The 1,153,433-nt window shown below is 40.5% G+C and overlaps 9 protein-coding genes across 34 annotated transcripts; 6 read left to right on the top strand and 3 right to left on the bottom strand.

Moving 5' to 3' along the window:
- Positions 1–185,442: 185,442 nt before the first annotated feature.
- On the top strand, positions 185,443–738,777 carry CELF2 (CUGBP Elav-like family member 2). Of its 12 annotated transcripts, XM_071552839.1 has the most exons (16): positions 185,443–185,474; positions 287,139–287,180; positions 287,495–287,530; positions 426,479–426,514; positions 602,698–602,894; positions 634,128–634,210; positions 657,836–657,884; positions 666,083–666,217; positions 676,694–676,773; positions 681,687–681,845; positions 683,835–683,898; positions 693,579–693,713; positions 712,566–712,685; positions 719,361–719,558; positions 723,995–724,138; positions 729,456–738,777. In XM_071552839.1, the coding sequence occupies exons 5-16, from the start codon at positions 602,717–602,719 to the stop codon at positions 729,581–729,583; spliced, it is 1,473 nt and encodes a 490-aa protein (XP_071408940.1). In that variant the 5' UTR covers positions 185,443–185,474; positions 287,139–287,180; positions 287,495–287,530; positions 426,479–426,514; positions 602,698–602,716; the 3' UTR covers positions 729,584–738,777. The 12 variants fall into 12 exon arrangements, with proteins under 12 accessions (XP_071408940.1, XP_071408937.1, XP_071408932.1 ...); XM_071552836.1 differs by lacking the exons at positions 185,443–185,474; positions 287,139–287,180; positions 287,495–287,530 and adding exons at positions 358,664–358,880; positions 403,233–403,303; XM_071552831.1 differs by lacking the exons at positions 185,443–185,474; positions 287,139–287,180; positions 287,495–287,530 and adding an exon at positions 358,664–358,880.
- Positions 738,778–789,973: 51,196 nt separating this feature from the next.
- USP6NL (USP6 N-terminal like) lies at positions 789,974–912,698 on the bottom strand. 4 transcript variants are annotated; one of them, XM_071552825.1, is made up of 15 exons: positions 912,598–912,698; positions 906,258–906,347; positions 856,248–856,321; positions 853,775–853,857; positions 836,235–836,274; positions 831,675–831,755; positions 823,294–823,401; positions 820,145–820,254; positions 816,608–816,656; positions 814,831–814,951; positions 810,146–810,240; positions 807,528–807,593; positions 807,341–807,440; positions 804,709–804,861; positions 789,974–793,549 (listed from the first exon to the last, which is right to left on the bottom strand). In XM_071552825.1, exons 2-15 carry the CDS (start codon positions 906,259–906,261, stop codon positions 792,108–792,110), a joined length of 2,526 nt encoding a protein of 841 aa, XP_071408926.1. In that variant the 5' UTR covers positions 906,262–906,347; positions 912,598–912,698; the 3' UTR covers positions 789,974–792,107. The 4 variants fall into 4 exon arrangements, with proteins under 4 accessions (XP_071408926.1, XP_071408927.1, XP_071408923.1 ...); XM_071552826.1 differs by lacking the exon at positions 912,598–912,698 and adding an exon at positions 910,724–910,794; XM_071552822.1 differs by lacking the exons at positions 906,258–906,347; positions 912,598–912,698 and adding an exon at positions 887,844–888,447.
- Positions 912,699–934,910: 22,212 nt separating this feature from the next.
- ECHDC3 (enoyl-CoA hydratase domain containing 3) lies at positions 934,911–940,400 on the top strand. The gene is made up of 5 exons (XM_071552821.1): positions 934,911–935,108; positions 935,199–935,320; positions 937,328–937,425; positions 938,240–938,440; positions 939,883–940,400. Exons 1-5 carry the CDS (start codon positions 934,969–934,971, stop codon positions 940,210–940,212), a joined length of 891 nt encoding a protein of 296 aa, XP_071408922.1. The 5' UTR covers positions 934,911–934,968; the 3' UTR covers positions 940,213–940,400.
- A 14,051-nt stretch (positions 940,401–954,451) lies between these two features.
- Positions 954,452–984,450, top strand: PROSER2 (proline and serine rich 2). 3 transcript variants are annotated; one of them, XM_071552820.1, is made up of 5 exons: positions 954,452–954,514; positions 960,731–960,866; positions 969,884–970,099; positions 979,601–979,853; positions 980,659–984,450. In XM_071552820.1, exons 3-5 carry the CDS (start codon positions 969,965–969,967, stop codon positions 981,663–981,665), a joined length of 1,395 nt encoding a protein of 464 aa, XP_071408921.1. In that variant the 5' UTR covers positions 954,452–954,514; positions 960,731–960,866; positions 969,884–969,964; the 3' UTR covers positions 981,666–984,450. The 3 variants fall into 3 exon arrangements, with proteins under 3 accessions (XP_071408921.1, XP_071408920.1, XP_071408919.1); XM_071552819.1 differs by lacking the exon at positions 954,452–954,514 and adding an exon at positions 960,340–960,454; XM_071552818.1 differs by lacking the exons at positions 954,452–954,514; positions 960,731–960,866 and adding an exon at positions 960,340–960,454.
- Positions 984,451–994,753: 10,303 nt separating this feature from the next.
- On the bottom strand, positions 994,754–1,054,983 carry UPF2 (UPF2 regulator of nonsense mediated mRNA decay). Of its 5 annotated transcripts, none has more exons than XM_071552812.1 (22): positions 1,054,925–1,054,983; positions 1,048,741–1,049,114; positions 1,046,344–1,047,123; positions 1,041,880–1,042,040; positions 1,035,378–1,035,575; positions 1,034,307–1,034,456; positions 1,032,466–1,032,569; positions 1,032,065–1,032,150; positions 1,025,377–1,025,485; positions 1,024,483–1,024,596; positions 1,023,304–1,023,420; positions 1,018,870–1,019,055; positions 1,018,143–1,018,346; positions 1,017,290–1,017,565; positions 1,015,824–1,016,007; positions 1,013,369–1,013,508; positions 1,012,176–1,012,280; positions 1,011,206–1,011,304; positions 1,010,536–1,010,703; positions 1,005,814–1,005,955; positions 1,002,065–1,002,185; positions 994,754–995,953 (listed from the first exon to the last, which is right to left on the bottom strand). In XM_071552812.1, exons 2-22 carry the CDS (start codon positions 1,049,097–1,049,099, stop codon positions 995,944–995,946), a joined length of 3,813 nt encoding a protein of 1,270 aa, XP_071408913.1. In that variant the 5' UTR covers positions 1,049,100–1,049,114; positions 1,054,925–1,054,983; the 3' UTR covers positions 994,754–995,943. The 5 variants fall into 5 exon arrangements, with proteins under 5 accessions (XP_071408913.1, XP_071408916.1, XP_071408914.1 ...); XM_071552815.1 differs by lacking the exon at positions 1,054,925–1,054,983 and adding an exon at positions 1,054,545–1,054,708; XM_071552813.1 differs by lacking the exon at positions 1,054,925–1,054,983 and adding an exon at positions 1,053,166–1,053,398.
- Positions 1,054,984–1,059,421: 4,438 nt separating this feature from the next.
- DHTKD1 (dehydrogenase E1 and transketolase domain containing 1) lies at positions 1,059,422–1,077,995 on the top strand. The gene is made up of 17 exons (XM_071552811.1): positions 1,059,422–1,059,728; positions 1,061,721–1,061,876; positions 1,062,295–1,062,506; positions 1,064,369–1,064,563; positions 1,064,857–1,065,126; positions 1,067,520–1,067,691; positions 1,069,222–1,069,420; positions 1,070,251–1,070,563; positions 1,071,634–1,071,718; positions 1,072,348–1,072,487; positions 1,072,845–1,072,995; positions 1,073,215–1,073,321; positions 1,074,061–1,074,225; positions 1,074,610–1,074,692; positions 1,076,260–1,076,429; positions 1,076,930–1,077,015; positions 1,077,454–1,077,995. The coding sequence occupies exons 1-17, from the start codon at positions 1,059,569–1,059,571 to the stop codon at positions 1,077,553–1,077,555; spliced, it is 2,766 nt and encodes a 921-aa protein (XP_071408912.1). The 5' UTR covers positions 1,059,422–1,059,568; the 3' UTR covers positions 1,077,556–1,077,995.
- Positions 1,077,996–1,082,099: 4,104 nt separating this feature from the next.
- SEC61A2 (SEC61 translocon subunit alpha 2) lies at positions 1,082,100–1,099,070 on the top strand. The gene is made up of 12 exons (XM_071552801.1): positions 1,082,100–1,082,189; positions 1,083,872–1,083,939; positions 1,087,673–1,087,738; positions 1,089,177–1,089,255; positions 1,092,591–1,092,722; positions 1,092,860–1,092,969; positions 1,093,542–1,093,695; positions 1,095,095–1,095,255; positions 1,096,262–1,096,459; positions 1,096,678–1,096,869; positions 1,097,005–1,097,081; positions 1,097,999–1,099,070. Exons 1-12 carry the CDS (start codon positions 1,082,183–1,082,185, stop codon positions 1,098,183–1,098,185), a joined length of 1,431 nt encoding a protein of 476 aa, XP_071408902.1. The 5' UTR covers positions 1,082,100–1,082,182; the 3' UTR covers positions 1,098,186–1,099,070.
- Positions 1,099,071–1,100,425: 1,355 nt separating this feature from the next.
- NUDT5 (nudix hydrolase 5) lies at positions 1,100,426–1,112,487 on the bottom strand. 6 transcript variants are annotated; one of them, XM_071552810.1, is made up of 10 exons: positions 1,112,427–1,112,486; positions 1,107,867–1,107,956; positions 1,105,818–1,105,885; positions 1,104,636–1,104,688; positions 1,103,842–1,103,949; positions 1,103,269–1,103,364; positions 1,102,203–1,102,304; positions 1,101,818–1,101,826; positions 1,101,053–1,101,106; positions 1,100,426–1,100,769 (listed from the first exon to the last, which is right to left on the bottom strand). In XM_071552810.1, the coding sequence occupies exons 1-10, from the start codon at positions 1,112,460–1,112,462 to the stop codon at positions 1,100,660–1,100,662; spliced, it is 726 nt and encodes a 241-aa protein (XP_071408911.1). In that variant the 5' UTR covers positions 1,112,463–1,112,486; the 3' UTR covers positions 1,100,426–1,100,659. The 6 variants fall into 6 exon arrangements, with proteins under 6 accessions (XP_071408911.1, XP_071408908.1, XP_071408910.1 ...); XM_071552807.1 differs by lacking the exon at positions 1,100,426–1,100,769 and adding an exon at positions 1,108,053–1,110,394 and having other exon boundaries at positions 1,101,071–1,102,304; positions 1,112,427–1,112,487; XM_071552809.1 differs by lacking the exons at positions 1,100,426–1,100,769; positions 1,112,427–1,112,486 and adding exons at positions 1,108,053–1,108,134; positions 1,112,259–1,112,346 and having other exon boundaries at positions 1,101,071–1,102,304.
- Positions 1,112,488–1,112,646: 159 nt separating this feature from the next.
- Positions 1,112,647–1,145,561, top strand: CDC123 (cell division cycle 123). The gene is made up of 13 exons (XM_071552802.1): positions 1,112,647–1,113,072; positions 1,115,222–1,115,293; positions 1,117,280–1,117,334; positions 1,118,116–1,118,148; positions 1,121,318–1,121,413; positions 1,122,120–1,122,226; positions 1,128,852–1,128,900; positions 1,130,469–1,130,544; positions 1,133,506–1,133,628; positions 1,136,881–1,136,909; positions 1,141,520–1,141,648; positions 1,143,429–1,143,566; positions 1,144,361–1,145,561. The coding sequence occupies exons 1-13, from the start codon at positions 1,112,999–1,113,001 to the stop codon at positions 1,144,385–1,144,387; spliced, it is 1,008 nt and encodes a 335-aa protein (XP_071408903.1). The 5' UTR covers positions 1,112,647–1,112,998; the 3' UTR covers positions 1,144,388–1,145,561.
- Positions 1,145,562–1,153,433: the final 7,872 nt, after the last annotated feature.

Here is a 1,153,433-nt window from a genome sequence, read left to right as displayed (position 1 = left end):
TAGGTGCTTTCACTGGAAAATGTTTCCAACCAAATTTTATAGCAGGTTTTTTTTTGTTTAGGTTAGTATAGAATATTTTAGAGATTTTCAGACCTTTTCAACACCACTTCTGACTAAAAAAGTGTATGCATAGGTGGGAGTGGATTAATGGTGCTAAAAACACTTTGTGTAGGATCTTATGCTAATTATCCTTTATACCCTAACCTGTGTCAGTTTTTTAACAATCTAAATTAGCATTTTCTCTTAGGACTAGAGGAATGTGAGAATTGTGAAATTGGCTCAGTAAGCTGAATTAACAGTGCGAAAATTGAGATGTTCTGTCTTTCCATATTAACATCTGCTGCTTGTACTAAATGTGGTGTTCTAATCTCAGTGATGGAGACATAACTCCACCCCTTCAGAGGGGGAAGAAAAAAAAAGACAAAAAGAAAGAGGAAGAGAAGGTGGGGTGGGGAAAGAGAAATGAAAATCCTGCTACACTGTAAAAAAGTGTAATTGGTGACAATTGTTAGCGGCAGTTCCAGGTAATCATGTCTGGAATAATGGATTTTTGACATGCAAGTCCTGAAAATTGGTTGCATTATTGTTGATGCAAATAGTTTAGTTTCTTTCCTAATACTGCTGTAATATAATGGAACACAATCTTGTAGACAGTGGGTGATACAGACAGCACATTGCTCAGATAAAATCCTGATTATAAATGGTTCCATTTGGTTTATTTTATATTCTAATAGGAATACAAGTCTTTCCAGGCTCATTACATTATTAAAATAAAACCCTACATTTCTGAAGAGAATGACGAGTTTTTATTATTGTTTCTTCTTCTAAAATAGTGTGAGGATTTTCAGATTTCAGGTCTTAGTGAGTTGATAAGCAGCAGTAATCAATGGCAGTGAAAAGAAATTTTTGTTTTCAAAGTAAAATGATCTCTACCAGCCTTGTGAACTGCCCATTTTTGCTGATTATTATCATAATCAATACTGCCTGAAAGGTTTCTGGGCTGCCAGGATGGCATCTGTGCAAGAAGCAGCATCCAGACAGCAGCATCTCGCTCCAGATGAGTGCAAGTCAAACTGCAACATCCTACAGGATGTACTTACCACTCCTGGGAGCAAGAGGCTGGAATGAAAAATACCTAAATCCAGTTGATGCTTGAAGTTTCAGCTTTGTTCCCAGAATTCAGGCACTTCAAAATTAAAATTAAATAAATAACTAGATAAGGACAAAGAAATCAACAACTCTACAACTGAAAGACATTGAGGATGTTTAGATGCAGAAAGAGGGGGGTGTAAGCCACACCAGGTGACTGACATCACATTAACTTAGTCTTAAGGGAACCCTGGATGGTCGTGGCTCTCTGGGAGAAGCTGCCTCCAAGAGGCTCCAAAGCCCTGTGTGCTCTGGTTGGGCAGGAGGATATGGGAGCACCAACTGACAGTCCCAGAGTTCCTTCCAGCTCACAGGTATTTTGTAATGCTGATGGCCTGAGCTCTTGGAGCAAATGGAAAGGTTGCACAGAGCTAGTTCAAGGCCTTAATTCTCATCCTTCACTGCTTGGCCAGAAGGAAAGAGAGGAAAGAGTTTTCCACTTCTATCTTCCTATTTGCTTTTGCTCAAACTTGCAAAAAAAAGGTAGAAATAATGAGTTTGGCCACCAGTCAGCACTTCATTAAAATGAAAATCCTTCCTGACAGCCCAAATGTGATCCTTAAAATCTTACTACTTGTCAGAATACACTTTTGTCCTTTTTCAACCAAAAGCATTTTAAAAACTTCCTTTTTATTTTATTTTTTTTTCATCCCTGAAGCATTGCCATATGCAGCCCTTCAGAAACATTGTATCACTTCTCAAGAATTCAATTTAAATTGAATGTCCAGATATTAAATGGACTCCTGGCAAAATGGATTACAAATACAATAGTACAGAGAACAGCAGAGTTACCCCAATTATGTATATTCCTGCTTTAAGAGATCAACAAAGTAGGTTTGAGAGATCTGGCTGAGTCAAAATCTAAATGAGCTGGTATTTGGGGGGTTAAGCATCTACTTCCATTAGACACCTGCTTAAGGGTCTATCTGAAGTAGCACTCCAATATGCAAGAATCACTCCAGCCTGAGTTTTGCTTACTAGAACTGTATTGGGCCTGGCTGAGATGGAGTTCAGATCCCCACAGCAGCCCCCACAAGAGCTGTGCTAAAAGGTATCTAAAAGGCGTTGATAACACAGCAGCATTTTGGAACTGCTGGGCAGTGCTGGTACAGCATCACTTGGCTGGACAAGATCCTGGGAGGGATCACGATTTGCACTGCTGACTCAAACTGACTAAAGGGATCTTCCATACCATATGACAATAAAAACTAAGAAAAGGAGTGGAAAGTCGGGGGACATTTGTTATTTCGAATGCCTGCCTTCCAGAGCAACTGCTCCACATGCTAAAGCCCTGCTTCCCAGGAAGTGGCTCAACATCTCTTCTGATGGGAAGTACAGAATAAAAGTTTTCTTTCCTCTTTACTTTAGTAAACTGCTTTATCTCAACCTAAGAGTTGTCTTCCATCTTCTCTGCCCTGTCCAGCTGAGAAGGCAGAGTGATGGAGCAGTTTGATGCTCACCTGGTGACCAGTCCTTTAAATTTAGATGGACTTCAGTCAGAGCCTAAATTGTGAATCCCACTCTGCACCCTAAAAGATCAGGAAATATGTTCAGAGAAACCTCCACTTTAGTGGGTTTTTTGTTAAGTAGCACAATGACCCAAGCAGGACAGAAGTGCTTCTAATACAGTCGCAGATATTTATGTTCCTACAGTTGAATTGGAGCTCTCTTTTATGATTGGACTCAATGACCTCATAGGTCTTTTCCAAACTAAATGGTCCTACATTCTATGCTTTATTCTGCTGCCCACCTCACGCCAAGCTGTGCCAGCTGAGCGTACAGGCTCATGCACTACAATGTGCTAGTTTCTTGTCTAACTCTATGAGCTGGTTGTTCACTAAACATCCAGTTTACATTTTCTTTTAGCATAGCTTGAACATCTGCATAAGAGTGTTGCTATAACCTGATAATCACATACTGGTAGACAAAAAATCAATTTTTAAGCACGTGTGAATTTTCCCTGATTTCTTCCACTTTATCCTAAAGAACAATAAAAGTGACAAATTGCAGCTTAGTTTCTCAGCAAAAGGGATTTCTTCCCAAACACCTAGAAATGCTCAACAGTATCATGTGCCATTCCTGGTCCACCTAAGACAAACCTTTTCCTGCGCTAACAAGTGAGTCACCCCTTTGAAACCACTTTCGTAATCCTGCATATTGCAATCCATACTGACCAGTCATTGGGCCTGTCAATAAGCTGGGAGCAGATTCATTGTACAGCCTAACATCACTTTTGCTAGTTTCTTCTTACAATTTTCCCATTCTGGGCAATCATTTGCCCCTAAAACCATATGTGAATAAAATTCCTTAGTATTAGGATATTTAATCAATTATGTTCAAGCATGAGACAAGAAGTTGGTTCTGTCATTGTCATATTGTATGTGTTCCAGTGCTGAACCTTTTTGGAAAACTTTATTTTTATTAAATATATCTGCTTTATGTTCTACAGTCTCTTGAGGGTGAAAAGATAAATTAATTTAATGATAGATTGAGTTTCTACTGACATCTGTTTGCAATCTGTTCAGGCTGTTATAAGTATTACTTCCCTTTGTATCAAAATGAAGTCTTACATTACTTACACTGAGTTCTAGAAAGATCCCTTTTCTTGGAAAGTATTTTTATTTTATTTTACATTTTTTGCCTAAAATTTCGTAACATCACTTTTGAACCTGAAAAAGCAGTGATTTAGCATTCCCCATATAGTAACATATGCAATGGTATTATTTTGTTGCAAAAGGCTGAAGAAAATAGGAAAAAAAGATACCAAGCCAAAATTATTCTTTCCCTTCTCCTGGAAACCAATGAAAACCAACTAGTCCCATTAATGCAATTGTTCAGGTGGTGTGTTTTTTTGTTGTTGTTGTTGTCCTTTTGGTTTTTTGCTGGCTTAAAATGTTCCCCTGTACATGAGAAATGACATTACTACTTTCCACTCACAGTTAAACCAGTCTGCACCAGACCTGTGGAGCTGGCCAGGGAATGATAGCTGAGTGCCTGGATCCAAACACCAATTCTGTTTGAAGTCACTAGAAAAAGGGGAACATTCAGTTCTTGTCCCTTGTAAATGGTTTGTCTGTTCTTTATCACACAGCATTTCCAAGAAGAAAAAAGAAGGATTTACTACTAAGGCTCAGTCCACAATTTCCACAAGTAATTTTGACATCAGTGCTGGTGGATTGCTTTGGCTTCCTGGTTTGTTAGATCTTTGGCCTCTCTGCAAATTCCCTGTATTTGATTTCTCTGTCCACTTCATAGATTTTACTCCACCTCTTCTCATCTCCATCCTCTAACATTCCCCTCAATTATTTTTTTCCCCAATATAAATTTCTTGCATCTATCCATTCTTTTACAGGGCCTGGAAGAGTCAGCACCAAAGAAGGTGATGCTTACTATTTTTTCAATATTGTCTTCCAGCCTTGAAACATTTATTTTCCTCTTGAATTATAAATTTCTTATCAACTTTTCTTCTGAAAACTCTCTTCTACTTTCTCTGTGTTAATAAATAAGACAATGTGACAAAGTACTAGAGTAACAATCATAGTAAGAGCCCTTACAGATTTTGGTGAGAGTGAGATAAGTCCTCATTGCTGCATAATTTCTCACCTTTCCTTTTTCTTCCATTACATGTCTTACTTATACATTTTTATCCCCTCTCTGCAAATCAGTACATTTTCCTTAAAAAGTGTCTTTTTCCTGATAACATTTCTGGCATTCTTTTATCTTTTTTCATATCAGTTATTGTTCTCAGAGTTTAGAAGCATCCATCTGCAGAGCTGGTTAGGAATAATGGCCCAAAGTGCCAGAGGCAGAAAGAAAACTGCCAGTTCTCATTGGCATGAAAGATTTGTACCACCCACTTCAATTTCTCATGATGTCCAGTCAAAATCAAGATCTGAACAAGGATCTCAGGCCAAGTTCTGAGTGAAGACAAGCAAAGATAATATGAAGATGATGCACATCAAAGGATGACTTTTTGACATGTCTCTCAGCATCCAAATTATTTGTTTCAGGTCATTATTGTTGTCTACAATTTAAAATCATTTTGCAGTCCTTGCCTTGGCAGTTGCCTTGGCAGCAAAGCATGTTATCCCAACACATAGCTGGCTATTAGACTGCACACATCTTACCAACCTCTGAGAATTTTGAATGTGCCACCAAAAAGAATAAAATCCTGTGTAATGTGGAAACAAAACAGAACTAAAGCTCTCACTACAAGTTACCCAGCCATGGAATCTCAACGTTAACCCAATTCTTTCCTTGTGAATATATCTAGGGTTTGATTGAAATCTGCACAAAATTCTTACTGATGTGAACATTAGAAGAGCTTGTGTCCCTACTGGATCTCATGATCTTAAATTAGTAAAGTCATGCCTTTGTGGGTTGGGATAGGAAATGTTGTCTAAGCCAAGATAATGTCTCTCAGTATTTCCTCAGTGTGCCAGAATCATACGGGATGTCTAAGCAACCACAACCTTAATCTTCATGCTGAAAGAGTATTATTGTAAAGGAACATCCAATAATCATTTCTCTTTAGTTTTCTTATTTTTTGCACATAGAGAGGGAAAGTCTAATTCAGGATGCTCTGGCACAAGGTAAGAGTCCTGCTGCATCCCTCATGGCCATTCATTTCCCAAGGCTCAACTGCACATTTCAAGCATCTTTCACCCAACAGACCGGGGGAAAGTGAGGTCATGAGCATCTCTACTGCAAGATCCCGGCTGGAAGCAATTGCCCAATTGCTGAGAGGTGTATCTCTTGACAAGTGTTATCCTGAGTTTCTTTTGCAAATGATAATGGATAAAAATCTGAAATATAGGGATCTCCACAAACCCACCTACCACTTGCAGCCCATCTGCTTAGCAATGGTGGGCACAGGGAAATAAATATTTAAAATTGCATTTAACATATAGCTGAACAAAAGTAACCTCCCAGTCCTAACATGCTCGTTCCAAAACCTCCACATTATTTTACTGTTGACCTCACAGCCTTGACACTGCGATGTGACACTGATCAGCAGCACATCATCACAACACTTTGCTAAATATAAGAAGTTTAGGTTTTCTTTTCTTTAAGAGATGGATTTTTTCCTGGAACTTTCTTCTCTGTAAGATAATAAGACTACAGTGTACTAATTTTCACTGGACAATGCCATAATTCAGTACTTCTTTGACTTAGTTTTAATTCCATAATATTTTTCCAGCCATTGCAGATCACAATTCCAAAGGGGGCCACCTGACCATTAGAAGCCATTTGGAAGAACATGACATGAGAGTGCAAACATTCTGAAATAGATGGAGATTAATTACAAGGGATTATGAAGAGGTAGATAAGAATCTGATGGAAAGTCAACAGATCTGAGTTTGACCTCTGTTCTGAAAAAAAACCAAAAACCCACCAAAAAAACAACAAAAACCCACCAAACCTATGAAAGAAAACCTCCCAAAAACCTAACCCTGCTGTATGATCTGTGGTACATCTATTTAAGTCTTTGCTCTTTCTTTGTTGGCTATATCTGCTTTGTCCTTTCCAATATAATGCTCTCTGGGAGAAAGGCTGTTTTTCCTTTGTCTGTACAGCGTCTAAAACAAGACACTTCAGCCTTGGTGGAAATCTTCAAGTGGAATTGCAAGGATAGTAATTATGGAGTCTTTGTATCCAGTGTCACAAGCCCTTAATGAGTTAATAGAGAAGTGTCAGTATTAATATTGAAGGAAGGACAACAGATACAGCCAAGAGGGGGGAAAAATCACCTTCAGTGTTTGAAAAATCCATAGTAGAGGAAGTGTTTCTTGTGTAGTCTGTTTTATTTAGACAATAAGACATTTGTTCAAATTACAATAGACATTCAAACACTTCTTATTAGGAACTTTAAAAACCTGAAGGGATCTTTCTTCCCTGTTTTCCACTGAAGTCTACAAGTAAGAGAGAAAGGTGCTTGCTTTCCTGTTGCCCTGAGAGAGACTTTCTACTAGCAAATGAACCATTTGCTAAACATAAGGATTTATTTTTTTCTATCCAAGTTTTTTGACCATATTCATCCTTTATAAACATTTTCCAGCTTCTTCTGAATCCCTTGCTTTTTCTGAAGAGCCTCAGCTACTCAATGTGGAAGGCAACAATGAGTGCAGTGAACCAAAGGCATTGTGCTGAATATCCACATGAATTTGAGAATGACGAAAATGATAGGACCTAAGTTTGCAGTGCTGGAAAGGAAAGCAGACAATTGTGCTATTCTATTGATACAGAAATGTTCTCTTGGTTCACAGGCGAAGCCTGTTGATGGGAAATGAATGTGTTTACATATCTTAATTTCTTTGAGGCAGGATGTTTAGCTTTTTAGCTCCTCACTGTGAAGGAAGAACAGGGCTTACATGGTCACTGAAAGCAACAAAAGATTTCAAGTTTGTAGCAAAATTTTCTTGAGCTTTCAGGATAGTGCAGCAGTAAGAAAATAACACATCCAATAAGCCTCTTTTTGTGAGAAAGCTGGAGTTAGGAAGATGTGGACTAAGAGAAGGATCTTGCAAGTGCTTACACTTCTAAGTAGTTCTTATGCTTCTAGCACATAAGCATGATGTATTTGAAAAGTCCAATTCACTTCAGTTGGACCATTTATGTGTTTAAATTGGACACATGCTTGGTTTTCTGCTGTGCTGACATGCCCAATCTGACACTTGCAGTGGGAATGAGGAATGCATTTGATTAGCACGAAGAGAAGCCATTTCCAGGACAAAGGGATGAGACTGCAGGAAATTCCTATTCTCGTGGGTAAAAACTACATTGAAACATTTGTTTTTAAAAGTTTCAAAAGAAGCAATATTTTCAGCATCAAGTCACGTGAGCATGAGTTTATTATCATTTTAAAATACTGGGAAAGGGTTGGGTAGCACCCTATCCCTGAGTGATCCCACTGACTTTCCTCTGTGTACAAACAGGTACCTTTCTGTTCACCTCAGAGTATCAAGGCAGAGTATTTCTGGGCAGCCACTTCTGAAGTCCCAGCCATGTCATTTACACAGCCTACATTCTAAAACCAAGTGCATACCTGACTCTAATACATCTGCCCTCCTTCTGGTATTGAAACCAAACAACGTCATGTGGTTTATCTGGTTATGTTTGACACATTTCAGAATAAAGGGGGGCAACGTTTACAGCACTGATCTGGAAGAGTGAAATGCTTGGGCAAGATGAGAATGCCTAGATCTCATAGAGATCTCACTGAGATCCAGTGCTGCCTGGCCTACGAGGTTACCTAAATGAAGTGATATCCACATTACAGAATTTCCAGACCTAGAAGACATCAGAAACAAACCAATGGTTCCTTCAAGCTGTGCCACGATTGTGTCATAAAGCATTTCATATTATTCCCTTTCACCAGGATTCCTGGCTCTGACCTTGCCAAACCACAACAACCTTGGCATATCAAGAAGTCTACTCATGGATTTGATCCTTTATTAACTGCACTGCATTCAATACAGAGCCTGAACTGAACAACACACACAAAGCATCCTATCTCCTGAGTGATTTCTTAGCCCCAGGGCCAGGTGGGAGATCCTGCAGGTCATTGGGGAAGCTCCTTGGTTATCCCATGGTTAGCCATCTGATGGGGGGAAAATCTCATTAGGTCAGTGGTAATAGGACAGGGCTAATGTTGCAGAGTCTTCTCCAGCAGTATATGGAAATTGGAAAGTTATTTGCCCTTTCTCACTGCCCCACATCTACATGGTTTTGGCTTCAAAGCATTCCTGTAACATCTGTGCAAGAAGGAAGATTCACTCAGTTCTTAAGATTCATGGTTTCAGGATCTTCTTTTAGTGATATTTTCTAGATAAAAAGAGCATACACGTTTGAAATGTCAATCCTCCTTGACAGAGTCAAGGATTTTATGACAGTGCAACTCGCTATAGCCACTATAATACAACACAATGTTAGACTATACATGCTTGGTCCTATCCCCTTATTCTGCTTCTCAAAATTGGAGTACAAGGTCTGCTGATGGTTTGCTTTAGGTTTTTGAAGGTATTTTAATAATCTGTCTACATCACATTTGAAAAGGCATTTAGCTTTATATATTTGGACTGTTCTGTGCAGACATCAGGTGCTAAGAAACGAGTGCTAAGAAAATTCACAAAAGCTTTTGACTGTCTTGTATAGCAGCTGGCTGAACAAATAGAGGGTTGGGGTTTCTTTTTGAGAGTGGACAGGCCTTTGAAGTAAGTGAAATAACCCTCCTGGTTTAGATTCAATTTTCAGTCAATTGCTGGTCAGATTAGCTGTAGGACTGCAAGTGTCTTACTGGTGATGAGCTAAAGCAATTAGATGCCTGAAGCTTGTCATCTCCTTGTTAACAGGCTCCTGGGTATGCCTGCAGCCCCCTTATTTGCAGAAGACTGTAATTCAAATGACATCTGTGAGTTATTTATAGGAAACCAGTGCTGGAGCTGTAACCCATATAAAATCAGCCACTATTTTAGTTCCCTGAATGAGACACAGTCTCAGAGTCTCCTGTGCATCAGAATGCTCCTGATTTCAAATGTAGGGTCAAGACTAACATGTGGTTTTTGGTTGCTTTTTTTTTTTAATTTGGCTTTTGTCCAGCTGTATTCAGAAATATTTCTATTACTCTGAGTTTAAACTCTGTTGGAGGCTGACTCCTGGGCATTCCGGGTGTAAGAAAGTGAAAAGAATGCAGGAATAAGCAGGGATCAGGGTGCAGTCTCAGAATCCCGTTAGCAGAGAGCTTCTGGCCAGTCTTGCAGGGTCAGTGATTCTCAGAGTATGTTCACACATGGACCTCATAAGGAAAGCACTTGGGCTCCAGGAGGGAAATTCAGGAGCATATCTGCTCAGTCAGCTGCAGAGATGGAAACACTGGGTAACAGCAACATTAACTGGGAGAAAGGAGCTGCATCTGCCCTGTCACTCATAAGCAGACACATTTTCTCTGCTTGTAGAATTCATCCACGGCTGTCATTACTCTGTGGCTCGTGCTGCTCCTTCTATCTCCACAGCAGCATCAAATCAAACTTCCTTCCTTTCCTCCAATAACATACGGGAATAAATCACACCAGTTCAGCTTGTCTAGTCCAGTATGACACCTCCTGGGTTAAGACTGCAAAATAAATATGGCAAATTTGGTTACTTATATTTATCAGGTTCCCTGTTCATAACCTGCCCTTCATCCCCATTTCAACTCCTTTACTCCCTTAAAAATTACCTGGAAAGAATTAATCTTCTAGTCAGAGACAGCTGTTTGAGTTGAACAAATTTAATTAGTGTGTAGAACTAAAAATTAAACTTGTGTCAGCCCCTTGCTCTTAATATGTATTAAAAATGTTATTTAAGATCAGGTGTAATTTACTTTGCAGCATGAAATTGATCTGATCAATGCATATCAAAATGATGCACAAATGTTGAGATTATGGTAATTAATTAATCACTGAAATGTATGTTTAAAGTGACGCTTGAGAGAGAAGAGACAAAAAGTTCAGTATTAATCATTAATTCACACAAAATTGCAATAATTTAACACAATTCCTGCAGATCTTTCATAATTCATTAGAAATTCTAATAAAACAAATAAATTTTGACTCTAAAAAGTAACCTTAAAAGCATATTGGGATCCATTTTTATTGTGGCTCCGTTATCTCTAGGATAAATATGTTTCTGTTATGCACAGGAAGATGCCAGACTGACACATCCATTCACGAGTGCCAAGCCATGTTCACCCTGACTGCTATATTGCTGCCAGTGAGAGGTTCTGTCACTGATCTTAATTAAGCCTACTGTTGATAAAGCTCAAACCAGATTAAACACAACACATTCTTCATTCCTACAGTCATTCCTCAGTGACAGCAGGAATCAGAAGTAGGACCAGTTCCTACTTAGAGGTAGAAACTGCTTGTATTTTGATATTGCAGCAGGTTTGGTCTGTGATCACATCTTAAAACCTAAATTAACCATTGGTATCAATTTATCATTTCACAAACTTGTGCAAGTGAGAATTTATATACTTATTTTATGTGTTCGTATATTGTCTATATATTTCCTAGGAGTCTAAGCTCCTACTCAAGCCAAAACACTGGATGGAGGCTGGAAACCAACTTCAGATTTAGAAACTAATCTCACCCCAAAGTAGACATGTATGGTGATCTGCTGAATGGCTTTCTAGACCTCACTGATATAATGTAATGTAATATTATATATATGATATATTCTGTAATGAGAGCTGAGATGTCTGGTTTATATATAGAAAAGCACATCTCAGCACATCTCTGTGCATGTTCAACATCACAGAATCACAGAAAGGTTTGGGTCGGAAAGGACTTTAAAGATCATCTACTTCAAACCCCTGCCATGGGCAGGGACATCTTCTGCTAGACCAGTGTACTCTAAGCCTCACCCAACACTTCCAGGGATGGGCCATCCACAGCCTCTCTGGGCAGCATGTGCCAGTGTCTCACCACCCTCACAATGTTTTTTTTCTCAACTATGTGATAACATCAGTAATATTTTCTTAAATGTAATAAATCCTTAGTTTCTTGAATCTGAATTTGGCTTATATTCCTATAATTATTTTCTAGACTTGAAGGATGAAAACCATGAACATACAAAACATTCTTTGCTGAGCACGTGACAAGCAAATGAGAATAAGCTAAAAAAATTCATATATGTTCAGGAAAGAAAAAGAAAAGAAACCACAAACAAAACCAAAACCAACAACAAAGGAAACAAAACAAAACAACCAATCAAAACAGCACCACCACCACCCCCAAAAAAAAAAAAAAATTGAAACCCCCACATCCAGCAATTTTTAAACCAAATGATCTAATCAGGGACTTCTTAACATTTAGATTGGTAGACCAGATAATTATTTGAGTTTTTGATAAACCATTTTACTCTGATCTAATCAGGGACTTCTTAACATTTAGATTGGTAGACCAGATAATTATTTGAGTTTTTGATAAACCATTTTACTCTCTTTCCATTTGCACATGTGCTTATGAACGAAAGGAGCCATTAGGGTCAGGCAGATACAGATGTTTAACCTCCAGCCTCAAAATTCCTCTCCATTAATTCCTCTGAAATGTCCCTGTCACCATGTGTGCACTGCAGCCAACAAATGACAGTGGCACATGACTGGTATGGCAGTAGTATGAATATTTATGTTCTGGATGGCAAGACAGTGGTTTGGAAATTTAGGAGCCTTTTTCTTTCCAGCTTTCCTGCCAGACAACTGTGAACACTTCAAAAGTCATTCCATACTCTGAAAGCAACTTCAAGACTTTACCGGGTTTTTTTGTTTGTTTTTTTTCTTTTTCATGCGGAAAGAAGCCTTGTGTGCTTAAGGATTTTGATCTCATAGGATCTCCATGATTTGCAATTATACAAATGACATTAATCTCATATATCTTTGCCCTTTTTAACCAGCCTATGTATATGGGCAAAACATCTCTTTTGGTGAAAGTATTTTGAAAGGTTAGAGTTACCTTCTGAATTGCTTTGACCTGATGATTTCAATCCATTTTAAGGTCACTGATTATGGGTTCACCTAGGTGGGCCTAGATTTGGGCTCTGGAGTTTGGACTAGGCCGAAGCTGTCAGCTGACTTGAGCTGGGCTGAGCTGACAGCTGACCTCTTCTAGCCAGTAATTTTGTATTCCATACCACATTATGACATCATCTCCAGGGAAGGAGGAACCAGTGTGGGAGTGGTTAAGGCAGTCACTTCTCAGCCCTCCTCTTGGGAGGACACATGATGCTGTCCCAGGGGGGATGGAGAGGACCAGGCCCACCACTGGCTCACAGGGTACCTCAGGAAAGTAAAATGTGTTGTTCTGGGTCTCTCCTTTCTGCTTGGGTTTGTCTCCTTGGGGAATAAGCTTCTTCTTAAGTAATGTGTAGTTAAGACAGTAGAATTTGTGTGTTCGTTAAGAAGTTGAGGTGGGGAACTTGTTGTTGCAGACTTGTGTGAGTGTATATTTGTACTCTCTTCTACTTGTCTCTTTCTTTCTGTGAAAAATATATGTAGATTTAGTATAAATGCAGTTTGAAGTGGTTTTTTTCTTTCCCCTCTCTTTTCCTCCCTTTCCCTGGTATTAGGAGGGAGGTTTTTCTCTCTGTGCTTGGGGGGGTTGGCAGTTGCTTATCTCAAACCAAGACAGTCACCTACTAATAAAAAGTGAGCTTCATTTACAGAACAAAACTGGTTTGCCATTGGACTAATGCATCAATGTGTGAACATTAATTTCCAAAATATTTATAATGTGCTTCAGTGGCACAACCTGGCATGGCCAATGCAGTGTGGATCAACATTGTCCATAGGACTGTAAAAACTCAAGACACATAAATAAATTTTTGACATAAAAATACTTACAACATCCAACTGCACCTTTTCAAAAGGCATTTCTAGAGTTTAATGTATACAATCTGCTTAAATTCACAAAAATTTAAATGTTTCATTTTACCATAATGGTTCTTTTTGAGTTATTTGGCTCTGTGCATTAGGACTATCTCATAAATCACTTGGATATAACTTAAAAAGTCCCAAGTAATGACAAGTGGTATATAAAACACTTCAAAGTGTCATGCAAAAACAACTGCAAGCTTTCTGTTGCAACTTCCTTCCCTCATCTGACATTAAACCTTTGTGCTGACACTGAGCACCAGATCACCCAGCAGTTCCTTGCCTCTGTTTTTAACATCAGATATCACTTCTCCAGCCAGCACTGCTCACAGCAGCCCAGACAGAGTCAAAATTTAGGTGTCCAGTTCCAGCTGTAGAATCAAATCCAAGATGGGATGAGCTTGGCACTCATGATGGAGAAAAGCAGTAGTTACTGCACTGAGTGTGAACAGGGGTCTGAAGGTGCATTTGGAGTCCAAAAGTTGGAACCTGTGATCAGAACATGGGATCCAAGAATGGAGATCTCCATAGGAGTGGGAACAAAGTTGGCCAAAGTTGAGAAGAGGAGCTATAAAACCTCACACATATGCTTTTGCATGTGGGTTCATGAGCTTGCCACATGAAGCAGAGTATAATATGTTCTCTGGAGTAATTTTTGTCATTTGGACTGAGTAGTTTAGTAAAACCAAACAGGAAAAAAAAAAACAAAAAAACCAAACATGCAAAACCAAAGAGCTTGAAAGCATTTTTCAGGCACTGCAGGGCCTAGACAGTGTAAAAATTTTTTACTCATTATTTCTGAAAAAAATTGTGGTTGCCCTCTTACCAGCTTATGCTGATTGTCTTTCAGAATGAGAGAGATTCCTGACTCTAGCATAGAAAGGAGAAGACAGCATTAAAGTCTAAGTGATGAAATAACAGACAAAGTAGATGCCAAGGGCAGGCTGGTGTAAGTCTCCCCTATAATTATAAAATTATACAAAAGATAACTTCCTAATTTGGCACTGATTAGTTTTTGACTTCATAGAACTGCAGGGATAATTCATTCATTGCCCTTTTCTGCTCCCTTAATTAGGTATTTTTTAGAAATCCCTTCTTCAGCATCAAAGTTGTCACAAAGTGGGGGTAAGACAAGCTTTTTTCCTCTCATAATTATTTTAGATAATAATGGTAGAATATTGAAAGTATTTCCTCAATGGAAGAAAACTTTCTGTAGCTTCAGAATATCCCAGCCTGTATAAAACTGCTGCATAAAGGCAAAGCAAAGTTGAAGTCCCTACATATTTCACTATATGCAAGAACAAAATGTGCCATAACTCTTCCAGGTTGCCAGTGGTGTCCCACAGGATCTTTGGCACAGGACTACTGGTAGTCCTGAGGGTAATTATTTGCTACATTCCAAATCTAGTCCCAGATCACCTTCTTGTTATAATGGTGCTTTATATGCCAAATTGTGGGAACTAGTGAGGGGGGAGTTGTTGATAATTAACCCAATGAAAGAAATACTTGGTTCAGAGAAATGAGGCAAAAGTATTTGCTATGGGTTGATCAATGTGTTTCTTGATATATTACCTGTCTATTCATTTTAAAATAAGCACACGTTGGATAAATTAAATAAACAGCACCTGAAGCAGAAATGGAGGGATCCTCACTCCAGGATGGTACCCTAAAAAATTCCAGCTTACTCCAGCTTTTTGCTTTTAAAGTCTTGCACATCTTTCTGCATCCTCTGTAAATGTAGGTGTTAACTCCTCTTCATCCTCCTCCTTCTCCTGGCATTTTACAGACAAATGCCTATCATCATCAGCTCTGCTTTGCACTGAAAAAATCAATGTTCTCCTTCTGAGTGTGCTCATCACATTGGGCCCTCAAGGGATGTGTGCTGGAGGAAAGCTTTGCTGATGTGTCCTGGACGGGCCTGGCAGTCAGACATGGAGCCCTGCCAAGGTGGTGGCAGCTTTGGAGGCAGCACAGACACTGCCAGGCATGCTGGGAATTATTTAGTGAAGACATGGGCGACAGCAGATTTTCAAAAATCTAAATATTTATGGAGGTTTACTTGTTCTGTGCAAGTGACCTGAGAACAAAGTGATCCAGCGAATGACAAAACTAATGACCTGGGAGTCACACCTGGGTATTCTGAGCATCCAATTTAGTGCTTAATCACAAGTACTTTCACAGATCAAGTGGGACTTAAGGTTTGCACTTGCATTGCCAAATTGCAAGTCTCCTCCCTTTTAATATGGCACATGTCTAATAAAGAAATGCATATGAGGAATCAAATTGATCCTCATCTTGAGTGTGCACTCTTTCATTGATGTTAATTTTCAGTTTCATTCTAATTTGTTTAATTGTATGTTTGGAATAAAAATGTTTCTGAGGCACTAGTTGTTGTCATCCCTCTACTGTCACACATGGTGTCAGTAGGGATTGCACAGCTGAAAGCAGAGAGGAGCATTTGGGATCCTCAAGTAAAGGGACATCAGTAAAAATTCTAAAAATGGTCAAAGTGACCAAAATATCGAATGAATTAAAAATTATTTAATTAAATTATTTTTTAAAAAAGTTATCTGCTTTCTTTTTAATATACTTTGTGTTTAAAAGAAATATTGTAAATGTTGCTAAATTTGGCACTGAAAGATGAAAGTTGGCACTGAAGATGGCACTGAAAGAAGAAGAGCAATGCTGACATTAGCTTCCTTTTTTTTTTCTTAGTATAATCAAATATTTCAATGAAAAAATGCTTTCTTGAGTGTTCATCACCAGTCCTGTTTGTAATATTAAGACTAGAAGAAATGTCAAAATTCAAAGTGTCCAAAATGTTGGATGGGACTATAGAGAGGAATAATGATCTCCGTTATTTCCATCAGTATGCAATGCTCTATGGTATGCAAGAGCAAGGTGACATCATGATTATTCCTAAGAGCATCACAAGATATTCAAATACAAAAAAGCTCCCTAAAGGCTTGAAACTTTTGAAATTCAAAGTCAGTGAGAGAGCATGCAACAGCATGGCTGAAGGGAACAAGCACTATGAATTTACAGAACATAGTCTGACTTTCTTATTTTTACTTTCAAATTTTGTCTAAACTCAATTATTATGATTTTACTCATTTTCAGCATTTCATCATTAAAAGAATTAGTTCCAAAATGCTTTCAAATTGTTGATGTAGGTTTGGGCTAAACATTAAATTGTACATATGTATGTACAAAGACTTGATGGGGAAAGGGTGATAAAATCCCCGAAGTATCTTTAAATCTCAAAGAAAGGATATACCAATTAAAGCTCTGTTATTTCACGGAGGTTTGTTCTACAGAATAGCATGAACTTCATTACAAAGTAGTCAAGAGCCATAATTAGACTCTACTGAATAAGAAAAATGCAGAAAAAATTACTCTCCTTTTTCTTCAGATCCCAAAGAAGCTCAGAATCAAATATTGGTTATTCTGCTGCAAATTAGAAGCACATTCAGCATATCAGTGGAACTGAAAATAAAATTGGCCAACATGTGTTCGTCCACTGCTAATAATCCCACGCTACAAAGCCCAGGCTCTTTTCCTGGTAACTCTCCTGATGTAAAACCAGCTGCTCTTTGTACAGTGGGACTGAGAACTGATTCCCTACAACGTAAGGTTCTGTCTCTCTTCACTTCATACCAAAATATGGTGTGGACCCATTGCAGTACGACTTCTTTCCTGCAGTACTACAAAGGCTCCATGCATCCCTTCCAAGCAAGGACCACTCATGCTCTGATGGTGCTACTGTCCCATCCCTCAGTACCTCTGCTGGTTGGACACACAATGGGAAGTGCTGAATTTGTGCTTTTGTTAAATATAGGCCTTGTTCTATATCTTGTACTTGGATTTTCATATTTTGAGACCTCACTGACCTGTTAAATTGGCCAAGGGGTTGTGAAGTTATTAGAGGAGTACAGAAAGCAGGGACTTTGTAAAAGCTCTGTATCTTGGCTTAATCAGGCTTTGAGTCCTAGAACTTCATCAGCTTTTAAATAGATTCTGCCCATGGAAGGGGCTTTGGATCGAGATGATCTTTAAGGTCCCTTGCAATCCAAATCATTCTATAATTCTATTATTTCTATGATTTTAAATTTAGAAATCCCTGACCACAACCATAGTTTTAATTTATCTAAGGAATCATCTCTCATTCACTTCTAAGTGTCACTATGGAACTACTGGCTTGGATGACACAGAGGACTGAAATATGGACCTCTGCAGTTTCAATAAAGGGTTCAATAACAGCCATATTTTGTAGATGTGCTTTTTATTTTATTTTTTATTATTTGGTTGATTATGAATCCTAATGCAAACTAATGAGTTTGGATTAATCTAGTAACTGTTATGGGGTTGCATTCATAATTTTATTAATTTTGTGACTTGGCCATATGGAAATAAACCTCAGTTGGAAAGGATCTGTGTTTTACAGTAAGCTCCCACCACAGACCACCTTGTTTGTCGGTGACTCTCCAGCTAATCACAGGGTTAAGTTCACTTTCTAAGGAAATACAACATTTGCTTAGTCAAGTTCAAGGGGTATGACATGAAATATGTTCCATACTGGAGTGGGTTTACAACTGTTACCATAGGGAAAGCAAGTGCTATATTCCCCCAGAAGGCAAGGGGATTGGAACTAGCTGATCTTTAAGCTCCCTTCCAACCCAAATGTTGTAGTTTGGGATTATTATGTAAATTCTCTCCCCTGCCACTTAACTGCCCAGGCCAGCGGTTAACAAAAGAAGCAGTTAACTGTTGATCGCTGGGGTGGGGGCAGGTTTGTCTCTTTTGACTTTTTTTTGGATATTCTCCGCAGTCTTGGCTCGGCGGAACAGGGGAGTGGGGGCTCGAAGGAGGCAGGCTGCCCTGCTGGTTACTGCTGGGGTTTTCCTGACTGTCTTGCCGCTGCCTACTCCGGACTACTTTTCGTGCCGCGCTGCTGCTGCTGCCTGCCTTGGATTTGCTGCTGGTTGCTCGTACCTTTCTGCTTCTTGGACGGGGAACACAGGGGGAAGAGACTGAGTCCATCTGAAAGCCCACTGCTCGTCTGTTTCGCTGGAGAGGGACTGAGACTCACTCTGCAGCCAGCCGGGCTGTGACAAGGACACTTAAGTATAACCTTTTCTCCCGGAGAAAAAACCTGCTGGGTTTTGTTGTTGTTTTGTTTCTTTTGGTTTGTTTTTTTTCCCTCTCTTGTGGTGTTGGGGAAGTGGGTTGTACTAGTCTGTTTACATATATATATATATATATAGCAGTTATCCTTCTTGTATTAAAATTCCTTTTCTTAAATTTGATAAAGAGTGGTGTGATTATTGTGGAGGAGGCCCCTCCCCTGCTTGTGGGTAAAACATTTTGGTTTTTTCCCCTCAAACTGAGACACCAAACCATTCTATGATTCTATAATTTATAGGCCATGAGATAACAGATTTCTGGTGACTTCAACTTTGATTATGAAAATCACACATATATATTAGTTGCAATTAATTAATAATATTTCTCTTGGGAAGAAAATTAAGAATAATTTATTAAATGTTTGTTTATCTGGAATCACAGAAAATGTTTGAAGTTAGAAAAAGTAAGTTTGTAAAAATTCCCTGTACAACTACTAAGAAGTTCCAAGGTTTTTCCCAGAAAAAAAACTGTAACTGTTCAGTGTTAAATTTTATCTCACCAGAAACTACCACAGAAATTATTTATTATTTTTAGTAATTTTTATAAGACCTCCCAAGGTGCTAAAATCTTTCTTCAACAGTGTGTTAACCTAAAATGAGGGATCTCCGAAATAACTCCTTGATTTGGGTAACAACCTTACCTTTACAAATCTACAAGATATAAATTAGCCTTGTTTTTCAAAGCTAGCATAGTAACTCTTCTATAAGGTTTGGTATCCACTATTTAATTCCAGCACATATCCTTTAATTTAGTAATTTCAAGTTATCTACTGGGTGTGTAAGCAAGTGTTTATTGAAAACACATGTTTTTCTATTTTACTTTTTTCTGCTTTTGAGAGTAAAAGTTTTTCAAACATCTCATTGCATTTTTGGTCACTATTTTCTTAAATTTCATTTTATATCTCTAGAATTTCTGCCTTTTAATCTAAATGAATAAGGCACCAAAAAACCTGCAGTCTTTGAGTGAATCTTTTCAGTTATTTTCATTCTGAGAAACCAAGTGCAATTTTCAAATCCATCTTTGTTCCATTTACAGAGATATAAAAACTACACCAAGGAGACATTAGGATTTTGTTTTGTTTTTCTCTTTAATCAAACTTTGGCCTCTAGGGTGCAATTCATTGAACTAAATTTTAGGCACTTAAAAATTATCCATTAACTTCCGAACTACTCAGCATAGGCAGGATGTTCATTCCTAGTCAATTAAAGGAATAGAAGCTTCCAAGGGTGATTCATCTGACTTGACTTACCTGGTTTACCCTGAAATGTCTCTGAGCTGCCTATTTCTCTTCACTGACTGCAAAGAGAACTGCTCATTCTTTTAAAAACTTGATTACTCCTATGTCTCATCACCTAGATTTGTCTTAAAAAATTGCCTACCTGAGACAGCTTCTTCAGCTTTCAGTGTGGGAATTTTGAAAGTTTTGCCTGACTCCAAAACAATGATGGCAAAAAAATCTCCTGCTGATTTCAGCAGAGAAATATCTGGACAAGATCATTTTTGAAACCAAGTAATTTATGCATTCATCTGCACATAACTGGTGTGAGTTTTTCCTTTCTATTTAATTTGGAACAATTTGTGAAAATTAATTGAGTGACTTAAAGCATAGAAACCTTGTGAAATTCACTGTTTGTATTTTGATTCAACTTTTCATTCCCACTCCTACAGATGAGAACATGGCAGATGCTTAGGTCCTACTGGAAACTGAGTGAACACTCACTTGGTTGGATTCTCCATTGCTCAGTGAACTGAAATGCCATTTTTTAAACTGATCCTATATTAAAAATGCTCTCTATACAGAATGATCGCATTAAAATGAAAGAGTGTAGATTTATAATTCTAATATTTAGAATATTAGAAGAAAATACTTCACAATGAGGGCAATGAAACAATGGGACATTTTGCTCAGAGAAGTTGAGGATTACTCCTTATTGGTCAAGGTCAGACGGGACTGGGCTTTGAGCAATTCAATGCAATGAAAGGTCTCCCTGACTATGGCCTGGGCATATTTTTATTGTCTTTTCTGAGTCAAACCATTCTGTGATACTATAATTCCATGAATTCTTTTAACATTTGTCAGAAGGACGTTTCACTTTAAACATTTTGGAAAACCCAGAGTCCCTTAGGACAGTGGCACTGTGCTTACCTCACTTTACCCAACCCTGAAAACACCCCAAGTCAAGGTGCATTTTCAGGTGAAGTCCCACATCACATTTAAACACCATAGAAGTAGTCATGGAGTTATCCTATTGTAAATATGTGGGTATTTTCCTTTTTTAGAAGTTCAATTTAAGAGCCTTCAGAATTAGAAGGGTCATCAAAGAGATGTAAAGAACTGTGGCCATCCAACCCACCAAAACATGTAGGTGACAGCATTAGATTAAATTAAATACACCTTGTTCTAGTCTTTTTCATAAAACTTAAGAGATATTAAGAAAGTTGTGAAACTCGCACTGACCTCAAATAAAATTTCTTAAAATTGGTGCATAAACAGGTGGTCAGCATGGTTAGTGAGTAGAGAAAGAGCACACAGACCTCCATCACTGCTTTTTTCAGGCTCTGCTTACATTCTCTTCACCTCAGCATGGCGAAGCATTTGAGGCATTAAACATGTCTTTACCTCATGTCACCACATTGATCGCTCATTTTTTCTCCAAATATTCACTTGATGCTCCTTCAGTTCATTTCCCCAAACTACATTTGTGTAATGTCTGAGTAATAAAAGTCAGCAGAATGACTAGATGGAATTGCATCCTTTTGCATTATCATTGAAAAAGACATTACTATTCCCTTATCAAAAATATCCATCAGCCTAATTACATCCCTTTTCTTCATAAGGTTTTAAAATAGGATACCTAAGTCTCATAGGCAATGCAGGGTTATTATTTAATGACCATAGGGAAGATACATTTTGATTCATTTTCTTGTGTGTTAAAAATTTATGACAAACATAAAACCCTATTATAGCAGTTGGATCATTTGTAATGGTCATAATTTTATTTAAATCATATATAGATAAAACATTATGTACATTATAAAGCATTATGCCATTTTGAGCCACTTGGGGAGACAGTCTGCTAGGCTGGAAATAAAGCAAGAGGTAAGAATAATCTTAACTGAAAAATATGCAATCTCTGAAACTTGGCACCTAAAACATTACTTTGGAGTTTTTAGCCTTTTTTAATGCAATTTTTCTACCAATTTTAATCATCTCTCTGGTAATATCTACTTTATCCCAATTTAGTTGGAGTTTTAATACTGATTTTACCATTGGGGTTGTAATACAATCTCGCCGAGTCTGATTCTTTCCCCACCAGTTTTTTTGTCACAGTATTTAAGACTGAAGAACAAAACAAAGGCAAGAAGCAATCAAAAAAAAAATAAAAACAACAACAAAAATAAAAACAGAAGCCGGAAAATAATTTTGGAGAGCTTAGATCACTTGGGAGCAACACATGTAATTCACTCCAGACCATGGGAGAGTTTTTACATTAAACTGAAATTGCAACATCCGTATCGACTTTGTGGGCATCCGAACAAATTTTAAACCATATGTAGATGGTTTCTGTTCCACTGGAAGTTATGTGAGTTATGTGTCCTCTGTTGAAAAAGTTGGTCCAGGTTAGTAAAAGCCTGGAAAATGCAGGAAAAATTTTAAAGTGTAAAAGGCTGGAGTTCTCCTATAAATAAGGATGGTGGATCTGTCTGTTCTCCAAAATCCAGTTTAATAGTTCTGCTTGAGTCATTGATACTAATGCTGGCTCTTTTCCTAGGCAATTGTGGTCCCTTTTTTTTTATTTATTTAGTGCTTATTCAAAAGGAAAATACAGCAGAAAACGCAAAGGGATTTACAAATTTTGTTCTCAAAATACTTTAATTTCACCTTTAAAATAACCAGCTGTCATTGTATTTGAAAGGGAAATAAACATATACAAGGAGACTGTCTCATAAGAATGTCTCAGGATTTCCAGGGAAGCTATCTCCCTATAAAAATTGATTCCTCTGTTTTGTCAAATTAGACTTTTTAACAGATCTTTAAACAGATTTTCCTCTCTCGAAATCCTTTTGCAAAAACTAGGGTTTAGTTTCTTGACTGATATAAAGCAATGGTACAAACTGACTTTCTCTGTAGCCATGTACGTCTTCATCAGCTGAGGATGAGGTTCTTATTTTTAATATTTTTAAATATACCTCTGAAATCTTTACAAGTTTCCTGTGAGGAACACCTGCTAGTTAATGGTACAGGAAGCTGGAAGATGCACTTAAAAGTGAAAGAAATAGCTCTTTTATCAAGGACAGGAACCAATGGATCCAAATGAGAAATAGTTTGAAAGGGTCATAAATCGATAATTTCCGTAATGCTCACATGTGTTGGCAAGTAAGAATTTGAAATGTCTAATTCTGGCTGGAAGAAGGCATTGCCTTCCCTTGTAGACTGTGTAGGGCAATTTGGTCATGCCATGGAAACTGGCATGGTGACTCTAATGAAAGAAAATCTCAGCATCTCTAAATCATGGATTTTTTTCTATCATATTTTAAATCAGGCAACTGCAAATTTGCAGCAAATTTGTGACAGAAATGATAAACTTTACAATACACACTAAAAAGTGTGTCTTTTCTTGGTGTGGAGAGGGGGCAGGGTGGGGAGGGAAAGACAAAAGAAGTACAGATGACCTATGATTCTGTGTTAAAAAAGTAAATTATCACTAAAGTCTTCTCCCAGCTTCTCTTATTTTTTAGAGTAATACAAATACTCCACATCCTTGTGCTACATCCTTGTGCTAGATAATATTTTGCAAGTGAAGGATTTTTTTTTCTTTGGGGATTTCTCCAAAATGAATGTTTGGGATATTTTTCCTTCTTTATATTTCTATTATTCTATCCTAAGTTTCCTTAGGGAACCCTGAAACTCTAATAGTTAAGATGTTTTATCTAAGACAGATGACAGGGTTACTTGTCTGTGACTCATGAAGGATTTTTGTGCTATGGCTGAAATTTATTTTGAGGATAATTTTTTTTGTTTTTTATACATTTCAGCATAAATTATATGGAATTACCTGAAATAACTCTGACAAGTATGAGCTTGTATAACTAACAATAACCAAAAAAAATTATCAGGAAGTTCCTTACATTTGCAATACTTTTCTGCAATATATATGAGTCAAGTACCTATATTGCTTGTTTCATTGCCATCAATATTAATTACAGCAATAAAAATGACTCCGTTATTGCTGTCCTGAAAAGATGTTAATGATGTGGTCATCACTGAAATAGCTAAATTGGCTAATTTGATGGCACAATAAATTCAGACTGTATTGGGCTGATTCTCTTTTCTCTGACATCTGTGTAAATTAGGAGCTCCCAAAGCATAAAACTCACGTAAATGAGCAAAGATTCAGATCTTTGTTTTATAGCTGTGGAGACCTGTTTGTAACAGTTAGGTAATTTTAGTTAGTCACTCTGCACTTTTGTGCTGCATTAGCTGGCATTTATATTCCACAGACATAGCCACCTGCATCTCAAGCTCTTCAATACCTAAATTACTAAAGTATTAATATTCTTGCATCAGTTACGTGTTCCAGCAATTCACCAGAAAGTATTTCATGATGAATAAATATAATCATAGGTAAAATACATTTATGTATTGTGTATATGAAAAGTTGTAAGTGCTTTAACTAAACTCATGCTTAAAAAGCCAATTCTTTAAACCTTAGTTAAAAACAACTACTTGCCACTCCTGTCTCTTTTATTTTTAACATGACTTTTTATGCAAGGTCACAGCCTTGTTCAGAGAACAGACTGGACAGTTAGCTACTGATGAAAAACAAGAAAATACTTTGTTGGGGTTTTTTATTTGATTCAATCTTTTCAAGCTTTATTTACTGTACAATATCCAGACTTCACTCCAAAGACAGAATGATTGATTTCTTCCCAGCATTTCCCCACTGCTTCTCTTTCGTAACATCCATGGGTTTCGCAAAGATTATTGAATTTGTGTGCATAGCACTTCTGTTAGACAAAGAGTTTATAACACTTAGGGAAAGAGAAGGGAGGCAATGGTTGACCTGGTTTTACCTCACTTAGTTTAGTTGCATAACTCTGGTACCTAAGTCAACAGCCTAATAATTTAAGTTTTGATCAATTGCCAGTTAAAAGAAATAAGATCTTGGCAGAACAGCGTAGATTTTGCCTGGGTACCTCTCTGTTTCATCTATTAAGGGAGCATAAGGAAACTATGATTCTAATGCAAAGTGCCAAAAATTTACAGGGGAAGATTGACACTCCCATTTACCAGTGAGTTACATAAAGCTTAATTATTTTTCTGGGAATAAAAAAGGCCGCTATAAAATACATCTGTTTCCATCATTTTATTGTTTTCTTGAAGAAATAAGTCTGATAAGCAATTTTGCTTGTGAGCTCTTTGATTTCTTCAAAGCAGACAACCCACAGATCCTGTGCCAAGCATGCACCAAGTGTGAAACACACATTTAATAGCCAACAGAAGGATTTTGGGTTTAAACAACATGCCTAGAAATATAAAGGGTGTCCTACAGAAGTAGCCCTGAGTTTGAGTCCTCCACAGAGACTCCCTCTGTCTGTTGAAATCTCCTCTCTAACATGTTACACATATTCCAGTTTTAGTTTGAAAAAAAATAAAAAAAAACAACAGTTCAACAAACTGAACAAACTTCACTTATCCCTATAGCCTGGCCCATTTCTGGACCCTGGCACATAAGAAATTGAAATGGAGAATTCAGCCACTAACATGAAGTAGCTGAAATACTTTGGCACTTTGCAGTTTTTCACTACTTGACGCCCCTTGTCAAAACATTAAGGGGGATGTAGAGCAGCAGCATGTCATTATGTAACATTTTTACACATCATATTTATAAAGAGTCAAACACATTTTATTCTTGATCTAGAACTCCGCTAATTAGATGCCACTGACAGTTTGACTGCAGACTTTGAGTCTGAGCACTGTCATGCTGTTCCCGGCTGGCATTTATCGTTGGCTGGTCCATAGAAGCTTGGGCCATTCAGCTCAGGTTTGCAAGGCGAGACAGAAGCATTGAAACTTTTCACCACTTGTTCATCATCTCTCACTTGTTAATTAATGTCTGCACAGTGCTTTGAGCATGTGCTGTCAGAATTCCGCCTTTTATTTCCCAGGCAAGAAAACTCGGAAAACACAAACATGGATGATTTATAAACAACTCAGCCACCCTAGATGGGAAAAAGAAAGGCCACAGACAAAATCACCTGAGAATCCAACCTTTTGAAAAGTACATTTATCATAGTATTATCATACCAATACAGATATTGCACTTGTGATTTTAGGTTAAAGAGATTTTTGTTATTTAACTAGTTCAGATCTAACAAAAGTGCTACAATGCAGAGCTCGGCAGCCAGTGTAAAGCCATCCCACAAGCATGCAAAGGTAATGATCAAGTTAGTGAATTTTTCAGCTAAATGTACACAACAACCAGATCTTACTTTCCCTTCTAGAAATTGTAATATTGCCTGGATCACATCCCAGAACACCCTACTGGTAGCCGGAGTCTGTGATACACCTTGCTCAGTCCTGAATTCTCCTGAGCTGTGTACAAGTCACCCCACATTGCAGATATTTTGGGGGTTCACCAGGTCCATTACACCTGTTATTAAAGGTATCCATTGCACTTCCATTCTCCAAGGTCATGAACTTTATAGATCACTAGTTTTATGTACAGAATAAATGGCACATCTACACAAAAGGATCAAGTCCCCTTTAATGATATTAAATAAAAATGTATGTGCCTATAACCCAAATTCATCATATTTCCCTTCTAGAACTGCATGCCTCTAAATTCACTATGCATTTTCTATTGAAATTTTCCTGGATGCAGAAAATCAGGCACAGTAATGTAGGGAAATGGGTGTTTTCCAACTAAAATACCACTGTGATGCAGATTAGGAGGGGCAACCAAATTTGGAGTGATCATAATAATAAAAAGCTCTATGAAAAATGACTTTATTTCCTGCCTTTCCTGTTTATTGTCTACTAGCAATGATAACTGTATCTATTGCACTCCCTAAGTTCTGTGGTCATCTGTAGATGGCAAGAGCTCTTGCAACTGTTTAGTTCACCAGCTATGTAAAACTTCTTGTATCAAGGCTCAGTGAAAACAAAGGCAAAATAATTTATCCATTTCTGCTCACTTCAAACCAATAAGTGGTGTTTCATGCTTCTATCTACAAGCCAGGGTACTCATGCAAATTCTGAGATGGTCTATCATTTACTTAATGCCTAAATACAGACTTATTTGCTAAACTTGGATGCAAACATACAGAAGGATGGTCAGAATTTGTTATTTAGAGAAACTCTTCAAAGGTAGAAGTATATTTACAAGCAAAGACAACTTTTAAAGATAGGGGGGTTTGTTTGTTTTTCAGTATGAATTACGTCATGTCCCTAGACCACAGGATTATGTTGAGAGCACGAGGTTATCTAATATTTATATAGAACTGGATGCTTTTCTAGGAGAGTAAAATCATGGCTTTATATAAAGGCAAACTTTACCTTTATCAGCTCAGCAGTCTTAATCTTGATCTCATTTGAAGAGCTGTGAAAAGAGGTATGTGTGGGGAAAACGTGGGCATAATTAGACAGGGAAAATTAGACTCTCAGTTTTATTCTCCTTAGTCTTTGGAAACAAAAATTACTTTACATTTACACACAATAAAACAAGATCTTTCTCAGCTGTAAAATTCTCCCTATAGAAATCTTACATAGCAGTAGTAAATAATGCAGCACAAGGTAATGACAATGACACATTAGAGCTTCGTTTGATTGCATGCTGTGCTTTGTGCATGATGCAGAATTCAATGGACAGTGATAGGAAGGGGGGAAGAGGCTTGTTTATGTTCAGATTACATAATCCACTCGTCTTTGTTGTTTCCGTTCCAGGCATTTTGTCCAAAAATGTTCTGCTTCTCATAAAGTGCATTCAGCCTTATCTGGAGCTCAGAAGCCTAAGGCTTTGTTACCATAGTTATTTATAACTTAAATGTAAAAAAATAAGAGCTGAACAGGAAAACACTTCTTCAGTCATAAATAAATAGCTCATTTGTACCTAGGGAGGAGAAGAATAGCTTTCAAAGAGCTTTCACTTCAATTGCAGAATCATGACTTCCAGGTAAAAATGATTGGAAGAAGGCTCTCTAAAACTAGATTCGTGCCATTTGTTGTGGAAAGCACATTGCTAAGATTTCCAAAATTACTCTGGGATTTGAATACCTTTGTGGCTATTAGGTGTCCCACTTGGAATGAATCTGAAAGGTGCCCTTATAGCACTAAGCATTTCCAGCAACCCAAAAACCAGATATCCCTGTCAACCATCTAGAAATGGAAGAACACAAAATTCTTGCCTAAGAGAAAATTAGTGGCAGCTGCAGATGGAGAACCAAATTCATGTGGGATAATTTAGTCCTTTGAAATACAGTGGAGGTAAAGAAAACAAATCTTGAAAAGTTTCCTATGAATTATCCATGTAACAATTTCTGACCTATTGTAAATATTGATTTTGTGCTCAGAAGCTGATTTCAGATAAGCACCTAACTACTGAAACGTGGAAATCAGAAACTAGGCCATGTTTGTGATGATGCTGTTATAACTGTAACTAAAACACTGATAAAGCATTTCCCATAAAAAGGAAAAGGTATACTCACATAACTACACAGAATCACAGCATGGTTTGGGTTGGAAGGGACATTAAAGATCATCCTGTCCAACCCGGCTGCCTTGGGCAGGGACACCTTCCACTAGAATAGGCAGCTCAAAACTCCACCAAACCTGGCCTTGAACACTTCCAGGGATGGGGCAGCCGCACATCTCATAAGCATAACAATTTCAATTAAGGTGTTTAACAGCACAGTAACATAATTGAAATGCTGAATTTTTGTGTGTTTACAAGACATTACATATTAGCTCCAGACAGAGAAAAAACCTACTCAAATGAGTTTGACTTTCAAAACCCAGGATAAACACCCTCAATTGTATTCTCCCTGCCATGGGCAGGTTTTGCAAAGATGTTTTTCCATTTCATTTCAGCAGTATTAATTTATGTTGAAGGGGTAAAAAAGGAATCTAAGAATCACAGTTCATACAGTGACATTGAATCTGAAGCACACAGAAGTTTTACTAAATTTTAGCAAAGGCTGGTTTTGTGCTAACTGACCTGCTTTGCTGATCTCTCACATCACCGTCCCTGTTACATTTGAACAATTCCAAACCTCTCAAATAAACAGTAATATTTCCCCCCTCATTTTCTATTATTAAGATGGAAGAATACCTCATCTATTTCCCCAGTATGCAGGCTTTCTAAGCAGAAGCAGAGAAACTGCCTGAACTCTCCAAAGCTCTTGCTGAAATGAAGCATTTCTCTACTCTTGAATTTCTTTCAGTAGGTGTTGAAACCTTTTATAGTAAATTGCATTTTACATGTTAGGAACTTCAAAAGAAGGTGTTAATATAATTGAGACATGATAAGTTTGACAGGTGGTGTCATTATATGAGTTTCACTCAGCAGTCTTCTGAAACAAAAATAATTTTAAAAGTCTGTGTTCCTAAGAAAAGGAAGCTCATGCTTTTAATGATGAAATAACTTCTTAATAACCTGCTCTAATCCACAAAGTCCTTGTCCAGGTCACAATATTCAACGTTTTAAAGGGGATTACATGTAACTATTCTGACTCTCATGTTTCTGATATTATTTTTGCAGTAATATAATTGTATTCTGTGATTATATACTCTCTCTTAGATTTGTATTATATCACAGATAAACATCTCATACCTTGTTATTTGGCACTTTAAATCTCACTGCCCTTCAGTGTGCACCAATAGGCTGAGATCCTGTCCCAGATTACAACTTTTACCATGATTTTTCAAAGATCAAAGCAAATAAGAGAGAAAGGCCTGAGGACAGCCATGAACAGAGCTGTCAGCAATGTTGTTTGGGGCGTCTGGGAACAGGAGGCACTTTGAGGATCAATTAGTTGATTCATTTCGTGGTGAAATTTTGGTCATCAACATGTGATGCAGTTGATCAGTAAATATAAGGATTAAGACTGCTAAAAATGGTAAGAAGATCTTTCTTAGATTTTTCAGGCCTGCCTAGCCCCAGCCTTCACAGAAACCTGTTCTTCACCTAAATTCATCCAGTTCCCCTTAGCTGTTACTCTCACCTTGGGGGTCTGTGCTGGTTTAAAGGCGAACCAGCAGGGGAAATGAACTCACCACGAGAGAGATTATAAGTCAGACCAAAAATTTAATAATAATATTACAATAAATACACTGACACAAAAGGGAAATTGCTTTCAACTCACAAAACCCCAGCAGTATAACCCAGTGTCCTGGGGCACAAACCCAAGGGGGTTTGTTTGCCCTTGTGCTGAGACCCCTGTGGCTCCCCCAAGTCCAGAGCAAAAGGAAATAAAAAACCTGTTGGTGCAGGCGAGGGCTGTGGTCTGGGCGAGAGCAGTGATCTCCTCCTGTCAAGGTCCTGCTGTTCCTCTGGGTCCGACGAGAAGTTCCTGAGGTCTTCTTACCCACCACTTATGTACCCTCAGGGAGCACCCAGTCCCTCCCCCTGGGCAGGGACTCACACAATGGGTGATTAACTCTGGGAGCCAGGGGGTGTTGAGCTGTTGATGGCCCATTAGCAGCTCCGCCCCCCTCAGGCTGGGTGTGAAGGTGATAATGGTTCCCTGGGCAGCTGCTGCTAATGGCCCATTGTCCTTGGGGAATGAATAGAGGGGGTAGAATACACAGCTTTGATCAACCCCACACAGGGTTAGCTGGTGCCTCCTGCTCAACTAGGACAGTCTTATTCTTTGTTGATATGAATTGTGTGTGTGTGGCTCAGCTTCGCGAACGAAGATTTGGGAAGGGCTATCCCCACGTGGGTGTGCCCTTCCAGCCTGTGCAGTGGAATGTTTGTATAAACAGATCTCCAACTGAGTGCTGCAGGTACATTTTAATCTTGCAATGGATGATTTGTGTGCCACAGCCCCCATTGGTACCAAGGATGGTATCTATTTTACAAAGTCCTTCATTCAGCACTCTGAATCATAAAGAAAGGAGGGATATTTTGACAAGTGAAACTGAGTGCTTGTGCTCCTATTGCAGGTCTTTCAAAATACCATGTGGAACAGGGCATCCATGAAATTCTCAAGGTTTTGGTGTAAGTAAGTAAGGCCTTGATCATAGCCAGCATGAAAATACTGGACTCCACACACATTAAGTGTCTCAAGGAGTTCATAGACATCATCCCCAGGTTCTGAGCCTGGTTCCCAAGGTCCATGACATTGGACAGGTTTTGCAGAGAAATTGTGAATGCGCCTTCTCTGGAAATGTTCAAGGCCAGGTTGGATGGGGCTCTGAATAATGTGGTCTATTGGAAGGCAGCCCTGCCAATGGCAGGGGATCCGAAACAAGATGATCTCGAAGGTGCCTTCAAAGCCAAACCATTCTATGATTCTGTGACTTGCTGCAGTTCAGCCTGTGTGCTTATTATTGCATCAGTCCCCTTTCACAGAGCAAACTTTTCAGAAACTGTTCTCATGGCATTTTCATCAACAGCTTTCCTGTGAGAACATTTTGTATTGATTCCCATGAAGCAGTTTCACATAAGGCACCACCAGTGACTCTGTCTTCTTGAAGGAATATTATCTTAATTCTCAAAGCTGCAAGATCTAGTCTGATTGCACAGACTCAAAACTTTTTCTTGTTTACTGGGAATTAAAGGTACGTTTCCCAGACTTCCTACTTTTCATCCAGACCTGAAGAGAAAAGAAAACCAGAACACCACTGGGAGATCTTGCTCTGTCATTGTGAGAATATGACAGATTCTCAAATTACAGTGGGGATAGTTGAAACAAGGTGGGGGGAGGCCCGTGTTACAACACTAGTAAATTAAATGTACTTTTGTAGCTTTTGTGTCTTACACAACCCAGCAGGAGTGACATGAGGAGAGATGACAAGCAAGCACATGCCTCAGCTAAGGAGAGGGGAATGGAGGTGAGGAAGCAGGAGGTGGTGATAGAGCATGAATAGCTTCACAAGGCATCCCCAGATAATCAAGTTGACAGAAGGAGTGGGAGTTTGCAGGCAAACTTTCTGCAGTCTCATTAGCTTGGGAGCAGGATGATGAGTGCTGTAAATAACAGGTGCTTCATTTAACAAGGGAGAGAGAACAAGAAAATGGAATGAAAAGAAATTATTAGGACTAAAGTTTCACCAAGAGTGTTGGAGGCTGAAGCTACAACATGGTAGAGCGGTGCTCTACCTCTTTCTGTTCCTTTGGATGTCTATAGGCTCATAAGCAGGAGGTCTGAATGCCTCCTACGAACACCAACCTCCTCTACCCTGCAGAGTTCTGCTGTAATGTGTCCATCCTTGTAAGGAACTGGAGTTTTCCACACCTTCAGGACCTACAGTATTTCTCCGAGGACAGACAAGTATTCACACAGGGCTTGGGACAAATGGCATTTCATGGAGCTGCTGGACCATGTGTGATGGTCTTGGCTGTTTCCTGGACCACAAACTTCTAAGGTGGCTCAAAGCCTCTGGCACACTGGGTATCCCTGAGGGTCTAAAATACACTTCCACATGTTCAGAAAATCAATGCTTGAGTTGAGTGATACCCTGTAGCATTTTTGTGACTATTCTGAAGCACTCAATATTTCCTCTCCACCTTCCAAAAACATGAACAGAACTCATTCACCAAAATGACTAGTTCCACCACACCCAGGAACAGAACAAGATCTGTGATCAAATTCAATTTCATAAATTGGGGGGTTTTTTGAAAGTAAGACCTGTCTATCAGGATTTTAGCTCCATGTAATTAACCAAGAAAATTTTTATTTAGTTTATAGTGAAATTGTTCTCAGACCCAGCATAGCATCTATATCCAGCAAATACACAAGGTTTCCATCAATCATAAATTTCTTTATTTTTATCATGGCATCATAATAAATGAGAAGTACTCTTGTTTTTTTCTTCTTTAATGTTTCTTTTCATACAATAGTAGCTAAGAAATGTTAATCTTCTCTTGTCTTCACTGGTCAGAATGAGATGGACACATCACCATCTCAAAAGTGCCAATGGCAATTTTATTTTTTAAGCTAATTCTGAATGAAATTGAAACTTTCTCTACTTTTTTAACACTTCATGGTGATTGCTTTGACAAGAAGTGGGAATCTGCTTTTGCAGGAGACATTTTGCTCAGTAAAAGCTGGCAGATTGCAATTAGTTATATCTGGCCATGGTATTTGGTCATAGTACCTTCTTCTCTTGAATTTCTTGAAGGCAAAGGAAAGAAAGTGGAGGCCACTTCCCATCTCAGAGGCAGGGTAAGATTGCAAAGTTGCTAAGCAGTATCTAGTCTTGTCCATATCAGCATTGACCTCCCACATCTACCAGGACTCTGAAGAACCTAAGATTGCTACTTCATTGTGCAGCAAGTTACCACTTTGTGGCTAGACAGATGGATTTTTGTTTAGTTGAGGCATGAAGAAATTAAAGATAACTTTTCACTCAGTGGGTGTTTGATAGACACATATGCTCCCATTGACCCATTTGAAACTTCACAACAGGGAAATACTTTAAAATCCTGAAATTATTTAACACAGTTTTACACACTTGCCTGAGGGTAGCACAAGTTCACTTGCCTTTTGCAGTCTGGTTTTGTCCATGCACCTCAAGGTACACGGGGATGTAGTGATTCATCTCCTCTGACTTTGGGTGCCTATTGCTCAGTTGCTTTGCCTACCTGTGGCTCTCTTCCTAATAACTTCAGAGACTAGAGGGCTTTAAGGTACAATTCATTTGACCTATTTTAGACATTGACTTTAGCATGAAATAAATTGCACTCCAGAAATTCTCATTTCTCTCCAAAGTGAGCCTCAGGTGACCAGCACAACCACAGCTGCCTATGGTGAGGCTGACTACAGCTGTGTTAAATCAGTCCCACCCATGAATCTCACTCAGTGTCTGTATCCACTGAAATCCATGGTGAAATTCCCTTAGGCTTTGGGCACAGTTCTGCCCCATTTCATCTTTGAGAAGTGGATATGCTTGCAGATATTTTAAACACATGGTGGGCTTTTACTTTCCTGAAGATTTAGGACAGCATCTTAAAGACTCATTAAATATCTGTATTGAGTTGCTCCTGTTCACTGACCTATTTGAAATGAAAATTAAGTTTGTGTGATAGGGCTGGAGATGTAACATTCCTCTGCAGGTTTGAAATTGTAAAGGTAATTGTTTTATTAAAATATTTGCTCTTTTGCTCCCTACAAGGTTTTTGATGGCCTGGAAGTCACTGTATAGCATCATGCTAGCTGTTAGTGCTTTGATTTCCACAATGGTTTTCTTTATTTAATAGGCCTGAAATATTGATTAACATTTACAGATTCAATTCCAAGCACTTGCCAGGGGTTACAGAGAGCCAGAGAGAGCTGGTTGTGCCAGTCAAATTCTGAGGTGTAATGAAATCCCCTACTGTGCCTGTCAACTTATCCAGTGTACAGGTCATTTCCCACAAGGTCTGCAGTGTTGAAAGAAGCAGTTTTCACTTGAAACATTTCATAGGCAAAGGGAAAATATGTCTCCAGTATTGTATGCTTTATCCCTTTGTCTAATATTGAATAGCCTCATTGCTTCACACAATTTTTGCCCCCAAAGCTTTCCAAGTCAATAGAAGAAGAATGTTTCAGGTGGGCAAAAGTCAAGACTCTCACTGTAAATGCTTTATTACTGTTGTCAAGGAATTTCACAGTAACTAAGGCTAGAGATAGACAAGCCTCAAAAGGGCTGGAATCTCAATCCATTTTAGTTAAGTACCAAATGATTCTTTTATTCTTCCAAATATTACAAAGCTTCCTTTGAAAGATACTTGCATCTTTCTTCCAATAATGTTCTCTTTCTTAATTTGTTCTAAGACCACAACTTTCCTTCAAACTCAGACTCTCTTACCTATTTCAATCCAAATCCAAATAGAATGTATTCTACTCCATCCACGCCTATATCTGATTTTATTTTTTTTCTTGATCCGTGCACCTTTGTCTTCTTATGTCCTAGAGAGAAAAGAAAGAATATGCAGAGAAATATTTTATGTTTTAAGGTTCCAGTTTTGCTTTTGTTGTTCAATTTCAAATACCAGATTTCAAAATGGTTGTTTCAAAGAAAGGTGTCTTGTTCTTTGAGTGACCAGGAACTAATTTCAGATTGACTATAACAATTGTCTTTATGAAAAAAAAGGTTGCTGACCCTAATCTGTCACGTGAGGCAATATTGCCTCAAGATCAAAATTTCTGAATGAGGAGAATGTTATTTGCCCTTTGTTCTCTAACAAGGGGACACAGGTATCTGAGGCAGCAAATGCTTCCAGTGCCATGTCTTGACCTAAACTCAAAATGATGGTTTTGATTTATAATTTTATAGTAGACTTTGGCTGATTTTTCAGCAGCTTCATTTGTAATGAGGCATTTGAGTCTGATGAATGGCTGGATAGAACCACTGACAGATTCCAAAATATTTTCTTCAATTTTTGCTGAGTATATTGAAAGAAGAGGAAAAACCTCCATCTGAGAATGATGCATTGGATATTTTATATATCACTGGCACTAGTTCAGGAGGGATCAAGTCCACTCATTTAATTGAACATTTCTATCTATCTGCAATGGACATTGGAAAAGACAAAGAGGCTTTCCATCAAAAATGGGTTATGAGCAATTTGACATTCCACAGAAAGTGCACATTGTCTCTCTCAAATGTGTCTTTATTCATTTATATATCATTTAGGAGCTTTGCACTAAGATAAGTGGCTAACAGGTAGTCCCAATAGTTACCACCAGAGACTGGTTTCTCATTACCAGGAATGAGCTTCAGTGAAACTTTGTCTACAAGTTTCCCCTGATTCGCAATATACACCCAGTTCTACTGCTAAGAAATTAATTATGATCTGTATATACCTTTGCTTTAGATATTATATTTCAATTTCTGTATTCTTCACTGAGAACAAGATGTCTCAAACCAGAACTTTGCTGGAAAAGGATTTTTCTTTTTTTACTGGAAGCCAACATGCTCAAGATTAGCATCTATAATACTAACAATCTATGAGTTATTCCTTGGAGGGGGGGATTGCACTTAAGACTGAAAATCAAATATTTAAGTGTCCATATGTGAGCTGAGTATTTAATCTCTTTATAGGTACAGCCAACAAGAATTGTATCCAGACAACTACTTAGCTGGACAGCCATGAAGAGCAGAATTCAACCATGTAAGCTTTCTGACACTTAAGTATCTGGGTCCTTTACAAATGCCTAAGGCATTCCTGCAGGACTGACCAGTATAACACAGGATTTATGGGAGATGACACCATTGTGAAGCAGCAGCTAGAGGCCAAGCAAGATATTTGTCAGAATCTAAAATTAGAGAAGACAACTGGATGCTGTCCTAGATAACTACTTAATGGTGAGCTGATAATCTGAGCAACACAAATATGACTGCTTTCAGTCAGGGAGACATCCTGGAGCATTTTAAACATGTGCATAGCTTGGACAAACATGACACAGTCTTTGTAAGAGACACAAGCCCTGCTGAAAATGCAGATGAGAGCCAAGTGGGATCCACAAAGGAACCTCAAATGGCAATAGGCACATTCATTTAGACAAAGTAACAAAGTTCTAGAACCCATTGAATTTTCACTACATCTCCTTTAACTACCAGGAGCTTAGATGTGTAGACTTCTGCAGGTAAACTGTTCAGGGACCTGTATGTTTAATTATATCAATATATGAATATTCTCGGAGTACCCCATCTAAGGTATCTTAGGATCAGACTGGCAATAAGAAGAGGTTCTATCACACAGAATCACAGAATCAATTGCCTTGGAAAAGACTTCTGAGATCATCGAGTCCATTCTATGGTCCAACACCATCATGCTAACCAGGCCATGGCTCTAAGTGCCACACTCAGTCTTTCCTTAAATACCTCCAGGGACAGTGCTCCACCACCTCCCTGGGCAACCCATTCCAACGTCTAATCACCCTTTATATGAAGAAATTCTACCTGGAAGACTTTCCTGAAAAGTCTGATCAACAGCAAGATGGAAGTCTCTCTGGTTTGGTTTTGTTTTGTTTTTTCCTCTAGTCCATTGAAAATATACATTCATGCAAGTGGAGGAAAACAGCAAGAAAGTGAGAAAAGGTGACTTCATCATGCTTGACTGCATGGATGGACCTCCCCCTAAGTGGATGGACAGGATGATTCAGCTTAGTGAAGGTGAAAAGCAAACAAAAATATCTAATAGCTTGTGCTTGCAAGTGAAAGACAAGTCTCACTACTGTTGCCTTTCTGATTCAGGACTTAATTTTAAAAGGAAAACACTGTGTTTCTACATGAGGTAAACCTTTTGTTTGGCTTTTTACAAGAAAGGAAAAAAAAAATCTCAGGTCACATCAACTCAAACACTGTGTTTTTTCTAAAAAGGGATAAACAAAAAAAAGCAATAACTAGCAGACCCCTAATGAAAAGAAAGTAAACTCAGATGAAATTGAATTTCAACAGAATATCAGTGCTTGATGCCCTCCTCATTTTAACAACCTGGATCACAGCTGTAGTCTCTGGGCATTGCCATGCATTTTCCTCTAGTGGTGCCTTTTCAGTGTGTCTTTGACACCTCTCTCTCACATACTCCATACCCATACTCCATACCCAACTCTATTCCTCATGAGCTTTTTGGCTATGTACCCTTACCTACAGCTACAAACCTTTATTTTTCAAATTATTGTCACAATTTCTGCTTTCTTACATTTTCCTTGATTATGAAAATAAGGTCTCTTGTATCAAATTCAGCTTGACTCGGCTCCAGAGCTTGTAATTTTATTTTGATTTTTATTTTCTTTTAGAAAATACTATGCTTGCTCTCTTCTACCCATTTTATCACTCTACTACCAACATGAATGTAAACTCCTCTAGATAAATCATTGTCTTTTTAGAGTAACTTTGTACTATTAAAGACAAATCTGCAACACTTTCATCATGTTGACATAATAGCAATCCAAGATATCCCTGACTGCCCAAATGCCAGGGGCATGAATTCTAACATTTTGCTGCAGGCTAAACTGTATAAAAGGCTTTAGCAGCTGTGATTGACCCTATCTGGTATAAATCAACTATTATGTGTTTAAATTAGTGGCCTTTAATTAGACATACATGGGACTGGGGACAACACAGAACATGATCAGGAGAAATCTCTGCTGCAACTCAGAAATAAAGTTGTCATTTGCATTTGCTGATCTCTAATTGTGACAACTTTCATGAAGGTCTCCTTTCTCTTTTCCTTATGCTGGTCACACTTTAAGCTCCCTTTGTCTCAGTGCCCCTTTAGCAAAATGATACATTGACTTCTTGCTGAAGACATGAAAACTCTTTTTCTGTTTTAGCCATAATCCTTTTAGCAGCCCTATCATTCTCTGCATTTTCTGGGTCTAATCATTACCTTTTTTTTATTAACTGTAAGTAAAATTTACAGGTGTTTTGGGAGTTTGGTTTGGGAGGATGATTTTTTTTAAGTTTTAATGTAAACTAGCCAGTGATTTAGAAACAGATCCCATCAGCTTCTGTGGTGCTGTTCTGTTCCTACAAATAGTAAAGGTACTTTTGAATATATCCCTCTGGGTGCCTCAAATAGAACTTACACAGTCGAAACTTAAATGGAAACAAAGATGTAAAACAAATGCCGAACACCCACAGGTTCCTTTGGTTTTAGTGCTTATTGCAGGTGCTTTGTCACTTCTAAAATTTGCACATTTCTACTCAATTTGGAAAGGCCAACACATTTGCAAAAGTACAATCTCCACCCTGAAGAGTTTTGTGTCTCAATAAATGTGTTAAGAAGAGAAAAAAGAAGATGACCTCAAGATAGTTGCCTAATTTCAGCCTTTTATTATAGGAGCCCTTCCTCTAACGCTTCATGATAAATTCAGTCAATTATTGACCAATTCCTAAAGCAGAGCAGGGAATCTGCAGGACCAGGCACAGCTTGAGATTGCTTTTGACATGACTTATGGTCACTTTACAGTGTGTGAGTGTGACATGAGCAAAGTGCCTGATAAAACTACGACCCTCTGAGCAGGGTTTAAAAAGCCCTCTTAAGGTTTTTTTCCTTTGACTTCCATCAAATCCCATTAAACAGTGAATCCTGGCAGGGATTTTGACATCCTCTATAAGGTGCTGTGGGTTCGATTTCACAAAAGCATCAAGGCCTCTACATGTTACTTAGAGCTGATTCTTTAGAAACTCATTAGCCATTTAAATGAATTGCCATTTGGGGATCTAGTTTCCCACACAACCAGGAAGCTAACATAATTTTAAAACATTTACATGAGTTATTTTCACAGATCAACTCTCTTTCTATTTTTTTTTCTCTTTTCTCCTTTGTCAGTCCATATCTTAAAGCACATAGAGTTTTGGACATACAAATTTAATCTTTTGAAAGCCAAGAATGAACCTTGAGAACAATTTGCAAGGATAAGATGAAACTAGGAAAATATCCAAAGAGTTCTTTCCTAGTGGTAAATTTGGGTCCATTTTATAATAGAGGGAAGAAAATCTTTCCTTGAAAAGACATATTCTAATTGAATGTGAGCTATGCACATCTTTGGGTTAGCTCTTTATTTTTCACCTCCTTTCTTAACGGAAGATTATACACATTATCAAAATTATATTAAAGGGGTTTCACTGAAATGAATGTTGGACTTCTTGATATTAATAGCCTAACCTCCCTGAGTACCTGTTCACAGCTAAAAGAAGGTCAGAATCTCAGTATCATGCCTAAAGATTGAAAATGTGGCTTAAACATAACTTGCATGGGACATTTTAGTTTGTCTTTTAATGCCAATAACTCATTATTTTCCAAGTTCTCCCTGTATTCCAGGGGGGCAGGAAACTTAGTTCTCTTGAAATGAAAACTGAGAAGCAGAAGCTTATGTAGAAAAAAACCAAAAAACAAAAACCAAACCAGACAAATACCATGGTATGAAGGATAAAATCTGGAGATATGACAAGGTTGTGATCTGTATCTTTGTGATTCCTGCTGCAGTGGAATGGGCTCATCCCCTTTATCTCAGAAGAAGAACTGAAGTTCTCCGAGAGCAGATGGTGTCACAAAAACCCCAAAGAAATCTTAAAGACAATTCTCTCACCTCCATGGAAACTCCTGCACTCCTCGAAAGGGGAGCTTTGTGTTGTTCCTTTAACAAAATGTCTTTAAAAAATGCTGCAGTGAAGAAGATTCTGAAGAAAATGTAGAAATTGAACAAAACCCAAGTGATTTCCTCAAAACTAAATAAAAAGTTGAAAAATCCTCAAGTGACTTCCTCAGTACTAAGCAATACATGAATGTAAATTCAACTTTTTAGATCTTCATATCTCTTACATACTTGTTTTATTCAGATATTCCAGTGAACTGAAGCCCATGAGTGTGAAAGGAAGTTGAAATTTCTTCACTGAGTGATATTTTGTAGTCAAGAATTTACATTTTTTGAGAATAATTTCTTTTTACTTGTTGCTAAGAAATGTTGCTTTTCCTAAGAACATATGAAAAAATATAAAACTTTTGAGAAAAGTGAACTTTTTTTAAATCCAGATTTTTCCTAATTCTAAAGTAGAGAAATGAGGAAACATAAAAGAGAAAGAACAATGGATTAGAAGTGGAGGAGGAATTCAAAAATAGTGCTTAAACTTTCATAATTTCTGTACTGAATCCATTTCATTCTATCTTTGTCCTCCTTTTTTCAGAATTTCTTTTTTTTCTAGTCATAGCTGGTAAGTAGTGTGGCCCAAATTAAAGATCATTTATATTGTATTAATATTCACCACTCCTTATTTTGACAAAACATTGATAAAAGTTGTTTGCTGAAGAAATTCATTAATATTAATAAATGAATAATGAGTGCGCTTAATACTTTCATTATCTGTACATTCATAAGTTTGAAAGATGAATATGATAGTTGAGTAAAAAATATTTCTAATTATGTTCTCAGCTCGAACACCAGAGCAACTTTTTCTAGAGATGCACCAAAAGTAGAAATCAAAATATCAGCCTTAAACACAAGAGCAGAGCAGAAACCCCACCTCAGATTCATTTCTTGGTTCCAGCTTTGCTCTTTATCATGCTGTCACTTTCTAAATATTTGTTGAAAGAGCTCTTGGGAGTTCTTATGTTTGTTACAAAAGACTGGCCATATTTATTCCAGGAGGGGAAAATGTTGCCCTCACTGTAAACAAGAAGCAGCTGGACTGTGCTGATGAGCTCCAGTGAGAGCACAGTTTATGCACGTTTTTTGTAGGTAGGCATTTGTGTATTGTCAGCTTCTCCAGCAGAGTTTTGTTTTATCTTGGAGTTGATACTCCTCACCAAGATACACGTAAATAGACTTCCCATGAGCTCTTGCAAAAAAAGTGATCGCAGCCCTAATCAAAACAGTCACAAACTTACTAAGCTGCCCTAAAATTGGTCTGACAACTATTTGAGGAGCAAAGAACAGCTGGAGTGGGCAAGTGATGGCCACCAAGGGCTGAGAGAATTCCCGTACAGGAGTCTGGGATTGTTTGTTTTCAGGAGACACTGGAGAGCAAAGTCCACCCTAGGAATATTTTCTTATCATCTTGTTCATGCTTTGAAAATTGAATCGCACAATATTTTTTGTGGGAAGAAAGAAGCAAAACCAAAAAAACCCTTCCACTAAAGAGTTTTACTGTACCACTGAGGAGAAAATTAAGAAGACCAACTCAGTCTTCAGTGCCAAGGAGAGTCAGGGTTTTGATAGTGTTTAATAGGTTGTCTTCATTATAAATCTTCCTGTGTTGTTCACTGTGGGAAACATGATTCCAAACTAACTTGTCTGTCAGATTTGTTCTGGTTTAGCAACAAGAACTAATCCTTATATTAATGTTAGAATTAGAAGAGTGGAAATGAAAGATACTTTGCCTATTACAAGTTTATGCCTGTGGAACTTAAAACTTGAATTTTTTTTTCTTTATTTGCACACACCCAACTGCTGGATCAGCTGAAAATTTGAGTTAGTCCTACTCAGGTCTGACTTGCTTAAAATCTCTATCCATCATCTGTAAAAGGAGATTTTTACAATTACTTCTCTATCTTGCATATCTTAGTTAAATGCCAATAGATCTATGGCCATCTAATATTCTAATATTCTGAAATATGAAGATATATTTACGTATTCAAATAAATAATTTTATTTTCCTTGATGTGGCATAGGCGGATTTTTCCCAATGGGCTACATGACTATTCCAGAGGTCAAGTTCAATCATCAAATAGTACATTGACCATGAGGAAGTTTATGGTCTTATTTCCAGGCTAAGGGAAATGTCCTGTTTTAAGCACTGTGTATACCTTCCAATATGATCACTTGTCAGGCAGAACATGCAGACTTAAGGTATTTTGTTTTTAAAAGTATTTTTTACCTTTTCTTTTCTGAGCTGATGATAATGTGAAGGTATCTCAAGATGAAGGCATTTATATTTCAAGGAACAAAACAAAGAGATACTGTAATGGCACATGTGAGCTACAGTTACCCTGAGGCATTTACCATAAAGTTCAGTTTATTTTTTATTGTATCATTCTGACAGCTGTGAATAGGAAAGTGAGCATATTGGTATTGTCACTGGGAACTACCATTTGTGTCTTTTGATACGTGTGGGACAGGGAGTATCAGGAAAGGTACCAACATCTGTGTGCACACAGAGGCACAGCCAGAGAGCTCTCTGGGATCCAGGGCGTTTGGAAGTCAAGGGAGATAAAACAGTTGAAAATACTGCTGGTTTTTGGGGTTTTTTTAATAAGGAAATGAGGGAGGGGGCAAAGTTGGGAAGAAGAAAAATAAGGAGAAAAGCACAGTGAGACAGAGAGAGGGAGGTAAGTTAGGAAGAAAGTAGGTAATCGGGTGGGTGAGTATGCAGGACAGAAAGAAACAGAAAAAAAAACATAAAAAGAAAAATAAAGGAAATGAAAGAGTGAAATAAAAAATTAAGGGAGGAAGGAAGGCAGGAAGAGCAAGCTAAGGAAGCAAAGGCTGACTTCCTTCTACATATTTGTCTGGAGAGGTACACACAGATATGTTTGAATTGCAGACACAATTTGAAATGACCTGCTACAAATGTCCTGGTGCACAAAACAAGAAAAATCCATCACTTCAAATGCCTGGAAAACTTCCTTATGCTTTCTCTAGTCTCTGTGGAGCATCTTTAAGCAAAAACATGGTAAATAATATATCAATTTTCTATCGCCACCTATGAGTGAAAATGTAGAACTGCAAATTATTGTTCTACGTATAACAGAGGAAGGAGATGTGACTGTTGTAGTTCAAATATTTCCAGACATATATGTTTGTATCTGCGGCAAAACCAACTGCAATTTTTTGTTTCTGAAGGAAATAAACCAATTTTCAGCATGTTTAGGGTTTAGTAATTTATTTGGGTTTGCTCACATCATAAATTTTGAGACTTATTTGAGTAGTTTTACCATCCTGTCCTAACTGAAGCTGAAATTTGGATGTCCTATAGTTCAAGATAGAGACAAGCTTCTGATGTGGATGGTGCAAGCCATGAGGTCTGAGATCTAGGAACAGATTTAGTGGCAACTGATGCAAAAGAAGAGGTGAAATGGGAGACAAACATGGGTGAAGATTTTCCAAAACCAACAAAAGGATCAAAGTGGGGTGGACCAGAAGATCTGAGTGAATGTAGAAAAGAATAATATAGAGTGGTTGAACAATATAGAGTGGAGACTGGAGATGGGACAGGATGACAGGATTAGGGAGGAAAAGGGTATGGTTGCTGAGAGTACATAATTCATAAGTTCACAGGGTAGAGAGGATTGAATCCTGTGATGTGGCAGCAGCAGGACTTGAAGATGAGTCAGAAAAAGTGAAGAAAATACAGAATGTGTTGAGACATTACTTGAGGATTCAGGAACTCTGGATATCCTGTTTGGCTTAGCCACAGTCTTCCTGTTTGATTGGAATAAGAAGGAAAAAAGTAAAATAACTGGGCCCAATTCATGGCAAGAGTCCTGGTGGGATTCATTAAGTGAATGAAACTTTGCAGCACAGAGATCTTTGAGCTAGTCTCCCCAAGCTCCTGAATAGTCATTGAGGAAAAGCACACGCAGGCTGTGAATCATCTATGTACATTTGGTTCAATGAATTGCATTTAAAAAGGGCTTATTTTTCTCCTTTGTCTGTGAAGGGAATGAAGGGTGCCCAGCTCATATGGAGGCTCCTAAAGCAGTCATTCAGCTGCCTCATCTTATGAGTGGACAGAAATGGGCATTTCCAATGCGTGATTCATTCCAGCTACCCCAAGCACTTGTCTAAATTGCCCTCTGGAACTGACTTTTATTTCTTTTTTTGAAGAAAAACTGTCTCTATTACTTCTGAGTGACTAACAGACTTTGATATCTTATCTCACACTTCCATGTCTAAAGGTAGGTGAGATGAAGCCCGCTCATTAAACACAAATTCCCAATGGATTCCTTCCTGCAGGACAGTCAGTTGTCAAAGGTCTAGAGATCAGCAAGGCTGAAAATTTACATTAAAATTGTCCTGTTTTTTCTCCCACCTGCTTCATGTACATTGCTAACAAGTTGGTGGTGTGTGTCTTGAACACACGTCTCTCGATGCACCACACAGAGGTCCCTAAATGCTCACCATTTTGGCTTCTAAGGAGACATCACTGTGCCTCCAGCCCACAGTGTCCCTGTGCCCCAGTTCTTGGGCTAGGACTGTCCTAATTTCATAATAAGGATTATCACATTAAGGTTGCTTAAAGGGAGGCAAAAAAGGTATAAAGGTTACAGTAGAAGTCATAAAAAAAAGTCTGGTGTAAAATGTTGAGTAGTTCACTGAAGGACAAAGCAAAGCTGAAGGTAGGCAGGCAGTAGCATTGCAAAATGACTATAATGAAGTACAATATAGGCCTGTGGTGCATTCTGAAACAGTTCTTTCTGTATTTGTGTTGGCTCTACCATGAAATATCTGTGTGATCCTCGGCAGTGCACAGAAAAACTCTTGGGAAAGTCAGTGCTTATACAACATTAGCCATAACAAAGCCTTCCTGTAATGAAGTTTTGATTTGTCTTCTGTATCACTGAGGATACAGAGAAAGCTCTCAAAATGCAAAAAACTTTGGCTTTAAACTGATAGAGACTAGGTTTAGATTGGATATTAGAAAGAAATTCTTCCCTGTCAGCCCGGTGAGGCTCTGGCACAGGTTGCCCAGAGAAGCTGTGGATGGCCCATCCCTGGAGGTGTTCAAGGCCAGGCTGGATGGGGCTTGGAGCAACCTGATCTAATGGAAGGTGTCCCTTCCCAGGGCAGGGGGTTGGAACTGGGTGATGTTTAAGGTCCCTTCCAACTCAAACTCTTCTATGATTCTTCGGTGTTCTGATTCTGTGATTAGATCCAACAGCAATGGACACTTCTGATATTTTTGCTTTGCTTTGCACTACTTGAATGGAGGCATAAAATATGACTGTTATGTTATGGGATACATATTAAAGGACTCACAGAATAGTTCCATTTGGAAGGGACCTTGGAAGTGCAAGTGGTCCAATACCCATGCTCAAGCTCAATCACCTAGAGCCAGTGGCCCTGGACAATGTCCAGACAGCTTTTGAGTATCCCCAAAGTGGGAGATTTTGCAGCTTCTCAAGCAACCTCTGTCAAGTCCTTGGTCACCCCCTCTGTAAAAAGGGATTTCCCTATGTCCAGAGGGAATTCTCTGTGTTTTGGTTTGTATCCGTTTTCTTTGGTCCTGTCACAGGGCACCAAATGACAAATATAGTCTCTGAAACAAATGTGCATCTTGAGAAGGTTGTTTTTTACACAGGAAATATGTCAGTTATCTGAATACTTTTTCTTTCTTACTTTAAGAATTTTATATGACATTAATACTTATCACAAGCCTAATGAATATTCCCAAATTATTAGAGAAAAATGCATTTTTTGAAAGCCTGGGTGCATTTTGTGAAATATTTATAATTTATTGATTTTGGTAGCTTTGCTGGTATATATTTTAATTAAAGAATTTCGCAAAAGGGATGAGATAGACAGTGGGGTATTTCCAACTTTTTTAAATCCCTATTTTGATGATTCCTAATTCTCCAGCAGTGAGATACAGGCATCAGACTATAAGTACTGGAAGATGTGAGGAATAGAAGAAAGCCTGGTGCACTCTCCATTTTTAAAGGCAGTAGCAACTTATTTAGAACTCAATCTAAACAAATTATTTAAACATCAGAGTTTAAGTTTTCGTCATTTGCTGCTTAGTACAGATGTTTATGAATTTGGACTATAAGCTTGAGATTATTTTCAGAGATCCAGGATTCAATTTTATTTTTACTAAGACCAACTATTTTCTTTACTGAAAAAAAAATCTGTTACTTAAACCAATTTTTTTTTCTTTTTTGGCTTCAGATATACTGTTAAAAATGTTCAATTAAAGCTTGTACAAGTCTTGGAGTATCTCTTCTGCACTGAAAATATAATGGAATATATTTTAATTTGAGTGAAAGGATGTTAAGGATATAATAAGAGACTTTGACAGGTTTCCCAGAGAGCAAATGGAATTTAAATATGCAGATCCTACAGGCAAAGAAAAAAAAGTTCTCAGAGATCTGATTAATACACTTCAGTTCAGCAAATATGGCTTTACCACTAATCCAGGTAAAATAAAAGCAATATTTTAGACGATTACTCTGTGGTCTAAGGTGGTTGTCCTGAGATTTTTGAGGATAAAACAGAATATCGAAAACTTCACACAAAACAGGTATAATGTAAAGAAATCCTAAAGAAAAGAACTGAAAATTCACATGACCTTGCAACAAAAGTACAATTATTAATTATTTGAAATCTCATACCACTTCTTGCTTTTAGTCCCTGTACAGAATGTTATAGTAGGTGTGTGCTTTGTGCAGTATTTGATATGAATTGTATTTAAATCTTAATCTCTAGTTTAACAAGCCACAAAAATAAAGGGACTGAGATTTAAGCTGAAAATTCAATCTGAATATTCTACTGTTTGTTTGCTTACCTTAGTACAAAAAAAACATCAAAAGTATAAAGAGGTGAGGAAAACAGGCTTGAACAGTGGGCATAAGGCACTCCAAAAATTATTTTAGCCAATTTGAATTTGGGTACTTAGTGGATACTTACTGGTGGGATATTGACTATCCAGGCTGAGGGCTCACTTGCAGCATTTGGAATTATTTAGAATTAAATATAAAATGATTATCAAGATGGGAATCAATGGTGCCAATGATAAATCAACAAAACTCATATACTTGCATTTTAAAAATGACATGGGGTTTGATTTTCAGAGCTGGTTACATGGCTACAGCAGCATATTGTTGTTGGCTAAAATTTCAAAAGCCCCAGAGCTCATATCTCCTTGGAAAATGCTTTTGTCCCTGATTTTCTCCTGAACACAAATGATATATAAATATCTAATTGTTTGCATTAAGGGAACTTAGCCATTTAAAAAGTTTAGGTTCTTTTGAAATATTACTTCAAACCCTCAGCTGACATGAATTTAATGATATGATGTTACTGATGCTCATGAGACTCACAATTTGCTTTTTTATTCCAACACACCCAACTCCAGGAGTCCTGTTATGCAAGAATCAATTTTTATTTAATAAAAGATTAGTTTCTGCTTCTTTTCATCCAAATAAAACCGTCTGAAAATGTAAAAAAGCACTTAAAGCAAGATGGAAAACAAATAGAATTAGTTCTGTGGTTCTGTTATACTCAGAAACTGATTTTTTTTACACTGGACTTGTCTTTCAAGAAGGGGACAGACTCATCCCTTGAAAAAAGGCTGAAGTCATTGATACTGAGCTCCCCAATGTACAAAGAGAAACCCACAGGTTGTTTTTACACTAACTGCCAAGAAGATCAGCATTATTGTGTCAATAAGGAATAGAGAGTGAATCAAACAGAGTGTCTGCATGCTATAAATACCTTGAAATCAGCAGAAATGTCGTTCCGAAAAAGGGAGACCCAGTTTTGCAGAAGTGAAATAAACAATTTTGCATGAATAGCCTGAAGGGAGAGATGGGTTACAAAACCATCTTTCTCTGCTGCTTTCTCTTGGCTTTTCAGCTGTCTGGTGTTTTCTCTCTCTCCTTTTCTCTCTCAGCCCTGACTCAGTCAGGCAACTCACTTATTAAGTAAACAGCCTTCAGAGCAGCTTGTCTGATGAATACAGTTCCATTAAGTAAAAATATGGAGCAAGAAGCTCTTGAGAAGCAATGATCAGAGATCTAAGAATACAAATGAACAAATGCACTTTCTGATTTAAATATGTTATTGTTATTAGCATCATTATTCATCTTCCAGTAGTTCCACAACAAACATCTCACTGCACTAAACTTTCAGAGGCATAAACATCTATTCTGCCCTAAATAACTTCTAGAATAATTGAATGTTAGTAATATGAAACACTTACCAGGAAACGAGGCTGAATCATGGAGTCAGCTCACTATGTGACAGGTGGGTTCCAACCTACTTGTTAAGCTGAAGAAAATGTTCTTTGTGTTCATATTGGGGTTTCTCGAAGAGTGGTTGTTTTTTACAAGCTGTCCTTCAGTGATGGCTGCCAAAAAGCTTGCAATTCTCCATTCGACATTCAGCTTAATTATCCTTTTTCCTAAAGGGATTCAAAGCCTTTTGCAAGAGGAGGGAAGGTCTATAGGAACCTCTGGCTTGTCCTGCAAAGGCCCATGTTGCTGCCCAACATGTGAGATGGGAGCAGCACAGAGACTGAAATGGCTTTAGAATGGCAGAGGCCAGTGTTTGACTAGATAGCAGGAAGAAACTCTTTACAGTGAGGGCATATTTCCCAGAGCAGCCATCCCTGGGATTCCTGGGATGCCCCATCCCTGGAATTGTTCAAGGCCACGTTGGATAGGGCTTTGAGCAATGTGGTTTAGTGGAAGTTGTTCCTGTCCATGGCAGGGAATTGGAACAAGATGGTCTTTAAGATCCCTTCCAATCCCAATCATTTTTTTATTCTTTGCTTCTGCGACTGTGGTCACCCTGCAGCAGCCAAACAAAGCTCTCGCAGGTCAAACTCAGCCCTTGACTCACATCATCCTTCTTTCTCATAGCCTAGTGCAGGAATCTATTGTCTTTGCCACTCAGAGTTAACACATTTTTTTTTATTGTCCAAGGCCAACAAAGCACTTTGAAAACAGAAAGCATTTCAAAACATGCCTGAAGCATCTTTTTAGAAACAAGCAGACGCACAATATCCCTGTGAGGCAGAACAATGCTATTATACTAATTTCACAGATGGATAAACTTGAACGCAGTAAGGTAAGGCCTAGATCCTGTTTGGTGCTGTGCTTTGATATTTTAGGGGATTAAGCAGCAGAGAGAACCTTTTTTCCCCTAGCAGGAAAGCTGAAAGGCAATCCATACAAGAAAATACAATAGGAGTGCAGCTGCAAATTCATTTACAGACACAACATGCCCAGAGAAGAGTGTGGCTCACCAGATCCTCTTTTCTGCTGAGCTCCACAGGTAATGAAGATGCCAGTGAGCATTTTCCCAACAAGCCACTTATTCTTTTTTTAAACAGCAGTAAAATGAGTCCCATCTGCCTCAAAATCCCTCTTTTTCCATGTTCTCCAAGCTGGCATGACTTCAAAGCAGATGTTGCCTCTGCTCCACTCCTTTCACCCTCACCTCACCAGCAGAGCAAGGTTTGCCCAGAATAACCTTCCTCAAGTGCACAGAGAGCACCCAGATGTCCTCATGGCCATGCTCAGATCTCTGTCCAGACCCTCCCTGAATATCAATGCTGGTCTTTTTGCACGTCCACAGGAAGAGGCTGCACTTTGGCAGAGTGACGGATCTTTTTGCATCTGCTGAGCAAGAGCATTGCTGAGTTTGATTTCACTTTTTCACTTTGCACAACATGAAATTTTTAATTGTCTAGTTGAGAAGGGGTGGCAGCTGACAATTGCTTTGTCCAGACTTTCAGAGAGCTGATAGTGCTCTGTTCATGAAACTGGGTCTGTTAATAATTTGTATGCTGATACTTCCTCACACTTGATTGTGCACAGTAGTCTTCATAATTTGAGCTTGTCATTTTTATTTTTCAGAGGGAAAAAACCTCACAACAAAACCTTTCCTTTTTCATGGTAGACTTCTCCATAAGTGTGTAATTACATTCTGATGTTCCCTGTGATTTGTGCCTTGTTCAGTCTATTGAAAGCCACTTTGAATATACTTTCATAAAGTATTTTCTTTGTTAGGAAAACCCCCACATTTTTTCCATATGGCACACCATGGGGGTATTGTTTTCTTATATATTAATACTTTAGATACATACAAGATTCTTCAAAGAGCATTTACAGCATAGGGAACCTGTGACCATTTCTATCCTGATAATGATGACAAGGGAAAAGGATTTGTCATTTCTGCAAGTAAATGACTATGGAAGCATCTCCATGTCCATCTCAGGTCCTCACCATAGAGATGGTAGAAGTCCCCTAGAAGGATTCTTCCACATCCATCAAACTTTTAGTAATCAGACCTTCAATGTAAATGAAAAAGGGCTGTTTACAATATCATACAGAAATAAACTGTTCCAAATCTTGATCAGCCAACTACTGTGGCTTTGGCTGCATTAATTAAGTGGCTGAAAGATAAACCATTCTGAGCATCTCAGAAGACTTTGAAGATTTATTTTAGCACACATTATAGCTCATAATTTTTTCCTTACTAATTCAGGCCTAAGTGTAGAAAATAGACTGTAGACTTTAGGTCTTCCCATTTTTTAGAATATTGTGAAGTTCTGCTCTCTGAAAAACAGAATACCTTCACGTGTCTTTGTTTTGAGAATCCAAATTAATACTAATGTAAAAAAAAATTTTCTTTCATTATATTATGGACTACTTTAACTAGAATTATCTGAAATATATATTTTCTAAACAATCTATGAGACACTTCCTATTGGAAGAGTATCTGGCCCAAAATGGCCAGAATAATATTTTTGTTCTATGACTACAGAATGGAGACAAGAGAAGGCTCAATCTGTCCTGGGTTTGCAGCTTGTAGTATCAGGGAACCAGACACAAAAGGCAATTTCAGATGCCAAAGTAAAAAATATCAAAAACTATGTGGCAAAAAAAAAAAATCAATCATATATGAATGCTCCATTTTTAGTCTTATTTATGTGTGAATAAAACTGTAGTTTGCACCATCACCCAAGATGTCCTGATACCAGAAATACGGAATATTTGCTGTGCATAAGGAGTCAGCCAAGCCTAGAGACAATGTTGTTTACAATCATTTAATAGCACAGGTACCTGACTTCCCATTCCATTCTGGAATTTAAGCACTTGACACAATAGAAAGGGAGAGATTTTTTCCTAGTGTCCTTAAAAATAAACAGCCCATCTTGTTACCTGCCAAAACTGAGAGTTTCAAGTCTCTTAAACTTAGAAAATCTCCTAGACACATTTTCAATTTCCTAAGGAACTTTTCCATCTACAAGGCTATAAATCTGGGACATGGATGACAGAAGAAACAATAGTCATGAAATCAACATGTGATGAGAAGCCTGATTTTTTAACATGGTTGCTAAGAAATCTCTTCTGAGAGAGAGGGAATTGAATTATAACCCTTGATAATGAAATAATTTCTCTATAATAACCAAGGACTGCCTCATGTGGAAGACATTCATATAAGAATGAGGTTAAAATATTTTTGTACCTACGTGCATGGTTTTGGTCTACTATGTGGACAACAATCACAAAGGATATGTAAATGTAGGTATTTTTCCTCTGTTTTAGGAACAAAACAGGGAATTTCTAAGGTCTCTCTCAAAATTCCTTGCCAGAAGTCATCCAGATCCTGTGAGAACTTGCCTTCAGGCTTACACAATTGTTCATATTCATATATTTTCTGAGCCTCAGTGATATTTCCCAATCTACAAGCCCTGCAAAAGAATCATTGAGAGAAAAACAAAATTAGTATGGTAAGATCATGAACAATCTCTCCATGGGACATAATCTCAAAGTCATGTGACCATCATTATCATTAGCAGACCTGTAGTAAATGCGTAACTGATGCTCCCTTCTCTGCCAATTTTATGCTCTTAGAAATCAGCCATGCAAATACCATTCAGATGATTTGATTTAGCAATCTGATCTGCCCTGTTCTAGAGGTAAGATGAAGAGTGGTTTAAAAATCATAAGGACTGTAATCCCAATTTCTATCTGAGTGCATTTCATTACACAGATGCAGATAAATACTGTTGGCCATTTAATTCTTCCTAAACATGTCTGAGTTATTAAAGGCATTGCAATATTCCAGAGCAATTGTCAAAAGTTTTGCAGCTAAATTACTGTTTGTTCTGACTGTTACACAATAAGGGAACACATAGAAAATTATCTCAATTTAACAAATTCAGATTTATCTTACTTAGCTTTATCCTTTTGGAAGTTGGACATCTACTCTAGTTATCTGGGTACAACAAAGGAGAAAGAGACATCAACAACCTAAGGAGAAAGACACATCTCCTGAGCATGATTCATCCCTCCTATCTCAAATATCTGTCTCCCTCTGGAAGCTGATACAATTTCTCCTAACTGTTAAAATGGATGTCTTATTTCCAATCTGAATCTGTCTAGTTTCAGCTTCCAGCTATTGGATCTTGACATGGTAGATTAGTGAGTTATTTACTGTAAAAATACTTTCTTCCTGTGTATGAAGAGCGCAAATAATCTACTCTTCAAAGAACTAAATAGATGGAGATTCCTAGTTTCCCACTGTATGACATTGTGGTTGCTCTTCAAGTAAGTCTTGAGAGATAATATTTCTGATCACCCAAACTGACATAGCTGGAAAAAAAATAGTTTTCTAGGCACAGAAGCCCTTCTTTAGGTCTCACTGAGTTCAAAGCTTCTCAATGAGAAGCAAATTTATTTTCATTTTTTGAAGAACTATTTAAATTGACAAATTAAAGCTCTGCAATGAAAGAAGCACTTCTTACACATAATTGGTACTTTAAGGTTTTAATTCTACAAAAAGCACCACAATAGTGAGCCAATTTGTCTTCTATTACCAGGAGCCTCTTTCCAGTGTGTACTCAGCAAATTCCATACATAAATGTGATGATTTAAGATCACACTCCTGAAGTTTCACAGGAATCAATGGGATTGTTTCCACTAAGTGACTTTCATTTAGGCCTTTTGGTTCAATTCTCTCTACTCACACAGGATGAAAACTTCTATGGGCACTGAGCAGCAGTCATTAGGAGGCTGTGGTGTGCTTGTAGGACTAAAGTTCACATAGATGGTGAGAGAAAGCACACTGTTAATTTGCATTTTACTTTAAAACTCAAAGTGTATTCTAGAAACCCATGACCCTATTATCAAAGGCTAGAAGAAGATAATGAGATTCTAAATAAGGCTCTGAATAAATGAAGGTTTTCTCTCAATTATGAATGGATACATGCTTACTATTATAGAGGTGTTCTCATGTCACTTTTCTGAGGTCTTTGTCAAAACTTTCACTTTGTCAGATGAAGGTCGAGGAGACATTTTTATTTTCACAATTACAAGCTCACTGTGAAAAAAGGTCCCTAATAAAAAACCCAACCCCTAAGCAAAGAGATTCAGAAACCAGAGGGGACAGCTTTAGAACATTTGACATTTTCAACCTCTTGGAAATGTAAAACCATTACTTCATCCTTACTTTCCCATCAGATCTTAAATATGTGGATGAAGCTAATATAGATATCCCAGGATACAAGGAATTAACAGGCAAAAGAAAAAAAAATAAAGCTGCAACTGTAAAAAACTTTCAACTTTTTTGTATTTAATTGGATACAAAATGAATCTAACTTTCTAAACAAATCTTCTCCCTGATTTTCCTTTTTGCTTTTATTCCCTAGATTTGAAAACTTAATTTTTAAGCAAAAAAAATCTATTTTATTAAACCACACAGGAAGACAACATTTTGGTGGCAACAAACTTTCTAATATGAGATTTAGAAGATATTCCAAAGGTTTTCCCCAACTCTGAGCAATAATGATACACACAAGTAGTGTTACTGTCAATTTAATTACAGTAATTAATACTGTAAGATCCATTACTGACAGAAAAAATGTTACAAGTCATTCAGGCTATCAGTTTAATTATGCTGGACAATACCCAACATCTGATGCTTCACAAAATGTCAATTACTTTACCAATAATACTCCTCTCCAAACACCCACTAAGCAAAAAAATGCATAGTAAGCAGGATTATTATTCTGCCCCTAAAGGTCATAAAACCATAAGAACTCTTTCCTCTTTTGTCATGGCATAAATAATATTATTGGCATTTCTTCATTACAACTTGAGTCTCCATTGGGTTTTCCCCATGGCACGGCAATTGAGACATGCTTGATTCTCTTTACATGGCCTGTAACTTGTCAACAAGCTAATGTGATTAGGACATTTCTCCTTCCTGGTGGTCTCTGTTTGTGCCCTGAGTCACTGGTTTTATTTAAAGATGGACCAGCTTTAACATTCTTCCTGGTGACAAGTTCCACAAACTGCAGGGGCAATTCAAATCACAGCCCAGTCACAATTAGTCTGGCATATTTAGTATGTTTTTGAACCAGCTCTAGAGTGGAATTCTTGTGTTATTTCACAAACAGTTGCAAATGGAGATTGGCTGTTGGATTAAAATAGAAATTCATAAGCTTCTTATGAAGTAGCCCTGCTATGAATAAGGGTTGTGCTGAAAAATCCAACTATTCCTATTATACACAGTAGACATCTTTCCACCTGAATGCTCTTATCATTTTTTGTTCATAAAAGACAAACAAGAAAGATTCTCTGGAGTTAGAAACAAGACTAACACCTTCAAATCCACCAATTTGAAGAGAGAAAGAACAAGTCATTCATTTTCTATCCATTTTTTATTTAAAACTGTAGCATTTATATCTCTGATGAAATATGCAGTTTTTGTTTCATTGGCAGTTACAAAGCCCTTTTGTGCTGTTATCTTATTCTTTATATTCATGTATCTTTCTTTTTGAAAGCTAACAAATGACAGATTTTAAACTGTCTCAAAACCTTTGGAACTCCTACACTTTCAAGAACTTTAGTCACTTAAAGCTGTAAAAATTTGAAACTGTGATAGATATTTTAAGTTCACTTTTGCAGCTTGAATTTCTGATTTTCAACAAAAATCCCACTCTCACATGAAAATGGGTTTGTCTCCATATAGCCTATTGTAGTCAGAAATCCACCTCAGCAGTTTCACAAGGTTTAAGTGAGACTGTTTAAGCATATTTTTAATTCTGAAACAGGAAAACAAACTCAAAAGCAAACCCAGGCTTCAGTTATTCACATTAATTCTTGTAACTCTCAGATTTTTGTATAGTCATTATTAACTATGTGTTTTATTTCTTAGCTCTATAGCTGAAGAACAACAACTTGTGAGCCTTTTTCTGTGATGTTTGAATCCTATCTGCCATACATTCAATAGAAATTTTCCTTTTGACAATATTAAGCTGTAAGGGAAGAAATAACACAGTGTTTTAGTTTGCAACAGTATGTGATCCCCATTACTCACACAAAGAAAACCCCTCAGGTTATGTGATATCCAAGAAAAAAGCCTTTAGAAATCCCCAGAGCATCACATTCTTACAATGGATATTCATGCAATTATTCATGTTCTGTCACATGTGTACTCAATCCCATGGTATTTTTGCCCCTTGTAGTAATTTCTTTCTGCTGTACCTGGTGCTAGGGCAGTTAAATGCCTCCCTGACATCCGATCCTTTCAGATCTCGGAAGCTCAGCAGGGTCAGCCCCGGATTAGTACTTGGATGGGAGACCTCCTGGGAAACGCCGGGTGCTGTAGGTTCTAGTCCTGAGGACTTCACTGTCACTGTCCAAGCTCGCTCAGCCATGGCAGAAGAACCTCAGGACTTAAACGGTGGGGCCAGTTCTGTGCACGCTGAGCCTCACCTAAAATCCACTGCGCAGGCTGGAAGGGCACGCCCACGTGGGGACAGCCCTTCCCAAATCTTCGTTCGCGAAGCCGAGCCACACACACACACCTCGTGCTCCAAACAGTAAGAGGCAGCTGCCAACTCACTGAAATGTGAGAGAGGTGAAATCATGTGCCTGTGGACACAGGGTGTGTGACTTGAATATGTGAGGTGTAGAGTCTGGGAGGGAACGGTTGTTCCTGTTCTGGAGGACGGAGCCAAAGTCTGCTCCGTTCACATCATCTGTGTTGCTCAAAGGGAACATGAGAGAGAAAAAGTACCTGTCAAACGTTGGTTGGGTTTAACTACACAGTTTTGAAGACACCAGTAAATAATGAATAATCCAGATAATAAACACAGATGGAGGGGGAAAAAATACAGAAGATGAAGAGAAGTGTCCAGTGTGAAACACTAACCATATCAGACGCGGCAAGAATCACAGAATCATTAAGGTTTCAAAAGACCTCTCATATCAAGTCCAACCATTAACCCAACACTGTCAGAAGTAAAGTTCAGGCAAAACTGACACAGACATGGTTAACAACCCTCAACAAATCTGATATCCTCAAAACCAATAAAACAGCAAACCAATCTCGTCTCACCATAAGAGAAAAAAAAATCTGCAAAGCAAATTGTCATTATTTTCCACTGGGATGCTGATACAATATTCTACAATATTTATTTCTAACAAATTAGTTTTTTTTAAATCTACATTTTTAAGAAAAACTATTCGTATTTTTCCAAACTGAATTATTTACTGACTGTAAAACTTTTGTTTTTTCATTTTGAAAGTATCTTCTTTAAATATTTAGAAAAAAATCTATAAACAGCATGCAGTTTTAATTACAACTTATACGCTTGCATTTTAATTGCCTTTTAAACTAATTTAGCTTGTTCTTAAAGTTAATTAAACTCATTGGGGGGAAAATGTTCCTTAATTCAGTTGTGAAAATGGAGCAGATGTGGAGATGTATTTGTGATTGTGCCTATCAGTCTGAACTTATAAGAATCCTTTCAATCTCAAACTCTTTAATAGACCTTAAAACGTTTCCCATATAAGCAAGGTGCCCTGTTCATTTCCTGTGTGCTTTAAACACAAAAATTATATGTGCACAGCACATTATTTTTTAATTAGCTTGTCCCTTTCTAAAATTCATTAAAGCTGGTTACAGAGGGGGATGTGCCACTGACTGTATTGTTAGAACTTTGGAGTTTGGGGACCATTCACTGTAGGTTTACAAGCATTTAAGTAATTCAAATTCAAAATCAGGTCTTAATTTGAACAATTCTGACTTTTGCCATGAGTCCAGGAAGTATTTTGGTAGTGAGTAGGGGGATTGAACATTATCAGGAGAGGAAAACATTAAAAATACATATCTGCTGAATTAGAGATCCCTGTGGCATTGCAATTCCATTCTTGACATAACTTTGAAATTGCCAAACTGATATTAGCAGCAGTTCTGCTGTAGGAGAAATCATCATGGTCTGGCTGCAATGCTTACAGAGTCTTGAGCTCTGAGCAGTTAGTCCATGCTCACCTCAATATTAAACTACTTGTTTACAGCTGGTTCAGGCACACCTAGTCCAGGCATAGTTACAGTTGTCCACTGTGAAAATGAAATTGTTTAGAAAGTTATATGGGAAAAATTTAATTCCCAAATATCAATTTCTGAAGGAAAGCCCCTTCCAGCCTAATAGCTCTACCAGGTGACAAGCTTTGGTTCCTACCGTGCATAGTGGTAGCCACCAAAAATAAACTCATAGCATATTTTCCCTAAAGTGACCTGTTCATATTCCTTTCCTGAAAGAATGTATCAGTTAGTCAAACTATACTATATCCTAACTCTTTAGCCTATTGTGAAAATGATCCAGTCAAGATTTTTGGTTCCAGTGGTAGTTTCTGATGCTTATTAAACTACCAGGTTATTGTAGACAATTGATCTTCTGATAGATGCAGAATATTAAAACCATAAAATTAATCCAAGCCTTCAAAAGGGCCATTATAATGATCAGAAGTGACTAGTCCACAATGCTCATTAGTGCAGATCTTGAATAGTGTTTAACCAACATCAGCAAACAAAGAAAGATTTATTGTGAGGGTTGAGGGAGAACAATAGCCAGTGTTTCAGTCCCTTCAGAACAGTGCTAGACACCTAGAAATTGAGAAAGAAAAGAAAAAAAAAAGTAAGAGAAAGAAAACCAACCCTTTCATCCTCACTGTATCCAGCATCCGTGGGTCAGTGCTTCTGAGGTCACTGACATAGTCTTACAAGTTTTATAAAGAAAGCATCACTTAGCCTATGGTTCTGTTATTGCAGCAGAAACAAGCTTGCTGCTGGTTTGTTAACTTGTTTTGATTCTGCTCTACTCTTGTTTCATTGACGTACACAAGGCTGACATCCAGAGACACTCTTCTTGGGCAGTCATGTGTATCAGGCCCGGTACGCTCGCTGTCAGCTTGATAGGACTACTAAATGACTGTGCACTGATCCACGAGCAACTATTCCTCACACTGTGCAACTTGTTGGAGCTTTTATGCATACTATATAGTGTGTGACAGCTACTTTTGTGCATGTGTAGCTGCTCATTATAGACACATTTAAATTCCTCTGCAGTAGAGCCTGCATGTATTTCACTTACAGATAAACTTTGGTTTTTTCTCCTTTTGTCATGAGTCTTTATTTTTCATGCTCTTTGGATTTGAAAGGATTTTTTATAAGCTCTTTCTTTACTGACCATCCCTGTTTGTGAGAACTATTTCATTAACTGGTGCAGCATAAAAACCTCACGGAATTAATCCATTCTTTCACACCCAAAAGCAAATTGAAGTCACCTCAACGCTTCCATAAAAGTCAACTTGTACTTTTTTATATTACTGAGCACAGAGATGTGTGCATACCCTGTTGGGGGAGCTGTACATTTCCACAGGCAACATTCTTTTTTGCCTTGTTGTTGGCTCATTAGACTTTCTTCTCCAGTGCTGCATCTAAAATCCATAGGGGGAACCTCAATGGTACGTAGCTCTCTCTTAGGCAGCTAAACACAAGTGGGAGATTGTATGGGACCCACCAAACCTAAAAGGAAACAGGGACCACATATTCCCTTGCCTGACAAGCTGCCGTCAGGTGTCATGGATCACCTCAGTCACATCATGCACATGAGTAAAGAATCACAATTCCAAAGTCTGACCTGTTGTAAAGTTTTCTCTAGATGTTTAGCTGCATTATGAATATTCCCCACTCTGTTACCTCACTTGGTTTTGTGGTGGTTCCTCGAATGCAAACCAAAGGCTGCATGTAGGGCTGTGAAAGCCCATAGCCTATTGTCAGAACATGAATTTGCATTGTATTGTTTCTTTTTAGCAACTGTGGTCTCCATGAATTACCGATAAAACCTTCTCGTATATCTCCATCAAAACCATGGGTTTTGCACGGTTGTCAGCCATACTAGAGTTTGGCATCACATTTAATTGTCTAGGATAATTCTACAGTCAATAGGCACTTTAAAAAGCTATTAATCTAGTCTACTTTTGGGACTGTCTTGTGCAGGGATAGGATTTGGACTTCGATGATCCTTGTGGGTCCCTTCTAACCCACAATATTCTATGACTCTATTATTCTAATTTAAGCAAATTTTGGAGACAGGAAAATAATTCTTGTACCTCTAGAGGGATTTTCTCAGGTCCACTTAAATTTCATAGGACACTTAACTCAGAATTCTAGTTTAATTACTTCCTATTCATATTTTAATACAGTTTTCAAGCCTTCTCAATACTTTCCAGATTTTTAGCCCACTTAAGATCAGCATAATAAAGTAATTTCTTGAGGTCTCTAAACAGTGTTAAGGGTCTGGAATACATTAGTCCAAGGTGCCTTCGTTTTGCTGTCATTACAGACTTCTTTTGAATCTTCTGAGATTCCATGCTGCTGGCATCCACATTTACCCTTGGAAAAAAAGACTGTCTTAACCTTGCTAATACGCAAGTCCCAGAGCACAAGCTGTCATGACTATGCAAGCAGTGAAATAACCACAAAGTCTCTGTAGAGTTTTAGATTATTCCCTGTTTGCACATAGGTTAACTGTGATATGAAAGAAGAGAAGAAAAAAATTATGCTGTACTGATTCCTAAAAAAGAGCTGGTAAGAGTCAGCACGTAATGTCACTCATTATTAAAAGGCAAGTAATATAATTTCCTTCTGTCATCCTTTAGTGACTTCAGTGACGTTTTCATTTTCCCTTCTTTTCAACTACTGGTCACACAAGTTATGAGCCAAGTCAGCAGTTCATGTAGTGCAATGGTTAGACCATTGCAAAGGCCAGACTTGAAAGGGAAGGTTTAATCTCATGTAACTTCAGACACTTCTGTCTATCTGAGCTATCCATTTATTCTCATTTCTAATAACTGAGGAGAAATAGCTGGGTTTAGGAAGTTTATTTTAATCCTAAAACACATCTTGTAATGAGCCATATAACCATGCTCCAAAAATGTGGATTTGTGTGAAAATATTAAATGAAGTCTGGACATCTAGTTCAGCTGTAGCTATAAGACATGTAAATTAGGGGAGATTAATTCACTTTAAATAACTGAGAAGCAGCACAAATCAAGTCTTGTAAATCATTCAGAGAATAAACACAAGGCTTTGCTACATATCATCTCTGTTTGAATGGAGATAACCTAATGTCATTTCAACAGAAAATACCTGAACTAGCATTTTCAACAAGCTCATGTTGCATAATGTATCTCAAGTCACATAGGAAATGTCAATATGTTTTCTCTCACCATTAACTTTAGAAGGCAATTAGAGGAGTAGTTTACACTAGACAGATCACTTTTTGAAAGCTGGAAGTAAAAGAGATTAATTCTACCCTATATATTTACTCTGTGGATTTATTTTTTTTCCCCAAATCAGGTTTGTGCTGTCATGCAGTGTGTAGTCTGGCCAGATCTATACCACTGACTGACACTTTTAAGAGCATGTGGGCAACACCATGTTCAAAAGGCCCAAGTTCCCCTGCAGATGCAAGTGACTGGATCATTAAAACAGCCCTGATTCTGCACATTGTCTTTGTCCTGACAGCTCAGCACAGAGCTGGGATCAGAGTCACTTCAGTATTGTCTGAGAGAGCAACCTAGAGACCTCAGCACAGGGAATTCTGGTCAGCAATATCATTTTTCATCTCTACCTTTCCTTGCATTGAGCTGTGAATACTACAGTTTCATTTTTGCAATAAAAATTTTTGATTGTTTCCATGATATGATGAAAACTTTTTAATTTTGGAGGGGTTTCAAATCAGCAAAAAGTAAATATCTAAGCATAAAAGACATCTGCCTTTAATCTGTTCTGCATAATCTCCATTGTCACCATCTGATGTCTGATAGCACAGCACCCGGAATAGTGTGTTGCTCCTCTAATCCTGTATTCAGGTTTAGGCCCCTCATGAAAAGAAAGGCATTGAGGTGCTGGAGTGTGACCAAAGAAGGGCAAAGGAGCTGAGGAAGGGTCTGGAACACAAGTCTGATGAGGAGCAGTCGAGGGAGCTGGGAATGTTTAGCCTGGAGAAACGGAGGTTCAGGGGCGACCTTATCACTCTCTACAACTCCACGAAAGGAGTTTGCATCCAGGTGGGGATTGGTCTCTTCTCCCACAGAACAAATGACAGGATGAGTGGAATTGGCCTCAAGATGTGCCAAGAAAGGTTTAGACTGGATATTGGGAAAAATTTCTTCATGGGAGGGGTTGTAATTCATTGAAACAGGGTGCTCAGGGAATCACCATCCCTGGAGGGATTTAAAAGATGTGTAGATGTGGCACCGGGGGACATGGTTTAGTGGTGGGTTTGGCAGTGCTGGGGAAATGAATGGACTCAATAACCTTAGAGGTATTTCCCAACCTTAACGATTCTATGATTCCATGACAGCATCCACAAGAATATATTAATATCTGTATTGGCTTCCTAAGGCACCCCCTAAAACACTAGGAGCATTTTGCAAGTATCCATCAAGATTACAGATCATGGATCACAAGAAAAGTTGTTCTCAATGTTGCACTGGTCTGTCATTAAGCATTCTTGGACATCTTTCATGTATAGTTCCTGAAACTGATATTCATTTTGTCTTTTCTGTATGGATAAGAGGTAATCTTGGCTAGCAACAATCTTCCAGTAGATCAGTAATGCAGAAGTCATATCCCATATTCCAAATCTATTGATTTTTATTAGTTTTAGAAAGGAAAGCCACTCACTTGTGTTTTAGCCACAGAGGATATCAATATTTGTCAGAACATGTTCCATAGAGGATTTCCATATGGAATACTGCTGGGATATTTGTGTTATGCTGGAGATTGGCTGCAGTGTATCAGTTGCAACCCCAAATTAACCCATATAGCAGAGAAAATTATCTTGATCCAGTAGAGGAGATTGTGTAAGAGCAAGAGAATAAAAAGTTTGCTTAATAACAAAGAATTAAATAAACTCACTCCCACCTAACACAAACTTACTTTTGCTTTGGAATAGCCTGTTCATTTGAAGAAGTTGTTTCCAGCATTCCCATGCTGAATAAGATCACTTGTGATTTCCACTGAATGCAGACAAAAGCAATTTTTTACAGTTTATCATCACAATATTGATTCTGTCATATTTTCTATGATAGAAGATTGATGTGGATGTTGGAAACTGCTAAAGGGATTTCAAGATGATGTTATATTCCAGGGAGTGGTTTATAATATATAGTGAAAAATAACATTTTGTAATGTAGTGAATTTAAAAACTTACCTTGTATTATAAACAGGGAAGTGATCCATTTAAATGTGTATTTGGACAGAAACAGCTCCTTTGATTAATTTAAAGAATGATAAATTATATAACATAGCTCAGACAGCCAGGGAAAAATACCAAAAAGATGTTGAATTAAATAAATTTGTAAAGAATTAGCATTAAAATGATAAGAAGATGAAGCTATTATAGCAGTTCAAACACTCTCTCTTACTAAATGCAGATGAATATCATAAATTCTATAGAACCCTTGAATCTGATCAACATGGTTTTCCACTTACATTTGTAAAATTAGTTAAAAGGCTTAAATATTGTTTTCAAACATTATTCATTTCTTTATCTGTGATAATTATACCTATAAATATCGCCACCTTAAAAAATTCTTACAGGTCCTGTTGGACACAAACTTCTAATATTGTCTTTTTAATTATATTGCACAGCCATTGAATAAATACATATATCATTAAGATGCTGCTACTTTAATATTTTTACTGTATTAAGAGTATCCTGTATCATCTTTAGCTTCCTACAATTTATCAGAGCTGTGCCAAAATTTTTCTAAAAAACAACCCTGCAAAGGAAAACAAATAAAAATAACTCAAAGTTAATATTGTAGAGAGTATAGGCAATAAACTCTTCACTAGTTTATATTTTTTGTTAGGTAACAGCTAGTGCACAACTTACATATATGAAAATGTTTCTTTTCATGGAAATACAAGTCAAATAAAACTCTTTATCTGGTGCAACTGGAAATTTTCTAACAAGGTTTAGAAATTTTCTCACTAACTCCACAGCTATGAAGACAGTTGCCATCAGTGAAATTGGCTTCCCAGCCTATGAGTGTTCTCCTTCCCCAAACCCCTTACTTTGCTTTGTGGGTAAGAGTCAAATGTTCTTATAGACATTCTTATCCTGAAAGTGCATATTGCAAATACTTAGTTCCATATTCTGTGTGTTTTTCAGACTTAGCTAAGGCCCAAAGAGTGCAGTTATATTTATGGTTGCTGAAGAAAGGTAACCACTTCAAGAGGGAATGCATGAGCTGCCCAGAAGAACAATTTTAATTGATTACACTCCTAAACTGGGCATTTTGGCCATATTTAAAATCAGATGAGAAAAAGCCAGGCCTTAGTTTGTTAAATACAATAAGGAAGCAATGTTCTCAGGAAGTTAGGGTATGAAGCTCAACATAAGCATCTCCTATTACTAATTCTGCTGGTTAACCTCCTTCTGATTTAGAAAATCATAGAATATACTGAGTTGGAAGGGAATCACACAGATCATCAAAGTCCAACTCCTGCCCCTACATAGGACAAGCCAAGAATCACACCATGTGCCTGAGAGCATTGTCCAAATGCATCTGGAACTTTGTCAGGCTTGGTGCTGTGCACACTTTCCTGAGATGACTCTTCCAGTGCCCAGACACCCTCTGGATGAAGAGTCTTTTCCTAATATCTAACCTGGCTCCCTCCTGACACAGCTTCCTGCCATTACATATTTCCCCCATACCACTAATGCATTCGTGCAAATGAGAATCTCTATCTTATAACTCTTTGAATTTTTTAAATATGTTAAAAAAATAAAGCAGGATTGTTGCCATATATGTTATTTTTAACTTAAAATGTGGTGGAATCCTAAATAGGAATTTCTTGGTTTTAAACAGAAGTGCATGGTACATTAAAGGCATAAAATTTTCTTCCAGCAAGTTTACCAGGATTATGTCAAAGCAATGAATGATGAGCACAAACCATTGTGCAAAAGGTCCCAGTCATCAAATCTCTTTTCCTAGAAACGTAATGAATGAGAACAGTTTCTTGTCCACAAACCCGCTCAGGAGACCGAGTACATGTGGTGCCTTTAAACCATACAATGCTGATGGAATGACAGATCTTGAAAGCCCATCTGCCCCAGTATTTCAGCTCCTGACACATTTGTTTTGTGGGAGTCTATTCATAAATTTTTATTTGCTGACGCTTTTCATCATAAATGTTTAAAAGTAAAAGTGCATAATCATTTTCCCTTAAAAAAAAGCCTGATCGAAATCTAATTGAAGTCAGTGGGAGCTTTTCTTCCTCTGACATCAATAGGCTTTGGATCAGATCCATACAATGCAATTTAGTACAGCAGTTAAACATGTGCTAAAGTTCCATGGACTACAGAGGGGCTTCAGACATAGTTTCAACAAATGCCCTCAATATGAAGCTGTCATGGGAAGAGAGCATTAGTTTGGTGTTTTGGGAAGGGATTATGAAGGCAAGAAGTAGAGGATAATTGAAGTTGATTCAATATCACAAAAATATAAAAACTGAGAGGGTCACAGATGTAAGTGGGCCAGTATGAAAGTTTCTAAATGTTTGCATAAGACCTGTTCCTCTCAAGAAAATGGAGTGTTCTAGAACTGATATTTTATTCCATGCCTATATAACATGCCCGGGGATCTTACAGTGCAGAAGACAAACTTTCAGCCTCAGCAAATTTTTGGAAGTGGATCTGACAGAGGAAGTATGTACTAGAATACTAGGCATTGAGTGCCTTTATGTACAATACAACCTTTCATGTCCAAGCAGACATGCAAGACTGAAAATATATAAAATTCCTGTAAATGTATTAAAAATCATCTCGTTAAATGGTAAAGGTTAACATTTCTTTTGTGGTGATCTGAGCTTTCACATTTTTTTGCAGCCAGCATTTACCTGGCCATGTCAGCGATACTTTAGAGCAAAATTAAGAAATGTGTATGAATAATAACCACACAGTAGGTGTCAGGGCCAAAACTGTAGATAGCCAAGAGTCACAATTGTAACATCAGAGACAGAACTGGGTCCAGGTGTCCCTGGGCAGAGTTGAATATCCATTCGGACTGTCCAACATATGAAAAGTAGGTGCTCAAATGAGCTTCGCAGTAGAAAAGATCAGTGCTAAATTTTGTGTTTCTGTTGCTTCGTTTAACTTCTTCTGAGGAGCCTTTTCAACCTTCTCTGGCACATGTGCATATGTAGGGTCCACCTTCTCATGTCTGTATGATATTCTACTGGTCACTTTGCTTATTCACACCAGGAATTCAAGTTCTTTGGGCTTTGAGCTTTGCCCTTTCACTGCTTGGGTTTACAATGTTGAGGGTATACAAGAGGGTATGTGCAAGGGGAGATTGCTGCTATTAAGGGATGATAGACACAACTGCATAAGATAGACATAAAGAAAGTAAAATGTTGAAATACACTCTAAAGAGTGGGGGTTTTTGAAGTATCTAATAAGCTGATGTTTATGAAAGGTAAAACTCGAGAAATTTAATTGTATTTCTTTCTCTTAGTATTTTAATTAAAGAAATCCCAGTTTGTCCCTGGAAATCCCAAGGAGGAAAAAAAAATCAACCTTTTCTAAAGACAAATTTAAAGTAGACTGGGGAAAAAAGCTTTTGTGAACCCTTAAAAAAGGGAAAGATTAAAAAATGTCTAATCAATAACAAAATGGATCTTCTGTGAGTTTTGCATCTCTTCTGCCTTTAAGACAAAGGCACGTTACCAAGCACACAAGCATAAACAAAAATACTATGGCTATATTTCTCTTCCACTTATGCCAAGGAAAATTAAAGCAAAGAATCTGGCTTCAAGTTAATTCCTCCTGAAAACAGAACTTAAAAAAAATGCTTCTGTCTCCAGTACACTCCCTCCTTTTTATTGATTTTTTTTTGTTTTGTTGGGGGTTTTTTTCCCCCCCCCAAATCATCAGATCTTAAATCCAATGCAGGGAGGCAATCTAGCCACGGTAAGAAAAGACTGCTCCTTGGAAAGATTGAGACACTGGAAATTGGAAACCTAATTCCTACTGAAGGGGAAAAAAAGTCTTTTGACAGCTTATTAATTCCAAGAAAAGGTATCAAGGGTCACCAACTCTTCCTGTTCTGCTAAAATATTTATAACAGATAGTTCTGGAGAGATGTGCTCATATGATAACTTTCTGGGATTATTCCTGAAGGTGCCTGTGGCAAGCGACCTTTTTTGCCCTGTCATGGTTTAACCCCAGCTGACAATTCAGCCTCATTCAAGTTCCCTGCTGGGGAGGTGGGGGAGAAAATTGAAAGGGGAAAAGTGGGAAAACTTGTGGGTTGAGACAAAGACAGCTCATAGTAAAGCAGAAGCCTCGCACAAGCAAAACAAAACAAGGAATTCATTCTCCACTTCCCATGGGCAGGCAGGTGTTCAGCCATCCCCAGGAAAGCAGGGCTCCAGCAAATGTAGCAGTGACATGGGGAGGCAAATGCCAGCATTCCAAGTATCCTCCCTGCCCTTTCCTTCTTCTTTCCCCAGATTTACAGGCAGACCATGATGTCATAGGGTCTGGGATATCCCTTGGGATGGTTGGGGTCAGCTGTCCTTGCTCTGTCCCCTCACAGCTCTTAATGTACCCTCAGCCTCATCACTGGGGGGGTGGGGTGAGGAGCAGAAAAGGCCTTGACTGTGGGTAAGCCCCGCTCAGCTATAACAAAAATACTGCTGTATTATCAACATCATTTCCAGCCAAAACCAGCACAGCCCCTACCTACCCCTAGGTCTAATGAACCACCGAGAATGTCACTTTGCCTTCCAGTGGACTCAGACTCTAATGGTCCAAATACAGTGTGGGATGTTTGGGCTTTTTCACCAGTTTTATCACAGGGTTTGGAAATGCTGTGCTTTCTCTCATACTTTTCCAAACAGAACCTGTATTATCTATGCAGCCTGAAATAAAAAGAGGGCATATTTCTTTCAGACCTTGATGAAGGGAGTTGAGGGGAAGAAAAATGCAAGGATAAACCATTCATACAGAGGGCTATGTGGCATCCTGACAGAGTCTTCTTCAAAAGTAATAAATATTCATTAACCATTAGTGAAATGCCTTCACAATCTAGTGGGCTTTTTTTTTCCTTCTTGCAAAGCTACAGTAAAAAAAGTCAGAATGTAATTCAGCTTATTAATATTCTTTATTTGTATTACAGTAGTAATCAAGGCCCAGTAATCACCCCCACTCTCACTGTGCTCTGACAAATGACCTTTATTTGGTTGCCACTGCAAAATATATCTGTAGCTGAGAGCAGCAGATGACCTAGTACAAGCTTCAGAATAAGTACATGTGGGAGCTGCTGCAAACTCATTTCTTCTGTGGTAGCAGAGCTCAGCACTGATGATGAGAATGGAAGACAACAATTTCAGGTTATAGAAACTATCTTAGGTTCTCTGTCACCTCCTTTTTCCTTTTTTGCCTAATTTTATCCCTAAATACCAGACTGTCTATCCCAAAAGCAGAGAAGGTCAGATTTATGGATATTCACTTTGCCTGAAGAGTTTTACACCTCCAGTTACTGCAAATTATGCCAAGCACTGACTTAAACTCTGTTCCCCGGAGCTTAGATCACTGCCTGAAACTTAGTTATTGTGCTTTTCCTTCCTTCACTTCTGCTCTTTCTTTTCTCATGTCTTCTGTTCCACATCCTACCAAACAACAAAAAATTCTATGGAGATTAATTAAGCCATTTCTATTCTATTTCTAATTGTTGTTATTGCTGAGAAACTGAGCAGAGGTCTGAGGAAGAACATGAGCTGGTGACTGAGGCAGGGGGCCAGGTTTCAAAGGACTCAATTCAGTTTCTGGCTAACCGGAAATCTCCTAAGTGTCACTGCTCATTAATTGTTCTCTGTCCTTTTCCGCTCCCTGTAAAATGAAGACAGAGGGACTTCTTTCTTTACTGATTTATTATGAGATTTGATATCTTTTCAGTTGTGGGCACTTTATTATCTCTCTTGGAATTAGGTAGGCAAGGTAATGTCCCCAGTGAAGGAAACAAAGTAGTTGGGGAAGTTCATCATCTTTATCATGTGTATGTGCTTATTTAATCTGAAGAGTCTTTGGGAATCTACTGTAATAAAATGTGTATTAGATTATCCATTGAGTAATTCTGATCTTGCTGATGTGTAAGGTAAAACTGGATGAAGGCTATCACCAGGTATGTAGAAAAGTTCCATATGAGTGGAACATGGGAAAACTGATTCCAGGAGACAAACACAACAAAATGGTGTGTTCTGTTCCCCTAACAGGAAGGTTTGGTGCCATTTCACATGCCCTGAGGTAATTCAATTTAATCTCCAGCTGCCATCTCCTAAGTACCCTGTGCAGCTCAGCTCTCCTAAAACTAGACACATAAAGGCAGGTCAGCTGAACATTAATTTTCTAGGCTGTCATATTGGCTTGATCTCCCACAAAAATGATGCAAGCAGACACACCTTATCAACGTTTAGAGAGCAGCATGTAGATACTTGCCAGACACTTCTCAGCCTGGACATGAATGTCACCTCAAATGTTTAAATAGCTGTATTTTAAGAATGTAGGGCTTAAAAGTGGTTCCTGTCGAAGAGAGGAGCTGGCCAGCAAGTTTGGTTCTGCTCCAACATGTCCTGTCCCTCGCAGTGACCCAACCAAATTCTGAGTTCATAATGGCATCCGACGCCAGGTGAGTTTCCAATAGCTCTAGGCTTGCAAATGTCATGCTGCTCTGCTAATTGCTTAAGCAGCTGTACTTTTACATCTTCTATCCTTTTTGAAAAGGTAATCTATTTGAGCTTGGATTTTTAAACAGAGAAACTAAGAAAACAATAAACTTCATTTTCAGAGAGAAGTAGACAGGTGCAGCAACAACACACAATGGCAAATACAGAAACAAAACTCCCACCATATTGGAATGATAAAGAGAAACAAAAAGCACTGATCCTGGCAGAGGGAGCAAGGCTTTGATTAATCATTGAATTCTTCACAGTCACTCTTGTTCTCAGAGATTATGTGAAGGTCAAGTAAGAGCAGAAGAAATTAAAAGTAGGACAGAAATATGGAAAATTTGATGGAAGAAAGTGATTAAATGTTGTCTGGTAAGTAGCATTTATTGTTCATGGCATGAGTCCACAAATTCTATTGCATAAGATGGACTTTGAGTACTGAGGCTGTGAAAGTCAGGAGTGTACTCAGAGAGAAGTTTTGACACTCAGGCTCCTGCATCACCTCATAGCTGACATTAAACAGCACATTCAAGATTTGCTGTGAAGTCCATTGCTATGAACACTAACTGAACACAGTTTGCAGCTAAAATAAAAGGTATTTTCAAAATACTTTTATTTCTCCTGCATCCAGAGTCCATTTAACAGAAGAACCCAACAATACTCCTGTCTGATGGAAACAGGGCAATAAACTCAATATACAGTATACTCCTAAAGGAGTCTCCCTGTTTCTGAATCTGTCTTGTTGTCATCTGCTGGGTGTGATGCATTAATGAATTTTTTCAAGTTCTTAAGCTGCATAGCACCACTGATTTCTGTAGTTTTACTGCAGTGTGTTTCCAGCATACAATGGCAAATCAATTTGCCTACAGATGCAAATTCTTCTTTGAATTTTTATTAAATTTCTATCCCATTAAACTGGGCATAGCTTTAATTATTATTGTCTATTCACAGTATTTTAGACAGCCAGTAACAATTCAAATATATTTCTTGCCAAAAATGAAAAAGAAAACTGAAAAATTAAAAATTAAAAAGATAGGTCATGAAAATTCTGCAACTTACCCCTTAGAATTGACCTTTTCCAGTGCTTACCTTTTTTGCAGGTCATCTGTATATCATGCCAGAATCTTAAAGAGACTCTTGTACACCTAATATAATACTTAGCATCTCTTGCTGGCCTTGGAAGTAGGGGTCATTTTTAGGGCAAGGATGTTTTGAGGTGACAGGTTCTTTTGTCTTGACTCATTACAAGTTATAAGAAACAATGAAAGATGCAAGTTCAACAGTCAGAATCTGTACAGATTGCACTTGGACAGTAAAGTACCTGTTTCTGCAAATTGACTAGATTAAGGGCTCAATTTCCATTTTAACCAAGAACATGGACTATTTATTTGTGGAAATACCCTTTGGCTTATCAAAAAGAAGGTTAACAGGTGGCTTGATCTGAGTGTATCTAAAGAGCGGCTAGAAGAGAGCTCTTTAATCAAGTGGCCAGACATGAGCCAAGATCCAACAGCTAGAAATTGAAGATAAAATTAAATAGGAAATAAATGCGACTTTTACTCTGGAGGGTAATTAGCTGTTATTTGCTGATGGTTATTAGATTACAGGAAAAAGAGGTTGATACAGAAACACAAGAGAGTTGAAGGTGGAAAGGGCGTCTAGAGAGCATCTTGTCCAACCCCTCCCCGCTCAAAGAGGAGTCACCTACAGCAGGTTGCTCAGGGCTGTATCCAAATGGGACTTGGAAATCCCCAAGGACAGGAACTTGCAAAATGGGGCAATCTGTTTAGTATTTGACCACTTACAAAATAGAACTGGTTTTCATACATTTAAATGGAATTTTCTGTATTTGAATTTGTGGTCTCTGCCTGTTCTCCTGTCACTGAACACCACTCAGAAAGGTCAAGCTCTGTCTTCTTTACTCCTGCATCAGGTATTTTTATACATTGGTAAGATCCCCCTAAACCTTGTCTTTCCAGGTTGAACAACTGAAGCCCTCTCAGCCTCTCTTCATCTCCATCACTTAAAATTTTCCCAACAAGAATGGAAGCCTTTCCAGTAGTTTTTCCTCAGCATTAGGATGTGTTCTAGTTCAACCACAAAATATCAAGCTTAAATTCATGGTTATAAAGTGATATTTGTCATGTAGGAAGTCAGATGACTAAAATAACACATTTTGCCATTAAAATCTTTAGACTAACACATTTGCCTTTCAAAAAAAAACAACCTTCACTGAAGGTACTGATGAATTTTCTTTATTTCTCAAAGAACTGTGATTTTCAATCATAGGAAAAGAATTATAAAACCTGAATAATTTTGGGAGGAAAAGAAAAAAAAATCCCACAACATTCTTTTGGACCAAATATTTAATGACTTGTTGGTCTGTGCTGTCCTCACAGTGTTGTCCTGGTCTACTGTCACTTGAAAATGTTGTTATAGACACTTGTTTCCCTCCTGGAGACACTGACATTTTGGATTTTGTGGGTCAGCAAAAAGGCAGTGACATGGCAGGAAATCCTAGACAATTATTGCCTTTGCCTGCCATTAACAATGTAGCTGCAGCACAGCTGCACAGCTTGAGATGCTTTACCAAATTATTTTCAAAATGTGGATATTTTTTTGACATGACTTATTTCTTTGCTTGAGCAGGCAATCACCTTAGGATCTATCACTTTCCTTGGCACAGGGTTAATGCTACTACATTTCTGATCTTCCTGGGGAATTTTTGCTTTTTTTAAATTTTTTTTTCTTTTTAAAAACCTTTCATTGGGAATCAAACTCTAGATTTAGTTTATCAGTATGTTTTGCTGAATCTGTTACTCCTCACACATTGTATTCCTCTGAAAATGACCTGGAATTAATACAGAGCTCTTAATCACAAGGCTACTTCAATAAATCTATTTTTTATAGATGAAAATTGGGGAAATCATTGGGAAAAACTCTCAGGATGGTGTTTAATTCCAGCAGAGCTCCAGCTGCTGGAATGTTTCAAACTGGCAGCTCTCTGGAGGTGGGGAATGTGGAGACCATCACAAGGAAGGCTATGCATGGATGAAACGTGCCTCTCCCTCACTCAGTTAATTGACCCATTATGGCTGTCTTGGTTTGAGATAAGCAACTGCCAACCCCCCCAAGCACAGAGAGAAAAGCCTCCCTCCTAACACCAGGGAAAGGGAGGAAAAGAGAGGGGAAAGAAAAAAAACACTTCAAACTGCATTTATACTAAATCTACATATATTTTTCACAGAAAGAAAGAGACAATTAGAAGAGAGTACAAATATTCACTCACACAAGTCTACAACAACAAGTTCCCCACGTCAACTTCTTAACAAACACACAAATTCTACTGTCTTAACTACACATTACTTAAGAAGAAGCTTATTCTCCAGGGAGACAAACCCAAGCAGAAAGGAGAGACCCAGAACAACACATTTTACTTTCCTGAGGTACCCTGTGAGCCAGTGGTGGGCCTGGTCCTCTCCATCCCCCCTGGGACAGCATCGTGCGTCCTCTCCAGAGGAGGGCTGAGAAGCGACTGCCTTAACCACTCCCACACTGGTTCCTGCTTCCCTGGAGATGATGTCATAATGTGGTATGGAATACAAACTTACTGGCTAGAAGAGGTCAGCTGTTAGCTCAGCCCAGCTCAAGTCAGCTGACAGCTCCGGCCTAGTCCACACTTCAGAGCCCAAATCTAGGCCCACCTGGGTGAACCCATAACATTCTCCACCCCTTATTCCATACCATATTATGTCACTCATATCTTAGGTTCTCATGCTTAAACACTCTTTGCTTTTCCAGGGCTGTTTTCCACCCCTCCATAATGTGGCTAAGAGTCCATTAGGATGGGGTAGATATTTCAGATGGGAAAAAAGCAGGCCAACTCAGGTCATCTTATCTGATGGTTCATGTCTTTCAGTAGGGTTACCATCCTCTCTTCAGGAGTCTCTAGTTTCCCACTGGGGTTAAACTAGTGTTCACAGTCAGATCCACCCCTTGGCCTCATCCACCTACAGGTGGCCTGAGGCATCATAGGCCCACTGAGCCAGGAACAACCCTCCCCCAGCCAGTCCAGGGTGTGATGTTCTTCATTGGCTCGGCTCTTGGGCACATCAACACTCACACGATGGGTTTTCAATGATTCAACTCAAACGGCAGTGTCCCACTACACATCAACAGCTTATGCAGGCTTCTCTTCATGTCTTTCTCCTCGGTCACACAGAAGTACTACAGTTCACCATGTGACCCATCCCCCTTAGCAGCAGTCCTAACAGCTTTGGCAGCCTCGGAAGCAGCCCCGACAGCAGCACAAGCAAGCAGCAGAGGCAGGAGCAGCCCCAGCGGCTCGCCAGCCCTGGCTCGCTTGCAGCCCTGGCTTGGCTTGCAGCCTCTCACGGCTCGCGGCCTCTCATGGCTCGCAGCCTCTCAGGGCTCACAGCCTCTCACGGCTCGTGGCCTCTCATGGCTCGTGGCCTCTCACAGCTCACAGCCTCTCACGGCTCGTGGCCTCTCACAGCTCACAGCCTCTCACGGCTCGCAGCCTCCCCCGGCTCGCTCGCAGCCCTGGTGGCAGCCCCGCCAGTGACAGCTCCGGCTCCTGCGGGTCGCTCAGCACTGCGGGCGCTGGTTCTGGGTGCCGCATCTGTAGGGTTCTCTGCAGGGGGTTCCGCAGCACCTCTTTTCCTCGTTCACTGGGGTCTCACAATGGCAAGCACGCTTCACAACTGTGGATAACTTTAAGAATAATGTTCACGGTTAAATCCACCCCTCGACTTTATCCACCTGCAGGTGGCCTAAGGCACGATGGGCCCATCGAGCCAGGAACACCTCCTCCCCATGCCAGTCCAGGTGAGATGCTCCTCATCAGCTCGGCTCCTGGGCACATCAGCATTCACATGATGAGTCCTCAGGGATTCAACTCAAACAGCCATGTCTTGCCACACACGAACAGCTTTCATGGGCCTCTCTTTTCTGCAGTGGCTACAGTCACAGCAGGCACCAGTCGAGCTGTTTGAACTCACAAAGACAGTGAAACAGTGAAAACGAACATTCAACAGCAAGGGAGAGTTGTGTTGTTTACATTTTCTGTTCTGGATGTACTTAAACAAAGCACTTATCAATCTATGTTTCTACAACAATCCTCCCGGGAAGCCTGCTAAGATTCTGGAACACCTGCCAAGGTCCTCCGTCGCTCCCGAGTTTCCCGGCCAACGCACCATTAACTGTCTTGGTTTGAGATAAGCAACTGCCAACCCCCCCAAGCACAGAGAGAAAAGCCTCCCTCCTAACACCAGGGAAAGGGAGGAAAAGAGAGGGGAAAGAAAAAAAACACTTCAAACTGCATTTATACTAAATCTACATATATTTTTCACAGAAAGAAAGAGACAATTAGAAGAGAGTACAAATATTCACTCACACAAGTCTACAACAACAAGTTCCCCACGTCAACTTCTTAACAAACACACAAATTCTACTGTCTTAACTACACATTACTTAAGAAGAAGCTTATTCTCCAGGGAGACAAACCCAAGCAGAAAGGAGAGACCCAGAACAACACATTTTACTTTCCTGAGGTACCCTGTGAGCCAGTGGTGGGCCTGGTCCTCTCCATCCCCCCTGGGACAGCATCGTGCGTCCTCTCCAGAGGAGGGCTGAGAAGCGACTGCCTTAACCACTCCCACACTGGTTCCTGCTTCCCTGGAGATGATGTCATAATGTGGTATGGAATACAAACTTACTGGCTAGAAGAGGTCAGCTGTTAGCTCAGCCCAGCTCAAGTCAGCTGACAGCTCCGGCCTAGTCCACACTTCAGAGCCCAAATCTAGGCCCACCTGGGTGAACCCATAACAATGGCCTTCTCTGCTTTTTTAGAAGGGGCAGCGAAACCAGCTGTGGGGTCTGGGCACTCCAGGACTATCCTAGATAGCAACAAGACACAAGTAGCAGTAGAGATCTGCTTGTTCCAACAGTCTTTATGGACTGAGGGTGGTTCATGCTTGCTGAGTCTCTAGATGTGTTCTGTTCCCTGGCTGCCTCCAGGCTCACACTGGTTTGCACCTGGCATCATTTCTCCCCTTAGCTTCAAGTGGTCTCAGTGTAAAGGGGTCTTGAAGGCTTTTGTCTTTGTGCTGTTAGAAATCAACACACTGGGAAATGAATTACACCTCCCACCAGCTAAATAAAAACACAGACCCATCTAAGAAAGTCATTTATTGATCTTTCTTTTGTTAAAGTAGATTTCAGGATGCAAAATACTAACTCAGCTAAATCAATATCCCTTTCACTACCAAGCTGACTTTAACATTGTGAGGATATTCTGAAGAGTGGAGTTTAATTTCAAGGCATGGGCCTCAGACATTGCCTTATTTATAGCTACTGGACAGGTCCTGGGCAAAACTGGAGAGGGATTCTAACAGTGGTGTGTGGATGTTCCACACCCAGTTCAGTAGGAACTCAATTACACATAAAGGCAGGGCAAGATATATTTGCTGAAAGCTGAAATTGCTTCTAAGTACAAAGTATTTTAAATCCCTTATTGAAAGAGTAAAGTTGCAAATTCTGGTTTAATAATTTTTCCTTATCTGAGACCTCAACTGCTACACATCAGCATAGCTTTATTGACTTTAGTGGTGTCTCATTGGAAATCTGGCCCTCCTTTTGATAATAAGGAAATAGTTCTAAACATGTCTATGTATGTCAATTAGGCATTAATTTATGGAAAGTGTGCATTTAAAATCCTACTTTTAGGAATCTAAAAAAAATCTTTTAAAAATCATTTTAAAAGCATTATTTTATCTACACTAGGGGACTGTTGGGTATCAGCTGTGACTCAGATTTTACAGTGATGAGCAAGACTGCAAAATGTAAAGTAATAATGCAATATGCTGCTGGAAAACAGTCCAACTAGAGAGAGGGGAATCAAGAAGTAAGTTTTGCAGTGTTTTTTCCCCCAGAAAATTATCCTACTATGCCTAGGAGAATTAAGAAGAGCAATCTAATCACCCTTTCTATTTTATTCTTTCCTACTCCATGATTTAAAAATTCTCTGCTTTTTCTGTTGTTTTTTTTCCTCTTCTTCCCTGCAAGGAAAGTTTAATGAGGCATATTTGCTTGTTTCCATGGTATTTCAAAGAAAGATTACTAGCTGAAAGCAAAGAAATATATAGAATAAAGCAGGGAATGAATGTCTTGTCTTTAGCAACGGATATAAACCTTACTTTGAGAATTAATTATATAGAAATATTTTTTCTACACTTGTAATAACTGAAGTCATGTCAGTCATTTTTACTTTGCTGTAAGATCCTATGTTATACAGAAAAAATTATTTGCTAGCCAATATCTCTATTCTTTGGTCAGACAGACATACCCACACACAAATGGCTTTAAAGAGCCATTAAAAACAGCCTTTTCTATTGAAATATTTTATAACTAAGTGATGAACAGTATTCTGTTTGCACTATAGGTACAGCACAGGGCTATATTATGCAGATTTAATTTATTTATTGGTGAAATCCAAATTTAAGTCTGTGAACAACACCTGGCAAAGAAAGACAAGAGCACCCTTGTGCACCTCCCAAGCTGATCCAAGTCCATAACTCCTTGTGCAGCCACTAAATTCCCAGTCTGGTACCACAACATTTGCACAAATGCAGACAGGAAAGTGCAGTTATCTTCAAATCCAATCTTAATAAAATCAGAGACAAAAGTTCCTGGAGCTCAGAGGATCATGATTATTGCTCTCACTCATGGTCAGAAGAAATTATTCTTCGCTATTCTTATGCTGTTAATTATTTGTTTAATTTTTAAAGGGCTCGAAAGTTCAGAGGGTGGACAGAATCTCACCTTGCTACCCTTGAAGTCAGTGCTAAAACCCCTATTAGTTTCAGAGGTCCAAATTCACACATATAAAATACTTAAATTAAATACAGACACCAACAGAACCTGAAACAAGCACTACATTTACTGCAGCACCTAATGAAAAATACAGGCAGGTGATACATGAATAAAACAGAGGTTCATCGAGAACCTCTGACCTGGATAACCACGAGCAAACCACTAAAGATTGGATCTGTCACTTAAAATGACGCTCCTGAGGAAGGAGCTCCAGCTTTTCCTCTGGTCAACAGAAAAAGATCAGCAACTTCAGAGGACAATTTAATGCACCTAAAACATGAACCTGCCTTATGACCAGAAGTTTAATTTAAGTGCCTAAAGCTAGATGGGATGAACCAGGAAGAGCAAATACGCAAAATAAATAGTAGTAGCAGTTGGAACAAAACTGTTGAGGGCTTTGCAAATCCTCTTGAAATCTAATGTGCCTTATTTCTTACCTTCAAATCAAGTTGGAGTTACTGCAACATCTCCAGAGATTTGTTAATACAATGTGCTTTGTTAGCACAAAGTGAAAAAAAGCCATCTATTCAAAGAAAGCGTTTGTGGTTTGTTTTTTTTTTCATTCCAATCCTAATAATATTATTTTCCAAAGCTCTGGTTTTTTGTTTGAGGTTTTGTTAAACCTCTTCAAACTCTCTTTGAGCTGCACAAACTCACCCTTGCTGGTATTTTCTTTGTTTGGGTTTCAGTGGGGGATCTGGCTGTCTTTGTGCAGATTCTGCATCAACCATTAATTATCCAACTACAGAAAAAAAATATTAATTCGACTCAGTCACTGCTGATCAACTTGATCTAATCCATAACAATTTTAACAGAATCATTGGGAATCAGACAAGAACACTTGCCTGCAGCTTCAGTTTAAGGGTATGTTTGTGCTAATAAGAAGCAATAGGTCATCATATTCTCAACCTAAGTATCCGATTTTACAGAGTATTGTTATTTCAATATTAACACATGAAAAAACAAGGGCTATCTGTTCAGCATTTTAATGAAAACAAGCACATATTTCTTCTTGCCTATGTGTAAAAACCAGACACTTTATATGGCATTTACCCATTTCCACAACCTTATAAAAAAAGAATCTGTTTGGTTTTTTTCCCTAGTTCCAATTTTACCTAACAGACAAGCAAGAATTACTATCTTCATTTTATAGGTGGCAGATTATTGCTCAGAGAAATTAAGTTAGAGAGCATTTCAAGTACAGAAAACTGCTTTCTCCTAAATTTCTCTCTACTGCTTCGCAGCTCAGGTTTAAATCAACTTCAATAATTAATATAGAATTTAGAACTTGTACATAAGAAGACATTGTGAAGTAAAAGACAAACAACATAATATGCAGTGCTTCCATTCTCCACATTTTCAGAGTAGCATTTCCTCAATTTTTAAAGAAAAATTCTCAATTCGACTAAAGTGTTAAAATATTATCCTATATATACTTCCAGCAAGCAACTTCTCGGCATGGGTTAGGCTTTACTTGGAAAACTATTGTCATCCAGGAGACAACCTGTAGTTTTAAATGACTAGGCTGTCAGTTCTTTAGCTCTCTGCACTTGCTTTTTCTGCTTTAGTGAATAGTAACAATTACACGACAAACAGCATGTTATTTCCAACTGTGGTTTTTTGACAGAAATCTTTGTGATACAAATATTGCAAACTTCCATTCATTTTCATGATTAAATTTTATGCAGATTTTTAAAGCTTTAAGGAGATTTTAATAAAAGTGTACAGTCTTTGGAATTTGGAAGAAAACAGGGGAATCTTTTCAAAAGTACTTTTGTTAAAATGGAATGCCTTTAAACAGTGCAGATTTGGAAAATTTGTTTTTTACTACTTTTACTAGATTTGTGTTGAGTCTTGCAAACAGTATATTCCATATCCTGGAAAGGGTGTTGTCAGCAATGAGAATCAAATATTTAACAATTCTGCCCTGGAAAACATTTATAAATCACATTTTTTTCTGAATTTACCAATGAACATTTAACATTATATCTAGTACGTAAACATGGAAATATTATAGAGTGAAGCTTGAATGTCATTTATGAAGGTTGCTACAAGTCATAGACCCTACTCTGATTTGGCAGAAAGCACTTTTAAAATTCCCCTTAAGCATTTAATTTTTGAAGGACAAGTAGGGATTTAAATCATTCATCAGTGTCAGATTTGAAAGATGCATACTTGGATTCCTTTCCTTCCCGTTCTGCCTTCTTTCCCAGCTGGAACATGAGATCTACTTCAGGTGTCATTTTGTCCCAGCCCATTGACTGAGCTGCAGCCTCGGTGTGGCTCTGTACGAGCCCCCATCAATGCAGGGTGCCAGGCCCAGAGTGACAATCCCTCCCCAACATTTTGTGACATCCTAATTACTCCATCAAAGTACCATTGGTTTAAATATCCAAAGAACAAGACTTCACTGAGGATTTTGGTGAGGTTGTGTGTTTTGACAAAGGAGAAATTGTGATCTTGGCATGGGATTGTACCCTTAAGCCATAAGGAATTTCAAACCCCACACTAGTTTTGCAACCTTGCTCAATTTTTATTTTATATGCCCAAATTTCTCTCACTCAATGAGAATTCATCCTTTCATATTTTTTTCCTATTAATATACTTCCTCTATTTTCTCAAAGTCATTTTGCACAGTTCGCCTTCACATGCATGACAAAGTCTGCAGCTGTGGTTTTTATGAAGTCTTTTATGGTTTTTTATGGAATACAATTAATGATTGTTACAACAAGCAAAATGAATCTTTCATCAGGGTTAGACATCTTATTAATTTTTATTTTCTTTTATAGTTGCATTTTAACCAATGAAGAGAACTCTTTGTACACGCTAAGGCTGTTTGATTATTTCACTAAATATTTTAAATTAATCCTGCTCTTTTCCACATATACTTTTACATCAATAGACACCTGATATCTTTGTATATTGCCTGTACACTAATTAATGTTGTTATTTGAAATAAAACATTTGCTATCCTGACCATCTTTAGTGATGGTCTCCTAGCAACCAAATCACCTCAAATGCTGACCCTTATAGGATGTCCTTTATCATTCAAGAGGTTAACTTTCTGCACACTTTTTAAAAGAAAATTGAATCCTTTTTATCCATTATACTCAGGTTCTGTAAAATGGTTTTATTAATTTTCCCAGTAATTTGCAACAGTAAAATGATTAATTCAGAAAAGTATCCTAAAATTCAACATAAAAAATAAAAGCATAAATAATTCAACAATTACAGTTAATATTCTCTTTTTTTAAATTCCAGTTTGCATTTAAAAAAAAGAGTTTATGATGGCATCTCAAAATCTGATGGTTTAGTCTAAAAAAACACTTAAAATGAAAATTATTGTTCCCACTACAGAGGTTAGTTTACTTGATTTTTTCTGGGTTGGAACTGAAAAATTTAAACCCCATTACTTTCTTTAAAACCTTTCAGTGCAATCTCAAATTGTGCTTAAAGCTGAAACAACAGTATTTTGGCTACCTGGAATTTTCAGGTTACAGATGCCATTTCCCCCCATTTATTTATGTTCAGTTTCTTTACTGCTGGAAATCCTTGGCAAAAGGTGAAGGACTATAAAGGATATTTTTTTCAATGAGAATTTTATTTTTTTTTTCCACAGAGGAAATAACTGAGAAAAAGAGGGAAAAAGTTAAAGAGAAGGAAAAAAAAAAAAAAAGAAGGAATGGTGAAAATACTAAAGTCCTAAATTTTATTCAGAAATTTGGAATAATTTCTAGAGTTTTTCAATTATAAAGGGGTATGCCAATTCATTTCACATTTTTTCACTGTAATTAAAAATTGACTGCCTTTAAATATTGCCTGCAATACCCAGGCCCTTGGCTGAGACACAGGTGTTCGAGTGATGCCATTCTACCCGTGTGGGGCCAGGAGCATGCACAGACCCAAGTACAACAGGTTTGGAGAGACCCCTGTATTCCTTTAGTTCATTACCACCGTGGGGTTAATTTATCAACACACATTAACAGAGCTGTGAAGCAATCACTGAGTCAGGTCCCCAGTCATGAGTTTTCACTCAAAATTTCATTCAAACTGCAATAGGCCTATAGGGGGAAAGGGTCATTTCACTGGAAACCAGAAAATTTAGCAGTCACTGTCAATGGACAAACGTCACTGAAATCCAGTTTCATTTTTGCAGAATGTCTGCTTCTCAAACATTAAAATTCTTTCTTCTATCCACAATTGCAAATGTTTTCTGTTATTTGTACGCATTCAGATTTTTAATCCATTATTATTCACAATATTTTCATTAAAATTACTACTTGATGGTTAGCCTGCTTACAGTGTCTGGCCTCCTTTTAATAGCATTTACTTTCTACTATTAACGTCTGTGCCCCTACTTAAGTAATGACAGCAACACAGTAAAAATCATCTTCCAAAGAAGTTCCACTTCAGACCACAGAAAAAGCAGTACTTAGCCCTGATTAGATAAAATCTCACTGCTTTCACAGAGTTAAGTGAGCTCCTGCCTAAAGCCTTTCATCGTCTCCACAGAAAGAGCAGGACATGCTGCACATCTCCCACTTGTGAGGCTGAAGTGTAAAACCCCATGGCTTGGTTGTAAAACAGAAAAAAGCACGACCCAAGGAAACTGTGGAGCAGGGCAGGAGGGTTTCCTCCTCAGTCCACACCTCAGAGTGGTCCCGTCCAGGAAATTGCCTCACTGAGAACATGAACCCTGAAATCTGCCTATAGAAACCCCTAAAGGCTCTGACTGCCAAAGGCTGGGGCAGTTACCAGTAACGAGGATCTAGAATGACAGAATTATTTAGGTTGGGAAAGAACTTTAGGTTATCAACTCCAATCATAAATCCAGCACTGCCAAGTCCACTGTTGAACCATGTTCTAAGTGCCACAATTACACATATTATATATATTTCTTTACCTGTCTCCTCTATCTCCCAATTTCACTGTCTGTTAATTCTTCTTCCCTCTTCCATTTGAAAAAACAAACCCCTCTGCTGGGTTTATAATTATCTCATGAGACTGGGTCCAGCCCTGTTCATGAGACCTGCCATCTCAGAGGTAAAGGTTATACCTGGAGAAAACAAGTCAATTGGGAGAATTCAGGGGCTTTACTTCATCTCTGTATTTCTGGGTGATTTTCTACGCCCTTTGGTACTGAGCCAGTCTGAGATTATTTTACATTTTTATCTCTAGTGAAAAGACACAGAAAGCATTAGACATTTCAAATCTTAATTAATGGAAATACACTTTTGGTGTATAATCTGGCTGCTGGGTAAAGTCAAATAAATGGATCCTATTTGGAGACAGAGCAGAGATCAAGAAATGAAGAAACCATATTAAACTAGAAAAACATTCATCAATTATCAGTTGCTAAAATTAACTTTGTCAAATATCAATACGAAGCTTTTTTCCCTTGAGAATCAGAGCTGGTGAGTCAGACTTTTAACATTAATCATCTTTGAACACTTTTTTGTTGGTTTTAGTTGGTAAATTTCCAGGTCATTATTCTATATATTAACGAGAGTTTAATTCCAGCAGATTGTTCAGTAAAACAAGGTGCTGTTTATTACTTTCCCTTCGTTTCCCAAGTTGCTGTTGATGTCACAGTCAATGAGGAATATTAGTTTTAAAAGCTAAAAGCCTTCATCAAATAATTGTGGCTAAGAAGACACCAGGACTTTGCAGGAGTGTATCAAAGTGTATCCATTCATTGGCTCACACTCTTGACTCTTACTGTAGAGATCTATATTTATGCAAGTTCTCTGTTTGCTTACTTAGAAATCTATAAATTATATCCATATCTGTCAGTCTAACAAATGCTTTAGCCAATATACCAAAGGACAATTTGACCAGTAGGAATTTAATGGTGAGTAGGTATTGAAATACACAGCAAGGAATGCATTAACCATTTCTTTTTAATATTGACAATTGTTTGAAGAAACATACAGTGTTAAAACTGAAAGGCAAAGGAAAGAATTGATGTCTTCCTTTATAATCACAGACTATTCACAAAGGAATGTAGAATTAGGAAACAGAAGACACCAGTGGTTATCTCTGCAATTGACTGCATCATTTTGAGATCATCCACATAAACAGTCTCCCAAAATCAAGTACCAGCATGCACACCAAAATGCAGAAAAATCAATATTTTATCTCCTACAATGACTGAAATTGCAAATCTGTTCTTCTGAATACAGAATCGCTGCAGTTGAGTGTTAAGTGCCAAAGATACTGAATTAGTACCCAAAACCGCTCATATTCTTGTGAATTCCACTAGGATAGGTTATTCCAGATGAACCAGGTAAAGAAAATTCCAAATTCTAGTTATTTTCTGAGAGGTGTGAATCAAAATCTTTCCCACTTTTGGACAGATGCCTTATTGGAGTAACGTTAGACAAAAGAGGCACTACTGTGGCTCAGGGAAATACATTGACTAAAATATGCTGAATTTTAAAGAAATCTCAGCGCTGAATTTGAGCAAAATCAGTCATAATGATAAACCCTTAATGGTGGATTGCACCCAGATCAAAAAGTAATAAGCCATGTCTATTCTACACATAGTCAAGTGAAGGAATAACTGTAGTACAAAGAGTCATCTACAGCTAGTTAATTGGATAATTAACCAATTGTTTAATTGTTAGAAAATTGGATAGCAGGAGACAAAATGCAGCTACCTGAGTTTCAGCATGGGCAAGAACCGCATCAGGAGTCTCTAAGCTGTGAGTCCTCTAAGGAAGAGGATGGCATTACCTGTTATATGTTTAACAAGATAAACTGAAGTAAAGCTAGAGCAGATATGCCTCTGTGTGGTACAACCAGACCCTCTGTAGCTGTCTATACTTGCAGTGGAGGTGAGACAGTTAAAACACCAGTACAGGAAAATGAAGGGGATTTTTAAGAGCTGGAAAATAGCAATATATAAAATAGTGTTCAATACCACGGATGTATCTCACTGCTTTCTAAAATGCAGTTCAGTAAAAGACGTCATGTTACACTAAATCTAACTATGGTTATGGATTTGCAAACAATTCCCTCTGACAGCAAACTGGTTCTATCAAAGCCACCCACTCTCTCACCAATAATATTTAGCTACTTTGGTTAGCTGGGCACACTGGAGAGCAAATAAATAATTCTTGGCTGAAAGATCTTGCCAAATAATTTTATGTGTGTTTTAATGAGTGACAGCAAATTGCAGTAGTAAAGAAAGCAAAGGCTGAGCTTGGGCCTTAAAAATGTGTTGTGATTATCTAGTCTGAGCTTAAAAACTGGGTGATATCCAGGATATGTACTCTTTTTGTTTTTTATGAGAGAAGGCAGGATTCTGAGCAGCAGTATTTCTATGCCTTTGCTACTGAGATTTTCATAGCCATCTCATTAAAAATCTGGTAGTTACCATGCACCATATAAAGAAACGCTGTATGGCTGCCAAGTTTTCAAAATACATTCCTAAAAACGACCAGGAAGGAAACCATAGAAACATTTCTGAGTGTATAGCAGTCGAATGAATGCCCATAAATAACTACTGAGAAGGGAAAGAAAAAAAAATCTCAATTTTTTTAGACTTAAAAATTAAGGAGAAATTTTATTTTCCAAAGAACTACCTGTATACTTTACATCACCTTTTAAGCTACTTTTCTTTACATGTAATCTTGTAAATGCAATGGTTTTCTTATTTTCTTTTCAAGATAATAGACAAGAGTATTCAAATAGTTATGACTCATGGAAAGCTCTGAGGGAACCTACATGGAGAAATCAATGTTCACTAAGAAAGGATATGAAGTTATGGCAAAGTACTCTGCACCAATTCTTAGTTCAGACAGTGGCCTTTGCTGCATCTCCCTCTACGTTCCCAAGGGAATCAAATTAGAATCATAGTTGTCTTAATTTCCCCATGTGCCAGATGGGTAGAAAGAGGTATGTCCAGAAGGAGAGACAGATGTTAAATGGACTGTACTGTGCTGTTAAATGGTTTTGTCTCTCTGGTGCTTTTACAGGGAGAAGCTAAACTGAAGTACTTCAAAGAAACATGCTTTCCCTAAAATAGGAATAAATTATTTTTCACCAGGAAGACTCAATTCTGCAAGAGGACAGGATGCATCTCACCTGCTGAGAAGGTGGCTTTGATATAAGCCTTATGGTACCAAGGACAAAAATTTTTCATCATACTTTTTCCAGTTATTTAATTCCAGTGGAAATGGTGCTTGAGAATCACAGTGTATGTTCTCCACACATAATTTCTGAAAAACTTATTTGAATTTTGGTTTTCCTGGTAGCCTCTGCCATGCATAAGCACATATGTTCCTGACATGATGGTTGAACTACATCTGTTTTCTAGTGTTAATTCCCATATTTCCCTTATATTTTTTGAAGGTCCCTCAGTCTTAGAATAGCATGTATCTCACTTAGTCTAATCATCTAAAAGTTAGACATGCACTCAAAGCCAGTCATGAAAGTGTCCTCTGTACTCAATGAGAGAGGCAAGCAGAACAAAGGCTGAAATCAGGCAATGCTTTAGGCAGAGGGAACAGCTGTGGTTCACCCAGTCCAACCCCTATGCACAATGCAGCACTAATTTTAACACAAGATAAGATTGCTTAAAATATTTTCCAGATGAGTTATGAAAATTTCTATGAATGAAGATTCCATAAATCCATCCAACCTGTTCCAGTGCATAGCCTTCTTTCTGCAATTCTTTTTCCCCATATACCCAAAAATGTTACTTTTTTTTTTCCACACCGTGTGCCACTGTCCTTGGAGAGTTCCTTTCATTCCAAGGGACTCTGAAATATCAAAGCATGGAGAGTTGCTTTCATTCCAAGGGACTCTGAAATATCCGCACTCACACCTTGCTTCAGCAGAGTGAAGGTGATTTGCCAGTGAGCTGTGAAGAATTTCTTTTTCTTTCCTTCACTTGGGCTAACATGACTATTGTGGTTTGTCATGAGTGTCTAGATTGTGGTTAGATGTGGAAATACAGTAATAGATGCTTTCACGCAAAGATGGAAGGTTGTGACACCAGTGTCAAACCAACTATTTCAGCATTCCCCAGTGATGCATCAAAATGTCAAAATAGTGACAGAAGTTGAAAGGCATCACTAACAGGGGAGAACCCTGAACACACCTTCCAAAGAAAGAAAAAAGGCAAGGCATTTGCAGTTGTATTCTGAAACAGAGTGTCCTCTTAATGATATGGCACCAGTTCTGGCAATGTCTGGTTTCGAAGGGTAATCAACTGGGCTTGCAGTCATGAGTAAACTGTACATTTCTTTGAGGATGAATTATCAGTGGGCGCAAAATGTCAGAAATTATTGGCAATTATGTAATTTAAGCAAAATAGAAGAGAGTTATGGCAGTGGCAAATATTCTGGCAGAACGGAAAGAAGTTAGGTATCTGGCAGAATGAAGTAAAATTAAGAATAAGAACACTTGCTAAATTTTTAGTCTTCTTCTGGGGATCTAAAGTACCTGTAATTTTGCTCTACTTTGTTTATACTCTGGTAGCACAGTTATGGTGCAATGTGCCAGATGAAAAGCACATAATAATAATTAATCCTTGCACTACAGAATTTGCAATACAATTAGCCATGATGAACAAAGAATTGAAGACTTGCTTTGGGGATATGTAATCTTACTTGGGACTAAAACAAGATTTGCCCCCAGTTACACTTGTAGTCATTAAGACACAAAGAATCAAATAATCTGCTCAAGTTTGCAGAACAACAGATGCAGCAATTCCAGGAACTGATCAAATATTTCTAAGTCCTGTAATATGCTTCAAACTGACTGTCATTTCCTATTTCTTCTTTTAATAACCATGTGAATAGTGAAAGGCAAGAAGCGGGATTTATTTTCTGCTAAACATTTAGATGAAAAAAGGATGCTCAAAGCCCTGAGATGCTTGTTCCCTGAGGAGATGATTCCTACCTGGACTGCTGAGGTACCACTATGCATAGTTGAAGAAACCAGGATGGAAAGAAATTAAATCATTTTTGTAAGTCCTAACCTATGGACAAAGCTGTTTTAAGCATGTTTTGGGAATTTAAATGCCAAGGTCTTTATTTAGTTTAATAGGGGTCTGAATAACACCTCTTAGCTTTACTAGGTTTGCTTTGCGTGGGTCATCCTAAAGACAGTCTGGAAGCCAGAGATTTATTTAACTAGAAAGGAAGTCACTGTTCTTTTTTGCTGGAATCCAAGTAATTTTTTGTCTCTTTAGCTTAACATTTTCTGGTAAAAGCAATAATCTGGGGAAAGCTGCAAAGGTAATAACTCTTTTAATTAAGCTATTTTTAATTTACATTTTTATTTTGAACATGTCATTTTTAAAAGAATTTCTTCATGTTATTTTCCAATGTATTAAGCTGACAGTTATGTTAGTTATAGCTATTTCCATCACTGAGTTATATTTACTGCTGATCAAAATCAGTTCTAGCAAACAGTTAAAACATCCTTTTTCAATGGAATTGTCACATCTTCATTCTCTTCTTTAACTAAGAGAAAAGGATCACCACAGACATTCTGTTAATAGGATGATTTACTAGACCAATTCATCCCTGTAATTCATTTATCCCAAGCAACCTTCTTAGGCCTATAGTTTTTCTGGTGGCCTTTCTGAGAAACTAAAATACCTCAGGAAGGTGAACTGACTGTATCAAAATAGTCTTGTCAAGGGTAATATAAATTCTTATTATGTTCAGTAAAGGAGGGATGTTTAGGCAGGTACCAAGACTAACCTGACACCACACAAATATCATACAGAAACCTGTATGTACCTGTTCCCCACAGTTAGTTTTGCTAAACTTGGAACAGAATTTTCAATGCTAGATCACTTACAATGCAGTCACCTTTATTTTTTGAGATGTGACTTTGCCCAGTTGTCTCTTGAGAGATTTCATATCTACAATGCAAGTGTTTCTGGAAAATGTTATTTCATTAGACACCAGCCACACAGGAGAGGAATCAAACACTTTCTTCCTATTGTAAGAGCAAGGTTCTTTCAGACACATCAGGGGATGATTCACTGTGCAACCATCTTCCATCACAGAAAATATCAAAGGTCTATTTTAAAAAGAGGCCAAAGTGCTTTGTCTATTTCACAGCCAAAAACTACTGTGAGATTAATTTTCTCCTACAAAGGTATAAAGTTCAAGTAGCTAAAATTAGCAATTGTTTCACCTGAGCCTCTTCTCTGTGGTCCTATTCAAAGCAGTATTGTTTAGTGTTTCAGTGCCTGCTGCTTAAAATGTAATGTTCCCCATTTAATGTGTCAAAAAGCTTCAGCTAATTATTCTCATAGCAAGGATAATCATACCAATTACGATTCTTTAAAAAGAATGGTGAAAACAAAGAAGTGGAGATAAGATTTAACAATGACAAGACAAATTGGGGAGGCAGAGATATCTTAAATTTTGAAAACCTACAATGCCTTCTTTTTTTTTTTTTTACAGGAAATCATAAAATTACAGCTTTATTATAGAGACAAGTTACCACAGTGCAATCTGTGGAATGATGGATTGTTATGATAAGGTTCCTGTTGATGTCCTTCCAGCCTCAAAAACTAGAGCTGTATCATATGACATAGAGGAAGATCTAATGTTTGTGCCATTATCTAGCTTGGAAGGACAGGACAGGAGCTGGAATTATAGGTGTTATAATTCATGTAATTCCAGATAGGAGTTGGAATTATAAGTGCACAGTCTTGAAGGTACCAGTCCACCCATTTTAAGACAAGCACCTTATGTCTGAGGTCTAGGGTTGGTAGATGGTGATAGGATTATGTAAAGTCTTCCTTTGTCAAGTATCTATATGCATTGATTCCCTTGGGAATGAAAGTATTGCTAAAGGACAATTCAAACCATCTAGGTTAAATCTGTTTCTCTTTATTAGTGTATTGCATGTATAGGTTTTTGCATCCAGCTGGGACACAAGCAGAACTCTTCTAAGGAAAAGTACTAAAAAGAGAAGATCTGAATCTCAGTGAGGAGGAAAACAGTGGCAACAGTAAGACATGTGTCCCCAGCAAAGGTAAATAACCTAAAATTGAAAGATATGTGTCAGCATAAAGGGTAAAGTACTCTTCTTCACCACATCAAAAAGACTACAATAGGATGTAGGACACTGTCAGGGAGGAGCACTATGTGATCCTATTTAAAGTTACCCTTTATACTGGTAGGAATCAATGAACGAGGAGACAGGGAAGAATTTTGCTCCTTCTTCCTCCCTATCATACCAAACTGAGAATCTACAGCCTTTTCAACTCAGTCAGCAAGCTGTTCCTGCAGCTATTACCTCAGGAGCAGATAGGGAGCCTGGACATAATGGCTTTTATCACTTACTTGTGGGTATTGTTAATCACTTTCAACGTCTTTGCGACACATTTAGATTTCTCTAAACGTAGTGACAACTTTGGACAGAAAAGCACAAAGCCCTTGGTTCTGATCCAGATCACACACACGGTTTGAACATACCTACTGTCACTTAAAATTGAAGAACAGCATCGTGCAATTGTCCTCTTGTGCCTGACAAATTCAAAGCCACGGATTGAATTCAAACAACTGTTGCCCTGTTCAGCAAGCACTGATAATGAAGATGCCATGAAAGTTCTTGGCACAAAGGAAAACAAATCAATATACACATCAGGACACTACAACAGATAAAATTTAGCTCTATTATAACCAGGTATTCAAGCACTATTGAAGAAATATAATCTCTCTGCTCCTATTTCTGCCATACTAAGGAGATGTTTCAACATCAGGCTGAAGTTTGGTCCTCTCTGAAAGGTGTCTCAGTAAGAGGTACTGAGAGATGGGAAAAGTATAAGATCTTTTCAACTCTTCTCCACCACTGTTTCAAAATTCTTTTGTGAAATGTATCATTGGTAGGTACTAGATAGGGTTTATATTAAGAAAAATTTATACCAAGACTGGAGAAAGAAGTGGACAGGATGAAAAGAAAACCTGAATGCATAAAGGTTTAGAAAGACCTGGAGAAGGCTATTTAAAAAATGGATCTTTGCCTAGTAAGATTTAAATAAATCACGGTTATGTGGGGCTACCTCACCTTTACAAAGGCTGTGATTTTCCCATAGCACAGGGGTATGAACACCTACTTAGCAACTGCTCTAGGCTGCCAATTACTGTAGGGATATTCCACTTTCCCACCCTGTTACTGGTATTGTCTTGTTCCCAAAAGTTTGGAAAACTCAGGAGACAGTCAATAGGGCTTGGACTCCTCAGCCAAAAATACAAGTGCCTATTACGTGACTTAGACATGTGGATCTTGGAGCAACAGCAGTGGATGGTTGTTCTCTGTTATGCAGAAAGGTGTGTAACAAGGAGGTGTGATTTATATTCTGAAAATCGATGCTGTAGCAATAAGTTCTGGATATTCCAAGGTACTGAAAACCACCTAAGGTTCAATGACCCTCCCCTGAATTTATTCCATTCTGCTTTGCAGATCTTTGCCCATTTTTTTCCATATGAATTCCATTTGTCTAATGAATATTCTTTCCATTACAAAAATGCATTTTTGTGTTTTGGTCTTATGCCATTAAAACCAGTTAACACTGTCTGTGAAACACCAGTTTGCCTTGAATTTCCTTTGAGATAGCTCTGTAAAGCAGAAGGGACCTCAATGCCACAATGCAAGCTTTAGGAATCTGTGGATGAGTTTCATCTCATCTCATTTCATATAAACTGTGTAAAAGTTTTTTCTTTTGTCTGTGCCAATTGCCTGTACTCTTTTTTTAGGATATGGAAAGGGATAACTGCTTCCAGAGGGCAAATGAACCTGCTCACAGGGAAGGTTTATTTTAGATTAAGGCACATACTCTGGAATACCTCTCTGCCTCTCCATGGATTACAAAAGGAGCTTATACCAAATGTTTCCCTACTGGATAACTAAATTTAAGCTCCTGTTGCAGCTAAATATAACAAGAACACTGTGAGACTAAGCCTAAAAGCCCTTTCTATACTACAACTGGTAAACAGGCCACCTGACAGAGAGGTTACTTGCAGGTTACAGACACTTCCTCTTCATATTTTTTTTAAAGTACTGCTCTGTGTATCCTCTATAAAACAGCTCAAACTATCACAAGCCACTGCACACATGGACAGTCCAGACGGATGGATGGTTTTGAACAGTTCAGTTGCTGTTAGGTTTATACATGAATTTTAAAAGTTTTTTGCAGGATTCAGGATTTATCAGTTCAGCCAACTCTGATGGTAACAAACCTCATGTTCTGCCAGCGACAGGCCTATTTTGACTATGCTAATAGCTTTGCAGAATGACTTTTTAGTCTTGCTTTTTCATACTGTCATTTCATGGCCTGGTCTAACGTCCGAGAGGGAACTGGGAAACTGGTGGGTGAAACATTGAATAATGACACAATCAGGACATGGTTCTACAGGAGAACAGCCCAATTGGCATCATGAGAGCATTCAGAGATTGTCCTCAGGGACTCAAGGGTTTAAACTGCAGTGAAAGCAGGGCTGTTACCTGTAATGCAGCAGAACCATTTGGATGGGTATACTCTTCACTGGGTAAAAAACCCTGGTTGGATGGCCAAGTCCAAGGAGTGATGGTGAATGGAGGTAAATTCAGCTGGTCACCGGTTACAAGCGATGTTCCCCAGGGAACTGGGGACAGTCCTGTTTAACATCATTATCAATGATCTGGACAAGTGCATTGAGTATGTTGCAGGCACCATGTTGGGCAGGAGTGTTGGTCTGCAGAAGGATAGAAAGGTTCTGCAGAGGGATCTGGGCAGGTTGGATCTATGGGCCAAGGCCAAGAGACGTGCAACAAGGTGAAATGCCAGGTCCTGCGCTTGGGTCAGGACAACTCCAAGTAACACTACAGGCTGGGGGAAGAGTAGCTGGAAAGCTGCACAGTGGGAAAAGACCTGGGTTACTGCTCAGAAGAGGCTGGACATGAGCCAGAAGTGTGTCAAGGTGGCCAAGAAGGCCAGTGACATCCTGGCCTGTGTAAGTGTGGCCAGCAGGACAAGGGCAGTGATTGTCCCCCTGAACTCAGCACTGGTGAGGTTGTACTTCGAATCCTTGGTTCAGTTTTGGGTCCCTCATGAAAAGGAGGACATTGGGGTGCTTGAGTGTGACAGAAAAGGATAACAGAGCAGGGAAAGGGTCTGGAACATAATTTCTATGAGAAGAAGCCGAGGGAACTAGAGCTGTTTAACCTGGAGAAAAGGAGGATCGAGGAAAGTCTTCTCACTCTCTACAACTGCCTGGAAGGAAGTGGTAGTCAGGTGGGAGTTGGTTTCTTCTCCCATGTATAAAGGGACAGGAAAAGAGGAAATTATCTCAATTTGCACAAGAGAAGGTCTAGACTGGATATTAGGAATAATTTCTTCACTGAAAGGTTTTTTAAGCACTTGAACAGGGTTCCCAGGGCAGTGGTGGAGTCACCATCCCTGCAGGTGTTTCAAAGACATGTAGATGTGGTGCTTAGGGACATGATTTAGTGGTGGGCTTGACCGTGTGGTTAAGGATTGTACTAAATAATCTTAGAGGTCTGTTACAACCTTAACAATTCTATGATTCTATAACAAGAGGGGAAATAATTTGATTTCCCCTTCTGTTCCCTAAATGAGAAGCAGCAGTCCATTCCCAATACTCCCTTAAAAATGGCAAAGCATGAGGAACTGCTGTGGTGTGAGATGGGAATTTCAGGTCATTACTAATCCGTTGACTTGCAAAGTGCTGAGGTAGAAATTGAAAGCCCTGTTGCACATCCCAGCCCCCTGAGACATTCGGTCTCCTAGGAGTCATTATTTCCTCTGTACAAACTATTGTTTCATAAAGAATATTGTGTTTCAGCAGAAAAGTCAAATGTGTCCTCTCATAACTCCATGTGGCTGTTAGCTTACTGCTGAGTTAATACTTTGCCACATAAATAAAACTGCACAAAAAGGAGAGAGCAGACTTGCAAAGAAACATGGGGGGAAAATATAATTCATTGGTGCTCAGGGCTGAAAAGCTAGTGAGCTTCTTTCCTTTCCTTTTTTCTTCCCTTTACCCTTACAAGTTGATGTGTATCCAAACAGCTTGAAAAGTACTTTGAAATCCAACTTTAGTCAGCTACGATGAAGACATAAGAGGAGCTGATTTTTCCTTTGTAATGCTTTGTTTTCTTCTCTTTTATTCACTGTTCGCTTCAGCAGTGGCTGCAGGAGAGGAGCCAAGTGTTTTTTCTTGGAACCTTATTTTCTTTTTTTGGTGCAGTTAAAGATATATTTCTGGAGTTACATTGAGCCATAGTCACTACCTGTTTCTTTTAAGCCAAGCTCAGCAGAGAGGGTTTGAACCAAAATGCAAGCTTTCTGAAACCAGGGATTCTATAACAGCTCATCTAAGGACTTTTTCCTTTGTTAAAAAAATGCTGCTTTGTGAGGAAAGATGTCAAAGGACTTTTGTTACAGAAAATAATAGCTATTTTAACAGAAAGGCATTGGTAAGTTGGTATGAAATCAGTGGTGGACAACCAGTAAGTGAAGTGGGGAGGGCAGGAACTGGAATAATTGACCTTCAGAAGATGCTGAGCAACTTGGATTTGTTTGGCCTGGAGAAGAGACAACTTCAGGAGGATGTAACAGCATCCTGCCCACACCTAGAATGAGGTCATCAAAAGGACAAAGTCAGGCTCTTGAGAGTGGAGCGTAGTTGGATGACAAGATGTTCTGGATAGCAGACAAAGAGATGTTCAAGAGAAATGAGGACAGCCAGGCCCTGGATCAGCTTGGCCTGGGAGTTTTTCTAGACCTGTCTGGCAAAGTCTTAAGCCACCTGGTCAAATCTCATAGATGGCCCTGATAAGAAGGTGCACTTTTCAAAAAGAGATCTCCAGGCATTCCACCCATTCTATGTTCTAAGATCCTATGAAGTCTCTGCTGTTTTTCTCCTCCTATAACCTTTGTCAACATATTTAAAAATGCCACTCATTAATTTGCTATTCTGCTAGTGATACGGTTGGGTTTCAAACAAGAGAAAACAGAAGAGCATAAAAATGGTCAATGGTTTAAAACTAAAAGAGGATAGATTCAGATTCAACATAAGAAAGAAATATTTTTGTGATCAGAGTGGTGAAACACTGGCACAGGTTTCCCAGAGATAGTGTGGATGTTCCATCCCTGGAAACATTTAAGGTCAGGTTGGATGGGGCTCTGAGCAATCTGATATAGTTGATGATCTCTCAATGCTGGGGCACTGGAATAGGTGAACTTTCAGGGTCACTTCCAACACAGTCATTTTTATGATTTTGTGAATTACTAATGCCTTTTAAGGCTGTTATTAGAATAGACTTCTGCAGAAAACCATGACTTTCCTCAAAATTAGTTATTAAAACCCTAGTTCACCTAAACACTTAAACTCACACTTAAATTTAAGCTTATAGGGTTTTTTTTCCCTATTCATTATAGTTTTTTTTCTAATAAATATAGATATTTATGTCTTTTTTTTATTCTGATCTCTCTAATGCACTCACATCTTTTTTAGATATTATCACTTTATGTTTTATATATTATCTTTTATATGTTGTGAAGACCTACTTAATGCTGGACAAATACCTAACATCATTCTGGTTCTGACATGTTTTGTAATATTAAAAATGTGATTATCATTCCTCCAATTTGTGGATTAGGTGTTATTTCATTTTACTTTTACAGCTATATGCAGTATTACCAGCCATTAGCATCTAAGTACGAAATGATGAAATTTTTATGACTACTGCATAAAATGTAATGGTACCAAAACTATGAGCTATAAGTCTGAACATTTTACAGAAGTAAAAGGATTCAGTGCTGTCATTCCTTTGTCAGGGTGAATGCTGTGACATGGAATACACTGGGTGCTCCGCAGTGCTCATGTGCTGGGTACAACCTGGCCATGGGAGCTCCCTGTTGAGACGAGGACATGCCCCACTGCCATAATTCAGCATTGGGGTTTACAGCTGACTCCCTGTGAGTGTATTCTAGCACATATTGTAGTTTCCATCCTGCCCTTTCAGTCTGGTTGTTGCTGGAGGAAACCCAGATACACATCTGCTTTGGAGGAAACCCCAGCATCAGCCATCAGGAAGGACAAACACAAATGAAAAACCTTTTAAATACCTTCAGTCTGCATTAAAAAAAAGACCTGCCAAAGCACTGGCTAGAGCTGTTGTCTCATTCACAGCTGAGAAGAAACAATTCTCAAGGTCAAGTGGATGCTGAAGTGCTCCTGGCTTCACTATTGAGTCCACCACATAGTGTCAATAACCAGAAGTGACTTGTTCCTTCTTTAATTATTTTGTGGATTGTATTCTTCACGTTCTGACATGACCATGGTAAGTCCTCATTTAGGGGTATCCAAATAACAGCACAGAAAACTACAGCTATGGTTGACAGGGCAGCTGCATAGAAGATCCCTGTGGTCTAGTTCATGATTCTCTTGTCTTAGTAAAATAGCACCATAAGACAAAACAGGCCTTTGGACTTGGACTAGGAAGAAGATTACATCATTTCTTTTGCAAAAATGCCATCTTTACAAATAAAAATATTAAAATTTTGACAAAATAAGAGAAATTCATATGAAATTAATGTCTAGCCAGATTCTCAGTAGTATCAGTTGGTCAATTACAAATAAATTCAGCAATGCACTCTAAATTTACAATACTTGAGAATCTTATGCTATTTCCTTAGAATAATGCAAAGTCGAAAAAAGCCTTAAAATTAAGGAAAACAGAATGATGTACCTTAGCATTGGAAGACTTAAAAAATTATCTCCAGTATTAATACACATGCAGTTGACAAGAGAAAGGTTTTCAGAATATTGTCTAAATGCAACACTGAGTGGGGTCTGCTAATATTAATTACTATTTTCACCATTATTGCTCGATGTTCTAGGAGAAATTAAGAGAAAGACTCGCATGCATTTTTAACTTACATTGATATGCAAATTAATTTTCCATGTAACATCATGCATTTTCATATTTTAATCTTCATCCTTTATGCTTTTTCCATCAAAGAGAAAAACAATACTGTGTGTCTGAGGTATCAAAATTTGTGAACCATTTCAAGCTCTATGAATTGAGCACACACAGTGAAACCATTTACTGCATGTTGTATGAAGGGCAATTCCACTGTGCTTCATGGTGGGATTCAGGTTCTTTTTTATTGCTTTTTAAATTATTTTCCTAATAATTCTTAATTACCTTTGCAATTAACTTTTTGACCATTGCTAACCACTGAGCCAACTCAGTGAACTCATAGAACTACTCACTGCATGTACATCTATTAAAATTTACTTCTATAGAATTTTAGTTCCCAGCTCATTGCCTGCTGATTATCACATGTTGTACATCATATTGCTAAAATAGTACTGAGCTGTAGAGCGTGAGGTCAAGGCAAGGCTTTAGTTTAGTTTTTAGGCTGTTTCTGGGCAGTCAGATCTTAGATATCCCATAGATCTCTGTGTAGCACTTTGCCGTGTGATTTTCCTTCACAGAAACCCCAGTATCAGAACTTCAGTACCTCTGGAACTGAACCTTTAATTCTCCATGCATGAAATCTAATATTATTCTGTGCCAGAGATAACAATTTTCTCCTGAAGAACAGAGGCTGTAAAGAAGAATTCATTCATGCTTTTAGGCACCTCAGGCAGATTTCCACTCACCTAATTTCAGATACCTACAAAGTAATTGTCTATGCCTGAACTAGGTAGAGGATTTTTTGGCTCCTAAAGTCCTGGGAGAGAAACAGGCACTTAACTCTTCCTGAGGTAGACATCCGTAATAAGACACATGAAACATGTAATTTAAGTACCTGTTCTTACCGTCAGAGAAGTTCAGATGCATACTGGACCATACAGTTCAGATGTAGACATAGACACAGCTGGAGAGCTACACATACTGAGATGAGCTTGACATCCTGAGTTTACAGTGAGGTCTGATATTTCAGTTTCTACATAGATACCCATTGGAAAATATATGCCATTTATGTCTTTGGGCTATGATCTAATCAATATTTTAATAACTAAAATTTTTCACAGTTAGGAAAGATATTTCCCAAGGCTATATGAGTATTATTTTCTTTTAAATTAAGATTTGGAGTCTGTTGTGAGATGTAGAAATTCTGAGAGAAAAGTGTCATGACTGCATAGAGCATTAGGACCCCAAGGATCTGTGGTATTTGTTTGCTAAATTCTGAATAAAATGGCACAAGTAGAATGAGATTGTTTTATAATTGCATTTTCACCAAACTATCTGATTACTTCTGAATTCAATATAATTAGTTAAAAGTATCTCAAAGCACCAAAAGGAAAGAGAGTAACACAAAGGGAAGAAGTGATAAAGAGTCTATCAGAATGATAATGCAGTTTAGACCATGAAAACTCCTTGTTTTGTACTCAAGATAAAGGGTAGGGAGACAGTTTTAGATTCTTTGAGTGTTTAAAATTTCAGAAGGGAGCAGGAAATATTTTATGTACACAAAGAAAGGGTGATAGAAGCCTATCTGGCCTTTGCGTTACATGCCAGCATTCATTTGCCATCATTTTTGGTATAGCTAACCTAAACCAGTGAAAACTTCTGCTTTTGCTCCACATACATGTTCAGACATGTTGTAGAACTCAAACTTTTATGGCAAAAGTGTGTAAAAATCTGTTGAGCTCCAAGGTCTACCGGAGTCTTCCAAACAACTGCATCCAGTAGATCCCCCATTGCCTCTTTCCCTATTCCCAGTCATGAACCTTGATAGCTGAATGTAGCAATTTTCTACAGAAAATTTTGATTTAATAACTTGATGAGAAAGTATCCCTCTGCCAATAGAAATTCATGATCTCAAGCTTTCTATCCTGCAGATCTCTAGACCTACAGCTACCCATGAATTGAAGGAGAGACAGAAGATTGAATGTTTCAGAACTCATAGTTGCACTACAAAATTCAAGATCTAGGCTTCCTGCTATGCCTTTCAGGATCTCAGCCTTGGGAGTACTAACCTGTCAGTTTTTCTGACTCCTTGCCACCTTTACTCACTGAGTCTTGAAAAATGATGCAGTTGCTGAATGGAGGAAAGACAAACTGAATAATAGTGGTAATTATGTTGCATCCATTCCCTGACAAAATCATAGAATCTTGATAGAATTGTTTGGGCTGGAAGGGATCTAAAATGTCATCTCGTTCCAATCCTCCTATCATGGGCAGGGATGCCTTTCACAAGACCATGTTGTTCCAAGCCCCATTCAGCCAGGTCTTGGACACTCCCAAGGATGGAGTAGCCACAGCTTCTCTGGGCCACCTGTGACAGGGCCTCACCACCTTAGGAGTAAGGAATTTCCTCTTAACATCTTATCTAAATCTCACCCCTTCTGGTTTAAAACCTTGTCCTATCACCATCTGCCCATGTAAAAAGTGACTGTCCATCTGTTCTATAAGGTCCCTTTAAGTCCAGCAGTTTAGTGAAGCAAGGCTAACATCCTTTGCAACTATTTATACTTAAAATTAATAACTTGTACATAGGTCCAAAACTCTTATTTGGAACATAAGCATTTCTGGAATATTTGAACTTACTACACCTGAGACTGAGGTGCCCTGAGGTCAACTGAAGGACACAGACAGCATAAGTTCTGGCAGTGGCCAAGTCTGCTTGGAGAGACAGCTGAGAGCTTGTGTTCCTGGTGGCCACACAATCATGGACCATCTCTGATGAGCCTTCCTGCTTTTGTTCATTTTGGCTAGTGAAGTGCCCAGGTATGGATGAGCTGATACTCATGTCATGTAAGATATTGAAAAGGCAACAGAGAGGAAGGGCCTGAAGTGACCACCAGTTGCATGTACCAGCTTCTCTCACTCCCTGAGCCCTGTGGCTACTCCAGGGCTGCTGTTAGAAAGATGGGATTTGCAGTGGAAGGAATCAAGTAGGTTACACTATTTTCAGCTAAAAATAATGATCCATTATAGCAGTTAAATGCCTCCCTGACATCCGATCCCATCAGATCTCGGAAGCTAAGCAGGGTCAGCCCCGGATAAGTACTTGGATGGGAGACCTCCTGGGAAATGCCGGGTGCTGTAGGTTCTAGTCCTGAGGACCTCACTGGCACTGTCCAAGCTCGCTTGGCCGTGGCAGATGAATCTCAGGACTTAAACGGTGGGGCCAGTTCTGCACATGCTGAGCCTCACCTAAAATCCACTGCGCAGGCTGGAAGGGCACGCCCACGTGGGGACAGCCCTTCCCAAATCTTCGCTCGCGAAGTTTGGCCATACATACATGCATACATTATGGTAAGACCTTTATCTCTTGGTGCCATGCCTAGGCAACCAGTTGCTTGAGGATTTCAGGGGGGACAAAAGGAAGGAAGTAGATGACAAGGGGTAAGAGGAAGCAGATGTGATCACAGGGCTTGCCTTTATGCTGTATCATCCCTCAGCCTTGTTGGTGTGGCTCATAGGCAAGAGCCTGCATGAAGGTGTGGAAGATAATGTTGTGTCGTCTGTTATACGATTGTCAGTTTCAAGAGGGAAAAAAGTTTCTTTTCTGCCTCCTGTTTGATTCCTTGATGTTGCCTTCAGTGATTCTTTTAAATTCAATGTTACTTCTCTTCAGCTAATGACTTCTAAAAAAATAAATAAAAACTTTTATAACTTTATTTATGATTTTTTAATAGTTGTCTACAAGCTAAGCTTGCAACAAGTTATTTTCAAACTTTTCATTTTGGCCAAATTTTAATTTATACTCACTCCTGAAACAGTGCTTTTGCAATATCTTGATTAAACTCCCTTCAAAGTGTTGGTTTCACAAAGATAAAAGGAAAGACTCCCAGCTTACATAAGCTGTCACATCCTGTGGGCTGATAACATTTTAGACTAGTTGAGTCTCTAATATTAACATTTTCTCTAGACATTCCTAATTTTCCTAGTGAGTTCCACTGTTTTGATTTTTACTTATACAAATAGAGAAGCCCTAAGGGGTCTAGACTGAGATGCCTTAAGCAGTTTCATTTGCCAATGGAAAACAGGCAGCTCTCTGTCTTCTGAAAACTAGACATCTCTAAGATGTTTGTTTATTTGGAGATGCATAAAATCTAAGTATGCAATATTCTATTTTTTAATAAGGTTAAAAAAAAAGTCTCTTCTTCTATATGTACCAGTAAGGATTTGTAAAGGCTTCAATTGTAATATCACTTCTAAAATAAATTTAATTTCACTTTTTTTTTTTCAATGCATCTATGATGAGAGCCTGAGTAACAAATGAGAACTTACCTTTCTGTATTCTTCTTTATTGTTAAAGCACAAGGAAAATAATGAGGGGGAGCAGAAGGCAGAAGGAATATTTGAACAAGTATTCACTTGTTATACATATATACATATATACATACATACATACATATATATATACATAGCAAATGTCTCCTCCAGTCATATTCACACAAGATAATGAGGTGATCCCACTGCCCCTTTCCTTCAAAGCTGAAAGGAGGGTTACATTTTTGCACACTTAAAATAAATGTCTGCTTTCTGTAACATAAAAAAAAAAAATTAAAAAGGTGTTGCTCAAGGGAAGCCATCATCACTTGAGAGAACCTTAATCCCCACCATCTGCTACCACAGAGACAGAGCAACTATTCACAGCTTTTGTAGCAGTCCTCAGGCTGCAATTGTACCACAACTGAGGGTGATCACAGTAGACCTGAGCAATTTTATATCTTTACTGCTTATTCCCCTGCCTGCCTCCACCTCTCTTTCTCCCTGCTCTGCCCATTTTTTTACTGTAATAGGCAAAATCAGGACAGAGAAGGGATTGTATCTTTCTGATCTTTAGGCCACCTGCTGCCACCAACAGAAATATGAAATACTCATTGTATTTTGAGTCTGTAGGCGATGCCCTCTAGGCTGAGATTCATTTCATTTAATTATAGTTATCTAAAAAGTACACAGTCTAAGCCAACTATCGAGGCTCCTCCTATGGATGATAAAAAAAAGGCAGTTCCAAAGGTGATTCATCTTATGCTACAATTGGTATTAATCCAAAAACAAGTACGGTGTAAAATGAATTGTCCTGTCTGCTACAAAAAGAGTTCAGTCTCCAATTTAGAGCAGACACTAAGTATGGGCTTTGCTTGAGGAAATGAGCACAGTTCCAATGCAGGTGTCCTTACCCAAGGTGACTGTGCAGATTTCTTTTATGGCCAATAGAAAGAACAGAATCTTTTGATTCCACTCTTCCCAATGTAGATCATAGAATCAAAGAATAGTTTGGATTGCAAGGGACCTTAAAGCTCATCCAATACCTATCCCTGCCACGGGCAGGGACACCTTTCACTAGACCAGGTTATGCAGAGTCCCATCCAACTTGGCCTTCAACACTTCCAAGGATGAGGAGTCTGCAGTCTCTCTCACATACAGAAAGACTGAAGTATTAGAAGTATTTCTCTCCGCTGGTGACAAGGATTAGCTTGGATCCAGACCTTTTCTTTTTCCTAGATTTATACAGTTAGAAGAGGTGACTTGTGTTGTTAATTTCCAGATGGCTAAAATTAAGTGAGATTTATCTGGTCTTTACCAATTGGCCCATACTACTAGAAATCATCTGTGCTTCAAAAGATTAGACTCCTTTGCCAGACAGCCATTGGCCAACGCTATCGCCTTCAATTTTCTGACTGTGAAGCTTTTCCTGTGCTCTCCAAAATAGCATGCAGAGAGCCAGACTGCTTCCTCTATCACACCAATGTAATAATGTTACAACTCATTTGAGGTTTCTGAGTTATTGCAAGAGAAAAGAGGAGAATTTAAAGTTAGCGTTAAAATGTGTGTATGTTATTTCTGCCTGGAAATGTTCATATGGCACAATGATCAAATGTCCATGGCTCTTAATTTTCTTAGGCTGGTTGGCTTATGGAAAATATATTATATGAGCTACACATTTGCAAGGATGTTTATTTGCCACAGTCTGCATTTAAATAAGTACTAGTTCATTATAACCTTTAAAACACTAACATCTTAACTTCATTGGCATTTAAGTGTTGGATTGAGCTTTATCTCAATGAGGTCATTAAAGAGAGTTGAATGTATGGGAGGATAGTTCTTCAGCCTTATTTCATTGCTAGTTTTATAGCTAATTACTGGGACAAAACACTAAATAAGAAGACAAAGAGTATTACAAGTCACAGTGGAAGGTTCTGTGGCAGATATAGCTTTATAAAAAAGCATAAGTTAAATGCTAAAAACTCATTCATAATAAAAAGCAATTTTCCAAGTATTATGTGCTATCTCCATTATGGTTAAACACCATAAATTAGCAGTGAGCATTCCAATTCCAACATCTTGTGTTCTTCAGTATTCTTAAAAATCAGTGGAATCAGAAGTCCGCTAGCGCTTCAATGGAAGTAATAGAAGACAATTTAATTGACAGAAATGTGTTTGAGATAGTACTTCTTATCTTCAGGCAACACATTTTATTACCTAAAACTTCATTACAGTGCACAAAAAAAGGAGGAAGAGAAACATATGTTTACTTGTAGTGAATCATACATTTAAAATGATAACAGAATTGATTTCTCCCTGCATTTTTTATCTTTACTGTATACAGTATGACCTATATGCTGAAATGTGAAAACCTACAAATTTCTGGTACAGTTCTGTATTTTCCAGGAAAAAAACAATAATCTTCTCAGAAAAATGATATTTTTGCATTGCTATAATGTGCATTGTTTTCCTAAGATCAAATCTAAAAGGCAACCAGTCCCATATCATCCCCAACAGTGCTTCTGTCAGATCTTGTAGTTATATATTCCCAACAAAGAGAGTTTGGTGTTTCAGTGGGAATCCCCAACACAACAGTAAGGAAGGAGCAAGGTTGGTTTTCAAGTGTAAGTACTGTGTGTGAAGTCAGCTTGAAAAGTAACAGGTGACACTACTGATTTTGATCCCGTATTATCAGTAGGGAGCAAAACACGAATTCTGAACCCACTGCCAGTGATTATCTGCAGATTTTCATCATCTGCTTCTGAGGAAACAGAATGATGCCCATTTTCTGGTGTTCCTGGACTGTGAGTTATGGAATAGCCTCTAGCACCTGACATCACTGGAAAGAATTATAGTTTGATAGGGATGCAGGATTAGATGACATGCTATTGATTGGAAATAATAAACAGCTCCACAAACTAACAGTAGCACTTTTCCAAGTATTAATTACAAACTGGTGTGCCATCTGAAAAGGTTGAGTCTAAAATGAATATTCCACTCCTTAAAATGATGAAATAAATAAAGTCTATTTTGGGACTATGAACTGAAGTTTGAATAAACAAGCTGAGATTTCTAATTTATGGGTATACTCAACTGCATTAATCCCATTGGCCACAGAAACACAGAATGGCTCTGTTTGGAAGGGACCTTAAAGATCATTTAGTTCCAACCCACCTGCCATAAATGAGAACACCTTTCACTAGATCAGATTGCTCAGAGCCCCATTCAGTCTGGCCTTGAACATTTCCTGGGATGGAGCAGCCACAGCTTCTTGGGGCAACCTCATCCAGTGCTTCACCATCCTCACAGTAAAGAATTTATTCCTAATATCTAATCTTAATATGCCCTCTTTCAGTTTAAAGCCATTCTCCTGGCCTTATAACTATGTGATCTTGTAAAAAGCACCTTCCAGCCTTCTCATAAGCCCACTTTAGGTACTAGAAGGCAGCTACAAGCAGCAAAAATAGAACAGTATAAACCCATAAAAGGCATGTCCTTCCTACAAGACCCTTTCACGATCTGCACCTTAGCTCTTACAGGACCATTGACAGTCCCAGAGGTGTGAATTGACTTTGACTCAGAATTGTAATTGTATTACAGTTATTAATGCGATATATTACAAGTTTCAATACACAGTAATTGAATTACAAACCATTAAATGGTTGGGCAGGGGTGAGGGGAAGAAATGATCACAGATAATTTTACAGGTACACAGAAGACAAAGTGACCTTGATCGCTAATTGGTCAGTCAGAAGCAAACAGTGCAGACAATAAGACCACAGAAGAATGAGAAAGAATATAAAGATTCTACATAACTATTGAATCTTACACTAGGAAGCTGTGAGCCCAGCAGACTGTCAACTATGTGGAAGCCCTGGTGGTGTTATTGTGGTTAAATATTAGCACAATCCAGGAACTGACAGCAGGAAATACAGAATCTATATAGAGAGGTAACGTTTCTTCTATTAAAGTCCACTAGAATACACTGATCAGTTCTAGAAATCGTACAGGGTAGGGGTGGGGAAAAAGGGAAAACAACAATACAAAACCAAAACCAAGCAGGCAAAAAACCCCAACAAAATAACAGCCTTTAAAAATTGTAGAAGGTTTAAAGAAAAACTAATGGTATAATGAAAAGAATGAAAAAATAATGAGAAATCGAATTCCTATATTGACTCCTGTATGGCTTTTGAGCTGACTGACTCCAGGAGCAGGCTGAAGACTGCTACGCTCCTGAGACACAATTATATGCGTTATTAAACATGTTGGCAGTTTGGGTTGAATTCAGATTGCTTACAAACACTGTCTGTTTCTGTGTGATTGCAGGACGATCCATCTGACTGACATCGACCATGGGACGCTGCCATGGCTGCTCCAACACAGCCTTGTGAGGTGGGACACACTCAAAAATTTCCCTTTCAATTTGTCTACAGATTCAGTTTCTGTGTGGCTCAAATGCACTCTTATTAGTAAACACTAAGAACTATTTATCCTCTGATCTAAAGCTCTGTCTCAAGGACCTCTCAAATCACAGCATGTCTAAAGGAAATGGGCTTAATGGTCCCTCCAAGTGCCTGCTTCCATTGGCATAGACAGCTAATGGAGGTTGGACACTGAACCTGTAGACAGCATAGTTAGGAAAAATAAATGCCACCAACAGTGACTGGTGCAATTTCAATTTCCCTCAGGTCACTACTCTGTTCTTTCCTATAGTTTTAATTTGTGTTATTAACTATTTATTTCTTCAGTTTTTTTCTTTTTTTTTAATTAAGAGGGAAGTAGGTCAAAATTGAAAGATGTCAATATGACTTTTTGGTTAAGATCTGAACTATGTTTCATATTGGGGTATTTTTTCTATTCCCTAACATGTTTATGCAAATGTCCATAAACAGTCTTCCTGCGGTTAATACACATAAGTTGTCTGTTTTTACCCTCAATGTCCTGATTTTATCCTCTTTGAAGAGATGTACTATTTGCAGAGCATTATTACTGGGATGAAAGAGTAACATGGGTTGATAAATAAACAAATAAGCAACAATAAAATGCTAGGCTTGCAAAACACTGTACAAATATCAATTAATTCTATTTGCAGCGCCTTATGCAGCTGTTCAATCCCAATTCTGCAGATAGAAGTGAAAGGGAAAAAGTGGCAAAGAATTTCCACTGTGCTGGGACATTGATTCAGACAGAGTTTTGAGGATTCACTATTTACTTAAGGGTGTTTCCCCAAAAGCACCAGAAGGCTCTGTAAGCCCTGGAACAAGTTTTTATTACAACAGAAACTAGTTGCATGATTTCTTTTGTTTTTCTCCTGTAAAGAAAACTCTCCCTGTGGAAGAGGTTGTAGTTTTCTGGCTCTTCAGCAGCTGAGCTGCAGCAGATACCAGCCTGTCTGTTCTGGGTCCCCAAGAAGTCTTTTCTCCCTTCACTACCAGGTCCTGGAGGGTGTGCACCTTCTGCCTCCCAGTAGGCCATGCTCAAACAGCTTATGTCTGAGTCTTCTCCCTGTCTTTATAAGCCTTTCTGTCAATACCCTCAACGTTTATTTTCCTTGAAGAGCACAACTTTCCCCCGTGAGGCTCCTGTTTGGAGCAGAAACAAACCCAAGAGGCAGTTTTTCGTCTTTCTGTCTTGCCTCAGCCATTTATAAGAGTGTAACATCTGATGCCCAACAGGCTGCAAGAAGTTGTATAACCCAGACACCATCCATCATACTTGGCCACAAAGTGACTCTTTTAAATCTTCTTGTGCAGCCCACCTTGGGAGGCTGAGATAAGGGAGACTGTTCCTCAAAAAGCCTGTAAGCTTTTCTTTGGTGTAAACTGTGAATGTTTTACTATTGCTCAGAAAAGGAGCCTTTCATAGGTTTTTACACTGCATTAGGTTTTTGTGTGCAGCTTTTAACCAATGGAATGGTGACTTTTTAATTTACTGAATTAGAACAAATCAACCCTTTCTTTCTCGACATGGTCTTCCCAAAGCACAGTTGCCTTTTAATTGTGCTAATGTATCTGGTGTTAAAAACTGCCACATGGCTGCTTCCCCTTCTTGCTCTTCAGCTTTTTCCTGCTAGAATATGAACTGGATTTCCTTCTCAGTGGAATTACAGCCTCCTGAGGACAGAGGTAGAGTTCAGGATGTAATAACAGCTGCTCACTGAAGAGACAAGCAAGGCTGGAGCTCACAAAACATGACTGTCAAACTGAGCATCACCCTGGAAACATGCACCTGAGTTGATCTACACATGTTAAACTGGTTTAAAGAAGCCAATGATAATTTTAATTTAGCATACCAGCATATGTAAAAAATTATTTACTTTTACAGAAGAAAGACTTTGAAAGATGTTTTATTTATGTGTAATAATGAACTTTCCTTGCTTGTACCATTTTTGTCACAGCCCTGTCAAAATGAGTCAGTGAAGTACCCAATTTTCTCACAGATCAGTGTTCAATTTCTCTGTGTCAGGCTTGAGTCTGATCCCGTGCCTTTCTGTGCACCAAGGGCTTTGCTACCAGAGAGTTGGAAAACAGCTCTGCCCAGAGCAGGATTCATATCTAGTCTTTCGGAAATAATTTCTTTCCTGTTTTGCACCCAATATTTGACCAACTCAACCTGACATTCAGCTACTAGTAAAGCAAAAAGTGAAGAAACACTTTAGCAAGAAGGCATTTGAAATTGAAGTTGTTACTCTGGGTAGAGAAAAGCTTTGGTCTCTTTATAGTACTTTTACATATATATTCAGATATCTAGTACATGTATACATTCTCAAAACATTTAAGAGGAAACCACTTACACGATGATTATTTTTAAGAGGGTTGAGAGGTTTTCTGTAATTATGCCACGCTCACAGAATCACAGAATTATCTCACACATCTGTTCATTACAGATCTATCAGTTTTTCTATAGCTACTCATTTAGAAGCTCATTACATGAAATATATAAACAAGGCAGTTCCATAACATTGACAGCCAATCAGCAAGGTTGGCAACGCATATTTGATTATTTCCCAAAGTCAATATTTCTGTTAAAAGGCATTTTATTTTATTTTCTGTCTCCATATTTTGATACTAATACTCCCCGTTTATACATGAACAAAGATTTTGAAATAAATCTCTGGAAATGGCCAGTGACACTGCTAAACATTAAAAAAAATGTTATCTTGGAAACTTAAAATTTTTCAAAGAGGCAATTTGGCTGACTGGGATGAAGCACGCAGAATGTTTAGCATTTGGGGACCACCAGGCCTATACTAATCCAGTTAACAGAGAATCTGGGGGATGAACTGAGAGAGGTTTTGTAGGTACCTCTTGTTTATAAAGAAGTCTGGTTTTAGCAACATAACACAGTATGTCATTTCCAGTGGGTGTTCATCTTCTTATGGGAGTAGTCAGCATGGTCTCACCAAGGGGAAAGTTGTGCTTGACCAACTTGATAAACTTCTGCAATGAAATTATTGGTGTTGTAAATCAGGGGAGAGCAGTGGATATTGTCCACCTGGACTTCCAAGACCTTTGACACTGTGTCCCTTAATACCCTCACTGACAACCTATGAGTGCACTTGTCAATGTTAGGTTTGTTGCTGGACTCAATGATCTTAAAGGTCTTTTCCAGCCTAAGCAATTCTATGATTCTAAGCTGTTGCTGTGTGGCTGGATGAGCAGACAGTGAAGTGGGTTGAAAATTGTCTGAATGGCCAGGTCCAGGGAGCAGCATAAACTAAAACACTGGAGTTTCCATCTGAACATTAGAAAACACTATTTCACTGTGAGGGTGTCTGAGCATTGGAACAGATTGCCCAGGGAAGCTGTGGAGTCTCCATCCTCGGAGATATTCAAAAGCTGTCTGGACACAATCTTGGGCGCCTGATTGTAGTTGTCCCTGCTTGAACAGGGGGCTTGAACTAAATGAACTTCAGAGGTCAATGGCTTTCAACCTTAAATATTACATATTTCTTGGATTCTTTAGGTGTTAATCAAAATTCACTGAAGTTCTCACAAAATAACTCTCCTAAACTTAGCAACTGATCTGTGATCCTGAGTTCATCTAATGTTAACTTCAAGTATTACATTTAGATATCCATATGCCAGGAATTTAGTCATTACAAATTCCTCTTGTTTTCAAAGCCAGAAGATGTTCTTCGTTAGGGAATTATTCAGATTTCATAGGGCCCAAAATCACACTTTGGAAGAGCCTTTCTCCACATGAACTTTACAGGAAGCCTAAAACTGCTAAACTTTTAAATTAGATCCCTCAGTTGTAGTCCTTAAATTAAACTAAATAAATCACACAGGATTTTTTTTTCCAGTAGTGTCCTCCAGAATAAATAGTTCAAGTTTCTGGTTTTGTTTGCTTTTCTCACAAAGCCCATACACCATCCCTCATTACAAGCTGGGCTCTGCAACTTTTGCCCAAATGAAAATTATTATTTAAAGTAATATAATATACACAAATTAGGATTGAGCCCTATGTATAAAGGCATATATTTGCAGTTGGATGAATGTATTTGTGCACAGCTTACTCTCCATGTGCTCATTGTATTTGAGATCTCAGGGACAGTACTTAATGTTTTCCTTTCGGATTTGTCATAAATAAATGAACTAGGGAGAAAACAATGAAATGATTTGTGCAATTGCTGAATTACTGCAACACATGAAAAATACGTAGCCATAGAATTCTGACAAATATCACCAGCTCACAGCTAGCAAGGTCACAAAGCCTGAACTTAGCTGCAAAATTATGGGTATTTACCTCTCATTGAGTTAATATGGCTTAAATTCTTGAGGGAAAGCATCACTCCGTTGGAGTCAGAATGTCAAGACAGTTTAGGACAGGAAGGCAAGCTCTTAAAGTTGATCTGATGTGGCTTAAGACAACATTGTCCCTAATAGAAAAATAGCACTCAACAGGTTCACTCAAGTCTGAGTGAAGTGCAGGAATGGACGATGATTCATCAAAGAACCACGCGAACACAGAACAGTTTGGATTGGAAGGGACCTTAAAGATCATCCATGGCAGGGACACCTTCCACTAGACCACCTTTCTCAGAACCTCATCCAACCTATCCTTGAACACTTCTAGGGATGGGGCAGCCACAGCTTCTCTCTGCAACCTCTGTCAGTTCCTCATGTTTGTGACACTGAGCAAGATGTGGATGTGCAAGAGAATGTTCCAGCTGATGGATGGGAACTCAGAGGTGATGACTTCTCAGGCTATTCCTCTTTAAACTGCAAGAGTTTGTCTATGCTTTCATGAATGAGGATGGTAAAAGTTTGGCCATAAGTGCAGGCTGTAGGATGCTGATCTTATAATTGCATTTTCTGTCTTCACATAGCTATGTATTTAAGCAGAAAGAGCACACGAGAGGGTGCCCTATTTAAAACGGAATTATTTAGAAACAAGGCAACACAGCCTGAGTTGTCTGAGTTTCTACTGCATCCAAGTCCCTGGGATCTGAAACAGATCATGTCGTCTGCATCTATTAATTACACTGAAAATTCGCCTGATTGTGCAACTGTCTGAAAGATTCAGTGTCATGGCTCCAAATTCTGTTAGTTACAATTCTGCCAGATGGGTGACAGAAAAGGGAACAAACTCCAAATTTCTGCAAAAAGTTAAAAGAAAGGAAATGTCATCCTGTTTTTCATACAGCAAATCTAGATGCTGGTCTATGTAAACTGACCAGCACTCTTGCTGCTGTTGGAGTAATTCATACCAGCTGAAGATATGACCCAGTGTTAAAAGAACAGATGATTAATGTATTTTTTTATATTAAACATTAATATGATATTCTCTAACATAGTTTAATAGGTACTTATTGAGTGCCAAGTTTCCGTTGCTGCCTTATAAGTAGACTGACTAATAATAATTAACAAATCTACTTGAAAAGCAGTAATTTTCATATATTCACCCTGCAAGATTTTTAACTGTTAATGAAAGTTAGATTAACTATTGCTGTAGATGGATCTACAATTCTCGACTTTTGCCTTTTTTTATCCCCAGCACAGCAAGGAAATGATCATAAGAGATGTGGTTTCCATCACAGGGGTACCAAGGAACCCCCCCAGAATATCCCAGGGCTGACTGCAGCAACTATTTCCTCAGGTAAAGCAGCCCAGGGTTCTTTCTAAACAAGTGAGAAAATGTGCTGACATTTTAGCCCACAGTAATTTTTGCAGGGATTTCTTTTTCCCTGTTTTGTGTTCTGCGATCATGGACACCAAAAATAACACATCGTTGCAGAGCACACAAGGATCTGGAAACACAAAGGGGATTCTTCTTCTTTTTTTTTTTTCAATGTTGAGATCCTTGGGCTGGTACTCATTGAGACCGAGCAGTCTGGTAAAGGAATGCTTTATAAACTTGGGAATGAAAGCTTCAGTCTGCTATTTGCACTGCAATGAACATGAGGATAAAGCCCTCTGAGCCAGCACAGGGGCCTCCTATAAACAGTTTCGGGGGTTGGGCATCCCCCTCACTCATCCTGCAGCATGGAGGGAACCATCCTCCTACCAGGGTTCCTGTTTCTCTCCTGCAGCATGGAGGGCACCATCCTCCTGCCAGGGCTCCTGTTTCTCTCCTGCAGCATCGAGGGCACCATACTCCTGCCAGGGCTCCTGTTTCTCTCCTGCAGCATCGAGGGCACCATCCTCCTGCCAGGGCTCCTGTTTCTCTCCTGCAGCATCGAGGGCACCATCCTCCTGCCAGGGCTCCTGTTTCTCTCCTGCAGCATCGAGGGCACCATCTTCCTGCCAGGGTTCCTGTTTCTCTCCTGCAGCATCGAGGGCACCATCCTCCTGCCAGGGTTCCTGTTTCTCCTCTCGAGTAGTTCCTGGCCAAGTGAACACTGAAGGAAAGTTTGTGTCTTTTATGTGAGTAAAGGCATTAAAAACACAGCCCAAGGTCTGAATAACACTGACTCATATGGAGAGAACCCAGCCACGCTCTGCTGATACTGATGTTTTGCTTTCCCCAAAACGAATGAACTAATTCATTACTTCTGAAGGAAGGAAAAAAAATAATAACAAAAACAAACCACTGCCTGAAACATTGGTGGTTTTTCATTTTTATTCTGTCTTTTATGCCTGCTAGTGGGAACTCCTGACAGGCCAGGCTTTCCCTGAAACAATGCAAATGAATGCCTGAACACCACACAGTTATTGGTGCCTTCATCCTTCGTGGGCTGCAAATGCAGCAGAACTGTGCATATTTAGTGTCTGTGAGGTGCCTTAGATAATGATCTTCCTCTGATGCAGTATTATTGCTGTTTCTGGCAGGCTCTAGAAGAGCAGGCTAATTGCACAGTGTCAGCTGGTAGGTGTGTTATTGGGTAAAACTGTAAGAGGCACATCAGCAGAGCTTTTTACAATATAATAGGCACTGATTAGCCAGCCATGTAATATGGCCAGAAAAGTTTCAGCTCTCACTATTTGCTTTAAGTTCAGGAAGTCCAAATGCAAACTAGGAACAAAATTAAGACTTCTGTTTCTTATTATGGCAGTGAGGGATTAAGAAATTACACTACTTGAATAGTCGGTCTCCCTTCACTTTATTGATTTTACCCACTTTAACACTTATTCTTTGAAAAAATGCAGATTGTCATTTAGCTTTTCCCAGGCTGGTGATATCAAGGAATCTTTCAAATCCCATCAGAATCACCAGCAGTTTGATCCAATATGAGTTGGGTTTGATCCTGCAAGATGAAAAAATTCTCTTGCATAGGACATGGAAGGATGTGACCCCTGGTTTTTAAAAGCTCTATAGCAAAAGAGTGTCAATGCAGATTGCAGTGGCAGCATTAAAATGATAAGAAAAATTCTTATATTCCAATTTACCCACTTGAATTGAATCTAGATATTCCTCTCTCCAGAAATGAAGGAGCTGATACTCCAAAAATCCAAAGAAGGCATTGCACTATTAACGTTGAATACATCAGGGAGGTGCTTAGGTACTAGATGGCAGTATAAAACCTTAATAAAATTCATTTCCATAAAGACAGCTCAAATAATCATGCAGTACATTATCAATATACTTGCTGGGTTATCAGAGAAATTAATTTAATTTCACCAGCATCCTCTCTATTCCAGGTATTGAAGGTTTCTTTTAGAAGAGATACAAACTTTTTTAGATAATTCAGACATCAATGAAAACTTCAGACAGACTCTACTTTCTCCCTAAATTTAGTCATTTCCATCACTGCAATAAAGATAAAGAAAAATAGGATGTTATTTTATATCAATATTCAACAAGTATCTTCATTAAAATCAGAAAAAAATTTGTTACTGGTAAAGCTAAACTTCTTAAACATAATGTCTCTCTGCATTGCTGCAATGAATGAGAGAAGTAGAGAGAAGAAATTGCCCCAGTAAATCTGATGGTGAAATATAGATTGTTGATAATTAGTAATCTTACATGCTGTTTCTCATTTGGGCCAATCCATTTTTATTTCACCAATTTGGGAAATGCATCACAAATCCAAGACTGATTGTAGAAACCTAAAACTGAGAGATATATTGAATTCAATAGATGCTGGTTATGTTAGATAATAGAACAGAGTATCCTGTTAAAGAGATTTATAGTCTGCTTTTTATTGTTCATTCTGGGGGATGTTACTATTCTCCATTTATGTTCATAAGTCTTTTTCATGGCAATATCCATAGTTCATAGACTAATTCTTAAAACATTGTTACATTTATCTAATCCAACCTCCCACATAACACAGGTCAGAACATTTCATTAAGTGTTTCTTGCACCTAGAAACATACTTTTATAGCAACTATCATAGCAATGGTAAACTGCCAACACCTTTCTATCAATTTATGCTCTGTTACAGTGAACTCTCATTGCCCCAGCCCAAAGTGCTACCCACTGCCATTTACTCTCAACAGCTTGTGGTTGCACTTTCACTCTCCCAGTCTGCTGGTTCTGTAGATTTATCAAGTGAAGCCACGCAAAAGGGCAGAAAAAGAACCTTCATGATGTTGAGTTTAGATGAATACAGAGTAAGCAGTAGTAAGACAGGGTATATTAAGTAGGAGGTACAAATCAAGCAAGCAGCAGTTGAAGGGCTCTTGAGCATTTTTCTGAGAAAGGTCCTCTAACCTTTGTGCATGGTGCATTTCAACTGGATGTCAGAGCATCTGGATCCATAGCTCAACAGAACATAAAATAAAGCCCACTTGAAAATTACACAAAAAATAAGTAGTAGAGAGTATTTATATTGTGGGGTGGGGTGTTTTTGTAATTTTTTACTTTTTTTTCCAATAGAACAAAACTTTTCAAGTAATCTATAGTCCACAAGTAACAACTGTTATTGTGAATCTCTAATTTTTTTAAACTTTTTTTAAAACTTTTTTTTCCTGTTTTTTCTTTTTCTTTTTTTTTTCTTTTTCCTTGAGGTTTAGCTTTCTGGCCTAGAATGAGTAAACTCATATCTGCAAGGAAAGTTTGCTGACAAGGTAAGGTAACACATTCTTTTGCCAACACAGCTGCTGTTGCTCCATGGCACGTGGGTAGATGAGAAAGGTTTCACCTAAAAGCTGCTTAGCTTTGTTAGTACACCAGGTCTGTGGCAAATGAGATGCAGCACAAGAAATCTGCACCTTCAAGCAGAGACTTGCAAATATGTGGTCACCCACAGCACGTGTGGAGCAAGCACATGTCTGTCTGCAAACACCTGTACAAACACCTGTACAAACACCTGTACAAACACCTGTACAAACACAGAATGTCATTTAGCACAGCAAACCCGGCCCACACAAACCTCACATGGCCACCATGCTCCTCTTTCGATTTTAGATACTGAACCAAAAGGACCACAGAGGTGTGGTAGGGACTGAGTGTAGCAAGTGTCCCAAATGAGCTTCAAAATAGCTTCTTCAGTTTTGACTGAGATCTCTACTTAACATGCTAGACATGAACATTTTGCTGTTCTTTCATATTTTTCCATGTTTTCCAATTCCACCTCTCTAAATCCAGGAAACAAACCTTGTGCAGGGGTGGACAGTTTTTCCATTGCACTGCCTACAGCTCATCACATAGTGCATCCCTTATCACAGCATCCAGATGTTATTGCCACACAAATAATAAATGACAGAATTTATTTCACTTCCAAAGATTGCTGTGCTGGATGACTCCATTTTGTCTCTGTCTCTCTCTCTCTCTCTGCTGAGATTGGTGGCCACTGTAATATCTCAGCATCTCAAAAGCATCCATCTAGTAGCTGCATGAGGAATTGTTTTTATTTTTCTACAAATCAAAAAGTAGTGAGTGAGTGAATTTCCAGGTTCTTAGATCTCAAAATATAGCCTAAATTAAAAAAAGGCACTTTAATTATTCTTACATTCAGCAGTTCTCAATAACATCATTAGCAGAACTATTGTACTGAAGGAAAGTGCATGATTACAAAATATATTGGGTAGTCCATGAGGAAAATTCACCATTTTATTAGAGATTATTGGTCAGGTGCAAAAGCCCTTGAGACAAATTGAAATAATCAATTTCTGTCAGCAAATTTGTATTCTAACACATTATGAGCTGGATTTTACTTTGAAATGTTTTACAGATCAAACCCAGTGCTGGTATCACCTTATTTGACTTTCCCTCATTGTAAATCCAGAATCACCAACTGATCTGCTCTGGGGAAATTCTCGTATTTTCACCCATGTGCTTATTTCTAGTAAGTTTATTATCTTATTTTATATTCATTGTAAGAGAAATAATTGCATTCACTTTTTTTTAAGTTACATGCCATTAAACTTGCCACGTCAATGCGTTCTCTTTCAGTTTGCTCAGATATAGGCAATTAACAAAAAGGCCAAATGCTAAATGCACAAGCGGGGCATATTTTTAATTGCTTTTAGTCACTTTTAGAAAAAAATAAAGGAACCAGGCATTTTCCCTTTGTTCCTTGTCTGATCAGATTTCAGATTCCAAACATAAATTACAGTCTATTTGCATGCAACTAAAGGGTTTTCTTTCTGAGCCAGCTGGTCCTGACTCTGCCATCCATGTGAGGTTTAGCATAACACCCCTCATACTGTATCTGTTTTTCAGCCTCCAGTGAGGAACAGAAAAGGACCAAACACCTCATTTTTTAAAGGCTTTCTATAAACAGGTAGGATTTAGTTACAATGGCAGAAGTAAATTATGTCCAAGCCTCTAATAAAAGGTTTTGTAATTGCAGAGTAGGCAACAAAAATTGTAATTCAAACATCAGTGCTGTAGTGCAAGCTCTGACTACATGGCTTTCTGTAAATGCAGGTTTAATCTAATACTAAAGGCACAACAAAATTCCAGGTCTAGGGAAGGAAGCAAGGCAAATTCAAATGAGACAAGGTAGGATTTTAACAATAAACCTAATAAACCATCAGAATAGCTTCATATGAAAAGTGCTGACGTTTTCTCCCTTTAAAGGCTCTAAAATGAAACAGCATTATCTTTCTGAAGGAACTCTAACTCAGCCAGAAGTCATTGGTTAAGCTTAACACATGAAGGACTGTGCATCATTTTGCGTTACAGAATCACAGAACAGTTTAGGTTGGAAAAGACCTCTTGGATCATTGAGTACAACTGTTTACCCAGCACTGCCAAACACACCACTAAACCATGTCCCCAAATGCCACAGCTGCACATCTCTTAAATTCCTCCAGGGATGGTGACTCCACCACTGCCCTGGGCAGCCAGTGTCAGGGCTTGACCGCCCTTTCTGTGCAGAAATTTTTTCCAAATATCCAAGTTAAACCTCTTCTGGTTCAATTTTGTCCATTTCCTCTTGCCCTGTCCCTCATTACCTGGGAGAAGAGACCAACCTTCACCTGGCTAAAACCTCCTTTCAAGGAGTTGAAGAGGGCCTCCTTTTCTCCAGGTTGTGCCACCCCCCAACTTCCCCAGCCACGCCCTATAGGACTTTGACCCTTCACAGGACCCTTATGCAGGAGGTCAGAGGAGCCAATGGATTTTTTGAGCCATGAATTCCATCATGGTGGTGCCAAAAGCTTGGTGCAACACATTAAGCTTATATGCTTAGAAGAATGGATATTATATGGGAGTCGGATCTAATTCCAGCAAAAGTTGTTTAACATACCTAAGCCATGGATCTAGTGTTTGGCTCTGCTCCCAGCTACATCTGCCAGTGAAGAAACATTGAGCCTTGAGCCTGACCACTCTCTCACCCACTGCTGACTGGGACAATGCCTCTTCTGTACATTCAGCATGGATTCTGCAGTGTTGTCTGTTAAATTGTGTTTTCCTGTGCAATTGGGTACTATAAAGAGAGCCTCATGCAGCATTCAGCCACAAGCTGCTAATAGCTGCTGCTTCTTCCTTCCACAGAAACATACATTAAAGAGGAGAAGATATTATCAGGCTCGTGCTGAGATTTAGAAGTCCTCTGTGTGGGTGTGAGAAGAGAGAAACTGAAGGCAGAACAAGAGGGGTGATAAAGAACTGACACAATCTCTTCAAAATTAGGGCCATAGAAAAGAAAACATTTTCCCTGTTCAGGCTTGGAAAGGCAAATTCTCCATCTGAACTTTGTCTCCTGTTTTGCAAGTGAAAAAAGTTCTCCTGACGGGAGGTTCCCTACAATATTATTTGTTTGAATCTAGACCTTGTCTTAGCTTACTGGAAATCTATATTTGTTGTAGATTGCCTGCTTTTATGCTTTTTATAAAGCACAGCTTTTTTCAAAAGACTCGGCTCCCCCTGATGTCCATGGGACATTTAGCATTTGACTATAATGCGAGTAAAATTGGACCAATGCTGAGAAGAATCTCTCTCCCATATGCCATAATGAACCCCCCTCGCGTGTTTATGTGCTTTTTAAAGCATGTTAAGTGATTATGATGGGGCAGACACTTTTAATATATAAATCTCTAGAAAATGACAGAACATTTCTGAAGCCTCCTGAGTGGGTAGGAATTCTGAACCAACTGTTATTTCATATTTAATCCTATTCCTTTTCTCCCTAGAACTAGGCAATCCTGATTAGGCTCTACTTTTTAATAAAATAACAAATTCAAATAACAAATGCACATATAGTAGTGTGCTCCATATAAAATTTACATTAGAGCTTTTCTGAGAAAAGCTTTAATGCTGTGTTTGAAGTAATTTTATTTTTACAGTGCTGCTCGTTAAAAGTTGTAAATCCCTTTCTGTGTTGCCGAGGATGTGTCTCGCTCCCAGTTAAATGGAAATGTATAATCCTCCTCACTCATTTGATTTGCTTCAGCTCATGGTGCTCTCCCTGAGCTCAGTCCTGGAAGGTGCTGGGTACTCCCTGGATGCCTGTCAGGAAGACAGAACCACAATCAGACCTTATCTAGGTGGTATTTCACTTTCCCAAATGAAAGCCATCCCTTCTCTGTTCCTGCCCATTTTGTATGTCCTTGATAAAGGGAAGAGAGAAATGGGTCGGACTTGTTTCCTGTCTCCCACCTCCATCCACACACAGAGCAGAGCTGAAGCCATGGGAGAAGCTGTATGTGTTGCACACAGTGCATTTTCTGTGGGTGAGAAGAAGACCGTGAGGCAGACTGAGAGTTGAAGAATCACAGTCTCATTCACAGCTTCTCCTCTCCCAGCCATTGGGCCAGTAGGTGTGCCTAAAATGAGTCTGAAGTCTTGTATTTCAAAGACATTTTAGCAGATATCAGTCGCTGTGGGATTTTGATGCCCAGCTACTTTAAAACCCAAAAGCTATGCCTGAAAATTAGTAGAATGTGGAACTTCCCATTATTTGTCCCTCCAAATTTTACTGCAAAAATAGAGAAATAATTAAACCCGAGTAAAATCACAAGGGGAATATGACTTAAGCTTTATTTGTCAAACCACTGGGGATGCTGAAGGTCTCTTGTTGTTACACAGAGCCTCATAGAGGTTTTCCCTGTCCCAAACATGCCCAGGCTGGTGCTGAGGCTTTGAAAAGGAGAAAACACTATACCATTATCCACAACTGGAGCCATGATCCTTAAAGAAATCTTCTCTGTGTTTCTGAAAGGATCAGCTTCTCTCCCAGTTGTGCATTGTCAGGAATACAGACAGAGCAAGGTAGCTTTTATCCTGTGAATTTTAGGTTAATGTGACAGAAGCCAGAAGTCTGATTAGACTCTTTATGTGAATTCCAGAGAAACAAAACTCCTTTAAAACATGCCATTCTTGCTCAATGGAACCAAGCAACTTTGTTCTTGTCCTCAGGCCTTTATTTAAAGCTAAATTAATTCAAGATTATCACTTCCCTTCAGCATCCCCCACTTCACTGGAATTACTCTTAATTTACTTTAATGAAACATACAATATTAATCTTAATTAGAAGCCTTGGGGACAGGCTTGTGTAGACTCAGGACACAGACACCTTGCAGTTTTGTTGGAGCCTCTCTTCTATGTAACTTGGCATTCGGGAATTTGTCTTTCAACAAATGATAGCCCTGATATTTTTCAGCTTTATTGATCAGTTAAGTATTCAATGACTTCAGAGAATTTTCGTGATAGACTCTGACTTACACTTAACTAGCTCCTTGAATCAGTATTTGTTGTCAGAGGGAGGAAAAGCAGTCGAAGTCAATTGGCTCATATAACCAACCTATTTTACATAGGCATTGCATTTCAACAAGTAAAAATAAACAATTAACTAAAAGTCCAGGAGAGCTGGCCATTGAGTGACATCAAGAATGAAACTCTCCACAGAACTTTATGAGGAAAGGCTGAGAGAATGTAAATTGTTCATCTTGGAGAAGAGAAGGGTCCAGAGATATCTTATAGCTTTTCAGTACCTGAGGCGAGTTTAAAAGAAAGCTGGAGAGGAACAGATTACAAAGGCATGTGGAGATAGGACAAGAGGAAATGGATCTAAAATGAAATAGGATAAGTTTAGATTAGATATTAGGATAACATTCTTCACTGTGAGGGGGATGAAACACTGCAACACTTTGCCCAGAGAAGCTGTGGATGCCCCACCCCTGGAAGTGTTCAAGGCCAGGTTGATTGGGGCTTTAAGCAACCTGGTCTGGTGAAAGGTGTCTCTGCTTATGGCAGTGAAGTTGGAAATAGATGGTCTTTAAAGTCCTTTCCATCCCAAGCCTTTCTATGATTGCAGTCTTCCTTTTCTCCCTCTTTGAGTTTGGTGCATGAAAAGAGGGAGGACGGGTCTGCTTAACTATTCTGCTCAGGCAGGTGACTTCTTCCTTGGCAGCAGCTACAATACTATTTCCTTTCCAGAAACCCAAGCAGAAAGCTGCTTTGCATTCATTGTGATGGAGTGAAACATCACAGTTGCCCATGATATTTGGAGAACACAAAAGCAAATATGAGGGGTTTTTGCTTTACTTTTTATGTATGTATATATATGTATATATACATATTTGTGTATATATATATGTATGCATTTCACATGATGTGGAAAAAGGTAAAGTTTGCATGCAAGTGGCATGCAAATGTTACTTGCATTACTGAATGAGCCTCTATTTTTTTTTTAAATGAAAACCACACACTTGTTAGTCCCACCACTGTTCAAAACCCCCCATCTTCAGCTGGTTAAAAAATACAACAGGCTGCTCTCCCCAGCTCCATTGAATAAAGAATGTTTAAACTCAATACCTCTCCTTCTACAGTGAGTATTCACACAGGCAAGAATATCAAGCTCCAGATGTTTGGGTTCTTGGCAGTCATGCCCTGCTTCTGAACCTTTGCCATCAGCAGTAGCAAATGGCTGTTACTGAGAGCAGTTGTTGACCTAAACATTTTCTGACAGGAGCTTCAACCCATCCCTATGATTGGCATTTCCCAGAAAGCTGATGTGTCTGATGGGCTGTATCAGTTTCAGCATTTTATGTTTCAGATCCAGTAGCTGGTAAAATGAGTTCAGTCCTCACTGTGCATAATTCATACCTGCTGCATCAGCTTTAGAATGCTCTGCATATCATTTATTAGAAGAGATGCGTTTGTATGCACAGATTGATTGTTATTTTATCAGGTGATGTGTTTCAATCAGTAGGTGATATATGTCATTTACTGCATTACACAGTTGCAGATGTTGATGTACGGTTCAAAGGAAGATGTACTTGATTTAACAATATTTTCTAATGGATTTTGTTATGCTTTTCATTCAGTGATATATCCAGCTATTTCTTCTGTTTTGTAGGTTTGTCAAGTGGATTTTTTGTATTGGGTTGTTTGTGGGGTTTTTTCTTAAATCTGTAAGTTATGGATGTTACTCTTCACTTAGACTACGCCTAAACTTTTTATCCCAACTTCGCTCTGGTTTGCTTATTTATATACCAGAAACACTTAAACGTGTAAACTATTAACACATGTAAACATCCACATACAAAGCAAAATTAGTAAATTTGTGGAGATATGGACTAAACTTTAGAACATGCTTATAAAAGTAAGACTCTTGTTACGGCTGAGATCTTAGGACATGCCTCAAGTAAAATTGAATTCATAACCTTCTTCACATGCTCATAACTTTTTCTGTTGTCATTTATGACTTTCTTTACCACTTTTCTTCCTTTGCATATAAGTAAAAAAATTATGCAAGGTTCTTATAATTACATATATTTCTATATAAGCTTGCAAAGCTCTGACAGTCCTGAGATGCACATTTAAGAAATGTCTTGACTTCCGTTTGTGCTGGAGTGAGATTTTCTGAATTCCCAAGCTAACAACAGTTTTACCATTCCCAAACAAGCAGTTGGACTAAAGCATGTTTTTTCTCCCTGTAAAAATGGGACTTGATCCTCCAAATGTGTTGGTAGGCAGTTGGCAGTAGGCAATGGATAAATATTTTCTCTGAAGAAATTCTCATAACACGTTGCTAGAGGTTCAAGTGAGATTCGGGCAGCTTCAGTTCTGTCCTTTGTCACTTTGAAGTGAATGCTCTGAAAAATGAGACATTTGACTTGAATCATGAAGTTTAACATCTTAACTACACTTCAGAATTTTAACTTTACCAAGCACTTCAAAGAAAATATTTAGTCCTTAAAAGAACTTGCATGAAAACTAAGAATGCCAGTATTCCACGCAATCAAAAAAGACTACATGACATTCTCCAGAGAAGCAGAGATTTAGTGCAGAAATAAGAAGAAACTTTTGTCTCACCTTTGTGTACTTCAATTCCACACTCCAAACCTTTAAATAACTGCTGCAATTCGGAACATTCTCTAATGTTTTTTCTGGGAATGATTTTGCTGCGCATTCAGGGCACTTAAACTCTACTTCTCCTCAGAACTGCTCTCTGGAGAAGGCTTTTTCACCCCAGTCAGTATAAAGAGAGCCAAAGTATACAAATCTCCTAACTTAGGTACCTACACTGTAAATACCCTCTGAGGGACTGTTGCTGCAAGATGTAACATTAAGACATGTTCTGATACCTCAAAGAATCACAAAAACGTTGTCACAGGCAGGTAGCTATGTATCATTTTTCTGTCACTGAGAACCTTTACAGCATTGCAAATATTCTAAGTGCTCAAACTACGTACAAAGTAAATCCATTTTAAATGAAGCCATTTAAAGTATAAACAATAAAATGTTTGTCTTGTTTTTGTCTTTTCATATTTTCCCCAATACAGAAAATAAGCATTTGGGAGGCCGTAAAATGTTGGAACAATGTGGGCAATTTTATAAAATGTTCTAACAGTTTGAAAAATGTTCTGCTTGGAGAATGAAGAGCATATATGTGTGTATATATATATATGTGTGTGTGTGTGTGTGTGTGTGTTTGTATATATATATATATATGGGAATGGTGTTTTGGGTTTTTTCACATCACTTTTCTGACTCACAAAATACTCCAGTTCATTGAATTTATTAAGACAAAAATTGTGTGTTCCTGCTTCTGATCCAGTGATTAGTTGAACTTACCTCTTGAGAACTGTGGGAGAGAAGAAATTCTTAGGCCTTGTTTTCGCAATGTCATCTCTGGACGTAGATCCAGAATATTGATACCAAGGGACCCACCTAAAGCTTATTGAAATCAATAGGAAGACTGACTGCAATGATAACGATACGTGTTACCAGCCACAATTTTGAAATTTTTTTTAAGCAACAGCTTTGTACTGCAATGGGATTTGAGTAAATGCTAAACATTTTGCTGCATTGAGATTACATCCTGGAACTGGAGTTTATATACCTGCATTTATCAGGGTTGGTGTGGGTATGTGCTTGCAGGTGTGCCTACATGTGCCCAAATGAGCAATACACATAGAGCTGCTAAGCCTTTATTACCCAGAACAGATCATCGAAATCCATCCATCACATAAAATAATAGAGAACTGTAAAACCTCACTGGTTTCTCCAGCTGCATCCTCCCGTCTTTTTCAAGGAGATGCTTTTGTTGTTGCATTTGCCAAGCTGTCACTGGCTATTTCTCCAGCATGGGAAGATCCTGACACCAGCCATCAATATGTCACTTCTAAGTGATGTTGTGCTCAACACTCACATACAATTTTCAAGCTGTATAGTTCTGTGTTCTGCATAGGAACCTGGCATGGTTTAACCCCAGCCAGCAGCCAAGCCCCTGGCAGCCCCTTGCTCACTCCCCAACCAGTGGGATCAGGGAGAGATCTGGAAAGGTAAAAGCTGGAAAAATCATGGATCGAGATAAAGACAATTTAATGGGAAAATGAAAAGTCATGCACACAAGCAAAATAAAACAAGGCATTAATTCACCCCTTCCCATGGGCAAGCAGGTAGGTGTTCAGCCACCTCCAGGAGAGCAGGGCCCCATCACATGTAATGGTTGCTTGGGAAGACAAATACCATGACTGCAAATGCCTCCTCTTCCTTCTTCTTCCTCCCAGCTTTATATCCTGAGCATGATGCTATATGGTCTGGAATATTCCTTTGGTCAGTTGGTGTCACCTGTCCTGGCTGTGTCGCCTACAACCTCCCATGCACCCCTTGCCCCCTCCCCTGAATGGCAGTAAAAAAGCAGAAAGGGTCTTTGCTCTGTGCAAGCAACTGCTCAGCAATAACAAAAACATCTTCATATTATCAAGCCTGTTCAGCACAAATCCAAAACATAGTCCCATGCCAGCCACTGTGAAGAAAATTAGCTCTACCCCAGCAAAAACCAGCCCAGAATCTTTAAATGAGAACAGGTCTGTAGGAGATTTACAGCATGAGATGAACTGAATTACAAGAATCAAAGTATTTTTGTGTACAGCTTGATAATTTTTAAGCTTGCTTGGTTTTGCTTCAGACCCCTAAATTTCATGAAGAAAATGAACAGTTCTTATGCCTTGTTATCCAAATGGAATATCCAAACATCCCCCCATCCATAAGAATTGATTTGTGCACAAAGGTTTTTGTCCTGCCATAGTAACATCTAAAATCCATAAAAACGGACTTTAAATATAAGAAAGAAATCCTGGCAGTAGGTTTTGGCAATGAAAGAGTTCTCATAAATGTTGGATAACAAAAGCATGCCTGTGCCAATGGGTCCCAGAGGCCAACACATGTCACTCTCAAGGAAAACTGAAACAAAAAGGTTGAGGAACTGGGTCCAAAGATTGCTTTAGGTCTTTTCATGTGAGTTTATGTTGTTTAGGAACCACAAAGCCCTTGACAGTGGTAATAGGGATAAAAATGTTATGTTACTATGGAGAGTGTTTTGAGGTAGCATTACTCCTGAGTTTATTTTGTTCTGCAGTTCTGTGCTGTATTTGTAGTGGAGTGGTTTTTTTGCTGCTGCTCTGTGCTAAATTACTGCTGTATGAAAGTTTCCTATCTCACTTCTCTCCACTTCCTCTACATCTTTCAAAAACTACTACTTCAATAACAAGAAGATGACTTGCTGAAGAAACTTCCTGTGTCTATTTCTATAATTTTGCACTAAAAATATCTGTTTTATGGTTCAAAAAGAGCAAATCCTTACTTTCTGACCTAATTGTTTCCAGTGGCTGTGGCACCACATTAATCCTGAATTTTTTTTTTAAATATTAGCTGTACAAGGAGCTATACTTAAATAAAATAACATTTTCTTGGATATTAAATGAAACTGTAAGAAGATATGAGTTTATTTTGAGACAGATAGGAATGATAGACCGACCCCAATAGTTATCTGCACAAGTCCAGATGGTACCCTTCAGTGATCCAAGCTTAGAGATGTATGAGAGAAACTTGTGCTTTCTTATCTTGGGTCTGACACCACTTCCCTCTGTGGCCTAAGGCAAACCACTTAACTTCTCCACGCCTCAGTTCACCATTTGCCTCTAACTTTGAGACTTTATGAGCAGCTGCTTTCACTTTCTTTGGTAATTAGGCAAGCAATCCCTTGCTTGAGGCCCAGCATTGAAAGCTACCCCCCTGCTTAAAGAATAGTAGAGTCTTTTGACAGCTATCATGCTCATTTTTCCTGGTTTTCAATACTTTTTCAATCTTTCTTTTGACATATCTTGCACACAATAATGCAATGAAGATATTTAGGTTCCTACAGATGTAACACCTGAGCAACGTGGGTTTGCATCTGCCACTTCTCCAGCCCAGAGTTGGTTGAGGAAACACAGGTGAGGATTTCAGGTACAACATCATGACCTTTGTAGGACAACAAGGATATCTATGATGCCAGCAATTGGTCATTGTAGCTATATAACTGAATAAAGCAGCTCTGGGACCATTTTGGTTGCCAAGACCTAGTATATGTCTCACACTCATACCATACATAATTTTCACCCCACCAAACAGAGGGATTATATCCAAACTGCCTATGGGGATTGGTCCTTTCATGTAGTCTCCTTTCTGCTGCTGGGAGAGGGTTCATCAGCAGAGGACAAAAACCACATGAGAGAGAATTCTGTAGGTTACATGAGGACTGAAAGCCAGTTTTAAAGCTGTTTTATTTGCCTGTGTGGATATGGACATGTCCCAGGGAAGTAACTTGACTTCTCAGTACGGAATAAGTTTGAGAAATAAAGCCTTTTAAATGTTACAGTACATTCCCAACAGATAACTGAGATACTTGCAGCTCTGATAAAATTAAAAATACCTGAGAGGCTACTCTTGAGCAGTGAATCTCTAAATATACAGGTAATAAATTATGACCAGCTCTATTTCAGAAATGGGAAACCTCAAGATCTCAACAAATCTCGAGATCTGTTGATGCTCCGTGTTGTGGGAAGCAGAGCTTTCCAAAAACAAACCATGGTTAGATTTTATTTAAACACTTGTAATGTCTCTGCAATATTTTTACAGGATTAGCTCCAATTAAAATAGTTTTAGAATTAAATAGCAAGGCCCAGGCTGATTAGTGACTGGTCAGAGTTACTTAGAAAGCTTGTCCTGGACTTAAGTTTCTCAGATATCCACACTGCTTCTCTAATTGGGAAATATATTTCTTCCTTTTGAGATATAATAGCAGTGCCTCATATCTCAGCAGTGCCCTTTTTCATGGCATTATCCATCTAATAATTGTTTGAGTATTATTTGTTTTCATAACCATATCATCTTCCATTGGTCATTTCCAACTGAAAACAGTATTTATGGCAGAATTTATGTTATTGGTCCCCAGGTGCATGCACTTGTCTTCTGTACTACTGAATTTCATTCCATTTCTCTTACTCCAGATTTTAGTCTCATCCAGTTACCCCTTGCAGATGCTTTGAACCTCTCTGTATCATCATCAAGCTTTATTCATGCCAGGATTGTTAGTGAAAGTATAAATTAGTATTAATATTAAGGCTTTTCTATCAGCTGTCCTTCAGGCTGAAAATTTCCAATCTCAGCAATACTTGTTGATAAATTATCTGTGGGCAACCCCACAGTTCTACTTCCCCTTCACTGTTTAGCACCTTCCAGGTTTATCCATTGGCTGTAACATTTATATGATTTAGCTGAAATTCATGCTACTTTGCTGAGGAAATCAGTGTAGTTTGTATTCTTTTAATAAATGAAAAACACAAAGATTACTCCAGCAAGAACTACCTTTGGCACCACAAATTTCATTTAACTCTATATCTGTTTTTCTGAATATTTTTAGTTTTTATTTTCCTTTGAGATTTGCTTTGAATTTTTATGTTGTTCATGTAGGACTTACAAGTGTGTAGTGAGTTGCATAATTTTTATTTCTACTTTCTGGAAACAATCCTTACACTTCAACTACCTATACCTTAGAGATTTGGTGCTACTGGCTCTGCAACTCCTTTTTCTTCTGTAATTCTGATCCACCAGGTCATTCTGACTTCTTTTAAACCCTCCGAATTTTTGTTTCTTCCTAATTTCCATTTCCATGTCTTGGTATTAGTCATCTCACTTTTGCTACTGTACTCTCATTGCTGTTCTTATCAGCCTTCTCAGTACTAGTAAATAAAGCAAGTCCATGTCACAAGCTCAAGGACTGATGAATAACCATCCCTGCCATTTAACTGGGAGGATACAGTTGACCACTTTTGGCTCATGCAAAGTAGTACTAAGAGAAGATACCTATGCCCAGATTGGGGACAGATCTGAGTAAGAAATCTGGATATAATCACCCTGCTTTGGGGGATGTAGAGAATTTAATCACATAAATGATTAAGGCACTAGAGAACAAGTCAGATGTGAACTGGCTGAGGGAGCTGTGGGGTTGTAACCTGGGGAAGAGGCGTCTCAGATGGGACCTTATTGCCCTGTACAACTACCTGAAAGGAGATGTAGTGAGTTTAAGGTTGGCTTCATCTCCCATGTAATAAGCAACAGCACAAAAGGAAATCCCCTCAAGTTGTTCCAGGGTAGGTTTAGATTGGATAACAGGAAAAACTTCTTCACTCCAAAGATTGTCAAGCCCTGGAACAGGCTGCCTAGGGAGGTGGTGGAGTTACCATTCCTGGATGTATTTAAAAGACGTGTAGATGTGGCACTAGGGCACATGGTTTAGTGGTGGACTTGGCAGTGTTGGATTAATGCTTGGACTCAGTGATCTTAGAGTTCTATTCCAACCTTAATGATTCTATTATTCTATGTGTTCCACCCACATGCAAGGTTTTAGGTCCATTTTATTCATTAGCATATCTGTATTCATTGAAGTCAAGGCACAGTATCACAATATTCATTTAGATGAGTTCATTATCTTTTCTCCCTCCACCACTAATTCTTACTTTGCAGGGGGAAAAAATGAAGACAGAAGTATTCAGTAACTCACTGAATTAGTCACAATGCTCATTACAGGAAGAAATAAAACAGGACTAGAAATGCAGAGTGTGTTTCTATATTCCTTTATAGATTTCTTTGTTTGTGAAGCCTCTGGCTTGTAAGCACCTCCCTGTTTGAGTCTTTTTTTATTCCCTCTATGTTGTGATTTTATCTATTTTCTTTTCTCCTTTGGACGATAGATTGTTTAACTTCTCCCTACCCCTTACCCTCCCCACTCTGTTGTCTGTGCCATCTTTTTATAGCTTTGTTTGGCTGATTTGGGTTTGCATGATTTATCACTCTAATAACCTCTTCCTGCTATGGTGACAGGGAAGGTGCCATGGAGGGTGGAAAACTCCTTCTTCCTTATTGTTGTCTCCTGTGTGATCTGACAGCCTGGGATAGGAACACAAAAGTGGGAGGGATGGAAATGGGAGGCACTGGAGCTGCCAGAATCCCCCTCTTTTAACATTTCTGCCAGGTTTCCTAGGAATGACAGATTCTTCTACCCTTTTGTTTGAGCTTTTCAAGGGGAGGGGGTGGGACTGAGCGGCAGTAACATGAGAGGGTGGCCTGAGAGAGAAAATAGTTATAGGTTTGATGTGACAATTTAGGTCTGCAAAGGCTTCACCCTAAATGAAGATGCAAAGTAGTTGCAGTTTGGTGGTATGTGCCAGGTAATTAGGAATGGCTTCTTTTAGGGGAGTGGAGCTGGAGGAGGTTTTGTCTGGCTGTTCTGGTTTATGGTCTATTTAATCTCTGCAAGGGGGAATAGGCACCAAGGAAGCGCTAAAAGGAATGAAAATAAGACTAATGTTTGGTCTTCTGTGCCTCAGAAGATTCTGAGCCATTACAACATCGAGTAAGCCAAGCCCTGTGACTGTTTTCTCTTTTTATTTTATGCCAAGCTCAGGAGAGCCAGAGACCAATGGTCTGTTCAACTACTTTATAGCAGGTTTGTTTCACTTCACACTTAAAAAGTGACCAGAATACTGATTTTGTGCATTTTAGTGAATATCTTTGCTAATTTATTGTCTCAGAGCTCCTCTCTCTTCGTCCACCTGCTCATATGTCACTTGTTTTATATATTGTAGTTTCTTACCCCATTGTTAAAACATTTTCCACCACCCTCATGGTCTTGCCCTTAAGATGTTTTTGCCATATGTCCTAGTTCAGCAGGAGGGACCAGCTAACCCTGTGTGGGGGTGATCAAAGCTGTGTATTCTACCCCCTCTATTCATTCCCCAAGGTCAATGGGCCATTAGCAGCAGCTGCCCAGGGAGCCATTATCACTTCACACCCAGCCTGAGGGGGGCGGAGCTGCTAATGGGCCATCAACAGCTCAACACCCCCTGGCTCCCAGAGTTAATCACCCATTGTGTGAGTCCCCGCCCAGGGGGAGGGACTGAGTGCTCCCTGAGGGTACATAAGGGGTGGGTAAGAAGACCTCGGGAACCTCTCGTCGGATCCAGAGCAGCAGCAGGACCTTGACAGGAGGAGATCCCCGCTCTCGCCCAGACCACAGCCCTCGCCTGCACCAACAGGTTTTTCTTTTCCTTTTGCTCTGGACTTGGGGGAACCACAGGGGTCTCAGTACAAGGGCAAACAAACCCCCTTGGGTTTGTGCCCCAGGACACTGGGTTATACTGCTGGGGTTTTGTGAGTTGAAAGCAATTTCCTTTGTGTGTCAGTGTTGTTATTGTAATATTATTATTAAATTTTAGGTCTGACTTACAATCTCTCTCATGGTGAGTTCATTTCCCCTGCTGGTTCACCTTTAAACCAGCACACCATAGTTTTTCACCATTTGGTTTTTTTCCCTTGGAAGGTGCCAGAATAAGTTCTGGCTCAGGAGCGCTGCCAACTTGCCAAACTGGCTCCCATGTTCTGTTTTCTAGGGGACTTAGATTATACACTTCTCTCAATTAGGAAGTTTATTTTCAAAAATATATTAAACCCCAGTATTCCTAGCAAGAAGCAACTCATATCACCTTCAGGATAAAAGAAAAAAAAGGTCCATGTGTTGCCAAGATTTCTTAAGATGAAGAGGTTACGATGTATTTCTAACACCGAAAGGTTGGGGTTTGGGTTTTTATTTCCTATGCTACCATCTCACATCTGTTCTCACAGCTCAGTTCTGAGGGACAATGTCTTTTCTTTTGTTTTTCAGAGAGTCATAGAACGGTTTGGATTGGAAGGAACCTTAAAGATCATGTCCTTCCAATTCCCCTGCCATGGGCAGAGACACCTTCCACTAGACCAGGTCACTCAGAGCCCCATCCAACCCGGCCTTGAACACTTCCAGGGGAGGGACATCTGCAGCATCTCTGGACAACATTTTGTTTTATGGCAGGTAATTATTCAGGGTTCCAGTTTATTACAGCACATACCAAGCAGTCATCACTGAGTCTGTCGGGACTGGTTCTGGTTGGGCTTCTGATAATTAGTTCTGCCTCTCTCTCTATCATTTCTCCTCACTGATATTTAGTGGATCCTCAAAATCACATTTTTTCTCTCTGCAGGTTCTTCCTTCATGTCATGGCTCATCTCCTGGCGCTGTCCTTCAGGGCAGAAGAGGGAGTGCTGATGGCTCCAGTAGTTCAGGAGAGTAAGGAGAAATCGCCCTCCCGAAACCTCAGAGTGCTGCTCTGCATGCCAGCTGCCCCCCATAGGCATCAAAGCTGGCAGTAACACGGGTTCAATGTGCCCTTTACCAGAGGTTTTGAATGCATCTAAAAGATCTGCTCTGCCTTCTGCTGCAGGTGGAAAGAAACCAGGAAAAACTATGCCTTTTTCTTTTTATCGGAACAACATTTCACTGCAGATTTTAAAGACTAAGTTTGTGAGAACAAACCATGAATCTCTTTGAGATCTCAAAACTTCAATTGGAAATGCTCTAAATATAACTTTGTTTTTTGCCAGACAATTTAATAAGTATATTTAAGTGGCTCATTCCACTTTTGAATACATAATTCCCCAATGCTTTGAAGCCCTTCCTATAAAGCTGCAGACCATCCTGATTATAGACAGTTCTGTATTATTAGCTTATTAGCTAAATACACCTCTAATTCTGCCGTTGCTTTAATTTCATGTTAGACTTTTCAATAATGCAATCTCATGTTAGTGAGAATAGTAACTCAGTATTTAAGTGTTGTTTTCCATTCTATAAGTCCTGAAGGACCCCAAGGTGTCAATCCCCTGACTCGGATAGTGAGTTCCATGACCCTACTGGTCTGCAAGGTGATCCAGAAGCTACTCTCATTGACTCATGATGGATGTCCTTTCCAGACCATGGGAGTGATGGTGTCTGGAGACAGACCTGGATGGGACCAGAGCAGGAGATCCTTTCTCTGAAAGAAGTACTGGACTTCTTCCACCTGCTCTGTTGCCTCTGAACTTCTTTGTGTTTTTAGGGATGAGTCACCAATCACTAAACCAAGCCATCCATAGCTCAAAATATCAGCTTTTATACTTCTCTGCAATCATGAATCTTGTCAGGTTATCATAATTTGGAGTCTGGGATCCAGTACCTATGAGCACTACATCATCAGCTACAGAAAAATTCTCATTTAAATAAGATGCAGTGGATATATTTTGTAATTCCCAAGCCATCTTACACTGATAGCCTTGAAGGTTTCCTGCAATGCCTCATCCTTCGCTGCAGTCCCTGTAAATTTATTCTGTATTACTTCTAAGACTGGATAATTGTTTCTTATATTTGCATTATTACATTTTCTAGGTTTCTTCAGTCTCTACACTCTCTGAATCAAACCTAGGCTAAACATGTTTTTAAAACAAATATTGTCTTTTTATTCCTGTGACAATAACAGACTTGATCAGTTCCAGTTAAAGATAAACTTCAGATCACGTAGTTCTTACTCAGAATTAGTTTCATGCTGTGCATTCTCAATTATACTTGTCTTTCCTCTATGTATTTACATATCCTATTCATTTTTTTCAAAGTGATCTATGTTTAGTTTATAATTTATAAGCATTTCATTATTTTTTAATGAAAAAATAATTTTTTGCTTCAGCATTTTTCAGCCTCACCCCATGCAGAACTCTTCCATGTCACTGTCTGCTCTGTCCCCTGGAAGAAGGTCTTGGTGTACAAGAGCTTATCTACTTTTCTGACTGTCTGTGTTGTCCTGCTAAAAGGTGCTCCCTGTCCCTGCAAACCTTGTCACTCTCTGAGAAGAGAGTCGTGAGATGTTCTTCCTGTTTCTTCTACTCCAGGCTGAAAACTCTTGCAAAATGGTATTTATTTCTAAATGCTGGCTGTTGCCTGGGTCTGTACATGTTCCCCTTCCTCAAGCACCTGTTTTTCTTTGACATTTTCTCCCTGTTTATTCTACAGCATCCCTTCCAAATCCCTCACTTTGCTGTGACCTCCTGCTTTTCAGCTTCCTCTCCTGCTGGTGAGTCTGTCAAGAGTAGTTGTAACTTGTTTTCCCTTTAACATTTTCGTTCTGCCTTGAATATTTCTGCAGCTTGGCACATCCTGGTAGCATTTCCCCTAAATCTGAAGCTACATCTTCAGCAGCCCTTCCTTGCAGCTCTGGAATTGTGGTGCTGGTCACCATCTGATCTCCTACAGTTACATGTCTGACTCATTAGTTTAGGATAAGTCAATAAAACCTTCAAAACGACCCTTCTATTTTCAGTTGCCAATCTCTTTTCAAAGTTTCCTTTTTTGGAGGAAAGTACTATTCCCTAAAATTATGAAACTTATCCATTTGTTCTGGCTAAATTATGCACTAATAAAGCCAATGCTGGGAGAGAGATGAACTGTAAGCTCTAGGTCAGTGCTCTGGATGTAGTTCAATATCAACTAAATATTTCTGATATCAAAGTCTTAGCAGGTGACACTGTTAAAAAATGACTGTTGTGAGCTCTTTCAAAGCACATTTGAAAGTAATCAAATATTATGACATTTTGGAAAATCAGGGTCCTCTGAATTCCTGAATTTCAAAGCTGGGACAGAGAAAACTGCATTATTTGGCCAGATTTTGACTAGAAGAGCTCTGTTTTTTCAGGGTGACTTCTTTTAAATCAGTACAGCTGGAAAACAAACAAACAAAGAAAAAAACCCCATACAACAAAACCCAGCAAACCCAAAAATAAAATAATGATATTAAGTGAAATTATGACAAATTAGATATAAAATATAGAATATAGTATCAAAATATAAAACTATATAAATATTGAAACTAAAATATATGATATAAAATGTAAGATATAAAATATAAGATAAAATATAAACCAAAAACCATCAAAGCTTCACCTCTTAAATTGTAAGTTAGAAACAAACATTAAAAATTTAAAAAAAAAGAAAAGAAAAGAGAGAGAGAGCAAGAGGAAAAAAGCTCTCCAGAGACTGCAGTTCTCAGACAGTTTCTTTATTCAAACTGTTGTGCCATTAAAAATATGTTGTGTGACTCATGGTAAAACTGTGAGATGTGGTGATACTCGCTTTAAAACCAGAACTGGGACCTGTTCTTTGCTTAAATATGAAGGCAATTAAAAATGAGAAATACTGATTGGTTCAATAACTGTGATAAATCACTTATACAATGGAATATTTATTTAGAGAAAGATTCCCAGTATATAAGGTCTCATTCTTTGAGGGTATTGCTGTGGGAAGTGCTTAAACACAAAGTGCAGAAGCACCTGCTTTAGTCTTGTTGCACATCGACCATGCTCAGCATCAGCTGGGACTCTGAAAAATTGTGAAGGTTCTAAAAAAAGCCACAAGAAGTAGCATTTGATGCTATTTACATGCCTTCATTTTGTAATTCCAAAGAAGATGCTGTTGTGAAATTAAAATACAGTGAAATAGTACAGGTAAGCTATTTCTTGAGGATTTTAGGTTTGTTTAGTAGTTTTCATGCTGTTTCTTTTTACAATGCTAGCCAAGCAGAACAGTAACTCTTTGAAATACAGAGCACCATTTTGATAATATTAAAATGTATAAAAGGTATTTAAAACATAATTTTACATACAGGTATGGTGCTAGAAAAATCAAGCATTTTCTTATTGATTGAAAAATACATTCTTTTGATTAAAGGCAGGTTTATAAAACAATTACACTTTTCTAAAAAAAACAGGATAAATTTTTAATTAACAGTGAGACATCTTTCTGGAAAATAAGAAAACTCAAACCAACCACATTAAAATTAAATTTGTGTGTAATTACTTCAAACAAGTCCTTATTAGTCACTACCTGGGTGATCATGGTCCTTCATGCATTCATGTTTAGTTCCCAGTTATTCACAATTTGTTAATTGGTGTGATATGGCATGAATATTGATGGTGCAGCCTGAAGATGATTTCCATACCAAAGGAACAGGCATATTTACTGTCCATGTATACAGCAAAAAAACAATGTTCCCAGCAGATATGCCCTTGAAATTTGGCTAACACCCTTCTCTCTGTGCTGCCTGTTGGCTCATTACACAGATAGCCTTGCAACAAGTGTGATGGAAAATATTAGGCACTAAAATAAGAATAAATAAACAGAATAAAATAAAGCAACACAAAACCAGAACAAAATAACAAGGCTAAGTTCAGTTGTTTAATTTGTATAAACTTCTTGAGAAGTGTATACCCCAGTAGGATCCAGATAGATGAAATGCTGGTGTGACTTGGTGTCTTTGATAGAAAGGGGCCAGCATGTGGTATTGGCTATCCAGATTTACACGTGGACTGAAACATCAGCATGTTCTGTGAGGCAAAAATGTCTCAGGAATTCAGATATGTGTTAGAGTTTTCCCCAAGTTGAGTGTTTACTCCCAATTTTTATCTACTCTGTGCACCTGTGTTAAATGGGGCTTGGCCATGAGCCAAAGTTATTCAAAGGGAAGGTGAAACATCCTTGAGAACCGGGATGGAAGGGGGGCGGGAGGGGAGACATGACATCCTCTTTCTCTCATTTCAAATCACTTTTGTTTGTTTGTTTGTTTTTCCCATAAGGTAGAGTATACTTGACCAGAAGGATGTGTGAATGACAAAGCAACACAAGCTGGAGAAGCAGAAGGTAGTGAGAATCTAATCTATGAGAATATCATCTCTGAGAAGCTGGGAAAGAATCTCAAACATTTCGAAGGAAACCTGAGAGATTAACTCTGAGCCAACATTTTAATGGGATGGCCCAAACTGACACTTAAAATGGTACTGCAACGGGAAAATATAAAATAAGTAAATGCATATCCAGTCTGTAAAAAAGGATTTTCCCCTAAACAGAGACCAAGTGGTGTTTTCAAAGGAATAAGTACATGCCCTACTATGGAGACTAGGCAGCAAATTACAGGCTCACGGGGATTATGTGGCATCTCTTCTTCACTCTGGCCATAGTGTGCAGTGTGTAAAATAACCAAACTAAACCAGCATGAGAAGTTCTTAATTGATTATGTTTTATTTTGAAATGGCTCAAGTTATCATCAAAATGTAAAGAAATACAGCTGCTCTGTAAATGTTCAGAAAGCCAATGTATGAAAAGATAAAACATTAACATTTAACTTGCACTTGAGACGGTCTTCACCTTTGATCAGTTAGCATAACATGAAAAAAAATTTTATTGAAATAGTGACATTTCCAATTTTCAGGCAATACAATTTTTCACAAGATGGAGAACAGCTTTGGTCCAAATTCTTTGCACTAAAATATTACAGTTTTAGTACAGTTCAAGTGGTTTATAAATTCAGCTCAACTTGTCTGACTTAACTGTAAAAAATTTAAAGACATTACAAAGAATAATAAATTAACTTTCACTTGTTCAAATTTCCATGGTTTTTTTTACAAAATTGTTAATTAAAAACCTCCTTTTTCCTCAATCTGAAAAAGAAACCCCACATCTAGTTTATAGGAAATATTGTGCTCTAAGTGAAGTGGGTTTTTTCACCTTTTAATTTATTCCTTTTTTTTTTTTCATTTTTCCCAGTCAGTGGCAGTGGCTGGTGACCTGGAGGAAAAGATACTTGAATTTTCAGTTCTTCATACTGTTATAAACAATGCAAGACAATAGGGGATAATTTCTAAATGACACAGAAAGAGCAATGCTCTGTATCTATACCAATAAAGTGAAGAGTGCAATGTGCAAGACACAAGCTCCCTCATTTCAAACATCACCCTTCCATTATATTCTCAGCCCAGTCTCTGGCATGATTTTTACATGGCCCAAATTACCTTCTCCCAGACAACAGCCAAGCTTGGTGCAGGGCTTAACTTAGGCAAGAGTATTTTTTAAGAGCCAGCTTGCACATATCAATCCAGTCATGGACAGAAAGAATAAGTTCGGTCAAATGCACCTGAATGGTACATGGACCATTTCATTTCCTATTAAAGCCATAGCCTCCAAGGCTACATTTAAGATTAGCTTTAGTCTCCATTGAGAGGGCAGGCATGCAAGCCTGGCTCCAGGCACAGCTGAAGGCTGCCTTCTACAGCAGACAAGATATTAGCAACTCCAAAGCATTTTAAAAAGCTGAATGTGTTCAAGAAGTTAAGTGGTCAGTGGTGTCAGCACACAGAGCACACACCTGCTCTCAGCAGGCATTAAGTGGAAGATCCCATCTCAGATGAGCTCATTAAGAAGTCTTTGCCAACATTTCCACACTGAAGGTAAACCAAGTAAACCAGTCTCATGATGTTTCCACAGGAGGTAGGTTAGTAATGCTGAGGGGGAAAAATAAGGACACAAAGGAAGCTGCAAGCCTGGAGCAAGAATATGACTTAAAAGCAAGAAACAAATCTACACTGGGCCATAGCAACTATATGTTGTTGACTGAGAGTCTTATTCCACCAGCAAACTTGGGGTTAAATGCTGCACTCACTGTAGTGAGTAGTAAGGTGTCCACTCACTTCAAAAGGGGTCATGTTTCACCCTTGGTCTCCTTTATCTCTCTATCATATTTGCCTTGTTACCTTCACCAACAGGAGAAGAGAGCAGAAAACACTTATTTGTGAAAGACCGAGAGCTTAGTTGCAGAGTCCACAGAGCCTCCTTTATAACAGTGAGTTTCTTTTCAGATTTATGGCAGAGGTGGATATCTTTTCAGTCTTAGATATCTCTGAAAAGACAAGCAGGCTTGCTAAATGTATAGGTGCACACACTTAGGTTTGTACATCTCAAAGCTATCAAATATGACATATTTTATTTCTTCACCTGCTTGTGGACTGTGGACACCTGTGCCTTTTTGGCAGCACACAGTGGTTGTTGTGAGAGAAGTTTCAGATAGCTTAGTAATCCTCTGACTTCATTAAGCTATTTTGGATTCTCTTTTGAATATTTGGCGTCTGTTTGAAGCAATTCTTTATGTTTAAAACAATAATATTTTTAAAAAACCAACAACAAAACCAAACCAAAACCAATGCCTTTGGAATTCTACAAAAGCTTTCATGTAGGAAAGTAAAGAAAATCTAATGAAACCCATACACAGGTAATTATTTTTCTTTTTACACAATAGCTTCACTTATGGCAGGTGGAATCAGCAGTCTGCACACTGAGGAACAGATGCTGTTAGGTAGTAAGAATTACTAAGCAGAAAGAGCTTTAGTAGCAGTTGCTATGTGGTGCAGGAATTGTTTCTGGTAGCAGATGCTACCAGGTAGTCAGGATATTTGTGCTTCTCTGATCATCTGTTGCACAGGCTTCACTCTTTCCACTGACTCAGAGCTGAAGCATTTGGAGTTTAGTGTATTTCTGTCAGATTTACATGAAGCTGATGAGTTTCAGAAGGGCAGCAATCAGGAGAAAAGTCACCTTATCTGAGGACCACGCAGGAATAGAGTTTTCAAGTACATATTTTGAGTTTTTGCAAGTTTTGTCAATAAAACACAGATCACCATTGTGAGGATTGTTTTTTCTATGAACAAATATAAAACTTACTCAGAGGTTTCAATGCTTGCCACTAGAAATACAGATGGAGGTTTTTTAAAGTTAATGAGAACCCAATTTCTTTTGTCAGATTCTTTTCTTTCCAGTAAATTTTATTATCTAATTTGACAAAATGCACTAGATTAGACAGGCAAAACTGCCAACTGCTGTATGATGATTCTGTTATCCAGTCAATGACCAAAGCTGCTATCAGAGGTATCATTGTCAATTCTTCCTATGGGGTTTCACACCCATATTGCCCACAGAGCGTAACCCAGACCTACAATTGTGATGTAACTCTGACATACTGGGCATGTATCTGCTGAAGTTTTTCATTGTATCATAGACTCATAGAATGGTTTGGATTGAAAGGTCCCTTAAAGACCATCTCGTCCCTGGACAGGGACACCTCCAACTACATCAGGTTACTCATAACCCCATCCAGCCTGGCCTTGAACACTTCCAGGGACGGGGCATCCACAGCTTCCCTGGGCAACATGTGCCAGTGCCTCACCACCTTCACAGCAAACAATTTCTTCCTAATCTCTAATTTAAACCTGCTCTCTTTCCATTTACAGCCATTCCCCCTTGTCCTGTCACCACATGCTCTTGTAAAAAGTCTCTCTAACAGCTCTCTTGTAGGCTCCCTTCAACTACTGAAAGGCCTATTGAAATGTTTCATTTCATCTATGAAATTTAAATATATAATGAAATAAAAACTGGACCCTTTGGCCCAACTTCTTGTTCAGGGACCTAATCACCCAGCTGGCATCTTATTTTTCATCATTTAAGAGACCATTTACTGTGTTTCATGCAATACAAAATGGCTCGAACAATGAGAGCTGAGATAGCACCATCAAAACAACACAGCTCTGGTGTTTCAGGCAATATTCTGATTGGCATGAATTGTGTGAAAAAAAAATTAACCTGAATATTGTTTTCCCTCCTCCTAGATACTTATTTGAGCCACAGATAGAACTATGACATAAAAAGAATGACTGCCCCTTTCTAGGACTGATCTGTGAGCCCAGTCCACACTCTGCCATCCCAGCCAAACCCACATGACAAATTCATAATGAATTAGAAAGAAAGATTTGTGATAATCAGCTTCATTTTTCAGCCAGTGGTATTCATTAGCTCCTCTTTCTGTATCACAGTGCAAGGATACTAAATCACAGCATTGTTTTGCAGAAATGGAAGTGAGTGTTTTGAGACATGATTTGATTTTTGGCTCGGATCCATACATTGGTGATCATTAGCAAAAACAGGTTAGAAAGTATGGAATCGTTTAGATAAGTGTCAGAGGGTGAGGAATCTTGGCTTGTAAATGTAATTACAGGGCCTGTCAATAGATATTGATTTCCTTAGACAGATCACTCGGAAGCATTCAGAAAGCTGGGAATGAAGGAATGGAGGAATGCTACAGGAGCTCATGTTTTTCCATCTCTTCCTCCAAGTTATATATTTACACACTGAATCATCTTACAGTTCAGGAGCATCTTTTATATATTTGGAAGAAAATGTTCAGCATTGCTCTTATTATTCTGTACATGCTGATTTTAATGCATTTCACTGAACTTTACAAAGCCTGGCTAAATGCACTAACATGAAATGGTTACTAATCTCCAAAATTTCTGTTTTTACCGTCCATCTTCCCTCTCTTGAGTGACTATTGTTTCATTAATATCTAAGTGTTTCTTCATCCTATCAGGTCCTAAACTATTCTGTTGTGAACCAAACTATCCTATTGTTTACTCTACTCTGGACCTGTTGGAATGAGTCCAGAGGAGGGACATTACAGTGATCAGAGAGCTGAAAAGCTTCTCTGAGGAAAAGCTGAGACAACTGGAGGTTTCAGCCTGTTCCAGGGATACCTTAGAGCAGCATTTTAGTGCTTAAAGGAGGTTTATAAAAAGATTGGGACAAAACTTGTAGGAGAGGGTGTAGTGACATGCCAAGGGGTGAAGGTTTTAAACTAAGAAAGAGTCAGTTCAGACTAGATATGAGGAAGAAAGTTTTTTACTGTGAGGATGGGGAAACACTGACACAGCCTACCCTGAGCTGTGGTGGATGCCCCATCTCTGGAAACATTCAATGTCAGGTTGGGTGGGACTCTGAGCAATCTGATCTAGTTGAAGATCTCCCTGCTCAATGCAGGGGATTTGGACAGGGTGACATTTAAACGTTCTTTCCAACCCAAATCATTCCATGATTCTAAAAATTCACTCATGCAAAATTGCTCTGCCTCCTTGCACCTTTCCCTGAGCCCTAAATCTGACCTTGATGATAGAAGAGAAATATTTAAAGACAGTCCAGAAGCTGGAATTAACAGTAGGATGTATTAAAAGGCACTGAAAATATCAAACAAAGCTGAACTGTAGTTGAGGAGACAAGAGAGAAATGTAAACTCGTGGAAGTCACCTGTCAGGTAATAAAAAAGTGAATATTTGGGACTCCTATTCAAACAGTAGCCTGGAGAAAAATAATTATAATTAGTGCCAGTAGATAACAACCTCTTTTCTGTTCAAGAAGTGATAGATATCCAGCCAAATATTTAATAGCAGGAAACAAAAAATAAGTATCATAGACAATTGCCTCTATGCACATCACATTATTCTTCCATCCTCTTATTTCTGACCATTTTATTAATTTTTTAAACAACTATATATATTTACCCTGTTCTTATTTATAGACAAGAATATAAATTCTATTCCACCTACTTGGTGCTATTGCAACACAACAACACATCTGAATTTCAGGTGGGAAAAACTTAGGGAAAATTCCCTTTCTGTTGAAACTTTTTTTTTCTAGAGGGCATGAGGGATATTTAGATGGTTGTATTAGGTTTGTATGGCAAGGTTTTGGTAGCAGAGTGCTTTCAAGGGTGGCTTTTATGAAAAGCTGCCAGGACCTTTCCCCATGTCTAATAGAACCACTGGCCACTGGCCAAGGCTGAACCCAGTGGTAACACCTCCATGATAACCTGGTTAAGGACAGGGGGTTGGGGGTGGAACTGCTGCATATCAACAGAGGAGTGAGAATATGTGAGAGGAACAGCTCTGCAGATACTTAGGCCAGTGAAGAAGGAGGGGGAGGAGGTGCTCCAAGTGCCAGAGCTGAGATGCCCCTGCAGCCCATGGTGCAGTCCAAGGTGAGGCAGCTGTTCCTCTACAGTCCATGGATGTCCATGGTGGAGCAGAGATTCACCTGCAGCCCCTGAAGGACCCCACACCAAGGCAGGTGGATGCCTGAAGGAGGCTGTGACCCCATGGGAAGCCAGTGGTCCTGGCAAGATGTGTGAATCAGTGGAGAGAGGGACCCACACTGGAGCAGATTGGCTGGCAGGACTTATTACCCCACGGGAGATCCCCACTGGAGCAGCTTGATTTGTTACCCCACGGGAGATCCCCACTGGAGCAGCTTGTTCCTGAAGGTCTACACCGTTTGGAAAGGCTCTCACACTGCAGATGTTTTTGTAGAACCTTTTCCCATGGGGGCAACCCCACGCTGAAGCAGAGGAAAGGTCTGAGGAGTCCTCCCCCTGCAAAGGAAGGAGCCACAGAGACAAAGTGTGATGAACTGACTGCAACCCACATTTGCCATCCCCCCACCTTTCTACCTCCTATACTTGTGCCAGGGCAGAGGAGGAGGTAGAGAAAATGAGGGGTGAAGTTGAAACTGGAGGAAGGAAGGGTGTGAAGGTATTTTAACATTTGGGTTTATTGCTCATTACCCTACTCTGATTTGATTGGTAATAAAATCAATTAATTCACCCAAGCTGAGTTTGTTTTGCACAGTAATTGGTGAGTGATCACTCCCTGCCCTTATCTCAACCCATGAGCCTTTCATTCTTTTATCTCTCCACTACCCAGCTGAGGAGGGGAGTGATAGAGCAGCTTTGGAGGGCAGTTGGTGTCCAGACACAGTCTACTCATGACCTAGGTACAGGAGAGCCCTTCAGTGCTCCAACGCTTCTCTTCCCAGATGAATTGTAGGACTGAAATAATTTCTGCATCTGAAGGTTTAAGAAGAGTAAATAATCCACTTATGTGGCTCAGCCATTGTAGCCTGACCCAGTCCCACTCTTTCCTGACTACTACTGGCCAACCCACTGTGGTGGGCTGACAATCAAGAACTCAAAAGCTGCCTAACCCTGTAAATTAGTGGAATTCCTCTCTCAGATAATTCAGTGATGGGTTCTGAGGTGAGTTGAGAGCCCTCCAATGCTATTGTTTCCTGTGTTTATTATATTCATCATGTTCCCATGATTTGAAGGGATTTCTGCTAGCAACTCTCAGGGTTGAGAAAGAAAAGGAAAGCAAACACTGAAATTTCAGTCTCTGCCGCCAAACAGCATCCAACACTTTCTTACTAACGTGGGGGGAAATGGAGACTGTCACATGTTGGCTGGTGAGCTACAACTTCTTACAACAATCTACAGATCTTGACTGCACAGTGCTGCAGATTTGGATGTAAGCTAAGTAACAATATGTGGTCAAAATGAGGATATGGACACCTTTTCTTTCACTAACATCTGCAAGATAGAGAATTAATTTGAGTTTGTGGCTGGGAAACAACCAAGGAAATATTATAGAATCACAGAATACCTGAGTTGGCAGGGACTCACAAGGATCATTGAGTCCAATTACTGGCCCTGTACAGGAGAAACCCAAGAATCCCACTATGTGCTTGAAAGTGTTGTCCAGACACTTCTTCAGCTCTGTCAGTCTTGGTGCAATGGCCACTGCCCTGGGGAGCCTGTTCCAGTGACCAACCACACAGGGGGGGAAGAACCTTTTCCTAATATCCAACCTAAACCTCCCCTGACACAGCTTCATGCCATTCCCTCAGGTCCCATTGGTTACTTAGATAAGAATGGATACATCCAGGGTGCCAGGTGGCTTGAGAGCCTGGCCCTTTGAGAACAAACTCTTTGGAACAGAAATCTTGTCTTCTTTAAGGTTTATGAAGTCCCTGTATCCTATGTGCTAGAAAACAGGTGTGCAGAGAGCAACGGAAAACAGCAATCTGCTGAATATGCCACCCAGATTTTAGAACAGGACAGACAGCTAGGGAGGGAAAAAAGAAAAAAAAAAAGAAAGAGAGGTAAATAAAAGTAAAGTCACTTTAAAAATCCCTTAAAAACTCTCTAGGGTGTTGCAAATCCCTGTAGGCATGGAGACTGCATGGCTGTGTGTTTTTCTATAGAATTCTGCAGACTTTGCAAACACTTTAGGATGCTGCACGGAGCAGATGTTTTCTAGCTGTCATCACTGGAGTGTCGTTACCCAATTAGAGTTTTGTTTCACAGCACCTTTAATATTTTCCATTCACTTTATAAGTTTCCCTTAACTTTTAATTAGGTAATCATAGGCTTGCAGGTGCCAGCCTGATGGACTTGAAGAAGCAGTTGTTAAGTAAAGAAAGGGTGTCCCTTGAGAGATTCCCTCAGTCATATAACAATTTTAATAATAACAACGATGAGGGGAGGGGAAGAATATAACAATTCAGGCAATAGAATATAGTGTTCATAATGTTAATTTACTCCAAAGTATTTACACAGTGTTACCTGGCACTAAGAAATTAAATTCAGTCAGTCACTTTCATATAAGGAATGCGGTAACATCACGTGAAGTGTTCAGAGTTTCATTTAGGGCAGATGGGGAAACAGAATAATGTTTTAATCCTTTTCACATAAAAAATGCATTCAAAACCTTGCATGCCACAAGTGAAAATATGTGGCCTTTTGTTTCTCCCCTATATAGATGCTGATGTACCATGTAAAGGCTCAACAGTATGAGGGTGTAAGCCATTCCTAGGAATAAAGGAAATCTCCTCAAACCAGAGGGTTTGCACAAGGAGGTTTGTACCAGATGTGTAGGCTGAATATGGGAGTTACACAAGGGTCACCTGGAGTGAGTAAATCTCTCTGAAAGCTGAGCCCACCCAGCCGATTAGTGAGCATAGGTTTGCTACAGGCCTGATATCATTTCCTTCTTCTGATGCTCCCAGTAGTGACACCTTCCAGAATTTCAGGCTTCAAGTGATGTTGTGTTTGTATGAGGAGCCAGAGCACAGTGAATGTGATGAACATGTAAATCTCACTCTGACACAGTGCTGGATGCCAGTTTTTTGGCATCAGACTTTGGCATAAGTGTTACCTTGGAAGAGCATCTGTGACTCATAGCCCTGCCCCATAGTCCTTCAGTTTCTCAAACAGATGTACAATACTGGAGGAGCAAAGGCTAAATATTTCATCCAAATTCCAGGCAGGCTTTTTTTTTCTTTAAATGGCAAAAAATGATGGCTTTTCTCCATCTCTCTGCTCCCCTGTATCTGTTTCCAAGCACAAACTGAGCAGAATCCTAATTCCATTGAAATCAGCAGGAATCAATTGTTCTCCCATTGGCCACACAAGGAATAAAGTCCTTGGTACATAATATATACCTCCTTTTTTATTGTCCTTAGAATTTAGAGATGAGAAATAAAAATATTGAAATGTGGCATAATGGAGGGAAAAAGAAGAATCTGCCCACTTAACCAAATAAAATGAATATTTGACTATCTAAAAAAATGAACTAAAGTGAGACTTTTTAGAACTGCATCTACGCATTCTCTCTCTACTCAGGAGAAGATGGGAGAAGAAGAAATGTATTTGACAGCATGAGGCTGCTGAATTTCTTGGAAGTGAGGCAACAATCTCAGGCCCATAGTAGCCACCAGCCCTTTAAAGAGTTCCCCCACCTCTGTTGAGGAAAGTGGCAATGCAGAAAGGCAAGGCAGAGAAACTACTTATTGTGTGGTTTTCTCTGCCAAAACTTCAAGGAAATCTTCAGAATGCTGAAGGAAATCACATAAGCATGAGCAACTCAACTCCTGTTTTCATTACAATTAGACTATTTTACACATGTACTTGCTAGTGTGACATGTGTGTACACATGTGCCCTTTATATAATTCACATTCACAGATTTAAGTAATGATTCCTTATGTAGTTTCAGTTATATTTCCCATTGAAAGTGTTTCATTTAAAAAAATCTTTCCTAGAATCCAAAGCAGAGAATGTTGGGATATCTCATCTCTTTAATGTCATGTCAATTCTTGAACTTATTATTTTTATGGTAGGCTTTCTGGTGCATTGTTTGTTGGGTTTTTTGGTCGGTTGGTTGTTTTTTTTAGTAGAACATTACTACTGAAGTTATTTTCAGGACATCATATGGATTTTTCATTGAAATATCTGTGTTAACTTTTATCATCCTTGCTCTGCTTTGTAATTTTGGAAACAGATATAAAGAATGAGCAACCCAGAGCACAGTAATATAGTGGGAAGCATCCTTCATAAGTCAATTGAGGAATTTAATAATCTCTTTAGAAATAAGCTCTGCAGCTATGAGAAAAATGTGTGGGTTAAAGGCCTTCCAATTAAGAAAGGTTTCTCTGTGGATTTATAGGCTGGTGGTTAGCTCTTCCTGTTCGTGTTTCCATGGCAACTGTCAGGTAGATTTTCTGCTACTTGCTAGGAAGTTGGAAATGTTGAGTCTGGTTGAGCCTTTCAATTCACTGAAGCTTAAATGAAATTCTTTGCAAGGAACTGGCATTTAGCCTGGGTCATTTATTCATATCTAGAAGAGAAATCAATTATAGTAATCAAATCTGCAGTTTTTTTCTTTTAAATTATTTTGGGTACACAATTTTTTATTATTATTGTGCCACAATCTATTTTTAATGCTAGGCTAGGAAAGGTTTGAAAGGCTGCAGCTGGCCTCTTTGCTGCCGGTGGCTTATGGCTTTAATTACAGTCCAAGACACACACAGGCATGTCCCTCTCTGGTCTGCTTTTACAAGCTATAATCACTCCCACTGATATTCATGATACCAGCTCGAATTCTGTAGACTCATTAGAGTTGAGACACCTGTATGGTGAGAAACAGCTTACCGCCTTTTCTCCTTTCAATTTTCTTGTCTTGTTGATCTGTTTGAATTAGGCTCGAGGAAAGTAAATAATTTGTGTGCTGCTATTCAAACTTTCTGAGTACATTGTGGTTCAATTCCATATCAGAATCCCTGTGTGTTTGCACACTTCTTTGTGCTCCTTCTCTTTTCCATCCTACACTGCCTGCCGCTTGACAGCTCCATGCAGGCTCCATTCTTGTAATTCCCTAACATCAGACACGTGGCTGAGCTTGGTGTGTACCTATAGTTTCAGCCTTTCTGTGGTGCATAATCTGTCCCACCTCACGAGCTGTGTCCTGCAGACTGACTTTATGTGAATAATACCATGCCGACTTCATTGACTTTCCTTGCAAGACTTCAGCCAGCAGGGCTTGGCCCAAAGATCACAGATTATCTAAACAGAGGAAGGATGGTCTTCTGGGCAGAGAGGTAAGTTAAGGGCTTGGGAAACCTGGGGACTTGCTTCCTTTCCTCTTGACTTCCAGGGGAAAAGGAGATTCATTTAGTGGCAGATTCTAAACTCCGCAAAGTCCTCTCACGCTGGAATTAATGGAGCTGTGACAATTTATGCTGGCTAAGAATCTGCTCCATTACCCGGGCCTCACTCCAGCTGTATAAGAGAAATAATAGCAGTGCCCTGTTCAGAGAGGTGTCGTGAGGATAAATAGTTAGATGGGAAAGTGTTATGATACTATGATAATGAAGACCAGAAAAATACCTGCAATAGACAGAAATCAGCATAACTGATCTGACATTTACTTTTATTTTTTCATTCCTTCTGCCACAGAGAGACAGGAATAGCTTGACAAAGAAAAAGTGATGCCTAGCCTCTACTGCTCCTGCTGGTTTCTCTCCTTACTTTACTTTTTGCCTTTCTTCTTTCTTTCTTAGGATATCACCTAACCTTCCTTAAAAGCTTTTAAGAACCAGTTAACAAATATTGCAATTCATTTTTACCCTTTGTCCCAGTGTATTTATTTTTCTTTTTTTTTTGTGCTATTCTGTTTGTCTTCATTTTCACCTATTAAGCCCAAAAGCTGCACACAAAAATAATCCAAACAGACTTAGTAAACTTTAAAGACAACATTAGTTCCTCTGACATTGATAAAGCAGCCAAAACCAAGTTTCAGTGCTGTAAATTTTAGCAGTCACTTCCAGGCCATCTAGGAGAAAAAGAAATTATTTGAGTAAAAGGATCCAGAATATCCTATCCAAGATATTAAAGGTATGCTCAGATTGTAGATTTTGTATGTAAAACTCAACTGGCTTCTAGAAGTTGTTGATGACTCATGAAATTTCCAGTTGTCGTGATGGACCTTTTGTCTCTAGGTAGACATGTCATCCAAGGTGAATCTCACAGGACATATTTTACTATATTTTGTAGTGTAAAGTGCCTTGAAAAATAATTCTCTGTAAGTTTTCAGTGTGGATATTTTCTTTCCCTTTGGGTCTGCAAAGAGCCATCCTGAGCCTTTCTACATATTTTCAGAGAAGGTTCCACTCCTCTGAGCATTGGTGTGAATTTTAGGGTTGGCATCATCACACGCACAACAAGGAGCTGGACAGACTCACAGATGCACAGGTGGGAGGAGATGTCTCTATAACATCCACTGCTCGAGGAAATGACTCCATTGCTGAATGGGTGTCTGGTTCTTATGGCCAGGAGGGTGTTTTGATAATTCACTGTGACCTTCTGCATTTATCAGGGCTGTACACCTCACCAGCATATGGAGCTGAGCCTAATTCATTAATCAGATTTTAAATCATCTCAGTCTTCAAGACATCAAACTTTTTTGCATCACAGGCAAAGAAGAGAAAACCAAGGTACTGCCAGTGCCACCAGCACTGTACTGACAGTTCTTCTCTGAGGTCTGTTTTTGTTTTCTGGTTTATGGCATCATTTAAACTAGAAGAGGGAGAAGAATCTGTGCCTTTCAGAAGACTGCCTCCCTGACTATGCAGCTCTACCAACCTCAGGCCTCCCAAGGCTCACACGCTATTCTTTTTCTCCAGTAAACATACCTGGAACAGGCAGTGTTGGTCTTTCATTGTCACAATAGTAGATGCTGGTGTGAGCATGATTTTGGAAAGATTCAAAAATGTCCTCTTGTGGTCTTAAGGAAGCAGAAGACAGGGGTGCTTTACGAGGGTTGGAAAATTTCAATTCATGGTGGATTATAGTTCCAAGAGGCTTCCAGGTGAGGGGAAGTAGAAAGTGAGGCACTGATCTCTTCTCTGTGGTGACCAGTGACAGGAGCCAGAGGAACAGCACGAAGTTGTGTCAGGCAAGGTTTAGGTTGTGTTTTAGGAAAAGGTTCTTCACCCAGAGGATAATTGGCACTGGTACTCCCAGGGCAATGGCCATGGCACCAGGCCTGACTGGTTTCAAAAAGCATTTGAACAATGCTCTCAGGCACATGGTAAGATTCTTAGGGATGGTCCTGTGCAGGGCCAGGAGCTGGACTTGAAGATGCTTATAGATCTCTTTCAACTCCAGATATTCTATGATTCTACAGTCCTGTGAAGACTTAGGTTATAACTCGTTTTTCCCCTGTAGGTCTCTGTTGTGCCTACTCAAAAAGTGGGTTCAGGCACACACAATAAAAGAAGCCAAGTGTCTACTTAACCTCAGCCTAGCACAGCACAGGGGCAAGAAAAGGCTGTGGAATAACCCTTCTTCACTGCTCACTGCATAGCTCAGCTGACCAGTAGTGACGAGCTGGTGAGCCACGGGTGCCATTGGTGCGCTGGAAACTTCAGTCTATGTTGCTCCAGTGCAACTAAGCAAGGAAAAGGGGAAACTGAGCCTGCAAAGGATAATGAATTTAGAGTTGTTATCTTTACATGCCAGCCTTTGCTGACAGCTGTGCATAAAGTAATTTTTTTTAATAATCTCTATGAATACGTGCTGAATATCTGACTCTAAAGCAGCCCTGTGTGTGAGCTGTGAGTGTCAAAATGGCAAAGGGCTGGAAAGCATCGATGCTTGTTACACAAAACCCGAAGCTGTACATTCCTTCACTGCTGTATATAGCCACAACTGTTTTAAATGTAAAGGCTGCTGTTTCAGGTGACCTTATATACTTTCAAGCATTAGAGTATGTTAGCAAGCGTGTTTTGGAAAGGTTAAAAAAGATGTCATCTCTTTTTTCAGAAGCTATTAGTTGGATACAAGCTGAGTTTTTCAGCCATGTGGTGTTATTGTAGGAAATACGAGGATCACTACAGATTCAGTAATGGCTTGTTCTTCCTGACACTAAAGAATTGTGGCATCTAATTAGTGACTATACTTCTCCATCACAATCCCAATACAGTTTCATACTTCCATTTGTGCTGGCACTCACAGGATTATCTATATACAATTACATAGTGGGCTTTGCTGCAAGGCAAGAAATAGTTTTACCAAGTCACTCTCTTTTCTCCTAAGCAAAACAGCAGAACGAAGAAATGAAAATGAGTTTTTCTTTAGGTGCACTGCCTGGACTACTTAGAGGAATGAAGAGTGCTAACAAAAAACAGGACCTATTTTTCATCTCCCCCTAATGCTGGAGAGGACCTTAACTCATTATGGGAAGAGATGATGATAACAACTTTAATTTGGGCTGATAGTGAGGCAAACCCTGTCAAAAGGGGACAACTTGAGTGCATATACACAAAATAAAGCAAACAATGAACAGGCAGGAGGAATCAGACAGGAGATGTGGATACAGATGCTGCTGGAGTAACTGAGACATGGTAGGACTGGAGTCCTCCCTGGGTCCTTTACACCCAGACTGAATCACAGAATCAGTAAGGTTGGAAATTGTGTGCCCTCATGAGGCTGTGTGCTATGCTGGCAGTGGTTTGTGCCTCCAGTAGGGTCTCCCGTGCCAGGCAGGTCTCAGCTGAAGCGTCAGACAGAGTGTGTTCATGGGCAGGATGGGCTCACTAGCCCCCTGGCAACCATCCTAGGAGAAGGAGAACTTTAACTCCAAACCCTGACAGATGGAGCTCGTTTAGCCCTCTAAGACTATCCATCTAAGAGAAAGATACTCTAACTAAACCTACATCCTGAGGTATTTGCTGTCATCGTCCGAGCTCTCTAGGCCCTGGCAGATGAACCTCAGGAGTAGAGGGTGGGGCCAGTTCCAAGCACGCTGTGCCTCACCTAAAAAATCCATTGCGCAGGCTCGAAGGGTTCACCCACACTGCAAAGCCCTGTAGCGACAGGTGAGGGTCGAAAACGGCAGGTGATAGGAAGCACTGGAAGCCGCAGACCCAACCCTGCATGCAGGCGGTTCAGGACATCGGTCATTCGAGACTGACCCCAGAGATGACAGTCTCGTGAGGCAGCATCCTGAATGACCAAGCAGCCTTTTTCAAAGACAGCACTGCTTGCTCCACATGGAGAGGGGCCTAGAAAAGGTGGCCTAACCAAAGCTCATCTCCCCCTCTCACCCAGTTGGCTAACTATGGCCAACCAGCATCTTCTGATGGGGCCAAATAAAGACACTTCTTCCTTAGAGAACCCACGCAGAATCAATCTCGAGGAGAAAAGACAATGCAGAAAGAACTGTGCCTCACCAATGTTGTCTAAAGAGACTTTCTGCTGTGCTTTTTGCCATCAGACTTGCCTATCCCCCATCAGCCTTTTTAGCCACCAGCATGCTTGCAGCAACATGGGTAGAGCCCTTTCCAAATCTTTATTCGCGAAGCCTAGCCATGAAGAAGGTTGGAAAAGAACTCTAAGATCAGCAAGTCCAACCATTAATCCAGCACTGTCAAGTCCAGCACTAAACCATGACCCTAAGCACCACATCAACACATTTTTTGAACATTTGAGTCCATAATCTGTGACCTGAGTGCAGCTGCTCAGTATCTGTAATCTTGTAGAAGGCATTGATCCATGCCTGCTTCCTTGATTCAGTTCATAGTCTTTCCTTTTTCAATATTCTTTCTTATCAACCTTGTCTCTTTCCAGAGTAGCTTTTACTAGAATTACCTTTCAATTCTTCTCCTACTTGCAGTACCATATATCTGAAATAACCTCATGGATACCAGAGCAGCCATAAAAATTTGCATTTGCTGTAATTGATGTGTGGCTTGAGAGCTTTATGCTGTGAAGACTTCTAAAGATGGTTGTGGGGACGGATGAAGTTTGATGTACACTCCATATTCTCTATATGGATATATTTACCTTTCCAAACCAGAGAACAGTTCTTGAGTTTTTAACCCACATTTAAACTTTGCAGAGTATTGAAACTGAAGGGCTATATTTTTTTCTTATTTCTGGATATGGGATCAGCCTGCTCCCTTTCCAGCTCTTCTACTTTACATCATCAGAAACAAGGCAGTAACATGTCACCCTGGGTCAGTGGGAGAACAAAGTATAGATCATCCAAATCACACAGTTCCTTATATTCCACCCTTTCAAATATCAGCAAACGCACATCACCAAGATCTTTACTTTTAAATCTGAGACACAAATTTATTTGAAAATGTTTCAACCACTACTGATAGTTCTTATTATTAGAAAAAAAAACCCAAACAAACAAACAAAAAAAACCAGGAAAAAGCTAGTCTTAATTGTTGCTATGGTAACTAACACATCTGCCAGGATATGTTGCAGTGGGAAAAGAGTGTGAATTCTGTGAACATTTCCTGTTGTCTTTCCATGGAAAGACTTAGAGCAGGACTCCTTAGTGGCAACTTTACAAACTCGACTAGGAGGCACTGTGAAATTGGAAGGCAAGTAGTGTGAAATGAATGGAAAGCAGCACTCTGGATTAAATAAACACGCAGAAAGAGCAGGATTGGCCAATGGAATTCATTGCCTTGTTTGAAACAAAGAATTTTTTTGCAAAGTTTGAAACACTGTTGAGCACCTTATATAGATGGCAACACACTCACTTAGCAAGAACTCAAATACCTGTATTTTCAACAGAGTCAGCAAAATTACTCTTTAGGGTTCAGATCAACTCATTAATGTGGAAGGAATGAAGGGAGCAAAGGAAGAAGTTCAGGTTTTGTAGAGTCCCCACTAGCTGAATGTGGCCTTACAGAGGGTGGGTGAGAAATGGGTTTTTTTGGATGTTTGCCCACTCCACATTCTACAACATAAAAAAAATAAACAGAATATTTCCCAACTTTTATCTCTCATTGTCAAAAATATGACCTGCACCTTCTTTCTCGCCCTTCCTGCCACTCGTATTTTTGTGTTTCTTTCTGAAAGAATTTGATGCACTGCTCCTCTATTTATAGCTCAAACAATTCAGCTGCAAAGCGGGTGGTTTCATTGAAAGATAAACAAACTTCTAACAAAACCCCACTGATTCATAAATGACCAACTCTGCTGACACTGCAGGCTGCAGGGGACTCAAACTACCCTGGGAAGTTGGCCATTTACTGCACTACAGAGTAAGAGCCCCTGTGGTTTCCTTGGCCAGGAAACAGCTGGTGGGTTTTTTCTTTTTTTTTTTTTTATTTTTCTCCTTTTTTTCCTTAAAAAAAATCGATGTCTATATCGTTTTGTAAAAGGATCAAAATTTAAGATTTTGTTGCTGTTTTAATGTAATACATAAAACACCATGACTTCCATCCCATCCTTTGTCTGACATACTTATTGATTTCGTATTGTTTTGGGGCACATTGTTAGCATCTTTTCTCCTTTTAAAATGTGCTTCTGAATGTAATGGTTTATTCCCTCATGTTCAGGACTTTTGACCTTTGCACTGGGATTTCTTGTCTTGATCTTGTTCCTGTTGATGCCTCTCTGTCCCTGAATTAAAGCAAGTTTGTATTCCATTGGCACTTTTATTCCATACAAAAGGGCTGGTAAGATGATTTTGCATTCCGTCTCCTTTAAAACACAGTGGACTTCTGGGTGACAAATAAAATTTTTGTCTAATATTTCAAAGGTAAAACACACCTTTGTCAAACACCACAGATGCATTTTGTTTGGCTTCTTTTATGGAAATGGCCTAATATTGATGAAATGAAGCACCTCTTAGAGAAACCAAGGAGAAGAGATAACTACACGTGTATTCAGCATTCCTAAGCATCAAGACTACTTTGAAGAGAGATATGTGCACTATCTTGACACTTCCTCACTCCCTGAGTAGTTTCCCTTCCTTTTTTAGACCCACACAAATTAATCACAGTCATTTGAACTGAAGGTACAATTGATTCACCCACCAAAGTCTTTTTTCACCCACTTCCTGCACTTGAGTTTCCTTCATTGTAAGGATGACTCAGGTTGTTGTGTTGTCAAGAGAAAAGTGTCCTTCCTGTATTCTTTGACAGAAGGAAAAGGAAAAATATAGAATGAAAGATTATATGGCAAGTTTGAGAAAGCAAAGATCAGGCCTTTTTAAGGTATAGAATTACACCTGTTAGTGCGTTCAGTTAGACCAGTGACCTGCTATTGCCTATCTCCTCCTCCTCCCAGGCTATATCCACATTGTTAAGTCACCTCATCCTGGAAGCAACTTATGGCCCTCAACCCAGTGTCCCACAGCCACATGGACCACATGCCAACCCTCACCATCTCCACAGCCTTCCTAGTCTAGGTGCCATCTGAGGAAAATATGGCCTATCTGTGGCCTTAAGATTTATTATTCATTTGTCTGTGAGAGGCTCAGAATATCTGGGTTTTTTTCAGCTCTGAAGACCTGAAATAGTGAAACAAACATGTAAGAGTACATCAGAGAGTGTTTCTATAAGATGACCCAAGGAGTACATGTTGCACATCTTGGATATGCAGGACAGCCATGAGGTAAAAGCCTGCTGAAGTAACATTGCAGGACTGTGCAGGGAGAGGACAAAATAAGGTGTGAATTCATCCATATCTCCTACATCTTTGGAAAGACCTATCATCTGATTTATATCCTAGTGTCTTCTGAGAGGGAGGTGGCTGGTTCTCACCAAAGTGGGGACATGAATGAATCTCAACATCAGGAGAAACTTTTAATTCAGAGTGACCAGAGAAGTCATGAAACCTCCATCCCTGGAGTTATTTCAAAGGTATCTGGATGTTGTCCCAGGCAACAGGCTAGGTGACCCTGCTCGAGCAACAGTGGTGGACTAGATGTCTTCCAGAAATCCCTTCCACCCTCAGTCTTATGACTGGATGCAGAATCATTGGAGGTCTAAGACCAGAGAGTGGTGTGGACCTAAAATAACTCTATCAACCCTTGCATATTTTTTGTTTTGTCATCTCTTGTTGAAAAGTTTTTCAGGGGAAAAAAATATTGAAACAACAAAGGTGAGGAAGCAATCTAAACATAGTTATTTTAGTGAATTTTTGATGTGCTACTTGTTAACGAAGGCATATCTCAGACAAAAAGCGTGATTTTTGCACCTTCTTTGACTGTGTGGGAGAACTGCTGAAATCCATCTCTGGACCTACACATACTACAGTTGACTATTTAGCAGAATTCCTCAAAAAAGTAATGGAACTGGTAAAAGTACTCTAATTGAATTTTTTTATTTTCCATTTTTTAAAAATCTCCAAAGTCTACGTGTTTTGTCAAAAATTAGAATTTTTAAAATGAAAATTTGGTATTTAGTTCAAAACAAAATAATTTAACATATTTTCCTTCTCATGAAAATAAAAATCCAGTAACAACAAAAAAATCTCAATTTTAAAAAATCCGTTAAGCTCTCAATTACACTTGCTTAAATTTTTGGTCAAGTTATCATTTCTCCCAGTTCACTTCTTTTCCTGCAGTTGACTTCAAGGTGTGTCAGCTGGTTTGCTTTACATGCCTTTTAAACTATACATTTGTTTTAAAAAGCCAAACTAACAGGACAGACTGAAAGAGGAGAATTGTCTTTAATTTACTAGGTTTCATATTTAACATCCCACTGTGTGTATGACAGAACCAAAGAAACCAGCAATGTCAAAGATATTAGATCATCCAGTCTTTCTTTTTTAAAATGCAGAATTCTATTTGCTTTGATATCAAATCAAAAGGAACCAAAATGGGACTGTATGTAAAAAATTAAGGCAAATGTTCCTGGCCTTAGAATACAAGTTACTTTACTACTTTATATTTCATGTCTCTAAGGGAGGATTTTCTGAAAATACAAATGGGAGTTGGGTGCCTGAGTTGATGAAAATTGGACACCTGACTCCCATTTGTGCCTTTGAAAATCTTCCTTTTATAAATCATTGTGGAATTCCTATACTATGATAGAATGTAGAAAGGGAGAGCAGGCTTAGAAGTGATGCTTGAAGTTCTCCAAGGACTATAAGGATACTCTTTTTACTTTCTTGCCTTTGAAACTGATATTCTTGGTTGTCACCATATTTAAATACAGCTGATCTTTTGCAAAGGATTATGGTTTGCAAATTGTGATAACCAGCTTTCCTGCTGCTGGTCATTGAAAACCTGCTTTATGATCCTTTTTTTTTTTAATGCACTATTGTTTGCATCCCTCCTTTACTAATAATCTGAAGCAACGAATCCCTGAAAAATGCCGGGAGATGAAAGTGTTCTGTAGCTCATTGAGCCACTGATTGCTGTAATTATTACAAGACTTTTCAGTTGGTTTGGTTGCTCTGATTTTTTTTTCTGTTTTTGAGGCTTTGTAACCACCTAGTACACTATCCTAGCAAGACTTTACAGAAAATCAATGACATGAAAAGTTCATTGCACTATAATATGACTTAATTTGGAAATATTGTACAATACAGAATTACTCATGGTCTAATCCTACCTCAGTTTTTTTCTTGTTGTAACAGTCTTCTGAATGCTTTATAGACCTGAGACAGTATAACCCTTCCTTCAAAGTACAATCATTTCTTTAAGGTATACAATAATAACCAGAGATATTCTGATTTCCCATCACTACTATTGTCATTCCACAAAAACCCAAGAGAAATGCCATTCCCTCTCAGTTGTGAGAATGTTTTGAAGGTTTGTTTGTATTCTCCCCCAGGATAAAGTTTTCAAGGTCTTAAAACCAGGCTGGAATTCATTCAGAAGAAGAGACAGTTGTTTAGGGAAATTAAAGATATTATGGTGGAATGGGAAATTCAGTTTGAGGAAGATGAAACATTTTTTAATTCATTAATAACTGAAGAGTACATAAAATCTATACTACATTTTATATCAACAGACAACTCACATATTACAGCTATTCAATGAACTGTTAATTTCACTGAATTTCAGTTAATTACATATTCATAATAGATCCTGGAATATCAGAAAAAAACCATGCAGACTGAAAAACATACTGATGTGATAATATTCAGAAGGGATGCATAGAATCATCTGGTAAGCTTCAGGGTTGTCAGAGTGACATGAAGTTATGGAAACTATGTAAAAAAGAAATAGGAATTAAGTGGATGTAAATTCAAAGAATGAAGTATCAGCCAGCACTAATTAATGCAAAAAAATATCTTTTACAAATCTGAATGTCATCTTTGATAAGATTATGAGTTTGGTAGGGATAATTAAGAGATGAAACACATTACTTTGGGTATGCAAATTAGGTTTTACAATGCCTAAAATGACCTTGCGTGGAGATTTACAACACCTGCCTAATTTAACACTTCAGATGGGCTTATGCAGTGTGCAAATACTTGGTCCAACAGAGTTATGTAAGTGTGTTATCCAAGGCTGCAGGCAGACAGGACCTCTAAGTCAACCTAATAGCTTTCTGTTGCCTATAGAGGCCGTATTGATCCTGCCTCCCCTGTCTTCTGCTACCCTTTCCCCCTTTCTTCAGTTTGAAACCATTCCTTTCTGTCACCTGTGGGGCTTATCTGACCCTTTGGTGAGGTAATTCGGCTCACAAAATCTAACTTGAATTTATTCATCATTTTGCTGGACTCATTTTCTCCTGCTTTAATGGGTGAAATGACTCATCGAGAACTCAAATGTCAGAAGCCTGCATGTGGTTAACAGCTGGAGTATGTGGAAAGAAGCTGGGTAGGGGAGGTGAAAAGATGAGAAAAGTCAGAATTCCATTTTTTTGGGTTTTTTGGCTAGTGAGAGCTGCTGAGTCAGCCCTGTCCATCCATTTGGAGGCCAAAGCTCATTTGATGCCTAAACTGCAGCATCTCCAAAGGAGCATCTTGGCTGAAGTAATTCCATTGAATATCCAGAATGGGATGAGTTCTATGATTTGCAGCACCAAATGAAAGGTCTCCAAACCAGCGATTCCATTTGAACAGATGATGACAGGAAGGAGAGAAGAGGCATCTAAAGTCTACACTGTATTTCAGAAAGGAAAAAAAAATCCCAGAGGAAAAAAGGAAGATGCTGGTTTGTGATGCCACAGTCGTGAATAAGAGTCTGAGTAGCTCTTTTGCACTCAGGTGCCCAAACTCTGGAAAAGTCCACACTGGTTATTCAAATGGACATCCAAGTACTCACAGGCTTATTCTTTTGAAAAGTACCAAGTAACACTGTGATGAAAGAATAACTTCACAGAAAGTCACTTAAATAATGGAGATTAAATAGACATCAGAAAAAGTACTTATTGAAATCATTTCACTCTATGAAAGTACTTCTAGTGGGATTCTGCAGGAATTTATATTAGGGCTGAGAAAATTCAGTGTTTCCATAGTGATGCAGAAGTAAACATGACACAGCTGCAAAAAAAATGGGTAATTATTGACAGAACGATAGATAACAATAGTGACAAGGAAATCCTGCAGAACAATCTGACAAGGAGGGTGCATTCAAAGAAAAACACCTACAGGTATTTGCATCTATATAGCTAGTTGCACAAGTAAAAGTGAGGAACATGGCAAAACTGGGAATTGCATCCTGATAAACACCTAACCCTAAAATTTTATAGTATTGTAGTGCAACAGGAACTCAATATAAAGTCACAGTAAATTATTGGGTCATAAATTTTTGAGGAAAAGAAAAAGATTGATATTAAATGCTTGTGTGGCATTAATTGCCATCAATCTTACTTGGTCTTGTAGATTTTATTATTCATTAAAAATATATAAAAATTGGGCAGGGTAAAGGTGAATCTACACAAATTATTTAAGTGCTAGAAAACAACAACTTTTAGAATCGCAGACTAGAATCGCAGACTATTCTGAGTCGGAAGGGACCCACAAGGATCATCAAGTCCAACTCTTAAGTCAATGGCCCACATAGGGGATTGAACCCATGACCTTGGCATTATTACAACCAAGTTTAACCAACTGAGCTAATCTCAGGGTCTTGTTTCCTTATTTAAAGAGGTTAGAGCATTTCTTTTGTCTAAGTCCACACAGACATGTAAGAGTTTGCTTGACCTGAAGGAAAGGCTGTGAGTGCAGCTCCTCGAACCCCAGGAAATCTGCGCTCACCTATACAATACTACTTTGTTTCCAATTGAAGGTAATTGTTTCTAGAGGTGGGGTAGCTTTTTTTTCCCTAGGACAGCCTCCCAGGTTCATTTGTGCATGGCTGTCCTCTCTCTCCATTAACTCCATGCTCTTCCCTTGGAGCAACTCCACATGCACAGCCACGGCTTGAAGGAAGGTTGAGAGGTGATGTGACAAGTGCATCCAGGGGCAGAAAATCAGAGGATTTAAGTGTCTATTTAATCTAGCAAAGAGAGCTGTAACAGAGCGATGCTGAACCAAGCCAAATCCAACAGGAAAGTAGGTACCTGCTGTAAACAGTGAAAGGGATTAATCACTGGAACAAATTACCAATGGAAATGTTTGTTCCTCTGTCTCCTGGTGTCTTTGTGTCAAGCACAGATGCCTTTGTGGTAGTCAAATGAACTGCAGTTTGGTTCAATTCAGGCAAAATTTAATGGTTTGTCATGTACAGAGGGGCAGAGTGCATGAGTTGAAAGTTTTTTCTGCCTCTTCTGCATTGCTGTCAGCAAAAGAACATCATTAAGGAATATTACACAGGTAATGTTAATATTATTTATTGCATCAATTATTCTGGAGCTGATTAAACACTAATTTAAAATCCAGAGTTTTGTACTTGAAGGTCCACTCAGCAAGGCTTGTTTTCCCCAGTGAACCTAATGAAAATAGGGGAATCTCAGCACTTTACAGGGATAAATTACTTTTTCTGCTCTTTATGATGCATGAGTTGCATAAGTAAATGCCAACTTCAATCGTTTTTCTAATATAAACAAAATATTAACACCTGCTCTCACAAAATCAGTAACAAAACTAATATTTGCATCCTCTGAGATTATAATCCAATTTAAGAAGAGAGAGAATTATTTAAAGAAAATCCAGATGTGTGAATTTCCTAAAATGTTTTTGTAAAAGCGGTGAATAACTGATAAGTAATAAATTAGAGAACAGCAAATATATATCCATTTAAACATTTATGCTCAGTACTTTAAGGATTCAAAAGCATTTTTGCAAAACACGTGGCTTACGGAATACTCAAATAACATGACCCCTCTAGAAGCTGAAAGCTGATTAATTGTGTTTATTGTTTACTTACGAAAATCTCCTTGACTAAGCTGCTTCTTTTTTTTTCCCCTTTTGTTTTTTTAACTCAGGCAGCCCTAATGTAATGTAAAGCAAGATCTTAACTACAACATGATGGCAAGATTAAATAGCTTTAATTAGAAAAGGGAAATATTCCATATATAATGAAAGTGATTTACAGTGTGGTTACTTTTATCTAAATGTCTCTCAACTTGAATTTCACATCTTTTTCATCTAAATATTACACAAACCCTGAAGATTTCTTTTAGGATTTGAAATTCTTGACATTCTCTGAAAAATTTTAGTTTGAATACTTTAAAGTTGCAGTAATGCATGTGACTACATCTGTGTGCTTAACAAAGTTCTTAAACATGATTTTCAGAAGAGATTTCTTTAGGAGTAGTCAATTAAATATCTCCTTTTCAGATATCTACTAAAGCAACAGTTTTTGTGAAAATAAAAAAACCTTTTTTGCTGCTTCAATTAAACTGTAGAGTTGATACTCAAAACCCCAGAGAGTCATTGCCTATACAGACATTTCCAAGGACTCATGGAGAGGTTTTGGTTTGGGTTTTTTGGTACTTGCCTGTGCCATTTTTAAAAGATGAATAATTTGATCCTGAAACATTTTAATTATGATGTCTAATTGAAATACTCACATTTCAATTAAAACAAAGCAGACTAAAACCATAGGGTGTTAGAAGCTTATAAGCAGGGTATAATTTATTGCCATTTTGATGATCTGTAAGGCTTCAACTTAAATCAATTATAAATAACTCAGTTGAAAATGGATACAAGTGAAATTAACTAAATTGACACCAGTTTCTTTTTGTGATCTGAAAATATATGCCTAAATGGCAAGAAAATGTTAATTGACCTTAACCTTTTCTGTGATAAGTCTCTTCAGTAGTGTAGTAATACTTGGCACTCATATAGTATAGTACCTCTTATCTGAAGATCTCAAAAAGCTTTAAAAAAATTAATTCAATCTCACAGCACTTCTTTGACATAGGCATATGAAGTATTAAATAGGTGATTAGACTGAAAACTAAAGGCTAAAACTAACATTTTCAAAACAGGGTGCTTAATGTTAAGAATAAGACCCTAAATCTGCTTACTGTGATACCTTATTTTCAATATAACCACACTTGCCATTGATCCTGGGACTCTAATGACTCATAAGCACTGAGCTTTTGACTCACAAGGTCTTTGATGCAAGGACTTGATTCCTTTGGCCTTTATAACTCCAAACAAACCACAGGTCAGACAGTTCAGGGACTCCTGCTTGGAGGAAGGAGAGACATTCTCTCATCTTTATTTAGCACCTTCTTATTCTGCTCGGAGAACAGAGAGAATTCAACTGAGATCCGTGGCACAGCTTTGAAGCGTATCACCAGCCAAGAAACTGGGATGAACTGTCTCCTGGAGGTGTCTCTCTCCATCAGCAGTTGGGATAACCAAGAAACTAGCTGAGAGTGATGTCTAATTCTGAGACAGCCAATAACACATAAGATGAATTTTACCCTAATTAGAGGGAACTGTACATTTATGGACCTGATGATGACTGCAGTGTGGTAATACCAATATTAAGAAAGTGCAAGGAATAGGTAATACAAACAGATACAATTTCAATAAAGCACTTTGAATCACATATTTCTTTGTCACTTTGAAACTGAAGACATAAAGGCAAAATAAACGTTGTAATTATTGCCCTATATTCTTGTTAACATGTGTTGCAATCTGCATAACCATAAAAAACTTGCTGCCTGAACATAGTTTGCACTCATAAAGCTTGGAAATGTAAGGTATTGTCAGGCAAGGTGTAACTACATATTTGTGAGGATGAATGTGATGGTGTGGGCTTATATTGCAGCTTAATTCCAAGAATTCCTGCCTGAGGAGCAGTTCAGTGTCAATTCTAATAAAGATTTCTGTACAGGATGAGAATTCTCTCTTGTATGTAATTCATCCATGATGGATTTGAGGAAGAAGACTTAATTTCGCCAACAACCAAGTATTCCCACTTGGAATTAATTAGGATTATAAGCAGAAGTGACAATTTATGTTACAATAGAGCTCAGAAGTCCACAAAAAATTTCCTACAGAGACTGGACATTCATTGGTAGTCCCACAACCAAGAGGACACAGATAGTAATTTATTTTCAGCATTTCAGTCCCTATTTGTCAGGTGGCTTCTGATGTGACGTAAGAAAAGTTTCGAAATCTAGGTTCTAAGTGCCCTGTGTTGAGGACCTCCAAAACTGAGAACACAGAATCCTACAGGAGAAAAAAATAAAAGGACAGAAGTTTTTTAAGATCCATGGTTACCTTATTTTCACAGAAGTGACTATCTATACATTTGTGATATTATGGTCCATGGAAGATCTCAAGCTTATATACTTTTGTCTCCTTTATCTCCTCTGCCTGTCTCTCTTGTTGGTTTCACTTGCTTTGTGCCTTCTCTTCTTTAATCTTGAACACAAGCCACCCAGGCTAAAACAAGAGTAGACAATTCATATTTGGAAACCACCAACCAAAAATACAATCAGTTGACATTTAGTCTCATAAGCACTTTGCAGGCCTGGGACACCCTTATATATTTCACTGTGCATCAGCAAGAAATGGCAATTGATAAGAACAAGACCCATCTTCTCTTGCAAGCAATGGAGATAATTGTTGTTTGATGGGGCTCTATAACCACTGTGTGACATTGTTGTATCTAACAAAAAAAATTTAAACTTTTCAATTTTACAAGTTTTCATATGTTTGTAAGAGGATCACTGAAGTGAAAATCTTTTTTGAAAAATCAAGTGTATTTCTAGGTATTTTATTAAAAAACCAGAAGACAAGTTCAGAAAACACTTTTTTGTCCCCGTCACTGTGAAATCTTTGAACTGGAGTATTCATTGCAGAGTAGAATCAGTCGGAGCTATTGAGTGTAATTCTGGTGGTAACTTACACTTCTGCATCTCTAGGGTCCAGTAGTGTACAGGGCATATTTGGGACCACAAAAGTTTTGTCATCAAACTTTATGATTTGTTTGTTTGTTTTTTAAAAGAAACTTCTGTTCATCACATAGGGAGCAGCCGCTTTTTCTAGGTGTCTCCAGGTGTACAAGCATGTAAAATACATTTCACATTATTCAATTACACAGCTGACATATTTTTTAAAATGGTATGTTGATTATTTCATTACAAGTTTGGATCCTGTTCCTGAAATAGCTTAAAAACATACTGAGCCAAATCAGGCATAGTCTTCTTTCCTTAAACTAGTTTGCCTATTCTTGTTCTAGTAGCTATAGAGTCTGGCTGAATCTGCAAATTGTGAAATTTAACCCTTGTATTATTTGTTGATCCTCCTTGAAGGGTGTTTTGAAAGTTACGTGGCTCCTCAAGTGGATTAAAGCAATTTTATACACCACGAAAGAACACCCTAAGTGCACCCAAAAGATCATTCTCAATTGAACTTTGCATTCTCTTAGTAAAAAACATCTTATACAAGGCCATCTGCTCTATGGATGCCAATTAATAATTGGGAAGACAGCTACCAGTTAAGTTATTTATAAAGGTTTATTTACCAGCATGGCCACTGTGAAAGTGAAAACTCTTGGTCTAGTCTATGTTTTCAGATATGTTTTGCATTTTCCATTCCATTCCATTTGATAAATAATCCCTATATCATTATTGCTGCTGAAACAGCATAAGATACATGTCAGAGCATTTAAAATTCAGAAGATGCCATGACTGAATTTGAACTTTGCCCTCCTGTAAATGAATGCTGTGATTCCAGGATGAACCCTCATCCAGCACCTGTTGGCAAACTACACAAAGTCTCCTTGTTCAGCACCTGTTTGCTGCAGCAGCCACCACCTCCACTTGGCAAGGGGCTCTGTTTCGGGTTGGCTCCAAGGACCTGCTCCTCTCATCTGCTGGTCCTACTTGTGTGGGCCTGATTAGCACTACAGACCACATGTGTTACCTAATGATGCTGCCAGCTGACACATTCATATATCTTTCAGGGAACCTTTTGTACCTCTGCTCACAGCTGTTTCCAGTTCCTTTCTGGTCCCATTTGAGTTTTGCATAGCTGTGTGAGTCTTGCTCTGGCTTGGATCATAGTTCTTATTGCAGTGCCTCTCTGCGAGCATTGTACTTGCTGGAGATTTGCTCTGCCTGATCTCTTCTGCCTCTAGATTGTGATGGAAGGTGTTAATTCTGAGGGCTTTTTAGCACAACTCAGATAAGGAACTTTTTTCTTTCTCCTGCCCAGCAAAGCAGTTTGCTGCTCATAGGAGACCAACACTCAGCTGACAAATAACCCCACTGACATCAGCGCAACCTGGCAGACTTATATCAGCTCAGGAAGCAGCTTTCCAGGGAATGCTGAAGGCCTATCTGCTCACACAGGCTTTTGCTTCTCAGATTGTCAGAAAGACACTGGACTTAACCTTCACTTTGATTTGACCTTTAAAGCCTAGTCCCAAGTGCTGCTCCTCCCCATCTGAAAGGCAGAGCCTGGTCAAGCTCCTACAGCCTTAGAAGAGTTGGCAGAACACCTCCCCTGGCGCCTGAGCTCTGGCACACACCCCAGCCCAGGGATAACTGAGGCAGCTGTAAAGCTCACCTGTGTTCAAAGGCATCCAGGGAGGGGGACTTGGCTTGCAAAACAGTTTATAAGGGTGAATGCTTTTTCCTCTCCTTGTCACCATTAATAATTTTTCACACCAGGACTGGATGTGTGTTTTCAGTAGCTGTAATTTGACACAGACAGATAGTGATAGGACAGAGGCCAATGGTTTTAAACTAAAAGAGGGGAAACTTAGATTGGACATGAGGAGAAAATTCTTTAATCAGAAGTTGGTGAGGTACTGGAAGTGTTTACCCACAAAAGCTGTGGATGTCCCATCCCTGGAAGTGTTCAGGGCCAGACTGGATGGGGGTTGGGGCAACCTGGTCCAGTGGAAGGTGTCCCTGCCTCTGGCAGGGTGATTGTAACTAGATAATATTTAGGGTCTCTTCCAGTCAAAGGCATTCTATGATTCTGTGGACACCTGCAGCTCCATGGAAGACTGCAAATATGATCATTCATTTTGGATGGCTCAATCTTAATTGGCCAGCCCTGGGGAGAATACAAATATTTTCACATAGTAAATCAAGTTGGACACACAGAACCAAGACACATCTCAGAGTAGCCAACAACACTAATAATTTTTAAACAGCTTGTCTAGTGCCATGTTTTAAATCTACTTTATATATCATAATTGATGACTTTATATCTTGTAACTTGTTTAATGTGTCCCTTCTGATTGTTCTAGTGCTCAGACATTGAGTGATGCTGGAAGCCAAATGAACAGGAACCTTATTCTGTGCACTGTCCTTGCAGTAATAGAAAGAGAACAGCAAACTACGTCATTGAAAACAGTCCCAAATGGTTTTAGTGACCCTGTCAAATGATCCCATTCATAAATCTATTAAACTCCATTTTCAAACCTATTGTTGTTAAAAACAAGAACCAGCCTACCCTAATAGTTACAGTTTTGTAGCTCTTTCTAGTTTAAGTGTATTTGTTCTTACATAAGACTGTAATGTCCAATATTGCCAAGCAATAATAACAGACATCTTTAGACCTGTATCAGAAAGTTCATAATTAAAGATAAGAGATGCAAATCACATTCTATAGCAAAGTTGCCTTTCTATGTGCCTTTAAGCATGCAAGTAAATATCTAATCTTTTAGTCAGGACAATGGATGAAGAGAGTCAAAATTCAGAACAACCCCAGAAAGAAATTTGCTAAAGTATTTGACACTGAACAAAATTACAGAATGCTCTGAGATTTTGTGTAATTTCTGTTTCTAAACAGTGTGCTCTGACTATCTCCTTTATTTGCCAGCTCAAATATCAGCAAAGTATGAACACATTTCTAAATTCTAGCAAAGACTTGCAACTAAAGCCTCTGTTTGGGCCTTCTGAAGCATGTCTAAAACTATAGTCAGGTAAAATTTCCTACTGATCCATGAAATGCTAAAGTTTAAACAGTACCATTTAGCTGCAACCACCTATTTCAACTAATTCTCTTACAATTTCATGCCTTGAAAACTTTCATCTTTCTTTTTGAGTCACTTTGTCAATGACCACAAATGTTTTATTTTTGCTGAAGCCCTATTATGGTTCCAGTTAAAAAAAATAAAGAGGTAAACTAAATAAATCTACAAAATACAGCATACATGGACAACCATTATCACTTGCAAAATGGCAAGTTGCATGTAGGCATAGTTGTCAAATAAGAGGAACAACACTAAAAGACTTGGTAGGACCGGGGCCAGTCCTGTGCTGTACTTGCTGGATATCACATTCTGTTACATGCTCAGGGAAAGAAATAGTCTCATATGCAGGGAGAACAGAGCTGCTGGTTATAATCCTTGCTCTCCTGCTGGCCTGGCAGGCAGTATTTTACCCTGCACTCCATCTTGTGAATTTATGCTGAGATCTCTCTTTGTTTAATGTGTGGGGCATCACCTTTGGCAAGAGCCTTTCAGTATAATACTGAGATGGACAATAATCTGACACCAGGAAGTCATACACAGTTTTTCACATTCTTGATAAAACTAGAGGCACTTTATTGAGCACTATGTGACTAACAACACACTGCATAAAAACAAGATAATACCTCTGGATGCACTTATTTCCCATCTATGACTGTCATATGATGTGAAGGCATCCTGCTCCCATCACGCAACCACCACCCTCCCTGCACTGTAGGTTCTGCCACACATAACCTGTGATTCTCTAAGGAGACCTGAAGTTCCTTGAATCCTTCTCCCCACAATACAGATCCCTGCATTTCTAAACAAGCAGAGAGAAAGGCAATTTTATAACTTTATAAGTAGAGAATGACAGGATCATTTATCTCGCTTTGCACTGTTTTGCAGGAGGATCACAGTGGTTCACTGAAGACCTGGTTCTGCCTGTTTGCATTATCCACAGGATGCCTTTGGATTATTCTTTGAGTTGTTCTATACCCAAACCTGATATACACCATAGACAACCTACAGGCCATTTATCAAAGAAGGATTTTCCATAGAACATCTTGAATCTCTCTGTAATTAACTTACAAGGCTGCAAAGTGTCATCTCTGCCACTGTGACCTTCTGTCATAACACCTGCAACCATCTGACCTCTCCCAGAATTTCAGCCAGTGTCATTGCACATCCTTTTGCACTAATTTAACTTCAAAATGCCCAACCTTTTGCTTCAACAGGAAAATCTGGAAAGAAGTCCCCTACAACTACTCTTATATAAGCAGCATGAAAGACATCCTAATTCCACCAAAATCACCAAAAATCAATACCTGTGTTTTTAGTATGATCACTATGTATGGGATCTTTGTATGATTTTCCCTGTCTGGGTATAGGTGACCACTAATTAGCTCAATTGGTTAGAGCATGGTGCTCATAATGCCAAGATTGTGGGTTCAATCCCTCTATGGGCCATTCCCATAAGAGTTGGACTCGATGCTCCCTGTGGGTTCCTTCCAATGCTGAATATTCTGTGATTCTGTAACTAGTGCCAGGTTACAGCAGGCAGGTAGAGAGGAGCTCCAGTTCAGGCTGACCACCATGCCCAACATGCTGCAGTGGGGACAGTGAGAAGGATTGAAGTAAGAGGTATAAAGAAAGAATATTCCAGAGCTTGGGGTCAGCCATGAGCCAGTTCATGTGTTCTGAGATGTGCAAGGAGAGTTTGCATCACTGCACCGACACACATGCAGGTGTCATTGTGCATGGCTTTCACCTCCAGCAGTTGACCTTGGCTCCCTCTCTGCTCTTCTGGAGTGCCCTGTCACTTTCTGAACTTTCCACCAGACAATTGGAACAGTGAATTTGATGTATTTTGGTGTCTGGAAAGGAATGTAATAAAAATCACAAAATTGGTTTGCAATTTCAAGTAAAACAATGATTTCTTTAGTGTAATCAAATTCAAAGTACTTCCACTGGTTGTAAAATATTTTATAATAATCCTTTTGTATTGCTGTAGAAAAGAAAAATTTTGCTCTGTGGTATTTTGAGAGAAAAGTGTCTGCAGAACAGTTTTTAAAAATGGTTCCAACTGGAATAGATTTTCCCCATCCACAATGAAAAGACATACAGGGGAGATCTTGGTAAAGACTTAGATGTGTGCGTGTATGATTGTTTGGATTTTCTTTATACTGAGAGCTTTGCTAGACACTTCAAACAAATATTTTGTGATTGAATGTTTTACTTAACTCCAATAATATTATTTTAATATCTTCTTGAGATTAAAAAGAATATAGTTTTGCTCAATTTAGGGAATGAGTATGATAGATATTGCATTTTTTTTTAGTAGCTTCACCTTGAAATTGCCCTTTTTGTTGTGAAAAAAAAAAACAAACAAGGAGCTGGAATTATACTCTATATTCTAGATTTTTAATTTAGCATGTGATTTTTTTCAGAATTCTTGGCCAAACTCAGCTCAAGAACAAATACAAGGGAACTTTGGTGTTGATTTTGCTAGGAAAAGAAAGACCAATGCCTCTTAACATCTTGCTCTAAATGGACCATCACTGGATAAATTGCTGAGTCCAAAAGCCTCCTGGCTTCATCATGTAACTGAACTAAGGAAGAACATTAGATCTCTACATGAGCATTATTAACCTTTCCCTTGCTGCTAAAATCTGAGGGCTTTGGGAGAAGGTTTCAGCCTTGTTTGAGTTTGTAAAGCTCTAGGAAAGTACTTTGCACATGCCAAAACTTACTTTGTTTAAAATATGGTCAGACCTCACTGAAGTAATGGCATTTGCCTAAGAAACATTAATTGTACACCCAAAGATTTAGACCAAGAACTACCTCTGTTTTGAAACAAGACTGAAATGCTGGTTTAATGGCTCCTAATATGACTGAAGAATGTTGCAAGTAAAGATGAAGGAAATAAACTTGTTTTTCCTTTTTTTTTTTCCCCTACTTCATTGCAGGGAAAAAAGGTCCTGCAGCTCAAGAAGGAAATATCACAATTGTACAGGAACCATCATTGATATCACAAGACCATTGGAATCATAGAATCATTTATGTTGGAAAAAAACATTTAAGATCATTAAATCCAACCATTAACCCAGCACTGCTAAGTCCAACACTAAACCATGTAAATCACTGGGAGTTCATACAGTCAATAGAGAGAAACACACTTTGAGGATGTAAGTCATCTGATTTTACACTACTTTCTTTAATCAAATTGTACACAGTTGTGACATTCAGGAATGCTTAGATGTAGATTTCAGTCACTCGCTTTAAGCACCGGTCTTTATTTATTACTTTTACACTTATTTTTCCACATGTTTCTCCCTGGCTTCAGCCAACCATAACAGCAGCTGTCTTTGGAGAAACAGATATATGGAACTTAATATAGGAAGAAACCAACAGGTATCCATGCAAATAATTCTGTCCTTTGATGCACAAATTCCTCTCAAACCTGCAGCCTGGAGATGGGTGGCTATCCTGTGTAGATATATTTAAATTAGCATCACTCCAGCTGTGTCTCCAAGGTAGTGAAGACTTCCTGTGAGGTGTACAATCCTGGAAGACATGGGGTGTGTGCTGCAAGAGCTGTGCCTCCAGAGTTGTACAGCTGTCAGATTAAAGCTCACTTGGAGATGTCCATGTAAAATGCCATCACATAAGAGTTTTTTTGTCGTGGAACATTATTGAAAGACGTGACTTTTAGATGATGGTTCAAATCTTTACAGCTTGGAGAGGGAATAAAATCTGAGGTTCTTCCCTATCTGGGGAAAAAAAAATCAAACCAGGACAGCATTTATCAGTTCTGACTTTCAAACAGGGTCTCAGTGAAGACACAGGTACAATTCTAGCCCTGATGAAGGCATTTAATTTCTAAAGAAATCATTCTATTGTTTAGTATTTTCCTGTAGATCAGTCAGATTGCTACCTGGCATCTAACTCCAAATTCAGGGGTTTGCTTTCCAAACTCATTACAACAAAACAAAGATTCTGCAGCATTTAGAAACACAGGCACTGATATTTTATTCCTTCTACATCTCAGACTCTCAAAGAGGGATCGTTATATTTCATTGTATTCCATGGAATTTCTCAACTCCATTTTGAACTCAGACAGCATTAATTCACATCCTGGCCTCTAATAAGCTGCAACCTGATTAAAAAGAGTGAGATTAGCTCTCAAAAAACTTTCTAGGCTGAGGATAATATAGACATTTCATGTGTCACTTTCTTATCCTTATCACAGACATCTATATAAATTAGTGTCTGGCATTTCCCTACTTATCTGTTACACAGCATTACAGATCTGTAAGATTACACTTTCTATGGGCTCCGAGATTCCCTCTTGAATCCAGATATTCAGCATTGTTTTCACCACACTTGGACTTTGTTCCACTTTTAGTAGCAGCATGAAGTCAGTCACATTTAAATCAGATGAAAACCTGAATTTTTCATATTAATTAAAGTTCAATAGATTCCTTATAAAGAATAGATGAAAGGAGCAGCAGTGACATGGGAGTCATGTAGGCTGGATTTTCTGCAGATTAGCTAAAGCTGGTATGAACTTCCTCCACGGATTTCTTGAATATTTCCTGACTTTTTAAAGAGATTGACAAATAAGGTTTAGCATAATAGCACAGAAGCAATTTCCTCTTCACTTCCACAATATAAAAAAGAGACAGGAATTTAAAAAAAAAAAAAGACCTACACAAAAAAAACACCGGGCTGTCTCTCCAAGGTGTTGTTTCTTGAAAAGCTGTTACATACACAGGAGTCTTATTATTCTCCAGTATAATTCTCCCACTCACACAGCTATGCATTTGGCTTTGGCATGTTTAGGTGTAGATTCCTGTAAAAAAGAACTAGTAGAGTCTCTTAAAACTGTAAATTTTTAGAGACTGATCATAATTGTTATTTGCACAGGAATATTCCCACATTACTTTAAAGCTCCACTTTTGATATAATGGACTGTATTACCATAGAATCATAGAATAGCTGGGGATGAAAGGACCATTAAAGGTCATCTATCCCTTCAATGAGCTAGGACACTAGGTTGCTCCAAGCCCCATCCAACCTCGCCTTGAACATGGTGCATCCATCACCTCTCTGGACAACCTCTGTTAGTGTGTTTACCACCCCCATTGTGAAATATTTCTTCCTTATATCTAGTCTGAATCTACTCTCTTTTAGCCTAAAACTATTATCCCTTGTCCTTTTGTTACAGGCCCTACTAAATGGCTTGTCCCCATTCCTCTGAAGTCCCTTTAAGTACTGACAGTTTCGTGGAACTTTCTCTTCACCAGGCTGAACTACACCAGCTCTCTCAGCTTTTCCTCACAGGAGGTGCTCTAGCCCTCAATAATTGTCATGTCCCTCCTCTGGACCTGCTCCAACAGTTCGATGCCCTTCTTGTACTGAGGACCCCATAGATGGATGCAGCACTGCGGGTGGGGTCTCACCAGGGCAGAGCACAGGGGCAGAATCATCTTCCTTGAGCTACTGGTTGCACTTCTTTTGATGCAGCCAAGGATACAATTGGCTCTCTGGGCTGCAATCACACACTGCTGGGTCATGTCCAGCCTCTCATCCACCAGTAGGCCCAAGTCCTTCTCATCAGGGCTATTCTCAATCTGTTCATCCTCCTGCCTGTTTTGGTACTGGAGATTGCCCCAACCCAGGCACAGCACCTTTCTCTTGACCTTAAACCTCAAAAGGTTCACATGGGTCAACTTCTTGAACTTGCCCAGGTCCCTCTGGATGGTGTCTTTTCCCTCAATAATGCCAACCACACCACTCCACTTGGTGTCCTATGCAGACAAGACATCCTCAGGATGCACTTGAAGCCAGTGTCCATGTCATTGATAAAGACATTAAACAATACAAGTCCCAGTACAGACCCCTGAGGACACCACTTGTCACCAATATTCATTGGGGCATTAAACTATTGAACACTGCACTTTGGATGCAACCATCCAATCAATTCCCTAACCACCAAAAAATCCATCCATCAAATCCATATCTCTCCAATTTAGAGAGAAGGATATTGTGAGAGACCTTGTCAAAGGCCTTACAGAAGTCCAGACAGATCCAAATAGCTTATAGGGGATGGGGCATAGACCTTCAAGAGTGAGGAGAACCCATTGTATTCCAATGTGACCATTAAGTAAAACTTCTACTGCTGTTATACAGGCAACCTGCACTCAAGCTATGAACAGCTACTCTGACTCAGTGTTGATTGTTAATCTTTGGTTTGTATATCAAATTATTGCACCTATCTCAATGTATTACAGCTATGAGTGAACATGTTGATATTAAAGTATCACCAGATCTGTATTTTCATACCAGCCTATCAAAAAGGTGATGTCTTTACCACTCTATATTTATGGCACAGAGGCAGGAGAGGATCAGATCACCACTATGAAGTAAGGTGGGCTGACTGTAGTCATGGAGTGGAGAGTGTGATGGATGCATCCCCCTGTTGGAACTAACTGCTAATTAAAGTTAATCCAATTGTGTGAGGCTGTTAAAGAGACACGGGACCAAACTCCAAAAAAAATAAAATATTTAGACTGGAGAATGGCCTGATAAGAGGCCAAAACTGCAATAACACATCAGAAAATCTGGCTACAAATCAACCACTTTGCACTATAAATATCTGCAGCAATGAGGGTCTGTTGAGCTCTCCCTCCACAGCAGCTCCATGGCATTGATCTCCCTTTGAGCAGGGACACTTCTGAAGGTTACCCTCGAGGATGAGAGTCCCCTTACCTGACACCAGCCATTAATGGGTTGGTAATTGGTATTTTTTGTGTGCATGTGATGCTTAAGTTACATATTAAGTTACGTATTGCTTGAGCAATAACCTCTGTATTCCATACTAACTTTTACTGCAGCAAATAGTAGAGTATTCCCCACCAATCAGTCTGTACTTAGTAAATATTTTACATATTTAAATGTATTATTTAAAACTCAATAAAATAACCATTAGATCAGATTCTTCTCCTGTGACTCCATTTGACCAATATGAATCTCTGGCACTGGAGTGAATAAAGAGGACACAAGCCATTTTTGCCAATTCCATCCAAGCTACTATTAGCTCAAGTGCTGCAAGTTCATTTATTACTTCTTGCTATATGGTGAAGAAATTTTTGCTAAAACTTGTCACATTTGTCCTCAATTTCTCTGAATCTTCAGAAGAGTTACTAAGTCTCCAGAAACAGATCAAACAAAAAATGAGTGTTTACAAGACAGTAGTTTAAAAATTGTAAAATATAAAAGTGTTTTAATTTACTGTAGGAAATAGGTAAATTAATAAGTTGGTTAACAGGGTTATTAATGACAGATTGTCCTTATTTAATAAATTCTGTTTTAAACAAACCACTCATTGTGATTACTTAAGGAAATTTTGCTTTTGGATTTCAATGCCTTCTTTAATTCATATTTGTAAAACTATATGTAATATAGTTATTCTCTATTTTTTCACCGACAGATCAGTCAATGCTATTGCTGATTAGCATTGTGTGGAGAGGGTTTGGTTGGGTTTTGTTGGTTTTCCTTGGTACAAAGTAACTAAGCTATCAGTGTAAGACTTGGTTTGTCTTCATTTTGGATGACAGTCTCAATAAGGGTAAATTATACCCCAGAAGCCTTTGACACAGAATTTACTTGGAGCCACAGTAACAGCAAGAGTGCCTAGCATGAAATTCTTAGCAAGACTAGGGAAATTCCTTCTGACTTGCTCCTGTGAAAGCAGAAAGGTGGGATTTAGGGTGTAAGTTTGTTTTGAGCAGGAGAAAGGCTGTTCTTCATTATGTATCCCATACAGCATTTCTGACAGGAGAAGTTTCTCCTACTGCAACCTCTAGTCAAGTAAAGACTACTCTATTTCTTTAGTCTGTGCAACTACCAGACATACATCCCAACATGACATATTAAAAAGCAATCATGACTATTAGCCAAGCAGTCAGTAATGCAGGGATGTTTCTAAGTGGATTAACTGCTTTCTCCATCTCTGCCAAAGCCACCTAATTCTGATGTTTTACAAGGAGCAAGGCTGGACTGAAGTTGCTGCTACAGAGATTCTTAACTGGTGTTCTTGCAAAAGAGTCCAGGGAGATAACACCCATTAGACAGTGATTTTAGTATTTAACATCCCATTTCCAATAAAACTGCTCTTGAGAGAGTCAGCAGCAAGGTCCAACTGGTGTAGTATTATGGGGAGATGAGGATGAGTTCTCAGCAGGAGAGTCCTGCTATGGTCTATTAACCCTCCCTTGCACCTAACTAGACACCCCTAAACTGTTTTTCAGAACAAAGCTCTGTTTTGAGAAGACAACTTCTTGTTTCACATAGACTTAAACATCTGAAAAAGTTAAGCCAGAGCAGGCTGTGGTAAAGACTGAGGTTGACCTCAGATTTTATCATCTTCATGACAGAAATCTGACCATTCCAGTTCAAGACAATACAGATGGCTTTGTACATTTTCCAAAGTATGTTTTAACATAGGTCAAGAAAACATGAGTTGAAAGGATTCCTAAGCCATTTCACCTTCCTGCAGTATCCTGACAGTGCAATACGAGAGTGTGCTGAGAAGCAAGAGATTTCTGGCAGGCTGGAAGGTAACCTACAGCAGCAGCAGCAAACCTCCAGAACATGCTGGTCTGATCTAGAGCTGTAGGTAAACCACGTTGCCTGGGATTTGTCCCTGGCATAAGAGAAATGTACACCCTTGGTCCCAGTGTGTGAGCATCTACATGCTTCCCAAAATGGAAGAGTTGGACCTTCCACTAATTTGGAGGGATACAGAGATCCACAGAAGCACAGGACCACTGTACAGACTTGTAGGAAATGTTGGGGATTCACTTGGGAATTTCACATTACAGTGCACCATAATTCAGGTGCTTCCTACATGCCTCATTCCTTCTGTCAGGACAATTAAGACATTTCATGTGCAGCCAAAGGGCAATATAACATGGACCACTGGGAATTTCTTACTCTGCTCCCTGGAAGAAGGCCCAGATACTCAAGAAACATTCAGCAACTTCCTTCTATTTTGAGTGCTTTCAAAGAGGGAGGTCCAGGCACTGCCAGAACACATTCTACAACAGAAAAATGCAAATAACCCTTTAACTATTATTATCTACTAAAATCATATTTTAAGATGCTGCAAATACACAGGAGTATAATACACTTCAGAACACTTTGACAAGAATTGTACTGAGTTTGGCTGGAGTAAAGTTGGTTTTCTTCACAGCAGCTGGTATGGGGATTTGATTTGGACTCATGCTGAAAACAGTATTGATAATTCAGGGGTGTTTTCATTATTGCTGGGCAGAACTTACACACAGTTGGGGCCTTTATTGCTTCTCACCCCACTTTACCAGTGAGGAGACTTGGGGTGCACAAGGAGTTGAGAGGGGACACAACTAGGAGAGCTGATCTCAATAGACCCAAGGGATATCACAGACCATATGGTGTCATGGCTGTCATGTCAATCTGGGAGAAGAAGAAAAGGGGGGCCATTTGGAGTGGTGGCATTTGTCTTCCCAAGTCACCATTAGACGTGATGGAGCCCTGCTTTCCTGGGCATGCCTGAACACCTGACTGCCCAGAGGAAGTGCTGAATGAATTCCATGTTTTGGTTTGTTTTATCTCAATCCACGAGTTTGTCCCACCATCCTTTTGGGGGAAATGAATAAGCAGCTGTGCGGAGCTGAGTTGCTTGTTGGAATCAAACCACAAGAAGAACAGATAATGTTCATTTTCCAGCCAGAAAGTGTGTTACCGCTTTGGATTTTTTTTAAGAGACAAAGAGTGAGCCACGCAAAGTCTCCTGACTATTTTATTAGAGTTTGGAAGGTTTTAGTTTTACTTACTACTGTTTTTGATAGATATTCTAAGGTTGAAGAAACATCTTTTTATTGTCACACGCATTGAAATCTGTCTAGAGAATTCTAAATAATGGGTAATGAAAAACAAAGTTGAAAGTTGCTGGGAGGTATCTAGCAGGTTCTGCAGGAGTCAGGTCAGGCCTTAATGTCTTCATTTTGGTCCAGGGGAAAAGAGTAAACAGAATACTAATGAAAGTTGCAGATGGTACTAGAATCAGTAAAGGTTATCAACCCCAGTGAAATAATGCAAGAGGACCTGAATAGGTTAGGAATGTGGGCTTAAAGCAAAATTGTGTTTAGCCTGGAAAATTGCAAGCTAATCCCACTAGAGAAAAAATAATTAATGTTGAGTAGCAAAGGGAGGAAGGTAAAAGAGCCTGAAACGCAGAGTTATTGAAAGAGATCTGAGGTGAAAGAAAACTTTTAAGTTAGAGATAAATTTGCAGTGTGAAGCAGGAAATAAAAATATTGTTGAGTTAAAGACTTAGGCAAAATTCACATGTGTCATAAAACAAGATGAAACGGTGTAGCTTTGTGCATGGCAATATCTGGCAGATCACCTCTAAATGAAAGCATCTTAGCACCCGAGGGCAAAGTACAAGGAGTGAAGACATATTTTTATTCCTTTCAGTGATAATTGTGTTACAAGAACACAATAAAGAAGTTGATGACAAGTCTTGTAGAAAAAGGGATTGAATAAATGATGTGACAGTGGACATGTACCTCCAAAAACAAATATTTTCCTCTTTCCCTAATATTTCACTGTAGTTGGCCAAAGAGAATGAGATGAATTTAAAGAGATCAAAATCAAGACCTAATACTTGGTGTAGCAGCCACATGTAGTGAAGACATAAACTTCAGCACTGCAGGCATTTGAAGGAAGGAGAAGGCAATTTTAGAGCTGTGCAGTAATAAACTTTGGTAAAATTGGAAAGTAAACTAGATAGTACAGCAGATCATCCACACTTGTATGATTTCCTACTGACTTAAGCTCTCCCATCGGATAAAATTTGATTTGTAGGAATGCTTGTTTCAAACTAATCCAGTCTCCTGAAGAAGATCACTTCAGAGTTTTCATTAGGATAGGGATTTTTTTTTTTTGGGTCAGGTCACATTAGTCTAATTAATATGATAGTTAGCTAGATAGGACTTAAGGTCAGCCTTTGTTATTCATGACTTCAACTAAACAGCTTCAGAAATAAAGCAGTAGTATCGTATTCCAAAGGAATGTGCTGTGTTCAGAGCCCCATCCTTTTTCCTGTTGCTGACTTTCTTCATCTCTATAGAAAAGTTATTTATTAGCTTTTTGACTTTTCCTGCATGTTGATAACATCAACATAGTAGTACACATTTTCAAAAACTGCTCTCAATATGTGGAACCTTCTGTATCAGAGAGATATTTTATTTCATGAAATATTATGTGAACACTGATATAGCATTTTAATTTACAATGTTACCTTATTCTGTTAAATTGCTTATATTATTTTCCAAAAACTCTTATTTCTGAATTCATAGATTTTTATATTAAATATTTCACAGTCCAGAAGTCTTCCTTCAGTAAGTACTAATTCTCAGATTGATCAAATTTTAAGCCTAATTTATGTGCGGGGTTTTGGAGTTTTTTCCTCCTCTGAAAAAAACAGTTTGCATCATGTCAGTGAGAGGTTTCTATTTATACAATACTTAAAAGTTATTAATGAATTTCTCTTTTAAGGCCAAATCTTTAATAAAATCTATCCTCATTGCTGTAATAACTAGTAACTAGTTCCACTGAGTTATCTAAAGCCAGTTGAATTGAAACAAATACAGTTAAAAACAAAACCACTTGCTACTTCATTACTTATGCTAAATGCAACATAGAAATTCCTAATCTTACACAGGTAACATCAATTATTTGTTATAGAGCAATAGTGCAATTGCACCTGGAAATGTCTAGGCTGAAGGTCATTGCTCTTTCTGCTTCAAAACAAATGGTTATTTAATGCTGCATAAAAGGAGCAGGGATTTCTGACAATACAGGCATGAGACAAACTGATTGCTGATTCTCACACTCTTCATCAGGAAAATCCCATTCTGTTCCTGCCTCATTAGACAACAAAGAGATCTGGGAAGGGAATTAGACTGAAAACTTGTGTGGTTTAAAAAGACAGGTTGTTCAGACAGGCTGTAGGATTTTGCTCATATTTTGACCCTTCTGTGTCTCTCGAGCTCTGTACAGGAGACCATCACAACTCCATTGGAAGGAAATTCCTCCGCTGAGCCACACGTGTGAGCCCTGGCCCAGGGAATGTGCCTGTGGCTTTCAGCAGGATACAACAGTGAAGCAGAGATCCAGTGCAGCCTATAAAGTGACAGCTAGGGTGCACTGATACACAAGTGCCTGCAACTGCTCTAATTTATTGCAGTAGCTGTTATGGCTCTCTGTGAAGCCTCAAATAATCTATGAGTGTTTCACATTTTAATAGTATTCATGTTGAGGGCCTCTGTGTGACTGCAGCTATACGATAACATATGCCGCAATCGGATCTGCCCTTTGTGTACAAGATGACACAATTTGTGCACAGTTGGCCATGAGGGAGATGGAGATTATCCATTTCCAGTGCAGGCAACGCCGGATCTTCCAGACTCTAATATACACCAAAGAGACAAATATTTTCCTTTTTAAGAACACTTACACCCTCAGAGCTCAACAGATGGGATGTTCTTGCCCTTCAAGGCAAAGCTCTGCTGTCAGAAGAGACACAGAGGACTAAGTAAGTAGCAGGCGCAGAAACTAGTTAAGAGTTTAATGGGATTTGGCTGATTATTATGTTTTCTTTCAATATAATTAACTCATATTTTCAGTAACACCAAGGACCTCAAACAAGAGACACCAGTAGGAATCTGTATAGTTCCTAGCAAAGAAAAATGCTGTCCAAAAATATATTTATAGAAACTGAGCACTTCAAAAAGTTAGGAAAAACTACAGTTAAGATAACTAGTGATATTCATTCCTTCCTCTGAAGCCATGGTGTCCAGTGCCACATAATCATGAGTCCTTCATTACAGTTTCTCTTTACCCATCCAGCCTATTTCTAACACTGCAAATCCAGTCTCCATGTCTGAACAAATCCCTCTGACTGCTCACACTTTACTTCTAGAAAAGTCCTGCATAACCAAGCTCTTCTCTCCAGCAGCATCTCAGTTTTAGTTCTATTTTTCCAAGTATTCCTTGTCTTCTTTCTCTTTCTGTCTACCTGAACACAAGCCCAGAGTTGTTCTCCTAATGTAGTGCCCCTAGTCCATTTTGGCTTCTCTTGTCTTTCATTTCAGAGCTCAGCATGGCCATATCTACAGTGGTGAGTGAAGTGGGTGTCAGTCTAGAGAACAAGTGGCAGTGCACAAATCCATATCAGAGAATCACAAAATGGTTTGGGTTAGAAGGCATATTAAAGATCATCTAGTTCCAATACAGCTGCCATGGGCAGGGACACCTTCCATTTCACTATGTTGCTCAGAGCCCCATCGAACCTGGACTGGAACACTTCCAGGGATGGGGCATCCACAATTTCTTCGGGCCTAAATCTTCTTTCCTTAACTTTGTCCCTCACAATAAGGGTGCATCAGTCATGCTTCACCATACCCTAAGCCATGCAGGATATAGCTTGTCTATCCCATGTTTATTTCTAGCTTCTCCAGAAGTGTTCTCATTTGTATAATTTTCTTTATGGATTTTTTTTTTTTTGCTGTCCCTGACATAAATGTCATCCCAGGATCAAATTTCAAGTTTCTGCTTGAATCCTGTCAGAAACACAATCTTTGCAGACTTCTTGAAAGGAAAAACGGCTGTCATCTCAAGATGCTTCTCTTCTTGCTTGGCTCTCCACAAAGACTGGGCTGATTTCACTGAAGTTTTCCAGAAATCAAAGGCAGATCCATAGCAGAGAAAAATTTAATCCTAAAATATAGTGTAATAAACAGTCAAAAGCAACTGAAAATAGGGTTACATAAAAGGAAATATTCTGAAACTTTGACAAGCACTGTTCCTAGCCCCAGTAATAATACCTTTTTGACTGGTCTGATATTCCTTGATCCTCTTTGTAAAGATTGCAAAAGATAAAGAAGGTTTTACCATCAGGCTCACTAAATACCAAATCATGTCTTTGTCTGTGTATTTGCATATTTCTCACCTCTTAAGTTTTAAGCTCAAAAGGTAAAAAGATGTTCGTTCAGGAGCTGACAGCCTGCACTTTCTGAATTCCAGTTGGATTCCTCCCAGATCTGTGCAATAAGGTGCAAACACAGAAGTCAAATGTCAGGGTCAGCGCTGCACACACAGATGCCTTTTTGTGGAGCAGCTCACAGAGCACACTCCTATGGCACTTGTCAGGATTTACTGAGCACATTTAGGGAAGCTGCCAAAGTGTTTGGAGTGCTTTGGCAGCGGAGGAAACAGCTGGTCCCATCAAAGTGATCACATTCTTGGACATTAATTTAGTGTCTGAGAGGGTGGAGTGATGCTTGCCAGGGAATAAGCTTCATAATCCTAAAGGGATAGTGACTTCAAAATTACAGGCTAGTAAAGGTGTGGTTAAAGCAGTTGCAACTGCTTTGTTAACAAGTTGCTTGAACCTTGGAGAAAAGTTTATTTAGGCAAGAGGCAGTCTCCAAACTGACTAATTCTTTCAATGGAACGAGCTATAGATGGACTGGCATCATAAGGCATCAGGCTGAACACTGGGAGCCATTTTACGGAGTTCCAGTAAATAACAATAAGTCAGTCCTGGTGCAGAAATGAAATATTAATCAGTGTGTATTATGAAAATACACTTGAATGAGTCTGAAATGTTCTCCTCTGGGGTGCACATGCTGGATATATATGGGCTTAGGTATCATAAAAATAAATAAAATATGCATTTGTGATAAGCTTCATTATAATATTTGAGGTCCATTGCTGTCTGTTTTATTGTAGCACTTCCTAAACACAAGGTAAGTACCTCCTGTAAAGTTTTGGTGCTGACCATCTCAGTATGGCCATAGTAGACATCCTTTTTAGCTTTTTACCCAGTTTATAGCAACAAGAAATGGCTAAATAATTCCTGGACCAATTATTAAATCCCTTTTTGCTCATGATGTAGATAAGAAAACATGAGTCATTTATGAACCCCTGAACTTAATGTTGGTAATGAGAGCGTGGTTCCCTCTTCTCCGATTTACATTACTATGGAAAATACCCCTTTTCCCCTTGGAGATAAGTCTATTATCACAACAGTACAAAATTCTTGAGTAATTTTCCTTCTTTGTTTAAATATTTCCAGTTTTAGCATCTGGAATTTCTATTGAATCATCATTTGCCAGCCATTGAATGCAACCAAACATCAAACCAAACCCCAAAACGCATTATGAATAGTGTTGACACCCTTATCTTCCACGTTTCTTCTCCTGTGTAAAGAGCAGGAATTTTTGCACAGCATCTGTCTTTCTTTGTTGTCTTAGGGCTTACTTTCACACCACAAACTACTCTTAAGGCATGAGCATTTGGAAGGCTAATCATAGAATCATAGAATCGATTGGGTTGGAAAAGACCTCCAATATCATCGAGTCCAACCCTTGGTCCAACTCTAGTCCATTTACTAGATCATGGCACTCAGTGCCACGTCCAATCTGTGTTTAAAAACCTCTAGGGATGGTGAATCCACCACCTCTCCGGGCAGCCCATTCCAATGCCTGATTACTCTCTCTGTAAAGAATTTTTTTCTGATATCCAACTTAAATTTCTCCTGGCAGAGCTTAAGCCCATGCCCCCTTGTCCTATTGCTGAGTGCCTGGGAGAAGAGACCAGCCCCCACCTGGCTATAACTTCCCTTCAGGTAGTTATAGACAGTGATGAGGTTTGAACTAATTTATCAAAGCACTAAATTCCATGGAGATACATTTTTTTGTAAGTCAGCTGCCATTGACTGCAAGACAACAGGATGTACCAAGGGGACAGAAAAAAAGCTATGAAAAATGAATTCAACCACAGGCAAGGCAACAGGGAAGGACTAAGATGTGTAACTGTCACTTATTAAATCACAAAAACTACACAATTTTTTCTTTCTCGAGAAGAAATTTTGGAAAGTAAAATCGTGATCTTTTAATGGAAATTGTAGCAAAGTTTGGGTGGGTTTTTTTGGCTGGGGAAAAAAAATAATTGATTGTTATGCACAAGGCCATCAGAAGTTTAAAACCTTAGATTCCACTTTACCTAACCATTTTATGGGCTGGATTTGTCTAGGGGAAAGGATCTTCCCCTCCATTTTTTTTCCCCCAACATCAATAATTAACATATATAGGTCACCACATCAAATGTAGAAATCCTCCAACACCACACTACTTCTGAAATAATGCACTGGATTCAAAGACCCCATAGAGCTGTACACAAAGTGCTCCATTAACAGCAGGTGCTGCACAGAAAAGCTCTCTTTAAAAGGGCTTTTGATTACTGTATATCTTTGTTTAGAAGCCACCTTCAACTACCTATTCCTTGTAAGCTGCAGAGGAAAGCAATTAAATGCACAAGAAAACCACCCTCAATTTAAAGCTGCAGGAGAAAGCAATTAGTGTAACAGAAGACTTAGCTTGCACACAAAGCAATACGGTACAGGAAGTCACCAGGGGCTGGATATTACTTTGACATAATTAATACATGTTGTAAATCTTAAGATGTGCGACTACTCCAAGTTGAAAGTCATAGCTGGCTGTATGGCCCATGTTTATTCCCAAGTCTCCCTCTAACAATGGAGCTGGCTATTTATACAAAATTACACTTATCTCTCTCAGCTGTATAATTCACACCTTCCCTAAATTCCCTTTACACTGGTAAAGGGTTTCAACGGAGCTGTGTGAGCCCCTCTTCTCCTAAGGGGCAGGAGGGTACAGGGGATTATTTATTTGGAGTGAGGCCACTTAGGTGGATCTGGCTACAAAGAAAGATCCCCACAAAGAGATTTTTCCAGTTTCATTTGGTATTTGCCAAATTTACAAGTCTTGATTTTAATGCTGTGAGTAATCTCATACTAAAACCTCTTCTTCAACCCTTTTCCCATCACAGTATAGCAAAGTCTTTTCAGACAGAGTGCAAAAAGGGATTCGAAGGTTTGGTTGTGCTGTTTGGGTTTGGGGCTGTTTTTTAAAATAATTAAAATTTACAAAATGGTTTCGGTGTTTTTGGGGAACTAATGTTTGACGATCAATGACATCAAAACTTGGGGAAAAAAAAACAACCAAACAACAAAAACCCAAAACAGCAAACAAACCCTAAACCAGTCAATAACTCCACTGAAGTTAAAGGCAAAAATGTTCCTGACTAGAAAAAACACCAGAAAATCCTTCATTTGATAGTATTTTGTAGAGGATACAGAGGTTAATTAGATACTTTCAATTGCATTATATAGCAGGAAACCTCTGTTAATTACTGCTTCTTTAACAAAACCAAATCATTAAAAACTGGCTATAGAATGACAAAAAAAAAATCTTTCCCATTTCAACCCAAAATGTTCCATGTTCTATGAATTGTGTCCTCTGGGTGCTTATTTTTTCTCTATAATACCTAACTTACTTCTACAGTCCAAAGTCCATGACCATTAATCAAAATTTGATATTAATAGAGACATTGAATGGTTGATATTAACATAGAGCATCACTAAAAACCTGAAATGAATGAAAATTCCACCAACTTCTTTTAAACGCCTCAATGTTTGTTCTTGTGTCTTCTCATGTCCTACATTACAGGAGAAAATGTTGATTTTAATAGTTCATTTTACCACTATTTTTATTTCAAGTTAGTAGCACAAGTAAGATGTTTATATAAATGTTTCATTTTATGAGCTTTTGTGCATTTTCTCAACCAATTAGTCAAATTGCTTCCTTGAAAGTATCTCCTTGCTAAATTCAGCTTTTTTAGCTTTTGTTATTTAGTGCACTGCAGTATTCTTTTAAAGGCAAAGTTCAATTATTTGTCTGGAAGGTCTGAGTGCCTTGCTTAAAATGCCAAGTGCATTAAAACCAGTCCTCCCTTGACTTTTTGAAGGAGATATAGAAGGATACTAACTTAGTTGGATTTAGTGGAATTTTGAAAGTCATCATCTGTGTGTGTATAAGTATAAGAAGATACCAAAATAAGGATTAAATTCTGTCAAATCATCAAGAACACTTTTTTTTAATCTTTTACCATTTTTATTTCTTAACAAGAAACAAAAAGAAGGAATGTTTTCAGGTTAAAACAGAGGACAGGGAATCAGGATGCACTGAACTTGGATGAAAATTTATACTAAAACATTTTACTAGCATAAAAATGAGGCTTTAAAGCCATACATGTGTAAATGAGATTAAATTCCAGTTGAAAAATGCTGCATTTTTACTGTGACTTCTTGGGGAATCTACTGTTGCACTTCTTCCTAAATATGGTCCCTGTCTTCATGTAATTCCATTTTTATGACAACTACCTATACAGTCTTTCCCTCTATAGTGATACTGAATCCACAAGGGATATCCAAATTTTTTTCTAGACAACATAAGCCCTCTAAGAGATCTTGGAGAACTTTGCAAAGAGGTGGTTCTCATCTATGCCAGTTTAATCCTCATATCCGGAAGAGTGGAGATTTCCACCAGCAGCAGAAATGGCTTCAGGTTGTCACTTCTTAAAAGGGTCTGGAGGCTTTAAAAGAGAGAAAAACAACTTGAAAGTTGACTGTGGTACCAGTTTATCATGGTGTGCTGGTTTAAAGGTGAACCAGCAGGGGAAATGAACTCACCACGAGAGAGATTATAAGTCAGACCTAAAATTTAATAATAATACTACAATAACAACACTGACACACAAGGGAGATTGCTTTCAACTCACAATACCCCAGCAGTATAACCCAGTGTCCTGGGGCACAAACCCAAGGGGGTTTGTTTGCCCTTGTGCTGAGACCCCTGTGGCTCCCCCAAGTCCAGAGCAAAAGGAAAAGAAAAACCTGTTGGTGCAGGCGAGGGCTGTGGTCTGGGCGAGAGCGGTGATCTCCTGCTGTCAAGGTCCTGCTGCTACTCTGGATCCGACAAGAGGTTCCCAAGGTCTTCTTACCCACCACTTATGTACCCTCAAGGAGCACTCAGTCCCTCCCCCTGGGCGGGGACTCACACAATGGGTGATTAACTCTGGGAGCCAGGGGGTGTTGAGCTGTTGATGGCCCATTAGCAGCTCCGCCCCCCTCAGGCTGGGTGTGAAGGTGATAACGGCTCCCTAGGCAGCTGCTGCTAATGGCCCATTGTCCTTGGGGAATGAATAGAGGGGGTAGAATACACAGCTTTGATCACCCCCACACAGGGTTAGCTGATCCCTCCTGCTGAACTAGGACATATGGGTGTGTTCATGAACAGGAGCCTTAGAGAGTGTAGGGCAGATCTTGAGCCCTGTTGTGCAGCTCCTGGTGGTAGAAATCATCTTATCAGGTCTATTTGACAAGTGAAAGCTGCAGAAGGGATGCAAGCACAGCAGCAATTACTTTCTGCAAAGTTTTCAAAAATCTGTTTAGAAGCCAATTGTCTATGGCAGGCATGCTCATCATGCACGTGTCTCTTCCAGTGTAAATGGCAAACTTCGAGTAAAACAAAGATTAATTCAATTAAGTTTAAACATTTCAGCTTTTTATTTTATGGTTACACACATAAGTAGAGCAATAACTGAATACAAATGTTGCATGTTTACTGTGGTATAATCCAGGCAATTACTACTAAAGTATTAAGAAAAACATCATTTCACTCTTTTAATTTTATTTTAGAATTAGGCAGGAACCATATTTTGGTGAATACTTTTATATATAGAAGTTATACATTATGGTGGTTTTGGTTTGGGAGGATTGTTTTAACCCTGTTACTACAAGCCTGTTAGCAACAATTAAAATAGTTATCTATTAAAAAAACAGGCATTTATAACTTTTGTACTTGTTTTCTTGTTAGGTTTCATCAAATACTTCACACTCATATGATGAATGCAGTCTGATAATAGTCACTAGCACAGACTGTCAAAAATGGTTTCAAACATCTGGATAAAAGCAGCTTTTTATGTACTGGGATTATTAGTTCATCCTTTTCACACGACTGTTGTGCCGGTGGCTCATTATGCCTCTGAGTTCTGTTACTTTTTGTTATCAAAAATGATTTGAAAAAGTTTAGAAAGAAAACTTAAAAGCAGAGCAAAAACAATACTGGCCATTTTTTTTTCACTGCCTGAGTTTTAACTGCTTTCCCTTGAAATGTTTTTCTGACTTTCCATTCAAATAAGAATTTTTGTACAAGGTGTTACAGGGAGGGTTGTCTGCGTGCCCGCAAAGTGCAGCACAGTAAAGTCTACGTATATTCTCCATGTACCACACTATTAAAATCAATCTGTGCAGGTTCGTTTCCACCCCGAGGAGAGCTATGAAACACAACCACCAGTTTCTGTCACGTGTAGCGTCGCATCAATTAAAAATAAATTAAATTTCATGCAAAGAGCCTAACTTAAAAATCCCAGCAAACAACAACAGAACCTTTCCACTAATGATTTTCAGTCATCAGAAGTGGAGAGAGACTCAGACAGCAGACAGCATGGTCCCAGCATGCTTTTTGCCTTTTTTTTTGTTTGCACAGTAGCTGTCAGTTGCAGCCCTGCAGGTAGTAGAACCCAGTGGGAAGAGGGGCGGGACAGAGCAATGCTGCCTGAACTGACAGCAAATTTAAATTACTGAGCTTTCTTTTGCTTTTTTTCTTTCTTTGCGTGCCCTTTCTTTTTTTCTTTTTTCCCTTTTTTTTTTTTTTGGTATTTTTCTACTCTGCGACAAACTGAAAAGATTCGAGCACACGCTAATTTAACAACCCTGCTTCGTCGTCTTCTTTTTTTTCCCTCTTCTGCTTCCAGGATAATTAAAAAGAGAAACCTGTAAAGGCAACGTTCCTTTAAGCAAGTTGGTGCTGTAACGTGCTGGTAAGATGAATTTAATTTAATTTTTTTTCCTCTCCTTATCCTTTCTTCTCCTTTTTTGGAGCTGAAAGCTTTTGTATATCTAACGCAGTCATAAGTGTGGTTCCCCTGCTGTGGAGGGTTAGGATGTAATGAAAAGGTGTAACTGCTTGATATGTGACCTTCTCCTATTACTTAAAATGGGTAATAACAGCTTTCGTGTCTGTCCTCATGATGCTTTTCTCTCTGTGAATTGATTATTTGCTCAACAGAAGTGATGCTGTGATTGTCGCACTATGACAATGAGGACTTGATTGTTTTTTGGTTACTGTTCCATGCTCCTATCACAACAGATACTTGAGTTGGGGGGTTTGTGTGTGTGATTTTTTTTTTTCCCTCTGAATGTTGCCTGAAGCACTGATACGACAGGGGGGTGGAGATGGGGGTGGAGGAGATGGTCTTGGGTATCACCGTGCCTGTTCAGTTGTTTATTAGGCAGAGAAGTGGAACACTGAAACTTTTTAAAATAATAAATAAATATTGTTCCACTTCCCTCAAGCAGGGTCAGCGTGTCCAGGATTTATTGTTGTCCAGTGCTGGGTAAAGTTCTTGCTGTCCCTTGCATTGCTCTTCTGGAGAAGGGGGGAAGGGATGTTCCACTTCATACCTTGTCATAGCTTTCTAGTAGCTAATTGCAAGAAGCTGACAAACTTTGAGATGGAATATCAAGAGTTGCTTTTGTAAAGAATGAGTTTGTTGCTGTGGATCATTTCCTATGAATACAAGCCTACCAGATACACTCAGATCTGTATCATACATGTTGCAATTCCTGCCTTGCAAGTCCCCTGATTTCTAAGGTCTCCTTTCTAGTCTTTTTCTGATACTAATATTTTATCATTTTATTTTTTTTTAGCAAATGAGATGTGTTTTGATTTTCCTTTGTGTTTACCCCTATACAACTTACAAGATGACATGCTTTCTTCAGGTTTTCTGAATCTAATTCTGCCAAGTATTAAATGCTACAAACCTACTGAAATCAACAGGAAGGCTGAGCTTGTCCTGTATTTAAGAGGAAACTGCTGAATACTGGCAGGACTGGACCTTATCACTGCTGAACTCGCTCTCTTTTTCTAACTGCAATTAGTTCTTCTTGCAATTAAGACTGGATTATGTAGCTTTTACTGTAGTATACAATCAACACTACTCTTACAATTAGTTGTTCACAGGTTTGTGGTCATGCTGATGAAAACTTTTTGAGCATAGGATGGGAATTTATAGAGAAATTGAATGGAGTTAGACAACCAGTGTGATTCAGTCCTCTCACTCCTTGAGAGCTTTTTGCCTTATTTTATTTTAAAGATGGTGTGAAATTAACAATCTGCAGATTAATACATCAGACTTTCCAGACTCTAGGGTCTGTTTTGCTTCATGCATAGTGTGTTGCATGAGAGAAGTTGTGCAAGGAGAGCAGAGATGACGAGCAGTCGGATTTAACACAGAGTCCGTTTCGTGTACCTTGAGGAAAGGAGAGGATGTGCCAATGCCATATGGAAAATCACATGCTTTCACAACTTTGTGAGGGCAGAGGGTTAAGGGTGCTGCACTTGTAGAAATTCTCCCTATTTAAGCCTCAGTTTCAAGCACTGTGATACTTTTTTGAAGGTTTACTTCACTTGTGCAGAAAATGTTGGTGTCTTGTGAAATGAGGTCATTGCTCCCACATCTTGCTTTTGCCCTGACAACTTGCCTTCCCCCACCCCAACACCAAGGTCTGCAAGGCCCAGAAAATTAGGCTTTGTCTCTTGTAATCCTGAACTCCCATCCATTTATAACCAGAGAAGAAAAGGGTTGAATTCAGGGTTCTTGTTATGGAAATAAGTTTTTATTCACTCAGTATCAACTGACAGTTAGAAGCGTATCTGAGGTAATATGAATAAACTGTAGGCTGTTGTCGGTAAATTATGCTGCTATAGTCTCACATTCTCTTAGAAACAGTGTTTTTACAATGCTCAAGTGCCCTAATAGGGTGAAACAACCACCAATACTCTCATCTGAACTTCCTAATCATCCAAAGTCATGAGAAGTCCACGGTGTTTGGTTCCCACTGACCATGGTGGGTATCTCAGCAATGGGTGAGGCCGCAGAGAGGGAGAGCGTGGATACAGCCAGTGGTCTTTGGTCACAGAGGTGATGTCAGAGTTACTGTTATGAGGCAATAGGGAAAAGGTACAGCCAAGTTTAGATGCTGAGTTTGGTGGCAAGAATTTGTTCCTAAAGTATAAAACAGCCAGTATCTGTACTACCAAAAAAAAAGCCAACAAAAAACCCAAACCAAAACAAAACAAAAACAAAAAAACCCCAGCACCTACACTATTCTACCAGTCCATAACCTCTTTGAAGTTAGTCTTTAAACATATTTATTTTTAATTAATCTGTGCACTTTAAATTGCTGTTGGCTTCTAGCAATACTGTCTTCTATTCAATGCTTGAAAATTTCTAGTTGAATGCAACTGCTTTCATTGTAACACACAAAAAAAAAAACAAGCCAGAAAACTTGCTGTAATTTCCTGTCAGTAACAGAGAAATAAGAAAACACTAGGCTAATAAAAATGATAATCTGAGTTTACAACTGTTAACAAGATTCCTGAATAGAAATGGTGCTATTATGCACAAAGAATTTCTATCATCACTAGAGGAATGTAGTATAAAATTATGAGTTTTATTATTAGGGTCCTGTCAACCAATCAGAAATCAGCCATTATCTTACTTGTTAAATATCCTAAGTTTTGGCATCTTCCCTCCCCTCCTATTAATAAAATATTAAATAAATTTTATGATTAGAAACTTTGACAACAAAACTATGAGATTCCTTTATGTGAAAAAGCTGGCATAATTCTGTATTTCTTCTGCATCTCTAACGTTCCATATGAAGTCACTGCAAGTCTGAGTTGCACACAGCAGGTAAAATTAGGGTAAATCACAGACTTGCCATGGGCAATAATGATGGGATTTCATCAGTTGATTTCTCCTGGGAGAAGCCAAATTCCAAGATTTTTTTCAGGACTCTGAAAGAGTACTAAAGAATATGTCATAGCATCTTTTTCCTGAATGGGATTATTTACTAGAATTACATTTCTGGTCAGGTGAGTTCAAATATCATAGGGTCATGGCAAAATTCTTAGATTTTAACCTCTGAGGATTATTTATTTTCATTCTAGTAATAAAAGGCTCTTAAATTTCTCTTCTAACTGGAAATTATTTATGGCATTATAAGAGACTTGCCATGTTTCCATTTCATTTAACACATTAGCTATGGTCTTCCTTCAGCAGGATCCACTCTTGAAGCTCTGCATCACCAAATGAAGCAAGAACATTGTACATGGGCTCAGAGTGACCCCAAGACTCAGATCCTCCCCCACTATCTGATGGATAACATACTGGGCCAACACTTGCCACAACACACTTCCACAAGCCTGGAAGCCAATCACATGTTCTTCATCACCTTGTCATGTGCATGTGGTCCATTGCAGGCTCCTTGGGGCTTCTAACTCAGTGTAGGGTACAGAAAACTCCAAAAATAATTTAATACTTCCTAATTGCTCTCATCACTCCAAAGGCAGTAGAGTGCAGAGTTTATCAGATCACTAGACATCAATTAAGAACATAAATAAATAATTTATCTATTAATGTAAAGGGTAAAATATTAGCAAGAAGGAAACAAAGTGAAAAGGGAATTAGAGGCCCAGAGTGCTCAGTTCTAGACTATTATCATCACCCAAAATCTTTCTTGTTTGTTTTATGTGTCCCATGGCTTGTGGGTACTTGATAACACCTCCTGCCCTAAGGCTGATGTGCTCTGAGAGTTCTTGGAGCCACATCTTTCTTACTCACACTGTTAAAGATATGTATTGTCACCTTTCTTAGGGGTGGAAACAAAGTGGGAGCAACCCAAAACCTCTGCATATGGATTTTCTTTAATTTGCTTTTTCAACCTGGAACCTTCAACTGCTCCTGTATTATCCATATAGGTGTTCTCTGTTCATGGCATTTGGGCACAAGGGGTAGAATTCATCTTATCCAAATTAAAATACTTATGGTGTAGACACTTACATCTGAGCAAACCACCTCTGGCTGTCATTACAGTCAGAGAAACCAAGCAGGTGCTTTCAGGGTGTGACTTATCTGACCTATTTTAAATATCCATTTTCTTTCAATCCCACTGAAGAAGTCTGCATTCAAAACTCGGATCATTTAATCGCCTCTCCTCCTCAAATTTTCTTAATTGACCATATTGCTGATTTCCTAAATTTAGACATCTCTTGCAACTACATCATGAAGACAGAGGACTTAAAACTCTTGTAAATTACATGCCTTGAAAAAAAGTTATAGTACTATTGACTTACCAAGCCTCATATGCCTGGCAGTGGGCTTAAAACAAGGCTAATCCTAGGAGAGTTAGGACTGCATTCCATAGACACACACATATATCACTGACATAATGTCACTCACATATATCATTAGTCCTCCAGGGCTGCTGGGGGGAAGCTGTCACAAGTGCATTCCAGGCAATGTGTTTAACGTCCAATTAATCTTGTTCCTCACGGTTAATTTTATTAGGCTGAACTGATCTAGTGAAAGGAGGTGCTGTGATTGGTTCATTTGTTCTGCTTAGCAGGCCACTGGCATTTAAAAGTTACACTGCGACACTTTAAAAAATATAAAATTCAGGAAATTCCATGAGTATGAAGTCTACCTAATTTATAATGAATTGATGCTCCTGATGTAAATTCCCTTATCCAGAGAAAGCTATGAGCATTTGAAATCTTTCAGACAGACAATTTGACTTCCTAGTTTTTTACAGCTAAACCTGCATTTATGGTGCTGAAAGTATATGCTGCCGAGAGTTCCCTGTCTCCCAAATGTTACAATATACTTCACTTCTGCATCTCACCTGTCCACTTGTGGAGGAACTAATTGTGTCCTCTCGGCCCTGTACTTGGCCCCAGACTTTTGTTTTCATGCCCAAGTACACAGTATGTGGCGTGTAGGGTTGTAGGTGTTGCTGATGGGCTCACAGCCCACTTGAACTGAGGATTGAAAGCAGCAGAGGGAACCAGACTCAGAGAAGCTTTATACACAAGGTCTAAAGGAAGTGATACCTAAAGATGACCATAACCAGCATCCCAGCCAGGTTTATATCCAAGGAAAATCTGATTAATTTAAAAAGCAAATGTGTCAGTACATAATTAATATTTATATATATATAAATACACAGTATGACTGTTGAACAAATAAGACCACACTAGATAGATAAGACAGTCAGCAATATAGATCAGACAGTCAGCAATATGAACACACTCTACATCAGACAAACATGGTCTCCCTTAGGATTCATTTCTCTCTTCACTTAGGTAACATTCCGCATCCTGAAGATTAAGTGTAGGTTTGGTTTAAGTCAAAGAAATTGGATTTTACCATTCCTTTAAGCATAAAATGTTTTTGATCATCCCCTCAGCTGATGATCCACTTCACAATATGGTTTGGTGGGCACAGTAATATTCAGTCAAAGAAGCTGTGACTTGGTGATCTTGATTTCCAACATGAATGATTCTATGATCATCAGACATTATTGAGGTAGCACTATTCTGAACCTGGGTTCTGCAATGTTTTGCAGAAATATTCTTTATTCAAACAAGGAGAATATCTGGATTTGGCAGCATGCAGACAATGTGTTTCTACACAATAGAACTGCTCACCTAATAAAGGAGCTCTGAACACAGGATTCGGTCTCTCACATATTTGCTGTTTTCAGAGATTAATGTATAAGCACTGTGCAAGCCACTGACACACTGAGCAATCCAAATGGCCCTGTGCCTGCATCTTGGATAACAAGAGACAGAAGTATAGATTAAAAGTGGCTCTTAATCAATCTGATGCAGTCAATGTTTTCCATAGGCACTCCATTAATAAGCAGCTTCCAGCTCTACTAACATCTTTCTTTTTCTGTACCATAAGTCCCATGCAATTATGAAGGACATATGCATACTAAATGAAGCTTTTGTGCTTGAATGAAGAGCAAAGGCTGCCTCCCCAGTGTCACAAAATGAGAGAGACCACATTCACAGGACATTAAAGGCTGGGTACTCTTGCTGAACAGGTTTACACATTTAAGCTGTGATCCTGCCAGGACTTACACACATGCTTAACCTTACACACTGCAAATGAAATCCTGGGCCTCTCAAAATCAATGACAAAAGTCCACTGACTTCAAAGGGCTACTCTCTGAATAGCCTTTTTAGCGTCAGTGCAGCCACACAGCGTGCAGAAGCAGGTGAGCTGATCTCCCCAACCTTGCATGCTTGCGTGAAGTCTTAAGAGATTGAGTGAGCTGCTAAGTGTATCTTTCAAAACACTTCTGTGGCACAACAAACTATAAGCATTCAAAGATGTTTTCCTGTTTGATCTGTGCTCTTCAGGAGTTTTGTCCAAACCCTGTGGTAAAATCTCATTAAGAAATCTGTGAGCAATCCATAATCCAGTCCTCTCCCTGGCTAGTGTCGCATTCTGAGCAGGTTGTTTCCTTTATTTTCCATACAATCCAGTCTCTGGAGTGAGGTGATTATGCTGGAATCACATCTTTCTCTTTTAAAGAAAAAAAATCTATAACTCATATGATTTTATAGGAAATCTGGGAAATATCTGCTGAAATGACTTAGAGGTCAGAAAACACCAAAAAAAATTAAAAAACAACAACAAACTAGTGTATGAATTTGTGCAGGATTTACCTGATGGTTTTCGTTTGAGATCCTCTCTTGCAAAATCTCCTGTTTCAGGAAATGCTGGAGACCAGAAACTCAGTCCTGGCTCTGTCTCAGTGTATAAAACTGTCCTCTGACAGTGGTAACCCTCAGACTTACTGTGGAGTCCTGAGGAGTTTCATAAGGAGTTGGGGAAAGTAAAAAGTGGTATTAGTCCCATTTTTTAGCGTAGATCCCTTACCAAAGCAGATTGAGATCCAATGGTTCTGCACAGAGCCTCTGGCTCTGCAATGTGCTCCCAACCCACAGGGTGCCTGAGATGCTGGAGCTGGGGGTCTGTGGCAGCCCTGAGTAACACCAAGGGGTCTCAGTTCCAGCAGCAAAGCTCATGCTGGTAACTGCAGATCTCATGAGAGAACCAGCCAACGACTGGTGTGGATACACCACTGCAACTCTCACGTGCCAGGGACTAAGAAAGTTTTGGCTACCATCTCCCTAGGCCTGCAAAAACATTTGTGAGGACAATGTGTGAACTGTAACAAAAAGAAAGGGTTTAGAAAAAGACATTTATAAAGTTTCACATCCTATGCATTAGGATAAGCCTCTGTTAGCATTTGTGTAAGACAAATTACTGCTTCTCCCCTAAACTGGTGGCAGTCATTTGAAGTGTAAGCTGGGAGAGCCCAGTGAAGCTTTTTTTTTCTATTTCAGCATTTTCCTCTGACATGTTTCATTGCTCTAGCAGCAGAAAAAAATCCCCAGAATTTACTCTCTTTTTTGGCTTTTACTGTAAAGGTATTTTAATTTTATCTTCATCGTGCTCCTGTACTAATGGGCTTTACATATTTCCAGCAAAGTCCTGTGTGAAATTCTTAACCATAGAGATTACAGAAATTTACTGCTTCACTGGCATGGTCAAGTTGCCACAAAATTGCATTTGTTAGTGTAGCTGTGAAAACACATGGCACCTGCCATCTCTGAGCATAAGGATTTTAAACATGGCTTGGAAGAATTTAAGAATGTCTATAAAATGGGGCTTGGCCATGTCGGTTTAGCTTTAGGAAGGAAACTGTGCTATAAAATCCTCACCCATAATTGGACACAAGTGACAGCTTTACTTAACTAGTGTTCACAAATGAATGAGCAATGAAAATGCTCTGCCTTTCTTACCCCAGAAGAATGACCACGGCAGATGTTAACACCGTTGAGAACAGCTTTATTGTAACTACAGGTGAGACAAATGGGAGATTTATTAGTCTGGGCATTGAGGGAAGGGGAGGCAGAGGAAGAGTCATATTCAGGTCTGTTCCAAAGAAATGCAATGTACATTCCCACATTGCATGGCACACACAGTGCACTATAGCTGAGGCTAGTCTGTGTCTATGAATTCATGAGCATGCCTGCTTTTCTGTTTATTATTTAGGTTCCCAATACCCAGAATCACAAATTGTACATGATTCTGCTGTTTATTTCTTCGTGTCCTATCCTGTACCCGTTTAAGCTGACAGCAAATCTCTAACTTCACTGATAATACGATGTAATCAATGACTCAAAGTCTGGGAACTCAGTGACCTGTGAAAGCGTAAACAAGAGGCAACGTTGTTTCTCTGCTGAAAGTCCTGAGACAAGGCTTGGTCCAGCGTCTGCTGGATCCTTTCTGTTCATTTTAATGAGCTTACAAATGGTCTCTAACATAATGTGCATTCAACAGAAATCAGCATTGCTTTTTCAGGCACTGATCCAGTTATGCCCTTAATTATGTGCTTAAGATTATGGTATGAGAATAGTCCCATGGAAGCCACTGCAACCCAAGAAGTGTTTTAAGCTCAGTGAGTAAGAAAATATTTTGTTGCTGAAGTATCATCATGTTTTTAATGCCTCTGACAAGCCAACTAACAAGTACAGTTTCTGGAAATCCAACACCTTTGATGATATTCAGATTTGTACGAATTTTTTCAGCTGCTTTATACTTCTTTATGGCCAGATATAGAAAAACATTTTACTGCAGTTGTGACATGAATCGGAATACTTGCAGCTTGAAACTCAAAGCTCTCTCCCCTTTTAGATTCAGGGTACACTCACACATGGTGTTGCTGCCTGTTGTCAGTCCCATTTCCAAGTAGAATATTTTTATATTTACAAAAAGCTGTAGTATAAGCAGGAAAATATTCTTCTCTGTATTGAAAGTAAGTTCTGCTGGTTCTCACCAAACTCTTTAACCAGACGCTTTCTTAGAAGAGCTGCTTAAAGGCAGTTTGAGCTTTTGTACCATGTGGAGCACATTGTTTAACTGTTCGCTTCAGCCCATCCCATTTCACTAGAGGGTACTGCATTTCTGTATTCTCTTGCTTTCATGCAACCTGTGACATTCACCAGGATTTTTTCAGGTAATGCTGTTCACAGCAAACACAGCCTATGGTGTTTCCAAAAGTTTCCTGCTGTCAGAAGCATGAGGGCCAAATTGAAAATATTGGTTTGGGAGAATGTAATCTTTTCAGTACAGACTTTGGTCAGCATGGTTGTGTTCAGTGTAAGTGCCCAATAGTAATGATGTCCAGGCATATGGCCAAATGCTAAAACTGCCCCCAGAGTGAATGTACTCACACTCTGTGAGAGAAGCAGTAAAGTATTCCCGTTTTCTGGCCAGCAGCATCTGAAAGCACAGCTCCCCATGAGGATAACTTTTGCCAGGAGTATGAATAAGCTGCACTGAGGCTATGCCTTATGGCAACTGCTTCATGAGGGATGGCTAAGTAACTCATAAATAAGCAGTCTCTGTTGCCCCTCAATTCCTGTATCCAACTTCAGAAGGTACTTATGTAGGTCCAAGTATAAAGGCCTGCACAGTGGCCTCAGTGGACTTTGAGAAGAGCCAAAACAGAGGTGGCTACTTTCCATCTCCTGCTCCTTCGGCTGGCCATAATTTTTCTGGCATGCACAAATATACAGAGCCTAGAAGGATTTGGCTTCTATTCTTCAGCTCATATTCATCATGTGGGTTGCTCCAGTGATGAAGCCAGGAGCTCCTGTTATGGTAGGATAAAGACTGTACCACAGCTGAAATCTTTATTAATAAATGAATTATGAATAAAGGAAAAATAGCCACACTTTAACAAACCCAGAAACTATCTTGTTTTGGGCACACAAGTGTACTTATACCCACATCAGAACTACATTTAAATGTAGGGTTTAGTTACATTTGCACTCATTTCAGTTTTTTTGTATCTTGAGAACAACTTCAGTTCCATTCACATAAGTCTGCCAGACCTTCTGCTGATATAAATCAGAGTGATCCCTTGAAGTCTGTTGAGCATCTGCCCCAGAATGGCAAATAATAGTCTCTAAAGCATGACTAATCTTTAAGGATGACAGAAGTTACTGATCCAACATGTACAATTTTTAGCATCACACTGACAAAATTATTTCAGCCAGGAATTCCTACACTAAGGATAACCATTTTCTGTAAGGCTGTAGTATAGGTCAACTGTATCCTTGCATCAAAACATCCTGTCTTGTTTTAGAGGTTTCAAACTAGCTTATATACATGGGTAGTTCAAAGTTTTATACAGACAGGTAGTAAGAGATATGATAAAGGATGTGAGCATTAGACATCTGAAGGGTTCTATATTGTACCTACCCAGTTCTAGCTGCTAGCATACAATGATCCAGTTGCTGCTTCTTTGTAGTAGAATTGAAAATTCTGATTTCAAATAAGCCAATAAAGTGATTTTCTGGAAGGCAATAATCTGTCCTTGTACTCCTTTTCTTCAGATACATTTTTCTTGCCTTTCAGGACATTTCATAATTTACTGCACAGATAACCACCTTTTGCAAAAAATGGAAATACCACCATCAATGTGTTTATCTAATCAAAAACTGTATATCTTAGAGTAAGGATAATCAACCTCTTCTGTATGTGAGGAAAATCTGAGCACCATAAACCAGAAAAATGTTGTTATAGTTTAATTTTCTTTATGTTTTTCTCTCATCAGTAAAAGAATATGCTTTTGTGATGTAGCTACGTATCTTTGGTTGAATATAAGAGTGAGCCTACAGAAGAAATTCTTTTTTCTGTTATTTCCAATCAACTTCATACCTCAAACTATTAAAAACCCCTGGCAAGTCTTTCTCCTGAAGTGTGATTCACAAATTGTATGAATTAGTCTTCAAAGATTTTATTAAAATAAAAATGGAAATCTATGACCCTTAGTAGTGGTTTATCTTATACAAATGTATTTCCGTGAGTAACTTTCACAAAATACATCAGGATAGAACAAATGTCATTGAAACAGAACAAGAAACACTTCAAAAGGAACTAATTCTAACGTGCTGCAAAACTAGTTTGGGGAACATCTTGACTCAAAAGATGCTCTATGCCTCCAAGTTTCTTTATGCAGCTTCATTCTTTGTCTTAAAATTAATTTTCCAGAGCAAGAAAACTTGTTCTTAGGCAGGTAATGAAATTGATTTTGAAAGTTCTGATGAGAGTGGTTCATGTTATTTCATGGTCAATACTTGTGGACCTCTATGGTTCTGTCAGTACTATGAAGAGAACAGTCAAGGACCACTCTGTAGCCACATGTGCTATTGCTGGGGTGCAAATCATACTCATCTGCACACACTCCCTGCAGACCAGGCAGAACTGTCAGCCTCCAACCTTTCTCTGGCACCTGCTGTCCCTCAACCCAAGCTTGAGTTTTCTGGGGAGTGTTATTTGGCACCACCCAAAGTTCTGGAAAGAACCAGACTATCAACCAAAGCTCTTTGAAGGCTCAGGCAATAGTGCCTAAGCCATATCCCTGGTCTTCTTTTATTAATATAGACATAACTAATAGAAACACAGAACAAAAGGACACTCCTCCCCAGAGTACTCACAGTCTCTGATTTGAACTTCAGCCACATGCAAACCTGAAAAGATGAGGTGGGAATAATTGCTAGCAGGTGTCTGTACACATCATATAGGATGTTTCCAAACAAAAAGGTATATCCCTAACCTGAGCCATAAAAATTTCAAGTGTTGATATATCTACAGAACATCCATGAACCAGGAAGTTTAGGAAGATGAAAAAGCACTCTAAGCTATGTTTACTTTTACAGCCTGTCCTAGGCATCCACTGTGGACCACTGATGGACACAGAACACTGATCTAATGTGGTGCAACTCTGGTGCACCCCTGGTGAAGAATCCTCCTGCTACCTGAAGTGGTATAGGCAGAGGCAGGAATTGTGCCTTCCTTAGAGGAAAGAAAGCTGGCTGTTGCCACTGAGCTGTTGAGAACTGGTGAGGGCTGCTGGAGTGGAGCTGGCTTTCAGACCAAGCACGTCCATCCAAATAAACACACCAGGTACTCATCAATATGCCCTTGTCCAGGAGCAAATTGGACTCTGAACAAGCATCCAAAGATAGAAAAGTGTAAATATACTGATGCAGTCCCTTTGGAAAAGTCAGATGCATATATTTACTAGAGCAAGAGAGGGTGAGGGAGTGAGGGTTGTGTTATTCTACTTACCTAAAATGTTAGTTTTGATAATATTTCTAATTGAGCCTTGATATTTCACTACTTCCTGTATTTTCCAAAATTGTTATTAACAAATAAACAGATCTTTCTTAGTTGTCTCTGAAACAATAATGGCAGAGGTTTTATTGCATATGCAGGAATTCCAAATTAGGTGGAAATTGCTCCTGGCAATCAAGTAGTGGCTTCATGCAGGCACATCTACTAATAATGATACTTCTTTTGGTATGTGTTGTGCAAGCAGCTATGGCAGGAGATATTCCATTCCTGGTTATATTAAATGAACTCTACAGACTACCAGTAAGTGTTATGTCAGTGGAAAATAAAAACAAAATATGCATATAATAGGATGATGTGAAAATGCACATAGAGGGACACACCACTGTGTTTTCCTTGTGCAGAGTTTTGGCAGGCTTCCCAAACTGGCCAGTTTAGAATTAACAGGGTCAAAAGAGAAGTCCCAAAATTTAAAATAAATTGGATTTATCAATACCAGAGTCCTCTGAGGTGAGGTAAGTCCTCTTTTCACAGGATAGATAAGTCTTCTCTGAATATTTCCCCAGACAGATTCTCTTCCGCACATCTCCTTGCCAACTGGAACCTTTTGATCTCAACATCCTCAGTGCCAAATTCTTTAATGGTGTAAATGAGTGAAACTCCACCTAAGGCAGTGGAGCAGATCCTATTTGCACCTGCAGAGAACTTGGCTTTGATTCCGTAGCCAAGGAGAGATTAAAACCATTGGTTCTAGTAGATTTGCTAGCCTGTAAAAGTGCTCCTCATCTCCAGTTGCAGATAGCTCTGTTATCCAGTCCAAATGTGAGAAGGGAAAGCAGCAGAAAATGCTCTTGAGGGGGTGAATCCTGAAGAGGGAGGGCAACACACCAGAGGATTTAACAGGATTTTGTGATCTCTGTCATATGGTTGAAGATACATTATCATCATTTTGATTCTGATCTCTTCACTTGCTCTCTGTGCAGCTTTTTCCCAGATCTTCTAATATGAATCACTTATTCCAGATTGCTCTTTGAAGAAGGCATCCAGTGATACATCAGAGATTAAATGAGTCACTCATGATGAATTGTGCTTCATGGCTTTATATACCACAGAAAATTATGCATTTTACACTACCTTGTAAAATAACCATTTATCTAAGTAAACATATTGACTCCTTTTAGGTTCATATGAAAACTATCCTGGGTTGTGAATCTTAATTTAGCAAGCTCTTGACAGGCAGGAAAAAAGACAGCTAACAATGATGGAGAAGAATCAGTTACTTAAATGTCAATAGAGAGAGGTTAAAAAATGAGCTCCAAGTAACAGATCAATTTGTTCTCTAGTGTCCAGTCAGAGATACAGACTTGGCAACTTCCACTACCTTTTCCTCTCTCCCTTTAGAATATTTGGTAAGTGGTGCAGTTATCCTGATATGGTGTCAATTCCAACATGACAACAGCACATGCTGGAGAAAGAAATTAGGCCAAGTGGTTAGAACAAAGAGAAATGGTTGAGTGACATTTTCCAAAAATTCTACATCTTATCTTTCCACACTTACTGTAGGTACCAAAGCAAGGTATCTCTTCTCCAAGCAGCAAAGTTTGCACATCTGTCATATGGAAATTATACTTCTGATCCAGGTTCTCCATGGGGCAATTCTATGTGGGTCATAGTAACATTTGGACATCTAACATTGGTAAAATTGAATCTACATAAATGTGCCCCAATTCCTCTTCTGAATTGAAAGGCATAAGAATTGTGAAAGAATACAGTTTAAGAATGGATGTATAACAGCCTCATCCCAGGCCCTTTGGAAAGCTCTATATTTGTCTGTCTAGTGGGCAGGAGTACAGGTCAGGACTCATGGAGTCTTGCTCAGTTTTCAACAACAGGTTAAATTTTCTTGTATCTAACCATTTCGACTTATTATCTCAGATTGCATTTAATTGGTGTGCCTGCCTGATTTTTGTACTCTCCACATCCTTTTCCTGCTAAGTATTTACACCCCTCTCACTCACAATAGGGTCTGAGATGCTGAGTGCATCATTGACTTCAACCAGCTTTGGATCAGACCTGTAATCATCACAAGCCTCTGACTAGCTGGCTCTAAGTATTTAGGATGAATCATCTCAGAGACAAAGCAGAATATCAGAACCAAGTATTATCTTATATAGTTTTGCTTCCCCAAAGGTTTAGTCTCAAAAAAAAAAAAAGAAAAAATCCATTGTCCTATATGTAATGTAAAATAATTCACCGTGGAGCAAAACATTGTATCATGATACAGATCTGGGCAGTGATTGAAATAATAACAGACTGTTTAATTGCTAAATTACAGTAGTGATATTATGAAATAACACATTATATCCGCATTTATAATAAATTAATCCATCATGATTAAAGGTCTCTCAATGAATACCAAATGAATTAATACATGATTGGCCTTTATAAGTATAAGCCATTAAAATTATGCAATATTCTGCAAGCAGCTAACAGGCCACAGACTAAAGTGGCAATAAGAAAACATGTCACAGAAAAACTTTTCTACATTTCACACAGATCACCTTTTCTTTCAGAACATTTTTGCGTGGAATTGTTAGCAATTATGACAGATAGCTTTTTAACAGGAGAAAATATGCCCATAATCTCACAATGGTTGGGGAAAAGGGGAAAATTACCACAATATGACTAATTTTATGAAAGACATCTGTCATTTTCTGCTGTTACAATGCAAGCTGTTTAGTAAGTAAATTTAATTAACTAGATTTCTCATTTTAAAAAGGGAAAAAGAAGACTTTTACAGCATGCCAGGAGCATGTCCCTTGAATATAGTTTGTTTAATGCACCCAATTAGACTGAATCATCAAATTTTCTGAACCTTAAATATCTCAAATTATTTTTTTCTACATTACTTTGCTATGTACCATTTTGCAGCCATTTGTACTGCATAGTAGATGTTGCTAATGGTTGACATTCCTGTTTTAGAGTTTCTGCTTAAAGCCAACATGGTTTTGGTGCTTGGTGTGATACAGAAAGAAAGAAATCTGCACCAAAAAGTGTCCTGTTGAAAAAAGAGTGACATACAAAGAGTGGGAAGTGAGAAAGGCAAGGAGAGCAGGTGTATCTGTCCCAGGTTATAAATAATTCAGTGAAACATCTGAGTCTTGGTCTGGTGTCATCTCAAATACTAGACCACACTGTCCTTTTGGCATATAAAAGGATATAAGTCAATGGTAAGCTCCTGCTTAAGAGTGTGAAATTCCCTCTGTTCCTCAAATAATTTCAGGCCAGATAGGTTGGTCTGGTTTTTAAAGAGAATACAGTTAATTTTCATGATTTCACTGATTGTGTCTCCTTCGGACAACTTATAGCTTAAAGAAGAAAGTTCCATAAGGGCTTTTTTTTAATTAACATGTGGAAGGTTATGCTGTAACACTGTTCCCTGCCCCCAAGAGCTGCCAACATTTATTCAGAATTTTTCCAGGGGCCAGAAACCAAGCCAATCAAACAAGCAAAAAATCATTTTATTGATATCAGTTGGAATCTGGGGTAGTTTCAATGACTGTATTTTAAGCTACTCAAGATTGAAACCTGACTAGAAATTTCAATTCAACTTCAGTTAAAACAAATACCTAAATAATACTAAGACTACTGACTGCAACTTAATATAGCATGTTTTCTATTTATGTGAGCTAGTCTTAAGAATACTTAAGCTGGTAGAAGGTACTCACCTCCTAAACAAAACCTCTTGGTGAATTTCTGATGTTAGTTCACTTTGAGAATTCTATTCCTAAATACAGCACCATCCGAAATTTAATATCTGCTGCTTTTGTACACAGGGGAAAACTTCCTCCCTATTCAGAAATAAAAGACAATCACTGCAAAAAATACCCATGCCCACTGTCTAGGAGTGTGCTGCACTGTACAGAATTCCACTGAAGAATAAAGTGCTTTTTTTTACTCTCCTTTTTTTTTCTTTTTTTTTTCTTTTTTCTTTTTTTTAAATTTGATTTTATATAGAAACATTTACATAGGATATGTGTGGAGAGCACAGCATTAATTCTGGCAAGTTTTTCTTACCTTAACAGATTTAAGAAGCCTAATTGTATATAATACGTACCTGGTATTTAGAGAGCATCATTCACTTAATAGCATGAATAGAGTTACTAAATGTGGGGGATAAGTCAGTCCAGCAGACAATAGATTGCTTACTGGGGTGGAATAATTATGAAAAGAAGTGGAAACAGAAAACTAAAGGACTTTGGTTAGTCTCATGTACATGTACACATTGTAAATCTGCAAGAATATCTGGCAGCCTAAACACTGCATCTCATCCTTTAGACCAGGTTTTTCCTCCAACTTGCAAGATGAATTGGTAATTCCAGTAAATGCCCTGTTTCTCCTGCACAGGGCCTTTGGATGAGTTGAGGTAGAGGAGGGTCATAAAGTTGGTAGAAAAGTATCAGGCTGAGGGTTGAAATATGAATGGACACCAACTTTGTTTGTTTGTTTGGCATAGCCTTACTGCACCCTGTTCATCAAGGCTCTACTCAGGCAGCATGAAGTGCCCATGTCTGGCCAGGGGAGAAAGTTGATTTTGATGATGTCCCATGTAGAGGCTGGTTAAAGCAGCCATGAGAAAATATTAGATCCAAAGATCTGTTTACAGTCCAAGTCCTTGAATATAGCTTTTAGATTCTCTTTGCTTTAATTGCCTTTCTAAATGTCTAGGACAGATTAATGCAAATGGAGCTTAGTATTAGAGGACATATGGTTATCTATATTCATATCTGTGCTATACACAGAGAAGAAATATATGGTTCAGCATGAGATACATGCAGACATGAAACAAACCCATCTCTGAGGGGTCAGCAACAGAAAAGGTGTTAGAAGCTCGAGGGAATTTTATCTGAGCACAAGCAACGGGATCAAGCTCTGAGACAGAACAGCTTTTAAGTGAGCACAGACAATCCTGCAATTAATGGAGACATATCTACTCAGTATTACAGTACAGCCGACCTGCATCCTTGGCTTATTAATTTCTCCCACTAGTACAAGTAGGTTGACGTCTTCTAAATTAAAAACAGTTCTGCCTTAGGAAGAATTGCCAAAGAATTTGTACATTAGAAGTCTCAGGAGATGAAACTCTTGCATGCCGCCTTCGCTAGGGAAGAGTACAAGCTTATCCTTCAGGAAGTGTCATCTGCCAGTTATGACAGCTACACATTTGTATTCATTTATGAATTCACCATTTACAACTGTGGCTATTTAACACAACAATTCCCTGGAAAATCTTTGGACTCTCTGTTTGCATAATAAGAAAAACTTTCAAGAACAGCTCATCTCCTTCCACCTTTTCTACCGTTCCTTTTCTGTACCCAACAAATTTTACACAAGAATAATTTAGGATAGTATTTGGCAGGGTTGCTCTGGTCTCTGTGCACGTAGGAGGCTTGTGAATCTCTTGCAATCTTGCTACAGGGGACAACATTTCTAACAGGGTGTATTCAGGAGAGTTGATTTTGTTATTCTGTGGAGTGAAAGTGTAGTCTGTCACCTGGGCAGATATGGCTGCTAACTGGAGCAGAGCTCCAGGTACTGAAGCTCTGTTTCTGATTCAACTAGAGGTGTTCTGAGTGACCCTAAATAAATCACTTAATCTAGCTGGTTCTTTATCTTTGTATAACATCAAAATACAGCTATGATTTCTTCTCCCAGGCACGCTGTGGGAACGCAGGCTGTCCATAATGATGAAGTGCTTAGACGGCTGTGTCTGCTCTCCTGTGTATTTGGGCTTCCTGAAGTTGTGCCAAAGCACATGAGAGTCCACCTAGGCTGTCAGCTCTTCCTCTTCTGGGTGCACTCCCTTTGACAGCTGAGGTGGTGGTGGCCATCTGTGATGTTAACTCAGACTTCTTTAGAGTGAGAGCTGAAGAATGAAAAAACAGGCTAGCTGTCCCAAGACGAAAAGGAGACAACTGTGACAAAGAAGCAAATACCAAAATCTTACTAATTTTTCATTATTCCAGTTGATTTCCACACTGTATTCCAATATCTATGCAGTCAGATCAAGAATTGATCCAAAGAGGATATTTCCATGAGTCTGATTTTTTTTCCTTCTTGGCCTCTCTGTCCATTAGTGGTGGTAAGGCACTGATGGAAGGGAAGACAGTATCAGTTTGGAGGGCAGTAGGGATTATTTGAAATTTGACCTCTGGGAAGCTCAGAGGAGCAAATGAAAGAGAGCTGTTGGTGGACTTGTGTCTCAGAGAAGGTGAAGCAACGTGCTGCTTTAGTGCATATGTAATAATGGGAGATTTATGAGGAGGGGAGCAGGATATAAGAATAGACCACATTAATCTTCTGCTTCAAACTCTTCTCATTAATCTCCCACTAACAAACTGCAATGGTCAAAAAAAGTAGAATATTCCTTTAGGCAGGTTTTGCCATGATTTTCCGAAGTCCTTGAAGAGATTCCCAGCAAAGAGATTATTTGCTTCTGTTTCTCTCAACTTCCCATGCTGTCCTATGGCATACAGAAAATTCATAGCCAAGCTGTAGGCTTGTAAAAATATGCCTCATCACCATGATTCTTTTCACTTCTAGCTGGAAGTCAGCATCCATTCCTCATGGTTCCCATCTTCCTTTCTTCTTTCCCTTCTCAATAGCTAATGAGATATAAAAGTATCTTGTGACTACAATTGACTGATTAGCCTGAACCTGAGCTCTGTAAGTAGATGAATTTGCATTTGTAGCATTAAAATAAAGCCAGATACTTATGCCATGCTTAGTCAGATAAGCATGAACAGCAAAACTAAAAACAAACAAACAAAAATCCCTCACCTTCACAAGGTAAGATTTTCCTTTAACAATATATATAAAAGAAATTTCAGAAAAAAACTGAATTTCATATAAATTCATCCAAAACTCTGTCTGCTGCATGTAAGGGTTGCAGAAGTGCTGCATGCTGCTGAAACCAGCCAGATAACTTGGCATTATCTCAGTGAAATAGATTGGGCTAATCACTAGCCATTGAATTTTTATTGTGCGTCTGAATTTCTTGGCTTTAGTGCACTGCAAATGTTCAGTAAGTCTGTTTTTTTATGATTTTCAGTTATCTTTAAAAATATCTTCCAAAGAATGGAGGCTCTGCCCAGATAGGGATCACAGACTCCATGGAGTCATTTTTCTTCACAGACTTAGTGGAGGTAGCACTGTCACAACAGCAAGATTGTATTCTATCCAGGGAGTAAATATATTGATCGCTTACTTAGCAGAAGTGGCGAACAACACACATTACACCAATTCAGTGCAGCTTGCACTGACTTCCAATTTGCTTTAGGATGTAGGACTTGATGTATAAAGCCATGGGTTTTGTGCCTGTGACTGTTTTATTTCTTCTTCGCTCCTTCCTGTGTCCTACCACTAGAGATCAGTTGGGATCCATCTGCTAACAGTCCCCATTAACTAAGAGGGACTGAAGCTTCTGCCACACAAAGTAATTTTGGCTGCCCCAGTAATTTTAACCCATTTAGTGCCTGGCACTCAGTCTGTTTACTCAGATGATTGCCTAGGGAGTGAGTGTAGGCTTAGTTGACATAATCCATATCATTTCATTATTTGACATTTTTCAATTTGTTTTACACTCATCAGTCTTGTTAGTCCTCTGCCTATGACCACAGGTTAGAAGGGACCCACAAGGATCATCACTTCAATTACTGCACAGGTCAAGCTCAAGAATCACATCATATGCCTGAGAGTGTTGCCCAAATGATTCTTTAACTCTGACAGGCTTGGTGCTGTGACCATTAGGCTTTTGTTTTGTTTCCCCGAATAAAATTAATATGAAAGAGCTTTAGATCTTCACATCAACTTGAACTCAACTTAGCAGTGACCACATCCTGTCTAGACACATGGTTCCTCAGTTGCTGTGGTGTAAAGATTGAAGTTCTCAACCTGAAAGCAGCATCAACACAGACCAAATGCTGTGTGAACTGACCTTCAGCCACAACATTGCTGGAAATTTCTAAACAGTATGAGTTTGCATTGCCAAAGAAATATTTTTTTATTGATTTCAACAGAAATGATAACTGTAAATATCTCATTTGGGTAAAAAGCAGTCATCCCAAAGTAAAAATGTGGCTGATTGGTTTGGTAGTCTACTAGATTGTGGAAAATATGGGAGTTTCAGTTCAGGAAATGAGTTCATGTCTCCTTAGGCAAGAAAAGCTTGGGCTGGTTATGGTTTCATCCCAAGGTCAATTATTTTAATCCCCTACGTTTTCTGAAATGGCCAAGCTGTTTGCTACCCAGCTACTTGACTGATTGCAGAAATTTGTGTCAACTCAAACCTGAAAACTTCACTACTGAGCCAAATCCCTCAAGAAAAAAATCTGTATTTTTGTCTTGCAGACAGAGATAACCTTTATCTTGGTCTTTTTTAGAGTATAAGGCTTATATGATAACTGCTTGTCCTCCAGGCCGCCAGTAATGCCTGAGTCCATGAGAGACCTCAGCCCAGTTTGACAGCCACACTATATTTTGCACCAACAACTGGGTTTGCATGCACAAAAGCCAGGACTAATCACAGTGACTCCTACCTGCCAAGATTCCACAGGGAGGACCAGCCCATACATTAGTTGGAACAGGCCCAGGGCACAACACAGATGCAAATCTGCAGGGAGTTTGGCTTCATAAATTCTGCGGGTCACACAGCAGTTTGTGGGGTGGGAGGGGGATGTGGACAGGCAAGAAGGGATTAAATATTTTGTATTTGGAGAACCCCTTGAAATGGCATTTAAAGCAAATCCTCTGCTCTGCAGAGTTTTCTGGGAAATGACTGTCCCAGCCTTTATCGCGGCTTATCTCTGGCGCAGTGTCCTTTCAGCGCTGCCCAATCAGCCCAGCGAGCTGTGCCTTATCACAGCCCTGAGCCCTCTCCTGCTCACGCTGGAGGAGCAGATAAATGGGAGGCAGGTGTGTTGGATCCAGCATGTTAACTGAGTGAGTGCTCCCCAAATCTGCTGCTTCAGCTCTCCCTTTTATCTTGTCTTTAACGCCGAGCAGCCACCGCTGATAACAAGCAGATTAAAAACACTATCAGATTAACATTTTTATGTAATAAATGGTCAAGAACCTCACATTAAAAGAGTATCTTTCCTGGCATTAAGCATCCTTCACTCACCCAGGAAGCCTTTATCAGCTTGAACCTGCTCTGCTCGTTGCATAATAAATCTCCGATCCCTGATTTCATCGTAAGGAAATTCTTCATGAGGACAGCAGGGAGCTAAATGGATGACTGTGTTTGAAAGGGAAATCAAGCAAAAAGATTAAAGTGCTGGTCTTCTTCAGTTTAAAACTAACTTTTTACTAAATCTTTTAGCTGGGGATTGCCTAGTTTTGATGTTCCATAGAGTGACAGTTTTTTGCTTTCTCCAGGGCAGATCAAATTTCGATCAGATCAGATTTACTCCAGATAGACTAATTTTTAATGAAGAGTTTCTTTATTTTTCTTCAAAAACAAGTCTCTGATCCACTCTCCCTTTCCAAAATGTTAATATTACTACTAGCACTTTTATTGCATATGCTCATGATACACATTTTACCTTTGAGAGTTTCTGGCATCTTTTGCTTCCTAACAAAGTACTTCTCAGGCCAAACACTGGACTTCTAAAAAAGTGGAAAATATGAAAAAAATTCCTACTTTGATAAATATGACTATGGTAAATGTTCCACAGAAAATCCTGTGGAAAAGGAGCAAAGGTCATTCTGAACCCTGTCAAATGGAAACACACTTGCAATTTAGCTTGTGCAGTAGCAGTCTTACCAAAAAAATTCACTAAGGACAAGAATCCAGTTTTTCAGGATAAATCCGGAAAAACAGTCACAGCATTTGCTACTAAATTCCATTATTCGGGTTGTAAGGGAAGTGAGACTGAAGAGGAGAGAATCATAAGAGAAAAGGACTCCTTTTATCTCTATGCACAGCCCCAAATAATGAGGGCAAACAGTGAAGTTCTAGGACTGACATTTGCACCTCAACTGCTGCACCTCTGATAGGCAAATAAAGCTTCTGAAGCTCTGACATCCCTAGATGAGCACTAAAGCCACTCATTTTATATATATAAAAAAATATATTTTTTTAAGTTTTTTCAGATTATGACAGCAAAAATAAATGCAAAATTTTCTTACTCAGAAATACTTGGCCCTTTCTTCCATGATGCATCCATATTAAAATATGAGGACTTAATGAGGTTTTCAACAATAAAGGTCCCAGAAAAAGTTTTGTGTTCATTCAGGGCTCTGTAGCTCTCCAAGATCTTCCTTGAAGATAATCTTCATTCTACTTTAGCCAGGCTCACTGGCAAGTTGCTTTACTAGTGCTGCCTGATAGATTTGATTTTCAATCGTAGGATTATTTTTAAAAAACTTACAGTGCCTGAAGGAATCTGAATTACACTTTCTCTTCACAGAGCTGCAGTACTGTGTATAAAACTGTGTGTAAACTCTAGTACATTGTTATTTAATAAAACCTTTTTTTCAGACTGAGATTTCACAGCCACTTTTGGGAGAAGAATAAATCTTGATCACTGAATTATAGAAGAGTTTGAGGCTGGGTCTAGTGGAATGTGTCCCCACCCATGGCAGGGGGGTTAGAATGAGCTGATCTTTAAGGTCCCTTCTAATTCATTCTATGATTCTATAATACATATACAAATTAGAAAATTGCCCAAATGCATGTCCTTATAAAATGTATAGGGAATAAATTAAAAAGTAGTTTTGGTATTTTTAACAAATTATACACTGCTTTCTGTTATTGGCAAGGAAATCCTGCAGCAATGCACCCAGGGTTGGTTTTGCAGCCCATATTCACACTGGTTAAAACTTGTCAGTGCCATTTCAGCTGAAGTTATTTCAGTGGAATAACATAATTTTGGGGAAGCAAGTAATTATCAGGTAATAATTGATAACACCTGCTGGAAGGTTATGGTTTAGTAAAGGGATGACATCAGACCCACTTGGTGGTATTTTAACCCCTATAACTTCAGAATAAAATGGTAAGGAGCCAGCTTTTGTTTGCAGAGCACCTTTCATCTCACCAGATCCCAAAGTATTGTGCAAATGTAAGAGATTGCACAGACAATGCAGTGATTCACTGCCAACAGCAAAGTTCAGCAACAGCTGAGGCTGAACAAAGAGGCCGCACACAGAAAATCCAAACAAAAGGGCATGAGGCAATAATGATTCTACAGAGGAGGCTCTTTTATTTTTAGTGTGAAAGGATACTGGGAAGGAATAGAAAGGTTAGACATGGAGATTCCAGCAAGTAGGAGCACAAGGGGCTACATGACCAGGCAGAAAGCGGTGATTGGGCAGGAAGACCAAACAATAGAAGTGCTCTCAGCAGCAGTTGCCAATTTCCAATAAATTCAAGCATCACATAGGGTTTTAGCTACATGACTCCTATTGACTTTAATAGGAGTCATGCAGCTAAAAAACCCTCATTGCTTGGAAAGTTGCTTATTAAAAAGTGAATACGAAAAATTAATTTGAGACAGACGGGCTATTCTGAAAGATCTGGCTTGGAAACACTGTGACTTATGCCAGCAGAGAATTTGGCCTGACAGTTGCAGTATTACCCCGGACACCTTTTTCCACTTCATATTGTACATGTGCCCTCTCCAGCATTAGTTACCGGATAAAGAGGAATGTGAGCTCAGTTGACACTTTGGTTGACTGCCAAATAGAACTTAATAGAGTTAATAGACACTAATCCTGATTTAGAATTTTTCAGGGTTTGCTCCATAAATTACTGCAGCCACTGTGTGTTTAAATACTGGGTTTAAAGAGGAAAAGTGTAATACAGACAGCAGAGTGTACTCAGGCTTACAGTGTTCCCTGCAAATAGTATTTCTGAAATCTGTTTAAGGTCTTGTTATGTAAAGAGATGTTCTGTATTTTTTCAGCAGTTGTAACAGCAGCTATTATTGACCAACAAGTTCTGCCCCATTGAAAAGATAATCTGAAAACAAATTTTACAGGGTTTTTTTTAATCTCCACTTGCATTCTCACTTTCCTTACCAAGACAGACAAGAAGAAAATTGAAAAGTTTGAGCAAAAGATCAGTAAAATATTTTCAGCTGGGATGCTCGATGACAAGAAGCATAAACTACAATTAGAGGGACAGCAATTCTTTAAAAATGCAATATAGAATATATAGATTTCCATCAGGCCATCCTCAAAGTGCTTGGTTTGAAAGATCCTCAAGAGGAAATTAAGCTGAGTCTTTGTCATATGTACAGCTATTATTTCCAAAGTTGTTGCTGATAAGCTGAGAAAAGCAAAATATCCAAACTGAGATATTTTTTTGTCTCATGAGCCAGACTCTGGAGGAAGAAAAATTCCCACGTTTACTACATAAGCCTGTTTTGCCAACAAGTACCTCTCCACACATACACCAGTCCAGAGCACCCTCAGCTGTTTGGCATGCAGATCTCTTACCTGAACAGCTGCCTAATAATTAAGTTGAGGAAGGTTTTATACATAGGAATACTGAGTATCCCCATACTTATATGTCCATGTCATGGCAGCCACAACAGTTTTTTTACAGTATGAACCTTCTGCAAAATGCTGCCGTGTATAAACACAAATAACAATGCTGAATTCTGACATCTGTATCTCATCTATGCTTATTGTACTTGCATGCAACCTAAAACACAACAAGTTTCTGTATTTAAACTGAATTTTTTTAAGTTTTATTCTGCTTAAATGTTTTCATCTACTTACTTCCTTGCCAACAACAGGTAATGATCAAGGCAAATTTTGCACCTTAAAAGCTTCAGCTCTTAAATCAGCTTACAGTTAGGAGTGAGAAAAGTGATTCAGAAAGAAGTAGCTTCTACTTTCTCCAGGAGCTTCAGTTTCTTTAATGTTTTAAGGAAGATCTAGGACTATACTGGATAAGAAAAAGGCCTGAGAGTGAAAACACAAGGACAATTCTTATGATACCCTTCCTTGGTCATAACAATTAAGTCAGCTGAATGGCAAAAGAATTAAAGGACATGTGCACACACAACACAGTGTGTACTACAGGCCCATATTTATAGATGAAGCTGGTATTAACAATCTCAGACAGGAACTTTCAGAAGGAAACCATGTGAAGCACACAGAAATGAGCCCTGCTGATATTATCATGTCCAAGAAATGGATGACGCATCCATTTACTGTACTGACATTTCCACCAGCATAAACAGTATAGGATGTAGCAAGGCTGTGAGATAACACTGAATCCTGAAAAAACATCTTCACTCACCCATGGCACCCATCCCTATCTCTGCATTTCCATGTTCTTTTCAGTTAGCACATTGGCTCCTCATAATGAAACCAGCTTCCCTTCTCTCCCCAGGATTTTGGAAGACTAACTTCCCCCCTCTCAGCAGGAGCACTAGCTTCTGAACATGTAAATGCTAAGCATGACAACGGCCTTCTTTCAAATACCGCCACGAGTGTTACCAATATGCAAAAAGAGTTTCTCCTCTGGATTTCTGGCCAGTTTCAGGACAGAAAGAATGACCTGTGTCAGCTCTGTCCAGATATCAGTTTTTCTCACCTCTCATTCTCATAAAGATAAGGGATTGGAGCCCTCTGCAGAATCATAGAATCATAGAATCAATTGGGTTGGAAAAGACCACCGAGTTCATCGAGTCCAACCCTTGGTCCAACCCTAGTTCATTTACTAGATCACGGCACTCAGCGCCACGTCCATTCTGCATTTAAAAATCTCTAGGGATGGTGAATCCACCACCTCTCCAGGCAGCCCATTCCAATGCCTGATTACTCTCTCTGTAAACAATTTTTTTCTGATATCCAACTTAAATTTGCCCTGGCAGAGCTTAAGCCCGTGCCCCCTTGTCCTACTGCTGAGTGCCTGGGAGAAGAGACCTGCCCCCACCTGGCTATAAGATGGTTTTAAGCTGATTTTCTCTGGTTCCCAAGCTTGCAGTCAGGGCAGGAGCACCCTTATATTAGTTCATTCCTTTGTAGTAACACAGCAGAGATGACAGAGAGAGTAAGAGGAGACAACAGCAGGTGAGAGGCAAGAGTGAAAAGGTGCACTCAGAGATTTTGCCACACTGAACCATCTTGTGATGGTTGCAGAAATTTAGTCCCACATAAAGCACCTCATTACTTATTGTATAAATATAAAAACTTTCCACATTTCCTCATTAAATACAGCTCCAGTTAAGTGATTGAACATGGTGTGTGAATGTTTCTTTTTCAATTCACAGTTGTGATGAGAAGCCTGAATTGTTTTGATTCCTTATTTAAGATGGTCTTCCCAAGAGACTTCAAGGTCCTCAGCATAAAGATAACTGTGTGCTTAAAAAAAAAAATAGGGAGTGAAGCAAATATCCTAATATGCCATCCCTTGTCGGTCGAATGCAGCAGAATAGTTTCTGCCCTCAGACATCTTTCTTTGTGTCGATAAAAATGTAATTTTTAAAAAACAAAAATACAAAAGAAGAAAGAAATCAAACTGCACAAAGGAAACGACGATACCCCAGGGACAACAGACAAAATATGTCTGAAGTCCAGAAATATGTTAATTGCAAATCAAAGACGAAAGCACAATGCAGCGAAGCAGTGATCCTCTGCAGGTTTCAGCTGACACCTACAGTTAGCTTCCTTGGATTTTTCCACATTAATGAACATATGGAGGCTGCTCTATAAAGGGAGCAACATGTCATACACCCTGGAAGGAGTTTTGCACAACTACTGAAATGAAACAGAGTAAGTGGTGCTATAAACACCTTTCATTAATCACCCAAATACTGCTATCACACTTAAGTAGCAGTTTGATTATTAAAACCCCACGTTCATGGATCTCATGCTCACGCAAATGTTATCCTATTCCAATAAAACATTAGGAAAACAATGTGTCAAAAGGAAAATAATCAGTCACCAGTGGCTATCTTGTTTTTCCATTTTCCTCTTCCTCTTTTTTTTTTGTTTTGTTGGGTTTTTTGTTGTTTTTCTTTTGCATTATTTTAAGAAGAAATATCTTTAAAAACTAAAGGTAGAATCTGCATATGTTTGCCTAAATCAAATAATGAAAGAGAAATAAGGGTGTCTGGGCCTTCTGTGCACAACAGTATGGAGAATCTAAGGGGTTCTATAAGTCTGAGATGCCCAAGAGCTGTGGACCTTGATGCTCACTTTGGTATTTCCAGGACTCCAGAAAAGCTGGAAGGTACCATGTGTTTTAATACATAAAAGAACAGGGAAAATTCAGAGTTTTCCAGTTCAGGACAAGACAAGTTCATGAATTCTGCCTTGTCCAGGTCATATAAACACTCTGCGCCTCTTCCATTCTTGACTACCTTCCCTCTTCACATGCCCTATCCCATGCTGTTTGGGGAGCAGTTCTAAGTTGTCAGACTTTTGGCATTTCCTGGGAAGAGCAGAACCTTTTAAACCCTTGAGTTACTCCACATCCCCTGTTACTAAAGCAGCCCACACACCTGGACTGTTCTAAAGTGGAAGAAGCCAAAAGCCCAAACACCTTTGCTTTGAAGGCACTTGACTCACCGAGGCTTCTGAGCACCACAGAAAGTCTGAGCTTCTATCAGAGAATCTGGCAGGAGGTCAAGTTAATTTCAGATAGAAACTTGCATAAATATAATTTCAAGGGGGGAAAAGGAGATATTATCTCAGAATGCCACATTGTCATTTTTCCACTGGAGCCTGTTTTCCCAGGAAATTCACAGCTGCAACAAACTACTTGAAAAAGTGGATGAGACCAAAATGTCGGGTCACAATTAGCAGTCTAGCTGTCAAAAGAGAAATCTCCATTTAATGGGAGAGGGAAAAAAACAGATGCAGAAACTCATAGATACTTTGTTTATATTAAATCATTAGCTTAAAAGAAATTTTTATTGAAAATTAAAATAGATCATAGAATAGCCCTAAAAAAAGGTTGTAAAATTTCTTATTACAGTTGTGTCTATTTGTGTGCCTCAGAAAAAGTACAGACTGGATAAGCTCAGAGTTCTTAATGTTAAACCAGTCATCTCTAAATTGTTCTTTGTTTTCTTGCACCTGTGGCTTTTGCTCACTTTTTATGTATTTAAAACAACAAAAACATCAGAGTCTGCAGTTTTATCTAGGCAGCTAAGAGAGGAAATGGCAATAGCTGAAAACTAGATTACTGCCTCTTGAGGTCTCCCTAAAGAAAATGGAGTCTTCAGTGTGGCAATAATAGAAGGGGAAAATATCTGATTCTTGCAAAACTGTGTAGTTTCCAAGGAATTGTACTTTTTCCTTCGGTGCAATTGGCAAAAGGGAAAAAGCTGCTCTAGATTAGCTTGTAGCAGTTTCAATGGACGTGTCACTGTAACAGATTATTGTGTGCAGCAGGATGAGGTTTATCTTAGAAGCCAGAGTGGGTTGTGTCCATGAGCCTGACTGCTGGCAGGTCAGTCTGTACCTGCTGCAGGTAGGCAGCTGGGAATGCTCTAGATAATCTAGATTAGTTGACCATTTTACTACACAACAGAGGATCTGCTTACTTGTGCTTGGACAATGTTTGTGCTTGGAGCAGTTGAGGAAGCTGGGGCTGTTTAGCTTGGAGAAAAAGAGGTTCAGTAAAGGTCTCATCACTCTCTTCACCTACCTGAAAGGAGACTTGTGAGGATGTAGGAGTCAGCCTCTTCTCCCAAGTAACAAGCAATAACACAAAGGGAAACAGCCTCAAGGGGAGATTTACATTAAATATTAAAAAATTTTCTTCACCAAAAAGTTGTAGAGCACTGGAACAGGCTGCCCAGGGAAGTGGTGGAATAATCATCCCTGGAAATGTTCAAAAAACATCTAGATTAGCACTTAAGGACATGGTTAAGGGGACAAGGTGCTACCTGAAGCATTGGATTCAATGATCTGAGAGGTCTTTTCCAATCAAAATTATTCTATGAATCTCTACATTCTCTGCTGTTATTTGCTTATACAAAATGTTAAAACACAAAATCTATGTGCTCTCCTTTGTTTCTAAAGCTCAGATTTTGCAGTTTTTAAAATTCTTTATGCATTTGTTTTCATATCCTAATGAGTCCACTGTTATAGAATGCAGCCTCACAATCCATTCCCTGGATTACTAGACACACTGGGGACTTCCTCACTTACCTACACAGCCCAGGGGTGTATCAGTCCTTCTGGGACAGCCTGGAGATGACATCCTGGAGATGACATTCTGGCAAGCCTCATGAATGACAGTATTGAAGCATAATTGCCTCAATGTATTGAGTCTAATACAAAGATTTTGATAGCAAGAACCAGCAAATATGTGACACTGGTCTTCCTCAGTGTCAATAAAATCCAGAGAAGAAAAAGAGTTTTTCCTTATCCCCAATTTTGCCTTTCAGATCAAGCTATAATTCTATCTCCGTGTTTAAGCAACTTTGGGCAGCAGAGTTAGCACACATGAAGGACTTTTTGCTACTTTTGTTTTGTGAACCCTAGAACTGTCAAACAACTTCAACTTTCAGAAATGTTTTCCACTTTAACTTTAGGTCAATTAATGTGTAGACTGAAGTGCTATGAGACCTATGAGACCTAAGGTGTTATGGTACTGGACCCTGTGGATTTTTTTTGAGGTTGTTCACCTAAATGTAGAGAAGATCAGACCCAGAATCCGATCAGGTACATCACATTGAAAGCTAAGACTGACAGTAGAAGACTATCCTTCCTTTCCTTAGGAACTGAAAGGTGTTTTGGCCTTCATCTGTGCAATTCAGTCTGAAAAGTCAGGCTTCTAAGAGAAGGTGAGTGACTTACTTTCCTATGACTTGTATCAATAGTCCATATTTCCATTAACAAGACCAGAACACATACATTTGAGATAACATACCTCTGAACTCAGTGCTTTAGCCCTCTATCCACCTATATGATTTGCATTTAATCCATAGGGAAAAAATAGTATGAGAAAGTTGCAGATCATTTTAGAAATTCAAAAAGAGCCAGTACTGATTTATGCCACCTAGACTGCTTGCAATAAAATAGGGGGGAAATTTGTATGGCATTTAGCAGATGTTGCTTGAGTATCAATTTTTCCATGTTAATACAAGTAACATGTTAATACAAATAACTGACTTTGGAGATGTGGAGCTTAAGGACATAGTTTAGGGGTGGACTTGGCAATGCTGGGTTAATGGTTGGACTTGATGATCTTAAAGATCTTTTCCAACCTGAATGATTCTATGACTCTATAACTCCCACACAATCCCTGGTAACACTCTCATTAACCCTATCGAAACAAGAAGAATAATATGAGCTTATCCTGCCCATCCTCTGTCTTTAGTAAAACCCTGAGATATACTGGCACCCATTTAAAACCAACCCTAAAGCCATCCATTCCTAATGATTCAAAACTGACAGATTTATTCACATACTTCACCAGATACACTTAGCCCTGGAGGGACTTGGAACATTTTCTTCACAGATCCTCAGGGAATTTATGCAAATGCCAAGTTCTCTACTTAAGAGAGTTTCAGGACTGCAATAACAAGGATTGTATAGCTCAGGAACTGTGATGCAGAGGAAGATTTCATTGCACCTGCCAATATTAAAACTGGATCTTGTCAGTATAATGAGCACCCATTTTTATGGCAGTAAATTTGCATTGGGGAGTTTCTGGGGTTAGGTTATGTCAGTCCTGTTCAGACTCACTTCTGAAGGCAGGAGAGCACGACCTCTTGTTGACACCAGAGCTGGGCACATCATACTCAGAAAAATACTTCATTCATTATAGCATTTTACCCTGATTTTTTTCTAAAAGCCTAAATATTTACCTGATTCAAATTAGAATTTTTTGAAGGATTCAAGGGAACAAAAATGCATCTACTGATGTGGGCAGCAAATTTGTACTCCAGCTTAATACAGAATTCTCTGTTTCTTTTTTTCTTCCTTCTTCGCTTGTGAATTGAATGTTCCTCTAAAAGCAGTGCTTTGAGAAACTTTTCCCAAGAATCTTGGTTGCAAATTGTAACTGAAGGATGTTTATTTCTGTTGCTATAGCTACAGGTTGACAACTAACACAGCTCTTTCCAGGGAAGGATGTGAAAACTTGGCTATAAAGTTGAGGTTACCATGACATCATAAAACTCACTCTTTCTAAATATTCACAAAACCCCCAAATTTTAAAATAAATACTTCTTAGTAGTCTTTGAATCTCTTCTAAGTGAATGACAGACAGAACTCAGTACAAGGTAAATTTCTAAAATACATACAATTTAAAACAAAAAGAAGATATACTGCAAATAAGTAGTTGAAGATTTGAGAAAGGCTGAGAAAAGGATGATCCAGAACATACATTTTCCATGCATTTGTTTTAATAAAATATTCCAGAAATGGCTAAAGTTGGCATCCACTGCTGTCTTAGCAGTAATGTCTTACACTAGAGAGGTTGTAAAAAAGGGACCTGTCAAAACCCTTTTCAATTCATCTGATCCTTGAATAGTTTATCTATTAAAGAGTCTTTGTTCATTCCTAATGTTCTGAATCAAAATTGAAGCAAATTTACCATGTTCGCTCCTTATTAATAAGGGAGAGCAAAGGTAGTGGGGTAAAGTAACTTGTCAAATCCTTCTGCACTGAAGGCTCAATTTATCACTTCTATGACAATCTCATATCGCTGGCAGATGAGGAAATGATAATAAAAAAAATCAGGTCCAACCTACAAAATGAAATCTGGCATGCTTCCTCCTCAGTTTCCATTTCCCTGGAACCAAAAAGATATGAAAAAAATTCAAAGTACACAAAATTATTTATTAAATGCGTATTTTAGGAAAATTTACTTGTTTGATTTTGTTTCCAGACCCCACTAATTGAATAGAAAAGTTTGAAATGAAAAAGAAAAATACAAATTGACAACAGAGACTTGTCCCCAGATACATTTCTGTATGAAAAACATTCCTGCATAAGCCTCATGGATTATTAAATACAAGGTATCTGTGATTTTAAGCTCTAATTCATGTTAGAATTGGAGCTAATGTTTGAGTTCAACAAATTTTTTTGCATGAAAACTGATCACATCCAAAATGGTTTTCTTCGCCATTACTTTGATTCTACAATGATTTATATTTTTGCTTCACCTTAACCATGAGAATTATCCTACTGAATCAAAGAAAATTGGTCTTATATTAAAATAATGTGAATACATGTGAATTTGGCAACTTAAAGAAAAAGAAGAATTATAGTAATATTACCAGGTATTTATTATCATGTCTTTATGACATAAAGTTGAAATGGAGAGGAAATTTTTGTGATTTTTTTTTTGTTTTTAAATAAAGGTATTGTCTTTACCTATAATAGCTCTTTTCCTTAGGAGTTAGCTCAGCTTTTTTTCCTGTTGCACTCACTCAGGGCAGCTATCATATCATAGCCAGGAAAGATAATTGAATGAAGAATTGATTTTTATTGCCTGTAATAAAAAGCAGTTCTTATTACTTTTACAAATTACTCATAATTACAATTGTCTAGAGAATGCCTTATCACCCTGAGTGGAGCTGAAATAAGCTGGATGCACAATAGTACTTCCATGTCTGTGATTTAAAACTTGTGTTCTCATTAATGGCAATGTAAATTAGCACTATGGCAAATTTAGTTCGTATCATTTTACTGGACAGATTCTAATACTGCTGGGGAAGAATCTTAAGCAGACATGCAATTTATTTCTGAGTGGCACCATTCCTGCTGGAACATGCGCACAGAGTCTGAGGTGTTTCTTTAATTAATAAGGAAGTAGAGTTGAGCAAGTTCCACCTCATGGAACATTTTGATTATGTTTTTTAAAGCCCAAGTGCTGGAAACTCTGCAGTGCTATAAGCAGGTATCAGGTTTGTTCCCTGGCAGACATGCAAAGCTAGTTTCAGAGTTAAGATTGTTCTGATTAGGTTCAGCAGATATATATTGAATGGCCTTTACCAAAGTCGTGTCTTTAAATTTCACAGAAAAGCACTAGGAAGTTTGTACCTGGCTCATCTGAATTGGTTTTGTCTTGTTTATCATGCAGTAAGGAGAGTAGAGAATATACCTGACTTTTTTTTTTTTTTGCAAAGTAGAACAGGTAATTCTGGGTCAATTTGATATACTTGATCTTTACAGGACAGAGAAGGAAAAGCTAGAATTAATCAGAACCTCTTTCACCTCACAAAAGAAAAATTAAATGTTAAGAATCCCCTGGACAGTCAGTCCTCATTAAATTCTATAGCAGAGTTTTGTGCCTTGCTTAAATGTGGGTTTCAGGTAAATCAAGGTATTGATCTCACTTGATTATAAAAAAAAAGTGTTTTCCAGAAAGAATGAGAACTAGTTAGGGGATGAGAAGTGGATGCTTTTTCTTATGATCTGCTGCAGGTCTGAGAAATATTTGGCCTTCCCTTGTTGAATAGTGTGATCATAAATGAGGATTAATTTTCCTAGATGTGTGTTAAAATTAAATTAGACCTGCTAGGTTTTTTTTTCATATTATACTTTGTATTTTATGAGTTTTTAACTCACTCATTTAGACCTTACTGCCTTCAGGCAAATATTTAAGTTTGACTACATTGCAAACTTGGACTTACAATTATTTTTTACCAATCAACAAGTTCTATTAATTCCCTAGAATCTGCCAAAGGTTATAATCAACAATTTAAAGGACAGTTCATACATTAAACTTGCATACCAGATATCTAGACATATCCTAATCACACTGTGCAACACAAACATGTATTTATACAAGCACCTGTTGGGCATCTGCCATTATTCAATACTACAATTAAATTATCAAACTCTTTATTAATGTATCTGGCATTTCTAGTGGTCTGTGCCTTGAGCATTCTTATCAATATGAACATTTCCTGTGTTTGTCACTACAAAACCCAGTTTGAAGCATCAAAAATACTAAAAGAAAGAAGACCAACCAAACCAAACATTCCCAAGTCTTTTCTCCGTATGTCCTATTTGAAACCGCAGGAAAGGTATAAAAAACTCTTGACATGTCATCCTACGCTCAGTAAGAGGTGTTTTGACTGTTAACATCAAAGGAAGTAAGTGAACTGTAACCTTGTAGAGAAAGGGTTTTCTAGTCCAGTTAGTCCTGGGAACCTTGGAGGAGAGAAACTCCTCCCTTGCTGTATTCAGCAGAGTGATGTGGACTCTGCAACTTCTTCTAATGTTTTCCTTGGTGGTTTAGGTTTCAGTTTGCACTGTAGTTCAGACTTCCCCTTTTCTTGCTTTCCATCTTGAGCCCGCAGTGTCCCAGACAGGCAAACTGGGAGGAAAAGATCTTTATGATGGGGTCCTTACACTCAGGTTCTGTCTTTACATGCCCTGTAGATGTAACAGCATCATCATAACTTCCCTTGCTCTGTCAGTGCCCCCATCCCAAGACTGTCTATTTTCAGCAGATATCTACAAAATACTTGTAATTGTGAAGAAACTCTCCATTTGCTGTTACAGCTACAGCAGGGAGTGGGGAAAGACTGAGGCTGGCCCTTAGATGGAAACCTGGTGTGGGATTCTTTCTAAGACCAATGGAAAAACTCTCTGGAAAACTGAACATTTCTCTCAGAAGCCAGACTGAGACTTCTATCAACAGAACAGTGCACAAGTCAAAAACAAATGTGAAGAAAGAATTTCCCTTAGAGAAAAGACTGAGCCAATTAGGGCTGGGAGCTGCACTTTTCCTTTTTAAGATGATTTGCACAAGATACTTGAATGGTCTGTCACCAGAGAATGCTTAAGTGTTCACAGACTCTTGTCAGCAGGGCAGAGCTGAGTGTCCAACAGAAGTCCCAGGGCCACCTCATCAAGGGATCCTCAACACATCTCAGGCTCATCCCACTTCTAAACTCAGACCTGGTGACATCATCAAGGACATGATCTTCCCAGGTCTCTCCAGGCACAGCCAGACCTCTTCCACAGCCCAAGAGGTGGCTCTGGTGAATACATTCTGGTTGAAGGGCATGTGTGGGGGCACGTGGATCCTGCCAAGGGTCTAGGAGATGCATGTGGTACTCTGGATATGACAACTGCAACAACAGCGTGTTCCCTTTACTCTTAAAACTTCCTGCTATTGCTTCAGGAGCAAATGCTTTCCTCAACTTGCTCTGGACCTCTAACTACTTAAAAGCAGAAACTTTGTTTAATTAGGCAGCAGAGGCAGATAAATGAAACCAAGTGAAAATTTTCCAAATAAACACTCATACCATGACCAGAAATGTTATTGCCCAGCTTTGTCAGCCCCACATCCTTCAGTGCTTGAATCTGGAAAAAGCCTGGTAATTTCTGACCTGAACAGAAGACCCCAGCCTGCAGTGTCCTGTTGTCTCTCCTTCTCCCAACATCAAATGTATGTCTGAAGTGGGACACCTCCAGAGCTCCTAAAAGGTAGAAACCTGGGTTCTGAAAGACAATAAAGTTAATTAACTGCAGATTAGGACCTTTCCCCAGTGATATGCAGCATTAGAAGCCCTTTCTCAGCCCAGTTTCTTACCCTCTGTCTAAACTCCACTCATGTACCTACCCGAAGGGAAGTTCTGGCCAGGTGGGGGTTGGTCTCTTCTCCCAGGCACTCAGCAATAGGACAAGGGGGCACAGGCTTAAGCTCTGCCAGGAGAAATTTAAGTTGGATATCAGAAAAAAATTCTTTCCAGAGAGAGTAATCAGGCATTGGAATGGCCTGCCCAGAGAGGGGGTGGATTCACCTGGAGATTTTTAAACTGAGATTGGCCGTGGCACTGAGTGCCATGATCTGGTAAAGGGACTGGAGCTGGACCAAGGGTTGGACTTGATGATCTGGGAGGTCTTTTCCAACCCAATTGTTTCTATGATTCAGCACAACAAATTCCATCTTCTGCTGACATTCCAGGTCTGATATAGTGAATGTTAGTAAGAAGGTCATCATTTTTCCTGTTCCTGTACATACCATCTCCATAGCAGGATCCAGATTAGTCCTAGATCTGTAAATACTTCTGCAAAGGCCCCTCTGGACAGTGGTTTTACTAAGCAAATAAACAGTGAGATGGTAACAACACAGCATTGCTGGGTATATGGAGGGCAGGAGCACAGTTTAACCCATGTCACTCGAGGATTTTTCCTGAAATAATAATATTTTCATACCACAAAAACAGATCAGCTCCACCACTGTTTGCTCCAATTCCAATAACATAACCTACAGATTAACAAAATGACAAAGGTTCTAAGCCATTTCTACTACATTTTCAGAAATCTACACTTAGCTTTCTGATATCCTGGTTTTTCTTTGATCTCCAAGGTTTCATAATCATGTTTGGGCCCCAGATGCAAACTTTCAAAATCTGACCTCTGGTCAGATGTCTTGATAGTCCATGTGTGCCTATTGATGTGAGGTACTATCTACTGTCCTTCTGAATTACATGGTTGTTGGTTTTTTTTCTTTTTCTCACATATATGAAAAGGAGAGACATTGATCCAGGAGGCTTTCACCATGCAAGTTCCAAACAAGTTTCACCTGCTCAAGTGGACCAAAAGCAGATGATACAGCAGAGAAACTGCAAGATGGCAAGAGCACTGAAGTGAGAGCCTGCATCCAGAAGGACTATGAGGATCAACCTAATAAAGTCAGGCTGGGTCTATCAGAAGTTCTTGGCTTATGAATGTGTGAGAAAAAAGCCAGAAAAGCAACTGTTAAATGATGGACAGCACAAAAGCTGCTACCAGCATCTGTTGTAGTAGATGACAAAGCCCTATGACCCTGCAGAAATTTTTTTCACTGAAACCTTTTCCAATATTTTGGACTATGTCTTCAACCACTAGAATACGTGGGATGGTTGGTCTCCTCTTCCAGTTACCGTGATCCTTAAGGACTTCATGCGTGTTCTCTGAAACAGGGCACAGGACTGCTGCTATTTTCCTCTCAGTGATGTACTACCTCTGGAAACATAATCATTCCTTGTACTTAATGTTCTCATATTAGACCAATTCACCAACATTTGCTGTTTATGAAAAAATAAATGTGTATCAAATATAGAAGTATCTGTGGTACCTTAACTCTATGGTTTTCCATTCCATTTGGATCACTTTGCTAACTAGAAAATGGATTAGAAGCTGACCTACTTCAGTGGACAAAAGACATTAGAGTTGTTAATCTATTCTAGAAATATACACATATGTCTTTAGTATTTCTATATCCTAAATATTACTTTTAATTTTATATTTTGAGTATAGTACTTAATCACTGCAAAACTTGAGTAATGAAAGTAGAAATAGGTGCCAGACTTTCAGGGCTTTGTCCTCTTTAAGTGGTCCTCAGTCTTCCAGAGGTGAACTTTCATCTTTCTCTTTGCTTCTGCTCCACTCCTTCAGCTTTTTCCCCTAACATGACTAACTAGCCCTACCTCCTATTACTGCCTTCCCAAAGGACTCTTCCCTCCTCCCTGTCAGCTCTAACCATGCTGGTTAATTCATCTGTGTTCTGCATCACTCATAGCTAATCTGGAATATGGCAGGTTTAGCTTTTTGACACCTCAAGTCTACACTTTTTTGGGGTTTATTTAATGTAGAGTAGGTAGAAATACACCACCCAACAGTTTCTCACTTGGATCAGTGATAGCAGAGTCTTGCAAACAATGGAACTCCACAGAATTCAAAAGAATTAGAAACTCCCATCTTTTTTCTGATCTTTTTTTTAATTGATATAATAGAATAGGCTGATACCTTATTGCTTGCTGCTATGAAAATTTAGTCTGGCAAAAGTTGTCATCTGCTTTCCTAACTTAGAAAATTTCCTCTTCTTCCCCTCCATCCCAGCTCTCAAGCTAAGAGCAATACTGTACTTCTTTTAAAATGCAAATTATTTATTCTTGGACAATAGTCATGTAGGATGTTGCAAGTCAATAAAATTTTTTACAATAGGTTTAACCTGCTGACAGTAGAAATCAAAAATCAATCATATAAATTACTCTGTCAAACTATTCATATTGTTTATTCTTCCCTTTGTCCTCACTGAGCCCTTGAAGTAAAAGTTCTTCATGAAAAAGCTTATCTAATACATAATCAATTATTTCTTAACCAATGTTCCAGAATGTATTTCATGATCAGTTGTGGTTAGTCCTTTAATCAAAATTTTGCTGTGTATCTGCATGAAAATATAGCCAGTGAGACAGACATACTTGTTCTATGGGAGCTGATTGACAGGAGGGAGCAGATTGACTTGGCATTTTGATAAGACTCACTAATCTTCTTCAAGTACATACTGGGAAAACACAGAGTTGTCTCCACAAGCTGCTACCAAAACAGAGTTTCTGTTTGAACAGCTGGAAAACTAACAATGTGAGGGGAAGTTGTAAGCAAAGCATGAGATGCTCTTGCATAATGAAGCATTGTAGTTTGGGGGGTTTGTCACTGCGTGTAATGTACTTTAATATTTAGAACAGGGTGGTGCTTGTTAGAAATGAATCCATTATCACTTTTGTTTGGAGTTTTGTGCTCTGAGTGAACTCCAGGAACTTAAACATTGAAATCATGCTGCAACTCAGAACTAGAAATTATTTTGTTAATGTTGTATTGGAAAAAATATGCAGCTTCTTAAAAAGCAAGTATCTATACTGTGCTTTTGTACCTGTCTAATGTGACAAAAGTAGGGCAACACAGATACCTTAGATAAAGTAGACTGAAGGGTTGCTAAAGGTACAGGGACATCTTGTTGATGAGTCAAGTTAGAAATAGAAGAAATTACAATTTCACTTAATGTTTCTAATCAGCTTCTCAGTAGAAAGACTTTTAAGAGCCCTCATATATGGCTTGTATTAGATAAGTTTTCATTTTTCTTATACTGAACATTTAGCAGGAAAGGTTGAATTTATTTTTTTCTAGAATCCTAAATTACTTAATAGCTAATATTTTAACCACAGACTGAATCTGATAGTTGCCTACAATACATTCTCATAATTTTTACTGCATCTAACAATGAATACATGATCTGAAAAAAAAACACCTCTTCTTAAAGCAGAATGAAGAAAATCATTCCAGCTGAGATATATTGAGGTTAGACACATAATGAGGTATTTTGAGGGAGGTACATACACGTGCACAATTATATTTATGACAAGGCCCATAAATCTGTTTCTGATCCAGATACAATCATTGTAAAGAACCTTCTTTTACAAAGGGTTAAGAAAGTCCTTCTTACTCCCACTAAACTCAACAGGATGTTTAATATGTGACAGATTTCCCTCAGCACAGAAAAATGCTCAAAAGCCCCGACAGGAGTGACCATAAGGAGGAAATGAGGCTAAAGTTCTTTCCAGAAGTCTCCTTCCCACATAATAAATTAAATCTATGTACTTCACAAGCTGAAAAGCTAAGATTATTTCAAAAGGTGATTACAAGGAGTCTGTGAACATGATTATTTTCTTAAGGCTTTTTTTCATTACATCTCCCCAAAAATACCAAGGGGACTGAACTTATAGAATTCTTCACTATCTCAAACATATGACTTAGTTCTCTGATACTTTTTCATTTGTAAAAAGGAGAACATTTTTCACTGATGCTGTAAATAGTACAGGCAAATTAGATGCTATCAAAACTCCCATGAAACATTCAAAGAATCATCAGCAGCTGCTTTACATACAATATATTGCAAAGTTTCCTCTGCTTGCTGACAGGAGAGATTTTTACGTACATTCACTGTATTTGCAGAGCTTTCTTTTCCAATGCAGTGTCAATTGAATGGTTATTCACTATAAATCTTAGCAGGCACACAGACACACAGAGAAATAACACAGACTGCAATGCACTTAAGCATGGGGTATGTATATTGGAGCAAAATTGGACATCATTAATAGAGGTTTCCTGGTAACAAAACCACTGTAATATGAATTTTTATTCAAATTTGGTTTAGCAGGCATGCTTGAGGTGTCATGCTCAGTTCTGCAATGTAAAGCTGACAGCAAGATACAATGCACAATAACACTGCACATTTCCTAGAGACAACTCTGCTGTGTCTTCCCTGGTCCTCTTTTTATCATAGTTGCCTGCAGTCCTCTATGTTTTCAAATTTAGGTTCATTGATATACGTCCCTTAAAGAGAAGTATCTTTGGTATAAGTTCTAGAAATTGGGAGAAAAACAATTTCAGTGATGTTCATTAGTGTCTCTTTCTGGGATGTTCTGTTGGTTATTACATCCTGCACTTTCAAAGACCACCAAAGTTCTTCCACCACCTGGAATCAGCAGGCCTATATAGGTACTCATTACTTTTGAAAATTAAGTCCATGGTTTCAGCTTAGCATGCAAACAGCAAAATTCACATACTTACAAAGTGTTCTTCAGACTTTCTTGCCAGTGAATAATGGATGATAACAAAGAAGCTCCCAAGAAAGTTTGGTTAGAACTTTTTTGACAATATTTGGCAAAATGCACAGTCTAATTGATCCTAAATCTTTGCAGAGATGTACCCCTTAAGTTTTCCATAAGGAGTTTTTAGGATGAGAAAAAAAGAAAAAAAAGAAGAAGAACACAACAAAAAAGCACCAAAGATTTTCAGTTTACAGAGAATGGAAGTGCAAAGAACAGTTCCCAACTGCTCTGAAACATCTGTTATGGACAATTTTAGTTTATGGCACTTTAGTAGACAAATAGCAACTGATCCCTGTTTTGCTGTCAATCACATCTTGGACAAAGGGCTGGGAAGATTGTTCAGCCTGGGGAAAAAACCTTTGGAGTGACCTAATTACAACCTTCCAGAACCTGACGAGAGCCTGCAAGAAAGATGGAGAGCATTTACAAGAGCATGGAGTAACAGGACAAGGGAGAATGGATTCAGACTGAAAGAGAGTAGGTTTAGATTGGTTATAAGGAAAAAAATCATTACTGTGGAGGTGGTGAGGCACTAAAACAAGTTGCCCAGGGAAACTGTGGGTGCTCTTTCTCTGGCAGTGCTCAAAGTCAGGCTGAATGGAGCCCTGAGCCACCATGTCTAGCAGAAGGTATCCCTGCCCACAACAGAGGGTTTGGAACTAGACAAGCTTGAAGATTCCCTTTCCACCCAGGCCATTCCATGATTTTAAGGTGAAAAGTCAGGTTTTATTCTCTATTTAGACTAATTTGGAAGGGGTTTTTTCTGCATCTCATACCAATGCCTAATTGCCTATGCCACACTGCATCAAAATCACAGAAGTTGGCTGGGTTCTGTCCTGTCACCTCTCACTTGTTTTTGTGCTGCATGTTGCATCATTCCCTTCCTGCCTTCCCCTTTCACTCTCACGCTCCTTTAAATGAGACTTGTACCTTTGGAAGGTCAATGTTAATGTCTAGATCTCCACCATCAAGAAGGGAGCTTTAATTTCCTTGTTGAACATTATTCCAACATCTCCAGACCATGTACTGTATGGGATAAGGGTCATTTGAAGTACAAGAGTTAGGCATTGATGTATGTCCACAGATCTGAGACTCAGCATCTTGAAAACCTCTTCTGAGGCCCCATCATATGAATCCAAATAATAAAGGACTTTGGTGCTGTTGTGATAAACAGCTTCAGTTAAGTTTGGTGAAGACTTAAATGGACATGGAAAAATATCTGGAAATTGATGTATTCATAATCCAGTGACATTCCAGGAATCAAAAAAAGGGCTATGTTTCTGGAATTTGAAGTTTGATTTGAAAATGAGGGAGAGTTTATCTTGAACTTTGGTTCAGCTTTTGCCAAGTGTTGTTTCTTGAGAAATTTCTGTCCAAGATTTCAGACTAGTATTTTGTCCTTACCTTTCCTTCACCTCCCTGATCTTCAGTACACTCTGGGAAGCATAGATGGGAGCAAATGAAACAAGCCAAATTTCTGTGTCAGCCCCTTCACCCACACTGGCACTGAAGGAAGGTGAATAAAAGAACAAACAATACCTCTAAAGGGGTATCACAATAAAAGTCACATAAACCCAAGGGTGATGGCCATCACAGAAAGAAGCTTTTAAATGGTGTTTCATATTAAGACCATTTCAGAACCTGAGATAAACAGGGGTAAGACAGCAAAAGAAATGCATTATTTAGGCATCACTTCAAGGAAGGCAACAGTGAAGATTTAGGCACAAGTATTATAGTACAAACCCCCCAGGACAGGGTTTGAACTGATACCAATCAGTGAAAGAAGTATTAAAACCAATTAAAAATAATATTCTTATATAGGGCATCTGATGTTGTTAATTGAGCCAAAATAGTTTCAGTAGCACCAAAAACTGCTTGTGCAAAAGCAGTTATCTGAGAAACTACTGCTGAGCTCTTATACCATTTTCACAGACTGGCAGTAGAGACTGTTATGCTAATGCAGAAAGCGCACAGTAATGGTTTAGTTATTACCAAATAATTCCTGTATTGCTAATTACATGGAGCATTTTGAATAAATTATTCATACACAGTTTAACCTTTTTAAAACAAATGTTTTTAATCTGTTTTTATCAGTTGTAGGCAGCCCCTGTTTTGTTCAAGTGCGTGCTCCCAGAGCAAACAGCACTGATGATAGTAACTAACATGGGCTATTTTGGGGGAAAGATGCTTCAAATATCCATTTCTTCCCTATGAGTGGTTGCCTGGCTATGCTAAATTTTACCACAGACCATGCAGTAAGTAGATTCAGCAATAAAACTGCCTGCAAATTAATCAAATGTTGTCTTTGTCACAATGATGGATCATGTATAGTGAAAGATCTGACACTTTACAGGTTAGAAGGGACTATTTCTTCACCTTACTTGCTCCATTTTTCAAAATTCATATGGCAATTCGCATAGAAAATCTCAAAATTGTTGGTTGGTAGACTTGGCAAGTCTGTTTTCACTTGACATCTGAATTGTAGTTGAGGTTTTATGAAAAGCTGCCTGTCTGTGTGCTGAGCACCCTTGCAATGCAGTATAAATTATTTTACAGGATTACCAATGATTTATATGTATTTTTCCTAGTCTTCTGTGTTTTTCTAAGATTACACTTTCAGTTATTATTTATTTCCACATCTCTGCAAATATAAAAAGTGAATTAATCATTTCTGTGCCATAACTTTATATGGTTGGGAGGGATCTCAGAGGCCATCTCATCTATCCCCTGACCTAAGAGACATCAACAGCAGATGTATTAGTTCTGGCAGATGCTTGTTTAAGGTCTTCTCATACATTTCCAGAGATGGAGTCATCACAGTGTCCCACAGTCTGCTCATGCTTCCCTATCCACACCATTCAAAAGAGGGTTTGTTTAGGGTTTTTTTTCCCTACTGTCTTTGCTTTGATTGAAACCCATTATTTTTAATCCTTTCCAGCACTGCCCTGAGAAATAGATTCATCCCCTTCACACTACAGTAGTCATTTCTGTATCTGAAAACTACTACTGTTCCCACAAGAGGTTATTAATTACATATATTTCTCCTAGACCATATTTCCTTATTCTTCAGGAGGTATTGTAGCCTGACCCAAACCTGTGAGCAAAATATGGACATTGGATGGTATTTTAATTCATTCCAGTTTCTATGATGGGCTTGTCTACAGATGAGCAACTCACTGTAGTCACCTTTTATACCCAACAGAGAGCTCATCATCTCCTTAAAATCAGCAGCATTCAGGGCACAAATGGCTTCATTACAAAGTAAATGCTTGCTCTTGGCCACATGAATTGCATCCTAAACTCCAACATTTCTGTTGGCGAAGACTCGTTTATGTACAGTAGGTGTGTAGATACCAGAATAAGGAGATACAAAATCCTGAGCAGAGATTAAGCTCCCATGTAGCCATTCAATGCCCATACAGGTAGTGCAGGCTTAGCCCATCTGGTCCTCATTTTTCCTCTTCAGAAAGGCACGAGTGAGATACATCTCCTCTGTGTCATGTATCAGTCCCATGTATTTCAGGGTGTCTAAAATGACACTACCTGCCTACATTTAGGCCACTGAATTCAGTGTTTTGCAGGTTATGCTCTTCCTTGTATTTGGAGAATTGTAGAATCTTAGAATGGCTTTGTTTGGAAGGGACCTTAAAGACCATCTAGTTCTAACTCCCCTGCCATGAGCAGCAACACTTTCCACTAGACCAGGTGGCTCAGAGCCCATCCAACATGGCCTTGAACACTTCCAGGGATGGGGCAGCCACAACTTTTCTGGGCAACCTGTGCCAGGGCCTCACCACCCAGTATAGCACTGGCCCATTTTGAGATGCTGTAAATCAGTTTCTTTTCCATTGAAAAGTTACACAGTCAGTTTTCTTCATGCTAAAAACACATGTGCAAGATGTTAATTATTCCTGATGTGGTGTACACTGCATATGTCTTACGTCAATGTAAATGGATGTGGGAGTTGAAATAAATGTACTTTCGGGACCTCTGTCTGTGAATGCTTGTACATCTAATTCTATCTTCCCTGACCACCATGGTGGTCCCGTGGTGTAATGGTGAGCACTCCGGACTCTGGATCACAAGGTCGTGAGTTCGAGTCTTAGTGGAGACTGTACCGGGCAGTTCAATGCCTCCCTGCCATCCGATCCCGTCAGATCTCGGATGCTCAGCAGGGTCAGCCCTGGTTAGTACCGGGTGCTGTAGGGGTGATGTTAGACAGTTCTGAGGACTTCACTGTCACTGTCCAAGCTCGCTCAGCCGTGGCAGATGGACCTCAGGACTGAAAGGGTGGGGCCAGTTCTACAAACGCTGTGCCTCACCTAAAAAAAAAATCCACTGCTCAGGCTCGAAGGGCAGATCCCTCACGTGGGGAGAGCCCTTCCCAAATCTTCATTCACGAAGTTTGACCATACATACATCTTCCCTGAACTCTGAGTAAATTTATTCTCCAGAACTCCAGACCTTGCTCCAGTGTCTGTGTCTCACAGTTTCATGGCACAAAACACTTCTACAAAAAAGTAGTGGTTTGCAGAAAATCCATGGGGATCAGGGCACATAGGGTCCCATCCAAGACCTTTCACTGATTTCAATCTTAGACTAGTCTCTTTCTTTGTTTCCCTTTTTATCTCTATCCTTTCAGATCTCTGGGACAAAGAATATCTCTTCCTTTGTGTTTCAGTCTCTGATGGGCATTCTGAGTTCTATTGGAAACCAATTAATAATAATAACATATTACGCTTATAATAAATCTGACATTTACAGGGAGAAAAGATCGTCATTTTTATTTCTGAGCATGTAAGATATAAGGCCAAATATATCCTATACCAAGAACACTGTTTTATCACTGGGAGAATTTCTGACCCATTGAAGAAAAAGTGAGTTTTTCAGCTACAATTTTAACTGCAATCTATTATTAAACCCAAAAAGAGCAAGGTGTGACTGCAGGGTGCAATGTACCAGGTTTTTTATCAGATAACTGTAGAATTAGACACAGAGGGGACTCTTCTTAGGTTTTAGAGGATTTTCTTATGGATTGTTCCTCTGGCTAGTTTGCCAATACAGTATCCATTTCTCATAAGTTTAGAGATCATATTGTGTCATTTCTTGTGTCTACCTGTGCCGGATCTAGCAGCTCAGAAGCGTTTTCTGATATTCAGTTTACAGTTTCCTTTATTCATAGAAATGCCCCTTTAGAGATTCATTTTAAAGGCTTATCTATTTCATAGAAACTAATGCACTTTTCACTTTCTAGTATTTGGTATTAAATGCAGATAGCAATCTTTGAATTTTGTTTTGTGGAAAAGGTTATTATTTTTCTTTTTATCACACGGCTGTCTGTAAGTAACATGTAAAATTATCTCTGCTCTTCTCTTGTAGAATTGCAGACACATACTGCTTGACTGCAAAGCTCTGTAATTTTCATGTTGTTTTTTTTAATACCCTGCATTTAAAGTTTCACATCTGCAGCTCTGAAGAGGAGGATGTAAAATAAAAAGCACACAATGTTCTCAGGAAAACAAAAGAGGAGTGGGTGGCTTTAGATAAAATGATTGCCTTGTACCTCTGACACTGATTATTTTGTTTGGTGGTGCATGAGGCTCTGAAGGAAAGAGTCCATTTGGGAGAGACATCTGCACTCTACATCTGCCCAGTACAATGGGATACAGGTTAGTCTTTGGCTGAAGAATTTGGATATCTTCAGACAGAAATGAAGGTTCACTGTTAAGCAAAGAGTGCTGCATTCCAGAATGGATGTTAAATGATGTGTCAGGCTGCTCTAAAGCAGACCCTTTAAAATGAAAAGATAGCATTGCCTCCATGTCCTACTTGCTTATTTGCACTGAAGCATCAGTGACAAAATATAGATTGTTTCTCTGATTCTACCCAAAGCAAGGCTTTGATTATCCTCAGCTACCAGGCAGAGTAAGCCTCAGGTATTATCAAAAAAACATACTTTCAACTCAAGACAGTTTACATCAAATTCCTGGTCAAAACATTTATAGCTGTCCTGGGCACAGGCAGAATCATAACTAGAATACAAGATATTTTTCAAGTAAGACAATTTTTTTTTTTATTTCTTGTACATTTCAATCCAAACTTTGAAAGGCACCTTTTTCTACATAAATTAGAACAATTTCTTGGGTGGGTATTCGTGTGTAGAAATAAGGAATTATGAGATTTCGCTATAATAAACCCAAAAGGAATGCATTTTTTCTTACAGGTCAGTGAAAACAAGGTTAGTTGAATTTCTTGTTGAATAATCAAAAACCAATATACTATACATCCATGTAAAACTCGTCTGATTCAATATTTGCTTTAATTAGGCTTGCTGCAGCAGCTTGTGATCCCTTTAGAGAACCAGCAATTCAGATTAGGATTCCACTGAAAGACTTACCATCTTGTCAATTTAAAAAAATATCTCCCCATCTTCTTCTCCTTTCATTGTAAAAAAAAAATAAACAGGAAACTTGAAGCATTAAAATCATACTTTCATCATTAAATACTAATGAAAATTATGTCAAAACATGGTATTCCAAACTTTTGCAGAAGGCTAATCTATGGGAAGGAGAGGCTACACAGTTTAACCTGGGTAATGTGACATGTTAAAGTGAGGGTCAGGACTGGAACATAAGAGGTTTGCTTTTTTTTTTTTAATCCCAGGAATATACACAATTATCATCTCATACTTAAGAACAGCAAGAGAACAATCTGCTGCTCCTACTATTTTTTTAATTTGATTCCAAATGGGGGTTGTTAAGGATAATTCGGGCAAAAGTCAGTGCTTCCAAATTGTGGAAAAATCCTTGCTCTTTTGAAAAAGACTGAATTGGTCTGAAAATGTTTTATGCCAGAATTTTCTGCAGAGCAGAAGCTCTCAAGAGACATTGAAATTGGCAGCCTGGCTACATGTATTTCTACAAGGATATCAGATTTACAGGACTGCAGCAGAGATTTCATAAAGTTCCTGGTTTTAGGGCAAATAAGCCAGAAAGACTGGTCCAGGATGAGGACCTCATATCTCCACGATGTCTGGCTGTAAGTGTTATTCTGCCTCACAGCTAAACCAGCACCAGAGGTGTCTCACAGAGGGCTGTGTCTGGACTGACACATCTAATTTCTCTGTGTTAACTTTGTCCAAAAAATTGCTAATCACTACTAGCAGGAAGCATAGTAAAAAACCTCTTCCTCTTCTTGGTTTTAAGAGGACAACAGAATAAGCATTGAAAACATCCATTAAACTGCCTTACAAAGGTTCTTGTTCCCTCAGAGCCTAATAAAATAGCCTTCAGATGTTAGACATTTAAATGAGACAATAAACTTCACCACGTGTGGGGGTTTTCATGCTCTTTTTAGATATTGATATGCTAAGACTTTCAACGTTCATACTTTCAATTCTAGGCAACTATGAGTAAAACCAGTGGCTGTGGGTTTCTAATGTTTCCAAAGCCTTCCCCAGGAATTATATATCCTGCTAGGTAATGTCTCTGCTTCTTTTTGGGTCAAGATTCTGCTTTGGAATTAAAATTCTCACTCCTCTAGATATGCAGATGTTTACAGGTCTGACATTGAAAAGTGTCCTTTGGGTACATTGTTCTTTGCATTCCACTTTCTAAGCCCTCTGTGTCAGAAATACTGAGGGACTAGACTTTCTCCTGGTGGTCTTCAGCAAAGAAAATGCCACAGACATTGTATGCCCATTATTTGCCACTATTAATGCATATCAGAAACCAGGAAAAGTAACAGAGCTAAAAACAAAATGGGAAAGATATGAGCAAGAGAAAGTAAAGAAAGCCTGAATGAAAGCCAAAAGTGTAGAAAATATTTACAATCAAAAAAAAAAAAGAAAAAAGTTACATAAATCAATGGAAACAAACAGAGAGAACAGCTCAAAATGAGAAAAGAAGTAATAATGATGCTTATTTTCCATGTATTAAAGGAATAGTAAACCTAAAGTAGAAAAGTTCAGGAAAGAATAATGAAAGCAGAAAACGACCCCATAAAATGATGAAGAAAAGTAAAACCAAGAAGCGCTGTAAGAATTCCAAGCATCTCACTTACTGAGAAGCTTGTAAATATGCCTTCCATATGCTTATAAATATTAATGTTACATATTAAACATACAATAAAAAGGCAAGCAAAGAAAAGAATCTAGCTTTAATGTGATTGTGATTTTCTAAGCTGTGACACTCTTTAACATTGACATAATACACCAGGAATTTAACTGAGCATGAAACTTAAGCACATGCTGAAATTTAAGCATTTCAAGAATTCCATTCACTGCCACAGTTGATTAAAGCAAGTATGTGCTTAAATGTGTTGCTGGATTAGGGTTTCTGGAGATAGGTTAACTTGCAATGCCTACAAAGGAAGATAATGTTTGAAATAACATCAATTTCTCTCATTCAAAATCTTTTTTGTGACAGCATAGGCTTCTATGCAAATATTTGGAATCTCCTTTCAGTTGAATCCTTTCCAATATTAGCTGATTTTAACTGTAAATGAAAGCCAGTTTTTTCAGGACAGACTACTTTTTAACTGGGACGAATCCCATGATCCTACCACCACTCTGTTTCCAAAATTCTTAATTAAGAATATACATCTACAAGACAAAGCTACTGTAGGAAGGAAACACTTTCAACACTACACACTGAAAATTAATGAGGATGGGAGTTTGAATTGAATGGACGGGGCTTGGAAATTATAGAGCAAAGTTGCACATGCACAGGATTATTACTCCAGTACATCCACTAATTCATCATAAAAAACAAGGTGATAGCAAATACCAGATTTTCTAGTCTGTGTTCCTGTTTTGTAGCAGTTATCTTCTCAAATCCTGCTTATATTATGACTTTTTTGACACAGCACTCAGATAGGGATAGATCAGAGGCATCAGTGCCAAATTACACAATTAATCTAAGGTGACCTGAGTAAATCAGATAAATGAGGCATGATCTGAATATGACAAGGTATAAGGCATGCAGAGGAAAGGAGCAGAGCATGAAAGGAGAGGGTCTCAGCTCAAGGCAAGGCACAAAGATTCTGGTTCACTATTTCCCTGCACTTTTATATTTATTTGCATCTCTGTACAAAGTGGATGTTACATGCTACAAAAGAACAAGTAAATGAAAATGCATCTCAGTGGTGCTGTTCAACAGGAAAGTAGGACAGGGCTGTAATTTAACACATGGGACAAGGCTGTGCTAAAAAGCAGCCAAAAGCCCTGCACTTTAGCAGTATTATCTCTGCTCTTTCAGACCTCTTCACTATAACTTCAAGCCGACTCTCACAATTTGTATAAAGATGACAGTCAATTGAATTTCCCTTTCAACAGCCCTAATAGCTAGTCATCTTTTTTTTTTCCCCTGACTGAGTCATTTGTGTTGTTCCATGGTACATTTTCTCTAGCTGAAAAAACTCCTACCCCATCATGCCCCGGGCACCTCCAGCCCATGTTTCACCAGAATAATTCAGTACCTCAATTCTACCAGTGTTGCTTTTGAAACATATCTCTGACTTCTGAACTCAGCTTGAGCTGAGTTTAAAAAAATAAATAAAAAATAATTACAATTAAATAAATAAATCCCCCACAAAAATTCCACAGCTGTGTGGAGAGAAATGTGAAGCCTGGGAATGAATAGGGAACTGGAAGCATAGAATTCATGGAAACTGGTGAAAAAAAGGTCGTCTTCAAGCTGTTGTGAAACCACAGCCAAGGAGGGTAAAGTACCAGCCAAATGGCAAAAGAGAAAGCAGTGCTGAGTGGCAACTGACTTTACTGGGTTATAGGCAAAGTTTAGTAAGTTGTCTAAAATCTATAAAGAAAGCCATGTAAGAGTCCAAATGCCCTAAAAAATCACAGTGCCCTAATAAAATATCATCATTTATCCTTCTACTGATGCCATGTTCAGAAGAATGAATAATTCCTCAGGTTTTTCTGTAACAGCAGCAGGCACAAGCTACAGCAGTAACATTATCCTTTTGATGATGCTGGGACATCTTTCAGACATTTGTCTCTTTTATATGGTTGCTATTAGGATCACAGTTTAGTTCAGAGCAATTTGAATGTATCCTTATCTCTTTCTTATATCTCTCCAATAAATCTCATCTGCTGGCTTTGTAGAGGAGGGGGTGGTATAGCAGATTGTTGTAAGATGTGTTTGCTTTATGAGCCAAGGTAAAATTTACAAGTCACAGTTCCATCCAGCTACTGGAAACGTGCCTTTTTTCATATGCAATTCAGTAAGTCTTTTTACAATTTTTTTTATTTTATTATTTTATGAGGAGAGCTTGTGCAGTCCATTATGAGCTGCTACCAGAATCAATTAAACATGGCACAGTAAAACTGCAGAACAAAGGACAGAATCTTTTCAGGATATAGTGTGTTCAGTTAATTAGTCCATTACGAATTAGTGGCAATTAAGATTGAAATCTTTTTCATTGATTTGTGCTAGTTTATCTGTGATTGAGCCAGTAGATGAATTGCATAAAGTGACAGAAAGAAGAAGAAGGAGTGAAACAAGATCAGAAATCATACCAGATACTTCTCAAAGCCAAGAATTGAAGCAGAGGTTGGGAATGGCTGGGGCAAAGAACATGACTGGTTCTTAATTACAGAAATTTGGTCTGTAGGACAGGAGTAGGCCTGGTTGAGTACTGTGTGGTTCTGGTGGAACTTTGCCTTGTGTTCTGAAGATCATGAGGATCATAATCATCTCTTCCAAATACTCAGAGGGAACATCTGAAAATTAAAACGCATTTTTCTATGTGGTATTTAAATGCCTTCAAGACAGCTGATATGGAACCAGCTTGTCTGCAATTTCAATCTGGGAATTTTTGCTTTCAAACTGAAAATCAGGTGTCTCATTTACAGAGCTGGAAGGGGGAAGACCCCAAAACCTACCTTAGAAAAAGTTTATTATAGTCCAGAACTACATTTAATACTCTCTAACTTGTTTTCCTACCAGAAATGCAGCATTTCTGAGCATAAATATTGCTGACCAACTCACAGACCTCCCAGTTACCCCGTTCCTGAAGAGAATATTCCCACGATATACTTTCCTTTAGGTGGGCTGCAATTCATTCAACTACCCCAGTCCAGCTTCTGAGCTGGATCCAGAGAGCAAGGTCAGGATGTTGCACTTGACAAAAATAGATATAAAAAGGCAGTTCTCAAGATATTTATTGTACAATGGGGAAAGTACCCATAATAAAATACCATTATGGCTTTTTGTGTACTGTGAAATGCTTTGAATTCAAAGGGAGTTGCTGCATTTCCACACCCTGGGATACCCTGTTTTGCTCTCTCTGAAAAGACGCTAATGACAGTGGAAAAAAAGCCCAAAATTATATTTTAGATACTTTTTAGTCACTTATAAGGTACCATCTTTATGAATGCATGAGGAACCAGGCTACTCAATAAACTGGTACTTGGAACTCAAGAGCAGTGAGTCAGTCAGAAGTTGTTACTGTCCATTGGACATCCAAGAAAGTAAGTTAAATAGTCCACATCCCTGTAGGCAGAACAGCATCCCAGTAACCACGATATGTGCTCTGCTGTTATTCCTGCTACACCACTCTCAACACTCAAAGATGGAGCTGACCTTAATTTTCTCCCATTGAGGCCATGTCTTTATATCAAGGCTGAGCTGCTTTGACATGCCAGTGTGGGTAACTGTGCACTTGCTGGGGTACACGTGGCTTGAAGAGCACACCATGGATAACTCCAAAAGTTAAAGCATGGCTGCTTCTACCATCAACAATGTCAGACACGAATGCACAAGAGAATCCCATTTTTCTGGATGTACAGTGCATTGGTGTACAGCACATTGGTGTACAGCTGTCCATGAAAGAGATTCCACATGAATCATAGAACCACAGCATGGTTTGCTTTGGAAGGAACCTTAAAGCTCACCTGGTTCCAACCCTCCTGCCATGGGCAGGGACACCTCCCACCAGGCCAGGTTGCTCAAAACCCCAGCCAACCTGGTCCTGGACACTTCCAGGGCATCCACAGCTTCTCTGGGCAACCTGTTCCAGGACCTCACCACCCTCACAGTGAAGAATGTCTTCCTTATGTGTAGTCTAAACCTACTATGTTTCAGCTTAAACCCATTCCCCCTTTTTCTATGACTCTGGGCCCTTGCAAAAAGTCTCTCCCCGTCCTTCTTGCACGTGGAAGTAGATTAATTAGTCTCTTCAACAGGTTTTTTTGCAAACTTGATTTTTTTCCTCTTTATTTTCCAAACTTCTCTTAAAGTAAGGAGAGTGGGTATAACACAGGCACAACAATAAGAAAGCACTGATAGTTCTGTTAGAGCCTGAATTCACAGCCCCACCTGGACATGCTGAGTTATGTAACAGCTTCTCCGCACACATGTTTTTGGACCACAGATTAAGTAAAAACATTGTTCCCCCATTAACATTTTAAGCACAGAGACAGGGCTGTGTAGTGGTTTTAGCTAGGCCTCAAATTGTCAGGCTCAGAGAATCTGTGTGGACTGGGAGACAGCTCTCACCTGACTGGGTAACCAAGGAAGTATTTCATACCAGATGATGCAAACTTAAGATATGGGGCAGCAGTGGGAGGTCTTAGCTCAGTTCCACTATGGCTGCACTAAGAGGAGAATGTCTGGCAGCTCCTCTACTATGCTAGGCCCTGCTCCGGCTGCTGCTGCTTGCATTTTGTTTGAGTTCACGGAAGTAGAAAAATTTTGTTGTTATACTTTCTTTTTCTTGCAGGGTGTCTTTTAGAATGCTTATGAATCTAGTGTAATGGACTTTGTATTCATTGGGGAGTGGGAAGTTATTTCTTGTTATATAACTTGTGTAAGTGTGTGTTACATTGTAGTTTCCTCTTAATTTTCTCTTTTCTGTATAAATACATGTAGTTAGTTTCAGCATAAACCTAGTTTGAAGTGGTTTTTCTCCCTCCCTCTTCTTTTTCCCTTGGCTGGTTGGTGGGGAGGAGGAGCCCTTTTCTCTCTGTCTTGGACAGTTGGTGTTTTGCCAGCTCAACCCAAGACAGATAAATGGTGCATTGGCTGGAAATACGAACCCGGGCCTGCCGTGTGGCAGGCGAGAATTCTACCACTGAACCACCAACCTAGTTTAGAGGGGTTTTTTCCCTCTCCCTCTTCTTTTTCCCTTGGCTGACTGGGGGGAGGAGGAACCCTTTCACTCTGTCTATTTATCTGTCTTGTCACCCAGTCAGGTGAGAGCTGTCTCCCAGTCCACACAGATTCTCTGAGCCTGACAATCTGAGGCCTAGCTAAAACCACTACAGGCTGTCTTGCTGAAAAAGCAATGTAAAAGTACAATGAATTGCACTAAGCTGATTTATTAGCACTCCATTATGCTTCTGTAGAGATGCATTTTTTACATTAGTTTTTCATAACTCATAATAATTCTGATGCACAGTTAGGCAAGCTACACGTGAACCTGTCTCTTCTTAAATACATAGTCTCACCTCTGTATATTCATATATAGATCAATGCAGAGATACGTACAAGATATAAGTAGTATGGTACCGTAGATGACAATAAATTTTTGTACATTCAATAAGGAACATTTGGGTTTATATATGTACTTTATATATTTATATATTTCTTAGAACATAAGACCAGTTGTAGAATATCCTTTAGCATTAGTAAAGTGTCATTTCATAGATACCCAATAAAATTCAGTGTAACAGGATTTAGGGCACTTTCAGCAGAGACTTTTTAATTCATGGCGTGTTGCTGCCTCCTCCCACACTTACAATTCCCACCAGGTGAATGCCAGGCTCCTACCAGAGCTGCCACAGCAAAACACACACAACTGAACTCTTCCTCTAAGAAACATTTTCAAAGATTCAGGGAAGCATCTCAGTTCATTTGCAATTCCAGAGCTTCACAACCCTGAGAGGGAAAGCAGGATTCAGCTCAGATCAAGACTGATAAACGTAGAGATCTATAAGTATCTGTAAGCTGGGTTCCTAAACTTTCACTGTAGTCATTGGAGACGTGGGATCCAACTTCACTGCCCACAAATAGACATTGAGTGTTATCTGGGATGGAGTCAAGTACCCAACATGGCCTCCAGAAAGCTCCAGGCATCGTACGTTTTGTGTTACATAGTCCAGTCTCCTGGTGCACATCAGATCTCCAAGGATGTATCACGTGGCACTAGAAGCCTATGTTTAATCACCTTAATCTTTGTCTACTTTCAGGTGAGCTGAATTGCTCCCCCGATTCTTTCAACTCTGTTGACCAAAGGATCAATAAATTGTAACAAAGGTTGTAAAAGAAATTCAGCAACTTAAAATATTATGTGTATGTAGCAATGTATTTTTGTAAGGAGTCCCTGCATGTCAGTGTAAGTTAAATACACTCTCCTTAAACTTACTAACCTGAGCAACTGAAGAGCTGAGATGTTGTCCCATTAGTTTACATGCAACTTAGGCAGCATGTAGCCAATAGCCAACAACTGTGCACAGTATGTCTGGTCTGGTTGAAAAAGGGAATTGCAAGCTATTGAAAAATCGTCTCAACAAAATAACTTTCTGCAAAAAGTGACATCTTTAGAAATACTGTCACTGAACTTCAACATCCCAGAACAGAAATTTTACCCACACCCAATTTAATTTTCTATAGCTTGCTTTGAATGTTGCCCTACTTATAATTCCCATGTTTGGGGTGTTATAACTAAATACCAGATTTGCATCATCTCCACAGATTTTCTATGAGCTGACTGCATAAGTTATATCAAATACACACAGTGTGTGAAAGTATCACTTTGTGTTGTTTTCATGAAAAATAACTAGAAAGTAATTAGTTCCCTAAAGTTTGCTTTTAGAATTTTGTGGCAAAATAGTTCCAGAAAAATAATGTGTCTCTTAAATCTGTGCCAGTACAGTGGCTACAGATCTCTGGCATCTCAATGACAATCCTTTGTCTTCAGTTAATCCTTTGCTTAAACAGGACATACTCGTGTCTTGTTTCATTTCTCTGGGGGGAGCTAATCATTCTGCAGCAGGAAAAACAGCCTACCATTTTTAAGTGTTCTCACTATAAATCTCTGAAATCTTATTCTGAAGCATCTTAGGGTCATTTTAATTGCAGTCACTCATTCCTTGACACAACAGCCCCATAGAGTGTATGTGCTTTATTAGATCATTCCTTCAAACTCTCACTGGAGCTCCCCAAAAGTACTTGCTGTCTGAAAAGTGACAGTAAAATGACATTGTAGGTTCCTATATATCTTCTCCCAATGGATTCCAGATCCAATTTTCTCACTTCATGAGTGAAAAGATGCTTATTTTTTCTTCCCCCAGTTGCAAACACAGCCTGTGATCTGAAAACCAAGCGAGGTTCTTCTTACTTCTTGCCTCATTACTGGTAATAAAGGTTCTGCAAGCAGTTTTACCTTTGTAATGATGAGAATACATTCTAATTTGGTCTTCACTTTTGACTTCATTCCTCTAACCATATCAAGACTTTTTTCCTGTCAACAAGATAAACATAGTAAGGGCCAATATCTGAATAAGAAGAGGTCACTTTTATGAATTCATGTGTCATAGTATAACAGCATTTCACAGAGATTTGTTAATGTGTGAAGAGAAAATTGATATGTGGAAGATATTAAAGTTTTGTTTTGAATTTCTTGGCTTGAACTATCAATTTGAAATAGCATCAGAACTGGACTCAAATGCCAGCAGGGAGTGACACTGTAAGAATATAAGGAAAGAAAAATCTAGAAGAAAAGAATTTTTTTAAGAACATGGAAGAATACAATGCTTGGCTTTAGACCCTTGACAGCACCATTTTTATTGAACCAGTCATAAGTTTCCACCCCTATTTTTCAATGAACCAGTGTGGAGAGCAAATGTTTCCTTCAGGGCAGTGTGGGGTAGTCAACCAGGATCACTCTAATGGGATTGCAAGTGACATTTCACTGGCCCTCATTCCAGGTAGATGTTTCTGCATCAGCAGGTTATTTTCAATCCCTCTCTCATATCTCAGAAAGCCAAGAAGCTGTTTCCAACAATTACCTTGACCATATCTGAGCAGGCCAAACTGTATTCAGTCCATATTACTCTGTCATATTGAAACTAGAGGTGGGAGAAAGATTTGAGAGCAGTAGAGAAGGTAAAAATTAATATATCATATTATTATTAACAATAAAACATCAGCCAAATATAGTAATCATAAAATAGTCACGAGCTAAAATCAAGGAGTGTGAAACAAATCCTCTCATCTTCTTGCTTCACATCACACCATTGTATTTTATGGTAGATTGCGCAAAATGCTCTTTGTGCTCCTGCAGTTGCAGGACTTTTTTATTTTTAATGTGCATATTGCTGTTAACCTCACCATCACTAGAAAATCTCATAGTTCACTGCAAAATGTAGTGTAATGCACTTCACCATTCAGATTAGATATGGGTGATTATAACAATAATCGTGTGCATGTGCTATACATCTGTACAATGAAGCCATTCTTTTTTAAATATTAAATGGCCTCTTGGGGCAAAAAGTAGGTTAATCAAAATAATACTGTCAAGTAGAGAGTACAGACCTTTTTATAAAAGAAAATTAAGTGGAACTGGTAATTATAACTAGTGTACAACCTTTCAATGTAGTCAATAAGAAAGTCAATTTGCTTAAAATAATGAGGTATTCTGGCATGAACAATCTGTTCATACTTTGTTCCCAAGAGCCTCCAGAGGGAATCAGAGCCCTAGCTGACATTTGATACTTTCTGTCAATTTATCAGCTCAGTGTCAGTCTGAGTTTGTAAGATGGTGGTAGGAGGATGCTTGGGGACTGTTACGAAAACAAGGAAAACACAGTTGGTTTGTAGTGCCTGAGCTTATCCTTATTAAAAATAAATAAACCCAACACATTTCCATCCACACTCCCTCCAAAATTGACTTGGGATGTTTAGATATGGTGTTAAACTAACAAGAATAAGTAGGGTTATAATAATAAATGCTAGCAATATTTGGGAGAGGTGAGGAGATCTTAAGATTTGGGCTACAGTAATGGAGATCTGTTTGCAAATTAATGAGTCTGCGAGAAAGCAAATTATATCCCATTTCCCATTTCTCTCTGAAGTTATTCCTGTGCTGCCAGGGGAGCTGTCAAAGACCAGTCTTGGTAGGACAAGATACTAGATGATGTCAATTTGGTGGCCAGTTCAGAAGATCCAGCAAATTATACAGACTTAAGCACAAACCATAAAGGCTTGTGTTCCCTTCGGCTGCCTTGCCTTCAATCACACTTTCCTTCGTAAGCTTTTCTTGGAAAATAGAAACAAGCAGTCAAGTAACTGGTGAAGGCTCAGGGTCACAAAAATATGTGGTTATGACAAGTTATCCTCTTGGTTTTGACACACTGTTCACACCCAATGTGAAGAGATTTGGACACCCCACAAAGGAATGGTGCTCAATCAAAAAGTAATATCAGCAGGTCATGTAGTGATAAGACAAGGGGGAACAGTTTTAAATGAAAAGAGAACTGATTCAGGTTAGATGCTGGGGAAAAGTTCTTTATTCAGAGGGTGATGAGACAGTGGAAAAAGTTGTCCAGAGAATCTGGGGATGTTCCAACCCTGGAGGTGTCCGAGGCTGGGCTGGATTGAATTTTGAGCAGCCTGGTCTAGTGGAAGGTGCCCCTGCCTATGGTGGAGGGATTAGAACCAAATGAATTTTAAGGCCTTCTCCAAGCCAAACCATTCTATGTCTTATGAGTCTGTGATTATTAGGAGATTGGTCTGGAAAAGCGGTATCTTATGTATGCCACATAGAGGTCACAGCTAATTAACAGTTTATTGTTAATGAGAATTCAAGATGATTCATGCTAATACTTACTGGTTGATTAAGATGTGTTGCCTGTTCGACTGGTTTGTTGGGTCACTAATGTCAGACTGGAGATGATCCTCAGATCACCAAAATCAGCCTTTCAGCTGACGAAGGACAGCTCCTGGTTTTACATGGGGTGCTGAAATTGATGTCCAGGATAATTGACATTACTGCTCAGTGAGACATCCAGTCAAAGCAAGGGCAGTGGCTGGTCCCTAACCTCAAATCATGCTCAGTTATGGCCAGCTGGGAGCAGTTAGTTATCCCCTGTGAGAGGACTCATGGTGGAGATGAAACATCATCTCAGAATAATCCCTGAAGATATGCCTGTGAGATCCAGCAAGTAACACCACATTTCTGCAGTAATACTGATGTTACTAGGAAAATAATCAGTGCTCGTGATTCTTTTGACTGTGGCACAACTTAGCAAAAATAAAAACTAGACAGATCTCACTGAGGGCTAAAAGGGGCTGAACTAAGTGAGGAAGAGAAAACCCTGAGAGCTGAGAGGACAGCAAGGTCTTCTACTCACTTCAAAGGCTGTCTGAACCAACTGAGGAATTGAAGCGTCCTTCAAAGGAAAGCTTGTGAACATTTAAAAACAGTTCAGAAGAAAGCTACTGAAAACAGGTACTTCAAGGGGCAAGGTGTGTCGTTTTTGAGCTTCTTGTGCAGCACAACCCAAATATTGACAGCTTGTACAGAGCCCAGTCCAGGATCTGGAATCTGGACAACTAGCAAAATCCTTGCCCTCACAGTGCTCTACCATAACTGTAGCAAAAAGCTGCCCAGCTTCCTTTGACCTCCAATGAGCTCCGTGTAGTAGGTTTTATTTATCCTGGCAGGGAAAGAAGGTAAAACAATAGTTTTTTTCCAGGCCTCCCCCACAGGCAAAAAAGGACATGCCAAGCATTCCTGGGAAAGTGCAGAGCCATGCACTTGATGATTTTGACCTTCTCTGCATGGATGCAGAAATCCTCTATGAGACACCCCATCAGAAGATGTCAGCCTTCCCCAGAGACATTTCTACATGTTTCCTGGTCACAAATGTGGATGCAATGTGTTCATTGAAATGGAAGTGCTCTGCAAGGTCACAGCATCCAGGAAATGTCCCTGAGGGAGTCTTTAAAACACCTGACTCCTAGTACTGTTTAGCCTATTTGGAAGGTAAATGTTTGCTCTTGAGAAGGGTTTTTTTCATGTCTCCCAGGGTAGAGTGTCATCCCTAGCAAGGCCACTAACACTGCCTTTGGTTTGGCTAAAAAAATATATTGCAAGTTCTCTCCAAGAACAATCACCATCACATTTCAGCCAGCCTAGTGAGTGGCAATAGGCAGGACACAAAGCAGCTTGCTTTAAAGGAAGGGGCCAAAAAGTTAAAGAGTTAAAGGATAGAAAGCTTTATTCATCTCTAATGTAAAGCAGAAGAAAGAACTTCCCTACAATGAGGTTTTGCTTAAAAAAACATTTGAGTCCTTTTCTAAATAAAGGAATACTTAGACAGAATGTGTAATTTTCCAATATAGAATAAAAGAAAAAAGTATTCATTTTAAGGCGTTACATTTGATACTGGCAGCATCCCCACAGGTTTTTTTTTTGGAGTGACCAAGCACAGAAGGCATCAATCAGCAACCTCTCACATTTCTGCACACAAGAAGGTCTGGAAGAAAAAAAGAAAATTCAGTCTAATGTTCCTTTTAAATCTTTCCACGTGAAGGAACCAACTAACAATAAAGTTTAAAGTTACAATGGTAAACACAAACTCCTGATGCTTGAAAACAGTGCTCATGGCTTCTACTGCACCCACCTACCTGCCTGTGTCACATTGTCCCATCAGCAATAGACGCCTGAGTATCTCCTCTGAAAACATGCTATCAAGCAAGGGCTAATTATACACACTTCCCTAATTAATTAATTCCAGGGAGAGGTTAAAGTTTGACAGGAATTGAGGTGATACCAGGAAGTATTTCCTACATTCACTACTATGGGGGATTAAGAGAGAGAAGGTTAAACATTCCCACTATACCCACATGTCAAACACAGACCTTGAGTCCTTAAAAATGCATAGCAAGTGATGGAATTATTTTCTGTGAGTGCTCATTCAGTAATTTTTAAGATTAAACCAATCCCTTGCGATGAAAGTTCAAATAGAAAAGAGACCTTATTTTGTTTCCTGAAACTGAAATTATAGGGAAGATTTTCATGTAGTACATACCTACACAAAGCTGGGAGAAGTTTCAAACTCCAGCAACCCATTCAAGGATGTATTTATTCTCCTAGCTGGGTTTATGTGTAAATGTGCAGGCACTTGTAGAATCTGGACTGTCTTCATCTATATGTCTTAAATGAGCTTGGTTTTTGACAGATAATGGGCACTCACTGGTGAATGGGCCCCACTAAAGGTCTCAGGTTAAGTACAGTAAATATTAACAGAAAAGCACAAGCTGCTCCTGAAAATGTTTCCAGGGGGTTATCTATAGGACAAAAGAAATGTAAAACATTGGGCTTTTTCACTATGTGTGTATTGCACAGGGTGGAATTCATCCAGTCATACAGAAGTTTCTGAATGTACACAAATTGATTTCAGCATTTCACCAGGTAACTCCAGACTCCCTTTGTGGAGAGAGACAGTCAATACATCCAAGTGTCTCATCCTATTTTAGACAGCTACATTTCATTAGATAAATCTCACCCCTCATCTCCACTGACTCTCATGGAGGCTCAATTCTCAATGCTCCAAAACATGAGCTCAGACATACACTCCCCTTTGGTCAGGCCAATCCCAGTTTGTGTTTCTATCTCTGCAAATGAATATATTTCTAATTTTTAAAATTAAAATAAAGTATTATTTTTTTCTCTCTTTTAGAAAATAAAATTTATGCTGTTTCCCCAAGGTTAGGCCTTTCCAGTCCTAAGTTCAGCCTGCCCACCTTAGAAGGGAATTCTTTATGCAGCCAAATGTGGTTGGTTAGGGGTACACCAGTCCTTGTGTTTTTTCAAGTCTCATCTATTCAGTGTGCCTGGGTTTCAACCACACAGTAAAATTACCCCTATCCTCCAGTATCACATAGGCTGTTTTCAGCCTTCTTCTCCCCATTTTTCTAGTCCAAATATGTAGATTTCTAAGTAATTTCCTATAACAAATTATGACACTAACTTACAAAATTTCAGTGGCTGTTCATACCGGTTCCTTGTTAATTATAGGTTAAGTGATTTCACGTGTTCATTTAGTGAGTTAGTACCAGAAATCCCACATATCTCCATTTTCCACCCTGTGCTTCTGACAGCCAGTGAACTCTGCCTCTTCATGGCATGATGAACACAGGCAGTGAACACTAAGAATCATTAACTGCATCCACAATCCACTCCACAAATGTCTTTCAGTCTGCTAGATTTCATTGCTCAATTATAACCTAGTCACTTATATTTTACTGCTCATCATCAGAGGCTTCTTATCACATGTGGCATTTCCTCATTAAGACTGAGATGTTATTCCCAGGATTCAGGCAAGGGTTAACATCAGTAGGAGTTGCATTCCCTTTCTGTAAAAATGTTGTTCAGAGGCATGACTAAACTGATCATCTCCTGGTAGAAATTTGCTTCTTGAAGAAATGAAAGGCTTTGTTAAATAAAAATGAAAACTTCCCAAGTTAGCAGTTAAACTGCCACACCAGGCGTGCATTAAATCAATTAGCTGTAAAGCCAATTAAAGCAAACTATCTTAAACTATCTTGCTTTTGTGGAGGTTTTTGTTTTTAAGTAGAGCACATACTCACCTTTGCACTTGCTGTGCTGCCTGAATATTTGGTGTATTCAATATGCTGAAATACCTGGTGATGTATTTCTAAAAATGAACATAGTGTGCAAAAAAAGGAAAAAAATAAAACCAAACCATTTTTTAATATGTCCTCTTGAAATATCTTTTATAGATATTTGTAGTCATCACGGCTTCAAAAACACACTCATATTTACCATATTTCTTGTGGGACTTAACACGGTGCTGTGTGGAGGAACTCTGACTTGTGTTGGACTGCTGTAAAAATCAATATCAAAGTCCTGAATGTACTGCAATAGGGAATGCTTATTAATGTGCAGTTGAGGGGAGCAGTGAAAATGACCCATCTTAATGCTGTTGACAGCACATTTGTCTTGGTGTCTTATTGGTTTTAATTTGTCATCTGATAAATGTCCATTTATGTAATGGAAAGTTAAGTGCTCATTAGTTTACATTTAGCTTTGTGTCTAGAGTCAGGTCAAGCTACTGAAACTGATGTTACATGAAAGCTATTAATAGCCACAAAAGGTTATTTCAATAAAAACAACTGAAAGGAAATATTATATTTGTAAGTGTTCAAATAAAGTCATCATTTGGCTGCTTGATTGACTCTAATGCCAACGCTATAGTTGTTCCCTGGGTTTTTTGGATCATGTGGAATTTCATACCTGTTAATGTCCAAGAAATTCTGTATAAATGTTCACCAAATCAATTTTTAAAATCTATAACCTTTGCTGCTGGTGAGTGAAGCAGGTGTTATAGAACACATGTAAAATCATTAATTCATGTGGTGTCATATGGTTTGTAGTGCAAAACCAACTATGTTTTTCTCTCTCAGTTTTTATTTGTGTTTGCTTAGTGTTACAGTGGAGTTATCGATGCTACTTACAATGAAGATGTTACAATAGAAATCATTACTTCTAAGGCTTTCATCTGAGACTTGCCATAAACCTCAAGGAAGGGCATAAAAACAGCATAATCCAAATTCATTCTATAGAGCTGGGCAGGATTTTCCCTATGAAATGTGTATAACAGTAAATATTATACCACCTTTCCCAAAGTATCTTAATGAAAACCACTCAGCTACTCTGGTCATATTTTGGCGTGGGGTGAGGATGTGCATAAGGTCAAGTTATAGATTTGACTGTCATCTGGACTACAGAGTAGAGACAGTCCAAAACAAGATGCTCTTAAACCAGCCCTGCCAAGTATGTCTGCTCTACACTCACCTATTAAAACCACTGCATCCGGTAAGATCCAGTGAAATCTCCTTCATGGTATCTCTCTGTAAATTTTGGCTTCTTCCAGCTTGCAACAAATTATTACTTTGTTGTACACGTGAACTCTGACTTCTGCAGCTGAAGCTTAGATATGAGTAGTCTCAAATCCCTTTAAACACAGAAAGATAGGAGAGAGCTTAGTGCATGATGCACAACATTGCTGACACTTTAAAACAATACATGGTATGCTTTAAAAGCAATCTTAGGCCAACCTACCCTCTGACTTGGAATCCATTCTGTGGCTGTTGATCATATTGGAAATGCCAGGATGCTTTCCTACAACTTCAAAAGGTAAAAGATAAAGAAAGATGACAACAGACTGCAAGGAGCATTATGTTACACTTTTTTTTTTTTTTAAATCTTAGCGAAGGGTTTCACCCATAGGACCACTTCAGTTAGTACCACACTGCTGAAGTCCTAACCTCAGCTTTTCCATCACCTGAATATGGTTGACCTCCTTCCTAAACTACCTTGGTTTTTGCTGATGAAAACCACAGAATAATATCTGCCCAGTGGTATTTTCTATCCCACCCATCAGCGAGAGCACTTGTGCCTTGTGCCACTAAGCCATGTTTGATGAGTATCTGTATTAGCTTTCAAATCTAGTCCTTAATTTATCTCTTTGGGAGGCTTTTCAGTCCAGTTCCAAGCAAAGGCAATTCTTGCATGCAAATGTGCTGAGATAATCAGAAGTACAGCCACGATGTTTTGGGAAGGTAAGAGTTCATCTGCATGGAAAGAATCCATACAGTGCTATCTGCTTTCAGGCTGTCTTGAGTTGCCAGTAGAGAAGTCATCAGAGAGGCAATAGGGACAAAGGAAAGTATCAGTAATCAATAACCATTCCTAATTTTCCAGAGCTATGCTGGAACTGCTGTGATCTGGATTCCCAAATTAAAATATGGAATTATGTTTTATTTGTCGCAAGGTATTTTTCAGATTTTTCTTTCAGCTCTACATTTCTAAGGATCTCAATGGTCTTACCACATTTCACAAGTTTAATTTTATTTTTTAAAATTGTGCCTATCAGTTTTCAAACACTTCAATACATCTCTAATCACTTCTCCTAAAACTGAAAAGAGTGCAATTGAAAACAGTTTTAAGTTTCATTACAGCTTAAACCATCCATATTTAGCCAGTTCTTCCAGCCTATTCATATCTCTTGATAAAGAGGAATTATTCTTATTTTGCTTTTGAGACAGGAATGGAGAAAATTAAAGTTCAGAACCTTTCAGAAGTCCAAAAAGTTGAGATTTGGAGACAGAACTTCTGCCTGCTTTCTAGAGCAATCCACATCTCACAGACACCCTGAGCTGAATCTCTAAGCACTCCACAAACACTCTGTGCCCCCAGCCCCCACACCTTATCACGTTTCAATCCTTCAATAATGCTCACAATTTCACAGGAAGTCAGGACTTCTTCAGAGAAAGTGGAGGGATCAGGCGAGGTTATTTTGTTTGCTGAAATCAAAATGTGAAGCCAAAGCTTTCCATGAACTAAATCCCTTTCCACTTCTTCCTTTATAGCCAAAGTATTTAGGATCAATTCTTTGTTATAAATTTCCCTCTGATAGGTATATGATATCATAAATTTAGGACACAGGAGATGAGATTTTTATAATTTTAAGCTTGTATGGTTCACAATGCAACACTGATATATTTCTTTCTTGCTGCCCTCAGTCATTTAAGGTATCCTCATCACCTTCAAAGATTTATACATATTCAGTTGGATAATCCTGACATGGCCATAATTATACAGAAAAGTAGTAAGCAAAAAGTAAACTATTATTTGGGAGCATCTTAATTTTTTTTTTAAGTTTTGGAGATGTAGCTTTTAAAAAACATCACCCTTTTCATTAATTATATATTGGGAAAATAAATTTACCTCTGCCACTCGAATTCTTCTGATAAATATCAAAAAGCAACCAAACACTTGTTACCACAACTTGCAGCATCAAATAATGACTCTCTGTAGCAGAGTTTCTGTATTATATAACATATGGGCTGGACAATTAGCTGTAAGTAAGTAGTAATTATCATTTTCTATGAACTTACAAACAGGCTGCTATCTCTTGAAACAAAACATCAAGTATTTTTAAGGAGCAGTTTATAATTTATAAGAAAGGAAATGTCTCTAATAGGGAAAATATTCTTAGAAAATAACTGTTCTCAAGCTAAAAAAATCACTGCATCAGGGCTAACAACAAAATACAGATTATATGTTAATTTCACAGAATTTAAGGTAACCATTCAAATAAAATATTTGAAAGAAAGTGATATTGAGTAGTTATGAAGTAGAAAGTGTTAGTAAACTGTGAGGACTCATTGACTGCTACAACATGGAAAATAATCTTATGTAAAATGGAGAGCTTGGAGCACAAGGCAACATTAGACAAAGAAAGCAATTATGTTCTTATCTACTTACAATTGCAATAGAAGTCAAGTGTAATATCATGTATTAAGAAGCAAAGTACCAGACATGAGGTCACAGCCATAATTTTTATTTCAGATGTGTAATTACATGAAGTTGTTAAGACAACACAGAAAATAAACCCCTTTTTTCCAGCTGTGAGTAGTTCTTGTCAAATCTCTAGCTTTCTTTAGGTTCAATTCAGAATGAAAATAAAATCTACTCAACATCTTCACTACTGAGTTTTGCACTGTAAAGATCTGATGGATAGATTCAGCTTTCCCCTTATCCATTCAACAAGCAAAAGAAATCAGAGACAATTCAAGTATGAAAGATTCAGTCCTTCCAAAAGGGATATAAATTGTTTAGTTTGGAACAAGATTTCTAAGGATTTTTCAGCATTTTGGCTAAACAGTTACATACATGTTATTATGAATTAAGTGAAAGCTTCTTACGGATTTTAATGTTCCTTATTTTGGTAGTGTTCAAGGCCAGTTTGGATGAACAACCTGGTCTAGTGTAAGATTCCCTGTCCCTTGCAGGGAGGGTGGAACTGGATGATCTTCAAGGTCTCTTCTGACGCAAACCATTCTGTGATTTTATAGAGTTTTTACCTTTATTTTAGTAATGGAAGATCAGGGTAAATACTTGAATTAAATCAGCATGGAAGGAACAAGGACACAGTTCCGTAGGGAGCTGGTATAGGGTGGTGGCTGTAAAGACAACATCACCAAGAAATACCAGGACAAATGTACCAGTGCAGAAAAAAAATGGAATTCAGGCTCTGACCTGTGGGTACAAGTAGCACCAGTAATGGTGGTTTCTTAATGGCACAGGACCATATTCTGAGTCACTGCTGAACATGCCCAGAACATATAATGTCACTGCACAAATCAAACCCATAACCAAGGCCTTCAGTTCTATAAAACAGAAAGGATGTTGGTTTTGTTTTACTATGTTACACAAGAGGCCAGCACCAAGGACGGGACCCCACAGTATTGCTCTCAGTACAAACATAGAGCAAAGAGGCTGCCTGGGTCAGGAGTTGACAGGCTAAATATAGCTCTTGTTTTGTGGAGGGCAGGGTAAAAATTGTCTGCTCAGTCTGGCCAGCACCAGTTTAGCATGTGCATCACATTCATTTTTCCATTCTGCTTTCCAAGACCAATCAGGAGGGATCAACTAAGAAGCATAGTTTGGGCAGAATAGACTTACTATTTTCATTTTCTCCTACATAAATAATGCAATGTTATTATGGAAAGGACTAGAAATAGATTATCCTCTTTTTAGTTCCAGTCCCTGGATGAAGGTTGAAAGATATATTATTGTAGTTAGCAATGTTACACTTGCAGAGAGAATTTGAATATCAATAAGCAGAGAGATATTTAAATGGATATTTACATATAATATCGCTGTATGTTTACATTTAATATCATATTGGATTTAATTTTATTATGTTCAAGAAAGCAATTGGGTGAAGAATAAACACTGTGGGATGTTATCTCATTGATATGCAGAATCAATATGATAATCAAGTTGCTGATATAAACTCATAAGAAAAAGCTTCTGACATTTCATCTAGGATCCCTAATTTCATATTTACAGTGTGGTGTGAGACTCTCTACTGAAGTCTTACTGTTTAATTAGGAAGATTACTCTTGTATCCTTTTTTTTTTCCTAGATACTTTTTCTCTCCTTTCAAATGATGAAAGACTAATAATACTGCCTTCTACCAAGAGTCATTAAAACTTTCTTCATTTGGGAGGAAACAAAAAAAATTAATTAACAAATACAAGGTGAATATATAAAACAAGATATCATGCTAAAAATTTTCAGGGGAGTCTACCATCCTAAAGTCATTGTGAGAAGTGTGAGAAGTGTGTTTGCCTTTATGAATTATTAGCATATATTTCCAATATCCCAAACAAGTGTAAGATGTTAAAGTACACTGAACTGGGTATATCTTGTATTTTTAGCAAAAACTTAGGCAGGATGACTATGAGGCATGTGCTTGATGCTGTATTTTAGGGGAGTCGGGTTTTTTGCCTGTTTTGACTACCATTTGAGTCATTTATTTAACAAGTGAAATTATTAATTTCCTTGCATTTGGCCAAACAAGTCTCCACCCCCTTTAATGTGTGGCTTGTTAAATGTTCACTGACTGATTGGCTGCAATACATACCTGCCTGCTCCTCAGAAAAAGAAAGCCATAAACTAATGTACTTTAATGAAGTTCACAGCCAAAAAACAATGCACTTTAATGAAGTTCACAACCAGCACCCAGAGACTGGGCTTACTGCATGACCACTCTAGGAGTGTATCATCCTTGGACATCCAGAGCCAATGGCAGTAGAGCCTTGTGCAGGGAATGTACCAGAGCTGAAGACTTGCTGTGGGTTTGGGGCCAAGTCCTGGCATGCTGCAAGACTGGAGAATAGTCTGCTTAGGCTGAAGATATTTCATATCCTTAAAGTTCTTGGTGCTGGAAGGATATGAACCAAATGTTCTCACATACTTAGACCCACCTTTAAATCTTATTAACAATGTTTTACTCTCCCCTTGGACCATCCCTCAAGGCAAAAGCACACACAGGGCAGATGTGTTACCCCTGACATTGGACTAAACAAAGATGACAGTGACAAACTGTCTTTCACACATGTCTTCAGTGATGTGAGAACACCTCATGAAATATGTTTCTCTGTCTGAATTAAATAAGCTTATCCTTTAGCAAACTGTTCTATGAAAAGTTATGCAAGCCAAATGTCTCTAAAACTGATATATCATCAGAGCTTCTACAACATTCCAGGCATTGCCACTAGTAATTTTGTGAGTTAGGATTGATTGGGTCTCTGTTCAAGAATAAAAAACGAGTGGTGTGCCAAGAATGTTGACAAGGAGCGATATGAATCCAGTCTTATCTCAGTGTTATTGCTCTTGCCAGTCACTATCTTACTATTAAGATAAAGCAAGTTACCCCAGCATGTAAGCTACTGATTGAAGGCTGGATAATGATTTCTGGATTTCTCACTGCTGCTGCAATATGGGAGGGAGTCTGGAAGAAGATGGATAGGCAAATTGCAAATTTATGTTTGAGGATGTGCACATAAAAAAAAAGTTTAATGAATTTATATACCTGCTAATATATGTACTTTTCCTTGTCTTTCATTGGCATAAACAAATAGCATCTACTTTTCATAAATAGCTGTACATAAACATGTCATCTCTGCTTGTTGGAATGGTATTTTAGGTGTACAGAGATATTTAACCATAAAAAGACATTATTCCTATTCTGAATGATCCTGTTAGAGTGATATATATATATCAGTATTCAGGAATCATTGGTGTAGCTTACATATCATATATCTATGAGCACTGTATGCATATATGTGAGATGTATATGTGCACAATACAGCCCTATAAAATGCTTCATACTTTTAAGTGACTTTTGGATCAGTCCCAGTATACATTTCTTGTCTAGCTGCAACAGAATTTAATACTGGGTTGGTTTTTTTCCTTGTTGGCTGTCTGATAAGTTATGACTACAACAAGCAGGAGCAATGCTTGGGGAAAAGAAGTTATGAGATTCCATAAATTTATGTGTTCCAAACAGGAATTAAACTAAAAGTGAAAAGATTTTCAAAGAGATAGAGGCAGACCTCACAGGACAGTAATAGGTCATTCCAGTAGGGTGTTGAAAGTAGATTTTCCCTATACATAATTCAAATCAGGAATCTGAACTTCAATTTTCACAACTCAGATTCCTTCCTTAGCCACCACATTATTAACAGTTATGGAGTGACATTTACTTTTACTTGCTTTGTGAGAGCATATTTCCTATCAAAACTGCTGTGTGTTTCAGGCATTCTATGTTTTTTTGAGAAAACTTATTTTATTGGAAGATTCTCAACCAAGTCTGCAAGACAGCTTTCAGTCTCAAAGCTGGATGTCTCCCAAGTTACTCAGGCTTCATCCTCCAGGCTCTCTGGGGAAGCAAGATGTGCTCAGTGTCCTGTATGTCTTTATAAATCATCTAACACAACAGAGCATGGACTGAGTTAGGTTTTCAGGTGTTAACATAATATTTTAAAACTTACAGAGAGTGTTACTGTTGGCTCCTTTTGCATTCAATGGACACCAACAAGAACCTCAACAAAATAAATCCAAACTCTTATACGGAGCTGGGATTCATCTCCTAGAGATGTCTTTTGAAGTTGTGGGAGCAGTCTTCCCTAACACTATCCTACAACTCTTGCAGAATTTTTAACTCACCATAGATATTTCTCCCTTTTTTCACATTTTCCTAACCATTCATATTTATGGGTATTGTTCAAATGTTACCAACAGTCCAATTGTGATGCATTCACTTGGAGAAAAAGCTACATATAAACATCTTGAATGTTAAGTATATATTGAGTTAAAGAGCCAATTACAAATGTGCACAATTTATATATTAATTAGATATTTGCATCACACCACTCTCTATAACTGACAAAGAAACCCAAACCACAGATCTTTTTCCTCCCACAATACTATTTCAGGTAGAAATTGTTGCTCTTCTTTTATGATAAACAGAAAATTTGCTATGATTTCTTTCTCCACTTTACTATTTTCATGAGTCAAAGCACTGAATTCCATGAAAAATGAGTTTGCTTGGGTTTTTCTAATTTTGAGGGGGTTTTTATGTTATAGCTATGAGATCAACTCTGTTCTACTTCTTAGTCTTGGGTCAGGCAGTGGACTGGATTCTCCTTCAGACTCTGCCCATCCTGCCTGCAACAGGCTTTGATGTCAGTGTCCACTTCTTAAAACAGAAATAAAGAGCAAATACACTGTGTGGTATGAAATCAGACACAGCTAATGGATTGCTGCCAACCTTGATCACAGTGACAGCTTTTGGATTTATTTTATTAATTGATTGCATTAAAGGATTGTCCAATCTCTTTCCCAGTTTCTAATTAGTTTTTAATGGATTTCAGGAAAATAATATTTTAATCTTCACTGGCACCAATTATACAGTTTGTGTGAAATTCAGAAAAGGAAATTAAGGCACTGTCTACCTACTGTGTGTAGGTCTAAGTGTTTCACAAAGTCTTATGCAGGCTCTGTTTACGTCCCATATATCATACTTATATAAGCTGGCATCCTCTACAGACCTCAAAATCCCTTGTAGATTATAAGCAAGAGTATTATCTCCATTTTTTACACTTGGAAATTTAAGCATAGAGGCTAATCTGAAGTTCTGTTTAGCATAAAAGCTTTTCATCCAGGGTTTCATATTAGCTGCTTCTCTCTAGTGTGTTGGTATTTCTAAAGAATAATGCATATATTATACACACAACACTTGCAAAAATGAATTTTTTTCTTTGGTTTGTACACAGGAGCTGAGAAATAAGAAAGAAAAGTGACTTTTCTAAAGCTGGGCAGATGTGTGGCAGAATACACATCCAGCATCTTGTAAGTCTCCTCATCTAGTCTGGAATCCTGGATTTATTCTTACCCTCCTGTTTTAACTGAGAGTTTCCTATTTACTTGCTAAATGCTGGCAGATGTCTTCAGATTTGAAGATCAGTCTTACTGTAAGGAGCTGACCGTCTAAGCAGACTGTGAAATGGAATGCCTAAATCCCCGTTCCACCTAAACTGGAACTAAGGCTTCAAAACCTAAATCCCACTCAGTGATCCTGTCTTCCTTATTTCCAGGGAGTCCACCAGTAAAGATACCTAAATTCATTAGGCATCTCCTTACTCAGTGCCTAACTGTAATTGCACAAATAGGGCCAGAAATGCTTGTGCAGGGTTGGAAGATAACTCTTGCTGTTATCTCTGGTTTCATCAGTCATATATTCTGTGCTGATGTTCCCAGAGAGGCCTCAAGGCTGGAAGTGCTCAGGACTCCAGTGGTGTGTGTGCTGCACAGCTTTGCATAAAGCACTGGAATGAAGCATTCCAGATGAGAATGCCTTCCATTGCTCCATTTACATTAATGTAACAAGGTAACAACAAGATAACTACAACTCTCAAGGCCAGGTGGAAATCCCTTGGCTAACCACTTTCAGCTGGCTTCCCTCATAAACTCTGATTTCTAACCCATGACTTGCACTAATGGGCATAAAGTGCTTCACCTCCAGGATATTCTCATCCAGAATAGGCATCTCCAGACTCTAAACATTTGGCATTTAAAGTTGCACTGGGCTCTACACTTTAAGATCACTCCCCATTAATCATACACATTGGGTACAAACTAAGGTGAACTTGCTTTCTCCTGTTCTCCACTTCCTTTTCTCACCAGGTTTACCTTCTCAAATGTTTGAAAAGACAATGCTAACATCTGACATTGAAATCCTCACAGTAAATACCCATCACAAGTCCCCCAAATCTTATGTTACATCAACTGCTATTTTGGGGGGGGTTCTGCTGACACCTCTTAATTCAATGATTTGGAATAGCTGTTTTTAAAGATGAGCCTTGGGTAGAAATTTCAGAGGTGAAAATGTGGTTAACATCCTCAGCCTGAGGGATTTCAAACCTACACCACAGAACGAGCTAATTATTCACTTTCGGAGTATTCTAAGGAAAGAACTATCAGATTTGGCAGTGGTAAGAAAGCAAGGTCTTTTAGGCAGAGCAAGGAGATGCTAATAGGAAAGGACAGGAGAGACACAAAACATAGCAGAATTTGAAAGGAAAGAGCCCACATTTGAAGCTCAGTGGGACTCTGAAAGGAGGAATCTCACTGGTATCTAATCCAGATCTCTTTGGTGTTCTCTTATTTTTTGCTGCTCAAGTCAGAAGGAACATAATATTTCACAGTGCTGCTAATTTTCTGCTCAAGCTGCAGCCTTCTCCTTACAAATGTGCAATAACTTAACTTGTAAACTACTGATTATGAAACTATGCTAAATAACATGTTAATGCAAAATTTTATCTGTCTGTACTGATTTTTATTAATCTGGCATACGCACATGCCTAAGCCAAATTATAAAATATGTCTCTAGTTTCATTGATTTACAGTATGAATTACAGACTGTCACAACCTAAATTACTTCGCGGTGTGCAACAGTGCTTGGACTCACAGGTTCATCAGTCAGGATTAGTCATTAAGATACTGAGCTAATGCTCGAATTTCAATCCCCCATATGTGGTGAGCTACACCTATAGGGCAATGGGTGGTGTAAATGAGGTAAAACCAGAGCAAAGGCTGTAAATCTTCAGGAATTTAGTATGCAGTTAGCAGCATGTAGATCCATGAATGTGATTAACAGTCTCATGCAAGTAAGGCAGCTCCTCTAGCTGTCAAGATTTTCACAAAACAAAACCCAATTACACATAAACAGATCTTGAATTCTCCCTCTGGGCTTGTGTTTCTCTTAGCTATAGATTTTCATTCTTACCTTTTTTCCCCCCAAATGTAATGTTTAATACATCTTAGGGTTGCCACTTTATTGAGTAATTCAGACAGCATAATCCCCTGGGTGGCTTTGTTTGGTCATATGTGGTACATGTTAAACTGAATCTATTGACACCTTAATATAACATGCTTTGTCTTGTAAATTACTATTGTTAGCTTTTAATCTAGGTCAAATATGGATTGTAATCAAATCTTGTGTTTGTCATTTAATGTCATGACCACTGCTTTCATGAAAGGACAGAAACCTTTTGTAAATGGCTTAGGGCTATTTCCAAAAAAAGTATGTCATTTTATCTCAAGGGCACAAGTGAAGGTCACATGGGACAAAGTTCATGTTCCTTAAATTAGGCATCTAACAATTGATTCTCTAAATCTGAACTATGTATGTTCCCTGCATAGTCTACAGAAAGAAAGGATTGCTTCCTAAGAGTTAATAATTTTCTCCAAAGCAGTCAACTTTTTTGAGTCTAAATGATTATCCTCTGATGGTGCCCATTTCTCTATAGTGACTCCAGAAAGAGCCTACATTGTCTAACTCAGACCTCTACAACTCACTTCTTGGGTGCATAGGGTAGGATTCAGTTGCTTAAAATAGATGCTCAGAGTCATTTGAGATGCTCTTGGCATCCAAGGCATGTACATGGGCTGGCAGAGATGATGCAGAGCCTCTAACAGGCCCAAGATCTTTGAAGACCAGGTGTTCAAGGCCAGGTTGGACAGGACCATGAGCAACCTGGTCTAGTGGGAGGTCTCCCAGCCCATGGCACATGGGCTGAAACAAGATGATTTTAAGGTCCCTTCCAACCCAAACCATTCTATGAATCTATGATTTTATGATTCAAGCTGAGGATCAGACAAAATAATCCATAATACATAATGAGCAGTAAATGTCTGTTTGAAGCAGCTGAATTTTATCCCTGATTTTAGAGGGACATATATTCCACCCTAAGTGACATCAACACATGAGGGTGTCCAACGGATTGCTCTTGCTCCACAGAACACTGGTGTAAAGTTAGAAAATTCACATTCAGTAGATCTGAGGTTAAGATGTGTATCTGTGACCTGGGTAAGCTGAGCTCTTGTTATGGGTTTAGCTAAGTAGGCCTAAATTTACGCTTTAGAGTTCAGAGTCGGCCTGAGACTGTCGGCTGACTTGGGGTGGGCTGGGCTAGCTAAGAGCTGACTTCTTCTAGCCAGTAGTATTCCATACCATATTTCTGACATCATCTCAAGGGGTAAGAGCCAGTGTGGGAGTGGCTTGGTCAGTTCCTTCATAGCTGTTGTCTCAGAAGTACACACCGTGCCATCGCACGAGGGACAGGGAGGCCCAGCCCAGAGCACCGGCTTACCGCCATGTTGTCTTAGGGAAGTAAAATCTTTGTCCTTAGTTTTTCTCTCTGCTTAAGTCTCTCTCTCTGGGGAATTGAATCCTCTAGAGTGACTTGTAGTTAAAACAGTAAGATTTGTGTTTGATGGGGAGTAGGGAGTTATTTCTTGTTATTTCTAACTATTGTATTGTAGTTTCTTTTAATTTTCTCTTATCTGTATAAATATATATTGTTAGTTTAAGTTTAAATGAGTTTGGGTTTTTTTCCCTTCTCCCTTTTCTTGGTCAGAGGGAGGGAGGCTGACTCTGTATTGGGCAGTTGGCATTTTACCAGCTCAACCCAAAACAGCTCTCACAGCCACCCGTTGCTCAGACATATGTACCTTTTGCAGACTATGCTGTGGAGTGTATCTTAGACATTCACACGTCAGTGGCTTTGATACAGCACTTAGGATAGATCCTGGTCCACCCACACTGGCAACTGAGGAGCAGATGAGGCACCAGTGACACACCCAGTAACCTCGATGCCAGTATGTGGACACATGGATGAGGCCTCTGTTTATAAATACAGCCATAGGAGTCTAGGCAATCATAGAGTGACTCCCAAGAAATACTTGCATGTCATCAAGTGAATCACATCTTAGGTAAATGGTTTTGTTAGTTAGATATCCACTAACTATGGTGAAGGATCTGGTAACTAGTGCATATGTAAGTGCCACAGTCTCCAACTAAATAAATCCAGTATAAAAAACTCATTGAACTTTGGTTTCCATGGTATGAACTGCTTGTCATCTAATCCTCTATAGAAAAGGTCCACTTTTTTAAATATATTTTCATGTCATTCACTATCAGTGTTAGAAGGGAGGTAAAACAATCTAAGGATTTCTCTTTTGGTTGTCTGGGACTGCGACACTTCTTTTGAAAGCTATTGGACTAATCTGACTGTCATTTAAAAAAAAAAGATAAATGGGGCAATATCGTGTCCCTTGAAACAATATTTTGTCTGCAAAATGCCTCAGAAAAAAAAAATCACTTATCTCCACAGCACTAAAGAAACCAGTTAAATACTGGCAGCAAAGGAATTCTCTGTTTAGTTTCTCAAATGAACAGATTTACAAGTAACTTAAATCACAGTCTCTATTTGCAGAAGTACTTATGCTGAGTTTGAAGGGGCCTTTAATCTAGCAGACAGAGGCAGTTAAAGGTCTAGTAATTGCATACTGAAATCAAAAAAGTTCAAGCCAGAAATAAAGGGAAACTCATTTATTTTTTAACTGTAAAATGAGCTAACTTACTGGGGCAAATTATCATGTGTCATTGTAGTCCTTAAATCAAGATCAGATATGCTTATAAAACATACATCTTAGTTTAACAACATATAGCTGGGCTTGAGACAGAAATCCCCGGATGAAATATGACCTGAGTTATGCAGGAACTCAGACTAGACAGAAGTCGAACTAGTTAAATATATTGGTCATCTATGGCTTTGACATCCCCAAACCTATTAATTTCAAGCAATAGACAAGATATGTTCATGTAAAACTGAATTTTCTAAGGGTCTTCAACTCCACTTTCTCCTTGTATTATAGTTTCTGCCCCTCTCTGGGACTTGATTCTGCTGCTACTTTGTGAGACACTGTAGTACTTCAACAAAGAAAAAGCAGGGTTTAATATTGGGGTCACCTCTTAGTCCCGAGCAGGGGTGCAGCGTGGATGGCAGTCAGAAGAGCTAAGGCACAGCAGACATCAGAAGGCTTCCAACTTAGGGAGTTTATTCAAGATAGATAACAGTTCTCATAGTAGAAGTAGATAGTTCTTTGAAGTTCCTATTACATCATCTCACATCCTAGTAGATCTCTCTCTCACACAGTAACATCCACACCTTTTATGCTCTCTCACATCTAACAAGCTACCACATAATTGGTTAACCAATTCGCCTTGCATACACCACAGCCTCTCATTGGTCACAAGTCACCCACACCAGGTAGCTCTGTTCTCTTTAAGGTAGAACTCCAAACAGCTTTCCTTAAGGGATGCACTCACTGTCACCCCCCACAGTTTAACTTCTCTCTCACTTAAGTGCTGGGATTTACATTTAGCTGATGTGGTAACCAAGTGAAAGAGCAGATATTTTACCATTTGCTTGCCTTAATATTTCATGGCCCAAATATGGTTTGCCTTATTCAATGAGACATTTCTGTTATTGTCTAGCTGATACCACAGAGCATCAGTAAGGTCCTGCTTCTGAAGGTTTAAGTGACCACATAGTCATAGACTCATAGAATGGTTTGGGTTGGAACGGACCTTAGGGATCCTCAAGTTCCCATACCCCTCCCAGGGACAGGGAACCTTACACTAGACCATGTTGCACAAAGCTTCATGCACCCTATTTGCTCAAACAGACCTGGAGATGTGTAACTCCCCCTCCTTCACCTTACAGACAACTATGACATTTACAGGACAAAAAGAATAGCAAAGACTCAGCTAACCATAGAAGAATTAAATGAGATGTCTAATGCACGTGGCCAGGCATCCTCTTAGCAGTTGCTTTTCTGACCAAGAGATTGAATTAAACTTTCAATGGGAGCGTCCTAGTGCCAGTGTAGTAATGGACATCTGGAAAATCAGATTGAAAAGCACCTGAAAAAATAATCAGATTTGCTAGTCCTTGAGTTCTAGAGAAGTCCATCAGCAGCCACCTTCAACACTGATGGAAGACAGTGGCTTGTGAAATATGTGATGGAGAAAAATCACATGGAAAGAACAGTAAGCCTGGATAGTAATCTATATGTCTATTTTAATGTGACCTCTACCTTGGGAAAGAGAGAATTATGTAGAAAATGTAGAGACACTGCCATTACCAATGTAACAAGCTCTTACCAGTGTATCAGCTGGGATAAGTTGTGCTCAGAAAGACCAAAATCATCAAATGTTGCTGCTATCAGGCACCCTACAGTCTGGTCCATTTCTATATGTGGCGTATTTTCTGTCAGCATCAGCATTTTGGAGTGTGGATGCACAGTAAAATCACTATGCATTATATTCATGGGTTTGGATACAGTACTTTTGAATTTCGTGACTTATGCTGCAGAATACTCAAGAATGACACTTTTCTATAATGGGAATGTGAAAGCAAAAAGAGGTCTTTTTCACTGCCTTTGGTCTTAAAAACATGCATGTGCAGGAGGGGGAGAGTGTATTTGTCACTGTAGCCACACTCATTTTCTGGTGACAACTGGGATTCAAAGACAGTACTTCATTTCCTGTTAATATCAGTGCTTGTTTTAACTATACAAGAACGTGGCACTTTGCTTTTCACTTCCCAGGACTGCACTGGAAAGACAGCAATTATAATAACTTTGGTTTTAATACTTGATTTCTTACAAATCACAAAACCTCCAAAAATGAAACCCTACATCTGTACTTTTTTTTCCTGCAATCTCTGCCAGAAATGTTTGGGTTTTATGCCTCACTGGATTTCTTCCTACTGAGTTCAGGACAATTGGTAGTAAGGTTATACAAGGAGAAATAGGCATCCTATAGGACTTTGGGGGGACAGTAAATGCTCAACTTTTCTTTGCAAGTTTTATTGATTTTGTTCATCATGTCTACATGGAAGTTTTATTGGTTTTGTGCATCATGTCTACATGGAGCGTGTTCATGCAAAGGTGAATTTGTTAGTGGGCAGCAGGTCTAAAACGAGATGAGTCAGATATATCTGCTTCAGAGCCACCTTTGCTGGCTGTCCTTTTCATGTTCTGTTGTTCCCTGCATTTTTTCATGTTATAGGAGCTCATTGTTAATAAACTAAAAACAGATCACAAGTAGCATTTAACATATAGCATTTTCACATTCATTCCTGTGGGGTCGTTGAAACACATATACAAAAATATCTTGTAAAGGTAGACAGGAACATTTAACCATTCCTTCTGCAATTCTGCCCATGCATAACTTAGCACTTTATTGCAAGGGTTTCAGAGAAGAGCTGGTAACTTAATGCTCAATATCCCATGGGGCTCACTGGGATTAGACTCCAAAATCACCTAGGCACAGATGAAAAATTCAGGTTTAGCCAATGCATTTGTATCCTCAGATGAAGCAAAGCGTCCAGCCAGGATCCATACATGTCTTCAGAGGCATAAGTTCCATGGAAGTCAATGGGATCTAGCTGTCTAAATGCCTTATATTTGTGCTGTATGAAAGTAGAGTTTTCAGCTTATTGAGTTCTCATTGACCACGATAGATTTTTTTTTATAGCTGGGCCAATGCTTGCATTCTTTGCCCTAGATAAGTATTTTATCTGTCCATGGCTTTTAATTGCTTTTGAATTTTTTCCTGCCAGTTATCACTATACTTAATTCAAATATGGGTTGAAAAATATTTATAAAGAACCCAATCCATCATTAGAAGGTAGTTTTTACAGGTAAGTCCACATGGCTTGCTATGGTACAGACCTAATAACTGGCTTTTCAACCTACAATAAATATTCTCTCCCTGTCCTCTTCTGATTGCTCCATAATTAACACTAGGGAGACACAGATTTAACTATCTGACAGATATTTATTTAAAATACCTTTTACTGAATATATTAACATTTCTGTATCTACTTTTTTAAAGCAGCTTTGAGTTCTGCACTAAAATCAGATTCAGAGTTTGGTTATGTTAATAGCCTTGCATGGCGACGGTATAGATCAGTTTGGAAAAAGCGATGAATCAGTCATCTGTAATATAATTGCATGTGTTTACACTGCAGAAATGTTTTTAGCATAAAACCACAATAGAAACATATGAGTCACATCAATATCACTTAAGCTGGATAAATTGTGAGAGGAAGTTTGCTGGAAAGGAGAATTTAATGCTCTCCACATACATGTAGTGATGGCATATATTTATGCATTAACTGAGTTTCTCTCCTGAGACTCTGTAGAAAGGAAGAACTGAAAATAACAGCTACCTGTGGAACCCCTAGTTAGTGAATAGAGTTGAGCCATTGAAAAAGAAGGCTCAAGTACCCATGCATAACAGATTTATTGCTAGATCTGGCTATCTGATGCATTTGTCTACTAAAATCCCAGAAACCAGCTGATAGAACAGGATTTCCAGGCAGAAAATTCCTTGCACACATATCAAAGAATCATTGAATGTCCTGAGTCCAAACTCCCCACAAGGATCACATATATGAAGATGCATCTGGAATAGAAGAATCTATTATAGATGTGCTCTAATGTTGTTGTCAATATAGTATTTGGGTTCTTTCATATCAAACTTTAAGGTCCCTAATTAAGATCTGCAATTTACAGTTCAACTACTCCTAGGGAAGAATGGAATGTGACATACAGTGCATTGTTTTGAGAGGGTTTTATTTTGTTTGGGGTTTGTTTTCAATGTATATGCTGGGGCCTGACAAGATGAACACTGTTTTCAAAAATAGACAAGTTGCAGATGGAGAAAATTATTTGTTTATGGTATTTGCTATCAGAGAAGTGTCACAGATAGATGGGTTTTACTCAAATATTGGAGTTTGCAACCAGTTCTCTGATTTAGCTGGGTAATAAGTATATACTCAGACAGCAAGATAGCTTGCTGTTGGCTACATGTGTAATCCTCAAAAGTACAGAGGAATCCCAACAAAGCCACTTGTAATTTGCACTGACTAAATTGGATACAGATCCACCTTTTTTTCCAACAGTAGCCTAGAATAACAAAGGTTTTGGGAAAAATGCCTGGTTTTGGTTGAACGTTTCTTCTTGCTGGCTATCTGCCACCACAAACACAGAGGGGATATAATAACAGTCATTTGGAGTTCTGTAAACCTTGTCATCTGAGGACCTCAGAATGCTTTCCAAGTGTTAATTAAATCCTCACAACATCCATGTAGCCATGCGTAGCAGATTTCAGGTTGTTAGGCTCACTAGCTCTGCTGCTCGGAGGAGCTCCAGACCCTTTCAAAACCAGAGACACCAGTTGCATCTCAGCCTCTGCACTGCCAACCCAAATACCAGCACTGTGGTTTTCACCTAACCCCTTGAAAACAAAATTAAGGGAATTTTTCAGAGAAACTGAACCCCAAGAGTGTAATTGTAGTGGAGTTTTAAAACATGTTAACTTGTTTTTTGAGGATAATGCTTTATTAGCAGCTTCACACACAGCAGCTTGAAAAACCACTGAGGTTAGTAGAGAAAGAAATCATTCCTTAGTACTGAAAAAGCACACAATACCTCCCCATGTTGCTGACTCCAAGCAATAAAAAATCATGAGTTCACTCCAAAAAGTTCTTTTAATAGTCTTTTTGTCTGCAGGCTTTTTGCTCCCTGCCCAGTTCCTGAGATATTAGAGTTTTAAAGTTTCTTGAGATGGGAAAAGATTTTTCCCACAACCATAAAGAAATGAAAACAGATATTCTTTTCAAGTCACAGGAGTCATTAAGTTAGAAGAAAAACATCAAATGTTGCAAGACCTGATATAAAACCATGCAAGTTAGCAGTGTCATTTGTTTGCCTCTTTAACATAGCATTATTTTCTCTTACTAGTCAGTTCTGAAAAGACTCTGAGCCTCAAATTCTGCACAGAAAGAGCTCTTTCTCTCTTACTGCACTCTTAATGGCATCTTGCAATATATCTCTGAATTTACCTGGCATGATGATCTCAAACAAAATTCCATCTGAATGCTGTTTTCATTTTTTTCTGTCCTGGGTATATGTGTTTAATCTATTGAGTGCATGTAAATAAATGCTGTACTCTGCCCTTTACAGAGACAAGAGTGTCCACAGCAGGGAGGTTGGAACTAGATGTCCTCTGAGGTCCTTTCCAACCCAAACCATTCCATGAGTCCATGTCCTAGAGCACACACAGAGCTTTGCTTTGAGGTCTCCTCCAGTGCAGTTTGTGTTCTCACTTCTGATCATCCGATGCTCAAAACCCAGTAAGTCACCTTTGGAGACAAATATCACATGCAGATAACACTAAATATTCTCCAGGCAATCTTCTAGAATTGTTTCTTTACCTTGACATATCAATGTACAATGTTTTATTTCACAAGTAATGCACTCTGGAAGGCCAATAATTCCTATCTACCTTGTGATCACAGAGGAAACTGCACAATGTTCTGCCACTGTAGAGAAGAGATACACAAGAGGTAGCTTTAAAATGGATCATTTGGATCCCATAACAGCCCCACAGCAGTAGCCTGGAGCTCGTTTGCCCTGCCAAGAGACCCCTTTGAGCCATATTGCACATGCAAATTGTAATGATATTTCTGCTGTATTCAGCAGAAGTCTGTACAAACAGAAGAGGGTATGAAATAGTTATCTACTCCACTTCATAACTAAAGGCACACCAAATAACAATCTAGATTTCTAGAAATTGCTTTCTCTGACAGTAATGATGAATAAACTTCAAAAGTGTTGCATACAGAAACTTTCCTGGTTTATAATTAGTCATAAACCACTAAAATATGTATTGTCTAGAAACAAATATTACTTTCTTTGTATTGCCTCTTGGTGATTGGCATAAAAGTTATGAAAGCCTCCCTGGGTAGCAAAATAAAACACCTAAATATCTTGATTTGTTTTCAAGGGCTAATACAATTTTCAATTCATGACATGTATTTTTGACTATAAGGTCTTCCAAGCTGTTTTAGATAAAGTTGTAAAAAATTTGAGCTATGAAATTTTTTTCCAGGGACATTTTCTTTGGAAATGGGATGCAAACAGCACTCCTATTCCAGACATCTAACACAGTATCTGAAAGCCTTCCAAATGCAGTAATATTACTAACTTTTTCTCTGTTTTTTGTGTTCAGCCTTCTCTCAGAATTAAGTGTATATGCAGTATAATCCTTTGCAGCATGCATGTACAGAAAACATGATTTATATGATGCGTTTGTTAGAAGAGGGAAGTTCAAAGAAACATACACTGCACATGGAATGGTTCTTGCTCATGTGGGATTGTGATTCAAATATTAAACAGTAATAGAACTCCATTTAATTGATGCAACCACCAGCTCCAACTTTTCAGATTTACTCCATCCTTGGCAATCACAGTCTTACTTGTAGTACATTCTTAGTTGTCCACTATCTTTCAAATAATCTTCTTCAGGAAAACATAACAGCTCCTGATCTCTCTGTTAAAGCAGCCCAAGATGTGCTTTCCACCATCCTTTTTCCTTACCCACCTTCTGACTGACCAAATGGCAAATCCTGCTTTCCCCTGTCACTCTGCAGTGCTTTAACACCACTGTTCCTATTTGTTTCTCTTTCTGAACAGTCTTAAAAAGCTCCAAGGCCCAGCTGCTGAAGGCAACACCTACAATATCTCCCACATCCTTATTCTCTAGGAACTATTTAATGGAAATACACTCATCTAGGTACTTACAAATGTCAGCATAAATTCACCAAGCAGAAATTTTGTCAAAACAATCTAGATGCCACCCACTAGACTGGGAAGGTTTGGGGACAGAGGGGAAGTAGTTGAAGGCAGATCTTTTGACTTTTTGTACAGTTTATGATATTGCTTTATGTGATGTTCTCACAAGGAAAATTAGGAGAGGGAAGGTGCAAAATTATTTGAGTTATTCATCAGCAGCATACCTTGTTATCAAATCAGAAGAAGATATCACGTAGAGTTTCCAGGGAGTTCAGCTCTGCTGTAGATTATAGAGTCTCCATTAAAATCTCAACAAGGAAGTGAAGCCTGTCCACTAAAACCACAGATAACACAGCTCTTAGAGGAGAGAAACCACTCTGAAGGACAATATAATACCTTTAAAAAATCTCAGTTGTGGTTCTTTGGCCAGTTTCAGTTCTTCTGGAAAGATCCCAAAGAGTATTGATGATAATGAGTTTCTAATAACAAAGACAACAAAGCTCTGGAATAAATTGAGAAGAGGGCAGAGTCCCCATCAGATCAGACAAGTGTCTGCCAGAAATGCTGTAAAGTGAAGATGGCCACAATTCAGAAAAAAAAAATACAGTTCCCACCCACTTTTACAATTCATTGCCTCCAGTGCTGCAGAATTTGAGTGCTTACAAAACCACTACTGAATTGGTCCTCACAGAAAGCCCATTACTAGGGAAATAACTATTTTTTTTAATGAAAATATATGAAAAGTGCCTTTAGTAAAGGTACAAAGATGTTGCTAAGGCCCAGATCCAAAAGATAGTCAGGAATCTCACACCCACAGACATGCCAGCAATGCCCTGCAAGTCTAGGTCAATACCAGGGACTTACTTGAGTCTCTTCTGTTCATTATAGCATCTGAACTGCATCACTGTCCTTTTTTCCATTTTATGTCCCAAGAGAAAAAACAGGCAATTCCTCTTCTGCTAACCTCTCCCATGAGTGTGCAGGCCAGAAACACCATGCATGAAATAATGGATCCAGTAAATACAGACTATAAACCAATATAGAGGTCTCTTGGCAACTTTACAACACTTTTCAACTTTGATCATAATTTAAAAGGTGGCACTTCTGCGTATCATGACTGCTCTCCTTTCAAAGTCTTGTTTCTCATGAAAAGTGGGATAAGGTGTCTTTGAAGCTAACAGCCATCAGGGTATTGCATTAATGCTATATTGACTCAGCCCTTCATCCTTCCAAGGTGTATAAATTGAGTTGCATGCAGGCAGATATATGATGAAACCTTTCAAAGGAGATATCTGTGTGCTCATTATCATCACTATTGCTCCATGTGTCCCAGAAAGGCATCATTGTGGGACATAGTAAAGCACAGAAATGAGGGACTTGGGAGATCAGACTGATGTTGCTGTCATGACCTTGGACATGTAATCTCCCCTTCCTGTGCCTCAGTTTCTGCTTTTATAAATTGAAATAATGATACTTTGCAGACTACATTAATATCTGCAGATGAAAAGCATTGCCTGAGAGACAGCTATTGCTATTATGAGTATTTTATTTGGGCAAAATATTTTCCATCCCTAACTGCCAACAGCTTGCAGCTTCAAAAATGAAACAGAAAGCTTTGTCCTCATTCTAGAGAAGCAGAGACACACAAATCAAGCACAATTCCTTTGGCCACAATGGAAATTTGTAGCTAAATCAAGGATCCAATTTGCAAGTCAGTGTTTTAAGCACAGGCTTTTACAGGTGTTCCCCCTGGACATTAAAGATTTAGTAGGAGTTTTCATGAGAGAGTGGATTTGTGCCAATATCCATGGCTAGAATTTTCCCCTTCCTCTCAAGTTATGCAGAAAACTGTTTGCTGATAGTTTGCTGGCCTGCCTGACACCCCAGAGGTGACCATAGAAGAGTAAAGCTGAAGAGGTTTTAAATTATACAGATCCTTTCACGCTTTGAAACAGCAATCAAAATCTTACACAGCTTTTCCAACCATTTATTTAAATAGAAGGTGCAGCAGAAGGAAACTCAGTACTTGCTGCAAGGTGCCAAGGGTTTGGAAAAGCCCCAGGGACAAAGCATGCCCACTCAGAGAAGGAAGATCAAATTTTGAAACTGGGTCAGTGGACTGGGGTATAAATCATCTGTGTTTCGCACAGCAGCTTCCTTTCATTGTCACTCTCTGCACAGAGACCAGGGAGGAAATCTGGCACAATGTAGTAATTATACATTTAGCTGCTGTTACCGCGTTACATATCGTTCCTCTTGGTTACTCTTTCACCTCACCATCTTTTTCTCCCTACTTTCCTTGTTTCTGATTTTCTTTTCCTCCGCACTTCATTGCCTGGTGCTGCTCTCCCTTTGAAATTCAGTGGATTTCATTGTTACTGCCAAGCCCCGTTTACTGAATGATGAATGTCTAAGTAATATCATTGATACTGAAGTATCACTATAGCTCGTTCACTTCCATGGTTTAAGCTAAGACTGGGATGCTCAGACTTCTGATTCACTGTTTCAGGCTGTTGATGTGTCTGAATTGCAACAGACTGAGTATCATAAGCTTGATTTGCATAAAAGATTATATTATCCTTGAATGCTTAGGTCTTGGAGGCCATATAAACACAGTAGTCAGTGGATCCAGGTCAGGAACTTCAGGTGGGCTCAGACGTGCTCACAAAACATTTTAGGAACATTCTTTCCAGGTGAACTAAATTTTGTGTGGCATTTTGTGTGCACCAAATGCACTTACTTCATCAGAGGTTTGCTGTCCCAGCTCCCATAGAAGTCAAAGTCTAGGTACTCAGTGTAATCTGTATCTGTTATCCAAGAATCAGAGCCAAGAAATTACACCAATGGCTTCCCGGGACACATCAGGCATGGCCCAGCTCAGGGCTCACCAGTACATGACAGAGCTGGACATACTGGAGTGTATCCAACAGTGGACCATGAAGCTGATTAAGGCACTGGAATATTTCTCACATGTGGAGATGTTGAGAGAGCTGGGAATGGTCAAGCTCAAGTAGATCTTATCAGTATCTATAAATATCTTCTAGTAATGAAAAGGAGGCCAGATTCTTCTCAGTGATTCTCAGTGACAGGACAAGTAGCAATTCTGTTTCAATTTAAGAAGAAAAGCTTTTTTTTTACTGTGAGGGGGACTGAGATGAACATGATGGCCAGGAAGGTTTTAGCGTCTCCATCCTTGGAGATATTCAAAACACAACTGTACACGGCTCTCAGCAACCAACCTGCTGAATGTGATGTTGCTTCCAACAGGGAGTTCCCAAGGTCCTTTCCAAATTCAGCCATTCTTTGATCCTGTTTCTGTGAAATGAATGTTGGGGTTTTTTTGAGAGGGGAATCAAATCTAATTTAACCCTCCCCTGGCAATGGCATATTACCATATCACCGAGGATTAGGGAGGAAATAAAGACCTGCAAGTTCTGAAAACCATAGGAAAATAATACCATGGGAACAAGGGTCTGAAGAGCACATCCAGAGCAATTTAATTCAGCCCCCTGCTTTAGCAGGTCATCATAGCATGTAATCCTTTTTCCAACCATTTTTTATATTATTATTATAACTTGCATACAGGTGCACCTGGGAAGACTAGGCATTTTTAAACTGAAAAAGGGAACCCAATGAGAACACTTGCAGAGAGATCAGCCATGCTCCCCACACTCCCAACTGTCCCTGAAGCAGGTTGACCTTCCTTCTGTGGTGTGGCTGGAACACAGTGAAAGGTGAAAGCCATAGCAGAATTTGAGGCTTGGTATTAGCAATACTGTGTAAAATAAACACCTTCCCCTGCACCTGGAGAATAATCCCATGCACCAATACAGACTGGGGTCTGACCTGCTGGGAAGTACCTCTGTGGAGAAGGACTTGGGAGTCCTGGTGGACACAGAGCTGTTCATGAGCCATCCAATATAAATATAAGTGTAGCCCTTTAGATCCAATAAATAAATAAAAAAAAATACAAACCAAAACCCACTTGTTTTTGCACAGTGACAAAAAGAACAGGAAGGAGAAAAGAGTATTTAAGGGCTGTTAATAACACAATGCTGCCATTTAGGCTTCCTTTACAAAATAGTGCCCAGTATCTACTATCTCATGATAAATAGAAGCTGTATCGCATGACACTTGTGAACAATGGGTGGAATGGATATTAGAAAAATCTCATTTATCTTCTGCTTTATTCTGTGATAGAGGTCCTTGTCACCATGGCTATTATGTGACTAGCCCTAGAAAGGCCACCTCATTAGTTTTCTTTATCAAGATAGCAAGGTCTCCTTTAGAGGGACAGCACTTAGATTTTAGGTTCAAATAGAAAATGGAATTCATTGTGTGAATGTTCCTACCTCTGTTTCCAATGCTTAAATATGTAGGTTATTTCCATAGCTGTCAACCAGACGAAATTAACACTCCTGTGATGAGGAAGGTGTTCCTGGAACAAAAGTATAAAAAATGGAATTTTTGAGCAGATTACTTGTAGTTGGCTCATGTATTTCTTTCATGCATGTGGCATTTCTTTAGTTAAAAAAAAGCCACACACACAAAAGGGAAAAGAATAAATGAAAGAGACTTTTCGTATATTCTTTAAATCTATTTTCCCTTTTGTCTTTTTCACTCACAAATACATCTTCCTCTTGTCTGACAACCACTTTGAAAATTTTCTTCTATTGCCACCAATACAACCATGTGAGTGTCAACAAATCAGTAATGATTTAGAATATGTCAGAGGGAATTCATCATTTTTGTCTCTTTTCAAAAATCTTAATGACAGGTAGATAAAGTTGGACAACACCATCTCTATTGGATTTCCCTGATTTTTGATGGGCGTTTTTCATTGAATGAAAGAACTTGCTCCCCTTCTGCAGCTGGCGAGGGAGGGGAAGTGTAGCTGCAAAATATGATAGTACTGCATCATTTTGTTAACCATGTCTAGTTTTCTGCCTAATTAAGAATGTTTTGGACTTAGTGATATAGAAGATCAATGATTATTAAAGCATATTGGGTTTTTTTCCTTTGTTCTGAATGGTGTTATAATAGTAAGTAACTCTCAGAATGCACTGCTCACTTTAAATAGGTGATTAAAAGGACCTTCTCACTTGCTAACTCAGTAGAGAAGATCCCTAGAGGTAAAAGGACACTGAATGTATCTGTCAATGCAATTAGCTTACTGTAAAAATCCCAGTGACTTATTTACCTGCATTTTAAATTAAGATAAAATATTAAATTGCTAAAGGTAATTGCATTAATACAATATTAAGGATAGGAGTTTTAAGGCACAGGATCAGAAAATGAAAAAGCTAAGGCTCCTTCAGTAATAATCTATATCAGGTCTGTGTTTTCAATGAGTAAACTGAGTGATAAATGTTGTATTTGAACACACTGAAAATCTCCTCAAAATAACAGGCCAACTACATTTATTAGGAATAAAATAGGTATGGGGAATTTGAAAATCCTTTTTGTCTTGCATTAACCATTTTGAAAATGAAAGAATTGAAATTACATTGTAGTTTTTCCTTGAAGTTGTTCCATGTGCTACAACAAACCTTCTGGGAGTAATTTATCCATGTGTTGTCATGTCCACTAAAGCAAAGAAGCAGTCACATTCCAGAAGCTCACTATAAAAGTGACATCCAGAAAGTAGAGGAACAGGTTGAACTTCAAATAATTTGCTATTTTAGTATTAAAGAGATGCAGAAGAGCTCAGAAAAAGAAGATAAATAGATGATCATGGTGGATGGATAGTCAGGGATACCACCAGTGCCTCCTTCTTGGAATGAACATCCCTTCGGCAAGGGATCTGAAGACTCATTGATTGAACCACTAGTGCAGAGTTCCTTGTTGAGTTGCTTACGCCTGAAGTGAACTTGTGTTCCTTCAATGCCAATTTTGTTGCTCCCTTACTATCAGTGATTTTCCTTTTGGAATTTCCTTAGTGCTTAGGAAATAAAGAAGTCTGAGAAAATGCAAAATGAAGATTCCATAGCACTTCCTTTCTCAATTTATTCCTACCTTTCTAGAGTCAAGCAGATGTTTTCTCTAGGTGATACTTCTGCTTTAGGGTCCTTAAAAGTCACATTCCTGTTTCTATTGGAGCACAGTTCAGTCTTGAATATGTTTTGTGCCAGAAAAAACTGTCCCATCACTAACATATCACATTAGTTACTACATTGTGTAGGTCAGCATGTCATTAGTAATGATGCATATGAGCTGAGGAAACGAAGGAAGCACCTGAAATTATAATCATTGTTTCTTCCAAGTGGAAATCTTCTGTCAAGGCTCTGGACACTGGTTTTGGCTCAGGCCAAAGCCACAACAGCAGCAAAAGACAAGACCTAGTGCAAGCCTGCAGGAGCTTAGTCTAAATACACAAAGCAAAGGAGGCGGGGGGAAAGCTGAGAAAATGGAATACAGATGCAGAGAGATGAGGGGAATAGCCTAACAAGCAAAGATGATGACCAAACTGTGAATAGAATCAATTCCACAAACTCATAGTTCAGGGCATAGTCTAGCAGGTTGGTGGGTGACCATATTGGGAACCTTTTCAAATTGTTGATCTTTCACAAGCCAGTCAAGAATGGGAAAAAAAATAATAATTTCTGGTCTTAACATTGATTGATCACTTGTTTGAAGTAATAATGTCATTGGATTGGGGGGCAGGATATTTTAAATGTCATTGCTACCCACTGTTGCATATATTGATCATCGCCATGGTCTGGATGACCATCACAGAGAAAGACCAGCCAGTATAAATACCATAGGTACTAGTTATACAACAAATCTTAATCTATTTACCTTTCAGAACATTAGATTAATCTACTCTGAACTTGAGTCTTATAACAACCATAAAAACTATTGTTTCCCATTCATAATAACTGCTGAAGTAACAGAGACACTGCTGATGGAAAGACCCTGACCTTACTTAGTGCATCACCTGTGTACTCTTAAGAACCCTATAACTGGAATGTTACATGTTGACTCACTTTTTTCGTATGATGTATTGTAACTTCTCAAGGTTAGAGTTTTCAATCGTGGATTTTCAGAGTTATATCAGTGAAACAGATTTTAAATCTATTCTGCTCTGAGAGAAGCTGGTTCTCAAGAACCTCTCAATCTTTCCCAGTTATTTTTATTTCTTTAAAATGAAACTTCTAAACAATGCCTCTTTCTCTTATAATCTAGTTTAATTTTTCATAAAATTTTGTTACAAGATTTTCTATTAACCAGGAAGGATTCAATAGTGTAGGTTGACCATCCAGGACACCAACATTGCACACTCTGTTCCCCGCTCCCTCAAAGACCCCTATTACATTCTGACATCACCTATAGATATAAAAATATCATCACACTACTAATGACTTCATCTTGCAAATATTATCCCCTCTGTTCCACTTGTGTCCTGCAAAGCCTCTCATGTAAGTGACACCTTCATCTCCTGCTGTGGGGTGAAATTAATATGGAGAGCAAATATTTTTCCACTTTGACTGACAGGCTTGCCAAACATCTTCCGAGATTTGGCCCGTGTACTGTCAGACACTTGAAGGATGCCAAGGGCCAGAGGATATTTCTCCCAGTGAACTCCATGAATGTTGTACATCTATTGGAGCTTTCTGTAGCCTCATGTACACAGCTGAGAGATGGAGACCAAAGCATGGCTCATCTCTCTATGGTACCTTTTCATTCCCAAGGGCAAAATCAGCTCTCTTTGCTAGCAGGAAGTTCAGTGATTGATGATATTTTACCCCATAGGCCTACAAAACTAGCTGAAAATTTGAAGAGACTTTTAGGGACAACTGTTTTCCTAGCTGTGGAAAATATATTCCCTCTAAACTGAGAGATAATATAATCTAAATGGTAACCAGGCAATGCTTTGGACCTTCTGATCACCCTGGTTTGTTGGGGTTTTTTCCAAATTTCATCACTTTAGGCTGGTTAATTGCTAGTTAAAAACCCTACTGAAAAGCATGTCACATCCTGTAGGAATAACAGGGGATGCTACAAGAAGTTATAGAGGAAGCTGCTCACAGGGAGAAGGTACTCTGGAGTATCTCAAATACTTTGAAATCTACTAAGGTAGATTAAGGTGAGGAATTATTATTGACAACAGTTTTGACTGAAAATATTTAGCCCCCCTAATTCTTTGGGAAAAAATCTCATATTTTCGAGAAGGAGCATTTCATTCCTCACCTAAAGTTCCTGGCATCATTTCCAGCTTTTTTCCTCTTAATAGAAAGAAGTTCCAGAACGCTGCTTCCATATTTTACACATTTAAATAATGAATGTCTTTTGAAAGAATGCATGAAAATTATGTTTGGCTTTGGTTACTAGAGAAGTTAACATAAGCTACTTAGATGACTATTACAAAAATGTTTTTCAAATGTTTTTACTAATGTAAGTCTATATGGAGAGCTTGATCATGAATGGCTTTTGTTCTTCAAGTTCTTCTTGACCTGCATAATCCTTTGGTTTGGATTCTTGAGGGAACATAAAAGTGCATTAAAGAAATTATGCTCTGTATACAAATAATTTTTTATTATTTGCATAAGGGAGCATTCCTTCCTATTATACATTGCTTTCTTCTTCCACTGAAATATTTCTTCACATTCAAAATATATATATTTAGGCTCAAATCACAAAGGTCTGAAATTTGACAATGTGTTATAGTATTTTTACTGCAGTAATTTAAAGCAGGCTGTACCAATTGCTACTTTTTCTGTCAACCAGAAGATTACAAAAGGTTTCCAAAGGGAAAAAAATGCACCCTGTCTCGTACAGTTTTCCAACTGTTTTCTACTTAAAAAAAAATGGAAGGAAGAAAATAAAAACAAAAAACAAGAGACTAAGAATAAGCGAAGTCTAAGAACGTACCAGAGAAACCACATTCTACTGAAAAGACAACTATTTTTTTCAAATTCTGAAGAATATTCTGCTACTAAAGTAGCAAAACTGGACTGAGGAAAGGAAGGAGACATTTAGCATGTTCATAGTGCCATGAAAATGCATCCTGTCACAGCGTGTCTCTTTTCATCTTCTAGAGTTTATCCTCTCTCACACTGTTGGTGACTTGTCTGCTGTTAGTGATGAAGTTAATGATTCTGGTATTATTAGTTAATCAGGAGAGATTCCCATTTTCAGATATCTTAGTATTCATTCTCATAGACAATTATCCTCAGGAGTATTATAATGGTTTGTAGTCATCAGCTGATGGTAATTATGGAAGAAAAATATTTCAGACAAAAGAGAGATGGAGATTGAGTGGATTGAGCAAGGTCACTGAAATGATTTGGGGATTACTTTTCCAGTTCAATTCCCATCTCAACCCCAAAACATATCCATCTGCAGGATGTATTCTTCCCTTGAAGGCAGAAGGTATAAATATTACTGAACAACCTTTCATTTACTCTGGGAGTGTGGTACTGTACTGCACTGCCACCCTCTGCTGGAATATACATGGACCAAGCGATTTCTCCACCTCCCCAAGTCTGTTCAGAAAGAACAGTATGGATTGCATTATATTTTTTAGGAAAAAACTGAAGGATGTGGAAGGGCAATTTTATATTGTGCTTTTAAAAAAAAAAAAAAAGGAAGTTTTAAATCCTTTTGTAATAAACTTTATTACAAGACTATTGTGTACTAAGTATATAAATTTCAGTTCTTACAACTCATCCAGAGGGAGTAATGGCAGTGGAGAATTTTCTTGGAGTTTGGTCAAGAAGCTTTAGTGTTACTGGTTGCAGAGTCCTGGACCTCTGGAATTTCTTGGTGGCTTCAAATTTATGATCATTATGAATAGACTTAAACAAGGTTCCAGTTATGACTTTTTGCACACTTCTATAGCCTTCTAGAGAAACCCAAAAATAAGAAAGAATTGCAAGTTCAGCTACTGCCCTTTCTTTGAACAAACCAAGGTCTATTTGGTACTACTGAGGTTTATAAGCCAGAATTTCCCACTTTGTTACAATGGAATCAGTTTTTTTTGATTTAGAAAGGCAAACAAAGAGTATGATGAGATGGGCAGGGATAAATTATTTAAACAGGATCAAGAAATCAACAACTTTGTTTATATGTTTCCTCTAAAGTGGTACATTGAGGCCCACTGTTTTCAAATACAAGTGATGGAACTGGAAGACTCCACTTCTGTTTGTCTAGTTTGGTGTTTTACACGCAGGGAAATAATGCTCAGTCCTCTCTGAGTACCAGACTTCTCCAAAATATTCAAACTCAATAGGAACAGGTTGAAAACCACTACACCACTCTGCAAGCCTATTTTTCCATGATCACTGATGCACAGGAGGAGTTCAGCTTCTAAAAAAAAAAAATGGAGCTATTAAGATTAAATTCTGACCATATGGGAGTTACAAGAAGGTCTCAGCACAGGAATATTCCATCATGTTAATTGATTACTGCAATATGTTGCACATGAGGAGAAGGAAGGAGAAAGAATGTTATGAAGATGTTCCAGCAGGTCCTGTCTTTGAGTAATGCAGATTACTCAGGATTTATTGCCAAAGAATTTACTGCTTTTATCACATTTGGCTTTGATTTAAGGATCTGATCCAGATTCTTGAAACAAATGGTAGACAAAACCTTCATTGTACTTGAACTAGATTTTTTGCAAAATGAAGTTAACTGTTCAAAACAACACTTGGCTTGTCTAGGACAATCACACCTTTTTGCAACTAGGACTCCACAGCTGTTGGACAACACTGACTTCTATTGCAGTCTGACATGCACTAGGATAGTTCCATGATCATGGTCTGTATATGACCACCTAAGATTTCCTTAACTGTAATATTTGATAATTTGGATTTATACTAGGTAAATAAAAATATTTGGTAGTCACCTACTCATCATGATGTTCACTTTCACTTCTAATTTATTTCTAATCTAATTTATTTCTAATTTCTAATAATAATTCATTATTATTTCTGTTCAAAAATGCCTTCATTCTCTGTGTTTGAACCTCAGGTATATGGAAAAAAAATTAATAATAAAAGAGGGAACTATAGTGTAAACAAGGGGAAAACCATGACAGTTTGGGAGGGAAAGTGTAGCATAAGGGGAAAGCTGGGTTAACATTAAAGCTCAGTATTTCATAGTCTCTGCTAATAATTGGGAATTTAAAATCAATTCAAATTACTAACTGGAGAAAGCTTTCAATAAAATCCCAGTGACTGGACTTATAAGACATCTGTGCCATAAACTGAAGCTTAACTGCATTACTGTGGTCAAAGTGCTGAATTAAAGGGAGTCAGGAGAGGGACAAGGCAGGAGAGACCAGAGGTATAGGTGCTAAAACCTCTATAAATCTCACCTCCCTCCTTCCTACTGACATCATTAGATTCCTACTTTGCCACTGAATAGTCTCACGTAGGGCTTTAGCATTTGACAAATGAAGGCAATTTGTTGATTTTATACTTGTGGATACATTGTAGGACTTACTGTGGGACTTAAAAGCATTTCTCTTGTAAATCAAATATTACCTTGAAAAATAACAATACTGGCAAATGAAACCGGAAAGGTGCCACTCAAGACTACAGTCCTCCTTTAATTATGTTGCTCTTTGAGAATATAAAGCATTGAATCATGCCAGGCTGCCACATTTTGGGTTAAAATGCATGGGCATTTACAGATATTATTTTGACCACAGGGGAGTTCACTTAACTAGTGCAACAGGGAATCTATTGAAGTCATGGAAATTTTTGTATTATTATTTTTCAAATTCACTACAATGACTGCAAGATTCAAGCCTACTTGAGTTCATATGTGACAAAGTTTATGAAAAATAGGATTAATTTGCTATGATTTTGCCTCTTTTGTTCCGTATTTCACCTGTGTGCTGTGCATTAGCAACAAACTCAGCATAAAAACACAATCTTTTGATTGCTTAGTATCTTCACAGCAATACCTTGAGTTAACTTTTCTATTAGTACTCTGATCTTGAATTAATAAATACATACATTGATTCATACATTTACACTGTTTTCAGTATCGAGTCAAGGCCAATGTGGTCTTATCACAGAATACAGACCAACAATTCACTGCTTAGAAATTCATTCAGTAAGGTAATTCTTCATCTTTCAGATGAATTACCCAATAACCATGACATACCAGTCCAAAATATAAACCCAAAACCATTAGAACCTAGTCTTGAGGTTTTTTCCTCTGGGGTTTAAGGATAAAACTAAGAGCTGGCAGCAAATATCAAGGGTAATTTTTGCTTCACTCCCCTCCTCTGCATGTGCAGAGTTACATGGCATTGAGAAGGTTTAGAATGCAGAAGGAGAAAAAAAATATATAGCAGACCATTATAACCAAACAAAATTAGAAAATGTTACCAACCAGTTGCTATTGCAAATAACCACTGGAAAGATGCTCTTTACTTTTATGAGCATGGAAGTCTGATTTTACGGAATACACTGCATGAAAGTCTAAGCCTTTTGAATATTCCTTCAGCAGTAATATTCCTCCTGTTGACAGATCTTTTAAATACCTTAGGCAAGCATTACTTCATGCAAATCAGATTTTCAGAGGTGCCATGTGAGAACACATGCATTAGACCCAAATCCACCAGAATGCCAGGAATAAATGCATGTTGCAGAATCATGGGAAGATCAGAACTGTTTCTAAGAAGCAGTCTTCCTGGAATGTAGATTCATTTCTTCATAACACCATTTTCCAGACAGATCTATTTCTGAGTATCAAGTTTTGAGTTCATCTTAGTTTGTATTTCTGAAGCCACGACTGTCAGCCAGGTATTAAAAAAACTATCTATTTCCCAGGCATTTAAACTAACCTGTTCATGGATATGCATGGCTTGTAAACCTCCTTCCATATACCGATCTTAATGAGATTTTGCTCTTCAGCCTACCAGTTATGGGCAAAACAATCTGGTTTTGTGGCTCTGGTGTGTATGCTTCGAATGTGAAATAGGCTTGTGCGTTCCTGCCTCTCACTTTTGTATCTGGGTGACAATTTACGTCATGCACAGAGAAGCACAGTTTTAAATCAATAATAAAAATACTTTAATCTTACTTTTCTGGATTTCATTTATTTTCAGTTGTGTGTAAGGATAAGAAATGTTCCAGAGGGCCAGTCTAGAAAATGGAGTTCTCAAAAAAAAATCCCTTTGTAACCGTTAACAACAATTGTGTCCAAAAACCCTCCATTTAATATGCACTAGAGGATGTATAGGCCATTCCCAGTTTAAGCACAACGCCAAACAGCACAATAGATCTCTCCAGGTGTTTAAATTGTTAATTAACCAAATTCAATTAGTTAAGTAAAGTATAAAGCACTGTATCATGACAATTTTCAGCATTTAACCTTTAACAGCTACAAATTATTAGCACTATGAAATTGCTTGTGTGTAGCCTGAGAACTCATCGTCAGACTCCCTGGGTGCTGGCTGTGGATGTGCTTACATGACTGTCTGTGCCTGAGCAACTGCATACAGCTGACACAATTCTTGCCAGCTGACCCATGTTGTCTGACCTTCTGCATGCTCCAGTCTTGTAAAGCAAGGCAAATAGTCTTTAAATCAGCACCGGGATACTTCAACACACTTTAATTTGCATTTACAAGAGGTGACAAATGCACTTCAGAGTAAAATTTAGAGTAAAAGTTTACCAAAGAACGTTCATTTACAGTGAACAAAGTGTGAGCAAGCACCGGACTAGATGACTTTCAGAGGTCACTTCCACCCTAAATTTTTCTCTGCAGTTCTATGAATTATGTAATTTAGTGACTAAATTGAATCAAACATGGAAACAGTCAACTCTGATAGCCAAAAGTAACCAGAATACCTCTGCTGGAGTGATCATCACTATGCTGATGTGTCTGGGGTTGAGCTGGCAGAATGCCAACTGCCCAACACAGAAAGAAAGGTTTTCCCCCCCAAGCAAGGCAAAAAGGAGGGAAAAAAAACCCAAAACTTGAAGTAGTAAGCTTCTTATATTATACAAAATAAAAACAATTAAAACCAGAATATGATATAATACGTATATATACAAATGTGAGAAAAAGAAAACCAGACTAACAACAATAACTACTGAGTCACCCAACTAAATAATGCAGATTCTAACTACTCAATTCCCACAAAACTTCTCAAAAACTATTCCAGAGAAACCTCCTAGTAAGAGAGGAGAAAATTAACAGGAAAATGTTCACCTCTCTAGAGAACACAAGTGTGGAGGGCAGCAAGGCCTAATCTCGGCAAGGCAGGGCAGTGCGTCTTTACAGGTCTGAGGCCAAACCCAAAAGAGACAGAAGCTCCTCCTCTCTCTCTCTTTATACCTCTTGAAACTTCTTCATGATGTCAGATGATATGAAATACCTCTTTAGTTGCTTAAGTCAGGTGATGCTTGTCCCTTCTGATCTATGTCACATCCTTTGGGCCTGCTATATTTAGGCCTAACTGAGGCCTAAAACTAAAACTACCACATGATGTTACAATGCATTTTAAAATCATAGTTTCATTCAGGCTGGGAAAGACTTCCAATATTATCAAGTCCAACCTTTAGCCAAACACAACAATGTCTACTAAACCAGGCACTAAGTGCCATGTTCAGTCATTTCTTGAACACTTCTAGGGATGATGACCCCACCACTTTCCTGGGCAGTCCATTCCAATCCCTGACAACCCTTTTAGTGAAGAAATTCTTTCTAATGTCTAGCCTAAACCTCCCTGATGTAGATTGAGGCTGTGTCCACTTGCCCTGTAGCTGGTTATCTGGGAGAAAAAACTGACCCCCACCTGGCTACAACCAGTAAGTTGTAGAGGGAACGGATCCTCCCTGAGCCTCCTTTTCTCAAGGCTAAACACTTCCAGCTCCCTCAGCCACTCCTCACAGGACTTGTGCGCCAGGCTCTTCACAGCTCCATTGCTCTTCTCTAGACATGCTCCAGCAGCTCAATGTCCTTACAGTGAGGGATCTAGAACTGGACACAGATTTTGAGGTGCTGTCTCACCAGTGCCGGGTACAGGGGGACGATCACCTCCCTCGTCCTACTGGCCCCACTATTATTGTCACATGCCAGAATACCATTGACCTTCTTATCCACCTGAACACACTGCTGGCTCATGTTCAGCCACTGTCACCAACACTCCCAGTTCCTTTTCTGCTAAGCAGCTTTCCAGCCACTCTGCCCCCAACCTGTAGTACTTCTTGGGGTTGGTGTGACCCAAGTGTAGAACCCAACACTTCACCTCATTGAATCTCACACAACTGGCCTTGGCCCATCAATCCAACCTGTTCAGATCCCTCTGCAGAGCCTTCCTACCTTCTAGCAGATCAGCACTCTTGCCAAATTTTCATCTGTGATCTTACTGATGCTGCATCAAACCCCATGTCCAGATCATCAATAAAGATGTTAAACAGAACTGGGCCCAATACTGAGCACTGGGGAACCGCACTGGTGACTGACCACCAGTTAGATTTAATTCCATTGACCACCCCTCTCTGGGTCAACTCTTAACCCAGTGAACAGTGTGTCTGTCCAAGCCGTGGGCTGCCAGCTTCTCATATGAAGGAACTCTTATTTGAAAAGAAAGGGATTTCAGGCACCACTGAATAAGGTGCCAACACAAAAATGTTCTATTGGAATACCTGTTGCCCAGACTAGCTAACCAGTTATGTCCCTGAACTGCATGTAGCTTATAGTGCTGCTGAAGAATCTCTTAAAGCTTACCTGGAGCAAGAATAAATTGTTGAGGAAGGAGATGTGGGAATGAGAATATTACAGAACTCACTGGTGGGGTAGAGGCTATAGGGACATAGGTTATAGCCTCAAGCTTTACAGGTTTAAATCTCCTGATTTGTTATTGGACTGTATCCATTTTATAATAACATGATGATTTTTCTTCACAGATTGGTGGCCTCAGACTCTTCTGAGCTAAAGTCTGACTCTATCTGTCTGAACTATGCAGGTTGATTCAAACCCAGGAATTCTCTGATCAGACAGACTGGGAAGCCCAAAACAGACAAACTAGAAGGCAGATGACTCAGAAGGCTTAGTCTTGGACCTGTAACACTCCCTTATCTCATATTCATTGAGAATTACAAGAACATATGCTCTACAAAGTTAAGCCAAATTAAAATGGTTTTATTATTGATTTAAAAAACTCTAAAACCTCAGAATCACATGCAGAATTCTCACAGTGTGTGTCACAAATTGAATTCCTTCTTTTCAAAGAAAAGCCTCCATTCAAGAAAAGGAAATCAATCTTTTGTGAATGTGGTAGATAGACAGGTCAATTTGTAGCAGAGCTGTTGTCCAGTGAATCCTCAGAGCCTCATATTATCCAAGTTTAAAAAATAAATTGATCTAATTTAATTTTTTAAAATATATATATATTATGCTCTCATCTGATTTCTGATGTGAGTGGTCAAAAACCTGGACTGCACCTAAGGAATCCGCACACAGTTGTTTTGTGGGAGTTTTATGTATCCCAGTGTCTTGAGTTGAGCTGGCAAAATGCCAACTGCCCAGTACAGAGTCAGCTCCCCTCCCCTGCTGAGGAAAGGGAGGAAAGGAAAAAACAAACTTCAGACTACGCTTATGCTTAAACTAACTACATATATTTATACCAAAAAGAGAAAATTAAGAGAAACTACAATGTAACACACACTCACACAAGTTAGAAATAACAAGAAATAACTCCCCACTCCCCATCAAAAACAGATTTTATCATTCTAGATCCATAAGCACCCTAAAAGACACCCAGCAAGAAACAGAAATAGTAACAACAAAATGTTTTTACTACCCTCAATTCAAATAAAATGCAAAGTAGCAGCAGCCACAGCAAGGCCCACTTCAGTAGGACAGCTGCACCATGTCCTGCCTCTACTGCAGACATGATGGAACTGAGAGAACACCTCCTACTTCTGTATTCATATCTCCGGTTTGCGTCATCTGGTATGAAATATTCTTTGGTTACTTAAGTCCGGTGATACCTGTCTCTCTTAATCTACGTAGATTCTCTGAGCCTGCTAATTTGAGGCCTAGCTAAAACTACCAAACCCAGTTTAACCTTCATTATGTTGGTTTTGAAGAGCCCATTTGAGAGCCTGGTTCTGTGTGGGCAGGCAATGCAGGAGATGGACCTTACATTAAGTGATAGGACACATCAGACAGGAGGCAAATGGGAAAGATCAGAAATGGATACACATGAAGTGAGCAGCCACTGGGGCAGGAAAAAGGACTTAATTAATAAAGGAGGAAAAAACTCAGAGGCACCACACCAGAAGTAGCTTATCATTTCACTTGTGACTTCCTTATATGGAATGAGTAGGAATTGCCTTCATTCCTAACATATATTTTGCCTAAACAAAATATGATGGGCAGATGGTTGTGCATAAACTTATGACTGGGGCAGCTTGAGAGACTCTATAACAATGTCAAAATTCTTTCTCACGTGATCTGATGCTGGAGAGCAGGTGTAACACTACTTTGGATTTAGATTAACAAAAGGAAATACTCTGCTTTTAATATTTTTTGTTGACTGGACAAAGGGATTTTCTGTGTCGCTCCTATCCAAATGCTACTCATTCCCTAAATGAACAATCCTTCTAAGTAGCCATTGGCTCAGGCTTAATCTAAACTTCTTGAGTGGGATAATGTCCAACCTTGGAAATATCCAAGGCCAGGTTGGATGGGGCTCTGAGCAACCTGATCTAGCTGAAGATGTCCCTGCTCATTCCAGAGGAGTTGGAAAAGAGGAACCCTAATGATCTCTTCCAACCCAAACCAATCTATGCCTCTATGGTTCTATAATACTTTCTGCAATGAAACACCAGCTCGGTCACCATAAGGATAGTAACTCTACCTACCTTTCAGTACATCCACAGTTTTCTTTCCATACAGCTTGGATGGGCCAGGCCTAGAATGGTTATAGCAATCATTCTCCACAGCTCCATACACACCGGTGACCAAAAATTCAGTCTGGTCTTTTTGTGACATCTTTGACTATCATGGTCTTGGTAGCGTGAAAAGCTTTCTAAAGCTTTCTAAATGTAGAGCAGACACCTTTAGTGAGTATTAAGAAAATGCCTAATGTTTTATCTTTCTCAGGTGTAAGTCTGAGCATGTAAATAGACCTTTTTAAATTGGAGAGAATTTAATGTGACACTTTACACATGCTTTAGGAATATGCTTTATGGAACTCCTAATAATTTTTGTCCTGTCCATTTTAATGCCCATTCTAGTATCTGTCATGCATGAAATTCCTCTTTCTGACACACTTATGTGGATAATCTGGCATTTAACTCCTATCTTTACTCAGTCAGGTGCATTTTGCTTTCATCTTTATTCTAAGCCAATACAGTGTTCAGTGCTTACCTTTATCAATCTTCCTGCACTAAGTTTGAGTATCCTCACTGAACAGACTGCACTATAATCAATCTATTTGGTATGTAGATAAGAAGTGGATCCTTTTAATCCCAAATTGTTTTTTACTTCAGGCCCCGAATGTGTAATTTAAGATCAAAGCCTGAGTTGATATCATAAATGCAATTCAACTACAAGGAAAACCTGAATGATTTTCAGATAAATGAGATCAGGCTAAATCAATGTAATCAATGTATAACAATTTCACTCACATAATTTAGCGCATTTAATTTAATTTTGTATTTTTCTTTGTTAGGTCTACAAATAGAAAAATTCAAGGTGTTAATCATCTGAACAGGTAAGTGTCAAGTTTTCCCTAGTACTTCAGAGTTTCATAACAATTACTCTGCCTAGACACAGATGTATGCAACTTTAGTATAGTCTGCATGTGATCATGCAAACTTTATCAACAGAATTTAATCAATAACTGAAATGGAATTGTGGCCTCACAACTGTGGTTAAACTATACTTTGGTTTTGCGAGTTTTTTTCCTATCAGAAATGTTTAATTACCTTTATAAGGGCTGAAAAGCTAGAAGAAAAGTGACAGCTAATATAAATATTTATGTGGCCATCATTTGGTAAATACATAAATCTTTTCCTCTTTCCTTAGATATTCAGCTCTTTTCAACAGAATAACAAGGAGTAGGTGAGTTACAATGATTAATTATTCTTTCCAGTTTCATATTCTATTTATAGCCTTTTCATTCATTAGAGCTTTTAATTTGTCTTGGGTTTGCTAGTTTTCATGCTGCCATGTATTTTTTTAAGAAATAATTTATTGCAATTCATATTTCTTTTCAAAATTATAATCCAATTACTTTCTCAGTAAACAAGAATTCCTCTTTTTATATGAAATAAACTACCAGCCAAAATGTTTCCTGATTAGACAAGCTAATTTTGAAAGGACAGATAGAATCAAGCAATGAACTGCATCAAAATAATAATGGAGCATACCTTGTTAGATAACAAATGGGACAGACTTTGGAGACAATTAATACAGCAGATACTTAATGCTGAGGTATGTTAAACAAGCTTTGTCTTATTTATTTGCTGCTATAAATCATAGGTAAATTCCTTAAATAATGTGCTCTAGCCACCTAGCAGCACATTTCTGTAAACACAGGCTGCTGTACTTGACATGGAAACCCCAACACCCTTTGTAGGAGGGTGTGTGTATATACCTATACCTACACCTATACCTATACCTTATACCTGTGTGTGTACACAGACAGATTAATCAATCAATCAATTGATTGATCCAATAAGTGGTCTAAAAACATTCCGGATTCATTTTGCTGGAAAATGTTTGGTGACTTCATCCAGTGGGTAAAGATGATTTCTTATACTTTGAGTTTCCAAATGACTGAAGTACAGTCTGAGGGGTCATTACTTCCTGGGCTTGGTTCTGTTTCAAGTCTTACACTAAAGTAGCACTTTTTATTGGGCTGTTGGAAAAATGGTATCAGAGTCAAGCGGTCTGAGGGATATTTTTTCCTATATAACCTGTTTGCTGTAAATAGAGAAGTTCTGTTTCTTTTTTAAAAGCACAAACAAGGAAGACTTTTTGGGCTAAAAATCTGGAGTAGTAGACTTCCAAGGAAAAAAATATGCTTATTAGTCTTACCCTTTGACATCCTGGAAATAAGCATGAGTCCATAGTTCTAAAGAAAAAATCGAGTTAATATTAAAAATATCCCTGACCCATATTATGACTTGCCCCCTCCAATGGAAACAATCTTTCAAGGCCAAACTTTGCCAGACTCCAGAGGTCAAGGGTAAGCAATATCAGTTTTAGGACTTTAAAAAGTGTATAATATATAAGCAGAATTAAATTCTGAGTTATTTAGTATGGATATATGAACCTGATTGTGTCTGTTCAGCTTTTTAATCAGCAGTTTAGAAATTGGCCATTTATTTAGGAAAGATGACATGTAGTTGTGTTTTCCTGTTTTGTGTTTCTGATGGATTTCATCTCATCTGAAGGTAGAGAAATTTGACATAACACCTGTTGCCTCACCTTTAGGAACTAGAAATGCATTTTCTTTATCTTTCCTTAGCTATAATACTTCCTGGGCAATTTTCAAGACTGCTGTCAAACAGTAGAAAAACACTATGTGTAACTAGTAAGAAATCAGAGTTTGACAAAATTTTCTAACTGTATAATATAAGATTGCCTTTTGTATCAAACAGTGAAATTTACTGCTGTGAAAGATTCAGTTACAATACTATTTCTTCATCAACTACCTTCAACTAGGAGGTTGCTGAAGCAAGAGTATGATACACAGTAGTTTAAAAAGGAACTGAACAAGATTATAAGGATTTCTGCAGCAAGCTACAGCTATGAAGTCTGTAGGAAATGCTTAATTTTCTCTGGGACCATGAAGACCCAAGTGGTGAACTTTCCCATATTATTCTGGGAACAAATGACACCAAGGGGTCAGTGCAGGACTTAAGAAGCAGACCTAGGCATCATGAAAGGTTGACAATACTGTGGTCCAGAATACCTATGGACCCAAGCAAATGTTTACTGACAAATTGCTCCATGTTGTTTTCTGTGGCTCTATTTCATTAGCAGGACTTGTGCTTCTTCTTCTTCTTTGTCTTATGATCAGTGAATGTTTTGGTGTCATATGCAACAACAACACAATAAAACACTTTCAGCAGTTTCACAGGAGGGTTCAGTCCTCTCAGCACCTGCTTCACCCTCACAGTGAGGGACCTTTGTAGAGTTGTTGTGGACAGTGATGTGTCAGGCATTGTACCTCAATGTCCTCCACTTAAATCAATCCTACCACCTGAGGAGCAGCTCTTTACAGTCCAGTTGGAATAGCATAAGGATGGGATTGTATATAAATATGAGGAAGCATCTTCCCCCACTAGTATAGTATCTAACTGAAATTTAAGACAGAACCATAAAAAAGACTCAATTTTAAATGTGTACTGACTCTCAAAGACATCCCAGCAGTACCATAGTCAACCTCTAGTCTTGAAAGAAGAAAAGGAATAAGGAGATTTGACCTCTTTTTGCAACTCCTGTAGGTACCCATGTGCTGTGACATTATAGAGAATAAATTGTCCTCCTGTGCTCTTATAATGTGTATGACACCAGTCCTTCTACTTCTGTTTGTGCTGCAAACTTCAGTTTTACCTGATGCTTTAATAATAAACACTTCAATTGTTTCTGGAGAAATAAAAACAACCCCTCTAAATGTGTGAATGGCTCTTATAACAAAAAGTATTAACCCATTCTATCTGTTTCCTGCTTTCTGCTTTTATTTTTCCGTGTTAATGGCATGGACTGTAATTTTTCTTGGTGAATGGTAACTTATTTCTAAGCACTACATATAGTACTTGTTTTTTTATGTACTTCCAGACACTTTCCCTTATTCTTTTTCTTTCCAAGATTATGCTACCAAATCCCTCCTTGTGTCTCATGTCTGTATCTGGATATCATCCATAGCTGCCTTCTCTCCCTTAGTCAGACAAATTGCACCTTAAGGCTGATCCAGTAAAATAACTTCATAGTTTCAACATCTTACTTTAATTATGAATCCTTGCCTAATTTTGTGTCATTTCTCATCTCTATTCTCAGGTTCCCAATAAGGACTTTAATTTCCTCTTGAAAGCTCCCACCTTGCAAGAAAGTCCTTTCCAATATCATTACCTTGGAGGCCTTGTGATTTCTCTTACAGTTCCCACTCCTATCCTGTGACTATCTTACTTACTAATGGAGCTTATTTGTATATAGATTAGAGTCCTTCTGCATTTCAGAAGTCCTTAAGACATCAGAGAACCACTCTGCCAGAGAACACACAAATGCAATTACATCTAAGTGACGTGTGTTAGTGAATATGACCATATCTCACCTTGCCTTCCCATTCCGGTTCACTCCCATTGTATATGTATTCAGTAAAAATCAGAAGTTAAAGATTAAACAGTCGTCTAAGTTGGTGGGAAAATAGGTTATGATCAAGATACTCGTTGCATAATTCTGCATGTTTTATTTGTAAGTTGTATTTTCATTTCTCATGGGAGATGTTGCCAGGAAAAACACTTTTGCCTTCTCGTCTGAATCTGACCCTCCAGGCAGCTCATACTTGAGTCAAATGTGTTTAGTAATTGCTGTAATATGGGCTTTTATTTGAATATTGTTTTCTTTTTGGCCTAAGGTTAGGTGTAGGCCAGGGCTTCCTGCAGCTGCAGAGTGAAACATTTAACACAAAGATAGGTTGTTCTTTTAAATTCAGCCATCTTAGGACATGTGAAATGAAGTGTATTGGAAGAGATAGAGACAAGCCTTGGAGCACAGATTGGATCTCTCCCATGGAAGCACAAAGGCTGATGTGTTGCTGTTTTAGGCTGAATGAGTAGGAGAAACAAGGGTGGAAAGATTCCTGAATGCAGGAACCATGGTGATGAGAGAGCAAGAATCACCCTGAGGAGGACAAAAAGTGCTGGGAGCAGGTTGTAACAGCAACCAGCTGTTATTTCAAACACTAATTGAAGCAAGACTTTTCCAGGATAGTCCTGTGATGGAGTTAGGTATCAGGGAGGTTTCTCAGGAATGATGGTCAATGATCTAGCCAGGAGACAATGAAGATTTCAAGGCTTGCCTGTATTTCAATAGAAAGTTGAGTAAAATTAGCTCATTACCTGGGAAAGAGTTCTGTATTGGTGAATCAGTATTTTCTGTAAGAAGACAGATATTCTGTTGACAGTTTTGACCATCCCTATTTTCAGATCTTTGGCTACTTCTCTCCCTCATATCCTCTCTGGTCCTTGAGGCAGGAATTGTGTCATTTTTAGTCATTTTTACACATTGCCTGAAACAGGGGTTGGAGGCCATAGATTACAGCATGAATAGGCATAGAAATCAGGAGATTTAGGATGGGTTTGTTTCCTATCTAATTGATGAACCCCTTAACTATGGCTGCCAGAAATTGATACTGTCACATGACAGATCAGTCATGAACAAATGAACCATATGCAACATTCCAGATGTTTTGATACATTTTTTGGTGCTGCTAGCATAGAAACACACTACAGCAGAGCCTTAAGTTGCGTAATGTGGATAGTTTATTCCCAAGCAAAGTATAATCACAAGTGCTAACACTGCTCTCCTCTTTTTGAGACAAAGCTGATTTAAATTTAAGTTTAGTTTGCTCTTTTTAATTTATTTCTCCTTTTAATTTCCTCTTTTCATATAGGGGAAATTATGATCTTATGAAGCTGACATTAAACGATCAAACAATATTGAACAACCTAATGAAAATCTTAAGCAAAAGTCATTGTGAATTAGGTATTTGCTAAACTGACAACACAAGCCTTTGTAAACCTGATATTGTTCTTATGTAAACTCATGAATGGAGACTTTCTCAAATAAATTACTTAATAACATCAGAGTCATTGGCTGTGTAAATATATCCCAGGGGCGCATACTAAGATTCCTGAATTTAAATGTTCAATAGAACTTCATATTTGTCACCTTTACTAACGAGTTTTTCCTTATGAAATCATTATTAGCATGAAAAAGTTAAATTTTGTATCTAATTTCTTGAATTAATGCTGTTTGAAGACCCTAAGGGTTTGAAAGTTCTTTCACTGGAATTCATCATTTACATAATTTTCATAGCCCCAGCACTTTGCTCTCCACTATGAATGCACATTGTGATTTTTTTATGCATTAAGGCAGCAACTTCTATTTTTCTCTACACAAAACAATTAAGAGAAGAATAACAGGTAATAAACATTTTTAATCTTTAATATTGCATTAACAGTGAAGTGTCATATTTCATGCTTTCACAACTACATTGCATGCTGAATGATGCATTTCTGGTCCCTTGCTATGAAGATATTTGATTAGAAAAGGAAAAACAATTGAGTTATTTGAGATCAGTGGAGCTTTCCATCATTTCCTGCTTGAGATACTTGCAAGTGCACAGCAGCATGGCCAGATTTTTAAGCAGACTAGACCATATTTCCTAAACTCTACATTATCACAGTTCAGCCATGATCTATGAAGGAGATGTTTACTTGATGTATTTGTTTTTGTTGCTAATATAGCTTATTATATAGGAAATTTATTCTCTTTTAAGCTGAAACTTTGGTCATCAGTGCTACACAGCTTCTGTTGAAAATATCCCTTGATACTAACCTCTTCTCTGCTTACTGTTATTAATAATAATTTTTATTACTGAAGGTCTTCGTGCACTCAGGGTCATGGATTCATAGTAGGCATAAGATACATGTGTAGGATGGACCCAAACCTGGAAATCAAATTAGAGGCAAGAATAGATTTAATATCTGTATTCTTTAAGCTTAGCATAATAACTGCAATGGAAAAACAACAGAAAAACTGAATTTAGCTCTGTGTCAAGGCTAAACTTGTTTGACAACAGCCTACAAATAATTTTTACATGGTAGACACATCTCCTGTTACCCAATTTAACAATGCGCATGAGAATTATTATTATTATTATTGTTATCATCATCATCATCATCATCATCATCATCATCATCGTCATCATCATCAGTAATAATAAAAATCATAATGTCTTGTGTACATGGAGACAAGTGATGCAACTGATTTGGGCCAAGTTTTGATGAGGATTCAATGTGAGATGAAGATTCTGCATTTAGGTATATATTTCTCATCCCACTATGGATATCTAAAAAGTATTGCACACACGTAAGATGAGCTGTCTCTACTGACTATTTCTCCCCTGGATGGGAGTGGCACATACCTAATGGAATTACTTCTATATTTTCAACATTTAAAGTCTAAATCTGAAGCCAAATGTGATCTTTTGAGTTTGGTTCATTTGCCCATACATTAACATCTATTTGAGAAGTCTAGTGTTATGTATTCATATAATAAAAGAATTAACTCCATCTTCTTCTTTATACCAGCCCCTGGAATCAGTCTATTCTATTCCAATTCAAATTGAAGAAGCAGCTTCATGAAGTTTGAACTGAACACAATTTATCTTGCATTGCTAAATAAAATGCAATTAGGTGAATACTGACCCTTTTTTTTTAGATAGTCTACTCTGTCTCATACTGTGCCTAATTTCTCCAATCTTTTTGAAAGTTTTTGTAAAAACACACTCTTGTTTTTCTATAAAGGTTAATCACACATCTCTGTGTTTTCTCCAGTTGCAAAGCATCTAGAAAGATGAACAGTCTTGAAAATATTGCTAACGATTAAATGCAGATGTTAAAATTTTTGCTGATCAGTGCTTGATGTAGAAAAACCTAAACTCAAATACTGACACAGAATGAACCCATGAAACCCTGTAAGTGTGTCTTCTGACCACCAGCAACTTCCTTTCAAATCTTGCCCAACATCTTCTCTCTTGACAAATCACTCTGCTTTATGTAGTGGAGGAAGTCCAGTGTGTCTGATCAACTGTGTACAGTTTTAAATTTCCTACAAATCATGTTAGTGGCTTGGGAATATGTGATACTGTAGGAATGAGCCATATTAAAATTATTCATTTTGGACTCAAAATGAACAACCTCAGAACAGCTTGTTGGGAGCCCTGGCATGTAGTTACAGTCGAATTTGATGGTGGTTTGTAATGTGCACGTCAAAACGAGGTCAGCCATGTGAGGCTGCTCACGACCAACCTCCCCTTCCCATGAGCCAAATCACTGCCCAGATGCTCATAGAGGCTCATTACCATAATGCCAACATGTTATCCAGGTTAAAATGTGGGTTTTGCTATTGATCCAGACATACACTAAGCCACTGAAAAACTCTGTCAAGAAGTGCTTTGCTGCTGGTGAATGCCAAAATTCAGCTGGCTCAGAATGTTGAGGGATTTTAAGTGATTTGCTATGTCCTAACTCACTGCATTGTAAATTCTGGTTTGTAAGATATAAGACATTAAATGAATGTAGATGTTTGGGCTTGTTTGGTCATTTCCAATAGCCAAACCCTCAAACCAGCGCTTCACAAAGATTCCCACTAATTTCTGTGGACTCTGGATGCAGCCATTGGAAAATCTGCACTTGACATCCATCATTCTGCTGAGATTCCAGCCTGTGTTCCTACCCTGTGCTGATGTGCTCTCCAGATATAATGGTTTATCTCTGATTTGCAGTATCTCCTAGTAACCCAGGCACTGTCATTCTTGATTCATTCCAACAACAATTGGCATAAATTGAAATAAAAAACCACTTGTGAAACTCAATTTAAAACATGTAATTCAAATATTCATTCCATAGCAAGGTTTAACTGATGATAAATAAAAACTATTTGGACTGATTTTAGGGTTTTTGCTCTGTAAATCAAGGCTATGAAAAACATGACTAATGGTACCAAGACAACAGTAGCTACATATTCCCATCTGTTTATCTGTTCTACCTTGAATAACTCAGGGACATGTTCCATTTCACTAGAGCTGGGACAGTAGTTTTAGGATTGTTGAGCTAAGCTTCATCTATCTATCCGTGAGAAGATCTTCAGGGCATAACAAACTTGGGGTCCATTGAATCATCCCAGTATTTTCATTTTTTTTTTTTCAGTGTGTTTATTAAAGAACAAACTGAAAAAAAATCTCGCTTATTAAAATTTTCCTCAATGTTGTATTTTTCCTTTTTGCCTCCCAGTATCTTGTAATTTTACTTCGAATAAACACACAATTCTAAGGAATTTGCTCATTGATGTAGAATTGTGTCTCAAGTAGGAAGAAAATATTCATGAATAGAAAACAGTATTGTTTTTTCTGGGTTGTCTGCCCGTGGTTTTGACTTGCCTTTTCTTATTTTGTGTGTACTGTAAACTTCCCCATGTCATTTATTGTCACCGTTGTGGTTTCTTTTCTGTGATATACATTTTCTCTTTCATCTCTTCAGACAAGAGAAGATGGACTGTCAGGAAAGATTTCTTTTATTCTTATTCTGCTTTATATTTGCAGAATGCAGGTTCATATTTTTGCAGGGTTTTTCATTGATTTGAATTGCTGTAACAGGTGCTTACTGCAAACTCTGAGCTTGTACAGTAATTAAAGAGAGAGAATCTCAAGCTATTTAACTTAATAAGGGGAAGTTAACTGACTTGATCAGAGTCTAATACTTGCAGAGGGAAGAATTTCTGATATTCATTGACTCTTTAATTTAGCAGAAAAATATATAACAAGATCCAGGCAATGGAAGATGAAGCTTGACAAATTCAGAGGTAGAAATAAGATACTCAGAGTGTAATTAACCGGCACATCTTCCCTACAGATGTGTTAGATTCTTTGCTGCTTGCAGTTCTGAAGCCTTAAAAATACTCTGACAAAATCTCAATATTCAAACAGTATTTACGGCCTGGTTGTGATGATAGGCTGAAATTCCTGATGTATATTGTGTAGAAGAGCAGCAAGCAGCTTTACAACAAACCTCATTGGGTTTCACCTACATTTATAGCAGAATGCTGTCAATTCTCTCCATTGTCTCCATCACATCTACCATACGGCAGGGCTGAGCTATTCTGCTTTGTGTGCAAGGCCTCCATAGAAGCTCCTTTCAGGATAAAAATTACACAGGAACAATACTACTACTAATAATAATAGCTGAGAATGTGCAGGCAACTGTAGTATTGGGAGTACGTAGAGACACAGGTGCCTTCTCCTAGACAGCCTGACTTTGAAAAAGCATGGTCCATAATCCAGGAGATTAAAATAAGACTGAATTTGTAAATGATACCTGGATGGAAAAGCCCTGAAAATAACAGCATCTACTCATGGCAAAACAGGTGGGGTGTTTGCACCACACACTAGGACTGGGATTCATGTCTGCAGATATCTAAGTTTAACCAATTGTCACGTTATGCCAAAATATCCTTCATATAGTCAAAAGACAAGGGCTTGCAGAGAGAGCTCCTGCCTATCCATGACCAAAGTCCTGGGCCAAAATCCCTTTCTGAAACAGCCAGTTTATCTTCTTTATCTGTGTAATGATTCTCAGAGATTAAACCCCTAACTTCAGTAACTTCTTAGAATTTCAGGAAAACACATAAAGTGACCTTCAAAAATTGCAACTTCCCATTGGCATTTTAGTCTCTAAATAACAGTGAGCACTGTCTAGATGCAAGACCTGACAGGTCTTCTCTTTTCCTCTTTGAAACCACACTCCTCTTAGGTAAGATCATTTTTTAAACATTTTTGGAGGGATTTGTCAGACTAATTGTAGACTTCTTGGGACAATTATTCTCAATTCACTTCACATCAAAAAAAAAAAAAGAAAATAAGCAAAAAACCCCCAAACAAACAAACAAATAAATAAATACACACATATAGTTGTTTGCAGGGCATGATTCATATTCTATAATGTACTGCTGCAGATGAACTGCATTGTAATGATGTCTATTTTTCCCTATAACCACAAAGTCAGGCTAAGGAAATCAGCTGACACTGTGGACACCTGAAGTTAGATCATATAACCTTCCGAAGGTCGTCATGCCAAGTTTCTTCATCTGGTCAAGTTAAAAAATGTTGAACAGAACCAGATGTAACTCAACAGTGCTTCAGAAGACATTTCAGTATAACAGTAAATGAGTTTTTTATTGTATTGCATGCATCATTCATTTGCTGTTTTAATACAGGAGAGAAAGCTTGGAAAGGGAAAAAATGGAAAAACAAAATTTGAACACACTGTAGATAACATTTCTCCTGAATAAACCTTTAATATGAGAGTAGCACATCATATGTGAAGTGCCACCAGTAATTCTGGGATTCAGAACCAGAATAGTTGGATTATGCTTTGGAGTGCACACATGACATTTGGGTACTTTTAAGTGATTGAAAGTTAGGAAAGTACATCCCATCCCTCTCTCTGAAAATGTGCTGCAAAAGTTCATATCCTGGCAAAGTCCTGGGTCATAGGTGTAAGAACAAATAGATGAGGAGAAAGGGAAAAGATGTTATCCATAAGGTCATACAGCTTCTTTTCATTTTGAGAGAATAGGTTTCTAAAGTCAGCAAAGGATTTAGAGGAGAATATCAAAACTTTGAAGGCAGAGATTCCTTTTTCAATAGGGATCTGGAGTTGAGGAAAACAGAGGTATTGAAGAGTGTCAGGTTTAGAGGCACAGGCATTGGGACTAGCTTGATACTACCAAGAGGAGGAGAAGGATGCTGGAGGATGAAAAAGAAACATAAGTCCTAACACAAGATTTGTCCTTTATCTTGAAAGAATTTAGAATGAAATTTATGTTGGACCTCAGCAAACTCAGATCTCAGAGGTAAGACAAGGAAGCTGGAGAAAGGAAGACTTCCCATTGCTCATAGAGGTTCAAGTTAGAGATCAGCTAGGACCACCTGACACCCAAAAATCCATGGGCCTTAATGAGATGCACCCATGGGTGCAGAGGGACCTGGCAGATGTTATTGCTATGCCACTCTCCACCATCCCTGAAAAATCATGGAGAACAGAAGAGGTGCCTAGTGACTGGAGGGAAGGCAAACGTTACTCTTATCTTCACGAAGGACAAGAAGGAAGACCTGGAAAACTCTCAGCCAGTCAGTTAGCCTCATCTCCACCCCTGGAAAGATGATGGAGCAGGTCATTCTGAAGATCATCATCAAGCATGCAAAAGGAAAGAATGCCATCAGGAGTAGTCAGCATGGATTCACCAAGGGAAAACCATGCTTGACCAATCTGATATGTTCTGTGATGGCATGGCAGATGGGAAGATGAGGGGAGAGTAGTGGACATTGTCCACCTCGACCTCAGGAAGGCTTTTGACACTGTCTCCCTCAACACCCTCATATGTGAGCTCAGGAAATGTGAGATAGATGAATGAACAGCGACGTGGATCAAGAACTTGCTGAACAGCTCTGAGGGTCGTGATCTGCAGAGTAGAATCCAGCTGGAGGTCCCTAATCAGTGGTGTTCCTCAGGGATAAATACTGGATGAAAGGACAGAATGTACCCTCAGCAAGTTTGCTGATGATGTAGAACTTGAGTAGCTGATACATCTGAAGGTTCTGCTGCCATTCATCATCCAGGACCTTGACAGGCTGGAGAATTGGACATAGAGAAACTTAATGAGGTTCAACGAGGCCAAGTGCGGTGTCCTGCACCTGGGGAGGAATAAAATAGTATAGGTGGAGGGCTGACCTACCTGGGAGCAGTTCTGCAGAGAAGACATGGAAGTCTTGATGGAATGACAAGTTGACTATGAGCCAGTAGTGTGGCTTTGCAGCCAAAAGGGTCAATGGTATCTTGGGATGCATCAGGAGGAGCGTGGCCAGCAGGTCAAGGGAGGTGATCTGTTCCTCTACTCAGCCCTCGTGTGGCCTCCTCTAGTGATCTGTGTTCAGTTTAGGGCTTCTCAATTTAAGAAAGACAAGGAGCTATTGGAGAAAGTTCAGTGGAGGCCACAATGATGATGAGAGGTCTGGAGCATCCCTCTTATGAGGAAAGTCTCAGGATGCTGGGTCTGGTTAGGCTGGAGAAGAGAAGACTGAGAAGGGATCTCATCAATGCACATAAATATCTCCAAGGCAGGTGCCAAGAAGATAGTGCCAGACTGTTCTCAGTGCTGCCTAGTGACAGGATGAGGAGCAGTGGCCGTAAACTAAAGCACAAGAAGTTCCACCTTAACATGAGGAAGAACTGCTTTCCATGGAGGATGGCAGAGCACTGGAACAGCTGCCCACAGAGAGCCTGGAGTCTCCCTCTCTGGAGACATTCCAAACCCACCTGCACACATTCCTGTGTCACCTGCTCCAGGTGACCCTGCCTTGGACTGGTTGATCTCCAGAGATCCCTTCTGTGATTCTGTGATAATCTCAAATGCCTCCAGCTTCTCATTCAGAGAAAAATGGAATTTTATACCCATTCTTTGTCTAAACTATAGTTCTACTCTTTTTCCAGACTGATATCAAATGCATCTCTCTATCTTCTATTTTGTCCCAATCACATTAAAGGGGTACAGGTGAGAGTGGTGTCACATCTATGATGACTATTGGGATCTATATCTCAACAGCAAGTGTAGACAGCTCTTTTCCACTGAGAGTCTATTGAGCAAGTATATATAATTGCATCAAAGTGTGACTGGCTCATCTTAATGCAACTTTAAGGGCTTTCATCCTTCTGCATTGAAAGCAAGTAAATTTAGTTCAACTCTATACTTCTGAATGGTTTATCAGGAGTAAGTGGCTTTGAATTTTACTCTTTATACAGTTTCAGAGGAAAAACTTCCTAAGGGTTGGCTCTATTAAGTAAACACAACATGAAATCCAGCTGTGAGTTTCTTTTTAGGTTTGGCTGTTTGTTGCGAATATCTTTTGAAGTTCTTAGATTCATACCCTATCACACTAAAAAGCAACATCAGGTAGCATCTCCTGGCAATGTTCATGTACTTGCTAATAAGGGATCCAATGTACTTGCTAATAAGGACTCTTGGAAACTCAAAACTTGCTACATGTAATTCTCAAATGTTGGAACTCATAAAGTAACTATTTGCATTTTATTTCCACCAACTTGTAATAAAATTTCACACTGCTCAGATAAGATTGCATTTTAACCAATAAGATTGCATTTTTTCCCAAAACATAAACAGAAAAGTTTATTTCCTATTGTGAATCTTGTCACCACAATTTGCCATTGTCCCATTTCTAGGTTTTATTTTCTTGGAATGCATCAGAGCTACCAGTCTGGGACATATGAAAATGTAATTGAGCTTGAAATGTCATCTTGATAGCAAGTGATACAGTTAATTCTGTTGGTAAATGTTGTGCAGTGCTAATTGCTAATTCTAAATTTAACAATTAGTTTAGAAAATCTGAAGTGCAATTTATAATGGGATATAAGCTGCAGGCTTCAGTTTGTACCAGCTTTTTTATTATTATTACTTATACCAGTTTAAGAGGATGCAACTGAAAAATTTTAACCAAGAATCAAGATGCATGGCTAATTTAACTTCAACCAAATTTACTCAATTTAGTAAATTTGCTATAGCTGTAAGACATCTAACAAATTAAACCTGTGTCAAATCTTCTTCTTCTACAGAATGTAATTATACATTAACTGGTATTGTCATCCTAAACTTCATTAACTTCTTTAAAATTTTCATTGATGTTGTCTATCAGAGAAGTTGTTTTGTACAGGTCTGTGTGTTCTCCATCCATTAAAAAGGAACGTTGCTATATTTCAGCATATGGGGTTTTGAAACTTGGAATGAGTGAGACAGATTTTACTTTGGACATTCTGCAATACAAATGTCTTGCAGATAATAAAGCATTAGCAGGAAGGAAGTAAACCTGATATGATAAAATCAGGTCCTCACACTAAAATGTTTTGTGTTGAAGAATCCTTGGATAATTGAAGTTGGAAGAGATCTTGAGACTATCTAGTTCAACTGAAAGTGTTCAAGGCCAGGCTGGATGAAGGTCTGAGCAACCTGGTCTAGTGGAAGTTGTCCTTGTCCATGGAAGAGGGGTTGGAACAAGATGATCTTCAACATCCTTCAAACCCAAACCGTTCTATGAATCTATTATTCTACGAAATCACCTGCTCAAAGCAGAGTCAATTATTGCAGGTTGCTCAAGATTATGCCCAAAAATGTTTTGACTTTCCCTGGAGACAGAGACTCCACAGTGTTCCTGGGCAACCTGTTTCAGTGTTTGATGAGACTCACGGTAAAAGAGTTTAAATAGAATTTCTTGTATTTCAGTGTGGGCTCATGGCTTCTTGTTCTGTCACCTGAGCCACCTTCTCTTCAGGCTGAACAACCTCACATGCCAGCCTGTCCCCCTTTAAGAGGTGCTCCAATCCCTTAAGCCTCTCAATGGCCCGTTGCTGGACTTGCTCCAGTATGTCAATGTCTGTCTTGTTGTTCTGGGTTCACCTAGGTGGGCCTAAATTTGGGTTCTGAAGTTTGGACTAGGCCGAAGCTGTCAGCTGACTTGAGCTGGGCTGAGCTCAGAGAAAGACAGGATGTGATCTATAAACTTATCAGGTGGGTAAACACCAGGGAGAAAAACTGCTTAAACTAAAGAACAATGTTGGTCCAAGAATAAATAGGTATAAATTGCCCATGAATAAATTTAGGCTGGAAATTAGAGAAAGTTTTCTAATCCTCTGGTGAGTAAGGTTCTGAAACAGTCTTCCAGAAAGAATAATAAAGGAAATGGGGAATCTAGTTGGTTTTAAGAAGAGGCATTTAATAGTTTTTGAAAGGGATTATATGGTGTGGATGCCTGTGATGAGCAGATTGGATTCAGTGGCCCAGTGGACTGTTTCCTATTTTACAAGTAGATATTCTGGTCAGACTGATTCCACTGCATTATATCTACCTCTTTACTCATGGGTGTCCTGATGGAGTGAACAGTGATACAAATGGAGGGGTCCTCCTGACAGCCCTTAACCAGAACTAATAATTTACTTTTCTAGTGTATTTTATATGAACTGGAAGGTAAAAGGCATCAGAAAGTGAAAACAAATAGAGTTTAAAGCAGGCTGCTTGCTGTACAAAGTAAACCACAAGGAGAACAAAAAGGCACTTGATGCCCCCAAGAAAATGTGCAGTTTAAAAATAAAAATAGTCAGCAGTTGAGGAAAAATAATGAGACTGCAGTGGTCATCATGCTGAATAGCTGTGTTAGCATGTGGCAAGCTTTTTGTGATTATGTTAGAGGTGAATTTTGAGGAGGAAAACTGGGGTAATTGTATTTATGTGAATTTGCTTTGAAGCTTGTATGGCAGTGAAAGTGGGAGGGCACAAGAGGGTGTATACATGTGAGCAGTGAAGATGAGGGTGTAATCATTGCTTAACCAGAAACAAGATTCCACCATATGAAAGAGAGAGATGACAAACAGTCAAGGCTGCAGGCGATGTAGAGCCATGAAAGTGAAGGGAATGGTTCCCATGTGATCCGTGGGAATTCAGCAAGCAAGAAAAACAAAGTAGTAACAAACTGACAAATCAGAAAGTGAAGCTTGTGGTGACATTCCAGGTGGACACAAGTAAGCTAAAGTTGCATATTTTAGGAAAAAAAAAAGTGGTATTACAAAAGCAGAGATGCAAATAAGAGATCCAGCTATATTGGTGGGAAATAAACCCTAGATGTTACAAGTGCTGTGCAAAAGCAACCTATAAAACCTAAGTAAAACTTGAGCCTGAAAAAGAGACTCTATTATGAAGATAATGCACACATGGGAAATTCAGTAATTCATATAGTACCCTTAAACTGTATAAAAATTGACATTCCAGATAATTACAGATGCTCGAATACCTTTGACTCACAGTGAGCCACCAGCTCTTCAAGGACTCATATTGGGGTTGTTAAAAATACTCTCCCACAAACCCAGATCTAAAAACTGTCTTTAGCAGAAGATAGGACATTTCATGGGTGTTTAGTTTCCTTCCTGTTGCACTTATGATGGAAACTGTCTCATGTCAGACCTAGCATTTAAGTTTTCATGGTAAGTTTTTATATACAGTTATAACTTCACAGAGCTATTTCCTTTAATAGATATACTCTGTTTCTTGAGTATGGGCTTTATGTACTCAATCTTTCCCTTTTTTATCCCAAGAGCTATTCAGCAATTATTGTTATTTAATTCCTGAATGAAAAATTACAGGGCTCTGCTCTGTAATTAACAATGACCTTTCAGTGTAGAGAAATGCAGCCGATCAGATGCAATGGGACTGCCACAGGCAGGCTGGGTATTAGACAGATATCTTAGCAAGAAGACTGTCCCTCCTCTTAAGTTGCCTTTTGCTGGAGCCCAGTGGAGATGTAGGCTAGAGCTTTGAACAAACTTTTCTGTTTGCTACTTGCCATGAGACACAATCAGGAGGTGACAAGCAGCAAGTCACACCTGTCTGTGAAAAAGCCTAGAAAAGAGCCTAGCAAAGCACAAAGCACTAATGACCCTGATGGAAGTTTCCCTCTCTGCTGTTTCTTAAGGTGACTCTACATGGACTCTGCTGATTTATGTTTAGTGGAATAAGTAGACACATGTATGATACTCTCTGAGTGCTGCTACACAGGAATCACTGTTCTGGGGGCAAGGCTTGCCCTCTGTGCATAGGCTGAGCAGCACAGCACAGCACAGCACAGCAGCACAGCACTCTTCTGAGCTTTGAAATAGGAACAAACTGAGTTGGCCCACGTGCTTTTATGAACATGAGTCCTCAACTTACTAAATCAAATCTCTAAATAGGGCACTTTCTACATATGTCCATTGCTGTTCCTGTATGCCTTTGCTAAGAAGGTCCTAAAACTCCAGATATTCTTTTTTTTTATTATTGCTTCTTTTTCTAATCTGATTGGAACCAAACTTAAAAAATAGTCCACTTGTCAAGTTTCAACAAGGTTTTGCTCAGGCCATGTTTATAGTAACACACATACATCTGGAAAAACCCATCACTGCTGTAGTGAAAGCCATTTCTTTGATGGTGTCAAATTGCCATGTTTTCATTGGTACCTTAGATCTTAACAGTTTTTCTTTCTGAATCATTTCCCTACTAAGTTCTACACTGTCAGAAATACCTGTCACCATCATTAATGGACATTGTGTTGCAGAATCACAGTGCCAAAGCATTTTCTATAATTGTCTGTATGTGTGTTTCTGTGTAGGTAGATCCAGGGACATATGCAGATAAGATTTTCATACCTGTGATAACCAATAGTGCCTTAAAATTAGTTAGGATCAAGAAAGTGTGAGGCATCTTCACAGAAACACGTGTCAGCCAGGGTTATATACTTAAGGAATCTTTTTCATCCACTGACAGAACAAACCATGGGAAGTGAAGGCAACTTCTGTCTCAGTAGTAGGAAACTAATTATCCTTCCGGAAATCAGACAAAATCCTGGATCTAATGCAGATATTGTATTCCATACTAACTGAAGCAAATTTTTAAGAACCACGTGTTGCCACCTTTCCATTCCACTTCCTTATTAAAGATGTTTCAGCAGCTTCTTGTCTTCTGATAACATAGACATTACCTCAGGCTTGATACAGAGAAGCAGACTGCCTGGTGGATTCCTCTATTCTGGTGCTTTGTCTTGCAGGAAGGCTCCATATACCCCCCAAGCCTGCAAGAGCTGAGGAGATAACTCCTGAGGTTGAGTGGCTGTGGGTGGTAGGATGCTGTTGAGTGTAAATGAGGAGAGAAATTTGAGCATGAGAATCTTAACTGCGAATCACCACCACATCCAACCAGCATGATATATTAATTTATAATTAAGTGTTGACTTTTTTCCCTAAGGATATTTTGGCTTCCAGACCAGCACAGTTCATTAGTTAGTCACTGTGTTTGATTCAGTTATTGTCATGCCTTTGATCACTTTTCATCTAACTGAGTATGTCAGAGTGGATCCTAAAAACCTTTGTTCTTCTTCATAATTGCAGGCAGTACACTTACTTCCTAAACAAGAAACAGCATTTTCTCAGCTTTGGTCATTGCTTCTCATGATAATTCACTTATTTCATTGAAATTGATGAAACCTGCTCAAAATCTATGAGTTGTATCATAATGGCTTCTTTTCCTGGTATCATTTTTATCAGTGAGATAGCCAGTCTTATTTTCATCAGACTGTCTAGTGATTCCTAAAATGAGTAATTCTAGATAGAAGAGATGAAAAACAGGGTTTGGGAAAAAAAAATCTAGGTGAGATAACATCTGTGCTATTGGTGCTCTAAGTCTAAAAGTACACCAAATAATTATATTTCTTTGCTTAAATAAAGTGCATAATAAAATTCCTGTTCTGCATCAGCCCTCAAATGATAATTGTGGTTTTGTGTGTCAGAAAAGAAAGATATTGAAAACATGAAGTCTATAAGAAAGCTTGATCAAAACTCATGTATTTTATTTCCAGTATAATTCCCTTTACCTTAGTTAGCAATTGGTTGAACTTTCCTACTCCAAACAGCAGGTGTTTTAATTCTCTACGAGATATTTTCTACTCTTTTATAGTTTTTTTTAAAAATTGTTAAGTGTAAAAAAAAAAAAAGGAAAACAGAGATGAAAACGCCTTTTGGAACATTGTCAGCACTGATGATCTGCAGATGATATCAGCTTGTTAAAATGCACTGTCAAGCTGATAAAACATTTCTTACATTTCTCCCAGCTTTTGCTACGCACAACACCTTAGACTCCCGTAACTGAAGGATTAATGTATTTTTTAAACCTGCCTCTTTAATCTTTCAGTATTTCTCTGAGCGTTTGTCAGAAGTTTGTGCTTACACACCTTCATTAACTCCTCTGTACAGCCGCTCAGTTTGGATTCGTTTACTGTAACTTCAACCATCCACAAGTTACTGTGGGGAGTAAACGAGCAATCTAAGCTTTCTGCAGGGACAGCTGATCTCTTGCTAGGACACATGCCTGATAGAGATGGAATTATTCTCTTCTGAAGTTGTTTATCTCTCTCCACTGACTACAGAGGAAGCCAAGGCAATAACCTCTAAAGAAACACCAAATATTTTAACAGCTAAAATGATGAGACAAATTTCTTTGCCTCCTTTTTTGTTTATGTGGCTGAGCTACAGGAAAGGAAAGGACTGGTGTCAATTTTTAATAGGGTATCATCTTTATGAATCAAACAGCAGAGACAAAATTGAAAACTATTTTGGCTCATATTTTTAAATTAACAGTGATGGAAATTATGTCCCTCCTACATTCATACATATCACTGGAAACTGTGCCTATGTCTGTATTTCTGTGCCTTAGCTACAACTGCTCTGGTACAGAGCTAAGTGGCAATGAAGGTATTTGCCCACCGCCAGCTTTTGGTGTGACTTGATATAATAATCAAGCTGGTCATCAAAAATTATGATTATTCTTTCAACATGCAATCATAGAATCACAGATTCATTATAGTCAGAAAAGATCTCCAAGATCATTGAGTCCAACCTTTGACTCAACACCACAGCACAAAGAGCCACATTGAGTCATTTCTTGAACACTTCCAGAAATGGTGACTCCACCACACCCCTGGGCAACCCTTTCCAATGCTTGACAACCCTTTCAGTGAAAAAAATTTTTCCTGATATCCAGTCTGAATCTTCCCTGGCACTGCTTGAGACCATTTCCTCTTTTCTTGTTGCTAGTAAATCCTCTCTCCCTTCATTAACTGAATCTAATATTGAGAAAGAATTCAATGTAAAACTCGGGTTTGGTCAGTTTTGTTAAAAGTTTACCAACTGACCTTGCTCAGCAGGTCAGGGGTGGGAACACACTGGTTGGATTGGTGATGGGAGGATGACATGGACTGTCCCCACTTGTAGCCATCAGCATTCTGAGATAAATGGCAAATCACACCCTAAACAACATTGCACTCGTGGCAATTCTGGTTTGGAACTCATATGGAAGATATATTGTAGAAATGTAAGCACAAATACAATAGTCAGATACTTGTTCTTTGCCTTACATTTTAAAAGTGATTAAATATCTTGTATTAATTTGTTCTTATCCTAATATATTCAGAAGTTCACACTGATGAGTTTTCACACTTTCGAAAATAAATTCTCTACTCTGGACTGTGACTAGAGATGTTGCAAATAGCATAACGTGCTGCTGTCCCACTGTGGGTGTTATGTCTCCACTAATTTTGAGGGGAGAAAACCCCAATCCTTCTTTGCCCATGCTAGAGGGATAGAAGGAGAGTTGTACATAATCAGATTGCGATCAGGAAATTTATCAAAAAGCACATAACTCTCAAAAATTGTAGCTAAACATACAAAACATTCCCTTTCAAAATATGTTTCTGCAGTGCTTTGAAGTTATCTTTTGCTACTTAGACAGAATTTTATATCATTAATGATCTATCTTGTTCTTACATTACTTTTTATGGCTTCCGTTCATTTCACATGGATTTTTCCCTGACTTATTAAGGTCTCAGTCTCAGACCTTAGGCACTCTGCAGTTGTAAATTGTAGTACAGAAAATAAAAATGCCAAAAACCAGGCTGTGCCTGCCAAGTCATATCTCAGTAATATCTACCATCTATGAAAATAAAATCCATAAATACTTCTTAATATCTACATTAGCTTCATAGAACATAATCTGTAAATGCTGTAACCACTCCCTACTCTGATGCACGAAGTTACTTAATCCAGATGCTGGAAGTATTTCTTTTATGAGCATTAGTATTAAAGTCCTGATCAAAGCAAATCTTCAAAGCTTTCACATGTCTAAGTATTTGCAGAATCCTGGGTGATCTGCATATAGTCTTGCCACCCTCTTTCAGGCTGTTTGCGTGCTAAACTTCACGCTGAATACATAAACAAGACTGGATTGCAGCAAATGTGCTGTGCAAACACTGCAGTGTAGAGTTCTCTCTCCTTGGCTGCATGATACCAGGGAAATGCTGGGAAGCTCTTCATAAAAGGAATTATTAGAGGAAGAATAATAAATTTAGGAAGATGGAAGAGTGTAAGAAGGTATCTGACTAGTTTTAATGAAAGAGTGTCTACAACTTATGAATAAATTGGTCTAGAAAATAATTTTTAAGTCTGTGTCCCTTTTCAGCAAGCCTGTAACGAATTTTCATTATGTTGTACAGCACCCACAGATAGCATTCAGGCCATGTGTCTTTCTATCTTATGGATATGCAGGTAAATGTGTAATTTATACTGTGCTTCATCCTATTCATTTCGAAGATTGTGGAATATTTTGCAGCATATTCCACTGGGATGTGGAGAAAACATTGGTACCCTTGTAGGCAGGAGCCTCACAGTGGTTTGAGAGTTTAGTTTTCACAGCAAATAAAAAGTAGAATGTACATTAATTATAATGCAAAATGACTGTTTAATTCAAGAGACATCCAAGAATTTGGATCACTGTAGATATATACAATATGTATGAGAAATATAAGTCTATCCATATTTTGAGCAGGAGGACCTGACATCTACAGGGATTTCAGTATTACAGGGAGTAATACTAGGTTTCCTTAGCATCTCCTACGAGTATAAATCCATCTTGATGTTCAAGACATCATTTCAATTTTCTCTAAAATTAAGGAATTCAATTCATTTAATAAATGAGAACCTTTATTTGTAGAAAACAAATCCACTGTGTGTTTCAATGGACAGTATACAGGAGAAAAACATGATAAAAAAGTATTGGGTAGCATTTAAGCAAAAGCTAATGGAAGCAGTGCACCAACATGTCCTCATGTCTTTTTCAGCTTTTCCATGTGCATTCAGTCTAGGAGGCAGCTGGGTGAGTCAGGGAAGGCATGTCAAGCTCAGGAGATGGGGAGGTATTGGCTTCAAATGGAAAGAAGGTAGATTTAGAGGAGATACTAGAAATAAATTGTTTCCTGAGAGAATAGTGAGGCCCTGGAACACATTGGCCAGAGAAGCTGTGGCTGCCCCATCCCTGGAAATGTTCAAGGTCAGGCTGGATGGGGCTCTGAGCAACCTGGTCTAGAGAAAGGTGTCCCTGCCCATGGCAGAGGGGTTGAAACAGTATGATCTTTAGGTCCCTTCCAAACCATAGTGTTCTATGATTCTGTGATTCTATGAGATGCTCTCTGCACAACCAGCTCCTCTCCCAGATTTGACAGCAATCTTCATTGGAATTGAAGGCTGTGCAGCATTGCTAACCTTCAGGGGTATGGCTTTACAGCCTTATCGAGGGGAACCCATATGCAGTGGAACCATATGCAACCCTTTTGCAGTTTCCCACCCTTTGCACAGTGCAGGGATGGGGCCCTTCTGATCACTCTCCCCTTAGGAACAATTCAGCTGGAAAAGCAGAAATACCAGGACAATTTCCACTTTAGGTGTGGAAATATGCTGTGGTTTCTGTACACATTGTGCTTCAAGCATCGCGCCTTGCACTGCACGTTACCAAAGTACCTACAGACTGAAAGTGACGTGTGGTGTGTCCAGATGCTAACACAGCCATCTCCCTTTTCGTCTGAGTGACGATTTCTGCAGTTCCTGACACTGTGGTTCATCTCCTGACAAAGTTTCCCTCCCATAGGAAGCAGCAGGTTTCTTCCTTGCTATTTTTTCCCCAGCTGGGAAAACCAAGGTGTTCCTGCTGCTTCCACAAAGCTGGAACTGTAAGAGAACATGGCACCTTAATGCACAAAGCACCAGCTTCGGGGTGGAACAGCTTTTCACAGGTAAATGTGTTATTTCTGTCCTGGCTGTGTGAGGAATTCAGACATTTCCTCTAAAAGGATTGTTTTTCTAGAAACTGAATTTGGGTGCATGTAATGCACAAATTAATGTAAGACAAACAAACGAACTACTGTTATCATGGGAGATGGGATGGTTCATACAATCAGAACACTTTTTATTCAAAGGCACCTCAAAGATCATCTCATTCCAACCATCACTGCCATGGCCAGGAACACCTTCCACTAGACCAGGTTGCTCAAAGCCCCATCCAACCTGGCCTCGAACACTTCCAGAGGAATAGCTGGAATGTTAATCTGTTAAGGACACTGTTGGATACAAATACTAAGTGATTTGTAGTGTTTCAAAGAGCACAAGCAAAAAATCTGATAAAAAATCACTTCATTTGAAAACTGACATATTTCACTTGATATGGATATAAAATAAAACTTTCATTAAGAAGGACTGAGGCAGGCCTAGGCCAGCCTAAAATGTGGACAACTATTAAAATATTAATTATATGCTTAATTGTAGTCACTATAATTTATCTGTGTTAATCGACAACAGAATAACTGGAAAGTTGACAGTATTCTATAACTTAACATGAAATATTCAGTAACTGTTTAGACACTATATATATGTGTGTGTGTGTGTGTACAATTTTATATATATATAAAATTTTATATATATATAAATAAACATATAAATAAATCTTGAAGCTGCTCTTTGCAAGCTTTGACTAATGTTTTCATGCCAAACTTTCAAAATTACACCAGTACCTCACAATTATTTCTTTCTCCTTTTAAGCACATATATTAGATAATTTATTGATGCCATTCAGGGCTTTTTGGTGTCTGAGAAAGGAACTGTCCCATCTTAGGAGGACAAAGATCACACAGAAATAGACTGTACAGGTAAATTAATGGAAGTCTGCTGATACCGTGAATGTCCTCTTTCAGCCAGAGACTTGATAGAGCAGAAGAGAAACTGCAACAAATGACACAAGAGAATGAAGAGGCCAAAGGATTTGCAAGTGAAAAGCATTTTTGTGTCCTTTTTTGGAGCTATACACTGCTGGAAGGCAAGCAGATGCTTTGAATCAAACAATCCTTATGGATTTTTAAATAAAACCTACTTTGTAAGAGGTTGCAACTTAATACAGGCCCCTAATCACAGGCAGCACCAGGCACTGCAACTCATCATGATACTGAAACATCAACTGCGTGTTGAAACTCCATTTGTAGCTTTAAGTAACCTACGGAAAATTTCCACTTGAAAATGGTAGACTCAATTGTGCAACAGAACTCAGACATCCTCCTCTCTTGCTGTACTTCTTCACACCAGTGAGGAGTGGGTAAGGAGTGAAAATAGTAATAGCAAATACTCAAACATCTACACCTTCCTTCAATTACTTCATTTTTCTCAGTAAGCTCTTATCTTCATGTGGTCTGGTGTCAAATGAATTCAGCTGGAAAGTCTTAGTAAATCAAAGTTCAAGCTGATCTGACTGAGGATTTCCAGTTAAAAGCATTCAGATTAGATAACTGGAGCTAACCATTACAGAAGAACTTGGCTAAAAGCTCAAGGAAAAAGTTATATATGTTTAGTAACCTTTTTAATGAAAACATGCTTTATCTGAAATGTTTCATGGATGCTGAGTCTCTCTAAAAAAATCCAAATGATACAAATTTTGCTGACAGTGTAACTTAGATGCAACAAGACCTTTGGATGCAAATTATCTATATAGCTATTAGCCTCTAGTATTTTCATTATACAGCATATGAAAAATTGGCAAAGTTCTTGGAACTGGTGGAATCTTTGAACTAGAATTATAGTTCTATCACAGAAAAATTTTGAACAGCACAAGGTGGTGCAGATTTATGGCAAGTGTCCTGCCAATGTTTATAAAGGTCTTCTACAGGCACGCACAAAGGCATACACAGAATGCCTCATAACTGAGATAGACCTATGATACAAATACAACACTTGTGAAGCAGATGAAATCCATGCACTTCAACTGTGACTGTTTTGCCCATCAATCAAACATGTTGCTTAACTCACTTATGCACTTTGAAACAAGGTAGGAAGCAAAATTCCTCTTTATGGTGTGGTTATTCCAAAGGCAAAACCAATTTGCTCTTCAGAAGTATTTTTCAAAACCCCAAGGATAAGTCTTGTCTGCCAAAGAGCTGTAGACAAAGAGGGGGTGGACTCCATCAGAGACAGAAAAAATCACACCTACTCTTGAGATGGAGGAGGATTTCTTAAGCTGGAGCTCCCAAGAGCCCCCTCTAGCATTCCATCATACAAGCTCTTTGAAGATCTGTGATGAAGATTTGGAGCCATATTCTTCAAAGGATAATGACTAGATATCTTGTTTAGACAACTTAAGCAAAATAAACAGTAAGCCCATCAAATATTTTTCTTATATACCACAAAAGAGGTAAACAAGGGGTTCCACTGACTGATGATGGGGTTTGTGATGTTGAAATCTACCACCTGAAGAAAAGGCAGTGCATTATCTCCTGAAGATAAGAGAATCAGTGGCCATAATATTCTGGAAAAAGTTGAGTGTTCAGTAACATACTTCACCAAAAGAAAACAACAAAAAAAAAAGAACTGTAGGTCAGGAAGCCTTCAGCTGTTTTATTTGAATGTGAACATTTAGTTATATAGCTGCCCTTATGTTTGGAAAAATATAAATCTATGAGAAGATTCAGTATGTTTACAATGGTAAGATTACTCTAGAGAGTTGTCAAAGCCAAAGGTGAGCAGAAATACATCAGCTGACCAAAACAAAGACTGCCTTTCTCCACATACCTTGCTTCATTTATGTCTCCAGATCCTCATGGCTGCAAAAAGTGATTCACAATTCACAAAGTGCTCCCATGCTTTTAGAGCTGGATCCTTCACTGTTGTCCCAGACTGTTTTCTTCAAGCCTGAACTTACAGATCACATCTTTTCATAGAAAACAACTCAGACCCTAGAACCATTTGGATTGGGATATTTTTGAAATGGGGAAAACACCTATTGAGGGCATTCAACTTATTTTACACAGAACTCATTGAGAGGTTTGAGGTGAAAATGTATCCTGTTGATTATCAAACCAAGTTTTTAATCGATTATCTCAGGGTAAAAGGCTTTGCTAGAGCCCATGTTAATCTGCCTCCCATTGCAGTGTTTGGTCTGCTACACAAACCTGGGAATTTCCAAGGGAGTTTTGTGCACCCCAGATGGATTACAGTGCTTGACACAATGCCGTTAAAAATGACAAGTTTTCATGATCTTGAAATGACATGCTTTCACAGTTTTGTTGCTCTTCTAGCTGAAACAAGAAGGACTTTTTGCTTGTCTTAAACACATAAGGTGAGCCAGCCTGTGAGGTTACATGGGAGACTTGCAGAACTCTGGTTAAATAGAGTCCTGCAGAAGAATGCCCACAAATCCCACAGCTTTGTTAAATGGTACCCTATAGAAACCAAACCAAAAAATTAGGGCAATTTGTCCAGTGTAATCCCATCAGGTTGGTTTTCTGCATCACTGTAAGTTGCTGTCCATTAAGTCAATATGAGAAGGATATAAAGGTACTAGAAAGTGTCCAGAGAAGGGCCATGAAGATGGTGAGGGGTCAGAGGGGAAGCCCTAGGAGGAAGAGCTTGGTCTGTTCAGCCTGGAGAAGAGACTGAGCAGACAGCTCATTGGAGTTTCAACTTCCTCATGAGAGGAAGAGGAGAGGCAGGCACTGATCTCTTCTCTGTGGGGACCAGAGGCAGGACCTGAGGGAATAGCCTGAACTTGTGTTAGGGGAGGTTTAGGTTGGACATTAGAAAAAGGCTCTTCACCCAGAGGGTGGTTGGGCACTGAACAGGCTCCCCAGGGCAGTGGACACAGCACCAAGGCTGACAGAGCTCAAGGAGCATTTATGCAACATTTTCAGGCACGTGGTGCGATTCTTAGGGTTGTTCTGTGCAGTGTCGGGAGCTGGACCAATGATCCTTCTGGATGCCTTCCAACTCAGGCTTTCTAGAATTTTATGAAATCAATGTCATCAATTTGTTACATCCATCACTGTCACGTGAAAGGGAGGAGGGAGACAGAAATACAAAGATTTCTAGTCTTAACTGTATTAATTCAAAGTTATTAGCTGTAAGCGCTTCCAGACAATCAGATCCTTATGTACCCCAACACTGTCTGTCTTTTAACTGACAGCACACAGGTTGGAAGGGGTTCTGACCTCTGATATGAAGCCACACTTCAGCCAGGGAGAAATATTAGCAATAAGCACTTCTAGACAATCAGAGCCTTATGTTCCCCAACACTGTCTGTCAAATAACGGACAGCCCACAGATTGGAAGGGTTTCTGACTTCTAATGTGAAGCCACACTTAAGCCAGGAAAGAACTTTTCTCACAACAGCTCCTGAAATAACATTTATTAATACAAATATGTGACAGTTATTTTGGGTTCTGCTTTGCCGGTGATAACGTTCACCTGCAAGATTGTATTTAATTGATAATAAAAGACCCCAAAAGAAACCAGCACAAAACACATTCTACAGAGACAAATACACTAAACTCAAGTTACAATACAGCAATGTATCCCATTTTCACAACAGACAGAAACTAGCAACAAAGAACTACTAACTAAAACCACACCCACCTAAAACATTTATCCAGACACTCTCTCAATAACATAGAACAATAAAATATCTTGCACACCACTCTCTCTGTAACACAAAACAAAAAGCTTTTTATCAACACACATGTTAAAAAAGAAACTGCACATTGAAAGTAAAGCAAGTTACTGTAGTTGCAAAACAAAGCTGGTCTTATAAAGTAAGAATAGCAAAAAGTAATAACCAATATAAAGTAGCAAAGTGTGAAGCAAGTTACTGTTAATAGTATTAAGGTAGCAAAACACATTTAGTAAAGGAAATGCTTATAAAGTAAGAATCAAAGTAGCTGTTAGAAAGGAAGAAAGTAAAGAAAGTAAAGTTAGAAAAACTAGAAAGCACGTAGTCTTTTCACCCCTACATTGTTCCAGGAGGAGGAAGACAGGACAACCTGCAGCAGTTACCCTCACAGAGGCGCTGGCATTTTTCCTTCTCCTACTGGAGTTTAAACTCCACACACTTTTTATATCTTTTTTTTCTTTCATGTGGTTTGTGTGGCTAAAAGTCAATCTATTGGGAGGGTGATGGCGATGCAGATGCCTGAGGGGAGGTGACTCCTAGAGTGGCTATAGAAGATATCACAAAGGGGGGGCGTGTCATTCCTTAAACAACACTCCACCCTATATTAATCTTATCAGTTTGAAAGCCTTTGTCCTCGGCCAGGAGCATCCCTCCAGGGGGCTGAGACATCTCCTTCAACCCATCAGGTCTTATCAGGGCCATCACCTCACACATCATCATATACGATAACAAGTTTTTCTCCTGTTTAACCATTCAGATACATCTCAATAATTAAATCATAAGTTTTTAACCAGGTAGAAAGTTATATTTTGGCACTTTATTAATAAAGACATATTGGTTCTGTGTTAATGGGAGAATATGTAAACTAATAGAAAGAAGCCAATGTGACTTCAATGTCTTGTCCGGTAGGCTCTGAGAAAAGTATCCACAACACTGATAAATAGAAGCAATGCAGCCAAAAAGTTGCAAGCATTTTGGATGTAAACAAGTTGTTAATACATGCCTCAGGGTAAGATTTAACCCTGCTTATTGGGGACAAATATTTAAAACACAGAATGCAGAGGGATAGACAGAGTTTTCTCTTTCAAATAAGTCACTTTATTCTTTCCTGAATTAAGTAAATGGATAGAAAAGTGTTCTGCTCTCAAAGGCCTCACTTTTACTCAGGAAAGAGAGGGATGCTTTACCCAAACCTGCTAACATGTGGCAACTAATTTGAGAGGAATTTATAAAGAGAAAGGCTGATGATATATTTCCATGCAAGGTAGCACCTTGACATGTTCAGTGTGAAAATCTGCCTGCCTTGTCTCCTCTGAGATTTTTGCTTTGCTTTAGCTACCATAAAGTAAAACCATTTTTTCTCCCCTAATACTAAAATAATTTAAGTCACTTCTTTTCATTGTGGAGAAATATTTTATCATCTTCATTCTAGACTGACAAAGCCCTTCTTTTCAGAGGAAGTGTGAAAAGAAATGTGTGATTTATTCTAGAATTGTAGATTTCTCTTCATGGAAACACACTTGAGTTGGCACTCTTTCCTCTAAAGGAAATTTAAAAAAAACTCTTTGGAATTTTTATGTCTATTTAATTAGGAAAAAAAACAAGCAGAAAGACAGAAAAACAGAAAGACAGTTACTGAAAAAGGAGGAAAAAAGAAATTGCAAGATGCAATGATCTCATGTATTTGAAAATTCAGTAGCAAAAATAAAGTTTCAAAAACCATATCTGAGAAATATTCCCCCCTGCATATGTGAAATTAGTCCATTCAAATGTGATGTGAAAAGATTAGAAAATCTTAGAAGATGCTTATGATGTTACTCCAGATGGTGAATGAAGCATAGTCATGCCTGTTTCACTTAATAACAACCCACTTAGAGTGAAAAATATAGTCACAGAGCAAAAGCTTTCATAAATACATAAAGGGATTTTCACCTCCAAAGTATATTCTGAAATTGATCCTTACAAAATCCCTTGAAGAGAATTTGTATATAGAAGATGAACAGAGAAATTTTTTTGTTGTGACTTTTTTTGTACCTGTGACAGAGAGAGTGGGACAGTCAATAGAGGAAAAAGGCTTTTGTCATCCGTCCTTGACACTTGACCTGTGGGTAAAAGTGATCTGCTGAGGTCAAGTGTGTTCCCAACATGTAGATAATATCTCTGTTGATGAGTCTTCTGACTCAGATCCCTTCTCAGACCACTACAGTGCAAGAATTGTTGTCTCTAGCTATTTTTAGTGTGGATTCCCTTTTCAAAATTGAAACAAGATGTAACTTCCTTTGTATTATTATTCCCTTTCTTTGCATTCTTCAGAAGAGATCTGTCTCTTTTTAAAGCTAATTGCATTATAGGCTTCAGTGGGTTTTGCTGTTATTTGTAAGTATTTGTAAAATGTCTTTGCAAAATGTGAGCTGAGATTCCAGTGTGAAGTTCCAGACTAATCCTGAACTCACTAAACTCTGCTTTAACAGATCAAAATGTAGTCATTTTTTAAACACTTTGGGGAAAGACCCTACACCAGTACAGATGGCAAAGCATTCAACTAGCTCAAGAGTCTATAAAAATAATTTCTTTTTATTACTCAGCTGTTTTGCAAGTAATATGAAAATAGGTCTGTTTCTTTATGATTGTATTAAGGATAATTGGGAGAAAGTAATAGGGCATCTTCTCATTATTGTCTATGAATTGATGTTACTCAATTATATCCTTTTTATGTGCATGTCCTGTTTTATATTTTTTTTCCAAGGAAGCAATTTTGCCTTCCAAGTGTCTTTTCCAAAGGAAATGAACACATATCGCACTTTTAGACAAAGTACTGTAGCACAATTAATCTCTGCACTGTCCTTTCCCAGCAACCCAAAGTAGGAAATATATGCAGCCAAAGTGAAAAGCTAAACTGCTAGCAGGTTTCTATATTTACAAGAATCAAAGCAGTTAAATGACTCAGCTGCCTCCTAATGTGGGTTATATTTGAATTTGGGGAGAGTGGGGGAAAGAATGGGACATTATTGCTTTAACAAGGTTTACTGCTAAACTGAACATATGTTGCTCATAATGTCACTTTCTAAATCAATGAAATTATCATTATAGAACATGTCGACAAATTAGACATGTAAAGTGCAAGCTGTATGTGGGAGAGATGTAATTTGGCTCTATAAAAAGAAATTAAACAATAAAATATCAATGACAGATGTAGTTAGCTAAAGGTTTTGAGGTTTAAATACCAATTTGTGAAAAAAAATTATGCAGGCCCAATCAGGGTATGAGATAAAAATACCAGCCTTCATGCAACAAGATGATTAAGTATTTGGACCAGATGTTCGGAGACCTTAGCTCTGCCCTTTATTTAACTGGCAAGCATGCTGGCAAGTCCTTAAATTTGTAAAATCCAAGTAATGAAGGTTAGCTTGGATGGAAGTAATAAAACAATCAAATATCAAGAGTCATTCATGTGCACTATGCATCATGCTACAGTTCTGAACTCCATGTTTTAATATACCAGCACAGGTTTTAAAGGAATAGGCTTTTTCCATTTTTTTTTTAGAAACTTACTGAAGTACTTTTTCCTGTTCCAACTTAGAGTTCTCAAAGCAAATGCAGGAATTGAATGCATTCAATATGTTTTAGATGCTTTCCCCACAGGTTTGCAGATTTTATAACTCAAGTCTCAGCTAAAACTCTGCGTCATAATTCCTGGGTTATAGCTTTGTCTCGCAGCTGCTCTGTGGTTGTGGGCAAGGTGTTTAAGACTAAACAATAAAACATATGTGTGATCAAAGAAGAATGTCTTGGAGGTTAAAAGATTACTTCTGTTTTAGACCCTTCTAACAACTTTGCAGGGTGATCAATCCCTCTGTGCCTGGTCTTCTCCTATTCATGAGCAGCAGGGTGACATAATCCAATCTTTTAGCTCATTTTCTCTCTTGGGGCAGAGTCTCATTCCCAGCCACGTCGGAGCTGCTGTGCACAACTGTGCTGTGGCAGACCAAGGTTGTTATCTGCAATCACGTACCTTGGGGTCCTGCTGGGCCATGCTATCCCCAAACTTTCCTGTCTACAGAAACTAGGGCAGCAATACTGGGGAGGGGTTTTCAGACATATTTGGATCTTGCCAGAGTGTGAAACAGGGACATATCTTCAGCTCAGAAATACTGTCTTTGATGCAGCCACTCTACTTGGACAGTGACTAGCAGAGATGGCCCTGATCTTGTTTAAGCCTTCAAGACATTGCCATAATATAATCAGCAGCAATTCTGAAGGCATAAATAAAAGATAACATTCATGAGGTTTTCAGAGGGATGACACAGTGTGCATGAAACATTTGAATACCACAGACAGAGCAGATGAAAAAGGATTCAGCGGTAAAGAAGAAATCGGTCCTTGATGGGCTGATGTAGTTTGGCAGTAGAAGATGAGTTTCATCTGATCAATGTAGGCATCTACAGTGTATAGAGAGCATGTCAGCTATTCACCCCCACTCTTTGCCACCCTTATAGAATACAAAGAAAAATATGCTCTTGGCACAACTTAACTCTTCTGAAAACAGACCTTTAAAATAGATTTCTTTTTGCTACAGCCTAAAAATACCTGTTCTTTACCATTAAATCTGAAGTCTGTGGTGATAGCTCAGATGTGGATATCTGCTACATAGAGAAAAAGCAAATGAAATGTGTGCCAACCACAGTAACCATCAGTTTGTAGCTTTTCACCCTGTAACCCAACCTTGAGAAACATTACAGCCAGTTAGGAAGTTAAAATAAATGCATGAAAAATACTAACATGAAAGTTTCCCATTTCTTACAAGAAATTTGATTTTATATTCCCCACAACCCAGGAAAACGAATCCAGCCATATGAGTAGGAGAATAAGCTCCTGTGTACTCTGTTGCTCTTGTGTAATGTTCTTTGAAATATGGGTTTCAGCACTTCTGTTACCATGGTGTCACTTGCACAACACTTGTAAAACTGCGACAGGCAGCAGAATTTAATTAATTAATCTCTATGAAACACTTTGAGTTTAATTGGATGAAAGATACAGGGTTAGTTTCTTTGGCCTTCCCTCATGAGGAGCAGTACTTTCTTGTAGCTGCCTTGGATGCAAAACAAATGTGGCCAGCAGTACCAGGGCAGAAATCAGTCCCCTGTCCTCAGCACTGCTGAAGCTGCACCTCAAACCCCATGTTCCCTTTTGGGCCCCTCACTATAAGAAGGACATTGAGATGCTGGAGCTTGTCCAGAGCAGGGTAACAGAGCTGGGGAAGGTTCTGGAGCACAAGTATAATCAGGAGAAGCTGAGAGAGCTGAGGGTGTTCAGCCTGGAGAAAAGGAGGTTCAGTGGGGACCTTCTCATTCTCTACAATTCCCTGATTAAAGCCAGGTGGGAGTTGAGCTCTTCTCCCAAACAGCAAGCAATAGTACAAGAAGAAATGGCCTCAAGCTACACCAGGGGAGGTTTAGATTAGATATTAGGAAAAATTTCTTCACCAGAGGGTTGTCAAGCCTTGGAAGAGGCTGCCCAGGGAAGTGGTGGAGTCATCATCCCTGAAGACCATGTAGGTGTGGCACTTGGAGACATGATTTTGTGGTGGTGAGCTTGGCAGTGCTGTGTCAAGGGTTGGACTCGGTGATCTTTAGAGATCTTTTCTAACCTTAACAATTCAATGATTCCACAATTCCAAAGAAATCCCAACCATGAGCAAAGGTATATGAAAACCTTTTTTTGTTGTTTTTTCTTTTTTTTTTCCTGAAGGCAGATAAACTAGTCCTGCAAAAATGAGGGGGTTTAAAATAATTTTAACCCTTCCTTTTTCCCCATTGTCCTTTAAAGGGCAGATCTCAGTCCTATTCAATTGACAATCCTCTGTGTACTGACTACTCTAAATGTAAACTTTTACCCTGGGCAAGCACAGAAGCAGCTTTGATTACTAAAAGCACATAAATTAAGTTAAATACCTTCTTTTAAGTGATTGTCCGAGGATAGTAGAGAGATGGGACTTGTAGGAAGAAGCAATGTCTTTTCATAAACAAACTAATAGAAGTGAAAAGAAACAGACAACCTTTAAGGGTCTTTTGTTCTGGAAAGATTGGTTTTTACCAACACTATCAGTTATTCTAATAAAAGATATTACCTCTCCCTATAAACCTTGCCTCTCACCTCTGAACATTACTTGCACTGATATTTCTTTTTATTCCTGTTTTCAAAGGTATATGGATTTAGAAAGAGTCTATATCCATCTTCTGCTCTTAAGTGTTTAAAACACTCTGCCTGCAGAATTTATACTGTATATGGAGTGTTCTCAAGGAGCTGCACTTACATAACAGTGTTTGACTGAATGTCTTGTTTTCCACATGCATGTCCAACAGGCTGGAAATCAAGACTGCTGAGAAATACTTTCTGAAAGTCATTGGTATTTCTTCCCCTCCCTAATTAATTTTCTGTACTACTAAAGAGTTGCAGTAGAGGTGCCAAGTTTTCTGAATTTGAATCATGCTCAGATATATCCTGGGCTTGCCTAGGGGTCCTAATATCCCCTGTTCACTTCTAGTGGGGCTATTTGTGAGTTTGACATAACTTTATTCCCAAAATTATGCTGGAGTTACATTTAATTGCTTTCGCTCTTCTCTGGACGTGACTAGAAGGATGTTCACTTTATCTGTAAGATGTCTCAAAAGAGGTAAAGCTTTGGGTATTCATGTTGAACTTTCCAATTGCTCCATTTATCTGCACAAAGTGAAAATTATCTACAGTTCTGGATGAAGGCAAAATTACCTTGTCTGCTGAACTGATCAAAAATAGCATCCCTCCTGTGTTACCTGGCTTAGACTACTTTTTGTACCTGATAATTGGGGTTAGTTCTACCGTGCCCTTTCCCAAACTGTCAGTGCACTGCTTTCACCAAACTGAGACAAAAAAACTTCTGCAAGGGCTGTGACTCCCATTCTGACTGCTTTCTACAGAAAGATTATGCCTAGAAGGGAAATAATACCCTCAAAATTGACAGCCTGATAGTCTTAGTTTAGAGAAAATATAAAGTGACAACACAACAGGAATAAGCAATCCAGAAGGTTCCTGGATTACATGGCCAGTAACTTCCTTCTCCAAGTGATAGAGAAACCATAGAGGAGAGGAGTTCTGCTGAACCCCATTAGCACCAAAAATGTGGGGCTTGGGCATCTGAAGGACAAAGACAGACTTGGCTGGAGTTCAGGGACCTGAGAGCAGGAAGAAGGGTACAATGCAAGCTCACAGTCATGGGCTTAGTGAGAGCAGACTTCAGCATCTTCAAAGATCTGGTCAAATGAGTTGCATGAGATGAGGCCCTGGAGGGATGGGGGGCCAAAGAAATCTGGTTCATATTGAAGGACCACCTCCTTCAAGCTAGAGAGTTCCATTCCATCAAATGCAAAGGCAGGCAAAAACTCCAGGAGGTCTGCACAGGTGAACAAAGAGTTCCTAGCCCAACTTAAATATGAAAAGGAAGCCTATAAAGGGTGGGAGCAACTGTCTCTAGGTGGCCCTTTTTGAGCATGGAGGTAGGACAACATGACCTCCAGAGGTCCCTTCAAATGCCAACCCATTCCATAATCCTGTATCTGTTATCATGCCTTGAAAGCCATCTAATAGAAAACATAGAAACAAAATACAGATTTCTAACTCAATAAAATATCAAAACATCACATCTGGCTCACTGAAACACTAAACATTGGAGTCTGGCTGCTGTTCTGGAATTGTATCTTCCATTTTCATCTCTCGGTACTGGCCACTGGATGCTGGAAACAAATTTTACCTTTGGTTGGAGCCAGGGTTTTACCATCTGGTCAAAGAAGTCCAGCAATTAACACCAATTTCTAAGTGGATTTTCATGGCATTTTTTTCACCATCAGAGAATTAGTTTTGTAGACATACATAGGCCCAAATGACAGAATAAAAACTTCCTCTTATTTCACTGAGGGCATATGAGGGTATTTGAGAAGGGTTACAACATTGAAGTGTTCATTAACGTAATTTTCTGCAGCTATAAGACATTCAGAATAATTCCAGGTGGAGTTTAATTAGAGCAGTTAAATAATTTTTTAACCTCTCTTTTGATGGGAAGTTTTTTTCTGTGAAATGAATGTCCCTATTAGGTAAACTTTGCAGGTTTGATCTGGGAGGAAGCAAACCAGACAACAGATTTTCAGTTTTGCAACCATAACCTGGAAAATATAGAAACCTTTCAAAAATATTTATTAATACTTCATAAATAATAATTGCTTCTCCTTTTTTTTCTCCCTCAAGGCAAAAGAAATTGTTTTCTGAGAAGCTCTCTGTGTACTCTGCATTTTGCATAACAGGTTATATCGGCCCTTTCTCCCATAAGCAATGTAAGCAAATGTAAATTGCTGGCAGGAATCCAGACAGCTGGACTCCGTGGGACATCTTCCTTGGTCATGCCTTTGACTCCAAACACTGCAGACAAAAGGCGGTGGTGAATAAGTCACCCTTTTCACACTGGGCTCCAATTACATCTGTTGCCTTTTGAGGGAGGGTGTTTGAATTCTGCAGACTGTCTTTGGGCAGCTGTTAAGTTTGTAGCCATATCTGAGTCTGAATTCTCATGAATTGGAACGACTTAACCTCCATTATGATTCCCATATCCCACAACAATGGGAACCGTGAGAAAACTTAGAGTGATTGATTAGACTTTGAGTCACCTAACTTCTGTCAGAGATGTGAATCTGGAAAGCCAAAATGAGCTTCCTTCACACAGGGGTTCACTGGAGATTTCTCTGTGGTGTTTAATAATATGACTGTGCCCAAAGAAAACCAAGAAATTGTAACCTTCTTCTCATCTGATATTAATAATATTAATTTGCCTTCAGAGTAGTAATGAAATGTTTCTCAAAGGAACTTATTTTGCATGCATTTTTATTTCTTCATTTGAACAGTGTATCTTCTGCATATTCTGCTGATTATATTTATAAATGCTACACTATTTTGAAATCTGAAATTAAAAGGTTTTCAAGCATAAAATATGAAAAATCTGATAAAAGCTTCTTGGTCCATTTTTCTTTCCTTCAGCCTTAGTCCCATGAAACCAGAATGGTAGGAGTTATTAACTCCCAGTTATTTATTGGTTATCTAAAGACTTCATCCTTCATGTGGTATCTTAATATATTAAGTGTTTTCTATGGAAACAATTAAGGTGTTAGAGGCTGAAGATTGTGATATAGCTTGAGCAGTTCCAAAGCCTGTGATCTCCAAGGAAACAGAGATCCCATTATCAGTCCCATTCCTACAGAAGTTACGAATGACACAAGGTGCTGGGAGTCGTGTTGACTCCTGTAGGACTATTCCTAACATGTGAAGTTCTGTACATGAAATGTGCCTAATTGGGTTAATTTTAAATCAAATTAAAGTGCACACGAATTTACCTCAATGACATAATTCCAAGGCTTTGGATCTTTCCTTGTACTCTTTTGACAGAACTATTTGTATGGGAAAAGTAAAACTTTGCAGCAGAAGTTGAGCTTTTGGTGAAAAAAACCCCTTTGGACTCTGAATGTGATCTGTTCAGGCATTGCAGGGGGCAGCCAGCCTTGGTTACCTCTAATATTTGGGTCCATTTTCATCCAAAGAAATATCAGAGCCTCTCCAGAGGTGTAAGGCAGTAAACATATTTCAGCATACACTTTTATTACAACAAGGAGGAAAACACAAAATAAATTATGAGTTTTACAACTCTCTGTATCACCTCATGACCAGCCTTCCCTGTCAAATATATGAATTGTTTATGTTTTTGCCAGAGTACATGCAAGCCTTGTTGCTGCTGTACCACGGCCCTTCACATCCTCATTGGTGAGGTCTAGGACAGCACAGGGAAGTGCAGGCACATCCCTAAGGGCTAAAGTAGCCTTATAGTTATAGAACAGCCTCATAAATTTGTTGGAAGGAGGAGGGGGGCATGATTTTCCAGTGCTTTGCTGAACTGTATAATCTTGTTTCCAGGTGTTTTTTTCTGTGTTTCTCTCACACACTACTATATATTGGCTTTACAAAATCCCAGTGTATTAGATGTATTGCAAATGATGTCTTAAATATCACTGATGGCTCCCTGAAGTATATTCCCTGTTAAAATGTTCAGTTTGATTTAAATGACCTTAGCTACAGAGCTCCCACCGGCTTGCTGAGGAAGCTCTTGAGACTACAACAAATCTCACCTTCCAGTCAGGAAGACTCTCATTTAATTTTGCTCACCCATTACCTGCAGACACTGCTTGTACCCTAAGTGTGCCATTTGCACTCTCACTCTGGTGTGTTATAGCTTAGGACACAAATGACTTAACTGCCTGTTGGTTATGTCTAGCCTTTTGTTCAGAAAAGGTGTGGATAGAAAAACAAGCAGCAGAGAAACTGTTAGACACATTCTAGCAAAGTCTAAGATTGTTCCCTGGATCTTCAGCCTAAGAGGTTATTCCCTGGATCATTTACCTTACTCTATTTTTACTATTTCCTGTTTTAATTGTCTTAACATGGGTAGCTCAAGAGAAATACTAATCCTGTCAATTGCACACTCTAAATCCCAGTACCTTTGTTCAGGTTGAACTGGAAGTCTTCTTTAGAGGGCACTTTTAAAGACCTTTAAATGAACTGTCAAAGGGTAGAAGCTTTAATTTCTGAAAGTGGAACTGGAAATGGAAAAAAAAAAACATCTAAAAGCTGCTGTTGCTGAGTTTATTTAAACTAATGCATCTGGCAGTGAGATTTTATAGTCAGGCTGGGAGATTTAGCAACCCTATTTTCCATAAATTTATAAAGGTATTTAATGAAGGCAGCTTTACATTAAAACATATCTGTTGGTTCTGGAACAAAAATGTAAGCTATACATCTCTTTTATGATGTATTAAGAGAAACTGGTTTGATACTGTAGATTTTGGATAGACTAGCACTAAAATGTAGGCAAAAGCATATGAAAAATGGGACTGTGGAATTCAAGAAGTATAAACTGCCTTAACAATAGCCAAGGCATTTTCAAGGGCAAATATGCCTACAGTAAGAGTCTAACTGTCAATGCAAGGGCAACACATCTTCCTTCTGTGCAGTTTAGTTATCTAAGATAATGTTCAAGTTTTTCTGAAGCCACTGTAAGATAAGGAACAAAGGATGGCTTTGTTGGATTGAACAAAACAATCTCCATCCAAAAATCTGCTATCAACACAAAACTTACATAGTTTTCTCCTACGTCTGATCTGTCTTACCCACATCAGTTTTAAACTTCAATGAAAGGGCTCTATTTCAGTGTGTGTGCCTGGCATAAGGTATGTCTCATCACAGACAGAACTTTTGGATGTGAACATAATGCAGCAATGACTCACCTCCAAATGCAAAATGTTCTGCTCAAGAAATCACACTTGATTATGACTTGTACTACAGTGATCCAGGATGAGTCTTGCCTCTCACTAAATATGGTTCTTACAAAGATGAAAAATCCCACTGGTAGAGAAGGCAACAATATTTCAGGGAGAACATAAGGCTAAATGGACCTCCTGTACAGTGCCAGCAATGTGATGAAGCTAACAGGATCTTTGCTTTGCTATTATCTCAGCCCTAAGAGCTGATCCTGCAGGAAGGTAATACCTTTTCTAGTGTCATCATCATCACAGAACCATCACAGAACAACTTGGGTTGGAAGGGACATTCATCACCTAATTTCAACTCCCCTGCCGTGGGCAGGGACACCTTCTACTAATCCAGGTTGCTCAGAGCCCCATCCAGCCTGGCCTTGAACACTCCCAGGGATGGGACATCCACCACTTCTCAGAGTAACCTGTTCCAGTGCTTCACCACCCTCATGATGAAGACTTTCTTTCTAATGTCTAATCTAATCCTCTCTTTCAATCTGAATCCATTCCCCCTGTGTCCTGTCACTACATGCTCTTCTAAAAAGTTTCTCTCCCTTTGGTCTTACTAATTTTAATGGTTCTCAGTGCTTTAAAATATGAGGTAAAGTATTTGAATAAAAGATAAACAGGGTAAATAGAGTAATTGAAAATAACAGTCATTTAAATGGAAATTTTTTTTTTCCTGTTCTGTTCAGCTTTCATTCCTTCAGTGGACATTTCCATTTTAAGTCCTTGCACCTTTAACTATTTCAGATGTGAAACAGCTGATGTTTCAGGAACATCCTCTTCAGCAGAACATACAATCAGAGTAACTTTCATCCAGTAAAACCAATTTGACTTGTGTGGAACAGAAATGCAAATAGACAATGGAAATATTAGTCAGAAGGTTTGTCTGTGCATGACAGTTGCTTTGTAGCCTCTGTGAGAGAGTGAAAGATCATGGCATTGTCACCTGTCTGTCTCTTCCTCCATCATTAGTTAGGCTAGGATTGGTGAAGGTGTCGTATGTGCTGCCTGATAGAGCAGGATGCAGCTCAGCCTCAGCTGGTGCGGGTCCCAGAGTCACTAAATCCTTTTTCACTTCCATTTAGACTCAGGGTCTATAAAAGGTGTCATATCCCTTTGTTAAAAACTACAAGCTGGCACTGAAACCTCCAGAAATGACAGCTATCATTTCTCTGAATACCTGTAGGAACCTCAGGCATGTTTTCTGCAGTACCTAAAAAAAAACTCAGGCAAAACTAAATATTTGCCCTTCTTTTTATGGAGCACAGAGGGATTAAGAATGCAGTTGGTCTGTGTAATAAAGCTCACAAGATTTGCCAGTGACTGTGAGCTTCCAGTACTTTTTTCATACCTTCCCACTACCCTATAAAAGCCCTCAAAACTCAAAAGGAATCTAACATTTCTGACTCTGGTTAGCCTGAAAAGAATGGTTCCTATTTAAGTAAGGAAATGTGTAACCAAGATAAACTATTCCAGGAGTGTCTGTTTCCAATACAATAACCTAATATGTGTATGATTAGTGTTTATAGGAAAATCAAGCTGTTGTGTTTTGAGGCAGAGACAACAGTGTTTGTTTGCTCCAGCATGTTTTCTTGTAGCATCTAAATGTGTTCTGTCTTGTTATTTGATGTAAATTTTTGTTTGGAACTTTCTCTGTTTTCTGTGTTTCTGAAATTTGAGGGTGGAATGCAGATGTACATTTTTAGAAAGCAAGGAGAAAGAAGTCATTTATTTAGTTACTATTGGGCCATTTGTATTGTTTCTGTTGCATGCTCTTGATTGAGATCAGAATGTTTAAGTATTATTGAAATCAATATGTACTTATACAAAACTCTGTGTGTGTGTGTATATTAAAAAATCAAAGCAACTATTGTTATGCTACCCATTGTAAAGGCAAAATCTACACGAGGAATAGCCAAGGTTTCTTAGTAAAGAGCTCCATTGTACCATTGTAAGCAATTTATCGCCATATTTTTACACTATAATTTGTCCTGTGCAGTGATAATTTTTTTAATACTCTTCACAGTCACCACACTCAAATTATAAAAGATCATTTGGAGAGTAAGATGGGACCAAAGGGACAAGTATAAAGTTGCAGACACAAGAAACTCTTTAGTATTCTTTCCATCCTGAAAACAGTATTTTCCATATTGTTACTGTCCTTATTGTCATTACTATCTCAATATGTTCTTCAGGGCATTACAACTGAGAATTTCATTGCATGCATAAGACTGGATCTCAAGTATTACAGGTAAGAGCTACACCACCTCAAACAATTCTGAGTTTATTTCTTACAGGCATCATTTTGAATTTATAGTTCCATTACTTCCAACTGGGCTTGCAGATTGAGCACTGGTTTATGAAGTATTAATTCTTGTTTTATTTTTTAAAATACTGCAATCTTAGTTTAAAAAAGAAAAAATCAATATATACAATAGCATTTTCCCACTGGCTTAGAAGCAATTAGAACCCACCACGAGAAAAGGCATTTGTCAATTGCAAACATTGTACTTAAAAACAAATCCTCAGAGCTCTCTGACTAAGCCAATGTTTAAGCAAACAAATATATTCAAATATTCAAAGATATAGTTGATGTAGTAACACTTTTTGCTGAGCTTAATTCAAAAATCATTGCCGTGTAGTAAACAGAACACCCCCTAAAACAGAGATTAAAACAAGCTATGATAGAACTGCATATAAATGACAAAATAACCACAGGTATATGAATACCTATTGCTGAAGGAGACTACATTTCACAGTAAACACAAGAGGTGGAGGTGAGGTGATAGAAAAAGTAACAGTTTAAATTAAAATAATAGGATGTTATCAGTCTGTGGCATGGTCACAGTGCTTGACAGTGCTCAGATCATCCACCAGACCAATAATACCTCATTCTTATGGACCTATATTATATTATAAATATATGCTATATACCAACATAATATTACGCTTTTTGCTGCATCTTATTGATCATAAGACTGAAAGACAAAGTATAAGATTCAGTTTTTCATAGTTTTTTTGAGTCTATAATGCACACTCAAGTCACATTTTCGTGCTTTTCTTCGAGGTGTTATAGACCTCAATATTCACACTTTAATAAAAGATGAGGTTTTTTCTGTTTTCACATGAGTCACATTAAATCACAGGACTTTGCAATATTGCTATAAATTTATAGTCATCCATCACAAAGATTAGAAGGCAGCACTTGCCTTTGAACACATCTTTGACTTTCAAGGTGCCTACTCTTATTTAAGGATCTCTACACTAAGTTTTAACTACTTTTTTTTTCTTTATTATTTTCCCTGTTAACTATAAAGCTCAAGGATCTCGGTCTCTGAACTGGTGCCAGCACCAACGACTGTACTGAATGGTCAGAGACAAACCTGCCTCACATAATTTGTATGCGATGCTGCAGCACCGGCACAGAGAGGTTACAGTGCCCACTGCTTGGTTTAATTGGAGTTAAGTAGATCTATTATGTCGGTGTGGCCCATCCACAAGCTGTTTATTTTGATTAATGCATGCAGCCCTATGAGTGAAACATCTGTGTGAGACAGAAACTTTTAGGAGAAATAAATGAACAGTTACATAGACTAATTTTCCCAAGAGATCTCTGTATTTTAATGCTTTCCCCTGGCTGGGGTAGCCAGCTTGAAACTCTCTGGGAGACTTGCTGCTCAGGATGAGAAGTACTGAACAGTTGCTAGATTTCACAAGTTAGGATCTGAAGAATTGAGACACTCTACATTACCAATCTTTCTTAAATCTAGTTACTGCCAATTTGTGACAAAAAAAAAAAACACTGAGTTAAACTATTAGCGAGGATGTAGAGACTTGGAATGGGCAGTTTGAAATAAGATTTGAAACAAGAGAGGGAAAACAGCAGCTGGGAAGAAACTTCTGACATTTCCTTCAAAATAAAAGAATATACACATTGCAAGGGTGTAGTGACAGTGGAAAGAACACAGGTTAAGACATTACCTAGAGGAAGGAGGAGAAATCCCCTCTTTATAGTATCAGACTAGCAGGAAGTTTCAAGGTTGTCATCTTCCCGGAATGTAACTAAAAAAAAAGAGTGGCTCCACTTAGGTAGGCTCACAGGAGAGGAAATGACTCCTGGTGAACACAAGGGGTGGATGAACCTAACTGAAAAGAACACGTGAGAACCACAAAACCTTTCCAGACAAACTCCATAGAGGTCAGGTAAATTCAAGTCCCTTCCAATATCAGCTGACTCTTCCTGGTTGCTACAAGGGGAACATAAAGGACATGTTTATGCTAAATGCCTGAAACCAAGGCATGAGCCCTGAGCCATCTGTGCATGTCACCAGCCCCATGTGCTGCAGGAAAGGGCTGTGCTGTGGCCTCGGATTGAAGGTTATGTAGAGAAAGTACTTTTGTGATCTCATTTATTGTGCTGAAAAACTCAGGGAAATGCAGTGCCCTCAGGAGACAGAACCTGCTCAGGACCTCGCAGAACCACACCAGCCACATCTGGTGGGAAACAAGGGGGAGGTTTCTTAGGAGGTTAGGACCAAGAGAGACAAGCACATATTAGAAAATAGGAGAAACAACCAAAGTTGGAATAGGCAAAGTTTCTAGATGCTTATCCTAATGAAAATGAACCTCCGAACTTTCTGAGGTTAACTTGTCCCCACTTATAACATCATTAGGAGATAATGTCAATGAAATGGAACACTGTCACAGGACAGCAGTTTCCCACTGCTAAATAAATGCTGAGCCAAAGCCAAGATATTTATTTTCAAAGTGGGAGATATTTACCCTGTAAACATGTTCTGTTACACTGACTTTACGTCTGTTATACCAAACTGCTAATGAGGTAAATGCTGTCTGATGCATGTGGCTAAACTAATAAGAGTTTCTTTGTGTCCTCTTATTGAAAATACATATTTTTATTGGACTAGGAAACAGATTAGCTCAGCATTTCAGCTAATTTTGAAAACAGTTGAATCATTCCAATGCAATTTCTGATATGCACCCTACTTCAGGGGCTCCTCAACATAAACAGCTGGGAAGCCCTGTTGTCATTCAACAGTTGTACAACTGGAAACTAATTGTCTGGCCGGGCTAATGAGCTGACATATATGATGTGGCACTAGCACTGTAAATGTCAACAGGAATCAAAATTAGAGAGTCCTATTAATTTTAACATGAATGATACCAAAGGAATATCAACAGTTTCTGGAGATATGGATAAGAAGAGAGATGTCTGGGCCAAGAAGTTGCTCTTTGCATTGATGCAAGAATTTCCAGGTACAAGCCCAAGCAGATGCAGGAATTTGGACAAAGAGACATCTCCTCAATCATCTATGGGTAGTACAGGTTCCAGAGGAAGGAGATGGATATAGGAGCAGAAAGTGTAGATAATTTCAATCTCCACTTCTATTAAAAGAAATCTCTATCAGAACTATAGACTGGTTTCTCTCCTGTTTCAACAATCACAGTCAGTAAATGTTGACTGCCTAGAGGAAACAGAAAAACTGTTTGCACAAAAGACCTTTATTTTTAATTATTGTTTATATTAAAATAAACCAAAGCTTAAATTTAAAGTTCTAAAATTCAATAAATTTTTCCTTTCTGACTATATATAGTGAGGAAATGCTTAAAAGTATTATTTTGGAAAAAATATTTCTTGAGAGAAAAAAAATATCCCATTAAAGACACTCTCTTTCCCGGGGGCACTTAATTCCTAAGTCACATTGATGCTAGTGGGATATTTTTTATTTCAAGGGTTTAAGGCCCCTTAGTGCTTCAGTGGATCTGGAGCCTCATGCCTTAAATTTATTAAACCACTGTTTCTTCAATAGTAAGAGTTTAATATTACATATTGAGTAGGCCTGAATTGTAAGTTGATACAAGCAGTAAAAATTTAGCACTGACTGTTAAGGAAAACTCATGCATTTCAATAAATGATCTCTCAATATGTACACCTGTTGACCTTATAATTTTTACCATGTGGTCTTTTCTATGACGAGGAATTTGGGTAGAATCACCCAATAAAACCATTCATTCATTGCCTGGCAGTTTGTAGTAAGGTATTCCCAGTGCTTCCTCCAAGCATTTTCTCTGCTCCTCAGTGAGGAGTCTCTTGGTGTCTCAGAAATAAACAAAGTGCTCGCCACAAGGGCACAACTTTATGACTTGCTGTGTTCCATTCTGTTGCTTTTCTTATGAAATATCCCAGTGCTTTATTCTGTTCTGAAAAATGATTATTATAAAAGGAATGTGTTTTCCAGAAGCAATTCCAGAGGCATCATTCACATGGGTTTGAGTTTGTGTTTTGGAAACCTTGCTTTTCAGCTTATATTCCTAAGTCCATGACAATCCTTCCTTGGACCACATATGTCAATGATGATAAGCTCTACAGCTTCCTCCATATTCAAGTTGCTTCAGCATGGGTTTTCTGTAGGCTCATGTCAATTCATTTTAATATAGCTCAGAACAAATGTCATCAGGATCCAATAATCACAGTTTATTGGGTGGACAGAAAGCAGGCAGTGAAGTCTCTATTGGGATTTTCAGCATCAATTTATGAGGTGCATTGCAAAACTAAAATCCATCTGATTTCCATCAGCTTAGCTATAAATGTAGGCATAATGATTCTATCCACTTATTTTCAAATCAATTTAACATAACTATCTCCCAGAATTAGAAGACATGGATCACTGCACAGTTTAGGCACTAATATAGTGGTTTCTACTCACCAATGTCCAATAACACTGATTAGTTTAGTGTCCCACTCCTGTATTCACTCCATGTCATTAGCAACTATTGGAAACTGTAGATTTGTGTTGTTTGGGCTTTCCTACACAATCATGCAATTTAGAGCAGAAAATGCAAAAATGTTTTAATATTAACTTGCAATTCATAAGTGCTTAGGGCACTAGAATGCTAAAAATTATTTGGTCCTTTGGGGATAGAAATGTCAATAACTTAAAATTTGGAAATTTGGACTGACATGTTCATGGAAAACTTGGACTGAATAAAAATGTCCGTTTTATAAGCAAAATGGAATTCTGCTTCATTTATGTTTTCTTCCAGTTTTCAGCTGTCTCATCAGCTTTGCTGGAATACAAGTGGTTTGCATCAGTGTAGTAATGCTGATGGCTGAAATGGGGGCACATCCTGAGTTAGGCAATGTATTAGCAGGATTTGTATGAGTATGTAAATATGCACAGCAACATTCAGCATGCACATTATTACCGAGAAAAATTCAGTTCACAACATGTAAAGAAAGAATTGAGACATTAAGTTGGATGCATTTTATCAGGGAAGTTTAATTTGTATTTTCTATGTTTATTTATAGGGAAAGCTTTATTATGAACAGGATGCTCATCTGATCAAATGCAATGATGCAATTAAATTGCTTCTTGTTGAAACAGGTTTTATGGTGCTTATTAAAAGTAAATCTAAATAAATGTTTGAAGATCTGTGTGATCAGAAATGCTTTTTGATATCAGATGGAAATACATCAGTGCCTCAGATGCCTTAACTCTTTATTTAAATGTGCCAGATGAGTGTTTTTTAACATCTTCGCACCAGATTACTGAGAACACAACTGACATAACTCATTTAGTTTTTTCAAAAGCTTTTGTCAGAGACCTCATGGGGGGCTATTAAAAAAACAACACAAAGTAATCATGGGCTAAATCAGAAATATCCAGGTCAAAGACAGAATCCAGTGTGAGAGTAAACAGTTAGAAAATCAGAGAACTCAAGAGAAGTAAAAATAGACATTTTCTGTTACCAAATGAAGTGGGAAATCTATGGGCAGAAACACACAAACAAGCCACACAGTGCCTACTCTCTCTTTTGCTTCTGCCTTCACTAAAGAGATGGATGTGCTGAATGTCTAAAGCAATTAAGGGCATGAACAAATTAAAACAAACTGAGACTAAGTAAGATAAGTGCTTTTATTAGTTATATATTTTCATGGTCACTGAGCCTCAGGAAATTCACCCCAAGGTGAGCTCTATCACAGCAGAAGTGCTGTCAGGACAATCTCAGAGCTGTCAGTGGTTATCATGGGGACCTTACCAGAGGGGGTGTCCAGAATACCGGAAAAGTGCAATTATTGAGCCTACCTTTTAAAAAAGGGGAGAAAAAGGATGGATTTGTCAGCTTAACTTCAATTCCTAGAAAAATCCTGGAGCAAATAACCAAGCAAATAATTTGTAAGCCCCGGGAAGATAACAAAAAGATGAGTGACAGCCAACATGGATTTGTCAGTGTGGTAGGTTGACATTGGCTGGATGCAGGGGCTAACCAAACTGCCCCACCACTCCCCTCCTCAGCAGGATGCAAGGGGGAAGAGGGGATAAGATGGGAAAAAAACATTGTGGGATGAATTAAAGGCAGTTTAATAAAGCAAAAGCAAAGGTCGTGCATGGAAGCAAAAGAAAACAAAATATTTATTCTCCACTTTCCAACAGCAGGTGATGCCCAGTCACTTTCCAGAAAGCAGGGCTTCAATATGCATAGTGTTTTCTCCCTTCCTTTGTCTTTGCTTTTATTGCTGAGCAGATGTCATATGGAATGTCCTTTTGGGCAGTTTGGGTCAGTGTCCTGGCTGTGTCCCCTCCCATGACCTTGCCCACACCCCATGCTCTGGTAGGGAAGGCATGTTGAAGGCACAGCACTGATGCTGTGGTAGTTGCCCAGCACTGTGTTGGGCATTGATGCCCAGCAGTTCCAGAACACTGGTGTGTTATCAGCACCTTTCTAGATACCAGTGCACAACTCTGTGAGGGCTGTTGTGGGGAAAATTAACTCCATCTCAGCCAGGTCCCTTACAGTCAGAGCCAAATCTTGTCAAAACAACTTCATTTCCTCCTTTGACAGGGTAACAGGTTGGTAGATAGGGCAGAAGCAGGAGATATTGTGTCTTGACCTCATTGAGGTTTCTGACAATATTTCGCCTGACACTTTCATTGTAAGAAAGAAAATATTGGCTGGATTAAGCTACTATAAGATGGGCAGGGAAATGGATGGAAATTTATACTCAAGGCATATGGAAGAAAATAAAGGGTATTTATTAGGACAGAAGATGCCAAGTAACTGAAAAGAGATCCAACCACTTCGGAAGGTGGGAATCCCAAATGAGCTCAACAATTTGTACATAGAGTACAAAATGTCTAAGATGACTTCAGGGAACAACTGGCTAATCAGCAGCTCTGCAGAGAAAGAGCAATGATGGAGAATAAGATACGAGAGGATCTGTGAAATTAATACTATCAGCAAAGTGACACTTTTGCAAAAAAAGCCAAATACTATTACTGGATGTACAAGCAGAAATAATCTCTCCAAGATACATGACATAATCTTTCTGCTCTATTTGGCATGAATGAGGCCATAGCTGAAGCACAGTGTTCCCTCTCCAGTTTGCATTTCAAGAAATATTTGTATCAGGGGAAGGAAGAGCAGAATGATTAGGGGCATAGAAACTTGACCTATTAGAAATCAAAGAGTTGAGATTGCTTCCTCAAGAGAAAAGACCAAGCAAAGACAAGATTGGTAGTCTTCAAATACATAAAAGTTGGCTGAAAAGGGGAAAAGATTGAATTGTTACAGGTACCCATTTTCTATGTGACAAGAAATAATGTGCGCTAAATTGCAGAAAGTGATATTTATGTGAGACACTTGAAGAACTTTTAAATGGTAAGAACGATTAAGCAGAGAAACAGATTGCTGAGAAGATTCTGAATCTCCTCTATGGAAGACCTTAAGAGCAGTTTAGATAAACATATCTTAGGAATAGTTCAGAGATCTAATCCTGCATGGGGTTAAAGAATAATCCCTTGATGTTCCTTCCACACATTTTTTCTTTATTTCTCCAGAATATTAACACAATGGACCTCAACAGTTCACCATTCAGAGTGGTGTACTGAATGCACTTGCTAATGATGTGCACAATGGATAAGCAGGACAACAGTTTTCTCCAGCTAACGTTTATTCAGAGGAATTTCTTACAGTACTGAATGGGGAAAATTATAACAAAGATAGTTTAAAATACTTATTCACAGTTCTGGCTAGGCTGGCTAGTAAACCAGGAGACCTTGACAAATAAGAGATAGAAAATCATCAACCTATAAAGTTCAACAAGGGGAAGTGCCAGATTCTGCACCGGTGACAGGGCAACCCTGGTTGTGTGTATAGACTGGGGAACAAGAGGCTGGAAAGAAGTGCAGTGGAAAGGGATCCTGGTCAATGACAAATTGAATATGAGTCAGCAGTGCCCTGGCAGCCAGGAGGGCCAACCATGTCCTGGGGGGCATCAGGCAAAGCACCATTGGCTGGCCGAGGGAGGGGATTGTCCTGCTCTGCTCTACACTGGGGTGGCCTCACCTTAGATATTGTGGCAGTTTTGGGCATCACAGTATAAGAAAGATATAAAGCTCTTAGAGAGTGTCCAAAGCAGGGCAACAAAGATGCTGAAGGGCCTTGAGGGGAAGCCGCATGAGGAGCAGCTGAGGGCACTTGATCTGTTCAGCCTGGAGAAGAGGAGCCTGAGGGGAGACCTCATGACAGTCTTCAACAGCCTCAGGGAGGGTCAGGTACCAAGCTCTTCACTCTTGTGACCAGTGACAGGGACTCAATAAAAGGGCTTTGAGCTGAATCAGGGGAGGTTTAGGTTGGATATTAGGAAAAAGTTCTTCCCCCAGAGGGTGGCTGGGTACTGGAACAGATTCCCCAGGGAAGTAGTCTCAGTACCAAGCCTGTCTGAGTTCAAGAAGCATTTGGACAATGCTCTCAGGCACATGATGTCATTCTTGGGGCATCCAGTGCAGGGCCAGGAGTTGGACAGATGATCCAACAGGTCCATGTCCTTCTTATGTTGAGGGCCCAAGTACTGGATGCAGTATTCCTTATTAGGGTCCCATTAGAGCAGAGCAGAGGGAAAGAATTTCCTCCCTCAACCTGCTGGTCACGTTTCTTTTGATGCAGCTCAGGATATGAGGCCACATATGAGTCTCTGCAGGATCAGATGTGAGGCTACTGTGCCTTATGAATTAGCCAAGGTGTTGCCTGTTTACCATGAGGACAAGCCAAAAAAAACCTATATGCATCAAGACACAGATGATTCCTCATAACTGATGCTGTCTTCCAAGTCATTCAAGAACAAATTCATTCTCCTAAATTCACAAACTGTAACAAAATACTGCTGGTTTTGCTGAATCTATAAGATGAAGAGACAAGTTCTCCCACCTTCCTGGAGTGCTAAGGAGAAAAACCTCACTGTATTTCCTATCTAAATATAGTTGTCTCATACCTCGGTAAAATGATTGTTGTATTTCCCCCATCTGCAGTCGTCTTCACAAAGTGGATAATTGTGCCTCAGAGTCTCTAAACAGAGTTGATGTTCTTACAGGATACAAACTGCTGCACAGATAACTGAAAAATATGTCTACTTTCAAGGTTTAAGTTTGATCATAAAGGAAAGACAATTGCTTGCACAACTTTTAGAGGAGGAAGAGTTATTAGCAGAGTTTAAAGGTGCTACTTGGAATACAGCAATGCAGACTTGACAATTTGAAATTACTATAAGTGTCACTAAATAAAGTAATGGGGTCAAATCTCATGTGTCTCTAAACTGGTACAGGTCCATAGAGTTTAACAACACCGTGCTAATTACATCAGCAGAGAATTTGCCCTCTAGTTTCAAAAGGCCTGTCACAGACAAAAATGCTTTGCACAGGCATTTATTCTCAATTTGATATCCTTGGATGTGCCAGTTTGTGTTTATATAGTTGCAGAGACTGATGCAGGGATAGATCTGTGCAGTTCTCTGGCTCTGGCATGGCTATCAGCAATCTGTACGTTTTCATTTTGAACTCTGGCACCTTGGAATAAGCTGAAGAACTAATAACTCTGCCTGGCGTCTCCAGGTCTAGAGAGATCTGAAATGCTTTTATTGATAGACAATGAACTCTGTTAGTGACTGAGGAGTGTGGAGAGGGTTGAGGGGGGTTCTGCTGCCGAAAAAAAAAACATAACTATTGAACTACTTTTACTGAGATAGGGAAAAAAGCAAGGAAACAAAACAACCCAGCATACTGTGTATTAGGCTTGAATTCACCTTAGGCCCTTTATCTACTTTTCTCATCCTATTTTCTGTCTGCTTTATTCCCTGTTTGAGCCTACAAGGATTTGACAGCACTGCTGCCCTTTAGCAATTCTTGCTCTGCATGGGAGGGCAGCAAAATATTAGCTAGTTTAATGACACTCTCTGACTCCCTAGAAGAGCAGCATTCATCATCATCACTTAAGAAAACATCTCATCTCAAGCAGACAAGCTCAAGCAGGTTATTGCATCCACATCCATTACAAGGTTGCAACACCTACACTGCGGTTACCGAGAGTCAACATATGTTTTACTACTGCTTCAGAGAAAATTAATGTATTGAACCACAGTGCTGGCTAATTATCCATACCATTGACCCCGACACCTTAATGGGAAGTATTGTTCACCCACTGCACAGCAGCTCCCACAGAATTAGTGTTGGATTGAACATATTATAATTAAGGTCTGAGAGCACATAAATTTTTAGAAAGAAGAAAAGAAGCCACTTTGCATCTACCTTACTCCCTCTCTCCTGTTTCTTTTACCCTGAAGAGGTTTTCAGGTCACACATATGTGTTCCAACCTTGTGTCTGATGGTGATGTCCAAGCCAGTTTTGTCCTGGGATCCTAACACCATTGGTTCATGTGTTAATTCAGGCTAGAGAGGACTTCACCCATCCAAGCTCCTGCTTTCAGCAGCTTCAACAGTCAAGTCTGACCAGTCTCCACAGGGTTTTTACAGCTTTGAGCAGCACAAGCAGAGCAGAGGTATGAGCACAAGGCCCCACTGGATTGTTCCTGCATCACTGAGGCCACTGTCCTGCTCCAAGTGCCACAGCAATCTCCACTTCCCCATGCAGGACTAACTCTGCCATGTAGAGCACCTGAGTACCTGTGTCTACATCCTTTTGACTCTCCTTACTAACACTCCATCACTTTGTCACCACATTCATAACACTGGTGTAGTAATTCCAAAAATGCTGTTCTAAATATTATCTAATTATTTGTGATTTCCTAACCCCTATCTATTTTCTAGTTTCCAGCATTAATTTTCTTTCTGCTGACTACTCAGATGTCATAAATATTATCCTTTTAAGTCTCCATGGTGTCCCAGGAATTAGGCTTCCAAGTGTGTTCTCTGACCAAACTTTGCAATTATATATTCCTATTGTTCATCACTCTGGCCAGGACTTCTCTTTAGGAAGATTATTTGGCCTGAATAAATACCTCCAAGGTCTGAAGACTCAATTTTAATAAAGTTTATGGAGGCTTTCATCTTTATTGGCATTATGAAAGTTTGCAGTGTGATTTTTTTAAACTTAGTGTTGTAGTATCTTCCTTGGACTCATATCAATATTTGTTCCCAGGAGTAAGGAGAACTTTAGTGACTACCTTTTCAGTATTTAGATTCTGCTCTTCCTTACTGGACTCAGAAACTTCATAATAGGATATAAAGATATGGAAAATATTAAGACCAATGCATAGGACTGAAAAGTAGAGATACAAGGTTTATACAGCATGTTCCAGATGGTTATAGACTTCCCACAAAACATTTTTTGCCTGGACCTGAAGTTTTTAGTGTATTAACTGCGGGAGCATCTTGATGTTTATGCAAAGTAACTTCAGGCAACTGTCAAACTTTCAGTAGTGCTGACAATTTTGAAATCCTTAAAAATCAAGTTCCTCTGAAATGAGCAAAACAACATTGTCTCAAGACAAAACTTTCATGAAGCAGATAGAAACATAATAATGACTTCAGAAGTTGAGATCCCTGAGGAAACACACCATCATTTCAAAGCATCAATGCATGGATTTGCTCAGGATGTAGCTGGCTGCTTAGAGCAAGAGCATCTTTCTGGTTTTGAACCTTTATCTAAATATCAGTATGAAGATTTAAGCACCAAAAACAAGACATTGTCCATGGAAAAGTAAACTTGACTTTGATTGAGTAGAAGGTTGAACTATACAACATCCTCTGGTCCCTTTCCAATTGTGATCCTAGAAATCCTAGACAAAAAAATTAGGATAAATTTTTACATATTTAATTGTCAGTCTTATTACTCTCAGCTCAAAACTATGAATTTTCTGAAGAAATTAAAAAAAAAACCCTCAATGACGGCAAAGAAGTTGTAAAATTAAATTAAATATCACTCTTCAAAATCCAGGCCAGAAAATACAAAGTTTGTAAGGTAAATACAGTATATCTATGTACATATTTTAATGGATTAGAAGTATAATACACATGGATGACTGTCCTAGGCTATGTTTTATTTGCTACACTAAATGCATCATACCTTACAAACCACAGAGAATTGTGCTCCTGTATTAATTACATTTTTAAGTGATTTTCTAATCTTTGGACCATTTTAATGTCTGACTGTTGCAGAGGGAGTGTATTAGAATTTCACACAGGGCTGCTATCTGAAAGAATTTAAATAGTAAGCAAAAGCTCTCCTTTTTTGTGTTCTTTCACCCATTTATTTCTATTAGTATCAAAGTGGCTGGTTTACATTATGCAAACATTCATTGCAAAAGCAAGTTGGATAGTAGGTTAACTCTTAGACAAGAAATATATGCTATGATAACATTACCCAGTGTGGATGTGTTGCACTTAAGGCATTAACTTCAGTATCAATCATTCTTTATATGAAATAAAAGTGCTTTATTGCATTACAGCAAGATCCTAAACCTCAGTAGATGTATGTTGTAGGATGTATTCTGGGTGTTGCCAGTCAGTTGCTGTTCTCTTTAAAGGATGAAATTGTAGACAATGATATCCAGAAGAACATAAAAATCTGATGTATACCCACAAAATCAATGACTATTTAGAACGAAGCTTGGAAACTTGGTATAAAACACTATCGTTATCTCATCGAGCTGGGCCTACATCTTGTCCCATTGAGGGGATTTATGGAGGCAGTACTGCAGTATCTTTAAATGAATGAGAATTCCCTTGCTCCTTCAGGTCTAAGACACACAGTGGAACATTATGACCTGTTGAGATTTCTCCAAGCAGCAGCAGAGGTAATAACAGCTTTACTGACAGGGATATGGTAAACCAGCCAGACTTTCCTTTTAAGAATATCTTTGCCTGTGAATAGCATAACTATAGTATAAATGTATGTTTAGCAAAACAAGGAATTAATTTGTTTTCAGAATTTGATGGAAATATTCTATCTATGTTCTTTCAGTGAAAAAAAAAAAGTGACATGAAAATGAAAATTTCTTCTGGAAATGTCATTTTCCTGAGAAAGGCTTTTTTTCTTGCCTTAAAAACACATAGTATACACTTGGACTGAAAAGCATATTTACTGTTCTTTTCTGTCCCCCTGCAAGAATTTCCCCTCTACATTACTGAATAATCCTTAAGTAGCAGTTTTCATCAGTAGCTTTCAAATCAGTACAAAGGAGAAAAATGTCATTGTTCCTCCTGAACCTATGGCACAGCAAGGGGGAGGAAGGAGATGCTAAGTGCCTTGCATCAATCTCCCAGCATGCCAGTGCAGCAAAACTCACCTCCCAAACCCTAGGACTGTTTTCTACTTACTTTTGTGCAACCAGCCAGCACTCCCTGTTTGCCCTCTCTTTTGGCAAGGATCACACTGAAATCCTCAGTCCAAAATACCTCTATGTATGACAGAATAAGGATTTAACTTTTATATTAGAGCAGTTTGTTCTACTGAAGGAGGAACTCAAGTCTCAATTAGAAAAAACTCTTCCCTTCCTTCTCAGTTCATCAGTTTCTGAGTACTGGGAGCCAAACGATGTGAATTGTTGTGCCTTGAATGTTTATTGTTTTACTTTGTAGCTCAGCAAAGAAGAAGAGAGCAGGTGTGGAAGGCAGGGAAGAACAGTGGGACTCCTTCAAGACAGGAAAAAATACTCTCAGGCATGGGGAGAGAAAGAAAAAATAAGCTGCTTTGTGGTACCAATGCCCACAGTGGAGGACATGAACTATATTCCCAACAGCAGTTCTGCCTCTTTCTCCATGCCCCTCATTTTTTGCATAATAAGAGAAAATCATACTTTGTCATGCTGTATTAAAGATAATTATCTCCTGCAGTCCTTGTGGTTTTCTATGGTTCTATAGTTAACCTGGTTACAGTCCTTGATATTTGCACAGCAACTGGGAGTTACTGCCACAGAACAGAAATTCTACACTTGTTCCTGGAGAATCCTTTATCATTCCAGATGCTGATCTTGATTGCTGGTCACTCACTCAGCAACAGAGTAGTCAAATTCAAGGAGAGCTGCAGTTGACCCTCTGATTAGTTTGTGTTCTTGAGAGCCTCTGAAATAGATCGTCGTGGTTGTGACACATCTGGGGCCTGGTAGAGAAAGCAATAGTGATTCATTGAGCCATTGGGGCAAGAGGGAGCAAATATCCATGGAAGTTGTACAATTTCCCTATAGCTGTGAGGGTGTAAAAGAAGTTTAGATTTACTGGGGCTGGAATTACCACTGGTCACTACCCATGTAGCAGAGGGCCCTTTGTAGGAAAAGCAGTCACCAAAGGAGACATCCGGGGGACCTGCTCTGGAGATCCTGTACACCTGCACATTCACAAAGCCTGGGGATCTGCTGATGCCCTTGAGAGTATCATGTGTCATGTTCACTGACACAGCTGAATGAATGGCTGACAGATGTGAGTCACAACTGTGAAAAGAGTCCAAACAGATGAAAACCAGACCAACAAAAGAGATGGCTTGAATGAGAGCAAGATACAGCTCTAAATCTATAATTGAATATAACACTTCTTTCAGTGAATATCCGGAAATTCTACAGGATGCTGCCAGTATTGGAACTAGGAGATCTTTAAAATCCCTTCCCACTCAAATCATTCTATGATTCTATGCAATATAAAAACCTCATGCTCCAATATTTAAGCACACAATGGTTTGGCTTTGCCTGTAAACCAGACCTGGAGTCCTCAGGGCTTTCTTTCTCAGACTCACATGTGAAGGCAAGATGCTTAGGTCCCTAACATGCATTTTTACCTTAACCCCTTACCTAAACACATCGGCTGAAAGAGCTGCATCGTGCACCAGCACCATAAAAAACAGGAGGATTCTCAAGTCATCTATCATTAAAATAGACAAAAGAACAGGAGAATGTAAATATTGTCATTCCTGCTGAGCAAACAGAGAGCTGCTATCACTCAGGGAGGTGAGGAAGAAAACCCAGATCTTGCAACTCCCAGGCCAGCGCCTGAACCACACAACCACAGCTCGGTTCTCAACAGCGCTCCTTGCCCTGAGTTTCGATCACCACATATTGCTTCCAGCAGATACTCTGTCTTATTTCCATATCCCTATTCAGTATTCTATAGATGATGTAAAAGGTCAGGGAGGAAAAAAAAGAACATGCAAAAGTGTTGAGAAAAATGCTACCCCTTTTCAGAAAGCTTATTGTAAAATAAATAAATAAAGTAGTATTAAAGAAGGAAAAATTACCAAGGGAGTCATAAAAAGTTAGCTTTAGGCCAGAGAAATGTTGCTTTTCATTTCTATATAGTACATGAGAATATTTTGTGGACTAACAGTGCATGAATAATGTTTTATTAAAATGTATATCTTTACAGCTTTATTTTATCAGGTCCTTCAAGGTCTGGCATAAAAAAGGTTTAACAAGTTTGACACATGCTGATTTAGCATTTATGACACAAACTGAATCTGCTTTGTGAGGGAAAATAGGCCAGCTTTCAAAATACAAACACTGTGAAGTATTCAAAGTGAAACAAAACAAAAGTGAGAAGGGGGAAGAATGAAAAAAAGAAGAAGAAAAATGCAAACCATAATCATTCCAAACCTGCTGTGCAAAGGTTTTGGACTAACTTAGAAAATATATCACATTAAATGTCATAACACTGATGATCCCAGAATACAAGTTTCCTAATAGAATATGTAAGTCTGGTCTGTAGAATTCAGCTAAAAGTAGTCAGTGAGAGTTTGTTTTCTTTTCTTCTTTCAAATGAGCCCAAGTTCAGGCCCTTCCTGAGTCATCTTAACCGTTTCAGCTGTCAAACGTTAAAGCAAAAAAAAAACATTTCTCAGACTGTAAAAGCATTCTAAAATTTTAAATTAATGTCACATCATCAGTTGCAGAAGGAGGTATCTTTGTTCGGCCTCGGGCTCCAACCCAGAAGTGCTGTAAACCCCAATATTTATGAGATAACGTGCTTTTACTCAGCTAGACTCCCATGGTACTGGATTTAGTCAGCCCTCATCTAAACTCTTAGCTAACCTGTCCTGACTTTTAATCATAATTCTTATTTTTTGCACAAAGCCTGGATAGTTTGGCACATTTTACAACTTTTCATAACCATTATTAAAATTGCCAGATGGAGACCAGTTAAAAATTTTTTTTTATTTCTGTTATTTTGATATTTTTGTACTTCTGCTTTTAAAGTAACCAGATGGGGGTTAACTAAATCCTCTGAGCTACTTGTTTATACAAATAGACTGTAGAGACAAGTATATAAATCTATGTACTAAGCTTGCTGGAATACTACAGCACTACAATAGGCAAAGGATGGATAAGGTATCATTTTGGTAACAGGACATCATCTTCATAGACCTAATCAATAGATTAATTAAGATTTGAGGTTGTACCATTGCCCAACTTTGCAGTGAACCTTTTCTGTTCTATCTACACCTCTTCTACATCTCCTGTATTCCTGTGGCATTAAAGACAACAGAAATGTCTGGACTTTTATTTCTTGGTATATTGAGTGTTAGGGACCCACTCTACATCATATCATAACATGACTGTTAGAAGGAAGGATACTTTGATAAAAAGCCACTAAGGTTTTCTCTGAGAAATACGTTCTTATGACATTCATTTAATGTAAAGATTATTTTTCAGACCTCTGCATTTTTTATATTTTTAAACTCCAAAGATTTCTAGTACATTAAAATCCTTTTAGTACTGATCATTCCAGAGGTAACCATTTTTTTATTATTATTTACATAGCAGTTTTACTACCATTAATTTTTGAACTTCAAGAGAAATCAAATCTACTTGTATGGGTACAAGAGGACACAGTCACTTTCTGCAGCAATTCAGGAGAGGAAAACAGTCATAGTTTCCACATTCCACTGAAATTTCCCAAAATTGTACAGATATATTTTATAAAGCCTGAACATCAAAAGCTAAAATTAACAGACCTGTTCTCATTAAGTACATATCATGATTTTGATGAAAAACAGTCCTTTACTTATATGAATCTACTTGAATTAAACTAATACAGGAATTATATATAAAAAAGTCTATAATTTATTAAGCTGTGTGTAAAGGTCCTTAGTCCTTTTAAGCAGAGTACTTTGTATTTTTGGCCTACAGTTTTTGTCTTAACTATTGTCTAGTGTCACCTAGAACAAATCTTTCCTTAACAGTCTTGATAGGCAATAAATATTGGTGGGGAATATATTTCTTGTGGGAACAGGTGTGGCAACACATTCAGTAACGTTAACAGAAATTTTAAGCCATTTTTTTCCCTTTTTAAGATATGTTTAGTATGTGGCAGGTTCCTACCTTCCTGAATAAATAGAATAACTCTATGCAACAATTTCCAGTTTCCCTCTATTGCATGTTTTACTACTGGGTGATTCAAAACTGAAAAAATGCTGAAATCATCCTGGGGAAAAGGAGGTTAGATTGGGTAATTGGGCTAATGGAAAGTGATAATTGGGGAAGCTATAAAAGCTGGAAATTTTGTAACCTAATAATAAAGGAAGAAATGTTAATTTTGACTGTTTCACAGTAATCTGCACAGGAGATTTGTGTAGCAACAGAGATCTCATCAATGAAGAAATTGTCTGAGGATTTTAATGCAAATTGACAAGCTCTGTCCATCTACATTTTTGGTGACATATTATCCTGCCTGTTCAGTTGCCTCTCCTATGAATTTCCATTTCAAATTTAGCTTCCAAACCCTTTGTGAATATGGTATAGTACCGTGACAACTGAATGCTTACAGTATTAACCAATGCTGTGTGTTCTGTGGCAAAGTTGTCCTGGCTTCAACAGAAGAGACTCTGAAACACTATCACATATTTAATTTAATGTTGTCCTTCTCATATTATCACCTTCTCCTTTGTGTCATTTCCTTCATAATATTTTCTTCTTTAATTTAATCTTCTTTCCCATTTGAATAGTGGAAATAAGGGTTAATCACCATAAATGCTTGTTGATATAAAGTTAGCTGATAGTTGCTGATGAGCATGCTGGAGGAAGGACTGCAGAGTAAGTTGTTTTGCTTTGTTTCCAGCTCAGCATTGCAGGAGGCCCAATCCTCTCTGCAGGCTCTGCTTCCACAGAGCTGTCCAGATGGTCTGGCTCCGACCGTCTTTCCTTTCATGTAAGGTGGGGAGGTGGTGGGGGAAAGTTTGTGTCTGGCTTAAATGACTCATCCCCCACATCCCTGGGCCTCAGCTGCTATACAAAGATCCCAACATGTGCCTTACACCATTGCTTTTCTTTTTTTCTTTTTTTTCCCTTTTTTTTAAATAATCTCATCACCATGTTTTGGTCCTTGAGCCCCGGAAGGATGCAGAGGAGCAGATGTTGTCCCCCTATTATCTCAGTAGCACGGCAAGCTGGAGAGTGACAGGCAGGACATGTCAGGATGGCATTGGCAGGCTACAGTCACGGTACAGCAGATATTTCAGTGCTTGTGACACATTGGGAAAAGGCCTTTTTTATAGGTTTGTGAAAGACATAGCCTGACTGAGATGTATTGGAGATCACACTGCCCCCATTCCCCACTAGACAGCCGGTGGTACCTGCGCTCAGGGCTGGCTGAATGCTCTGCTTAGCACAGCCTGACCCCCAACTGGTGAACCATACAGCACAATACTTATCCTTCAGTCAAATCATCATTGCAACAACCAAGAAAACTTTAAACTACCTTGTTTAGTAGGGTACTGTGAAGGTCCAGGCAGTCCAAACTCAAAATGTGACCTGTTCAGCAAGGAAATATACTTACTTACTGCTTACATGAGTTCATTCCTTTCTGCAACATGAATTAAAATTGAGGGAACTGGGAAATTAGAAAAATCTGATACCATTATCTTGTTGAAAGACTGCTGGTTTGAATAAACAGAGTTGCTATCTCTACCCATAAACAGTTTAAAAATGCTGGAATGGGAAAAAATCAAAGGAGTGGAGAGGATTTTTGATGGGACCTCAGAAATATCTAGTCAAACTTGTTACTCAAAGCTGAGCCTGAAAATATTGTCTACTTAAAGAATAAAGTACAATGGCCATAAAGTACTTGAAATTGAGATCATTTGTATATGTATGCATGGATGGAAGGAAGGAAGGAATACGGCATGCCCAGAGTCTTAAGTGCTGTGGAGGTCTGTGCAGGTTCATAAGGTCATGGATCACAGGATCATAGGAAAGGCAGTGCTCTGCACTAAACACACCCCCTGCATCTGTGCACACATCCAGGAGTGATGTAACATAGTGATGGTTTTGGCCAAAACCTGCACACTGCACTCAATTATTTCAAGCAAGAGACACAAATCAAACCCCAGAATAAGATATGTTATTCCATAAGCATCAAGCAGTAATACATGGAGGAGAATCAAGATTGCCCATCCCTGGAAGTGTTCAGTGTTGGGTTGGATAGGACCCTAAGCAACCTGGCCTGGTGAGAGTTATCCCTGTTCATTGAGGAAGGTGATCCTCAAGGTCCCTCTCAACTCAAATCATTCTAGGATTGATGATTTCAGTTTCTGAGACAAGACTACTGTGTCCATAAACTTGGTAGCAAAAGATCAATGAGGACTTGGGGGTTCCAAATATAAATGATATTGTGCTCAATGTGAACAAAGTCTCTCCTGAACTTCATTATGTCGGATAAAGATAAATTTGTCACTAAACTGAAAGTTAGTGATTGCCTAAGGATGAATGATTGTGACATGATTACATTCAGTACAGCAAACAGTACATCCCTGCTAGTTGTACACATACTGGTGCTTTCAGAGATAATTTTCCAAAGGAGAAAAATTCTGAATGAAACTGATTGGAAAATAGAAGGTCCTTTATTCATGGTTTATTAGATTATCATAATTCCACAGTGAGGAAAGAGGATATCTTCGGCTAAAAGCTTATGCCATCATAGTAGTATGGCCAGCAATTACAGACAGATAGAGATACAGCAAGAGAAAATGAGGGGAGGAAATGGAGAAATAGGGATAAATGAAAATTTATGAAATATGTAAGATTGTAATAGAGAAACCAGAGGCATAGCAGCAGGTGGCTGTCAGGACTAAGACCAAGTGGGAGAAGCTGAGGGTGAGCCAGGACCAAGCAGCAGTGCTCAGGGGACTGGGAACATTTATTGCCACATACTGGTGTCTTTGTTGGTAAGGAGTAACAGTCTTTGGCTCTGGGATAGCCTTCAAAGTGGTTCTTATATCACTCTTTAATTTGGGAATTCCTGCCTTTAGGAACCCTTTTTCTTGTATTATTGAAAATGACATAATTTCTAAAGGTCCAATGTATTTTTCATTCATTAGGTTATTTTCTTGATTATATTTGCTGGAGATAGTTTCAATTGCAGTTTTGTTCACCTTTAATTTATGTTCTTATTTCTAAAGCCTTTGGCAGTCTTTCAAAGAGTGTCCATACACACTGAATTTAGGCTCTCAGCTTTAGGTGATAGCTCTCAATAAATTCACAAGCAGTGCTTGCAGAAGGGAGAGCACCTTCCCTTTTCTCCTCCTCCGAGCAGACCTCCGGAATAAATCATTATCTGAAACACTTAATTGATCTCGGTAAGACTCTTCTTTCTGCCAAATTCGATGGCTGATGAAGTTGCAGCTACTATATCTCCAGTCTTGTGCCAGGTTTTATAGCACTTGGACCAAAAAGTAAAGTATCTGTAGTATATTAACATCTAACTGTTGGTTTTTCATTCCAGGTGTCCAAAAGCTCTCCTGTCAGCCAGGTCAGGATGGCTTTCCATGACAGTTATTTTGCTCAGACAAGAGTTTGGAATATCAGTTCAGGTGGTTTCACTAAAATGGTTTTCACCTCTGGTGGAGTGAGAGAGGGGTCAGATGGGAGCTGGGAAGTAGGAATTTGCTTCAGCAAGAGCTGCAAACTTTCAGCATGTCCAGATGAGGATGGAAAGTGGCACTGCTCCTCTGGGCTGGGCTGAACAATTTTTAAGTTTCTTTTAAAGCAGTTTCATATCACCTTTCATATATGAACTCTTGGTATAGGTCATCACTACCCAGAGAGAAAGTTTTCAATAGCACATCAGGAAAGACAGAAGCAAACTAAGGGTTTTCCAAGACCCTGGGTGACAAATATTTTGGTTCTGTATTTGAAACATAGCAGAATGTTTTATTTGTTCATATCATCTAGGGATAATGAAATTTGTTAAAAATTTGTAGAAATTTCGATAGAAACATTTCTTGGGAATTAATCATCTTGAATGAGTAGATTGGGTTGATCTGCACTGAAAGAGAATTCTTATTTGCCATACTATGGTCACGGTTCAGGTTTTGTGAGTTCAAGAAAAGGCAGTTGGACTGTCCCACACACATGGACTGCTCAATCCATCAATATAAGGGAAAAACAAGAAAAGATACAAAATATTTGGCAAAAAAATTACTAATAAGAATTTACTAATAGAAACCAGGAGATCTTTAAAAATTCCACTCCTCTATGATATTACAATGGAAAAATATTAGTATCCTTTGCATGAACTTTTCATCCTTTGGCAGTCTAGGGAAGATTGTGGCTGTTCATAACCAGCAGAGCACAGTTTACTGGATTGAACACAGGCCAACTAATATCCAAACAGGCCTCAGCTGGTTGATTGTGTTTTGGGAAAAGTGTTAGGCCCAGTTTTCTCATCAATAATGTCAACATGAAGCCTGAATACTGACATGATGAAATGGACATGAATTTCAGATGTAGCATCCATACTTTGAAAAGATGGTTACTTACTTTTTAAGGAGATAGTAACTAAAAGAAAAAGGGAAAAAATAAGCTTGGGGGTATCTAAAATCAGCCTGGTTAGTGAATAGACAACTATTTCTGCAAGAGGAAAAAGCTTTCTCAAACTACCAGGTAGGGAATAATTAGCAGCTGCTGGAACTTTTCATTTGCAGACATGATACAAACTAAAAGAGAGGAATATAAATTATTTGAAGAAACTACTATGAAAAGCAGAACTACCTTCCCCTCCTGGTTTCCTGAGGCAGAGACTGAACTCCTTCCTGGGCTGATGAGCAACAAAGAGAACTTGTAATTCAGTCCTCTAAAGTTCTGCCAGACAGGGAAGCAGTGAAATCTAAGAGAGCAAGCTGAAAGAGGGTAGATTTAAATTGGATATTAGGATGGAATTCTTTACTGTGAGGGTGATGAGGTACTGGGACAGGTTGCCCAGAGAACTTTTGACTGCCCTATCCCTGGAAGTGCTCAAGGCCAGGTTGGATGGGGCTTGGAGAAACCTGGGATAGTGGAAGGTGTCCCTGTCCATGGCAGGGGAGTTGGAACAAGATGCTCTTTAAGGCCTTTTCCAACCCAAGCCATTCTATAATTCTGTGATCCACTCATGTCTTCTTGCCTGACACACCAGCAACCTGTGAAATGAAAGAATTTTCCCAAGGACATTCCATGAATAGCAACCAATCCGATCCAAACTTGGGGAACTCAGCCCTGCAGCTTCCAGAGAAGCTTGGATTTGTTTGGGTAAGAACTGAACACCCAAATGAGAAAAGAAAGGTGTTTTCCTCGGTCCTCTATGGGCCAAACTTTACAATACACAATTTTCAAGACATACAGAGTCTGGAAGGCAGTGCAATGTTCTAGAAAGCTGGTTCTATTAATCTCACTGTTTTTGCAGTCTTTATTGGTTGGATTTTGTCAGATGAAACAATGAATGTTTATGCCCGAGGTTTAGAAAGCAATAAAAATGTTTTATTTTCAACATGAGGACCTGTGCTTGTCTTTATTGGAATCACAGCATAGGCCTTGTCTGGGAGAAAAATCACTAACGTGCTTGGGGTTGTGAGAATGAGGTCAGCAAAGAAGGAAAGTGAGACTTGGAGTATTTTTGAATGGAAAGGAGGTACCTCCTGCAAACAATGTGTGTGACTACCACCTGTTGTATGTAAATAATGCAATCTGGACTACAAGAGCTATTAATGCTTTGAAAGTACAAAACTTCTATGAAAGGATGTAGAAAGTAATGGAATTACCATCATGGGAGTAAATGAATGTTTATGTGATAGTCCTCATAAACAGAAAAAACATGGCACTGCTTTTTCAGAATAAAAGGAATTTCTTTACATAATAAAGGTAAGCAACTGCACTGAATATTTAAGAAAAAAAGTTTTCTCTGATTTTCCCTGAAATAGGACCTTTAAAGTGAACTTTTTTTGTGGACAGGTTGCCCTTTAAAACTGAATTTAATTCCAGGCTTCTATTGATGAAGTAGTACTGTTATGAAACTCTCCCCCCTGTACTGCTTTCAGAGGGATAACATGTTGGGGCTTTTCTCAGGAGAACAACAGCTGATTTCAGTGCGGTCTGTGGTGCTTTGTTTAGTTACACACACACCTGTACTTGGATTTGTAGATGCTTGTGCCTATGCAAGCAGATAAGCACTTCTAAACAAAGGCTCCAGGGGAGTTACATGCCCAGAATCAGGACACTTAATTGGTTTTTATGTCTCTAAAAATCTCCTGCCAGCTGTTACAGCAAAAAGTTGCCTTCCTATTCTGTCAGCTCTCCCAGCCTTTGCAATAAGAAAGGAAAATGAAACAGTGTTATCTCTAGCGAGTACAGCAAATCTCGAATCCTGACCAGCATCAGGCATAAACTCAGCCTGTGCTGGTGCAGTTCACACACAGGCTAAAAGGATGCTCCTCTATGCCTTTACATGAAATATGTATGGGATTGCTCTGGCATCTAAAGCATTTTCTCCTTCCCTACTTGTGTGTCATTGTCTTTAGGTCAGTAGCAAAGCACACTGTCACAAGGGACCTTGTATCTCTCTCTCTGTTTAAAAGATATACAAGCTCAATGCATAAAGTAAGTGTTTGTGGTTGACACCTTCAAAATCATGTGCTTGATTATAGTTTAATAAACAAAAACCTAAGAAATGAAAGATTTATTTCACTATTTTCTTAAATTCATAATTGTTCCCTTTTGCTATATTTTCCATTTTTTCCCTCTAGGACTTACTTTGGAGCTTTAAAACTATTTTCATTTTAAACCATGTATAGGTTACTTTTTGAAAGCTTCAGGGGCTCCTTCCTTTGCTACAACAACTCTTAAATTTTTGAAGTGGTAGATGCCATCTGTCTCAACAGATCATGTTCTTTTACACTGAATGACGAACCAGTATTTCAGTTGATTTAGACTTAAAACCGTCTTGGAAAGGAGGGAATTTCATAAAGCTGCCAATTTTTGTGTCTTCTATTAAATTCCTAGTGTTCTGCTCTGTAGATTGCTAGGGTGGTGTCTGTCCCTCCCAGATGGGAAAGTAGGGCACAGATAAAAAATAGTTTTGTCAATGTCAAAAGGAAAGACATTGAGAGGAATTAGCTGAATATCTCTACCTAGTCCCTTACCAATAATCATCCTATTCCTTGGACTTCTGTGACAGATAGAAAACCAGAGGTAAATATTTGAAGAGTCTATTAAAGACAGATACGGATATGAAGCCACTAATTTTCCTTTGTCTCTTTGGAAATGGTTTCCTAAGCATTTTACAGTATGCATTAAGCATAACTTAATTACTCCTAGATTTATTCTTCATCACTGCATGAGATGGCATTGGAACTGTGGAAATGCAGCTGTGGCCCATGTGAAAACATGGCCTTCACAACAAAGCACTTATTAAGGTCATTACCAACGTTTTTATTTTCCAGACCATGTTACAAAGGCAGGCTGAACAATAACCTTTTCATAAGGCTTCATAAGAACCTCTTGGTGTCCACTGTATGACCTGTCACCAAAAGAATGGAAGTGCAAAGACAGACAGTATTGGCTTTGGCTTCTCAGTCTGCTGTGGCGCCGGAACAGTTAACGGCTGCTATTTTCCTCTCTACCAAATTTGACCCATGACTCTGCCAAATGGAATGAAAGAACCTGATTGGGGTGTGCAAGTAGCTCTCTTTGAACATGTCTGGCAAATACAAGAGGCTTTTCTTCTCTTTCATTCTTTTTTTGGGTTAGGAAGGGCAAGCCCTGCCTCAGATGACAGAAGTGTTCTCGCTCTGAAGAAACCTTCCCATTGGCCAATAAAGAGAAATTTAGCACAGAATGTAAATGTTGGGCTCATACGGTGTTTGAAGTAAACTACAAATACCTTAAAAACAATTAGTCTGACAGGAATTTTGGGATGACTGTCTCTTCAGAGAGGCTGGAAAGCATTTCTCTCATAATGAAGTATGTCGTAATAGTGATTTTCTGCTAGGTGAATAGGCACAAAACACATCTTTGTTCATAAGGCTTTTTATTGCAGCAGTTGTCATGAGCAAAACCTGAAAGTACTTGAAAATCCATTAAAATCACAATCACTATTAAAAAACATGCCATCTCTTGAAAGTTTGTCTCTGCAGACTATAAAAGTGAGAAGTCGATAAGTATGAGACACATTTATGCAATTTAAGATTAATGATTAACTGTTAAAGTGCAGGCTTTGCACAATGAGCAAGGAAACCAAACCCTTCAATCTCGGCAGATGCTGGATGAAGCCAACTTCCAAGTTACTGTGTGTGATAAGATGTGCTGAATCCCAGCCCAGTTGGCCACTGACCTGCCGTGAATCAGTAATTACTGTCTCCGGGGTGTTTTGGTTACAGTTCTCCCTTTCCCAAAGGGTAATTGTCAGTTGGATTTATGCCTGTTTGTGACTTTTTCCTCTGGTTCTGTACAAGCACCAGTGCATGACTTTGGCATTTCTTAGACTTAGGACTTAAAATATCTTGTCTCCCAAATTATGTATTTCACAAAGGGAGAGTGGACTAGGTTTATAGATTCATAATAACACTTGGATTTACTCATACCAGTTCTAAAAGTAAGGCCTTTAATTATTTTTTATTCAGTAGAATTATTGAATTCAGCCAGATTTTTTTCACACATCCAGGCCACGAACAAGTGCTCAAGTTCCCAAGTTAAAACAGCATCTTGCCAACTTTAAAACATTTGGCTGGTCAGCAGGAAAGAAAAAGCTGCTTGTAAAGCACTGGGATGCATTTTCAATTAGTCACTCCATTGCTTAAAAGGCGAGGCATTAGGGACTGGGAGGAGAGGCAGGGGGTGGCAAGGCTGATGGGGAGGGACAGCATGAGGCAGTCTGGAGAAGAGCCTTTATCAGCCCCCAACAGCAGCCCTGAAGTTGGAGGCCACTCTTTAATAGCTGAGCTTTTGTTTAACAGGCTCCCCAGGGAGAGTGAGGTTTTCCTGGTAAAAGACCAAGATTTCTTTCAAATAATTTAATATTGCTTTGTATGAAAGAGCAATGGAAAATATGGGTTGGGAAGATGCTTGAAGCTTATTTAATTCTCTATTATTGCCTGATAACCAAGCTGCTGGGCACCCTGACTTAAAGGTTATGCTTTGGCAGACCTTCTTTGGCTCCTAAAATATTTTGAATGAGATAACACTCTTGAAAGAAGATTAAATAACAGACCCAAACTGCTTACTATACTTAGTTTATTATCCTGCTCAACACTATGAAGTTCTCAGCCCAGTAGGTTTCTGGTCAAGAAACACCTGTGGGAAAAAGAAATCTCATTACATAAAATCATCTTTCTAATGCTCAGTAGCCATTATAGCTTACGCTTTTTTAAATGCTTTGTCCTGTACTTGACCTTCAAATGTTTGTAGCTGGCTGATCTGGAACTTTTTTGACTCCACAGCTGTCTAAACTACAGATGATGACATTGCTTAGTGATCCTTTTGTGTATGTGTGTATACAAGAATAGTGTTTTCGAAAGTATATATTTATATTTACTTTAACATGACTCAAAATCTTGGACAGCATGTACATTTTTATCATATTAACTGAGAACTGATAAGCTCTTCCTAGGGGGAACATGCTATGGCAGGAAAGACAGAAATTATACAATAGGCTGGATTTCAGCAGGTAAAGCAAACTTTTGGGGTTGTTGCCTTCTGGCAAACTGTAATAAAATTTGCTTAAGTAATATTTCACAGATGTGCTGGTGGTTTTTTGTCAAACAAGCTGAAGATCATCACAAATTTCTTTACTTAAAGCATAAAAATAAAAGTTTTGAAGACAGAAGTCCTTGACCCCAACAGAAAAAAACATTTAGCTAAAAGCTGGGCTGGAGTTCACTTTCTGCGCACAAGAGTTAAAATAATTTTACTGTGAGTTTCTGGGTTTTTTCTGTTTTGTTTTCTCCTACTATAGCTACATGCTGTATGAAATACATGAGGCTGTTTTGGAAAATCCATTGCCTGTTGCAAGTTTCTCTGTGCTAAACTTGATCTCCTAGTTTTATTTTTAGAAAGCTTATAGTTTCTTTCTTCAGTGTTGTAAGGAAAAGCTGGCAAAATGCCAGCCAGGTCCAGTGGATCAGAGATGTGGATTTCGTTCCAGACATGAAAAGTTTAAAATGAAAATAACAAAAATAACCATAATAATTGCAAATGTTAAAGGAATAAATATATTTACTCCTACAGTATCATTTTCATGTGGATATATTGGAGAAAATAACAGAGCATTTTCTGTGGGAAGACACTGAAAAACATGTCTATGGAAAGTATAACCTGTAGCTGTTAGAGATAAAATTCTGGAAATAGATATTGTTTGTGGATTTTTTGATGAACAGACACTGAGCAACTTGGTGTGGTGGGCAGGCTTAGCAATGATCTGAAAGGGCTGAGATGTTTCTCTTAGCCTTGGGTTTTTGTGTTTTTCCACTCCATCTCAAGTGCCTCGAGGTCTAGGAATACAGGAACTTCTTACCTTAATATGAAAGTCTCTTCTCCTTATAGCTCTCACCAACTCCTGACTCACATAGAAACGGAGAAGAGTCATGTCCTCAAGTGGCATATAAAGACAAAGCACCTGCCCCTTTCTTGCCTTGACCTGTAACACCAGATGGACAGGATGTGACCAGGACTCAAACTGGGCTTGCCAATAGGATGGGACAGGATAGGACAGGGTATTTGAATTTTCTTCTCTTTGCAGGCTAAGCTAGAAACCTTTCTTAATTTGAGCCAGCTCATCAAAATGAAACATTCTGTGATAAGTTTATATGGGAAAATAAGTGACTATTGCTCTAAAACCAACAAATGTCACAGTAGGGTAGAGCGGAGAGAGAAAAGGCACTGTACTGTAACCCCTGATGTCCTCCCCAGCCTCAAACAAGGGATTAATCTGTGTAACAGAGGTTGACAAACTTTCGGGAGGAAACAAAGACACAGACCAACCTCTTATTATTTGCTTTCTGTGCGAAGAAATGAAGGTTTGCTCAGCTCCAGAAAGAAACAAGTGAATTTAACTTTCCCTTACAAGCATCTAACCTGTCTCGTGCAGGGAAATAAATGTTTCCCAAAGTTTCCAGAGCTGGGTATAACCCTTATGTCTGTGGAAGAGCTCAGAGATATGTGTGTATCGTGTGAGAAACACCCTGTGCCACACCGGTGTTAGGAGGGAGCCCAAACATCTGTAACCCCCAGCTGTCCTCCACCCTCCTCCCCCAGATCTGCACCTGCAATCTCACCGGCAGCTGTCTCTGATGTGTTTATCCTTGTTACACGCCTCGGAGATAAAGCAAAAGTGTTGGAAGCGTTGCCTAGGGGAGGATGTAAAATTCCAAGGTCTGGACTTGAGGCCTGACTTGATAAACTGATCGACTGATAGAGCCCCACACGCTGCGCCAGGAGCTTCAGCTGGACAAGGCGGGGAAGGAGGCAGGAGATGACTCAGTGTTCCTCCTAAATGAGGGGTCAGCGATGCTCTGGCCTTTGAACAAAGAAGGCATTTTGTACCTAAGTAGTTTAAAACTGGTTGTTTCTGTTTGACCACTATCTCCTGGCTGCTGTCTGGCAGGCAAAATGGTCACATTATCTTTTTTGGGCAGTGGGAAGCCTCAGTGTCACCTTCAGGCAAGGGTACTGTGCTGTCTTTGTGCAACCAGCAAGGGGTTGGTTCAGGCTGCCCAAAGCCAGCCTACAGCGTACCAGGGAGCCCCAAAACAGTGGAGATACAACTCGAGTTTTCTCTCACCAAAAGAGGAGGAGGTTCAAAGACTTAAAACAGCCTTAAAACTATATTATGTCTTATAATAGCCTTCATTATTTTTCTATCAGTGTGTCACATGTTGCCAGATCTCCCAAATCTGTGTATGATCACCCTATTCCTGCTTTTTGGTAGCACACAAGGGCTGATCTTTTTTTTTTTTTTTCGACTAGTGGAGAGGGAAACTAGGAGCATATGCCTGTAGTATAAATAGCAAAGTGGAAGTTTCTGCCATTTGGGGTAGTTTGGTTCTGACTGAACACTTCATGAGGTACAGTTTTGCTTTTTTTCCCTCTAAGAACTATAATTTAGGAATTTCCAGAAATCCTAATGAATCGGTTGAGCTCAAGGAGAGGGTACAGTCACCCCCAGGGTAAATAGAAAACATGTAGAGGGGGGGGAAATGCAAAAGAGAAATATTTAAATGGAGGGAAATCAATGTCAAAGTGTTACAGAAACACAAAAGAAGCCAATCATCTAGATTTTCCTAAGTAAACACACACTAACAGCAGTCACACAACTTTTCAGATCACCATAGGTAATCTGGAGGATGTTTTATCTTTTCTTTTTTAAGTAGCAACAAAAAAATGCATTTAATGGAATTTTATAGACACCTTTCCCCCTTTCAAACATCCAAAGGGTTACATTTGGCTTTGCATTATTAGACTTTTTATTATTCTACCATAATTCCAGTCTTTCTTCAAATAATACCATTTTCAGGTACAGCTTCAATGTATAAGTCTATCAACTCTAATAGATTTTAAAAATGAAGAGGGGGGAGAAAGACTATTTTGTACACAAAAGGTTGTGACCTGCTTTTAACGTGTCTATCTCTCTATATGGGGGTGAGGGATAAGGGGAGGAGGGAAGGGTGGGAGAGGAGTTGTACTAGAAACTCCCTCCTTTAAAAGTGTCAAACTCCAGCCTGCACAGAACAGAGAAAGGAAGACCCCCAACAACCTTCAGAAAATAATATAAAAGCAAACCTCAGAGGTAGAAGAAAATACCCAAAAGGAGAAGACTGCAGCTTGCAGTAATCTGTAAATGATTGCTGGCAAAGGCTGGAGGCTTCGAGCTTGAGCTGTGTTTGTTCCAAAAGAAAGCCAAGAAGGACGGTGTTAATAAAGAGAGATTTAACTGAGGGCTGTGCTTGGAATAAAGTGGACTACAAAAAGGTCAAATTTGATCAGTTGGAGCAGATTACAAGGGCTTTAAAAGGTAGTGGTGAAGAAATGAAACTGGGACTGTGAAGCAATATAGCACAAGATTGATTTTGGGGGTGGAGAGAAGCTGGGACAAGTGCTTATCAGCCTGAGAAGGAGGAAGAGCTGTGCTGGGTTTGTTGTCATTCCCACACTGAGTTGAGTACTGGCTGCTTTTGTGGTTAGCCTTCCCTGCCGTGGTTTGTCTTCTTTTTATTCTTTTTTTTTAATATATATTATATTGTTATATTCCTACAATGGTGTCTATAATCTCTGACTTGGATCCTCTGAAAAGCTGGAAAGTTTTAAGGTAGGCCTATGTTTTCTTCTGTTTGGTACAGGCATTTTGGGTTTAGACCTAAATTAACTGGAGCTTGAGTTATAATCGAAATGTGAGCCCTGGGCTTAAGTAAGAAAGGAGTTTCTGGTAATTAGAGCCCTTTTAAGATACAGCAAAACCTTTGAGCAGATGTTTAGAGAGACCCGAGAGAGATTTTTTTAAATATATTTCTCAGTGTTACAGTGCAGTGAGGATTTTTTTTATTTCTTTTTAAGGAAAGATTGTTCCGTAAATTCAAGTTAATAGTAAAGGCTCACACCAGTTGCAACTGCAGCATTAACTCTCCGCTTCCCTCGTAGTGCTCTGCATGAGAACGGGTGGCAAACTGCAGGGGAGCAAATAAAAAAAAAAAAAACAGCATGAAAGTTGATAGAGAAGTGGAAAATAGTCTTGGGGGAAGGAACAGGGACTGAAGTCCTTGTTTCATGTTGTTGTTGAAACTTCCACACTTTGTTGTCTCTCTTAAGGCATCTGGTTGGCACTTAAAAGTTGATAGTTTTTTACCTTTTTTTTTCCTTCAGCACTGCTTTTTTTTTTAATTTGCATAGTGACAAATGGTAACTTGAACTCTAAAATAGATAAGGGGGAAAAAATTCCCGTTAATGCCTGCTGCAGATATTAAAGACACACAGTGCTAAATGTCTGTGTTTAATGCTGCTGTGTCTGGTTTTGCCTTATTGAGAATCAGGGCATATAAAAGTTTGCAGATGGTTTGCAGAAAGTTCACTAAGGCATTGGAAACATCTGGGAGTGTAAATGGCAAAATTATAAAATTACAAAATTACTTAAATGTATAAAGTTTTATAGAATTTCCCTCAGCTTTTATGCAAAGCATGAAGCTGCAGATAATTTTTTAATTGAATAAATTATAGGGATTGGAGGTGTGTGAATTGTGATGTTACTGTGGTATATATGCAATAATAATATTTTAAAATATACTTTATCTTCTTGATACAATGTTTTAGAGGTCATAATGGGTTATGAACTGAAAAACAACCCTTCAAAGTCAAAATATAAACTCTACTTACATGACTAAGGCTTTTTTTTTCCTCATTGAACTTTCTATTTTAGAAGTCAAAAAATCCCTGACCGTTTTCTGAGCCTCTGTGTAGGAATGTGGACTGGGATCCTCTATCCTTGTCTGTGGTATGAGACTTGGCACAGCAGGCTTATTGCAAGTTTATTTTATTTTATTTTTCAAGTCATTTGGGGCTGTCGGCACAGAATGATGAGTTTCTATTTGACTTCCAAAAGTTCCGTGAGGATGTTGGCTCACATGGAGCGTTGTGCAGGATGGTGGAGTGCAGGACTGGCATCCGGGCTGAGTGGTCCCCCTGCATCGGACCAGAGCCGGGGGGACTTCTGTGAGTCACCACCAATCAGTGCCAGTAAAGTGTTTTTGCAGAGCTCCGTATGTGCCGTTTTACAGCGTATGTGCTCCAGAAAAGCTATTCTAGGAATTATTTTAAGTTTATCTAGCTCTACGAGACTATTTCTGATTGCTCTGCTAGGCAGGTCAGGTGATACCAGGTTTGTGCCGACTTGAGGGGTGACAGAGAGGACTTGAAAGTGAAACATATTTAAGGAGGAGACAATGTTGCCCTCTCGAAGAATCCTGTTTACTTACAAAAATTATGTGTTTACATGATTGTAGGAGAAATATCTCCTTGGCACGTTTTTCCTACAGCATGCCTGAAGTTTCCCAACTTTGTGAGTGAGTGTGGAGATTGCAGCTGTAGGGATACAGAGTAGGTCAAAGACGTGATTAAGTCTGGACACCTCTCTGTGTAGTTTCTGTGTATGATTACAACATCAGCTTTGCCCAGATGTGACACTATGCAGCTCAACTGCAGGATGCAGAGGGTTAAGAGGTGGGGAAAGGCAATATGTAATATAAGTGGAATGATCACTGACAGGGAAAAAAAAGCTAAAGTCAACATGCAGCTCATATGGCTTGTGACTTATTAAACTGCAATGCCACTTTTACCTTTTCTTATAAATTTTAGTTCCTCTTCTGCAGGCCAATTTCCAACCTGTTTGATACCTCTGAGGTTCCTCGTTTCACTGTCTCCCCTCTATGAACCAAAGAAGCCTGTAGCTAATATTTATAAGAAATAGAGGAATGTTTCTGTATGTTTCTTTCAGGTGCACTAAACAATTCCTTCAGACTCAAATGAGTTGCTGTAGGAAATGCCACGAACAGCTCGAGAGCAGTGTCCTACAATGGGAAATCCTCAATTTTGTTTTCCTTCTGCACCCCTGTAATTTATTCTGTGACTTGCTCACAGTTTGAGCCCTGCTTAGCTGGGAAAAGACTGAAGGATGCAGATCTTGTGGAGGCAGCAGGTGGAAATACTTACATTGGGATTTAATAATTCCCAGGAGCTCAGAGCAGTTATGGGCTGCCTTGGTGCTGGTTATTTCCACCTCAGCTGAGCTCTGGCTCCCCTAATCCTCTGGAAGCACATCCTCTGTCCTCTGAATAAGGTAATAATGAAGGTTACGATACAACATAACAACAGACAAGGCTGTGTCTGGTGGTGAAGCCTCAAAGGAGGGAGGGTGGTGTTGCAGGATGGTGGGGGGTTTTGCTGGACTTCATCCAGACGAGCTGGGAGGGCTAGCAGAAGTATTAAAATAAATAAATAGCAAAATGATGTGTGTATATATAGTATTACATCAGGCCTTCCTCTTTAGTTGGCTCCATCTGAGGTAGGACAGTGAAAGCTGCTATAATTTCTGGGAAGTTTTAACATCCTCTGGGTTCACATTACAGTAAGAGGGGAAACACAGGGGCCTAAACACACTTTAATGTGCATTTTCTTTCACTGGATTTCTTGGCAGTGACCTGAATATCACAGATACTAGAAAGAGAGCACATGGATTTCTTTTTTTTTTTTCCTCCTGTTGTCTCTTTTGGGGATAAGATCCCAGCATAAAATCCATGCTGTGACATTAACACACAAGTGCCTAATCTCCCTTATAGAGCCTTCTCACTTTTCATAGTGTGACTACAATAAGCATCATGTCATCTTGTACTCCTCAGAGCCAGGAGACATTGGCAAAACTACAGGCCTTTTTAAAATTCTTCAGAGCCGTACAAGCAAAGGGTGTGTGCTCACCCAGCCATCCACAGAGACAGAAATCCCATTTACCCATCTCCCAAATGAGATGAGAGTTGGGATCTAGCCCCCTTAATGCATAAGAGAGATCAAGATCAGCAGCTGTGACTCCAGAGAACTCTCTAATCCCTGTTCAGACCTTTCTCTGTACTTCCAGGGTGTGGTTTTGTTCCTCACATGTGATGGCCAACTGTTTCTGAATCAACCTGTGCTCTGGGCTCCTACAAGAGCAAAAGCAGAGCAGTGGCCTGGTAAGGAGAGACTTGAATAGGGAAAAAAAATATTTTAATCCCTCAAGGCCATGTCTCCCTTTTGGCTTTCCTCCATTAATTTGGATCCAACAATGTTAAATTCAGCATTATAAATCACATGAGTTACCTATACAGGGAAGACCTTGTACCCCTTTGCATTCCTGTCTGAAGAAACATATGACCTTTCTATGGCATATTGCTAGGAAAAAAAAAGTTTGTTTTAACTTTACTTCAAAACCCCAAGGTGCAATCCAAGCACAGAGTAGGAGTTTTCACTCATCTGAGTGGTCAGGTTACAGTCTGGGAAGCAGCAAATCTTGCTGTGCTGCTCTGCGTGCAGATCATCCCAAATCACAAGTCCTATTGAACTGGCCCATCCAACTTGGCTGGTGGAGTTGGGAACATCTTGTTTGCAACACGTCATGTGTCAGGCGGATGTACCAATTCAAATGTTCTCTCCAAAATGTCTTTTTCCACCACACACCCCATCCAAACAGCCTGTTAATAGCTTGGCTTTTCAGGAAAAAAGTGGTTTTTGTGCTTGGCAAGTCAGTCCAGGAGGAGCCGTTTCAGCCTTGTTGGTATTTGTATTATGAGCTATTTGGGGCAAATAGTCCTGCCCCAACATCCGGCTCCTCTTATTGCCTGTGAATTGAGGTGGGTTAAATAGCTTCAAATTGGGGGAGGGGAAAGGAAAGTAGACATAATAGTTCAAATTTAGGTGTAGGCACAGATTAAAAAAAAAATCGAGATGATCATAGTGATGCAAATCTTGTTGCTGTTTTGGCTTTTGCATTTTCATCTTAGCAATGCTTAAGATAAACCATCCAGTATCTGAGAAGCCCAGATAATGCATGAACCCCCAACACAGAACTGCTCAGGAAAAGGAGTAAAAAATAGTATTTCACATGCGGTTTACTCTGAGAACCTGGACAATGTTCTCTCCATCCAGTACTCAAAAAACAAAAGAAAACAAGCCCTGAAAGTTTGGCCCAGGGACATAATTCTGGACTCCATCGCCACCATGAAATACAGATAATGGAATTTCAGAAGTCAGTGGAGAATACAAATTCCCTCATAATTGCGACAATATGCTTGCTTATAAAAAAAAAGTAAAAAGAAAAATAAAAGGAAAAAAGCTTGAAAAGAGGGTGTGTGTATCTTGTAATAACTAAAAACACATTTGAGAAATGGTTTTCCAGTTTACCACTCCACAATACAGATGGTGTCAGAGATGGCATTGAAAGGGATTTTAGTGAAGGTCCTAAGTCATGACACAGATGAGAATCATCATGGGATGGTGGCTGTTGCCAAGCTCTGATAAGATAAATATGAGCAGGAAAACATAGTGTGGATTCCTCTATTTTCAGTTTGAATGTGTAACTCTGCAGTCACTCAAGTGAATAATACTGGGATGAAAAATTATGGCCAGCTATATTGAAGTATGAATTTTTGTTCTTTTCCGCCATGTTTTGTATCTGTGCTTCCTCTGCACTTTGTAGAGGACAATATGGGTAGTTTTTCTTGATTTTTTTCCTTCCCCTTAAAAAGGCAGCATATATGGGATGATTGAAAAAGTAAAGATAACAGAAAATAGCAGATTAAGATGTAACACATTCCTGCATCTATTGTTGATGGTTGAGAAAGTCATCTATTCTTCCTCTAAGCCTGTGCAGATTTATTCTTACATCTTTATTTTCCCCTGATTAAAATTCACTATCACTCATTTCAATAAGAGGTTATTCTCCACCGTTTTGCTAAAAACAATCCACTTTTCATATCAAGCCTGTGTACAAGCTTATTACATCTTGTTCATTTGGACATGAGTTGTTAAATCTTCCAGGTGCTTTATGGGGGATTTAACCATCCAATTCAAATGAATGATTTCTCCCAAAGAGGTTTACTTACTGTTGCTGCTATGTTCCTTTGCCTAATTATTTAAATTGCCCTAACCCCTAAAACATAATATAAAATTACTGCTCTATCAACATAGCTGTCTAGCCAGACTCTATGCCAGTAAGATAGTAGGAGTAGTAACACCAGTGATCTGCAGTTCAGAGACTTCCCATGCCAGCAGCAATGGATTTTCCTGGATGATTCCTTTCTCCATTAATTTATCTGATGGGGTTTTTTGCACTTGAAACTTTGAGTCCAGAACATATTGAGGCAAAGAGATTCTGTGGTTTGCCACACTGATTGCATTTGCTAACAAAGCAATGCCCTGGAAGGGCTCTTTTACATGGAAGTTTGTCTTGCATCCATGTTTTGGGACATGTGGAAGGTGTTTGGAGTGGTTTCCCTGCTCAGGCCTTGAGGCATTGACTTCAGGCTCCTTCTTTTTGAGAGGAGGTGAAGGTTGTGTTATTTCTTCATCTATTATACCACAGAATTTCTCTCCTGACGAGTGATTACTGACATCCAGTTACACAGATGCACATGTTGCAGGGTGCAGGTTAAAAGCAGGATCATCCTTTCCTCCACACATTACTTAATGATGCTGACTTTCATCTACCATTTCATCATCTTCATCTCTTAAATCAATGACAGTCCTAATGTACTCCCGCAGATCTTGGCACCTCTTTCATAAGTAACCCATGGTAAATTCTAAGCTTTGTCTAGCTCTGCACTCAGTGGAACTGAAATTAGGAGGAAGTGCATTTACTCAGGAAAGGTAACCGGACAGTGGCAGCCTTATATTCTGCCTTGAGAGATGAGGTTATAACTTCACGCTTTTCTCAGGTTTTCTGTGTCAGTTTGGATGAGTTACTTAATCTCTGTGTGCCTCAGTTCCCAGTGGTAAAGTGTACCTGTTAATACCTGTCTGATCTGCTTTGGCTAGAAGCTTTTCATGACTGTAGAGATGTATAGATCTGTTCTATAGCACCCACAGCAGTGGGGGTGAACCCTGGGCTGGGCTTTTCACCACCTGCCCTCATAACAATAATTTATTTAACTGAAACTGGAACTTAATTCTTTTGAGGACAAGTAATTCCTTACTCATTTCCTAAAGTCTTTTCTTCATTATTTCTGTCTTTGCAAGATGGCACCAAGGACAAGCCACACAAATTTCTTTCACTTACCAGCTTCTTTTCCCCAAGAAGATCTTAGGCTTTGGGGTTTTTCAGCATTCATTAAAGATCTCTTGCACTCCTCCTAGTCTCAAGATGCTGTGCCAAGGAGGGAGCAAAGCAAGGTGAAACCAGAGAGATTTGCAGTCTTTGTTGCTAAGATTTTACTTTGCTTGACCTGTGCAAGAGATGAATTTCTTATCTCTTAGGAAAATACTGTAACTGTTCCCTATGGGTGTTGTCTGGTGTGTATCACTGTCTCCCAAGGAGTCTGTTCAGACTTCAGGAGCTCTAATACTCCTGAAAAATATTCTGTGAAACTGAAAAAATAACCTTATTGTAACCTAAATGTTACCACCCAGCTCTTTTTTTTTTATGAGCAGCTAAACAAGCTTCTACTGATTATACTCTAATTTTCCTTAATTAAAGAACAAAAAATCAAACCTAATCTCATTACTTTTTTAATATAATTTCTCATTTTTTTTCTTTGTCTTTCCCTGTGTTTCATCAAAAGTGAAATAAATTCCTCCTTTTTGATTTTAATTTTTTAATTTTCTCCTGTGGGTTAGTCCTTGCATTCCTTGCAGAGGAATGTCCTGATGATTCAGTATAGAACAGTTGTTCTCGAGTTGGTCCCCAGCTGGTATGAGTGAACCACTTTGTTCCTGAACACCTGTTGATCTGCAGACACTGGCTTTTTTGTTGCAGTTCATTTGTTTTTTTGCAACTGAGTTTTAAAAGTGAAAATTTTCTAAGGGTAGAAATACTGGGAAGTCCCAGTGATTATCACAATTGTACTGTCTCTCTCTTTTGTGGGATGGATGGATTTCAGATCACTGGAAAAATCTGTCAAGGCTGTTGTGCTAGAATTCTTTTTTTCTTTTTCAGATGTCAAGTTAAATTGATTGTAGCCAGTTATCTTCCAGAAATGCTGTGTATAGGTAATTTTCATCTGTTAAAAAAATAATTCATTACTTCAGGTAATTTTGCAATAGTCTTCAGTAGCAGAACACTGATTCTCAGCTTAATATACCTGAACTGCAGACTACATTTATGTATTAAATTAGTAGATAAATAGAACCATAACTAAGTTGGGGTTGAAAATTTTGATATAACTTTTTAGTGATTTGATTAAGCATATTCCATCCAAGGATTTTGTTTTGGTTTTTTTAAGTGTTAAGACGTTTAATTTTAAATCAGATTCTTGGTTTCCAGGTCTGAAAAAAAACAGTAATGTTATAGGAAGGACTTAAGTGATTCTTTGAAACAGTGGACATTTCAGTTCTGAAAAATATGTGGACTTAATAATCTTCCTCCAAAAATAGGTTATAAATCCACAATTTTAATGGCTGTGTGTCAGTGGAGCACTACTCTTCCTGCTACACTAATCCTGAACTAGGAGACTCTGGCAGATCTCAAGCTGAGACTACTTGCAAAATTAGGTAGTAACTAAAATCACCTTCAAGCATTTGTGGAATGAATTTAATTTTTCAGACTCTTAGCCTGTAATTAATCTTTGTTTTAAGCAAGCAAGAGGTTACTGCATATTAATCAGAGGTGTTTTCTAGTCTCTGTGAGGCTTGCATGGCTTTCCATGCAACTTCCCTCAAGAAGTACTGGGTCTGTGATCCATGTTATGTGTTGGAACTCTTAGTTATGCGCCCTGTCACTTGAGGTGCTTGGAATGTTTGCTAGCTTGGTACTTCAGTTGGACATCTTTCCTTCACTGCTGAGGCTGGTGGGTGTCCCTGTAGCCCTTGGACTTCTCCCTTGTTGGAAAAACTGACCTTGCCAAGAGTTGCAAAATGTTGTTGTCTGGGGTCAGGTTTCGGCTAGAGATGCCAAAATAAAGGATTTATGTTGTCTGGGAAGAATTACAGGCTTGGAAGGGGCACATAGATATTAAAGGTCTCAAATGGGGTGATGGGAAGAAAAGTGTTTAAACACTGATGTAAACTTTCATTGACTCCAAGAGGAATTAATTGGCAGGTACTTTTATGTGACTTTGGGGGTTAGATTTCCAGCTGACTCAAAGTGACAAAACTCCATTGAGCAAGATCTACTGACTTAGAGTAACTGGGAGTTGGAGCCCATCTGTTTTGCAGAAGACTTGACATCTTCCTTTTTATACATAAAGTTTCTGGATCTAATAGAAGAAAAAATGTCTTGGTCAGAGTGCTCACTGTACTAATTTATTCCAGCCTGTTGATGCCCAGTTTTACTCTGTCTAAACTCTGGACTCTGAAAAGCTCTCGGGAATAAAGTTACATTAAGTTTTAATTATCTAGTTATTTTTTCCCATGTTTAGAAGAAACAGATGACCCTGCTCTTTGCTCTTTAGTTATTTAGCATTCAAATAGATTAAAAAATTTACCACAGTCTATTAACAAGCTTAAACCTATGACATCTGACATTGTAGACAAGCTGACTAAACTAACTACATAAGTTGTGTACAAACTTTAAATCATTGGTAAGTGATGATAAGAGAAACCAGATTTGCTGTATTGCAAAGTAACTTTTTTTGCTACCTATTTGAGCTGAAAGTTTCCTTTTTTTTAAGGTCGGTGTGGAGGGGTTTGGGGTTTTGTTTGGTTGTTTATGTGTTGTTGTTTGTTGGGTTTTTTTCCCATTCCTGCAAAATCTCTTTATTTTTAACCCAGAACAATTATATTCCCACATATATCTCTGGGATTGCACTTAACAGAGTTCAGATCTCCCTGCTGTTCACTGAGAGTCAAAGCTACATCTGTGGGCAGTAAGTTGCTGTTTACCATGAGATTCATTAAAATTTGTGGCTAATGAGAACTTACTTCATGCACACAGGTATTACAAGTGCAACTGCAGAGTGCTGGTACATGATGCCTCAAAACTGGCTACATTGCTTTTTTATGTAGACTTTGTTGTCTCTCACATCTTTGCCCTCGTTCTTCTCATAAGACAAATTTAAACGTAGTCTCAGTTCTCCACACCCAAGAGAAAAACCAAGTTACTCTATTACTGAGAGGTGCACTAACTTAAAAGTACCTTCTCTAGCAATGGTTTCTATAGGAAACCACAGTCTGAGTTTTTCTATCTGTATTAGTCTGGGATGCAGTTATTGTACTTCACATCCTTTCTTCTCCATCTTATCCCTAGATACTGTACAACCAGGCACAGCAGAGCGTCCAACAACAAAACCAGGCAAATTATTCTTGCTGGGACAATATAGCACGTGGAAAATTGACCCACAGCAAAGAAAATGTATGCTGTTCACTTTTGTGTGGTTGAGTAAAGGTAACAAGAAGAGTGAGCATGGATGAAGCTGCAGGTCCAATTCTATGAGGCACAAGTCGATCCTATTCACATGCACATGAGAAATTACCTTTGCCAGAATTATTTTTGCCACAGTTATAGATGTTTACTGGGCAGGCATCATAGCAGAAAGGTCCTAGGAGAAGACTTCAGTTGTTTCAGAGTGGGGGGGAAACCCCACAAAAAAACAGCACAAAAAAACAAAACAAAAAAAACCCACAGAAAAACAGGCAAAAAAAATCCCATCATAACCACTCTTCAAGAAAAGTAAAACATGTTCAAATAAAATACCTGTAATGTACAGAAACATAGCTTGAATGTACCATGTCACTTTGTTAATCATACTGCACTAATTGTTGCCTTGTTTTCCCACTAAAGTCTCTGCGAGTTATTGTAAGGTTGATTGTACATCCTGTATTGCCCATTCACATTGGGGATTAAATTTAAGCAGATAGTATGAAAATACAATCTATAACAACAGGGAGAAAACAAGCTCTGTAGATGCAGATGAGCCATGTATACAGTGAGCTTGTGATTTGGACATGAAACAACATTGGGCTCCAGGTTGCAACATCAGAAAATGTGACAATCTGGAGGAAAGAACAAGTTCTGCATTATTTTTTTTCTCCCCCCCCCCGCCCCCCTCCCCCCCATTTGTTCTTATAATACACACCAGCAGTCAGACCACACAGGAAGTTTGCACAAATCTACATGGTGAGAGTGGGATGAGAAAGCAGAACCAGCTCTGCAGCAAAGGATTGGGCATGTTTTATTTCTTCAGCAGCTGGAAACTTAGTGTGGCACTGCAGAGTAAAGTCAGTTTTGCAGGGAGGGAGCTGTGTAATCAGTACGTATGACAGTTCCTTAAGATGTGATGGTCTGGAACAGGGCAGTTACCTATATATGGTATCTTTGTGTAGTCTCTGGAGAAGCAGCCAATTTTGAATTCCTTCAGAAAGATGATAAAAAATGTGCTTGAACAGAGGGGTTCCAGCAATAGTTAGTTAAAAGTTTCAGACCTAGAAAGGCTTCCTTATGAGGAGTGTTTAATTACAGGAGCAAACAGTTGTACAGAATAGCAAGCACTTCTCAGAAACCATGTCTTAGGCTTTTGTTGTTCATTTCATAACACAAAGGAGAGGGAAAAAAAAGAAATCTTGTGAAAGATTTAAAACCAATAACCCATCTGGCAGTTACTTCACAGGATAATGTGCCAGTAGATACTATGGAGGACAAATGCTTAGAATTGAGGAAAAAAAATATTTTTATGGGTGAGGAGAACATCTACAATCAGATGGGATTAAAATGAATGGGGAAGGATATAAGTCCTCACGTTTTGGCCAACTACTGTCTGAGGCCGAGGAGAATCTTTCCTTATTTGGCAACATATCTCTATCCATGAAGGCTTTTTGTACCTCTTAAGGATGGAAGGTCACATAAAACAAACTCCTGTCTGATCTAACAATTGCTGTGTTATACAAGAGCATTAAAATCCCACTCATTGAATTTTCTTTCCTAATACTGCATTCTAACTACATCTACTTTATTAATGCAATAAATGAGAAAAAAGAAGAAATCTTTCCAGGTTTTTTTATTAAAGAATATACTTTTATTTAACTGTGTTGTGTACAGTATCTTAACCACTTTCAGAACCAGTGAGTTCCATGGGGTAATTTTGCATTGCTTTAAAATAATTTTCCATCACCACTTGAACTTTGTGTACTCTCAGATAGGTAAATTGTATACTTCAGCAAGTCAGTATGCATTCTGACATTGTTATGGGGAAGATTTACATGAGGAAAATGTACACTTTGCTCCCTCCCCCTTCCCATGATAAAAATCTCCATACACAATAGCTGTACTGCCACATGTCACAGGGACATTGTGTAAATTACAGAGTTACAAATTTGTCAGCCTAACCAAATGTCTGAAGGAATAATGTCATATTAGTTATATTTCAGCTGTAAGGCTGGCCTGTTTTAACCTTGATTTGTGTGGCAGCAAGCCATACCAACAGCTTGTGCGTGGCTGATTATAAACAACTTTATTTTAATGTAACAAGATTCTCATTTAATTCCTGGGAGCTTGATGCAATGGTGATCCAAGATAAATGCAGATATCTCTCTGAGGTAAAGGATTAGATTGACCATAAAGGGTCCTGAAGATTTCAAGATCATAAAATCTTTTCTAGGTTGTAATTCAAACTTTCTGAAGTTGCATAGTGCATCTGAAAATATATGTGGATGGAGAACTCCATTATGTGCATAGAGAGACTTAGTATAATTTGGGCCAGTTTTGTTTCTCGTTTAATTCCATTTTTGTGTGGAAGGATCTGTATGTTCAACCAAGATTTATTCATTTGGTGTTGCAAGTTATTTCTCCTCTATGTTATCTTTCCACATTAAGAGTGAAAAATTTACTCTGGAAGAGCTGAAATCCTTGAAATCTGTTTTATCTCTTTGGGCAGAGTGTGTGTGTCTCAGTTGGATCATCTTGTGCTGAATCAGATGAAGATTCATGCTTGGGGGTGGGAGGCGGCTCCTGCTCTGGGTTTTTTGCTATTTCTGGTGATCTCAGTTTTAGGGTTCTTTTGTGGCATTTAAAAAAATATTTCTTTTGCTTTGGAGTGGGTTTTATCGGGGGATTTTTTTTATCTGTTTGGTTTGGGTTGCTTTTTGGAGTTTCTTTTTGTTTGGGGTTTTTTGGGGTTTTTTGAGGAATGAAAGATGGGGTGTTGATGTTACACAGGATTAAAAGTGTCCTTGTTCATGCAATGTACTTGAGTTTCTCTGTCTACTTGACTGCCTGTTTTCAGGAGGTTTAAGACAATTTAGTACTTTTGAGATTACCACCTCCTTGCCAAGCACCTCAGAAGCTGAGCAAGAAGTTCAAAAAAGGTGGGAGGGATTAAGCCAACATTCATATGTGACTGTACTTCTTATTCCTAAATAGTCAATAGCAATAGTCAACTTAAATCTGTAAATGTCAAATTTGGGAGGTCAAACCAAAACCTGAGTTGAACCTTTGAGTGGTTCTTAAGCTTGTGGTGAACTGAATCAAATTGCAGGAATGATCCTTAACTCAATGGCCCCTTTAAACTCCTGTGGCTTTGCAGCTTTACCTTCCTTCTTCAGCTGATTTGGAACGTTCCCTCTTTCCTCCCTGTAAGAAAAGTACTGCTTATGGCTTACACAATCATGGCTGTTAAACTGGGGGGGGGGGGGGGGGGGGGGGGGGGGGGAAATAGTATTTACTATTTTTTTCTCCCCCTCAATTTTTCAAATAATTAATATTGTTTTTGGGTTTTTGAGAGACCATCACTATAAATTGTGAACTTTAGTTTTCTATGCAAGGTTGTCAGTGACAGGAGCAGGTGGGAAACAGCAGAAATAGCCTAAGGTCTTACATTATGAGTTTGATATTTGTAGCACAGGGCTATAGGGTGTTGCCCAACATCTTAGTGTTGGGAAATCTTTAGGAGTACACATAAAAAATCCAGTGTTATCAGTTTTCATCGTTACAGGTTTCCTTGGCTCTAAGAAAAATGATTATGTGAATGGGGATTTCTGGTCTGCAAACACACAGGGAAAAGGAATAGATGCTCACGTGTACACAAAGACTTGTAAGGTCAATAACCTTGTCTTCATTCAAAAGGCAAAAGTGCAGAAATGTGTTAATTGTTTTAATATATAGAAAATCATATTGTGAGGTTTTCTTTACATTTATGCCAGGTTTATCGCACAATCTTAGGACTTGCTTTGAGACCTTTGTTTCATTTGTGGTTGTCAGTTCATGAGTTTTTAAACAGGAACCACACAAAGATTTCTGACTTCTCAATGCTACAGAAATTACTCTTCTAAAATCTGCATCTTCTGTCTTCTGACCAAATTTGCACTTCTGCTTCAGCTGTGATGTTTTCCCCTCACTCTGGACTTTGTGTGTTATAAATGTTTCCTGAGTCCAAATGGGAAGCATCAGTCTTGTTTCTGGGCTAAATGTTCATGATCCTTTCAAATGTGTACTATAGAAACAAAGTAAAACTCCTGCCCAACAGCCACAAAAACATCAGCTTGCAAAGGTTTCTGACAGTGTGCTTCAGGGAAAGATTTCAATAATTTAAAATAGTTTAACTCTGGTTCTTTTATATTCTTACGTTCATGGCTTGGTGTTTTAAAGACGTGTTATTTTTAAGACTCCATACCAGTGCTAATCAATCTTAGCTGCACGTCCTCAAATTATGTGTGAAGACATTATATTTATGCTTTTATTTGTCAAAGAAAACTCTATGCCAAACCAAGGGCTTAATAACCAGGGAGTGCTGGGTGGGGATCTTTTGTCGTTTAGCTGTGTTTGTCCTGGAGATTGTTAGGCTGAAGTATTTGTTTAAAAGAAACAAAATGAGAATGAGGGGTCCATAGCCAAGTTTTCAAATGATCCTCTTGCTCACTGGCACTCGCTGAGACAGGAAAAGTGATGATTAGTGCTTCAAAGCTCCTTCGTGCTCTCATTTTTTGGCATTTGAGCTTCTAAGAGAGCCTGGCCATTTTCCGGCTTCCTGAGATTAGCCCAAACACTTCTGGGGTTTGGTTTGGTTTCTGTTGTTTTGTTTTGTTTCTTTCTGAACTGCACAGTCCAAAAATAAGATATTGGCAGAAGTTTTTATACTAGTTCTTGTTAAGGCAGCTGCTTCGAGGTATTGTCCACCTATAACTGTTCTTGACTTCAGAGAGCATTGATGATTGAGTTCCATACTGGCCTATCATACCAGAAACAGCTCTCAGTTTGGGGACATAGGCTTTCATTAGGGTTTGAACCTCTCCTGCCACTTCTTCAGTGTAAATCTCAATTGTTTCTAATACTGTGTTTAACTTTGCTGTGAACTTTGGTTTGGCAGAGTAACACATTTGCTTGTTTGGGGTAGGCTGTGTTTTACTGCTTTGCTTGAACTTTCTGGTGTATTCCAAAATCAGTGTCTTACTCGGGAATCTTTCCAGTGTTTTAGACTCCAAATAGAGATAGCAAGATTTGTGTGCTCATTTGAGGCTTACATAAAGCTAAAGCTAGTATTTGTGGGCATGATTAAATGGGTTTGGTATTTTGGAGGGGAGGGATGTATCCAGCTTATGAGTTATGCTTGCTGCCTTGTGGGGATTGTTATGAAATGTAGCAGCAGCTCAACAGGTTATCTAGCAGAGGGAGAGTTAATGCAAAGTGCTGATACTCGTAAATCAGGAGATTAGTGCTTGCCTTACGCCTCCTAATAAAAACAGCAGAGAACAACAATCTTATCAACATAAATGCAATCTGTAAACAAGTGTTGTAGTCAAATACAAACAGATTTTTATCATTATCCTACTTCAAATCATGTGATTTTGCAGTGAAACATTTGCAGGAGGTGAGTTAATACATATTTGACAACAATTGCAGCCAAAAAAAATAAGCATTAATGTTAACATGAGTAAGATAAATGGGATTTGTGGGGGAGTGAACATCCAGATCTGAACTTTTGAACTGTCACGCATAAAAGCCTGTTGCTTCCTCACAGCAACTGCTACAGGCTGGCTGTAGATTTCTGTGAACATCCAAACTAAAGAAAAAGTGGCATGTCCTAAGTCTTCCAATTAATAGATATGGCACTGATGCATCAATTAGCGGCTAATTACTTCTTGTCCTTCTTCCCATAGACTGTTATCACAGAATGGTTTGGGTTGGAAGGGATCTTAAAATTCATTAAGTTCCAAATCCATCTGCCATGGGCAGGGACAGCTTACACAGGACCAGGTTGCTCAAAGATTCATAAATGAGATGTTTGAGGCCCAGAAAGAAGAGGAGGCTGAAAAGATGTGTTTCTAGAAAGATGTGATGTTGGCGAGGAGAAGGAGGCAGCTTAGAAAGAATAAGAGGAAAGGTCTGGGAAGGGAAATAAGTCCTGGAGTTGAAGACAGGAAGAAATAAATGTTTAGAGAATGCCTGGAGACCCTTGCTGGTGATGCTGAAGGTGACCAACTGCAAGCAGTGACACAACTTAGACCAGCACAACGTCCTACCCAGACTAGGGATGTTGAGACCTTGTGAATGTAGAATGAAGTGGTATGTGAGGTGATCAAGTAAGGTAAAACTGAGTGTCCTTCATCTCTAAATTACTCCTTGCACCTCCATGAATGGTCTGCTGAAACATGAGCAGATATTCAAGCCTACATATATATATATATATAGATATATATGTAAGAGCACCCCTTATGTGCAGGTATGTAGCACTTGTCAAAGCACAAATAAATTGTGGCTCTTAGATTTAAACATGTCACGCATACATCTGCATGCACACAATGTACAGGCTCAAAGATGATGTGAAATTACAGAAGTTCCACCAATGCTATTTATAGTAAGGTGATGTAAGCAGCAATGTAATCAAATGTATTTTCCAGAGGAGATTGTGGCTGTCTTTTCAATGCCAGTCCACTTCTGAAAGGCATAAATAAGCTTGAAACACTTTGAATTAAAGGGTACTCTGTGAAGAGTAGGTAGGATTCATTACACACATTCCTAATTAGGTCTTTGAATATAAATGATTTTATGTGGTATTAAATAACATATTTTGCTTTGAACTCTCAAACCTCACTCTAATCACCTTCTAGCTTTCTTTGCTACTCTTGGGTACAAACTAAGCCACTCTCTTTTTCCTCAAATAATCTATCAAGGGTTGTTAGCTGAGGGAAAAGAGTCCTCAGAAAAGCAAGTAAGCCAGAGACATAATTGGTTTCCTCTCAAAAATGTGTATGAATGAAGGTAGTTGCAACTGTTTGTGAGTAGAGAGATAAACTTTCCATGCTTTGATTACAAGCCTTTTGATACATCTTATTTGTGTATATATTTTGCAGCTAACCCATTTTAAGGAAAAAAAAACACAATAAATAGGATATCTGTACTTCCTAAAGAGTGAGCTCTTATTAAAAGTAAAGGAAATGATAAACTTTTTTAAACAGCTTAACTTTGCACATGAAAGACATGGAAATATAGGTATAAAGCTGTGCTCTGTATCTTGAAGCTGGAATAAAGGATAGCTGGTGTAGTGAGTTTCTACATGATGCTGATAAAGCCTTTTCCACCTGATTTTCTTGGGCATTTGAAACTCCTCTTAATGCAGGTGCCTCTCCTCCCACAGGTCCTCCTTATAGTCTTCATCACTGAGCATTTGGGAAGTTAGCCAGGAAGTCTCTCTTCTGCCTGCCCCCATCTCCTCACCATGCTTAGTCCATCTTCTTCTCCAAACAACAACTGAAATTAATGTTAAACCACAAATCTGAGCAGAATCCACATGACACACCCCTATGTATATAATCCTTTAGGGTTGCTTGGATTTATAGTAGCTGTATTATTGCAAGCAGAGGAAACAGATCAATGTTGTAAAGGCAGCTTAGGCACTGAGCAGAACCATTTGGTCACCAGCTGTACACAGAGAGCTCCCAAGCTGACTTATGCAAGGGACACTCACAAATTGTTTTACCTTCAGACACTTCTATTTGGAGTTGAAAGAGGTCAGATTATCTACTGAAATTTCAGTGGTGACTGAGACACCAAACTTTCAAAGCAAAACTGCCAATAAAAGCAGACCAACATCAGTTCTGAGCCCACTAAACTAGGTTAGACTCTAAAATACATGTCCATCTAACAACAAAAAATTTTAAGTTAGTTCAAGTGAAGCTACTCTGTAACCTCAATCATGGCTCTCAATATTTGTTCGGGGGGTTTTTTTCTGTATGAGAGTATCTGTATTAGAGATTTGTACTCATGTAATTACTGGCCAATTGCCTGACTGCAATTTCTTTCTGTCAAACAAAGACATGAATACAGAAGGGTTTAATTTTCATGGTGCTGTGTGTGTGTGTGTGTGTGTGTGTGTGTGTGTGTGTGTGTGTGTGTGTGTGTGTGTGTGTGTGTGATTTACAGTGAGTTTTAGAGAGGTGCCCGAGCAGGCAGTGGCCCCAGTAAGTTCAGTGTGATTTTTCAAAATCTGCCAGAAACTCTGACGAGTATTTGAGCAGTTTGTCAAGGCTCAATTCTTCACTTTTTAAAAAGAAAAAACAAAACCAAAAAAACCATGCTGTTATCCATTTTCAATTAGGTTGAATACATTAAGATCTAAATGAACTTCATTCAACTCATGAAGGGCTGGCTGTAGCTATTTACCCATAAAAGGAGTTTAACAGGGATGATGATCAGGTAGATGCATCACTAAAATGGGAAGGGGCAGCACTGTTTGCCCCAAGGTGCATCACTCAGAGGGGCACATGTGAGAAACTACAAGCTGCACACATGGATCTTTTCAACCAGTGTATGACACTGGTGCAAGCGTGAAGTGTTAGAATTTTCTTGGATTAATGTGATTGGTGAACCACATCTCCTTTCCACTGATTGCTGGCTTAAAAATATGTTCAATATTTGCTGTCTCAACTGTTGGGTTCAGAAATGCTTCACTCGGTGAGTCACAGAAAATGCATGGCATAGTTAGCATCTGTTGGGGTTAATTGATAGAGAACTCTTCAAAAGCAGAAATACACTCTTAACTCCTGCCTACTGTTTCTTCTTTTTACAGAGATAACACAAAGGGAAGAAAATCGTTATGTAAGATCTCATTGAATTGATGAGGTTATGCAGAACAGTAACAATGTATGGATTAACAGGCCTAAAATGTTTTGTAAAACCCAACAATTTACACTTGCGTATTTAGGATATCCAAGATACATTCCAGAGTATATTTGTAAACAAAACCAAAACAACGTGTTTCTGCTCTACCTAACACCTTCTTTCCCCTGGGTTCCACCCTGCTGTTGAGTTGAATCCTTTTCTCATCACATCTTGATTAACACTAGATGCTAAAAGCAAATCAGTGATAACTGCTGGTCATGACAGCTATTGTGCAGGCTCTTGCCAATGGCAGTGCTAGTTCTTTCCTGTTCTTACCTGCAGCAGCCTTCGTATTTTAATCACGGGCCTCAAGCAGAAATTGTCAATTAGATTGAGCCTTGCGGTTGTCTTTGAATAAATGTTCTTTAGCAGATAGATTTAGTGCCTTGCTACTCTATTCCCCTGGTTTCTATGTGCAATATACCTTCCATATACACTAAAATGAAGTATCTTCCTGGGGAAAAAAAAAATCTATCCAATCACACAGCAGATAAAGTGGCTACTCTGCTGAACTCCAGAAAGAAATGAGAGGACTTGATGAATGCCTTGAGGCCAAAACAATGATTCTCTTGCTGCTTTCTCTTGGAAAAAAAAAATCTAAGATGGAAAATCTGAGTTATTGCAATTTAAACAGTACAGAGAATTGTGGTAAAAGAGACAGTGTCACTTCTTTTATCACATCTACATTTGATCAATGTGTCTTGAGCAGTTTTGTCCCAAGTGGGATAATGGAAAAAGGGATCTTCTGTGTAACTGGCTACAAATTATTGATAAATGGGGTAGGATCTGTGAGGATGCAGGGTGAGTTGTTCCACTGACTCATGAGAGCTGTGGGGGATGCTGGATGCAAATGCAGCTCAGTTTTGCTTCAAAGCATGATGGTATAGTCAGAACTTAAAAATCACAGACACTTTGCACATAATTATATTTGTTGGACTTGAGTGGGCTGTAAAAAGGAAAGCTTACAGAGTCTGGAATCTGTTTATGTCTAAGAAAAGTATAGTCCAAGGCAGGGAGGGACAGCACGTCATCTTGCATCAAACTTACCATTTTGTGAGTTTCTGAATCTTTTTACAAATAAGTTTTACTTATTTTTTATAGTGGAATTGACTATATATGTAAGTTGCTTATCCTCTGGAGCAAGTGAAAGAGGGTGAGCATCCCTCACTTGAAGGAAAGCATTCCACTTGAAAAGAGTGTGATGGGTACCAGCAGGACATTGAGAAAAGTCCAGGATCCCACAGCACTCCGTGGACTGGTGTATGTCCATATCACCTATGGGAGACAGAGGGAGGACAGCCACCATTTAGCTAACAGATGGAGTCCAGAACTGAGACGGGGGACTGGACACTGAGGCTGAATCATAGACTCATTCAGAGTGGAAAAGACCTCAAAGGCCATCCTTTGACTAAATACCACCATGCCCACCAGTCACTTTTTTGAACACTTCCAGGGATGATGAATTCACCACTTCCCTAAGCAGCCTGTTTCAGTGCTTAACCACATTATCAATGAAGAAATTTTTCCTAACGTCCAACCTGAACCTTCCTTGAGTCAGCTTGAAGTCTTTTCTCCATATTGCTGGTTTCCTGGGAGAAGAGCCTGATCCCCAATCTGGCCCAGCTACAATCTCTTTTCAAGTAGAGGTTGATAAGGTCTCCCCTTGAACCTCCTATTATCCAGGCTGAGCTTCCCGAGCTCCCTCAGCTGCTCCTCATCAGATTTGTGCTCCATACCCTTCCCCAGCTCCATTGCCCTTCTCTGAACACACACCAGGCTTTCTCAATGTCTGTCTTGTAGTGAGCAGCCTGATTTTTCATAAGAAATTTTCACAAGACAGGTTTGTCTTTGCAATTTTGTCCTTGTTTGATTGGTTGGGGTTTTTTTAATTGTTCTTCATTCCAACAAACTGTTAAAAAAAATAAAAGGCACCAAAAAACCCTACAAACAAAACCAAACCAAAACCAAACAAAAACCCCCCAAACAAAACACCAAACCAACAAAACAAAATAAAAGACCCAAAAGCCAAACCAAACAAACAAAAACCCCAAACCAACAGAAAAAAGAACAAAACCCAAAAGGATAGGAAGAAATTTCTCTAGCACATATTTCAGCAGTTGTGCTGACTGGCCCTGAGTGCACACACAGGTGAGTTGATGACCAAAAACATGACACTTGGGGTTGGAGGTAGGCAAAGGGATTTGTGGTGCTTGGCAGAGTGTGTGAATGCTCCAACACACTCCTCTGTGTGAGAGGATGGCTGGGGGAGGCAAAAAAGAAAGGGAATAGTTGTTACCGTGTTATGAATGGGTATAATTAGGTACCTTGCCCAAGGTGACATGGAAATCCTCTGTCAAAAATGAAAATGGTAATCCAGGTCTTGTGAAGAAAAGCCTGCTGCAATACACACAAAGTTATCCTTCCTCTCCTAGCTGCTGCTTTCCAGCTAAGCCCTTTCCTCCAGGGCTGTGGGCATTGGTTTTACCTCTAGTAACATAATGATTCAAAAAAAAGGTGCTCTGGCAAAAAGGATTAGTAACTCTAAGCTTCTGACCATGGGCAGTGTGTAGAACAAATGCCTCTTACCGACAGCTATTTCAAAGGTCCACCTTAGGTTGTGAGGGGTTTTTTTCCTTTTTTTGGTGGTTTTACTACTAATTTTTTAATTAATGTTTGAACTTCTTCAGAGTGGAAAAGGCTCCCATGCAATGCAAACTCCAGCAATTTTGTACTGAATAAAATGGAGGCAGCATTTGCCTGTGCTTCCCCTGCAATTACAAAGCGATTCTCGTGTTTTGTTTGAATTTCCTTTGTCGTTATGAAACACAACAGGCTGACGGCTTGATATTAAAAGCAATTGTGTTTCCATTCATGCAGATGCCAGCCTGTTTAGGTGAATTTACTAAGTCCCTAGACGTACATTTTTATATTATTGCTGTCTCTGGGCCGTGCTGAGCATTTCAATTCTCTGAAAATAACCTCTGTTTTCCTTTCATCTCTTCATTAGGTCTTTCATCATGAGGACATGAATTTAAAAATATATATATCTCTTAAAGTTGTATGTAATAAGAATGTTTTTATCATTCCAATTTGTTGAGCTGTGCTTTTAACGTTGCATGGCTCTCACTGCCATAAAATGGCACAATTATTTCTGTGTTGTATTGCTCTGTACCCTGAGGTTCCATTTAAAACAAAGCAGAAAGACATGTTTATAGGCAGTATTGAAAGCAATGTATATGGATCTTGATGTTAGGCATATTTTATTGAAGTAAGATTAGATGACAAGTTCTGCACTACTGAAGTGAAATGAGAATGAGATATTGTGCCAAGCTGCACATTGTTAAATCAAAATTAAAGTAATACCAAGCTGTGTTGTTATCTTTGTGGCTTTCTGGTGGCATCTTTTAAAGATGAACTTTATAGCCAATTACGAGTATTTTAAAGTAAATATTCTGAGATTTTTGGACATATTGTTACATCATAGTACATGCTCATGCTCAGATATCTGAAGACTGAAGTTTCCTGTTATATATTGTGCGTGTATGTTTGGATTAAATCCTTGCAAGTAAAACCAATTTTCTTTCTATGTAAAATCACCCCATTAGGTATATATCAGTTAAAAAAGTGCCTTTTATTTGATCCCTCCATCTATTTTGTTGTTCTGAAAATGAGCCGAGAAGATTTGGTTTTTCTCTCAAGAGGGAGAGGTTTAAATTATATCTCGTTTTACATCAAATGCCTGGGATTGGCTCTAATTAATACCTGCACCACAGGAAAGACAATTGTACCAGAAAATTGGCAAAACTGTGGACTTTCTGTGTACAAGTTTCTATTTTACTGGGAGGGGATCCCATAGGAAACATAGTTTTTCTTTCAAATTTGTGTTTTCGGTTCATAGAAGGGATCATTACTGATTAACATAGGGGACTCCCAAATTACCAGCTTAATTAGGCTATTTGTGCTTCAGGATGTGAAGGAATTACCTCTTAAAGGATGGTCAAATTAAATATCTTGCTTCATTGTTTTATGATCCGCACTGCAGGAACACCATATAGCTTGCAGGGGCACTAAAATTTCTGGTATAGTATTAGTGTCTGGAAAATACAGTTACTTGAGGCATTTGAAGCTCTGAAGTAGTATGGCTCAAACTTCTTAGTGTGCTACTGCAGGAATTTGAGTATGTAAGAGAACACCAGCTTCCTATTTTAAGTGCATGTTCAGCCTGGACTCTGAATGTCAAGCTGGATTTTTTTTTAATAATCACTGGCGTTATTACGTCTCTCACCTCTTTTTCCCGTGAGACAGTAATCTTAGCAATATATGATCTAATAAATATAGATGATTGAAAATCCCAACTGCCTTTATTCCATCTAGTCATGGTTTAGCCTCTGCCTGGTATGTGTCACGTAGTGACTGTCTTCACTTTTTTTTCTTTTGGTGGTTTTTTTTCTTTTCTCTTCCAGATTTTTGCTTCTTTTCCATTAAAATTGCAAAAGATCAAGGTTCTCCTGCAATAATTTTTATGCAGCATTCAAAACAATCAGACCTGGTTCTTACTTTAGGCCTGCATATTTTGACATCTCAAACATATTCCTACTTACTACTAATATTATTTCTTTAACATGTAGAGTTTCAGAGCTCAGTCCCAGACTCCCTTTGCCCATAAGGATGGATAACATGGAGCTACTGTGCAGAATACACTTCTTTGGTCAGGTGGACTTTATAGTCTAAAATTTCTGCTTTAATCATTGAATGATGATTCTAGTTAATAACATATTATATAGAGAGACTCATATATAATAAAATTCTATATAATAATGAGATCCGTGGTGTGGAATTGTGATTTTTGCCTGTGCACTGACAGGCTGTGGCTTTGGGTTTTGTTTTGTTCCTGGGGTTTTTTATAATGTTAGCAAAATTTATCTACAGATAAAACCTTATCTGTAGGACTACTATTAGGTGAAGACTAGCAATGTTTAAGAACCATTTTTATGAAAACGTGTTTATCCAGGGGAAGAAAGGAAGAAAAGTTGCTTTAATTTAGTTTAATGTTTCCAGTCCTTTGGGTGGCACAGTAAGAAGGTCTTCTGCCAGGCTCAGAGGGAGAAGAGAGTAAATGACTTACTGCTGGTTTAAATTTTTGACAGTTATATCTTAAGTATGCTAAGCCCACAGATTTTTAGTTCATTTTTGGGATTTTTTCCTTTTGTTTCAATTTTTTTTATGGAGAAATTTGATATGTGGAGAAATTGAGGAATTTACCACCTAGCGAAAAGCCAAGCTGAATATAATAGTTCACACCAACCCCACAGCTGTCTTGTGCATTTTTAAAAGGCCACACACATCTGGGTCTTGAAGAATGAATCAAAAGGTAAAAACAGTACAATATATTTTGGAGAAAACTTTGAAGAGAGTCACATTTCTGCAAGTTTGCCCAATAGGATATATTTGTGGGTAAACTTTGCAGACAGTCATACTCTGCACGTTTGCCCAAATGGCCAGAACTGGTAAATCCATAGTGATGCCCTTCTCTGTCTACAAGGCACTGCTCTTGTGTTGTTCACTGTTAAAAGAGAACAAGAACCAGGGGAAGGTGCTGTCCTACAAATAATAAATGTTAGTAAATAGTGGGAAAAATACCTGGGACACTCTGAAATTCAATTACCAAGCTGTAGCAGAGTTGTCTGTCACCCACTGCAGGTAACACACAGAGAAGGATGTCTTGAGGGAATGGTTATCCATTTTTGGGCACTTCAGATGGTGGTATGAAAGCAAATAGGCTTCATAAAGTCTAGCTGCTTTTGGCTCCTCATTTCTTTTTTGGTGCCAGATGACCTCTACCCTTGATAGTCAGTGCCAGTCTCAGTCAGGCATGTGAGTGCCATACATGTCAGCAGTTGCACTGCGTATATCTATTTTTTTTATTTATCCTTGGGACATGCACAGCAAAAGACTTCTGGAGCCCCTGCCGTAAGGCAGCCTGTCAAGTTGGCAGCCTCATTTATACAGGCACCCAGCCCCTTCACTTTTCTCACCTGTTCAAATGCTCTGTTTTGGCACGTGTGTCAACCAGTGTGATCAGGTGTAAAGAGGCATGTGGCGCAGAAGTGACGTAGCTGTCACATAGGATGGGCTTCCCACAGTCGAGATGGCCCCTCCTGTGGCACTGCACCAGCTGCCCATGCACGGCCCACCCGCCCTCGTACCCTCGGGAGAGCCCCTTCACCTGCACCAAAACAGCTTTTGTGCCTTTTGGTAAATGTTTGTGTTTTGACCCCGGTGTTGCAGTGCCAGCACTGCAGTGATTCCCTGGCTTTGCCCTCCTCTCCGTGTGACCGCGCGCTGCCGTTCATCCTGCGCAGGATTTTGGAACGCTTTGGGAGCAAGCCAGCCGGAGGTGACCTGATTCCAGTTGTCAGCATCAAAATATGTGGGCAACAAGACGTTGCTGCTTTATTGGTTGGTTGCTGTCAGGAAATCATCCTGGTAGAATGGATCCTGAAAGTAATTCAATGGGACCGCTGCATTTCAGGATGCTTAGAGGCTCCACTCAGGGCAAGTGTTGGATACAGAGAATCTTCATAAAGTGCTGTGCAGATTTAACTGCAACATGTACTGTATGTTGTGCTGACCTTGCCAGCAGGTGAGAAGGCAGTACAGGTGCTGAATTCTGGTACAAGAAATTATCAGAGATGTATGAAAACATGATTTGGTCAATAACAATTAGAAGAAACATTTGGTTTCAAACCACTAGCAGTTCCACAGTAATGTTTTGAAAAATGGTTACAGTTGTATTTTGGCATTTGAGGAGATCGATAGCAGAAGGTATTTTAATTCAACCATCTTTGTATCTAGCACAAGCAAAACCAGCTGGAGAGGTTTAGCCATCCCAGGTTTCACGAGCTGATGGATCTGAGACAATTTCCCAGAGTCTAGATGGAGAGAACGCGGGCTGAATGTAATGGCCTCACAAAAAAACATCATGTCTCACAGTATCATATTTGCTTTGGGTTGGAAGGAACCTTAAAAGTTATCTACTTCCAATCCTCCTGCCATGGAAGGAATGCCACCCACTAGACCAGGTTGCTCAGGGGCCCAGGCAACCTGGCCTTGAACACTTCCAGGGATGGGGCCTGTCTCAGTCCTGTCCTGTAGATTGATAGTCACAAAAATAGTTTCCCTGCCTCAGAAGTGAGACAAAGGATGGGTTACTCCAAAAGTCATAGCTTTTAGCTACACTTCTCTGCTGCCTGCCCATGGCGTGTCAGTGGTGGACTCCGCCAGTAACTTCCAGCTGTCAAGTTGTCAGTGTTCTACTAGTTCAAATTCAACTTTAGAATAAAGCCAGGGCTTCTCCATAGCTATGCAGGTTATTTTTGATGGCTCCAACAATGCCTGAGCAGTAGGCAGGTGTCTGTGCTAGTTTTCAGTGACTGGGACAAAGCTTTGTGAGTGATATTGAAGAAAGAAAAAAAGAGGGGTCACAACTAGGTTGCATTTTTCTAGACTTGTCTGTCTTCTTTCAGAAGTTACCCTTCCACCAAAAATAATTCTTTCTGACTTCCATGAAGCATTAAGTGATTAGGGGTAGGAATCCAGAAATCCCAGGGTGCAAGAGCTCAATGCATTCAGATCAAATGGGGCATGGTGACAAAAATGTAGCAAAATTCCAACTGTAATTGCAGTTCTGCTGTATCAAGCAGTTATTCAGACAATGAACAATTGAAAAGCTATTCACATCACTACACATTTGCTTAGCCTTGTGGCCAACATGTCATTTTGGTTATTGTTAGATGGCAACTAAGAGAAGTGAATAGTCTCTACTACTTGGGAAAGAACTTAAATATCTGAGTAAATCAACAGCTTGGATCACTCTTATTTCCCTAAGTCAGACACAGAAGTGTTAGGTAAACTTGAGCTGTTCTCTGCAAGGACCTTAGTCTGTTCTGTAGCAAATATGAAAAGCCAGAGAAAAATAATTAGAAAGGATGTGCCTAATTTTTGCATGGTGAAAGCTAAGTAAAGCAGATTGAAGCATGGCAAACGGAGGTACAAGGAGACATCCCTTGACAAGAGTCTGTTTCTGCTTGCTTTGGAGATTTCCCCCTCAATACGAGTACAGTTCTTTTATTTCTGACTTTGGATGAAACTGAAAGAAAACTGAAAGAAAGGCTCCTTTTGCAGTACCTAGCTGAAGCCTAAACAAGAACTGAATCAAACTTCTTTAATGCAAAGAAACCATCTGGTTCAAGTGTTGGCTTTGAACTTGTCTGCTGCTTCTTCCTCTGTAGAAACTATTAGCCTTTCTCCAGGTCTGGGGCTTCCAGAGTCTGAGGGGTTTTCTATTTCTTTAGTATGCTGGCAGCAATTGCATTACTGGATCTTAACAGTTATGTTACATTTGATAAATAAATAAACCAAAAAAAAACACTGAAGTCCATGCTATAAAGAGATGATATACCTTTGTGAAGCACTACAGAGGAAACCAACTACACAGGAAAGACCTTCTTTATCCACTGAGACTGCAAGGGTATCCGAAGAAACCAAAAATTAATATTAATCAGTGCCAATACTGTTGTTTGGCTTTAGCATTTCATTTGATGCAGAACAAGGAGAGATAAATAAAAGAAACCTGTTCATGACAAAGAGCTCTTCCCAATGCTCTAGTCAAGAAAACTCAAGCCTATTTGTCCAAATTTGTAATGCAGCATAGTTTAATTGCAATTTTTAATTGATTTTCATGTTTCAGATGAGTGAAAATCTGGCAATACGATACAACTACTTCTTGTATAACTGCCCAGGGGTCCCATATGTCTTACGTGTGGTCTGACATAGTGGTTAAAATAGTAGAGAAGGGATGTCTAAAAACTTCCTTTTACAGTGTCCAGCTTTCATTACTCTCCTGGAAAAAATATCAAAAGCCATAACCAAATCAGTTTGGATGATCTGATTGATTTTAAATTGTCTCCAGTTTCTTTCATTGCAGGGACCAGAGCTTAATTGCTTATCTGACTGATAAAGAGACAAAGCTACATGGTTAATCAATAGATCAAACTAGGTCAAGGCATTGGAATCCATATGAATCAGAGATCCCATTCCAAGCTGGCAATAGGCATCTTGCATGAGATTACCTACTATCTCTGTTCAGTATTAAAAAACCAAGATGGTAGTAATAGAAGTGTTATGAAGATAAAACTCATTAGCACTTGCATGGGGCTTGGGCATTGCGAAGATCAAAGTGCTTTCATGACATCACCTAAACTTCATGAACAGGGTAAAACCCATTTTGTCCTCCAGTAAGTCCAGTTCTCTATGTGCTTTAAGAATAAGAACAGACTAGGTGTGGGGTTTATTATGGTTTTTTCCATTCTGCTGGTTATTCCAGTCCTGAAGACAAGGTAGGAGGAAAAGGCTTTTGGGCACGAGGGACACTGTCCTCGGATTCAATGGAACAGCTACATTACTCTGTGCAAATAACTAACACGATTATGGTTTTATATTAAAAACAGTAATTCATAGTCACAAAAAATCCATTCCCTGAAGACAACTTAATACAAAGAGGCTGATTTGGTGGCTGCGTGTTCTGCCAAACCTTTTTTTTTAAATTAGGTCTTCACTTCGTAATTTTTTTCTTTTTTGCTTAAGGATGATTCAGAAAAATAGTGGAGAGATACATAAATGGGATGTCTCCTTCTATAAATTCTCATGTAAACAGCTGGGCTCAGAAAACCCAGACAAACCTTTCTGCCCCTGTGCTGGGCTCTGTAAAAAAGCACCTAAATTCAGTCTATATTACAAGTTATTTAAAACAAACTGCAATGAGCATAAGGCAATCATTGAAATGCAAAAGGTAAAAGTCTTTGGAGATTAATTATATTTGTCACTTAGAAACACTATCAGCACAAGTAGAGGGTTTCCTGTCTTGAAAAAAAGGATATGTATGGAGGCTATGAAGCTGCTATCATCATCCTATTAAGAAATGATAGGTTCTGTATCAGAAGTGGTGGTTCAGAAGGGATTTCTGTAGCTGGGAGGTGTTTACTAGGAACGTGAGATGGGTATAAGAAAGAGTCCAGTTAACATGCTATGGGTGGAGTTATGTCCCTTCCTGGACAACTAATTTGTGGCACTCAATTTTGAAGAAGCAGGATAGTGCAGCACCTATATGTGAAGCACATGAGTGAGTGATGAACAGCACTTCTGACAGAGTGGAGACTCTATACAATGCTTTAAAATGTAGATTTAGGCTTAAGTCATTCAGCAGCACAGGAGTTTTAATATTAAATAATATTTGCTTTCGTTTCCTGAGATAAAGTGCTCACAGTTCAGTTGTAAAACCCCACTAATTCATAATATTGTGCTGTTTATGTTTTTCAGGACAAGGGTGTTTTTAGTACAAAATCTTGCTTGTGGCAGAGGGAGAGAATTTTAAAAGAAGAGTAGTTTCATGCAGTATTCATTAATAGTGAATCCTTTTCTTACTTTTTACCTACAGCTTGTTTTCTGTTCAGAGAGGCATTCAAAGCTATTTATGTTTAGGAGAGGAAAATTAAATTCCTTATTGAATTGAGATGAGGGGAGTTGTTGTGGGTTTCTGGTGGGTGGGTTTTTTTTAATTTTTAGATCTGCTTTCATCATTGCTGATATATTGGAAAAGCAAAGTCAGAGCTATTTAATTGCTTGCACAGACAGACATCAGCAGGCTTGTAGCCTCTGTTTATCAGGGCTGTCCTCTGTGGCTGCATTTATAGCATCCAGCACCTACAAACAGGCCAAAGGGCAAATAGTTTAAAACGTGTTGCAATTTGAGCAGCTACTTCTGTTTTGTCCTCTCTCTAAAAGGGAGTTGCAGCAGTCTCCCCCAAACAATCTGAAGACAAGTGTTTTTTCATTCTTTTTCTCTAAACTTTTCTGTCTTGGACTGAATGTAAAGGTTCGATTTCAGTTCTGTGATGAGTCTCAGAAACTCAAAGTAGCAAGTCTGTCCTAGAAGAGAACACAATCACAGTTATCTATGCAGAAGAGAAACTGAAGTGGAATCTAAGTCATCCAGGCAATCTCAAGCCCTGAAACCTAATTTTAGTCTTTCAGAGAGTGGAGAGGGATGCACAGATCTACTTACTCCAACATTAGACGAGCCAAAAAAGGCACATGTCATTTGAGACTTGAGCCTGTGGAAACAATTTGGAATGAAAATGTAGGAGGAAACTGCTTGCTTAATCATCATCTTTCCACATCTTCACTAAAGAAGAAAAGTAAAGTCAGATAAATCCAATTTGCATGAGATTTTTCATGCATGCAGCTCCTGCTGTGAAGTGGAAAAATGTTTCCTCTGCATTTGAAGAAGCCATGATAGCCTGCCAATGGTTGGTTTAACACCTGTAAGCCCACCCGGCTCTTAACCAAGTCCTGTGAATCCACGCAGATAAAACAATCTTATTGCAAAGAGAGTAAGGTCAAGTCTCATGGCTACACATAGTCTTTTATCTTCCATGCTCAATTAATTACTGTGTTTTCAGCACTTATTTCCAATATCATACCCAAGTAGTTTAAATTGAGAATTGAGATGTGTCTCACTATAGAGGACTTTGCCTGAGAAGTAGGAATATCTTATTAACTTGAACCTTATTTTTATCAGTGTAGAGGGTTGGTTACATACTTGTGCTTATCACATGCAAGGGAAAAGGAATGATGATACCCACTTTTAATCAGTGATTTCCCATTAGTTGTTGCATGATTTTTCTAGTTTTTCCAAAGTAAACCCTTCAAAGACTTTAGATGCTTTAACTTAACATTGCTATTATTTTGGAAAGGAAAAAGGCAGAAGTGTGTGTTTTACACTGATGCCTTCAACACATCTTTTAGCTTTGTGTTCAAGGTGGGTAGCACATAATATAAAATTTCTTCCATTTTCCTTTTCCAGAACTGCAAAATTAGGATTTATAACTCTCTGGCTTGCTCCGAAAAGAGCAAGGAATATTTAACCAAGGTGTGTTACAACAAACTGAACAGCTGTAGCTGGGCAAACGGGCAATCAACTGGCTATGGTGGGAGCTTTTCCTACTGTTGGGAGAGGAAGGTTTATATAATCTGAAGGGATGGTGCATATTTTCCATGGGAAAGGAAAATGTATACATTTTAAAGACCTTGAAATATATTTCAAATTCTGAAAAAAAAAAAAACCAAAAACTAAAACCAAAACACTTTGGATGTCACCAGTATATCTAGAAAGGCCAAGCACATGAGAATTTAGGTATATAAAGATGTGGTGCAAAAAAAAGGTGATGTTTCTTCTGTGGTCAGAAGGAGCAGAGGATCTATCTCACCCTGGAAACTTCAAAACCTTTTCTCAAGTAGTGAACTATTAGCTTTGAGAGGGAATTTTTTTCCAAGAAAGATACTATGGAAAAGCCCTCCACACAGCTTCATCTAGCAATGAGAAAATGTTATTATCTGGAAGTGAAAAAATTGAACTTTGGGAACTTTGTTTAACAATCATTTCTCTTCCTGATTGAAATAAATGGGCCCAAGGATTTAGCTCCATGTTCACTCTTCAGAGAAAGGGCTTTTACATTGATTTCTTTCAATAAGCATAATTTTTTATTTTGATGTGCAATTAGGGCAAATTCAACTTCTTTTTTTTCCAGCTCTTACTTTCACACAATGCCCCTTAATTAAGTGCACTATACAGAGATGGCAGGTGACTTGATGTGCAGGGTTGGGATTCTGCTGTGATCAGAATTGCAGCCACAGTTCATGCCAGCCAGTGACACTTTTAGGAATATAAAGCTGCAAAACTGATGTTAAGAAAGACAAAGTCCATCCTGTCTCACTGCAGATGAGCTGGTAGAAGCCAAGCAGGGGGAAGTTCTGAGTTTTATGTCTAAACCAGTATGTACAGTGTTGTGGTGTCACATATAGCAAGGGATACATCTAATTAACAGAATCCAAAGCCACGTCCAAAACCCTAATTTGTTTGTAACTTGCTGTTCAACAGCAAAGCAATCCTCAGTAAGTAAAAGGAGCCCTTGCTTGTCAGCCAGAGCTGTGCTGTGTTTAATGTGATTCCATTCCCTGCCCTGAATCCTGGGCTGAAAGCCAAGGGGGACCTTCAGCTCCTCCTGTGGCTTTGGGCATTCGCAGTTTCCATTGCCCTAATATGTTGGTAATTCTTGCATCCTGTACCAGCGTGTTAATTCCCAAAGAACTTTGTAAATCCCTCTGGTCTGTTCCAGCTGGCTGCTATAGAGGCACGTGGATTTGAATGTGGACATGTGGACACTACCTGCCTAAGCAATGCTACAGCACAGCTTTACTTGAAATTTCTCATGCAAACTGTGTCCTAAAGTATCTTCCAATGATAAATATTTATCTAAGGTGAAGCAGGTGTGGTAGAGTGGAAGACAGAAGAAAATAAGTGTGGGTTTTTTCTTACTGTTCTCTAAGGAAGATGGTAACTTTAGAAAGCAAGAACATCCAAAGAAACTTGTCCAGGTGGCTAAATGACCATTCAAAGTGACATTCCTGCCAAATTCTTTCAGGCTCTTAAATTCCTGACTTGGTCAGGATTTCTGTTTCCTTCTACTCATAGACTAATGTTTCTTGTCTCTCAAAACTGAAAACATACTCAAAAGCTTAAAAAGGAGACCGGGGTAGACAAAGGGGAGACAGAGGTAAACTGAGGCCCTGAAAATGGGTTTCAAGAATAAAGTGGGGCAACCTTCAAATTCTGAGATCAGCTGGTATTCCAACAATACCCGTTTTTCAGATGCTACATGTTCTGCTCACTATATAACAAGGATAGCTATGACACAGGGACTCGAGGAGCCTAGAAGGAAAACATAGTTAGAAATACTTCTGGGTTTGCAGGATTTTTTTCCCCTCTGCTTTTTAATATGTCCTGGCTGCCACAGTCCATATTTTCTTTGTTCAAAACCATACAGTAGCTGTCTACAAACTGTTGCAAAGTGCAGTTACCTGTTATTGTCCTGTAAATAATTGAATAACCTCTTCCAGGCAACATGGTCAAGATGCAGATTTAATTTACTTACAGGCCAGTAGTAACGATGGTTGAATCCACTTGGTTCGCTGTGTGTGTCTGGAGGTGTTGTGCACAGGTACATAAATAGTTTACTGAACCTGTCAAATTCTCTGGCAGGAATGAGCATGCCCTCTGGTCTGCTACATGTGTTTATATGAAACACTTCCCTTTCAGTTTCCAAGCAGTAGGGAGTAATATATTTTCTGATATTTTTTTGTGGAGTAGGTAAAAGACATAATGAATCATATAGTAGAAGAAATGGACACAGAGTTTGGCTTTCTGGGGTTATTTGATGTTTTGTTGCTTTGTTTTCTTTTTTTCTCTATTTTTTTCAGAGGGAAGTATGGTATGACATTTTTGTCTCCGTGTTCTTCAGAAATTATATAAACTAATTATTATGGTGATATGTAATTGTCTTTGCCTAAATTTGGAGAGTAGTAAATAATAAGGTTGAAAGGTTCCCTAATGAAGTGTTCAGGTTGTGAAAGGAAGCACAGGAAAGTCAAAACTGAAATTAGACACAGTGATAAACATCCCTGCATTACCAAGTCATGGGTTTGTCCTGTCTCTAATGAGGATGTCACATTTAAACCGTTTTTTGGAGAATTAGAACCATGATCAGGAGTGTGGTTAAAAAAAGATTAACTTATATTTTGTTTAAAGCCAAGTTCCAAAGTCAGTGACATCCCTTGACTAGTTACCTGAGCCTTTCAAAATCTTTCATGTCTGATTTTTGAAGTTTTTATATTGCTTACAGAAAAAAAAATGCTTTTGACTATGATCTGTACCCACTACAAAAAATTTATATAATTTGCACCTCGGGTTAGTGTGTTTTGAATTCTTTGGTTTCTATTATATTAAAAAAAAAGTAAGAAGACACATGGAGAGCAAAATAATTTTGAAGGGTGAGAGATATTAGAGAGAAGAGAGAAACCTTCCATTTATGAAGACAGTCTTAGATGAGGTATTGTCATCTGCAATGTCCCATCATCTAAATTGTTTTTCCAGACTAATTAATAAAACCTGAATGCCACTAGTCCTCTGTTAACAGTACCACTTTGGAAAAATCATGGTGGCAGCATAACATTTCCAATTGTTACCACTAACAAAAGGCTAAGATAATAGGACAAAGAACACTCCATTCAGCTATCACTCTCCAAGATCTGGTCACATGTAATCAGCAGAATTCCTCTTTACTTTGCTGAGATGGTTGGTGTCCAACACACTCTCTCACACACACACATGCTTGCCATGTCCTGGCAATGTTCCAGAATGTATAATGATTTCCCTATCTCAATTCCCTTACAGTTTGGATTAGATATAGTATTTCTGTTGCTGTGGTAAACTTTTATATTGCATGGGCTGTGTGCTGTTAAACAGCTGTTTCTGTCTCCTCCAGAGGCAGATGCATTGAGCTGTGCTGTTTGCAGGAACACTCTAAGCATTTTTTAATGAAAAGTCCAGAGGTAGGGAGCCACGTTCCAAAACGATGACATTTTCTTGGACTTTTCCTCACTTTGAAAGTCAATGAAGATATTCATGGAATGGTTTGGGTTGGTAAGGACCTAAAAGACCATCTTGTTTCAACCCCCTGCCATGGACAGGGATACCTTACACTAGACCAGGTTGCTCAAAGTCCTGTCCAAACTGGTCTTCCACACTTTCAGGTATTGGGCAGCCAAAGCTTCTCTGGGAAAACTGTTCCAGTGCTTCATGAACCTGACAGTACAGACAGATATAAGTGAAGGCATCGTATCTGTATATAATAATGCGCTGCTAATATTTATAGAAGTGCTCTGCAATACTTAGTAGTTTGTCACTTGTGTTGCAAGCTTATATAAAATCTATGGTTGCTGTAGGGCAAAGGTATAAAACTTTCATGAGTAATATAAAATATACAAAATGTTGTCGTTAATATTTAATACAATTTGCAGCAGTCAATGAGCACAATCAATGTTTATTAATTAAGTTGTTCTGTTGCAATAGCAATTTCTTCTTTTTGGTGTATGTGTGTCTTCAGGGGGAATTTAGCAAGCTTTTTTGACCCTTTCAAAAACAAAAAAAATTATGGCATGTTTAACAATAGTGTTGGCAATGTCTTGTATTACTTGTTTGCCTTTTCTTCAGCAAGTAAACACAAGTCTTTTAGAGACATCTTCTATTTAAACACACTACATGATAAGAGCGCTGGGTTTTGGCCAGGGTGTTTAATACAATGTGTCGCAATTTGGGCTGTTTGTAGCAGCTGTACTGACGCACTGCAGATAATCTAAAATTTGAGGGGTGTTTTTTCTTGTTTTAACCCAGTTTCCTACATGTTTATGGCAGTTGCAGACAGCAGAGTATGCAGGGTAGGAGAGGAATTTATTCACCTGATACCCAAAAGATCAGGTCTAGCTGAACCAGTCCAAACAGGCCATGTACTGAATTGCCCCCAAAAGGCCATGCTTTGGCCCTGGACACAGATGTGTTCATGTTGGTGCTGTTCCCCCTGGAGACTACAACACCTTTGAAATCACGGGAAGGAGGGAATTCCCCAGCCCAATATTCTTGCAGGGCTTTAAAATAATTTTTAATTATTTTAAATAATCCCACCACAGCTCAGATCATTCTAGTTTATCAAGGCTGTGTGCAAACCATTACATTTGAGGTCTTTGTAGTACCAAAGGGGCTGGTTGTAATGGAGAACCTGCAAGGGCCAGGGCCTGTTTCAGCAGGAGGTGTAGTATTCAAGTGAATCCAGGAGGTTATTTTTGTCATCTGAACCACGTGGTTAATCTCTCACTGTGGTTTTTACCTGTCTTCTCCATTTTCCCCCATGTTAACTGTCTCTTAAAAAGGTTTTAATATAACTTTTTCATACCATAAAATAACTATATAAATCTTTCAAAAAACTTATTTATGATAGTGTTTAATGACACAATCAAAATTGTATGTTGCCTGTAAAGTCTATCCTTTCATTTCATCTGTGTTCTGCACTGGTTAAGAACTGCCCAAGTACATTTTCTTTCAATTTTTTCCCCTACACAACATTGAACTCTTCAACTGCATTACAACCGGACCACTTCATGGTTTGGGTTTGGTTTGGGGGTTTTGTTTTTTTGGTTTTTTTTTTTTTCTTTTTTTTTTTTTCCTTCTTCAGAAATAAAACCATTTTACAAAACACAGCAGAGCAGATCAAGAAGTGGTTCTGCAGCAGCCACAAAGCGATTAAGTAATTTATTTGTCTAATGCCTAAAATAAACATAAAAGCCATGACACTTTATTGTTTAATTTGTCCTTTGGGCTAAAAATGTCTCAAAGTTACCAGTGATCTTAACTGTAATAAGTTTTATATATATGTATCTCTATATAACTGTGCCACATTATTTTGAACTATACTGCTAGGGGTTTATTGAAATATATCAACCTTATTGCTAATATTTCACAGGCAGTTCTTCATTTCAGCAATATAGAATTCAATTTAGCAGAAATGTGATATTCCTTCTGAAATTTTAAATTCCCAGCAGATGTATAATTCAATTAAGTCCAGAAGATTCAAAAAATTGAAGTCATTCTCTATACATACTCTCTTTCTGCTCAGTTCCAAAATAATGAAAAACTACAGCTGTTCAGTTTTGGTTCATCTATCGCTTTGTACAATTTTTATGGGTTTTATGTGTAATCACATTTGCAGAGAGAATTTTTATACAGCCTGCTCCATTTTGCACAGTTATTATCTTTCCACATTAAAAACAGATTGTAAAAACTGATACACAAGCCCTGGGCCCACTCCTTAAGGCAAGTAAAGCATGGTCATTAATCATGGGGGGTGTAGGGAGAAGGGAGCTTGTAAAACTTAATTGTTCTGTTTCCTTGTGCTACGAGATGGCCTTTGTCTCCTCTTCTTCCTTCCATCAACACACTTCTTTTGTTTTTTCATATTCTAAACTCTTTCCAGCCTCTGTGTGGAACTAAAGAGGTCATTTATTTGTGTGTAACTGACTTCAGCAGAAATTGGACACAGGCATTACCCAAAACCGTAATTCTCCTCCAGAGGTGAAGAGGTCCCTTCGTGTAAGTGTCTGCCTGCTGAGAGCCTTACCAAGTCCTTCTTAAGTTCTTGGCTCGTATTCCTGGGCTAGCACTCGAGGTCAGGTTTCCATGTCAAATGTCACAATGGTGTCTGTGATCTGTGTAGAATAATTTAATTTCCTGTGCCTCAATTTGTCCACTTTTAAAAAGCAGCTGCAACACAGACCTGTTTCAGAGGGTGCTACTTGCACCTAAGAAATAGCTCTGCTTGATAAACTGGGATGCCTACAACCTTTTTACTCTACAGGGTTAAAAGTGAGGTAAATTAATATATTCATATTGCTTATGTCTCGGAGTTTGCCCATCTTTTTTTCTTCTAATCACATCAATCTATTAAAATATTACCACCCTCCAAATTCGTAATCCAGAAGGGAATGAAAATCTGTTTCATCTTGGTATTTCAAACATAAAATATATAAAATATTTATAGTCAAAGTTCCAAGTGCAGGGTGTCAGGAGGGCATTTTATAAACAGTTCACCCTATGATTCCCTCCAACAACAAAGCATTTGCAACATTCCCTGAAGTCACTCAAAGGTAAATAGCTTAAGCATTAGTGATCACCGCTGCATCTAATCAACTAACTGATTGCCTATACAAATCCTACACTGCTCAGTATTGACCTCCACGAAGGAAACATTGATTCACTGACCTGTCACTAGATTGTTTTCTAGAAAGCGTAACAGACTTACCCATGCTTGCTAAAGGTGCTGCTTATCTCTAAGGTGTCTTGCTTTTAGTAGATAACAGCAGGATGTTTTTTCTCTCCTCCTTCCCTGCACAACTAGAATGTACAGCTGTTGAAATGAGAGAAGCAGATGATTTCACTTTGATTTTAACTAAAAAGATCTGGCTTTGGGGTGAACAGTCAGCTGAGGAAAAATAACTGGCAAAAATTTAATGTTGGCAGGAGAGCAGTATTGGATGGAATAGTGAACAATCACACTGGTGAAATATGATGTATGTACTCGCCATAGCATGAGCAATAACACAGCTGTCCTGTCCATGGCTACTACTTCAGCAACCACAGAAAGATTTTCAGGTCACAATCTACATTAAACTGATAGCCAGACCACATTAATAATTGTAGAAGAAGAAAAACTTATTTACTCTTGACCTGTGTTTTTCACGTCTTGTGCATATGGCAACATGTTAAGATCTCTGTCATGATTTGGCTGCTATGCCTTCTTCTTGCTACTCCTCTAAATCTATATTTTGTTCTGTGAAGTTTGTAGAGAGTTTGTTTTGCAGCTTTGTAAAGATTCAGCTCCCATGTACATTAGTTTTCCAATGTAAAAAAATGCCTATGCCCTCATGAACCAAAAGGTGGTATTAGAACCCACTGTAACTTTTCACCTCCTTCTGAGTCATGAAAATCTTTGAACTGTAGTTAGTTACTTCTTCCCTTCCCCTTGCAGTCCATCTGCATCAGAGATGCCTCCCTACATCTGCTAAGCTGCCAAACCTAAACACTATCCTCTTCTGAAGCTGCTATTCCTCTTTTATAATATAGCAACCTTTCCTTGGACTGTAGGATTTGACTTCATGCTTCTACATGTGCAATAGAGCTCAAGGAGATACTTCAAAAGACTATAAGGAAAGTCAGTGTTTACTGTGATCTGGTCTTTATGGTTACCTGGTAATATGCAAGTCAGACATTTGTCATAAAATATGTCTAGTTATGTGAATTCTGCATTCATCTCACTCTGGACATGGCAAACACATTTTTCTCCTCTTTTTTGCAGCAGCCTTTTCTGTATTTAAAAGATAGAGAAGCAGATCTGTAGCTTTTGAAGATGTTGATGCTTCCCTTGCTCATCTATCATCACAGCAACCCCAGTTCTCCCCCTTTTTGCTACTTGTAGGTCATAACATTTGGAACCTGGACCATTCTATGGCTCTCACTATTTGTCTCATAACTTTGTGTTTATTCTTTGCCTGAAATCTCAGCAGTGCTGGGTAGATCTCGTTGAGGAAAAAAAAAGTTATTTTTCTGGAAAAAAAGATCCCATTTCCCACTGGGCAGTGTCAATATGGTGACTGACTTTGTGTTTATGATTCCTGTGATCCAGGTGATCTTCCCACTCTTGCCTTCACACGGGAGTATGTGTCTTTCAAGACAAAACACTGTCTTCCCACCATGTCCACACTGCAACGGTGTATTAGGACTGCCTGCAGAAAGAACCCCAGCCTGGCTACTCTGAGCTGTAATGAAAACAAATTAATATTGTCCAGTTGGCTGAAAATTTATTTCTGGTGTTTTCTCATTGAATTTGCTGTATTGCAAAACTTTGAGTCATGTGCCTGTAGCCTAAGCTTTGGAAGCTGACCCTGTTGATGCAGGAAAGGATCGAGAAAAGCATCCAGAATGGAGTATGTTGAGAGATCCTATCCATCTGGCTGACTGATGAGACAACAATAGGATGGTGGTTGGGTTTTTTGTTGTTACTCAATCTGTGCTCAGACATTATCTGCATATCCAGACACACTGACTTTCTCCCAAGAAATCTCCATGTGAGAATTTTTTCATAGTTCTCTCATTGAACTGAGTATTTATTGTCCAGTCGATGGGTTGGCAGTACTGAGATACTGTATCTATAGACGATAAGGCCCTTGACTGAGTAATTAATGCTTGTCAGTATATCCCTCTTTGTGCAAAATCTGTATTTTTTCATAAATTAGTTTCTTGCTTTTAGACTGTGACATGAAGCAGGAAGTTGAATTCGCCATTTAATTTGCTTGGACTAGAGGATACAGGACTGGAGCCAGGAAGGAAACAGATCTGGGTTTCTTACTTTACCACCCATTCAGTCTTTCTCTTTTTGTTGTTGTGAGTTTCGGTGTCAGCTTATACAGGTTTCATGGCTGACACCCCCCCCAGCAACCTCTGTATAACTCACAATTCTTCAGGGCCCAAATGTAAACTCCTCTGTAAAAACTTGCTAAAAGTTTTGAAAACCCTGTGAACTTGCCTTTTATCAGGTGCAGACAAGGGGCCCAGGTATCCTGCCCTGAGTGGGCAAGAGTCTGGGTTGAGCTTTGAAGTATTTTTTTGCAACCTGCCTGCGGTTAAGCGCGACTGTGGCTCTGAGAATGATGAGCTTCTTCAGAGAGTTTCAAGAACATAATGTCAAATTGGTAACTGAGATCACCCCAATTTGTAAGAATATTTCTCATTTGTTTGAAATGCTAAATCCTTTCTGTGGCAACTGGAGTGAATAATACAGGCCAAGTGTACTGCTACAGACCTACTCCTGCCTTCTTGGTTTTTTTACTACTGGATGCACATCAGACTTTCAATTACTTTCTTGTTTACATCAAGGGAAGAAAACAATGCTGATTGTACCCACAGGTGGTCAGCCTTTAGGTAATCAAAGGAAAGTAATTAATTCCTTCCATGCACAGTAATGCACTTCCTCCTAATGGAAAACAAACACTGTCACTTCCCATAAGGCAGCCCAGCGCTGGGGGAGGGACCCGTGGGAGCAGGACTTTCTCAGCTGCCATTTTCCTTTTGATTCCCCCCCAAGACAGCAAGGAGTTGGAGTGGGGCAGAGAGGAACCATGGAGGGAGGAATGGATGTTTTAACTTCCAGCTGTGGCCTTTTTGTGGGAAACAGATCAAAACATATAAATGCCTGATGTAGAAAACATTGGAGCAATCCATATCCAGTAAACTCTGAGGAATGAGTGTCTGAAGAGACACTCAAGGTTTATTACAATGCCAAACTCTTAAACAAGGAGTACATAGATGCTTGAAGTTGTTGAACTCCTGCAAGCAGCACCCATTCTTCGGTGACCTGGGATCTGCATCCCCTGTGACTCAGACCCAGGGGTGGTGGTTTCAAAGCTGTGGGTGCCCTCTGCAATCCTGTCACACTGAAAAGCAGCTGCTGTCTCTCCTTGAGTGTCCAGCAAAAATACCTCTTTTTTTCCCCCCAAGTTATGGCAAAGCCAAAACTGTGCTGCCCAAAGAAGGCATTATCTGGATGAGGACTGGAATCGAACCATCCCAGCACAGGTAGCCAGGCATTTAGGAGATTCTCATCAAAACATTATGGTATGGGCCCTCAGAAGAAACTAGGAAGGTGGTCTTTCAAATGCTCCAAGGTATACAGAGATGTGAAGTTGCTACTTTGGTTTGTGGTTTTTTTTCTTGTTCCCTAAAGTGAGCCTTATAAACTTATTTTGTAAACCAAACATACAAAATCAAAAAACATCCTGCTAAGTGCTACCATGGGACTTGCAATAAAAGTGAAGGAGCTGATAATCATGTATCCTGTCTTTCCCAAACATACATTTAAAAATTTTATGTCTTTGACCTGGGTAAGCATGAAATCTTACTCAACCTCAGCCTGAAACTCTTGTGGTTTCTGTCTTGCAGTATGACTGAGATGACAGCTCAAATTTAGGTACACTACATGTTTTGTTTTTATCAAGTTAAAATCTCTTGTATTCTAGTATTTGTGAAATATTTCCTTATAAACTAAAAGGGAAAAAACCCCTCTGTAATTCATTCCCATCAGTCTATTTATAAGTGCAAGCAGTCAGAGTGATACTCATAAGAGATTCCAGCCTAAGTGTGTCCTAACCAAAAGCAAATTTGGAGAAAACTCAGCAATGCACGGGGCAGAGTTTTGTTTAATTTGGGTGGATTTTTTCCTGAATATTTTATGCTGAAGGCAGGACCAGTGATAGAAGGAAAACAGTGCAAAGAACATGAATTTATTGCTATCCCCAGTTTAGCAGACGATTACTTAACACATTTTTTCTATTTATTTAGGAATTATTAGTTTTAAAATAAAATATGTTAAGAACAATAAAAAAAAAAAGAAGAAGAAAGTCAGTAAAGACTGTTCTCTCTATTTACCAGACCACCTTTCCTGTGCTGTGCCAAGTTCTGTTCTAAATGGCTTCTTATGCAAATAAATAAAGTTGAGTAACATGAACTTGATAATTCAAAGAACATTAGTGCTAATCTCTTGGAAGCTTGTGTAGCTTTCTGTCACATTTATCTTTTTCAGATATATATCAGAAAGAAGTTTGCCTCTTTTTTTTAATCTCTTAACACTTAATCTGTATTGTAGGACAACTCAAGCTCCACTCCCAATACCCCCAAGATGTTTCACAATAACCAATGTCTTCATTCAACAGCCTGCTCATCCTGTTGCTACTCACAACAATCTCAAGGAAATAAGATTTTTTTTCCCATGCAACTGTTAGAGATGCCTCCAAACATCACCTTTTCTGCCTTTAGTTTTGGATGAAGAGCATAACCATTGATGTTGTTTTTTTCTGTTGAGTGGGAAGACTGCTGTGCTTTGTGCACATCAGCTTGGGCACTGCTATCTAATGTGCAAGTTGTAAATGTGAAGTGTCATGACTTCTTCAAGTGGCTCAAGTGCAGGGAAACTGCCTTGAAAGCTGTCAAACCAGCCAAAGTGTGGCTGCTCAGACATGATCTGTCACTAAAAAATCCTTTCAGTCAGAAGTTGCTTCAAATAGCAAACTCTCTACTGGGGCTATCGGACCAATTTCTATTCATAGAGTGGGAGAAAAGGAATGTACAACACTGGGAAAATTACTTGCTGGTAATTTTTGTTGTTATCCTGTTCTTTTTCCAGACTGCTTTCCTTCTTTCTTGCCTGTCTGGGATGTTGCTTGACAGATGTTTCCTTCTTATCTCGTTCTTTCTTTATTGCTCTGCCAGTAGTATCTGATTGATAGAAAGTGGGCAGGCTGGTACTTACAATACCATCCCTGGCTGATAACTCTTTTGCCACCTTTTTTAAAAGAGGTGAAGTCATTGCTCTGTTTTGACTGAATCCTGCTAACAGCAGGAAAAAGAAAGTAAGAATTGCTCTGCGGTAATTATTATTCTTATTTTGCATAGAATTTTATTAAACCCTGAATAAATTTGAGCAAATACTTGAGTTTTAAGGATTCGAGTGATCCATTTTACTTTAAACATTCAGTTGGGCTTGGACCTGGATTGAGAGCTCAATGATGTAAAAAGATTTAGGGCAAAAATTTTAAGACCTTCCAACATCTCTGTATTAATAAGCCAAACTGACTAAATTGCATGTCACATTGGAATTCTCACCCTTATGCCTAGCCCCTTCATTTTGTTCATGAGAGTGCTTATCCTCGTGCTAAATATCTCTGGGTCCTGGTCTTGGTTTAGTAAAATTTCATGCAAACCAAGAGCATGGTTTGTGTGAAGTGGGACCATCAGCTGGAATGTGGGTAAGACCTGAGCATAGGGGAAACAAGTTTATTGCTTGTATTGCAATTTAGCAGCCAATTTTTGATTTGGTGGCTCTTTAAACTCTTTGGAACCTATAAAACCACTTATGTAAGGAAACTTTGCCGAGTAAGAAATGGAGACCAGTCCAAATTGCTACAGTGCGTAACGCATTAGGAGGAATCTGTGTGAGGATTTTTGTCACTGTATTTCTCTTTTATCACTTTATTTACTATATGTCATTGCCAATACACCCCGTTCATCTGTGATTAATAGGATAATTTCATTCTTGACTTAACTGGGACTCTGCATAGAAAGAAAAATGTGATGGTTGTATTACTTTATGTGATAAGAGTTGTGTCGTGTAAGCAATTGGGGAAACATTCTGCCTGTGCATGTTTATTACAGTGCAGTACTTTGTAAAGTCCATTTGAATTGAACAAGGCTTTTGAACTATTGATTTAGCTGGCACTTGGTGCATTGAGAATAATAAACATTTGTAGTATGTAGGCAGCAGTCTATAAGAGGTAGGAGTCTGTCTGCTGGCATATGTAATGCAATAACCCATGTCAGCTGCACTGATGGGAAGCAGTAATGAATATGGTAAAGCATAAATTAAAAATAAATAAAGAAATAGAGAATTTAACTTCAAATTTTCTAAGCAGGATCATACAGGGAATTTTGTCCTGAGGTTGGCTTTAGATACGCAGGAAATCCCATAATGTGTTTTGCAACAATGTCTACTTCACCAAAATAATTTACACTGTTCAAATAGACTTAGAAATTGATCTACTAGAAGAATAGCATAGGTATTTATATCGGCACAATATATGTTTGTGTGGGCTAGCCATCTCCTTCTGAGAGATTTATCTGGGAATAATGAAGGATAAAATTTGTTGTCTGGTAATTTTCTAGCCAGCTGAAGTGTTTGCAGATTATTTATGAAGTCTATGGCATGATGGTATAGCTGCACATCTTAAATCTTTGCGTTTGCTATTGTACCTGAATGGACTTTTCTCTCAGTGAATGGAGGAGAGGGAGGCTCCCACTGAGATGAAACAACCATAAGAGATGCTAATGCAATACTCGTGTGGGGACAGGTCAAAATTCCTGTAGGGTAACAGAGATCATCTTTTTGTCTCTGGGAATGCTGATGACTGATGAATGCAGATCAAATCCTCAGCACCTAGTTCACTTAGTTGATTTTTTTTTATTATTTTCTTTTTTTTATTTTTTGTTTTAGCCAAAATGCCTATCTGAAATGACATCCATTAGAAGTGTAGGTGCTCGCTTTGTGGAGGACAATGGGTCATATCACGCTGTCACTTTGGAGGCAGAACTCCCACAGACTTCAGCAAGTGCTGCTGGGAACCAGATGGTGTGTCTTGGCCCAGCCAAGGCGTGCGAGGCTGAACCGAGGCACGAACCGCCTGTTCGGCAAAGCCTTTGGAAATTAGGGTAAATTCTTGCAGCTTTCTGTGATCAGGCCTGCATTTCAAATACTGGATTTTTTTTTTCTTTTTCCTTTGTTTTCTTTTATTCTCTAGCATCAGCAAAGCTTTCTCACCATCCTGCTCATCCACTGCGATCAAAAAATGGTGCTTGGATCTTGCTGCTGGTGAGAGATTTCACACAGAACCTGCATGCACAGGATGGATCCTCTGCTTACATCTGCAGCAAGTGGAGGGAATACAGTGGCATGTTCTCCTGGTGTACAATTTTATATCCTTAAATGTAACGTTTTATGACAGAATTCAAAGCGACCAACTTTATATTCATAGAGAAGCTCAGAATTAAAATTGGTGCGTTTTTTCCTTTTATATTTTTTTCTCTTCACAAAGGCCCAGAGGCAGCAGCAAGATTAACACATCATGAGCTCTTAAGTGCACAAGCATTTTTTTATTTTTTTTTCCCCTTCACTTGCAGTTGCCAAGTACCTAAAGTTAACCATGTGCTTAAGAGCTTTGCTGGATCAGAGGTGAAATCCAGCAAGTCTGACTGTCATTTCTAGCACAAGAAAAGAGAAATTAAAGACATCAGTGGGATTTTGGTAGCCACTGTTATTTGGGGTTCAGGTAAAACTGCTGAGCCATATTGGGTGTTCAGAGTTCACAGTTAACATGTAGCAATTGCTCTACATTTTTGTTATTTGATGATATACTCTCTACAGTCTGTCTGAAGTGTTGATCATAGGCTGAGTGGTTGCCAGCTTGATCCAAAGCATGTCAGCTGTCAGTCACAGAAGAGTTTGGGGTTTTCCTGCGGCATTTGAATTCTGCCTTTGGATAATTGTGGCTTTTCTCATACTTGGGTTGGTTTTATTGTGCTTCTTCACTGCCAGATACTCTGCATCCTTTGACCTCTTCATCCTTGCAATGAAGGGTTTGAATGTAAGTGACTGACCACAGGAAAATATGTGTGGTCACTCCCCGCATGTTGTGGGAGCCAGATTTTGTGTTGCTGCTGCTCTTTTCCTTTTCTTTTTTTTCTCCTCCTCCCATTCACTGAAGATACAAGGATTATATAGTTGAATTGTCTGTCAGTCCTTATTTTTCCGTCTCTTGTCTCTGGCTTTTTATACCAGTGAATACAGGTTAACCAAATTTGACAGGCACAGAGGTCTCAGATATATTTCATTTCTGCCACTTTCATGAAAATAGAGGGCATTCCAGAGGAGAAAAAGTAGTCTCTACATGGAAAAGTCAGATCAACCTTTATTAGGTATTCAAAAATTTGCACGGGAGGGCAACTTTGAGACATAAATCACTGGACAACGAGGCCCCCTTGGTTCTGCTGCTTACCAATCCCTTTGTCTTTCTCCCACATTTATGTTTAGCTGGATCCTTAGGGGCACATTTGTGCTGCGTCTGAGCACCCTGTGGGGTGACATCCAAGCACAGGGGGATGATTAGTTTAGTCCTGCTGTCCACACTATGTCTAATACAAGCCAGGATGCTGTTACTGTTCATTATTGATTTTTCAGGTGGGCAGCAATAAAGGTTGAACAAGAAGTCTGAGGGCAGTTGAAAGAGATTTCAGACCGTGGGACAACTTGTTAAGGAATTAGGAGCACAAGTAATGTCCTTCCATATCCTTCCAATTGTAGGGAATGATGAGGGAAGAAACAGGTAGAGCCAGCAGATCGATACCTGGATCTGAGCCTGGTGTCTCTGGCAGAATTTGGAGGTTTTGACTGTGGATCTGTTTACATGACACCAGGCCAGCTGGCAACAGAGGGGTTACACCTGGCTGATAGCCCTGTATGTTAGGGAGGGTTTGATGGTCAGAGCTTGGTGATGACAGAGTTGGGTCTTTATGGGTAGCTATCAGGGGAAAGGCCATCAAGGCAGGTATCCTGGTGGGATTTTGTTATAGACCACCCAAAAGAGAGGCAAAATATTCACTAAGCAGCTGCAGAAAGTCTCACAATCACTAGCCCTTGTTTTCATGGGGGACTGCAACTTACCCAGCTGTACACCAGAAATACAGTAACAGCAGATAGAAAGCAGTCCATGAGGCTCCTGGAATGTGTGGAAGAACTTTCTGACACAGCTGGCGAGGAAATCAGCTAGGGAAAGTAACCACTGGACCTGCTGTTTGTGAACAGAGAAAGACTTGTGAGTGATGTGATGGTTAGAGGCCCTCTTGGGCAGTGATCAAAAAGTGATAGTTTTTGATTTTTTCAAGTAAGGAGAGGGGTCAGCATTGCTGTTTTGGAGGGCAGGATTTGGGCTTTTTAGGAGACTGGTTGAGGTAGTCCCTTGGGAGGCAGTCCTGAAGGGCTAAGTTGACCAGGAAGGTTGGACATTCTTCTAGAAGGAAATCCTAAAGACACAGGAGCAGGCTGTTCCCATCTGTCAAACTACTAGTCAGTGGAGAAGAACAGCCTGACTGAACAGAGATCTTTGGCTGGAACTTGGGGGGGGTGGGGGGGGGGCGATGGGGAAGGGAGAATTTAGGACCTTTGAAAAAAGGGGCAGGCAGTGCAGGAGGACTAAAAGGATATTGTGAGGTTACACAGAGAGAAAATTAGAAGAGCCAAAGCCCGTTGAGAACTTAACTTGGCTACTGCTGTAACAGGCAGTAAAAATGGTTCTACAAATACATCAGCAACTACAAGAGGGCTGAGGATAGTTTCCTCAAGGGGATGCAAGGGGAAACATCATGACAAAGAATGAGGTAAAGACTGAGGTATTTAATGTCTTCTTTGCCTCAGTCTTTAATAGTAAGATTGTCCCCCTGTACTCAGCAGTGATGAGGCCACACCTCAGACCCTGAGGTCAGTTTTGGGCCGCTGACTACAAGACACACACTGAGATGCTGGAGCATGTCCAGAGAAGGACAAAGGAGCTGGAGAAGGGTCTGGAGCACAAGTCTGATGAGGAGAAGCTGAGGGAGCTAGGGTTGTTTAGCCTGGAGAAAAGGAGGCTCAGGGAGGATTTTATAGCACTCTACATGCAGATCCCTGGAAGGAGCGTGTAGCCAGGTGGTGGTTGGTCTCCTCCCAAGTAACAAGTGATAGGACTAGAGGAAATGGCCTCAAGTTGCACCAGAGGCAGTCTAGCTTAGATATTATAAAAAGATTCTTCACTGAAAGTGTTTTCAAACACTGGAACAAGCTGCCCAGGGGCAGTGGCAGAGTCACCATTCCTGGAGGGATTTAAAAGACATGTAGATGTGGCATTTGGGGATGTGGTTTAGTGATGGGCTTGGCAGTGCTGAGTTAACGGTTGGACTTGATATCTTAAATGTCTTTTCCAAGATCAACAATTTTATGACTTAACATGAGTGTGAGCTGTAATAGTGTTACATTAAGCACAGAATGCAGTTGGAAAACTAAATTCAGAGTCACTTATTATTTCTGGATGGACTTTGGAGATGGGGAGGATAAGGAAACAGCCCCACTGAAACAGTCAGTGCACTTGAAGTGGCTGAGCAGAGGAGCAGGTCAGACAGGCTGCTGCTGCCTATATGTGACTGTGTGTGTTTGCACTGTCAATTAATTGCATTTCCTTGTAATGTGGTAGTGATTTCATCCAGGGGAAATGAAAAAATGTGCAGTTAAATAACCCTCTCTGTGTATGTGTAATTTCTGGAGCCTCCTGTGAATGCTAATACTGTTATTCGACAAGTTATTTCTTAGCTCTTGCAACCACACAGCAGAGCACAAGTGAAAGTTTTGTGAAGTTCTCAGTGATTTTCCCAGTAAAAACACAGGACTTTGGTGAAGGCATGATCTGCTTTTGTTTGTCTCTGCAGTTCCTAATCACTGGATAAAACTCTTCATTTATTTTCATGGAAATAATAGGGAAAAGAAAGATCTATCGTTTGTTTAAAAAAAAAAAGTCTAAAGGTATAAATTCTTCAGGTATGTGAACTCAACTCAAAAAACGAATCTAAGCCAAGGAAATATTTCAATCTGAAATCTGTGGCTCTGCTTTTTTTGTTGTTGTTGTTCTCTACTTCTGGCTGCAATTGTGTGAGATGGCGCCTGTTTGGAGGTGTTAATCTATACATAATGAAATTTGAGAGAACACACGTACTATATCTGTAGTGCTCCAACTGTTCTTTGAGATCCCTGTGAATGCATCTCACATAATAACCAAAGAAAACAGCAGAAAGCCTGTGATTAGAAACCTAACAAGTAGAGCTTATTTAGTGATAGCTAAAAAAGCTCCAATTCACATGTGCTGGCTTGCTTTATACAGCTCAACAAGACAGATCTGTGGTTTGTCGGTGAAGAAAACACTTTAAAACAGAGCACAGGAATTTATGATTTCCAGGCTCACTTTGAAAATCTTTTTCCAATGTTCTTTTTCCTTCTGAAAGCTCTTTTTTAAAGGATCAAGACCTGTCACACTAGCCAATTTAATCTTTTTTCTCCACCCTAAGTCAGTGATGTGAGGACCTTTCAGGTAAACAGCACTGGAAGATTAAGACCATTAAACCATTAACAGCCCAGCTACTACCTGTGCTGAGTCCATATTGGAGAGTTTTACATAAAATCACTGACCATTCCTTCAGTACCAACTTCATGCTTGGCCTTATTTTCTGGAACCTTGTGTGTTTGTCACTTGCTGAATAGGAGGAAGGGTGCAGTCTAGGTCAAAACAACTTGTGCTTGAGCAGTCTGTGGCATGTAGACATAAACAGGAGTGTAGTCAGAAGTAATTGATGTGTCAATTTGTTATCCCTGAATATTGCAATATACTGGTAACTTGCATACTAGGTTGTTATGTATATTCCACATTCACTATCTATGTGGTTTGGGGGGAAATTTGGCTTTATGAAACAGTCCTGATGTACTAAAAATTTTTGTGAAATGGATAAAAGACTTATGTTTGAATTTTATTGATTTATAGTAGAGGAGGTGAAATAGAAGATTGTGTTTCTGGAGGCAAGGGTATGGAGACAAATCAGAATTGCCAGAATAAAGCAAGATGGGGAAGGGCAACATGAAGTAAAAGATGAGTGAAAAGCAAGAGGAGGTGAATGTGAACTGAATACTGGGAGTAAACCAGACTAGAAGAGATTTAAAATAGAAGAAATTTAAAAGGAACATTACTGGCAGTGAAACAAGGAAGAGCCACTGAGACTTCTGTCAGGAAAAGATGTGGAAGTACGGAGATAAACCTCAGAAAAGGAAGGGAAAAAGAAAGAACATCAGTTGGCTTGCTGGGTTCTGAGGATTTTTAACAAAAAAAATCTTGTGCATGTTGATAATATCAGCATATGAGGGGAGAACTTCAATAGCTGACAGATGATAATGTAACTGTCACTGTTGTGTGTGTGGGGAAATGTCTCTGGAGTTTATAAAAGTGATTCTAATTTCCAGTCCTCCCTATTTAAAATGCAAAGTTTTTACAAGCCTAATAACCTTAGTGTTGCTGTGGGGAGTGGATTTGGTGTTAACCCAGGGAGTGCTCCTTGTGAGAGTCACCACCAGGAACTTCCTGAAGCATCTGGGGTTTCCTCAGAGGTGTCTCCTGCAGTCCTGGAAAGACCTGGCCCCGTTTCACTTATGAGATCTGACGAGATCATAGCCCGGGGTGGGAATGGCTTCTGTGAAGAGCTCCACAGAATCGGGGAATAGGACAGATTGGGGTCGGGCTGACAAGATTTAAGCTGACACACATTTCGTGAAATGAAAAGGTCATGTTTCAATGAAAAAGAAGTGGGGGTTTTGTTTGTGGGATTTGTCTTCTGGCTTGAATTTCACTGATGGCACTCTGATCCACAAACAAAAGTGAATGAGGCCAACCCTTGAATATCAGGGTTTTATTAAGGATTTCAGGTTATTGCAGCTCATTCATCTCATATGTCCCAATTGCTCAAATATGCACTCCCACACCCTCTATATTTGAGGAGCCTTGCCCATTGTTTCATTAACTAATAAAATGCAAGAAATTTTGCACCTCTCTGTGCCATGGCAGAGCTGCTCTGATTCCTCTCCTTCTAGAGGGTTTGAGCTGGGGGAAAATGTCCCTGTCCTTTTGTCCCTGCTACAAAGTTTTAAACCTAAACAAGAAAGGATTTTAAATGTAGTAAAACTTCAACAAGGAAATACTTTCTTTTACTGAAGCATTCTTTGTTTGGTTTTGTTTTGGCTTGTGGGTTTTTTTTCCTTCTATTGAAACACAGCATCACCTCAAAGCTGTAGCTGTGCTCTGTGCTGCCTGTAAATGTAACAAAAAGAGTTGCTTCTGGCACATAGAGACTATAAGTTATATAAAATATAAAGCAACTAGAGAGAATTCTCACTAATATGAACTCTCCATCTGGAAATAAACGGTTGTAGAGGTATCTGCTGTGGACAAAGGGGTTGGAGGTTTCTGTTCTCTGCATTTGAGACTGCTTTTAAAAGCCTTCTGCTGATTGTTATTTTATTTCTCCTTACTGCTTTTCTCTTTGACATTGATTTGTTTACAGCTCTTTGAGTTGCACCCAATTTCCACCTGCCACAGAGGTGCAATGACTTAAGTTGGATCTCATACAAAGGAGTTCCTAACACCAGGTTCAAGTGCAGTTACCCCCTAAGGTGTGTGTATTAAGACCCTTAACACTTCCAGTCACTGGTCCTACATTTTCCCTTGTGCAGCTGGTCTGGTCACTGGAAGCAGTTGGTACCAGAAAGAGAAATCTTTAATTTTCCTAAACACACGTGCATTTTTATGCTATTTTTGGAACAGATGGAAGCTGCTTTCCCAAATGGTATTACTGACTAACGTGACAATAAATTCTTCCCCATATACTGTGGTGCTCCTTCCTGGAGGGACAAAGAGACACTTCCATTTCTGCCTTCTCTGATCAGAGCAATCAGCATGTCCATAGCATCTAAAGATGAGTATTTCCCTACTCAAGTGAATATCAGGCAGCAAATCTCCACTCCACGGGCAAATCAGATGTGCCAGGCATTTTAATGATGGGGTAGGTTAGCCAGGTTATAATTGTCTTTAATTTGCACTTCCAGAAGCTGTAACATTTACCTGAACATGATTGGCACTGGGAGAAGGGGAAAATTATGTCGCACTTTTGAAAAAAAAATCAAAGAAACAACTTCAGATCTCACATTTGAAACAGAATATCCTGCTGATTGACCATGCACATTGGTAGCAGTAGGATTTTTTTGATCCATAGAGCTGAATGATCCCTGCCAGTAGTGAACACAAAAAATTGGTTCCATGGTGGAAAGCATATTTTTTTCTTTTATTTTATCTTTTACTTTTTCTTTTTCAAGAGCATTTCAGAATGCTCAGCCCTTTTCCCAGCTGAATGGCATGTTGAATTCCTGTTCTTTGCTCTATTGTCCTCAGAGAGCTGGAAAATTTTTTAACTGAGGTTATCTGAGGTTTGTCTGCTTTAGTTATTTTAATAATGAGAAGAAGAGGCTGTCCTTCCCATCCCACCCACTATTGCACCATTTCACAGTAAAGTATAATTTCCTTCATGAGTGAGAGAGGGGTGATGAACATCATAACTGGTGCAGGGCTGTGCACCAGTCCTGGCGCATCTCATGAACTTGCAAACCAAGACTGTGTTTTCTTATGCTGTTGTGTCTTGCAAACTTCCCCTTTCTTTGCAGAAGTTCGTGCAGAAAATACCCATATAAGCTTTCATTTCACCCTTACTGCTGCATTTTTTTTATTTTTCACCTTCTACAGTGAATGGTTTTTGCTGTCAGTGTTTCTGTTCTGTAGGAGGGAGCTGTGGGTGGTTACAGCTGTAACGTGTGCGCCGTAATCTCGAAGCATTTGTTAAAAATTTCCCGTTTGCTCTGTTTCAATTTTTAACCAGTTGAGTGGCTTGTGCCCTGCCCTGGGGTGGCCTTGCAGCTCTGGCATTGCAGGCTCAATTGCATCCCACCACTTGCAAATTGAAGCAGGACCCCACAAGACCCACAGCCTCCAAAGAGAGAATGAGAGATGAAGATTTTATATTAAGCTGAGCAATTGCTGTGGGTGGAGTCGACTGAAGATTTAATTTTGTGTTTGGTTTATTTTTTTTCTCCCTCATATTCTGGCCAGCCAGTCCACAACCTACATTTCTGTTGAAGCTCCTGAGGGCTTATTAGAGGACAGTGGGAGTTGTCTTGTTGATAGCCAACAGCAGAAGGGCCGAAGTATTAACTGGGAAACCTGTGAGAAAAGGATACTGCTTCCTAAGAGGAAACAGAAGGCATGAACAGCAGGCAGTTTGGATGGGAAGAGGGATTCCAGATTAGGGGAGAGAAGGAAAGAGACCACTGCTTGCCTTGGTTTACATCCATCCCAAGTATTTGGAAGCATGTGGATATTACGACCTCATGTTAACATTCTCCACAAATCCTTTTTTTTAACTCGTCTTGTTGTGATGATGTGATATTTGCAACACACGTTTCCTTGATACTGTTGTTATAGAGACATCTCTCCTTGTGCCAACTATTAAGAGTCATCATGTGCAATGGCATTTGAGCTTATTCTTCTCCTGGCATTAGCAGGAAGATTTCTTCTCTTTGTAAATGTTGAAATGTTTTGCAGCTTAGTTATAAATATAGCAAAATCATGTTGCTTTAGTTCCAGCAGCTAGTAGAATCACTTTAAAATATAATTGAGTAAAAATTAGAATTTAAACAGCAATTTTGTCACTATTTTGTTACTTTAAGACCAAAAAATCCAACTTTTTTTAGTCATGATATGGATAAGCAGATCTCTTCTTTCTTTGTAGCTATTTTTAGATTCATGAGTCTCTTTCTCAGAGTCCTTGCAATTTATGTTAGCAGTGACTTCAAGATTGGAAGTGTGGATCTGCCTATTGAACAGTCTGTGCACTAATGGGTATAGGGTCTTGGGCTTTGCCAGGGAGACACACAGACTTGAAACCCTGGCTGCCTCTTGTTTATTGTTATGAATGAAAGCCAGCTGAAATAGGTGAGTCTCACTGCTGTACACTCCCACCCCTCTCTTTCTTTCCTTTTTTTTTTTCCCTCTCTCATTTTCTGGGGAGAGCCTTTGAACCCAAACACCTTTGAAATTCTGTTCCAGGTTTTACCTTTTCAAGTCTGGTCTCATTTTCATGCAGAGGATTTGGTCAGCCCTAATGGTAGGTACTAATGTGTGTTCAGGAGAGGTGGCTGCCTGGAAGAAGTTTGTGAGCCCTTCCATGAACTAATTGTGAGTTAGTATCTCGGTCTAACCTTCTTCAGAGCAGTGACAGGTATCTATTTACCCTTTTGTAAAGTAATTCAAGTGTTCAAATTCCCTGTTTGTTTTGAATCAGTTGAAACTTCTGCAGTTCTCTGCAAGGAAATATTTATTTATGCATATATAGAAAGTCTGAAGAGCAGGGGAAGAGAAATGACTCTCTTTTGGTCTCAGAGCTTCTCATTCAGTAAATTTATCTTTGCAAGGGTGAAATATTTTCATTAGCCCTGGGTTTTAATTTGTGTTTCTGTGTAAAAGTAGTAAGAGTATTGTTTGGGAAAATAACTGAGCCCTGGATAATTTTTTTTTTCATTCGGCTGACTTGAAGACTGAAGACATACATGGAAGATCTCTGACTGTGTCTGGAAATTAATGTCATTAGTCCCTGCTTTCACTGCAACTACTTTGGGGGAGGATCTTGGGGAACAATTTCTGTGCTAGACATTTGTGCTGTAGTTGGAAACCTGTTCCATCTCCTAAACATGTGTAAAAGGTGGACTCTGCCAGAAGAGCTTCATCAAAAGTTAATCAAAGAAGATAACGTAGGCAAAGGACGGATAAGTGACTTCAGGCTTCCCAATTCCCATGATTTGGATTACGCTGTTCTTAATATATATACTGGCCTCACCCTTTGAAAGAGACAGCCAGTAGAATAAGAAAACTGAACACGGCTTGGTGGTTGTAGTTTGCTATCTTTCTCCATCGCAACACTTATTTTGCAGTGTTCAGAAAAGATGTGTTACAGAGAGAGAGAACTTTACATGCCATATCTTCATTTAAAAGCTGTGGCATGCATTAAATTTAATTACTCTCCTTCTATGGCTTAAATTGAGGGCAGCTTCAAAAATGAGGGTGGCTTCTATTAAACTTAATTACTTTTCCCTCCAGTCTGCATGGTTAGTAATCACGGGTAGATTCTAAACAAAGATACAGTAGAGAGATTCTTTTATGAGAATAGGGCTGGAAAGTAGCCTATAAAATAGAGAGAGATGCCAAATACCTTTTATATCCAGCTTTAATTTATTATTGTTATAGTTAGCTAATACAATAACAATAATAATGTTTCAGCGTGATTAAGAAGGTATTTCTGGGGAAGGGGTGTTAGTTGAATTTGGCCTTTCAATGTTTAAGCAATGAATTCTTCAATTTCTTCAAGTTCTTTTGCAGATTTATGGGGTGAAAAAGGTTAATGATAGAATTTTTTTAAAATGTGTTCTATTGACTATAGACAGCAGATCTGACAGTTAAAATGAAAATTGTTCCAGAAAAAACTTGAGTCAAACTAATTATTTGAGATGTTATAGGGATGTATAATTATATTCACCTTTAAAAAAAAAAAAAAAGAGGAGGGGGGAAAAAGTTTTATTACAACTGTGCTTTTTAAAGAACAAGTGGAGAAATAAAAGCAGTAATTGTTCTTAATTATAGCTAACTGTAATTGCACACAACCGCAATATGCAGCACATCAGCAGCAGATTAGGAGATCCTGGCATATGTGTAGTGTACAGAGCAACTTGGAGAAGAGGTGTAGTTTTATGAATAGTTACGTATAATTTACATCTCCTACTTCGGATTCCATCCGTGTTGATTTTATTTTATTTTTATGGCTATTATGGTGAAATAATTGTCAGCTGGAAATTGCTGCTGCAATGATTTATCTGTTACAAACCAGTCAAAAACCCTCAAAAGGAAAACTTGTTTTCTTTTCCACCAGCGATGTGGTGTGACCAGGGGAAGATTTTCTCGAATGCCCTTGTGTAGCTGCTGATGCAGGTGGATGGCTGGCGGGATTTTTTTCTGAAGTATCTCAATATAACCAGCACCGAGCTCCCGAGGATTCTGCAGCATGGTTGAAAATCTTTGTTAGCAATCTACCCACAAATTTTTTGGATTCAAACCCCCTTGAAAATGTAACCAATGAGTCTTTATCCTGTGTGAAAATGCTGCTTCCAGGGATGCAAATGCCTAAAGGTAGACTCTGATTTCTTCTCTTTGCACCTGATTTACAGCCTCGCTTTTTTTCGGCTGTGCACACAGCTCCTGTTTTTGAGTGCACTTCTGCCTGTGAAACATTAAGCTGTCGTTACATGGTGAACTAAAGAGGGAGTGCAGATGCTCAAAGGAGGCTGCTGAGCTTCAAAAGGACTGGTTGTATTTCCTACTCCAAAACAGATCATTGCTGACAGAGCAGTGGTCAGGGTGCACCACGTCATCAATGAGCCTGTGCATGGTCCTGTGATGGTAGTTTCTGCATCCCTTGAGTACATCACATGTATTCAGTCTTTTTCTTGATGTGCCAGGATCCTCTCCCATGTTCCCAACCTGTTTTAAGCTGTTGCTTTTACACGAAAATAAATAAAACCCATCTGTCACTGAATGCCTTCCTTCCAAAACACAGTTTTGCAAAATGTTTCGATCATGGGCCAGCAGAAGAGTTAATTTAGCTTCAAACTTTGTGGACCAGAAAGGATCTTTGAAACTGCTGAGATAGGGTTGGTGTTTTGTTCTGCTTGCTGGTATAAACTACTGTCTCAGATGTAAGAAGCTGTGTTTCTAAGTTTGTTTGGCTCTGTAGTTTGTGAAAAGTGTGGATGCCTACCCCAAAGCAGCAGAGAAGGCTTTCTGAAGGAACCGTATGCCTTTTTAAAAAGGGTTTCACCAAGCTGGACAATGATGCACAAGGAGTGGCAGATATATTCAAGAGTGAAAGGCAGCATTGAGAAACTGGGTGAAATCACAGGAAAAAAAAGGCTAAATGGATGGCTGGGTACACAAGCAAACATGCAGAGATGTAGATATAACAGAAGTTAAACTCATTCTTGCAGGTAGCAATAAGAAATCAAAACTTGTTTTACTGTCTGGAGAATCTTGTGATAATGGGCATGTTCGAAAAAAACCGTTCACTTCAAATGGCAGCACTGTAGCAAAACTGTAACTATTACAGGGCTGCTAATAAGCAAATGTGAGCAGTATTTCTTGACAGCAGGCTGTGGTTGTTTTTTAATAAATCTGTCTTAAATAGAAAAAGAATAAAAGCTGACACCCAAATAGCAATCCACTTTGGCTACGGTTTTCTCACTCTAAGTATAGATGGATGCATTGACCCAGATCAGAAATTCTTGAAGGATAATTCTGGTTAGTAGAAGCCAACATGGAATTAGATGTGTATACATTTGTGTATGCGTTCCCAGAAAAGCTAATGATACAATTGCAAATGCTGAACATGTTCCCCACTCCTCTTTGTTAATACAGTGTTGCTTATGCCCCGCAATAAACTATTATTTCTGTGCTATTTCTGTAATTACATTTAATAATCATCTCTCACAGTCCAATAGTATCAAACGTAGGAGTCTTTTCAACAAACCATGATAAATAGCTCCTTGCAGAACTGTTGTACTTGAGGAAGCTTTATGGCTCTCTTTGTAAGATTTGTCATTTTCTTAATGCAGTTTCAAAAAGCTTCTGAGCTTTGTTATGGACCATCACTGTATTTTTCCCTTCCCCCTCTGCCTTGGAGTGTAGCTGGGTAAATGAAGCTTAATATGCCATTTCCAAGCACTGTGACACTCCTCCAGGGCTGGTTACATTTACCATTCCTAAAGTCTAAATAAGTGAGTTTTAATGAGCAGGAATGGTTGCTAATAGCCGATTCAGGTACTTAGTAGTCCATGTTATTTAACTGTGGTAGAATTACAGAACATAAATGGTCTGATGATTAATAGATGAACCTGCTACATATTGCAGCCTAATAGTTTTTGCCATTAAATGACTATCTTAACATCTTTTGGTTTGGATGTGGTTGGGGAGAAAAGGGCTTGCTTGTAGATTTATATCACTGGTAACTTACACTTTAAAACACTTTATATCATAATTTCACAAAACCATTTATATATTGTTCAGTAACATTTATGAACTTCTTTGAGAACAGTGGTACTTGTGTACTTCAATTTCCTGAGGTGACCAGCTCAGCAGATTTATTCTCTCTGCCTAGAGTTGTCAAAAATAAACTCAACCCATCCTTTTAAGGTCAGAAATAAGACAGTGAGTTAGATCTTAATCTCTTTTCTTCTCCTGTCCCATTAATTTTGGGCAGTGGTAGAGACACCAATAAGAACAAAACTTGACTGTGTTTTTTTAAACATTTCTGATTTGTGGGAGGACAGGTGGCAAGAGAGAAAAAAAATAAAAGAGGCAAGACAATAACAGATGAACAACAAATGAGCAAGAATGAAGAAATAATAGCCTCCAACATCTGTTGCAGTTTGTGCTGAGATACTCCAGAAGATACTGCAGTATTTATGGAAATAGTACAAGGACTGTTTTGAACTGCAGCTAATGGGACACAGGCTGCTGGCTGTGCACTCTGTGCACAGAGTCCTGTCTGCGTTTTTCCTATTCCATCCCACATTTCAACCTGATATCATTGTATTTCAGATTACAAGGAGGAGGTGCCAGGACAGAAAGGAACTAAGAAGTGAATTTATACTTGGCTAACAGCTAAAGGAAGTAACTATTTCAGCAGGTGGATGAAAAGACAATATGGACAGATGCCTGAAAGAAATGTTGGCAACACTGATGTTCCAGGTAGAGACAAGCTGTTTTCAGTAGTTCTTGTATCCATCTGATGAAAGCTCTGCTAAAGAAAAGCAGGCTTTTCCAAAGTCATGGAATTCTTCCCCGGGGACTGGGTTATGGCAGTGGCAGCATTTTTCAGGGCAGCTTTCTGTTTCCATAGCTGGCAGTGTAGGCAAAGAATTTTGCATCTGTCCATGGTACAGTGTGTGGCCATGTCCATTATCCCTCCTACTACTGCGTGGCACTTCAGGAAGAGTTTGTCTTGTGGGATTTCTGTCATTTTCTCCTTCTGAATGGAAAAATACCAGAATGTACACCACTCTCAAAACTGAACATGGGAAGACTCCACCCAAAACCTGGAAATCTGTGGGATTTTCAGGGGTTTTGTTGTTTTTCAGGAGGTTGTTTTGATTTGTTTTGTTGTTTTGTCTTGTTTTGTTTGTGCTTTGTGTAGTTTTGGGTTGGGTTTTTGTGAATTGGGTACACAAGACCATCCCCCTTCCTAACTTATGTTCCTTCCTCTAAGATACCTATACTTCAGTATCTCACTTTGTTCTAGAAGTCCCTCAGCTTCACAAAACTTCAGAGATCCCCAAATGCACATCTCAGCCCAGTTTGTACTGGGTAAGAAATGAGTAACTATTTGAATACATAGCTGAAGTATCCAAGTCGTTCTGCTTCACTGAAGTATTTTGAGATCAGGCCGAGATGCCATTTCCAACCTTGGCATTTCTTGGCAGAGAATCAGGAGTTACTTCTCTGAAATAAGTTTTAATAAAGACTAAATTTTTTGAGTGGCTTGAAGTCTGTGTATATCAGTGAAAACAGCTGACACCAGGGAATACCAAAGGTTTGAATTGTTACCACTGCGGTATTTCTGAGGGGAGATATGGGTGGGAAGAATGAGGTGTGGACATCCAATAGAACACAGTTGTTAGGGTGGCTTTTTCTGTTTGCTATTCATCACTGAAGACTTCAACATTTTACCCAACCAACAGCTGCTACATCATAAAAGACACTTGTGTAAATGGTACATATGATTGTGCCTCTCACCCTACACAAACATGACAAAGCCTTGAATATCAAAAGATATCTACTGTAGTCCTGTGCAACATCCCAGAAACTAAGGAAATAATCTAGGCCATCACCATCTATTGTACTTGAATAATTTTTATGCCTCATTATATATCTTATGCAACCTTCTGATTGTTTGACTTCTTGGGGTTGCTCAGCCTAGAGAAGAGAAGGCTCTGGGCAGGCCTTTAAGAGGCCTTAAGAGCACCTTCTAGTACCAAAGAGGATCTACAGGAAAGAGGTGGAGGGACCCTTTTTTGGGACACGTAATGATATGAGAAGGGGGAATGCTTTAAACTAAAGAAGATGGATTTAAATTAGATATTAGGAAGAAATTCTTCACTGTGAGGTAGTGAGACACTGGAACAGTTTGCCCAGAGAAGCTGTGGATGCCCCATCCCTGCAAGTGTTCAAGGCCAGGTTGGATGGTGTTTGGGGCAACCTGGTTCAATGGAAATGATCTTTAAGGTCCCTTCCAACCAAAACATTTTTATGACTCCATAATTCTGAATTAGCACAAGACCCAGCATTCTCCTTCAGTTCTATGTTTTTACAACTGAGTTTGACCTGAAATTAATGCTGAGACTTTGGGTGTGATTCCCTTCCTTTCCTTTGTACAGTGAGAAGGGATGGTGGTAAAGTACAACACTGCACCAATGGCAGTGGTAGCAGGAGCTACAGGTCAGTCAAATACCAAATGTGTAAGATTTTCTACTCCATGAGGTTACAGTAGATTGAATGAACATATGGGGAGGAATGTCTGCTCTGTTTTAGATGATCTTTCTTCTCATTTTGGAGAGAGACAGAGGGTATTTGCCTCCTACTGAGCTCATACAGCTCCCCGAGACAGTTGCCTGTGCATCACTTCCTTCTCCCCTTTGCTAACAGGGCAAGGGTGTAGGAGTTGGTAGCATGGTGGGTTCTCCCCCATGTTCTTCCTGCTGCTTGCTGTGTCCAAGAGAGCCAAATTTTGTACTCATGGTGCTTTCTTCCTTTTTTACAAGCCATCAGCTTTCAAAATGCAGCACTTCCCTGAGAGAACACATGGCAACAGCAGCTCCTGTGCTGCGAGAGCTGTACCTGCACATCCACGAAGGCAGGGGCTGACCTTGGAGCAAAGCACCAGAGTGGGATCTTTCTTCATTTCCTCTCCATGCCCTGGCATTTCTCCCTGCTGACCCTGGCTGTATTGCATCCCATCCGTGCCCCCATTACCAATCTCTAAAATGGACACTGCTGTGTTTCTTCCACCTATTAATTTTTATCTTGCTCTTTAATACCAGAGTAGAAGATGTATGAGAGAGAAGCTTTCATCTGGTGTCCTTGGTGGGTAGTTAGACAAGAGGTCAAGTTCTTAGTTGGGAGTTGTACTTAAATTGCAAGGAGTGAGGATTTGGTCTGAATTGTGCTTTAAATCATAAGTTGGCATTTATTTAACTTGTAAATTATAGTATTGCTGTCTTCAAAGATGTTGGGGTGAGACAAATCAAAATTAATTTTTTAAAATAAAATATATAAAATAGTCATGATGATGAGGACAGGTTTTATTTGGGATATTATTTGCATACAAGGATGTACACCACACTTGAATGGTTTAGGTGGCAGGTGGTTATCACTGAATGCACGGAGATTTCTTTCACCTAAGAAGGAATAAAAAATTCAGAAGTAGCAAATTTAGAATAGTGAAAAATGAGGCTTTTAAAAATAATCATGGGAGAAAACAACAAGCATGTTTGCTCATGTCCTTTATCTCAGTCAGCTAATCTTGCAGAATGTCAGCTTGCATAGAAATAGATTTTTACATATGAACTTGTTACATCACTTCCTAAAAAAAGGGTATTTAGCTCGTACTTAAATAGCACATTCAGAGAGTGTTTATGTAGTATTTCTGCTGCAAATATGTGATCCTTGTTAGGTAGCTAAGCTCAGTGTGAGGCTTTAAAATGGCATTGTATTTATTTGCTGCTTAATGTGTGAAAGATAAAATACTTGCAGAAGTACCAGTTTGAAATTTTGATAGTTTTTAATAGTTTTAATTTTTTGAAAGATGAAATTGTTTTTACTGTTTTGATCTCCATTCTTCATGGAAAAGAAAGCATACCAAAAAGATATGCTAAAAGCATGTGATACAGAGAAAGCAAAGCCTTCCCTGAAATCCACTAAATTACTCATAGCAAAACTGAATTCAAAATCTAAACCCCGTATTTTATCCAAACGTAGCTTGTTTATGTTCTGCACTCTAACAAAGCTGAGAAACTACCCAATTCAAGACCAGTGAAATATCTCGTGTCTCACAATGGTATTTCAATACACACTATTAATTCTTCCAAGTCAACTCAGACATAGTCCCCATGTGATTTTAGGAAGAGTAGAAAAAACAATGTGTCTTTGAAGGTGCCATTTTTCACCTCAAATGTGAAATCAATGTCCTGACCATTTGTGGTCATTAAAAATCCCACAACACCCTTCTGCATTGACTCTCAAGTCTTGGTGAAACTCCAAGAAAGTAATTATATTCCTCCTGATACAACCTTCCTTTTAAAGCTAATTTAAAGTTCCTCTTCAGCTGTTCTACCTTGCTTTAAGTGGAAAATCCTTCATATCCCTTTGCAACCTTTTCTTTAGTTCTGCTTTATACTGGCAATTAGTGGCCATTTTTGCCACACTGCTGATGCATGTCTGTGCAGGAGCAGCGAGCGTGTCTGCAAGCATGGACCTTACAATTAAAAAAGCTGTTCATTCATGGCCTGGTTAAAAAACATTGAAATTTATGGGATGTCTTCTTTTGAGTTGGTGGTCACAGAAACCATCATTGCTGTAGCTGAGAGGGGTGTTGTTCAATAGTAAGTTTGGGACCTCATTCTACCCTGATTTTCTTATTTAGCTGAGTCAGTGGTGCAGTGTGTCCAGTTAGGCAGAGCCAGGAATAAAGCAGCCAAAAGCATCAGGTGAGTTGTTTGTTGTGGCAAGTCAGGTTTTATAACTTTTCAAGTGATCCTCCCAAATACCTCATTTCTCTTCAACTTGTTTCTGTTTACAAATATATCCCTTCCAGCAAGATTAATGATTGTGTCAGTTGTGAGACTCTGTTTAGTAAAGGGTTGAACGCTTCACCCAAACCAGAAATATCAGCTTAACCTTTGGGGTTTTTTTTGTGCTTCATGGAGATTGAACACAAGTAATAGAACCAACTGCTGCTACACATCTCAGGGAATCAAAGTGATCATATTCACCTGTCTTGGAGAAAAACAGGACCTTCTAACCCTTCTAGTTGAAATGTCAACTGCCGGTTCTGCATTAGACATTTTTCCTCCCTAAACTGAAGACTCCCATACTCTTGGAGTTTTCTGCTTGCATTCATGCTGCATTCTCAATAGCACACCATACAGATCCCTTCTCCAGCCTTGCCCTTATCCTCATGTGCCTTGTGTGCCGTAGGCGGGCTTTATCCTCTCCCCAAAGTGTGAGATGGAAAAAGAAAGAACGGTGACACGATTGCAGGAATGTGTTGCTGCCTTTCTTTTTGCATCTTCCCCAGCACCCCGACAGATTGCTTATCTAGAGTCCATATGCTTTCCTTTTCAGAACAAAAATTGTGCTTGGTGGAGACGTAAACCTTCTAAGTCACTGAGGGTCATGACCCTGCGGAAGAAAAAGTGATTTCTGTGCATGGTCTCGACTTGTATGGTTTGAATGCAGTACTTGCTAAGGTTCCTGGCATACATCTAGCCCAGTATGTATTAGATGATCTCAACAGCACTTTGGAGCTTGCCCTGTCTCCTGTGCCTCACTTTATATCTCTGCAGAAGTACAGCACAGAATCCTAAACCCAGCCAAAGTCATCAAGTGTTTTGGGCTGGAAGGGACCTTAAAGATCATCTAGTTTCAAGCCCCATGCCATGAGCAGAGAAACCTCCCACTAGACCGGGTTAATCCAAGCCCCATCCAACCTGACCTTGAACACTTCCACGGATGGGGCAGCCACAACTTCTCTTGGCAAACTGTGCAAAATATTGCACAGTTAAACCTCAAAGCTGTGTTGTGCCAAATCTTGTATGTAGGTGGGTAACAGCAGCTGCCAGTCAGCCTCTGAGAGCACAGCACCATATGATTTCTCAGTGAGCAAGGCATTTAATACAAACACAACATTTTCCAGGTGTTATGAAGAGTTTTCCTGAGCAATTCTCTTTGGATGGAACTATTAGGCAGTAAAGTCTGTTTGCCGATCTTGATGCAGATCTTCCTACTTACACTTCACTATAAGCTTTTGACTAAAATATTTATACTTTGCTGCTTTGGTACACATCCTACTCCAGTCCTACAAGAAGAATTTCTCAGCCTGTAGAGGATAATGTCAAAATTTGTGTGTGATGATTGGTTCACCCACACTGGCTTTCTGGGCTTTGATAACAGCAACATCGTCCTCTCTTGAGGTGCCGAGTCAGAGCCTCTTTGTTATATCAAAGCACCTCACATGTCTCCTGTGTGATTTATAAACCTGCATTTTGCTTCTTTGGAAGACCTTATGTGAGGGTGTAGCATCTGGGGGGACAGAGCTCCTTCCCAACACCCTCGGGATTCCAACAGCACCTTCATCTTCCATAGGTACAGACCATGCTGCCCCAGATCCATCCTTTGCAGCTGAACACAAAATGCTTGGAAATTGTAAATGACCTTCCTGGAAATGCTGTGACTGCTCTTCTGTAATGTCACCTTCCATGTAACAGCTTTTTCAGGATCTTTAGCCTTGTCCTCTTCTGACCTTAGCCTTGTGCATTAGCCTATCCCATTTGCATTGGCACTGATTTCAGTGGAATTTGGGGCAGCTCTGAAGAAACATTTAAGTTTCTGTCCTAACCCTTTTTCAGGGTCATTTTTTCATATCATAGACAGGATGTGAAAATACATGGTCTTACATTCATTCTCTCTTTGAGTATTATCCTTTTTTTGGTGTTATCCAAGATTTTTGTTCCGCTGTAGATAAAGTAAATTATGAGTTATATTTATTGTGTGTGTCATTGGGGAGTACTAGGGGTCTGAAAATTGGTTGCACAAGTCTAGCTTCAGTTTCTTGAAATACTACAGAATGAGTATCCATTATCTTTAAATAAACTTTAAGGGTTTTCTTGATGAGTAATTTGCTCCAGAAGATTTTCTTTTTTAAACTCCCATGAAATATATTTATAGAGTAGTGTTTCAATTCCTGATATTTATAGGACACTTACAGTGAACATTAACCATCTTCAGCAGTCCGTGTACCATTTATTTCCAGTGACATTGCAGGGGTAATTGTGTTTGTTTTCTAGGAAAATATTATTTTTAGTTTCATACTCTAAAGGAAAGTTTAATTTGTTTTTATGGTATAAGTGTTTATTGAGTGGACAAGAAGCAGTGATATCTTTGGATAGTTGGGAAGTAAGCAGACTTCTCTTTTACATCTGAGTTTGAGTTTTATTTGAGTTGGATCTGTATTTCAAAAATCATTAACTTACATAATTTTGCTTAAAATTGGAATTTGATCTGACCAAATGTGAAACTGACAACACAATTAATTACATTAAAAATGTATATGCTAAAGACCTGCGGTGTCTTTGTGTAACATTCTGTTCACATTCCGATTTTTTTGCCACTACATCAACTATTTGATAACTGTTTTCAGAACTCTAACATCTCTTGTAGAGAGGGTTATTTAACAAAAATGAAAATCTTTAGAAATTTAGATGCACCAATCACTGACTGCTCTGCTCAGAAGCTGGCAGGGTGGTTCCAGTTTAACATCCTCTTTCAAACCTTCCTGATTCTGCTTCTTGATGCTTCCTGCAGCACCCACCTGCAACTTTCCTGGTTATCTCTTTATGCTGGATGAGCAACTGGTATTTTAGAAATTTGCTTCCATACCCTAAAGCAATAAGGTTTGTGCTATTCTGTTATTAGAGCAGTAATAGGTAGCTAAAGGCTATGGAGCCCCCTTAGAAGAACAAAACAAAGAAATGCTAGACCTGACTTTTCAGTTTAGGTTCTTTTCTTCAAAAAAAAAAAAAATAAAAGGCATTTCAATGAAAAGAGGTGATGTCTGGGATTAGTGGTAGAAGGGAAAAATATACTGACTGTTGGAACCATTTAGTGATTCAGTTCTTTGATAAGTTACAAAAAGTATCATATTAATTCTTTGAATTGTGTAAGTCATGAGTAGGGCTTGGAAAATAAGGTGCTGTGATACCAGTGTGCAGGAGTTCAGTGAAAATAAAATATCTAAAATGTACAGCTGTATCAAATACCCCATAGAAAGGTAGTCTGTATTGCTCCAGTCTAATTTCATTTTCTTATCTCCCTACATTCACTTTCTCTTGCTCCTGACTCTCACCTTTGATGTCATTTATATCATGGACTGTGTTCATCACAGACACCTGCTAAATATGTATTCTTCTTCCTAAACTGAGGTGGCAACTGGGTCTTCTGAGAGGGCTAAAATACTTGCTGGTCTGTTGCTGAATGGTGTGTGCAAGAAAAGGGTGTGAGCCATTGTTTTATTTCTTGCTTATTCTTCTCGGCAACTACTGTGCACAGTTCTGATCTGCACCTTTTGAAGCAAAACGCAGAGAGGTTTAAGGCAACCTTCTGTGACTGGCAAACTGCACAGCTTGGAGGGAGAGACTCGGTGGAAAATGCAAAGCCATGAACCTTTAGAGGGCCTGTTTCATTTTCTCTGACACTGCAATGGAGTCTGTAATCACAAATGTAACTATAAGGAAAAAGCCTGGGTGTCACTGTGGGATGCTCAATAACAAAAATAAATATTATAATTTAAAAAATTAGACCCTGATATCTGTTCATGGTTCATATACTTCCAAAAAGTATGAGGGAACTAGAAAGATCTCCTGAAGAGGAGCTCAGAATCACTGTGATATTTAATCAAATAACTGTGTAGTTGCCTCATCAAAAACAGTCACTTCAGAACACAGTGAAATTCTAGAAGAGCCTTCAGAAATATACTTCTTTATTTTTTTTTCCATTTGGATTAATAAATAGATTAAGTTTGGGGGTTCAATCAGTATACATGAGATTAGCTCAGTTGGTTAAACCTCAGTTGTAATAATGCCAAGGTCATGGGTTCAATTCCCTCTGTGGGCCATTGACTTAAGGGTTGGACTCGATGATCCTCGTGGGTCCCTTCCAACTCAGAATAGTCTGTGATTCTGTTATCCACACATGGAGAGGAGTCTTGCAACACAGACTTCAGTTATCAGGTTTATACCCTCTCAACTAAAATTTATGGGTTTCAATCCATACTTAGACACTATCAGAACTATAGTTTGGGAAATTGTTAAGACAAGGAAGATTTTGAGACCTGCCTTAATTGCTACCACTGCCCCTTAAAAATAGAATTCCCTCCCCCCATATGTAAAAGTGGCTGGAGGGATCTTCTGTTTGTCAGCTGTAAAAAAGAAGGGAATATTGTTAACAATTGTGCCATACCACAAATTGCAAGCTACAGATGTGAAATTTTGTAATTTGTATCTCAGCTGAAGCAAACAGGGTATGAACTAACCTGTTACCTTTCATGCAGCAAACTTAAACATAGGGCAGAGATTTCATACCTGGATGAGAAAAGTGTGAAATGAGATGGACCTCTGGTCCAGTATAGGACAACAAATCCCCTTATGTCTCCTTGCTGTTTTTTTAAAAATCTTATTAAAGGGAGAGAAAGGAGAAAAGGAGTTATCCAGCTGTTTTCCTGATGCTTGGATAAGGTCAAAGCAAATGTGCTAGGTTGGGGAACAAGGACATAGAACAGTGTTAGATCTGGGATGCATTTTAAGGACTGTGTACTTAGGTAATAATAGTGCATTTAATTGTGCTTTAATGTGATATACCACTACATCAGCCTGCTTTCACTATCTTGCACTCAGCTTCCCTCAAACAAATTGCAAACCCACAAAAGAGTTTCAGAAAAGTAAACTGGATGAAAAGTCACATATCTGGAAAAAAACTATTGCTTAAACTCACCATAAGAAGATTTAATATCAACGTGTTGGGTTGTTTTGGGGGTTTTTTTGATGTGTAACATAATTGTAGAAATGTCTAATGTCTTGCTTTTGCTGTAGCACTGAAAAATAAGGAAACATTTTCCCACTGGAAAATTGGCCCAGTGCTACATTTTGGCTATGTAAGATCATGCAGTGCTGGCATTTGAAACAGTGATAATTTTATGCCCAAAAAAATGAGTAATTGTACCACAGAGAACTTTCTTCTGATGAAATCCTTAGATCACACTCCGTCATGTGGTTTTTTCACATTCCTTTGTATATGATCATGGGGACTTTGCATCCGCAAGCGATGCATCTGCGTATGAAGCTGTGCATGTGTGTCTGCACTCCTACAAAATACAAGCAGTATAAAGCCTTCTTTAAAATTTATAGCTGGTTAAAGCACAAGATAATCTTTCCTCACTTTGTGTCTTTCAGAGAGACTGCCACAGAGTTATCTGGAACATTACCAAGGTAAGCAAGTTGCTCTAAACTGCATCTGTGTATCAGTGTCTGGAAGGTGCTGAAAGAAGCACGACCTTTTGAGCCAGAACATGATCCTTTTCCTAAGGAAAACTGCTGGGATACTGAGAACTGGGGGTGCAGAGAGGAGAGCACTCACTGCATGCCACAGGCACTGAAATCCCAGCACAGCCAAAGCCACACAGTTAAAAGGACATGTTGAAGTTGCTTTGAGGCTCTGCACAGTTGTGCACCTGATGAGAAGGATCCCAGCTGTGGGTTTCTTCCAGCTGTGCAATTATACCCATTGCAGGTGATTTGATTTTGCTTTACATTCCACCTGAGGGATGAGGGGAGGGAAACTTGGAGGTAGGAGGAAGAAACACTGTGATCTTAAGGCATTTTCATTTGGAAAGCAGCTTAGACCAAATTCTCCTATGCTGAGAAAACTTTTTCATAAAATAATAGAACTAGACAAGACTCCCAGGCTGCAGTAGATGTTTTTGAAGAGAGACCTGCCTACATATTGTCAGAGGATGCAATAAAACGCTGTTATCATGCAGGCAGAGAAAAGGGTGGAGAGAAGGGAAACACAAAAATCTGATATGGTAACTTGTCACCTGCTGAGTTAGAAAAAGGTGCTCTCAGTCCACTTGTACCTTTTTTGACCAGTTTTGCTCTCTGAAGTGCAGGGGTTTTTAGTAGGGTCCTGGTTTTGGGGGGGATTTTGTTATCCTCTGATTAAAAGCAGTGTTGTAGTTCTTACAATATATAACATAAAAAGAATATTTCAACAGAAAAATCAGTTTTCTTTAAGCATGATAATACATGCAAGTCATTTCTGCTTCTAGGGCAGTGAACAAATGTCTCCCTTTCTTTTGGGTGTGTTTGGTGTATATTAGTTGATTTTCACTATATGTGGTATTTTCCCCCCTCTGTTCTGTATCACTTTGTTCTGTTTGTACCCACTTGTGTGATTTATCTAATTTTTTCACTTAATAGATACATATCTTTTTATGGCTTCCTGTCACTTGATATCCACAGATGTGCATGGAAATATGCTGGTGAAATTTTGCCAAGTGTTTGAAGTGCTGACCAGTGATCAGGCCTACCTGACACAAAAGATTTTATTTATCTTCCTTGCAAAATAATTACAATTCTTCATACATTAAAAAAAAAAGTATTCAACAGAGTAGCCACCTCCTTGATTAGGAATGTCAACATCAATGCTTAGCTGTATCTTTGCCTGGTTTTAGTGCTAAAATATTTCCACTTTCACTGCATGCCCCAATTGATTACGTATTATAGGATTAATATACTGGAAACATGAAGTTCTTATATTGCAGAAATGAATTCCACTTCAAATTAAAGTTACAATGAGATACATAAGTGCTTGAATAAACATCTTGTTTCATACCTTGCCATTAATGATTGTCTAAATGTGATTTTTGAATTGTAACCACAAGGCTTTAATTTCAGCTGTAGCAAGATGTCACAAGTAAAAATCAGATTACACCAGCAGTGTGCACGAGGCATTGTAATTGTGTTATAAATATTAAACCAAATGATCTTGTCATGATTTAAAACAAATGTTTCCAGCTGGGCACAGGTTGGCTTGTCCTGCAGCCTCTGGGATTCACCTGTTCCTGCCGCTCTCTAAACATGCAGTTCCTTGGGGGTTTTAATCTTATGTTGTGATGTATTAAACTAATTTTTTTTGTTGTTCTTTCAGACTTCAAAAGAACCATTTTGCTATTATTAATTCATAACAGTGGAATAGTCTGATTTCCTCACCAACCCCCCATCTCTTCCACCTTCACCCTGAAGCTACTTTACAGCATAGCAAAAGTCAGGTGTTGCACCCTGATGAAATGAATAACCACTTTCCCATCATTGCTGTGCTTGTTGTATTTTGTCCGATGGGGCAGAGCGAGACCTCTGTAGCTGTGGAGGTCCAGCTCTCATTTGCACAGACAAATACAATGTCTTCTCTCAGAGCAGTAATGACTTGTGGATATATTTGTGGCCAGGATTGATCAAATCCTTTTCAATCATCTGTAAACCTGGTGAAAGGGGGTTTTCAACTGCAAGTGATGTAAGTGTGAACAGATGTGTCTGTACTTGGAATATTTTGTCTGGCTGTCAGGAAAGTTTAGTCACTGGTGGCACGAATTCTTTTTTCTTTTTGTAGTCATTAGAAAAATAAAAAAAATTCTCAAAAATTCCTTCTGAATTTTTCATGGTTTAATTAAAGAAAAGGATTTAGGGATTTGTTCCTATAAGGCCCTGTAATTAGTCAGAAGTTACAGAAGAGAATATAGTGAGTATTTTCTCATCTTCTATAGTAACCAAGAAAGGTTACATATGTGCATTTTTTAAAAAAGAAAATATAACAAAGTGTCTTGCTAAATGGTGGCTTTTTAATGTAGTCATTTTCCATTAAATACTGCTGATGGTTCTCTACTGATTATATTTAAGAGCAGGAAGAAATTACCCTACTTCTCCACTGAAATGTGTGTATCATTGATAGACAAAAGTAGAAAAATGTGAGTTGGTGGACATAATTTAGAAGGAAAGCTCATAGATTAACTTTGCCTGTAGAAAGATATAAAAATATTCAGCATGATTATATTGTGTCAGTTCTAATTTACCAGTTTTTTCTGATGATTTGGGGAAGTTCAGACTACAGAAAGAATTGAAAATTCAAACTTTAGATGTGATAAAGAAGCATTACAACTTTTATATTAAATGACATTATTATAGCTATGAATGTATATTGTTTTTTCTAAGAAAGGCTTTCGGTGCGCAACAGCACATCAAAGAATAGATCTTCACAAGGAAAACTTTATAATAATATTAAGTTGTTCATTGCATGACCTATTTAGAGTACTCAGATACTTCTTGTTGTAGACTACATAATTAAATTTTAAATGGAACATGATAAAGAAATTATACTGGTGATCTCTGGAGATTTGAATACCCTATTTGGATCTTTACAACAGTGTAGCGAAGGCATACTTTTAAAATTTAATAAAGGTCTGGCCTATTTTTTTTTTCTTTTAGACGTTCTATAGCTACTATGGCAGTTCTATTTCAAACTGTGTTTGCTCTCAGCATCGCATAATGATACCTGCAATAACAGAGCAGACTAAAAGCATTGCAAGAAATACAGTTTAACTTGAGAAATTCACCATTTAAACATGATACAGAACAACTAATGAATGAAGATAAGCTCCTAAGCGGAACATAAGCTTGTAACCGCCCTTTCACAGCCCATCATGTGAGCTCAGCAGTGGAGGGGAACAGTGAATGAGAACACTACAGTGGGAAGCCCTATGGGCATGAGGGAGATGATGTTTGGAGCTTAAAGGAGAAAATACACAGCTTCGATATCAAAGGAATGATTTCAGTCTCTAGCCACTTCTGTTTGTTTCTGTGAAAGTTACTTTATATTTAAAGAAGAACAAATATTTTAAATATAGACTAACCACATGGATTATTTATTTGCTTAATACTAGGTTAGTACTAACAGAAGGAAAATTTGGGCTATTCTTCCACTTTTATGTACTGGCTTGATTTTACATTTTACTCTAGGGGGGAGTAAAGTTTAATTGGTCACTTCCTCCTCTAAGCAGTTGGGAGGAAAAAAGGCAAATAATTTGCATATATACTTTTCATGGGAAAAATTGTAGAAATATCTCTACAGCCTGTTCTTAAATCGTGAGCATAACTCAAGCAAACTCTTATTTTGAGATGAAGGCCATCTTAAAACTGTCTTTTAGAATGATTTTTAGAAGTGCGGGAGGAAATCTGCAAAGGACACACTGATGTGAAAACAAGCATATTCAAAATGAAAATTTAAATCTTTAGCTTGTCCTAGAATTTTAGTAATCCTCAAACTTTATATATTTTAAACCTGTAGGCTGGAGTAGAGTACAAACTTTAGCCCTCTTGAGCTGGGGTTTTATTCTCCATCATTCCATAAATTTCTTTTAATAATGTCTGAGTTCCATTTACTGTAGAGGCTTCTGTTCTTGGGTGTCAACACCATTTTGAAAATAGAATTTAAGTACTGAAGTCACTTCACTACTTTTGAAAAGCGTTAACCTGCAACTTCACTGTTATTGAAATCTAATGCAACTAAGCTTTTATCTAAAGGGAAAAGAAGAATTGACAACCCACCATATGACAAGCAAAATGAAATCTCTTGATCACTAACTGTCAGCAGTCTTTCTAATACCATTGTGTTAGGGAATGATATGTCTTCCAAGAAGCTCAGTACACAAGGTTTTGAATCATTTCTGTCTTGACAGCCTAACACAAGTAACTACTTGTAAGTACTTGGATGAATTATAAAATCTATGTGGCTCTGTAGAGTGAATTAATAAAACATCTATGAGCATTTTAATTACTATAAAGTGAAAAGGATTTTTTCCTGATGGTAATAAGAGCATGGACTAAAGACCGACTTGACATCTCAGTCGCTGCCTTCACTGGCCATTGGGAGCCAGGGTTAGCTGTTGTGTTTGCTCTTTTGATTTCCTCCCAGTTAAGGTCTTCTGGCAAGCAATTTCTCTCCCACTGAGAACACCAGGTCATATCTTTCACCCTTCATGTTTCATATAATGTGAATGTCCTCTCATGCCACCAGTGCTGCTTTACCAGTCATGTCAGGTTTGAACACCCACCCACCTACACCGCATGTGTGTCTCTGCCAAACTATGACAGAATTTTCCATAGCTTCTTATAATATTTACTGAAGTTTTATTCTCTCTTAAATAAAGCAGGGATTTGGCCTGGTCCATTTTTGACCTTCCCTTCTAACCCAGAAGTTTTGTGTTCTACCTTCAAATAAATCCCTTCTCAAAACTCACCCCTGTTTAGAGGCATACAAATAATTGGTCAAACACACATTGCTCATCCTGGGTGGCAGGCAGTGCTAGCTGATAACATTAAAATATCTTGAATGTCAAACTATATGCAGCTATCCAGAGCTAGTCTTTGGAAATGATATCATCTTCTATCTTTTCCTAAGCCACATCATTAAAAAGAAAAGAAAAGGAAAAGATTCCAGCCCTCGATATTTAAATGTTCTCAAGACAACTGTCTTAAAGAGCAGATTTTCCATAATTTGTATGCCTGCTTTTTCAAAGAAAGTCATTGTTTTGAAATGAGACTTGAATTTAACTAATCACTCCCCGAAAATAATAAAAAAAAAAGTTAGAAGAAAATGTGATGTTTGACCTTTTTCTATGCCTCAGATGTTTATTTTCAAATACTATTTTCTTTCATGTAACCTTCGAGCTGCTTTTGTTACTGCAAACAGGACTGCCTATTACCCATTGTATCTGCTGTAGAGGAATGCCCTGATGATGATTGCTCTTTCTGAGGCACTGTAATATAAATTACAGTAAATATTTGGAATGGCAAAAATGTTATTGTAAGTGAATCTAGGGGGTTTTTTTAGGAAATAATACACGGTGTCTCTTTACTATCAGATTTTTTTTCCTAAGTAAAGCTTCAATATCTTTAAAACGTGACATGAAGTTATTCTTTCTAGTAGCTGCCAACATTTCTCTCTCTCTCTCTCTCTTTATTTGTTTGTTTTTGTTTTACAGCCATTTTGAAATATGTTTTTCACAGCTATTGTTAATCTTAAAACACAGTTATGTGCAATCTGATCCCTTTGTAAAGAGATATTTCAAAAATCTTAAGAGGAGCCTGAGAAGCACAGAGGTGATTATCCATATGTGTTTACTGATGACTTGCATTCAAAAATTACTAAGATACCAATGGCAGGATTCACATTGCCTAAATTCAGCCATCACAAAAGTCCTCTGTCAAAACAACTAGAGGAGAAATGAAGAGAAATAGGTGCCTTATCTCAGGGCAAGGTGACTAACCTTGGGAATTGTTTTTTCTTTCTCCATTGCCTGAAAATGGAGCCTGGGGGAATAGCATAGACTAGACGTTTCACCTGATGATAGCTTTAATTTAAGGTGAGCAGCCCGACTTTTATAAGTGTTAAAGGGCCAAGTGACGTAAGTTGATGCCTGCAGGAGTTTTGAGGACATTGGCATGCTTAACCTCAAAAAACTTTCAATATTCAGTACTCAAGTCCTAAATATAGATCCTGGGAAGGAGCGGAGAAAGTCAGGCTGGAATGATTGTTGGACTTGATACAGCTCTGACCCAGAACGCAGCAAGTCTTCTCACAGAGCAGAGGCCTCAGAAACCATGGCTCACAGTTCTGAAATGGTTCCTAATTACACACAGCCTTTGAATCTTAAAATGGGGGTAAGTGATTTTACTCAGAGTCCTGGCTTTGCTACCCACAGCTGGTTTTCCCCATCAGTTGTTAGCAGCTCTCAGAAACACTAATGAATTTGACAGCAGACCTTTATCTTAAAAGTCTGGTAGAGCTTTTGTTTTTATTCCCTATTGTCAAACTCTAAAACTAGAGACATATTCCCTTCCTTTTTTTCCCCCCTGTTATTCACCTTAACCAGACTTCCAAGCATCTTTTAAACTCATTTTACAAAGCATTGCTAAACGTGTCCGATGAGGATAATGTGCAGTAGAAATGAAAGGACTCAGATCTCTTCATTTCCATTCCTGAAGGTGAATTCCAAGATCGTGATTATTTTTATTTATACAGTGCCTAAAGAGTACTAAATACTTTATGGAACAAATAGAAGACCTCTTGTAAAAAGCACGCATTCCTATAATCTAATTTTAGTCTCAAATGAGGCAGGATGAATGCTAAGCAGCAGGGCTTGAAGAAACACGGAAGGTATACAAGGGCTACACTAGTAAGATTGAGCAGCTATTTAGGTTCATTATCTGTTCCACTTAATAGCGCTGCAATATCTTGCTGGTTTAAGTTAAATTTACATGGGGCTGTGGAGAACATTTGACTGACAAGGGAATGGTATTTCTTGGATTTGCTCAGAAAATGAGCCTTTGAAAAGCAGTTTGAGTGAAGATAGAGAAAGGGACAATCACAGGTGGATTCAGAGACCCCGCTCCAACATAAGAAATAGCAGAGGAAACCAACTTAAAAAACTAAGCCTTTTTCCCCTTCCTCATTTAATATCATCAGAATAAATTTATTTAGAAAATCAGTGCAAAAGATGAAACTTGTGGGAATAACTTCTAGTGTAAATATACATTTGAGTGGTGAAAAGAGTATACACATCAGCTTCGGGAGATGCAAACCAGCAACTGAAGTTGAGGGGAGATTTATTAATGTGGCAGAGTTGAGAAACTTTCTCTTAGAACCTTTGCGTGGACAAGGCATAGATATAGGTATATAAAAATATTATTATATAATAGAGAGTATTATTTCATATGTTTTATAACTAGTTAGAAATTAATTACTCACATACAGAATTTTTATGTATCATCCTTACCAGTGGTCCCAGAAAAGCAGTAGTAAGATACATGGATGGAGCAATGTCAGAAAACCCACACAGATTCCTAGGACAGCAGAGACTGGTTGGTTTAGTGCTCCCTTCAACATTCTATGCCTTCTGAGCATTGCTTTTATTTATGAAATCATTGCTATTGTAACATTTACAAAATTGCAACTATTTGAATGTTTCCAAAAGATTTGCTATAAACTGCAAGCAAATCTTAGACAATTCTCAGTAAATTATAGAAAGAGCTTTAAAAAAACCCCTAATGCACTCCCTGGTGTTTAAGGTTAACACTTTATACTTCATCTACATTATATTAAAAACATTTTTACTGGAGTCCATAAATGCTGCACAGTTTTAAAAGGCAATGATCGCAGTGGGACTAGAAACATTACATAAAACCATACACGAGACCTGCAAGCAGTAAGTGGTGCCTTTTTTTAATTTTTTGAGGGTGCTGACTTGAGATTCCTACTATGAGACAATGCCAGTTTTTCTGCCTATGTCTTGCCATTAGAAGCAAGCCCCTAAAGTTTTCTCCTGGTCAGCACAAGACTCTAAGCCCCAGACTCCCCTGTTTGGAGCAGTGTCTCATAGTGGTGCCATAACTCTCTTAGCTAGTGGTGATGTTTTGCCACTTTGGAACCACCAAGGACCTACCCCACTTTCTGTGGATGTTGTCTCAGTATATTTTGCAGGTTGTGCCCGACACAGCACTTCTACAGCAACAAAGTGCCACCACGGCGCTTCTCTTCTTTGGGCTATAATGGAAAGTATTTTTCATCCAAACTCTTGGAATGTTTAGAGCTTTCATATCCTTTTCTGCAGAGATCGTTTAAGGTTCAGCAAAGCCATGGTGCTGTAGAGTGGATGCAAATCATAGCTGCTGTAATCTGGCCTTAATGAATGCCCATGGAGAAAGAAAGAGGAGAAAAAAAGACTAGGCTTCACCTGGGGAGAAAAAACAACAAACAACAACAACAACAACAACAAAAACCAACCCACCAGCCCTTGCTGTATATTTTGCTTCTAAACTTTTAGATGTTAATGTCACAATGGTTCACGTGCTTAATTTTGCAGAACTGTCATGCTGATATCAAAGTGATTGCACAAGTCAGTGCAATTTTAGCATGAGTATTGCTGCTTACTCATTGCTGTGAAATGAATATCCTCTGATTTGATCCCAACTTTGCTGCTAGGACTACAGACAGCTCTACTTGATCCAGAAAATGTTTAAACACATAGCAACTCTTTGCTAGCATCCTCTTGAAGCATGAACTGAGAATCATAAAGTGGAAGCTTAAAATAAGGACTAAATGGCTCCAATTCTATTCAGAGATATGATTTGGGTTGATCAAAAGTGCTGGACATCTGCAGCTGCCACTGACTTTGGTTCAAAGGACAAGTGTGCCTTTTTGAACCAGCCTATTAATTTAAGCTTTTAAAAGGTGGCTGTGACATTTAAAAAAACCTGCTATGCTTGATGCTCAGGAGCCCATCTTTTAGCAAGGTGTTCAAAATTTATTTTCTTTACTAGGGTTTTCTGTTGGGGGTACAGATGCACCTGTAGTGATGTGCTCATCGATGCCAGAAAGACTGTGGCTTGTTGAAGTTGTTGGTATCTTTCATTCCAGGACTGCATGGAGCAGTAAGCAGAAGTTCCTGCAACTATAAAGTTTTATTAAACAAAAATGAAATATTATTATTCATGTCATGAGTAATTGAATCCCCAGATGTTCTCATTCTGTATCAATGGCTGGGGACAATATGACTCTAGATGGGCTGTGACAACATGAATTGGTTTCTTTCTCTTTTTTGTTTGTGTGTGTGGATTTTTTCTTTTTTTATTTTAAACCTGCAAAGTGACTATGGGAGGGGTTTTTTTAGCTGATTGCTTGGATCTGACATTACAGGCTCTGCAGCTGTAAAAAAGACCTTCTCATTTTCATTGAGAATAAATAAAATAAAATATTGCAGAAATAGCATTGCTTCTCCCTGGTCCTGCCCCTGAAGAAATAAACAGAGATAACTGGGATCAAGCAATTGAATTTGGAAAGGAGTCTGCAAGAAGAGGAGGTTGCGGCTATCACTGAATATTCAGAATGTAACAATAAAAGTAATCATGTTACTAAAAACCCACCTGTTACATTTTTTGTTTTTGTTTTTTTTTATTTAAAGCATCGATTTTCCCTTTTTTTTTCTTTCTGAGTTTATAGCAGGTATGGGAAGTCCATATCCTTAAAAACCTTATTCTATTCAAGGTAGTAATTCCTTGTTAAAGTTAAGCAGGAAAAGAAGCCATGCTCACTAACATTTCTAAAGCTGTTAAAGATGAATGTTTCAACAAAGGAACCGAAGTAAAAAAAACTTTAAGTGCTTGTTAAGGCATGCACACACAGTGCATACAAGCAATAAGTCTGTTTTGCTGAACTGTGAAATTGCTCTGAGTAATTTCTCTAATAACAGAACAGATATTGCCCCTGTGACCCCAGCGGCTCTCCAGGCTTGGTGCAGCAGCCGGCCCTGCCATCAGCAGAAACTTCTGCAATCAAAGCACAGGCTGCAAGCTGAGCAGTGGAAAATGAAAGAAACTTGATGTAGAACTTCTAAATGTTCTGGCTCACTTAAAAATTCAGAAAATGATTAATGATGAAGGTACTTTATTTATTGATTTCCCCCCCCATGACCTATTCTTCAGAGGAGCTGCACTATCGTGTCCAGAGCTGTGTTTGACAGCTGCCTCCTACTTCCAAAGACTGTATCCATTCCACTAAGAATTGAATGTAGAGTAGCAGAAAATTTTAATTGGCATTTCTTGTTAGCTTTCTCCTATAGAAATGATGTAGTGCTGATGCTTTGCCTCTGTGTTTTGGAGAATGCCTCTGGAAATAACAATTTGGTAGCTGGAGTAGGAAAAAAACACCCCACAGAATCCCTTGGGATAATGCAGAACATGCAGAAATGGGAAAAGAAATCATATAAGTAAAACATTCAGTTAAAGCAACAACTTACGTCTTCTCTTTCAAAAGTTGCAAGGTGAAAAGAGTGATGTGGTTTAAAGGGGATATTGATTTGGTGGAGCTGTGCGTGAACGGGTGCCACAATCCCAGTACTTCTCTGGTCTCTGAACCTCTTAGAATTAATGCAGAGGTTTTAGATTGATTGCTTGAAGTTTTTCTGCAAAAACAGCGAGTCTGATGAATGGCAAGGACTCATGGAGATTTAAAAAAATAATTAAAAGTTGCTTTAAAGAACTAAGAAAACCTTTGTCAGCTGTACTTTCTTGTATGGCTGTATAGTTAGAGCAAGGCAACCAGAGACTCAGCTTCTTTTCTGCTGCCTTCCATTTTATCTTATGAGTGATTGACTTTCTTCAGCAACTCCATCAGGTAATGTGACATAAATGGGAAATAAATTCCCATTATGAACTTGTCTCACACTGCCAGGAACATAACAGACATTTTTAGTTATGCACCCACTTGGAAAAAAATTCAGATCTCAGGCAGATGTTGAAAATCTGGCGTGCAAGTTCAGTTGCTGTTCTAAAGCGGGTTTTCAAATTTTAGTCTTAGGTAGGTGATATTTTATTAACTTGTGGAACGATGTGGGGCTTAGTAATGGGTGCAGGATAACAGAAAACATGGGGAAGGAGCTGTTTATCTTTGCAGAAGTGTAAGAGTTGTTGAGGAGGAAGTCAGTGATTTGTCTCTTCATCTAGAATTACCTGGCAGCTGCTGTGTAAGACAGGCTTACAATGTAGAGAAAAGCAGATTTTGAAAGAAATATCTGCAAGAAAATCTTCTCAGCCTCTACCCAAACCTGTTTTCACAGGAATAAGTCAATGCTTTCTATCCTTGTTTTCTATGCTTTTATGCCTTTTATAACTCCCAATATTCTACCTCTTCAAGAGATATGAATGTCCAGTTTTCTCCTGACTTTCAGCTGTAATGCTTCCTTTGGATTAACCATGACCAAAAACATCTTTCCTTTAATAAATTTAGCTTGGTATTAACTTCATTCTGTGAGACAAAGCACAGATGTAAAGAATTGTGGCTAGAGTTCACAAAAACAATAAATAAGAAAATAAGGTTTACCAATAAATAAGGAAAGGCCACAAATTACTTCCCTCCCCACAGTCTCCCCCTGCCCTGTATTCTTCATGCATCAAAGCTGGTCTCTTCTAAGGGGTTATAAGATTTATGGCCTCTATAAATCTTATGGTGAAACATCAAGTCTAATAAAAGAAAAATCCTACTAATATAAGAAAAGGACACAAAAATAAAAGCTCAAAACCTCCATCAAGCCCATCTTTGATGTTATTCTGCCTGTGTAAGAGCCTCTCAGAGTAACTAGAGACAGTTGCACATGATTTTCTTCTGTCCAGCACTGCTGTATAGCACTCACCAGTGGGCTACTGCTCTCAGGAATCAGTGCATCAGTCATCATTTCCTTCTCTCACCAGGTTTTTTAGACTTCCTTACATGCAGAAATTCTCAAAATACACTTTCCTAAAAAAGATATGCACCAACCACCCATCTTTTTCACCAGTATTTCCTGATTGGAAAAAAAGGGGGAAAAAAAAAAGGAGGCCTTTTTATCACATATCCCATATGTGCTTTATGGTGCTGAGGCTTGATAACTGAGATATGATTTTATAATGAAAAATTCCCCAGGAAAGCATGCAGATGTACTGTGGAAAGATACTGACACTTTGTGCTTTATTTGTAGGAAAGTTATGAACAGTTTCTCCCCTTCTTTCTAATGGCAAAGAATATTACATTAAAAAATGTAATATCTTGTGTCTCTCGCAAAACTCCTGATATGTCCAAATGGTGGCTGAACCCTGTTGAAATGGTACTCTGCGATGCATTCACCTAAAACTTGGAAAAGATGACTGATCATTGATGATATCACTGTCTTTTTTTTTCCCCCTAGCTAACTCTGCAGCCTTTTGAATTTGCAATGAATGCTGCAGCTCGAGAAATTCAGCAAGATGCTGGTAAAGGGGGCTATTGGTGGTTTGCTCCACACTGGAAAGCTGTCTTGCTATTGAATGCAAATGTGACTTAGATATGTAAATTATATTCAAGATTTAATCAGTAAGCCTTTAATATATCTAGAAACTATCTTAAAGCATTTAAATAAAATGTTAATTGAAAGTATGGAATAGTGTTAGCAAGCTCTTTCAAAGAAAGCTTCAATTCGAGGCACATAACAAGGAAGCAAGTGCTCTGATCTAGTCAAACAGAACCTCCCGTGGTAAAAACCTATAATTGTTTTAAAGTTCTCCAAAAACCTACATCTCTGTTCTCATCTCATCCCACACACTGTGATATTCCTTATGTTCCTCACTCTCATCTCTCAGAGCTGACTTTCTTTGTAGCCTTCTCCCACTCCCAGCGTGCTGCCTTCTCTCACCTCCTACGCCTGGAGCTGCCTCCTGCTGCCCATACAACAAGCACTTGTCTACACATCCCAGCCCTTTTCCTTTCCTTGGGCTTGTCTGCATCTAATTCCCCACAAAGCCATCAGGATGTCTTGCCCTGCATCAAAATTCGGAGGGTGAACTTAGGAAAGCTCAGTAGTAAGTCAAGCAGTGAATTTAGATCTTCTGAGAGTGATCATCAGATGGAGCAAATGACTGAGCTTCATATTTAAAAATAAAACCACACTTCTTTTAAAGACTAAAGACCGAGGGATTGAGTTAGACTGCATCCCTCTGGTGCTGTGGAAATGTTTCCACAAGCAGCCGGACAGTTCTCAGCAGTGCTGGCTTCAGTGCTGGCTAAGCAACTCAGGTCAAATTCATCAACAAAAGCTTTAAATTAGCCCTAAGAACTAGAAGTGGGAACACAGAAGCACGAGCATCTCTTGCTGCAGCTCTGGTTTTGTCACTCCTTACCTCCTCATTAAGCAGAAGCATTTTGGAGGTATTTGCTAAGTTACCTTCCTATCTGCAGATGGTCTGCAACAGTGACAGCAGCTGTTCCAAAAACGAGCATGAAGGGAGGTATTATTGCTTCTTAGCTATGTTTGCAAATTTGTAACAAGACTATTATTTAAAGTATGTTTTTTGTGACTGCACACAATATGTTATCATCTAAATGTTGCTGCATTGATGGAGAGCATCAAAGAGATGCAGCACAGTGAAATTTCTTTGCTTTGGAGTGGATTATTTCTTCCACTGCTTGTGTGAATCTCATTGGTTTGGACAGAGGTTGCACGGATTAATATTATAACCTGTGACTTGTATTCCCATGACCAGGGAGTGGGGAAGAAGGGCAGCCACATGATACTGCTCAGCTGATGAGAGTTTGCTGGGGAAGTGCTTGAGTTCAGGAAACACATAGTTCTCCGTGGAAAGACAAAAAATAAACTGAAATAAAATGTATCTAGTTCTTGCATGTTGAATGTACTTCTAATGGTAGTGGAAAATTGCCAGCTAGGAACTATTTTTATTGTCTTTTTTTCACAAATCCCTACATCCACAGACCAAAGGAGCTGTGCTATGCACCATAGAGGCTGTTGGAGGATGCTGGGATGCTCCTGCACAGCTCCCAGCTTTCCAGGCAGCAGCAACTTGGCTTGAGTCTGCTGCTTTAGCCATGATGTCTCATGGCCATGACCCAAATTCACAACTCATGCAGACAGGGCCCTGTTCTTGAAGGTATCAGGGCTGTATCAACCCAAAATATAGATGAGAAGGGCAAGCTAAGGTCCTATTCTTGCTCTTCTACTAGAAGCTTTTCAGTTTTGGTGTATCCTTTCTGTTGTGCTTTACATAAAATGGTTGCCTTGAAGATGATGTTTTTTTGCTTTGCAGTTCATCTATGAATGGAAGTTTTTGATTGGGTTTTTCTATGTGAAGTATTCACAGAGAAAAATATAAAAAAAGAAAAGGGGAAATGCATGCGATAAAATTTTAAATGTAAATTCTAAACTTTATGGTAGGGAAGTGAAAATCCAAGCAACCTCATTTCCATTGGAAACAAGCTGAGTTTTCCATGTGGTTCCCTACTTGTGTGACTCATACCTGGTTATGCCTACTTGGCTTTGAAACAAGCCAAGCTGGAGCTCTCCACCTTCTCAGGTGAAGGGATCCATCCCACAGTCCTTTAGGGTTCCATATTGGAATGAGATGAATCATTCCTGCCTGTTTTTGCTGCTGACTCGATGGGCACCCACGCATCAGGGTTCCCACGGAAAAGTCCGTCCTGGAGACAAGTGAAGTATAGGGAGAAAAGTTTGACTTGCCATTGTTTCACTGAGACTGGGACCACAATTTTCATTTTCTTCAAATAATGTACAGGGGGAAGGAACTCTAGTGATGTACATGTCCCACTGCATGGTACCATTTGGCAAAGTTCATCATATGAATTGAAGACAGTGGTAAAGGGAGAATATGTTGTGTGGTCTTGAGCATTAGGTGTTAATGAATATGTTTTTGCTAATGAAATATATGTAGTTACCTTTCTGGGAGGAATCATCTGTAATGTCTTGATATTGCTTGTATATTCAGAAGCAGAACTAGAAAAATGTGTTTAAGGGTTGTACCTTGCTGAACTGCTTTAATTAGAGGTCAGTAAAATGCAAATAGGAGAAAAAGAGCTGATGCAGATGCTTTGAATTTGTTTAGATTGCATATGAATACAGAAAGGTCTATAATGTAGGACTGAAGGTTGCACTGGCACTCACTGAAAGGGGAAGGTGAATATACCGTGGCTATTACCTGCTCAGGGAGGTAGAGGAAAAGATCATCATTCTTTTTGAAGCCAAAATGTGAGTATTTGCAAGTTGGTTTGCTCATATAATGTAGCCAACAAGTGCTTTGAGTAACTTTTCCTGTGTTCCAGTCTGCTGTCATTCCCCGAACCCTTGAATATACCTCTGTAAGTGAATCAGAAAGTAAAGGTCTATCATTTACTTCTCTTAATACCCTTGGACAGATTGCTGTCTCATTAGAAAGCCTCGACAAAGTAATTCAAGAACTGTAAGGCGCTAATAAGACGCTGTCTTTAAAAATGGATTGGCTGAGTGGAAATTCTGGCAGGTCCCCAGGATGAATATCTGGCCACAGGCTGGAATTATTTCTCTGCTAATCTCCTTGGTGTGTTCAGAGGATCTATTTGCATCTCGTGGAGCATGAGGTTTGGAGGCTGCTGACCCATGAAGAACTCCCATCTGTGGATCCAGCTTCCTACAGCGATGTCAGGAGGTTGGCTGAGATTTACTGTTTTCTGCAGCTACAGTCCATGGACCAGGGTGGTACCTCCGAACAGAGGCATATTCTGAATATGCCCAGCCTCAAACTGTATTTACTTTTCACTAGGGTGGTGTATATGCCTAATGAAGCTTTGTTTGCTGTGCTGAAGTGAGCTGTCAGAGTTTAGCACTGCAAATTTAGTTTTTAGTTTTCCTCTGTGCAACCTTGGAAGAGGAATCTTTGGATTTTAGAAGAATGGCAAAGAGAGAGCTGAGAAAACTTTAAACCCCTGCACTTCACTGCGAAGTGACTGGGTGCAGCTCTTTAAAAAACAGGGTTTGCAGTTGTACAGAATTGATCTGGAAGAGATGCAAATTCCATATGGACTAAATTCAGATTTAGATTTAAAATGCTACTCACATGGGCACCAGCTAATACACCAGCCAAATTCACTCCATTATTAACTTAAGAGGCTATGAGGTGACCCTCATGAAATGTATTAACATAATGTCAATAATGAGTCTTTTTATAGGAAGGTATTGAGGAAATGTAAGCAGGGTTTGTAACATGGTACCACACTTCCAGCCTCTCTGGATTCTTGTTTCACAAGGCTTTATGTGATGAATCCATCTGTTCCCAGGAGATGGGAGTGTGTTGATGCCATTTTCATGGGAGACTTTGTTTCTAGCTTGAAGCCTTCTGAATTCTCTGGAAGTTGCCTAAGACTTGGTATTTGTTGCCTGAGGCTCACTGTTGCCAAGATACTCAGCATGGAGCAGAAATTGCCTTCACAGGCTGGGTGGGACCTTTCCTTAACTCCATCAAGGCTCATTAAAGCTTCAAATCCCTGAATGCACTTTCAAAATTGAGTGACAGGAACTTCTGGGAAAGTTTTGTTGAAAAGCCTGGCATAACTGAGTAATTATAATATAGCAGTACTTCATATGCAACTTGATTGTCACAGCCTGTGTCAAGAGAACTCATAATTTCTGAAGGATAAGACCATATGTTCCAAAAAGAGCTTTCAGAATGTGGGATACTTGTTTTGCAAGTTATTTTTTTTTCCTGTTCATAAAAAAGCCCCCACTGTTATGAAATGAGATTTAAAAATCCCCCACACTTAATTAAACTGATTCTCCAAGAAGAAGTCCTAAACCTGTTGGACATGCATGTTCTGTGGTGTCTGATTTACTTCTAGGTGTATCTGAAATAAAATGTTGCAAAAATAGTTGAAAGGACATTGTTATCCTAAATATAAGAATGCTTTTCCACTTATTCAGTCTAATGCACTAGTTAAGGACCTCTTCACATACAGTGACAATCACCTTGCTGGGTATAATTGGCCCCTGAATAAAGGTATGGACAGGACAGTCCACCAGCTGTCCAGACAGATTTGTGTGTAGCAACTGGAAATGTTGCCTGCTGTGGTTTACATCAGCACCGAATAGAAATGTAGGTGACTTCATCATCTTCCATTTTAAGCTGTATCCAAATCACCTGTATTGTCCTCAAAACTTCTTGCTTCTTGAATGCAGTGTGGAAAGGGGATTGGGCATCACTGGAGTATAAAAGTTAGAACTGAATTTGAGCTGACATTTCTGAGGACATAAGACTTGCACAGAATTCTGCCCCATCAGGAAGGAATAATATTGACTAAAGAGACCTCAGCCTTCTTTTGGAGGTCCTGAATGTACACTGTGGTTATATTTTTAGAATGTAGATTTTATTTTCATTGGCAATATTCTTATAATGGAGTGGTGAAAACCAACTGGAGTCAGGTTGGTGGGCTGGGGTATTTTTTTCCCAGTAAGGGACAAGCACACAGGTATAATATCCACACTCACAGGCACAACTTTATTGGCTAATTAGGGATATCCATGTGAGATTTCTGAATATGTTTTTTTTTGCATTTCATATTTAAGAAAAGGGTCAAACAGCAATCAAACTTTGCTTGCTTTGCCTGAGAGTTGTTTTACCTATGTTGTTGTTAAAAAATGGGATAAATCAGTATTGCAAATATTTTCTTGTCCTAGCTGTGAGGCAGTCATGTCATCTTAGCTGTGTGTATTTAACCTCTTCATATTACTGTTAGCTTCCTCTAAATTAGGGCAGCATCATGTAAAGCCTACCCATAAATTTACCCACTTGAAATAGAATGGAATTTTCTAAGTGTTTTATGTGTGTTTAATTTTACCTGTTTCCTGAACATTGCATATTTCAAATACCTTTCCATCACTAGGTTTCTAGTGGATACCTTTTAAATACATGACAGATAACTCCACTGGAATGGATCTATGTAGATTTGGTGTTTTGGGGGCCTGAAACATTTGCTGATCAGTGGTTCCCATGGAGTGTTTTGATTGAGACATTAGATGAATCCTAAACATGTTCTAACTGCACGTTGATATCAGCTCTGCAGATTTCCTCATCTGGGCTGGTTTTCAGTGCTTCTTTTACAGTCAGTGGGAAAAAGCAGGCACTTTTCCCAAGGAAGATATTTCAAATAAGTTGTATGGATTTTTTTCTGATTCAGTGGGGGAAAACAGGCTTGCAACACACAGAGTCTGAGTTAATGGTTCAGGTATGGACACATCCTCTGAAGAGGTCTAAAGTGATGTGAAATGGATTGTTGCAACTTGCCCCTTGACTCTTTATGGGGAGGAGAAAAATAAATCTATCCATAAATCCTTTCCATTATGCTGTCTCACAGAATAATGTCTATGGACTGACAGATGCTAAAAAGATCGCCCATTTTCCATGATCTGTCAAGTTAATTAGACAGATTCTGCCTATATTCTTTTCATGTTCCAAATCCCAATGATTTGCTTGGCTGAGTTTTGGCTGCCTAACTTGCAGTGTCTGCAGGAAACCACCTTGTCTGTAAAGGCTTCACTGACTGGGGTTAAGAATAAACTAATTCTGCAAAGGAGAGCCTCCATCAGGCAGCTCTCTGGTAAATGCTAATGGCAAAGTAGCAAGAGGTGTTCCAGAAGTGACGTGATCTGCCTCTGCTTAACAAAATACCCACCTTTTTCCTAGTTTTAGCTTGTCCCAGTCCTCATTTCCTAATCTAGTCAAACCACAAGAGAACTGTTTAGCTAATGAATGATTGAAAAGTATGAACACCAAATTCAATAACTGAAAAAGAAAACAAACATAAAACCCCACAGAGATAACAAAATGTATGCTTAAATGCATCATTCAATTACTCTACTCACTCTTTGCTTCCCATTATGCTCTCCTTTGTCTGTACACAGTCTATCTAAATGGCAATCTCTTTGTGACAAGGAAATTCTCTTCATGCCTTTACCTGTTGGTGCAGAACACTGTTGGTCCTTTGCAAATATCAAACAATAAAAAGAATTGATCGCAAGCAACATCTGACTTGCATGATGGTTAGTGAAGCTTCTCAGAATTTTCCCTAACAAGTACTAAGGTAGCCACTGAAGGCTGCACATTTGGACTGCACTGATCTTTATGAACGAGAAGGGCAGTTTAATACAACTACCATCAGATGATTTTAGTTCCTTAAGTCAAGGGCAACACAAGCCACTGAAGGATTGGGATCAAAACAGCATTATTCATTGTTTTTTCTTAGAAGATAAGTCAGACAGGAATCACACGCCATTATTTGCTCAAAATTGTTTGTCTCTGAGCAGTTATGTTATATCAGGTTTTCTAATCAAGCTTTTCCTTCTTAAATGTTCCTAGAAAGTTGGTTCATCAAACTGGCACAAATGGAGGAAACCCATCTCAGTAGGGAGGTCAGAACTACATGACTTTTAAAGTTCCTTCCAACCCAAGCCATTCTATAATTCTTTTCAGGTCAGAGACCACCTTTTTTGTTGAATACAAAAGTCCCCTTCCCTTGAAGAACGGAGGCAGCTCCTCTGTCTTTCACCATTCTTACCAGGTCTTTTTAACTGCCTGCAATGCAAATAAGTCAAAGGCAGAGGCAATGTTTGTATTATTAGACTGCATGGCATTAATGCTTCTTGGGATCTCAAAATCCTCATTTTCAGTGTACTGGCATCTGAAAATGATTGTATGATTCTCTAGAGACTTTGCTTGGATATTGCAAGCAGATGTTAGAAAAAAAAAGAAAATGGATAGTGGTATTGATGAGTCCCATCATAAAAAGATAAAATAAAAATGTCATTACCTTTGCATTGCTGTGTAGCTTAAGATGATGAACTGCAGCAGTTATTATGGAAGAAATGGTCTTTTTGCATCCTCCAGCTATAGTCTATTGCACAAGATTAACACTGAGAGTCTTTACTAATTAGTTTTTATGGTCAAACAGTTTTCATGAAGTTGGTTTCAAAGAAATCAAAATTAAACTCTTTATAGCTCTGAAAGATAGAATTATGGAATATGAATGCATAGATAATCTTTACAAGCTAGAGGAAAATTATTGTTGAGCAACAAAACCTATAAAAAAGACCCAGCAATATCTCAGGTATTGCAATATAGTCTGTTTGGGTAAGTGATGATGCTAGGATTTTGTAAATGCAGTTAAAGCAGGGTGGGGAATACACAGAGTTATCATTTGTCTGGTGGCATGTCCTGATGAAAAACTTCACTCTTTACTCATCTTTGTAAAATTAAGAACTATAAAACAGGTGCCGAACTGAATTTATCCCATCAGAAGAAATGCCAGAAATCAAAATGTGTAATTTCCCCCTCTACCATTTTGTTCCTTAGTTCCTCTTTGCATTGTTAGTTTGCTCTGCCTTCAAAATCAACCACGGACTGACTTCATTCCAGTGTTGCACTGCACCTTCTATTTGAAAGTGTAATGACAAAACTGAGCTGTGGTGTTTCTTTTCCGAGTCAAGCCGCCTTAATTTACCTGTGTGTTTGTGCAGATAAGCCTTACTAAACTGTGGCCCAGTAAATATGCTCTCTCCAGTGAGCCTGTAGCAATTAGATTTCACAGGCGGAAAGGGAAGCACTGGATTTAGTACAGTTTTCAAAACAACTTGTGTTTATAGCAGAAAAACATTTAAGCATTTAGGGGCTCATATCCCAGTCACTACCAATAAATTTCTGGCTCCCAGAAGATTTAGCAGCCCAAGTGCTTTTGAAAAATCTATCTTTTGTTCACAGGCACTCGTAGCTGAATCACAACCATTTAATTCTTTTATAGAATAAAGAGGAGATGTTAACTTTATTAGGGGGCTACTTTCTGACACCAAGACCTTTTGTAGAGGACAATGGAGACAAAAGCATACAAGTCCAAAAGAACTAGATCTCTTAATTTTTTCATGATTTAGTTTTATCCCATTTCTGCATCACTGATTCTTTTAACAGATGAAAACTTTATGTCCAAGAGACTCTTGAACAAATTATAAACATCAGAGACATACACAAAAGAAATTCTCATAGGTTGGCTTTGTCCAGAGTGGTTTCTTAGGAAGGTGATATTCTTCTACTTGTATTGTGCAGCCCCACAACAGAGACCTTTGCAGTTGTGGTATGAGTCACATCTTTAATATTCCTCATTCGTGCTTTCTTTGATCCCATTGTTAACGTTTGCCTAAATAAACAATGGGGTAAAGTTCAGGATTATTTGCCTTTATCTCCCTTATTCCAGCTCTAAGGACCTGCAAAAATTTAGTGTTCTCCTGAAGTAATAAAGAATGCCCATGGGATTCTTTCAATTTAATTTTGTCCTCTTGTGCCAGGGTTTTGGGGTTTTGTTGCTTAGGGTTGTGTATGTGTTTTGATCTAGTCCTACAAATTCCCAGTGGCACTGTTAAGAAATGGACCCGTACATAACAGTAGACTCTTACCCATTCAGAAACACATCAAACTGAAGGCATTAAAGAGAACTAGGTGCATAAAGGCAATTCATGTGTCCAAAGTGCTTTCAGAAAATGTATGACATTCAGGTGTATGACATGTCTCTCAGGCAATCTTAGCAGCCTGCTGAGAGCTTCACTTCTTTTTTTTTTTAAGATTGGCCAAATAAATGTAAAACTTGTGTTGAAGGCCAGGTTGGACAGGGTTTGGGGCAAGCAGCCTGGTCTGGTAGAAGGTGTCCTTGCCCATGGCATGGGGATTGGAACTAGATGATTTTTAAGGTCCCTTCCAACCTAAACCATTTGGTGATCCTGTGATCCCAAAGATGCTCCAGAGGCTGTAATTTTCTATTCAAGATAGGACTATGCAATAATAAATACATCAACTACTATACCAGATTAAAGATGTGACGCCTTGGAAGGGCAACAAGAGGTTAAATTATGAAGTGGCCCAAATGCACTCCATTAAGAAAAGAAAAAAAATGTATTTCAAGCACTGTGAAGAGTTTGTTTAGTGGTTGTAAAATAGGTTCCATTGCTCAAGATACTCAATAGAAAAAAAGAAGCTGGCCCCATGCTATCATTAAGAGAATCCACTTCTTATTTACAAGTTAGGATTAATTTTTTTCTGAAGCTTAAATGCTATAAACCCCTGTTGTGTGGCAGAGACTGTGACATTCTGTTACAGGTTAATTTCTTTGCTTGCAAATTAGAAAATAGTGTGACTTGCAAAACAGGGGAGAGAAGGGGGAAATATGCCAGCAGCTGTGCTTAGCCTTTTTTGCCTTTTGGCTTCTTCTTTCATTTTCTAGTCTGCTGCACTTCTTCTGTCAGTGCCTTGGATGCTAGATGCCAATTTAAATTTCCAGTGCATTTAGCGTCCTACAACACCAGGGGATGTAAAAGAGAATTAAGAATGTACAAGGCATTTAAAAAAATTTTAAAAAAATTTCTCCACTGTCCTTTTTATCTTTTTACCTCTCTGTGATTGCAGTGATAACAGAACCCAGTAAGCGACCTCCACAAAGAGCCAGTCTGTGCTTCTTTTGCAAAGGTGTGTTTCTAGCGGGAAGCAGCCGGGGCTGGCTCGTCGCTTGCAATCTGTGGAGGGCTCTTTCACAGATCAACAGACTATAAGATTGCTTTCCTGGATATGAGCCAGTGATGGACCCACACAGGCTAGTAAGAGTCATGTAAGAGTCTTTTATCCTGTCTCAGCAGAGACATCTTCCCTGTGGGCTTCACAAGAGAGTGTTTTCCTAGCAGCGGATTTAACGGGGGGGAGAGAAGGGATGGAAAGAAGATTAATGTTTCTGCCAGCTCCCCACAAGTTCACAGAAAATATTGGCTAGAGCAGGAGTGGCCCAACTCTGTCATGCTCCAGCCTTTCCTGGGTACTTAGAGTGGCATGTTTTTAATCAAATGTGAAATATAGCTTTAGCAGGTCGAATGGATTAGCCTTCCTTGTAAGTAACTCAGCAACTTTTTTTTTTTTTGTAATGTTTCACACTTAGGGTTGTCATCTTTAACTTCATCAGTTTAATGGGTCTTTGGAGTTTTGATTGTTAAAGGTGGGAACTATAATGACCACACCAAATTGAGCTTCCCAGTACACACAGGGAAGATGGCAAGGTAAGAAACTTCTCAGCCAGTCTGTCATAAAAGCTTGGAAATGTTTGAGACAAACAGGGGGTGTTCTGTTCCCTTTTTTAATACCATATTGAGACCACAGCACTTCAAAATATATAAGTTTTCCTTGCTTTGGGCTTTCAAATCTGCCTATATTTAGAAAGTTAATATCCTTGTATTCAAAAACTGGGAAATGTGTTCACGACAATGTCCATGACTGATTTCCTTCCTCTGGCTCTGGTTGTTATTTATCAGCATCTCAACAGTCCTCTGTTCTTATAAAATGTTGAAGAACTGGGGGGATTTTCAGCTACCTTATTTCTGGGCCTCCAAATCAGCAGAGCCTCTAATAAAGTTGGGCTGTTCGGATCAAACCATCCCTTATCAGTAATGTGCTTTGAAAGCTGTTCTATCTGGTTAAATCCAAGTGAAATAATAGACCTCGTACCTGTCACATCCTCAGGCTGCTCTAAAGTGCTGTTGCTCCACTAAAATAAATGGTTCAGGTGATATCTGTGTGCTCAGAAATTTAAGTAAATACTTAAAAATTTGATTTTTAGGGTAACTGAAGGGAGTTTCTTATGTATTAATCACTACCATATTTCAGTGTTAGGTATGTTATGAAATTGCTTTCAATTTTTCTTGTGGCCCAGTCTTTGAAAATTGTGAAATTTTTTGGTGTTACTTGTACTTACCTTTTACATTTCTGACCTGTGTTATTCAGATAAGTTTCTAGGGACTTCTTCATATTACTAAGGATGGTTATGAAAAAAATAAATTAAAAAATCCCCCACAAACTATACCAAGCCTCAAATCTTTTAAGACTGTCTTTACAAGCATCCATGGGATTAGAAGGCTAAGAGAGACAGCATAATAAAAATATTCAAAGATTCATAGGCCAAAAAAGACAAGATTCTTGTTCACATAGAAGTAGACAGGAAAATTTAAAGTTCTTTTTAGTAGAAACCAACATTGACTTTTCTGAAGACCCTATCTTAAATGACTACTTGTCATGTTGAAATTTGTCCTTCTATGCTGCAACTCAGCAATGTGATTGGAGACCACAAAAACTCCAGCAGTCCTGACATTCTGCAAAAATTTCAGCAATGAGGACAGGGTAACATGATAGCTTGACCATTTACCATTGGATTAAAAATCTCAAGAAGTAGTTTTTAATTTCCATGAGGATCCTGTTCTAGTCAGTACAATGTGACAAAATTCATTACTTACCATGATAGATTTTTATATTAAAAAAAGGAATTAATGCAGCCTAGTAGTATTGCAAAAGATGTTGAAGATGGTGGAACAACATCCTCTGTTTTGTATTCCCAGCTCCTTGCAAATTGCAGTCACGTATCTTATCTATTCCTCTGCCTGTCTGTCCATTAAGTAGGAATAAAATTCAAAGGGTGCCTGGTGTCTTCTGCACTTTTTTAATTTGACTGTTGGTCCAAGGCCATGGTTCAGCAAAGCACGTCAGCACTTGTTTAAGTCTCACTGCCTTTAGAGATGAGCTCAGTGTTTTGAGAAACTGAGGCCTCTGAAGTTATGAGAATACAGCACATCCTCAGAGTAAATAATATCTCTTGCTTTATCTGATTAGTGATGGGCTATGCTTTCTTTTTTTCCTGCTTTTTAAAGCGACTGCCTTCATTTATCACCATCCAGAGACCTATTTGGGTAGTCAGTGGACAGAAAACAAGGCATGAATCTGTTGGAAAACTAATTTGGCTCGTGTAGACCTTCTAAATATAACTCCCTGATCAAAGCTCAGAGTGTCTTTTGTAAGTCCTATCCGAAACAGATATTAGATGAAGAATATACTGAAGCCTTCAGACTTTTGACGGTGCCTTTTCAAAGGCATGTCATCCTGAACGTACCATCATGTGATGCTGTTTGAACTCAGCAAACATTTTCCCTTCAACTTCTTTCTCTTGCATTATACAGCTTAAAAAAAACCCTCAAACCAAATGAAAAAACATCTTCAATTAAATGCTGGGGATTTTTGAAGGCTGCTGGAGAAGAGCCGTTGCAGTGTTAAGTCTTAGAAGAAATTTTTTTATTTATAGCAACTTCTGGACATAAATAAACATAAACTGTTTCAGGGTTTTGTAGTACGTTCATAAACATGAGAGTCCTTGCAGCTGAAATGGAATCCTTCTGCAATGACAGTTAATAAAAGCTATTTTTGATTTAGCTACTAACCAGTTTGTACTTTAACAATGTCTTTCAGGTGACTCTTACTGTCTTGGTCAGAGATACAGGTGTAGATATAAGAATATGACTAAACCCTGGTGAATCTTTACCAATTAGTAACTGAAGCATTGACATTTCATTGCATTGCTTTTCCAATGCTGTGGTTTCTAAAGCAAAACTCTGGGGGTGCAGTCACAGAAGGATGTGCAGAGACACGAGGCTTTCCTACAAGAGCACCAGGGAGAGAAAGCTGCTGTTCCTGTAAAACTGCCACAAACAGCGCTAATTAATACACTGATTTTACAAGTGATGTAGAGGACTTATATAGACAGAATTAATTATTAAGATCTCTTACTTCAAAACACTGTTTCTAAGGTGTTTTGCATGGTTAGAATATGAACCTGCCCTACAAAGAAGTTGCAGATCTAAGATTGCATTCAGACAACAGTCATGTACTTTATCACCAGTTTGAAGATGAATGTATGCACACATCTGGTAAAATTAGGGAGCCTGGTTCGGAGAGATGCTGTCAGGATCAAAGCCTGGGGAGTGCAAGACAGTCAGTGAAGTCAACACACTTCAGGGGAAAGTAAGACTTTGCTAAGTCAGTGACAGTACCTGGGACTGCTCCCTTGATTTCTAGTTTTTAAAGTTTTTTGATAGTTCTGTGAACTTTAATATGACATTTTCATCAGAATGCAGAGGGGAGTGTAGTAAACAAATGCCACGGTGATTATGCTGGAATTGCACTCTCGTCGTGCTGGATTTACTCCTAAACTACCTGCAATAATCTGCAGTAGCTGTTCCATAGTGAGCTGGGTATTTTGGTTGGTTTGGTTTTTAGTTTTTTGTGGGGTTTTGTTGCTTTGGGTTTTTTTTCCCCAGCTATCTAACTGGGATTCACGCTTCAGGGACCTATTTTTAGAATTATAGCAAAAATCAGTCCTTGCAGCAAAGAAGGGTTTGCAACAGACCAAAGGCCAAATTGTTATTTCTAATGTTGGTTTTATTCTTAGCCCTGCATAGTGATGTTCCTCATGTCTGGAGCACAGATAAAAATGAGATATTGATGACTTTCAGACTCCGAAACCCTTTTGCTTGTCTAGAATGCAAGTATATAAGTGGCAGTAAGCGATGCCTGATTAGATTAATATAGGCTGCTTTGCTCCTCATTGCTACAGGTAGAAATGAGAACATCTAGGGAATGGCTATTGAAAGTATTAAGCAATTAAGGTGGGTAACAAAAAATGGAGACTGACTGGGGTTTTTTTCTGTAACTTCATGAAAATCTGAAGAAATGAGTAGCTGCATTATATAACCCATCAGGTGTGATGATGCGTTACGTGTCTAATTCTTACTTCGGCTAAGAGCAGCTTCAAAAGATCTATTGCTCCATCTCAATCTGATTTTAAGGAAATGGAGAATATTTAATGATTCAGATCTCTTTTTACAGCCTAAATGTTTATATCCCTCTAAATTACCAAACTAAAAACAAAGTTTTTGCAATTTGAAAGCAAGTTAGTCTACCAAATAATAATAATAATGTGCAAGTAGAGGCTCAGCCGCCACTGATAGGGTCATGTCTTTGTTCTGCTTAGGTTTGGGGCAGAATCAGTTCACAGTTTTACACCTCTAAAAATTGACAGTGATTTCATTAGTGCCACTATACTTAATCTGAGTAATTCAAGTAAGAATTGGGACCCTGGAGGTTGAAAAGCACAATGTCAAATTGCAAATAACTGTGAAGCCAATCACTGTATAATTTCCCTTAGGTTTCATGGATAGTGAAGAAGCTGGATACCTGGATAAACTTTGAATAATTAGGGGAATATAAGTTCTGGAGGTTGAGTTGGGGAAATGAGCTTTCAGGGAAGGAATATTTGGGAGGTTTTGTTTTGTTGGCTTTTTTAACACAGAAAGTGAAAGGATTGCATTTAATTACATTGCTTTAATTCATAGAATCACAGAATGATTTGGGTTTAAGGGACCTTATAGGCCATCTAGTTCCCACCCCTTGCCACAGGCAGGGACAGGTCCACCAGACCAGGTTGCTCCAAGTCCCATCTAACTTGGCTTTGAACACTTCCAGGGAAGAGGCATCCAGCTTCTCTGGGCAACCTGTGCCAGTGTCTTAACACACTCACAATAAAGAATTCCTTTCTATTATCTCATCTAAACCTGCACTCTGTCAGTTTGAAGCCATTCCCCCCGTCCTATAACTTCACATGCTTGTACAAAGTCCCTCTCCAGCTCTATTGTAGCCTCCTTAGGCACTGAAATGGTCTCTAACTCTCTCCAGAGCCTTCTCTTCTCCAGACTCAAGAACTCCAATTCTCTGACCCTGTGATCACCTTCATGGCCTTCTCTGGACTTGCTCCAACAGATTTGTGTCCTTCTTGGGAACATGAGACATGTCCTTCTTGCAGGGTCCAGACCCCACAATAGTACAAGGGGAGAATCACCTCCCTCGACCTGCTGGCCATGTTTCTTTCATGCAGCCCAGGACATGATTGGCTTTCTGGGATGTGAGTGCACATTGCTGGCTTATGTTCAGCTTTTCATCAATGCCTCCAAGTCCTTCTCCTCAGGGCTGCTTTCAATCTGTTCTCCACCAAGGCTGTATCTGTGCTTGAGATTGCCCCAACCCAGCTGCAGGATCTTGCACTTGGCCTTAATGAACTTCATGAGATTTACACAGTTCCACCCTCAGGCCTATCGAGGTGCCTCTGGATGGTGTCCCTTCTGTTCAGTGTGTCAGCTCCACCACACAACTTGCTGTTGTGGGCCAACTTGCTGAGGCTGCACTCAATCTGTGTTGCTGACAACGATGTTAAAGTGTGCCCATTGATGTGTGATAGCCCCTTTACTACAAAATAAACCACATCAGATGAAAAAGACTTGTTCCTTTCTTGAAAGTGTAATATTAAAACCTGTTGAACTTAAGTAAATCCTTTGAATTTCATTGTGGAAGAATCACTTGCTTGAAAAGTTACCTAAACTGACACTAACAGTGCACTGGGAAATGAAGCAACAGAACAAAATTCTGATCTTATTTATACTGATATAATTAAGGAAGATTTGGTCTTTAAGGTGATCCTTGTGCATGAGGAGGGCCAATGTAGGCTACAGTAATAAAACTAATATATCCAAGAAGAACACTGACACTGGTGTAAAGCACATTTTTCTTGGCATTTTTTTCACATAATATGCACATGAGTGTGGGAATGAGAAGGGTGATTATCTTTTACATTAAAGGCTTTTTTATGTCTCTCTGGAATATAAAGCAGCTGTAGGAAAGAATTTACACCTATATTTAGTTCCCTGCACAGGATGTCTGGAACATAAAGGGGATATGTGTGTGAGTGGGAACAGTGCCCATGTATAATATATTTCAGTGCTGAAAAGGGGTTTCTGCTTTGCAACGATCATAGGAAAGCTTGAACACAAGACTACCCATGTGACCCCTAAATTGTGCTGGTGCCCTTTCTAGGAGTGGGTTTATTCAAGGCAACATGAAGTAAAATCGAGTCACCTTGTCCCTGCTGCAGAAGGAGGAGGAATGGTGGCCTCCCTTTCTCTGCAAAGAGCAATCTGGGGTGTTGAGCTGCCAGCTGCTCCTGCCGCAGGTACATCTGAGGATGCTGCGGGGGCAGGAGTCACATTGGGGCCAGGCAAAATGTCTGCTCTGAACACATTTGTGGGCTCTGTAGGGCCACTGGTGCCACTTGTCCCTCTTTGCTTTTGGGCCTGTTGGGGCTCCATGGAAAATCCCATCTATTATGTTGCTATAAAGAAAAAAGATCAGTATATGTCTGCAGGTCTTCTATCCAGAGCAGCATTCTGGTAGCCATTCCACCCTTAACTTCTCTACTGTTGGTGAAACTATTGTTTCTCCTTCAAGAAAACACAAAAAATTTACCTTTATTTTAAGTGTGGCAAACGTGCAGCACACAATTCCTGTGAAACTTTTGAAATGCCCAATATTTCAGAAGTATCCACTACTTGGGGCTGCTCATTTTGGCCTCATTTTTCAGATTCTCTGAAGGATTGATGCTTTCGTTGATCTTTAACAGGAGTGGACAGTCAGAGCATCTGAAAATCTCTGAGGCAAGCGGATGAATGTTGATGAACCAGCAGGAGAGTGTGGAAAGACAATGCTTTGTTTGCTATTTCTAATTGTTTTGTTTTGGCAATTAAGTATTTTTTGAAGCAAGTGACTGATTTGGTGAGAGATGAAAAGGGATTAAGTGTGACCTACTGAAACTCATTTCTAGCCCTAGCTGCTTATTATAAAATTAGTTTTTCTTTCAGAGTAAAACACAGGCAGACTTGGTGGTATGGAAACTATCAATTAGCTGAACATACAGAGAAGTCCCTTTCTGTAAGATGTCATCTTATGTGACAGTCTCCTAAATATATTCTTTTGAATGTTTTAATTATTTGATGTTGATTTTAAAGTAATAGTGATAAGGAAAATAAATAGATTGTGATGGAAAACAACTGAAAATACTTGTTTATTCTTTTATTTCCCCAAAATGTATTCAGAACAAATTCTTTTGGCCATTTTAAAATGCTGCTGCTGTTTTGGTCAAGGGGATTATAACCCTCTGTCAAGAACTGTTTGATACCTTTATCATGAAGTATTGATTTTAGTGCCTTTGTGTTAAAATAATAATACCATGTTCTTTGCTTCATTTTTTCTTGCAGCTGAGGAGCAATTACTCTGAAGTTAGGTGGTAAACACACACTCCAGCAGGAAAGTGTTTGTGTTACTGTGATTATCAGATGCACAGACACTTCACAGAATGAATTTAAGACTCTGTTGTATTTTGGGCACCTTCTATCCAGAACTTTTCTATGTCAAATGACTAATTGAAATGCAACTTGATGTACCTCCAAAGATTTGGGACTTAATTTTCCACACAAAACAAAAATCAATGAAAAAATCAGATCTTACAAACTATTTACTTATAAACTATTTAAAGGAATGATGGGGCTTCCCAAATAATTAAATCACTTAATAAAATACACAAGGAGGAAAACAAAGACATTTTTACTTGGCTTTTAGGAACATGGGTGGATTTTATAAAGGGTTCAGCAAGGCTGCTGTAACTCCTTCCACAAGGCTGATCCTTGGCCATCCTGGAGTCCCCAGCTGGTCACTGGCTCCATCTCTGTGGCTTTGTAGATGATCTTGCTTTGCAGCTGCAGCTCTCCATGCAGACAGGAGCAGCAGAAAAGGGCATACAAAAAGAAGGAGAAAAAAAAAAGAGAAAAAAGAGGAAGAGAACAGGGCTCTTAACAGTACTGCTTGATTTGATGTTTTGCCTGAATCTTCACAAGTGTAAATATTTGACTGCAGTTTTGGTGCTTTTTTTATTCCCCTTCAGGTAGAGTATTTGTTTACATAGCATAACATTTCCTCCTTCCTCTCTTCTGTTGTTCCACTTCATGAGTGAAAATCTGCAGCTTTTTTGGCAAGGGTTGAAAGATAACAATAGCAGTGAGTGTGAATACTGCTTTGTCTTGAAATGGTGTAAATCACTCTCCTTAACCAAAGGCTCCCATGGGAAGGGACATTTGAATTTTGGCCCATTTTTTTGCAGCCTTACACCAGCCAGAGTCCAAATGGACATGGAAAGCTTAGTTAACAAAGCCATCAGATTTTTAACATGAACATCCAAGTTTGAAATTCTTTCTCAGGTGAGACCTTCCTTATCAAATGGAAGGCAATTTGGAAAATAATGCTGGAAGTCTTGTTTCACTACCTTCTGCTTCATTAATCTGAATGAAAGCTGAATATATACCAAAAATATTGACTTTTACATGACAAAAATAGCCAGCACAAAGTCCTATTCCCAAGAAAAACCCCCAAAACATGATTATGGCCCTACTTCCAGGCACCACATTCTTTATTTCCTGTTTCATCCAGGCACTGCTGTCTCCAGCACGTGCATGTGGTAGGATTGTTCAGGTTCAGGGGAGTTTACATTCATTTTGAAAGTTCTTTAATAAAATAAGAGAGGGACTCTACCATGGGTTTCTATCTCTGTTGTTTGTTTAGAGAGCAGCAACAAACAGCTAAGCATATGTTCTTTCAGATGTGTAGATGTAGACATTTGGTTATAAAGCTTATCTGGTGCTATATGATGGTTGCTTTTAAATACCATAAAAGCAAAAAAAAATCTAACCTTAACAATCCATAAACAAAAGCATGTGTTGTCATTTGGCAGGTTTATACTCCATTTCTGGGATCTTGCACAACAAAATAGTCACAAAGAAGATTTAACACTGCAGCATCTCTGGCATTAAAAATCTCCCTCTTTCAAGTGACTTTACTGAAGTGAAGTATATAGCTGTAAGATTTAGGAGTAGCTTAATTTAAGAATATTGAAACCTGATGATTGAGTGAAACAGCTTTTCCTAACGAGAACCTTGCTCCCATGGTACAGAAGATGACTTGCAATTTTTTTTCTTAATGAAAACGGAATAGGCAGGAATTAGGTTTCATAGGCCTGTTTCAGAAGTGCTAATGCAAGAAGCAAATCAGTAAGGAAAGTACAGACTTTTTTTCTGTCACGTAAAGGAAAGTTACTGAACCTGTAATGACTGACAAGGGCCGATTTTCACATTACTAACAATTTTCTCTGTGTGCTTTATTATGAAATTATTTGACACTTAAATACCTTAATAAAATTATCAGGTTTAAAAGACCAGCATGGGAGAGTGAGGAAGATGTCATGCTGTCATCTGTGCCATTTCCCATAGGAGGTTCAAACTTACTTATTTTGATTTATGAGTGAGGAAAGAATGGCTTTCCTAGAAAAACATGCAAACACCTGACAATGAGCTGTTCATACTGAGGACATCTCCAGGACAGAAGGTACCAGTTAGGTTAATGATTTTTTCTGTCTTAAATTGGTCATATTCCTTGACTTATGGAACAACAAATGATTCAAGACTGTAATATTCTTTTAAGTCTCACAAGACAGGGAAAACCCACTTATTTGACTGGAAGCAGACAGAATAGTGGAGTAGAGAAATTGAAATAACTGGAAATTACTTGGCGATGGACTTTCTGGCACCTAAAAATATTTCCTTGAGCTTAACTCTAGATGTTCAGAATGCTCTTAGGAACTTTTAATCTATATTTGTTTTTGCAACACTGTTCTCCATCTGTGGAGAAAGGAACCCTTGAAAATGCCTCCTTGGTTTTTCATACTGAACTAATCCTTTGGGAATGTCTCCCTTTAGTTCAGCCATCTCAGTCTTTGAAAATTATTTCATATCATTTGAAGAACTGAATCCACCATGTCTAATACTGACATATTCAACTCTCTGTAATCTTATATAAGTGCTGCCTGTAAAATAGTATGTAGCTAGACTGAAATATGGACAGTGTGGGTTCCCATTAGCTGAAATACCTAAAGAATTTGTTATATTTAGAATTTTGTTCACTTATTTTTAAGAGCTCCACTTTAAGTTAGGGAAAATTGGATTCATGTTCTCTTGCTACCATTAATAGCTATTAGAGTTGAAAATAAGGCTTTAAACATATCATTAAAGTACACTTAAGTAACTTGCAATTGACAATTAACTCAGCATGGTAATACATTACCATAACATTTTCTTTTGATAGGTTTGTCTCTTAAAAGATGCAAGGAAAGACAAAAGATCATTTTGTAAGACTAATGATGAATTTTTTCTATTTTAATAATTTACATTTTGCATATTTTTTCAGTGAATTATGTTCCATCATATATCTTCAAAAAACATTTATTTGGTGTTTCATAGAAAGATAGAATCATAGAATGGTTGGTGTTGGAGGAGACCTTAAAGAAAATCTCGTTCCAATGGTTCTGCCATGGGCAGGGACATCTTCCACTATACCAGGTAGCCCAAAGTCAGTTTGATGGTAGGCAGTTGTGACAGGCTGTGTTGAGGGGGTGTCTGGGTTTTGTTGCTTTGGTTTTGTGGGTAGCGTTCTTGTGGGTTGGATGTAGAAGAAAATTTGCTGCACACTTCATGGATCTTACAATTTTGGAGATTACTTCAGTGACTGAAAGAAGATACAGATAGAATTCAGATCCGCAGGTGTGTTTGGCTCTCAGGTTTTATTAAAATCCTCTTCAGCAGAAGGCATGAGAGATTCTAGGAAAAAAATCTGATTAGAATCACAGAATCGTAGAATCATAGGATCAGTTGGGTTGGAAGAGACCTCCGAGATCATCAAGTCCAACCCTTAATCCAACCTCACTTTGATTACCAGATCATGGCACTCAGTGCCACGTCCAGTCTCACCTTAAAAACCTCCAGGGTTGGAGAATCCACCACATCCCTGGGCAGGCCATTCCAATGCCTGACCACTCTTTCAGCACCCCAGCATAACACATATGTGTGTTTCCTTTCAAGACAGTAGTAACATACAGCACTGCACTTAAACTGAGGGCACTGTTTGTGCTGTCTTTTAAAGCATGGATGATGAGCATGTGAGTGCAGCTCCTTGGCATGGGGTCCAAGGACTGCCACCTCCCAGAGCAGAGCTGGAATGCTGCTGTGACAGTGGCAACATCAGTGATATCCTGTGCTCCTTGCAGAGCCAATGGGCACTGACCTTATCCTGCCAAAGCATGTAAAAGTCAATGTGGGCAACACTGGGTTTGGGAAAACTGGACACATTTATCTAGGACGTTTCACCACATTACCATGGAGTCACTTGTACAAGTGCAGCTAAAATAGCTGCTGTGTGGTAAGTTTTTTGCAGTGGAGCTAGAAATGCAACAAAGGCAGCATTTTCCAAATGCACTAAAAGCAAACCCACCAGTGCCAGGCATGCAAAATTCCATCCGTTCTGTGCCTCAGATCTCCTCTCCTGTTTTCTTGTAAATCCACTCTTAAACATATTGGTTTGAAAACTGCACACCTCAGGGCCCTGTAGCCTGGCAGTCTGAGCTGTTTGTTTTGTTTTGAACACTTTGGCCATGCTTAAGTCTGCAGAACTTAAAGAAATCAAACTGTTTGCATGCATTCTCCCAGAGCTGATAGCAGCACAGCATCCAAGCATAGCATTTCCTAGCTCACTCTCCTCCCTTTTCTCCTCAATCACTTCTTGAAAATTCCTTCATAATAACCTTATCCAAACCATAAATATGAAAGTCAAATAAGCCCAAAGGAGATTTATCATCCTCTGACTCGGCACTCCTTTTATGATTAATAATGACATTGATTCCTTTGGAAATGAAACAAAAATTAATTTAAAGGTTCTGATTGGTTTTAGTATTAGGTAAACTTAACATATCGAATGAGTGTAAAACAATTATCAGTCTTATTAACAAAATTAGCTACAGCAAATTTACCAGAAGGAAACTGTTGCTATTTAGTTCCCTAATTATGTCACTATTCTTTGTGACCAAACGATATAATGAAAATAATTTGATCTACTGGTGCTGCATAGAGAATTTTCCAGAGGCAGCTGAATATCATAATCTGTTTTGAATGTATGTTTTCCTACTCTTCTTCTGTTTCAGAAAGTAGAGGTCAAGGGCTTCAAAGAACTTTGCAGTGAAGCAAAGTTGAGCTGTGCTGGGCAGAATATGGAATAGATTCTTTTACTATTATGAAATGTTAGATAACCCTTTCCTTGAGGCCAGAACCCTTTGACTTCTTGAAGTGATTTATGGTGTATGAATTTCAGACTCTGGAAAAGCATAGGATGTCTTTTATCCTGCCTGGCACCAAGGCCAAGGATTGGATTTTCCATGCCGTGCTGTTGTCTGTCTATTTCCTTGCACCATGCCTCAAATCCAGGCACATAAATTTGGTAAGGTTTTCTTTCCAGCTCTGAGAGCTGATAAAGCAGATAGCAGTTGGATGCCCTCTAGCCACAGGCATTTCAGCCCAGAGGGACAGTCACCTGGCCCAACCTTGAAGGCTATCCAAGCATTGGTGATACATAGAACTGGATTTTTGGGTGCCAGCTTTCATCTATTCTGTGTGAGCATCCTCTGCTTGTGAGCTGGTGGTGCAGTGGGGTAGAAGCAATGAGAGCTGACGAAGCTAATAAGAGAAATCATACATAGTCTTGGAAAACTTCATGCAAAATGTCTCTACTGGCACTACCATATTTCCACCCCAGCGAGCATTTAAATGGTGGGGGTCTCAGTGCATTTCTGTCCTACCAGATCTGTTTTCTCTCTCTGGCTTCATCCTGACTTAGTCAGGATACAACCCCTCACTGAGACCACGTTCTCATTTCTTCCTTCCACTTGCCATCTGCCCTTCCTGGATTGCCATCAGTGGGCAACTTGGGTTCAGGCATATTTCCTAGCACCATATCTATTACAGCTGTCCCTGTCAAATGGTACCATTTGTAAGCAGGATCTTCCCCTCTCTCCCTCCCAGTGTAGCTTTATGAACTGGAAATAAGGAGATGAAGACTCTTTGGTGCAGTAAGAAAACTGCAGAGTGTGAGTTATCTCTGTATTGTAAAACTGCCTTAGATCGCAACAAGGAACTTCAATATGATCAACTCCAATATTAAACTACACAGAAGTGAATGGGAAAGCTCCTGTGGAATAGAAACCCCTCAAGTACATCCCCTGGCTGCTTGCTTAATGCTTATGAAGATGCTCTGAATTGCACAACTTGTTTTCTTGCCTACACTCTGACTTTACATCTTTATAGTTTGTATCCTCTGGGAAACATTTTTATTTTTGTTTCATTATTTAAAGCAAACCTCATATTAATGATGAGGCTGCTGTGCATTAAAGCACTGTGCTACCAATCCACATCAGCACATAACTTTTGGTGAGGTTTCCTGCATAATTTATGTCCAAAGGAGAGTATGCTGACACAAAATCGAGGATTTAACCATGTTTACTGCTGCTTGCGATAATTAGATCATTTCGTACTGGAACTACTAAGCAAGTGTAGCAAGGTGGGCATCTGAGTAATTGTTAAATTTACAGTATTCTCTTGAATGACCTAACAGGAAGAACCTGAAATATGTTTGGTAGCCTGTTCTCTATACAGCATAATCAGAAACCCCAGATGCTTTAAGTAAGATACTTGGGTGCCATCAGATGGACCACTGCAAGAACTGGCAAGCAAAAATCATGTCCAAATCACAGGATACCCATTTCTTGTGTTTATAAAGCTTCCTATGGTATTTCTTGAAAGAGTTGTGTTAGGGCCCAGAAGAAGTACCAAATATCATGATTTTTCAACTGTTTCAACACTTCTAAACATGACTGGAACAGAGAGGGCTTTAAATGAGGACTCAAATACACACATGGGCTTCTATTAACCTCTGGTTTGGCACGTTTTAAATCACTGTACACATTTCTATATGCTTTCTCTTCAGCCCTGCTCTAGCATCTGGTTAAAAGCATGTACCAAGTCATACAGCTCAGCTTCCCTAAGAAATAAATATACAGGGGGTGTGGTGTCAATGTGAGGAAGATCTTGAAGACTGAACAGGCACCCAGTTCAAATGCACTACAGAAAGATGACTTGAGGGGTAAAAAACCCAACAAAACATGTTTCATAAAATCTGCTCTTTTAGGTGGAAACCAGAGACATTTTTTGCTTATTGATGCATTTTGGTAGAATTACAAGAAACAATTTCAGACCCATGCAGTCCTTAAAGAGGTTTTATATCCAGCATCACTAAAAGGTTCACCTTCATGCACAGATAAAGTATAAAAACATTTAGTCCTTTGCTTTGAAAGGCATTTTCCATCAGTCACTTGCTCTTGTGGCTCCTTCTCACTTTTCTATTCTGGCATCTCATGTTTGACATCTCGGCTGAAGGGGACATTCTTGTATCAGAGTGGTCCCATCCATCTTTTGTCAGCACTGAAGGATTTAGGCAGCACAATGTGGTTTTTTGTGTTGTTTTGTTTGTATTTTATTTTCTATCTATTTGACTTCTGTAGCTGAAGGTGTGGAGAGGGACAGTCAAGCCAAGCACATACTTGTCTTCACATATTGGGAAGGGTTGGGCTGTGGCAAACTGCATGTTATCGAGTCAGGCTGTTTTGAGAGGAGAGGTGATTGCTAACCTGTCTTACAGGTGAAACTTTAAATAATTAAGCCTAACAGATCAGAGGTAAAGAGGTTCCCATGCAGTCAAAGCATTGTTTGGCTGCTTCTTGTGACATTACAGAGAATTCTTTTGATTTCCTGAATGTGACTTGTTTCTTTCCTGCATTGCATGATATCTAGTCTTCTTTTTACACCTTTTATCGCAGCTCACCTTGTTTCCCTTTAGATATCCTAAAGTGACTTGTGAAGATGGTGGACTCTTGCGAGGGCTCCCTGTTAGATGGCAATATGTGTTGGGTTGTCCCTGAGATGACAAGAGGTGTAATCTTCCCCTGGACATTTTCCTGCTTAGTTTAGGATGTTTTTTCTGTAAGATGGGTGTTCAGTGACTGGTGCCTACAGCACAGCTCAGGAAAGGCATCCAAAATTAAACAATTTGTAGTATATAATAGTGAACATCCATCTCTCCCTGTCATCTGAGTATGAAGTCAACATCCATCTCTCACTCTCATCAGAGTATGGAGACTGCAAGAGAAGCCATGACTTGGGCTTTGTGAGGGCTCAATCCTTAAATTTCCCCATTTGCATCTTTTGCTAGGAAAACAGAAACAGTTATTCCCCAAATTCAGATTCAGTAAGGCTGCACATTTTTACAGTAGGTCAGAGCCTACCGTGCTTCCATCTTAACACAGAAATTCCTTTTTGCAAATCCAGTTTTCCAGTCCCTGAGGTGAAGTGATTAAGAATAACAGAGTTCCTGCATATGTTACTCCTGCACTTCGTTTCCTCAGTCGTATCTATGAGTGAAATGCATTCAAACGCCAAAAATACGTAGCGTTTCTGAAGCTGATTGTTATTAATATTGTTCTGTTTGGGGTTTTTTAGCTGTAAACCTTTTTGAAGTGCCTAGCAAACAGCGAGTGGAGCAGCTTTGGAGAGGGGAGACAACTTTGAAATCCACGAAGCAGAAGCTTTAATCTCCAGTTGTGACTGACATCAAACAAAAGTGCAAAAACTCCCTTTGTTCTTGAGCACAAAGGGTGTGTTTGTTGTTTGTTCAGGGTAAGTGAAAGGCCCCCATGAAGTCCCACTGAAGATGTTTAATGAATCTGGCAGCCTCCAAGCTGTCTCTTCTACAGAGTAATCCTAACGACAGACCCATCACACATAATTTAACGGAGTGTGACACGACAATCTCTGCTCAGGAGAGACTTCGGAGAGGGAATACTTTTATTACTCAACAGCACAGACCCCTTAGGGTTGGTGCTGTGGAGTAGAGCTCTTGGTGGTGCTGGTCATACTTCTGTCTCTGAATTGAAGAGTTTCACATGCTCAGGTATTGCTTATTAAGTTCCTTTGAACTCATAGTAAAAATCAAGTAAAAATCTAGTGCAGGGGAGCTGGGACTTTGGCAGCCTCAGCTTCTAGTAGAAGTCAAAATCAAGAATATCTAAGAAAGGAGGCTTGCTGCCAAAATCAGGTCAAACAGGGACATGGGTATTAGGGAAGGAAGGGAGCAAGATACCAAAAGTGGAACAATAATGCAAAAGACTATAAAAAAACCAAATGAGTGAACATTCTTAGGCATCAGGTCCATTAAGTCTTACCATATATATGTCATCTTTTATCAGTTTGTCTTACTTGATTACTCTTTAGATGACTAGAATAGGAATAACCATGGTGTGTGTTTTTAACCTTCCTTGTCCTTTCTGTGATCTAATGTTTATAGCCTTGGTATTGTGGAAGTTGATCTGTTTGTTGCCAGATTCTGTTCAGTTGTCAGGTTAAGGACATTCGGTGTGGCTGGGAGCATGTAGAGTAGCTGGAGTGTCCCTTCATGGTCTGGGCTATATTGCCCATGAATTGGACAGAGGGGGCTTAAATCCTCTCTAGACTTAAATGCTTATGTGGGTGCATTCATCTTCTATCAGCAAAGTCTGTTTTCATCTCTGCCTCATCCAGCATGTGCAAATATGGCCAATTCACATTTCTGTGTTGTTATTTTTCTGTAAAATGGGCATAACCATGTTTACTCACCTTGGGATAAACTATGGACTGGAGTGTGACAATCACTGCAACAGAGTTTGTGAAGAAGATTTCTTGGAGAACACCATGTTTGACATTCTTTTTTTTCACTAGTTTCTTTATGATATCAATCAAACTTTATCCCCACGGCTGGATATAAATGCAAAATGCATTTGTACTGTAGATGTCAGCCACTCCAGGGACAGGTGAAGGGCTAAGCACTGCCTGCTGCTGCGTTTGATCCCCATGCCAACTACCAACCAGAGTCCCAGCAAACCATCCTACATCAGGCCTAATGTCTGGGATTCAGACTTAGTGCCAAAACAACCCTGACAAACTGGAGCACAATACACAGCCCCCTTCTAAGAGCTTCTCTGGCCAGTACCACAGTTTGAAATATTCCTTGTTCTCTCTTGAATTGCAAGAATATAGTAGGATCTATCTAAAGAAGCAGTCCCTGTTTCCCTCCCTTCTTCCCCCATCCCTTATCAAATCAGACGTCCAAACTCAAGTGCCTGTGTACTCTGCTGACAAGCACAAGGGGATTAGGGAGTGACGGGTTTAACAAAACTGGCTCAAGGTTTTGTAAAATACATCTTGGAGCTTGAGCTCTGAACGAGCCATAAAATTCCTCCCATGAGGTACAAGTAAGGTTTCTGCAAGACTGGATCAGAACTTAATAATGCTTTTTTTAGGTTATTTTTTTCTTGCTTTCTAAAAGGTGCCACAAAACAATTTGATTTTTTAAGATGCTGTAAGACTAACAATGACTTAATGTAACAATTGTGTAAAAAATAACAAATGTGTTTTACCACCAGCAAAAAGAACTGATTTCTGGGCTGCATGCAAACCATTTGGGGCAATTAGCATGTAATTTAATTTGCATTAATCAGCACGAGGTCAGCAAGAAATTAACTTTGGGTGTAGATTTTACATATAACAGCATATGAGAATAAGGAGGAACTGTTTTTACAGGGTGTTAATTTGCAGTTAAGTGCATTCAGCAAGTTTGGCAGGGCTTGGCCTTGCAGGAGAAAGATGAATGATGTGGATTTGGGAGCATTGAAAGCACAAAATGATGTGGCAATTTACCAAGCATTTAATGTTGCAGTATATAAACACTTAACAGACTTCTTGGCACTAGTAAAGATCCGAGTGCAGGGTTTGCTGAAGGATGGAGCACACTGCTGACTGTGAAGGGCGTGTCTGGCTGGCTGTGGATGGGTCCCACAAGGCTGTGCGTGCTGGCCACGCATTGCGCCAAATGATTCAAGAACACAGCCAGATATCCCAAAAGCACAGGTTTCTCTGTAGCTCTGAAGTGGGAAGAATTTAGGGAAATTACTCAGTTTTTCATGTGCCCCTTTGACCCTCGAACCATTCCCTCCACCACCATTTCATTTCACAAAGTCTCCTGGGGCTCCATGAGCCTTTGATGTGAACAACCTGGTAAGTGTTGTGAGAAATCCACTGCTGACGACACAGAAATTGTTTTTGACAAAAGTATCCGAGCATCTGGTTATGGGAGATGAGATGCTAAGGTGGTGTTTGGCTATGGTAAGGTGGTAGACAAAATGCATATGGCTGTTTTCATGTCTTATTATTTAAATGAAAGCATTTATCAGTTGTGTGCCAGGGAAGGTGTCTGAAAGGGAGTCTCTTTTATTTCCTATTTTTTTCTCGTAGTGTAATCTCAAGGCACTTTGTAGTTGCCACATGGACATCTGTAGTTCACACACATCCTTGTTACATCATGTTTAGAAAGAACCATGGGCAGCACTGCACAGCCCATTTCAAGACAGGATGCCATTGCCAGGTCTGTAGCCATTGCTTTAATATCCTTCTGGAAACAGGATTTGTGGACAAAGTAGGCATGGATGCTCAGTGAGATGCTGAGGTTGACCCTAGTTCACCTCTGCTTTTTGCATTCCTCAGAAGTAGATCCATGGTCAGTTGAACTGAATTGGAAGTCAAAGGAGATTATGTTCTTGGGCTTCTCTGTTAAGTTCCCAAACTTAAATGGCATTAATCAGACCTAAGCATGTCTGAAGGAAGCATCTATACAAAGAGTTTGGGCATGCAAAGTGCAGTCAGAATTAGGACTCAGTTTGTTCAAACACTAGGATCATACCTTTATGAGATAGCTTAGTTTTGCTTGAGCCTTCCTGCCTCTGTGGCTTAGGATACATTTACATCATCCATTAAAACATACAAGCCAGGGGGCACAGCCAACCTGCCATGGCAGAAACCTATTTGGCAGACCTACCTGACTTTTTATGCTGCTTCCATTGTTTCAGTAAGATTTTGGTATCTTGATGCTCCACCTTGTCAAGATGTTCTTAAGCAGTATTTTCCCTAGTTAGCTCCTTATTAAAAAAATATGTGTTTAAGTAGCATGACAGACTAATAAAAACAAATTTGAACTAAGAATCATAGAGTCATAGAATTATACAGGTTTTAAAAGGTCATTGAATCCAACCATTAACTCAGCACTGCCAAGCCCATCACTACCCAAGTGACATCTACATATCCTTTAAACCCCTCAAGGGCTGGTGCCTCCATTGCTTCCCTGGGGAGCCTGTTCAACGCTTGACAGCCCTTTCCATGAAAAAAGTTTTCATAATACCCATGTAAACTTCCCCTGGTGCTACTTGAGGCTGTTCCCTCATGCCTTATTGCTTGTTACTTGGGAGAAGAGACCGACTTCCACCTGGCTACAACGTCCTGTCTGGCAGTTGTAGAGAGTGATAAGGTCACCCCCGAGCCTCTTCTACAGACTAAATGCTGCCAGTTCCCCCAGCTACACCTCATCCTTATGCTCCACACCCTCCCCAAGCTCCACTGCCCTTCTCTGGACATGCTCCAGCAACTCACTGTCTTTCTTGTTGTGAGGTGCCCAAAGCTGAACCCAGTATTTGAGGTGCAGCCTCACCACTGCAAAGTACAGGGGGATGATCACCTTCCTAGTCCTGCTGGCCACACTATTGCTGATACAAGCAAGGACCCTGTTGGCCTCCTTGGCCACCTGGGCACATGCTGGCTCATGTTAAGCTGCTGTCAACCAGCACCCCCATGTCCTTTTTTCGGTTAGCATCTTTCCAGCCACTCTTCCCCAAGGTTGTTGTGCTTCATGAGGTTGTTGTGACTCAAGGGCAGGACCCAGCACTTCACCTTGTTGAACCTCATACAATTGGGCTCAGCCCATCGGTCCAGCCTGTCCAGCTCCACCTACAAACACTTCCTGCCCTCCAACAGATCAACAGTCCCATCCAACTTAGTGTTGTCTGTGAACTTTCCGAGGGTGCACTCAATCCCCTCATGAAGCTCTCAGATAAAGATACATTTTTCTTCAAAAATTTGTGCTGTGGCACTCTCAGGAATTCCTTAGCCTAAAATCTCAGTTTGGGCAGAATTTTCATCAAGGGTTTTGCAAGGCATCCATCTTCTGGGTATTTTCACAGTGTTTGTTTTATTTCTTCCTTCCCGCAAATCAACATCCTAACTCTGAATGAGTGGCCCAACAAAACTCTGTGAATTTGGACACTTAGAATCACCAAAAATCACTAGTCATTTTTAAACATCTTGCACAAAACTGTCAAGTGTTGGATGACATGAGAAAGGTCAAAGAAAAATGTGTTGTAAATCAAACTGAAGATTTATATCCCAGCTGTTTGATTTTAATCAATGCTAATAGATTTTTAAAGACAAAAAAGGAAGAGAGGAAGGAAGAGTATCCTTTGTACAAAAATGTTAGGTAGAAAGTTTAAAGGTATAAAAAAGTGTGGTGATTTCCTTTTCAATCATGCAATAAAACTAATTAGGGAGGATATCAGCTGATGAAACAAGTGTCTGTGCTAATTTACTTATAAAATAATAAAAATTATTTTGTAGTTATTACTTTTATTTTAATAGTAACTCCATAGAAACTAATAAATTTCCTTCTCTTCAGAGCATTTGCAATTGGAAAGTCTGACTATTATCAGATAATGAATCAAGAGTTCTCAACAAGTATTTATAACCAGAGATCACTTCATCTGATTTGAATTATTCAACTTTCAGTTTGTTTCCTTTCCCTATTTGACAATGCCATATTATCTATGTTTTCAGGAAACTTGGTGGATGATGAGTTTTTCCAGTAAAGCTACACTTTGTGTTGAATAGTTTAGGAGTAAGGTCCACTTATCACATCACATTCCTTGCTAAAGGTTCTCTTGGTAGATGTGTCCACTCGTCTAGATGACAGACTCAAGAAATTAAACTCCTTCCTCTTTTTCACTTGCACATGAGTTTCTGTTGAGCATCACTCTCTCTGGTGAGAGCTTGTTTTTAAATATCCATGTTCACCCCTAGTGTTGGATACACTTTATTGATGTGTGAAATGAACCTTCTCTGTAGAGCACCACAGAGTCATTTTAAAATAGATTCAATAGAACTGTGAAATGTGGTTCTATTTCTAATTTTATCTTAAGAGGATGAGTAGCCATTAAATTCTCATCTGTAATTATTAACATTTTTCATGTTGATTTATATGTGTTCATACACACAGCTTATACATTTGTATATATTGAAGTTCGCTTTCTTTAGACTGTGCTCCCAAGAAAGCAAGGTCTTTGATATCCTACACGACACATCTTAAAGCAATGATCTTTGCATTATTATGAGTGTAAAATAAAGATATTCCTGCTTAGACAGAGCAGGTTCTACTTATGCTTTAAATACACTTTAGAGCAGAAAATAAATGGTTCTGTAACCAGATGTGTTTGTTCTCTCTCTTTGCCTTTTCTTCTCTTTCTCTCAGATCTGGAGCTCTGTTGCCTCCTCTGTTACTCTTTCCTCTTTTGATCAGCTTTCTCCTCCTTCCCTTTAGTTGCAGGCCAGATGTTCTTACAACATATAGATCTTTCCAGATAATTTTATGTTCTTTGTAGAGTAGCCATGTCTGCAATCCCAGTCTGGCCACTTGTAAGTTGTTTTGAGTGATGTATTGTCTTTAAGAAACACATGGATGTGCATTTCTGTGCTACAGGTCGTGAGTTGCACAAGCTGTGATTTTTGCCCCCTTCCCTGTCAGAGCTGGGGGAAGTACTGGAACACATTGTTTGGGTAAATAGGATGGGATTGTCCCTTCTAGTGCCTTTCTTCCAGATGCTGACATGCAGAGTAAAAGCTGCTGAGTGCTAGAGGGAGGTAGGGCACACCTTTTCTGTCAGAGAGAAGTAGTGGGTACCAGTCATGTTTTATGCTTTAAATAAAAAACTTTTTATTCCCCTACTGTTCAAGGATCAATCTTCAGCATCTCTGCAACACTTTGTACTTCTGTGTTATCTGTCTGTGCCTTTTAATTTTCGTGATGCTCCTTGGATGCTTCCAAGTGAAAAAGGCCAGAAAAGACCTTTAGCATCATGAAGACCAACAATCTGTAAGGAATTGCCACCCCTATGACTCAGATAGAAAATCTAGGCATATGATCTAAAAGTTCAACCAAAACAGACAAAAGGAGGTGGGTCAAATGTTAGACTGGTTTTGTTGTCTGCTTAAATGGAAAAAAAAGTGTGATTTGTTGCACCTCTACTGCAGGAACTTGAAAATATTTTTCCTTTTCCTGCACACAAAGATACTGTAAGTATGTTTAACACACACAAGGTATACAGAGGTAGCACCTGCCCTGAAGACAGTGTGCTCTGCACTCATGGAACTGGCACAAAAGCTGATTGATAAAATTTTACTATGAAATATTATTAAGATACAGAGGAGGACTGAACTGAGTCTCTGTGTCTTCTGCTTTCATAGCCTGGAGAAGTAAAGAAACTTCTCCAGCTGTATGTATGTGCATGATACATAGCAAATGAAGGACTGGTTAGTATCACAGGGTTTCTGCTCTCCTCATGAAAGTAGTATCATAGATGTCAGATTGCTGGAGTTCAGGACCACACCTCACTTCCCATCTGAACTATCGTAAAGGCTGTATAAATAAAAACAAAAATTAACAGAGGAAGCTCAGATAAAAGTGCAATAATTTGTCCCAGGTAAACAAAAACTTCAATAAGAGCAGAGGAAAAACCTGATGAGTTAGAGCCAACTTTTTGCTATTCACAATCACCAAAGAAATGGTCCAGAGTAATCTGGTTCTAGAAATAATACCTGGTCCTGTGTTCCACTATTTTCAATAACATGAAAGCTTCAGGCAATGAGATACTATTTTTTCTAGATTTTAGGAGGAGATAGCTAAATGAACTGTCTGATTTCTCAAAGCATGCTGGCAAGACTCCACATGCTCTGCTTCTTAAGCTGAGGGCAATTTCCTTTCTACTTCAAACTTTGCATAGCTGTAACATATATGTCATAGAATCCCAGAATAGTTTAGGTTGAAAGGGACCTTAAAGATCATCTTATTCTAGATCAGGATGCTCAGAGCCCCATCCTACCTGGCCTTGAACAATTCCAGGGATGGGGCATCCACAGCTTCTCTGAGCAACCTGTGCCAGTGCCAGTTCCTCACCACCCACCCAATGAAGAATTTCTTTCTAATTTCTAATCTAAACCTCCCTTCTTTCAGTGTAAAGCCATTAATCCTTACCACATAGTGATGTCACATGCCCTTGTGACAAGGCCCTCTCCAGCTCTCCTATAGGCTCCCATCAGGTACTGTAGGGGCGCTAAAGTCTCCCTGAAACCTTCTCATCTCCCAGATGGAACAACTCTGGTTCTCTCAGCCTGTATACATAGGAGAGGTGCTCCAAACCTCTGAGCATCTTCATGCCCCTCCTCTGGATAAGTCTGTTTCAGACCTGACAGTCTTGTCCCAGATCTGTTTCAGATCTGGCAGCCTTGCCCACCCACATCTTGACTGCTGCAGAGGTCCTGCAGGCAGTTTGCAGCTACATGGAAGAGCCAGACAGGCTCGAGGTGTCTGAGCTGCCCTTGCACAGCAGTCCCAGGGTGCCCAGGGTGGTGGCAGTGCTGTGGAGCACAGGGACACACGCTGGTGATGCTGAAACAGAAATGCGGGAATTCTCACCTTTGCTTCAGGCACGTAGGTGAGATTCGTCTTGCCTAATATATGTACCTAAAAGTTAGGGATCTAATCCCTTTGGAGTCAATGGAGAGACATGGTAATGCTTTTTAGTATAACTAATCTCCCCTCAGTGACAACAGAGAAACGATAGATGACTAGCTTAGACTAATTGCTCAGCTTCAAAGGTGGGATTTAGTCACCTAGAACAGTAAAATGCTATCAGATTAAAGTGTAGCTTTTCACACCTACACAAAACAAATTTGATTTGAGCCTAAATAACTGCACAGAACAGCAGATAACTGACTTAGACTGTAAGTGCCTTTTGCAAGAAGACTTATTTTAAATGTTTATGCAACTCACAATAATACACCGGTTTATACCTCTTGTAGCATTCTGTATTATTGTCATACTGCTCTGTAATGTGTTATTATTTACATTTTAAAGACAGAGATGTGAGCAAGAGGTTAATTAGCTTGCATGAGGTCTGACACGGGGACCCCTAATGAAATGGGGAAATGAATCAAGTCTTTCTATTCCTCTCATGATTGTACTCATGATTTTTGGTCCATTGTCCTGGACACTTGTCCACCATTTCTCTGTCATGAAAGGCTGGTACTTTTGGTTTTTTTAGTGTAGCAAAATGTTCTTTGGGCTTCTGAATATTTTAAAAATACTGTAAGCAAATGGAATGTCAATAATTTGAACTAGAAGTGGTGAGCAGAAGGCACATTTTTAATTGGTATAAATTAGTTGTTACTGGTTTGCCTCTGAAGTTTTGATCATTTTGCCTGTGTAAATGATTGGTATTCCTGTGGCCTTTCAAGGATTTGCAGCATCACATAATTAGTTTAGCAAACTCATAGGCCATACATGGAAGGGTTGGGTTTCCATTAAATACAGGCAATGAAACTATTAAATTTTCACTGTATGTAATTTGTGCAGAACACTCTGCAATATATGTGTATCAGTTTTGAATCTACAATCAATTTTCATGTTAAATGTTGAATTTAAACTCCGCAGCTGGACTTTCATCCTGAAAGAAGCCTGATAGCCCTGTGCATCTGGTTTAATCTTCCCTTCAGCCATATTATTTTAAAGGCACTCCTGCTTAGTACATCTTACAATTGAAAAATAATGCTCATATTCCCTCTCATCCTTAGCAGCTGTGGTCCCTCTGCAGATGTTGTGCTGTCAGACGTTTCATTATGTGTGATAGAAAGCGTAGGTTCTTTTTGTCTGACTGTGTTACCACTTTGTGGATTTTCTTTTCTTTGTTTTTTTTTAACTTATTCCTTTGGCTGTAGATGAGTCCTTCCATAATACTTCACTTTATTTCCTGTTGCTGCTGCTTCTCCTTCTTTTTAAGTACAGAAATGATCAAGAACTTGCAACTGCATGGAGCTGCCCAACAGAAGCCCATTGATTCCCCACCAAAGGGCTCTGTGTGAGCCATTCTGCTCCAGCCTGAAAAGAGAGCTTTGTTCCCTCAGCTGGTAGTGTCTTAAGATGCTGATCCTTGCCATATTTTTTGAAAACTGTAGCAGTTTATCAGACTGCTTGACACTTCCCATTCAGCTGTGTATTCTGTGCCATACTCTGGTATTTGTTTCTTCTCATACACCAGTCTCACGAGTGCAAGACTGGTCTGGAGCAGCCCAGGCACCACTGCCAGTTGTGCTGGGCACAAGTCATTTGGAGGGGAATAGTGAAGAGGAGGAATCTAGAGTGCTGGTGGCCATGCCTGAAATGGTAGTAATGGATTTAATATTTGGGGCAGGAGGTATGGGATTTGTCATGTTGGTTGAGTATTTTCCTGGCCACCTTCCATGACTGTTCAGATATTTTTAGCATGAAGGACAAGCTATGTTGTCTCAGTTGACCTTGGAGCATGACATTTTAACATGGAATTGGTTTGAATTGCTAATCATTAAAATGATTTATTATTTTTTATTGCAAGAGCAACTACATTCCAAGTCATGTTTTTTAGACGAAAAGGGAAGCAAATTGAAACCTGTCTTCTCTTGACTTGCAGTTCTTCATGATATCCATGTTTCCTAAACTACCGTCTTTCTCTCTACATCATTAAAAGTAAATTATGCCCAGGACTTTTTTTTTTTTAATTTGTCTTTTGGTCACTTGACAAATACTATATCAGAGTGACTGAAACTAACCCCAAGGTCTCACAGTGCTCAGTGAGAAGTGTAGAACAAGAGGATCATTTCTGTTGCAAACAATTTATGACCTTAATAGAAGTTTACAGCTGCCATCAGAAAGGCAAGATCTTGCTATCAGTGCATTTATACTGGTGATTACTCTCTCCTTTGCTTTCATTCCCAGACTCAAGTTTACCAAAAAGATTAAGCCCCTAAATGCCAGCTTCTGTTAAGGAAAGAGCAGCAGTAGCACTGCGTCAGGATATTGTGGCAATATATTTTAAGGCAATAATATATAACGTAGGAAAAGAGGTTCAGACTAATTAGACATAGCCAGAAGTCTATGGAAGTTGAATTAAAATTTTGAGGTCCAGATCGATTTTTAGCCTGACTGGGCTTTTTTAGTAGTTGTCAATTTTGGACAATTCATGTTTATTGAGTTTTGTATCTTCTTATGTTAACATGACCTGGGAGCAAATTATAATTATTTTAAGATGCATTTTACTGCCACAGCAGTGCAGACAAGCCTTTGACTGAAAAGAGCATGAATGGCCTGTTGACTTTTTCAGTCTACTAAATAAGCACCTACTCAAGTATCTGATGTACATTAAAAAAAAAAAAAGCCAACCATCCTCCTGTCTCAAAAGTAGCACGGTTTAAAGATTTATCCTGCAGAAGTTGAAACCAAGACATGAAAATAACCTCTCTTTGACTACCTTGGCAACAGGGAAGACCACAACCGCTTCTACAAATCACATGGCGGATCTCCCAAATAGGGCCAAAGAGGCTGTTTCCCTGAAATCTGTGTCACACTATAGTTCCTTTCATGCATAGGAAGTGAGTAAATCATTGAATAATGCAACATCCTCTCCCATCTGCGAGAACTCTGCTAAAGCCAACAGTGAAGCGTCTGGGTTGAAGTAAACTCAGTTACTTGGTAACTAAGTTGTTTTTCAGAAAGGTTAAAACTGGAGGGATTTTGAACTTGTGTTTTGGAGGGGTTAAAATTGCCAAGAAAAAATGAAAACTTGAAAAAGATTCCCAGGTGCCTGCATTAATACTCCCCAGTCTCTCTGATGTGAGCTGGCAGGTCCCATAAAGCCACTCAGCCTTGAACAGGGAAGGGAAGGAGGGAGAGAGCAGGGGCTCCAGCTGTGATTCCAGAGCCCCAGAAAGAGCTTCTAACCCAATTCCCTTAAAGTGCACAAGCCTCACAAGCCACAGCATCTCTTTGCCACTGTATTCACTGAGTTTGCAGGGCAAACAAAAGATCCATATCAGACATGCATCCTTCCAGGGCGGGAAAGCCTTCCCTCATTTGCCCATAGATTTTCCTTTCTTTTTTCTTTCAGCTATATATACAGATATATATTTATCTATATATATTTTTTATTGGAGGGGGGGGAATGTTGCTAATTTTTTTTTGGCTGGTAATTAAGAGAGCTAACACCAGCTAGGCTAGAGTGAACGCAAACAAGACCCCTATAGGCAGCACAGTGCATTAATGTAAAATATGCCCAGACAACATAACTTGTCAGAGAGGATTATTTCTGCTTAGTGAATCTGCAGGGGCCCCTTTGCTCCACCACTCAGCGTCTGACTAGAGAGAGAAAGAGAGAAAGAGTAGCCATTAGTGAGTAGCTACTGTGGCATTGATGTTTGAGCGCACTTCTGAACTGGCTTTTGTTGAGAATATCGGTGCAGAAAGCATGCGCTGTCCCAAATCCGCTGTTACTATGAGAAATGAGGAGCTGCTTTTAAGGTATGTTGTCTCCTTTGTTTTAACGCGTGCTTTTGAGTTGCCTGGGCCCGCTGCAACTATAACTGTGCTGGGTATTAAGTAGTTTCCCCTATTTAAAGGCAAAGACAGGCATTGCTGGGTGCAAGGAGCATTTTGCACTAGTTCGAATCGCACATTTCATGTATGACGACAAATGTACGGAGAGGGTAAGGAGGGGAAAAAATAAATATATTTTTCTTTTTTTTCCCCTCCCTAAAAGAAAGCTGGTATTTCTTTTATCACCTCCTTTGCAATATTTCTGCCTGCTTCATTATTATGCACTGGGCATGGAATAAGCATGGAAAAAGCTCAGGGAGACTCCATATTAGAGCTAGTGCCCTAAATACCACTTTAATTTTCACTTAGCCTGTGTAAATAGTTACTAATGCTCTACCTAGTCTTTATCACTTGAAGATATTTTTAAAATATCTCAATACTCTTATATGTGGGATTAAACATCTATTCTCTGATAATGCTCTCAGGTTTAGCGGGGGGCCAGCATCGACTACTCTTTTCAGAGGCACACAACACGCAGCCACACGCACACACGCACATACACACAGAATTATGCTAGAATTGGCACCCCGCTTTGAAAAATGTAGTCTTTTGTTTATTTGCTAGCAGACATCGTAGCATTGAATACATCTTTTGGTCTGACAATGGGACAGCTGAACAATGGTGCTGTCAAACTAGCTTAATGTATGTCTGGCGGTGGGGTGGTTTGGGTTGTTTGGGGGCTTTTTCCCCTTTCCTTTTCTCAGCCCCTTTTTCATTTCCCTCAATCTTTTTCTGTACACGGTAGAATAAGAAGTGCGTTGCCTGTTTTGTGACGGTTGTTTCATTTGATATCAGCTGCTAATAGTGCAGGGGAGGGGGAGGTTTGTATCTTACAATTATGGCTATTGCATTAAGTTGGAGATTTATTACTACCCTCTCCTTTAACTGCAGTGAGAAAACTTATTGATTCTGAAAGCTTACAATACTGCTGTCAATCTGGCAAATACATACTTGCCAAACGTGCCCTTGCCTGATTTTATACCCGATCGTATCAACTTTAACTGCTGTTTTGAAGATACTATTTCTAATTTTGTTTAGGTAATGAAAATGCAATAAAAATGATAAATCAGATCTCAGAGTGGGAGCCCATGCTACTTTCCATTTTTATAATCCAGCTATTAGCATACGTTAGAATTTTAAGGTCAGACAGAATAATCTACCTGAATGATTCCTATCCTCAAATCAAACAAATTATTCATATGACATTTCTTAAATTATCTTTCTGTTTAGAGAACCATAGTTCAGCATTAAAACAGTTAACAATTCTGGGTTTGAATTTGGCAAAATGCTTGTGTACTTTATGCATTGTGAGAAGAAATTGTTACAAAGCTTTTGAAAAATTTTGAGTTACTACTTGGGCAGAAGCTTGTGTGTTAAATAAAATGAATTGTCATCAGTCTGAGGAGTTTCTGAAACTGTTTAAAGTCTTCAAATACTTTACATTTAAGTAAATGTATTGCTTTCAGTAATAAGTTTAATCATTTTGTGAAAGAAAAGATATATTTATCAGTAGTTTCTATTTTTTGCTTCGATCAATTAATAGTAGATGTTCTGTGCTTTTTTTAAAACTGGATTCTAGTGCGTGATTTATATGGGTCGAGGGGTCTCCTGGACCCCTTAATTAAAACAAAAAGACAGAAAGGATTTATTGGTAGCAGTCAGAGCTCTCTGAAGCATGTATTTCAACACAAAAATGTTTTATGGGGAGACTCTCAGTACTTGCTATGCTGTTTTCCATTTTTTTTGTCATTGTATCTTCCCTTGTGTGTTGAGATGGTGTAAATCAATAGCAAATAGTTTATGTGAACAAAAAGGTAATATCACATAAAATACTCAAATGCAGAGATTATGGATTATCAGGTAGTACTTGGAGTGCTGTGTATTGTGCATAAACATGAAGAAAGCAAGGATGGTGTTTAATATAATGGGACCATGCTGTAATTCACTTCCTTGGAAGAACTTCTTTCAAGACAAACATTAACTCATTCACAACTGCTTTGCTCTGCCAGAACCGGAGGCATGGTTTTATAAAGTTATTTCTTTTATCATGTCATGTTCCAGCAACCTGAGCTTTCTAGCAGCCAGTGCCCTTTGTGAGTGGCCATAAAGTGAGTCGCTCACTCTCAGTTACGTGGAAATGTCCCTTTAGTGATTGCCCAGAGCAGGTTGAATGCCACTTCTGTAGCAGCCACCAACAGACACCTGAGCAGCAAAATCAACCACCACTTTTAAGGACTATTCAATACTAAAACTGTTCCCTAAGCACTCTGCTCACAGGTGAGTTCATAACAAACTTACTGCAGTTTTTATATTTTCAGATAAAATATTGCATAAAATTTATTTAGTATGATTCTTTTTTTGTCTTGGATTGCCAGTTACTTTGTTCTTTTCCAAGGGTATTTTCTGACATTGCATTCACATCAAAGACTAATTTTTGAATTTGTGTGAATCCTTCTTGAAAAAAAAAACAATCTATGCATAACTACTGAAATATTGCTTTTTGAGCCATAACAATTATTGACATCAAAGTGGGTGAAGCAAAGCTGTAACACAAGTAATTTCTTAGCATGTTTAATGAAAGTGTTGGCTTTTGAGAGACTGTACAGGTTTAGAGATCTTATGACTGAACATCGGGGGTGTCCTTCGTGTTACCTGTTTTGAATCTCACCCATTCCCAAAACAATGTGGTGTCTTGCAGTTGTCAAACTTGGCAACATCTGTTTCCACAACAGAGCTAAGAGAGGTAATTCCGACTCTACACGAGTTATTTGTTCTTGCAATGACCAGGTGTGATGTCAAAAAGAATATCCTCAGTCCTACTTGTCAGGATAGGTCTTAACCCAGGACCTGGCTTTCTGTGTTTCCACACGAAATGAAAGTGAATTGTATTTATTTATTAGCCTGGAGTCTTTGTGTGTGTGTGTGTGTGTGTGTGTGTGTGTGTGTATGAAATTTTTTTCATATTTATAAAGCACACCCTCTAACATCAACATGTTAATATTTTCTTTGTTTAAGAGCATGATACTGAAGTGTTTCTGTTATCAAATTTAAGTATGAAGGGATTGAGACTGGACCTGCAGGGAAAGGTTTGGGGGTGAAAAGCTGGATGTGAGCTGGCAATGTGCGCTCAAAGCCCAGAAAGCCAATTGTGTTCGGGGCTGCATGAAGGAAAGGGTGGACAGCAGGTCAAGGGAGGGAATTCTCTCCTGCCACAGCCTCATGAGATCCCACCTGGAGCAGTCTTTCCAATTCTAGAGTCCTCCACAAAGGAAAGACATGGAACTATTGGAGCAGATCCAGAGAAGGGCCACAAAAATTGTCAGTCTAGAACACCTCCTCTGTGGAGACAGACTGAGAGAGCTGGGGTTGCTCAGTCTGGAGAAGTAAAGGATCTGGGGAGATAGTGTAGCCTTTCAGTACCTAACTGGGGCCGAGAGGAAAGATTTTTTAACAGGGCCTTTTGCAACAGGACATGGGATCATGGTATTAAACTAAAACAGGGTTGATTCAGACTAGACAAAAGGAAAAAATTTTGTATGATGATAGTGGTGAAACACTGGAACAGGTTGCTCAAAGAGGTGGTGGATGCTCCATCCCTGGAAACATTCACAGTTGAGCTGGACTGGGCTCTGAGCAACCTGATCTGCTTGTAGCTGTCCCTACTCATTGCAGGGGAGTTGGAACTAGATGACCTTTAAAGGTCCCTTTCAACCCAAACCATTCTATGACTATGATTCTATATAAGATTGCAAACTATACCTTTGGGGCTGAAAAACAAAGGCAAGCATTCAATTAATATTCATATCTAGAAGTTTTACTGCAAATGTAGATTGTGCTTGAATACTTAAGAAGTCATTCAGGAGTGAATCAATACTAATTATTGTAATCAGGAGGGTTAATTAGCTGAAGATGCTGCTGATGGAAAGTTCACTGCTTACAGCCCTGAAAACACCTAAGTTGATGAAATCTGAAAGCAAGATGTCTAAGAGGACTTTATATGGAGAGAAATGCTTGGCTTTTCTTTGGTATTTCAAGAGCCAGTTGTTCCAAAGGGGAAACATAGCTTGCAGTTTTTATCTTGCATTATATTCATTCAGAGGGTATTAGAAGATGCAACTGAATCTGTTGTTGATATTTTGTGGTAGTTACTCAATAAATGCAAGTACCATTTTGGATAACCTGTACTGTCTCTGCGGCATTCATTTGTAGATTACCACAAATTAATATGGATAATCTTATGCATTTGTAATCTGGTTCCAGCACTGTTATTTGGGACAGTTATTTTATTTTTTTTCTCCATTTGTGTGCAGGCACAGGGACTTTACATGGTATGCATACATAAATTACACATGCTTTGTATCTGATATACAGATACACATCTGTGTGCACACAAGCACATGTGCACATAAGTTTAAATGTTTTCATTGAGGGTGTGTATTTCTATAATCCCGTGCCCCAAAACTCCCACTTGGTTTTCATCTGCAAAACAGTATTCCACTACATATGATACAGAGAACAGTTAGTGAAGAAGTAGTTCATGACATTTAATTCAGATGATAAGGGATAAAGACTGAAAAGAAGTGATGAAGAAAATCCTTTATTTTTCCTTCAATTAGAGCGGTTGTGTTTCTTAAAGTCAGCATTACTGAATCCAAACAAAATGTTGCTGTACAAGATCTTTCTCACAAGTGAATTGCAAGGAGATTTTATATTTAATGCTGAGTGTTTGGGTTTTGTGGTTTGGTTGGTTGGTTGGGTTTTTTTCCATAGTTATATCTATTAAGGTTATAACCAAGATGAATGTCTGGATGTTTGTTCAAGAAAAAAAAAACAAACTACAGAAAGCCCCCTCTTCAGTCACAAACACACAGCATAACCCCCCTAAGTCAAGTGATGCTTTCAGAAGAGAGAAATTCTATTTGAAAACACATCCTTCTTTCCTTTGTAATGACATTAGAGATTATCACGTGCAGGTGCTATTTATCTTTGCAACTGCTTTCCTATGACTGTTTTACTGCTTCCAACACATTTACTTGTATGTCAGCCATAGAAAAGGTAACTGAAAATGGCAGCTGTTGAGAAAGCATGTCGCCATGCCTGGAATGACATGCATTATCGGGGCAGCAGGAGTTGCTGGCTCTACAGCCCATTTCTACTTGACCTGCGGAATGATTGGCTGCCTGGGATGGTGATGAATCACTGGAGTTTATGAAACAAGACTGCTGGCATCCTCACAGAGGAAATAAAAATGGGATTTTTTTTTCCCCTCTAACATTCTTGCTGTGGCAAAAAGCTTTTTTTTATGTTTTGTTTTGTTTCTGTGTTATTTCACCCTGCAGCAGGAGTAAATGTGTCAATTAAAATTGCTTTAATACTGTTCTTGGCAAGTTAATGATACACAGAATGTTAACTCTCTTTATTGGATGGAAGTGAGCAGGAATTTTCCCAAATTTTGTGTAAATCTTGATCTGGACTTTAAATTTCTCATCTCTCACTCTGGTCTTGAGACTGAGATAGTGTAACTAGTAATCAGCTCAAGTAGGATGTAAAAGGGATTTTAGCTGTTCTCACGCACAACTTTATTTTCTCTGATAGTGTAAGGATCAGTGACCATTCCATGGAGTAATATCAGCCAGATCCATCTTCATCATTTCTAAACTAATGACATTCTAAACTAATGACTAAAATGACATTTCTGGAAAGCATCAACTCCCAGATTTGCACTCACTTTCTAGGTGGTTCATGAAATTATATTATGCATTAAGCCCACATTACTGGATTAGGCCGTTATGAGCTGGTGCTTGTAGGAAAGTACCGTAGGGCTGTAAACCTGCCAGGGCACTGACAGGACTGACACACTGTGGATCACAAGCTCCCCTGTAAAATGCAGCCAAGTAAAAATGATCCTTATATGTCATTTAAAACATGCAAAATTGTGTTTGGGGGTGGGGAATGGAGGGAATTACTTGCTTGTCCTCTCTGTGTAGCATACCCAGTGGCTGATGTGTTAGCTTGTGTCCCTCATTCGGGTAGAATAACCTATATTTAAGTTAACTCTCTCTGATTCAAAGGAATAAGGTTACCAATAAAATTGCTCAGCAAGTTTTAAATATGGCAGTTATATGAAGATAATGCTTTCTGCCATTACATGAGAGAGGGATTTTCTCAATTCTCATGCTTTGCTGCCCAAGCTTTTTCTCTACTAGTTTTGAAAAGCAATTTGCATGCTCACACAGTCTATTAGACTTTTTCACCTTCCTCTGAGTAATTCAGCTGCTTCTGGACGCTGAAGAGGCTGCAACACTCTTGTTATTTAAGGCATAGTCTTCCAATGTCCATGCAAGGCTTGTGAAATACAGAAGGGCAAATTTTAACCTGGGAGAAGAGTGGCACAGGGAACTGTTGCTTGTGCCCTTCGGTGTGCAAGGGGTAAATGCTGACCTCACTCTGGAGTTCCCATGGCAGCAAATCAGCAGGTCATCTTCAAGAGCAGCCTTTGAGGATGCCAGACAACAGTCTGTCACCCAGAGTAGAGTTGGAGGAGGGAAAAAATATTTTAGAAAATCAGACAGAGGACAGGGAAGTTTACAAATAAAGGAATGAAAAGTAAGGACACCCAGACTTAGATCATCTGGAAATTGAACTATGCACATGTAGATACCTGTGGATGACAGGATAGTTGTGCTATAGAGTGAATTTGAGATTCAAATCCTGCACCTGCCCTCCCTGGAAGCTGCACATCAGCTTCTGAAGACTTGAGGACCTCTAGAAAAGGAACAGTAAATTATCAGAAAACTTAAATTTTTATAGACTCTGAATTCAACTGTACAACCTCTTGGTTTCATTTTCCTTCTCCTCTTCCTAAAAAAAAGATCTATCTTCTGCTAAACTGCAAGGAAGGAGCTCACTCTGAAGCTTGAGAATTTGCCTGCATCATTTCAGCCCACATTTAATTTTAATGAGAGAGTTACATAACCCCCTTTAAAAATAACAAAACACTAACAGAACTGCATTGGCAACACCAGGTGCTCTGCAGTGCTGCTCCAATGAATCATATGGAGATTTGTCTGTGCATGGCTGATGAACATACATTTAACTCAGTTAACCCCCACCCCTTAATATAGCAATCCAAAGTGACCAAAATTTTTCCTAAAGAGCCTTTCTCACAAAAGGGTGCCAAACTAGATGCCTACCCTTGGAACCTCATGGTTTTAGCCCTTTTCCCCTCAGAAAGTTGTTGTACTGAGGGATTGGGTTTTTCTTTAGAAGTTGCAGATAAATTATAGTGACCCTTCAAAGTGAAACATTTTATGTTAAACACTAAGCGGGGTTAAATGTTTTGGTTCAGAAAAGAAAATCAATGTTCCTGTTTGTTGTACTGAGCCCCAAATCTCTGAAATTGTTAAGAACAGCAAGCACGTTTAATGGGCAACTCTGGGAGTAACTTCATCAGTAACTTTCAGACAGAGAATTTCTGGGGAAAACTGAATCAGTGATTTAGAGCTTGTAAAACACCTTGTTTCAGATGCCATCCTTGACTTTAGGAAGTCACTCAGCCACTGGTTGCTGGAAGGTGGAAGGATCACAGTACACTTACCATAGGTATGGTCTTTCTCTTTGTATCCATTATCAGAGGCACGGTCATGGACTAAGTAGACCTTTTGCACTGACCTATGTGGTAATTCTTACACTATTCATTTAGGGGGAAAACAACCCAAACTGCCATAACCAGGCATGGTGTAGTTTTCTCCACATCTAAATACCTTACAGTTACTGCAGGAGCCTTTTCTTTATATCCTTCATGTCTGATCTTTAATGGACTGTGCCTGTGGGAAATAATGATGTCAGACAAAGGTAGTTACTCTACATATTTTCAGGTGATTATTATTTTTGAGGATTGACATACATGCTAGGCACTTCATGAACGAATGAAAAAGTAAAGGCCTGTGAAATTTCCTACCTTAAAGATGTTGCAATTTGAATTTAAGGTGAAATCCAATCATTTGCCGTGAAAAACAAAGTGGTAGAAGTGAACGAGAAGGGAGGATGGAGGTTAAGCTCATAAGGATCCTGCTATTTGGAGTTGAGTGCAGTAGGTTAATTCAGATATTGTAATAAATCCCTCAGGTGCCTTTACATTTTCTTTTTAAAAATAAGCATACTTTTGGCTTCTTATCTCTTTTGATGTCCCTTACCCACCTTTCTTTGCTGATGCCACATCAGAACTTCACACTTACCTTTGGCTATGGCTTTTGGAGTTGCAGCTGCCTCCAGCCTCACCTCCTGATCCAGGCTTTCACTGGGTTCAGCCAGTCCTCACCATCCACTTCCCTAATCCTGCGTCTCTCCCAATAAGCAGCCTCTCCAGGTAGGCAAAAATCTTCAGAAAACTCAAATTTTTACAAATACTTAGAGGATTTTTTTGTCTTCTAGTATATCTTCCTGTGGGTTTGGATGACAGGGAGGAAGTTTTTTGTTGCAGTGGGCTTTTAATCCTGCTCTATGTGAAGGCATAAGTGGGGTTTTTGGACATTTTGAGTACTGAGCATGATAGACAAGAGCACCAGATGTGTGATTCCTCCTATCCTAAGTTATAAAAGATTATACCTTTTCTCATGAGGATAAGATAATATAATAGCCAAATCCAAGAATATTAAATTCCCTCTTCCAGGACTTTTTGGAAAGGTGTCTTTTTAAACCATAAATAGCACATCTCCTGTCTAGTAGGAAATCAGATCTGCCCAGTGCTTGCAGCACCCCAGTTACTCTCCTTCTTGGGTAGTGGATATTAATAGAATCAGTCAGCAGGTGAGAAGATAAGGTAGTTCCTAAAAAAACCAAACCAACCAAACAAAAAAACCCAGTCAATGTCTGTTGTCAAAGATTGATTGTCCCAAGTATCCTCGTGCTGCTAACAAAGCAGGGTGTTCCTCCAAATTAAAGGTCTTTCCCAAAGCCTCTCCATCCCATGTAGCGTCTGCCTTGTACCATAAAATGTTGCCTAATAGTTTTAGGAAAGATTTATTCCCCACAAAATGGAACAAAGGCCTTATACCCACAGTGGGATGAAATCACCTCATCAGTGGTATAAAATAGGAAGGGAAAAAAAAAGGAGTGAGTGGGAAGTTTTACTATAGCAACCAAGTTTACATAATATCAATGCGCTTCAAGTGAAAGCTCTAGAAATGCTTAATTTGAGGTAGCTTTTCACAGGGCTAATTTTAAATGACGTTTATTTCTTAAAATTACTGATTAGCTACAGTAGCCTACAGAAGTGGAGGGGGCATCACAAGCAGCTAAGATTTCAGTACTTAAAATTCATTGATCAACTTTAACCAATATTTTAATTTTCTTTTTAAAAGGGTTTCAGATACATACAAGTTATTTATTTCTCAAAATAAGATGAAGGGAAGACTATTGTGCATTTGGTTTTGCAAATAAAAAATCCTAATGAAAGTCTGAGGGATCATAATTCAAAACTTTATTCTAATGTCAGACCTAACTGGCAAAGATGATTTTGTTACAAGTGATCAAAATCTTCACAAACAGTAAAATGGTGCAGAATTCGGTCCATTACTTTTTGCCACTCAAAGAAATGCACTACTTTTTGCTTTGTCAATGACTTTTATACAGTTCTTTAGCTCTGCCCAAAGATTTGTGTAACTTGTACTTCGCTTTTCTTTTTCCTTCATGGCCCCTCTCTCTTCCCTGCCCCTTCTTGCCCCTCTGCTACTAATGGGCTTCCTCCCTTATAGCCAGGTAGGCTCACATGCCACTGCACAAACCAAAAGCTGCATTGTTTTCTCTTGGTCACGCTACTACTTCCAGGCTCATAGTTTTCCTGGAAGGTTATTTCGTTGTGAAAGATAGCAAACACCTCATTTGCATTCACTGACACCAGCCTGACCAGATTCCTTTTCCCCCTCACATTAGTGAAAGATCCTGAGTGATTCCACTGAAGTAATTTGAGCCAGGTCCAAATTTACACTGCCGACACTGAGCTCTGCTTCTGCTGCCTCTGTTAGGAACTTGCTTTGATGCCAGAGATAAGCTGAATCCCGAGCATGTTCATTGGCTTAGGGGGGAATAAAGCAGAGGATTTGAACTCTCTTCATACTGCCTTGCAGGCTTGGGAGAGAGTGAAGTCATTCGGAAACTTTCCCTTGAAGTGCTTCCAACAGTAGCATTTCCTTGGCCCAGAACTGCGGGGCGAGTTGATTAGAAGAATGGCAATTAAGGATAGGGTGAGGAGGGGATCTGGAGAGGGGCTGTGCTGCGAACTCCACACCAAATTTGACTCTGGGATCTGGAAGGGAAGGGGGCGTCTGCTCTCTTTGTCACTTGCTGAATGAAGCACGCCCGTGATGTCAGAGTGAGCTCATACATGCGACAGCAATTCACTGCTCAATCCTGGCCTTCTGCAGCTGAACTTTTTGTGGGGTTTTTAGTTTTCTTTTTGTTTTTTGTTTTCTTTGTGAAGAGGTGTTTGGTTTTCAAAGGTTGAGTTGTTTGGTGAAACTGCATGTAGTTTTGTGTTTGAAAAGCTGCTTGAACGGTGACTAATCTGCAAAGGTGAGGTGGAATTGCTTCATCTGCCCCGCTTAGACGCATGGAGAAACCAAGGCACAAAGAGTAAACAAGGTGGCTGCAGGGACAATCAGGGTGTGAGCCTCAGAAATGAGGGGGAAATGGATGGAAGGCAGCATTTGTAGCTGGTGGAGGATTAAAGTCCGAGAACTGATGATTCCACATTCCAGGTCCTTTCCTCAAAACTGCCATATGCTCCACCAGTTGAAAAAGCTTAATATCAGTGGGCAGCGATAGCACAGCAATAATGCAGCTCCTCTAAGCCAGTGTTTAGAGCCATTGTCTGATTTATGCTGTGAAAATTCATGCAGCTTCACTTACCCCTCTCCATCCTCATTTCCCTCTGTACTGTAGTAATGGACCAAAGCTTTAATTTTTCCTGAATTTTTAATAAAAGTTGCTAATTTGCACACATGTGCTGGTCAAGAATCTGGTGTTAATTTACAAATAACAGAGCTGAGCCTGTACCAGTATGTGAAACATTCAGGGTTTTTTGTTTCTCATCACTTACCCTCTGCATGGAGAGTTAATTCATACATAGCCACTACATAATTTATATTTGAGAACTAAATTACTCGAATGCAGTTTTTCCCTCTAAGCTCTCCTTGAGTTGTATCTCAGTATCTTTAATGGAGAGGGTTTCTTTTTGCATTTGACCCTGTTCCTACTTCTAACTTTTAAATGGCAAAAGCAAATGTGCTTTGAAAAGTGTGTTACACTGTAGTTGTTAAATAAAGCAATAACCTATGCACTTGTAATGCTTTCTCTATGACCTACTTACATACTACTTCACCCTCCTTATAGTATGATTAAAAGCTGCTTTGAATCCACTATTCCCTCAAGGGATTTGAGGCTAGAATTTAACAAACTGCTGAGAAGGCTTAAATCAGTAAGAGGGCTTCCCTACAGCTTCTTCCAGCTAATTCACATGTAATTAAAAGGAAAATAAATATTTCAAAAGAACATACGTTTTAATGAAGCATTTTTAAGCACTTACACCTTGCAAAATGGGGCAAATTTATAAAGATCTCTCTATTCCATATGCAGATTTTAAGCAAAATTATTTGTGATCCTCTCCTCCTCCCTCTCTGCATCCTGTGCGAAACGTCGATTTACTTTTCAGTCAGCAGCAGTGGGACTGTGGTCCTTAACAGCGACAGGCGGGTGAGACTGAACTCCCTTAGATTTAGCATGTACCAAAAAAACTGATGATGAAGGGGTGCAGATCCAGCCGCACAGGGCGAAGTGGGGGTGGAGACTTCTTACTTGAAAGAATATCTTCATCCTCACTGAGCTGTCTGTATTTCTTCTGAGCTAAAACCTGTCCCTTCTGCAGTGGCAAGATTTTGAAATTGAAAGTTAATCCAACTCTGCTCTGGGCCGGATTAACCACCATGGAGGCCTCAGATCAAAACCCAGGTGGCTACATCCAGCTGGAGAAAGTTGTGCTGGTTTCTCCTTTCATTTGGACTTTGCACTTAATTTTTTTATCCGCTTTATAGTCCAACGCTGTGATGGATGGGTGGCGTAAAGGAATCACCATGAATTTAGTAAAGCGGAGCCCTAGCTTTGCTTTGTGCCCTTCTACGTGGATGTTTAGGTGCCATGGTGATGAGGACAGTATGTGAACGTATAGAACAGAGCAGATTAATAACACTATAGATATCTGTTCAGGATTGCAGCTGTCCTACGGGGATTATGCTGAGGGCCAAGTGAACCTTTTCTTTCTTTAGACTTGCAAAGTAGGCAAAAATTTTAGCAGCCTGAGGGGTTTTTCTTCTTTTTAACCATTTAAAATATGGAAAAGTCTCTTAGTGCAATAAACTGGACTCTGAAAATTTGCCTGGTCTGTACTTTTTATCATCAAATCAACATTGGTCAAAATTTAAATAAAAGTTGGCCTGACTGACAGCGTATTTATTTATGGGTCAATTTAATTTTTACATTAGAATACTCTTTGAAAAGTTTAAGCATAGTAGGTTTCAATTTGCATTTGTTACTTTTTGCAAGTGTTGATTATCCAGAACAAATCAAATTATAAAACCTGGAGAGAGATTCAGATGGAGAAGCACACACAATGGAGAGGAACGTTCTGTCTGTCTAGACTGCTCAGATCATCCAGTAATCTTTGTAAATATGTTAATATTCTTTTGCCTGGAGCTGCTTTGTATTGAAGCAAGTAGGTCTTGGGGATGGAAAGGAAAATGTGTACAGATTTTCAGGGGGCGGTGGTGTGGGGGGTGGGGGGCTCCAGATACTTGTATGTGTGGAATTCTGTGTGCATCTTGGTGACACTTCTGTGTGCGGCCAACCAGGAGAGCAGCCGGGTTGGGAGCGGGTTTTGGGGAGGTTACAGCCTTGAGAAAGGGTTTGCTGTCGTTACTTATTTAAATCCCTGTTTTTGATCAGGAAGGACAGAGTTACTACTAGCCACTAAGAGCACTCTGAGCGTTTACAGGCTGCCAAGGTCTGAATGACAGGAGTTTTGAGTGCAGAGAGCCTGCACCCAGAACCTGCTCGAAGCCTTCCCAGTGCTCCCAGTTTCGCTCCGACCGTACTGGGAAAGAACTGTGTCCGTGCGAACCACTCGCGTGTGCTCCCAGCAGTGTCAGCGGGGGGTTCTCCGCCAGTGCGGGGCTTGGCTCCCGCACACGGCGCTGGCAGCGCGGGGCCGGGCAGCACAGCATCGGCGCCGGGCGGGTCTCAGCGCCCCCGGGGCTGGGTCAGGCGGTGCCCCGGAGCCCCGGGCTGGCCGCCCCCGGCCCGGCGGCGGCAATAGGCCTCTCCCGGGGCGGCGGGGGCGCAGGGGTTAACGCGGAGCCGCAGCGGGGAGATGGCTCCGCCTCCCCGCTCAGCACCTGGCGCTCCACCGACAGTTGCCTCAGCAGTCGATTTCGGAGGGGATTGGCGGAAAAAAGCGAGAGGGGGAGAGAAATGTGACAACTGCCGGGACTGGCGGCTGCCGCGGGGAGGCCTCCGCACCTGTGCCTGCCGCTCCGCCGCCCGGCGCAGTTGTGGGATCCGCCGCGCCCCGCCGCATCCTCCCGCCGACCGCCGCGGCGCCCCCGGAGCCCAGCATGACTTCTTCGTTCAAGCTGGATTTCCTTCCGGAGATGATGGTCGACGGCCGCTTGCTGGTCTCTGACAGAATGTAAGTGGCGGCGGGGCTGCCGCCGGTACCCCCCGTGTGCCCGGGTACCGCCCGGCTCCGGGTACCGCCCGGCTCCGAGCCCCCGCCGCGGGGCTCCTGCCGCGTCCCTCCCGCCCCGCCCGCCCTTCCGCGGGCGAGGAAGGGGGGGGTCGTGCCCTCCCCAGCCCCCCCTTCCCAAGTCACTTGGTGGTCTCTCTGTTGTTCCCCCTCCCGGGCTGTGCAGTGTCCCAGCAGGTCAGGTCGGCGCAGACGGGCGCGGGGGTTTATCGGCAGCTGCTGCTGATGCAACGTGGAGAAACGCGCATCGGTCGCGCGTAGCTGAGCGCTCTCCCCTCCGTGCCTAGCGGTTCCCTCCACAGACACCTGTCCCCTGCGTCCAGCCCGGACCCACCCGTGTCTCCTCACCCCTTCCCGGCAGAATAAAAATTCCCCTGCAAAAGCTTCATCAGTTTTCATATTCAAATGAAATTCTAAGCATCCACTGGGACTAAGACCAGGCAGAACGCAAGGATTTGGCTTTTGGGTTTGGTTGGTTGTTTTTTTTTTGGTGTCCCCAACAGCTGCCCTGGTATGGCGAGTGTTAATTAGGGTGAGGATGGTGGTTTTACATGCGGTGATGTGGGGATGAGATGTATCGGAAGGTGCTGAATGCTGGAATTTCAGAAGTATTCCCCTAGCCCGGCTCTGCTCTATTAATCTCGATCTGAAAGTTTCTATTATCATCCTCTCGGGCATTGCCAATTGACAGGTATTCTCAGGTAATTTAAGCCTTAGATAAAAAAAAAGGCTAGAAAGGAGGAAGTAGTCACTTGCTGAAAGATAGAAGGCTGAGGACTGTGCTGCCTTTTTACAGTATCCAAAATATCTTTATTTTGTTGCTTTTTCTTCTTTTATCAGGATGACAAATGTGGTTTGCATTACATTAGAATGTAGCGAGAGGCTTTGGCATTGACTCTGCACTGGAGCTGTTCTGGTTGAGGCAGAGCTTTAGTTACGAGTGTAAACAAACCCGTGTGTGCAGCAGAGAGTGTCACCTGCAATTTGCACAAATCAGTTTGCACACTGTGCCCCCATCTAAGACTATTCACACTTTTATTACCTTTTTTACTGGCAACCAAACTTTCTCCTAAGGTGGAGTGCTTTCCCTTGCCCCAGCAAGGGGATATTCGGTAGTGGCCAGTTGTTCAGGCAGCTGTGTGTGGGAGAGGGGCAAGAGTCAGGGTGGCAAAGCTACTTGGTGTGGGTGACTCGGTCTATTTTTAGTCTTTGAAGGACAGCAAAGGGTGTAAATGATGCCTCTTGTCTTAATTTTGTGGTCTTAAATTCAAGTGTTCAGTGCTGTGTTTTGTTTTTCCAGGGGCAAGGTCACTGTTTTTATTGCCATCAGTTAGTTTTGGTAAAAGTGATGTCAGTTTTTCCCATTTTTCACAAAAAATTGGGTAGGTTTGCTTATTAGGGTACAAAGTAGCAGCTGAACATTTGTATGTCTTGGTTTGCAGCCCTCTGTAGGGACCTGCCACAGTCAAGCTTTCGCTTGTTTTCATAGCCTCAGCTTTGATTACACTTTCTACCTGCTGTCCTTCCAGGCAGTCAGAAAAGATCCTGCTAACAAACATCGCCAAGCTCAAAGGCACTATTAACTGTAGCTGGTGATGCCCTGTTGTCACTTAGGCTTATATAACTTTATCTCCAACCTGCCCCTTGAGGGGGGAGTACCATGTCAAACTCTTGCTTCTGCATTGCTCTCTTCATATTCCTTTTCTCAGGAAAGCATCCCTAATATATTTTAACACAGCTTGAAATACAGTCACTGTTCATTAGATGCAGATCTTAATGTGTGTCCAAAGAAACAAAAATTACTCCAGAGAAATGTCAGCTTCTAAGTGGATCTCGAAATACAGAAGTTTGATAATGGAGTTGTTAAATACACACATCCTTGTAGGATTTGGTGCTGGTTCCCCATGTATTTTGGGGGGCAGGGGGGACTTAGTAATCTCTTGAAGGAAAGAAACTTTACCTCCTGCATCATCAGTGGTCGTGTTGTGATGTGCTTCCTTGTATTAACCAAGCTTTGCTTTGCTGCTGATCTAAGTGATTGTGAAGATGGTATGATTTCAAGGGATCATGTGTCATGCATGCAAATGAATATTGAGGCTAAATTGCCATTAACTCGTGGAGCTTCTATTTCTAACAGAAATAGTCCTGAAACTAAATGCTGTGTGTGTGAGCTTTGCCACACTGCCTTTCTAAAACTCTTGTCATTCACTGTTTAAAACCATCTTTATTTCGTCCTTCCTAGCCAAGTGGCGACATGCATTTATTTGCAAGTCCCCAGCTCTCTGGGCTAATCAGTGCTGACGAGAGTGCAGTTTGATTACGCATAAGGGGTCAGGGACACGATGCACCTTCCCCTTTAGCTGGCCCACCCCGGGCACGCAGGGAGCTGTGGGCAGCGTTCCACTGGGTGGCACAGAGCATCCGAGAGCACGCTCCAAGTTCCGATGCTGCACAAAACTTTTAACCCTACCATCTGCTCTAGCCATTGAGTGTATCTCAGTTCAGTCTGCAGCAGAAAGGAATTGCCTATTTCAGAGTGAGGCAATTAGCAAAATGTATGTATAACACTTCTCTTTCACAGCAAAAACTGGCAAAACTGGATTTATGGGATTTTAGTATGCCGGTGGCATATCAGATGTTTTGGGAGATCGGTACCATACAATATCACTTGCACTTCACGTTCTTTACACATTAAAAGTCCTTATACAGGGAATTATTTTCAGAATCATGCATTCTTTCAACAAGTAACAGAGAAGGGGAATTTTCAAGGAGCAGCTTTCAGTGCATGCCTATTGTGAAAGTTAACTGCCAGCTTGATAATTGCAAAGTTAAAATGCTCTTACCTCTGTGAGAATGTTAATTGCTCTTAAATGTTGCTTCCTTTCAAATTTTGCTGTGTTATTATCCAGCTAAATGGAAGTAAAATAGAACATCAGATACGTTGAGCATGACTGTGTATAATTAAACTGTATGCATTGCATCAGTGTACCTGGTTAGTATCTGGATGGTAATTTACTAGTAAAAGTTAATTAATGACATGGCATTGGAAAATAGATACTCCAGGATATGTAGCATAAAGATGCATGAACTCCTGTTCTTGAGGGCAGATGGCAAGTTGGATGCTCTAACCATAGTAAATGCTTGCAAGGAGACTGCTTGGTTAGCACTCTAGGAAAGACCAGGAATTGTTTGCTGTTATGCATAGCCTGTGTGTGGCCACTGCAGGGAAGAAGCGGTTCTTAAGAAAATAACATAGATGTATGGAGGTGAAATATATAGGTGGAAATGTGCATGTGCATATTTGGACAGGGCAGGAGAGGGTTAATAGCAAGTGAGGTTATAAAATCTGAGTTCAATGTAATTTGCTCAGTAATTTCCCTGGCTTACATGTACATGCCAACTGGATGATTGTAAAGTGGCTGCTTTGAGGATTAAATGCTCATCATTGGAACCCTCCATGTTGATTTCTGCAATACGGCTCAAGATTTTTCCATCCCAGGTTGCACATTCCAGTGCCTGGGATTACCTTTACTGTAAATGAATGACAGTGTTTGTTACTATTGAAACAAACTCAAATTTGACTTTAATTTTTGGTAGCTGGGTGTAATGTCAATAAAAAAATATTATGCTTAAACAGTGTGCGAGCAACTGCATAGGTTGCATGGCAATTATGGGTAAAAGTATTTAGCTTTTGAATTCTTGCCTCTGTTAATCCAAGATGAGTCAAAATCAGATATACATGCAATATGCTGACTAAAAAGCCAGTGAAGGTCAATTTTGGATACTTTTTGTTTGTTTATATTTATTGTTTAGTAAATAAGGAATGTTATCACTCACAGGGCATTCTTGCATTTTAAAATCCAGAACTTCCCTTTCTGCACTAAACCTGCAAACCAGGACTTTTTAAAGCATAAACTGGAGAAAATAAATTCATTTTTAAAACTTCACTGCAGGGAATTTCAGCTTACTGTCAAAAATAATTTTTCATCTATCTGGTCTTTTTTATGTCTGGACTATCAAACCATTATTTGCTAACAGAAAATGGGTATCAGCTATTTTCTAAGTCTCTATTCTCATCCTGGCATTTTATTCTAACTCTGATTCAGTAATAGCTTTAAGTATTATGACTTGTTACTTAAGTTAATTGCATGACAAATTCATTGGGCCACTACTGAGCAAATGCAAAGGAAAAGAAGAAGAAAATTCTTGACTGTCGACAGAGAGCTTCAGAAAAGAAAATAAATCTTTGGATGTCTATTAAGTAATTACAATTTCATGGTGTCCTTCTCCCCATCATCTTTTCTAGAACCTCATTCAGTAGTTAACCTATGATAACTCTCAGCACATCAATATTTAAATATATCTTTCACTTCCTATGATATGATCTCACAAGTTTTTAAGCCTCCCCCACATGTATTCATCATCCAAATTAATCATCAGTTATGATTGCTTTAAAAACTTTGATAACTCTAAATATTTCATTGGCATTTTAGAATGTTTGATATCTTATGAGCATTTGGACTATTCAAATTTCATGATTAATTCATAGATTAATATAAAAATATTTGACCAAACCGCTATAGGGGAAAGGTGTACAAAATATTTTAATTTTTAAAAGCTCCTGGAATGCAAGGAATATACTTTGGCAAGACAACATTCTAGAGAGAAATCATTGTTTTGTAGTTTAAGCACATAAAACCATTTTTCCTTCTGAAATGAAGAGGTTCTGCTTTGGTTTTGTTTCTTTTTTTCTTCATTTCCACATACTGTGTTTCCTATAGTGGGTTATTTCTTGTCTGTTCATGTAGTTGCAAAGTTTATTGCATCTTCTGACGTGGTTTCCTTTGATTAAAACAAACTGGTGGCAGGGCAAGGTTTAACCAGAGGCTGAAGTCACAAAATAGTGAACACACAGAGAGCAAGGCTGAGCTTTCCTTAGCAAAGAAGTGAGAGAATGAGAAAAACCTTCATAGGTACAAGAAAAATGCAAGAACAAGAATGCCTATTTGGAAAATAAAAACTAATTGGAGCAATAAATGTAATGTTCTCAAGTAATTGTGAAATAATTATTCCCCTTTAGAATCATCATACTTTAATTGCTTTCCCCCGTGTTCCTGCGTTCTGTGTGCCTATGGAAAGGGAGAGAAGCGCTTGTGTTCCCTCCAGGATTTCATTTTTCATTTGCAGTAAGCTGCTGGCTCTCTCATAAAGGTTTTCAGAAATATGTTGCCTTAAATGCTGTTGTGTTTTTCCATATGGTGTTAAATGTAAAAGGTGAATGACAGATGCTAAAGGTATAAATTCTCTCCTAACATCCGGATTAAGCACCTTGAGATTTAGTTGTGCAGTTTTTCCATCCTCTGTATCACAGATTTATAATCAATCTCTCATTTTCATTGAAACTGTTACATAAATAGGACACACTTCAGTAGTGTATTCTCTTTGCTCACAGCTTGATCCTTGAAAAATCAGCTGACAATAGTTTAAAATTATAATATTAATAAAGGGGAGATCATCTAGCTTTCAAAATGACATCTGAAAGCAGCTTCTGTTTTGTGTTAAATCTTAATTACTGTATTTAAATGAATGCATAAATGAGCCAATTCACAGAGGAGTTGCCTACTGTACCAATAGTGCCTGTATGGTGATTTTTTTTTCCTTTGGATTTACACAAATATAAAAAAATTAGTTTATATGGAAGAGAACAGCTGCATTCTCATGCCTCTTACAACTCAGCTGAAGAAGACTATCTTGGGTCTGGTGTCTGCCCTGGGACAGCTTCTTCCTTGCCTGTCAAATGGTGGTAAGACTTAAAGCCAAGTTCAAAAGCAATGCTCCAAAAGAAACATGGGTGCAAGAGCTGTGAGAAAGACCCTGCAATAGCCTTCTGAGTGTTACTTTGAGTTTAGCTGTGGCTTACTATCAGAGGCAGCATATTGTCACATTTGAGGGAAGGAGTTAAGGCTTAGTACTGTGGAGGGACTTATACCACATCTGTAAGTGAACCAGCCTCCTGCCTTTGCTTAGGCTGGAAGGGAAATGATCCTGTCCAGTTCTGCCCAGGGTAGTCTGGAAGGAGACAGCCATGCCCAGCTGTGCCCAGGTTAGTCTGGAAGGGGACAGCCTTGCCCAGCTGTGCCCACGTTAGTCTGGAAGGGGACAGCCTTGCCCAGCTGTGCCCAGCTGACCCTGCTCCCCACTGCACCAGGGATTCACTCATCTGCCTAGGAGCAGGCAGGGAATTCATGTCCCTTATTTCCCCATCAGCCTATGCACACTGAGCCACTTCAGGTTTGTCAGGGAAACAACAGCAACCTGAGTATTTTGGTTTGTGTTTTCAACGTCCCTGTTAATTTCTAAAATTGTTCTGTGGATCTCACCCTGGGGTTTTACAGTTTACAATCATGGTTATTCTAGAGGTGCAAATACTATTCTTGCATGAAAATGGTGTTAGTGATCTTCTGATTTTTTTTTAATTATTGTTGTCATTATTATTGTTTCATTTTTCCATGTAGTTTAGGATCACAAAGAAAATGCAGTCCTGATAGAAAAGCCTAACACAATGTCCCAGCAGTCATAGGTAGCAATTCATTGCAACACTAACTTACAACTTTTTTAGTTTCTTTCCACTCAGATGTACCCCCACCTTGGCAGCAGTGGAGATTTTGGATCCATAGGAGAGGAATGTCCAGATACACACACCCTTTAGCTGGTGTGTGTAGTTGAATATCTCCATGATAGGAGGACTGCAACCCTTTCTGTCCCAGATTATACTGTGTTTTTTCTTGTACTCTGTTCCTGCATTCTGTATGCTCTGAAGCAGTCCCAATCTGATTGCAAGTCACAGCTGACAAGAGCTGTCTTTTGTTTTCTAACCCTGAAAATAATGGAGGTCCATCATCCTCTTAATCCAAAGGCATGACACTGCCTTTTTGCTTAAAATATTAGCGCTCTTCCCATTTCTTGCTCCTCAAAGCTTTGCACCACTAAATTGCTCAGAGATGCAAAAAAAGCCCAAACATCCAGAGCTTGCTTGACCCACCACTTGTGTTGTTGACTCCGGGGGCACTTGGTCCATTGATGGTACATGGCCTAGTGTGAGATAAGTGCACTTCATTTGCCTGAAACAGACCCAGGTAGTTGAAAATTATTAGCTTCTGGCAGAGGATAACTGTATTTGAAAATCTACAAAATCAAGTGATCTATTCCCTTCTCTTTAATTCTTTTTTCCTGGCTCATTCAATTGCTTGGCTCTGTCAGCCTTCGCCTGCAATTCATCGCTAGTGAGAGAGACATCTGGTTCTGCCCTTTATCAATAAATGCTTTTATATGTGTTTTTTTATACTTTTACCACAGATGGAATGTAGAACAAGCATTAAGAGTTTGAAATGTTGTCAAATACATTCCATGCCCAGTGGCTATCACTTAAAAAAACCCTGTTCTATACCGGGTTCTCATACAAGATGCTCTAGAAATTGCACGTCAGATGGCTGTGGTTTGTCTTGATTCACTGTGAGTTTTAGTAAACTTGATCTCCTTGTGATGTCTTTCAGGGGCATAAAAATAATCTTGCATTTTATCTGCAGTGTCTCCGTATTAACATATAGAAAAGCTGATCATGTCATTAGTCAGTACATGAACTTTCAGGTTTTTTCTTACTTCACTTTCATTTCTTATTCCAAGATCTTATTGCTTAGAAACCATTTTTCATATTCTAACAGCCCTGTTCAAACTGCATTTAACCCCTGCTGTCCCAAACAAAATAAAAAATAAGAGAGACAAAAAAGATTTAGGAAATCATAATGACTATTACTCTAGGTATGGATTTAGTCTTTAAAATTGATTCCTGAAAATATCCTGACTGGGGGTTGCTTCAGAGATTTGACCACAAAACAAATAATGCTGAATTGAGGGATAAACACAGGTTGTGATGATCTCTCCAGGAAAAAGGTAAATGCAGGAGTCACTCCCCTTGTCCTAAACTGACCCGTGCAATACAACTTCTTCCTCGAAGAACTGAATTTTTAGGATTGCAAGGTGAGCACTGGCTTTCTCCAGCAGGTTCAGTGCTGCCAGCTCCTTCTGGAGATCAGTATTGAGTGGGAGGGGATCAGGGGGAAGAGGAAGAAATAAAATTAGCATTTAATTTTGCAGGATGTGGAAAAATCAATGGCAAGTGAAGCAATTCTTAGAAAAAGAGAACCTCTCTGGACACGTAAAGCACTATTATCTGATGGTTTATTACTAGCTCTAGTCTGCAGTCCGTGTTCAAGCCAAACTTCCGATGGGTTTCCAGGAGCTTGGCTCGAATGAGGAATGCATAATGCTGGGCTTTGCATCCTGTGCCAGGCTGTCCAGCTCTGAACAGTCACATACGTGGTGGGGTTTGCACTCTTTTCCTCATTGCTCACTTCAGAGTGAACCTCACCATGGAAACATGAGGCAACTAACTTTTCAGATACTATTCTACCTTCCTAGCAGAGTTGCTGTCTTGATGATGAGGTGAAAGATAAATCAGTTTTAGATGGGCAGATACTCTTTTGAGGGATGATCACACTTCTCAGTTTGGGACAGAAGGGTTGTTCTGTTCTTGTCAAAGCTTTTCCCCTTTGCCAGAGAGACGGATTTGTCTCAGTGCCTGAGGGCTCTCAGCTTTCATTACTATCTCTATTGTTTGGCTGCAGAAGATAGAGTACAACTTTTCCCTTTAAATTGGCTTGTTGTCTGTGGAGGAAAGAGTAGATGCAGCAGCTTCATAACTGTGCTCAGATATAGCAAAAGAAAGTCCAGCACTATATTACAGATTTTAAAACAATTGGGTTTGCCTGATTTCATTGTTGCCTAAGTGCAGCCAAGTATCTCACTTGCTAGACCAAGTTTATTTATCTTCAAGACAAGGCTGTGTAGAATAGGAAGAATGCAGAGTTTTATTATCTTCTTGTCATGCTCATGTCTGTGCTGTTCCTGGAGTATTTCACTGGAAGGGAATGAAGCTTTGTATGTTTTTGTATGTATTGTAGAACATAATGACTTAGGGTCACATTCTGGGTATTTTTGAGCTTTTTTCTTACTGCAATGACAGTTACAGTGTGGCCACATAGCTGTTGACATAGGGTTCCACTTGTCATTGTAAAGACAGCACTCATACTTTTCCATGTCCTATGCAAACTGTTCTTTTGAAACAAATATTCACAGAGGAATGAGTCCTGTTTTCCAGCCAGAAGTAGTGCTTACAAGGCTTAGTGTGGCCCAAACAGATTTCAGCAGCACTGGCTGATCTCTGTGATTCCAGAGTATTATTCCAGGTTCCTTCAGGTCATTTTTATTTCGCCCTGTATGTACAGTTTATCAGATTTGGGAAAAGGTCCTGTGGCAGCATTGTTGCTGCCTGTGTGTCTGTGTTGATGAACAGCAGTACAATCATAGCAAGAGATACACAGCAGGATTCAGAAAGGAACAATTTTCAGCTTGCTAAGATGCCCATATTTCTACCTGGAAGCTCTAAAGGAACTAGAGACTATTTGGTTGTTTTGGTGCCTCTTTGCCCTCTCTGTCCTCACCTCCACATCAGGGGATACTTAGACTTCTTTACTTTGCTGGCCTTCAGAGGATTTAAAGGCCTGTGAGCACCCCTAGGCTCTCCATTTCTACTCAAGTGGGAAAGGAAGTAAAGAGGACTGCTGCTGATTTCAGCCAGTTGGTTCTCTGATTTTGCTGTTTGGTATGAAGCCACATACATAGAGAGAATTTGGACTTGAGAGATGCCAGGTGTTTGGGTAAGATGAATGTTGTGGAAGGAAGATGTGCAGAGGAAACTGAGGGGAGAGAGGTATGTACTTAGGCAAGACTTTCATAAAATATGCAAATTCAGGATTACTTAGCAGAGAAAATAATCATTTAAAATTAATGTTATGTATAAAAAGTAGAGCATCGTATGTGTTACCAGGAATGAAGATTTTGTTTTTAAACTCAGCAAAGCCTCAAATCCCAGAAAATGCAAAATTGCTGCTGATAATTTCTGGACATGAACCTGGAAGGCTTCATGGAAATTTAGAAAGAAATAAATCAACTTCCCTCTCCTTTCCCAAAACTCTTTGGGCAAAAAAAAAATGGTGTAAATATTTAACAGCAAATAATGACATTGCCAAGAACCAGCAAACAAAGCCTTTTTATTCAATTCTATAATATGCTGTAAATAATGAAAACCCTCATAGATCTAGCTGGATTTTTTTTATCAGTGAAGAAGCTTAGCATGTAGCACTTTTAAAATCCATCAACACAGGTAAGGCACTTTCTCCAGTCTCTTAACACTTCATGCCATATTTTTCTTTGTCCTTGACATATGCAATTTGTCCTGCTTCTATTTGTTTAAAATGCTGGGAATCTTCAGCATGCTCTGTTCCATGTTGCACGCCTGCAAGAAGCCTTTCCTGCCTTTTCCTACCTTTTGGGTTAAGAGCAACACTGCTATGCTTTCCCTTACCACCATCCATTCAATATCCAAAAACACCTCTTTAATTCCTACCCTGCTTCTCAGTGAAAGAAGTTCCTATAAGTATCTGCAAAACATGTGCTTTATTTTCTTCCTTCTTTGATTAGTAAGTGAAACCTATTGAACTTGAAGAAGCACCTAGAATTTAGACCTGAAGTGCTTAATGACTTTATATTCTTGCTATCCAGCTAGGGACTCATGTTTTGAAAGCCCCTGAAAGTATGACCATCCTTTCTGGTCTGTGCTCATTGACCCAGCAAATGTGAATTATCAGCCTTGCCTATGATTTTCTGGGTCTCCTGGGGATCTGTTGTCTAATAAAAATAGAGCTTGAGAAAGTAGAGTAGTTTTTCTTGTATTTTAGTGGCTGTTTTAGATAGGTTCTCTCAGCTTTGTGTTTTAAAGCCTTGTACTACAGCTATGAACCAAATACAATACTATCGTGTTGTTTTCTTTTTTCCACAACCACAAGTTGTCCTACTTACCCAATGCAAATCACTGTGGATCTACGTAATGTGCCTTTCTCAAGGGCATCTGTTAATTCCATGTGACAAGCTGGGAGTTGCAGCCAGGAATATTGAGCATTGAAAGAAGACCTGGTTAAACTCAGTAAGACTTAAATTTAATCAAATTTTAAGCAGTTCTCCTACATTATAACTTTGGCAGTCTTTTGTGTGTGAGGAGTTTCTTCAATGTTGAGGTGTTTAGGTGAAGCTTCTATTATTTAGAGCATTCCCCTTTACAGCGTATGAGTTAGATGATGAAGCAGGAAGACACATGGCAGGCCTCAGCAGATTACCACCTTTTCTCTAAGTGCTTGATTATATACAATGAAAGTAATGGCAAAACTCAATGAACATGAGTGACTTAGAATCAGCTCAGAGATTCAGGTTCCAGAAAGACTGGTTGTTATGAATAAATTAAGGACTGAATCCAAAGCTTGTTGACTCAATGGGCAGACTCGCTTTGATTTCAGAGCACTTTGTATCTGTGATCCAAACGCACCGCGAACAAATAAAGACAAAGAATTTATGTTGATTGGACATATTCAGTGTGACAAGAGCTTAAGTCTGATTCTCCTCTCTGCTTATGAAACACAACTGTGTGCTTCTCCCTGGGGTTGCTGGAAGACAAGTATTTTGGTAGCTGCTAGCTGCATGCTAGGACTCACAATTAGTGCAGGTGCTGGATCCCAGCACCAAGAATCACAGTACTGTATGAAATGGAGAGAAAGTTATGGCTGATAACAATGTATTTTGGGGTTATTCCAATTTGCCTTGAGGGTTTTAAGGTGTTAATTTATCCTCCTTTTTTTTTCTTTTTAAAAAATTAATCTTGATCTGCTAGGACAGTAAGTTTAATGGCATCAAAAGACTTGCAATTAAATTGTGGGCTTTAGTGAGGGAAGGTTCTCTGCTGGCTGAGAGTCCTCTGTTCTCGTCCCTTTGTGCTGGTTGGAATACTCTGTGGCATCACGCTCTGGGTCTGCCAGCCCCTTACACTTGTAGGATTTGGGGATACTGTGCTGGTTCTTTGTTCTAATGTGCAATTGTGCATCCTCTTCTTTCTGTGTGTAGAACCTTCTTTTCTTTAGAAAGCAGGTTTATTTTCTTAGTCAAGGAGATCAATGTGTTCTAAGGGGTGGATAAGTTGAAAGTAGCACCACAGTAGCATGAAGATCACTCCTGTCTCAGACTGATTCTGGTTTGCTACTGAGGTGCACACTGAATGTGGAAGCACAAATCACTTAGGATATGATTGACTCACATGAAACAGAACAACTCTCTGATATCTTTTTTAATATCAGATACATATATTTCATTTTTTTGTGAAACAATTTACTCTACTGGATCTTCTGACCAGTCAAATGCTTGATTTCTCTTCCTGAAACTCATGGTCACTTTAGCTTTGAAACAGACTTCAGTCTCATTTCTAACCTGAACCTGGTTAGTTTGTTTCAAAGTGACTTCCCCTCTTGGAACTTTGATAGCTTTTCAGTGGCTGTCTTTTTGTTTTAATCTTGATTTACTTTTGCAACTTGAAAATGCATGGTCATTTGAACAAGGTGTGCTGAAACACCTCTACATTTTTAACTACTGTATTTTAAAATTTTTATAGACATCAAATTTTCAAAGTAACTCCAATTAATCTTTTTACTCTATGGTACATTTTGGTTTATGTAGGTTCCCCATGCAAAGAGTACAATAACGGGGAAAGTAAAAGCAGAATGTATGTATGGATTAGCATAAACCAGAGTCCTTTTCATACTGAATATTAGCTTGTTGAAAATGCTTCCACTCTTGGCAGAAGACAAGCTTCGTAACCTAAGAGGATGTGATTTGAGTGGAGTTTTCATGCCCCATGTGCTCATTGTGTTCTTGCCACTGATGCAAACATTATCTATAATTACATTTTCAAGAGACTGAAAATTGCAGTCTTTGTGGAACAAAAATGCAGCTGAAGAATGGAATGTATATCCTCTCCACCCTCATTATAAGGCTTATAAAAATCAGACTATAAGGCCCAGTACCATAGCATGCAGATACAGGAAACCAGCACTGTCAGCCAGTGCTAGAGTATTTTTCACTGAAAATTAAGGTCTTTTGATGATCAAGCTAGTGCTGTTACCTCTACTAGTTTGCTGTTGAAACTAGTCAAACTAAAATTTGTAATCCAGATCAGTACAAATAAAGTTTGAGTAATTAGTCTGTTTACTTATTTACAATATTTTCATGGATTTGCAATTTTATTCATGGTTGGCGGCAACATTAAAAGATTAATTAGGCAGGTCCTAACATGGGTATTGAAACTTCCTACCACACCATGCTAAGGAACACCCATATTTTTCAGGATGAAAACAATAGTACTGAAAATGCTGTTTTCATTATGTTCTCCTGGACACCAAGGGGTTTTGGGTGTTGCTGCTCAAACTGCACATCTAAATAAAACACCTCTTTCCTATGACAAAGTGTTATCATCTTCATTCCGGTAGCTACAGAACCAGAAGTAGAAAGAACACATATCCCTGACTTTTTGTGTAAAACAAGCACTGGAAACTTAAAGGAAAGCTTCTAGGTGGAGGCAGCTAATCCTGGTCTTTGGTAGTATGCTTTTTAGGGTAGAAATGAATGGAACCATAGTATATCAGTTACCTGTATTCCTAAAACCCATGCATTCATTTTCCACTTATGAACTTCAGTGTTGAGTGGGGTTTTCCCCCAGTAAGCTGGGCATTTGAATCTTCTCTGAAAGTGGAGTTTGACTTTGATCCCAGGGAGATCAATGCATTTGAATAGAAGGGCACATGCAGTTATTGGTTCTGTGATTTACTGCATTGAAGAGTGTGCGTAGAAGTGTTGAATGATCACGTGAATGCTAATAAATAGATAAATAAGGAATGGTCCTGAATGCCTGTAAATCCATAAGAATTACTAAGTGCATGCCTGTAAGTCAGTGAATTTATTGTTAGAAGCACAAATAGTCTGGACCAAGATTAGTATGTGTCTGCTGCTTTAGTTTAGCTGGTTGGTTTTTCTTATTCTAAAGAAAGCAATAATTTGGATGCTCCCCATAGGTTCACAGTTACTTTTAAAAGCAATTTTAAAAATAATTTGGATGAAATAGTATGTGTGTTACTACATACCTGTTTATGACCATCCAGCTTTACGTGGAAGGAACTCTGGGTACCTTCAGATTGCAGTCAGGTGACAATAAGGGCAATTAGATCCACGTGCTTTATGCAGTTGCAGCCCAAGTTGGTAATTCTGCCTTCAAGTTCTGCTCTCTGATCGCTGCAGGTTATGCACAGGAACACTGTGGTGATTGAGTGCTGGAGTTCCCAGGACAGCATCTATTCTTAGTGGTCCAGCAAAACTTATTAAGAAAAGTAATTAGAACAAAGCTCAAGTACATTAGCCTCTTTAATGCTCCTGAATTCTCAGAGCTATCTTCAACATTGGCAGAGGCTGCATTTCCAGTAGAGGAACTGAAGCAACTTTCTTCGCCGAAGTTAAACCCACTTTGGTCTTAGCATCATGGTGAGAGTTTCTTACGAAAAAGTTCCAAGATCCAGACAGATAAATGGGGGCTTGGTATTCCAATTAATGAAAATAACCCACCTTGCTGTTATTTTTGTGACGTATTTCTGTCAAGATGCAAAATTCTGTGTTTCTGCCTGCTTACTATGTATGGTGTTCTTCTATGCCATGTCATCTTACACCTTTCTTTCAGCTCCTGAGGCTCATGAACTATAACATGTCTGTGTAGCTACCCATTTCCCTTTAAAGAACCTTCCCTTCCTTCCCTTCCTTCCCTTCCTTCCCTTCCTTCCCTTCCTTCCCTTCCTTCCCTTCCTTCCCTTCCTTCCCTTCCTTCCCTTCCTTCCCTTCCTTCCCTTCCTTCCCTTCCTTCCCTTCCTTCCCTTCCTTCCCTTCCTTCCCTTCCTTCCCTTCCTTCCCTTCCTTCCCTTCCTTCCCTTCCTTCCCTTCCTTCCCTTCCTTCCCTTCCTTCCCTTCCTTCCCTTCCTTCCCTTCCTTCCCTTCCTTCCCTTCCTTCCCTTCCTTCCCTTCCTTCCCTTCCTTCCCTTCCTTCCCTTCCTTCCCTTCCCTTTTTTTTTCTTTCTTCTTCATCATGAGTCTGCCATCTTAACTCTGGTGGGCTAGAAATGTATTTTCTTTCTCTGTTTGCAACACCATCCAGCATTTCATTTGCTCAACAAATCATCACCATCCTCCTAAATATTTGTTTCTCCATTGGAATCCAAAAAGGAGTCATAAGCCTACTCAGCCTTGTCTGGTGAATCAAAACTATGTCTCCTTGGGCTTTCAGGAAGTCCTTGGGGAGATATCTTTGGTATTTAAGCTACTCTAGAAGTGTGAGTGGCTGTCTTCCTGGGATGGGAACATTCATTGAAGACTTCCAATACAGAAAGACATGCTCTGTTGAGGGGAGCTACAAGTAGAGGTGCTCTTCATTTTTTCTTATTATATACCTATATTCACTCAGCTTGCGTACTTATCCCCTTCCCCAGGCATCCCCTCTTTGCGGATTCCCATTGAGATGAACAAGAGTTAACAAAATGCCTTTGAGATGTAGGATGTCCAGTTATGCAGGAAAACAGGTTTCTAGGTTTTACAAGTCCAGACTACTTACATTCACTTACTGAACAAGCAGTCTATTTATAAAAGAGAGTACAAGCTATTTTTTCATCCCTTATGCCAATTAGTGACAAGTTTTAAGTCTTCTCTTCTGACACACTCAGTTTTTTTGTCTTTGTTCTTCGGTTGCCTTCAAGAGGTCTTTTGATGCTTTCTGTACTGTTGCTTTGTAGGCCAGACAGTCGTGTCTAGTGTCACTCCTGACAACGTGCAGTATGTCTAGTAAATTTATTAGAATAGCACTCATTTGTTCTTTATCTTAAAAATAAATCCTCATTCAGTGGAAACTGCTGAGTTGCAAGGATTGCACAGCAGCCTGTGCTTCTGGGAACACCTGAAGGACAGTTGAGAAGACTCATCACTGTGGCCACACCAGGACTTTGCTATTTGGTTTTTCTTCTTGGCAAGTTCTAGACCTGTGGGGGGAACAAAGCAGAATTTTCAGTCAATTGGCTTGTAGCTGCGTTAAATCAAGTTTGTCCCATTTCAGGTACTTGTGTCTTAAATTTCCAATGGCACTGAAAGTATGTTTGTTAATTTTAAAAGATTTTCAGGACATTCACAAGGATGGAGAGGATGTGTGTCCCATAACTCCTGAGGCAGGCTGACTTTTGCCTGGCACTGCAGACAGGATTGATGTTATTTTCACAACCAACTTTTTAATAAAATCCATTGTTTGAATATAAATATTACAGTAGTCAGAAAGGATTCTGCTGGTACCTGCCTGAAAGTTGCTGCTTCCCCACGTTGAGGAGTTGAATGCTGATCCTCAGGCTATTTCATTCTGTGATGCTAAGAGTGCTAATACAGTATCATTGTGTTTGAGGCTTCAAAGATACTGTACAAGCATTTTCTTATGATTCCCTGATCTTTGCATTTATACCCAGCTGTTTGTTATTCAGTTCAGCCATCAGCATCTAAGTCTCAATGGACCATGTAATATGCAGCTGTAGCCAGATGTAATGCTTCCTTTTCCTAAATGTTTCTGTTAGAAGCTAAGAGTGGCAGGCTAAAGACGACTGATAACAGCGTTGCTTGCATTAATTTAAACTCCAGAGCTACACTGATTCTGTTTGGCAAATTTATTCCATGGCCAACAAGCAGAGCAATATTTCCAATCTCCATCGTTGCTAGTAGTGTTGACATTAAATACATCGAGTATGTCTGCACTGATACAGAACGTACTTATGGTGCTAATTCAAATAGGAGAAGGATGTCCAATTTGCATAAACAAATATATTTTCAGATACAGTTCTATTTAAGAGCGATAAAGACAGGAAGAAGCTTGTTCTAAACAATGACTCGCAATAATTTAGAGCAGTTCAACAAATCTTCACCCTGTTTAATTTATTGTTCTCTCTGGATAGCTAAGGAACCTTTGCCGTACCTTGTTCAAGCTGCAGGCAGATCTTGCTCTGCTCATCTGTCCTGGAATGGGTGGTGGCACAGAAGGGAATTGCAGCATTTGTTTTCTGCCACAGATCACATTGAAGCATTTGGCAAATCACTTCAGCAGGTCACGAGAGTTGTACATATACTTGGGGAGTCTTGGTCAAGCCCTTCACCAGACGACAGGCTGAGAGAGTTGGGGTTGTTCAGCCTGGAGAACAGAAGCCTTCAGGGAAACCTTCTACCCAAAGGGCTACAGGAGAGCTGGAGAGGAACTTTCAACAGAGCCATGGAGTGACAGGACTACAAGGGGGAATGGCTTTAAAGTGAGTGAGGGCAGGTTGAGATTAGATATTAGACAGAAATTCTCTGCTGTGAGGGTATTAAGACTCTGGCACAGATTGTCCAGAGAAGCTGTGGATGCCCCATCCCTGGAAGTGTTCCAGGCCAGGTTGGATGGGGCTTGGAGCAACCTTGTCTAATGGAAGGTATCCCAGCCCATGGCAGGGGTTTGGAACGATATCATCTTTTATGTCCTTTCCAAACAAAACCATTCTATGATTGATTCTAAGTTCATACCCCCCAGATGGTTTGAGAGTTCTGAGAAACTTTCTTCACAACTGCAAAACACCCTGTTAGCAGGGACTCAATTCAAAATCTTCATAGAAATTAACTTTTCTCAAGGGATCTTCATTCTTCACTGGCACTGCATTTTTATAACACGTGCTTTAGGTTCTGCTTTGTCATTTCTAGCTGTATGATTTAACTCAATGTAAGAATAAAAACAAAATCAGATGTGTAGTGGTTGCTCCTTGTTTCTTCCTTGCTCCTAACTACAGCTTCTGGTTTTTATTTTATTTTATTCTTTTTTTTTTACTTTAATTGCACACTAAGTAATGTTAATCCAGCAAGGCTGTTGAGGTGATGAGCAGTGCTCTCACCTCCTCCCTGTGCTCTGTGCATCCCCAGCGTGGTTGATGCTGCACAGCAGCTGGTGCTGCCCCAGCGTTGGGCACTGTGGGCTTGGGTTTGATTCCAGAGTGAACAGCATTACACAGAGGATTTGATGCGATTGTAATGAATTGCATTGGGGAAGTGCTTGTTTGAAATCAACTCCATTAACTCAGAGCACAAACCATTGCAAAGTCAACAGTTTTTCTGAGTGGCCACCGCCAGCCATCTCTTTTGAAAACACTAATGGGCTGTTTAATTAGGTGATGAAAATTGTTTACAGTTGGTGATCCCAAGTTTTGTCATTTTAATAATGGTTAAATTCAATCTCTTCTTTGATTCTTGGCAACTCTCTCATTATTTCATAACCTGCTTATGTCTAGTTTAATTCATTTGCGTGTATTAAAACCAAACCTCTTGTGCAGAAGTGGTGTTTACTTTACTGCACCGTGTCATTATAGTACATGGGGAACAACCAATATACAGCAGTGGATGTTAAGCAAGTACAACACTGGAAGAGAACATGTACATTTGTGGAAAATGTATTCCTTTGCAGCTGACTGTATAAGAGACTAAAAATAATCCAGCCAGTAACCTGTACATTGCAACTGTTCCTGTGCATCTATTGCTCCTGGGGTGTGGTAGCTTCTCTTCTTTCTCTCCTAACTTCATAATATCTGTCATGTTGCAAATCTATGAAGGGACAACATATAGAATGTGGTTTAACCTGGCAGGCAGCTAAATGCCACCTGGCCACTTGCTCACAGTCTTGTCTCCAGCAGGTGGTGGAGAGAATTGGAGAGGGGAAAAAGTAAAATTTGTAGGTTGAGACAATTGAATAGGGCAGAAAAGGAAGAGATAATAACAACATTCATAATGGAAAATAATTTCAATATGGAAACCAAGTGATTCATTGTGCAATTGCTCACCACCAACTGACCGATACCCACCCAGTTCCCAAGCAGCAGCCCTTGACCAGCTTTCCCTCCAGTTTATGCACTGAGCCCAATGGCATAGACATGGAATATCCCTTAGGCTAGTTGGGGTAGGCTGTCCCTGCAGTGTCCCCTCCCACGTTGCTGTGACTCCTCCAGCCTCGTCACTGGTAGGGAGGTGTAAAAAACTGAAAAGTCTTTGTGAGTTAGTGTAAACCATGCTTAGCAACAACTGGAATATCAGTGTGTTATTCTCATCCTAAATCCAAAACACAGCATCATGCCAGGTAATAGGCAAATTAACTCTATCTGAGCTGAAACAAAGACTTTATGTTCTTGAGTTTTGCTTTCAGGATGGCTTTAGAGCAACCTAGAGCAGAAGCTTTTTTCTCTTAATTTTCTAATACTTACCCTTACTTGGTGAAGATGGACTGGAATACTGAGAAGCACTGAACTATTAAATTTTTTTGCATGTTGATAGCCACATGATGCCTATGGGCTTCTTTTTCTGTTCATCCTATCTAAGCATGCTACAAAGACCCACAAGTCATTGTACTAGCAAGCATACGGTCTAAATAACAGGCAAAAAAATTGTTAGAATATGAAAAATTGTATGGAAGCCCACCCGCATTACAGCAGATTCATCCAGACTCGTTGGATGGCAATGGCAGAGGCCAGGAGATGCTTGGTTCCCAGCCTCTTGATCCTGTGCCATCTCAGTGGACTTGGATTTTGGTTTGATTTTCGACAGCATTAGCTGTGTGCCTCATATTTTGCAGATAGTTTCTGCCAAGGAGCTCAAGCACAGGCAGATAAATAAATGGGCAGATGCTGGAAGAGGGAATATCTTTTGTTTGGTTTGGTTTTTTCCTGTCCATTTCAAAATATATGGGTGTTTGAATTCAGAAGGGGCAGCAACCTTTCAGCTGTGTTTTGGATGCCACCAAGATGGAACACAGTGGGGCTTTTGAGGAGCTGGTGACTGGTCTGTTCAGAAGTCAAGGTGTGGTTATGTTGATGCTGTGATGAAACCCTACAGCATTTCTAAATGTTTCTTTGTGCCTCCTATTTTTGTGTTGCAGATGTAAAGGCATCATTAATATAAGCATGCAACATGCTGTGTGGGTAACTAAAGCATTCTTGCATAATTCTTCCTTGCAAAATGGTACACAAAGTTACAACCATATGTGGCCATAGTTAGAGAAAGGTTGTGCTTCCTGGAGCTCAGAAACTGTAGGAGACCCAAACCCATCTTCAGAAGGCGCTTGTTGGCTTCTCAGTCACAGTTACATACAGCAAGTCCTCAGATATCTGGAAAGACATCAGTAAGATGTTTGCAAAGAAAGTCCTTCTGCAGCTCAGCTGCTCAAGAGTTCTTTACCTCTAAAAGTTCACAGGAAAAGACAAAACCTTGGCTATAACTTTAGAGCAGGTATTATCACAGCAGTTGTATGAGTGACCATCTAAGTGTATGAAAACCAGAGTGTTACAAGGCTGTACACAATGGGGTGGGCATTTTAGAGCATGACAATATTCCCTTCAGGTGTTTTACACTTCCATCAGGTGTACTCAGCTTTCTGAAATCGAGGTAAATGGGCAAGCTGAGAAGTGTTGTATTCCTGTGTCTCTGACATTACTGGACTTCTGGAAACTGTTATGATGCTGTTGTAATATGACAGGTGGTCTATTATATAAATAAAAATTACTAAAGAAGAAATTGTTTATGTTCAGAGTATAGAACTACATGAGTGATTCGAAGAAAATGTGATTTCCCCCATTTTCTGGCTGTCATATTCTTGGAAAGTTCTCTAAATATGCATAGAAAAGGCAAGCAAAATAGTTTAGGGGTTTTTTTTAAATTTCTAATTGTGTGTGTTGTTTTCTCCCTAGGGAGCAAACAGATGAACCAAAATAAATAAGGTTTATTCTACAGCTTTAGCAATAAAGATACTTGACCTGAATAATAGTGGGAAATGAATGCAAATGTTTACAAGAAGCTGTCACATAACTTTATTATGTAATCAATACAAAAGAGTTGGGATTATGTTCACATAGCAATGGCACATCCTTTAAAATATTATAGTTCCCCATAACTGCAATTTTGAGAGAACCAGTCAAACCTCTTACTTATAAGGGATGTTCTTAACTTTTCCTCCTTACCTTTGCATCTTAGCTACACACTCAGGAATGTCTCTCTCTCTTTTGCTTGAAACTGCATAGCAAACTGCACAAGGAAGCAATCTGAGGTTTGTTTGGGGTTTTGGTGTAAAGTTGTATGAGCTTGGCTATTTCCAAAGCTAGAAAGCAAAGGGTTAAAAGGAGTCTTTGAATTTCTCTACTCCCAAAACAACATCTAAATTGAAACAATTTTATGAACATTACATCTGAATGCCATTTCTTTTACAGGATCTCTTACCTCTGGGACACTGGCTTGGATCAGGATTTTTTTTTTCTTGCAACAGCTGTTCAGTGCATGAAATAAGCCAGTGGATGTGGTCCAGTTTATAGTGGGAAAGTGTCCATCTCCAAACCACCATCTAAACTGGCACTGAGTATCATCCTTGTCTCAGCAAAACGGCCAGAAATTGAATGAGCATGAATAATGAACCCTTTGCAATTGTCCAGGTCAGGTTGACAGCAATTTTGCCTCTGTGTATTGATAAACTTGGCAAAGATTCTGTATTTCCAGGCACGCAGAGGCCTTTCTTAATGGTTTATTCTCTAAAATAAAATGTACTAAGTTTGAAGTGGCTGTAGTTCCTACTGATTAATAAGATTATGTAGTTTCCTGAACATTTTAATAGGGAAGAACTACTTCTTACCCTGAACAATTTTCATTTTAAAATCACAATTAGAGGAAGAATAAAAGGTGGCTTCGTGTGCAGTAATCCAGGAGATGAGATTTAAATAGTATAGACTGTCACATGACCTAAATTTTCAAATTTGGATATCTAAAGTTAGACACTGAAAACCAGGCCAATTATTTTAGTCTTCCTACCCTTTTTTGCAAGCACAGAAATACATTGTTAAGTCTCATAGTCATTTTCTATGGAAGTAATGATGGTTTAGTTTTAACTTAGTGCTTTTTCTCTTAGGAGCTCTGAATAGTTTTATGAAGTATGTCAATGCCTCGGTAAAGAAAATTTGATACTGGAGCCCAGAGAAATTGATTCTATGCTCTCATCTTAATATACAGATTTTGTTGTCCTTTCAACCCAGCCTGGGGCCTTTGGAGGTATTTGCAAGAATCATTATCTTTCTTGGCATCCTCCTTAACCACTGGAGAATGAGAGGCTCTCATTCTGAAATGTCTTGTTGGAGTCAAATGATGGTGCTCTGCATTCTGTCTGAGGGGCTTTGTGTCTGGTGTCTGTACAGGGAACCCAAGGCACTGGATTCCTATGCTTAGAAGTAGCTTTGTGAGTACCTTGTTTTGTGGGATTACCGCGATATGCAAGGATAACGATCCTTCCATGGTTGCCACATGAAGGACTTTTGTCCTTTCAGGTCCCACTTTTTCTTATTCTAGGGAAATCAATAGATCAAACTCTATAAAATGCCTGAATGGGGCTGATTAATCTTGGTTTTGTAAAATATTTACTTAGGAGTAAGTCTTCCCCTTTGAAGGGCCTGGTGGGACACCCTTGTGTTGCACAGAAATGAGACCAGATCGTTCCATCAGGTTTGTCTTTATGCAATCCATCATGATTGGAGTCAAGTTAGGTAAAGAATGTCTTGTTAATTGGCTGGTGCCATTTGACCCCGTTGTCCAGGCCAAGCCCTAGAGCCAACTAGAAAGCAGCAGGCTCTGGAAAAGCAAAAGAATCATCCCAGCTGCAGGCTTCTCTCAGGAGCTCTGAATCAAATGCTGAAAGCGAGGATGGAGATTTAATTTGTGTGGTTTGGGAAAATTTCAGTGAAAGGGAAAATTTCAGTGAAAATATTCTTATTGCAAAACATCAAGGCTTTGTTATTGCAGTTAGTTTTGCAGAAGTCTCCCAGCTTTCTGTCAAGGAATAGTTCTTTGCTCAGGGGTGGAAGCAGGTGAACAAGAGATTGATCTAGGTGAGCTAGAAAGCCACTGTCTAGGCTGACCTGATTTGACTTGAACCTCAGTGTCTTCATGTCAGCCAAGTCACCTGTGCCTGACAAGTTGTTTGGTGATTTCCTGTGCAGTGGTGGAAAAAGTAGGGCTTTTCTATCCCTCCTGTTCAAAACCTATCACAGCTCAGGACTCAGAAGGAGTGTGCGAGGCACATCTGCTCTTCAAAATTAAATCTTTCCTGGCCTGTAGAGATCATAAGTTTCATCCCATATCATCACTGTCCCCCCCTTTCCAAGATTGATTTAGAACATCCAATCCATATATATATACCTTTTCTAAACTTAAAGTAAATATTTTTCCTTTAAAGGAAGGCTATACATCCAGTTCTGCACTTCTCTGGTAATTAGTAGCATAATCTTGCTATTTATTAACACGTTATACATCTTAAAGGCTGCTCTACAGTGTAAAAGCCATGGAAGATGGTCTGTAGACTGACCACTTTGAGTCAAGAGCTCAGATCTGTCCTAAACTCCTTTTACTGAGCAGATTTGCTTCTCATTTCAGACTCATTTGAGACCTGACACTGTACAAGATACTTAGAGAAAAGACCACTTCTTTGTACTGTGTTTGTATGAAACCTAATTCTGGGACCCTGATCCATGAAAGGTATGAACAGCTACAGGACAAATAATAATTTGGGAAATATAAGCTTAACCCCTGCAAAACCAAATGTATTTGCTGGTTGTTGTAGGTTGAAAGGAAGTTAAAAAGTGTGCAGAAAGAAAATGGCATCTGGTAGGCTGTGGGAAAATGGAGCAGTCTATTAGGAATTAGTGCTAACAGGCCACTAAGTTTCTTTCCTCAAAATTACTGCAGTCAAAAAAAAAATACCACTTCACATTTGTGCTTAATTTCACCTCTGTTTATTCTCCTCTCCTGTTCCCTGAAGAATGTAGATGAGGTTTAAGTTAGTCTTAATAGTAATAGGTTTGGAATCTAGCACACTTTCACAAAATTAACTTTGCTTCTGTTGATCTGGGAATTAAAATGCTTCATTAATTTAGCAAGTCCTGGTTTGACAGCCAAATAATGCATTTTGTGAGTTGTACTCTTAAGTCTAAAATTCTTATCTGCAGTTCTCCCTGGATGTCTCTGACATTCAGGGCAGCTTGCGGATCTGCATGGCCTGGAAAGGAGGAAAATGTGCCTGAACATACATATGTACAAGTGCTACAATACAGTTTTTATGAATGACTATGCTGTGTCCAAGCATGTCTTTAAGCACCGTGTGAGTAGGTAACTATCAAGAAATCTGTTCCTTCCCTCCTTCACAATATACACTTGTTTTTTCCTTTGCTGGGTTTTTTTTTTCTTCTTTCTTTACCAATGCAACTCAACACAAGCAAGGAGGTTTTTGGTGAAGGGGGGAAAGGCTGGGAGGCACAATGGATTGCTGCACTGTACACTGGGACTGGGGGAAGAGAGCAAAAAAACCCAAATATGTCTGCACTAAAGAAAGAGATTTGTAATCTCTCTTCTTCACTCTAGACACCGTGTGGTATTGACTCCTGGGAAACCCAAGAGATCCCTATATACACTCAACTGCCACCAAATTCTCAACTATACAACTATATATAGTGTTCTCATGTTGCTGGTTCCAGTCATTGTGTAAATGCTCTGGGCTATAGATGTTTTACATGTTATAGATGTTTTAAAACAGGAACCATGCTGTGTTCATATACCAGGCTTTGCAGACTCTGCTGTTGCATAACACATACCTGCAGAGGACTTGTATGGTGACTTCAGGGGTTTCCCTGTCACAGAAAATTAATCTCGTCTTCACAACTGTTGTAAACATATATGATGGTTCCCAATCACTTTTATATAGTTGTGGTTTGTCTCAGGGATCACTCTGGTCTGGGCTGTAAGGCTGTGCATGGACAGAACCCAGGCAAATGGCTACAAAAGACAACTATGAAAAGACTCCAGGATCCTCAAGGCTCCATAAAACTAGTTGTAAAGGACTGAACTATAAAACAAGTTGAAATAGTTTTGCTTTATTGATGTCTAAAAATGCTTGTTCCCCTTTAGTGTCACCTCAGAGTGGTGCAGCCCAGCAGTTCTACAAGGAAATTATATAAAAGCAGGTACAGGTTCCTCAGCATGAGGCATCACTGGAGGTTGTAAAGGTATAGAGGCTTAGCCAGACCACCAACCCTGCTGGATGAATACCCATCATGGGGCTGCACTGTGGTAATTCAGTTTAGTTTGCACATTGTTTCTTTGCAACTCTGTGGTTTATGTTGGATCAGTGCCTACAGAAATGTCATGCAAAGATGATCAACTGTAATTTTCTGTTTGTGTGCCCTTCTGAAAAAGCAACGATTTTACCCACGTGAGAGCAGTGAAGTTTTTTGAGTTTCTTTTCTCTGCTCTAATTATCATAAGTCGAGTCTGTAGATGCTGTACCTGAGGCTAATTGTGTTTTGCTGGGGAAAGTCTGAAAGGCAAGGCATGATTTCATAATGTGACACTCTTTTTTCCCTCCTTGCATTGCTTTATAACCTCACTTCTTTTAGAGGTAGCTCCTCTGTAATGTGGCTCAGATAGCAAAATTCAATATTTCTGTCTCTGTATTGGGAGGGGTGGGGGAAGAGTTAATTTTGCTCTTCTGTTGTCTAGGAAACAGTGGTTGTACTTACTTCCTTTTTGAAAATAGATAGTGAATTCCACATTCAGGGAGCAATGAATAAGATAAAATGCCACAGATTAGAAGCCTGAATTAGACACCATTTGAGAGAGCAAAGATAAGTTCATGTATGATGGAAACTTTTCTGTTGCACTGAAGTGAATAGGGGTGGGGCGAAGATCTGCTTTTAAAGGTGCTCAGGGCTTTTAGGCTCTGGGCTGTTGGCGCTGATTCAGCAAAGCGTTTAACTAAGTGCCTAATTTTAATGATGTAGGGCCCCACTGAGTCCAGGGCTAAGGATGTGGTTCGGTTTGTACATTAAGTACTTTGCCTCCCACCACTGTGAGAATTCAACCCTGTGCACATCGTGCTGAAAATTAAGAGAAAGAGAGACACCAACAATTGCGATCTGGGCTCCTGTGCTGAAAACAAGCTATCCATCCAATTTAGGGCTGTAAATACTAAAACTGGAGATGGAGTTAATGACTCAGAACAACAGAACAGGGAACAGGATTTAGGAAAAAAAAGCCTTGACAGTTGTCACAATGGGCAGTAAATGACAAGTGCATTTCAGTGCAAGTTTAAGACGATTATACTTGGAAGATGGAACTAAAATATAAAGCGAGGGCTGTATGCAGCACTGCACGTTTAACTGGAAATGTAGGTTATGTACTTGGTACTAATTCATGTCCCAGTGAACAGGGAAAAAAATCTCTTTGATTCAGATGGGACTTGAGCTGTAGATTTTTCTGACTAAAAAGCTCTGGATAATTCTTTTCTTATGTATTATTAATAGTTCTATTACATTAAATCTTAGGTGCTCAGAATGATCCTCTGGAGGTGTTTCTCCACAGCCCCCACTCCTCTGTTGTTCCCAGCTGAAGTCTAGGGTGACTGCACTCCTCAGTGGGTGAATCTGGGCTTGGGGAACTGGCACACAGATTCACACAGACACAATTTTCAGGACTAATGTCTTACATGCAGTGGAGCAGATGTGTTTTCAGGAGGGATTTGAATGTAGTCAAGGAGGTGCTGCCCTCCAAAAGAAGCAGTTTGTAAAATTGCAGAGTCCTGGGAAAGAAATACTAAAGCAAATGAGTGGAAAGGGGGAGGGAGTGACAAAAAAGGGAACATGTTGGGAGTGGTGAAGCAGAAAGTTCCTGGCAGGGAGTGAAGAACGGGTGTTCTGGATGTGTTTAAAGGTGCAAAAAAGGGCAGTGTCAGAGACCGTAATGCAGATAGTAAATCTCCTCCCAAGGATTGTGAATATTATGCTGCGATTGAAAAAAACCCAAATCACAAAACATAAAAATACTCAAAACCAATACAGGGGCAAAAAAGTCACGTGGAAAATCCTCCTTTCTCTTTTTTTGTGTTACTGATCACAGGCAGTCTCCTGTGAAAGTGGTCAGCATTGCTTTACAAATATGCACGCTGTGCTTCTGAGTAGCAAATTCCAGACCCTTTGAGGGGAGCTTTGCAAGAGATTTTGGAAATAAATATAAATGCAAAACCTAAAAACCGGGGAGGAATATGAAAAATGGGAAATGCTCAAGAGAGTTTGTGATGGCTTTGCAGACTGGAAGTAGGATGCAAACTCCCAGGTTGGAAGAGGTTTCTGAAATGGCAGTCAATTAAAATTATGTGTGATAGGGGGTTGACAGTTACCGTGTTTTCAAATGATCCAGCTTGAGCTCCAAGTGTGGTGGGTAAGGTGCAGCACTTAGTTGGATGTTCTCCTATGGCAGTCGTTAGTCACCTTTTCCCTTCCCATAGAGAGAGAGCCCTAATGACACTGGATATAACGATGCCTTCAGGGATGCTCAGGGAGTAACACAGCTCCTACAGCAAGGTGTAGCCTGGTTCCATTCATCTCTGCAACACCGGCGTGTGGAGGAGCCAGGACATGCCTCGGAGGGGTTGTCAGTGCCCTCATCACCCCAGAGCTGGTAGACAATTAGTGGCTGCTACCTGCACATGAAGGTTGTAAGTGGAAAGGGAGTTGCAACTCCACCACCCCGCACAGGGCTGGGAGTCATTTGGCCTTTACTGAAAAGAGATGAGAAATGTGAGTTACTGCTCAGCCCGGGCCGTGCATTTCACACTAAAGGGTTACCTGGCAAGTCCTTTGCGAGAGGCATCCATGTCTCCTGACAAAGCTATCCCGGTGCTGCTCTTGCCTCATCTCTCTGACATCAACTTTCCTGGGCTGCTGCAGCCTTATGTAACTGCCCCAGCTATCCCAGCAGCCTTTTCTTTGTGGGGGGAAAAGGTGCTGATTCACCCTGCACGCAGGTGCTGCAGCACAGCTTTGGTTGCAGCTCTCAGGTCGGGCAGCACCACGATCCTCTCCCAAGCAGAGCTGGGGAGAAGTAGAGAGGAAAAAGTTGGAGTTTGAGAAAGGTCACACTGCAGCACATGAGTTTGTTCCTCTCCCCTGGAGATGCCTGCAAGTAAAAGACAAACCTGATGGATGGTTGTATTTGGAAGAGAATGGAATGCAAAGCGGGTGGTATCTGGCACTTAACACATGCAGGTACATCTTCAGCAGCCTTTAGTCCTGCTGCCATGGGTCGTGCTAACAGAAGACATGATGGCAGACACTGTAGGGTGAACTACACGTGCCAGCAGAGCTGTGGCTAATGCTGAATACCAGTATTAGTATCTCTTTGCTATCCTGGCTGATATTTTGGTGATAATTAGGAGAACTCAGTGTACCATCACTGCATCTCACCCAGCTGCAACACCATCTCCCTGCAGTGCTATAGGCATTCACCCCATGTCATGCTTGGTTGTGCTACAGAGCTGGGTTCCTGCCTATGGATCCCTGAATCACAGTGGCCCATGAACTGTAGGTCAAATTTTCTTGAAAAGGGGTCAAAATAGGATTTACTGGCCATGGCTCAAGCAGCCAACTCAGAAATCTGAGGCTGTAATCTTGGGTTCTTCTTTGCCCCTTGATGAAGGAGAAGGGGCACCCCAGGGATGGATGTTCATCTCTTCTGAGCTGCTCATGCACAGCAGAGGGAATAAACAGCCTTGGAGGGCCAGTTTCTGTCCACTGATTAGAGAACGAGCCAACAGTATGACCTGTAGAGCCTTGGACATGAGGACTTGCTGCACCTGAGATGGGGCAAGAGGACTTGTGGACAGATTTAGAGATATGGGTAGAAACCAAAAAAGGGAGTCAGTTTTAAAATGTACAGTTCTAATGAATATTGTCAAAGCAAAACAAAACTGAAGTCCCAGACTAAGGCAATCTACAAAAATGCAAGACTTCAAAAGCCAAAAAAGGAGGAGATACATGGCTTTCAGTGTACAGAATGTGCAATATATAAAAATATATTTTTGAAGACTTTTAAAAATTCAGAAATCAGAGTCAAGAAGAAAAGAAAAGGTGAGCTGAGAAGGAACAAAGATGGGTTTCAGGGTTTTCTTTGTTGTTTCTGTTTTGGGTTTTCTTACTGCTTATTAAAGCCTCCTTCAGGACCTCTTCATCAGTCAGCGCTAAGGAACTGTCCCAAGAAGTGTCTCCTCTTGCAGGGATTAGCTGCTTGTTGTGAATGTGCTAATTTCTGATGATAGTTCTGAGAGTGTATTTTCTTTCCTCGCTGATAGAAACCATATTGGCTAATAAAAATAATTAAATTTATATTCTCTAGTTATAATTGGTGATTATGCCCTCTAGGTGGGAAAAAATGCTTTCAGATGAGCAGAAACCTATTCTCTGTTCAACAATGACTAAACTTCTTTAATTTCCGCAGAAGTGGACTGTGGGGACAGTGGTATCCCCCAAGCCTGCACAGAAAGGGCATTAGCTGCCATTTCCTAAAGTAATTCATAGCATAGTTCACTGTATTATGCCAACTCTAACAAACTCTCTCCTCCTTTACTGCTAGCATAGCTGTAATTCCAGTTACTCTGTTGGGAATTTGGCTCTTGGAAAGCTAAGTGATTTATAAATTTTTAAGTCATGCATACAGCTAATCTAAAGGGAAATGGGCTCTTGCAGCCTCTGCACCTGCTGACTGAGAAGGGTGAGAGTTTCTTGCAGGACACTTCTGCTATAATTGGAAAGCTCTGATAATCTTTTAGGGTAACTTGCTTTAACTTACTGTTGATGAAAGGCCATTGCTTCTGGAACCTAAAAGACCTTGGTTTCCCCAACAGCAGTTAAAGCTGAGATAACTATTTTTGCAGCAGTGCTTAGTCTTGGATCATAAATATGAATTTCCCAACTACTGGCTGCTTTTCTGTCTGCTTGAGGGTGCAGTTTTTTGTGAAACTGTGGTGGCCTTTAGTTAGGTCACACTTCAGAGTCCTTTTTCCTTTGATCCCCCACCCCCACCCCCAGAATGCTTTCAGTGTGGGAAACTCAGTCTTTCTAGGAAATAATTTCCTTCTGGCTGGGACTTGTGAGCACTGGAGAAGAGTGGCACAGTTGGGATATGAGGCAGGGAGCATGGGAAGAAGTCCTCTTTGGTGAATTCATACCACAGTCACTTGATATTTGATTTCTTGATGAGTACAGTTACTTGTGAAATTCTGGAATTGCCTCTGAAGGACTTCATATGTGCATCCCCATGGCAAATGTACACTTCAAAACGTGCCTTCAAAGAGTTTAAAACTAGTTCATTTACCCTTAGTCCTTGACATTGTGCAGGTCAGAAGTTGGGTGGTGTTCCCACTCCCCTGACACAGATGCCACCTGACACAGTAGAGAGATGGAGGAGCAGCTGCTCTCTGCCCTGCTTCAGCTGTTAGTGTGTCATTGTTGCTAGAGAAACACAAAACCTTGGACTGGGATTCTGGCAGAATAAAAGCCTTTCAATTCATATTTGATCACATTTAAAGGAGGGGGCAGGAGGGACCTTGTAAAAACCCTGTTCATCCACTAGAGAGCATATAGGCAGTGCTTCTCCTTGGAGAAAATAGAAATGTCAAGCTCTTATTATGCACAATAATGCAATACTGTTTAAACGTTTACTGCTGTTTTGCCCACTGCGGTTGCATATGGCGAAAAGCGTACGTGAAACCTGGAAGAAGACTTTGCAAATACATCACTTTCATGTTCAGAAGCCTCTTATCTCCTTGTTAGTGTTTAATATCTTCTTGTTCTTAAAGAGTATTCCTATTCTCCTCATGGAAATATTAAATTATTTACCAAGTTCCTGAGAAATCCAGGGATGGACTTGAGAAGGTGCAGAGCTGATTCTCTGCAAGGGCATTTTATGGCTTTTAGAGAATTCCAGGGTTTCATTTCTAGCTGATGTGGTTGGGAATAAGCTTCTGCAAACAAACTGATGTGAGGCTGTTCATTGCACAGATGATCAGTGCAAGAAGCTGGCACTGAGAAGGTGATATATCCTTTGAAGTTCTAATGATATTAATGTTGATTCTTAAATATTTCATAGCTGTTACTCTTTTGTAGTGATTTTAGTGCTTGAGTTAAGGTGCACACTTCTTTTTCCTCATCTAATTTCCATTTCCCCCCCCCTCTAAGCTGCCTCATTCTGTGTGTATGCAATACATGTATGTAATTTGAAATTTAAACCATAGGGATCTGCATGGATAGTGGTACACCATAATTAATTGATTTTTTTCCCCCCATGGGTGTCAAATTTACTTTTTCCAAAGGCTGTTTGTTAACAGTGCATGTTAGAGGCATTTTCTTCCAGTGGAATAAGTCACCGACTTTCTCTGCTGCCCTAGTTAACCTTATTCTCTCCATCTGTAGGTTACAGATCATTCCACTTAACACTTGTAACCTGCTGTGAGAGCTAGGCATGAAAAATAGTATGGAAACCTCAGTTAACTCTTGTAATATGCATCTTTTCCTCTGGGTTTTTTGATGCTTGTCCTATTTTCTGGGAGCTAAAATCCTTCATAGTGAATTGGATACATTCACTAGAGCAACGTGGGTTTGATGCAATAGAGGTGGAGGTTCATTTCGTGGCCTTTCCTGCTATATTTGTCCTTTTTGTGAGCCACAATTCTGACTTGGTTGTTGGGAAAATATTTGTGTAGTATTTGGATACTGGATGAATTTCCACTTAGAATAGTGGACAGTCGGGTCAGAATTTTATTTGCCCTCAGCATCAAGTAAAACTTTCTTTTTGTTGCCTTTTGCAAGTGATCAATGGATGCACTTACATTATAACCTGAAGTTAGGAGCAGAATTATATGTTAATATCTCTCATTGCAATAAAACGACTGTTAAAGTCCATTACTTTTCTGAGGAAAAAATGGGATGTGTTTAATTTTAACTGCCTCAGTAGTGTATTGGTGCATATATAAACCCTGATGAATGAAATCAAGCAATTAGGGTTAGAAATTAATAACACAAGGCATCTAGTCATTTCAGCGAGTTTGCATTTTGATTCTGATTGATTTTTCTAATATTTGCTAAGTGCATATGTATCCACAAAGGCTCTGTATCCATATGCTCTATTTTTAAAATGCCAGCAAGTTGACTTCTGGGATCCAGATCTGTTACTTGACAGCATATTATGATTTAATTTCTGTTATCTGAAAAAATGCACCATTAAATTAGCTGAAGCAGAATTTAGGCACGTCTGCTTATTGTTCTCTTTTTCAAGGTTTTTGGAAATTACACTTGCTGCATAACACTGTAGAGTTGGTTTACATTTCAAGCAGCGTTATTTTTGCTCTTTGAATGACAGTGAGTATTTGTGTGCATGTATGCAAGTGTGACATGAAAATACAGAGATAGCTGCCTTTCAGTTCTGTTTTTGCTTTTTAATTGATATTTGTATGATAGAAAGCAAGCAACTGCCATATGACAATTAAGTGGACCAACTTTCCCAGCTGGATGTCATATTTGACGAAGTGTGTAACCAGAGAAACTGTGAATTATGTAAAGTGCTAAATAGGATTCTGGGTGTAACTTATTACCCTGTGGGCTGGAAGGTACTGCTTGTTATTTACTTGCACTTTCTGAAGCAACATTATTCTGGGTGTTCCTTACAAGTGCTAAACTTCGTTATTGGGAAAAAGATTTTCAAGGAGTGAGTGTCATACTTGTGGTTTCCTGTGGGGAAGGAGTGGGAGGTTTTGGGAGGCTGGAAGTGAGTCTGATTTTGTGAACAGTTGGCTGCCAGGCCTTGCTTGTCTGCTCCGCTGCCTCCAGGTAGGGACCAAGGTGAGCTGGATCATTGCTCCTGATGAGTACAGATGTTGCTGTCTGGGTTCATTGAGATAAGAATTCCTTGGGTCTCTTTGGGGTGGTAGCTTTGGTTTATATTCTGTGTTACCTCACCAAGGAATGTTTTATTTGCTTGTTGATGGTCCCTTTGTGGGTTTCTGCCTGGTTTCTTCACTTAAAATGAATCACTTAGTTTATTTCTACATACAGTTCTTGAAATGCTGGTTTACTAACATCAGGCATTTGCTTTGCTGCATAAGCCTAATGCAGCTCCACTGAAACAGACATTTTAAATTTAAATATAAAACTTGCTACTTTATTTTTTTTGCTTTTCACACAGCACCTGCTGTTCTTGCTCAGGGTCCCTGGATTTGTTGTTGGACCATGTGCAGCACATTCTTTTTCATCAACCCCCATGAGTGTAGTAGGTGGCTTGTGGAGGCAGCCAAATTTTTGCAGTAGCATTGAAGTTGTATCAGGAGGTTGTATTTACATGAGAGTGTATGAGTTTGGTTGTAGGAGGAAATACTCTTCAGAAGGAACAGATTTGGTGAAGAACTTCGCTCTTGTGGTAAGAATTGTGTTCTTCGTGATGTTTTGGACTGGACTTGTGCAAAAACTTGCTGCTCAGATCAGATAACTGGAGTCATAGTAGATGTGAGGTTATTATTTGTGGGAGGTATGCCTGTCAGAAAAACATTCATGTTAGTAAGTTGCTGGGTGTTTTTGTCAAGATGAGGCAATATCAGATGCTGGATCAGGCCCTGAGGACAGGGTTCTCCCTGCCCTGCAGGTAAAGGGACAATCCAGGGAACCTGCCAGGTTTCCATCTTCCAGCAGAAGCAGCTCACCTTGCCTGTCCCTTCATTAACTGGAGTAAACACAAATTGGTGAGTGATGCTTTAAATATTCAAGTTTTGAAATAAATATATCCATCTTGCTTCCTATTTCTTATTTCTGAGCTTTCAGATTAATTTCTTTTTCCTCCATGTTTTCTGAGGGGTTTTTTTGTTATTTGACAGTGTTGTGTAGTGGGAGAGATGGAAGTTCTGTGCTCTTCACACCTTTTCAAAATTCCTTTCTAGGGCATGGTTCCCACACTTATGTGTGGGCCTTATACAGAGTGGAGAAAGTAGAGGGAGAGGCAACCTTGCTCTTGCTGAGTTTATTGAATAACAAACCTTCTCTTTCCTAAAGAGCTGGTCAGAGACTTTCTTGCTCTTGCAGCTAACAAAAAGCACTGTCTTTTTCAAAATCCTGCTGAAGGAATAGGAAAATACCAAGAACTAGAAAACACCTGCTTTCTCCCCTCTTACAAAACCTTCCCAACTTGTTGGCAGATGAAGGGGAGATGTGGTGCACACCTCCAGAAAGATGATTTAGGTTGCAGCTTATGGGTATTTCCTCCATAACACCTTGTTCAGAGTATGTCAGATCAGCTTATGGAGCAGGTCTGTTGTGTACAATACATTGGGAACTGCTTTTTCCCCACAATCCAAATGTTTCAGGGGCACAAAGGAGAGTGCTGTTGTGATGGTGAATCACCAGTCTCGTGCTGCTGCGTGCTGTGACCTTCATGCATGAAGCTGTTCCAGCATGGAGGCAGAAACACAGCACAGGTGTTTGCAACCCTGGGCATGTGCCTTTCCTCTGTATTTATTCTCATTTTGAGCTTTAAGGGCTGCAGAGCTGGATAAAAAGGACAAGAGAAGATCGCTGTATTGGAATGGTGAGAAAGTCTTGCAGAACCTCTGCAAAATGATAAATTTTGCATCAAAACCTGAGCAATACAAAAACATGTGAACAGCTCATCCTTCTCCAACTTTCCAAAAGTATTTTGTTTTTTCATAAATTCTGCTTTTTTTGTCTGAATACAGCCATTTCCAGTTACAATTCTATGATTTTTCACTCCAACATGAACCTGAGTTTACTACAGTAGCTTTGAGGCAATGTAGCAATATGTGAAGTATTTGAAAATTCAGAAATTTAAGAACTGGTGGTTAAACTCAGGTTCATGTTATTATTCAAGCAATGGTGCAGCAGTTGTTGCCTAGTAATTCCTGTTGTACAATGCAGAATTATTAGGCTTAGCAAGACGGTGCTAAAAAGGCAACTAAGCTGAATTTTCAGTTGCTTTCCTGTTTTTAGCATTTAGATTCAAACTGAAGTATGAACGTAAAACTTCCTGTCTAGGTCTCATCAGTTAAAACCTTTCTTTTGGTAAATGTGATAATGTGTTTCCGCTTATTAATTTCATTGTAAGGTCACGGCCTTGAGAAAAAAAAAGTAACAATTGAGACACTGAAAGAAAAAAGTGTGTTTGGTATGGGTCGTGTATTTATTTCAAGTTCTTAAGCACCTTGATGAAGAAAGAAATGTGATATTTCCCCCCTTTTTGTTAGCTGTCAAAAGTCTTGGGCTAAAAACTGGAAAATTTTATAGACTTCAGGGCACTGTGTTCAATTCTGCTTTTAAAAGCTTAACGTAGGAATTTTTTTAAAGTCCACTTACTAGTTTCCAGTAGGTTTCTAATCCCAAATATCCTAGTTTTTTAAAGGGTTCCTTCTATTATAGTTACCATTGTTTCTATATGTAAATTCTTAGTTATGGGGGAAAATTGCCAATAAAATTCCCTACAATCACCACTATTATCTCTGTCCTTCCCAAAATAATGTGGAAAGCTTAAACACATAGCACATCATCTTTAAAAGCTACAAAATTTTTTTCAATTTTCATACAGCAAGTAACCAGCTCTCAGATTCATCTCAGGCCCTTTTTAAATATCTCATTCTTGTACATGGTTTTGCTGCTGACCATGGTTAGATATTCAATAATCTCATTTTTTACTAGAACTTGTGGCTTTGTCTAGAATTCCTCATACAACTCCCTGCTTTCAGTTTGAATTTCAAGTTCAAGTGTTTGGATTTTTTTAACTTCTTTCCAGTGTTTTCTCTGTACCAAAATTCAACCTTTTCAGCTTTTCCAGATTTTTTTTTCCTGACTGTGTTCTACGGTGAGTTCAGTCCTACTTTTCTGTATCAGTTAACCTTTTGCCTCACAAATATTCGTTAATGGAAATTTTTCTCAGTTGGCTCAGGTTGGTGATAGTCAGTGAGCCAAGGCTGATAACAAAACCAAGAAAAGCATTAAATACAGCTGCACTCCTTAGTGCTCCTGTCTGTACCTGCCCCAATCACGTACCATTACACTTGAGTTATCCGGCGTAACATGAGCCTTATACAAAGCCAGGCTTGGTTGTCATAAAACCTTCCGTTTTCATGCCTTTCTTATCTCTTTCTCCGCTGCATTTTCCCCACTTCAACAAATAGCTCTTGATGTAAAACTTTAAGAGTAAAGAGCTGAGACTAAATTTGGGCAACTTGGATTTAGATGGGACTTAGACAGATAAATTTGTTTGGGTTTGTTTTGGTTTTTTAATTATTATTATTTTATTTTATTGCCTTTCAGCCTCTTGCTTTTTGATTTCCTTTATGTGATATTGATCACCTTGCTTATCTCAGTACTGGAGATACCTGGAGCATACACTGTTGTCTCCGTGTTTTCTCGACCACTGTTGTCTCCGTGTTTTCTTGACCTGCATGCAAGTGCCTTGGGAGCCCAACTGCAGCCACCTCAGACTGGCTTCTGGGGGCATGCAGGGGGCAATTTTGCATTTCCATGAGGCTTAAAACTATTCTGGGCAAAATATGCACAATTCTTCCATAATATGCCCCACCAGGAAACCTTCCTCTTCAGATTTTGACATAAAACACCTCTTAGCAGGGATCTTTGTGTTGAATTGAGCTTATAGTATGTTAGTAAACTTTCATTCATGTATCCCTGCAAATGAAAACAGTCAAAGGGCTTAGAGAAACATAAAACAAGTTGCAAAATTGGAAGGTACTGCTAAGTTCATGTCATTAAAAATAATACCATTCCTTTAAAAGTCTTTAAATCTTGATTGAGAAATGCAAGATTTCTGTGAAACAAAAGAACCTAAAAATCTAACCATATATATATATGTGTGTGTATGTGTATATATATCTATCTATATCTATCTATGTGTATATATATATATATATCTTTGTCTTGGGAATCATAAACTTCTAGAAACTTCTTGTTTCATGTTTTAAATGTTTTTCTTTGAAGCCACATGGGCTGAAAACTTATTTTGTCTGTTTTTTTCAAAAGGGAAGCCTAAGGATCCCCTGTACTCTAATTGATTGTGTCCTCTCAGTTTTGATTTTCATTTGTACTGAGGTTTCTTGGATTCAGGACTTGCAATCAGAATATGTGTCCTTGTCAAGACTTCAGTAAGCAGAGGTCAGACCAGAACGTGAGAATATAACTTACATATTCATAATTACATAAATTGTCCCAAAAAAAGGTCTTTTATTATAGGCTGTCCATTTGCATGCTTAGTTAATAGTTTAATGGGCACCATGAAGATGTCAGCTGCCTCTTTACCGATGTATTTTATTTTATTTTGCATAAGCCTACACACTTTTTCAGACAAGAGAATTAGTGTTATCTCTTTCAGCACGATAGGAACATGAGTTCAATGCCTAAAAGTAGGGATGATAGCATTGTATATATGTTAAAAAGGAAGATATTTATGAAATATTCTGTTCACCTATGAAGATAAAGGGACTAGAGATTCAAAAAGTCCTCAAAACATTGATGCAGTGTCACCATATCTGTAAGTCTATGAGCACCAACCTCCAAAATAAACAAAAAAACCCACAGACTGAGAGAAAAGAGAAAGTATTTGAAAGATAAAGCAACTGTAAACAGTTACTGTACTGAAGGGAAGGCAGGTTTTTAACAGTGTGGAGAAAAGAAATGGAGCAGGAAAATCATGTGAAAGCTAACATAAACTTAAATGAAAACTGATGTGATTTCCATTAATAGCTTTTAAGACGTTTAGGGAAAAATCCATTTAATAAAAAAAAAGTAATAAAAACTGGGATCTATGGTAGTGAAGGCCACAGATGTGACTATCTGAAGATGAAGAAAGCCAGGCGTGATCCAACATTCCTTTGATCCAATTTTTGGTGATGCCGTTGTCACCAGTAACTGTGCTACAGGAATGTTTGAGGGTCTCTGGTCTATGCAGCTCCATCCTGCCCTGAGCACAGTGGTAAAAATTCTCTAAAATAGTTAGTCTGACTAGAGCAAACCTAAACCTGCCTTCAGTTTGGGTGGTTGCAATGGTGGTGAATCAGGCCAAGCCCGGAGAATAAGGGGTTCCCTATACATAGAATCATAGAATCGATTGGGTTGGAAAAGACCTCCGAGATCATCAGGTCCAACCCTTGGTCCAACTCCAGTCCATTGACCAGATCATGGCACTCAGTGCCATGTTCAATCCCAGTCTAAAAACCTCCAGGGATGGGGAATCCACCACCTCCCTGTTCAGGCCATTCCAATGCCTGATTACTCTCTCTGGAAAGAATTTTTTTCTGATCTCCAACTTAAATTTGCTCTGGCAGAGCTTGAGCCCGTGCCCCCTTGTCCTATTGCTGAGTGCCTGGGAGAAGAGACCAACCCCCACCTGGCTAGAACTTCCCTTCAGGTAGTTGGAGACAGTGATGAGGTCACCTCTGAGCCTCCTCTTCTCCAGGCTAAACACCCCCAGCTCCCTTAGCCTCTCCCCATAGGACTTGTGCTCCAGTCCCTTCACCAGCCTCATTGCTCTTCTCTGGACCCACTCCAGCCCCTCAGTCTCTTTCCTGAGCTGAGGGGCCCAGAACTGAACACAACACTCAAGGTGTGGCCTCCCCAAGGCAGAGTCCAGGGGAAGGGTCACTGCCCTGGGCCTGCTGGCCGTGCTATTTTTGATTCAGGCCAGGATCCCATTGGCCTTCTTGGCCACCTGGGCACACTGTTGGCTCATGTTCAGCTTCCTGTCAATCAGTCCCCCCAGGTCCCTTTGTGCCTGGCTGCTCTCCAGCCACTCTGTCCCCAGTTGTAGGGAAGACAAAATGTCAGGAATGGAACAAAACCTCCAACTGCTTACTAGTGAAAGCAAAGCCTGTGACCTTGTTTCCCTGTTATCATTAGGATGTGGTTTAGCAAAATTGCCACCATGTGCCTGCAGAGGTGATGAGCTCCAAGCACACTGCAGGGCTTCCCAACAGCCGAGCTGTGCAGAGCCTGGTATTGTCCACACAGATGATGTGCCATAACTCTGGGGGCAAAAAAAATCAATCCAAGAGGCAGCATGTAACCCCTGAGAAGCACAGGGTGTCTGCCAAACCCCTGTGTGGGGCAGAAGCACTTAGAGGAAACAAGAGATGAGTCAAAAGCAGAGCAAGGGGTGTGGCAGAGCCTGCTCAGGTTCCCCTTCGAAAGCTCTGCATTTCGGATCTGCTGCCCTGTGCTTGTGCCTCCACCCCTCCCAAGCTCAGCCCCTTCCACAGGAAACTGTAATTTTTTATGTATGCCTTGAATTTCAGCCAGGGAGTTACCTTCAGGAAATTTTCGGGTTGCTAAATGTTTATCTGTTGAAAGTGAGTGAGGAATACGGGCTGGAGAGGGGAAGCTAAAAATTTAATAGCATAATAAACAACCATCTTGATTTAGTAGCCTTAAGTTTTTCTTTAGTAAGGGAAATTCTAGGTATGATCTTCTGGGAAATACTCCAATCTGTGAAGTGCTAATCTTAGGAGGACACTGTACCCCAACATGATGAATTTTGTTCCTGAGCAACCCAAAATTATCTTTGAGCAGCATCAGCCTGCTCTAACAGGGCTGAGTGTCAGAACTTGGCATGTGACTTCAGTAATCAAAACCCAGCTCTGCTGAAGAGGCTGTTTCCTCAAGCTGACTTTCACATTCATTTTGGTTTTGTTTTTTTTTTTTTGTTTTTTTGTTTCTATTAATTTATTTCCTGCATTCCATTCAAAATGGCATTTACAGGTCAAGGAGCATTAAAATGATTTCATTTGCAAAAAAACCGAAACAAAACCCCAACAATTACAACTGAACAAGAACGACAAGACCCTCTCTGCCTTTGTTGATTGTGCACTTTACCAAAGATTTACATTTTTCACATCTGTTGCCTTCCCATTATTGTTTTCATCTTGCATGTAAAGTTGATACAGCCAGATAAACCATTTCCCAATGGCTGGAGAAGGGGAGCTTAATAATAGCTTTCATTATTTTTTTTAATCCAAAAGAATACTAAAGCAGCCTGTATTTTTTTATGATGTCACAACTAGTGGAGAGTTTGACATTATCACATTAACTGCTAATGTATAAATGCAACACTAATGTACTAGAATTAAAACATTGTATAATAACCTTCCCTTGGTTCAGCCATTAAAAATACATTAATACTCTGTCTTGCAAATTGGGCCTCATGCAATTTGATTCATCAGTAACTGGTTTGTGTGTTTTTTTGTTTGTATAAATATCTGTGTTTATTTTCTGGAAAATCATTATGACTTTTGTCTTTTGCAAAGTGTTATCTTCTCAGGTACCCTTACGTAGCCTTTATTTTATTTTATTAACAAAATAGTAGCCAGAACAAGAAAACTCAGTCTCCCCTTCTTTTACCTTGTACTCAGTCATTGTATTGACCAGCTTTATCCAGTGCTGTGTGGTTCAAAATACCCATTTGTAAAATTAGTACAGTACCCCATCTCGTGTGGAAATTGAGACTTAATTAACAGATGTTTGTAACTGCTCTCACAGCCTCCTAAGAGTTCCACTGCATGAGTGCAAACCAGTTGTTGCTGGAACATGAGAACACTTGGAGCAAAGGCTTTTTTGGAGGTAGGGAGGGGGTTACATGGGGCTTTGGGGTTTTTTTTTGTTTTGTTTTTTTTTAAGATACTTTGGAACCTTTTTAAAAATCCCTGTTTTGGAGCAGATGGGCCACAAGACAGCAAAAGGTGTGTCCCATATAATATGTGCCACTTCTTGCATCCCCCTTCTACAACCTTCATGCATCAAGGTTTTAAAGCTTTTAAAAGCGAGCTCAGAGTTGAACAAAAAGAGTGCTGGAACAGCAGTGGGCATGTCAAAGCACACTTGAAGATAACAGCTGTCAGGACACAGGAGATGAAAATGCAACCAAGAACACAGGCTACAGGGAAACTTTGCCTTGGGCATTTTGCTTTCACTTCAGGAATTTTAACCCTTTGTACTCCAGAGATTATTTTCAAACTTGGGGAGGCACAGAGGAGGAGAAAATCCTTTGTGAGCTGTTTCTGAAAATTGAAAATACACAAGTAACTAGTAAATAGCTGCTAGGTCACCATTATAAAGTACAGGCAGGGCTGCATTTAGACAGCCTGGCTTTTTTCTGATTGTGAGCAGTGTGTTTCCTCACAAGGGAACTACTGCCAACCCCATTTTAATCAGTTGCAATTTTGTTTTTACATCTAAATTAGAACAGCTTGGATTGAACAGGAAGTGAAAAGAAATGTCTGATCAAAGCATTTCTATAAAGCAGTATCTCCCTCTCACTTTGGTTTCATCATGAGTGTCCTGTCTGATATTCTTCATTTTACACAGGTATTACCAGGGCTATAACTCTAGTGTACTTTACATCAGCTTTCTGCTTCCAAAATTAAATAAACAGTTCATGAACCATATTGAGAAGCGTCTCCAAAGTCCTTGCTCTTTAAAACATGTAGGTGCAAGCATGACTCAGATTGGAGATGGAGAATAGTAACTTTCAGTTCTGTTGTTGTCTCAAATCCACCTTGATTTGGGAACAACCAAAAATATTCCTTCCTGATGACCCTTCGGGGGCCTGTGTGAAAAGAGTCTGTGGTATCAGTTACTGCAAGTAAGCAGACAAGTATTTGGCACATGCCCCAGCAGAGACCAGTGTACCTCCCAGCCAAGCTGGGGAGGGATGTTAGCAGGACAGCACTTGATTTGTGGCTAAATTCCCATCTGTGACCCAGCAAAGCATCTCTCCACTGAAGCCTGTTGCTCCTGCACTTTCCACCTGTTTTATATCCAGTTATAACAAAAATGGCTATATACAAGCTTCTGCTAGCATCTGTTCCCATATCTGTTGGCTGAAACAAAGCCTAATTATCACAGCCCCTTCCTTCATATTTTCTTTTGACTCACCAAATTGTCTACAGCCTTGATATCTAGAGCATAAATGCCAAAGCTGAAACATGCATTCAATTAGATGACTCTTGACTGACCTACATAACAGTTCATTCATGAGATAATGTGACCTGGAGTCATGGAGATAGAAGCCAGTTGATTGAGCTGGGTTGGCTGTGTACGCTGCAAACTCTCCAGTGATTGAGGAATCATCTAAAATTAGCCCTACACTGTACGTTGTTGAGAGCCTTTTAGATCCAGCTCTGTTTCAGTAATATTACTTTTATGAGATGGGCGTGTAATTTGTCACATTGTAATTCTTTAATGCTTAACTTTATTAGCACGAAGTACTTGGGTATTAAATAAAACGAGCAATTAAGTGATTTATGCTTAAGATCTGCTGTTGGTTCAGGGCATAGGTAGTCAGCCTCCCATGAAGGGGCGAGAGCGTGCTCGGTATTTACCACTTCCTTCAGAGAGCGACAAAATGGTGCTTTTTGAAGATGAACCTCATTGTGCATGTAAATCCCAACTGCCTATTACTGCGCTGCAAGTTAATATGTATTTTTACATTAAAGGTTATTGTGTGTTTGTACTGAACCACAGGATATTTCCCCTTGGCTTTTGCCTGCTACATTTGTGAACTCGCAGCTTTCGGCTGGGGGAAAAATAAAGAAGTTAAGCAGAGAGCGAATGGTTTCAGCGCAACGACTCGGCAGCAGTTTTTGTATTACTAAGCCACAAAGGAAGCTCCGATAAAGGTTGTAGGTCAGAAAGAACCCTTGAGGAGCATGCTCGTGAAGTGAGGCACTTCAAGAGAGGCTGCAGCTGTCACTTCCACATCTCAGGGGCTGTGAGGTATTTCAACCATTTTCTTACCCTATCTTGTCTAAAACATTCATCAACAGAATAATGTGAAATTATCGGGTGTCCTCTACAGCATAAGTTCCTCAATTTTTATTTTTTCTCTCAGTTAGTGTGGTAGGAGCAGTCTGTGCTCTGTCACATTCAGTTCCTCTCCGATGAAGCCACTTCTGCGCTGGCTGACGAATTTTGTGAGGCGAATGGGGGGACATTTTGTGTAGGGAGGCTTTGTGCTCTTCAAAACTCGTGGGGCACAGCACTATGTATAGTTCTTGAGGCTTTCTCTATTAGTAGGTGCAGCTTGTGTTTTCACGTGTGCGTTTAAAGAGCAGGTTGCTTTGCTGCCTCCTTCTCTGGCTCTTCCGTGTGCTGGTTCAGTGGTTCCCTCTGTGCCAACACAGTTTATGATCCTGTCTAGGCAAGGGTGAAGGTCAGCCAAAAAACCTGGGAACTGACTGTCAGCTGTCCAGCACGAGGGCTCCTGAGAGTCTTTTTATGAGTTTCTTAGGTTTTTTGGAGGTTTTTTACTTTATGTCATGTAAGAAATAATAAGGAAGTGACAACCTGCACAACAGTAAAAAAGCATTTAATTTATTCTTTCACTCTATATGTTTTGCTGTGCTTTCATATGATCCTTTTTTTTTTTTATGCTGCATATGCATTGTTTGGTTTTGAGTGAAGAAAATGTTGGGTGTGCTGGGGACGGGAGCAGGGGAGAAACTTTTCCTATTTTGCAGGATTTTGTTGTTCAGACAGACCACTCAAGCTCCAGGCTGAGGCTGAAATTGCACAGGGCCCAATTAGTGCCTGTTACCTTTGCTGTTTGCTCCTGATCGGTTGCAGAGACAGAGGTTTAATTAAGCAGAAATGGGGATGTGGAGTTTAATGTTCATTATAACTAAAATCGAAACAGCTGTTTACCTTGCTGCAGCCTTGTGTGTTAATGTCCATAAATCTCACCTCGAGGAGAGCTCAGAGGAGCCATCCCCTGTACACGCCTGTACAGATATTGTGTGATATCATTTTACATACTCATTTTCTCAGCATTTCCTAATCATATTAATTAGCACATTAGGGTATAATTCTTATTGTCTACAGAAATTACTTCAATTAAAACTATTAACATATTACCATGATTGTTCTATTACTGCAACTCGCTTTGTTACTACTCAACAACTACTCTAGCAAACCCAAATATTTGAAATCAGCATAAAATTGTCGTAGCTGGGCTTTTCCTCTTAACAGTTGGATCAGGTCTCTGTAACCTTCCTGAATAAACTCTGTTTCTGTGCTGGGGTTTCCTTATTCAAAAAGGATGTGAGAGGCCATGACTGTCCCACAAGATCAGTCTAAAAAGAGTTTGTCTTGATTAGGCTCTGCAGTGTTTAACAGGAATGTGACCACAGGAACCTGCAGAAAGAGTAAATGCTACAGTGCAGCAAAAGACAATAATGGATAGAAACTGGCTATATTTGTGCTAAAAGATTAGTAGAATTTTTGGGGGTTTCTTACATCATTTTTTTTATCAGAGCTGTGAGTTTCTGGCCTTGCTGTCTTGGAGGAGGAATGGAGGCAATAGACTAGCTTTAATATTGAACATGGTTAAATTCAAAATCATCTTACAGCCAAATGAAATGTGCCCCATGCGTAAAAGGCAAAACTTTGTTGTTAGTGTTACTGAAATCTTAATGATCTCATCAAAGATTATTATTATTAGTCCAGATCTACTTCTTAAGAAGGAGTAGTTATGGGGGAGGGAAGGCTCAATAATACTTTTGAAATGGATATATATATTTCTGAGTATCTATCCCTATCCAAGGTGTTTTGCTCAGCCTTACTACATGGGCTTTTATTTCTGGACCTGGAGTGTGGTTATGATAAATAGTCTAATACCAAGGGCTTCACTGGGAGGGGTACCTTGTTGGAGGGAGTTTCTTCTGCCCACTTGCCATGAGGAGCATGATGCTGATGTCAGCAGTTCCTTCATCCTCATTCTGGGTTCTGCTTCTGGCTACTTTTATGTGGTTTTTTTGTGTTATCTTATGTGTTTTTACACCTTACTTTTTCTTCCTTAGATTGCAACACCACATTACCCCTGCATTCAACATGTATGCAATATCTTTCACATATTGGATAGTCTTTCTTGTCCTAAAATCATGTTTGCATTTCTTTAGACAGGTATAGATGAATTTTTGTAGGCCTGAGGTCCTGAGTGTCAGTCTGTGCCCTGTTTGATACCAGCTCATGCCTCCAGTCCTCTGCATTGTATTCTGTTGCCTCTTCCAAGTTCTCTGCTCTGATACCATGCCCGTGTTCTCTGCACATTTTTATTATCTTGTGATCATAAATATTTCATGCTGTGCATAGTAACTACTTGTTACTACTGTCTGTATAAAAATTACATTTAAACCACATCATTATGCGAAGATAAGCAAAAGTAAAATATATTAGGCAATAGCCACCTGGTCATTAAGAAAATTGCTGCTGCAGCTAAAGCAGCTAAAATGAAGCTCCAGGCTGGGCAATACAAGTGTAGGCAAGCCTGACGTGCCCTGAGCATGTGCAGGCTCAGCACAAAGTCTGTGCCCTATTACTGGCACCAGCATCCCCCTGTTTACTGGGCTACAGGACTTGAATGTGATGAACGAGATCATTATTTGAGTTTACCATATTGGCTGGGTGACACAGGGTGTCCTTTCTGATCTTGGGTTTCTAGCAACACCTTAAACTGTAGAAATAGAAAGAGAATACTTTGCCTTTACAGAGCAGATGTATATTGCCATAGCATTAGCAGACAAGTTGAACAGCAAACAAGAAATTTGATCTAACTGAGGTAGATAATTGCTGTCATTATTCTAAGCCATATGTATTCTATTCATCTTCATGATATTGCTGTGAAAAAGCTGTTATCGTCCTTTCCAGATAGATGGTATTTATCTACAGTTGCCCTAGGATGCCTCTATAGTCAATGGGAAGACATTTCCACCTCCATTTTTGTCCACCTGAAGTCTGAATTGCCCTCTGAAATGATTATTTCATGGACTAAACAGGAAATCCCGCACACATAAATTTAATAAATCTGAGCCAAAGAGATTAGAGATTTGTCTGCAGCGGATGAGTTTTAGAGCCTGTGCTTTCACAGCTGTTACTAGTAACTAGCTTAGCTTAAATTTATTTTGTATATGGACTATATAGGGGACTGCCATAGTTTAGATTGTATTGTTGTTATACACCAAATGAGACATGTCCACATGGCTGAGTGTGGAATTCAATTTTCAAATTTCAGATGAGCGGATAATGCCCTGATCAGTTCTCGTCTATCTGATGCAGTCAGTGGCACTACTCAATTTTTTTCAGTTTGGCTACTGCTCCAAACTGTTAAACCATCTGCTGATAGCAGCCAAAAGATGACAATATAATAAATTACTAGAAAAAGTTAAGATGCCTAACATCTGCTCTCCACCAAGCTCGAGCATCTTCCTTGAATTGATGTTCTGTCATGTCTTGACACAGTAAGGGAAGATGCCTGCTCTGAAGCTGTTGCAAATTCAAATCGTTTGCAGCTGGACCTACATTCCAGGCATCCATCCTAGGCCTAAATAAGGAACAACAATGGAGAAAGGAAAAGACAAAAGCAGGAGAACAAATAGTTATCTCAGAGGTCTTTTCCAACCCAATCGATTGTATGATTCTATGATTCTCAAAATACCTTAAGAATTCCCTGGCTCAGGTAAAAGTCCTTATCTACTTATTCTTCATTATGATTAATGAGAAATACCTAATGATGGCAAGTGGAATTTTGCAAGACAGAAATAGAAACTGCTGCCTCTTCAGAGCCACATGACTGTTTGTCCTGAATTACATTCTGCATAATATTTTAATCAAATAACAGTTTGCTTAGTAGTATGGATCATGTTGGTTAGTGCAAACAGAATGCAAACATATTCTAGATAAGATTACGTTGCTCTGAAAGTGCTGGTAAGCAGACACTGTTGAGAAAATATACACATAATATTTACTTAAAACGTTCCTGGATCCTCCTTTGGTGTTATTAGTCTGTCATGAAAATCTGCAAACACACACTTATCAAAAACTCACTGCAAAACATTAAGCAGTTAGTGAAGTTAAATACAGAGGGTGGATGCCGTAGCAGAACACAGATAATGGTTGAGCTCTGACTTAACTTGCACACAAGTGCAAACATAATTAAATTAGAAAAAGTCCTGAACCAAACATAGGAGGTGTAGCCTGCTTGGAATGCAAAGATGAACCTGGATCCCACCCTACTGAAGTAGAACTGTAGGAAACAGAAGTCCAGAGTTGAATCCAAGTTAAAAGGTATAAAAGGAACAAATAGATGCCACAATGTTCTGTTTGTTATTGTGGTACAAACTTACACAGAATTATGTGATCTAAGAGAACAGACTTCTGGAATGCAGGACTCATAGAGGCAGATGTGGCTCTAATTTGGGGGCATTTTCCTTATATTAAGCAGACCGAAGTGGTTTTCTAGTTTCCTTTTTAAGTTTGTTCAAGTCTAAAAATATCCTTTTAAAGACATGGTTTCCCTAAGCATAAGAATTGATTTCTTCTCTGCCCCTAATTTCTCTCACGTACGTGGCCGTAACAACTGCTTATACAGTGAACAGGTGAAGGAGGAGCACTTGAAACAGATCCCTCCAAAGCAGATCTCCTGTGATTTTAAGCCAGCTGAGGGAAATTCTTGTAATCCTTGTAAATAAATATGAAGTAATATAATGCAGTTATAATTAGTGAAAGAATACAAACATAATAATAAGTAGTGTAAATACCTAAATACTCCAGTAGCCTTCACTGTATAGTAAATCAACTGGATTTGATCCTGGTAAGTATATTCCACACTGTATTCCCATGAGTCCTGTTCTCCCACAGATCTATCATCCAGCCATCCATGAAAATCTGTTCCTGCAGGTCTAGATTAGAAAATGCTCCCCCTGTTTCTTCCTTGTAACAGTAGTGTTCATCATTCACTCTGCTGCTTTTCCTTACCTCCTTTTCTTCCCTGATCAGCCTTCAGGGCTGCTGATTTGTGTTCACGGGACCAGCAAGTTTTTCCTGAGCTAGACCCAGCAGAAGCAGTAAGCAAGTTATAGTTTAGCTTATGTGATTTGGCAAGCATGGGCTATGATGTGGCAACAGTGAAATAAGGAGCCAGCAGGTTAGCAGCAGGAGCAGAGACCATCAGATGGTGACAGCTAATCTGAGATTCTTGCCATCAATGCACCTGGATGTCTGTCTAGGAACAGACACTCAAGTTTACGTAATACTGCACCAGCCTGGAGTAGTTTTGAGGGGTTTCCCAGAAGAGCTGGTGGGGTTTGTATGGACCAGTGCTGTTTGGAAGAGGTGGGAGAGTATAAATCTGTGTGCAAGTATGTCCTTGACTGACATATTTAACCTAATGCAAAATTAAACCTGTAGCTGTCACTGTCTTATCCCAGCATGGTGACCAGCTGTGCCCAACCGATACAACAGGCTGTTTTCCCTTTTTAAGGTATTATTTATAGAGTTATCATTTGGAGGAAGGTGTGAGACTGGTGTATTTGGCTGGATAGCAATGCCAGTATGTTCATCTGCTACAGGGTAGAGGTGATGTTTCTAATCAAGCTGGGTGTGAATGGACTTAGCAAGAGGAGTGAGGTGAGATTTCTAAACAACTGAAAGAATTTGGTTCAGAACAGGCATTAATCAGTCATTAAAAAGCAATTGCAAATACCATCATTTTCTGTCCATCTCTAGTGTTTCTCAAGCATGTCCCTGGAAGCTCAACACCATTCTGCAGGTTTAGCAGTAATTTGAATGCAACAAATCGTACCTGCAAAGCACAGATGTTGAAAGCTGAAAAATCTGAAGGTGCCGTATGTTTCCTGTAATTGAAAGCAGGTGCCCTGAAGGAAGCAGAGATTCTGTTTCAGTTTATGAAGTATCTAGTTGGCAGAGCAGGCAAAAAATACCTGCTAAAACTTCATTCACTAGGACTGGATAAAAAAAGATTAAAACTGCTGTTTCATGATAGCTCTCAGGGGCTCAAACAAGGGATCAAGATCCTGTTGTGTTGGGCACCGCAGACAAAAGAAATTAAGTTGCAGAGTTTGATTTAGTGAATAAATGTAAATACATGTATTTAAAGGATGGGATGAGAAGGAAGATGATGATACATAAACCTGTTAGAGCAAGTCCAGAGGAAGGCCTCCAAGATGATCAGAGGGATGGAACACCTTACTCCGATGAGGAAAGGCTTAGAGAGTTGGAGTTGTTTTTTCCTAGAGAAGAGAAGGCTCTGGGGAGACATGATAGCACCTTTCAGTATCTAAAGGGGGAGTGGAAAGAGCTGGAAAAAAACTTTTGACAAGGAGATGCAGTGATAAGACAATGGGATCTGTCTTTAAGCTGAAAGAGAACAGGTTTAGATTAGATATTAGGAAGATATTCTTTCCTGTTAAAATACTAATTCACTGGAACAGTTGCTCAGGGAATTTGTGGCTGCCCAATCCCCAGAAGTGTTCAAGGCCAGGCTGGATGGGACTTGGAGCACCCGGTCCAGTGGAAGGTGTCCCTATGCATGGCAAGGGGGTTGGAGCATGATGATCTTTAAGGTCCCTTTCAAACCAAACCATTCTGTGATTCTTGTATATGATAAACCTGCCTTGTGCAGCTCTGAAAACCTGAGCATCCCCAGCACTTTGGATCTATTCCACTGTGCATTGGGGTGGATGCTGCATCCCAGGTCTGCATCTCCCAGTGGTCCCACTCCTGAATGTGGCATGGTAGGCTGCCAATCTATCTTTTGCCTTGGTTATTGTGTATAAATGATCTAGGCCTAAAAATGAATAACAGCTATGAAAATGTTTGCTTTTGAGGATGGCTTTCTGGGAAACAGCCTGTACAGTGTGGCCTGCAGGATAATGAACAGGAGAGAAGTATTCTACCTGTGGCTCCACCTGCAGACTTCACAAGGATTTAGGGAGGGCTTTTTTATGTCTATACCTCAGTTTTCTTATGGACAGTGATAAAAGCCCCAAGAGTCCTTTGAGAATTACTCAGTCAATGTGTGCATGGTTTTTTTGCCTGATTTGTGGTACTTTAAGACACGTAAGAGCCAAATGTTAATACCCCATGAGATTTAGCAGAATTGTATTCAAGCTGAACATAGCCTGTGGGTGTAGGTAGTATTTGATACTTAAAGACAGAAAAAACAACAACAGAAAAACACCCCAAATCATCAAAATTTACTGATGCTTCCAGCCAGCTTTGTAGTGTTCCAGTTTGAGCAAGCCAGGACTCTATCCCATTCAGTGTTTCAGTGGCTATAGCAAATGTAGAAAGACGAAACAACTTTGATCAAAACATTTTTCAACTCTTTCTCTAATGAAACAGATAGTGCCTGGCACAGTATCCTCTTACTGTTATTTCATCTCCCTCAGAATACTCTCCTTAAGTTCTGAAAGTGCTGAGTGACCTGTGCACACCAGGCTCAAAGCTCTTGCTCCAAGTCTTGGACTGCCATTTAATGACTCTGCTGCACTTTCACTATATTCTTTCTTTTTGTATTGCCCACGGTTTTTTTTTCTACTTCAGTACCAGGCAGACATTTTCTAGGACTTTTTCTTCTTTAGTCTATCAAACCACCTGAAGCAGAGAAAGAATGTCTTTTGTTCACATTGTGACAGAGAACATAGATTTTGCTGAAAAAAATAGTGAATTATGTTTACCACCTTTTTCTGATGGCCAAGGATAGGAAAACTCGTGGGGAAAAAAAGTAGAAGAAAAGACCTGACTTTCAATATATATTTTTCAGTTTTTCTTTCTTTTTGACAATCTTTTTTAACAGACTTAATATTAGTTCTTAATTACAGCCAAAATTTTAGCAACTAGGAATTTAATGACTGTCCCCATCATTTCTCTCTGTATAGCTTTCTATACATGAAAGGTCAATGTCAATCAGACTGTACCATTTGGCATAAAGATGAATATAGAAGCTAAAGAGGATTTAAAAATTACATGATCTGGCATTTGAAACTAAGGTCTGGCAGTTGAGTCCTGCTTTTATTCCTTTATTTGCTGGTGACTTAGCGGTTCATTTCTGATGGGGTGTGTTTACAGATTTAATAGCTTTTTTGTCCTACCATACAGCTGTGGAGAAAGTCCTGCAGAAGCCAAGTCAGATTTTTAGGCAGGTTGAATAAGTGCCTGGCTGATGTTACCACTCTCCCAAGAGACATTTCTGTGCAGCAAGTATGTAAAATGGGGTTAATACTCTCCACACCTCACAGACCCCGAAAGAGAAGTCCATTTACCTAAAAATCTTTGTCAGGGATGTCTGGTTGCCTTGTTTCTTATTATTGACTGTAGAAAGAAGGGAAAGTGTCTGGGTTACTAATGTGGTGTTTACTGAGGCTCCTGCAGCTCAGTGAAATCCATCTGAGCGTAAGTGCCTTAATTTTCCCATCTGTGAAACATAGGTTATGTCTTGCAGTGGAATCATGATCCTCACTGTGTTCAGAATGCCTGGAGAAAGAAGGCAAAGTTAAAAGACAAGGTGGTATTCTGATCAGTGTGGTGTTTGCTCTGAAAACTGCAGTAATACAGCCTGAAAGTATAGCACAGGTATGGACATACACAGAATGAAAAACCGTATTTCTTTCTGTAGTATTGCTTTTAGATGGCATTGTTAGGCATCTCAGGAAAGCACTTCTTTCCAGTCAAGTCTTGGAAATACCCATTTTAATGTACACAGCGAAGGCGGAGGGACCTTTGCTTATTATTTGAATACCTGCAAACAGTCTGCATCTGCTGCCTTGCTATTCTTTGTCTTTAGCTTCTCACTTTTGATAATTTTATTAACCTTTCAATTGAAAAAATACAGATATATGGCTTTATTAGGCATGGTTAAAGTCAGCAGACAGCAGTCAGCCAGCCTGCAGAGGTGAGCATTAGTTGTTCTTACAAACTTTGTAACAAAGACACATTTCTGAACTTCTGAGCTTTTTATGAACTTAAACATGTCTGAATAAGCCACATATTCATGTCATCCCTCTGTCTTTCTCTAGAATCACACAAAACTCCCCTCTGACATGTATGAGCCTTTTTCGCTTTCCAGTGCCACATGGGCTACGTTTTCCTTGGTCTGTCCTGCCAGCTGTGGGACTCCATCAAAAGGGTTGAATTGTGAAAGTATTAACATAGATAAAATAATTGAGGGTAACACAGTGACTGGATTTGGGGAAAATGTCATTGAGGATATAAAAAAGAATATTTCTTTTTTACTCTTTGCCTGATTTAGCTTGAAGTTGATTGAAAAGTATGAGGTACTCATTGATGATCCTTGGACTTTGAAGCACATCAGTATAAAGTAGTCTGGTGGTGTCTGACCATCTTATCTGGATTTTAAGGTGTTTAAAAGGTGAAGTTGAACCTTGGAGTCAAACTGGCCAACATCTGCAAGTTAGAAGCTATTGTCTCAGGCTGTTTACAATTTAGTCTCTGTTTTTCAAGTAATTTGAACAGGAAGTGGTTCCAAAGTACACATTTAGCATTAACGCTCTGGATTTTCCTTTCTCTGTCTGAAGCAACTTCTCCTATGGAAGCAGAACTAAAGTGTCATTGGTGCTCACAGATGCCACACTCAATATGAAATTACTCTAACTGCACTTCCTTAGGGGACTGCTGAAAGTTTTCTGTAACTTCAACCACTGTGATGAGATGTTTGGGGTGACTCCTACTTTTATAACTGCATGTTTAATTGCATAGCTTAGAGAGTGGAAGGTGCTACTGTGGAAGGACTTTTCCCTTCAAACGCTTTAGTGTTCTCATTTATGGTTTTGTCATGCATATATAATATCAGCTCTTCTAGAATAACTTTCCCATATTTAAAGTATGAGCTGAGTTTGCAAATTGTTAAAACCTGCATTGAGCTTTCTCCTCTGTTTTTAGGTCCACAACATCTAATTTCTTAGGATGCCTAAGGTTATCAGGCACTATAAAATATCCATCACTCATTCCTACATCTAGTATGTCACATGCAGAGAGCATAAATCTCAATCCCTAATTCCTGTAAATCACCATTTGTAGAAAAGTAGGACAGGTTTTTTGAATGAAATCTCAGATGATCTGGTGATCTTTAGCCTCAGCAAGAAAGTTCTTTGCTAGTAGGTGGTGTGTAATTTATGAAAACAAAAAAAAAGATACTTTCTATCTTGTAATATAAGGACTGAATTGCTGTTGAGGTGCATGAGATGAAGTTTCTCTCTCCCTGGAAGAAGAATTCACTGGTTTCATATTCCGTGATATTTCAGTTTCATCCCTTCATGATGTGGTGGATTTTTGTTGTCACTTCTCATTTTCATAAGGCATTGCTCCTGCTACTGGTAGTAGTAGTAGGATCATGTGATAGTTGAAGTTTGAAGGTCCCTCAGGAGATCTTTAGTCCAACCTCCTGCTCAGAGCTGGGTCAGCTGTGAAGTCAGACCATGTTTCTAAGGGTTTGATACAGCTGTGACTTGACAGCCTTCCAAGATGGAGACTGCACAGTGTTGGTGGGCAACCTGGTTTACTGTCCTCATGGGGAAAATATTTTTTCCTTCTACCCAGTGAGACACTCTTCTTTTAAACTGTATATGTTGCTTGTTGTCTTCCCCCCGTTGTGCCATGTAAGGGACCTGGTCTTGTTCAGCCTGGAGAGGAGAAGGCTTCAGAGGAACCTTCATGTACTTATGGGAGGATATTGAGAAGAGAGGGATGAGCTCTTAAATTGGTAGATATTCCTGTACCGTTTAATCACTGAAGGTTGGTCTGGAGTTGTTCACATTTCGAGGAGACTTTGGAAGAAGATGCTCTAGAGAGAAATGATCTTATTTCTGGCAATTGGCAATGTATGCAAATTTAAGGTATCTGCCCCCGCTCCTGGTCTTTGACTTAGGGAATCCTTTCTGCATTGCATGACATCCTGTCTGCCTCCTGACTGAAGCTGCCTGTCACTGCCCGAGTCCTTTGGGCATCCACAGTCCATCAGCAGCCTGCTAATAGATGCAGCGAGACTTGTTCTGCTCCAGGTTTTCTAAACAGATAGAACAGGTTTCCCCTCGATTGCTAACACTGTGTACATGAAAATAGGAATGGTTGTCTCTGGTTTTGCATATGTCTGAATTTTCTCTGCAAGAGCTGTCTCATGTTAACTTATTGCCTGAAGTTATACAAATTACTGCTGCAAATGGTTAATACTTATGGAAATGGGGAAATTGCTGTTCAGACGTACCTATCAGTCTGGGTAGCAAGTACACAAAAACTTGTTTCATTGTAAGGCAAAGTAGCACCCAAAGGCAAAGAATTGCATCGGTATTCTTGAGCTATTTAATAACATGGGTTTTGTTTGTTTGGTTTTTTAAATCTGCCAATAAATACACATCTATTTGAGCCATTTTTTTTAAATCATTTGGGACCATGCTGTAATTTCCTTGTTATATATCTCTAGGTTTTTGCATTTTTTTTGTTATCTTAAAAGAGAAATGAAAGCAGATTACTAGTCAGGGCTTACTCTCTTAATTTGTATTTCTAAATCTTACACGACCCTGTTCCCCCAGCATGACAAATTACTTAGGTACCAACTCCAGACCTAAATGAAACAATCTTGTGCTGTATTTTGCTTCTGATCTGAATTAAAACTAGTAGTTTTAATGAAAATAATATCCTTTCCAGTCCTTTCAAAGGACTTTCTATATTTCCCATTTTTAGGTGTTTGTTTCTACAGCTAATGCTACTTGTGCTGCATCCAAAGCACACCTGCAGATTTCAGAAAAACAGCAAAAAGAGTCTTCACCAAAAAAAAGTTTGTCTTCTGAATCTGGAGGTTCATTAAAGTAAGGACTAGGGAATAGAGAAGAAGGAGGATTTGAAGTTTTATGGCAAATTATTTTGCAAGAGACAGAGGACTTCTGTTCCTGGAGCAATGCTTAGTAGCTAGACTGATGCATTTTAACTGAAGATATGACTAAAAAAGAGGATTAAATATTTTTTTTTACAGCTATTTAAATTTCAGCACTGTGTAAAAGCATGTGAACAGCTTTACAGGACCAAACTGAATGCTGACCCAGCCTAGTAGCCTGATTCCACAGAAGCCCATAGAAAATGTGTGTGTGAAAACAAAGAAAATAATGGTGAAAGTGCTCGAGAATTTTACTCTTTTTTCCCATAACTTATCTAGATGTTTTTGAAGTTTTGTCACAGTGACTTTCAAATCTGAAGTTACACCTACATGTTTGTTTTAAATATCTTTTGTTGACTTTCTTTTCTATCAGGGAAGAATTTGGTGGGTCCTTTTAGGTTCTCATACACTGGGCTATTTTGAGAGAGAAGAACTAGATATATTTTCACGATATCACTGTTTGCTGCTTCATTATTATACCCCACTGTACATTAATAGTGCTGAGTTATTCACATCATCCCACACATTCTGTGTTGATGCCACCAGCAGGGTGAATCAGAAGAACATCTGCCTGGGAGGTAGAAATGTGTTTTTATATATGAATAAGTAAACATGAAAACTCTACACCTTCTGATTTGAACTCACACCCAAGAGCACAGGAGAGAGCTGTGAATGTCTGCAATTGGGAACTGGCCCTTGTGTAAATCCTGTGTGAGGAGGTCGGAAGGGATAAGGTGTCTGCCCACATCAGTGTTAATGAAGAAGAAAATTGGCAGAGCAACTTCCTCCAAGAGTAAAGCTCCAGACACTGTGGCACTGGGATACACATGCTGTTATTTCCTTAGCATTCATAAACTACTTTGTCATTTAGATCTGTGTTGCATTGCTTGAACTTAAATTAAGTGCAGGGAATATTTAAGGTGATGTTGAGGTTCCCTCCTTTTTTTTTCCCCCAATGACATTTTTTAAATTTTTTTTTAATATTTTAATGTTGTCCATTCAGGATGAATGGGGTATGTTAAGCAGGGTAACTCTGAGGGCTATGCAGCTCCATGGCATTGATGAGGAGATACAAGTTAGGAAAATGTCTGTTTAAAACAAACGAGAAGCAATTCTTGAATATTTTCACATTCAGAGAAATGCTTCTACTTAAATTTCCCAGAACACACTGAGCTTTTAGTAAATATCTTAACAGGCTCAGGAGTCAGAGTGATCCTCCTGTTGATACTCTGAAGTTTTCTGGCAGCTGACACCATGGACAAGCAGGAATGTCAGCAGGTGAAAGCAGCATTAAGATCTTGACAGATGTGTGTTATAACAGCATTTTTAGACATGCTTGAAAGTAAAACAGAGCTCACATGTTTCTTAAAAGTTATTTTTTGCCACAATTACTTGAGTTAGAAAAGTCTTGAATGGAAAGGTACCCATGGTAAAATCAGGTCTTCCAGAGCTGACTGCACAGCCCTTCAGGAGCAGCCCAGGGCTCTGTCACTCAGTTCTGCCTGAAGGTTGCATTATTAAGAGCAATATGGAAACAGAATTCCCTTTCCTCTTTAATTCTCTCCCACTTTATCTTTTTCTGCATTTAAGAATATTTCATTGTGTACCATGATAGAAATTAATCAGAAACCTGACAGATAAGAAATCCTGCAGCCAGTGAAGATGCTGTACAAACAGCAGAGCTGTAAGTATTTAGTAACATCACAGTAGCCTTGTTCCACATTTGCAATTAATACACGTCTGTGTTTGCATTTGTTATAGGACTCTTGACAGCACCAACATAACAAGAAAAACGAACAACCTGAGTAATAAATCTCTGGAGGCATTCAGCAAGTGCCATAGGGCTCATTAATCTTGATTATTCCCCATAATAGATAACTTCACAAATCATCTATTCTCCCCAATCATGCACATAAGGATAATGTATATGTAATAGCCTCCCATACTGTAAAACCCCAAATAGAATTTCATTTTTTAAATATAAATCTTGACAAATGCAAGGCAAATATTTATAGAAAAAGGATAGGTATGAATAACAATTAACTGGACTGAAACAAGTGGGACAGGGACTGTTGTGAGAGGAAGGTGACATCTTTTTTGGGCGTTGTTAGTTTTGCTTTGTGGGGGGGTTTCCCTTTTTAGTTTATGATGTCGCCATTTGAATCAAGGAATTGAATTATTTATGGCCTGAAGTAGATGGGGTTTTCTTCCTGAGAATTTTGGCCAGGGAGATAGAGCAGTCTGCAGCTGCAGCCTTCATTCATGCTCTTTAAGGAACGTAGACAGGGGAAAATAGGAGCAGCTAAGACATGAATTCCAAAGAATTTGGTATTTATAGTTTATACTACTGATGGCTTCTTTTTCTTGTACTCTTACCAAAGCCTTCCTTTGAAAAGTGCCAGTTACCAAAGAAAACCATAGTTCTGATCTGACATGATGTTCACCTGTTTATCAGCTTTTCTCAACTACAACTTAAGTATGCCAGCATAAGAGATCTGTTAAAAACATGGCATTTAGAGTAAGATTTTATATGATCCTTTCAGCAAGAATAGCAGAGGTGCTCTAATGCCCATATTTACAGGCTGTGCTTCAGCTCAGAAATACCAGTTACATTGATTGTTCAAACAAATGTAGGAAACTTACTAAGTTTTTAAAAATATACAAAATATTCTGTTTCAAATACAATCAGTATTTAAAAGGGATAATCAAGTTGAGTGAGAACAATAAAAGAATTTTTTTCCCACAGAAGTTGACCAGTACCTTTTATATCTTTGTAACTGTAGTGACCTTAACCTAATGCTTAAGTTCTGGTGATTGAAGCCTCAGAAGTGTAAAGCTGTATTCACAGCTGATCTTTCCTCTTACACTGTATAAAGCATGAGATTTGATTGCCCTCATCTCTGCCCACATGCCCATTTTGTCACCTTTCTTCTCCCTCCCTCCGTGTGTCCAAATGCTCTCAAAACCCCAGGATTTTGTTCTGTGACCTGGGGCACCAAAATAGCAGTTTCGTGTGAGTGGAAAGGATTTTACAGAGTAGTAACAGCTTTAGGGCCGGTTTCCTCTTGTTCGCTGTCCCTCCTCCACCCTTTGTGTCAAGTACTCGGGATTCATTTCCTTGAAATTTAATAGAAAAGAGAACATATGCATCAACTTTCAGAGCTGAAAAAAAAGAACAGCTTGAGATTTGGTTCCATTTATTTTTTTCGACATCTGCTGTGCACATTATTTGAGTAGTTCTGGTTTTTTTAATTGTTTTGCATGTGAATACATAATACCTATCTACAAAGTATCACAGTTTTTTAATAGTCTGCACTGCCTGTTATGTCTCTGTTCCTAAATACACATATATTAATAATTTCCACAGGCAAAATACCTTCTGACAAAGAGGTGAAGAATGGGTCTTGCCTCTAAGAAGTTCTAATAAGGAAAGGAAAACATTTAAAATGTTCACAATCATATAAGTTTGATTAAGCGGGAAAAGGATCATGTATATTTGAGTTTTGTGTTTAGATTGTTATTTCTTCAGACTTCTGCGAAGAAGTTTTCTATGACAGTGTCAAACAGCAATGCATTCTGGCTTCAAATTTTTCCTTTATATCAACACAGTCTAGTTGTTTGAAACACAGTTTCAAATCAGGATAAATTGGTTGTATTCTTAACTGTCTGAGAAAAATTCAAATAACTCCCTTATTCTCTCTTGGCCTCAGTTTCTCCCTGTATAAAACCATACTTACAATATAGCTTCATCATCTTTATAAAACATTCCCCCAGTCTTCTGATGAAAGGAATTATTTTAAGTTCAAAGTGTTAGTCTTAATGAAAGACTGAACTTGCTTATTCTTGAAGAAATACTTTATATAAACATCAAAGAACTGTTTGTACCAAGTATTTAATCTGCCATAAGGTGCTCCTGTGTCTCAATTAGCAATATTTTCTCATTTGTTTCTCCATGAAAAGGAATGTCTTTGGTGATCTGGATGCCATGTAATACAATTCCATCCATGTTAATGTGGGCAGTAAACGAAGTGCAGTGTTTGACATTGGCCGTAATGAAATCAGTTCAGCAGTGGATGCAGAGTGATATGGATTCACTTGGAATCATTCTCCTTCCACTGCCCTGCTGGGCTGCGTTCTCCAAACAGCCAGGAGGCAGTGCTGGATAGCAGCTGAAGCTTTGCAGTTCAGGTTGGGATCCAGTGGGTTACTGGCTGATTTTGAAGCTTGGACCTGTTTTCAGATAATGCCACTTGAAATCACCTCCAAGTGTGAACATCCTGGTCTTTTGTTGAGGGAGATTATCAAAATATAGGGATTCTTTCTTTAGAAGTTAATGCAAAAGGCCACTTACTCAGATAAGAATAGACACTAGTTGACCACTAAGAAGAAATAAAGCAAGTTGAAAACATGGTATGTTCTTAAATGGCTTAACAAGCATTTTAGTATTTATCCTGTTTGTTGAACTTTTCTACTTCTGGCCAATCTGAGTTCAACCACATTAACTTGATTGCTTCTGTGACTCTGCATTTGCTAAATTGCAGAGTGAGAACAGTCTGTCTGCTTGCTGTGTGTACCCAGGGCAGCAGCTTACAGGTTAATGCCTCCTCTCAAGGAAGTGCTTTCTTAGGAGGCAGTTGAAAGAAGAGGAGAAAGATGGGTCCTGAACAGCTTCTCTGCATTGGCAAGTTAACGTGATGCTTCTAATGAAAGTATGAAAGAGAACTCGGACATGCAAGAAGGACCAAGCAGTAGAATAGATGGTGGACTTGATGTACCTTGCCCCTTGTCTGGGTTGAGAAGGAATAAACACCAAGGGTGACCAATAATCATGGATAACATAAGTCTTGAAGGACAAAATATTTGTTGATTGAACAGTCCAACTCTGATACTATTGGCTTTTTGCATCTTCAAAAGGCACGAGAAAGACTTACCTTTTTTTGTTTGTTAGTTGGTTGGTTTTTTGTTGTTGTTGTTATACTGATACAGTAGTACAAAAGAGGATAGTGACCCTTCTTGTTTAAATTGGGATTACTGTGTTTAAGCTGGTAAAGAATAGAGTTAAGCAAGGCCAGAATATGAATATCAGTACATTTTTTTAACTCTTTAACTGATGATGGAAAGAGAGAGGTCAGCACTGTATCAAGTATGAAGTAACGGTATCTGGAGTTCAAGTACCCAAAGGGTTACAAGAACAAACTGATCTCCCTTCAGACCTTGCTGAAATGGGACTATAAGTAAGTGCTGAGGTTGATGCTGGAGGGATCATTTCCAACTTCCAAGATAACATCTAGTCTTGTGAGGGGCCAATACTCCCCAACCTTCCAGTGGTATCTCCCTTTACCTGAAAAGTCATTTCCATACGTACTTTGCCAGCATTCCTGTGCTTCCTTCTGTGGGATCAAGTGACCAAAACCCAGTTCCGAACAGTGTAAAGAGAAAAATACATGAGCTGGTTATTTTTAAGTTGTTTGGAAACTTGACAAGGGAAAGAAGCCCTAAATACGTCAAGATTCAAAAAACATTACCTGATTATCTGAAGTTGCAGTTGTGACAGACTCCCAGTGCTCACATCTCCAGAGCTTAAAGAGAAGAAACACATGTTTAAGTTTAAACTCAGGTGCCCAGTTTAGAAATAAATTTATACAGGCTCTGTCTCTAGACTAGGGCCTGGGTTATGGAAAAAAGTTTATGTAATGCTGTTTCCATTACAAATAGACACTAATTTTCTCAAAAAGTCTCTTAATACTGAGCAAACAAGCAAGTTTAGTGCTAAAAACATTCTCAGTGCTTCATTGCATTGGGTTTACAATATCATTTGCACGTCAAATTATATTTCATCTTATGATTTAGTAATGCCAGAAGTATAGATCTAATTCTCTGTCTCGTGATACCCTTAAAGATGGAAGATTGCTTTCCATGGAGTGTAAAACTCAATTTGTAGTCATGTGTATAAAACATGACTTTATGGCAGATTAGCTTGCTGTAGATTTAGTTCTCCCTGACAGTGAACTGAAAAATATTAGCATTTCACTGAACACAATATTAATGGCAAGAAGAGAGTATTATTGTAACATAGAAAGTAGAATGGGATTTTTGAAAGTAGAACCAATAACCAGAAGAAAATGTATTTAGAGATTTTGAAGGAGTTTAGGTAGAGTTCATTTAACTTTCCTCCACTTTTTTCTCTCCCCCTCTCCCCCTCTTTGCGAGTAATTTTGAGAAACAAAAGTATATTTGCAGTTTTGAGACTGACCTTCCAAGGATTTTAAATAAAACAGCGGTTATAGTAATGGAGAATGCCTTTGGATCATATGTTTCAAATGCCTTTAGTAAATTTGAATTTTTAGGTATTTTTAAAGGCTTCCTTTGCCTTGCCTGGCAGTCAGATGTGGTGCTTGCTTTTACTGGTGGAAAGAGAGTGTATAAGCAGAATATTATAGTGATCATTTCTCTGCAGTTCATTATTTGTAGTGCTGTGATGGTGGTGTAACACTGTGATGATGGTGCCAGTTTGTCGAAGCAGGTGAATGTCACCTCCTGGGTGTGACATCCCCTGGGGTGCTGAGTACTTAGAAATGGGGCCAAGTCAAATAATGTGCCACTAAAACCATCATAGTCAGGTGTTGTACTGAGGTTTGTAATAGAAGAGATGGAAGAAGGAAAGGAAAAGAAAACCAAGTAGACACCATAATTAAATGGCTATCAAGAGGAGAATGTTTTAGGGAGAGAGTGCTTCATGCTATTCTGTGTCCTGAACTTGAATTTTTGCAGTCCCGTTTATATGGATCTGCCAGAGTGATCCAAGATATTTATACAGAGTCTGCTTTTATAATGTGACTGATGGTAATGAAATTCTTTATGCCTAACCCAAAGCTAATATATTTAAGATATAAATGATATAGGAAGGCAGAAAAAGCATTGCAACAATTTAGCTGCAGTTGTAGAAAGGTTCCCCATGCTTCTGTTTTAGCTGAATACTTTTTGTTTATTAACTGTGTTCATTTTAATTCTACAGAAAGTCAAATAACGATGTGTGAAAACAGCATAATTAAGCTTTGATAATTCTGCAAAAGCAATAACTGAATTCGATCTGCTTTTAATCTTTCAAGCTATTAATTGTATCTTTCCCTTACTCCTGCAGTTATCTCTTTTCTCGTTCAGTTCTCTTTGATTAACAGGCAGTCGAGGTCTACCTGCTTTCTTGGGTCAGACACAAGCTCTGCTTGCTTTTAAAAGGCCTTTCACTGTGATTACTGGTCCTTTGTTTGTATTGAGGAGAGCATTTCAGATTGCAAATGATGTGCTAAATCGTCCCATTCTTTACAGAATATTTTCCACATATTCCAAGGTTGAAAATCGAGTGCACATGTTCTTAATTATGCACGCTTATATTAATTCATATTTTCACTAATTTTCTTTCGTTTTTAGCTACAGCTTACACATCGTGGGAGTCAGTCCTACAAATATGCGTGTGATTAAATTAATTTTTCTCACCAGAATTCGTTTTGTTGCTATTGCTTTTTGCAATCTCCATAGGACCTGCTTTGCAACCTCCATAGCGCCTGCTTTACAACATGTACTACATACAACAGGGTGCACTTCATACCGGATGAAGCTTGTTGTAGTCAGAGCAGGGTGTTAGGGGTGGAAGAGGAAACTGGCTGCAGACCCTTGATGTTAACTGGTTTGTAACTGGTTTGTAATGGCTGATTCCCCCACAGAAACCAGGCTGCTGTGGTGGGGGGGCCTCAGGTGAGCAAAGTGAGCTGCACTGAGTTGGAGGGGAGGACAACAGGGGCACGCAGAGCCTGTTGCCCCAGCCATCCTGCTGGGTTGATTGTTTTACAAGCTATTTCTAATCTATAGATTGTGTTCTTTGATCTCATGGTGGTCTCCTTGTCTTTGGTGGCAGTGCTGGAGGTTAAGTGGATTAACTCTCAGAGTTCAGGTCAATCTATTCTGAGAATTTGGTCCTAAAATTGTCTTTAAAACGGCTGCTTTTTTGCCAAACAGTATCAGGTTTTGTTGACCATTGCAATAAGGCAGAAGTTGGGACATAGGAACCTGTCTGGTTTGACTTTCTGTCTGTGTATGTCCCCTGTCCCAGGCTGAGGTGGGGAGCACACACTTTCCTCCAGAAAACCCTCAAAAATGAAAGAAACCTGGTATTTGGCTTGTGCAGAGTTGAGCATGTGCCCCACACAACCATCACTCAGGTTTGCAATGCTCATCTGTGCATCATGAACCTGTGTCACTGTCTGGCTTGGTGACCCAAAGGCATCACAGCCTTCAGAAGCCGCCTGCTTGGCTGCATCCGTCCTGGGTGGGATTTGTCATCTCCTTCTTCCTGACTGGTACAGCGTCTCCTTTTGCAGCCACTGCCTGTTGTGGCAATGGTAAAAATGCATTTTGAGAAAAAACAGAGCCAAAAAGATACTTTTGCTATAAAAATACCAAGGATGCCTTAGCCTTGAGGGGACTGTAGTGATGCCAGTTGTTAACCCTCTCAAGAAAAGCATTTACTGAAATGTCAACAGTTATTTTAAGCTGAACAGGCCAGGACAAGCACTGAGGGTTTCCTGTGGTTCATCTGGCTTACTGACATGTGCTCTAAGTGTAACAGCCAAGCCCACCCGAGGGCTGTAAATAGGCAGGTAGCCTTCAAAAATACATCTTACTCCACTGTGAGAGCAATATCTGTATGTCTGGGATTTCAGAAAATCCTCTGTCACTGAATATGCTGCTCCATGTTTCATAGTTTACCCAGAGATACCAGAAAAGTTATCTTCATATTATGAGCTGTCCTCTGTGGTACAGGAAAATATCTATGTCTGCCCCCCAAGAGCAAGGAAACCCCCCTTACTCACACACTCCTATTAATAACAGCTTAGATGTTGTTACTGTGTGGTGCAACTCAGACATTGTCATTGCTTAGCACAACAGAAGTTTTTATTTTGCATGCAAGGATCAAATTTTTCACATGTAAGTATTTGGAGATACATGCATGTGTACAGTTTAAGGGCTCTCAACATGCCTGACATAAACACTTTTTATCCTAACAGCTAATGAAATTTTGGCATTTCTTTAAGGCCCTTGCAGATCCTTGTAGGCTTTGAAGGTTATTTGTAGAAATTTCAAGAGGCATTTCAAATATTTAAAAAAAATAGATACAGGCTTTAAATAGTTAATGAATACACATCATTTACCTAAATAGTGTTTTTATAGATCTTTGCAAATATGACATTAATTAGGGAAAGTAACTAAAGCTGAAGTGCCACAGAATGTTAATCCTCAGCATCGGTAATTAGATGTGGAGGAGAATTTTTAAAAATGTTTCCAGTTTATGTCATTTTGTTTTGGAAGAAACACAAATATGTGGGTTGAATTATTAAGACAACAAATGCACCTGAAATAAAAACCAACAACCCCCCCAACAAACAAAACCCAAACAAACAAACAAAAAACCCCCAAACAACCTCTTCAGGAGTGGGTGGGTGTATCTGTGCTGCTGCAATGAGCCTCTGCAGATCCATGGCTTTACTGGCTTGGGATGGGAGATAAATCTGAGATAAACCTGAGACATTCCATTCTTGCTCACTCCCTCCCGTGCCCATACAGGTGTGTGCGGTGTGTCCTGTGCCCCAGGTGAAGGGGATGTCTGTCAGTCCAGCACTGCATCCTTCCATTCCCAAATGGCCCTGAGACCGGGCAGCGCAGGCAGCTGCAGAGCAATTAATTTGATTGTGGTTTAAACCAACTGGTACAGGCATCTCTTTGACTCTCTCCCTCCTGCATGGCCTGATAATTGTTTTGTTTATCTGCACAATTTGACTCGCCACAGCGGGCAGTATAAGGGCCGTCTGCGTTGTTTGTCTTCTTAAATTGTTAAATGAAATGACTCAGAAGATTCAGGAAATTAATTTTTGTAGTCAAGATAGATGGTGAAAAAAGAAGGCTTTGAAGTGGTGATGTCGGCGTAGCCACTCTGAAATTCATGAATCAGCCATTGCAAGATTTTCAGAGGCTTAAAAACTGAGAATTTTTTAAAATAGTTTGCATCCTTTCTAGTTGCTTATTGATATCTGAACCTTAACAATTCATGTCACTCCAAGCTTTATTCAGCAGCCGTTTTATATGAAAATGAAAGCCAAGATACCCATATCAATAGGACTTCAGGAATCAGAGCTTTTAAAATAAAGCACTGCATTATTATTAGACTCATATTAATATGTGATAATAGCTAGTGTTACCTATTCTTTTCTCTCTTATTTTTTAGGATGATTAATTTAACTGCTACTGTTGAAATAGCCATAAACAATTTAATAAACCTAGTAAAACTTCAGATGCTTCTTTATTATGCATTTAAATAGGATTCTCAGCCTCTTGAGTCCTACTCTACACCCTTGAATGCTGCTAAGCAGTGCCATTAAAACAGCAATACTAGGAGTCCATTCTCATTTATGGTGATTGTAAAATAGGGGCAAGACACTTGTTTGGATTCAGTGTGAGAGAGGTATGTTTCCACAATAAATGCTAAAGAATTAAACAATACTCTCTGTGGATATCAAATGCTTCACTTTGCCCTGTTGACATTTGTTAGTACTGTCTCTGTCTTTCCTGTGGTATGATTGAACATGGGTTAGCAAATGTTGAAAAGGGATCTACCTCCCTAGAAGACAGTCAGAATTGTGGCTGAAGTACAGTTATGTCTTACTGAAATATCAATATTTTCTATAGGTTTATTTCTTTTAAGATTTAGTGTTTCGTTAGTTGAGGATGTCTAAGAGGCAAAAGTTAATATAATATTTTTATTGCCTGCTTATGAAGAAAGGCTTTGAAACTATTTGAAAATAGTCTTTCAAGGTATTTGATAAAATTTATACCTTGTCTAAGCTTTGGAAATTCAGGCCTTAAAGCCATTCCATTAGCTGAAACATGTTATGCAAGTTCTTACATATCTTACCCTCATTTTTGTGGTACATATTTGCAGGTAATAACTCAAGCTGAGTGACAGCCATGTGAAATGTGAAGCTGTGGTTTTCTCCCTAGGTGAAAAAAGGTGAAGCCCTAAGCTTTGGTTTCTGGTTTATTTGAATATACAGATGCATGTGTATCATTCAGAGATATAGTGAGGGTTCATCTCTTGGCTGTAGAAATATGCAGGAATTTGCACACAAAGTGTCTTTTGGGCTTAACTGGTAAGGAGTCTCTTTTGGGGGAGTGTGGGCGGGGATTACTGATGAAGAGCAAATGGGCAATGCAGTTTGCTGCGCTGCCTCCAAGAAGTCAGCTGCAATTGCTTTCTGTCACATGTAGTGTTGCTTTACATTTTTCAGAGGGGTTCTGCTTCAGTGATGCAGCTGGAAAACAGAGTTTGTGATCAGAGAGTGCAACAGAACCACTGACTTTCTGAGTAAGAAAGTCAAGAGTTGCCGAGTTCTTTGTCCAGTTAGTTGAGAAAGTAGATTTTCAGAAATGGCTGCAAAACAGCATTCGTGTCTCTGATAGATCCCTCGTTTTCCTGTGAAATCTGTTGTTCTGCACAGTGACAGCTAATTAAGAGGAAACTTTCCGAGAGGAAATAGAACTACCTGCAGTAGATGGAGAAGAGAAAAATATTAGACTCTTGCGTGAACATCCTTATACCAATGGTTGTGCTCCAGTAATTAAATTCTGACAAACAGATGAACAAACAATCTCCAGGGGTAATGAGGCTCAGTCAATGAACCACAAGTGTTCACAAGTACTAACAATAAGAGAAAATACAATTGAAACCCCTGCATATGTGTTACTCAAAAAGCAGGTTAACAACTAATTAAAGAGATTTCTGTTTTCCTCTCCATGCTGTGCATTTAGAAATAGATTTATAGAGTATATTCTGTACAATTCAGCGTTCCAGGATTCTTAGATATAAGCATGAGAGTAGGTTTTAAACTCATTTATTTTAAAAAGGAAATTTAATAAATTCAGTGCCCCACTTGACCGAAAGTTATCACTAGTATTATGTGCTTCTTTTTAACAAATTTGAAAACCTGTAACCAGAGAAGTGAAATCTTTCAAATTCAATGTGTTCACCCTTTGCTTAGGGCACATGAAATGCCAACTCATGAAAATGTGGTTGTAGAAATTGAATAAGTTCCTTCCAACCTGCTTGGTGATAGCATATTCCACAGGCTGAAATGTAAGTATCTCTTTCTGCTCTTCAGGAAAAATGATAACATATGCCATCACCCTTAACTGTGCAATAAAGTCACTCAAATTGGACACATCTGTAAAAAAGTGCTTTGTGTCATGTGATATAAATATCTACATTTTTTTAATGTCCTTTTTCTTATCACCCGTGACAGAGGCCTGTCTCGCCACTGTCAGAATTGATTTTTTTCTCTTTGAAGTATTGTTTCTTAGTACTTCAAAATATTTTTTCCAGCAAAAAAAGATTGGCAAAACGACCATTTCATGTGACAAGTACAGATGGGGAGTTGACAGTAAATACAATATCAACTTTGCCTTTTGCTGCAGCTGTTGGTCTGGGAGAGTTAATCCCATCAATGACAGTCACATTAGTTTTATTGATATTTTGTAATCTGTCTTTCCTTTCTCTCCTTGGTTCACTGCAATCTGCTCTTGGTTAGTGACCTGCCACATGCTACCCATATCTAATTGCTGCATGTGTTACTTTTTTCATTTAAAATTGTGCTTTTAGGGATCGTGTGAAGCATCTTGAGGAATAGTGTTAACTGGTTTGATGTAGATTATTCTTCCCTCACTCTCTCTCAGTAGATCCCCTATTTAAACCCTGTTCATCGACATGCTGTTTGGCTGCTGTAAATGATGAAAATCACCAGTGGTTGATCCTTTCAACTGTTCCAGAGTAGTGGTTCATTCTGGAGAGATTCAATGATGCATCCATAGACACACAGAAGTCATGGTGGCTTGGAGTGGACCAACTGAGAGTGTGGTATCAGGTCCATCCTAATCCTGTATCATCAGCAAGGAATCTGCTCCCCAGCTGTGGAACTTACAGCTATAATGTGTGGGGGTTTATGTTTTTTTAAGTATTTCTCTTTATGACAGAGTTGACCATAACAAGTACCAAGGCCTTTTGAGCAAAGAGAAAGTCCTAATGACTCAAAACTCAAGAGCTGAACTGAAGCTGATATGCAAAATATTGAGTGTGGCTGTAACACTGTAGTCCGGAAAGATTGGTATCTGGGGTTTGGTTTCATACTCTCTGTAAACAGGAAGAGTCACTTGAAAGCAGGAGGTCTGAGTGAAGGTTAGTCTGTGCACAGTGGCACGTAGGACTTGTGCAGCACAACTAGGTTGTTGGGTGCAAGGCAGGAAAGGTTCTGTCAGTCCTCTTGAAGGTCCAGCCACACTGCACTGAAAAGCACAGGAGCTTTTGTGCACTTCTCTTGTTTGGGCTGGAACCATCTCTGGCAGAGACAACAGGCCGAGGGACAGTAAGACCAAGACATTGATGTTTCCTTTACTGGCATCCAAAGATGGACAACATGATAGAAAAGAGAATGTAAGAGTTTTCTTCCCAAATGAGACATTTTTTCCTATTCTTATTTTCATCTAGAAGGAGAAGTAAAGTGAACAGACTTAATTTTTACCACTACTCCATTTATATTTAATTTTTACTGTTTATTTTATACTTGCTGTTGAGATGGCCTGATAAACTGATGTGGCCACTGATGATGTATTTTATGTCCAGAATACAGTGCTATCCCTGATACTTGGTTTAAAATGCTATGTCTCCACCATGGGACCTGAGTACAGCAAAAGGATAGACTGAATTGGTAAGGCATAGAGAATTGCAGAAAACATTCAAGTATCTAGTGTTCATTTTACCTTGAGGCTTTCTGCAGCATGGAACCTTGACATAAAATGAATTTTTATATATAGCCAGGAACAAAACCCTCAACTCTGGCAAATTTAATTATTGCATTTTAATAAAATCTTATATTTTAAAAGAGTGAACTTGAGTGACTTGTAAACTTGGTAGTTGATATCTTTGTAATAAACTATAGTAAGTATAGTTGCATGAAGGTCAAAATTCAGCCATACATATTCAGTCATATAATTCAGCAGTAGTTGGTCTTTAGCTAGTTTTATTGATATTGGTTGCTGTTGTGGTGGTGTTCAAACAGGAATCTCAAACCCTTCATTAAATGTTAAGTAAGCCTCAAGAATTCCTTGGTGCAGTCCTGTAGTCACTTTCCACATTCTTCTGTTGTGGCACAGAAAAGTGAAGCAATTTTCCTTCCACAAGAGCCAGAAATAGAACCAAAATTTCCCCACCCAGCAAGTTCTTTACAGCCTGTCTTTGTGTTCATTAGTTAAAACAGGATTACTGTCTTTGTATATTTATGTTTATATGTTCTAAGTTTCCACTGAACTGTTTGCAGTCTAGGGATGGATTATATGATCTAGTGCATTGTGTAGTTATGGGTGTGTATTTCATGGTCTGTAGAGTTCTTCTTACCCTTTTATTTATTTATATTTCCTTTTGACTTTACACTTTTCTGTCATTTTGCTCCCAAAAGAAGTTTCTAACTATAAATAAGGCCTGTGAGTTTTGTCCTCTTGACCTATGTACAAAGATGCTGGGCAATTAGTATTTTGACTGTAATAACTGTGAGGTTATTTATGTGCAAACAGGCATCTCCATCCCACCCGTCTGCGCACGCAGGGCCGTGGGCTCACACTGCTGTCCCCTCCCATCCTCCCACCACATTCTTCCCTTGAAAAGCTCTCTACAGCTGAGAAATTAAGCCTCTTTACATAGCCAGCTCCAGTCAATCGCTCTATCATTAAACTCTTGTTGTGGGATCCCTAAATGAACTAACTTGTGTACAGTGTGCTGTTTTCCCTGCGTTTTTTGCTAAAGCAGCCCCCATTTGTGTGGATATTTTGTGCAGTGGAGGCATAGCCAAGACAGAAGAACGTCCCTCCCACAGCACAAGAACAAAGCGTTGTTTCCTCTTTGCCTGAAATTATTTTTTCTTGAGATGGTCCTACAGGGACCAAAGCCATTTTGCCATTACCCCTTAGTGCTACTTTATGTGGGATTTATAATGAAATTGCTTTGACAATTTGGATAATGAAGGAACAACGCAATAATTGATGAAACATTTTGGGGGAGAATGATTTCCTTTAGGAGACATCAACTTTGGCATTAAAACGGAAATCCTAATGTAATACACTGAAACCTTAAATAATAATAATTTGAAAAATTAAAATGAAATAGTCTTTGACTGCATTGCTTAGTTTCTCTCACCAATTTTAGTTTCTGATAGTTCTTAAAGTGAAATTGAAAAGCAGTAAAACGTACATAGCTCCAGGATTCTATCTCTGATAATCGAATAATCAAGGAAATGTATACAAATAAATATATACAAATACTAATCTTGTGTTTGTCTCAGTTCCATGAAGGACCATTTGCTGCAATTTTCACTAAGCTGAGTAAATGAGCTCAGTGAGAAGCATTAACAGAGGAGAGAGTTGTACTGTGTTTTTCAACAATTTCCCTTAAAGTCTTAGTTTAAAACTTATTCCCTAAGACAGTAATACGTTTTACAGTGTCTATATATTTTTATTGTCCATCTAATGCTTTTTTATTTAAAGATCTTGGAGAATTTAACTTCAGTTACTTTATTAATGAGTAATCTTACAGAGCATTTAATGTAGATCAGAGAATTACAGTTGCTACTTCTGGAATATGGTTTCATTGATTTGGAAATCTAAAGGAATTAATGAAAATAGGTTGTACTTCATATCTGCAATTTGCAAACAGGAAAAGTGCTAAATTCAGAGACTACAATCTGATCCATAGACACTGTATACATTAAACCCTCTCTGAGTGCAGGGGATTGTTTAGCAGGTCAGTCTCTTTCAGACATAGGACTATTTGCTTGCATGGATTTTTGTCATGCTAATTTCCAGCACTTAAATGCTTTAAGGTAAAGCAGTCAGATCAATTGCTAAGAAAAACTCTCCTTCTGAGAGAAATTCTCACAGCTGGGCGGTGGATTCCTGGAAAGGCAATCTGAATCCTTGAAAGCACAGCTCCACAGCCACAGAGAACTCCTCCAGAGTGCTGCACTGGGGAGATTTGTTTACTAATCAGAGTAGTTTTGCCATCAATGCTTTAAGAAACCTGAACTCTAGCTGTATCTCTGACAATTGTAAAAGAGATGTTGAGTTAAAACATGTGACATTACAACAAACAGATATGTTAAAAATTGTACGCAAAGGTTAATATAATAAAAGTGTAGTTCATGTGAGAGTGATAGAAATATTGATCATAAAAATAAGTAGTGGCCCAGAAATTCAGCTGAAAAGGAGGGGAAAAACTAGTTGATGTATGAAGAATTTGAGTTGTGACACTAAGATCAATGGCTGTATTTTCACCCAGTGAAGCATGAGAGCTTCAGATAAGGGCAGTTAGTCAGTGAAATACTGACTGACATACCCTTTTACTGTTGGCATTTGGTCTCCAATATTGATCTTGGCTGTCACTGCCAACAAAGTATACTGAGGCTGTATTTATGCTCAGATAATGTTGTGTTCAGGGTTTCAGGAATTCCTTCTGATAGCAAGGTGCATAAGGAGTTAATTCTAGCAGCCACCTTCTTTTATTTGATTTGATTTTTTTACAGTGCTACAAGCCATTATAACCTTTGCCAAACCATCAGAAGACAGATAACATGTAAGAATCCACACGGATTCTTTAAATCCAGAGGTTTCCCATGCCTCTTCTGAGAAACAGTGCACTGTAAACAACAATTATATAGTACAATTGTTCTTTGACTGCCAGTGGTTGGAACACTGTTCCTCATTGTACAGAAGGTAGCAACTAAACTGATTAAAGTATAAATCTCTAAGAGGAAAACCATTATTTCTTGTGTCAGTTTGGTGGAGCTGGAAGTGTTAAACTCAGGGCTTTTGAAAATAATAGTGATATTACAGCAAAACATGTTTAGTGAGAGACATGAATCAAAAGTTTTGACATTTTATTTTCTTTTGCCTTTTTCTGCTGGCTCCAGCTGAAAATCATGTGTGAACAAGATCTTTAGTTCTGCTCTTTTAAAATTAACAGTTTGAGCTTGAGTCAGAAACGCTGAGAGAATTGTTAGCTTGGTTCCAAGTGTGGATTTTAGTTTTGCTTGAGCCACCCAGGCTGGACCAAGAGTCAAGCTCTTCTTCCACTGCAATCAAAAGCTTTTGCATGTTATGAGTTAGCTTCTGGCTGCTTCAGAGAGGATTTATCTAGCAAAGGTAAACACAGCCCAAATCAAACCATTTTTCTCCTTTTCTCAGAGCATCATCCACAGATTTGTGAATTCTGGTTCATTTTTCTTATGTTTGGTCATGCCTATAGGATCACGTATGTATAGCAGATCCAGGATGGTTTTTATTGCAGCCTGGCAAACCCTTGAAATTCAAGAGATGACTCAAGGAAAGAAAGGAGAGCCCAATCAGTGACTGCTGAGAGGGTCTGGTGTTCCTGTTCTAAGCTAGACCAGGGTGAGTGAGGTGGCTCTAGCTATGCTGTGACTGCATGTTTCTGGACAAACAGTTAGATAAAGTTGAGTTATGTCATTTACCCAAGACAGCTTATGTCAGTCTTAGCCTTTGACCTCTTACTCAAGTTCGTTTGCTTTCTTATAGCCAAATAACTCTCCAGGATAATCCTCGTCAGCAGAAGCAACATCACAAGAATGAGTAATAAACTTAGAGGCTTGAGACATGGGAACACTGTCAGGAGCAAACTGGGAAATTGCATCGTTTTAAGAAGAATGAGTGGTTATCACAACAGTAATTTAAGAACATAACAGTTAAGACAGATTATTTGCATGCAAAATTCTGTAGCAGAAGTAACACTGGAAAAAACTTCATCTAACTCTAGAAATGAAGCTGTGGTTAAACCACTGGGAGCTACCAGCCAGCCAGTGTCACTTGTTTATCTGTAGCAAATTAGAAACAACTCATAATTTGAAAGTAGAATTTTAATATTGTTTTTTTCTGTCTTTGCTTCAGATTTTGCTTTCTGTACCCCATTGTGTTCTGAATACCAGATAGGACCATCACAAGTGTTGCATTTTATGTTGAGATTGTCTGTCCACTGCACTGGATGCAAAGACTGTCTGCAGTTTCAGTTATTTAAGGACAGTGAGGGACCACTGATGAGATCCAGATGTGCAATTATTATCCTTCTCAGGCTGGATGTAGTGGTGCTTCCTCTTACCATGGGTTTTCCTGGAGTTTTTGAGGGTACCGTGACCACATTTTAGCTCAAAGATGGTGAATGAATGTCATGAGTGTAATACAGCATTATGTAGAGAAGCAGCATTTCGAGACCTTGGATGGAGCCAGCTGGTGCTATTTTTGTCTTCTTACCTCAGGGAAGAGAATAAGAGGGTTAAAATGGGAAATTACGATGCCTTACTCGTTAAGGCTTTTACAGTTACAAATGAGTATGGGGTTAGAAGAGATGCCTTCTGGACCATCAGAAGCAATTCTTAGTACTTTGAGATTTCACCTTTTTCCTGAAATGGGGAAATCATTTATGCATATTACACTTCCTAGAAGATAAGGTATTTTTCTGCAATGAGATTGAAAAATGAGACTTCTGCAAACTTTTTGTTTCAGTCAGTCAATCAGCTTTGATTTTTAAATCGTGAAATTGCTCAGATGTGGGTGAGCCAAACTGAACACCTGTGAAATACATCTGCTGATGGCAGCCAGCGACACACAGTCAGTGCAGTACCAAGCTAATGCCCCTCTGATGTGAGCCCAAGTCAATCAGGATCTGATGCTTGTGTGTTTAAAGCAGGCATTCCTGAAACTTTGAATTTTATAATAAGAAAACATGTTTTCCATTTCTTACCACAAGTCTTGCAGGCTGAATTTCTTCAGTCAACAACTTCCTGGGTTCCTGGAAAATTCGCAGAATCCCTTTGGTTGCCAGAGTGTCCTTGCTCTTCCCAGTGGTCCTCTGCTGTCCTTCTTGTCCCTTGCTGTGACTATCATGCTCTTGCCACCACATCTAGAAGCATCTTTCCTGAGTGTGCCCTTTTTCACCCAGGGAGCTCTGTCTCTCTATTTGCAGGAGCGCAGGAGCAGCCTGGGAGAACAGATGTAGCCTATTTCAAACATTAAGTGTTCTCATATACTGGAAATTGGCTTCCTTGATTCCCTGAACATATCAGACGCTTCTGCTTCAGCCACAGTGTAAGCCTCAGGTTCTCTGTAGCCAATGATCACCTTGACTTGACTCCTTCTTGGGTGGCATTTGGAGGGTTTGCAGCAGACTGCAAAGCCTATAAATCCTTGGAAACCCATTACCACAGATTAAAAGTTTTTTTTCAGGAAGCATTTTCTATGTTCAGATACAGAAAAGGGGAACAAGGGGTAATTTATGGGGTTTTGCTGTATTTGTTGGTTTTTGCAGTTAAGGGCCCTTTGGAAACATTCTCTTCAACACTCATCAAGGTTCTGATGCAGCCACTGTGTCTTCAGACTTTGTTTCATTCTCCCTCAATCCATCTTTGTCATGATTTACAAATAGAACAAAGGTGGTCAGGGGTGAATGAAACCAGACATTCAAAAAGAAAAAAGGGACAGCACACCTCAGGAGCATTTTATGATGAAGTGATCAGATCAGTTCATACACTCACTACTACTGACCTTAATGTGATGACAATTTAGGAGCTTTAATGATCTGTATCAGCATCTTCATCAGCCTACAGAAAAAAAGCAAAAGCAAATATTAACATAGCTGATTTGTTTTCTGATTTCACTTTATTTTGACATTCTATGTATCCTACCCACTATGACTGTTCACCATAACACCATTGTTGTACCACCTCCACTTAAACTGAATTAAATATTGCAGTAAAAAGAACAGTATTATTTGGGGTTTAGAAAGATTTGAGGGTTGTTTGCATTATCTAAGTTAGCTTGTACTGTAACCAGGTCTAATGACCTTTTATTTAATAATTTAGAACTTGGCTTCTGATGTAAATAATACATATATGCATAGACACACATATGTAATATGTATGTTTATATATATAACACATTTAAACAGAAAAGGACAGAGTACTCCCATGTCTGCCTTTCTAAGTGGGATCTGTGGATATATTGTTGAGTTCATAACCCATCATCTCTATTCTCCCAGGCACTGTAAAATTCATTAAGCTAAGTAAAATGGCAAATTATTTGCTGCTGTTGAAGTATATAGGAGCGTGCTTGTTTGATTTTTGGGCTCTTGTCTCTGTTGCTTACCGAGCAACGTTGCCTCATATTAGAAGGGTCATGATTTCAAAAGACTCTAATAAAGCGAGTCATATTATGTGTGTGCATTAGAGTGTAGCAAAAAGCCTTTGTTCATTCTGACTGCAGTGGAGCTGACTTAATGCCCTGTTCTGCAGCTGTTCCCTAACTACTACTCACTCCAGTAGTTTCTCCTTGCAAAGACCAGTTTTGTCCATCCTATGCATTTGTTCAGGAATGTTTACAGTAACATCATTTGAGGGTTTTCTAGCCTGTGACCTGTCTAATGAAACAACTGGATATTTGTTAGTGTAGACAGCTGAGGCATATTTTCTGCACATAAATTTAAGAGAAGAGCAGCAGTTTTACACAGAGGTTTGATAGGCTGGAATATCTGTACAAATCAGCCCTCAAGGTGGTTAGAGCGCAGAAGCATTCATGAGTTTACTCCTTGCATCTTGAGTTCCCTTGTTGCAACTAAAGATATGTCAAATCATTTCTTTAAGGGTTTAGGGAGTGAGACTCAAAGGGCTCAACTTCAAAAGAGCCTGTCATTTGTTGGTTTGCATTTAGACACCTAAATAAGCAACCTAGTATTGCAGGTCATAAGGCATCCAGGTCTTGTTGGGATTGTTTACAGTGAACACTTCTGATAACCTGACTACATCTTTCAGATGCCTTAATTGGAAGCTGAACACAATGGCTCTAGCTTGGGCTAGGTGTGCTTAACACCACTGAAAACCCATTCCAGGATCTCTTGTTTTCCAAATGCAGCTTGTTGGTATGGATGGCAGTACTCCTGGCAGGCTTCTAGGCTTTGCACATCATCCTATTCACCACCAGTCCACTCAGTGGGTAGTGCATGCTCAGTAGCTGATAGCAGAGGCTGAGGGGGGAAAAGTATGCTTAGACCTTCTCTTCCTCCCTGCCTATACATAAAGTAAGGGTAAGGACAAGCATCTGCCAAGGAATCTGTCATTTGTCCTGGTTTGAAACCTATAAATAGCCAGATCATTAAAAGTGTCACTTACAAAATGCCTTTGTCACTGAAGCTATTTATGGTGTGGACTTTGGCTCTGCACAGTTTTCTAGGACTGCCAGAAGCAATGTATATCTACCTGGGGCAGTGAGGCTGGCAGAGCTGGTAGTGATTACCTCTTCTTTGCATGATGCTCAGTCTAGTCCAATCTTGAAACCTGGGGGTGTTATTATAAATTCATCTTGGTGTAAAGGAGAGCAAAATTTGGCCTCATATATTTATAACCAAATAAAAAACCAACCTATCCAATGACTAGCAAACTTTCCATAAAAATGTTTTAGATAGGGAAGTAAAATTATTCCCATAATCTTTAGTGCTCTTCAAGGGAAAGGAAGGAAATGCACTTCTTACTTTAAAGATATCATTGGGTTGCTGCTTACTGCCTGGGGAACCAAGAATGCCACAGCCCAATGTTGAATGCATGGACTTTAAATGAATTGTAATGAAAAGATGCAGGGACAGGGTGTTTGGTGGTTCCAGGGCTATTCAGAGACTCAGCAGACCCAGATTAATTTCTGTCCTCTGCCCCAGACCTATATTATTGCCCTGGTCAGGTTGCTCAGTCTATTAAGGGAGAATTATGCATGGCTGTCTCTAAGGGTATAATAGGATGATTTGGGTTAAAAGGGACCTTAAAGATCATCTGGCTTCATTCCCCTCAGCCATGGACAGGACCATCTTCCATTGCACCAGGTTGCTCCAAGCCCCATCTAAGCACTTCCAGGGATTGGACATCCACAAGTTCCCTGAGCAACCTGTTCCAGGGCCTCGCTGCCTTAATGGGAAAGAATTTCTTCTAATATCTAATCTAAACCTGTTCTCTTTCAGCTTAAAGGCATTTCCCATTGTGTTATCACTGCATGTCCTTGTCAAAAGTCCCTTTATGGTTTTATTGGGGACCACATTTAAGTACTGGAAGGAGCCCTAAGGTCTGCCCAGAGCCTTCTCTTCTCCATTCTGCAGAATGCAAATTCTCTCAGGCTGTCTCCATAACAGAGGTGCTCCAGCCCTCTGAGCATCTTCATGGCCTCCTCTTGACTTGCTCCAACAGGGCCCTGTCCTTATGGTGCAGCCCACGACACGGTTGGCTTTCTGGGCTGCAGATGCATGTTGCCAGCTAATTTTGAGCTTCTAATCAACCAACACCCCAAAGTCCTTCTCAGGACTGCTCTTGATCCATTTTCTCTCCAGCCTGTTCTTGGGATTGGGATTAACCCTGACTGACGTGCAGGATGTTGCACTTGGCCTCATTGAACTTCATTAGGTTTGCGTGGGCCCACCTGTCCAGGTCCCTCTGAAAAGCATCCCTTCCCTCCAGTGTGTCAGCTGCACCACACACCTTGGTGTTGGCAGACTGGCTGACACTGCACTCAGGCCTACTGTCCGTGTCACCAACAAAGATGTCACACAGGTCTGGTCACAGTACCGAGCCCTGAGAAACTCCACTCATCACTGGTCTCCATTTGGATATTGAGTCATTGACTGCAACTATTTGACTGTGACCATCCAGCCAATTCCTTATCCACCCAGTGGTCCATCCACCAAATCTGGTCTCTCCAATTTAAAGACAAGGATGTTATCCAGGACAGTGTCAAATGTTTTGTAAATGCCCAGGTAGATGACATCAGTTGCTCTTCCCTTTTCCACCAATGTTGTAACCCCTTGCAGGTTTTTTAGGGATGGTGTTTCAATTCATGAAGCCCCTCAGTATGTTGTAAACCTTCATTTTGCTCTAGAATGCTTGTGGATTAGGGGCTGTTATTATTTCCTTAGGTTTTTTTCTGTAGTTCCTGTGTTAACTGTGACATGATTTGATTTCAGATCAGGAAGGGTCTTTTCCCTTAACCCAAGCCGGTTAAATCATGAAGATTTTCTCTCTATTAAAAACACAGAAATGAATGTTACTCAAATCAATTATTACCAAAAAATGCTTTGCTAATTTAGTTAGGGTAGACTCTGCCCATTCCATTGTTTCAGTAATACATTGAATATGACAGGCTGGCTTGACTGAAGGCAGCCAGTGTGTATATATATAAAAATATATGTGTGTGAGTGTGTAGCACAGCTGATGCTCGCTGAAAGCTTTTGTGCAGTGAACCATGACATTAATAGTGAAATCAAGGTTCACTGGCAGACAGACATCAGTTTGCCAGAGGCCATCCCTCTTCTCCACCCTCTCTGGCACATTTGTGCACTCACACACACACACATGGATATATCTTGCCTGCCGATTTCAGGCAAATCCTATGGATACTTGTTCTCAAGAAATTTGCCAGCCAGCCTCTCATAGTGTCTCGTGTGCGTTCCTGCAGGCTGAAAAAAAATAAGTAAGAAGAATTACAGATGATTCAATTAAACTGATATTGTGCACAACAAAACTGAGAGCAAATGCAATTTGGGCCCTGTTCATGTGACTTAATTATCTCTTACCTCCCCACTCCACCCCCTTTTTTAGAATTTAAAAACAATTATGATATAATTGCCAATCTGGAGATCCCTAGATATGCAGTAAATATGCTTTGTCTCACTGAATGCTCTTTTCCTCCATTCAGAAATGGGACCTTATTAAAAATGCACTCATACAAACACCAAAAAAAATCACATAAAGTCATCAAATGACCTTCAGGAAATAAAATTCTGCGATGCTGTATACCCAGGAAAGACATACCCGTGTATTAAGTGAGCGAATCAGCTAAAGTCATTGAAGATAATTAGCTGTGTGCATTTATAAGATGCACACACTTTCAACACTTGAAGCAAATCCCTAGAAGTCAATTGAGACCTTATCTCATAGAAGCATGGAGGTACATTTGAGGACCAAACATGCCTTTTTTTGCCTGAATCAGTAACATGTTTCAAAATTTACTAACAGCTTTTTAATGTATAATCAGCTTGACTTAATTGGGAAGAAAAAAATCATGATCATTAGGAAGCCCATACTGAGTGTATATACTCACACGGTGGGAAAGTGCCTTGCAGTATACAGTAGTTTGGAGTAAGTAGGATCCATTACCCATATCTGATGAAGGGCTGTCAGATATGAAGCAAATTTAGAGACCTACTTGTCCCTTCAGCTATTCATCACTGCTGAGTGGCTCTAGCGGCAGCCGGGGGTATTTTTAGAGAGGAGAATGATACGGAATTTCTCCATGTGCCGAACATTAGCTGATCCCATTACTCAGAACGACTCAGAAAGTCACAGCTGACACTTCAGGTTGGTGGCAAAGAAGAGCAATTGGCTTAGAAGGGAAAGCATAGAGGAGACGCCTGAGGAGGGTACATTCGTGGGGACATTGCCACGTGGGGACTTTCATCAACTGCGGTCCTTGTGTTATTTGGGAGTCAGCAGCAAAATGCAAAGATAATTTTTGAAATATACATTTTCTCAGGATTCTGTGCAATGATGTTCAGGCATGTTGTCACATGATCCTTGTCATAGTTTGAATAGTAAGTGTAATAACTCATTTTTAGCTCCTTAAAGCATCTAGCAGCAGAAAAAAGGTTTGTCCTCAGTATCAGGATGTTTTCAAAACAATGGGGGCAGCTGACTATGTACGAGCTATTTTGCAAACATCTGAAGCCATCCATATTATCATTTATCATTATTTCTTCAACGAAGATCCACTTAGTTTAATGCTTATTTGAATTTCTTTTTTTTTAAGACCTCCAAATCCTAATAATGTGTCGAACACACTCCGCAATGTCAAAATAGGAAATTGTATGTAATTTTCTTTGACAGTAAGTGGATGAGTCCTTGCCAGAATTATTCCTCTTTGCACCCGGTATGAAGTCATTGCTTTTCTCCCATCAAGTGGTATTTGACTTTTTAAAACCCACTAACAGGAGCACTGCTGACCTTCTCCTGACAAATTCAGTCAGCGCTGAGTGGGGCTGGGGGAGCAGGGAGATGTGCTCAGCAGGCTCTGGTCTTCTGCCTGTCCTGCTGCAGCCCCAGCTCCACGCTGTCGAGAGCTGAGGGTGGGCACATGTTCCAAACATTTAAAAACAGGACAATTCTGTAAAGAATGTCCTTTTTTTTTTTTAATAGCTCTAGTAGTCACCCTGAGCACTGCGATACTGAACTTCCCAAGCTTTGGGCTTGCAATGAATAGCATTCATCTTCGCTTCTGGTTCTGATCTTGTAAAAGCTAACTCATGCATGCACAACATGATAGACCATGTTACGCCTCAGAGCCTTTTTCAGAGCTATCATCTAATACATTTTTTATAAGCCAGAGTGCATTCATAGAATTCTGCCTCAAAAGGCATTTGGTTTTAATGGCTGCACTGAAATGTCTAGGCTTGCTACTTCTGCTGTTTGAAACAAAAGGGTAGTGAAAATGTTGAAATTTTTTTATGGTAGCCTTTAAATTTCAGTGCTTTTTTTATTAAAGGTATGTTGTTTAGAAGTATAAGAAAGTCTAGAAAAAAGCTGCTTTCTGCTAGTCCTAAATGAAAACGGTAAGAATTTGGGCAGCCAAGAAGGTCTGTGCTCTTTGTGGAAGTGGTCATTTGAGTATATTTTATACCACATATACCTACATATGTGCATCTGCAGAGAGGCTGATCCTGAAATAAGTTAGATTAGGAAAATATTAGGAGCAGATTTCCAATGTCAGTCCTGAGACTTAGTTCAGGTTAGCCCCTAACAACAGAAGGGAAGACCAAAAATGGTTCATGGACATAATTTTGTAATATGCATCTAAGTATAAAAAAAATCCAACTCCAAAAATTTCAGTTGATTAAGGAGTGTCTGAAAATATATATATTTACCCTTATTGGAATCTTTAGTAGATGAATAGGTTTGTACTCTCACTGAGAAATTAGTTTTCTAAAGAAAATTAGTAATCTGAGGTATACAATAGTGCTCTTGAATTTCTCTAGTGCTGTGCAGGCAGGATTGCATTCTTTTGGCTTGCTTTGTTACATTTTGAAGATTATTTTGCTATATATGAGAAATTTGATTTAGCAACTTGAGTTATTCTTGGGTTTGTCTGTAACTTGAAAGCTTGTTTGTCTTTAAAATGGGGAGGACATTTGTTGTGGTAGAAAAGTTGAGACTTTACCTTTTAATGCTTTCTTGGGTTTCAAAGATAAAAATTCTGTTGAAGTATTTTAGAAAACCCTTTTTTTTTTTTTTAATACTTAAGAAAGGCTCCAAGATAAAAATTCTGCAAACTGTTTGCTGGTTATGAGTGACTTATTTTAAAAGCCAGGTTTGGCTCTGTGTTTGTCCTTTGAAAATCTGCAAAAACAGAGAATTTGTCAGAATTTGGGCCTTTGGTTCCCTTCTGTGTAAGAGATGGAGAGTGTCGTCTTCTTTGTCGTAAGAAAAATAATTTATCCTGACACTGCTATCCTCAAGTGAATTTGAAATAAGAGAGTTTAGGTATTTCTGAGTCAAATTAGAGGATAGGACAAGATAATTGACTTGTGTCTTTTGTGTGTAAGGTATTTGGCAGGAAAAAAAAGTCCAGATTTTATAATATTTCTTTAGTTATCTAGAGCTTGTAAAAGGTGGGACACTTTGCTTTGTCTTGGCATCTTGTTGCCCAAAGAAGTTGATGACCACATATATCTGGAAGTGTTCAAGGCCAGGTTGGATGTTGGGTTATTTCTCCACTTGATACCTGTGCCCAGTTTTGTGCTCCCCAGTACAAGACGTTGGCATACTGGGAGGAGCGTAGTGGAGGGACACCGAGATAACTGGGGATCTGGAATGCATGTAGGAGTTCCTCAGAGAGCTGCTTTATCCTGGAAAAGAAGGGGATGGAAAAGTCCAAAAGCTGTCCTGAACTGCTTACTGACAGGTTACAAAGACAACAGAGCAGGACTCTTTTTTTTCCCCAGAGGTGCCCAGGGTGCACAGGACAGGAGGCAGCAGGCACAAGGTGTTAGCATGGAAAATAAAAAATATTCACCATAGGGGTGGTCAAACACTGTTGCAGGCATCCAGAGGGACTGTCCTTGGAGATACTGAAATACCTGCACAGCCCTCAGCAACCTGATCTAGCTGGCCCTGCTCTGAGGGTGGCTTGACCAGGTGACCTCAAGATGTCCCTTCCAACCAGAATTACCCTGTGAATCTATGCTGACACAGGCTCTCTCTGTTTAACAATATAGTCATGAAATTTTAATGCTGACAAGAGGGAAGAGGTCAGTTCCTCTGCTTTAAGAACCATTTGTGTGAAGTTAAACCAAAAAGAAAAAAACAAAACCCAATCAGAATGCCCTTGGTGTGAGATTTGCACAACTCATGACCCAGAGTGAGCACATTAGAATTTTTATGTCACTTTCTGCAGAAGCAGAAATTGCATGGCTGTGTTTTGCAATGATTGCAGTAGTAATTTATGGTTCTTGCAGGAAATGAGTATTTGTAGCCACCTCCATTGCACTCTGATTTTGGATATGGAAAAGGAACTGCTTGGTTCCTGCAAGGACTGGGATGAGACAGTAGTGAAATATTTCTTAAGAATGAACTAAATGCCCACCTTTCTTCCTGCTTTTCAGACTACCAGGACAGGTAGAAGCACATTTAACATACCTAATAGAATTAACATCAATTTCCATAGGAGTGGTATTCAGAGAGCTTGATCAAGGTCAGCTTTTTGGTGAACAAACATATAAGACACCCATACTTTGCTTCCCCTCTCCAACAAAAACACTTAATTTGAATCTTTAGCTGCCTGTGCAACTCCTGACAAGATGCACCCCAGCTGGATCTTGTATACCATTGTATCTCTCTTCACTGTTTATCCTTTGGGGGTCTCTTACAGCCTAGAAGAAAGGGGTGCTACAGAAGGCTGCTTCAAATGTTTTAGGTGCTACTAGGATAACACATCTGAGATTTATGCCAATGAAAGGGTTTCTCAAAGACCAAATTTTCAGTAGTGTAAAAGGGCCCGGAATAAGACCCAAGTCTTCTGGGTCACAGTCCAGAGCCTGTATTGTTTTTATACTCTTATCAACCATGATCCTGAAGATATTCCTCTACCTGAAACATGATGGACTGTCTCACAGAATTTTGTTTGATCTGTTTTCTGCAGAAAAGTGTGTTTTGAACACCTGTATCAATGCTGAACCAAACAGTCTGTCATTCTAGATGTTTTTAAAAGCAGCCGACAGCAGCCTCGCTCAACATTTCTGCAGTAATGATGACAACCACTGGAATAATATAAACCACTTACTAATCAGTTTGCAAAGGCAGGACATCTGCTTTACACAATACAGAAGCAAATTAAGAAGGCTTTCACAGTAGACTGAAATTGTGTGTTAGACTTTAAAGAGAGAGAGAAAGAAACTAATGGTAAATAAATTGGACCACAGTGCTAGTTTTCATCCAGATGTATGTGGCTCTAAAACAGCTATCTCAGAAAGGTACCTATAATTTATTAATTCAAGATGACTCAAAAAGCAATTCCTACATAAATTTCTTTCCAACAACTTTCTAATCTCAGTAGGTTCTTGGCAGAAGTTGTGCTGGGAGAATATGTCCTCAATCACAGGCTTCACTACTGTAATTCCAGGAGGCTCTTGCCTGTAGACACCTGGCTTTTTAAATGTTTAAAGGGTTTTTCATGCAGGTATATCACGTGTTAGGTGCAGGTGCTGACTTTAAGCTACTCACTCCTACCTTGCATTGCAGAATAAAGAGGAGTCTGGGATTTGGGCATCCCAGATTTAATGGGTTTGATTTCTATGACTTTATCAAGGTTCCATCCTCTTCTTGTAGCAGCTCTGCCAGTTCTATCTGTCTCTGACAAGCTCCACATATCTCCTGAGCTAAAAAGTTTAATATTTTGCATGCATGAAAGACTGTCAGCTTGTGTTTCAAGATGCAGTATTTGTACAAGAAGGAGACTAACTCAGCCAGCTTCAGGGATTAAGTGTCAGAGTGTAAGACAACTGGGCAAAATTCGGATACAGATTTGATTTAGGTTAGGCTTCATCTTGGAAGCAGATCACTCAATTTATGTTCCTTTCATGGATACATATTTCAATAGACAGCTATGTCTAGCAAGGTTTAGAATTAATCTGGACAGAAATCCTTAAACTAATTTTTATCACTGTCTGTTCTGTGGCAAGGATGCAAGTTTAACCTGGTTTTTTATTTGATCTAAAGACCAGTGGGATTGGGATCTGAGGTTTTGTTTCCAGCTGTTAGCCACATCAGTATTGTTTGGTTAGAATTGGGAGACATCTCATTGCATGGAGGAGCCAGTCATGGAGGATGCTCAGTACCAGGCTTTGAATGCTTTTGATGGCACAACAGAAAGCCAAAATCTGATGTCCAGAGAAAATTAGTCCTTTTGGGAAATGCAGATGTTAAAGATCTGAACACATGCAGCCTTTAACTAGGAGAAAAACACACTTTATCAATATTTCCTTTTTTCTTGGAGTGGGGAATGTGCTCATTGGCTGAGTTTCTGTAGGAATTGCTGGCTTTGCTAATGTTAAGAGTAGCATTTCCCCACTTAGAAGGGAAGGACTGCATCAATTTGTGGAATGTATGTATATTATCCCTTTTACTTCTTCCTGGATATGCAGTTTCCACCTTCCTCTCAGAGCTGGCAAGTTTAAGATGTAAAGCAAAACATAATACCATTACAGAGGATGTTTAAAGCCCTTCAGGAATTGTTTTTCATTTAAGTCCAAACTAATGATGTGCAGATTTTCTTCTGTCTATTTTTAAAGGTGATGAAATATTTACTACACTGTGTTACACTTTTTCTACATTAAGTGTTCTGGATGCACATCATCTTAAAACTGAAATGGCACAACAAAGTAATAATGGAGCAAGATTCCACTAGAAGCTTTTTCTAAACAAAAAAAAATGTGTGAAAGTACGAATTTTGGGGAGTTACTCAGTGTTTCTCTCAGCTGATCCTCTGATCAAGGATGACAGCAAAGACTGGTGGTCTTATAAGAAACTGTGGTCTCCTGATGTCTGTGGGTTTCAGCTGTCTGCATTAAGAGATGGGAGCTCTTGGTAGTGCTGCACTGAAGCAAAATGGAGCAGCTCACTGGAGTGCTCTGTTTCACCACTGCCTTGGCACTTGCTGAAGAGTGTGGGTTCATTGACTCTGTCCACACTTCTTACTAATGTGAGATGGTGCTGGTCTGCACAATACTGGCCACAACAGGCTTAGAACCTGCTGCATAATTTAGCCTAATTATTCATTGTATTTCATTTTGTTGCCCTCTCTACCTGGAAACAGAGATGTTGCAACACAGCCAGAGCATCTCTAAGAATCCCCAGTGCTCCAGACACTTAGAGCACCCCTGTTTGGTCGGTCAACTCTTAGGTGCACATTGCAACATCAGTACTTGTTTTTGGACTAGAGGCCCACAGAGAACCCCTGCAATAATATTTCCACAGTAATTCAGGATTGAACTCCCCATGGTTAGGATATATAAAGATATTCCAAGGATGGCAGCAATTTGTGCCTTCTGCACAGTGCTTCTCAAACCTCAAAATGTCTTTCCCTCAGCAATTTAAAGGTTGCTGTTGGCTGTGACTGCAGGGGAAAAGACATTACTGTTTCTGTGAAGAAGTTAGTTGTGAACACTAAAAAGCTTCAGTAATTTCTCTAAGGGGAGGCACTAAATCTCATAAAAATGACTGAACTTATGCATAGCTTTGCTGCATTTTGTTGATATAAATAAAATCAAGGTACATTTCATAATAGAAGACAGGTGACCTGAAAATTCTATAAAGGTGTGAGAGAATTAAGGATGATAATTTTCAGTTACTTTTGAATGATATGGCTCCATTATAAACCATTTAATGCAAGATGCAAATGAGTACATCTGAAAAGGGAACTTCATATTTGTGGGTTAGCTGTAATTGAGCACAGTATGTATTCAAAGGAGTTGCTGAGGAAATGAAAGTTTAGGCTAAATGTGACTATTCTACTGGAAAACCAAAAAATGTTTTAATCAAGTACTGAAAACAGGTCCTTAAACAAATAGGACTTAGAGGAATGCTGGGGTACTCTTTGGAGGCATGTGATGACTACAGGATCTTGAGTAATTAGGGGATTCTAAGGCAAAAAGAAGAGCCCCCCAAATTGTGCTTTTGCTGCTGATATTTGCTGTAGAAAATCCCAGTTCATTCCAGATCTGGCACGCTCAGCACTCTCAAAGCAGCAAATTTGCTTTCTCATCAAGAAGTTTTGATGAGAAGGTGCCTTGAAAGCCATCGGTGCTCATGGAAGTGGGAAAGAGACACCAGCATCTCTCGTGTGGCAACCTAGTGGCCAATGCTGACCCCTCAGGATGGCTTTCTCAAGGGCGGGTATGCCCAATGCTTTGTCTTCTGAGAACAAATTAGTTGTGTTCGAGGGGCAGAAATGGCACTGACTACATGCAGAGCCACTGAGATGGACAAACCCAACCCCGAAACTCCACAACCACTGGAATCAAAGAGGAGCAGCGAGGTCAGGGACCATGGCTGTTAGAAAATTCATTAATTAACATGCCAAGGGGTATTCAAAGGCAGAAGCCATAGTATATCTCCCCCTGGGTGAAGCTGGAAGATAAATATCACCCCGTGATGAGGCAGGGAGGTCGTGTGAAAGCCTCTGCCAGCAGATCTAGCACAGACCTTTGTGGTACCTTTAAGTACTGATGATGTTTTCCTCCTCTCTGGGAAAACCCTGAAAATGGCATTTTCTAGCCCAGAGCCACTGAGCAGAAGCAAGCAGCTGCAATCTGTTGACATTGTATGTTAAAAGCCACAATCTGTATCTGGCAGGCGAGCAGAGATTTTGAAGTTCGAGATCGTTGAAGTAGCTGAGGCAAATAGGCAGGAATGGGTGCTTTGGTCTTTAATTTGTATTCAGTTTTAATATCATTTAATTGATTTTTGAAGTATTTTTGGAGCTTTCAAAGAATTCATAATGGTCTTTCAGAGCTTTAGATACAGCGCATCATATTTCCAGTTAAAGATTCATTATTTAATTAATGCAGCTCAGTCATGCCCTGATAAATACAGGCACCATCAGAGCTATTTTTGTTTCCTGATTCATTTCTCCAACCAGACTGAGGAAACACGGCCTTGAACCGTGTTTCTAATGGTGAACTAATTTCCTGATGAATTAAAACAATGAAGAGAATTATTTGCATGTATTCTGCTAAGGATTCTACCATATAATACAGAGATTAATAATATCATTAAATTCTTCCCTCCTCCAAACACCTAACTAGATTTTACTAAGCCACACACTGCAGTAGAAAGCCAAACACTGAACAGGAATAGTAGCTAATATATAAAAAGAAGATTAAGAAAAGATAAATAACATTTTTAACTCGGTTTTGGCTGTACTGTTTTTATAACCCAAACCCAACCTCTGTTTCTAAACAATTTATATGCTGTTTGGCTATTAGCATTGCTGCCATTTAAAGCCCTCTCCTTTTTCTTCCCTCTCCTCTAGCCCCCAGTATTTCATTTTTATACCTGTCATGAAACGGTTGGGGTCGGAAGTCAGCACAGAGTGCATCATTTGTACATTGTGTCTCTTTTCCTCATGTGCCTCTGCTGCCAGAGAAATTGAACTTTCATCCATTAAAAATCCATTTATTGTGTCTTGACTTCACTGAACTAAGGAACAGGACATTTCATCAAACAGTGCAGTTTAAAATCAAATTAAATTGTACTAGTGCCCAGAAAATGTGACAGGACAAAGACCTCAGTCATTTAAAAAATCTTTTTAAAGACCTCCCTGATTGCACTTACTGGTTCTTTCACATGTCCTTTAAGGTTCAAACTGGTCAGTGATGCAAGGACTTGGCATGGGACACCTGAAAGGACCCCTTTTGTGTTTTTTAACCCCTTCCCTCTTTCCATAAAGCAGGTGGTGAGCACTCCTTCCAAATTCATGCTCCCTCAGGTTTGACACCTGCAAGCTGAGCTGGGTGTAAGTGGTCCCCAGTTATGATGTCCTTCCCTGTCCTTCCAGGCCATCCTTTATGTCAGAATCACTGCCCCAGAGTTCTGGCAGTACAGGACTGCCATCTACAGTGATGACTTGTGTTGAGGTGTGCACCATGTGTTTGAGTCACTCAGCAGCAAACCCGTGAAAATCTGGGGAAGCAATGCTTGTCCAGTAAACTTGCCTGATGGCTTTTTGCCTTGGTTGAACACGTGTCCCCCAAAATTGGGTTTGCATCAGATATTCTTTTGTGAGAACCTGGTCTCTTTGTTGCCATATGTACCCACAACATGGAGGGGAGAGCTTCCCTAAATATGGTTCTTGTCCTACTTACAGTTGATGGGCCACTGGAGTCAGAAAAGCTGAAGGTTCACAGATGGATTACAGAATTAAATTGTACAACTTGCAGGGCTACATATGTACAGGGTTTCTCGGAGTCCGGGAATGAAACTGGGGGCTGAGAAAACACCCATCTTCCAGACCCAATTGCACAGGCAACAGCTGGAATTTGCACGGCTCCTTATTCAATTAATATTCAGAAGTCACTACTGCATTTTCCCAAGAGCAAAGAGACAGTAAAAGCAAGCTGCTATGTCTGACTCCACTGTTTGTCCTCCCCCTTATGCAGTGTTGGGTTGTTTGGTTGGTTGTTGGTAGTGTTTTGTTTCTATTTTAACCTCTCATAAATATGTGTTACATTTGGCAAAGAGGCAACTGGGGACCTAGAAGAGAGCAGCAAAGTGGTGTTCCAGAAGCCAAGAGAGAAGCATGTTTGAAGTGAATTGCAACAGATTTTTGTTCAGATGGGAGATGCTTGATTTCGGTTTTGCTTGACTTGCTTCCATGTGGAGTGAACTGCTGAGATGCTTGTTTATAGTTCAGATCTTTCTAAGGTATGGTTTGGGTTTGCAGTCTAACCAAAAACAAGAGGAAGGTTTACTACAGTGATAAATATTTATTTGGATATCATGCTCACAAGGTTTCTACAATGTAAGCAACAGATTAAATACAAGTAAGTTATCACTGCCTTTCATTTTTGAAAAATGAGGTATATCTTTTCACTTTTGGACTGAACTGTGTATTCTAAGTGGAAGCAGATTACAAAATGGTATTTAGAAAACACGATTTATAGACCGTTCTTTTGTTTATATATACATAAGAGGTGTCTATTCTGTATGTGTGCAGGAAGAATACAGACAGTATGATGGTTTTCCTGGCTCCCAGGCTGCTCAAATAGAAGACCAGGCCAGAATGTATTCCCTTATGGTGCTTTCTGGACTGAAGCATAGTCTGGCCCTTGAATTGCATGTAGTGCACAGGCTCCAGAAGAGTTGATTCTCTGGCAGTGTGCTTTTTTTCCCTGCAAGTCCTGGAGTAACAGAGGTGAGAGTTACTAAATTGCATAGCTCGTTACTTGCTGTCTTCAAGGAACGATTTCATCCTAAAATAATTTATCATTTCTTATGAAGTATTGACAAGTGACCAAAAGCTAAAAGGAGGTTGTTGAAGTCAAGTTTTTAGTTTGCAATCAAAATGAGAGGCTTTGGGGAATCTGGCTTCCTTCTTTTTCTGACCCATAAATATGAGGGCAGTGAAAGTGGGAAGCACTACAGCATTTTTTCATATGCTTGGTCTTGTAATACATCAGCTCAAATCATTCATTGTCAGCTCCTATTCATACCAACATAGGCTGAGAAGATGCAGATCAGTGGTCTTGGCTTCAGTGTTTGGCTTTTTGATTTCAGGATTTCCATGTGCATCAGTTGCATCATTTTAATAGCAAACTGTTTTCTTTTTTCTTTTTTTTTCTTTTTTTTTGTACCTCATCATGGTTTAAATAATTTGTTTTCATTTAATTTGTACCCTTTTTTATTTTGACAAATTACGATTATAGTGTTCAGCTTTATCATTGTCTTATAAATGATATAACAACTGCTTGTGAATGCCCATAAGTTTTTATTGTTGTATGCGAATGTTAATAACAACATTGCAGAATGGCAGAGAAGGTTTAGCCGAATAATATTTGCATTTCCTCTAGTAAAATATGTACCATAGTATAATTCCTGTATAGTAAATCCATAAAATCTCTTATCTATCTGTGCCATGGTAATGGTTCAAGTACAAAGCTTCTAAACAGAAGGTGTATGTTGCATCTGTGATGTGGATAGATAGAAAGAATCATAACCCTTCTAGGTATAAACGGTTATGATTCATCCAATGCCTGAGAAAATTATTGCCATGCCCAGAAATTCCATCTCTTGCTTCCCCATGATTGAATGGATATCATGGCCTTCCTGATCACTGCACAAATTGCAGTATGTGTGTATGGAGCAAGCAGCGGTCACAGAGTTGAAATGCAAAATGTTAGAGAAGTTTGAAGCATTTTGGTGGTTGGAGGGATCAGTCCCTCTATTCCCTTTTCTGGGCTGTAGAGTTAGGTTTTAATTATGCATAATGACATCACTAGGGAATAAATGATATCACAAAGACCAATTTATATCAAGTCCTATTTAAAAAAAAAATCCATTTCCTCTAAGGAAATATTCTTTATTTCCTAAATAATTTCCTCCTTTTCCAGCAAATTTTCTGCATGGTGCTGGTGTCTAGACCATTAGGTAATGTAAATTTGCACCTCTGGGGTCATCTGCCCCAAATCCTAAATCGAAGCGACCGGAATTATCAGGGCCTTGTCATGCAATTGTACACAAAAATTCCAAGAGCAAAACACCAGATTAATTCTTTTAATTCCCTCTTGTTAGTAATATGTTGTTGTCATACTTTGCTTCTTTGTTTTAGTTTGAGAGGATATTAATGTGTGTCTGAATGGGATTAAACATGTATAAACCTTGCAGTGACTGATGATTTAGGAAATCATTGTTTTCTTCAGCTGGAAGGTTTTATTCCTGCAAAATGCTCCTGGTCTTTTTTGAAAGCTTAGTCAAAAGCTTATAGCTAAAATTAGGGAATTAAATATGTTTTACTAAAAATTTATCGCACATTGATTTCAATCACTCTTTTAGAAAAACCTCAATGAGACACCAAACCAGGAATAAAAGAACCACTTAGGCACTGAGTGTGTTTAACTTCCTGATTATTTTGTTGTGGCATGGCAGGAATGTGGGACTGGTGGAAAGCCTTGAGGGGGAACCAAACCTGCCGCAGGAGATGGACGGGATGGCCAGGCAGGAGTAAGATGAGGCTGGTTCATCCAACTCTGCATGGGGAGTCAGGCACAGCTCCTGCCCTTTCCTTCCCCATTCCCTAGAAAGCTGGTGCTGTGACAACACGACCTAAAACAGCAAAGCGAGGGGAGGCTGCACCCTACATCTCCCCCTGTGTCTTCCCTGGCCCAGAGTTCAGTGTCTGTGTGGTTTTCTTCCCCGAGCAAATCTCAGCAGTCAGGGAAACAATCTTAGCACTTTTAACGCTAATGAAAGTTGAAGGCAGTAAACAAAATCATGGAGTAAATCATCCAGTGCTGACATGTCTTTTGGACAGCAAAGAGCATTTCATTTGACGATGTGAAATAACATTTCCGTTGTGGTTTTGCTAGTCTGATAATTAGAAGTGATTTAGGACAGCAGTAAAGGTGCCTCTAATGGGCACCTCATGGGTGTTAATAAAAGGCAGAATACATTAAATGTAGTGATTTGTGATTGGGCTGATGGGGTTAATATTTTCTTAGAATATAGTCAGCCGTTTTTCTTCCAAGTAGCAATGTAATGTAATTATAAGTACCTTAGTAGATGGACTCAATTGCTCCTATCATGAAAATTAATTTCAGGATCATGCTGAGGCTTTCTTTCCTTTCTTCTTTATTTGCTGCACTGTGCAGGGGGTAGCAGACACATACAAATGAAATTATGTTTGAACAGACCTCACGGAGGCCTGGCCAGTTTCTATGAAGACTGAAACTGAAATCTAAGGGAAAGGACAGCATTTCTTTTTACATTCCTTTACATATTTTGCACCTGTAAAACTCCCACATTTCTCAGGTGCTCTTTCAAAGCACTAGACAAAGCTAGACAGGTATCTCCAAATTATAAGAGGGAAAAGTGAGATACGCTGAATTTTCCCCAAATGTTTCTCTTAAGTAATTTAGGAATGATCAGAGCTTTTCCAATAAGTTCTGCCAAGCTTTATAATCAAGCTTCTCTAGCACAGGTAAATGTTCTTGCTGTAGTATTTGTAAACACCCCAATACCTAAATAATATTAAATAATAATTTCAATAATAATCTTTTGTGTTCTCCATTCCTAATGCATGGCAAAATACAAAAAGTGTAACTGGAAGTTATAGTCCCAGGATATATGTTTCTAAATTTTTGTGCTAAGTGCAAGTCTAACATATAGAACAGTTGCAAAAGTTTGCAAAGAATAACATGAACAAAAACCTGACATAAAAAATGTGCACTTAGTTATATTTTGGCTGTTACCAGTAACTTTAGTCTTGAAGAACTTAATGGAATTAAATCAAATAGGACTCTCAGACTTTGCTCTGAAAACATACACAAATTTAGAGAGATATCATCAACATGAAAGTGTTGGATTGCTGCTGTGTGGTTTGAAACCTTAATTACCAACACTCATTAGCAGATATACATCTGACCTATACAGATTTAAAGCAGCTAAAAATAAGCCCTAAACCCATGGAGGAAGAGGAATGTATAACAGAACAAACTAGTGAGTCTTGGTCTGTTTGAAAGCAGTTTGTTGCATACTTTTAAACCCAAGGCAGAGACACCCAGGATTAGGGGTTTGTAAGTGTGAAAGTGGATCCCAATTTGAGCCGATGATGTAAATCTGTATTTGGGCAGAATTTCAATGGAAGGTTAGGTGTCAATTGTATAGACTTGGCACTCTCAGAGAATTTGCTGTCTGTGCTTCCTAAGTATTAATATTTCTTGTTGCTCCTATTGCAGGCATTAAAGTGTTAATGAAAGAAAAAGATAGTCTTTAAATTCCTTTCCAGAGAATCCTTTGCATGGTGAGGGAGAGAGAAACACAAATATACTTGCAAGTTGAGGCAGAACTATGCTGGAGTTCATCACTCCCTTTACTTTGGTTTTCTGGAGAGGTACTTAATGCTGTTTGAACATGACTGTATAGCGCCATTAATGTAAGAATTTTCATTCGCACGGTGCAACACCAGAAAGATAATCTCTGTGTTAAGTACTTTTCCTTTATAATCCCTGGAGAGTCAGAACTCTAAAAGCAAATATTGTATTTACCATAGACTGTAAAAGGGAAGAAATGAGGCTAAAATTCAAAGCAGCAGGGATAAAATAGAGTTCATTTTGGATGTCTGCAGTGGTACTATGAATATATATATACACTCACTGTTATGCTTTTTATATTATCTCTAATTTGAAATAAACAACATGATTACAGATTAGATCAATCATGGCTTCAGTATTTCTGGCCAAAGCAAGAAAAGCCTTGATGTGCCAGCTAACCGCGTAATCGAAGCAGAGATTGTTTCACTGCTGGTGATTTGTTTAAGGATTTTAATTTACAGTAATGAGCATTCTTCTCTGCATTGTAACCTGGCTCCCCATGTCTCCCTTTGGAAAACACTCGCTGCTTGTATATACCAGTGGAATGATGATGTGAGGCATTAAACGACAAAATAAAGCAGTTGAGTGCTGCTGCCTGACATCTCTTCCAGAACTGAACTGAGTGGGTAAATTGATGCCTAGCTGTCCTTGCTTTGATTTGCACAGCAGCTCTGGTGGGAGCTGAGCCACTGGTGGGGACTGGGGGATGTGGAAGTGGCATGTCTTTCAGAATTCATCAAGTGAACAGATAACCAGTGCACTCCAGAGGACAGTTCTGCCTTGACTACTGGAAGGACTGAAGAATCAGATGACTTTTTTCTGCATCTAACTTGTGTGTTTCTTCTTATGAAGTTCAGCAAAGGAGCAACATGCAGTGGCAGCTGGAGAATATCACAGGTGCTTGAAAGCAATTTGACACAAACAGTAAAGAGAAAAAGACATCAAGAGTTTACAGCACGTTTATTGTTGGGCAATAGTTATTCAGACTGGAGGAGAGCTGTTGGGAATCCAGTGTTCCAAAATGATAAAACATGATGCTAGGAGCCTGATGTTCAAGTTCTTTGAAGTTGCCGTCGCTTAATCTGCTTTCGCAATACGGTCCAGAAGTGATGCAGTAATAAGGGCCAGCCGCCATGATTGCCTTTCTTAATGGTGTATTTTTTAGTGGACTTATCAGTTTAGTCATGAACAAATACATTAAATGTAAATAAGAGATGTTTTAAGGACAATTCAAAAGAGAAATTATAGGACAAAACCCTGTGAATACAAAGGGAAGTAGAAGAATAACGGGTAGCATTAAGAGGAAAATGTGGTCAAACTTATAGAAAGTTATTTGAATGTCCAGAAAAACAGGTTTGATTGGTTGCTCCAGATGGACAAATGATGCCTTTTCCTTTGAATTTCCTCCAGGGAATGAAAGCTTTCCATGTTTTCAGTGCTTGTCTAAGGAGCTTGATGGACTTTCTCTTTCAGGTGCCTGGAAGCCTCAGTCATATGGCAGGGTCCTCTTTCTTGTGAGCAGCTCAGTTGGTATTGAGAGTAACAGTCAGTTATTCAGACTATTATTCATGTAATCCAAAATTGGAGATTTTGTTTCTGAATTTAGGGACTCCTGCTAACCACAGGATTTTGTTCTCCTCCTCAGGAGGCTGTTCTTTAGACTGCCACTGCTTGAAACCCATGCTTAGTTTGCTCGTTGATAGTTCAACAGTGATTGTATTCACGGTTCATTTTGCTTGGATGCCGGTGACTTTAATCTTTCCGTAGTGTCAGTGGTGCAGTTCAACTCTGATGTACATGTTCATCGTCCTGCTAAATGGAAAATCCCATTGCAGTAATGATTTCTGTCATCTGTAGGACAGTTAGGAGAAAGCATGTTGTGGATGTACTGTGAAAAAAGAGGAAATGGTAAGAAGTAGAAATACAGGTTGTGACCAAACCCTCAGTCTTGTCCACTGTGTAACTGTAATTTAGATGTAAGTCTATATACATGAAACATTTAGTCATATGGTGTACCTGTAACTGTTAAAGGAATGAGCTATTGGTTACAGAACCACCCAAGTGTTGCACAAGACTACTGGGAGGTGTAATAAATGACACAGGCAGCTGAAACAGTCAGGCAAATCCAAGTAGCTGCAGTGTTACATACTTCTGTTTAATTTTTCAATGAGACACTTGGAATGACATCTTTTCTTTTATAAATGCCAAGGAGAAGGATTTTCATAGAAAGCATTGCAGAACAACACAAGTCTTCGATTTCACAGGACTTTGCAACAAGTAGAAATATTAGTCACCTGCTCAGAGGGGAGTAGGGCAGATGAATTAAATCTTCCTTGCATTTCTATTGAGCTTCAGCAACTGAACTTTAATGCTTTTTAATTGCCTTTCTTACCTGGCTGGTGAGAGGGGCTGTATTAAACCACAAATACCTTAACATCTGGGGCTCATTTGTTGCAAAATGAACACCATCTCCTTTAATTCCCTATTTGTCTCTCTCTCTGCTCTTAAAATATTTGCCTTGTACTGATTCCCCTTGCTAATTGCAATCCATCCAGCGCTGTATGGGAAAAAAACCATTTCAGTTGCATGATTTAATGCTTTTAAGTCATCTTGGCTTTGCTGACTCATTGGTCAACCTTGAAAAATCATAGCAGTGCAAACATCGCAATGCCAGCAGAGGACTAGCAGGTTGCGCAGGGGACTCTGTTACTGATTAGTGTCATTTTTTTCGGAGTTGAAAGAGCTATTGTGTTTAAGGCCATGAGATTTAGAATTAGGAGTAATTAAAAACCAAGGCTGCTGCCTTTATATTTTTTTAAATATGAAGGGCCCCTGGAGTCTCTGTAGTCATTAGAAAATCCTATTCTAGTGCTAAGCCTGTCCTTATAAGCAGTTCTGTTGTTGGCTTTCCTGAATGTAAAGCAGGATCTTGTTGAGAGTGGATGATGGGGTGGGGGAAATATCATAAAGGAAGGGGAGAAGAAAAGTGTGAGTGTGTATTTGGGGGGCAGATATTTAGTGATTGTGTGGCTGCTTTGTAATGTGTCCTTAGCAACTGGCTTTATGCTCTAATGGGAAAAATAGATGGTGGGAAAGCATTCAAGGAAAGTGGGTCACATTTGATCCATGACCTAAAAGGAAAAATGGGGGAAGGGAATAATCAGCTCAGATCATTAATAAGGAGAAAATTTATCCCTATAAAGCTCATTCATCGAACTGTGCAAAAACTGCTATACTGGTGTCTTGATTATGTGATAGAAAATGCAGTTCCCGCTCTCTCAAAATACAACAATTGCTCTACGGCTTTGTATTTAAAAAAAAAAAGGAAAGAAGAAAAAAGTTGTTTGTTTTAAACGCTCTCCAGCAACACAATGATTAGACATGACAGTTTGGCTGTGGGGCCTTCCTTTCAGTTCAGGAAAATATAGAACAGAGCTGAGCTGTCCTTTCCTGGTAAAAATGAGGTCATTTGTAAAGCTTTGTGTACATTTCTGCAGCACTCGTGGAACAGAGCTCACAAAACAGCTCTCCTGAAGCCTCAATCCTACCTCCACCAATACTGCCATTTTTAAGAAATGCAGGCCCATTGACCAGGTAAGATGAGAAATCAGCAGCAGCGATTTAGGCGAAATGACTCCTCAAGGATGTATAGTTTTGATTTAACTGTCAGGGGCTGCAGCCATAAGTGCTCTGCCATTGCTGACTCCGAGCTTCTTACAGCTGCGTGTGGCTGAGGAAAAGCTCCTTGTAAACTGTTCCTTCTCCATGTGAGCTGTGTATGTGTTCTGAAATAAGCAAAACTACCCTGTCAGCCTTGATTATTCTCTCTGTTACGTATACAATGTATTGTATACATTATATTTGCTAATCCCTGTTGTTCATAAAAATGCCCCTGGCAATTAAAATTTATTGAATAATGATTTTTTTATGTAAAAGCTAATACTAATTTTTCATACCCAACTATTTTTCTTCTACTAATCAAATGTTATGTAGCTGCTAATATTTCAAGGCAGTTAATTAATGTCTCAGCCTAATGCAAGTCTGTTGAAGAATGCATCATTGAATTAAATAAGAAAGGATAGCAAGGGATCTACTAGATAAATGCCTGGAAAATATGGAGTAATGTGAGCTGGTGCATCACAGTTGAATTCTCTTCTACCTTGAAACTTCAGGGAATAATTCTGTCCAGAACACCATTGATGTTAACCCCCAGATTCTCTGACCCTTCTCATTAAACAGTAACTGTTTCAGCCAAGTGTATTGACATTCAGTCCAATCACGGAAAGATGGAAGCACAGACAATTAAAGAGGCTTTCAAGATCTTGGGCTCATTAATGAAGATTCTTGATAGAAACCTTTAAATTAAAAATCCCTGACTTTGTAGGCTTAGTGAACTCAGACCTTCCATGTCCCCTTTTCCCCTTTTTTTCCCTGTCTATTAGAATAGTCTGAAAGTTTGTCATGTTACCTGACATATGAAAATAGTAGGAAACCACCTGGGCTTACTAATAAAATTAGGTCTGCTACTTAGAAAGCAGACAGCATTGTTTGGGGCCTCAGAGATGCTCCTGCAATGTAAATAGTAATAAGGGCTTTGAAAAGTACTTTACTTCTGCTGTATTACGTAATTTTCAAACACTGCTTTTAAAAGAAAAACTGAAATTTCATCAAGTTAAAAGAAAAAGTGTATCATGAAAGGGTTGTTTTGGGTTTTTTTCCTTTAATAACATAATGGTTTGACTTTTATATAGTAATTTCTTCTCAGTGTTTTAGAATTCTTCATTTGGATGGGATCATAATTCAAAGGCAGAGAAATAAGCACAGCAAAGGGAAGAGACTTGGGATAGAGTGCGGCTGAGAAACAGCCTTCTCTCTTTCATAGTTCTCTGCTCTCCAGACACTCTCCAGCTTTGTTCTTCTATTAGATTTTGTCTTCTCTGAAGGATGGTTATAGCAAGAAAACTGATTTGCCTTCAAATAATCTGTAAGTAATACCCCTCGCAATGAATTTGAAATGGCAGGAGTGAAGCTCCATGTTGGGTGTTCGGCGCTGGCCTGGGCCCAGCTGGTCACTGTCTATCGTGAGTGACTGTGTGGGCACAGGGTACAAATATCCTTCCCTGATTCAAACCCAAATGAGCACAAATCCCCAGCTCTCCAGTGCTGTCAGAATGAAAATTCAGGCTTCATGGTTTTTTCTCCATATCACTTACTTACAGTGACAAGCCCAGCAGGTTCAGCCTTCAAATCATTAAAATAAGTGTCCATATTATTAAAATATCGTATTTGATGCCTGGATTCCCTTCAGTTTCTTGTATCAAGTGGTTGAGACCTCTGAGCTTCAAGTCTGTGTTCTGCCGTTGGCAGCATCCTGCTCCCTCCACCTGCCCTGGGGCAGTTTCTTCCCCTCTTCCATCTGTTGAGCAAAGGTGCCGATGCCCGTACAGAGAGGGGTTATGTGGAAAAACAGTTGGAATAGGGCTAGAGATCTTAGGGAACCACATGGTGTTACTAATCCTCTAGCTTTCCAAAGACTTGTCATCACAAATAAGAGTTTTTTACTTTCAGGGGGAGGAGGGAAGGAGAAAAAAGAAGGAAAGAAATTAACCCTGTGGTGTGATGACAGAGATTTCTATAAATCACACTGTGCTTCACACTGCTGCTGACAGCCAGCCAAACCTGAGCTGGCCAAGTTTCCACAGGTCAAGAATGTTACAGGGAGCTTAAAAATACATGCACAAGTGTTTAACTACCTTTTCTCTGCACAAAGGTATTGGAGTTAAGAATCTTTGCAAATTATGGGGTGGTCAAAGTGGTGTGAATGGTATTCCTATTTCTTCCTATCTCCTCCTTTTCCATTTCTTTTGTCAAAGTGCCAGCAAGTCCTTAAGACCTGGGTTCATTTTCGTTTGTGAATAAAACATCCAGAGCAAATAATAACCCACTAGGATAAGCTTTTGTCCAAAGGGTACAGTTAAGAAGTTATCCTTTTAAATTTTTCCTGCTGCAAGTGTTTAAGATGACCTTAAAAACATGGGTGTTGGCAACTTTTCAAGCTGTATTTTCCTTTCCTTTTGGCAAAACAGTTCTGAGTGGCAGCCCTCTTCTCTTTTCCCCATGCTTCATTTGCATAGAGAGCTCTGCAAGCTCACAATTAGAAGGTGGAGATCTATCTTTGAAGTCAGAAGTGTCCACATAAATGATTGCAATATGACTTGGGGTGTGTGTGGGTGTGTGGGTGTTAGGGCATGTTTTTGTTGGGATTTTTCGTAGTATGTTTATTGGGAAAATTTGAACCAGTTTTTCTCATTTTGTTTGTTTGAATGATGCCTTTAAAGGCGGAGTTGCTCCTTTCCTAATTATATGTAGTTGTTTATTTTCTTGTGAGCTTCAAAAAAACCAGCACAAGCAGCAGAGCAAAATAACTTCTTTGCAATAAATAATAGAGAAAAAAATCAGAGACTAAATAAAATCCTGTACTATAATGAGAGTTTAAAAACTCACATTTGTTGTTGATGGCTTGTATACTGGTGCTATTAGCCTTCTATATAACAGCTCTCTCGTTGTTTTAACTAAGTATAACTGTTGGCAACCCAAAATACAAAGGAAAAGGAATCCTTTGAAGATGTTAGAACACACAGTGCAATGGAATTTAGAGATTTCAACAAGTGAGAAATTAAGACAGTTTGGCCTGTTTCACGCTGCATACAGGACAATACTTTCCATCCAGCACACATAGTGTATTTTATTAAGAACTGCCGAGTATTCTGCCTTCACATCCAGTTTCTCTTTTTTAATCTGTGTATCTTGGTTCCATGTATTGTTAGTGGTATGTCTGGTGGAACCTGGTTCTGCCACCATTTGACTGAGGTAGGAGCATGTAAGACTTGCCTATCTGAAGCTGAAGAGAGGCCCCAGTTCTACTCATTATTCTGTCTTCCACAAAGCTGGTAGAAGTACTTGTGCTCCTACGTAAATCAACTACCACTAATATTAGGTTTTAGAGGTTTTCCCCCTCCCCCAAGAAGCACTAGAGTGAGTTATAAGTATGTTGAAACTCACTGGGGAAAATCACTTTCTAACTATTGACATTTTAGTAGCAATCTAATGAGGTACTTAGATTTTTCTAGCATGTTGGATTGCAGAGCAGTTAGAAAAGATTCAGAAAAGGGAAGCTTTTGGATTTTTTTGTAAGCTTCCCTGTAATACAACTTGGGAAAAAAACCACTTCTATTGATTTTGTTGTTGTCCAGCAATCTGATCAGAGCTGAGGTTTGCTCTGCAGAAAGACTGGGCATTTTTTCAACTCCCTTGTATGGCCCCAAAAGCCTATGTGGACAAAGATGACTCCTCCCTGAAGAACTGTTTTCCAGTCAACATTCATGTCTTCCTTTACTAAACAAGCTGAATTTAGAAGAGGTAGAGGAACAGAGGTGTTCTGTGGAAAGGAGGGGGAAAAGAACAAAAAGTTCTGCCTTCAAGCCTGCTGCCCTGCTATTTTTTCCATTTAAATGGCAAAGTCAACTTATCTCCTGCCCTATGTGCAGATCTTCAATTGAGCTACAGTTTCATAAGATTATTCATCCCAGTAACATTCAAGAGCTTTCCCACAATTCTCAAAGTTTTGCCTGCCCACATACTTTACCCTTAAGCCTTGGGAAGGATAAAGATGTTCTCTGTTTGCTTGTATGTTTAAGATTTCTTCCTCCTCTGCCACTGAACCAAGCCTGATCCTGATTTTCAGTTTCATTACTTTTATCTGTAGCCGCTCTAACACTCGACTGATACCACAACCCTGTTTTCCAAGGCACTGGACAGGAGGATTGAGTCTACCTGAAAGAACTAAAAGGCAGGCAAGGGACTAAATTTCCCAAGACTGAATAGTGGGGTGAGAAGAGACAGGACCAACCTCTAGCACCTCTTGGTTGTCCGGCCAGAGGCAATATCACCTCATGAATAGGCACTGAATATCTTGGCATGTTTTATCCACCTGTAAAAATTGCCATGTGGTCTTGTGGGGTGAGATTGCCTCGCTCCTCCCTTACTGCTTCTGGCTTCTGGTAGATCACCGAAATGAAACCTCAAGTACAGGAATAGCCAAACTCCTTCCCCTTCCTGTGGCAAGGTGGAAGTCCACCCTGCCCAAGTGAAGGCCTTGATTCATTGAAATCATAGAATCATAGAATCAGCTGGGTTGGAAGAGACCTTTGAGATCATCAAGTCCAACCCTTGGGATGGATGGATGGATGGATAGATAGATAGATAGATAGATAGATAGATAGATAGATAGATAGATAGATAGATAGATAAAGCAGATTAGGCTTTATTTCCCTCTGTGCTGCAGATATCAGCTTTGTCAACTCTTTGACCTTCAGTTCACCAAAACCTTCCCAGCTGTGGTAAGAAAGAAGTCAGCTACAGCCCTTCACAGATGACTGGCAGCTCCTCCAGCTTTTACAGGCTTGGTTAGCTCAGAAGCAGGTCGAGACCACACCATGCTGTCATCTGAAGTGCTCACAGCGGTTGGCCCGACAGTATCACGTTAAACTCATCGTGTATCAAGATGTGATGGAGCAGCCGCCCCGATCGGAGCACGCGCGACACCCGAGAGGTCCCGTGGCCAGGCCGTGTTTGCGTGCAGGCTGTCGGTGTTTCCACTGAGGTCGGCATCTTTGGAGCAGCTCGTGCAGCTGGAGCTGCGCATTGTGGAATCTCACGCCTCGAAGTGCCTGCTGAGGCAGAGCCACACCATGCAAAGTGTGTCTGCGTGTGTCAGCAAAGTGCCTTTTCAGCCTGGGAGCTGAGTGCAAAGATTTTCAAGAGGAATCAGGCAATTAAATTTTGAATCCGCATCTCTGCTGGTTTTGTTAGGAATTCATCCTTTCAAATAGATGCAGTGTTTCGTGGTGTGCCTTGTATCGTCTGTATACACAATTTCATTTTAATTTTTTAATATTGTCTTTCTCTCTTGTTGGGTTTTTTTTTTCTTTTTCTGGACAGGTTATACATATGCTAATAGAAATATGCCTATTATTTGAAGCATAGTTCTGCTTGTCAATGAAGCTTCATTAACACCGTTATCACTGCCTGACATTTATCTTATAATTTTCCAGAGTTGACTGTTACATCTCCATGGAAACCCAAATTGCAATTGAAACAAGTGAGATAATAAAGGCATCCACAGAGGATTGACAGTATGCAAGCCCACAGTGTTTGCAGGCTACATTTGTTTATGGTTCCTTAGATAAATCCCTTGCAGTGGAGATTTTTATTACCTGTCTCCTATCTTTCTATGACTACTGCTTATTGCAAGGTTTAGAGCAATGCTTTTTTATTTTCCTTTTTAATTAGAGCAATAAATTTTATTGGACTCAGCAAGGGAGGCATTGAAGATGTAAATTCCAGAGTGATTTTTCTAGGATGAAATGTGAAGTTTTTTATATATGATTTTGGCACTATATAGACTAAGACATTCCTATGTTGATTTGGATGTTTTTTTGAAGGAGTCAAAACTTAAAATCATGGACTCTTTTGATTTGCTGACTCTTTCAGTATGCAAGAAGGATCTCTTTTTTCTATACCTGAGGACTTGAGCTCTCTTAAGTTCATGACTCTAAATCAATTTAGATGGTGCCTCAAAGCATAGAGTCATGAAACTGGAGTGGGTCCAGAGTGAATTAATCTGAAATTAATTTGATTTTGAAAGCCTCCATCTGGCTGTGTTTGGAAAAGGCATTTAGATAGATATATAAACAAATGATCATCTGTATTCTATATGCCAGATGTGATGTCAAAAAAGTGAAGAAATCGTTTAAAGAAAAAAAGTATCAGCTGAGGGAGATTTTGCTATAATGATGCTCAACTTGTTGAAATCACAATTGCATCACACTTTGGACAAAGATCTTTTCTTACATTCAGCTTTGTAAAAGAAGGGAGCATGGGTGAGCTGGTTGGGATGTTTTGTTTTAAGTAAGAAAATTGAATGTCACAGCTTGCTTTAATGCTCTATTTGAGATCTAACCAAAACCGGCTAAACAAAATTGGCTGTGCCCTTAACACAAGCAGGGCTGTGATCATCCATTCCCCTTTTAAGGAAGCTATTTAGGTAAAGGAGTCATGCCAGGCACGAGCCATTGGCCTCCCTCTCTTTGGACGTGGCTTTTGGGCCCATGAAAATCACTCCCTGAGCTTTGTGGTGCTGAGCTGGGAGCGGGTCTGAGCATGTGTATACACATGTGGGTGCCAGTCCTGAAATAACATCGAACTGTAAATTACTTCTTGCAATAATCGGTTGATTTTAGCACACAGAAATGTCTGTGTTTCAAAACAAATGTTTGGAGAAACTTTGCCGTGTCCACCATCCCTTTAACTCCAGGACACCATTTGACATAAATCAGATAAGCCCTTGCAAGTCACAGAACTTGCAGATAACTGCTAGCCTGGGTATAAAACTTGCTGAAATAGTCACGTCATTAATTATCAAGTAAAAAAAAATTAAATTTGAAGTCTTCATTGCTGCCTTTGAAGGTTTTTTGAGGGCATAGAAGGGAATTGGGTAACAACTTTGTAAATTTGGAGCAGTAAGTGTTTGGAATGGGGAGAGAGAGAGAGACTGAGGTTGTTGACAAGAAAACAGATGGTCCTACATGTCCTGAATTTTAAAAGCCTGGTACTATTCTAATTCAGTTGTTGACATGTCACAAATATATAAGCATTTGGGTGTAATCAAATACTGCTGTGCTTTTTTAAAAAATAATACCGATAAATGTTTCCTGCCACAGAGAAAGAAGAAGTTTGCTTCATTGCAAATGTGTGTAATCAGTAAAGCAAAGCATTAATAATCCACACCATTAATACTGAGCAGTCAGCTACTTCAGGCTCAACTTCATGTGAAAAATTATATAATTCAGTGCTCCAAAACTATAATGTGATTGTTGGAGCACATAAGTGCGCTCTGGTGTTACTGTCCAGCTTACAGCAGTGCAGAAAGAACGAACCCCTTTGCAATTAGAGTCAATTTTCAACACAGCACAGATATTAATGCAAAACTACAGCCTTTGCCCCAAAGAGATTACAAACAAAAACGTTGCTGAGAAGCACAGGCGTGGAACAGCAAGTTGTCGTAGTCACCATAGTAGAAGGTAGTTTAAACACAGGGAAAATTATAAATTAGAAGACTTAATGTAACAACTCAAGGTCAAACCCAGATGTGCAGGTTTCCCATCTAGGAGGTGGTCAACAGAAAATAGCTTAGGTATTTGTCAGGCTTTTCACAAGGGCATGTAGGGATAGGATAAAGGCAAATGGCTTCAAACTGAAAGAGGACAGGCTTAGATTAGATATTAGGAAAAATTCTTTAGTATAAGGGTGCTGAGACATCGAAACAGATTGCCCAGAGAAGCTGTGGATGCCCCACCCCTGGAAGTGTTCAAGGCCAGGTTGGACAGGATTTGGAACAACCTGGTCTAGTGGAAGGTGTCCCTGCCCATGGCAGGGGGATAGGAACTAGATGGTCTTTAAGATCCTTCAAACCCAAATCATTCTGTGATTCTATGTCTTAACTCTCGTGGTATTTTTCATAGAAATGCACCTACTTTTCACCTGATGAAGACCCAATCTTGTTTGAGCATTTAATGTACAGAGCAAGTTCTGCCCAGAAAGCAAAAATTAATTATTGGGTGATTGCCAAAGCAGAGGTTTATGTTGCAGAACGTTATCGCTTGGCAGATCTCATCAAACCTTGAACTACTTAAATCCCAAAGCCTATAGGAACAACAAGGTTTGAGGGCCTCTTAGTTTATATCTTCAAGCACTTATCTTATTCATTCTTATCATGTATCCCTCGAAATTTGTGATCCTCATCCATACTTGAACAAGAGGGGAAACAAATCCCAAACAGTCAGGGATGGGGTGGGTGGCTTTTGTTTCTTCAGGCATTAAACATCAGGTGTCTGTCACTGGCTGCTGAGCTTCTAGTTTCAGTTTAGTAAAATCTATAGGCCACTGTAGGCAAATCCTTAAAGATACTGAAAATAGACTATTTTAAGTTTTATCAGCATAAACAAAAAACTGCCCAGTTCAGATCTGTACAGATGGTGTGTTTGTTTGCTTCCACTATTAGATGAACTAGCAATGATATTTAATTGGTTTCCAAAATAGAAAACCTAAAAAAAACCCAAAAAACAACTCTTCCCCTCCTTATTTGCTGTCTCTTCTGCATTCACTTCTCTTGTTTACATATATTTTAACTTGTATGAGTTGCTCCACTCACAGCACATACACATCATTAAGTACTAAAATAGGTTCATACAGCAGAAGTAAGAGTTGAGGCAGGTCTGAGACACAAAGGACTACTTTGTCTTTTTTTATTTTAAGATGTACTTAAATGTGAAGGGCTTTTGAAGGTGTGATGTAGCAGAGGTACAAAGCTTTTGCAAAGTTACTGTTGCTTGACTCTATAGTTCTAGAAAGCATTACCAACAACAGGACATTAAAATAACATCATTTGGTGAGTTTAAATGTGTATGCAAGGGATATCCAGGCTTTAGGTTGAAATCCCAGCCTTGACTCAAATGGGTTTGTAGTGGAGGTGGTGCAGGAGCACAGAGACTGAGCAGTGGAAGAGCCACCAGCCACTGGAGGTGAATGTTTAGCTTTGATGAGCAGAACACTGAGGGCTAATTTTAGGAAGTCAGGAAGCCTTACAGCACAAAGGAGTGTATGTGTTCAATGTGCACCTCTAGCTGAAAAGGGAATGGCATTTTAAATGTAGGTCTTACTATGATTTCCTTTTGTATCCTTGATGTCTTCCAGTAATAGTAGTGAGGAGTCTGTATGTATACCTCTTAAGAAATAATGTGTTTTGTCTCAGGTGGGCTCAGCTCTCTTCTGATGTTTCTCTAGGATGTATTTTGTTTGGTACTTTCCCAATTCATATTGCCCTTGGTATCATGCTGTCTGACCTATCTGCTTGAAAGGCAACTTCCCTTTGCTGCTCCTTCTCCCAGCCCAAATTTATTCCCCATCAAAACATTTTTAAGGTAGGAATTTTTGGGGTTTTCTCAGTTTTTCAATTTTTTTTTCCTCTGGGACAACTTGCTACCTCCTCACCTTACCTGAAATTTGCATTTGGGGCATTGATCGTATGTATTAAATTTGGAGTTAATCAGAAAACAAGTGTTCCCTATAGTAATAATGGTTTGCCATGGTTTGTATGGTCTAATATATGGAGAGAGTTAACAAAGCTATAAATAATCACTGATTCGCCAGGAAAATTATTGTGAATTTTAAATTATCAGGGCAGTAAAAAGGAACCCATTGTCTTAAGAAAAATTACACTTTTACAGATAATGTCTGCCAACGTTGAGGCAACACAAGAAAAAACATCTTTGCATTTACCATTAAGTGCTTACACAAGCACTTGAGTATTATTAGCTGCTGAGAAGAATAAAATCTGAGCATTGTATGTCAGATATTAAAAGCCATCAAGGTTTTCATGTAGTTAGTGTGTGTGTGAGTGCAAGTGCGGTTGCTCTCTGCTGGGTGGATGAAGAATTGCTCAGCTCTTTGTTAAAGGCTTTATGGGACTATAAGATGGATTGCAAGTCTTACAGCTACTCGGTTGTTAGCCCTGCCAGTGGGTGCAGGGAAGCCTGGAGAAAATTATTTCATAGACATTATTGCCTGCATAGGACTGAACATCCTGCTGTAGGAGCTTTTTTCATTGGGCGTGATGTCAGGGTCATTTAGCAACTGCAGTTCTGGATATGTGTTACTTAATAATAATTATTAGTGTTATTAGAGTGTAATAGTTCTGCCAAAAACTGTACAAGATGCTACAGCAGAAGCAGTTAGTGATTTTTGAAACATCATCTTTCCTTGGAGCTGCTTTTGAGCAAGTATGTTGTGAAAATGCTGATGGGCCAGAAAGCATCTGCAGATGTCTTTTTTTTTTCCCCTGAACACAGAGACCTGGTCATTTACAGCTTAAAAATGTTGCACAGCTTCTTTTTTTGTTTGTCAGAGGTTCTGGCCCTTATTTTGCTGGCCAAAATCCAGTGTAGGTAATTACCTTCTGTGTCTATAAATCGCAGCCCCCTGCAGTTTTCAATTGGGTACGGTATTGTTCTACCCATCCTGGCTGAAATTGTTGTGTGATAATGCTCCATGTCATTAAACAGCTGCCGTCTGTCACCTTACGATGAAGTCATTCCTCTCTAAACAATGAGTTTATAAAGCCCTTTTGGGCTTCTCCAGATAAAACTTGCTCGTAAACCAGCAATTATGATCTTTGGAGTACGGTAATGTGATGCTTCCTTGTCTCTCTTGATAGCAGTCAGGGGTCTTCAAATCTGTGTTGCCCCTTTTTTTCAGCTTGTGTGATATCCTGGCACTGATGCCACAGCTCAGATGTAAATACTTATTATTGTAAAACCTTGGTGCCTACAGATGCCTCAGTGCTGGGGTGGATTTAGTTGTCCTTCCACTTGGAACCTGTTTGTTGTGATGTTCTTGTTCTGTTGGCTCTTAGAGGGAGCTCAGATGTCCTAAACCATAGAACGTGAAAAAGGCAAATCCCCAGCAAAATGGTAAAACCACTAAAATAGGCTGAGGGTTGCAATATGAATTAACCAAAAAAGAACAGTGTGAAGGTTGGGCGTAGGTTTAAAAACAGATTTGAAAAACAGGTCTCATGTAAATCCTGTCCCTGTTAACAGCTGTTTTTTAGCACCTGGTTTGACACCGAGGTCATTAACGGAAATGAACGTGGATTAACGCCAAAGCTCTTAATGGTGATGAATTTAAGAGAGTCCCTTTTGATCAAGGCGTTGTTGCTGAAGGCTCCCTCTCTGTCCTTAGTGCCCTGTTCACTCTTAGCAGTCTTGCAGTAATTACAGATATGAATGGAAGAGACAGAGAAGGCATCTACCAGGTTTTTCCGGTGCTCCTGCTGAAGCAGCAGGGATATTAAAACAACCTCTAGCTCCTCAAGAGTGGTCCTGTCAACTTGCTGAAATGATGGAATGGTAGTTAGGTTATTAGAAGGAAAATTGGCACAAATTGAGAGAGAGGATGCTCTGGCAGCAACCACAAGCAGCCAGCAACTCAGTGGCTTAATCTCTGCCCTCGGGCTGCTCTCTATGATACAGATGACACCTTGTCAGTGAAGATGATGTGCTGGGTCACCCCTGAGTCCAGTGGGCTAAATTGGCCATGGAGGGAAGGATTGCTACAGTGTAGAGCCAGCAAGCCACATAATCTTTTTTTTTCTTTTTTTTTTTAATATATGTCATCGTTTAGATACTGACAGTAATTGTCAAGGGATCCCATTCTCATTAGTGTCCCCTAGACACAGCTATCTCTGTATGCTCCTGCTTTCAATAGTCCTAAACTTTCGCAAGGTCTGCTTTGCTTCTTAAAGTTTTATATGTAGTTTCTCTTTTGCCTTGTTATTTCTTGGGTACAGGAGAAGGGGAAGATGAGGGAAGGAAGAAGCCACTTCCTCTGAGAGCAACTGTGTTGGCAAAGAGAAGTTAGTAAAAAGCCTGCAGCTGTTGGTGACCAAGAGGTCTTGGTGCAGAGCAGTAATGTCCATTGAGTGATGATGAAGGGTGGGAGAGGATAAGGGAATTCATCTTTAGCAGAGAATATTTGCAAGAGATCAAGGATATCTGGCTGGATTTTGTATTGATACAACAGGCTCTGTGGCAGCTGAACTATCAGGCAGGTGTGGTGTATAGTTTTGTTGCACAGTCCCTTCAAGTACACTGCAGGGATCAGATCCATAGATTCCATAAAACTGGGGAGGTTTTCCCACTGTTCTCTCTCTGCTGTTTTATTCACTTGTCTACCTTGGCTCAAATCCTACATCTGCTGCTGAAGCTGGGTGAGGATGCTGCTGAAGTGTTATTGCTGCAACAATGTTCATGAGCTCCTCAAAATCCCAACAGTGAGACCTGGATTTCCCCTCTGAGGTGCTTGAGAGCCTCAGTTTGCACTGAAATCAGAGGAAATGCAATTCAGGAAGGAGCCCAGCTGTGCTTGTAGAAATGAGTGACCTCTCTATGGCCTGAACTTGTCTGTCAAGCCCCCAAATGCTGGCAGCTCAGTCAAGCCCCTACCTTGTGGTAGAAAAGTATTATAAAGAAAAGTCTAAATTAGGCTTGTTTTTTTCCTAAATCTGTAGGAGTTAGTGGATTGACAGAGCTGTCAGTGGATGGTGGAATCTAGTCCAGAGAAGTTTTAATGACTTACCCAAGTTAATGCAGGCAGTGAGTGACAAAACCTGTCCCCTGCAGCTTTGCATCACAGCCTACAGTCACTTACGCCTGGATCAGATTCTTTAACCATCTTTATCCAATAAAGCATTTAAGGAATATGATCAGTGTAACTCAGCTTTGGTTTCAACAGAGTAAAAAAAAGAGCTGATGCATTTTGTGAATTAGAAGAGATCTTGACCTGTGCCTAAATTTTTAGCTCAAAGCAAGAACTTGATTCTAATGGGCTCGTTAACCTGGGGAAACAGATATAAGTGTTTGGTTTTGTGGTTTCCTAAAAACTGGCTGATTAACAGTGGGAATTTGGGGGCTCTTTGTGGTAAAGGTGGTTTTGGTAAAGAAAAAAGGATAGGAATAAACTTGTTACTTTTTATTAAATATAACCTTAGCTGTAATTTTGGGCTGAAGTAGCAATTGTTTGTGGATTTCTTAAAGAAGGGATCCAATAGAGAGAATAGATGAAGGATATAATTTAAAAATTAACCCAATTAATTTTATTAATGTAAACAACACACAGAATAAATGAAGTGAAAAGTGAAACAAATTTCTGAAAAAAAAATTAGTTGACCAAGCTCAGGGCAGAGCTGGGGCTTTGCTAAGCTTCTACCTTTTCTTGTCTTTGCAGGTCCAAACTAATGTGGAAGCATTTCCCCTTGGTATTTTAAGCTATGGGTCAGGGATTTTTCAACTTCCTTACTAGGGAGGTTTTTTTGACAGATTGGGTTTTACGTAAAAGAATAGGAATTGAAAAGAAATAATGGAGTGATTTTCTAGAGGTTTAAGTGTCATGTAGGTGCCTACTGCTCAATGAAAGTCTTGAAAGTTGTTCCCATGGAGTATCACACAAGTGAGTCAGTCAGGGATTTTCTGTTTCTTGGTGATTTTGAGCAGTGTGGTTCTTTGGATGGTTGGTTGGCTTTGGCTTAAGTGCTGTGGATGTAGGGAAAATGCAGCTTCTAAGGCCTAGAGAAATCACAATTTCTCCAGGTGTACTTGTGACCTGTAGAACTGACTCAAAATGAAGAGCATTTGTAAGATGAGAAGGTATTTGTGCATGAAATGTGATATAAAAGTTTGGACCAAATCTCTGAGTCTCTAACGCAGGTAAGACTCCCACTAGAGTAAATAGGATTTTTAGCTATTTATGAGTGTGATAAATGCTGTTGTCTGCTGATCCATGTTGAAAACATTTCACAAGGGATGATCAAACTTCTCGTTGGTTTAAAATGTGTCTTTAATATAACTTTCTCCTTTCTGCCATAAGCAGAGAATGTGCTAAAGTTAATATGGGCATATTAATGTGTGCAGGTGAATTATGCTTTCAAGGGGATGAAACACATGAAACTAAATAATTTGTCTTCACACCGGTTATAGCTGTGAGACTAGGGAATTACACAGAGTTGTTTTCTCCTTGCCATTCTTAGATATTATCTTTTTTTCACATGTTAAATATGATTTTCATCTGGTTGTGCAGATTTTGAGCTCTTCCAAGTCCTCCGGTGGGCATTCACTCCTGAACAATCAAACGGAGAAATTGTAATTAGAGCCAAATTTTTTGAAAGTGGCAGGTGGCTTTGAAATGCCTGAATTCTGCCATGATCAACTTCTGACATTGCTGCACACAGGCCATTTCCCCCCATCTCCCTGGTGGAAAAATGGGGAGGATGCTCAAAACGTCACATCTCATTAGTGTTCTTTCTTGAAACTGAAGCATCCAAAAATTATCAGCACTTACAGAATCTCTAGCCAAGTAATTAGTTGAAGCTACTGTCCTAATTATTGATAGTGAACATGAGTGGGGCTTTTTTTGTATTTTTCTTTTGTTCCATATTTAAAATTTTTTTTCATTTAAGAGTGTGACTCTTCCTAAACCATAATCAATCATTTGTCTCCCAGATCAAATTATTTTTTGTTACTAAGTTCTTTTTCCCTGCAAAAGTGTGTGGTTCTTTTGAGCTTCGATGTCAGATGTACATCTGGAGATCAGATAGGGTAAGAATGTACAGGGGGTGAAAATGTTCAAAAATTTTATCTCCTTTTGCAGGGAGAAAAAGTTTTCGAAGCAGTATTTTAATTTTCACAACAAAGTAGGAAATTTTGCCACTGCCTTCTCTTTTTGAACTGTGCTTTTTTTTCTTTTTATGGCAGCAATAAACAATGTGATGTAAGCTGGAGCTCTCCAGACTGCTTTTCCTTTTTAAAGAGCGTAGGCAACTAATCGGCAGCAACCAGCCACATAGCTGGAGTGTTTTCCATTCTAGGCAATATCATACTAATTTGATGCACGCATGGATGCTTCACACAATCTGCAGATTCATCGCTGGCATCTTGCATTAGTCATCTGACAGATTGCCAAGTGTTTCATATTCCTTTCATGTGACTTTATTACAAAACACACACACACACACGCACTGCCTTGTTTCTGCCAGTAGCCAGTTTAGTGAGAATTCACTGCAGTTCTGTTTACAACAGCCATGGACAGAAATCTGCACTTATTTGCAACTATCCTCTACTTTAAAATGCAAACGTCCCGGGTTGGGTTGTGCCGCTCTCATCTTATATAATGACATTAAGCAGCAGCCTGCAGAGAAAACCAGAACCAATGAAAAATGTAACAGCATTGTTTTTTGTTCGTAATACTTATGCTATTAATTAAATACTGATTTTTTTTCCCCTTTATGCCAGTTGACATCATCTTCTACATCTAGTGCACATGAAAACTGCATAGCCTCCTAACTTTTCAATCTGCTTTTCCACTTTCTAGTAACGGCACAGCTAACAAGATGAATGGAGCTTTGGATCATTCAGACCAACCAGACCCAGATGCCATTAAGATGTTTGTTGGACAGATTCCCCGTTCATGGTCAGAAAAAGAGTTAAAAGAACTTTTTGAGCCTTATGGAGCTGTCTACCAGATTAATGTTCTCCGAGACAGAAGTCAGAACCCTCCCCAAAGTAAAGGTACAGTAGTTGTGCTCTCTTTGCTTTCAGTTTGTTTGTTTTTCTGATGATCTTGCTTGCCTTCAGCATTTCCAGAGAGGTTTGCATTTTGGCTGTCTGTTTTGTAGTATTCTGTGTTGAGCTATGCAGCAGTCCTAAGAGGAGAGATCTCCTGAATCCTATCAGATACTGTCTTCCTCCTTTTCTTAAATTTCACTTTAATTGTCAGTTATCTGGAAGCATGCATTCCAACTGTGCAAAAAGGAACAAAATATTGCTGTTGTTTAAATTATTCTTGCCAAGAAATACGAAAACCTGAACGGTTGCCTGCCAGGATTAGCTCATGAAAAATATAATTTTCTATTTCCTTTTGTTTCCTCTCTTTGCACCCCAGGAGGGAATTATTTTAAGGATACAAAAGGGAGAAATTATAGCAGTGGGCTCTTGCTATGTCATTGCTCCAGAAGCACTAAAAATTATAAACAGTCCTTTTTCCAAAATCTGATTTCTTTTCTGCAGTCATATTAAAGGATTGATTTTTGACACTGATACTGTTCTAAATGAAAGGGTTGGTTTTCCTTCCTGCATTTTTCCTATGCACATGTGAAGTATTTGTCCCTAACTATATTGCTTCCTTTCACTGTGTATTTGTCTATTTAGACAAGGGAGAATTCTGTGTATTATAGCTGTGTAAGTGTAACACATGCTTACCTGTAATTGAAAGTGAATATTTTGTTTCACAGAATGCATTTTTTTCTCACATTTCCACTGATACTCCAGGTTTAGTGCATGAAAGTGTTGCTACAAATAATTAGTGTAGCTAAGAGGTATAACTAGATGTGCATGTGTGTGCCTGGCTGTGAGGTTACTAGACACTTTTTCATTCTTCCTGCACTCCTGCCACTGATTCTGAAAACCTTCAGAGCACACATGCTATGGAGAATATCATAAAATGATTTTGTGGGCTAGCAGCTAACTAACAGTGCAAAACAGCCCTTGCTGGAGATTCCCAGTTTGGTGAGAGGGGGCTGCAGCTGTGGGAGGCACATAGCACAACCTCAGGTGCTCCTGTGCTTTTGGGCAAAGCACTGCCAAGGCTCAGCGTATCTTCCTTGCCCTGGTACAGAGCGGAGGATCCTCTCAATGGCTTCTTCTGTTCAGCCCAGTTTAAGCAGTTTGATGCTTTGAGGGATAGTTCTTCATTTTGGGTTGTTTGTGTCTGTCACTTCTGATTAAAAGACTTGGTCCATCAGTGTCAGGGATGGGGTTCATCTCACCGTACCTTGCTGCTAATCAAGTCTCTGCATTAGATCACTCTTTCCCTTCCCCATCCCTGGAAGTGTTTAAGGCCATGTTGAATGAGCAACCTGGTCTCGAGGAAGGGGTTCCTGCTCATGGCAGGAGGGTTGTAACTAGGTATTCTTTAAGGTCCATTCCAACCCAAACCATTCCATGATTCTATGATTCAGGAGCAGAAGTTGTTTCTGGTTGGAGTGTTTCAGTGTAGTTTTGCTTCCAGCCCCCTCAGTTCTCCAGGACTGATGTATTGTAGCACATGTTCCCCTGCTGTGTTAGCACAGAGCTCTCACCAAATGTCCTTTTCTTGTAATGCTGGATAGGAGACAGAGGTCAGACAACTGGATTTTCTGCAGTCCAGGCTGCTATGGATGAGCAGACTTCTACTTAGTTTAAACCACTAAAATGCTGAACTTTGAGGCTCGTCCATTTGGAAAGAGCTGATTCCTGGGCCACAGAAATGGCTTGCACTAAGCAGTAAATGAAGTGAGAACAATCTTGCGGTAAGACAGAGGAAACCCATTGATTCCCATTTCTATATTGTTTTCCACTATCCTGTACCTGTCCATCAGGCAGCTGGAAGGCATAAGGGTAAAACACAGGTCATGCAAACCATTGTAGACTAATTATCAAGGTTTGTAGTCCTCATACACTGTATTCTTTTTGAAAGGTGGGGTATGGGGATGCTTTTTGCTTGGACTCTCTTCAGCCACACAGAGATGATGCTTGTCACTTCAGGCATTATGTTTTTTAATGAGTAAATTAAATTAATTCTGAAGAAAGAGTAACCTTCAGACTTCCTTTTCCCTGACAACAGCAGCAAGCTCCTCTAGTGGTCAGCTTTGCTCTTGTAAGCTTTGGAGGAGTGTATGACCACACTTGGCTCTATTCTTCACCCTGGCTGAATCTGCCAACAAGGTTGCTGGAAACCTCTGGAGTTTCGCGTGGATATCTCTTGACTAGGAATGGCCTTTATTTTCTTCTTCCAGCCAGACAAAGGATTCTATGTGAGAAATTGTTAAGAATGCTACAAACAAACCAAAAAATTGCCCTGAAAAACATCTTACAGTCTTCTTGTCATCATGATGCATGAGAAATACTTCACTTATACTATTTAATTGGCCTTTATTAATGGAACTGAGTTTTCATTTTTTGTTTAGAGGTTATAGAATCATAGAATATCCTGAGCTGGAAGGGACCCTTAACGTTCATGAAGTCCAAATCCTGGCTTTGTCCAGGACAACACCAAAAATCACGAGTGTCTGAGGTGAATTCTATGCTTCTGTTCAATGTAAATACAAAAAACAACAATTTCTATATAATTTGAGCTGTGCGGATTGGGGTTATGGCAGGTATTTTTCTGCCCCTCTGCGTCACCTCCAGTTTTGTAGAACAGTCCATCAAGGGGACCTCAAGGTTGGGTGACGCAGGAAAAAGTCAATTTTTCGTTTCATTGCATGATCAAGACTCTGTGTCAGGCAGAACATTCACAGCCTGGTGTCACCCAGAAATTTTCTGTGAATATTCTGCAAGCCCTGAATTGCAATGACAGGAATGCAAGTTAGTGTTACTACAGGACACAGTGGGGGTGGCAGTTTGGTTTTGTTCTTTAAAGAAAAACATTTTAATTTTCAAAATACTTCTCTTCCTAGACATAGGTTGTGTATTTCTGTGAGCTTGGCCAAAGGGTCTCCTCCAATTTGGACAGAATTTTTCTCTGATGAACTGTTTATAAAGCTGCAATCTGAGTCTCTCCCAATTCTGTCAAAAATAACCATAGGCTGCTTCTCTCTCTCCTGCTGTTATTCAGACTGTCTTTCATACCCTCCAACGACAGACGGCCTAGTTCATGTCTTTCCTGCTTTTTTGTATCACTTGCCAGCTCTGCAAAGCTGAAGCTGGAGAAAGACAGGTAGAAAGCCAAGTTTTCCTCACTTTGGAAATCTAGAGGAAAGCCATCTGAATTCCACAGTTATATTGATACCAGTGCAAACGTTGAAGCTTGGCTTTGTTAATAAGGAACTCCAGGAATGGCTGCATTTCAAAGGGTGATGGTTGGAATATCCTCTAGGAAACTCCTCAAGCTTTCCAGAGTTTGCAGTTCTCTGCTTCTTTTGGATGTGTGAAAGAGATCAGCAAAGTAATTTGACTTTGTGCTTATCCCCTGTTGTTTTGTAAGGCTTTTTCCTCTTTTCTGCAACAAGAGAAATCCAAGGGATTAGGTAAACTAAATACAAAAAAACCTCAACAACAACAAAAAAAGCAGGAAATCCTGTAACACTGAAATAAATGGCACTTTCAGCTTCTGGGGGCTAAGGGGATTCAAATTCTGGGCAGATGAGCCCTCTCTGTTCCCAATCCAGCTTGCTCCCTTTATATAATTTATTCTGGGTGGATAGATGACTTTTTTTTTGAGTAGTTGTTAAAAAGAGCTTCTCTAATACCTCAAATGCAGTGAGCTCTGTGTGAAGGCAGCACACACTGCCACCGAGATCTTTCTTCCCCACTGTTTTCCTAAGCCGGAAAGATTTCCTTGGCTGCTTCAGTTTCAGAGTCCATGTGCTGAAGCAAGCAGATGGCACAGGGCTACTCCTGCCTTTTGAAATGCAGCAGAAAAGTCTTGGGCCAGATCCACCATGCCCTTTTGGTACCTTGCCACTATTTTGATACCTGATAATTCTTGTAGGGATCAAGATCCCTTAAACCAGCTTTGTGAGCCTGAGTCTGCTTGTGCTGCCATAGGAATCACCCTGCAGAAAGCAGGGGGAGGCACCTCCTGTGTAACAACTAACTCCCTTCCTTGTAGCCTTTTGCAGACCCTTTATCAGATTAGAGGGAGGCTGCTGAGTGAACAAGGATGTGCTGTAGTTAAAGGCCAGTGTTTATTATTATCCTATTTAACATGGTAATTTAGGTCTACCGGGAAGCAAGGAGAGGGATCTGATAATGAGGCATTCATCTGCTGCATACAGGAGAGACTGGATGGGCAAGGAGGCATATGTGCATATAGGAGGCAGAAGTCATCTGGCTTGCTCGGGTACCCATTTCAGCCTCAGTTTAGCCCTAAAATCAGAAAGAGGATGATACAGGCAGGAAAGACAGTTCTCTGCCCCAGCAGGTCCCTCTCAGAGTGCCCCATTCATGGCACAGCAGGAGCAGAAAAGGGAACTCGGGCAGTCCAGCAGTGGAGCAGAGCTGTGGCAATCTGTTTGTCACACAAGCCCATCCTGACTGTCCTAATCAGCAGGAAAGACCAACTGACCCTTGTTCCTTGCCTTGCCTTGTGTCACCACCCAGCCGATTGCAGGCTCCTGCTCCTTCAGGCAATTTCAACACATTGTGTTTGGCAAAACTATTTTAGATGCTCTTTAAAAGCTCCCTTTCAGCCAGTGCTCCAGGAGTCGGGGTTTCTCTACACATTTTGTCGTCTTTTGTGTTTTGAATGCTCTCACAGGTCCACGTGAATATTGTTTAGCTTTTGAGATCAGATGAGTTGCATCAGGAGCAGTGTTGAAACGGCAGGACTTGTGCCCACAGCCATTATGCATGTGTGTGTATCAGACTAAATTTTAGTGATCCTGGCTGACAGATACTTTGTTACAATTGCAAACTTGAGATCTTTCCTGCACTGAATCACAAAGTGCCTTGTATGTTATTTTCTTAGCAGGTGCATTGTGCACTATGCGAAATTTCACACAGGAAAGACTAGCAAAAGCCAGATGTTTCCATTAAATACAAATACAGTGGGGAGGAAGAGTCAGTGATAAAGCTGAGTTTTTAACTTAAAGTTTCTGAGATAAGAATGTTTTTTTAACTGGAAGTTTCTGACTTAAGAATTTTAAAATTTAAACCTTAAGGAACCTCAAATCTATAATTTTAAATGGGTTGCATTATAAAATATATTCTAGATGTGAGTTGAATTTTATAAAAGGTAATTCTTATTCAACAAATCTGATGGAGTTTTTCAAGAGTTTCAGTGCAAGTGGACAGGTGTGAAATTGTGTAGATAATCAAGCTGCATTTCCCAGGGGCATTTCACACGGTGTTACACAGGAGACTAATCCATGCGGTTGCTGGTGAAGCAGAGAAGGGCCCATTTTCAAATGGAGAAAGGAGCTGGTTAGATGATCGAGGGCAGATTAGACTGGGGAAAGGTTATGGGCCAGGGGAAGAGAGGGGATGATGATTGGAGTGCTACAGGGACTGCTATTGGAGATCAATACTTTTTCACTCTCTATGTAAATGGCTTTGACAGAAGGAACCACCAACTTGTTATCCAACTTTTTGGATCATGCAGAAGGGACTGGATGGGGGCAAAGCCACCTGATAACCTGGAGAAAAAATCCAGTACAAAGGGATTCAGCTGGGTAAAATGAACTGTGAGCAAGAAGAGTAAATCTGAGTTTTGAGTGAACACATATGTGGAATGAGTGTGTTTTTCAAATATTTGAGAGCAGGAGAGGATTTGAGGAGTGCACATATCAGAAAGGGACTGGCATGATGTTTTTGTCAAAAAGACACAGAAAATGCGAAGCTGTATAAAAGGAAGCACTGGATAGAGTTTTCAAGGAAATACTGCACCACTTAAAGAAGGATTTTTTTTATCGTGTTTAAACTACAGTTGCCAATATTTAGTACCATTCTATAGAAAAGGGCAGAGGTCCATAGAGGAGCAGCATGATTTTGTATGAAGTCAGGAAGGGTTAAGCCATAGTAAAAGGTCTAAGAAGGGTAACTTGTAAAGGGCTTCAAACACTGACTTACAAGAAACCTAAAAGGGGAAAAGCTAAGGAAGAATACAGGACTGTACCTTGGTGTGGAAAGAAAAAGTTATAAGGGGATACAATTGAAGTTTCTGCAGTATGTTGAAGTGCATACCAAAGGCAGGAATAGATAAGCTCTTTGAATTAATATTAAACCCAAGGACTGCACAGCATAGATTTAAGACTGAGAAACAGCAGGCCAACAGAAAAAAATCGACTTCTTAAGTCAAACTTGCTGAGCAGAGAATGGCTTCCAGAAGAAGCAGCAAGAAAAGTTCCAAAGGAAACTTTCCTTTTGTGTGCTTCCATTTAGTATTTTGAAATAATGCATCTGGAGCATTACGTGACACAACTGCTCCCTGTATCCAAGTACAGTCCATGTCTGTGTGCCATGACCAGGACGAAGTGCCAAGGCTGCCATGGATACATTTGACAGTGGCTTATCTATGTCCAGCATGAAGAGGGTCTGATGCTGATGTCTGCTGACATTTTTGCCTTGCTATGAAGAGGGAGCAGATGAGGATAATGTCCCATTGCGTTCTGGACTGCAAACTTGTTGCCTACATAAATCAGTCTCACTGCATATTCCTTTCAATTTATCATGGCAAGAAAGTCAGCCCCTTTAATGCCAAAAAGTATTGCAGCAAACCCAACCCAGTCAGACACGTCAGAAGTAGTGGAAGGTATTTGTGAAGACACTATAAGAGAAGAGGGGGGTTGTGGTTGCAGAACTGGAAGAGTAGAGGATAGTGGAGGGGGGTTGGGTAGACAATTTTTCAGCTGTATTATATAAATATAGAGATAGCACATAAACCTTTCCTTAGCCTTATTTCTGAAGTTCCTGTATATAGCATGTGAATGGCTGGAGCTGTAGCAGAATTAAGCTGGTTTGCGTTTTTTTTACGGCATCTTTTACTCCATGTTTTTGTGGTATTTATCACAGTGGGAGCTTGGTCCAGAAACAGAGACTCTAGGTATTGCTATAAGAAGTTAATAAAAATAACACATCCCTAGGGAATTAAAGTAGATCGCTTTGGGGCTCATTGGCTGCCCTTTCGTAGCAGCTTAACTGTGATTTACAACTGCATATGAATTTTAAAAATTAAACTAACGCTGTGTAAGTGCATTATTAATTGTATCTATGTTGAAGAAATGCATAAACTTTAGCTACATGAATTGGTTTAGTTAAATTGATAGAAAACCCATGTGCAGACCAGCCATTAGAAGAGCACGACTTCATGTTCCAGTTGTGGTTTTCTCCAGTGTTCATGTCTGATAAACACTTGGGGAAGAGGCAAGTTTGGTAAAGGAATGTTTGAAAAAGGCTGTTTGAGCTTGAATTCAGGCATGAAATAATTGCTTTTCAAGTAGTTTCAACAAGTCCAGGAATAGAGGTGAAAATATGGATTCCATTTTCCTGAGAGTTCAGTAAAAGCAAGAACACAAAAAAACGGAAGGGATGTGTTTGTCTGTGTGGGGTTTGGTTTTTTTTCTAATTATATTTGAAGACATTTTAAGGTTCATGATTTACAATTACAGGGCTTAAATAAAAGTGGGATTTAAGACAATGCTGAAGAGAATATCTGGCACAATAGTTAAAAAAGCCAGGCAATTGCTATGATGTTGGCAACTTCAGCGCACCAGCATTTAACTATAGAGTATTTTTGAACAAATTTACCAAAGAAGTCCCAAATATTCTTAAATGTAAATGGGTGCTCTGTTTTGCATAGTGACATCATTACATTGGAAAAAAGACATAGGCGGGCGGTTAAAACAGCCTGAACTTCCAATAAAATTGAAAAAAAAAACCAGCTAATCAAATTGCATTGTTGAATTTGAATAATAAGCCAAAACTCGGTCTCTCAAATACATAATCTCAAAGGCAAAAACTGTAATGTGTGGAAAAATCTAAGTCAAGTCATGCTTGTGCTTGCACATGGGAATTAATCAATGGGTATAATACTCAGACATAAAACACATGCATGTGTAAGTATTTTCAAGATTGCTGCCTACATTTAAAATATATACATCTAAAATGTTGCAAGATACTGTCACTTTGAGATTTATGGTATGCAGTTTCTTTAGTTGCATGTGAAAGCTCATGAGATTCAAGCTTTTTATGACATTGCCGTGGCACTGAAATACTTTCCTCTTCCAATTTCCTATTAAATGAATAAACATGCAGCATTTATCTGCTTGTCACATAAAACACGATATGAGTTTCTGTTAAAGAGCAATGGCTTCAAAACAAACCACACAACACTTCTCTTATTATGTAGCGTTCCTGATTCTATTCACTTCTGATATCCAAATCATTTGCTCCAAACATATGAGGAGGTTTTGTAAAGGATTTGGGAGCTGGTCTGAAATCTTCATGCACTTTGGCCCGGAGCTCAAAGGAAGAAAATTTTTGACAACTGAGTACTGTCAAAAATGAAGTGTAATTGGGGAGTAGCATTATGAGGATGGATTTCAGTTGTACTGCAGCTTCCAAGTCTCTCATTTCCATTGCAAGAACAGCATTTTATTGTTTTCATCTTCTGTCCCATCAAAATCAGTCACAAGTGGTCGTGCACATACATGCACAAATAACTAAAACCCTAAAATTAAAACTCACAGTGTCAGAAGTTTTCTTCACTGAAAGATAGAGGAAGAGACTCCAAGGCAGTAAGAATTTTGTTTTGTCACTGCTGAGATTATGTGAGAGACATAAATATTACCATGATGGGTCACAATAAAAAACTAAAGACCACATAAAACATTTTAGCATAAATATCATCAATTTTGCTGGTTCTTAACAGGAAATTTAAACCCCAGGAAGACCTTGAAAGGGTGTCTGTTATTCTTTATCACTTTGAAATGCATTACAAATTAGATATGTATAGCAGTGTAAATTAATTACTTCCATCTTCCCTGCACCAGACCTTGTCCCCCTGTATTTTTTGAGGTACCAGGGACAGATTTGGGCATGTTTTGGGCCTGGCAGGACCCACAACCTGCTCAGTGTCAGACTTCAGTGATACAGATGCTACAAAATGATGTACCGTGCCAGTTGTAGTATTACTTTTTTTAGGCATCAGTTCCATGGTGCAGTGTAACTATCAGCACATTTCAAAAGAATAGCAAATAACTCCCCAAGGATAAAGTCTGGTAGTGGCTTCTAAGCCTGGTTTGAGCTTAACTCAAGCCAGTGAGCTGTGGGTGGAAGAGCTGCGTATGCAATATAAATCTCCTGGTCCATCTGTCTTGGGGAAGAATGCATTTTCAGGAATCTGTGTCTTTCTAATTGCTTATAAAAACACTCTGAGACAAGCCAGTGAATAAATTAAATTTGAATATTTCCAGTGGATCTTTTCAGTTTTTCACTGAAGCTAATTACTGTCTAATCTATGCCCATGAGTATGCAGTTTTAAGTGGGACGTTAGACTTTCACTCTGCAGATAAACTCTGTGGTGCATAAATTCATTATTATTTGTGGAGGAGAAAACTTCAGTGTCTACTAGCTTGTGGTTTTAATTTAAAATAACTGCTGCATCCGAGTCATGCATTCTTTTAGAAGAATAAGACGAGCTGTAAGGAGGGGAACGATGTTTTCTAATAAACCCTGTCTGTTATTTGCCTAACTGAATTGGGAAAATATATGTTTCAAACAGTAATTAAACTATCCTCGCTCAAGATGTCATGCCTTCAACTGCAGTTTTAGGGAGCTGTACCACAATAGGGAGTAGGTTAATATAATGTACTGCATGAAACTTTGCTGCAAGGATGAGTGTGGCACCGTAAGGAGCAGCCACTGCTGCTTCAGCTGCAAATCTCCAAGTGTTTTGCAAAGGGAGACAAAATAGCATCACTCCATTTTTACCAGCTGAAAGAACTGAGATACAGAGGCCTGGGAGGACTTTTCCCAAACTTCGTGAGTCACTTTGAGCAGGCAGAGAATAATGTTCTGCCCGTGCTGGTGTTGTATTGCCTAAATGAAATCTGCTCCCTTTGTTTTCAGAGCGTGAATCCCTGAGCTGGTTGACACAAAGATTTTGTTATGTTAACACTGCCCAGGTGAGATCTGCATGAGTTTATTCACATATTGATGGGATCTGATGAGGACTGCAGGTAGAAAACAAGTGTGGAGCATACCCATAGGCAGGCACCAGCTCCCTCCCTCTCTATGCCCCCCCTAATTAATACAATGAGTCTTAAACAACAAACTTCCTTTATTATTTTAAGATCATGGGATATAAAATCATTGTAGATTTAAAAGGACTATATTAACCCAAGTAATTCCGCCAGGGCTTGAGTTTCTATAGTGAAAAGTGTTGTGTTGTCTCTGGCTCAATTAGATTTTTCTCAGTGTCAATTTTAATTCACTTCACCAGAGCATGGGGGAACTCTCAGTGGAAGGGAAAATGTTCCTTCTGAATGAGAGCCTCCTGTAGCCCACATTTTATTTAAGAGTTTTAAAATGCTTTGCAGTCCCACGTTCTCCTTGAACGTCTGCTATTGTGTGCCATAAGAGCTGAACAAAATTACTTGATGCTTCTTAATGTGACAAGCATCTGAGTGTGAGCAGGAGGATGGAAATGGGGAAAGCAAGGTCCTTGGTTTCCTCTTCTTGTTTAATACTAAAAGAAAAAAAATCAAAAAATAAAGTCTTGTTGAGACTTCATGGCCAAACAAACAGCATTATGTCAAATCTTTCCCAGCCTTCCAAACACCTGGCCATGCATACAGAGAAGTGAAAACTAAGCAGCAGGGTTTCCTTTTGCAATGCTGAGCCCAGGGCCAAGGTTCAGTGGCCTGAGAAGCTGGTTTTTCTCCTTTAGATTTGGTATTTCCTACCTCCCATGGTTTGTCAGCACATAGGTGTGGATTGCTTGGTTACACTCTGCTTAGTGTAGAGTACCTCAAAATGACTGTTTCTTACTTATTTTAAAGGGGAAATTTGAGTAGATCTTTGAGTATGCTTCAAAGGGAAGAGAAGAAAAAGATCTTAAGATAGGACTGTAGGGGAAGGCTTACCATAGACAAGGGCCTGAAATGTCCACTGTGTGTAGGTATGGCTTTCCAAAATGCTCCTTTCCATCATATTCAGCAGTTTTCTCTTCCTATCTCTACACCTGTCCTTCCCATATTTCGTTAAACTCTCAAGACTTTAGACTTATGGCTAGTTGCATATACACTGAAGTTTTGCTTTGTGTTTGGGTGGGTTTGGGTTTGTTTGCTGGTCTTTTGTATTTTTTTCACTGACACCTCACAGTTTCCAGTATTGCAAATGACTGAGGCTGCTTTCCAGTATATCACTGGGCTATCTGTAGGGAAACAGCTGGGTCTATAACCAAAACCAGTCAGTTGGGTCAATATATGTGAACCCCTGTTCTGGTTGAAAGAGAAGATGATACCACAGCTGGAGTGCCTCATAGCTATTAATAATGCCAACTTGTGTATGAAAGGTAAATAAATATGGAACTATCTCCATAAATAAACCCTTCATGTTGTATGTAAGAACTGTGCAAAACACTCTGTGAAAATTCTTGTTTCCAAATGTGTCATCTCCAAGCCTTTTAATTTCTGGCAGTGTTGGCTTTCCTTTCCAGTTAGCATGGAATAGTTTTCTGTACTGTGCTGCTTGCCAGTTCTCACTTGGGTGTATATTGAGTTAAAAGGTGCTGTATGAATGTAGGGAATTATTATTACTATTATTATCATCATTATTTAGATGCTGCAGTTTAAGTAGTTCAGAAAAATCTCACAACTAAAGGTCAGCATAGCTTGTAGGTTTACACATGCACAGTACAAGTAACCTTCAGAAGTTTCCTCATGACAAGATAAGTGCAGCAATTATATTTAAATGAGTGCAGGAGAAAATTTCACTGTAAACTACATTAGCTGGAGAGTGTGTCCTGTAAGAGGATTTAATTGAATTAATGTTACTTACTATCAAAAGCTCCATCTAGTGTATTGCCAGGTCTCCTTATTGCTGAGAATAATATTTGGCTTATAAAGACCCCCGTTTAACTAAGCACACAGTCCTGATGACTTCAGCAAGTGATTAAAGTTAAAGCATTTTCGCTGCTTTGCTGAATAGGAGCAGGTTTGAAGCTGGGAACAGGCATTGGAGTCACCAAGCCTTTTAACGAGGCTCTTTATGGAGACTCCTCCCACCAATGGTTTTACAAGTGTCTAATGAAGGTGTGAGTTTGGCATGAGTGTCCTTCCTAGTCTGAGTGTAGCTATGGTGGATAATGGAATGCACCAGTGATGGAGACAAGCAGCAAGTCAGGATGTGTAAGAGGGAGTTGGGGGGATCCACACTGGGGCTTCGGAGCCCTCCACTAATAACTAATAAGGAGTAACTGATGGCAAGGGCAGAGAGATCCATTGAATAATTCTGGTGGTATTTTTAATGCTGTTACTAATGCAGGAGTCTCACTCTCACATTATGCGGAGATGCCACAGTGAGATCCAGAAAGGTATTTTGTGTGACTTCCTACATAAAAGCGGAAATGCAAATAAGCTCCATTTACATATTCTCATGATATAAATGGCAAACTAAGATGCATGGAATCACAGTGGCATAGCCAGAGACATGCTTCAAACCATAAAGATTTGGATAAAGATATGGATAAAGATATCCATAGTTTTCCGACTCTACTCTTATGTTTTAACCATTCAGGAGAAAATGTGATACACTGGATGTTTTTGCAGAATGTTTTTGAATGTCACAAATCCCACTGAAGTCTGTGTCTCCTTTAGGTTTGACATTATTTTATTTTCCTTTCACACACATTCTTTAAAAAGCGAATACATGAAATCTAGCAGAGAAATCTTTTATTCTTCATTCACTCAGCAACAAAAACAACAACATAAAAGGGTTTTGAACCCTTTTATGAAAATGGGGAAACAGTGGACTAGTTTTTTACAGCAACTTTATTGTTGGCTGAATCAAATGGCAAAAGGTTTTTTTCACCTACACATCTTATATTTTAATCAGCCATATGTCACTCCTTAACTTCCCCCACCCATGTTTCTGCATGCGGGTGGCATTTTGGTACAGTCAGTAAGGCACATGCCATTCAAAGGAGTTACAATCTCCTCTTTGTTTTTGTGGTGTCGTTTTTGGGGAGAAAAAGAAAGAGTAATTGCCTGTGTTAACTGATGTTCATTACACGGAATTGTTTAGCTCTCTTAAAAAATCGTTGATCTGCTTTTCCCCCGCGAAAGTATTCAAGGTCTCAGTTCACAAAAGAGAAATCAGCATGTAAAGCAGCAGCCTGGCAATCTGTGCTGCAAGGAGCAGAGTGCCATATTCTATGTAGAAATGTCAGCAGAGTTTGCTGTCTTCAAAAAAAAAAAAAGACAAATATTTAATGAGGATGAGAACCATTATTACTGTTGACTCCATGTGATTTTGGGGAACAGTCTGTTTAAAAGTAGAGATTTTTTTCTCATACATTTCTATGTAGAGCTTATGATAGAACATTCATTAGGTAACATCTGGCACGAGCTGTTCCTCTTTCTCCCTAAGTTTCATGGCTTTGTTTTGTATTTGAGGAGGATATTACAAAAGGTAATTTGATGTCTCGTTCCTTCCCATTGGTATGGTCATGGTTTTAACTTTTGAATTACTCCCTTGAAATAGGAAGAAGGAGGGAAAACACCATTTGGGTATTTTTAATTGGGAATAGACAGTATTTAGATTTCATGGCGAATGCCCATGGTACGTTGTGTGCATGCACCAAGTCAAACAGTACAGCTGTGGACTCTGGTCTGTGTGCCACAGATAACAAAGGGACCCAAAATCTGGGGCTCCAGCCTTGTCCACATGCTCTTATTGTCATTTACTCTTTGTATTGCAAATGCACGTAACAGATTGTACAATATGCTGTACAAACAGATTGGTAAAATGATCTTTGTCCTGAAACACTGACAGCAGAGCTGAATGAGAAGGATTGACAGTGTGCCTGCACTGATTGCTGCACAGCCCAGACGCCACAGTTTTGCACCCATGTCCTCAACAAAAAGGGCTTTGTGCATCTTTAGTGAAGCAAAGGTCTGTTCTTGCTGATCTTACTGTAAAGGGCTGAAATTTTAAATGAGAATTAAAAGAAAATAGCACAAAGATCATTAGCGAGCGAGTAGGAGAAGGGAATGTGCCTACTCCCTTTTTTTTTTCCTTCTTTTTCTCTTCTCATCTAACAGCATTTCTCCTACACTTGCCAAATCGAGCGTGTCAGAGGAGCAGACTTTCAAACTTTGGGTAGTTGCTCCCAGTATTAGAACAAAGCCCTGCAAAAAAAGGCTGGGGCATGCAGGGCTGAGGCTTTGCTGACCCGACTGGGGGAGGCACTGCTCATGGAAACTCTGACACTCTGGAAATGACAGCGAGAGCAAGACTGCACACTTGGCTTGCCTTCACTGGGCTACTCAAACAGGAAAAATCCTAATGCTTCATGTCTTTTTCATCATCCAGGGGATGTAAAGAGATCATCCACTTATGCCCTGTGTGGTTAAGAAAACCAAGAATTGCTCATCTTATTTATTGAAGTAGCTAATGTACATTTCAAAATGCCTCAGTGTTGGCTTGTGGGGGAAGGAGGAGTGAACATTAAGATTAATTTCAGTGAAAATATTTTTGTGGGAATAGTTTGCTCAGTGAATGTAGATCATCTGCAGCTGGTAGATTAATGATATAAGCCTGTTTATATGTTTTTTTTAATCAATAAACTATTTACATGAAAATGGAGGTGTTTGGATTGTGCAAACAGCTCTTTCAGAGAAACTTTGCTTAGGGTTGAAAAATTATTTTGATGTTTAGGAACACTTTTGTTTCTCTTACATGTGAAAGTGCTCTCTCACTAAAATTATTAAAGAAAACATGTTTCAACTCTGAAGTATTGCTGATATTTTGGCAGTGGCTCTGGCCAGCAGTCCAAGTAATGGGAACCATTGAGCACTCGGTGCTTAAACAACTTGTGTTGACTTTGTGGTAAAGGAATTTTATGAGTGGATCAGACATAACAGTTGCCCCATGTGGTTTTCTGGGTTTGAGGTATGATGGTACCCAAACATGCCAGAGTCCAGGGCTCTGTATCCCTGGCTGCTCATAGTTGAGCTGCTCTGGCCTTCAGCAAGAGAGGTGGGTCTCTTCATTGGGCAAGAGATCTTGTGTTCCAGGATGCAAAGGTCTCAGGTTTGGAAATGTTACTTAAATGAAAAAAAGACCTGCTAGTTCATCCAGCTTGCCGTCTGCCAAATCCACGCTTGTTCTGTTTAGTGCATTCCTAAATGTTTTGTCCAATTTTATTTGGAAGTGGACCATGGGGTGCTCTCTCCAACTCTCCCCCTCCTCCTACAAGATTAAATGTTTTATTATTGTACTGTAAACTTACACAATCCTAACATTTTTTTTGGTATTTTCGTCCCTCCTCTTTATTTATTTTCTGTTGTATAATCTCTCTTCTATACTAATATTGATGAATAGTAGGGATGCATTTTCTGTCATTTAAAATAGTACTGGGGATAAACTCTGCCTAGGATTTTGGCTGACCCCTTCATCAGGCTTAGCTCAAAAATTAATTTGTCATTACCTAGGTGCTATGCACTAAGCTTTATTGGCATAGAGGAGCACCACATCCTGTATGTTCTTTGGAAGGAGAAAAAGTGATCATACAATCACTGAGACAGTAAACAGTCATTTCCAATCTAGTGATATTTTATATGAACTGGCACTGTATGTTGTATATCATCCATCTTGCTAATCCTTGTTCCACATTGCCTCCCACTTGAGGCCAAGAACATTACAGCTGTGCCAGAGAGTGGGTGGAAAAATAGCCTTATTATTAACCTAAGTTGAAAACATAATGGCTTTTTGAATGTCTTCATTCACAGATGCAGTCATACTAAAATATTAATACCCTTAAGTATAGAGAAAGAGAACTTTCATTTAAAATCCTTTGTCCATATGTGTTGCAAAAGTGAAAGCCTTAAAAGTGTTGTGAATGCCCTGTAACTTTTATGTTTTATCCTGTAAATGTCAATATTCTGTAAGAAAGGAATCAAAATATTCTTCAGAGGAGGTTTTGAGCAATGTTGCTGCCATTGCTATCATTGCTTTGTGGTAAAGGAAAAGGAGTTTCTCCAATTTTCTCTTTGTCTTAAAAGACTGGTAGTAATTGAATGGATATTGAAACACACATAATGACTTTTTAATACTATGATCAAGCAGGGTTGCATTGCCAGTGTCAGTGTTAGTTTAAATCTCATCCCCAGTGGGACCAAGAATATTCAAGGTGCATGTGTTTTCTGGGAGTAACCATCACAATGAGTAGAGGAAAAAACTGCAAGCCCCACCTGATTAATTTTCATAGCACCCCATCATCCCTGATTTACAAGCAGAAATGAGAGACCTAACAATGAAAACTGAGTAAATCTGCACCACAACACCACTGAAAAGCCACAGAAAAAGGAAATGATGCTGTTCTGTGTGAATCTTCCACAAACATCTTTAGCAGGTGTAACAACTGCTCCTGAACAGTATTCAGAGAAAAAAGAAATAAATCTTGATTGTATTAATTTATGACTAACATGAGTATATGCCCCTCCTTTAAAAAGCAAAATAAAAGGATTCAAACTTCCAGTGTATCAGGCCATGTGTTGTAAATTAGCCTAATTGTTTTAGAATTCAGAAGTATTTCATCATTTTAAATTGGGCTTGTCTGATATTTAGTTCCACATTTTTTATAACTCTGCAGGACTAATATGTAGCCTGTTGTTGCACATGAAAAGCTTTTTTTATCCTAATTTTTAAGACTGATGGAATGAGAGATGGCTGACAAGTAATCGTTTAGTTATCTCTGTGTCGAAGCTTATAATATGCTTTATAGTGAAAATGTGCAATATGCAGTTCCAGAAATAATTTTGCCATACATTATGGTTTATCTTTCTGGCATACAAAATGTAAGAGTGAGTCATGCTGAAGCCTGATAGAGGATTTCAAATTGCTTGGAAATATCCTTAGATTTACCCTAATAAGGCGTAGCGAGAACCAAAATATTGTACAAGATATGGATCCCAGTCTCACCAGGACTTCCCTCCAAGCACATCCTTATTCCCTCATATCCCATCTCATGTGGGAAAAGAAACTTCATATTTTAGGGCATCATATTGCAGTTTCTCTTTTAACCCACTGTACTGTGGATAAACACAAGTCAGCTGTGAGCAGGCTTTTTTTTTCCTGAAACCACCGAGTGATGCTTGTTCCCAGTAAGAACTGATGGCTGCAAGGATCATTTGGCAATCTAACCTGTAACCCAGCATTTCTCAGTTCCCTCCCCCTTCAGGAGAATTTTGCTTTGTTCATAACAGCATGTTGAATAAAATACGAGGGCACGCTATGAAGTTAACTAAAGGACACTGCTACCAAGATATGATTGCTCAGGGGGTTTATTGTGCTGCGGTTTTTTAGCTTTCAGTTAAAACTGGGGACTTTGTTCTTAAGTTCTGTGCTGGTAGCAAAGCTGCACATCCATGATATTTTGTTGGATGTGTTCCTGTGGTGGCCCTGGTGACCTGTGGAGAATGCCATACAGAATCCTGCTTCTCCAAACGTCATTAGATACATTCAGGAGCCTCATGCTATTGATGCCAAGGAAGACTGAATAGTTTCATCTGCTTTGCAGACAAGCTTCAGTGTAAGCCCTCCTGCCACTGCCTGCTCAAGGCCACCTTTGACAGCCGCAGAAGCCAACACATCACTGTTTGGGCACTCGTTTTGTTCCTTTTCTCTATTTTTCCTTCTCCCTCTGATTAAGTTGCCAATCATCCGACTTCTTTCTCTTCTTGTCTTGATAAGTTGCCAATCATGTCATACAGCCTGTACCTCTCTAGCCAACTATTTCTCTTGTCATAACTTGGAAACAGGCTGCTGGAGATTTATTTTAAATCTTGGTCTGATTAAATGCCACATCTTGATCTTTGGAGAGCCATAGGACCTATAGATCATGGTAGTAGTCTTGTTTGGACTTCTCTGAACTGTTACTAATTAAAAGACTTAAGGCGTGTCCTCTGGATCATCCAACACAGTCTCAATATTCCCTTCCCTGAATAGATATTAAATATTGGTGAATAGGTGTTTGTTTTTTTTAAATCAGTTTTCCAGGGCATACATGGTGATAGGTGCAAGAAATAAACCATCAATTGTATGATGATTTCTGGGGAGAATAACATATCTGTTTGTATGGTAGATGGAGTTTTATGCTTTGCTCTGGTTATTGAATCATTTATACAAAGATAAATGGTAGCACTATTTAGGAAAGTATTCAAGACATAAATAGCAATGAGAAATTAAGCAAAACTGAAAGTATTTACTGTGAAAAGTGTATTTAAAATTAATTTTTTTGAGATTGCAAAATAGTTTCCTGGAGAAATTATGGGAAGTCTGATTCTGGGAAATCTACAGATAGGACAAGATAAAACATTGGAAGAATTACATGTAGAAGCCTATACTCTCTGAGAGGGAAGCTTAGTTAATGTTCCTGCCTCTAACAGTTCTATAATTCTATTAAAACTGCTTTCCTAGATATACAAGATAACACTTTCCCCCCACTATTTATACTTTACTAGCTCATTTTCCATTCAGAAGGAAAAGACTGTATGAATCACCTTCGCTTTTCTCTCTCTTTTTGGAAGTACATGTGTTACACGTCCATTTTGTGTCTCCCTTCATTGATTTTATGTTAGTTAATCAACACACAAAAATAAAGAATAATAATTAACTAGGATAACAATCTCTTACCACAAGCATTTTCCTTGCTCTGGTGAGGCTGCCCAGGCAAGGTGAAACATGAGCTGCAATTCTTTATGAGGACACTTTGTGTTTTTACATCGTTACTCTGTGCAAAACAAGATGCTGTGCAAGGGGCAAACATGAGGCAGGTTGGGAGGCAGTTGTGAGATACCTTTCAAATGTCTTTGAGCTTGAGCTTTCTGAGCATGGATCCCACACACAAAGTATGTTCTTCATTCTCGGTGCTTGTGCTCATTAAGTGCTGCCATTTATTTTTGTGTATCTGCACAAATATATGGCTTTATTACTAAAGTGGTTTGTTTATCTTTGCTGCTGCTGCATTTATTTTAGCACTCATCTAAACAATTAATTAGGGAAACACTTGAGTGCCGAATACACTTCTTCAGATACCACTCAGTTAGGGTTTTCTTATTTCCAGGAGCATCAAGTATTTTAAAAAGCCCATCTTTTGCATTTTTTCTAACCATGACTTTTTCCCTCTTGTTTGAAGTTTCCACAGCAGAGTACATTGCTTTGAAAGATCATGGGCCCTGTTGAGAGTTCAAAGCCAAGTAAAGATGATGCTTAAAGTTCAAAGGCTCTGTGGAGTTGCATCTTCATCTGCATAAAATTGTTTCAATGAACTAGAAAGACAGAAAAGTTGCCAGGAATTTCCTGTATTTTTTTATTTTTATTATTATAAAGAAAGCTTAATTGGGGAACAAATGTGTCACTGCTAACAAGTTCAGGGAAAGCGAAGCTCCGTAGATGAAACACTGCTTGAAGGTGTACACAGTGTAGGAAAGATTTGACATGTGCTGTGACCCTGTGAGAGTGAAGCTGTGAATGCCTAGAAATCAATACAAGATGTGTAAAGGTTCACGATGTTGAAGTCAAGAAAGAGTTGAAAGTGTTTGACTGCATCTTGGGCAAAGGGAACAGGGAGTGTGATGGATTCAGACAATGATTTAGACCCAAGTTTTAAAGATAAGGAAAAGTATTTCTAAGGAAAAAAAAAGTCAAATAGTTGAAAATTAACTCCATGAAAATAGTGTGTATGTTGTAGCAAACCATAACTAGGAGTGGAGGCTTTGCCAGTTCTTCTGCTGGTGGATGATGGAGCCCCTGATGAGGTGGCTTGGCCAACAGCAATAAAATACAAGACTGGGGGGTGCTGGGGGAAACAGGGATTTGTTGATTCAAGTTCAGGGCACTTGGAGGTAATATTTAACCTACAATGTCTCCCCATGCTACTTAAGCATCCCTTAAGCAATCTCAAGTGTCTTGTATTGATTTCTTCCATTTCCTATAGGCTAACTTTTGGAGGAAGAGTGCCAGACTGGAGTGAGTTAGGTGCAAGCACACTGGCAGGTGTTGCTCTGCGGTTACTCATGTCACTGCAATTGCAGTATCTTTTTACCTCAATTCTTTTTTTTTTCATGATTTCTTCAGAGTATTCTTTTGAGTTCAGAACATTTTATTCTTTCTCTTTTCCAAGAAAAAGTTAGGGCATGGAGAGATGAAAGGCCAGATTGTTCAAAAGCATTTAGGCATCGAAAGATTCAGATGGGCATAGAATGTTATTTTCAGAAGAACTTCAATGCTCTATTCCTAGAAATGAGTGATCCAAGATCAGGTTTTAGATTCTCTTGCAAAAATGGCATCCAACTCTTCCAAATCCAGTTAAATGTTGAAACCACCCACATCATATTCTTACCAAGTTTCTGAGTAAGGGTTAGGGTTGGAGATTTGTTACTATTTTTTAAATGAGTTAAGTGTCAGCAACAGCAATTTTCCAACTCTGTGCCTTCTTTTATAACTCTTTCTCCCTGAATCTTTTCCTGTTTTTTTCTCTTTGTACTGCTAGTTCTGGCTTTTCCTATGCTGTCCTTAGAAGACACAAGCTCAGAAGTTTAGAGCTGTCAGAGATGTTTAAAGAAAACTTCATGTTAGATACAACAGGACTGGATAAACTGCAACTTAAAAAATGCATCATGTTATCATGAATTCATGAATCTGTTGATACCTTTCTAAACATGAGGAATAACACAAGACACTTTTATTGTCTTGTGTGTCTCTGGTAACATGGGCCATGCTGGGATGTTCCTGGGATCATCACTGGGTCAAAGAATTGTTTGGGTTGGTAGGGACCTTGAAGGTCGTGCCATGGGCAGGGACACTTTCCACTAGACCAGGCTGCTTAAAGCCCCATCAAACTGGCCTTGAGCACTTCCAGGAAAGGGACATCCACAGCTTCTCTGGGCAACCTGCCTCTGTGTCTCACTGCCCTCATGGTAAAAAATTGCTTCCTATTACCTAATGGAAACCTGTCCTCTTTCGGTTTGAAGCCATTCCCCTTGTCCTATCCTACATGCCCTTGTCAAAGTCCCTCTCCACCCATCTCCAGGCACCCTTTAGGTAATATAAGGTGCTACAAGGTCTCTGGTTCTATTTCTTTAAAAAGAAAAAGATATTAATTCCTGTGTTTCTTGCTATGAAAAAACTCCTCTTGGGTGTGAAATTTGCTAGTGAATGAAAGCCAGTTCCCAGCTGATGAGTACAACAATAAAACAGTAATTTAACTGATGTCTGCTAAAGTTAAATAAGATTGCAATTTATTTCTGAGGAAGTTAAACTGTGTTAGCAAGGATGACATGGAGAAGCTACTTAAATTCCTTCATTGCCATTTCACAGAATCACAGGCTGGCTGAGCTTGGAAGGAACCTCTAGAATTCATCTTATCCAACCCCTGTTCAAAGCAGGGTCACCTCCATCAGTTTTCTCAGGGCTGTGTCCAGGCAGGATTTTAATATCTCCAGGGATGGATATTCCATAGACTTGTCTGGGCAAACCATGCCAGCATTTGATCACCCTTACAATGAAAATATTTTCCCTTATTTTTAAATGGAATTTCCTGTGTTTTAATTTGAGGCCATGGCCTCTTCTCCTGTTACTGGGCACCACTGAGAAGGCTCTCTCTTCTGTATTTCCTCCCCATCAGGCATTTATAGACATGGATGAGATCCCTCTGAGTGTTTTCATCTCCACGATGAATAGTCCCAGCTCTCTCAGTCCCTCTTCATATAAGGGGCTGGAGAATCCCCTTCCTCATCTTCGTGGCTGTTCACTGGACTCCTTCCAGTATGTCCACATCCCTCTGCTGGGGAGCCCAGAAAAAGATCCAGCACCCCAGATATGTCTCAGCAGGACTGAGGAGGGGACAAGGATCAACTCCACTGACCTGCTGGCAATGCCCTGCCTAATGCAGCCCAGGATGCCATTGGCATTTAACCAGGGAAAATAATTCCCAATACAGAACAGAGGTTTTTCAGTGACAGTTAAAGTCTCTAAATTACAATTAACCCTCAAAAATTTGAGGATTTCAAGTGGAAAATTTTATGGTGTAGCTTTTCTACTCTGAGTGTTTTTCACTGCAGAGTTGCCTCCTCATTGAACTAGGACTTGAGTGGCTTCTCAGGAATCACAGTGCAATTAGAGGTTTCAGCAGAGCAGTGACCTGGTATCAGGAAAAGCCAGTCTTCAGTGATCTTTCTCAAGCATTCAAGTGAAAGAAAAAATAGAAGGAAATCCAGGACTATAAGATATATGTGCTGGGAAGTTTGATTTGCTACTAGTGAATGCCAGGGTTGGACACTATAGGGCTTTTGAAATGTCATTAGGGAAAAATGTGTCTCTGCCTATGTTAATTTATGTAAACATGATCTTTGCAGAGTCTTTTTGAATTGAAATACAGTGTCACAGCAGTTTTCTGCTCTAGGAATGGATTAATAAGGAAGGACATCTTAATTTTGTATTTCCTTTTTTTTTTTTAGCATCTGTTCTCTGAACCCTCTTTTTCTACTACATTCAAAGATATATTTAGTGGATGGTCAGACTTAGGGGTTGACTTGCACAGAGGACATGTTAATTCACTTTAAAGCCAGTAAACTCGAGTAAGTAATTGTTACCTGGCCAAGGAAAAGGGAAACAATGACCATCTGCTAGGAAGAAGAGAGGAAGAATTTGTATGAGGGAAGAAGAAAGTTAATTAAAGATTAAGGAGAATTAGTGCAAGAATAAGAAGGAAAAGAAGAAAATAAAAGATAAAGGAGAAATGAGTAGAAGGCAGCACAAGAAATTAGTAACTATTTGTATTTTCATTTCTTGTAGTTCTACTTAGATGTCCCCCCAATTTCCAGATTTCCAATTTCCAGTGATAGGCCTTGTTTAAAACTATTTCCAAATTAAAAAAAAAAAAACTTGTATTTTGCTTATTTCCTTTTCTATATTTTACAAGTGGGAAGTGCAGTGACTTCCCGTGGGAGACCCATCATGGGAGAGGCTGGAATGCCATCTCCCCACCCTCTCCCCCTGCTGTCCTACTTACTTGAAAATTTCTTTTCCAAAAGCTCTGACAAGCAGTTTTCATTGTAAGCCGTATGGACTGATGTATAAGATCTCCACTCCTGAGATCTGGAAATGGGAAGGACCAAACTTGGACTCGACAAGAGGCACTGAGCGGCTGCTTTGATTTTCTCGCTCGTGTTGGTTGCCTGACAGCTGTTCATCTCATAGGGCTGGGAAAGCACTGGCTCTCCCTAGGGATTTACACTGGGTGGGTGCTTGGAGGGGCCAGCAAAGGAGGAACATCCTAGGCCAGGCCAGTGGTGCTTCCATCAACCTGCAGATCAGGGTGTTGATGCAGTGCTGATATGCATGTCCAATGCCACTGACTGCTCAGCTCCATCTTCACAGCATTTCCTGAGTTTCTCTTGGAATGTCTCTCATCCACTAGTCAGCCTAGACCAATAAGGCTCAGCTTCCCTCCCATCACACAGTGATGGTTTCTTTAGGGACAGATTAGTTAGTAATGACATAAAATTGCCTTGATGCTATAAACCTGATTTATGTGTATTTATTTACCCTGCCACCATGTATAGAATCTAATTCTGCATCTGCTTTTTTTCCCTGCTTTTATCACTGTAGTGCAAGTATCATATGAGTATTGCCAAGCTGCAGATGTGGAAGTTGGCCCCTTAATTCAGAAGGAAAGCAGAGTACCAGCATTCTGGCCATTAGCTTTCCATTCATTGCACAGTCAGCAGGAGAGTGCAGGAATTTGCAAAAGCTGCCATTGTCCTATATGAAAAAATGTACATTGAAATTCTTCAGATACTTGTACAGCTATTAGCCATTTAAAACTGTTTAATATAAGTGGCTTATTTCAGAGAGCAAGAAAAGTAGATTCTGGCAATTTTGCCCTTGATATCTTTTCTATCTGTGTCGTACTTTAGTCAAAATTTACATAATAATGGGTAGGGAAGTGTTGTGGCACACTAACCAGTGCATATTAGTTCTTAGTTGCTTTCCCAAAAGGCTTGAAAATGCAGCAGATTTAATCTAGGTCAAAAAAAAAAAAAGAAAAAAAGAAAAAAAACACTTCCATTTTGTAGGCAGAGGACATTTATAGAGAGCATTTGTATTCACAAGGGTACAGGAATGACAGAGTGTGACTTCTCCAAAAGAGCTCCCCAGTGCAGCTGAAGGCTGACAGCAAACCAGGACTTGTGGCCAATTAACAGAAAGGCCGTCATAACTTGCAAGGCATGGAGAGAAAAAATTGAGCTCCGTGGGATCATTTTTCACTGGCCATTTACGGGGCTGTTACTGGCCTGGAGCGTTTGTGCTTTAATGCCAGTGGGGCGATGGGGGCACTCTGGGGCTTGGGCACTGGCACCCTGCATGTTACAACCAGGAGGAAAAATAGAGCACAGGGTGGAATTTGGCACGTCCCAGTTGTGAATCCTTCTCACATGTGAGTCCCTGCCTACATTCAGTTAATGCATTAATATTAGAAGTGGCATCGCTATAATATGTGCTGTCATTAGAGTGGCAGTGTGGTTTCCTGGCTGGTGACAGGACTGGTAATATGGTTTCCATCAGGGTGCCAATTATATCAAACTATTAGCAAACCTGAGCTAATTGGGAGGTGGCATCATTAAAGGTTGTTTTCTGCAGTATTCGGCAATTCTCTCAGGCATTGCTCCGGGAGTGAATCGTTGCCATTGTACTCTCCAGTGACACCATACACAATAGGGCACAAGGATGGTGCAGGTAGGAATCAAAGCACACCCTGCCTTAGCCACCCTCTTTTTTTCTGTTGAGCACAATTTAAAAAATAGTTGGGTATTTATTTCTGGATTCCTTTGTCAAGAACGGCTATATTTGCTATTCAGGCAGTTCACATTTTTCTGTTTTTTTATGGAATCAGCCAACCCAAATCTCTAAGACTTAAAACACCTCTCCTGGCATTAGACTCGTGTCTTCAATGCAGGTTTACTAATTGCACTAACTGTAACACAGGAAAAATGCCAGGCAAGACTCCCATTGCACTACACCAAATATAGCAAATGTGAAAAATCTCATTGCCCAACCACATACCTGAACTGCTTGTAGCAATAGGTCTTCTCAGTGGCTTTAGTGGAAAAGAATTTTTAATGTCTTCACTGGCTTTTGGAAAACGGTGTTACTGGTCATGGTGGATTTGGCTGCAAGTTGCACTGTTCAGACAGCTGTTTGTGATTTACAGAGCAGTGCTAATGTTTAAATTTTGGTAGTGGAGGAGCAAATGTGGAAATCAGGAGAGAAACATTTGGAGGGGAAAAAAATAAACAAGAAAAAGAAATCCTCCTTAACTTAAACTAGCTTAAACTGTGCTGGATTGACAAGAAGCTACTGTCCCCATTGAGATTCCAGGCTTGTATGAAGCCAGCACCTGTTCTGCTTGCAAATGCACACACAAAAGTGAGCTTCATTCACAGAAAGAAAGAAACATAGCAGGACTTCACTCATTTAGCCTTCCAGGGCCTTCAGTCCCTTGATCTGTCAGCCCCTTAGAATTCAAACGCAGCCTTTAAAGGAATTTTCAATTCACAACATGATGACTTTGTTGATGTCCTGAATGTGAATGTATTTTGAATTGAATTTGTCTACCAGGATTCCATTACTTGCTAAAAGAATACAGAGTTCAATCATCAGATAATCATTATAGCTGTTTTGAAGTGTTTATTTTATTAGTCTAGAAGGTAAAGCAAATTTCATACTTTTAAGTTGTTGCAGGCTTTGCAGGCGCCCTGATAAGCTCTTGTATTTCTGTACCCCATGGTTAGGGTTCAGATACTGGCAGCAGGTGATAATATGCACAACGCAGAGAGATCCAAACTGACAAATTTTGACAGTTGAAAACTATAGAAACTAATAAGTCAGACCAACAAATATGAGGGTTTTTTTTTTCTCCTGTATCTTTTCTCTTTTAATTCCCAAAAGTTAAATTTTCAGTCCTGACAAACTGCAGAATATTTTTCTTCAAGCTAATCAAAAGCCTCAGAGCATCTTGTAGAACAACGTGTGTTAATTCCTGTCCACATCCAAGGGTTATTTTCTCATATTGAGGCACATGTGTAATTCCTGGTCACTTTAAGATAGGAATTGTATATTCAGTTTAGAGAGCTGTACAAGACTTTTTCACACCCGAAGCAAGATGGAGGTTGCTGTATTCATTCAAGCATGAAATCCTGGCTGAGAGATTAAGCCTCTTACACAGATCCCAATGCTGTTAAATGCCAACGAGGACCATGGAAGCCACATGGCCAAGTGGAGGAAGCTTCTCTTTGTTAGTTGTTCAAAATTAGAAATGTAAACAGCTCTCATGGAGTAATTAGTCTGTGTTTGAATTGGGAGAAAGTGATAAAAATAATGACATGGCCAAGCTCCTACCGATGTCATACAGCTGTATCTTATAGCCTAACAGAGCCATGACTGCTCTACTGGGAGGTAAATGTGGGTCATAGAGCAGAAGTCACACAGGAGAAGTCCCACTGTATGAGGTCACTAACAGGTCTTTAAAAACAATCCTCTTGCTTACAGGAGGAATGGCATTTTTGAAGTTTCATGGTGAAAACTGCGATTTATCATAATTTCACAATGTGCACATGTGTCCTCCAGAAACCTGGGGTCACTGCCAGCAGAAATTCATGACTGCAGTGGTGTGAGAGTCCTCACCACTTCCTCTTCTTTTTCCCATCCCTAACTTCTAAATGACTGCTTTAGTGAACCCGTGGCTTTGTGATCCCCGTGTAATCCGGTGCTGCCATCTATGACAGTGACTCACATAAAGCTGTTTCTAGCCATACACAGGGCGGTTTGCCCCTGTCACTGTCTTGCTAAACAGGTTTCCGTGCAAATTAAATAAATAAAATCTCCACCACTGGTGCTAATTGGTGCCTTTGGCAGGCTGAGCAAGAGCTTGTGAATTGAATGTGTCATGGAGAATTGAATGTGTCAACTTTTTCCCAATGGCTGAGACCTTGAGGTCTTTTTCTGGCACTAAATTTCCTTTGAAAAAAGAAAAAAATAGGGAGAGGTGAGAGAGAGAGAGAGAAAAAACAAGCTGAAATAAGAGATCTTTTCCCTTTTTTTAATGAGGTGGTGTAGTTGAGCATTGTAGTGTCCACACTGCAGTGTTTACTCGTCAGATGCCTTGAGAAGTAGAGCTGTTTTCTGCTGTTGTTTCTCAGGCATCCCATTTGTTGCCATTAGATGCTGAGCAGCAGAGTGGCAGGTTTTATTCAGTCTGTTCAAGCATCTGGCAGGATAGCCGTGAAGTTGTTGCCGATGTCCTTAAGGGACTGTAGGGATCTGCATGATTCATTCAGTACTTTTTTCAAGGTACAAAGAAGAAATGTCTTACGCTGTAGTAAATACTGTTCCAAGTAGAGCACAACCAGCTTAGCAGAGCGCAGGAGATTTGCTGCTTTGGAGGCACTGACTGGCAGCACAGGCTCCTGTGCCTTTGGGCAAGAATGTACTAACCCACGTGGAGTTAAACTGGGCTGTATTTCAGGCTGCTGAGGCTTGGCAGAACCATGTCCACAAACCAATTCACATTCTAAGTTGCCCTGACTAGGAGGGGAGAAGGTTATCACCGCCAGACTTTGAGTTATTTGGATGTCAAAAAAGTCTAGTTGTGGTTCAAGCTGCTGTCAAGTTTGTTGGTGACAAAGCCAAGATTATGTCTGCAGGAGGTTGAAGAGGGCAGGGTTGTATTTTTTTGCTTTTCTTTCAGTAGTAAACGTACTTTTTCTTTTCCAGCTGGGCCATTTGTTTGCCTTTTTGCCAACATTAGGTTTCCTTGGGGAAAATGGAGGAAAGAAGGTCCTTTCCTCTTCGTCTTTCAGCAGGGAACAGCAACCAGTCCTAAAGCACAGATTAGCCTTGTCCTCTTACACAGGTGTCTTCCCTTCCAATATTCCTGCAGAAAAGACTGAATTTGGTACTCTCTCCTATGTACTGAGCCAAAGGCATTTTACTCTGGAGGCATCTTCAATGCAGTTTGTGTAACATGGCAGTGAGCACTTCTGGAGTCTCCATAGGTTGAGAGATGTTTCCTAGAGGACCACATGTTCTACTGCCTTTTCTGTTCCTCTGTGTTCTATAACTCTCTTTTTTGAGTCTAGCCCTGACCTCTGTACCAGATAGCTTCAGATTCAGGTGTCCACAGATGGGTGTCCATGCTCTCCTCAAACCACAGCAAACTGGCTCTTCTTATGCTTTTTTTTTTAAGAAGATACTCACCAAATATGTCCAGAGAAAAAATTTTATCCATGTCTCCATGTCCATTTTCAGACATATCAGTCTGTGAGTTTAGAAATCTTTATTTTTGTCGAGGTCTGATGACCTGCCTGAAACATCTGCACGTTTCCCATTAAGATACTGGTTTCTTCCAGCCCTCATTCCCAGAGACATTTTTCTCCCCTGAGCTATTACTTTTCAAAAATGACCAGTTAAAGGGTATTTCACAGCATATTCATCTTTCAAGTGCAGTTCTTTCAAGTAGTGCCCAGAATGATAAACCAACAGATTTCAAACTTCTCCTAATCAGAATGAACCCACAGACCTGAAATCTAAAATGAAGCTCTTTGTGCCCATGGAAAAGGACATGGCAATTGCAAAGTTGTGATTACAGCTTGATATTTTCCCCTCTGAATTCTCTCTGCTGGTTAAAAAGCTTTATATTAAAAAGCTAATAAACAAAATGAAGAAATAATAGAAGGTAGACTTTGGGGTTGGCTGGCAGGTTAGAAAAATGATGCAATGTTGTCTCAAAGTTGCACTATTAAATGTCACAAACTCGGATCCATTTCCCATTTTCATTCTGGAGAAAAATAATTCAAATTTTCAGAGTTTTCCAGTGAAATGGAGGGTTTACAAACACTCAGAAGATGCACAAACCTTAACAGGCTGTGGCTGTTTGTAACACACATCCCTGCGAACAATGTTGTGCTTACTGAAATAATTAGTAAACTGCCTCTATCATAGAGTGTGAACTTTTAAAGAAGCTGTTGGCAGTATGAAAAATGTTTCCCTCAGCTGTGTTACATCTGTGTTACCTGCCTGCCCATGTGTTGTAGTCCCTGCAAGTGATTTTCTGTTAAACTTGCTGAATTCCAGCTGGGAGTACATGGTCACCTTTGCTTGTTATAGAGGTAATGGTTGTTGCAGGCCCAGCTGCAGAGCTGAAGGGAGCACTCCCAGTGCCATGCATAGCTTGAGCCAAGCAGGAGGAATTGGAGGGGCTGTTCTAGATTCAGCTCTTCCTTCCAAGGACCACCTCCACACGGTCACTTACAGTGTTTGCTGTGTTCTGCTGTGCACGCCTTCTCCTTGTCTCCTTTGCCATTATGGGGATGATTAGTGGTGGAACATGAGTGGGCTGGGATGTTTCACCTTGGCCAGCATTAGGGAGCTGATGCAAACATCATCTTTGCTCACTGCCTAAAGCACAGATTATTTTATCTGTGTCATGCTCCAAGGGAACTCCGAGGCTCGCGAGCTGGGCTATCTTTTATTTACTGATTGGTTTTGACATTTCTCCGGAGTTGTAACAAGTCTCTGACTGTGATTAAGAGAATAGGATTGTTTTCTGATGCACCAGTAAAACCTGCATCATCTTATTTGATGTGAAGTAGGTTTTTACTTCAGGAGCCACTTCTGCCTCCCAGCCAGCATTACCCAGCATGTTTTCCATCTCCCCATAGCAGCTGGGTCACCAAACACCACATCTGCATCCACAAGCTCTGTAGGAGCTTTGAGGTCTCTCCTTAATGTGATGTGGCTCCAGAGCAGGCACTGCCCATGTCCATGGGACAAGGTCTGGATTCAGTCCCACTGTGTTTCCCCTGTGGACAGAGTAGCAACAGATTATTCTTCTCTAAGGGTATTTCTGCATCACTGATTTACTGTGCTGGATGGGAGCTTTTCAGGCAGAAATTCTCAATCTTGTATTATGCACATAAGTGTGCAAGTGGTGCTCTCAAAGTGATTTCCCTCCCACTGGAAGTAAAGTTGAAGTGACAAGATGGGATATTGTGTTGAGCATCCCACCTGCAACATGGATGCAAGGACCTCCCTCAGGAAGTTCTCTGCATGAATGCTGTGCATGCCTAGGAGCAGACTTCATTGCTGTGGGACATTACAGATTGCAGTAATGCAATTTGCAGGCAAATGCTGCTCCTTGTTTTTCCCATGCATGTCACATCATAGCTCTTCCCTTGAGGATCTACCTGTGAGCCCTGACCTCGCCCCAGGGCTGGTGTTGAGCTGTCTGGGTTGTGTGTGCTGCAGCAAAAGCTACTTTACATGATTGCAGTGAACAAAGTGGCAGCAACCCATGTTTAGTCCCACAGTCTACCCAGTTGGACCATGCTGTCAGTTGGAAAACCATAGGATTAAGGCAACTTAAACCACCTTCTTTACTGAAGATGAGGCAGATGCAGGGTGAAGAGAGCCTCCCTTTATGCTGACAACCATCAGCAGCCCCCACTATCCCCCCATGGTGAATTCTCCTATAGCTTATTTTTCATTCTTGCAACTGAGATGAGTGTCCTACCTCCAGTCCTGCCTGGTTTCAAAAAAGGGGTACCAACCTTAGCTCTTTTATGTAAGGCCTATTAAATAAGGTCCTGCTTTAACCTGATTTTCTTCCTGGGATGCAACAATGAATTCCTGCTGCTTGAGCTTGCCATGTTGCTTATATTCAAAGTATAATGTGGAGCTTTCAGAAAACTATAACCTTATTTACACTGCACAAAGCCAATTGGATTTTGGTTAACAATTTCTAAGTGATTACAGGTCACCAACAGTGTAGGTGTGCTATAGATGCAATGCACAGGGGGGGACTTTTTATTTTAACCCATACAAGCATTCCTCTATTCATGTCAGTCAGGCAGCCCCAGGATAATTCACATTTCCAGCTTTCATAATGTGTTGCTCAACCACTGTTTTTTTCTCCCTGCCTATTGTACTCTCACAAATCGTACTTGCTAATTTCTGAAAGCTTTTCATTTCTCTCTATAGGTTGTTGTTTCGTAACATTTTATACAAGAAAAGCTGCTCTTGAGGCACAGAATGCACTGCACAATATTAAAACTTTACCTGGGGTGAGTACATTTACTTTTTGATCCTAATTATTTTATTGCCAGTAAAATAGCCCTTTTGTTCTCTGCTGCTTGGTACTCCAAATGACCTTGATCTCTGCAAGGAAGGTGTCTAACCTGATGGTCTGTCCTGTACCAGTGCCAGCCCTGTAGCAATGGCATCATTTCCAAAGGCAGTTGCTCTTCTGTAGAAAGTCCATTGGCTGGAAATAGTGCTGATACCTGATGACTAGAGGCAGGGACCAAACTGCAATGTAGATCAATTTTATCTTTTTTTATTTAAGGGAGAGGGACGGGGCGGAAGAGTGGGCGGGAAATACACAGAAAAACATTGCACCAAGTTTCAGGAGGGAAAGAAGAGGAAAAGACATAAAAACAGCCAACTTTGTTAAATGCAGCCTTTATCCATGTGGTTTCTAAACAACCTGAATGCAGGGGTGTGGTGGTTGCACATCTCAGAGTGGTGAGAGTGTGGTACCTTGTGCTTGCTGTGTGTTCCCTGCCACCACCTCTCCTCTGCACCTGCTCCCACTGATAACTCACCAGCATTCCAAACAGTTGTGGTTGTGTTGTACAAACTGTAGCTTGCCTTGTCTTATGGTAGTTCAAATTACAGGGCTAGAAAGATGTATATAACTGGTAATTGCATGTCTTAACTGTGAAATCTTCTTATTCCACTCTTTTCATTTTTTCTGCTGAATGAAGCCAAATGTTTTGAGGATGGAAAAGAAAAAAATATGAAGGATGGAGGTATATTCCTTATTGATGTAGAAGTGTTCAGGCATATGTTTGAAGTGCCTGCTTACAGACTTGAAAATAAATAAATACACTATATAAATAAATAGACCGTTGACTGGACTGACAGTTATATGGCCAATATCTCCTGTAGTTCCTATGTGCTGTCTGTGAGTGTTGGACATTATGTGTTTGAAATATTCACATCTCCCCAGCTCACGTCATGCACCTCCAGTAAGGAAAGCCACCTCATCTGTCATGATGCATGTTGGACAGTTACCTGTGAGTACTGCTAATTCACCAAGGCAAAATGGGAGTCCTCTGTCATTTGCAAGTGTAAATGCTGGAAGTGGTGGCAGGAAATCTACAGAGGCAGGGCAGTCACAGGAAAATGGGAAAAATTGCAGCACTTCAAATTCCAATGGTATCTTCCAACTGGCCCTCACAAGGGATGGTGTCAAGACCTTACAAGCCTCCCAGCAGCAGACTCAGCTTTTGAGGGTGTGCAGAGTGGATGTGTCATCCTCAGAGAGAAAGGAAGGCTCTGAGTTACGATTCCCTTTGAACCCCCTTCAGAGTTCAGGTTCAATCTCAGAATCCTCTGGCTCTGCAACCCCAGTTGTTCGATCCCATCCTCACTGCCAGAAAATGCTGAGCCCTTGGCTGAGTGCTCTAGCCCATGTCAGCTGACTGGTTGCACTTCAACCAACTCATTGAGTAATTGCTCTCCAACATGCTCTGAGTCAAATGGCTGTGCAGACTTACTGGGTAGGATGGACACTCCAGTGGAGGTGGTCCCAAGCTCCTGGAGCAGCACCCTTCCCAGACAGCCTCCCTGAAGGTCTGCTACAAGATCTACACTACCCTTAGAAAAAGAGAGGTTCCTTTCAGAATCACAGAATCATTAAGGTTGGAAAAGACCTCCGAGATCATTGAGTCCAATCTTTGACCAAGTACCACCATGTCAACTAGACCAGGGCACTGAGTGCCACATCCAGTCATTTTCTGAACACTTCCAGGGATGATGACTCCACCACTTCCCTGGGCAGCCTGTTCCAATGCTTGACCACCCTTTCAGTGAAGTTCTTTCTAATGTCCAACTTGAACCTCTCCTGGTGGAGTTTGAGGCCCTTTCCTCTTCACCTGTCACTGGTTGCCTGGGAGAAGAGGCCAGCCCCCACCTGGGTACAACCTCCTTTCAGGTAGTTGTAGAGAGCAATAAGGTCTCCCCTGAGCCTCCTTTTCTTCAGGTTGAACAACCCCAGATACCTCAGCCACTTTGCTCCTCTGTTCTTCCCTGAGCCCCTCAAGCTGGTTGCTTTGTTTTGAGAGATCTTAGTTATCCCAGTGAGTGACTGGGAGGGGCAGACTCCTTCTCTGACTTCTCCACATACAGGTGGGAAAGCTGGCTCAGCTCTGTGTTGCATCCCACTTGAGCAGGGCATCACTTTCACCTCCACTTTTCACAGCTAATGAGCAGGCAGCAGTTAAAGACACTACTGTACCTTTTGATTTTTTTAAACTTCAAAAATTAGTCTTTTTTTCTAAAACTCTCTCTAGCTGGTTGTCACTTAAAACTTACCTTTCCGAGCTGGTTTTTTTCCCTGACTGTGAGGTTACAAACTTGTCTTTTAAGGAAATGTGGAAATTGTATCCCTGTGACTCTGGGGCCTGGGCTTTGAAAATATTCTTGATACAGCCAGAGATGTTTAGATTTTACTTTGAGACAAGTTGTTTTACCTACTTTTTAAATGGACAGCTCTCATAAGGAGAAGCAACTTGAATACAGATCTACTACTTGTCTTTCACAATGATTCAGTATAGATTGTATAACAGATTCTATATTTTACACATGCAGTATGCTGACATTCAGCATATATGGGGGTACTGTTATGCTGCATCTGTGTGTGCCCAAAATAACTTCATTTAAGCACGCTTTAAAGTTGTGGCACGTGTGCTGAAAACACTTCACGTTAGCAGGATTCTCCTCTTATGAATTTTAGCAATTTCTGTATTGTTCCTCTTGCCTGCTAAGCAGCTTTTCCCAAACAAGCAGGAATGTAGGTCCATGTGCAAAATAGTCTTTGAGCAAATGGAAGCAATCTTCTGGCAGAGCTACAGCAAGGGATGAATTTGGATCAGATTCATTTGGGCATCAAGTGTCATCTTGCTCCCAGTAAACAAGCTATGGACGGTAGGAGGTTCAGTAATAAGGTATCTCCTGGAAACAAAAGAATCCGTGCCTTCCGCTTTTGCTGTAATACCACAATGCATCACATAAGGCATCCTTAAATAGCCCAGGAAGAAAATCCAAGGCAAAGGCAGGTGATTTATTAGCGTAAGGAAAGAAAAGCTGGCAGAGGCAGGAGCAGGGGGTTGCAGGCGTGCTGTGGCACTTGGAACTGGTCTGTGTTTTACCTGCACTCAGGTGTAACCAGTCTGCTGCAGAGGCATGGAACAGAATACCTCTGTGTTCATTAAATGATAGAGACTAGTTATTTGGGGGGATTAGTCTCTTCATTTCTTAAATGCAGACCTTCTCCATGTGGCTCAGTAAGCAGGTTTTGGATCAGCATCGGTGGAGCCAAAAATGCGGATTTTTTAGTGTGAAATTCATCCCTGTTCCAAGACTGTGTGCTCAGTTTAATTTAGGTATTTGAGCAAAGCCTGCAGTGCTCTCTCTATATCTCTGCTTACCGCCTGGACTTCATCCTTAACAGAGACATGAAAACACGAGCGCTTGATCTGCTCCTTTGAGCTGCACCCTTTTAGTGGACATGGAGAAAATAAGACCAGATATAAATGATTAATGCAGGATCTTGGAAGAAAATATTGCAGGGTGCCTTGCTGTTTGATTACAAGCCTTGGAATTAGTCAACATTTCCATAATTCTAAACCAATATACACCTGTTTTCCCACTGTGATGTGAAGGCACAACTTAATTTAACAGAAACCCCGCTGTGCTAAATCTCTCATTAAATACCAAGCTAGTTCTGTAATTTAAAGTTGCAGCACTACTATTTTAACTGAATTGCCTTTGTATTATAAAATTAATAAGAAGTTAATGATGCACTTTGCTGTATTCTCTCAGATTTTTTTTTCACCAACAACAACAACAAAAGAAGAAAGATAAAGAAGAAAAACATGTCACCAGCTGACATCTCAAGGCTTTCCTGGTTTTAATCATTTTCCTGAGGATAGAAATTCATTTAAAAGATTTTTGAAAAAAATTAAAAAAACTTTATGCACAAGTAGGATCAAACACCATCTTTTTTACTCATGATTAGTGTAATCTCTCTGTTAGTCATAATATTCCTTGTCATATAATGGAGCTTTTATCTTTCCCAAAAAATGTATTTAGATATCACTTGTTATGTAAAATTGCTGCTAGGCAAAGGAGAAGCTATGCAGTATTTGAGAAATATAGGCATATTGTTATATATGAATCAGATCAATGAAATAAGACAGTTCTCTGTACTTGGTGCTGGCATCACAAGTAGTTTTTATGTCTTGTAAATGAACAACATGAATTTTCAGATGTGTCTTTTCAAATATATCATGAAAACATAGAGCTGATATCCTTATAGCTCATAGGGATGGGGTTTATATTATTCAGCTTAGAGCCAAGTTTACTTGGAGTGTTCATTTGGATTTTGTTTTAAAAGGCAGAAGGGAGAAAAGGGAAAACCTCAATTTGAATGTAATAATGATCTTAGAAATGTGCTTCTTTGGGATGAGATGTAGAATTGAGGCCTTAACTAGTCTCATCTTCATTAAGAATCTCCTAGCTTCGTTAGAGGTGTTTAACTTCTATTCCCTAAGCAGAGTAATCCAATAAATTCCACCCATCTAAATTTATTCCGTAACTTCCATTAGATGTAATAATCTTGGTTCCCACATGCTCTAATTTGCTGCTTAGTGAAAATTGGCTTCTGTATAGAGGGCAAACCTTGAAGAGCCGTATGTAGGGACTGCTTTAACTGCCTTTATGACACTGCCATTTTGGTTTTAACATGCTTTATTTTCAAAACAGATGTGCGGTGTTTTCTTAACAAGTGAATCTGATAGGGTTAAATGCAGGTAGGTAACACAAGAGCAGTATATGTTAGTTGGATTCTTGGAGCCAAATAACTGAATAAATAGACCTTTAATCTCATGCAGAGGCTATTTGAAGCCTGGAATCAATGGACATCCATTTGTGAAATCTACACCTAAAACTCTCTGGAGTGTTTGCTCTGTATGTGTAGTTTGATTGGATATGGCAAAAATTGTTTGTTGCCTTTGTGCACATTTTTTAATATATCCTCATATCTAAGTTTATCACAAAAATAGTTAACAAAGCACACTTATTTAGGTTTCTGTACTCCCATGTTTTTAACAGACCCATGGTTGATGTGGTTCTCATTTCAAGTGGGACATGCATAATCCAAGTAGCAATAAACCCATTGTATTGGAGTTCTGGCATGAAATTAGGACATTAGATGTATGAATTGATTTAATTAAGGGTTTAACAATGGAGAAATACAGTTTTGAGAAAGCTTTTAATATTTTAACAGCAAGGTGGAGTTTGTAGAATCTGTTTTGTAAAATATTCATGGCTTCCTTTTTTGCCAGATGTTGTCAAGGGAAGGATTCTTCATTTTTACATTGCGAGAATCATTACTGGTTTTATTAAATGCTGTTTACATGATAGGGAAACAGGAGTGGCTTAGAGGGAATTTTGCTCAAGGGTTGTATACTGGCTATAAGGAAACCTTGGGGTCCATTTAGGAGTATAGAATATGAAGAACTGATTTTTAAAGTGGAACTTGGACCATTCTTCTCTTTTGGTGCCCGTTCACAGTAGGGTTCATTCTGCCCTGCACCAAGCTTACAATCATCAGCACCACTCCAGAGCACTTTGGTGCTTCCCCTCATCCCCGTGGGCCCATTCAGGTTTCACACTGATGTAAAACACACTTGGGTTTGCTCCATGTCACTGTGTGGGTATCACATGTATCAACAAGGAAGTGCCACAGCCCCTCCAGGGACCTGGGGTTTAAGGGCTGGAAACATGGGAGAGAAATCTTGCTGAATTGGCTCAGGAGGTTATTTAACCTTCAGAACAATCTGGTTCACAATGCAGGCACCCATGATGACTTACTATGAAACCTCATTTACTTTCTGATAAAATACCATCTGTCCAACAAGAAGCAAAAACCCCAAATATATTTCTGATTTTCACTTCACATCATAAGCTCCTCTCTAATAACTATTCTGGCACACTCCTTTCTGGAAGAGTGTTTTAATATCCAACATCCCTTCTCTGCCTTATGGTTTGTCAGTATTATATGAACATTATGTAAAAATTACCTGTAATAAAAAGGTAATCATCCAATATGACTTGAATAATAGCCTGAATATGATATATCAGTGACTTTAAAAAATTTTGACAAACAGAAAGGGAATTCAAAGAGCAATTAAGTTAGTTAAGGGATTGCAGTGATTGATTTATGATGACAAATTAAACTAATTCAGTACCCATATAGCATGGCCAAATGCTGTTTAATGAAAGATCTGAAAAGTCTAGAACTGTTTAAATGATAAAAATAACCAGATGGGAAAGCAGAGAATTCCCAGAGAGCATCTTTTCCTAGGAACTGAGCTGTAAGATATTGAGTGATGTTGAGAAAGTGAATCTGGCCCATTCCTTTCCTTAAAATACAATGAGAGTGGACTCACTTTATGATACATTTTGCCCATCTCTGAAGAAAAGTGGGGTTTTATTATGCAAACACACCGCTTCCACCTCTGCCCCTCAAAAAAATGTTGCACTGACTTTGCCACTTCACTGAAAAATCAATATTTGCACTAAATTCAGGTTCCTTAGAAAGGCTGGGTTTGCACCTACAATTGCTGCAAAACAAATAATGGGTCACGAGCCTCGGGTTCATAAAACGGAAAAAAGTGATTTAGGAAGCCAATGAAATCCCTCTAAGTAGCTGAACTTGCAGCTTGATGCCAGAATCATGAGTGTTGTGCAGGTGTAGGGAGAGGGGAATATTGACCAAGTGAAAAGAACGGCTTTAAATTGAGCACAACATTTAATCTGTAGTTACATTGTCTGTTTTTCTCAGTGAAGGATGTGGGAATTTGACAATTCACCTTCCTGTACAACCTGGTCATTAGGATAGCTTTCTGCCATGTAAGGAGGATGCAGTTCATATCCTCTCTGACTTGTTTGTTGAAAGAATTTAACTTGAATTGACCTAACAGAGCCTTCACCACTGGACTTAGCTGAGATTAGAGGTCACTGTTTCTCCCTCTAAGCTGTTCTACTGTGTATGAAAGTATTAAACTCTTGTGGGAGTGAAAGAAAGCAAGTAACAGCACTTGGTTGCCTAGTACTGAGAGAAATGACTCAAGTAATGTGATGTCTGGATATAAGTCTGTGCTCTAGTGAATACTTTATTCTTTGGGAAAGCTTCAAACATTTGGAAGATCCTCTCCAAGAATAGGGAAGTTCAGGAAGATCCACTGACTTGAGGCACTGGGAGAAGATGACTAAACCTTGATCTGCCTTACTCTGGGGGTGATGCCCCAGCCTAAGCCCTGGGTGTGTCAGGGGGGTGAAGACTTTCACAGGGCATGTGCATCAGTGAGTTGGTTTAGATCTTGGACCTTCCTATCAGGCTGTTGCTTTTCCCTGGTGTAGCAGATTTGCTGGGAAGCAAGAGCACCTTAGCCCAGTTGCAAATGCAGTTAGATGCATGTAGCTTTTTTAGAGTGCTCTTTTGGAATAGTTCTGGAATTTTTTTCCACATCTTTGAAGTATGATATTATTGGGATGGAAACTGAGTACTGCATAATACTGGCTTGACCTCAGAAAAATGCACTAATGTGAAGCCCATCCCCAAAAGGCTAAACCATTCTGGCATGTGACACTGAGATTTACCTCCTATTTCCATAACTTCGACCAGTTGAGGTCATCACTTTGCAAAATCCCTCCAGACTCTTTTGTCCAACTTAGAATATCTTATTCAGCAAGGAGGAGGATCAGTTCATAGGATATCACTTTCAAGCTGGTTATCCAAAAATCACTGATTCAGAGAACCTTTTGCTGTGCACTTCAGAACAGAAAACTCTGAAGAAAATCGAGAGGCCATCACTAGAGTACCCCAGGGTATTGCAAAGCTCACCAAGATTTAGGTGGGATGCTTAGCTAAGGATAATAGCCCAGGCACTCTCTTAAACAGCTATTTATCCTCCTGCTGGTGTTAGCTGTTTTCTGTTATCTGGAACAGAAAGTACAGGTGCTTCACTCAGCCTCATTAGCACCACGACACAAGCTATTAAAATTGTCTTCGTAATGAAAAACTAGTTCAGGGAGCCTTCCTAGCTGTCTGACTACTCCTACAATCGTGAAATTAGAAAGGCAAATCATAAACAATGTTGCAGGCATCAGGAAGCAACATCATTAGAGATGCCCTTGGATGCCATTTACCTGCCTCGATAGCAATGTTTGGCATCCATGGATCTGAGTTATGTTATGACTAAAAAGCCTGAGCTTCATGATATGTTTATAACAGAGAGACTGTTTGTTCAGCATCTTTCTGCCACTGTGTCCAACCCTGTGAGCTGTGCTGCCTCCTTCAGACACCTCTGCTGTGTGGTCCACTGCTATTGAAGGCATGCAGTGGTATCTCATTTAGTGTTTGCATTCCCCTGGTGGGAAGGAAGCTGGAGTATTCCCAGCAGCTTTCTCCCATCTCAATCCAGTAATGAACCACACTGTGCAGGTGCACCATGCTGTTGTATGTGAAAACGTGCATGATCAGAGAGAAAACATAAGTTCTGTTTTCTCTGTGGTCATTAGAAACCCCCTAATACTGGAAAACCAGGTGAAACTGGGTGGCTTGATTGAGCTTTCTGCTCTAATAACACACTTTGGGCAATCATATTCTGTCTAATTAAAACCACTTTCTGCAGACCCAGAGAGATAATTGATTTTTTGCTCATTCTCTGTAAGAAATTACTATCTTCATCAGCTTAGTTGGAAGAGCCACTTCTTTGTCTGCTCTGCCCCTGTGGTGTGCAGAGAAATCCTTCCTGCTCTTGCCGGCAGGGTCCCTTGGGTTGCTAGAAACACTCAAGGATTCATTTGGGCACAAGCACCAATCTGGGGTACAGACATGTTCATCTGATTATCATGGTAGACACCCAAAACCTTTAGAGAGCTCACTAAAATGGGCTGTGAATTCCCACCCTGGAAAGTTATGGAAGACATGTAGTTGCAGAGCTTATATTTTAAGCTGCCAGTGTGTGGATCAAGCCATCAGCACCCTCTGAAGCAGAAAGCAAATATCATTAACAATGAGACAAAGGGGAATGGCTTTAAACTGAAAGGATACAGGTTTAGATTAGATGCCAGAAAAAAATTCGTCACTGTAAAGGTTGTGAGGCACTGGAACAGGTTGCCCAGAGAAGCTGTGAATGCCCCATCCCTGGAAGTGTTGAAGACCATGCTGGATGAGGCTTTGAGCAATCTGGGATAGTGGAAGGTGTCCCTGCCAATGCAATGGGGTTGGACCTAGATGGTATTTAAGGTCCCTTCCAACCCAAACCATTCTATGATTCTATGATTAAAGTGTTAAATACCTTTTAACAGGAAAAGCACTACCAGAGAGGGCGAGGCTAATGTCTATCTCACTTTTGGAATGGTCCATATTTTCTGAAGGAAAGGAAAAAAAGGATGGAATGGTCCATCTTTTTGCTGAAACCAGTAATGGCTTTGCACCCAGACTATTAGCCTGAGTAGCCTGAGTATCTCCAGGAGCAGAGAGAAGCAATCACTGAAAAAGATGCCACCATAACTTCATATATTGGCAAAAGCTTATCTCTATTGCCTTGTGCCAGGGAAGTTAAAAAGGCAAAAACAGCAAAAGAAAAAAAACGAACACAGTGAGCTAAACAGTCTTAAGCAGTGGTAAACAAAATGTAGCTTCCTTTGTGGTTGATTTTTATCCAGCTGCAGCCAAATATCAAAGCGATATCAAAGGAAAGCTACCCATTAATTAATTCAGACTGACTTCACAAAGCAAGCTGGAGCTTTTGCTGATATCTGATTCTGACAACTTCCTAATCTTCACAAGTTGTCATTAAGAATGGCATTAAAGCAGTCTGCAGTCAATCCCAGCTCTCGCCCTATTGTGGCTCAGAGATGGGCTATCTGCTGTCGCGGAAGGGGGGATGCACAAGCAGGGGTTACAATAAGCAACTTTGCCTCTTTGCAAATGGAATTTGCAATGTATCAGGGAATCTCATTAATACACTGCCTCTGTCATTCATCCTAGGAACACTCACCCATTCCCACTTGCAACCATTACAAGTTGCAGCAAGCGGAAATTTTCTCTTCTGAAAGATAATCACAGGGAGGAAAAAAAAGGGAGAAAGAAACTGAAAACGAAGCTCATGTCTGAAAGGAATAATTAGAAGTCTGTAACGATCTTAAAGAAAGCATGAATAGATCCTTATCACTGATTTCAAGATAGAGAACATAGGCTTCTGTGTTGAAGAAAGTAAGATTGTGGAAAATAAGACACTAATCAGAGGATAAGATTAGTTTTAAACTAAGAACTTTGAGCAACCTGGTCTTGTGGAAGGTGTCCCTGCCCATGGTAAGGGGGTTGCAACAAGATGAGCCTTTCCAACCCAAACCATTCTATGATTCTGTGAACTGAACATCAGGTACCGTGGTAAGTGGAGCTGCAATTCCACCATGAAAATAAACACAACACTCCAGTATTCCTTAGCACTGCCAGGATCCCTCAGAGGGATTAAAGCCTCATGCAGAGATGCGAGGGATGTGATACCTTTATATTTCTATTCAGCTGTGAATGGCTCAAATGATTGAAGGGAGTTTGTTTTCTAGACCATCACTTGAGCAAGTATCCACCAGACAGCAACTAATATTATTTTGTGGCAAATTTCTGCCAATACCTTAGAGGAAAATGTGCTGTGTTATTATACAGTATGTTCATTTCAGATATTGCAAAGAATACAGAAAGGATAAGTGCTGTTGCGGGAGTACCTTGCCAAGCTTACACAGCAGCATCCATGTAGATGGTGCATTTATTTCCTCCAGGGTCAAGTAGTGCCCAAATGCCAGTGATAAATGGGAATTATTTTTGATTGTACGTAGAACTGAGGATTTACCATCATAAGAGGTGAAATAAACCTTAGATCAAGTATCAGGGAAAAAAATAACCAACAGTATCTGTTCAATTAGAATAATCTTCTAAAGGAAACAAATCCCAATCTTTAGGGGGGATCGATGTAGGAAAGTATTAGAAAATATGGGATAGGCTGTAATCCTGTACTGGCACTAAGTCATTCAACTCGAGATGCTGGATTTTTTCATTTCTCATTTCTCTGATTGCTAAGAAGTGAAAGAAATTGCTATGCTTGTGTAAATATAGAATCCTTCTATTTGTGCAAAAAATATATGATTAACCAAAAAGAAAGATCTTGCCAAGTAAGAGCTACAGTCAGTCTAAGTGCTGTGCTTGGAGGGCTCTGAGGGCTACTCAGGCAGGCATGTCCCTTGCCTCCTGCCACCCTATTCATTTTACAGAGAATGACATGGATTTATCCCAGTTTAGAAGTGGCCTGATAGCTGACAGTCCTCATGTCTGCCACTTGTCTTCCTCCCTGTTGACATGAGAGCCAAAAATAGAGGGTGTGACATGGGGAAAATTTCTTTTCTCTACCCATTCCTCTTTCCCTGTGCTTTCCTTGCCCTTTGCAAGCTTCACTGGCAACAGCCCTCAGGCTGCATTAGCCTCTCTCAAAAAAACAGCATATGCCAAGAAATCAGGAGTTCAAGACTTCCCAGTAGCTCTAAATGCTACCTTTGGAGCAGGTAGGATGAATGATGTAAGAGCTTTTAGTGCAGTTGGTTTTATCAGAGGACTTTCCTGATAGCTCTCCGTGGCCTCCAGCTGTTCCACCTGAAGCCATCTATGCAAAGAGATTTCTTTGACCTTTAGGCAAGTTGTGCAAGAAGATGTTACTCGTGGGGCACAATGCAGAGAAAACTTCTAATTGAGTAGAGCAGAGTGAAAAATAAGTAAGAGAAGACAAATTTTGACATTTATAGTCACTAAATGAAGCATGTTGTTGCTTTTTTCAGGAGAATCAAGGGGCTCTGTCTCTGGACACAGGCATTAAGGTTCATGTTTGGGGTCATATTCTGGTTCAGACATTTGCAGATGGGTGGAGGCAGGTTGATCTTTGACTTACTGTTCCTGATGCCATCCCTTTTACTAATCACAGCTTGATCCAAACACCACAGCCAGCTGGAACTGACTCATTCTTCAAAAATATATGTTTCTGCTAATGTTGTCCATTTATTTTTTGTTTGTTTAACTTCTCAAACACCTATTGACAGAAATATTTAAATACATTAGAATTCCTAAAGATTAGCACTGTAAATATATACCACATGTTTAGTTTGAATACAAACCACTTTCCTTATCCCAAAGAAAGCATTGGCAGAGTACATGAGCTACAGAGATGCTAAAAAATTAAAGAGAATGGGTTCATACAAAGGGTGGTTAAAAATAACATGGTAGCTTAATGTGATTTTTACTGTTTGTAATTGTATGTATACACAATTAGATGCTCATATTTTCCTGTGGACAGTGTGTGTTTGTGTGTGCTTGTGGCTGGAGACTGCAGTATCATTCTGTTTTCATAGACAGATCAAGTGTCGAGGTTTCTTTTTCATTCTCTCTCCACAGCCAGATTATTTCGCCACTGCAGAGTATTGGCATAACACTGAGAGCTTTTATTTGGATGCTGATATTGGATAGTCGTGGAAAATTCCTGTAACTTCAGCTCATGGAGAGCTTAAATAGAATTTATGAGCCATATCCTCATTTGGCGTAAAATATTATGGCTCTGCTGGTTCAATAATAAAACTGTACTACTTATCCCAGCTGATCTCAGTCAGGAGAGTAGAATTTCTGACATCTTCATTCAAAACCTCTTGTCTGCCTGAATGGATTGGCTATTCCCTGCAATGTTTAGAGGCCTGGGTGTTGACAAGTAGTTTGGGGCTCATATCTGCCCTTTGAAGAAATCTAGATTGGTCTGTGTTTGGTAACAGGGAAGAATTTGACTGCCTGTCTGCCTTCTGGAGAGGTGGGAATTGTGAATTGAGACATATATTCTGGACTCAGAACTTTTCCTGCACCTTTGCTAAATGAAAACAGCAGCAGCCCCACATCATCAGTGCCAACTCTTCCTATATATCATACCCTTTGCTCTAATTTAAAAGGTAGAATTTCAATAGAAGTTATAATTTTGATGCTTTGGGGGCTTATTTTAGACTTACCTCAATCACACTTCTTAGCTATAAGATGTTCTTGCTGGTACATTGTAATGCAAATAGGAAAGCTTTCCAACAGAACTTTAAAAGAGCTTTACATTTAAAAAACCCCAACCTCCTATAGCCTAGAATTTGAGTTTTGTACCAAATAATAGACTCTAGTTTCTGTCAGAAGAGGAGCCCAAGTGCATTGTTGGATCAAGGTGACCTTCCATGCTGCAGGAAGAGTCAGGCAGAAGATCTACTTAGTAAATGAACAGAAAAATCTGTGATGTGAAACTGGGGGAGTGGCTGAGGCTGGTTTCTCTGTTATTAAATGAAAGCAAAAAATCGAGACGATAAATGTAGATGAGATAACGCTGTGAAAGAAAGAGACAAGTCCCTGACTATGCTTTCTTGCCTTTCCAAACCATTGCTGTTGCTAGTCACTTCTTTTAAAGGATTCTTTCCTGAACTGCAGCTTGGCAAAGGTAGAGGATATTGATGAGAATAAACACATGGTGTTTTCCCAGAGCATAGTTCACAGAGAGTACATGCAAGCACAGAACAGCATAAATCTGAAAATAAAACTTCTGCAAAACAAGCATTTAATACCCTGGTAGCCTTGGCCTCACTCAGAACTGAGCTTGTGCTTTGCATTACAAAAGCTATTGCATGTTTTTGTAAACCTTTCATTTAAACTAAATTTCTTCATGGTCAGTGGTAGCCTGAAAGCTAATTTATTTTATTTTTTGTTGGGATTGTTGATGCCGTGAGTGACCTCTCCCAAAAACAGGACTCTGAGCAAGTTAGTGTAGGGTAAGATAAAAAGTAAAGGTCCTTTAATATCACAGGCCTACAGCCCACAGGATTACATGATGACATGCATGTACCCCAGTTCTTGTTTTCATGGCTTTTATAACAAGACCTTTCCAATCATTGATTTACACATTTCTCAGTCCAGCCCCAGTTCCGCCTCTGGTCCAACCCCTGGAATTGGGTCTGGGGTCGTCAAGACCCTCTGTCTTCATCAGCTCTTCTTCAGGCACACAAAGGTCTCTTGGAGCTCATCCAGTTCTGGCTTCTGGGTCACTCTGACCTGTGTTTATGTTTCGTTCCGTAGGCCTTTTGATATCCTTCAGCTCTACCTTGGAAAGGAGTCTAAACAAGATTAATTAACTAAAGGAATTTAAGCTCCCTGTTCTGGGACAGGGGTAGTGATAGAAAGGCATTAAACTTAAACTGTTAGAAATATTAACCCTCTAAAAATCTACAACTACTGTGTTCCTAAAATCTACAAAATGTGAAAATCAGAACAAAAATCCCTTTGGCATCATTGTGGTTTTAGGGCACGAGAAGGAGAGGGTAGAGGATTGTTTGTTTTCCTCACAAGTTTCTGAAAATCATCCTAGATGTTGATGTGGAATCAGAGGGATTTATGCGAAAGGGTGGGGTTTCCTGTGGACCAAATTTTAGCATCCTAAAATGGTGACCACAGACTGAGCTACTTGAATATTCCCATTTGGCAGCAGGAGAGGTCTTTTTTTAAACTGAGAAAACTGTCTTGAGCCTTCACAGATTCTGAGAAGGGCAAAATTCCCTGAATATTCCTTCAGGAGTTGGTGCTTCCTAAGCAGGGAGAAGAAATGTGAAATGTGCCTCTGCAAGCCACTCAAGTAAGCACAAACTTCTTTGCTGCCTTTCCCTTTGGGGATGGTTGAGGGACCCTTGTTTAATTCCCATGGGAGGTGGGACTTTTCATAGAAGGTGAGTTAATAGATAGAGTGTTTTGGCTTTGCTATGGCTCTGTTTTCCAAATACTAATATGAAGGAAGGGGATGATGTTAGATTTGAAGGAAAAGTACTCCTCTTTAATTCTTAATCTCCTGTTGACTTCTGGAAACAAACGCCCAGCTAGGGAGATGGAAGAAAGTACAGCTTCAGAACACTTGAGTCATGTCCAGTGGGACATTGACTGGAAGGCTTGTGTCATGCTGGGAATTGAGTCGTGGCATTTTAGGTCATGCTGGGCAATTCCACTCCATGCAGCACAAGGCTGAATTAGTTATTAGCTGAGATCCCAATCCCATAAGAGCTTGGCTGGCATTTGGTTGCTCCAGCAGCCCTGGATCACTGTTTCAGGTTTTTACATTACCTCTTGAGTAAGATGTCTACAGAGTAATATTGTAAAAAACATCTGCTTATGTTGAGTACACACACTAATTAATGTTTTACCTGTATCTCATGATAAAATGACAAGGGTTTTGGCTTGAGAGACTTGGCTGCAGTTGTGGAATAGCTCCAGATGAATCACATATAATCTCTATGCCTTTTTCCCCCATCATCCTCCTTTCTGCCGAAAAGAGATAGTGACGGTAAGTACCTTGCAGTGGTGTTAGGAGAGAAATCAATTAGAGCGTGAGGAGCTCAGGCTCTGCTGTGGTGAGGACAGCTTGGCTCCCTCCCTTCGGATCGTCATTCCGGGCCATGCGGTGCTTCCCTGCGTGGCACTGGGCAAACTGCCGCCTCTCTGCGCTCCGTTTTCCGCTCAGAAACCTGGGCAGGAATTTTTGCTCCTCGCAGTTACCTTGAATGGGTGTTAAAACCCAGGCAATTAATGTCATGAGAGGCTTTTGTTATTGTCCCGCCCCAACCCACTGCACTCAAACTTCAATTGGGAAAATGTCAACAGAAGTTATTGCCGCTGCAGATGAGATGGATAACTCTTGCTGTTAAAATAATATCTCATGTTTTTAGCTCAGATGCCTAATGGGTTTGCTTTTTAAGCATGGATGATATGAAAAATCCCCAAGGCATTATTCCCAACAAGTTATAGAATCCCACTTAATGTCTATTTTTAGGATTGAATAGGTTCTGTAAAGGCTCATTTGTTTGAAGAAAAGATAGTTAATCATTTGCTTTCCATGTGACTTTGAAGAGACAATTTTTGGCCATACCTCCCCTTCCTTATCTCCACTCTATTTGGCTCGCCTGCATCCTGGAGTTGTTGCCATAAGTGTGAGAGGTAACAAATAAAGGCATTAAATAAGTGAAGGAGAACTGCTAACAAGGCAACACTTCTAAGTCATCCAACTTTTTAATTTCTATAGGAGGGAAAACTTTTAAAGGCAACTGAGTGCTGCAGCCTAATTAGTAAATGTACAGGAGGAACAGCAAGATGTGGGGGTGACTGTGGAAGGATCACTAGATAAATTATTATTATTGTTGTTGCTGTTATTATTATTTTTATTTTACATATTATTTTAAACTGCAACATAGTTTTAAGTCTCTCCAACTAATGTTTAATTTAGCTTGAATTCAAACCATGTAGTGTAGTGGATTGCAAATTATTGAGTTGGAAGGCTTCCAAAGTCCATTGAATTTCAGTGGTTTTAGTGTTCTCCAGTAAAAAAACAACTTGTTTTAAGCAAGCTATATGCTTGTTTCTGTGCTCTAAATAGAAAATAATGATGTTATGCATTACTGCATGAACTATATTTGGCATCCACCAGCAATATTCATTTTCTCTTGCTTCTCTCCCTTCCTCTTTTCCTTCCCCACTCTCCCTCTGTCTCTGTCTCCAAAATATGCATATATATGTCTGACAGTAATCTAGGAGGCCAGGTAACAGACCACATTCTTCTACTACTAAAATTGTATGAATACCAAACACAGCTTAAATCGCCTAAATTGGGATTTATGAAAGGATGACAGCAAACAATCTTCTAGCTATGCCATCAGTCAGGCAGTTACAGCAACTGCTTTGCATTTATTTCTGAGAGTCTGTGTGATGAATGCACATTTGTCCTCCTTTTACCCAGGAATAAACTGAAGTAACTTCAACCAACAGTGGGAATCCAAAGCTCTGTCTGTGCTGGTGAAGCAAGCAGGAGCACAGTGCTGCCTAGCACTTTCCTGCCTTGTGTGTGAGCATAGCTGGGGGAATAACATGGGCTAGACACTGTTCCCACTGGGCACTGTGGACAAGGACATCCTGTTTCAAGAGGAAAGAGAAGTATGGCTGTGTAAATGCAAGCTGTGCCATGCCACTTCTTTTAAGAGCCAGGGAGCAGTCCCTTGCCTCTTTTATTCACTAGTATTTATTTGGCCTTAGAGACTGTCCCTGGTTCCCAGAGAAGTTCCCTGAAGCTGTAGCCAGATATTGACTGCGTAATTCAAGTTAGTTTGACCCTAGAGAAGTCATTCTAAACAGTTCTTTTCGATAGGAAAATACACCTCTTTCAGTTCTGGGGAACTTACATTACTTGTGAGTCACAAGGGCTTAAAAAAGCAAAACCAGCTGGCAATGAGGTGATGTGAGAAATTGTTCAAGAGCTTCTCTGAAAGGATCCTACAGAAAAACTGGGGAGCTAAAAGATGAAACGAGGGCCTGGGGGATGTGTGTGTAGAGGTATCTGCACATAATAATCCAGAAAAACAATGATCTCTGAAGACATGAAAAATCATTGAATTCTCCAGTGCTTATGGACCACTTTGTCTTCTTCCCCTGGTCTTTTGGTAGGTTAATATGTTCCCTCCTGAATTCCAGACTCAGTGAAGGTTCTCAGGAACCTGGCAGGTAGAGATTCAGTTTTGCCTTGGACTACTGGTCTAATTAAGCTCTACTAACTAATTGGATAAGGAGCTTGGAGAAAGCTTTGAATTCATTTCCAGACCAGAGTTAGACAAAAAGCATCATCTTTTCCCACTGGTTTTCATGCTCTTTAGCATGAAAAGCACCTCTTTTGGTGTTTTTCTTGTCCTGTGCCCTTAGCCTGTCCCTGCTGCTCCTCAATATTTTCTTCCTCTTTGGTTTTCCTATTGATTCCAAAAAGTCTCTGGATTTATAATCCTTCCCCCAAGAAGAATATTAGAGTTTAATTAAGGTCTGACATCTCTTCTTCTCTCTCCCACATTCTCTCTTGACATTTTACAATTCTGAGATGTAGAAAATATGAAAGAAGTCCCCTTTGGCTTCAACAGTGATTAATGGTAGCAAGGAGAAGTCCCAAAGTGCTAGAAATGACAAGATACATGCAAGGTGCCATCATTTAATCATATTGGTTTTTGTTTGGTTTGGCTATTACCCAAGTAACCCAAGTGCTTCAAATTTACCCTTTGCTTGGGGGAAGGTTTAGCTCCTTTTTGTGATGTATTTCCCTATGGTGTGGTCTGCGAGGGTGACAGAGAAGGGACAAACTGAGCTGAGTCATGGTTAGAAACTTTTACCCCGTGCAGATGACAGGGAAGAGAGGAAGAAGACAGGTCTGAAAAGGGCAAATAGTTCTAAAATCTGCTGATGGCTTTAAAGGGTTTATAGAAAGATGATGAGAGACTAAGTAGTAAGGAGTCATGAATAACATCCTCCCCAAACACTCCCTCAACTCTGGTGGTGTAAAGTCACACTGTTCTTAACTTCAGAGGACTTTGAGGTGGTCTTTGAGTGCCATACTGAGCTGGGTGAAGGTGTGGGAAGGTTTCTGTGCATTCAGGGTCCTTTCTTGATGAGTGGGTTTTTTTCCTCAAGCCATGAGGAATCACAGGAGCAAGGCATATGCATCTGCAGTGGCAGGAATGGAGAATAAAAGCTGCTAATGGTTGTAGTAATCGTGTATGAAGGTGTTTTTGCAACAGACCATAAAATAATTTTTCACAGTCTAATTACATGGGCAGAGTTTCAGAGGTGCTGAGGATACCCAAATTTCAGAGACTCAACACAGCTGCTGCAAATTGAGCCCATCAGCTCCTTCATCTTCACTAAAAGGCAACTTCTGCTTTTAATCACCGAAATCTTCTGTAAGATTAACATATTCACATGTTTAACAAAATACCTCTTATTAAACCAGCCAGTACAGACCATTTAGAGTGCCAACCACCTCCTCCTGCAAACCTTGCCTCACTCACAGAAATTACTGCTCACAGAAGTCTTATAGCGGACCCAGAACATCAGAATGTCCGTTTCTCTTCAGAAAATTGGTGGAAACCAGGTGCCCAAAGCCTTTCCACCAAGTACACTGACAGCTCTGAAATGAGATTTAAGCAGTTGCAGTTGACTCTGTCGAGACTTGGAGCGTGGCAATCCCATGCTTGTCCTTTCCTGGAGACAGTTCTTCGCAGGTTCTTTACCCTTAGCACTTCGAGTTTAAGATTACACCTGATTTGAAGCATCTCCTGACTAAATAAAACAAACCATACGTTGATCGCCTTGTGCAATGTGCAAGCACACAATAGTAATCACAGCTAATGACTCTGCTAAATGCTAGACTGCACACACCTCCTTGCTTGGTGTTTGTTTTGTATACAGAAGGTAACAACGGCTGAATAACGAGGATGCCAAGTTACAGATGGGGTTGTGGAATCGTATTTGACAGCCGATTAGAGTAATCTGACAGAAATGATGACTTAATCACCACGACAGACTCCAAATTCCCAGATAGAATTCCACCCAGGTTAATCTAATTTCCTTGCAATATTTTTGCCAGAAATAGACTCTTAGCCGGCTTGTTTTCTCCCATGCAGATGTCACATGGCTTTGACAAGAATGTAAATAGGTAGCATTGTTGTTGTTGAAAAGATGACTTCGAGGGTCTAACACTGGAGAAGGTGTGTGTCTTGACAAGTTTGGGGTTGCTCTGCTGTGTTTTTTTTTTATTTAATGAAGTTACATACAGTGGGGTGTACTCAGGAAAAAGAAGGGCAGAAAAAAGAAGTAACTATTCAATTGTAATTCTAGGCCATGGCGTGGTCCTGCTGCTGCCCTCACCATTGCCAGCAGCCAAATTCTTATTGGTTTTAGGGGGATTTTCAGGATTGCATGTTTGATAACTGTTTCTTTGCCTTTTTGGTTCCTGTGGACCATCAGCACCTGCTTGGGATGTGCCCAAGGAGAAGTGGTGACGTGCCTGGCCTCGGGCCTCGGTTGGCCTCTGTTACAGCAACGAAGCCCCATTTTGCTGCCAGCACTGCCACAAGGCACCAGCAACCTTGGGCAACAGGCATTTGCCTGCTCTCAGTTGTAAAACAGTGGCATGGTGTGTTTTGAGGCCTATGGATAGAGAGCCCCTGTAGGAAAGGCAGGGTTGTGCTGTACCTGCTGCACAACTGTGTTCAGCTGAGCTCTCTGGAATACTGACAAGGAGAGGTTGTTCCTTGCAGCCCAGACTGCAGGGGTTTGATATCCCTGTGGACAGTGCTGGCCAGGGGAAGCTGCCCACACTCAGAAAGAACTTGGCTGAGAGAGCTGTGTTGCTCTCTTTTACTGTATAGTTTGAGTACAGGGTGATGTTTAAATATATAAATTATTTGCTGCTGTTATTTTTCTTATTCTTGCCTATTTATTAATTGTGACTGTGCATTCATAAATACTGTGTTCTCATAAACAAAGCTTTCTTCAAGCAAAGAGGAAAATGCTTCCTGTTGTTCTGTGTGACAGCATGACATACTGAGAAATCACTTACCTTGAGATCCATAAGTGATGTATAGCTACAATAACAGCTTTCTGATAAGACATGAAATCCTTCATTTCAGTAGATGACATGATTCTAGTGAGTGGCATCTAATTTGAAACAGGTTTATATCATCTATAATCTTTTGGAGGGCCTGGGAAGGTGCAGCTATTTTATTATTTTATAGCCCGCAGTTACACAAGGAAGATATAAAATGCACAGATTGTTTTCTCTTTTGCTCATTGCAGAGTGAAAGGATAGTACCTATTTAGCTTTTGTCTCTGCCCCTTTAATTTTCTTATTCACTGCACACTTCTTTGAGAATCATTCTTTTCTTTTTTACACCTACCTTTAAATATTTTATGGGTAGAGAGCTTATAATATGTATTGTCACGGCAGTTGTCTCTAGAGGTCAGCAATGAGTTTAATAATGAGATGCGAACCAGTGACTCTGTAAAACCCATTTCAGGTTATAAATGGCATGTTTTATTGAATCTAGTGTTAAAGGTTGTTAACGTATCAATTGGTGATGGTCAGGGTTAAACAAGCTTCAACATGAGCCCTCTCATGTTAGGAAACTGTCAGTAAGGTATTTTTTCACCTTCCCCTTCGCTGAAGCCATGTTTGTGTATCACATCCATTTTTCTGGGGGTGTTCTACACTTTAAACTCTCCAGGCCTGAGTTGGATCTTTTATTAGTTTTGCACCAATATAATTTTAGGCACAACTTCATCAGTCCCAAACTCAGCTGGCTGGTGTGTAGAGAATCTGGACCATGAGTTTTTAGCAGGAACCTTTGAAATCAAGTCAAAACCCAGCTGAAACATCCTGTGAAATCTTCCTCTTGCTTCATGAATGTACCAGATTACTGACTTAATGAGCTTGGGGTAATTATGTGTAACAGAAGAGAATGATTTTGGATGCAATAAATGCATTTGTCAGGTAACACTGATTTTTATGTTGTGACCATGGGCTGCAAAAAGAATTTTGTCTGAATTTGGTCTGAAGTTGGCTACTCCAGTTCAGGCAGTTTGGAAAGTGAGAGGTTTTTAACGTTGTTAGAATTGCCTTTGTTCAAAATATCTCCTCTTAGGGGCACATAAATGCAGCTATAAAGAACGATATATTCTGTCACAAAAGGCCTGAATTTGGGTTGGGTTTTCTCTTATAATCTGCATATTTCTGAATTTACAATACTTACCTTTCTTTCCTCTGTTTTCCCACCACTCCATTGCTCCTCAGAGACATCACTAACCTGCAACAGGCCCATGGAGCAAGTTACACCTTTTTTCTTCTTTCCTCTTTGGATTGCTGAGTGGACAAGTTGCATCACATTCCTGTGAATTTTAACTCTCCTGCAGTGCCCAATATATTTTTGATTTCAGGATAAATATTAAGCACTAAAGACAGAGTACAATAGAAATCCCCTTTTTTCTATAAATTTGATCGAATAAGAGTGGTGGCAGACTAGTGCTGGGCTATTAAGGTCAATTTAGGAAATGAATGATTCAAAGAGAACAGAATTGTTAAAATTGAAGCAAATTTATGCATCCTGGTGACTACATCTACCTTGTGGCTTCGCCTTTTCCTTGGGGCACAGTGGGGAGTTTGCAAGCAGCACAGGGAAGGCATTGATTTCCAAGGGCAGGGAGCATTCTGGACTTTGAGTAAATCTCACAGAAACATTCACAGTAATATTTCATATTTTCTAAAGAATCCAGCATCTTTTTCCCTGGAGGCTAAGTGACTCCACCAAAAGCAATACAGATCTGGGTTTCTGTGCTGCTTTGAAAGCACATTTGATATGAGGGCATGGATGTTCTCTCCTGCTCAGCTGTTTTTGTTTCCCAAAGTTTGTCATAACAGTCTTTTATTTAAAAAATGGAGTTTCCCCTGACATTTTTAGGCAATACTCAGCTCTGCTGCACTGAAAAATGACACAAAAGCAGACAGAGCATACACTTTTTTATCTGTTCACGTGAATTGGTAAGGAATTGCTGAGGAGAGAAAAGGCAATGGCTCAGCTGCTGCCGGAAGGTTCGTGCAGTCAAATCCCAGCGACTGCGCAGAGCCCATGAAAGAAAATAAAAGTGGGGTTTTTTGAAAGCTTAAAAATTTCCCACATTGAATCTCAATGTGAGGTCAGTTCTGAAGGCTTTTGAGAAGCTGTAACAAAATTTCCCTGAGTACACCACAGTGGCCACATGGCTGGCTGTAACCAATGTCCTGTAGCAAAGCCACACACTCCAAACAGAGGGAGCTCGACTGTTGTGGTGTTGTTACTCCTGAAAGAACAAAACCACAATTTGCAAAAATTTTGAGTTATCAACAATTCAATGTGAGAGCAACATCTTTTAGTAGAGAGAGCTGAGGACACACCGTTAGGATGCCATGAGATGTTCAGCACAGAACGCGACACACAGGGGTTGGTTTCCTTTGCAGCAAGAGGGACATGAGTGGAGGAAGAGGTTGAAAGGGACAGAAGTTTTTATGGAAGCCAGAATTGTTCCATGTTGTGATGGAAGCTTTGTGAATGAATGTATAATGTACCCTAAAGCAAAAAGATGAGATACTAAACAGTTATAGGAAGCTATTGTAGGAAGGAGGATTCCCTTCCTCTTCAGTCCTGAAAGAATCAGCACGTTTTTTGTATTTACAAGCGAAGTTCATTTGTCAAACTCAGCTCCTCTGAGTACATTTGAAATGCTTATTACTTCTTAAATTACTTGAAAATTCCATTTTGGTCTTGGCAGTGGTTGAGCTCAAGGAAAAAGAAGTTGGTAAAACAGAAACCAAACATGCCATAAACTAATGAGGGCTGTAACTTTAGAGGTCTTCTGAAACTAGATACAGCAAATTAAAGATTTATATGAGTCCTGTGGGCCCAATGATCTATTTTTTTTAATCTTCCTGGTTATAAAATGCTCCTTTACCATTTTTTTTTCTTAAAAGGCTATAACACGGTGTTATTTTGGATTTATATAATTTCAACATATTTAATATTAAATCATGTATGTTTTTAGCCCTTCATTAAAAACAGGATTCTTGATTTTTCATGACTATCCAACCTGCCTTACTCTCTTTCACTTTTGTTTTTAGATGCATCATCCTATTCAGATGAAACCTGCAGATAGTGAAAAGTCAAACGGTACGTGCTTAATTTATTTTTACTTAATTGTGACTCTCTCTAAAGTAAAGCAAGCACAACATTGTGAGAGGTTTTGCTTTACTTCTTGTGTGGTGAACATTATATGAGGTAGTTTCCCTACACCTGACATATTGGGGAAGGTGTTGAAATGCTCTGAACTCCCTTTTATCTTCTCCTTTAAAGAAGGAAGGAAATGTTCTCAGAAAGGGTCTCCTTGTACCTGCTGTATTCACGACCCACCTCACTGCACACACCTCTCCCTTGGGTTCTCCTAACAGCAAGGTGATGTGGGAGCACCTGATATTGATAAGATGAAGTTGTAATGGTGAAAATTAAAAATAAAAGAAACAAAAAAAATTCTTGTGCTAACAAACTATGTAAGCAGATGATCAGCCTTAAACATTTGCCTAAACTACCTTTTTATAGAATGATGCTGTTCTGAATCTGAGCCAAATTTAGGTTTTAATCATATGCTTCATTATGAACTGGGAAACCCACTTTGCAGCTCTCTGTATACTTATTTCTCTCAACGATTGAAAAATGAATGCTATAAAGACAGTAATATCCATTTGGAATAGTAGGGTACTGCCTAAGTGGATGTATATGACATGCAAAATAGACAGCACGTTAAATCTATTTAACATGCCAGGTTTATATATTCAAGGAAATAGGATAATCGAATGGGAACACGACCTGGCTGGGTGTGATTCTTTAAAAATATATACATGTGTATATTTTGCCCCTTGATTTGTTCCTGTAATTTTCTAAAATATATGTTAAAGATATCATCTGCCTTCTTAGATTGCAAGAGCTTCATTTTCCCTCAAGGCCCACATAATCAGAGCCGGTTCCTCCAACAGGCATCGTTGCACCTCATTAATTAGTAATCAGGGCAGAAGCCGTGCACTTAGAGATCTACATACCTGCAAATGTAAATTATGATTGGGCTCTAAATCTCTCCGCAAGGCTTTTTTAAGGCTTCTTTTTTTGCTAATTGTAGTGCATCCCTTTTTCAGGCTTCTCCAAGGATTAGGAAGTTTGGAAGGAAATTAAAACTTCACATTATGCTAGGTTTCCCATTATGACAACTTTCCAAACAAAAGTGGCCATGAGCACAGGAAATATGAGCCGTCCCCCGTTTGTAAGGGAGGAGTGTTCTCTCATAGGTTAGAATCATAGAATCCTTCAATATCCTGGGTTGGAAAGGACTCATGAGGATCATCAAAGTCTGACTCCTGGCCCTGCACAGGACAATCCCAAAAATTACACATCTGCCTGAGAGTGTTGTCAAATGCTCCTTGAGCTCTGACTGGCTACAACGACTTCCCTGGGGAGCCTGATCCAATGCCCAGCCACCCTCTGGGTGAAGAACCTTTTCCTAACGAGTTTCAGCAGTGATTTCTTGTTGTCTTTGAATGCTCACAATAGAGACAAAGGCACCAGCATGGGCAGAAGGACTGAACTCTTCAGGCCCCACAGTGGTCAAGGAGGGCATTGCTGTTGGAATCCAAACTCCACTCTAGAAATGGGCACAGTAATCCCTTAGGAACAGGAACACAGGCCTGAACCCTCTGACCTAAGTATGGCCTCTCTGGATTCTTCTTTCAAAGAGAAATTTCACTTCAATTTCCTTGGTAAACTGGAGAAATAAAAGGCAATGGGCCAAAATTGACTCCCAGTGAGTTACTTGTTCGTTGCCTGAAGTGTTTCTTTCTAAAGGAGATTGAACATATTGGCAAAACACTATGGGGAATTGTGCAAATTCTGTCTGACTCTGCAAGTAGCACCTGCTTGTAAAGCAGGGTACACTGGCTCCTGGCTGCTGCTGTTAGTCCAGGGTTATCTGCATGAAACTCCTGTCTGCACTGTGGGAATACTCTCTTATTTTCTGGCACCTACTTCAAGCATGAAAATCATGGGGGATTGTCTTTTTTTGCTTTTTTTTCCTTGCCTTTTTTGTATTTTGGGGAAAACAAATTGTCAGATCAGAGGTTCCAATTATCGAATTAAACAGCTTTTTAAATTTAGACTCCTGGAGGGTGTAGGAACTTCTGATAGGTATGTTCTAGTGTGGTGAACTGTTTTTTTAATTGACTGGAGAAAGAGAAGGCAAACTAATACTGCAGTGATGGCAATAATGGTACAGCTCCTCAGAAAGACAGGGCGTAGGAGTGAGGTTCATGGAGTAGATGACAGTTTGCGAGCAGCTTGAAGATTCAGAAAGGGAAAGAACAGCAGCATGGGGGATGTGGAGGCTTGTTTGGCATGTGTGTCCCGTGCTTCAGGCTATCCATCTGAGGAGGTATATTGTCCATGCCAATAGCAAATTGTAAACTCTACCTCTTCAACCAGATTGGTAAGTTCAAAGGGGAAAAGAAAGAAGACGTGCCAAGGCATCTTGGGTTTCATGATCTGCGGTGTTTGAGCTTTTGAGGAATATACTTGAAACCCTTTGATTTCCAAGTCATAGGATGATCATAGTACATTTTATAGGTAAACTGGTGTTTCTCAGTTTTTAAAGAGGTTAAAGAACTTCTCTTAGTCAAAATCTCCAGATAGCTTGTGGGCAGATATGTAGGAGCAGTTAAATACTCACTACAATTCTTCTGAGCTTGCACACATTTGTGAAGGATTGATACACCTGTTGAAGTTCCACAGGAAGGAGGCAGAAGTCCTCTCATTCAGCTTACAGAGGTTCTCAAAAAACAGTATTTGCTGTGTGATTTGTCCCCTCCCCATACTGAGTGCCTTGATAAGAAGGTTTGAATGAGCATCCAAGCCAGAGAGAGTACCAGGATGAAAACCTCCTCCTTGTCTATCACTGTTCCTGTCCTTAGTTGTGTGCACCACTGTCCCTTATCACCAAAGACCAAGCTCACCTCATGGAAACTGGGAGATGAGTATGGAAGAGACACCTCCTGTGCACGTGGTACTAACCTAGCCCAGGTTGCTCAGAGCCCCATCCAGCCTGGCCTTGAACACTTCCAGGGATGGGGCAGCCACAGCTTCTCTGGGAAACCTGTTCCAGTAATTCCTTCCTTGCACCCAACACACCTGAGTCATTTCTCTGCTTGTGCAGATGAAGCAAAGCTTCATTTCTTCCACCAAGCTTTTAGCAGCTAGAATTGATGGGGCAAGACTTGCCTCTAGACCTAATTAATTTGTCTACTCATGAGTATTCTGAAAAGCTTCTTTTTCAAACAAAGGGGTTCCTGCACTCTAATGCCAAAAAACACATAAACACCTGCTTGACTCTAAGTTGTCTGTGGCCGCTAACATGCTACAATTCAGTAAATACTTAAATGTGTCTTGGATCTGGATTTGAACACAGTCAATACTCTCAGGCACATATCCCACAGACAGTACACTCCTACATGGATCAAAGCATTGTTGCTTCAGGGAAAATGACAAAATTCTCCATAAAAAAAAAAAAAAAACAAAGGAGGAGGGTAGCTGAGAAATCTTATAATTTATTTTTATTTACTTTATTAGTGAAAAGTCAAAAAAAAAAAATTGAAATTTCTAAGTGGCGTAACTTTGCCAATTTGGAGGGAGTAATTAAATGCCATATGTTAGCACTAACACATAGAAAAGTTGATAATTAATGCAGGCAGCTCCAGATCCAGGTGTGATTTTGACAGATTGTGTGCAAGGGGTTTTCACAGGCTTACGGATAGGCATTAAAAGTCTGGTTTCCCCCCTTCCCTTCTGGATGGAAAAAAACCCGCCAAAACCAAAAAAACATGCATAATTAACTGTTTATTGATTTGCTCCAAAGAGAAGGCAACTTCTGGGAGGGAGGAAGTGCACTCTTTATCTGACTGGGCTCTTCAGAAATGTATAATAAGGGGTTATAATTTTGATTTTTCCGAATTTTGGGGGTTTAGAAAAGAGTAAAGAATGTTTGTGGAATCTTCAGGGAGATTTCCCATGATTATTACAGGCTTTAATTCTTTTCTAGCACTCAGAAAATAATCTCTGTTCTATTCTCCTGGGTTAGCACAAGCGATCTACTACAGCCCGCAAGAAATGCTCATTACCAAAGCAAATTGAGTAAAGCTAAAAAATTAGACCCTTCAGGATGTTATTCTGCACGTTGGATGCAGTGCTATCAGAAGACAGGAAGCTCAGTTTGAAAAAAATCCGCTCCCAGCAGAGAGAGACTTCATCTCAAATAACCTTGGATGGCTAATGTAGTGCTCTGGGTTCAAGCACGATGCCCAGGCACCTGTGCTAGTGATGGCAGAGCAAGTCTTGATGGAGTTCCAAGAGCAACTCATCTCATTTTAAAACAGATGTCTGCACCTCGTCACACAGGGTTGCTGCATTCAGGGAAAACCCAGCGCAAATCCAGCAGGGTTAGCACTGGACGTGTCACTTTAGCTGCCCTAGCAGCACAGCTCGCCTGGGTTTGTAATGTGTTGGGATGGATTGAAGGTGAACCCCATAATGTGTTAATCAGGATGCTCTGCGGTTTCACACCTTTCTTCCTGTAACTACAACTTCAGGTCTTGTTTACTGTGACCTTCTGGCTGCTTCTGCTCTGTCAAGGAGGGCTGCTCAGCCACCTCATCCTACCAGCTGCTTCCAAGTGGTTGCATCTACTCCATTCCCAGAGAGTGGTGCAAAATAGTCAGAAAGTTCAACTAAGCCTATGAGCAAGGGTCAGAAATAATGATGTCAAACACTCACCAAAAAAATTTTTACTTTTATGGATTTTGAATTATTGAAACCTACCCCAGTTGTGGGAGAGACAGTTATCAAGCAGCAGTGAAATGTTTATGAGATACGTGGCCTGTTATCCTTCCCTTCAGCCTTCCTCTTTCCTTGCTCTCATTGCCCAAAGCACTTGCAGCTCCCAAGGTTTGCCCAGGCCCTCGGAGCTCATTTATTCCTCCTATCCCTGCAGCTGGAGCTCAGGACATCTGTGTGTTATCATGATGTCCAAGATTTGGGAGTTGGCTGGAAGGTAATGGCCCTATCTACTGTCAGTAGCAGGGGAGAGGCCATCCCGTATTGCTGGGAGAGCTGAGATCAGCCACCCTTTGGAGGAGTTGATTTCTTGCCTTTGACAGCAGCCTATTGTAGACATTTTAGCTGAGACTTAAACCAGAAACCCAAACTGTTCGTGACTGAAGTTAGGCAAGGTGGGTTTTCCCCACATGTGTTTCATGTTGGGCTCCTCATGTTACAGTCCATGGGAGCAACCCAATATGCACAGAAAAATCCACAGGCTTGGCAGATCCAAAGGGAAGTTTGCTAACTCCCCTTGACTCACACTTTTTGCAACCCATTGTCTATTTGCCTGCCTGTGTGGCAGGTAAGAATTCATTTCAGAAAGAAAGGAGAGAAGTGGCTGACCAAAAATGCAGAAAGAAATCCCTATAGTCAGTCTTATCGAAGTGGAAAAGCATTCCTTTCTCTGGATGAGAATATATCATTAAAAACTCTTTCAGCCTAATAATATCAGATGTTCTATCAGATGGACTGAAAGCATGTCATTTTGATCTTGACAATTGTCACTTTAAATGTTTTTTTATGCTGGGCCCCTAGCCAAAAAAAGAATAGCAATTTTCTTAAGCTTCAAAACTGATCAGCACTGACTAATGGCACTGAATGCAGAGCACGTCATCATATCAATATATTTTCTGTACTCTGAGCATTCTCATGAAATCTGCATTTTTAAGATGTACAGTACACAGGAGCTGGATGTTTAATTTACTATAAAATCACCCTCAAGCTGCAAACCTGCAAATCATGTTAGTTAAATGGCATATTTATAGGTTTACTAGCGAAACCGAAGGAGGCTGGTGGGGAGTTTGTCGCCTGCTACTCTTCGGAAAATTAAAGCCTTCTGTTTGCATCTCATTCCTTTTGAATCTCCATGTGAATCTCTTTGGTTTGAGTCTTTGTCCTAGCACTGAATCAGGACCCAAGGGACCCTCTTTAGGATGCTGTGGTAGGCATTTGTTCAACTTAGCTAGATGGTGGTTTTAGTGGAGGACTGGAACCTGGTCACCCTTAGGGTAGACCTGCACACTATATTTCAAGCCTAAAATCAACCCAAATTTAAAGTGGCTGGTACTAGCTGACACACAGACAGAAATTAAGAGATTTGTAACACAGAGCAGAAGGCATCAAGTCTTCCCCCCAGCTGGCCTCAGTTTATGGTATGGAGAAACCCAGACCTGGCAGCGCAGCTGGGTCTAAAAGCCTTTCCTACATCCTGGCTGTTGTAGAGGGGACAGGCTGGCCAGGGAACTTCCTCAAAAAGATTGCTCAAGGCAGCATAGGAATTGTAAGCAGCCAAGTTACGGCATCCTTTCACCAGCAGAAGTGGCTGCCTAGACTCTTTCTGTAGCTGTGAGCAAGGCAATTCAGTTTTACCACCCTTAAAGTAATTACTAGCAGCACCAAGGTCAGTTATATATCATGAATCAGATGTAAAGTTTCATAATAAGACATAAATATATACGTATAAAAATATCCCAACTTACAGGTCTTATTTGCAATCATGGATAGTCAACTCGTGATCTGTATATAACTGGCTCATCCCATGCATTCATCCTTTTTTAACTCTTTCTCGAGGGTTCACCTGCATGTGGAACCTCAATATAAAGTGTGAATGAAAATGTTCAGTCTTGAGGAATCTCTGCTGAGGAAAATGCCTTCCCCTGGGTGTAAAATTCACGCCAATTTTCTTGCAGGCTTTTAGAGTGAGAAGCTGGGATTGCAGGGGCTGATCTCTGTTTTGGGTTCTGAAAAATGCACAAGTTTGATGCTTGTTTGCATAAAAGCTACAAATACTTTTTAAAGTCAGCAATTTAAGGAGAAAACTACTTCAGACACATCTCATGATCAATAAACATGAATCTCTTCTTGTTATTCTTGAAATTATTAAATGCATTGAAAGCATTGAAGTATAACACAAATAAAATCCTGGAAAAAATGGACTCAATTCCTTCTTCCTCAGCTGCAATTTATTCCATTTGACAAACTTGTACTAATACAGGAGACAGAGTTGGAGAGCAAGGAAAGATTCTTTTTTTTTTGTAAGCCCAGAAATGAAAATACTTCATTACAAAAATAATTTGCACAATAATAGAAATAAGTAAGTGCAGTGCAGACTCTCTGGAGTAAAGCTTTCCTTCTCTCTTTGCTTCCCCACAAATCCTGACAGTCTGCTCATTAACAAGGAATTGGATTTACATGCCATTTCCAGAGAAGAAGAAAGCACTGGTGTATGTACTGTATAAAAAGCACTTCAGATTTTTGGTTTAATATATATAGGTGGGTGCGTTAACTTTTTTAAGTCTTTCCAGAGTGAATTAAGTTTTGATGACCTCTTTCATTTCTGACAAGAGTCCCCAGCTTTAGACCTGCAAATTTGAATTTGATTAACAGGACAGTGTGCATCCTGCTGCAGCAGTCCAGCTTGTGCTGGTTTTGGTGACAGTGCAGGCAGGAAATATTCTACCAATAATTCAGGTAAAGCACCTTTTTCAGGTTTTTTTTGCAAACTCAGCATCATTACAAATGAAAGGTTGCTCAAGTGATGTCCTGGAACATCCTTGTGTCCTCCTGAAGGGGAGAGCGCTGCGGCAGTCTGAAAAAAACCAGCAGAAAAATTGAATGCATTCTTTTTCCAGAGCAGTCATTGCACATCTGCCTTTTCAGTGCCATGCATTAAGTTGGCTGAAATTGAAAGCTGAGATAGGAGCTGTTCTCTCAAAACATTTCTCAGGAATATTTTTCATTAGCTCGTATCATTACGTGCACAATCCCTTCTTCACCCTCACCCCATCATGATTTCTTTCATACCTGAGGGGGGTGAGGGAATTTGTCTGAATTAGAATCTATGCAAAGATATCTTTACAAGTCTCTCTAACAGAGAATGCTTTTCTTTTAGAAGCCATGATGGGGAGGGGTATGCAGAGTGACTAAGACACCCAATTAATATGTTATATAAACAGCAAGCACCACTAGAAAAAGGAGAGAGAAAAAGAAAAACGGGATATTTGGGGTGGGGGAGGAAAGGGGGAAGGGAGGTTGTAAGTATAAAGTGTTTGCCTTAGGACTTGTCTTCAGTTACAGAGCCAGACTCGCATGACTGGAGCTTGGTTTGATGTGGTAATGAAGCATTGATCACAGGAAAAAGATGAAATGGCCTTTGCTCATTCATTATTTTTATCTTCTAGCTGTGGAAGACAGAAAATTGTTCATAGGAATGGTTTCGAAGAAGTGTAATGAGAATGATATCAGGGTGATGTTTTCTCCGTTCGGCCAGATAGAAGAATGTCGGATCCTCCGGGGGCCGGATGGGCTGAGCAGAGGTGAGTGTGCAGCCTGCAAAGGCTCTTTCCTTGAGTGCTAATTAGGAGCTCTATGGCACAGCCAAGGTAGGCAGAGCCGCTGTCTGCAGCAGAGGTTATGCTGTAATACGTCCCACGTGATGAAGTTATCCACATGAACTTTTCACAGTGACTGAAATTATCACCTTTTATTTCCTGTGTCAGAAAGGTCTCGGTGCCAACATACTAACTTGTGTTATCACCCTGTTTGTCAGCTGGAAAGGTTCCTTTGCACCCTGAGGAAACACCCTCAGTTTTCTGCTCTCACAAAATCAAAGTTGCTTCTCTGACCCCATTTCTGCTTTGTAGCACAAGGTCAAAAAAAGAAAAGAAAAAAAAAAAGACAGGACTGTAAATGACCACTTAAAGGCATAAAGGGTCATGGGAACTGGCCCATGTTGTAGCACTATCTCTCTCCTCCATTCCTGTGTTTTCTGTAACTATATGCAAAACATAGGTTTGCTGTAACTGAGAAATAAAGAGGTTACCTTGAACCTGAGAGCTTTGCTTGGACAAAAGTTTGTAAAAAGAGATTTTAAATCTTGTGCCCCTACTACAACTCAAAAACCTGGGGAGAGGTGTTAAGCAGCACCATCAAGAGTGGTCAAGTGACCAACCTGAACTTGGAAATGAAATGCAGCACAGACTTCAATAGCCAGTGATCCCTTTTGAGTGCAAAAGTGCCTTTTGGGGAAAGGCCTTCTGAAAACATTGAGAAGAAAAATGAGCCTATATTGATGATCCAGACTGCATATTAACTCCATGGTATATGGACCTGAATTTATTCTCAGAGTGTGAATCTTTTCAAAATGTCAGGTGTTGCTGAGTAAAGAAGAAAATAGGGATAGTCCCATCTGTCAGTGCAGAAGGATGTTGTGGTACCTGCCACAGCCACTTAACGGCACAGGGAGTAATTGTAAGTGTGGAGCTGTGAGAAACATCACTTCTATAGAAAAAACATAGAAAGCACAGTTTATGCATTTTATTACATTTTCTAAAGGCACAGAAAAAAGTAATAGCACCCATTTTGCAAATAGATATGAGTATAGATTTAGAATTCTTTCTTTACTTTTGGATCTATTTGTTTCCAGTAGGCTATAGGATCCACAATATTTTGTGCAACAGTGTGCATGGAGTTTTTTTGTTTGGTTTGTTTGACCAATTTCTATAAAACATTTATATATTTCAGCAGGGAAGGTGCAGATACTGCTGTATTTCATGGCGCTCTTTGAAAGCACTTACTGTACTGCTTCTCAATAATACGGACTTGACGCAAAGACACTCTGACAATATATAGGGAGCCCCCAAAAATTATGCAATTGCATTTAAGCTTTGCAATCCCCAAAATTTTGGGGCAGGGATGCAGCAATCCCTTCAGGCAAGAAGAGCCTCACAATCCTGACTTTTGCCTTTGGGAAGATTAGGGGAGAGGTGTGAGGTTGGTTCTTGCAGTTTAGCAAGGAATGTTTGCTGATGGAGCCGAGTGTTGCCATTATCTTTCTAAATCCAACATTGTGGCAATATAAGTGTTTCTGATCTTCCCTGATTTCATTGTGTAAGTAGCACAGGGAAGGGCTGATGGAAGATGCAAGTGGGAAAGCAGCTAATTAACTGCTGAAATAACAAGATCTGTGCATCAGATGTTTTGAGCCCCCAAAAAGATTTAATTGACTTGTCAGCATCACCCAACAAAGAAATAGATCTTTCCTGGGATCCATAAAAATCCCACTGCACACTTGCTTTTATTCAACAGACTTTGGGTATAGTAGGAGCACAGAAAAGCTAATTATGAAATCCAACAGAGTAAGCAAGGTTGGTGGGGTAGTTTTGTTCTGCCATGAATAGCAATCTCACAAAAATCAAGAGCTGAGATTCCTAAACTGTGTCACAACCAGGCAGGGCAGTGTCAGCTGCTCACCAGCACAGCTGTAGAGTTAACATGCTATTCTGTCCTGCTGGAGACTGAAGATCTCAGTCCAGGTAGGTCACAGTCCAGGAATCATAGCAGAGCTGTATCCTCTTTGCCTCTTGGGTTCATTTTGGTCACAATCACGACTATCATGCCCTCATGCATCATGCCTTGTTAAACTCAAATTGCTTTCTACACACTCATGTTCACACTTGAAAATGAGTTCTGCTGTGCCAACCAGGTTTTCAGGCAGATTTTTATCAGCTTCACAAACCCACCACTCCATGAATGAAGAAAAAGTGTTGGGAAAATTGTTGGGCATTGCAGTTGAAATGAGAAGTGCTGAGGGAGATCTGCAGTGGAGGAACCTTGGCTGGAAAACCACAAGGTGAAAAACTGCTTCACTAAAGCAAGAGGGAGAATTTATACAGTTAAATCTTTGTAAAGAGTCCCAGTCTTTAATGAGTTTTAATTTGTGTTACCATTTCCAAGATGTTAATTCCCTTTGCCACAAACAGTATTTGTTTTCCCAGCACCCATTTGGGTGTGCTTCCCTCCTAGACAGAGGGGGGTGAATGAAAAATAGTCACTGTCTGAGGAAAACACTGACCCTGCTGTGCCAGAGCCTTCGGGGTCTCAGTTCAGTGCTCACAGCAGTGAGATGGAAATGTGGTCCAGTAAACTTCACTTGGCATCTCTTTTCAATTGCATAACAAGTGCACATCATGGAATCTCGGATGAAAAGAGCTTTAAAAGTATCTTCCTTGGTATTTAAGCCAGCTTTTGAGCTTGTTAAAGGGTTCAGGAAAATAATCTGCATTACCAGGAGATAGTTGCAAGGAATAGCTCCAGGTTACACTGCTCAGTAGAGCAGTTTTGGTGTGGGCTGGGTTGTTTGGGGGTTTTCTCATAGTAAAAACTCTCAAGATGTCAGTCGACTTTTAGACCTTGCCTACACTACAACAGCAACCTCAGTGCTGGTAGGTAACAGTCTGCTCTCAGCTCCAAGGCCACATGCAGGGTTGGAGTTTACCACGTGGCTCCCACAGCAAGGAGGTATCCTGTCCTGTGGCATCAAGAGCAAATGTAACACTTTGTGATGAGTGTGATATAAGTGCTAAGATAAAGGGAGAGAGAGAGGAAGACAGAACTAGTTGTTTCTATTGTAGTTTCTAGCCAAGAGTTGACAGAACTTTAATAAAGTCGCACCCACTGCTGTCACTACCGATAATGGACCATCAACATTCCCACTCCAAATTCCTATTGTCAGCTGTTTGAAACTCAGCTGTAAAATGAGACTAGAGTAATGACACAGAGCTCCAGTAGTGGAGCAGTTAAAGACACAGAGATTTTTTTTCCCTGAGTCGTAGGTCCCCCTTGTTATTCACTCTTGCATCTAAGAAAGAACCATTGTTTATACCTGTAACTTGTTATATTTTGTTCAGCTTCAAGAATAGGCAGCAACCAAAAGGCATTGCTTTGTGAAGGCTTTGGGATAGTCCCTGCGAAATTAGTTGGCTGGCAGAGCGTAATTCCTAGCTGTGAAAGGTATTAAAAAATAAAAATACCCTGTTGGCTATAGAGATAAAGAAAGCCAGCAGCCATGGAGGCTGGCCTTGCTTTAGCAGGGTTCGTGGCACTATCTAAAGAAGCTTGCCACTGCCTGTATGAGATTCATTATTCAAAGAGAAGGATTCAGCCTGCAGGGTTGGTTAATCCAGCACTTTCTCTGAAGAGCTAAGTATGCTTTACAAAAATTCATGATTGTGATATCATGTGCTAAGCTTCATTATCATGAAAAAGCAGAAGTAAACTGCCTCAGATGATTAAGATTTTAAATCACTTATTGTAAAGGGCTTAAGGAAATTTTCAGACCTCCTGACTCCCAGTGCTATGTAATGTCTACATGACCAGAGATGCCAGCACAGACAGCCGTGCAGTGATAGCTGGAATGAGCAAAAATAGCCAGAAATGCCCAAGTTTAGTTTGTAGCTGTGCCACTGATGGGCTTTATTGACAATAGGTGAGTTGGTCTCTCATCATCTCTATTATCCTGTTCCTTAAAATAAGGGTAGCAATGCTTCCCTGCCTTTGTAAAATGCTTTTTTTGGATCAGTGAATCAATATCTCTGTATCACTCTAGGAATTATTACCATCCATAATGATGATAAAAAAAATCCTCTTATCCTTATCACAGGAGCACCACACAGCAAATTATTCTGCTCTATTGCTAAGTGCAGATTTATATACCAGATGCAAAACAGAAGTCAATTGGGTTAATAGCATGCACTGAAAAAACCTGCTAATAACATGTAGAGACAGTTGAATATACCATGAAAATTGTGAAAAAGCACAGAATGCATTTCACTACAACTTCCAAGCTCCTAATTGTATGATTTTTTAACAAAACATCACCAGGCACATGGGACAAGTGAACATTTCTGCAGACATTGATTACAGGATTGTTTTTTTCATTCTTTCTTTGCTCTAAGAGTAGGTTAGAAATGGAATAGAGAGTTACACCATGGTCAGGCAATTTAATTTCATGAAAATTCATTCATAACTTTCAGATTCAAGGGGTTTTGTGATGAATTAGTAAAAGAAAATTAGTATTTGCAAGACAATTAATTGCAGGGAAGGGCAGGTGAGATTTTATGCCTTCTTTTTTTTTCCCTCATGGATATTTACTGCTCCTTTCTCAGCTAAAGAACCATGAAGTGCCAGCTATGGGAGCACTCTGGATTAGGGTCACCTTCTGAATTGTGTGTCAGTAAGTGGTGGGAAATAAGGACAGTGGAAGTGCTGTATTTTTAATAGCTCTTCAGAAGCACCTCTATGCCTTATTTCTTTTGTTTTAATGTGGTAACATTTTCATTTTTCCCAATCATTATGACACATTTAATTTAGTTTTCCCTTGCTGAAACTCTTTTGCAGCTGGGAAGGAAGAAAAACATCCAAGTGACCAACGTCTCTGCTGGCCTTTGGCCAGTAACTACATCTCAGATTTCCATTACTGCAGCTTTGCAGCAATCCCTCCCCAGAGGGAAGTCTGAAATTAAATCATTTACAAGTTTTTATTCCAACAAGAGGGTCATCAAGGCACTGTCAGAGCATGTGGTCTTTGGTACCCGTTTGATTCTGTGTTTGTGTAAATTCCACCTAGTGAAGTCTGTACTCTGCAGGGTGGTCATTGAATGTCCAATTAGAAATGCTTCAAGGGAACCATGAACTTCAGGAAATTCAAAATCTGGGACCTGTCATCTGGTCAGTAGTCAGGTCAGTCGAGCTGAAGAGCCCAGGCATGGTTATAGGATGTGCCTCTTTGTTACCTTTATGTGCCTGATCTGTATAAACTGAAAAGCTTCACTGTCACTTGTTCAAAATTATTTACTTTGGACTGAATTGTTGCACTTGGTCTCAGACCTGTTGTTGTGTGTCTTAAGCAATACCTAATGACCAAATGTCGCTGCAATAAACAATTTGATGTCTTAATTTGTAGATGTAATGTGTTTTAAACACTAAGACAGATTTTTACATGATGTCTCCATTAGATGACTGTTTCCCAGGCTGTTCCTTCCTTCAGACTGGGCTGTATTGGCACAGTGTAGAAAATGGAAAGTCTACTATGCAATATCATCTAGAAATATTTTAACACAACTAGAGCTTATTTTGATCACATTTCAATTTCCACAGCTTTTTATTCTAGCCTTGTCTTTTCTTTAAATAGAGGCTTTCCTCTCAGAGGATCCCAGATACTCTTTGCGGGAATATTTGGCAGCTTTTCACTATTGTTTCTTCACAGAAATTGAAGAAAACCTTTGTTTTTGGTGAACTGGGAAGGTGTGGTGCAAACCATTCCAACACCAGCTGCACGGCCATCATACAGAGCACTGTGATTGCTCAGGTGGTTTTGAAAATCTTTTGAGTCTTTTTCTGTGTCAGAGGGGTCACTGTATATATATGTATATATTCTTTTTTTCTTAATTGTTTACACCTGCCATTCTTTCATCTCCAGAACTTTAAAACCATGCTTTTTAAACTTCCGAACAATGTCTACAGGTTTTCGCATCTCCTTTTAGCTTCACTGAGGGCTTTAAAACCCTCTGCTAGACCACAGTCATTTTATGAATTTCTTGTATAGGTATGAACCTTACCTGAGGCTTCCATACTTAAAAATGTGCTCCTTCACTTGCAGGTTGCAAGTATTGATACTGTGTTAGACTGTGGAAGAACTGCTGACTGAACATTGCACAACAGTCTAGGAAAGCCTGAGATGAGAAGAATCACATGAAGAGGGAGCTGAAATGGGGCAGAGCTGATATTTTTTAAATATTTCAAGTATTCAATCACCCAAGCAGCAAGCCCTAGGTTTGGGATTGCACGAATCAAGGAGGAGGCTTATCAAATTTCACAGCTTTTTCAAAATTCTCTTTCACTTTGTGGTGGGAGGGGGTTAAGGAGCAACCCTGAGAGTTTAGATGTTCTTTCAGCCGAGATGGCAGATGTGATAATGTGCTCCAAAACATCTCCTGTGACAGGGCTGGTGCCTGCCTCCAATTCTGCCTGCAGCAGGAAATTACTTCCAGCAGCCTTTCCCCAGTCAATCATTTCTCTGGTGTATGGGCTGAGAAGGCAGCCTTGGAGAAACAGCTAAAACTCTTAGACCTCCTTTCTCCCTCCCCTTTTGCTTTTGTCACTGATCTCTGACATTTTGAATCCAGAGCTGATAAATAAATGGAAAGTGGCTTGCAGGTTGGCTGTATTTACAAAAGAATCCAGGTTTTGGTGTGGCTAAGTACCTGGTGATACAAAAGGAAGTAATTTCAAGGCCTTAGCTATAGAAATATCCCCCTCTCCACATTATTTCTCCCAGAGAGCTCCATGGCTCCAGTAAGAAGGGAATAATAGAAGTATTGGGACTCAGTGTGGTAGAACAGAAACAGTTTGCTTGTAGCTATTGGTCCGGAAGATCTCAGCTCATGGCATGCCAATCAATGCCATGTTTCATAGGATGAGGTAAGAGGCCACGAAAATCTTTCTTGTTTCCTTGCACCACGAGGCATGAAATCTGATTAGTCTTGTCCTCTTATAATTGTGATTTACGGTCCTAAAGCTGGCAGTGTGTTCCCAAAAGACCACCTGTATCTGTGCGATACAGTGAGTGAGAGGATGCTGGAAAGGGTTTTCCCTGACCTCTGAGAAACATAAACAAATAAAATGCAGTTTCCCTGACCGCCAACTTCTGATTAAATTCTAGGTGTCCAGCAAAGCCATCCTCCTTGCATATGTACCCCAGAGAGGAAAATCAAGGTCCTGCCATTGACCATGGCAGAGACTACAAGGATCTCAGAACAGGTTTTCTGAACACCTAACTTATAAAGGCATGTGAAGTGATTGAGTTAAGTAGACCTATTCCTATAATATAATCTTAGCTCTGCTCTGATGTGGCAATCTGGATATGAAGGAAAGGACTCCATAGTTCACACATAATAAAATACATAGGTTCCCATATTTCATGCATAACAAAATACATACACTCACAAAATAGATACAGAAATTTTGTATGTGAGTGTCCAGGTTTGGTAGCTGAAAAGTAACCCTTGAATGTGAATACATGTTGCAATGTCTGCAAATATGCTTAAATGGATATATATAGCTAGAGTTTGATTGGGGACCTTGATAGTAACCACTGAAGGTCTGGGGTTTCAAATAATTTAGAAATAACTTTGTCTACTGAATTTTTTTTGTGGTTATTGAGGTAGATTGGGTATTTACTGTGCAAATGGCCACTGTCCATCGGTGGGAAATGGCCTGCTGACTGGAGATAACAAGGGGACCTAACCTTGTAGCCTCTGGCTGGCAAACCCTAATTAAAATGCAGCCCCATCCTCTCTATGGAAGGCTGTTTCCAAATGCTCATATTCAGGGTGCATAACCTCATTCATCAGGCATTCCCCTTGCCGGCAGAACAAGTTTCTTTCAAATTGGTACAGAAATCGTCTACGAAGGTCTTTTTACTCCATGACAAAGGCAACAGGACCCATGCAAATGGTTTGGGGCTGAGGAGAGAGGGGGCTTTGCAGTGAAGTTGGACACTGAAAGTCCCCGAAAGCTCAGATCTGTGGTTAAAAAGAGAAAAAGCTTAAGGGAGGGAAGAGAGAGTCTGCTTTATGTTGAGAGGAATGCAGCTTATTTCTCTGCTGATTCGCATTTCTTTTGAGACCTGCTAATTGCAGCGTCTCTCAGTAAGTTACTTACAGCAGAACTGCTGGGGAGAAATTGTGATAAATGCATAAACTGTGTCTTATTGATTTTTGTTGACATTTTACATGCTTCTTATGCATTCAAAACCTCCATTCAGTAATTGTCACTATGGTACACACTCCTGGATAATGAGAGCCAAAGAAGTGAATGAAGCAGTTTCTTGACCATTATCAACAATATTATTCAAGGCTCTGTATGGGGTCCCTTGCATGCCCTCCAGTGTATCTCTATTTATGCTCATCCTCCATTGAATTTGCAAGACAAGAAATGAAAATGCTTGGTGTTATTTCCTCTGTTAATGGTGATAACAGAACTGGTATTAAGAGAGATTACTTTGAGACTTATGGTAAATTTGGGCCTCTTTAATTTTAGTACACAGCAGCAATATGGAATCTAAGCAGAGGTACTGTAGTTTATTTACCTTTCTACTGCACATTTTGTCTAGATTGCTGTACAGAAAGCTGGTTTGTCACATCATATTCTTTGACAGAAATTTGTAGCTGAACAAGAACAGTATAGTAACATGTAGGGTGGCTAAGTGGTAGTAAGACATCATCAGCTGTTTTGTTACTTAAGAAATGCATAGAGTCTCAATGGTGCCATGAAGTTTGGGTAAAAGAATTCTCACTTTTGATTTTATGATGCTCACCTATCAGCCAGAGGTACAAAAGCCCAGCTTAGGTTGTTTTGAATCAAGGGCCTTTACATTAAAGAAGAAAAAAATACCGCATGATGCAAAAATGCATTGACTTTATTTTCATGACTAGATGTAGTGCTTTTGGGTAACGATCAGGCATTGCTTTCTCTTACTGTTGTTTGATTAAAATGTAAATACAGTCTTGACTTGATAATCTTACCAGGTACACACAGAGCTAAAAAGAAAAGGTATTTTATGCCTCAAATTGATTTGCATAAACCAAACAATCTGTTGCTTGTTGGATTGCAAAATGGTTTATTTTGCCCATTGGCCACAGGGGCAACAATTTTGTATTTTTTATGCCAGAATGTAGTTTTCATGCATTAGCTCTAAAATGACAATATGCTTTAGCCTCTCAGTGCTTAGATCTGCTTCATTTGCAAATCTTTTAAGTAGTAATAATAATAATGTTTTGAGGAAATTGAGTGGAACACTAAATTATTCTCTGAAACCTAAGTTCAAACTGTGCAAGGCTAAGGGAGCTGAAAATCAATGCACTTTTAAAGTCATTAGAGATCACAAGTGAAATAAGTCTGTGTTGCTTTAGCTAAGCTTTTAGTGTGCCATGGTATTATTACAAAATCAGCCTGAATCGGCATTAATTTCACAGTCTTTTTCTTTAAGATGCCCAAGGGTGCATGAAGAATAAAATGTAAATCTCAGGAGGCAATGTTTTTATTAGCCAAAAGGGCAGTGAGTCATGCACTAAAAAAGTTGAACTGTACCATGCCCAGTGTAGGTATGGCAGACAGTAGTAAAAGGGTGGAAAAATAGCCTAGGCATTAGCCTACTGGCTTTTCATTATGATTTAAAAGGCTGAGAAGGGAAAAAAAAAGTGATTTTTCCGTTATTCATGCATGTAGCTTCAGAGTTGTTCTAGTTGGTTGTAGGTTTCATGGATCAAAGAGTTATACTTGTACCTAGGACTCAGAGAAACAAAAATCATAAATATTTTTATTTTTAATATGTTATTTTCTTAAATGTTGAGATTCCACCTACATTACTGAATTTCGTCTGAGTCTTTTCACACATAGTCACAGGCTACACAGTGGAGTTTTTCTCATCCTTATTTGTATGATCATTCTTGGTGCATCACAGTAATGTGTGATGTTATGGACCCCTTTATTAAATTCCCAGTTGAGCTGTCAGTGATGCCAGTCATTTATTCACTATCCACAGTTTACCTGCACAAAAGCCAGAGCAAGCAATTGTTAATGCATGGTCTGAATAGACTTAACTATGCAATCCAAAGGCTACATAAAAGCCTTACTTATTTCAAACCCTGTGGCTAAAGAACAAAAACTGAAACAAAACAAAACAGAAAAAAAAAAAGGGAAAAAACAAACAAGTTAAAGAAAAACCCTTCACCTCACCCATTCCCACCTAATTTTTTTTCTTCCATCTATGGTCAGATTAGCAAGTCAGCACTGTCGATAAATAAACTAGAGAAGTTGTTTATTTTTATGTACTACTGAGAACAGTGTCGTCTTGTGGCCGTTCTCGTAGACTGTGTTGGTTTAACAAGCGTCCAACCCTTTTGTCTTGTTGTTTTTTGTCTTTCCTGCTCCCTGTCCCCTTGTTCCCACAGGCTGTGCGTTTGTCACATTTTCTACAAGGGCAATGGCACAGAATGCAATCAAAGCCATGCACCAGTCTCAGACCATGGAGGTACAGTACTGTATCATTTGCCCTTTCTTTGTTTTCTTTGTGCAAATGATTGCGAATGGTAAAGCCATGCTCTCCTGGATCAGACCAGACACATGACAATCACAGATTTAAATTTTTTACCAGCTCACTCTACTTGTCTTTGTGAAGCTTTATTTTTCTTGATCACCTGAAAGCGCACAATAAGGTTGCTGTGTGGTATCCAAACGCAGCTTTCAATCCTGTTTCCAGTGGCATTCAGCAGAAGGTAAAAATGCTGTGAATAACACTCCTCAGTCATACTCAGAGTATATCTGATGAGTAAATTTTAACACACATAGCCCTCAAAGAAAAATCTTAGTTTCTTTTCAGTAGATTTCTAAGTGTTGTGGTTTGTACTGCTCTGAGAAAAAAAACTTGAGAGATTTAACATGGCCACACTGAGTTACTAGTGCATGCTTTTTCCTGCAAATAGAATCTCTTTTTAACTTAATATAATTTCACCTTCTTCATGTAGCCAATAAAAATGCTAATGATGACAGAGCATATTGAAGTGTGGCACTTCCTGCAGAGCACCGTTGTGGCTGGCCCTTCAGAAACAACACTCTTTATTCCCTTCCAAAGTGCCTCTATGGCCTCATATTTTATCACGATGAGCAAATCCAAACTTTAAACTTGTTCACTTAATGTGACTATCACTTCAGGCTAATGATCCAGTCATTGGAGTGGTTATTGAATGCCACGACTTGTCTGGCAATCTCAAAACTTTTTTCAGTCTGTGATTTTTGTCATGGTCTTTCAGAATTTTGCACAAAAAACCGCACAAGTATGAAATCTTTACTTACTCTGGATCTTCTAGCTTATCACTGGAGAGTGCATGTTATACTGTATTATGTATACTGTATCTTCGTGTAGTGATGATTTTTCTCAGAGGTGGCATTGATGTTATGTGCACTTGTTTCTTTTTTTTTTAATTTCTTTTTCCACCAGGACCTTTTTTTTTTCTCTCAGTGATTTTCCTTTGCAATGCTCTAGTCTCCCAAAGCATGCTGGGTGCTAAACAATCATTATTGCGTCATGTCGTTGAGCTGCTTTGTGTAACGAGCCAAGGGGGGAGAACCAGGGGTGGGAGGGTGGACAGAGGAGAAAGAGGAGGAGCAGATAAAATTCCAGCCAGTGCATGAAACTGTCAGTAACTGTTTCCTGTTCAGTACAAGTAATGATATCAGCATTGCAAAGCTACTGTCTTTCCAAACATCACGTTTGAATTTGGTTGAGCTTCTTTTATAATCGATGTGTTTTCTTTTCAGTGCAATGCATTTTTAGACCCTGGGTATACACTTTTAGATGAGAATCTGCCAATGAGATGAGAATAATTGAAATGATCTTTACTAGAAAGCTGCTGTTATACAGTCTATGCAGTCTGATAGTATATTGTGGAAAAACTGCCACTTTGAGACTCAAAATAATACCTGTAGCATTTGTCTGCCATGCACTGCTCTTTTAATTCAGATCTCTATGTTTTGCTGGGTTTGATTCCAAGAAAAAGCAAATGTTTATTGGTAATACTGTGTTTTTCCTATATTTTCCATGTGTTTTAATGTATTTTTCTGTCTAGCAAAATGAATTTTACACAGCTCTGCTTCAGAAGACGGTAAAATTAAAGGCATAACACCTCCCAGGCAAATTCTCCCATTCCTCTGTTGTATGTAGCTCTCCAAGAGAGGCTGCTCTTTGATGGGATAGTCCCAATGACTTTAGTCTGTAGAATGTTGGATCGGTTCTATTGGATCTTGGATCAATTCTATAGACTCTTAGATCAAAATACTTCTCAACACCTTTAGAGATGTTATCAATGAGATCTCCATATTGGCAAGCGATTCCAAATATTTTGCACTTTGAACATCTGGGTCTTTGTGTCAGTTGAGTTTAGGCTGAGAGTACCTTCTTGGAAAGAAGCTGTACACCTTCCCATTCCATCGGGGAGGGACTTACTGCAGTCTGTACCTACCTCCCTGACAACACACAGGAAAATATGAGGGCAGCACCAGCTGGTGGGAAGCAAGTGGCACTAAATGGCATGGAGATGCCATGCCATTGAAAGAAGAAGGGAGATGCACCTTGTGTGTGTGTGTTGGAAACCTCCTCTCAGTATACAAGACAGAAGTGCATAAAACAGAAATCATCCTTTAGGAAAAAAAAAAATTGCTCACACTTTTGCGAATACTCCTTTAGTGAAAAATTCACTTGGGTTGACCAGTGTTAAATGTCAACTCAGCCTGAAACAGTCATCCTTGGACACTTTTGTTTCATGTTTGTTTGCAAACAGAAGTGAGCTAAGGGGACGATATATAGTGCACAATTGCATTTCAACCCCATTATTACAGATTTTTGTTCTGATTTCACTATTTTCCGTTCTTTAACATTCTTCATTGACCAAGATGAATTTTCAAAGTGGGCTAAGAACGAACAATGGGGATGTTAAGTCCAGATGAACACATCTTATAGAATAATGCAGTTTCTTACTGCTCTTTCCACCTGACTTACTGACCCTGTTAAGTCAACTGATTTTAAAATTATAATTGCTGCTCTAGAGTGTTTGCTCTTCTATCTCATTTCCATGAAGTTTTTTTTATTTGTTTAAGGCATTCAAATGTAGCACCAGTAGAAGACACTAATTTGTTATCACGGAGTAAATTTGATACAACAATAACAACCCTTTTCTCATATAGAGCCACTTGCTAAATATAATTTCAGTCTTGAGAATGTTTGCTTTCTTGAAAATGATGAAGTGATGAAATACAGAGCAGACAGTGAAAGAATGAATTATAGATTCATAAATTGCAGAGATATTGTTTTTATACAATTTACTGACATTTAAGCATTCATAAATATGTCAGCTGTAGTGTTGAGTGCTGAGCTGCTGAACTGAAAAGTGAAATAGCCATATAATATTTCTTCTTTTGGTATTCATTTCTGTTTCTTTAGAAATAGACTTGATTCTCCTGTAAGTCTAAGTAGAAGGCAGTAAGTTCCAGTTGTGCCTAGTCCAGTGTTACCAAATCTTGTATTAAATAGAAACAGCTTGCTTTTTTTTCTTAACAAAACCAGAAAAATCTCTCTCACACCCTCCATCCCCTGACTCCTTTTTCTTTCTTCCTTTTTTTTTAAATTATCTTATTTTTAATATTACTGTAAAAGTCACTAGAGAGACATAATTGTGTAACAAGCCACTCCTCCATAATCTTTATTTGATTGCTGGAGTGTTACTGTATCTCCTTTCTTCCTCACTAAAACACTGAAAGGCATTTTTGCAATGAAACACAGAGGAAAGGAATTGAAGGTGGAATAATAAATCACAAGCGATGATTTTCTATGATAATTGTAATGGAACAGTGTTGATGGGAGATCTTCATACAAGAGATATTATTATTGTGGTTTATTTCATCATTTCATCTGATGATTGTGAATATTTTTATCATTTGTCCTGGTATGAAGTTTTTCAGACCAAAGGTACATGGCTGCTTTTTGTAAATAATGGAGGGCAGGATCTTTTCTGAAGATGTTCACAGTGTTGTGAGAGCAGCCACAGGAAGAATTAGGTTAAGTATAATCCTGCTCCGCATCCCACGCTACACACTTTGGCTACAGCACTGCTGTGTTTTTTGGACTTGAGTCACTTATCACTCCTACCATTGTGTTCAGATTGAAGTTAGACAAGAAATTAGTATAACAAAGTGTGGCGGGTGGAGGGAAGTTATTCATTGGATCCTATGAAGTTGAAAAGCAATATGAAATGGATTGACAGTTTCTATGAGTCATAAAATGCTTGAATTAATTTGAAGAACTGAATCATTGCAGTATATGGTTTACTTCCTTGATTTGAAAAAAAATGAAGACTTGAAAGGTTAAAATATGAAACATTTCTTAGAAGAGAAAAGAAATGACAAGAAATCAACAGAGACATTTTTCATAATCACGTCTCATTCTCTCAGTGACTTTGCCCAGGAAGGCATAATTTGAAGTCCAAGGGAAATTCCAGCTTACCTCAAAAGTCTGTCTGGTCTTTGACCTCCTACTTCTTCCCAACAGTCCCTCAGACATGGGAAAGGAGTAGGCTGTGGACGAAATCTCTAGTTCTTTCTTACAGCTTCCCTATTTCCTAAGGTGTCTTACAGCCCTCCCATATCATGTAACAAGAGGCTGATAGAAGCAATAGAAGAGATGGTGGCAAGCAGGAATGGGCTGCTATCACCAGAACTAGTCACTTTTGGTCTGCATCTTGCCCTTTGTTCTCATTTCAAGGGTGCTTGATACAAAGCGTGCCTGGGAGTGGACCACAGGTGGGTGAATTGACTGGGGGTCCTTGGCATGAAAAGGACCAGTGACTCGCTGCTGATGGACACTGAAGTAAATGTGCTGCTCACAGTCCATTTATGTAGGGAACACGAGCCAGTGTAGGGTCCACAGGCCCAGCTGCACTAAACATGACTGCACAGCCAGCCCGTGGTGGCAGGGCGGTGTTGGCTGTGTGGTCCCTGGCAGCAGGGAGGTTGGACACCTCTCCCTTTGGCGATGCCTTGAAAACAGACTGCAGACAAAGCATCATGTCCATCTCATCAGCTGTGAAGCTTAATTAAAGAGGACTGGTACATTTCGCTGTCTCTGGCAGCGATTTTGTTAGCTGGAAGGAAAAGAGCCTGAGGAAAGGTGCTTCATAAAAAGAACTGGGAAATCAATAAATTCTCCATAGCCTCTTTTCCTAAGAACATGAAAATCTTAGTCCTTGTGGTCCTACATATGCCAGTCACAAAGAGAGGGTGAGCGATCTGGTCATGGCCTTTGCATTGGCCCTACGGGACAAGGCTGAACTCAGAGTGTGACGGTGGCCTGGTGTGATTTAACCCTTCTGTCTTTCCCCATCTGTCTGACCACAGGGCTGCTCTTCGCCAATCGTGGTGAAGTTTGCCGATACCCAAAAGGACAAGGAGCAGAGGCGTTTGCAGCAGCAGTTGGCTCAGCAGATGCAACAGCTCAATACTGCCACTTGGGGAAACCTCACAGGTCTTGGAGGACTCACACCACAATATCTAGCTGTAAGTTCATATCAGAGGCAGTGGCTGTATTCTGCTATATTTATTTTAGAACCATGGCAAGCCATACAGTAAACTCCCTGCAATAAATTTTTAGGTCTTCCAGGATATGTAGCACATCTTCTGGGTATGTTTACCACATGGTCTAAAAATAAATAACAAGGAATAGAAACTGAATAAGCATTTGAAGATGTGTCAGTGCTGTCAAAGACAAACATTTAAAGTATCCTCGTGCTGCAAAATAAATCATAGATTCATAGAAAGGTTTGGGTTGGAAAGGACCTTAAAGATCATCTAGTTCCAACCCCTCCACCATAAATAAAATTTGATTTCATTAGTTTTATTGGTTTTTTGAATGTTAGAGTCTGGATTTTATAGCTGGAATAAAATTTAAGTTCTTCCTTAGGGGAGGATAGATCAGCAGCTGAACACTGTAGGGGCCATATCTATATGATACAGCCTCTAAAGTAGAATGTTGTGGATCAATCATCTGATTTTCCTCCACCTCATACAAAAAGTGAAGGTGGCCAGGAAAAGCCTTTATTTCTCATAAATTTAAAATTGTATTTTCCTTGGTCCATTTTTAAGATAATAAAGAGGCATTAGCTGCTGTCCTTGCTGGAAAATCTGAAATTCACAGCCACATGTCTTAGGTCCTGGTTGGCCAAGAGAGACTGCCCTGAGGCACAGCTGAGAGGGAACCTCTGCCTCTTGTGGCTCTGGAGTTGACATGTCTGGTTGAGCAGCTTTTGGATAACTTGGGGATACCTGATGGTTCAGAGTTAAACAAATAGAACCTTAGGAAGTACAAGGCCAAGTGCAAGGTCCTGAACCTGTGTCAGGGCAGTCTCAAGCACATGTACAGGCTGGGCTCAAGCCAATGGATCAAGAGCAATCCTGAGGAAAAGGAGTTGGGGGTGTGGTGGTGGATGAGAAGCTCAACACAACCCATTGATGTGCATCTGCAGCCTAGAAAGTTGATCATGGCCTGGGCTGCATCACAAGAAGCATGACCAGCAGGTCAAGGGAGGTGATCCTGCCCCTCTGCTCGGCTTTCTTGAGACCCCACCTGCAGGGGGCATTTAGTGACAGTGCAAGGGATAATGACTTCAAACTGAGAGAGGGCTGGTTTATATTCGGTACTGGGAAGGGATTGTTTCCTGTGGAGGTAGCGAGGCACTGGCACGGGATATCCAGAAAAGCATGGTGGATGCACCATCTCTGGAAATGTTCAAGGCCAGGCTGGGTGGGGCTTTGAGCAACCTGGTATAGTGGAAGGTGTCTCTGCCAATGGCAGGGGAATTGGAACGGGATGATCTTTAAGGTTCTTTCCAATCCAAATTGTTCTAGAATTCTGTGAAATAGGTATGTCCATATATATATATATATATATACTGCATATGCATAAATATAAAATTTGTGTACATACAATGCTTTGGTATAGTGAGAGAAACAGGAATTTACCCAATAATTAAAAATATATATTAGTACTGAGGTCAGCTAATTAATACTGAGGTAGACCAAATTATTATATACAAAAACCAGTCTAACAAATATCTGTGTGCTTGATTCCTAAAGATAATAAAGAAAAAACTGAATTCACAGGGGTGGGGGAGAATGGACTGTGATTGACAGAGATGAGTTATGGTAACTACTAGACTACAGAGGGTTGTAATTAGTCACACTATGTTGGTTTAAATAGATTTAACACCTGGTTGTTAAAAAGAATAAATTGATTAATTGTTTTAAAGCAGCCATGTTATTGAGTTTCCCTTGTGTCTCTGTGTTTCTTAATAGAGATTAGACATTAATATGGATTTACAGCATTGACTCTAGGGATGTTCATTCCAACAGCAGGCAGAAGCAAGAGGCTACATAAATGTAAAGGAAAGCAGAAATACTCCAAACGTGAAATGATAGCTCATTTTAGTTTTATCTTCATTTGTTTCATTACTGTCAGATAAATTGCTGTGTTGTGTTGTTCATTTGCAGCTCCTGCAGCAAGCAACTTCCTCCAGTAACTTGGGTGCCTTCAGCGGCATTCAGCAAATGGCCGGTGAGTTAAACCCCATTTCATTTTCCTCCAGCTACGTTTTGTACTCTCATGCTGTTGAATTCTGTACCTCTAATAATCACATTGTCAGAGGGCGGGGGGCACATTGTGTACTGAATGTGGCAGATGTATTGGCAGGGGACGGCTCACGGTTCAGTGTCAATAGAAACACTTTCTCCCCTCCTTCAGAACTGAAATTAAACCCGGGGCTCCCAGGTTGTGCAAACAGTTTGTCTTGCATTAGTCACCTGCCATTTGGCCAAAGTAACCAACTGTAAATGGCAGGAGAGCTCTTAGTCCCTGCAGCCGTATCCTGCCCTATGAAAAGTGTCAGGAAAGCAACCACAGGATTACATTCTAATTTCCAGTGAGATTTCTGTGTCCTGAAAAATCAAATTAATGGCAGCCCTCAAACATTTTAATAATAGGTGGTAAGGAAAAATGTTCTGACCTTTTTAATGAAATCCAAGATTACAGGCCTACCTTCAGTGTGAATTTCCAGGCTCCTTTTATAATCACGGAAAATTAACTGGGTGCCTTTTTGACTTTGGAACCCTAGTTGGCAAAATTACACAACAGAGATTTTATGTAGAAGTATAATCTTTAGTCTGGAGGGGAAAAAAAGAAAGAAAGAAAAGGGGAAAAAAGAATCAAAGTGTGAGCGGATTTGAAAGCCAGCTAGTTGGAGGGTTTCTTAGTAATGAGCTGTGTGCCAGTAGTAACTGATGTGTAGTGATTAGCAAAAGGTCACTCCCACTGTGTGACCTACCATGCTGATATCCTGACTTAACATGATGCTGGAGAAGGCAGCATGTGCAGTAAATCAGAGCACAGATGCACATTATGCCTGCCGCGAGGAACTGTTAAAAAGCTTTTTTTTCTTGTTACAGGGGAAAAAAAAATAGAATCACAAAACCCCTAAATTGCTACATTAGTTTATTTTAATCATGAGCCCACTGAATCAATGAAATACAACATTGTGCTTGCTTCATCATCATGAAACAAGGGCTAAAATATTCAGAAGTCTTTATGAACACCATTTTCTCATTTTTTTTGTAATCCTACTCTTTTGCTTTTTCTGATTCTGCTTTGAATGGAGCCTGAAATGCTTTAACAAGTAGAGATATACCACACTGTATAGTAATACCCCTCAGGTATTCTTTGCTCAATCGTTATATTATGCCATTATTGCAGTGACATCAGAGACTAATGTGAACCTGCTGTCTGACAATATAAATTGGCCTACAGATGACAATATCTCTGAATTATTCTCTCTTCCTCAGACCTGCTGGCAGTGCTTGCTGGTTCTATTATGTTATACTTGCAATCTAACATTTTTTTCATCAAAAAATGTATCTTAATATGATAAACAGAACAGAGCGGGTCAGTAACAGTTTTATACTTGGCAGTTTTGGAAGTGGTTTTGAGCTCAGAGATAGTGTTTTAATGTTTTCATATTTGGTTAGGTCTACAAAATGAAAGAATTGAGACACCAAGGAAAAATAATGTGATATCTATGGCATTATGTGCACCTGAGAAGTTTTTGTTGCCTTTTTCTCACTGGTATTGTAGGTTCACCTTTGTTTTCAAGAACTCTGTTGAAACTAAGGATTTTAGTCAAGTAATTTCAGGAGGGGATCTCAATCTGGGATGTGATTTATTCTCTGAAAATCATAGAGTCTTGAGACCAGGAGAAAGTCATCTTAAGAAGTCATAGTGGCTCATCATTGTTACTCAAGGGATATTCCTCCTCGACTAAAAATTAGATTGCTAATGCACTCATCTATGGGGTAATTTAATGACTGACTGACTTGCTTGGGAAAAATGTCTTTTATGTCTTATATTCATGTTATCAAAACAGCTTGAAGTTTACTCCTTTCTTTTCCCAAAACAAGTAACTTAAATGTTTATGTTCAAGGTAAAATTAGTGATACTAAATTGTTCTCCAAGCTGCATCTCTACGTGAAAGTGCCAAAGATTAAGCACTATGTTACTGTTAGATCTGAGAGCTCATGTCTTCTCAGAAATCAGGCAGTACTACATCGTGCATTGCATCTAGTATTAGCAATTTGTATGTTATGTTTTGTGAAAGGAATAGGAAATACTCCTGTGTCTGAAACAAGAGCTTGCATTACCTGCTGAAGTCATCCTTGAATGTTTGTAAAGTCCTGGAGTTTCTCAACTTAAGCTGTATAGGTTCATTTTACAAAAAGTAATCTAACATGTAATTCCATATTGTATATAGTTTGCCTACTAATATAACATTTCAAAGTGAGGAATAAAATCTAGACACAATTGAGAAGGTGCTAAAGAAGATCCATCATTGCCGCTTTCTCATTCTTTGAACTTTGTGTTTGAGGGGTGCAACTTTTATCCTTGAAATCAATAGGTGTGCATTCCGTGGAATTCAGACACTGAAAGTTTGATCAAAAGCCACATGAGCCATTGAAATTCTACTCTCACTTGCATGCCAGGGTTCAAGCATCTCTTTTGTGCTTAAATCTTGATGAAGTCACGGTTTGCTATATTAGGGCTTCGGATAGAGCCACCCCCTTATCCAAAACTAGGGCCCTTTGTATCTGCAACTATTTATTTGTACTGCTAAAGCTCATGTTGTCTTGGTACAAAACAGAGAGGACACAGCACACACCTCACTGCACATGTGAAGAATTATTTACTATGCTCAGTGATACTACTTCGTAAATCAGAGCAACTTTCTTTGCTATCAGAGTGAAGACACTGGTCTTCAGTGTGGAGTTTTAAGTTCCCTTTCCCTAATATCGTGCCTCAATCTGGTTAAAGTAGTTTTTAGGTTGCAAAAGCCATGGTTCTTGGATTTTAGTGAAGGGAGCAGGACTTTTAGGCATTGGTAATTACAGAGTATTGGAGTTTGGTTGGTTGGTTGTTTGGAAGTGAGAATACAGTCCAAATTAAAATGGTTTTTTTCTGAAGAACTGCAAACATTAAACATGCAGCACCAGCTTTAAAGTGTTCTTGCTGTAGCACCCCACTGACCCTCCTATATACTCAGCGTTGTGTGAAGTCCAAGCAAATCATGAAACTGGTTTAACTAAAATTTGAGATACCAAAATTCGAGAGAAAAAAAGATGAAACTGGTTTAAAAATTGAGATACTAAAATTTAAGAGACAAAATGTTGTAGCTTGCCACTTGGCTTTCCAAGCTTTAAGGTTCTGCGCTTAATTCCCCAGATTAGTTTTTCTGATTTCTTTATTAAAAATGTGATTTTAATGAAATCATTTTATTTCACGAGTCAAGCCAAAGAAAACAATGTAACATGTTGAGACTGATAATAAAGTTGGGAGAGTTGGCAATGCTGCCTTTGGTATTAGAGTAATCCCCTGGTCTTGATTGCAGGCACTAACCCTTCCGTGCCAAACTCTGCTTCATTGTCTGTATAAAACATGCAAGCACATGCCATTCTCATGTGTATATTTTACAGTGAACACTTCTCATTTTTCCCCCTTTCCTCTGATATCTGCTAATGCTAATTTAAAGGCAATGTTTCTTCTCACTTGCCTCTGCAGCCTCAGTGTCTAGCCTGCACTTTGTCTTTGGGGAAGGCTAATAATGTAGATGAATTACATTATGGGATTTGATTGCCTTACTTTAAAAGACAATGCAAGCTACATTAAGCAATAGCAACCTCTCAAGCAAACAGAAATTCCTCCTTCAAATACATAAAAATTGCATAGAAAGCTTAGTTCAAAAGAGATTGATGTCGCTTGAATGTTTGCATTGAATTTGGCTGGCGCTGGATCAGGTCCTGAAAGCTTCAGTTATTTAACCAATGAGCCTGTAAAGTACTATATAGACAGTATAAACAGGGAGGTTTGCTATTATTAGGGTGATCGTAAATATATTTCAATGTTTTCGATATTTAAAAAATACATGATCTATGAGGATTTTCTGTTGTGCATTAATGTCAAATGTTTTGGCAGGAATAAGTATTGGATCCTCCAGCAATATTTCAATAGGTGTGACCAATCAGGACATGCAAACATGTGCAGCCTTCATAAAAGACACAAAGGCTTTCTCTTAATTTCATTGAATAGATAGTGTATTTTGCTCTCTGAAGTTATACAAGAGGAAAAACCGTGGGTTTGGCTTTTCTTCTTTGACTTTCAGATCCCTAAACCCTCCACAGTTGGAACACTTTATATTTTTCCAATGTATGGGTTTTTTTCCAGTCCTTTCCAAGTTCTTTCACAGTTTGGTTGTATTTTGGGTTGAACTTCTGGCCCTTTGTGGGCCCAGTTCAATCCTTTCTACCCTTCTTCTGCTACCCAAGCCAGATTTCCTCCTGTTGCAGAGTCTGTAGGAGCAGATGGGTGAGAGAAATTCTGCAAGGTTCTGCTTTCTGAATATTTTCCTCTAATTGTTGGATTGGCTCTGTAGATCTGGAGGGACCAGTTGGAAGCCAGGACCATCTGCACGAAAGCTCTATACTTTTGCACTGGCCCAAGGATCCTTCATATCCTCTGACTCTTGGATGGCTTCATTCCAGCAAAGCTATCCTGAAGGAGGGTTTCTCCTGCTATGACCTCTTTAGGGATATCATATTAAAAGTAAAGGTCAGTGAGAAACTGTTTCCAGCTCAAGGGAGATAGCTGTTTCTTAAAGATAACTACCAGTTTTGAAAATGTTGACCTCAGGGACCAAAACCATTGGGCTTTTGTAACACTAATTCCATTGAAAGTCCTAGTTAATTTAACACATACAATTAGCTGCTTTTTTATGTGTGGGTTTGATTCTTTTTTAATTTTAACTAATAAATTAAACAACTCTGTTTAGCAATTTTGGGAGAGGAATAGTTTGAAACAAGTAAGCCTGTTCTCAGTGCACATGTTGCTCCTTCTCCCAGGAGAAGGAGAGGCACCTTAAGTGGAAAACCAGTGCTGAGCAGTTGATGAGATGTGCTTATTCAGGTGGTAAAAGTACATGATGTGGAATGTTGGCCAAGTCTGGGCACAAGATCTGTAGCTCTGTCTGGACTTTACGTAATCAGTAAAAGGAGGTAAGGGGCTTTTTCTTTCCTTGTCCCCTCTGTGGAAGGAATTCATCCCGCTGAACCTCAGCAGTTTGGAAAGTAGTCCTTCCATCTGCCTGCAGTGTCATTGAAGAGAGAGTCACTACCAGGCAGCGATTCATCCTACACGGCTGAGGCTAATCTGTCTATTTTTTAGGCATTAGGAAGACATTATATATAGATCAGGAAGAAATTCTTCACTGTGAGGGGGTGAGGCACTGGATAGGTTGCCAAGAGAAGCTGTGGCTGCCCCATCCCTGGAAGTGTTCAAGGCCAGGTTGGATCAGGCTTGAAGCGACATGGTCTAGTGGAAGATGTCCCTAGGAAGGTGGGCTTTGGGCTTTGAGCAACCTGGTCTAATGGCAGATGTCTCTGCCCATGGCAGGCAGGTAGAACTATTTGGTCTTTGTGGTCCCTTCAAACCCAAGCCATCCAATGATTCTGTGATACTATTTTAGGATCAGATGATTCATCCACTCCCTCTATCTTCTTTGACTGTAGCAAGAGCCTGAGCGAGTAATTTTTATTTGGATAAAGTGACATCAGATGAATCCTTCCCACTAAGAATGGAGCAGTTTTAATTGACATAAACACACTTCTTGCCAGGATGTGCTTAGAGCATATGTAACCTGAAAGTGGGCTGAAATCCCACATAAGTCAACAAATATCTCTAGGGGGGTTGGAACTAGGCAATCTTTAAAATCCCTTCAAATTCCTGACATTCTACAAGTCTGTGAACTTCCAGGAAGATTTAAGCATGTACTCTTAAAAAACAGCGAAGAATCAAATGGGGACTTCAAAGTTATTGTGAGGGCTTTGCTAAACAAAACTGCAACTGGTCAGGGTGCCTCAAGCACTGTTCAGTTAAGCAGCTTTTCTAAAGTTAGGCAGAGTATATATGGTTTGATGGAGGCACTGCTCAGGTCTTCTGTCTGTTTTAATTCTTAGAATACAGCTGGAATAACATCACACTCTACACCTTTACACCCATTTTTACCATCAGCATCCAAAACGGCTCATGTCAGTGTCAGCAAATTGTGGCTTTTTGGCCTGTAGATGATAAATTTTACCTTAATCCACAATTTTTAAGCTGCAGTCAGGATTTAATTCAGAAGGAATAAATCCTAGTAATTGAGAAGGATAAAAATTCCAAAGCAAAAGAAGTCAAGTCAGTGGGAACTGCTTATAAGCTATCAGATTTGGTTCTGACAATCACCACTGACTTTGAAACTGTCCATGCATATGGTGTCCCTAAATGTAGCCAGTGCCTTCCTTTTTTAGGAATTTGTTCAGCAAGCAAATCTCAGCTATTTCCTAATATGATTTCCTTATAGTTTTGGAAACCCAAGAGCTGATGAGGCCTAAGAAGCCATCAGGAACAGCTCGTGACTCTGTTTCCTCCTCTACAAATACCCAATAATTTCGAATTTACAGTTATCACAGGAGAAAAGCTGCGGTGACTGAAATGAGGCAAATTGCTTCATTGTATGAAAGTTTGTGTCAGAGGCAGCACAAGAAGTTGTAAAATGTAAATCTCGTGCTCTCAAATTTCACCGTGTTTTCACAGAACTGCATCTGTGACTGTGCAGCACTACAAAAATTTCCTGTGAATGTGCTAATAGGCCTTATGAGAATGTTCTATCACCATCCATCTGTCACTTTTTAACAGGCCTGATTGGCAAGCACTTGTAACAACTGACATCTGTTCTCGCTTATTGATATGTAGATTTATGGTAATTGCTGTGAACAATAAGACACAAAATTACCTAAGGTGAACATTAAATTAAATTTTCATGCCCCTATCCTTATAAATAATTTTTTTAAAAAATCTTAAGTTTCAAGCAAGACATACTGTGCATCTGTTTTGTACATAATTTAATTGTTTTTTTAATCTGCCAAATAACAAAATGAAAGTTGAATTTCCTTGCGATCTTGAATATTTGCCAAGCTGATAGTGCATTGGTAAATACATGTTATTAAAAATGGAATCAAACTGTATTGTGATTCTGGTTTTTTAATCATTTCCCTTTAATTCCCAACATTGTCTCCATCATGAAGATCAAGAGTTATTCCTTACCCAGAAGGTTTTTCTTCTCTGCAGGAGGATTTTCATTTTTCTGCCTATGAGGCTGTTCCTCAATGCTAAGCCATTTGCATTTCTTCTGAGAGAGGTGCATTTGCTGAGTGAGCAGCACTTTCAAATAAAACCCATCTCCTCCTCTGCGGTCCAGCCCCTTGCGGGACTTGGGACTGTTGTGAAAAAACTGTAGGATGTGAAATGTGTGCAGAGAGTGTGTGAAAGGAGAGAGAATGTGAAAGCAGATTCATCCCACAGAACTGTACCTTAGCTGAAGTTCAGCTGAATGAAAAATCCCCAGTTGAAAGCAAAATACTTTTAGGGTCTGGGACTTGAATGCGTTTGGTTTCCCTCCTCCAAGTTTGTCCTATCAAGTGGGACGTTGACACTCCTGACAGGTTGATGGGAGAAACCAATAATGAGGGAGCAGAGATGGTAAAATGCCTGGAGAACATGAAACAGTGATGACAGGACTTATTTTTTAGAAGTTTGAGCAGACAGAGGATCTCAAAGAGAATGCATATTAAGTAATAAAACTGTTGTCAAAATCGACTCTAGAGCATTGGTGGGTGACAGTGTGGGCCATGAGCCCCTGCTGACAGCACATTTGGGTGCTCAGTTCTGCAGGGGTCTTTGCTGTCCTTCCCGTACTCAGATGTGACAACAGCCAGCAGTCTTTTCTTCCTGCAGGCACCCAAGCTGACAACCTGTAGCATCTGTAGAGCTGTTTTGTGACCACTGTCTTACAGTGACGTCTACAGTAAAACATTTTGAGTAGGGAGACAACTTCATCACCACGGAGCTCCTGCTCGTTCATCTTCTTTGGGCATTGAACTCATTTGTCGAATCAATGGGTTCCTCCTGTGCTTCCACAGGAAACATCCCACTATATAGATAAAAAAAAAGATTTTGTGGGATGAGGCAATGATGTATTTGTTTTGCACTGACATGGGTGCAACACCTGAATTTGAACTGTGTTTTGCAAAATAGTTTGAGTTGGTAGCGTTTGAGAAAGGATTTATTTTTTAAGATAGTCACTAGCCTTCAAAAGAAACAGGAATGAGCTTTTTTTGGTCAAGTAATTCCTCCAAGTGTATTGTGCAGATACCAGACTAACAAGGGGTGTATCTTGAATCAACTAAAACCTTAAGTCCTACCACTGTCACTGAGTCACATTTTCAAAAACACCATCTGAGCTGACCTTGGGCACTGACTGAGGCACAGACAGAATCTCAGCCAGACAGGTGCTCACCTGAGGCCTGACCTGCCTGTTGGTACGTGCTGTATGCAGGCATTCAAGCCCTTCTTTGAATGTTCCTCAAAACTCATGCAGTCTTCCTAGCTCTGTCACTAGTCTAGAAAAGGTATTGCTCTTCCTACCACCTCACCTTTTTTGTGTGTACTTGTATTATCAGGACTACAAGAACTTCATAAAACTCTTTCAGTCTTTTGGGTTTTTGCATTTTGTCAATTCTGTTGAGGGTTCAAGCAGCACACACAGATCTCCTTCATATATCCCAACTAAAAGGATGATCTCTCACTGCCATCCAAACCATCTCTCACATCCATATGTAAATGCCCAAGTCTGAACATTGCTCCTGTGGACAGTTGGTCATATTCAGAGCATCCTGAGAAGGATCCAGTCTGTTAATGCTAGCACCTGTCTCATATCTGCATTTTAGTCTGTTCCTGAAGTCAGTGCCTAAGTACTTTGTCTAGTTTGAGGTAAAAGGTAGGTAGTTTTGAAGTCCTCTGGAGAGACAGACTCCTGTCCCTCCGATTTAAACAAATGTATGCCATTAGCTATTCCTTAATCACCTTTTTTTCCATTTCATGTAATTTCTCTTTATTGTTTGTCCTTTTTCTCTTGCCATCTAAATTAAAGCCTTTGATATTTAAATGGCTCCATGTTTTTAAGGTGTATCTCCACACATCTCCTCAAATAATGAAGCAACAGATGACTGAGTAATTTCATATTACAGCCTGGAAGTTCCAGCCTCAATGATGGCTCTGTGGTCAGGCTGATACTAATTAGATGTACTTAGTTCATACAAGTTTTTAGAAATGAACCCTCAAAAGGAAATTAAACACAATTTTTTGCTACTGCACAGCATAACCTGAGAAGTTGTATTGAGAGGAGACATGGGAAACAAAATTGTATTCATCCCAATTATATGACCCTGTCCTGAACGTGTTTTAAACGTTAGTTATCTTCTCTACACCCCCTGTTGTGTCAGGAAATAATATTGCTTCTGGGCTTCACACAGAGTTTAAATGACTTTTAATTCTACACTTCCCTTACAGAAGAGGCACAAACCAGGTTTAATTTTCCTAAAGCATAGGCTGGTGCCTTTGGTGCATTCTCTCAGCTCCAAGGTAGAGAGGTGAGAGACGCTATTCAGGAACTGAAGGATGTGGTTCCAGAATATAGATGTCTTGGGAGTGAGAAGAATTGAGTTTCTTAGCGAGCTCCACATCCATTGAAAATAACTCTTTTTTTCATGATGATGATGATGACAATGACATGTTTTAATTAACCCTATTGCTTCTCCACATAGGCATGAACGCTTTACAATTACAGAATTTGGCAACTTTAGCAGCCGCAGCAGCCGCCGCCCAGACCTCAGCTACCACCACCAATGCAAACCCTCTCTCCACAACCACTGGTGCTCTGGGAGCCCTCACAAGTCCCGGTAAGAGCAGAGTTCTTGCTTGCAGAATGCAACATGAGGGTAAATGGGAAGATGAGAGTTAAAATGGTGATTCCGTGTTGTGTTTGGGTTTTGTGCTCATATAAATTCTGAAGACTCTTTTAATTACTGATTAAGTTTTTCTTGCTGTTGTTTTTAAGCAAATAACTACTTTTTCAAGCAGTCCAATGTGGACATGTTCACCTTTCCAAATTCACTAAAGCCTAACAGACCCATCTTACAAAACTCTACGTGAAAATTATAATTGCATGGGAAACTTAAGCTAAAATTAACTTTTCATAAAGCATTCTGAACATGACCAAATCCTTACGGTCCTACAGAAAAATCAGCTGAGGTGGTTCTTTTTAATCCCTGAGAGACTGATCTTTGATTGCCAGCACATGCTGGCAATTGCCTTTACCCATCATGAATTTTTGTGAAGACCTTTTCTCTTTTTTTTCCCTTCTCTTTTTCATGCTAAAGCTCAGTTGAGTTTTCTTTTGGTCCTCGGTATACAGTTACAGAAGTGATACCAGATGAACAAGGAATACACAGACAGATTCTGACTTTATTACAGCAGTTTTTTGGGGGGGAGAAAAGGACAGGATAAGAGATGGGGATGCCTCCATGACCACCGTGTGGACTTTCAGCCATGAATGTCTGATGTCTGCAAAGCCCTAGAGAGAAATCTGGGCAAATTCAGACTTCAGTGACACTTCAGCATCTCCACAATCCACAGAGAGAGATGTTGATTCAGTGTAGTTACTCTGGATTTCCAGTGATGTAGCTGAGTGGAGAATCCGGCCACTTATCGTTACATAAAGGCTGCAGGGTGTAATTATTTGCATCATGAAGTGTGTTTATTGCTGTTCTAAAAAACATTCATATTATTTTAGACACCACTAAAGAACGTTTGTGTTTAATCTTGTTTAAGTGTGTATTTATTCCCCATGAAAATGTAATTCATGGCAGACGGTCTGAGCTCATCAGTAAGGAAAACAGTCTTCACTGCACAATGGAGCTGGGACCGAGTGCGGTGCCGGTTGTTGGCACTGGCCAAGGCTTCCCTTTATATTGCAGTTTTATTGTTTGGTTGGGACAGAGGTTAAATGGAAAGCAACTTGGCTAATACTAAGTTTGTGCAGAATTTTCCTGTTTCTGACAGGAGCTTCATCTCAACCTAAAAATAATATTCATTAGCAACATCATTTGGTGAAAATAATTTTGGCTTGCTGATATATATATTTTTTTCCAAACATGAGCAATCTCTTCCCTCCATCTTGGAGCTGGGACTCAACACTTTGCAAAAGGCTGGTCCCACTGGGTGTTTTCACATTACTCCTGTCTAAACATCACCCATTTACAGAAGCAGAAATGTTGCATTTCCTGCACGCTCTGTGGTATCTCTGCAGTTTAGCTGTTAAGTGTCTGAGCAGCCTGTCCTCCCAAAACACGCTCACCGTATCTTGACCCATACTGACAAGCCTTCTCAGGGCAATTCAGTGTTCTGTGGTGCAGAGGGGCTGGAAATTAACTCTTCTTATCATTGCTGCTCTGTGGCAAAGTGGCACCAGAATGTTCCCATCATGCACTTTGTCTTGCCATGTCAATACAGAGCTTGGATTTGACTCTAAGGTCCACATCTTCCTCTTCCCCTCTCCAACACAGTCTTCTTATCCAGCCTGGCTGACTTGCTGTTCCCTCATTTAATGTCTTCTTGAGGCTCCTTGAGTACCTGAGAGGTGTTTTAATCTGATGTCCAAGTCTGCAGAGGCCCATGGTCAGACAGAGTTAGACAGATACATCTTTGGGGTACCTAGAGCTTCGTATTGCTCAGAGTGATATTGGAGAATGGTTACCAAGTTTTTTCCAAAGAGATTAATAATTTTGACTAACACATTGAACTTCTGTTAATTTCACAAAATTTTGGACATTCAGTCTTTGAAAGTGTGTTTTTGAAAGGCCAGTTTGCTTTTGAAACTCTTACAGATAGTTACCTGTACACAATTGTTTCTAGTATTAGACAGCTTGGTGTGCCGCAGAAAAATCTGTATCTGATAGGTCCATTGACCTGTTTATGCTGCAGAACTAACCTAAAATCAAGCCTTGTTAAAATGTTCTTCAGTTTAACCTTCCTTATCTGGTTCCACATTCCCCGCCCTATTAAATATTTTGTAAACCTGAATAATATCTTCAATGATGCTTCTCTGCTTTATGGAAAATGAATTTAGTTTGATAAAGCTTTTCATAGCAGCTCAAAGTATTTCCATTAAAGCTTGAGATATATTGGTAGAAAACACTTAAATCTGACTTTCAACGTGTGGATATTTGGAGGCCTTGAGGGTATTTTTTTGGTCTAGTTTTCTTTTAATAGAACACTTCAGTTTGTTGTGTTTCATAAGTGTAAATTATTTTGTCTGATTTCAAAGCCTGCACTAAGCCCAGGAAGAAATGTTTATGTCTCTCCAGATAATGCATTAAATTAATATTTCTCAGTTGAGAAAACAGCTCAAATTTAGGGCAGTGCAAAGGTAGATGCTTAAATTTAATCCTTTTTTTGATATTGTTAATGGCAAACTATTGCACAGAACAGAGATGGGCATGTGTGGGTTTCTAGTATACCTTAAACCATGGCAGCCACACAAATCCTGTCTGTGTTTCTACACAGATATAACTGTATCTCTCCTGAAGATCTCTCCTGAATCAATCTTTGACCAAGATCTCATGTTCTGTCCTTCGTAAACATGTGTATTAAGAGCTCCAAAAGGTGGCTATTTCAGTTAAAGTTCATCTTGAAGCTTAATTTGACATAGATAACATTTAGCAGCATTTGGTGCCTCAAACTGGTACAAGGGGATAGCGTGAGGCCAACTTTGATGCCTTGGCAACACAGGAAAACAGGCCAGGAAGTGAGAAACCACCAGGACATCTGATATTTGAGGATTTCCAAACAAATCAAACTCCAACAATCTTTTCTGACTAAATAGTTTTGACCGCAGAAGAGTCTAAGGACACTCGTTCTCCTCCATGTGCCAAATACTGTCTCTTAAGCTTGAAAGAGTATTCATTCAGAAAGAACAGAGACAATGCAATCCCCCAAACTATTAATTTTTTTATAATTGTAAATTTATAATTTCAATTTTGCATACCCATGGAAGTCTCTCCCTACAGCATTGTTAGAAATGATTTTTTAAAAGCCTTTGCTTAAAAAAACATGAAAGATTAAGCTTTCATTTTAGTAAAAATCCCCTCAGGCAATAAATAGGTTCTTTTGTCTCTTGGCCCGGGAAGAAAAAAATTAAAATGGTTTAAATTGCCTATGGTTAAAGTAACTGTTTCTTGCAATTATCAGATGGTAGTGAATAAAAATTAAAATGAAATCATGAAAGACTAAAAACCAGGTAAATGCATAATATGTCTTTCATGCCTTTCTCATGGGTCTTTTGAAGACTCATTTAATCATGTTTCTTGTCTTTTATTTTGATATGATAATTGTTTCCTTTATTTACTTTAATCACCTCTATTTAGTTAATTAATTCTTCATTTTATTTTCATTTCACTTGCTTAGGACACTTTTTCTGTTCTAAATGCAGGTACCAATACTATTTCATACTGTTATAAAGGCAGGTCCCTGTAGTATTTCATAAAACAAAGATCTGGGCTGGGGTAGCTTTTACTGATGCCTGTTTGTCTGATCCAGTTTGTCTTAATGCCCTTTTGGTTGGGCCTTGGGAGTTTGCATTTCTTGTTGACTAAGGAGGGATTTTGGAGGGAATAGCTCATCTGTAGGTACCCACACTGTAAATTTCCCACTTTGGGCTGGATGAATGTCAGTTGAAGGTCAGGAACTTTATCCTCTCCTCCAAAGAGTGTCCTTGACACGTCCTGCAAATGGATCACTGAGCAAAGAGCTCGCAGGTAAGCTGCTATTCCAGGGCCTGCAGAGATTTTGGCTTCACTCAGTGGGTGATGGGAAGGCCTGGAGGAGGATGTGAAGGACAGACATCCAAGCTCAGCATCAGAGTATCTGCCTCTAACATGTCTGACATTTAATTTGCCTCAACTGACCCACTACCCTAATTTCCCAAGGATAATACCATGTATTCTGACTGTCCTGGCTGGTACATGACTAACCCAGCACTGTCAAACATGGACCGGTCAGAGCAGGCTGGTGAAAGCCATGTCCAGTCAAGGTTTGAGTATCCCCAAGGATGAAGATTCCACAGCCCCTGTGAGCTCATTTCAATTTTGTTTCTTAAAATTCATACACAAATGTGTTTTCAGTAGCCAGTAGGGAAGCCCTTCTATGTGCAAATGAAGAGACGAAACATCTAATTATATATCCAAATTTATCTGCATGAACATACACAATGTAATTTCTGAGCTGTGGGGGGATAGAATTGCTAAACCAGAGGCTAATTCAGTTTCAGACTTAGGAGCCTTCATTTTCCATGACATTTTCATGATTATTTTATTCTCTAAACTATTATTTACTCACACAGCTGAATTAGCTATTCATGCTTCTGTAAAAACTCTTTAGGTTTATCTGCTGGGTAAACCTAAGAGGAAATATTTCTGAAAAAAAAACCCAAATCTGATATTGTAGAAAGTAAGACTTTTTCTTTTAATGATCTCTTAAAATCCAGCCCAGCTTTTGTCATAATACATCAGTATTCAGCCATTAACTCTTATGTTGAAAAAAAAGTTATCCCAAGCACAAAAGTCTAAAAATGCTCATTTTCAGACAGATGCTGACATTGAAGAATAACAGCCCCAAAAAACAGAAGACTGTGAAATATAGAATAATCTGGGGGAAAAAAAGAAAAAAAAATACACTGCCTGCCCTGTAAGACTTAATTCATTCTTTCCCTCTGCTCAAAGCAGAGAATTATAACTTCTAGCCATCACCCCTGGCTCATTATTTTCTCTGCCCTCTAATCTGACATAAAGATTGTCTTTGTTAGTTGAAGATGTTCGTGTTGTGAACGCAATTGTTGAAATGTTAGAAATTTTATAGAATATACAAGATGCTTCAGGTGAGAAGCAGTGAGTAATGTTCAAATAATCATTCTTAGAAGATTTGCTTTTTGTTCACTTCAGTACAATACGTTTTTCTCCAATCAGCGGCTCAAGGCTGCCACGGTGACATTTTGTTAGAGGCCAGTGCACCCACTGAGATAGCTGTGATTTGCTTCCAGGGTGATCCAAAAATAACCCTACCAGCAGGTGTGTAGGAAGGTCTGACAGTCTGCTAAAGAATGAATTGAAGTGGATGTTTCGAGTTGGAAAAGATCGGTTTAAAATGAAGAATGGCACTCGTCACACTGTAGTACAATTTGATTATTTTTGTACCATTTCATGTGGAATTGATGAAAATTCCATTATTGTAAAGTCATTTAAAATAAGCTTTATTAGTTTTGCAGAACATAGAAAACTTCCCTAGTATAATTGTTTATTATTTTTAGGATAAATACAAGACATAGCTTAAATAAAGGTTTATAAATACATTATACATAGAGTACACATACTTAAACAACCCAAGTGTATGTTTTTAAATTTTATATTCTAATTATATAATTTGCACCCTTACCTTAGTGCTTGGAGGACAGAGAAGTGCAATGCCTTAATCCTGATCTCAGCACAAATTTTTTTGAAAGTATGTGTTTTCAAGGAAGCTAGGGAAGAAAATCTTGCCTTAGCATGCCCACCTCCTGTTCTTGGACTGCATAGATTTGTGATGACAGAAGTAGTCAGCTGGTCTTACCCACATGGTGTTAAGTTTCTCAGTCTGTGGTTAGGCTTCTAAATAAGTGAATTGATTTTGACTGCTCTTACTGCCCAGAGATTATGCTGCTTCTTGGAGAGATATATTGGTACTAAGCCCATCTGATAATTAGGTCACCCTTAAGCAGGCATGCAAACAGAAGTTGGAGCCAAAAATAGGAAACTGAGCATGTAGTTTTGACCTATATTTGTATTTTTAATAACACTCCAAAATGTCTTAAATGACTAAAGAATAAAGGAGTGGGAATTGTGGCTAAAAATCTCCCAGAGTCCCAGTACAGTAAACAGAGAGGTGAATGGTGATGGATTTCCATGGAGCCTCCCTGAAACAGCCTCTTCCTGGTCTCCTTGGAAGACTGAGTCACTGGGAACCTGAAGGATGCTGATGGCAGCAAACAGACCACCAGTTTGCTGGAATTGCCTGTTTGCATATTTGTCCCTTAAAATGTAACAGGTCTTTGTTCATTCTCCTCTCAGAACAGTTCCTGAGCAGGTGCACCAGTGCAGCCAGAAGGATCTCAAGGAGTTCCAGGTGCTGAATGAGCTTAGGGAGGGTAGAACTGCTCAGTGAGGCTGCCTGACAACTGCAGGAAGAGTTGTTTTGCCAAAGTTCCCTTATCTGTTTTAGAATCAACATTATCAATGTATGTATTTTTGGCACAGAAATCTCTTAGCAGTTTCCTCAGAGTGGCATAAATACCATTGCATGCAGTCAGACATTATGCTAGTTAATTCTTTGGGTTTACTTTTTTGTTTTGTTTTGTTGGGGTTTTTTGGGAAACATCATACAGTACTAAACCATGGATTAGCAGGATCTAATTCAACAGGAAACATGTTTGTTTTTTAAACATTAGTACATTATCTTCCTAAAGTATTAAATCCATTGCCTTAGCACATTTCAGGATTTACTTTGCTTGCAGTATATAAGTAATACTTACAATACATTATATTTTGTAAGTGTCTCTCTACTCCACCTTAATCTCTATTTCAAGCTACAAGAATCCCAGTCTGTAAAAAAAGCTGTTTTTCTTTCTCTTGGAAGCACTGTTTCAAGTTCATTCAGGGGTTGCTTTCTACTAAAGAAATGTGATGGTATCAGCTTGCCTACACAGGTAGATATGTGAGCTTATATCTAATATATCCAAGCCCAGAAAATGCTGCAGTTCGTAATATCCAGGAAATAATGTAAATCTTAGAAAAACTCATGCATTTGAAGGAGCATTCAACTATTTCAAGTTTACTATTGTCAGCACTGTTCCTTCAACCCTACTGGATTGTGCATGTGTCCATGGTCCGTGGATATTCCTGGTCTGTTTCCCTAAGAGGGGATGATTACAAATAACAACAATAATAATAACAATAAAATAACAACAACAACAACAATGATCATAATAAATGTCTTTAACCTAATCGTTTCAGCATTTTCTCAGAAGAACTACTTGTTTGAATGTAGGGCTACTGATTTATTTTATGCACTGGCCAAACAAAAGTATCTCCAACAACTGCATGTGTTTAAAACCGAGTAAAGTAAACCCTCAACTGCCCTTGCTGTGTGCAGGACAAAAATGTGCAATACGGACAAAAAGAAGCAGTGTCCCATTGAGCTACATATGACTTTACAAATGGTCTGCAAAGGACCTGGCTGAGTAATTTTACATTAGCAAGATAATCCTCGAGTTCTGTGGCTTGCAGGGGTGAATGACTGTATCTTGTGGATGTGCTATTACAATGGGGTTGTGCTTGCACACCCCACTAAAAATCCTTTCTTCCATGGAAATTATTATTCATGCACCTGCAGGATTCATAACTCCTTTAACTACAGACTCAGATGTTCAATATCTAGTTTATCTCATCTCTATTCTAAAACATCACAGATAGGACTCCCAAGTGTCCGAAGTAAATAAATCTTTTAGGAGCATCTTATTGCAATGGAGACAAACACCTCCCAAGAATTATTTACCTGATCTTAAGACAGATGTGCGAGAGAGGTGGAAAAGAAGATAAATCAGGCCATCCCCTCCCATGTACTTGAATTTGAATTGCCATATATGTGCGTGGTTAGCACTCATACAACAGAGACATGGCTTACCTTGAACTGTAGCCTTGGACTCTACTGACACTCTTTTTTTTATGAAGAGAGAGATGCTACTGGTTGTTGTTTGTCCTTGCTTGGTGATGGAAGTGTGTCAAAGATGTTGCAGGCACAGGGAGGGCAATGTGGAGGAACCTGCGCTCCAGGCAGGAGATCCTGGCCTCAAGTAGAGTCTTATGATTCTAGATCAGAAATTCTTTGGGAAGTGGTTTAGGAGTGGCTGTATGCTGAAGTGGCTCCACATAAAGGTCATCTCAGCATCAGGGCATGAGTCCCTGAACAATAGCTTGCTCCAAATTGTGTGAGATAGCAGTAATAAACATGAGAGCACAGCACAGTTCCCTGGAGACATGGTTTGGATGTGAACTCAGTGGTGCTTCAATGAACACAGCCACAGCCCTCAGCCCTACTGAGTAAAACACAGTCATAAACGCTCAGTAATTCTTCTTTGTTTTCTTCATAGTGCGGTGATTCAATTTAGTTTGATTGCAGTGAAAGTTACAGTTGGAAATATCTAATGGTCAGCTATGAAGTTTTACTCGAGCCAGTCCACTGTGCCTTATTACTCTCTTCCTGAGCCTCTCTAAAGTACTTCCCACCCAAAACCAAAGGTGATTCATCACTGTGGTCTCCCAGCAAGAATGCACAATGTGTTGCAGGCACAGTGCTGAAGTACAGCTTGTAGTTTACACTGGAGGTGGATGGTCTTCACTGAGCAATGCATTTCAACAAAACAGAAGCCTCAGTGTGGAACTGGCCCAGAATAATAACTGCTTTTTTACTGTCTCTCTCTGTCTTCATAATGTCACAGGAAAATGTACCATGAAACACCAAGATTCACACAACCAGCCTAGATTCACAAAGACATGCCCAATCAATAAACCCTAGTTTGTTCAAATACCTTCTGTTAGGTAGATAGGTTTGGAGGAAACATATGAAACAGAACACTAGAAAACTACAAAAATAACCAGCTGATAGGTTTGTCTGCCATACCTGTAGTACCTCTGTGTGCTCTGTTTTCTTCTTTGCACTGCTGTGAAAGGTCCATGCTGTAGACACTGTAATTTCAAGATAATCATAAATGTCAAGTTAAGTGTTAACATAAATAACATAAATGATTAAAATAAGTGACCCTGATTTTCACTTCTCCCAAGCTCACCAAACTTCTTTAGCTCTCAAAGAACCATGCATTACTGAAGGGTATGCATTGGAGTCTAAGTTAATCTCCAGTTCTTGAAGATGTTGGTTTCTGAATTTTCCAAGGATTTGAATTCATTGGTTCACCTCTTTATGTTTTCTTTTTATAATTATTCTTTTATAAGTCAGTGTATACATAGGACTTTGTAAAATATAAAGCTGCTTTCAGAAAGCCAGAACCAGAAGGATCACCACGGAAAGACTCCTTCCTTTCCTCTCCCTCTCTGTCTTGCATACTCTCCTTTGCACGTGCATGCACGCAGATACACAGAAACCGCCAGATGTTGAGTGGATGGTCCCCTGCCTTCCTCCTTTGCTCACTGCTGCTCCTCTCTCCCTGTTCCTTGAGAAAATATGAACAATCTTTCACAGGAACTGTTCACCTATGAGCAGTGAAGAAGTAGCAGGACACTGACTTATTAGAGAAAGGCTGTGATATTGGTATATGTCTTTCTATATTGTCATTCTTGTTTCCCCTGACTCTTTCTTGCTCTCTTGCTTTTCTGGTGCTCTCTCCCCTAGAGAGCATCTGTCACTTTTATTTTATTCTATCCAAGCATGAGCAGAGCACTTAAACTTACTAGAATCTTCCTTTTTGACATGTCAGACAGCACTTTCAAGGTACCGGAAAATGTGCAAGTGTTTACCTCTTTCTCTACAGCAGTGGCAATGTGTTTGTCAGAGGACCTACTGCAGAATAAACCACTCCAGACCAGGAAAATCCACCTCTCATTTTCCAAAAATTGCCCTGAGAAATAGAACCAGTGCATGCTGGTTCTGTTAGCAATGGAGAGACCACCAGTTTGTGCAAGGGTGAATACTCAGATTGGCTGGAGATCACCGTAAAGGGCAGACAATTTAATGCCAATCACACAAGCTAGTTAGATTAGAATACTGATGAGCCCTAGTGAAAGGCCAACTGCATCTTTTAGCAAAAATATTAAAATGCCCCCGTTTCTCCCACCTCCCCCTCCGGATTCTCCACAAGAATAAATTAAAACATGGAGGTGTGGTTATTATCACAGAATAATTAGACCCCATGGGATTAGAGACACTCAAAGTTTGTTAATGCCCCTGGGTTGTGATTATCTAATAATGATGATGCCTCTGTCATTGCTTAATTATTCTTCCCCTTTAAAATGTTCCTTCTGCAGTCAGAGCCCATAGATATGCTCATTTCAGGCCCCAACACCACTGCAGATTCCTGAGAGCAGAGTCACATGAGCACCATTATTGACTTACCCACTTCTCCCCCACACTCATGCTTATAATCCTCATTTCATAAGCTCCAGCATTACTATATTTGAGTGATTCCCCTTTTCCATAAGACTTTTCATTTGTGTGTTCAGGAGAAAGGTTTGGGGCCTCCATCTGTTCGAAAACATAGTGCTACATAAAGAGAACAAACCTTAATCAATTGACCTTAAATATGTAAGACCAGATCTGGCCAGAACCCCACATAACTCCTGGTCAGTGGTCCAGATTCCCAGCTACATAAGAGCCTCCTCCAGCTCAGTGCCTTTCATCTCTGTTTGAGAGAGCACCACAGCCAAAATAAGAGGTTATAAATCAGGCAAAAGTTTGAAGCTTTGCACGGACTTTGTGCAACACAACTAAACTTTGTCCAATATCTTTATTGTCTCACTCAGGCCAGCAGGTGTTCATGATGTTTAGATACAATTTGCAAGACATAGTCCCAAACATGGTTGGATTTTGCAGCTAAAGATTAGGAAAAAAAAAGCCCAACCAAAAAAACAGAGAACGCAGCCTTAATCTGATTATCCTTAAATCCAGTGTTGTCTCTTAGCTTTATTATCCCTCTTGGACTAAGCAAGGGACAAAGGCATATTACGTTTACCCAAGAGATTTTGTGTAGTAAACAAAGATTTTAAATCCAGCTTGCTAAAATTACAGAATTCTACTTTGAGTTTAATATTTCTTTCTGTTTTGTCCTTATAATTCTGTTATAAAATGCTTATAATTTTTTCTATGTCACTGGCTGGGGAGCTGCTAAAAGTATTAATTTTTTTTTCCTTTTTTAACTACCTTTACTCACATTGGATATTTTCTTTATATCCTATCTTTACCTTCTACTGTGATTTTATTTTCTGTTGCACATTGCTGAATATGAGAGGAATCTAAAATCTGAAAGAATCATCCAAGATCAGAACCTCCTTTTTGTTAGGTGTAGATGAGGCCCTGGAACTCTAACCCATGCAATGTCATTGTGGAAGCCTAAAACTGGAACCCCAGACAAGAGTTAAGTGGCATATTCAGTGTCAACCTCTGTTCCTGTAAACACACCCAAGAACAGAAACCAGATCTCCCGTTCGTTTTCTGCCAATGCATCTTCGTTCTTGAGCCTTCTTCCATTCTGCCTTGGTGTGACCTGACTGTTTCAACTTTTCTGCTACACTGTTCTAATTCCCATGGAATAATTCAGTTTGAAGGTCCCTCAAGAGGTCTGTTTGTCAGACTCCCTGCTCAAAACAGGGTCAAATGGGAGGTGAGATCAGGTTGCTTTATGACTTGATCCAAACAAGTCTTGAAAACCTCCAAAGACACAGATGTGACAATCTGGGTAATTTGTTCCAGTGCTTGACAATCCTTAGAGTACAAATGTTTTCACTTATATCTGGACTGAACTTCACTTTTTTCAATTTACCTCTCATCTTCCCATCACCTTCTACTGCTCTGTGTAGTGGATGACCTCCTTGGGAGCACTGGGAGGCTGCTTTAGGGTTCACCTAAAGCCATGTCTTCTCCAGCCTGAACAAGTCCCACCAGGATGAGTGTTGGAGTCCCTGCCCAATGTGCTGGCCTTGTGCTGAACTCGCTTCACCTGATCAATGTTTTTCTTGCAATGAGGAGCCCTCACCTGGATGTGATCTTTAGATGTGATGTAACAAGCATTGAGTAAAGTGAAAACATCACCTGGATCTCTGGCTCATCTCCTATTTCCAGTCCAGGATGCTGTTTGCTTTCTTTTCTGCCAGTGCCTGCTGCTGGCTCATGGTCACCTCCCACCAAGACCCCCCAAAGTCCTTTTCAGCAAAGCTTCTCTGCAGCCCATCCATCCCCTGCTGTGTTACTGAAAAGGATTATTCCTCCCCAGGTGCAGGAATTTGCATCTGTCCTTGTTAAATTTCATAAGGCTCCTGTTGGCAGATTCTGCCTGTCTGTGTCACTCTGATGGCAGCCATTTAGTCAGCAGCAGTGAGATCCATTTTATCTGGCTCTTGGAGTCAGTGAGCTTGGGAAAGCAGCAGAAACCCAGAAATACACCCAAATTCAGTACAAAAAGAGGGTTCTGGACTCAGACAACCCCCAACACAGATTTGACAGTAGCATCTCCCAAAAGAAAATGCTTTCTCTCCAACATCTCATGCTTGAAGTCATAGAAATGCTGAGCCTAAAATTTGTGGGCAATATTGATCCCTGGTGCACTACTACATCGTCTCCCCTGGAGCACAATAAGTGCTTTGAACACCCAGTTATTTCAACTCTCCATTAAGTAAAACAAGAGCCAAGTAGTGCTTCACAGGTGAGTGGTGACAGGCAGGTGACTGATAGCAGAGTAAACCCTGAGCTTCCTGTTGTGCCATGCATTGAGTAGTGACAGGCAATTGTGGAGTGTCACCAGGAGTTGCCTAAAGGAAAGCTGTCAGCAGGGCTGACACAGTTACCCATGTGGAGCTGTGTGTGGAAAGTCCCAGCATAGTTAAGCCAGGCCTGGAGCTGCCCTGAAGCCCTGCAGCACCAGAAAGCTGGTTCTGCTCCAGAAACATCAGCTGCTCTTCACATGGATGGGGTTGGCAAGGTCTACGTCAACCTTCCATGCAGGTAAAGAGCTGAAGCTACCTTTGCTTTTGCTTGCCTGTTTCCTTCTGCCCTAAACCCCAAATGATGTTTCCAGTAAGAAACTTTACTTTAAATGTTCAAAATGCCTCTTTGATAATCTTATTATCTTAGTCCAATACCTGCAGTTTGTGTATCATTTCCAGACAGCATGCCAGTGTTGGAAGAGGAGAAAGGGCACAGAACAAGGTGAAGTGGAACAGAGACTGCACAGCCCACTGTGTATCATCACCCATAAATAGTGCCAAGTTAGCATGTGCAGTACAGACTTTCCAAGAGATTCTCCTTTTCCTGTGGTATATGACTTTGCTAAGAAATTATTGGAATTCTTTTTTACTTAGACATTTACAAAAAAAAAATAAGGAAACAATGAGGTTGACTACACACTGCAAACCATCTTTCTTCTAAATCATAGCAGCACATGTGTGATTTGAATAGGTCCTTTCCTTCAGAGCAACAGAAGGGTTATCCAGTACTTTGTTTCACCCCCAGTGCTGAGGCAGACGCTGACCTTCAATGTGGGGAAGAGGATTCCTGAAGATAATCAGAGAGATGGAGCACCTCTCCTGTGAGAAAAGGCTGGGAGAGTTGGGGTTGTTCAGCCTGGAGGAGAGAAGGCTCTGGGAGAACCTTGTTGCAGCCTTTGAGTACTTAAAAGGGGCATACAAGCAAGCTCAGGACGAACTTTTTAGCAGGGCCTGTAGAGATAGGACAAGGGATGATGTGTTTAAACTAAAATAACAGGTTTAGACTAGATATAAGGAAGAAATTTTTCACTATGAGCATGGTGAGACACTGGCACAGGTTTCCCAGAGAGGTGGTAGATGCCCCATCCTTGGAAACAGTCAGGGTCAGGTTGAATGGGACCCTGAGCAACCTGATCCTGTTGAAGATCACAAATTACAGGGGGATGGACTAGGCAACCTTTAAGGTCCCTTCCAACCTAAGCCATTCTATGATTCTATGATTCATATTATAAATTGGCTCTGAGACATGTGAGGGGTGGGGATTGCCAAGGCTGTACTACAGAGAAACAAAGGTCTGTGGTTTCAGTATATGGAGAAGCCCTATTGAGGGTACTCCTTTGTCTTAGATGTAGGAAGGAACTAGGAGTGACAAAAATGTGTGTCTGTACCTCCAAGATACAGCTTTCTGAGAGACAAGCCAGCAGCTGGGAAGCAGAAAGTCTTGCAGCAAAAAAACATACAAGTGCTTTATCCAGGGCAGCACAAGAAGCTTGAGGCAGAACTGGGAAAGGCATCAGTAGCATCATAGCTCATCTGTGTGCCCTCTAGGACAATTCAGCCCAACCTGAGATAGAAATCTGCATTAAAGGTCTTTAAATCTCAGAGGCAGTTGAAAAGAATAGTTTTGACTGGACTAGCTTAAACTAACAACGAGACTGCCAGAGGTGGGGGAAATTAATTCCATCCACAGTGTGCACAGCAAAGCCAAAGAAATATTTACATATCATTGCCTTTCCTAGATGCTGTTATCCTGAATCTAGTTTTGCAGCTGAGGTAAATCCAGATGATGTAAATCATCATGACTCTATTGACATAAGCTGGCCAAAAGAATGGCCAAAAGTGTCTATGCTAATACCAGTTGTTTTTCTAGGTTGGCATAGTTTATAGGAATTGTGTTGAAATATTACTTAAATTAAAAGAGAAAGAGCTCATTGCTAGTTTAGATTTCTATTAAAAAAGATCTCTGACCAAAAAGGTGTTATAACCTTTTATAGGCAGAAGTAAATGTTTTGAGGAGAACAGTTGAAAATGCCAGCTCCTTCCAGCCTTAAAAATCTGAGTGCAACATTACTGGTTAACACAAATGTCTCTGTTATGGAGAACAACCACTCCAAACAAAAATGTATCAAGGAGAACTCTGTTAAAGAATGTATTAACCAAAGGCCAAGTCTCTTTATTCATAATGAAACCAATAGCAAAATTCCACCAGTTAGATGGAAGAAGCACATTAAGATCAAATGGCTGGGTTTGGGACTGACTTGTGGAGAGTGTTGGGAAAAGGCTGCAGCCCTGTTCTTCTCCATTTTATAGTTTCTTATAAATGTAATTTCTATTTTTCAAAGTCTTTTAGATGTTTATTAAAATGGAATTGAGTTTGTAATAAGGAGGAGGAAGGATGTGAGACTGACACAGAAATCTGGGAATAGAGGGGTCAGTGAAAAGAAACAGTAAGGTCTCTAACAGTAAAATAAACACTTGCAACCTTCTTGCCTTTCATGGTTGGAGATGCAAAGGGCTCTGTAGGGTCTCTGTATGTGGCTTGAATGGAGAAGGCAAGAGGTGACCCCCATGCAGTGTGCCCATAGGAAAGGGCAGGTTTTTCTACAGGTTACCGGACAACTCTTTACTCTTAGAGGTCTAAACTGACCTCTTTAGCCAATGCTGTGATACTATTTTCACATATTAATAGAGTTTTAAGGTTGGGGGGTGTGATGAACATCTTGTCTGAAATCTGGCAGCAACAGCTGAAAGATTCAACCCCATAACTCCTGCTGATAGTCTCTGATTGTGAATACAGCCTCTCAGAAAGTCAGCAACTTATTGCAGTATCACATACTAGAAAGGAAAACGTTCCTTTGAGTAGACAAAATCTTATCTTTCATGGTCTGGTTTTTATCCAGAAGTTAAGATTGTGAGGGAGTGACTGGTGCAGCTGGTGAAAAGCATCTCAGTTCTTCACCAAGTGTTGTATATTCAGCCAGCATTCAGCAGGCTGGATCTCCAGTCTGCTCAATCTCTCCCCTTAACTTCTATATCACACCACAGGAGGCAAGGATAAAATCCCCAGGATAAAGAGAAAAACAGTACACCAAATGTTGTGGGTACAGGGTGTGCCAGACTAAGTGACACCAAAAGTCAGTGTGGCTTGCAGGGTTTTTTTCCGTGTTAAATTTTCCTTACTCTTGTCCCAAATGTTCATGCACCAGTATCACTGAGGTCAGTTCCTGGTGGCACTCCAGCTCCATCCACCACGTTCCTCGAGGCAGATGCCTACTCTTTATGAAGCAGCACGATGATGTGATTCTATTCAGAGCAGCAATGTTCTGGCATGGAGAATGGAGGGAGTTGTGACATGTTCTTTTCATTTATTTGGTGGCAGGGGAACCTGGTAAAAAACAATTTATAAATTCTGTAGGTATCCAATCTATTTTTGTCATCTGGACAACTCAAAGACATAAATATAGAATACAGTATTCCAACGGCAAATCATTCTTCCTTTGCCATTACTCTGAGCATTTGTGGAGCCCAAGAGTTTTTTTGACACGAGAGAGTTACACAAGTTCCCCAAAAGTACTGCAAGTCATCTGCTATTACCACAAGGCATGTGATTTTTCTTCTCTCCCTTTCGTTCAATATATGTTACAATTTTTTAGTTCAAAGGAACTAGAAAATGGCAAAGGACAGGAAAAGCACAGTCCTTATCTCTGGATGGGTTTCAACATATTCTAGGAGCACATGAAGTAAAGACTTTCAGCTGGTCTAGGCCTTCACACATCTTGTAGGACCTTATAACTTTTGTTTTGTCTCCCTTTAATTTTTGGGAGGATGAGGCATACCATTGCCTCATCTGTTGATTTTATACAGCATATAGATAGTAGAAACCACACAATTTGTTCAGTTTCTATCTCCTCAAAGATGCAATAAGCTGAAGAGGAAAAATCACTGGCCCACTGGAGCTGTGAGGCAGATCACTGCTGAGCAGAAGAAATAGCCACCAAAACAAAATGCTGATTTCTGAGGTGCTTTAGTGCTCTAACTATTTTACAGTGATTATTTGGCAAGTCATGATTTAGGCAAACTAGATAATCTGCATTGTAGCTTCAAATGGGAGAAGTACTGAGGCATCTGCTCTGTGGAGTAGAGAAACCTGATACAAGCAAAAGAAGAAAAGAGACGTTGGCCCCAGATACTGACCATCCCTGGACATGTGTTTGAACAGGCAAACTATGATAAGAGCCACCACAACACACTGTGGGCTGCACAAGAAGGAAGGATTCAAGCAGATTTTTTCTGCCTTCTCCAACAGATGTGTTGACAATCTCTTAGCATATGGTTTTTGTTCACAGGAATTATTTGCCCCCAGCTTTAATGTAATTTACAGGCAGTTTCCGAGCCCCCATTTCTCTCATTTCTTAAGTATATGTGTTTCCTCAAGAGAAAATACTGATAATCCTCTTAAAGAGAAAATACATGGAATTTAGTCTGGTCAAAACCAATCAGAACCTTCATATTTGAGGTTTATGTCCTTCATCTAAATGATTTGCTAATGAACATTAACAGAAACACAGAACAGTGGTCACAGGGAATTCACTTGGGTTGTGTCCTCTCTTGGTGCCCACATCTGACAAAGGTGGGGGTTTTTACTTGGGTTTTGTTACTTTTTTTAATCAAAGACATTATTGGATTGTTATTGCTTTGTGGGAACAGATTGAATAATGAAAGCTGCTTCTGTCTGCACCATACCAAATTATTCAAGCTAAGATTGCAGATGCTGGGAGACAAGGAATGCATAACAGAGTCTGGAAGTCTCTCTTCACTCACACCAAGAATGTTCTTTGTACTTTGAGGCCTCATGACTTGTCTTTGCTTGGTCTTAGTGTTGTGAGGGTGGGTTATTTGTAGGTTAGAGCTTTAAGGTTTCCCCATAGAGTGGAAAAGTTGCCTTCTACTTTCCTTGCTGGATGCTGTCAGCTCTAGAGACTTCACTTTCTTGAGGGTTCACTGAGTAATCTGATGTGTTTGACAGCCCAAAACAGCAACAAGATAAAAGTGATCTTAACCATTTCATAGCTAGGTAATGAATAGGAGCAAAAGGTGCGGCATAGACACGATGTGCCTCTGGTACATCAGCAACAAAACGCTGACTTTAAACGTTCACTTTTGATAAGATAATGCAACTTCATAACTGAAAAGCAAGGAAGTTTATGATTGATGCACTCAAATAGGGCTCAGGAGACAAGCTAAAAACCTAATTGCTTCTGCAGCTTTTATGAGTGTGATTCATCTGGTATAACTTTATTTACCTGTAAAGTTAAGTGTTTAATCTACACTGGTTATTCAAGGCCCTTCTGTGAGAGAGACTGATATTTCTACTTCACCTGACCTGTCCTAAACGATGACTCTTTTTAAGGTGCTTTATACTGTGATGAGACTGTGAGTCTGTTCCTGAACACATAGTTTAGATGGATTCATCTCACCCACCTTCATCATTCCCTTGACACTGCAGCAGCAAGGACACCTCCACCTTTTCCCCTCTGGCAGAGCTTTTGGGGATACACATAGTACACCTGGGGTGCCTGTACATGACCAGCTATGTATAATGGCCAGGCTAAAAGCCTGTTATAGAATGGAAAGTAGGAACATTTTGTATTTGCCTGGTCATTCTGTTTTTAAACTTCAGGTCTTTAAATGATGTTCATACAGTGTCCTAAAGCACAGTGTCTCACTGAGAGTAATTAAACTTAGTCTTAGGACGCTTGGGGCCCAGAGCAGTAAGCTGTTGTGTGAAAAAATTACTTAATTTTTCAAAGATGGATTTTGAAGTGTGGCAAAATCCCAACAGCCTGGTTAGCTCACCAGCCTGGCATGTTAGGTTGATTGACAAACTTTTGAGAAAGTGTTGGGTCTGATACTTACTAACTATATCAGTATTATGTGTGCAAATAATAGCACATTGGCACAATTTGGTGATCTAGTATTGGCAGTTCTAGGCTCACTGAAACTTTTCATGAACAATCATACTATTAATATCTTGAACAACGTTGGTCTACTGATCTCATTTTCTTTTTTTCTTCTCCTTGCAAGTAGCCCTGTTGTTCTCCACAGTATTGTAATCTGTTCCATGATCAAATAAAATAAACAAAATATGGCCTTAATTTTGGTTTGTTTTCCTTTCAGTGGCTGCATCAACTGCTAATTCCACAGCTGGTGCGGCCATGAATTCTTTGACTTCTCTGGGCACTCTCCAAGGACTGGCTGGAGCCACTGTTGGACTGAATAATATTAATGCACTAGCAGGTACCGTAAACAGTGAGTATTTATTGCTGTGGTGGACAGCCTTCCCCAATAATCATGCCACAAAAACTATCAATTGTAAAGTGATAATATGATTTTTAATCTATATACCAAAGAGGGGGGCAAGTGGATCCAGTTCCATTCATGGTATATATGCAGTTCTGGAGTCTTTTAGTCTCACACAGTTTGCTCTGCAAAGTGAAGTTCCTTGGGTCCCTTCACAAAGACTCCCTTTTCTTGCAGTACATATGGAAGGTAAAAGAAATGTCACCAGGGATTTGGGTTATCTAGGTCATAGGAGAGGCTTATTTTCATTGAGGGTTTCTGACAATAGGTGTATCACCCCAATGTGCAAAGCCTCACTCAGAAATATAGTGCCAAGAAAGATGTTTGCCACAGAGGCAGTCCTTTAAAATGTCTGTAGGAATTATCAAATTGACTTGAGAGCAGCATTCTTTAAAAATGAAGGCAAGTTTTGGCTTTTAATTGGCAAGTATAAGAGAATGCTGCAGTCAGTCACCTGTAATGCCAGAGCATGCACATCTATCCTGTGACACCTTAAAAACCCTGGCATCTCCAGTCCAATAGATGCCAGTAGTTGTTACAAACATTCTTCCTTGTTCTTAGTCTTGATCAAGATTTTCCTGAAGAAGAAGGAATTTTTTTTTATTGTTTCTGCTATGATGACTTCACCTTTGCCTGCAGTGGAAGATATTTGTCCAGCTGCATTTTTCCCCTCCCTCTTTTTCCTTTAGCTGCTGTTGCTCCTTGCATTTCCTTTTGCAATGCAAGGAATCTATTTGGTCACTGCCAGTCCGTGACCCGTCACAATGTACCCTCAGGAATGGATGTCCTCCTCAGTATCTCTTGCTTACTCTGATGCTCTGCATGATGTCCTTTCTGTCACTGTTACTTGGCTGCTCACGCAATCTTTTTGTTTTGTGATCTTTGGTTGGCACTGTTGGGAGCTGGGAAGGAAGGGGGCTTATGGATGTCCATGTAGCAATGTTGAGTGGTTGCATGGGGTCTTGTGTAAAACAGGACTTGCTTCTGGCAAGGACATGTATTTCACACAAACAACCTCTTTTAAATACAACTCAAGACCAACTTAAGAAAAGTAAGTATTAAGTCCCAAAATGGCAGATGTTATTTGCCTTTCTTATTATTACATAATTATCAAAGCAAGCCACTGGGAATGGCATGCATGATCAGCTGACTTACCTCCTCTCCTCTCATGAGCCCTTGTAGGAAGAGAGCTACCCTGTTGTAAGAAATCGTTAAATGTCCTTTCCTGAGAAACAGTCATTGTGCTTCACCTGGTTTATAAGAAGTCACAATATCAGGAGCAAAATATGGCATCCCACGCCTTCCCTCTCACAAGTACTAAGAACCCAGGCATGCTGGAACACTCCAACAAGACGTACCCCTTCATCAAGGCCCAGCAAGAGTGAACCACCTGTGAGCTCTTTGTGGGGGAACCCTTCTGCTGCACTCCTCTTAACACTCCTTGCTAGGCTGTAAGCAAAGAGTTTACATTTTCCCAGCAAGTATTTTGAGGTGATGTATGTGCAAATTTATCTGCATGTGTCATTTGAAGTATTAGTGATATACTTGCAAACTAGTATCAAATTTCAGCTTGTTTAAGCCACCATTACTTCCATGACTTGTACCAACAGTGACTTCAGTCCCAAATCTTCTTCGTGGATGTTTTAATGGACGTGTGTATGACATTTGCAAAATATGTGTGGGTATGTCTGTCTATGTATGTACATATATGAGGGAGAGCTAAGGAGGGGAAGCTGCTGTCCCATACCACAACTCAGCATTATGGCACTGTTTCTCTCAACACTGTGACACTGATTATCAGTTTCTGGTGCTTGTGATGCTAATGATAGTGTAGCATTCAAATTCCAACAACCTCCCCTGTCTGTTTAAATGACGATCCAGGACTTTTCCCAGTGACAATGTCTGATCCAGTCATTCCCACTGAAACCTGCCTGGGAATTTGCCTTCAGGAAACTTCATGTTCAATAAGTCTGATGTTTCACACAGACATGGCTTATGCCATGGTCAAAAGCACTCCAGTGAAAACATTCATTGGCCATGGACATTCCTGAAGTAATTGTGCAGAGAAGTTGGAATTAAGTGACATGATTCTAATTGGGGAATTAGAAAATTCAAAGCACAAGTCAAGTGAAGCTTAACCCAAAAGTTAATCAGAGAGTGGCACTGGGCTCAAGCATTGAGGTGTCCTGCTCTGTATGTGAGAATCACAGGAAGAATATCTTCCATGCTGAGCTCACTAGGAGACTCTTACCTGTTTTCTGGATCCTGTCTGGGTCCATGAAAAAGCTGCTGGACTATGGAGACTAATAGTGCTGTCATTGTAGAGAGAAGTGTTGTGGAAAGATGGCTGAAAGTCTTAAAGCTTAAAGAATGTGGAGTATGGTAAGTTTAACTGCCTCCAAGGGTCTGCTAGCAGTGAATCCCTGCAGGTAGGGATTTACCCAGTCTTCCCTTGGTTGTTCTTGAAGCATCTAAAAACTTAAATAGCAAAACATTAGACTGTCTCTTTGGGCATGTAAATTTAAGAATTGTAATTAGCAAAAAGAAGTATGAATAATGAGGAAAAATTAATAAAGAGGGAGGAAATGATTCTTTGCAATTAAGAAAGAAGAACACAGTGTCAGGATACTGAACAGCTACGTCACAATATTTGTGTGTGACCCCAGGGCAGTCACTTAGCCTTTCTGTCCCCATATTTACATCTGTAAAATGGAGATAAAACTATTCCTGACAGATTTGAAGGTGTTTGAAAAACACTTTGAGAGACCTTTAGACTTGCCAAGCATTGTTGCTTCTGTATTATGTAGAGAAACTCAGAAAAGTAGAAGGCCATAGATGAGAGGCTCCAAAAGGTTATTTCACAGCAGGGAGGAAGGGACCAGAGTTCAATGTCAGACTGAGGTGCACTGGTAGAGATAATAAAGAGATGGCAGAGATGTGTAACTGCAGCTGGGCCTTGTAGATTTCATAAAAATGTAAAACGGGAGAACAGAAAAATTGTGGAGAGCTTTCTGCTGCTCTGTTTTGCTCGGGAGGGAGTTGCATGAGACACGTGCATGGTGGTGGCAGTAGCTGTGCCCTTCCCAGCAGCAGTGCCATGGGCTGGGCTGTCTGGCTGCTTCCTAATCTGGAATCACTTGGTGGGAAGGGGCTATTGATTTCTGGGGAGAGAAGGGGGAGAATGCTGCCCACTGCAACACAAGGCATGTTTATCTAATAGGCTGATGACACATGAAAGATAACATGTTATCCTAATGCTACATTATCAAGTTATTTCAACACTCTAATGAAAAGAGAGATACAAGCTGCTTTAATCAGGAGACTCTAAACAGTCCTGTGTGTACACCCAGGCAACCAGCGACACAAACCAATGCACAAAAACATCAGAGCAGGTTAAGGTCAGCCTCAGGATCAAATTAGTATTAGTGTGTAATTTATAATATCTAATAGATTGTATAGTATACATAATTTCTTATAAAAAATATTGTTGTTATTATAATACTTTAAATGCCACTCTGTCACTTCCCCTCCTCAAAGGGCAGGGGAGAGAAAATACAGCAAAAGGCTCAGGGGTAGAGATAAAGGCAGGGAGTCATCACTCTCCAGCCACCACCATATGCAGAACAGATTGGACTTGGGGAAAGTAATTTAATTTATTAGCAATCAAATCAGAGTAGGGTAATGAGAAATGAAACCAAATCTTGAAAACACCTTCTCCCCACCCCTACCTTCCTACCTGGCTGAACTTTATTCCTGAATTCTCTACCTCCTCTGCCCCAGTGGCACAGGAGGATGGGGAATGGGAGCTGCAGTCAGTTCATCACATGTTGTTTCTGCTACTCCTGCCTCCCTCAGGGGTTGGACTCCTCACACTCTTCCTCTGCTCCAGCACTGAGTCCCACACATAGGAGACAGTTCTCCACCAACTCCTCCAGTGTGGGCTGCAGTTCTTCATTAACTCCTCCAGTATGTGTCCCTTCTAGGGGTGTTCCTCCAGGAACAGGCTGCTCCAGTGTGGGTCCCCCATGGGGTCACAAGTCCTGACAGCAAACCTGCTCCAGTGTGGAGCAGGAGCAGTCCTCTCTCCACAGGTCCTTCCAGGAGCATTGGCTTTTCACAGGGTCACAGCCTTCTTCAGGTACCCACCTGCTCTGGTGTGGGGTCCCTTCTCCAGGGACTGCAGGTGGATCTCTGCTCCACCATGGACCCCCATGGGCTGTAGGGGCACAGCTACCTCATCATGGTCTGCACCACAACCTGCAGGGGCATCTTAGTTCTGGTGCTTGCAACACCTCCTGCCCCTCCTTCACTGACTTGGGTGTCTGCATAGCTGTTTTCTCATATATCCTCACTGCTCTCTTCTCTGGCAGCAGTTGCCTTTGCATAGGGTTTTTTTTTCCCCTTTTTAACTTTGTTATCCCAGAGGTGCTCCCACCATCGCTGATGGGCTCTTGGCCAGTGGTGAGTCCATCCTGGAGCCAGCTGGAATTGGCTCTGTGGGAAGTATGGGAGGCTTCCAGCAGCTTCTCAGAGAAACCACCCCTGTAACCCCCACCTCTACCACACAAACCAATATAGTTTTATAACTGGAACCATTATACAAGAAATTCTGATGTCTCTTGAGCTCTGACAGAGATTTTTGTTCAAAGCAGTGGCAGCCAGTACCTCCCATCAGGGTACAGTGGTGCTCTGAAGTGGGGTGGAGGGGAAAGAGAAATCTTCAAAGTGTGAGACATTTTATTAAGGAAAGGCTAAGAATATCACATCAGTGTCAAGTGTTTAGTCACACAAATTATAGTAATATCAAAAGGTATAATTTATGCAGTACAATTCTCTTAATTGGCACAGACTCTGGTGGAGCCAGAAAGGTGCCACTTGAGCAATTGTCCTGATTATTGGAGACTCATAGGAATATGCTTTTCAAATCTACATAAGAGGTGGAAGGATACTGGGGTCAGCATCTTTATCCTCTGTCAATGCAGCATAATTCCCTGCAGTATTCTTCCTGTCTCTAAATTACTCAAGTGATAAGGTTTGTGCCATCTTCCTTGAAGATTTTTTCCCAGTCCAATAGACTTCATTGTTAATTTACTATAAAGTGTCCTCTGCTTAATTTCCCTCCTTTCCCCCAATTTACATACCAACCCTTATTACTGCACTGAAATTAAGCCCTTTCTTTCTCTTCAGTGTTCCTGGCTTTGGGATCTTAATATGGCAGCACCAGTCACCTCTTCACCCATCATTCTGCCAACCAAAACACTACACAGTCAAGATCTACACAATGATCTCCTGTGATTCTGGGTGCCCCATTTTTCTAGTGATTCATCTACTGTTCCTCAAGGGGCCTCATTAAGCCCTTTAAGTTGTTTGTAAGCTGTTCACCTAAAAACTAGGGTGCATGGGATAGCTAGTTGTGCAAGAAACATGGCCTGATTCTTGGTCCTGATGGGCACTTACTGCTTAGGTTGACTCAAGTTGGACCTGTGGAAGATGGGCAGTGCTCTGAACTCTGCCTTGCTTTTGGCTTCCAAAGAGACTGTAGGTCTAACAGAAAATCCACTTTTTCTGGAATTTCTGAAATAATTCTTAACACTTGTAACTGCAGCATAACTCATTTAGGAGCCATGGTGAGAAATAGAAGCAATGGAGAAAGGCTGTAGCCCAGGAGTTTGTCCACCATGGAATCAGAGGAGTACAACTCTTCTGCAGACCACACTGTTTGAAGGGATAAGGGATGCCATTTTCTACACAGCTAGCAATCCCACCTGAAATTTCCTCTTTGACAGCCATCCCAGTTAAATTACTCTGTTATTTACTAGGATGTGGAATCACTTCAAGTAAAAAAAAAGTGAAGTGACTCTGCCTCCTGTGAGAAAAAAGACATTGCTAGAAACAAATGCTTTGTTTCTTCATGAAAGATGCCTGGTCTGGATGAAGCATTTTTAGTTACTCTGGATGTGCTTCTGTTCACCTCTTGTGGAGTGACTGGAGTAACTGGAGGAGAGGGGTGGAAGCAAGCACAGAACATCACAGTCCATCATCCTACCACAAGCCTAAGGGACAAAGCCCATAATTGTACAGAGGGTTATCACAGAATCATTTAGGTTGGAAAAGACCTTTAGGAAGTTGTTTCAAAATGTGGTTAAATCAGGGTTCTCTGCTGCTTCTGTATAAGCAAAACACTTCTGCATATGATACAGTCGTGGCCTGTTGCTGAAGACCCCGGTCAGAGGGAGTGGGTTTCCTCACAGACTGCTTTTCCCAGTGGCCAACTTACAAGGACACAGGTCTGACAGGTCCCACTCTTCCAGCTTCAGACACCCCCAGCAGAAGCATAGGTGTCAAGGAGGGTGAGCAGAGAGGCTCTCAGGATCTCCAAGCCGTAGTACTTGCCAGTAGCAGGCTGCATGCGAGTCCATTTGACTGTGCAACCCTTGTGCTGAAGTGACCCTGACGCCACAGTCGTGTTTCTCTGTTCTCAGTCCCATTTGGTGGAGTGCCGAGCTGCATGCGCCGCTGTCGTTGTCAGTGTCATAATAATACCAACGACTTTCGGAAAGCACTAATGAACAAGTGCAATTTCTTTTCTCTATTGTTGGGTTTTTTGTAAAGTTGCTCAAATGCTCTCAGGTATGGCGGCCCTGAACGGAGGACTCGGCGCGACAGGCTTGACGAACGGCACGGCCGGCACGATGGACGCGCTCACGCAGGCCTACTCAGGAATCCAGCAGTACGCCGCCGCCGCGCTGCCCACCCTCTACAGCCAGAGCTTGTTGCAGCAGCAGAGCGCCGCGGGCAGCCAGAAGGAAGGTAAGTGCCCACACCCCCAAATCACCGAGCCAAAGCGGTATCTTCATCAGAGAGGCTTAATGAAACAACTTGAGTAGTCTCATCTGCGATTTCATTTTTTTTCCCTCTAGTTTTCTCTTGTTTAGTGTTGTTGCCTTCTTTAACCTCTAGTGTATTTGGCTTTTTAACCATCTGTCCTTCAAGTTAAACTTTACCAACCATCCTTTCATGGAATCATAGAATGGATTGGGTTGGAAAAGACCTCCAAGATCATCAATTCCAACCCTTGGTCCAACTCCAGTCCATTTACCAGATCATAGCACTCAGTGCCACGGCCAATCTCAGTTTAAAAGCCTCCAGGGATGGGGAATCCACCACCTCTCTGGGCAGACCATTCCAATGCCTGATTACTCTGTCTGGAAAGACTTTTTTTCTGATCTCCAACTTAAATTTCCCCTGGCAGAGCTTGAGCCCGTGCCCCCTTGTCCTATTGCTGAGTGCCTGAGAGAAGAGACCAACCCCCACCTGGCTAGAACTTCCCTTCAGGTAGTTCTAGACAGTGATGAGGTCACCTCTGAGCCTCTTCTCCAGGCTGAACACCCCCAGCTCCCTCAGCCTCTCCCCATAGGACTTGTGCTCCGGTCCCTTCACCAGCCTTGTTGCTCTTCTCTGGACCCGCTCCAGCCCCTCAGTATCTTTCCTGAACTGAGGGGACCAGAACTGAACACAATACTCAAGGTGTGGCCTCACCAATGCAGAGTACAGGGGAAGGATCACTGCCCTGGCCCTGCCGGCCACGCTATTTTTGATACAGGACAGGATCCCATTGGCCCATTGGTTTAGTGTTGCCTTCTTTAACCTCTAGTGTATTTTGCTTTTTAACCATCTGTCTTTCAAGTTAAACTTTACCAACCATCCTTTCTTATTTCACAGAATATTTCACAGAATATTCTGAGTTGAAAGGGACCCACACCAACTCTTAAGTGAAGTTTGATCCCCTTATATCAGGAGTTCATAGCATTGACGTTTTGGTCTGTGTTTTTGCTCATGCCACCTGTGAAAGATTTATTCTTTCCCTGCCAAGTTCTAAGGAACAAAAGCTGATTCAGTGAAGGCTTCATCCTAGAAGACAGAGTTTGCATAAACTAAAGTTATTTGTGTCTCTCCTATTGCTTGACAGCCTTTGAAGGACAGTTGAAGGAGGGAGCGAGGAGTAAGAAAGAGGGCAGAGCCTGAGACCTCTATCTTGGCGGTGCTGGGCACACCTCCCTAAGGTAGATGTCACCAGCAGGCTCAGTAAGGGTGAGAGGACTCATGCTCTGGGTGTGGGATTTTTTCCCAAAAAAAAAAAGCAGGGACACCTGCTGTGTGCCAACACCTAGAAGATGTAGTCCTTGCCTCTGGGGGAGTGTCCTGAGTTGGTAAGACAACCTATGTGAGTAATCCTTGGGTAAGCGAGGAATATTTACAAGTAGGGCTCCTGTTTTTCCTCTTCTCTCCCTTCTCTTTGGGTTCCTGCTATTTGGCCACCTCTGTTAATAAAGATACTGTGTTTTTCTGAACTCTCAGCCTCAGTTTTGCAGCAACCGTAGAACCCACCCTGCTACACCCCTATGTGGGGGTTTTAACCCACAACCATAGCCTTAGTAGCACTGTGATCTAACCAGCTGAGCTAATCTCAGGCTTAAAATTAGTACAACCTGTAAAGCTTCTGTACATAAGAATAGAAATGTTAAGTTCTGGTCTGGCTGGATTTATGCTGACAGACTCTCCAAGTCCCGCAGGGCTCTGCTGAGATCAGTGACTGACCTGCACAAATCCTGTTGCTGGATATGAGCTTTGACTTGAAATTTCCCATCTCTAAGGCCACCCTCTCATTTCACAGAATATTCTGAGTTGGAAGGGACCCACAAGAATCATCAAGCCCAACTCTTAAAGGCCATGTGGGGATCAAACCCACAACCTTGGTGTTAGTGGCACTGTACTCTGACCAGCATTTACCAACTACCACATTAAAATGCCCTGCTAACAAAAATTATGGATACAATTTCTCTTCTGATTTCCATTTTTCATCACAGTGGAGTTAATCCGATTAAGTTTAAGGTTTTGAGCTAATGACAAGATCCGTTTTCGCTTTGAGTGGTTCTTTGCTTAATTGGGGGTCTTGTGGGGAAGCAACTGAGTGATTGCCCCTCTCCCCATGCCTACAGCAAATAAACCTCAGGAAGTTATGGCTAAGAATAAATTAATACTAATTACGAGGTGTTAAGGAAAATGAAGTTACTCTTTTCCTCTCTTCCCTTCCCCTGCACACTTCCCAGGCATTTTGGGGGTTGTTTCTCTTTCCATTGCTTCCTCTCATCCTAATTTCCAGTTAGTTTTAGAAAGACAGGAAAATCCTGCATGCTTTTAAGGCTGTATCTATGTTGTCACTACTGTTCTTGCCAGGGATAAGCTTTGAGAATAAACCTACTATAATATCCTCAAGATAAATCTTTTTTATCCTCTTTTGAAATAGTATCTTAGACTGCTATGGGATGTGTTTCCTAGGAAAACAAATTTGGCATTCCCCCAGTTAGGGACACTGGACTTAGAATGTGTATTTTCTCTGATGTCTTTACTTCATTTACTGCTAACAGCATGGGTTATTTAAAATGAAAGGACTTTTTTAATCTTTTTCCTTTTTTTGTGTGTTTTCTGCATTTATCTTTCACCCAGGGCACTTATTTGGTGTCATTGCAAGATGCATAGTGGAGGGCAGCTTGATTTCTATTTTAATTGTTTTTCTCTTTAGAAACAATCAAGTCAACTTTTATTAATTAGCAACAAGCCTTTTAAAATACAATATTTTGTGTTGTATCTCTTGTATCTGTTAGTAAGGAGTTGAGTAAATTCCATCACTGAATACTGCCAACAATGTTTTGTCTTATACAATGATTTCTGATGGAATGGTGAAGAGTCTGGAGTGGCTGAGGATAAACAAGTACTGTAGAAAAGTACTATATAAGTGTTAAATGCTGAAGCACATTGAACTGCCTCATACATACACTTTTAAATATTGTTTAATAAGGCTCTTTCTTACTATTTTAAGAAATATTATTTGCTGGAAATTATCATTTACTTGGGGTAAGAAGAAATAAGTTCCAGTGATGAGGTTTTTTCATCTTTTTTTCCACCTCCAAAACCTGTCCTTCTTTTTAATTTTTTCCCCCTAATCCATTTATCCCCTCCTTTTGGGCAAACACTGCAACCTTTTCCTTCAGGCTGAGAGAGAGCAGCCAGCCTGCATGGGAGAGGTGAGGCTTTGGGGCTCAGTTGCAGAAGGAACCCCTAAACACAATGTGCACTTTCCCTCTTCAGAGAACCAGGGATATCACATCTGAGGCACACTTAGGCTCCATTAAGGAAGGGAATACTTAATCAGGTTATTATAGATATGTTTTTCCCAGAAAAGTTTGTTCCCTTTGTGTACCACTCATGCTCCTGGAGCTGCATGGGAAGCCCCGTGTCTGACTCCATCCTGGATCATGTTCTTCCTGCCGTCCATTGCGCCTTTCCAGTATGTTGCTGTAAAGGGGAACTTGAGCGAGGGTTAAAAATCACCTATTAGTGCTAGGATGAATGTTTTAACCTATAACTTCAATATTTTTGCCTGTAAGACAAATATCCAAAGCACTTTTGAGTTTGCACCTTTCTTTGCAAACTGAATGGTTTAAAACCACTTTAATTTTGATCCAACTACTTAATTTTGAATTTCTCTAAAATACTTACTTTACAAAGCTTCTTACAGGAGATAGAGCTTTCTATGAGGAATTTATTTTGTTTTGTTTTTAAAAAAAGAATGAAAAAGAAAGAAAAAAAAAGGAATAAAAGTTATTTTGAAATGAGTCAATAGAAATTTAATTCTTAGTGTCTTTCTGACTTCCAAGTCACAAAGTGTGCTTTGTATTATTACTTTTATTTCCATATCCAGCATTTTCCTGCCCTTTGAGTTTAAATCTGTAGTACTTAAATCTGAGTTCAGCTCATTCCATTTCCATAAGTTCCTGCAACTGGAATTAAAGCAACAAACCCATGCCCAGTCTGAGGCAGCAGAGGACTCCGTGTGCAGTTCTCGGGGTATTTTGAGAGAGCAATATATTTTGTACATATTTTCCTAACCCTAATTATACTGAAAAACATTCATATAAACTGAAGAAACAGGATTAATTTTATTACTTCTGTAGTAGAGTTGTGAAATAAATGCTTTTCAAAGTAAACACTTTTCAAGATGGGATGCTCTAAAGAGCTGTATTTCAGATGTTCTACTTTGGTGATCCCCTTGCTTTTGTTCCTTCAAAAGTGAAATGCTTTCTAACCATCACGTTCAGTAAGTATTATGGAATAACTGATTAAATGTAGCACTTGTAATAACTGTTTTCATATTTCTTTTTTTATTTTATTTTATTTTCCTAAAGGTCCAGAAGGGGCAAACCTCTTTATTTACCACCTCCCCCAGGAGTTTGGAGACCAGGACATTCTGCAGATGTTCATGCCTTTTGGAAATGTTATCTCTGCTAAAGTCTTCATTGACAAACAGACCAATCTGAGCAAGTGCTTTGGTATGTCAAATTTAATAAATCAAATAGTAAAAACCACATGGACTATACTGAAAAGGGGCCAGGAAGGAAAATTAGCAGCAATGTGAGAAATGTCATACTGGAAACTCGTTCCAAAAATAATGGACTGTTAATCCTCAAATGAGCAGGGAGATGCACAGACAAACTCCTTCTAACTAAAAATTGGATATGAAAAAACAATAATAATCTTTCAGTCTGACATCTCGCATGAATGTGTCAAGTACATGAAAGTAATTACACCTTATGTGAGGGAATGTCATTTAGTATACGATTAAACTGCCTTATTATGGATACCTAATTATTCTCTATTGTATAGCTGAGCCACTTAAAGACGTTTATGTTTAACCCATTACTTCTACATTACAGGAATTTCTTTCTTCTGAATTAAGTGCAAGATTTTGCAATTAGTGACTGAATGGTGTGTACATGTAGTTCAGAATGTTTTACAGGCCACTGATGTATAGATATGCAGCTCCAGCTGTTGTGGGTGGGTTTCAGTGTATTATGGAGGGTGGCATCTCCCCTTACCTTGGTGATGAATGGAGCCTCCCAAGGGCAGTGTCAAGTTTTCCAGAGAATAATTTTTGAGAAAATTAGATCACAGCAGAGGAGAAGATGACATGTTGGTATAAAAATAGTTTTAGGGCTGATTAAGAGGGCAGAGATGGTCCAGTTCAGCAGAGTATGTGAGTGGCAATCTGTTAGAGCACTGGTCTAGTAATTGTGGTCTTATGCAAGACACAGGGAGGATATAGGTGGAGGGAAGACTCTCCTAAAAAAAAGTTTTATAAGGTTTGATGCAAAATACTGGAGCTTCCTTAAAAGTGACAATCCTTTCCTGGAGTAAAGGAATGCAACTGTATATATGACAAAAGAGTAAGCAGTTTAGAAAAAAAGCTAGTTTCCAAAATTCCTTTGTATGGCCAGTGTTGCTCTTTGCCCAACACCTTCCCTTACTTCTGAAGTGTCCTCAGGTGAAGTGTCCCCATTAACCATACAATATGTTTCTTAGCTTGTGTAACATTACTATTTTTTTTTAATTCCAAGTTTTGTTAAAATGTGTCTGTTTAAGAATTTGTCTCCTCCAGGGCCATTCAAATGCCCCACAGCTATTGTGCTTCCACCCATTTTGAAAGGGTTTGAACATAGCTAAACATGAAGAGAATTCATCACGTTACTCAAAAATACCTACTGAGTGTTTTTGCACCTGAAGACAGGCTCTTAGTACACTTGAAAAGTTGATTTCATAGCAAGGGTGTGACATTCTTTGTGCAATTTTCCATAGTCTTTCAGTTTGTTTTTGAAGCATTCACCTCTTTAGGCTTTACAAAAAAATTATTCATATCTAGATGAGTATAGTCCAGCTTTTGTCTCTAATGGGTTAAAACAGTCCCTGAGACTGTTGCAAATTTAAAAAGTGGAATTGAAATGGACTCCCTATTGATCTGGAGCCAGTTCTGTTAGTATGTTGGGGTTACAAAATCATTGTTGAGGTCTCCAGGAATCTTGATGAAATGTGAAATCAAGCTACATTAATCGAAATGCAGCAATTGTGGGGACTGCTGGCAGAATGTAAATCAGATTGGGCAGGTGGCTCAATTCATCAGCTCGCTTCCCATATTTGCTTTGTGTAGCTTTCCTTTTATTCTTTGATTACCTGCTTACATATTTGTCTGGATTTATGGGGACACAATTTACCTAACTTAGAGTGATGCACCAAGGTTATCTAAGGGAAAATAGAGATGTCAACACCCAATGGATGTAGCAATCTGACTTTTTGGTTTTAGGCAGCTTTCACTGATATTTCCATTTCTCATTCTCTCTTTGGAGATATTTTGCCACCAGAGAGAGAGTTCTGCTTTAAAAAACAAAAAGTACTGAAGCAGCAGAGGGAGTTGAGGTTTTCTTATTCAGTAGGTGACTCCTTGGTGATGCTGCTAATCAGAGGCAAAGCCAGAATTAATCCTTCTAGTATAACATACTGGCACACTCTGTATGTACCTCCTCAGCTTTACTAGCAAGAATCATGGCTTTGTTGTTTCAGTCCCATAGTTGTGTTTTAAAAGCTTTATTTTTTTTCTCCCAAAAACTAGGACAATAGTGCAGCTGAAAAACCCATTTCTCTCCTTTATCCTTAATGATCATTGCTCTTGGCGCAGTTTGGGTTTGATTGGGTTTTTTGGTTGTGAGAGATTTGTTTTGGTGTTTTGGTTTTTTGTTGTTGATGATGGTGGTGGTTTGGGATTTTTTGCCCTTGTAATAACAATAATAATGGTTTGCACATGCTTAGTGCTTTCTACTCTGGAGTTTCCAATCTCCTGCCCAATGGAGGAGGAAATCAAATTACAGGTTTAACATCCAAAAGGTGTAAATATTGTCAAAGTCTGTCCACTGGCAGAACTAGGAAGGGAAGGTGCATTCTGAGTGAGTTGCAGGGTAGTGACATATAGTGATGAACTTTTATGTAAAACTGCTTCTCAAAATGCAAAATTCCTTTTCTTTGCAGAAAGTGGACTTTGGGATTTTTTTGCTTTCTTGTCCACCTCAAAGCGAACACTCAAAGGATTAAATGGTGATAAGGATGACAGGACAATCTGTTTACATCTGGAAGTGCTCTTCCATCAGTTCTCATGGGCTTTAGTTGGTTCAGCAGACGAAGGGTTTCACTCTTCAAGCTTATCTCTCACCTTTCATAAACCTTAGAATAAGAAAAATGAGATATGTAAAAGTAAGGCAGGGAATGGGAAACCCAGTGACATCAAAGCATAAATGCATTCTGCTTCATAGCAAAATTGCTACTCAAATGATTAAAAATATTTATCCTGATTATAGAGATACCCAAAGAACTAAAGCAAAAATCAGAATTGTCATGAAAGAGTCTTTGAGAATTGATAAGAAACATCATCTCAACATCATTTAAACCTGTGATTTAAAATTCAGACAAATAATGATGAATGGGTGCAATCACCAAAATATAAATAGAGGGGAAATATGCCAGGGGTTCCTCTGTAAGCCTTATAAATTCAGTTGCTTGATAAGGAAGATGAGAGTGTAACAGGCTACTGCAGATACCACATTCTGTGTAAAGAAACAAACTGTGAATCAGAATAAGAGTTGGGTGATACGGGCTCATACCACTGATGCAGCACAAGAGGTTGTGTGTTTGAATTGCTGTCTGAGTCAAGGAAACTGTTAAAGAGACATAGAATGAGGTGACTTGTCTCACCTCCCTAGAAGGTAAGCTTAGCCTGAGTTAATTGTTCTTCTGTTATCAGTGGAAGGGTCTAAATTGGGAACTTGAATGGTGGGTGGAAAAGCCACCTATGGGTGTGCTTCCTTCTCTTCATTCACCATCTAAGTGACTGGTTTAGAGCACTGGCTTAACTTAAAGGTGGATAAAATTAGATAAAAAGAAAATGAACTAAAATGGTGAGAAATTCATGGCAGTAAACTGTTCTGAATGCATTTAGGAAAATAAAGTGAAGTTCAGGAGATCTGTAGAGGGAAATTCTGAATTCTCAAGGTAGGTAAGAGCACCTGCCTGGAAGATGCTACTGCTGCCTTCCAACTCGTGGTAGTTTTCTTTTCTACCCCTGAGGCAATCCTAGAGATCAAGGCTGAGGTCTGTGAGCTGGTGCAAGGAGACACAGGACTGCAGAGCTAAGGCAATCGTTGGAGTGATGTGAACAACAGGATCTCCTAGAAGAACATAAGGGCTTTAAAGGAAGGAAGAAAGAGCATGATGAAGTTCCTGGGGTACGGCAGTAACATTAAGAGGGAATGATCTGGAGGGGAAAACAAGGAAGTGACAAGAGTACAAGGAAGGTACACAGGAACATTATCCCTGAAGGAGGTAACAAATAATCAAGCACAGAACAACATGGACAGAACATATTGGCTTTGGCCAGGAGAAGGTCTGCAGAGATTTAAGTGAGAGCTGGTTTTGATTTGAAGGAACAGAAGTTACACTGAGTTGGCAGAGGCAAGTCTTAAATAGTTTGGTGAAGTTGATTTAAGATGAAGCCATAGGGATGGTCTGTGAAGGAGAACAGCTGGACAAGGACCAGATGACCTGATAAGAGGGTTCTTTCTTTGGAGTGGGCAAAGTGTAACATTCTGACTCTGCAGTTGGAAGAGGGCAGCAGTGCAAGATCAGCAAGAGCCATACAATAATAGGTTAAAGTAATGGTGAAAAGAGGTTATGAATCCAAAAAGTACACAGACACTAAGCACAAAAGAGTGGAGCTGGCTTGTGGAAGAGAGGCGCTGAAAAGCCTGTGTGTTGGGACTGCAAACTGTGTGGCATCCATGCTTTAGGAGAGTGAAGGGACATGTGTTAAGGCAAATTCAAGTGGAAAGGAGAGGGAGCATTTCAAAGCAGATGCACAACAGCAGGCAGAGTACAGCAATAATTAGTCAGAGCTGAGGCAGAGCAGCAGTTAGGAGAGCTTTGCAATTACAAGTGGGAGGCCCAGATACGAAAATGAATTTTGAGCTTCCAGAATCAGGGAGATTTGAGTATATTATGAACAGACCATTTTTTGTCTCCCAGGGAAAAGAAAGCTGAGCCAGGCCAGCCATTCTGAATTACCTGAGCAAGCATTATCCCCCTAGTGAGTGCTCGCAATAGAGAAGCAGAAGATTTGGAGTTCTCATCAAGCCCTGCCATTGTCTTTATGATGCTGCTTAATTTTGATGCTTGCACACCCCTTTGGGGAACCAAGAAGCTGAATTAACTAACATTAATGTAACTTAAGATCTTGAACTGGAAGGAGCTGTAAAAATAAAAAATATGAATATTGCAACTGTCCTAGGCTGAGTCCAAGGAGATGAGTGTTCCATAGCACACATGAACACACATCCAGTTGTGCCAATGGGTATAGGGATTTTGGGATTTGATTTTGTAACCAGGCTTTCTGTTTCAGCTTCCCATCTGCAGGTTGGCCTACATAGTACTTCCTAATAGACTGGGAGGTATGTAGATATTACACTGCAAAGTGTCAGAGTAATAAATATCTTCAGTCTCTAAGGTAGGTAGATAAATAACAGAATGAAAACTGCACTGCACCAGAACTGGCCAACTGAGTCCCAGCTAGTAAAGAAATGTTATGAAGGTGAAGGGGAAGGCAAAGGAAATGAGAGAGGAAATGGGATATGAAATGTGATTCAAGAGCCATTTGAAAGCGAGGTAAATGTGTCAAATGAATAGCAATGATAAAAACCTAATGAAATGCCCCCTCTGACATTTGTTCTAACCTGTAGCTGACTTTCTTTCCCGCCTCTGTTCTGTGTCTTGTAGGTTTTGTTAGCTATGACAATCCAGTCTCTGCACAAGCTGCTATCCAGGCTATGAACGGCTTCCAGATTGGCATGAAACGCTTGAAGGTTCAGCTGAAGCGCTCCAAAAATGACAGCAAACCTTACTGATCTTAACCCCAGATGCTTACTGCTCATATTTTAGCTTTCTTAGGGTAAGTCCCATGAGCAAACCTGTCCTCTGCAGGGGGGTTAAGAAAGAACATAGAGCCAACCTTCACCAAGAGACAGTTATTTTTACAGTTACCACTTCCATTTCCCCACTTGACCTTATTACACTTGGCTCCCATTTCCTTGCCAAGTAATTACTGAGTTGTGTTACTGTATTTTGTTTTGCAGCATAATTTATCTCCTTTTTAAAACAAAAATAAGCGTCTTGAAATTCAAAACAGCACACAGACACACACATACACACAAAAACAAAATGTGCAATTTAACTCTGTGAACCCTGGTGCCATTAGCACACAATAAAAGTTGTTTTCTATGGATGGATCGTCTTTTACCAGGGTGGCACCAGCAGTTTATAGGTTAAACAAAATGGCCTCATGCCAGTTGAAGCACTTACTTTGCAACAAAAATTGAAGCAAGTCTTTCCACTACATCAACTTGTTTTTTGAGAAGATTTGATTTTTTTTTGTTCAAATCAACGTATTGTTATATATTAGTCTGATTTTACACTGGTCGTCTTTATATTTCATTTTTTTTAAGTTCTTGTTTTTTTGGAAAGGATTAATGTAAAAAAGATTTAGAGATCTGTTTCTAAAGCTACAGGGTTTAAAATAAAAAAAAATAAAATAAAATGAGTGACAATACTTGATGTTTCTTGAGAGATAAATTTAATAATAATAAAAAAAGAAAGCCACAGGCCTGTAAATTTTATTTGTAAAAAGCATTTCTATTTTTATACAAAATTTTTACTGCCTCAGAAATAATGGAATTTATTTATTGCCTATTGTTAACTTATTGGATACCTAAAGAGCAGCTCTCTATGCTAGCTAGATCCTTTGAAGTAGTCTCTAGAGTAATTGTGCCAAGAATGGGCGCTTTTTCACTGTTGAACCCTCCACCCTTTACAGTTCATGCTTTTATCCTCTTGTTTGTATTTGTCTGGTTATTTTGTTCGTAGTTTCCATTACCTGGTTTAAAGTTTGGTTGTCTGACCCTTTCCCCTCCCCTCTCCCTGTACCTTTCTGTTACGTTCGTAGAAACTGGTTCTTTCCTCTCTTCTCTCCCCAAAGAGGAATCCATTCTCTCTGACTCCTTTCAGATGGATCCTTTTGGGGTTCCATTGTGCTCTTGTTGACAAGTATTGTAAGTTAATGCAAATTATGTGAACGGCTCATAGGCTCTACTGATAAGAGATTTGCATTAGTTTTCTCCTGCACCCATAAAAGTGATTTTGTTTGTGCTGCATAGATTCTGTGTAACTTTTTCCTCTTCCTTGTTTTTTCCCTAGACATCTCCATGCCCGTTAGCCCATCGTTTGCCTAGCATGTCCCTGTGGCGTCTCAAAAAAAACCAGTTTCATCGTCCCGTCATTGTTTCTGATGTCTTTCTGACCTCACATCATATTTGGTTCTCCTACTGACCTAGTTTGACCTTTGAAATTTGCATGTGACCTCATCTAGCTATGAATTCTGGGAAGTCAATGTGAAAAAACATTGCTGCATTCATGCAAGACTGAAATTTATTATTAGATAAATTAATGATAGGATTTAAAAACAACCTGTGGCAAAATGTTTTTTCTTTTTTTCCTTTTTTTTTCCTTTTGGTTTTTGGTTTTCTTCTTTCCTTGGAGTTTTTTTCGTTTGGGTTTTTTGGTTTTTGTTTTAGTTTTTTGGTTGTTTTTTCCTTTTTTTTTCCCTTTGGTTGTTTTTCGGTTTCGTTTTTTTCATTTCGTAAAAAAAAAAAATAAAAAAAAAACAGACTTGAAAGTATTATACAGGGATTGGCATTCTGCCTGGTCACTGGTGACAATAGCAATATGTGTCCAGAGGCACAGAATGTTGGTTTCTAACAGACTACTTCCAAAACAGTTTGAAAAATAAAACTGTCTGATTTTAAGTCTCTAGAGGTCTGTAATAGTTTTTACATTTTTCAGGCAGTGTAAAGTTTTTTGATAAGGCCATTTTAGGTGGCTCACTTTCTCATTAAAGTATATATATAGAACCACTTTTTGTAGATTAGTATAAGAAAATATTTACCCTGTTTTAGGGCAAATGCTACCTACTTGTGTCACCTTTTGCTGAACTGACTCACAGTTAGACAATCCATGGTTTAATGCACATGAAATTACCTATATTTTATACTGTTTCAATGTACAGAAGAAAGGTTACTGTAAAATGTGTTACGTTGGTGCTTCTGTGAATTAAGTTGTGGTTTCATCATGAGTCTTATGGTCTTAAGTGTTCTATGTTTATAAAAGACGAGTTTAAAATTGGTTTACTTGAACAACAAGAACAAAAACAAGATTCAAAAAAAAAAACACAAAAAAAAGTTGTTTGCTTAAAAGAAAATAATTTCATGTGAAAAATGAAAAAATATTCCAGAATAAGTTTGTGTTGGCTTGTGACGCATTGATGTCATTTTTTTATTGTGAACAATTTAGGTGTGTTTGTGTTCAGCAAAATGTGATCGGTTTTTCTTTTAAAGAAAAAAAAAATCAGTGAAACTATAGTGCCAAATTCCAAAGGTACTTTCTTCCTAGAGCTTCAGTGTGTTTCTTGTGTGAAGTAATTTGATAACATGGGTATTTTATTATGTGTTTTGTATAAATCCCTAATATTTAAAGAAAAAAGAGGTTAAAAAGTTTGTTAACTTGCTATCCTGTGGTCTTGTTGCCTGAAATTGTTATTGTTTGTTATTTCTCTTTGATGTTTTTTGTAAAACATTGTATAAGTGCCCATGTTTCACTTTTTTAACCACTCTGCACACATCAATGCTGTGAAAGCAAACCTCACTATGTATTTTCTTCATATTGTATGGAAACCTCTAAGGTGAGAAAGTTTTGAACTTTTAACCCTTTCCACCCAGAGCTGTCTTGAGTGTTAATACCTTTTATACATTCACCATTTTGCTGTTTATTTTTATATATATATCTATATCTATAAATATATATATACTTAGTTTTTTGTGGTTTATTTAATACATGGTTGAAATCAGAACAATGCACAGGGCAGATCTGAAGGACAAAAATATTTTACTGCTGTCTAAATTTCTTCTGTATCTATAACTAAAATTATTTAAAACCGTAATTAACTTGTGGTTTTCCTTTTTAGATTTCGGGGATTTTGTCTTTTCTTAAAGAGCTTTTAATATGCTGCTGGAATATGCTATTCAGTATTAATAAAATAAAAGAAAAAGAAAACAATTCTTTAATTATCTATTGTGTGAGCCACTCCCAGCCAGGAGCGGTCAATCCACCATTTGAAAACCTTGAGGAATTAAAAAAAAAAAGAAAAATAATATTTTTGTAATTTAAATAAATGAACTTTTGCTTAAATCAGATGCACTAGATCTTCCTGGGTGAAAATTCAATGTGCACTGCAGTTAAACTACTTTTTATGGATAAAGTTTACATACACTGTAATGTTTGGTGTTATCTGCCATTATTTGTCACGGCAATATCTTGGCTTGCTCCCGCAGACACTCGCACAGAGAGGACGGACTTTGCTCGTCCCAGCAGTCCATGGAATACCTGTGTGACTGCTGTGGGTGTTTGCTGGAGGAAGCTCTGTGTAAGGAACCAGAAAAGACATGCTGGTAGCCCTTTTTCACTGCCTTGTAAGTCTGATTAGGTTGCATTTCTACCGCACAAGTAGTGACCAACAGCCAAATTCGGTTCTTTGCCACCGCTCTGAGCAATGCGTTGCCAACCCAATGCGTGTGAGCAGCAGTACCTGCTACTGATCGTAAAGTGCCATGCCTTCTTCCACCTCCTACTTCTACCCAATTACATTTGAAGCCACCTAAAATTTAAAAACTAAGCCCTATATGAGCAACATCAGCTGGTGCACTCTTGTCTCTCATCCCCAACTTAAATGCTTCTTTATGTAGAGCCCTGGGATGGAAAGGACTAGCCTCTAGTGATGCAAAAAAGTTTCCTTCTTATAGCACATGCACTTATAAATAAATGATCTATACTTTTCTCACGTTTTTACTACTGCTGGGGCCTTCCTACACCCTTTGAGGGCTATTTTGTACTACTTGCAGCAATTGTGCGTATTCGAAGTATCATCTCACGTACGTTATATTATATATATGTACATATATATATAATATGAGATCATCATTTGGATTGTTTAGACTGTTTCACTAATATTTCTCATTGTACCCACTGTCTAAATTTCTAAAGCTTTTTTAGATGCCCTGGTGTGTCCTGTGGGTTTACCAGTCCAGTTAAGAGTGGTGATGCTTCTGGTCCTCAGGCAGTGTAACTCAGCACCAGGCTGCCCTGAATTACACTCCATGGGACATTGGCTTAGCAGTGGGAGAGGAGGAATGTTTTTGTACTTCCAGGCAACTGAGATGGTTCATTGCTTCGAAAAGTGTCCATCTTGGGAAAAAAAAAATTCAAAAATGAAATTCAAGTACAAAACTAAAACCCCAAACATACACCTCCTGGGAGACAAATTATGTACCAGTTCTCTTTCAAAATATTGAACGGATAAAGCTGCAAGGGTGCAAGGGCCTAATAAGAGAGGAAGTAAAACAAGGGAAATTGCTTTACAAAATTCTAATCAAAAGACTAGACTAGTTGTTTTTTCAAACAAATTAGCTAATTGCAATGAAATGGCAGTCCTCAAAGGAGTAACAAGTTCATCTTTCTTTCACCATAGGGGTTACAGTTCCTTGGCTTGTGCTACTCTGGAATCATTTTACTGTTTCTGTTTTTATTATCTTAAGTGCTAATTAACAAAAGGAAAAAATATCCTGTAGTTTCATTACCTTTTTGGATAATGTCATACAAAAAGAAAAAAAAAACAAACCTATGTATTTGTGTTCTTTTTGTGCTGTGAGAATTGTTGTTTGTAGATTAATAATAATATCATTTTGTTTAGAATTACAAACTAGTTTTTAAGTATTGTCTGAGAAAAGCCAAAGTTAATGCAATCTAGTGGAAACTGTAAGACCATTTGAGTATTGTTTCTGTTTTATTGATGCATTTGGATTTTGTTGTTTGATGGAATTTGAGCCAAAAAAAAAAGAACAAAAAAATGAAAAAAAAGCAGGCTTTCCTATTTCTACAACTTGATTGTACTTATGCATTTTGTACCAGTGGAACTTTTTATACTGGAGATTAAAAAACAAATGGAAATTTTTGTGGCTTACTCTCGTGGGCCCCCTCGATCATGACTGATTTTCAAGTTTGATTTCTGGACGGTAGAAAGAGAGTTGGTTTTGTTTCGAGAATTCAAAACTTTGGCTTGATTTCTTTTTTTCCCTTTGCTTATATCTAGTGTTTAGAATTTTGTCTTAACAAAAGCGGTAAGTTTCACTTTTTATTCTGTATCGTGCAGTTACACAATAAGGTAATTAGAATTAGGAGTACTCGGTCACTTTGCGTGGATAAATGTATTAGTTAAAGCGTTAGGGGTTTGCTTTTTTGCTGTTTAGATCAGAGTTTTTTCTGATTCTTCTGTCCTCATTGTGAACATAACCGTGTAGTTGAAACAGTCAGACTTATTTTTGTAACGTATGTTATTGTGTGATGCAGTTTTTTGCTTCTGTCTCCAATATTAAACCATTTTCCTAATACTTGTCTCTCTACTTTGTGTGTTGTATTGTTGGTGGTCATTCTGTGTTGGTAATACATCTACACACCTCACTGTTTCACGTGCCTGTTTTTTTTTTCTCTATTTGTTGGTTGTGTACAAAAGATACAGTCGATTCCACCTAAGTGAATAGCTGATTGGGGGGCAAAAGAGGATTTGTGCATTTAGACATGTTCTGGTTTCTTTGATTTGTTTTTTTTTTTCTCTCTTCCTCCCCCTAGTCATGCCTTATCACTTGGATAATCTCTCAGAGCAGGAAGAATTTTAAATGAGCTTCCTGCAAAGTCCTGTAGAAGGTAGCCTTTGTTAGCCTTTGAACTGCAAAACCTTCTGCACACAAACACACAGAAGCCACCTGAAAAGTTTGTTGGGGTTTTTTTTTGCTGTGAGATTTCAGTCAGTCTGGAAAATGAGGATTATGGAGATCAGTTCTTCCTAGTTGTTAAAAAAAAAATAATACTCTGCCACTACTTCACAGAAGCATATGAAACATTGAAGAAAAGGAGGATATAGCCTTGGGATTTCTTCCAAACTGCACAGTAATCTGATGGCATATGGCGTTAGTCAAACTCTCCTTAGAAACTAATCACGTCTTAACTAGGGCTGTGAGAGCCTGCAAAAGCCTACCAGGTGATCCAGCTTGTGATGTGCAGTTACATATGTAATACTTTAAAAAAATACAGTAAAATCCAAGCGAGCACAGGAAGACTTTCTATTAAAGCCAGCAGAAGTTTAAAAATATTAAATAAATAAAAAGAAGGAGAAATAAATGATGGGAAAAAGATCCCCTGTTGTTCCAATGGGTGATATTTTTGCTGTGGGCTTACAAAGCAGATCATTTGCAGCATTGGCTGATAGTATTACACAAATCTCAAAAGGGACTAAAGAAATACCATAGCCCTTTTTTTCTCATTTTTTACAGCTGGCTTTTAGCTTTTTTTATTCTTTCATTTCCTATAATTTTTTTCTACTCACAAGAATCTCTCTGCTCTCCCCCAACCAGTGTCTACCACAATGAAATAAAAGCTGCAAAATTAAAATCTATGTTGTTCTGGTTTACAAAAAGTCTCTTCTCTCCTCTGCTTGATCACAGATACAAAACCTTACAATTTGGAGAGGGGGGGGGGGGGGAAAGCAAAGCAAAACCAAGCAAACCAAACCCAAGGAGGAGAGAGAAGCACTGGCGAGTGCTCTCTGGAATTCAAGCCATACACCCCCATCCCTTTCCTTTGTCCCACTTTCTGTGATGCTCAGGAATCGAAGACCACTTAAAAGTGCTCTTATGAGACCCAAACGACACTTGTCCCTCTTGTCTCCTCTCCCCTGGTCTTTCTGGCACTCTGGCTTTGGCTCACACACACACACAGCCCCCTCAATACCGTCCTACTGGTCCTGGCGCACTGGGTGTATCCGTGTGGTGTCAGCAGCAACGTTGGTTCCTGTGTTTGGAAGACTTTTGAAATTTTCTGGTGGCTCGTGAGTTGGCCTGGTTGTTACTGCTCAATACATTTTTTTTTCATTTTTTTCATTTTTCTGTTTCCATGAGAAGCAAATAGGCTCTGAGTCTGGAACCCCAGACGAGCTCCAACGTCATCTCACAGGGTGTGTTGTCAGAGGTCAGGAGCCCAAGCAACTCTTAGGTTTAATCTAAAACCTCAGGAGCCTGTAGGAGACAGCCCAGGCAGGAAAGCAGAACTCAATGGCCAGAATATATCCTGGGTCTTTGACACCTCTAGAGTTTATGATCCCGATTTGGATAATTTTGACGTCTGTGGATTCAGTTAAGTAAGTCTTGACTTGCATGAATGATGAATCAGAATTGCTCTCTGGGTTTTTTTAGCTTGCTGTGGATGTCTTTTTTTTTTCTTTTCTCTTTTTTTTTCCTCCAAACTTGGTCTTAGGAAAGAAACTAGAGCTTTGTGAAGGGCCTTTTCTTCCAAAAACACAACTGAGAAAAAAATACTGCAGTTGGGTTTCTTTTAAATACTCAGGGCTGAAAGATACAGGGTTTTCTTTCTTTTTTTTTTTTAATATTTTATTTCCACAATGGGGAAAAATGAGTTCCTTAAAGCAATGCAGCTGAACAGTTTGTCCTGCTTAAACGCATGCTTTTAATTTCAATTATGTAAGGCACCTTGCAGTGTTAGCAAAATGTCTCTTTGTTAGCTCTATGTGCATCGCCATGGGAAATTACCAAACTGTCACAAGACTTGCTGATTAAAGAATAGCCTGCCAGAGTGTGTGTGCCTTTGCCCAGTGTGACTCTTAGGTATTAGGCTAAGGAAAACAGTTTAACAAAATGTAGTGTGAATCATTCCTGATAAGTGAATAAAGCATTGTGACCAAGCAATCAGATTATTCACTTATCAGGAATCGACTGTACTGATAGTTTGCCTGATCGTTTTTGTTCCTCATCTCTGTTGTAGTTTCACTACTTTGCTGTGTTCTGTTTTTTTCTCTCATGCTCTTAGCAAAATCACTGGGAATATCCCTTCGTGTGATCATGAAACGTGCTACTGAGTAACAATTAAAAAAAAATTAAATATAAAAATGATATCTTAACAAAATCTATGCACTTGCTATCAGGAACACAATACTGGATGTGTCTTATATATATTGAACTATAATAGTATTCGATTTCTTAAATAAAGCTTAAGAAAGGATTCTGTTGTCTGTAAAATTTTATGAGCATTAAATGGAAAAAAAATGTTTCTAGGGTTGGGCGCTTTTTGTTATCTGAAATCTCACTGGGTGCATGGTCCTTATCCATGCCCAGGCAAATGTTACCTAATTTGCTTGATATTTCGTTAAGAACAGAGACTTTGAAAATTAGGCTTTCTGAAGTCTGTGGGGAGAAAAAGTCTTACCATTCGCTGACTCGCAGCAAGAGATACCAAAATGCGCAAATTTCAAGTCTTTTTCTGTATCTGCAGAAGCAAATGTGCTTGGTTTTGCACTAAAATAAAAAAATAGCTAAAATATATGAATCAGAAAATATTGTGAAACAGCACTATATTCCTTTCACAAATAATGCTATACTTTTTGGTATGTGACTTTTTTTCCTCCTGATTCTAGATAGGTTTAGTTAAAAAAATAAACCCCCATATGCTCAAAATTTCACAGATTCCACACTGGAGGTCAAAGCATCTTTGGGGGGAAGATGTGTGGCTTACTCTACATTTCCTGAATCTGAGCCTTCTCTTAGGAAAACATTTTCACATCAAAACCTGTGAATTAAATGGGAATTGAACAGGTGAAGCTGTTGAATACACTGAAAAAATCATTCCTTCAATGGCTGTACATTTGCCACAAAATTGTAGACTTTAAACAATCAGATTTTTATGGAAATGCCCATAATTCTCGTCCTGATCAAACTTTCAATAATGTCAGCCTTTGGCAGAAAGATCCAGGAGAATGAGGGGAGGGGGAGAGAGGGGATGCTTTCTTCTTTTCTTTTGAACTGCTTTACTGCCTCACTTTTAATATGCCATTATATTATCTGGAAAAAAAAAATTAAATTGTGCAAATCCATCCGCTGCTTGTATCATTCTCCTCTATTCATACATAATTATCAATGTTACTGAGCCCAGCGTCCAGTGGCCAGGTGTGTTAGCCTTGTAAGCCCCAACAGAGAGACCACGGAGAGGTTTGACCATGGCAAGCAGCAGGAAGGTCCTGTCCATCCCACATCTGCACAGAGCTCAGGTGGGGACCCAGCCCTGGTTTTTATGGGCTGCCGATGTAACACAAATATTAAATAATAGCAATTATTAGCTCGTATTTGTATTCCCTCTGATTTTCCTCATTAGCAGACTTTCTTTTTTTCCATTAAAGGGAACTGGAAAGTTGCAGTCATTTTCTGAATCATTTGCCCCTGTTGATAACCTAATTGTTTTACATGAATGCTAATATTTCCCTCTCACACATTTATATCTATCAGCTAAATCAGCAGTAAAGTAAACTCTTCTGGGATACATTCCTATATCAATTAGCAAGGATTTATGCTCCAAAGCACCATTAGCATTAATGGGAGTGTGCTCTTTAGCATAAACAATTGGCAATAGGTCTGGCGGACTTTATTTCATAAACAAAGGAGCATTTGAATCTTAGACAGTTGTTTCCTGCAGACGGTGCTTCAGGGAATGATGTCCCAGCCCCTCCGGCTGCTCCGGGGACTCTCCCTCACAGGACATGCATAAATTCCTGAGCTGCCAGCAAAAGGAGACAGAGGCACTTTGGAAAGTGGGCTGACTTCTGGCACAAAGTTTTGCAAGCGTTTTCCCATCTGAAAACCTGCCTGAGAATATAATTTTCAGCATTAACTCATGTCCCTCCAACCAGTGGTTTGCAAAATTTCCCTCTTGGCATCGTGCAGCGCCACAGGACGGAGACAGAGGGCAGGGAGGGGCTTTGGACAGAGGCAGAAGGAATGGCAGAGATGAAGCCCTGTCAGAAAGAAAACTGGGTTTGTCAGCTCCTTGCACGGCAGATTTCACAGCTCCAGGCCTCTCAGTAGAGAGCTAGAGGGGACCAGTAAATCATCAAATCTCACGTTTCACATGTAGGTCAACAGTTTCTCCTTCACCCCATGTTTGATCAAACAGTAAATATGCAACCAATATATTTCAATCTTAATCTGAAGGCACTGGGAGCTGGGGCAGAAGTCCACCCCTTCCCAGAGGTGCACATTCTGCTGAAAGCCTGCCCAGGCTTCTGCAGATGTTTTCTCTGCAGGTTCTGGCTCTGCTCAGCTCTGTTGCATTAAAAAGCCCTTCTGCATCTGCCATTTCCCTCAAAGGCACTCATAAGCAGGTCTCGAGTTGCTTTTCATCCCTCTTTCATAAAATAAATATATCATGCTCTGGAAGCATCCACACACAATAGTGGTTTTCTAGTCCCTGAATAATTTGTGCACTTTATTTCTACAACTTTCTTTTCTTATTTTATTCCCCTCTGACATTCTTTCTAAATTTGAAATATCAGAGGCGAATGCTTTACTTCAACATCAAGTCAAGTGGTGCAATAGGCAGAAATTAAACATTTCATCCCAAGTCTACTCCTCTGAATGACACAGTCAGGGATTGCATCAGCCCTTGCAAGGATAACATGCAAAAGCCACAAAAATCCATACGGGCAGACTGATTTTGGGTTGCTGCTTTAGTATGCTGAAATCCCTCTCAGATCTGTTGTGCTCCAGGTTCCTCTGTGTGTGGTCTGCTTGCCTGTTCTTCAGCTTGAAAGCTTGCTTACAACTGCACTAAGGGCCCTTTTGTGGAACTCCTAGTTCTCTTCAACATTTTCCAATGTTATCAGCAGTTTTACTATTTACCTCCAAGTCATTAGTGAAAATATTCAATAGCATTCAGACACCCTCTAAAAAATACTCTCCTACAGTGAGTCCCCCTTGACAGCTTCTTTGTTGACATGTCAGCCCGTTCCTAATCCATTTTATGTGCCTTGTATTGATAGAGTAGAATGCTAATTTTTTAATCAGAATCTGTTGTGCTGTCAAACATATAAAAGTCAGAATATATTCCATCTTCGCAATTACTTCTATCAGCCAAAACCTACAATCACATGAAAGAATGAAATCCAGTCTGACAACCCTTCCTCCCTTAAAAAACATGTTGATTGGCATTAATTGTTTACCTCTTCTTTAATGTCTTTATACCCGTATCAATATGTCCATTATTTTGCCAAAGCAATGTCAAACTAGCCAACCATGGGCTGGGCCATCCTGTTTGTCTTTTGGAGTGCAAGTATGAGAATGTCACATTCCCCATCCCATCTGGAATTCCTAAAGGCCCGTCTCAATGGATCAGAGCTCTCTGTCCTGTTCTCAGACCCCACTGCCTGGGGCTACCACATCTTTAATAAAATGGTAGCTGAGTAGACTGTTACAGAGTTGCACCAGAAACCATTTGATCCTTCTCTTAACATGTAAGTATGTGAAAGAACAGAATTTTTTACATTTCCTCTCTGCAGCATGACTGGAAATTTTCCCATATCCAAAAGCCTAAGTTCAAAGATAAAATATTATTTAAAAGTCAATAGGAAGCATGGACAAAGGTAAAATACTTTTTCATTCATCATTCTCCTCTGAAGATATTCAGGTGCTTTCATTGGTGCACATGGGAGTTAAAGCCCTGTAGCTTTGAAGCAGACTGTGCAGAAGGGTCAGTGCCAGCCTGGGGAGTGAGGGACACCTGGGACCTATTGGACAAGAGGGCATTTGGAAATCAGAAGAGACCTGGGTTAGTCAGACCTGACACTACACAGTTGAAAAGGGATACATAGATAGCAGCAGTAACAGAGGAAGGTGATGGGCTGTTCTATGCAATAGGCACAGGTGTTGTTTCAGGCCACATGATAACCTCACAGGTATCTTGGTCACAGAGCACAGAAGTGCTGAGATACCAATGCACCCGCTCAGGAGCCTCAGCCTCAGCCCAGCACTCCTCAAAGCAGACATGAGCTACTGCTTTACCCTGGAGACACCTCTACCAGCCAGGGGGACATAAATGCATCCTGGAGACAATTATTCCCACCTGAAGCAGCATGCCAAAGACCAGGGAGAGAAGGAGCTGTCTGGAGGTGTCACTGCCTTTTGAAAGGCTTTAAGAGGACAACAGGAGCAAAATTCAGTTTTCTTTGTAGAGACACCAAGTGTTGTCCCCAGTGCCCAAAGATACCATGCCAGCTGCAACCACTGCAAGAAAAGAGCACTTGAAAGTGTCTTTTAGGTCCTTTGTCATATCTGCCAGCCCCACATGGGTGCCTCAGACTACTCCAGGTATCTCAGATGGCAGTAGGCACCCCTGTTTAGGCCAGTCAGTCAGGCCCTGGATGACTTGCTCAGACAGCTCAGAGTCCCAGGTGCTCCCATGCTCGGCAGCAGCAAACTGGGCTGTTTGAGATGTCCTAGAATCTCCAAAGCCTCCACAAAGGTGCAGATGTGGCACCTGGGGACATGATTTAGTGGTGGACTTTGCAGTGCTGGGTTAAAGCTCTTTTCCAACCCAAAAGAAACTATGATTCCAAGGGCTTGCAGACGTGATGCAGGATGAATAGGAAACTTGTGTCCTCCAGCATGGGATATCCTGGGCTGTTTTAAGGGCTCTAAATAATAAGAATCTGGTTCATCCAGACACCCAGCTAAGGATCCCTACGATTAGAGGAATGAGTCTGTGAGCTGAATCCCACTTTAAGGCTTATATTCACTTTCACGAACTTGGGCCATGTTGGATACTCCAGGGCAACTCAAATGGCATTGATTCCTGCATTTATTAATGAAAAATTGAACTCTAGGGGTCTAATTTGCAGACGGCTGAAGGTGAAATTCAGTAAATCCTATTGTTAACAAATGAGCCCCAGGTGATGTCCCACAGGCCCTAAGTGGGAATTGTACCAATAAAACCACCAACTGCAGTGGAACTGCTTTTCAGGGGATAGCTGTATGCAGAATATCCCTCTGACAGAAAAGTCGGACCCCCAAAGACTTGTTCTGACGTGATCTGTAGAGGCACCTCTGGCACTGGTTTCATCCTATTCTGCTTTTGGCATTGAGGATCCCTAGGAAATCATTGCTTACATTTCTGGTGGATGTGGCCAAAGTATTACATAGTTAGTGATACTTTGGTCTCTGATCCTGGAGTAATCATGCCACACACTTTACCATCCCATACCCCCAGATCACAGCTCCTCCTGCTCAAGAGAATAATAAAATAAAAAGAACCTTCACAGACTCTCTAGGCAATTTTTTGCACTACTTGACTGTCCTCATGGTGAAAATATTTTTCCTGATATCCAGACTGAGCCTCCCTTGTTGCAATTCATGTCCCTTGCCTCTCACACCTGCCATATGTCCCTGCAAAAAGCCTCGTTAAAACTTCTTTATAAGTTCCCTAGAAAGCCCAGGGGAGGGTGCTGCTCTCAGCTTTCTCTGCTCACTCAGCCTCTGTTGATAGGTGAGAGCTGGAGCCTGCCCAGCCATGCTGGTGGCCTTCCCTGTACACCCTCCAGTTTGCCTATTACACTTAGATACTGGAGGATCCAAAAATTTGATGCGGTATCTAGATGTGGTGTAGCACATGTCTTAGCAGGCAGTTTTGGTGAATGGGGAGGGGGATAATCAATTCCCTCACTGTCCTGGCTCTGCTGCTCTTCCTGCAGCCTGGGATGTTGGTTGGGTTTGCTGCCAGGGCACACTGCTGGCTTGTGGTCACCTCCCTTCAGGACAAACATCCATCCCAGCTCCTTTCCAGCGGAGCTTGTCCTGAGCTTGTCCCTTCCAGCCCTTACACCTGCAAGTCCCTCTTCCTTCCTGGTTGCAGGTGTCTGAATTTGTCCTCCCTGACTTTCACAAACTTCCTGCTAGCTCTCTCCTCCAGCCTGTTGAGGTTGCTCTGAATGGTAGCCCTGCCCTTGGTTATCCCCCATTAATTTTGTGCCATCTGCAAACTTCACAGAATGGGATATGAAGTGGTGTGAAATGTGGATGTTGCACTTGCCTTCGGTTGCACTTCTCCTACAGGTGGGTGAACCTAAGGCAAGTGGAGGTTGAGGAGACAGACAGCACATTGTGGCATCTCACACACTCCCTTCTCCTCTTACTTTCATGGCAAAATGAGAATAAAATAAAATAAAAAAGGCAGGCAACTCCAGAAGGTGCTAGTAAAGAAAACCGATTGTTCTCTAGCAAGTACATGGAACCAGTCACACAGCCCCTTCTGAGCACACCCTGGGAATCAGGACTGGAATTTCTGCTCACCAGCCTGCTGGGAAGCACACTTTGGGGCAAAAAACACTGGTCCAAACAGCTACCAGTGCTTTTGTATGTTCACAGTAGGGACAAAGCCAAGGCTATGGCTGCAGCAGTGCCAGGATGGGCCAAGATCCTTGGGCTCGCAGGTGACAGGAATCCATCCACCCACCCAATTCCTTGCCAACCAGTGTCACTCTGCTGCCTGCAGCCAAAGATATTCTACCTTTCCAAAGGCATGAACACAACTTGTTGCACAAAGTCTGGGTCCTCCTGTTCTCTGTCTTGATCTCAGCTTTTTTTGCAGCCCACCCTTCTCCCCTCCCCCCTGCCCTCAGCAAACCTCAGATTTCCAGCAGCCTTGTGGATGGGGTAAGGGGAAATAGAAACACCACCACTGGGTCATGGACTGAGAAGATGGTGACTGGAAAGATGTAAAGACCTTGACCAGTACATGTACAGGGAGACAGAGGGGTCATAAGGGCTCTTTCTTCTCCCCTTCCCACATCCCAAAACCATGGGCATACAAGCCTAGAAGATGAGGTGGCATAGGCCACAGGGCTCCTGTCAATTTTTTTTTCTAACACTATCTGCCAAGCCAGTGGATCCCATGCTCATCTTCATAGGCCTTACATAGCAAAGTACTCCCACAAGTTCCCATGTGGGGTGCTCCACTTACCTGCGCCCCTCCAAGCACTTTCTTCATGACTGGGGATTGCCTGCTCACTAGGCAGCTCTCATCCATGCCATAATATACTTTCCAATGAAAAGAAAGCCTTAGCACTGTCCAATCTCAGCCCTTGTCCCTCCCTTTTAGTGTTCCTGCTGCCTGTAAAAGAGTTATGGCTGCATCCACCTTGTGAACAGCAGCAGTGGAGCTGTAGGGTGGGCTGGGCAGTGTAAGTACTATCTCAACTACTGATACTGTACCCACACTTCTGCCACAGCCTGACTGTTTATATCTTCACCATCTCAGCAAAATGGCTTGTCAGTGGGTCAGAATGTAATTTCTGTGCCATAAATCACCTCCCTGTGCCTGGTGCAGGAGCAGATGCCAGCCATAAATTCCACTCTCGGTGGAACAGAGCTCCTTCATGAGAGGTTGTGTTCCCAGGTGTGAATAAATAAAAAGTGCACAACTCACAGAAGCAGCTCCAACCAGCTGGATTGCAGATTTTCATGGAGGGAAAACAGGCTTAATAGGAGGGTTTACTGTGCCCCCCTTCTCCTCCAGGCCCATTTTCTTCAGCTCATTTAGCCTCACTGTGTTCTATAGACAGTTGGCCACTTCTCTGCTTGCTGACTGCCCTCCTTCTCCTTGACAATTACCATCTTACCTACCAGCCCAGGGCTGCAGAGTTCAACCCAGGGGACAGGTGCCAAATTGCCTACTTAGACATAAGAGCTTTAGTGTGGCCAGCCTTGGATTAGGTTAACTGAAGTCCTTGGTTGGTTGAGCATCCCCGTACTCCTACTGGGAAACTGGAGAGGCATGACCAGATGTGGGGTAGACATCAACCTGACCTATTATGTACCTGAAGTAACCACCCCTTCTCTGCTAAAGGAGGCTGAGGAAGGGATCCTGGTGCAGAGATCAGGCTTTAGCATCCTGGCTGGGTGCTCAGCTCATGCCAGCTGGACACGGTGCACTGAGACATGCCTTCTACAATAAGGAGCCCTTGTGTCCTAGGAATGCATTTCTGGGCTTGCCTAGAAATTTATGATCTTCAGCTTTCAAGGTAAAAGGAAATAAAATACCCAGAAAAAAAAAACAAAAAACAAATCAAAACAAAACCCCCCAAAAACCCAAAACCACAACACAACCCTTCAAAATGGATTTTGTGCTGCAAAATCCCCCAATATTCTTGGGAGAATAAGCTTGTGAGGAGGATTACCATCAGTTTTGGAAGCTCTCTTGAGTTCTGCTTCTGCATATATGCAGAACTGCCTTCACCTCAGCAGTTTTCACCTAATGAAGGCTTTTTGGGCATCTAACTGGCTGCAGGGCTTATTTCCTGGTGCACTCACCACTTGCTTTCCCTTTGGCTGCTCAGCCATGCCTGGTGAACTGCCTGGGCACTGCTGCTGTTTCAGACTGACAGGCATCCAAGAGTACCTTCTGAGCAGAGCACTTCAAGACCCCATGAGAAACTGTGTTTTGCCTTCCCAAATAAATATGCAAAAGTAAGCAGCACGAATCAGCCACAGGGCACTGCAGTTCTCCTGTATCCCTTTTACGAGCAGCTTGGATTTTATGCTTGGAGCATTGCCCTTTCCCCATTCCTCGCCTCTCTACTGGCCCTCTCATCCCATTCCCACTCCTTTTCTTCCTAGAAGTAAGTCTTGGTCTCTGCTCTGTATTCAACAAGTGTTTGAAATGAATGAAGGATGTGATTAATTATTTAGGATTGTACAAGGGAATCTAACTAGGTGCAGTGGGAAGGAATTAAGCAAGTGAGACATAAAGGCTGAAGATCAGGAAAATATTTCCTTAAAGTGAAATGTAATAGAGGGCAAAGCTGCCTCTGGGGCAGCACGGGAAGCTTCCCTTCCCATGGGACTGAGGATTGCAAAGAGCAGAAAATGGTCTTTAAGAGGAATCCTTCTGGGACAAGGGTAGCCAGCCCAAAAAACTGAATTTGTCTCTCGCTCCCAGGCACGATGGTGGGACACAGTGTGTGAGAAAGCACTGAAGGAGAACACAAAGAGATTTATTCATGCTGCAAACTTAAAATGCAGTGGGCAACTTCCCTTCAGCGCAAACAATTCCTTTTATAACCTGTTTAAAGAGATTTTTTTATATCTCCTTATTACTCAAGTAATTAATTCTCAACAATGAATGTGAGAGGACACTGCATTAACACAGCAGGTAAATTTGGGACAGAAGAGAAAGAGCACTAGCCCTTAAAATGAGATTTATTTGTGAAGACTACATCTAAGTTTCTAATGGCACTCAGCAAAATCAAGGTTTTCTGCTTTCATTTGCTGTGCTGTCTCCTTTCATTACAGAGTGTCCTAGCACAGACTGATCTGCCACACTCCTGAATCCTTTTATCTTTTGTTAACTCTACTTTTTTTTTTCTCATTGATCACTTCCTTCTCATGCAAAGACTTGATATGTTTAACCTTCATAATCTTCCTGCTTTGCAGATGTAGGTCTATAATTACAGGATATTTGAGAGCTCTGCCAGCAATAAATCAGGTTGTGTTAATTGAACAAAAACTTACTCAAAAACTTCACTGGTCATTTTACCCTTATTTTGGAAAATTTTGTAGCTCAGGTGAAGGGGTAGCTTCAGGCAGACCAGGCTGCACGTTGTGGGCAACCCAAGGAAACTGGGAGTGACCAAATGTTTGCTTGGGTGGAGCCCATCACTGGAGCAATTTTGTCCCATACAACAATGTAACATTTTAGTGCTACAAACAACCATTCCAGCCTGTCTGAGGCCTAATTAGAAAGGCAGAGCATAAATTCATCTCGTGTTGTAAAGTCAACAGCCTGATCCACCTGTGTGGGTCCACTTTGTGTGATGCACATCTGAGCTGTGGATGTTGGCTCCTACACAACTAGGTCCCAGGAGTTCGCAGCGACCAAGCCTGTGCTGACATTGGAACAACTATCAAACATTTGGCCAAGAAGATTTTTGGCTGCCTGATGTTTGTGGCAGTTGATGGGACATACCTGCTAGCACTGAATCTCCAATTTATGCTGGTGTGCAGAGCAGTACTGGCTAATAGTGCTTTGTGGCTTGTTGGTAACACCAAAAGTATTTATGTTGTCCCTCAATCATCATATTGAATGTTCTTCTCTTTTCTCTAATTTACTGCTGTTGAGGTGAGGATTGCCCAGTATCCCGAGCCCACACTGTGTCTTCAAAACTCCAATGCACCAAAGAGCTGACAGGGATTTCAAATTCCCACAACTATAGACTGAGGAAGCAAGGAAAACAATTTGACATCAGTTTTACGTTACAGGATCCTGATGCTTCACAGCTGTTCACAGCAAAAGCCCCAAGGAGAGTGGGGAATTCAGAAGTAACACGAAGGGAAGGATTCTTACCAGTTTTCCTTCATCTCAGAGGATAACGGTTGTGCATCAATGCCAAACAATATTGTGCATGTTCTTTATTTTGGCACAATACCTCCTGCCTTGCTCTTTATCTAATCTGGATAAATCAGTTGACTCATCCTCCAGATCCTCAGCTGGAATTTCTCAGCATACCAGCAAGCCAAACAAAGCTTCTGTGTGTCCCAGAAGTTTCAGAATCTTCCCTCTCTTTTAATTAGTTCTTGTAGTAGTTAATGTCCACCAAGTCTTCTCTCTATTTTTACCCTGTGAGTTATGAAAGTCTCATTTGGAAATTATTTTGGGAGACACCACATAGAAGCAGAGGGTTTTGCCACCCTGACCCTCAACATTTTGGTTATACTCTTGCTGAGTCTTCACTTCCAGGCTAAATGTTGCAGCAAAGCGACATGATCCAGTGGAAGATAACCAAGTCAAAGCTCTTCCTGCACTCCAGCATGTCTTGAGGAACAGTTTGAGACTGTCAGGACATATCACCCAGGTTAACTTTACCGCTGTTGGGTTTGGGTCTGCCATTACTAACAAGCTCCTCTTTGGCCACTGCACTGTGCAGCACAAGCTGTTGAACACACAGCTGTAATCTTCAGCAGCTCCTCATATGTCCCAGTGTCCCACAGGTGTCTGAATGGCATTTTCCTTCACAGGATAATGAGAAATCATAGTGGGCAAAACTGTGCATCCATGAAAAGGTTTCTTGTTGGTGGCTGGTGAGTAAATTTCAGGAGAAATTATGTGCCTTGGATTAAAGAAAAGCATTGGTGGGATCTCAGAAAGCAGAGATTTTGTACATTTAACATTTCAATGAGCAAAGTTGTTTCAGGGGAAGGTTAGCAATAAAAAGTGGCAGACTTCAAATGTATTTACAAATAGAAAAAGTAGGTTATGTGAAAATATTCAAATGCTCTTCTTAGAGTGAAAAACATGAAGTGAGTCTTTCACACACATTTTTTTTCACATTTCTAAATAAGCATATGATTTTTAAATGGTTTTCTCCAATAGGGTGTTGATGTTATTAAGTGATGCTGGTTCCTGAGCCACTGTTTTTAAGATCCAGCCATGATTGCTTTGCAGTAAAGATGTGCCAAGGCTTGCATTTGACTGTAGTGTTCAAAGACTTCAAGTTCTCATTATCACTATGGCAACTATTAATCATTCATTTGTTGTAACATGATAAATACATACCCTCAACTAGAAAGCATGTTAGAAATCACTGGAGTGCCCTCAGAGCTGCTCTGTGTAGCACCAAGTCACCCAAAGGAAGGCACAAGTACAGCAGCGAGTATGTCAAAATGTTGCATCACACGATGTGGGTTCTTCTTCTGGGTCATCAGAAGAACCAAGTAAAAAGTACCCAGTTTTGTGGGGTTTGTGTGATTTCCCAAAACAGTAAATGCTGGTGGTGTAAAGCATTTAGTCTAAAATGCAGACACTTCCAGGTGTGATAGTCACAGGTGTCTCTGCTGTGCGCTGGGAGACGTCATGCTGACCCACCACATCACCCCCAAGGAGCTGGATCCACACAGGGTTGGAATTTCAGGTCTTGAAGAAAATACAGGCACACATGCAAGGACCTCTATTCTCCCAAGTGAAGCCAATAAGATTTTTTTCTTGGGCACAGAGCTATACTGACATGGCTACACCATGTAATTGTGGAGCTACCATAAAGGTATCTCCACTGTGCTACACAGCATGAGTACACCTTATGTGGTTATAAGGCATCCTCTTCTCCCTCCTTGTCTAGACCCAGCTGGCACTTTCCAGTCACCAGTACCAATCACACGAAAAGACATTTTCGCAGCCACAGTAGCACCAAGCAAAACTCAGAAGTTGCTCTCTTGGCCAGAGCAAAGCCCTCTCTTTTCCTTTCCCCTCTCCAGGAGCAGTGGAGGCAGACTGCTCTACCCCCAAACTGCCTGAGGACAGCATCCTGCAGAGCAGGTAGGCCAGTGTGAACATTGGCCAGCAACGTGATTTAGGTTTCCTATGGGGTTCCTTATGGCCCTCAAACATTAGTAGTGTAAGGAGCCCCCCCATTCCTGTTTCACAAGCTGTTCTTACTCTCTTTACAGCACAGTGCTGAGAGTGAATTCAGAGGCCCAGACCAAGAGATGAAGGTGAAAACCTGGTAGGAACACACTGGAGTACTGGTTTGGTCCTTTTTGCAGAACCTACACTGAGTTACCATGGCAGCTATGCCCAAAAGCCAAGGGACTTTGCTGACTTACCCCAGCAGCAGCCCCTGCAGCCAACTAACATCTCATGGCAATCATAACCATAACAGACCAAGTGTCACTGGCAGCTGGAGACTCCCAGCTGCCTGGAAAACCTTAGTTCTCATCCTGACAGGCCACAATCAAGAGTAAAAGCCCCCACCCAGCATCACTTACTCTTTGGACTCTTTTGAGACAAATAGTGATTTTTTTTCCTGGATCAATGTGAATTTTATCCAGTGAGAACAGGCCTAAGGCCAACATTTATAGAGGTCACTGGCACTGACAGCTGGCACCGACTTCAAAAGGCTCTGCAATATCAATATTGATGGTATCTCAGAGCATCTCCTTCGCTCCAGAAGCAGGTCAAGGGAATTGATTACGCACTTTTATTTGGTTCTTGTGAGATCACATCTAGGGTCCTGGGGCCAGTTTTGGGCCACCAAGAGTGTTGTCAGCCAACTGGAGGGAGCCCAGTTTGGTTACAGACCAAGATACTGAGGGAGTCAGAGCACATGATACATGTTGTTATGCTGAGACAGTCAGTTTGTTCATCCTGGAGAAGAGGCAGGTCAGGGGAAAAGGAGGGGGGGGTATCTTATGGCTATCTTCAACAACCTGAAGAAGATGGAGGCAGAGATTCCTCAGCAACATACAACATAAGGATAAAAAGCTACATGGACAGAACAGGCATGAGAATTTGCAAGAAGGGCAATTTCACTTAGATGTGAGGAAGGAAAAGTTTACCATGGAAGGAATAAAGCACTGGAATAGAGGTCATGAGAGGAGGTGAGATCCCCATCCTTGGAGACATTCAAAATTCAACTAGGCACGGCCTTGAAACAACCTGGTCTAACAGGGAAGTTGGCCCAGCCTTGAGCAGTGGGTTGAACTAGGACCTCACAAGGTCCTTTCCAGCCAGAATTGCACTGTGGTTCTGTGATCTTTTATTTAGGTGATTCCTACCTTGCTAATCCCCAGCAGCACGTCACTGCAGAATACATGCTACTTAATCCACCACTCTTTGATCTTTAGGACTGGAGTCAGGGAGGGGATCACTAGATCAATCCAACTCTGGAGACATCTTGTCTCCAGAGATTTATGACAGCTCACTACATTTCTCTCTCAGCCTACATGGCATTTTATTTTCTTTTATCCAGCTCCCCCACTCTCCCTCCCACCCCCCTCCAAATCCCTGTGCCCAGTGTAGGAATTCTCCTCTGTGTTGTACAGAATCTGAAATAAAGAATTGACAGGTGTGTTAGTGCCACCAGGAAAGGCTTTAGAATTAGCTAGTTGCTGTACATCTTATATCCAGATTAATCAGAGAAATAATCACACACAATGTTCATAAATAGATGGATCCTGTGTTTCTAATAGAGGCTAAACTTGCAAAAAATAATAGATCAAAGGATGGTTTGCATCTGAGAACAGCAGGTTTAGCGGGTGGAGAAGGAAAATCTTCTCATGGTATTTCTATTCAGGTTTGGCCTCAACATAAGGTGATCACATTATGCATTTAGAAACGAAAAACTGTTTTTCTAAAGGGAACTTTATCACAAGAATTATCTACAAAGGCTACCCAGAAAGATGTCACAGCAAGGAATAATGTGCCAGACTGGATAGGAGCAGCAGCTCCGACATGCCCGGCACAGTTGAGATCCAGGGATAACGGCCCCTTTGTTCCATAGATGTTTTGCCACAATGCTCATTGCTGAACCACCAGAGCACTTTCAAGTCATGCAGTAGGCAATATGACTAACATCTGCCATGTCTTTCCTTTCATCCTGTCCCCAGGGGCAGAAGCTTGTGCAGTCATGGGAAGCTGATGACATCCCATCCCGTACGCGTGTTTGTACGCACACATGTGCACCCACACACACGCACAGGGACATGCTGAGGAAACCTTCCCTTATTTTGCTTTTTGTCAGTAAGGGGGAGAGCTAGAAGATGCACTTCCCACAACATCAGGGGTGGAGATTGGCCACACATTTAAAAGCAGAGATGCAATTCTTTGAAGTTCTGAAATCCAGAGGTAGCACACTCAAAATTGCATCCTACAAGTAAGGGACAAAAAAACCGTAATCATCTCTCCTCCATAAGTTCCAGCCCAGAACACCCTTCTCTCTTCTCAAAATAAAAAAACAAACAACTTTTGGCTGCAAAAAGCAACATGAGACGTGGCAAGGCAAGAGATGTAACGGTGTTCTATTCCAAAGCAAACACTCAAAGCTTTTATTACAGTGAAAAACAATAATGGGATACAGAGTGTACATGATGTAAACACCTTTAATGCAATTCTAATTTTATTGTTGCTTCAAGATCACAGATTGTTATGGCAACTAAAGAGGGAAAGGGGGGAACCTGATCCCAGCATTAATTTGATATCAGATTCATTTGTTCCACATTTGTGCTTCAATGCATGCATAATAAACAATTCCAGTTAAAGAAAAATAATATTGTAGCTATAATAATGGTATAATGTAGTATCCACTTAACCCTCAAGTCTGGTTAAAAAACAAGAAAACATAAAAAAATCCCTTATGAGTCTATTACAGTTCCAGCTGCAAATCAAGGCACATTATAATCAATAACACTTGTGGAGCAGGAAGGCAAATGTTCAGAAATGCAGTCTATTGAAGCACTGAAAACTGCCAAACTGACAATTACAGCAGTGGCCAGAGGTCCCAGCTATAAACTCTGGGCAGGAGACTCAGCAGTGGCAGTAGATCCCACCCCACTCCCTCAGATGGGATGTGGGCATTGCAGCACCAAACGTGGGGATGGATTCTGCAGTGCTGGTGTGCCTCCTCCCAGGGAAGGACCAGGCATCTCCTGGGTGCAGCCCTGCCCTGGGTGGGAAGGAGGCACCTTTTGTGCTTTGCGAACCTGGCCCAGAGTGGTTGAGCTAGGATTTGGTTTCTAAGCTCAAACTGAGTGTGAGGAGGCTCAGTGCAGATGGGCAGGTCCCCAGCATGGTTAGAGCACTTACCAGGGATGTCACAGACCAGCTCAAACACCTGCACTGGCCAGTAACGCCAGGAACTCCAGCACAGGGTTGTTCCATCAGGGCTTTGAGGGACCTGGTCCAGTGAAAGGCGTCCCTGCCCATGGCAGGTGGTTGGAACTGGATAGTCTTTGAAGTCCCTTCCAGCCCAAATCATGCTATGACTCTACGATCCTTCTTCAGAGTAAAAATTAACTGCAAAACCCTAAGATTTTCCATTTCCCAGAATACCCATTCTGCCTGGAAGATCAATAAGTGGAAAGTGGAAAAAGATTGAAGCTACTTAAATGAGGATTCTTAAGGGAACCATATCCATCTCTGATAAAGAGAAAAAAAATGGATTGCATCAGAGAAATGGAAGATACAAGCTATTGCCCTCCAAGGAATGTGATGTCTGCAGCTTACCAAACATAATTGTGGAAGCCTTGGGGCATGAAGTGTGGCTTCACTTTGAAAAGGACCCATTACTAATAGTGTCATGGGTTTGTGGGATTACTGTGTCTCAGAGGTTTATTGTATGTTCATTGGCTCTGTTTACTAACAAAATGTTTCCCCTCCAGATTCTCATCTTCCAGGGCTGTAAATGCAGCTTAGGATCTAAAAGTAAAGATGAGCTCTTCCAGGCTCATCCATCAAGAGTAATAAAGTGTCTCCTGGAGGTTACACATGGGTAAGCAAGAGCACAGTTTGACAGCAGTGGGATTACACCATGTGTCCTACAATTAGAAATTAATGATCAATTCTTTCAGAAGATGCAGAAAATAGAAAAGGTTCCAGTTCCTGAGTTGTGCTGGTACACCAGGGCTGAGGGCAGTAAAAGCAGCATGTCCTTCCCCAGCCAGAGAACACAACCCCCAAGATACACAAAGCATCCAGGCTTGCAGAGGGGGGAACAAACCTTTTCTATGCCCCCGTTTTCAGGGGAGACAAAGATTCTACTTACACTTCTTTCCTTTAAGAGGTGAAAGTAGTAAGGCAGGATGTGGCCTGAGGGTCAGAAATACGAACACCCTGTTAATGCAGAGTGAATTAAAACATGAAAAATTGTATCACACAATTACCTAATAAATGGCAAAATGAGAAATTAGTTTGTTCTGTTCCCAGACAAGAGCCTCATTCAAATGTGAGCCTGCAGTGCAGCTTTCAGAAGCATCACCCTGTGCCTGGGAGCCAGGTAAAACTGTGTTTTAGTCCAGCTGTTCAAAATGTGTCTGTATTATTCTCTCAATGACAAAAAAGCAACAGGTCTCTTTACAAAGGACTCCCAGAGTCTGCAGTATTTGCATTTACAAATCATAAATGACCAAACCCAGTTCAGCAGAAACAGTGTCACGTAGCTGCTGGCCTCTAGTTCAGTGTGATTTAATTATTCCCAGCACCATTTCTTCATCTTTTTTTAAGCTTATTTCTGGCTGTACATATATGACAAAGAAAACCAGTGTTATAAACTAACCACCTGTTGTGTTTGCCCTCGTTGGCACTTGGTGCACAAGATGCAGTAGTGAATTCTTAATTAGCCAGAGCCCCAGACAGATCTTTTATTCTCCTGTCCCAACCTGTCCCCAGCCACTCCAAAGCACAGAGACAAAGAATTTCAGTGGTTTTGGTGATCACGGCTGACTGACCTGCAACCTTTGCAAAGGCTTCAGACTTTTCAGGGCAGGCCACCTCCACCAAGCTGATGGCACAAAACCTGTGCTCAGGCTTACACCCTGACACAAACATGAGCTTCCAAGTTCTTCTGACCTGCCAGTGTAATCTTTAATAACTGACATCTCATGTGGAGTTGGAGGAACTCATTTGCATGGTTGAACCAGCCGTGATGGGAAGTTGAAACCTGACAAAACCTCAAGCAGGAAACAGGGTGGAAACAATAGGCTTCCTACAGAGGAGGCCAAATTAGATAAGACAATGATCCTTTTGAGGATTGCAAACCAGGAGTTGTCTTTATTTTTCATAAATAAACATGAAATCAGTGGTTTGCTTATCCAGGTACTTGGATATTTATTTTTTTTTCCACACAGACCATCATCCAAGGCTAGCAAGGACAGGTTATTTGTGCAGAAATTGAAATATTTGTCCTTCATAGTTCATTTCTCATTTGACATTCTTTATTCCTGATTGTTCTGCTTTAAAAGATAGAAGCATCCAGCCATGGAGAAGCAATAATCCCCAGCAACAGAGAAAGCTGATGACACAGCACAAATGGTGCACTTTGTGCTTGGTGCCTGGCACTCAGCAACACCACAGGAGCTGAATCCAAGGAGGAGGGAGGAGTTGCATGAACCCCTTTAGCAGATATTTCAGAATAACGAGCATGTTTAAAGAGGCTCAGCCCATAAGAAAGGGGCAAGCAATTTAAAACAGATAAAAGACCCACTTAAAAACTCAAACATTGCCCAACTTCTCCCATTGGGGTTTTGCAAATATTGGCACTGGGACATGAATATTGGCCCCAGGGTCTTAAAAGGAGGCATGGAGCCTCCAGATATTATCCTCAGTTTTCTTCTGGAAGAAAACCTCTCAGATCAAGAGTTCCAGTGCTGTCCACAGCCTCCTGAGTTCTTAGGAACAATCCAAAAATTACTCCTGCAATAAAAAAGTGAATGACCTGGTCAAGCAGATAAATAACAGGTGTGCCATGTCCCTCTGCCAGGGGAATTGCAGCATAAAGGATCCCTTTATGTGTGTTATAAATGGTGCCATTTCTATACTCCTCTTTCCCATTCTCCTCCTGATGATCTTTTTTCCTTTCCACCTGTTGCTGTCCCACAACTACAAAGTAAATCCTGAAGGAGAAGTAATCCCAAGTAAAGATTCTTAGGCTATTTATGCAAGCTCAGATTTCTCCCCCTCTACCCCTGCCTCCCATCTCTTCTTTTCAATATGGAAGTGAAACTTCTAAAAAGTCTTTTCCACCCAGAAAACTGAATGAACCAAGAGGGCTTTTCCAAACCCCCTCACCGTGATGTTCTGCAGTATTGTTGCCTAGAGCTAAAATCATGAATTCAGGTGTGAGTTTTGGATTAGGATTTGGTCACTTTTGACTAGAATGCCACCTTTGATGTCTTCTTGATGGTACGCCTTGGCTGACATTGGCTTGAGATAAGAGAGAGCAATCAAGCAAATACAGTGAGCCATTAGAAGCTGAATCTGCTCTTCTTTCCCATCCATAAGATCCCAGTTACAAGAAGCATAAAATAATTATAACCTTCAATTCTGAAGTTGATTTTACAGTGATTTTGAGTTTTTCTTGTTTAAGTCTGTAATGTTTAGAGCATTTTGCTCTTTCAAGTGCTTTTCTGCCTATGATCTCTCAGCAACTTACAGTGATTAATGGAAGCTCCAGTACACTCTCATATGACAGAGGAGACACATGATTACAGCAGTTTCTTCTTCAAGAAATGAAAATTGCACTCTCTAAGCCACTAGAATAAAGTAACTGGTGATGAACGTTGACTTTAATGCCTACTGGGGATCTCTCACTTCGCTACTAAAATTCAGCCACTTGTCGGATGAGAACCCATCTGCCATCCAGCCATCTGCAGCCACGGAGAAAAGCAGTTCAGAGGCAGCTGTCTTGGGGTCACAAGGCAACAAAATGATAGCTGAAATTCAACAAAAGCAATTTCCCAAACCAGAAAATTATTTTTGTGCAAAATAAAAAAAAACAAGCTATGTAAATGGACATTTTAAAAGGACTGACCTCTGTTGGTTAGGAACAGTTTGAAGCAAAATGTTTTCACCAAGTTCAAATTAAATATTTAAAGAGGTTATTTATTGGGAAATGTTCTCATTTGTTTTTAGTCGATCCATTCTTGAAAATACTGCTGGGTTTGCCATGTTTTCAGTGCAGTTAAAACACTGCTTGGAACACCAACAGCACAACAATGAGCCTCAAGACACTGCAGAGGGATGGGAAGAGATACCCCACATTCTAAAGAACCTGGAGCCCAAAGAGATGAGTCAGGCAAAGAGTGGAAAGAGATGGTAAAAGCCAACAGTTTACCCAGGCTTCCCAAATCCCACTTTTATGGAATCCCACCTTCTGCTTTTGTGATTGTAATTGGCTCAGGCTTAGAATGAAAGTAAATTATAAAATCACAGAATGGTTGGCACTGAAAGGAACCTTTTAAAGACCATCTAGTGCCAACCCCCTGTCATGGGCAGGGACACCTTCCACTAGACCAGGTTCTCAAAGCCCTGTCCAGCCTGGCTTTGAACACTTCCAGGGATGAGCAAATGATTAGTATTTAATGTGTTTGGCATTCATTACTACACCCAAAAGGTAGTTCAGGTGAGTTTCCTGGCAAATACAACTATTTGCTCTAGAGAAATAAAAGCCATTGTGCAAATCTGGGAGCTGGAGGACTTGTTTCTCCCTCAGCCTCACAGATACAGCAGGTTTCACTGAGCACATGACTCTGTGGGCTGCCCTGATTTTATGCCATTCTTGCCCTGCAAAACCAAAGCCCCATGGCCATGGTTAATCTGGCACAGATTAAAGAGATCCTCTCCTAGGCAGCTTTCAGCCAGCACTGCAGAGTTCCTGCTGCCTGAAAGCAGTTGGGCAAAACACCTTCAGTGACCCAGGCAATACCCAACCACCTCATGGACTCACTGCCCAGGAAAGACACCTTATCTGCAAAAGCTGAGCATTGCAGGATCAGTTTAAACATGCTAAATTCTCTCTGAAAATACACATCATAGCTTGAGCCCTTTGGCCAGGATTTGCAGGATCTTTGAGCATCCTGCTCTGGTCTCCCAAGGAGGTGAGCCAACCCTGAGCCTCTGCATGTTGCACAAGGGAACCCTCTGGAGAAACAGCACATCACTCCTCAGTGATAACAACACCTCCTGCCCTTCCCCTGGCTGTTAATAAATTACCTGCAAAATTACCTGCTCTGCACAACCAGTAGTTGCCTGCCAGGACATGTCCTCCTCTGTGAACACAAGACCCTGAGCTGCTGCTGGTGGTGGCTGTAGTTTGCCCAGGGTGGCCCCATCACTGAGAATGGATGCTCTGCAACATCCAAGCTCTCTGCCACAACATCCAGCACTGGAGTTTTCATCAGTAGGGTGCATGTGTGGGAGAAGTGCTGGGAAGCATCAATTTTTATCCTTTGATGAAGCCTTACATACACAACTGCTGCAAAAAGGAACAAATCAGAAGTGAAAGAGGCTCTTGAAAACAAGGCAAAACCAACATTCCCATCTCCCTCTCCAGCTGAGCCCATGAAGGTGTGCAGCCATGCTGGGGCACCCAGTCTGACATGGGAACCATCACCCACACTCATGCCAGGGCCAGGGGGAGGGAGGCAGCTGCCTTGCCGTGCTCCCTGTGAGCCCAAGGTGGTGGGGGCATGGCTGGAAAAAATGCAGGTGACTGTCCAAAGAGGTTTTCCATTATTTGCAGCAGACTTCCCCTCAGTGTGAAGTTGCCCGTTTCCTCTGTCCTGGTAGAAGGGTGGGCTCAGCCTCCAGCTCAGCAAAACTGGGAGAGGAGGGAGGAGGTGTGGTTACTTAGTCTAATTATGGATTAATTGTCTAAGGCTTTTATATAGAATTGGCTTTCAGGTGCAAAGACTGGCCCTTAGGGATCTCAGTGGAGATGCCATCCTGACTGATGGAGGCCAGAAGATGTTGGTTTTCCCTCGTAGTTGTATCAGAGTCAACATGAAGAGTTAAGATGAACGGTTGGGGTGGGTTTCAGCACAAACCAGCATGGCCCTGGCCCAGCCAGCCTCGTGCCTGTGGGGATCCAGCGTGGCCTTCAGAGCCTGCTCACCCACCTCAGTCACAGTGGATGTAGATGGGGTGTGATTAGTTAGTAAAGACATAAAATATGGTTTTCTGGTAAAGGCCAAGTCAGGATTTGGCAATTCAGGGCTCAGCAGGGCCAGTGAAACAGCTCAGGAGGAAAGCAGGGGAGGTGGTGGGGACTGAAAATAACAAATGTGACGACAAGAAGCTGGATGGTGGAAACTGAAGAAGAGGCAACCAACCAGTGAGTCTAAAGACAAGGATCCATTGAGTGAAATAAAGGCAGGGGCAAATGAGCAGTGAAGGTGGCAGGGAAGTTGGTATGACACAGGAGCTGACAGGTAGGGCAGGCAGTCAGGGTCCAACCAGTCAGAGGGAGGAAACTCCAGAGCTGTCATTCCCCTGGTATTTATTCCACTCCACTTCCCCTCTGACTCAATAATTGCCTTTTCATCCAAAAGCCCCTTTTACCTTTGCTACTGGCAATCTCATCATTTATTGTCTAACCCATCCCTCCCTAAAGTCATTCTTCCTATCTCTAGCCATTCTCAGCCTTTCCTGACCATCCTGCATGTCCCATCTCCATCCAAAGGCAACCCAGTGCAACTCAACACACTCACAGGTTTTTCACTGCTATTGCAAGTGGGACACTGCTCATCACACCACCAGCAAGGGGTCAATGCAATGTGCCCTCGAATAAAGCACACATTCCTGCAGCTCCCACACATTCAGGGAGCCTCAGGCTCTGGGAAAAAGCAACTACCTGTGAAGACAGGTTCTTTTAGCTGAATGTGTGTTGATTTGGAGGAACACCACCATTTTCTTTGAATGCATAATAGTGAGAACTGGAACACGGAGGGAAGACCTGATCTTCTGTGCCTGCCAAGGGAAGAAACAGAAGAAGAGGATAAAGGTAGCTCTTGCCCATGTAGCCCTAGACAGGCCTGCCATGGTCTGCAGAAGGTTGCCTGGGGCTCTCTGACTTCTTCCTTGTCACCATCAAACCAAACTAGCTCAGTGTGCACGGGACATGCATGACCCTGGCAGCTCTTGGGTCTGAGGGGATGTGGGTACAGCACAAAGAGCTTCCTTATCCCCAGCCATTAAAACAGCAAAAGGGGGACTGCTAGCAAAACAAACAAACAAACAAACAAACAAATGAAATGAAATTTTAAAAAATTCCCTGTAGTATTTGGGACAGCATATTCGCTGACAGATGAAAAATGTCGTAACCAGTTCTCTGTAAGTCTGTGACAGAAGATCTGGAAACTGCTCCAGGTCCCAGCCAACCTTTGCTGAACTCACACTGGCCCCACAGAAATTATCCCTCTCTGGCTCCAAATTCCTGCCTGCACACCCTCCCACCTTTCCCACCATGAGACTGTGGGCTTGAGGAGGAGAACAGTTTGTGCCCTGAAAAGAGCAGCAAGTGGTAAAACAAGATATTGCAGTTTTGAATAGAATCCAGCAAAGAGTTTGGAATCAGAAGTGGGGACAGGGAGAAGAAAAAGAGGCTCCCCAAAGCTCACCAATGTTTAATGTTTCCTCCTCTAAAATTTCCTAATTTTCTGCTGTCATACAAAATTTTAAGATGTCAGATAGAAGCAATACCATTAAGGGATGACAAAAAAAAGCTTCAGTGTGATCTGAATCCACTTTTGAGCAGGGACTGAGCTGGTGTAATTAGTAAAGCTTGTTTGTGCTTGCTCAGGACAGTCCTAGAAAGAATGTCTTTTAGGATTGTTGTTTGGTTTGGCCCCACCACTGGAAACTGAGAAGCCTTTTCAGTGTGATTCACAACTGTGTTATAAAGCTTTTGGAAAACAAAAAGGAAAAGATATGCAAACTTTTCCTTCTGCCACAGCTGGCTCTTCAGGAGAGTAACCGAGGTAAAAGCAGGACAAAGAGAGAAACCTTGAAACAAACTGAATTTTAAAAACTTGTCACAATCTCTGTTGGGGTTGTTTGGAATGGAAATTGTCATGGTCCCTTTTCCAAAACATGTTCTTGAAAATGCTGTAAAATCAGGTTTTCGATCACTAGAAACTACTTATTTCCCATGTACCATTTCCAAAATTCAAAAACACAGAGAAGGAAACCACCCAATTCTGCCATTTCAAGAGAATACATTTTTTTGCCACAAGGCTCCGTGTTTGGGACTTTTGGCACAAGACTCTGTGTTTGGGACATTCAGCCTGTGGCTCTGTGAGCCACAAGGTGCTGCTCAGAACAAGACATTTCTGAGCTGTCTGAAGATGCAACACCACAAGCCCCTTCTGGTGCTTTGTTCCAGCACCTGGAGAAGAAGAAAGGGGGAAAAATTATATTAGGTGAAGAAGCAGGATACTCACTGGGACCAGGGCAGAAACAGCACAATGTTTTAGCTGATGGTTTTCATTAGATAAGGCATATTTTTCATCCTCAGCACCCGAAGACTGCAATATTTCTTAATCCAAAGAGGTAAAAAACTTAGTTTTCCTCCTTTGCCTCAGTGAAATTTTGCTAGAAAGGAACACAGAAAGAACTCAATGTGTTAAAAAATGTGACCTCTTGTTTTTTAATTGTTGGGGGGAGGTGTTGAAAGGGAAGTTTAAAAAATAAACTCACCACCTGTCTTTTCAGCTTATGGGTGTCAAGCTTACAAAAAATATTAACAGCAATGTCAAAATCATAGCCAAATTTAGAGCAAACATCACTTTTCATATAAACCAACCACATTATTATGCAACTTTTAAAAATGACAGATGATAGTTATTGAAAGTAAATTATAATGAATGTTCAAATGGCAGTGTTAGGGAATGCACAGGCAAGCACACAACTTCAGCTTGCAAACTGTTTGCGTTGAATAGAGGCTGTAAAATACATATTTGAAGTGAAACGAGAGTGAAATGTTCCCTAGATGAGTTAAGACCTGTGAGTCCAATTAGCCATTCACATGCTGAGTTCCTAAACAGATGTCAAATTCCATGTGTATGCACATATTATAGATAATTATAAAAAAGTACCATTTAATTTCATTAAACCATATGAAATAAATATATTTGTGTGGGTACATAAATAAATTCATATACACTTATCTTTGGATTTATTTTTCTGACATATTCCTGTGTGAAACTCCACACACACACATCTCTCCATATGCTGGTGGAGGCCTGCACCTTGTGCACACAAGGGACCACGTCGTGACAAAATGGATTTGCAAAATACAGTGGCAAAGACCTAAAAAAGCCAACTCTGCTCCAAGGACAAATTAGCATATTGTGAGAGCCCTGGTGAAAATATCAACATCCAGACATTTCAGCCTACAATGTCCTGCAACAAAGAGTTCGCTCCAGTTGCCTGCAGTCATATTTTTTAAAGATGAGAAACTAATTAGCAGCATTATCAGCATACCTTTATCAAAAGTCTTTATTTTTCCCAGACTGGAGAATGAAGTGCACAGGGAAAACGTTGACTTTAACAACATAATAAGAGGGCCTCAGTGGGCTCTCAGAACAATAATAATATCAATAACAAAAGTAACAATAATAAATAAGATAGGTTTCCCGTTTTCCACAGTGGCTGGTGACAGATCTCAGGTATTTGGTATCAGCCCCTTTTCCTTTGGCCAGTGAATAAGTTTAACTCCATCCCAGTTCACTGAAAATATGTGGTGTCTACCTTGGGGTGGAGTACAGAGGGATGTGAGGGCAGAGAGGCTCAGTCTTAGTAGGGTCAAAAGAAGAGGTGAGAAGAGGTTCCTGGAGCAAACTACCCTCAGGGCTGCATGTTGGGGAGGACAAGCTGCTTGAAAGCTGGGGAATGAACCTACACCCACAGGCACAGTACAGATGGCCCAGGGCAACCTGAAAATCAAACCAGTGGTGTAGATGCACCTTCTGGCTGGGAAAAAAGGGGGGAAAAAAAGAAAATTAAAAAAAAACCAGCTTCTTCTCTGTCCTGGTTTTGCCTGGGCTACAGTTAATTTGTTAATTATTAAACTATACTTAGTCCACAAGTTTTACTTTTTTCCAATTTTCCTCCCCACTGGGGCAAGGGATGGCAGTGAAGGAGCAGCTGCAAGGCAGTCAGCTGGGGTTAAACCACAACATCCTCACTTTTCACTGTGATGAAGATGAAGAAACTCCCTGGTCCATCCAGCCCTTCTCTCTCAACCAGAATCATTAGAGGCCTCTAAAGGGACAGTAAGAGTTTTCTGTATAAACTTTCACAGCCAGCCAGAGACTTTTAAAACTTCAGGCCAGAGAAGTGTAAGGAGTGTTAGCACACTCAGAAGAGCAGCTTATTTTAAGTGGCTTATGTTTGCTGCTTGGTATTTTCAAGTGTCACAATTTTACCAAGAAACTCAGTTAGTGGTACCTTTTCTGATAACTGGCATTCCTGGAATTGTGCACGTGTTTTGTTTATCATTGAAAGCTTGAAAATTTCTGTAGAAGACAGGAATGCACCTCTACCTAGAAAGAAGGCAAAAGCAGTTTTAGTTTTCTTTTTAACCTTCATTTTCAAGCCACTGGTGGGAGTCACATGAATGAAAAATTATTCTGGACCTGGTGCCACTGAGCACCAAATGATGGAGTTTTTCACTGTGGGTTTTAAGGTTTCACATGAGAAACCCACCCCCAAACTGTGCATAGCAGGAGCTGCAGAAGTCAATGTATTCACTGCTGAAGGGCCAAATTATCCCTGCTGAGATGTGGTCCCAGGCAGTGTAGCTGACTGAACCTGAGGCTCCAACAACTGGACTTGGGAAATGTCACAGTAGCCTGAAGAATAGTAAAAACATGGAAATATCTCCTGAGGGAATGTGTGTCACTCACTGCTCCTGTCAAGGAAATTGCAGAAAAATCTCAGCTGACAAATATACACACCCCAGGAACAGCACTACCATGGATGACAAACCCATCACACCAGGGAACAGTGATTGCTGCACCCCTTCAAACAGCAGCCTCGCTGCTCCAGGCAAAGCAAGTCACAAGAGACAAACAACCCTCAGCCCATGCAAACTGCCATGCTTCCTGCAAAAATACCTTTCCTCAAATCCCAAAATCTGAAATAGCCCTCAGCCCACACAGCAAGGGGGAACATCTTGCTCTTGTCCTTTGCCTCCCTCCCAGTTACCACCAGGAGAGAGGAAGAGCACAGAGGAACCAAAGAACTAAAGGGACAACTCATCCTTTGTTTCCCATCTGTTTTGTATTGAGGATTTTCATTTTGCCCATCCACAAAGATGGGAGAGTAGCCACAAGATGAAGACAGACATCAGTTGGGATGGCTGCTGGCCAACAAACTGACAGGCATCACAGACAGATGAAAGTCGCTCATGGTGACTACCAAACCAGCTCAGTGACTCCTGCAGCTGCCCAGAGACTATGGCCAAAGCTGGGACAAACTCACAGACTTGATGATCCAGGACACGACTTCTGGTGAGATCAAAGGGTGCCTGTGTTGTGAAGAATGGGCCCTGTCAACTGTGCAAGTGGTTCACATGGCCAGCAGGCTTTTTACTAGTGCAGTGTAAAGCCTGAGGGATTTCCAGTTCACTCTCATCCCTCTGCTCACCACAGAGCTCTGGTCCTGTGAGCAATGAAGGACCCACCAGTCACCTGCTCAAGCATTCAGACACACCCAGCTGCAGACCCTTCGCCTGGGTGTTTGCCAACATGGTTATGAAGCACCTGTACAAACCCAGAGATTCTGTCATTCTTCCTACTGAGTCCAGGTACATAATCCATGTGGTGTGGTCACCTGTGGGTGATGCTTAAGAAAACACCCTTGAGAGAGCAGAGGAACTGAGAGGTGTGATATTGCCAAACTCACAGGAGCAGTGGCCAGGGCTCTGCTAAAACACCACCCAAACCCTTCATCACTCTCAGGAAGGCAGGACTGGTTAGAAAGAGGTAAGAGATGTTGTTTTTAAAATATAGACAAATTTTCAGGCCATGTTGGGAAAGCTGGAAAGCCCAAAGATGGAAGAACTATCACAGGACAACAGCCTTCTAGCACATAAAAACGTGCTGCAAAAAGGCAATGGACAGTCTGGTTTCCATGTCAGGACAAGAATTAATAGGATTAAGTTAAGAAGAGGGAAATTCAGTTTAGATATGAGGAAAAATTTTCCATTGGTTGGGATAGTAGAGAACTGGAATAAATTTTTCTGATATTGAGAGGTTTATGGTGTTAGACATTTGGGGATTTAGAATAATATAGTCCATGATAGGTAACTATTTACAGTGTCATTGAATTTGCTTGGTTTTATGCATTCTAATCGTGACTTACCAGCAAGCTGCCTGGTAAGTCTTTAAGCTATGAGATACTGATATTTATGTATCAAAGTATTGTGCATAAGAATGATGCCTAAGTCTGGAGAAAACTTTTTGCATGTCTCAAGTGGGCAAAATCTTGCAAAATTCAGCAAAAAATTTGCAACTGCTTCTGCATACCCTCTTCCAACACATAGTTGGTATGAGTTACAGTGGCCTTGGGAATGTGGGATCTTTCAGCAACCTTCTCACCTACTCTGATGCTGCTCTTTACCTTGATAAATCTCTTTCTCTTATACATAAACACAGGCCACACATATGAATAAAGTCAACCATGGCAAGCAGAAACACAGAATATTACTTGAGATGGGCCTAACAGATTGAATTAAAAAAAAAAAAAATTAAACCAGCACCAAACAGCCTTTGAGCTCCCATGTGCCAACTTTAATCCCCTCGTTAATTAAAAATGGCCGAATCATAACCCCTTCAGAAATGAGGTTTACAGTGGAAATGCCAAGTGAGCAGACCCTTCAGTGTAACAGCTCTGCCGCCGCCTCCGAACACCATCGCGGAACGGCAAAACATATTGGCACCTCCTGGCTCCGCAGTTGGAATATTTGCTCGGTGCCGTCTCTCCCTGTTAATTGCTGTGTGGAAAGTGGTCCCGGTACAACCTCTTTATCTCAGTGCCTCAGCAGCGCTGCTCCCGCCGCTCCCGCTCCAGGGGCACGCTTGGCCGGGCTGCCGGGATGCGCTGCCAAGCGCGGGGAGCGCGCCCGGCCCGGCCGCCCAGCGCAGAAAGCGGCAGCTGGAGCCCCGCTTGGCTCCGGGGTTGGCGCTTGGCTCGCTCTGCTCTTGGCTGGCGAGGGGCTGTGCAGCAGCTTGGAGCCTCGCTGGGCGGGATGCTCAGCCGGGCTGGCTCGGCAGCCTCTCCCGGCTTCCCAGTAGATCAGCGCTCCCGAGGTCTCCTCTTCATCTGCGAGCTTTGCTCCGGCACGTCCCGGCAGCAAAACGCTGAAAGGCTCACCTGCTCTGACACCAGACTGCTTTTCCATGCATTGCATCCTCTCCTGTCCATTTGCTCTGTTTTCTTCCTGCTTAATTTAAGAGCTTTATGCAGCAAGGTTGCTCTTAATTATGAGTTTCTACAATGCCTTTTAGGATGCCACAGCACCCTGATATCAGCTATTAAAACCTGTCAGGCTAAGGGGAAATGCAGCCTGTAAAATGGCTCCTGCCTTTGTAGACAGATTCCCTGTACAAATCTGGGACCAGGGGCCAGATCTCCGCTGGAGCTGTGCCAGTCCACACCAGCTGTCAGCACAGCCACAGAGGACCAAGTATTTCTGTGCCACCTCGTCTCTTCATCACAACTGTCAGCTCAGGCCCCACCACAGAATATTTATTAGTGGTGAAAACCGGAAAGAATAGAAATATCAACCCTTAGGTTGACTTTTGCAAAGTCATTAGGTAAGAAAATATACAGTTTGTCCTCATAAAGTGATTAAATGTGTTTGGAAAGACACAGGGGGGAAACCAAATCCTTGGGGCTTAGGGGTGGGTTTGTTTTTTGTTTCATGAAGGATTGGCAAAGGACTTGCACTGCCTGAAACTTGACATTACCCTTGAATTCAGATACAGAACTGGGAGATGAAGCAATCAGTGAAAGCAAGGAAATCCTGGTGTATCTGTGGGCCTGACCATGCAAAAGTTACAAACAATGAAGTGCAAAGGGTTATTCTGTACTGAGAGAGAAGTATTTGCGTTTACATATCAGCCGTCATCAAGGCTTAACCAAAATGTTTCCAATTTATTTTTATTGTATTTTGTGTTGTGTTTATGTGTTGGAAATCAAGGCACAGCGCCTGCAAGTCAGGGTAAAAAAAGGACAAAGACAAACTAAATGAGATGCCAGTGGAATTCAGGTGCTTAAATGCACAGAAAGCAATATTTAAACTCCCTGCTCTGCTGCTGTCTAAACTTAGAGATATCTAAGTGCCCAAAGTATAATTCTTCATTAATCAAAAATTCCTTTATTCCTCTCCTCTACAATGTACCAAACCATTTGCAATCCTCACTGGTGACCCTCCATCCAAGCCCCCATCAAGCACAGCCCCCTCTATCCCACAGCCAAGCTTTGCCATGTTCCAGCACCTCTCCTTCCCACCCAACTGGGGCAAATCCCAGAGCAAAAGACAAAGAGAACTCCCTGTGAGGTTGTGAACTGTGCCTGGTTGGAGGAGCTTCCCAGAGGCCCCACGTTTGGGGGTAAAAGGGAGTTAACCTGCACAGCAACCACCCAACTGACCTACAGCATCACCCTGCTCTCACAGCAAGGGGGCTTCAGTCTGACTCCACCTCTCGTTTGGAGTCCCTAAACCCCAACCAGAAATGAAGGAGTAGAGATGTTTGTGTTTCCTGCTGGGGAGAGATTTTCAGGTGCCCCACGGGGCCTGCAGCCCCGAGCACTGTGCCTGCAGCTGCAGCGACACGCGGCGTCGGGGCTCCTGTCAACTGCCTCCCATCCGGGCTGCTGATAACAACTCCCTCGACTAGGAAGACATCACTGCAGAGAACAAAACCATCTCCTGCTGAACTGATTATATTTACTGTAAAACACGGAAGCAAATGAAGTCTCTGATTGAGAGAGAAGGAGAAAGCTTTTAATCCTGCTCTATGACGCTTGCCAGATTGACAAGTCCAGAAATACAAATGGAAGAGCAATTATACAAGACTCACATCACTGCTCAGATTTATTTTTTCAAATGTAAGAAAGAGAAAGAGACAGAAAAGGCCTGGCTTGTTATATTGGTTTCCGTAGCTCTTAGTACAAATTGATTAGAAATTAAAGTTCAAGATGTTCCAAACTGCTCAAAAAAATCATCTCCTCTGAGCTGTGGCACAATCACAACATTACGATGGATAATATGAGACAAAGGAAAAAAATTAAAAGAAGGAAACAGCAATTTGGGGCAAAGTCATGTTTTCATTGTTACAAGTCCTACAGCTCTTCATGGAAGAAGGGGGAAATGTCTATGCCACCTGACCCAAATAATTTCCAAGCTATGGGAGTAAACTCTAAAAATATCCATTAAATCTTTTAATTCAGTTGCTAAACAAAAGCGATAGAAAGGACCAAATGCTGAAGTGCCTGAAAAGTTATAGTCACTAAACACTGGGAAAAGATACTTTGGGTCAGGGTTGAGCTCAGCACAAACACATTTCTTCGAGGGCCCTTGAGGACACTGCATTTTTTTAATTGGACTTGTACTTCCATTTTGATACCTGAGTATCCATCACACAATGCTTTTTAAAAAGCACAGCACAGACAGGATTCATCTTGCCTAATTCAAAACATCTATGCTGGAGACAGCTGTGTCTCACTGAGCCTCCCATCCTCTGTAACCATGAAGGGAAACAGGCACTTTTACAGCATGCTCAGCTGACCTATTTTAGATATCAGCTTTAGGGCAAGATGAATCATGCCTTGAAAGTGCCAATTTCCCCGTGGTGCCAAAGCAGGACTAGACAACCAGTTTATTTGCTCAGATGAATCCCACGTGGCTGGGGCTGATAGACTTGTGTTATGATCTGGCTGAATGTGGTCTGCCTCTGGTTCCAAGTCTTACATCACCCCATGGAGTCCTGTGTAGCCTCAGTGGGTCCTTAGAGGTGAGTTTGAGAAGTAGCAACTGCCTCCAGGTATCATCAGCTCTGACAATTACCATGGTCTGCCAATGAATCTGGATGGCTTCCCCGAGAAACAAATCACCTTAAATATTTAAGCTGTCCCCAGAGATTTTACAAAGTTTGAATCAAACCATGGCAGACTCAGCCCAATTCCAGCAATGGTGGTATGGATCTGTAGGTGGAATAATTTGCATGCTCAGGTTTTGTTTCTTAGTTGATGTATATTAATGGCCCAGATAGCAGTATCAGAAAGTAATTCTAGTCTTTTCCTATTTTGGTGAAGACTTTAGCTATAAAGCTGCCTTTCAGACAGAGATTCACATGGCACAAGGACATTGAATATTGAACAGGAGCTTTCCTTCCAAATTTTGTTTCCAGAAGGGCTTAAGAAAGATAACAAGAGTTTTATACATCTGATTAAAAAGCCAACACTCCAAACTCTGTGTGTAGGTTTTTGGCATGATTTCTGTTATGGTCATAATCAGCTGCTTGCCCATTCCAGCTGCTAAAGCACATTAGACAAGACTTGAATTCCAAATATTATTCTCATCACCATGGTATCCTGCACACAGATCCCCAAAGGTAATTAAAGAAGTTTGAGGCTCTGACTCCAAAGGCCAGGTCCATAAATAATTTCAGCTCTCACAATTAGGTGACATTGTGTTTTGTTTTGAGACTTTCATACTGCAGGGAGTGAATCCAGGAGCTGCCTTGTCTCCAACTGACAGGGAGAGATCAGGGCACTCCAGAGAGAGAATGGAAAATACATTCCCCACAAACCCCCCCCCCCACAGAGCAGAAAGTGATGCCAGTGAGAGCTCACAGAAGATGCTACACATAGGGACACATCTGAGATCTCACCTCTCTTGGAGGGTCCTCATCCAGGCTTGCAGAGAAGCAGCTCCATCTCCTCAGGGTCTTTAGACAGAATCCTCCTTTTCTCCTGAATGCCAGTGTTCAAACCTGTGTTAAACACAAACACAACCTGCACACAAGCAAAGAAGAGGGGGATTTGGTCACTTTCTCTTTCACCTCCCAAATTCCCAGCAAAAGCTTCAACTGTGAGGTTACAAAGCAGAGACTCTTTGCTATGATGACTGTTTGGCTCAATATTCCCATGAACGCCCCAAATCCTACAGGATTTTCCAGACAGCAGCTGAAGTAAAACCAAGCCTCCCTTCCAGAAGATGGCAGACCTGATCCCTTAAGGATGAGGGATGAGAACCACACCTGAGCATACCTCCATGTGTTCAGAAAGGGAGACCCCACCACTGTCTTTGAGCAGCCTCATCTCACCACTGCCCACTAGGTTTGCTCTGAGAACTGCTACCAGGCTGGATAACCCAAAGGATTTATGTTATCTCTAATCCCCCATCCTATGATAAAAATAACTAGGACTTCAGATTGGAGCTTTTTCTACTTTTACCTGACATAAAAAAGCACAACTGGCAAGGCTGAACAGCACCAAACCCATGGGTGTAGAGGACTCATGTAATGCAAGGACACACATAATCAAAGTAAGAACCTCCAGAACTGAAGAACAGGTATGTGTTGTTATATTATATTTTACTTGCTTCAGTGTCATATTTTACTTTAACTGCCAGGTCCCTTCTGGACACCACCCTGACAGCCCTGCATGCAAACATGGGGCATTTGGGGGTAGGGAGAGGAGAGCAATTCAGAGAGCTATTAAAAGTGATTAAAAGAAGAAACAGCAAGGGGTTATCCTGAGATAGAAATAGGTAGTCCTGATCCTATTCTCAGATCCTGCAATAGTTCAGATAATGGTGTAGGATCCTTGGAAAGATACCACCTTCTATGAGGAGTAAAGGATTTGTCTGAGCAGTAGCAGTGTTTGTCCTGTATCTTCATCCTGCAAAAAATAACAATTAATGGATTTTTTGCACTTTTAAAGATGGTGCAGGAAGCATAAGACCAGTATTATTCAGTTGCACATTTATTCCAGTTTTGATCCTGCAAGTTTTTCCTTTCTGTCCTTTTTGTCCTTCTGTTCCTTTTCTTCTGCTTCAAGGATGAATTGCTGGTGACCCATCTCAGGTGTGTTGTCAGTCCTGAACACTGTCAATTAACTGCCTTCTGAGGAAGATTTGGTCAAGCTGCCTTCTCAGTAATGAACAACTTTCTTGAAATTACAACCCTAAATTACACCATTTGCCACAATGTAAAAGCTATGAGAGAAAAGAGAATAAAACCCTTGGGAAGAGACATGTACTATTCCCTCAAGTTCTCTTCCGTCCCTGCCATCTTCCATCAGTCTGACAAAAAGCTGTTTGCAAGAGCCTCTTGAAATGAAGAATCTAATATTCAATCACAGAAAGATTAGCCTTTGACTGTACTTCACTCCATGCTACACTAATACAATCAGCATGGGAAATGTTATCCAGTAAGAGGTTAGGGGAGAGGATGGAAGACCAGGTGGTGCTGGAGACCTGAATTATAAAGGTTTATTTTTCATGATGCAAGACTTTTATTTGCTTCTAACTTGAGGATGTTGCAATGCTGGGGATGAAACCCAGCACGAGGTGTTCAGTCCTGTGTGTGAGGGCAGGTGAACTGCTGAGTCCCAGCTCACAGCGCTCCCGACACGCTGCGCTTGGGCTGACCTAACCAAAGGATACAGGAACACTGGGAGTACTTTGGAGAAGTTAATTCAGAACTAAAGCAGCTGGCACACACTGTGCCCACGGTGCCACTGAAGGCAGGACGATCTGCGGGACACCTGGGCAGAGTCTGGGCACTCACATGTGGGAGTGCAAACCACAGAACATTTATCACCCGAGGCTCCTGAAGGGCCATAAACACATCATTTTTGCCACTGTAATTACCCAGCTATCTGGAGTTTTGCTGCTGCACTCAGAAATGTTGTCATCTCAGCAGGACTGTGCAGGTTAGCATCTATGTCATGTACATGCCTGTTGGGATCTGCAAATTAGGCCTTTCTGTGCTTAAGTTCCCTGAGCAGTCTCAGATTTTCTTTAGGTACGAGGCACAGAGGAAGGTTCTTTGCACAGATTTTCTCTCATGACCCAGCAGCTCAGACACCTCTTTCAGACCAGGAGAAAGGACACACCACATCCCCTTCCAAAACTGCTGCAGCACAGGAGGAAATCTGAAGCTGGAAGGAGAAAGGGAGAGAGAGAATGAGAGAGTGAGAATGATTGAGCAGCCCACTGATGAAAGCTCTGACCCTGCACAAAGACTTTGGATTTCCAGGAACCACATCCACATTTGGCATTTTTTGCAGGAAGTCATGCACCAATTCTGCACCTCTGCTGCCTCAGCAACAGAAGAGATGCCTGATTTCCTACCACATAAGCTGCCCTCATAGTATAACTAGGTTATACTTTTGTGACATGCGCTGTCATACTCCCTCTCAATGCAGGATAACCCAGAGTTCATAGTTTCAGAAAACAGGACTGATGACAAGCATCATTAAATCTCCAAGTAACATCCCCCCCCCCCCCCCCCCCAGCTGTCCTTCCTGAAGCCACAGAGAAGGACATTCGATATATACACGTGTCACCATTACTTACATCAGTAATCTGGCAGACAAGACCATGGGATTGACATGATGGCCACAGGGCCTGAATTTAGGTCACCTACGAAATGAATTAAAAGCTTCTCCTTATCTCAGTGCCACATCTCTCCCTCACCCACACCCTTGTCGGGCACAAAGACACAAAAACTAACCCACTGATTGCCAAGCAGCTTCTAAACACAACAGCTCCTAAATCAGGGCACCAGACACATTAAATTGGTCCAGCCACAACAGCAAAGCTCCAGATTGTGTTTGTCCCCATGTAGTTATTGCTGCAGAGCTAAATGACTGAGATCTGTGCGTGAGCTTATCTTAAAAAAAAATCAAACCAACAACAACCAACCAAACAATAAAAACCTCCAAAAATTTAAAAATAAAAAAGAATACCCCACATGTGCAAAATGTGGCCATTGGCTTGTATCAGATCCAATGCCTGGTGGCACCTCTGCCTGGTCCCTGCTCCCACCTCACCTCCTCCTCCACAGAGTGAGCTGTGCAGCACAGATGGCTTTGGGCTGAACGACAGAGAGAGACTCTGCAAGCAGAAACTACCCCCTAGAACATGCAGTCGAGCCATCCACTAGGAAAACAGCTCCCTCATTCCCATTTTTAAGTTATTTCTAGTTCTGTAAAGCACAAAAAACACCCCACACTGCCCAGATTTGCATGTGCTTGTTACTGAAGCCCCAATGAATCTGCAACCAACACAAAGGCACATCCTCACCTGAAATCAAAGAACATTGAAGACTCCTCGGGGTTGAAGAACAGCAGATGTAGGGGCTTTCTGGGGGTTTGGGAAGTGTTTTTGCAGGGCAGGATGGATAAAGCCCAAGCTGGGCAGCTGAATGAGCCCAGTTCCTTCAGCGCTCACCTCTCAGGCATGGAAGGGACAGACGATGAACCTGGTGAGGTGAGGTTGGGGCTGGGGTGCTGCCAAGAGACGTCTGGAGCTTCACTCAGGGACATTTCTTGTGTTTGGTTCTGCTTGGGCACCTACAAACTGACCCTCTGCACTTAATATGTAAATAAATACTGTACCAATAATCTCCTGGAGTTTCTCTCCTGAGTCACCTTTGCAAAATTCTATAGTTTTGGCTAATCATTCTGATGAAAACCGAAAGCTGCATGCTTTGCTGCTGCCTCAGAAACAGAGTGTGGGTCCTGTGTGAAACCTTCTGCTCTTCCCAGGTCTGGCAGGGTCCCAGCAGCCCCTCTCTGAAACCACTGAGGCATAGCAGAAATTAAGCAGAGGTTCAAATCCCTGTACAATGGTGTGTATTGGCTCCAGTGTGTAATGAGGATGAGATAAAATGGGGGGAAGGGGAGCTTTCCTGTTTAGGTTTGTCTCTTGTATTTTTGGTTTTCTTTTGTCCTTGAAGGGTGTTTTAAAAGGTTGCCAACAGAACCAACAGCATGTAGGCTTTGAGACAGTAGACCATGTAGACCATGGGGACACAGGAGGGTGGGATGTCCCACCCCAAACCATCTGCCTGCAAAAAGGGAGAGCCTGCAATGAGTAGCAAGTGGGCAGTGAATGTGTGTGTGTGTGTGTGTAGGAAGGAGCAGGTGCTGGACAGCCACAGGTGCCAGGAAGGGCAGTGGGCCAAAGCCAGGCCAGAGGAAGGAGAGGCTATTTGGGACATAAACCAGGTCAAGGTGGTCAGGACATGCATGCAAATGACACCCAAATAGGTGTCATTTCTCCTCTCCCCATTCAGAGAGACATTTTAGAGTCTATTAGACCATGGATTAAGAAAACCAATTTAGCCATGCCTTGCATTGTACTTTGCCTGCTCATAATCGCCGCAAGATAGAATTTGGCTTTAATCATTTCTCATCCCAGGGACAAAGCCTGTTTTCACCCAGTGTGCCAAGACATTCTATGAGATTAAAATTATGTCTCTTGCAAGATTGTCCAGATCCTGCCTTCAAGGGTCTCTTTCTAATTGTTTTCAGAGGCTGCCAGGCTTGCAGGGCTCAGCGTTAACTTCAGAAGATGTGGGGTGGAAAAGTCTTTTTAAAATGATTTTTTTAAATCAGAGGAAGAGAGGAGGCTCTCTAATTCCATACAGAAAATCACTTCTTCCTGCCAAGCAGCAGTGGGAGCACAGGCCTCGGAGTTCACGGTTCAAGAGTGCAATCATTTGACATGCAATCGCTGCCAGGAGGCAAAAGGAGGGGAGGCCAACCTAGGCAGGGACTCTGCAGCTGACCTTCCAAGAGAAAATCCTAATTTGCAGAGCTATCCTTCAAAGGACCTGGCTCCACAGACATTCCCTGCATTCACCTTCACCTGGGCAATCAGAAAACAACGATAACAAAGGGAGCAAGGTTGAAAAGTTTGGACTTAAGCTTAGAAGGTCGGGAAATAAAAAAAGGGCTATAGCCACTCAACAATAACCCAAAAAACCCTCACTGTGAACTGCACCTGGATTTTGGAATAATGTTTAAAACTTTGATTTTTTCAGTATTTAATTAGGACACTTAAAAATGCAGAAGAGCAAAACAGCAATAACAACAAAGCCCAAACAGGCCCTGCCCCGGGATAAGTCTGTGGCCTGGCATTGAAAAAGCCACCACATGACAAACCATAGTAAATTAATTCATGTCCATGACATTGCAGTGATTGGCTTTTAATGCACTCCCCAATCAATCACTGCAAGTCACACAAGCAGTCTGAGGAGACAGACAGACAGAAAGGAACATTCAAGGCTCTTGATTATTTATCAGTTGGCTGAAACATTCAGAGGCCAAAGAGAGCTTCACATGTCCTACCCAATGAATCACCTCACAGCAAATGATCTTACATTCACATTGAAGTTTCCACTAAAGGCTGGAGGGAAATGATGTGCAAACAGCTTGACTCGCCAAGGTAGCATTAAGGCAGAACTGAGAGGCCATAGATTGTTGGAGCCAACAATAAACTGTTGTTTCAAACCAATCCCCGTGTGACGTAAAGAGGTTTCAGTGACGTGGACACTGAGCTCAGATCCCCAGGAGCCACACCAAGGATGCTTCATTAGAGGGAAGCTAACAGCATCTTAAATTGCATCTTGAATTAAAATTAAGAATATTTAAACCACCCAATTTATTCTTCCCTCCTTGCCCTGTTTTTTTTTCCAAGATAGATGCTTTATGCAGCCACGTAAGCAGCTTAAAGACTTTGCCTTTCATGAGCTCACATTTTGGCTCTCCCACGCCTTACAAATGTTGCACCATGAAAATACCATAGTGGAGAACAGATGAACAGAACTTTGTCTCAGATGACATTTTAAACCATTCAGGAAACACTGATTCCAACTAAATTTTTTTTCCAGTAGTTTTTTATATAAATAACATTTAAATTTCTGCCACAATTGCTTGTGCTCACCATTAGTGGTAACAACCACAAAGTGTAGTGACTAACTTGTGAGTGCAACGTGATGGGAGGCACCAGGCTGGTAGCAAGAGAGAGCAATAGGAGATAAAGTACTCATCTAATGTTTCTAAGAAACCAAGATGAAATCCCTGTAAACTGCTGCAATATTTATTTTTTCCTCTATCATACTTAAATTTCCTTTGCATTACAAATTCATCACTGAACAGCACTGCAAACTCGGTGCCAACTTTTTACAAAGCTGTTCTTAAAAACATTTCCATCAAGGTGAGAAAAAACTTCACAAAACTCCTCAGGCCCTGCATGTGCCAACAGCCTCCTCCTTGATGCAGTCTCTCAGACTGGATTTGGTCTGTTCTTGTCGACAACAGATGCAACAATTTCTGCATGAGCCATGGGAGATAAGGACCCCCATGGCTCTGAATTGCCATGGTGCTGGACTGCATGAGAGTGATAACTTAGCACTAGCATTTTGGGATAGAAAATATTTTACTCTCTTGTAACCTTCTCTTCATCTGAAACTGTCTTTCATATGATAATTCAGAAGATTTCCCCTAGACCTACTATCTTTAATAAAAGTTAGACAAAGCTGAATCCCCCCGTGTTTGGCAAATGCTTCTCTATGGATAATTTTTAAATAAACATTTGATTGAAAGATCCAAACACACCATGAAAAAGTGGGATGTGCTGCTGTAATTCCTTCACCAAGTATCTCAGTACATCTGTGGTGCTGCTGCATCACCCAATGTCAGCGTGTGCAATTTACAGGGCAGAAATGGAGAGAGAAAGAACGTGCTGGAATAACTTGCCTACAGCAATATGCAGAGAGATCCCATGCCAGGGCTGGGAATTAGAGCTCAATTGATTTCTGGTATCCAGCCCCTTGCATAATTCACTAGGTCACAGTGACAAGATTTAAATATGGGACTAATTGAATGTTCATATAGGAACTGCTGCTCTTTTGGTCTGGCTTGATACAAAGTTGGAGAGGGAGAAGGATACAGGGACAAAACAGGTCTCTGGAGGAAAACCCGAGGAGGGGGGAAGAGAAAGCTGCTCTATCCTCCCTCCTCCTGTTATCTCAGTGGCAGGTTAATTCTGGATGACAATTTAAATGTCAAACACAGTCAATCTATTTCACCAGGGAAAAAACCCATCTCCTCAAATCCCTGGTGACATGGCAGGAGCACAAAACCCCTGGGCCCCCAGTGGGTGCTAGAAAGGAGCATGCTGAGCTCCCCAAGAGCCACAAAACTGCTTTGAACAGTGGGGCCATCTCAGAGGGGAGTGACCACGCACCCAGGGGGCTCACTGGAGTCGCCCTTGAGTTGCCATGAATAATTAAAAGCAAGAATGTGAGATGATAACAAAATATAAACCTTAGGGTGAATGTCTCCAAATTAAAATCCTCTCAGAGATCTGAAAAACAAAACCCAAGTGGATCAGGGGTATCACAGCTTCTCCCTTTCCTGGGCTGTGCATCACATCCTTTGGTTTACTGGGCAGGTGGTCTTAGTCCTACACATTTTAGCTCCTGATGGAGCAATGCTGTGGTTGTGCTTGCTGAGGTGCTTGCCTTGAGCACTTCCTTAGGAGGAGTTTGTGGTTCCCAACACAGCTCCACTGAGCCACTCCAGTTCTGCTCTGAGCCTAAGCAGGCACTCTAAATGCTCCTATTCCTCCCCCCTGAAAAGCCAGAACAGCCTCCTGGAGATCTCCATCATTCTGTTGGCACAGGAGAGGACTTGCATTGCTAACTACCCTGTGTGGCTCATTGGCAGGGATGAATCCCAAAGAAACTGCCCAACTGTCTTCCTCTCTTTTGGCAGTATTAAAGCATGTTCCTCACAGGACTTTCTCCTGTAAAACAGCAAATACCAGCAGCCTGAGGGGGTCTGGAGCTTTATACCTTTTGTGATCACCAAAGGAAGCAATTCTTCCTCAACCACATGGGATTCTTCAACCTCCCATTAATTTATACAGAACACCTGGCAGCCCTGGGACACTTGGAAAATGTCCTTCTAGGTACTTTTCCCACTGTAAGACCTGGAGCAAAACCTGCTTTTCCTCTTATGCCACACATTCTCCATCTACTCCCCTCTTCAGGACCTCTGGGCACTGGGCTATCAGGTACTTCCACAGGAGGGCTCTGGTGAACAGGTCAAGGCAACAGAGTCTGTTCTCCAGCAGTGGGTGCCATCGATTCCAAGTGGTTTCATTTCCCAGTACCTAAATCATCACCCGCACTTCCTATAAGAGCATCTAGACAAGCTCTCTCTCAATTTATCAAAAAAAAAAAAAAAGAGCCTTTTTGGAGTGCTACAAGAAAATATTTACTTTTCAGAGTTCCTTCAGGAGTGGGAACAAACCATAGTTGTTCCCATCAGCAAAGGTGAAAGCTGCTCAGCTGCAGGTCTGTGAACCCTATTTCAATTCTGCAATCCCCACTGAGAAGGTTTTATTGCTTGGTAATATTTAAGATTAGGGTTAAAAATTAAAATCCTTTGAATCTTCTGTCCCTGTTCCTCCAACTTAAATAAAAACCCAAAGCCTTCAGTACCTCTGACCAAAAGAAATAAAAAAGTTATTATTTAAAAAAAAAACAACAAAACAAAACAAAACCCCAAACCAATAAAACCACAAAACCCACCTAAGTGGTTTGGTTTTTAGGTGCTTGTTTTGTGTTTTATAAAAATATATTCAAAAAAATTATTTCATAAAAACTTCTACCGAACACCTGTTGTTGCTTTTAAGACAAACAGACTCTCTATAATGCAGCACCCAATGCCAGCAGAAGACAGAGATGTTCTGAAACAAAGGGAATGCTCTGTATCTTTTTTATATGTCACCACCTGGGGTGTTTTCCCTGCTCTCAGCCAGGCTGTGCTGATTCCTGTGCTGGAAACCCTGGACAGGCTGGTGGGGACAGCCAGTCCTTCCAGATCCCTCATGCTCAGAGAGTTCCTGAAGGTGGGACCTGTTTATGGAAATGTGAAGCCTTTGGCTGGGCTCTGAAATGACTTCAAACTGTTAAGCAGCCACTGACCAAAGGCACTGCAAATGTTGCTCATCTTCACAGGGTCGTTTGGAGATGAACAGATACAACTCACCTTTGGGCTGTCACCAAAGCAATATTAACAATTATGAAAAATAACTCGGGCTTTGCACGACATCACAAATCTGCGGCGCCACGTCTGGAACTGGCCTTTCCTCAGTGACAAATTCCAAACAACACACATTCATAATACAAGACCATGAAGTATTGACTGTAAAAGATAATAAATCCTTTGGCAATAGGAGGGGGAGAGGGAAGGCTTCCTGGCACAAGCATTGTTAACACTGTGCATTCAAATGGCAAGTGCAGACAGCACTGGTGAGCAAATACCACAGAACCTTTCTCAGACAGGCTTACAGAGAGGGGGAAATCCAAAAAGGTAACTCAGAGGGGTTTTGAGACAGTGTGGAAAGGTCAAACACGCTGAGGGGAGCATTCCCAGAGCCAGGCAAAGAGGGATAACGAGAACCCACATCCAAGGACAGGAACAGCGAGTGGGAACCGCAGCAGCAGGAAGGGATGAGGAAGGGCTTGTAGAAGAATGGCTGATGGAGAGGGTCTGGAGATGGAACTGGTGGCTGTGGTTTGCATGAAAATACTGCTGAGGTTCAGTGTCCTCACATGTGCCACCACCCCAGCCCAGACACACTTTGCTTCTTTCCTCAGGGGTTGCTTCAAACAGATTCACAGCTCTGGGGAGGGTGTAAAGAAGCCCAGCAATTATTATACAAAATATTCCAGATAAAAGCTGGCTGAGCCATCCACCTGCCTGCTGTTTTAACTATATCTGCACCTGTAACAGGTAAAGAAATAGGGGTTTTTTTCTAATATCATACATATAAGGCTTCCTAGCACAACTCTACCAACCAGAAAAGACACATACCTAGGTAGGTAAGAAATATATTTCATGCTGTTTTCCTCTCAAAATCATTATCAAATTTTAATTCAGATCCTCATGTGCAAGTGCACACCCTATGGCTTGGCCTCTACAACACTGACTCAGACTCAAGGCAATTGAATACTCAGTGTAGGACTGGCATCTGAGCACACAAACAAAAGTTGTGAGACAACTGGGAGAATTATTTGACAAAAAATGGTCTATCATATAGAGAAAGGAAAGCTAATGTATCATGAGCAAGCATTGCTGGACATAGCCTGTGGCTACCTACCAAAATACAGAGTTTCTGGGGGGAAAAAAACAGAAAGTTTTATGATACACCAAATTAGCACTGGGCTCCGTGCTGGGAATAGTGGCTTGGTGCAATGCACTGTGTGCAGCCAGACACGCTGATTGGGAAGTTTTAAAGGGCAAATATTTCAAAGCATAAGGGAATTGTTGGCATAACTAACTGGGAACAGCACATTTGGAGTGGGAGATCCATAAACAGTGCATTGCTCGAGGTCTGCCACCTGACAGCAAAAAAAACCCAAAAATGAACCCATCAGACATGTAAAAAGTTGTGCTCTGCAAAAAAATCCATCTAGTTAAAAGTACAAATATTTCAATACAGAAAAATGATAAAAAGCAGAGCAGGAAATGGCAGAGAGTTTCACTCGGGTTGAAAACATAGACAAGTAATAATGGAGAGTACAGAATTCAATGAAAACTTTATAAACTTCAAGAATTCTGCATAATAAAGAAGGCAACTTGAAACAAAGAAATCCCAAGTGTCAGGTACAGCTTTACTGTTGGATGTTAATGTTCAAATTGTAAACACTGATATCAAAAGGCAACTTCATGTAATCACATTAGTGGGAGATATGAATCAGTGGGGCTTTTCCCAGCAGATTTCCCCAGGGACTAACTCTTGGCTCGATATTATTTAATATTTTATCAATGTTCTAGATGTTCACGTCTTTGTAGATGAGAAATAGATGGGATGGCAGCAAATGATCAGAAATTAGTTTTACAAAATAAACCACTTTTGGAGGTGAGGGGTTTTTTTCTTTGTTATTTTTGGGGGGTGTTTTTTGAAGGATCACAATACAGGCAAATTGATTCAAACATAACCAAACACAAGGAAATCCTTCTGGGAACCAGGAAGGGTGACTTTGTGATTTTATCAACTAAGAATTAAAAGATAAAGTATTATGAATTCTCACCTGTCCTAGGGGTCTGTTTGCTTGGGAACAAGAGTTTAGTTTCATGGTTACTTCATATTAACACACTTATTGAGCCAAATCCTGTGAGTATGGGATTAAAAAAAATTGTGAAACCCCCCCCAAAAGACCTGTGATACGTAGCACAAACTCACCAACTGAACAGACAGCAGCAAAATTTCCAGAGTAGTTTGCAGATGCAGGACAGCAAATGCTTTTTGGAAGTCAGTGCATTTGTAAATCCACTCTCCACTCTGGACATTTATTCTTTTAGACAATATTTAAGATCTCCAGCTCTAAGTTTTAAGATGAGAACTAGAAGCAGAGAACTGGAAGGTCTAAGTTCCCTTGATTTGTTCCCTTTTTACAGCCAAATAATAGATGTTATTCTTGAAAGTTTTTGTTACTCATAAACCCCACGTCAAATATTGCTTTAAAAAGCCCTCACAGGCAAGGCAGGTCAGTAATTTCTCTGCATGGGCACTCACAGCCAAGTGTTGGCCTTACCAGGCAACCAAAGCCACAAACACAGATTGCACCTCGTGTAACAACTGTCTGTGGACTGTTTAATTACCAATGAAATAATTCTTTCAGTCTCAGAGGCCAGAGACTTGTTTAGCCTTTGTGTTCAGAGATGTTGTTGAGTGCTTTTTTTAATTATTACTATTTCTCTGAAAGAAGCCTGAGAGAAGAAGTTTCACTTGCACAGGTCTGGGTCCTCCATCTTCCACAAGCCTTTGTTGGCATCTTCGTCCTTGATTTCAATGCTCCTTTGTATCTGAGACCTCTGAACCAAAGCTGTAAAGAACTTTCAGAGATATAATAAGTTTCTTGAAGTTTGTTAGAATTAATACATTTCCCTCCTGCTATATCTCTGCATTGTGCTGCCACTTCAAACACAGAGCCCACTTAGCTCCTTCTGGAAGACTTCAGATGTCAAGGCTATGAGGGTTTTGAGCCTCTTGGAGCTGTTACAATGAAAATCTCATTTCAAATACCTGCTTTTAAACAATATCTTTACAGAAAAAACTCCCATAAAAATAATAAAAAAGAAACCAACAACTTTTTTCAGGATGAATTAATAAATGTGTTGCAGAGTGACATCTAACTTGAAGAGAGGAAAATATTTGGTATCCTTCACAGAAACTCAGAGAGAACCAACTTAGTTCAGTACTTCTGAGCAGACATGAAAGCATCATCATCCCATATCTGTGTATACAACAAAAAAAAGCAACCCTCTGAATGAAATTAAAGAAGTGCAATTTAAAAGAAAAATGGAAATCAGACACAGGAAGGGTTGTTTTGTACAGTGCCAACCCTGCATGAAATGCATCACTAACAGGTATGAAGACCTGCCCAAGATCTTTAATCTCAGGCACCAAACACACAAAGCCTGATGGGATTTTCACTGTGCTTATGAAAATCCTCCCACATATAAATATTCCAGTCCTGCTGGGCTCAGTGGGCTCGTGCACTCCAGAGGATGGAGCTGCTGTGGAAAACTTTCCTCTGCAAGACAGAAGGGGCTCTCCAGCTGCAACAAGCACAGAGAAGCAGGGAAGCTTGGGCACCACCCAAACCTGTCCCAGCCTTTGCTGTGGTTCTGTGCCTGCGGTTTCTCAGCTGGCACAGCCAAGGAGAGCGACAGGGGTGGGCAGGGCTCAGTGCACAGAGGATGGAGGTTCCTGGGCTGCCTGTGCCCTTCCACAAAAGCAGAGGGTGGGCTGGCAGCAGAAGGGGCCAAGAGCAGGAACTTGGCAATGAAAGACCAAGCAGGGTTGCAAAGAGGCTAAAACCATGCAGAGAGGGGCAGGGAGTGGACATGCCTTGGAGACAAATCTCTGTGGGTAACAGGGGTAGCTCAGAGTTTGTAAAAGCCCCCAGAAACATGGTTGAGTTGACTTAAGTCCTGAAGGAAAAGATTTGCACAGGAAGAGACTTAATGGACAAAGGCAGAGAGCACTTAAATATTTAAGAATGCTCTTCATCGCTTTGAATTCTCATTAAGATAATTAAGTATTCTGGTTGACATTCTAATAAAGCTCCTTGAAATCAAAAAGACATTCTCATTTTCTTTTGTTAACTCACTGCAGGGAGAGGTTTAGGTGTCCCCACCTCAAAGCACCACCAGCATCCTCCAGGTCTATTCAGTTCCTGGTTGGGAAAGACAGAAAGCAGGTCATGATGGACAAACAATGCCTCAGGCCAAAAGTAAGTCCAAAAGGTCAGACTGGACTTACCACAAAATAACTGGATAAAAAAATATTTGAGAAAATCTGTTCAGCAGAACAAAGTGCAGCTACAAATACACTTTAGGAATTAAATGTTGCAGAGCATGGGAGGCACTTTAAATCCTGTTAGGCTGACAAGCAGTTATTATTTTTTCCCAGAAAAGGTAAAAAAGTAAAGAGGGAATGTCTCCCTAAGCATCCCCATCATTAACACAGCACAAATAAAAAAAGGCTGCAGGTTTTTCTTATAAACAACACTAGCAAGGAAGTGTCAGACAGAAGATGCAGGCTGGGGAGGTTTTACAAAGTAGCTCAGCTCTGGGCTAATGGTACAACTGAGCAGCTCTTAAACTCCAAGGATATAAAGGCAGGAGCTCTTCCTGGCCTTCCTAAGCGACCTGGACACTGGCTGCTCAAATTCTATGAAGAATAGTGGGTGCTGAGTCACCTGAGAGGCTGGACACACACAGGCTCTCTGACATGCTTCAATCATTTAAAGGAATGAGATGCAACTCCCTCTCAGGAGCACCACCATGGAGAGGGCTCCTCCTGCACTGCTTTTATGGCTGGAAACAATTCCAACCCCGTGGCAATTGACTGCTACTGTATTGCTTAAGAGAAAAGAATCGCCAAGACAGGAGTTCAAGCAGTTCACCTTTCTTATCTGAAAATAAACCCCTTAAAAATTACATATAGACCCTCAGTGACCTCCACAACTCAGGGGTTAGGCTTGTAGATGGAAACACAGTCCATGGTTTAGCTCCAGAGACACATATTGAGGTGGCCAACTTGCCAGCTCAGACTTTTGCTGAGCCCCTCTCACAAAGGGAGCACACAAGGATGAATCCTTCTGTGCATGGTACTCAGTGGATGATATATCAAAGGTATCAGAAAAAAAAAGTCCAGTTCAACTACCTTGTTAGCAGCTGACAAGTCTTTTCAAAGGTAGAGCTAACTCTCCAGTTTTGGATGGGTAGTTAAGTAATTTTCCTTTATTAATCCAATCTGAGGATAATTAGAAGTCATGGAAGTTTGGCTTCCCTCCTACAAGCCCCATTAATCCAGCTGGAAAGGAAACTTGAGATCTCAGCTTAGGGTCATTTTAATATCAGAACATGATTCACTTCTAAAAGGGGAGGTAGACAAGGGAGTCTGGCCTTAGAGTTAATAATAATTATCAGGGTTGCACAGAACGTTATTCGGGAACTCGAAGGCCTCTGTAAGAAACCACTTAAATCAACAGGGAAAAGCATCACCTGACCAACCCTATTGAGTTTAACAAGAGGGTTATAATAAAAGTGATCTGCTTATGTGCCCAAAATCACATGTTCTGAAAGCATTTCAAAGGCTTTCAGACATAACATTTACAATGATAAATGTGTGCCCAGCGTGACGTCCCACCCAGCCACTGAACTTGTGGGGTTTTATAATGGCATTTAAAGAGCAAAACTATTTTGTTCCTTGCCCAAAGTTCTGACATCAGAACTTTTTCTCTGTGGGGAGGGGACAGAGCTGCACAACTTCCAGCAGGTCAAGTCTGCAGATGTTTAACTCCAGAATTTATGATTTCTCCTCTCCATTAGTGTTTGGCATAATTTGGACAGAGCAGTGAGAAAATGTTGTGAAAATGGAGTATTTTTCTTAAGCTTTGTCACAAAACAAATAAGCAAACCCCACAACAAGCAGCCAGGAGCCATGAATACTTAGAGGAGACAAGGAGCTCATTTCTTTTCCTGCCAGACCAGGTGTGCTCCAAGAAATTGAGCCCACCAGTAAAGCAGCAGCCACAGGCAGGTCAGTCACTGCCCACCCAGCTGCACAACTGCATGGCAAAGGGCACACCGGAGGGCAATGCTGCATTTTTACACATTACATACCAAACCCCACCATTTACAGCATCAAATAGGTTGAGCTATTGCTCTGTACCACTCCAGCAGCCACAAATGTGTTTCTATAGCTGTGAGCATACCCATTCTCTGGCTGGGAGAGACTATTCTTTCGTTCCTCACTGCATGTGATGAAATATTTACAGAGAGCACAGTGCTCAGCCATCCAGTAAAGGCTGGTTTGCTCCTTCATGCTGACCAACACCGAGTTGTCAAATCATGGACATAACCTGCCACACCAACAGGGGATTGCTGGGGGAAGGAACCCAGCAAGGCACGGACCATCCCAGTCCTTCCAATTAACTGGGCAATACATGAGCACCTGTTACCCCCTGTGACACACACACAGCACAGCCACCAGACAGCCCTTTCTGGAGTGCTCATGATTGGCTTTTACACTCGTATTTTCTATTTGATAATCTCCAAATAAAGCACTTCATTCCTTTGCAGTGTTTTCTCCAAAGCAAAGCGACAGCACTGCAGCTTGAAGACAGACTTTGAGATGGATTGCAGAATGCAATGAATTGACATGGAGCATGAAGCTCATGACAAACTGACACAAGAATTGAAACTCATTCACTGGAGAAGCAAACAGGTGAACATGTCCCACTGGAACTGAAACAACAGTGATGGAAACTATCAGACACAGTAAAACCTGGGGACCAGAGAGGGACAGAGCTGTGAAGAGTTTGGGGAATTCCAGACACAAAGTCTGAACAAATGAAGGCTATTCAACATGTTGAGCATTAGTTGACATCAGAGAAAGATCTGACACAGTTGCTTTCCTCAGAACCTGAAAGGCTGACCGGTGAGTTGCCTCTAAGGGACACTGAAGCCAAGAGGACTGTTTCAAAAGCACTTCCATAAATACAATGATACCCTGTTTGTTCTAGGTTACCTGTACAGAGCACGTGTCCAGGAATTTGAAATATTGTTGACTAGCAGAATGGACCCAATTCCTCATTTTCTGGGAGCACGGGTTCTCCAAGATGTGCTTCAGCCAGGGTACTGCTGAGATTTCAGAGGAAGAAAGCCCAGGGCTTGCTAGAAGCAGGCTTTGTACTGAACTCCAACTCCATTCCCAAAGGTTAAGGCAGTTAAGCACCACCATGTTTGAAAACCAGCCCTTTTGCTTCTAAGTTTTGTGAGTTTTAGTGTAAAAGCACCTGTTCCTGCTGGGTTCAAGGGGAGCCTTCAGTCAGAGCAGCTTTCCCACTCACCTGTATTGCAAGAACCCTGTTTTCATAGCTGGGTGCCAATGAGCCTGAAAACACCATGCAACCCACCTGATGGTAGTACTGGATATCACTTACTAACAGGTAAACTTAAAAAGGCACAGATCAGACAAAACAATCCAATAGAGCTCTTGTTATAAAAAAATCCCAAACAAGCGAGATCTGTTTTTCCTAAGGGACTATACCAGAAATTATTCTATAAGGTACTGTTGAACTCACAAACACCATCCTCAAAGTGGATGGTTTGAGCCAAAAGCCAACTTTGGGTCTCCTAAGCAAGGAGAGAACTCAGTGTCCCAGTTCACAGCTCAGGTTTCAGTTTTCTGCCTCACCTCATTTTGAGAAAATCTGACAAAAGCAATGTATTATCAGGAAGCAAGGGGTTACTTACCTAACCAAATCAAGCATATTGGAGCTACATCTGACCTCCTGCCAGTCTGAGCTGGCACATCTCTGTGGCAGGATACAGAATTTTGCAAAAACTGCTTCATTGGCCTGTGTGCAATATGGCCTTTGATGCTTGATCCTGAGCAGAAGCAACCTCTGTGTTTGGATTGTGGAAACTACACAAGAGCCCCCACCTTAAAGCATCCTTCACCAGTTGCCAAATTAAACTGCCTTCTGTCAGGAAAAAGCCTTCCTGAAGAATTTCTGACCAACTGCAATATTGAGAATATTTTTTTTCTTAATTTGCACATAGTCTAGGAAGAAAAAGCTGAAGAGCTAAACAGTAACCTCTGATATTAACTGCTTTATCATGTTCCCAAAGAACAGCAGCAAAAAGGCATCACAAAACCTCTGAGAAACACAAGTTGGCACATTATCAGAGAAAGGAGACAGAAGAATCCAGTCACGCACAGCTCACCTTGACAAGGTTGACAATAAAATCAGTAAAACAAACAAACTACAAAAAAAAAGGGAAGAAAGAAAAGTCAGAACAAGGTATGTGCACTTTCTGATTATTCATTCCAAAAACACCATTGATTTTCTACTAACACATTAACTCCATAAGCACTCAGGAAGGCAGTTGGTGTGAGCAGAGAGAACCAATCACTCAGCAGAGGGCCCTGTGTGTTCTCTGCTGCAGCAAGAGGGTCTCTTGCCACAAAGAACCCAGAAAATGCTCTTTCTCCAACAACTTTTGGCAACCACTTAAAGGCTCTTCTGAAATGACTGCAATTATATTTTGAATTTCAGTTGCTGGCCTAGTCATCTCCTCATTGCAACTGTGCCACTAAAAGCATTTGGATTGTCTTAATATTGCCCAAAAGAAAAAAACCACAGCCAACTCTGCAGCAGCTCCCGCCATCTAAAGAGGAGCCTGAACGGTACTTGGTTAAGTAGCTGTTAAACTGTAACTGTGCTACATTCACAGAACTTTACAAAAATTCAGTATTTACAGGACTACAAAAAAAGATTATATTTTCCTCTCACTGAAGTATTGAAAGGGGAATGTTCTCTGCTGGAAATGAAATGGTGGGCGTTTGATGGCGTATTTTAAATAGTATTCTCCTTTGTGCATGCAGTGTAACGCCACCCAAGGGGCAGATTTAAAAAAAAAGTCTGCAATTTGCAAGACCATTTCCAAGTCATATCGAGGATGATGTAAAATTCAGGATAGGATTCTTGAGAGAAATCTCCCTGGAAAATGTGTATGTACCTCAGGGAAGCTTTGGATTTGCTTCCTCACACTGGAAGGCTGTTCTGTCTTCTGACATTTCAATGTTGTTTACTCTTTGCATCTGAATTTGGAATTATTCTGTGGTTTATTACAAAGGTGTATCTTTGACTAGCAGCAAGATATTTATTTCTCTTCTGCATCCTCCAATATGTCTAAAAATCCCTTCTTGTCTTTAAACTTTTACTGGTAGTGAGGATATAACAGCTACTTTTACAACAAGGGATTAATCCTGCTGTCAGGTATTATGGAAGTAACAGGCATTTACACATGTCTTGGCCCTGGGAAAAACAGGATTGTCCACACCGTCTGATCATTTGGAAACAGCTGCAAACAATACTATGCTTTATGGCTTTAGGTAGTCAGCAGCAGGATTAGGAGGGAACACTCTCCTCAATAGACTTCTGGTTAAATGGGTTTTCTCTTTCCTCTGTGCCACCTTCCCTGAAGCATCTCAGACTGGCCACAGATGGATCCGGGGAGAGCAAAAGGCAAAGAGAATTTTCCTGAGGTCAGATTTTCTTCCTTAGCTGCCTGAGTGAGAGGTCGTTCAGATTCAAATTCATCACCAAACCTGATGCCACAACCTTCCCCTAGGCCAGCTGAGGCAGGAGGAGCAGGGATGGCTTCTGCCCTCCCTTGCAGTGCATAACACAGGGCTCAATTATAGAGAGAAGCAGCTTGATCATGTAATCACATCCCACTCCCCAAACAGGCTGAAGCAGCACTGACACCACACTCCAACCTGTCTTTCTTCCATGGTCACAACAACTTGTACTGCAGAAGACTGAAATGCTTCAGCCCTACACTGAAGTCTTTAGATTTAATCTAGCTCAGCATCAGAGTGAAATAATAAGCAACCCTAGAAGACCACAGCATATACTCAACGCCTCTTAAATCCTATTGAGTTTAATTTTGCCTAATTTCTGCCATACAGAAGTTAGACACCTCTCCTTACTTAGTCTTCTGTGTTAATTCTCCACAGCCCAACTCTGACTGTGCCTCACTAACCACAAGGAGAGTCATGACAACGAACTTAGACAAGAAACTCACAGTTTATACAGCTCAAAGCAGCCAGAGTTTGGAAAATTAAGAAACCACAGGAAGAAAAAAAAAAGGTCTCAAGTATTTTGATAGTGCTTCACTGTTTTCAGATCAAAGAAAACAGTGACAGAAAGGCTCTTATGAGGATACCTAATCCATGACACTGAGATGATTCCCTCCACCAGCAGGCACTGGCACAGCTGTGTCTCACTTCGCTCTGCATCAAGAGGTTTATTGTTACTGGTAGGAATGACAGACTCAAATCTGGCTGTGCCTCTAGTTTGGTTTGTCCAGTTAAATGAAGATAAAAATGTATTTTGCACTACAAACAGCTGACACAAGGCTGGGTTTTTTTAAAAAAACAAACTCTGTACCATCCTCCAAACACGTGAGAAACAGCAGCCACAGTCAGACTATTATTATGCACTTTGATCAATGTGACTTTGCAAATCCCTCATGCCAATAATTCTCCTCTTTTAAACTGGTACTGGGTGAGATTATTAGAACAAAACCACAGTTTATGCTCCCAGCTTTTGCAAGTGATAGGTTAAGGTTGAGCACTGTAATAAACTATAATCAATAATCTTGCTGCTTCTGTAATAATGCAAAAGCACTATATAGATTGTATCCACACTGCTTAGTCTAAAAATAAACATGTACAGATTAAACAGGACATACATCACACCTATACATGACTCATTTATGAAAAGCAATTATTTGTGCTGAGAAGGGCAGAAATCCAGTTTGGAGCTAATAAAATAATTATGAATAAAGACATAACAAGATAAGCTTAATTATTATTATTTTAACATGTTAAAAATACAGTCACATCAAAATAGGATACACAGTTATAAAACTGTTGCAGATGACATAAGAAAATAGTGTGTATATATTTTATATATAAAAATCTACAGTATTTACTAATGCTGATACATATTTGGGAGCCTTGCGCTGCTTGCACAAATAAATTGTACAGCTTCGTTATGAATTACAGAACCATCATTAAACACAGATTATTACACTTAGCACAATGTTATATACATACATTTCTAAGCTGCTGCAAGCAATCAGAACTAAAGCAAGCCCAAGTCATATTTATCTTCACAATTTTAGAGTTTCAGTGTAGTGCTTTGCTACTGTTACTTTGCTGCAGTTCGCAATTCTTAAAATATAAAATTGCCCAGTTATTAAAAATTACATCAGACACGTTATATACACACAAAAAAATGTTTGGAAACATACTAAGTAAATGTTACTTCCATTTGTAAAAATTGTTTTACTTCTGTACCTTAAAACTTACAGAGCCAACCTGCAGCAATAAGAGGCACTAAAGCTCATTCTTTAAACGAAAAAAAATAATATCCATTTCTATGTTTTCAGTTAACAAATCTTACAAAACAAAAGAAAACAGGACAACCTTCCAAACCATACCAAACTGGTGTTGATGCCAATGTTTAGTACTTCAGTATTAGAAAAATCTCCCTGTTCAGCACTCCAAGGACCCCTTTTGGTGAGCCCCTCCCATGACTCAGCTCCGGGGAGGGGTCGGTGCTCCAGCACCTGCTACGCGGCACCAGCAGCTCCCAGGGCTGCATCCCAGACGTGCCGCTTCACCTGCTCCTTACCACCCCAATTCACAGTCAAGGAAAGGAAAACACAAAGTAGGAAAGGCTGCAAACCCTAACTAAAATTACTTATGTTCCCAGGAGTTTAAGGTTCCTGTTAACAGCAGTCGGGATCATTCAGTGTAGAGCACTGCAGTGTGAGCAGCCCAACAGCACAGCAGCAAATGCCCCACCACAGACACAAACCTGCCAGCTCTTTGGGGGTAAAAAAGGGCAAAACAGAGCAGAACTGACTCAACAAAGCTTAAGAGAAGGGACACTGCATCCTCACACAGCTCAGGGAGTATCAAGCCATGAGGAAGCTCAGACTCCTGTGTGCACCGCACAGGAGAGTCAAGGCGCTGGTCATCCCCTGACACCGCTGTGAGATTGGGCCCTGCAACCAGTTTGGTCTGACAGCACAGCACAGCAAGAAGGGAAGGGTCCAGCACCGATTCTGTGTCTGGCATTACTCTCACTGTGCTCCAACATTCTGTATATAGGATAGCTTTCCAAAGGTAGACTTGGGTGAAAAGGTAAAAATTCTCCACTTCTGATGCACCTAAAAAACTAAACACTGTCCTGAATTTTAAGCACCATTACTTAGCCAGATCAGAGACACATTTTTGGCTTTCTGCTTTTGCCTGCCTGCTCCTTCCTGCTGAGTAAAATTACAAACAGTAGTCAAAGGAGAGGAAATTAACTCTCACGTAAGATTAAATTAATAATCCCAAAGCATCTCTCCTGCCCAGAACAGATACTGGGATGCTGAGGCAGCTGTATAAAAATGACAGAAATTCCCATTCAAAATGAATGGCTTCTCAAATAAATTACAAAGAAAAATTAATATGAAATAAAAGTACTTCACAAGCTTTGCCCAAAATTAAATGCATTTACATTTAAACTCTTAAGCTCTTTTCCGTATGAGTTTGTGTATTGTAAATTCACACTCTCTCTCACACGCACACATCTGTACAGTGCATTAACGTCAGTCAAAATAAAACTTGTAAGTGTGTTACAGGTTTTAGGCAGGACTGTAACACCAGTTAAATGTAAGGAGCATTGACAGCATGAACCACATGGTGTGTATGAGCTTATTGCTATGTCTGTGTGCACCAGATCACCTCCCACAGCTTCCACGCACGCCCAAGAACTCCACCAGCCTTTAACCAAAGTCTGAAACATCTCTGAAACAGTGTTGTTGTTTTTTAACCCATGAATTGTCTGGATTTCAGAGAGTCGGGTGGACTACCACTAACACAGTAACATTCCACTGGGTCTGGTTCTCGCCACTTTACTGAGCACAGCCATCCTCTCACAGGAGCACAGACTTGTGCATAGACAATCCATCGGTTCTGTTCCGATAGTGCTGGGCTTGAGCTGGCGGGCTGGAATACTGGTATTGTGCTGAGCCATTCTCTTCAAAGGTGGGAGAAGTCCTGTATCTTACAGGGCTATCCACGGAAACAGCAGGAAGACTGTGGTCTTGAAAAGGAACTGACTGAAAATGCTGGTATTTCTGGAAAGTCTCCAGGTGGCCTTTGTTCAGGTCTTGGCCCCAGGGCTGCCTGTAGGGCTCGTGTCTGTAGGCATAGGCAGCGTCCGGCCACTTCCTATCCTCTGGCACATAATCCGCCGGAGGGATGATGAATTTGACACCCGGGGAGGGCCTGGAGTTGCTGGCATAAGCATCAACAGGTGCTACTTCTATGTGACCAGGGGCTGGTAGAAGAGGGTTTTGTCGACTGGCAGGATAAGAATTCATTTGTAGTTTATTGGGGGAATAATCTACTGACATAAAAGGCCCATATGGCCTCCCAGAAGGGCTGGTTCGATTCCCGTGGTAATGCAGAGGGACAGAACTGGCATTGCCTATACTGGAAACATGCTTTGGAGAATTCTCATGGTAAGTAGGTGGATTACTGTAACCTGGCAGTGGCTGTTTTGCATTCAGTCCGTGAGGTGGACCATCAGACTGAGATACGTATTTTGGAGACCTGGGTTGTGAAGTGAAGGTGTAATTATTGGGTATTTTTAATGGAGCTGGTATTTTTTCCACTTGCTTTCTTGGACTATTAGAATATGCCACATGCCTAGGGCTCTGCGGATGAGCTCTCTCAAGCATCTCTTCAACAAGATTCTCATTCTCAGTTTCATCTTCTGAAACATTGTCATACTGAGATGCATTAGACCCTCGCTTACCTTCATCAGCATCCAAAACCCTCATCTTTTGCTTTACATTCAAAGGCTGCATTTCTCCAGGACTTGGTGGTGGGCCTGAAACCAAATGGTTTACTGGCCTCCCTTTCATCTCTGCAGGAAGTTGCATTGTCTTTTCAATTATTTTGATATCAGATGGTTTATTCCACTTAGGTACAAATTCCCTTCTTGTATTTGAAGTAGCATTAGAATTTTGATTAGCAGCTGCATTATTGTACAGACTCGAGCTGTCTTGCTCTGTGGGCTGAGGCTTTTTTCTGGTCTCCACCTCGTTCTTAGGCAAACTATTTTGTGTCTCTATTGGTCGAATCTTCTGCTGTTTTAAGGAAGGTTTCTTTTCTAACGAATTAATTCTTTTTCGGTCATTTGATGAACTTTCTGGTTCTTCTTCTGTGGATGGTCCCCTCTCTGTCCTTCCTGCTGCTTGTGTACCAGTGCTGTTCTGTCCATTAAGCATTGGAGTGGAGTGAAGCACAGAAGGCTGAGGTTCTGATGGGATCTGCCCCAATGGCTTCTTTGGAAGTTCATCTTCTTTACCTAAAACAAGAACAGGAAGAACATAAATTCAGTTTGTGCAGAAGTCTTCTTTGATCTGTTGGTCATGCAAGCAAAAATAGCTACAAATTAACTTGGCCACTCTCTGGGTCCCCATTCTGCTGAACACCTCGAGGGTTCTTCTGCACACTGATATTGAACACAGATTTTTTATGGCTCTCATCCCATCAGTTATTCTAGTCTTCCTTCCTATAGTTGACACAACCTTGTTAAGCTTTTGCTGTATCTTGACATTTCTACAAATTCCTAGATGACATTTTGGTTACAGTACCTACTCTGTATGTAATGCTCCTTGCACCAAGCAAACTACTGTTCTCCACTTTAAAAACCCTTCCCAATATCCTTCTCCCAGTCTATTGTTTTCCATTCATTTACCTTTTAATGTTCCCCTCTGGCAAGCTGCACTATGAACTTTCTCTCATTTCATTTTTTGGGTGGAGCTCCACATTACCATTTGCATAGTTAAAACCTTGCTCCCGCTAAAGCCCCACCTAGAAATTTCATTCTCAGTATTAAAAGGTTCTGCATGGAATTGGGTTTTTTCAGTTGAACTTTTTATCAATACAGAACAATTGGAGTAGCTGATACTAATAATGGCTATGCCGTGGTTTCAGTTGAGCATTCCATTGATGAGTTTTGCCAAACACAAGGACATGATTTAGAGAACAAGGATACAAATGGAAAGTTCTCCCAGACTGGAGCTCAACACATTGCAATAGCCAGTGGTAAATGTTAGTTATGTGAGGACCAGAACAACCCACACTGACACTACAGAAAGAATAAAGAAGTGTTTCATGGCTGCTCATAGAACAACTCACATCAAATTTTCCACTGCAATCCTTCTCCTTAGCAGTCAACACCCTTCATAATCTCAGCCAAAGTCTTTTATCAAACCCACTTGCATATAATTTATTTAACTGTGCAATCCATTACTTTCCCATTATAAGCAGAAAAGGTCACACACTTCTCATTAAATGTATTAATCTAGATTTAATTCATTTGATGTTCAGTATTTAAAAAAAAAACTACAAAACTTTTTAAGTCAGCATAACCAAACAAATCCTAGTCACTGTGTATCTGTTTATTAAGCAGAAGCTCTTGTAAAGAGAAAAAAAAAGAAATGGTTACCCTTGCTTAAATGTTACACAAAATAAATTATGTAAAATGGCTGTTAGTAAAATAATCTTATGCAATCCCTCCTTCCTATGATAAGAACAGTAGAATCTTTTTTCCATCAAAGATCAGAAAATTAGAACCTCACTTTCTAATTACTATTCTTTGTCTACACGGGTTCACAGGGTTTCAGACATCCAAGTGTCTCTCTTGGTGACTCGAGTGCTGTGGTCACAAGTGAGCGATGTTCATTTATACAGGCACGAGTCCGAGTTCAATCTCTGAGCAGTGGTTCAAGACACAGATACACAGAGGAAAGCCAGCAGCAAGGGCACTATTATTTATTATAACAGTGTAACAAACTACCATCATGGATCAGTTGCTATATAAACTAGATGAAAACTCAGGAGTTTGTGCCAGCCAGGACATAGCAGGACAGCAGAGAAGAACACAACGGTGCCGCGTGTCACAATAACTAAATTAAAAGTACTTAACAGAAACAGTCTGGTTTAGTCAAACAATTAAACTAGCCTTTTCTTGACTTTCCCTTATAAGAGGCCAAAGGTCATATGGAAACCTACCCTTTGCTTCAGAAATCACTTCAGAAACCTCAGTTTACATATAACACACACAGCCTACCCAGGCTTGCTGTAGAAAACCCCTCCACTCCAATTTCCCCCCAGTTATCCTCATCTCAAACACGGTCATACAATGACACAGACACACAAACCTCTTACACCGCAGGTACCCACTGTCTGCCTTGTGACCAGCCTGGCCAAGGCAGATGCTCCTGCTGAGCCCCTCCTCAATTGCTTGTCTCAAAGGGGAGACTGCCCACGCCAAACCCCAGGGTTACACACCTGGCACACTGTACCCCATGCCTGAGAACACCCCACAGGCAGCACAGCAGGGTGCACGGCAGGGCAGAGCCTAGCGTGGGGTGCAAGGTCTGGCTCTCGGAACTCCAAGTGTGTTTGGTCTCTTTCAATACAGGGCCCTGCTATTCCCAAGTCAAGTAAAGATCTGGAGCGTGGCTTTGCAGACTTGCACTCACTCCCCAGCAACCACCAGTGGAAGAACAGGGGAGAGGACAGAGGATTGAGCTGCACTGCAGTTTTTTGCACTTGCTTTTTGAACTTGCTTCAGTTTGGCAAGAGGCATTTGTACAATTTGTACCATTAGGGATTTGTACATAATTCCATCTGCCTCCTCAAACAGTGTCAGGCAAAACTGAAGATCTTGTCTTCTAGATAAAAGTGAATTTTACCCCAATAAATATTCCTGATACTGGAACGATATATTACAGTGCTTTCAATCTTACTAATCTTGAATGTCAAAATAGCATGACGTCTGAATTTAAGAAACAATATTTGTTATGCACAAAGCACATACCAAAACCTTGTCATCTAAAATTAGTCTTTAAATGCTGCCAATCCATTTATAACCTTCAGGAGGATCCACAGCAGTTATGGGATAGCATAAGAAAATGGCTCCTCAATATCTCTAAGGTCTTTATGTTCTTGTATGCAATAAACTTTTTAGAAAAATTGTTTATTTTCTTCTATGCTTGAAGTTAAAATATTTAGTTACATATATACATATCTATCTATCTATAAAAAAACCCCAACCCTGAAGACCATTTCCTGTAGCAGCTGCAATGCTTCCTTCATTTGCCCAGAGATGTTAAAAACATGAACTGATTTCCTTTCTTCGAGCTTCCACTCTAAGAAATGCTTACAGAGCAGTACGAGATCCTTTAAATATATTTGGTTGCACAATAAAGGTGGGGTTTGTGTGACTTTTTGGTTTTTAATTTCACACACTTAAGGCTTCCTAATTACCATTAAGCTCTAATAAACCCAAGTGAGAATACTGCACACATCTTTATTGAATTCTATCTAGACTGCTTTAAAGATTACTTTCTGTCACATTTCCTTCTCATTTCAAAGTAAAAGAATACACCACAACCAGGCATATGTGGGATGTATGGTCTTGCTGATAGGTAATGTGAATTAAAGCTGTAAAATGAGTATCAGAGACGTCTTGCCATGTCTTGTGACACTGTTAAAATTCAACATTCATTCAAGTACTGAGTAGCAAGCAAAGTGTTGCAAGACAATAGTTCACTTAGAAGGAAACCTGAGCATTGTAACAGCACCATACGGTGTTTATAGGCTGGTAATGCCAAAGCTTAGTGCCTTCAGGGAAAGCAAAAACATGGAATGAATACACAAGGACGGTGAGTGGGGAAAAGAAGAAATACAGCTTTAAATCTTTAACTAGACCTCGGACAGAAGCCACTGACACAGGTTGCTTGGTTCCCACATCTGCATGTGGAACAAGGAAAGGCCATGCTGGCAGAGGTACCAACTCAGGAATCAAGGCTACAAAGCACAGGCCTTGTTCTGGTTCCAAAGTGCTCGAACACTGAGCACCTCCTGCCACAAAAACCACACAACAGTAACTTGAGTTGTGTAAGATTCTATGATGCTGCAGCAAACAAGTCCTGCAAACCAGTCACCTTCTAAAGGAAACCAAAATTGTTTGCAAATGCAAAATGGCTATTTAATTCTAACTGAAGTATACAGGTCATACATAAATACCAACACACACATGCACAGAGCTGTCACTCCCAGTCGAGCTACCAAGTAATTAAAAAGAAATAAAAACTCCAAAGTTCAAAAAAAGTTGACAAAATTAACAACACAGAGGATAACCAAATTGCCACCATTCACATGACTACCAAGAGACATTCCTCAAATGCACAAGCAGCATGCAAACCGTGTTTATGAATGCTTTAACCAGTCCACAGAGCAAGAAACCCAGGATGCCACATGCTGGCAAGAAAGAAAGCAAAAGATAAGAAAAAGCAGAAAGTTGAGGAAATGAAAACACAATGCAAAAGCAAACAAAAGAAACCAAGTCACAACAAACATCTCTGCCTTGAGAGATACAAACACACTCGCCAGACAAGCATGCAAAAGCACCAATTCCTTTAAGCCACACTTCTTTTATTTACCAATTTTCCACTCCAAATCTTCCTAAAGCCTCACACACCACTCTCAACCCTCTTCTTTACTACTTCAACTAAACTCACTGTTCAAACTCCTTAGATCTGAGCATGAAGAAATTTTATTTGGGTGTTTTCAAGGACATTCAATTGAATATCTGTTTGTTTTGTTGATCCAAAAGCTGAGTTAATTCACTATCTGGACATACCTGTCTGACTGAGAAATGGAGAAACTGCTGAATTCTACAGGAAGTATTTTTGGGACAAGTGCTTTTCTGTAAATCTGTAACATTCACATAGAAGGTTTAAAAGTATTTTAAAAGTAGAAGTTAAGGCAAAGTTGTGTAGAGTTCAGCTGTGACTGTTTTGGCAACGACCTCTGCAAGCATCAAATGCTCTGAAGTGATCCAGGCAATCAGATTTTTCCCAAGTATTCTCATGTGGGATTGGGATCTCTTCCCTTTCATTCTTCTCTCCTCCCTTCTTTCAACAGAATGAGTTCCTAGACAGTTTAGTTACCAGCTTTCCCCAAGACAAACATTGTAAGGGCTTGTACCAGAAATTACACAGTGGGAACAACAGGGTTTTCTCTTTCTCCTTTAAGAGAAAGGTAAGGATTTAGTTGGTTTCTATAGCACAGAGTAAGCAAACAAAGAAAATAGGGTGAAAAACGTGTAAGGAAGGAGACCAATAGAAGGAGAGTAAGACAATTTAAGCAAAACAAAAAGAATCAGGTGCCTGTTTGTTGTTGGCAAACAGATCCCCTGACACTAAAAGGAGCAAAGCAAATATAAGCAGGTCTGACTGTTCCCCAAAAGATAAGAAATTCAAGTCATACTAAAGAAAGTTTGTCTCCCGACTTCCTCCCTGCTCAAACAAGCCTTGGCCACCACCCAGTGGAAGTGGATCTCCACTGCAAGACTTTTACAGATAATTGCTCCAGGAGGCACTAACAGCCTCATGCATGGAGAAGCAGACATATAATTGGAGTAAAGTGCTTTAAGTGCTCTCTCCGGTGAACAACAGTCTAGTCCTTAATTTCAGCACCAGAATACATGCACTTTGACTGTTCTAACACAATTTTCAAGGATGGCAATGGTCACAAAAACAACTCTTCAAATGACATCTTGAAATTTGGTGTTTATTTTCTGTCAGTGACATGCCATCTTCTTCGGTTTACAAGTCCAAGAGCATTTTAAAGAAATTTAAGTGCCTGCACTAGAAGCTCACGGTTCTCTCTGAAAGTCAACCTTCGCTCCTCCTCCTTTATACACCTTCAATGGCAAAGGAGTTACTACATTAAATCCTGCTGGAGAACCTGAAGGGAGAACAAAATACACTATTTTCCCTTCTGCTGCTATGTCACTTTTATAGTACTAACAGCAAGGAAAACTTACTTTAAAAACATCTGCAATCAGATAAACAATAAAATTATTAACAAATTTGGATCAACATAATTATCTGGATAATACATTTAAAAGATCAGGCAACTTTTAAACAGTAAACACTTTTAAATGATGCAAAGCCAAAGGCTAAAACTACTGAAGATATATACTAGTTATATTAAGTTTCATTCCATATATTGCTTTAGTTCATAATATTGTAAAATAGTTGCACCACACACAAGACAAGGCAGAAAAAAATAGTTTAGTTGATTAAAACATGAAGTGCATTGAGTGAAATAGCTACTTGTGTATTCTTCAAGCACAAGTGAAAAATCCAAAATATCTCTGAAACAAAACACAACCAAAAGAAAGACACCATCAGAAACAGGAAAGTCAAGCTGACTTATGTATGTCTACTGTTTTGGTTGTCAAAAGGCACATTAACAGGAGAGAACAGACATTATTTAATAGATTAACATTATTATCAATGTCGTATACACTTCTGCACTGTCACTGTGGAATATGTAAAATAGAAAATAGAATAAAAGATACTGATAACAAATTTAATAAAATAGTACTTTAAAGATAAGTATCAGATAAACATTTTAAAATCTATTTCAAATGCAAGATTCAAATTTTGCTAGCTTTCCCTGGATACAGAAAAAGTTGGGAAAACTAGAACAACTGAGTCAGAGTTCAAAACTGGTGTTATCATGCACAAATACCATTACGATGACAAGAACATGAGGAGATTTCAAATTTGCCAATACTGTTCTAAAACTATGGCACAAGATCTTTATCTCTGATTTAAGGCCTTCTCAGCTGCTCTTAGGTCTATTCAACTTTTAGCCATTAAAAAAACCCAATCCAACGCAAGCCCCTCTGCCCTCCCTTTTCAGGACACCTTACACCAGGACACAGGTGAGAAACTTTCTCAAGAACAGACCTGAGAGGCTTCAAGCCCTGAAGGTGGGCCTGACTGTCTTGTTTAAAAAGCACTAGCTTAATAAAGTATTTTCAGCAAAATATTTTTAACATGAAACTTTCACTGGTAAGCACTTCTGTTTATTAAAGTCAGGCACTATAAAAATCTGTTCCTATATAAATATCGTTTATTAAGTATTGAAATATTCATGTAGTTCAACAGGAATGAATTACAGCAAAGCTGGAAATTCAATCCATATCTTGTAAGCATTTCAAGAATTCTGTTGCTGTTTTAAATAATAGACAAGGTGAGAATCTGCATCAAGACATTTTGGAAATCAAGAAAATTTTTCTCATTATGCTCTAGGAATCACCCTTGAATTAAAGCAGGGATTGCCCATCCTACATCAGATCTGGCTCACGGAGATGTAAAGTCCTCCAGAGTTAGGTGAGTGTGCTGTTGAAGAACCAGCTGTGGTGTGGACACTCTGCCTCCCATTCCAGGCAATCCACAAAATACCAAGTGCCTTTCCTACTACATTTGTTTGAGGGTACGTCAGAGGAGAAAAACCTTAAAGAACAGTTGTTACTGTGCAGCTGTCACAGCCTGTCCCTCCAGGGCTCAGTAACCACGGGGCTTCCCAGCTGGAAGTGTTCTTACCCATACAGCTCCCTGTCTCCACAGAGTCACTGGAAGAGAGGGATGTCTGCCTTGGGTTGTAGGAACAGCACTTCAGTTGCAAGCCAGACTCTGAAGGTTGGAGCTGGTAAGTACAGGCTGCCCTACGCTGGTCAGCACTTAAGACTGGAAATCACCACAAAGAGGATGGAAAATCCATGGTTTGCTTTATGCAAAACAGCCCTAGTACTGGCAAGAACACTTCACAGATATTCAAAATTAGCAAGATCCCCTTAAAATTTGTGTTTTCTGGCTGAACCTTTTAAGGGTTTTATCAGTGAGAAAGTGTTAAGTCCCTTATTCTTCTGCTCTGAAGGAGCTCCTCAATTCAGTGGGAGAAGCCGTGGAGGAAGCAGGCCAGGGAAAGCGACATCAGACCTAAGCAGACACCTACTTTAAAGTAATGCAAAAGTTATTATCTCTTTTAATATCCTACTGCAGCTTACCCTACTAGGGCAGGAAAATCTATACAGCCTAACAAAGAATGCCAGATGGAAAATTCCACTGAGCTTAATTAGCTCACTTCTATTCCTGGGTGACTGATACTGATGCAACTGTAAGATGGAGATATTTTTCCTAACATGCATTTTTACTTTAGTTCTTAAAGGTGTAATTGTTGCTCCGTGGAAAAAAACAGAAGTACAAGATAGGAAGTAGTGCTTTGATTTCAGCTGAGAAAATAAAAACACTGTTTCACAGGCTACAGTGAATAGTTAAATGAACAGCCTGGCCTTTTTGTGTCTGCATGACACAGAATGGTTTCATAGGTTTTAGATGAAATTAGGGATAACTGAGTTAAGAAGGGGAGAACAAAAACCTGTGCCAAGAGCAAATGCAGCTGGAGAAAGGGGTGAGAACATGTGAGAGAAACAGCCCTGCAGACACCAAGGTCTGTGAAGAAGGAGCAGGTGCTGCAGGTGCCACAGTAGAGACTGGTGGATGCCCAAAGGAATCTGTAACCCCCTGGGAAGGCCATGCTGGAGCAGGGCCCTGACAGGACCTGTGGACCCACAGAGAGAGGAGCCCACGCTGGAGTAGGTTTGGTGGCAGGAGTTGTGACTCCACAGCAGATCCACACTGGAGCAGCCTGTTCCTGAAGAACTGTACCCAGTGGGAGGGACACAGAAGGGAGCAGTTTGTGAGGAACTGCAGCCTGTGGGAGGTACCCCATGCTGGAGAAAGGGAGGAGTGTGAGGAGTCCTCACCTCGTGGAGGGAGAAACAGCATGAGATGAACTGATCACAATTCACATTCCCCATCCACCTGTGCTGCTGGAGGGGAGCAGGTGGGAAAAAAGGGGAGTGAATTTGGACCCTGGAAGAATGTGGGGGGTGGGGGTGGGGAGGAGGAAAGGGGTTTTTAATATTTGCTTTCATTTCTCACTATCATACTCTGACTTGATTAGTAATAAATTCAATTCATTTCCCCCCAGTCAAGTCTGTTCTGCCCATGATGGGAACTGGGAAGGGAACTCTCCCTGCCCTTATCCCAACCATGTTGTATCTTCTCTCCCCTGCCCAGCCGGCAGTGACAGAGCAGTTTGGGTGGGCAATCACACCACATGACCAAAGCTGAACCTGTTCAGAACCCACAGAAAAATATTGCTTGAAGATGGTGATTAATAAAATCAAAATTAAGAGAGTAGGGAAAATAAAATAAAACCAAAGGTTTCTGAAATTCATATGAAGAACAAATGAGGCAGCCTCACTCAAGTACATGTAAGAGCAGACAAATCAGCCAGATTCCCAAGGACTAGGATGAAGACATTTTATTTTTACTCTATGAAAGGTTAAGGGATATTCCCTTCTACTCCTGGCAAAAACATACCACACAGAGAGGCTTTCCCAGGTTACTCTGAAATTAAAAAGGAAAAAGCTCAATTCCTCATCCAGCACCAAAAGATACTTCACTTTGGCTTTGCTTTTCCTACTTTAAAACTGAACCTCCCTCATTCATGTTGGGGGGGAGAGGGGGGCAACAACAAACAAAACGCATTTTGTTACTGATGTTATTTTAGCTATCCAAAATAAAGAACCAATATGGCTCAAAACAATTAGCATCCTGTCAGCTTGTCATATCAGAAATTACACCTAAGTGTACACAGTATGAAACCAAACAACCTGCATTCATTGCCAAACTGTCTTAGCAAAAAGACACAGTCACTGTCATTTGCTGTTGGTATCCACAAGAACACTCCTTGAGTCTCACTTGCTGTTGCAAGGTGGGAGGCTCTCATGTCACCTAAAGCCTCCTTGAATTTTCTGTGAAAATCCAGAGTATTCTCAAACAAAATTTCACTTCAAGGCATTTTATGTTCTACCAAAACAAAAGCCTTAAAACATAAATAAGTTAGGAACAGACTTTCTGCCTCCTGCATTGAGAAAATTTCCAGTAAATTCTGTATTTTCTGCAGACACTCTTAACGTGACTTACATGCATGTGATTTTCTAGGCTGGAAGATCCATCACCTCCAACATGAGGCAAACTACAAAAATCTTTCCCACTTCTTCAGCTAATACAGTCTGAAAACCAGGAACTTTTCACTGATGAAATGTGCCATATCCGTGAAAAGCTTATGCATCTAAGAACAACTGAAGTTGTTGGGATAAACCACTCACTGTTCAAATACAATCACTGGACTTTGGTGATCCTTATGGGTTCCTGACAACTCAGGATATCCTGTGATTCTGTGAGGAGTGGAATTGATGCTGAAGGAAGGAGCTGCTCACTGGCAGTGTGGGCACTGGTGAGAATTTGCCATGCCACAGAACTGCTCACCATGGCCCAGATCAGCTGGGACAAGGAAGGTGTGTGTGACAGCACAAGGCTCAAGAGCAACGTCAGAAGCACAACATTTCTAGAGACTGAAACGCAGCTTGTGGAAAAAGGATGGAGAGAAGGCAGGATGGGAGGGCTGCCATTACAGAGGGGAAGCAAAAGATGAAGAGACAAGAGAAGGAACTGGACCTGCACCTATTGTGGGTGGAAAAGTCATCTGGAGAGATTGTACAGAAATTCAGAAAGAGGGTAAAACACAGGAATAGGGAGCAAGAGAAAGGGGAAAGGGACAAGAAATCAAGATGATGAACAATCAATGTAGAGACAGAAACAGATCTGCTGAAGAACCAGATGAAACAGGCATTTATTTGTGGCAACTCATTCTGACATAGCCTAATACTGCTGTATAAATACTGTCTACAGAAACAGAAAAATTAAGTCCATTAATGCAAGAACAAATTATCACAGCAATGCTGCAAAAGGAACCTTTATTCTGACACTTTTTACCTTCTGAAAGCAAACCATAGCAACTTTCTTTAAAGTTAAGGTAATTTCTGCAACGATTGTAATTTTTTTAAAACATACATTTTTCTTGGATACTATTCTACAATTAGAAAGGATAAAAAAAAAGAACTGAGTAATCACAAAAAAAATCTAATTAACCATTGTGGAGGTAAGGATAGAAAAGAGAATAGAATCTTAATTGTGGAGAAGATCCTGTGTATTTCATAAGTGATGCCCCACAGAACAAACATCTCTGCTCTGCAATTAAAAGACACAAATACAAAGGCTTAGAAGAAAAAAATAAAATTATTCCATTAAACATCCAGAAAGTCTATCATCTGCAAACTAAAAATCTGGATTTGACTAACAGAAGAAAATATGTGACCTGAAGTTTGTTCCACATCTAATCAAGCTACAAAATAGTCTCGATTCTGAGACAATGTTGTTTCTTCAATTTGAAACCTTGATATTTGAACTTTCACCTGAAAGACTTTAAGTTAATAAAATTATCAGAACACGGGATTCAAAGTGCTTTGCCATTAGCTGAAAAACAGTAAAAAAAAAACCCCAAACACCAAATTCGTGATTTTAAACTGTAAAGTATTTCTGGGTAAAACCCCCAAAATCTACACACTGACGAAGAAAACAATATTTGCACAATTTCTAACAGCATGACTTAACACTTTAAAAATGAACAGTGTATGAATAGCCCCAAATATCTAAATCTGCAGATGTGCAAGTTCCTTACCAGCTGCTGGTAAATCCAGCTTCGCTCGTCTCAATTCTGCTATAGAATTCTGAAGCTGCTCTATTACAAAGTCATCTTCATAGAAGAAATCCTTGGCTAAAGTCTCCTGCAGAAATTTTACAAGCTCTTCCATTTGCAATTTCATCAGATGCTCTATGTAAGAAGAAAATATGATATTGTATTATACATTAAGATACCTTGAAAACAAACATTAGAGAATGTACTTCCACCATTAGGTGCTCTTGTTTTCAAAGCAGAATGAAAAACACTTGTTAATTAGGCAGGTACCTGATTTCTACACCAGAAATCTATGAAATGCAACAAAAAATCATGTGCAGATCACTATGGAAATACTTTCTGTGAATTACTTGCTACTGAGGACAGTGTTTTTCAACCAGGGGCATCTTCACAAAACTAACAAGTGACCCTCCTTCAGCCTTCTCATGCCCAACAGCTTCAGGTCTTTATTTTTCAGCTCTGCATCCTCAAGTTACAAACACTCTATAGGTCTGTACAACATACATCATCTCTCTTAGGGGCCCTGAAAAGCAGTAAAACATTTTAAAAATTGCTATTTACAGTATCCTCATTCACAACTGAATTAACTCCCAATGAAATGATGATGGCAGTTCACACCTCAGAACCATTGCTTCAGGCTCTGAAAATTCAGGTCATATTTTGCAAGTCATTTTACAGTTATCAGGTTATTTTTCTTTCCCTTTTTACACAGCAGTAAGGCCATGTGGCTTGCAAGGCTGTAACTGCATACCTATGTAGCACCTTTAATCATTTGTATGTCATCAAAAGTTTCTGAATGTACAATTTCTATACAGAAAGAATAAAAAAGAATGGTTTTGCAGTGTAATAAAAATGCTGTTGGCATGTATTCCACAATGACACTTTGACTGGATAGCTATGCCATCAGTGTTTTTAAGAGTAGACAAGAAACTGGAAAATAAATCAGAATCTGTCTTCTGCCACCTTCTCTGCCAGCCCTCTTATCTCCTCTGTTGCCATGAGCTACTCTCAGTGTTTGATCACAGACCAAGCTGCTGCTTGCTAAGCAAGCAAATCCACACTCAGACTCTTTCCTCAGGTCTTCCCATAAAAAGAGTGATGAACAAAAACACTAAACTCAAGTAGATGTCTATTTGCAAGTAGAGAAGAGAAACCAAAATTCTAACCCTAATTATTTGCCTCAAAATGTTTATCTTTCCTAAGTGCAATAATGAAACAAGTCACCTTTTCCATTTTTCCAAGCAGTTTATGAACAAAGTGCTAAGCAGTGAGGGAGCATCACCACGGCTCAAGGGGGATGCACTGGCAAGGAAATGATGACATCAATTCTGCAGCTCCATGCAGACCTCTGAATTTACATAGAGTTAAATGTCCCACAGTAAGAGTGTCCTCAAACTTGAGCTACAAGGCACCACCCTGAGAAATGTTCAAGTTTATTCAGAACCTAAAATCCATCCCCCAAGGCTTTTGGATCCTTTGGAACTCAGGATCACTTTAGGGAACCAAGCATAGGTGCTTTAGACAATTCACAATTCTTCTATTGAAACTCTCAAATTTTACTTTACTGAAAGGCAAGAGATGAAAGAGAAGGTCACACAGGCAGACAACAGAAATTCTAGATTTTAATTACATTGTTGGACAAACAATGGTATTAAAGAGACACAGACTGGTGATTCCTCACTGCCGGGTTGTTTGCTGGTAGTATTTCACCATTTAGTGGCACACCCTGGATTCTTGGTGTGCTTTTCCAATTAATTTAGATCCAGCAGGGGCTGGTAAGCCATCTCCAAACCACAGACCTACAATATTATTCCCCCCTGTTTAGTCAGCAATACAGCTCACCTCATGCCCATGTTTAAGTTAACTTTCTTACTGTAATAAATACTTTTCTTTGACAATCCCACTGTGTTGAGCCTGGCTGAGATGGAGTTAATTTCCCCCAGCAGCCCTCACAGAGCTGTGCACTGCCATCTACAAAGGTGCTGGTAACACACCAGCGTTCTGAACTGCTGGGCAGTGCTGGCACAGCCCAGTGCTGTCCCTCCAACACCCCCTCCCCACCACAAGCCAGAGGGTAGGGAACATCTTGGAGGGGACACAGCCAGGACACTGCCCCAGACTGGCCAAAGGGACATTCCATGTGACATCTGCTCAGTAACAAAAGCTAAGACAAAAGAGGAGGTGGGGCATTCATTATTATGACATTTGTCTTCCAGACCTGCTTCCCAGGAAGTGGTTGGACATTGCCTGCTGATGGGTAGTGGAGAATAAATCTTGTCTTTGCTTCCATGCACAGCCTTTGCTATTGCTTTATTAACCTGCCCTTATTTAATTTTTTTCTGTCTTATTTTCTCCTTCCCCAGTCCTGCTGAGAAGGGAAAGGACAGAGCAGCTTGGTGGGCACTTGGATCCAGCCAAGGTCAACCCACCACACACACATTATTAAAGCAAATATTTTTAACTTTTTGTGCATAAGGAATGAAAAATTCCTGCCAGAAGAAGCATAAAGCAAATGGCAAACTGAGATTATCACACATAAGGTCAAACTGCACAAAATGAGAACAAAACTAGCTGAAACTCTGTTTAGCTTTCAAATGCTTGAGAGATTTCTTACTTCTGTGTAGTTTCAGAATTGTGTAAGACATAGCAGTGAGAATCCGCTCTCCTTCAAGTATGTAGATATCCCATATCCTGAGGCTTAATGTAAAGGGAGTCTGCAATGACAGAATCAGGTGATGCTGTGAAAACAGTCTGCCCCAAGTCACAATTAAAGACAGCAAGAGAAAGAAAAGCATACTCACACGATCAAGAAAACACTGGAAAAACCACTTGGTTGTGTAAAGGCTGGTGGGCATATCCTGGGAGTCCTGCAAAGAATGCAGAACTTTACAAACACTTAAAAAATCCAAGTAGTGCCTTGCACTGTGCATGAAAAAAGATTTTCCCCTTGAGGTCAATGTACCCGATATTCACCATAAATAATTAATTTAACCATCTGAGACACTGTTACTTCAGTCCAACAATAAAATTTATGTCTTTTATAGTTTTAGTTCATCAACTTCAGCACCTGAAGAACATGCACTTGGAGATGCAGAGGTGTTAACACAACCTTTATCTTGTTCTGGGATAGAGGCAGCAGAGGACAAAATCCTCTCTCCAAAAAATAGATCTGTATTATGGAGCAATCCAAGTGCAGGCACTGAGTCCATTAAGTCTTTCATTTCTCTGTACCAAGGCTGCCAATTCATGCCAAAGGCTGAAAAGATTTTGTGACAAAAAATACCTAACTCCCAGAAACCAGCATAAAAGAATCAAATTCTTTAAACACAGGGCCTCAAAATAGATCTTAGACTGATGAGTTGTTTTATTCCTTAATTAAAGGGCCTAATTTTCCCTTGAGCACAGATAATCCATGGGGTGTGCCACCCATTCAAAGATGGCTAAAGCTCCTCTGTAGCTTCATGGAGCTCTTCAGAGTTATTTTCATAGTCAGAGTTAAAAACAAAGTAAAGGTGGAAAGTTAAGAAATCCTGAATTTTAACCGTGGGATAACATCATATTCCAGGCTTGCCAGATTCAACTTTTCCAAAAATTTCCGATGTAAAACACTGAATAATGAATGGACCAAATCCCTTTGGTTTATCTGCAGGCTTCATTTTTGTCTTTTAGCAAGTCAACATGGGCTCATTTTAGTGACTCGTTCACAGTAAGAGATGCAGAAAAGCAATTCTTAATTTAAGTGAAACAGTACTTAGGAGATTTTCATGTTGAAAAAGGCAAACAGAACAAAAATCCAACCTGTAAGAATGGCCATCAGCCTATTGAAAGATAGGCAGAATAGGCCATGCCTTTCTCTGATTAATAAACCAAATCATTAATAAATTTAATGCCACTAGAGTGATACAAACAAAAACAAAACTAAGTTCTGAATAAAAAATTCAAACAGAAATATAATAAATAGAGTGAATGCTTTCTGCATCCTTCTAAACAAATGGCCAAGAATTCCCTCAGAAGAGAGCTATGGAAGCATTTTATTTAATTAACTTTTTCAGTTATTAAAAGCAGCTTTCTGCACTTGTCTGTAACTTTCTTTTTTCAAGTGACCAAAGGCAGAGGGGGCAGATGTGGGACAGGGACAGATGGCAGAAAAAAAAAGCTCTTGATTTTTAAGTGCAGTAATTACAGCTATATAAACAATAATACAAAATTTAATAATGTGCCAGTCTCAGGTTCTATCACCTCAATCACGTATTGTTATTCTGGAATTTTTAGAAAGTAAAAGGGCCTTTTACCATTTACTGCCTTCTTGGGATTAATTTGTATTTCCCTTCTGAAATGTGACAACCTCAAAAATGAGAATAATACAGTTTTCCAAACACAAATCATCATCTTGTATGTATTGTAAAACCTGAATCCACAATTTTCATTTCAAATCAGTTACAAAACTGGGTTTAAGGGGTTTTTATAATGTGACAAGATAATCTTGCATGACTAATTTTGACTTGACCCTTTAACAGAAGAGTGGGGCTTTTTCCTAACCAGATCTGCCCTGTTATGATCACTTCTTACAGCACACTTAAAAAAAAACCCAAACTCACAATAAATTCTATTTTATGATACAATAAGAATGCATTAGATGCAATTCATCATTGCCAAGGTGCTAGTTTGCTCCCAAATTGCCTTTTTTTCTTTTTCTAATGAAATAAACATACTAAGCAGAAAATAATACAGTCCTGGGAAGGTAATGCTTGTAAGCAAGTGAGCATCTCACACTGCCTTGTAAGACCTGGAGATGGATTCTGACAGTACCAATGAGAAAATTCTCGATGACTATTGGAAGGGCATTTTTCTCCCATTAGAAGAATAGTTTATTTCTTAGAATAAATACAGCCAAAATCAAAAAAAGGGCATATTCTTTCCTATTTAAGAGCATTAGAAGAAATAAAACTCTGAATTCAGCTTCATGAAAATACTATGACTATGTGCAAATTTTAAAAGGGCCATTAATCCATCTTATAAAGGTTATTTTTTTAAACAGACATTAAAACTGGCTGGTTATAAAGTCACCTCTGTCCAGGGATAACCCACAGAGCTCTACATAGAAAAAACCCTTGATAAAATGCTTTACCATCAGCCTGTTTCCAGCAGTTTGCACAAGGCCAAGCAGAAGGAGCCCATCTTGCCTTTAACTCAAAGTGAGACAGGCACAGTTTACTCCTCTTATGATCCAATTTTACCATAACTCTGCGAGGGGCACCATAACTTTGTCTATAATGAAAACAACAGCACTTCTGCCTCTTAGAGCTTTGCTTTTTTTTTTCTGAGGTTTGAATGTTCTCAGTCTAGTGGGTTCACCTGAACTGAAACAAGGTAGAAAGCTGTAAATTAGCATTGTTTGTATTGAGATATAAATACTCACCAAGTGCTGCTTAAGTTTGGACAAAAATTTCTTCAGTACTTTGTCATGATGTTCTTGAAACCTCAACAGTTTTGGAAAACCTTCAATAAAAAAACCTAAGAGAAGAAGTTGACCATTTAAAAGGTGTGTGTGTGCTACAAAATGACATAAAAAAGGCACTGAGGCTCCAAGAACATTATCCTTCTATAGGACCACTGGACCTGAACAGATACTCGTAACAATATTATGATGTCCATGTACAGATGTGCAAACACATCTACCTAAATAACTACAGTAAAACATCAATACATTCCCTTAGTGACTATTATTAGATTAGAATGAGAAGTGACAACAGATCCATCAGACATACATTAGTCTACCCAACACAGGATCATGTGGAAAACCCACTTATAATTATTCTTAAAAAAAAAAAAAAAGAACCACAACCCACACCAACTAAAACTTTTAAAAGCAAAAAGACCTAATTGGAAGTATTGCTGAGAAAATTCATGATAGAAGGGCCAACAGCACAGAACTGTCTGCACTGAAGAAAAGATCATAAAAAAAGACAAGAGGGATATTCTCCCAAGACAAATATAATGATTATATACTGTAAGTAGACTGTGAGCTCACACAACCAAAACAAAGGGCATATAAAAAATCTTTAGTAGTTGTAGTGATCCTACACTGGAAAAGGAAAGCAGGAAGATCCTCTTCCAACTGAGCTATCAGCAGAGTTAAAAAACAGGCTCAGAGCAAAGGCATAATAGTAGGCAAAAAAACCTTGAAATGTAAAGGTAAGCTAGCACAGCTACACAGCAGGAAAAGAAATCATCCACAAAAGATCCTTCAAAAAGCTGGAGCTGTGTTCAGATCAGAAAAACAGAGATGATCAAACACTGGCAGTATAAAAACGTGCAAAAGCAAGCCTGCCCCGCCAAAAAAACAACTTACAAAAGACATTAAAAAATACTAATGGAGCTATTTTCAAACACCTTGGAAACAGAAAGTCTGGCAGAGATTTTGTAAGTCTGTGAAAATTTTTAGAAGTGCTCAGAGAAGATGAAGTCAATACTAAAACCAGGTTAAATGTTTGCATGGGAGACATGGGGAGGTTCCCATGTGAGAACCCTAAACAGCCCTAAAAGAACTCACAGATCACTTCCCAAAACATGGATTCTATGAAACCTCTTGCCACGAGTCTGCAAAGGGCTGACATGACAGCAGCTTTTCTTACACTGGTTTTCAGTCCAGTATCTGTTCAATAAGCACACCAATACTTCAGGAAAAAACTGACAGAAACCATAACAAAGTTAAGTTGGGGTAAGTGTTGCCCAGATGGATGTAAGACAGAGAATAACCAATGTGTTTTGTACAGAGAGAGGCCAAATCTCTTAATTCCACTGGGCTACCATGAAGAATCAGTGAGCATGTGGGCACAGAGAGCAGTCTCTCTTGCCTATTTAACTTTCCAAAGGTACTTTGTTTGTCCTGACTCCTCCCTGGTTTAAGATTTTACCAGGACCTTCACACTTTAAACAGAATGATTTCAGAGAATCACGGACTATTCTGAGTTGGAAGGGACCCACAAGGATCACTGAGTCCAACTCTTAAGTAAATGGCCCACATAGGGGGATTGAACCCACGACCTTGGCATATCACCAAATAGCTTGATCTCTCCAGTCCCCCTCCAAAAGCACCTAATCCAAGGAGCTAAAAGACAGTAAAATAAAGAAGACCAAAAGGCTTCACCCATCAAAGTGTAGGAGTTTGTGCTGGGACCCACTAGCACGTGCCAGGTGTCCACACTGTGAGCCATCAGTCAAGTCCTGGCCACCCTGAAAGAGTCTTGTAAGGTCTGGCAAAGCCAAGAAGTCACAGAAGTTACCAAAGTATAGAACCACTTCTGTGCCAGGAACAGTAACAAATCAAGTGTCAGCACGAAGCTGGTTAAACCCTCACTGCCTTCTCTCTGACAAATCCAGAGCAGAAACCACCATGTGGCAGAGCCAAAACACAAATGGAAGGACAATCCACAGAAGCAATTAACTATTTAAGGAAGAAAAGTCTACTGGAGACTATTACATGCAAAACAGACTTTCATCTGAAGAACATTTTCAGGAGGTGTTGATCTTTGGTTGCCTTTTTTTCACACATTTGACTGAGCATCTGTTGCTGGTCTCTATCACAGACAGAACATTAGGTTAAATAGATCTAGTACAGCAATTCCATATTCCTGGGACTTAAAAGGCTACAGAAAAACCACCCAAAACCTTTCAAGCAATATGGAATCTGGAAGAACAATATGGACCCATAGAACACATGGCACTTCAAAAAAAGAGACAAAACGGATCACGAAGGAAGTCCCAAACCCAAAAGCAAACTCTATCTAGTTTGCAATTATGTAATTCAGTGCATGGTCACTAAGACACACGACTTACTGCCTCAGGTTCACACAGGCTTAGTACCTCACAGATACAAATGCAAATTCTATCACACTTAAATGTCATGTTGCATATTAGGAAATTTTAATAACATAGGCAAGGCATTTGTTTTTTCTTACTGTAAACAGCAAATGACTACATCAAAGTTAATTAGCCATCTGCAATAATATTCAAAGTGCTTTTTGCATGGAAGGTTGTTCTTTCAGATTTATATACAGCAACTCATTATCTTGAATTCTTAAGACTACAGAAAGTTCAATGGAAATTGCTTCCAAAAATGCAGATCATTTTCAGGGTCAGATACGTGTATTTTTTTCTTTTGGAGACTTCACATCATCCACACAATATCAGAGAGGCCAAATTCATCTCCTGACTTCAAATAGTGCTATGCTAGAAATAAGTCTGGCTAATGGGCTGCACCCAGAAAGTATTCCAGGTTTGCAGATCACAAGTAGAAAATAGAATCAAAATTAAAAACCTTGTCTGTGGGGAGGATCTTTTAACCATCCTACTCTTGCCAATAAGATTCCAATTGAATTACTCAGCTCCCCACCATAATTTCCTCAGGGAGATGTCCATTTCAGAGAACCAGCTGATGGTCAGTTCCATCAAATGTAATTATAAAAGTTTTTCTTTATGGTTATTGGCAATTTAGAATTCAAGTTATTCTGGCTTTAAGGAGTTGGCAAACAGTGCTTTACCCAAAGAACACAGAAAAATGCAAAATTATATGCCATCAGTTAAATCAGTTTTAAAGTTTCCCTTCCAGAATCTACAGTGACATTTACAGATGCACAGTGACATAAACTGATTTAAAACAGAATCATAGGAAGAATCACAGGAAATCTAGGCTGGACCTGGAGATTATCTGGTCCAACCTGCTGAAAGCAGAACCTCAGACTAGGTTGGTAACATTTAGTGAATTGGCAACATTTGAGTTATAATGAAAGTTTTGTCAGCATAACTATAAATGCAAACTTAGCCCTAACAGTTGCTGCCAGGGCAGTTTCAATGTGTATAAACCTGTGGCAAGTTGGTTCACATGCCCTGTGAAGGAGGAACTCAGCAAGCCTTGGGCTACTCAAAGCTCCCTCCTTCCCTCTCCCATCACTTGACAGGATGAAGGGAGAGAGGGATTCTGCAACACGGCAAGCAACACGTCTGTGTTCACCCTCCTGTGCAACATGCACATGATTTGGGACACAAGGAGATGATCCTGACTTACCTGCCAAAACACCTGCAATTTTCTATGAGCTTTGAAAAGCTCAACATTCTACACTGTTTCAGAGATTTTGATTATTGTTAAAGCTACAGATTTTTTGTAAGATGCTCTTAGTCCATGTTACTATTGTGTAAAGCTTCAAGAAAGGTTTTGACACTTGATGAGTTCAAAATTTCACTTATGGCACTGATACTCACACCAGAACACACTTTTTTCCTCCAAAGGTGATAGTTTTGCGTAAGTGTAAGCAGCAAAATAACAAACTAGCCCTTTGTCTTGGAAGAGGAGAACATGCAGGAACACTGAAAAGCTGAGGAAGGAAAGTATCACAGTACGAGAAAGTCTTAAGCAGGGAAAAGGAGCCAGAAGTTGTTGGAAATTTGCTAAAAAGCCCAAGTTCTAAATGACATTTGCTTTCTCAGATCTCCAAGAGCTACAGCTTTTCTGAATCACCACAATAGTAACATCATAAAGATGTTGGAATTCCTGAACTTACTCCATACAAATAACCATGGGATATGCATAGATCATAACAGATCTGGCATAGAAAGAGAGAACTACTGATAACGTAAGAGTAACAACACCATGAGAGCAGGAACTGCTGTGCCAGGAAGAGACAAAACCGAGAAACCCAAAGTTCATGCTTAGAAATAAGTCCATTTTTTACTGTAGATTCCTGTCCTGCCAAATGATAGCACAGCTACAATATTATCTAACATTCTGTACTAGGTTTCCACTACTATTATATTACTATATAGATGTCTGCATAACTAGCCTTCAATTGGTTACATTCCCTGAGAGAATAAGAGGAAACCATCTGATTTTCATTAGAATTATTTGAGAGATATCACATATAAAAACAATTACTTACCCTTGTGAGTGAGAGCTCCAGTAACATCCAACACCCCTCCCAAGTATAAAGCTCTCATTATGCCTTATTTTTACCAATCAGACAGAGCACAATAGTTCCATTTTCAAATAACTTCCAGCTTAAAAGGACAGGATGAATCTCAATTTACTGAAAGACACGAACTCCATACCATGCATAGCGTGCTTTGGACCAGAGAGGAGTTTCACCAAGGCCCAGAAGGCATCTTCTTCATTCATGTACATAAGGAGTAAAGCTGTGATCTGGCTCATTCCCTGACAGTATCCAACTTCCTGAGAATTAGACAGTGAAAACATTAAAATGCTCGAAACAAAAGCCTCCTAACCACAAGCTCTTATCAGTGGAGACACCTGTCCTGATGGTGTAGGTTCCCTAATTCTAACACCACCAAATACTTCATATTTAACCATTCAAAATATTGATGGATAGAAGGAATGATGCACAACCCTCCTGCTGAAAAGTAACCTGAAAATATTGATTGTTCATAGAACTCACTACTGATGCACAAAATCCTTGTCAGTACTAATATTTTCAAGTAGCTGGACCATGTTACTCTCCAAATGGAGATGTTTCCATTTCATTTTAATTTGCGGTTTGTTTGGTTTTTGGGGTTTTTTGGTGGGGGGAGAAGATCTGCCTCTGTTTGGGTTTACAATCAGGGTACTACCTCATAAGCACAGGATTTGTCAAGAGTGACCTGTAACTATAAACCTGCTAAAGTTTAGCAGCCCAATAACCAGCAACTGTAATAAACCCAAAGAAAAATTTTATTGCTCCAAAACTGAACTCGAGTGTTTCCTCTGCCATTAATTTTGATTTTTATGGCAGGAACCAACTGTCACCATCATTCAGATGCTCAGATAACTCCACCAATAAAGCATTTGTAAGGACAATGACTTAATTGTTGAATAAGTTTTTACAGGTTTCCAAGTTCATAGCAGAACTTTTGCTCGAGACAAAACCAAAGCATAAGAACTGCTACACATTACGAGGAAAACTGCAAAATAAAAACTTCACTGCAGTATTCCCATCATTACACTCTAATGACTGATTTTAAACAGTATTTCTCATGCAACTTGAAAATATGAGTACAGTGTTGTATAGGAGGTATATAAAGGCCAGACAGAAAAGTTACAGTTCCTAGAACTTAGGAAAAAAATCCCAAACAAACAAACTGGTATTTAATTCCAGTAACTGCTTCATTTCACTCTCCTTTTCTGAGCTTTACATATTTTTACTTTGAATTCCAGGGAGTTGCTGATGGATATAAAATGGAAGATGTATGGAAGTGCTCAAAATGGGCCCAAGGAACGAGGGGATATTGCATTAAAAGCACAGTTAAATGCGGACACAACAGCACTTTGATTTCTTCTATTTTTAGCACCCACCAAGAGACATTAGAAAATACAGAAACTCTTAACCCTTATGATAGAGTCTGGAAACCCCACTCTAATAAATCCCCATCCAGGACTGCAGCCAATACTCAGGGATTAAGCAAAGAGGATGCAACCTTTAAAGGCATTTTCCATTTTTTGGAACCTTTCATGTTATGAAATATGCTTGTTAACTCCAACATGCATCTTTATCCAGTATTTTCCTCCCAATCATTCAAATGAATGGGAGGCAGATAATATAATGGGGGGGGAAATATCAGTGCATAATGATCCAGCCCAGCACAAACTCATTATTCTTAGTGGACACAATACTGAGCTTCAGCTGAACTGTAAGCCCAGTTCAGTCTGTCCAATAAGATACTCATAATTGACATGCTTTATTTTAACTTCAGCTCAAAAACATGTCAACAAACAAATCATCTATTTCTATATATTTCCAAAGGTCTCTGAAATGTTTGTTAGGGTTTTTTTGGGGGAGAGAAAAGGTAGAGATGCAAGTTATTATCTTATAGCACGTTCAGAGAAACAACTTACCGAATTATATATGGAATACGCAGCTAAAACATGGAACAAAGATTGTTGCCTGGAGAAATGAGAGCAGAAAATGAAAATACTATAACATTGGCATTTGTAAAAACAGAAAAACCTAGAAGTAGTGAACTGTGTTTTGGAAATGTGTTTCCCCAATTTAACTTGTATAGCAAAAAGAACATGATAAACCACACTTCACAATGATAAGCACTTCTGATTTCAAGCCAATTTTGTAATTAGCACCTTTATGACGTTTTACATGTTCAAAGGTTTCAAAAAATACCCATAGAATTTTGAGAAGGCAACGGTGTGAAATCATCATTTTTAAAGGCAGGTAAAGTGAAACACAGGATGAGCTACATTTCAAACACTGATTTATTCTGAATGCCAACACTTAAACTCTCCAGACCTGCTTTCAGTGCTTGTAGAACACTAACAGCTGTTCCTGATTCCAAACAGATATGTAGAATTGAAGATGTGAAATACACAAAGCAGGCACAGAGGTGCCTTACTCTTGGCACCCAATTCAAGTCTGCTCCAGTGAGTGCTACTGTCAAACTGAAGCAAAGCAATATTAACTCTAACTTGGCATCCTGTGCTCAGTCCTCTGAGGGTGCTGATCTCCCAGTACTTTCCAGTTAGGACTTCAAAGACGTTTGGAATGAGCCTTTGCTTTCTGTACAACAGTCTAACCTGTGAAGGTATGTAGTGGTTTTAGCTAGGCCTCAAATTAGCAGGCTCAGAGAATCTACGTGGATTGGGAGACAGCTCTCACCTGACTGGGTAACCAAGGAAGTATTTCATACCAGATGACACAAACTTAAGATATGGGGCAGCAGTGGGAGGTGTTAGGTCAGTTCCACCATAGCTGAGGTACAGACAGGACTTAGTGCAACTCCTGCCTTGCTCCTGCTGCTGCTTGCATTTTGTTTGAATTCAGGGAAGGAGAAACATTTTGTTGTTACTCTTTCTGTTTCTTGCTATGTGTCTTTTAGAGTACTTAAAGATCTAGAGTAATAAACTTTACTTTGTATTAATTGGGGAGTGGGAAGTTATTTCTTGTTAGATATATGTAACTTGTGTGTGTGTTATATTGTAGTTTTCTCTTAATTTTCTCTTTTCTGTATAAATACATGTAGTTAGTTTCAGCATAAACCTGGTTTAGAGGTTTTTTTCCCTCTCCCCCTTCTTCCCTTTTCACTCTGTCTTGGACAGTTGGCGTTTTCCAGCTCAAACCAAGACAGGTAACAGGATAAATAAATGAGGAACCAACCAACACAACTCTGGTCGTCTCAGCTGGGCAACCAAAGTAGTGGTGAAGAGGGCTCATAATGAAATTTTGAAACTCAACCCACCTTTTTTGGTTTTTTTCAGGAGGATTGGATACCTGAGTGCCTGCTTTTGTCTACAAGTGAAACTGCTAAAATTTAACTGGTGAGTTTACATATTGCCCTGTTACTGTACAGCCAAATTTTCTCCCTGTCACTAATCAAAGTATGGCAACAGATATTAGCAGGCAAAAACCAGGGAAGTATAAAGGTGCTTACTTTCTATTGGTAAAAGGATGTATACTTGGAAAAACTTATCAAAACCTCTACATTATGGCATTTTTGTTTGCCTTCTTCAGAATTGAGGTTTAGCCATTCTTGAGTAACCAAGGAAAAGTGTAATCTAAAGTACTAGACATTAAGCTGGAGTCTTATTTTACAAGGACAAATTAATAGGTCCCAAATGTACACAGAAACCTCCTGTATTCTCAGCTGACCATACAAAACTGAGTGTAAGAGCTCCATCTCATTCACAGTAACATACATAAAATAATGGCAATTTTAATACTATTTACATTAGATGACAGCACTAAAGAGTCGACCTTCAAAGACATACTGTCTACTTAGAAGTCAAACAAGCCATTGACACACCCAGGGGACTGCATTTCACTGCTATGTGAAATCATTCCTGAATTTTTCATCGAGGCATCGCTGGAAATGCATAATATATGTATAGTAATTCCAAGATCTGTTCCAAGTGTGAAATTGCTTTAGGCAGCCAAAGGCTTTCCTGTGGACTCTGAGGGCCCGCTTACAACACAGCCACAGGGACTGGAGCTGGCTCTGCTGGTGTTAACCCCAAACTGATGGAGCAACGAGCTTCTGCTGACATGTAAAATGTGTCTGGAAATGCAGTGAGGGCCAGAGCAGCACAGTCAGCGTGGGATGGCACCGGGTCAGTCCCACAGAGTGAGGGACTCAGCTCCAGCACAGACACTCTGCATAGAGGGATCTGCACAGCATGGAAGAGCTCAGCCTGGGATCTCTGCTTTGGCCTCCTTCCTTACAGAAACTCCCCTGATGTAGAATTTTTCCACAAAAATACCTCAAATAATCATAGAAGAAAATGTTTCTTTTATTATCACATTAAAATCCACAGCTCTGAGTACTGCATTTTGAAAACAGCAGACTACCAGAGAATCTGCCTTGGCAAGAAAAGGAGATTAAAAACTGAACCTAATACAGGGACAGAAGGGAAAAAATACCCTCTTCATCTCAGCAGGGTGCTGATGCTGCAAGCTAGCAACAATGCTGATGTTTGTATCACCACTTTTTCACTATTAAGCATTTTCAAAGATGACAGCTGCCTAATATTCCTCATCCAATCGCAGTAAAAAAAACACCCAAACCAAAACAGCATTTTGAAGAAATCCAAAAGCATTAAGGCCTACATTTGTAAATAATTAAATGCTCACATACAAAAATGCTGCTTTATTTTGTTCTGAATTGGATAGTAGGAAAAGAGGAATACAAAATCCAAAGGAAGGCTAAAATCTCTGGGAAGATAAATGTTATTAGAAATGCAAGAAGTTGTTTTTGAAAATAAATAGTTAAATAAAATTACTATGTAATATATCTTAATTAATTTATTAGCTTGGAATTCTCACACATTTGTATTTACAATACCTGAGACTATTTTCATTAATATGTAGCAAGATGAGAACAGCTTTGAAATGGTTTTCTTTGGAATGCTACTGACCCTCTTGGGGCGGTCCCGTGGTGTAAAGGAGAGCACTCTGGACTCCAAATCCCAAGGCCCCGAGTCTCAGTGGGACCGTCCCCTGGGCAGTAAATGCCCCCTTGCCATCCCATCCCATCAGATCTTGGATGCTCAGCAGGGTCAGTCCTGTTAGTACCGGGTGCTGTGACAGTCCTGAGGACTTCACTCTCACTGTCCAAGCAAACGGACCTCAGGACTGAAATGGTGGGGCCAGTTCTGCGCACGCTGTGCCTCACCTAAAAAATCCACTGCACAGGCTGGAAGGGCACACCCACGTGGGGAGAGCCCTGCCCAAATCTTCATTTGCGGAGTCCGACTCTTGTGGTAAGGGAATATGAGTTAGTTTTGTGTTAGCCATAACAATCAATTACATCACTGCACAGAAATAATCCTGTTTTGAAAGCCTGCAGCTCCCATTTCCTGGGTGGAGAAGCTCAGGGCAGAGCAGAGCCAGTTTAGGACACGCAGAACAAACCCCTCCCATGCACTCACTTCACTCCGTATCTGTCCCGGAACATGATGTGGTCCCGGTACGTGCGGTTCACATCCAGGTCAATCTGCCGGATGAAGGACGAGGCCCCTCGCGCCTGCCACTTCAGCCTCTGGGCAAACAGGAGAGAACACACACTGGGGTTAGAATTGTGAGCCCAAAACAGCAGAAACCTGCCTGAAGGAAAGTTCTAGCCAGGTGGGGGTTGGTCTCTTCTCCCAGGCACTCAGCAATAGGACAAGGGGGCACGATGGGCTCAAGCTCTGCCAGAGGAAATTGAAGTCGCAGAGCAGAAAAAAATTCTTTCCAGAGTAATCAGGCATTGGAATGGCCTGCCCAGAGAGGGGGTGGATTCCCCATCCCTGGAGGTTTTTAAACTGAGATTGGCCGTGGCACTGAGTGCCATGATCTGGTAAAGGGACTGGAGTTGGACCAAGGGTTGGACTTGATGATCTCAGAGGTCCTTTCCAACCCAATCCATTCTATGATTCTGTGACTGTGCACCTGCACTGAGGCATTTGCCATCGTGTGATTTAAAACAATATGGAATAGCAACTCACAAGACAGCAATTTTAACTTGCAAAACATGCAGATAAATGTACAAATTCTATAGTCAGGCACAGTCACACAGCAGAGATGTAAAAAGACAAGCTTTTTTTTGACTCATCAGGCACTGGATAGCACTGGAGAAAGACAGAAAATTAATTTTACTACTCAGGAACAAGAACCTGAGATACAAGTGCTCCAGACTGGACTTGCAGCAAATGATTTGGTGTGGTTTTCATACTTTTCCTGCCTTTTTCTCTAAGCAGAAGTAGTACCTACATAGCTTCCAGTTATTATCTAAGTATAGATAATGGAAATTTTTCTAGTAATTTCCTCTGTCTTTCTGTTCTAACCTAATTTAGCTGTAGAATATGTCTACTTCAGCACTTGCTTTAGTGTTTTATAATTAAATCCATTTTTGTAATTGGATACTTAGAAGCCTGCACAGGTTAGATTGATGCCTTATTTTCTGCACTTACAATAATTTTCTCTAGACATTCATTCATTTATTCTCACTTCTGGCCCTACAAGTTGAGTTTTCAAAACATTCCATCTGTGTAGGCAATATGAGAGAAACCCACAGGCAATCAAAAGGCAAAACTGTACAGATTCTGGTTGCAAGAAAACAAGAATCAAGACAAGAATCATAAAAATAAAGGGATCAAATAGGGAACAATAACATGCATCAAGTCTGTTGAACACAACCAGAAGCTTCAGGCCCCTGTAAATCAATGAACCAACAGCAGCACCACTAACCAGCTCAAACACTAACCACAATCTCAGCCACATGCACCTCTCAGGATACTTTAATAACATCCAGAATGATTTGTCCCCCAGATGGACAGAAAGGCAGCAAAGAGAAAATCTGGAGTTTTAAGGTGAAAATGTGTAGTTTTAAGGTGGCACAAGAGCCTGTGATTTGAGGGGGTTTAGGAAAAGAAGCACACTGAGCCTTTGTCATCCTGAGTGAACAGAAAGGGTATCTGAAGTTTGAGGAACAGAAAGGACAGAAGATTAAAAACTGGTTACTGCCCTGCAGAGAGAGCTGAAAGAGCCTGTTTGACCTACAGCAAAAATGGGTATTTTCCTTTTACATTTAAGGTGTGCAATTTGTAAGTGCTACTTGCAATGAGCAATGTTAATATCATTGCAGGAGGTGGGGAAAGGGAGAGCAGCAAAACGAGCTTATCATGAATAAACAAACCAGGATAACGATGGAAGAAAACTCTTTCTACTTCTATATCTGAACTACAGACACTTCTTTGTTTTGCATTAAGAATTAGATGGCAATCATTTCTGAAGATTAATTAACCTATTTTTAAATACTTCTAGTTTTACTCAGCATTCTTTCCCACAAAAAAATTATTCAGCATTAACTCTGCTTTATCCCTTTTGGATCTCCCACTAGTCTTACTTGGGAAGTTAAAATAAAAGGTAATAGTCAGAGAAAGCAACCTGTCAGACTAAAGAGCAATAAATAATTTAAGAGGAAGATCACAGACACTGAAGTTTAGATAACATCAATGTCAACATCGATCTTTCATGACCATACAAGATTTCTCATTTACTCAGACCCAAACTCTCAGCTCCAAAAAAGTGCTATTGGAAAATATCAAACTCAAACCAGCAATGGATTTCCTTGAAACTCGGGACATCATTCCTTTAAAAGGCACTGAACATTAAAATTCCTGTGAGGAAAAAACTAAACACTCTAGAATCCTGAATTGCCTTTCTGTTAGGCAAGTTCCATAATCCTTGAGCAGAGAGGAAAAGACAGACTTTTAAGGATTAGATTCCCCTTCTGCCTGACTGAAGAGCCTGCCCATGAACCTTCACTCTTCACTCTGGGGTCTGAGGTTCAGCTCTGATGGCAGCAGAACATTCACAGCCACACAGAGAGTTAGCAGGAACACATTTAGAGGAACGTGACCACAGCAATTCAGAGTTTGCTTCAACTGCTGCTCAGGGTGAGGAGGAGCACTCAGGGGTAACACAGATCTTTTCCTTATATTCCAAGTGGGAGATTCAGTGAAGTGATGGATTTGTGCCTGTGAAATTTGGTGGGGTCACATCCTGAACCAGCTGCACCTGAGAATACAATGAAGTAACCAGGCAGTGCTTTAGAAAGGACAGCTCAAGCTCCACCTGGAGAGGAGATGGCACAAAGACAGCCAGCTTGGTCTGTATTTTCCAAGATTAAGGCACTATCCCTCCAAAATACTGGAATTTCTCCACTGATATTCAGCTAACAAGGTACTTCCTTACTAGACATTTTGCAAAGAGCTGTAGTTTCCAAGGCTTTTGCCTTCTTACCTGGAAAGGGGATTTTTCTTACTTTATTTTGCTTTAATTTTAGAAGGGCTTTTGCAAATATTTGAGGATGGAGAAAGAAATGGAAGGAAGTTCAAATTAATTCCATGAATTACAGAAACAGTAAGATGGAAAAGTGCTTTTCAATACATAGCCTTCTTCCTAGCTAAAACAAGCAGTAGAGTGCAATGTATTTCCAATTTATTTTTTAAAGTCACATAACAACAAAAGCTTCATAAAGCCTGTAGTTTCAGTATCTGATTTTTTTAATTAAGTGGAAATTCTATAAACTCACATTGTACAAGTCTTTCATTTCTTCTTTCATTTTAGGGACATCAAGTAGTAAAGACCAGACTTGTCCTCTGAACTGTAGGGGGATCCCTTTATAGATTCTCCTATGAAACTGGGAAAAGAAAAGAAAATATAAATGCAGCACAATCCACAATGCCCTGAACAGAAGGAACAACAATGTACAACATGGTAAAGAGAAAAAAGCAATTGCATCAACTGTCCCAGCCAAAGGATGACCTGCTGGGAGCAAAGTGTTCCAGTGTCTTTTAGGGACAGGGACAAAATGGGGCCACAAGGCCAAACCTGTGAGGGGCAACTCACAGACCAGGACTTTTGCATGTAGGAAGGGCCATCCAAAATGTACCACCTTTGCTGAGCAAATTTTGCAATTTATACCCCCTCCCACAAAACATTCTTAGCAATTCAGTATTTCAGGGTAAGCCAGAAATAACTCACTGTAATTACAATCTATAAATACAAATGGTGAAAGGCAAGCAGCAATATCACAAAGCTTAAAAGATTACCAGTGAGAAACCAAAAGCAGAATTCATGTGGAATGCCTGTAAAACTGCAATGTGTGCTGAAATGTACCTATGCCGTGAAACAAACTGAAAAAAACCCTCAGATTTTGGCATTCCTAAAGCTAACAGATCTCAGACTGTCTTTCTAAACTAATCATCAGTTTTCTAAAGGCATATTAAAGCATTTTCAGAAAAACCACATAAAAAACACATAAAAATGTTATCTTTCAGGAGACATCTACAAAAAGGAAAATAAAAAAAGAGAACTCTGACAAAAAAAAACCTTGCTGAAGTTATGTTTTTATCAGTATTTTAACTATTACATAGGGAGACAATTAGGTTTAAAAGAGAACAAAGCACACACAACACTCTCCAAACAATTTATTCTTTGCATTTATCCTACAATGAAAGTTAGACCTTAAAAATTCCAGTTGAAAAAGTTGTCACTTCCTTTGAACATTTTTATAGAAGTTATGTTTGCAATGTAAGAAATATTTAAAAAGAAATGTCCTCCTCAAAGACAGGATCGTTTTTCTTTTCACGTATCTCACATCTCCACTTTTGGAAAATTAATGAACCCCTCGTTACAGTAAATTTGCAAACCTCCTGCTGTTTGGGATATATCACATCTTTAAAGGTGTCTTTAATGCCAGCAAGGATTTGTGTCTGGATTTTAGAATCCATAACTCTTGCATGAGTAAGGTTATGACTTTTTTTTCCCTTTTTCCTTTTTCAAATGAACATCTTAAACTTGTGTAAGATACAACAGCAATCCTGGAGGCTGCCCATAAAAAAATGTTGTGGTTTATAAAGAAAACTTTGCTGCTTTAATACTAAGACTCTAAAGCAGCAACACTTGTAGTGTTAGCACAGCTTTGTCAGTACAGTTCCTTCTGTAAGGATAAAGAACAACACAGAGCTACAAAGCAGCTCCTCTACAGATGGATATCCAGACCTCAGGTCACACTGAGAATTTCAGTGTGTGTCAACCCAGACACAAGGGTAACTGCCTGTGAGAGAAAATTCAGTCTTATGAAAGCCAAACAAAAGCAAATGCAGTGCTCTGTCCCAGTGACAGGCAGTTCTGTTCCTCAGACCCACGGAACAGCAACAGAGTACCCTCACAACAGACACGTCCATCAGTTTACTTTGATTTTGAAACTTCTTTTCAAATGTCTTCAAGAACAAAAGTTTGTTAGTGAAGAGAACTGGCTGAAGAATAAATTCTCAGGACTCCTGTTGTTGTAAATTAACCTTTTGGGGGAAGGTCAGGTAGATATCAAAGGCCAGAAATAAGCATTTTTAATAATAGCTTCTTATCCAAATAGAATCAAAATAATTCACATCATTCCAAGTGTGGGCTTGTTCCAGGGGTTTTGGGGAGATAAAACTGAAGGAGAAGAACCACCAGTTTCAGAGAAGTCCCTGGCATTTACAGCTTTCCCATCTTCTGTGGTGCCCAGATTGAAACAGCCAAACTCTGGAGATGTCCTTGAAGCAGTAAGTAAAAACTGAGATGGAGAACTGGAAGTTATTTTTACAGAAAAGTTTCCAAAGTGAGTTGGCACATGTAACTAAAAAGAGTGGAAAGGACAGAAACACCAGGAGTTTCATTGGCCCACTACAGAAAAGCCAAAAAAACACAGGAGGAAAGCAAACATTTTCAATAGCAAAGTTCTGAATTACTGCACTACCTGACACAATAAACCCAAATAACATTCACAGCTTCTTGCAAACCATTTTAGATCTGTATTCAGCTGACTCTGCTATTCCGACTATTCTTTTATTCAGGCAGAGAAAAAGCTCTGTCATCCCAAGTCATTACTAGATCCTGCCTACACTTAGAGAACACAAGGCCAAAGACTTTCACTCTCTATCAGACACAGGAGAGACAAAAGCCACTCAAGAACAGACCCTTTCATGGCACAGGCTCCACTGAACAACCCCAGGCACCACAATATGTTGGGGGCCATTGCACTGGAAAGCAGCTTGGCAGAGAAGGACCTGTGGGGCCTGGTGGACATCAGATTGAAGAGGAGCCAGCACAGTGCCCTTGAAGCAAAGAGGACTAAGGGTATCTTGGGCTGTGTGAGACAAAAGGTGTTCCCAGCAGGTCGAGGGAGGGGATCCTTTCCCTCTCCTCAGCAGTGGTGAGGCCACACCTGGAGCACTGTGTTCAATTCTGGACTCACCAGTACAAGACAGACATGGACATATTACAACAGGCTATGCAGATGAAGAGACTTGCTCACCCCTGCTGTGAGGAAAGGCTGAGAGCTGGGACTGTCTAGGCTGGAAAAGAAAAAGCTCAGAAGGATCTTATCAATGAGTATAAACATCTGAAGGGAGAGTGCAGAGACGACAGAGCCAGGCCCTGTTCAGTGGTGCCAGTGACAGGACCAGAGCAATGGGCACAAACTGAAACAGGAGATTCCCCCTGAACATCAGGAAAAACTTTTTCACTGAGGGCAGCCAAGCACTGGCACAGGTCACCCATAGAGGCTGTGGAACCTCCTTCCTTGGAGACACTCAAAAGCCACCAGGACATTGTCCTGGGCAGCTGCTGTAGGAGACCTGCTTGAGCAGGGGCTGGACCAGGAACCTCCAAGGAACCCTTCCAGCCTCCATCTTTCTGTGATCCTTTCTGATACTGCAGTTTTATGAAAATAACACTGCTGTGCTGCATCTTGGGGAGCTGGGGAGGGGGGGGGGGGGGAACCCCACACAATTCACAGCAAAATTCATTTCTTATAACCATTCTGTCACCAAAATATAAATGAGCAAACTAATTATTAGCTAACTGCATCTCTTTACCATAAGCACCATACTAGTGCCCTCTGCTGTCTTTTATTTCCTTATGTAATACAAGGTTGAAAATCTGTTAAGAAATACTGGTTGGGTACATATACTTGCAGAACCTTAATATACTCTTCTCTGAATTAATAATTAAATTAGAAAGTAGAAAATTCAGGAAGCTGCTTATTTTTCTGCATCTCATGAGAAGAAATAATGAGTCAATCTCCAACAAATATTTTAAAATGAAGTCTTTTGTATAATAATAGCTCAAAACCAAACAAGTTTATAAACTCAGAGTTCAGATAAAAATGTACATCTATGAAAGCAGGCATCATTCAAAGCCTGGGGATATGGGATCTGGGATGCTTCCATCAGCACAGGACATACAGAAAGTCATGCTTGACATGTAACTATTTAAATACAGAATACATAAAAATACAAGTTCAAGTTCTGTATCACATCTAAGCTGATATTCAGCCAAGTACAATTGTCAAACTCTTGCAATCATCTAATATTGTTGATCCTGAAGTAGATAGGACAAATGGACACTGGATGAGGTTTTGTCACTGGGGAACTCAAAAGGAGCTTCTCATGCAAAAAGAAATCAGACCCGTAAACTTGCAAAAAGAAAAAAAACCTCTCAAATTTGCAATACTCCAAATTAGCTACTATCTCAAATAATGAAGTCATAATTTCCAACATCTAATGTTGCCTCCATGCAAAGAAACCTGGATAACATACAACCTTCCCTTCCTTCCCTTGCCCCAACCTTTCCAGCTCATAAACCCAAGTGGCTCCTGGCCAAGAAAAAAGGCCACTGTCACACAGCACCAGCCTGAGTGGTGAAGTGTCATCACTGCTCCTGCAAGATGTAAAAATGGTTTTCCTGAAAATAAAACTTTCTCAGCTGTGCCAGGAAGAGCTGCACAAGCAGCAGAGGGACTCTGCCACCTCAAAAAGAATCAGTGATGAAAAGCACAGGAATTAAAATCTGAAGCCTCGCGAGAAAGCATATTTATAATGAAAAGAAAATATATTTATAAAGCCTGCTGCCTTTACAGGTTCTTCAGCTTCTGTGGGTTGCATGAAAGGAAGAAAGACTGCAAATACAAGCGTTGCTCCACCTCATTCAAAAAATCCCAGCAATGCAAAGAGAGTTCTTCATTAAGGCTCTGTGTTCAGACTCCAAACGAAGTGGAGACTTGATTATTATCCTCTGTGATAGTGCCAGAACAGCTGGAAATGGCAGCTACCCTGATTGTTTCTCTTCTTCCTTTCCCTCTCAATTTAGGCAACTTCAATCACAGATAGATGAAGGCAGACAGGGAAAGACAGAAATACTTCGGTGGAAATACTCAAATGGGAATACAACATATAACAGTTTTATTTAATCTTTCCTGAAACTTATGATCATACTAAGCCAGGAAGGATTTACTATCTGTGGGTGGTTGATTGTACCCCAGACTACTAAGCAGTAGAATACAAATAGGAAATAAAAGCACAAGCTAGAGAAAGACCACACAAACACAAATTTTGCTGCTCTGTGACACTTCCTGCATATGAAGTGACTGATGGGGAGATGAAAGCTTTGTTTGACAAATATCAATCATGCAAAGACACAAGGGCAGTTACACACTTCAGAGACTGGTGTCTGCAGGAATCATGACAAGTTCACTGGAAAGACGCCTGAATAATCACACAGGAATCAAGGAGTTTTACACACAAAGAGGAAGCGAGGCAAAAGCACCAGGAGGCCTCTGTGAATGAGTAAGAAGAACATGGATAATCTCCAACAGAAGAAGGAAACCTGTGGGGTGTGGGGGCAAGCAAGGACAGGCTGCCTGGGAGGAACACAGAGACTGTGCGAGCAGCCAGGGAGCAGGGCAGGAAAACTGAAGCCCTGACAGAATTAAATCTGGCCAGGGACAGCAAGGTCATCAAGCAAAGCTCCTACTACAGGTGTGGCCATGATCAAACAGTGTGAAGTTTCCAGAGCCCTCATCTCTTTCTTGAGATACTCTTCTGCAATAAAGATCAGGGCAAGATGTAAATGGAACCATATCACGTGCACACACAAATCCACATCAGTGTGTTAATGTTTTCTCATTAATTTTTCTTGTGAAGTTATGACAGAAAAAAATAGGGAAGCAGCCTATAGGCAGCTCTGCAAGAGTATTAGATCAAAACTATATTTTGCAATTAAGTATATGACAGTTTGGCATAATGTAATCAAATATATGGGTTCATTTGCAGTATATGTACAGTATGAATAGACTCCCTCGAGGCAAAACTCTCAGCTGTACATTATGAAGGCTCATTACAAATGGGCTGTGTGAAGCCCTGTACCTTGTACACACCTGCTGTATCCCTGGAGCCATCACCTTCCCTGAGCCTCCCTTGTTCTCTAAGACCACAAGCATGTCTCAAATATGCCATTTTCAAAACCAAGCCATCACTGTTACCATTATACTCTATAATCCTACAACATCACTGCTGCTGTTGTTGCTGTAATGTTCCCCTCAGTGCTGTTTCTAAAGAACACAGATTTCAGGATGTTGTAGTTTGGGATTATTATGTAAATTCTCTCCCCTGCCACTTAACTGCCCAGGCCAGCGGTTAACAAAAGAAGTAGTTAACTGTGATCGCTGGGGTGGGGGCAGGTTTGTCTCTTTTGGTTTTTTTTTTGGATATTCTCCTCAGTCTTGGCTCGGCGGAACGGGGGAGTGGGGGCTCCAAGGAGGCAGGCTGCCCTGCTGGTTACTGCTGGGGTTTTCCCTGGCTGTCTTGCCGCTGCCTACTTCGGATTACTTTTTCCTGCCGTGCTGCCACCTGCCTTGGATTTGCTGCTGGTTGCTCGTACCTGTCTGCTTCTTGGACGGGGAACACAGGGGAAAGAGACTGAGTCCATCTGAAAGCCCACTGCTCGTCTGTTTCGCTGGAGAAGGACTGAAACTCACTCTGCAGCCAGCGGGCTGTGACAAGGACACTTAAGTATAACCTTTTCTCCCGGAGGAAAACCTGCTGGGTTTTGTTGTTGTTGTTTTTTTTTTCCTCTTATGGTGTTGGGGAAGTGGGTTGCACTAGTCTGTTTACATATATATATATATATATATAGCAGTTATCCTTCTTGTATTAAAATTCCTTTTCTTAAATTTGATAAAGAGTGGTGTGATTATTGTGGAGGAGGCCCCTCCCCTGCTTGTGGGTAAAACATTTTGGTTTTTCCCCTCAAACCGAGACACAGGAGCAGCCTGACTGCACAGGAACCATGGCAGTGTCAGGTGAAGTGAGCCTTTTAACACACAGGCTGTTCATTGTCTTTAGCCATTTGTTCCTCTAACATTAACCACTTTATCCATCAAGTGAAGACAGAAAGGAGAGTCAGGAACTGTTCTTGCTTCTGTGCTTCAAGAATGGGAGCACGGAAAGCTGGTGCACTCTCCCAACACACTTCCAGATAAAAACTGTCTTAGAGTGTGAGTTTTGCAAAGCCCTGAGAACATGGCCAGGATTTTCATAAAAGCAGTGACAAATAATGTCAGGCTTTCCACTGCCTGGGAGGAGGCTGCCCTTGATTCTTCATCCTGTATGTTTTGGTTTACTTACCACATAAGATGTGAGAAAGAATAAGGAGAACACCATTGTTATTTTTAAGTCTCATGTGCTCCACTAAAGCTCAACAATGAGTGAAAATTTTTCCTAGCCTCAAGCAAAGTTCATCCTTTCATGAACATATTGAATTATTCCTGCCACTATTTATAGTTCAGCCTGTAATTTGTTACATGAACTGAAACTCTTTCTGCTCAGCTGATCTGCTGTACCTTCTGCATGCCTGGTGGAGAGGGTTGTTTAGCTCAGTCAGTGCATCATGGACCGACGCCACCAATGGCTAAAGAGCACAACTATTGCTGCAGCTCTTATTGTGGAACCTGAAAGGTCATAGTTAATATCCTCTTTGCAAACAAACTGGCTGTTACATAGATTTATTTTTTTGTCATCCCTTTAACTTGGGAACGTACTTGATCTTCAAATCACCTTTCTGCCAGAGTAAAGAAACAAAGCCACAAGTGTTATGAGCTCCAGCTTCTCCTCTCAGAGATGATGACAGGACAGAAAGTAGGAGTATAAGAAAAACTTTGGAAGTAATTCATTATTTGTCATGCATTCGTGCCATATTTTAAGAAAATGAACCTTCTAGCTTCTTAGCTATACCCTGAAAAACATCAACCACTGGCTTTGGTTTCTATCAGAAGCAAAGTGCAGGACACAGGCACCAGTATCACAAACACAGTGAGCTGTGCCGAGGGAATTCCTCCCTCGACGTGACTCGCAGTATCTCAGCTCCCTGCTCCTCAGGCTAACAAGTGTTCTGGTCTCAATCTCTCCCTTTAAAGCTTTCAACTTTGCACAGATAATTCACAAAAGCAGAAGGGAGTAAGTAACACTGCAGGCCAGTGATGTGGCAGTAACCTGGGATGGGTAACTGGTGTGCTCAAGTCCTCAGCAAATACAGATGGATCAGCAGCATCACAAAATCCACACAGAATCCCCAACACAAAATGCAAGTTTTAATTCCTACTGAGGAGAAGAGGGAACCTCAAATTCTGTGCATTATCCACCCAACAGCCACAAGACCAGCTATGAAAACCTCCCCAGAACACAGTGCTGGGAATGCAGCCTCTCCAGCCAAGTGTTTTCCCAGCTGAAATTTCTCCAAAGTTTTCAGCTTACCCCAACTACAAGTGCAGCAAATAAACTATGCACATGAAGGTCCCTGCCCAGCTTTTAAAGCAAGTAAAAGTACCAAGTGTTTAATGGCACACCTGACATAATCCACTCTCTCCACAGACTGTTTTGCAGACATGAACAGAATTCCTTGCATTTGACCACCAATTTTGTTGGGTTGTTATTAATTATTACTATTGGGCTGTTATGCATTTTGCTTTTTGGAAGAATAAAAAAGCCTTTTTCTTTCAATGTGGGGTTTGGGTTTTTTCAGATATTCTAATTCCGGGGTGCACATCCATTGAGAAGTGACAGCCAACAACAGAAACATGCAGAACTTTACCTTTTCACTATTCTTGTATTTTTCCCAGCTTTTCAGCATCTTAAGCCATTTTGTAGTTCTTTCAATTTCAAGGTGCTTTTGCTGAAAAGGAATTAGAGATTTTCAATATTTTCAAAAAGAAAACATTCTAAATTATTTGCTTTTCTAAAAGTATCGAGAAAAAATTTAACAAAGCATCATCAACTTTTTATCCAGTCATCTAAAACCAGCAAAGAGTAACATCAGTTCACTGAAAATAGCCAACCAAAAACAAGCACAAAGCCTTATTTTCAGCACTGTGGAAGAATTGTATTTTCTAAGAGGAATTTAAGTACAAATATATAACGTTTCTTCTCTACACATTTCTGACAAGTAAGAAAGCCTTCAATTTGTTTTTATACTCAGTAGGTTTTCAGGCAAATAATTCCTGCTGAACCACTTAAAAAGTCAGTTGCCTCTGAAATGATCTTTACCCAGCCTTGCCCTAAACACTTGTCACTGATCACACAAACCACCCCCTTTTAAAAGGCACAAAGTTAAAAAGGCACAAAATACAAGAACAAAAACAAAAGCACACAAGAGCAACAGTGCAGGAGCCGAAGTGGGAATAAGTATTATATTTACAGCCCAGTTTTACATTTTGCAGAGTCTCTGATTATGTTACAAAGTTAATAGTTAACTCTGTGTTTTTACATTTTTTAATGACACTATTCCAACTCTTTCATAATGCTTTGGAGCAGAGGATCCACACTGGGGAGGTTAAAGCAGAAGAATGTCTGTGTGTGGCTATTGCTTTCTCTTCAAAGGTGAACATAAACAAATATTTAATTTTATTTTAAAGGACAGCTCCCCCTACCTCCAACTTCAAATCCAGGGCTTAATAAAGACAGGAAGGATATTCATATGGGTAGTGATTCAATCTGGTAACAATGTAAAAGTTTAATTTTAAAGCTCTGCAGGATACTGAAAATTTATTAACACTTTCATTAAGTATTTATAAAGTCAAATTGCATCTGAAATGTTGGGGGAAATTATAAAAGAAAATCATTACTTATTATCTCCATAGAATCCAAATTTTATTTCTAACTTTTACCCATCAGAATTTGTGCCTTCTTTCTTGGCTATCAACACAACAAATGGGCAAAGAACTTCTTTGATTCAAGAGCCCAAAGCATTGCACGGGCAGAACCACAACCAGATGACCATTTGTGTCCACCCCAACCATGACTCTGTCCATGAACTGTCCTGGAAATAACTTAAAAACCAAAACCAACTTATTTTTTGTTTGAATTTAACTGATGTAAGCCTGACACAAATATAAGAAAATTATAGTTAGGGGGGAAAAAAGTGCCTCTACTCTTTCAACCTTAATTTATCCAACTATTCATGCTGCAATCCACATTCCTGTTCAGGTTCTGGCTGTATGGGGTAATATTTAAAACACTTGCCTTTTAAAAAAAATTTTAAAGATATTTCTTAAGAGTTATGCTAGAGAGGAAGGGTAGAAAAACTACAACTTCCCAGATTTCTTGAGTTTCACTGTTCCTGATTGTCCTTCACACCTGCAACCCCTTTAAGAAATCAGCATTTTTAACATCTTTTACAGCAGATGTTCTCCAGGCATAGTTTAGGTTGCAGGAATAACAGGAAGTCAGGAAAGGTCTCTGCCCTCAACAGGTTGTTCAGATAATTGGTAAGAAAAATAAAACTCTACTGCTCTCACAGTCTTTTTGTTTGTATGTTTGATCTTCTTTCAAGACTTTTGGTCTTTTGAGCCAGGAGCTCACTTCAATTGCATGTTTGTTCAAGCTTTCATGTCTCTGTGTCAATTCATCCCCCTTCTCAAGTGATGCTACTGTAGTCAAAATAGCAATTATTTCTGTGTTCAGTTGTTGAAAATTTTTAGCTATTTCTTTCCCAGCCTGGATTATGTTCCCTTTCATGTCTAACAGGTACAACACAGACAGATCTGAGGCAGCTCAGTGCACAGCACAGGGATGATGAGGATGCTCCTGCTCTTTCAGGCAAGTTCCATGTAGTTGTCACAAAAAAAAATAGAAAAAAAATTCCATTTATCTGTCTTTTGAGTACATTTTACACCTGGAAGCATTTTTGCTACTGAGAATAAGAGAATCCCTAATTGAAGCAGAGGGGGTTTCTTATTCTCCAGTCAGTAAATGACGCACCAGTGAAAGCAAAAAAAGCATGGAATGAAGTTGGCAAGCATCCATCTTGTGTGCAGCACTGCACCTTCCTGGAGAGCAGGAGCCTCAGACAAAACCAGAACCTGCTGAACTGCTCACCAGAGAATTTATAATCAAATAACCCAAAGACAAAACATAAGAAACTGAAAATATTTTACAAAATATTTCACAGACCTTCAAAACTAGAGTGAGACACACACTCCAGATTTCCTGAGGTCAGTTCTCTGCCTCCTTTCCTCCTCCAGAAAATCCCTCCTCCCCCAGTTTTACCTCAGAAGTGCTGGATGATTCCTCTCAAGGTTAAGTAGTTCAAAATGTAGGGAAATTATTTGATGCATTTAAGTTACCAAATGTGCAGCAAGGTAATGAAGCATCAAAACTACTCAACATTCACAGTAATAATTACTAAAGGTATTATGACCCAAAATACACACACAAATACACACACAGAAACCCCAGCCTCAGATGGGGGTTTGGGCATTTTTTTTTATATGAAGACCAGAGAATCAAAATTTACCAGAATATCAACCCCTTTACTTAAGTTGCAAATGAAATGAAAACATGGCTTAGGAAATTAGCTGAGATGAGCTCAGTTGGTTAAAACTTGGTTGTAATAATGCCAAGGTCATGGGTTCAATCCCCTATGTGGGCCATTGACTTGAGAGCTCGACTCGACGATCCTTGTGGGTCCCTTCCAACTCAGAATAGCCTGTGAGTCTGTGAAAATTTTTTGAAATTCAGAAGTATGGCAAAAAGAAAGCATAAAGTGTTCTGCCAAGCAAGTGACTTTGAAAGGTGCTGTAAGGAAAGCTTTTAGTCTTAGCCTGCATTAACAGGACACATTCATTATCCTACAAATGGTACCCTGAAAACTAAAGATTCAAACTCTGCTGACAGGAGGCAGATAAACCTCAGACCAGCAGAGGTCAGGATACCATCAGGAGTGTAACCAGTTTAATGCAGGAGCATCGGTGGATGGTTATAAAAAGACACTGGATCTGCAATTTAACATTGGCTCAATAAATACAGTTTCTGTGCTGACACGTCCCAGACAGCACAAATACAAAACTGGAATGAGACCCAAGACATTGATTTTCCCCCAATAATTTAAGCCTAACTACAAAGCCACAGTGCATCAGAGCTTCAAAACACATCTACCACAGCAATTGCAAGCTGCCTGATATTTATGCTCAAAGACTCACCTCCCGCTGTGCCCTTCAGATGGAAATGAAATTATACATACCCTCAACTGTGTTATTAAATGTAATGAAATACGGCAGGAAAAAGCAACTATTTCAGGCTGTGTATGCAGATACACACATGAACCAACACAAAACAAAAGGGACTCAAGTTCCATTCTTTTACAGAAAGCATCTCTTACTAGCTTCAGGATATAACTGAAGCTTAAAATAATTAAATAATGAAAGAATTCATTTTCAGAAGCACTTTTGCTCTTAACACTGAAGGAGCTGAGCTGCCTTGGAACAAGTCATTCCATCCCTTTTCCATGTACTCTACTGATCTGTGCAGCCAAGAGGGGTAACTTAAAAATACAGCTTTAAATATCTTGAGTTTTCTGATTTTATGGATTATCAATATGGACAAACAAGAAGGATCTTATTTAATCTTGGAGATAACAACAAGCCTGACCGACCAAGGGGAAACCCCAGTAGTAACTGGGCCCAGACAAGTAGCAATTCAGTTCCCCATTATTTTTATTGCTTTCCACATTCCCAGCACATCAGCTGTCCAACTCCTCTCCCAGTGCCCTCCAGCAGCAGCAGCAGCAGGAGGATTTCTGGACTAGGACCTGCACCAGCTACCAACAGGACCTGCATGTCCAGAACACACCCAGCTCGGCAACTCAGCACTACAAGGGAGGTCCCCACGTGCCAGTGGCAGATAGGACAGGAAATCAGGAAATTTGTCACCACTGCCCAAACCAGCAAAGCCCCCCACGCTCCTCAGGGGACAGCAATGCACACCCCCTGGCATCAGAGCACCACCTCCCTCTTAATCCTCCCTTGGCACTGCTGAGGGAGCCCCTGGCACAGGCACAGCCCTCCCTCTCTCAGGGCAGAGCCAGGTGTGAGCTCAGGAGTGGCCCCATCTCCTTTCCTGGGCCATACAATGGGCGAGGAGAAGTCCTGCCCCTCCAACAGGAGCCATGGAAGGATGAGGGACCCCAAGGGACCTGGGGGTGAGTTCTCGTGGCCTCAGGGATGACAGTGCTCACGGTGCTTGGGGCATGTTCTGGGAATGCAAATCACTAAAATGCTTCACCAACTCACTGCACATTGATTTGTATTTTTAAAAGCTGTAAATTTGTAAACATTTATTTCCTAGTAAAAAAAGCCCTGGAAGGCAGTGGACTTACCTTTTCTATCACTGCATCATGGACAGGAAGCTCCTCTGGACTGAAAACAAAGACAGAGTTCATATTAGTCTTGGTTAATCTTGGCACAAAAATAATTTCTGTATAATTCTTACAAATCATCTTTTACAGCAGCAATTTACAGTAACAAGCAAACAAGAATTCTGAACTGTGAAGAACTAAGATAATGACACACAAAACCTCTTGGAATTTATTTTTTAAACACAGTCAAACTCATAATATTTTAAGTACAGAACCAGGATTCTAAATCAAAATAGTTGCATAGCTTAAGAAAAGTCAAGAACTTATTTTTTCTTCTGTAAAAGCACCCTGTGCTGTATTACTGAACTGAGACACAAGTGATTTTTATTTTGTTTTATTCATTTGATCATACCATTGTTAGGTGAAATACCAACAAAAAGAAAGAATTTTCTCCTTTACTACTGTGGTCTAGGAAAGGCATTGAGACTTTTCTTGATTTAGGACAGTTAACTTACATTTTTCTCTAAACTCTACAGAATTCACTCTCAGTAACAAGAAGGACATGGCAAAAAGAATAAAAATCAGATTTGTGATTAGGTATCTAATGAATACTAAAAATTAAAATCTTTTTGCTTCTTAGCCTAAGTATAAAGAGGCAGTTTAGGAATTGAAAGCTTGAAAAGAAACCTTTGAACAGATCCATCTTCAGATATTTTATTAACTTCAGTTTCATTCTGAGGGCTCTGTTTTTCTTATCAAAGAGATTTGTGTTTTTCATATCAAAAGTAACTGGACCACTTTGATGCCAAGTGAGCCTTCCTGTGCAGCTTCTGAAAACACAGCAGCTCATCTGTGAGAAGCAACACTCCCCTTCTCCTGCTTTAGAGGTCAGAAAAATAACACACCCATCAAAACCATGTGTGAAAAGGACTAACAAGCAGGAACCAGTGAAATATTTTTAAAAATTCCCACTGAGTCTTGATATTATGGAAAAACACTCCTACCCACATCACTGCAGCCTGCCATAGCAAGGCCATTAAACCCCAGTACTTCAGACCTGTATCAAATCTGTGCAAGGGCCACAAAAACAGTGGGGAAAGCCACAGAAGGAGTTGCTGCTGCAGTCAGTGTAAGCACAGTCTGATGCAAAATCCTTGGATTTTATTCAATCTCATTTATTTCATTTTAAAGGTGTCATTTCAGATTCAGAAGCTCTGTGTGAATGCAGAAATACATTTGAATTACTTCATCTAATAGCAAAGCTTGCTCAAATCAACACCTTTTCAGAGACCACACACACAAGTCAAAGTTTCCAGCACAGAGCCCAGAGCCAATTTTAAAACCAAAAGAGTGTTCTTTTTGAGCAGCATTGCAAAAAGCACAACCCATTAAATTAGAAGCACTTTCTAAGTATCTGAAAGTTTTCTGGGTGAACAACATAAAAATCAAACAAACCTCTTGATTAACATTTAATACACCATAAACAGCCCTTATTCAGTGCTAGCTCAAGTTATAAATGTTACAAAATTAAAGTACTGTGCACATTGTCATGTAACTAAATCAAATAACTAAAGCAGGCCCTTTGTATGCCAAATATCACCTAAAAATCTAGCTTATTTGAGGTGGAGGGAAAAAAGCAAAGAGAAAGAAAAAATCCAATTTAATACAATCTGCTTGAAGTGGTTGTCGTTTGGTTTGATGCACAAAGATTTCTAAGCCTTTCCACACCACTTAAAATTTCCAATTGTTCAGTGACAGTCCCAGGCCCTGCCCACCCTGCAGCAGCCTCAGTGCCCTGCCAGGTCCCAGCTGGGCACACAACTAACCCTTTCTCCTGCAGTGCTGCCCCAGAGTGCAGGGCAGGGATGTGACAGCTCCGCATCCCTGCGGGCTCACACCCGGCACAGCAGCTCCTCTGCTGGGCTGGCACCACCTGACAGCTCATCTTACACTGGCAGCTCCAGCACGGACGCTGAGCACATGGAAGATTAATCCAACCGTAGTTTTCACTAAATTAGAATGAACCACAGTGATTTATTACCGATTTTGCAAGTTGCCATCGATGTGCAAAGCCAGGCATGGCCAAACACCCCGAGCGGGGCAAGGCGGCTCCTTTGCCCTGGGAGCAGACACTGCTCCCTCCCTGAGCCAACCCAGTTGCACATTCATGCTCACATTCCTCGTTATTACTTGAGCTGCACAGCTATGCCCTAATTCCACACCTCCCCACTGGAATTCCGCAGGAATTTTTATTCCCCAAGATGCTGCTGAGCCACAGGCAGTCAGCCCAGGAACTCACTGGGCTGGAATGTGAGAGTTCCTGGAGATCTTCCTCTCAATTAAGGAGATGGCACCAACTACACCCACGTGCTCACACAGCTACATATTCAAATCAACCCTGCAGGGACTGAGGGAAAGGCAGAGTGGGCACAAAAACTCTCTCAAGCCTCTAGAAGTATTTTAAATAAATGCTTTTCCACTTAGTGTATGTGTTTTCTGTGCAGAAGAACCTTACAAGTTTGGGGGTTTTTATTATTAGGTGGGATCAGACACAAAATCAATGAATGCCTATTAATCAATATTATTTTATTGTACCTTCTAGTTTTTCTTTGTAATGATGAATCTTCCCCTTCTTTCCCCAGCCTAACCCATCAAATGGTTATACCTTCACTATTTCTCTTAATGATGAATCTTCTCCCACCATCTCCAGTCTCTTTGAACTTGCATTTTATCATGGTTTTTATACTTCACCAAACAATAATGTTGAGTAGTAAACAATATTAACATAAAATAGCCATATCCTGCTCCAAGATGACTGCTTTCCTTCAATAGCTCAAGTAATATTCCTTGTGGGGATACAGAGAAAACAGAACTGATTAACATAATTAGCCGGGAACCACACAATCCTGGATATCCAAGAGGAGTCACAGGGATGCTTTTAACTGAACTCATGGAACCAAGGTCTCCCTTAGCAGAAATGAAATCTTAACACTCTACTGTCCACACTAAAGAAAAATCCAGACTAGGTAAGGTCACCTGTTGAATGAGCCAGGAATCCCCAGCCCTGGTCTGTGCCCACCCTGCATCCCAACTGCAGCCCAGGGCTCCGACACCGCCAGGCAGCTCCGGAGCTACAGCACTGGGAGAAAGGGCTGGAGATCTTGCCTAAAGCTGTGGGAGCTGCAAACACTGCAAGACCAACTCCAGGAAGTGCATGCTGGGCATTCTACGAGGAGGCTCCTCAAAAACTGGAGGGAAGAACAAGGTTTGCCTGAGCTCAGGACTTCCACCCACGGTCCTCACTGGTGCTGATCCCAGAGTTTCTTCCCATCTTTCACTCTGGACTGTTCCCACCTTCTGGTGAGAAGGGTTTTAAGTTCCAAGAAAAAAGATTTTGTTTCGAAATACAAGGACTTGATTGAAAATGCAATTTTTTTATTATACTATAAGGGATGGATGGATTTTATAGCTTTAAATCCCCCACAATGGACAACACAGGTTTTCACGAATGTTTCAAGGTAACTTAAAATAAATAATGATCTTAAATGAATAAGTATCTGTCACTTCAGAACATTAAAAATGCAGACCTATGGGTTTGACCATTAAGCAGTGTTGTAATTAACTTCCTGAAGTAACAGGGGTAGTTTAAATAAATTGAGAAGTCTAAGGCTTAACAAGTTTACAGTCACCTACTCACTGCTGCAGTTTAAATCAGTGGTCTTTAAAAAGTACTTTGATATATTTGTTCAATACAAACACAAGGAAAGGCTTTCTTATATCAGTCACTCATCAGATTTATTCTTTTCCTGCACTTGGATTTAAATCCCAAGTATGTTCCCTGCAGGCTCAAATCACAGCATTTTCCTGCTTCTAGTTTGGCTTAAATTTAAGAAATGTAAAGCCTCCTCTATCCTCTGCAGCTTCAGCTGAGGACAGAAGATGTTTAGTACAATAATCAGCAGCCTTGGTACACCAATCATCCCAGAACTCTAAATTCCAGAGGATCAATTCAATTCTTCACAGTTACAAGTTGGATAAAGCCTGACAATCAATTTGTTATTGGGAAAAAAAACACCAGTGGCAAAAATTGACCACAAGAAGATTCAAAATCTTTACTACAAGGTTTAATTGCCCAAAGAATTGTTATGTTCAAAATGTCTTGGTAAGCTGTGTTTTCATTTCTCATATTTTTTTTCCAAAACACAGCCCTTGCTTCAAACCCCTCTCTGCTTCCTGTGTTCTTGCCCCAGGAAGAATTAGCCAGAGCACTCTGAGAAGAACTTTGAGGCCCTTTATCCTGAAACATCTGCAGGAATAAACTTAATACATGCAAGTCACTTCTTAATTAAAAATCAAATTCAATATTCCTGTATTACTGAACTCAGCATAACATAACTATTAAAATCTTGGATCCTCGTGAAGCCTGTGCTGCAGTGCCTGTGCAAAATTGTTCCTTAAAATATTCCTCAATTATTTTCTCATGCTCTCCTCAAAGCACTCCCCACTGGAATAGCATCACCTTGTATCCCTGCAAACAGTTTCATTTTAAATTAAAAGTATTTTGGAATCGTATTTGGTGTCACATATTAAATATACTGTGGGAAAGGTTTCTTGCAGAACACTTCCCTTCATGATCTCACTGAGTTAATCACGAAGAAAGAGATGCTGGGCATTCAGTTTGTCATTTGTAAGGCACTGTTAAGTGTTTAAATCCCTGAGGAAAGCATACTTGCTACTAACCAGAGAACTTATTTAGAAGGAATTCTTTAAAAAATCAACCAAACAAAAAACCCAGTCATTTGTATAATTTTGGAACTTTCACTACTAAGAAATTTGTGAGTGAAACATCCACAAAACCATTAGTAAGACATAGAACTCAAAAGCAACATTAAATAAATTCGTGCACAGGCAAGGTATGAGAAGGGAAGAACTCACTTGACAGGTATCTGAACACAAAAAGCTTTAGTACAAATGGAGTTGTTTTGCTGTACAATATCAAACTCAGACTGCTGAGTAACAAATTGCAACATTACAGTCCCCAGGTGTATTAGGAAAAAGTAAATCTTCCCAAGAATGAGCAGGTTTTAGGCTGTGTAATTTGTCAGAAGTGAGTTGTAGGAGTCTATAGCTTTAATAGGCAAAAAAGAGAGTATATTCACACTGGGAAACCAATTCTACAGCAATAAAACACACTAAGTAGGTGTTTTATTAGGTCTGCCTCCCCTTCAGTGCGTGATCCATGGCACGTAAAGCTGTCAGGGCAATACATGATATTATGGATACCTACAGCAATAGAATCACATCTTTATATATATAAATACATATATACACAGCCTGTTCTAAGTACATGCACTGACCTTTGTTCTAAAGTAGCTGAAAAAAGCTTCACAATCATCTCACAGAAGATACACAAGACAAGTGTGTAATTCACAGGAACCAACAATGTCACCTGGAACAACTGGGTTTATGTTTGCACCATGGCAAAAGTTGGGCTCAAAGCAAACTGTTCTTTAAAGTCAAGTAAAAAAACTTCATTAACCACTCTAAGTAGAAATAAAACATTATTCCAATCCTTGTCCTTCTTTAGACCAATGATTAAGTAATTCTACTGTTCATAGCACAAATCTAAAGCACAGCTTGGTGTTAATTCAGATCCTTTAGTCCACACAAGTTCATTTTCAGAGGAATCCCAATTATGAATGAAGGCTTTAATGTTCCAACTTCTGAAAGGAAATTAAAGGCAAGAGTGGCATTTCAAAACAACAGTACAGGGAAAAGATTTCTGGAATTAAGGAGAAAATAAGAAAATTTGTTTTCCACATACAAAATTCTATGGCTCACTTGCTGCTTTCCATTTCACAATTACTTACATAATTCAGAATTTTGATTGTGTCTCTCTTTCAAAATAATTGGAGCTCTGCTACTACAATCACCCACTTTGAATTTTCACTGAACAACCCCTGCACAGTGTGGGGGTGGTGACTGCAGCAGATTAAAAAACAGCTTTCAGAAGTTTTGTTAAAATTCAAAAGCAAGCCAAAGCAATTAATTAACATATGGGATCAGCCAATGTGATATTCCACAATATAATTATCAGGAAATATGCTGCAAAAAGAATTTAATGCTGGCAAAAGACTGGACCACATGTGATTTTGGGACTAGGTTTTAGTTGCAAATATTATTTGTGGATTCTGTGGATGAAGCTGCCAACATGCACAGCACAGTGCCATGAACATGTAGCTCCTGTCCAGAAAGTAATGAAGCCTCAAGTAATGCAGAAATAAGATAAAATAAAGTAAAAAAATTGATCACATTCAATTAAATCTCAAAATGGTGACATTTTAGTATTTTGCTGCTTAGGAGAAGATGTAAAGATGAAAATTTCTCTGTAAAGCTTTTACTGCCAATATGAAAAATGCTCAAGAAATTCATGGGAAAAAAAAAGATATCTGTGTTTTCACTGCCAAATGCTAAAATATGTGCTTTCCTGTCTTTAGTAAAAGACTTGTTCTATATGCAAACTTTAAAGTCATCTCAGCTTGGAATCAGAAAACCTTTGAGAAAATCTATAATCTGCTTAATTAGGCACGTCAGCATTTCTAGAGATTTTTGATGTCACTTTAACTGTGCATAAATGACCACTGGGGTTAAAGCATCTTCTCAGAATCAATACCAAGTGGTTTGGGTTTTTTTAAGATAAAAATTAGTCTAAGCTACCTTAAAACTCTCAAGAGTCTAAAAAACAAATGAAAAAAATGAACCTCTTTGCCTTGCTTCTAATTTACATTTGGTAATGTCTAAAAGATGTAGGATTTTCTCCTTAAGGACATCTGTGCTGCTTTCAGGCACTACTGGAGGGGAGTCCCTGTGCAGGTCACCTCCACCACAGATCAGTGATGATCCAGGAATTGCTTGCTGGCAGCTCCATCCACATTAAAATTCCTGTGCTGTGCAAAGCGTATTTCAACATAATCTGACTGAGCTGGGAGTGTTCCAGCAATGTGTGTTTGTTCCCTGCTGAAGCTCAAAGCTTTATGTACCTACACTTGGTTCTTTAATGAAACCACCTTCAGTGGTCTCAAAGCCCATTTTGGTGGGTCCTTCACTGGGTTGAGAGTTGAACCTTTTTGCACTTCTCAAAACTGTCACCCCAGATCTCTCTCAGCATCCCTAAAAATCTCTGCCAGTGACACACACTCTGGCCATTCCCTACATTCAGTTACTTTAATCTGCTATAAATGCTAAATTTAGTGGGAAATGTGTGTGGTAATAATGATTATGCTAAATACTTACATTTTAGAGCTTAAGCAGTAACTCAAAACCATCGTGTATAGCTTCATGAATGTATAAATTAAACCATATTAACATATTCAATCCTTTTTTTCAGTTCTGCTGCCTAATAGCTCTTTCCATACAAGCAAGTACTTTATGAATTCCTACTACACAGTGGGTGATCTTTTACTCAAATGAAGTAGTAGCAGCTGTTAACAAAAACATATTATTTGTCCTTAGTTGGCAGAACTTTCCTGCAGCTTGTTTTTGTGTTTGCTATCAAATCTGCAGAGTTGCATTCACCTCACTTTCTTCAGTATCTGCAGAGAATTGTTCAAGTGACAGCCTGGGCTAACTCAGCTGAAAGAATGGATTTAAAATTCAAATTTCAATTCTAGTCTTAAGAATAGCTAAAGAAATGGGTACCACTGTGACACAGTCTTAGTGAGGGAAAAAGTCCATACCATTCTGAATTAGAGCAAATAACTGAAAATTTCTTCCTTCCACAGGAAGAATCTGAATGAAGGGAGAATAGTAGAACCACCATACACTAGATCCCCATGATAACACAAGGGAAAAAAAAATCTAAAAAAAAGCAAATAAACCAAACACACTTTAAGGTTGTTCTTTAAAATCCAACTTAGACTAAGATGAACAAAACTGAACATCTTAAATACTTTTATACACTAACTGAAGTTTGCAGTTCAAATTACAGAAAAATTCATTGGTAACTTCTAGAGATGTAGATATTAAAAAGGAATTGCAACCATGAGAGCACAGCACATGGGCCAATCTGCTTTTTCCCCAAAGGAAGCCAAAATTAACAAGAACTGGCAGAGAAAGGCACACCTGAAATCCCACTACTCCCCCCCTTGTGGCCATAAATACCACCCCAGGAGTGGGTTTCTTGTTACAGAGGGTTGGCTTCTCTTCACATGGCCCAAGGTGACTTCAGGTCTCACACCAAATGAGGTGACTCTGGGTTCAAATGGCCTCCTTTGCTTTATGAGGCTCTAACGTGAGTCTGCCCTGAACAATGACCGACCAAAACCAGGAATGAATAAGGCACTTCCTCCTCCTCCTGGTGAAGTTCTACCACCAAGAACACAAGGGATGTGCAAACACTGCACGACCCTGTAGGAGTGTGATGCTCACAGGTGGCCTCTTCAGAGAGAAAGTCCCTTTGCTAGGTCTGGTTTGGACAATTATCATGAAACAGCTTTGAATACACAACCACTTCCACCATCAGGCTGGCAAAAAATACTTGTTAGAGTAGCAAGTGTGAGAAAAAGTGAACAGCAAAAGCACTGAGAAGTTCCCCACAGTAACCAAAGCACATTCTAAAGCAACCTTTCTGACCACATGTTGTTGCAAAATAAGACATCGATTTAAGGAAGCAAATTGCCTTGCACATCTCCTGCTTTTGGACACAGGTTCAAATGCATGAACACAAAGGGAAGGAGCAGAACTCAACCTCCGCTGTAACTGCAGACAAATTCAGAGGTCAAAGTTCACTGCCTATTGTGGAAGCAAAGCTGTAAATTCACCCAGAATGGGTAGGACTAAGTAAATTTTACAGCAGGTCCAAGGTACTCTCCTGTCAGTGATGTTTAAACAAAATTGCCTGTTGACCTTGGTCTCAAACTCAGCCCCATCACTTCACAACTGCATAGTAGCCAAGGGGTTCATTTCAATTTATCAGCAATTCTATAATCAATAAACAGTGGGTTTGCTGTGTTTTCAAAACAGGCTTTGTCATACAGAAATGCAATTAAAACATTCTTTTAAAAGTAGTTCCCTGTGGAAAAAAAAAAAAAAAAAGGTTTGTCAAAGCCAGGAGGATGAGGCTAAAAAAAGCAATTGGAATCTCAGTTACTAACCCAAGAAAACTTCCACTTCTCTCCTTAAATAAAGATAACATTCTCAGTGTACATTAAGGCAAAAGGAAAGAACATTAAATAGAGCTGAAATTTGTGGTTGGGGTTTTTTAAAGTGGTTCCTCAATATGATGATTAGCAACGAGTATTTCAGAGCAAGAATCAGTCCAGACAAGTGTATCACATATTAAGAGGGCAAAATGCATGGCACATAATACAAGACTCCCGTGGAGTTCTCATGGTAAATCTTTATAATGCCATATGAAAAATTCTGCAGTTAAAATGAGGCATATTCATATATTTAGGGCAAAGACAGGGAAGAAAAACACAAGTTTCCTCTATACCTGAAACCTGAACTTTTTTTTTAAATAAAGATTTGTCCTTGTCAGCTGAAGAGGCTGAACTTGGCACACTTCTTCCCAAGGGAGGGAAGAGTTGGGCTGCTCTCCTGAGAGGCAGGTCTGACCCTGTCTCACAAAGCTGAGAAGAAGTGAGGAGAACAACAGCAAGTCCTTGCCGAACAACCACAATAAACAAAATGCAGCCAAATTTACATGTATAATTGAACTGCTAAGAATAAACATTTCATTGCTCTTCTAGCAGACCACCACATCCCTTAATGGGTTTGGCAACATGAACTGTACCTAGAAAATCCAGGATCATTGCTCCATGTCACTGTGAACAACAGCTTAGCATCTCTCACAGCAGCTCTGTGCTCTTTTCTTAAGCTTTGATGTGCAGACTTAATGGCCCTAAATGGAAGTGGCCTTAAGCTGAGACAGCAGATTCAGATTAGATATTAAAAAAAATCTTTCACTCAGGGTGGTCAGGCATTGGAACAGGTTACCCAAGGAAGGTGGTGGAGGCTCCACCCCTGGAGGTGTTTAAGGGGCATCTGGATCTGGTGCTGGGTGATCTGGTTTAGTGGTTCAGGGCTCACAGTGCTGGTGCTGGGCTGGACTGGATGATCCTAAAGGTCCTTTCCAAACTTGATGATTCTATGACTTTTCTACTAAAACCCTGAAATTAAAATTATATAAAATCCCTATTTTTAATGCTTTTTTATTACCAAATTACAGCTAAAATGCTTCTTTCTTTAACTTTTATTACTCAAAGTCTCAGCATAACTTCTTTTTCTGCCAAGAACCCTCAGAGCCCAGTCCTTACACCTCTTATCTGGAGGGAACTCGTGTGTGTACCTCCCCAAATCAGCTGTGCAAGAGCTACTGCTCTTGGACATGTGGTTTGACAAGCATGTTAGAGAGAATATTAAGGCATAAACAAAGAATACTTTAGACACAAGGACTATCTTCCAGCAAGGCTACATATAAATTACCAAGAAACAGAATAAGAGAGAGTATAACTGGTTGCTCATCATGCTACTCTCTATTAAAAAGTTATGGTTAAAAAAATAAAAAAAAAATCAATAGCTTCATTTAATAGAGTCTCTCCTAATCCTTGACTGAGCTCTCCACTTCTTTGCTCCTCTGGCTCATTTTTGGAGCATGTTGCAGAAATGCACCAGAGTATTAAAAATGCAATGCCTTTTTATAAAGAGTGAAGTTTGATGGAGAAGAGCAGGTAGGTCTCCATCTCAGCAAAAGAGTGAATGAATTCTGCTATTTGGAAAGCGCCTCTGGCAACGTGGTAATCTCCATCATTAGCAAAGTATTCTCCAAGCACCGCTTTAATAGACTCAGGGGATAAAGACTAAGAGTATGAGTCACATTCTCAGCTGCTGTGAGTTGGTACAATTCCATCAGAATCAGCACAGAGCTACTGTAAGAGCAGCACAAGAATCTAACCCAGATTTTGAAGACAGTTTCATGAATGGGACCACATCTGTATTTTCTACCACTAATACTCCTATTGCACAACTTTTTATTCTCTAGGAATAAAAAAAAAATCCCAAAAGCAACCTTGCAGAATAAACTTCCAACTTCCCCATAGTGATAAATATCCTAAAATCAGCATAAGAGCATCTGCCACACTGCACACACATCCCCAGCTGCCATTTATTGAGCATGTGATAAAAGGAAAAAATGTTTAAACTGAACCACCCAAGTGAGATCACAAAACATGGCAATAATTCTTGTAGCAATAACCAATATTAATACAAGTTAACACAGACCAGGCCTGAAAAGAACACCAATCGTACAGGCTGGAGAAATAAAACTAATTTTGAAATGTTTGGAATGATATCATGGCTGCTTATGATTTTCACAGCTCATTAGCAAAACTTACCAGGACAATTCCATCATTGGCATTCATCAGTGAATAGTGGAAAGAAAAAAGTTCTTGAGAAGTCGCAGTAAATAAACTGCAGTTTCTTCTGCTATTTCTACTTTGTATCTACTGAGATCTGGACACTTCTAACAATTTCCACAATACATTAGTCAGCATATTTGACTCAGAATTTCTGTTTTCCAATGAGGAGTAATAAAATTTGGCCTTGAGCTGTACCTGTCCCAAATTCCAAAAAACAATGTTATTTTCATTTTACTTAGAAAAGCAAGACTGTGGTCTTGAAAAGTTTTCTTATGAAGGAAAACATTTCCCTCACATCCAGGTGATGCGCAGAGACAGAAACACAAAAGAATCATTGAGATTATACACAAAATACTTCTCATAAGAGACTAGATAATATAAATCCTAGTTGTTAGCTAAAAATTAAAGATGCAGGACTTATTTTAGTTTTTTTTTAATACTTTTGCTTGGTGACCTTCTGATGAAGGACTGAAATCACCAGCTCCAACAGGTACCAAAGAGGTGAACTCAGCTGGTGTTTGTTCCTCAAGCAGGAATGTTGCTGCACCCCTTGCAGACTCAGGGCAGAGCTCCCCAGAGCCTGGCAGAGCACGGGGCATATCGATGTGGTGACCCAAGTACAGGGAGATGCCTCTGGGCTGTTTGGATTTGCTCTAATTTTAGCTTTCTGTGCCACCCCAGGGAGACACTGAGGCTGTTTGCCTCATCCTGCTCTCTGACTTCTGGCCTGGTGTCCAAAGGCCCCAGAGAGGATCAGCTCTTTAAACTGGTCTTGGCCTTTAGAGCTGCAAAATGCTGTTTTCAACTTCTCCCCTACTTTGGAATCACAAAGTTCAGCTCATTCAACCTGAGCATCTGGGGCAGGGATCACGGGGAAGGAATAGTTATTTTCTCCTTTTCACAAAAAATAAATACAAGGATATATTCACAAAAAAATAAATCTATAAATATTGACTTCAACAACCTTTAATTAAGGCTTAAATTCTTATCATTTACAAAATATTTGCTGTCATTTGAATTTCTTGCTTTCTTTTGCTGCTTTAAGACCTTTAGTAATTTTTAAACTATAAAAATTATTCATATAATTGTCACTTCTAAATAGACAAAAAATAATATAGATATTATTTAAATTGTCAACTTAAAGAAAAAGAACTCCTTTGAAAATGTTCCCAGTCATAGTAGGGAATTTGTCCACGCCCAAGGAATAACATTTATTTTAGCAGCTTTTGTAACCATCTCAAAACAGTAACAAATCAACTAAAGAATTTAAGGAGGGGGAAGGGTCAAATCTCAGATCCCACTACATTATTGGAATGCCAGCTCTGAGCTTCAAGACATTCAGAAACTCCTTTGGGTTCTTTTCCCTGAAGTTGCTCCCTTATCAGTGACTGCTGCCAGAAAAACTGCAAACAGAACTACCCACAAGGCAAACTGCCCATGACAGAACAGTCCACAGTGAAAATACAAGAACATTTACTTTAAAATGTAGCCAGGTTTTGAGACAGGACAGAAAGGAACTGCATTTTTGTGGGGTGTAAGGTGTTTAGGGGCTGGTCTGGGGGCACTTTGGGCAACTTCTGACTAAATAGGAAAAAAAAAAAGGCGTAGCATTGACCAAAAAGACACAACATATTCAAGAAAAGGGGGGAAAAAAGGAAAAAACCTAAAAACCTCTTATGTTTTATGAAAACCAAACATAATCTGCCTTTTTCATTTCCAAAACCAGATAAAACAGTTTCTGTTATCACTGTCTGTGAAGAGATCTCAAGCATTTCTCCCATTCCTAAAATACTTGATTGCAAAAGTCATGTATTTCAAACTAAGGCTTATCTGAGCCCTAGAAACTCCCCTGAGATGGTCTGCTGGACTTCCAACAACTACAGGTACAGCAAAAACTCTCCATCTCCTGCACTTCTGAGAAGAGAATATCTGATCTTATCACAGCCCTGGCAGACTGTACATACAGACACTGGTGCTGGACTTCCCAGAGGAAAAAATGTTCCTTTTGAAACTGAATGGCACTTCTCACATCAACCCTGCTGCTCAGCATTCCCGCATTACTCTGTGAAATCAGGAATGCAGCGGGGTTTTTCCTGGAAAATAAATTGTACTGAACAAGGACCATGCATGCAGCTTTGCTGGGAAGGTGTGTTGCTGTTTGTTTGGTTTAATATTTTTAGGTTTCTGGGTAACCACAGTACACCTGTATAAAACATTCTTGGCTGATCTCTCAGGATGTGTGGCCATGACAAGATGAGCTCCCTGACATGGGATTCTCCCAGAAAAATACTGTGTAAGTGAAGAGTAAAGTTTTAATGGGCACTACTCATGTGCAGCAGGTGACAGTGAGGAAGACAAATAGTACTTGATAGAAACAAGCCTATATTAATAAAGAGGAGCAATACTCATTGGAGAGACAGAAGAGAGAAGTGGAAGATGGTGGGAATGTGACCATAGCCTATTCCCAGAGGGAAACACACCATGCTGGGATGAGGGAAGGCATCTCCAAGGAGACTGCAGTCCATGGGAGACCCACATTGGGGCAGAACAAAACATAAGACACAAGGAACAGCAGATGAAACCAGGAGCAGCAGAAAGAAGCCTCACATGCAGGACCTCCTGCACTGCCTGAGCCTCAGCAAAGGAACTGAGGTGATCCAAGGGGAACCCACAACACAAAGCAATGGAGCTGTGTCCTGGAGGCAGAGGGGAGACAGCTGTTTCCTGCAGGTGTCTGTTGAAGTTTAATATTTTGGAATGTGTGTGCCCCCAGTACCCAAATCAGCAATCAGAAGTTGTGTTCTTTGGCAATAAACTATGTTAAAAATCCCCAAGTTGAGACCAGTCTGCCACAAACCACGTGGCTTAAATAAGCCATGGCCCACCACAGCCTTGCAACTACAGTAATTGGTAAGGCAAAATTGTCTACATTTTAGCCAATAATGAGATTTTCATTCTTTATGGTTCCTGCAAGCCTCTCATGTACAAATTGTGTTTTCAGTACAGTAGCTGCTGCAATTTAGTCAGTCTCACTAACCAAACTCCCCATAAGTGCATTTTGTTTTGTAATCAGGTCTTAAACATCTCAAGAGACAGAACCCTTTGGCTTCCCACAGGTTATTTCACAGCTTAGGTTTGTTGGAAACCTTCTCACATCCAACTTCCCTCTAAAACTTCCCCTTTATTCATTTCAAACAAGTCTCATTTTTATAATGCTTCAGTACTTCTCACTGAACTTTCCTCCTCCCTAAATTCATTAGATATTAACTCAGCTATTCTTTTAATTTTGCTTTCAATAGTTACCTTAATAACGCGTCCACACCAACTTCTTTTTAATAGAGCATCCACATTCATTTGCAGAACTTCAAAATAAAGTACTGCAGCAAACAAATTAAATTGTGTCCTTAGGGCAGCAGCTACTAAAAGTTTAAGACAGTGCTGGGTAAAGGTGATTCTAACTATTGTAAACAATAAACACTACACTTGGAATTGACCAGAGGTACCAAATGCATCAACTGTGGGTCTTAAAAGCTTAGCCTTAGAGGGAGATATTTCATGTGAAGGAAACTGTCATATCAGTTTCCAATCACAATTCAATTTCTCCACTATTAAATAAAAAGGCACCTTCCCTCTGCCTCTTTGTTCTCTTAAAAACACCTGAGCATGGCAGGAAGACAACTGAAGTGTGTCTTCAGGTTCCCCAAGTATACAAATTCCCAGTGTAACACACAACTAGGGGCACTGGGGCACAAGAAAAACTGCAGGTCTAGACCAAAACTATTGTTTACAAGTCTCTAATCTTTATGTTCTCCCATCTTCTACCAGGTGGCAAGTTACACAGGCAGCCTGAGAGCTTCGTTCCCACAAAATTATCTTTCCTGCCTTATCAACAATCAACAGAACTTTGAAAGCCCCTTCTCAGAGCCCAAGAAAGCTGCAAACATGACACAGCCAAGAAAAAAGAGAAAACTACTGATAGTAATAAAAGCCTATTGTACCTGAGAAAACAAGCCCTAATCTCCCATCACGTTTCTCACACTCAGCAGCCTTCTGATACAAAAGACATTTTTCCAGCTACTTAGTATTTTAAGATGTCAATATAAACAAGATTGCACATCACTGTTGACTCTGACTGGAGCACAACAGTAATTTTGGTGCTGCCCCCAGATTTTCAGTTTTCAATGTGCATTGGCCTGTTTGCTGTGGGTACACTGTAAACCCCTGAGAGGCTGCAGGGAATTAGGGCTCTCAAGGATGATACTCATTTGAGGCTTTGGGTACATTCTGCTTAACTTCAAATTCCCACAGAGCAGGCTCAGACACAGCAGGTTGCACAGGCTCAGGATGGCAGCACTGATGAACCCAGGCCACAGTTAAAATGTACAGTGCAATAAGAATTGTCTTTTCAGGGCAAGACAGTTTATACAGTTATCCTAATTGTACTTCTTCTATTAGGAGAGATTTTATTTCTCAGAAACATAAGAACATCATTTGCAATGAATTTGTCTTAAAAGAATCATAAAACAGCCTTGAGAGCAATCTCAGGTGAAATCTGCCTTGTAACAAGACATGGACAAGCTATAAATAGACACAATTAGTGAAGAGATTATCTGCATACACTGTTGGCCTGTGCAGTCTCCAAACATAATCTTACAGTTTTCATCCCCTGAAGCTGACTACATAGAAAATTAGTTCAGCACTGGTGAGTAAAGATGTAGCCAAGGAGGAGGTCTGGGCTAATGACAAAGGTCCATCCTCCCTGGCACACCCCAGGAATGGCTGCAGTGGGATCTGAGGGTGCCCTGGGACAGAGTACAGTCACTGGGACATGTTGATGTGCTAAACTGCATCCCAAACATGCCGTGGCATCAGAGCAAGACTCCTGAAAACTGAACTGCAGCAGCAGCTGGAAAGGACTAGAGTAACAATCTTCCATGCCCAACACACAGGAATCCAAGTTCCAGGAAAGGTCCGGGAGTTCATAAGGACACCGAAGGCAGTGGAGAATTCAAAAGCAGTTTGCATTACTTTGGCACAAGAAATAACTCTGACATCCCTTCTCCACTGAAAATGGAGCTACACCAGGCACGTGGTGCTGCAGCTGTGGTTACCAGCACAAGGACCTCTCTGTGTAAAGCAGAACTGTTTGGATGCCATGCACCAAACTGACTGACCCAGGGAAGCTAAGCAGTCTGCAGGTAAAGATGACTTTTTAACTGACAGCTTAGAAAACCAATGACATTGCAAAAGGGAAGGAAGGGAGGGGGGAAAAAATCCCCCCAGAACCAAAACATACATACACCCCTCCCCAGTACTACAAATTACAGAATTATTACTAAGTTTTTCTCTTATCACTGATTTTCTGTATTTCAACTGAATTTCATGTATTCAAAGAAAAATGCCAAACAACAAGAACACCAGAGAATCCTGATATTATCAAAAGTAACAAGTCAGTTTGTGTTCAGTTTCTATAAGCTGGATATTTACATCTGCCAACCACAAATCCTAATACAATTTAATACTCTTATCCTTTATTTGCCAAAAAGACAGAGTTTACCTTACAAAGAAGGCACCTATAGGGGAACTGGATCTGGATTCTGCCATTTTCTGACTTGATTAAGATTCAACATTAGGTCCCAAATCAGCAGTGATTTCAGCAAGGTTATTAATTATATGAGGTCAAATGGTATTAATTTTTCAGGGACTGGGATACACACTTGCTCATGTATGACAACTAAGTAACCATAACGTGCTGGAACCTTTAAAAAATTTTTAAAAAATCATTTTAAAAAAATTTTTATTTATCTTTCCAAGAACTTCAAGCTTGTTCATACCAACTAAGTTATTCACAACTGCAATTCAGCTTGAAATCTTTTTTGTAGACTACCAATTTTCATTTGAAATAAAATATTTTAAAGCATTTCATCCCTATGCAGGATCAAGTTACAGAAATAAATAAACAGAAAGGAACTGAATTGAAAAGCACAGAGAAAGGTGATCCAGCAGGAACACTTACACAGCAGTTTCCAGAAGATCTATTCAAAGGCGTAACAGTACTTACACCAAATAGGCAATACAATAAAAAGCATAAATAGTAATAAGTAGCAAACTTAATCTTACTTTCTTTACAAGCTTGCTACTTACTGTAGAAATCCAAATCTGTCTGTGACTTTGTAAAGACGGTAGTCGGCATCTTCCCAGGGTTCAATCTGTGCACCCTCACGGCCCTGAAGGGAAAGGACAAAATAAAAAGCCAAATGATGTTTTATGACACAATAAACCACGACACATAAGACAACATTCAGACATTCAAAGCATAACCTTTGCTGGTAGTAGGTTAGAGGAGGGGAGGAGAATACTAGCCCTAAACTGGCCAGCCAAGAAGAAAAAGGAGAGCAGCACACCTCTCCCAGCCCCCGTGAACATGATTTGCATCACAGAAAATCTCCTTTGGTCACTGCTGTGCACAGAATACATTTCAGCCAGTGATTTCAACCACAGACTTGTAATAAATCCACACCTGTTAAACTCCACACCAGTCCATCAAGGTCCTCACAGAGGGCCTTTACTCATTTAAGGTCCAAAGTCCATCTTTCCGGAACAATCACCTTCAACAGCACATCCTGCAGAGAGCCCTGAGCTGGTGCCCACAGACAGAATGCAGCACTGAGTGTTCTCTCAATGAAGTGTTCAGTCATGACCCTCTCTCTTCCTCCAACTGCCAATCTCCTTAAGGCTGGCAGAAATTTAAGGGTATTTCAGCTCTGTCTACCCCTGGTGTGGGCTCTGCACAGGTTACTGGGTATGAAGAGAGGCCACCACTCAGAACCCAGAGTGTATTGGGTTTGCATGGCCATGTTTCGGTAGCAGGGGCTACAGGGGTGGTTTCTGTGAGAAGCCACTGGGAACTTCCCTGAAGTCCAACAGAGCCAATGCCAGCCCACTCCAGGATGGACCTGGCACTGCCAAGGCTGGGCCCATCAGCAACAGTGTCTCTGGGATAACAGAGCTGAGAGGGGAGGGAAGAAACTGCACAACAGCAAACGCAGCCAGAGAGAGGAGTGAGAATACGCAAGAGAAACATCCCTGCAGACACCCAGGTCAGCCAAGGACGGGCAGGAGTTGCTCCAGGCACCAGAGCAGAGATTCCCCTGCAGCCTGAGGTGCAGACCATGGTAAGGAAGGATGTCCCCCTGCAGCCCATGGAGGATCCCACTCAGGAGCAGGGGGATGCTTGAAGGAGGCTGTACACCCACTGTGGGAAGCCCACACTGGAGCAGGCTCCTGGCAGGACCCTGTGCCTCCACAGAGAGAGAAGCCCACAGGGGAGCAGGCTCCTGGCAGGATTCTGTGCCTCCATGGAGAGAGAAGCCCACGCTGAGCAGGTTTGCTGGCAGGACTCATGACCTTGTGGGGGACCCACACTGGTGCACCTTGTTCCTGAAAAACTGCACCCTGAGGAAGGAACCCACAATGGAGCAGCTCATGAAGAACTGCAGCCCATAGGAAGGACCCACCCTGAATGGAGAATGGCATCCTGTGGGAGGGACCCCACACTAGAGAAAGGGAAGAGTGTGAGGAGTCAATCTCCAAGGAGGAAGGAGCCACAGAAATAACATGTGACTAACTGACCACTGCCCCCATTCCCTACTTATCCTGCACTGCTGGGGTTGAAGATGCAGAGAAAGCTGTGCATGAAGTTAAGGCCATAAAGAAGAGAAGGGTGGGGAGAAAAATGTTTTAAGATTTAATTTTTATTTTCTTATTATCCTACTCATATTTGATTGGTAACAAATTAAGCCCATTTCCTCACACCAGGTCTGCTGGTGAAGCACTTCTCCCTGCCCTTATCCCAGCCCACAAACCTTTCATTACACCTTCTCTCCCTTGCCCAGCAGTGACAGAGCAGCTTGGTGGGCACCCACTGTCAGTCAGGGTCAACCTGCCACATACGAGCATGTTTTCCTTATTCAAACAACCACAGCCACTCACTCACCTCCTCACTGTGCAAACCATCAGTAAGTCTGGCATGGAAAGGGTTTCATGAACTCTACAAACAACTTTTGTGCTTGCTCTGTTGCTCAGTACTCCAACACTTTTAAAGTCCTCAGCTGTTACAAAAACACCTGAACACAGGGTGGGCATTCTGGGCACACTCTGTGTCAGCCTTTTACTTGCCAGCTGGTTCAAGGAATAACAGAATATGACCAGGGCATTTCTTCCATTCCCCACAAGAACCTAACAATGCAGCTCACTCATCTTTTACTTTGCCTGTAATGATTTAAATGTTTCTATTATCATAACCAAAAATTAAAGAAACAAGAGTCCTTTTGACCTCATAGATATTCAGAGCAACCTCAAACGCCCCACTTTCATTACTTGTAACACAATACACTCCCTTAAATAGCCCCAGAGCACCTTGCCATGAACCTGAAAAATTATTCAGAATATCCCTTGGGGAGGGAGAATTTAATTCACGCAGAGGCCAGTGTATCATGAAACCATCAGATTAGTATTACAGCATTTGCTGGCTGGAACCATGATTCATTTTATAAAACAGACATATTACTAAGATTAATTATAAAATGTCTTTAAAATTATTAACAAGTTCACTTACTCTGTCATACTTGGCAACTATCTCTGCTCGTTCTTGGGCAAGTTTGATAGCAGCATCCTGCTCAGCATCTGCACCTGTAGGGAATTAAAATAACACTGCTCAGATTTTCTCCCTTGTGAACAAAGAACTGCAGCTCAACACTTGGAAAATCAAGTTCTGGGAGACCGCTTGGATGGAGAAACGCCAACATTATTGTATCAAGCAAAATATGACCTTGGTGCATGTCTTGAACATTGTTCAGAGTAAAATACAGTTATCAGATGGTATCTTAATTGTCAAGTTTAGAATGATCCTGATTTTCCACCAAAGCAGATATTAAATACAGTAAAATAATGATTCTTCACAACCCACTCAAACACATTGCAGAAAATAGTAAACACTATTAGTTGACAATCCCACAAACATTCTCACAGTCAAAGAGCTCTGAAACATGCACTACTGGCTTAAAACAAGAGTGTGAAGTATTTACAGGATTTGTAGAGAGGTATTGAAATACTCAAGAAACACTGCACAGCTTAATCTGAGAAATTGCCTCCAACTTATTTCTCGGAAAACAGAGAAGGAGTTGTCAGAGTGTCCAAACTGCAACTTGGGCAACCCAGAGCTGGAATAAGCACAAGGACATGACAACAGGAAGGTTGACAGGCAAGCAAAAACGATGTGTGGGGAAGCACTGGACATCAGGACACTGCAGAGGCAGCACTGACTGCATTAGTGCAGTAAAAGTTTTGCTGAGTTCTGCTCCCTGAGCAGAAACCATCTCTGGAACATGGACAGGAACACAAAGAGAGCACCAAGAAAGGAAAAGGAAGAGTGACTGCTTTGAACATCCAGAAACAGAACTTACTTTGATGTCCCCAATGTGATTATGTCAAACCAATGAGGCAAATCAGCTTTAATTAATAAGTTTGTGAAAGATTCAAGAGTTGATTTGTTTCAGTTATTAAAAACCAGTGAACTTTAGATAAAGCAAAGCTTTAGAAAGGTTTGAAATATTTTTCAAGCACATCCTGTTATAAAAATAAATCCAAGCATGTGTTTTCACTATCTAGTTCATGGCAACATAATGAACTTCAGGAATTGTATGTACCAACCATCTGGGACATGAAATAGAAAAGCAGCCTGAATATTCCAGTTTTCTATCAAAGGACATGAACACAATTATTTGTTCAAACCCAGTTTCTTTAATAAAGTTTACCTACATATTTCCCAACATTTAGACAAGAATTTGTGCAAGGTACCTTCTAAGCCATCTATTATAGAGACTGAGCATGGTTTCTGCTTGTTTTCACACCAAGTTTCTCTGGGGGAATGGAGAGAGACCCTCCGTGTGACCCATCACAGACACAAACACCAGCATTCAGGCAACAGCAATGCTTGTCCCATGCTCCCCCCCAAGGGATAGTCTGACTGATTGTTTAAGGCTTTGATTTATGGTCCCCATGAGTTACACCTCCTTACCCTCATTCTGGCTCCCTTCTGCTTGCCACCATCATTTGCCAACCATAATTACTTCCATTTAGTAGTGAGGACATAAAAGCTCTGTCATTTTTTCCAGTGTGCATCAGAACCAGCACACACATATTTATACAATTATTTGGGGGAGGAAAAAATACTAATTAATAATTCCCTCTGCTGTATGTGGAAGCTTTACATCTCTGAGCCACAACACTGACAAAGAACTTCCTCCCTGTAAGACAAGGGGGAGTAGAATCAATTCATATTGCTCAGACTTTCATGTGTCCAAACAGGGCAGTTCCTCCTGCTCCTTCAGGTGCTGGATCCACCTTTATCCCTGAACTTAAAAAGAGGAGTGTAAGACACAAAGTAGTTTGGTTTCAAGTTGGTTTTCCTCTGATGCATCCTTGCAGTCATTGCAGGACTAAATTACCCCAGCTGTCCACGTGAGCTCTGACCAGACCCAGCTTCTCCACACCAACCCCAGCCCTCCAGAGCCCTCCCCAGCCCTGTCCCCACCCAGGGCACACACTGAACTCCACATCACCCCCGACACAATTATAACAAACTGGTTCTTATCCTTTATTAGTTGACACAGTGTGTCTATTAAACTAACAACTACTAAAGCTACAAAATCAGCACTGACAAGAAGCAGTAGATGAATCTTTGTACGACTTTCAAAGCAAGGAGCTAAAGTAACCACAACCAAAATTAAATTCTGCTTTCTGAGACAGATCTGTGCTTGCAGAAAGTCTTTATAGAAGACCAATTATGGTGTTTTAAAAAGTAAACTTTAAACTTGCTTAGGAAGCTGACGTTCCTTCAGGGAATTCAAGTGCTGAGCAACCCTTCACTTCTCCAATGGACAGATGTGTGGGAAAAGCTTCCTTGTGTGAAGTGCACCTGCTGCTGAGCTTTAAGGCATGAGGAAAACATCCTGTCCCTAATTTCCAAGTAAAAGAGAGATAGATTTGAGAAAGAGTATGGCTGAATAATAAATAGCCAATATTGTAATATATAACAGTTGGTACATTATAGGATTATTTAAAATAGATTATAAATTTATTATAAAATTTACTAAAGGGACATGCACAGCTCTCCAGTAACACAAATTGAATAAGTGGCATAATTTGCAAAAAAGTTTAAATCTTTGCTTAAAAGAATGCAAAACAGTATTTGCACCAGAAACCAAGTTCCCAATTTATGTTGAAAACATGGCCATGGCTTCCCTTCCCTTCCTCTGCATAAACAATGTGTGAATCAAAGTTTGGCATGTTCTGTGCCTCATAACAATTCAATTACATTTAGTGTGGAAATTATCATATTCATTGCCTTTAAAGTAATCCTCTTTGCTTTCTGCCAGAATCATCTTAACCTTCCAGCTGCACTGAGATGGTTCAATGTTTCATTAATCCATCCATTCTGAAAACTCAGAGAACAGTTTGAGATGAGGACATGAGGTTATAATTTCAGAGATAAGCATTAAACGTTATTTTTCTCACAAGAGGAAATATTTCACTATCTCCAGGTTAGAAATTACACTATGATTCCAGATAAAGTAAAGGCTAAATATGGGAACAAGGAAAATTCTTTGTGAAATACGTTCCTAGGCACAAAAATGCATCCCTACAGAACTGAAGACAAATCACTGGTGTTCTAAAGTCTTATCAGTTTTATTCAATGGGTGTTATCTCAGTGAAAGCAGTTAAAGACATGACACAAGTATGATTAACTTTTCTAATTAAAAGTTAGCATGACAGATGATCAACACATTATACATGAAATAATACAATCTCAGATGAGGTTGACATTAACATATAGTCAATTAACTAGTATGGAGAACTGATTTGAATTAAAAACTGGGGAAATATATTATCAATGACCAGATGATAAAATCTGCCAATGATGGCAAGCTGAACAGCACATTTAAGCCCCCCCCAGAAATCAATCAGGCTTACAAGGTACAAGCAGTGTGGTTAAAACCCTGCCCAGCAGCAATCACAGAAGGCCAGGTTGGAAGGGACCTCAAGGATTCTCTGGTCCAACCTTTCCTGGCAAAAGCACAGTCTAGACAAGATGGCCCAGTACCCTGTTCAGCTGAACCTTAAATTGTGCAGTGTTGGGGAATTCACCACTTCCCTGGGGAGATTATTCCAATGACTGGCTGTTCGCATTGTTAAAATTTTTTCTTGTGTCCTAAATCTCCCCAGGAGTCATTTGTACTATTAGCACTCATCTTTTCCATGTGACTCCCTGTAAGAAGGGAGATGGCACAAAGGAAGCTCTTGAAAAGGTAAATCCTAGAAAGAAAAGCCAGGAACAAAATTTTATGACCTGTTTGTCTGACACCCATATGTAGTGGTTTAGCCAGGCCTCAACTTGTCAGGTTCAGAGAACCTATGTGGATTGGGAGACTCTCCATTAGAGTCTCTTCCCCTCATCGCTCTGACACACTGATCTGTTTGCTCTATTTACAAATATCACAAATGTGTAAGAAATTAAATGAAAACAGCATGCCAAGGAACCGAAGCATCGTCAGAAAAAAAATCAAACAGAAAACTCCAATCTGCATGACCTGAAGAGGGACTGACACCATACCCAGACAGTGCTTCTCTGCTGCACTTGAAAATCAGACTGTTTTCCTTGCAGTGCTGCTGAGATGACCAGTAAACTGCCAGATACAAACTTCCCAAAGGATACTGAAGGATGGCACTAGAAGTGGTTTTACTTTGCAGCTCCCTGACTTGAAACTGCTCAAAAGTCAGGCCTGCTGAAGGAGCCACCCCTGGATGCCTCCTCCCTACAGAGTGAAAGCACTCCCAGCATCAGTACCAGCTTCCTTCCTTCATCACTCTAAAGAGTCTCTCCTGACCTCATCAATTATCAAAGAATTGAAAAAGACAATTTCTTCAGGAAGGGAAAGCGAAGATGGTATGGAGGTGGCACAGGCAAAAAATTAACCCAGTCCTACACAAGGACACAATTCTCATTAGTTTCAGTATTTCTTTTCTGAAAGGAAATAACTGACCTGGAGATGGCCAGCATTATTCCACAGGAACAAATTCACAGATGCATTGTGGGTGTTACCCTGCTAATCACCATTAGATGGTCTCTGTGTGCATCACAATCTCATTTAAAATAAATCTCCACATTTTTAAAGTGAAGATTTTAAAAAATTCAAAAAGACTGTCCAGTTCAGTTGATGTAAAAACGTGTGTGGGGGGGGGAAATGCTAAATTAAAATAAATTCCTAAAACTGACTATCAATAAACAGGCTTCTTACATAAACCAAAAAACTGAGAACTCCCAGTTTCTACTGAGCAGCTGCAATTTTAACTATCTCGCAGCTTGTGAGGAATATTGAGTAGAACAGCTTCCTTTTCCAGAATTCCATATTCTTCCAATGCTATGGGAAAAAAGGTAAATGCAGTAAACTTAAGCAAGGAGCTAATAATATTCACAGATATAATGCAAGCAAAAATATGTAACTTTATGCTCCACAGTACATGCAAGACTGACTAGAATGGACCAAGTGCCATAAGTGACACATCTAACAGTAAAACACAACAGATCCAAGTCAAAATAAACACTAGTAAAGAAAAAACAAGGTTGTGGCCTACAAATACATACAAAAATTAAATTCTGACTATTAGTAAACCTTTTCCAGGATATGAATGTCTGCAAGAACAGAGTGACAGACCTGATGGAACTGAAAAACGAGAAACAATCCTGTCTTAGTCTTGCCTTTGTGCCATGTTCTCCCTTCTGTTCCACAGGAGGAATGGCAGCTACAGACACCAGGGAACCCTAATCCAAGGTGCCCCAATAATGCACTTAAAATACATCTTTTTATGCTGGGAAATAAGGTAAAAAAAAGGAAAAAAGAGGTTTGGCAACAATGTATATTTGTATTTCATTTAAATCACTAAGATAAATACAGGATTTTTCTTGTAGTCTCTGTACTAACTCAGTTCTCCAGAACAGAGAAGCAGAGAAGTGGCAGCACTACTCCCTGTGTTTCCAGCAGCCAAGGAGGAGCTGAACAGCCTGTGACAGCCTGGCAGCAGCTCAGCTGCTCCTGGGCAGGGGTGAGTTACACAAAGAACCCACAGTTACACGTGGGTTTCATCACAGCCTGACAGGGAGGAAGGGCCAGGGGACAGTAAAACACTCATCTTTCCCACAAGAAGAAAAGCTGCTGCTTGACAAGATTTACTGAGCACCTGTAGTTTGAACTCTGCCTAATTCTGCATAAATTATAATCCTGTTCAACTACAGCTTGCAAACCAGTCAGGCACAACTTTTCTCAAGTGGTCTCCGTGTGCAATCCACTGAGCATGTGCCTCGCAGTCACTGCAAAAGCATCAATGTACAGGAATGGTCTCAGGGTTACTCAAACTCAGTAGTGACACACTTTCTGAATCAGCCTAAAAAATGGCCTGACAGTACCTCATCTGGAAAAGGTCTCAACAGCCAAGCACCAACTTCCTCATCAAGGTAACACAGAATGAGAACTGCCAGAGCCTCAGCGAGCTCCTTGTGTGTCCTGGAGGAGCAGGAGGTACAAGGTACATCGCAGTGCTTGTGCACCTGGAACAGCAAAAGTTGCCTCTTATAGATGTGCCATAAATTTAAGAAGAATTACAGATTTGTTTAGGTTGGAAAAGACTTCTAAGATCATCAAGTCGAACTATTAACCCCGCACTCCCAAGCTCACCACTAAACCCTGTCCCCAGGTGCCACATGTACAGATCTTTAAATCCCTCCAGGGATGGTGACCCCACCACTGCCCTGGGCAGCCTGTGCCAGGGCTCGATGACCCTTTCTGTGAACAAATTTTTCCTAACATCCAATTTGAACCTCCTCTGATGCAAACTCGGGTCATTTAATCTTGTCACTTGTTACCTGGGAGAAAAGACTGACCCACACTCACCTACAACCTCCTGTCAGCTGCTCCTCATCACACTTGAGCTCCAGACCCTTCCCCAGCTCCGTGGCCCTTCTCTGGACACGCTCCAGCACCTTTGTTGAAGCGAGTGGCACAAAACTGAACCAAGATCCGAGGTGTGGCCTCACCAGGTCCAAGTACAGGGAGATGGTCACAGCCCTGGTCCTGCTGGCCACACTAATGCTGGTACAAGCCAGGATGCCACTGGGCCTTCTTGGCCACTTGGGCACATGCCAGCTCATGTTCAGCCCCTGTGGACCAGCCCCCCCCAAAAGTACTGCCTCTTTCCATTTGGCTGAAGGCCGATATACTAACAGCATCCCATGCAACCTTACCCCAAATTCTGAAAAGAGATTCCTCCCTTCTGTGTTCTTTGACCTACCATCACTGTCTCTTCAACTGCAGAGCACTCTGAAAAGCCCAAAAGACTTGAAACATGCAAATTCGTTTTCCATTACTTTACTCCAATTCTTGCTTGTTTGCACATTACACATTCCAGTGCACAAAGAGCTGCACTGGCACAAATTTCTGTCTGCAGGCACTACCACCAGCTGCTACACATCTACACATTCAAGGCACATATCAGAGCAATAAACAAAGTCTCTGGTCGTATCAGAAAGTCCCTTAAAGACTCAGCCTGTTTATTTTCCTTCCAGTCCATTCCCATAAACAACGAAATAAAAGCCATGACGTACACTGGATAGTATTTTGTTGTGGGTACACGATGTTCAAAAGCAAAAATCTTGGTAAATACCTGCACATGGATGTTAAACCTGCTCTGAACAAAAGGGATTAAGCATCAATATACTTTTTTTTCCCCTTTATGCAGAGAGAACTTTTAAAGGAGAGAAGAGCCTTTAACACAAAGTGAACTAGTTAGAAAAGCAATCCATTTATATAACACTTCCTCAGAAATACATACTTCATAAGTTAACTGAGTTACATTTCTTCCACCATTAAACACACTTATCTTAGTCGTATTCGGTAATTAACATTCAGCTATTACTAATTTGAAATGGGATAAAAGTAAAACAGCACAAAATAAAACAACACTTTACCAGTCTTTAGATTGTCATCATCTTCCCAGTCCTTGCAGAACTCTGTTTTAGTCTTCATGAAGTAAATCTGTTTGTTTCTAGACCATATTCTAAATTAGTTTATCAAAAATGACCAGAGGAAAGGTCTCCTCCTCCGCTTGCAGCATTTGCTCCACACAACTGAACCACTTGACACGTGCCTCTCTTTCCAGAGGCAGCCCTTCTACAGCCGCAGATCCTCAAACAAAGCTGCCATTTGTTACTGGAAGTGTCAGGCAGGCACCACGCTGGTGTTCCCCACCCCAGCCCCGCATTCCTGCTCATAATAAACAAAAGGATTTGAACAAACAGCCTCAGAGGCTGCGGCTCCTGTGACAACATCACTGTTACACTCTTGGGGCAGAATTCTTATTGGTATTTACTCAGTGCTGCAAGGAAAGCATCTTACTGAAAGGACTTACTAGAAATGGAGCTTGGAGTACCCTATTTCTGGCTTATTACTTAAGAAACCAAGAAATTGAGTAACTGTAAAATACAGTTTCGATTTCTGTAACTATTTGACAGAATGAAGATTTGACAGAATGGAGATCTGACGTATTTTCTGTTCCAAACTCCTTTGTTGTTCAGGATATCTTGGGGACCTGAAATACCTACGAGGGCAGAAGTTGACAAGGACATTTTTGTTGATAAAAGAGCAAAAATTCAAGATTTAAAATTGGTAGAATTCATCTGCATTCTCAAAACCTGAAAAACAGATGTCCATGCCAAATACTGCAGGCCACACACACTAAGCCATTGTCCAGCACAGACTTCAGCCCTCACTCATGTCTCTCACACCGACCCTCAGCTGCTGTTTGATGCCTCCAGCCAGGAGTCAACCAATTCCATTTCTTAACCCAAGTAAGTCAGGTCACACACACTACCAGACCGAGCTGGGAGACACGTGTGGATTTTGCAAAGCCAAGTGAAAGATGATCAGTGAGACTGACACAGGTTACCCTAGGATGCCACAGAGCCTCCATCCTTGGAGATGCTCGCAAGCCATCTGGACCCGCCCCTGGGAAACCAGCTCTGTGCAGTCCTGAAGCTCAGCATGAGCCAACAGTGTGCCCAGGTGGCCAAGAAGGCCAATGGTATCCTGGCCTGGATCAAAAATAGCACAGTCAGCAGGATGAGGGAAGTGACCCTTCCCCTGTGCTCTGCATTGGTGAGGCAGTTCAGGGAACTGAGGTGCTGGAGTGGGTCCAGAGAAGAGCAACAAGGATGGTGAAGGGACTGGAGCACAAGTCCTGTGGTGAGAGGCTGAGGGAGCTGGGGGTGTCTAGCCTGGAGAAGAGGAGGCTCAGAGGTGACCTCATCACTGTCTATAACTACCTGAAGGGTACCTGATGGTCTCTTCTCCCAGGCACTCAGCAATAGGACAAGGGGGCACGATGGGCTCAAGTTCTGCCAGGGGAAATTGAAGTTGGAGAGCAGAAAAAAAGATCTTTGCAGAGAGAGTAATCAGGCATTGGAATGGGCTGCCCAGAGAGGGAGTGGATTCACCATCCCTGGAGGTTCATAAACTGAGATTGGCCATGGCACTGAGTGCCATGATCTGGTAAACAGACTGGAGTTGGACCAAGGGTTGGACTTGATGATCTCGGAGGTCTTTTCCAACCCAATCCATTCCATGGTTCTGTGTGAGTGGTGGGGTTGGACCAGATGCATTCCAGAGGTCTCTTCCAGCCTCAGCCATTCTGTGGTTTTTTCCTGTGCCCTGAGAAGTGTTAAAATGCCAGGAACACGACAGAGATCTGATCAAGTGTGTCAGACTGTTCTTTATACCCCAGAGACTGAAAAAAAAAAAGTTCCTTCAATTGTTTTAACCTTCCTCCTCATATTGCCCAGCTGAGCAGTGAGGCTGGAAATGCAGCAGCTCCTTTGTCTTTGCCACTGATTACTGCTCTTGGATCCCACCCAAACCCAGGTGTTCAGTCTCTAGTCTCAGTATGAGACCAAGTCAGGGTCATCTCCAACACCAGGCACATTTCCCTCAAAAGTAGCCCTTTCTTAACTGCTGACATCCATATGCACACAGCAGGAATCCTCTTGCAATACCACTTTGGTCGTGATGGAACTACTCAACTGGTTTTGTAAAACCAACTGCTTTCTAGTTTTTTACCTGAGAGCGTATTTGTGGTGAGGATGAAAAGAACTCACACACAAGCACTTGCTCCAGGTTAACTCTCTCACAGATCCACCTTTATCACTTGGAAACAACTTGCTTTTTAATGTCACTGGTGCTCTTCTATTACACACCACTCCCAGGCTGCAACAAGCCACATTACTGCTACATACATACATACATATATATATATGTGTGTATGTATGTAGCAGTAATGTATATATATATTCATGCTAGCTATACTAGAGCTATATACACTGATAATTCTCTCTCTCAAGTTTAGCATATCTATTTTTGTGGATGTTTTAAAGTAGACTTACACAGAGCAAAGATTTTGCCTTAATTTTTTCCCTATTCCGAATTTTGAACAAAGGTAAAAGGTAAAGCTGTTTGTAAAATCAATATATTACAACACTATGCTCTGCACCAAAAAACCCAAGCCCATAAGCCTCCTATCCCCCTTCATCAGCATTTCTTCAGAGTAGACCCTACTGTAGTTTTACAGCATGAGGAGTAATGAGTGAAAGACATGAAAGTAAAGATTTAACCCCCCTGAAGATGACTGTGCTCTCATCTTACTGAAAAATCAAGTATCACTATGACAGAATACTTGCAGTTTGCAACATCCCCCGTGAGACGCTGCACAGTCACCAGTGGAAAATGGTCACTTTGGAAATTAGTAGAATTAACTCCTACTGAAAACTCTTTTGCAGCAATTTTAAAGTGGTCCCCAAAGGACTCAAAGCAAAAGCAGGGAAACCAGGCCAGCCCTGGTAAGCAACATTCCACAGGAGAAACCTATGTCAAAACATAGAATGAGAATTTAGTTGTCTATATATTGCAGAGATTTAAATCAACCACCCAACCTATCTCGCTTTTAAGCAGCAATTGACTGAAGGACTTGGAGGAATTCTAACAATATTAATCAGTTCCTGCAATATGTCTATCGCTTTAATTTTAGTAACAGAGCCTTACTGATACATGTTAGTTAATAGAGCACTGAAAGAACAAAACTCAGAATAAACCACCAAAATAACAGAACATAATCTAGTAAAATACAACTTGGCTGTTTACTTAGTCTTAATTTGCAATTTGTTTTTCTATGTTTTTCACATAAACAAAATTGAATCATCTCCATCAGCTCTGCCTACAACTAACGAGCTGGAAGCTGCAGTTGGAATGCTCATGTCATCACCTCACCACTGAGCCTTATGAATGTTACCACACAGGTTACAAAGTGGAGTGACAAGATCTGGCAGGGTTCTACTGTAATTCCACTTTCCAAAGTGGTGTGTGTGCAGTCATGAACCAGACGATAATTAATTTGCTGAAGGTTAACATAATCAGTTGCAAAAGCAGAACTATAATTGTCATTTGCAACAACCTACACTGAAAAGAGTAAGCACAAGTTTGAACAATGGTCCTTTCTTGAAAGAAATGGAGCACAAAACCAATACACAACCCACCCTCCTGCCCAGCACTCTGTCAACACAACCCAAAACATTTATGGCAGCTCTTCATAGACTTCAGTGTAAGAACTTGGGCTGGCTATAATTTGGAGCCTGCCAGTATGTAAAGACTGGTCTGACTCGTGCGACAACTCCCTAATGTCTTAAATCATCCTTTGTTCTCCTCGTCCCAAGGGTGTAGTTGGCATCTGGCCTTTCCATTAGTTCATTACTGTTTTTCTCCTCCCTCACTGCTGTGAAAGAGTAGCATTGTGGCCACCATGAAGTGGTCACTCACCTACACATTTCATCTTTCAGGAGACACAAACAATAATGCCAGCCCTCCAAACAGCTCCAGTGGGGATGGGAGCAGATCTGCATCCCACTGTTCAGGAGACACAGCCAGCCTTGTCACCACCCAGCAGCGACAGAACGACAGAGGCACAGCCTTCGTGGAAAAACACATGAGGTTTTCTACTACATGGAAATCATTTTATGGTCTTCCACTAAAGATTAAATTTCCTGGAATTCCTGCTGTGGCCAGAACTGATCTCACTGAAACATATAATCTGTTCCATCTACAGCCCATGAGCATTACTCCCACACTGCCCACGAAATCCGTGACCTTTCCCAGCACTAGACTTTATAATTAATGTCTTAATAAAATATGCCACAAATCAGCTGCTGCATTATATGGTAAGATCAGACACTTGACCTCAGATGCAGTACAGACAGATAAAAAAAATAGAAATACTACAGGAATTTTACCCTCAACCTAATATAAGTGAAGTCATCCTTTCAGATGAGCACATTTTCAGGTACTGGTTATGACTTAATAAGCAAATTTAGCTGAAAATACCATTTTTTTGATCCCTTGTACTTTAAAAGTATATGATGTCTGCAGTTCCCAGAGGCTTTTGAAAACTAAAATATCCCTTCTGCACAATGACTCTGCTCATACTTCTTTTAACCATGACAGGCTACTAAACAAACAGGCAAAATTTTTCAGCAAGATCGAACACAACCATTCTCTGCAATAAATTTCCTCTTCGTCTTCCCAATGTCATACATCAGGATGACATACAAAAATCATTTTTCCCCAGCAACATAAATCAAAAGAGCACTAAAAAAATTCTCTGAAATTCTGACATTATTTTAGACATAATTTCAGATTTCCTGTTTTGAACATCTTCATTAGTGATAGAATGTGAATATTTCCTCAGCACTAAGATTTGCAGTATCAATTTAAAGAGTAAAATGGTTCTAATATTTTAGATCCTGACACAAAGCAGAACATTTCATAACAAGAGCTGTGCTTCCCACATTAACAGACATATTTAAGTAGTCAGTTGCCACACTGCACTAATTATGTTAAGTCTCCTGATTAATCATTTTATCTCAGCATTAGTCAAAATTAATGAAGGAAACAATAATTATGTTTTAAAATTCAGTATTAATGATGTGAAGTCATAAAGCATCACCAAAACAATACTCATACAGGCTCTGGGAGAAGTTTTTAAAAGGGGGGTTTCATTACTGAGGAAGCTGCTCTATTTCTTCTGTAGGGCTAGAGAAGTTACAAAAGTTCCCTACTTGACAAAATTTCATCTCTGTTGGTATCATTTTACTGGCTAAAATACAGAGGCTTGCTCCTCTACACAGCCAACCTTTGAATACACTCACATACCCACAGTCCAGCTCATCATTTAATTACACAGCCAATTTAACTGATTACAACAGGAAGAAAAGGAGGGTTTGTTTTTGTAATAGATGCTGTTCTACCACTTAATAAGACCAAAGAGCTCCAAGCCAGCTCAGAGAAACAGCAGCACTGACTCAAGGGGGCAGGAGCAGAACTTGCACAGCATCCTGGGGAAGGAGAAGCGGCTCCCCCGACCCGCCCATTGCCCACAGCCATTGCCCAACGCGGAGCCCACGCTGGGGCTCGGTCAGAGACGCTCCCAAACTGCGCTGACCCTTCCCTGAGACGGAAAAGGAAGTGTTTGCAAACAAGCAGCGGATGAGCAGTCACTGACAGCACCAGCTTTTACTCACCAGCTGCACATGTACTGCGAGTCTCTTAAATTTCTTCCTTCAGGAAGAGGAGCATCAAGTGTACAGGAACTGGTCCTTCCCCAAAAGTTATGAGAAAACCAGCCCGCAGCCTCTGACCACACTTCAGCTTGAGTGCCCCTGCTCTGCCTACCTGGGCACAGCCTCTGCATGGCAGGACCTCAGCATTTATTTTCATGCTTTAAGCTCAGTTTCACCTCAACACACAACAGGAAAAACAAAATCTTAACTATTGCTACAATTCTGGCAGGATGAAAAAGAGTTTGTTGCTTTATTCCAGCAAAAGCAAGTTACACCAGTTACCACAGTCTGCTGGGTAGGCTGTGGTGGTGCATTCCATGGAGTGTGGATCTGGGGCATCCCTCCATCTACTGATGCACTGAAGGAACCATCAGAAGTCACAGTACTGGTCAGAGGAGCTGCAAGGCCCTTCTCTATTCAACTTTAATTATAATCTTAATGTATGTAAAGCATTTAATGAAAAAAAAACTGAGTTGCACGTCACAGCTCTGTTCACTGTTAACTGATCTTCAATGACTCTCTGAGTTATTCATCTTCAAGCAGATAAACATTTTAACTGCAGTAATACCCAAAGCACAAATAGGATCCTCTAAGCAAATCCTATGAACAGTCCGAAAGGCACCAAGAAGCTCCCATGACACTAAACCTTCTCTTGGTGACCAGGATAAGTTTCACTAAGTCCACAGAAAGACATCAAGGCAAATTGAGATACCTGCCTGCTTGGAGTTATCAGTCATGTCCACACAGCATGGAGCTGCTCTGAAAAGCCTGAGCAATCAGCTACTTCTGGTATCTGTCATTCACTTAATTAAAAACTAAAATGACATTTGGAAGAGGGGAAAAATACTGAAATCCCCTCTGAACATTTGAAATCATCTTAAGTGTCATCCATGCATGTTTTTTATGTTTATGAAGCAGTTATAGCAAGGGCTGAAAGAGTAAGAGACAACCAGATGAAGGGTAAACAAGTTTGTTGAGCGACAGCACAAACCGGGCAAGTTTCTTCATCCTTGCTATGAGAAAAGGAAGTCGGTGACAGAGAAGAAGGTTCTGTTGTTTTCGGTTTCACTGACTGAGGGCTGGTAAACAAAACAGAGTAAACAGCCATGGCACTTCCCTTGCAAAGCAGGAATTAGGGCCTCCAAGGCTGTCCTGTGTCTGGGTCCCAGCCTCAAGCAAAAGGACAGCACAGCAGAGGGGCTGAAGTAAATCCCAATGCCATACCCACCAAATCCCAATCAGGTTTCACTCGTACTGGTAATTAGCAATACCAGTACTAATTTGTTTGCCTTCATCTAGTTTGCATCAGCTAAAACCTTTACCAATATAAAATAACTTCAGAGTTTGGTTAGAACAATTTAAAGGGAACAAGAAAAAAAACAAAACCAAGGTCAATCCCTCAACCTTTGTGGCTGTTTGTCCACAGAATGCTGCACCAGTAACATAAACCTTCTGCCTGGGTTATACCCACCACCTTTAGTTCAATGGGTTTTTGCTAAACATAACATCAAATTAGCTTTTAGATTTAATCCATCCCTACACTTTAGGGCAGTCTGGCATTTAAGCACAGACAACTTGAGACACCAGTACCAGGCATGTGAGAGGCAGGCATAAAGCCGTAGTAACATAGAACCACAAAACAAAACTGAAAAGGAAGTTGTCTGCAAAGCTGATTTTAAAGGATAACACAGGTTGATCAGAACAGAATGTTCCAAGAGGTTGTTGTTGTAAGGCTCCTTCAAGTAAGAGATCATAGGGAGAAGTACCATTTGGCTCCTTCTTTCGATACTCGGAAAATGTTCTACAAATATCCGGTGCTCACTTAAGACAACAATTATTAATTTATTCTACTGGTGCAAGGAAACAATTACTTTAGTAATCAGTGCATTAACAGACATATCACTAAAACTTTTTTTTACTGGTTTAGAGGAAGATAAACACTGAGGTACATCAGTAACACAAACCCACCATCAAGTTTTCAATATTTCTCTCAAAATCAGAACTTTTATTTTAGTACTGATGCAAAATGAATATCTACAAACATACACTGCAAACACCTTAACATGTTTTATGTTGCAAGACAAACAACGAGGTTAATTCTAGTCTAAGGCACATGTACAGGCATCAAGCAAAAAAATCCATTTATTTGTCAATGCTGAAGTCAATAATGCACTGAACCTACTAATGAAGATCCACTCTGTAACCACTACTCTCTGTTTAGGAAAAAAAACAAACAAAGCCAAACCAGCCATAACCCAGAAAAATCTGACCATTTGTCACAGGCTCTCCAATCTCAGCAGAAAACTACCTGAAATGGCTAAAAAGCACTTTTGAACTCAGTCCACAGAAAATGTCTCACTTCATCTCAAGCAGACACTGATGTAGTACTTTGGCCACACCTATTCCAAGTTACAAGGGATTACCTCTAGTATAATACACAAATAAATCCTTTTGTGGCTTTCAGTTCAACCTAACAACCTATTTCAATCAAACAAGATCACTCTCAACCTCTGCAAATTTCATAACCCTCACAGAACCGAAATCCAGAGGAAGAGTCAAGACTTGGTTGAGGCTGTGGGGCTGCATCTGGCAGACAGCATCCTGTATCCCGGGAAAAGCAGACTCCCTGCAGAACCCTCCCCAAGGGCAGCCACGAGCATGGAGAGCGGGGGAGCAGCACGGCTGTGCTCGGTAGACACACCCACCGTCTGCAGGTGCCCGGACACAGCAATCTGGATATTCAGCCCTGCGGGGAGGGCTCGAGTTCTCGTTTGCGCAGCCTGGACAGCTCAGGAGCAGCAGGGCTGGCTGGTTACCCGGGCATCAACCAAACACCAGAACTCGACTCTTCACAAGAGAACAGCTTTGAGCTCGAACCACAACCAGCAGCGGCAGACAGGGAACTTGTAGGTCACAACTCTTGGCATGCCTAAATTGCTTTTAAAACCTCCTTTTGTCTTGGAGATGTAGCCACAGCGTCAGAAAGGAAACCTTCCCATGAGGTGTAACAACCAGTCTGAAATTCACTGATTTCACGTGAAAGTTCAGTAAATTTAAGCCTGAAATTTTCATCTGTGAAGTTAAACCCAACATGACTGGTGGTTGGTGAAGGGACTGGAGCACAAGTCCCATAGGGAGAGGCTGAGGGAGCTGGGGGTGTTCAGCCTGGAGAAGAGGAGGCTCAGAGGTGATCTCAGCACTCTCTAGAACTCCCTGAAAGGAAGTTCTAGCCAGGTGGGGCTTGGTCTCTTCTCCCAGGCACTCAGCAATAGGACGAGGCACGGGCTCAAGCTCTGCCAGGGGAAATTGAAGTTGCAGAGCAGAAAAAAATTCTTTCCAATCTTTGCAGAGAGAGAGTAATCAGGCATTGGAATGGGCTGCCCAGAGAGGGGGTGGATTCACCATCCCTGGAGGTTTTTAAACTGAGATTGGCCGTGGCACTGAGTGCCATGATCTGGTAAAGGGACTGGAGTTGGACCAAGGGTTGGACTTGATGATCTCGGAGGTCTTTTCCAACCCAACTGATTCTATGATTCTATGATTTGGAAGGGAAAAACACATACTGGTTATGAACTGTGGTTCCCTCTTACCACTGAAGACATTTCTTCAGTACACAGTAAAATCCCAGCTTTGCATTTCTGACGTTACTACAAACAAAGCCAAAGCATCTCCTTGAAACGAGGAACTGTAATGCAGGAAAACCAAGGCATCATCTCTGCAAAGGTTTTCCCAAAAGGTCTAGCAATAGCATCGGAAATGGAGAGGATGAACATAAATTTTGCTTCAGTTAGGGCATTTTGGAAGGATTGGGAGTTATTATTCCAGGGGATTCAGCCTTAATGAAAAGCCTTTCATCAACTCCCCCCCCTTCAGCAGTACAGTTGTCATCTGTCAATGCATAAGTCTGAATGTGAGTGAAAATTACCAAATATTTCTCCTGTTTTAGAGTTTTCTAAAACTGATTCATTTAACCACAACAATTTTACAAAAGTAAATTTTTGAGAGAATTTACAAATAACTCTCAGCCTCCCTTAAGGCTGGGAGAAAATAATTTTCAATTATAATTTTTACTATAATCCACAGGCAAGACAACAGCTTTTGGGCTGTGTTAGTCATCAGTGGAAACTTTACTATCCTTAGTGCAGAAATTCTGCTCGCTGTTTTCTCCTTCCCTACCTCACTTTCCCTGGCATACAACAATCCAGGGGCGTAACCATCGAACACTATAAATTACTCACACATACTCTTTATTTGCCAACACCCACCGTTTGGGAAGAGCACATGAAACCTAAAAATTGGCAACAGGAACAAACAGTTCACATTATTGTGATAACGGGTGCCATAAAAACGTAGAAAAAGAAAAGCAACAGAGAGTACTCTGTACCTGAGGCACAATTTAATCCCAGGGTAACATTGAGGCCACGTCAGACACAGTATTGACAGGTTTCTGTGAGAAATGAGTCAGCTGCACACCCTGGGGAAGTTCTCTCTCGATTAAAGCACTATCACAAACAGCCATTGCTCTGCAGGTGCCATTGAGCCGGGGTGGTGTTTCACTGAATCACCGGCTCCAACACAGACTAAGTCACTCTTCAGAGAAACGCACAGGACTTTAAGTGAAGGCACAAGACAAATACGTGAATTTGCAACTCAGCTAATCAGACTTTACTAAATCAAAAATCTTTCCTGGGAATTTAATGAAAGGCTACTATTGCTTGAGTGTTCTGCTGCTGTAGATGCAGGTGGAGGCTGTAACAGTCGGACCTTCAGGTACAGAATTTGAAGTATAGAATCATAGAATGGATTGGGTTGGAAAAGACCTCCGAGATCATCAAGTCCAACCCTTGGTCCAACTCCAGTCCCTTTACCAGATCATGGCACTCAGTGCCATGGCCAATCTCAGTTGAAAAACCTCCAGGGATGGGGAATCCACCCCCTCTCTGGGCAGGCCACTCCAATGCCTGATTACTCTCTCTGTAAAGAATTTTTTTCTGATACCCAACTTCAATTTCCCCTGGCAGAGCTTGAGCCCATGCCCCCTTGTCAGCCCAAGCTGTGGCTCAGCTCAGACACTGCAACCTTTACCCCGACACAACACCCTGCCAGGGCAGTGACCTCTGTAATTGTTTTCTGGTAACGTAACACCTCCTGACACTACAAAAGCAGAAGAGAGTTTACAAGTCATACACAATGACAGTACAAATGTAAACTATATGAAAAGAGGATACAGAAAGCAGGGAGGAAGATGAGGGGGAAGTGTGATGTTTTATTTAAGGAATGATATTTTAAGAGGATGATGTACAAAACTGCCAGAGTATGATAAGATGCCAAGTTAAAACATGCAGGGGTCATCATCAGTTAGAGGTAAGGGACTTCAAGCCAACAGAGATTTTAAAACTATCTGCCATCATAAGTATTTTAATGCAAAAGACCACAAGTAAGAAACTCAAACATTAAATTAAATAAAAAGTTATTGAGCTGCGCTAAGTTTTTACTGCTTTGTTATAGAACTAATTCCATCAGATTTGAGTACCAATTTTCCCACTGCCTTGCACCCCATACATTAGATCAGCTGTATTTTTTTAATCTCTCTGCATACACAAAAAATCCTAAAATGTTAAAAAAAATTTAAAAAATCAAAAGTCTAAGGGAAAAGTCATAGGGGCAAAACAGGAATGCAAAACATGCTTAGAAAGAGGAAGAAATAGAAGAAATCTGAGAAGAACAGGCTATGGCACACGTTTGTGGTAAGGGGTCTAGTAAGCTGTAACTTTCCAAATACAAACCAAACACTGCCAGAGAGAGAAGCACAGTTACTCTCCAATGCCCACACAACTGAGACTTATGACAACTGTGTGGCCACTTCAGGGCAAGCAAGGCAAATTTCTTAGTCTTAAACCTCAGAAGTAACTATTTCTCAGTGAAAATAGAATGTCATTACTACCCCAATACCAGGCAGTTCCCTGATCCATCATTTATCAGTGAGAATTTCAAGTTCAAGCTTCAAAGTTCATATAAATAAAAACACAAAACAGGTATAAGACCGAGGATTTAGATCAAATTTTTACTGAGGGACTCCTCAGAATGAGGAAGTTTGTTTCCCAGTTCTGTTTCTAAGGTTGGGAAACAAACTCATCTGTAGTTTTTTTTAATTGTGGAGAAAAAAAATCATTCAAAATAATAAAAGAACTCAAATAGTTTTCATGTTACAGCAATTTTGTGACATCTTTGTACTAAGATAAATTATTCCCAAACATGAAGCTGTAAGAATTTTTTTTTAGTGTTTAATTGGAAACAACTGTTGTCCTGCTAACCAGAAATCTATGAAGTCAACTGATGAAAGCAGCATGACAGATAAAAGGCAGGCAAAAATAGGCTGGAGAGAAGAAATACAAAATAATGCAGAAAAGTTGTTTTAAACTAAAAAGTAATCAGAAATTGCCTAGAAAGGCAGCTTAGTTAAATAAACAAAGCTCAAACCAAATAATTATTAAATAACAATTCCACAGCAACAGGAATGATTCAAATACATCAAATAAATGTTGTGTCCCACTCATCCACCCGTCCCCTGCAACCGCCTCATATTCAAGTGTATTCCCATTAATCCCAATTCAAATCTTTCTTCTCCAAGGTTCTCTCGTGCCATTTCTGGAGATAGGATGGTTTCCTAATGGCAGCAATGACTTTAGTAGTTCTAACACTTACCACCTAAAATTGCCTAAAAAATCCACTGACATACCAATACATAGTGTTTCAAAACCAATTAATAAACATCAGTAGCTGGAAATGTTAAGAAGCTTGTTACATTTTTCATTTTTTTAGCACAGACAGATTTTATCCAGTCGTATATTAAGGGAGCATAAAGGCAAATGCAGAAGGACATCACTCAGACATCCAGTCCTGGATTTACAGCTCTTGTCATTGCTCTTTGTCGCCAGCTCTGCTGGAAGTTACTGCTCTGGGCAGTGCTGGTAAACAGGATCATGTGAGTGCCCTGCAACCCCCACGGGGAAAAGGCAAACTGCTGAATTCACTCCCACTGCCATCACCAGCAGTTTAAGGGAACCTGGACTAGGGAGAATTCCCAGGAAAACAGGTTTGGAAAGTTTAAGTCTGTCCACATCCCTGGTGTTGCTGTAGTGGGTTGACCCTTACCTGGGTACCAGGTGACCACCGAGCTGCTCTCACTGCTGCTCAACAGGACAGGGGAGAAGGAAAAACTCATGGATCAAGACAGACAGGGAGGTCATTTACCAATTACCCTCATGAGCTAAACAGACTTGGCTTGGGGAAACTGGCAGCTAAAACCAGTATGAGATGGTGAGAAATACACCATTCTTCCCGACTTCATTCCTTTGGTCCCAATCCATCCATGTTCTCCCCAACCTAAGTGGCACAGGGGGGGGTGAGGAATGGGGCCTGCAGTCAATCCACAGCACTTGGTCTTTGCTGCTCCTTCCTCCTCATCCAGCATGGGGTCCCTCCCACAGGACACAGTCCTTCACAAACTGTTCCAGTGTGGTCCCTTCCCACCAGAAGCTGTTCCTGCCAGAAAATCTGCTCCTGTGTGGGCTCCTCTCCAGGGGCCGCAGCTCCTGCCAGGAGCCTGCTCCAGCATGCGGCTCTCCACAGGCTGCAGCTTCCTGCAGGGCACATCCACCTGCTCGCTGTGGGAGACTGGATCTCTGCTCCTTCCATGGCCATCCACGTTCTGCAGGGACACAGCTGCCTCACCATGGTCTTCTCCAAAGGCTGCCAAAGAATCTCTGCTCTGCTGTCTGGAGCAGCTCCTCCTTCACTGACCTTGGGGTCTGCAGAGTTGATTCCCAGACATTTTTCTCATTCTCCACTCTCACAACCACTTGCACTGTGGTTTTTATCCTTCCTTAAATATCTTATCCCAGCACTTCGCTGATGAGCTCAGCTTTGGCCAAGGATGGGTCTGTTTTGGAGCAGGCTGGATCTGGCAGTGTCCAACACAGGGGACAGCCCTGGCCCTTTGTCACACAGGCCCCTCTGCAGCCCCAGCTACCAGAACCCTGACATGGAAGCCCAATACACAGGGGCCAAACAGAAACTCTACCATTAATTTAGCATTTAATCTCAAGAGGCAGAGCATACACAAACCCAAGTCATAAATGTCAGTCTTCGATACATTCATGCATTATCTCTTGATGCCCTTTCTGCCCCTGAAACATCAACCCTACCAGAAATTCCACTTATTCCCAAGAGAAGCCTCCTTAGGATATTATATCCAAGATCATAAATCTGGGGTAAAAAAGACTACTGATCTTCCATGCAAGTCTATAAATAGCATTCTAGTCTAAGTTAGAGGAGCACTTTGGAGCAAAGCTGCAGATCATCTCTACTGTTCTCCAGTTTGTGCTGGAAAGTGACTTGGAAGTATGCAAAACTGGATTCCTTCCAGTTCAACTATCTGTGAGGTGCACTCCTACCTCCAAGTTATGCTCTGCCCAAAGAACAAGGCCAAGGACTGATCTACATCTGGAAAAACTACCAAAACACAGAGGGATGCTCAACTCCCACCTTTCCTCTCTCCATCTCTGCCTCCAGTGCCACACGCTTTGCCACTGCTACGTGAAATGCACAGCCTGGGCCCCAGTGCAGTTGTCCTTTGATTTGTGTAAGTGTATTTGCTCATTCTTCCCCTTAGAGCTTATCTGCACTATTTATAGAATGGCTTTACATTCTTGTTAGTTACCAGACAATGATTTTTAATACATGTTCCATCACTACAAATAGTCTTCTGTGAAGCTTTACACATTATGTAAAACAGGCAATTATCACTGCACAGATTAGAAGGTCATTCCAACGCCTATAAACTAAATAGTAATGGGAATTGGAGTCTATGTAGCTTATTTTCTCTTTCATCTACAGATTTGGCAAGCTCCAGACTAGCATTCATCCCACATATTTAAAAACCAAACTAGGGTACTAATTCACAGCACAAAATTGACAAAAACATTTATATTGATCTGAGCATCTTTGATTTGTGCAGCGTGTGCTCCACACCACAGTCTGCCAACACGACGTTTTCTTTCACCCAGCGATGTGACACGGTGGCTTCAAGACTCGAAGCAGCTGCAGCAGAGATGGAGAAATCTTTCAAAACATGTTAAAGTCCTTTCAATGTACAGCTGTCTTCAGAAAAAGGAAAGGATTAGTCAGGTTTTTTCTTTATAGAAGGAGAAAAATTAAGACAGAGAGCAAGAGTGCAGCCATTATCCCCCACACAGCAAAGTGCACCGCCCGAGATCAGCAGTGTGTGCACACTGGGGGGCCCTGAAAGCATCCCAGAAACACCCAGCACTTGAGAATGACGACGAATTGTTCCACTAATCCAAACAACGTGACTTTAAATGAAACAGAAAATATTTCTTTAGGAAAGATCACAGCATATTCAAGTTACCAAAGTCCCTTCATTAGCACAAACAGTATTTCCTTTTCCATCAGCAAGAGGAAGTCTCACATCAAGGCAATTTCTCACATTCCAGTTGAGACCTGTGAACTGCACTATTACCATGTCCTTCAAACTACTGCAATTTCCCACTCAAAAATGAGGTTTAGCAACAAAAGCTACACTTCCATTCTAGCTGTGACAGGAACCAGTGAACCAAAATGATTGAAATTAAAATTATGAGGGATCTATTTCTAAGAAACAAGTCGGAAACTTACCCTTAACCTCTGCAAGGTACTCCTGACTCAGGGGAGATAAAAATGGCATAGAGAATGCCTTTTGCCAAAATATTTTTTGGGGAAAAGCAGCAAATAGTGTAGACTAGCAGGTATGGTGAAACTTGCCTATTAACATGCAAATTCCCCTCCAAATGCTTACACATCCATCTTGCCTGGTATATTAGCTAAATCTCAAAAGAAAAATGTCTCTTCTAAAAACAAGCCAAAGAAAAAACAACCATTTTCCCTTTCAGTTTCCAGGGAACAACAATATTTGACAGCCAATAAATGCAGGAAGTTTTATGCCACCTGATTTACCCACAGCTCACAGGCCTTTGCCACTGGCAGAGGAGTTACATTTGAACATTCATCCTCAGATGTAACCAGTGCCTGTGCTGGTGTTAAGGAGAGGAAGGTGTGGCCATCACACACCACCACAAAACATGAATGCTGAGAAAGAGACATTCAATTTTTACATTCTTAAATAGTTTTTCATGATGAATTCAATTACATTGCTATGGAATAATAAAGAAATAGAGATTTCTTAGCATTCCAGTCCCACTTAGACTTCATTAATGTCTGCATTATACTATTATAGTCACAAAAAGGCTCCTAATGTGCCATAGGAATGGAGCATCTGGATTGTGATAATGTGTTGAAAGCACAACAGTGCCATATAAAAAAATTACTGTTTGCAAGAAAAACCAAACCAAACAACAAAAACAATCACCACACACAGAGTGGGATGGGAGAGAGAAATACCAACTACTGCACAGAACTTTCATTCCCCAAGGACATGTGGTTGATTCAACCATGTGAATCAAGATCGTACCTGGCTTAAAAGCCACAAAACACCCCAAAATGTCTTCACAGGAACTGTGGCCAGCCACCCACAGGCACACATGGAGGAGCCCTCCTGGCTGGCAGGTTGCAAGACTTTTATCCCCCTCATCACCACAGCCCTAACACTGGGTTTGGGCTCTTCTCCTGAAGAGAAGTTTCTACAGTCAAGTCTCTTTTCTTTCATTTGTTTTTGTTGCCATGTAATAATGCTACAGAAAATAACAGTAGGAAAAAACTCCTGCATCACCTGGGACATGATGGAGAAGGAGTAGGATTTGTTCCTTGAGGAAATCATTCCCACCAAGGACCTGCCCCCTCCAGGTACAGCTAAAAATGCTTCGTTAGCTGCTTCATTAGCAAAGAGACAGCAGCAGCCTTGCACATCTGTGTACTTATTTTCTCATTTCCACCAAGAATTTAATTAACTGACATGAATTAAGTTTTCTGTTTGATCTGGAAATTCAGTTCAAATTAACATTTTTATGGATAGTTTAATACTAATGCTGACAGATAATTTCCTTTAGAAGAGACTGCTTGGACTTACAACTAGAGCAATGAAACAGAGGAATCTAATCCACTGAGTAACTGGTATTTTTATCTGCTGTTAGTCAGGATTAACTAAAAAAATTGGCTGTTATCTGATTGGAGAAGTCTGGATGTTTTCCTTACAAGCTCTACCAAAAAATCTAGAATCTTAACACAACAAAAATGCCTGGAGAAGCCAACTAAGATGTCCAAGGAAGTTGTGAAATGCCAATATACACCAAAGAACTGTCCAAGCCACCCAACTGCAATAATTATCTGTTGTAGAAAATGCTCAGCTGAGACCCTGTCACTTGGAAATACTCACCACATTTTAAGTTATTGAAAGCAAACAGGCAAACTTAATTAGCATTTACCTCCACACTGTTGCTTAATCCTATCCACTGCAATTTAACAAACAAAACCATCACCTTTCCAAGCTGTATTAAACAAACTCTGTGCAAGTTTCATAACTCCACAACCCAACATGGTGACTAGCATTCACATTTAGCATTAGATTCCAAATTTCCTAAGCATGTGGATAAAATACTGGAAACTTAACAATTTAAGGCATAAAAAAATTAGAGGATCACTCATTCCTTAAATGTGCACAACAGCTCAAGGGCACAGGTTTTTCTTCAAGAAAAGAAATATACTTTGTTGTGTCAAATAACATCAGCATTATAACAGACTGGAGGTTGGCGAATGTCACCCCAATCCACAAAAAGGGCTGCAAGCAGGACCCTGGCAACTACAGGCCTGTCAGTCTGACCCCCGTGCCTGGCAGGGTTATGGAGCAGTTCATCCTGAGTGCAATCACACAGCACCTTCAGGGTGGACAAGGGATTAGACCCAGCCAGCATGGGTTTAGGAGGGGCAGGTCCTGTCTGACCAACCTGATCTCTTTTTACGATCAGGTGACTCACCTGGTGGATGAGGGGAAGGCTGTGGATGTGTCTATCTGGACTTCAGCAAGGCCTTTGACACTGTCTCCCATAATATACTCCTGGAAAAGCTGGTAGCCCATGGCTTGTACAAGTGTACCCTCTCCTGGATTAGGAGCTGGCTGGAGGGTCGGGCCCAGAGAGTGCTGGTGAATGGAGCTGCATCCAGCTGGCGGCCGGTCACTAGTGGTGTTCCCCAGGGGTCTGTGTTGGGTCCAGTCCTGTTTAACATCTTTATTGATGATTTAGATGAGGGGATTGAGTCCATCATCAGCAAATTTGCTGATGACACCAAGCTGGGAGGGAGTGTTGACCTGCTAGAAGGCAGGAGGGCTCTGCAGAGGGATCTGGATAGACTTGAGAGATGGGCTGATTCCAATGGGATGAAGTTCAACAAGGCCAAGTGCCGGGTCCTGCACTTTGGCCACAACAACCCCCTGCAGCGCTCCAGGCTGGGCACAGAGTGGCTGGAGAGCAGCCAGGCAGAAAGGGACCTTGGAGTACTAATTGACAGGAAGCTCAACCTGAGCCAACAGTGTGCCCAAGTGGACAAGAAGGCCTATGGGATCCTGGCCTGGATCAAAAATAGTGTGGCCAGCAGGACCAGGGAAGTGATCCTTTCCCTGGACTCTGCCTTGGGGAGGTCACACCTTGAGTGTTGTGTTCAGTTCTGGACCCCTCAGTTCAGGAAAGATATTGAGGGGCTGGAGCGGGGCCAGAGAAGAGCTACAAGACTGGTGAAGGGACTGGAGCACAAGCCCTATGGGGAGAGGCTGAGGGAGCTTGGGGTGTTTAGCCTGGAGAAGAGGAGGCTCAGAGGTGACCTCATCACTGTCTAGAACTACCTGAAGGGAAGTTCTGGCCAGGTGGGGGTTGGTCTCTTCTCCCAGGCACTCAGCAATAGGACAAGGGGGCACGGGCTCAAGCTCTGCCAGGGGAAATTGAAGTTGGGTATCAGAAAAAAATTCTTTACAGAGAGAGTAATCAGGCATTGGAATGGCCTGCCCAGAGAGGGGGTGGATTCCCCATCCCTGGAGGTTTTTCAACTGAGATTGGCCATGGCACTGAGTGCCATGATCTGGTAAAGGGACTGGAGTTGGACCAAGTGTTGGACTTGATGATCTCAGAGGTCTTTTCCAAACCAATCAATTCTATGATATTGGAATAACAAGTCATGGTATGAATCTGGAGATGAGTTGCATTTGCTGTGCTTACCTGCTTATAAATGGGCTCATTTCAGGTGACTGACGTTATTGCATAAAGAGAACTTTCATTTTTCTGTACTTCCTTTATAGCTAAATGAATTCAAGCTGTCTGTATTAATTTTGTTATGCCACAGATCAATTCCCAAGATACAACATCTACGCACTTTGTTAAATGATGCCACCTACCTAATAACCAAATAAACAGACACTAAAGTAAGTCATTAACAGCTACATATGGCAAAGCAGCACCATGACCTTTCTTAATCACTGCAGCTGGCACCAAACAAATGAGAAGAATAAAATTTCAAATGAAGTTAAAAAAAGGCAATAAAATGTCAGGACAAGAAATTCAATGGAAAAGCCACAATGTATATATATACCCTCTGAAAGTTACTACTAAAAGTGAGAAAGAGGGAATGCCAGTCACAGAAATTGAGTATTTTAGGTAAAAACACCACACTGTGTCCAGTTGTACAATGATCCAACTGTGTTATTACTTGCTCGTGTATGATCCTGAGGTGAATTTCTCACGTTCCTGCTGAAGGAAGTCCCAGCAGCACTTCCCACCAGCACCCCTGAAGGAAGGCTGTCCCCATGGATTCACTCACATCCTATCACTGCTTCCTCCTTAGAGCTGACGTGCACCTTTGTGGAACTGCATCAACAACTGCATTAGTTGATCATGATTATGGGAACTCAACAAGAACCACAAGTACAGTTTACCAATCCCAATTACTGTATGGCTACACGAATGGTTGTGAAGCTCTGTGGGGATCTGAACTGGGATGAGGAGACAAAGCAGCAGAAGCAAAGCAGGAGGAGTCATTTCTGCTGGCATTAATTTTTGTGAAACCACAGCTGAAACTCTAATACAAATGCAGAAGAACCTGTTGAAATACAGTTGAATTCTGTAACATTGGTAGAAACTGAGCCATGGTAAACAATGAATTGAAGCTATAAATGTACTGAGGAACTGCAGAATACAATACATTATCTTGCCTACTGTGGGCAGAATTTCATATTAAGTGGCAAAAAAACCCTCAAACAAACAAACAAAAATGCAGCTCACTGAAGAACTTGTTCATTTTTATTAACTTGGCTCTCCTGTCCAGTCTACCTATAAAAAACAAAGCAATTTGAGGACAGGTATACAGGTCTGTAAAAACCTTTACTTCTAATCCAGTTTTTATCAGCTAAGATACTCAACCTGGATGACAACAGTATTATATGATGAAAAACAAATTGAGGCAACACTTGAACCTCCCATGAAAGGCAAAATTCTCAGTCTCCCATGCAGAGATCTTGTAACGAATAGAAAAATTAAGAGCCTGAATAGAGTTCTGACATGTCACCAGTTGCCTCAAGGGAATGCATTTGATTGTACCTTTCCTCTACTGTCACCAAAGGTCACAAGAAAACACCATGGCTACTTTAGTTTATTTTCTCCATTTTGCAACTAATCAACTTAGTCCATGCCAAAAGAAATAAACCAAAACAGAGTGTCCATTTCTTGGCAAGTTCAAGACCAAACCTCAAGGTTCTACCACAGTACCATCTGCAGTGAGTCCTGGCAGAAACTTCCCAAGTTACTCAGGCATTGCTGTTACTGAGCTCTTGCTGGAGAGTTAAAACCTTGTTATCCTTGGCTGGCCCAATGTTTACACACCTTGTAGACCCCAATACTGCAGGGATCAAACATGGGCCTCCTCTTGTGATCCATAAATAATATCAAACCAAAGTTATCTCCATAGGCATCTTCCTCTTATATTGAAACAATGCATCCCTTTTTAATTCTGTGATTTCAATTTAGTTGTCCCATCTGCTAGAAATATTTTAATACAACATCTCTTTCTATGTCCTAACATCAAGGTGATGTTGCCAATTAAGTTCTGCTGTGACCATCTGTAAGAGGGAAGGACAGAGGAAAGAAGTAAACATGAATATTTCTTTATGAATTTTAAACAACTTGAATTTCAACCAGGATTTAAGGGATGAAAAAAAAATTAATAGATTTATACTCTACATGGACTTCTCTAGGAGAAGTAACATTTGAACTACTTTTTGAAATTCAGAAAGGTTGCAAATGTTTGGCTTTGAATTGGAATGCTTATCAAGAGAATTTTATATTGGCAAGAGTTAGAATTTTCTCCAAACACAGACTTTCAGTTTCACAAATTGTTAAAAGGAATGCAAATATTATGAACTATAATAATGGCAACTCCTTCCAAATTTCTTTACAACTTCATGTGCACCATCAGACTTACAGAGCACATAAAGTGTTACCCTTTTGACAACAGAGGCATTTCTTTAATTGACTTGGTATTACCTAAATAAGTGAGGGTCTGGGGTTTCCCAAAAACTGAACTCGCATAAAGCAGAGAAACATCTCTACACTCTCAGCTTCACTGCAACTGGAAATCTATGGAGCACAATTACAGGACCCTTTTTTCCTTAAGAAAAGTCTCAGTAATTCAATTTTTAAGCAGCATGAGATCAAAAAACAGGATGGAGATGTGAGACAGTGTAAAGTAAAACTGAGTGTTCAGCTCTGCATGTGTCACTAAGGAGGACTCCAAGTTTACTGAAGGATTTTCTCTGTCAGCCCCAACAGCCCCAGAACCACAGGACTTGCACTAGGAGATAAGTGGATACTCCTGCTCACTCTGCCCAACTTCTTGCACGATTTAGTCTTGAAAACCACCTATTTATCACCCTCTTATGATACAGAAAATTAAATTTAGTTTAACTCATGGCATAGGTCATGGCCACAATGAAAACAAACTCTGGCCTGTAAAAAGCAAAATTAGACTCCACCATCTGGCAGGCTGTTCAATTATCCCATTAAATCCACATTTCAATCCATGAAATGTCAGTAATGGGGTTCTTTTAAACTGAATTTTGCAGGAATTGTATTTTCTTCTCCACAGTAGCTGTGCTTACCACAGACCTTATAACAAGCTTCTGGTGTTGAGTGATGGATGCAAAGAGACACTCTCTTGGCTATTAACCGGGTTTCCGGGTCTCAGTCTGAAAATAAATCTTTGGAAAATTACAGGCCAGAGGAATCCTTTTCCCCACAACCTTATATACTATTTATAAAAAGAGTTATATGCTTAGGACATTCAGTCCAAGAAATTTTAAACTTGGTACTACATACTAATGATGCAATTAACACATTGTGCTCCTTTGCAGCATTTGTCTCCCAATTAATTATACTCTAATGATAAGCACCTTTTCCAAGGGGAAGAGAAGAGGATGCACCTGAGGAGTGGGAGTTACAGCAGTGAATGTTTAGTAACACCAGTTTGAAAGCACAGTGGTAATCACTCCACACATCATCCCGTGTCTCAATGAATTCACCTTTGCATTCTCAGTGGGGGCTTCCCAGCAACTCCTCCTCTACATTTTCCCATTTACTGAAAACAATAATGAGAGTGAGTCATTCCTGCAGAATACAGTCCTTCACATACACCAGATGCCTAACGTTGCATGCTGTGAAGCGAAAGAAAAAAAATTAATGCCTGTTCAAATTACAGTATTTATCACAGAAGCCTGTCAGCATTTTGCATCTTTTGTAAATGTTTTCTTTGGAATGTTTGGAATTTTTTTAATGTTAAGATCTTAATATTGCTTGTCAAAATTCACTACCAAGTTCTGTAAGAGCTAACATCTAATTAGCTCAGATAGCAGCAGCTTGAAAATACTGCCCTGACAATGACCCAAAATTAATGTCTGTTAACAAGGGAGCAAAACAAACTGAGAGGAAAAAAAACCTCCAAGATTTACAACTGAGAAAACGAGCATTTCCTCATGTTTTTCCAAGGCTTTCCCTTCCAATTCCACAGCAACTGTTCCTATAAATAACACCAAAATACTTATCTTTTTAGATCAGTTCTTACAGTACTTCTACAAAAATCCTGCCTGACTGGGGAGCTGCATCCAGAACAGACAAGTAGAACTCATGCCCTTCGTTCCTCTCTAGAACTAGTGGGGTGGAAGCACAAATCAAAAAATGAACAGTGAACAGCACTGAAGTCGAATAACTCACTGTGATAAAATTACACAACTGTTGGGTGGAGATGTTCAACCAATCGCTGCGAAATCTAAGGAAGTAATTGGCAAGTTTGCCTTCTTTTTTTTCCTTTTTTCCAGAGAATTAACAGCTGAGCCCAGTTCTACCTTTACTCATTTTGTTTACTTACAGAGGTGTTTCAGTAACTGACTCGTCAAAATTAGAGCAGCCTGATGTTACTAGATGAGTGATTTAAAATAAAGGTATTTGCCTTCAGCCACACATTACATGTAAGGGCAGAACAGCCCAGTGACACAGGAGCACAGAATCTGCCCACACGGATGCTGTAGATCCTAAATTATTCATAACCTATTCAATACAAAAGAAAGTGGCCCTAGAAATTTAATTTCGGTAAGAAAGGAATGAAATTTTTAGGACATCTCTACAAATTATTTAGTTCCTCTACAAACCATATATTCAGCAGTTGCAAATAATTAAGATGTAAAAGTACAGAAGAAAGAAGTGTTTAATCAGTTCCTACTTATTTAAGTGTGCCAGATACCACAAAGGATGGCACTACTTCAGCACAGAAAAAAGTGTTCAACACACTGAACAAGAACAGCATTTAACACTGATTAATTTCAAGCAATAATTTAGTATTTCAGTAATATTTTGTACGCTTGCAAGAGGCATTTTGGATTTTGAAGTTAGCTGTAATCCAGAAATAATCTAATTGTAAAACCTAACCAGCAGCACAGCTGTGTCCTTCCAGCCTCTCATTTCCATAAGCACTAAAGAAGCTATTTTTGCTCTTATTCTCATTTAGAGCATTAAGACTCTAAAAACTATTCTGATGGGATTACATGGAATACAGTTGCTATTTTCACAACCTGAGCTCTCCAGACAACAAAAATGTTTTTACCACCAAAAAAAATAAGGAAAAGATCTTCAGAACAACAGCAGCAGTTACAGATGCTGACAAACTCAATCTCCAGCATAATAAACGTCACCAGGATTCTCTTTGGGAAAGCTGCAGTTGCAAAGACGATAATCATTAGGCTTAATGTAGTTCTAAGCCAAATTATGGCAGCTGTACATGCCACAACAAAAAACATCTCTAAGCACCAAGTACACACTTAATTTAACTACAGCCAACTCCAAAATATTTCTGATTTACAGCAAGTTCCTCAGAACACAGGACATATCCCAGTGCTGCTCTTACCTTTCTTAGCAGCATCTGTTCTCCGTCTTGCCGGCGATACCAGATCCTTTACAATCTGCAGCACTTGAATCATTGCTCGTTAGCAAGATCAGAGGGACAAGGTGCTCCTCGAAATTTCCAACAGGTTTCATTACTAGACCTTATTACATGGCTGTCTTCAGTATGCTGAATCAAAACTGATGCAGAAACAACTCACCTACCTCCACAGGAAGATTTCTGCCTGACGATTCTACAGGCTGGGGTGATGGATTTAAAGTGACTTCAGCATAAGGAGCAAAAAACTGCAAGCAGTCCTAAATGTATTTCTACAGAATATTTTAAAATTATTTACCACAGAGAATGCACACTGGTCCCTCTAAATAAAGTTTAAAGGAAACATTCACACCACAAAGTAGTGAAGAAAAACCCACTTGCAATGACTGCTGACAGATGCAGCTCCCCTGGGCTCAGTAACTAAGAAGTGTGGCTGCATCCTCCTTTCAAGTCTGTCTCAATTCACAAAATTCCACGTAATGCTTAAAGTCTCCAGTGCAGTGCAGAGCCAGCATCAGACCCATCAACAGAACTAAAATTAAATCCAGCCTGCAAAAGCTCCATCAGGCACAGGCAAGCTCCTGCTAGAGACAGTCACTGGGTCCCTTTTCTCCCCCCTTGAACACAAACCTCTGACACCCCTGTACGTGACAGGAATTCCCACACCCTGGGAGGCAAGCTGGAAATCCTGGGAGTATTTCAGGCATTCTCTCTCTCACCACCAGAGGCCCAGAGAACTATTTCAGCAAAGCTATTGTGATTACTTCTGTCAGGTAATTTTAGGCAGACAGATTGCAGTATGTGCCCCCCTCCCAACATTTTTAATGGCCTCTGGAAAATGTACAGAGGCCCTTGATAAGTGTCAAAATCTCTGTGGAGGCAACAATAAAAGATCATGAGGAATCATGTTTTATGGGACCACCTTAAATAACTGTCAGCCCTGAAGAGGCTCTGTGAACACTTTAGAAAACCAGATTCCTGCACAGCACTGCAAGGCCTCTCACACACACACACAGATCGATTAGGAAGCCAACTACATGTTCTGAAAACCATAACATTAAAACAAACCACAGGCCACATTCTCTGGCCTTTAGACCTTCTGTTCCCATTGCTTAAGTGTTAGATGGGGTGGGGAGGAGGAGAGGTCATCTCTTTCCATTTCCAGCTGCTCATCACAAGCATTTTGGATTTTATATTTGTTGGCATATCCATCCACATCCATGTCAGTCTCTCGAAACACACAGAGCACAGGCACAACAAACCACTCCTGTTCTGTCAGTCTCATTTACAGCCTGCCCATTAACCCATCTCTGCTAGAAGTAAGAGCAACCCAGACCTATCGGATTTGGGTTGGCAAAACAAAGACAAGTAAAACCTTTCTCTCTGCCAAGCTGCCCAGTTTCTTCTCCCACCCTGCAAACATTCAAGTGTCCACCCAACAGGAAGCCTGCAGACATATTGTGCAACTGCAATTTATCTCTTCCTGAAAAAGGATTCTTCGAAGCATAGAAAGAGAAGTCTCAACTTTCTATTTTAAGAATAATTTCTAAGTTCTGGACCTAAACTTAAATTCCAGGTTTAAGACAAATGACTTTATACATTAGAGAGGGATGGAGAAGATTACTAAAAACAGAACTTTCCAGAACAACTACAATTTCAGAACATTTAAGTAAGATGCACAACAGGGTTGTGTGATGAAGTTTATCTGGAAGTCTGTTGCTTAATAATCCAGTGCTCAAAACTGCTGTTGTAAAAACAGTTCCACAATTATCTTGCCATGATGTGTTTGCTCTTTCGTTAGTTGCGTAAAAAACCAACCTGTTCTCAAGTCACAGATACAAACCCAAAGGAACACGTTTGATGGTCCTTATACGAACATATTGTGGATAGGAGAAAAAAGAAAAAAAAAGAGTAAGGTAGAATGAAGTCTTCAGTAATAACATCCACTTGCCCTTCCAAAGCAAGAGGATATCTTGAAGGTCTGAGAACTGATTTTTAACTGCACTTGATTACCTCATTTCTACACCAAAGTTCTCAATACTTGAACAAGGAGGACCAACACTTCAGTATCCATTCCCAACTGTGGGAAGGGAAGTTGTGCCCTTTTCTTCCAAACTATCCTTTGTCCTGCTGGTAACAAAGATGACTGACTGGAAAAGGACCCTTAGATGATTTGCAGGTCAAGTGAACTGTGGTGAGAACACAAAACCAGAACCTACTAAAGTTTGCAGAATAGCCACTGGAAAGGTTGTCATCCCTATTATCATCAGTATCCCTCCCTGCACCAGTGGCAGGGGGATTTTAAATAGCTGAAGCTGCTCTGAGTTTCTAAAGAGAGACACACAGAACTTCAGGACTACAAATCATTTTCACACACATGTGCCTTCCTGAACATGAAATCACCTCCAAAGTTGAAATGCACTCTCTTCTTTGTTGGGACAATTGGCATGTAGAAAGAAACTGAAAAAAAACAAAAGCCTGAAAATTGACTTAGGAAAATGTAAACCACTTCACTAAACATTCTGTGTGCAACATAGAGAAAACAGTGCAAGTCTGACACAGGCATATAAACAAATAAATTACTCAAACTTTAGGAATCACACAGCAAGCTTTGTGGCAGCTATCTGTCTTTCCCCAATTCAATTCATACACTAAGACAGTAACACTAAACCTGCTTTAGGACAGTGGCAATACCAAAAAGACTTCAAGAAATAAAACACACTAACTAGTTAACTCATTTAATTTCATCTGTTACTCCTAAGTCATAACTTGGTTACAGTTCACAGTTATCTTTGACTGATACTGAACCAATTGATATTTCCATACAATCTGCCACTGCAAGTGGCACCTCTCAGACCTCACCCTGACAGGATACACTGTGGGCAGGGATATCCACACCCCCCAAAGTTCAAAGCAATGCTGACACACACAAACAAGGTGAACCACAAAGAAACTATGTCGGGATTCCAGTGTAACAATTCGAGCACATTGTGTTGGAGCAGAAAAGCAGCGTTTGTATTAGAATCATAGAATGGATTGGGTTGGAAAAGACTTCTGAGATCATCAAGTCCAACCCTTGGTCCAATTCCAGTCCCTTTACCAGATCAGGACACTCAGTGCCACAGCCAATCTCAGTTTAAAAACCTCCAGGAATAGGAAATCCACTCCCTCTCTGGGCAGCCCATTCCAATGCCTGAGCACTCTCTCTGCAAAGAATTTTTTTCTGCTCTCCAACTTCAATTTCCCCTGGCAGAACTTGAGCCCATCGTGCCCCCTTGTCCCATTGCTGAGTGCCTGGGAGAAGAGACCAACCCCTACCTGGCCAGAACTTCCCTTCAGGTAGTTGTAGACAGTGCTGAGGTCACCTCTGAGCCTCCTCTTCTCCAGGCTAAACACCGCCAGCTCCCTCAGCCTCTCCCCACAGCACTTGTGCTCCAGTCCCTTCTCCAGCCTCCTTGCTCTTCTCTGGCCCCGCTCCAGCCCCTCAGTATCTTTCCTGAGCTGAGGGGTCCAGAACTGAACACAACACTCAAGGTGTGGCCTCACCAATGCAGAGTACAGGGGAAGGATCACTGCCCTGGTCCTTTAACTTTCTTCCTCAACTTCAAAATTGTAGGGAATACAGAAATCATGCACATAATCAACACAAGGAAAATCACTGGTATGAGAAGGGACACTTAACCAGGGTGGCATTTTATGGATCACCCTGTACAGCCCTTGATCTCTCCTACCCATTATAAAAAAATAAATGACCTGTATCCTGATTAGTCAGCTATCACAATTCAGAATAAAAATGCTGTCATTAACATAATTATAATTAATTGATCTTTGGAAGCAGTTCTTTTTCATGAAACATACTGCCAGGAGGTAACATATTTACAGCAAAAAAGATGCTGCAGAAGTTATGGCTCAGTATTTGTCAAATGACACGTGGGGGTGGGGAGATGAAAATTTAAGTTTGAGGAAGATTTAATGTTTTCTCTTTCACTCTCTTGTTCTAATCTGTAATGTTTATATATTCATGGCATTCTGTCTAGGCCATTAAAAAGCCATCACGAACCCTCAGGGTATTCCCAGGCAGCACTGCAGCTTCCCAAAATGCACCTGCTTGTGTGCCCTCATTCAGAGAAAGAAAGATGTACAAGCTACTAAGAGGGAAAAAATAGCCCACTGCAAGGGCTTGAGGGCTTTCATTCACAGGAACAATAGCCCTGCACACATTTGAGTTGAGATGGAAAGTTACTGTCACCATTCCTTTTCCATCTCACATCAACCTGAACTGTCCAGAATTTGGACATTCCACATGCAGATTCCTCCCCACATCTCTGCAGAAACTTGTGCAGGTCTGGCTTCATCATCCCACCTTATGCTCCCCACAGCCAGAATTATGTCCTCTTGCTGGACTCCAAACACAGTTCAGAGACCAAGCTGGTCTGACACTCACAGGAATGGAGAACACGGAACAAAATGGCCAGCAAGGCATGAACCCAGATCCAGTCCTGTTGTTACCTGTTTTAATGGAAGTGGGATCGAGTTTTAAGTTCTCTGGAGGTCAGATAAATACACAAAACACTCATTCTGCTCTCTCTAGTTCTGCAATAAGGCAAAGTCTGATGTCAGAGGCAGCAGAAGATTATTCACAAGAGCAGGGGGTCCATTTGCCCTTTGGACCCTCCTCTCGATGCTGTAAAGCCCAAGGAGGGTTTTGGCAAGTTCCAAAGTCAGCAGGACTGTCCCAACAAGGGCTATAAAAACTCCAGTGCCTCCAAAGCCAGGGCAAGGATCCTAATGATCCACTGGAATGTTTGCTTTAAAAGCTGCACTTTGGAAACCACACATGGCAAAACTGCTCCACCCACCCTTCCATCTCAGCAAAGAGGCTCAGAAAACGAAGATTTTCTTCATCAGGAACAACAACTATTTTATATGCAGGATAAAAGTCCTCAAGAACGGATTAAAGGATTAAGGAAATACAAGTAAGGCACATTAACTGGGAAAAGATTATTTAAGTATCAAATAGAAGGAAGAGCATATTGTAAGAACATTTGCACAGTGTCTTCACAGTAAAAACTGCTTATTTCTTGCAAAAAATAATAAATTCAGAAAAGTCTACCTGGCAGCTTAGTTATGGCAATACCTTAACTATCCACAGAAATATTTTGGTTTATGATACTCCTCTCTGACTTTTCCTGTCAGAACTGGTTTACAAATTAGTATCTCAAAAGAATTAGGCATTGAGCTTTAAGACAGGCACTACATCATGATAGAAATTATTACTAAAGCAGATATAAATTAGGTTATCTTTTCTCCCTCACTAACATTTTAAATTAATTTTCCAATCTATGAACTGAAGCCTACAGTTTTCATTATGTTTTAAATCAAATATTGTGGTTGGAAGTGGAGAATTCTATGGTTCTAGATCAATAACTCCTCCTTCCCATAAATCTCTGAAACCTTAAATAATCTTCATTATTTTCTACAGATCATTTTTTGAACCATGAAAATGATGGGGGCAGGAAGGAGAAACTAATGGTGTCAGGAATCAGGTGAAGTTCTGGTAGCCACTCTCGACCCCCTTTACTATTCAACGCATTCATTTTTCAAAAATTACTGCTTTTGGCTCTGCATTTTGTGAAGTTTCCATAAAAATAAATAAATATCCTCACAGTCTTCTCAATGGCCCTACTGAGTCTGTAACTGCTTAATCCAACAGAACGTGCTTCCCATTAGGAATATTTTACCCTTCATTTCTAGCACGTTTGCTACCAATGGCAAAGCATGAAAGTTTGGCTGCAGTTTCTAAAAGAATCTGAGGCACATGTATGAGCCTCATCTAGAAGGCATCTTCATGGGAGCACAAAGTGGCTTGATCTAGAGGCTGAAGAAGTAATAATTGAAAGAGAAAGCTGGGTTTTTTTAAGTCTGTTTTACTTTAAACATACAAGAAAGCTGTTCATTAAATTCAGATGATGGAGAACTTCAATAAATGGTCAATGAAATCACTTCTGCCTGTTCCAGGCAAAAATGTATGAACTCAAAATAGAAAACCAAATGCAAAAACTGGGGAAAAGGGAAGACAGAAAAACACACCACTACATTCAGCAGACCACAGTGAAGGAAAACTACATATTGCACAATCCTGTGAACTGCACAACACACTTACTGTTACTCTTCTTACTCAATTCTCTGCAGGTTTTACCCTTCACCTTTTGCTACAACACATTTTGTAAGTGGATCTTGATTATAACAGAGTTCCCCAGAGCCACCATGAAGCCAAGGGAACTCCTGTAAAGATCACTTTTACCATCCCCCTGATAATAGACACCAGATGGAGATCAGTATCAGGAGTTTGTGTTCAAATGTCTTGATGCACAAATAAATTAAAAATGCAAAACGCAAGCATGTATAGATGTGTCATTTATCCTTCTTCTCTCAGTAAGTGTGGATTTCATACCTGTCACCTCCATGAGCAAAATAAGGGCACTGCTTCATCTTAGAATCATAGAATCAGTTGGGTTGGAAGAGACCTCCAAGATCATCAAGTCCAACCCTTAATCCAACCCCACATTGATTACCAGATCATGGCACTCAGTGCCACGTCCAGTCTCACCTTAAAAACCTCCAGGGTCGAAGAATCCACCACCTCCCTCAGCAGGCCATTCCAATCCCTCACCACTCTCTGTAAAGAACTTCTTTGCTCATGCATTTTCTGTCAAACTGCACCATCAGATTTAGACTTACAAGTGTGTCTGGACTATGCCATTGAGCAAGAGTTGAAAAGGTTCCAAAAGCTCTTAGGTATTTAACCTGTAAAGACTTATCAAAAGGAATAGCTCAGGCTACAGTGCAGAACTCCTTAGATACATCTGAGGTACTTCATGTCTTTTGGGTCTGTGTGGTTGGGATTGCATTAAGCAATAATAAAGATGATGTGATAAAGAGTAACTACAGAACCACAGATTTTTATTATGGATCTTCAAATTAATTCCATTTCTTTCTCCTCTCCCTCACACCCATGCCCTTCAAAGGCCAAAAGGCTACTTTGTAAGGCACACTAATTGGTAAAGAGAGCACCAACAAAGAAAATGGCATTTTCCCCCAAAAAAGGAAAGCTGTATCTAAGCCACTCATTTCAAACATTTGATAAAATAAGGGGGTTTGAGTTTTTTAAAACAAGATCTCATCTCAGGGAATGCACAAACCCCATAAAATTTCTCAGTCTTCCTCATATTAGTCAAAATCTTAATATAGATTTAGTTCCAAATGAAAGTTATTCTTAGAAAAAAATTCTATACTGTAAGTCTCAGAAAGAAATCAAACACTTATGAAGTTGTAATTACAACAAGATATTTTCTCCAAGCAATATGCAGCATTTCCTGCATGTGCAGCATTTCAAACAGAATATGCAGCAATTTACATCTCCTGGATTTGGGTCATGGCTGTAGTGCTAATCAACAGATTTATCTTCAAGCTAAAGGATATTATTACATATTCTGTCAAACCTAAGCACACAGAAAGAAACCACACTAGTCATCAAAAGACTTGTTTTCTTTTTGCAATATTAAACAAAAATCAAAACTATTACTATCTTACATGTGTAAATTCTGAAGTAAAAGTCAATTCATTAGCTTAATCAGGCAAAGACTGATGAAAGTGAATGTGTTCAATTCAAAGAAGGTAGAAAAATAAAAACTTTGCTTTTAATGTAAACCCTTACTTGGTTTCTTTTTGAAGAGAATATGAATGAGACTAATAATCTTGTACCTCCCTGAGGCAAAGAAAAGCCAGAAAATTCTATGCATTGCTGTTTGTTAGCATGGTTAAATCCTTCACTGCATGGAACATTTCTGTGCTGATATTTAATCCAAGTAATAAAATGCAGCTGTACCCAGTTACCAGGAAGAACATCAAACCTCACTAGCCCACTGCAAAACACACACTACTTTTATTAGGCCATGTATTTGCAGGCATAGTTTGTGCAGCAAACAGTACATGGTGTGCCCTTCTGTCTCTCCAAGAAAAATCAAAACTTTTGTAACAAGTTTTTGAATACTTTGTAACAGGCTAATCTAACACTAAAGTGGCATCGATTCCCACAAATACAGCTCACCTTAGTGATGAAAAGGTCTTACAAAGAGCCACATGGGAGGGAAGAATTTCAAGAGCTGCTGAAGGAAATGAACCTGAAGGTCACACAGACCAGCAGAGATCCACCCTCCTGTAAAAGGAAGTGTCCCTGGCTCTGTTTCCTCATTGTGTCCCAATGGGACACACAATCACCTGTTCACTTTCACAATCTGCCTCCTGCTCTCCTTGCACATTCCCTCAGCAAATGCAGTCTGTTAAAGCAGATATTAACGGATGTATTTTAACATCCAAGCTTAGCACTTGGGTATGACAATCGTGTTAACTGTGACTACTTAAGGTTAATGCCAGAGTAGTATCTGAGATGTTTCCTGCTTAAGTGGCTGTCTGTGGTTCCCTTCATAGTTACCTTTCCAGAGAGAGTAATCAGGCATTGGAATGGGCTGCCCAGAGAGGGGGTGGATTCCCCATCCCTGAAGGTTTTTCAACTGAGAGTGGACATGGCACTAAGTGCCATGATCTGGTAAAGGGACTGGAGTTGGACCAAGGGTTGGACTTGATGACCTCGCAGGTCTTTTCCAACCCAATCCATTCTATGATTCTATCTCTGATTTGCCTGTTCTTAAAAATTATTTACTGTGCTGTAACAAGCACATCCCACCTGCTTCATATCCAATCCTATTTCCCATAAAACACACACCTGCCTCCACTACTGAAAAGAGTTCATGTATTCCCTCACCAGTGCAAAAAATGGTGGAAACACCTCGACATCTAATGACACAGTCCCATGTCTGGCAGAGAGAAAACTGCAGTTCCCCTGGAGCTGTAGGGAATTTAAAATCAGGCCAAATTTCAGCCAACAACTGCCCCTGGTCCAGACAAGAAGGGACTGAACCCCATCACTCTACACAATGTTACAGTCAGCTTTGCAATCCACTAATTTGCCTCCCACTGGTGCTCCACCAATGCTACAGGAACAGGAAAAGAAGTGCTGTCATCATCCACCTGCAGTGGATTCACCCTTGAACCCAACAGTTCAGTTTCACTGGACAACACACGGGTAACCCGGCCCTGTTATATCATCCTGTAAGTGCCCTGAATGTACAGCATCAAACAAAACCCCAAATTAAGAGTTAGTTCTCCAAAATGGACATTCCACTTACTCACTGATGCATTAATAAAGAAAAGAAAAAAAAACCCACAAGAGTTTTACAGTGAGTTTGTCATAAGTATTATTTCTTTCAGTTTGTTTTAATGCATGGTGAATAAATAAATACTGAGATGTCACTAAATGTGACTCATCAGCCTTTGGTCTAAAATGAAAACTTTCTTACCACATACTAAAGTAAAACCTACAAATATTTTTGTCACTGCTTTTGGCCTAGAAGAAGAGTCTTGGGGGAGGGGAGAGGAAGTGGGAAGGAAATAAAAAGCAAAACCGATGCTTTGCAGTTTATATCTCACTTTTCACTGCAAACCTTAGAAGTAATTTTCCCTCTCCTGCTTTCCAAGACCAGCCCTGACATCCTTCAACCACTCTTAGCAAAAGTTGCTGTAACTGGGGCAGAGGGGAAGCTGAAAGCTTGTCTAGTTTTTGCAGCCAGATATAAAATAATCTGAACTCCTCTGCAACTCTCAAGACAAGCAGGGTCTGTAGAACAGCCTGAACACAACTGGGCCTGCAGCACAGCACCACTCCAAGATCCAAGAGCTGCAACCAAGTGCCACTTCCAACAGCAAGTTGGGGGGAGAACAGGGAATTTGGAGTTTAGGTTATGCCATTATAGTGTTTTGTACAACTCAGAAATAGTAGGATCACAAAATAAAACTCCTCATATAATGCTGTACAAAATACTACCAAAAAAAAAAGAAAAAAGGGAAAAGCTTTTTATTGAATGCAACAGAATATTCTGGTGAGAGACTTATTTCCCTATGTCTCTAAAACTTCTGGCAACTGTGTGTGCTGCTCAAAGGAGCTCTGAGTGAGCCTTTCAGCACCCTACCACGGAATTAGGCAGGTTTTCAAAGAGCTTTTCAAGGGTAAAACAGAAAGCCTGCATTCAAGAGTCCTCTCCTATGGCAAACCAAACTTTTTTAAAACAAAGTGCCCTTTTACATTAGAGATCTGTCAGATTAATGACCGCACTGCCCAAAAGCACTGGAGATTCCAGAGCGTGTTGGTGAGATTTTCATTCCAGAGACCATTACATTCCACAAAATAAAACAGGGCAAAGAGGAAGAGGGGGGAAAAAAAAAGAAAAAGAAACACAACACGCCAACTTCCCAAACCAGCCTGGGAGTCTTACACAGCTTTCTGCTCACTTCAGAAATTTCAAGAAGATAGGTCCAGGTTTACAAGCAGCCTTGAAAAAGTTCCAGTGCTAGTCTCCCACATAATTTTAGGAATTAAAATACCTTATTTATAGGGGGGGTCTTTTGCAATGAGAGATTAAACAAACTCTATAATCAGTTGATTGATAGGATATCACCTAAGTGCATCTACTTTGTTAACACAAACATCTGCAACCATCCTTTAACACTTAAAGGACAACAGGTTGGATAGTTTAAGTAAAGAAAAGATCTTAAATTTCAACAAGCATGGAGCCAGTAATCTTGCAGACATTACTTGTATAACCAAACTTCTGGCAGCAAGCCCAAATATTTTCCATCTGTGCTACAAATCAAAGAAGTTATTTCCTATCAGAAGTTGGGTAAAGAATGTCAGAGTAGTTTTCCTTCAAACACAGTCAACTTAGCTTAAAATGACCACAAATCTTTTAAATCAGGTGTTTTGTTTCTTGGAATACGAACATGAATAACATAAAATGAGGCTGCAGCTCAGTTATTCTTCTCTGTGATAGTTACACCAATGAGCAGCAATAGCTTCACTTTTCCTACACAGTGGAGCATCTTATTCCATTATTTATACGGGAAGGGAGAATCAACATGACTGACAAGAGTCAAGGCAAGTCCTCTGAACACCTCACTTAGAACTGCTGTTGGGAAAGTTCTTCAGTGCATTTCTAGTCCTTCATCCAATTGATCTGTCCTGTGAATTCTCGGATTCAAAAGTAACACCCCCAGCAGGGAGCTCAGAACTGCAGCCTCTAGAAAGACCTCCCTGCAGTCACCAGAATGTTGTTCTGTGTCTGCACAGACCGACGCACAGAGAAGGAGGTGCCCACCCAAACATCTACACCTACAACTGTCGCTTTTCATCTCTATTTTAGTTGGGAATTTCTGCATCCTTCCTCCTTCGGAATGTACTTGAATGTCACCCTCAACTTACCACAGGATGAACAGGATCCCAGAAATATGAATTGCTTGCATAGTGGGGGACACTCGATCCTCACTGCAGAGAACAAGGTTACCCTGTTCTTGCTGCAGGAGCGCCACAGACCCACCATAAAGGCATCTTTGTGCAATGCTCTCCATAAAGGAGCACAGAGAGAGGCCCAAAGACTAAGATTTAAATAAAAAACCCTGTAATGGGAGAATATTATCATGCCAAAGGCATGTACTCGGTGTACGCCAATTAGTCATAATAATTCATCACTCCTTACTGGCCATCAATCAAACACTGAGAGGCAAAGGATTTAAAAGGATGGCCCTCCCCCTCTACATAGACACTCATGAATAAAAGGACTGTCACATACTGTATGTAACCAGGTAATTTATTCTATAAACAGAAAATAATTACATAAAATATTTATAACAAATGAAATATGTAATGAATGTTTAAATATATATATATTACTACCATAACCATACAGTGTCATAAAGTAAATAATTCAGAAATAATCCAACCTTAAATTTCACTGCAAACATGACAAAATAAATATGAAATGCAGGTGCCAAAAAAGGACAAGTGAAGTGCCTAAAAGTGTGTATACAAAAAGACTGGTCCTCCAATAACATTAATGATGGTAATTTTCCTGCCACAGCACTCCTGTCAGCTCAAAATTAACAATAGTTTCCTGCCAGTGCCAACAACTTGGTTTATAAACAGAAATTACATCGCTTTAAAAGAAGGTGTCATGTTGCACTGACTTATTCAGAGAAGCCCCATCAACCTGACCATCAATTTAAACCCACAGGGAAAAAGTCCAACCGAAAGAAGAGTTGAAGTTCCCTTTATGAAAAAATAAATTAAAAAAATTAATGTAGCACCTTTCAAAACTCTTCAATAAATGTATCTGAAATACATACAAAGGGTTTTAAAAATGTAGCTTTACTATACCTTAACTAATTTAGGTGAAACAGTAAATATTACACAATAGCTGTCTGTTAGCAAAGCCTAATAACAAGTGACACTTCCGAACTTGTACCTACCACATGCACAGTTTCTGGATGTGATAAATATATTTTTGGTGACTGCAACCTCCTGCAAAGAAGTGACTTTCCTTCAGTCTATGGGGACTGAAGATCTACTTTGTTCAAATAAAAAAGTGACAGAACAAAACCAAAAAACTGCTTATCTTCTGATCTAAAAATAAATTCTAAGTGCAAGGGAAGTCACAACTTACCAGCAGTAAATATCCTAAAAAGTGACTCAAAATAAAAGCATTAGGAAAAAAAATTTAAAATAAATCTAAAATCTGTTTAAATACAGACAAATGTCAACAAGCTTTGCATTCTGATATATTTAAATAGCTGTACCATCAGAAAACAAAACCCACAAGGTCTGAGAAGTTGCATCATTACATCAATTGAATAAATAAGAAATCCAACATAATAAAATGTGAGTATTAAAATAAGCAAGTTTCTAACATGCCTGCATTTCCTCACTGTGCTGCATCAATTCTGCACAAAGTATTTGAGTTTGTATTTCGTTGCTACTCCCGCCCGCTCTGTATTTACAGGAGCAGTTTAATTACAGCTCTGGTGAGAAACTGGGTCACCTCAGATCTGATCAGCCCTCTGGAGATGCCTCTCCTTGCTCAGGAGAGAGGAAGCCCAAGATTACCACATTCCTAAACAACTTAAGCTACAGTTCCCTACTCCAAGAAGAGAAAAGCGGCATCTCCCGCAGTCTCACCCACCGGTCTCTGATCCACCCCTGGATCTCCTGCCAAGGGGTTCAGGAGCCAAACAACTCAGTATACATTTATTTTTCATGCTTCAACCTCCCACTACAAAAACAATTACTACACAACCACTGCTGATCCAAGTGCTCACATGGTCACTACAGTCACATACAGTGGTAAATTCCTCTCACAGCTTCAAGAAAAAAATTGTGGAAACACCAAATAAATACTGATGTAATCAATTAACCAATTTTAGAGGGTCACCAATGTATTGTAGTTTACTATTTAAGAATCTTGTGGGTTTCCTCTTATTTCACAAAGCTGAGTTGCAGAGGGGTTACTATTACTTAAGTCTTCAAAATTTCTTTAAATTTATCCCAAATTTTCAAAGCAACCTGTTTCAAATCTGCATTATGGCTCTTTATCTCCTAAGTCCTACAATTCTTTGTCATTCAGAGCTTCAGTTTTTCATTAGAAATTACTACTTCAAATTTCAGTAAACCCAGGAGAACCTGTAGCTTCTTTATTTCTCAAGTCACAGTATTTATAAAGATTAGGAGATAATTGTGCTGTGAAATCAGAACAATTGAGAGAACACTTCACAAACTGCAGCTTCAAACTTGCATTTTATGAATGGGCTTTCAGGGTTCGTGGTTCAAAAATAAAACAAAAACACAGAATGGAACATAATAATCTCACATCCTTTAGCTAGTCATTACTTTACTTCATTGCAGAAGTATTTTAGCTTAATTCTAAGCCTTTCTTCCCCATCATGCAGTTTTCTGTGTGAATCAGAACCCAGAATTTTTCCTTTCTTTCAATCTCAGCTCACTGCAAAGAACCAACGTCCACAAAGCCTCTTAAACCAAATCAATCAGCTTGCAAATTATTTGTAACACATTACCCACAATACACAAAATACACAGACACCTACACTGTGGATAAACCACAAAAAAGCCAGTCTATTTCCCAGTATTTATTTTATTAACAGTCTGACTTGGTCCTCAGCTCACTACAAATTCATTCTGGTGTGCCAGGAGGGGAAATCAGGGGCGAGGGGAGAAACTGAGCCAAACTGAACCAAGCAGACCTTCCTTGGCACAGACAGCTTTACAGAAGCCCAGCTGCAAGCATCAGAAAAATAATGCATAGAATGGTCTGGGTTGGAAAGAACCTTAAAGATCATCCCATTCCAACCCTCTGCCATGGGCAGGGACACTTTCCACTAGCCCAGGTTGCTCCAAGCCCCATCCAGCCTGTCCTTGAGGGACTCACTCACAGCATTGCATCTTTATCTATTATGGCTGACCTTAAAGTTTGTTTTAATTCCAAAGTTCACTGCTCATGAATGGGGAAACTGGCAGCCAAAACTGTTTCTTTACACACAATACAACAACACAAAGTGACAGGAAAAAAATATTTATTTATTTATTTGTTTGTTTTAGAAATCCCCAAAGCTTAAGGTTCTTCTGTGAACACAAACTAGAAAGCCAGCTGTAATGAGACGTCAAGAAAAATAACCAACCATCAAACAGAGGCAGCCTTTAATCACACCATTGTGGTCTTGATTTGAACTGGTGAAGCAAAAAGCTCCCCCTGTCATTACCAGGCCACACTGACAATTTTCAAAATATAACATTACATTGCACGGCATCTCTCTGGACACACAGAATGACTGACCCTCAGTCAATCACAAAGAAAACCTGAAGAGATGATACTGAAGCACAAAGAACAGCAGGTGAACTTCCTAACTGCATGCAGAGTTTTTAGGGTGTGGGAAACAAAATTAGAAGCAAAAAGACAAAGTCAGGAAAGAAATATTCTGCATTGTAAGTTGGCACTATACATCCAAGAGGGAAAAAACAAAGATCTGAACAGCTTGCTGCAATAGTGTGTGTGTTCACATTCAGTTCAATTGTTTGCAAACAGAGCTCACTGCACTGACCTTTCTTCAAAGGAGAAAAGCACAGGAAAACTCCCAAGCGTAAAGAGCACAGTAATAACAGCAAGAATGTATCACAACACCACACATTTTCTATCTAATAAATGTCAGTATCTGGAGAAAACCTGGAAGATTAAACCAACTCTTTCCGACGTGGGACATTCTAGGCAGGTTCCATCCAGCCAGAATTTCCTTGACAAGTTATCTTTAAATACAAAGCAAATCAAAATTAATCTCACTCAGCTACACTGGATACTCACTCCCTTTAAGGCAATGACCTCACTGTTCTATGGGGCACACAGTGGAAAAGTATCATTTCAAATACAGGCCTGTCTTACCCTTAGTTATGGAAACAGACATTCATAAAGACATTCCACAGAAATAAAAGCTTTAACAGGGGCTGCCTTAGGTTTAACTGATTCTTTGTATTGCCCAAAAATAAAAAACTACTATGAATGGTGAACTTTGCAATTCTGTCAATATTCTTTCCTAATACTGGGGAAGATCCAATACAACAGGATCCAAAGCACTTACCTACACACTTGGCAACTATTACAAGTTATACAACAACAGCAGTTCCTTCATTCACTTCCAAAAAAAGAAATTAACTGATCCTTTGCTTAAAAATAAACACCTGTGTGCTTAAATAGCAAGATGTTAGAGATGTAATTCTACTAATTATTTCAATAAGCTTTATACAACAAACTGCTAGAACAACAAATATAAGGTAAAAATTCCCTTAGCTGACTAATAAAATTGGGAAGAAAATGAAACAGATATGAACTACCTGTGAATAAATTTAGGACAGATATTAGAAAAGGGATTTAATCATTTTAGGACTAAGAGTCTAGAAGAGCCCTTCACAAAGAGCAATGAAAATATATATTGCATCAAGTGTATCACAAGAAAATAACAAGTAGAATTCCAAAATGCTACATGCAGGCTACACTGTTCTTAAGTTTTTAGTAGCAGTCTTGAGGCTGATGTTCCCTCATTTTCGACAAGATTTTTTGGTTTGAATGACACTAGGTGATGCATATGTTAGGCATACTAGAGACTCCCATCACTTTTAACACATCCAGCTATTACAGTGCCCACATTTTGTGAGTAAGCTCCCGTGTAGAGAGGTATGCAAATAAATGCATCTTCCTAAGATGATACATTCCTTATTGACTGAGACAGTGAGAGGAGCCTAAAATTAAGGACTGTGCTCATAGCTCAAGTTATTCTCAAGTAAATCATAAACTAAGAAATCCAACATCAGCTGAACATAAAACATTTCATCTTCTCTAAACCACATTTTCAGAAAGTGGCACTTTCCGCCATGCCCTGGAGGCCCATCCCATAGCAGGGGCTGGAGCACTCAGAATGTGGGGTCTGCACTGAGGAACATCATGACTGACCACCAAAAAAAGTACTGCCAAAGTGCTGTCTTGAATTTGAACAAGGGTCTTCATTCTTCCCAACAGACAGTTGAACCCTCCAGGCTGGAATCAGCTCCAAATCCAACCCCAGCAATGGTGTTTTGCCCCAGCTACAGCAGTGTGTGCTGTGCCCAACCCAACACAGCACAGCAGCCCCTGGGCCAGTCACACTGACCACAGAATCATAGAATGGATTGGGTTGGAAAAGACCTCTGAGATCATCAAGTCCAACCCTTGGTCCAACTCCAGTCCCTTTACCAGATCATGGCACTCAGTGCCACGGCCAATCTCTGTTGAAAAACCTTCAGGGATAGGAAATCCACCCCCTCTCTGGGCAGCCCATTCCAATGCCTGAGCACTCTCTCTGCAAAGAATTTTTTTCTGATACCCAACTTAAATTTCCCCTGGCAGAGCTTGAGCCCGTGCCCCCTTGTCCTATTGCTGAGTGCCTGGGAAAGAGACCAACCCCCACCTGGCTATAACTTCCCTTCAGGTAGTTGTAGACAGTGCTGAGGTCACCTCTGAGCCTCCTCTTCTCCAGGCTAAACACCCCCAGCTCCCTCAGCCTCTCCCCATGGGACTTGAGCTCCAGTCCCTTCTCCAGCCTAACCAGCAACTCTGGTTCAGTGACTTGTCATGTTCAGTGACTTGTTCAAGGCTGTACAAAGGCAATGGCAGCACATGAGATGCTCTCTAAAACACAAGATTAACAAAGCAGTGTTTCACAAATCAGGATATTCTGGCACTTGAACAACTGCCTGAAAAATTGTCACCTACACAATACAGCAAATACTTTAAACATAAGAAAGCAAGTGTGAACTGCAATATGAAAGGAGAGATAAATCTATATAAATACCAAAGTAGTTCTCTCTAAACTAGAGCCCCAGAGTTCTTCCAGTCCTTTTTTTGGTGTAATTTTGCCTCTGCTGCATTTAGCAAGCATTTCCTCCATCATTCTTTTTTTTTTCCTTCCAGATGTCAAGAACAATCATTTTTCATTTAGCTTGACAAGAAATTTAACCAACAATTTCTTTACTCACTTCCTCGCAGAAACTCAAATGGTCTCATTTTACTTACACAGGATATAATTATCCTATGAACTGGATGCTCACCCTTCAGCACATTCAGACAGTTGTGCTGTTTATAAATACAGTTCTGTGCATATGAGGTTCATCCTCATTTCTACAGGAGGTAAGGCCAGGTGATGTTGCTGCCAACAACGATATTAAGTCTCACATCCACAAAACTTATAGAGGGACCTTTAACTAATCAGAAGAGTTCACTAAAAAGAGATCGTTTTACCCATCAGATATCACCTAAAACAAAACTTCTGGTGTCTTTCATCTGTTTTTTTTCCACCAAAACAGATATAATAGGTCACAGTTTTCTATGGCTCAGATCTTTCCAATACATGCCAAAATTCCTTTGGGATCAGACCTCTATACTGGAAGTTGAGCAATATATTTATTTTTTTCTTAAAAAATGGAGTCCATTCATTTTATATTGGACTTTTACCAGTTATTTTAATTCACTAGGCAGGTAAAAGTTTGGAGTTCTTAGCAAACCCAAGACATTTTTCCCTCTGAGCTACGTGTTTTATTTATACTGAAAAAAACCAAATATCAGCTTGTTACAGAACTCAACTTCTTGAAAATGAGACCAGACTACCAACAGAGGATTCTTACAGAGCACACATTGATCAAAACTTCGTGGATTAAGAATGGCATCTCCCAAATCTGAGTTTTATTTGGTTAGTTTAAAGGACTGAAGAGACAAAATTCAACATGGATGTTTTTGAGGAATAATCACCTCCCAAAGCCTACTACAGAAGTACAGTTCTGCTAAACCACAGGAGTTCTTTTTTCTGAGGGTCTCTTTGTCTGAAAGAAAGAAATCTACTCACTCATGACTGGAAACTTCTTTGTATATAATCCAAGACTGGTCTTGAAGCAAGGTCTCTTGTTGGAGAAGGTTTCTCAGAGGTATACATGTCCTGGTGGTGGGGAGAAAATACAGAGAGAAATCATTTTTTCAACTTCAGATCACTAGAATATATGTTTACATATAAACTGTCTTTACTACCATCTTGTCACTCTCCTTTTTCAAAAAAAAAGGAACACAAAGATGTGTTTGTTATGACTGAAGAACTTTACTGCTTACAGATATATTTTGCAGTTTATCAACTCAAAACATGTACCTTCTTCTAACAATCACACTCTGTGTGCACGAGCTAAAAAGGGTGCTGTAAAATGCAATGCTTGTTATCTTTTGGGAGTAATTAAGAGGTTAAAAGTACAAGATAACAATATGTATATAGTAACTGAAAATTCCAAAGCAGTATCTTCCTCCAGCAACCTCAGCTAGCAAGATGATGTATAAAAACACTCTTAAAATACAAGAACAGCAATTAAGTTTCCCAAATAAGCACAGGTTGGCATTAGCACCCAACAGCTCCACCTCAAACAAAACTTGGAAAAGTTACCATTTCTAACAACTGCAAACCAACAGATCAGTCAATTCCTACTGGAGATGAAAAACAGGTACCCAAACAGGGCAGATATGGATTCACTAACAACGAGCCTGGCCCTCCCTGAAGCCAAATACAGAGGACTTAATCTCCAACAATGACAGCACAGCACAGCAAGTACATTTTGAAAAATTTATTATATAATCTCCATCCTGCTGCTAAAAGCAAGTTTATACAAGTCTGATAGAAGAGTTAAATGAAAGCAACTTCAACTCAGCTGAAATGAAAAGAAAAAACCAACATATTTACTAAGCTATAGAGAGTTCTCCTCTAATACCTGCACAAATAGAGAGTAGCTGTAAATTAAGGAATATTATATGATTTATTCCCTCTTTTTGGAACATGCTGAACCCAACCACCTATGCTAATCCAGCCAGATAATATCTTGTGCTGACTCAGATTTCAAGTCTCAACTCTCCTGATCTCTTCATGGTTAAAAAAAGCAAAATAAAATGCAAAAAACAAAATATGGAATCTAATCTTCCTATATTATGTCTTCACATAATATTTACAGCACATGTCAAAGTCATACAGGAACTACATACACACCTACAGTACTGAATTCACACCACAAGAAGGTTCTTCTATCAATTGCTAAAACCAGTTTTCTAAAAACCATGAAATTAAAAAACACCAAAACCATCTACACACCACAAAAAAAATCCAACTGCCAAAAGGAAGCCTCTGGTAATGCTGCAGACTGAACATTGCAATCAACTTCTTTTGCATTGAAAAAGTAACACAGGGAAGAGGCTCAATGGGGAAGAAAATGGCTGAAGAAATCCATATGCAAACATTCCAAAGGAGCAGAGAAGAACACAAAGCCATGGGAAGCTGCTATCAGTGAAGGACAGTTTGAAATACAAGTCCTGTCAATGCTCTATAAATGGCTGCTTAATTCAATATTTAAGCACACAGAGCCCAGTGAAACATGAAGTGTCTGTTAAAACACATCATTAGAACTGCACTGTCAGCTTCTTGATTACTGGTGTCAAAATTAGCAAATGTAACTTTATGGCATTCAGTTATTTAGTGAATTAACAACAGCTATTATGTTAAGAACATCAAATGCATCAAGCACTTTGCCCTCAACCCAGGTCCAAACCCACTTTTGACCAAAGCCCCACCTTTGGGTCCAAATTCTTCTTGAGCCTCATGCAGAATCCACTGGGAGACTAGAGTCTCCCACTCAACACGATTTTCCAAAGGTAAAGCCTCACCTCAGTTTTGCAAATATGAGCCAACAATTCTTTGCTCTGAGCCATCGCATTATATGACACTTTGTTGTGTGTCTGTACAGGAAAAGGCTGTTCATTAGGAAAAAACAAAACAGCAGTTCTGAAAACCACTTAAGGCTAATAATAGTATAATTATGCACCACATTGCTTATAAAAATCCAGTCACGTAACACTGAGGAAATGAGATGAGAATATAGCAGTGATGTGCTGCCTATAAACGTGTCATGGCCATGAAAAGTGAATGTTCCAGTGCCCCACAGCGACCTGAACTCCAACTTCCAGCTGTAAAGTGGTGCTCCTACAGTGCCTTCAGTGTCTAAATATTTTGTTCAGCTGTTGTTAAGCAGAGAATCATAGAATGGATTGGGTTGGAAAAGACCTCCGAGATCATCAAGTCCAATCCTTGGTCCAACTCCAGTCCCTTTACCAGATCATGGCACTCAGTGCCACGGCCAATCTCAGTTGAAAAACCTCCAGGGATGGGGAATCCACCCCCTCTCTGGGCAGGCCATTTCAATGCCTGATGACTCTCTCTGCAAAGAATTTTTTTCTGATCTCCAACTTAAATTTCCCCTGGCAGAGCTTGAGCCCATCGTGCCCCCTTGTCCTATTGCTGAGTGCCTGGGAGAAGAGACCAACCCCCACCTGGCCAGAACTTCCCTTCAGGCAGTTTTAGACAGTGCTGAGGTCACCTCTGAGCCTCCTCTTCTCCAGGCTAAACAACCCCAGCTCCCTCAGCCTCTCCTTCCCACAGGGCTTGTGCTCCAGTCCCTTCTCCAGCCTTGTTGCTCTTCTCTGGCCCCGCTCCAGCCCTTCAATATCTTTCCTGAACTGAGGGGCCCAGAACTGAACACAACACTCAAGGTGTGGCCTCACTAATGCAGAGTACAGGGGAAGGGTCACTGTCCTGGGCCTGCTGGCCACGCTATTTGTGATACAGGACAGGATCCCATTGACTTTCTGGGCCACCTGGGCACATGGTTGGCTCATGCTGAGCTTCCTGTCAATCAGTCCCCCCAGGTCCCTTTGTGCCTGGCTGCCCTCCAGCCTCTCTGTGCCCAGCCTGGAGCTCTGCATGGGGCTGTTGTGGCCAAAGTATCTGTCGGTATCTGTTTACCAGCCAGTTCAGACTTCTGGTGAATTCAGGGAGCGTTGTTACAAGACAAAACCCCATGTGCTTTATACCGTTTCCCTTGTGAACAACTTGATCATTTTGTCGACAGGTATTTTTAAAGTGCTTAAGCCACCGAAGAAAAAAAAAAAGATACTTTTATCTGTAAGTCTGAGTATAGCAATACAAGTAGTATTGGAAAGTCAGGGAAAGTCAACACTGCCGAACACCAGAAAGTCCCTACTTTATATTGCATTGCAGTATCGACACTTTTCCTAAGGATGTGTGTGAAACGAAACTGTTTTCACTTCACTCTCTAAGCCAACAATCCGGTTTACTTCAGTGCATGCAGGGCTCTCTCCTGCACAGAAACACCACCAACAGCAGAGAGAGAACAAACTGTGACTCGCTGAGTGCCTCGCTGAAAGACATTAACTTGGAAAAACTTTAAATTCAAAACAGTACCTGACACTCTCCGTGCTTTCCCTTGCAATCAACAAGGCTATAAAAGAAAAAACCACCCACACGTAACTTTGATCCTTGTCTTTTCCTGAAGAGCTAACTCCTGTATTCCGTCCCTGTTTCCTCCACTGACACACACCTACCAGCCCTCGGGGGGATTCCCTTGAAGTAGCTGTGAAACTATCGGCATTTTAACCTAGATTTGAAAAGAATACCAGAACTAAGGGAAACGCTTTGCAACTTCAAATTCCCTCACACTAATAATGCATTCAATTACCTGCCTCCACACCCAGTGCCAGGTCCTCAATACCCTGATTCAGGATAATTAGCATGAGCCAGACTGCAAGCAAATTACAGAACATTTTATGCCCTACGCCTCTATCCAGAGATTTTCCTTTAAGCTGGCAATTAAAGATTCAAGTCTAGCCTGTGTGTATGTTATTGTAGCGTCTGTTTAACTCAGATGCCAAGGAGTTAACATTAAGAATTTATATCCCCAGTTCCCAAGAACCAGAAATCACAGGAGCAGCATACACTCCTGTGCTCCTCCACTGTTCAAACACACAGACAGAATAGTCTAAAGAGAGCCTGCCTTGCACAAATCAGTATTTTCCTGTCATTTACTTTCTTCTTTAAACCAAACGTTATGGCCCCTCACAGAAAACAGAGATTTCAGAAGTACATGTTTTAAAGATGTACAGATAGCTGGCTGGCAGAACATTAAGTCTGAAATTGCTGGTTTCAGTGCTGTATAATCAAAGGGCAAAAGAACAGCTGGTTAAAAGGCAGCTCTACTAAATACTCATTTTACACTACACCCAAGTTGAGTTTACTTCAAAGTTATAATCAGTAACAACAAAAGTTAAAAAGGAGCAAACTAAGTCACTTCAGAGCACGGCTATTAAAAAGAACATAATAAAAATCCCTAATACACCACCAAGACTCTGAGCATCTCAGCCCAGTGAAATGCCCAAGACAGCGTAAATGCACAATTTACAACCAAGTGAGACTGCTACTGTTTCAGAACTTACACAAAATCATTGACTGGCCACAATTGAGGAAGCACATGGAAGTACAAATGAAACAAGTCCAACGACACACCCTCCTTTGTTCGTGGCAGGAATATTTACACTACAAAGCGTTGAGGCAAATCGCCTTTAGTTTCAGTGCTGATTGGCCACTGCATTTAATACACACACACTCCTGGCAGAGCTGGAGTTTCGACTGTCACACAGCAGCTCAAGATTGCAGGGTGCGCAGCGAGCTAGAAAACCATAGAAAACAATTATTTAATAGAATTACTCTAATTGAACTGATCCTCCATAAGACACATTTGTTGTGAACAGGGCAGATGTGGATTTGTTTTCACTCCACTGTAATTCAGTGAAAACCAGCTCCCCTCACAGCCAGCTCTCAGCGCAGCTGCCTCTTCCAAGCAGCAAATGGCACAAAGAAAGTTATTCTCGAGCATATGCGGACAAACAACTGGTACAGGAATTTCGAGACGGCGACTTTTAAGTCGCCACTTGACTCTCATTCAGCTGGTAGTTCAATGGCTTCGGTGGTTTCCTACGGGCAGCCACGCACCCCACGGAAAGAACACAAAATATCTGATAACTGGCTCTTTGCTGGCAGTCTTAGAGGAGATCCTGGGCTGGGACAGGGCCATGGACACCCCTGGGCTGGGGGGCACCCTCCGGGCTGGGGGACACACGGGCACCCCTCGGACTGGGGGGGCACAGGGGACACGGGCACCCCCCGGGCTGGGGGGCACACGGGCACCCCCCGGGCTGGGGGGCACACGGGCACCCCCCGGGCTGGGGGGCACACGGGCACCCCCCGGGCTGGGGGGCACACGGGCACCCCCCGGGCTGGGGGGCACACGGGCACCCCCCGGGCTGGGGGGCACACGGGCACCCCCCGGGCTGGGGGGCACACGGGCACCCCCCGGGCTGGGGGGCACACGGGCACCCCCCGGGCTGGGGGGCACACGGGCACCCCCCGGGCTGGGGGGCACACGGGCACCCCCCGGGCTGGGGGGCACACGGGCACCCCCCGGGCTGGGGGGCACACGGGCACCCCCCGGGCTGGGGGACAGCCAGAAGGAAACCCACAGGACTCCGCACTCCTCTGCCCCAGCCCACCGCTGCCAGCCTGGCACTTTCCACCACATACCTGAAGTATTACAAAGAACAGAAGAGGGAGCAGGTTGAGAGAGAGCAGCGGTGCCAGAAGTCACATTAAAACAAGGGTTCAGCCATCCCAATCCTCCCTGCTCCCCGTGGAGCGGCACAGCCGCCTCCCACCTGGACAGAGAAGGGGGTCCCTCGAGGAAGCCCGGAGGTGTCCGACCCACGGCCGTGACCCCCCAACACCTCCCCAGGCCTCCCACTCCACTCTGATTGTGGCCCCTCACTCTCCTCGGTGAAGCGCCCCCCTCTCACCGCCGCCACAACTCACTCCAGCCTTACAATGGGACCCAGAGACATCTCCATAGAGCAACCCTGGGCTCCCTCGGCACTGCCGGTCCCGGCCGCCCACCCGCTGCCCCCTGCCCAACAGAAACAGCAGGGACCCTCCAGAGACAGACACACACACACCCCTCCACTGGGAATGGAACCGTCCGAAGCACCTCGGTACCCTGCGGGAGCCGGCTCCCGCCTCTTCCACCTAGCCGGCCCCGCAGGGGGTGCGCACTCGCCCCCCCCCCCCCCGGGGGGAGGATGGTACCGCCTGCCCCCCCAGCCCGCAGGAACCCGCCCGTTTCAATGGGGGGTCCGGCGCGGAGACTCCACATACACGCGCGGGCCCCCCCCGCGCCCCGGCAATGGGCGGGTCCAGCCGCCCCCCATCCACCCCCCGGGGGCCGCACAATGGCCGAAGCAACGTCCCGGCTCGCCCCTACCTTTGCTCGGCTTCCTCCTCTTCCCGGGGCCTCCCTCCCTCCCTCCGCCGCCTTCCCCAGCGCCGCGTCCCTGCTCGCTGCCCCGGGACCGGCGGCCTCCGACCAGGAAGTGCCCCGGTGTGACACCGGCGCTATGGAAACCTCCCCGCCCCCGCCCCTCCCACAGGGCTGACCCGCCGCCGCCATCTTGGGCTCGGGGCGAGGCGCTACCCGGACCCCCTGAGGGAAAGGCCGTCCCAGGGGGGAAAAGGGGAAAAAACACAAAACAAGCCTCATGCCCCTCACATATATCGTGGCTGTACTGCAACCTCCAAGCCCTATCATGGCAAGCCACTCTCCTGTGTCCACTTCTGGGCTGATCATGAGGGGTCTGGAGCTTCTCTCTGGTGAGGAGAGACTGTGGGAGCTGTGCATGTTTAGTCTGTAAAAAAGAACTTGTGAGAAGGGATCTCATCAATACACATAAATAACTCCAAGGTGGGTGCCAAGAGGGTGTTGCCAGACTGTTCAGTGGTGCACAAGGAGCAATGGCCATAAACACAAGAAATTCCAGCTCAATACGAGAAAGAACTTTCCATGGAAGGTGGCAGAGCACTGGAACAGCTGCCCAGGGAGGTCGTGGAGTCTCCTTATCTGGAGACATTCCTAAACCCAGCTGGATATGTTCCTGTGTCACCTGTTCCAGGTGACTGCCTTGGCAGAGGGGTTGGACTGGATGATCTCCAGAAATCCCTTCCAACCTCAACAATTCTGTTTTGGTTTTCTCTGGCAAAGCACCAGCATTGGATATGGGAGGGTTGAAGTACAGCTCAGTGGATGAACTGCTCGGGATTGTGAGGCATTGCCAGAGAGGGTGTGGAGTCTCCCTCACTGGAGATAATCAGGAATCATCTGGACACAATCCTGTGCCATGTGCTCTGGGATGGCTCTGCTTGAGCAGGGAGGTTGGACCAGATGAGCCACTGTGGTCCCTTCCAGCCTGACCCATTCCGTGGTTCCGAGGGATGGGTCGGATTGCTCACGCCAGCTCATTCCAGCTCTCCCGGTGTCCTGCACCCACCACAAGAGGAATAGCTTTGATCCCAGCTCTGCTTCTTCCTTAAGAAAGCGCTCCCACTGCCTGAGTGCAAATTCCTTGTGCATTTACATCCCTGCACTTTGCATGAGGCAGTGGAACTGGTCACAAAACTGGAATGGAGGAAGGACAGAAATGCAACAAACATTTTGACATCTCAAATGCCGCAGCAGCGTCGTGACCAGAAGAGTTTAAACATTGGTTTAAAAACAAAACCATTGTGGTTGAGAGGGAATTTGGAGTAGCAATAAAATAGGGTGTTACATTCAGAGCAGGATTAAAATAAACAATAGTTAAAATGTAGTACCAAAAGTTGTCTGGTAATGATACACAAACAGCAATGTCCTGTAAATAAATGTTTTGAGTGTTTTAAACAGCCCTGTGTATGAGTCACAATTATATTTAAATACTTCCTATTCAAATAGTAACCAAGGAATTTAGCGTAATCTACAGAATATAAACTCCTTAAAATAAGCATTTCCAGACAATTGCACTATGAGCTGTGGGACCCTCAACTTCCAGTGTTAATTTCTACTAAATCTTGTAATCCCAGGACATTTCATGACAATTTGTGGAGCACACTACTCCATTACTCCAGGGTGGATTAGATGAGTTAAATAATTATTGACTGGTTAGCCAAAGATCAGTAAATCTCCACAGATATATTTGCATTTTTTATAGGCTTTCTGTCCTCTGAGTTTTCTCTCATTTCAGATGAATAAGGGCCTGAAGAGTGTTACTTCTGGAAAAACTGGAAGTATCACCCCTGACATAGGTAATACCCATGCCAGCATATCTCACTGTCTCCAGGAATCTGGGAAATCTCTGCTGTGTATGAGCATGGCTGCATGTGACACTCATTTCATGTAGGAGGAAATGGGCTAAAGGCAGTGAGATAGAGCAGCTCAGATTGCTTTTGTCCAAGTGTTTCCTCTCCTTGTGCAGAGGAATTGTAACAGAAACCAGGATTTTTTTGCTTTGCATTACATTGCAGAAAATAATTATGATTAACTAACCTATCAGTATCCCATAAATCCCAAGAGGGATACTGTGGTCAGATCTGGCTCCTTCCAATTTCAAGGCTTGTGTTTTTAAAAATTTTAGGAGGTGTTGGGATAGAAAACCATTACTTATCTTTCTTCCAGCTAGGGATTTGTTTCCTCCCAAAATGGCTAATTAGTTAAGATAAATGTCTTCCACAGGGAGCTCTCTACTTCACTGGAACCATCTCATTTCTGTTTCATACAATCTTAAACTACAGATCATAATTTTTGTTTCCCCATATGCTCTTTGTTTCCTGTTGCTCTACTATAGCTGGGATGTGGAACAGTTCTGAAATCACAGCTTTCCAAGCGGCTGACAGTGGGATCATACTTGTTTTATCACTACTCCCACATACAAATCCTGCAATATCATTTCCAACAACACTTCATTTTTTTATTACAGGTCTTAGTCTGAGAAAGTATACCAGTCACTGTTATTTATAATTCTTAAAGGTCTGTGTGGCATCCCAAGAACATGAAGAGATGCTGCCTGTGTCTGTGCTCTTTGCCAGGAGTCTGCTTTGGGAAGCAGGGAAATCTCACAGGGTTCTCCCTGTCTTTGAGCACTGTTGTATCTACACTGTCCTCAAAACCAGTCCTGTGTACAGCCTGCCAGCTGACCCCGCACTGCGGGGCTTCACAAGATCCCAGAGTGCCAGTTTACCTTCCCTGTCCCAAGGCAAGGTGAGCAGTGTGAGGTGCCTGGTACAGGAGTTGCCTGGGTGCAGCCCATCTGCTCTCTCCATGGAAAACCTGCAGCTCGTTCACCGAGTGTGAACTGCAGTTGGAAAGATGTAAGACACATTTAGATTTCTGTCAGGCATCACATTTACAACACAGCACAGACCTTTCTACGAAATTCCATTCTGAAACAGGAGGATCTGCTAATGTTAGGGAATGTTCAGTGGTTGCCTCAAGAGATGACTTGGCCTGCATTTAAGTTCAGATAGTGCAGCCACCTACAGCTGAGTCTGGAGCCACAGAAGTGAAGATCCTGAATGTGGTGCAAATTGCCACCTCATTGCACCGAGCCTGCACTTGGGATGCACCACAGAAGTACACACAGACTGCTCTGGCAACAGCTCTGACAAGCTTTAAGTCCCGACCAAAAGCAATGGCCAAAGCCAAGGAACAAGGGCAGTAACCACAAAAACACTCCAGTGACATTTAACAGGTGGCAGGTTCAGTGTAGCAGTCAGGGATATTGTTATCACATGGACTGCAGGGGTGACCCAAAGCCACACTCCTGCATGCTCTCACTCAGGGGCACTCAGGAGGTGGGTTCTCCTCACCCAAGGATTGAAGGGATCACTCATGGATACCCAACAGAAAAATACTCACCTGGTGAGGGTGAAGGCACTCAGTCCTTGTCAGTCTCCTCATGCACTGCCCCAGCCCCAGCAGAGGTTTCCCCTCGCAGACCTGCTGGCCTCCAAAGGAACACAGGAATTCACCTGCAAAAGGAACAAGATTCCCATCAGCAGCCATCCCTCAGTGTGCTTTGCCCTGTGGGGTACTTTTAGCTACAAGGCTTGTGAAAGCCATTCTCTTCAATAAAAAACCAGCATTTAAAAAAATTAGGCAGAACACAAAGCATGTGTGCACAATTCAGCTGCAATATCTCAAAGTAAATCTGTCTGTCTTCAGGTTGTGGTTACAGCCTGCCCTCCTCGCTGGAGGCCTGAGCCCAGCCATGGGACAGGGCTATGAACTGGATGACCCAGGCTTTGAATTGGCAATTGTGGACTGGAAGTCTGTGGAAGTTTTGGAGCACTTTGCTATGGTGCATCTCTAAGGCAGCCCCTTGGGCTAAACATAAATTCACATAAGAACACATGATTAGAGGCCTGGAGCACATCCCCTCTGGAGACAGGCTGAGACAGTTGAAGTTGTTCAGCCTGGAGGAGAGAAGGCTCTGGAGAGACCTTAGAGCCCCTTTCAGTACATAAAGGGACTCGAGGAGAGCTGGAGAGGGACTTTTGACAAGGACATGGAGTGACAGGACAAGAGGCAATAGCTTCAAACTGAGAGAGGACAGGGTTAGTTTAGATGTAAGAGAGAAATTCTTTCCTGTGAGGGTGGTGAGACCTGGCACAGGTTGCCTAGAGAAGCTGTGGGTGCACCATCCTTGGAAGTGCTCAAGGCCAGGCTGGGTGGGGCTTGGAGCAAGCTGGTCTAGTGGAGGGTGTCCCTGCCCATGGCAGGGGTTTTGGAATGAGATGATCATTAAGGTCACTTCCAACTCAAACCATTCTGTGATTTAGTGACACAGCTACAGCCCTGAAGAGCTTGACTTTGACTTTACAAAATTATGCATTCTGTGAACTGAAAAAACCACAGTTAGTAGAATTTTCTTAATCCTAAAATAATTTTTAAAACTGGTTTTGGACTATACTTTTTTCAAATTGTGTTTGTGCTGTAGGTTTGGCTTAGCTTCTGTGGTGTGCAGGATTTCAGCATATTTTCTGTGGCATACGGCATTTCCACTTCTGCTTGCAGATCGTTTTCAAGGCACACCAGCTAAAGGGTTTTTTTCTGTGTCACTCAAAATACAATCCATTTATGCACAGGCATGTACCCAGAGAGTGAGTGGCTCAGAAGATCCAACAAACACAAACCTGTCTATTAGTCTTAAATTCAAACAATTGTCTGTTCAACCTCTGGGACTTGTCACTTCTGAAACCTACTCTAGTCATTACAAAGGATATCACTCGAAATACCTGATTTGAGATGAAGTGCTTATAGGACTATGAACAATAGCTGGCAGATGGGTATTCTTTACAGTATCATGAAGTACATCAATATTTTATAAGCTTAAATGCACTCAGCTGCTGTACCACCTGCTGAGTTTGCTTTTGTTTACTTTCCCCAAAATGAAAGTGGTGGGTGACTCTTTCAGGTGTTACTTCCAGCCCGTCACTTGCCTGATCATGTCACAGACATTTCCAGGAGTTTTGCATCGCCCAGCTCTGCAGAACTGATGCTTTAGGCAGAGTTTTCTGTACACACATGGCAGCATCAGCCCTGCATCTGATATGGAAATGCTGCACAGGAAGGGCTGGGTTAAAGGCAGGGATGGGAGTGGGACTCGAAGCAGGAGGGGTTTGCCCTTTGCTTCACTATTGAGTGCTGATGTCATTTTTCTGGCTGCCTAAAGGAGTGTTTTCCTTTCGGTTGGGGTTGTTCCCTTGCCCTCACCCAGTCCCATTGTCTGCAGGCTCCCTTGGTTTGCTGAGGTTCAGGTTTCACCCATTCAGGCCTGTCTTCCTGCCTTTGGTGGCTCCTGCCATGGGAATCAGATTTGAATGTGTGCAGTGCTTGCTGCCTGATGAAAGGGCATATTTCTGTCCCCTCTGTCTGTCAAGACCGATTTTCTTAATCTCTTTCCTTTTCTCCCCAAATTTTCTGTCTCTTCTAGCATTTTCTTGCCATTTCCCCTTCACCTCCTTCTGTCTTATTTTTTCTGCTACTTCAATATGCTCTCATTTCTTTCTGTCTCTCCTTTTATATGTTGATTTAGGTTTCAATATCCTTTATCTATGAAAAGTACACATGGAACAACATGTAATACACTTACACAGTACAAAAAAACTTCTTAAAAATATCTCCTTAATACCAAGTAATTTTTCAGTGAATTGAAAAACAACATCAAAAATGTGTCACCTGTCCATCCCACGTCACAGAACTTCCTGCAGATCCCTTTCTACACTGAGTACACAGACAATGCAAGATGACTGTGCACAGCAAATACAAAGAAGGCACGTGTGGCCATATCTAAACTGAAGCATAAGATGGATTTGAATCATCAGTTGGGGTTTTTTTCCTGAATCTGAATTTTAGATTCTTGTTAACAGGATTGCATCCTGCTCACAGCAGAAGGAGAATGGATTTGGTGTAAGAGAGGGAAAAGCTGGAATCAAATCATACAGCTTTCAAATCAAGGAAAAGTAGAACATAAAATAGAGGAAGAAAAGGAAGAGATAAGAAGACAGAAGATTAGGTCTTATTGGCAATGATGCACAACAAAACAAAGCATCAGCTCCCTCTTTTGTGGGCCTTAATGTGGTTTTCCAGGACAGTAGCTGAAATACATGTTTTTATAAACTGCCGATCTGATTCAGAGTTACAGGAAGACAAGGAACCAGGAATCTCATGACAGTATTTTATAGAGTCAGTGCCCAGAGCACAGTTACTATTAAAGTTTATTATCACTCACCCATAACCACCAGCATGTCAGAACTAACTCAAAGTTAAGAGAAATAGAGTCATTTCTTAGACACCAACAAATTTAAAAACCTCAAAGGGATTCATTTTCATGAAGTTACAAGCAAATGAAACCGGGAGTGTGTAATAAAATGTGTCAATGCTCTGTGCTGTGATAGTGTATCCTGCAAAAGGTGTAATTACTTGTCTAATGTAGTGCAAAAGTTAAATCTTTATGACCTTTTCCTCTTGCTGCTGAAACGAGCAGGAAGAGTAAATGACCGATGAAGCAAAAATATTATATTCAGTGCGTTCAGGTAAAGCTCCTTGTGGAAGATCAAAACCATTTTTTTTTCAGCCATGTGGCATGTAGAGGCTTTTCCCAGCTCCACTTGATGCAGAATTTATGTAGCACAACGTGAAATGGGGGATGCAAGTTGGGCTTTGCTTTTTCCCTCCCCACTCTGCCTTGAGCCATCTGTGTTCGGTCCAGCCTCCTGTTAAGCAGCGTGAAGGTTTCCTACAAAGCCTTAACTGCAGGAATAGCTTGCCAGGGAAATGGAAGTCCTGTCATGCTTATCTCTTCCCTAACCAAGCCCACATGGAAGCATAGAGTGAAACAAGCCAAGGAGAGGGTGGCCAAGCTGTTTCACACTTGTGAGGAACAGAGTATGTTTCACAGCAAGGGCCATTGCACAACTGGCAGCGAGGATGCCCAAACATGGGACATGAGGTAACTCACATTCCTGGCTGATGAAGGGGATGTGCACACAGATCCTGCTGAGGCTGCTGTTTACACCAGGTACCCACAGTCCCTGCAGACAGCCACCATTGCTGATAAAGGCACCCCTCACCTTTGGCAAACAAACAGATTTAGTCTGTAAAGCAGGATGAAGCTTCCCAAACTTTTGGCAAATACCTTTGGAGTGTAAGCATACTTTATCCTTTTTATGCAAGGATAAGCCTTCTGAAAGGTGAGGCACCAACTACCAAATAACAGGCTTTTATCCTCAAAATTTCCTTACAATCCAATAATTTACGATCAGATCTGGAGTTATTTCTCCTTCCCTAACTCCAAGATAATAAGCAGGATTCAATCTGACCACACTTCAGATCAATCAACCTCATGAAAGATGGATTTTCTTAAATACTGGGTTGAGGGGAAAGTGAATTTGTGCAAGGACACACATACCTTGAGATATATGAGCCAATCGGCTTAAAATGTTGTTTTGCCCTGACCTGACAAGACTTGCTGTCTGGCAACACATAATCTCTTTGAATGTACTCCCAGAAAGGTGATGGCTGTTTGAAAACCCTTCTGAACTGCAGTTTATCTCGATGGCTGACACCTTAATAGAAACTACACAGCTCTGTGGTAGCCCCAGGACGAGCAGGTATTAATAGGAGTTTGTGTTGATTCAGGGGACAAATGGATAAGGAAAGACTGAATCAACTCGTTACAGGTTTTGTGCAGAAGTTTAAAAAATTGTATGTGGAGGATTTTGAAGCGGACACGGCCAATGGGGACTCCTGTTTCACTGGATAAAGCCCCAAGGCTTTGTCCTGCACATCAGGATGTTTTCCTAAGAGCGTGTTGCTCTTATTTGTCTCTGTCAGTGCGATTTAAAGTTGTGCATTTAAGACTCAAGTAAGCTTCTTTGCAAACACTCTTGAGAATAGGATCAAAATGGGAAGAGATTACATGTAATCTAATTATGTTAGGTTCCATTTGAAATCCTTCAGTATAAAAATTAAAAGAATACGACACAGCTTTGCAATATGCTGGAGTTCACATGAAAGTGACATGAGCATGTGGAAGTGAGGCAACATGTGAGAAAATGTCATGTGTTGGGTGTACAGCAATGTTCCCTTTAAATAATCTAAACCTGGGGACTAGAATGGTTTGGTGAACTAAAAATAGATTCTAAGAACTTTACACCCACTGTCATTACTGTGACACTGGCCTTTTGCCTCTCATTGTCCGGCCACAGCTTATGAAAAAGCTGCTGATCAAGAGATCTGTGTCAAAAAATCAACACCAAACAGCAAGGTTGTGCCTGGAGCAGCACAGACACTGAAGACTGACATCTGCTTATGGGACAGTGAATCAGGGAATCCCTGTTGCTGAGTGGTCTTTACATTTACACCAGAACATTCACCTTCCAGGAAAGGTTGTAGGAAGATCCATAGTCACTAGAGACTGTTTTGAGTAATTCTTCATTTCAACGGCAGTTAAATGCCTTCCTGACATCCGATCCTGTCAGATCTCGGAAGCTAAGCAGGGTCAGCCCCGGATTAGTACTTGGATGGGAGACCTCCTGAGAAATGCCGGGTGCTGTAGTTTCTAGTCCTGAGGACTTCACTGTCACTGTCCAAGCTCGCTCAGCCGTGGCAGATGAACCTCAGGACTTAACGGTGGTGCCAGTTCTGTGCACACTGAGCCTCACCTAAAATGCACTGCACAGGCTGGAAGGGCACACCCACGTGGGGGGACAGCCCTTCCCAAATCCTCGTTCGTGAAGCTGAGCCACACACAGTCTTTCAAATTCACACAAGTTAATTAAATTAATTTTGTAGGACAAGAAGTGGTAGTTTCACTGAAATTGCACCACCTTATGATCCCACTGAATTGGACCTCAAATTATCTCTTTAAAGCCCAATACTCGTGTTTCCAAATGTGCTTGGAGACAGGATCTAGAAAGTCCTGAGGTTTCACATTCACCTCATGCATTAAGTGCTTCAGGTGATCTGGTGTGGTACTTCCCCTCACCACCACCACCAATGCTCCCAATCCATGAGTGATCAAAGTCAGAGCTGGACTATGTTCATTTTGTCACTTAGGTTTTGGAATGAAGGTTGTCCTTCCTAGGTTTGGACTACGGCACCACCCATAGTGGTGCCATAGTACTGTGCCACTGTACGGTGAGATTCCTCAAAACTGGGCTTGTAGAAAGTTCTTCAAAACTTCTTATCCAGCTCTATTTCCATTATCCTGAGTTACATCAAAACTGGGTTCAGAAAACAGGTTCTTTTCTCATTTTGAATTAAATCAGTAAGCTTAAGAAGTTTCTACAAAATCCCTCTAAGAAGGAGAAGGTTGGATTTCTCTTCAGAGTTCCCTCTAATTTTAGGAAATGGATCAAGCTGAAAAATTCAGGCCTGCATTTTGCCCTCCACCACAGGATTCAGGTTCTAATTCAGTGTGAGCCTACAGATCACTTGCCAAGGTTATTTCTAGCCCAGTTCCAGACATTTGGGCACATTTTCACCTGATGTTGTAGTCTGGGTCTGTCTGATCACTGAACAGCAGCAAGGGAGTCCTCATGTTTGTGCGCTACAACCAAAAGACACAAATACAGTTAAAACAATAATAAGAAATAAGTTCTGTACCAGTTCCTGGCCAGATGGCATTGTGAATTGTTATAATTCATCAGCAAAACAGAGGAAGGAAGTGTTTTAAAGCAAGATTATACTATTTTCCTTAACTTCTTATTATGAAATCTTTCTGAGGTGAACTTTCAAGGCTTGAAAACTCCTCCAGAGGGAATGACTGGAACAGGGCAAACCAGAGACCTGGCTGGGGAGTAGTTAAAAACAAGGGAAAAGAATGGCATGCCAGTGAAAGAAAGGAAAAATCCTTTACCAACCTTTTAGTTTGGGAAGAAAAAGGAAAAAAAAAACAAGTAACAGGAAAAAAAAAGTTGTACATAAAAATATATGGTGTTTCTGTCCTCTTAATAGTTCCAGATTGGAAAGCACTCAGGGTCTTCCCTCCCACTGAAGGGAAATAAGCCTGAAAGCTGAGAAAGCAGATAAGGCCAGCAGTGACATATTCACTGTATAGGGAGGCTGTAAGATTTAGCAAATTACTTCCAGCAAAGTGCCTTGAGATCCTTAAGAAAAAAATGCTGAGAAAAATGCATTTTATTTTTGCTGTCATTTAAGAAACAAAATATATTTGAAAACCATGAGAAAAAATGTGTTTTAAATGAAAATGACCCCTACCATTAAGTTCACTCTAGTTAAATAAAACACATCCTGTTTTTGTAACTTTTTTATACAAGGCAGATCCTGGTCTGTATAGAATTTCCAGCTAAGGATTTGACCCATAGTTGAAATTTTATTAGAAGCAGGGAGGAGGTAATGGAAAATACACGGTGCTGCTCCTGCTTCAGTTAAGATAAAGGATGAAATCTGAATTTAAGAAAATGTACAAAATGGAGTAAGTTCAAGTTCATTGTGCTGTCTAGTTAATTTTTTTTAATTCTCTCTATATATTTTTCTATATTTTTCAAGTGTATATATATATAATGTCTAATTAATTTTTTAAAAAGTCTAATTAAAAAAACTAACTAAACTAAAATTAGTTAGTACAAAGAGCTTAGCAATGCCAATATAGCCAGAGTGTCAGTTAATTAAATGACAAAAAATGTGTAACTTAAAATACATCCTGGAATTGCCATACAGTCATGAAAACCTGTCACAAAAACTGCATCAGCCTTTCCTGATAGTTTTGTTCTGGAACATCTGCACTGAGATAGAAAAGCACAATCATGTTGTGTCGTGCATCAGTCACACCCAAGTCTTTTCCATAGGAAGACAGAGGAGTCAGTGACCCTCCCACACCCTTATTGTGCATAAAGGAATCTTTTCCTCCTTGTCTAGACTTTGTGGAGTGGGAGAGCTGGGAAAAGCCGGGTATGTGCAGAGACTCCAGACAAGCTGTAGGTGAGTGGGGCCACAAGTGTATCTAACCACTGGTTTTGTGAGACTGCTTATTCAGAGGCTGCTGAACTCCATTCTACAGCCTGTTTCCTGCCAGAAGTCAGCCCAGAGGGTCTCCACATCCGGTACCCACTTGGGGTGGGGTGGGGTGGGATGGATCTCACTGAACCTGAGGTGCCTGCAGTGTATGTGCCTGTATGCAAACCAGGTGTCTGGGCTCCCATTCTGGGTGCTGGAGGGCACTCACAGGGCTCCAGGGCACAAGGCAGCTCATTATAAAACACTTACAGGTGGCTGCATTGATTCCACCCTAAGCTCCACTGACCAGCTCTTCATTGGTTATACTGGAGAATAACTCCATGAGTCCTTGCCCAGGTCTGACCAGCAGGCAGGGAGTCCTGAGCCCCATCAAGCTGCCGAGCCCCTGGTGCCTGTGACAGCCACATCCCAGGTCAGCACCTATGTGCAGACACCTAAATTTAGGTGTCTTAATCTGCGTGCTGAGTCTAACCTTTGCATTAGGTAAATGAATCTGCTGCCAGCCAACTTGGTGGAAACACAGGTTTAAAATCCAGATTTGAATGACTTTGATGAAGTAAATGGAGAGAAACAAAATGTTTGGAAAATATAATCTGAAGTGCTCTGAGAGCTGAGTATAAACCAGGATAAGAACCAAACAGGAATGTGCTCTGTCTGTGTGGTATCTTGTCTGTAAATATACACATACCTCCTACTCAGCTGTTCAGATGCCAGAACAGGATCTGCCTTTGTAGGAATAGATCATGCTTATTTGTCCTTTTCATGATTATAAGTTCATTATTTGTTTTGTAGTAGAAAAAAACCCACTTTTTCATTGTTCATCCTTGCTGACAAGAAAGTGTTTACATCAACAATCTTAAAGATTCCAGGTATTTTTGTTGCAAATGATAATCAAGGATTTATATGTTTTAATGTTCTCTGGTGGTGGCATTGTGTGCCCATGTGCTAAACACTTAGCATTTATATAGTGTAAAAAACATCAGGCACAGTCTAATTTTACCAGAGATGGTCTATGTAACTAAAATGTTTTCAATGCTCATTAAAGCATTCTCATACAATGACAATAAGTGTCAGACAAATATCTTGTAATCAGGCAGCACTCCATATCTGCTCCCGTGTTCACACTGGATATTGCTGGTAATTATCCTCTTCCCAATCATATTATCTTAGAAAACATAACTGGAAAGGACACTGAGATGGGCTCATCCACTGCATTCTCCTACCCCCAGCTGGATTAGCTATACCTAAAGTTTCTAAGTAAGTACACCTTTTCTTAAAATAATGTTGTTCTTTATGGGCTTGGTTGCAGTCTTGGACAGTATTTGGTTTCCTTTTGGGGAATGGGAATTGTTTGGATGAAAGAAATACGTCAAAAAATTGCCCACACTTTTTGGTTTATTCCAAATCTTGGACAGAACGCAGCTACAAATTACCTGTTCATACAAAGAAAGGAGACTGGCTTTTCTATTCCAGCTGTCATGTTTGGGCATAACTGGAAGGGGAACATTAGACTTGAGGATATGGAGAGGAGAATTATTCTTCATCTAAATCCTACCTCTTCCTACAAACAGTAATAAAGTCTCCTAATGATAATAACAGGTGTCCAAAAGCCAGAAAACTATTTCTGAGTAATTTCAAGTCATGCAGGTCTAATAACAGGAACAGAACCAAATTATCCTCTTGGATGCATGTCAGTCTTTTTTTACAAAGAGTGGAAGCTGTAGATGTGCAGCTGAGCAGGATGTAGTTCACAGCCTGCAACATTCCTTACACCTGAACCCCTTCCCACGGTGAATCAGTGTGAAGCTATAAAAAGCAAATGGGGATTCCTCAAGACCAACTCTAATCCCTGCTCGAGCAGAAAAGAGCAGATGGAAGAAACAAACAGACAGCTCAGTGTGTTACAGGAGAACTCCCCCATCGAAGGACAAATCCTGAGGTGACCTAGAGCTGATGTAGTGAAGAAACAAAGGGGCATCAAAACATTTCTGGTTTTATATCATGTGATCAGTGAGGCTGCAAGCAGCCAGATTTAATTAAAAACCAGCATTAGAGTCGCTCTAGTTTAGCTTGTGGATACTCAGCCTTCGTTCCTAAACTTGAAGATCTGGGCCAAGATTTTCGACATATTGGTGCAAACATCCCTCTGTGTACTCTATGTGTTTCACTCCTTAAATCTGCTTAAAAAGGAGGGCCAGAAACAGATAAACCATAGATGTTCTGTCTCACATCTATACTGAGAGCAGCCCCCATTTCTGAGGGAGCCAGGTCTCAGATGGGGCAGAAGCAATCCATGAGAGCAGCTGCCAAGGCAGGAGTGACAACCACCCCCAGAACCATTCTGCAGTGCTGGCTCAACGTGCACCCATGTTCACTGGTGTTTGTTCCAGCCCCTGTGATCAAAATCTCTTACATCAGCTTCATTCCACTCCTGTGACTGTTACTCCCAACAATCCTCTTTTCAGAATCTCTTCTGCTTTCTCTCTTCTTTCTGTTGGTATTCTCAAACTGACTCTTACATCACCAAGATACTACATAACCTACGTGCTTGCTTATCAAATTACAGCCTTCACTTTACAAATACATTCAGCTGCTTTTCTCCAGCTCTGAGCATTTTTGGAGCAGGGAGTACATTGTCTTGTACTGGGGGAGCCTCATACTTTGTCAGCCTTAGGCACTCGTGTAATACACATGATTTACCTTCCTAATGTCTCTGTAATTTCACTTCTATAGACTGGCCCAGACCTAGGCAACTGATTAGTGCTAATGTGCTTGGAAGAAAAGTGGTTGGTCTTCCAGTATCAAAAAGCTGTGCAATTATGTACTTAGGCTGCTCTGCAGCTTTGGGGATCCAATGTGCTGTCTGAATTCCATTTTGTGCTGTTGTGGCTCTGAGTTTGCACAGATCTATTATCATAGAATCACAGAATGATTTGGGTTGGAAAGGACCTTAAAAATAACCTAGTTCCAATGCACTGACTATGTAAGAGCTGAAAGTAAGTCTTCATGAGCTGTCATGAGATGCCACTAGTGTCAATGCTTGAAAATTGCTGTGCCAGGTCCAGAAAACTGGCAGATGGAAACCTGGTGCCAGTAAAATCCATAAGAATCCAGCCACCAGTTTCAGACAGCACTGGAATTCAGCTGGATTGCACAGCCAGAAACTCTTCTATCCTCAGCAATTCACATGAAACATTGTGCCACTGTCAACAACCAAATGTGTATGTTCATGAGAAACATGAAGAACTAGAAAAACTTCACAGCCATAATTAATTCATATAATCATATTTCATTTGCCTCAGATGTCCAAATATGTGCTGTTCATCTTCCTGAAGGTTCCTGCTGGGAATAGCAGTGTCAGCTGAGGTGCACAAGATCCTAGAGCTGAATATGCCAGGCACAAAAGGTACTTCTGAAGCAAGAAGAAATAAAAATGTCATAGAATCCTCCTGAGCTGGAAGGGACCCGCAAGGATAACTGAAGTCCAAATTTAAATAAATTACTATCTAGAAATGGCCTTCTTTTGCCTCCTCCAGAACTAAGCACTTAAATACTGATGAAGGAGAAATGCAGGTGGCCATGTTTAAAAATAAGTGATATATTAAACTACATTATTTTAAAGAGACCTAGCCAAATCCTCATATTTTGCATGCTATACAGAAGTAATTGGACAAATCATGTACCCAGATTTAAGTAGGAGTAAGTTGAGGAAGCATTTGATTTCTTTGCCTCTGGTGAAAAGAGAGGAGGAAATCGGCTTGCACATGTTTCTTCTTCTGCCTTGAGAAACACAAGCATAACTTTCTATCACTAGTGGAATGAAAGGTGAAAATAAAACTAAACTAGTTTGTTGGCTGTTTAAAATAAATGGAACTCTAAAAATTCACTAATGGGATTAGTTTGTTAAAATGTTCACTGGTAATTTCTAAGTCCATTGCCATATTGAGAATCTTTCCAGCACTAATTGGTTCAGCTCTCAATATAGCAGACGAATAATGATGAAAATCTCTAGGTTACTGTAGTGCTGCTGTTGTGCAGGAGGCCGTTCATGAAAACAGCAGCATAATTTCAAATGCAGGAGTTTAACATCATCATGAAGGCTATTTTAGCCTGGTTTCCTGTGGAAATATGATCAGACTGTCTCCTGCTACATTTGACAGCAACAGCAGGTTGAGGTTCTCAGTGATCTTCAGTGGTCACCTCTCCTAAGAATGACGGCTGGACAGAGGCTGGAGACCCAAATTTCCACCTCGAATAAAAAAGCCACAGACTTTGCTGGGCACTTGACTGTTGTGTTTGACTTGCAAAACCCCAAACTCCTCACACCACAGCACATCTGCTCTGTGAATGGTCAGGAGGGCTGGAGGGATGCTGGGGCAGCAAGAGGGTCGTCAACAGTGGTGTATGAGGGGTGGAGCAACAAATGTTCTTTCTTCAATTGCATAACTAGCAAAGACTGTTCACAGCTCATTTTAATTCTGTCATGCACTGTCACAGAAACCCAAAGTTCCCCTGACATGTGATTCCTCTCTCTCAGTGTGTCTGTTTGACACAAACACAAACACTTTGTGTCTCAGCTTCCTTCCACAACCCGTAACTTTGCTGGGTGAGAGGCTGTGTCTGGCTCTGAGCCATGAGGATCGATGGACACACGTGCCAATGGATTGGTCAGTAGGTCACATGAGAGAGATGATTACTGAGCTTCTGCTGCAGCCTTTTCCTCAGGGTAAGCATTCCTTTCTGTCTTTGTTTCTCCTCAGCAATAATTTTCCTGCAACCTTTAACATCTCTTCCAATCTCCTTGACAGATCTGGGGGACTGGCAGACACAATTTGCTGAAGCTTCTTTTTTTCTTCAAAAGTAAAATAATTCTTGATTATAAAAATGCCCCTTTTGTGCATGGATTAGCATTCCCTAAATACAGAATGATTTTCTTTGCTCGTTGTGTATTAGTGTTTCCTCTGCCTGGAAACAGGAACCACGAGCACTTTGACACAGAGAGTTACAGGATGTTTCTCCACAATATTGGACAGCTGTGTTGGATCAGGCCATCGGCCCTTCCTTAGTGCCAACACACTGCAAGTTTAACATGTGTGGCCTTGATAAGATAAAAGGGTGCAGGGAGAGTATCAGGGCCAGCTGGATGGTCTGAGCCCAAACTGCTGCCTGGTATTCCCTACCATAAAGAAAATACACATGAGCAGTTGGCGGCTCCCCTGGTGACTCCTGGTCCTGCCTCATGGCTGCCACATCTCTCACAGCACAGGGGAGATAAGATGGAAGATAAGGTAAAATGTAGGCCATTGAGATATGTAAGTCACTGCCAACCCATTAATGAGCAGTGCTCTGGGGAAAGCCCCTTCCAAGAAATGTTTCCCCTGGGGACACAGGAAAGCCTCTTCCTCCTCTTGTCCCAGTCTGGTGTGGACATGTCTGGCTTCAGCTCTTGACTGCATTAATTCTTTTCTGAGACTTTGTAAACTTTCCTACCCAAGGTGAATGTTGTCTGTGTCATCCCTGTGGACCTTCTGATGGTGATGGTGCCAAGGGACCACTATTAGGATTCTGTCATTCTTGTGCTCATTTGTAAGATTCTGGAATTCCTACTGGATAAAACCCCAGTTTAACACAGGGATGTTTTCATTATTGCTGGGCAGGGTTTACACACAGTCAAGGCCTTTCCTGCTCCTCACCACACCCTGCTAAGCGAGGAGGCGGCAGGTGCACAGGGAGTTGGGAGGGGACACAGCTGGGACAGTGACCCCAACTGACACAAGGGATATCCCAGACCATATGACATCATGGTTGGCATGTAAATCTGGGAGAAGGAGGAAGGGGGGGGGGGATTTTCAGTGATGGTGTTTGTCTTCTCAAGTGACCACTGATGGAGCCCTGCTGTCCTGAGGATAGCTGAACACCCCCCTGCCAAGGAATGAATTCCTGGTTTGATTTTGCCTGTGTGCATGGTTTTTGCTTTACTCATGAACTGTCTTTATCTCAATCCACAAGTTTCCTCACTTTTACCCTTCCAACTCTCTCCTCCCCGATCCTGTTGGAGGAAGGGAGTGGGAGCAGCTGTTCGGGGCTGAGTTGCCAGCAGGGGTTAAACCCCGAGCTGGTGCAATCAATAAAGAGCAGGAGGCAGCCTGGAGAGGCACTGGCTGCAGGCAGCTAATTTAGACACTGACCAGCCCTGCAGGGGAGAGCACGTCTCTATTGATTGTGTAGGGAGCCTTGCAGGATTAACTATCTAAATTGGGAACCTAAGGTTAGATACACTGAGGGCAGGATTGAATGCCACCTTTTTTCCAAGCCTGTTATAGCCTCACATATATAATTCTGATCACTGTTCACATCTTAAGAATCTCACAATTGGAAAGTATATACAAAAAAATGTGATAATAAATCGCTTTAGAAGTGTGGACAATAAATGATGTGGGGGATAAGAGAAAAGCAGCAAATAAAGGAACAGGGATGGGTGTAGTGAGAAAAGGGCTTTGGTCTTTCGCCTGGTTCGTGGGCTGAAGGGAAAATGAGTAGGGTCCATTACACGGAGCAGTGCTGCCACACAGTGACAGGGAAGCAGCTCTGCGCAGTGCCTGTGGAAATTGCAGCAGGACTGGCGCCGGGAGCTTTATGTCTAATGTGGAAAACAAACGGGACACTGGATTGTTTGCCCAAGGAATGCCAAATGGAAGGGCAGGAGGCAGCAGTACTGCCTGGTAAGGACCTGGCTGGAGCCTGACTGGCAGCTGTTCAGCCTGGTTCACAGGTTACTAAAAATTCTCAATAGCAGTCATGGAGTTAAAACTGGATTCAAATACTTTCTTTTATCAGAATAATCAATAATTTATTTTTTAAAATAATTTTCTCGTGGAGTACATGCTAAACTTTTCTGACAGTCTCCTAGACATTAATCCTATAACTGATTTTTAATTACTACTTCTAGTAATTAAAGCCTCTCTAAAGAGAAGGCTGATATATTACCTTTCTCTAACTAAAGTACAATAATAACTTTATAAAAGAAAAAAAGAAACAAGGACAGAACCCAAAGGAGGTTTGGTAGCAAAGTCTTGTGAATTCCAGGCATAGAGTAAAGCACCCTTAGCTTCATGCCATTAAAAAATCCCAGCTTGAGTGAATATTTTCCTAAGGTTTCTATGCTATTTCTATCTCAACATGAATACAAAAAACATAAATTGTCTCAGGACACAGTAAAAAATGTTACATAGACAGCATGTGGTGCTGGGACTCAGCTCAGAGTCCTGGCTAAATGAGAACAATGCAAAAATCTTTTTTCACCTTTTCTTTAGTCACTCCTGGAGGGTTCCACATCAGAGAGGCCATAATGCAATTGTCTATCTCTTTGCTAGCAGAATTCACAAAGCAGGAAAATAAATTATTTTCCTTGGCTTGGGTGCAAGAACAGGGCCCTGCTCTCCCTGTTATCCTGGAACTACTACACACCTGACCAGAATTAAGCAGTCCTTAAGTTCTAAAGGTGCTGAACCCCTCTGGCTCCCAGTGGGATTTAAATGCCTTCAGCAATGTTGAAAAGCAGGTCACAAGATCCTCTGGGAATGCCAACATTTGACAGGAAATAATATGCATGAAATTCAGCTAGGGACGTGTCTGGCCCATGTTCCATAGAATAGTCCCAATTTTTCACCATAGCATTCCAATTAAGAGGTAGAAGTGCTTTTATGGATATATTTATCTATTTACATATGGGTGTGTGGACATGTTTTACATTTCAGCTGCATCCCGACAAGCTCTGCCTTTGCCTTGGGAGGAGCTGCTATTTATAACAGCAGGTGCTCCTGCAAGATGCACATCCCACCTGGGATCATTGAAAGCCAGGGAAATAAAGATCCCAGTGAATACCTGTGCTTCATAGTGAAAGGGATCCTGTATCTTTATGGTCCATGCAGGCTATCCAGCAATATTACAACGGAGACTTGAATCTCAAAACATCCTTTCCTGCACAGTGTGATGCCCTGAAAGTGTCTGTAATGATCTAACCATGAATTTGCATCATATCCGTTGTCATCTCCCTTTTCATTTTATATGAGGATCAATACAGCTAAAGGTTAGAAAATCCCAGTCTGGTACTTGCAATCCTGGCTCCTTGTTGTCTCCAGTCGGAAGTGTGAGCTCAGCCATAACCAGAATGCTGCTGGCAAATGCTGTAAAAAGGGAATCTTCCTGAAATTGTAAAAGTTTTGTATCAGTCAGTACTTTCTCAGAGAAGGCAGCAGCAGGTCTGCTAAATGCATTGGGGAAGCTGCAGCCAAAAAACAATCTGTAATGGGGGTGGGTGTGAAAGGAAACATGAGGTTGTCAGTCAAAGTGAAAAAGAACAGAATTTCCAGGGAGTTGGAAACACTATATTAAAAATAAGCTTTTTGGAGAAGCCTAAAAAAATTATTTCCTTGGAGATGGACAGAAAAAGGACAAGCAGATGGAGAAAGGGAAGGAACTGGAAGAAAAAAAAATAAGGTTGCATTCACAAGCTTGAAAGAGGTCACTGGTTGGAGATGCAGGGGATTGGGAGCTCCTCCCTGAGGGTTCTCTGTGTGCTGGGGTTTGCCACACCAAGCAGGGGCTTTGAACACTGCTGAGATCTATTTAGGATGATCTCATTTGCTTCTAAATGGAATTATTTTTTTCCTACAGATTCCTATCACATGTCAAGAGTAAATCTTGGAAGAACTTTTCAGTGAATCACCATGAGGCTCAAACAACCACAAGAAAATGAAAATGGGCAAGTGGGGAAGGCCCAGAGCAGAATTAGCTCTCAGCCTGTGAGTGTCCTTCAACACTGAGAAATGTACACAAACCCACTGCTGCACTTACATTAGAGCCACAAAGCCCAGTGATCTGATGGGTCATTGTGTCAGGCAACATAAAATCAGTAAGCAGAAAGTGCATCCCCACATTAAGTTACTGTCTGTATAAGTAAATATATTATTAAACACAAAACTCAAGTGGTTCTTTTATGAGGCTGATGCTCAGACCTGAGAAGTCCCAGTTGCCAAAACAGTCAGAAAAGCTGGAGAGGTTCAACAGACACTGATGAAAACTGGAAACATATCTGGGAACATACAAGTATTTTGCAAAAACTCACAAGAATCAGGAAGCAGGAGCACAGATTTACATTTACAAGGAACATATGCTGGACATATATCTATTTCATTTTAGGGCACCTGTATCTCCTGGAACAAGGCCTCTCAGTGTTTGGGCCCGTCAGCATCTCCTGACAGATGAGGTTGTTCCCCAGCTGCCTCATCCACACAGCTGCTTCCTTCCCAGGAGCCTGCCTGAGCCAGGTGTGAGAGGGAGGGGTCATCGCTCCTGGGAGTGAACAGAGAACGGAGTATGAAAGAAATGTGAGAGGTTGCATTGCAAAGGGACATTTTCTAAGTACTGGGAACTATTTTGAGTAATTGGAGTCTGCAAAGAGTTGTGTGTCTCTCAAACTAGGAAGATTTACTATGCATCATGCCAGGAGCTGGCAAAGGAGAGCCTTGGGGTTCTGCACCCTCTTCCCCACATCCATTCCTCTGGTAACCTAAGCAGGGACATTATATAACCCCTTGTAGAAGCCTTCTGAGCTCCCTCTCAAAAAAACAGAACACAAACCAGGTTTTATCCATATAGCTCCTATGGCAGGGCTGTTCCACACCCTGGCTCCTCTAATGGCAGTGTCTTTGTCCCTTCATTTCTGGATCTGATGTGTTAACACTCAGTGTATTCCTGTTTGCTACAGTGCCCACATAGTTCTTCACCTTCCGTAGCATTTGGTCTTCTCAGACTGCAAAAAGCTTGTCCTCAAGACAGCAGCGATAAATGCCTTTGTATTTGTCTTGCTGTGCTCATGGAACAACGCTCCCCTCATCCCTCATGGCAGAGTCTCTGTTCTATACTGCTTCTATTCTCTCTGCCCCTCTTTTAGCTTGGCTTCTGGAACATGGGTGACCAGAAGCCTAAGCAATCATTAAGCTATGAATGTATACTTTGAAATTTAAATTCACAATTGAAGTTTAAAATCACCAAATCACCTCTTAAAACCACATTTGCCTCTTATTTTTCCTTCTTGGATGCATCACAGACTGACTCTGTGGAAGCAAGTAGAACACACAAGGTCTACTCCATGACCATGACCATGATGATGAGCTCCCAGGGAATAAATCTACAATCTTTATAGTTGCCAAGAATATGACCCCAAGCCCCACAGAACTGAATTTCATGCCATACCAGTTACTCTTGGTCTTGAAGTGATCTTTCTCAAGGAGCAGAGTATCTCCCTCTGTTTGGCACTGGTGAGGCCTTGTATTGAATCCTGTGTTCAGTTTTACATCCTCAGGACAAGAAGGACATGGAGGTGCTGGAGAATGTCCAGAGAAGAGCAGCAGATCAGGGGAAGGGTCTGGAGCACAAGTCTGATGAGGAGCAGCTGAGGTAGATGGGAGGGTTTAGCCTTAATAAGAGGAGGCTCAAGGGGGACCTAATGCCCATAAACTAAAACACAAGAGTTCCATGTCAACATGAGGAAGAATTTCTTTCCATGGAGGGTGGCAGAGCCCTGGAACAGCTGCCCAGGATGGTCCTGGAGTTTCCCTCGCTGGAGACATTCCAAACCCACCTGGATGCCTTCCCATGTCACCTGCTCCAGATGACCCTGCCTTGGCGGGGGAGCTGGGCTGGATGATCTCCAGAGATCCCTTCCAACCCTAATGATGCTGCAAATCTGTGAAATCCATGATTCTCTGACCTCATCGCTCTCTGCAACTCCCTGACAGGAGGTTGTAGCCAGGTGGGGTCGGTCTCTTCCCCCAACCAACCAGCAACAGGACAAGAGCTCTGGGGAGGCTTAAGTTGGACATTAGGAGGAATTTCCTCACAGAAAGGGTGATTAAACATCGGAATGGGCTGCCCAGGGAGGTGGTGGAGGTGTTAACGAAAGCTCAGACGTGGCACTCAGTGCTATGGCCTGGCTGACCGGTGGTGTTCGGTGCGGGTTGCACTGGATGCTCTCAGAGGTCTTTTACAACTTAATCGTTTCTGTGGCTCTGTGAGCTCAACCCGCGGCAGCACCACCAGGCCTGGGGGGCAGGCCCGGGGAGGCAGGACGGGGTTAGGACGGGAGGCAGGTCCGGGGGCAGGTCCGGGGAGGCAGGACACACTTAGGACTGGGGCAGATCCGTGGGCACTCCCGGGGGTAGGCCCTGCTCCGCAGCCCGCCCCGGTCCGGCCCCGGTAGTGCCCGCCCCGGCTCCCCCAGCCATGGCGGCCGCCCGGCTGTGCCGCCTGCGGAAACCCCTCACGGCCGCGTTCGGCAGCGCCGCGGCGGGCCCGGGCCCGGGGCAGGAGGCGCGGGTGGAGGCGGAGGCACTGACGCTGCGGCGACAGGCGGGGGGCGTGCGGTGAGCGGGGCCGGGGCCGGGGCCGGGGCCGAGGCGCGCTCGGGGCTCCGTCCCCAGCCGGGACCGCGCCGTGACTCCCGCGTTTTGCAGCACCATCGTCCTGAACAACCCGCGGCGCCGGAACGCGCTGTCCCTGCCCATGCTGCGCTGCCTGCGGGAGGACCTGCTGCACGACGCGAAGAGCCGGGAGCTGCGCGCCATCGTCATCGCGGGTACCGCGGGCCGGGAGCGCACACGGGGTCCACACCCAGACCTGACCCGGGGGCCCGGCCCGGCCCCGCCACCCCCGGGGTGCCCGGGCCCGCCAGGCCTTCCCGGGGTGCTGTGCCCTCGTCCCGCTGCCCACTCCCCTGTGCTTAATTCCCCGGCAACAGCTCCACCCACGTCTTGTCGCTGGTTTGTTTTTAACCAGCGTGTCTAAGCAGAGACACGTTTTGAGGTGTCAGCACTTCAGCTGGGCGGTGTTTACTTACAGTTGGTGAGCTGCTTCCTTCTGTGAAAGCAATCAGCAGGCCAAATAATTTGTTTTAAAGCAAGGTCTGAGGAATACTTTAAACAGAACAAAGTAAAGCAGTAACATCCCAGCCGTGGGGTTTGTGCAGAACACGCTGAGCTGGGATGACACTTGTTGCCTTCAGTGGCAGGTAAACAGGGTTCACAAGGTTCCTGCAAACCCAAATGTTTTGTTCTCCTCAGAGCCAGGATCAGCCAAATTATTTCCACTGGTTTGTCACAACTATTTTTAAAACTCTCAGAGCAAGGAGAGACCACAATATCAATGCCACAGTCACCCATAACCCACGGATGTAGAACAGTCGCTCTCGGAGCTTATTACAGTTTCCTTCCATTTTAGGTATTAACCTGTAGAGTTTTTGAAAATCACGATACTTCAACCATTATTAAGGCATCTTTTTTTCCTCTGCTATTTCAAGATGACCTTCCTCTGCTCCCCATTCAGACATTTTGGAGAAATTGTTATATTAATTTAGGATGATGCCGTTTCCTATATGTAGAGAGAAACACTGCGTTAATGCACATACACAAGAGTAGGAGTGAGCTGACTTCACAGGGGTGAGTTTAAATATACATACTCAGCATTTCCAACAGCTGTTACAGATTTTGTGAGACCCTTCAGGTTCTTCTTTGGGAGTACAGTGCTCTGGCAGTTTGCAAGCACAGTTGCATTTTGTTTGTTTGTTTTAGTTTAAAAAGGAATTGCATGTTCCTGTTGGTTGCCAATTCCCTTGCTGAATGGAAAGCAAAAGAAGAAATTTCAAGAAAATAAAAGACTTCTCAGGGCATGCTTTGTGTCTTTAACACAGACTTTGCAGTGGATTCTACTTCCATGAGGCATTTATGCAATGTGATTAATTTTCAGAGATATGTTGCTGATCCCATGAGCTCACTGATGTTGTTTATTTATGATCCATAAGAAACAAATCCATAGTAAGGTTGGGTCTTACATAGTTGTAGCTGGAAATGTCATACCCATGCAAGTATCTGAGAAGTTCTGAAGGTTTCAAAAGCATCACAGTGGTTTATTCCCATAGTTCATATACTCATGACAAAGGAAAACTGTTGTAAAGGGTGTTTTGATCTTAGCAAATCCAGAGCTTAATTTCACAGAAACCTGCTATTTTGCTCCCTAAACCTTTGGCATAATTTTTTGGGATTCTCTAGATGACAGTTTTAGCAGCAGAGGAAAAGACACCACAACAACCCTCCTTCTTCTCCTCTAGCAGAACAAACTTTTCTGTTGTTTTTCCATTTTGACCTTGAATGTCATCACACAAAAAGTATTGATGCCTATTTAGCAAAAGTTAATGATTAATTCTGGTTGCAATAAATAAGGACTAACTTTTATCAGTCTGAGAGCACAGCACTCCAGCCTTGCTTCAGCTGACTAGTTTGCACCGTATCAAGGAGCTGTTTTAAACAGTATGCTTACAAGAAACTGGGCTCAGAGGTTTGCAGGGCCTGGAATGGAAGTAAAACTGGGCATTGAGAAGTGTTTATGGGTGTTACTGTGGTTTAATGGTACATTGTGGCAATTTAAACTTGTCACAAAACCCAGATGGAAATATTTTGGCACTGTAAAACTCCCTCCCCAAACTCCTTTTTGACCACTGACATCCCCATCCCTGTAGCTGGGGCACTGATAGGCCACAGCCCCTGGTTTCTTACTGAGTCAGACTGACTTTTCCTGAAATGCTTTGCAGCTGAAGGACCTGTATTTTCTTCCGGCCATGATTTAAAGGAACTGTCAAGTGAAGATGATGTGAAGCATCATTCCCAAGTATTTGAATTATGTGCAGAAGTAAGTTCTTTTTGAGTGACACTGATTGTGTTTGGTATTTAGAAGCAAGCATTGGTTTGAGGAAGGACAGCATTGTTCACTTCTTGCTAAAGCACTGGCTGCTGCTCCAGATTCCTTGCTTTTTGCTGCTCTGCTATTGTGCAATTATGTTTTCACTGGATTTCTGTACATGTAAATAAAAAGTCGGCAATGACAACATTAATGTCTCCAACAATGGGTACAGTCACAGTGTGTTCCTTAGTTTAGCCAGTGTTCCTTGCAGCTGAGTATTTGGGCAATGTCATTCCTAGAAATCTGAGGGTAATCACCTTCAAATTACTTGTGATCAAATATTCTTTCCCAGCATCTAGCTAGGAACTCAAGGCCAGCTTAAACATCAAGGAGACAATGTGAAGATAAAATCTGACTCACTGGTTGCCCAGTCAGCAGAACATAAAAAGTTCTTGTTACAAAGACATGGTCCTGGAGGTTGGGATGTTACAAGCAAATCCTGGAGCGTTTGGAGAGAATGGCAAAACACCCTTTGATAGTAACAGCGCTAGAATTTGATCTCTAATCAGGCTCTGTGGCAGCAGAAGGTACTTTGATACCTTTTGTTCTAGTTCCTCCATTAATAATATTCTCTATACACATTGTCAAAGCCATATTTAAGAATTATGTAGAAGCTCTGTATGAAAATTACTGCCGAAGGAGCCAGGATCCGACAGTTTGGGGGTTTTTGGTCAGTAGAGAGAGAAAGGTACTTTTGAGGGCTTCCAAAACAGGATTGTGTCTTCCTGATTTTCCATACTGATCACTTTTTTTGTGCATGCAGGTTATGACTTTAATCCAGAAACTTCCAGTGCCAGTGATTGCCAAAGTAAATGGCTTGGCTACAGCAGCAGGCTGTCAGCTCGTGGCAAGCTGTGACATCGCAGTGGCAAGTGAGAAATCCCAGTTTGCTACTCCTGGAGTAAATATTGGGCTGTTTTGCTCCACACCAGCTGTGGCCTTGGGCAGATCTCTTCCAAGAAAGGTAGGCTGCCTTCCCAGATTTCTTTGTAATTTTGCAAGAAGTAGGTTCCCATGTTAGGAGGTTTAGTTCCATTGCCTGAACTTTCCTGTGGTCCAACATTCAAAATACTTCATTGCAAAATGCATCTCTGTAACTCTTTGGACTGGGAAAAATAGCAAAGGGATGAACTCTGTTTAGGGAAAGCAGCTTCCTGCTGATGCAATTCCAACCAGCACGAGCTCATCCCAGCAGCAAAACAGCTCAGTGATCCCTTTCCTTTCCAACAGACAGCTCTGTGCTTGAGCCAGTGATGTCCTCCCCTGAGGAGGGAACCCCTGCAAGTTCAGGATAACAATCCCACCAAGGTATCAATTCTCACCAGGCGATGACATTTCACTGCCAGCATGATCTGCCTGGCTGTAGATCAAGATGCCCTAAATAGCATCTGAAACCCTCCTATGCTGTCCTCCTGTTTTACGTCCTACTGATTGTGGCTGCACATCTATCACTGCATTAAAAATGGTATGACCTGTAAAGCTTCTGTAACTGAGAACAGAAATTTTAAGTTCTGATCCAGCTGGATTCATGCAGACAGTCTGCAAGCCCAGCAGGGCTCTGCTGAGATGCAGTGACTGAACTGCACAAATCCCATTGCTGGATAAGAGCTTCAGCTTGAAATTTCCCATCTGTGAGTGTACATTTATTACTATTTCTGAATTAGTATTTCTGGGGTGTATGATTCCCTTTTAAAATCTGTGGGATAAACTTTTCTCTGTGCCACTTTTCAAAGTAGCAAGAACATTTCCTGCAGTTCCCAGGATTGCTGATTTTACCTCTTAACAAGTGAAATATTGCCATTATTTCAAAGATACTAATGAGGATAATCAGCTCTTATGATTCAGCCAACGGTCAATTGCATCAGGAGTCATGGAAAAAATCCTTATTGCTATATAATATTGAACAGTCACTGACTATTTGGGGGATTTTTAGTTTGAAACCTCAAGTAACAGATGCTGGAAGCAGCAGGAGACTGAAGTAGATGTGGCTGTAAGAGGACATATTTAAAACCACCCATACCAAACTTAAAACTAAGGCAGATGTTTTCAAAAACTGCACATATGCCCAACTTAAAATACCAAGTTCAGTCATTTGACATTGTACATGATCCACATCTCTCTTAATTTCTAGATCAATCACTAGAGATCGTGGGCTGATGAGAAACTCTGAGGTGACAGCCTAGGACAGCTGGAATCAGTGGGCAGGTTTGAGAAGACTGGCTTTAGACTCAGTCCTTCTCTTTGCTGAACCTCTTAACATGTCCTTGGCAGTTTAAGAGGCCAAAAAATACAAACCTTCTGTTTGTTACAAGAGTGACTTGTACATGGAGGAGGCTGAAATTCCCCAAACAAAGCAAAGCAGTAAGGTTGTTGGATTGACTTAATGGAGTATTTGTCCTTGTTCAGGTGGCACTAGAGATGCTTTTCACGGGTGAACCTCTTTCTGCCCAAGAAGCATTAATGCACGGGCTCGTCAGCAAGGTGGTGCCAGAAGACAAGCTGGAAGAAGAGACCATGAAAATCTGTCACAAGATCTGTGAAAGCAGCAAGTCCGTCCTGGCCCTGGGGAAAGCCACCTTTTACAGACAGATAACCCAGGACCTTGACACTGCTTACAAAATGACTACTCAGGTCATGGTAGACAATCTGACTTTGAGAGATGGGCAGGAGGGTATCGAAGCCTTTATCCAGAAGCGTAAGCCTGTCTGGTCACACTCTCAGGAGGAGAAGAAATGAGTCCTGTCTCTTAACTAACCTTAGCTGTACTTGTGATTCTTCACGCAGTTGCCTTTGGAAACTATATTTCTGCTCTTACTGAAAGTTAAATTTGTCTTCTTACTTATGCCAGACACAATAAATTTGTTCTAAGTACGTAATAAATATTAAGAAAAATCAAAGACAATGGGTTTTCTCATCAGTGAATTTAATCTGTGGTTTTAGAAGGAACTCTGTGCTGCAAAAATCAGTTTAAGATGTCCCAGGTTACTTAGGGAGTCACAGGGACTGAGAGAGAGCTCAGATCACCCTGTTCTCAGTATCTCTCCTCATAGTTCTAGATGAGAGTTTCCATTTATTGTTTTTAATAGAGAATTAAAGCGCTTGGGCTCATTCCAGAGGTGATGGTAATACATATCATAATGGATCCCGGGACTTGTTTGGGTGTTACAGACAGCAGCCTGTAGCAGTGATCCATTGCTCCTTACGAATCTATCTGCTTATGAACTGTATGTATCCCACAGCAAATCCTGGTTTTCCACCATCAGTTCAAGCACTCGTCCCAGCTTTAGAGGACTATGCTGCTGACTCCAGGGAGGCTGAGCATGGCTCTGGCTTGGGCTTCAGATGAGTTGCCCACTTGGCAGTGACCCAGCTGTAGTTTTCAGGCTGCTTGTTTTCAGTTTATCATGGAATCTTGGATGTGTTAGTTGGGAAGTCCATCCTTGTGCTCAAAGCTGGGCTTTTACCAGCAATTCAGCCATGGATTGACAGACTTGATAACCTCTAACTACAGGGATTCAGCTGCTCCTCTGGGTAATCTAAAGAGCTTTGCAACCTTCCTGGTGAAATATTTTCTCTTTATGTCTAATCTGAGCCTTGAAGAAGCTTTTTCTGCCATTGTCCCTTGCTGTATAATCTGACATTACTGAGAAACTTCAGCTCCATTATCTGTGTGACTTCTTCAAGCACTCACAGGCTGCAGTCAGACCACACTGACACTCCTCTGTGCCAGACAGAACAAGCCCTGCTTCCCCCACTCTGCTTGGAGGTCTGGTTCTCCAGGTAACCAGCTTGGCAGCCCTGCAGAGGACCAGTGCCACTTTCTCCACATCCCTTTTGTACTGGTTGTGCCAAAACCGGACTGTATTCTAAATATGGTCTCACCAGTGCTGAGCTAAGAACAAAATACACCTCCCATGTGCTGGCCAGTGAGTCCTGCTCAGGGTGCATTTGGTCTGGGATGGGATGGGAGGGCACTGCTGGCTGGGATTGAGCCAGGCACCCACTGTGAGCCCGGTTCCAGCAGGGCTGTGCTCTGTCAGTCAGTACTGGAACTTGGATTGTTCTTCCCAGGTGCAGTAACTTGCATTTCTCCTTGGAGTGTGGTTGGTTTGGATTGAAGCCAGGCCACCCAGTGTGTCAGCCATTGCCCCAGTTCCACACCCCCTGCAGATTTGCTGGGGATGTTATTGATGGTGATACTGAGTGATACAAGTCTTGGTATCAATCCATGGTGATCAAGATGGGATGGGCTCTCAGACTTCTAAGCAACTCAAAGTTAATCTCTGGATGGATGGGTCTTTTTGTTGACAGTAAAAGTAGCCCAAAGTGTTTAGCACAGTCTTAGATTTCAGTTAGATCAAATAAATTCTACCTATGGGTACTAAAACTCCAAATGTGGAAGTATCAAGAATCAAGAAGGATGTTTTTAAGGTATGCTTAATCCCATGCCTTTGATTCCCTGTCTGTATGAGTGTTAGTTCATTCCTCAGTTTTCCTCAGGAGTGAATCAGATAACCCAGTAAAGTCCTGGGACTGTCCCCAAAGGCCTTTCATTGAAACCAGTGATATAAATACTTTTATCATTTATACATACACAGCCCACAAGGCAATTCTCTTTTCCATTTACAGGTTGAAAAGAAAGAAATTTTTGGTTCTGCTGCAGTTTCTAATGAGAGGAATGAAAAAATGAATTCACCACTGAGTGTAGTTTATAAAAATGTGGACAATGTGCATCATTGAGGCTAGTTGTTTTAAAAATATAAACTTTTATTGTTACCAGTAAAGATGGGTGTCTTTTTATAAACTCACATTATTGACAGAGGTTAGGAACTGTTATGAGCAATAAGAGATAGAAGAGTTAAATCTGGAGCCCAATAACCTTCATTATGTCCTTTTCAATGCAGTAAGATGCTGCACTTAAGACTCTGTTCCCACAAGCTGCTCTAAAAGCATTAGGAAAGAGTAAATTGTTTTTAAAAATATTTATATTTAATGGCTGTCTTGCAACTACTCAGCAAATCTCAACCGGCTCTTTTGTTCCAGGCTTTTAGAAATAAGTACATTATCTGATTTTTTCAGAACAGTGCCCTTTCCAAATAACTGCAGTAATAAAATGGTTTCACTGGCCATCTTAAAGTGACAGTTTAGATGAGCACATTCTTTTGGTTATTTAGAAATTACTCTACAGTTGATCACCATCTACACCGGATGGGGCTTGGCATTAACTCCTGCTTGCAATTTTTGAAGGGAAAAAAAACCATTTTAAAAGAATAATTACTTCATTGGAAATAGTTATACCACAATGGAGTAAAATTATTTCTGCACATGGATCCATTCAATATGAATGGCCTTGTAGGACACTAACATTCCAAAGACTCATAGGTGTCCTTGGCCTTTTCACGATGAGCAGAAGTTAATGGAAGTGCTTTGTAAAGTTAATATACTTGAGCAGGTCAAAGTGGTGATGGAAGGGGAAGTTAACTATCAAAAGTGATGTTCTGGTTGTTTATGTGACAGGCAAAAGGTAGGACTGTTACCTGATCCTTGGCTTTCCTTGTAAAAGACCAAGCACCGTAATGGCTCAAGCTCCTTCACAGTTTGACTCTGTGGAAGGTGAGAGAGCACAGCACTCTGGGCAACTGAGTTCAGACCCTTAAGAACACTTCTTTTTGAGGCTTGTGGTACTTTTCAGTCTAAATCACAGATATGACAAATATTTGTCTTGTATTTTAAGTTCTTGAAGAGAAAAAATATGTTTTAACTCAGTTTTCACAATATTTGTACTATTTCATGCAATAAAGTAATTATGTCATTATAGAATCATCATAGAATGGTTTGGGCTGGAAGGGACCTTAAAGATCGTCTCATTTCAACCCCCTGCCATGTGTAGGGACACCTTCCACTAAATCAGGTTGTTCCAACTCCCATCCAGCCTGGCCTTGAACACTTCCCGGAATGGGGCAGCCACAGCTTCTTCAGACAACCTGTGCCAGGGCCTCACCACCCTCACAGTAAGGAATTTCTTCCCAATATCTAATCTAAACCTACTGCCTTTCCATTTGAAACCGTTTCTCCTTGGCCTGTCACTACATGCCCTTTTAATTAGTAATCATCAGTTCCAAAAATTGTGGCATCCACAGCAACATTTCTCTCTCTTGCTTGAACCACTAGACAAAAACTTCAGCAGGTTTTATAACACTCCTGCACTAGCCCCTGAAGACTTACAAAACAATTTTTCATTTCTGACTTGCATGGAATTTTTATTTTTGCCCACTTCTGCCTTTATGGTTTAATGGGAAACAGAGCAGTTCCAGATTTGTTAATTAAGTTCTACAGCCAAGAAACAGCAAAGCAAATGATAGATTGGGAACCTCACCACAGGAGTTATCTGCTGCCTGAGGGAAGAGTTTGTCCCAAAATAGCAAGGAGCCTATTCCTTGTCACCCCATTCATTTTTATTAAGGGATCTCTGCAGTGATGTCTGCCAGGTAATTAGCCCAGTTTCGAGTTACCCTAATAGCATGTGGCAGACACTCAGGCCTCTCTGGAAGCTAAGTACAACCCCATCTTCATAGAGCCTCTGGGATGCAGCTTATCCCTGGAAATGACAAACAGGGACATGTTTTTGTTCATATACACAGGAACAGCTGCAATGGAAACTGCTCAAGAAAATGCAAGCAAGGAATTGCCAGTATGAGTGGATTGAACTGCCTCAGAGTGCATGGAGGCCTCAGAAGGTTGGATTTGAGCCTTTCCCTGGAAATTTTAGAAAAGGCACAATCCAGAGGGTGTGATCATCTCCCTTGTGATGTGGCTTCAGGGTCCCCTCAGGAACAAGACAAACCAAAAGCCAGGGAGCAGCACTAAGCAGAGTAACACTCAGCTCAGGGTTGTTCCTAATTCATGGGCCAGGCAATGACCTGCCTGACATCATTTGGGGGATATATGCTGAAGGCAGAGGACTTGGAGGATGGGCAAGGTATTTATGCCCTCTATCTCCCAGAGAGCCAAAGAACAGTTTATATAAGCTTTTATAAAAACTTCATGCAGTTTCCTTAATGCCACCCAACCCAGAATTCATCAGCCTGGCTAAGAAATATTTCCATGTTGGTTTGAAGTAATCTCCTGTAGCTGTGGAGGAGAGAGCTTGAAAACAGGTACCACAAAAGCCCAAAAAGCTGGACATCGTTGACATTAAAAATGCACGACTCCCTCATTGGCAGGAGACAGCACCAGAGTTTTTCCTGTCTAGCTCATGATTTCTGAGCATTTGGATGGCAACACTGTGTCCTTCAGAGAATTGCCTCTGGGTGATTCCTGTCCTGTCATTCCTGTGTTGCAGGTGGGGAAATTGAGGCCAAATGTGCTGTGCCCGAGGTGTCATAGTGAGCCCGTGGCACTGTAACAGGGGCACTGGCAATGCTGACACCTGCTCCTCGTGTTCCTTCTGCAACAAAGTTTTCAGTGAAATCAGCAGAAATGCAGGGTGATTGTGTGCCCTGGAGTGACTGCAAAGGCTTCTGAACAGGAATTATGAGCTACTGCATCAAAGGCCCCTTGCTTGACATTTATTGGCTTTTTGATGAATGTTGGGGTAATTCTACTGTCAACAGTTTCTCATTAGGAGCCTGGCAATGTACTTTCTGACCATTATCTTGCTCAATATCACACTGGGTTGCTACAAAGAGCAGGAATTTTATGTAAAACCCATCTATCTCTGTAGCTGCAAACTTTTCTAATAATTCTACATTTAAATAATCTCATGGAAATGCTGGCTGCCTTCTCTAAGCAATAAGGAGAATAGACAAATGGTTAAATTTCCATGAAGACCTAAAGCTATAGGACAAATCTCATACTGCAATGAGTAGGATTCATTTGTCTTGATTCCACTGGCACTGCACCTCAATTATACTAATTCTGAATTTCACTACTGAATAATGTATCCCCATCCTGTTCTACACCCACAAAGGAAGGAAAAATCCATCAGAGATGTGCCCTTCCCACTCTCCACAGTATAATGTATCATCTCCTGGCTGCTTGTTGTCAATATTAGGAATTATTTTTGTCAAACCTGTAGCTTTTCTAAAAAGAAAATAGCAGAAATGTACCCACAATACCACTGTGTATTTGGAAACTGGAAAAATAGTTCATTCAACTTTGATGTGGCCAATTGTAGTAGTTTTCATGCTGTGAGTTTTAAAACATTAATACTTATTTCAAATATTTGTATCCTGGAGTTGTGATAATGGGAGTGTCACAGGGTTATTATATATTTTCTTGATCATGTTTGTTATAGAGAAAAAAAATTGAAAATAAAATGAGGTGATAAAATAACTAATTGAATTTCCACTACTAAAATTGTAGCCAGATCCACAAGTTTGATTCATGACTATTATTCCTAGATGCTTAATATGAGAGAATATAATTTTCCCTCCCAATTAACTGAAAAGAAACATTCCTGTGGCCTAGGTGAAAACACAACTAACCCTCTAAACCAAGTTGCATGGCAGTGCAAGTTATCCTGTTGGCTTTAACATGGACATGGATATTGATCTCACCCCCTGATGGTGCTGAGGGAACGTCCCCTCCTGCGAAGGCAGAATAGAATGGATGGCAACATTTTGGCTCCTCAGAGCCCTGTGGCAGGAAGGCTGATGTAATGGGCCATGTCTAAGGAATGGAAGCCATAGCCTGCTTTCTGAAGGAGTTTTTAAGGACAAATTAACTGCAGTAGGAGAATGTTGACATTCAGGCTGCCTCAGCTGCTGATGACAGAGAAGGCGTTAGGCCTTCCAAAATGGCACTCAGGTTTTATTCCAGACCTGTCCTCCTATAAACAATTACAGTGGATGAAATCATGTTTGGAAAGATGAGTGATGTTTTCCCTGTCAACTCTGCCCTGTCAGCACCAAGGGTAATGTGATATATAGACCTGTTTCCGTCTTCTCCACTTCCTGACCCAAAATCATTCTCAGTGTAGACATTGAGTGATGCTTCTGGAAAGAAACAATAAAGAATTAGGAAATTGTAGAGAGAACATGGGGGAAAGGAAAAAGCAGGTGAACACATGAAATCATTCTCCTAATGTGGTCTTCAATCTAGAAATTAATATTTCGTTCCTTGTACCTGTTTAATGAAATGCATGCCATTAAAACTTTATCATCTGGTGTTTAAGGGAGTTAATCATGTAACAAAACCTCTTCTGAGTCTTAGGATATTGTATAAATATAGATTTCTGAGTTAATCTCCCTTCTCTTTTAAGATCTCATTAGTTAGGTTATAAATATTTCAAAGTAGTGTGCTTTTCTTGGTTTTTTGTTTGTTTGCTTCTTGTTGGTTTTGACAGAACTCTTATTCTGCTTTTCCATCTCTCCTTTGGGTTTAATTTTAATATTTTTTTTAGTGAATGCCAGATTTTTCTACTAGTACACAAATTTGTAAAGCTTTACAAAATATATTCTATTTTAAAAAAACTAGTAGCACTGCCATAAATACTAGTGTGGGGAAAAGCATCAGGTTTTAATGGAAAACCTGTAAGAAATGAAAGAGACATAACAGATGAAGGAGCAAGGCAATGAGAGAATTTGGGTCTCTGAAAGAAGGCCCCACAGGAGAAACACCAAGGTGCTCCCCAGAACACCCACTGAGTGGAAAACTGACCTAATTTACCCCTTTTTCACTGGAACCAGCAAGAATATTCAGACAAGGACAATCAGCCCCTTACTCACTAGCCTGAGGTTCTTATTAATTATCACAATACTATTACTTATTGTTGCTCTTATTCTTGGTATAATCTACTTAATACAATGACACCATTGGAGTTCAGGAATGTAGACTTTGGTGTCACCTGCCCATAGCTGGGCTTGGAAACTGGCCTTACCTGCTGAAATCAGAAGCCTTTGCTGCCTGAGTGGGGGAATAGCATTTGTCTGGCAGCAAGAGAAGACTTCCATCTTTTTACAGAGCCTGTGAAAACCTCCTCAGTCCTTGCCATGTACTCAGCACGGTAAAATGGAAGTTGCCAAAGATAAAAGTCCTTTTTCTTTGCTGTCTATAGATATTCCTATAAGCTTTTAGTCCTTTCCCGCATGAGCATTTCTTCAGAGCAGACAACCCAAGAATATTTCCATGGACAGCCCGAAATCTTTATGAGGCACTGGGTGGTTGAAATGCAGTACCAATTTATTCAGCACTCACAACAGCCAAACTAGCAGAATCCAAGCAATAAATTTGCCACAGGAAAGTCCTGGTAAAGAGCTCAATGGCAGTCCATAGGCTGAAAAAACACCTGTTAAAATGCCTTAGACCTTTCTGTCCCGTTTCTCACTACAAGATTTAATTAAATACACTCCCATAGCCATTTGTTAGATAATTCTGAAATGTAAATAAGAGGAAAATAGATTTTAAAGCCCTGGACAAAAAAATCCCAACAGCAAACCAAACCAAACAGAAAACCCCACCACTGATTCACTTCCTGGCTTTCTCACATAACTCCACTGTGACCTTGGACAAGCTGACAAAGGCAGAAGAGAAATGTGACTGTCCTGTCCAACCTCCTATTTATCATAGGTCATTGCTTCCTGGCCTGCTTTACCCCCAAGCAGCATTTGAATTGCAGCTTTGGTTGAGCTGAGGAGTCATCTAACCTTGTGAAGAAAAAAATGGTGAAGAAAAAAATGGTAAAGAAAAAAAGAAGATGCAAAGAGTGATCTGTTCTCCTTGCAGTCAGGACTTGTGGTTTATTCCTGCTTTGAAATCATCTGACTTCCAAGCAGGGCACCAGAGCTGCCTTTTTGTGGGCTCAACTGAACCTTTCACTATCTCAATGACTTACATGTCAAATGGGGTGAATCATTCTGGTTTATTCACTGTCTGTGTTGTCTCTGTACACCACAAGGACTGCAGGGGAATTTGGCTCTCACTCCATGCCTTGCACAACAACTACACTGGACTTGTCTTTGGTGTGGCATCATTGATATGTCATTGATGTACAGCGTATGAGTTACAAAGGTGAGAAAGGACATACAGCAAGCACCAAACCCCACAAATCTCTGTTGGAGGGAGGTTCCTCCAGTTTGCTGCAGAGCCTCAAGTATCCTTGCTTGCTCTAGAACAATTTACGGTGAGGGCCCCATACACGAAGCTGTCAGCAGAGGGCAATGACAGCTCACAGCTTGAAGCAGCTCCCGGGTGATGTGTCAGGTGGGTTCTTGTTTTTCTGCTTCACTGCTCCCAAGGAATGAGCCCCTGGTTTATTCGGGCAGCATTCTGACCAGCACGAGATAGAAAGTCCCCCTGGAAGCCCCGCAAGTCAGGGGTCTGAACTCTCTTTCACTATCCCTGCAGCCCCTGCCTTTGCATCCTCAGTGGTTACACTGGAGGAGAAGTTGCGATCCGATTCACGGTGACGCTGTGCCAAATTCTAGGGAGGCCTTTGGAAACAAGAGGAGATCCTGCTCTGCTTGAAGAAATACAGCTGTGTCAGGGGACCTGGCCCGTTCAGCAGAGCACAGTTTGGGAAAGCCTGGCTGTCCTGGTTTTCCAGGGCGGCTTAATTTTAGATCCAAATGAGTCCACGTAGATTAGTAAGAGGTTCTGCAGGGAACAAGTGATTCAGAAATCCCTTCCTAGTAGACTGGATCACAAGGCAGGCAGAAGAGGTGAGAGGACTGTGACAATCATGCCTTCATGCCCCAGATTTTCAGGAAGAGGTAGCAATCCAGAGAATGGGTCTTCCAGCCAGAGTTTAACTTGCCAGGATCTCGGTGTCGCCTCTTCCAACCTCCTTAACAGGGGAACAAAGTGGCACCATCTCTTCTCTTCATGACTCAGCTTCCCCACCTATAAAGAAGTTCTAAAGTTCTCTGTGACACACTAAAAGCAAGGAATGATAAAAACTAATCAACTGTGCTACTCACAGCTTGGCTATGAATTAATGTGCTTGTTGCTGCTGGCCCAGTCTGCTGGGCAGAGAAAACACTGCTGAAGGTGTTAGTCCAGATGGACTGTAAATGCCAAGGCACAGCAGGAGCTGTTGAAAAATAAAAATATTCTTTCGAGTCCTCTCCCAGCAGGAGCAATATTCCAATTCTAATGCAGATATCCTGCCGAGTCACTCCATCCCTCAGGGCAGGTGAACACTTTGCAGGAGTCTGCAAGCAGGAGTCTGCAAAGGTAATCATTAGACTGCTGTAAATATGAACAAATACAAATGCCAGGTGTCTCTTTTTCTGAGCTTCAGCTTCACTCCTGGCTTCATGAAAAATAAGAGAGCATGACCACCCATAATGATACCATTACTAACATTTGGAATTTCAGGGACCTCTGGGTATCAGCTGATTCCTCCCACATACTGTGGAAGAAGGATGGGGAGCACATACATTGTTCAAAACCACTATGGTGAAGGAAGTCTACAACTTCAAACACCAAAAGAGCCAGTACAGGGGGCTGTGCTGAAGCTGCAGAGGAATCCAAATAAACAACGTCCAACAACCAGCTCTGGAATGCAGTGAACCCAGCCAGGTCAACATGCACAGCGATAAGCAGGCAAAGCGGCAGGTGAGGTCCAGCCCAGGCTAAACATCCAGGAGGAAAGGGTAATGGTTGTGCCAGCTTTGTGCCCAGCACCTCCTGGACAACTCTCACCAGCAGACTGTGAGTGGAAGATGTAATTTGACTGCTTTGCCAGTTTTCACTACAAAGGCTCCACTCAGCCCAGAGTCATCCTTGTCAGTCATGTTTCAGCACCTTTTCCACCAGACAGCCTCAGTCCTGCTGTGCAGGTGTGCTCCCACAGGGCCCAGGCAGAGGTGACCCGTGCCCTTGGGCTTGTTTTCCCCTCTGCCACTTTTGATCCTTCCCTGACTCGGAGGAGCTAGTTCAGGCAGGACTAATTTCAGACTCTGGCCATCTGTAACCACAGATATTGAGCCATGACCAGTAACATCCCTAAAAGCAAACAGCTGAAACTTTGGAACAAAAAGCAAATGTTGCCTCAGAGCGATAAGCAGCAATAATAGCAGACCTGGCAAGACAGTACTTTAAGCCAAAAATGTGCTAAATAAATACTTTTGCAACGTTTTTTGAATCTATTCGTCAAAGAAGCCAAAGTGTTGGTTTTATGAAAAAGGTGGAGAACATCAGTTTTAAGCAAAATTATTTTCTCTTCTTAATTATAAACTTAAATTTTAAAAAAGTTTAAACAAAAGTTTAAGCAAGCACTTCCATACAGATTAAAAAAAAAAAAGAAAAACACTAAGCACTCTTTCATGTGGACAGAGAGTTCCTGTCAAGGCAGTGGTTGGTTGCACAGAGGATACAAAAATAGCTGGTAATATAAGTATATACGGGATGCCATTAAGAAACCAGGTGCTAATGAGACTTCTCAGGACTGAATCACGACTGCCTGTGGCTATTCCATGACAGCACTTCCAGGAGGTGTCTCCAGCTGCCATGAGTCAGATCCCTGCCTCTGTGTCAGGGCAGGAAACTCCCTACAGAGAAGCTGGCAGGTATATCCTTAAAGGCAAAGCAGCCAGGGGCTTCCCACACTTTAGCTCTTCCAGCGGCAAGAACAGGTCACAGAGGCAGCTCGGAGTGGGTAAAAGCAGCCTGGGAAGTCTCTGTGCCCTGGCACGGGCAGGAACCAGCAGCATTGCAAAGGTACAGCAGATGGCTGTGAGCCAGGTGTGTTCCTGTTGGTCCTTGAATTGATGTAGGCTTTGACACTCTTGTGATCTTGAACACAGGCCTAGAGGACAGACTCTCCACTGCCTGAATTAAAATCCTGCCCTCGGTTACCCTAGGCAAGGTTAATGACTATAATTTATTTAAAGGGCTATAATGACTTGTTAAATGATGTTGAAAATGGCAGTTGTATGAAAACAAGTTACAAAGTGTCCTGACAAACAAAAAGGTTTTCACTGCACTGCCTTTCAAATGGAACATAACAGTTAAAAGTCACCCATTGATCACTTTTTGGGGCCAAGAACAATGCATTAACTATACACATTTGTAGCTACCATATACATACAGGTGCCCTATACTGTACTGTTTGCAGAAGCCTCAAATGCAACTCTGTGATGGTTTCCTTTCCATCACCTGCACTCCAGGGACTAGCAGAGTCTGCATGGAAAGCAATAAGGGAACCACCTGTAAACCAGCTCTCTTGTCACTGTCTCCCTCTGCAATGTGGTCTCAGTGGAGCAGCATCCAACCTTGTGAGAACCAGGGAAGTATCCACAGGCATAACCCCCTTGGAGGCAAGAGAGGAAATGATTAGTACACAGGTGACCTCACCTGTTCTGTTTGTACTGTTGTATTCATAAAACACTTTCATAGCTATTAAAGAAAAACTTGGTATTACAGACTGGCAATGTTACTTCAGCATTTGCAAGAGACCCTGCATGACTGGAACTCAAAAAAGCCTCCAGCATTCAAATTATTTTCTCCTGTTCCCAGGGTCGTGTTCTCCCACTAGCCTATTGCAAATCTCCTGATATCCAGTGTCCAGAGCTCAGGTTCCACAGCCAAAAATTATAGTCAAGCCCAGAGCTAATTGTCTAAGCTCCTTGTACAGTTAGAAAGAGAAATAAAACCTTCAAATGATCAAAACACCTGAAATGTTATTTGCACTTGTATATAGAGACTTTGAACTTACTTAAGGGCCTGGATAGTGCTCTTATCTTGATATAAAGGTTATTTATATGTTTATTTGTTTGTTTTCAGTCGGGAAAGCCTCTCTAATTCCAGTTTGGGAGGTGCATGTGATAGCAGTGCCTTGGCCTCAGAAACTGGCCTGTTAGTGCAAGATCTGGTTGTAGTTGTCATACCATCTCTTCCATCTGTCTTTGCACAGCACCAAGGGGAAAAGGGAAAAAAAATCCAGCAGTAACAAATGTGCTTTCATTCCTCACTTTCAAGGGTGATATTTCCATTTTATGGGGAGATTTCTTGAATTATTTACTATTAGAGCCTGATATCTTTAATGGTACCTTATTTCACCAAGAGAACAAATTATTCTGTAAAAAAGCCAGTTCTTTTGCCACTGCCAGCTGCATGCAAGTACAAAATTACAAAGCACTCACTTAGATGAAGTGAATACTTCATTAAACAATTAAGCAATAAGGCAGAACAAAGGCTGTGGTTTCCAGGCCTTGTTCTGTAATTGTATCCTAGAGCATTAGGAGAGCCAGTGCTCAGCAAAGGCCTACAATTTGGGCTAGGATTATCCTCTAATAGCCTTGTCCCATGGGATTAGGGGATTGCCATGGTGGGGAATTATTTTATCCATTGATGGCAATGCAAAATACAGATTTGCCCCTGAAGGTCTGGAGGTGAGGGTTTCCATCCCTCCTTTCTCTTGTCATCTTCTTGCTGTAACACCTTGATTAGAAGTTTTTAGCTCTGCCTTCACTTTCTGAATCATAAAGGGAATCCACCAGCCCAGTTTTAAGGAAGGTACAGTCATAGAAACCCAGTTCATAAGTAAATGTCTCTGAGGGCACCTGGACACACTGGGGACACTCTGAGCCTGAGGGACACTGAAGAAGCAAAATATCTGAGCCACTGTGTTGGACAAGGTTAAGTTTGTGCTGCAATTTTCTGTTCCCCTCACGCAGGATGTGCAGCTGGTGAACCTTCATGGCAAACTGAGAGACACCAGCAGTGATAAGGCAGAAGCAGGTTGTGATGGCTGATAAGCAGAGACTGTTTGGATTGCAGATGAAACTTAAATATTTAAAGTCCATCCACATTCTGCTACAGAGGTCTAAACCCCTTTCCTCATATATTTAAGGCCTGATTCAGCTCCTAATGAAATTACCAGGATTTGTTCTGCTGACTTGAAGTTGACCCTGGGCAGAGCCCACAGCTCTCCCAGCATCCCTTTCCAGAACAGTTATAGAACATCCTGGATGACAATGGCAAGTCCTTCCCTCAAACAGGATCAATAGGGAATCCCTCCATCCTGCTCTCCTCCTCCATAAACCATTCAGTTCTGCTGGAACAGAAAATACAGCTCAAATGCAAAATAGAGCTCACTGTATCACAGGACAGCCTGTCCTTGGGAACTGGAATTAAGATCATCCAGGCACTTATCAGGGGCCAATGGAAGACCATTAGAAGAATTAACTTTCAGTTCTAACAGGAGTCAAACCAGAAATTAAAAAAAAAAGATAAAAAAGAAAAAAAAGGAAAAATGCAAACCACAAAACCCCAAAGCAATTTTAACAGGCAGGTTTATTCCTGAGTGTATGCATTTTATGTTCTATTGGGATAAATAATTTTCTATATTTCTTTGATTCTAGTTGCACTTCTCCCCTTTAAAAATAATATGATTAATATTTAATGCAATTCAGCAACATATGTCTCCATTCCCCGCAGGAAAATAAGTTGCATTAATTTCAAACTCACTGACACTGGAAAGTAACCAGCTGTTTATACTCATTGGGATGTATGGGGGAACAAACTTCATTAAATGTCAGAAAACATATGTTTTAGATAACAGAAGCCAAGGAATGGGTATTAAAATCAGGCCACTTTTAACCAGACTCTGCAATACCAGTAGAAGGCCATTCAATCCCCCTCCAGACAGACAAAACATGGGAAAAGGGAAGTATTTGCTCTCAGAATGGGATGTGCTGAAGGAAAAGATGAAAGTCTATTTCAAATAGAAGATTTAGGAGCTGCAACTGGAATTTAAATGAAACTGAGGTACTGAATACCAAAAATAGACCCCAGCTGCCCTTTCTCTCCCCTCAGCTGAACTGCAGACAAAGCCTGAAGACAGCACAACTCCTGAGGTAACTTCTCCCTCATCAGAGTTCATCTCCTGCCTGCAAATCTGGTCTCACCAGTGAGGTGCACTAATACAGAGGTAAGGAGAGGAGAGAAATTAGATCCAGTTCCTAGACAACTCACTGGTATTCCCATCAAATCAAACTCTGGAGCTGCCAGAAAGGAAGAGGAACATGGTTTGATGGAGAGAGAAGGCAGCAGGAAACCAGAAAGGTAATGGGGAGAGTTCTGGAGAGCGAAGGTACGTTGGGAAGCGCAGGAGGGTGGGGATGGTGGTGAAGGAGGCACAAGGAATGGCTCCAGGACAGTGAGCTGGTCTCTGCAATACAGTCAGGAGATCAAAGACTGAAAAGAGAGGGGGGCAGCAGTGAATCTGTATATCCAGAGGGCAAAAGGAAGATTGTGAAGGCTGAATGGAGAGAAGTTAATAATCACTGCTCTCGATGCCTCCAGCTCTGCTTCTATAATGGCACTGCCCACAGCAGCTTCAGGGCTATATCTCAATTAATTTATAACATAACCTGGAAATCAGACATTCTTCTGGCTTAATCATAAACAGGACTAAATGATAAAGGCATTCCTAGAAACTACCAAAGAAATACTGACTGTCTGCTCTGCACAGATCCTATCTCAGCCATTTTTTACAGCAAGTGAAGGTATCTCAAGTGCTTGTCTAGGAAGCATCTATCTGGGAGACTCCACTGTCCCTGAACCACCAGACTGTTCAAACCCATCTCTCACTTTCCACAGATGTACCCTGATCACCCAGGGGAGGAATGCAAGTTGCTCTCTGCAGCTATATCTGACTTCCTCAACCTAAAGCTTGGGTTTTTTTCCCACAACACTCTAAACCAAATGCAAAAATACCTACATAAAGATAATATACAAGCCCTGGATGGAAGGAACCTCAAAAGATCATCTGGTCCAGTCTTTCATGGGGAAGGGAGCCTGAGTGAGATTATCTAGAACCCTGTCCTGTCACATCTTGAAAACCTCCAGCTCTACTGAGTTCCCTGGGGAGGTGGTTCCAGTGAGGGATTGTTCTCACCAGAAAAAAATGTGTTTCTTATATAAAGACAAAACCTCTCCTGGAGCAACTTACACTCATTGCCACCTGCATTCTCCTTGTGGCTCCTTGAGAAGGCAGAGCATCCACCCTCTTTGTAGCAGCCCTCTGAGTACTGGGATACTGTGATAAGGTCCCCACAAAGTCTTCTTTCTGTCTGTCCTCACAGGGCAGGTTCTCCAGTCCTCTGATGATCTTGGTGGCCCTCCTTTGGACCCTCTCCAGTCTAACTGTGTCTTTCCTGAATTGCAGACACCAGGACTGAACACAAATGTGGCCTAGCCTCCAGTGGATTCTCGGGTTATGTTGTCCCACGAGCAGGACCTTACACTGTCTTTGTTCAGCCTCATTCAGTTCTTGCTATCCCACTCTTCCAGCCCATCCAGGTGTCTCTGTAAGGTGACTGTCACTTCTGACACATCCATCTCACCACCCAGTTTAGTGAGCAGGGAGCTTTCAGTCTTGTCTGATTTGTTTAAATCTGTTTCACTACACAAACCTGAATGACCACAAAACAAAAGTCACTGAGTTGGCACAAGAGAGGCAGCAGAGACATGTGGGCTGTGCCTGCTGCTGAGTCACAGGCAAACCCCAAAGTTTTGGTTACTGTAAATTTATCTTGCTGTTTAGAAATTCATTCTGCCAGCTGGGCACAGAAAAACAAGGAGTGCTGTGGCACCAAATCCTTCCTTTGGCTTTGGCTGTAAGTGCCCTGCCAAATAAAGGACACAGTCCATCACAAGGAAAAGTTGTATGAATCAGTCATGAAGCACATTTTTTGTGGGATTACTGACTGCAAACAATAACAGCATCTGTGTTGGGACAGGACTTTGTACAACAAGTCACGCTCTTGTCTGGAGGTTTCCTATGGCCACTCTTATACAAATAACAAGTCATGATAATACCATGTTTATCACAACACTAAGTCAACCATAATGACTGTAAATGTAACCTGACCTTCACTTTGACTAAACCCTGTCTCTTTCATGGTTATCTCCTATCTCAGTGAATATTTATTCCCTATTTTTTCTGTCTGTTGCCTTATGTTCAAACTGTAAACTCCCAGCTTTCTAAAACAGGATTATTCTTTTACTTTACAAACACTGCCTCACACAAGAGGCTCTGGATTTTAACTCTGTGGCTTTCTAAGCCTACTCAAAGTCAGGTAAATAAGAGATAGCTTTCCATCAGTCTATGTTTCCATTCTGATTTCTCAGTTCTACCAATTCTTATCAAATCCAGGCCACATACAGGGAGGAAAAAAAAAACAGACCCAAAATGAAAACTTTGTGAAGTCCAAAACAGGTGAATAAGATCCTCTTTGATCACAGTTGCTTAGTTCAATGTGTCTACTCTCAACTATCTGCAGTGGCAAATACAATAAGCACATTCTGTGAGAAGAGACTTGAATTTTGGCCTGTAACACAAGGCAGAGGAGTCAGATTAGCAAGAGGAATTTTGCAAACATGGGCTTGTTTTGGATTGGGCAGCATTTCCAGAGGGGCTGAAGAATGGGCTTCCATAGACAGGATGGTGCTGACACTGACAGCTGGAGGTGTCAGACTCCACTGATGTTGGAGTACGATAGAAGAAATTAGAAACACACGTAAAATACTGTTTTGCTACATTAAGTAGCAACCAGAAATGTCAGTATCACATGATAATGATTAATGCGAGGGGAAGGAGATACATACCTCACATATTTTTAAACTGGTATAACGAGTTTTCACAGAGCAGAGGAGGGAAGTTCTCTATAATACATAGTAATAGACTGTGTACTTGGAACTGTGCTCCATAAATTGCCCCACCTTCAGGACAGAATGTGTCAACACACAGTTGCTCTCCTGGAATAAAGTCCGTGCTGGGATTAACAGTTGGTAGTGTGGAAGCACAAGGAAAGAAGAAAAAAACATACAAATGATGATCAAAAGGATGGAAAACTCTTTCGGATACACCTCGGGGGGAAAAATGTCAACACAGCAAACACTTAATGTGAGACTACACCTGATATTACAGGTGATGAGAGCTAATCAAGAAATAAAGAAAATAACACTGTGGAGATGACAAAGTCCTAGAAGTGTAGTATCTTCCTCAAGGTGATGTCCTACTTAGCAAGGAAAGCTTTAGCTCAGGCAGGGTGAGTTGGCACACAGTATATTGTAAAAATAATACACTCAAGTCATCTAACATTCCACACTGAGGAATCTCAAAGCACTTTGCATCTGTGTCTTGATGTTCCCACACTGGAAATTGGTAAAGTACATGCCTGCCTTTAACTATATTCTTCAATTAAATGTTCCCAGAACAGAGATGTTGTCCTTAACCAGGGTGTCCATGCTATATGCAGTAGACACCACTCCCACTTTGCTCCTTGATGAAATAAGGCACTTTCCTCTCCTGCTGTTGTGTAACAGATGTTACATGGGACAGTCATATGTTCCTTCACCAAGCTGGTGGCAGAGCCAAGAATAAAAGATAGAGGTGGGGTTCATTTAGGCTAACATTAGCAAGCTCTAACCTGGGCCTCCAGTCAAGAGAGACACGTAGGGCTCTGGTCAGGCTTCACTACTCCACAACCACTGCAGACCATAGAATGGATTGGGTTGGAAAAGACCTCTGAGGTCATCAAGTCCAACCTTTGGTCCAACTCCAGTCCCTTTACCAGATCATGGCACTCAGTGCCACAGCCAAGCTCAGTTGAAAAACCTCCAGGGATGGAGAATCCACCCCCTCTCTGGGCAGCCCATTCCAATGCCTGATTACTCTCTCTGCAAAGAATTTTTTTCTGATACCCAACTTCAATTTCCCCTGGCAGAGCTTGAGCCCGTGCCCCCTTGTCCTATTGCTGAGTGCCTGGGAGAAGAGACCAACCCCCATCTGGCTAGAACTTCCCTTCAGGTAGTTCTAGACAGTGCTGAGGTCACCTCTGAGCCTCCTCTTCTCCAGGCTAAACACTCCCAGCTCCCTCAGCCTCTCCCCACAGCACTTGTGCTCCAGACCCTTCACCAGCCTCATTGTTCTCTGGCCCCGCTCCAGCCCCTCAATATCTTTTCTGAACTGAGGGGCTCAGAACTGGACACAACACTCAATGTTTCCTCACAACTTTATTTGTCCAACCTGTCTTAAGGCAGTGGAAATACCCTCTCTGTCTTGGCTGTAGAATGACCAAACAGCTTAGATTAGGCACCAGCTTTAACATAATCAAAAATTAACTACAATAAGTTTTTCTGGAATGTCAGTCACTAACTTTCCTTCTGGACACTGCTCCCATAGCTCTGGAGAACACTCAAGAGAGACCTGCAAAGTGGGAATGGTTTTAATGTTGTGCAGCCCTCACTGACCCGCATTACACAGCACCCTCTTCCCAGTTCCGCTGGGCCTTCTGCTTTGGGTAGAATTGCATCTTCTTGAAACATCTTCCTTTTCCACACTTTGTGGTACTTCCTGCCCTAGGAATGTTTCAGTCACCACAGCATGGATGAAACATAATGATCATAGAATCATAGAATGGATTGGGTTGGAAAAGACCTCCGAGATCATCAAGTCCAACCCTTGGTCCAACTCCAGTCTCTACCAGATCATGGCACTCAGTGCCACGTCCAATCTCAGTTTAAAAACCTCCAGGGAAGGTGAATCTACCACCTCTCTGGGCAGGCCATTCCAATCCCTGATTTCTGAGAGTGGCTTGAAATTGTAACAGCATAAATCAGACTATTAATTTGATGGTTGCATAACAAAGGAGGGAGAGAACACAATCACCTGATAAATACCTGTGAGTTTGATGATACATTAAAGATAAATAAGAGTTAAAATAGGCAATATTTGTTATTGAGCTTTAAGTATATGGGTGGAACAGATTTACAAGGCATGTAAACCTCTTTTCCCCATTGAGGACACAGGCCCAGGTGGTTGGGAGGTCATTTCTACTGCGTCTTACCCTCAACATTTCCCAGGAACTTCCCTTAGTGGAGGGGCAAGTGCCTCAGACGCCAGATCCAACTCAACTTATCCCTCATAGAAACACAGACTGCCTTGGGTTGGAAGGGGACCTTGGAGATCATCGTGTTCCAAACCCCCTGCTATGGTAGAGACAGCTTTTACTAGACCAGGTTGCTCCAAGCCCCATCCAACCTGGCCTTAAAGACTTCCAGGGATGGGGCATCAACAATTTTTCTGGGCACGATCAGGGCTGGGCAGGGTTTTAGCCCAGGGTTTTTTGAGGGAGCCAAAGGTGTCACTGTCTTCCCCACCCACTGTGCCCACCATGGCTCCCGGATCATGTCCCTCACAGGGTGGCTGTGGAGACCCAAGTCCCTCACACCATGGGAGGGCACAGAATCACAGAACTGGTCAGGTTGGAAAGGACCACAGTGGCTCATCTGCTCCAACCTCCCAGCTCAAGCAGAGCTGTCCCAGAGCACATGGCACAGGATTGTGTCCAGACAGTTCTGGAATATCTCCAGTGAGGAAAACTCCACATCCTCTCTGAGCAACCTGTTCCACTGCACTGTCACTCACACAGTAGAGAAGTTCATCATCATGTTCAGGTGGAACGTCCAGTTTCTGCCTATAGCCTCCTTATCTATTGGTTGGACTGGGCACCCTCTTGTTCTGTCGCTGGGCACCACCAAGCCGAGCCTGGTCAGTCCTCTTGATACCCATCCTTTGGATACTTATACATTAATGAGATCTCCTCTCAGTCGCCTCTTCGACAGGCTGATCAGGCCGAGCTCCCTCAGCCTTTTGCGGTAAGAGAGATGCTCCAGCCCCTTGATGAACTCACACCGCTGTCTCCTCTGGCAGCGCTCCGTGGGCTCGGGGTGATGCTGCAGCGTATCGCCTCATCCCGCGCCCCGCAGAGCCGCCCCCTCGGGAGGGCGGGATCCCTTCCTCCCTCCTTCCCTCGCTGCCGCCCTGCCCCGAGCGGCGGGACAAAGGCGGCGGTGCCGCCCGGGCGAGGCGGGGCCGTGCTGAGCCCCCGCCCGGAGCTTTATCGGCCCGGCGCGGTGGCGGCGGGCGCAGTGCGGGGACGGGGTGGCCGCTCTGCTCTGCCTTGCCCTGCCCAGCCCTCCCCGGGCCGCCGCTCCCGCCGCCCTTCGCATCGCCCCTCAGCCGGTGAGTGCCGCCCCGCTCACAGAGCCCCCCCCGCCTTGCCGGAGCCCCCGCTTGAGCGCAGCTTTGCGACCCCCGAGCTTGTCTGCCCCGGAGATCGGGGTCCGCCGGCGGTAGGCGATGCTCCCGCCCCGCTCCGCCTGCCCCCGGCTCGGTGTCCCTCGGGGAGAGGCCGCGGAGCTCCGCGCCTCGTCAGCCCGCGATTGGGAACGGCTCGGCGTTGCTCTTATTACTCTCTAATGGATTTTTAATTATCCTTCCCTTCTGTTCCGAGAGCAGCGGCGGGTGCTCCGGGTGGGACCGGGCACGGGCACCGGGCACAGCTCTGTGTGTGAGCGCAGCCTTGGACTTCGACTGGTTTTTCTCCTTCCCAGCTCTGGACCAAAACTACCAGCGAACTGCTGCCCTGCTGCGTGTGAGTCTTGGTTTCCCACTGTTGAGCTGTTTTGAATTTTTTTTCCCCCATGTGTTTCTTGTTCTTCCCTATCACACCCTAAAAGCATTTAGCTCGTGCTAATTGGCAACTGGAAGAAAATACATTGCAGATTTCATAGGCGTTCGCTGTTAAACTTTGGATGTGTGGTGTACCTGACCGACGGAGGGTGATGGGAAGCAGCTGCCTTGTGCCTCCTCTTGGCTTTCTGACTGTCTGCAATTTAACGTTACCACTGGAAAAGCTGTTGTTGTAAACAGTGGCAGGTTCTAGTTCAAAGTACTTTTTTCCCCTACCCCCTGTCAGGTGCTTTTTCCATCTGGAGGTGGTAACCCTGAGATGGCTGGTGCTTCTTAAGATCTTAATCTTAGGTGGTTCGGGCGAGGTTTAATATGTGTAAGGGGAAAGCAGAACCTTAAAAACACTCTCGGGATTTTCAGTAATCCAGGATCTTAAGGGCATGTTTCCTGAGTAGTTTTTGTTTTGGTGTGGCAGCGAGAGGAGGTTGCTGGAAGTGGAGCTCTGTTGTTCTTGGTCCTGTGCATGGGTGTAGCAGATGATTTGTGTGGTAACAAGCATGCAGATGAAATGGGGCAGAGATTTGGAGGAGCACGTCTTCTCTTTCTAAAGATTTTGCAAGTATTTTATAATAATTATCAGAAATGTAGCAGCTCTTTCCTTTTCCCTTCCTTTTATGAAGGGCACAGAAGGAAAGACTTCTTTCCAAACCCTAAAGCTTAAGTCTCAGCTTTAAAAGCTTTTGCAATTTCTGGCTTAGGCTAATAAAAAGGTGTTATTTTAAGACTTTGCCACAGATCCTTGACTAATGCAGCATTGCAGATGGACTTCCTTATACAGGTATTACTTTAAAGAATAATGATTGTGGGTTTTCTCTTCCTTTGCAGTAATTACTGTTGTGTAAGAAGGGAGATGGAATTTAAAGAGTAAAAGGAAAAAAAAATAAATGTTGCTCACTTGGGTCTCCAGGAAGTGAAGATACTAATTATTTCTCAGAAATGGAAAAGATTTTTCCAGCAGTGCGTTTCTTATCAAGGATTTGTTTAGGGGTTTACTACAGAGAGTGAATGAGTAAAATGAAGTTTTATGACTAGAAGTGCAAGTAATGCCTGGCACTGCAAAGAAACAGGGAGATTCTGTATTGTGTCTGTTTTGTTGGTAGTAAAACTCCTCTGCTCCTGTTAGTCATAGCTGCTTTTCCTCTGCATGCCTCTGAGAGAAATATTAACAGGAATGTTGGCAGAGGGATTGCTGGTTGGATATAGTAACTGGAACAACTTAACTCCTGAGCAGTTGACAAGTCTCAGGCTGACTGACCTTCTAAAATACTGGAGCATGAAAATAAATGAGCATATGAATGTGGCTTTCAAAGCCAGACAAACAGGCTGTTACTGTTACCATGTCCTCCCTCCTCTTTTTTTCTTTTTAATTAAAAAATAAAAGCAAGTAATTTTAATTTCCAGTGTAACTTACTGCTTGAATACATCCTTTTCAATTGGGTGTGTATGAATTAAACCTGTACCAAGTAAAGTCCAGGGCAAGATTTTACTGCTCTGTTTTGCCAGTGCTGTTTTCAGCTCTGTTTACTTTGGGCAGGCAGACCTTTATGTACTTGCATAGGAATGAAATGTCCATAAATTAGCTGATTTTTAAGGTAAACACCTGTGCTTTGTGCTTCAGATGACTTCTGCCTTCCTTCTTATAGCAGCACAGCAGTCACAAAAAGAAACATAACAAAGCAGCCTAAAATCCATCTGTGACAGTGACACAGCTCTACCGAGGCTGGAAATTATCTTGGTGTCTTAAATACTCTGTAAAACAGGATTTGGCTCCCCATTGCTATGACTGTAGCAGTAGTTACATAATGAAACCCTAAACCCCAGCGATGCTGCACCTGTAACAAGACAGAAGTTGACTAATTACAGAGGCGTCTCTGCCTGAAATTGTTTATGTACACTTGATGTTTCTAAAGTGTTGGCTGTCACAGATAGCACCACCCTGATGTTAACAGGGGAGATTTAAAAGGAGTAACTTTAAAAGAATGGGACGCTTTCCTTGTTGAAATTTGCATAAGGACATTTGAAGTCGGAGGAGAGCTCAGCCATCACCTGGATGTGTTTAAAGCCCTACATGATACTGGACTAGACAGCTTTGGGTATCACATGTAGTTCCCACTGAGCAGCTCCTGGTCATCAAATCTCAGCTGGAGAGTCCCAGTGAGAGCCTCGTGGTTGTCCTTGGGTCAGACGTTCAACTGAAGAAAGGTAACTACTTGTTCCTGGTGTAGTTTTATTTTCAGTTGGGGCAGGAAAGGATTCTCTTGGTATGGGAAATGTGAGCACTTCAGGCATCTCTGGTGGTTTAATCCACAGTGTTGTATATGAACCTTTGCCACAGGCCCTTGCTTTGGGCAACAGGATTCGGTGGAGCTGCTGCTGCTGTAGTGACCTGAGAACAGAGTTTACCTGCAGGGAAAATGCAAAGACATGTGAGAACATTCTTCACAGCTGTTTTTTTTCCCAAATAAATTCTGTCTTGAGGGTAGATTAGCACCCTAAGCATCATCAAATCCTGCACTGGTATTCCACTGTCTATTTTAAAAGAAGCAACATTTCCCAGACACTGTAGAGAAAAGGATGGGGTACTGATGATCAGGGTTCTTGTGTTGGCTTGGTTGCCTTCAGTAGGTAACAAAGTTTCTAAAATATAGTCTCAAAAAAGTAAAAAAGCTGTTCTTGAAAGTCTAGAAAGACCAGTTGAGAATGAAACATGGTATGGATTCCTTTTTTTCTGGTATCTTGAGGCTTGGATTGGCGTGGTCAAAGGTGTGACCTTAGGCACTGTTTCTGAGCAAAGCATGATTTGGAGAATTCAGTGTAGTAATTGAATTATGACTTAGGCAATGAAAATACTAGTTTGTGATTGTTTCCTTTCTTGTTAAGTGGTTGCCACATTTAATTTGAGATCCAGTTCACCGAACCATTTAAGTGTGTGATGAACTGTCCTGGTGAAGCCAGACGGATTTAAGTTTTACTGAATTGGTGCCTTGCCCATCTAGTTCTTTTAAAAATGTATGTACACAGGATTAATTATTTCACTGTTGGCAGCTCTCACAAATTCTGGAGTGAGTTGTATGAATGACGTTCAGTGTGTTTCTTGAGGCTCTACCTTCCAGATTTAGAGGACTGAGAGAATCTTTGTTTTTAGCTTTAAAACTAACGGATTTTGTAGCTCTCCAGCCTGTAAAGTTTGAATTGTCACAAGTGGGCCATAGAAACCAGAAAGTTTAAAACAAAATACCGGGATTGCATGTGTTGATCTCTCTTGAATTCTAGGAGTCTTGTGTGGCTGTTGGTACAATTATTTTGGATGTAGTTGCATGTCTGTCATGGGCTGCCCTCAGACCACCTCAGGTTCATATTTGTCTAAACACTGTTCAATATTGCTTATCACCTGTTCTGAAAATATCCATCAGCATTGATGTCTAAGCAAGTGACTATAAAAATGCTGTTGACCTGAGTTTTATTTACAGGGCCGTGCTGTCATGGTCTCTGTGTGTGTATTTTTTGCTCTTTTATTAATGGTCAGCATTTCTATTTGTCTGACCATACTGTGATGACATTCCCTCTCCAAACAAGGGCAGGAACATTTCCTGATTACTGAATGTTATATGGCTGTGACTGTTTCAGGCAGGTAGGATTTTTCGTGAGCAAATAAAGAATGTGAATCATAATGAAATACATTAGCACATTATCATAAGCCTGTACACTTATGATATGGAGAAGAAAAGTCAGAAATTAACCATGTTGGCCAGCTTTGGTTTACCCTGTTTCCTAAACATCAAGTGATATCCATTGTTACTTCAGTTTTGTTTTGACTCTTTCTATAGGAACAGTTTACAAATTTACTGTCTGATTCTGGATTTTATGTGCTCAGCAAAACCTCTTCAGCCATCCTGTGTGCTTCTAGAATTAGTCAGCTTGCCTGTGAGGTCTGGCCTTTGTAGGCAGTACTGTTGCTTTGTCTATTCTCCTGCTAGAAAGCTTAAATATTATTGTATATCACAAGACTGTTCACAGACTCATAGACTATTCTGAATTGGAAGGGACCCACAAGGATCATCGAGTCCAACTCTTAGGTCAATGGGCCCACATAGGGGATTGAACCCATGACCTTGGCATTATTACAATCAAGTTTTGACCAGCTGAGCTGGGGTTGCCTCTGCAGCTCAAGGGTTTACTCTGTGTTTCACACACAGAAGGAGGTAAGAAGAATTCAGTTGCTGATAGCTCTGAAAGAGGAAATGTGTCCACCATAACGAACCATCAGCTGGTTTGGGGGAGTTTGGAACAGCAGTGGCTCAGTGAAGACATGTCATGGGCCAGCTGGTTTTGTTTAGCTCTGGTCTGGTACAGCAGGTTCAAAGGTATGTTGCAGGAGCACTTCATACACAGAAAAATTCATGAGGTTATTAGGCACAAATACCTGGCCTGTTTTGGGAAGCCCTGTGGTCTCCTGACCACAACACGCAGGAATCTCAATGAATTCCTACTCTCCTTTGCCTTGTTTTACGTGCTCTGCTGCCAACTGTCAGAGGCTGATAGAGATACAGGTCTGGGCTGCCCCTCACCAGCAGTTTTATAAAACCCACCCCATGTCAGATGACCACAGAGTATTTCCAGATGTTTTTTCGAGATGCTTAACACTCCAAGCTCAACCACCACCACGGAGTGCAAGCTGACTGACAGTGTGCACAGAGCTGAGAGTGGCCTTGCCATGTCTGTTTACAGCTGACAGATTAAACCAACCTTGAGGCTCACTGGCCAGTTCTTCTGTTTCAGTTCTATCACTGAGAAACAGCTGGTTAAGGGCAGGCAAAGTGTGTGTGATGCTCAGAGTACAGTTAAGGCTTAGAAATCTATCTTGAGAAGCATTTTGTGCAAAGAGTGTTCTAGAAATTGTATGTATAGTGAAGGGGACAAACTGATCTTGTGCCCTTTTAAAAATGTATGATAATTTTCTAAATTTTGTCAACTCACCTTAAATCTATTGTGCAGTTAATGACATGATGCTCTCTGCTGGTTCTTGGCTTCTGGCTTATGTAGCAGTTGGGGTTTTTTTCAAATTTTTTTTTGCATCTAAATGTCTTGCACTTTTGTGGGATTGATCTTTTTGCCTATGAAGCTAGTCTTCAAACAGGATAGTTAATAAAAAATGTTTTCAATCTCCTGCTACTATAGAAACAGTCCCTTGTAAATGCTAACACTGAGCTTCAGCAAGGAAGTAACCTTAGTCAGCAAAACTATAAAAATATCCTTTTTGGAAGGACAGACCTTATCTTTGATGGCAACTTAATATGTTCTCTCTGAAATATGTGCCTCTGTCAAAGCAAAATTAAATCTTTGGAGGTGCTAACCTGAGAATCTTTCAATTTCCTCCTCCTACCCTCTGACAAACACGCATGATATGTGACTTGTATTGTTTTAAATATCTCATGAAGGCTACCTCTAGTGTAACTGAGAAGTGATTACTTCAGCTGTTAAAATCCCATCTGCCCTAAGATGCCTTTTTGGTTTAATATTTGGGATCTTCTCTCCAAACAGTGCTGTTCCTGTCACACTTCTGCACTCCTGTATCATGGTCTGATATTTTTTATTATTAATCCCTAATGGTACAGGCACACATCTCTTAAACTAAGCAAAAAAATTCATTACAATGACAGCACAACAAATCCCATTGCAACCAATGTTCATATTTAATGCCTTTCTGAAGGTCAGGAGGCTCAGCCGCCTCATCCTGCTGCTCCTTCTCTCCCTGAGCACAGTTACCTTGGTTTGGAAGTTATTACTGTGGCAATCCTACTGAAACAGGCAGTGGGGTCTGGAAATTCCCTAGATTCTTGACTATTTATATCTTAAATCTGCAAGGTCTTTCACTTAATACAGGGGACGTGAAAAGGGTGAAGGGACTTCAGTGTTAGCCATGGTTAGAAGGGGGTTTTGTCTATGAAGCTTGTGTATGTGTTGCAGCAGTGCCAGGCAGCCCCCATGTCAGCTCTACCTGCACTACACACTGTACAAAGCTTTCTCAAAGCATAAAAAACACAGGAAAGGGGAGAAGAAATGTATACAAATGGGGTATGGTCTTATTGACATGTACCCCTGAAGTGTTGAAGGTGATGTGAAAGATAGAAAGGCAAAAAGATCTTCCCCCACACCCTTTCTGCAGGCTCACGGGCTATTGCACAGCTCTCAAGCTTTTCTCCAATGAGTTAAACCCCCAAAGAAGCCTCAGCTTCCAACACAAAAGCAGGAGCAGTGCTGTAATTCCTGACACTGGCTCTTGTGTGGGCGGCTCTGAACCAGCCACACTCACTGCCTTTAGTCATTGTTCAGGAGCTTTGTGAAACATCTGAGCTGGAGCCTCAGAGTGAATAATGGGAGCTTGCTGGCAGCAGAGTTATTTGGTGTTATTTGGAGCTTGTGGCTTTAATGTTTATTCCTGCTGGATCTGGGTGTTCCTGCTGTCCTGGGTGCAGATAGCCGAGCATGAAAATCAGTCCTGGTTATACAAGGTCTTGCTGTTGGAGAAAGAACAATACTCTGAAATAGTTCTCCTTCAAAGTTTGGGCCTGTTGATTGGTTTCTTGGTAACTTGGATCAATACCTTCATTTGGTTAGTCTTTAAATGTGAGTCTTGACTATGATATGGATTGTAATCTACAGCTGTGACCTCTCATAATGTAGTCTATAAAATGTTCATAATTTTGACTATAATTCTAGAAAACTCGTAGTCTATAACACATCACTGAGGGACTGAACAAACATGGGATGTTTGGTTTGTACTGGGGACACCTGAATAAAAATGGGTGCTCAGCTTAAAAGTGCTGATGAGAAATAGTATTTGCCTTGCATTGGATGTCGGTAGGAATACTCACCTCTTACTGGTCTTCTTTTCCATCTGAGCATCACCTTCAAAGTCATAGGATGAAACCTGAAGTCAGTAGGAGTTTTTTGTGAATTTCAGAGGTGTCAAGATTTTCTGTGAGCCTTTCCTTCTAAAAATTGTATGTTTGTGTGTGTGTGTTCATGTGTAGGATTTCAGAGGAGTCAAGATTTTCACTGATAATGTTGTCTTCTAAAAATGACATTTATTTTGTTGTGTGGGTGTGTTTGTGTGTGGCTGGTCAGCACCACAGGGTTTGTTGTAGATGGAGCTGCTGTTGCAGGATGTCTTCTAGACTTAGGCTGGTCTTTTTCCATTTATCTTCTTGCCTGGGAATGTGACAGCCAGAGGTGCTACAGCTGCCTCAGTGCTGCATGTCTGTCTGTCTGTCCCGCGAGTCTGAAAACCAGGACCACAAGCATGTTTCTACCTCTGTGTCATCACTTAAAGTCCATTATCCCGAGGATGCTTTCTATCTATTTATAGCTGAATTTATTAATAGAGGAGAGGAAGAATGTTCTTTTTGTGTAAAAGCACGGCTAACTCTTGATCTTTAGACCTAATGTTAGACCTCAGAAAGGCTACCTGATACTTTTGTTGTGACAATCCAGTGCTCTGGATTGTGGATGTGCTTTCAAGACTCTCTGGACTGCAGCCCAGCTGCATTGTGTGGGAGCTTTCCCACAGGACACAGGTTGGTGCTGCGGCGTGGGCGCCGCACCTCTGGTAATGTCATAGCCCTATCCTGGGAGGAGGCGACAACGGGATGGAATTGTTGCTCAGTATTGGCAGATGTTATCTCACTGCCATGAAACACTAATCAGCTTACCAGAAGGCTCTGGTTTCCCAGCCCTCAGCCCACAGTGGTGGGGAGCAAGGAGAAGTAATCCGATTGAATTGGAAATGCAGCCTTGGCTTTGCTTCTCATGTCGCCTCTGGAGCTGTAATACAGGGAGAGGCACTTGGGAAGCAGGACCATCTCATTTCGTGTGTGCAGTGTCAGGGTAATGGTATCCAGTTGCCAGCTGGCTGCCTATAACGTGGTACCCACCGTTTTGAGGGACGTGTCACGGCTGTTCATGGGTCACAGGCAGGGCAGGTGAAAAGATGGGCTGGTGGAAAACACAGCCCTGTCTTGTTGCACAGGATGTTTGAATGTATTGGAGCGAGAAATGAGCGAGGTGCTACTTTTTGCCTACCCCATCTTTGTACTGTTAGTGCACTCAGATGACTTTGGTCTTTGTGTCCTTGAGAGTAAAGGAAAATGTTCTGCTGGGGTGTTTTGGAAGATGATGACAATTCAGAGAGGTGTTACGGAACTGGGCACTGGGATAGCTTAAAAAACTGGGAGCTTTTGCTCCAGTGAGTGCTGGTGCATATGTCTGTTCCAGTAAGTGTCTTCCAAATGTACAAGGACTGTTTTTCATGGCTGAGTGAAATAAAAGCTCTTTAAGCTTTCAAATGCAATTTGTAGCACATTGGTGCAAAAATGGCACCAAGTTGTGCTTGTGGATCTCTCTCCAGAAGTAGGTGGCATAGAGCTGCTTCAGTGACACGTGAGTTATCTGCAGCAGTGCTAGGAAATGAACTGGGTTCTGTTTCCCTTGTGTGATTCAGTAGATAGAATTCTTGTGTAAAAGCTAATAAAGCTACTTGAGCTGGGCCAGTTGATATCTCAACTGATGGGATTGTAAAATGATGTGTCATAATGGAATACACAAACTGAATCCATAGGAGAAGGATGTATGCAGGGTCCAGGCTTGTAACTACCTGTAGACATCTGGTTTGAAACAACACAACATGGGGTACAGAAACTTTCTTTCCATGCTTTTTTTCTTTCTATATGTTTTTTAAATCACCTTTTTGAATAAGACCAACTTTTTAAAAGGTGCCCATAAGTGGTAGATGTGTCCCAGGGCATAAAGATATGCCCTTTATTAACTTGCACGGGGTCTTTTTTTACCATTTATGTCCTATTCCTTTTCAAGTATTTTAACAAGCAGATTTCAATGTATCACATTGTTCTCTGTTTGCAGACATGAGCAAAGCTCCCAGCCCGACGTAACACGCTGCTGGCTTTCCGTGCTGCAGCAGGATTGATAAGCCAAGGAAGTGTGATGCCTAGAAATCTCCTCTCGGATTCTCCTGAAATGGCATCCCAAATCTCTCCAGAGCACACACATGGGAGCATGGAGAGGGCTGGCAGTGTGGAGGATTGTGGCAGCCAAGCCAGGTGCAGAAATCTTGCCTTGGTAAGTGTTTAATGAGCCCTGTGCTTAGTGATACAGGTTACATTAGAAGCTCTGTTCACATCACAGGAGTTTTGTTTTATTAAGATTTATTTTTTCACATTTCTATTCCTAAGTGGTTGCTTGTGGTCTTGGTTGTTAAACTCTAAGGCCAGAAATAACTTCTCTTCTTTGTTAAGAGCTTGTTTTTCTGGTCTGCTTGTCTCTGAGAGCTTGGAGAGTTCTGCTCTCCAGCTCTTCCTCCCTGAGAACCAGGAATGGCAGTGAGGAGCTGGCACTACACGGGGCTGTCCCTCACTGAGGCACAGTTTGGTGCACAACCTGCCCTTGCTTTGAGTAGCTCATAAAGGAACTTTAACATAGTGTTGGTTCTACACACTGTTTTTTGCTTAAGCTCTTTGTTGACACTCCTGAATAAAGGTCTGGGCTTATTCCACCTTAATTAGATGAGTAAGAAATGCATCACCATAAACAAAGCTGTCCTCACATTAGTGAATATGAGTATGTGGCCACTTAAGTCATGTGTGAGTAACTGAGGGAGTAGGATGCACTCCTGCATTTTTCCCAATTAGCAGGGTGAATCAGGCCCTGAACTCAGCAGTAGGCTTTGCACTGTGACAGGCTAAGCCTAGAAAGCAGGTATGGTTCCTTCCATACTTTTTTAATCCTCACAATCATTTGAAAAGCATCTGGTTTTAGTTGAGGAAAGAGCACTCTGGTAAACATGCTTCCCCTAAATGGAAATCTAAATCTCTGTCTTGCCTTAAACATGGATTTAGTCTTTCCATCTCTTTCCCTCTGCCCTCCCTGCTGGCTTCCTTTTATTGCAGTAGCTCTCTGAGTAAAAGAGTAAGTCAAGAAAATAAGTTGACAAGTCGATACCTCTGTTTATCTCTGTACCTCAGAAATGCTCAGTGGTTTTGTGCAACTTTGTGATCTTTTTCACAACTGGAGGTAATTCTAAAGCTGTTCCATCTTGGTTGTTTCTACTGAAAATACAGCTCTGTTAATGTGATGCTGTATCCCTCAGCCTGTGTTGCTGGTTAAAACACAAAGCAAGCATCATGAAATTTAGTTCCTTCACTGTTTCTGATCTGTACTGGAAAACAGTTGTGAAGGGTCAGGGTGGGGTAGTTCAAGAGCCAAGTACACCAGTTGGACTTGGGTAGTTAGAGTATGTTGTTTATTGTATGAAAACTGCTTGAATCTTAGAGAATTACAGTGTGAGTGGTACTTCGTTAAAGAATTACAATTTAATTTTACACAGAATTACAAGTTACTTTTGTTTGTTCCACTGACACTGGTTTCCCAGGATATCATAGTAGCAGCCAATCATGTTTCCATGGGATTTATTCTTAGCTGCAGGAAGCAGACATCAGACTAGACATTTGACAAAATCGGTGTTGAGTAACAATGCTATGTATAAATGAGACTGTTTGTACAGTCTCATCCTGGGTCTGCTGTGTCAGAAAGTGACGTAGATTCCCTCAGTCCAACTGGATCTTGCCATGTGATAACCCATATGGTGATGCATCAGCTGGAATTGGAATCCCTTCCTGCTCTGTAATGCAGCAATTTATAGATGGAGTAAAAGTTGGCTGCGGGTTTAGGCAATTCCCATCAGGCCTGTGCATGAGCAGAAATGGTTCCAGGAGCCTTTAGCTGGTCTGGATTGAGTTTGTGCCTGAAGAAAGTGGAGCTGTACAAACAAGTTTAATTCTGGTGCCACAGATGCCCCTCTGTGACTGTTCTTCCAGCAGGGCAGTAGGTGCATGTCCAGTAAGGCTGACAACAACTGTGTGTGTGGAGTGACAGGCTGGGGAGTGCAAACTCTTTTCAATAAAGGCATAATTTCAGTTTCTGAGTTTGAGAAGGAGTCTGTGCTGAACTGAATATTAAGGAAATTCTGCATGTTCTGACTAATTGCTGGAACATACTCCCACAGATGTTAACTTCTTGCCTCAGTGGTTTTGTTACAAAAGTCCAGAAGATGTAGAAGTTCTTGTGGCCTAATGAGAAGAAGGGGATAGATAACTTGGTGTAGACAAATAATTTCTCATTACACTAATTCTGAGGAAGGAAGAGATGTATTTTCAGGAACACTGGGCCTTCATAGCCCTGAAACAGAAGCAACTACAGACTTATCTGACTCTTCATTTATCACTTTGCTGGGTCTGTTCATCCAGAGGCACAGAAAGGAAATTCAGGGCCGACTTGATTTGCTTTGTTTGTTTTTTGCAATGGCCTTGCAAAGGAAAAGTGAGGCAGTGCTTCTTATGTCAGGCCTGTACTGCTGCAGGTTTCTTCCTACTTGATTATAAAAAACAAGCTCTTCTCAGTGTCAAACTGCATTAGTCACTAAATATAACCTTTGTATTGCATCTGTGGAATTCAAACAAACCCAGGGATGCGATAGTGGAGACAAACACTTGGACTGGCCTGAGCCTACACTGACTGCTCAGGGCTGCTTTGGCTCTTGGCTGGTTGTGCGTCCTGTGTCTGTGCTGGCACCACTTGCTGTGGAACTGCTTGTCAGCTTAGGAATGGTTAGGAGATGGACACCAATTGCCATGTGTTGGAAAGATCTTAAAATCTGTGTGTGTGATTCTTCCTGTTGTCACTGCAGTTTCATTTTGCCAGATTTCTCAGCTGCTTCTTCTCTTCTTATCAGTGGTGCTTTCAGTTGATCTTTGACAATTGCAGGACTTCAAGACAGATTTATTTTTTTAAATGGGAAGCAAGGTGCTGGTGTCCTGCTTTGATTGCAGGAGAATTTCCATAGAAATGATATATTTTTTGGGTCTGGATTTATGATGCCAAATCTATCCCAGCAGGTGCACACTGCATTTAGGTGGGAGGAATATTTGGCTTTATATTTTCATCTCACCCTAACATTTATTACCATAAAAGCTGCTATATGTGAGAACATGGATTTGCACCCATATTCTGCCTTCTTTTTGACAAAGGTGATTTCCATACATCTTCTTGGCAACAGCCTGAGAGAACTGTGCTTTCTTGATAGGTGGAATCAATTGCACATCCAAGGGAGAGGGTAAACAAAAACACTCTGTTCCTGGGAATTCTGGCTTCCAAACCCCATTCTTGAACGACACTCCCTGACATGTGGTATAAGAATTAACTTGCCATGAAATACATTTGCAGCAATTTAAGACACTTAATTCAGAGATAAAACTGGGTCTTGGCTTTTTTTGAAGCAATTTGTCTTGTTCTATTGACTGAATAGGCACAGACTGATTTCTGAAGACCAAATCCTTCTCTCCCAGTGCTTCCCTCTGGCAGTTGCACTGGGTATCTATTCTCAGCCATGGGTAGCTGCTTTAGTTTCTGGTGTGAATAATGTGCTAGGACAATAGAGTTACCTGTGAAAATCCTGGCAGAAGTGCTGGTTGTAGCTGAGGTGAGCTGTGCTAATTGGAACTGCACTAATAAAAAGCTGTGTCAGTGCCTTGCATCTGCTGCTACAACTTTAATACTTTACCTTCTGTATCTGAACATGCCTTGCTGAGTGATGGGTTTGAAGGATAGTGAGTTCCTGTTATTCTCAATGGATCACACCCTGGGGCTTTTATTTTACTTTATTTTTGTCTCTGGATCAGGCAGACCCTCAGTTATTGCCACCACCACACATTTTTGGGCAGTGGTGACCTCCAGAATTTGGTCAAGTGATGATTTCGTTTTGTCACTAATCAAGTGGCTTAAATTGGCAGATGGCCATGATTCCAAGAAGATGTTTTGCTTATTCTCTTTGTTATTTCTTCAAACAAGCTTCTGTGGCTCTAACAAGACTTGCTACCCAGTCACTGAATATTGTCACTACTGGACACCTTGTATAGCACAGGTGACATCTTGAATGTTGGTTACATAGACATGAAGAGCAAGTATTTAGTGAGTAGTCTGAGCTGGTTCAGTGTCTTTTTTCACACATTCAGCCATTTAACTCAGAGTTGACCTGGTTATTTTGGAGTTATGATGTCTCTCACAGCCTAAAAATTAGTTGCTATGACCTTTATCCTCTTTGTATCAGCACAGAAAATTCAAATGCAACAGACCTGGCATTCTGAGTGCACCACCTTATTATCTCTTTGTCCCAGCCTCTGTGAAGACACCCAGAGATTCCAGTGTGGTTTTGGGGGTTCTGGTAAAGGACAGATGGTGTGTCTCTTAGCCCACTGCTGCCTTTTTCTCTCACAGTCTGAGCATGCAGAATCCTGTCATGCTGAGCTGCGCTTGGGGTATGTTCAAGGGAAAGTCCTGAGAAAGATTCCTTTCATAAAATTAATGTGTTTTTCCCCCCTTGACACTTGATACTCCACAGGGTTTGCTGTACTGCAAGACCTTTCAGCATGTCCAAGTACTTTGACAAATAACAATACACAAAAACTGACAAGAATTCTTATGAGTGTTTGATGTTTTGTATGGATACAGCTGTCTTGAGGCAGGTGGAGCCCATTCCTTACAGGGTGTGGAGAGAGCTGTGCTATGCTCTATCCACTTTAAACTGATGTTAGTGTTACCTGGAAGCTGAATGCCTTGGAAAAATAAAAGCCTGACTCCTAGCAAGGAATGACCTTGCTGTAAAATGAGAATATAGATCCTGAGGGCACTTTGTGCTCTATGCACAAACTCATCATTCTGCTTCAATGTAGGATCTGGTAGATAAAGGTTTTTCCAGCAGGTTGGCAAGGCTGCTCTTTAAACCACACTGATAGGCATTCCTGATCTTCCAAAATGTTTTCTTTGTGCTCCACTGCTTTTCTTGGAATACTTGGATTAGAGTTTATCATGTGAAAGCCAATTTCCACTTGTCTCGCCTTCAGTGCATGTAGAGAAGATTTGTTGTGATTTTATGGGTGGTCAACTTTTTAATATATTAAAATACACACAGGGCTGCATCTGCCCACCACCCATTCCTTCTTCCGTGTTTTGAATAAAACATGCTCCATTATTCCAGCCTTCCTGTGCCTCTAAACTCTCAGCACTCTTTGCTTTGCTCTGGACCCAGCCCAGCTTGGCTGCATCCTTTCCAAAGTTCAGGAGCCAAAGCTGAACTCCGTGTTCCGAATGAGGATGTGCTGTCATGTCATCACCCTGGTTAATGTATCCCAGGGTGACATCTCCAGTGCTTTTTCACTTCTTTATGGCACTTAAACTGACAGAATCACAGATTGCACAGGTATTTTGCAGTAACTTCATCTCAGCATAGTTTCCTTATTCATCTGTGGGTGTCATAAAGGCTTCAAATCCAGGTGTATGAGACGTGCTTATACCTGCCAGCCAAGTCAGTGACCATCCCATGAGAAACAAGATTGGTGGGAAATTATTTGATTTTTTTTTATTGGTAAAAATTACTTAGTGGCTTTGGCCTGAAATTTTTCCCCATATTTCTGAATGTTGTTCTCCCATAGAAATTAAAGGGGAAAAGAAATTATAAGCTAATCAGCCCAACTTTGTTTATCAAAAATAGATCTTCAGAGTTTAAGTAGATCTTCAGCTTGTTTTTTAAAAAGAAGGTTAGCACAGTAATTTAGTCAGTTTACGGCTTTAATGCATCTGGTTTGTCTTTTAAATGCTTTTAGATAATTTGTTTCCTCACTTAGGACCTATTGATTATATGCTTTGCTACCTATTATGAAGCACATGGGTACAATTATGTTCATAAACTGAAGAAAACAACTGTCAGTATTACAGCCTTCTTCACCAAATGAAATGGTATTAACAAAATCATCAGCTAGTGGGTTGTAGAGGAAGCACTTTTTGCCACAGCACACAATTACTGTGTGGAACTCCCTGCCACAGAATGCTGTGAATGCCTATCATTTCCATGGGCTCAAACAATGAGACAAATTCATGCTGGAAAAGCTCATTAAGGGTTATTAAGTACACAGGTGCATCTGGGAAGTCCTTAAGCCATGCATTGCTGGAAACTGGAAGGATGCAGGGGAGGAAAATGTAACTCCATCCAACCCCCAGCAATGCTGTTCCCCCACTCCCTGTTCTCCTGTGCTGTGTGTTCCTGGTCACTGAGGGACGCTGAGCTAAATGGGCTTCTAGGTCTGATCCTGTGTTATGGTTCACGTTATCTGCAATGCACTTGCTTCCAACTTCAGCGCAATCACTTCTGTTTCCCTTTTCTGTAAATCTAGTCAGAGGTCCTTGCCTTTCTCTTCTGTACAAAGCTTTTGTACCTGTTCTGATGCTGCTCCTGCACACAGAGCTTGCTTTCCTTTTCTCTCCTTTTTCTATCAAGTAGAACTGCTGTCATTACCAGGCTGTGGCCCAAGAGGTGCTACATTGGCCTTTCTACTGCATATTAGAATACTTTTCTCCCTTCATGGTTTTTTTGGGAAGCACCCAGTCACTCCTCTCCCAGGGAATAGTGCTTATTAACTCTTTGGTTCTGTTAAGTGATTGGTAAATCAGTTGAATCTGGTTCTCCTGGTATTTTGCGAATTGAAGTTTGGTTCTTTAGCAGTTTTCAGATTTTTTTAAGCACTTCAGATATCTTGGTGTTTCCTGTGCTGTTCTGTTCCTGTGTGAGCTGTGCTGGTCTTAGGATTCCAGGACTAGATTTAGTGTTCTGAAATCTATCCAAAGACATGAAAAACTGTGGACCTCTGATATTAAGTCACTGTTTTGTACAGGTGGGAAAGGGTTTTTTTCTATGAAACAATTCTATTCTTTGTCTCTTTTCTCTTGTTCTTATTTCTTTTTTTTTCTGTTTTATACCAAACACTGTCATAATGGACTCTTTCCTATTTGGCATAAGCAGGAAATGTTTGGCTGCTCAGGATATAAAATATTAATGCCTGCTGAGCATTCTCAGCTATTTCAGCTGTTTGAATCCCAGGTTTCTTCTATCCAAACAGTCTTTTTAATCCTCCTAATTTAACTTAATTTTAAGCTGAGGCACAATTTCCAAACTTGAAATTTAGGCTGCCTTTTGCCAGTAGTTTTAAAGCCTGTAGTGTTAGGTGTAGGTGAAATTTAGTTTTGGAATGTGTGTTTGTGTATCAAGAGTAGGGAGTAGATGGAAGGTATGAGGTAAATAACTCAAGTAGCTGAAAAGACTTTTCTTTGACTCTTAAAGAACTCAGATCCATCAAGGAGAAAGGAGGCCTGGAAAACCAGCCTGGAAAGAATATGAACTGTTCCAGTACTTGGAATATATGGAAAATTAACTAATTGCAAATAGACTCAGTAACTTTAGTTAAAACTGGCACCTGTCAGCTACAAAAAACATTCCTCTCTGAAAGCTCTGCTGTAAGTAATAGAGGGGGGAATTCTGTAATACCCCCTGTCCTCAGACCAGTGACAATCCCATCCCTGTCTGCTTTACATCTCTGAGCCCCTTTGGTTTGACCAGACCGAGTAGGGTTTTTTCACTGTGCTTGTGTGTCTAAAACGGGATTGTTTCAGTCTGGCAAAGTGAAACATGCCTTGCCTGAGGGAGTTTCTGGCCAGACTGGATGCTTTGCATCTCACTGCAGCAACCTGACCTAACACTGCCATTCTGCAGAGCTGCTGTCTGATGAAATGTGCCACTGATCATCCTGAAGGGAAGCTGCAGGAGGGGAGAGATGGAAGTGCTAACAGAGATGGTTGGCCTTTCACATCTTGGTGTGTCACTTACTCCGAGTGTGTTTACAAAGGGCTGGTTACTTGTTTTTGATCCTTCACCTCAAGGGAAACTGCTCATTTCAGCAAATCCATGAGGAATGGTAATGCAGGCAGAGCTCTCCTGCAAATCTTACCTGGCATGGAGAAGTGCTCAGTCTTGCAGTATGGAAAAGGATGGAAGGAAGTCCTTCTGGCAGTCTTTGCTTCAGTTCACGTGCCTTTTGCTCAGCTCTCCATCAAGCAAGTTAAACTCATGTGGGAGCAGTTTTTTAAATGCACAGTGTGGGGCAGTAACTCCTGTCCTGCAGATCTGCTGCCACTGTGAACTTCTCAAACACAGCCCCCTCTTTTTCCCTTTGCCTGTGGAAATCTGGCTCTTGCAATGAGCTCACCCTCAGGAAAAGGTTCGTGGAGTCCTGTGCAGCTCCAGCTCAGGCCTTCCCAACAACTGCTCCTTTCCTGTCATTCTCTCGCCTACCAGACATAGCAGCCCTATGAGTATTTGGGTGGGGAAGGAAGGAGATTGCAACATCCATTAAGGAAAAAAAAAAACAACAAAAAAGGAAGGCTTGTCTGTCTCTGGCTTTGCAAGTGCAGCTGTAAAACTTTCCTTGGCCTTTGAAAACTCTGCCATGTGGAGGGTGCAAGCTGTGCAACATGTCAGCCTTTGAAGTTTGTCCTTTAAATAGGCAATGGCAAATGGCATCCAAATTTTAGCTTTTTGTAGCAGTTTTGCTGCAATTTTGGTACAATGCAGCACATTATAATTCTTAATCTATAGGCATTACTTTCCTACAGAGGTACATTTTTCTGATTTTTAATGCTGAGGGTGGTGATAAAAGCTTTGTTTGTGCAAGGAGTTGAGTTAACAGGTAGAGCTGAACACAGGTGGGGTTTTTTCAGTCTAATGTAATGTAAGATGATCTGAACAGGCACGGTGAGTTTGAAGCAAGTTGTGCTGCCCTAGCAAGAACGTGGCTCCCCTTGGATATTTGTACTGCATACCTTTATGTATTTACCTAAATTCTCCCCACCCTCCATTAAAAAGTTGCCTTTTTACTGTGCCTGCACATCCAGTCAGGTGTTCCTGGAGAACTGAAAAGTAGGGATGAGAAAGGACACTGTCTTGTATTGCTTTGCTGGTGGTTCTTGTGAAGTTACTGACAGCAAAGTTTCCAGTATATGCCTGGCAGGGGAGAAATTCAATCCAGAAAAGGGAAAACCTCACTTACTTTTCAACAATACTTACTTGCCTTCCAGAGCTTACACAGTTCTCTTGGGAAATGTCTTTCCTGTATCCATTGTCTTAATGTAGTGCCTTTCTTAATCATTCTTTGTCATCTCCAAGCTTCTGGAAAAGTGAGTGTTTCCCAGGGTGGTGGGAAAAGAGTTAGGCCATTGCTGCCCAGCTTCTCATAGTGATACTGTGTTAATCAGGGGCAGTGACTCAGAGAAAATGAGGACTGGATAATCCAAGTGATCGTTTATCACCTCTGTGGTCTACAGGATTGTTTCCTGCTGAAGAAAATAGCCCAGGGCACTCTACTTCTAGGGAACACATCTTCATATTTAATCTTAATTTTTCCTTTCTGTAACTCAAAGGTAAAATCTTTAGAAACCCTCTCGCTCCTCTGGGGGTTTTTTGCTTCCCCCCCCCCCAAGTCAATTTTGTGGTCTTTTAGCAATTTGCTCTGTCCAACTCAAATGGAGACTTGTCTGCTAAACTCAAGTTGGGTATTTTAAAGGACATAATATCAGTTGCTGCTCTTTTGGCTTTTTAATTTTTTTTTGTCTTGCATTGTAGTGTCTCGGTGCCCCTTTGGGAAGGCATTAATCTTTCTGGGTTTCTTTCTTTTTCCCCCATAGGATGATGAGAGTCTGAAATACCTAACTCACGAGGAACAGGATGTTCTCATGTTCTTTGAAGAAACCATAGATGCCTTAGAAGATGACTTGGAGGAGATGGCCCTACGTGACAGTGGCATCCACTGTCAGTCCCCAAGGTCAACAGAAGAAAACGTGTCCAGTCATTCAGAGACTGAAGATATCATCGACTTAGTGCAGTCAACACCTGAGAGTAGTGACCATGAAGGCCTTTCTAGCAGAGATACAGAGCCAGGTAGATTTATTTCTTGCAAGTGTGGGTTTCTCATTGATCTATCCCTGACCTATTCCAGTTCTCCTTATAAACAGCTAAAGTAATCTTGTACCTTCCTTACTACCTCAAGGTGAATTTTTTACACATCAGGAGCTCTAAGGACTGTGATTTTAATGTGCCTTAGGGTTTCTGAAATTCTTGCTTTTACTGTAACATTCATTTTATTTTTCCGTTTATCTCTAAGGTCATGGATATGATGGAGTTTTTGGACTCCAGTTTCAGTCCTCTCTCTGGTGACTGAGTTGTCACTACTGTGCACAGTTATAGCAGCAAGGCACAGTATTCACCAGCCTGTTCATGCTCTGCTTTTCTCTAAGACCTCTGAAGATGTTCTCTAAGAGTTTTAAGATGACAGATTGTTTTCAGTGTTACTTTGTGTGGGACTGAAAGGCAGGTGGTCCTATGAATGAGTTTGCACCAAGACAGTGTATCAGTTGTTACATACCATGGGAGGTAATGTGTCCTCTCCTGGCTGATATAATAAAAAAATAAGAACTGCAGAACTCTTACAAAAGAGCAGCCGCTGAAACACAGTGAAGGAACATGCAGACTGTGAATGAAAGGCAGAAAGAGTGACCACATTGTGAGTGTGGTGACTGCAACTGTGGCGTTGCCTACACGATGCCATTGCTGGGAGTTGTTATTGTTTCCTCTGGCAGCGTGGGCTGTTTGAGTTGGGACGTTTGGGGGAGGGGAGAGATGATGCTGAAATAAAGCCTCACTGTGTGTGAAGAATTAATGGCATCATTGCTGCTTTGTCTTTTAGTGTTGGATGCGACCTGGAGAGCCGAGAGCCCTAAGCCAGCCCCAGCCGTACCTGCTGACCTTCCCCCGTGCCCCCCTGCACCACCACCACCACCACCACCAGTGTGTGACACACTCCCTGTGCCTCCTGCACCCGCCCTGGCAGTGCAGCACCCCAGGTTGCTCCGCTCTGTGCCTACGCCCCTGGTTGTGGCACAGCAGATGTGTGAGCAGCAGGCGGAGAGCAGGGCGCGCTTCCCCGGCGCGCTCAGGGACGGGAGCGCGGACAGGAAGAGAACCCCCATAGCCAACGGTGATTATTTGGTGGCACCAAAGCACCCCCCTGCCCCCACCCCCAAACCACACCGGTTCCCAAGCAACATCAACATAACAAACGTCAGTGGCAAAGAGTTCAACGAGACCATCTCCAAAGCGGCGGTGAATGTCCAGGAGCGGCGAGCTCAGGTGCTGGCCAACATCAACGGGGGAGCTCTGCTGGCAGCTGAGCTGGAGGAGAAGCTGCACAGAAACGATTTCTTGTCACGTAACAGAAGTTCTTCCTTACGGGATCTCTCCTCTGAGCAAACTCGATATGAGGCCCTGACAAAACTTGGCCTAGTTAAGGGAAAGCCGGCTCAGGACCAAGTGGACCATGCCCCAAGCACTCAGCAGGTTGATGTGCAGCCCAAACAGGCAGATGCTGTTACCAATGGATATCAAAACATCCATGAGATTTTAAAAAGTGAGCCCAGCCCTTTCCTTCCTATGGGCAAAACTGTAACAATCAAACCAGAGGTCGCTGTCGGTGCTCACAAGGTCAGCAGCGCACAGCAGAACACAGAGAAAACCTGCAGTGATTATAAACCACCTGCTGTAAACCTGGACATGAGGAGGAGATCAGGATCGCTGCCTAGACCTTCAGGGTTTCGATCCCAAGGGATAACGGTGAAGTTTTCTGGCCGTGGCTCAACAGAAGAAGCTCGGAGAGAGGCTCTTCGGAAACTGGGACTGCTGAAAGAGACTGCGTAACTCCGATGGGAATGTTGTGGCAGTGGGAGGAAGGTCATGGCATGGTTTTGTGCTAGAATAGTCCCAACAGCAATGGGACCAAACAGATTGGAAGAAAAAAGGGGAAGTTCTCTGTTTCAGGCAAGCTGGGGGGAGGTACCAGACACTGTGGAACGACCACTCGCATTTATCCCATACTGGCACCACGTATGGTCATGCACAGCAGTGGGTTTTGGCTCTCCCTCCTCCAGAGATATGGAGCTGTTGCTCTTTGTGACTTAGAGGAATTTTATTTAATTATTGCTGGACTGTCTCAGGCAGCATCTCATGAATGAAGTGTACAGTGCAGTATTGTTGTACCTAGTGGACTGAATGGCGACTCTTCCTTCTACTCTTTCTGAAGCCAAACACAAGAGCTCCGTTTGTCTTGCCCACACGTGTCTGTCTGTGTGTGGGAGCTCGAGATAACGTCAAAGGTGAAACTCCTGCCCAGTGTGACACCCTTCCATGACTTTTTGTTGTCTGTCTTATCTGGCTTGGCTTCATTCCCTCCCAGTGGTGGAGCCTCCTGTTCCCTCACTCTGCTCACACTCCACTCAGGGCTGTGCCAGGGTGGCTCCTGCTTTGACCTTCTCCTGGACAGAGCAGCCCAAGCTTTGAATGGGAGGCAAGACTTCAGAGTGATGCAGTCATTCTTCCCAGCCACCTGCTTCTTGGTCACACTCGAGCAACCCACGTGTCCAGTGAAAGGCACCATAAAAGCCTCAAGGATATGCACCATGCACCAGTTTTCACACTGACAGCCAAAGAGCCTCCAGACAATCTGTGCCCCCAACTGTTCTGTGCTGGGGTGGTCTCACAGAAGAGAAGCCATAGGAACAAGTTAACTGAGCACCAAATGTGAGACCCTGATGTCAAAGTCTTGTCTTTTATGTTGGGGTTCTGGGAAGGAACTGTAACTCTTTGAGCAGTAGCTGTACTACACTGAGTAATTGTAAGTTGTTACTTCAAAAACGATCATTTGATCTTCCTGTAGTTTGACAGCCCTCAGAATCCTCTGTTCACAGCCTTATTTGATTCTACCCTGCCAATGCATAACAAGTTACAGCCAAAATTCTTGTGGACTAAGTGGAGTTAAAGGAGAGCTGTGTGTAAGAGCACATCATTCCTGAATGGTCCAACTTAGTGGTACTTTTTTCAACAGACATGCTTTTAAAGATGGTCCCAAGATATATTTGTGTGTTGGTATAGTTTTTTTTATTTTTTTAATACAGAAAGCTGCTCTTACATGCTAAAACTCCTTCCCTTTTTGTATACCTGAAAACATCAAGGATAGCCACTTTAAAATCAAATGCCAAACTCCAAACCTTCTCAGTTTTTTGTTGTTAATCCCCCTGTTTGATTTCTCGGTGTTTTGTTGTTTTCTGAAGGGAAAAACTGACTTATTCTCTGCACTTTCTAAAGCCTCAAGCAACCCACTCCTTTTCCCAAGCAGCTGAGCAATAAACCTTGGAGAAGAGGAGGGGAGTGGCTATGGCAGAAACCGACACACCCTTTGGCGAGGAGCTCTGACATAACTGTGATAAACAAGTTTGTACTTCTTGTGATAAAGTATTTCAAACTTGCTGAACTGTACTTGTAAATGAAGCTGTCATGAAGGAAAAACCTTTGGGTCCTTCTCAACCTGCCTTCTAAGTTAAGTTTTTTGGTATTTTTTTTAAGTTATCTGCTAACTGCTTAAATGTTTAATTGTGCTGTTATGGTATCTGGCTGGTTCTGTTATGCAGTTACTCTTTTCAGCCTTTTCACTGGGGAAGTGATCGTGTTCCTCATTGTGACAGGCTTACTATACATAAGCAATCAGTAATTAATATGTGGCCATTCCTGGGCTGGCAGAGCACTTTGGCATGCACAACCACACGTGAGACACGCTGCTGGAACAAAAAAGGCTGCCTGGCTGCTGTAAGCACAGCACATACTTGTTCTGCTGGGCTCTGAGCTCTAGCCCTAAATCAGAGAGACAGGGGAACACATAAAACACATCTGAGCATGTGCTTCAGTGCAGACTGGAAAGGAGTCCTACATGTGGGTGATGCATCATAATTTATTAACACAACCTGCTAAGTAAATTTAAATGTTTCATGACCTTTGTGCTTTTAAATCCTGGTAAAGCAAATTCTTCATTATGAATGGGAAGTGCATACGAAGCAATCTTCACATCTAATCATTCCTTGCCAGCTCTTCTTTGAGTTGTTTACAGCTGAGAGTCCAGGCTAAGTAAAGGGGGGGGGGGGGGTAAAAAAAATCCCCTGACACTACTTCATTGAAATTCAGTCCAATTCAATAACTCTGTAATGTAACCCTATTTAAAAGAAAAAAAATTAGATGTTTAATATCTAAATTGTAAAGCTGCCATATGCTGAATTAGCTGGATCATGTTCCTTCATCCTTTGTGCAGGGCTGTGTCCTCAGCTGGGGGGAAGTGAGAGGTAGATCTTCATGAGGTAAAGCAGTTTCTGCCCAGGGAGGACTTGGAACGAGGTATTCATTGTGGCCCTTCATTATAGCAAATATCCTACTGATAAATTCTTCTCTGTGCCTAAAACTGTAGTAAGTAAAGCCATGTACTAAATGAAGTTAAGTCTAGCTGCTAATAACCTGTATATAAGTTTAGCTCTATTTTGTGTATCTTGTTTTGTGTGTATATGTTGCTGTGATTTTACTTTTTTCCCTTTGTGTTAGAAGTAACATTCTTGCACAAATCTGAAAAATCATCCATTAAACTGGGATAAACCCATTGAAGTGATGGCTGATGGGAGGTGGCATTTTGTTCTTTCTTACTCAGTAAATGAATCCTCCTTGGAGGAGGGAGGTGACTCTTCTTAATTGCTAATATTGACTTAATAACTTTTTGTTTTGCAACTGTGGAAGTGTGTGTGAGCCAGAGCTCATCTCTGTCTCACCAGATGAAGGAGGGTGGACAACAACCCAAAAAAAGGATTATGTCTGACAAGAGATGATATTCTCACTGCTGGGCAGCAGGAGCTGTGACCAGGGTCCTTGCAGGAATGAAGTTCATCCTGAAGTGTTTGAATTAGACAAAAGCCTCTCTCTCACAGTGTTTGCATTATTAAAATGGCTTTTCTAAGAGGAATGTTGAATATGTGAAAGAAGAGCAACACATCTTTGTTTCCAAGCTATTACTGTAAGTGAGTGTGACCCTGCTGAGTGTTGAAGTCTTTCTGGTTGCACAGGTCAAAGTTCCCCTCCCTTCTGAGCAGGTGCCTCAGTGTTTGCTGCCTTTGTCTTGGAAGAAGGATTTCTTTATTAGTGTACAGGTGTGGAGAATAGAAATCACTCTAGGAAAAAAAATTTGCTTGAGCTACTTTTTTATCCCCAAGGTTGCATGTTGGTGGTATCCAAAAAGCAGCAGCAGGTGCAGCAGCCTGTCTCCAAGCTTTCCAGGGCTGCCCCAGGGCTCAGGGACATGTCTCAACCAGGTCAGGGCAGGTGGCCTCTTGTAATTGTGTCCAACTCCAACCTGGAGCCAGGGAACGACAATTTAACTTGGCTCAATCTATAATGAAACTTAAACCAGGTTACAGAGCCTCACCTGTGCTGAGGGTAAAGCCTCACTCAGCTCTCAAGTGGCTGCAGTTTGGGAAGCTTTGGATGTTTTGACTCCTGAGCTGCTTTTATACACACAGAGAGAATTTGGATTCTTCAGTAAAAATAAACAACTCCAGAAAATGTTCTCCACAAAGGGATCAGGGAAGGCAGGAGGCTGAAGGGAGGTGCGAGTTTTCAGTCCTGTTTGTGACTCAGCAGAGAGCACGTTCCAGCCCTCTCAAACAAATTCAAAGTGTTATGTAACTGAACCCCCCCAAGGTAAAAATCACAACCATCCTTTAGCTGGGTGGTTGTTGTCATTCCTGGCAGAGCAGGAGCCCAGGCAAGCACAGCTGGAACACAGCAGTGTGTGTTCCAGTGGTGTGGGATTGCTCTGGTGGCAGCTACAAAGGAAGGGCCTGGGAGCAGGAAGGCAGGGCTGTGCCTGCTCAGCCCAGGAATAGCAGAACCCCAGGGATCCAGTTTGTCCAGATGTCCCTGCAGAGCTTTTCTACTCTCCAGCAGATCAGCACTCCTGCTGATCCTTCCTGTCATCTGCAAACTCACTGAGGGTACACTTGATCCCCTTGTCCAGATCATCAGTGAAGATCTGGAACAGCACTGATGCCGCAGTGACACAACGTGTGACCAGACACCAATGGGATGTGGCCCCATTTTCCACCATTCCCTGCAACCCAGACAGCTCTTACCCCAGTCAGTGTGCCTGTCCAAGATGTGGGCTGACAACTTTTCCAGGAGAACACCATGGCTGACAGTATCAAAGGCTTTGCTGAAGTCCAGGTAGTCACATCCACAGCCTTTCCCTAATGCATTGAAGTGGCAGCTGGTTATAGCAGGAGATCGAGTTGGTCAGGCAGGACCTGCCTTTTCCAAACCCCTTCATTCTGTTCCCTGTCCTTGTATTCCAGCTCAGGAGGTACCCAGAGAACAACTGATCTTGCTATTACAGACTGAGGCAAAGAGGGCATTAAGTACCTCAGCCTTTTCCTCATCCTTTGTCACTATGTTTCCTCCTGCATCTAATAGAGGAGGGAGATTCTCCTCAGCACTCCTGTTGTTGCTGATGAATTTACAGAAACCCTTTTTTTTTTTTTTGGCTTTTAGAGCAGTAGCCAGATTAAGTTCCAGTTCAGCTCTAGCTCTGCACAACCTCACCATGTTCTTGTGTTCCTCCTGGGTCACCTGGCCCTTCTCACTCTCCCTTTTTCCCTGAGTTCCAGCCAAAGCTGGTCAACTTCCCTGTTGGCTTATCTTTTGGCACGTGGAGATGGTTGCTCCTGCACCTTTGGTTTATTTCTTAAAGCACATCCAGCCTTCCTGGAATCCTTTACCCTTCAGGACTGCCTCCCAATGGATTCTGTCCACCCCCCTCCACCTGCACTGGCTCCTGCTTTAGATAATTCCTGCATTACACAGAGGCAAAGGCAGATGAGTCCATCCCTACCTTGACTCCCAAACTATAAATATCTTTTCCTCTGAGGCAAAGAGGCTCCTTAGACTGGATGGAGCCAAGCCCTTCCAAGGGAACACACCCTTCTCTTGTGTGTTTTGGTTTTGTTTGGTCTTTTTTCTTCCCCTCAGAACGGGGTTTCTCTTCCCATTGGAGGTGACTCCTCCCAGATGAGGAAATGCCTTCCCTGAAAAGCCATCGGTGCATCTCTGACTACATCACCAAATGGTCCAATGTGTTCTTACCTCAAGGGAACTGTGAGGAAAGATTATTTTTGTTAATAGTATTTTTCCACTGGTCTGTAATTACCTGCTGCTACTTGCAGCTGGCCAAAAAAAGAAAAGCAGGAAAGGCTTCAGTAAGTTCAGGATTAAACCGAACAGGCAGGAGGATCGGTAGATAAACCAGCTGGCAGACTGGAGGAAGCAACTCATCTTCAATTTCTCTTTTGTTCATGGGTCTTTGCACCTGCCCCTGAGCTTTAATGAGTGTTTCACAGAGCCCCAGGAATCACAAACTAATTCTGAGTTGTTCCCAAAGCTGCTGAGACACTCTTACCCAGGACCATTATTTTCTTCTCAGATGGGTGTCTCTGCATCATAAAGAGATGCAGCTGCTACAGTGTCCTCACTTGAGGGGGAAAGTTTGGGCTTTTAAAAACATATTCTCAATATTTGAATTTAAAAGAAAATAAATATATAAAATCCTTTGCTTGACCATCGAGTCAGGAAGCAGCTCCCATTCCCAAAGCCTGTACTACAGCCAGCCAAGGACTCTGCTGAGCTGCTGCCCAAGGTCTGCCACAGATTTTGGCTTTAGTCCTTCCCTTGGGATTGCTCACTCAGTGCAGTGTCCCCACTGATACTCAATGGTGTCATCTCAGCCGCCCTCTCCAAGTCACCCTTCCCACCAGCTCAGCCCCTGCCACGTGCCACAGCAGTCACCTGAGCAGGGGGACACTGCAATGGGCAGAAGGAAATGCTTGTCTCACCTTATCTATCATGGAATTCTCCCAGTTTGCTCACTATCAGCCCCGTGTGGAGCTCTGAGGCATCTGGAGCACGTGCGGTTTGGGCAGCATTGCGAACCAGTGCCTTTGATCACATTGGAAAGTGCCTCTGCTTTCCCAGGGTACTGCAGTAGCACAGGAGCCAGGACATCCTTCCTCTTCCTTTCCCGGTTTGCAAACAGTTGGTTACAGGAGTTACTGGAAAAGCTTGACTGGCAGAGTAAGGACACAGGGCTGGGGCAGGCAAGAGATGTTTCACCCAGACACCAGGCAGACCTGGGGGGAGAGCAGCTTAGGGGTCACTGCTCAGCATCACCCTTCTCTGTGAGGGGCCGCACAGAACCACATCCCAGCCCTCCCAGTAAGCACACACCCACCTCCCAGTGTCACCACACTCCTGCCAAAGCCCCACATGGACCCCAGGGCACATCCTATGTCAAGCCATGGCTTGCTGAGCCCAGGAGTGAGCTCAATGCAGCTGTGGACAGGGCAAGAGCCTCCTCCCTGAACCTGGAGAGCCAGCACACAGCTGCTCAGAGCCTCAGGGCCCCCAGCCCTTGCTGGGCACAGCCACGCTCCTGTCTCCATCACAGCACCCCACTCTTATTGCTGACAGAGGCTTCCCATGCAAGTCACTTCCCTCTCTGATTCAGCCTTGGAGACCTCTGTTATAACGGGATTGCTCATTTCCTCGCAGGGCTGGGGAGGTCAACTTCACCATCAAATGCTCGTGATATGTTTTTTCCCATCATTTCAAAGGAAGCTCTCAACATTCTGAGCTTCTGTTATTGTCAGCGTCAGAAAATTGTGTAATTTTTTTATCTGCTCTCTGCCTGCTTATCCATTCCCACAAGGAAGGGCAAGAGCAGCATTTTTCAGCTGGGAAACAAGGGCAACGGTATTAAACCAAGCAAAAAGAGCAAAGATGAGCCTGACCTTTGGGTTTCCAGCCTGATGCACTAATCCTGAATCACCCTTTCCCAGCCACCACCACACCTACCACTTTGGTGGCATTACCTTGGCAGCCCAGGAGAAAATCCAGCGGCCTGGAAGCTCAGACTCACGTGTGCCATGAATTGTTCACACTCTGATTAATGAAGATAAGCTGCCCATTGTACTGATGCTCACAGGGTGGAATGACACCAGAAGGGGAGCAGTATTCCAGCAAGCTGCCATGGCAGGAGGAGGATTATGTCTTCATATTTCAACATCTATTAAGAAACAGTTGTCAGTACATTTCTATTTCCAATATCCAAACCTGCACAAGGGTAGAGGATCAACAGGGCCCTCAGGCTTCACGACACAAACTTCATTACCATGGAACATTTCCTGCCTCCTAAATGGATTTTATTTTGGCTGATTAGGTTTAATTTTTATTTATGGCAGGAGTTTTTCAGCACACTCCAGCCCAGGAAATGGGCACTGAGTGCCCAGCACAGCCTTTCCCAGTGCATTCTACAATAAACCCCTTGGCTCTGTGCAGAGATTTTCCTCTGCAGTGTCACCCTGCAGGCAACAGGGAGGGTTTCTCTGAACTCCAAAGATGCTCTGATTTTACATTAGGTGAGACTCACAGCCAGTAATAAACTCCTGATTTCACAGGTGTGGGATTTGGGACCAACCTGAGTAACAAACCACAATTATACCTCTTGGGCACTGCAGTAGGAAAGGCAGAGTTAGACTGTAAGTCCTGCTGTTGCATCCAGCTTTCCACTTGAAGAGAAAGTATGCCACAAGAGGGATGGAGAACTGGTGTCTGCCTGGAATTGCTCAGCTGAATTCCTGGAGAGAAGTGGACTGAAGCCTTGTCTTCCTCCCAGGAAAAGGCTCTTCCTGCCCTGAGACGGAGGAGGAAGCTGCAACCCCCATCTGCACCTGAAAAGCTTCTCAGAGCAGATAATAAAAGCCAAAGTTGCCTCTGAGATCCCTCTCATTACTTTTTTATCTTCATTGCTCCAGGGATGCAACTTCCAGCAACTTGTAGCAATTTAATAACTACTTAGTGGATTAATACAGTGGAGACCAAACCTCCCTTCAGGTGGGTTATGAAAGCCTTCCTGACGTGTTCAAGTCTTGCTTCCCAGGAGAGAACTTCTCATCTTTAGCTCACCATGAACAGATATACAAGAGATGTGTGTGTGTCTATAATATATAGCACATAATTTAAAAAATTGCACATGGCACAGCAAGGAGGACTCAGGAGAAATGATCACAGTCACTCACCACTCTTCCATCCAGTGTTGTTTCCAACCAGGAACTGCCCAACAAGTCAGCCAAGGGTTCAGAATAGGAGAAAGGCTTGGGTTGGAAGGGACCTTAAAGAAATAAATTAATGTCTATCTCCAAAACAAGAATATGTGGTTTGGTTCAACCAAGTTAACCAGAGAAGAGGCTTTTAAGGAACTAACTGGTGGCTGTAAGTCCCAGGAGGCAGGACCAGCAGGTGGAAACCACAGTCCTGAGCAGGCTCCTTGGGTAACTTACATCAAAGGCACGGAGCAGACCCTGCAGCCGGGTACCTTCTGCAACCATGGGGTCCAAAATGTGGGCACCACAGCTTTCTCCAGAGCTGGGTGGTACCTGGAGTGAGAGGAGCAATACCAGCACCTGGGATCACTTCCAGGTCCCCCTTGTGAGCATCAGGGCTGTGAAACACATTAAGATACTGTGAAACACATTAAGATACTGTGAATGGGGTGTCCTTACCAAGGCAACCCTAAGGAACCACCAAAAAATTGCCAAAGCCACCCCCAAAACAATTAAGGGCTAAATATAACAAAGTTTTCAAGCTCTTGGGCTGTCAATGATGACTTGTTCCCAACAGGAAACATCACTCCCCTTTACCCTCACACAACAGAAACTTTTTTCCTGCAGGTAAATGTCAGAGAGCAAATGAACAGCAGCAATATCTAAATGCCTTCTTTCTTTTTCAGTGCCTCAATCGTTTTTTTTATTTGCCTGACAGCCTGGATCCAGGTAATGGAGAGAAGGAAGGAAGGAAGGAGGGAGAGAGGCTTTTTTACAGAACACTGTTTGTTCTTCTAACAAGGATCATAAACACCAAGTGTTTTAATGGCACAATCATAACCCGACAATAATAACTTAAAAGCAAAGTTTATAGTTCAAACAATACAAGTAAATATTTTGACATTTGCTCATTTGTTTGATTCTTGCTCAAATAGTTTCCTACTCCCAGTAACACTGGGATTTCCTTAGGAGTGGTTGGAAATAAACCTATTTATAGCAGAGTTCTGAGAAGAGATGGCAAAGTGTCATCTCAGAGGAGCATCTTCAGCAGGGCAGAATAGCTGAGGAAAACCTCACTATGGAACAAATCAGTGACGAAGCTCAAACAGAGGAAAGAAATAAAGAAAGGACTGATGTATTTACCAAGGGCAACAGCAGGCTCATGGAAACCTTCGATGGATTTCTTTTGAAAACATTCACTCTCTTGGCGAGGACATGTGGTCCTACTAGCGCAGCACCACTTTTGGGGGACAACAGTAATTACTGAGTTTGTTTACTTACTTTTCCATCTATCCACCTTCATCCACACCTCCCACCCCGCTGTGCCCCCACCGAGATGCCCTTCCCAGCTGTGCCAGAGGTTTTTGTGTCGAAGGCACACGGACTGTTCCTTGGCCCCGGTGCCGATGTGGATGAGCCATCCGGGCTGGGAAAGCCGCGCTGCCGGCACACAGACCCATCCGGACTGGGAAAGCCGCGCTGCCGGCACACAGACCATCCAGGCTGGGAAAGCCGCGCTGCCGGCACACAGACCCATCCGGACTGGGAAAGCCGCGCTGCCGGCACACAGACTATCCTGGGCTGGGAAAGCCGCGCTGCCGGCACACAGACTATCCTGGGCTGGGAAAGCCGCGCTGCCGGCACACAGACCCATCTGGACTGGGAAAGCCGCGCTGCCGGCACACAGACCATCCAGGCTGGGAAAGCCGCGCTGCCGGCACACAGACCCATCCTGGGCTGGGAAAGCCGCGCTGCCGGTACACAGACTATCCTGGGCTGGGAAAGCCGCGCTGCCGGCACACAGACTATCCTGGGCTGGGAAAGCCGCGCTGCCGGCACACAGACTATCCTGGGCTGGGAAAGCCGCGCTGCCGGCACACAGACCCATCCGGGCTGGGAAAGCCGCGCTGCCGGCACACAGACTATCCTGGGCTGGGAAAGCCGCGCTGCCGGCACACAGACCCATCCTGGGCTGGGTCCCAAGTCAGCACTTCCCATTTACCACACTGCCTTCAGTCAAACACAGTCCATGCAAAGCAGAGACGGCTGTGTCAGCAGTGCCAGGCTGGGCACGGCAGCTCCTCAGCTCATCCTGTGCTGAGCCAAATACTCAATTATTGTTCTGCTCCAATGGGCAAGTGGAAAAGTGCTGAGAACATGAGGAAATGAGGCAGAGCCCACAATACAGAGGTGGCTTTCTAAGCCTTAATATACATAAATTTGCTTTATGTGTGTGCTGTAGTGTATGTGCATCCATGTGCTTGTATACAGTATTTTTATCTACGTTACAGAAAGCACCACAATGGAATTCTTTTGCTGAAGGCCTGGGAAGCTGAAATTATAGCAAGTCTGAAAACTCAGCAATTCACAAATAAAATAGTTCTACCTTTTTTTGTCACATCACATCACTGCAGGTATAAGACACCTGACAGCAGCAGATGCTGCCTGCAAGTACTGACATTCTTGGATCAATCCCCAGTTTTAGAGCTTCCCAGCCACCTTGGCTCCATCCCATAGCAAACGGTTAACACAGCACCTCAGCTCCAAGAGGCTTTCAAGTGATGTGCCATAAATCATGGAATGGTTTGGGTTGGAAGGGACCTTAAAGATCATCCCATTCCACCCGCCCTGACACAAAGAGAGACACCTTCCACTATCCCAGGTTGCTCCAAGCCCCATCCAATGGCCTTGAACACTTCCAGGGATGGGACATCCACCTCTGGGAATCCGGTGCCAGGGGGTCAGGGAAGAATTTCTTCCCTATGTCCAATCTAAACCTACTCTCTTCCAGTTCAAACCATTGCCCCTTGTGTTGACACTACAGACCCTGCCAGGAAAGCTCTCTCCATCTTTCTTTAAGCCCCCTCTAAGTACTGAAATGCTGTTTTAAGGTCTCCCTGAAGCCTTCTCTTCTCCAGCCTGAACCATTCCAGCTCTCAGGCTTTCCTCACAGGAGAGCTGCTCCACCCTCTGGGATGCAATAGGGGCATGTTTTCAGGTTGCCATGGACTTACACATGTTCAAGCTCCTCAGATGGTCACAAACTTGCCTCCTGCTGTGGGAAGGACTTTATTCCCTCAGTCCCTGCCTGGAGCTTGAGGGGCTTCAGAGATGTGGGAAATGACCTTCAAAGACTGAGGCACAAGAACTGTTGAGTCCAAACCTGCAGCACTTTGTGTCTGATCATGAGGCAGCTCCAGGGGCCTCTGTCAGTGAAGACACAACTCCAAGGGCCTGACTTCAGTCCAAATTCCTTCCACAGAATGATAAGATAACAGGGATCTTCTACGAAATCAGGGACATGATTTCTCCTTCATCTATGTATGTTTTCCCAGACTTAACTCCTTCCATGCCTGCTCAGAAACACTGCACTGCTGCAGACGTGCTCTTGGCAAGAGCACCTTCCACCAGCACCCTGGGAGAAATGCTCCCAAAGGAACATCCTCTGCCTCACCAAACGGTGCCACAGGCTGGACTGACCTGGTGCACCTGTGGGTCACTGCACTGCAGGGAAAGAGAAGCAATGACATTATGTAAACATAATTTCATTAATTAATACACATCCTGCAGCAATATTCATAGGTGACAATGGCCAAAGTATAAGTTATTCCCCTATTCCTGTATCAAACCCAGGCTGCACACCCCATCATTTTAATTAAATACTCTTGAAAGGAAGACAAAGGATTCTAATAACACGAGAGGGAGTCAGGCAATCCCTACAGCAAGAACCTGCATGCGGATCAGGTGGTGGAACAGGGCAGCATCCAGCCCCACCATAAGGGTGTGGAGCTGGCAAATGGGAAGGCAAAGGATAAACAGGATGCAATTCAATTTTTTTTTTTGTATATCATAGAATGGTTTGGGTTGGAAGGGACCTCTAAATGTCACCCAGTTTAACTCCTCTGCCATGAGCAGGAACATCTTCAACTACATCAGGTTGAAACCTTGAATGTTTCCAGAGATGGGGCATCCACCACCTCTCTGGGAAACCTGTGCCAGTGTTTCATCACCCTCGTTGTGAAAAATTTCTTCCTTGTATCTAATATAAATCGACCCCCTGTTAGTTTAAACCATCACTCCTTACTCTATTGCAATGGGCCCTGCTAAAAAGTTTGGCCCCCAACATTCAACCCTGATTGTTTCACTCACAATGATCTCTGAAGCTTTTCTTCAGCATAACATTAGAGAATAATTAATTTTAAAATTAAAGTTCAAAAGGTTTCACTGGATTGATTTTTGATTTCAGTCTGAAGTCAAGGAAATCCCCAGATGACCACAAATCATTTTTAGCAAATAATTCTATAAAGATATTTCCACTTACCCCAGTTCCATCCGAGGTATTGGACTGACACATACAGAAGAGGGCTAATGTTTTAACGTTATGAATTCTTCAATCTGGATAAATTAAATGCTTTTGAAACTAAGCAGCACATTCAGAAAAGGAAGTTGACTTTAGTTTGAACCACAAGTAGATGCTTAATTTGCTATTAGGAATTGGTAGGCATTTTTCAGTGGGGAAGTAGAAATTGGATTTGACCAGTGGATATGGTCATACTGCTGTAGGAGACATTCCTGGAGGAGCTCAGAGTTACAGATGTGATTAAAAAACATACCCATGAATTTCACGTGATAAAAAAAAGATACAAAAAGAATCACATAAGATTTGAATCAAAGATCTGGAATTCCTGTCTGAACAGGAGCCCATGACAGACCACAAACCCTCCAAAACATCATTTCCAAAGGACAAAGTGAATGCCACGAGACAGACACAACTCTAAATTACAACACTTTATTGCAGCATTGGCAAAGGTCAGATTTCTGAAGCTGGTGAAGATCGGGCGGCATTTCTGTATGAAATGTTACAATTTTACAAGTCTCTCTTCCTACATGCAGAAACCAAAACCAGTGGTAAAAAGGATTTTAAAACAGCTAGAAAAAAGAATTAGTAGTAACATACAGATGAGCTCCTTAACTCAATGAACTACCTCTACCTGAAAGCAAACAAAACCCTATGCTAATAAATAACAGATTGTCAGAAACAGACCAATAAACCTCATTTCTATTTAGAAAAAAAAATAAAAATTCTACTTGCTTCCAGACTTAAATTTTTTTTAAACTTTTTTTGTTTGTTTCAATAGACACAGAGGCTTATCAACCCATGAAGATCAACAAGGTATTTGGATCCACTCCTTGACATCCTCCTGTTATGCTGACTGGCACGTTTTGGTTTTCAATGATACATACAATGGGCTCAACTATATCCCTGTCCTTAGGCTGGTGTCAGGCTGTTCCAAGCAGTACGAGTCAACACCCCGTGTTCATCAACTTCACTTTCTATTTTAAACCCTAAGAGACATTTTACCTCCTTGGCTCTTCAGTTTTCACCCCTCCCCTCCCCCTTTCTCACACAGCTGGCAGCAAAAGGCTCTTCCTTAACCAAGAACATCCTCACTGAGGAGTGTTTGGTAAGTTATCCTACTTGTCAGGGATTCCTTTTGGATTCTGGCGTTTGCTCTACGTGTTCTTACTGTAGATCTGCAGCCCCCAAGGAACATCCTTCCAACACCCAGTGCTCCAGTCGGAGATAACGTAACTTGCGGCGAGGTCAGAGCTTTGTTTTCCTGCCCACGGAGCTGCCAAAGACCTTTCCCGTTCCAGTGCCATCCGTCTGACCTTCAGGCTGGTCTGTGCTTTTAGCGAGCTGCTCAATTCACCACCTCGTTCACTGACTTCTGCTCCCAGGAGATTAACCCTCAACGCGGTTCCCATAACAAAAAGCTTTTTGGGGGGGTGGGGGGGGAGAGGGGAGGCTGCTCTTTCTGCCCCACGGCCCCAGCCTGTCCCAGGTTTGCTGAACGCTCTAGACTGACATGCTGAGATGTGTCCACTGCTCTCGTTTAATCGCTGGAGGACTCCACAACACCAGAGATACAGGACCTAATGAAATGACACCGGCTGCTGGATCAACGTCTCCTGCGGGAAGAGGAGAGAGGGAACAGTTCAGCGGGAGAGCACCAGAACCCTGCGGGTCAGCGGGCACCCAGAGCACCTGCCAGTCACTCTGACATCCCTTCACCCTCCAACATAAGCCTGTGGATTTCTGTTTTCTGCACAAACATTTCAAAAGGCCACATCAGCCAAAAGACAGTAGATAATCTGCACCTTATCCCCTACAATGAGACGGTGAACTACTGAAGCTGAGCTGTGAATTTGGGGAAAAACAAGTTACTTGAAAGAGTTTTCATGTCTCTGTGAAGTTTCTTAACAAGTAGAAGTACTTCAGAAAAGTTACAGAGGACTTTTCACAGACAAATAATTGGTTAGAACCTTTTTAGAGTCAGCAATTATATTAAAATCTTTCATCATTCCTCGTTCATGAAACACATCTCTGCATACAAGAAATCACATTTAGTTCTCTTAAGAACAACTGCCAGTTACTGTATCTGGGCTGGTCTTCAGCTGGTTTCTAGACTGCAAATTAAAATTAATAATACACAACAAAGTAAAATATTTACAATTGCAAGAAATCTCCAGGGCTACACACACAGATCTTTTACCATGTAAACACAACCATTCATGTTTCTTTACATCAGTGCATAAATTTCCAGCATTTGTTGAACAGTCATTTCATTTAAACCTGGTTTTTATTGAAAATCTTACAAGTATCTTAACTGGACAGAGCAACTTCTGCATTTCCTGTACCAAATAAGGCTTTCATCCTAATCCTGTATTTGCATCAGCTGCTTTGCTTTGATACCAAGTGTTTATTTGTGTGTTTTTGCCAGCAGTCCTGAGCTGATGCCTCACCAGAACTCACTGCAGTATTGCTTCTGGTACTTGGTTTTAAGTACCTTTTAGTGTTACATAATGTAACATTCCAAATCTTTGTGGTACACAGTATCACGAACACTGGCTACGTGTTTTTAATGAAAGAACTTTAATTAATTTGGTATTTTTAGTAGACTTGAGATCTCACTTGAAGAATGTTACAACGGAAAAGACACTTCAGACATCACTGGACTGCAGGATTATGCCTTTACCTCTCCATTTCCCCTAAAAAAATAATTCTGCTGCTTGATGGGAAGGAGACGGGCTGGGAGAGGCTGCACCACCTGATTTTGTACAAATGCCTCTCCCCCCAACCAGCAGCTGCCAGGACACGCTGGTGGCAGAGCAGTGTTGCAGTGATCACAGCAAGGTGCTGCTGCCAAAAATCTCAGTAGTAGTTTTTCCCAAACCAGGTATTTCACACTTCTGTCTGAACTGGCAAACTCGATCCAAACCTGTGTTTGGCAAGGTGAAACTCAGAATGCACTTCTAATTAAAACCATCCTGAGCTCTAGGTGTAAAATGAATCAGTTTTTTCCAATCTCTCCTCCTCCCACTCCCCTTCCTGCGACTGACACAGTTATCAATTTGTATAAAAATCACACAGTCAGCTTCTCATGCCACTGCTGAGCACCAACACTGCCCACATACTCTATGGCAGAGAAACACACAGAACCAACCACCTGAACCTGACCGTGGTTGGAGCAGAAACTGGAACCTGTGAAAACATACAGAGATATCACACCATAGTACAGGCTGTGAAATAATCCCAAATCCATTACACAGATCAAACTGGGAGAGCTAAGTCAGCAAGATACTGTAATTTAAACTGAGAAGTGCCCAGGAGAACACGGATATCAAGTCCTTTCTGTGTGTTGCTGACATCACAGATCACAACAATCATCTTTTTCTTAAGATGTGAGACCTTTGAAGTCAGATTTCACACTTCTCCCTAATCCTCTCGTGCCCTCCAATCCCAAAGCTCTGTGCATTTCTGCAGCACTGTATTTCTTCATAATTCCTTCACAAACTTCTTTCTCCAAACACCTCCTCTCCCAACTCGCTACTTTGCTTTTCATGACTAATCTCAACTTTGATGCTCTGTGTTCTCTCTGCCCTAATCACATTAACCAAAACCAGGAACATGAAATAAAAAATACCAAGGTGTCCATGTAATTCCCTAACAAATCTGAATTATAGACTTCCATACTGTGAACATTACAAATTCAAATAACCCACAAAGCTGGACTCACCTAAGTAAGAGAAACTTCATTTGCGCAAGTTACTTTATACTCTTATTTGCTCACCAAAAATAAAATGCTCTGACAAAGTCAAATCAAAGTCACAATGTGCAGGGTGGGCTGGGAGCTGGAAGGTGTTTTAGGGACTGGTATTCAGTTTCCAGAGGGCCACAAGACTGCAGGGAGTTTTCTTTGGATGTTGTTACTATTTATATTGAACGAGCTTTTTTAAACACAGACTCTTTATAAATGAATATGGCTAATAAATAAAATTTTGCCTTCCTTTCCCTCCAAAATGCAGGTGTGATCAGGTCTCTCTCCACCTCTGCTGTCTGGGTCACACTCACACTGACATCTGCAGAGCCCAAGGAGCACCATCTTGCCCAGGCAAACACCTGAGGCCTTTCTTACTCCTGTTCCTTCAGTTCCAGGGCAGTCCACCAGAAGCAGCTGCAGGTTTGGAGCCAAGCCCCCACTCCCATATCCCTACCCTGGACTTCTGTTCCATAAACAGCTGGAAAGGTGGGTTGGAATTTCTGGGCTGTGCTTAAAAGGCTCATCTCAGTGAGAACTGAACTCAAAGCTTTGTTATACGGTTTGGTCAGAGCATCAGCCACATGTGAGGTGACGTAGGAAGGGTGTTTGTCCAGTGACTGAAACAGGAAATTATGTTAAAAGTGCATTTTTCCTTATTATCCATGCTCAGATTTTTCAGCATTAATGCAATATCCTATGATGGGAATATTTAGCTAACAAAATCCCAGCATCCTGTTATTACCATTATGCTTCATTTTTCTTTATTAAAAAGGTTAAAGAGAAATAAGAGTCAGATGCAAACAGGAGACCTAAAGTCACCACTTAACTTGAGTATCATTTAGTTTCCCAGCTTATACCTGGATCCCAGAGGGACTCTGGACACAGGCAGGCCTCCCTTTACTACACTTTCAAAGCAATGTGAGTTTTAAAGTTACTGCTTTTAATAAGGAGGGATTTAACAAGATAAAACTCCTTGGTAAGGCCTGTTTCCCTATAGTCAAATTTCTCACTAATTCTTTTTTCTTTCTTGGTAATCAATGTTTTTAAATAGATTTTATATAATGTGGTTATTTGCATTTCACTTTAAAACCAAGCCATCTAGTGGACCTCAATCCTCTTTAAACAAAAGAAAACCACCTTTTTAAAAAAAATGAGAGGCTTCTCATAACTGTAAGTCTATTTTCATTATAATCCCGTCACCAAAAAAAATTACTTTAGTAAACTTTGTGTCTCCTGAAGGTACCAGTTTAATGGCCTTAGAGCCAAATTCCTCTCTCAACACACAACTGCTACAGAACTGGAGGGAAGAGAGAAAATTGCTGCCTTCCCTGCACTGCTGAAGCAAATCAAAGAATCCTACTTTTAATGGAGTCACAGTAAATTATCTCAAGGCCAGTCAGCCTTAAATGTACAAGTCCCATAAAGAATCTCCACCTTACAGGATTAGCAGGTCTCAAAACCTGAGGCAATACAAGCAGGCAATTCCACACAAACAGAAGTAAACTCTGATTTTTGATCCAGCCCTCTGCACAGAACAAATAGTAAGAAATCTAACAAAGCCTATAAATCTCATTGAATTCACTTCAATACAGAAAAAGGACATTAACAGATGACAAAGTAAACACTGTGAAAAGATTTCTCTTGTTTTGCTTTTAGTTTTTTTAAATATATAGGGCTAAATATATAAATATATAGGGCTAGTTCCTTAGTGAGATGCAGCTGTTCAAGGTCAAAAACTTGGAAGATCTCAATTAATTCCTAAAATCAACTGTTCCAATAGACAGATTAAGACTTAACTTTCGAAAAGGTGTTAGAAACACGGTGCTTAGGTCATGTTTAGCAACACAAAAGCAAAGGTAAACACAACTAATTGATTTCTCTACTTCCAACACTACCTGAAAGGCAAGAAAGGCTCGTCCCTACCTCGGCTATCAGAACCGGTCAGGTTGTACTTCACAGCACAATCAACCAGATTTACTTGCTCAGATTATCCCTCATCTCAGGAAATTTAAAATAAAAAGTTGCACTCTTTAAAGAAAGCAACAAATTACGGTTTCCTATCAGTTTGAGTTACTATTGCAAGACAATAACATATCATGGTCTTCAGATACAAAGACACAGCAACAGAGCACAGCGAATTTATGGGAGTGGTAACACCTGTGTTACACACGGTGCTTCTGCCATGCAGGAATGGAAACCTGCCCCAAACAGGCACCAAAAACAACAGCTCAGTTCCCATTTGCTATCAGCAAGATACTCTGGTGTCCTCAGAATCCATTAAAACAACTAAAATGTGAGGGTAGTCTGGGCACAGACTGCAGTGCACCAGGCAACACACAACCTTCAACATATCCCACAGTTCAGAAACCCTGAAATATCAGCGACAATCTATGCCAGTGGGAAGCCACTGGTGGAGACAGAGTCTCCAGTAAATAAATCTCTGCTTAATACCTTTCAGCTGGAGTTAAGAAAAGTAACATTCCCTTCCTGCAGGCTGAGATGGCTCAATTGAGGCATGACTGCAAGGCAGAGCACTGCAGTACACAGCAAATAAAATCCACAGACTAAAACAAACGTCCTGGTCTCTGTTCTAAGGAGCTCATGGATTACAAGGTACAAAGAGTGAATTAATTACACAATACAAAACTACCTCAGACCTGGAAGCACACATGGCACAGCTATTTGAACAAGCAAACACTACTCAAACCATTGGCTGGACAATGTCTGACCTACTTCACAGAGAAGTCCTGAATTATATTTTCCCCAGAACACCTGAAAATAAAAAGTTTTCTAAAGAACTGCATTTAAAAGAAATCTGCAAATATCACATCTACTGGTCTGGCAGCTGTACTTAAAGAATAACCTCGTGCAGGTTCAAGGCATTTGGGAAAGATGACTGAAAGAAGACTGCACAGTTATTTATGAAATATCTGCAAGTGTTGTGACAATTCAGTGTAACTGAACAGACTATTTCTAGAACAGCATTAGGCCACAGTGATATGAAAAAAAGTAAATGGAAAGCACTGCTCATTTTATTAAGTTACATCTGGTTCGTTTTTTAAAAATCATTTCTTTTAAATTGCAATCTCTTGGAAAATGGGGTATTTTTGTACAAGCAGTATCTGAGTGGGGTCTCAGTGCAGTCACTGAGTCACTGCAATCACAGTGATTATCAGGACACTATAAAATGACAGTAAACAAGTACCATGAAGCTGGCAATGCTACTGTAACTCAGGATCGACACATTACATTAACTTATTTGCAGTTTACAGAGACAGAACCATTAGCAGGTCAACTGTCCCTTCCCAGTTGTTGCTCCCATCCATTCACCTTCAAAATGAACTTGGCAAGAAAGGAGAAACATGAAAGCAAGTCTGTGTTTCACCTGAAACTCTGTCTATTCAAATTTGTGCTGCAGGGTTAATTTAATGGTTTATTTGCAAGCTGACTACAAGTGAGAAAAGACACTCTGAGATATATTAAAGCCTCAGAACAACCATTAGGCAATTTGGAATGACTTTTTCATGTTAATATTGGTTTTGGTATGCTCTTGAACACCATAAATTGGATGTTCTCCTCCCCCCTCTCCACCTTTACTGTATTTACTTCCCTTTCAGGGCATCAGACACAGAGGAACAGCTGTCAAATGTCCCAAACAGCAGGAGCATAATGGGAATTTCTCTGGATACTCAAAAATACTCTCTCTCCAAGAAAGCAGACTTGCATCTTTTCCTCTACAAAAGCAGGCTCAGATTCTATCAGTCATCTGACAACTGAAAAACAATCCTCTGGCTTCCAAAACTCTGTCATGGAGGTATTCAGAGACACTGTGCTGGAAGCACAAAACACTGCTCAGTTTTTGAAGAGAATGCTTCAGAATGGAACCACTCGCACTACACAGATCATTATCTGCTGCAATTATGAAGGTAATTACTTGCCTAGAACCAGAATTACCACATTTAAAGGAAGATTGTCCTACCTCCCACCGGTTTTAAAGATTAGATCAGCATTAGGTGCTCCCTTCGGATGCTGGTAACGAGGCCGCCGTTCCCGGTTAGTGTTGGCTGGAGCCGGACGCTGTGCCAGGGACTGCAGCATTTCTGTAATTGCAGACACAAGGAGATTAAACACATTTTCTGTGCATTTTTTTACAGAGGAATTGACAGGCACATTTCACTGACATACAGTAAAACAGACTTTACTTACACTTTGCTATAGAGTTAACACTCCTCAAGTTATTCCACAATAGAGAATTAAAAGAAGTTACTAAAAGTGCATTGATGGCTTTGACAAACCCAAACCACCCCACAACATGAACCTGCATTTCCAGGTGTTCCTACAGAAGGAACTGCCAGCAATGATTTTCATCACAGGTGCTTCAGAAAGGGCCTGTGACCTTTTCTTTCTAAACACATCAGCCACCACTTTCTCCATCGATGATCAGGGACAGAGACTCAGCAGCATGAGGGGCCTCAGCACTAAATCTCCCTGAAATAGTAACAACTGGACAATGCTGCTACCAATTAAAGACTCAGCAAGAAACCTGTCCTAAAATTAGGCACTTCAAGTCAGGTATTTAAGTCTAAGCTTGGCATAATTGGATCCTGGCACCTGAAGAAGGTGACTCAGCTGACCTACATTGCACCAGCTGTCCCATGGATGGAGCTTTTCACTTTATCCTCAGGTGGAAGAGCTCGGTGTGTGCAGAGAGCAGCCTACACCACCCAGTTCAGCCCTGCACACCCAACTTGTGGGCAGCTTAAACCAGAGTAGTAGTGAATTTGGGGATTTAGTAAAACTTAATTTTTAAAATTTCATTTCACTTTTCTAAATGATAAAAAGTGTCTCTCTACCAGGCTAAATTAATGGCTATCAAGTAGCCAATATAATTACAAATACATCACAGGAACCACCACGTAACCCCAGCCCATATGTTGGTGCATCTAATGGAAAGTATTCCTGACAGTCCACCTGTGTAAGGATCTACATTACTCAGCAAACAGCCAGATGGGATAAATGAAGGGGAAAAGTGGAATAAGCTGTTAAACAGATTATATTTGAAAGTCTGCTCTGTCTGGTTCTCTAATCTCTGGTAATCTCGTTGCAGACACACCTCCATCATCTGCTACACACACACACACACACACACACACACACTTCCACTGCTCTCCGTGGCTCACACAGGGCACAACTAGAGACTGACCAGGTTCTCTATTTATGGAATGCAGGGGAAGCTTTAGTAAGTTATCCACCTAATCTCCGAGAAACTGGGAAAATGTGACTGATTTAATACACAATATTGGTGTCAACAGTCAGCAGCAGCCCTTGTATGCTCTGCACACTCCTCTTCAACACCTGGCCAAGGCAAAGAAACACTGGCAGTCCATGTTTGTAAACATCAGGAAATGGCTCCTCCCGAACAATCCTGTGTGCCAGGAGAGATCTCCAGGGTAATGAGGAGACTCAGGAAGGAAATCAGAGGAGGCGAGGGTACACTGGCAGACAGGTGCTGGAAGCAATGAATGAGCAAGCACATGCGTGTCTGTCTCCTCTGTTCTCCACAGGCAGGTGAAGGGAATTATCAGGGTTTGTAGGACTCAGTAACTGGGAAGGTCAGTCATAGGGAACAGAAGGCAGAGATGGCAGGGAAGCACAGTGTGTTATCCAGACTGCAGGCACATCACCAAATCTCTTTGGTTTTAGTGAGGAAAAAAATAATCTACACAGAAAAGTACCAGTCTAAACTAGAGAGCCACTCAGTTCCTAATATTCCTTTCAACAAGAAAATGTTTGCAATATAATAAACTTTGCTGAAGCATTAAATCATTATCTGATACTACTCTCAAGTGCAGTGGTGATCTCCATCTATTAGTTACCCTGTGCAGATGAAAAACAGCAGTGTATGGCACACACTGGGACAACCCTGAGGCATTCTTCCAGAAATGGAGATTTCTTCCTCCCTTGGTAACTTCAAAGCTTGAAACAGAAATTTAAACCCAACTCTTTCTTTCAAGGGGTAACTACCAACTTGTTACAGACAAGCTGACTCTTCAAAAGTAACAATCTTCTGCTCAAAATCTAAATAAAAAGTAATTCAAAGAGGAATGTAATTTGGCCTGTTTAATTTAACCCGATTTAAAAGTCCTTTTTAGTTTGGTTTTACTCTGTGTATTACCCAGGTTATGGAAAACTTTTTTCTTCTATGTTGGTTTTCCTCCTATGCTTTAACACCTAGAAAATCTATGAGAAAATGATAAAGAAAATTGTCTATTACTGGTTATCAGTTGGTACCAGTTGTCTGATTTTGTCCAACAGAAATGAAACAATGTGTTCCTTTTTTCGATAAGAAGCACCACTGCTCCCAATAAAATCCCCGATTAAACAGATTCACTTTAAAGATATCAACCAAGTCATACAACAGGGCATAAAACCTAAACACCTTGACCAGTAAAATTATCAGAAGTATCTCATGAGGAAAAACCCACAAAAAAGTCTGAGAAAAGTAGTTAAATGTATCATTCTGGAGTCTACTCTTTCTCTTCCATTTTGATAAGTGGGCTTTATAGGAGCAGCAGGTCTCAGAAAAGCAATTTTTAAGCTCATGACCGTGTTTAACACTAAGAATATATTACATTACCATTTCAGAGCTCTGCAGACACTCCCTTTGGAAGATACTCCTTTTTACAATTACAGCTTTAGTTCTGGTACTATCAAAGTTCTGCAAGGAGTGCTGGATTCCACAGTGCTTGTACAGGCAGAGCTGCTTTAATTTAATTATTTCCCATTTCTTGATGAACAATGACCTTTCACTAAATACCTTCAATGAGATTTCCTGCTAATTAACTACTTATGCTGTGATTGCCACCAGACTGCAACATCTTTACAAAAAAACAGAGTAAGAACTTTGCAGATATTCCATGGAAACACCAGCATTAAGAGCTGAACACCAATTTTACTGGTCTGGCTTTGGTTACTATCTGAACAAGCCAAGGGAAGCTGAATCTGAAATAAAACCAACCCCAAACAAACCACCCAACAACTAAATACATCAGGTGCACCAGTTTAGGGACTTGTACAACCTCCTATATTAACTGTTTACTTCAACCTGTCCAGGTTCCAAAATGCCTGACTTGCTGATCTTCAAAAAACAAATCAGATCATGTAATTTGTATGAAACCTTCACTTTGTTAATAAATTCTGATGCTCCAGATTTGAGGACTCTTAGAACTTTTACAACATGAAGCTGAGGTGACAGTTTGCATTTGTCAGGTGAAGGTCACCTCAGTATTTGCAAGTCTCAGCAAGACTAATGGAGTCTAAATACTATTAATATGTAAAATACTTATTAATACCTTAAAAGCAGAGTTTAGGTTGCACAGAATTAATTCATCTTGTATTCAACTCAAAGGTCATGCAGCCGACATCAGATTAATTTTGTGTTATCTTCTTTTTAAAGAAACAATCTTGGTTCTAACCCTTTCCCAAAATTAATGAAAATCATTAAGTTTGAGACCCACTTGAAAACTCCCTTTTGTGGAAGAGCTATAAAAACTTCAATACAAAGACCAGGGAGTAAACAAGGAATGCCTGAAACCAAAATACAGGTCTTCCTAATTGCTGCAAATCAATATTCACAACCTCAGCTGCTAATCACCATAAGTAATATTTGCTGCAGATCCACAAAGGTTTCCCTGAAAATGAAAATTAAATCCATGCTGATTTTCTTACCCTGGTAGTCCTCTTGTTCTTGCCGTTCATTGATATCCAAAGTGAGCTTTTTCATCCTCATCCTCTCCTCCTGCTCCGCTTGCTGCTGGTTCCAATGGTTTGCCGCAAGTTGGGAAGACATCGGCACATTTAAGATCTTAAACTGCAAATGAAAGGAAGTTTGTAAATACACAGCAGGGAAAACCACACCACAAACCCATCCAAAACACAGAAAGGTTACAGTTATTGCAGTTACTGTGATGAGGTACTTCTTAGAAGATTCTACTGCCAAGTGTGTTGTTTGTTGGTTTGTTTTTAAGCTCTCCTTCACATAAAGCAGCAGGAGAAAATGGAAGGCATTCAGACCTCCTCAAGACACAGAAAACAGACATGAAGGCTGAGCCACAAACTCTTAGACAGAGTATCCATGGGAGCAAAGCTGACTGCCTTTCCCCAGGAAGGCAGAGCTTCACTTCTTACCCTCATACCAGACAAAATGCCCCCAGAGAATCACCCTGGCCTGAGACAAAGCACCACAGCTGGCTCGGAGATGCATCCCCCTCCCCAGGGCTCTCCCTGCCAGAGACCAAGGCACCCAAGCAGAATTCCTACTACTATTGTGATGAGATGTTCCCAAGCATTTCAGATATCCTCCCACATTCCTTGGCCAGTACTTTTCCAAATAATTCTGGCTCCCCAGTGCTTCTGATTAGTCTGGAGACAACTGTGGTGTCAAATTTAATCTCCTCCTCCTCCTCCACAGGCGAAGATACACCTTCTCTGATCTGCCATAAGGTACATCAGGTAAGCCTGGCACTCCTACACAAGTACCCTCTCTCTGGAAATCCAGATAAGATTTTTCAGATGGTTGTAAGGAATGTGTTTTCTTTTCTCCAGACCCAAATTGTTAATTCCACAGATTTTGTTTTTTTTACAATTGTGCCCAAACAGAGAAATGATTCATAATCTTATCTGCAACTGAAACAACAGTTCTCAGAAAATCCCTAATGCTAAAGTTGGCAAACTTATTTATCAAAATTTTACTCTCTCTTTCAACTGCATATCCATTAGAAGGAAATACTTCTGTGCTATAAGAAGGGAAATGCATTTAGGGATAATCACTCTCAATATTCCACGAACTACTCCGAATCCTGCTGTTTGTTCTCGTCATGGGAGATCTATTTCCACAGAAACAGAAGCAAATTCCTAAGTGTTCTTTTCTGTTACACTGTCAAAAGCTGCAGAGACAAGAGACAAATTATCAAAACCTCTGCAGAGAAGGTTTAGAGTAAAGCCCAAATCCTTCTTGCCTGTGGTTAGTACTTAATGCAGTAACTCCGAGCAATCTCAGGGCACCTCACACAGCAGTGCCCCACCAGCAGCAAAGCCATCAGTGTGAGAAGACTCCAAGTACTCGGATGCAGCATGTGAAAATAAACTGTTTGAAACTGAGAAGACAAACTCTTGCAAAGACCTGAGAAAAACCTGGGTACAGTGAAACCCTAAACCTTACCAACTACAAGATGTATTAAGATGAGAAAAAACAGGCAAAATGATTTTTTGAGGGTGGGAGGGAGAGTAACAGCATGTTATATTGAATACAAATTTGTTACTAAGGTGTGCAGCAAGAATAGAATTGGAAGTTGAAATTCCATGAGCAAAGGAGGCCTTAGTTACTTATTGCTGAGCAGGCCGTTCCCAGAGAGCAGGGAACTACACAAATAACTAATCCATTAGCAGCATTTCAAGATAAAAATCATTCCTTGACTTCACCATTAAGCTCCTCATCCATTTTAGTATGTCCTTTATACCTTCTCTGTTCTGTGGATTCTCAGCTTAATGGGATTAGTGTTTTCAGACAGGATGTTTAAAGTAGAAACAAGAAAACTGAACTATAGAAGGGTGCAAAAGAGAGAAGCAGATACAGAAAAACCAGAGCCTGGTAATTATCAAAACATCACTGACTCACTATCTCAAGGCAATCAGCTGCCACCTGAAATCAAGTCTCTGATGACAATTACTACAGGATGTGATGATTAGTGAGCAACTGAAACACTTCCAATTTGCACACAGTGAGGAAAGAGGTGTATCAAAAACCTCTTGTAAAATCTGTGAGGTGGGGCAGGACAGGATTTCCCTTAGAAGATGGCAAACTGAAGGAAGATCAAAAATGATTAATGAGAAGACTAGATTACAGATGTTGTAAGAAGATCATGAGATAAAGATATAAACAAGATAAAGAATTTCACATGCAAGGACACTTGACCATTCCATGAATATTATCAATCTTTTAGGAAGCCTTGCTCAAAATCTTTCAAACAAAAGGAAATCTTTTGTCTTGGGTGTTAACCAGATTTCTTCATATGAGGTGACTTTCTTTTTACAGTCTAAATCTCACTTCAGTTCACACCTGGCACAAAACTTCCTGGATGGTTTCAGAAACAACCAAATGGTATTAGGCAGAGCTCAGCTCTAATCCCTTACAATGACAACGTTATTTCCCCCTGCTCTCTCATGGCTTAGGAATAAATCACAATGCCAAAGTGTAATTTCAAATAACCATGCTGGGTTCTACTGCTACCAGTTTTTTAAGTTTTGAAGATAAAATATGGTGCCCTTGTCCCTCTCAGGCTGCACTGACCATGAATTCAGGTTGTCTGCAACTGGTAAACACCAATCAGTGGTTCTTGTGTCGCTTCAAGAAACTGGTTTCCAGAGTTGCACTAAAATCTGGCTGATCCTGACACATGAACTGAGTATGTGGCACCTGGACCTCAACTGTGCAGATGAAGTTACTCACAGCCTCCCAGGGTCCTGCAAACTTCTTCTGACTGTTTTTTAAAAAGCTGAAAGTTTACAGCTCTATCTTTCAGTGAACTGTGCATCCATCACTTAAAAATCTGCACATATTATGCTCACGCAGATTTCAAATGAAGTACCATAAGACAGAATAATTATTTTCTTTTCAACTCCACCTCTTCTTTCCTGCTTATTTTTCTATTAAAACTGACTGCTAAGACACATTTTTTTCTGAATACAAAACTATGGACAAAGAAGCCTTTCATTAACTCAGGAGCTGAGGTAGTCTGTAAAGCAACTGTTTTCTACATTTCTAGAAACACTGAGACGAGTTTTGGCAGGAAGAACCTACTCCCAAAACCAAATATTGGGGGAGGAGCAGGGAAAAATCCTGAACAAGTTCTGCTTTCTTTTTAAGCCACATGCCAGCAATATTTTCCCCTCATATGGAATACTAAGATCCCAAACTTCTTTGTAGGTACACATACTCCTAGTAAACTATCCTGAAAAAGCTAAACACTATTTTTTCGCAAAAGGAGTTCTCGTAAATCCCTTCTCAAACCAATGACAAAAGCTAAAAATCTCCCACTCAAAACTTCTGTAGAACTTGATATACAACATTCAAGTTCTAGAAAAAAAGAGTAACCACTTTTTACAAGGATTTTTGAGGTGTTTTTCATGAAGGAAGAAAGACTCTACTTCAGGTTTATACATCTCAACTATCAAACTGCTGTCACAATTCAGGTAACAAAAGCCCAGTAATGACATTGATCTGAACACTTGAAAGGCCCAGATGCACAGAATGAAGCAATGCATTGGTTTTGCTTTCCACCTAAACTCAGTCACTCATTTCCATCATCAAATTATACAACCAAAATGAAAAAGTTTCTTTAAAAGACCTAAACCATGAGAAGAAATGCATGTGGAATGTGCCAGGTACTGATTTGTATGTGATCCATTTGCTGAGATAGGAAAATTCACACTGGAGAAAAGGGCCAAGACAAACACACAGCCTGGCTCATGAACCAAGGGGTTTATTTGTTTTATCAACACCATTTCCATTTAAGTTCCTCTAAGAGACTTGGTGCATTGTGGAATAGTCCCCTAAAAATGTCTTCAGAGATAATGACTGGTTTGGGTTTTTTTGCAAGTTGAACAAATTCAACCAAGTGGCAGTTACGTTGGAAATGGAATTTGGAAAATACCATGTATCTTGATTTGAACCTGAAGGTGTTTTCAGAAAAACTTGTAGAGTCTTGAAGATTTGGGAATATTCCTTTCTTTTTTCCTATTCTTTAAATGTTTACTGGCAGTTCACCAACTACAACCCTTCATCTTTAACTATACTTAAAATACAGGTAAGACATAACAATCTCCTACTGGTGTAATCACCAAATATCATTAGTAATGGTATAATATAACCCTAAAATTCTTCTATATAATTTCTATTAAAAACTAAGAATTCCAAGATACATATGGTATTTTCTATTTATCAAAATCATCTGTATCCTATTCAGAGGAAAAGATGAAGGGAAGTTCTAGCCAGGTGGGGGTTGGTCTCTTCTCCCAGGCACTCAGCAATAGGACAAGGGGGCACGGGCTCAAGCTCTGCCAGGGGAAATTGAAGTTGCAGAGCAGAAAAAAATTCTTTCCAGAGAGAGTAATCAGGCATTGGAATGGGCTGTCCAGAGAGGGGATGGATTCTCCATCCCTGGAGGTTTTTAAACTGAGATTGGCCGTGGCACTGAGTGCCATGATCTGGTAAAGGGACTGGAGTTGGACCAAGGGTTGGACTTGATGATCTTGGAGGTCTTTTCCAACCCAATCGATTCTATGAAGAAAAAAATATTCTGTGACTTCAAAAGTAAAAGTGTGACTTTCAAAAGAGTGAGAGGATTATATTTATTTACTTAAACAATGTCTACACCTTCTGTAAACTCTTACCTGCTGTTTGTTGCCTTTCCGTGTTAACATGACAAAGGGCATCGTGTCTGCAGACTCCGACTCTCCCTCCCCACCCCCAAGGGGGGGACCCTTCTTGAGTTGACTTTTGAGGTGCAGAGGAATAGCAACATCCAGCTGATGGACTTTAACAGACTCACCACTTCGTTGCTATCAAAGAAAAGCAAAGTCCATAAATGCTGATATTCTGACACATTCAAGATCTTTTGGGTGTATCTTCATTAATGTATTCGTTATACAGGGCTTGCTATATCCAAATATTTACCAGATGCGACTTAAAAAAAGGGGGATTAAAAGGTTATGTAAATTTAAATATATCTGCATTTTAAACATACTAAAATCCACAAAGCACATTAAAACCTTGGATAAAGTCAGAAGCATTGCATAGTATCTGCTGCAGTTATTATTCATTCAGTAACACACATGGCAGCCTGCTGTACATTCACTGGGCAAACAATACAATTAACAGCTATTTTCAGCTATTTTACTAAAAGCCACTTATCCAGATATGTCAGCTGCAGAGAAAAGGACATTACAAAGGAAAAAAAATATCCCTGTCCTTCATTAAGGCAAGCTAAACATTAATCACTTATTTAAAGAAAAACAAACTACAGCTAATTGGACATCAAATTAAGAAAACAACTATTTCTACCTGGAGATTTTCCAGCATCATTTTATCCAATGCCTGAATGAAGTCTTCATCCTCTGCACAAGGGACATGCTTCAGTCCTCCTCCTTTAATCATTACTTCCTGTTGCAATGGGAAAACACCTTCCATTACATTAGTTTCAGAACTATGAATACTCAGTCTAGAAATTAGTGGGAAAATATCCTTATTGTTTCTGTATCATACATAATCAAAAGGGATAAAAACCCCAAAACTGTTCAAGAAAGAAGTTTTCAGCCTTGGTTATTTTCTTGAAAACCATTCCCTGAACTATTGGCCACTCACAATATTCTGACATACTCATATGTATATGTGTGTAGATGTGCATGGAGACATCCAAATGTGACAACACACCTATTTAACTAAGGTTTCCATTAACTGCAGAAATTTAGATGGTATTTTCAAGACAAAGACTACCCTTCCGGTATTTAGAAAGCACAACATGACAACAGAAATGTTTGATGTTAGTACCCCAACACATTGGTCTATAATGTCCATATTTTCTAACTATGTAGCTGCAATTCATGCTCAACCAGACGCACATGTTATAATTTGCCTATCCCAAATCCATATTTTAGGAATTTTGCACTTCCTGGTTTGTCTCCCCTTCTGTGTGGACTGTAAGTAGTTTACCTTGTTGTATCCTATCAGTTTGCTACGACTCCTGGCATAGCAAAACCACTATTTAAGCAACATTTTCCAGCCTAGCTACCTGAGAAAGTGCTCAGTCCTGTGAAAACATGTTGTAGGAAAGCTGACAGCATAAGTATTTTCAGAAGGTAATATCTAAAGTTTGTAAACACGAAAATAAGGTCTAAAATGTATTTGAAAAAATAACAGGAAGTGTCCTTGCTGCATTTCCCCAGATATTATAAACAGCATTGGCAAAAAACACTCAGTAGAGAAAACCAAAGATGCAGAAGTCAGTTCACTTCTGCACAGCTGCAATACATACTGTGTTCTCCTCATCAGTTTCATTTTCCTTATTGGAGTCTGTAAGATAATCCGTGTTTTCTTCCTCTTCTTCCTCACCTTCTTCTTCTTCATTGTCAGAGCCCTCCTGAAATATTCAATTAATAACTGCTGACTATGGTAAAAAAAGAAGGACCACTTGCACCTGGTTCCTCTTACCCATGTTCCACACCTTTCCTATGCTCTCCCCATCCAAACCTGTTCAGCTCAGTTCAGTCCAGTCCTAGTAAATCTGTTTGTTATGTTTTTTTATGTTTTAGTTTGAACTCACGGGGCTTTATCTGATAATTTCAAAAATGTACAGCAGAAATCTGAGAGCAGAGGCCAGTACGGCAGATGGTTGTGCTGCCATTCAGAGGGAACTCCGCAAGTTGGAGGATTGGATTGGGAAGAAGATCAAAGAAGGGAAATGCAAACATTTCCAGAGGTCATTTCCCCATCTCACAACTGTTTGAGATTCTAATGGCACTAATTAGTGGGTAAAAGCACAAACTCGGACAAACTTCAGGATCTTTAATGCTGAGAGACAGAGACTGAAAAAAAGCTTAGTAGCAAACCAACCAACCAACCCAAGCATTTGGAGAAAAACTGTTTCCTATTTCCTTGATGAACTCCTTTTCTCCTAACACCACCATTATCACGTCAGCTTTGCTGTGTCATAGTGACAAGTTAGAATTTCTATGTACTTGTCTTTTTTTATTGGCTCCACCACTTTTGATTCAAAATATTATTAGCACAGTAAACAAGGAAGGTTTTTATGCCTCATAAATCTTTTATTTATTCATATTACACAGGCATACTCTGAACACCTGTTATTTTTCCTACCTCACTGCTCTGACATCTAGTCAATACATTTGCTTCCACAACAGATAAAGAAAAGAATCTGAAACTGGTTTTTTTATGCCAAAAAACTGAAGGCATCTGTTTGTTGAGAAGCAACACATACCCTGAGCAAAGTTTTCAGGCTCAAGTTTCTGCTGTAAATTCTCTGGAATAAGCCTCAGACACTGTTTATTCAGTTTTCCATATACACAAAACTGGGATGGGAATATCCCCAAGTACTGACTGCGTTGGGCATGCCCACGTTTCACCCACTAACTGTGACTTAGGAGGGCAATAAAGATCTTGATTACTCATCCTTTTTTTACATGAAGCAGGATAAATTATTAAGTTCACCTCTTCTTCTGGCTCATTTACTTCACTTTCATTTCCAGATTGTTCCTCTGTCTCTGCTCCGCCTTCCTCCTCCTCTTCATCCTCTTCCAGATTTTCTCCTTCTGTAATGGAATCTTTGGAATCTTTGTCATTCACAATTCCTGAAATTTGGAAAAAGAGAAATACTTAAAACATTAGAACACGTATAACCACTCAAGTTATATATATGTGGAAGATGATTCAAAAGTCCATTGTTACCAAACAATAAAACTTCCCATGGGTCATGATATTCAACTTCTGAATGAACCATTTTCTAGTATTACCTTACTCATAGAGGGTAACAACTTCCTTGCCAGAAAAGGAGGAAAACATTACAGAGAATGTTTAAAATCTCCCAGAGAACAGCACTCAAGAAGCTGTACTGTGTCAACTGCTTTAAAACATCCTCAAACTAAATGTGAACCTTACTGAAACATGCACTGAAACACAAGCACTAAATTACAGATGCTTCACTACAGCAGCAGAATGCAGAATTCTGACATCAAGCCCCTGCAGTTTCAGCTACAAGTACTTCCCACTACTGCCCACTGACAGTATTGAAACAACAATTTTCTCAGGCTGCAGTAAACCTTTATGGCTCTTTTCTATTGCTCTAAGGCTGCACTTGAAGCTACGTGAATGTGTTTATATGAAACCTTAGGGAGAGCAGAGTCTCTTCCCAAAGTATCCCTTTCTCTGCAGACAGGACTGACAATTCTCACACTGTGGTTTTAGTTATCTCCCAGTTTTCCTTCATGACTTGCTTGCCAACTCTGCCCCTCAAGACATTTTAGTTTACTCTGTGTGTAAGGTATCAAACACACCTTCCCTAAATATCTGCTTTCTTTCAGTAAGGTTTCCTTCAATGTCATTATGATGTTTATTAATCCCTTGTCTATACCATTTCCACAGGAATGAAAAATAATCCTTAGCTTTTTTCAGTGTTTCATTGCCCAGTTGAGTCTCAGACACAGATTTCAATCAGAATGTTTTCTGAAAAAACATTTAAGAATTGATCATGCTTCTGATGTTGATGCCAGCCTTCCAAGCCAGCAATTTTTGAAGGGATTTACTAAGGAGTCAGTGCAGTTTGCCTGTTTTGGCATTATACCAACTGCACGTAAGGTCAGCTGTTACTGTGCAGTTTTGTGGACAGCAAATGAACACATCAGGCACGTGCCTTCCTTCAGTTAATGCTTCTTCCTGTCATCATGACCTTCAAAGATGAGAAAGGCAGGTGACAACTGCCCTGAGACCACAGTCACAGAGCCCTAACAGAGGAACAGGAACTAACCCACCCCACACTGATGTTTAACATCAACATTAAGGAAAGCAACACTTCGGGGGGACACAACACCCTCCTTACAGTGGGGCTGTGCTGCTGAAGGGCTTTGTTCCTGTCAAACCAAACACAGTAAGGTGTTCCCCAACACTTGCTCGTTCCCTGATCACTCACTACACTGACTCCAACTCTGCAGTGATGGGGATTCAGAGAACACAAGTTTCCATCACTAGCAGGAAGGAAGTGCTGATATTTCAAAAAACATCACAGTTTATGTAGCTAGTTGTGTATTTCTTCTTGGTTATCATTTTGAGAGCATGAAAGCCAGTAATTGAGATCACACCATAAGGAAATTCTGATCTGCATTTCAGTTCCTATGTAGGGAATTTCAAGGCATGTCAATTAAGTGAACAGCATATTAAAAAAATAAATCCTCCTAAACCAAAAGTTGCAACATTTGACATGGTATTATACATAATTCCTCCCACTGAATTAAAGGATTATTCTTAAAAAACTGAACTTGTCCAAGTAGGTGAAGTGCTATTAAGGCTCTAATTAACAGCCAAAGTGTAAAATTTACATATAAAAGCTTTTCATTAACAGGTCTGTTTTCAAATATGAATATTAGAAAACAACTCCAATTAACAAGTAATGAGCAGAGTAGTATCCAGTATTTAGGAAGAACTGGTATATACCAAAGGTTGAAGGTTAATATGGTAACAGTTTTAGATACTCACTAACAAGTATTTTATCACATGGGCTGTGCTACAGCCCAACCTTTTTCTCCTGAAATTAAGAACGTGCTTTCTGCATTTTTCTGATTAATAATCTTCTTCCTCATCACTTGTACCATGCGACTCCATAAACTAATAAATATACACACACACTTCTGCTCTCCAAATACTATTATATTAACAGTACTTATATTGAATGTTTTTAAAACACATAATTACTTTAGTTATGGAGATTCTGTATGATCTCTGTGGTGATTAGAAAAATTCAGAGAAGTTGCAAAAATATTCCTATCATGAGAATAAAACAATCATATCCTGAGAATAACAACAGTTATGTATTACCATCATACAAGAGTCAATTTTAAGAACTACAGGAATTATTAAAAAAACCTAATTTCCCTTGCACACTTTCTTACCTTACCTAATTTTATTAAGAACTCTCGTTCCAAGTCTTGCACCTGTCTGACAGCTTCTTCCAGAGAATTGCAGAGCTTTATCTTTGGTCTCAGCAGTTCCAGTGTATCACTGATCATATAGTCTATGTCTATAGGGAAAGGGTGGTCTTTTGTCCAAACATCCAGACTTTTTTTCCACCACACATACCGCTGGAATACAAAATATTCCAATCAATTATGTGCACACTGACATTTATAAACTATTTAACCCATGAAGTTTCCAATGCCCAGCCCTGTTTGTGCAGCAGAAAATGCAGATTTCACAACATTACTCTCCTGTTCCACACAACGATCAGATACTTTGATGTCACTGAAAACTGATAACATGGGATATCACAAACATTAAGAATATGCTCCTTCTATCATAAGTAGTGTTAGAAGTGTGAAGACTGAGCTAAAAAGCACCCAGAAGAAAGTGCCTTCTCAGGGTAGATTCTCACTATGAGAGACAAGCACTTAACAACCAGGCAGCTTTCAGTGCCTTCCCACACGTATTTTCAAGAAAATTAATTCCCCCAAAGGCATATTACAGGGTGAAGGGGGGTTGAAACATCACAAAAAGTCTTTAGATTGCAAACAGCTTCAAGTGATTTATCCAGTTTGTTTTATAACACATTTGCACATACCTCTTACAGTGAGATTGTAAAAAATAAGTGCTGATCTTAAGTGAACTTTACAACCTGAGAACAAAGGTGCTGCAAAATGAAGTATGAGTAACAGCATCTTTACTTAAAAGGTGACATGGTCACAAGGAAGGCTTGCTGAAATTACAAGGTGTAACAAAAATACCCAGCTTCTTCCCTGAAAAGTTTAATTTAAAGATAGGACCAGACTGTACATCAAAACATCATTTTACATCTCATATACAGGCAAAGGATGAAGATCCTGAAAGTCTGAAATAAGTCATCACCACTTTAATTTTTAATATCCTTGTTTTAGTGTCATTTATATAGAAAAGCAGAAATAAAAGGAAATTAAATGCAAACAGTTTTAGCATAAATTCCATGGGCTGAAATTCCCTGTCTTCTGAGGAACTCATTCCAGTGTCTAAACATTCTTGTTATAAAATCTTTTCCCCACTTCATGACATCTACTGAGTCACAACTTTTCCTTGCTGTTACCTCTCATCCTTTCATTGTGCATGCCTGAGAAGTATCTGGGTCCTCTTTCCCTATAAAAACCATCAGCTGAGGGCAGCAATCTAAATAATCTTCTCTTCCCCAAGCTGAGCAAACCCACAGTGTGAGCACTGAGAGCCTCCTGATCATTTTGGTACAGTTCAACTCAACATACCCATCACTTTAAAATAAAACTGCTGCCAGACCAACAGGATTCTAAAAATTACAGTGCTGAGAACAAGAGAAACATGCACCAGACTGACCTACATGAGCTTGCTGAAAAATTCTACAGAACTGTGTAGGATTTGGAATACCTGGAAGTATACAAGGAAGCAATCAAGCTTTCGTTTGCTGGATCCTCTGTCGAAGTACTGCCCACAGGTATCGAGGATAGTGCAGACCAGTCTGATTCGGAACAGGTGCTCTGGAGGGTCCAGGGGGCTGGGACTGCCATCAGGGTTCACCCCAAAGGATGTGAAAGAGTACAGAGTTCTAAAGATCACAGCAGACTCCACCATCCGGTAATTGTAGAGCTCCCCCAAGAACTTGGCGCTGCTGATCCGCCGCTGGTTAAACTTGGGCTGATTGACCTTTAGCAGAAAAGGACAGGAAGATTCACTGGATCACGCAGACACTTTTTTTACAAACTAAAAAGGCATACAAAAATGGAGAGGATTTCTTAACATAAAAGATGATTATTTATGACTACAGAGAAATAAACATTAAAAAGTAGTTATGACAGCTGGTTGACTAGTATTTATTATAAAGTTCAACACATTTAGCACATACTCCATCTTAAATCTACGATGATTTTTCATCCCCCAGAGAACTCTTGTAATTATAACATCTATTAAAATATGGCCAGTCTCCAAAGTAACTTGAAGTTGCACGAATCTGTCTACACTGTGAAAGAATAAACTGTATGTTCTTACTGTGACAAGGGGGGCAAAACAACTGTCCTATTAATCTTGTTAGTTTGGTTTTGTTGGCATTTTTTTTTGGAGGGGGGAGGTACTAGTTGAAATAAAACTTGACAAAGCAAACAACTGAAGTAGACACAGACAGAAAAACAGAATTCAGAGATCACTTTTTTAAGCAAGACTGTTTTGGTTTTCCTTTCCACATAAGTAGATGAGTAGACTTAGCACCAGTGTTGGTTGTTTTTACCTCCATTCCTAGTCGAATATCCTCTAGCACTCCATCCACAACATGAATTCCGACATCTTCCTGGTAAAGGACCAACCCTGCTAAGAGGTTGGCTACACAGTGAATACTATTATATTTCACATTCCAGATGTTGATCATACAGCATATAACATAGTCTTTTACTTCTGCATCCTGCCAAGGTAGTTTGCGCATCTGCCTCAGGACCTAAACCAAATTTTAAGACAAGCTTCACATTTTAGCAGGTAAAATATCAAGATGCTACTTGTCACCCCCCATCTCTCCTGGCTGGGATGAAATCCCTCCAGGCACCTGCAAACAACATTGTTCTCCTTTCCAAGCATCCTCCAGACCTGCAGTAGCTATGGAAGACTTTATGTAGGTAACCCACTGCTCTCCCAGAGCTACTACCCAAGCTGGCCACGTCTGTTCCAGAATTTCCTTGCTCTCACAACCTGTATTGAGCTGAAGCCTTTTTTCTCTTACTCTCCCAACACAACATACAGAGCACAAAGATTCTCATCTCACTCCCTCTTTGTTCAGCACTTAATGCTCCAGAGGAAGCAGGGCCCCACCTGGAGCCTCCAAGCATTACAATAAAAGAAACTAAATTATCTTACAAAAATTATTCCTTGCAACTGAAGAAACCATAACCCTCCCCAACCCCTTTCAAAGTTACTGCTACAATACTTTCAGTAACAACTGTATGAAAGATTTTGGAAGGATTTACCTTCTCTGTGGTGACCTTGGAGAGGTCCTTGTAAAGCAGCTTACGGATATATTCCTGCAGAGGAGGACGCTTTTTCTTCACAGTTTTTTCAGCTGGAGGGGGATTACAGTAGTAATAGGCATTTTCTACCATCGTCACATAGCGCGCATCAAGATGCATTGCTTGTTTTTTCCTCATCATTTGTTCCTGGAAATAAATGCAAATGATCAGCTCAAGACGCTGACACACCACATTTTCGAGCCAAAGGCTTTTACAGTTACATTTGGGATGAAGGGAATGTGAAAGGTTGCAGAAAAGCAAGTTAAAAGCTTGGGTGGAGAGAAGAAAGAGCAAAGCATTTATATGGTTCTGTGCTGCTCTTTCCATGGTTGTTTTTCTTTACAATCCCTATTTTTATAATGGTTCACCTGTGGTGAAAAAGGTTTCAGAAAAGTATTTAAAGTTTATCTCAAAATATAAATGTTACTGTTTAGATAAACGGTTAGTAAGATTATTAGCAGCTATTTTATTTAACTAAAGTATCTGAAATACTGATGTCTTGACAAGCACAGTAAATCATCATGCAACTCCAGAGAGTTTATTTTGATGGTTTCACATGAATTCCCAAAGGTTTAGGCAATGGCATTTTCCCTATTCCTTGCTCCATTGTTGCTGTTTACCCAAGCAGAATGGACTGCAAGAAAAACAGTACCTACCATAAAGTAGTATTTCAGGAAAAATCAGTCAAGTTACTACATCAATACTAATTGCTGTGCTTCACTGTCAGGACTGTTCTGATTTTCTTGACTAAATACAATGTTTTCTCCATACTTCATTTCGGATATGGAAGTTGAAAAATATTTAGTGGGTTTTAAAAATTTCTTTTATCTAAAAATTCTGTATTAAAGTAGCAGTTCTAAGCTGTTGATTTTTACACTTAAAGATAAGGATGAGTTTAACTCCATTATGAAATAATATTTTACATGCACTTGTGCATTTATTTTCATATATATACACACATAAATAGGTTCATAATTCTTAAAGTTGCATTAAATTTTTATGTACATCCTAATAGTCCATAATTTTAAATTATTCTATGGTGGTTCACCAGGAAGAGAAACTGCACTAGTTAAGACCTGACTATTTACTAGAGGTTGGCTACACAGTAATTTAGAGCTTCAAATAGATAAACAAAATCAACATGTAAATGCTGTTTTATCCCCACACACAACTGTCAGATATATTCATTCAGTCCAGTAAATAACCAAGAGTTTAAACCTTCTTGAATTACTGGTGAAGAAGCACAGTATTCAGTGGTGGGGGACTTTCCACTAAACCTGAGTAATTTAAAATTTCTTTTACAAGGCAGTGGTTCAGTTCCACTGAAAGGTCAGCAAAAGTTCCTTAACCCTGAGTTTCAGCTGCTAATTCAGTGAGGAAGAGCAGTTTGTGCAACTTGGTAACCCAACTAAAAATGTCATTTTCCTCCTGGATTTTAGTCATCCATCACCAGGAAGGTCTCGCTCTGACACCAACCCCGAGGCACTTCATTTCTGACCTTTTCCATGACACAAATGGCCTCTCCTTTGATTCCTTAACTGGGACTGTTCCTTTCCAAATGGGAAATCTCTGTCAATTGTAGCACATTTTCCTACAGGTGTTTAACAGATGCACAGCACTCAACAATTGAGCACATAAATTGTTTTATGTGGGGAAACCCCACTTAGAGTAGAAGGTTCCAAAACCTTACAGTGCCATACATGTTAATGTTACCTTTGAAAAATTTTCACCTTTTCTAGATGGATCAGGAGAAAACACGTATTTGCTGCCTTAGTGACATTTATCACGTTTTACCATAAACTGAGAAGTGAAGTGGGGCAAAGTGAAAGAGAACAGAAAATGGAAAAAGGGCTTGCAAATAAAAATTTAAAAACCTAAACCTACATAATTTGTGTATTTTCCTGTTATAAAAAGCTGTACATTGTATTGCAAATAAAAGGTTATAATGAAAAAGATTTTTTTTCCCAGGAGAGACAATATGCACCACCCCAAACCCTGTTGTTCTAACACTTCAAAAATCAAAATTTTTACTTTCTTGGAAGCACATCACTGTTACAGTGAATTAAGACAGTATAAATTAACTGCATTTACTTTGTCACAGCCTCTGCCTGTACAAAACAACATCTCCCACAGGTCCAACCCCATCTATAAAAGGAGTTACCCCAAGAAAAAAAGCCACCAAAAGCTCAAGTTCTGTGTATTTATACACACAAGTGATCTTGGTCTAAAGCTTAAGAGAATTGTTTAAGCTGAATGATTGAAAATGCATCAGGAGGCTTTTAATACCAAAGCTTCAAATATCCTTTTAAAAAGACCACAATAGTATAACACAAGAATTTGCCATTTCAACATCATTATGTTACAGAAACAGATGAAGATAAAACTGATCTTCCTTCAAGGCTCCAACTTAAAGAATCCAATTCAAACATCCTAAACCCAGGTTAGTTTTATGTTAATATTTTAAATTACATAAAGGACACTGAATTTGAAAATTTGCCAAGAACAATTAAAAGAAATAAACATCATCCTAATAAAAGAAGAATCTTTAAATAATTTGCAATACATGCAGTAGTTCTACAAAACCAGGATATGATTATTGTTTCTCCAGACTAAGTCACTTAGCATCTCTAAGTTTGCAACACTCTTACAGAACACTTTACTTCTCAGTAATTAATTTTCCCTTAATTACTTTTAAAATCCATTCTTAACTGTGACTTTCTTCCACACCAGGACAAAGCAATATTGTCTTTAATAGGGGACAAGCAGCCTGTTTGGAATCTTATTACATAATACATCGTCAGCAGTAAAGATTAAGACCTATAATTATTTGGAGGATCAACAGGCCTTAAATCTACACATAAGAGTCATTGAGAAGATCAGCTTTACATTTGCTTAGATTTTTACCACAAGATTGTAATTAGCTGGCTTTGGGAGTAATCTTTTGCACAGTTCACACTAACTGGTACCATAAGAATATGATCCAATTTGCATAAGACTGTTTAAGTCAAAATTAATCTCTATATTTAGGGGAATGTTAGAAGATGCAGCTATTAAGACGGTTGCAGAATAGGAATCTATTTAGCCTGTTCTATATCTTAATCTACAGATACTGCAAACTTATTTGCCACCTCCCTCTTCTCCTGGTTCCTCACTGCATGAGAAAAGACTGTTTATCTGAAATCCTGCGAGGCTTTAAAAGCCCCAGTTATTCAAACAGTGTTTGTGGTTTGTCTTGCACATCACAGCTAAGCCATGTTCAGCATTCACCCAGCAGATTCCAGCAATCCAGCCAACAAGCAGCATTTTTGTAGTGCATAACACTAAAAGCAGTGAATTACGAAAAGCAGCTCTGGTAGTAAGTATTTAATTTTTTTCCCTGTCTTCTGAAATTTTCATGAACTATCAAAAAATGACAGCAACAAGTAAAATGTCTTTTAAAGATAATGGAACAGTGTTTTCAGGGGGAAAATACTTGATTATGGAAAGGAATGTATTTAACAATAAAACACATCAGCTGGCAAACCTTTAGAAAATTGAGATTCAAACCTTTCAAGACACAAAGAACATTGCTACGAAAAGCATGAGCCAAGAACTTGCAGTTAATTTGCCCATCTCTTTCATCTTGTGACTGCACCACCCCAACAGGTGTTGTGACATTTAAAGAGGTTCGGAAAGAAACAGTATTTTGTGAAAAAGAAATTGTACAATCTACCCAAGTATGTAACTGCTTCTCCATTAACTACACCCTGAGAGGAGAGGCTGCAGGTTCAAGAGAAAGTGAACCCATCTTTAAAGGAATTCTTCAGCCATGTTTGATTCAGTCTCTTGCCTTCGACACAGTTTTAGGATTGTCTCTCAAGCCAGTGAGCACATTATTCAGGGCTCAAATCCATTGAAAAAGATCCAAAGCCAATTCCTGTTATTTTCAAGCCTTTACTAGTACTCATCTACCCTTACAGATCCCAGTTCTATTCCTACTTTAATTCCCAACCTCTATTTCAAAAACTGCTTTCTATTGTGTCTTAATAAACTTTTTCCAAATTTAGAACCCCAGATCATTACACAGGGCATAGAAACCACCTCTTTCACAACTGTCCTCACCTCCAGTTGAAATCATGTCTGATTTTCCTCTCAAATAGTATCTCAGGCATGTTCAGGTACAGCTACTGCCTTCTTTCAATTTTATCCCCTGGTTTTGCCCTATCTCTGAATTATTTGTAGTTTAAAAGCAATAGCTTTTTTCTTCAGAAAATTAATTAATTTTTCATATTTTCTTTCAAGTCATGAACAGGTTTAGAGGTCAACTGGAGTTCTCCAGAACACTCTCCAAAAGCAGTAACTGCTTTAAGACAGTGCCTTTCAACCTCCTCCATAAGAGAACGGGCTTTCTCTTACCAAAAGGACGCTGGTTCTCAAGTGAGACTCTGGGGATCTGAAGAGGAACCTTCCACAGGTTTCCAGCAGGGTACACGCCATTTCAATATGGTGATGAGAGAAGTCTGACAGAAGCATCTGGTATGTATTTACATAAAAACACAGCTTGTTAAACATCTTTTCAACTGCAGAAAACATGAAGTTTTATCTACCAGACTGTACACGACTGTGGTGTTCCAAACTCTTTATGAAAAAAATGCAGATTTCACAATCAGATGAGTCTTATAAGACCAATCTATAGGCCCCAAGTTCAGGTTCCAGAAAAGGGAAAGAGAAGCATAAAAGGACTACAATATTGGAACAAACACCACAGTCTCTCCCATACCCCTTCCAACCTGGCCATATCGTAAGATTCCTGCTGCTAAGACTGGAGAATCCCCAAATAATAATGCACAATGACACAGTAAGCTTAGAGCACAACTAATTTAAATGTTTTAAGTTAAATAACAACCATAAATTAATAAATCTTTGCATTTTACAGTATCTTATAGATAAGAGAAATTATGATTACAATGTTTTAAGAATTCAGCTTTGAATTAACAGAACCATTCGCAGAAAATGATCTTAAGTGGTGAGTCTTCAAACACCTTTTATTAAAGACATCTTTATTGTTTAAAACCCATTTTTTAATTCAGGCCTTGGCATCCAAGATAGGCTTGAATGTTTATCAGCATGCAAAGCGAGATGATGTGCTTAGAGATTAATGCTTTCCAAAGACTTGTTCTGTTCCTCAACAAACAAAAGCTCCTGCTGTAATGGCATAAAAGCCCCTCCTTGCATCACTGAAAAGGTTTTTTCCTCTAATCCCTCCCCCTTACTGTTACTTTTTCTGCAAAAACATTAACTGAAATCAACATAATTAAAGTTTTGAAATGCATAGCAGATTAACAAGTAGCAATGTCTGCCATAACAAAGAACACTATTAGCAGTCTATGTCCAAAGGTGGGGATTTATTTTAATATACCCCTACCATTAGAAAAATTCAAACATTCTAACTCCATAACAGCAATAAAAGTCTCATACAGAGTAACAACAGACATCAGGGTTTACAACACTGTATGTAATGAACTCAGAAAACATCAGCAACAGGTAAATGAAGGGGAACAGGATGCAGGAGCACAGGAGTATCACAACACCAACCTTTAAACAGTGGAGAGTATCATTTTTGGAGAACATCTTAAACTTGGTAAGCTCCCCAATAAACCTCACAGTTTTGTTCTTTGTTTCAATGTTGATCTGGTCCTTTTTTTTTACCTAAAAATAAAAAAACACTGATTTCAGGCCCTCAAACATACCCATCTCTTCTAAATTACTTTGACCTGAACATGCATAAGGAGTTTGGGAACTCCACAGTGTTTGATATTGGTATCCCCCCACCCCCCAAAACAACTAATTCCTCCAACATTCCCACAGTTACAGACACCTCCCTCCTTTGCCACAGGTAAGAAGTGATTAAGTATTCCAGATTCTGTATTTTCAGAATCCATGAGAAGCCTCTGTATGAACAGGGTCACTTGTACAGCCCTGAAGGAAATGTTAAACATTGAAGGCTTTTTCAAGTCAGATTTAATACTGTGCAGATTTTTCTTTTTTTTTAATTACTGACATCCAACATAATTTTACTAACAAAGCACAAGTACATACCTATGTTTAACATAATACACAAAATAAAAAATTGTATTTCCCCAAGAGAAAGAGGCTTTTCTAAGAAGAGTTAAAATTCACAATAATTAAGATTCAAGTACATCTGGCAATTCATACACATTTTTAATGTCAATGTTAGAAAAAAACTGAATTTGTGCCATAAAGCTCAGAAAATGGTGAAGAAATCATCACTGTGCACCACAATCAGTTTGAGTACAAACTTAAAACACACAAAACAAAGGTGAAAGAAACAACACTGAAAAATACAACTGAAAGAAATAAAAATATTGATTGACGAAAATTGTAAAAAGTAATTTGAATATTTTCACCAAAGGATGACTTATCAAATTGGCTAATCTGTATTCAAAGAAATAAATCACCAGAACATACATGGAATCTGAAATCCCCTTTCAGCATGGAGCAGAGATCCTCTGCTACATCAGACATACAGGGATGCAAAGTGGCAACCAGCCTTGCATAAAACGGCAGCAAATCCAACCTGCAAACAGAGGAGAGGATAAAACAGACAATTAATTTATAAACAAAAATGCATTTGTGTCTACAAACAGGGTAAGTATTTTAATTGTGAAAAGAATGAATGTGCATATAATGACAGAACCACACACAGGCAAGTTTACCACACACAGGCAAGTTTTGGGGCTCACTTCAGGTTGCAATGTAATTTAAAAACAATACAAGAAGTTAAACTACCATGTCCTGTTGGAATCCTTCAGAGTTAATTTCCTTTTGGAACTCCTGCCTTAGGCAAAATGACAAATACCATCCTAACTACAGAATTTGACCTTCAATAAATTACTAGACACAAACAAAATTCAGACCCATCTCAACAGGTGAAACAAAAAAATCCTTACAGACAACTCCACTGGTTAGTGAAGGGTTTTAACTTTTTTTTTGTAGCAGCAGACATAGCCAGGAAGGCAGGAACACCTTTAGTTTTAAGGTAGCAAACTTCTAAATTAAAGTAGTAGCTATTACATAAAACAAAGCTCAGCAGTTGTGATATTGTCACTCTTCTCCCAAAACCTCAGTCAGTAATCCCACAAATGGTGATATTTCCAAGTTTTCTACAGAACTCCCCTTACTTTCCCTTCTCTTCCCTTGATTACAGGCCTTCATACCCATTTCCTTTGCACATTTATGCAAACCAGCTGTATGCATCCAGCACTTGGTATTGCAGAGAAACCCACTGCACTCTGAGGCCTCATAATATCATTTAACAAGCTGAAGGAAGTACTTTTTGGTTCATTTTCAGCTTGTTAAGTTAATGCAGTAAACAGATGAACTGTAAAACAAGCCAAAGTTTTTAAGTGGAGAGAAACATCCCACATTTTCATGCTTCAAGTAAGAAATTGCCTGTAAGGGAAAAATGGATCTTGAGTTTACTCTTTATGAAGGATTAAGGTTTTCCCTACTGCTAAGGAAAAGAAAATGAAAAAAAAATGCTGACAAAAAAATTGCAGAAACAGTCGATACACAGAGCTTGTCCTGGCACAGACTGGAAAAGCATCACAATCAAAACCCCAAAACAAAGCATCCATCACTGCCTCCCTTCTCCTTTCCATGTCACTAGAGCACATTTCCAAGATCTTTTAAGATGCAGTTGCAGAAAAAGAGATAATTATGTATTAAATTGGGGCTTAAAAGCATCAGAACATAGACCCTGAAAGAGGCACAGCTGAGCAGCCTCCTGTTAACACACAGAACTCCTGGTGAAACATTGCGGGTGCCTCAGTTACCTATTTAACCATTTTTATCTCTTGTGTTAATCAATAACTGAAGCAGTGTTTACATTTTTCAAGCTTGTTGGAACACACAGTCAAGGCTGACTACCCGCAGCAAATTACTACCATGTTATTAAGCATTTAGCCATTAACTCTGGGAAAAGTGAAAGTCTCATTACTTCACACACACAGACAAAAGTCAAACTAAACAAGGTCTGTGGCTGAACTGAGGGGGTGTACTCAAACTGAGGGGGTTTCTGTATGGCAGCTCTTTTAAGACAAACACCAGAAAGTTTTATTCTGGTCTGAACAAGTACTGCCTGCTGAGAGCTAATAATTTCATCTCTGTAAACTGAACATACCCAGGGGAAAATTAAAGTCTTGGAGCACATTGTTGTTATTCCCTTACAGGATACAAAAGGCCTCTTCATGTCCAACCATACCAAGACTGGGCATTGCAAAAGAGGTGAAATATAATAAGGAAAAGCCTTGGGTCAATTACTCTGACATTGGCAATCAGAGATTGAACCCCTTCCCTCTCAGAGGAGGCAGAAATTTGTGTCCAGCAGTGGGGACATCGCAGTATCAGTGGCACCATCTACTGGTACCTGCAGTGCTTTGTTTTCTCCAAAAGCGTTTCTTCCTCTTGAGAAGAGGGGAACAAATCAGGGAGAAAAACACTCACAGCAATGCCTTCTCTTCCTGCTCTTGCACATTATGAAGCAAGATCTGGCATTGGGGATGAGTGACTTACTTTCTGAAATTCATGTAAAGGCCCCTGAATTTATACCACCAGGGTGAAAAAACAGTATTTCTGACCATTGACAGTTTAACCCCATACCTTGGATTGAAATCCCGTCAGCTCTGGATCTCAGGATCACAGGAACTGCACTTCAGGGAAATATCTAAGAGCCTATCTTCTTTATACAATTTCAAATATTAGTTTACAACAACAAAAAACAACACACACCAAAATTTTTCCCAGGCATTCAGCAATAGGACAAGGGGGCACGGGCTTAAGCTCTGCCAGGGGAAATTTAAGTCGGATGTCAGAAAAAAATTCTTTCCAGAGAGAGTAATCAAGCATTGGAATGGGCTGCCCAGAGAGGGGGTGGATTCACCATCCCCGGAGGTTTTTAAACTGAGATTGAATGTGGCACTGAGTGCCGTGATCTGGTAAAGGGACCAAAGTTGGACCCAGGGTTGGACTGGATGATCTCGAGTTCTTTTCCAACCCAATTGATTCTATGATTCTGTGACTAAAGTCCCAATAGCAACCTCTCTACAGCAGATGCATCCAAAATGTTATACCCAGGAGGAGTGAAGGAATGTTTGGTACAGTTCCTAATTTCTGGGATTCTCAGACAAAGCTCAAAGAATGAAACACTGGAGCAAGAACTGCTGCTCACCAGCACGATCCCCACGCAGATAAAAGCAGTGTATTCACAGGGCCTGAACAGAGAAAAAGTGCCACCCACACTGTTCCCTGGGAAGAGAAGGATGCTGTGGAATGGGAATGCTGCCAGAGGAGCACTTTTCCTTTCTCTGCCTTGGCATAAACTCCTTGATCTCCAGCATATCACTTGATTTTATCCTCAACTGAGACAGGCCAGTGAGACACTGGTAAGTCAAGTTCAATTGGACAAATAGGACCTTCCTTCTGAGAATTCTCAGGATAAAGGAGATACAGAGCAGGTTTACAACTTGGGAGTTAAAATGTGCAGAACTATTTAACCCTTGAGATGCAGCTAACTTCTGAATTCAGAACCACCAACAGCAACACTGAAAAATTCCATAGGAACAAATTATTATCTTGCTTAGCAAACCTGGAACTTGCACAGGTCACCATAGACGGGAAAGGCAAAAAGTATCAGAAACCACAATGGCCCCTCTTTACTGCTTAGCATCTGTGTAGAATAGTTCAGAATTTAAGGCCTACAAAGAGATTTCAAACTTCTCTCACTAAAGCCAAAAAAATTCAACAAATTGTAGTATGCAGCTAAGCCTAAATAATTATGTGTATCTGTACAGGAAGACAATTCAGTGAGATAGCAAACAACTACACATAAAAGCCCTAAGGCTGTGAGGAGTATGGGTTAAGTCACTCCCTGCAGTTCTGAATTAAAAGGCTAGTATTTAATTTTAAATCAATCCTCCAGTGCAAATCTGAAAGCCACATGGATGCTACCATTGAGAAATCTTTTTAAAAGGCTTTCTGTTCTGTTGGCTTGGAAGTTTGAATTGCAGCTGAAAATGTAAATGCAACCCATTCACCACTATTGAAGACAGCAGGGCAAAGATGGTGCATTCTAACACTGATCTACAGTGAGTTGAGGAAGAAATGGCCTTTTTTATCAAATTAAGTTTTCTGCCTTGAAGAATCCTGATTTGTCCCAATCTAAGCAGCCCTAGTGGGAGCAGGAAAGCTCCCTGGAAACACCACATAATGACTTGGACTTCACAGTGTCTGCATTGCTCCTCAAACACGAAACCACTTTTACACTTTCTTGGTAAAAGTATCATGTCTGCACATTTCCCAGAAGTGATCTCAAGGGAAGAAACAGAATTTATTCTGTTATTGAAATATCTCATTATGGCTGCCAACAAAACAGCTACACTTAGACAGCATATCTAATGCACTTGGAAACTCAATGCTTGTGGAAAAGGCACTGCTTTATCTGCACCCTCCAAGGACAATCTTCCTCTGAACCTTTCACAAAAAACCCTCCTCCAATCAAAACAAGCTTTCATCTCCCATGGGGAGATACTGTAGAAACACATGGAATTAGTCAAAACTAGCAGGGAACAACAATAATAGAAAGACAAGACATCTCCCTATGGCTCAGTGAGGAGGCCCACAGAGCACAACCGTTGCCAATGCACAGGGAGCCTCCAAGGACTGTGCTACAGAATGCAGGGAATCTGCTACAGCATAAAGGGCCATACATGTTGATTTCAACACAGACAGAGGAACTGGTCCTTTACCAACTCCAGCAGTACAGTAACTGAAATATTAGGATAGATTGTCCTTTCAAATCCTCTGCATCTATGGGCAGTTCAGCTGGTATTGACATTGCTTGTGGTTCAGAACAAGCAGGTCAGCCAACATCCTGTTTCTCCTGCTAAGTAGCCCAGACACTGGATCACCAATGCAGGCAAAAGAACAGGCAGATACACACAACTGAACTTCAGATCTTGCAGTTGGAAGCTGGAGTATTCACCACTCTCCAGTAGGTCTCACAGCAGAGGGAAAAGGTATCAAAAATGAATTGCACATGGAACGTTAATGCTTCCCAACTATTAGAGACCAAAACTGCCACAAAGTAGCAGCTCCTCAAGCCAACACCACCATCTGTTCTCATCTACTCACCTCCCACAGAAAGGTTAATCTTTTGATATTACTATTTTAAAAAGAAATTTGTAGCATAATGGAACTACCACAGGGAAGACAACAGATCAGTGGCAATGTAGATCCCACACAGGTTTCTAGGAACACAACTGTGTTCGTTGCACAGCCTGATCAAAGAGACTTTTTTAATAGCACAATATACTAGGAATTTACCTTTTGCTTTCATGGCACCTGTGAAATCACACTGCTGAATTTACAAGCCACCATGGTGTTCTTGTTTGAAAGTACCTCCTTTTGCAGAGCACAATGCCTAGAAGTCCCTCCACGTCATTATCACCCAGCACACTTTAGCAGATCATGCAAAGAAAATAATGGATTTTCAAAGAGGTTCCATGAGTTAATGATCAGTTTGAGCAATGTGGAATTTACAGCCCCAGGAGGAAACACAGGGCAGTGGCACAAACACTGCTGGAGGGTCACAGGCCAGCCAACAACCCACTTCCATTTTGCAAACATGAAAAATTCTGTTATGGTGGAGCTGAAGACAAAAGTTTGCATTGATCCTGCTGAGTTTATTACATTGTTGTAGATATTCTAGGCTGTGAAAAAGAAGTTCTTCGCACTTCATGTTTTGATGCATTTCATGAACACCAGAGGCTGACAAACAGAAACTTTACTACTTCTGCAACTCACTGTTGGGCTGAAGAGCCCCTTTCTACATTTCACACAGAAGATACTCAACTGCCTGTCTCCTGTGGCAGTAATTCATAATTCAGGCACAATCAGGCCTCTATTAAAGTCTCCAAAGACTGAGGTGTCAAACCCATCATTTTCAGAGATAAGAATACAGAAGAGAATGAAAGATTCCATGCACTTCTAGTTACAAAACCCAGCTGCAATGTAGAGTCAGGTTAAGGGCTCCAGTCAGCAAACAAGCCATTGGTTTGCACACAGTTAAGGGTTATTAGCACAGCAGATGCTGATTAGAGATGGATGCAGAAACAGGCTTGAATTAAGGTTGAAAACATAGTGCAAGGCATGATTAAATGTAAGGAAGACAAACACCAAAGTCTCTTTATTCAGAGCAGCAGTCAACATGTGTTGAGACAAAACAGACATTCGAGGTATGTTTTTTCCCCCAGGGTTAAAAGGGAAGGGAACCAAAGCAGTGTGTGAATTCCAACAGGAATTCCAAGATGATCCTTAAACACTTTAAACTAAAAGCAGCATCAAAACAACTTATCCTGAGAAGGAGTGGGGCAAGAAAAGTGACTTCTTCATAATTTCACCTACTTAAGGTACAAGTTTATCAGAGAACAGGTAATTCTACCAAGGAATTCAATGTTTTAATATTTCCAACGATTTTTGGAAGCAAGGCTCTTCCTGTAAGTGCAGAAAACCGACTTACACAGAGAGACAAGGAGAAGCAGAAAAAAAAATCTACATAGACAGATGTACATGGACAAAAGAGGCTCAGATTGGCTGGCCTAGAACTGCTTGTTCCAGGAGTAACAAGGCTATTATAAAAGCCGTGTACTATATCAGAATTAACATATCACAAGAAATCCTTCTTCCTAAAGGAAATCCTCCTCCCTAAAGAGCACACTGTACTCTAACTCTCCACAGGTTGTTACATTGAAGAGTGCAAGTTGCCCTGAACGAAATACATCCTCCCTATTTTGTAAAATGTAGGGTTTGCTGTTGTTCTCTTGGTTAAAACTGATGAAACGATCTCCTACAGACACCAAGTACCAGAGAAAAAAAGAAATTAATTATTCAAAACTAACTTTTGGCAAAATAGTGTGGTGAACTGCTTGATCATTGATACTAAATAATTTCCTAGGTGTTCCAGGATAAGCCATTCCAGAAGTGCACATCAGGACTAAACAAGTGCAACTTAGAATATATACTGATTTTAAAAAATCCATACATAAGTTAGGTTAAATAATGAATGGGTGGATCCAACTTGTTCCCCTTCAGTTCTTACCTTTGTCTAGGAACTATGAAAAGTGCTCGTACAAGTTTCCTTCTGTTGGCTTTTGTATTCATATTCATGCAGAAATCCATTGCTGCCTATAAAGAGAAAAGTCAATGCAGTACTTCACTACCTTTAATGCGGTGAGGTTTATTTAAAGCAACAGAAAATGCTTTTCAAAGGTGGCTTTTACAGAGCTATTCCTACCACATGCAGCTGCTTTAAACACAACCATAAAGAAACATTTTCAGTTTTGTACGGAACTGACATAGTTAGAAAACAAGGAATACAGACTGATTAAAAATTAATTCAGCTATTGCCAGACTCTGCAAAGCTTCAAATCCTTAATTCCAATCTATCTGATCCAGCATTATGGCTTTTAAGAGTGGAAAAACTTAAAACTATGACTGTACCTTGTCTATGAGGTCTCTGTTGACACAATTTGGAAGCTGCTGAAGAAAAGCATCTACTATCAATTTTAAATGAGATCCAGTACTTGCTTCTTCATCCTCTTGTTCTAATGGAATGAGATGAACAAGCAGCAGACATTGTTAAGCCATAAGATATAAGGGTTTACCATCCCATTCCCCACCCACAGTGCATTTGTAATGGTTAGTTGCTAAATATTCACCCACAGATTCAAAAATGTAAGATATAAGGTGAATACAAAATTCTGACATCAACTACAAAGACCTCACCAGACCAATTCCCCTACAGTTACCTTCTAATTGCAAAACTTGTAGTGTGTGTCAGAAATTTCCCAGATTTTATTAAGTCCTAGACAAGAGTTTAGTTGGCTCTAAAACACAAGGAGTTATAACATCAACATTTGGAAGAACCCTTTCTTGACAAAAGCAACACAAAAGAACATTGCTCTTGAGCAAGGGGCCTGATGAAGTTTGGTTTTAGTTCACTTTGAGGATGCTCAGCAGTAACAAGGATACCTGGGAGGTATCTGAAAGGAAAACGCAGACAGAATTCACAGAGGAGCACACGGTGGTGTGCTGGAAATCACCTGCAGGTGAACTACCAAACACCCAAATCTAGCGAAGTCACTCTGTATTTACAAGCTACACAGTAAGACAAACTCTTATCCTTGAAGACTCCAGTTCCTTTTTAAGTTACTGCAAAGGAGGGATAACAGAGATGTCACACTGCAGGACTTCTCTTGTTTTGGGGGGCAGGGGTTGAGCTTGAGCAGAGAAACACTAAGCAGTGCTGTAAGGAACACTGCCAGCTCTGCAGCCATGCAGTCCTGAAGGTGCCAGAGACCAAAGCAGCCAACATCCCCTCCCCTCTTGCACAGACAGCTCCAAGTCAGAAGAACAAGAGACAAGAGCTTATTAAGGAAGGAGTAAAAAGAAGAAAAGGACGATGTTCCAGGCACTCAGACAAAAGAGGTCCATGAAGTTTTAAATGTTTAATTGAACCCTGACTCTTTCATCACCCATATACTCAGAGTTCACTAACATGCAATAGCCCAAACACAACAATTTGTAGATCTTGGTTTAATGCTTTTTTCCATTTAAATATTTATAGCTACACCTTCCTGTCTCCTTCCTTTTCCTTTACAGCAATTAGTTGTCTCACCTCAGTCTCCTCTAGAAACTGACTCAACACCCTTTAAATTAAGAAAACAAGTCTCTGATAATTCAGTCACTTTTCAAGACATTCTTTCAAAAAGCTTTGCACGATTTCAACATTCCCCAAATATATCTCATCTTTCACTGGTCCTCTCCTCCACTGGAGGACTACAGAGATTCTCACATTGTATTTTCTCATCACAGTATGTAGATCCTTTCCAAGTGGAAAGGCCCTTTTGCTGTTCCTAAAGCAAGTCTGGGACTTGAGATGGAAAATTAATGCTCAACCCAAGACACTAGCAAATATTTTATTAGTGCTCTAAGCATTTAGTGAGAAAAATCATTTACACACTGAAGTCTGTGAACTTCTTTGTAGTCACTTTTCAGGCAATTGCAGCATATCTGATTATTTTTAAAAGCTGTATGAAGTAACCAGTAACTCCCACTACATAAACCTCTTTGTAATACTTTTCAGTTGTATCTGAATGACTTGGTACAAAAATATTTTGACCACAATCCTGGCAGTTTCTCATTACCAGTTTCATAAATAAATAAAAGCCCCAAGCAGTCATTCTCCCTCAAAGCACTCTACAAATCTACAAACCAAATACCATAAAGCTCAAAAAAATAAATCAGGAAGAAAAGCAATTCTTAAAACCAGTTCTTTTTACCTTGCTCATCAAGAAGCTTCTTCGTAAGATCTTCAGCCTCATCTCCACAGTCCAACTCCAGTGGATCATCATTAATATCCAGGTTCTCCAGCTCCAACTCCAGATCCTCACTCCCAGGTGCTTCCTTATTATCTTTGGCATCTTTTGAATCTATTTAAAAGTAGAAACATTATATTGTTAAATATACACACTAATGAAAAGAATACAACAGGAATCATACTGTTAAAACCTGCACCTCTTTACTGTCTTAATCTTATTAGAAAGAAATGGGGCAAAGAATATCTCCCTCCAGAGACTAAGCAGCCTCCTCTGTTGGGTGTCAGTGCTTTGATACCCTTCACACAGCTTTGCCCACCCATGGAAAGCTGCAAACATTTCCATGTAGTGGGTCTGTTAAGGATTTCCAGGCCATCACACCAGAAGTGCACGCAAAGAAACCACATTTCTCAGGTATTTTTCCAGCTGTTTTGAGAAATATCTGAAGAGAGAGATTCCAGTCCCCCCAGACAAGCTGCTCCAATGGTTAAAGATCATCGCAAGGAAATCTCAACTATCCAAATGTGCATCTTCTGTTACACTTTGAGGAGTGATGCTGAATTTTTATCCCTTTCTAACTAAAGACAACTACAGCCAATGCCTGGCTCTGAACACAGGGCTGAGTCAGAAGAACCATCCAGACCTTTTCATCTACTGGAATTTTATACCAAGAAAATCATCTCCCATTAACAGCTTAGAAAAAAATAACAGTGGAAAAAATAAGCACTACCATCTCTCACAGAAGGAAAACTCTCACATTTCTCACACAAAAGTTGGGACTTACACACACTGGTTAACCTCCAATTATTTTAAATTTACAATTATATTAATATTAAAAAGCATTTACTTTCTTCTTCCTTAAATACTATACTCAGATATAATCCCTATTCCACATGGTTTATCCCTAAAACTTCATCCAAACTGGTGTACTGCCCAGATCACCACAAATTATTTAATTAGACTCATTACTCCCATCAAATTTGTATAGCTGTTGGAAAAGATATGTTAAAATAAATACTCATCTAAGCATCCTACCTCTTGATTCATCTTTGCTGGAGTCCTTGCTCTGAGAGTATTTTTCATTATCTTTAAACAAAATTGCTGGCACAAAAGCCTTCAAGTCAATGAGATTCTCATAGAAGTTTCTAGCATCTTCATCCTCCCAGATACCTGCCTCCAGGTCATACTCTCCAGGCTTTCCTGGTGTGAAAATATCAATACCAGGGCCATGTTCTGCAAAAAGAGAAAACAAAGGAAAACTATTTACACAAATTTATAGTCTTCTAAAGGGAGGCTCCTTAAAGATTTTAGAAATGTTGATCTATTTATTACTACAACTGTTTTCACCTAAATATTGCAATATATACTTTAACTTGTTTTTAACAATTCCATCTTAAAATTAGATATATCAAGAAGCCATCTGAAAATTGTAAACTTGATTTTGATTGAAAATACAGACAGTATAAGAGTGAAAGTCAAATCAAGTAAAATCAAGCAGCACATTACGTGGTAGCAGAAAGGAAGGTTGTAACAGACTTTAATGACATTAGCATTCCCTGGCAGGCTTTGTTTGCTGCTCCTTCAGCTATCAGCAGGTGACTCAGAGGGGAGTTGGAGGCGGTGCTTGCTCGTTAGCAGGAGAGTGAGAAGGCTTTAAAGGGAGGGAAGGGAGCTGCTTGGCTCATTCCCTGGCAGGCTTTGTTTGCTGCTCCTTCAGCTATCAGCAGGTGACTCAGAGGGGAGTTGGAGGCGGTGCTTGCTCGTTAGCAGGAGAGTGAGAAGGCTTTAAAGGGAGGGAAGGGAGCTGCTTGGCTCATTCCCTGGCAGGCTTTGTTTGCTGCTCCTTCAGCTATCAGCAGGTGACTCAGAGGGGAGTTGGAGGCGGGGCTTGCTCGTTAGCAGGAGAGTGAGAAGGCTTTAAAGGGAGGGAAGGGAGCTGCTTGGCTCATTCCCTGGCAGGCTTTGTTTGCTGCTCCTTCAGCTATCAGCAGGTGACTCAGAGGGGAGTTGGAGGCGGTGCTTGCTCGTTAGCAGGAGAGTGAGAAGGCTTTAAAGGGAGGGAAGGGAGCTGCTTGGCTCATTCCCTGGCAGGCTTTGTTTGCTGCTCCTTCAGCTATCAGCAGGTGACTCAGAGGGGAGTTGGAGGCGGGGCTTGCTCGTTAGCAGGAGAGTGAGAAGGCTTTAAAGGGAGGGAAGGGAGCTGCTTGGCTCATTCCCTGGCAGGCTTTGTTTGCTGCTCCTTCAGCTATCAGCAGGTGACTCAGAGGGGAGTTGGAGGCGGTGCTTGCTCGTTAGCAGGAGAGTGAGAAGGCTTTAAAGGGAGGGAAGGGAGCTGCTTGGCTCATTCCCTGGCAGGCTTTGTTTGCTGCTCCTTCAGCTATCAGCAGGTGACTCAGAGGGGAGTTGGAGGCGGGGCTTGCTCGTTAGCAGGAGAGTGAGAAGGCTTTAAAGGGAGGGAAGGGAGCTGCTTGGCTCATTCCCTGGCAGGCTTTGTTTGCTGCTCCTTCAGCTATCAGCAGGTGACTCAGAGGGGAGTTGGAGGCGGGGCTTGCTCGTTAGCAGGAGAGTGAGAAGGCTTTAAGAACATCTCTAGGGAGCGCAAGCGACCCGGAGCGCGGCGAACAGGAGCGGGCAAACAGGGGCGTGGCACGTCTGTGAGGGCGTGGCACGGCAGTTTGCACGGCAGTTCGCACAGGCAGGGCAAACAGGCAGGGCAGAAGCCTAGGTATTTCTGCAGCTTTTTTTTTTTTTTTTTTTTTTTTTTTCTTTTCTTTTCTCTCCTCTGTTCATTTGTTTCTTTGTCTCTTTCTACCTTTCCCCCCAGCTTAAGGCAGTCATGCCTCCCAGAAAAGTGAAAGCTGTTGCTCCTGTTACCAGTAGAGGGGTGTCAATACAGACAGAACCCTCTAAAAAGGATGCAGCCACTCAGGCCTCCGGCTGCATAGACTGTCTGAGCCTGGACCTACTACCAGAGGACAGTATGAGAAGTGCCTGCATACGATGTGAGCAGGTGAACGATTTGCTGGGTCTGGTGGCAGAGCTAAAGGAAGAGGTTGATAGGCTCAGAAACATAAGGGAGAGTGAAAGGGAAATTGACTGGTGGAGTCACACCCTTTCCACCCCTAAGGAAGCCCAGCAGGAGGTGGTGAAGCCCAGCCCCTCCTGCCATCAGGCAGACGGAACAAACCATAGGGTTGGGGATGAATGGAAACAGGTGCCTGGTCAGAGAGGCAAAAACACCCCCTCTCGACCCCTTTCACCTGCCAGGGTGCCCTTAAAAAACAGGTATATGGCCCTGGACTCGGGCAGTCTGTTGGAGGACAGTCAGGAGGAGGATCTATCTACAAGATCTTCTGGTTACCCCCAGCCTACCGGACGGGTTACGACTACAGGTAAGAGAAAAAAGAGAAGGGTTGTTGTAATAGGTGACTCCCTTCTGAGAGGAACTGAGGGCCCTATATGTCGGCCAGACCCGTCCCACAGGGAAGTTTGCTGCCTTCCTGGGGCCAGGGTGAGGGATATTACCAAAAAACTTCCTAAACTTATCCAACCCTCAGACTATTACCCACTGTTGGTTGTCCAGGTTGGAAGTGATGACATTAATAAAAGGAGTACCAGAGTAATTAAAAAAGATTTCAAGGCACTGGCCCGATCTCTTCAGGGGACAGGAGCACAGGTAGTAATTGCCTCAGTTCCTGTGCTAGCTGGGATGAATGAGGAGAGGTTTAGGAAAGCCCAGCTTACCAACAGGTGGCTTAGGGGATGGTGCTATCGTCAAAATTTTGGGTTTTTTGATCATGGCGCGAACTCCGTGTTGCCCAGTCTCATCAAAGCAGATGGGCTTCATTTATCTAGGGAGGGCAAAAGAACTGTAGCCCATAAGTTGGCAGGGTTAGTTAGGAGGGCTTTAAACTAGGTTTGAAGGGGGAAGGGACGGCAACTGGGCTCTCCAGAGACAGGCCTAAGAGCATAGAGCCTGAGTTGAGAATGAAATCAATGGCCCAGCTGAAGTGCATGTACACCAATGCGCGCAGTATGGGAAACAAACAAGAGGAGCTGGAAGCCATAGTGCAGCAGGAAAACTATGACATAGTTGCTGTCACAGAAACGTGGTGGGATGAATCACATGACTGGAGTGCTGCTATGGGGGGCTACAAGCTCTTCAGAAAAGACAGGCAGGGAAGGAGAGGTGGAGGGGTGGCTTTATATGTTAGAGAGTCTCTTGACTCTGTTGAAGTTGAGGTCAGCAGTGACAAGGTTGAGTGCCTGTGGGCCAGAATCAGGGGCAAGGCCAACAAGGCTGACACCCTTGTGGGTGTCTGTTACAGACCACCCAACCAGGATGATGAAGGGGATGAATTATTCTACAAGCAGCTGGCAGATGTCTCAAAATCTCCAGCCCTTGTTCTTGTGGGTGACTTTAACCTGCCAGATATCTGCTGGGAGCTTCATACTGCAGAGAAGAGGCAGTCAAGGAGGTTCCTGGAGTGTATAGAGGACAATTTCCTTCATCAACTGGTAAATGAGCCTACCAGGGGGAAGGCCCTGCTAGACCTACTGTTTACAAACAGAGAGGGGCTGGTAGATGATGTAGTGGTTGGAGGCCGCCTGGGGCATAGTGACCATGAAATAATAGAATTTTCAGTCCTCAGGGATGTAAGGAGAGTCACCATTAAAACCTCTACCTTGGACTTTCGGAGAGCAGATTTTGGCCTATTCAAAGAACTGATTCAGAGCATACCCTGGGAAACAACCCTTAAAGGTAAGGGGGTCCAGGAGGGATGGACATGTTTTAAGAGGGAGATTTTGAATGCACAGCAACAGGCTGTCCCAGTGTGCCGAAAGGCCAGCCGGAGGGGAAGACAGCCAGCTTGGTTAAATAGGGAGATTCTGCAAGAAATCAGGGATAAAAAGAAAGTTTACAGACTATGGAAAAAAGGGCTGGCTACTTATGAAGAATTTACAGATAGAGCTAGGTCATGCAGGAAAAAAAATAGGGAAAGAAAAGTGGAATTTGAAGTAAATTTGGCTATTTCAGTTAGGGATAACAAAAAGTCCTTTTATAAATACATTAATAACAAAAAGAGGGGCAAGGAAAACCTCCATTCTCTGTTGGACTTGGAGGGAAATATAGTTAAGGAAGATGAGGAGAAGGCTGAGGTACTTAACACCTACTTTGCCTCAGTTTTCACCAGTAAGACAGGTGGCCCTCAAGACAACTGGCCTCTGGAGCTGGTAGACAGGGAGAGGGAGCTGAATACCCCTCCTGTATTCCAGGAGGAAATAGTGACCGACTTACTGAGCCAGCTGGATCCTAACAAGTCTATGGGACCAGACGGGATCCATCCCAGGGTGATGAAGGAGCTGGCAGAAGAGCTTGCCAAACCGCTCTCCATCATCTTCCAACAGTCCTGGCTCTCTGGGGAGGTCCCAGATGATTGGAGGTTGGCCAATGTCACCCCAATCCACAAAAAGGGCTGCAAGCAGGACCCTGGCAACTACAGGCCTGTCAGCCTGACCTCTGTGCCTGGCAGGGTTATGGAGCAGTTCATCCTGAGTGCAATCACACAGCACCTTCAGGGTGGACAAGGGATTAGACCCAGCCAGCATGGGTTTAGGAGGGGCAGGTCCTGTCTGACCAACCTGATCTCTTTCTACGATCAGGTGACCCACCTGGTGGATGAGGGGAAGGCTGTGGATGTGGTCTATCTGGACTTCAGCAAGGCCTTTGACACGGTCTCCCATAATATACTCCTGAAAAAGCTGGTAGCCCATGGCTTAGACAAGTGTAGCCTCTCCTGGATTAAGAGCTGGCTGGAGGGTCGGGCCCAGAGAGTGCTGGTGAACGGAGCTGCATCCAGCTGGCGGCCAGTCACCAGTGGTGTTCCCCAGGGGTCTGTGTTGGGTCCAGTCCTGTTTAACATCTTTATTGATGATTTAGATGAGGGGATTGAGTCCATCATCAGCAAATTTGCTGATGACACCAAGTTGGGAGGGAGTGTCGACCTGCTGGAAGGCAGGAGGGCTCTGCAGAGGGATCTGGATAGACTTGAGAGATGGGCTGATTCCAATGGGATGAAGTTCAACAAGGCCAAGTGCCGGGTCCTGCACTTTGGCCACAACAACCCCCTGCAGCGCTACAGGCTGGGCACAGAGTGGCTGGAGAGCAGCCAGGCAGAAAAGGACCTTGGAGTACTAATTGACAGGAAGCTCAACATGAGTCAACAGTGTGCCCAGGTGGCCAAGAAGGCCAATGGGATCCTGTCCTGTATCAAAAATAGTGTGGCCAGCAGGACCAGGGAAGTGATCCTTCCCCTGTACTCTGCATTGGTGAGGCCACACCTTGAGTACTGTGTTCAGTTCTGGGCCCCTCAGTTCAGAAAGGATATTGAGATGCTGGAGCGGGTCCAGAGAAGAGCAACAAGGCTGGTGAAGGGACTGGAGCACAAGTCCTATGGGGAGAGGCTGAGGGAGCTGGGGTTGTTTAGCCTGGAGAAGAGGAGGCTCAGAGGTGACCTCATCACTGTCTATAACTACCTGAAGGGAAGTTATAGCCAGGTGGGGGCTGGTCTCTTCTCCCAGGCACTCAGCAATAGAACAAGGGGGCATGGGCTTAAGCTCTGCCAGGGGAAATTTAAGTTGGATATCAGAAAAAAATTTTTTACAGAGAGAGTAATCAGGCATTGGAATGGGCTGCCCGGAGAGGTGGTGGATTCACCATCCCTAGAGATCTTTAAATGCAGATTGGACGTGGCGCTGGGTGCCATGATCTAGTAAATGAGCTAGAGTTGGACCAAGGGTTGGACTCGATGATCTTGGAGGTCTTTTCCAGCCCAATCGATTCTATGATTCTATGATTCTATGATTGAAAGTAATCACTTTGAGTATGATGAACTGCAACCCCACTGAATTTTAAGAATGAAGTTTAGAAAGAGTAGTTTTCAATTCGAGAAATACAACTTTTTTAAGCTCAAGATCTTTTCAGGCAAAAGATACACTCATGATTTCAACAACATCTCAACTAATCTCAAATTTTAAAGGCACTGAGCAGTTGTGTCAGCTAAAGCTGCACCTCTGCTCAGCAGGTCAGACAGACACACTTGGTGCCTTCTCTGCCCCAACACTGTTCCTGCTCATAACATTGTGACTCAAAAGACACTTCAAGCCTATTTTTGAACAACATCAGCTTTTAAAACTCTTTAAACTTTTTAAATATTCAAAACTGCACAACATTGAATGGAAAGGGTCAGGTTAAAAACATTTTTGATTTTCCATTTATTACTATTTTACGTGAAACAAATCTAAAGAGATATTAAGTCACCACAACTACACAGCATATACAACACTTATGGTTACATGTTAGGCTTAATTACTTTAATGAAACCCCCAAAGTATTATGCATTCACTGCTATCCCTCAGGGGGAAAGCCTAAATGACACAAAGCCAGTAGAAACACACATCAGGGAGAGGGTTTGATGAGTTTCCCCCCATCCAAGCCAGGCCCAGCCCTGTTTACTCGCTCCAGAACGTGGCTCACCCTCAGGCGTTGGTTTCTCCTGGGGAAGGTCAGGCATGTTTTCATCCAAGAGATCAGCCAGAGACTGAGAATTTGCCAACAGCTTCTGATAGGACATTGCAAATTCCTCATATTGCTTGTGCCGATCTTCACTCAGCTCCCCCTTGGAGTGCAGAATGCGCCTACAGAAAACAAAGTGACAGTAAGACAACCTTTTCACTTTGAAGTGTATTCCACTAGGAATTTCTATGAGCAGAGTCAACCTGCCCTTCTCAAGGGAACTGAGAATTCTAGTGTAGATTGCGAGAACAAAAATCTGTTATTTTCCCAAAGCACACTGAGTTTCCAACTTCAATCCCCCTGAGGACTGTAGAGCCACAGAAGCTCTGCCTGCAAGGTCCAAAGAGAAAGGCCAACTTACTTTTTGCCATGATTATGCTAGAACAGTCCTGTACCATGAAAAAACATGAAAACCAGATCAAAGTTGCTTTGCACTTGTAACAATGTTTCCATATTGCTTAAATGATTACATGGGCTATCAGCACCTGGAAGCTCAAAAAAATCCTGCATGTTAAATGCAGCCCATTGACTTTCCAATAAACAAAGTTATTTCAAGACTATTAGTCCAAATTAAGAGCAGTTACATTTGTTTTTTTCAGTTGCTCTTTTTTTCTTTTAGGAAACTATTCATAGTTGCTTTAAATTATCAATTTTTAAATTGGGATCTGTTGTCAAAGGCAACTTGCATTTGAAGGAACAACCACTGCTTAAAGTGCAGAGTAAAGTGGATTCAGAGTTCAGGCACAACAGCACAACTCTGTTTTCTTATCAAACTATAGTTAAAGCCATCTTGACATTTTGACCAAAAATCAAGAACATTCAGTGATTTAATCAAATTCACAAAACAAGGTAATCTCTGCTAGTACAAAGCTCACCACAGAAGTCTGATCAAAGACTGCCATCCTTGATTTTGGCCTAAGAATAAGCTGTCTGCTCATGAGCAGTGTCCCAGTTTATCCCACACTATGGCTCCTGGGAAGTGCCTTTTCCCATCTAGCACAATCCATTCAGCTGCTCTGCGTGGGCACTTCTCACACTGATGAGGCACAGTCAGTTCTCTCTCTACCAGCAGGGCCAGCTGAGCTGTGTGGGGACCAACTACAGCCAAGATCCAAACCGGCTCAGATCAAACACGGACTTCCAAAGGGCAGCTGACACAATGAGCCTGCCTACCAAAATTCCAGTTGGTTTTACAGCAGCTTGAGCAATGTCAGTAAGATGGGAGAGGCTGGAACCACTGACAAGGCACCCTGCACTGACATAAAAGCATCAAAACTCTGAAAAAATGCCCCAATTCCTGAAGCAGGTTGTAACATTACATCATCATTTTTATGGTTCCATTACCATCAGGCTTTCATTAAGGAGTAGCGATGCAATCACAGTCTTGTCAAAAGACACAAATATTTTGTGGCACAAAAATTCTAAAGTACTCGAAGCAACGTAAGTTGAGGGATATCAATCTTGGGTTCTTTCCAGTTCTAGGTTAGTTATAAAACAAAGTCATCTTTGTACACAACAGATTCACAGGGCCAGCAACAAAGTCCCTCAGATCTGCTCAGGACCAGAAGTGCACACAGGTGTCTCCCCACAGGGCAAGAAACAGCAATGCTGGCAAAGTTCTGTTTCTTATCCCTCTGACAAAACACACCTACATAACATGTATTACCTGCTCCTGCCAAGCAGAGCAACAAAAATTAACAGATTAAATAAGCACTGACAATTTCTAAAGTGCTGTAGTTCAGTTTGGATTCAAGAAACACGTGAAGAGCCAACTCACAGCTTTTCCATGGAGACAGCTGTCCATTATGTACATATTTTAAAGTTTAAAATACATCATGTTTATAAACATGAGCACTGATGCTCTGTGCTATTACTAAGAAAAACAAAAAAGCAAAGTGCTGTACCAACAGTACAGGAGTTTCAGTTCCCAGTTTCAGTTCCCAGAAAACGTGTTAACAAATTCAAAGAAAGCTAAAGGCACACAAAGCAAACTTTAAAAAGCAGAATTCTTTTCTGAATACAATTAAAGTACAGCACACAGCACTTGTCTTATTTCATGTCTCTTCAATGCACCACAAGGCAAGTTCAGCACATCTTAAAAACATCCCTAATGTAGACAAAGGCAGTCCTTCCAAATCTACAACTCATTTTGGAAAACTCTCTCTAGAATTTGGAAATCAAGTTGTTTCCTCACGATGACACAGCAGGACAAGTTTAGCTGTGCCTTCAGCTGTAACCAAACAACCACCAGGTTCTACTGTCAAAGCATAACCCAAGGTAGTTTTCCTAATGATCCACTTATCCAGAAACCCTTGTGTATAATAATGCTTTAATTTTACCCAAATGATTTGCAGGTAACACATACTAAAGCACTGTTAATTCAGAATATTAATTTTCAATTAACTCAACCTACCTGTGCAGATTGAGTCATTTGACAGTCACTCACTCTCCTGACACAGATAAATGTATGAGTTATTCACCTGACAAAATAACAACCTAAACACATGACACAATCGATACATAAGAGGGAACAGTTAACTCCCTGTTCATTTCATTGATTCTGGAATAAAAGTGTGAATAAAAACTGTTGCTATCAGCAAAATGGATCAGATTTTTAATACACAGAACTGTGTTATCAAATATGATTATTGGTTGCTTTTTAGAACAAAAAATCCCCAAACAACTAAACAAAAATACCCAAAAAAACCTTATCCACCCACAGAAAAAAAAACAAAAACAAAAGCAAGCAAGCAACCAGTTGCACTATCACTTTTCCCAAACCCACAGTTTAGGAAGTATTCACAGACTTCTTACCAAGCAAATTTCTGTCTTGAACTCTCACCTTGCACTGCCATAGCGTGCAAAAGGCAAGAATCTCTCTGTTACTGACATGTTATTAGGAAATAAAATTTGGTGGGAAAGTTTTTTGATGCCTTGTTTCTTTAACAAAACTGAGTCCTCAACTTTTATTAAGAAGTTAAAACAAACAGCTTAAACTTCAGAGGGATAAAATAACAAGAGTTCTCTTAATTCAGTGATAAGTGATAGTTCTTCACGTTGCTTTCCCCAAACAAAGCTTTGCACCCAAACAAAGCTTAGCACCCAAACCCACGGGGATAATTCAGATGAAGAGGTTTACAAAGAGGTCCCTTGTCTGATCTACTCAAAGCAGGCTCAATGATATCAGACCAGGCTGCTCAGGGCTCTATCCAGTCATTTTTATCCAGTTGTACAAGGAAATATTAAAGTATATTTCCCCCTCCCAGATCACTTACATTCTTCCTTCTAGGTTTCTTAACATACTTCATATCTCTTGGAATAATTTTTTGCTTTATTTCCTAACACACAGACTTTGTAACACCCACTCAGTGAAATACCAGCCCGAATCAATGTGCCCAGAACCAACTACAACTGTGAAAGTATAAAGATTCATATTTATCAACTTTAAAAAAATGACTAAGTCGATAACACACTTTAAACTAATCGGGTACTTGTAGAAACAATAGTACCTCAAAAGTCAGCTTATAGTCCTGTGAAATACAACACCTGGCTGGCTGAGACCAGATAGGACTGCAGCACAAAATCCATCAGCACAATGATCCTTGGTTTGGAAACATGAAATTTTAATGTATTCCAACCATATAATGACTCTGGACTCAGGTCCAGCCTTTTAGTTGAAACCTGTGCCTATACCCAGTAACATGCTGATTTCTTTCTGTGTGGAATGCCCCCAAAAAGGATTTAAGAATGACTCTGTTCTAAGACCAACAGCTGGGTTTGGGCTGGCTCCAATAATGACAGTTCAGGGTGGCTTAAAGAGAACAATTATTAAACAATGTGAACATGGTAGAAAAAAGTTATTTAGATCCCACAGCTGTGTATATTCATGCCCTGCAATGTTAGTATTACATACAGACATCTAAGAGGATTTGAATCAAATTGTCTACACTATTTTAATATAATATAAAATTTGCCCACCTTGAAGTGTAATGGGTACCTTGTTAATCTGAACTAATTTTTCCTCCATGCTGATACACTAAAAAAGTAAACAAGCCAAGCCATTGTGGCATATGCTCTCTTAGACAAATGTGGGTGGAAAGGGAGAACTCAGACTGTGCCAACTGGAAAAGGACAGTACCAGCTGGAAAGGCAGCACTGCTCTCACACTGATAAGGAAATAGAGTAAAGAGAAGTAAAGCTAAAGGTCAACCTCCCTTTTCTTTAAAGGTATTTGAAGAGTCTATTTGGTCTTTGCTTTTTAAGCATTCAGAACAAATTTAGAACTTTTCTTAGATACAATGCAGGACACACTTATCTTCCACAAACTGCTAATAGACTTGGTTTATAAATACTGTAATAAATGTAAGAATTTAATAAATAAACTATTTTAAAATTCATAAATAAAAAGCAATGTTCAAGTGTCACCTGTTTTGTCTTTCAGTATTTTGTAGCTCCCTGTGGTCCCTTTTCAGGTGTTTGGTCAAAGACGTAAAATATTCCTTCAATAAATTCTGGAAGGGTTGTTGTTTCTCTGGGCTAATTATCTCACTAGGAGGAAAGCTCAAGTTAAACTTCTCTGCAACAGTTTTTACTTTCCTTGGTACCAAACCAGCAATGTCATCTCCACAGTGCCGACAAAAGCTGATAACCACAGAAACGTGAGTGTGGGATTCCCGGTCAGCGTTAATAATGTTTTTAAGCTGCTCATAGATTAAAGACAGACCCTCCTTGTCAGTGAAAATCCCAACTATTGTCAATTCTGCAATGAAACGCAGATCAGTTCTTAACTTGGTAATGTTGGGAGTCTTCTCTTCTTTCCTTGCTTCAAAATGTTTTTTCCAAGCCTGAAGCAAGGAAGGAGCAAAATCAGCGTATCGTTGGTGGAAGAGGGAGCACAAGTGCACGGCGCAGTTCACATCCGAGATCTTCAGCTTGGCCTCCACAATAGAAGCTACTGCTTCTGCAATGTATTTGCTTAAATTCAGGCTATTAAAGTCATGGGACAAGGAGTCCCTTTGTTGCTCTGTGATGGTTTTTAGCTTCTTAACAAAAGCTGTGTTCTTCTTCAGACTGGAGTCCAGCCTGCTGAAGAAGTTTTCCTCGGGACGATTGTCCGGCGCATTCTGGTTTTTGCTGCGGAGCTCCTTCCTTGCCTGATGGCGCTCCCAGGCCTCCTGATGGAGCTGATGTGCTTCCTCTTTTTCCCTAAGAGACATAAAAATCAGTCATTTTTGTTACAGGACAAAATGTTTTGTTACTTGCAGGGTACCAGTTCAAAAGGAAAAAGGTCATAGTTGGAAACACTTCAGCATTTCTAAACACAATTTCCCTTCAATACTCTCTTCTTAAATATTTACCAAGCTAATCCTAGAAAGCTAAAGCATCTACTTCATAAACTCTGTGTAATTTTTGTAATGCAAAAGGCAAGTACTGCTTGTTACAAAAAAGAATTCTCAAATATTTCTATGCAGAACATATTAATCCCAACAGACTTCAAAAATATAAACATGAAACTCAGTTTACTCCAGATGGAGATGAAGTTTGTTTAGAAGAGGACAACAGTCTTTCAACACGTCACTCTGTAATACAGTTAATGGAAATCTTTTATTTCCAGACTACTGAAATTACACAGAAAACATTAAATTGGTGAAATACATCTGTCCTAAATAGAATTTGGCCATCACATTGCCTCAATGTTAAAAGTGTCATTCCAGACATAAGAATGTCCAGAATCTCAGCTTTATTGGTCTAAAGATGTCATCTCCAACACTGCAGTACCCTTGGACACATACTAAGAAACACTGTCTTGGTAATATCACATTGCCAGGTTACATTCTGGGTTTGCCATCCAGCTATCAATTGTCTGTATTTGATTAAAAGACCAGTCATTCCTCACAGCAGATTTGCCCCTGTTATGGTCCACAGACCTGCTAGAATATGTATTCCAAACTTTATGGTGCTAACACCTCTCCATCTTAAAAGAAAGTGCTTCTTTATTGTGCTGACTTGGGCTGGGACAGAGTTAATTCTCTTCACAGTGTACGGGGCTGGTTTGGATTTGTGCTGTTGATAACACAGGGATGTTTTCATTATTGCTGGGCAGGGCTCACACACAGTCAAGGCCTTTCCTGCCCCTCACCACACCCTGCTAAGCGAGGAGGCTGCAGGTGCACAGGGAGTTGGGAGGGGACACAGCTGGGACAGTGATCCCAACTGACCCGAGGGATATCCCAGACCACACAATTCCACATACAAATCTGGGGGAAGGAGGAAGGTCAGGGATGTTCAGAGTGATGGAGCTTGTCTTCCCAAGTCACTGTTACATTGGATGGAGTCCTACTGTCCCAGGGATGGCTGAACACCTGCCTTCCCGGGGGAAGTGGGGAACAAATGCCTAGCATTGCTTTGCATGCATGCATAGCTTTTCCTTTATCTATTTAACTGCCTTTATGTCAATGCACAAGTTTTCTCACTTTTACTGTTCTGATTCTCTTCTCCATCCTGTTGAGGGCAGTCAGTGACTGTGGGGCTGAGTTGCCAACTGGAGCTAAACCATGACATTCATTCAAGCACAATTGTGCATTACATGGTCATCACATGCACAACATCATCAAAGCCCCATATTAGAAACTAAATAACAGAGGTTACAAGTGAAAACTCAAAACTATGTAGAAGCATACTCAGCCAGCCACGTAAAACTTACAACACTCCACGCAACTTCTTAAAAGTAACTCAAACTGTTCATCTTTTATAATTCTGCTCACAATCCTGGTGGTAGAACTACAGTATCTGGCACAATTAAACCATTAAAAGACAACTTACTTCAGTTGAGCAGCTGCTTCTTCTTGTTTCTTTTTCTCTTCCTCCTCTTGTTTCTTTTTCTCCTCTTCCTCAAGTTTCTTTTTTTCTTCTTCTTCTTTCTTCTTTTGTTCCTCTTCTGCCTTTACTTTATCCTCTTCTTTTTTCTTCCGCTCCTTGTCTTCCTTCTTTCTTTTATCCTCTTCCATTTTCTTCTTTTTATCTTCAGGAACCTTTAAAGTCTCTCTCTTCATGCCAACCTTGATATCTTCTTTTGGCTTGTCCCTGGTGCTCACTGGTCTCCTTTCACTAAGTTCTTTGTTATTTAGCTGAGATTCCTTTTCTTCCATATTTGCTGGCTTTTTGCGCTCCGCTGGCATCATGTTACCCAGGCAAACCTGCACAATCACAGGAAAAAAGTACCTTTACAATGCTGTTCAGTAATTTTACACAGCCTACCCATATTCAATTAACTCATCAGAGTAAACATTTAAGTTTTCTTGAACTAAGGAATGGACTTAACAGGTAAAAACTACTCATTTTGTAATAGTTTTGTACTGCAAAGTTGTCTCCAGCCTGACTTGTGAAGTAAAAGCATCTCAAGTTTCTACAACGCAAGAAATACAAGATCTTGGAATATAAACTGAAATCCATCTGAAAATAATCAAGACTGATGAAAGCAAACTATCCCCAACCTAAAAATAATTAAGTATTTGATACATCAGCATGTACCTGACATTTCTACACATCTCCTAAGAGTTCTCCCCCTTCCACTGCTTAGGATCACGCAGGTTGGATGGGACCTCAAGTAGTTCAACCTCCTGCTCAAAGCAGGGTCAGCAATGAGGTCAGACAAGACTATTCCAGTCTTGCAAACTGCCAAAGGAGGAAACTGCACAACCTTTCTGGCCAACCTGCTCCAATGCCTGACTCTCCACTGTGAAAAGGCATCATCTTGCTTCCTTCTTTCCTCACCCCTCCCAAGGTTTCCCAGGCCATCTCCAGGACTCTTCCCCAACACTCAGCTCAAGCAGCAGCTGAAGAGTGAGCTGTGCTAAGCTGGACACACAAACCTCCCTGCCAGCAGAACAAATGGAAATAATATCAGAAAGGCTGCAATTATGAAGAGTTATCAAAGCTAAATTCCTCTCTCCTTCTACTCAACCAACATTTTGTAGGAGCTTTAGTCTCTTTGGGGTTCCCAGCCCTCTGAGCTTTGGTTTCACTTCGCTAAAGATACAAAAGGTAACACACACTGAACACCAAAGGGTAAAAATCACAGAATACTTTTGATCAGAAGGAAACTGTGGAGGACACCTAATTCAGCCCCTTGCTCCAAGCAGGTCCAATCAGATCAAGGAATTGGCTATCTAAGATTTTAGTATCTCCATGGACAGAAATGCAATGGCCCCTTCTGGGCTCCTTTTTTCAGTACCAGAATAACCACACTGTGAAAAAACTTTTCCTGGAATTTGCTATGCCCCATCTTATATCTGTCTCTTTTCATGCTCCCCCTGTGCAGCTCTGAGAAGCAGCAGCTCCACCTTCTTTATCCTCTCCTGTTTGACTGTTCTAAGACAATAATAAGATGTCCCCCTCTCCTCTTACAGATTAAGAAACCCTCAAGTTCTCCCAGTTTCTCTTAACCTACGTTGTTCTCCAGCCTCCTTATGTTCTTGGTGGCCCTCCAGCATGTCAATGGCTTTCTTGGGAACAGAGAATCCACCTCTGCATGTGGTGCTCAGATGTGGTTTTGTAAGTACCAAACAGAGGGGGAAGACTCACCTCCTTCAGCCTGATGGGTAACAGCTGGTACTACAGCCTGGAATGCAGCTGTCCCTAATGGAGGGCACTCTGCTGACTCATGGCAGGCTCAGATGGGCCAAACAGGACCACAAGAACCAATTAGAGCCACCTAAGCTTTATTTACTTCATTCTACATTGATTTCTTAAAGCCAAAAATAATTTTCACCTATTCACATGCTTCAAGTTAAATGTATATATAGGTGGGATTGATGGGACACCATTGCATTGACCCCTTCTGAAGAACCATCACTTTGTTTTTATCAGTAACACCCCTTTGACTTCCAATCGCCACCCCTACTTTTGCCTTTCTGACATTTAACTGTGACTGGATGATGAAAAACATGCTAAATTCAGATTTCCTGCATCTACTCTGAGTAGATAATGAGACATTTGCATTTTGATCTAATGTAGGGAGCTCCTAGTATTATTTTTAACTATTGTGAAACATATTTCTAAATAAGACACCACAATAAAGAAAATTTCTGTTTTTAACTATTTCACATTTTCTCCCCCACCTCCCAAACAGTAGATGACAGATTCACATACTGACTATCCCACCCATATGGAATTCTGTGTTACAGTATTTAAGGTGCTTGTCCAGGTTTCTGAAGCAAAAATTATTTGCAAAAATTCAGTGTATTCAGATGTGGGCAGTGACAACTTACCAACTGGAAACCTATGCAGGACTTGGCCTATTTGACAGCAACTGGCAACAGCACCAAAGAAGAAATGGCTCTGACACTGATTTATGGAAATCAAATCAGCATTGCTTAAACAAGCACCAGCAAATTTGGCTCCCTAATGTATGTTTACAGCTAAAAGATTTCACATCTCAAGACCTCAGAACTACTTGGACTTTAAAAACACTGAACTACACCATCTTAAAATGATGTAGAAATCATCTTATTATGAAATCAGAATTGATCTGAAGAGGGAAGGGGGCAAACAAAACCCAACTGATGAAACAGCCCCCCAAAACTTTTCATATTAGAAGGGTGAATTAATGTTTTCTGTATCTGTAGGTCAGTTAAGTGGGACCTGTTCCTCACAGCTCCATCTGGGAGATGAAAATCCTCTGTATGTCCTGTTTCAAAAGCAACAATAACTATTTATGAGTCTTTTCTCGCTATGAATCCACATTGGAAATTCCATTGGTTTAAAACAACTAAATACTCTCTCCCACTATTTTTTAAAAAGGGGTTTGCAAGGGATGCTTTTAGCATTTAGACATCACCACACCTCACTAGTAGGGTGTGCATTAGAACATTGTAGGAGACTCCAATAATTATATTAAAATGTTTTTCACCAACAAGTCCATTAAATGAAAGAAAAAAAAGAGTAACAAATTCATTTTAAGAAGATAAATAATTGGATTCTGAAAGACACCAAATTGAAAGTTGCATTTCAAAGAAAGACATTAGGAGAAAAGGGTTGTTGATGATTAAAGAAATGCTGGAAAAGCATGTCACAATTCCAATACTCTGGCTTCTATCTTTGCCCCCCACCTACTGTCAGTAAGGTAATTCAATTATAATTTGGGAAAAACAAACAAAAAGCCTAACAAAACCACCACAGAACAAAACATCCAGCTACCCAGGTAACTTTTCAACAACATGATCACTCACCAAAACCATGACACTTCTTAAGTTCTTAGTGAATTTAGTAACTCAGAATTCTGAGTTTGATGTTTTCTTATATAAAAGCAAAATAGAGAAGATAAAAAGAACAGGCATGGAGCATAATCAGGCACATTATGATTCCAACCAAAAGGCAGCATTTCCCACATTTTCCCCATGAACACTGGTGACCAAAACCAGATTTCTATACTATAATATCCCAGAGCAGGTATGTTACCAAACTCCTCCCCACCTGCTACATGTACAGCTCCTTATCTCCCAAACCTTTCCAATGGCTCTGCCAGCTCCTTGTGCCTGCAGGAGGAGGTGGAGCAGCCGCTGCCTCTGAGCCACACACAGGGAACTGCGTGTCTGATCCACGGGGCAGAGTGGAGCTACACCCAGCCCGATCCACGGGGCAGTGTGGAGCTGCACCCAACCCGATCCACGGGGCAGAGTGGAGCTGCACCCAACCCGATCCACGGGGCAGAGTGGAGCTGCACCCAACCCGATCCACGGGGCAGTGTGGAGCTACACCCAGCCTGATCCACGGGGCAGTGTGGAGCTACACCCAGCCCGATCCACGGGGCAGTGTGGAGCTACACCCAGCCTGATCCACGGGGCAGAGTGGAGCTACACCCAGCCTGATCCACGGGGCAGAGTGGAGCTACACCCAGCCTGATCCACGGGGCAGAGTGGAGCTGCACACAGGCTGATCCACTGTCCAACCACACACAGGCTGATCCTCTGAGCAGCTACACCCAGGCTAATCCACAGGCCAGTGTGGAGCTACACCCAGGCTGATCCAGCATGGAGCCTCCACTGACAAACGGTGCAGAACTGTTCCAGAACCGTCCTGTGAGCAGGACTCTCACCTGGGCAGGAATGGTGAGCCAGACCTCGATACTTTCCCTCTGCTGCCTGTTCAGACCTTCAGAGTATCTGCCTCATTGGAGTGAAACTGGCTGAAAGGCTCAGAAGTTGTGGGAAGCAGGAAAAAAAGGGAACAGACGGGCAGCAAGCTCACCTGGGTCTCATTTCCAGAGGGAATTAGGTGGAAGATACAGTTTGGTTCAAATTAAGAGAACTTCTATTCAATACCTCATGTTTATGGGAATGTGCTGATGAGAAAACACAGTAATGACATGAACTCCATAAACCAACAGACAGGACAAACCAGCACTGACAGCTGAAAATCAGGAAGAAGTGAGAAAAAAAAAAAGACAAATATCCATATGCCTTTGGGAGCCCATTTCTGTAATGGCATTTCCATGTTTTAACACTCCTTAGTTTCAACACTGTTTTTCCAGAGAAAACTACTTCTCTTTATATTTCAACATCTGACATACCTGAACTCATTTGCAGTTAAGACATTTTTAGTATACCTCAATTTCTGCTTTTTTTTCATACCATTCTTTGAATTTGAAAAACTGATAGGACTGAGTTGCTGATACTCCAGGCTCAGAAACTTAAGAAACAGGTCTTGAAATACAGAAGCAACACTTAAGAAAAAGCATTTGTGCACTTACTCTCAAAGAAATCAGTATCATATGAGGTATGCAGCAACATTAATCTACTCACAACTCAGAATAAAGGAATAAACACCAACACCTTGGCCCTCAAGTCAATCTTCCCAAGTCAGTAAGAAGTCTATTCTCACAGTCTGCATTAACATGATCCACAATGTCAATTCTTGCAAACACACATATGAGAGAAAGAAATAGAACTCTTGTTATAATAAACATATTGAGACTTTTTATGTTGGGTTTTTTTACTGTCACTAGAAATTTGATCACATAAACAGTCCTTTTTGCAGGTCCTCTACTACAAAAGTCATCCCACTTATGACTGGCTGAAAAACCTCACAGAGCAACAAAGTCCTCCATCACTAGTTATCACACCACTCTAAAGTCAGAAGTTTCAAGAAATAAAATGCAACCAGGGTTCTCCTAAAAACGAGGATAAGATTCACCTAAAAACAAGTGCATAAGAAAAATGGGGAAGGTGAGTAAAAAAACCAGGGAAGGTGCATAAGAAAAATGCTCAAGTCAGTGAGTAGAAAATAAACTTAGCCACAAGTTTTGGGAGGCGAAACCAAGAGCAGAAGCAGGAAACCACAGTGCAGAGAGAGGAACCCCCTGCGCTGGCAGCGAAGGTTCACAGAATCAGGGAATATCCTGAGCTGCTGGAAGAGACCCACAAGGATGATCTGTCCAACCCCCGGCCCTGCCCAGGACAGCGCCACGAACCACAACACGTGCCTGAGAGCGCTGCTCAAACTGAGCTCTGCCAGCCCCGGTGCTGGGGCCGCTGCCCTGGGGAGCTGTTCAGTGCCGGTGGGAAAAGAACCTTTACCCGATATCCCACCCAACCCTCCCGCGACACAACTCCAGGGCACTGACCCACCCTCAGCCCGGCCCGCCGAGCACCGGGCGCTTTCTCTTTCGTTTCCCCCGCCTCGGCCGCGGGACCCGCAGGGACGGGCCTGGCCCTGGCACGGGGGGCACCGGACGGCCCCGCTCGCTCCCCCGCGACCCAATGCCCGCTCCCGGCTGTCGCGCAGCCCTTCCCGGCCGCAGCAGCACCCCGGGAGCGGCGCGCCCCGCGCTGTCCCCGCCTCCCCGTCCCCGCCACTGCCACCGCCACCGCCACCCGAGCCCGCCCCGCCCCGGGAACCCCCCGGGACTGCCCTCCCCGCGCCGACGCCAGGCCTCTACGCCGCCCCCGCAGCCCGCACACCCCGCGGGCCGCCCTGCCCGACCCCGGCGCCGCCGCGCCCGCGGTACCTGCGCCCGGAGCCGACATGGGCCCGCCCGGCCCCGCCGCCGCCTCCGCCTCCCCCGCCCGCCACAGGCCCCCGAGCGCGGCTCCCCGAGCGCTCGCCGGGCCGCCCCCGCGCCGCCTGACCCGCCGCGCCGCAGCGGCCGAGCCCGCGCCGCGCCGACCGAGCCCGCCGCGCCGCGCCCGGGCCAGAGGGGGAGGGAAGATCGGCAGAAAGGCGGCGTGGCGGCGGCTGCGAGCGGCGCAGAGCGGCGGTTCCAGAGCGGCGGGGGGCAGGCAGCGCGGAGGGCAGCCCCGCGCGGGGGCCTGGCGGCGGGCGGGTTACCGGGAGCTGCGGAGGCGGAAGTGGCGGGGAAGGGAAGGGAAACAGGAGAAAAGAGGAAAGAGATGGGATGGGAAGGGAAGGGTTTAGCTTCGCGGCCGCAGTGGCGGGAAAGGGAGAAGCGGGCTCTGAATGCTGATGGCTTGGCGGCCCCAGCGGACGACTCGGCTTGTGGCCCCGCGTGACGTCACTGCCGTGACGTGTCGGTGACACCGCCGGGCGCCCTCAGGTGTCACCTCATCGAACCCGCGGGGAGCTGCGGCGAAACACCGAGCTGGGCCCCCCTGAGGGCTTAGTGCATGCCCGTGACTGTGCCAGCCCTGCGCTGCTCAGCACGGGAGACTCGAGGAGCTGCTGGAGAGGGCCCAGCGGAGGCCACGAGGATGATGAGGAGGGTCTGGAGCATCTCTCGGGTGAGGAGACCCGGCGGGAGCCGGGCACGTTCGGTCTGGAGAAGAGAAGCCCGAGAAGGGATCTCATCAATGCACATAAATAAGCCCAAGGTGGGTGTCAAGAGGATGGTGCCAGACTCTGTTCAGTGGTGCCCAGAGACAGCACAAGGAGCAATGGCCACAAACTAAAACTCAAGAATTTCCACATCAACATAAAGAAGAACTTTCCATGGAGGGTGGCAGAGCACTGGAACAGCTGCCCAGGGAGTCGGTGGAGTCTCCCTCTCTGGAGACATTCCAAACCCACCTGGATGCCTTCCCATGTCACCTGCTCCAGGTGACCCTGCCCTGGGTGATCTCCAGACATCCCTTCCAAACCTAACGATTCTGGGATTCTCTGATTCTGTCAGAACGTGTTTTCTAGTCTCAGTCTAGTCTTTGCACTTTGTTCTCCTGTTCAGGCACTGTTCCCACCTGCACACCCAAAAGGCATTTGACAGTGGAGAATTTAGTGGCACAAAACTGCCCAAATTATTTGAAACACTCCCTGTCTGCACGTCTGGGCACGGCATCACCTCTGGGGCAACTCTAAAGCTGCCCAAGCTGGGAAAAGCTGGCACAGCCCAGAGCTAGAGAGTGGGAATCTGCTGTTTGTTTTACATTTGGAAGCCAAGTTCTGACAGAAGCTTTTTCTCAGGGTTGGGAAGGATTAGAACAAGCCCTCACCAATGCTGGACTGAGACAGCCAGCACAGGCCTGGATGTGCGTAATGAGATTATTCAGCTGTTAAAGCCACCCTTTATTCAGAGGCAAGAGTTAGCCCCAACAGAAGACTCTGCTTACTGATGCAGAGTGTTAGGTGTGCTCTGCCAGGACTAGACAGGTGGGGATTTTTCCCTGGGAATAGCTCTCCTTCCCCACTGTTCAAGTTAACTGATCATTTTGCAGACATGTCTAAAAATCTCCTTCTGGACTAGTTGGAAAGGATGAAGTCGTGCTTGTTACTGACACAGATCATTCACGTGTCACTGCTGCACAAAGAGTTCATTTACTTGCCAAAATACCCTGAGTTACCAAGTTAATTAAACTGGTTCACTGGAGTGGAGAAGGTCCATGGGCTAAACATAGTAAAAACAGGGAGGGAAAATCCATGTTTGTGTTGGCAGTTTATTTTCCAAAGGCACCAATACTTCGGCCTGTCAGTGAGTGCCTTTGGATTACTCTTTTTTGTGTCTGGTTGCAAAGGCAGGCTCAGTGTTGTTAGGTTTAAGTGGCAGTGGAATTACATCAAGAGATGTTGGCTTATTTTCTTTTGAAGTGTGATGTGCTGCCCTTTCTGACATGAATAAAATGCACAATCACTACAGTTTTGAAAGGAAACAAAAGCTCCTTCTGTGTTTATACCACACACTCCCACATCTCTGACTATGTTGGAACTGTCTCTTGTAAAAGCCACACAAGTAGATCTGGTTTTACCTTTGTCTGACAACTTGGAAAGCTCTTCCTCCTAAAGCACCTGTGCACATACTGATCAGCTTTTCTACTGATTTACCAACCCTGGTACACCTCATTTCCTGAGTCTCAGATATAAAGCAGGTCTTTTTTTGTAATTCCTGAAGCTGTTCTTCCTCACTTTTTCAATACATTTCCTCTATTACTGGCACTAAACTTGCATACAATATTCAAATTGTGCCAAATCCTGGCCTAATGTAGACTCTGTAGGTGTACTCACTACTTCCTGGTAGCCAAATCCAGGAAATTATCTTCTTTTTCAAGTAAGCAAATACATTAATTTTTTTAGATCCATCTGTTTTCTTCTCACAAGTTTTGCAGATTATTTGTAGTTTCTGTTTCCTGGAAAGGAGCTACATTCCAGCACACATACTCTTTCAAGGTGTACAAGCTTTATCTCATCCTGTTAAAATAAATCACATTTGCTTATCTCCATCCTGACACTCAGATTCAAGATAACCTCCCCTCACCACACACCTCCAGCTGACAAACTTCGTCAGGACTCACATTGTGGGCAGTTTTTTCTGGTTGATGTAACTACTAAAGTGGCAAGGGCTGTAATCCCTTTAGAAATACTCCAAACTGATTTTGGTTTTCTATTTAAAATACTGCAAGTTTAGATTTGCCAGGTAGTCATTGTATACAGCCTTGGGTTTGAAGCATTTCTAGGGGTTTTTGTGAGAACATCAGGTAGTATTGAATCAACCTCACCCAGGAATCCTCTAGGACAGGCTCTCTGTGCCAGAAGAGCCAGGCCATGAGAGTCCCCTTGGGTACAGCCTCAGGGGCACAGGTACCACTGCCAGTGTTTCAGCTGGCACAGGTACCACTTCCTCACATTTAGATATGAACCAAAGTCAACAAAACCAGATAGAGCTGCAGCCAGGCTTTTGCCACGTGTAATCATGTCCTGTGCAAGAGAGCAGACTGGCAAATCTGCAAAGGACTTTGTATGTTTATTAACGGGATTTTGAATCACAGAAAAAAACCAAACAAGTTGACGTGATGAGAAATATATTCCACAAACCCCTGCTTAGACTTGACTGAACCAGTAAGTGAACTCATATATACAAATATTCAGTTAATTCTCCAAGATCCACATTGTGTGGCTGAACCACCTCATTGGAAAAGCTGGAAAATTTTTAATGTTCAAACCTATTCCTATCAGTGTTAATTGGGAAATATTCAACTACATGCCTATCTGATTTAAAGCAAAACCACTTTAATATCTGCTATTTGCTTAAGAACTGTGGAAAAGTATTTCATCATCATGCAATCTGCCTGCAACATTTTTCTTTTTCCCCAAGCACAGAATGGAAGTCTTTTAACTATCTCCAGGCAACCTGTGCCAGCACCTTACCACCTTCACAGCAAAGAACTTCCTCATAATATCTAATCTAAACCTACTCTCTGTCAGTTTGAATCCTTTTACCCTTGCCCTGTCACTACATCCTCTTGTAAAAAGTCTTTCTTATCAGCTCCCTTCAGGTACTGGAAGGCTGCAATTAGGTCTCTCCAAAGCCATCTCTTCCAGGCTGAACAATTCTAATTCTCTCAGCGATTCCTTGTAGGGAAAGTGCTTCTTCCTTTGAATCATCTTGGTGGCCTCCTCTGCACTTGCTCTGACAGCTCCACATCTTTCCTGTGCTAGAGACCCTGGACCTGGATGCAGCACTCCAGGTGGGATCTCATGAGAGCAGAGCAGAAAGGCAGAATCACATCCCTCAACCTGCTGATCCCAGTTCACAGAATCACAGGATAATTAAGGTTAGAGGAGACCTCTGGAGATCCCCCTGCCAAGACAGAGTCAGCTGGAGCAGGTGACACAGGAACACATCCAGGTGGGTTTGGAATGTCTCCAGAGAGGGAGACTCCACGAACTCCCTGGGCAGCTGTTCTAGTGCTCTGCCACCCTCCATGGAAATAAGTTCTTCCTCATGTTAGTGTGGAAGTTCTTGTGGTTTAGTTTGTGGTCACTGCTCCTTATCCTGTCGCTTGGCGTCATTGATCAGTCTGGCACCATCCTTTTGGCACCCGCCTTGGAGATGTGTATTGCTGAGATGCCCTCTCAGTGTTCTCTTCTCTACATTAAACAGCCTCCCGCAGTGTCTACTCATCAGAGAGATGCTCCAGACCCCTCATCGCGTCTGTGGCCTCCGCTGGACCCTTTCCAGCAGCTCCTCGTGTCTCTCGCACCGCGGAGCGCAGAGCGCAGAGCTGGACACGGCAGTCCAGATGCGGCTCACTCGCAGCCCAGGGCAGGGTTCCCCCTGCTCTCTCCGAACCGGGTTAGCCCTGCCCGCTCGGACCGGGGTTAGCCGGGTTAGCCCGGGCCGGGTTAGCCCGGGTTAGCCGTGCCGGCCCCACCCCCGGGGTCGGTCGGGGCGGGCCGGGGGCGGTGGCGCGGCGGGCGGAGCGCGGCCATGGCCATGGCGGCGCTGGTTGGGGCTCGCGCTGTTCGCTGCGCGCTGTGCCGGGCCGGCCCGAGCCGCTGGTACCGCACCGAGCGCGGCGTCTACGGATACAAACCCAGGAAGGCGGCGGGAGGGCGGGCGGTGGAGCCGCGGGGCGCCGGCGGAGCAGGTGGGAACCCCCCCCCGGGCCGGGCTGGGTTGGGCTGAGCTGAGCTGGGCTGGGCTGGGCTGAGCTGGGGTCTGCCTCGGAGCGGGACCCACGGGCCGGGTCGGGCTGAGGCGCTCCGGGTGCCCTCCCCGCCGCCTCCCAGCCCCGCTCCCACAGCTCTCGGCTGTGTATCTGGGCAGCCTGCGCTGCCTGGCCCCGCGCCGGCAGAGCTGCAGTCACCTCGGCCATGGGCTGTCAGGGGCCCGCTGCCCACACAGGCACCTCTGCCCCTGCCTGGCATGGCCCTCTCTGGTGCGGTGCTTGAACAGGTCACTCTCCCGTGCCACGTACAGGGCACTCTCTCCCGTAACAGTAGCTGTGATGATTGTAGCTCGGTTTTATAGTGCACAAATATGATTTCAAACAGAAAACCCTGGGGCAGGAGTGTGGTCCCTGCATTAACACTTTGGGAAACTTCAGCAGAAATTGGATCCTTAGCGCAAGAAAGACAAGGAGGTACTGGAGATGGTCTGGTGGAGGCCATGGAGGTGATGAGGGGTCTGGAGTCTCTCTCTCATGAAGAGACCCTGCAGGAGATGGGTCTGCTTAGTCTGGAGAGAAGAACACTTAGAAAGGATCTCATTAATACACATAAATATCTCTAAGGTACCAACAGAGTGTTGGCAGACTCTGTTCAGTGGTGCCCAGGGACAGCACAAGGAGCAATGGCCATAAACTAAAACACAAGAAGTTCTATCCCAGCATGGGGAAGAACTTCTTTCCATGGAGGGTGGCAGAGCACTGGAACAGCTGTGCAGGGAGGTCATGGAATCTCCCTCTCTGGAGACATTCCAAACCCACCTGGATGTGTTCCCGTGTCACTTAGTCCAGGTAACCCTGCCTTGCCGACAGGGTTGGATTGGATGTTCTCCAGAGGTCCCTTCCAAACTTTATGATTCTGGTTTTCTGTGCATTAAGCCTATTGGACAGAAGCAGGAGTGAAAACGGTGTGTAGCTCCTGGACACCAACTCCTGTCACTATGTAGCCTCCTTTGTTAATGTTTAACATATTTTGATGTTACATTTTAAATGGCTGTCTTGCTGAGAGCATTGTGGGACATGGTAAGAGTTGAGTTCTGGGTTTTGTGCCTCTTGCAGAACCCACTGGAGAAAAGTCTGTTTTGAACTCTTTGAAAAGGACTGTGAGAATGTAATGACTGGAGCATTGGAAACACAAATGTCATAGAAATAACTTTGTGAAATGGTCTCAGAATTGCATTGTTTTGGAAAATGGAAGTCTTCAGACTTGAATCCTGTCAGCACTGCAACTTTATCAGGGTGAAAACCCCCTCCACATTAGGAATGGATTATAAACTGGTTCATATCAATAATTTGTAGCAGATTCTGCTTGCAGTATATTTATTGTGTGCAGTATATCAGCCTGTGCTCAGTGACAGTAATGTGTGTGTGTAACCTTTCAGCTGCTCGTTTGGCCTGTGTTGATCATTTTTACCACACTTGGCTCAGCACATGCTTTTGACTCCTGCAGACAGACTTTTTTCTGAAGTCATAGGACCTGAATTATTGTTGAGACCCAATCCTTCTCTCATTCCAGCAAGGAGCAGGGAAGCATAAATGATATGATTGAGTTGGCTGAGGAAATAATACCTTGTACACTGGTGATACGCTGTTCTCAAGTTGGAAGTACCTGTTGTAAAGAGGTTCAGAGCAAAATGAAGTAGCTTTGCATATGTTTGCAGGAGCCCAACTTATGAGGGGAGACATGGGGGAAATCTAGAGTGAACTGGCTGGAAAACTGGACCGGTGAGCAGATTTAGCAGTTTGCTGATGGAGCTGTTGTGGGATGATAAGGTGAAAACAGCTGCTTAGAAACTCTCTTTCCAGCCAGAACCTTGATGGTTGCCAGAGGACAAAAGTTTGCTGTGTTGGTGCTGTAAGTGGGTTACATGTGAGCACATGGGTGACACTGTTCTGCTTTCTTTTTGCCTTCAGTTGACCATGCTCTGGCTCGTTTAATAACTGCGTATGCTGAACACGGCCACAAAGCAGCCAAAATAAACCCACTGTTTGCTGGCCAGGCTGTTATGAACATGGTACCTGAAATCCAGCAGCTGGCTGAAGTTCTTCAAGGGCCTCTTGTTACTACAGGTAAGTCCACAGCCTCATCACAGCAAGTTCTGTTCATGGCTGATCTGTTGGGAGGCTGTGACCTCTGTGGAAAAGCCAAATATTGAGTGGTGGTTCAATCAGTAATGAACTGTTGGATGGGAAACTGTCAACCTCAGCCTGCTTGTGTCTGCTGCAGAAATCACAGTGCAGTGAGTGGCTGCCTTCTAGCATCTTTGTAAACCATGAAAAATTGTACTTGTTCTTAACACTGCTGAGGTTGAACATTAATTTCTTGTATTACTGTAACATTCAATGATTTACCACAATACTTAACACTGTAGTCTTGCTGTGACCTTAAACAAAGGAGGGTCTGTCTCCATGCTTTGTTGTCTCCAAAACACACTGTAGTGCTTTTCCTCCTCCCCTAAAGTGACTAATAACATTTATTTCTCACCAGGACTTCTAAACATGGGAAAGGAAGAATCTTCCCTAGAGGATGTGTTGGCTTACCTTGACCATATATACTGTGGGCACATTTCCATAGAAACAAGCCAGCTTCCAACTTTGGAGGAGAGGGAATGGTTTGCTAAGAGGTTTGAAGAGCTCAAGCAAGAATCATTTACACCTGAAGAGAAAAAGCACTTGTGCAAACTGATGCTGGAGTCCCAGGTATCTTGTTCCCCATTATTGGGTTGTAATAGAGTCTGTCTGGATCCTTTACTGCTCTGGACATGATTCATGCAGTAAAAGAACAATCACTATCCTGAAAGGCTTTGACAATGTGCAAGAGGAAGAAGTACCAGGTTTTGCCTGAAACTGTAATAAACACATGCAGGAATCTCACTGGAGTTTGTTGCTGAATTTACTTGGCAGCCATTATTGAAGCAATATTTTGGCTTGTATTGATTACTTGACTTGTATTGATTACTCAAGCAAGTTCCAAACTCGAAAGGCCTTTAGAACTAATTAGAACATATATTGTGTATAATGTATATTCTGTCTTTATCATCTGCAGACACAAATAATGATCTACAAAGCCATGAGTAACCAGTCTTCAAAAGTGACATTCTCTTAGGCTAATGATCTGACAGCTCATATTAAATGTTACTCATGAGAACACGAGGCTGGGCAGAGCTCTGTGAAATTGTGTGCTCTGCCTTAGGTGTTCTGTTTTTTCCTCTTACCCTCATGCTGATCTGTTTTACGGGCTTTAAAGTATGGTATCTCTCAAGGTTTTGGGAGAACAAATCAGAGTTGGACTGAGGTGTTTTGATACAGCACTGGCAAATTTGCTTTTCAGTAAGGAACCTTTGTTCAGTGCATTCTACAAGGAAGTGAAATATTTATGTGCTTTCAAAATGTATAGAGAAAATTTATTTCAATACTTCTGTACTGTGAAAAAAATTTAATTTTTTTCCCCTTTTCTCCCCATGCTATCCAGAAGGATGGAAAGGTAGAAGAGCAGGATCTGTGAAGTTTGGGAAGGTAGAAGAGCAGGATCTGTGAAAGTGTCCCTGTCTCCAGTTTTTCAAGTGGAAAGAGTGTTAAATGCAATATTTACCAAGGACTAAACAGAAGTATATGGCCCATTTTGTATTTTTGTTGCCTCTTTGGCAGTCAGAGGGATTTGACAGTGACACAGGAGGTTGATATTGCGATTCTGATGTACCCTATTTTGATTTCAGCATGACCAGGTCTATACTAAGAGCATAGAATTTAATTCTGACATTAAAACTGATTTTATGCGTGAATAGTTTTGTATCATTTATTCCTTGGAAGTTAATGTTGCTTAACTACAGAATGTTCAGCTTAGGCCTTTGGGTCTGGCTCTGTTGTCTCAGTTATAGACTTAATTTATTTTCAGTCTTCAGCTCCAAAACACTAAGGAAACTTCCAGTGCTTCCAAAATTTGTTCTCTTAGGAGAGCTGTGTAGGTGTAGGTGAATGGGATGAAGTGAGAAGAAAATGAAGTAAATACAAATTCATTTATTTTTCTTCTCTCAAGCGTCCTACCTGTGTGCTAAGGACTGTGCCTAATATAAATCAAAATGAAACACTGTGCTTCTTTGGACTCAATGATCCTTGTGGGTCCCTTCCAACTCAGAAGAGTCTGTGATTCTATGAAAACAAAACAAAGTCAGTGATTCTCTAGTACTTGGTATCTCAAGGTAGTTATGGTTTATACTGTAAAGGAAAACCATTCCTTAATTTCCACCTAAAACCAGTAAACATTTAAGGAATTTGTGAACTGCTCTGGTGTTACAGTTCTTCATACATCTCCTTCCATGTTAGACAGAAAGAGTTTGGTCCTGAGCCCAATGTTTTTCTGTTTAAAAGGAGATAAGAGCTGATTTGTAGTGTTCATAGCGTCTGGTCTCAGATTGTGTGGGTGGAGAGTGAGCTGAGGTTTTGAAGGGGTATGTTTGGATTTCTGTGCCTTAAGGATACAGACATAAATCCTACCTCAATTTTATAAACTGAAGACTGCTGCTTAAAATAGCCTGATACTGAAGTTCTCCTGTTTTTAACAGGAGTTTGATCACTTCTTAGCCACGAAGTTTGCCACAGTGAAGCGCTATGGTGGTGAGGGAGCAGAGAGTATGATGGGTTTCTTCCACGAGTTGTTCAAGCTGTGTGCATACAGCGGAGTGACGGACATCGTCATCGGAATGCCTCACCGGGGCAGGCTCAATCTGCTCGCAGGTCTGCTTCAGCTGCCACCCGAGGTAAGAGAGTTATGATCCCATGAGCAGTTGCCTGATGCCTGGTTTATTTGTAGTGAAATAAACCCCCAAAAATTTGTCGTGTTGTAAGTGCTGGAGCAATAAAAGTTACCTGTGTGGGTGTGTAAACACTTCAGCCAACTGCCCACAGGGGGCTGGTAAAAGAGCTCTAATGAAGAGCTTTATGTGCACCTATGCAGTTTCAGAAGAAGGAGAGCACAGGGTTCTGTCACTGCTTTTCTTTCAAAGTGTCAATGACTCAGAAAAGGGTTTTAACCAAATCTGTTTCCGTGCAGCTCATGTTCCGTAAGATGCGTGGTTTGAGTGAGTTCCCAGAGAATTCAGCAGCCATTGGGGATGTTCTCTCCCACCTCACATCTTCTGTAGATCTCGACTTCGGTTCCCACAGGCCTGTCCATGTCACCCTGCTGCCCAACCCCTCACATTTGGAAGCCATCAACCCAGTGGCCGTGGGCAAGACACGGGGCAGGCAGCAGACCCTGCTCGATGGAGATTACTCCCCAGAGAGCTCTGCACAGCCTGGGGACAAAGTGATTTGCCTGCAGGTATTTTGCTCACAATTTGTAACTGATCTTTCTAAGACATACTGGACTAGAACGTGAACAGAAGCCTATAGAGAAATATCAGAAAAGCCTGAATTAATGCATAATGTCAAGAACTGGGATCCTCTTTATGGGGAAAGAGGAGGGCAAGGAAGATTTCCAGCTGGCATGTGTGATGATACTGGCATTTAAACAACTGCATTTTTAAGATTTCTGAAGAAATTATTCTGATACCTTCCTTTATTTTAATAATACTCTGCATTGAAAGCCACATGTGCCTTTTCTCACAAACCACTTTTGCATTTAAACCACCACCAGAACTCTTCTTTTAAATTAATAAGTTTGGAGAAGAGCTGTTGACAAGGTTCCAAAATAGTCAGGAGGGTTTAGAATTTTGTCATTTTATCATTGTACTGTTAAAGGCTCTGCTGGAATTAGATTTACTCCTTGAACTGACTTCTATAGCTGTAGGCAATCCTAAATAGTTCCTTAATAAATTCTCTTTTCTTGTATTGTGTTCAACTTGGAAAAACAAGTGAGTCAAACTCAACATTTTAAAGCCAGGAGTAGAAATGAGTTGGGCAGAACCATTCCCCTGTAAAGCATAATCAGCATGGAGAAGTTACATGTAGAAGTGAAAATGTATTTCAGTTAAAAACAGTGTTTTGCTTCCTTCTGAAAGGGATATTGCAAAAAGCAGAAATGAGAATGTGAAATATTCTGGGCCAGTTTGAGTTCTTACTGTTAAAAAAACCAACCAGGCTTTGGGGCACGGAAATACAGGGAGGTGTTTGTTGCCCACGGTGTCTCCTCCTCATCTTTCAGTACAGTTATGTCAGTTAGTTTGAGAACATGTTGTTTCTCTCTTTCTCATAATATTAGATCTTCACCATGTAGTAATGAGAGTACTGCAACTATTTAAGCAAAGATTCTTCAGGATAAATGGACTTCCCTATGCAAGGAAAATTAAACTGTTTGGGTTTTGTGCAGGTTAGGTGGGTTGCATAGTAGAGTAGAATTACATTTAATTCTGAGATAGATACCTCCTTGTTAGTAACCGACTCGAAGTATTCCTAAAAGAAAGAAAATGTTTCATGGAATGTGAACATCAGTACTTGTGATTGTGTCTTCAAGAAATCTAAGGGTTAGATTGAAGAAAAAAAAGGTACATTTTTAGTTGTGACACCTTCTTTTTCAGAATCTTGGTTTGCAAGTTTCTCTATGGGTTTTCTGGGGCTTTCTGTTTTTACAGTGCTTTTTTTAAAGACACTCTGAATTGTAGACACTCTGAATTGAGATTTACTCTGGCACTTGCTCTATTCTTCCACTAGAATAGAACTTCTGCTAGCCTGAGAGCAGAGCTCAGGAGGAAGAAAAGTAAAGATCAGTGAAGGTGCCAGTGTCAGTGGTAAGCCTAATTGTCCAAGGTCTGAAAATCTTCTGCTATTGGAAATTCAGAGTGCTTAGGATATACAAGGACTATAAAACTCTTCTGCAATGTTGAATTGTCCATCTCTGCTGCGAGTGGCTGTATTAGAACTGTATAAAACCCAGTGCTGCTATTTCCCTAGTTGCACCTCTATTATCTTCCAGGTGTACTTGCACCTCAAAAGCCTCTTAAAGGCTTGAAATAAAACTCTCAATATACATCAGTCTGCACAGTGACTTTGATCTGCAAAGGACTAGGTCTGCATTCTGAGGAAGCTGTGATCATATTAATCATTCATATTCATTCATACTCACGCTGGTATCTCTAGTCTTTTGGAAACCTCTGCTGGATATCACAGTAGTCTCCCCTTCCCTTCCAAACTAGTTTTTTATTTGCAATATTTATTTGCTCTTGCTATTTTGAATTGTAACTGAGAACTCAGGTTTTTTTCCTTCTGAAGGATTTTATTTGCTTTTGAGTGCTTCCATTCAGTTCATTTGCCTCTTGTTTTTTCTTGTTGTGTCTGTTCTTGTGTCTATTTGCTAAGGTAGGTGTAGGCATAAGTCCCAGGTCACCAGACTTTAGCTAAGGGCATGGTAAGTGCTGTGGTGATGGGCTCCCTTTGTTCAGGAATCAGGGTCTTGCTGCTGTCAGCTGCAGTTGTGCCATAGCCAGGGTACCTGCAGTCACCTCTTCAGTCCATTGGACACTGGGGGGGGCAATTTTAGGAGATTATAGTTCAGTTGCAGGCAGGAATTGCATCAGACAGGTGTGTACACACATTGGCTGCTGTGGCCTTGTGTTGGTGATAAAGCTGCATGAACTCTCAAACCATGAAAATAGTAGTCTGAAAGGGATTGAGAAGTGGAACCAGTCTAGAAGATCTTGCTTAATGAGTTACAATTTTGATTTTGTTGTTCCTCCAGTGTTTCCTCATGAGACTTCTCCCTTTTCTTCCCTAATGTAGGTTCATGGTGACGCTGCTTTCTCTGGCCAAGGGATTGTTCCTGAAACACTGACCCTCTCTAATCTACCACATTTCAGAGTTGGTGGGAGCATCCATTTGATTGTTAATAACCAGCTGGGCTATACCACTCCTCCAGAGCGAGGAAGGTCGTCTCTGTACTGCAGTGACATTGGTGTGTGGAGCTGAATCAGGAGGAGCATTGTCTGTTGTGTCAGAAAGAATTTTTAACTCCAGTGTGAATATGTGCTGTGCTGTGGGCTTTTTATAGCAAGTCCCTGTCAACTCTAGGGAGTTGTACTAATATAGCTCCAGTTTCATGATAGTGTAGAAATTAAAATCGTTATCGATTATTCCCTCCTACTGGCAACAATTGAGGTGCTAAAAATATGGCCTCCCCCTCTGCTTTATGGCACGGACTAAATATCAAGGGAAAACCTGATCACATTTTCATGGGATGTTATAAAATATGTGCAAGATTATTGTGAAGTCTCTGTAACTCATTTAGCTTCTGTCATGTCATTGACAGCTTTTAAAATGGTATTGCCATGGAGTGTATAACATGTATTTTAAATATATCTTGTTAAATTTCATCAAAATCATCCCAGTGTGTTTTCTGAGCAAGATTTATAGGTCAGATATTCCTTCATTTTTTCTCTTTTGTTTGTTGTCAGGTGAGCTTGTTGAGCTTTCAGTTGAAAAATGAGGCTGAAGACCTTTCTGGGCTTAAACTAGAAGTCTTTTGTTTTGCCCTGATCTTTCCTAGTGATAAACAGATGTATTGCCAGTAAAATTAGAGACATAGTAGTTAGTTCTCTTGTGTATGTCTCCTATAACTAAAAATACACTTTCGTATGTTTTTAAGACTTCACATCAAATGTTTTTGTTTGTTTTATGGTTTCATTAAACCAAACAGGTAGATTTATTAAATCTGATAAGGTACATAGCCTGTGGTATTGCTACTTTTTCTTGCTCTGGTTTTGTATTATGGTTTGGTTTTTCTTTGGTTGTTGGGTTTTTTCCCTCCATCCTTAATTTTCCTTTCTTCTTACTCTTTTTACTTTCAGAATTTTGCTAAGGAGGGAAATTTTGCACAGGTCAGGAATGGCTGAAATATCTTAATTTCAGAGAATTTAGACATACAAAGTACTGGAGGAGCACTCTGTTGCTGGGAGGGTTTGCAGCCAAATTGTCATACAGAGGAGGGTGGTGTTGAGACATTTGAATTTTGCAGTGTTTTCTCTAACCACTTCTGCCTGGAGGAGCAGGGGACAGAATGACTGTTAACAAGGGAGAAGGTTGTTTCTGACCTGTGTGAAATCATAGTACTGATATCTTAGGATAAGAAGGAAATAAAATTTTTGTTTGAAAGAGAAGCGATCAAATAGTTAGTTCTCTCCCATTCCCTGCAGACTTGCAGATTAATAAGATGCAGGAACTGTGTATAGAAAGTCCTCTGGGAATTTCGTGCTTGTACAGAAGTTGTGCTCAAACTGTGACAAACACAATAGGTTGGGCTAATTGCACTTTCTCTCAGGAAGACACCTCTCCTTACCCAGCTCCCATCACAAAGAGCATCTCTAGTAGATCTGTTGTTGCTTGCACTTCACATGAGTTGTCTGTGATTTCAGTAGAGTAGGTGTGTGTCTGTTTTCTCTGGAAGGGGCTGGGTGTGATTCCTGTTATGTTCTGAATCCCTGGGCAGGTAAGATCGTTGGGTGTGCAGTGATCCATGTGAATGGGGATGATCCTGAAGAAGTTGTCCGTGCCACACGACTGGCTGTCGAGTACCAGCGCCAGTTCCGCCGGGACGTGATCGTAGACTTGCTGTGCTACAGGCAATGGGGCCACAATGAACTGGATGAGCCCTTCTTCACCAATCCCAGCATGTACAAAATCATCAGGTAAGGGAGGGTTTCACCACCTGAAACATCCTTGGATCTACACCAGCTCAGTATTGCTGCAGCAACAGAAGTCCCTGTGCAGTGAAGATCCTCCACCATATAAAGAGATCTTCATTTAAGAACAGCTACACTATCAGCAGCCCTTGACTGAGGTGTGGAGTCTGGTAATGAGCTGTTAATAAGAGTATTCACTAGTGTTGGCTCTTAAATATGTGGTTTGATGCCTCTTGGAGCACTTAGCTCTTGGATTTCAAATTTGTGACCATCAGTAATCAAAAGGCAAAGTTGTCCCTGTGTGCCAAGGAGAAGCATGGGTAATGTGGCCAGAATGATGTTTGTCTCATCTCTGCCTGGTCCTGCTGGTTCGAGTGGGGACTCATTTTCATGAGCATTTATATGTATTCAGATTCCATCCTTAATCCCAAAGAAAAATACACAAAAATTTACTGGCCAGTGAATTCTGGTGTTTTAGGCAAAGTATTTATAGAATGAATGGTTTGATTCTCATCTAATGCTGAAATCCTAGTGTGAATTTCTCTGAAGAAAATATGCATGGTAGCACAGAGAGATTTTAGACTTGTTTTTACCTGTAACTGCCAGCCACCTTTTTTTTTCCCCTTTAAATAAAGGACTGTAAGTTACATTCCAAAAGAACTGTTACCTTTCTGAAAATGCCAGGAAAGCAAACTTAATGCAAATGAGTATATTGCACCAGGACACCATTTTTGTAGTTTCCTGTGGTACCTGAGTGTAGTAGGGTGGTATTTCCTTGTTCTGCTGTGACAGTTTTCAGACTTAACATCTCTGGGGTTTGATTCCCTCCCTGACAGGTCCCGTAAGAGCATCCCAGACACGTATGCAGAGCACTTAACAGCTGCTGGGCTCATGACTGAGGCTGAAGTGTCCGACATAAAGACCACATACTATTCCAAACTGAATGACTGTCTTGCCAACATGACGTCGTACAGCCCTCCTGCTACCAACCTGCAGGCTCACTGGACAGGCTTAGTGGAGCCTTCTGCCCAAATCACTACCTGGGACACCGGGATGCCTGTGCCACTTCTGCAGTTCATTGGAGTCAAGTCTGTGGAGGTGCCTGAAGAGCTCCAGATGCACAGCCATCTCCTGAAGACCTATGCACAGGTCAGTAGAGGGTGATGATGTTTCTGATCCCACTGTTCAAAGGTATGACCTGTTACAGGAAAATACCTAAATCTAAGGCTTCATGGTATAGAATACCATGGTTAGAGAATAGCATGGTATTCTCTAGGAAAAACAGCTTACTGTTTCAAGGCTGAGATCATGTTATTTTTCCTCCAGTATTGAAGAAATATGTGTCCGCTCCCCCAAATCTGACCACATACCTTATTTTGTTATTTTCACGTTTTGTTGCAATGAAGAAAAAAGTTTATTGAAAATATAGTTTATTATTCTTTCAACTAGTAGAAACTAGCATGATAAGTGAATAACAAGTATATAATTTAGAATGAGTACTTTGTGAGAGAATGAATCAGGAACCTGGTAATCATCCACACAGTTTCTACAGCCACTAGCGAGTGTTTTAGGGTTCGTATATCTAAACGTAAGACAACACATGGCCAAGTTTGACAGTCAGGGTTTGATAGCTCCTAAGTGTGTGTTTGGTTTGCATTGGTTTGGGATTGTGAATGCTTCCCTTTGATGAATGATGAGCATGTGCAGGTGCCTGGCAGCTACAGAGAGGCTGTGAGTTGAACATTTAAAAAGACAGATATTCCTGCCTTCCCAGCCCAAGGCTGGGAACTCCTCAGCTGGGTGTGATCATTTGCCTGCAGCTCTGCAGGCCAGAACAGGGAAGACTTGTGGAGACTGAAATACTTACATGTGGGATCTTTCATCACTGCTAAGCAGGCAGATCAAAAGTCTGCCAGGACTACACTCTGTGCTGTGATTTTTAATATTTCCAGACTAAGAGTAATTTGTCAATCCACAACTTGTTGACTGATAGGTGAACACATGGATCATCCAGGTTTTTGTGGTCCTCAGGCAACCTTCAGGATGTGCTTAAACAAGACTATGTATTCCAGTCCAGCCTAAGCTGGCTGCAGGAATATAGCATTTCTCTCCATAGTGCTGTATTTTTTTCCTAGCTTCTGATACTGGTTTGTGCCACCAGTGAGCTACAGATGACAAAAGGCAAAATGGTAACTTTTCCTTGTTCTTTACTTGTTTAGTCAAGAGTTCAAAAAATGGAGGAAGGAAAAAAGCTGGACTGGGCAACAGCTGAAACTTTAGCATTTGGTTCTCTGCTGAGCCAAGGTAAGAGGCAGTTAGACAGCAGACAGTAAAATAATGTCAGTAAAGGACAACATTAAAATTCTTAGGTGTTTTTAAGTCTAAAGATTGATATAGTGTATAAATTTGATCATTTGCATGGTCTAAGAGAAAGTAAATATGAATCTTGTATGTCACTAATATTTGTATGTTGAGTCCTAAATGCCTTCAAAGAATTGTTGCTCCCTCCCACTCCCCAAAACCACTTGTGCATAGAGCTAAGCACGTGAGCAATGCAGCTGACATCAGTGGGGCTCCCAAGTACTTTCAGAGTGTGTTTCATGCTACTATTTCTTTTCCCTCCTCTCTTGCCTGAATTCATGTGATGCAGAATGCACATATTTTTCAGTTTGCTTCAGTAAATTGAACCATTTACCCCAAAATAATTATTGGCTACAGAGAGGAGAGAAGAGAAATGTCAGAGCATCTCTGTGCTTGAGAGTTGGAGCTGCTGGTGGTGAAGAATTTCATCTCAAATTTGATGTTGCTAATGAGAGAAATCCAAGAAGAGGCAGAACTAGAGATGTAAAGTTTTAGATGGGAGGATTTGTTGTCCTGCATGTTTTCTTTTAACATGACTTTCTAATTCAGTGTTTTGTTTATTGCTTGGCAAGGGTTTAATATCAGACTAAGTGGACAAGATGTTGGCAGAGGAACCTTCAGCCAACGACACGCGATGTTGGTTTGCCAGGAGACAGATGATACCTACATTCCTCTGAATCACATGTCTCCAGACCAGAAAGGTTTCCTAGAGGTGGGTTCTGTGGTCCACAAGACCACCTTCTTCAAGTTGTGCTGAAACAATGCATTTTTTAAGGCTGTCAGGGACCTGTGTAGGTTACCTGTATGTTCTGGCAAACCCCAGATACGGGGACATAACAACTGTCAGGGCACTCCCATTCTTTGTAGTTACAAATTACAACTTTAACAAGGGGGTTTGCTTTTATTTGAGAGATCAGGGATCATTCTTTTCCCCTCAGTGTCTTCAGTCAAAAGCAAAACAAAGGTGCAGTGCATGTCCTCAGTGTGCCCAGCACTGATGTGCCAAGGGTTCTTACCCCTGGGTTGTGTTTTTCCTTGCCCACCCTTCCCAACAATTTCCTTTTGTTAGGTGAGTAACAGTCCCTTGTCTGAAGAAGCTGTGCTTGGTTTTGAATATGGAATGAGCATTGAGAGCCCTAAGTTACTACCAATTTGGGAAGCTCAATTTGGAGACTTCTTTAATGGAGCCCAGATAATATTTGACACTTTCATCTCTGGAGGTGAGTGTACGAGGTGATAATATATTTTAAAATGAAGCACTTGTACTATGCACATTTTTAGAAAATCCAACATGCCAGCAGCATGTTTCAGGCATGTATTTAATGATGTGAAAATTAGCTGTTCATTTTTCCCCAAGTAGTTTGTGTAAAGTGATGTGTTCTGTGGCTTTACCTTGTGTGGAAATCATTCTTTCCTTCCTCTTCATTCTGTGTTTTCAGGTGAGGCCAAATGGCTCCTGCAGAGTGGGATAGTAATTCTTCTCCCCCATGGCTATGATGGTGCAGGCCCTGAGCACTCGTCCTGCAGGATGGAACGGTTCTTGCAGGTACCACCACACCCCTGAGGGTCACTGAGGCACAGCACAGCACTGACACTCGGTGCTCTGGGGGTTCCTGGTGTCCCTGATAATGACATCAGCAGCTGGACATCACACCATCATGATGAGATAGGAATGGGCTGGGCTGAGAGCAGAGGGAGAAGGGGTGTGTGGTGAGAAGGTGGAGGTTTGGAGGTGGTGAGGAAGCAGTTTTGGTTTAAATGCTGCCACAGCAGCTCTGGTGCAAGACTCTGATTGACCGTTGTGATAAATGCCTGCTGTTCCTGTTGCATCTGTCCCCTAGGCACAAATCATACAAACAGAATGCTGGACACTATTAAATAACAGTGAACCTGTGGCACATTTTTACAAAAAATCCTCTAAAACTTTATTGTTGTGTCCTTTTGACTATAGTAAGTGAATGAAAGCCATTTCATCTAACTAAAGGAGGGGGTTTGGAATATGTTTATAGAGATGCTGCCACTCTCGTGGAGAAATTGTGACCTGTTAAAAAGTTTGCCATGCCCTGGTTGCAATGTGCTAGAATGAGGCATTCAGATGTAATCTTAACAGTTAAATGCTAAAGCCATTTCTTCTCTGAAATTCTTCCCTTGCAATCATCTGAATTGGGACATTTGCTCACTTGTTCCTATTCAGGTCAGCGTGCCTTGTGTGCCTGGATTCTTTTTTGCATATTTCTCTCACTGCTTGCTTTTTGACAAGGTGTTGCTGTGTCCCCCCTATGCAGATGTGTGACAGCTCAGAAGAGGGAGTCGATGGGGACCAGGTCAACATGTCAGTTGTGCATCCCACCACCCCAGCACAGTATTTCCATTTACTCCGGAGGCAAATGGTCCGAAACTTCAGGAAACCTCTTATTGTTGCTTCTCCCAAAGTGTTACTCAGGCTCCCAGTAAGCTGAAAAATACCTTTCCTGTTTTTTTCAGGTTTTTTTCTCCTGTTCTTACTCGTTTTTTGTGTTTTCTTCCCTTTTCTCTTTGTTGTTTTTCTGTGTTCTCTGATTTCTGCTTTGGGGTCAAATCAGTGGGATTTTGCCTGTTTGGGACTGAATAGGTTGAGGATTAAAGCTGGGTGGAGCTGAGCTAGAAGTAGGGTTGATTCTAGATCTGACAGTGTTCTTGGGAAGCTTATCATTCATTGGGAGTGGGAATGGGAATAGTAGGGAGAGGGAAGACTATATTTTGTACTTACCAAAACCATATCTCAGTATTCTTGCTGACTCTGGCCTGAAGGAAAGGCAGAAAGATTTGGTAACTTCCAACTCTCCCCCATGCAGGCTGCTGTATCAAGTTTTGAAGAAATGGCCCCAGGGACAACATTCAAGCCTGTCATTGGTGACTCCTCAGTAGAACCTAAAAGGTAGCTCTACTTTCTGAGAGGAGAAGCTCAGAAGGGATGTCCTGTCCCTTTCTCCTACCTAACAACTCAAATTTGAAGTGATATGAAAGAGGTGACACTGTGGGGAAAAGTTGTTTTGTGGTGGGTGACTTCATTTTACTTGTTGCTCTCCTTTTCTTCTGGTAATTGTTGGTAGTTACCATATCTGTCTGCAAAAGAGTGAAGTGTTCAGGCTGTTGGCCCTGGCCCCCACAGGGAGGTTGTGTCTGTAGTTACTGACCTGATGGGTCCTATTCTGCACTATGTCCATTAGGTGATAGTCACTGGGAGCAGCTGGTACATGAATCATAGATTCATTTAGGCTGGAAAAGACCCTTAAGATCATAGAGTCAAACCTTTAACGCAGCACTGCCAAGTCCACGACTAAACCATGTCCCCAAGTGTCACGTCTAGACTTTTAAATATCTCCAAGGATGGTGATTCCAACACTTCCCTGGCAGCTTATTCCTGTGCTTGACCCCTTCAGTGAAGAAATTTTTCCTAATATCCAATCTAAACCTCCCCCGATGCGACTTGAGGCCATTTCCTTTTGTCCTTTGTGCGTTCCTTGGGAGCATAACTCCCACCTGTCTACAACCTCCTTTCAGGGAGCTGTAGAGAGATGAAAGGTCCCCCCTGACCCTGCTTTTCTCCAGACTGAGCCCCCCCAGATCCCTCAGCTGCTCCTCATCAGACTTGTGCCTTCAGTGCCTTCCCCAGCTCCACTGCCCTTCCCTGGACATGCTGCAGCACCTCAATGTCTGTCTTGTGGTGAGGGGCCCAAAACTGATCACAGAATTTTTGTTCTGGTGCTGGAATGCCTGACTTGATGAAGTGGGGCAATAACAAAGCACGTGCATGTATCTCCCTCCCTTCAGATTTTACAGAGAATCCTGTTCACAGTGACCAATTCTGGCCTTCATTTTTCCCCCCTCCTAAGGTTCTTACCTAGTTCTTGGCCCAGTAGTATCCAAGTTTGTTTCCTCACCCACAATCAAAATGCTGGAAATATTTTAGTATCTTGTTTTTTTAAAGTGGAATGGTGAGGCACAAAGGGTGTAGTTTTTCCCTTGCTTTGTTCAGTAAAGTCAGGCAGCCAAGACCTCATCGATTGCTGGAGGATATATTGTCTCTCCAGCAGGCAGTTCCTCTGACATGGGAGAGAACTGTCCTCTGGAGGGACTTCTCTTACTCTGTGATTTATTTTCTACAGAGAGCACACAGATGACTAGCTTTGACTAGATGTTTAATTTTTAGATACTTAAAGCTAAGAGAGATGAATCCCACTGTAAGGTAACATTCCCAGAATTACTGAAGAAACAGGACTTCTGGCTTCTGGCATACTGTGCCCAAAGTTTAGTTTGCTGATTGTTGAAGGGGAGTGGGAGGCAAGGGAAGGCAAAGAAGAGAAAAGATGGTCTAGGGAAGCAATTCAGCTTCATAAAGTTGTCTTCAAGTTTGTCTGGTTGTTTTTGTTGAAAGTGTGAAGCTGTTCTGCATCAAGTTTCTGTAAAACACTAAACTTGGAAAACCTCTTATTTTTCTTCAGTGTCACCCAAGTGGTTTTGTGTTCTGGAAAGCATTACTATGCTCTGGTGAAGCAAAGAGAGACACTGGGAGAGAAGCAGCACAACACAGCTATTCTGAGACTTGAAGAGCTCTGTCCTTTCCCCCTGGAGGCTCTACAGCAAGAGCTGAGCAAATACAGCCATGCTAAAGGTCAGCCAGACTTTCACCTTTGTGTTTCTGGTCTCTTTGAACTACTGAACTAAATCTGTTCCCTGCCTTTTAGGGTAATGGCTTTTTCCTGTTTGCTCTTCCCCTTATACATGCAAGTGTTTCTGGAGGGGAGTAACACAAATGTTTACGTCTTGTTCTAAAAGAACTTGTCTCTTTGCTATTGTCCCTCTGCTTCCAAAAACCAGTACTGAAAATAACAGTGAAGCATTTGGGACATTTTTTGCATTCATCTTTGCAGTTCAGTCCTTTAAGTAGCTTTTGAAAACAGCAGTAGAAAGGAAGAATACACACACAGTATACACCAATGGTGGACACACTTTGGGTGTGACCTGCAAGGGAATTCAATCTGGCAAGTTTTCATTTTAGAAGTAGTGCCAAGACAAAAAAGGTAGAGGTGCTAAAAAAGTAAAAAACTGTTTTTCTTGAGTTGCCGAAAAGATAAATATGTGCATTTGTAATGTACCTTATCCTTCCTTTAGTCTTCATCTGGAGTCAGGAAGAGCCACAGAACATGGGTCCCTGGTCCTTTGTGTCACCACGGTTTGAAAAGCAGCTGGGGCTTAAGGTAAGACATCCACAAGGTGTTTTAGTGTTATGTTGAAAGTTCTCCTTAAATGCAAAAGCCTGTGCTGCTTACACAGAAACCTAATCCTGATGCCTAAACCAAATGCATGTTCTAATTTAAGCTACTTCTGCTCTTTACAATACCATTGGTGATGAGCAGGACTGGAGCTTTATTTTACTCATGGTTTAATCAAAGTAGACAGGATAGTGAAAGATCCCAGGTAGGACACAACGTGCTTGAAGTGAGTAGAATCCAAAGCTGCCATTTGCTCTGGCATATCATGCACTGAAATGGAGCCATGGTCTGTGGGAGATGGAGGACAACTTCCAGCAGGGACTGCCCAGTATTTGCCAGCAGATATCCCCATGGCATCAGGAGCTCAGGATGTGACCCTGTGCCTGTGCTTCATTAATCATTTCCTCCCAACTCCAATTGCAGCTCCGTCTCGTGAGCAGACCTCCCCTCCCAGCCCCGGCAGTTGGCATTGGAACCCTCCACAACCAGCAGCAGGAAGACGTTCTGACCAAAACATTTATCTAAGTTTTCAATGGACAGGCTGCTCCTGCTGTCAGTCCTGTAAAGAAGAACAAAACCCACATCCTTTAAGACTCTTCGTTCTCCAAAATGGAAACCAAAGAAGAGTGGAACAAGTTTGGTAATGATGAAGGAATTTTTTCATGACAGTGAAATACCTAATGATGAGAAGTGATGCCTGTTACTCTTTGTACTTCTAGTTATTTCATAGTATTTTCTACAAAACATCTTTTTAAAGTTAAAAAAAACCCTAATCCAGTCCAGGGACAGATTGGTGAGGTGACTATAGAATGCCTTATATCATGCTGCTTATCTGCACTTTACAGTTCCTGGGATGGTGCATGTGTGGAAACAGGCTCTGTTCCTTCTGTTTCCACAGAAGTGTTACTGCAGTTTGGTCAAATAAATGCTTCCCCATGCCTGGGAATGAGCCATTCTATGGCAAAGTGTTATGGACTTTCCCTTTTTTCTTTTCCTGAGGGCCAGGAATGAAATCTGTTGTGGTTGTTGGTGCTCTTCTCAATGCATGAGTTGTTAAAGCAGGATTCTGGAGGCAAACCTTGCAGGATGGCTCCTGAAGGCTGCAGGCACCACTCATCTGGAGGGTGACAAACCCTGAGGGAAGGTTTCAGCATAGCCGTCATCTGGGGAAAGAAAAGAAATCAGTCTTTATTGAGAAACAGGATAAATGACCACAACATTGAGGTTAAGCAGAATAATGAAGCCAGATGGAAAAGGGAGGTAAAAGCTGGTGAGGCAGACTCCAGTGTTGACTGCCCCACAGCAGCATTCCCATCCAAACAGTATTTTTCCCAGCACTTTTTTTATCAGATTTCAGTGTGAAGTTGGCATCTCCCTGTTCCTCTCAGAATGACCTGGGGGAGGATGCTTGAGTAATCCAAACTCATTGTGAGCCGAAGACTTTTCTGAAAAGAAACAAGTGGGCTTCAACCAAATCCGGTACTTCCAGATGGAAGGTCATGGCAGGTGAGGAAGGGCAGATTGCAGGCAGGGTGTGCATTCAGATGGGGACACAGCTCCCAAAATCATCTCTGAAGTCTGCTTGGGTATTTCATTCTAATTAATTCACACATTCATTCATTTAACTCTGTGTGACCCAGAAGTAACCTCTGTAATGTCTGTTCCGTGGTGTTTCACGTCACTCCTTTGGCACATCCATCCCTGTGATGTGAAATCACATTTCTCCTACTTTGCTCTAGCAAACTTCACAACTTAGGCATCCTGAATAGCTTCATCTAATCAAGGCATATTCTGGTTTAAATTTCTGCTGATAACTAGAAAAAGGAGGCTGAAGAGCAACATTGCTTTGGCTGCAGCTGTAGCCAAGGAAGTTATAGAGCACAATCATCAGCCTTGACACTACACTGGTAATTACATAAACCCCTGTTTTTTTCACTATGACAGTGCACACAAGGGAAAAATAGATCCTGTGTTTTGAGTTTCATGTGGCCCAAACCTGACCTTGTTATGCACCACTCCCACACAGGCTGTGCAGCTCTCTGGTTATCCAACAAAAAAAAGGATGCTCAAGTGTTCCGAGCCTGTTTGATGCTCCCGGTGAGAGACACAGCTATTTCTGGTGCTGCTCAGCTCAATGCCCCCTGCCCAGCATTGGTATGCCATGGATATCCCCAGGGATACAGGGGTAGGAAGGGAAAGCTCCAGCACAGCTCTCCCTGGTACTGCTGACACAGACTGCCTGCAGAGCACTGCTCCTCCATGATGGCTAACAGCTCCCAGGAGCCAGACAAAGCACTTGCTGACTTAGGGACTAACACTTTTCTCCCACCAATTTTGGATACACACAAGGCTGTTTTCCATCTGTGCACCATGCTCTGCTCTGCATGCAGGTGTGGCTCTCCCTGCATGCTGCTGGATTCCTTTTGCCAAAAAGCATTTGGGAAAAGAAGCAGAGAAATGGGAATCAGAGAGTTGTAGAATATCCTGAGTTGGAAGCGATCCACCAGGATCACTGAGACCCACTCCTGGTCCTGCACAGGACAGCCCCAAAACCACACCATGTGCCTGAAAGCGTCCAGATGCCTCAGACAGGCTTGGGGCTGTGACCACTTCCCTGGGGAGCCCATTCCAATGACCAGCCACCCTCTGGTTAAAGAACCTTTGCCGTGCAAAAGCACCAGGGAAAGCACTGCTTGACAGTGGGAGTGAGTTTCCTGAGTGTGCAGGAAGCAATTCAGGGAGGTGCCAGATGGAACGGTACACGAGCTGGGTGAGTGGCTAACAGAGCTAGCCCTTTGACAGAAGAATGGTGTGGGTCATTAACACAAGGAGAAGTGAAGCTTTGTGTGCTCTAAGATAGCAGAAGAGCTAACTAGAAACAGTGTTACAGGACTTGTGCATTGTGGTGTGTCAGGATTTTCAGAGAAGTGTGAGACTAGAAAAAACAGACACTGAAGGAGTGAGCTGTTGGGTGGAGCAGTTCATCAAAAGCAGCAGAAACCCTCAGTGCCAGGAAGCAAACACATCAGGAGAACAAATATTTTAAAACAAGTATTTTAGTAGCAGTGTTGTTAGTTTAGATTTTAAAAAATCTAACCTCAATTTTGAAGCTGCAAAGTTCTGAACACAGTGGTATTTTGAATAAGCAAAGAAAACAATACTTCATTTGGATTCTTTTTACTCCTTTACTTTACTGGGAACCCACTCATAAGTGACATAAGTATTTGTTCAGCACACCTGAGGTGGTGCATGTGTCAGTTTTGGACTGAAGAAACCTCCTGGACATTTTATCAATCACCAGAACAAGGGCCAGGGACTTAGGAGGGTTTGCTGTGAGAAGTTAAGATGACCTGTAGAAGTTCATTAAGTTAAGATAAGTTCTGAACAAAGGGCAATTACAAGAAATTTCCTGAAGCTCAGCTATTAACCCAGCTATTATTTGGAGATTATAATCTACAAGTAAGGTCCCAGGCCCATTAAGTACGGGCATTTATCAGACTATTCAAGAACTATAGGTGAAAGTCATTGCTGCAGAGCTGCTTATTAGTATTTGTAAAATTATGACTACATAAATTGGAAGAAAAAGCTTTTCTATGTGATTTCAGATAAGGGAGACTATTGCACAAAATTGGTTAAAGTTATTGTAGCAGGGTCTTGGTTCTGAGGATTTTTCAGGGAATGCAGAGTGCAAAGAAATATATATAGATTCAAGTTTTTCGAGGAGCCCTAATCCTTCACCCATCTTGTGTTCTTTCTTGGTACCTTCACCTTGCACAGGAAGAATACAAGCCTGTGCACTGGGTGAGTTACTCAAAAAGAATAAATCCTATTTTGAATTGTCATATCTAAATCCTGAAGTAAATTCTGATAATCCTGAAGTTGTAATTGAGATTTCTGTAGCAGGTGTGATACTGGTTTTGGTGGTATGGGGATGATGCTGGGATGGGTATTACACCCACTGCCAGTCAGTCTCCATTGTCAGGTTCACTTCACAGAACCCATTGGGTTGGAAAAGGCCTCTGAGATCAAGTCCAACCCATGACCAAACACCACTGTGTCAACTAGACCAGGACACTCAGTGCCACATCCTGTCTTTCCTTGAACACCTCCAGGAATGGTGACTCCACCACTGCCCTGGGCAGCCCATTCCAATGTCTAATCACCCTTTCCATGAAGAAATTGCTCCTGATGTCCAACCTAAACCTCCCCTAGCACAGCTTGAGACTGTGTCCTCTTGTCCTGTCGTTGGTTGCCTGGGAGAAGAGGCTGATCCCCATCTGGCTACACCTCCTTCCAGGGAGTTGTGGAGGGATAAAGTCACCCCTGAGCCTCCTTTTCTCCAAGCTAAACATCCCCAGCTGCTCCTCAGGACTTGTGCTCCAGCCCGTTCTGCTTCTCTGGACACGCTCCAGAGCCTCGATATCCTTTCACCCTGGGAGGATTTATCACATCCACCCTCCAGCACGGGTGGATTGGGGTGTGAATAAAACACTCCGATAATAAACCTGCGCTCTTCCCATGAGCACCGCTGTAGCCGCAGCCCCACGGAAACCTCCCCGAGGTCGCCGAGGCCGAGCGGAGCGCGGCGCTCCCGCCCCGGGGCGGCTGAGGGGAGGCGGCGCGGGGCGCTGCGGGGGTGCGGTGTTTGTCCCGCAGCCGGTGCCCCTCCCGCATCGATGCCTGTCTCGCATCGGTGCCTGTCCCGCAGCCGGTGCCCCCGGCCCGCCGGCCTCGTCGGGGAAGGGCGCGGGGGCCGCTCCGTGAAGGCGCTCCTGCCCCGGGACGGCTGAGGGGAGGTGGCGCGGGGCGCTGCGGGGGCGCGGTGCCTGTCCCGCACCGGTGCCCCCAGCCCGGTGCCCGCCGCTCCCGCCGGGAAAGGGCGCGGGGGCCGCTCCGTGCGGGCGATCCCGCCCCGGGAAGGCGGCGCGGGGCACTCCGGGGCGCGGTGCCTGTCTCGATGCCGGTTCCCCTGGTGCCGTGCCCGCCGCTCTCTCCGGGAAGGGCTCGCGGGCCGCTCCGTGCGGGCGATCCCGCCCCGGGCGGGGCCGATGCCAGGGCGGGGCGGGGCGGCCCGTCCGCAGCGCCCGTCACGTGACGGCGGCGGCGGCGGCGTCGGGGACAGCGCCGGGAGCGCGGCCGGGCCGGCAGCGCCATGGGCAGTGAGTGCGGGCGGGCCGGGACAGCGACAGGGACAGGGACAGGGACAGGGACAGGGACAGGGACAGGGACAGGGACAGGGACAGGCACGGGACGGGCCCGGGGACGCGGGGCGGGACGCGGCCGCAGCACGGGGAGGTGGGGCCGAGCGCCGGTGCCGGTGCCGCCGCAGGCAGGGCAGGGCAGGGCAGGGCAGGGCCGGGCCGGGCCGGGCCGGCGGGAGGTGCTCCCGCACAGATGCGGGGCTGCGGGCACGGCGGGAGGCCGGCGGTGCTCGGGTGTGCGGGGATTATTGCAGGCTCTACTCTGTACATCCATATGTACGCGCTGTATGGTCTATATATAGTGCATATACCATGTACTGCACACGCACACATGTGAGTATCTGTCAGTGAGGGTGCCAGAGGGGGGACCGGGCTCTCCCAGGGGTGCCCAGCAATGGGACATGGGCAGGAACTGGTGCCTGGGAAGTGCCACTTGAACGTGAGGAAGAACTTCTCTCCTGTGCAGTGACCGCGCACTGGAATAGACTCCCCAGAGAGGCTGTGGAGTCTCCCTCCCTGGAGATATTCCAGAACTGTCTGGACACAGTCCTGTGCCATGTGCTCGGGATGGCCCTGCCTGAGTAGCGAGGTTGGACCAGGGCAGCCACTTCCAGACTGGCCCCATTCTGTGCTTCTGTGCTCACCTCGGGGCTGTGCCACCCTCTGTGCAGCTTCTGATGGGCTGCCCAGGGCTCCATCCTGGAGAAAGGAGAGCTGTGTCACAGCACCGTGTAAATGTAAACGTGGCATTCCAACCAAAATGTTCCTTAACAGTGCCATCAATGCATTCTCCAGGGTAATAAATGCACTCTCCTGGTGAATTGCCCAAAGGCTTGGGCTGGGAAAAGGAGAGCTGTGTCACAGCAAAGTGTGAATCTAAACATGGCATTCCAACCAAAGTGTTACTTACAGTGCCATAAATGCATTCTACAGTGTAATAAATGCATTGTCTTTGGTTGTTTTCTGTGTCTGTCCCAGTGTGTTGAAGCTGGGAATAATGTCCAGGTTTTGGAGGACAAATTCCCCACTAAACATGTGTGCTTTGATTTTATTTTTTAATTGATTTCAATTTTTTTTCCAGAAAAAGAGCTCAGACTGTTGAGCTTTCCTGTGTTTTTAAAGCAGAAATTGCAAAGAAAGACATACCAAAAGCTAAAATAAAATCCCCTAAAGTTCTGATCAGAATAAGTGTTCCAGTGATTTAAATTACAATTTCTAAACATATTTTAGTGATTGAATTAGTTTTTTCAGCTAAATACTCCTCTAAAACACAAGATTCTAATCTCTACATGGGTAATTTTTGATGTCAGAATCCTTTGCTTCTGTGTTTAACTAGCACAGACTGGTACTAGGCCATTTATTTTTAGATGGAATACAATTTAGTTCACTTCTGGTGATATATACAGTACTTTTTCTCTAAAATTATTCCAGCTGTGGAAAAAGGAATGGGTCAGATCTGATTAGAACAAAAATTCTCTTTCACTTTTTTGCCTTTTCAACTGTTTCAAGAGGATTAATTTTCAGACAGTTTTGGAAATGCTGAAAAACTAAATAAACTGTGAAATTTTATGAATTCATAAAGGTTCATTAATATATTTTTCTCTCTTCTTTTTTTGTGTGTGTTTGTTGTTCTGGAACAGTAAAATTTTTAGAAGTTATTAAGCCATTCTGTGCAGTGTTGCCTGAAATCCAGAAACCGGAAAGAAAAGTGAGTGCTGTGTTTTGATCTTACTTTTATTGGTTCACAGATAAGAGAATATTGTGATATTCCAGTCCAAGCTTCAGTTTTAATGCAGACAGTGGGCCCTAAAGTAGGACATATTCTTTGGAGGAGGGGGAACTTATGTCAAGGTAAAAGATTACCATGATGATGAATTCTGAGCAGCCCTCTGACAAGTTGTCCCCTTCAGTATTTTTGCTGACTAATTTTTTTTAAAAATCTCATTCCTAGGCTAAGTTTATTTAGTTTCTGCTTCATGTGACTGGATCTATTTTAATATAACAGAGTTTTCAAGCTTTATTTTTCACTATTGGCTTTGACCTGGCTTATATATTACTTGAAAAGGGTTGCACTGCAATTCAAGAACCACAAATTTAGTTCTTGCTTTCTCACATATAATTTTCCACTCCCATAGCTGTGATTCACCTTGCTGGACTGGAAAGGTGATCTGTGATACAGTTCAGGTTAACTGCTCCCTGTTCACCTGCTGGTCCTGACATTTCTCTTTGACCTGAAATCAATAAGCTGAGTTCATTTACAGCTCATCCCTCTAGCCCTAGGAACTCCTCCCATTTCTCAGCACATTTTCTAGGTTAAAATTAGTTGATTTCTACAGATTAGAAAGAGACCTGCCTTGCCCAAAAAATCCCCAAGCAAACACCACCATTTATGACTTCCTAAACTCAAGCAGGCACATACCACTGTGGTGACAAATATTCTAATTAGAGTGACAAATTGATCTAATATGCATTGTCATGACTTCCATGAAAATTCCTTAGGAGCTATATGTTGTTTTTTATATTCTTAAAAGGAAATGCTTAGCTGGAAACATGACACCATCCAAGAGGATCTTCTTTTGTGGATTGGAGATTCCCAAAGGTTAGAACTGGATGCAGAGAGGTTTGTGCCAGTGACCATAGCTGAGCCTGCTGGATTGAATGGAGAAGATACAGTAAAAACTGCTGATTATGCCTTTCTGGAATTGATTTTTGGGAAGATTGGGATTTATCTCCTGGCTCTTTGCTCCATCTCTCTTACCTTGTTGCTTTCCAGCATCTTTCAGTCTTGGGACAGGTTTCTAACCAAACTGTTTGGGTCAGGCAAAGGTGTTTTCAGCACAGGAGTTTCCAGAGCCAGACACTGCTAAGGTTGCAGCAGGTCTGGGTGACAGGTCCCCATGTTTGTCTCTGCAGAGGTGAACCTTGGTGCAGTCTCCTCGTGCTGATTTATGGCCCATCTGGCATTAGCTGGTTATTCCACTTCTGTCTGGTGAGGTGAGTGAGGAGAGAAGGCTGAAACAAACCTACAGATCCTGATATTTCTGTAGAGCTTACTGACAGGTGTTATTTGCCAGAGAGGAAGGGAAGTTTGGTCTGCCCTTATCCTCCTTCAGCAGCTGAAGGATGCCCAGAGAGGTGCCAAGATTCCTGTCCCCTCTGTTCAGGTCACTTTGCTGCTATCCAGGTCGCTGTCCAGACGATGACTGCCAGTTGCCAGCTTTGCACAGATTCCAAGTGAAAATGTAACTGGGAACACCTTTTGTAGGCTGAACAGCCCTTTGACCACTTTAACTCATGTTTCTTGTTTGTGTATAGTCTCTCAAGTGGCTCAGGCCATTCCATATAACTGTAATTCTTTGTAATTTATTGTTTCCTTGCAAGCTGCCACTGGCAGGCATGATGAGTGGATTGGTTAAGGCCAGGACAAGAAATGAAGATAACTAAATGGAAAAAGAGACCTCATTTCATTAAACCTGTATTGATTGTTAAGTGAAGAGGATGTTTTGATTCAGTTGGGCTCTCACTGAATCATTTTGCCATTATTGTTGATGAGTGAAGTTTTTTTCTGTCTTTAGGGAGTGTTGCTCTTGTGTTTTGGCCAACTTGATTAGCAGAAGCGATTGCTACTTTCATAGTTACTAGTATGGGTTCACATTTCCCTCATGCACAGATTTTCTAAGGAGAACACGCTGTTCAGAGCACCAGGATGATGGTGATTAAGTCCTTTCATTTTCACACGATTTAAGGAAAATGTCAAAGGAAGAAAATGTCCAATTGAATCAAATCAGATGGTGAAATGCACTGTCCCTGTGCTTGTAGCATTCGTGGCTGGAATATTTTGGTACCAGTCTGTATTTTGCTGTTCTGGCATATGGATTTGGATGCTTCCTCTTTCTTTTTTGTCTTCTTGACTCATAGAGGCTGTTTTCCTTGTGAATAACTGTGATTTGGGTGATGCAGAATTCCTCTAATGCTGATACTCACCACAGCTGTAGGGAGAGCCAGAGCAGTTGCAGACCTTGTCCGATGCCTCCAAAGCCAAGGTTAACTGAGGCTGCTGAGAGAATTTGGTGAAGCATTTTTGGTTTTAGAAGTCTGTGCTTAAAATCTGAATTGTGAAATTCAGACAGCACTTGGTAAAGTGGGTCAGCACTAACACAAGGTATTGTTTGGATTTATTTGCTGCTGTCACTATTTTTCTTTTTATAACTTTGTACTGTAGGTATTTTTAGCATCTGCCCTCTTTTAAGAGTGAGGCAGTATCAGTAAATAAGTTACTTGGATTATTTTGCTTCTAAGTGCCTGGTTTCACTTAAGAAGTAACCACCTTCTGGGGTTTCTTTTGCTTGAGCTGTGCTGCTGCTGCTGCCTTGGTCTGTAGTTTCTCATTTGTGGGTGTTCAGTACATAAAAAAGCAGGCACTAATCCCTGTTCTTGTTGCTTCTCTGCAGGCAGATTCAGTGGTTGGAGGCAGAGCTCCAGCCATTTCTGCTGTATCTCTGTCACATGTTAGTTCATGTCATGTTTTAGGAGCTGCTCTGCTCTTGCCTACAGTGAACACACTTACCTAAAGGTTTACAGTCCATGGGGAGAGGTGGGAACTTGAACCTAACGCTGCATCTCAGCTCTCTCTGGTCTTTTCAAGTGCAGTTCCTTCTGTCTCAAGCTTTGCGTAGTCCTCTGGTTCAAACTTAAATCTTGTGATTCTTCTCTTACCCTGGCAGTAATTACAGGTGCCTCAAACGCTGTGACCCTGAGAGTTTCTTCAGTGAATTAGTGACTAATGATCATTGATCTGGCATTCTTTTAAAAGTAATATGCACTCTACATCAGTAAAAGTATCCTGGAGGGAAACAAAGAGTCTTTAAAAATTATTTTGCACTTTGTCCATGAACATAATGGTGAATTTAAGCTTCCTGTAACACCTTCTGAAAACTTAATTTGGAATACTTTGAATTGCTGTCCAAAACTCATGGTTCTTCTGGGTTTTATCACTTGTCTCCATAGCAGTTAAATCTCTTAAAAAACTTAATAGTGCTTTAGTTTAATAACTTCAGCCTTACAAAACAGCCTCCAATCTGTTGAAGCCTAGAGCACTAATCACTGAAGATAAGTTTTTTGTGTTAATCTTTCATGTTTGTTCTGGTATGTCCAGCAGCCACACTGTTGCTTTTATGTGAATGCACAGTGTCTTAGAATACTGTAGATAAAATATATTCTACTGACTGAATGTCACTGTGCTGTCTGCCAGATCCCACATAAGTTATCTTTGCCTCTCTCTAAAATCTGAAATAGTATTAAAAATAATTCCAGTGAGAAATGATCCTTCTGGTTCAATATGTTTGGTTTCAATTCTAATGCTACAGTATTTAGTACTGATATGAGAGTGCAGTGAAAGTTCCATACACAATGAACTCGTTCATCTCCCCTCTGTCCTGCAGATCCAGTTCAGAGAGAAGGTGCTATGGACGGCCATCACACTCTTCATTTTCTTGGTGTGCTGCCAGGTGGGTGTCTGTGTTTCCTGTGCTCACAAAATGTGTGTTCTGTACATAAAAAATACACTAAAAGTGTGAGAAGTTCTTGTTTTGTGTTCAGCTGCCAGTTTCACTTATGTATTTCTATAGTTAAGTATTTAAAGTTCAGTTCTCATTGTCTGCGATAGTCTTTATTACTGATTGTGTATGTTTTCAGAAACCAGTGCCTTTGCTTTAGTCTGAAATACATAATGTTCTTTTCTTGTTACAAGGGTTGCTTCAAATGATGGTAGTGGCTGCAGGGTAAACAGCCAAGCTAATTATTTATTGAGCAGCATAAAAAAAGAGAGTAATTGGATGCTTTGTTTACCTTCTGTTCAGAGCTACATTTCAATTTTAGCAGTGACAAGAGTGAAAATGAAATCAAAGTGACTGTTTTTACCCAATTCCTCTTGAACAAGCTGATGGATTGTAAAGATTGCAGGAGAATGTTTTTGTGAGGTGTTGACATTTGGAACTTGGTTTTTTTGTGAATATACTGCCAAAGTTGTTGGCTAAAACCCCTCCAAAATGCAGGTCTTTGTAAACATTTGTGTGATCTTCATTACTCACAGCTGTAGGCATTCCTAGAACCTGTTATAAACAGTGGAGGCTTTTTTGTTTTTCTTTAAAGAACATTTAGATGTTGAAGGAAATGAGGATCCATGTATTACCTGGTACATATTTTTTAGAACTTGTAGACCTCTTGGAAGATTTGAAATTAACTGTACCTTTCAGAATTAGGCTTTTCAGCTTATATTCATTAATGTAGCCATTCCAGACTGTGGAGAAGTAGTTTAATAGTTTTTGTTTTCAGCTCTGAAGGACTGTTTAAGGGCTAAAACCCAGCACTTGTTTTTTGGAAGGTGGGAATGATACCAGAGCTAGAACAACATGTAATTTATCTGTGTTTACTGGAAGCTGGATATATGTACAATTAAAACTTGGAATCTATATGAAAGACTGTAGTAGCTGAATAGGGAAAACAGATGGTGCAGGCCAGAGTTTTCAGGAATTCATCTGTAAGATTGCCTGGGTTTCAAGTCTACCACGTTTGTGATTAGGAAGAGTTTTAAAGAGCTGAAAATCCCTCAATATTGACATACAGAATATTGGAAGCTTTGTATGAACTTGTCTAACTTTGACAGTTCCATGTGGGATATTTCAAAATGTATTCCCAGCTGTAGAATTTCAATATTTAAACTTCTTCTTTCTAGTGGTTTCTGCTTTTTCCTGTAGAAGGGTCTTAGTAGAGTCTTCTGAGTCATATTCCCAGTTGGAGGATTAAAATAGATGGTGTCAGTACCTCTGGTTTAATTAAAAAAAGGATATTAAACAATGTAACAGTTGAATCATTGCATGTTAAGATTTTTGTAGCAGTGGATGCTAATTGTGTGTTTCTGTTGAACACTTCTGTGCACTTGGACAGATCCCATTGTTTGGAATCATGTCATCAGATTCTGCAGATCCCTTCTACTGGATGCGAGTCATTCTTGCGTCAAACAGAGGTCAGTGGGTTATTCCTTTCTCTGTTTTCTGTCAAGATAAACAGACCAGGAGGAAAACAGCCAGCTGTTAAATGTCATACAACCCAGAATGTCATGTTGAAACACTTTGTAAAGTTCTTAACACAGATAAAATTAAAATTGGTACTTGAGGAGTACTTTGCCTTAGGAGTGGGATTTCTTTTGACAGGCAGGTGAGATTAATCTTGATTCTCAAATTTTGGGATAATTCCCCTTAGGATTGTAGAGCAGTCCCTTTCTAATTAATATGTGGGACAAGGAATCTTCTGGCTTTCCAGTTAGGAACAGCATTAATGTGCAATGTGAGAGTGTTGACTGGAAAATACTTTATGTGTCCGAGTCAGTCACACCTCATAATAGTTTGGCAAAGTTATGGGTCAGTAATTCCATAGGTGGGAAAGCCAAAGGCAGAGATCATTAGGCATAAACTTTAGCAAAACCAAACTAACTTTAAATTTTAGAGTACTAAAGTGGAACCCAACCAAATGTTTAAGAAGACTCAAACTAATGCTAGAAGTCTGAAACTTAAGATGGGTGACCTGTCATGCATGACTCTAAATGAGGACACTGATCTCATCTGTGGCTTGGAAAATTGGCTGGAAGTAAGAAAATCAGTGGAACCCTCTAACGTGAGGGTACTGTTTATTTAGGAATGGCAGTGAAGATAATAAATTAAGGTAAATAAGTTGTCTGCTTCAAACCCTTCTGCAGAATTTGCACATAGAGTTCTGTGTCTCACTAGCAGTGTATGAGACTAAATATGCTGCCGCTGCTCAGACAGAAGGGTAACGGGCCAGGAGAAGACTAGAGAGACTGAAAGCAATAAAAAGCAGGAGTGGGAAAGTGAGTTTTCACTTAACTGACTAGAAGTCATTGGAGGATTTGAGATAAGGGCTCCTGGACATCCTGCTTTTCTGGCTGTTGGAGAAGTAGAGATTTCCGTGAGAGATGATGTAATGCTTAACATGTAAACTCTAAGATACAAGTATGAAAGAACCAAGTTACAATAATGACTTCAATGCTTTCACATTTTACATTTTCATAGCAGGGAAAACACTAAAAAAAAAAGGGGAAAATAATTGTGCAATAATGCTTAAAGTTTTTAAACATTAGAGCTGAAATGAGGATGCTGGTAGTTAGCCAGCAATGAAGACTCCAGACAATAGGAGAGGTGATAAAAAACCCTTTGTGGAATTCAGATTATTTATTAAAGGCTTTTCAGGAAATTAAACTGTTGTGGGATTAAGAGGGAAGACCTGATGGCTTAAGAACTGGTTGAAAAGATCAGAAGGAATGTCTGAACAGATCAGTGAGGTGCCACAAATTGTATATTGCTTTTTCTTTTCATCTTCCGTATGATGTTACAGACCATGCTTTGCTTGTCCCTGGTCCTCTTTGAGACGCTACAAGTCTGCAGTGGCTAAATAGTTGTTTATTAAAATTTTTCTGAGCAATTTTATGATGGAACACTCCTGTACTACACAAGAGCAGAGCTGCACTTCAATGTACAGAATTGAATTGTGAGCTGATTCTTTTGGATCTGCTCAGTGGATATTGTGACTTCAGAAAAAAAATGTGCATTATTTGGGTCCTTTGGGTGACCATGGAAAAGATGATGACCAAGTGCTTTGATCTGGCTTAACTAAATATTCAGCTTATAAAATGTGTTCTTACCCAGCCCTTTTTTCTTTAAAGTTCCAGCTTAAGAGATGTGGAAAGTTTGATCACTTGGTAATTCTAGTTTCATAATACTAGTCCACATTTTCAACATTTTAGTTTTGTAAGCATCTTCAGATAAGAGAAAACTTCCTGGTGTTAGCTGAAGGACAACTTAAGATTTCAAAGAGTAATTTCTTGGAATGCTGTTGCTTGAGAAAGACGATGTGGGAGAAAGATTCTGTATTGAGATGGGAGAATACATTGTACAGGCAAGAGGTGAGCTGTTGTCCTGAGTTTAACTGCTTTGTGTCCATTCAGCTCTGCTCCCTTAAGTTCTGATGGAACTCAAGCAGGTGTCAGTACTGGAGGCCACACCTTGAGTGTTGTGTTCAGTTCTGGGCCCCTCAGTTCAGGAAAGATCTTGAGGGGCTGGAGCAGGTCCAGAAAAGAGCAACGAGGCTGGAGAAGGGGCTGGAGCACAAGTGCTGTGGGGAGAGGCTGAGGGAGCTGGGGGTGTTCAGCCTGGAGAAGAGGAGGCTCAGGTGACCTCAGCACTGTCTAGAACTACCTGAAGGGTACCTGATGGTCTCTTCTCCCAGGCACTCAGCAATAGGACAAGGGGGCATGGGCTCAAGCTCTGCCAGGGGAAATTTAAGTTGGAGATCAGAAAAAAAATTCTTTCCAGAGAGAGTAATCAGGCATTGGAATGGCCTGCCCAGAGAGGTGGTGGATTCACCTTCCCTGGAGGTTTTTAAACTGAGATTGGCCATGGCACTGAGTGCCATGATCTGGTAAAGGGACTGGAGTTGGACCAAGGGTTGGACTTGATGATCTCAGAGGTCTTTTCCAACCCAATCCATTCTATGATTCTATGATTCTATGACACTGGAACTGGCCTTGCTGAGAATATTTCCAAATTAGAGTATCAGGTGATAGTTCTGATGCTGCAGGTGCTTCAGTCTGAGGATGCAAACAGAGTGAGTGGTGCCCCAGCTTTATTACACCAGATGAAGTGACTGAGAGGGAAATGCAAGCAGGTTTTAAGGAACATCATAGAATAAACATCTCTGTGCTGTGTTTTGTGAGTCATATCTCCCTGTTTGAGCTGTGTACGGTGGGAAGTTGATACCTTGGTGACATTGTGCCAGTGAGTTGGCAGAGTAAAAAGCACCTTACTGATAGTCTTTGTTTTGTTAAGAACTCATTCAATCCTAAACTTTTCACTAGAGTCAGTGATTCCAAGGGTGGCATTATCAGACATTGTAAATTTGCAGCATATTTTCAGGTCTGCAAAATTAAACTTGTGGAAAATGTGACAGAATAAACAGCCAGGGACAGGATGCTGTCCAGTGGAAGGTTTCTTAAGGAAATGCCAAAAAGCTGAGCTTCCATGTGCATTGGCCTTTAGTGTGGTTCCACAAAAATATTTGTAATTAAAAACTACATAGGGTTTTCATGCTGCCTGCAAAATTACAGATTGTAACACAGCAGCATTTTGTGAGGGGATAACTGTCTTTGTTTTCTCATACCTGTACAGGCATGTGCATGTTTGAAATGTTATGCAGAATATTCTTTACATATCAGAAACCTTTCAAGAGATCTCATTCTTTAGGAGAGATGCAGGAATGGCAATTGTATTAATTTTTCTCCCTGCTTAGGTACTTTGATGGAATTGGGCATCTCTCCCATCGTGACATCAGGTCTGATCATGCAGCTGCTGGCAGGAGCAAAGATCATTGAAGTTGGGGATACTCCCAAAGACAGAGCCTTGTTCAATGGAGCTCAGAAATGTAAGCACTGTTCCAGTTAAAATTACCAAGCATATTTTATTCTTGGGAAAGCAGCCAAGTGATACTAGAAATGAGATTTCTTTGGTAGGTGACTTTGGCAGACTTTTTTAAAGGATTTGCTTTCTCTCTTGTTTTAGTATTTGGGATGATTATTACCATTGGGCAAGCCATTGTGTATGTTATGACTGGAATGTATGGAGATCCTGCTGAAATGGGTGCTGGAATTTGTCTTCTTATTATAATTCAGGTTTGTAATGAGCTATTTTGTTTGTAACTGAAACTGGTTGGATACAGTATAGCTGGAAGGAAGAAAGTCCTTCTATGTCTGTTTTTAATGCTATAAAGCATCATCCTTTGTATCTGTCTAGATGTGAGAAATTGTAGATATTCCATAACAGAGGAGAAAGCTGAGTTAGTTAATACCAAAATATCTCAGATAGGAGTGGCTGCTTAAGTGAAAACACAGGAATTAGTGGACTTTGAAAGCAGTAGCTGCAGTTTAGTGCCATGGAGGACTTCTCACTAAATGGCACAGATGCAGCTTTGAGACGTTCTCTTGTAGAACAAAACAGTAAAATCACGAACATGAAGATTTAAAAAAAAAAAAGTGCTTAGGGAGTAATCTGCTCCATCTGTGTTGAAAACAGCTCATTGCCAGGTGAGATGTGCAAGTAGCAAAATTACTGCAGGAATGATAATTAGCTGAAAATTGTAATGATCCCTCTTCAATATGATGAAAATACTGAAGCAGGGAATTAATACACAATTCTTTACTTGATTTATTCTTGTTTCTGCTCAGTTTTGTTTCTCTTCCCACAGCTGTTTGTTGCTGGTTTGATTGTGTTGCTGCTGGATGAGCTGCTGCAGAAAGGTTATGGCTTGGGGTCTGGCATTTCCCTGTTCATTGCTACCAATATCTGTGAAACCATTGTCTGGAAGGCTTTCAGTCCCACTACCATCAACACTGGCAGAGGTGGGTGTGCTGCTCCAGTCAGTCACAGTGTGTTTCAGTGGGTGTGCACTACACATACATTGTCAGGTCTCTGTTGGATGGCTCCTCAAAAAGAGTTTTAATGTGTGAGGATGAGCATCTGAAGCCAGTAGTGCAGTGAACTTTGAAGATGGAAATGTTGTCTGACTTACATGAAGATTAATAACCTACAAGTTTGCCTTTGCTGATCTGAATCACAGCAGTTCAAATGGGACTGGAAACCCCTTGATGAAGATTTTGGATTTCCAAACTGAAATAGTTTTGCTTTAGCATCTTTTAGTCCACAGAAATAGAGAAGATAGGAAAAGCTGTACATTCAGAGGAGTTTTTCCTGATCATAGAATCATAGAATGGATTGGGTTGGAAAAGACCTCCGAGATCATCAAGTCCAACCCTTGGTCCAACTCCAGTCCCTTTACCAGATCATGGCACTCAGCGCCACGTCCAGTCTGTTTGAAAACCTCCAGGGATGGTGAATCCACCCCTTCTCTGGGCAGGCCACATTCCAATGCCTGTTGACTCTCTCTGGAAATAATTTTTTTCTGATCTCCAGCTTCAATTTCCTCTGGCAGAGCTTGAGCCCATGCCCCCTTGTCCTATTGCTGAGTGCCTGGGAGAAGAGACCAACCCCCACCTGGCCAGAACTTCCCTTCAGGTAGTTCTAGACAGTGCTGAGGTCACCTCTGAGCCTCCTCTTCTCCAGGCTAAACACCCCCAGCTCCCTCAGCCTCTCCCCACAGCACTTATGCTTCAGTCCCTTCACCAGCCTTGTTGATCCAACTGTTGTATGTTGCTATAGAACACATATGTAGTTTGTGCCTCTGAATTAATTTAAGCTGGTTTGGTTCTGCAATCCCTTTATTTCTCAGCCAGCCTTTGATGACATCTTGTTGTCCTGAGATCTCTGATACACCACATTAAGATACAGCCACTTCACGTCAAGAAATTTACTAGTTTACTGCATTAATTTGAAATCCTGAGTTATGTTTTTAGTTTGTTTTCATTTACACCTGATTTTTACTAGTTCTGTTGCATTTTATTAATGTTTTTCTGAAGTTACATTACTCCTTATTTATTATTTCTACCTTCCCATCATCCTCCAGCCCCTAGAAAAGAAAGGAAAAGAGAATTCTTTCATGGTGTGACTTGGATGATTTTTTGAACCAGGAACAGTGTTTTAGTAGATTATTCTACATTACATAAGCTCAAGCAGAATCCTATATTGTGACATATTTGTTGTAACAGGTCCTATCGTGCCATATTTTTTGTGTGCCATTCTTAAAATTTCTGGAAGAAAGTTTTTGGTTTGTTTTGATTTTTTTTTGTTTTAGTGTTTTTAATTCTGAGATTAAAATTTCTTTTCCTTTTCTGCTTCATGCAGGAACAGAGTTTGAGGGAGCTGTGATTGCATTATTCCATCTCCTGGCTACACGGACCGACAAAGTGCGGGCGCTGCGGGAGGCCTTTTACCGGCAGAACCTGCCCAATCTCATGAACCTCATTGCTACAGTGTTTGTGTTTGCTGTGGTCATCTATTTCCAGGTAAAATTCCTCACAGCACCTCTTCACAGGCAGAAGTGCACATGGACCCTGGACACTGCAGTCACTGGGAAAAGATGGGAAAGTTGAAACCAGAATAGCTGAAGTGTCTTAACTTTGAGTAAGGAATATCCCCAATATTGTTATTTCAATAACATTCCTCTGAGAACTCAGTGATAAATTCTGTAGCCAGGCCTATGGATACGCAGCCTGCAGTCTCACATTCCATTAAATGCCATACACACTATGAGAGTTATTTTTACTAAAAATGAACTCTGGAGCTGCAGTGTTTGCATCACACCAATAACATGCTTTGGACAGAGCTGGAGTACTTTGCTTCTTTGGGGTGTGTATGACACAGATTTGTTCTAGAAAACAGCTGTGTAATTGATGCATACCTTCTTGTTTTTTCCCTAGTTTTCTTGAAACACTTAGCTAGTGCTTTTTAAATCTGAGTATGTACTAAAATGGACACTAAAGGAGGATCCATATGGAGAGGGTTTTGTGTGTGTGTGTGGCTAAAATATGATTTTTTTGTTTGTTTTTTTTATTTGTGTCTGAGTGCTGACACAAAAAAACCCCAGGAAGAATTACCACATTTTCAAGTCCATGTGGGTTTTTTGGGTCTCCACAGAGAAGATCCTGCCCCAGAAAACAGAAGACTGGGCTTACCACTTAAGAGCCTGCTGGTAACTGGCTAGTTTAGTTAAAAGCCATTACAGACTTTTATCAAACCTTGTTCTATAAAATGTATTTTAGAGGAGCATCATTTAGTGGATGAGAAATACTGTTTATATAAAAAGAATGTAATACAACCAAGCTGTAACACTTAAAAATCCTTAAAATTTGTAATCCAGGCCGTAGCTGAAAGCATTTGGGCTTTGCAGTCTCAGACCTTGCACTCCTTGTTTATCTAGCAAGAACTCCATGGTCAGGAATAGCTTTGGGACATGCTGGGAATACCCTCTGTCTGCAAGTAACCCTTTTGCATTGATGTCCTTTCCCATAGGGATTCCGAGTGGATTTACCTATCAAGTCTGCCCGGTACCGTGGCCAGTACAGCAGCTATCCCATCAAGCTCTTCTACACCTCCAACATTCCCATCATTCTGCAGTCTGCCTTAGTGTCCAACCTCTACGTCATCTCCCAGATGTTGTCTGTTCGTTTCAGCGGCAACTTCCTGGTGAACTTACTGGGACAGTGGGCAGTAAGTACTTCATCACATTTTAACGGCATAAAATTCCTTGTATATATTCCTACACTGTCAAACTTTGGTATTTAACCAGCAGAAAACTGGAGTACTTGATTTTTAACATTTGTATGTAAAAGCTGTTTTAAACATGGAAGAGGAATTCCTTTATAAATACAGGACAGGAATGTGGAGGTGTGTGAGAAATAACTGCTGCTTTTTCCTTCCCCTCACAGGATGTCAGTGGTGGTGGCCCTGCTCGCTCCTACCCTGTTGGTGGCCTGTGCTACTACTTGTCCCCTCCAGAATCTATGGGTGCAATATTTGAGGATCCTGTCCATGTAATAGTTTATATAATATTTATGTTGGGATCCTGTGCGTTCTTCTCCAAGACTTGGATCGAGGTGTCTGGTTCATCAGCAAAAGATGTAGGTGTTCTGCCTGTGTTCAAACTGCTTCTGATTCAGAACTGACCAGCTACTGACTGATCAGTTGTTGGTCTCACTAAATATCAGGTGACTGTGAAACACTGCAGCAGTTTCATAAAACAATGTTTCTTGCAGGTTGCCAAGCAACTCAAAGAACAGCAAATGGTGATGAGAGGCCACAGGGACACCTCGATGGTTCATGAGCTTAACAGGTAAGGAAATGCTGACTTCCAGCTGGATGGTGAAGAGTGATGGAGAAGTGTCAGCTGGAGCAGATATTCTCAGAAAAATCTGAGATCCATTTCCACTATAAAAGGAAGATTCTTCTCATTCATCTGTTGCCTTTCCTAGTTAAGCACAAAATGTTATAGCAGTCAGTTAGAGATGGACCTGCAGAGTCTTCTTTTTTTAAGTGGCATAATGGGGAAATTTGAGTTGAATCTCTTCTGTGTTTGTAAAAGAAAGATGCCTTGATTCTCCCAGGTGTCTAATGTACCATCACTGACCTAGCGTGGCACTACCAATATTTTACATATTATGTAAAGCCTGCAGAGCTATGTTGAAATTTATATTGACCCTTTGTCAAAGCAGTTACTCTTAGTCCTGTGGAGCTTCCATTGCACATTTGTAAAGTTGTTAAAATTATGAATTGAAAAGCTTTGCCAGCATTCAGTTTCCTATCAGTGAATATTTATTTTAGTTTCAACTTTGTGCAAAGATGGAAGACAGGAAGAGCTCGTGGCAGTGGTGCATTTGCAACACTAAATTTATTACTTGATGTTCATAGAATCACTGAATGGTTTGGGTTGGACAGGACCTTCAAGCTCATCTTGTCCAACTCCCCTGCTATGGGCAGAGACACTTTCCACTAGACCAGGTCGCTCAGAACCCCATCCAGTCTGGCCTTGAACATTTCCAGGGATGGTGCATCCACAGCTTCTCTGGGCAACCTGTGCCAGGGCCTCAGAACCCTCACAGTACAGAATTTCTTCCTGACATCTAATCTAACCCTGCCCTCTTTCAGTTTGTTTTAGTTGGTTGTTTTCATAGTAGATACATTGGTAGAACTCTCAGATGAAAATCTGTGGTTGTGAATACCCTTTTCTTTCCTGTTTTCCCCTTGGTACAGGTATATCCCTACAGCAGCTGCGTTTGGTGGTTTGTGCATCGGGGCCCTCTCAGTACTGGCTGACTTTCTGGGAGCCATCGGCTCTGGCACTGGCATCCTGCTTGCAGTCACTATTATTTATCAGTATTTTGAAATATTTGTAAAAGAACAGGCCGAAGTTGGAGGAGTAGGTGCATTATTTTTCTAGATGTCCAAATGTTTCATGGTTGGTGTGAAAGGGAAAGTATTTTGACAACATGCATCATTTAGTCGAATAATGCTCTTTTCTTTTGACTTGTTTTCAAGTGCTACGTGTCCCATTACTGTAATGGGCATTGAGCAATGCCTGTGTGCAGCATTAGTACCAGCTGCCTTAAGAATAAAGTTTACATTATCTTGTTTAAGTATTATCTAGTGTTGCCTGTAATGCTGGAAACAATTCATCTACCTTGCTGTTCAGACACTACAGTGAGATGGTAACATGTATCAGTTTGAGAGCCCTAAATGTCTTTGCACACAGCAATTAATGTTAAATTAATTCCCCTGCCCTTAATAGGAAAAAAAAACCCTGAGTTCAGATTGCCACATGCCAGTATTCCTGACAGAATTTATTTGTACCTGTATTTTACATTAATTTTTTATACTTTTTTAACTCCCATTTCCCCATCACTGAACTCAGCAGTCCTTGTTCCTTTGCGGTGTCTCCACCCAGGCACCTTTCTCTGGGCTCTAAGGGTGGACAAGCAAATGTTTTATGGGCGGCTGATACTCATCTCACCTGTGAGCTGGTTCTGTGGTGGATTTGCTGCTCCTGGGGCGTGCTGTGCTCCTCCAGGCCCCTGTGGGACAGCCTGGCAGCCGCTGCCGCGCCCAAGGGGCGGCACAGCACTCCTGTTAAACCACGTACTCGTGAAAACTGTGCCACTGAAACTTCATGTCCACTTTGCTTTTGTGAGTCTGAAGAACAAGGTCTGGTTCCTAAAGCAGTGTGTTCATGGGAGGGAGAGGGGAACGGGGAGTTCCTGCTGGAAACCTGTCGCACTTTACAGCGGCGATGTAACAACTGTATGCGTTAGACAATAAACTTATTTAATTAAACTCTCTCCTGGGTCTTGTTTGTGCCAGATGTAATTCATACACCGTTTTTGAGCATTTCTAACATGTCTTCATAATTAAGTAGGTCTGGAAGGCTCCCTTTTCCCCCCTTTATTCTTCCTCTTTCTAGAATATAATTCTTAGTTTTTAGCGGCCTTAATTAAAAAAAAATCTCAAAATTTCTCCCTTTACAGTCATTGAGCTTTTTTGCTCTACTGTAATCAATTCCTTTTTCCCCTTTGATGTCAATTTCTTCTTTCTCTCATGCTTAACTTGAAAGTAACTTTGTTTTGCTTGTGAAGGTAAGAAAATCTCAAGTTTTCTGCTTAGTTTCTAAACCGGGAAAATCTCCCTAATTATGCACATTTGTCCTCATCCATTTCAGAGGCAAGGCTGATACCAGTGTGTGTTTCTTAAAACCCTCTGATCCTGACCTTTCAAGCTGTTTACAGAATGAGAAGCAGCCCACTCTGTGCAGATGCACTGAAGGTTTGTTTGGAAAAGATTTAGCAAGAAGGGATCAGACTGAGTGAAGGTGCAGCCTGGCTACAGGGATGTTTCCTTGGACAGGGAAAACTGCAAAGCTGTGCACTCTGGGGGCAGGTAAGTGACCTCAGACCTTCATCAGGATCCCCTGGCTGGATCCTACACTGTCTTGGTATAGTTTGGTTAGGGCTGGGAGAAGGAAATGGCATCTTCAGGTCTAAGTCAGAATAGGAAGTTCTGGAAACTGCCTTTTCAAATGCTGCAGCCAGAGCATGGACAGTGTCCCTGTGCTGCTGTCACTGCTCCTGTCACAGACACTTACCTGTAGTTCACAGAATCCCAGAGTTGCAGAATATGCTGAGTTGGATGGGACCCACAAAGATCGTCATGTCCAACCCTTGCCCTGCACAGGACCATCCCCAAGAGCCACACCATGTGCCTGGAAGTATCATCCAAACACTTCTTGAGCTCTGTCAGCCTTGGTGCTGTGACCACTGCCCTGGGGAGCCTGTTCAGTGCCCAACCACCCTCTGGGTGAGGAACCTTTTCTAATATCCAACCTAAACCTCCCCTGACACAACTTCAGACCATGCCCTTGGGTCCTGTCACTGGTCACCACAGAGATGAGTGCCTGCCTCTCTGCTATCATCACAAGGAAGCTGCAGACACCATGAGGTATCCCCTCAGTCTCCCCTTGTCCAGGCTGTTTGAGTTGTTTGAATGCTGCTGTTTGTGCCTGTGGGCAGGAGAGCTTGGCTCTTCCTCCTGCCTCCTTTGGAACACATGGTACAGCACCAGCCACAGTTACCTCTGTGTCTTCCTCCTACTGATCCATAAGTGCAGAAAGGAATGTAGTGAGAAACGAGCTATTCTGAAAATTAACCAGTATTTTTATTATGGATAGACTGTCAAGGCTCAATAGAGCAGTTAGAGGAAATGCTTTTGGTCAGTTACATAATTCCAAAGAAAAATATCAGAATCATTCCTACAAATATTTTTTTTGCTCTACAAGTAAAGCAAAGAACTTTGATTCCAAAAGGAGTTGTACTTCTAAGCCATCTGACTTGGACAGTTGTCCATTAAGTTTCTCATTGTCCAGTTTCAAAACTTCATGAAGGGAACTTGGAGGGGTGTTTCTGCTGCACCCTTCAGAGCCAGGGCGTAGGTGTAAACCCTGGCATCGACTGCCAGGTGCTCCTCTGCTACCAGCTCTGGAAACAAAACAAAAAAGCCTGTCAGGTGCTCTCCAAACCTCTCCCCTACAGAAATGTAAGTCCTTTACTTAAAGTGAAGATGTGTAGCATTCCAGACAGGAATTCACAAGGCCAACACCTATTGCCATTACCAACTCTCACACCTGGGCAAGTCTCTCACAGCTTTTTGCATAAGATACAGTGTTCTAGGATGAGAAATGCCATGAGGAGCTCTGAGAGCAGAAGCTGAGGGGTTCTAGAAGCTCACTTTTGTGCATTTAATGTGTCAGGAAGCTCTTACCATCAATTCTTTGCAGTAGGTCATTCTTTGGAAGTGAAATAACTTCCACAAATTCTAAGAGAGAAGAAAAAAAAACATTAAATCAGTGAACAGTGGAGAAATTTACCTCAGTGTCCTGTTTCTTGCAACTTGGAAGTGGAAAGAAACTGACTTTATGCTCATCCCCATCCAAAAGCTGTGAGCCTTCATATGTCAAATAGGGTCTGTTAAATGGGGGAAGGCAATGACTGGAGTCATTAAAAAACATGTTTGACAGAAAGGTTGGGAGGAAAAAAGTGTAGCTGACAGCTATGGAGGATAAGAATTCTCCTAAAAGGAGACCTTCTTCCTTTTGAGAATGGAAAATACACTGTTGAAGTGGGCTTTTGATTGGCTTCTACCGGTACAGGAATGGACTGGAAATGCCTTTCAAGATCAGACCAGCACAAAGACAAAGGGTTTGTTGATGATGAATTTGTGGTGGCTCACACTCCCCTGTCTCTCTGCTGTACTTGTCTTTGGTATCTGATCTACAGCTGTTGTAGTTCAGTAATTTGTAGTTCCTGAGATACTGGTGCTGTAGGTGCAATACTTGAAAAGATAATTGATGTGATAATGCCCCACAGGAATTTTCATGTCTAGGCCAAAGTCAATCTAAGGCATGTTTGATTAGGGTCAGGAGATTAACCAAGCACAAATAAAAACCAGTTTTAACTGACATTTTCTACGTAAACCTTGCCAGCTGAAGATCACACTTGTCAAAGGGAGCACAGTCACATTACATACCTCCATCATCTGCAAGTGAAAAAAAAAGTAAGTTAAGGGATTTGAAACACACTGGAGTTCACAAGGAAAAAGCATTTGGACAGCTGACTGAGTGACATTAATTACTTCCAGAGGGAAACTACAGCTGAGAGGAGTATGTAGGTTCTCACTGCAGTGTCCCTCAGTGAAGTTTGGACTGAAATGTTCTGGGTGTGCCAACAGCTGACATTCCAGTGAATTCAGTACAGAAACACCCTCTGCTTATCCAGACAGCAGGGTGTGATTGGAAGGGCATGCAGCATCCAGATCAGCTGGGACAGAAGAGATGCAGTGGTGGGGACAGTTCTTTTAAACCCATTTTTTTGTTATCTTCTCAGAATTTTCAGGTAAGTGGTACAAGACTCACCAAGTTTTTGCTTAGGCCTCGTGTTCTCAGCCTCATCCCCATTAATGATGACACTCACGATGTGTGTGGTGCTGTTTGACATCCCTGGGTCCAGGCACAGAGCTGCAAACAAGCACATGGAGAGGGCTCATTTTTCAAAGCAGGAATCGGGCACCTTGACATTTTAACAAAAGCTTTCACAGGAGTATGTGTGGTGTGATAGAATATGTATTTGTCATACGTCCACGCTGGAAGAGTAATGAAAACTTTGCTTTCACATGTTCCTAAATGTACTATTTATGTAACTCTCAGCTCTTTTACAGATGTCTGGGAAGACTTGATTTCAGCAGCTCAGTTTACTTTGCATTGCATAGACTGAAGATTTAACTGTAAACTATCCCTTATAGGCTTCCTCAGTCTGTTGGAGTCTAACTTTGCCATCACCTGTCTCCAACCTCTCCCTGTCCCCAGCAGTTGTACCCAGTAACTGAGAATCAGATCTCAACTGCAGTGATATTTCCTTGAAATTGTATCTAAGTTGTCTCACCTTTCTCAAGTTTGATTTATGATCCTAATTTTTCCTTAATTTTGTTTTATGTAGGAAGCATGGGATTGTTCCAAAGGATCTCTGAATTTACTCTCTCCTTTCTTCTTTCCAGTTGGAGAACTCAAGAACTGTCACCTTCCCACAGCTCACAGGAGGGTGACCCCCACTCACACTGCATCACACAGCTACTTTTGCCTGCCTGAATTCCCAGATGCTGTTCACAGCAAACTAGTAATTTAGACCTTTACACTAAAATAAAAAATCACAGCCTGAATAATTGGGTTCTGTGTAAAGGATCCTAATAATTAGCAGTTTTCTCCCTAGAGACATCAAACTTTTACTTCAGTCCTGTATGTTGAACAGAAGGTCAGCAACTGACTCACAAAAGGCCCAAATTCCACTGATACAGCCATGAGTCTGCTAATCTGTGTAGGCTTTGCTGTATAGACTTTTCCTTTGGCTTACAGTATTTTAGACATGCAGAGTAGCCCTCAAAGACAGAATTAGCTTGAGTAGGAAAATAAAAAATAGCAAATGTACCTGGAGTACATTCAACAACTTCCCCCTTGTAGCCAGTTTCTTCCTCCAGCTCTCGCAGTGCAGCACTTTCTGCTGACTCGTTTTCCTCAATGAGGCCTGGGAGAAAAATACACAAGAACAATTAAAAACCTACCACTTAACTTCAATACCCATACCAAGATCTAATAAAACTTTACAGAAGAGGCGAAGCAGTCTCACTACCCTGTCCTTACAGAGGGATAAACAGAAGCATTAGGAAGGATTCCAGTTCCTGGACTCATCATGTTGCTGCCCACATCCTTAGCTAATTATCTGCAGACTCATGCTCCCTTCCCAGAAAATGGCACTACTATTCTCATGAGGGAAAGAAGCCAAATGCTTTGACTCTTGGAGAAAGAAGTGGAGAGAATTTTCTGCAGTCTGCTAAACCAAACTCATTTTGTTTTCTTCATTATCAAATATTCCTATTTTGGAATAGCACACTGAGCTCAGCACCGTTCTCCAACTAGAGCTACTTCCATCAAGACTGACACTCCAAGCACATCTAAACACTCTGAACTTTATGTGACTCCTCCTAATGTTTCAGTCACTCACCTGCAGGGAATTCCAAGCAGTAGCCATTGATTGGGGGCCTGAACTGTTTCACCAGGACAATGCAGTCGTAGTGCAGAGTTCTCTGCAGCACTGCAATCACTGCTACACCTGCAATAGCAACAGAGGACAAGGACAGAGGGTCTGAGTGCAGCAGAAAGTGAGTATTTAGTGCTAGATCTAGGGAGGAACACCAACACTTCTACTGGGAGCATTAAACCTTTGGATGCTTGCTCCAGAATCCTGAATGAGGAATTCAGGGTCCTGATATCACTTACATCAGGGTGAAATAAAGGTCCCAAACCGCATCTTCAAAGCGCCCCTGGAAGTGAGAGGCACATGTAGCAAGCAACTCCCACCCTCAGCCCACCAATATCTAGGGAAGGGCTCTCCTGCCTGCAGAGACTGTTTGGAAGCCTCTCTATGGAACCCTCTGCCACGCTCCTTTCATGGCTATATCATGTTCCTCTTGTGCCCAGAAAGAGAACCATGTCCTTAGTCCCTGTAACAATTCAGCAGTCTGTGAGCTACTCTGTATCAGGCATCCACCATGTCTTCGGGATTGCTCCATCCCCCTGAAATGCATACAATGACCTTGGGAAGGCACTTCTGCCAGGGAGGTTCTGACCCTTCAGCCCTGAAGGTGGCATTTCATTAGCTCTGCGGTACAGCAAGCTCTGCTGAGCTCCCTGTTCCACACCCTCACTCACTCAGATCAGTTCTAAGTCTGCACTGTGACTTTATCAGAACTTCCACAGGAGAACAATGCAAACAAACAAAAGCCACCAATGTCTTACCATCAGCTGTAACTCCTTTTTTGTTGCCAGTACGTTTTACAGTTTCCCAAGTTCTGTTTAGCACAGAGAAAAGAACAAATGAATAAGTAAGTTGTCTTCTGCCCTTGCTACTTTCATTTAAAAGCAAAATATATCATCACATGGTGAGGCCTTGCAAGAAAGCAGATGGTCTTAGGCAGGCCCTGTCAGATACTATAAAATGGCACAATAAAATATCTGTAGCATCATTTTCCTGCTTAAGGAGGGAGAAAGAAAGTAGTTAATTAATGCTCATTTAAGATCACTAAAAATAAAGGAAATACATAAATGGCTGTCACAGAACAGACAAGTCAAAGTCATCTTGGAAGAGAACAAAATAAAGCAATTTATGTATAAAACATGTCAGATTTTGAAGGACAATTTTGTAACAAGACCATGTGAATTCCACCTTTTATCTTGCTTTTGCATAAGGTTTAAAGGGTGAGTTATGAACTCTCATCTCAGCTACTTGGCCACACAGGGAGCACTCAGGCAAGGAAGACCAAAGCTTCTCTTTCAAGATAAACAATGGGATGAGGAAAACAAAAAAAAAATCCACCAGCAATATAAATCCTTCCAAAAAAGCTCCAGTCTTGCTAGTTTTAAGAGGATACTTTGCTGATGAACTGTGAGGCATTAGAGAAAGCAACCAGTACAGAATCTAACACATCTAACACAGGGCAGGGAACTAAAGCCATGTTGTCACATCCAGATAAATACAGCAACACTAAAGTGTACAAGAGAATTGGACAGATGTGCTAATATACAAGAGGACATTATTTGTCAGTAACATGCAAGATCCAGCACCACCAGCAGGGAAAAAGAAGCCCTTGTGAAGAACCAGAAGAGCCACAGGATGGACTCTCTAATTGTCACAATCTAGAACTGCTTCTGTGTAGCATCTGTGCAAGGATCTGGAAATGCAACATATTCCAGGGTCTAATGTGCCCAAGAGGATTTAGGAGCCACATTGGACCCCACATTCCAGCACAGCTGCTGGGTAAGTTTCCCTTTTCTGAACAGCAGGAATTCTAAAGGACCTGCACAGTGAGCAGCTCTCATCTTGTGTGGAGTGATGGGTTTGTAATGCTCATGTTCTCTCACCTGGGGCCAATCTGCACAACTGGAAATGTTACAGGAATCAAATGCCACAGAAGCAATTACCTGGTTTTCCCAAAGGGATCAGTGTAAGTTGTTTCTTCAAGCTTCAACCATTTTCTTTCTACGATTACCTAAAATAAAGAACATTGTAAGATGAATCCCAAAGATCTGGAGGCTATTTGGGAGAAATAACACAACTATTTCCAGATTCTTTTGAAGAAAATATTTCAGCATCACAACAGATGCAGGAATGTGCAATACCATTCTGTTGCTAATACGGAAAAAACATTTACACTAAGTTCTTGAATAGGAATGGAAAACAGGCCCAAGAAAGTAACTTCCCTTAATATGACTTTTATAACCAAGTTTCAATGAATTCAGTGGGATTTTGTGTCCTGGAAAGTCCTCACCCTTTTAGAAGGATTTTGCAAGGGCCACGTTTCAGCTGTGAGAGGGTCCATGGGCTGCACAGACTTTAACACCCTGGTGCTCAACAGCTGAGCCCACAAGAGGGAAAACTAAACTATCCTGAAACTTCTCTGGCCCTGATCTCACTGTGGCCTCGTGTCACTGCTGTTTTCTGCAGCTGTGACAGTGACACAAACCTGCCATTGCAGGATTTGTGAGAGCTGCTGTTTAGGATTAACACTATGACAAAATGTCTTTTCTGAGCTAAATGAGTTTGTTTTCCCTATGATGTTTCTTCCTCTTTTATGTAATTCATTTAAAAGGAAAACATCCCTAGGTATTAGCTCAGCATTTACATCTTTTAATGTAACTTGTTTTAGAATGAGTTTTTTTAATTTCTTTGTGTATTACTTTCATGGGCAAATAACATCTGCTTTGCTTACAACAGCCTGACTGTGCATTCCCAGAAACAGCAAGAATGAAATAAAATCAGCTGCCACTTCCATGGAAAAAGGTATTCCAACATCAGACCACAGTTACTGCAGAGTTACAGAACCACTTCTAACACAAGGGCCACTGGCAGGGGCAGAGTAAATACTTCTCTGTATTAAGCCCACAAAATGACTAAAAAACCTAAATAGCTTAAAATATGTAAGATCTGATTATAAACTTCTGGTGACACCAAAGAGCACAATATTTCAAAAGAGAGTGACAGAAAGGCATTATTAAAAAAATCCAACCAAACCAGAACAAACCAAACCAACAAACCCTTCAAAATTAACAAAAAAAAAACAAACAAAAAAGAGGATAAAATGAAAATTCTGTCTGCAAGAAAACAGGTTTTAATAGAAAACCCAAAAAGGTTTCAAAAATGAAACTTTATGCTCGAGAGATATTCATATTAAAACAACATCAAAGAGAAACTCCATAAATATAATACAAACAAATCTCTTCTTTCCTGGAAAGGTTTTGTACCTTGAAACCTAAAGAAACACCAAGACTGTGTTCACTCCATGGAAGAACAAATAAAAGAAACTACATATTTGTGTTGTAACAACAGTGTGAGGCTGCTGCCAAACCTGCCTTCACACCAAAGATCAACTTTTAAGAATTCACTTAAAAGGGAACTGAAACAAATAGAAGCAGCTTAAATTAGAGTGAAAGTGCTCCTAAGAAGTACCCAGAAGTACTTCCAGAATAGTTCCTCAGGACCTGATACTAATCTTCCTATTCCTTACTAATGTCTTTAGAACACAAATGAACTAAATTCAAACCCCTTCAGAAAATATGAAAGGTGGTACAATCCTAAATGTTAAGGAAACTCTTAGTGGTTCATCTTAAAGGAACAGAAGGGCTGAGTTTCATAACCTACCAATTTGTAAAATCTCTCAGAGGTATCAGCATTATTTCTGAAAACCTCCTGAACAGACAATACAAGATACAGCTGCAAAATCTGAAAAAAAAAAGCAGCTTAAAATTCTGCAGATTTCTCTTTCCCCACTGATAACTTGTATGATTATTTCCACAAAATGTCACCTCTTTTAAACTCTCTGACCATCAGGAAGAAGTGTTTTGTCTGTTGAAGAGATTTTTACAAACCTACAGCATTTATAGCATTTTGTACTCTGTACTCACAAACAGTCTGATCAGTCTCCAATAATTGTTATTCAACAACAAACCATGTTGAGCCCAAGCACGCTGTACCTCTTCCTTAAGGACGAACTGTTTGGCTGTTTGTGGAACTTCAGTGGGTGTCTCAGCTGCCATTTTCAGGAATGTCAGGCTTTCCCCCTCCTGTGCAAAGTCCAGATATATATGAAACTAAGTCAATATTTGATTTCAGTGTAAAGTTAAAAGGTTCATTTCTGCATTCTAAATTAACCAATATACCTTGCTGGAGAAAGCCAGAGACATGTGATGGCAAGTTCAATTCACTTTCTCAGCTCCACCCAACGGTTTCAGAGTCAACTAACTTGAAGGAGAAATGTAAATTAGGGTCACATCCCTATTTGCAGACTTATAATAGTCCTATCAGCTGCTAAGTAGCTTTGCTGACTGAAGACCCTTCTTAACTATTCAGATGTCAGACACACACAAAATTCATCCACTTTAATCAAACTGTTTCACTCTGCTCTGGGTGAAATGCTCTCTCAGCAGTATGTGCACAACAGGACTACACACTCCACTGTGAAAGTGGAAAAAACCTGACACCAGGGGGATTTCAGTGGTTAATACTGTCTGCTGTTGAGAACTAGAGCCTACCCCCACCTTACAGACATCACAAATCAACGTGTAAAAGGCTCAACCTTCCACCAAAACACAGGGTCAAAAAACCACATGTGTGTTGCAAGTGCAGGAGGCACGTGAAGCTGGTGTGGCCAAAGCATGACAGTCTCCTACTGGGAATGATGTGCCACACACCTTGGAAAAGGCAGCTGAATATCTGCCCAAGGCACCTTCAGCACAGAAACTTAGACCAGGGAAACTCATCTCTGATGTTAACCTGTAATACTGAAGTTCTGAAAATCATGAATCATAAAGCAAAAGCCAGTGCAAAGCAGCAAACCAGTTTAAGTGCCAGGAGAGAGGAGATGACCTTACAGATGTCTACATCATAGAACTGATGGCTATAGTCTAGAACTACCTGAAGGGAAGTTCTGGCCAGGTGGGGGTTGGTCTCTTCTCCCAGGCACTCAGCAATAGGACAAGGGGGCACGATGGGCTCAAGCTCTGCCAGGGCAAATTTAAGTTGGAGATCAGAAAAAAAATTTTTCCAGAGAGAATAATCAGGCATTGGAATGGGCTGCCCAGAGAGGACGTGGATTCACCATCCCTGGAGGTTTTTAAACTGAGACTGGACGTGGCACTGAGTGCCATGATCTGGTAAAGGGACTGGAGTTGGACCAAGGGTTGGACTTGATGATCTCGGAGGTCTTTTCCAACCCCGTCAATTCTGATTCTGTGATTCTATAAATTTTTCATTAAGTCAACAGGAATCTTTCCAATGACTTCACCAATGGTTTGATAAGGCTCTGTGTGGTGTCCAGCAAGGAACAGCACCAGGAGGATGTGAAGAGCTTCTCTGTCACACCCAATATTAACACTTTCATTTTTCACTTCACCTTTATCATTTTATGGCATCTACTGCACATCTGTGAAACATGTAAGAGCAATAATCAGCTTCTTGACATGTGGGATTGGCATTTAATTCCGATAAATAGTTTGAAGAAATAGGTATTAGTAAACATTTTTGTTTATCAGCAGGAGTAAAACTAATGTACATAAATCCATTTCCTCAGTCTGCACACAGGCAAGGCTCTTTCTTAAGTGTTAGACAGTGTTTTTGGTTGAAGAAGATCATTGAGGCCAAATGTTCATATTGCTTTGATGTAAAGTTAGTCTTGAAAAGAACCCCTGACCTGTTAAACCCAATTCTGTTCCTCAAAAATATGTTCTATAACCTTTTATTAAAACAATGAAGCTCCATCATAAAACTGCATAGGTTTGTTATCAACATTACTATTATTTGTATGAAAAACTGTTTCAGAGCCTCACTTGCTTATCTTCAAATTTCTATCCCATGTTATTTTGTTGTTACCCATTTGTTCTTGAGCCAGCAATGTCTGGAATTCCCTTCACTTGGGATTCAGGAGTTTTATCTGGACAGTGGCCATGGTCTCTTGCTGTGACTCTCAAATACAAGATCAAGCTTCCCACCAAACACGCAAAAGAAGCAGAGCCCAGGACAGCAGTTCCCAAGGTTCCTGGTCATCCAGAGGGAACAAGGAGGTTCTGTGTGATGCCTGAAGTATAAAGCCTTAAAAACACAAAACCCTCACATACAACAACAGATTCACCTCCTTCATTTGGAAAGAATCACAGCCTTTTGTGTTGTCAATATAAATATATCAGAGGGGCAGACAGAGAATCACAGCCTTGTTAAAGGTTTTTTTTGGATGGGGCTGGACAAGTCTTCCTCTTTTAGTCTCCCCTCACAGAAAATCCTGTTCCATTGATCACATTAATCCTTCTGCAGAAGCTTCAAAGTATCAGTGTATCTCTCTCAAACGTGGATTACCACAGGTGGACCCCAAGTCCCACAAGTACCTGCAGTAATGGTGAGTATGACAGGATCAATACTCACCTATATCAGTCACAAAAACATACTAGAACCTCAATTCACAGCTTTTCAACACAGCTTGCTCTCTTCTGACACATTCAAGGGTGGGTTGCTACTTAAAACAACAAAAATACACAGCTTCAGTCGTTTGGACTATCACTAAAATCTACAGTGGTGATCACCTCAAAGAGAGAGGACACTGATCGATCTCAGCCTTTGTAGTTTGGGCCTCCTCCACAAGTGGGTGCAGTAACTCTACGTGTAGTGATATTTTAAAAAGTTCCACCAAAAAGGAGTTTTTTCCAAGTTCAGTTGGCTGTATAGAAGTGAGAGTTGTGGCTGTTTAAAGCTGAAATGCTATTTGGTTAAACAAAGGCTGCAGTGCTGGTATCTCATGTTAGTCATGCTGCCAAGGGGGCAACATGTGAGTTAAAAGCACAACACAGCTCACACAGCAGCATGGGAACCTGAAGGATTACCTGAGCTCTAACATACATTTTTAATTGTTATCAGTGCAATCTTAAGAATATGTCAAAGTGCCCACATTTTTCAGCCTCCTTAACACAAATCAACAGCACTTGAACTGTAAATTATGGGCAAACCAAATGTTTGGCCTGATTCTGCTTTCTCTGGTAGTTTTTGTGGCCAGCATTGCAGGCTGACAAATCGTGGTACTTCTTCCATTTATTTCGTGTTGGGGTCAGACTCAGTCCTGCAAAAGGCATGCCATTTATAAAAGATGTATCTTTATTCTCATAGCTAATTCCTTTATTGAGTGGCTTCCTTTCAAGGCAACATCCAGCCATGCTACATTTTACAAATTATCCTTCCCAGGAGTTAAAATCTTAAGCTAACTGAGGTCTGTCAGCTCAGGAGAGAAGCCAAGGTATCAAAACTATAGTTTAACTCTTACTTATATGGATTAGCTTTTCTAAATCACTTTTCAGAATACATTCTCTGATCCAAACACACATCCCAGCTGACAGCAACGAGATTTAATGGAAGCTCAGCAATGGTGTCCTAAGGCAAGCTCAAGATAAAAAAAATTACAGGTTTTATTATAAATAACATGCAAAAAGGACAGAGGCAGTGTTTTAGGTAAGATTTAACCAACAGAATTCTGAGCAAGTCTGCTGACACACATCATTAAAAGCTCCTAAGTCACTTCAAACTTGTTCCTTTGTGCTTCAGCACTCTGATTCTAGAAACAAAGTCAGTTAATTAGCACAGGTTGATGGGAAAGGGAGAGGGAGAAAATGTTTCATTTTTGTCAGGGTGTTTTGGGGCAGGGATGACCCACTCAGTGCCGAGTAAAACATGGAAAAACAACTACAGAACAAACAACAAGGACTACTCGCATGAGCAGGAGAGGATCGGCAGTATCTCCACGCTGCTATCAAACTCCCAGACAGCTGCGAGGGCTGGGAGAGACATCCCCAAGCAGCAGAGGTGAGAGCACCTGAGGAAACAGCGGTGGAAACAACTGCATGCAGGGACACACGGGCACAGAGACAACAGCAGAGCCACGGGGCTTAGAAAAGAACATATTACTCGGTTATTGCTTGACTTGGGACAAAACAGCGTGATCCAGAGAGCCAAAGGTGTCCCGGGCGGCATCCAAGGGAGCAGCAGGGCGAGGAGGGGATTCTGCCCCCTGCCCTGCCCTGTGGGACCCTGACCCTGCCCGCGGTGCCGCCTCCAGCTCGGGGGGGTCCCAGCACAGCAGGACATGGAGCTGCGGGAGAGAGTCCAGAGAGGCCACAAAGCTGATGAGGAGACAGGGTGAGGGAGCTGGGGCTGCTCGGGATGGACAGGAGAAGGTTGTGTGGAGCCCTCACAGCACCTTCAGTGTCCGAGGGGGCTGCAGGGAAGGCGGAGAGGGGTCTCCATCATCAGCTGTAGTGGTGGGACACGCAGTAATGGCACAGACTGAAGGAGGGGAAGTTTAGGTCAGGTATTAGAATGAAATTCTTTACTGTGAGGGTGGTCAGACACTGGCACAGGTTATCCAGAGAAACTGCGGATGTCCCATCCCTGGAGTGTTCAAGGCTGGATGGGGCTCTGAGCACCCCGGTCTGGGGGAAGGTGTCCCTGCCCACGGCAGGGAGGGCTGGAACGAAATCATGTCTAAGGTCCCTTCCAACCTGCCCAGACGCTACGACTCCATGACACGACTCCATGCAGAGGGACAGACAGGCACAGAGACGACAGCAGGACCTGGAACAGGGAGGCGTCACTCAGCTCTTGGGCGGCGCGGGGCAGGACAGCGGAGAGGCAGAGCAGGAGGCAGAGCCGAGCGCAGGCAGCAGTAAGGGCAGCACTGAGGGCGGAACAGCCGGGCAGGCAGCGCTGAGGGCGGAACAGCCGGGCAGGCAGCGCTGAGGGCGGAACAGCCGGGCAGGCAGCGCTGAGGGCAGGGCAGAATCGAGCGCAGGCAGCAGTAAGGGCAGCGCTGAGGGCGGAACAGCCGGGCAGGCAGCAGTAAGGGCAGGGCAGAATCGAGCGCAGGCAGCAGTAAGGGCAGCGCTGAGGGCAGAGCCGAGCGCAGGCAGCAGTAAGGGCAGCGCTGAGGGCGGAGCAGCGCCGGGAGGCGGCCCCGGGGCCGGGCTCCGTGCACCCGAGATGGCGCCGGGCGGCGCCAGGAGCTGCGCGGGAGGTTCCGGGCGGAGCGGCAGCTTCCGGCAGCGGCTGCGCTCGGGGGAGGAGGAGGAGGAGGATGAAGAAGGAGCAGGTGGTGCACTGCCAGTTCTCCGTGTGGTACCCGCTCTTCAGGGCCGTCACTATCCGCAGGTGAGGGCGGCGAGGGGCGCGGCGGCGTCTGTGGGAGCGGCGTGTGTGGGGTGAGGGCGGTGTGTGGTATCGGGAAATGATCCTGCCCCTCGCTCGGCCCAGCGGAGGATCTCACCGTGCTGTGCCCAGTTTGCGCTCCTCAGCACGGGAGGGAGGCTGAGCGCCCGCAGCGGGTCCAGCGAGGAAGATGGAGGGGCTGGAGCGTCTCTCCTGCGAGCAGAGGCTGAGGGAGCTGGGCCTGGTTAGCCTCGAGAGTCGCAGAACGGTCTGGGTTGGAATGCACATTAAAGATCACAGAATCACAGAATCGACTGGGTTGGAAAAGACCTCCGAGATCATCAAGTCCAACCCTTGGTCCAACTCCAGTCCCTTTACCACATCATGGCATTGAGTGCCACATCCAATCTCAGTTTAAAAACCTCCAGGGATGGTGAATCCACGTCCTCTCTGGGCAGGCTATTCCAATGCCTGATTACTCTCTCTGGAAAGAATTTTTTTTCTGATATCCAATCCTCTGCCACGGGCAGGGACACCTTCCAGTATCCCAGGTTGCTCAGAGCCCTGTCCAGCCTGGCCTTGAGCACTTCCAGGGATGAGGAATCCACAGCTTCTCAGCACAACCTCTACCAGTGCCTCATCATGCTCACAGTAATGAATTTTCTCCTAATATTTAGTCTACACCTACTCTCTTTCAATTTGAACCCATTCCCCTTGTCCTAGGACTCCATGCTCTTGTAAATAGTGTTGCCCCATCTTTTCTGTAAGTTCCTGTGAGGTACTGGAGGGACTGAGAGGGGACCTCATTAATGTGTATAAATACCTAAAGGTCCCCCTAGGAGGGGGGACCGGGCTCTCCCAGGAGTGCCCAGCAATGGGACATGGGCAGGAACTGGTGCCTGGGAAGTGCCACCTGAACATGAGGAAGAACTTCTCTCCTGTGCAGCGACCATGCACTGGAATAGACTCCCCAGAGAGTCTGTGGAGTCTCCCTCCCTGGAGATATTCCAGAACTGTCTGGACACAATCCTGTGCCATGTGCTCAGGGAAGGCCCTGCCTGAGCAGCGAGGTTGGACCAGGGCAGCCACTGTGTTCCCATCCAAGCTGTGATTCTGTGGGGCCAGGGTGGGTTGGAACTGGTCTTCTGTAGGGACAGGTTTGGGTGGGATAGAGGGGATCCATCTGTGGTGGGTCTGGGATGGACATGGGGAAGGCTTGATCAAGCCATCAGCTGGAATCCCTAGAGCTGGGGTCTCATCCCTACACACTGAGGGGTTATTTGGGCAGCCCTGGGGCACTGCAGATACCCCAGTGCTCCCTGCTCTCCTGATGGGACTCCATGCTGAGCATCAGCTGACAGCCATGTCTTTCCTACTCTCCACATCCTACTCTCCACACTGCTGTTCATCATCATCATCATCATCATAGCCAGGCTTCGTGAACAGAGATTTGGGAAGGGCTGTTCATACTTGCTTACTTAAAGCAGCTGTAGCTGAACAGATCCAAACCAACCGGCTGGCTCTGTGTTTCTGTGTCTTTCTGGAAGCCACAGGGAATTCTGCAGTTTCTGAGGTGCTGCTGCAGGTCATGGGGTGGTTACAAGAACTTCCAGTAACTCAGGAAGGGCAAGCTTGAGGTACTTGCCCTGTTGGATCAAAAAGTGCTGACATCAGACTTTTATTAATGAAAGTCTTTGGCTTTTATGTTTTTTAGTGTTTAGCAGAGGTTTATTTTTGGTAAGTTTAGTGACAGTCCTGCATTTGTGGAGCATTAGGATGGTATAGGCTAATTTTGGTTTGGGTCTCAGAAGAAAAAACCTTTACTTTGAGCAACCTGTTTTCTCCTGACAGGCCATACACGGTTTTACTTTGAATTTCTTAGAGCTTTGAAGGAGTGGGAGATTTTTATGTATTTCATCTATAACTTTTGTTTCTTTGTCCTGTACTTCCCTGGACAGAAAATGGGCATTGCTTTTTGGGTAAGGGATAAAAGGACAGAAAGAGAATTGGTTTTCCATAGTGTTATAGGATACAAATAGTGTTTTCGAGGTATGTGCTATTAAAAAACCCAAATTCTTCTGTTGAATAGTTTTTTATTCTAACAAGTAGTATTAATAATGAGGTATTAAAGAAATTTTCATGTTTCTTCCAGTGTTATACTTCCCCTGCCAGAGAATGTGAAAGAATATTTGCTGGATGATGGAACACTTGTGGTTTCCGGAAGGTAAAGACAAATGTCTTCTCTCCACCCCCCAGAATTTTACACTTTACCATTTTACAGCACTGATTTGCACACACATATTTTGTATTTTGCATAATGAGGTTTTTAAAATGTGTCCACTCTGACTGCAGTGAATGCCATAATGTGTCAGCATGGGAATGGGCTGACTGTTGTCAGTAAAAGTTCACTTGCTGGTGCCTACAGCAGATTCTAAAATCCATGTCATAAACTTCATTCTATACCAAATGGAGACAATCCTTTGGTTTCTTCCCACCTTTCCTTGCAGAGTGTCCCAGGCTTTGGGGGGCCGAGCTGCTGGTTTGTGTTTGTTAAGTCCAGTTCAGAGGCTTGGCCTGTCCTGTGCCATTCCCCTGCCAGCTGCCTTATCCAGGGGTGAAGTGACAGCACCTGAGTTTAATTCTCAATAAAATAAGCTATATACAAACTCAGCAATCCTAAGATTTTATATAATAATTTGCACACGTAGAATCTATACATACAATATGGCTGAGTGTGTTGTTTGTGTGTGTATCCACACCAAGATTTTGGATGGAGAATGAGGCAGATAAATAGCAGAAACAGTTGTTAAGAAACTAGACCTTGCTCTTTGTGTTCAGCTTGGAATCTCACTGTAAGGTTTCCTTGGGAAGTGGTTGTTCCATGCATTTGTTAATGATCAAACTCAGAAATCACTCCCCACTCCAGAATTCCCTGACTGGTAGTTTGCCTCTTGCAGAGCAACCAGAGAGCTGTGAGTGAAATGAGAGCTATGTCTGGTTTATCAGGTGTCAATTTATGTAAAATTGAAGCTGTTTAAACACCTTGTAAAGATAAAAGGTATTTTTTAATTTTTAAATTCTTTTCTATTAAAAGGTATCAGAGAATTGGCATTGTTTTTTTAAACCATGTTGGATAAGAGACTGTTGTCACCTGGTTCTGCAGAACTGCAACTTACTTGGCAGCAGCTGCTTATTTTAATAAGCCTTCAGAACAGCTGAAATTGAGGGTTTGCCTTTACAGCTCTGTTGCACAAACAATGTCTGCTGTCTTCAATGGAATACTGGGCAGCTGTATGATTGACTTAAATATTATTTGAACTTTCTTTGCTAGAAGTGAATGTGGTGATCTTGCAGCCAAGGCCAAGATCACTCCAGATCTTCAGTGAACTAATATTTGACCTCTGGATCTCAAAAACTGAACTGGTAGTTTAATCCCTATGGAAACGCCTTGAGGAACTGCAGAGACTTGGCTTCTTAGAGAGGTGTCTTTTGGAAGGGATGTGCGTTTGATCTTACCCTGTTTGCTGCCCTGGCTTGCTGGGGAATAAATCTTCAAGAGCTTGGTCGTCTCCTTTAAGGTCCTCACCCTCAGTTATATTGGCTAAAGAACTTCAAAAGTCACCCGAAGCTTCAAGGGAATGTTTGCAATCGGATATTTTAGTGTTTACAACAGATCTCACCTGTGTGGGAAAAGGAACTTTTCAGGAAGAAACTAATGGCTGTTTATCCACTTCCCATAGGACCTGAATTTCTCTGTGCAGAGAATCAGAAATTCACAGGCCAATGTGTGAAACTCGAGGTTTATGATTTTAATTGGAAAAGGAGTGGGGAGGCAAACCATAGTTTAAACTAAATTTGTTTTTAAAAAGCTTGATTGATTTGTGCTTCTGTCAGAGTACAGTAACTTTGGAAAAGAATCATTAATAGGGTGTTGAAAAGCTTTGCTTGGGATGTTTTTAGATCAAAAAATTGTCTGCTAATTTGAAAGAAGCAAAGTGTTTATGGAAGGGCTCAAGCCTAATGCCAGGTGTTTGGTCTTCAGCTTTCTATACTGGCTTGCTCTGACTTTTGTCTGCCAGGGGTTTTGGGGTTTCATCTTCTTATGAAAGCATTTCGAGACCAACAGCTGGAAATGCTGTGGAAATATAATGGATATGGTCAATTCAAACTCCAGTGCTTACTTTTTTTTCCTGTTATTTTACTGTTTCAGAGAAGATCTGCCAAGTCACACTCAGGAGGAGAGTGATGACGCAGAGGAGATACAGGTCAGTGTAAAATGCAACTTATGTCAAGTCTCTTGAGAAAAATATGAATCTATAACCTTTCTTGCATAATTTGTAGGTGAGGAGAGTCCTTCACAGCAATAATAATCATGTTGTAGCTGCCCTGAAAAATGTGAAAACATTATTTATGCTGTGACATCAGGGAAGGTTTAAAATGTTTCTGAGCTCTTTCACAGAAGTCTTTTATATTTCTTGATAATTGTATTTATCTTAATGAGTAGGGAATTTTGAAGGATGTTGGAATTGAACTTAATGCTCTTTCATGACCTGAAAAATTAGGAGTACATTTGAAGGAGTTATTTCAAGAACCAGTGAAAATTTCTGAGGCCATAATAGGTTAGAAGAACATTTTAGAAGAAAAAAACTGAAAGATTGTGTAAGTTTGAAGTGACAGAAGAATGATGAAAAAGAAATATGTGTGAAAGTAATGGATCATGGGTCTAAGGATGGAAGTGCTGGAGTCAAGGTTTAGACAGGGAAGACTCTTGAGTTCTGAAATGTCCAAGTTTGTGATAAAAATCACAATTAAAATATATAGGTGTCTTTTTTCCCATACTTTTAGAATAATACTTCAGCTGAATATACAGTATTTTTCCTGTCTTAATTAACAGCCAGAATAGTGGGGAGGTGGTGCTGTTGTGCTCTCTGGGGCAGTGATTTGATCTGCACGTTGTAGGGAGCTGTATGAATTCTGATGTTCTCATAAATTATAAAAGATGTCTCAGGAAACCAGCAACCTTTAATTTGTTCTTATTTCTAACAGTGGTCAGATGATGAGAACACTACAACACTTAAGGTAAGTCCTGTAAAAGCCTAAGGTGGGTTTGTCAGCAGTTCCCTTTTGCAGCCTTGTGGTGCAACAATTAATCCTGGTTAGACATGTCTCTTGCTGTATTTAACATTTCTCAGACCATTCTGGATGGATGGCACTGAAGGTGTCTGTAACTTCAAAGCAGTTTTGCTGGCTTAGTTTTATTTAACTAAAAATGAAATGCTTTTCTTCATCCCCGACAATCACATACTTGTTAGGCTATAGGAAATTAACTGGAGTGCAGCTCTAAATAGAGCTGGTTTTCATTTTCACCACTTTGAGTATCTCCCAATTATTTCATCAGACTGGATGCAGAAGAAACGAAGCCCCTGGAGCTCAATTTTCACAGCTCCTCTCTAAATATGCCATTATTTCCTCCTAAGTACATTTCTTTCTGTAATTTCTTTTTCTTGTCCTGTCTTTGTGGTCTCCTTGCACTGTGTCTGGCACAGAATCAGGATCATGATGGATGCAAACCAGGCTTCCTTGATCTTTTCTTACATCTTTTTTGAAACTCGCTGTTGCCCTGTCATTGTCAGAGTTAATACACTCGTGGCACATTGATACCGTGACTTCAGTCCTTTAGCTCCCTGATGTTCATCCTGGTGTGGAATGGATCCCCTTGGATTAGGTGCAATATAAAAAGGAAGAGGGTGTTTTGCCTTCCAGCATGGCCCTTGCTTAGAGACTGGCAGTCTTGCACCAAACCTGGAGCTTTGGAAATGGTTCATAGTGAACATGCTTTGTGCCTGTGGCTGGTTCCTACAAAAATACACCTCTGTTTGGTCATAGAAGGAGACTGGAATTCCACAGTGTGCTTTTTACTGAACCATAAATCCAGTAGATGATTGTAACTCCATGACAAATATGCTTCCTCTAAATGAAAACTGCTTTGAGGCCAGGGAGTGAATTCTGTGCTTGGAAGTGTTGCCCTGTGGTAGTAGCAGTAAGGTCGTGGCAGCTAAAAAGAAAGGGACGCAGCTTGCTGGTGTCACACACAAGATAGTTAGTTAAATCACTCCATGAAGAAAAAGACAAACAAGAAAGAAAAAAAGAGAGTATAAAGATACACTCTATGTCCAAATTACACAATATATATTGTCAAATCCCACCCATAGCCAAGTTCTATATGTTGTATCACAGTGTCTATAAACTTTATTACAGCTTCTAATTGGATGGTACTTTCTGCACAGATGTTCTCTCTGCCATGAGGAATTTATCTCTTCAACATTCCTTTCTCATGGGTAGCTTCTCCCAAAACCTTCTTACCTCATTTTGGTTTTGCTGGCTTGCTGGTTTTTCTCACAAGACTAATCGAGTTCTCAGTGTTGACATCCCTGTACCAAAAGGTACTTGCTACAAGGCCTAGCCTGTAACTTCAAAACTTTTCCTAACTCAAAAAACCTTGTCTTATCTTCACATTGCCTGTTACCACTTTGACAGTGATGAAGAGAGTGAGGAAACCCTTGTAGAACACAGAAGGGTGGGAAGCTGCATCTGGAGTTGCCACAGGAGATGAGGATGGATCACGTAGCCATGTGGAAGCTGAACAGGGAAACAGTAGGGAACATAATACATGGGGAACAGTAGGATGGGCTGGACACTGCTGTGCTGCATTTGCTCTCAGCCTGGGGCATTTGTAATATTCTCAGTGATAGCTCCAAGGTCGTGGTTCTCCATTGGTGTCTTGGCTCAGGGAGCAGTGAGTGGTCTGGGAGGTGATTTTTCTGATTCGATGACCCACCTGAGTGGTCAGGTAGAACTTGTCTACCTTGCTCCTTATACATTCTGAAGAAGTCTTGGAATGCAGGATTATAGAAGATTCTGTGTTTCAAGTAACTTGCATTAATATTGGTGGTTACAAAGTCAGGCATTCAAAATTTAGGAAATGCTGGAATGTGGATTGTTTTTGCAGTCAGAGAACTTTCCTCTCATGTGTATATTTATTCCTTTGTGTTAATCAATTGACGTGATGGTAACATTTCCCTAGGGAGGCTTAGTATGTGCAGGGACTACCTATATAGTGGGACTCCTGATTCCTGCCAAAAGGAGAGGAGACTGGGACAGAACACAGTGGATGAAGAATTTTCCTTCTTGCAGGAACAATTTGTAGAATCGACTGAAGCTCTAAGAATAAAGTAAAATAAGAGAAACGCTTCTTTCAGTTTTCCTCAGAGACTTGGTAATGTACCCAGGAAAGGTTCCGAGTGTTTGGAGTTCAGTCCAGGTCACTGCACCAAAATGTGAGAGAGTTTTTTAAGTGTTTGCATTTGGGGAGGCTGCAGGAAGGAGATGCCAAAACGTATGAGGTTTTTTGATCACTTGTGTGACTGTGAGGGCTTTGTTGTTTTAGAGACATCAATTAGCTTTAGCCTAGAAGGTATCTTTGAGTTGAGCTTGAAAATACTCAGGCACAAGTAGTGTTGTTCTTAGGTACTTCTTGCTATAAATCTTATCACATGAAAAATCTCTGCTCTATGCTTGAAAGCTTTTCATATTATTTTAAAGGTCAGCAATTTGTTTTTTTCTATAGCAACACATTCTGAGTGGAGTTTGGGCATCCTGAAGGATCCTTTTTCCCCCATCTTATGTTTTCAATGTTTTTTACAGGGCAAGGTTTTCTATTCCAACCTTTGCAGTGTGTCCTCTGTTTAAGGAGCTATTCTAAGGCCTAATTTAACAGCTGATAAGTTAAAGTATTAATAACAACATTTTATAAAACTAAACCTTAAATGAGAAGCTGTTACTCAATTTGCCTGAGAGTTGATGAAGAGATGCTTAATTCTAAAATAACTCTTTTTTAAGTGTAAATATTATTGGATCTTATTTGTATACAATAACTTACCTTCAGGTATATAACAACAGGTAAGTATTTAAGGTTTCTTTATTTGACTTTTGTTTGCCAGCTGTTGCAGGTTTTTTGGTAAATGTTACGAAGTTTTGGGTTTTCTCCTGAAGTTCCTGGTACTTGTTAGTGATGAGAGTGAGAATTGGAAATATTTTCAGTTTTCCACAAATGCATTATTTTTGTGGAATTCATGCTGATTTTGGGCATGTTTATTTCTTCTGCAATATTTATTTCTAATGCTATTTAGAAGATGGCTTCACTTCACTATTGAATGTATGGAAATTGGTATTTTTGTTTTTCCTTCAGGCACCAGAATTTCCTGAGTTCACATCTAAAGTTGAGGAAGCAATAAGTTCCTTGGGTGGAAGTGTTTTTCCTAAACTTAACTGGAGTGCTCCAAGGGTAAGAAAGTTGACTCCCAAAACCTATAATAGCTGTTATCATACAGGTCTGTTTGTTTGTTTTACCTTAATGCATTGGAAAGAGGAAGGGACCAGTGGTTCTGATGAAGGAAGAAGTGACAGACAAGCTATCAGTGCAGTGTGATACAGCAAACTGTTCTGGGGGATTAAGACTGGATGGTGATGGTGCATATTTGGTGAGGCTCATGCACTGACTTTCTTACATAAACCCCTCTGTCCTGATCACAGACAACAGTGTGATGGTCAGGCTCTTCTTGTTTAGGATACTGGTTTAAAACTTTGCCTGGGATAAAGATGAAAAACCCCCACATTTTTATAAAAAAGCCATAAAATTCTCTCTAATATTTTTACCTCTCAAACTATACCATAAGATGAGTGCACCCAAATATTGCTGTACTGTATTCTCAAGAGGCACTGTGTTCAATCAAGCATTCCAGGAAAGTTCCTGGAAGCATTAAGGCAAAAACTTGGCTTTTACAATGGATTTGCTCTGCTTTCAATAAGGTATTCATAAGAAAAACAACAATTATTGTGTCTCTTACAACAGCTAAGGAAATTTTCCTCAAATTAAAAAAATAATTTTCTGTGTGTATTACAAATGTTCTGTAATATTCAGATATGTCTTTAGTGGGCATCTCTTCCTGCTGGTAAAAGTGCATTTCTGGATCATCTCCTTTTTTGTTTAGGATGCCTATTGGATAGCAATGAACAGCTCTCTGAAATGCAAAGCTCTCAGTGACATCTTCCTCCTCTTCAAGAGCTCAGACTTCATTACTCGTGACCTCACTCAGCCGTGAGTAGATTTCTAATGACAAAATTATTTATACCCATCCAATAAACCCCCAAAGCAAACCAAGGAGATGTTAAAGCAGCACATGCAAAATGACATTATAGACTAAGACCATTTTTACTGAGTTGCTTTTCAGAGCAAGTGATGTTTTAATCTTGGGTTTTTTTGCCTTTCCACTACTCTTGGTGTTTCCTTGTTGCTACCCTCCTTGTTGGTACCACTCCTCGTAGAATACAGTGGGACTTTGCCATGTCCCTTTCATATTTTAATGCTGCTGAGGTTTGTGTGGCTGCCTGGAAGATGTCTGAGACTTCTGCTAACATATTTCTAGAACTCCTTCTGAACCTAAGTTTTTGTAGCTCTTGGAACAAATGCATTCCAGAAAATGTGACTAAGGATAACAGTTACAGATAAAATTACAAGTATAATGTGCTTGGGATTTATTTTTATCTGCTCACCTGGAAAGAATACAGGAACAGTTTCCTCCTGTAGTACCTGTGTCTGATTGATTGATGTCAGTCATTTCTAAAATACAGCATTTTTCTGAAAGAAAATAAAATTAGTGGAGTTGAATATTGCTGATACTGTGATTACTGTTTTTTTACAGATAAGCAGAATTTCAAAGAAAAGGGGCAATCCATTGCTTGATATCTGAGAGATTGTTTTCCAGTGTTTATTCAATGCTTATTTATATTTCTGCAATATTTAGGAGACTCAGTGAAAGGCAGAATCCTTGCTCTGGGGTGCCTTATCGAGGGTTACCAAGAATCATAGTCCCAGGGCCAGTGGTTTATGACTTGACAAAAACTTTCTTGTTTAAAGTGTGAAACCAGTTGCATTAATGTCATTCAACTGCTTTGTTTTTTATTCCTGCAACTCCCTTGCCCCAGTTTGTTCACACATTAAAAAAAAGAGATAGGTAGTAGCCTCTCGTCCTTGTCTGCATTTATGGAGCACAAGTGAGGCTGCCAGTTTTTTACATTATTTTTTACATCATGTCTAACCTGCAACGTTGTGAGATGCAGGAGAAGAGACTGAGGAGAAGGAGGAGAGAAGAAGCTGGAGGGAGAAGACAGTTTGAAAAGTATGTTGGGCTTGGGAAACAGTTGTGAGACTGAGAATTCACGATTCTGGTATCATAGAGAATGAAAGGGATGGGGAGATGAGAAATCTGTAGTTTACATTTCAGAGGTGAGTAAACAGTGATTCTCAGAAGACTTTGGTGCCTTACCAAGGAGCTGCATTTCATGGTTTCCTCTAATGAGGGGTGGGCTGTGTTGGGGGATGGCTTTCTCAGAGGGCTGAGCACTAGAATGTAATGTCTCCTTTGTTGTAATGGCTTTCAGGACTGAGTCTTGTGGGTCTGAAAAGAGTTGCACACTTTGTATCATCCCTTTGTGAACATTAAATAATACAGGTTTTGTATTTTACTATCCTCATGTCTAAAGAGGTTCAGCAGAAAGTACCCCGAGTTCCTTGCTGCGTTCCTGTTTGGTTAACCACTTCCTAGGGAGTTTGGGAGGCAACCAAATGTTTAGCAAGTCCCACTTGATTTAGATTTGGCCACTGTGTGTGTGTTCATTTGTGTGGCAGAATAAATTCACAGGCTTCACAGGCTATTCTGAGTTGGAGGGGATCCACAAGGATCACTGAGTCCAGCTCTTAAGTCTGGCCCACACAGGGGATTGAACCCATGACTTTGGCATTATTACAACCAAGTTTTAACCAACTGATGCTGAAATCAGTGCATGTTCTGCTGGGTTTTATCTCTACTCAGGTATAAGTGCCTCAGCTATTCCCCATGCCCTCTGCAGTCAGCACTGACTTGGTGGCAGAGGCAGTGAGGGCATTCTAGTTCCTTGTTAAACTTTGAACCATCTGTGATTTCACCTGAAGTTCACACCAGACTGGACAGTAGAGCCCAAGCAGCCTGTGGAAGGCACAGTCCCTTCTGCTGATTCTGCTGTGAGAGAATGACCTCCAGTGGAAAGGCAGAGCCTCAGATTTCAGGGGGTCCAGTCCATTTAGAGATCCTTGTTGAGGCTGGTAAGACCACACACCCCACCAGACAGCTCAGCTCAGCTCAGCTTGTGAGTTGTAAATAAGTAAAGCCTGTGATGTGATTTTGGGAAATCACCTTGGTCTCTGTGTATCTTATATTTTATGAGTATGTTGTATTTGGTTAAAGCATATATTATTGTCCAGTCTGTCCATGGTATTTCTAAATTACTAAGTTACTTGTACAAAATGTCCCCAAACAGTGGAATGATTATTGCTAAATCAGAACAGTGGTCTTCCTTAATTATACTATTGATTAGCTGCCAGTTTCCTAGTCCTTAGCAAGCAAAAATTAAAAATGAAGCTGACATAAGGACCTAAAGTGCTGAACAAATGAAAATTGCACACATAATACATCTAAATGCCTTGGAAGGGCTACTTGGAGGGAGGATAAATGCACTATATTTCTACTTGTTTCATTGATATTCTGTATGCTCTTAAAGTTTCTTGCCCTGCATAAATAACAGCTGAAATGCTGCATAACCTTTTTGTTGCTGTTTGGTTTTCTGTTCAATTGTGTGAACGTAAAAACCACTTTGTGGACAATAATATGGTGAACATTTTGCAGTGACAATTTGTAGATCTGTTTTTTAAGCCAGTGACATGAAACTTAAGGCAAACCACTTTCTTTGCCTCCTCCTTCCTCTCCCATTTCCTGCCTGCTTCCCTGCTGTCAGTCTGTCCATTGTTCAGGTCAGGGAACTGCCCTTGCTGTAATTTTCAGCTATCTCAAGTTCTGAGAAGATTTCAGCCAATACTTGCAATGCAATGCAAACCATTAAAAATATGGTCTTAGTGCAAATATACTGAGCATTACCAGATAAGCTTTGGCTGTTTTAAGTGTTTGGATTCTCTCATGATGTCGACACTTTGGTTGAAAAGTTCAGACTAATGAGTGAAGTTTCCTGCTTGTTAATTTTGTATAAATTAACAAAGACTTCAGAGTAATGCACTCATTAATGTAATTGATGTTGCTTCTGCTTCAAAGTCAGCATTGTATTTTACTTAGCTGAGTTCACAAAATTTCTTGTGGGTGGTGTGATCCTTAACTTTTCAGGTTTTAATGCAGGCTTTCAGAAACTACTTAGTGTTGTGGATATGTGATTAAAAGAAATAAATCCCTTTCTAACTGGGATTTCTGATAAGGGATTAAAACTCCTCTTTTGAACAAAAATCCGTTTAAAGCCCTGAGGAGTGTTTTGATTTAGAACAGTTTTCTTCGTTATTCTTAGAATGGGTGAACTGTGATTTTGTTAAAATATGATTGATTGCCCGCCTTGAGACTGGGAGAAATATTGGCAATGCTTCTAATGATGTGATAATGCCCCTTCAATTGTAAGATATCATGTCCATTAGTAAATCTTGAAAATTTTTCAGAGATTTCATGTTCTGTAGGACAATACAACATGGGTTAAGTGCTAAACTGTTCTTATTTTTCCAGTTATTTAATAGTCACAACTGTAGAGGTGAAATAAGAAGTCCTGTAAGTTTAGCCTTGTTAAAAAGCAAACTAATGCAGAGAACATCTTTTTCAGGGATTGCCCTTTGACTTGTGATAGAAAGTCAGCATGAGATATGTTTTTTATTCCTCTAGGTTTTTATAAGAGGGCTTCTCAACACTGAATTCCAGATTGTAAAGAAATGATGAAGTTTTTCTGAGATGTGGAGTAGCAGCCTGTGTTCTCCCACCAGAACACAGGAGGCAGTGTTGGATCATGAAGATGTGCCTTTTAGCAAGAACAGTAGCTGTTGGTTTAGTGTTAATATATAACCTGTTTCAGGGAAGGCAGTTACACACGAGAGGATGTAGAAAATGAGGCCTTTGATGATGATTTTTTTTTCCTTGAGGTTTTACTCTCACCCTGTTCCTCTGAGCAATTTGCAGTGCAGTACAAGAGCCTTCTTTGATTGGTGCTTGAATTTCCTATTTCTTTTAGTCCTTAAAGTTCCAGGAAGGTTCAATATTCAAGGAATAAAGATACAGTTCAAAGGCTGTTAGAAGTTTCTCCTTTGATTTTTTTTTTAATTAAGGTTTTAAAATAAGCTGTGTGGTGATAGCTGAGAAGTGTCAGGTACAGAGTAAATTTTACAATTCTCATCATATTCATAGTAGTTCCTAATTATCCACAGAGTAGTCTCAGTGATTTGCAAATGAGATCATGGCTTTCTTTGCAGGGTAGGTACTGGAGATCTTGCAAACTTCCTTAAAATTGTTTTTCTCAGTGTTGAGGACTGAAGTACATAATTACTTTGTGTAGTGTGTCCTGTGGTCAAGAATATGCATTTGGAATTTAAATACAGCTGCTACATGTAAAGAGACCTTGATCCTTCTGTTCTTGACATCTAAGTATAAATCTGTAAACAAATTGTTGGCCACAGCACAGCCCCATAAGCAAAGGAGTTTGATCCCTTCACCCTCTACAGTGTTCAAAATGAGAGTTTTCAGAGCCTTCAGAAAACACAGCCCAGATATGTCTTGATTTGGGGTTCCTCAAGTCTTTCTGACTGTTCTTTCAAGTACCTCCAAACCCAAACAGGATGTGGGTTAGAGAAAGCCCCCTTAGCTTTTGGTGTCGAGATCAAAGGGCCACCTGTAATACATGAGTTCAGATGGGTCTGAGCAATTAATGCTGAGATAAACTGGTAAAAAATATAAAATTGCAACCTCCAGTTGTCCAAAATTTACCCCCAAGACAGGGGTGGTAGTAATGTCCTTTTGCTGACAAATTCTTGTGATACTAGTTAGAGAGAAAATAAGACTACAAAAACATAATTTCATTTTATCTTTCACTGTGTTCTACCATTTTTTTCTCATTTGTACTCAGTCCTGTGTCATTAAGGCTCAAGAAAAGTACCCTTACTGTGTCTTGCAGTATTTTTGTCTGTATTCCTAATTTTGCCTGTTTGATTTGGCAGCAATACCTGAGCAGTGTGTGGGGCTTGGGATGGCACCCAAGGATTTAATGTCCTGACTTAGAAGGAAAGAGGAAGTATCTTTCCCCACGTAGCTCTTATCCAAAATATTTGAGGGTTGTGTTAGGGGATAATCTGAATTGTTGCTAAGGCTGGAGTTTTTTGGCTGCTGGCAAGGACTGGGTGTTACTGGATTGCAGCAGATTGGAGGTGTCCCGGTCTCTGATGGGGACATGTGAGAGGTTACACAGCTCCTTATGTGCAGAGGCTGTAAAACTCCACGTGCTGGAGTTCAGCTGCCCGTTTATATATAGTTTATTTTGGCTTTGTGGGGGGGATGTTTTCCTCAGCATGATATGCATATATTGTAGTAAGGGAGGAATTTTGAGTCTCTCAAACTGTGAGCTCTCATGAGTTTGTTTCTGTTGCCTTGACAGATCTTAAATTGCGGGGAATCCAAACTGGAGTTGAAGGATGTTATCTGTTTACACAGGCTTACAGATACATATGATGTGTTTGATCACAGTGCTTCTGGAAAGCCTGCCTGCTATTGCCCTACTTTTCTTCATGTTGTGGATATTAAAGTCTAAACTGAAACGTGTGAAATGTATTTCTGCTGGCAACGCACAGAATGAACTCTTAGGATTGCTCTTCAAACCAGAGGCTGGGCAGCCTCGTCTTACACTTGCAGTGCTTATGTGAGACTTTTGGGTTGCCTAAGGAAGTTCACTGCCAGGAGGAGATAGTATAAATGTTGCATTTGGGACTCTTGCTCAGCACTGACCCTTCACACAGTTCTGTGCGTCCCAGTAGTTTCTGGCCAGTAAGGCTGGGGAGTAGAATTGGAAGGAAAATGCATGTTCTTCTGCAAATTCCCTTTGAAAGTTACGGAATTTATTGCAAAGTTTGCTGAAAAACAACAAAAAGCTGCAAGGAAGTTGACTTGGGTTGTAACTGCCTCCATTCTTGATAGTTCCTGAAAGGACGCACAGAGTCAGCTACTCACAAGGGACAAAACCTTGACGTTTGCTTGCAGTTATGGAAATAGTTTTGTTTATTCCCACTCTCCAGAGATTTGTAAGAGTATTTCTTAAGGCTTTTAATTTAGGAAGATCCTGTGCTGTGGGATCAGAAGTGCCGAGCAGCAGCCTGTTTTGCAGCCTGTTTTGCATCCTTTATTCATGGAAATGAGCTGCTGGAAGGCACGATGATGTGTCTCTGTTGTGTGGTTTGGGAAGTTAAACATTAAAAGGACTCAGGAAAACGTGCTGCAATGAAACTGGATTACATTGCTAAGGTTTATCTGGTTCTTTGAGAATTCAGTTATGCCAACAGAACAATGCAAGGGGAAAGGAGCACCACTATGGATTTAAACAGAAATAAATCAATAGTGAATAAACACTGACATTTTGGCCTCATGCCTGTCTGGATTTAAGTGCTTCCAAATTGCAGTAGAGGAGAAGAGGTGATTTATTTTCTTTCCCTGATAATTGTCAGAAGGAGGGTTGTTACTGATTTATTGCATTTCCTTGGTTTGTACATGTTGGAAATAATTTAGCAGCAGTTTTTGTGTTTCAAAGTTTGGGGTTATTTTTCTCACTATGGCTAAAATATTACAGGTAAAGCAGATTTTGATGCCCGTGCCTTCCTTTTCCAGATTTATTCACTGTACTGATGATTCCCCTGATCCTTCCCTGAACTACGAGGTAGGACTGTTTGCATGATTTCTAAGTAATTTAAATGAAATGCTCACAGCCTGGGTGCCATTTGTGCTTGGGTGCATGCCCATAAAATTTGAAGGGAAGTCTAGTTAAGTGCTGCAGGTCTTAAGAAGTTCATTTAATTGCAGATCAGGTGAGCTAAAGTGCAGACTTGTGAAGCCTCCTTGCAATTTCTTCTCATGTCTGTCAGGTTTTGACAGGAAGGGCAAGTTGAGTGGCTGAAAGTCATGAATTCTTGATGGTGTGCTGCTTGTGAAAATCACCCTGAGCTTACTGAGGGAGAAACTTGCTGTGGTGGCTGGGGACGTCCTGAACTGTTCTGTCATACCTTGTTTCATATTTTTATTGCCAGATTAAAATGTTCAGCTGGACATGCTTTAAGCTGTTAGCATGGAGCTATTGCTTTTGTGGTAACATCCAGTCATCTCTCTAATAATAGTCTTTATGTAAATAAAACATTTGTCATCATCCTGTGGGATAAAAGGGCTTTAGAAAAGTGAATGAACCCTATTTTTTTTAAAGCACTATCAAGTTTGCTTTAAAGATACAGGACATCTGAAAGTTGGAACAAAAAGTTTCATGTTTACACTGTAGTCAGGAATGTCATCTTTGATTACTGAAGTTTTTCTGCTGCAGTTGGTGGGTGTTGGGAGTTTTCAGTATCCAGTAGCAGTAACTGGGGCCTTCAAAATAATGGATCCTTCTGAATACTTTAGCCTAGGAAACGCAGAAACTTGAGGAAGTGCCAGAGAGATGCTTTAATTACCAGGCAGTCTATCCTGTTGACTGTAATAGTTGGCTTTCTATTTCTATCCCATGTCCTTATTTTAACTGGTTTGCGCCTTCAAAGGCGTCACAGGATTCTGCTTGGGTGTGTACCAGAATAGAGGTTGATTTGGATAAATTTAATTCTGCTCATCAGCTCCTTTGACTAGGGAGCAACTTTCTGCCAATTCCATGACAGATTTGTTGTCTTGTACAGCAGAGTTTTAATTTTCCATGCTCTATCATTAATGTAGCTTGGAAGTTGATTCATGAATGATTTTACCATTATAAATACTGTATAAAGTGGAAGAACATAAGATAATAGGTGGAAGGGGCCTCAGGAGGTCTCTAGTTCATTCTCATGTTCAAAGCCAGGTAAGAGTTCAAATTGGCTTGCTTGGCATTTTATCAAATCTGGTCTGAAAAGCTCAGTGGGTGGAGGCTGCACAACCTCTCTGAGGGAGCTGTTCCAATGCTCGACAGTCCTCATGGTGAAAACATTTCTTATGTGCAGTCTGAATCTTTCTGCTTTAGACTGGTTTGGGCTAGATGGTCTTTGGAGGTGCCTTCCAGCTGGAAGCATTCTCTGAAATGAATATCAAGTCTAATTGCTTTGAAGTGTTTGCTAAGATGATTATGTGAACTGCAGCTTACAGTTTTGCTTTCTTGTACCACAGGTCATCCCACCATTACAGCAGAACTGTAGATCTGGAAGGCATATCTGTGGACAAAAACTTACCTGTTACCTTTCTGAAACAATATTTTGTCATTTGTTTTTCCTTTTACAGCTTGTTCTTCGCAAATGGTGTGAACTAATCCCTGGTGCTGAATTCAGATGCTTTGTCAAGGAAAACAAGCTTTTAGGTAAGGATGTTCTTAGACAAAATTATTAGGTGAAGTTCTGAGGAGTTTCTCTGATTCCTTGAATGAGAGTTAAATCTGAAGACAGGTCTTGCTTGTCACACCTCATTTCTGAAATTAGTGGTTTCTTCTTTCTGTAATTTAAAATGCGGCATGCCACGTTTCTCTTTCCATTGTATTTGAAAGCCTGACAGCACAGCATTCTCACCCCTACAGGAGGAACAGTCTTAATTTGTTAATTCAGAAACTTCACCCAGAGGCTGTTTTGTGAGGGATTATTTTATATACGGGAAGAAATTTTATCATCTCCGTCTTGCAGAGTGAACACAGAGCTAATTGTGTGCTGTGCTGCTAAGACATGACCCCATGTGGGTGTTATATACAGAAAGCTGGGGAGGGCAGAACACCTGCACAGGGGTGTGAGGTGTCTGAGTTCATGTCATAATCAGTGTAGCTTAGTCAGTGTTGTTCTGTTACTCTGGTTCAAAGTCCTGAATGTAAAACATTTTGAGTGGCACTGAAAAGTCAGGGCATCCACAGCATGCAAAGAGCTGGTGGGTGCACTGGGAGACTTCTGACAGCTGGAGAACAGGCAGGTTGTTCTAGAGCATGTATTTTGGGCAGCTCTGGGATAATTTAGGGTAAATTGAGCTGAATTACACTCCTCTGGTTGTGTAGATTATTCTCTGCTGACTGTAGCAGGAGCTGAGCCATCCAGTGCACAAACAGGTGCTTGAATTGAGTGGTTTAATTTCAGGCTAAGTGCTGTTCTGGAGTTTGAGTTTGGTTTTGGTGTGGTCTACCATGGAGTCTTTAGAGATGAACAGAAATGCAAATAGCACAGGACTTGTGCACATTTGTTCTTAACAAGGTTGAATCATTCTGCCTGAACTCTTCTGACAAGGAAATGTTACAGCAGTGATGTAGCAAATCCAGACTTTACAGGAAGGAAGGTGATTTTTTTTCTTAAAGATAAAACCAGGTTTGCACATTTTGTCTGTCTCATATGTAGATATTCACAAGCACCGAGCTCCATATCTACAAGAGATCTATCCAGGGTACCTTGTGACAATATGGAAGGCAAGGAGGATTAGCTCTATAGTCCTCATTGTTTCTCCTGTCTTCTCAGCATGGTGACTGTGGGCTTGTTTTGGATGTGTCTTTTTGTCCCTGCTGGGAGCTGTCAGCAATCTGTAGCTCCACCCAGTCTCACCTCTGTGAATCTTTAGGCACCTACTCCCGGCTGTTCCCTGTTCTCAGTGTCCCACACAGCTGCAGGTGGATGTTTTGAGCTGTGCTCATCCAGGTGCTGTGAACACAAACCATTCCCCTAAGTCGTTTTGTTTGGCTCATTTGTCTGGTGCTCCCACACTTGTCTTCCCATTCTCTCTCCATTTATGCCAAGTGCAGGTTTATTACAGTTCTCTGTAACGGGTTTATCTTGCTACTAACAGGGATTCTCCATGAGGTCAGTATTGTTTAATGGCTACTGACAGAGCTTTTAGAAGGGAGGAGAGTTGAATCCTGTCCTGTCCTGTGCTGCTGGAACACCACAACTTCCAGAGATGCACAGCACTGTAATAGCCTCTAAAACATTTGAATTTAGATTTATTATAGAATATATATATAGTAATATTTATTTTCCAACGACTCAAAGCATTTGTAATGGCTAATAAAAACTGTACATTTCGTGACTAGGATTTGGAACTGTAGATCTGCCAGTATGGAGGTTTTTTTAGCTAGCACTCCAGCTGCATTTCTGAAGATAGTTCCAAGATTTTTCACAATGTGTTCCCATGCTCTTAAAATTAATGAGCCTGTCAGTCAAGCTAAGGAGCAATAGTTGCAGTGAAGTGAATGATTTTCCAGTTACACATCTGCATCCCCTGAGATGTCATCAACTCTTGGTTTTTGTTTTCTAGACTCAAGCCCAGCTTTGCACTGGTATTGCAAAGTCAAACTTCCACTGACATCATAAAGTTTTTATATCAACTTTTTCAAAAAGAGCACATCTTTGGGGGGAGTCACCATTGTCTTACAGTAAAACAGCCTTTGTTTTATATGTGGTTAAAACAGCAAACTGACATAATGGATAAATCTTCGTGGGGAATTCTGGCTTTTTCTCTATGTAAGTAGCCCGAGTTCCTCATTCTGCAGTGATGGGGCAGCTCTTGGGTTTGACATCTGTGAAGCAGAATATTGCAATGGCTTATGTTGACAATTCCTGTATGAGAGCTGTCACTCACGATGGATGCAAGTGTATAATCCTGTTGATGTCATTTTAAACTATTGTCTATTTGTAGACAAATAAGTGTCTGAAATTAAGAGCTTGTGATGTGGCTGGGATAGGCAAGATAGCCCTTGAGGGAGTAAATGAGAGCAGTAAGGTACTTGACTGTGTGCCATCTCATTGATTGTGGGATTTAAGGTTTCACCTGTAGTGCCTTGTCAAACAAGCATGTGTTATTCCACACTGAAAAAACTGGTTAAATGAGAATCTGTGGTACACTAGAACCTGTCACCTTTGCTAATGTGCAAGCTTAGTCTCTACCTCTTTCATTTCATGGTTCCAAATTGTGGTCCCTACATCTGATATGTAGAACAGGTTTCTTGACTAGAGTAAGCAAAAGGAATAAAACTAAAAGGAATAGACAGGAACTGGAAACTTAAACATAGGTGAATGCTCCTCCTGGAACTCACTTCAAAATAGTCAAAGTGCATATGAAATGAGGCTCACGAAATGTAGGACAAGATTCCTGATGGAAGTACTTCAAATGTAGGAGATTGAAGCTAAACAGTAAATCACTGGTAATGGTTGACACTTGGGAGATTCTCATCTTCTGAAACACAAATGATCACATGCCTGTGCCTGGTAGCAACTGCCTGGTACAACTGCCATAACAATCTCTGGTTGGGTTTTCTGCATGCCTGGAGCCCTTTCTAATCTGCTAAAATTATGGACAGGTATATGCCAAAGGGACTACACCCAATACTACGACCACATCTCCAAGCAACATGAGGAGATCTGTAGAGCCATACAGGAGTTTTTTGAGAAACACATCCAGTACAAGTTCTTGGATGAAGACTGTGAGTATCCCGAGGATATCTGTGGATGTACATCTCTCTCTTCACAACTATTGCTTTCACAGGGCTTGATGCTTTTTAACTTGGGAGAGTCTTACAACTCTTGTGGCTTTAGCACCTGGAGTAGTGAAGGTTTGGAATGACTGTAAAACTGGCAGCAAAAAACCCCTGAAGGAATAGGCTGGAGCTTTTCAGGAAAGCACAATAAATGAGTGAAAGATCCCTTCAAAAGGCCTAATGGGTTTTTTTGAGGCATTTTCCCCTTATACTTGAAAGATTTTATACCTGAGAAGTAAGGTAGGAGATACTTGACAAAAGGCATTCAATCATAAGAATATGGTTTCTAAAGATGATGTCAGATGTTTGTGCTAAATGATTAATGTATTTCTTGGATAAAGGATTTTAAAATTTCTTTTCAAGAAGTTTTCTCCTATAATACTCACGTGCACCAGTCTAGGTGCTGAAACTTGAATAAAGGCCACAGTGTTTAATACATCTCAGCAGCCCAAGTAAATTGTCTTGTTCTTTTAAAGTGAAGTCTTTTTGAAAATTCTATTGGAAACAGTTTCCTGACATGGTTTAGTGAGAATAGAATAGTGTTCCATTGTGATGGGTGATCAGTAGAGGTGAAGAACATGGGGAAGAAACTTAAATTGGGTCTTGCCAAGCCTCAGTTGAGTAACATACATAAACATGAGAGTTGTCTGGCAGTTCTGTTGTCTAAAATTCTGAAAATTCAACCTTAAGGTAAGTTTTGAACGTGGTTAGTTATTTTGCTGAGCCACCAGTGCAATTAAATAATCTGTCCTCTCTGAGTGTCTGAAAAAGATACCTTCTAGTGCCAGTCTTTGTTATATTAAAATTCTTAATAGTTTAACTTTGCAGAGTTCATTTATTTCAGTCCAGAGTTCTCAAGGACCACTGCTTGGAGAGGAGTAGTAGTCTGGAAATCAGTACACTAATTTAATAGGTCGCTGCCTTGTGTTTTGAAGTAAGATCAGTCATATAGATCTGACATTCTGATTACTGCCTTTTAATTTTCCTCTGTGTTCCAAAGTAATTTTAGCTGGTATGTAATCAACTGATAGATAAGAATTCAGGGCACTATTTTTGGAAATTGATGCCTAGATTTAGGCTCTGAAATTGCTGTCTGGTGAACTGAAAGGTCTGAAGTGTCATCTCATGTAAAGGATGGAATCTGCTGGGAAAAGGAGGTTTCAGGGTGACCTTCTGGGATGAAGGTTTGTTAACCTTTTTTTCTGACATACTAAATGCTCATCCATCTGCAGAGAAATGTCATGCTGAAAATGTTTTCTGGGGTTTTGTGGTTTTTTTTTCTTTACCACCTTTCATTTGTCCCTCATCATCTCCCTTGATCCACTGTCTGGTAGCATATGTGTTGTTAACAATAAAATCTGGGATTGCTTGTTTGTTTGCTTTTAAAAGGAAAGGTATTACAGCTTTTTTCCTGACTTCTTGTTTCGTTGGGGATTTTGATGCTGTTTGCTCTGCTTTTTCCAGTTGGTCTGGTAGCATCTCCAGATGGAAGAGTTGAGTCAGAGCAGCTGAAGCATTGCAGAGTCAGAGCAGTAGGATAACAGATGGGCGAATGCTTTATAAATACTTCTAAATTATGTTAGAACCTCCTAAATACCTTTCATAAGAGCCCAGTAGAACAGTGCTCTGGAGTTATTGGTGCTTACTGCGGAACTGGGCCTTGTTTTGAGCAGTTTCTGGTAAAGTTCTACTACAGTCCCACTGGCACAGGATATTCCTGCTCTGAGGTGATCTTTAAGAAGAGGGAACAATTCAGGTTTTCTTCTCTGTTCAGTGTTTATGAATGTCCTGAGCCAGTCACAGTGTGCCATCAGTCATACCAGGGGTGTGATCCCACTACAGGCCATTTGCCTCGTGGACTGCCATGGGTTTACTTCAGGCTGACAGGCCGCACTTGATAGGAAAGCTCAGATGCAAGAGTTCCATCGGTGGGATATGACTAATGAGGCCATGGTGCAGGCACCAGTTTCTGTTGCACAGCTGGAGAAGGAAATCCTGGGCTTGCTGTCCTCCTCTTTGCACTGATGACTGAATTAGCCACAAGGGCTTGTCTTCCTGAGAGAACAGAGCACTTAATCCTGGAGTGACATTTTAAATTGACGCAATTGAACTTATGCCAAAGCTGGGTGGATATTTAGGCTGGATGGTCAGAACCAGATACGTGCCTGGCTTTGGCTTTGTGGAGTTGTGATTTGCCCTTAGCCCAGCCAACTTCACACGAAATGTCAGATTAAGCCTTACAGGCCTGGATGTGATCAATCAACAGCCCTGTTCCTGACGGGTAGCTTCCTGAGACTCAAGTGTTCTGCAGTCATATCCTGAGTTTAGTTTATCCACATGTATTGGGAAATCTCTTAGCTGAAATATTCCCTTCCTTATTAATGAAGGAAGTGACAATACAGCATTTGCCTGAGGCTGTAATTTTTTTTCTTTTCCCTTTCTTCCTGCTAAACTGGTGCAACATTTGCATGTGGCCATGCCTGAATGCTTATCTGTGGGTTTCCCAGCTCAACAGAAACCCGACTGAAGGATTTGTTTAACCACACAGAACAGCAGCTGATAGAAAGCTGCATGTGCAAAGGTTCACGTTTAATTAAGCCAAGGGAAGGAACAGCAGCAGAGCCAGGCAAGGCAGCTTTATGTCAGTCACCAAGTCAAGGGGGCTGTTTGGGGAGTTGTTGATAATCAGTTAAGTGTGCTGGGTCTGCTCTGGGTTACATCAAACATGGCACCCACCCCTTTGTTCCCACAACCTGTTTGTCTTGTAGCTGCTGAAGGCCTAATCTCTCTCAAGCAGGAACTTTTCTCTTGTGAAGTGTTTTGTGCAGTGTCCAACACAGAGGAGTCTTGATCCTTCCTTGAAATTTCTCCGTTCTGCTGTAAATGAAACACCAGTAATGTCAATGATAAGCTTCTCTCTGGGCTTAGGGTTTATCAGATGTTCTTTGCTGGGGGAAAAATCAACAGAAGAAACCAGCATTAAATGGAGAAACCCAGCAGCCAATTTCCCAGTGCATGAACAATAGTTCCTGAAATGTTTCTGCTCCCTCTTGGAAATGGACTCAATTCTGGCTTGCAGTTCTTTAGAACGCATTGACTTTGCAAATTGTGCAGTGCACACAAGTATCTATTCAGATGTGGGTACCTGTGGTGAAATACGTATCTTTTAAGATTAACACTTTTTTTTCTCCTTTTCAGTTGTTTTTGATGTGTACAGAGACAGCAGGGTAAGTGAACAATAGGTTGTATATAATTGTTTATTCTGTGAAAACCTTGAAACCTTATGAAATGAAGCAAGCAATAGCTTCATCTTTCTAGAAGGGGTTCTGGGGAAAAACCAACCAAAAAACCAAATCCCATCAAAACAAAAACCCAACCAAACAAAAAAAAACCAAACAAAAGCCCCAAACCTACTTGACGTTTTTCTGTTCCACAGATTTTTTTCTCTGTTAAACACTGTCTACAGTAGGAGAATAATAAGATTAGGAGTGTAAATATGTTGTAAACACAAACAAATTTGGAAATTGTCTTTTAAGATAGGTATTTCCTTGAGCTTTGTTTTTCCTCCATGTTTTATTTTCCGCTGTAGCATCTGAACTCATCAAAACTTATCACTAATACTTCTTCAGATTATCCATGTGAGGTTGAAAAATGGTAACTTGTACTTCATGTATGGAAGCCCAGAACATGAAGGGATAATTGTGAATATGAATGTGGCATATTCAGTTTATGACAGATGGAAGCCAGTTTTTTCTTCTTCAACTGCTCCAGCTGTGGTTCTGGGAGCTGGGCAGATCAGAACCCTGAACATCTAGATAGTGATGGAGTTGGGCAGAAATGTTCCATCTCAAACATTTAAGAGACACAGATGTGATACACTTCTCCTACTGCCAGTGGAGAAAAATATTTGGTCAGACGAACTGTGTTTGAAAGGCATACGTGTATTGTTTTAAAGCAACCACAACCAAAAATGCATTGTGTAGCCTTAAATCTCATTAGTGTGTGAAAAGTAAGGTTTTTTTTTTTCAAATCCTAAACCTCAAATGCAAAAACAATGGCTATAGACTCTTGTTCTGTAGATTTGAGTCTCACTTTCTAACTTGTTTACACTTAAGGGATTGGAGAAAGTCTTCATTTGAGTTGATTTGGGAGTATTGGTGGTAAGTCCTGATTCTGACATTGAATGTTGCTGAACTATTTTGCAATTGTTTAATAGTAAATCGTGCTCATAGTTTGCAAAACAGAAACCAGACAGGATGGTGTCTCATGTGCAAAACAGCTACTGTGCTGTTTCTCAGCCCAGCTTTTAGTATGGGTACCTAAAATCAGGCTGGGGCTAGAACAGCCATGCTGGAATGAAACTACCTGCCCTGGCCCAGATCCTGAGATGTGAGGATGCTCTCAGGGAAAATTAGGAGCAGCACTTCAGCACAGAACCAGGTTCTGCTGTTGGGTCCTCCACCTCATAGCTGAGGCATGAAAACGGATTATTTAAGTAAAAGGTTTCAGCCTGTGGGATCTCAAATGAGCAGTGTTTCTTCATCTGTCAAGATAAAATATCAAGATGTTTCTCTGTGCCTTCTACCCTGAGGTCTTGTAAACTGCCAGATAGCCCTTTGTGTGTCAGATCCTCCTCCTTCACACCTACTTGTGTGGTTTGCAACTGTATTATTCATCGCTCCCTTTGTGTGTGAGTTACAGGCAGTGAAAGAATATTGAGTGTTTGTGCGCGTGATTAATTTCCAGAGCCTGTGCTCCTCACCACGTTGGTTGCACAGCAACCTCACCTACAGAATGAGAGAAATGGCCACTGTCTGCTTGTTTTAAATACTCTCAACTCTAAATATTCAGCTTGGAGAAGCAGCTTGTTGTTTGATGCAGTTGTGAGAGCAGCCTCCTCCCTGTGCTTGCTTTGGTTCCTTGGGAGACTGTATGGAGTGGGATGCCACAGGTCCTGCTCGCTTAGAGTGGCAATTCAGAGGGTTGTGCAGGTGCTGGCAAAACCTCACAGTCAGCTCTGCTGTTGCTCTTTGCTGTCCCCCAGGTGTGAACAATGAACCATGCTCAAGACAAGTCTCTGTGGTAATACAGGGAAATGCAGTGAGTGTTCTCAGAGCACTGTGGGCTCACAGCTCCTGTCAACGTGCAGAGCAGCGCTTGTGTCTCTGCCTTGAGAGTGTTGTCACTGTGCAGGAAGGTGCAGCTGGAGTCAGGGAGATGTAACAGTTCAGTTTGCATTTTATCTATTTTCAACTTCCTTTGAACAGTCTTTGTCATAGGCACTTCCTTTCAGCAGTGTGCTGTTTAATGCTTTAGTAAAACAGAGCGAGAAGCTGACATGGTGTGGTAAATATATTGGTTTCTTCTTGTAGGATGAGAAAAAAAATCTGATGGAGTACATGCTGGTTTTTTTTTCCCTCCAGATATGCACAACTTTGTTTTCCTGGCTTGTACGTTTCTCATGACAAACATTACTAATAGCAGGCAGAAAATGGCAAATAAGTAGCTTTACTGCTGTTCTTTAGATACACAGTGCAAGTCATCTGAAACTACATTAAATCATGACATTGCATGTAAGACTTGAAAGAGAATTTAATCTTAAGAAAAGAAAGTTTGGTGTCTGACCCCAGGTTTATACACACTCCTTTTAATGAGCCCTGAAAAGGGATATTTAGGTTGTTTTGTCACTTCCCATGGCTACCAAAGCTCGGTGCAGATTTAAGACCCTCTCAAGGAAACAGCTGGTGTTGTAGCTGGGACGCTGCTGTCTGCAGGGGTGGAGGAGCACTGCCAGGTGCTCACGAAAACTGTGTTGCTTTCAGGAGTCTCAAACCCAGTTTTCAGTGTGTTCCAGGCCATATATCTTTGCTAGAGAAATCATCTTGTGTTCCTGTGAAAAAGCTGAGTTTGATGTATTTGGGGTGAAGAGGAATCTCTGTGCACTTTTGTAGGGAAGTATTAACTATAAATGTTTCTGATCCAAGGAAAGATTCTCTGAACTGATGAACAAACTTTGCCAGCCATTGCTTCTGTATGTGATTAAACTGGTTCATTAGCTTGTTTTTCTAGTGTGATAGAATAAATCTAAAACCCCAGATTACTGTTTGTGCTGCCTTGGAGCTAACAAGACATCCCCATTAGCAAAACTAAAACATCGCTTGTAATGAGAATTTGTGATGGCCTTTTGAGGAGGACCAGAGGTCAGAAGTGACAGCAGAGCTTTGCCCTCTGGCTCTGCACTGATGGTGTCAGTATTAGTGCAGAGGTGTTGAACTCAGCTATGCAGACTTGGGCTTCTTCACCCTTCCAAAACAAATAAGAAACCACTCAGGACTGATGCCCTCCTTTCGCAGTTTCTTTTGCAGCTGTCTGGTTTGTGTACTGCTGGTGCTGTGGTTTGGCTTCTTACAATTTGCTCTACGAGAGCCGTGCCCTGTGGACTTGCCCTGAGGGAGAGACCTGTGAAACCCTGTATGCAACCGCACACTGTGGAGTGCTGGCTTAGCTCCAGTTTGCAAATAGTATCACTGGGTTCATCTGTGCTGGGACTCCCTGTACCTGCACAAGGAACTGGCTGTGGGTGGTAACAGAGCAGCCAGAGCTTCTCTGTCCTCCATCTTATGGGTTTCCCTGCATTTCCTGTTCCATAGTGTGTCAGTGCCTGTGGGGTGTGGGTGGGAGAGGCTTCTCCATGTTAATCTGGGCTGAAGGCTGCAAAAACATCTTTGTGAGTTGGAAACCAGATGGCTGTAGTGTAAGTAATTGAAGATATTTGCTGTTTGCATCAAGAGAGGGAAGATCTTTTAAAGAAAGAAGATCCTTCAGGAGTGAGGGAAAGGAAGAGAATGCAAAATGAGTGGTTAGTAGCTACAGTCTTCAAGTTTGTTTTCTAATTCCATGATCTTTAATAAATACAATAAAACTCTTCAGTCCTGTTTGTGTAACTACAACCTTTTCCTTCCATATTTGATTTCTTCCAGATGTGATACTTGATTTTACAAGTCCTTACTAGCAGCTGCAGTTATATTTCATTATAATTTATCACAATGTTTTGTTTTATTAGAATAGTTGACATTTCCTTGGGTAAGAAAAGATGACCCTGTGCTGGGGGTTGTTTCTTGAGGTGACTAAGGGAACACAAACTATTTCTTCCTCACCCACACATGTCTCTGTTCCCTTTACCATGTCACTCTCTGCTTTCAAGTTTCAGTTGTATGGCAGGAGTGCTCACTACCAGAGCTGTTTGGAACACAAACATAATGGAGTTCAGGCACGAGAAACTGGCTTGGACCATTAGTAATGGCTGTGTTAAAATTGCCTTAAAGTTATTCTGTATTTGTCTACATCTATACAGCATCTTTGCACTTTCATGAGCTCCATTAGCATTTTATAAACCCTGCTCTGTGTTTTTGGAGTCCCTTCTGAGACCAAGAGCAGCAACTCTTGTTTTTTGTTTGGTTGTGTTTGGGTTTTTTGGTTTGTTTTGGTTGGTGTCCTCCCATAGTCCTTGTTCATGCTGTCTGGGGGTCTTGGGGGACCATGGAGATTAGACAGAGCTTGTATGGTCTCATCTGAAAGCACCTGGCATAGAAATAAATGCAGTTTATTTGAGCTCTGATCTGTTTTAAAAAAATTGAAGTAAATTAGTAAGTCATAACTTGTGATTTAAACTCCATAATGTAAACGATGTTAGAATATTTTAACCAGGTAGTTTTAGCTCTGATATCTTTTTATCTGAAGATCAAGCATACTACAATAATGCAAGTATATGTATATTCTGATTTTTCATTATTTTAATTCTATGTTTTGTTTTAATATTCCTGTGGTTCCTTTGCAGGGTAGGATTTGGTTAATAGATTTTAACCCATTTGGTGAAGTAACAGACTCCCTGCTCTTTACATGGGAAGAACTGACCTCTGGAAAAAACCTGAAAGGAGACCAGAGTGAAGGGGAAGCAACAGAACAGGTACAGCCCTGCAGTGAGGGAGGCTCAATAACATCCAAACAACAGTTATGGCCTTTTTTATCTTTCTGTTGCTGTTATAATCAAATTGTGTTGCAAATCCTATTTTAAGTAAATGGAAGTCCTTAACTGGGAAACTCTTTGTAAAGCAGAATATTCCTTATTAGCCAGTAGTTAATCTCAACAAGTATCACCTGCTGGTTTGAGATGCATGTGAGGGAATTTTTAGTTCAAACAGTACAAGCCCATATTGCAGCTTTGACCTCATGGGAAAGCAGATGCCCTGAAATTTGCTTTTACACAGTTCTGATGTGCTCCTTTCAATTTTTTTTTAAAATCTAGTACTTTTCTATATAATCTCTTAAATTCCTGTTTTGTTCCTTCTATCTGTCATACAGTTTCTCACATCTCCAGATTTATGCTTGGGTGGGGAGCCAGAAAGAAGCTTAACTTGTGTCTCTTCCTCATCTCAAATACCCTCAGGGGAGCCCTGGTTGAACTCCCTGGACTTGCAGAGCAGGGGGTTTTCCTTCCCTCTTCCAAGCAGCACTGCCCCCATAAAAACTAACTTCCTATTAATACAGAAAGGGAGGAATAGTCTTCATGTTTTGTGTTCCAGATTTTTTTCCTCACTGCATGCTCGAGACAGAGTCCTCACATCTTCACAACTCCTTGGACAGCTGGAAGAGAGATGGAAAGTAGTGTGTTAGTAGAGCTTGGGAAACACTTGGAGGTTTTTGAGGAGACATATCTAGTCAGTGTGTGCTTTTATTTTCTAGCTGTTGAGCTGCAGCAGAGGTAACTAAAATGACATGCTCCATTTGAGCTGATTTTAACCTTTGTGGTTTGCTTTAGTCCTGTGGCCATTTGCATAACACACTGACAGGGAAACACCACTCCCCAGGCTGTGGTTCAGGCCATTTTCTCTGTGTCACCGCGTGGCTGTTGCTGTATGAAAACCCATTCCACAAACCTTCCTGCTAAAAGTTGTGACTCCTTTGTTAAAACACACTCCCAGTTCTTGAGCTGTCTGTGGGACACCCAAATTTTCATTTTGAGATTTCTTGTTCTCTGTGCCAGCTGCTTTACACAGTTTTCTGCAGTGCAACCCTGGATGAAAAGTAGAGGAACTTGTCTTCATGTTTCTATCTAGTCACAGAATCTGATGTGAAGTTGCTGAGCTTCTTTCTTTAAAATGAAGCTCCTTGTTGCTGTACAGTGGGCAATTATGTTGCATGTCAACATGTTGAACTGAAAATATATATAATTACCCAAAAACCTCTTGGTACATTTGAACATTTAGAGATTTTTTTACACTTTCATGGAGGTATTTTTTTCCTTCACTAAGTAAATTGGTTGGAAATCTTAGATGGTAATTTCAGTAGGGCTATAGTTGCAAATGTGTTTCAACAAGGAAACTGTGAAGACAAGTTTAGGGTTCTACCAGAAAGATTTTTCTCTATCCAGATACTTATGTAGCTACTATTGCCCAAAGTTCCTTATGGCTCCATTATTACAGCACTCTCCTAAGCACATGTATTTTAAATACATTAATAATTAATACATTGTGGAAACTTAAAAGTGAGACAATGAAAGCCGTTATTTGACTGTTTAACGTGTTTGACATTTTAAATTGCTCTAAAGTGGGCGGAGGTTTTGAGAAGAAAACTACAATTTTTAGAAAGCACAAGTTTAGTTGAATGAGTGCCAAATAAACTCATTGGCAGCGTGACTCAGACAGTCTCATGGGGGAGTTCAAAACAGTTTGGTGTCTTTCCCAAAGGATTATCCAGTTTTCCGTTGCACGAACAGCAGAGTCACTGTCCAGCCCAGCCCGTACCTGAGCTACCGACTGCCAAAGGACTTTGTGGACCTTTCCACAGGAGAGGATGTTCACAAACTCATCGACTTGCTTAAACTGGTAAGAAGTAGCAGGAAAAATTTCTGACCTTCCATCTTTGTCACATGGAAACATCGAAGTGCCTGGCACTGTGCTTTTGTAATTAACACATAATTATGGGAAAAGTGATGTATGAAGGCCTCACACGATGTGTTGTTGGGTTAATTGTTGTAGAAGTGATGAAGAGCAAGCTTTCATGCTCATCTCACTTCAGTTAATTAATTTTATCTTTATGGGAAGCAATGAATTTAGTTTGACAGATCTTACTGAAGGACCGACCAGTTTTTTTTTCCAATTTAAATGTAAATACAAATATAGTGTGAATAGAAATGTAGTTTTTGAATGCCTGGAGGTAATACTTTTAAAAACCTCTTTAAAAATTAGAAGATAAGTGGAAAACCCCCTAAATAGTTACTCCTTTATCAATACACTTTCTGTATTCTTTTAATGAACAGTGACACGAAAACATGACATCTTTGTAAGGCAGGGAAGGGAGGGCAAATTAACTGCATCTTGATCACTGGCTGTTGCCACCACCATCATGTTTTCTGGTTCTTGTATATTCCATTAGTTAATGCACAGGGCAAATCTTGTTCTTTACTGGAAATAAAATCCTGTAGTTTGGGATGAGGGAGGGGGCTGATGTTGCTCTGTTCCATTTTCTGGGAACATTATCTCTCAGCATTCAAAAAATGGCTCAGAAATGCAGTTATTGTCTAATCCATTGTATCTGAAAACACTTGTCATGATTTATTAGTGCTCTTACTTCGGATAACTGTGTTCTAACATTATGAACTCTCCTGTTCTGTTGACAGAAAAGAAATCAGCAGGATGATGACTGAGGTATCCAGAAGCATTACATTGAATTACAAGCAAGAAATGTGGCTAAAGCTATGTTTAGCATAACTATTAAACTATTGATTTACAGAAAACATGCTTTTCATAGTCAGTGAAAGAACTGAAAAGCTGTTTATCCTCTGTGTCTGTTGGCTTATATAAAAGTGTAGAAAAGCTTTTTCTGGGAAACATGAAAGGTCAGGGTGAGTTCTCACTGGATTCCAGGTGCAAGCAAGCAACAACCTGAGTGTAGTGAAGGGCTGCTTTCCCATCTCATAATGTGAAGATTGATGCCACTGAGCTCTGCCTTTGGACTCTGCAGTGATAAATATGGCAACATGTAATGCTTGTGCAGTTAAAACATCGAGCATCCTCTGAGTTTAGGCACAGTCTTGCTTAAAATAGTCACCAAGAAAAAGGAATGTACATTTTTATCTGTAGTAACCTTTTAAAATTGTAAATTGACTTTGGTTTGGGAGCACTTCTACATTATCTTTATGTAAAAAAAATAAAAAAGTGGAGAAGGGATTTTTTTCTTTGTTGTGGGGGTTAATACTTCATTTCAGAGAACAGGAGACTATTAAGGTTTGAAAATTGTGCATATCAGGAGTTTGAAATTCTGAATGTATTTAAGTGAAGTATTTTCACAGTCACTGAAGTGATGAAATTTGTTAAACTTCACCAAATTTTGTTTCATTTTCATAGTAAATCTTGAAACCTATTTTTTAACATCATTACATACTAAACGTCATCTGTGACTTAGTTTACACAGTTAAACTGAGTAACATCAACCTGTAATTTCATATGTGGACTGAGTCATGTTTCTTTGTGTCACATATCTGAGTTTCTTAAGAAAATGATTTCTCTTTCAGCTCTTGAAATTCTGTATTCATTTGGTGGTACTTAATTTTTTTGCATAAAGGGAAGTTGGCTAAATTTGGGGAAACAGAAGCTCTTCTTACCAATTGTAGTTGTTTGTGAGGTGCTTGGACAGTTTCAGATGAAGAACCTATTGATTTTTGGATAGAAGTGTTTGCATGGCATCAGTCATTTATTAACAGTGTGCACAGTTCCCATTGATAAAAAAGAACATTTGGAAATGCTCAAAGCCCCAGAAAATTGGTTCCTATTTCAAACCAGTCTTGTGAGACTCTGTGTACATAAAGCCATTTATATTTCTTTGCCTTGTTGCTGTCAGTTTGGAATGGTGCTTGGTTACAATCTGTTCTTGGCTGTTAAATCTGAGTTTAGATGTTAAATTATTACTTACTGTCTTTATTTAGCTTCACTTTTGAATGAAAACTTACTCTAGTTAAAGGTTATGCAGTTTAAGAATCGCGTTCTATGAAACATGTTGATGGAACATCACAGCTTAAAACTCCTTCAGGACAGGATCTGCCCTGCTTTGAAGCCCTGGGACCTGCTTCTCAACAGCTTTCTGTACACAGATCAGATGATCATTATCTCAGGGCTGGGCTATACCTAATCCTGACATACTACAGGTTTTTGGATTAGTTTTTCTAACCCTTATCAGAGGGATTATTTGAGTATAAGTGTCTCTAAATCAGGTAAGAACTTCAAGGTGTAAAAAATAACAAAGTTTTCCTTTTAAAGTTTCTAGCCATAGCTTAAACCACTGTGATGGTCTAACCACACTTCCTTTATACAGATGATGCCCTGGAACTTCCAACGGACTCATAAATGCTTCTGAACTTCAGGTTATTGTCTTTAAAAATACAGAGTCTTGGTTTAGACCTGTAAGATAGTTTCCTGCATGTGGGCTTCACAAATTGATTTGCCATTATCTCAGCTTTCTTTGCTGCGTGTTCATCACAACACACAGAGTGGTAGGGCTGGTTTAATGGGACCCTCTGCACTCAGGAATGTCCCTTTAGATGAGTGGGCTGGAGTTTTCTCCTCTGTGATATGCTGACAGATGCCAAACCTGAATTCATGGACTGCTCAGCCAAGCTACCAAACACTGACACCAAACTTTATTTTGGACTTGCAGGAACTTCTTCCACTTCCTCTGGGTTTAGTCTTAATAAAGAAGCATAAAAGGTAGCAGAGCAAAAACACTAGTCCTGTGTTCAGGTTCTGAAACAGTCCCCACTACAAAAATCAGTTCTACACAATCAGGTACCCCAAAATATCATATCCATACAGCTTAAAGACATACTTTAGATGTACTTTGCTTCTTTTCCCAACTTCAGGAAACCAGACGGTGAATTTTGTTTGCCTGCTGGGTCAAAGAGTCCTCCTCTAAAAGAATTTTCATCCCATGTGACTTTTTGATCTGCAAGGCTAATTACTGAACATACTCCTTTGGGGGAGGTGAGGAAGCTGATGTTAATAGATAAAAAATGTTTGAGATGAGTTTTACACTGAATGGTGTATGACACTGTTTTAATTCTATTTCAGATCATCATAAAAGCAGTTTCTGCCTCTAGTCATCGTACAGAAATTTGAAAATACAAATTTCTAGTTGCTCATGTGGTTTGAGTGTATGATCACTGTTTGCTGAGTAAGGGCCAACTATATATTCTTAATTATGTTCTTAAAACACTCTATAGAGATACTTGCAATCTCATCTAGGTGACAAACATGAGCAGTTTGAGAGGAAGGTAACGTGCAGCCATTTTATACAGATCCTAAGCTTGCCAAGCCCTTCAGAACTCTGGCTGTGTCTAATGACTCGAGCAGGGAGGTTCAGTTCTTGGACTGCAGCTCTGCCAGGACTGCCAAGGAGAGTCCTCATCATTTCACAGCCAACACTTGCGATATTTAATCTCCCAGATGGATAGTGGGGATCAGGATTGCAGTAACCCCAGAAGTAGCATTTGTTAACAAGTACTGGCTTAATCAGGATTTGGAATAACACTCCTGTACTTCGGGGCTGCAGCGTGTCAATTCTGTTTGTTCTCCTTTGACTCTTCTTTCTCCAGTGTTGTTCTTGTCTTTCCTCACCCACCAGTCTCTTATTGGGGTAAATGTTAAGATCAGAATTGGCAGCAGCAGCATAGGTAATACTGATCTGAATTTTAAAACCTTTCTCTGTCCACTTGTCTCTCTCTCTGACAAAGGCATAGTTTGAGGAGTGCTCTAAAATATCTATCACCCCCCCGCACCCCCCTCCCCCTCCAAACCCCAAAAGTAGGAGAATAACAGCCAGCTCTGATCTCAGTAAAATCAATAGCACTTGGTAGATTCTGGTCACAGTATCTGGCTTGTAAAAATCCATGTAACTGCATCTGACACCCTTAGGTAGGAATTTCCTGTATCTCATTGTTCTGCACTCACCTGTTGCTCACGTCCAGGATGCAGAAAAAAGGTGTCCAGTGAGATGCAGGTCAAGTGCCCATTTTAGCAACAGGGACCATTAGACAATTGTCATGTTTTCAGGCTTTCAGGTGAGCATTTCCAGGTAAGAAGACTCCAAAACAGATCAGTAGTAGTGTGGAGATGGATAATAGCATGGCACAAACCTGTGTAAAAGTACTTCTGGTACTTTTGTGCGTGATTGAACTTGGCTTTCACAACCTGGAGGACCATGGGGTGTTTTTCAGTGAGAATAAACAGGCAAACCAGCTTGGCAACTGGGAATTGATTTCTACCTTAGAGGCCAAGAGTATCAGTTCCAATTGTGTTTCGATGCTTAGGTCTATCAGTTCAAGAAATAACACTGAACTAAAATACGTATTTTTGCCAAGAGAAGGTGGGCTTTAAAGTGCAATACAGAAACACCACAGTGCTTTTGATTCATGAGGGATACTTGGTAACACTGGTGTCTAGAGGATTTATCTTGGCAAAAGCTTGTCTGGATGTTGATTTAACAGTGTCCTTATTTCTGTTTGAATGTAATGACCTCTGTAAAGAGAAAGTCTCCAAACTGTGGTTATGCTGATTTGTAAAGTTTAAAATAAGACTTGTTGGCATAACTGAAGTGTTTTGTGCAGACCTGAAGCTCTCTCAAAAACACAGCCCTTAGGCAGTTATGTGTTATTACAGATTTTTATAGTAATAAGGACACTGGCACTCCAGTAAGTCTGGTTTTGGAGGGTTTGGTTCTATTTTAGAGAGACGAGGGAAGTTGAGGGGAGAGATTTCCTGCTGTATTTCTCTGTGTGAACTATTGCAGCAATGCACTGTCTGGATGCCAATAGTGTTTTAACTGTTCTAAAGCCCTCTTAATAGCTGACCAGGCTTCTTCTAAGGATGTGTCTTGGCAGGTTGTAGGCAAAAGTTGCTTGGCTAGTAAGTCAGAAATGCTGACTGCTTAGAAGCTTTTTTCAGGGACACATGCTAGTTACAAATGAACTTTCAGGAGAGATTTGTGACTCCTAAACAGCATTACAGGCCAAGAGAAAGAGAATAATCAATATTTGTTTTTTCTAGTCTTTAGGGCTTAAATCCAGCTTGCTGAGGGGCTTGAAATTTTGGGTTCTGTCTTAGCTTTTGCTGTGAAACTCTGTGTCCTGACAGACTGTTGCATTTCATTGATGTAAATGAATTATTCATTGGAGCTGTGACTTTAAAATCCGGGAGAGAGAGTGAAACAATATGTGAAGCTAAAACATCTGTACACCAGTACGAGGAATACACAAGAGGAACTCTGTCAATATATGTCAAAAATGATTGCTGGGCACTGCAGAGACTTTGGGAAAAAAACTGGAGCACTGGAACAGAGACCTGTTGCTCAGGAAAGGCTGGAGGCATGATGCTGAACATAAACAGTGTCTGTATTGCCAAAGCTTGGGAAACAAGGAATCACAGAATGGGTTGGGTTGGAATGGATTGTTAAAAGTCATCTAGTTCTCAAGCACTTACAGGAATGGGGCATTCACAAATTCTGTGAGCACCCTCTTCCTGTGTCTCACCAACTTCATCAAAAATTTCTTCCTTAATATTTTAATTGACCCTCTTTCAGTTTAAATCCGCTGCCCCTTGTCCTTGTCACTACAGGCCCTGGTAAAAGTCTTTATATTTCCTGTAAGACTCTTTTAAGTATTCATTGACTGCAATGTGGTCTTCCAAAGCTTTCCTCAGCTTTCCCCAGCTCTCTCAGCCTTTCCTCATTGCAGAGATGTTCCAGCCCTGAGAACATCTTTTGTGGCCTCCTCTGGGACTTGCTCTGGCAGGTCTGTCTTTCCTGTGCTGAGGACCCCAGAGCTGGAAGCAGCACTGCAGGTGGGGACTCATGAGAGCAGAGCCCAGCAGAGGGGCAGAACGCCCTCCCTGAATCTGCTGTCCATGGTACTTCTGATGCAGCCCAGGACACTGCTGGCTTTCTGTGAGCACATGTTACCAGCTTGTGCCCAATTTTTCATCCACCAGGATTTCCAGACAATGAAGTCTGGTGGAAATGGGAGCTATTCACTACTTGGGTATCTGTTGGGAACGTGTCTAACGTGGGAAGACTTGAAAAGACAAAGAGTGAATAGAATTTTTTTTTTTTTTTTTGCAGAGGACAGTTTGTATTTCAGAGGGTACAGCGTGTTATTCTGGAGTTGGCTGTTCTGGGTTACAGTCGGGCTTATTTGATGTGGTTAAAACTTTTAAAGTCAGAGGTAGTTCAGGTGAAAGTGGTTGTGGACTTGGCATTTGGTGCTCTGGAGAAAGCAGGGAGAAGAGAGAAGCACAATAAGGATCTCAAAAGGCAGTTTTGGTAAGTGTGGGGGTTGATGCCTGGGTCCATCTGGGAGAGGATGGGTGGGATAAATGAAGGGTGGTGCTTTTTTAATGGCCCAGCAGCAATCCCCTAATGTGAAGGGAAAATGGCACAGCGAGGGCTTCTGAGGATCAGTGAAAATGAAAACTGCAGAAATCCGAAGGAAAAGCACATGATTAAGTGTGAAAAGATGAGGGGATGGAGAAAAATGACAGATGATTCAGAGAAAACTGATGCAGTTAATGTTTTCTTTGCCTTGCTGTATCCTTTATACTTTTTACAAGGAAGAGAAGGAAATGAACTAAATTAACACAATTTAGCAGAAAAATTGCACTTGGCATGGCTATTGGTATGTAGGCAGAGAGGGCATTGTGAGACCACTATACTCTTTATTGCAGGGTCTGTGTTTTTCTGTAACTTCACTAATGGCTGGAGCGGTGAAATAAATAGCCTGTATAAAGCCCTGCAGTTGGCAGTGACTTGAGAATACACTCAGGCACTCTTGAGGGCTGTATCAGAATTTGAAATGGCCATAATACACAGGAAAAATGGCCTGAAATAACGAGAAGAAATTTGATAAAGGCGAGTGCAAAGAGCTGTAGTTAGCAGGAGAAATCAGACATTGGAGTACAAAACGGGTGAGAGCTGGCAGAGCAGCAGGACAGTGGGAGTGGAGAAGTTACAGTAGAGCCCATTAAATGCAAGGCGATAATAAGCTGTTGGGGGAGGATAAAGGCAGGTGTCATTCTGGGCTAGCAGGAGAGAGGGATGGAAGAAATGAGAGATTATTTTGTTTGATGAGGGGATGGTGCACTGCCATGTGTCACTGTAGGCACGATGTTGCAAGAAATACCTCGGTCATTGGAGAGCAGCCAGGGATTGAATAAAGAATCACAGAGCATCTCAAATTAGAAGGGATCCATAAGGATCATTGGGTCTGGCTCCCTGCTCCTTGCAGGACTACCTAAAACTAAACTGTATGACTAAGAGCATTGTCCAGACCCTCCCTGAGCTACGTCAGGCTTGGTGCTGTAAGCACTTTCCCAGGGATCCTGCACACACTAATAGTCTGATGTCCTTCTTATATTGTGGTGCCCCAAACTGCCACAGTATCCAAGGTGAGGCTGCCCCAGTGCAGTGCAGAGCAGAACAATCCCCTCCCTCACCTGGCTGGCGATGCTTTGCCTGATGCCCCCCTGGACACGGTTGGCCCTCCTGCCTGCCAGGGCACTGCTGACTCATACCCAACTTGCCATAGTTACACAGATTCGTGAGATCTCTATGTGCCTACTCTTCTGTAAGTGAAACAGTCCCAGCTTTCTCTGCCTTTTCTCGCAGGAGACGTGATCCAGTGCCAGACAGATTTCTTCAAGATGCACCTCCGAGGTGCAGGGCAGCTGTGAACTCAAAGAGCTTAGAGAATCACAGAATCACAGACTATTCTGAGTTGGAAGGGACCCACAAGGATCACCGAGTCCGACTCTTAAGGCAATGGCCCACACAGGGGATTGAACCCATGACCTTGGCATTATTACAACCAAGTTTTAACCAACTGAGCTAATCTCAGGGTCAAAAACCACTGCAATAATGGAACATTAAATGCCTCCCTGACATCCGATCCCGTCATGTCTCGGAAGCTAAGCAGGGTCAGCCCCGGATTAGTACTTGGATGGGAGACCTCCTGGGAAATGCCGGGTGCTGTAGGTTCTAGTCCTGAGGACTTCACTGGCACTGTCCAAGCTCACTTGGCCGTGGCAGATGAACCTCAGGACTTAAACGGTGGGGCCAGTTCTGCGCATGCTGAGCCTCACCTACAAAATCCACTGCGCAGGCTGGAAGGGCCCACCCACATGGGGACAGCCCTTCCCAAATCTTTATTTGCGAAGTTTGGCCATACATACATTATAATGGAACATGCTTTTCTAACTGCAGTGGATGTCAGGCTGTAATCCCAGAAGGAACAACTTGGTCTATGACACCATCTTTGAAGGCTGGTGCAGGGTAGAAGGCAGCAAAGGGGCTGACCTGCCTCCTCTAACTGGCTTCCCCAAGTTACTGCCTGCTGCTCCTGGGACAGCAAGATGTGCTGGGTTTGGGTCAGGAATGGACTAAGAGCTGCCTCCAGTCCCAGCTGCCTCACTGGTCTGTGTTTCTTCCCATCCAGGTTTGCTCAGGTACTTTCATGGGCATTTTGGCTAATTAACTGCTTGCTGCTCTTTCAACATGTGGGTGCCACTTGTGCCCTGGGTCCAGGGTCAGGACCTTTGCCCATGGGACAGTTCATTGTTATCCCAAGAAAATGTGATTCATGAGAAATGGAAAAATCAGAATTCTTCAACATGGGGTTTCACTAATTCCAGATGGAAACCCTCAGCGCTTTCCTGTGTGCATGTACCTGCCACCATCTCTTTTGGGCATATGCTGGGTCAGCCCTTCTCAGTGCACAGGGATCAAGAGGAGGGGGAATTCAGCTCCAGCACTGGATTTGGATTTGGGTTTTCTTCCTTTTCCAGGAGGCAATGATCCACACCAAGGAGTCAGCCAGAGTCCAGGAATAGCAGTTGGTCTCTCATAGAAACCATTTGATTGGCATCACTGAGCTGCAGAAAGACCCTGTGGGCTTGGTGACAGATTCTGATCTCTTGGAGACAGGTTTTTCACTCTTATTTTACAGCACAGGGAAGGAAACTCATCTGGTATACTTTGTACTTGCATACACCTGGGAAAGCATCTTTTGAAAAGGAGATGCAGCATGGGATCTGGCATGTAAAAAGGAGGGAAGCATCATGCTGGAAGCCTTCAATCCCAAAGGGTTTGCCTTGTGGGAATACCCCTGGTAAGGAATGAAAAAGAAAAAAGACACTAATGTCATTTGCTGGTAATTCTTAATTATAGAAAAATATGTATGATGGAATTATTGCTCAACTCTTCTCCATTTTTAACTTAATTTGATCAAGAGCTTTCTTAAACATATTAAATATCATGAAAATGGCAGCTAAATGGAGAGATGGGCAATTGTGAGATGCTCTGAAAGCCTCCTCCTGAAGGAAAGGCTGCAGTAGTGGTTTCTGTAGCAGAGGGTAATGAATTCATGAGAAATATCTGTGGTGAATGCCCTGAGGGCAGGAAAACCTTCAGCACAAATTTGTTTTACAAGTCATTATAGAAATAAACCCCCAAACACCAGTGTGCACAAGCCTTGCCTGTGTTCTGCCACCTCCCAGCTAAGTTTCAAATGAGTTTGAGTCAGAAACATGAAACTGTCAAAGAGCTTTGGTTAATTTGGACAATTCTGACTTGCTTTTGATGATCCTTTTCCTTGAAGAAGACTTGAAAATAAGTGCTAATGAGTGCTAATTTCTGCTTTTTCATCAGTGAGGCCT

This window comes from Pithys albifrons, chromosome 3 (genome assembly GCF_047495875.1).
Source record: "Pithys albifrons albifrons isolate INPA30051 chromosome 3, PitAlb_v1, whole genome shotgun sequence".
NCBI lineage: Eukaryota > Metazoa > Chordata > Aves > Passeriformes > Thamnophilidae > Pithys > Pithys albifrons.
Note: the sequence above shows the minus strand (reverse complement) of the source record. Positions and strands in the feature narration are given on the sequence as shown.

What these genes read in the sequence shown, in the direction of transcription:
- USP6NL (XM_071552822.1), bottom strand. Translation starts at nt 887,916, where the DNA reads ATGATTCAAGTGCTGCAGATTGTAAAGGATCTGGTATCGCCGGCAAGA. An exon ending in CGGGACAGATACGGAGTGAA is followed by an intron (nt 816,657 to 820,144) that starts GTGAGTGCATGG and finishes TCATTTCTCCAG; the next exon opens with GCAACAATCTTTGTTCCATG. An exon ending in CCAAACTTAAGCAGCACTTG is followed by an intron (nt 807,594 to 810,145) that starts GTGAGTATTTAT and finishes CATTCTTTGCAG; the next exon opens with GACTCCCAGGATATGCCCAC.
- DHTKD1 (XM_071552811.1), top strand. Translation starts at nt 1,059,569, where the DNA reads ATGGCCATGGCGGCGCTGGTTGGGGCTCGCGCTGTTCGCTGCGCGCTG. An exon ending in AGGGCCTCTTGTTACTACAG is followed by an intron (nt 1,061,877 to 1,062,294) that starts GTAAGTCCACAG and finishes ATTTCTCACCAG; the next exon opens with GACTTCTAAACATGGGAAAG. An exon ending in ACCAGAAAGGTTTCCTAGAG is followed by an intron (nt 1,072,488 to 1,072,844) that starts GTGGGTTCTGTG and finishes TCCTTTTGTTAG; the next exon opens with GTGAGTAACAGTCCCTTGTC.
- PROSER2 (XM_071552820.1), top strand. Translation starts at nt 969,965, where the DNA reads ATGCCTAGAAATCTCCTCTCGGATTCTCCTGAAATGGCATCCCAAATC. An exon ending in GGTGCAGAAATCTTGCCTTG is followed by an intron (nt 970,100 to 979,600) that starts GTAAGTGTTTAA and finishes TTTCCCCCATAG; the next exon opens with GATGATGAGAGTCTGAAATA. An exon ending in TAGCAGAGATACAGAGCCAG is followed by an intron (nt 979,854 to 980,658) that starts GTAGATTTATTT and finishes TTTGTCTTTTAG; the next exon opens with TGTTGGATGCGACCTGGAGA.
- NUDT5 (XM_071552810.1), bottom strand. Translation starts at nt 1,112,462, where the DNA reads ATGGAGTCGTGTCATGGAGTCGTAGCGTCTGGGCAG. An exon ending in CTGCTTGGAATTCCCTGCAG is followed by an intron (nt 1,103,365 to 1,103,841) that starts GTGAGTGACTGA and finishes TTTTTCTCCCAG; the next exon opens with GCCTCATTGAGGAAAACGAG. An exon ending in CCTACTGCAAAGAATTGATG is followed by an intron (nt 1,100,770 to 1,101,052) that starts GTAAGAGCTTCC and finishes TTTTGTTTCCAG; the next exon opens with AGCTGGTAGCAGAGGAGCAC.
- CDC123 (XM_071552802.1), top strand. Translation starts at nt 1,112,999, where the DNA reads ATGAAGAAGGAGCAGGTGGTGCACTGCCAGTTCTCCGTGTGGTACCCG. An exon ending in AGGGCCGTCACTATCCGCAG is followed by an intron (nt 1,113,073 to 1,115,221) that starts GTGAGGGCGGCG and finishes TGTTTCTTCCAG; the next exon opens with TGTTATACTTCCCCTGCCAG. An exon ending in ACACTTGTGGTTTCCGGAAG is followed by an intron (nt 1,115,294 to 1,117,279) that starts GTAAAGACAAAT and finishes TTACTGTTTCAG; the next exon opens with AGAAGATCTGCCAAGTCACA.
- ECHDC3 (XM_071552821.1), top strand. Translation starts at nt 934,969, where the DNA reads ATGGCGGCCGCCCGGCTGTGCCGCCTGCGGAAACCCCTCACGGCCGCG. An exon ending in GCGCGCCATCGTCATCGCGG is followed by an intron (nt 935,321 to 937,327) that starts GTACCGCGGGCC and finishes AATGCTTTGCAG; the next exon opens with CTGAAGGACCTGTATTTTCT. An exon ending in TATTTGAATTATGTGCAGAA is followed by an intron (nt 937,426 to 938,239) that starts GTAAGTTCTTTT and finishes TTGTGCATGCAG; the next exon opens with GTTATGACTTTAATCCAGAA.
- CELF2 (XM_071552827.1), top strand. Translation starts at nt 476,646, where the DNA reads ATGTTTGAGCGCACTTCTGAACTGGCTTTTGTTGAGAATATCGGTGCA. An exon ending in GCCGGATGGGCTGAGCAGAG is followed by an intron (nt 666,218 to 676,693) that starts GTGAGTGTGCAG and finishes TTGTTCCCACAG; the next exon opens with GCTGTGCGTTTGTCACATTT. An exon ending in GGGAGCCCTCACAAGTCCCG is followed by an intron (nt 693,714 to 712,565) that starts GTAAGAGCAGAG and finishes TTTTCCTTTCAG; the next exon opens with TGGCTGCATCAACTGCTAAT.
- UPF2 (XM_071552812.1), bottom strand. Translation starts at nt 1,049,099, where the DNA reads ATGATGCCAGCGGAGCGCAAAAAGCCAGCAAATATGGAAGAAAAGGAA. An exon ending in GAAGCTTCTTGATGAGCAAG is followed by an intron (nt 1,032,570 to 1,034,306) that starts GTAAAAAGAACT and finishes TCATTCCATTAG; the next exon opens with AACAAGAGGATGAAGAAGCA. An exon ending in ACAGAGACCTCATAGACAAG is followed by an intron (nt 1,032,151 to 1,032,465) that starts GTACAGTCATAG and finishes TTCTCTTTATAG; the next exon opens with GCAGCAATGGATTTCTGCAT.
- SEC61A2 (XM_071552801.1), top strand. An exon ending in TTTTCTTGGTGTGCTGCCAG is followed by an intron (nt 1,087,739 to 1,089,176) that starts GTGGGTGTCTGT and finishes GCACTTGGACAG; the next exon opens with ATCCCATTGTTTGGAATCAT. An exon ending in CTGGTTCATCAGCAAAAGAT is followed by an intron (nt 1,096,870 to 1,097,004) that starts GTAGGTGTTCTG and finishes TGTTTCTTGCAG; the next exon opens with GTTGCCAAGCAACTCAAAGA.